At 46.0% G+C, this 1,094,671-nt stretch overlaps 24 protein-coding genes, 6 long non-coding RNA genes and 3 other non-coding genes across 84 annotated transcripts; 17 read left to right on the forward strand and 16 right to left on the reverse strand.

Annotated features, from left to right (window-relative positions):
* Positions 1-888: 888 nt before the first annotated feature.
* On the forward strand, positions 889-1,079 carry LOC146428160 (U2 spliceosomal RNA). The gene has a single exon (XR_014856184.1). It is a non-coding gene; the product is annotated as a U2 spliceosomal RNA (small nuclear RNA).
* A 3,394-nt stretch (positions 1,080-4,473) lies between these two features.
* LOC146428161 (U2 spliceosomal RNA) lies at positions 4,474-4,664 on the forward strand. The gene has a single exon (XR_014856185.1). It is a non-coding gene; the product is annotated as a U2 spliceosomal RNA (small nuclear RNA).
* Positions 4,665-7,947: 3,283 nt separating this feature from the next.
* Positions 7,948-8,137, forward strand: LOC146428162 (U2 spliceosomal RNA). The gene has a single exon (XR_014856183.1). It is a non-coding gene; the product is annotated as a U2 spliceosomal RNA (small nuclear RNA).
* Positions 8,138-12,246: 4,109 nt separating this feature from the next.
* Positions 12,247-13,446, forward strand: LOC146428163 (uncharacterized). Its single transcript, XR_014856139.1, has 2 exons — positions 12,247-12,423; positions 12,700-13,446. It is a non-coding gene; the product is annotated as an uncharacterized LOC146428163 (long non-coding RNA).
* A 15,592-nt stretch (positions 13,447-29,038) lies between these two features.
* TARDBP (TAR DNA binding protein) lies at positions 29,039-34,512 on the reverse strand. Its single transcript, XM_085080319.1, has 6 exons — positions 34,208-34,512; positions 33,512-33,764; positions 32,643-32,806; positions 32,197-32,337; positions 31,350-31,520; positions 29,039-30,970 (listed from the first exon to the last, which is right to left on the reverse strand). Exons 2-6 carry the CDS (start codon positions 33,747-33,749, stop codon positions 30,440-30,442), a joined length of 1,245 nt encoding a protein of 414 aa, XP_084936445.1. The 5' UTR covers positions 33,750-33,764; positions 34,208-34,512; the 3' UTR covers positions 29,039-30,439.
* Positions 34,513-34,615: 103 nt separating this feature from the next.
* LOC146428165 (uncharacterized) lies at positions 34,616-46,423 on the forward strand. Its single transcript, XR_014856125.1, has 3 exons — positions 34,616-35,571; positions 41,384-43,540; positions 44,411-46,423. It is a non-coding gene; the product is annotated as an uncharacterized LOC146428165 (long non-coding RNA).
* Positions 46,424-47,877: 1,454 nt separating this feature from the next.
* On the forward strand, positions 47,878-325,177 carry CASZ1 (castor zinc finger 1). Of its 6 annotated transcripts, XM_085079866.1 has the most exons (24): positions 47,878-48,004; positions 48,085-48,281; positions 72,649-72,726; positions 164,968-165,111; positions 221,599-221,658; positions 260,518-260,677; positions 278,631-279,200; positions 285,551-286,391; positions 289,149-289,217; positions 293,556-293,646; positions 295,693-295,857; positions 298,365-298,537; positions 299,253-300,121; positions 302,025-302,166; positions 303,317-303,380; positions 305,881-306,041; positions 308,100-308,222; positions 308,765-309,100; positions 309,842-310,040; positions 310,568-310,739; positions 312,945-313,093; positions 314,311-314,545; positions 315,885-316,178; positions 319,415-325,177. In XM_085079866.1, exons 6-24 carry the CDS (start codon positions 260,659-260,661, stop codon positions 320,668-320,670), a joined length of 5,928 nt encoding a protein of 1,975 aa, XP_084935992.1. In that variant the 5' UTR covers positions 47,878-48,004; positions 48,085-48,281; positions 72,649-72,726; positions 164,968-165,111; positions 221,599-221,658; positions 260,518-260,658; the 3' UTR covers positions 320,671-325,177. The 6 variants fall into 6 exon arrangements, with proteins under 6 accessions (XP_084935992.1, XP_084935993.1, XP_084935994.1 ...); XM_085079867.1 differs by lacking the exons at positions 47,878-48,004; positions 48,085-48,281; positions 72,649-72,726 and adding an exon at positions 129,939-130,108; XM_085079868.1 differs by lacking the exons at positions 47,878-48,004; positions 48,085-48,281; positions 72,649-72,726 and adding an exon at positions 130,344-130,487.
* On the reverse strand, positions 302,160-319,199 carry LOC146428167 (uncharacterized). Of its 2 annotated transcripts, none has more exons than XR_014856114.1 (3): positions 318,440-319,199; positions 317,387-317,525; positions 302,160-302,235 (listed from the first exon to the last, which is right to left on the reverse strand). It is a non-coding gene; the product is annotated as an uncharacterized LOC146428167 (long non-coding RNA). The 2 variants fall into 2 exon arrangements; XR_014856113.1 differs by lacking the exon at positions 302,160-302,235 and adding an exon at positions 315,657-317,191.
* Positions 325,178-332,225: 7,048 nt separating the features above from the next.
* PEX14 (peroxisomal biogenesis factor 14) lies at positions 332,226-396,391 on the reverse strand. Of its 2 annotated transcripts, none has more exons than XM_085080165.1 (9): positions 396,258-396,391; positions 391,257-391,304; positions 363,769-363,853; positions 345,376-345,498; positions 340,465-340,550; positions 339,758-339,860; positions 338,408-338,505; positions 335,166-335,257; positions 332,226-334,046 (listed from the first exon to the last, which is right to left on the reverse strand). In XM_085080165.1, the coding sequence occupies exons 1-9, from the start codon at positions 396,291-396,293 to the stop codon at positions 333,581-333,583; spliced, it is 1,137 nt and encodes a 378-aa protein (XP_084936291.1). In that variant the 5' UTR covers positions 396,294-396,391; the 3' UTR covers positions 332,226-333,580. The 2 variants fall into 2 exon arrangements, with proteins under 2 accessions (XP_084936291.1, XP_084936290.1); XM_085080164.1 differs by lacking the exon at positions 332,226-334,046 and adding an exon at positions 334,065-335,000.
* Positions 396,392-396,492: 101 nt separating this feature from the next.
* On the forward strand, positions 396,493-400,233 carry DFFA (DNA fragmentation factor subunit alpha). Its single transcript, XM_085080166.1, has 6 exons — positions 396,493-396,627; positions 397,313-397,474; positions 397,590-397,720; positions 398,521-398,710; positions 398,834-398,988; positions 399,283-400,233. The coding sequence occupies exons 1-6, from the start codon at positions 396,531-396,533 to the stop codon at positions 399,484-399,486; spliced, it is 939 nt and encodes a 312-aa protein (XP_084936292.1). The 5' UTR covers positions 396,493-396,530; the 3' UTR covers positions 399,487-400,233.
* A 912-nt stretch (positions 400,234-401,145) lies between these two features.
* CENPS (centromere protein S) lies at positions 401,146-404,215 on the reverse strand. 2 transcript variants are annotated; one of them, XM_085080169.1, is made up of 6 exons: positions 404,150-404,215; positions 403,890-404,015; positions 403,685-403,808; positions 403,269-403,302; positions 402,477-402,543; positions 401,146-401,740 (listed from the first exon to the last, which is right to left on the reverse strand). In XM_085080169.1, exons 2-6 carry the CDS (start codon positions 403,932-403,934, stop codon positions 401,585-401,587), a joined length of 426 nt encoding a protein of 141 aa, XP_084936295.1. In that variant the 5' UTR covers positions 403,935-404,015; positions 404,150-404,215; the 3' UTR covers positions 401,146-401,584. The 2 variants fall into 2 exon arrangements, with proteins under 2 accessions (XP_084936295.1, XP_084936293.1); XM_085080167.1 differs by lacking the exon at positions 404,150-404,215 and having other exon boundaries at positions 403,890-404,035.
* Positions 404,216-405,429: 1,214 nt separating this feature from the next.
* PGD (phosphogluconate dehydrogenase) lies at positions 405,430-414,851 on the reverse strand. The gene is made up of 13 exons (XM_085080268.1): positions 414,728-414,851; positions 414,377-414,452; positions 413,780-413,959; positions 413,579-413,644; positions 412,457-412,575; positions 411,354-411,423; positions 410,867-411,001; positions 410,258-410,447; positions 408,303-408,433; positions 407,706-407,839; positions 407,284-407,383; positions 406,225-406,347; positions 405,430-405,742 (listed from the first exon to the last, which is right to left on the reverse strand). Exons 1-13 carry the CDS (start codon positions 414,733-414,735, stop codon positions 405,623-405,625), a joined length of 1,452 nt encoding a protein of 483 aa, XP_084936394.1. The 5' UTR covers positions 414,736-414,851; the 3' UTR covers positions 405,430-405,622.
* Positions 414,852-416,154: 1,303 nt separating this feature from the next.
* Positions 416,155-493,770, reverse strand: KIF1B (kinesin family member 1B). Of its 10 annotated transcripts, none has more exons than XM_085080264.1 (49): positions 493,630-493,770; positions 488,549-488,730; positions 476,358-476,434; positions 475,068-475,247; positions 474,641-474,706; positions 473,692-473,870; positions 472,910-473,021; positions 472,709-472,786; positions 472,459-472,524; positions 471,679-471,696; positions 471,238-471,313; positions 470,869-470,947; positions 470,436-470,578; positions 466,629-466,840; positions 465,534-465,613; positions 465,122-465,197; positions 462,678-462,757; positions 461,351-461,457; positions 460,812-460,895; positions 460,117-460,297; positions 459,662-459,734; positions 447,512-447,608; positions 446,587-446,735; positions 446,181-446,359; positions 445,054-445,191; positions 444,105-444,353; positions 439,036-439,154; positions 438,621-438,706; positions 438,345-438,474; positions 437,853-438,012; positions 437,186-437,276; positions 436,524-436,642; positions 435,962-436,017; positions 435,224-435,424; positions 433,226-433,334; positions 432,542-432,608; positions 431,750-431,834; positions 431,379-431,484; positions 427,271-427,385; positions 426,606-426,739; positions 426,104-426,165; positions 425,273-425,418; positions 424,771-425,010; positions 424,286-424,357; positions 423,552-423,673; positions 422,648-422,797; positions 422,011-422,203; positions 421,292-421,410; positions 416,155-420,803 (listed from the first exon to the last, which is right to left on the reverse strand). In XM_085080264.1, the coding sequence occupies exons 2-49, from the start codon at positions 488,652-488,654 to the stop codon at positions 420,761-420,763; spliced, it is 5,610 nt and encodes a 1,869-aa protein (XP_084936390.1). In that variant the 5' UTR covers positions 488,655-488,730; positions 493,630-493,770; the 3' UTR covers positions 416,155-420,760. The 10 variants fall into 10 exon arrangements, with proteins under 10 accessions (XP_084936390.1, XP_084936384.1, XP_084936381.1 ...); XM_085080258.1 differs by lacking the exon at positions 435,224-435,424 and adding an exon at positions 469,244-469,285 and having other exon boundaries at positions 466,629-466,762; XM_085080255.1 differs by lacking the exon at positions 435,224-435,424 and adding an exon at positions 469,244-469,285.
* Positions 492,684-499,094, forward strand: LOC146428173 (uncharacterized). Of its 3 annotated transcripts, XM_085080269.1 has the most exons (3): positions 492,684-495,153; positions 495,275-496,548; positions 497,006-497,029. In XM_085080269.1, the coding sequence occupies exon 1, from the start codon at positions 493,375-493,377 to the stop codon at positions 494,248-494,250; it is 876 nt and encodes a 291-aa protein (XP_084936395.1). In that variant the 5' UTR covers positions 492,684-493,374; the 3' UTR covers positions 494,251-495,153; positions 495,275-496,548; positions 497,006-497,029. The 3 variants fall into 3 exon arrangements, with proteins under 3 accessions (XP_084936395.1, XP_084936396.1, XP_084936397.1); XM_085080270.1 differs by lacking the exon at positions 495,275-496,548 and having other exon boundaries at positions 492,684-494,422; positions 497,006-499,094; XM_085080271.1 differs by lacking the exon at positions 495,275-496,548 and having other exon boundaries at positions 492,684-494,390; positions 497,006-499,094.
* On the reverse strand, positions 498,317-532,629 carry UBE4B (ubiquitination factor E4B). Of its 3 annotated transcripts, none has more exons than XM_085080265.1 (29): positions 532,259-532,629; positions 526,485-526,662; positions 524,875-525,010; positions 524,290-524,377; positions 522,419-522,563; positions 521,384-521,612; positions 520,551-520,961; positions 519,578-519,688; positions 516,762-516,903; positions 516,167-516,267; positions 515,794-515,908; positions 514,174-514,257; positions 512,539-512,595; positions 512,065-512,181; positions 511,852-511,950; positions 511,278-511,391; positions 510,156-510,354; positions 509,785-509,923; positions 507,923-508,022; positions 507,092-507,219; positions 506,611-506,709; positions 505,998-506,233; positions 505,060-505,186; positions 504,629-504,773; positions 503,427-503,561; positions 502,863-503,054; positions 500,500-500,674; positions 499,918-500,064; positions 498,317-499,613 (listed from the first exon to the last, which is right to left on the reverse strand). In XM_085080265.1, exons 1-29 carry the CDS (start codon positions 532,280-532,282, stop codon positions 499,555-499,557), a joined length of 4,032 nt encoding a protein of 1,343 aa, XP_084936391.1. In that variant the 5' UTR covers positions 532,283-532,629; the 3' UTR covers positions 498,317-499,554. The 3 variants fall into 3 exon arrangements, with proteins under 3 accessions (XP_084936391.1, XP_084936392.1, XP_084936393.1); XM_085080266.1 differs by lacking the exon at positions 532,259-532,629 and adding an exon at positions 528,435-528,813; XM_085080267.1 differs by lacking the exons at positions 519,578-519,688; positions 520,551-520,961 and having other exon boundaries at positions 532,259-532,625.
* Positions 532,630-532,838: 209 nt separating this feature from the next.
* On the forward strand, positions 532,839-540,660 carry LOC146428175 (uncharacterized). Its single transcript, XR_014856138.1, has 3 exons — positions 532,839-533,006; positions 534,422-534,511; positions 540,571-540,660. It is a non-coding gene; the product is annotated as an uncharacterized LOC146428175 (long non-coding RNA).
* Positions 534,878-536,664, reverse strand: RBP7 (retinol binding protein 7). The gene is made up of 4 exons (XM_085079995.1): positions 536,512-536,664; positions 535,824-536,002; positions 535,470-535,571; positions 534,878-535,115 (listed from the first exon to the last, which is right to left on the reverse strand). The coding sequence occupies exons 1-4, from the start codon at positions 536,582-536,584 to the stop codon at positions 535,065-535,067; spliced, it is 405 nt and encodes a 134-aa protein (XP_084936121.1). The 5' UTR covers positions 536,585-536,664; the 3' UTR covers positions 534,878-535,064.
* Positions 537,213-544,562, reverse strand: NMNAT1 (nicotinamide nucleotide adenylyltransferase 1). The gene is made up of 5 exons (XM_085079990.1): positions 544,422-544,562; positions 541,787-541,961; positions 541,158-541,341; positions 540,319-540,464; positions 537,213-539,970 (listed from the first exon to the last, which is right to left on the reverse strand). The coding sequence occupies exons 2-5, from the start codon at positions 541,908-541,910 to the stop codon at positions 539,570-539,572; spliced, it is 855 nt and encodes a 284-aa protein (XP_084936116.1). The 5' UTR covers positions 541,911-541,961; positions 544,422-544,562; the 3' UTR covers positions 537,213-539,569.
* Positions 544,441-550,735, forward strand: LZIC (leucine zipper and CTNNBIP1 domain containing). Its single transcript, XM_085079993.1, has 7 exons — positions 544,441-544,575; positions 545,273-545,411; positions 546,473-546,608; positions 547,220-547,318; positions 547,982-548,077; positions 549,638-549,719; positions 550,335-550,735. Exons 2-7 carry the CDS (start codon positions 545,311-545,313, stop codon positions 550,391-550,393), a joined length of 573 nt encoding a protein of 190 aa, XP_084936119.1. The 5' UTR covers positions 544,441-544,575; positions 545,273-545,310; the 3' UTR covers positions 550,394-550,735.
* A 4,262-nt stretch (positions 550,736-554,997) lies between these two features.
* CTNNBIP1 (catenin beta interacting protein 1) lies at positions 554,998-581,694 on the forward strand. 2 transcript variants are annotated; one of them, XM_085079992.1, is made up of 5 exons: positions 558,044-558,270; positions 570,319-570,408; positions 573,008-573,129; positions 573,584-573,674; positions 579,717-581,694. In XM_085079992.1, exons 3-5 carry the CDS (start codon positions 573,034-573,036, stop codon positions 579,773-579,775), a joined length of 246 nt encoding a protein of 81 aa, XP_084936118.1. In that variant the 5' UTR covers positions 558,044-558,270; positions 570,319-570,408; positions 573,008-573,033; the 3' UTR covers positions 579,776-581,694. The 2 variants fall into 2 exon arrangements, with proteins under 2 accessions (XP_084936117.1, XP_084936118.1); XM_085079991.1 differs by lacking the exons at positions 573,008-573,129; positions 573,584-573,674; positions 579,717-581,694 and adding exons at positions 554,998-555,351; positions 556,549-556,649 and having other exon boundaries at positions 557,749-558,270; positions 570,319-570,411.
* Positions 581,695-593,735: 12,041 nt separating this feature from the next.
* CLSTN1 (calsyntenin 1) lies at positions 593,736-623,235 on the forward strand. 5 transcript variants are annotated; one of them, XM_085079943.1, is made up of 19 exons: positions 593,736-594,020; positions 602,323-602,445; positions 605,323-605,352; positions 606,719-606,914; positions 607,950-608,158; positions 609,075-609,224; positions 609,323-609,508; positions 610,627-610,875; positions 611,742-611,863; positions 612,624-612,786; positions 613,903-613,953; positions 615,649-615,806; positions 616,439-616,587; positions 617,067-617,293; positions 617,601-617,771; positions 618,406-618,551; positions 619,187-619,322; positions 619,991-620,215; positions 620,819-620,961. In XM_085079943.1, the coding sequence occupies exons 1-19, from the start codon at positions 593,954-593,956 to the stop codon at positions 620,824-620,826; spliced, it is 2,766 nt and encodes a 921-aa protein (XP_084936069.1). In that variant the 5' UTR covers positions 593,736-593,953; the 3' UTR covers positions 620,827-620,961. The 5 variants fall into 5 exon arrangements, with proteins under 5 accessions (XP_084936069.1, XP_084936065.1, XP_084936067.1 ...); XM_085079939.1 differs by having other exon boundaries at positions 593,737-594,020; positions 619,991-620,175; positions 620,819-623,235; XM_085079941.1 differs by lacking the exon at positions 613,903-613,953 and having other exon boundaries at positions 593,737-594,020; positions 619,991-620,175; positions 620,819-623,235.
* On the reverse strand, positions 622,889-660,536 carry PIK3CD (phosphatidylinositol-4,5-bisphosphate 3-kinase catalytic subunit delta). 5 transcript variants are annotated; one of them, XM_085079935.1, is made up of 24 exons: positions 660,389-660,536; positions 640,806-640,878; positions 640,281-640,444; positions 639,410-639,638; positions 638,774-639,003; positions 638,039-638,218; positions 637,245-637,394; positions 636,851-636,940; positions 635,944-636,165; positions 632,993-633,089; positions 632,559-632,689; positions 631,603-631,662; positions 631,229-631,396; positions 630,615-630,736; positions 630,309-630,452; positions 629,632-629,731; positions 628,650-628,828; positions 628,365-628,474; positions 627,737-627,815; positions 627,326-627,493; positions 626,728-626,851; positions 626,400-626,545; positions 626,055-626,187; positions 622,889-625,517 (listed from the first exon to the last, which is right to left on the reverse strand). In XM_085079935.1, the coding sequence occupies exons 3-24, from the start codon at positions 640,419-640,421 to the stop codon at positions 625,380-625,382; spliced, it is 3,141 nt and encodes a 1,046-aa protein (XP_084936061.1). In that variant the 5' UTR covers positions 640,422-640,444; positions 640,806-640,878; positions 660,389-660,536; the 3' UTR covers positions 622,889-625,379. The 5 variants fall into 5 exon arrangements, with proteins under 5 accessions (XP_084936061.1, XP_084936059.1, XP_084936063.1 ...); XM_085079933.1 differs by lacking the exon at positions 660,389-660,536 and adding an exon at positions 646,957-647,109; XM_085079937.1 differs by lacking the exon at positions 640,806-640,878 and having other exon boundaries at positions 660,389-660,526.
* A 466-nt stretch (positions 660,537-661,002) lies between these two features.
* On the reverse strand, positions 661,003-686,720 carry TMEM201 (transmembrane protein 201). 3 transcript variants are annotated; one of them, XM_085079950.1, is made up of 12 exons: positions 686,489-686,720; positions 685,442-685,469; positions 678,216-678,336; positions 677,216-677,410; positions 676,781-676,957; positions 675,782-676,173; positions 675,209-675,412; positions 666,777-666,994; positions 666,500-666,571; positions 665,860-666,150; positions 665,580-665,711; positions 661,003-665,156 (listed from the first exon to the last, which is right to left on the reverse strand). In XM_085079950.1, exons 4-12 carry the CDS (start codon positions 677,372-677,374, stop codon positions 665,059-665,061), a joined length of 1,743 nt encoding a protein of 580 aa, XP_084936076.1. In that variant the 5' UTR covers positions 677,375-677,410; positions 678,216-678,336; positions 685,442-685,469; positions 686,489-686,720; the 3' UTR covers positions 661,003-665,058. The 3 variants fall into 3 exon arrangements, with proteins under 3 accessions (XP_084936076.1, XP_084936077.1, XP_084936075.1); XM_085079951.1 differs by lacking the exon at positions 685,442-685,469; XM_085079949.1 differs by lacking the exons at positions 685,442-685,469; positions 686,489-686,720 and adding an exon at positions 683,724-683,978.
* Positions 686,721-687,421: 701 nt separating this feature from the next.
* SLC25A33 (solute carrier family 25 member 33) lies at positions 687,422-717,278 on the reverse strand. 3 transcript variants are annotated; one of them, XM_085079958.1, is made up of 7 exons: positions 717,120-717,278; positions 693,745-693,924; positions 691,410-691,487; positions 691,065-691,165; positions 689,966-690,032; positions 688,624-688,904; positions 687,422-687,985 (listed from the first exon to the last, which is right to left on the reverse strand). In XM_085079958.1, the coding sequence occupies exons 1-7, from the start codon at positions 717,188-717,190 to the stop codon at positions 687,783-687,785; spliced, it is 981 nt and encodes a 326-aa protein (XP_084936084.1). In that variant the 5' UTR covers positions 717,191-717,278; the 3' UTR covers positions 687,422-687,782. The 3 variants fall into 3 exon arrangements, with proteins under 3 accessions (XP_084936084.1, XP_084936086.1, XP_084936085.1); XM_085079960.1 differs by lacking the exon at positions 717,120-717,278 and adding an exon at positions 699,922-700,104; XM_085079959.1 differs by lacking the exon at positions 717,120-717,278 and adding an exon at positions 698,714-699,066.
* An 11,207-nt stretch (positions 717,279-728,485) lies between these two features.
* SPSB1 (splA/ryanodine receptor domain and SOCS box containing 1) lies at positions 728,486-755,261 on the reverse strand. 4 transcript variants are annotated; one of them, XM_085079963.1, is made up of 5 exons: positions 755,098-755,261; positions 743,883-743,997; positions 742,990-743,234; positions 733,540-734,354; positions 728,486-730,637 (listed from the first exon to the last, which is right to left on the reverse strand). In XM_085079963.1, exons 4-5 carry the CDS (start codon positions 734,231-734,233, stop codon positions 730,510-730,512), a joined length of 822 nt encoding a protein of 273 aa, XP_084936089.1. In that variant the 5' UTR covers positions 734,234-734,354; positions 742,990-743,234; positions 743,883-743,997; positions 755,098-755,261; the 3' UTR covers positions 728,486-730,509. The 4 variants fall into 4 exon arrangements, with proteins under 4 accessions (XP_084936089.1, XP_084936088.1, XP_084936090.1 ...); XM_085079962.1 differs by lacking the exons at positions 742,990-743,234; positions 743,883-743,997; XM_085079964.1 differs by lacking the exons at positions 742,990-743,234; positions 743,883-743,997; positions 755,098-755,261 and adding an exon at positions 738,417-739,246.
* A 5,957-nt stretch (positions 755,262-761,218) lies between these two features.
* Positions 761,219-772,107, reverse strand: H6PD (hexose-6-phosphate dehydrogenase/glucose 1-dehydrogenase). 4 transcript variants are annotated; one of them, XM_085079945.1, is made up of 7 exons: positions 772,068-772,107; positions 771,297-771,409; positions 769,872-770,020; positions 768,073-768,729; positions 766,877-766,994; positions 765,096-765,365; positions 761,219-764,442 (listed from the first exon to the last, which is right to left on the reverse strand). In XM_085079945.1, the coding sequence occupies exons 4-7, from the start codon at positions 768,697-768,699 to the stop codon at positions 763,085-763,087; spliced, it is 2,373 nt and encodes a 790-aa protein (XP_084936071.1). In that variant the 5' UTR covers positions 768,700-768,729; positions 769,872-770,020; positions 771,297-771,409; positions 772,068-772,107; the 3' UTR covers positions 761,219-763,084. The 4 variants fall into 4 exon arrangements, with proteins under 4 accessions (XP_084936071.1, XP_084936072.1, XP_084936070.1 ...); XM_085079946.1 differs by lacking the exon at positions 772,068-772,107 and adding an exon at positions 771,526-771,993; XM_085079944.1 differs by lacking the exon at positions 772,068-772,107 and having other exon boundaries at positions 771,297-771,993.
* A 3,374-nt stretch (positions 772,108-775,481) lies between these two features.
* Positions 775,482-788,961, forward strand: LOC146428186 (uncharacterized). The gene is made up of 6 exons (XR_014856132.1): positions 775,482-775,685; positions 778,816-778,969; positions 783,773-783,919; positions 784,256-784,450; positions 785,207-787,093; positions 787,674-788,961. It is a non-coding gene; the product is annotated as an uncharacterized LOC146428186 (long non-coding RNA).
* Positions 788,962-801,714: 12,753 nt separating this feature from the next.
* Positions 801,715-812,205, forward strand: GPR157 (G protein-coupled receptor 157). Of its 5 annotated transcripts, none has more exons than XR_014856130.1 (5): positions 801,846-802,393; positions 806,817-807,030; positions 808,196-808,390; positions 808,934-809,239; positions 809,343-812,205. XR_014856130.1 is itself a non-coding variant. In XM_085079956.1 (5 exons), the coding sequence occupies exons 1-4, from the start codon at positions 802,017-802,019 to the stop codon at positions 809,153-809,155; spliced, it is 1,008 nt and encodes a 335-aa protein (XP_084936082.1). In that variant the 5' UTR covers positions 801,846-802,016; the 3' UTR covers positions 809,156-809,186; positions 809,343-812,205. The 5 variants fall into 5 exon arrangements, 3 of the variants coding, with proteins under 3 accessions (XP_084936083.1, XP_084936082.1, XP_084936081.1); XR_014856131.1 differs by having other exon boundaries at positions 811,378-812,205; XM_085079956.1 differs by having other exon boundaries at positions 808,934-809,186.
* A 1,608-nt stretch (positions 812,206-813,813) lies between these two features.
* LOC146428188 (solute carrier family 2, facilitated glucose transporter member 5-like) lies at positions 813,814-823,079 on the forward strand. Its single transcript, XM_085079954.1, has 13 exons — positions 813,814-814,093; positions 814,585-814,715; positions 816,222-816,320; positions 816,704-816,864; positions 817,325-817,449; positions 819,233-819,385; positions 819,472-819,597; positions 819,900-820,087; positions 820,457-820,567; positions 820,838-820,939; positions 821,331-821,406; positions 821,706-821,833; positions 822,479-823,079. Exons 2-13 carry the CDS (start codon positions 814,659-814,661, stop codon positions 822,707-822,709), a joined length of 1,557 nt encoding a protein of 518 aa, XP_084936080.1. The 5' UTR covers positions 813,814-814,093; positions 814,585-814,658; the 3' UTR covers positions 822,710-823,079.
* Positions 823,080-823,428: 349 nt separating this feature from the next.
* CA6 (carbonic anhydrase 6) lies at positions 823,429-839,187 on the reverse strand. Of its 2 annotated transcripts, none has more exons than XM_085079953.1 (10): positions 839,020-839,187; positions 832,183-832,274; positions 831,073-831,258; positions 828,117-828,265; positions 827,719-827,814; positions 827,249-827,315; positions 826,681-826,838; positions 825,397-825,520; positions 824,912-825,010; positions 823,429-824,374 (listed from the first exon to the last, which is right to left on the reverse strand). In XM_085079953.1, the coding sequence occupies exons 2-10, from the start codon at positions 832,259-832,261 to the stop codon at positions 823,761-823,763; spliced, it is 1,572 nt and encodes a 523-aa protein (XP_084936079.1). In that variant the 5' UTR covers positions 832,262-832,274; positions 839,020-839,187; the 3' UTR covers positions 823,429-823,760. The 2 variants fall into 2 exon arrangements, with proteins under 2 accessions (XP_084936079.1, XP_084936078.1); XM_085079952.1 differs by lacking the exon at positions 839,020-839,187 and adding an exon at positions 833,307-833,597.
* A 3,950-nt stretch (positions 839,188-843,137) lies between these two features.
* ENO1 (enolase 1) lies at positions 843,138-854,888 on the forward strand. Its single transcript, XM_085080320.1, has 12 exons — positions 843,138-843,293; positions 846,945-847,038; positions 848,361-848,456; positions 849,532-849,590; positions 850,201-850,270; positions 850,436-850,569; positions 850,723-850,945; positions 852,452-852,649; positions 852,892-853,093; positions 853,423-853,531; positions 853,941-853,999; positions 854,420-854,888. Exons 1-12 carry the CDS (start codon positions 843,162-843,164, stop codon positions 854,487-854,489), a joined length of 1,446 nt encoding a protein of 481 aa, XP_084936446.1. The 5' UTR covers positions 843,138-843,161; the 3' UTR covers positions 854,490-854,888.
* Positions 854,889-865,206: 10,318 nt separating this feature from the next.
* RERE (arginine-glutamic acid dipeptide repeats) lies at positions 865,207-1,030,111 on the forward strand. Of its 7 annotated transcripts, XM_085079928.1 has the most exons (23): positions 896,502-896,644; positions 902,681-902,782; positions 918,973-919,440; positions 929,038-929,108; positions 948,736-948,841; positions 950,430-950,526; positions 953,665-953,769; positions 965,376-965,424; positions 967,632-967,756; positions 968,503-968,602; positions 974,258-974,356; positions 991,552-991,632; positions 1,015,940-1,016,102; positions 1,018,118-1,018,210; positions 1,018,929-1,019,128; positions 1,020,187-1,020,348; positions 1,021,523-1,021,636; positions 1,021,957-1,023,332; positions 1,023,468-1,023,690; positions 1,024,131-1,024,854; positions 1,026,038-1,026,184; positions 1,026,341-1,026,521; positions 1,027,170-1,030,111. In XM_085079928.1, the coding sequence occupies exons 3-23, from the start codon at positions 919,119-919,121 to the stop codon at positions 1,027,201-1,027,203; spliced, it is 4,572 nt and encodes a 1,523-aa protein (XP_084936054.1). In that variant the 5' UTR covers positions 896,502-896,644; positions 902,681-902,782; positions 918,973-919,118; the 3' UTR covers positions 1,027,204-1,030,111. The 7 variants fall into 7 exon arrangements, with proteins under 7 accessions (XP_084936057.1, XP_084936052.1, XP_084936056.1 ...); XM_085079931.1 differs by lacking the exons at positions 896,502-896,644; positions 902,681-902,782 and adding an exon at positions 865,207-865,420 and having other exon boundaries at positions 1,021,526-1,021,636; XM_085079926.1 differs by lacking the exons at positions 896,502-896,644; positions 902,681-902,782 and adding an exon at positions 865,208-865,420.
* On the reverse strand, positions 981,885-983,246 carry LOC146428192 (uncharacterized). The gene is made up of 2 exons (XR_014856152.1): positions 983,010-983,246; positions 981,885-982,252 (listed from the first exon to the last, which is right to left on the reverse strand). It is a non-coding gene; the product is annotated as an uncharacterized LOC146428192 (long non-coding RNA).
* Positions 1,030,112-1,094,671: the final 64,560 nt, after the last annotated feature.

The raw sequence follows: 1,094,671 nt of genomic DNA on the forward strand, positions 1-1,094,671 counted from the left end.
GCGCCTCCTGAGGGAAATGCAAATGAGGAGGCTGTCGGCGGGGTTTGCGGCGGCGGGGGCGGAGGGGGGGGAAATGGGCGGGGTTATGCAAATCGGCATGACCTCATGCCCGAAGTGCATCCTGGGATAAATGGGCGGGGTTATGCAAATCGGCATGACCTCATGCCCGAAGTGCATCCTGGGAGAAATGGGCGGGGTTTATGCAAATCGAGGTGACCTCATGCCCGAAGTGCATTCTGGGAGAAATGGGCGGGGTTATGCAAATCGAGGTGACCTCATGCCCGAAGTGCATCCTGGGAGAAATGGGCGGGGTTATGCAAATCGAGGTGACCTCATGCCCGAAGTGCCTCCTGGGAGAAATGGGCGGGGTTATGCAAATCGAGGTGACCTCATGCCCGAAGTGCATCCTGGGAGAGATGGGCGGGGTTATGCAAATCGAGATGACCTCATGCCCGAAGTGCATCCTGGGAGAAATGGGCGGGGTTATGCAAATCGAGATGACCTCATGCCCGAAGTGCCTCCTGGGAGAAATGGGCGGGGTTATGCAAATCGAGATGACCTCATGCCCGAAGTGCATCCTGGGAGAAATGGGCGGGGTTATGCAAATCGAGATGACCTCATGCCCGAAGTGCCTCCTGGGAGAAATGGGCGGGGCTATGCAAATCTCAGAACTCGCCGGCGAACGGCACCACGGGAAATTGAGGCCCCGTCACGAATTTTTGGGGGATTTAAGGCTCAGCGCCGCAGCAGCGCGGGCGGAAAGGGGGGGCAGGCGAGCGGGAAAGGGCGCGGGATGAGCTGCGAAAGAGCTGGAGGACGAAGAAATGGTCGCCGTGAGTTGTGTGTGAGGCGAGCGGGGTCCGGCCGGGAGCGCGGGAGGCGGCTAGCGTGGCTTCTCGGCCTTTTGGCTAAGACCAAGTGGGGTGTTTGTTGTTATGGGCTTACTGCCTAATCCGTCCGCAATGAGAGGCTTTCTTATTAATCGGATTTTACTACCCGGGAGTCAGATTCGCAGCTGGCTGTCTCCGCTCTGCGCATTGTCCCGGCGTTGCGGTGCTTCCGGGCACGGTGCACCCCCGCCAGAGACCTTTGCTTGGTTAAAAACAGATTAAAATCAGAAATAGTGGGAATTGCCGAGGCTGTCCCGCACTATCGCCCACCCTTTTCTGCTGAAATAACGCTTCTCCGCCTCCCGAGCGGCTGCCAGGCTCGGGCGGCGGTGATTCTCTCCTCTCTCCCCTCGCAGGTGCCGCGAGACGGCGGCGCCTCCCGCGCGCACTTTTTTGGGTTAAACTCCGTGATTTCGCCGCTTTCCGGGTGAGTTTAAACCTTTTCTCAGGGAAATAAAGGATAATAATGCTCTTTAAATGAATCGGGGAAGGGATTTGGGCAGTTTTACCAAATAAATCCGTGAGGGAGGTGAGGAGCGGGGCGGGGAGCCGAGCGGGTCTCTTTTTTGCAGCTCTTCGATCGCGGGTGTTGCTACGATGCAAATAAAGATCTCGATTCTTTTTAAAAACACGGATTTTGTTTATTTGTGAGGTAAAAAAAGGTGCAAAACCTCATCGGAGCCGCTTCGGCAGCGGCCGGGAGGTCCTGGGGGTGACCTAGGAGATCCCGGGAGTCCCCAAAGCCGGAAAATTCCCTGAAGCCCCCCCGGAACCTCCCCGGTTTCCTCAGCAATTTTGGGGGCGATGCGACAATTTTGGGGGATTTTCGGGCGTTCCCCGTGTCCTCCCCGGGATTTCCCCCCTCCCCTGCTCTTACAGCAGCCCCGAGGGTCCCTCTGCCGCCCCCGAAAAGCCCCAGAAAGGGGCGAGGGATCCCCCGACCCCCGCTGTCCCGAACCCGCCCGGCAGAGCGGGGGAGCCGGGCGCGAGCCGCGCCTCGTGAGGGAAATGCAAATGAGGAGGCTGTCGGCGGGGTTTGCGGCGGCGGCGGCTGGGGGGGGGGGGGAAGAAGCGGGCGGGGGCGGGGTTATGCAAATCGGCATGACCTCATGCCCGAAGGGCATCCTGGGAGAAATGGGCGGGGCTATGCAAATCGGCATGACCTCATGCCCGAAGTGCACCCTGGGAGAAATGGGCGGGGTTATGCAAATCGGCATGACCTCATGCCCGAAGGGCATCCTGGGAGAAATGGGCGGTTATGCAAATCGGCATGACCTCATGCCCGAGGTGCATCCTGGGAGAAATGGGCGGGGTTATGCAAATCGGCATGACCTCATGCCCGAAGTGCATCCTGGGAGAAATGGGCGGGGTTATGCAAATCGGCATGACCTCATGCCCGAAGTGCATCCTGGGAGAAATGGGCGGGGCTATGCAAATCTAAGAACTCGCCGGCGAACGGCACCACGGGAAATTGAGTCGCGGTCACGAATTTTTGGGGAATTTAAGGTTTAGCGCCCCAGCAGCGCGGGCGGAAAGGGGGGCAGGCGAGCGGGAAAGGGCCCGGGAAGAGCTGCGAAAGAGCTGGAGCGCGAAGAAATGGTCGCCGTGAGTTGTGTGTGTGGCGAGCGGGGTCCGGCCGGGAGCGCGGGAGGTGACTGGCGTCGGTTCTCGGCCTTTTGGCTGAAGTTAAGTGCGGTGTGTGGTGTTATTGGCTTAGTGCCTAATCCTTCCGCGATGAGAGCATCTGTCGTTAATCTGATGTCACTATTTGAGTGTCGGACGGGGAGCTGGCTTTCTCCACTCCGCGCATTGTCCCGGCATTGCGGTGCCTCCGCGCACGGTCCACCCCCGCCAGGGACCTTTGCTTGGTTAAAAACAGATTAAAATCAGAAATAGTGGGAATTGTCGAAGCTGTCCCGCACTGTCGCCCACCCTTTTCTGTTGAAATAACGCTTCTCCGCCTCCCGAGCGGCTGCCAGGCTCGGGCGGCGGTGATTCTCTCCCTTCTCCCCTCGCAGGTGCCGCGAGACGGCGGCGCCTCCCGCGCGCACTTTTTTGGGTTAAACTCCGTGATTTCGCCGCTTTCCGGGTGAGTTTAAACTTTTTCTCAGGGAAATAAAGGATAATAATGCTGTTTAAATGAATCGGGGAGGGGATTTGGGCAGTTTTACCAAATAAATCCGTGAGGGAGGTGAGGAGCGGGGCGGGGAGCCGCGCGGGTCTCTTTTTTGCAGCTCTTCGATCGCGGGTGTTGCTACGATGCAAATAAAGATCTCGATTCTTTTTAAAAACACGGATTTTGTTTATTTGTGAGGTAAAAAAAGGTGCAAAACCTCATCGGAGCCGCTTCGGCAGCGGCCGGGAGGTCCTGGGGGTGACCTAGGAGATCCCGGGAGTCCCCAAAGCCGGAAAATTCCCTGAAGCCCCCCCGGAACCTCCCCGGTTTCCTCAGCAATTTTGGGGGCGATGCGACAATTTTGGGGGATTTTCGGGCGTTCCCCGTGTCCTCCCCGGGATTTCCCCCCTCCCCTGCTCTTACCGCAGCCCCGAGGGTCCCTCTGCCGCCCCCGAAAAGCCCCAGAAAGGGGCGAGGGATCCCCCGACCCCCGCTGTCCCGAACCCGCCCGGCAGAGCGGGCCGGGCCCGAGCCGCGCCTCGTGAGGGAAATGCAAATGAGGAGGCTATGGGCGGGGTTTGCGGCGGCTGGGGGAGGAGGGGGGTGGTTATGCAAATCGGCATGACCTCATGCCCGAGGTGCATCCTGGGAGAAATGGGCGGGGTTATGCAAATCGGCATGACCTCATGCCCGAGGTGCATCCTGGGAGAAATGGGCGGGGTTATGCAAATCGGCATGACCTCATGCCCGAAGTGCATCCTGGGAGAAATGGGCGGGGTTATGCAAATCGGCATGACCTCATGCCCGAAGTGCATCCTGGGAGAAATGGGCGGGGTTATGCAAATCGGCATGACCTCATGCCCGAAGGGCATCCTGGGAGAAATGGGCGGGGTTATGCAAATCGGCATGACCTCATGCCCGAAGTGCATCCTGGGAGAAATGGGCGGGGTTATGCAAATCGGCATGACCTCATGCCCGAGGTGCATCCTGGGAGAAATGGGCGGGGTTATGCAAATCGGCATGACCTCATGCCCGAAGTGCATCCTGGGAGAAATGGGCGGGGTTATGCAAATCGGCATGACCTCATGCCCGAGGTGCATCCTGGGAGAAACGGGCGGGGTTATGCAAATCGGCATGACCTCATGCCCGAAGTGCATCCTGGGAGAAATGGGCGGGGTTATGCAAATCGGCATGACCTCATGCCCGAAGTGCATCCTGGGAGAAATAGGCGGGGCTATGCAAATCTAAGAACTCGCCGGCGAACGGCACCACGGGAAATTGAGTCGCGGTCACGAATTTTTGGGGAATTTAAGGTTTAGCGCCCCAGCAGCGCGGGCGGAAAGGGGGGCAGGCGAGCGGGAAAGGGCCCGGGAAGAGCTGCGAAAGAGCTGGAGCGCGAAGAAATGGTCGCCGTGAGTTGTGTGTGTGGCGAGCGGGGTCCGGCCGGGAGCGCGGGAGGTGACTGGCGTCGGTTCTCGGCCTTTTGGCTGAAGTTAAGTGCGGTGTGTGGTGTTATTGGCTTAGTGCCTAATCCTTCCGCGATGAGAGCATCTGTCGTTAATCTGATGTCACTATTTGAGTGTCGGACGGGGAGCTGGCTTTCTCCACTCCGCGCATTGTCCCGGCATTGCGGTGCCTCCGCGCACGGTGCACCCCCGCCAGGGACCTTTGCTTGGTTAAAAACAGATTAAAATCAGAAATAGTGGGAATTGTCGAAGCTGTCCCGCACTGTCGCCCACCCTTTTCTGTTGAAATAACGCTTCTCCGCCTCCCGAGCGGCTGCCAGGCTCGGGCGGCGGTGATTCTCTCCCTTCTCCCCTCGCAGGTGCCGCGAGACGGCGGCGCCTCCCGCGCGCACTTTTTTGGGTTAAACTCCGTGATTTCGCCGCTTTCCGGGTGAGTTTAAACCTTTTCTCAGGGAAATAAAGGATAATAATGCTCTTTAAATGAATCGGGGAGGGGATTTGGGCAGTTTTACCAAATAAATCCGTGAGGGAGGTGAGGAGCGGGGCGGGGAGCCGAGCGGGTCTCTTTTTTGCAGCTCTTCGATCGCGGGTGTTGCTACGATGCAAATAAAGATCTCGATTCTTTTTAAAAACACGGATTTTGTTTATTTGTGAGGTAAAAAAAGGTGCAAAACCTCATCGGAGCCGCTTCGGCAGCGGCCGGGAGGTCCTGGGGGTGACCTAGGAGATCCCGGGAGTCCCCAAAGCCGGAAAATTCCCTGAAGCCCCCCCGGAACCTCCCCGGTTTCCTCAGCAATTTTGGGGGCGATGCGACAATTTTGGGGGATTTTCGGGCGTTCCCCGTGTCCTCCCCGGGATTTCCCCCCTCCCCTGCTCTTACAGCAGCCCCGAGGGTCCCTCTGCCGCCCCCGAAAAGCCCCAGAAAGGGGCGAGGGATCCCCCGACCCCCGCTGTCCCGAACCCGCCCGGCAGAGCGGGGGAGCCGGGCGCGAGCCGCGCCTCGTGAGGGAAATGCAAATGAGGAGGCTGTCGGCGGGGTTTGCGGCGGCGGCGGCTGGGGGGGGGGGGGAAGAAGCGGGCGGGGGCGGGGTTATGCAAATCGGCATGACCTCATGCCCGAAGGGCATCCTGGGAGAAATGGGCGGGGCTATGCAAATCGGCATGACCTCATGCCCGAAGTGCACCCTGGGAGAAATGGGCGGGGTTATGCAAATCGGCATGACCTCATGCCCGAAGGGCATCCTGGGAGAAATGGGCGGGGTTATGCAAATCGGCATGACCTCATGCCCGAGGTGCACCCTGGGAGAAACGGGCGGGGTTATGCAAATCGGCATGACCTCATGCCCGAAGGGCATCCTGGGAGAAACGGGCGGGGTTATGCAAATCGGCATGACCTCATGCCCGAAATGCACCCTGGGAGAAATGGGCGGGGTTATGCAAATCGGCATGACCTCATGCCCGAAGTGCATCCTGGGAGAAATGGGCGGGGTTATGCAAATCGGCATGACCTCATGCCCGAAGTGCACCCTGGGAGAAATGGGCGGGGTTATGCAAATCGGCATGACCTCATGCCCGAAGTGCACCCTGGGAGAAACGGGCGGGGTTATGCAAATCGGCATGACCTCATGCCCGAAGTGCATCCTGGGAGAAATGGGCGGGGTTATGCAAATCGGCATGACCTCATGCCCGAAGTGCATCCTGGGAGAAATAGGCGGGGCTATGCAAATCTAAGAACTCGCCGGCGAACGGCACCACGGGAAATTGAGTCGCGGTCACGAATTTTTGGGGAATTTAAGGTTTAGCGCCCCAGCAGCGCGGGCGGAAAGGGGGGCAGGCGAGCGGGAAAGGGCCCGGGAAGAGCTGCGAAAGAGCTGGAGCGCGAAGAAATGGTCGCCGTGAGTTGTGTGTGTGGCGAGCGGGGTCCGGCCGGGAGCGCGGGAGGTGACTGGCGTCGGTTCTCGGCCTTTTGGCTGAAGTTAAGTGCGGTGTGTGGTGTTATTGGCTTAGTGCCTAATCCTTCCGCGATGAGAGCATCTGTCGTTAATCTGATGTCACTATTTGAGTGTCGGACGGGGAGCTGGTTTTCTCCACTCCGCGCATTGTCCCGGCATTGCGGTGCCTCCGCGCACGGTCCACCCCCGCCAGGGACCTTTGCTTGGTTAAAAACAGATTAAAATCAGAAATAATGGGAATTGTCGAAGCTGTCCCGCACTGTCGCCCCCCCTTTTCTGTTGAAATAACGCTTCTCCGCCTCCCGAGCGGCTGCCAGGCTCGGGCGGCGGTGATTCTCTCCCTTCTCCCCTCGCAGGTGCCGCGAGACGGCGGCGCCTCCCGCGCGCACTTTTTTGGGTTAAACTCCGTGATTTCGCCGCTTTCCGGGTGAGTTTAAACCTTTTCTCAGGGAAATAAAGGATAATAATGCTCTTTAAATGAATCGGGGAAGGGATTTGGGCAGTTTTACCAAATAAATCCGTGAGGGAGGTGAGGAGCGGGGCGGGGAGCCGAGCGGGTCTCTTTTTTGCAGCTCTTCGATCGCGGGTGTTGCTACGATGCAAATAAAGATCTCGATTCTTTTTAAAAACACGGATTTTGTTTATTTGTGAGGTAAAAAAAGGTGCAAAACCTCATCGGAGCCGCTTCGGCAGCGGCCGGGAGGTCCTGGGGGTGACCTAGGAGATCCCGGGAGTCCCCAAAGCCGGAAAATTCCCTGAAGCCCCCCCGGAACCTCCCCGGTTTCCTCAGCAATTTTGGGGGCGATGCGACAATTTTGGGGGATTTTCGGGCGTTCCCCGTGTCCTCCCCGGGATTTCCCCCCTCCCCTGCTCTTACCGCAGCCCCGAGGGTCCCTCTGCCGCCCCCGAAAAGCCCCAGAAAGGGGCGAGGAATCCCCCGACCCCCGCTGTCCCGAACCCGCCCGGCAGAGCGGGCCGGGCCCGAGCCGCGCCTCGTGAGGGAAATGCAAATGAGGAGGCTATGGGCGGGGTTTGCGGCGGCTGGGGGAGGAGGGCGTGGTTATGCAAATCGGCATGACCTCATGCCCGAGGTGCATCCTGGGAGAAATGGGCGGGGTTATGCAAATCGGCATGACCTCATGCCCGAAGTGCATCCTGGGAGAAATGGGCGGGGTTATGCAAATCGGCATGACCTCATGCCCGAGGTGCACCCTGGGAGAAATGGGCGGGGTTATGCAAATCGGCATGACCTCATGCCCCGAGGTGCACCCTGGGAGAAATGGGCGGGGCTATGCAAATTTCAGAACTTGCTCAGCGAACGGCCCCACGGGAAATTGAGGCGCGGTCACGAATTTTTGGGGGATTTAAGGCTCAGCGCCCCAGCAGCGCGGGCGGAAAGGGCGGCAGGCGGGCGGGAAAAGGCGCGGGAAGAGCTGGGAAAGAGCTGGAGGGCGGAGAAAAGGTCGCCGTGACTTGTGCGTGAGGCGAGCGCGGTCCGGCCGGGAGAGCGGCAGCCGACAGGCGTCCCTTGCCGGCCTTTTGGCTAAGACCACGTGTAGTATTGTTGTTATCAGTTTAATATCTGGTATGTTATCGATGAGAGAGCTCTACATTAAAGGGATTGTAATGTACGGGAGTTGGATCCCGAGCTTGCCTCCTTTCGCTCCGGGCATTGTCCCGGTATTTCGTTTCTCGGGGCATGGTGCACCCCCGCCAGGGACCTTCGGTTGGTTAAAACACATTAAAACCAGAGATAGTGGGAATTGCCGAAGCTGTCCCGCACTATCGCCCACCCTTCTCTGCTGAAATAATGCTTCTCCGCCTCCCGAGCGGCTGCCAGGCTCGGGCGGCGGTGATTCTCTCCCCTCGCAGGTGCCGCGAGATGGCGGCGCCTCCCGCGCGCACTTTTTTGGGTTAAACTCCGTGATTTCGCCGCTTTCCGGGTGAGTTTAAACTTTTTCTCAGGGAAATAAAGGATAATAATGTTGTTTAAATGAATCGGGGAGGGGATTTGGGCAGTTTTACCAAATAAATCCGTGAGGGAGGTGAGGAGCGGGGCGGGGAGCCGCGCGGGTCTCTTTTTTGCAGTTCTTCGATCGCGGATGTTGCTACGATGCAAATAAAGATCTCGACTCTTTTTAAAAACACGGATTTTGTTTATTTGTGGGGTAAAAAAGGTGCATAACCTCATCGGAGCCGCTTCGGCAGCGGCCGGGAGGTCCTGGGGCTGACCTAGGAGATCCCGGGAGTCCTCAAAGCCGGAAAATTCCCTGAAGCCCCCCCGGAACCTCCCCGGTTTCCTCAGCAATTTTGGGGGCGATGCGACAATTTTAGGGGATTTTCGGGCGTTCCCCGTGTCCTCCCGGGGATTTCCCCCCTCCCCTGCTCTTACCGCAGCCCCGAGGGTCCCTCTGCCGCCCCCAAAAAGCCCCAGAAAGGGGCGAGGGATACCCCGACCCCCGCTGTCCCGAACCCGCCCGGCAGAGCGGGCCGGGCGCGAGCCGCGCCTCGTGAGGGAAATGCAAATGAGGAGGCTGTCGGCGGGGTTTGCGGCGGTGGGGGGGAACGGGGGAAGGGGAGGGGGGCCTGGGGGGGGTGGTTATGGAAATCGGCATGACCTCATGCCCGAGGTGCACCCTGGGAGAAATGGGCGGGGTTATGCAAATCGGCATGACCTCATGCCCGAGGTGCACCCTGGGAGAAATGGGCGGGGTTATGCAAATCGGCATGACCTCATGCCCGAGGTGCACCCTGGGAGAAATGGGCGGGGTTATGCAAATCGGCATGACCTCATGCCCGAGGTTCACCCTGGGAGAAATGGGCGGGGTTATGCAAACTAAATGAAACGCGGCGCGAATTGCAGTCTCGGTAAAGGGGCGGGGTCATGCAAATTAAAGCACAATCCCGCATGAATGGCGTCTGGGGAAACGAGGTCCGGCCATGCAAATTAGATCACTGCGCGCAGCGATCTACGCCATCATGGCGGATGAAGGTCGGTCAGGCAAACTCGATTCCTTAGCGGCGCGAATGGCATCTTGAGAGCTCCATTGGGGGATTTTCAGAGTTTAGGCCTCGGTGCGCGGCGGGCGCGGGGGGGGAAATGGGGTTTCAAGCCCTTCCTGAGTCCCCGAAAAAAGACCTTTTATCCATTTTTCCCCATTTATCCCCGCAGCTCCTCTCAGCCCCGGCTCGGCAAATCCAACCGCATGGTCCGAGCGGCCAAAAGCCCGAACGCGGCACCTTCGCCGTGCCTCTGCCGGCCTGTCCGGCCCCGCTGGCCACGCCGAGAATCCATGAAAAAACTCCTGCACCTCCCGAGCCTTTCCGCCTCTCCCGGAGCTCCCAGCGCCTCACGAGCTTCCCGCGCGGCCGGCCGGAGCGGCGGGGTGATGCATATTAGAGACACAGAGCACCGCCGTGATTTCGGGTCAGTGCTTCAGAAACATGTGCTGACAATGCGGGAACACAGCGGGAAAGAGTCTCTAAATTGCTGGAAAGGAGGTACGGGGCGGCGCGGGGGAGACAGCGAGGTGTGTGTTTGTCGAGCGGGGTGCCGCCGGGAGTGGGGGAAGGAAATTGTCATCGCCGCTCGGCCGTTTGGCTAAGATCGAGTGTAGTGTTTATAGTTATTTATTCGGTTTTGGGTACGTCCTTGATGAGAGGACTTTACGTGAAGCGGCAATGCGGTGCCTCCGGGAACGGCGCACCCCGCACGGGGACATTACAGTAGTGAAAAAGCACAAGGAGAGAGCGGTTGCTTAACTGCTACGTATACTTGTCGCAATATCAGAGGTTATTATGTGACAAAAGGTTTGTGTTGCTTCCGAAGGTGCCGCGAAGGCAGCGCTGTAGGTTGTGGATCCCGTCCGTCCTTCTGCCTCAGCGCCCGCAACATCTCGTGCCTTAGCCCCGCCTGTCCCAGGGACTCTGTTATAGGGCGCTAATAACGAAGAGATTAATAAGTAGGTTACAGTGAAAACGGACAGCGCAAGTCTGCTTCTGCAGGTGCTACCGGAAATACCCGAATGGTGGAGAGAGCGAGGGTAAGTATGTCAATTCATAACGTATCTTTCTATTCTTTAGCAAGTAAAACCACCTGCTTCCACAGCACTTCTGAGCTTCATTCTCGCTGTTTACAGAAAACTTTTACAGGCCTGTCTGTGACTGACGTGATGGCTGCAGCGCCACGATGGTCCGTATCAACAGTGGCTGCTTCTTTCAGTTCTCTTTTTTCTGGTATACTTTCTTCTTACTAGCTACTTAAGTCATCTCCTTCACTTGGGTAGCAGCATTCGTAAGGCACTGGGTACTATACTGTGGCTTGGGAATAAATGGCCGGCCATAAAGGTAGTAAACAGCTTTGCTGCAAGACAGAAAATGTTTGCAACATCTAACAAAAAGGTGGTTTTAGCCTGTGATTTTGTAATTATGGAACAGGCTTCAGCTACTTCACGTACAACACATGAAAAATTATTTATTGCTGAAACTCAAAAAGGCCACTACTTCTGCTGTGACACACTGCGGCCACCTGGATACGTGTCCTTCCCTAAAAAACAAGACATGGACAACAGAAAAATTGCAGGAGTTCCTTACCTCAGGATGTTTTTTTTTTTCTCTTCCTGCTCTTACCTTCTCGTATCTCTTCATTTTAATGCACATTGAAAGGACTGCAATTATCAGTACGGGGGAACGAATCCTGAAGTGCTGCTTCTCCCTCTTGCTTGTTGTGTCACAGAATGCACCCAGAAAATACCATTCTATACCGTACAAAGTTCCAGGTATGGATACAAATAATAGAAAAACTTCATTAATTACTTTCCCCTACATAAGATTGCCCATGCTTGTAAAATCTGTAGCAATACATAGAAAAAATTGCAGATAAGGTCTGTATCAATTTCAATCCAGAACACCATCATTTTAAATTCTTTAAAAAATACAGGTTTGGATGATGGTGCTACCACTTCTTAAATTACAAACTTTGGCAATACTGATCTCAAAACTGCTACACGTTGCTACAAATATTTTCATAAATACTGGACAGTAAATAAGGTGTTAAGCTTTATACCTGAACTTAGTTATTACCTGTGCGTAGACTGCATAACGCACACGTGGCCTGCTGAAAAACACTTTAGCGTTAAACCGGATTCGTGCAGCTACATTCTGAGAGCTGCCATGACATGCACCTCCTAGAATAGGCATGTACAGAAATTTGGCTTTCACATGGCCTACAAGAAAGAAGTGAAACCTTACTAGTTCTTTCAATGTCATCTGAAAGAAAGCACATCTGTCATTTTAAATGCTGAAGGGTAACTGTCTTGACCTTCCTCCCCTGCACCCTCGGTGAGGCACTGCATGAGGCTTCGTAGGGTTTATGTCAGCCTTGGCACAAAATGCTGCATGGCTCATATGGTGGGTAACTTACAGTGAGTGTTCCACGTGCTATTCCGCTTAGCCGAGTCACACAAAAGCGAGGAAGATGCTCTAAGGGGCTCTTGGGAGGTACTGGTTGTGTAATCGTTCATTCTGAATGGTTCAGCAGCCCACAGCATTATGGCCTGGGAGCAGAGATGACAGCATATAGGCAAAGGCCTCCTGTTCCCCCCTGAGCTGGGGGAGAGTGGGTACAAACCTGCTTCCTGCAAGCGTATCCTCTTGGCCTGCTGCATGCTGAGGCTTGGACAACTTGGAGGGCAGCTGCAGGCTTTGGCCTCTGTGCATACACACCTCTCCCAGAAGGTGCGATGACTTAATAACAACTTTGCCTGGATGTAATCAGCTGGCTGAATGTCAGTGCGAAGTATCTGTCTTGAGGCAAGCTTGTGGATGGAGTGAGATATGAATGTTTGGGTGAGGAAGAATGAGGACTGTGTGATGACCATCCCTGGAATGAAATTGGAACTCTGCAGAGAATGGAGTGCGTGCACTGTTAGGCAGCCTTTGCTGTAGGCAAGTGTGAAGAAGCCCTGCAGATGGGAGCCATAAGGAAATATTCCAAAGCGGTGAGAATGAGTAGGACATGTTAGAGTTGGTGGTTCCAGTGGGATGACATGTGCATGGGGTCAGGGATGGTACACCCGTGTGAGAAATGGTATAATACTGTGAAACTTTAATGTGCAGGCATTGCTGAGCAGGCCTGAAGCCCTCCCCTGTGGTCAGGACTTAAGCAGGCAGCTGGTGGATAGGAGGCCAAGGAAAAAACGGCATGAGGCAGTTGGACTTGCACATGTGCTGAGCTGTTCAGAAATGACTGACATGTGTATTGTGTTCTCTTACAGATGGTGGTGTTTGGCTGCTGCTGGAGTTGCCGGTCCCCACGAGGATATTGTGGTGATGTGGTATGCGTAGAAAAGAGAAAGATGGCATCTGTTCTGTTCCAAAAGATGTTGAAAACAAAATGACATGAAAGGCTACTGAAGGAAAATTGTTGTGACTGAGTGCTACTGTTGGAAAATGTATCAGGTTAAAAATGTTGTGTAACTGGAGTCAAAGGTTTTGTTTGGGTTTCCCCTGGGAAAAGGAATTTTAGGTTTCTTGCAGGGCAGTGTTGTGCCAGATGAGGTCTGGTGAAGTCAGCATACCAAGAGATTGGGAGTGACCCCCAAAGATAAGCAGAAAGATAAAGAACATGAACAGAACATCCAGCAGGAACTTGTGGTTCTCAACAAGACCTGATGGATATCACAAGCAGCTAGGCCAGAGCAACTGCAGCAGGGCTGAAGACATCCTGGCCCAGAAAAAAGACTGCCAAGAAAAACTGAAGAATGTCATTAGCATCAGAGGCAAGGAGATTGGAGTCCAATGAGAGACGGAATATGGGGAGTTTGCTCAACTTTGGAGTAATGAACACTGACCCAATGCTTTCCTCTGTACTTTTACTGTATGCAATTTCTGAGAAATGGAGTAAAAGCTATGTATCCTGGAATGATTGTTTCTGCGCACCCGGGCTATGGGTGGATGAGATGATTGCTGTGGTACATCCTGACCACAAAATAAAGTAATGCCTTGAGTCTGTAACATGAAAATGTTGTTGGAGAGTTTTTCTATTTTTTTCTGCAGATTGGGTGACACTAGTAAACACATGGCAGTAGTGTAGAGGTGGGAAAAAAACCCCCAAGACTAAAGAAGTGATCCTTGCAAAAGCACAGGATGGGGTAACACATGCAAACACAAGTGAATGCAGCCATGAAACAAGTGAAAAAACCCCAGCAATACATAGTAGAAGCCCCTAGGAAATCCTGTAGAAAGAGATGAGCAAAATGGACGTAATGAGCATACAGCTGTTTCTCACAGCTGTATGCTAGTGCTGCAGTATCCCCCAAAATGTGTTTTGTTTTTCAAGAATTGTAAATTGTGGAGTTTTCAAGAAGTGGTAAAAAGACCCACTAAGATTTGAAAGAATGGTAATTTGTGCTAACACAGTTGAGGGAAAGCGTGTAAAAATCAGGCACTGAACCTTAGTAAAATTCTATAGCAAAAGAGCTCCAAAAATTGTGAAAAAAGTAAAACGGTAAAAGTGCTGGGAAAAAAGCCTCCGCTCCAGTGTTGCCACAGCGACGGGCGGGCGGAGGCAGGCGTGGCTTTGGGCGGAGTCAGAGGGCACCGAGGGGCGGGCTCTTGGGCGGGGTGCGGGGAGCACCAGGGGCGTGGTGCAGAGACTACCAGAGGCGTGGCTTTGGCCCGGGCCGAGAGACGACAGGGGCGGGGCCAAGGGAGGGACGAGGGGAGGAACAGTAGGTGGAGTACAGTGACGGACGCAGACCCGGGGGCGGGGAGGTGGGCAGGGCTTTGGTGACGTCAGTGTGCGGTGAAGAAGATATGGACCCAAAAAAAGACATTAAAATTAAGGGGCCACTCTGGCTCGGTGGGTATGGCCTTAAGCCGAATCCTTGTACTTCCGGGGTTCGAGTCCCACCGCAGCCTCCCACGGTGCGTGCGCTGGGCAGGGAGTCTGGGAGCTAGCTCTGCGCCTGCTTACCGCCGGTGGAACATAAATACTGTAAGCCAGAAAGTGGGGCGACTGCGGCGCGTGTCCCCCGTCTAGGGGGGGGAGGCCGCCAAAAATGCCTTTTTGCCACCTTCAAACATGAAACAACAACAAACCTCACCTCTTCGAAATCACACATCTCTCCCTTTTCTAACACAACACAGAAACAAACACCTCACCTACTACAAACAACAAAATACACAACAAACAACACCACACACCAACAACATACAACAAACAACTAAATACACACACCTACACTCCAAAACACTCATACACGCATTTTACAATCAACAACTACAAACACCAATGCCTCACACCACACAAACGCCTCTCACATCCACCAAACGCCTCTCAAAACAACTACACCAACACAAACACAACACACACCATGTCCTCATAAACACAAACAAATCACACTTCAATCTTCTTTACTCTTTAGCTACTTGCTCTTCCCATCTCACCATTACTCCTTTTCATGCACCTTCAAGGACCTACCTGCAATTCTCACTCATCAGCAACGACTGCTCAACTGCTACTTCCCCATCCGCCTCATCACAGCACACAATCCACCCACAACATGCCCGTCCACCAGAGCTGCACAAACCTCCACCTATGGCTACAAACTGTACAAAAACTTCATCAAATACTTGCCCTTCCACAACATTTCCCAGGCTTTCAAAATCTGCCTCAGTACATACAAATATTGCCACATCAACTCTCTATCCATTTCAATAAAGAACACCAGCACTTGCAACTCTAGAAAACTTCTGCCTTTGGATGATGTTCCTAACACTTCTTGCATTAAAAATTTGGCTAGGCTGACTTCAAAACTGGCACACATTTCTCCACATGTTTTACCTAATACAAAACAGGAAATAAGGTGCTTGCCCTTATATCTCCACATACCTATTACCTGTCTGTGAACTGCATACCACATGCATAGCCTACAGAAATACACTTCACGATTCAGATTCCTAAGGCTCCATTGTACAAGCCTTACAGAACACCACCTCATCAATTATCCAGGTACAGAACTTTAGCTTTCAAAAGGCCTAACAGAAACAAACAACTTTTGCTAACTCTTTCAATGCCATGTTAAACAAATAACATAGCTCATGGTGCTGAAGAAACAATAACTGCAATAACCATCCTCCCCTGTTCCCTATATGACACACCAAAAGATGGTTCAGAAAGTTTACTTCAAACACAATAGCAAATGACACACAACTCACAGGGTGGCTAATTCTCAGCCTCTGTTCCAATCACTCTTCCACTCAGCCACATCACATAGAAGCAAGGAAAATGCCCAAAGGGATCATTTGCAGGTGCCGATTGTATAATCGTTCAGTCTGAACATGTGGACGGACCAGGCCATGCTTCTGATAAAAGTATTTGGCGTAGATGAACTCCCATTGCTGTGACCAAAACATCTGACAAATACTTTACTTCCCTTTATTAAAAAAACACCTCTCTGATCACCACAGCTCTGGTATTAGGTTAGCCCAACACACTGCAACCTAACAGGGATCCTTCTCAAAACCTAGGGAAAAAACTTACATTGAGATGTCAGCACCTTCACTGATGACTTCTTTACAATTCACTGGCAACATGTCATTCATCTAATCTTATTTGCCACATAAGCCACACAAGGTATTTACTCTTTGAATTAGGACTCTAACATCTCTTACTTGAAAAGGTTTCCACCATGGCCCATGACTATGATCTCCCTCCCTCTTCCTGCTGATCGAACCTGCCTCAAACCACTGCCTCTTTTGAACGGCTAGGAAATCCTTGCACACACTTGGCACAACACACCCAGGAGTCCAAGGCCAGCCTCAGGCCTAGCTCCTAGCCACTTCTGTCTGGCACAAATCCTGACATTTGCACAACTTTATGATACAAAATCCCACATTTGCCCGTGAGCACCTGGCTGGCAATCGATGGCTCTTTTACACAGCGATGGCACATCGCCACCCTCAGGTAAGATAGGCGGATTGGAGGAATCCAAGTGCACACAGTTCTGCTTCTTCACACCTTTCATCTCACAGGATTCCTACAGCATGCACACTTTTCAGGTACAATACCACATTTCTACCAGGCTGCAAACAGGGCCTCTTTTACACAGGTAACCAACTTTTCCACCCTTCTGTCCTGCACACCATGACAAATGCCTCCTCACATCATAAAAACCATCTGACAACACTTCATAACGAGCCTCAAGATACACTAGATCACCTCTGGGTTAAATCAATCCACTCAGTCTGGTTTTCTGGGAAAAAAAAACTGTTTCAACCTTTTACAAACCTCCTTTGTGTGATTAAGAACACCGAGCTATACTGATAGCAATCATAACAATCCATTCTTTACATTCATTTCAATTATTCACTACCCACAACAACAGCTGCAACTGCTGCAACTGCTGCTTCAGGACACCACATCAGTAGAAATATGGGGCCAGTGATATTAAAGGAAGCAAGGCCAATAACCACATCAAATCTCTTCTTCCCCCACAGCAATGACCATGGCCACATCTCCTTCTCTCTACCTCAAGAACACACTCTGGGGAGTACCTGACAGCATAACAGCTCTCAAGAACCACCGCCTAAACTTTTATATAATTACACTCATCTATTGACATTATATCTATTAGCACTTCTTATACAAAATACCTACCCATCATTACAAATCCATTGACACTTATGGAACCTCTCCTAAGACATGAGCCACCTATTTACAAGGTTCACCGTGTACATTTTCACACTTCAACATCACATTACCCTTCTACACTCTAGCCGTACACATCTACTCATATTAAACCTCTCTTTACATTAATATCTAATATCTCATTGGACTTGGTATACAACAGCTAATAGATCTATTTCCTCCTTTTTTACATTCTGTGCTATATTTCATCCTGACTTAGAAGTTAAGCTCCTTCATTGCTTCATTTCTATATACAAGACTTATGTTGCACTTTCAAATCCATCTGCTTTGGCCTTGCATGGACAAACTTATGCAGGGCACACATGACGCTTGCTCTCTCTGCCTCATGTGCACGCTGCCCCAAGCAACATTTTACAATACCATTGTCCTTTCTTTCCCTACACTTTACATCCATGTCATACCCTCCATTATTCAAATCCTAACACTTTGCTTACTGCCTACAAGATCACTGTCATCAATAAACAACAGAAAATTTTGCAAGGGCTCCCTGGCTCAACATTTCTTTTTCCTCTTTCTCTTATTGCTCCTACCATTTCACATGGGACCTTTTTCATGCATATTTATAGGACTGCAATTACCACTGCTCCACAAACATTTGGGAAGGGCTACTACTCCCTCCGGCTCACCCTGTGAACAAAATCCAGACCCAAGATGCCACTCTGTAGCTGTGGAAAACCTCCAGGTATTCATACCATTAATTAAATAAATAAATGAAATTCTATGCCTTCAAAAAATTAACCATCTCTCTAAAATCTAACAAAATGCATTAAAAAACTCTCCTGATCAAGTAGGTATCCATTTCAATGCTCAACAGACACACTTGCAACTTTTAAAAACTTCTGCCTTTGGATAATGCTGCTATCACTTCTTACATTACAAACATTGAAAATTCTCACCTCAAATCTGGGTTCTGGGGGATCACAGGACACTATGCTGGGGCTGTCACCGGCCCAGACCCTACCTAGGCCCTTATGGGATATAGGCTCACCCTGGCCTTACACACAGCTGCTCTGGCAAAAGTTCCTCCTACACACACAAGACTACATGGCCGGTGTTCTTAGGCACACCCTGAAAGGGGGAGCTTTGCATGGGACTCTGAGATGCAGGGGGCAGCACCAGCCACTGCCCTCAATACCTCTCACTCATCCTTCCTTACAGCTAACACACGAGGGCCCCCCACCCACTCCACAGCCCCCTACAGCCCTGGGGTGTCAAGTGCTGCCCTGGACAATACAACACCTCTCGGCTCCGGAGCCCAAATCCTGGCTTTATGGGGCTGTGGTGGGACTCAGCAATAGGGACCGGGGCCTGCACCTCTCCTGGGATGGCCTTCAGCTACACTAACCTTGCGTGGTAACAATTCACAGAGTAGCCAGTTATCTGCATCTCTCTGACATCCCCTCCTACGACACTGACAGCAAGCCACCTTGGGACTGGGCCCTGCCTCCCACACCTTTCTCCCTTATGCTACTCCCGATGCCTCTGCCACAAATTTCTACTGATGCTTTCTACTGCTGATCAAACACAGAAATAATTCACACATTCACACTTTTCATTAGGAGTTCATTTATTAAAGGATTTGTGGCAAGTCAGAAGTGAAAATAAATTGCATCAGCCTGCACTAACCACACAGCTTTTCCTTGCTTAAGAAGGTGACACTCAACCCTCTCAGCAGCACTAAAAAATCCAGCTTGGCAGTTTAATAAAAGCCACGTAAGACCTGCTGGGCCCAACACCATAACAAAGGTCACACTTCTTTTATAGAGCTCTGCAACTACTCACATCAGATACCACTTTGGGGACTGCCACAACAACAGTCTTAGCCATCCTGGGAAGCTCTGGCTCTAAACAGCCTGCTGCTGGCAGCTCCTGCAGCCAAAATATGTCCAGGGGCTTGATGATTGGCATCTTCGGCACCACCTTCCTGCCATCCTAGGCAGCTGAACCGGGACACCCGGGACATTCCAGGCACCCATCCCTGCAGAACCATTAACATCATTCAGTGCTTTGCAAAGCAAACCTCAGAGGGCTACAAGGCATTTCTAAGGAAAACCCACCAAAAACCCCAAAATTTTAGTGCCCAAAGAACATGCTTTTTGCAAGGCGGCCACAGCCCTGCTGATACCAAACGCTACACCTATCCATGCTTTACAGGCTGTGGGTAATGCCTTCAAAAACAGGTTAGCCCATCACCACCTCCCACTGACAGCATCCTTGGGGCAACTCTTTCATTTTTGCACATTCAAATGACAAGAGGAAAAAAAGGCCAGGTCTTTGGCATTTCTCTCAGCACACTCTAGCAGCTCACAATACCCTTCAGGAAAAGAAGGTACTACCAAAAAAGACAACACGATGGATGACAACATCCATCTGGTATCACCAACTAACAGTGACAAGATGCCAAAAGAAGCCCCAGCGGGGAAGAAATGGAAGCACAGACCCCTGCTGCTGACACGGCCCAGAACAATGCTGAGAAAGCATCAAGACACAACAAAATCCTATCACACGGAACACAATGGACGTGGACAACATTACACAGACACAGACAACATCACACAGGCATGGGCTAAAACAACTCAGCAAGTTTCCTACTGCAAGATGACCCACAGGCTGATGATGCTCAAGGAAACAAGCCTCCACAGCAATAGCACATGATAATGAAAAGTCAATCCAAACAACAACTTACTGCCAAAGTTATTAAGACCATGCTCAAGAACCTCACCAGGCCTACAGAAGGAACCAAGGAATGCCAGGTGACCGTGCTGATCACTCCTGACACAAAAGATAACATCTACACAAAAGAAGACCCATGTCAAAAAGCTCACAAGAACAGGGATGTGCCTCAGAGCTGCCCTACCCAGCAAAGGCTCGCCTGATGCTGAAGAGAAAACCTCTACCTTTACCTCCAAACGGCCTGTCCCACAACACTGCTCTCCTCTAACCAAACTTCAAACCTGTCATTACAATGCTTTTTCCCTTCTGCCAACCACCACTCCTGACACAGCTTTCACCAGACAAGAGGACACAATCCATCCTCGACACTGTGGACGGCGCTGTGTTCCCTCTGGTCTGCTTCGGTGCCTGCAGCAGTTCAAAAGAAAATTCAGACTGTCGTGACACACCCCAAAAGAGACCCCTTCTGCAACCTCTTCACTGACAACGGGTATCCCTTACCTTTCCAAACTTCAACTCCACACCTGCCGGTAGTACCTAACGCAACAAAACAGAAAACGTGACCGTTGCCCTCAACAACGCTCATCCCCAGGCTCCTCCCCACAGCTGCCCCAGCTCACCTCAAATCTTCATCCAAGTACACAGTCTCGTGGACAATGCGTGCAAAATTCAAACAAACACCCTTACCGCACTGCCAGCCAGAAAGGTACTCAACAGCTTTGCTGCAAGACAGAAAATGTTTGCAACATCTAACAAAACGTGGCTTTAGCCTGTGATTGTGTCATTATGCAACATGCTTCAGCTACTTCACATGCAACACATGAAAAATCATTCCTTCCTGAAACTCAAAAAGGCCTCTACTTCTGCTGCGACACACTGCGGCCACCTGGACACGTGTCCTTCCCTAAAAAAAAAAAGAACAACAGAAAAATTGCAGCAGTCCCCTACCTCAGGATGTTTTTTTTTCTCACTTCCTTCCTGCTCTTACCTTTTCATATCTGTTCTTCTTAATGCACATTGAAAGGACTGCAATTATCACTACTGGGGAACAACTTCTCAAGTGCTGCTTCTCCCTCTTGCTTCTCCTGTCACAGAATGCACCCAGAAAATACTGTTCTATGCCAAACAAAGTTCCAGGTATGGATACAAATAATACAAAACCTTCATGAATTACTTTCCCTTACATAACATTGTCCATGCTTGTAATATCTGTAGCAATACATAGAAAAATTTGCAGATAAGGTCTGTATCAATTTCCATCCACAACACCATCATTTTAAATTGTTAAAAAAATACAGGTTTGGATGATGGTGCTATGGCTTCTTACATTACAAACATTGCCAATACTGACCTCAAAACTGCTACAAGTTGCTACAAATATTTTCATAAATACTGGACCCTAAAGAAGGTGTTCAGCTTTATACCTCCACTTAGTTAGGACCTCTGTGTAGACTGCATAACACACACAAAGCATGATGAAAAACACTTTACTGTTAAACCTCATTGGTGCGGCAACATTCTGAAAGCCATCGTAGAGTGCACTTCCTGGTAGAGGCATGGACACAAATTTACAATTCACGTGGCCTATGAGACAGAAATGAAACCTTACCAGTTCTTTCAATGTCATCTGAAAAAAGCACATCTGTCATTTTAATTAGTGAAGGATAACTCTCTTAACCTTCCTCTCCTGCAAGCTCAGTGAGGCACTGCAACAGCCTTCATAGGGTTTATGTCAGCCTCGGCACAAAATGCTGCATGGCTCTAGAGCAGGTGACTTGCACTGGCTGTTACACATGCTATTCCACTTAGCCGAGGCCCAGGGAAGCAGGGAAGATGCTCCAAGACGTACACGGGAGGTACTACATGTGGAATCTTTCATTCTCAATAGCTCAGCAGCCCACACCGTGCATCCGATGGAACTGTTCTGTGTACGTTGACTCCTGTTGCTGGGACCGATACACCTCAGCCATACTTTCCTCTACTTTGTGCATTTAACGGCTCTCTGCTAGGCACACTTCTGCTATTGGCTTAGCCCTACGTGCTGTGGCCTGAGGGGATCCTTCTCGAGGCCTGCTCACACCACTTCCATTTAAATGTCAGCAGCTTCACTGCTCATCTCTTTAGCACTTTGTGGGAGGATATCACAGATCTGTTTTTCTTACATGCCCCGTACAACAGGCAGTATATTTATTCTTACAAATAGGACACAGACATCTCTTACCTGGAAAGATTTCCCTCTTTGGTCAACAGTGCCTTCTCTCTCCCTCTTCCTGCTGCTCACTCATTCCAAAACAGAACCTGGCTGTCACCAGTGTCTCCTTTTCAACAAGTCAGAAATAGTTCCATGCTACAGCCTTAAAGGCAGTTTGGAGAGGGGCCCCAGGACTCCAAGGCCACCCATAGCCCTACTTCCTGGCACCCTTTCTCTGCAATGATTCCCACCGTCTTCAAAATTTTATGAGCCGCAATCCCACATTTGCCCGTCGGCAACTGCCTGGGAAAGTTGACTTTTGTCCACACACGGGACAGATTTCCACCCTCATGTCTTGCAGGCACATTGGAAGAGCCTCTGTCTGTCCGAGCACAGACAGAGCTCCGCTTCCTGGCATCTTTCCTCTGGGAGGAATCCTAGAACACTCACCACTTTAACTAGAGGAATCCCACATTTGGACCCTGGCTAAAAACAGGGTCTCTTTAGCACAGGTAGGAAACTTTCATACCCTACTGTATTGGACACGCTTGCAAATGCCGCTTGACGTTATGACAACCATCTCACAACACCTAACAATGACCCACGAGGTCAGGTATATAACCTGTGTCTTACCTCACTACCTTCTGGTGGATTTTGTGGGAAAAAAACTCACTGTTTGAACCTATCTACCAACCTGTTTACTGGGATTAGGGACAGCAAGCTATGTTCATTTGGTCATAGAAATCCTTTCTTTCTTCGCACTGATTTCAATTATTCACTACCCACAACAACAGTTGTAACTGCTACTTTAAGACACTGCATCTGAAGAAATATTGCAAGTATGATATTAAAGGAAGCAAAACCAATAACCACACAAAAACTGTTACTCACCCAGGACGACAAACATGGCCACATCTCCCTCTCGCCACCTGGAGTACAGACCTTGGGGAGTGTCTGGCCGCATAGGGACTACACAGAAGCTTCACCCCTACGCTGACAGGCACTTGACTGCAACAAAAAATGCTTAGAATGCATATCTTAATGCTACTTTCTATACCGCTTCACTTTTCAGGTGCTCTCCATGCCAGACCCCACCAACACAGGGCAATGCAGGATCTCCTGGAAGAACTGATGCTGCTGCTGCTGCTGCCACCACACCCACCGCCACCACCACCACAGCTACTCAGCTTCCCTGGAGGGAACCCAGCACAGCACACCCAACACCACCTCTGAGACACAGCTGGCCGTGGCAGGGCAGGCTTTTATTCATTTCTCTAAATATAAACTTAAGCTGGTTTTTAGCAAGCAGGAGCTGGTGGGCTTTCAGACAAGCATCTTGGTCAGGAGAGACAGCACCTGTGGGCACTCCCTGCTCACTCATCCACCTCATACAGCCAGGAATCTCTGGGAAAAGGCACCAGCTCCTGGGTTGCACTGTTCCAGCTGGTAGCTTTATCCTGGAAAAATTTTTTATCATAGAATGATAGGACCAGGGGGAATGGCTTCCCACTGACAAAGTTCAGGGTTAGATGGGATATTGGGAAGGAATCCTTCCCCATGAAGGTGGTGAGGCCCTGACCCCTGCCCTAAGAAGCTGTGGCTGCCCCTGCAAGTGACCAAAGTCAGTTGGATGGGGCTTGGAGCAACCCAGGATACTGGAAGGTGTGCAGTGAGATGATCTTGAAGGTCCTTTCCAACCCAAATCCTCCTATGATTCCATGGAATGTGAAAATTATTCTCAAGGCATCATCTCCCACATGATTGCCCAGGTGCCTGTGTGGCATATCTCACTGATAACAGCTCCAAGCCTAGTTATCAGCAGAGCACCAACATTCCTGCCTTCCTGTGCCACCTGAACTAGGGTCTATGAGGGCTTTTGCCTTTGCTAAACATCTGGAGAACAACTGCCATTTGAGGGAGGACAATTGGAGTGATCCAGAAGCATTTAACAATTGGAATATCATTCTGCTCCACAGCTTTTTATTTTTTCCTGTTCTACAATGTCATTCACTAATGAATGCACCGTGGCCTGGGATTAGGTTTAAAGCAGTATTTTCCTGTTGCTCTTCCCTGCATGTTGGTCACACCCTTAATGGTCTTCCTAGGAACTATTTACTTTAAGAGGTTTGCTTCTAAGTCCTCCAAGTGATCAAAACCAGGCAATGCATGGCTTTCTCTGCTATGACCTCAGTTTTTCCTGGAAAGAAATGGGAACAAAAGAAAATTCATACTTCCAAAATTAATGCAATCAGCTTGAAAATCATAGTGTCCGTGAAAATGAACTCTCCATTCTTTCTTGAGCAGGCTAATATTCACTTTAAGGGAAGAGAAACTCCAGGGAGAATGAGCACTTGTTGGCAGGATGGGCCTTCTGTAAGTGCCGCTGTGACAAATCCCAGCCAGGGCTGCAAGGATCACTCTGGAGCTGAAGCTTGGGAAGCAGCCGGGGGAAATCAGCAGCCCGGCACCTGCTGAGCGGGATATTGCCACATCCACTCCTTCCCTGGACACCTCCACCACCTCCCCGGGCAGCCCCTTCCAATGCCTGACCGCCCTTTCCGTTAAGAAATTCCTCCGGATGTTCCAGAGGATGCTGCACTGAGCCTCTCAAGAGATCCCTGTGCTCTCTGCAGTATATTTACAGAGCTCCAGGCTCTTCAGATCTTTCCAGCCTGACCCAGGCCCCTGATGGCAGCTGGGTCCTGGGCCAAGGTGCTCACCCCTGCAGGGGGTCCAGGGCAGAAAGGTGTGAGAGCAGCAAGGTTGGGGCCTTGCCACGTTTGCCTTTGCAGGACCCTTCCAGCCCCACTCTTCATGGAGCTCCAAGCCCTTCAGATTTCTCGGCCCTAACTCTCAGCATAACCATAACCCTAGTTAATTACCCCAACACACTACCTGGGCTCTCCCCGTCAGAAAGACGCAGGAGCAGCAATGTTAGGGCCCTGCCACGATGGCCCCGCAGGGTTAGGGTTACGCTTTTTTGCCTAAGTGCAGAAACGAGCGGCGATATGGATGTTCTCCTAACCCTTCCCGGTTTCACACCTGAATTGTCCGAGCCAGGCGTGTTCCTCAGATGCTGCGGATGGGTAACCTACATTACGTATTGTCTCAGAGTTGTATTGCAGCTTTTTGTGGTTTTGTATTTACTATGATATTTAACTCTTCTCTTGGATCACCTCATTCATTTTGAGGAATTACAATTACTTCTCAGGTCCATGTATTATGTTGCATTTCTCTTGGAAAAACAGTCAATATTAGTCAACATGCCTGTCTTCACCCTTCTGTCCTTCCTCCTCCTGCCACGCACATTCCCCCACCCCCTAGAATTCATATGCTTCTATAATGCAGAACTGTAAAGCTAGCTGGATTACAGGTACACCAAGTATCTCTTCATGCAGCCATAATCCCTTAGATGATAAGAAACTGTCCTGCTGCCATTTGTAATACGTTGGCACTAACTCAGAAGTAGTATCAATGATTGTGGTTTTATCCCTGTCTTGCTTCTATAGATTACTTAAAAGCCGAATCGCATTTGCCATTTCCAACTAAAAGCAACGTCAAGTGGGGATATTGATGGAAATCGGTTTTATGTTACACGACCGTAATTTTATTAGCTTTTCCCCAGTATTACTGTTATTTCTTTGCTGATGAACAACCCCGCTTTACATGCCTCGTAGTAGCCTACAGTGACGTGCTCGTGAGGGCCAGGGGACAGTGACCCGCCCGGCTCGGTTACTCTGCCGTTTATGCAATGGAGCACGTACAGCCTTGTGGCTTTCTTAGATTTTCCTGAAGTACCTTTAAGGTGGTGAAGCAGAACCGCTTCACTGCAAAACGTTCCTTTTAACAAGCAGTCGCTGCCTCGATATTATGCTAAATTTCAGAATAGCAAGTCCTAGAGGTGCTGTTTAACAGGGAGGAACTCTAACAAAACTTTAAATGTTGCGATAACCCCACAGTGTGACTGCAGCTTCTATTATTGACTTTAGATTTGTCAAATCGTTTGCTATCCAACGTGCCTTGATCTTGCCTCAGGCTGCCTATCGCAAATTAATGCCCGGGACCCAGTTCAGTTCTCCTTGAGGAGAGTAAAAAGCCAAACATTCCTTTATTCCAGCTCTCCTTGGAGAATGCAGTTTCATAATTAACGAATTTGTTGCTTTTAAAGTGATCGGCATTGCTCCTGATAGGAACATCCAACTACACTACAACAGTATTTTGAGGGGAAAAGAATCCCCTCGGTGCTGAGTACAGGGTTGTGGATTTTACTTGTTTTTTTTAAATGCCTGAACTGCTAAATTAATTACTCTGTCAAATTAGTCAAGATCCAAGACTGAGTTTTGGGAGAAACATTTTACAATGTAATAGCGTAATTGTCCCTCTTATCTTTTAGATTCCAATATCCATAGATCCCAATTACCTTAATTTACATTCAGAACAAATGCACTTCTTCCTCCGTGCCCAAATGCCTTAGCGATGCCGTCTCTCTTGATTACAGAACTTTTCCAAGGGAGCAATACTAATGAAAATTCTATTCTAAATCAAATATTCATTTGCGAGCAATTTTACCGTTCCAAAACAATCTAGGAATTACATTTAGAATCATTACCTTAATTTAATCCATATAAGCACAATAATTCAGTGTTCAGATCTCAAAGTGTTAAACGGCTCTCACTGCCACTGTTGTTTTGCCCTTTGTTGAGCGGGATCCTGGAGGGAAGGAACCCGAGCCTGGAGTTTCCCTAGCAAGGGGTGTTACCTACAGGCCAAGGAGGGCTAGGAGGTGGCTCACTTGTGCATGACAACAGGGTTAACAGCTGCTTACTGTGTAGCCGATGAAAAAAGACCCCTCATCTTTGACAAAGAAGCACTACAAAGGTGGCCGGGGAAAAAGAAATTTAACTCACAAAGACTAGAAAAATTATCTTGTCCACTTTCATAATGGCGTTAGTGATGCTAGAGCACAAAGTCTCAATTAGTACCCTTCTTTTACCTGCCTGTTTACCACAAAGATTGACTGCAGATAATGGGGTGGGGGGAAGAAATGTCCCAGCAGCTCTTAGAAGTCCTTCAGCTGCACATAGCTGGCATCTGCCTACAGCAGGCTTTATTCGTTTCTTCCTAAAGTGTCACTTGTTTTCTTTGGAATTGTGCCACGAATTCTTGACTGCTGCTTCTGACTGAAAGCAGGTCTAGTGAGAGACTGCTGAAGACCGAGGTCCCTTCACCCACCCCTCAGGCATGTAGTACCAGCTGCTTCCCGTATGTGAGGACGTTCGCCTCCCCTGCTGTCCCTGCACCCCTACCGGCACCTGCTGCGCAGCCCGTGCCTGAAAAGCTACTGGTCTCACCTGTAAAAATGGTATTTTTCTGAACGGTTCGCTCCACAACAAGCTTTTGCATTCGGAGTTTCGGTCCGAGAACAGCTGACAACAGATTCTTGGAACAAATTAGAAGCAGCATTAGAAAAAACATTTTTTTCTATCATACAAACACCTTTACGCTATACGTAAACTTCCTCCTTCTTGAATCTCAAACTCTTTCATTAACACTTCGCTTTCTAGAGTGATGTAACTGAAAAGTAACTATCTCTACAAAAATAAAACTCAAACCACTTCAATGTATTTTCAATGACAGTTTATTCGCTCATAAACATCAAAGTATGCAAGCCTGTAAAAAAGCACTGCTCAGAGCTGGAAGTCTAAAATTTCCAGATTTGGTCTGAAGGTGAGGAAGGCTAAAATTATTACAGAAGACTACTTAATGCCACCAACCAGCCCCTTAAACCTAAACCTGCACAATTTCAAGACAATTAAAACCATGCTAATCACGATAACTTACCGTGAGGTTCCTCGCAGGGGGTCACAGTTAGTCTTTGGAGGTCCAAGAATACCATTTTTAAGTGTTACTCAGCAGAAGTAGCTGGTAATAGTGCAAGCGCTAAAATGCAAAATTCACAGATGGGACAGTTTGGAGATTATTCTAACTTAGGTGCAGAAAAAAAATGTAAGCAACTTTTTCAGCAGAATATGAACAAATGTGTAGGATTCCTTTCTTAGCTCTGAGTGTTTAGAATCCCTCTTTAAACCGAGTACATTAAGGCCCAGACAATTTTTTAATGCTGCAGGTGGAAAACTCATCTGTGCACTTTTGTGTGCTGTTTGGATGCTCTGCTATTCACACGGTTCGGTGGGATAGTGAGTTAATGAAGATCTCCCTTGAAAATTACATAGCTTAAAAGCCGTGCAAATATCCGTATTTAGACTATTCACGGCTACGGCACAGTATCGTGGCATATAGAAAAATACAGATCCGAGCTACGGTGCGTTTCAAGCCCGAGTACACAAAACAATTCCTCGAGCTCGTACCACAGAACGGAAATCACCATCCGCCCGTTTCTGCTCAAACACCGTGCGCTACGTTAAGAAGCCGCCTCTTACGTGACACCTCTGCGCCTGTCGTAACTTAGTTCGGATTCCAACTTTATCCGTCTGTGTGCTTTACCAGCGCTTCATTCGGCTGGAAAATCTATCCCGTGACTAGTTTTAATAGGAGCTAACGGCATTCTTCTGGGCCAGAAGTGTGGCAGTAAGCCTGATTCCCGTGAGCGGGCCGATCTAAAAACAAGTTAAAAATGCCCATCCCCAAAGGAGATACCATAGGACAGAAATCTGTCGTGACGGTGACCGTCCGTTTCCCCCGGCCCGCTTCCGATAAGGAATTTCAATCGCTAAAAGAACAAGTAACGTTCCTCGGCGCAGACGAAATCTGAAGGGAGCTGCTTACCAGTCTAGGTGCGGGCACCCCAAGGTGTGGGACCTGGATTTTAGATCTATGCCACTGCACAGTGCAAGGGCACAGTGGCTTACAGGTGAGTGTCGGGTATCGATACGTGCTGAGCGGTGGCTCCTTTAGAACCTGCTTATGTGAAACAAACCGAGTGACTGCAAAAAGCTTTACAGAAGTTCATCGCAAAAGGGTAAAATTAATTAACTGCTATGAATTCTTTGCATTCAGGGCTGCAAAACAAAGACACATATTATTTAAATCGGTTTTATTTAAGAATTTCCTACAGTGACAAATCTTATAAAAAGCATCCAAACACGAAACTGCAGCAAACAGCATTCTTATGGATATCTTACAGACAGTGGAACTTCCACCTTGGAGAGGCACACTGAGCTCTAGTGATCTCTGCTGAAAGAGCTGCCGCAAAGCACACCGCAAGCTCAATGTTCTCACTGCAAACCCCATCATCTTCGAGTCACGTTACCACACTTACAGATCGTTAACAGAAAAAAAAAACACACACCATACAGCATTCACAGCAGTTGACATAAGGGAAAAGAAATACAAATATTCCATTTCACATAACACATTCAACTAATTAATTAACTAGGTAGAGAACCCACTTAAAGTCTTCCACGTGTGGATGTCCTTTGAATGCAATAAACACTCGTACGTTATTTGCTATCACCGCTCTCCGCACACTCTCTCACCAAAGCCACGGGATCGAGAGACATCTCGCCAAGTCAAATAAAATCCCATTAATGCACCACCAGGTCTCCGCATGCGCTCGCTCCTTTATCTCGCACATACCAGCCCTCTCATGCCTCGGCACCACCACCAATCCCACACAAGGTTTCAAAAGTTCAAACAGCCTTCTGGTTCCATCTCACAGCCTTGCGTTCACAGCGTTGATACGACTCCACGAAATAAAGAGTAGCGGATAAAAATGGAACACCCACCGTCTAAGACGCAGCATGTGCGGTGTGATGAAGTATTCTTGGATGAGAAAGCATGTAGACAGAAGTATTCCTAAGGCAGAATATTTACAGCACTGCTTTCAATGAAGTGCTTCTTCCATACACATTTGAAATGAGATGAACTGCGGAGATTAAATGAAGCCTTCGTATCGTACTTTAGTATGGAGGGGAGACAGTGTTAAAAAAAAACAAAAACAAAAACAAAAACACAAACAAAAACGACACCGTGTTGTCCAACAGGGCGCTTGGAGAGTCTTATGGTGGGATCAAATTAAAAACAAGGGGGAGAGAATGCTGTTTCTTAATAATGGTTCCATTTTGAACGTGCAAAGAATTCAGGCAGCCGGGAAACGAGGGATAAAGTATTACAGGAGAAACCTTTCCTATCAACTGTAGTGTTAGTTCACCTATTGGGCAAACAGCGGTCCGCTTCCAAACATTCAGAATTCAAAGTAGATATGTAACAAAACTTAGAAAATTCCTTTTACCTTTCTTTTCTTTTTCTCTTTTTTTCTTTTTTTTTAAAAAAAGAAAATGTCAAAAATACTGCTGAATATACCGCACACCAAACAAATTCATTTGGAAAACTTTAGTATGTACGTAATTTACAGCATACTTACCACGAGTTAGAAAAATTTGATTTCCCACCATTGAGTCGGTATCAGAGCCCACCGTGTCTACATTCCCCAGCCCGATGACTTGGAATCCATGCTTGAACCAAAGCCTCCATTAAACCCGCTGCCAGAGCCTGCGTTCGAGGCCGAGCCCCAGCCTATCGCCGCCCCCGAGTTGGACCCTCCGTATGAGTTGTTACCTGAACTAAAGCCCTGGTTCTGCTCCCGCTGCATGTTGCCCTGAGGCTGGTTGTTTCCCGAGGGCCCCGACTGGTTCTGCTGGCTGGCCAGCATGCCCATCATCCCCCAGCTACTCTGCAAGGCTGCCTGTGCTGCCGCCATCATGGCGGGGTTGATGCTAAAGGCTCCGAAGTTCATGCCCCCACCCATGTTGCCACCCTGGTTGTTGCCCAGTCCTCCCCCGCCACCTCTGCTGTTACCGAACCCCCCCTGATTCCCAAAGCCTCCCGGGTTACCGCCAAATCTTCCACCTCTCTCTAACTGTCTATTGCTATTGTGCTTAGGTTCAGCATTAGATATATGCACGCTGATTCCTTTAATGATCAAGTCCTCTCCACAAAGAGACTGGGCAACCTATAAGAAATAAGGGATTGATTAAACGTACGTTAGATGTCCCTTTTTTTTTAACGTTAACGTTAGTAGCACAAGACAAAACACAAAACATCCCCCGTGATTCTGAGCAGATATGTACCCTGCAAAGAAAGCACGTGTGTGTACTTCATTCAATTTGAGATGATTTAGCTTTGCGTTCACTGCTACGCTAACTGCGGTACAAAATCCCGTCTGCGCAGCTGCATCTAAAAGCGTAACTTAAGTACATTCCGTAAATCAGATCAAACTAATACCACTGTCATTCTCAAGACAGCGGACAAGTAAGCGTGTACTTCCACGAAGGATACTTTATCACGCTACCGAAATGTAGTCTATGAAGTTAGAATATTTTAAGACTTACCTGATCATCTGCAAATGTAACAAAAGCAAAAGCTCGGAAGGGTTTAGGAATGAAGACATCTACCACTTCTCCATACTGGGCAAAGAACTGTCGGAGTTCATCTGCCGTCATGTCCTCGGTGCAGCGCCCGACGAACACCTTCCTGCTGCGCAAAGGCTCGTCTGGACTTTGCTGCGGAGAATTGAAGGAAGAAACCATCACGACTATCCTCCAGAACCGAGCTACAGTACGGTAAATGACACTCTTGAACTAGCCTGTTCTGAGGGCTGATGATGAAGAACGTTTCAGACTCTAAGTTTAATACTCAAAGAAATTCAATAAATTCTATTTCAAGAGCATGGCTACACCTTGGTGCAGGTGGGGAAGAAGCACAAGAAAATGAGCGTGGGAGCCACACACAGGAACGGTGACAAGGACAATCCAGAGGAACACTTTTTTGTAACAACTGTATCTAGAGATAAGAGCAGAAGCTACAGGTTCAGCTTGGAACTCAAAGACTTGCTCTGCTCTTCCTCAGATTAGTTATTCCAGCTGCTTTGCTCTGCATTTATTCACGCAGTAGACAAGTCAGGCAGGTACTGCCGGACATCGAATGCATCATCTTTAGATTTCTATCTGTACTTCGATCCCTCACATAACAAGCTATTTTCCCAACATTTCAATTACTTCCAGCTCATTCACCGCCTCCCTGTTTTCCTTCCTTACTCTCACTCCTTCTATTCATTCACAGTAAAGCCACATCCGAGAGCAGACGGTTAATCTGTGCAGCTGCTCTCCCCAGCACAGCTGATGAAGAGCTGCGCTCGGTGTTTGGTACAAATATAACCGGCAGTAAATCCCAAAGTACCTTAGAGTTGGGAAGTTTACAGTCACACCATCTTCCATCGATCATGTGCCGCTGAGACATTACTTTCACTTGGGTTTCGTAATCTGTGAACCGAACGAACCCAAAACCCTTCGAGTGGCCTGTTTTAATATCCTTCTTAACCTAGGTGAAAAAAATGAAAAGCCAGAAGTAACCGCTAGTATGAAGCACAGTGTTGCTGAATAAATTTCGTAAAAATACGTCTCAGAGTTTATCGGTCTTATAAACATTCTTGTAACAACAATCTCTAATTCCTTAACATCTGCCCCCAAAATTAACAGGCTCGTGAAAAAAAAATACACCCTTAGGAAGAGACACAGCTTCTGATCCTGTCCAACTTTATACAACTCCTTTGTTTCGACCTCCTTTCTCAGGAGTCTGATATCTACCCAGTGTCTCTCCTCACTTGAGCCGCAAATGGATTTTACCTGCACCATCAGAACTTCTCCAAAGGTACTGAAATATTCCTTCAAGTCTTGTTCGGTGGTTTTCCAGGGAAGACCCAAGACTATTAAATCTGAAGTCTTCTGTACTGCCCGTTTCACTTTCACGGCTGATGATGCATCCGTTTCATCCATTTTCCTCTTATTATCTGAATATAAAAAAGCACATCAGACATCCTCGACTCCAGAAACTGGCCTGCTGACTATGAACTTTATGGTGTAAAATCATAAACTATGATGAGAAAGAGCACACACACCAGCTGTTGAGAGCTAATTGTAACACATATCTGACTGCCCTGAATCAAAGCCAGTCCACACTTGAATCCTCCTCCAAAATGCTATTTGACCCACTTAGTTCTGCATCAGTTTACTAAAGTATTATCCTGTAATATTCACAGTGCTATAAGGTGGAGAAAACATGAATTTTTAACAAGATCACTTAATCAGCAATTCACTTCCTTCCCCTCTTTTTTGTGGGGATGGGGGGGGCAAGCAGAATGGTCAGGTTTCTCCTTTCCTGAGCGCTTCTAAATGGTACCTCCGACCGAATCATGCCTTGAGAAGTGTCTGTGAGTACAGAGATTCCAGGACACTAGTCTTTGAAGGCCGGTATGAGGCTGTGAACCCTTCAAGGATAACGCAAACTTTGCCGTTAAAATTCTTGTTTAGGTAGAGCGGTAAAAAACTTAAAATCTCTGAGGGGTCTAAGCTATTCGGCAGGGCAGATACCTGAATAAATCGTCCATCTCTGTGGATCAGAGGGTTACCTAGTGTTGCCACGTTACATGAGCAGTGACTCAGACGGAACTTAAGAAAGCAGACTTGTACAAAGAATTGAAGCCACGAAGACCAACCTTTGGGATAATTCACGACGTAGACGAGGTTTCCCCAGCCGGCCTCGGGTGCGTGCAGGATTCCCTCGACCAGCCGGACTCCCCGCATGCACTGCGACACTGGGTTTCTGTAGCGCAGCCCGCACGCCCCGGGGAACTGCGCCGTCACCGTGGACAGCAGCACTGTGCCGTCATCCTCCGACGGGATTTCGATGGGCTCATCGTTCTCGTCCTCTGTCACCCTGATATACTCCGACATGTTCGCTGGGAGTTACTGAAATACAAAACGGAGAGAACAGGCGTAAGCCATCACCCTACGCCCCTTGACTTGGCTTTCATCTTCTCCGCTCAGAGGTACGAGTCTCTCTGTATTTATTACACAACATGGGGCACCGAAACGCACCATTCATTAATGCTAAAGCCTCCGGCCCTGCCGTACGTCACCTCGGCCCGTCCTGGAGCTACGGAGATACCATCACCGACCGATCCCCGAGCACGGGAGAAATTCCCACGGGCGCCACAGGCTGCCCTCGCGGAGCCAGAAGCACAGGCCCCCCCCTCGGGCCCGCCGCCTGCCGGGCCCGCCGCCTGCCGGGCCCGCCGCCTGCCGGGCCCGCCGCCTGCCGGGCCCGCCCAAGCCTGCGACCCGTGGTTGCGGTTCCACCCACCCCAGCACCGCGGAAAGTCGGGCCCCTCCCGGTCCCGCGCCCCACTCACCGGCCAAGGAAGGGAGCGGCGTCCCGAAAACCCCTCGGTGCCGCCTCCGCCGCACTCCGCCCGCCGCCGCACAAAATGGCGGCAGCGGCCCGTCAGAGGCCGGGCCGGGCCGCGGTCCGAACCATTCCCCGCGGTCGGGGGGGGGCGCTGTTCTGCTGCGGGCGTATGGCCCTCGGTAATCCGTGCAGTCCCGGCCGTGCCCCAGCGAGCACCGCCTTCTTTCACCAGGAGCTCGGGCGGCGTTCTCGGAACCGGCAGCGGCGAACAGAGCGCTCCGACCCGCGCTCCCCCAGGCGCGGGACCGGTGGTGCGGCCCTGCCCGCGCCTGCGCGAGCGCTGCAGCCACCGGGAGCCGGTGGCGCGCATGGCCAGTCGGTGAGGGCGGTCCCGGGAGAGTCCCGACCTGCCCGGAGCAGCCGCAAGCAAAGACGGCCTTGCTAAAGAGCCTCTCTCGTCACCCCTACTAAAAAGAACGAACGCGCCTGATTTAAAAGAAAAAAAAACGAACAAAACCAAAATGCTAAAACCCAGATTTGGTCACTTGGCCTGTTCAGCCTGGAGGATAATGAGGGGAAGCCAGATCGCAGTCTACAACTTCTCGTGAGGGCAGCGGAGGGGTAGCTTCGATCTCTGCTCTCTGCGATCACTGACAGGACCCGAGGGAACGGCTGGAGCTGTGTCAGGGAAGGTTTAGGCAAAGAGATCAGGAAAAGGTGTTTCCCCCAGAGGATGGTCGGGCACTAAACAGTCTCCCAGGGCAGTGGTCACGGCCCCAAGGCAACCAGAGCTCAAGGGGTGTTTGGTCAAGGCTCTCTGGAACAGGGTGGGACTGTTGGGGTGTGCTGTGCAGAAGTTGGACTGGATGATACTATGGGTCCCTTCCCACTCAGAATATTCTGTGATTCTGTGATTACTAGAAAAAACAAAAAACAAAACAAAACCCAAGCAAATTAAAAAAAAAACCCAGCAACTTAGGGGTAAAAACAAACCAACCACAATCCCCTCAGACTCTTTTAACAAGGCTTAAGTACTGGAGCAATGTTTCCAGGGAAGATGAGGAGTCTCCATCCCTAGGGACAACTCTGCTGTGAATCATCTGAGGTGTACCCAAGTTCACGTGCACTTGAAGATGCCTTTTTCACAGAATAGGTCAGAACAGGATGGAAACGTTCCAGGTTGATTGTTATCAGCATCACCCTGGCAGTGCTCGTGTCGAACGTTGTCTGTAAGTTGGAAAACGGACGCAAACCTTCTCACCAGCAGAGACGCGAGCATACCGACCGAGGCATGTTGGCATTTGAACGGCATCATTCTGCGCCGGGTAAGAAGAATTGATCTGACATGCCTCTGCAGATCTTGTGCAGGTATTCCCTTGGAAAGAACTAGATTAACCAGGCTGATAAATGCGGAGTCGCATGGTAGCTCAGTTCTGTATCTCATACTTGTTGTCTTAGTCTGACACTGTCCCCAACAGCTGGTTCATTGCTCAAAATCAATTCTCCATTAATTCCTCGAGATGTTGGGGGGTTTTTTGTGCCTGTCCCCCATTTACTACCCTGCTTGCTAGGCTTGTATAAAACAATTTTGCTGGATTGCTAAAAGTTTAAAAAAGCAAGGAATTCTATCCCTGTCCTTTAATATCCGGTAAGCGTTCGGTATAACATGGCTTAATCCTCTCTAAACCCAATTTCCCCTTACGTAATTGAAAGACTTAATGCTTATATCTCATGATACAGTATTATAAACTTTCAAACTCGAAAGCCATTGTGGCTAAGGGTCGCTCATATTCTTACTGCGGCTTTTCTGCCTCTTTAAAAAAAAAGTTCAGAAGAGCTCATTTACGCAGGTTTTCCGGAGCTGCAGTCACAGGAGGGACAAGGCTGTGAGCAAGACGACCAACCGCAGGGAAGAGAAAAACACTAGTGGCAGGAATATGACATTTTCTACCCGGTCTTGTCTCTTTTATAAGGTTAATCATTTGCTTTCCGTAGCATCGCCCTCTACATAAACAATTTCTGTTTTAGTGATAATACTAAAAAGCTATACATTAATAACTGTTCTATAGTTTTATCTGTCATTTTCCACCCAGATAATTGCCATTCCACATCTCTAGCTTACTTTATTCCGATACTTCACTAATGGGCTTATCTGGCCTGTCAGTCACATTAGCCACAGGTCACACCAGAGACATCTGTAACACAATCAGTATTTATTACAAGATCTATATGAACAGGAAGCCACACGGGGTTGGCATTAGCAGAGCTGTGAAGACCTGCCTGCCATCGTCGTAGAGAAAAAAGCGCACCGCAGAGCTTTCTCTAACCAGGTCAGCAACTTCACCTGCGGACTCTACCGTACTATTAGAAGGGAAATAATTCTACCCCTTTTTCTCCCCTTGTCTGCTCATTTGTGGCACTCATCCAGCCTGTGTACTGAGTACCCTTCTAGCTTGATCTTCTTTGCACTGGTCTCCTAAAACTATATATATATATATATATATTTAAAATGTATATATTTATACATATATAAATGGCTTCTGATGAGAATTTAAGACTCCCGCTTTAGATTTCTTCAGGTGCAAAAATTGGCTCCCAGCACCGCTGAAGCCCCGCCCATCCATGTCAGTGTGACTTTAGACACAGTCTTATCATTTGATTACCATTTTTCAACAGAGTTCTGAGAGGACCTGACTCGACACAGACTAACAAGAGAAGCTAATGCTCAATGTAGGCATTGTCCTGAAATTCCTGCATTTTCTACTGATCTGCAGTATATGTCCCAAAACCAAGTCTGGTGTTGCCAAGTGAGCATGGAGACGGCAGGTGCCGTTAGAGCGTGCTGTGAGGATGGAGCGGTAGTTGCAGCGTGTCAGCAATACCTGCTGCACCGTTTCCTCTCAGAGTTTAGCGATTGCACGGTTGAACAGGTTGTCGTGGTGCTAAGTCGGAGCGACCTCCATCTCACGCAGCATCTGATGGCAATTTCACTAATGAGCAGAGTAAGCACCAGCCCTGAACTAGATCTCGTGCGGGTAAAAGCTTGACAAGACCAGGGAACTCTATGCTGACTGTAAAACAGGAAGGGAAAGAAGGGCAAATAGCCCCGAGCTTTTTGCCCCAAAAGCTTCTTCCTCCGTTTTGGCAACAAACAACCTTAGAATTAAGCAAACGTTACTATCCATTTTCTGTGTGAATTGAGATTCTTGCAGCACTTTCCTTCTGTTATTTTGCATTAGGATTAAATTTAAGTTAAGCAATTAACAGTAGCATTGCTCTTGAAGTAACTACACCAGGGGGCATACCACTAGTTAATTCACCAATTCCCTCACAGTGGCAATTCCGAGGGCCCGTGGGTGCAGACAGATACAATATGTGGTACTAGCCATCATGTATATTGACTTAAGTGTGCCCACAGGCACAAAACAAAATGCAATACGATAACTATTTGCTGCTCTAGGTTAAGTGTGCTCATGGGTACAAGCAAACTCAGTGTAATGATCAGCTGTTCACCCTCCCAAAAGCACTTGGAATGAAAAACAACATCGATGGGCACCTAAATATAACCTCCTGATTAAAAAAAACCACCACGCAACTGTGGGTACCAAAAAACATGAAGCACCTCGGCCTATTCCTAGTCACAGAGCAGTAAAAAGCAGGAGATTTTAATGAATGATGGTGTGTCCGTGTAGTCAGATTGTAGACAGCCTGCGTCTGTCAATAGTTAATAAATCCAGTCTTTCTTCCTTACTCAGTGGAAGCCTTTTATTTTCCCCCCAACATCAAGTTGCTCAGAATAATGCAGGAATATAAGGAGGATGGACAGTTTTCCCATAAATATCTACCATAATTAGAGCTTTCCATCAAGCGACTTAGCGACATAAAAATTTAGCCATACCAAGCAGTCTAAGACAACTACTAAAGAAAAGCTTCCCTGAAACAAAATAAATAGCTTCCACCCACATAAAGTACCTGGAAAGATCACTTGGTGCATGGTTCTCACGGTCCTCCTAATTCCCTCAGTTAAAACAACACTTCAGACTTCATTAAAGTGCCTGAAATATTTTAGGCAATTTTTCCCGTGGTGCTGTGAAACGATGATTCCAATTATCTAATTTCTAATCCACCACAGACAGTTTAGTCCCATTTCTTGAAGAAGAAGAGTTTCGGCTTTCCTTTTGGTTCGTATCCTTATTTACTTAACTCTTCAAAACTGATTAGAACAGGTGATGTGTTTTTTAATCTCTCAGCAAACACAAAGAAAGTCAGATTTTTATAAGTTTGGCTCTTATACAGTTACAGAAGGGCTCAGTGGCCATCAGTCTGGGTCCTTTCAGCCCTAGTAGCTGATGGGTGAGGATGATTGGAGTCCACATCACTGGAACTCCAGGGCTCAGCCAGCCAGGAGTGGTGGTGTCCTGGCTGCTGCTCAGCAAAGCCAACCCCAGGAAACGAAAGGATTAGCCTGGCAGAGAGCTCTAGTATGAACTAAAAATCTTCTGGAGTAACTGTAAACCCAAATGGTGACAAAAGGCCCCTCTAAAGCCGCTGCTGACAGTGCAAGCTGCGCAGAGTTCAAAACATCAGCGGGGATTATCTGCCATCCCCGCCCTCTCACTCCAGTGGTACCTGTGGGAACTGTCAAATGTTTGCATCCTGCACACAAAGAATGTGAAATTCACTTCTTTTTGTTTGGCAGAGTTAGGTCAAACCATCTGCAAGTTATCTCCCTTGCCTTTCTAGACCATCCAACAGAAGAGTCGGGAAGGATTTCTCCCTGTGATTCACAGAGCTATCTAGCCAGTTCCCAGAGCTCAGTTCCCAGTGCCGACGTGCCAGGCATTTTCCAAAGGAATTTGATGCTTTACACAGTGTACTGGAGTCGGGATTCAGAGACTCTTTTTGGCTAGATTGTGTAGTAACTCCTAGTGTGGAAAAGAGTGAACTTCCATCAGCGCAGGTTGGCATAAACCAAAGGATAAAATCCACAGATGGGAACTGGTCCGTAAAATCGCACGTGTCGGTGCGTGGCAGGTTCTAAACATTGAGTACAAACGTTGGAATTTACACTGGGGATTGGAAATAGATTCCTTCAAAGGCAAAGCCACAGGTGGCAGGGGTAAGGTGTACCCAATTCCCGTAACACCTGGAATAGTGTGAAAGACAGCTTTGACAGGATCTTTTCGCAAGCTGTTTTGTCTAGTTTTTCTTCTGTGTTTTTATCTTTTCTGCTTTTCTTTCAAGGACAGGGCAGACAGTCTGAGTATTTTTTTTGCTAGTTTTGAATGATGCGCATTGAAACAGTAGCTCAAGCATAAGACAAAAACTGTTTTGAAAATAGTTAGGTTTTACTGCGCGGTGATATTTTTCGCAGTACATTTACTGAAGATTTATGTAAAATCTATCTTTTGTCTACTTAAAAGATCTCAAATGGATGTACAGGTCAAAATTTAATGCATACGGGTTTTCATTATTTTAAATCATTTGCAATATAAATTATTTACTATGACATCAGACCTTTGTTCTTTGGCTGTCCACCATAAATTGAGGCCCACCCACATACAGCCTTAGCTGTGTTTCTGCATTCCCTCCCCCAGTATCTATAATCTCAGTTCTGTGATTCTCCTAAATGACTTTCAACAAGGAAAGGAAGGGAACACGTAACTTGCCTTAATACGGGTAATTTTGAAAGAGGAGCAAGACCTTTACATGACAAATAGTTGACATCCACAGAAAGGGGAGAACTAATGCTTGTAGAACTGAAAGTCATTCTTGATGAGAGTGGTGAGAGCTACAGATCAACGAAATGTGACCAAATGGACTTCTTGTGTAGTTAAAACCGCCAGAGGTGATCGACTTTTATCTTTCTCTTTCTGAATTTTTTTATGTCCTCTTTTTGCCCTTAAATTTATAATGCAATTAATTAATCCAGTTGTGGCCAGTAATGGTGCAAGTAACCATTAGTATTGGGATAAGCCAGGCTCCCCAGGGTCACTCTGCAAGCCCGTAGTGAAAAACCAGAGTGACGCCTGACACCTAGAATTGTGCTGTCATGACAAACTTGCTCCTAACAATCATAAAAATCTTGAAACACTTTTTGAAAGACCTTGCAGAAACTGCATTCACTATCTTGTTTGCAAATTGTCCTATGACAGTGAATGTATACAGCCCTTTGGATCCATCACAGCCTATATCTGAAGCCTTCCCAGCTTGGTAGTTACTGAAAATTGTTGCCACCAAACAGCTCTTCTGTGGCTACACTACAAGAATTAAACCCTGAACTCAGCCCGGTTTCTCATCCGTGGATGTCATCTCTAAACCTCTACCATCGAGACTCTGCCACGCCTCTAATTTCTACCCATGAAACTGAAAGACACTTAAATCTGAAACAAACATTGTATCTTTGCAAACTTCCCCCACCGAACACCTCCTCCTTGACACGACCCCCTTCCTGCTCAAAGGATGGATTTCTGTTTTTACAGTCTCGTGCATTATTGCTCACGCCTGTAGATTTAAGCATACCTCCCAAATTTGACCTGCCTGAAGAATTGTAGCAATTCTGAGCAATATCATAAATTAAAGTGACATCCTAGGGGGAATCCTACTGCTGACATCCAGCGTATCTCTGCAGTCCTCTAGGTGTGAGTCTGACAAGGCTCATTTATCTCTCTTCGCTGTCTCTCCTATGGTGCTCGTCCTAAACTGAAACCCAGCACTGCCACCGATCTTAACCCTGAAGTCGGAGTGGGGTCAGATGACATGGGGCCTGCATGTGTTTTTCTGCACTTGAGCTTCCAGTGGCTTTACCACGATGAGATCCAGTGAGAAAATCTCAATGTAGTCTTGATTCATGTGCAAGAGTGCAGAGGAGAGCAAAAGCTTTCAGTATCTTGGGGAATAGTTAGAGATTAAGGCCAAGGAAAGGACAGTCATGTCAATTACACCCTAAAAAAAGGAAACTCAAATGAAAGTCCTGGCTCCTGGACTGGCAAATGTAGACGGTTTCCTTGGCAGATACTGCCAAAAGCTAATGGACCCATTTACATCCACTCCTATACACCGTGGCATCAATTTGGCTGTTCTGAGGGGGGCCTGGTGGGAGTCTGATACTTCAGCATTCTTTCTGAAATGAAATTAGGGAATGCATTTAATATTTTAAGATCTCTGATGCTCTTATCAGGAATCTCCTCTGAACCCAGCGCTTCGTTCCACATGTGGCCGAGGGAAGAAAACCTCCTGCAAAGCGCAAGGCTGACACCTGGAGGGACCGCGAGAGGCAGACGGGGAGCCTGGAGCAGCCACACATCCTGCAGCACGGCTAGGTAGGGAAAGCTCAGAGGGGGTGGCAAGATCCCAGGATTTGGAAGTGTGCTTTTCTAGTGAAGGGATGCTTTCAACATGCTTCTCTCCTCCCTTTTCCAACAATAAAGAAAAATACAGATTTCTATTCCTGATTTTCCATGCCTATTTTTATGAGTGGAGAAGAAACACAGAAGTTGTGACTGTGTCACTTAATTATTCACTTCTTCCATGCTCAGGAATACTTGGATCAAAACTTACCTCGGTCCATAAGCTGCTACACATCATGCAAGGTTATTTTTTCAATTGGTTGCTCTGATATATTTGAATCAGACTTCCCACTGCTTTGTCATTTGTGTAACCCTGTGTTGAATTTCTGAAGCACAGACTTGCAGAGCAATTCCTGCTGTCAAAGCTGCAGCTGGAAGATTTGCCATTGGGTAGAATTTGTTCTTTTCATTCCCAGTTCTGCCAGCACCCATGGTAAGGCTTTTCCTGAAGCTGATCCTAATCAAGGAAAGCAAGGCAGCTTTTGGGAAAAAGTCTTCACGTTTTTCAAAGTTTGCTTTCCAGCCTGGCAATCACTCTTTCATAACACTTGTTCAAATCTTTTCTGTAATCTCTCTTCCCTGCCAGGAATTGTCTCAGTATTAGTGAATGCTTGTTTTTGCTTGATCTAATTTTAGAACATGTTAATAACTGAGTTTTTTATTGTTCTGGCATTACCATACATTTAGTAGCTCACGGACCCAAAGATTAGATGTCCGTTACATATCCTTAGTTCTCTTCGTCATTGCCAGCGTGGTTCCAATCATAAAATTTGCTTAGCAGTGAGTAGTTGTTTATGGAAATGGGGAAAAATAAACCAACAACCAACAGTTATTTTCAGAACACTTTCATGCAGTTTTATGAACCCACCTGCAGTACAGCTTCTCAGGTCCCAACATGTCTTCACTCCAGCGTACCTCAGTACTGACTGAGTGTATTTCTTTCCCCTCTAACTTTCTGACTGCCAAAATATCACTGATACTCAGTTAGTCCCGATAAGCATACTAAACCGCTACAAACATTCTCCACCCAGACCATCCTAAAGGGTGAGCTATAGAAACCATTGTTCCATTCTGGGGAGCAGAAGAAAGGCACATCGAAAGCTTCAGGAGCAGTGCAAGACATGGGGTGTGCTGGGGATGCTGCTTTTTGGAGGTCTAATGCCATTTCTGGGACTACTGTTTCTTCAGTGCTTCTCATTAACTGTGCTATCACTAACGAGGCAGTAACATCTTTCTCCGCTCTCCACGCAGACAACATTGTCAACACCAGATTGTCAGTTATGCTGAATTACGCTGGATGACTTGTGGTTACTCACCGATGCAGACAAGTAACAATTCAAGATCAAGGGTGAACCCTGGCCGCTAAACTGTTTTGCCTGTGACTCATTCCAGACTTAAAACCTGGCTCTTGCTGACATTTTATTAACCAAATTTGTTATTCTCCTAACCCCCATTACCCAACCCAGGAAGATTATTTACTTTGAAAAGAAGTGTATCTAGCTTCCATGCAAATCCTAAGTAGATCCAGGTGCCACAGCTAGATTCTAGAGAGAGTTACAGACATGAGATTGTACGTGTGCCGGTCAAATAGCTTCTATCCTAGATGCTTCCAAACTCAGTGATCGTTTATTGTCTGCACTCTCATTCCTGCAAAGTGGCTTGGCGTTAGTATGGAGAAGGGTCCACACTCATACCTTCAGACCCGTGTTTGTTCCCAGAGATCAGCAAAGGTAAATTTAAGCATATATTTAAAGTTAAGGACATTCTCTTGCTTTGGAGTTGGAATCTCTGACTACCCCTTCCTAAGCTGCTCCCTTTGAATATTTGCATTTTTCCAAAAATAAAGCCTTGAAGTTAAGAATTAGCTTGCTGCCTTCCAGAGAATTCGTCGTTTCCAGTTTGCAAGCTTGAAGAGAGAAATCTAGGAAGCATCAATAAATCTACTTTGACAGCAGAGAAAAGAGCTGCAAAAGGAGTAACCTGTCAAGGTAATGTGACTTAATTTCTCAGAGAAGGATCCTTTTTCTATAAATGAAATAAAAATGCCGGCAAAGTGAAATAGGAGGAAGTGTCACACTTGATTGTGTCTCAGTAGGATAGAAATTAAATAAAAAGAAGGCAAGGTAAATGACAGGGTTTTACATTTAGCAAGGGAAGTAATAACATAAACTGAGAATAATAACATCCACTGAAAATCTATGTGCAACCTGAGTATGACAAAGGGGTGCGTCCCCACAGAAACATTCGTTTAATGTACACATTTTTCCTTGGACAAAAGGCTGGTTCTGTGCTGGGAGCGCAGGATTCGTGGAGATACTGTGAGCGGACATGCGAGGGCAGCCTTACCTGCAGGTTATTGCAGCCTTTCAACACCATGGCAGGGCCGCTGCAGCCAGTGCACTTTCGCCTCCCGAATTCCCATGGTAAGCCCCGGAGCTCTGCCCCTTTCTAAACAAGAAACCCGTGCGGTCTTTGCAGATTATTCACCCTATTCAAAGGGTGAGCTCTGTCCCTTTAAATAAACGCGAGATCTCAGTCCCAATGGGGAGTGAAGCCCAGGCTACCCTCGGTTATGAAACCTCCCTTTCAGAGCTCACAGGCTTGGGGGCTGCTGCTACACTCTGAGGTTAATAATCAGTTTTAATATTCACTTAGGGGGCTGTAAAAAAAGAATGAAAATTTCCTAATTTGAAAATGGACTTGATTGGCAGCTTTATTATCTCTGTAAGGTGCGTGGCATTCCACACAATCAAGTCATTTTTTAAAATAATCTCGCTGCTTAAGTCGTACATGCTGCTAATTGCATTTTAATAAGTCTCTTTAAAATCTTTCCATATTTTTTAATATCCTAATATTAGATAAGTGATTGCTGGGGACACTGGAGGGCACTGAGGTTTATGGAAAGAGGAACGCCATAATGAAGCTTTATTGGGACGGCATCACCAAACAATTGCTGTGATAGCAGTGCTCCCAAGCTTGGAATAGCGCCAGCCATTCCCCCCTAGCACTGACTCAGGCACAAGGCTCCCTTGCTCAGGACTGACACAGAAAATGGATGCTTTCTGGATCATAAAATGGCCTCTTTCCCTCTTGGAAATGACTGAGGAACTGTCCACTCTGAATTTGGAAAGGACTCGGGAACTGGTTTTTCTCCATTGAACAATGACTTTGAAACATGTCTTTGTTTTGCTTGGTTTTGGCTTGTCAAGATAAGTTCATTTGTTTCGGGTTTTTTTAATTGTGTCAGGATTAGACAGAAAGAAGCAAGATTGCTTTACCAGCTCTATGCAGTAGCAGACGATGGGAAAAGCTTCCATGGAATTAGAAAACTAAGGCTACTAAGGCTGCAAGTAGAAGACATGAGTCCATCTCAAAGATGAAGCCCAGCTAAGAGAGTATTTGGGAAAAACGTAGTATGATGTGGGGTGTCTGTATCTCTTATACGGGACAGGGAGCATTATCCAAGAACACCAATCCAGACTTAATCACTCTAAAACTAAAAAACAAACAAATAAAATAAACAACTGAAGTCAAACAACGCGGGGCTGTACTGACAAACTCCGGATTCAAGCACACTTAACTACAGAAAATTTCCAACTCAGATCTAACTGTGATCCCATGTGCGCATCCACAGGGTGAGCTATTGCAGCAATCACAACCCAGCGGTGCAGGCAGGTGCTCCGTGACATTCCACGTGCAGAATCTGTAGCATTGGGGAGCAAAAGCACGAGACCCCCCTGAGATGGTATGCAGGGATCTGTTTATTAGCGAGAGAACAAGGCTTTTTATCGCATCCATTTCGCGGGCTAGCCAGGGATTGGCTGTGCGGCTGTCAATCACGCGCTTTCCCAGCCAATCACCACGCGGTGTCCACGTGTCTGGCTGACCAATCCCACCCTCTCGCAGGAGGCATTTGGGCGGACCTAACAGCCGTCTCTCACGGGAGTCCAAATTTTGTGTTGGAAGTCTGTGGTTGTATCTAAAGTACTGTCTTCTCTCTGTATATAAAGTTGTGTTTCTCCAAATTAGTACTGTTGGGCAGCTAACACCACTTTCAGTGTAATTTAACATCATCGTCAATGGTGGGGGGGAAATCCAAATTAGCATGTAACTGACTTCTAGGGAACTTCACCGGGAAAAAGGGACTTTTTTGCCAAAACAGAATGGCAGTGCCAAATTTGACATTTTATTGCATTTTTTCGTCGGCAATTCATGTACTGGGACCTAAGATCAGAAAGTTATTTTGAGAACAATAATGACTTTAATGTATTGCCTGCTTTTAGATGATTTTCCCCCTCCGACTCTTGTCTTCTGAAATCATACAATAATAAATCACAGTGTCAGTTTTACTTTTAAACATAATCAAGCATCTAGTAGTTCATATTAGTAAAGGAAACAAACAAAAAAAGTGATATCTTCTTGAAGATTCAAAACCTAGGAAAGAAATACTGAGAATCTATAACTGATTTTTTTTTCCTCTTTCAAGTCTCATAATATTTAAGTAAAGTTGTTTTTAGAACCCAACCATGACTTCTAATACTTGAAATGGACAATACTGATATAAACATCTTGCATTAGTTTGTTTGAAAGTGAGCCATTTTCTAACTGAAGCTCTGTCTATCCGTGTGTTTCTTCTGTACATCATCGGAGAATCCTTGGACTCAGTCCATCATTTCTTTAGGTCTGATCTTACTCCCGCTGAAACCCAAAGGTCTGTCCCTGATTCCCAATTAAAAATGGATCAAACTCGATTTCACCATATAGTACAAACAAGAATAGTTTGTTGATATTAAATTTCTTATTACTTGTTGCGCATCTTTATGGTTTTAAGGTGCATGAAATGTCGCTCTAAAGAGACCAGTGTATCTGACATAAGCCATGAAATAAAAAAGAGTTGTCAGTTTACGAAATGTCATGTCTTCCTTTCTTCTTCTCCTTTCTTTTTTTTTTTTTTCTTTTTGCCTTCTGACAGCAAGAGCAGAAGGTCTTGTTTTGCACTGACAGGCTGGGAGGCACATGTTCAGTGAACTTCTGCGCAGGAAGTAAATGTCCAGGTCATATTTATCCCTTTTCATGTGGTTCTTTTAATCCCCCAGATTGGGTTTCAGAAGAGTTTTACAGTTTCAATTTTACAAAGCAAACCTTCCTTTAATGTTGGCATTTTAAAGAAAAAGCTTCAGTCAAAACATGTGTGTTTTACATCAGCCAGATGTGATGTTCAGGGGAGCAGGCCACAATGTGGCAGCCAGCTCTGCTGTGAGAGCTGGACATCAAATGGGCCTACTGGTCCCTGAGTGAGGGATCGGCCTCTTGGATCTCTCAGGCAGTGAAAAAATATAAAAATAATAATAATTTTAGAAAAAGTCCCCCAAAAAGTTATAGATCGTGAGCATGGCCAGCATTGCTATAACTTGCCTGCCAGTATCCCACATAGCCACATGACAGAGCACAGCCCTACTGTGTGTAGACCTGCACACCCAAAAATTCATTCTTGCCTAAAAATGATTAAATTAAAATAAAACAAGAGGTGTTAAGGGCAGCAGAAGCACATTAACATGTCTGGCACTGCACCAGCAGTCACTGGCTACTCCAAAAATAAAACCTCACTCTGCAGAACTGTCCCTGTAACCTGCTCTTTCAGGGCCTAAATTTTGGCCCTTTTAATAAAAAAAATGATGAAACACAATCAGACATCTCTTAGCTTTCTCTAGGACCTGTCTCACGTGCCAGGTGGGACAGGTCCTGTTTTCAGCTGTCCCCTTTAAATGAGGGTCAGCTGTGACAGGATAGGGACTTTTTTGTACCTCTGAAAGCCATTGCTGGGAGCGTTCTGTGGGTGCAGCTGGAGTTTACACTGGAGATAAGGTTTTTAGCAGCCACTGCTGTGTCTGGTGGGTCAGAGCCCATTTCTGTGGGAGGCTGAGGCAGTTTAGAGGCCCCCGAGGCAGCCACAATTTCCTACCATTTCTTGCCATTTTTCGTAATCCATCAGACAGCTGCTAGTGCCTCAGGAGGAGCCGGCATAAGTCTCTTGCCATGCCTGCCTTTCCTCATGGTCTGTGCAGTGCTATCCAGCTGTGTCATCTACATGGAGCTGTGCTGGTCCCTCAGTAAGCTGAGTACTGGGCACCCTCTCCGTGGCCACCAATTAGGGACTGTTGGAGCCCTCGAGTGGCCCCTCCGGGCTTGTTGCTGCTCTGGGCCAGGGCAGTTGAGACCGGGCTGGGCGGTTGAGCCTGACCTGCGGCAGTTGAGGCTGACCTGAGGTGGTTGAGGTTGGGCTCGGGCAGTTAAGGCTGACCTGAGGTGGTTGAGTCTGGGCTGGGGCAGTTAAGGCTGACCTGAGGGGGTTAAGGATGAGCTGGGGCAGTTGAGGAAGTTGAGAAAAGGCTTAGGCAGAAAAGGATGCTCTGAGGCAGAGCTGAGAAATCTGAGGCCTGAAAATTCATCAGGTGTGTGTGGCCTCCAGATCCCTCAGCAGGTGCCTCAACCCCTGCCACCTCTTCACAGTTATCTGCTGTTCCCTGGGCAGAAGACCGCCAAGGGAGCACCTTCTGGAGACAACCCATGGAAAGCTATCTATAGTGGGTAGTAACTTCTTTTGGAAAGACCGCTACTAAGTGTTGCGCTACACCTGGCGCCACCAAGAACCTACCTGTGCAGTGCAGGCGGTCGTCCTGGGAGTCCTGGGAAAGTGGCTCTGTGCCTCTGTTCCTGTACCAGCAGTGGGTGAGTATTTGCTCTTTTTCCAAAATTAAGCATTTTTCCTTGGTCAGGAAGCTGCAAGGCTGTCTTTTGAATCCTCTGGAATAATAGCTGTGGTCTCTTGTATTGAGACCATAATTTTTTTCCTTTAAGTTTTGTGTTAATCTTGGCCTCAAGGACTGGGCTCTCCATTGATCTCCTTCAGTATAAATATATATTTTTGTATATATAGGTTATATAGATATAAATAGGTTTTCCACAGAGTTGCCTGCTTTCCTTACTGTAGCTACATATAGATTTTGTCTTTACTGTGGACTAAATGGTATGGTCAGATGACCTGCAGTAAATTTGGCAGGGAGTTAATTTAATGTCCTGGAATCTGGGTGACTGCATGTAGTAGGACTGGAATATGTTGTTTATCTGGAATGAATCTGAAGTAAGTATAGTTTATAAGGTATCCTGTACAGTACATCTCTTCCTAATATCCCGGAGAAGATCCTAAAAGACTGGCTTGCTTATTCCTTCGTGGGGAGCTGGGTTGAGCGGGATTGTGTTTGGGCATTGAGATTACCTGGATGTTGCACTGGGCTGGAACAACTGTCTGCTTCTTTTCTTGGGAGCAGGAGAAATGCCATAAAGACAAGGAAACCTGGATAAGTTATGTGTGGATTAGTCTAAGCTTTTTGGACTCACCCAAGTAAGGCCAAATTGTCTTTTAGATGGTTTAGCAGGTATCATATTTGGTGAAACCAGATTTTGCTCTCAGAGTCGGCTGGATTTGCATAAGCATCTTACAAGTTTTTACTCGACTTGTGTGCACACATTCCTCTTTGTCTGGTAAATGTCTTGATAGATAGCACAAATAAATAAATAAATAAATAAAAGCATGCATAGTTGTGTTTTTTTCTTTTAAAGTGTGTGAGTACCAAGAGCTTGATTGTTATTTATCCTTGACTGTTCCTCTTATCTCCACTCGAGATTTTACATCTTGTTAATTGATATTGTTGCTATCAGACTCGGTCTTGCATTTTTAAGGCACTCTGACTGAAGTTAAACTTAAGCCGATACAACAAGCAGCACTTTGTGAAGCTATTTTTTAGGAAGTGCCCATTACCAGCAGTTTTCTCTGGTTTTACTTGTATATATGGCTCTTTACTACCTCTATAAATTAGTCCTGAAAATAAGGAACAGCAAATCTAGGCATTTTTCTACCATCATCCCGTTAAAGGTAGAACATTTCCGATGGATAACTGGATTAACATTAAATTCTTGGCTGAAAACTACTCTTGCAGGTGAAAGAAACAATCTCCAAAATGTTATGATAGGAAACAGAGTAATGCACAACAGGGACTCCCTTTCCAGATCACTTGCCTCTCATCCAGCAGGAAGACAGCCACAGTGTGACTGGCCAGCGTAGGAAGATGGCTTTCTCTCATGCCTTCAGGTCACAAAGCCCATACAATTAGGATGAAAGTCAAATGGCTGTGGCAGAAATTCAGGAAAGAAAGGATTAGTCCTGACTTTACCACATATTCTCTGTGTGACTGGGTCCATACCATTCCATTTGCCTTGCTTTCCTCTGCAGCAATCCTACGATACAGAGGTAAGAAAAAAATCCATCAGTGGCTGTGAGGCACTCAGCTGCTGTGGTCAGATAAGTACTACAGCGAAGGAAACTCTTCTAAGTATCTATTAAGGACAGCATTTCACAGGGCTCTTGCCCCTTCTATCCAAGGTGCATGAAGCATTCCATCAATTCTACTCATACTCCTTCAATACCCCTGAGAAGCAACGCATTATAAATCCCATTTTACAGATGGGCGAACTGACTTTTCCCCGAGTCCCAGAGTGGTTCAGTGACAGAGCTGGGAATTGAACCATTAGGCAGTTCCCTCTTCATGACAGCTCTGTACAATCCCAGGACTCATTTATTTTCCCTATTAAAAAAGAAGTAAACAAGTATTTTCTTTCTGAGACCCACTGAGGATGGGGGATTGGGGGAAAATGGAAGTAAAATTAAAAATAAAATGACATAATTCCCTACTGGCCCCAAGTTGTCCAGTCTCCTTTACATTCACACTTCTCTTTGTTATGTTTCCTTGAAGTTGAACCTCCCCGGAGAAGGGAACCTCAGAGTTTCTGGTGCTGGGGAAGAAATGCTTCAAGAAAAAGAAAAATAATCGCAGCTGCAACGTTAAAAATAAGAAGCTAATCAAAGGCAGCCCATGTGGGCGCCACTTTCATCTCTCATCTTCAAAGAGGTGCAAACAAACATTGTCGGCGTGCCAAGCAGCAGCCTCAGCGCCTGATGATCCCATTACTCCTCCAGCGTCCACCCTCCCCTTCCATGCTGCGGAGCCTGTAGGCATGGGACTCCAGGATCACTGCCAAGGTGGGAACCTCTAGTCACCAGAGGGGAAGCCACATATGGAATTCCTCCATGGATCCGAATCATTTCATAACAAACATACTTGTGCTCTGTAGATCGTTTCTCGTACTGTTGCCTTTCTAGTAACAATAATAGCATCTCTCATTCTCTAAGATGCTGAAAAGCCTCTAGATCAGAGTTTTTTTCTTCTGGTGTTTTAAGAGGTTTTATTTTCCAAAGCTTTGGTTATTTTAAAAAATAGTATTTGGGTGCTGATGGAATCCAGGTGTACTTAGTACAGCAGAGGAGTGTGGGTTAGTAGTCAAAGTGGTGGCACTCAGGGGGATTTGGTGCGCTAGGTCTCCTCCCGGCGCTCGTGAGAACTTGCCTTGAAATCCACGCACGTAATGGATTTGTACCTTAGTTTACCTGAGTTTACTTGCCTCAACACAAGCCTGGCTGGTCCTGCGCACCCTAAGGTAGTTCATATAATAGGTTAACTAACTTTGAACAAACCAGTTTAAGTACAAAACCCAAGGTATAGTGTGATGCTGTGTTTGAACTAATGCAACTGAACGTATTGCAGGGTCATCTTAAGTGAGGTAACACCGGGGCGTTGCTCCTGCTTCCAGAATGAGGGCCTGCGGATCACTATATGCTGTGTTGTGCAGGATGGGATAATGTAGCTTGGATTAAAAGGAAGAAGGATAAATAAGGTGATGAGACTGACCTCTTTCCTCAGTATTGAGATTTTTAGCAGATGAGTGAGAGTGAAAAAAGATAATTTGTTCTGTTTATGTTGCCCTGCTTTGTTCAGAGCACGAGTGAAACATCACTCGTGGGTACTGCCCTCCTACAGAGAGGATCCTATGGAATGAGGATGCAAGAGACGCATTCGGCTCCTGAGCTCTGCCGCTGCTCTTGTGCATACTCTTAGGCTGCTTCACCATCTGCAAAACACTGATGGTTTAGATAAATTGCTTTGAAAGCCATAGATTAAAAGGACTAGATATTATTTCTTGGAACTAAATTGCATCTTAATGTTGCCAGAATATTGGCTGAGCAGATGCCTTTACCGCCTTGTACCTGTCTAGGGATTTCCTGTTCTCTTCACATGAGCAGAATTCCAGTAGCTGGAAGAACAGTTTGCTAGGGCCATCATCCACCCTCAGAAGTTCTGTGGGGCCTGCCCTGTGTTTCACAATGAGAGACTGGAAGATGGAGAGGAGGGAGTAGAATTGGATCTAGTTCATTGTAATGAGGAAAGCCTGTCCTGGCCAGGAAAGGATTCAATTAGGAGACTGGAGGAATATGTATGATACAGAGAGGGCACCAGGACATCTGGGGCTGCCATTATTGGCAAGAATAAAGGTGCTTTGCATAAGAGCGGGACACAGTCATAGGGGAAGAGGAATCTGCTCCCAAGTAGCACTGATTCCCCCTCCTCTCTACAGCGCACAACAAGATACGGATTAGGCCATTACACCCAGGGGAAGCCACATAGTCGCACTCTTTTTCATGGACAGTAGCAGGAAATTGGTGGATTGGAACCAAATGAGGAGCCTTACTCAAACCAGATGTGACCCCGGGGAGATCAGAAATGCTGAGATGTTTTTGCTTTGACATATCCGCCAGTGCCGAAGGTGGGGGTAGGCCGAGGGTGGCAGCAGCCGATTAGATGCTGCCGGATTATATCATGCTGGTATTAGGCCGGCTGGGTTTTAACGCAGAAAGTTAGAGGAGACCATTCTTCTGCTACATAGTCAAAACCATGGGTGTATCCCAAATTTTAGCTGGCTCATCACCTCCTTCAGCACCAAGGCTATGTTCTGGGACTTTCACAGCCACATTATTGAGTTAACCACATGTGTAGGCTACAGGCTATTGTGATCAAGCACTGCTGACCAAATGTATCCTCTATTTCCATTCAGCAGACTTCATAAAATAATTCAAGTCTGTTTGGATGGGGAAATTAAAGCATCACCATACTATGGTGACATGTGCTGTGAGGTTCATTTTAAGTGCCAGCACCAAAACCACCGCTCCCTGCAACTGGATCTTAACTTGGTTCTTCTGTGGATCTTACTTTGGCTCTTTTGTGACTTAATTCTGCCCCCCCCTGATTAATGGTACTTCATTTTCAAACCTCAGGTGACAGTGATGAGGGTGGCATTGAACTGGGTGCACATTTTGCTTAAAGACCTGGTTGTAGAATTCCTGTGATTAGGTGAGGTTATTTTTCTTACTTGCATGAGTCAAAGGCAAATTCTGACATCAATAGTCTCCAAAAAGTCTGAAATTCTATCACTGTAAAGGCTCTGAAGTCAGGTCAGTACAAAGTAATCCGATGTATTCATTCGTTTTCAGCTCTCATGATTATAAAAGCCTGATGCGTGAGTTTTTTGCTTATTTGATTCTGGTAATAATGAAATGAAATGAAATGACGGGAAATCAGTTACTCCTCTGTCTCTTCCTTCATCCTCTTACTTAAATAAGGAGCCCAAAATTAACTTCAGTTAGCATTAAATTCTTTCAGAGGCCTTGAGGACAGTGATCAGCGTGTCCTTTATTTTTTGCCAGGCCACAGGACATTTGTGACAGGAAGGAAAAAATCCCTTGTCCAGACTGTTTGCTTCCCTGCTGCTGCCTCAGATGGAACAATTAGTTGGTGAAATACCCTGGGTGAGAAAGAGGCTGCCCGAGATCGGTGTGTTTCTCAAGGAACTCTGAAGTCATGGGACCTTCTTGGTCCCATACCAGGACAAACTGTGACTCCGTAGAGTGCTGCTTACCCTTATGCAGATGTTACTGTCATATTTTGTCTGTTCATTATGAATATTTCTGTGGTGAAGCTGTTACTATTTCTAGGAAACCTGCACCTAGTCAGTGTCCACTGAAATCCATTACTGTTTATGTGCTGACTTTTGCAGACTTTGGGACAGGAGGTTTCTCCTTAGCCTAGAAAATAGTTCTCTCCTGTTATATCTGCCCCACCAGCTAGAGGAGCTGACAAGCCAAGAGGGGCTTATCAGTTAAGAGCAGGGAGAAGCCAAGTCCTTTCTTGCTTTGTGCCCTCTAAACATCAGGCAACTGAAGGATAAGTGCTCCACTGGTTTGGCTGGGTAGAGTTTTGCACTCTCCTAGCCTAGCTATAAATATGACATTAAGGGAGAGGAGTTGGGCAGACTGGGATTGGGTGAACTGGAAAGAAGCCTGCGTCTGCCTGCAGAATGTCTCTGGCATCAGAATGAACCTAGGCATTGTACAGGAGGAGTGAGATGCACAGAATATGGACCTAATGATACAACAGGAGCTTGTTGCTGGAGGCCCTGTCAACACTCTCATGCTTTATAACTCTATCTGACCCCACCCAGGGAGGGTGAGTTTCTGGTTTGCATTAGCCCAGATGAGATGCAGTGTTGACAGGACTCGGCAAGGTTTGCAGTGGAGTTTTGCTCGCTGGTCACCCCATGCGGTAATGGAGCCACACGTTGTGAGCGTTGCCAACCGAGTCACTTATAAAACGGTCTGAGGGTGCAGCTTCTCAAATAATGGAGCAGAACTTTCCCAGGAAGTTCAGTGATAGTAGCCCACAAAACCAAAATAGCTGTCAAAGAACAAGCTGGAATTCATTTTGCTTCTGATGGTGTTTGAATGGTGTTTAGCACAGAAGTTTCAATCTACGGTGTGAAGAGCGCATTGCCCAGTTTGTTGTCTGAATCCCAAAAGGAATGAGTTTTTAGGCATAAGAGTCACAGAAATTCCAGAATTCTGCACCAGAGAATACTGTCCTGGTCCACTTGTGAGACAGTGGGAAGCACTGTAGGCTTGTAAAGACTATTTCTTTGCCAGAAGGTTCAGTGGGACAGAAGCGGGTGATCTATGCAAAATGTGTATTTCACATTCTTAGCCCACCCTGCAGAATCCTTGATAAGATTTACCCCTGAAGGTAAGCATGTTTCTCCAAGTGGGATTCATTTCACTCCTTGTTAAGTGACAAATGAAAAAAAATCTGAACACTGGGATGTGGTCTTGCCCTTTATGTTTCTAAGACCCTGGCAGAATTCAAGCTACCCTGAAAGTAGGGGATGTTTTTGAAATTAGAGTCTTTCAGGCCTGAGGAGAGTTGAGAGAAGACAAAATAATCTGCAAGTCAGTGCACTTTCCTGAAGAAAATGCTAATTGGCTTCTCTGTGAACCACTTTCTGACCAGTTTGTGTAATCTTTGCTTGGAAACTAAACAGAATTGACCAATTTTGATTCATGACAACTTCCTTTGGCATGTGCTCTGCTGTTTGCCTCATTGCCATGGCAGCAAAGGAAGTCTTTATTTGTCCAGTTACCTTGCCATATCCTGGCCTTCCATTGGAGACCTGATTCAAAAAGGCAAGGAAAGCTAGTTAGCATTCAGGAAAATGAAAGTCAAATGTCATTTTTCGTATTCTGCTCTTGCAAATTATCATTTCAGACTGGGAAGGAAAAGCTGTGCACAACCATTCTTTACATTTAGAAAGCTGCTTTTATCTGAGGGTCTTATCTCTGGCTTCATAAAGCTGTAGTTGAAAGTTTCTAGCTTTCTCTGGCCCGTGTGGTCTGAGCATGATGGATTTTCTGTTTATGCACATCTAGCTACGACGTTAAATGAGTGGCACAAACCCAAGACACTAAAAAAGAGCAAGAGAAGTGGGAACTTATTTTAGGGGAGTAGAAGGAGTCAGCTGAAAAGCCATGAAGTGTTCATTCTCCGAAACAAGAGGTTTCTTCTTTTAATGTGCGGTTGAAGAAGGACAGAGAGGGGTGTGGCACACTACACACAAAGACTGAAATTCAAAACTAGACCTGGAATCCCTGTATACAAGCACACAATGGCTAATATAAGACGAAAGTGGGGTTCGCTTCTGTCTGAGAGTTTCAAGTATATTTAAGTCTTCATCAGTTCCCATCTCATCTCATTCCTCTGAAATAATAGTTTTTGTTCAGTGGCTCTTAATGCTTGGGGGTCAGACCCTTGTTTGGGTGTGCTGATTTTGCTTATATGATCAGACCTTTTAATATGGTTCTTGATTGTTGGCATGATAGCCTTCAGGAACAAAATGAAGCAAGTCTTCCTCACCAGCTGGGCTCCAAATTCTCACACAATCTGGAAACTGCTGTTCAGTGATGACAAGATGCTTGGGTACTCCTTTCCTTGAGTAGATCACCTGGAACAACAATGTCAAAGCAAAAGGCTCTGTGGTTCTCAGCAGTTATTACAGGCGTGGATTTTAGAGTGGAATGGGTTAACTCAGAAATTCTCAACCGTTTTTCGAGAGGTAGACACTGTGCTGGGATAATGGTGTCAAAAAGCAAGGCTGGATTGAGGTGCTCCTTGAAACAGGCAGTCCTGGCATCCTTGGGGAAGAGTTGATGATGAGGTCAGATAATTCACTCTTCATGTTAATTCTTCTATGATCTGCAAGGAACAAGTATGTTAAAATATTTGCCCAATACCTTGAGGTCAACATTTATAATTGCACTTATTCTAATACATATCCTTACACTCGGTGAGTCACTGATGCAAATCTGCTTGACTACTTCCAGAGGGTTTGCAGTAGGGGTGGCAGAGGAGGAGACAAATCTGGTCCCTGGGTTTGAGCCCTGGGGTGAGATTTCTGCTCTTTTACACACCCTTGAAGCTGTGATGGACTGAGCAAAGAGTCTAGATTTTGCTTTTGGTTTAGCTGCAGCTCTTCAGCAAGACCTGACCAAAGTTCTTCACTGAGACAATGTAATTGGGACATAAGTGAATTCCAGTCAGTTCGGGAAACACATCCTTTCAGTTCCTGAAAACATGCTATTATTAATTAACGAGCGCAAATACTAAGGGGGCCGCACGCCTTTCGTTCCTTGGTCTCAGACTTATGTCTCTCCATTCGTCTCTTCTTGCTAAATTTTTCAGTGTTTTTAACATCAGACTGATGTTACGTATAATTACCAACTTTGCACCAAAATTATATTTGACATGGCTTCTGTGGGAAATTAGAGCATTTCAGAGACTACAAATTCACCTGGGAAGATGAGCCAGGCAAGACAAGGCAGCGCAGAGTGGAAGTAATTTGAATATTACATGTGCCCTCCTGAAAATGCCAAAATCATTTAAATTGCTAGAAAGGATATTTTCCCTAATTAGCTGTGTGTGCTGGAGGGTTCATAATAATGCACTGGATGGGGAAGAATGGACTGGCAGAATACAGGCTGCCAGTGCTCCGCAGGGGGCAGAGAACTGGCAGTAGGAAGAGTCCTCCTTTTCTCCCCTGAAAAAATAAAGGTATTTTTCATCCCTGCAGCTATTTACAATGATATTTCTCTTTTTAAATGTATAGAGAATGTGCCCAGTTACCCGGTCATCCATGGTGTTCGCTACCGAGGGAGCCCTGGAGTGTGCTAGCTGTGTGGCTGTGCTCCAAGCTCAGATCCTGCGCTATTTGCTGTTTCAGGAGGCTCTAACTGTCTTAGCTCCGCTCCACCCTCAGGCATCACTGTGCTGCTCTCTGACACTTGTTCAGTTTCACTGAGTCCCACAAATACAGTCTCCATTCCCCTCACTTTGCTCTTTTTTCCCTGGGGCCCTGCTGGTATGTTCTCACTTCCTTCCACAATTATAGTGATAGCCCCACTCAGGCCAAGCCAAGTCTGTCTTTTTTTTTTTTATTCTTTTCTAAATTATCCTGATGACTGTAGACATTCTGGGGAGATGTATGCAGGGAGAGCAAGAGGCAGACGCACTCTCACGGATCTTCTCTCTTCCTGACATCGATTGTTTAAGCACTAAACCATTCGCTGACTCTTGTGACTTTAAATGATGTGGGGCTTTTTTGAGGTTTTCCTCCCCACAGCTACAGAAACCGCACTGAAGTACAAGTCTCTCTAATGTGAGGGCTTCCACCTGTGACTGTGGAGTGAGGCTGCTGCTGGTTCCATCTCCTTTTCTGCCATCACCGTTTCTGTGGTTTCTGCTTTGTTACATATTCATTTTTGTAATGCAATTATCATCTTGTGGGATAAAGGAGGGGAAGACACCCTAATTAGCTGCTTAAAGCACTTTAAAACTGTGTGTGTCCATGTCTTCAGAGGAGACAAAACTGTAGAGTGCATGCTATTGCACTGTGCTGCACGTTTCCAAGTGCTGAGCATTGCAGGTGATAAAATTGTACCCACATTGTCTGATCCCTGCCGTGGCACTGATTTCCCGTTTAACCGTCACAAGGTCTGGTTTCCATTGCTTCCTTGCATCACAAGGTATCGTTTGCACCCTGGCAAAGGAAATGTAAATCATTACCCTGTTGAGCAAGTGCGGAGTTTGCTCCGCTTTTCAAAACTGCTTTATATGGAATGAACAATAACACGAATTTCAAGACAGGGTAGAAATGGGATTTAAACTCCCTCACACCCATTTGCCTCTCAGGGATCCTGAAGTACTGCAGTCTAGGTTTGGAGGTACAGAGACATTTTATTGCCGGTGAAATTGGAACTAGGTGCCTGCATTTCCCTGTGGATCTGGCTCTTAACTGCATGGAAAGGCCGCTTTGTAACAGCAAAGAGGAACATAAATATTTGGCCAAGGATGCCAAAGCTAACAGCTTCTTTTTGGGAAACTGCCCTGGCATCTTTATTGTCCACAGAGTGGCTGAGCCTTCTGGTTAAGGTTTCAATGAGGTCCTTAGCTTGCTTCTCTTAGAAAGATGAAGAGCTGAGTTGATTTGAGACCATTACTCCGGGATAGTTCATTGATTCCTTCACTCAATTTCTGACTACTGCAGGCAGGAGTGATGTTTGCGGTCTTCCAAAGCACACGTACCCCAGTTCATGAACATCACAAGCCAGTAGCCTTTTCCAGGTGATAATGTTCTTGGAGGTTCAGTACCGGGGCTTCCTATCGATGCAGTTCCATGCATTTGGTGGTGATGGCTGTGTTGAGGAATGATGAAAGCTGATGAGCCTAGACAGGAAGGGAGGTGGCTCCAGGAAAACTAGAAAAACAAGAAGCATTGTTTTGTTCTGAATGTTGATAGTTTTGTGTAACTTGGGAAACTGTTTACTATTCTTGCTGTACAGGAGAGGAGGGAAGTGTATGAGTAATCAGCTCTGATGAATGGCTTTCCTTTGCTCACAAAGTGATAGTTGCACCCTCTGCCAGACCCATTTTCAAACAATCCGTGGCCTCGATTTTACTTGATATCATCTTTCATATTCCTTTAGTGCAATTTCATTTGCAGCTCGGGGTTTCAGGATTCATCAGAGGGTTTCTGAGTTTGGCCTGCTCCCTGGAAGCCATCATTGCCCATCCATCCCACTCCTGTCTGCAGGACAGTAGAGAGGGTGTGCACCCTTGGCATGTACGGCCCCTCCTGTGGTAGCAAAGCTACCATTAAGAACAGCAGGTGATGTTCTCCAGGGAGATTCCATAATACTTTCCCTAGATGATGCAGAATCACCTCTAGCTTATTTACTAGAAGGTAGAGTCCCCTGTACAAAGAGCATGTGAAGATGGCAAGCATTTACTTCTGCCTCTTTGTTCTAGCTGAGCTGCCACTACCACCCAAGCAGGTTTGCTAAGTTTTCTTCTAGTACCTCTCCTCTCCATCTCCAGCACGATTCCACTAGATGGTGCCAAGAACTCTCGTGCAGTTGCAATGAGTCTAAGGCCTTTACTTACTTTGTGCCTCAATGAGAAGATGCCTCTGGCTTGGTACACAGGCTTTTCAGGAACTGTTTCCCCAAGGGTCTGTTTCCCAGATCTGCCTCTCAATCAAGGAAGAGATTTATGAAGTGGAAAGATATCACAGAGAAAAGCTGGCATGAGAGGAGGGAGGGGAAGATTGTCTTCTGGAGTGTGGGTAGAATTTTCACAAGCTGTACAATTCATAATTTCTTTTGTGGAATTTCCTTTGTGTTTTATATGATTCTCTAAACAGTATAACTTTTAGTGAGAGGAAGGAAAATGCAAGGGCTACCCAAAACAATGCACCGTGAGCTCTTCTCTAAACAGCTCTCTATGCCCTTCAAGTCTGACCTGAAGCAGCTTCTCATAAAGCAGCTCTGTTCAGCAGCTAGTTCCATCAGTGTATCCTCACTCTGATTTATCACTCACAGTTTTCTCCCAAACCGAGGATTCTAGGATGCACACAATTATTTTCATTTTACGAACTAGTATCCTCTAAGACCACTTAAAATTGGCAAATTCCCTATACCTGTCCTTGTATGAAAGACAAATACATCACTGAGTCCCATGAATGCTTATCATCTCGAGAGTTCTCATTTTAAGAGCAATATCCATATTTATTTTGGTGAAGCCATTTTTTTTTAGCCATTAAGCATTGTAGCTAATCTGAAGTGCTGAGAAATTAAGCAGGTGACATATCTCGGGATGAAGCCCAGCTTCAGATGTTAACTCCTCTCCAAGTCTCAAGAGCAAATCCTCCAGAACTGTAGAACTCCTTAATTCATCAATTTCTGATGCATATCACTTCCTTAAGGGATTTCTAAACTTAGGTTGTCAATAATTCCTGGCTCCTGGAGCAGATCCTTGTTTTCCAGATTATTTAAAAGAAGCAAATAGCACAAGTTTGATGGTTCCTTTTTTTTTTTTATTTTTTACACACTCCTGGTTTTGCTCTCTAGTAGATACAATTTACCTCACTTACTTTTGCAGAGTGAATGGGACAGGCTCTGGCAAATGTGTATATTGTGGTTTACTGTGACAGACAGTTAAAAAGCTAGATCATTGCATTTTTACTTCCTTTTTTTTTTTTTCTTCCCCTAATCATCTTCCATTTCTGAACTTGCTTGTCCTTTATTTTCTGTCTATCTCATTTCTTAGCCCACTCCTCCCAGCCCTCTGCCGATTTGCCTCCCCTGTCCTCTTTACCTGTCCTCCAAATGACTACACAGGCCACGGCAGTCACATCTTCTTGACATTATCCCATCAGCAGACTGTGGCTGTGCCATGTTAGTGTACATATGTTGTGACAAAAGCGGTACAACCAGATAGGGAAACAGGGGATCAAGTACCCCCTGAGGCCTTCAGAGAATCACAGGGAATGAGAAGCAAGAGCTGAGTTTTTTTGACAGAAGAAGATCCAGCTGTTCTGGGGGAGTGTTAGATCCAGCTGTCAGCTGAAATATTTAAAGGAGATATTTTCTGTATTTAAAATCCTCTTCATTCCCCCAAGCATTCCCCTTGCAGCGCTGCTTAATTGCAGCTCATCTGCACTTTCCACTGTTACTCACACTGTGTTCTTTGCATTCCTGAATTTAGGACTGCTTTCAAAAGCAGGTGTGGCTGTAAAAAACTTCTTAATAGAAAAGGAGTCCCCTCTTCCTGCTGAGCAGATAGTGTTGGAACCAGAATCTGAACGAGGCAGATGGGACCAGCTGTGCAGCTTGCATGGTGTAGGAGCCCGAGCAGAGGCAACACTGAGTCCTGTCTATTTGCATGCAGGGGTGGAAAGCAGGGCAGCTAATGTGTTGTTGGGAGGTGACCCATGGAATATGGAACAGTCTCTGCTGGAAGCTGACTTTGAGATAAAACCCTGTGAGTAGAGACCCTCCTTACCCCCAGTAGGTCCCATCAAACAAGATGGCACATGCATTGCTTACTCCTGTGCCAGGCAGATATTATAAAGCTTGTCCATTTATATTATGGCAGTGACACAAGATGATGGATTTAGACTCCAAGGTTTAGGTGTGTGATGCAGAGATATAGAGAACAAACTCTAAAAAAGAAGAAGCTAACATAGATAAGGGAAGCACCCCAAAAAGGTACTGATCGAAAAGGCCTGACTGGAAAGGATAAATGGTTCCTTATTTCTGCATCTTTCCTCACTCTCTCCTAAAATGTACAGAAATGTACAAAGCCCATTTTCTTTACTACTCATTCAAAAATACGGAGTTGATTTCCCTAAATATCATCTCATCTTTAAAGCTGGAGTAAATTCCCACCCAACCTAAAAATTGACCCTCTGATTTCTTTGAAAGAGCTTCCACAGCCACCTCATAATGAGAACAGTGGTAAACTGCTGAGGAGCCCTTTGTGGTACCCTGTTCCCTCAGCAGCTCTAATACCTTTTTGATTATCTCAGTGGACACAGATATAAATGCTGCACCTTGGATCCCTCACTTGCAAGCTATCTCAATATTTTTTGCATTTTCTTTTTAAAATAAAAATGACTGCTGATGTTTATGCCCCTGTAATACATTATGTATTATTTTGTTTTAAGCACTGCCTTTTGCATCCTGACAGTAACAATAAAATGTGAGTATGGGATTCCTAATACAGACAGACTAATGTTTCCACTGCTAGCCTTCCCTATCTCTTCTTTTTTTCTTTCTGCTCTCTAAGCACTTTTCTAAAGGCTCCTTTTATATTCCTAATAAAATTAGAGCAAAATACATCGATTTACTGGAAAAGAGGGTTTGGATTTTTTTCCTTGGTGATGGCACTTTCTCCACCACCCAACTCTTAAAAATGCTGGTGAATATTCCATGTAAAAGGCATTCAATTTCTTTTTTAGGGTTGGTGGGTTTTTTTCTTTTTTTTGGGGGGGGTGGTGGTTTTGGGGATGGGTTTTTGTTGGGGTTTTTTTTGGGTGGCAGGGTTGTTTGGTTTCTGGGGTTAGGTTTTTTGCTGGTTTTTTGGGGGGTTTTTTGGCTGGTTTTGGTTGGTTGGTTGGGTTTTTGTTGCTGTTGTTCTTTTTTATTATTTCCATGATAATTTTTCCCCCTTGATTCTGAGAATACTCTGCTTGATGCCTGCACTATGGACCATTTTGTCTATGCTGATCTTCTGAAGTACTTACCTTTCAGGAATGCATTTTAGTCATATCTCCAAATACCAGTAAATGGCTGGTCTGCTCACAGTGGGAACTGATCAGGATGAGACCTCTTTACTCCTTTCCCATCTATAGATTGTGCAATCCATATCCTGATGTCTGATTTTCATTTTAGTGTAATGGATTCCCCCCTTGCCCTACTCCTTATTTGCCTCTAAAACCAACTTCAGCCAGCTGTTAGATTATCAGATCAAACTTGGTGGTGGTGTTACACTGATGTAGGCAATCTTACCTGACAAATTAGTCCTGTTGTGGTCATACTGCTGAATCTCACACTTGTAAGTTGTGCATCGGGTTCTTTATTTCCTGCTGAGATTTGTGTAGATTCCATTGTTTTGCGCTCTCAGAGCAGCCTGCTTGCAGTTACAATAAGCGGAAGGAGCAATCGAAGCCCATTGGGTTTGTTCATACTCCACACCACTGGAAAGCTTTCAGAACCCATCACTGTGCTTAGGGGATTTAAGATTTCTGAGATATTCACTTAGTTATGGAGTAGGCTAAAATCTGTCATGCTGATTTAATGAGAGAGGAGGAGAGGGAAGAGACACAGGCACACACAAAAAAAGCAATTTTCCTTGTAACAGTTGTGTTAAAATATTGATACAGATGCATAGCAGAAAAACTAACGAGTTGTTAGTGTTAGAAATAATGCCAGCATTAGACATCTCTTGTGTGCAGAGCTTCCAAGATGGCGTTTAGAGTTTCTGAGAAAGAGATCTCATGAGAAACATGGAATTGCTCTACCTGGATCAGACCAGTGACACTTCAGTCTTGTGTCCTCTCCCAAGGCATCTAAAACTGTCCTGTCCTTAACCACAGAAGGTAGCACTGATAGAGGGCATAGTGTGGTGAAAACCTGTCTGTTTTTGCCAAAAGCTTAGAGTAAGGTTGGGTGCTGAATGTTCTTGAGTGCCCTTTATACTGCATCTCTTACCAAGGGTAGACTTTGAGTTGAGAACTAAGAGCTTCTGGTTAAGACAGTACGTTGGCAGACACCCTATCCAATCTTGATTCCAAACTGTTGCAAAGTTTATATACCTTGGGCACATCACTTGTCTGTGCATTACTCTTATAAAATTCTTCCCACCCCACACCCCCCCCTTTTCTCCATGTAGCATCCTTTGACTCTGCAGGGTCAAAAACATGATAGAAAATATTTCTCTTCCATGCATTTTTACTGTTTTCAGTACTGTGATTCCCTGATTTTGATCAAGGCTTCAGCTTCTGACACCCAGATGCTCTTGCTGTTTTGATTCCTTGTCAATTTGGGATGTCTCAAGCCTTTCAGATGGTGACGTTTCCCTGGAATGGATGTTCCCTGGAATACTACAGCTTCACTTTGGGTTTAAGAAAAAGATGTGGATACAATGGGGATGTATGCAGCAAGAGAGACTTCAGAGTGACCCAAAAAGTCTTTTCCAATCCTTTCCCTGGTCATGGGCTCTTTCATTGGTTCTTACTCCTGGAAAAGTCACTGAATTAATCCGTTCTGCAGAGCATAAACCAAGTCAAATGGGATATGCTGGGCTCTGTTAATGTAGACCTCTATCCATCAGAGACTCAGCTGAGACCAGTAAATCTGAGCATTCCCTTTAAGATGAAAATGAGAAAGGAATTAATTTTAATGAGTGATGTTTTTGCTGCTGCTTGCCCTGTCGTGTGTGGCCTCTGTGTAGGCAGTGGGATCTGCCATAATGTCAGTGCTCCATGATCAAACCCCTTCCAAGAGGGGATAAGTTACATGTGTTTCTGTGTCAATTCCAGTCCCTGAAGAACACTGCCAATCCATTAAGAGCCTGGCAGACTGTACTGGGAAATGCTAGCATGGGAACAGAAGAGAGAGACAAGCCTGAGAATAAGGAGGGAGGAAAGATTAATCTCAGCAGCAATTCTGTATCCAAAAAGGACTTCCAGGGATGCATTGTCTTCAGCTTGTACTTTGCAGAATGCTGTTCACTTTGCTGAATGGCTTACCAAGAAGACTTCCTAGCAGAAGAGATTTCCCTTACAACTACAGACCATTCCTGTACTGTACAGTTTGCTTGGCATCCCAGGCTCTTGCTTGCCAATACCTGATATTATAGAGACCTGAGAAAACTATCAGTAAGTTGGGCTGTGCTCTTTAACAGTCAGCTTCAAATGAAATGCTTGAGCCCTATTATGTATTAACCCTTTGAATACCCAGTCCTTTGTGTTACTGAAGCCAAGTGTGGCTTTGCACTGGATTCAGTAAGTATTGGTTCCTGGTCATAGTCAAAAATTAAAGACAAAACTGAATTTTGTTTCTCTTCGATCTGACTTTTTCTTTCTGTATCTGTCTCTACAGAGAGCAAGGACTAGGAAATCCTGCTGCCATGGTATCTATTGCTGCCCCTGGTGGGTTTCTGAGAACAGACTGGACTGAGAACTGCCAAAATTGTTTTTTCTTACTTCAAGTGGTCTGATACTTGTAGGCTCCCAAGCAGAAAGAATATCCCTTTTCATTGGGTGTGATGACAGGATAGGAGTGTTTTATACTAAAGAAAGGAAGTGAAGTGAGTGCTCTATAGTATTTTGAACCAAGGCTGGGCTCAAAGGAGGGTGCACAAGACAGCATGTGGAGGACTCAGTCCCGATGCCTGTCAACCGTAAATAAATCTTCAAAATTCTTCTCACATTTGAAATTAATTGTTAGGGGAGGAAGGGCAGTAGCTTTTAATATACATCGCTTAACTGTAGATAGATCTGCACGAGCCCCTCCTTTGCGTCCCCTTATGTCAAGGTTACCAAAAAGACTTCTGTCTTCCACTGCTGAAATCTCTGTTCATTTAAGGGGGAGGGAGTGATAGCTCCATCAAAAACCTACCAGGTGTCCACAGGTAGCAACAGAAATGGAATAGCAATGTGGGAATTGAAAGGACAAGGAGCCTGTGAAGCAGGGGTATTGCTGCAGTGCTGCTATTAAATGATCATGGACATCATTAAATGAGTGGCATCAAGTGCCAAGTTTTCAAAAGCTGTCTTTCTCTTTTCTGGGGAAGTTCCAGCTTCATTACCAAGTGCCCTACTTGAGATAGACCTTAGAAAGGAACCATGAAAAGTATAGAAGCTTTTTTTTTTTTTTTTTTGAGAGAGAAATAAGGGGACGATTTCTAGCCAGTTTCTCAAATTTGCACAATTTTGAGTGAAAACTGCGCCAGGTACCTGCCATGTCACATATTGCTTATTGAAAAGGGACTCCCAACCCGTTTCCGTTCTCTTTGCTGGCGTACATTAGTGAAGCATCATTGTCTACCAGACCTATTAGCCAATCTGAGCACAACTTATCATTGGACTCTTTTCATGAGAATACTGACTGGTGTTGCCTTCTGGGATCCCAGTGCAACTGACCCAGTGCTGCTGTGTGGGACAGGAGTTGTGGGATCTTGGCACAGACTGATGTATTTGGTTCCTTTCTGGCTGGGACCCTGGCTACACCCTGTGCTTGTGAGCTGTTCTTTTTTTGCCAGCTTCCCTCAGAGTCATGAAGTGCCCCCACAAACCACATGCTGAGAGCACTCCATTCAGGTTTGTCTGCCTTCAAACCCCAGTTTGCCTGGTCCCTGAAGCAGGCTCAGAGAGCAATCGAAGCCACTGCAGTGCAATTTCCGACTGAGAATTTCCTTCCTATTTCTGAGCGAGTATGTGTGTGTGTATTTACGTATTGAAAAAAAAAAAAAACCTAAACCAAAAAAAACCAACCACCACACACAAAACCCCACAACATTTTGGTTTTGTGCACTAAGCACTTTTGAGGGCAATATGGGGCCCTGTAATATGGAGGTTTATAACCTCCTCAGCTAATGCTCTCTGACACTCTGTTTTGATATCATTACTACATTATACTCACAATTTTTGAGTGAAAAAATACAGTACTTAGAAAGTCGAAATTCATAAATAAATTCATGTCAAACCGCACTTAATATTGATTTTGTTAGTGTTCAGATTCAATAATAAGGTACTGCGTGCATGAATATTTAAATATAATCATCATTTCTGCATCTCCTAATGGCCTCTGCTCTTCTACACTCAATTTAAACACAATTTAAAAACTATAATGTATTGAAAAATACTAGGATTTAGCAATAAATCACCATTGGGATACTCCAAGCCTTTTATAGGATGGCTCAATAGCTGCTTCTCAAGGGACAGCACAATTAGATTCATGTTTTTAAACTTCTCAATTATCCATATACCATAATTTTATGTGAAAGTTTGTTTCTCTTCCTCCCCCTCCACCCCAGCTCCCCCTCTTCACCCCCCACCAGATACTCTCCCAGTAGGAAGCAGAGAAATCACTAAGTGTTCTCTGAGATGGGTTAGTATAGTAAAAAGGAGTCAAAGGTCACAGTCCTCAAACTGAATTAAATCCAGAGGCTGTCAGGGAAAGCAGAACGCTGACTCACTTAATCACATTATTTGGGGAAAAATATAGGGGGAGGAGAGAGATAAAATGACTCAAAATGAACTCGCCAAGGAGGAAACGGAGTTTTTATATTTATTTAAAAAGCAATATTCGTCTTTATCAAATAGACACAGGACGGTTCGATGAGGATGGAGCTGGCTGGACATTTGCGCAGTCGCAGGCAGGAGAGCTCTGGCAAGCAGTTTTTTCCTGAGCAGGATCAGTGAGGGAAGGATGCGGTGCCCTCGGTTCCTTCAGTGCCAGGCTGGGTTATTTATTGGTGGGGGGTGTTTCTGTAGTGCTGGTCGCTAACCCATCTGCAAACCACACCCTTTGAGGTAGGTCATTATCATTATCCTCATTTTACATATGGGGAAACTGAGGCACTGGTGGATGAAGTCATTGTGGCAGAGCCCCAGTGACAGAGCTGGGTTTTTGGGTTCCAAATGCTAAACCCTCTGCACAAGCTATATGGCCATTCTCTCTCACCAGTGTCCTCAGAGACCATGATGGAGAGAGCTATTAAAAGGATATAGCCTTGGAATCTAAAATAGTATCACTAACATCTTAGAAGAGCAGTAAATCCCAGTGGCATTGGTGTGAGATTGACTCTGCTGGTGTTGTGGGTGGCTTGCCAGTTTTATTCGATGCTATCAGATGTGAGGAAATGGTCAAGAGAGGAAGGGGAAGAGAGGAGTGGAGGTCTGGTGTCCAATGGAGAGGACATGGCCATGTCACTGGGTGGCACTGGCGGTGTCACACAGTGCCCTTGCGACGCTTTACAAATTGCCATGTGGGTCTGGGAGTCACTGTTGGTAGGAGATCAAAGAGTAGCCTGAGTAACGGCGTCCGTGCACCCTGATAGGTGGAGGGAGGGCAAAGGTATTCCAAGATGCACACAGACTGCTCACCTTTATGATCCCCGATCAAGCGTCAAGAACTCCTCCAGGCAACCCTGTGTCTGGCTGAGTTTTTGCTTATATTCCATATTTCACCTAAATTCACTAGAATTGTTTTTTAAAGACATTTACTGTGTTGCTTTGGAACTGGTTTTTATCTCATATTTCTGACAAAGCATCAGCTCCTGCTGCCTCGTGATCACATCCAAGCTGTAAAGTCCTATGAGTGGATAAAACAGATGTAATCAATGGGAGAAAACTCTAACCCAGATGAGATGTTGCCATTCTGTCTGCCAGGCCAATCGGGTTTGAAGGTGTGTTCATTCATTTCTGTGGGAGGGCAAGACAGACAGTCCTTTTCTTGATAGGTGGGAACCGCTTTCACCTCTAACAGTTTTAGAGCTCTCTTGTCGGGCTTTTGTGTTGATCTACAAAATATGTTTGTAATCCTGATACCAAATATTGTCTGCCTTCCATTTGCTCATGTGAGGAGGAAGGGAGAGCAAATTTCTCTGTAAGAAACAAGGGAGGGTTTGGGAAGATCATTGCAACAATTTTGTGGGTGCATCCGAATGTTTAATGATTTTTTTCTAGGCTGTTTTGTAACTCCTCCAAAGTGTCAAAAAGTAGAAACAAAGTCTCATCTGAAGGGAATGGTGTATGGCAAATGCAGGTCATCACATGATTTCACCAGTTTTTCAGTGGATTCCTTCTTCAAGTATGTAGAACATTAGGGAGCACCTGGATCTGTGTGTTAGGGAATGGAGTACTGGTACTTGTTGGAGGTCCGCTAGCATACCGCACTTCAGCTTGGTGGAAGCTGTTGGGGAAGGCACACCTTGATGAGCGGCAGACTTGGACTTGCAGATAGAGGTGCAAATTCCAGAAGAGCTTCCACAGCTCTCCAAGAGGAGACAGTCAGGTACTCAAGGAAAAAGCTGGCAGCAAAAAACATTGAAGGTTTTTCACAGTTGCCTGCTCACAGACCATAGCCACGTCACCCAGGACAGGAATTTCCTGTCCTGCCTAACGTGGTTGTCCCTTTCCATTTATTTTCCAGTGTCCTGACAAGATACCCGATACCGCTCACATTACAGCCATGCGCTTCTCTTTTCAGGACCATCGCCCTGTCGCAGTAGATAGAGGGAGCGAGTGAAGCCCTAACGTTCTTGTTGCTCATAAGGACCGTCCCGCAGTGGAACGCCCGCGGTCTGCAGGTGGCGCTCTGGCCTTGCGGGGGGGCCCGAGGAGCTGGCTGCAACCTCTCCGTGCGGGGTGTCCTCGCTGGGATTGTGGGCATGGGTGTCTGGCTGGCATCCCCACCATGCAGGCTGGGATGGGGAGCCGGCTGGCATCCCCTCCGTGAGGGGTGAAGGCAACGGAGAGACAGGGGGTCAGCCCAGTGCTCACCAGCTGAGCTGGGTACCAGCTGAGCATTGTTTAAAACAAGTGTGCTTGGTGAAAAGCCACTGGTATCTGTAGCCTGTCCCAACAGATGTCACCAACAGATCTGTATTGATTCCAAGGTTGGGACCTTGTCAGTGGTGGAGGCAGATGGCACGTTGCTAATAAGTCATGAGTACTGCCGGCAAAGTTGTGAGGAGAGATTGGATCCGTGGGATAATGTAGTGGCACGATGCCATGGGCAAGTAAGGGGCATCTTAGACCATCTTTGTCTTCTCTACATTAATTCCTTTTTTTCTGACTGTGTGAAGTCTAAATTTCTTACCTTCTCTGAATCTTTGCTTTTCTTCTGGTTTTCTGTCCTTTTCCCACTCTCTTTTCTCTTATTTCTCCCCCCCCTTTTTTTTTTCTTATTTGATGCTCATTCCTTTGCGTAGAATATTTTTGGCTACCTACCAGTAGCATCCCTTTCATGTTTATACTTCACTGCATCATGTTGGGTAGGAGAGGGAGTGAAGACTAAGGACATTACTGATGGCTGTTGTAGAAGAGGGTGGGTGTTACAATGGGTCTGAGAAAAGGTCTGTGGATCACTTTGGATAAACATCTTTGATTCCAAATGTGGTGATAGACATATCACTGCTCAGCAGATTGGGTTTCTTACTGTTATCAGACTTGCTTCAATTATCAGAACAGGAGCCAGAACTTGGAGCACTAGCATGCACAGACTATGAACAGCAATAGCAGGGAGCACGTGCATCCAAGCACGTAAACAAACACTTTAGCTCTCAGGAGTGATAGGTACATTTCTACGTGCTTATATGCACTAGGAATTCTATTTAAACATCACAAATACTGAAGAAAGACTACTCATCTCCTGTCTTCCCACAGATAGGTACACCCAAATGAATTAAGTGGTCATTATTGTATGTATTTACAGTTTTTCTACTACCTGTTGTATGGCAACTTGAATAGCACAGTAGACTGAATAGTACGTACTTATTTGGTGGGGAGTATGGTTAAACCAAGGAGAAATTCAAGCATGATTGCTTTCCTGATGATTTTTTTGTTATTTGTGTGGGCTGGCTGCATTTCCCAGTGCCAAGATTACATTGTGCCTAAATTCTTCTTATGAAGGAAGATCCCTTTCCCATTTCCTGCAGAAAGTGACCAAAGCTCAGCATCTCCAACTTCGTTCGGTGATATCACATGACACAAGACAGCATTCTCAGTAGCACAGAACCTGGGGTTACATTCTTAACTGTGTGCCCAGCAGCTGGAGGCCACCATTAAGAGTCCCCAGTGCTACCTGCTGCCACTTTTCTTAATGATCTCTCTGAATTAAATTTGATGACCAGAAGAAACATGACCAAAGAAATACACTGAAGTGTAAAGGGTGGGTCCCTTGGTCTTTCAGTTGTGATCCAATAAATTTTATTTTATTACTGAAAGGTAAAGAACAGTTGTGAGTTCCCTTTCCTGTGATAAGGGCTTTTGACTTCTACCTAAGTTGCAGCTCTCTTTGTTACTGCAGTTTCTGGATTGCAGTAACAATCGATGGATTCTCTTTCAGAACCTGACTATAATAGCTAAAAATCTAGACTGAGGTGCAGCTCCAGGGAATCTGTTTGCAAAAGGAAGAAAGCCTGAGTGCCTGTAGAAGCTGGTTCTGCATTTGGCCTCAAAGCTTCGATTTTCCTAAAAAGGAAAGGGCAAATAAGCATTGAACACTGGTTCTTTGAAAGCTGTGAAAATTCGAACAGGTGTGAGCACAGGCAGCTGCTTGGGTGCTGTGTGCAGATATTCCTGCTAATGCCTCCTTAGAACTTAATCTCTGAAACCATCTGCTTATGGTGAGCACATGTCCTGGAGGAGGGGGGCAGAAGCAAATCCAGCAGCCTTACAACTTCTTCCACTGTAGTCCGAGTCAGAATTTTGAATAGCAGAATAAGACTGAGTTGTGTGTCAAGAGGCTTTAGTCTCAGTTTTTAGGAGGCAGGAAAACTCTTGTGTCAGTTCCCCAAATTCAGGGTGGTTTCTGGATGAGTCTCAGAGGTCAAGAGCAGACTCATGACCATCTGAACAAAAACAACACACAAGTTTAATGATTCTGCCATCAGCAGAACCCTATGTTCCCACAAATATGTGGGATCAATTTTTCTTATTTGAAATGTCAGTCTGAATAAGATCAGCTAAAAACTCCAGCCTATGCATTACTCTGGTTTTCCAGTCTGCAGTCACTGTTGAGTAAGTCCTTTGGGTTGTCACCTTCAGTCCAGCTCTGATACTTTCCAATGGAGCCGCCAAGAGTTACCTTTGAGCAAATCACTTCTCTTCCTCATGCCTTTCTTCCCCCCCTATTTCTTTGCTTTTTGACTTTGGGAGAGACAGGGGTCTCTGTTAGTTTTTCAGCATGACATACCAGAGGATCTGAGATGTTATTGCACTAATAAGCAAACCAAACTCACCCACTGCTGCCTGCTTTTTCTGCTCACTCTTTACCTGTGTACATTTGTTCACAGAGACAAAATTGCTCTCAGCCACTGACCTATTAATGAAAAGCTAGTTTATCAACTTTGGCAAAAGAAGAAAGCAGTACTAGCCACTGCTGCCCTGTGACTGCCAGAAGCAGTATGGTGACAGGAATGGGTCATACTTCAGCCAGTGACTGAAAGGTCCCCAGCTTCAGAGAGACATTCAGGGACTTCCTCTGCATTTGGTGCTGGTCTTAAAAAATTGATTATCCTTTGTTACAGCTTCACTTCTGTCACTTTCCATCCCAGAGTCAGTTTTTTACAGAAAACAAGCTACATTCATCAAAAATGACAGAACACAGACTTAATGTAATCATGTATGGAAACATGAATTGCAAATGCAGAACACAAGCCCTAAAATGTATTTTCCATTACTGCCACAAAATGAAATAATCATGAACATTTTCCCCGAGAATGAGAACACATGTAGAGTACACTGACACCTCAAAATCTGCTGCCTTGTCCTGGCCTCAGGTGCAGGTAGCCTTTGTGCCTATCAGCCGGGCAGGGATCTGCTGGTATCAGAGGAGGTGGCTGTGTTACAATCCTCACCGTGGAAACTTGTGTTGGTTATTAGTTACAGCAGTTTCTGCAGGTTCATTTGGGTGACCTTCCGACTATCACTGCTTGTTAAAGATCTCCCTGTACCCTTAAGCATAACTGAGAAGAGGTGCTAGAAGCATAGACAATGCGGTGTTGCTTAATTCTAGATTTTGCTTCTAACTACTATTGGATTGCTTGCTGATAACATCGAATAAATGTTTTCATCCCTAGCCTGCTTTCAGACACAAGCTGTAAAACTTCAGATATACCTATTTAAAAATAAAATCTGTTAATTGATTTAGAGTTGGTATGGGACAACACGTTAATCAGATTCTTCCTTTCCTTTGCAGACACACTGGACAGCAGTTTTGCCATGCTCTGAACATTTGTTATACTGTGCTCCAGATGTGGCTGCCTTTCATAGACAGGTGACATTATACCAGTCTGATTATTATTGTATCTGATTACTTTATTTGTTTGTAACTTGCTTTAATATCAGAAATGTAAATTATTGGATTGCCTCTCTTGATCAAGCTGTCAGGAGAGGCAATGAAGAAGAGTAATAGAATTTGGAATAGCCAATCTGTAAACTAAACAAAATCCAGGAGTTGCTCAGTTATTTAGATTATATTAAACATATGCAAGTTCTTATCCAGCTGTACTTGCCACAATTCTGCAAATACAAAGCTACTAATAAGGGGTGTTGGAGCCTGCCCCGCTGAAGGATAGTTGGATATGGATCACGGTGATGTTTGTAAGGGAAACTACTGGTTTGATCAAAGCGTTGTACTCAGACATCACTGAGTGCTGATGGAATGATAGAGAGAATAAGGTAGAAAGACAGTGGCTGGTTTACATCTCATCCAGCAGAAGCTGTTCTAAGTGGCTTACTGATCTCTGATTCAGCCACGGCTGTGGGTTAAATGATGGGATATTTAAGAGTCTAACTGCACCCAACAGGAGGTGCTGAAGAGAGCCGTGCTATATTGGGGTGAAATTTTTTTTCCCCTAAAGAAGACCCTGTCATAAAAAGAAGAGGGACAGGTTTTGTTCTAAATTAATTAAAACCACGTCTTTGCATGAGAGCAATTCAAATTATAAAAAATACATAAAACAACCAACTCAGCAGCTGTAGAATCAAGAGAAAATCTGGATTTGGAAAAGATTCTTAACTTTTTGGTAATGTGACAGTAAGAAAAACATTTGGTCTTAAGTATCTTTCCAGCTGTTTATAAAGAAGCTGTGTCTTATCTAACAAGTTTTCTTAAGAGATTTCATAGACATGTTCATATGGTCATCTAAATGCAATTTCTGTATATATATGCACGTATCTCCACATCCTTGGACATTTGACACACTTTATGTGCACGTACATAATCTTACCAAATTAACTTCCTCTTTGAATTAATGTGCTTATGTGCATATGCACCGGTATGTCCCAAGGTGCATATATGCATCTTTGTTCATATTCCCATGCATGCATGAGGTGATCAACATAGTCAAATTGGAAAATTAGGTTATTCCAAATCTGTATTATTTCTCATTTTGTTCCCAGGGGGTAAATGGACCCATTCCAAATGAAAGGTAATCTTGGGACCTGAAGTTTTACATTTCAGCATATAGTGTGGTTTTAACACTCTGTACCATCAACTGTGAGCTCTTCAGGGCAGTTTGTAGGTTACCTTCCTGTTTATGCAGCAAAGGCAATGTCAGATTGATTAAGAATTTAGATGCTAGGACACTGCAAATAGTTAATAAAAATGGTCAGATTCTATGGAAATATTAGATGAACTGGGCAGGCAGGATGCTAAAAGAACCTACAAAGCCATCCATATAAACTTGTGCAGAAAGTTCGTCACTGTTTTTTCCACTTGGTTGAAATACTTACCCTACAACTTGGAACACTTACTCATTTCAGCGTTGCCTTTACATGGCTCATAAAATCTATCACATGTGGACATCACATAATCTGTAGAACTAATATACATATGCATATGTAGTAAGAAGCTCAAACTTTCATAAACATTCTGGTCATACATCAAACATGTCATTATTGCAGGTAACCATCTACATACAGCTTATGTGGGTCATCAGAAAGATGTGTGTCAAATATACTTTTACACAGACTTATGTACATAGATTTTATGCATGTGTGCGTTTAGCCAGGAGTATATGTACAGGTATTAATGGAAGCAGGGAATCCAGTAGCCCATACAGGTAGTATGTTGGCACCTTCCAGAAGAGGGCACCTGTCTCCCGATGCAGGCAGCATTCCCAAAACAATTGCCCCTAGCCTTTTGCACCTGGGCACTCACATCTCACCTGCCAATTTGAGGTTAACAGTGCCAGCACAGAGTGAAATATTAAGTCAGCCTCTTGAAATTCAAAGTGTTTCTTTTAATTAATGGGTGGATGCCACAAGTTGATCCGATCCAGCTCTTAAATTAATCTTAATTACATGGATTTTGTAACTTTGGCATTAGCCAGCCGCACAAAATATGTATTTCATAATCCTAGAAACGGGTGAAAAAGACTGCTGCTGAGCTGAGAAGTCAGCTGATGATGTTATCGGCCTCTGTGGCTGTGGGTGTAAGTGTCATTGGGGTGTGTCTGAGATCTTATCAGGAATACCAAATTAATTTGCTCCTGCAAATATCAAAACAAGCTTTTTTGCCGGCAAGTAGGGAATAGGCAAGAGATTCCTAAGCTGCTATATTTGGAGTTTCTGTGCCATTCAGTGCTGATACAGTAAAGAACAGAAGCATCAGGTATGGGAAGCTGGTGATCTGTCCTGTTTGTTAATGAGATTTGAGTGTCTACCCAAAGAGTGCCACTCAAGCCTTTAGCTGTTCATGTATACTTGTGGATTTTGAGATCAGGAATTCTTCCAAAGTAGCTCAGCCATTGGCATGCTGTGTGTGCCTGGTCAAGGAGAGGAAGGCTTTCTATCCCTGTGATTTGTTTTCCTTCTGTGTGTTTGTTTGTTCAGACTTCTCTTTTTCTGGATAGGAGCTTCCCTCTAGCATCTGTCCATTCAGCATTGTATGACATCTAGGTGCTACTGTGCTGCAGATTATGATAATGGATAAACTGAATTATCTCAGGAGAACTGATATTTGTACTCTCTGCTAGGGATGAGCATCCTGGATCTCTCTGAGCATGCGTCATGCCGACTTTAAATAGAAAACAGAGCTGGGAATAGAGGGTCAGGGATATTCATAGGAAATGCAGATACACAATTTGCCTAACCAGTCGCTGCATATTTGTTAAATGGAAAGCAGGGCCTTGGCTATCCCCAGGGATTGGCATTCCCTTGGGATTAACATTGCTGCTCACTGGATTACACTCCTGCTTCTGCAGATGAAATTAAAAAAAAATGGATAAGATTGGAAGTAAACACAATTGCAAGTTATTATTTAGTCATCTTGCTCTAAATCTGAGCCAGAATGAGAGCAGACTCCATACATAGCCTGGTATGACAGGTTGTGTGGTCATAAAAGGCCATTGGGAGCCTTTTCTGTCACTGCTGTGCACTAGAGGTAGAGGAAGACCAATAGCAAAGAGCTGCTGATCTCTTTGTTTGCATGTATATACCTATGGAGAAATGCTCTGCTGCAAGCCGGTGTACCTACATACGCATTTGTGTACATCTATACCTTTTATTTGTGCCTTCATAAACATCCTTTTCTTCTTTGTTTGCTTTACAACATTTACTGGAAATTTAGAGAGACTTACCTGAAATCTTTGTAGAAACAATTTTTCTCTAGAATGGGCTTGTGAATGTTAATCTGACCCGTGTGTTCTCTCAGTGCCTGTCTGTGTGATATACTTTGTCTGAAGACCGTCCTTCCTTATTCTTAAAAACCCTTTTTATATTTGTTTGATTTTCTATTGCTGGTAATACTTTCTAGCAATTTTATCTTCTAAAGCTTTTCCTGAAGTTCCTTTGCCGGACAAAGTTAGTTTGGATATCATTTTGAAGAATTGTTTTCATAGTACTTTTGGAAATACAAATGGGAAATTGATAAACCTCATGTCAATTTGCTTAATTGATGGGAAACTTGATTGTGGCCAGGGAGGAGTGTATCTCTCTACTTTAGTCTTATGAATAATTTGCTTATCTGAAAAGAGAGAAAATCAAGTAAGTCCTGGAAGCCAATGCAATTATCCTCACAGGTGGAGATTCTCCCAAAATACAGAGAAAAACCAGGAAAAATATGTGCCCAGCTCCCTTGGAACACTTTCTAATGCTGAACTTGACTATTTGATTTGTTCTGGTTGGAGCTGGTGGAGTCTTCTGGGGACTCAAATTATTTTTAGTTTAATTTTGTCAGATTTCTTGCGCTTTTTCTTCAAAGCCCTTGTAATGGTAACAGAATCTGTGTTAGATAGACTGCTCCTAAAACACTATATCATTTTCTTGCTCTTTAGATACTTGAACATCCTCACTTGTGCAATTTCTAATCTCCAAGACTTGCCAGAGTTGGTGGGACTTAAATAGGAATGATACAGAACTTCCTCCGTTTTCAAATTTGAAAACCTTTAGATTTCTGAACTCATTCAGCAATGGGGAAGAAGCCAGCAGGCAAATGGAGAAACCTTTCCAGCTTTCTGTGTAGGTAGGAAGCACAAGAAGTAAATGTTGGCCCAAAGGGCTACAATAAATAATGAGAGCTCTTCCAAGTATATCAGGGGAAAGAAATACAAGAGAGAGGGTAAGCCCATTAATAAATTAGGAGAGAGCTGGAATCAATGGTGATTCTAAAATGGCTGAGCTACTTAACTTTTTTTTTTTTAATTGGTCTTTAAGAGGAAAAATATAGAAATGGAATATGGACCATTAGGAAGTAATGAGCATCTTGGCACCCTGGCTGTTGATGTAAAGCAGATAAGGGAACACTTGAAAAAATGGATAGCAACAAATCAGCAACTCCGGCTGATGAGCATCCTGGGATGTTTGGCTGCTGAATTCACTGAACTGCTGGCAGGTGTTTTGAAAAGTTGTGGATTAAACAGGCAGGTCCTTCACGGTAAGTCCATATCAATAGTTCTGGAACAAAGACCAGCCTTACAAAGCTCTCAGGAATGATCCCTGCAATTACCACTTACACAGCATCACATTCTCAGTTTGAAGAGGTGCTGAGAAGGGGTACATGAGTTTCAAGATGCTTAAGTTCAGAAAATGGCCAGACTAGACAGTTAATTTGCTTCACATACATAAAATTACCACTTTTGTCTTCTCCATAAACTTGCACAGTTTGACTGGAGCTGATCCAATTGTGCCAGGGAAAACCCACCTAAGAAATTTACATAATGGTTTGTGGATTAATGTTTAAAAATGGAGCTCCTTCAGAACAGCCTACCAAATCTACTGGTGTCAGCTTTCTTCTGCAAGACTTGAATCTGCTCTGATATTTCCCACAAATGAACCGATTTGATATTTGAACCAGCCTTGTGCTGCTGCTGAGGCCGAACTTTGTCTTCTATACTTGTTGTTAAGGTTGCTCCTCTGAGCAGAAGTCCAATAGAATTGGCTAAAAAGATCAGGGCTTGTTCTAGACTGTCAAAAGGCAGTGCACAAGCACTTTTCAGGGTGGAAGATCTTACTGAGCTGCCATGTAAGATGGGGTAGGATATCATATCCTAGTGCTCTCCTCAGTTTTGAACTACCTAGAGCTTTTTATATCAACAGAAAGAAATATAAAACAGAATATGAAATGCTTACACACATGGATAATTTACTTAAGGTCTTACTTAAGCCTTTCTCTGAAATTTACTGAATAAACCATTCAGCAGGACAGAGCTCCCCACATTACATTGTTTCAGGTGAATAAATTTGTTCCCATATTTTCTTAACGATTGAGGTAGTTTACAGACTTTTGCCTCAAGTTATCTTGGCGAGTTAAAAGAACATAGCTGTATTTTATCCTGTGGTAAGACCTATTCCCTTTCTAACTGTCCTCCAAAGGAACTTGTTCCAATCTGGTATACGGTTTAACAGAATTCCAAGTTAGTCCTGAAAGCCTGTGCTCGGGCAAGATGTATGTTAACAGTGCAGCTTGTTAGGAGCTGCAGGCCACTGACCTCAGGGATCAGTGAATCCCCAGCCGGGATGACTTGCTAACTGCATCCAGCTCTCTCTCCAGCTCACCATGCAATGCCCTTCACAGTGTGTAGCCAAGAGATGCAGTGGTGGATAACTCTGCTCTGAATGTTATCATATTTGATACCTGAATGTGTAGGGATTGTTCCATTTGCAAATAATGTAGGGAATACATTAGCACAGACGCTGAGATTCTCCTGCAGTTACATTTGAATTGTCTGTCTGTCTAATTTCTCTTCCTACGCACCTTCTTTATAACCCCCAGTGAAACAGAAAGCTTAGACTTAAATTATTTCAGTGGGTGAGAGGCAAGAGGTGGGGAACTAATATGAAAATTGCTTGTATTTAAGTCTGTCACTCACACTGGCCTAAAGGAGCTCTAAGACCCTTATCAGTGACCCTTCTAGCCACCCTGTTTCTCCTCTCCTCAAGCATAAACTTGAACTGTTATATACACTTATGGTTGACAGCATACTTTCTTCCCTACCTGCATGTTAAGATGTAAAATAAGGAAATGTTTGGTGTTGGAAATTAGGAAGGCTATCAAGATGAAATTTGAACTTACACTTGCACAGTAAGTGTTCAGAGGACTTGGTGGCACTGCTGAAGTCCAGCAGTGAAGTCCAGGCATAGTTTCCATTTAAAACGGGGGTACCAGTAGCAAAATCACCCCTCTTTGTGGTCACCGAGGAAGCAGTTTTGGCCTATCGTAATTTATTAATAAATCCCTTGTGATAACGCCCAGAGATCCAAACACTGGTGTGTTAGAGAAGGCTCTGAGAATGGGGAAATTCAGTTGTCTCATCTCTTCAGTAATGGAGATCTGGTTCAAGACTAAGGCTCCTAGATCCTAGTAATGAATGTAATTAGTTCTAATAATGGGTGAGGTGATACTGGCAAATGAGAGACAGGAGGGTTCGGTTGGGTTCTTATGACCCTGTTCTTGTTTATGCAAAGGTCCTTTTATAGTAATCTGGCAGTGCAAAGAGTTCTGAAAGATGAAGAGTTGAGGTTACCCTGTGGATCTCTCGCCAGAAGATTCGCCTCTGCACATCTAAAAAAGCTGGAGGGAATCAAATACCAAGCAAATACAGCAGACTAAGATCTCCACTGACGTAAATCGGTATCACGCCTTTGATTGCGGTGAAGCTATGCTGACCAAGGCCAGCTGAGGACTTGATCCAGGGAATAAATGATTTTTGCCCTTGGTCTGTGAGTCCAAAGTCAAGTCCTTCACGTGACATGTCCCATTCAGTGTTAGGGAAGGTCATATTTTGCCTCCTTCTCTCCACTTTGGCTGTCCGCTCTCCTCTGGAAAAACGGTATTTCCCTATTGCATTCCCAGTCCCTCACGCTTCACCAGAATTAAATTCATCATTCATTTTTTATGGTTCATACATAGCAGTAATTTATGTTTTCAAATATATTGAGGTCACACTTTAGCAGAAAAAGAGTGTTTCACATTTAAATTGAAGGCATGTTCATTCCATTAAATAGAGATATTTTGGATAATTTTAAAAGGCTAAAAGTAGTATAAAGTAACATTAAAATAAAATTTGAGAGATGTAATTACACCTAATCGTACCATAAAATAATCAATACTGCATTACATTATTTCTGACTTCCCCAGTTATAGCCTTTTTTTGTCAAGCTCTGAATATTGATGAGGTCGGGGGGTCACAGTTGACTCTCTGAGGTCTAATGGAGGTGGAATTAAGGTGATGTCCTCTCCTATTATATCTGCACAAGGAGGTGAGCTCTATACTTTCTCAAACTGGAGAGATAACATGGCATCAGAAGCCAATACCTCAGCAACATTTCTTGAGCTGATATTAGGCTGGTTACTAGTAAGTGCTGACTGGGAAAGTGGAAGTGCTGTCTCCCCATTGCCGACCCACTCAATTATACACACCAGGATGCAGAGGAAATGATGTTCAGATCAACAGAGATCATTAACAGCTGGAGACCAGTGTGTGTGAGGTGGCAAGAACCAGTTCCTTCCAGTTCAGCCAGGACTTTCTGTGTTGTCTCCGCACTCTGTGGGAGATTGAAAAGGGATTTTGTTGCGGTGGTTTGTTCCCTTCTCTTCCCCTTTAGACTTACCCCTCCACATGACATATACCTCACTCTGTTAAAACAGCCCATCCAGGTTACATGGCATTCACCCTTCACAAGCCTTGGCGTGGACATGCAACACACCAGCAAAAGCTGGGCAGCTGCCAGGATTCAGTATGTGTGTCTGGAATAGGACCCTATTTCCCTGTTTGTCTCAGAAGGTACAGGTCCGACTGCATCTGAGGGAGTGTCACCCTCTGGCTCTCAGCTGCAATGGATCTGGTCAGTGCTGTTATTCATTTAGGCATCTTGGAGTCATCAGTGGATTTTCATTCGGGGATTCTTTCTGTGTACAGAAAAAGAATTACCTGCCTGGAGAGAGCTGTATTTTCCCCTGTTTCAGTGTGTACCCTTCTAACAATTTTCTTACTTTGGGCTAGGGCAGTCTAGCATTTCAAGCAAGAGATGAAATACTGGGTGGCCCATGTTCTGCACCCAAATTTCTCATAATGTACTGTTTTGTACCTTTTTGCAAATGGTTTAGAATTTAACCTGGGAAAAGGGCTGGGATCTGAAGAGACATTTAGCAATAACCTTAGGGCTTGTATTTTGCCTTCTGGGCTTATGTCTCTCCATCTACACAATGAGTATAAGGATTTTTTAATAGAGATCTGTTTTGCATAATGGATGCAAAGAATGGTTTCTCTGCTTTTGATAAACTCTTTGAAAAAAGGCAACTAAATGTCATTTTCTTGGGTTCTGATCATAAATATCAGGAAGGATGGAATTTTAAACAGAACCAAATTGAGCAGTATCACTGCATTATCCCTTTCACATTGCCACAGCATCCTCAGATTACAGAGCTCATAACAAAAGGAAAGATAACGAACAGGCCCCTATCATTACCATTAATAATAAAAACAATATAATGTATTTTTAAAACTTTCCTTAATGCAACACCAGGCCAGTCATCCCAACACGCAGATCATCGCATCTCCCCAAACGTATATATAAATACATAGCTAAAAGTGTCAGCATGGAAAACATGCAAAATACAATTCAGATGCTGGACCTCCCACAACAACTATATTTATCCAGAGGGGCCAGTCACCTCCCACGATCCTTTCCACACAGGACCAGCCACTCTCCAGGCTTCGTAGCTGCCTATTAAGTTATTCCTTCCCTTACACCAGTGCTGGCCCTGGGCTTTGGCTATGGTGTGCCCTCGACCCTCATCAGTTCTACTGTGCCAGTTGTTATTTTCCTGGTACCACTTCCCACACACACCAAACTCTTTGCTTTCCCCTTCTCCCACCCCCTTCCATTTACTCGACTCAGATCATTTTGCACCTGCTTTGAAATCTAATTTTTAAAGCTCTTGGTAGAATGAGGATATTTGCCCCAAAGCAAACTGAGAGCGGCCCTCCCTCTGCAGACACAAGACAGCCCCACTCTCCTGATTAATCTGAATTGCTTTCAATTGACTAACATAACAAGCCACTACTGCTTTTTCTTCTTTTTTTTTTATTTGAAAATGAAAGGGACACTATTAGGAAATTTACATTTGTGAATATGATATTTAATTAGCGATATTAATAAATTAATAGAAGTAAAGGACCTTGTTGAGACTCCAGATTAATAAAACATGCTCTAGCTGCGTAAATGAAGTGAACCGGGCATGTGTTGCCCACAGAGGATACAGGGGAAATCGCACTCATTAAATACCCCTTAAAAAAAGAATGGGGTACAACAGCAAATTGGGACAAAGCTTTTTTTTTATCTTACAGTACCTCTCATACTTACATACTAACCCTTTCCCTATTCTGCCACAATACTTTAACAAGAAATTAAATATAGCTTTTCTGCCCACCTTTCTCTTTGACCTGCCAAGAAACCAAATGAATCAGTGGTGGGGAGTGAAGGAGAGCCAATGCTTGCAACTCTTAAGTTAACAGCAAGGACAGTGCAGGGCAAATGCCTAGGAATATTTGGTCAGATCCATAGAAAGCGACAAAGGAGATTTACAGCATTTTCTGATCCAATCCTGTGCTGAATGTGGAGCTCACAGTGTCACTTAGCCATGACTGTCTCCAGGGCTCTCCGTGGTTTTGCCTTAGAGAGACTCTCTGTGGCACGTAGAGCAGGTCCACACAGGAGCGATGTCTCGGGGCAGGCTCAAGATGGGAAGCAGTACAGCAATGCCAGTGTGGGCTCAGCTGAGAAGAATGACCACATTAGGGTCTGGCACAGCATGAGATAAACTGCTGTGAGCTTCATAGGGGTCAGACACAGCCAGGTGTTCCAGTCTCCATGTACACCTGTCACTTTGTGGCTTGGGTGCTAACCCAAACTCAGGGCCGGTCCTCTGCCACTCACTGATCCACCAGTCCGTAGGGCACTTAAGCATATGTTGTAATTTAGGTACACGCAATCTGGGGACAATTCTGTGCCCCATCTACCCTGGAAAAAACTTCTCAGAAGAATGTGGTACAGTCCTTTTCTATACCGCTTCAGTGGTGTGCATAGACTGGGACATCAGGGCTCCAGGAATCCAGTCAAGCAGGATGCTGCAGTGACAGGTGACCAGTGACTTAATCTGTCACTAAGTCTGGGACAAAAAGAACGTGGTTCTCTGTAGCTTATAAATACATGTGGAGAATCCTTTGCAGTGTGATGGACATGTCTTAGCTAGTAAAGTACTATTGTATCTTCATGCAGCAACCTGTACAGCCTCTTGCACTGATCCCTGGCTCTGGATGGAGGGCAAAGAAGAAACACGCCCCCCCAGCAACTAAGCTAGCAGTCAAAGCAGTAGCACTCCTTGGGTCTGTGTGACATTCACACACATTACTGTGAAATCACTCTCCTGCAGAGCATGGAAGTGGCAACCATTTATAAATATTTTGAGCACTGTCCCCATGCATCACTCTGCCTCATTCTGCTGCAGCCTCAGCAGTGAAGCACTGGGACACCACAGATCTGTGGCTCTCCCTGTGCACACCAAGGGAAGATGTTCGGTCTCAGCACCTGGGAGGGACCCCAGAGAAGGGTAGTGAAGCTGGAGGAGGAGAAGGCAATCACATTAATTGTCTGAAATAATGTTGAGGGTTTTTGTAATGCTTTCTGCATGCTTGGCTCTCGTGGGTCAGCTCTAGACTCAAAGCCACCCAGCCTGATGCTCCACATGCGTGCCCCGAGAGCACAGGGTGCTTTTCATTTTTGATATTAACACTTAGTAAGCAAATCTCAGTATCCGTGTTCTCCTCTACATATTGGGGATAATATAACATGCACAACATTCATCAATCCTTATGTGTAAAGTGTATAGAAAACTCTTCCAGGGCAGGCTCTCAATCCAGGAGAAGCGCTTTTTTTTCATGAGAGGGACAATGACAGGCAAGGTGCAACTGGTTTCCTTCTAAAATTGAACAACGGAAGATAAGGAGAGAGATGTGACTCCCTCGCCTGATCCCACTGTGGCTCAAGTGCACTACTCCCATCTCCAGCAATGGCTTGTCCACACTTTGTGGTTTGTACTATGCTCCCAATGCCAACACCTCCACTAATTGTGGGAAAGTTTCCTATTAGAATGGCATGTACATAAGCCTCCTGGAAGAGGCGGAGTTCCAGGAATAATTAGGTAATGGCATAGATGCTTGGGGACTCTGGCTTGCAATGCCACCCTTAGTATACCGACAAGTATATGGTAGGTGTGGCAGAAGAAGAAAAAAGAGAAAAGTTGGCTTGGGTGGGGTGCTGGGAGTAGAGATTGGTAAGAAAGGCATGAACTCATAGACATAGGCAGGAATGGAACTCAGCAGCATGTGGATGTGAAACATGCATTGGGATCATTTTGGGATAAAGGAGAAGTCCTAGTGTAGGCAGTCATTAATCTTGGAGATGTGGGTCTTGATGAGACACTCTGAAGCTTAGCCCCAGGGTGGGGCTGCCTTTGATGGCAATGAGCACATCCACAGGCTGTGAGGCTGTGCCTAAAGTGAATGAGGGCATCTGCCTGGGAACAACCTCCTGCCTCAACCCTGTGTGGTGGCTACTTTGGCTTCGGATGGGAAGGCTGCCTTGCTGAGGGTCTGCAAGGTCATCTATGTGGTCTTCAGGGGGAAGAATGGGGCTGCTGCAAAGTTACTAGATCAGTGGGGGGTTTCGTTACTCTAGGCTATTTTATGTCAACATCTTGCAGGCTTGTAGCCCTTGGACCTTGAGATATGGAGATCCAAGGCCTTTATAAATGTTCTTTGCAATGTTCCATCTTGCCTTTCTACTGTCTTCCTTATCCATGGCTTATGAAGCACTAGGAAATGTAAGAGCAAATTTGAAATACCTGGTCTGGGCGTTCATGGCCCATTCCTGTGCCTGGCAAGAATCCTGAGAAAGAAATCCTGATCCCTGCATGCTGCCCCAGGCATTGCTGCTTATCTCCCTTTGTGTGGGCCTGACACATCCCGGAGAAGCAGCAGGCATGCACCATCTAAGCTCCCACAGACATGCTGTTCTGCCACTGCATCTCCTTCCTGACCTGCTCTTCCTGTCCTGGCTCTTTCCTAAGCTCAGGTTGCCAGATAGGGTGCTGCTTTTCTGGAGTATAGGCTATTCTGATGCCATTTTCCTCTGTGACCCAGACCCAAAATCACTCATGAGAAAGACCAGGATGATAACCTTTCCTTTTCACCACTATCCTGTTTAATCTTCTGCTTCTAGTGACAGACACTCAGTGAAAGCTTATAGGAGCATCTGGGTTTGTTCAACTGGAGCTCTGTCCTGGTACTTGGAGTTGACAACCATACAAATGGCAAGGAATGAAATTGTAGGCAGAGGAGAGACTGTGAGGAGGGGGTTTCCTTGTGCAATACTTGGAGAAATGGAGAAATTACCATCACATCCCTGAACGAGACTCTTGAGGTCATGGCACTCAAAGGGTCATGTCAGCTTGTCCTGTGAGTGGTTTAAGGCACAGCCATCTCTACAGAGTCCCTCTCTGAGCACTCTGCAGGCCCACCTTAAGCCATGTGCTCTTACTGCTGCTGTGCAGCTCATGGTGGCTTATGGCATGGTGGACTTGAAATGCCCTGTCCTCCTGAGGGTGTGGTCTCCACAGAGTCTCCCAGCATTCTTGTGTATTGCATGGGTGTATAAGGAGAACAGCAGGGGAAAAAACTAATTCCAGGCTTTCTCTGCCTGGAGAAAGCACCGTGCTTACCTGCCTTGAGCACTGGATTTTGCTAGGTATAGTCGGGCCGACCAGCTGCAGAGAATTAATTTCTCCTGTTCCAAGCACTAACAAAACTCTAAATCTGTGAATAAAAGTCAGTCTGCGGATGGTGCATCTTTGGAAAAAGCACCAGGGCTGATGTAGCTGGAGAGTCACAGAACTGTAGGATTATCTGTAAGAGAAAATGTACAGTGCGCATTCAGTCCTTAACTGGGTGGTAAATTCTGTACAAAATCGGTTTGACCATTGCAACTTTTCACATGTATGTGTGTGGGGCTGGCTTATCCAGCTGCTCTTCACTGATCTCTTGCAGTATTCTCTTCTCTGTCAAGGATTTCCAGTCCTGGTGGGCTTAATTAAACCATCTCTTAATAACTGTTCTTTGGACAACCCTCCTTCCACCTCGCGCTCAGCCTGGGGTCTGCAGCCTGGAGGCAGCCTGGTAAGCACGGCCGGGCCGGATCTGGACCAAAACCCCCACACCCCCGGCCCTGGCTATGGGGCGCTTTGCTCCCGAAGACCCCTCCGGCGCTCTGATCGGGCCGTGCCGCGCCGCGCCTGCGGCGCCCCGGGGCTGACGGGCAGCAGGGGGCGCCCGGGGCACACCGGAGCCGTGGGCTCGGCTCGGCTCAACTCGGCTCGGCTCGGCTCGGCTCGCTCCTCTCGGTTCAGCTCGCCGGGAACTCTGCGCGGTCGCGGGTGCCGCGGGCCGCCAGACAGCGCCGGCACCAGCCATCACACTATTTTGACAGCTCGGCGGGGCGTGATTTTGAGCGAATGCAGAGGCTGCTCAGCCGCGCGAGTGCTGAGTGAGGCTCAGCGGGGCACAAAACCAGGCTTTGCCGCTCTTGGCTCCCCCGGCGCACCCCGCCCAGCCGCCTCCCTCCGTGCCCGGCCGCCTCCCTCCGTGCCCGGCCGCAGCCCCGGCCCCAGGCTCGCTCCGCTGCACGGTGCTGCAGGTACCGTGGCTGCTGCTCCTGCCCCCGTGGTTTCTACAAAGCTGGGTTATATAAAGTTTAATTATAATACTTGGCTCCCGTGTACCGCTCTCTATCTGCAGATCTCAAAGTGCTTTCTAAGCATTAAACAAGCCTCACGATGCCCTCTCCCGTCTTCATGTAGGAGGGTTTGCTACACCCGTTCTGTATTAATACTAAATGCTGTCAGGAGAAACTGAGGTGCAGAGATGGGAAAAGATCATCTGGCAGGTCAGTGGCAGAGCTGGATGCAGAACTGAGAAGTCTCCTTGATTGGTTCCCAGCTCTAATTCCCGAGGAATTCTGCCTCCCTCTGGGAACAGCTGCGCCTGGAATCAACTTGTAGGGGTTTGAGGATCTAACTGGCCTCCGTGCTGGTCTGCAGTGAAATGCCTCAGTGACCTATACACAGTTCATAACAAGGCTCTTCTCCTTTTGGGAGCTATTCCTCTATCCCTGCTCAAAAATTTTGGGCCCAAGTCTGCCCACAGCATGTGGTGGCTTTACTTGACTTAATTTTATGAACTGCTGGGGAGGAAAGAGTGGGACCTCAGCTCAAGGTTTTGCTATCAGCAGCGGGGGAGCCAGTTTGGCTGTAGTGCATTTGTATCTCAGAGGGGACTGTTCCCTGGAATCTCCTTTTCAGTCCTCCTTCATGAAAGGTCAAGGAAATGAATGGGACAGCAATATGTGCAAGCCTGTAAATATTTAGCAAGACACCCACTTTTACATTGCAGATTTTGCTCTACGGGCATGGCTGTTAATATCAGTGAGGCATTAGCTCCGAAAAGCACCCATCACACTGTTAACACTGAAAGTGCTCCATCAAAGTGGCTTGCCGTGAATTACAGGGCTCGAGCTTGCTTCATTAGCCTGGAGTTTTTCCAGCAGGAACATCAACCCCAGACCCGTGGTGGAGGAGAAAAGCCCTAGTAACAGATTAAAAGAAGGAGTCTTACCTGCAAAAGTGATACTGCCCTGCCAGGAGCTGGGACAGAGGCCACCTTTATCTTACCTGGGGAGATCTTGCCTTGACAGTCTGCTAAAACTTGCCCTGATCAGTTCCATCTTTATCAGAAACCACCTTACATGAAGAGTGTTTTGGCGGGGTGGAGGGACAGGCTCTTCCTTACTGCTCTTTGACTGTGTTTGCAGAGATTTTTTTGTCTCAGAATAGGGATGGTGAATTTTTGGTGCTGGGGGAGCCCCTCTCATCCCCAGGACCCCAGTTGCAGCCAATCAGTGGTTATGTGTTGAGCTCAGGGTCAAAATTTGACTCAGATTTCATTTCATTTGCACAAAGACTCATTGACGCCCGGGCCTAATGAACATCAATATTCTTAATGACAAGGAAAAGATCTGTTTTATGGGGCTCCAGACAGACAGTGTCTCTGTGCTCCTTCTGCAGAATCCCGGGAAAATAGCCCCAGTCTCACTCATGTTTGGGTTACCAGTATTGCAAAGTTCAAACCCCAACCTCAGAGGTAGCTCCCCAGATAAGAGCACCTTTCTTGGAAACCTCTATCAAAGTTTCACAGGATTGAGTGCTGTGCTGTCTTCTCACCCTGGCTTCTGTGTTTCCAATGGGCAATCCAATTACTCACGTTCTTTCATTAGACTTGTGATGATACTGTTGATTTTAATGCCAAAAATTCATAGAAACATGATGGGAATTTTTGTTGCTTTGTGATTTTTTTTTCCTCGAAACTAAAAAATCAAAGAGACTTATTCTGAAAAAAAAGATCGCTACAACTGAAACATAAGATTGAATGGGTTGCATTTGTCAGGTTCACTTGTACTTCTGTTTTGGTTTTAGGGTGTTAGGTTATGGGGTTTTTTCCCATATAATTTTGCATTTCTACCCTCAGCCTTTTGCATCTTTGGCTACCAGATGTGTCCCACATTGAAGAATTATTTCTCCTCCCTAGAGTGAAATAAATGCAATCAATATGAGTATTGCTCTCAGGGCCTTGAAATATTACATTAATGTTCCATGTGGTGACATTTTAGCTGGAATTTTCAAATACATTATGATGGTTCAAATTAATATTTATCAGATCAGCTTTTATATTTTGCAAAAGAGAGAGAGAGGGAGAGAGAGAGAGAGAGTAAGCATTATTAAAATACAAAATGCAGATGAATTCCAAAATCGATGGTCCATTTTACCAGCACTTTCAAGGGGCTGTGTTTTGCTTTCTGTTGTTTTTTTTTTTTAATTTATTAGTTTTACAGGCAAATCTATTTATCTTCCTTCATTTTTTCCCACCCATTCAGGGTTTTTCAGTTGTTTCTTTCTTTTACTCTTCTTTATTATCCCAAAATGTAAATTATGACGTTAGCTAGGTTTTTTCTTTTTTTCTTTTCAGTGATTAAATCTGCTACATGACATCTTTGTCCTTTCTATAAATTAAATCATCTTTGCTTTCCACCTTTAGCCACTGCCAGCAGCAATACTCTGATTGCCAGCAATAAAAGTCCTCACTTTACGGTCTTTATTTCCTACACAAAGCAAACCCCCCCCTCCCTTCTTTCCCTGTGCTTATGGTGCCTTTTAATTTTTTTTTTTTTTTTAATTTTGCAAAGGGGTTGGTGGGACTAACTCCTCTTTTTAGTGTTTCCCCATAAACAAGGAATTTGCAGAGAGTGATTGCAAAGGAGAAAAATCTAAACCACATTCCACTTTATTTCAGTCATTCCTAAACAGATTGTTCTATGAGGTGGAAAATCCAGGCAGATTAATGGTGTCATTTGTTTTGCGTTTTTTATATTTCTGTCTATCCCCTCTACCCCCTCCTGCCCCTTTGATTTGGTGAAAATGTTTGAAAAGTAGCTTTTTTAGACTAAATGCAGCTTTAAAGATTTGTGGATTATCAGCTGAATTTATTTTTCTGAAAAAATGCTGCTTGAAGAATAACACTTCTTTCCCCCCCACCATGGAAAATTGTAGGAACTGTCTTAATGCGTTTCTTTAAAAGCTTCTGCAATTCCTAGATGAGAATTTTTGGAAGGGTTAATATTCCGGTTTAGAACTGAACAGTACTTCCAAACTTTTCTCATTCCCAGGGTTTCTTTTCCTATCTCTGCAATAGTTTTACTGCAAGAAGGTGTCGGGAGTTTGTGACATACAGACAGCTACAGGAAAAAATGTCTGTGGATGAGTGTGTATATATATATAAAAACATTTTTATAAATGCTCACAAATGCACACTCATGTGCTCTCCCTTTCTTTCTCTGGGTGTATAGATGCACATACTCCAGGCTGCCCTTCCTATTTTCCTTCAATGCTGATCTGGGCAAAAGAACGACAGGAAACTTGAAAAAGAAAAGGAGGAGGAATCGATTGTTCGACCCGCACTTGAACTCTCCTGAAAGAGATAAAGCAGAATTTTCAATAGGTCCCCTGCCCTTTTCACTAGGAGGGAAAGAGGAGAAGAAAAACAAGAGATATTTATATGACAGCAGCTGCTGAAAATAGCGTTTCAGAGCAATAAAAGAAAAAAGGCAAAAGAGGTTCAATGGTTAAAAAAAACCCCCAAAACTCACAACAACAGAGAAACTCTTTTTCTTGTGCTCCCAACAGGCGCATGAGCAGCTCATCCTGGAAATGCATGCATGCATCCTATAGATCTGTTTGAAATTATAGTTGTCATTGAGAGTGAATTTATGCTTCTATTGATCTGCAAAAGGAAAATATTAAATGGTTTGGTTTTGATCTTTAGCCGACCCTAGGGTCAAGGGTAGCCTAAGATTAGTATTCATAGAATTCATCACCAAATTGTAGTCTGCGTCTACTTTATGCAAACATAGGGAAAACATTGAAAGATAAAGACAAAGCAAAATGACGAACAATTTCACCAGCACCCAGCCCTTTGAAAATACAACCCTCATGCAATGAAAGGAAGGAGATACATACATGCACAAATCCAGGTAACTGCACACAGCATAGGCAGGGAAATGGACAGGAAATACAGAGAAGCACAGAGACAGAGACAGGGAATTACACACATGGGAAAAGACACACGACTCGGAACAAATATCAATGCACAACTATCCTGAAACATGCTTGCATAAGCACCTCAACAACATGCAAGGGAACATACAAAAAGCAAAATAAATACAGAAGGAGCATTTCATACAGATACACACACACACACACACACACACACACCAGGAAAAAAGGTGCACTACTGTGGTGTAAAAGAATATGTTCACAAATTCTTACACAAAGCCAAAACCAAGAAGCAAACACAAACACAGTTAAACAAGTGCACATACTGATATGTGCTGACAAATGCAGGGATACACAGTTGTAAACATGTCATGACACTTACACAAATGCAGACACTTGCATTAGGCATTGTGGCTCTCCCTTGTCAGTAACTGCTACACAAGGTTAGTGAAATAATAGAGAAAGAAATATAGCCAGGTATGAGCAGAGTATGCTTGCCAAAGTCCTCCACTATGTTGTCCCAAATCAGAAATTCAAGGAAGAATGCTGATAAGAGCAGCAAAGCAATTTCAGTCACTGACGGACATTCAAAGGCACAGAGAGATCTGTTTGCTCATAAGGAAAGTGAAGTCTACTCACAGGCATTACCAGTACAAGCTATAGCAGAAACACTGCTGCATGAACATAGTAAGTGCCATTTGTGCGCAAAGGATGTATCTACTGAGAAATGAAAGCAAACTCAAAGAGCAGAAGGCCCAGTTCCTGACCATAGGGTCATCCCAGAGACAGGGGAAAACATCTGTAACTGTTAGACAAAAACACCAACCCAGAGTGTCTCAGTTGAGCACCACAGTCTGCTCACCAGCACCCTGGGAAATGTAAGCAAAAAGAACTCGGTACTTTCCAGGCAGATACAGCAAATACTGAGAGGAAAGCAGGGTAAAAGATGGTCTCTGTTCTGTTTCCAAGACTATGTCCCATGTAGTCTGGCAGCTGATAGCCTGCATAGCCACTTTGCGCTAAGGCTCAGCTTCTGTAGTCTCAGTGTGGCTGAATTAATATAAAAATGTGTGGATCACTTGTAAGTGGGCAACAACTGGTGGTATCAAAAGCAGTGATATTTATTTATATGACCAGTTTTCTACCAAATACAGCTTTTTTGATTAAAGCAAATGCCAAAAATCTGATTTTAAAAAATCCTTTTGGTATACAAAACTGCAACCTGAGCATTCACCAAAAATATAACCGTATTTACTGCTCGTTGTTTTATTTATTTTCCCTGCTATAATTAAGATTAACATTTTAGTATAAAAGCCCCAACTAACTCTGAGGCCCACCATGCTTTGTACCACATAATTGCATTGCTAGAAACAGTCCTTGTCCTGAAGAGCTTGCACTGCAGTTGGAAGAGCAGGAAAAGGAAGCAGGAGTATCTCTCATTTACCACTGGAGCCCCGAGGAAGTGACTTGCTCAGGCTAGCCAAAGTGTCTTGGCAGAGCTAGGAACTGGAGCTGCATCTCCTGATTCACAGGCCATTGCTTCACAGATGAGATCATCCCCCTTCCTTGAATTAAATATCCCTTAGTGTGGGCTACTACTCAGTATTTGTATGATCCAGTCATGATCCATCCAATGAAAACAATACTAAGCATGAACAATGTTTGAGCTAAACTTGTGTATTGGAAGGGCTGGATCAGTGTCGCTGTGCCATGAGAACCTCTCAGCCCTGACCTCGCTTATCTTGCCTGGGAGCACACTGGCCATCACAGCGTATACCACTTCCTCAGGGGAAATAATGTCTACCACCAGGAGCACTATTTTGTCAGCATAACCAAGTCATCCATTGCCTGAATCCTCAAAGTCAAGGAGTGCTGTGTGCACGCGAGTTGTACAACCTGGCCCGTACTCAAGGACAGATCTCTTACAGCAAAGAAGGAGCAACTCACTTACTGTGACAGTAGGATGTTCTTTATTACAGGTGCAGGACACAGCTGGCCCCTTGCATGCTCTGGTGGATCACTGTCTCCTCAAACTAGTGAGGAAACTATCCATCGCAATGGCAGCATTTCCCAAAATCCTCCTTATGGTGAGAAAATCCTTCTGTACAAGCTAGCTACACAAAAATGGTGCATCCTTTTCTGACACTACCTCACTAGCATTAAACTTGTCAGAGATACTGTTTGCTTTGATGACATGGATAGCAGAAGTGCAGGTAGGAGAATAGAAGAGCAGATGAACACGTTTTCCCCTACTTGTTCAATGCATCACAGTTTTTAGGTTGTATTATAAAAGTAGTCTTGATTCACCTACTGTACAGAAATAAATATGTATAATGGGCAGCTGCTTTTCCCCAGGATGTCACAGAGTACGGATTCAATCATGTTTTTATCCTTTTGGCAGACAGAGGAGGAGGAGTGTGAAAGAGGGAAGCAGCAAGGCACAAAGGTGGAGGCAGCAGAGGAAACTGCTGTTGTCGTTTCTATTTAATTGTTTACTGTCTATAACTTTGTCCAGCTTTTAACTCCACTGTTTGGCAAGAGAGCAGCTGGCACCACTTGCCTTTGGAGTGCATGTGCTGCCTGGAGAGAAACAGCCTGGGTTAGCTAATGTGGGAAGAGGTGGGATCTTCTCTCAGTGAGAACATGGGCTTATAGCTTCAGACAGGCAGTGTTGAAAAACCTCTCAGGTCTGAACAACCCCTCTCCCCCTTGTATCTCTCATCCATTCATCGTTCTGCTTCTTTTCTCTTTGTGCAGGTTTATTAAAAAAAAAAAATCCTGTAACTTTGTTCCTCATTAAAATACCATATAAGCATATTCCCTTTTACCACCCATGGAAAGCCAGTACTTCTCTCTCTGCATTAATATTGAACCAGTTTCCCCAGCTCATATGCTGTTGGCAGTGCTCATTTTTGAATGGTGTTGAAAACTAAGTCCTTCCCATTTGTCATTTTTAGACTTCTATAGCACTTTCTTCCTGCGTAACAGCTCTAACCTCGGTGTATTGACTGAATCCTAAATGGCTGATGGCCAAAAATTTCTAGGTAATTTCAGTGGGACTTGATACTCCTCATATGTGGTCATAACTTGATCATATAATTTGACTGTGTACTCCTAAAGAGCTGCTGTGGCTGGTGGAGTCATTCTTATATCCATAATAGTTTGTAAAGCACTTAAGGGTACCTTTGGATGAAAAGCACTAAATAAATGTTCACCAAGATGATGTTATTTATCCATGTAATCACCTGTCACTTCCACCCAATTTTTGTTCCTCCCTGTCCCATCCAATCGGCCATATTATATGCTCATTCATATGGTCATGCACTCATCAATCCACCTTTATCCATATGCAGAGACACTCAAGTGTTGTGAGAGCTACACAGAAAGACAGATGTATGCATCTAATCCTTCCCTGCTCATCTGTCCTCATCCAGCTTCTACAGACACATAGGAACATTTTTTAAGCACTTAAGTGACTTAGGATCCTAAGTTTCATTTCTGTGAGAGGCTTAAGAGTTTAAATGCTGCTGAAAGTCAGCAAGATGTGTTCTCCAGATTACCATTCCTCAGGTCCGTAAGTGTCATATTTTCAAAGTGCTCTCTTTATCTAAAGATTCAGATAGGCACCTTGTAGATTATCGAAACTGTTTAAGATAGGCACATAAATCCATATGATTTTAACGTAGCTTGCCTTGAAAATTTTAAGACCCCTTTGGGCACTTATCTTTTAAAGGCATCTAAATCCTTTTGAAAAATTGGTACCAAGAGCCTCTAAGATCCTGTAAAAAACAGCTCTTAAGTTACTCACCCATAACCAAACATCGGAAGAGTGACTGCTGCCTTAGATAAATTCATATTTTAGCAGTGCAATTTTAAAAAAGGTTTCTCTGGTATCTGTTTTAATTACTGAAATCCCACGATTCTGTAAAAATACAGCATGAGAATCTCTTGGCAACTGAGGCAGGAGGATCAGACCTGTTTAGCTCCTGCCCACGTTCCTGGGAATGGGATGCCTATGTCATATACGAATCTCAACAGAGTTATAAACAGCCCTATTTGCTATAATCATCGAAAGTCTTCATCATTAACAGGGAGAAGGGCATTCACCTGTCAGAATCCCCTGGCTGACAGTATTTCTAGCTGTGGTCAAGGAAAAACTCTGGTGAGGGCTTGATGGGTCTGGTATTTGACCAAACTCATCATGTTCAGCACACAGTCACTGGTGTTGGTTCCGGCAATCACCGGATTTATGTGGGATTCTGCAGAAAAATCCCATAAAACAAACAAGCTTTCCAGGAAAGAAAATGAAGCAGAAAATTCTGCCCCTCTTATAAATTATGTCCAAGTAGGCTGAGCTGGCAAGAATGCCTTCAAGTGTGAAGTTCTTTCCATTTTATGGATAGGAGTTCCCCAGAGACCATCCTCTTTCATCTTAGGGTATTTTTTGTCTTGAAGGTTTTTTTTGGGTTTTGTGGTGTGTTTTTTATTTGTTGTTTGTTTGTTTGTTTGTTTGTTTTTTATACCAGAGGTGGAGGGTAGATAGTGTGTGCATGATTTGGCTGGTACAACCAAGAATCTGTCAGCAGAAAAAGGGCCGTCAGCAAGAGAAAGTGAGCTGCAAATTGTCCATTTCTAAACTGCCTGTTCATCTGACACTTGCAAACTCAGAAGCCACCTGTTCAGCTATCAGTCACCAAGTGAAAATTAAGCTTTCCTTAAACCAAGATTTTGACATACAGGGAAAACTGAAAGAGAAAAAAAAAGAGGAGAAAAGGAAATTCCTTTGAATTTACTGTAAAATGAGAACAGAAACTAAAGCTGAAACCCAAGGGAAGGTTTTTACTTCCCCTTCTCCCCAAACTTTAATATTAAAAGCTTTTTTAAAACAGCAGCACAAACATACAATCAAAAAATACAATACCTTTCATGCAACTTTTTTTCAGAAATCTGAAAGTGTTTCTGAAGCTGCCATCTCTCTTCCCCCTCCCCCCTAAAAAGTGGCAGATTTTTGGGGTGTGACTGACTCCTTGCTAAAAGAACATTCTGAATGTTAACAAGTGGTGTAGCTCTTTGAAGTTGTGAAACTCTAAAGAGTGGATTAGCTGTGATACCAAGTGCAGAGTAGGCTTTCCCCTTTCCATGCAAGGTCAAATTAAGAGTGGACCAGCCAGCAACCCAAAAGTAGACCATATTAAGCAGCTGATTATTTTTCGCCCTCTTCGGGCACACTGCATTTGCCTCTGAAGGAGAATTCAGGGCAGCAGCCAGCAGGGTTGACTCTTACGTGCAAGGTTTTTCTGGCTTACCACAGAGCACATAGCCCATGTGCCTGATCAAATAGCTTGGTAATTTCATCATTTCAGACTTTTATGGTTTTTCCAGTTGCTGCTGCTTTTATAAACAAGCATTTCGGTGACCTTCCCCTCCGGACATCAGCGCATTCAGCTCTGCAAGAATCCCAAGCTCTGAAAGTTTATAAATAAGCCTTCTATCAAGTTCCACAACAGGTGTGACCTCCCCCCCTGTCCTAAAACTGAACAGTTTCAACAAGCAAATAAAGACTGCACAGTCCTGTCTTAAAGGGGAAGCACTCTGGAGAGCAGTGTATAGGTCCTGATACTCTCAACAGAAGGATTGGCCCATTGCAAGAAGGGATTATGTGGCCATATCTGGGGACAACTATGCCTTTTAGGTGGCCCTTTATGCAAGAGTGAGAGATACAGAGTGGAATGGTGTTTACCATGACCTACATCAGTATGACATTCCCAGGCTGTCCCACACACTGACTCCAGAATTTATTATGGTGGGTTCTGAGCACTGTGGCTGGCTGGCTAAGAGGTGAGATTACTGGGAGATTTTTGTCATAAGCAGAAGATGCACAACCAGAATCTCTTTACTTTGGTTGGACTTCCTGCCAGTATGTCAATGGCAGATTGGCAACACTGAGTGGAGAAGGAAGGAACAAGTTCTCTTGTAAGCTGTAAAGTGGACAGTCTCATACTGAAGGAACAAGTTCTCTTGTAAGCTGTAAAGTGGACAGTCTCATACTTGTCTGGATTTGCTTATTCTCCTAATTTCTGGCATGCAATAGCGCACATATTCGGTCTACTCCTTTTCTGCTGTCTTCACAATGTTAGAGAGAAGCCAGGGTCTTGAAGAGGGGAAACTGAAATCTGAGATTGCAGTTTCTTTCAGTGGGTGAGCACCTCAAAAGCTGAGATTGAAGCAAGAGTAAGGCTTCTGACTTTGTAAGAAGCTCCTGTCATTGCTCTCTTCCTCCATTTAGCCTCAAGCTGCACCAGGGGATGTTCAGGTTGCACATCAGGAATTATTTTTTTCACTGATAAGGGAGGTTAAGGATTGGAACAGGCTGCCCAGGGAAGTGGTGGAGTCACCATTCCTGCAAATGTTCAAGAAACAACTGGATGTAACACTTAGCGCTATTATTTGGTTGGCATGGTGGTATTCAGTCAAAGGTTGGCTTTGGTGGTCTTGGGGAAGTGTTTCCCAACCTTAATGATTCTGTGATTCTATAATCTCAGCAGAAATTGTGAAATAGAGGAATTCACCGATGGGAAATACTATTTCTCTCTATCTTTATTCTATAAAACTGCATGGTATTGTCTGATTATACATTACATTACATTACATTTCCTTTCCTTTGTTTCCAGGGAAACAAATGACTTGAAGTGTCCAAGTGGTCTTCTTGGTATAGACCATTATACCATATAAAATAGCTGTATGGTGTTCAGGGAAATGATGCCATCAAGCCATTGACATTTTGGTCCCAATATAAAGAGTGGTAAGTGGATCTCAGTATAATTGTGACAGAGATTGACAGGAAAATACCCCTCTAATTAGTACAGCTGAGGATGCCACTGTAGCAGAGGAGACAGGAAGACCCAATCTTCTCAGTGCAGTAAAAGGAATCAGTACAATTAGTGTGACAGGGAATACCTGGTACAATCGATATGTGCTACAGTGTTATGAAGCTCGTGTGATGGTGTACTGTGGGACAGATACAATAATTCTACATCTGAGAAGTTTAATATGGTCAGCAGATATGAGGAACCCAGTGTAACCAATTGGAAAAGTGATTGAATGTTAGTAGGGGGTGTGGAGATAATAAGGATGTAGTCAGCACGTCTTCTGGCTTTCAAACCTCATGCTGCCTGTTCTTGACACTGAAAAGTGCTTCAAAGAATATTTGTTATTACATATAAACCATACAGTTTGCAAAAGTGTGAGCATGGTGCTGTGGTGCAGAGTGTCAGGTGGGTCTACCACAATGAATCGCACTTCTCCATGTGTGGCAGGTAACTGGGTGAGTGGGGTGTGCACAAGTGCTAAAAGGAGTGAGTTTTATTAGATGTAGAGAACTGGTGGTGGTGATGCACATCTCATGCTGCAGTCCCTTTTCTGCAGCTTTATGGAAGATTTGGTTCTAAGAACATCATGAGTAACCTACGGAAAACAGTAAGAGCAGCCATTTGGCTCATGGTGAGCCTCGTCCCTTCTAATGCACTTGTAGTCCCCTGGGCCAAATCTAATTACTGCTCAAACACAATAGTTGCAATTATGCATCATACTAAAACCACCCAGAATAAGCCTCACACAGTGAGATTTGTTGTCAGTCTTGATTTTTTTTTTCCCCGCACAGTGCTGGTAAGAAAACTTTTTAACTCCCATCCCTATTCAGGGATCTACAGCATCTGCATCTAGCTGGCATCTGTCAAATCCCTCAGAGATTCTGAAGAGAAGTTACTTCAGAGCTCCATGAGGATCACTGGATATTTTCTATTTTGGTGAAGAGAAAGTTCCTCCCTGGGAAGTCTCTGCACACAGAAGCTTTTGGCATGGACAGATTTTGTTCTCCACTATAAATCAAAGTCCATTCTTCTGTTTCAACTAAAGTCACCCTCTGGACTGAAGTTATCTCTAAGGGCACATTGACAGGAAGGGACAAGTTTTCTCCTGTGATAGCGTCTTTGAAAAGGCATCTAACCAGGTGTATAAACTCTCTTTGGAAAGCAAACTAATGTGTCTGTTTGCTGCTACATGAGCTGACTGTAATCTTTGCTCTATCTGAATTGTCCCTCTGGAACTATAAGCCCTGTCATCTCCCCAGTGAAGTTACACCTTCAAAAATTGTAATTTCTCAGGGATTGGTGTGTGGCTGTTTAGAGGAAACAAAGATAGTGTCAAGCTTCATACAGGTGTATGGCTGGAAGAGGGATGCCTGCCTGTACACGTATATACACATGTATATGCAGGAACACATACCTATACATTATCTGGACATTTATAGAAAGGTAAATGAATATATACAAACTCAGCCTGTGGTAGTTCAAACATAAAGCATACCCTGGTGGAGGACTCACACTGCTTAAGACAGCCTTTAATAAACTCCTGAAGTTCCCTAAGCACAGGGAGGTCCAGCGCTGGTGGGAAGGGCAGTTGGAAGAGTGCAGTGTAAAGAAAAGTAAACGCACAAAACAGACGCTCTAAAGCAACTCTGTAATATGGCCAGAAAGCTATGGGTTTCCAGCGGGCAAGCCTAGATTCAGAACCCAGTGCTCTGAAATCTCTGGTTACTAGCAAAAGCATTTGAAAATAAATATAGACACAAATTAAAATTATACCATTTTTGACAAAGTAGACAGTAGTTGAAATATAATGAGGCACTGTACAAAAATGCCCCTCCACCAAGTGAGCACTTGCTGGGCGGATTAACCAGCATTCCTTCTCCTCCATTGAGTGGTGTCACAAGCTAATAAATATTTCAGAATTGGCTGTATTCAATCCAGCCCTTGTCCCGGTTGACGTCTGTTCTCTCAGTTTTCAGAAGGAGACAGGTGCAGAAGGATGAAAAGGGATTTAATTACTAAACATCCCCTACTCCCAGAATCCAAACACATGCTGTACTGTACATATACACCACACCTACTGTACTCACAAACACATATAATACTCATGCACACACAGTCACACCTACTGCACTCTGCCACATGCCTCCTCAAATCCGCATTGCACACAGGTTATGTTTTGGAAGTAGAGGATTCTCACTGCACTGCACCAAATGTGTTTTGTCCGTTGCACACGGTAGGTACATGTGTGTTGTAACACGTATTCCTTCTCTGGAGCCACACACCTAGTTACAGATATGCAAGAAAGACAGAGAGAGCTTGTTTATGCCCTGCTTCTGGACAGACTCTAAAAGAATAAGAGCTGACTCTAGCTGCTACCCAGCAAATAGATTTTTTTCCTTCTTTTGCTGAGTGTCACGATATAATCTCTTACCTGCAGCAAGCACACTACATGTGACTTATTTACTCTATTAATACATGTGACTTATTTACTGTATTGATAGTTTCTGTTACACACTTTGCTTTGAAACAAGAAGTGTACAAAGGCCCTAACCACAGCCTTACAATTTCCCTTCTTACAAGGCCAGATTTCAGATATTTTGCACAGACAACTGAATATGTTTTCAAGAGCTCCGATGTAGACACCACACTGTAAGGGGGGGAAGTAGTGCTGCTCATTCCATTGGTATCTGGATCACTGCTCTGGGGATGTTATCTTCTCTTCCAAAGACTTCCCTGCTTTTTGACAGGGAACATCCTTCAGTACTTCTCACAGCAGTAATCGTCTTGGGCTGGAAGCTGTGGGCAGATTTCAGTGTGAAAACCTGTATTCAACCTCTTTAAGTTTTCCTGGCACTTTCAGCTACAAACAGGATACTCCTTTCAGCTACAAACAGGATACTCCTTCATTTCCTATTCCAAGCTGTGCTGGCATAACTGTTTCTGTGAGCTTTTGAGCAGCAGTTGTGCTCCACCACAGGGACAGCTGTGCGGAGCAAAGCGCAGCAGTTAGGAGCATGGCCAAGTTGGTGGAGCCTCAGTGGGGGCTTGGGAGATAACAGCTCTTCCTCATATCTGTCCCTTGCCATTGGAAGAAGTCAGGTCATTTTATGCCAGTTGCCTCAGTTTCATCATCTGTAAAATGAGGCCAGTAATATGAACTTCTTTTGGAAAGTGATTTGAGATTTACTGAGCTAGCAGATACTTGTCTGGGCAGTCTATTAGAGTGCTTTGAGATCTTTGAAGGACTCCTGAGTGTATCAGTGCAATATATTGCTGTTACCAGCTAATTTAAGCAGCAAAGATAAAGAACAGAATAGAGTTGAAGAAAGGGAAAGTTGGGTGCTCCTCCAGTTCTGCTCCCACTGAAATTATACTGTTGACTCCTATCTAAGCAGGATCAGGACCTGGGAATTCAAGTGTTTGGAAGTGACAAACAGCAAGGAAATCAGAGGTGATGGATAATGAAAGGAAATGGTCCTTTGTCTTGTCATTTGGGCTAGAAGAGGTTTCCAGATAATGTATTGCTCAGGTCAAATGTAGAACACCATTGGCTTTAGAGTGAGGTAATTGGTGTATCAGAAAACTGGGGGAAAATATGTATTTTTTTTTGACGGCAGGCTATTAAAGCAAACCATGAATTATTGAGAAGGGAAACTGCTTTTTTAATTTTATTTAAGTTAACCTTGGAGAGCAGAGAAAGAACATGAGAATGATGTTTTCTGGGATACATGTTCTTCTATAAGAGCACATGTGGTTGTGATATTAGGTTCTCTGTTGTATCTCATACATTGCAGACATGTTTATGTGCACATATGTGCATTTCATACACACACAGCAGAGCCTGTAAATGTTCTCGCTACATGTGCATAAATGCATATGTGTCCTTTATTGCAAACCTCCCTAAACACTCAGGATAGAAGCAGTCAGACCTGGTATGTGTCACACAAATAGTTGGAATAGTCTATTTAAATGTTGCACATAGAATGACGTGATAAATATAGCCTGTTCCCACTGTGCTTAGACCATTTGAAATACTTCTGCAGACTCATTTAGAGATGCACAAATACTTTATTATAGTAATTTTAGGTTTCATATGCATCCACAAATTGTAATTAAAAATTCATACTATTTTTATACCAATATTTGTGTAAGTTATACATATTGAGCAAAAGTCCTGTGCAAGTTCCCATATGACCCCGTGTTGTAATCTACATTAACTTGCAAATTCTGAGCTTGCAAACTTTGCCTATGTGTCTGCACATACTTGGTGCACTGTGCACTTATCCTATTGATGGGCGATGTCCACTAAGTGAAAAATTTTGTCTTTCCTTTAGCAATCTGTGGAATTATTTGAATGCTGCATTGTACTTAATTCTGCACTTCACTGGAAGGTTTTAGGAAATTTCCATGGAACCCCATTTCCTCTAAAGTCAACAGGGGTTTTCTGGAGGAGATGGAATGCTTAGTTGAAAACAAGAGTGTTAATTAAGTAGATTCCAGTGTATCTCCCATGGTTGGTTGACTCTACTGTCTGCATGACCACAAAAGTATTAATTTGATTCCAAGTATAAAGTGTGTTTGTTTCCCCAAACTGCTCTGTTTGTCTCTGATTCTCCACATACTTGTCGACAGGCTCAAGTTCTGGTGCAGGAAGACCTTTGGGCCTCAGCATGACTTGATGAATTTGCATAGCGTTACTTATTATGAAGGGCCACCTCAAATTTGAGGAATCAGAGCTTAAAATTGTTCTTTTCTCTACAAGATTGCTCAGCAAAAACAACCAAAGGGGCAGTTAATTTGAACAGGCAGATTCCCACCATTTTATAAGTGAAATAAAATTTTCCTATAATTTGGGAAACATAGTGAAACTGCAGGTGTCCAAGTGGGAAAACTTATTTTTGGCACTGGGGCTTTACTGACATGCTGCTGCTGGTGGAGTTGGTAGGGAACTGGGCACCAGGCAGTCCTTTGCCTTGTCTTTGGGAATGCGATCACTACTGTAAAGCTCTGTAACAGCCCAAATCAAAGGGTTACATCTCTGCATCCTGGAGCACTGAGAGAAATAGACCTGACTCAAGTTTTGCTCTTTGCACCCATTCATCTTATTATGACCCATATTCTACTCTGCAGCTGGCAGTTGGGGTAAAATCTATGACTAATTTGGGCATGTTGCAATTCCTTTGATTTCAGGGACTAGGACACGCCTGTGCATTGCCCAAATTATTTGCGTTAAAATCGGGACTCTTTAGTAAATATTTGTGCTTCCCCCCCACCCCTCCCCGCCCCCCATTTTGCATCCATCCCAGAACAACAGATCAAGCTACAGATTTCCAGAAGGGATAACATGGAAAGAATAAACACTGTGCCTTAGTTTATTTGTAAAAATACCGATATAAAATATTCCACTTTGTTAAATAGGAATCTTCTCTGGCACAGAAGTTTTCTGTCTGTGCAATGTTCTGTTTGGCTTTATTTTTACACCAGAAGTGACTGGACATATCTCCTGTTTCTGTGTGAAAGAGAGTAACCTTCATCAGGATAGAATTTGGAAATATTAAACTATGAAAACTTTTCAGACTTTTGTAGAAATGTTTTTGTGTAAAGGATGAGACCCATGAAGTGTGAATTCAGTTGCAAGAAATAACGGCCTTAAATTGCAGCAAAAAAATATTTAGGTTAGCCATTAGGAAAAACTTTCTTGTGATAAGGATAGTTAAACATTGGAATAGATTATCTAGGTAGGTTGTACAATCTCCATCAAAAGATAATTTTAAGAACAGTCTAGGCAAACAAGAATGATGTAGCTATCATTGGCCCTGCATAGAAGTGGCCAGAGTAAGTGACCTCTAGAGCTCAATTCTAACCCTATATTCCTTTGATATTAAGGATCTAAGATTTAGCATTGCTTGGGTTACAGCTAACACAGTGATATGTGCAGTGGGATGGATAGTTGGATGTTGAGGAGGACACATATATCCTTTCTCACATTAACACTAGTACTGGTTATGGTCCATCTAAATTCCAGAGCATTGCTTAGAAAAATGTGCCCTTTAATTTCCTAATAAAACAGCTGGGTAAATTCTTCTACTTGCAGGAAAAAAAAAAAGGAACACTTGAAATGAATTTTTAATACAGATTTGAGTGGGATTGCAGCAGGCGCTTCTGATCTGATAATTGCACTGGATCAGCCACAGTCGTCATCTTTTTTTCCCAGCAGAAATTTTGTGTGAGTGCTTACAATGTCTCCAGGTAGCTGGAGAATGGGCAGCATGGGCAGCAGCATGGACAGGGTGGGCAAGGGCATGGGCAGCCACCAGGTGCCAGTTCTCATCCCTTTGCATCCAGTCAGTAGAAGGAAGGTCAAGAAAAATTCTCACTGTTTATTTATTTGTGACCTCTACTGACATTGCCGGAAAAAGTTACTCAGATGGCTGAGCCCAAAAGACTAAGCAAGAAAAAGACACACATACACACACACACAAACACACACACACACACACACACACACACACACACACACACACGTTGTTTTGACCACAGACACTTCTTTTCCTTTGTACCTTGTTTTCCAAAGCGGGAGTATTGTAGGGGCTGCTGTTTGGGCAGCCACTCACTTTACAGTCCAAGTGAATATTTGAATGATTCTTCCCCCTCAGTGCAGCCTTCAGGGGTGGTTCACAGAGCTTATTTGCAGCCTACCGAGGTTAATCTCTCTGTTCCCAGTGCAAACACAGACAGAGGCATGCTTGTCTAGATGGCAGCTCAGAGGAGAAGCCAACCTGGCCACTGATTCACAGCCTGTGCTCTTCTTTGTCTTTGAAAGGTTCAGGCTAAAGTTCCCAAAAGTTAGGCCTTTGGAATCATCTTGAAAGGGTATTGGAATAATACTTGAAATGTATTCCCCTTTTTTCTTTTAAGGCTATCCCATAGCCTTAAACTCATATCCCAGACTCATTACAACATCTTAGTGCCTTTCCTAATTGACACTAGAACATGTTGGCTGGTATTGCTGTCAGTGCATCCTCATAGTGAAGCAGAGCTTGGATCAGCCAAAGAGTGCTTTCGTTGGCTTGGCATGGCTTAAATTAGTTTCTTGAGGGAAATCAGCTATCTTGGTAAAAGCTCTTTGGTTCCTGATTCACTGCAGCTACACTACAGCTTTTCGCAGCATAGAAATACAGTTAAAAAATCATGGCCCTAATTGACATTACCATAAATTATTTCTAGCATAGGCCTGGCTCTGAGTAAATGGGGAAGTACAGCAAGAAAAGTATCTGTGTCCTATTATCAGCTGCCCTAAGCCAAGTCTTGCCTTGAGATCTTCTCAGCTTGCTCCTGCAGTTTCACAAGACAGACCTTGTGAGACTAGTAAAATCCCCAACAGTGGGGAATACTCTGTGGGTAACCACAGAGGGAAATTTAGGCTTATTTTTTCCCCTCAGTGTGACACTTCCAATACGACAGTTGTGTTATGAGATGAGGGGCAAAGATTCTCTGTGCCTTGCTCCCTGTTTTTTCTCTTCTTTTCTTCTTCTCTTCTCTTCTCTTCTCTTCTCTTCTCTTCTCTTCTCTCTTCTCTTCTCTTCTCTTCTCTTCTCTTCTCTTCTCTTCTCTTCTCTTCTCTTCTTCTCTTCCTCTCTTTTTCTCTCTCTTTCCTTCTCTCTCTCTTTCTCTCTTTCTTTCTCTCTTTCTCTCTCTCTCTTTCTCTCTTTCTCTCTTTCTCTCTTTCTCTCTTTCTTTCTCTCTTTCTCTCTTTCTCTCTTTCTCTCTTTCTCTCTCTCTTTCTTCCTCTCTCTCTTTCTTTCTCTCCCTCTCTCTCATTCTTTTTTTTTCTTGTGCCATTCTGGAGAGCCATTGGCTGCTGCCTGAGATATCCTGAGAGATGCGGCAATTAATTTTCTTTTAATCAAGGTCGGATGAAGTAAATTGGTGCGGCTCTGCAGCCCCTCATTTTCTGTTTTTGCAGTGATGCAAAACAAATATGATCAAATTATGCTCCTTCTCACCTTATTGAATTAGGAAGCGTGACTGATCCTGGAGAGCTGAGATGTTATATACTGTACCAAGCCTCACCATCCCCCCCTCCCTGACAAAGCCATCGGGAATCTTTCTGCAGGTTTTTTATTTCAAGTTCAGAGGGAAGTGTGGGAGTGGGTGTGGGTGGTGGGGAGAGAGTCCTATTTATTTTTCTTAGTCAGTGGGGTGAAGCTGTATATTTCACCTTACAGTGATGTGTGAGTAATCACAATAAGCAGGTCCATCTGAGTTCAGGATTAAAATTTGACAAGAGAACAAAGGCGCTAAAGATCAGGCCTGCAAGGAGAAGGGCCAACAGCAGGTCTTCCCTGCATGTCTGCCTGCTGTGGGCATAAGTGTGGGAACTCTGGGCTTTCAGGCACTGACTGGCAGTGGAGGGTCACAGGGGGCTCTTTCCAGCTCTGCTACTCATTCTGCAGTCTTGGGCACACCAACCTTCTTCCTCTGTGCCCCAACTACCCCAGCCTGTACAGTATAGGGAATGATGTTTGCCGTGAGATTCTCAAACAAAAAGAATTGCACTGAGGGCTAAATGTTTTTTGCGTTTTGTCAGCTCTTAAGGACTATTTGGTGTTAATTCATTGTGGCATGCCAGAGCAGAGAGAAAGAAAAAGAGATCCGTGCTCACACACAGAGCTATCTCATGGACATTTTGCTTCTAGTTAGTTTGCCTCTAGTTGTCCATATAATCTAAAATGAATGTTTTTCTGAATGACAGCATCTGTTTGCTCGTTGTATTTGCAGAAATATTACAAATGTTCTGATCAATTCCACTATGGACATCCAAATTGCACAATATATAGTCCTGTAACCTAGGGCTGGAAGGTCTCAGCATCCAGCAGGCTCAGGCTGCTGTGCTGTTCTTTACTTCGGAGGGTCTCTGTGTGGGCAAGGGCTGCAGGAGTAAGGCTGCTATGGTCAAAACTTGTAATACCATCAAGGGAATAAAACATGAAGATGCAGCAGGAAAAATGCATAATGCACAGGCTAATGTGTATGCTCTTCTCTAAGAGAAACTCAAGGCAGTTGTGAGCTTGACCTAAAGGGATCCTTTCCAGTGTGATCATCACAGACATGGACAGAGCAATCTCCTAGGAGGGAGAAAAATATGCAGGCCATCTTCTGACCTAGGGCAAAATCAAGCGATGATTGAAATACGAACTTCCCTTGAACATATTAAAGGAGCTGCCCCATGAAAGGATGGGTCAGCAGCAACAGGAATTTTGGGTGAGATCCCCCGCACTGTGACCTAGTACTCTGCACACAGCATGGTGATCTCTGCATAGCCATTCTTAGTTGCTTAGATGATCTCATTGATCCATTTTGTCCTCAGTTTGCAGTTTTATTAGAAACAGAGTACACAATAGATATGGTGGTTGAGATTTAGAAAAAAAAGCAGGGCAAACTGAGAAAAGCAGTCAGTCCTAAATCTGACTGCGATGCAACAGATAGAGTCTCTATTTTGTTGAAAATCCAGTAAGACTTCTGCTACTCAGATCTCATCTAAGCTATTTGTCTTTGTGACCTTCAAAATGTGCTCAAACATTGCTCTGGAAGTGATTTGTGGAGAGTGGGGAAAAGCATCACTTCCTGTGTCACCAGAGCCAGTACCTGGGTTAGCGCTGCAGAGCAGCCTCAGTTGGACATCCATTTCCACAACAGGGAAACGTGGCAGACCTGAGCACTGAACCGTGCACATGTTGGCAAAGGTGTAAGCAGCTAGAGAGAACACTTGGCAGTATGTAAAATACTATCCTGGACATGCTATGTGATAACAAGAAATAGAGGTCATCTAACTTTGTGTTTGGGGGGGGGGGAGGGGTGGTTCCCTTTTTTTTTGGAGGGGGTGGGGAGAAATGGGAGACAATGTACTGAGACTGTAGGTTTTAATTTGTAGACTTCAGGCGACCCTTTTCATTCTGACCCTTTTCCCCATCAGGTCAATTTTGTTCAGATCAAACTGCTTATTCTGCTTGATCAGAGCATGAAACCAACACCAGACCAGGTTGATGAAAAGAAACTTTATATCATCTTTGTCTATGCATTAGATTTTCTATTTAAGTACAAACCAACATGGTTGTCTGTCGTCCATCTGAAATGTTTTATACTGCTGCCCATCAGCTTTGAACCTTAAGTAGACTGGAAATATTGGTGTGGGGTCTCGTGAAGGATTGTTTCCCTGCCCCAGGTATAGAAAACTTCATGTGCTGAGGTGATGGTTGCAGCGGGTGAGAGCAGATCTGGGAAGAAGAGTACAATGAAGGCCATCTTATTTATGAGGGAGTTATTCAACCTCACCTCCTTTATAAAGAGAAAGGTAATCAGAAAAGATAGAAAGCAAGAATTTCTGTAGTAAACCCCTGCCCACCCCCCAAGAAAGTCCTCATCCTAGCAGACTTAAAGAGAGGACAAAGACACACATGAGAAAGAAAACAAGACACTAACAAAATACTAGGGAATATTTTCTTTTGCACACTCTTCATTTTTAACCACCTTCCTCTTCTGCAATCCTTTCCCTTCTTGGAGACACTCAGCTGAGCTGTATGGCTCCTGATTGCAGTCGGTATTATATTATGAAACTCTTCCCAGCAGAAGGAGGGGAGAACTCGAAGCTCCCTTTGGTCTCCATAAAAATGCTGTTCCTTCAAAGGGCGTGGGTACAAAAGGGCTTTTGAAGCAATTCTGTGTACCAAATTACAGACTAGAGTAGGACCCTGGCTGTAATTAATGGCAATGCCAAGGGAAGGAGGTACTTCTTGTTATATGGTAAAAGTTTAGGTTACATCCAGCAGGATATAAACAGAAACAAGCACAGTGCTAGTAGAGATTCTAGGAGCTCATTGAGGGATTGGACAGGCTATGTGCCTTACGACTGAGAATATCTCCTTTATGTCTTTTCTACATGTATCACTTCACAATATCAGTTGCTAATATCCATCATTGGCCCAGATATCCACTGACCTAGTGATTTAAGCCACTGTAATTTCTTCCTGCAGTGTTCAATGTAGCTCTCGACTCCTGTTACCGCTGTATCCTCTCTTTTGCAGTCCTGAATCATTTTCTCTCTCACACATTTTCCCCATTCCCTCATTTTTTCATCTCATCCCTGTCACAGAAGGATCCAGTTATTTTGGGGAGCAGCAAGGAAATGCAACCCACAATGCATGAACCCACCAGCTCAGCAGATTTTACTTGGTACTGTTTTGGCATCCAATCCAACCGATATTTCTGTGAATCACTGTGCCATTTGTGATCAGAGCTCCAAATGAAACTCACCAGGATTTTTTATTACTCAAGAACAGTGAAGTAATAGTCTGAACTACGAATCACTGGAGCTGGCAGGATGGGGCTCCCAGGGGAGTGCTGGACAGTTTTAATTGTCCTTTTTTTCCCCCCACTTTCCCTGACAGTAGGAAAGGAATCACAACCTACTTACAGCTCTCCCATCCTATATCTTCTTTCAAGAACTTGCATCCTATAATTTCGATTCCCTGTGAAGAGCATTCTTAAGTTTTAGAATAATGCTGTCTTTGTGACAGAAAATAGATGCTGAAATGCTTACAGAGAGTCTGAGTGATACAAATCATTAATAACTTCTTCCACTTAGATTAGATCTCAGAACTTTTTGTGAAGCAGGTCAGGACCATTATTTTGATTTCAAAATGCTTATTACTTTCACAGAGGCAGTAAGAGGTGGGATGTTGTGCCTAGGGCCACAGTCAAGCACAGAGCCTGGGTTTCAAGAGTGTAATTTTTTGGGTTGGGGTCCTTTTGCAAAGGGTTTTGGGGGACTAATTACAAAATATGGCAAAAGATACTCCCAACCCTTCTAGACCCAGATTTCACCAGGAGTTAGAGGCTGGCATAGCAGAGGGCACCAGTGAAGGCTTGGTACAAGGAACAGAGAAATGCTGGTTTAGGCAAGCCCGCATGGGTACAGATGCCACCAGGAGCTTTGGTTGTGTGGAAAGCTTATAGCTGCTGCAGGCTGAGGCTCAGCCTCTTCCCCATGAAAACACAGTAATGAGGGATATGATGCCAGGAAAAAACAGATCTGCTCTGTGCCAACTGTAAGTCTTGCTGAAGAGCACAGCTCACCTCATCTCTACTACTGTCAAAGCAGTGGGTCTCAGGATTATGATGGAGCTCTGCCACTCTGCAGGGGGAAGGCAAAATAGCTGTCCGCAGGAAAGATTCCCAGATAGAAAACCAAAGAGTTAATGACATGTCTCCTTGAGGCAGCATTTCTAGTGAATGCCAGAGCTTAATTTGACCCACCTTATTTTGTTCCCATCATTTATGTGACTGGGACAGGTAGGCTGGAGAGGAGAGGAGAGGAGAGGAGAGGAGAGGAGAGGAGAGGAGAGGAGAGGAGAGGAGAGGAGACTGAGAAGGACCAGTTTTCCCCTCCAGATTTTTAGCAGTGACATTCCAGCTCAGTTTGGTGGTGATAGCAGGGGTACCTCCATCTGTTTCAGTGTTGTGTCTGGAGGTACATTCAGGAGAAAGAAGATGATGTTGAGAATTGAGACAGCATATTCTTGGGAACTGCTGAGGGAGAAGCACAGGAAAAGGTGTGCCTTTTTGGGTGACTTTCATCATAGCAGAGAGGTTCCCACTGTTCTCACAGCCTTCTGGCTGGCGAGATCCACAACCGGCATCTCTAGGTTAGGAGATGGAGAGAGTGGTCTGATGTTGCTGTTGTGCTGTGAGTCCAGCTTCCCCTCCTCAAGAAGAATGCCCTTCACTCTGCACACAGGATTTTCTCTCGTCCCATTGAGAGTGGGCTCTGTGCCACTTTATACTTTGGAGGATCATTAGCAGAAATCATTAGCTCTAATACAACCTCCTCCATAAATCTCCCCTGCACCTGGATCATTTGTCCATGCCTAATTTCCATCTCCCTAATTTTATGATTTGTTCCTCATTTGATGAGGGTTCCTTCCATTAATTGTGTAGTAAGTGCTTCCAGATAAAGGGCTGAGGAGTTGACCCCATCTTGGAAAGACGGTTTGGGCCTTTTTCCTGAAGGATAGAGTCCTTCTGAAATATTCGTGCTCCCCTTTCAGAGGGCATCACTTCAAATCTTAAAGGCACCACAGCAGCTTCCCATAGGGAAAATGTTTCATTCAGATAAATCCTATTCATTGGAGGCTCTGCAAGGCAGATGAAAGCAGCAAAGCTCAAGTCCAAGGTGTCCTCTGTCAGAGTTAGAAAAGTCTTGTAGGCATTATCTGTACAATTCAATTCAAACCGAGGAATAAACCTCTGCTTTTTCCCCGTGGACCCCTTCTAATTATCATACTTTGAGTATGTTTTAAGTATTGCTTTCCCCAAAGCAATTCTGTATCCTCCCACAAAAATCTCCTCTGCCTAACCACTTCATGCTTTGTTAGGCTGCACCAGAGATCCGTAGCCTGTGTTACAAAAGGCAGGGAGGGAATTGGTCGAGTCACTTGAAGAAGGGACTTTGCATCAGGCCCACAGAGCTCTTTTTTCAGCTTTTCTGAAGACGTTCTGGGTGGTCCAGAATAAGGCAGCTCTTTCTCCATGCCTCTGTTGCCATCAAAAAAAGATGGTGATACTAGCAGTAGGGTGCCATGAGAGTTTAATTAATTAATTTGCAAATGCTGTGAGATCTTCTGATGAAATTCCCTACATCAGCACAAAGTCATTTAATCTGTATTATACACTGAGATCCCAGTAGCAGGAGCATCCCAAATGCATTGGAAAACTAAACAAAAAAGAAGAGCAGCCAAACTTTCTGAGTACTTTGACAAATGGTTTATGTCTCTGGAAAACAGGAACATTTTTGCAAATCAAAGCATTTGTCCTTGAACTTCCGACTATGCAAGAGTGTGAGGCAGCTGAAATGGCTCACACTGAGACAGACACAACCCACTGGAGTGCTCTTGGAACTGAGTTTGACACACTGGTTCTGCTCTGCAGTGTTGAGAGTGTTTCTCCCAGCCTCATTTCCCCCAGCCTTATACCTGTCCCATATTTGACGTGGATGTTAGAATATCCACCGAGATACAGCTTGATCCAAAACTCAGTCGAGAGTACAAAAGCTTCCCTGGAACAACCAAGGCTGTAAATGGCATGGGCAGAAAAGCTGTCTGATTCTCAGCACCTCTGTCGCTTTTTCATTTAACTGTCCATTTAGTTGTGAGGGTCTGTCTGTGACATTCTTGCCCTGGTGCTCTTTTCTCCTGAGTCTCTGTCCACTGCAGGGGTAGTACAAATTCAGAAAAAGGGCGTAGGAGAGGAGGTGAGGTGCAGTGCTAGAAGCAGCTTGCACATTTTACAGGTAACATTATCTTTTATTGGCATCCTAAAAAGAATGTCAGGCACTAGAGTGAAGGATTTTTTTTTTTTTTTAAATTTCTGCTTCACTGCCATTCCGCTGCAAGATTTTTATCACATCTGTGACGCCGTAAGAGGCAGGCAGTGCTCAATGACACAACTGGCCATTCACAAGATTTCTGAAGACTTTTTGTTACATCCTCTAGAGTAAACTGTGAAGATCTCAACACAATTTCTGTTCTAAAGCTGGAAATACTCTGAGACTGAGCAAGGCATGGGCTTTTCCAGCTGACTCTGTAGCCAAAAGGGGCTCTCTGCTAGTCAGCCAGACCTACAGAGAGAGATCTTCCTATTGCTTTACTAGCTGAAACAACTTTTGCAGTAGTTTACCAAGACAGGTATTTTTAGGAGTCATTCAGGCCATGGAGCACAACTGGTCTCTCTAAAAGCCAGTAAAGACATTTTTATTGATGTCTGGGTCAGCATGAACATTTTCAGCAGCCAGGCATTGCTGTCTGACCCAAATTACTTCTCAGAGTCCAGACAACTCTTCTCACGGACACATTTCATGTGAGAGTTGACATTGCTTCTCATTTTCACAGTGGCTCCGTTGTCTCTGGCCAAAGTTTATGGTAAGACAAGACCTTTTAGATCAGTGGCATAAACTCTCATACCAGTAGACCGGCCTTGCAGTATTTCTTCTTGTTCCTTCCAAACACCTGATTTTCTTTATGCCTCCCTTGCCGTGGGCAATAAACATACAAAAGTATAATCACTGCCTTTGCCAAACCCACTGAAGAGCAGGTAAATCTGTTCTGTAAGGACAATTGTACTGTTGCCACAGAAAGCAGGGGTGAGAAAGTCTACAAGTTTTGGACAGCTTGGCTGGTTTCAGTTGTGAAAAAACTGTGAAAAAAACCACTGCATTGTAACTACTAGAAAAAACAGTGGTGGTGGATACTATTGTCTCAGCTCTTCAGGACACCAAGGGCAGGTTAAAATCTGGGCCTTAGAGACCCTGTGGCTTTGGAGAGCCGTGTGTGCCAGAGCAGGGCTATATGAATGGCCGTCACTTCCAGCGTCAAGCCAGTCTGTGCTGTGAGCATTCCAGAAGTAGATTTTTGCTCTGTGATTCCTCTGCAGCAGCTGCGGGAAACCAGCAGCTGAGGTTTCTGGGTGCATATGAAGGTAACTGGAACTGGGCTGTGGATTTTCATCCTGAGTTTTGTAGTTACTGTCTGACCCTGCAAAGACCTTTCCTCTCTCTCTGCAGAATGCAGCAGAAACAAGCAGTTGAGCACCTGATCTCTCTGCCTTCAACCCTTCCCTTTTGCATGGAGCCATGCAATAAATGCTCATGTGTTCCCGATGGAAAGTGCAATGGCATGAGAAAGAAGCTTTGCAATGGCCACAATAGCACCTCACACCTTTCAAATTCCAGTATGGTCTTTCCCAGATAACAGTGACTGCATGTAGAAAGGCAGCCAGGGACGTCTCACACTAACCTTTTACTTTTGCCACTCTTCAGACAAACCTGGAGCAGACACATGAGTTGTTGTAAACCAGTACTGTACTGCCCAGTCTTACTCCCACCTCAGAGAGGATCCTAGCAGGACATCAACCCCAATGTTTCTCCTCCTTGTTGCAATTTGTGAACTATGGCCATACACTAAATTTCTTTCATAGACTTCTTTTTCCCAAATTAGTCTATTTTTACTAGCTGACAGTATATTTTTACCAAATGTCACCAAAATTCACAAAGCACAGAATTTTGGACCTTGTGGCAGTAGATAAAACAGAGTAAATGTACTGATTTCATTGCATTTTCCCAGAGGGTGAAAATCAGAATTAAACACAGAAATCAAGAGTTCGGCATGGATGTTATCCAGTTTTTTGGAATTAGGCTGAGCAAGTTCCAGATCAGATACACAGTGGCATACCTGGTTCTGCACTACAAGCAAATGCAAAGCCAGCTATAACCCTACCTTCCACCAAACTCCCCCTCTGTGGAAGAATGTTTTCCCCAGCAAGGAGGGACAATGTATATGGTCTAATGATTATAGCAGGATCTAGGAAACAGTATTTCTGATTTTCTTGCCCCTCTGTGTCACTGATTTACTTCATGGCCCGACGGAAAACATCTTCCCATTCTTTTTATCCATTGATATACCTGTGAAATAATACTGTGTTTCATATAAGGTTTTGTTTTCAAAACATAAACCACGTCCATGTGCCTCAATAAAGTGACTTTGTCTCAGACAAGAGGCCATGATAGGAAGTTACCACTGCCTCTGTTTACAAGGTGAGCTGGTGGAATCTGGGTGTCTGAGGTGCTGAACACCTGTACCTCAAGCTGAAATCACTGTGTAATCATGGTACCAAATACACTGGGGAATAAGGGCACAGATGTGCACTGAACTTTAAGGTACATGTACAGAAGGAAGTAGAAAAGCAGACAGCATCATTGTCAGCCTTGCCAGGGACATAAGCAGGTTCCACCTGAGCAGAATGTTCAGTTGATGTTGAAAGTCTTAAGGAAGAATGTTTGTTTCAGTTGGTTCTGTCAAAAAAACCCAAAAAACCCCACAAACAAAACCAAAAATCCAGTGGGTAGCCATACCCCAGCTTTGAGAATTTAAGCGAGTTGTTCTGAATCTTCTCCTTGGCTTTGCATGTTCACAAGCTGGATGTGTGGTATAGCTCATGGAGGATCATACCCCCAGCGCATGCAAAGCACATAAATGTGGCTGGTCACAAAGCCAGGAGTACCTGAGAGAACAGCCATGCAATGTGCCCCAGTGTCAGAAAATGGGCTCGATTGCACTAGCAACACCCTGCAAAGTCCCCCTCTGGATGGGAATCTGCTCACAGTTAGCGAATCTCCTCAGACAGCCATGCACCTCATTCTGGAAGCATTGTTAAGAATTGCTGCTGATCCAGACTGTCTAGAAAGCTGGATTTGAAGGGACAGGAAACTGCAAAAGTCAGGGCTTTTTTTTTTTAGGTAGTCTGATTTTTAACTATGTAAATTCATATGATTATATTCTGATGATCTAAACACTGTTGGTCTGGAACAAATACTGGAATTCCTTTCCAAAATAAATCCCAACAGTGACAGCATTGAGAGGTCTGATCTTTCTTCTGCAGTTATCATACTGTGTTTGCATTTTATGCTTCGTGCGTGTGTGCCACTTGAAGTGCAGAAAACCATGCAGAAATGTGAATGGGGGCAAGTGCCTGTGCACAAGAACATGTACAGGAGGTTTTGTACAGGTGGGGGGGTGTGTGTGTGTGTGTGTGTGTGTGTGTGTGTGTGTGTAAGAGAAGACATAAGCATGTCTACAAACTTCTGTTTACGTGGGAGTATATACATGTGGGAATGTGTACATGTATGTAATTTTGTGCTTGTGTGGGAGAGAGGAAGGGAAAGCACGGTAAAGTCATTTGAACCTGTTTGAAGGTCAGGTCTCCCCAAGGTTATCTGCTTTTTTTCCCTTGAATCTGTAAAGTAATGGTATTCACACTCACTACTTGAGAAGTGTTTCTTTTTATAGCTCTTCCAGATGACAAATAATGCCTGTTTTTGAAGTCCTTTTTAAGTCATTGTTCCCTGGATGCAGATACCATGTTTGGGTGCAGGAGAAGAACAGAGCACAGAGCTATTTCCCCTTTCTGTCTGCAGAGAGCTTTACTGGGACTAGTGAAATTCCAGTCAGGATCATCTAAGGGGCTGCAAACTTACAGCATATGAGCTAATAGGATACCCTCTCCTTCAGGCCATGTGACACACTGAGAGAGAAACAGACACCCACCACAGTCCACTGCAAGCTGTGAAGGTCTGGACTACAGAAGCTGGAACATCCAGCTGAAATCAGTGGTAGATTTCCTGAAGGAAGCCTCCCCGAGCTGGCCTCTTGAGAATAAACTGAGCTCAGACTTGGGGAGTGGACAGGTATCTGGATCAAAGTCGTCCCTTGTTGGTGGCTAGGGTTGATTAAATTTTGCCCATCTTCAAATATTTTGGGCACTGCTACCCTCTGTGGGCAGTGCTGATGTGTGGGCAGCACACACAGTTTTCTCCACTTCCTGGAGAGCGCAACTAGCCTGATTCCCACCAGGCTTCCCAGCAGACTGGTATGGTGCTGCAGGCGCTTAATGATACTGTTTTCTCACCACAAAGACAATCGATGCTCTTTTAAAACTAGCATCCTTTTCCTTGCCTTTTCCTCACCCTAAGTGTTTTGGTTATTGTCTCTCTGGTAGCAGCAATGGCCATCCTGTGCCCAGAAATTGTTCAGTGCTATATGAGTGCAGGAGTATAGCAGAAAACAATATTTAGTGCGTTTCGCCCAGGGAATTGTCCATATTCGTGCATTTTGTGGAGCACTTCTGCTCCTCGCTGTTGTGGTGGAGGTTTTGTGTGTTCATCACCAAAGGACAGTGAGCTTATCCCTATCTCTGGAATCTGGCCGCTGATTTCCTCTCCTCCCTGCAGATGGGATAGCTGAACTTTTTCTGCTGGTCAGATCCCAAGGTGTGCTGGAAGCTCAATGTGCCTGGCTATGACAGGAATTTTCTGGAATATCAGCTGAATGGGTCTCTCAGGATTTGAGCCAAAGAGAATTGCAGATGCCTAAGAAGGTGTTCAACTTCATATTGGAAAAAGCTCAGGGGAAATGGTTTTGGGGAAAAATAGTGAGCACATTGGAAACACAGGGAACAGAAAGGGGACAGAAAGATTTGAGAAGTAAACTAGGAGAGGACAGGGAGAAAGCTTGGTCGAATGGATAAATGGTCCGTGAACAGGATATTGTTTCCTAAGACTTAATGTCTTAGTCAGACAGAAAAATTAGATGGTGTAAACTGATCCTGCAAGGGGTGCTGAACTTTTTTGGTGACTTTAGAAGGCCGTGCTTATGGTAACTTCATTTCGTGACTATGCTATAAAGGAAGGCTCTTTGGGCAGGGAGGAAGGAGCGTTTCATGAACACACACACCTGCCTCCATGGGCAACCTGGCCTTGTACTTACTGGGCTTTTTTTTTCATTATAAGATTGTACTTTGCTTTTTAACATAGAAATATAAAATATGCATGCATATGGCTTATCAAAGATGATAACATTCACAGGTAAGGGAACAGAAGTCCACTTTATAGCAATAAATTATCTTCCCCACCCTTCTGCATTGATTACCAGCTGGGTCTCACCTAAGCTTTCTAGAGTTTTCCTTGTTATTTTTCACCTGAATTGTTTACTCTGTTTTAGCTACACACATAGGGGTGTTTTGATGAAAGTGTCTAAGGGGATTCCTGACCATTTTTCCCACTGAGCCCCTGAAATTACTGATTTTGTTTTGAGATGCTTGCCCTAACTGTTGGTTATCAGAGAATTTAATTTTAATAACAAGAGGCAAAGTTTGTACTAGATTTCCATTTACATACACGAAGTTACCCCAGTTTGCTCTGGTTTGCACATTCATCAACTAAGTGTGCTTAGTCTTAGGGAGATTGACGTTTAACATTTAGGGCTCTTCAACTAAAGTTAGGATACTAAAATCTGGCTATAAGTCTGCTGGGCATAGTTTGATATGCACTATTATATAACCTCGTTTATCATACAAGCCATCAAAACCAATAAACTATTCCAGTCCACGGAAAAGCAATGTGTCTCCAATATCACCAAAACAAATTTATTGGTATTAGTGTATGATTCAAGTCAAACCTTAGCTTAATAGGTAACCAGCAAAGTTGCTACAGTAATTATCAGTGAAGTTCCAGAGTAAAATTTGCCTGGTTTAACCATGCTGGCATTTATGACAAATGTATTTTTCTTTAACTTTTCAACTGCTCAGGAGTCTGGTCAGGTCCTGTGTCTCAGCTGGGGAGAGGGTAACAATGAGCTGTAATAATTCAGCCATTTGAGATAATCTGTACATACCCTTAGTGTACTGGCAATCTCCAAACTTTTTCTACACGTTTTCATGACATTACTATCTACTTTTTCAAGTACATGAATCAATTGTGGATGCTCAGATTACTTCATAATGGTGCCAGAGAGAAACAGTTAAATAACAGAGAATAGGTGTAGTTTGCATTGAACCAAAATTCATAGTTTTCCCCTAAATCCACAGAAGGGATTATCTGGGTTTGTGAATCATGATTCAGATCTGAAGAATGTGAGATACACCCCTGAAAGCAGATGGTTCAACAGTTACTCAAAACTCTTTGATACCACTTGGGACCTTTCCAGTACTTCTGGTTAAGCAAGTGCTTAGATACTTTTTTAGTCTGTGGCTGCCATGTGCAGTAGAGTAAAGGGACATAAAGACATGAGACACTACCCACTTTAAATACCCTGCTGCCTTTGGCAATATAAATGGCCCAGTCTTTTTACATCCAAATGCTATACCCTGATTCCTTTGCTCAAGTTTTTTATGAATTCAACTTTAGTACCTTGCCTGATACCTGAATTACAGCAAGGACTTTGGGACTGGGCCTGGGGCCATTCCTGAGGTGTTTATAGTAATGACTCCAGCACACAGAAGGAGCAAGACTGAGCTGGGGTTGCCGAGGGCCTGCTTTCATCTTCTCCCAGGACTGAACGCATTGCATGAAGACCATATGGAAACTGTTCCTTGGGTGCACTGAGTGTCTCTGCTGCTTGGAACAAGCTCTGCACTTACACACAGCGGTGCAGTGACCTTTGCACTTCCATAGGCATCTCAGGTACAGCATGTCTGTGATGTTGGAGCAGGAAGGAGAGCTACCTGGAACCAGACCAAAGCAGAGACAAGCAAAGTCTGCCCAGATCTGAGTATCCTGAGAGTGCAGTGAGGTGGCTGCTCTCTGCATGGCATTCCCAGGTGGAACTAGGACATGGAGCTGGGTGGGGTTTCCCCCAAGCTTGCAAAATACCTGCAGCTCCACATACCAGCCAGCCTGGGATCCAGTACTATTCTCTCTGCTTCCTTGTTTCCTACTGCTGTTAGGGGTGTCTTTCACAAGGAAATTGAACTTTTTGTGCCAATAGAGCCAGATTACACTGTCAGACCTGGGTGGGAGAAATATGCGACAAAGTCAGAAGTCTGGATGTGGGAGCTGAGAGTGGGAGGGTGGGACATGAGCTTTTATGAAGGATCATTTTATGAAGGTGAGGAAGTTCTGCTGGTATTGGTATCATACTAGAGGACAAATGTCCCTTCCCTTTGATCTGCAGTCTGCTTCACCCTGTAGGATTTTCACAAGAGGATTTATCAGCCTGTACATTTGTTAAGTTGAAGCCAGAAACGGAAAATAGTCCCTTCAGCCTTTGCTAGGGGAAATTGCTCTGTGTGGAAACCCAGAGCACAATGAGAAATAAATAAATTGAAACCCAGAGCTGAGAAATAAACAATCCCAATGGGAATAGTGTGATCACAGAAAAAGAAGAACAATAAATTGCCCTTCTCTGAGGTTTCAGGGCTCTTAAAAAACATCAAATAAGTCTCATAGCTCCTTCCGAATATAGCAGTGATCTTCCCCGCCCCCCCTACCCCCCTCGAATTTTACAGATTAGGATGTTGAAGTACAGCGACAAAACAGTCAAAGTGGCAGCTGCAGTGTTTAGTACATATGTACACCTCACAGTTTAAGAGATACCTGAGTAGCTGAGATCAGAAGAGTACGGCTCTATTAGTACAGTGATCTGTCTGGTATAATTATCCACTGCTTGCTGTACTTATTCAGCAGTAGCTTGGGTATCTTTAACCAGCATTGTACTGGCCAGTGGCATCATACTTTGTAATCCAATTAATTTATTCCTAGGACCGGTGTGATTTTCTCTCTGACCTTTTTAATATCATGGACTGGAGAATTGCCCCAGCCTCTGTTCTAGTCTGAGCAAATTAATCCACCACAGGACCTGGCCATATTTTTGTCTCTTCACTTTTAGGTTCTAGATTCATTTTTCTAGAGAAAATGTTCCAGACTCATTCTCTAATCCAGCTTCAGAATGATTCTATTTGGCTTTGCTATGCTACGTAACCCCAAACATGGCCTGTCTTTCATGAGAGTTTAGAATATGAGAAAAATCTTCTGAAGAAGTGCAGGAAGAGAGGCCATCAGCTAAAGAGAGAGGGAAGAGGGGTACTCCTGCCCCTGATGCCTCTGGGGGTTCACTGTGACTGCAGAGACATGGGCTGGGTAGTGCATGAACCAGGCAGCAAGGAGAGCACACCTTAAAGGTGGCATTGCCAAAAAAGCATGTCTGGTCTGGACTTCACACGTGCATAAAGAGCAATGGCCATAACCAGGCTATAAACAGAGTCTCTCTTTCTGAAATGCAGGTTTTGATGTTGAGACAAGCTTGTGCCATGGTTAAAGGAGGTGGCTGCAAGCTCCTCAGAGGACAGTGGTTTGTAAGCAAACTAGCCATAAATACATCAGCCAATGGATTAGTAAGTGGTGTGGGTGGTTGTAGGACATGTGCATACATATACATACAGACATGCATACACATGCATTTCTGTCTCTGCCAAGCATATGCTAAGTGGTATCATTCAAACAAACCACCAGAAGAGTTAGGCTCTTTGGGTGAAAGTGTGTATGTTTGAAAATATGGCAATAACAATATTTCCTTTGAACAGACCACTGTGTAAAGATACCATTGCATTGCAGAGGCTTACCAAAGAGCAGCTTCGATCAATCTGTGTGCTCAATCTGGCGAAACAAGTCTGAAAACAGAATTTGTCGGTGAACTGATGGTAATTACGTTGCAACTGAAGGCAACTTCTGGACTCAAGGCTACACTCAAAAGTCTGAAGCAGATTTACTTATCATTACTGCTGCAAAGCCCCCTTCACTTTGAGTTGGTTTCACACTGCTCTGGACAGAGGGGAAGAGGTAAATTTGGAAACAGAGGGATAAAGTGTATTGGCTAAAAATCAGCTTTTTAGGCTCCCCGTTACTTGTGAGCAGTGATTTTCATGTTTGAGCACAGATTACAGAGAAATGTTTTCCTCTTAGAAAAAAAATTCACAGATTTTAAAGGGAGAGGAAGACCCTGTGTGCACTATGGAAGAGTAGCATGCAAAGATGTGATGCAGAGATACAATACTTGAAGAGAAAAGTAGTGAGTGTCTATGGGCTTGATCCAAATGCCTACTCTAACTGATTAGAGTCCTTCCCCAGACTTCAATGGGATCAGGCCCTTGATATTTCATAAAGACGGATATATATTTAAAATTATTTAAGAAACTTCAGATGATAGAGAGATTGTCAACTTCCAGCAGTGGTGGTTAGATAGTGTAACACCATCCTCCTAAGAGATGCTACATCAAGATGATCAGGGAATTATGTGCATAAAATAAATCCTCAGGCTTCAAGATAAGAACATACTGCAATTTCTTGCCATATGGTTCAGACTAAAATTTCTTGCTAGCCCAGCTCAGATTCTCTTCCTTCTCCTTCCTGATATGTTCCAGCTGAACTCAGCTATTCCTGGGCTGGTTCTAAGCATATTAAGAAAAATGTATGTCAGTGCCTACTATAGTTTATTTTCTGTAATCTGAGCTACACAGGCAACCAAACCTTTGTCCTGGTTGCTGTCACACACCGCTGGTGTCCCGGTGTCCCTGTCAGCACCTCAGGTCTGCCCATATGCTGTCAGGAGCAGAAGAGGGACCTCACTCTGCTCTCTGGGGGACTGCAGCAAAAGCTGAACCTCAACCTAACTGTGTTCACACCAGAGTCAGTCAGAGCTTTGTTGTATGGGAGATTTAATAATGACTTCAGTAGAACACTGGAAAAATCTCAGAGGAAATAGCTGATTAGAGAAAAGTAGCAGTTTAGGCCAAAGTGAAGAGAAATCTCAATCCATTGGGATAGATGATTTTGATCAATTTTTTGCAGACGCCAGTGCAGAGTGTCTGTATTTTACACGACTGAGGGAGAATGAGGCAAGGGCAGGGGTGTGGGAAGAGAAAGAGAAAGCAGTTAATTTGACTGAATAAAGATAAAAGAATGCAAGCGCCACCGAGTTTGCTGTTTATCTGGACATTGTGTAATGTTGCAGAATCAGATGTGGCACTCTGGCTTTTGCACAAAAATGCCCAGGGAGAAATGCAACCTTACTGCAACCAATAATCAGAGTTTTTTAGAGAAGACTTCCTGATCTCCTCTCCTCCCCACTAGGTATCCACTTTGAAAGCAAATTTGTGGCACTCTCGGCTTCCTAAATAAGATAAATTTTCCTTTGATCTGAGGAATTAATTTCTGTTTCCACCCCACTGCAGAGCGAAAAAAGGGCAGAGAAATGCCAGGGTGCCTTGGCACAGAGACTGTTCTTTCAGAGGAGAGTATGGCTATTTGTCAAGAGGTGAGAGCCCAGACAGTCCAAATTCATCCAAAGTTAACTTAATCCTTTTTGGTTGGGATGGAGGTCTTTAATTTAGAAACAAAGGAGGGAGGAGAAAGCTGCAGAGGTTATAAGGAAGAACAAAGCCCTGAGATTGTAGAAGGTCTGTGAGGTCCCGCCAGGTCTGGATTGATTAGTATTCAGTATTTATAATATCTCCATAATGGTAAAACAAAAGAAAACAAGCCCAGAGAATGCATTTTTAATCATCAATCACTGCTCTTTGTTTGTCATGAATGAGCAGCGAGGGGAAATAGTCTCCCATAATCACCTCCCTTCACATCTCCTGCCATACAGGCCTCGCTGGGTGTGCTAAAAGGGAAATAAATAAACAAGCAGCGGATCTCAAAATAAATCCCAGAGACATGGGTGCTACGTGGGTTATCAGAACCACACACAGGGGTCTTGTTGGAGATGCAAAGTGAGGGAAGGACATTTACTAAGCGTAAAAACAAAGACAGAGCATGCTACGGCATTAAATGTGAGGAAAAAAAAGGAGTGTTGGAGTTACGGAGGGGCAGCAGGTGAAAGAGGAAGCTTTCCAGACAATGATCAGGGTGGAATAGTGAGCAAAAGCATGTCAGAACAGGGACTTCTCATGGGACACAGGACACTGGGATGGAAAGCTTGAAAAGCTTTAGATCAAATCTAAAAGCATTTCAGCCTTTTCAGTATCTAAGAATCATAATTTTAGGATTTCCACACAAAAAATTATTTTTCTCAAGGATAACATTTGTGCTCGAAAAAAAAATTTGAAAAGCCCATAATTTCTATTAGAAGCCCCCAAAACCATGTCTTATCAGGGACAGCACTATGCTGAACTTCTCCAATGGGATCCCTGCTTTGATCTTGCAGCAGTTCTCACAAGGCCTTTATTGTAGTCCCAAACGCCTCTTGGGAGGAAGGGAAACATTATAATTCTCCCTTAATAAGTGAGATAACAGGCTGCTGGGAGGGTAAGGCCCAAATTTTCTAAAGCAGGGCTGGTAACTCCACACCCACTTGGTGCATTTAGCTGAGTGTTCCCAGCGTGACAGGAGACCGGAACCATCAGGACAGTCTGTAAGGAACAGACACGCTACATCTGAACTCTATTGAAAAATAATAAAAAGGTAATGACTTTGTCATTACTGGACATGGGTTTCTCTGTTGGCGAGGGGGGAGGAAGGGGAGGTTTTCTGCATTCAGACTATAAATAATGTTTCCCATTATCCCATGCAGTTCTCCTGCATTCCTTATGCAGCTCTTGGTTTGCCTCCATCTCACTGGGCCACTGTGAAACTCGCATGCCATCCTGCCAGGCTGGCGTGCAAAGCTGGAAAAGGGAGAGGTCTGAGGATTCCCTGCGTCCATGTCCAGTGCCAACATAACCACAGGAGACACTGAGCAAGGCAGAGATAATGAAGTCACTTCCTCTTGCCCATCACATAGGTGCAGGTGATCAAATGGAAGTGGCTCAGTTTCAGAAAAGTCCATCGGTAAATTTTCCCTGATGGAAGTGTTCTGTGATACCTGGGAGAGGGAGTGTGGAAGGGTTGTTGTCTGGTAATTAACTTAGCTCCTCACACTTAGAGCATCTCCTTAAGCAATTGAGAGTTGGCTGCAAACCATGACTTTGAAGAATCTAAAGCCATTATCAAAAGGCCAAACTAAATTGCACCAACTCTGTCATTAACCAAATTCAGGGAACTTACCAATATTTGCACTGTTTAGATGGAGACACTCAAAACTGCACATCTCAGTTCAGCAGGAGAGATTTGCTGGTGAACTGTGGATGGAAGGGACCTCAAGAACTGCTGTGACATGGGACCTATTAGGAAAATTGCAGCATTTAAACTAAAGGTGTGTTTTTAAGTCAATAGTCCAAATTGTAGACACCTATAAGGATATTTTTAAAACTGTCTTTACATAACTAGCTTGTTATGATTAAGAACTGATTTAAGCTCAAACAAAGGAACTCCATCTTGCACCCAAATTGAAGTCCCCGCACTTGCAATTGCATCTCTTGAAGTAAATTAGTCAGAAAATCAGGCCAACTTTATGCTGCAAAAAGACTTAGAGCCATGGAGGATATTCCAGTTCTGTGTCCAGCTCTGCCACCAATTCACTGTGTCCCTAGGCAAGACGCTTAAGTTTTCCATCCATAAAGTGTAATAAAATCTATGTAGGTGCCAGGTGATGTAGTGCTTAATTAATTAGAAAATTAATATAATGAACTCTAACTTGAAGGTCTGTATCAGCACAAATGAATTGATAATGTAAATTTCTATTATTTATTGCTATTTAGTTGATTATTTTCTAACACAGACAATTACAAACATACTTCACACTTGAATTCTAGTTTTATTATTGTTGTTGATTATTTATTATTCTTTTCTCCTGCATTTATTTGTTACCTTTAGTAGTCTCCCTTAGGACTAAGCCCCAAACCAGTGGATGTTACCCAGACACATGGAATAGTGAAGTCACTGGGAAATTTTGGGACAGAACTGGGATTAAATGCAGGATGTTTCTTGTTAAGTGCCAACTCTTTTGCTTGAACCTTTATATAGATTTGAGCCAAATAAAACAGATAAGGACAGATTCTGAGCTGAATAAACTCTTGTACACACTCATTTATACCATCCAAAAGTCAGTATCAGTCTGTAGGCCTTTAATAAGGTCCACAATTTTTTTCAATATTTTCATTACATACTTACATACTGATATTAAATGTATGTATTTCTAAGCAAAAGTGTGACCTTTCGAAATGCAGGTCCCGATCCTCTTCAATATAAATAATTGTTGCCCCATTGCTGTCAGTGTGAAGCAATGCCTCCTCTGTGCGGAGGATTTGGAGCACAGTACGGTGTGGATCCAACCAATTTCTTCTTCTGCAATGGGCACATGCAAAGAAATAGTTGCCTGTGACAAAAAGGCACTTAAACAACGTCACATGATACTCCTTGATTTCTTGTGTCACTCCAATGATAAAGTATGAATGTGGATAATATTGCACTTGCAACTGAAAAAATGCCTCCTCCTCCTCTGCAATTACTCTAATTTTCCATTACGAAACTGAGTAAATACACAGGATTTTTATAGTGCATGTGTGAGTGATTTCTTCATTCTTCCAGTGAGCTGTGAAGCAGGATGAGAGGTCCTGGACAGCACCTTGGTCTGTACTGTGTTTGGAAAATGTCACTCCTGGTGCCTGATGGCTCTTGGGTAGTCCACATGGGATAGGTTCAGTCCAGTTTGGTAGTTTGGTCAGCCTAGACCTCAGCCAGCTCCTCATTTACTAGATATTAAGTGCTTCTTTGAGGTATTAATGTGGCATGTAGGCCTCTGGAAAGCATGTCACCTGCTCTGAGCGGGTGGGAACAAGGCATCTCAGCGTGAGTATTGCCATGAGCCTCAGAGCTACAGGAATGACTTTTGCAGTCCTTCCTCTTCCCCTTTACTGAAAGCCTCAGGTTGACCTGAGGACAAAGTTAGAGCCCTCAGTATGTATTTCTCTGCTTATGGCATTTTAATCCATGCCCTTCTTATATTGTTTTAGCATCATTTTTCTTGTGTGAGTAATTTTTTAAGGGTATATAGTTCTCTCAGGCTGCACTTGCACAGCATAGCCAGATGGAGTTTTCTGGGGTATATGCTGGGTGTGAATAAAATACATTAAGCTCTACTCTGCAGTAAAGACACAGCCTGTATGCTTTACCAACAGCTGCCCTCTCATCAGTCTAAATATTGTGCTCCCTTCTGTGCTGTAGGGCTTGTACTACCTCCTCACATCTCTCTGCTGCCCAGAGAGGGGATGTGACAGACACTCACTGTATCCTGCATGTCTACACAGCTGCACCCACCCCACTCCAGGGTGGAAATGAGGGCTCTGAGCCAAAGGGAGAACATTTTACGAAGTCAGGCTTAAGAGAGAAATTTCCGGGTTTAACCAAAAGTTGTGGACAGCAGACAACCTAATAATGAGTTTGGATGCTATTATTGCTAATTGCTGAATGATAAATAGCATAAAAGGTGTCCTACAGCATCAGTCCACGGAAACTCATTTGAAATATATAGCTCAATAGAACCATTGTCTTATGGGCACGAAGTTTGCAGTATGCAGGACATCCTCTCCCCAAGGGCAGCCACTAATGGCATCACTACATGCTGTGGTAGCTAAAGAAAGGCTGGAAATAGACGAAACCTCTTTGGAGATGCAGGAGCATGTGGAATCTGAGCTGCCAATGATCTTGTGCAACTGAACTGTTTGTTAAATGTTCAGGCAAGCAAGAAGTACTGAAGATGGGAACCAGCGCTGTGTAAAGTCTCCCGGGTTTAGTAAATGCCGGCAGAGAAAACCGTAAGAGGAAAGGAAATGAGAGTAATGTCCAAGATTCCTTTTGGATTTTTTCCACTGTCGTGTTGTATGCTTAAAACAGAAAAGGGCAAAACTGAGAGGCATATTCGTTTGAGGTATTTGGTTAAGGATCTTCAGTCCCAGCTAGAGAGGTGATTTGGTTCAAGTTGTATCCTGAGCTGTGGGCAAGGTACTCCCATGGGCAAGAACGAAACTGAAACTGTACTGAAGCATTCTGGCTCGCCAGGTACATCTCAGTCAGATTCTGTTCAAGGAGGTTTATTGTTGAATTTTCCAGTGCTGTTAAACCATAGCATGGACTTGTTGAGAAAGCAAATCGCATTTTAGAGGAAATCTGAATGAAATTGCATATGTTCAGAATTAGCAAAAAGCTTTTGAGATTGCCCTGCTGATGGCCATATTGCTCTGCTGATAGCCATATTGCTCCTTTCTTAGTCTTTCTGTGTTTCAGACCCACTTTTCTGACAGATGCAGATGCCAGCACTTTTGGTTTGGGGGCAGTATTGACACAAGAACACAAAGGACTTGTGAGGGTGGTGCCTTATTACAACACTAAATTAGCTGAAGAGAAATTACTGCACCACTTAAAAGGAACTCCTGCAATGGTTAAATCCATAGAACATTTTTACCCACTGTTCAACACGGAAGTAAAATTGCTTTGGGTTGATGACAGGAAGATGCTGCATAAATAGTTAAGTATGCATCATTTGCAATTTGCTAATTTCTATCTAGAACGGGCTGTGTAAGGTGTCATTACCTCAGACAGTTCTATCTGGCTGAGGAGCTGTGCACTCTGGGGCTCGTGTAGTGAACATCAGATGGGCTGAATGGGCTTTGAGTGAGCTATGCTCAGGAAGGAGACTCAAAGCTGTCAGAGGCACAGCTCATGGGGTGTCCAAGCCTCCCACCACATGCAAGGGAGATGTGTGTCTCTCTCACAGGCAGGAGAGAACTATGGTGATAAACAGGACCACCTCAAAAACTCTTGGCTGTGCCCAAGTGCTCCTCCTAACTAGGCCACCTCCACAGCACCCCAAAATTAGAAAACTTCCCAGCAGAAGGAAGACCATTCAGTCTGCGTTCAACACTCGAGATGAGAGAAATGCAAAAATGTGAACAAGAGAAAATAATAAGTAAATGCAATTACAAGTAACGATGCAGGTTTAATTAAAGGGCCCTATTCTCCCAACCCTTCATTCTTCAGGGATGCCTCATAAGCAAGAATTCATAGTTTGGGACCTGCTCTCTTTTACTTTTGTACCAGAAGTTGGGACATTTACTTTCAAAAGCACATGGGTTTTAACCTGGCAGTGTCTCTCCAGCATACAAATTGAAAAAGTTTGGGAGTTGTACTTTCAGTAATTTATAAATACTTGCCACAATTATTATAACACTCACAGTCCTACTTACTTTAGTAATTCTATTTTCATGTCTATTTTCCTGTTTTCCTTCTGTGAACAAGTAAAAATAAATAACTACAGAAGGACGAATCCCAGAAAACATGCAAATAGACAAAAACCCAGATTCAGCAAAGACACAAGCACTTTAAACAGTATTTTCAGAAAATCTGTCTCTGCACTATAAGTTTGGTCTGATTAGTAGAAGTCTAGTCTTTACAGGGTCCTAAATATTTAACTCAATGCATATTGCTAAACTTGTCTGCTCAAAATTCATGAGTCAGACTCCACTCCTCCCTGAGCTGCCAAATCACAGGATTTTCACAAAAGCCATTAAACATGCATTTCTTTGGAAGTTTCCCATTTGTTCTCTGGCTTCTGAGGCTTTTGGGAGCACCAGGCCACATTTCCAAGCTTCCTTGTGTAAACACAAGTGCTAGAAACAAGTCATTCCAGGAGCTGGGGATCAAAAGAGAACACCAAATATTGGAAGACTCACAATAGAAGCTCAAGAGCTGGCAGTGGTCCCACAAATGCTCATGTCTGTGAGTCACTTTTACTCACATGAGTAGTCACATCAAAATGAGAGGAATTAGCCTATTATTATTAATTATTGTTATTATTTATGCATGTGGCAATAGCACATAGGAGTTGTGGTTATGGAGCTGCACCACATTGTGCAAGGCACTGACAAATCCAGAGCAAAACCATGGTTTCTGCCCCAAAGAGCTGATGGTGTAAGCACTGGACAAGAGGCAACAGGTGGAGACAGACACAGACAGGGAAGCGCATGGGAAGAGCAAGACGCTCCTGTAAGGGCCCTGTGTGGGTGTGCTGACGCAGAGCTCCCTGCTGCCAATGAGCAAAATTATCCAAGAGTGTACAGGTTTACCTAGCTTCGGCCTAGGGCCCAAATCCTGCATGCCCTGCAATGGAGGCAGATCCATCCCACAGACCTAGTGCCTGGGCAGGCTGGCAGCTGTACCTCCAAATCCCAGTGCTGAGTGCATGGTGCCCGTGAGCCCAGGCTCTTGGCTCCTCTAGAGGGAACCAGGGGATGAAGGAGAAGGTCTCTGGGGATGGTTCTATGGAATCACCACCACAAAATGTGCACATGTAACTGTAATCTATACTCACTGTCTCAGTGAAATAAAAGTAGAGCTGAGAAAGAAAAGGTAGAGCTGGGGAAAGTAGTTTAACACAGAAATGTGATGCCTGCCTGTTGGAAATTCAGGTGCCATGCAAACTCTTGCCTCTGATCCTGAAAAGACATTCTGCACAACCAGCGCAGTCTACAAGGCTGCTCATAGCTTGCACGTCTGTTCCATGGCATTTTCTCTAGGATCCAGACCCAGAAAAGTTAGCCCTGTGTGTAACTGCCAGCAAAGCCAGTGCTGCCAAACTGAAAAGTAGTACAGTTGTAGATCCAAGACAATAGTTCTGAACTGGAGTGAAATCCAGACAAAGAACATTAGCAAAAGAAAAGTACTTAAGTTTAGAGGTTTGTAAAACAGCAACTCAACATCATGCCTAGGAAAACCAGCTGGAGAATAAAGCAGTATGCACAACCTAGTTTTCATCATCTCCGTGGAGTTTAGTCTCAGGGAAATAAGGTGAACAGGGGTCAGCAGGCTGCAAAATAGAAAATTTTGTAAAACTTACAGTAGTTGTGTGGGAAGGAGGACGGATGGGGAAGAGGAACCGTTCTTGCAGGGGCAGGGTAGGGGACAGGCAGCTGCCCGCGCGGGCTGGGAAACAGGGACACTTTGTCGCCTTTTCCCTTGCCAGGGGAGGGCGATCCGGTCCGGGTTTTGCAGGCGCCTCTCCCTTGCCTGCCTGCCCTGCCTGCCTGCCTGGAGACCGAGTCCGCTCCGTGCCCGCTCCCTCCCGCTGCTCCCCCCTTCCCCTTCCCGGGCCGGCCGGGGCGGGCGGCGGCGGGCTCCAGGCCGGGTTTTGCGCGACGCCCGCCCCCTGTTAGAAATAGGAAAATTCAATAATCAAAGCAAAGGGGAGCGCGAGGAGGAAAAATCCGGGATCAGGGCAAGTTTGATGGCGCATGCGCGCTGCTGCCTCCATCCCAAACACACACACATTTCCCTTGACTTGGAAAGTCACCCAAAGCAGCCCCAAGTGCAGGTAAGCCCGTCCGCTCCCCCCCGGCCCCGGCCCCGCCGCTGGCAGCCCCGGGGCCGGGGCGCTGCGCGGGCGGGCGGCGCTGCCCGGCAGGTGGGCAGCGCTCCGCACTCCGAGCCGGTTCCCGCGGGGCAGCGCCCACCTCCGCGGGCAGCGGGCAGCCTCGGCGGGCACCGGCCGACGGCGAGGGCAACAGCGGCCGTCCGGCCCCGCGGGAGGAGGGAGGTGCCGCGGCGGCGGGTGGCCGGCGGCGGCGGGGTAGCGCCGTACCCGCTCGGCGGTGGAGCCGCGGCCGCGGCGGCGCCCGTCAATTTCCAAGACTTTGGCAGGAGCCCGGGCAAGGGACGGGGGAACACGTGCTCCCGCTCCGCGCCGAGGGCAGGTAACCACAGCCCCGCCGCACCGCACCGCTCGAGGGTCCCAGCCAGGTACCGAGAGGTGGGAGGGGATAGGCGGCAGCAAAGTTGGGCGAGCGGCAGCTGGAGCGCTCGGCGGACAGGGCCGGGTGCGGCGGGGCGAGCCGTGCCGGGGAACTTTCTGCAAAGTGACCGGGCCGTGGGCGATAGCGCTTCTCCTGGTGCCCGCAGCGGTACGGCCGGAGCCGCCCGGTAGGGACGGGGTAGGCAAGGGCCGCGGCGGCCGGGAGCGCGGCTCGGGGCAGCCGGTGCCCGGCCCCCCGGGCGAAGCAGCAGGTTATTTTTACCCGGTGGTATTTGCAGAATGTGCAGCTGATTTGCCATCCGGAGCCAGGAAGTTTCCCCCCTCCGCCTCCTTCCCGTCCCCTTTCCCCCTTTCCCCCGTGCGCGGCGGGGCAGTGGCGGCTGGGGGACGGCCGCCCGGGGTGGCGGCGGGTGGGGGGCGCGGGCCGGGATTCCCGGGGGAGCGGCTGCCCGCGCTGGAGGCTCTGGGGACGGGGAACAGGTGTCCGAGCCGTCACTCATAACCGGGCTGGTGGGGGGGCGCGGGGCGCGGGGCGCGGACGGGGAAGGCGAGGAGCGGTGCCGTGCCGAGTCCCCGAGCGCCGCCGGCCGCGGAGCACCAGTCCCGGGGAGCAGAGGAGGAGCGAGGGGCGGCCGGGGCGCAGAGCAGAGGCGGGCTCGGCGGCGGCCCGGGGCGGCGAGCGAGCTGTCAAGAGGCTCGAGCGGGCGCGGGGCTGGCGCTGCCGCTTGCCTCGGGGCCGGCGCCGTGGGCGCCTGGCTGCGCGGCGGGCAACTTGTGCGGCAAACTTTGAGGGGTGGGATGCGGCCGGAGGCTGCTCCGAATCACGGCAGGTTTGATCGATTGACCCGAGCCCTCCTGTTCTTTTGGGCTGGAAAGGTGAAACTTCTCAGGAGCTGCACGTCCACCTTCTGTGTGCCCCCTCCTGTCCGCGCTGCACTGCACAGCGGGTCCTGGCAGTCCGCTCCCTGGAAGAGTAGCTGTCTCTCCCAAAACTTCATTGATGAATTTATTTCTTCTAAATTTCTATTGATTTGCTGACTGTCAGCGTGGTATAATTTCTTCTGAAGGTTTCGGACTTCTCATTTCAGAAGTCCTACCTGCTTCCCACCTACCTTTTATCTGTGTGTCGCTGCCACCTTGTTAGCTACCCTAAAGGTGGCTTAGAAGAGTTTATGGGAGAATATTGTTGAACTTCAGTAATCAAGTTTCCAGATCTTATGCCTCCTGTTTAATTTATTAGACTAGTTATTTATTCTGTTGATGATAATCTGTTGCTGGTTTCTATGGAGATGTTAAACTGATCTCTTTCAGAAATCAAACTCCATATGCACTAAAACGTTTAAAGGAGCAGCGTCCCCTTTTGTTTTCAGACTTTGTACCTTTTCAGTGCTTTTATTGGGCTCCTGTATATTTTATATATTAAAGCCTGAAGTCGAAGCTTTGTGCAAGACAGAGCTTATTATGGCTAACTGAAAGTCAGGGCTTTGATCCTTTTTTTTTTTTTGCATCATCATTTAAAACAGATCATTTTTTCCCCCCCTCATCACACAAGATAGCAGAACCCTTTCAAGATCAAAGCGTCCAGCTAAAAACTATTGTTAAAAAAAATAGAAAAAGAGACAGTTAAATTAAGAGGATGTTTCCTTAATCAGCTTATTTTGTTCTAAAGATTTTTTTTTTTAGTTTTGTAAACACAACAACAACAGAAACTTGTGGCAACTATATTGTTATTTTTATACCTTCCAAGTCTTTTTAAAGTTAAAATAAGTTCAAAGTCAAATATCTCCTAAGATAAAGTGCTTGTTAGAGTGTTTTTATTACTTGGTTTCTAAATGTGGAAGGTCAGAATCCAGAAAGCTACCGCATTAGAGAAGGTTTTAATAGTCTTTGTCTCATCTTAATGAGAGAGCAATCTAAAAAACATTTTTCCCTGCAACGTTTATAAATTATTTCAAAGAAGTCTCTGTGCATATAACTCAGTTTTCATTATTTCTTAACTTATCTATTGCATTATTGCATGTGATTCAGTGTAATATGACTTTACAACTAAAGTAATTGAGGTGAGAGAAGAATTTTTGGTTTTTATGCTTAAAATTTGAGAAGTCCTGGTAAGCCAGTGTGTTGATTAGGTTGACACACGGTGCACACCAGTTGTCGGTTTTTGCTCATCTTTTGGAGAAAAGTTCAAAGGTTTGTGAAAAATATACTACCAATACAATGCATGTTTAACACAGTAAAAAACCCTTTCTTTTAGTGTATCTTCAAAATATTTCCACTCCCTAAAACAGATATGTGTTTCCTCTTGGTACGTTTCTATACTGATCCTAAAAATAAAAGAATAATCCTAGAGGAAATAGTGCATGTAACCCTTATAACTCATATATGTTTGTGTGTGTATATACATTTATATTATATATATATATATATATATGCGCATACATACATGCATATGGAGAACACCAAGTGGTTTATGATCTTTCCATATTAGACAAATTTTTTTTTCATTGTTAATTTTTTCCTTTTTCTTTTTTTTTTGCTTGTTTGGTTGGGGGTTTTTTTGTGGTTTTTTGGGGGTGCGTGTGATTTGATGTGTGGTAGATAATTTTAAATTTTTTTTAAGTATTCTGTTTATTTGTTTGATTTGAATTGCAAACAGAATTGACTCTGACAAGTAAAAAGAGGAGGGAGGGAAAAAAAGGAAACACTATGGCTTTAAACTCAGGAGTTTGCATATTCTCCTTGTATCTTTCCCCTTTGCTAATTATTGTGTTGTTTTCAGAGCAAATATGTCATATCCATGGCGACCAGGCAGGTTTATTGTCTTTCAGAAGCAATAGCTCACATAAGTAATTAATGACTTCTTTTTTTTTCCTCTGGCTTAGGTTAAACAGATCATTCAAGGAAAGTCATATCTCTCTCTCCCTCTCTCTCTCTTTTTTTTAGCCCAGTGACATAAGAACATGAGTTAGAACAAGAAAATACTTTAACCAAGAAGTCAACAGCTTATTTTTCCTCATTTCTTTTTAAAAGATCCAAGTGTCAGCTTTCCACACACATGACATTGTCATTCTTGCAGTTTCAGAGTGAAGCCTTTGTACAGGGAAAAGCCACTGAAGGCTGGAGTTAAAGTTGGTGTTGTACAGCTGAACAAAGTGTCTCTGGGTGTATGTGGAGGATGTTATTTTTGCTCTAAGGGTTTTGCTGTGTACTGGGAAAAAAACATTTCCCTCACTTTTCCCCCTTCCTTCCAATTCTATCTGTATTAAAATCAGTGTTAAAATAAAGGTGTGTTTTTGTATCTTGCAGATTGTAATTCAAACAGTTTCCAGGAAAGAATTAGTAATTCATTTTTATATACAGCGTATATACACACATGCTTGAGCTCCACCCAAAACAATCAAGCTAGCTGGAAAAAAACCCTATTTCCTTTTTCTCTTCAAGCCCAAGCAAACTTGCCCAGTAACTTTCAAAAGCTTATTAAAAATAGCCCCCCATTTTTGCAAGGAGTTTGCTGCAGGTATGAATCTTGGTCTTTCCTTTTCTAACTCTGTTTCTTCCCGTTAAAGCTGAATTTGCTATCTGTCCAAGCCAGGGGCTGGTTATCCACTATGATTTACTGTGGCAGTGGTTGCCCCCCCGCCCCCCCCCACTCCCCCCAGCACCTTCACCCCTGTTTTGTTTTTGCTAATTTCATTTTCAGAAGGATTTATACACAGTCCAGCTATATAAATTCCTTGGGAGATAAAAGCGCCGCACACTTCCATAAACAAAAGCTTTTACTTGCATCCTGTCTTCTTTTTTTTCTTAAAGTAAAAAGGAAAAAAACCTAAAAACGAAACCCCAAGCTATCTGATTGAAGCAGGTATCATAAATGCATGCTGGTAATGATTCTGTATTCCACAATGCTGCTACTTTAACTTTTAAAATATGTTTCCTTTCTGGTTTGTAACATTAATCAAAGAGCTGCTTCCTTCCAAATTTCCACAGACCGGGGCTAATTAGAACCACTCAAATCATATTTTGTAAATTCCATGTGGATGTTACTTTAGGTTTCAAGATTACGAGTGCTTCAGGTTCAGTTTGGCTAGGCACTGTTAACAGTTATTTTTGTTAATGTCTCTGTCTCTCAGACCAATTCAGGGTTACTCTCCATTTACCCCAAATACATTTGTGGATTCACGCACAGGGGTGTATCACAAATAGATGCTACAAGTAGGAAAAAGAAAAGCCGAGAAGGAAAGAAATTTTGCAGTGTAGTTCCAAAGAGCAACAGAGAACCTCCTAAGTAATGTGAAGCTGAGGATTCAACAGACTTGATAATTGAGCCCTTAACCTCCTGATGTCTGTATCAGAAAAACAGAGTCTAGCAGAGGGAGACAAAGAATAAAAGCAAGTACTGGGTAGGAGGAAGCTGGGGAGATAACTGAAATACTGAGATAGAGTTCAGGATATATATAGATCAGTATTAAGATGTTTCCTTAGGTTCAGTTTTTCCCTCTGGCAAAATATAGCTGGTTTAGAGGTGGCTTTGGGAGAACCTGATGTTTCCAGCGCAGCCGAGAGCCTGGCGTTTCTGTGGCGTGTGCACATGTAACTTGGAGAGACTTCTCTTGTAATTTATATTTCCCTCTTCCCTTTTGTATTTGAAGGACTGACTAGTTTGGTTTTTTTTTTTAATCTTCATAGGAAGTTAAATAACTAGAAGTTGGGAGTTTTCAGGTTATGATTATCACGTTGGGCTAAAGGGATTTAAATCTAACCACTTTGAGAATCTGACAGGGTGACTGTTTCCATGCTCTGATGTAGCATTTCTCCCCTTTACATTTGTTTTACCTAAACAGGGTATCCAAGAATTAGGGGGCAGTTGGCTCACACAGAGATCTCAAAGTTAACTTGCTTTTTGTGTATAAGATTGCAGCTTCAAAGAAAAGCAAGGGTGCATCGTAAATTTTGCTAAAATTAATCAACCGTTTAAGAGCTCCACATTAATGAGGTTTTCCAGGCAAGCAGCTTTCTTCTCTTCTTTTTCATTCAAAGTCTGAGAGGTTTGGGGTAGAGAGGGGAGAACATGAGTAAGAAGAGGAAAGGAATGGAATTTGAGTAAAAATAATAAAACAAAAAAAGGCTGGATTTGTAGGATATAAATCCTCCTGTGTCCTTGATCCATATTGTCAGGGTTTTGGGGAGGTTTTTTTGGGGTTTTTTTTTGGTTTGGTTTTTTTGGTTTTTTTTTTTTTTTTTTTGGTTTTTTTTTTTTTTTTTTGGGGTCTGATTTGTCCTGTGTGCCTTTGACGGAAAAGGCACGTAGAGAGAGAGAGAGAGAGCGCGCGACAGAGGGGGAGAGAGAGAGACGTGTCACTGCTTTGGAGCTCATTATCATTCTTAATAAGTCTTAAGGAATAAAGAGGAGCATTGAGTGTAAATGCTGGGTAATCCTAACACTCCTCAAGGTGAGAGGAGTCTCGAGGACACAGAGAAAGAGAGTGAGGAGGAGGGGTCTACTGTGGGGGCAGGAGAGGAGATGTGGATGAAAGTGGTTTTTAAGGGAGTGGGCACAGCTTAGTAGGGCTTGTGCCTCTGGGATGCTGTGGGTTCGTTTTACAGGCCTACGCTGGAGCAAGTTGTCTCCAAGTTTGCATCCCAGAGATTTCTCAAGTTTGCACCCGAGCAACCCAGCTGGACCTTGGGGCTGAAACGTTGGCCTCTAATGGTGACGTTCTCTGACAGACATCTGTCTGAGAAACAAGTCGGCTGTCTGCCCTCCTCGGCTCTGTGCTGAAGGGTCTCACCCCCCAGGCGAGAGCAGTGTTCCCAGGGAGGGTGCTTTGCCGTGCCTCCGCTTGGGCCCCTGCTTCCTCGGCTTGGGGTCACTTCTCAACCTGTACACCCTGTCCTTTGCTCCTTGCCGCGTCGGTCGTGTTGGATGTCTCAACTCCTTCTCTTTGCCTGAATTTCCCGAAGCATCTCCCTGCGCGGCTTGGACACTAGGTGGCTTAAAGCACAGGCTCGGCTCTGCTGGCAGCTGCCAGCGTTCATTCACTCTTTCTGGTGGGCTCCCTAATTCAAACTTCAGGCTGACAGCAAAACATGGAGATGTCTTTGAATCCGTTGTGGATTCAGATATCGCACGGACCTCCTTGGCAGTGTGTTTGTAGTCGCGTTTGGGGATTTGAGCCTTTGGAGAAGGAAGAAAGAGGACACTGATGAAATGAATTCAGGGGCTGGGCTCCTTACTTTGATGATAAGGAGTCAGGAACCTGCTGGTTTTGCTGAGTCCTTCTCTCTCCAGGCAGATTTCACCATACCCATTTTAAAGGGTGTGTGTGTGTTACATTTGGAAAAAAACATTTCAGGATTGGCATCGCCCTTCTTACTGTGCTGATGTGTAATGGAAGATGCTGAGCTTTCAGTGATGCCCACTGGCCCTCCTTTCTGGTCTCTTATCTCAACTCCAGTTGCAGGCAAAAGGGATTGCTGTAATTGGGAATTTGCCTAATGCATCCAAAGCCTGAAGAAGAGGAGTGGAATGGCACTTGAATTTTTTTTCCCCCCTGCAGTCTGTGTTGTCTCTCTGGTTCAGGCCTTAGCTTCTGGCTGAAGGAGGAGCTTTACCTTTTTAAAAATTATTCCAAATACCTTGGAGCAGGTGGGAAGGACTTGTGGATGCTGGGTTTTGATCAGTTGTCAGAAGCCAAATGCAGTGAGGTAGAAGTCTTGCTAAATGCTGATTTTTCTGGGTCCAGATGCTTGGTATCAAGGCTAAGTATTACATTGGTAATATTAGGTATTAAGTTATTAGTAATAGAACTGTGGGACTTGCCTGTACTTGGCAGAGAACCGCTAAGGAACTGTATTAGGCCTGAATTCATCCACGTTTCTCTGGTAGTGTCCTTCCAGCAATCCTCAGCCCTGATCTGGAGAGAACAGGAGGAAACACAAATACAGTTTCTGTGCATCATCTGCCTTTTGAACTCTTTCCTGAGACAGCTAATGAGTTGTAGCAAGGAGGTTCTGTCTCTGGTACAGAGGGATCTGCCTGCAACCCCTCTCAGTCACTCTGTCCAATGGCTGTTGATGAGGTGTCAGCTAATACCTTTCACGCGTGATTGAGCTGGTCTAGAATAGGACCCGTCGATACAAGAGCTTGCCTTGTGCTCACAGGGCAAGCTCTAGAGCTGTCCAGCTGCCAAGGCCTTGTGCGTAATAATTGCTGTAGGAAAAGGCATAGCAGAACTCTCAGTTGTTTGGGGCCTTTGGGGGGTCTTTGGCTCCTTGCCTGCCATGGCATTTTGGGGTAGTTTTCTCTCCAGAAGGTATCCTATTTTTGTTGTGCCACCACTGATGCTGTTTTGAAACAACACTCCCACATTTTAAGCCATAGGGGTTGTCATTTCAATAACAATACAAATCACCTCAGAGTTGGTCTCTGAGGGTGCTCCTGATCCGTGTGTTAAGTCAGCTGGCAAGGCTGGTCTCAGTGCTGGGAGGGCAGCACAGTGTTGCACACATCAGCATCCATCAGAGTTGGGAAGGAAGGAGGTAGATGAACTCCACAGGTTTTTCAGGGAGTTTTTGGGTTTGGATTCTATCCTTTGAAAGAACTGGGAAACTGGAAAACTTTGAGAGAGAATCACTTAGTGGGCTATTTGGAACTGCGAAAAGAGGTCTTGTTTCAGCTGTACATTAAAATGTCTTGCGTAATGACACTTGGGAGGGGTCTGAGGAACAAGTGCTGAGAGTGTGACCCAAGCATAAGTTTGTCCAGTGACCTTGGGGAGAGGTGATTGGCCAGTGTTTCCTAAAAGTACAAAATAGTCTAGGTTCTGGTCCCTGCTTTTATATAAATGGGGGGATGGCAGTTGACTTTCCCGTATAAGCCAGTTCTTTTCTTTCCTGGTTTTGCTTCTTCTTCCAATAGCAAAGGGACCAGGACGTTTTACTCCTAACCAGTGTGAACTCCCAGCCCTACACCTTTCCCAGTGTGGATAGGCAGAGCCTTCTAAATAAGAAGAGGTGAATGTACCTGGCATAAATGCAAACTGAGCTATGGAATCGCAGCCTGTGGCTTCGAGGTATCTCCCTTCTGCTCCACTCAGCCCATCCCCATACCAGGAAGGGCGAGGGCGGCACACAATCACGCTTGCCTGTGTGGTGCATGATGAGGCTGGCAGAGCAGTTGAAAGGCTGGCAAACAGCTCCCAGCCTGGCTGCCTCCCCACGGGAGCTGTGTCTGCAGAACATCCCCTCCAGAGGGCTGCTGGTGATGAGCCCCTCCCTCCACCAGTGCCTCAGGCTGGCCCAGCTTTATACCAGGGGAGCAGTGTCCTTTCACACTGGTGAGCCAGCAGAATCTCTCTCAGGGGTTATTGTAACCTCTCAGCAGCGATTTGCAAACAGGCATTTGGAGATAAAGTCTCGCTGCCGAGCTCAGGGCCACTAGGGCAGATATGAAATACGGCAGGTTTATGAAAGGGAAGGTGTATGAAATGCAGCCTGCATCTCCCATTTCACTGCACTATGCCAAAACACACAGTTTCTTATTTCAGTCACTGTGATCTTTCAAGGAGGTTAATTTCCATGACGAACTCTGGGCCACGTGCTTGGAGGATTTATCTAATTAGACTGACACTTTTCTTTTTTAAAAAAGAAAATTAAGCTGCACCTTGGAGGACTTAAGTATTTTAAACTGTGGGAGCAGCAGTAGGCAGTGTGATCCCTGTTCACAGAGCAAGGAGAGAGGAAATTTCCCCTTTTCCAGTCTCCTGTTTAAGACTTCACCAAAGGTCCCCATTTACTTAATTTTCTTATATGGTGGCTGGGTGCTAAAGAGTATTTTACCCTGCTCAAGTCCCTAAAGCCTCAGCTGGCTCTTTAACTTGTGCAAACTATCGGTGTTTTGGATTGTTATGTATTCAGGTAAAGGAGAGAGCTGCTAATATTGCTCCTTCGCCATGTCCTATAAAAACTGCATCCTCTCAGGACAGTGGTGTGCCTGCAGACATGCCTACCTCCCTGTCACCTCTCTTGGGCGCCTTGTGCTCCTGAACGTGTGTCTTGTGGAAGCTGATGTGACTGTCCTTACCTTGTCTGTGGTCACAGAGAATAGTGAGTCCCAGGAGAACCCCCTAGCCCTTTGTCCACCCTTGTTGCAGTTGGATCATGTTTGGAATTCCTGCTCAAAATGCCTGTCAGACAAGAACTGGGACCGTGCTGTAATGAAAACCAGAGGATCTTAGGCTGAGGCAGTTACATGCAGGCAAGTCCTATGCTTCCCTCAGACTGGGTATCTTTCACACTTGCAGGCACAGTGAATGATGCTGGTTTTTGTTCCCATCAGAGGGCTCCTGGAGTCCCACTCTCACACTCTGCCTGCTGCCTTCCTGTTGCTTGGTATCTCCTTTGTTGGCTATTTGTGAATCCAGGTTCAGATCACTTCAGGTCTGGTACTGCTCCAGTTGTTTATCATTGCAAAGGAGTTGGAAGGAACATCTTTACAGGGTATCATACTTGCTGCACTAAACTCAGACAACTCAGACCACATTTTCTTGCAACCCAGGCTGGAGCAAAATAGCATTTGTGGGGAGGGAAGTGTCCATGCAAAAGGGGCCAGCATCAGAGTCGCCTTGTGAACTCTGATGATAATACATTGAATCCTGTGGAGCTGTTCATGGTGCAAGACTCTGCAAAGAGTGAGAAAAATACAGCAGCCTCATCCAAGGAGATGGTTACTGGGTGTGCTGCAGTCCCCAGCTGATACACTGAGAAATCAGTAGTGGATTGAACCTGAGATTTAATTTGTCTTTGGTGAGTAAAGGAACAAAAACAGATGTTTCCTTTCACACCCCCCACCTAAGCAAAAGAAAAAGAGAAAGAAAAATAATAAAACCTACCATGCACTCAGAGGGCTAACCAATAAGAGCTCTGTCGGCTGGAGAGCGATCGTTCTGGCTTGGTCAGCCATCCCTAACAAGTTACGGGTTGTATAAACTCCCAGCTTACAGCTGTAAATTTACTCCATTTTGAATACAGCCACAAGCTGGCTCAGCAGGATCTGAAATTGTCTGCTCCAGTAGTCCTGCTATGCTCTAAATTCACATTTAGGGGGCCCCAGCTTTGGACACATGGAGCTGTGGAGGGACAGCTCATGGGCTACATCCCACATGGCTCTAGAGTGAAAGGAACCTCCCCAGTATAAGCCATGGTATTAATTTATCCTTTCCTGGCTTTTAACTTCCTTGTTTGGGTGAATGCCTCTTGATCTCCATAGCTGCAGGTCCACTGCCCCTGTGCCTTTTCTGTCCCTCACCTTGAGACAGGGAGCTTGGTCCAAGGGTGATTACCTTGCAGAGCATTTGCAAAACACTGCCTGGCACAGCAGGACCATCTCTGCTGGATGTTACAGCAGGTGGGCAAGATTTGGTCCATATGCACTCCCAGGTCCTTCCTGCAGTGTCTGCTCAATCCTTGCTGAGGTGGAGTCATTGGGTACTTGCTTGAGTGACTGAGAGCAAAAGGAGAGTTCTGACTTCAGGGTTTGTTGCTGCAGAAGTGACTGATCTCTCTGTAGTGTTGCAACATTGGATACTCCTAGATAGCTGAACTTTTGGCTCTTGTGGCTCTTAACTTGTGAACAGCAGCATGTGACTTTTATATTGAAAGAGGATTTAGCCCAGTCATAGTTAACTTTGGCCATCTCTTGCATGTTCAGAACTTGGACAGTTTACAGCAGTCTACAGAAAGGGGGGCATATGCACCTAAGCCATCTGTCCTTTTACTGCTGACTACATTCCATCATGTTTCTAATGGGGAAGCATTTTGTCTTGGAATGAGACATCAAGTACTGTCATGTTACTCTCACTTGCACCTTGGTCTTTGGCAAAAGTGAGGTGGTATTTTCTGGTATCTGTAATGGCCTTGGAACGTAGTGATGGCTAGAGGGATGACGAACCCAGACCTCCTCAACATGCACCTGGAAGCCTCTGCCCTGGGTTGCTGCCCGGCTCTCTGAACCATCTTCACTGGAGCAGAATGGTAATGGCAGAGGTTATGGGGATAATGTGGTTCCAAACACAGGAAGTGTTCACTCCTGAATTCAACTTACTACAAATAAATGGAGCAGTTGCAAATGAAAGATCTGGGAGAGGTTTCCCCTCCTCTCTTCCTTGTCTCCCCTGTGGGGTTGTGCTGGCTCTGGCTCTGGCTCTGGCTCTGGCTCCTGCTCCCAAAGGGTTAAGGTGACTCATGCCCCTCTCACCAGATCTGCGGGCAGGAATGCTTCATCCCAGCCACTAATTGGTGGTGTTTGCTCTGCACTTTCTCGCTCTGGTTTTCATGAATGCATTTAACCAGGAGCTTAGTGTGCAGAGGCTCCCAGCTGACAGCACTGGGCTGGCTTTACCAGGTTGTCCTTACCCTGTGTAAATTCAGCCAGGCTTAGAGGTGGCAGGAGAGGACAAACGTGCCTAGCATCACAGCTTCTGGCCCCTTGGTTCCACTTCTCAGAGTGCTCTTACCTACAGGAATCTTTGGGCTCCAGGCCCACATCTGCTCTAGTCTGCAGGTGTCTTTCTGTACCTAGACAGCCATTGGCATTGGAAGCCAGTTCAGAGCCTTGGGACAAGGCTGCAGAGGTGGGAAGAGGTGCTGATAGGTCCTGTAGGGCCTGGTCTTACATGAAAGCAGGGGTATGAATTGATAGAGCTTGGGAGATCTATCATCTGGCTGCAATCATCGGGGAATTCTTCCCCAGAGAACAGGCTCTGGTAGGCCCTTGTGCCACAGAGTGGGGATGAAGCTACTGGTTCTGTTATGTGGAGATGACCTACTCATTCCTTCTTATGCCACTTGGAAGCTTGTGCAGGACTTCCCCAACATGTTCTCTTTCATTGAAGTTGTTTCAAGTAATATTCTGGTCTTCTCAAGGCTCTTCTAATGGGCTTCACATGAAGAAGTCCAAGATGGTTTTAATTTTTGCCATGCAAGTGGCAGAGAAATTGCCATGTTTTTATGGAGTCAGTCTTGAGAGTGGGCATGTCCAAGCTCCTCAGTTCCTACATCACAGAACCTGTAGGCAGCAGCAGAAACTGAAACAGTCCCCAGGGGAGATGGTAGTTTATCTGTGTTGCTGCTGGAAAATGCATTCAAATTTCTGCCCAAACAGGAGATTGTGACATGCAGGAAATTCATCTGAGCCCGTCAGGGCTGCCACTGCTCTGATATGTCTTTACTTTTCTCTCCTTATCTCTGGTGATCTACCCTATGAACAACAAAACAAATCCAGATGGGAAAATTTATAAACCAGAAAATCTGGATTCCCCATTCCTGGAAAAGCATGATCCCTTGTTCTCAGCCGCCTCCATGTGTCATGGGGTCTGCCATGAAGAGATGCCAGAACTGTTGAAAGAGGCCAGGCCTGTATCTGCATTAAGGAAACGGAGCAGCAATGTAACGCCCTGCATGAGCGTGGGTTTCCGAAGGAGATGTGCTGCTCTGGAGAAGCAGGATTTGCCCTCGTGAGAATTGTTCAACAAAGGCACTTGTGGTCTTTCTATCCACTTCAGGACCTTGCTCTACATCACTGCTGAACTGCTTATTCCTATTGTGGGAAATTTTTTGCCTCTTTCCTCTCCCTGACTATTGATAGTCTGGACCTAAATACATGTGTCATTAAAAACAAAAAGAGCCAGGCCAGGCCTCCACTGCACAACGTGCTGCCTGGAGAAAGGGAGCAAACAAGTGTAGGATAACAGTGCAACTGAGAGAGACCAAAGTGCATCATAAAATAAACAGCCAGTGATCCCACTCCCCCAGATGCACCATGCAGTTCCAAGGGTCTACAGTGTACTTTAAACATGCTCTGAGCAAGTACTCGCTCGGGGCACTGTTTAATTTGCAGCCAGAAATGGGTTCATGATTTTCTGCATCACAGGCGTGTCTGGAAGCCCTGTGCCCCTTCGGTTGTGGTCAGGGCTGCAGGAGCAGTGGGAGCTCCCTGCCTCCAGAGCTTACAGTGGAGGGGAAAGAGGCCACTTACAGGATTGGCCTGCTGTGGGTCTGACTTGGGTCATGAAATCAAAAAAGTCAGCCTGGATGAAGAACTAAAGAAGGCATCTGAGCCTTCCCTCATCATAAGCAAAGGCTGTAACTTTTTACAGTGACCTTCACAACCTTTACTGTTTCCAGGGAAGAGTCCAATACCTGTGGCATGACAGTCTTTTCTCCTGAGATTTCTTAGGTGAGGATATTTGTACCAGGATTTTATTTAATTTCTTTACACCTCTTTGTGCTATGAGAACCTTCTGTTGCCCCTGGTGCTTTGAGGATGGCAGAGCTTGCAGTGGTGCTGCAGGCATTTTTGTTGCATTTAGTGAAGCAGTGGCTTGGCTTATTGTACCCCAGTAGCAGCCAGCACTTTAGTGTCTTAGCGTGACTCAGCCCCTGGAATTAATGCTTACCCAACAATACCTTTTGTCCTTTGCCCAAATCTTCTGGCCAAGAAAAAGGGAAAAAGGAAGAGGGAGAAAAGAAAGGAAAGATAAAATTCTGCATTAAGTTGTCCTTTCATCACAGGTGGTGCCAGTTGGTTTTTGCTTTATTTGTACAGGGTGGGGAAAAGAGAAAAAGAAAACAAAGTGGAACTCGGACAAGGCCCAGGAAATGTTTGAACCTGACAACAAACTTCCTTTGTTCAGGGGAGCAGGAGAAAGAGAACAGAAGAAAGGGATGGAAGACCAGCTGAAACCAACCTCAGCTCTGTGCTCTTGGGCAGGTTTCTTCTGCCTACCCTTTATTGTTTGGGGTCTTTTGTATTGCTCGGTGTCTTGTGATAATTTTATTTGGACAAGGGCTTTTGTGTGCTGCCTTCTAGAAGGTGGACAGATGAAAGGTTTCTTGGGGACGCATTTGTTATTTGGATGGAGAGGATTTGTCATTTGTTCTGTCATGTATCTATCATTTATTCATGCTTTGCATGATACTTCTCCTCCAGCCATGAAGATCAAGATGGCTAGAGGGGAAGCATGAAGGACCATGCCTCTTGGGAGGAGAGACGGATGAGCAATTTAGGAGCTAGGCAGACAAATCATTATTAAAATGCAGAAACCAGAGGGTTTTGTTGATGAGAAAACAAAGAGAACCATGAAGGCAGCTGTCGGGGATACTACCTAGAGGACTCCTGAGTACCACCAAGTGTTGCAACACAGGTCTCCCTTTTTTCCGGTTGGCGCAAAACCTCCTGGTGAATCACCTGCAATTTTATTTTTCATAAAGAAGAATCGGGAATTGTGAGATAGCTGCCCAAGGGGCATTGGAACTTAGAGTAATCTGCTGCTGTGTGGGACAAAATGGATTCCAGTGAGGTTGGGTTTCAGCAGGGCCATTACAACCAGTTAATTGGTGCTTACTGTAGGTATGATCAGGGCCATGCAGCACTCCTGGAACTTGGTTGGAGCACGTAGAAGTGTTTGCCATCCAAACAGGTGGTGTCAGCTCTCTCTGTCAGGCACCTCCATGGCAGTCCACATGTTGTGTGTTCCACAGCTGGCTTGGGTTGGGGTGACACTCAAGGGGTCTGTTTCTCTCAGGAGATGTTCCTCCCTAGGAGGCTGCCTGGTACCTTCGCAAATTGGCCTGTTCTTCTTAGCTGTTGAATCTGTGCAGTGTTGTAGCGGTCTGGTAATGCTGGAATGGCTGCGTAGTGAGGAGAGTGGAATGAAAGGCTGTTCAGTCTTTTCTTGGCCAGCTTAGAAATACATTACACAGTGCTTAATTAATCTCTGTTATCTTGTTTGGGTATCACAAAATGTTGTGTCAAAATGAGTGAGTAAAGTTGTGGATATCACCTGTATTGCAGATGATGGCCATGCTCTCCAAAGAAAGGTTAAATATTTTGACTTGGCTTGCAGCAGGGAGGTATCCAACTTTCAGTATACAAAAAGGAATAAAGAAGAGCCAAGAAGCAAAGTTTCTCTGTGGAGCTGGACTGATGCGGGACTTTCCGGCAGTGTCCTGTGGAAGTCTTTCCAGTCTTTTAATAATGGCCAAATCACTGGCATGCCTACTACATTAAAGTATCCAAAGATGCTGCCAATTAAAAACTTGCCCTGATGCTGAAGAAGTGGATTCCCTGGACTGTATTAGCAGGAGTATGGACCTTTCCTTCCAGTGCAGGTTCTCTCTGAGTTTCATCAGACAGCCCTGGAGCTGCTCTTTTCCTGACTTTACCTCTAAGGCTGGGCTGCAGGACACAATCCCAGTTAAATAACTCTAGAGCAGGGTCTGAATTCAGTGAGCCCTTGGCGAAAGCTGGAATACTTCCACTAAAAAATGTGCTATTCTAGATTTACACCAAGAGCATCCGCATTCCAACTTTGGTCCTCGGTCTTTGCCTTATTTTTGTATCTGTACAATGGAGATAATAAAACTTGCCTGCAACATGGCTTGTAGCTGCGAATTAAGGAACAGTTTCCAGAGCCAGATTGAAGGCAGCTGTAAAACACGGGCTGTATTTTTGCTGCTAGTGTATTTGTCTGGAGTTTAGAAATTAGGGTCTGAGTGAGAGTAAGAGAGGCAAGTGCACACACTTGCTGTGTTTTCCCTCCGGAGACATTCCAGGGAAATGTGCCCAGGGGTCTCGAGGGAAGAGGCTGGCTCTGGGGTGCAGGCAGCAGGAGCAGTAGTGGCGAGTGAGCAGCTTTTTTGCTGTCCATTCCAAGCACACGAGTGACTGTGCAGAATGATTTCAAAGCCACCACTATGGAGATTAAGGGGATGAGAATGTAAATCTCAAGTAAAAAGGTAATTGAATGTAATAGCAAACACTGCTCGGTCTATGTTAATTTTAGCTCTTCCCCTGGATACAAGGCGCTGTATTAGTGTTTTATTACCATTTTGTTTGCACTAATAAAATAGTAAAATTTATTTCAAGGAAGTTGAAGGATGGTTTTACAATGCAAATTTGAAGAAATTGGACTTTTCATTTACGCCACTGCTATTTTAAACCCTGAAGGGTGTAAATTAGCCTTCTGTGCCTGGGTGAAATCCACTGCTTCCACAAGCAGGGGGAGGATTTGATGTGGGGAAGAACAAAACCAAATCATCTGAATATTTCAGACAGAGATATCTGATGAGCAGAGAGAAAAAAAATCTGACTGTCTGTGCCCACTGAGTGGAGGGGCTGGAGTAGACTGGGAAGAGCTGATGAGAAGCAGGTTTATGCCAGTGAGTGGCTTCAGCTGCCATGAGCATCAGGAAGGGGCAGAACAGGGCATGGAGGTGCCAGTGGATATGGTGTGTCCTGCCCTGTGCTTGTTGTGCGGTTCTTGCTGGTGAAGGAGGTGCAGCAGCTGGGGATCAGCTGACTACCAGATACTGACAATGACAGACAGTTCCTAGAAGTGTGAAAGCCTAGGGCAGATTTTGATTCTTGGCCCAGGGGACCCACACTTCCCATGCTGCCTGTGCATCTCTCTTGCTTTGCTGTCTTCATCTTCCTGCCATAGCTCAGCCCATTCGGCTGCCAGGCATGGCCTGGCTCTGATTCACTGCTGAGTCACGGTGCTGCCAGGGAAGGTGCCTCCAGCCCAAGAGGCTGGTTCAGTGGCCTCCTCCTTCACCCAAGACGCCTCTGTGACATGAAATAGAAAGGGATGGGCAGATTATCTGGTCCCTTTCACCTTTGTAAAGTTGTTTGTAACAGTGCTGTTCTCATCACATATGTCAGTGCTTGGCCTTGACATAAATGATACTGTAAAGGCTGAGCCACACAGAATCAGGTCCAAAGAGCCTTGTTTGGTTCCAAAGGTCCTGTGCTGAGGTGGCCACATACCTCTTGATAGTCTTGGTAGTCTTGGTAGTCTTGGGGTGTCTCAGAGTTTCTTGCACTTTCCTGAGTTTCTGCAACAGGTCTGAACATCTCATGGGGTAACTTTGAGGCCTTCATTCTCATTGTGCAAAGGAAGGTGTGGAACAGGAGTTGTAACATCCCTTTTTTCTAAATCCCAGAGGTCCTATTCCCCTACTGGGGAAGGCTTTGAGTTACTATTTTCTGATCATGTTCACCTTGCATATACCTCAGTCTTCACACAATACTAGTCTGAAAGGAGCCATGCTGAGTTTGTCCTGTATAGGAGAATTAAGATACTTTTTCTTAATCTTGAGTGAAATTGTACATTTGTTCATTGTCCTGAGATGCTTGTTTGAAGCAAGTCTATCTATTTTATTATGTACAACCCACATGAGGTTTTTTACAGTGACAGAGGTACTGATTTGGGTATGAAGTCCTCAGAGAACCCTTTCTGCTGTTCAGCAGACTGATGGACACCTCAAACATTGCTTATTCCTAGGCAGTTTCTCTCCAGCACTATTAGGGATTTTGCTGCCAGCCCAGTCACAGTGCTGTGGGCTGCTACATCTGTGGGATGTTATTGCTCAGGTACTCGTTTGGTGTCTGGCTGCCTGGTCTAGCTGTTGCCTTGCCTTCTTGGCCAAGTGGTACAGAGTGAACTGGAGAAGAAAACCCAGCTCCGGTGATCTGATTTTACAGAGAGGTGGATCTCCCAGCCCTCCTTTGGACTATGAATATTATCTATTCATTTTATCCTCAGGAGGGCTTTCAGGACAGAAGCCACTGTTTACCCCATGTGAAGGTAGAGCTTTGACTTGTTACTATTTATGGTCTGGATAGCAGCAAATCTACTGGGCAAGTTGAGACTGGGCTCCAGATCATTTGTCCTTACCTCTGTGCCACCTCTTCTAGTGGCTGGGTATTAAAGAAAGCCTTCAAAAGTTTAACCCTCTTGCAGGTTCAACTTACAGCACAGTCACTAGCCATGGGTGGTATCAGGCAGCTCTCTTAAGCTCCCTGCCCTGCTCCTTTGGTGGGTGTAGAAGAGGCTGAGCCAAGACTGAGGGTGTTACCAAAGAAAGCAAAGACTTATTTTTGGCATTGAAATGGTTTCCTATTCCAGACGAGTCTGGGGAGCAGTGTGGTTGTGTACCCAAGGATTTAAGCAGTGCATTAAGCAGAGGGGTTACACTCCGGGTGGATTTCAATCAAAAACTATAATTACATCAAATAGCAAACGGAAATGGAAAAAGGGGATTACTGACTCGACCCTGAATGCTGTTGGCTGCTGAACCTGCTTCATTATTCACACCCCCTCTATTGCCTGAGGTAGGGTGTGTATGTGTGTAGGCAGTAAGGCCCCCCTCCTATTTCCATTTCCTTCATGCATCTGATGAAGTCAGAGTCCCTGTGCTGGTATCAGTGCTTGGAGGAAGATTGGAATTTGCATGACATGGATTTGGGACTTTGCAGGGCAGGTTTGATCTCCCTGGGCAACTCTTCCTGGCTCCAGGCAGGAAGAACTGCTCAGCTAAGGCAGTCATGGGAACCCCCAGGCCTACAAGCTTTCTCTCTTTTTCACTATCAGACCAGTGTTTTGGACTCATAACTGCTCATCCTCAAGGCAACTGGAAAGCTCCAGACTGCAAACAGGAAATTCTTTCTAACCTAGAGAGCTGGTAGTGTTTAAAACTGTATTAGAGGAGTTAGTAGAACTGTTCTGTGCCTGTGGTTAGGCTCTGAAAGAGTCTGTCATGTTTGGTACAACAAAGCCAGGTACTTGCTAGCTGGGGACTTTACCGCACACCCGCACTCACAGTTCAGGCTCTGAGGTTTGCTCTCTGGTTCAAGGTGCTTCCTCCAGTACTTCGAAATACTTTGTGGATTCCAGTTTGTCATTTCTGCGGTCTGGCACCGCTGTTGCTGTCACCTGCCTTCTGGTATTTGTCTGCCTTGTTTCATTTGTCCTGTTCTCCCAGTTCCTCCTTGTGTCTCCCTTCCTTCCTGTCATTGACAGGTTGTGTCTTTACATGTCTGTTGCACACCTGAGGTTGGGAGGATGTGTATTGAGTAGACTGAGATGGCTGGAACTGTTTACCCGACAGGGAGGATAAGGAATTCAATCCCCCATTGCCTTCCCAAGCCTGCTTTCTCAGATGGCTTTCTCGAGTGATTTTCCAGATGCCTAATCCCAGGTTTCATAGCTCAGCCCAGCTCCTGTTTGATGGTATCTCTTCTTCTCTATTCAGTCTAAATGCGTGCGTTGTTGTGCTGGAGTGGAACCTTCATTTATGCTACAGAAGCGCCTTGCTTGATGCTGTGCTGTTACGGCATCTGCTACACCCTTGCCAAATGTGCTGTCCCTTTTTCATCTGTGGCACGCTCAGAGCTTGTGGAGGATGTAATGTGGTGTGTAGAAGAGAAACCCCATTACATTCATGATTGATTTATGCATGGTTTGAGAAGCACTAAAAAAGTGCAGTAGTCTTTCCCTGCTCTCGATAGTGGCAAATCCATACAGAGTGAGACTTTGCCACTGCTGGCTGCACTTTCATGGCACTGAGCTCACCTTATCGTGGATGCTTGGGGAGGAAAGGTGTTTTGTAAATGTAAGAAAACATTCTTTTGTTATAGAGAGATGTTTGATTTTTTTAATGCAATACAGTGACCTGAAAAAAACCCCAAACCCTATCCAAATGTAGGTTTCACTGAAAATAATTTAAATACAGTAAGGAAACTCAGTTCAAAACTGAAATCCCTTTTGACAGTCAGGGAAAGAGTAATGTTATTGATTAGACCAAATTCTTTATTACACAAACAGGGGGAAAAAAATTCAAGACAAAAATATGACCTAAGACACTTCCCAATACATTTTTTCTTCAGCATTTTGCTGACTTTAAATTTATTTTACACTTTCTCTGCAGTATTTAGAGTCCAGATATAGTGGTCTAGGGGACTAGTTCAAGAAAACCAAACCCTGAAACAAACGGATTATCTCACTGTTCGAAAGAGCTACAGTGGGAAAAATACATGGTGACAGATAAATTTTTATGTGAAACATTCTAAAATTTATCTTGATTTAGGTTTATTTTGTTACACGCTCTAGGAAACAGAAAAATCCCAACAGGAAAAAAGTTGTAAGCGACACAGGAAAGCTGGAGTTGTCCTACTTTGTGCAGGATTGAATTTATTATTCACTGTGCAAAGTCCTGTTTCAGCAGCTGTGAATGAACTGGAGCCAGTGGAACTCCCTAGTTCAGGGCCATAATGGCTTTTATGATCCAACTGTGACCCTTGTGTTGCTTCCTTTTTGCCTTTCCTAACTATATTTTGGAAACGACAGCCCATTTCTGTTCTCTTGTCCTTGTGTAAACCCCAGTTACCTTTCATCAAATGATACGATCTGAGCAGACACTAAATAAAAGGTTTGATTTTAAAGGGATATCATTTGCAGGTGTGGAAATATATGAGCAGAGGGTGAGGTTGAAAGAGAGGAGCAGCATGTCGAAGTTCAGGCACCCGTTGTGGAGAGGTGTTTAACACTTACAGCTCCAACTGAAGCCTTTTCAAGCTGCAGGTGCTGAGACATTTGGAAGACTCGGGTTTGTACATTTTATAAGGGATATGTGCATGAACATTTCAAGTTACCGTAACATTCTCTGTTTCTCCTGCTTGCACAAGCTCTCATGTTACTATACCAATGGTCCTGCTGGTTTTGAGGGGCTGGTTCAGTACAGCAGCTCGGGGCCAGGGAGGGTGTTATACCCACCAAGAGCAGAACTCCTGGCAAGAGGCATCTCACCTCCGGAGAGTGATCTTCATGGGTTACTAGTTTTATCAGCAGTCTGTCCTTTTATACACAGAGAAGCAAGAGAGGAGAGAAATTCCATCCAGCTCTGCTGATTCAGTGGAGTAAAGAGGTGGAATTCATTAGGAAAAAAATTGTTTATGCCACAGCTTTAGCCAGAGGATCTTCCATTTTAATGTCCTGCCTTTTTATAATAGATTGCGTGAAAGACAAAGCAAGCACTAGGGGCTGCTTGGTGTTTTTGTTTTTATTTTTTCATTAAAGTTTAATTGCATGACTTCTTGGATGATGCAACTTCTGGAAATGCCTGTTGCAGATGGTGGCAAAATGATTTTTGATTTGTGCAGGAGAGTTAAACCTCAAAGGTATTCAGACATGCACACAGAGAGAAAACATATATATCTATGGGATAGCTTTTGATTAATGAAAGAAAGGAACTGAAACTGCTGTGAGAGAAGAATCTCCTTTATTTGAAACCTCTTCTGCTACATCACTAGAACAGAGAGTAAGGGTCTTTAAAATTAGTATAACTATAATTTATATCCACCATAAGGACACTTTTTGCCTCCTGATCAGTAATGGAGCTTTAGATATAAATGGATCCTTATCTTGCAAACACTTAAATATTTTCTTTACTCACATGAGGTGTCAGAGGAAAGATTTCTATAAGGAAAATGGCGCATTTGCATAAGTACCCACAGCATCAAACAACAGAGAATTTGTATTGCATAAACAACAACAACCACATTAAAATCATACTGCTTTAATAGTTTAGAAAAATAATATAACAAAAACATTGAAACTGTAATAGATGTTGCTCTCTGTATCGGTATCGATTTCGTAATTTGTGTTGCCTTAATCTTGGGTGGGTGAAGATTAAGAATCTCCACGTAGAGTTATGTGTGTGCAATAAGTGGGAACATCATAAGCAGCTTCCCTTTGCCTGGAGATAATGATTTAGGGCAGAGTGTTTCCTCCATAAAAGCTGGAGTTTAGAAAAACAAAAGAGGATCTTTATTAATAAAAATCTTTAAAGGAAAATATCCATTAAACAATGAACTGGGGGAGAAAGCACTTTAAGCAAGTTTTCCAAACCATGTTATAAACATGAGAGCTAAGTGACCTCCACATGCACATGTGAAACACTTTTTTCCCCACTGTCCAACACATAATTTTACCAAAGGAAATTTGGAGCGTAAGTGCGGAAGAGGAGGAGAAGGTAGAAGATGTGTTTGTATTCTATAATCTAGAGGCTTTTATGTTACAAAACATTTATACATGTTTAATTTGAGATGTGGTAATTAAACCAATAGTCTGCACTGAAACAGCTTTTTTGGTTCCTTCCGTTCAAATTAATTGGCAAAAACCTTACTTTTATATGGATTTTGTAGAAGAGAGATAGCTCTGTATTAAACCATTACAAGTTTGTATGAGGTAACTTCTTACACACATTTTTAGAAATCCATGTCTTTGAAATACTGTTAATCAAGGATGAAAAAGTGAATAGAAGGAAATACACTCTGTAGAGCATTTGTGAATTAAGGTTAACATGCACATAAAATGATGATAAAAAAAAATTACCAATGGTCACCTTCAGCTTTGGTTTCTTTGAAACGGAGCTGAGCTTCATCCAAGTAAAAAGTAGTTCACTCAGACTTGGGGAAAGGAGTTTCACCTAAAACTTTCCCAGCAAATGGTAGGGCTGAACTGCTTTTGCTTAGAAAGAAGTACGGCTTTCTTGCTTCCCATTGGGTTTCTGCTCAAAAGTGAGAACTGGTTTTCCCAGAAGCTGCGCCCAGAGCTTATGGTTGCTTCCTGATCCAGGTAAGTACAGGTTTCTAAAAAGACATGCACTTTTTTCCTCTAGTTGTCATCCCTGAAAAATTCCCTCTGCATTAATTTCTTTGTAGTTGCTCTATTTTTATCTGGAGCTTTTCTCAGGTTTTGTAACTGTACATACTTTGTACATTTGTATTGTCTGTAAGTAGTTTGTTCTGGCCTGTAAATGACTGTCCAGTCCATACAGCAGAATAGGCAGGTCTAGAGCTGGGCACTGTGCTGCTTTGTTTGCAGAGCATCTGATCTAATGGGTCTGTGTATCCGGGTGGTACAGTCGAACTGTCTTGCTATTTCAAGAGGCAGAAAAGTGTTTCTTTTCTTGCTGGTGATTTTTTTAGTGAGTCTCTGAAATGCATAGTAAACAAAGCTGGTCCTGGATTGATCCCCTGCTGAGCAGCTTCCCTGTTGTAGGCTGTCATCTAATAAATTAATCCCCTTCACAAAATATTAGTCATTAAGTGGAAATAGCACTTTCCCCTTAGACTGAAAAGTTTATTTAGCAAAGAAGGGGATAACCTTGTGGTTAGAGCACAGATAGAAATCTTGTAGCTTTGACTAAATTGCTGTTAAAGTTTGGTCAGGCTGCTTTAACTCCTTTTTTTCCCACCTTCACTGTGAAGAATTCCCCTGTGGCATGCCATGCAGTAAAGCTGGAATTTTGCATCTGTATGCAGATGTATTTGACAGCAGCAAATACATCTGCATACATGGGGATTTCGTGTCAGAAATCTGAGGATGTCTCTGAGTTCCCATGCACTTGCTCTTTTTTTTTCAGTGAAATAAGTCAGGCTTTTAAAATTATCAAAAGCAATTAGTTCACTCCAGGGACCAATAGGAGAAAACATGCCATTTAAAAAAATGGATTTAGTTGTGGGCATCTCTGAGGCTTTGTATTAGGCTGGAATATCACTGCTGCAAGTGATGTCTGTAGGCACTGGATTTGTTCTGTGCCCCGGGAGCACCAGGGCTGACTCAGCCCTGGGCTCCTTGTGCCGTTTGTCTGATGGCAGAAAGCTCTGCTACACATCACTTCAGCACAAGCATATGGGTGAAATGGACCTATAATGCATAATTGTAACAAGTAACTGGAATACTGCCTATGCACTTCCAAAATTGGCTGGGTTAATAAAAGGTGCTGATTGCTCCCTGAGGATATGAAGGGACTGGATGATATTAGTAAGGGTCACCAGTTCAAATCTGGGGCAAGTTAGCAGTGACTGCAACAGCTGTGTTACAGCCCTGCGTGCTTTTCCCTAAATTCTCGCAGGTAGGTATCTCTATTACTACTGTGTTGGCAGCTGGATTAAAAAAGGAGGATGGCTCTGTGTGGTGCTGACATGGGGCTTCAGAGACGGCAGTGCTTTCCCAGTTCTGCTTTGGATTTCAGTCCCCTTTCCGGTGTAAGTTTAAAGCATGAAGCTGCTCATCTGTGTTCTCTGGATTGACAGTCCTTCTGTCCCACATCGCTTAAGTCTGTCACCTCATCTGTGTAGTGGAAACAACAAATAATTTGATTATTGTGCTCTGTTTTATAAACAAAGATGGTTGATTTCCAAGTTTCCATGAGAAAGGAAAGGTGTGACTATTTGGCTGTTGCTCTTGCTACTGCTGATTATGGGGATTCAGTCTGTCCATCCAGTACAGAGGGCATTTCTATCTTGGGAGGTGAATTATTATCACTGTATCTGCACAGTGGTGCTACATCATTTTTGTAAATGAAAGGCAACAGTCTTGAGCAGTAACACACTGCAAGATCCCCACCTGCGCCTCTGGGTGAGCAGAGGCTTCCTGGCTTTGCAGCTTATGCCTTCGGGTTGATGCTACACGGGGGTCTAGCAAGGGGTCTATGCTCGTGCGTGTAGGAAATTGGTGGTTTCTGGCTGTGCTGTCTGCAACATCCTGCCCCTTCAAGACACATGGGAAGCTGAACAACATGACATGCTGAGCAGGAGGGCAGCTTCTGGTCAGGCGCTTGTATTTTTGCTGCCTTAGCTGCTGTTATAAATTCCTCACTCTGGCCTTTCACTTCTGATATTTTTCCTTTGGCCAAATCAAAGACGGTTTTGTTACCTCCGGCTCCCTGCGGATGCGGCAGCTTCAGGCAATGAAATATGCTCCAGCCTTTAAAGGGAGGACACGGGACCTGCTGCTGGGAATCTCAGATGGAGAAGAGTTCCGGGAACAGGACCAAGGCTTTTGCCTTTGTTCAGCCCTGGATGCATCCATGTGTGTGTGCGAAAACAGCAAACCTGCTAGTTGTATGCTGGGAGGATAGATCAAGGTGCTCCAAAGTGCTGTAGGATTTATAATGTGGATTGAAAAACACACAGCAGTGTGTGTAGGTGGCACTGAGACATGATTGCCTCTCCTTGCCACTCCCCACTTGGGCAAGCAAGGTCAGCATAGTTCCTAAATTAATACATTCTATAGTAAAATGGATGGGCTTGGCAGCAGTTGTAGTGTTAGTGCCTAAAAGGAAAAAAGAGAAGTAGGTGAGATTGTGTGAAGTTCCCCTGGAACTAGACATGGAGGAGTACAGTCCTAGTGACTGGACATGGATTTTAATGGTAGATGTGAGAATGTGCTTTAGGTGCCTGCAACCTTTTTCCCCCTTGTTTTTCCACTGGTGCTCAACAAAGTTGGGATTTCATGTTCCTGTTTTCAAACCATTCAAATGCTTGAATGTACCTGTAGGACTGAGACCCAGATGACAGTGCACAGGGGGGACAAGAGATGAGTGTTTTGCTTGAGTGATGCTATGGAGTATGTTCCTCTGCTTGCTAATGTTCAGCGTCTGAAATTGAACAGTACTGAGCTCACCATGATCCCTCATTTGTAACTGTGTGGCTGATCATGAGACGGGGACCCAAAGGTGATTCTTTGGTCTTTACTGTCAATGGTGGGAGCCCTGAAGGGCCTGCAGCACAGCAGGCTTTCGACTCAGGCAGTTCCTGGGGAAATCCCTCTTCTTTCCCCATTAGTAACTGCTCTCGTGTTTGGGAGAAGAGGAGCACAAAGCCCAGCTTGATTGAGAAGCAGTGCCAGGGATTATGGAATTGCTGTGATGGGTTGAAGTAATTCTTCATATCCTGCTACATGATCATCATATCCCCAGGGACCTGGTAGAGGGTCATAGGACTTGTTTGAGAGCTGATAATCCGAGGGATGGTCCAGAGGCTCTCTAGGGCTGCTGGGTCAGGCTGCTGAGTCCCTTTGCACTCTCTAGGAAACTCCCTTTCCCCTACATATACATCTTGAACTGTGGATCCAGTGGCAGCTGTTTGAAGTTGGAGGAAAGGGTGGGAGTTTAGCCTGGAGGGTCTGCCCCTGTCAGCAGCCTTGGGTGGGTGGAGGGGGAATCTGGCCAGCCAGCAGGTGAATGCACACAGAAATAATGCTGGAAGCCAAGGCTAGTCCTGCTGATGTGGCCCTTTCTCCTGCAGCGGATCATAAAATATGGCTCAAATTTTCATTACGGCCTCTATTGATTATCTTTTGGGACAGATGAATTATAGGGAACATTAAATTAAAAAAAAAAGGGAAATATTTGAATGAGTTTGGGAGGTCGATTGCCAGAAAGGCTGACGCACCAAGCCTTACTGGCACTTTCCTGCTTTGTGGATCTGCTGGGCCCTTCCCACAGTCCCCCTTGGGGCAGCTTGCCCCAGGAGCTCCCCTTGTTCCTTTTATCTGCCCCTGGGGAGCAGCAGGCTCTGCAGTGGCCATGAGCTATGCCAAGGGACAGCCCAGAGGTGCAGACAGTGGCTGGAAGACCTGGGTGCTCTTCCAGAGTACTGCCCCATGCCTTCTCTGGGAGGTTGCCCTGAGGACCTTCCAGTTAAAAAACAATAGACAAGTGTCTGTCTGGCATCTACCTTGGGATTCTCAAACAGAAGGGGAGAAGGAGGGGCTGGGAAATGGCCAGGGAATGAATGGGGAAAAGCCAGGTCATTGCATTTCGAGACACATTTGGATCTGGTATAAATATATGCGTGGAGGCCAACAGCGAATCATAAAAGTAGTGACGGGCTTTGCAAGGTTTTCCTCCTTCCCTGCACTGAGGGAAAGATCACTGCCCTCATCTCTCGTATGTTGAGGGGTCAGTACTCCTCTCTGCACGGTTCATGGAGCACAGGAACTAAATTCTTGATGTGGTTTCTCGTCAAACCAGCCAAAGAAACTTCTGGCTTCTTACCGGGCTCTGGCCAGCTCTGATTTTGAGGATGATCCTCGAACTTTGTTCCAGTGGACTTTCTGTGCCCATTCAGTTTTTCCAGGTTGTGCCACATGCCACACAATGCTCTGTGCAGGATTTGGCCTGGTGAGACCTTGTCCTCGGCTCACTTCCCTGCCTGTATTCCACAAAGAGTGGTTGAAATCCTGTAACCTGAAATGCCGTCAGCACGCTTTCAGCAGCTGACAGTGGGGAATAATGGATGTTACCCCTTTTAAAAGACCCACAGTTCTGAGCCCTCTTCACTTTCCCAGTGGTAGCAGAAGAGTTCAGGGCAGACACATGGGAGCTGGGTGGCTGTAAAATCCCTTCTCTGTCCTTTGTTCCTAGATTGTTTTCTGTCAGTCAGGCCAGCAGTCAGTGCTTCTGAGGAATTCTCTGTTTTCTTTTCTAAGACTGAGAAGAATGCAGCCAGGGTCCCTCTCCAGCTGTCCAGAGGACAAACATCTCCCTCCCAAATGCTCATCTGTGTCTGGACATGGGGTCCTGCATGGCCCAGTCCTCATACTCCACTGCTGCAGAGAAATCTGGGGAGACACCCGTTGTCCCCTCACCATCCCCTGCCTGCCACCACCACCGGGTGCTCTCCTGCAGGTCAGAACGAGCACCCAAGGCATGATCTCTGCTTTCAGGACATTTGCCTGTGCTGCAGGGGTGCCTGTTTTTCACCTGTGTGCAGATTCCCATTTGTCTGGTCATGCAGCCATTTGGGTGAGTTTTGCCAGTGCACTCTGCATATGCTGCTGGGCAGTACTGCCTCTGCCTGAGCCTCTGCCAGCGTGGAGGAATGCAGGTGCTCCAGGTATGCTTGGAACATCTTGTGCATTCACTGGTGTGTGTGTGTGTGTGACCTGTCAGATAAACCAGCTGTTCTACAGTGGGAACATTCGCCCTTGCTTGTGGGAGACTTCGATGCTGGTGAATGGGACCACTGTTCTGAGTGCTGAATGCACAGTTGCGTGTACGTGTTTCACTTCCTTGCAGATCTCTGCTGATTTCACAAGACATCCACAAAGCTTTGGCTTCACCTGGGCAAATGCAAAAGGTGTTGGTTTCCATGGCTCCACAGCCTCACTTGGGCGACACACCCTTTTTGTGTAAGCTGGCTCCCTGGAGTTGATTGTTTTTTGGCAAACAGCTTCATAAAGTCCTCCGACAATTAAACTGGAAAGAAAAAAATAACCAAACCAAACACAACAAAACCCATGCATTATGGAGTGAGACAGCAAACAGGTTGGAGCAACTCCCCCACCAGCTCTATCCCCACCAGCTCTGTCCCCTCGAGCCCCTGGAGCCAGGCAGGGAAAGCAGCCCCAGCTGCGCTTGCTGGACTTTGTTTGGGAGGTGCTTGGGCTGCCCCAACCCACCAAGCTGCAGTGAGCTAACAAACATGAAGGAAAAGGTCATGTTATTCACTTTTATTTTTTCAAAGCTGCAAACATCCCTCTCTCTGGGAGGGGAGGCTGCATGGATGCCAGCTCAGATTAATTTAAATATTTACCAATCCAGTTTTTTTTTTTTTTAATTGTGTGTTTGTGCTCTGTTTGTGTCCCATAAAATACCTGGTGTTTTGGGCGTACCCCATTTGCAGGGTGCATGAGATCATACTGAAAAAATGCAGTGAAAAACATTTTCATGCCACGACACATCAAATAGGATTTTGAATTAAGATGAAGATTTTTTTCCCTCTCTTTTTATCTCTGAAGTTTGGGTAAAAGGGTTTTCTTTTTCTGTTTCTTTTAAAAATTGTTTCACTTAATTGGGAAGAAAGAATTTAATGGAAATCCTTTAAAAGTTACTTTTGCTTTATCTCACCATGTCAAAGGCAGCTGTTGGTGCCTTTGAGCCCCCATTAGTGTGTGTTTCTGTGCTGTTGGCTGGATGATGGTGTGTTCCAGCAGGTAGGCAGCGACCAGGGGGGAAATCCAGAGTTTGGAAACCAGAGTCAGCTCTGAACTCCTGAGTGTGCAACAGCAGCTCTGCTCCTTTCCCTGCCTGTCGTTCCTGTCTGTCAGACTTGATTTGGAGCGAGTGCTGTCTTTGCCGTTTGTGCGACCCCTGGCAAAGGGGTCTCGTCTTGTTCGGAGTTCTGGTCTGCTGTTATAACACTACCAGGCAAGTTTCCTGCTGAGCTTTTCAGGGGAGTGAGCCTTTGGTGGGTGTCCCACACCCCTGGGCACATGCGTTTGTATGCCCCAAGGGCTGAGCTTGGCTCAGAACCCAGGCTGGGTACTGTCGTGTTGTCTTCTTTGGTATGGGATTTTCTATATGCTTTTGGCCATGGAGACTTAATGTTCCCCTGGGAGGGAAGTTTTCTTTGCAGGTTCAAGCAATGAAAGCACTACTGGCATTCGCCCCACCTCCTTTTAATTACTTTCCATGCTCATTGGGTCATAATCTGATCCCAGCTACTACATCTGGGAAAGTACAGAGCTGTTCCTTGGAAAAATAGAGCATCTCCAAACAGAGTAGTGCCAATGGGATCGGGATCCAGCCACCTTCTCTCTAGTGAGTCTGTCTGAGTTTGGCCCAAAGCATTAGTCTTCTGCAGGGGCTTTTGGTTTTACTGCCCTGTAAAGGACCCCAGCTTGAGCCTCCCTGCTATGAACAACAGGTCTGGAAGCTCTGGGTCAGGAGAGACTTGGGAGGCAAGGGGACAGAGGCGGTGATACCCATGCAAGCTTGCAGACCACTGGGAGTTGGCGCACAAGCCAGGTGTCAGTGCAGGGACACCAGGCATGGCTGCTTTGTTAAAAGCCTCAGAAGTGTCACTGGGGCAGGGTAGGACATATGTATGTGTATGTCTGTGGAAGGGGGGATTGGCACTGGTGGAATGTGAATCCTGTATTCCTGCTCAGCTGTGGGGAAGGGAAAAGAAAAGGGGAAAAATCAGGGTGGATGTGCAGGGAGGGCAACAGTTGGCTTACCTGAGCCATTAGCCAGAATTTGAAATTGGATCTGTTACTTTTGAGGAATGTAGGGCAGTGAAGGAGAGGTGTGTGAATGTGCATACGGCTCTTGCCTCAGTATCCTCGGAAAATGCCAGAGCACAGGATGGCAAGGAGTAGTACGTACCCTACAGCTTCAACTCCACCACTGCACTCTTTGATCACTTATTACTTTGCTATTCCTTCTGCTTCTTGCTGTAATTGTTTCAAAATCTCTGTGCTTTGGGAGGGGTCCAGGACTCCAGGGCCCAATTTCATCTGCTCTGTTTCAAAAAGTGGGTCATGCTGCTTGGTCTGGGAAGAAGATACTAATCTTGCTTAGTATGATATTTATTAGGAGATAGAGAAGGGAATGCAACCACACTGTTGCCTAGAAAATTGCTCTGGGGGGATAGCAAAGGACTTGTGAGGGCAGAGCATGGAAGGTTCCTGCGCATCCAGTGCCTGCTGAAGCCTTGCCGTGTTCCCTGTGCCTGTATTGCCTGTTTCCCTCATGTTGAGACGTGGTGAGGATAGATGGCAGGACAACAGTGGAACTGGGGATGAAGAAGGGATTTGTAGCTGCTCACTCACCAGCTGCCAGGCAGCGATGTGATGGGCTCTTTATGTTTCTTGGAGCAGAGACTGGTGAGAGTAGAGGGAGGGGAAGACTGTATCTGGTTTCTTCATAAACACATGCTGTTTTCACAGTCAACCTAAATTGGTTGGGGTTTGCTGCTGGAAAAGTGACCAGCAACCTCTCCAGATACTTGGCAAGGTATGACACAATGCTCTGAAGGGCAAGAACTCTCCTGCAAAGAGCAAGTAGAAAGCCTTGATGCAAAGCCTGGAGTAATTTACACTGTGCTGTATCTATCTCTTGTTAAGCAACGGAGAGAAGGAAACTCAGTACATGAAGCAGATGTTGATGGGCACAGCGTTGCTGCAGCAGGGTCTCACAGCAGGGACTGACACAGACTGCCTGACTCGGTGGGGGGAGGTAGAAAAGCACAGCTGATCCTGCCAGGCTGGCTGGGCCTGTGCTGCTGCTTGCTGTGAAATCACCCTCAGGATTATCCAAAGGAAGAACTGGCAACTCAAGTAACTTGGAGGGCCGGATCTTCAAGTCGTTTAAATTGGCATGACTTCACTAAAGCCACCAAAACAGCACTGATTTTACATCAGGCAAGCATCTGGTCCAAAAGCTGCTAAAAGAAGACAAAGGGCATGAAACAGAAGTTTGGTAGAGCCCACTTACGAGCCTGGGAACTCCTGGGTTGTCCTGAGTGGAGGGTGGGTCAGCAGGTCATTTCCAAATGTCTTGGAGAGCTTGGAAGGGCTCTGAATTCTTGTGGCCATGGTGAATGCCAAAGCACAGCTCCCTTGGGAGAGTAGTGGACCCACCTCTTTGCCTGCACATTGGAGCATATGTTGTCAGGGATTGGTGAGCTTGTCACCCTGCCAGTGTTTCCTGCTCATGGCGTTTTAGTGGCAGCATGATGAGAGGGGTCAGAGACACTGACACCTGTTGACCTGGCCTGTCGTGGACCTTAGGCACATTCTCATGGGTGCTCTAAACCTGGCCTGTCTTTTCCTGTGCATTCAACACCACTTGTATCCCTTGCAGTGTGTGATGCTGCTGGCAAAGGCAGACCAGCGGCTGTGGCTTCAGCTTCACACCACTGCCACAGTTTTAGTTTTGCCAAGCCTGTGAAATGATGGGAGGAGAGTTCCTAGTTCAGGAAAGGAAAAGAGCCAGTGTCCATGCCCCAAATGATGCTCCACTGGGTAGCGTTAAGCATGCACGTGCAGAAGCTGTTGGTTCCTGGTGTGGTAGGGCAATTGTTTTCCCAGCTCTGTACCTTGTTCTTGGGTGGGGGTGTTACGGGATGTACACAAGAAGGTATGCTGTCACATGTTTTAGAGGTCGTTTGGTGAAACACCAGGCTCTTGGGACCTGTAGGGATGCACAGAATTCCCTCCAGCCCCTGGCATGCGCTTACATCCGGGGTGGATCTGGATAGAGTTTTAGCAACTCCCAGTGAAGCAGCTCAGGGCCGGAAGTGAAGAAGGGATAAAATATCCAGCTGAAACTCCTGTAGGATGTAATTACCTGAGCTGGAAGCTGGCCAGGACAGCAGGTATTGTGCATCATCTCCTGGTGGTATCAGAAGCACCCAGCATTGCAGGAGAGGTGGTCAGGACTGAGGAGTGATGTCCAGGCAAGGACAGGACTGCTCCTGGCAGGCTGCCTCTGTAGGCATTCAGTATAACAGCTTTTGAAGTCACTTGGCGTTTGTTTCCATGGCTATTGTGTGCTGTACCATGGTGCCTATAAAATGCTTTTGGGAAGCTACAGCCCATGGATGGATAGCCTCACCCTGATGCTCATTCAAATGCTCCTACTTTGGCATTTAAAGGAGGAAAAAAGCTTGAACGAACAAACAAACAAAAAGCAAACTGAAAAATCGAGGAAAAAACCCCAAAGCCCCAAAAAACCCAACCAAACAACAAAAACAAGAACAACAAACCCACAAAAAAAATAATAAAAAAATCCCAAAAAACAAACAAACAGAAAAAAGAAAAGTAGCCAAAGGAAATTGACTTCCCAAAAATTACACTAAGCTAACACTGGAGGCCTGGCAAAAATCCATTGCAGCCAGGAAACTCAGAATTAACCAGTGCACTCCCATGGCTGCTAGGAAGGACTGTATTCCAGCAGCACAGGCTGAAGCTTTCAGACTTGGGGGCTTGGGGATGAAACTACTTAATGTGTCTCTGAAGTGGAGCAGAAGGTGTTTTTGTGCACCTCCATACATGCCAAAAAAACCCCAACCCACCATTAGATGCAGGGCCAGCTTTATTCTTCGGGGAGAGGGCTCACAGCTGGCTGCTGCTGCTCAGATGTGACAAGTGACACCAGTACCTGACCAGGGCTCCTTCCCCAGGACTTTTCCCCATGGGCTCTGTGTTGGTGGGGCAGGGATAGGGCAATGCAGCACAGACCTGCAGGCTGCTGCTGAGGACGCTGGGGAATTTACACCCTAGCCCAGGTTGCAAGCGAGGACAAAGTTGACTCTTCATTCTCACTTGCACATGACACAACATCCCATAAATCACTGTGACTGACAGCCTCAGTTCAGCTCAGGTGAGAGGGAAGTGGGGAGGGGGGGGGAGCCAGGTCATGGCAGGGGGCAGCAGCGGGGCTGTGTGAGCAGCTGGCCCTGAGCGGGTCAGAGGAAGAGCCTCCCAGCAGAAATTGTAGCTGGAGTGGCAAGTCAGAGGTGGCCTGAGCTGGCAGAGTGGGATGGAGGGAGACTGGCGAAACACCTGCTGCCTGCTGCTCGCCTTGGGCTGATACTATCAGTGCCGAATGTTTGCGATGGCTTGTTTCACCCATCAGCTTTAGAAAAGCATGGAACAGGCTCTTGTACCTACAGCTGTGGAGGCTGGCGCCAAGAGTGGGACAAAGGGCCAGCCGTGCCTCTGCTGTCCCCAGCTATCCTGGGTTGCTAACCTGCCTTGCCATAAATTTTCACAGCTTTGGGGTACTGCAGACAGCAGATCTCATGTCAGAGCATTGATAGTATCTCATTTCAGAGGCTGGGGGAGGTTGGGATGTGTTAAGGCTGAAAATATTTACAGGTTTTGAAGTTGAAACACAAACAGGAAAAGCCCTTTAAAAAGTGAGTGTAGTGGATATTCAAAACAGGGATTGCCATGGAAACGCCACAATATTTGCTTAAATTGACACAAAGGTTGCTGGTTGCAGGGTTCTGACTTTTTTGGCTCAATTTTCTTTGGCCCGACACCTATCACAAGAGGATCTCAACAATCCTCTTTTGTTTTGCTTCTTTTATTTTTGTCTGATGGCAATTTAAAAAAAAACCCTCCAGTCTATAAATCCCACCTCACAGAAAAGCCTGAAGCTTCTAAGGTTCTGACAAAGGTTGAAGCTAAGACATTTTGCAATTTTGTAAGTAAGGTAAAAGTTCTTTTTATTTTAATCTGTACATTTGTTCATTTCCTCCAATGCAGGAAGTAGAAAGGAATTGTCTTAACTGTCTAGGGAGAGCAGGGAGAAGGGTGAAACCTGTTGCAAAGGTAGCGTATGCATCCAAGGAGCACAGGACTTTTGCTGTCCAGCTCTTGGACCAAAATTTGAGAGATTTAGTTGTAGTTTCTAATTCTGCCTCAGATTTGCCAAGTGAGCTTTGACAAGTCACTTAATTACTGTAGGCCTCACTAAACTGGAAATAATAATTCTCCTTTGTCTCATCTGATTGTATGTGTAACATTTTTGGGCATGAGATTAGATGTGGAGGTGGACAAGGAGTTCTGTGCTGCTGAATTCCCCCCAAAGGAGGGATAGCAGCACAGGCTTCTGTGGGCAGTAATGCTTAGCTGGCTACATGGGGAAGGTCTTTGCTATAAGTGGCACAGTACTATAGGCTGCTTCTGCCACTGATTGACCTGGATTTTTTCTGGGGAAAGTTGGAGTGCAGGGCCCCCCGAAAAGTCACCTGGGTAGTTTGTACCTTGGCTTTTGAGTTGCTAATACCACATGTGGCAGACATGGACATGGGGATGCAGTGTGTTCAGCAGGGTGTGAAATGCCTTGCCTTGCTGGCCTGTTGTGTGTGACCAAGGGCTCAGGTCTGTGGGTGGCTGCGGCATTTGAGGCTGGCGTCACTGCTTGTGCTCATGATTCACCTGAGCTCTGGTACTGCTCAGTAAGGAATATTCATTTCCTTTTGAAACTCTCCTCAGGGAAAAGAGACTTCAACAAGTGAAGGGAGGCCATCTAATTCACACTGTCTTCACCTGAGACCACCTCCAAAACAAAGCACCTGACTTCTTTCCTGGCTTTGTACACTGGAATGGACCTTCAGGCCTGTGACTTCTCAATGCAAGGTACTGGCTTTTGTTCTGTGATCACACTGCTCTGAAGCAGGACTGGAGTGAGTGATTTTGGCTCTCCAGAGCCTTCATTCCAGTTACTGGGAAATCTCAAGCCTATCGAGTTTGAAAGAGCTGCCGGAAGTCAGTGGTTTGAGTGGTAAATGCATGGTGGGATGTTGGTTTGGCTTGGGGCTAGCTTACGAGTAGGACTGGGTTTACCTCTGCCATCACTGCCCATCTCTGCACAGACTTCCAGCTGACACAGGAGAGTCCTGGTTTGAGCAGCTCTTTCTCTTCACCTCCTTCTTCCTAATGAGCTGCTGCGCAGTATTAACAGTTAGCTACGTAGCATGCACGGGAGTCCCCTGGGTAAGTAGTGTGTGGGACAGTTTCTGATTGGCTTGTTTCACAGAAGGAGTTTGAGGATGTCTGTGGTCACGGTGGGTAACTCAGAGTGGTTGTGAGGGGGTGGGATTCTGTATTTCTAAAAGCTGGTTTACTTTCTTCTCTGCTTGGCTGCCATCACAGCTTCTCTGCAAAGAAAGATATGACACAACAGTGGGATAATATATTTCTTCTCAATGGATTGGGGATTTGGGTGTTACCAGGTGACACTGCCATACTACTGCAGGCAGAAGGGGCTGAGGATCCTGGCTGTGTCTGGCCTTTGCATGACATCACATGTGCTCTGTAAGGGAGAGAGTGTTGTCACGGGGTATATCCATACTGTGCTTGACATCATTAAATGCTGATGATGCCTGAATGAAGATCAGCAACTGAAATGCCTGAGGGGATTGTGTATCATGTTCCTCCATTTTTTGCTACTATGCCATAAATGACACCTGGGCAAAGCAGTATGTCCAAAGCTGCTGTGATTCACAGGTGCAGATGAGGCCTGAACTGGAAGGGTCTAGGTGGAGGGACTGTATTGGCTTTTTCAAGAGGGGTGATGAGAAAAGTAACAGGGCTGAGATGTTGGTCTTGGGCTCCAGCTATCCCTGTCCATTCCTGGCAGTGTTTGGCACAGGGGAATCTACTCATGTTCTGAGTGCCCTACCTTAAAGAACATCCATTATCCTCTAAGGCTCAGCAGGGCTTAGTTCTTGCCACGTGTTCAGAGCCTACAGACCTGAGTGCTTTCAGTAAGCCTGCCAGTAAAGAGTGTTCTTCAGGATGGGATAGGAGTGAGCTGTGCCTTCCCACACCTTCCTGGTGCTGAAACACCTCCAGGGTCTGGCATACTTTATTTGGAAAGCCTGGTTTTGAACTATTAATGTAGGGAACTCTGGCTTTTATCCCTGTGTGAGCTGTTCCAGTGCTTGTGTCCCCTTTTAGAGCAATGGCACGTGTCTTCCCAGGTCTCCAGAGGCGAGAGAGCTTCCCAAATAGGAGCTCTGCCTGAGGGAATAAGGTAAAGGAACATGAAGAGCCTTGAGGTTTTACCAAATAACATATAAAATCTCAGGTATGACTGCAGCAGGTGAATTTTCTGCCAAACACCCTTATGTGCCTCTCCAGAGAGGTCTAACATCCAGGGGGAAAATTCTGCTGAGAAAGCTGCCTCATAAGTTCTGGGTCCATTTTTCTGTCACTGGGAGCTTTTCCTGTGTCACCTGTCACTGGCCTCTGCTTGTGTAGCTCCTGATATTGAAAACCCTGCTTTGTCTATCAGGACCTGGGATGAGCAGAACCTCTGAGACAAGAAGGTAAGAGAAGGAGACTGATAGATCAGGAATTCTTTAAGTGCTGAAGTGATCTTTGAGGTTCAGGTTCTTTCAAATCAGTTATCTGTTTCCATGTTTGTCTCCTTCCAGTACCCACTGGGTGCATTGCTGAGTGCCCTTCACTGCTTCCTGATCGACACTGGCTCATTAGACACAACAGAAATATTTCCCTGGACTCCAGCTGTTTTCTGAGGTCCTCCTAGTTCTACAAACATCACTGCAGTGAAGGAGATGCATTTAGCCTTTCAGGCATGTGGCTTTGTGATCTCTCATGCTCTGGACTAGAAATCCCTGTGTTCCAGTCTTTGGCCCTGGAGCAAGTTGTATGGCTTCTATTTTCAAAACAAGCTCAATTTACTTTGGGCTACAGAGGCTGTTTGCATGTTCTCCAGAGCCCATCCCTAGGCTGTGATTGCTTTTTCACTGTTTATAAGCACAAGCTGGCTGTTTAGTCCTAGAGCTATAAGTGTTGGAGGGAGTTTTCTTGTTCAGTTAATGAAGGGTAGACTTTGGTGGCGGGGGCTAAAAAAAGTGTGGGAAAGGGATTAGAAATATCTGCTCTGTGTTTGAATTTGCAAAGTATTCCGCCTGGTTTAAATCCTAAAGTAAAGCTAAATTTGGGGGTTAGCTTGGACTGGTCTTGTTATTTTTGCTCGGTTTCTTGGGATTACCGCATGGGCACAGCTGCGAAGGGAGCAAGGTGGGAACACTGCCTTCCGCAGAAGTGCAGCTGGGCCAGCCCAGCCAGCCCTGACAATTCAGATCCCAAGCTGGGCTGGGGAATATGAAACAGCCTTGCAAAATCATTGTGGAAATGTACCCACCTGAGTATGAAATCAACTTGCCTGCCTTTGCCAGGAGGAGTTTAACTTGCCCATTAAAATACACATCTATTTATGTATTACTTGTTCTGTGAGAGAAAATTTTCCCAGGCAGTTACAAAACTCAGTCTAGACTGTAATGTGTGGCATCTGGTGGTAACATGCCATATACATATATCTGAATACAGTATCTCCTGTATCACCCTGCTTGGGAGTTAATAGCACATATCTGCGAGGCCTTTCCGTTTGTAGCACGCTATCGTTGGATAAATGCTTGGCCTGGTTCCTGCCAGCACTGGTCTGAATGGGGCTCTGCCCTGCTTGCTTCCATCCAGGTACAGCCAGGCAGGCATTTCCATGCTGCCTGTCCTGACCTGTGGCCCCACAGTTCAGGTGGGCTGGAGGCAACAGTTGCCAGGTGGAACTCTTCCGGCAGGGCTGAGTAGGGGAGAGGGAAGATGTTAAAAGCCTGTCTGGGTAAGAGCAGGGTTGTCACATCCATCTGCTCGGGCCCTGACGAGCAGCTGATCCATATTGTTAACATATTGCCTGCCATATGGGCTAGCTCAGCTCTCCAGGAACGCATGGGAGACCTGACCTCTAGTGTGACAAGATGTGAGCATGAAGGACGGGTTGACAACAGCCCTTGGGTCTTGGAGTGTGAAACCATGTTTCAGCCACTTCCACTGCCCTCCCCTGCGCTTATTCCCACACTGCCTCTGCCTGCCTCACTCCCTCTCTTCTATCTCTCTGAGGGTTTTTTCCTCCCTCCCCTGTTTTCCGCATCCCCAGTCTGCGCTAGATCAATGACCTTCACTCATAACCAGACTGGACAGTTCTGACTCCCTCCCCCAGGCCTTCGATCAGATGTTTAGTTGGCAGCTGTGGAAAGCTGAATGGGAGGAAGTCAAAGGATGAGAAAGAAATTCACGTGCTTGGCAGGCCTTATAGCTGTCCTTACAATATCTGATCTGGGAATGGGACTGAAGACTAATCCACTAAGGTCCTGAGCACCTCCTGCCTCCCTTGGATAACAGCAGACGCTCATATAACCTCTTGATGGAGGGTGAAATCCACCAATGGGACCTAAGCAGGTTGAAAGGTCTCAGATGTTCAGGAAAGGGCTCTGATGCCAGAGTTCAAGGAAGGAACACGTAAAAGGCTCTGGAGAGACATGGAATGAGTCAGTTTCAAAATAAACGTAAGGGCAGCCCAAAGCCCAGAAGCCCTGCAGTGCCCAGCAGCTGGTGATTTTGCACCTACTCATGAGGAGGAATAGTTGTCTGAGGGGTAAAAGCTGAAGGGGTGTTCCAGCAGTGAGGAAGCTGGCTGAACAGGATCCCTCCCAGTGCTGAAGGAGGCCTGACTACAGAGTTTGTGGTACAATTAGGTGCAAGGCCAGGACTCATGTGTGTGGATGTGTGGAGCAGCTTAGCCCTAAAGAAGCTCAGGGCTTCAGTGGGGGCTGGCAGTTGCCTGGGTGACTGTCACGCTGCAGACCAGCCTGCTGCAAAAACTGGATGGATAAAGGAATATTCAGTGCTGGAGGAGACAGGACTGGGCCAGGCCCTTGTGGGTTCTTACTCCCGCTGTCACCTTCAGTCATTCCTTTGAAATCAGGGTTCCCTCAGTCTCCTGGAACCGCTGCTGATGAAGTTGGCTATCTCCTTCCTAAGGCTTCTGTCTTCACACGTGAAATTTATGGGGGTTAAATCCTGCTACAAGTGAAGCAAGCACCACTTTTACTGTAAACTTCAGCCGCATTGGGATTTCAGCCTTGGCTCCTCAGAAGGGGATTGGGATGTTTCCCAATCATTTTTACCCATCAGCTCTGTCAGACCTGCAGGCATGACTCATTTGTCTTTTAGTGTCCCCAAGTAAGGGTTGCCTTTTTTTTACATGCCTGTGCTGTGAAAATCAATATTCTCTAAAAAGCTGAGATTTTGCCCTGCTCTTCATAAAGGTTTTAGACCAGTTTAGGTGCTTTCATTTCTCTCTTTCCTCATAAGCCTGCAATTGTACTGGTCTTTAATATTGTTTATTTGTAGAGAGGAACCCACTGAGATATTGCAAAATAAAACACAGTGATGAGTTGTGGTTTATTTACTCAAGCTTCACTGATGTAACAAACCTGATTTTATGTTAATAATGACTCAGAAGCAGAGTTGGGAGGAGAAGCCAGATCTGATTCCTTTAACCATCCAACAGTATTTCTTCCCATCCTTAGATCCAACGGCAGTTCTCTGAGCTGGGATGCAGGCAGAAGTTCTGTGGTACTATGATGAAACAGCTGGCTAAAAAAAAAAATAATAGTGCTCTGCCATTTTGCAGGGTTCCATTAACATTTAGGATCCTGTTCAGCTCTGGTAAGCACTGTGCATACCCCATCTGTCTGTCACTCAGGCAGCTTTCCAGCCAACAGGGACGCTGACCTGCAAAGTTCCTCAAGGAAAACCAGTTGGAAAGCACTTGGAGCAATCAGTGCTAAGTATGTACATGAGTGTTGGAGGGAAATGCATGTTCAAAATGTAGTTCTTAGAAATCTGTTGATAAAACAAAAAAATTTTAAAAATGAACAAATAATGTAAAGTGAATGGGAGCTGTTCTCTGATGTCTTCTGCTGGGGGCTCATTCCAGGGCTGGTGCTCAGCCCATGGGCAGTGCTGGAAGTAAGGCTTATCTCACTACTTGAGCTGAATATGGAAAGGCTGTTTTAGGACATTGCCTCTAACAAATTATGTATTAATACTGGGGCTCTTCTTTGTTATCACTACAGTTATATATTAACCATTAGGAGCCACAGGTGAGCCATCTGCTGATGCACCAGAGCTGCATTTCTCGTCAGCAGAACTATCCTGATTTTTGCCAGGGCAGTTTATAATCTGTCCCATAGTCTTTCTTGTGATTCTTGCTGAGTTTGTCCAAGCTGTACATTAATAGAACATTCAAGAGAAAAGGGGAGAGGACAAACTTAAGGTGAGTTTGAATGTAAAATGAGCAAACAATATTGCTAGCCTTGTCCTTTCAGAAGTCAAAAGCTACTCCCCGCCTCCCTGCAATTATAAGACTTAATAATACCAAGGTTTCTATGGTTCAGCATGCACACAGATCACATTTCAGGTTGCTGTGCCCTGAAAGTGGGAGAACAGAGGGAGCAGAGGGAGGGATAGCACTGTACACATAGTGTTGTACAAAACAAAAATCTTACGTAACTTGCAAGATCTCAGACTTTAAGAAAAACACGTAGCATTACAAGGTTGACAAGAGTTGGCACATGGGAGCAATTTTTACTTGATTACCATGTCCCTGAAGTATGCTGACAGATAACAGCCTACTCAGGAACCTGGTTGCCATCCTCCTTCACCAGGCCTAGTTACAACAGGAGCTGAAGTCAGTTGCCCCGAAAGCCAGGAATGATCTTTTTGGTAGACTTGTTTTACCTGGGGCTATCCAGCAGTGGAACAGTGCAGATCCTACCTGAGCTGGTAACACATGGTATGGAGCAGAGGGGGTTTGTCCTCTCTAACACCCATATTTGAGGAACTGGGAATTGGACATCCTTGATCCCTGATACAAGAATAAAGAGGTGAGAGCTGCTTGGCATCTTCTGCTGTAGCAGCACAGCTCAGGGCTCTGGCTTTCTCCCCAAGAGGCTCCTTACTTTGCACATGAGGCTGTTGTATCCCTGGCTTTCCCAGGCCTAGAGGGAGCTGCTGGACCATGAGGGGTGCTTATCCTGCCTCTCTCTGACTTTCTAGCACTTCTAACCTATGGGAGACCTGCCAGGGGGAGAGTACATTTATCCTTCCCTAGAACCAAATATGCAAGCAGAGCCTGAACAAGGAACAGGGACCATTTCACATGCATTTGGAGAGCACTGAGCTCTCAGGCTTTTGGTCCAAATTTTGAAAATCCACACAATGTTCCCCAGAGTTGCAACTCCTTTCCTAGCTGCAGAGATAGGTGAAGGTGCTTCCCAAGACCCCACCAGATCTGTCACCTACCAACTTCTGTCCTTGCTCTTTAAACCCTGCCACACTGGCTGTCCTCCCATTATCCTCTTCTACCTGCTTCTTCCTCATTCCCCTGTGCCACTTTTTATGGGTTCACAAGAAAGGAGGGGAGATTTTTCTTCCCCTTGTTTGCTTCACACCATTACTCCCATCTGTTCATCCAGGCTCTTAGTTCCTTTGTTTTTCAGAGTCACGTGGATTTGGGTGCAATTTACTCTCTCTGGGATGCTCTTCTGGACTGTGTTGGTTTGAGAAGGAGGTCTGGTTCACAGGCCAGCACAAGGGGTGGGGGAAACGTGCCTCTTCAAATTAATCAGACTTTTTTTCTCCAGAAATGCTAATGGGGGAAAAGCAATTAAAGCAGCCTGTTTTTTATTAAGTAATCTGAGTTAAGAGCTTGTAATGAAGTTTAGTGCCGTTGCAACTCGATATTTCAGCTTCACCAGTTTGAGTCAAAACAATCCAAAGTGGGAAGGGAGAAAGGAGGTGAGCTGCTCCCCAGCATCCATTGTGCTGACTCTTTTTCCAACTCATTCTTGCAGATTTCCAGTGTAATGCATATAAGACCATATGCGTTCCCTTTATCCTGCCCAGGATGAGAAAGGGAGCTCTAAAACCTGCCACACACAGTGGATGTTTTCTTCATGTTTAAAATACCTGTTCTCAACGTGAGGATGGTCGTGGCCCCTTGGAACAGACTTTGCCTCATTTATTGAGGCGGCATAAACACCAACTTTTCTGCAGGGAGCAATGAGAGGACAAGGGACAGCAGAGGCAAGGTGGCAGTGAGGAGCAGTGAGACCCCTCAGCTGAGTGCTGCATGCTTCTGAACAGGTTCATAAATTTTTTCTAACATCTGGAAAAGTTTTAGCTGCCACAGGGTGCGGGTGTGGATGATACCTGTCATTCCTGTCCTCTGCAACTCCAGGCCTGTGCTTGCTCCACTCTGAACAGCATGGCCCTGTGACCAGGGTGACAAACTGGTGGGGACTGTGGGCAGCTATGGAAGCAGCCCATCTCCGCCTCCTCTCCTTCCCCCCGCTCCCAGAGAAGGCAAAAGAAAAAAACAGACAAAGTCCCTTTAAAGAACTACATGCCAAGCCTCTGCCATCCTGTTTTATCTGAAGTCCAACCGCATGTTGTTCCAGGGCCGATCCGCTTTAGCTAATTAATAATCTGACAGGAGCCACCCAAGGGATTAGCTGCTGAGATGAGCTAGACCAAACCCCCAGCAAATGAGCCCCGCGCTCCCTGGGGACTCGGAGGTGACTTTGGGGGGCAGGGGGTTGCACCATGTGCAGAAGGGTGTCAAAGCCGTGAAGGGGATTTATGACACCTGGGAGGGTGAAGGGGGAGGTGAGGGGTTACAATTTATGAGATGTAAACTAATAAATCAGTTAGTTGAAGAGGGGAAAGGGGGAAGCACCAAATTAAAAGATAACGTCTTAAAGGAACAGTGTAAATTGATAGTGCTCCCAGCGGCAGGGGACACTAGGAGAGTTCCCAGTACAGACCAGTTGTAGCTTCCTCTGCACTGGATATGTGGGAAAGAGGAAGAGGGAGACAGCAAAGTGAAAGAAAAAGGGGTGTTGATGGGGACTGGGAGGAAGAGAGATGCATCTTTTTGCAGTTTATGCAAACAGATGATGGGTTGGCTCTTGTGGCAGATGCCACCTCTTTTGATCACAGAACACAGGGGCTGTGGTGCCCTTGGCCTGGGAGAGGTTGGTGGGTAAGGGGATCTTGGTCATCCTCTCTACTTAGTCCTCCCATTCAATTAGGCTTCCTGTGGGGGAATGCTTGTTAAATGGGATTAGTGGAGAAGGTCAACTTGGAGCAATACAAAATTACTATCACAAGAGCTGTCTCGAGACAGTGTGATTTAATTTTTTCTCCAAATTTGCCTCTTCACTGAGTTTTCAGGTTATTGGCGAGGTTTGGAGTTCGCTCCTGGAAAAAGTGCTTGTTTTTTTTCTGGAGCCTCGTAGAGGTCTGGAACTTCCTGGTGGTGAAGGTCCATTTCGGATTCTCTTCTGATTTCAGGAGCTGTTGTTCTGCTGGTCAGGGCAGTGGCCTTGGGCATAGGTTTTCCCCTGCCTCTTCCACTGCCCAGTCACAAAGGTGGTTTGCCTTTCCATACCAGTCTCTTCTGGTGCCTTGAAACCTCTCCTGGCCCACAGTTCTTTCTGAGAGCATGCCAAGGCCTCAGCTCTCTCTGGGGGCTGCTCTAATGCAAATGGTAATGCAAGATGGGATTTCCAAAAGCCGCCTTAGGAGATTTGTAATCCCTGCCCCATGACGGTGCTAGACGCAAGCTAATGGAGAGGGCCCTGTGTGAGCCCTCTCTGCAGAGCCAGAGCAAACCTCTGGGCACCTGCCAAAGGCCAAGCTTTTGGCATTGTTCCTTGCAAGGACAAGGAGATTCCTTTATTTCCTCCACCCCCACCTAGCCTGCAGCAGACCCAGGGCAGCACAGGGCTGGGGAGTGAGGCAGTGGCTGTGGAGTGGCCAGCTGTGCCAGGAGCCAGGTGAGCTCCTCCTGCCTCACCCCACACCACCTCACACCACCCCATGGCCTGGAGCCAGCCCAAGGCCCCACGGCTGGCCCGGTGTGAGCCACAAGCAGCCCTGAGGTGGTTGCTGTGAACGCCTCTTTACTAAAGGGGTATTGGGATCCTGTGGATGCCGCCCTTGGGGGAGCATAGCACAGAGCCAGCAGATTGCTCTTCCAGTGGAACAACTGCATTAAGCAAACAAAACTCATCTGACTACTTCTACATATTTACATCTAGAGAGCTACCTTGCAGCTTGCAGGGTCCCCCACACAGGCATGTCAGGCTGGGATGGCTTCTTCTTGTGATCTCCAAAGGCAGGAAGTGGAGAGGGAGCAGTCCTGTGCCATGCTGGAGCCGAACTATGACTGTGAGCCACCTTCCTGGAGGGCACTTGCTCGGGCTGGTGCTGTCAGAGTGATCTGGAAATCTCTGCACCGTCCCATCCCATCCCATCCCATCCCATCCCATCCCATCCCATCCCTCCTCATCCTGCTGTGCTTGGGCAGTCTCATGGTGGGAGGATGTGGGGAAGATCTTCTGGAGTCTGGGCTGGCAGTCACACCATTACAGCCTCTCATACACACAGCCATGGTTTGGCCTTCCTCCTGCAAAGCTGCCAGTGGCCCACACTGCTCCTGACCAACATCATTAGTGCGGGTATTTATATTTCATTAACAACATTAAGCCAAAATGGCATTAAAAGCAACACCAGTGATAAATAGCTTATTAATAAACAGGGAATGGGGCTGTACCATGCACAAATTCAATCCCTTCCTAAATGTGTCTCTGCCACTAAAACCAGCCTTTTAACTCCTGCTGTTCTGGAGAAATTTGAAGGATGTTTTGGGGGTGGATGGTAATCAGGTGAACGCAGGGGGTGGGGGCACACAGTGTCAAATTGTTTGGTTCTTCCTAAGGCAGCTGACTGGGGTGGGAAGATGTAGATTTCTTAAAGTACTGTTATATTTCTGTTGTTGGGTGGGACTAATTTGTTTGTATTTCTAGTGTAATTTTGATTGTGTTAAAACAGCAGTAGTATAGAGAGCATGAAGCAAAAAAAAAAGCAGAGACTGAAGATTTAAGTGAGTGTTTGCCTTTTATTTTAGTGTCCTCTCCTCTGTTTTCCCTACACTCTTTCACACACCTCTGCTGGCTTGGGCAGGACCATCCACAACAGCCACCAGGAAAAAACCTCTTGCTTACACCAAACCCAGTCTCCCCCAGTGATGTCTGAGGACAGCCACCCCTATCCTCATTCCTCCCTGTGTGTTTATTCTAGGGATTAAGAATGTTAAAAATGTGGCTTTTCTTGTAAATTTGTCAATCAGTTTATTATTTTTATTTTCTGGTTTTTGTTTTCCCCTAACTCCTAATTCTGAGAAATTAAGTTCTATGCTTCTGCCCCACCCTTAGTACAAAGGCTCTTTTATTGCTCTTCCTGCTCCTTTTTTCAACGGTAAATTAATTAACTCAGAAACTTGGATGACTTTGGAGTTGGAGGCCCCCTCAAACCACCTCCAGGTTTCTCAGAGAGGTTCCCCTCTCCATACACATCTTGGGCCCTTTTCCAGTGAGATGGGCATGGTGCAGGGCTTTGCCTTGCTTCATCACGCTCCTGCCATGCAGCAGAAGCTGCTGCCTCCTTTGCATCCAGACACACTCCCCTCCTCCCAGGGCATTTGGGTCTCCCCACTCTCCTACATCCAGTGTGTGCTCAGCAGCATGTGCACCCTCCATCCCAGGCATGTTATCTCCACAGGCAGCAGGGCAGCATCAAGTCCTGGGCAGACTCCTGTTCCCTGCTGCCTGCATAGGCATGCCTTGATGCACCTTCCAAAGACTGGGCAGCTCTCCAGTTAGTCATGCTTATCTGTGTTGCTCTGACTGCATGTATCTTACTGGTTTAGGCTGCAGCATTTGCAGGTTTTAGACAGTAACTTTGTGGTCTCCCTGTTGTGGACTGATGCACTGACCTCTCAGCTTGTATCATGCAAGGGCTTTTCATGGAGAACAAGCCCTCTTCCCCAGCCTGATCATGTCTGAGGTGGCATCAAACACAATTTTCTGCGCTTCTGTTCTAAGGACAGTGGTAGTCCTGAATGTGGGATTTGAGGTGCAGCTGGGATCTTTCTGCTTCCTCTTCTCCTCATCCTTAGTTCCTTCTGACACACACCAAGCACAGGTTGGATGGGAAGGGAGCACAAAAAGATGTCAGAGCTGGCTGGAGTCACCTCCATGACCTGTGTCTTGCATGTAATGGAGAGCAACCAGAACCAGCACACAAGACAGGGTGTTTTATCATTGATTTGCATGACAGCATGGGCAGTATCGTAGGTCACATGTCTCCTGGTTAGCTGAACTGTGAAGTGTGTGCCCTGGCAAAGGCATGTAGGAGAGGAAGCTCATCAGACCCTGCCTGTTCCTGCTCAGCTGATTGTCGCAGGGTCTGTCCCTTAACTCACATGAGCACTAAGATGCTCAGTTATTCCGAGTGGGTGGGGAAGGGAAGAGAAGGGAAACCAGGCATCAAGATAATCGTGATTTCCCCAGAGCCACAAAGGGAACTCAGAGGCTGATATTCAGCAGCATTTCTTCATCTCACTCTTACCACAGCATCAAGGATAAATAAAAAGCCCTCGACGCTGCTTACCTTCTGTGGTTCCAGCTGTGATCCTTGGGCATCTCTTCCTGTGGGGAGAATTGGCTGTACTCAAGCCCTTTCTTCCAGGGACTTGGAAGGACTCAGAGTGGGAGATGCAGCATGGGAGTTGGCCGTAGCACTGGATGAACGTCTTGACTGTGGATGGACAGAGAGCACAGAGAGGACACAGGAACCTGGGATCTGCTTAACTGTAGGCAACAGAGATTCCTACAGCCATCACAAAGAGGGAATGGATCAGACAGAAATACCCTGCACAATTAGTAACCGTGGGCTGGCAAGGCAAGGGTTTCTGAGTCTTTGAGCTGTTCACCCTGAAGCCATTCCTGGAAAAAATAGCCCCGAGGGAACTTTATCAAACTGTCCTGTCCACTGGGAAGACCATCCCTGTCCAGTGACAGCTGGTGCCAGTGAGGATGGTGTCAAGGCTGCTTAGGACTGAAGGTGACAAAAGTGGCCTCTCCCTTAGTCCTTCTCCATTACTATGTTTCCTTTTCATTCTTTTGCAAGCATCTCTGTTACACATCAATTACTGTCACCTGCCAGATCTTGGGCTTTCTCTCCCCTGAACAGCCAAACAAGGATGTGATGTCTTGAGCCCTGCTTTTCACTGTGGAGAAGAGTAGCCCCCGTGTAAGGGATTCTTGGGTGGAAGGAAGCATAAGCTTCCCCCATCTGCTGAGGCATATGTTTCATAGGAAGTTGTTACATGCTCCTGCGAGGACACTCTCTGCCACTTTGGAAAGTTATTGTGGAAGCCTTCTCACATCAGCTCAGTGTCCAAGGGATGAGGGAGCCATGTCCTATTTCATCCACTGACAGTATGAAAACAGGCAGACCTGAACTGGTGGTCTGTGTCAAAAGGGTGGCTTCCCACAGGGCGTGGAGCCATGTTGAGGGGGAAGCTGATCTGTACAGAGGTCCCAAACTACTGCTCTTAGCGCCCACCCCAGCAATTCCGCAAACTCCACGAGCTGCCTGTTCCATTGCAGCTCTCTCTATGGAGTGTCTTCCCTTGGAAGGAATTTTAATCAAACTTGACTGAGGAGTGCTGAAAAACATGAGGAAGTAATTACAAATATGAATTTACAGCCTCCTGGAGTACCTCCCTCCTTCTCTCTCTTTGCATAACGCCTGTGTTTACCCTGTTACCTACCATTACCAATCTCATTCCTCAAGCCCTCCTCCACTTCACTACCTCAGTCCAAACCCCGTGTGTCAGATTTGTGACCCTTGGTGCTGCCTCAGAGAGAAGAGTAAAAGTAGAGCCAGTTCTGGAGAAGATTGTGGCCGTCACTTTCTTCTGTGAGGCAGTAATAAGCCAGCAGGAGGACAGTCCCAGGAGGAAGTTGCAGGTTCCCTGAAGGAAATTGGCTGGAACAGCCTCCCTGATTGTCTGCAATTTCCCAGCTAGATAGGCCCCAAGAGAGGGGGTAGGCTGGAGCAGGGTGGAATCAGCCTCGAAATCAGGGTGGGCTGGATGCTTCCTCTATAAGGTGTCATTTTCTCATGTATGCTGTTCTTGAGAGTCTTTAATTTATTATTATTTCTTTTCATGCATGAGATTGTTATTCTGGGAAGGCTCTTAGCTTGGATGACTGCAGGATCCATAACCACCTCCTAGGGGTGGTCACATATTGTCCAGTGCTATTCACAGATCATATACCGGGGCTGTTGGCTCTTGCTCCCTGATTCCAGGTTGTGTCCTTTTGTCCCACGTGGGCATAGAGTGAGTCTGTGTGCTGCCTGTATGGAGTGGAGAGCTTTCACTCCAGAGACTGTGTGCCTTTTGCAGAAGGGAGAGTGAGGAGAATTGTGTGGGTGAGATGCCAAACCCAGTCCAGTTGCCTTGGGCAGGAATTAAGGGGAAAGGTGTGAACTGTGTGTGGGGGTAGCAGAAGAGCTAAACCACTCAGGCACTTCTTCTCTCATCTTCATTTTGCTTTCTTCTTGAAGCAGTAGAAGAAATGGCTGGCAAGTTACTGGGCACTTGGGGATGTGGCTGTTCAGACAGTTGCCAGCCTGTGTAGGGATTAGGATGACCTGTGAATTTTTTGATGGAATTTAGCAGAAATGGGTAGATTTGTATGGATGATCCTTTAGCTCATTAAAGAACAAGCGGCTTCCAACCTGTAGCTTTTTCGTTTGTTGTTGTGGTGGTGGTCTTTTGGGTCTTTTTTTTGAGGGGTGGGGGGTTGGGTTTTTTTGAGGGGAGGGGGGTTATGCCCTAAGGGTAATTTATTTTACTTGGCCCCAAGGGGGCCAAAGAACTAGCTATGCCAATGCAAATAGGGGAGGGCATTCCCTGCCTTGCTGGCAGGCACTGGTGCGGGGTTGAACAGAAGAGAAGGCTCTGGAACCCCTGGGCTTAGTAGATGCCTGATTCAAATCTGAGTTTGAGTGGCTGGGGCTCTCATCTTCTGGACAGTAAAAAGAAACCAGCCCCAAATGCTTTTCCCAAATCTGCTATCAAAGAAGCTGCTACCATGGGCCTACATTGGGCTGTTTGGTGATGAAGGAGAGAAGGGGGAGCAACATAAGTACTCCCTCAGGACCCCCTCTTACACTCTCATTTTCCTGTAACCATTTTCATTTTTTGGCTAATTAAAGACTCTGAGCAGTTTTCAGCCTGTGGGGTTTCTTTTATTTGGTTCCTCAGCAATTAACTTTTTTACTGAACTAAGTTTTGATTGAGCTGGGGCCCATGTCTTGGTTTAAAATTTCTCCATAGCCCTGTGAATCTGTGCCCTTTCCTATCCCATCCATGGCTCAGTGCCACCTTCTCTTCCTTCACTGATAATTCTTCCTAATGCTATCCCCTGCCTCTGTGCTTTCTTCTCCACCTTCACTCTCACCAAGCCCCTTGTTCTGCAGAGAAAAGGAGGACCCAGGAGCTTTTTTGCCCCATCTTCAGAGAGCAGGGGCCCTGCTTTCTCCAAGTTGCAGAGGCTTCCTTCTGTGCAGTGGTTTTCCCATGACATAGTCCCAGTGGGCTGGGAAGAACCTGAACTGCAAGACCAGCCTGTCTGTAAGCAGCTGTGCCCGTTCTGCTCTGGTGTCTGGCTCAGTTCCCTCCTTGCCTGGCACCTAAGCACATCTGTCCCTTTTCTCACATTGAGAAGGGCCATGGGCTCCTATGTTCTCTTTATGCTCCATGGGTCCATGGTCCTAGGTGGGAATTTGCCCACATGCCTGAATCACCAGGCCCAGGACTCACCTGCACCGGGACCCTGCAGTGCCTCGGTGTTAGCTGAGAGCCCATGCTCTGCTCTTAGATCTGGTGCCTGTCCTCACCTGACAGGGATTCCACTTTGGATGACCAAGGTCATAAACCTGCACACTCAACTGGAGGAAGGGCCTGTCTTGAGGGGCCTGATCTTTCTTACCCTGAGCTCTTTGCCAACTGTGTTGGCACAGCTGAAAGCACATGATGCACCTCACTCTGCACTGGCTCCTCCATCCCCCTCCCCATGTAGTGAACAGGGTAGCCTTCTACCACTTGTCTCAGAAACTCTTTGCCCAGCTGTTTTGGAGTCCTATAACCCCCTTAGCTCCTGCCAGGGTAAAAGGTGTTGGATATATTTGTTGTTTTGAGCATTGGGGCTTTTTGTTCTTGTTTTCCCCGAGAGCCATTTCCTTTACTGTTGTGTGGTGGAGTAGGCAGCTGTCCCTTTCAATAAGGAGTGCCAAAGTGCCGCCCCATCCTCGGGCTGGTTTCACCCTCCCTCACACCCCCTTGCCCCCAAGCCTATTCCCTGTCGTGAGTGTGCCCACACCAGGCAGGCGTGCACGAGCTTTGGCTTGCTGGGGGAGAGCACCTGCAGTGCCTGCACACACATGCCAGTGCTGGTGGCTGTGCTGGCACCGCCATGCATGCTCCCATTGGCACCAGCCAGGCACTGGGGGTGTGTGCCACTGCTTGTCCATCCATCCATCCATCCATCCATCCATCCATCCATCCATCCATCCCTCCTCTCCCACCCATCCTGTCTGTGTACACGCACAATTGTGTGCCTGCATATGCTGCACCAGCCACTTTCACCCTGCACTTTCACCCAGCAGCATGCAGGAATCTGTGCAAACTTTGTTTTAAAGGGAAAATGACAGCTGTTTAGCTCAAAAAAGAAAAGAAAAAAGGCAAATAAAGCACAAATTAAAGCCTCCAACCTGCCATTCACCAGACTTATTGTCATCTGTAGAAAATACCCAACCTCATGCCCAAATGCTGGAGGTCTGAGACAGTTGGAGTGCAGGAGGGAGGGAAACCGTGGTTTCCAAGGACTGATTAGATGGCATGCCAAGTGTATTAAATTTTGCAGACATTTTAACAGCAATATGCTAGATAGTTGGGTGTCCCCTGAGGCTGCTGGATTTTTTATACCCTTCAGAGAAGGTCAAAGCCCTCTTCTGCCTGCCCCCCTCCCTCTCTCTGCTGTGTCTCTCATTCCTTGTCCCTTTCTCTCTGTGTCACCATCCCTCTTTCTCTCTCTCTCTCCCTCTCTCTTATTTTTTTGCTGCACTTTCTCCTTCTCTTTTGCTCTGTGCATATAAAATAAAAGATCAGTCATTTGTAAGTTCCCCCATGAGTGGAAATTTGCACTCTCTGTGGTCTCCTCACACAGAGATGTGTATGCTGGGGCTTTCCCCTCTCTTCTGCACTTTGTTTTGGGGAAAATATGTTTTCCTCCCGTCACTCCCCAAACATCAGTGCTCTCCCCCGTTTTTTTATTTTTGTAGAAAAAAAAAAAAAAAAAAAAAAAAAGGCAGGAAAAGAATCCATCTGGCATATGAATAATTGAAATGGCTCAACTCTGTTCCTGTTGCTGTTGTTCACTCTCAGTTCTTCCTCCGCCACCCCAACCATAGCATCCCCCCGGGATATGGGAGTTGGAGGTAAGGATGTATTGATTGCCTTGAGGGAGGTGATAAGGGGGGTCAGCATGCAGCTCATACTATTCCTCCAGAGCTCTGTCTTGAGGACAGCATGTGGTTTGAGGGGCACAGGGAATGTGAGTGAGGGTTGCTCTTGCCTATGTCAGTGTGAGGCCTCCTCTGGCTGGCGCTGGGTGCCATTCCCAGGACAGCTCCCAGCATTAGCCCACAGTGCTGCCAGCCTTGCTGCCAGCCTTGGGCTGCCACAACGTGCCCCTCCAAAGTGGTGACAGGTTTTGCTCTCCCCACAGCATCTTTGTCTCTGCTTCCTTGCTCCAGTGCCTCAGAGACTTCTTGTCTGATCCCCGCTTCATGGCAGAGCTGAGCAGGATGGAGACCTGCTGTGCTGGTCCTCCCCGCAGTGTTCTGCAGCTCTCTCCAGCTGCTCTGCAGAGCCAGTGCCTTCCCGTGGGTTGGAGCAGGGATCCCAGTGCTCATCCCTCTCCCATAGCACTAGGGCAGGAGCTGCTGGTAGTGGTGTAAGTCTGCGCTTCCCTCTCATCCTGCTCCCTGTTGAGTGCTTGGAGTGAAGTTACAGGTTAAACTTTTTAGAACATATTGTAGCAGTTTTAAAAATAATCTCCCTCCTTCCAGCTTAGGTTCTCCAGTGTGTGCTCAGGTTCTCCAGCTTAGCCCAAAAATGCTGGACCTGCTTCCCGTTCTGTTCCCAAATGCTTGAGCCAGCTGGGGTACCCATGTGCCTGGCAGCCAGGGCGCAGCTTTGGCTGCCTCTTTAAAACCATTTAGAGTAAACCCAAAGAACTTTAGTGCATTAATTCTGGATGAAGATGGGTCTCCAGATGACAGCCTGATCTATATCCTTCCCCACAAGGCAGCTTCCATTTTCCTTCTCCCTATTGCCTCCTGCCCACTCTCTCCTTCCCCTCTGTCCATCTGTCTAGCTCATTTTCCCTGCTCTTTAGAAAGGAAAAGCTGACATAAGGTGTTGAACCTTTAAATATACACATTGAGCTCCTTTTTTTTGTAGTAAGCGGGCTGCCTCTGATGAGTTATATGTTTTGAAGCAGGTATTTTCTCTCTGTATTTGTGTATACTTGGCAGGCGTTGGGTGTGCGTGGTATGTTTTTGGGGGATGTTTGTGTATTGTTGGGGAGGAGTTTATATTTAGGCTCTGTTTTTTGTGGTTTGGGTAGGTAATGTATGGATGGATGAGGTGTGTGTGTTTATCAAGCTGTTTGTGTGTACTTTTATTCTGGCTTGGTGTTTGTTGTGTGGGCACGTACCTCTATAGTGTGTAGATAGTATGTATGTAGATTTGTGTACATTTTTCCTTGTGTGAGGCCAGTGTAGGAGTTTGGGCTTGAGTCATAAGGATTTTGTGTGTGTTTTAGGATATACACTCTGTGTATTACATATGAGTTTTGTATGTAGTGCTTGTGATGTTTGCTGATTTCATTAATTCTGGTCTTTGGAGGGATGGGCTGTGGTGAGTCTTGAGTGTGTTTGGAATGTGTTTTTCATGAATGTGCATTTACAAAATTACAAGAACAGCACTGAAAAGATGGTGGAAAAGCGATCAAGGAAAATAGCCTGCTGGAAAATTCAGAGGTGAAAATGTCTCATTAGTAACATTACTGGAGTGGGAGGTGTTCAGGGCCAGGAAAATTAGTACTGAGAGTTTGGGGTTTTTTTTAATCTTGATTTAAAAAGAACAAACAGGAAAAATAAGAAAAAGGAAAAATATTTTGGACAGCATTCAAATCAGGTTCATCATATATATGTAGATACATAGGTCTTTTTCTGTAAAGACTCCTACACATGATCTAAAAGTTGCATGGAAAATATTTGGTAAGCCAGCACCCGATACAAATAATTAGATATTTATATCTAATAAAACTGGTTTGATGGGGAAATCACTTTCTCCTGTGCAGATTTCCATTTGAAGGCAAGTTTCGGTGCTTGTGTTTGTTTTTTCTGACAGCAAAACCAAGGGCTTGGCACTGACAAAAGATATTCCCTGTAAATATCTAAATATCTGTTCTCTGCCATAAACATTGAGAGATGTGCCCAATCATGTCAGAGCAGCCTATTTATGCACTTTGTGCTTTCATATTACCTGCAGTGTGCTTTGTGGGGAGAAGAAATGCAGCAAACTCTAAGCCAAGAGGGCAATTGCCATCCCTGGGCAAAGCAACCGTGTCCATCGCCGAGGCTGTGCTACAGGGGCTGGATGGCAGCTCTGGAGCAGATCCCAGTGAAAGGGCCCCTTGCCAAGGCCAACCAGAGGCCCTGGGCAAACACCTAAGGTGGGCAGAGAGCTGGAGATGTGCCAGGGATTGGCACCCCTGGTGTGTCCAGCATCACTGCATATGACCCTGTGCAAGGCAGACTGCCAGCTGCTTCGCTCTGGCTCCCAGAGCCAATGGGTCCCTGGTCGCCTTCTTGCCATCCAGGTCAGATAAGGAAATCTGTTCTGCTTGTGCCACCAGGTGAGCGGCCACTTTGGCATTAGAGCGAAGCTGGCAGCAGGGTCCCCGTCAGTAGTTAAGGTATTCAGCCGGCACAGGGAGTGCTGGAGTGGATGGAATGATTTTCCCTGGTCTCATCTAGGAAGAAGTGTTGTCATGCAGCCAGCTGCCCGTTCTGCCTATTGATCATTGTTAACACAGTTTCCACTTGGAAGTGCTGTGCACTAGGCCTTTCAAAGGGCATTCAGCAAGGGGATGTGGGGTAGGGCCAGCTGGTCTGTGCTGGGATGGGATTCTCATCCATGCCCAAGCTGTGTAAATCCCTGAGTAACAGTACCATTATCCTGGGGGAGGGGGCTTTGATCTTGATTTACTCTAGTGTTGCTGCAAAAAGAGCCTAGCCCGTTGCCTTGTGGAGGGGGTAAATTAACCCCAGATAAAACCCAGTCAGCAGAGTGGAGTCTGCCTGCTTTTGTTCTCTGCCTAGGCCTTGTGGCACTGGGTGTGCAGTGCTGGGGCAAGGGGCCGTGCAGCAGGTATGGCTGGGTGAAGAGCAATTTTCTGCTTCTCAATTAAAATGTATGTATAAATATGTGTAAATTTTCTTTCAGTAAAATGGTAGCAACCATTCAGATTTTACACAATTTTGAGCATTATATTTTAAAATAAAATGAAATTACAGTGGTAGATGACAAAGGTGGTAAGTGCAGAAAGTTTTCATTTAGAAAACAGCCTAATTAATTACTTATAGGAAAATGATGCTTCTTTCTGTACATGAACAACTATACAGAATTACTTCAGATTTGTGAAAGGTTTGACTGTTCCTTCATTTACATTTTTCATCTCAAAAAGTTTTGGTAAAGACTGTGATTTTGCTTGAGTGGAAAAATTTGTATTTAAAATACTTTAAAAAAGGTGAGTCATAGTTTATTTTCCTGTAGACTTTCACAGCATTGCTAACATAATCCAGCATTGCAATCTGTTGGGTTTTGGAGGTTTTTAGTCATTCAACTAAGATAAGCAGATTTTGAATAGACTGGGAAGGCTGATGTTGGGATAGTGACTTCTCTGGGAATGGGTGGCTGGGAGATCCTGTGGCAATAGTGTCAGTTTTTAGTGCTATCTGCAGCCCCTCCAAGTACCTGGCTTTAATTACAGTTTGCGGTCAGGATGCATCCCTTCCGCAGAGCCAGGATGATGTGTGTGTATGCATCACTCCCAGGATGATGTGCACGTGCTTTTCCATACCTGCCCCTCCAAAAAGTGAGTGTAACCTAACACACAATATAACATCTTTATGGATGTGATGGGCTTCCTTCCACACTGGGTTTATACTGTTTGAGGTGTGGGGGAGACTCAGAGTGAGAACAGCGTAGCTGAACCATCAGTTGTAATAGCTTCTTTTAAAAAATAGAAGAAATTAATTTACAGTCTTCCCAGAAGAACAAGATCTTAGTAATTGGCACCTGGAAATGTCAGTCAGATTTCCCCTCCTTGTCTCTAGCACTTTGATGGTGTGTTTGCTGCTGGATGTGACTTAAACAAAAAGTTAAAAAATTAAAAAATAAATAAAATAAATTTTAAAAAGCCTTTCCTTCATGCATATGGAGTTTTTTTGGGAAAAAAAAAAAAGGTATTTTAATGCTTTCTATTAAATTGGGACTAAAAGTGGTGTCTTAATTTGCATTCATTAGCATATTTGCATATAGATCACTGAAATGGTGGAAGAGGAGAAGAGCCTATAAATGAAAATTCTTTTAAAGGTACAGACATACTTTTATTTATTTTCAGTCTCTCTTCTTTGCAAACCTCCTCTTGACCCCTAGCTGAATGGCGTTTGCCACATGGAGTGGGATGCAGCCGGGAAGTAAGGCTGTTGGGACACAGGTGAGGAGTTCATGGTGGAGAAGTTGAGGTTTGGGTGCCTGTGGGCATCTTTGAGTGCCAAGGACAGGCTGCAGTGAGGCAGCTGCAGCCCCTGCACAGTGCAGGGTCTGCTGCCAAACCCTCCACTTGTATGACAATGTGGGCCAGTGACGTCCTGCTTGAGGAGAGCAGTGTGCCAGGCTGGGATTTGGGAGAGTGAAGGTTTGAGCCATGCAGGTCCAGTGGGTTGTTAAAGAGGTTGTGTGGCTCCTTACTCAGCCAGGAAAGATGCACTCATGATTCAGACCTGTTCCCTGGAAATCTGTCACTTGGGCTTTAATTTCTTTGCTCTGCTCTCACATACCTTTCCATACATTCTTTCCTGTGAAAAGATCTCTTTTCCCAGCCTAAATCAGGGATAAAGCTTTTATAAATTTCCTCAGGCTTTGCACTGATTTGCTTGTAGTCAGTTATAATAATAATAGGAACAGTTACTCTTTTAAAATAAATTTCCCAATTGTATTTCCTTGTGATGCGAGGCACTTTCACACCACAGTTTTTGTCTTACATGATATGCTGCCTGGCTGTTACAAAAAGTAGTTTGAGTGGCTCCCAAGTGTTTGTTCCAGACTGCAGATGTTTGTAAGCTGTGCTATAGATGGACCAGCCAATTTGAGATAAAGACTGTAGTGAAGACAGACGAATCAATAGTGAAAAACACTCCTTCCTATGGAGTTGAAAACTGGGATGCAAAGGGGGACTAGAAACATTCCATGAGAAATGATGTGCCCAAGGTGTGTGACAGATCAGAAATTGAGTGTAGAAGAGCTTTTCCCAAGACAGAGATACAATGGGGACAGATTGTATGTTCACGTCAAATTCCCAACCTCTGTGGAGAAATTAAGAGAGTTGACCAAGATAAAAATGGGAATTCAGGCCACAGTTTACACTGACCGAGGCTTTTCTTAGCAGCTGCAGTTTGATCCTGGCTACAAAGCCACTTAATAAGATTCTAGGCAATGTTGCAGGAGGTAATTCAGCTGGGCAGCAGCATGCCCGGGCACCCTGTTTGGCTCAGAGGGCTCTGGGGGCAGAGCTCTCTTCCTTGGAGAGTTTCCTCCCAGGGAATTGTCTGGATGTGCTCTCCCTCTCTCCCACCCGCATACACACATATCACATGCAACACAGTGAAGACAAGATGATGGAGTTAAAGTGCAGTGGGGAAAACAGACCGAGGATTGAGGTGCCCAGCGCTCACAGTCAGGCCCTGGCTTTGGCTTAGCTGGGGAAGGGAACAAGGAGCTGGTGTGAGAGTACCCAGGAGTGTCTGTGACCCAGGTGAGGCTCTGTGCTGTCCTCACTGCTGCTCCCATTGCCTGCCGAGACAATCCCCCTCAATGGCTGGAAAGACGGGAATGGCTGAGAGAACTCTGAGGTGTCCCTTAGGCTTGAGGCAGCCCCAGCATCCCAGCGCTTGAGGCTTGGGAGTAAGGGGAGGGCGAGCAGGACAGCTTCCCCACAACAGGGTAGGTGCCCACTGACCACGGGTGTGGTTCTCTGGCCCGCGTGGATGTGAATGAGATTGGCATGGGGAAGGCTTGAGGCCGGGGGAGCTGGTGCTCCACCGCTAATGAAAATCGGAAACTGATTGAACAGCACAAGGTGCCCAGGCAGCAGGTTGTGGAAATGAGGAAAGGGGGGGGGGGGGGGGCGGGGGAGGGCGCCTAATGGAAGCTTCTGCAAAGCGGATGTCGTATTGATTGCTGTGTGTCTATATTTATATATTATCAAGTATATAAACTTCAGCAGATGTATGGCGCATAGATAAATAAAATGCATGCTGAAAAATTAATGAAATGTACATGCAAATCCACCACCATCGATCACACCGGCTGCCAGGACCAGAGGGGCTTTTTACTTTTAGGCTTTTTCCTTCCTATCCTTCATATACTCTCCCTCCTTCCCCTCTAGGAAAAAAAACAAACCCTACATTCCCCCACATGAGAAATTCCTCATACAGGCCTAGATGAAATGTGGCAGGATTTTGTGAGGATCTCAGTATTTTGTCTGAGTGCTGCCTGCGAGCTGTTGTGGGCAGAAGGCAAGGCAGTGTGGCAGTGCAGGTGAGGAGCTGGAAACTTGAAGTGTACTTGGGAGGTGGTGTTTCACCATGAGCAGATGGCCCGTGTAAGGGTAAAGGAGTGTGGGCAAATGCAGGCTAAGTGAAAAAATGTTTTTAAAGGGAAGGGAGCTGTTATTTTAGGGAAGTCACCAAAGAGCCTTATGCTTCCAGTCACTCCTCTGTTGGTGGCTGCAGGAGGGTTGTTACAGCAAAGTTAGCGGGATTGGGATGAGCAGACAAACCTGCAGCATGAGGTTTTGGGCTTAGAATAGCCTGCGGGAGCTTTGTCACTGAATTCGGCAAGAGTGGCACAGTGAGGAAGGCTCCTTGATGCATTTTCTTCAGCGATAGTAGATGTCTGAGGAGTTAAACATGGGAATCTGCCTTTGTGTTGGGGACTGCAGCAAGTCCTGCAGGGCTGTGGGAGGCCTTGTTGGCTTATGGAGCTGGGAACATAGCTCGCCTGACTCCTCCTGATGTTAATCCCCATCTGTCCATGCTTCAGGTATATCCTGTCTGCCTTTTGCAGATTTTCTCTTAAGGTTTTCCTCACTCTGCTCAGAGAAGCAGAAAGCAAAGGACTGTGCTTGACGGGTTTGACTTCCTTGTGTCCTTTCCTGACAAATGTGTCCCTTCTTTCCTGGAGCAGACAATTACCACATCCCATGTCCTCCCCACTGCTATGCTGCAGCTGTCAGGGGCTGGCTGGGCTGGCTGGCGAGGGGCCCTGTGCAAAGCTGCTGGTGCCCCTCGCCAGCCAGCCTGGAAGCAAAAGCCAGGGCCCAAGAGGAGAGTAGTGCCAGGCTCTTGAACATCATCCCCTGCTTGGGGAAGGGCTGGTTGGCAGCCAGGCTGCAAGATTGTTGTACACCTCCTGCAGTGGACTATGACCATCCCCTCTGAGACCCTGGAAGCCAAGAGGAGACCATCTGTGGGAGGAGTGGCTGGAACTCCTGCAGGCACCCAGCTCCAAGGGCTGCCGAGCTGCACAGGGCATGGGCAGAGCGGATACTTCCTGTAGTTGCTGTTTATTGTTAGCTGTGTCCCACTATGAGTGGCAATGCTCCACACTCGCCGAGGGTCACCAAGAGTTTAATAGAGCAACCACACAGCTCCTTGGTGGTGCAGCTGGTGACTGACTCCCAGCTTCACTGCAGTCTGCCATACCCAAACTTCTGCCCTGGAGCAGAGCTGTTCCCTCCCACCTGGACAGGCGTCCCATTCTGGCAGGGCATGGGGACTGGTGTCCAGGCATGAGGGGGCTTTGTTCTGCTGCTTTGGGATGTCTGAACTGCAGCTGGGCACTAGAGCTCTCCTTTACCTGCTGTTATTCCTTAGCAGTGTCACATGCTTTCTCTTACTCCCTTTAGCCTTTGATTTCAGCACTTGGTTTGGCCTGTTTTTCAGGGTGTGCGCCAAACAGAAACTGCAGGTGAGAACACAGCAGAGATTGCCTTCCTCTGCCTGTCCAGTGTCAGGTCAGGCTGTGCCACTACTCCAGGCAGAAACTGTGCAAGGAATGGATTTCCTCAGTTTGGCAGACCATTTGGCAGAAACAACATTTCATGTTGTTGCTGTGAACCAGGCAAGAAATTAGAGGTTAGGGATGTGTTGAGAGCTTGGGCAGCTGCAGTGCAACTCCAGAGGTGCAAAATGGCATGTGGTGACCTTCACCAAGGGGTCCTTGCTAGCCTCAAGGCTTCTTTGCTGGGCACAAAGACCCCAAGCAGTGCTGATGAGAGCCAGCCTCTCATTTGTCCCATGGAGAGGGAAGAAAGGTGTTGAGGGCGGGCAGCAGGCAGCCCAGGCACAGCTCAGTTTCCCCCAGCTCCAAGCCACAGTGCCAGGGTGGGCTGGGAGTTGCAGCTCATCACAGAGCATGGGCCTGGCTCCTCTCCCTGCTTCCTCAGAAGCCACAAGGGGAAACTAAGGGAGAGTTCAGATGACAATTAAAAAGCCAAAGAAAACCCCACAGAAGATGAGCATCAAGGCAGTGCATTTATTTCTTTGACACTTTCTCATTCTCCCCCTACTCTGTCTTCCTCACGGTGTTTCCAAGAGACTCTCTCGCCGGCTCAGAAAGCTGCGTAGGCCCATGGCGGCTCAACCTTTCCCTCTCCCTGAGCCCCGGTCTAATCAACCCCTATAATTTATGCAGAAAATATGATTTATATTTAATTTCACCACACTTGCATTGTTAATTTGAGATGTAATTAACCCGTCGCTATGACAACTAATTTTGTGATGCCGTAAATTACCGCCGTCTTTTCATCAAAATTCAGTTACTTTGGCTCCTGTGTGCAATGTACTGATGCAATTAGGTTGCTAAGGGCAACCCAAAAGTGTTCAATTTCTTTTGTGTATCTGCAGTGGGGTAGAAGCTCTCGTGTGTTATCCCAAAGTCCTGTTTTCTTTGGTAAAGAGCAGGGCAGACAAGACCATGGAGGAATGTGCGTGAGGGAGACAGAGCGGAAGAGAGTCCTGTGCTGGGGTTTCCCTGTGCGAGCCTCTCCACCTCTCCATGTGTTTATTTTTCTAATTGTTTTAAAAGAGCTGGGCTCCTGGTCACGCATGACCCTATTTGTCTTAAGCCAGCGCTTTTCGTCTTCTCCCTTCCTCTCTCCCAGGCTTTCCTCCTTGATGGTTTGGGGGCAAACTAGGCAATGAGGGAAGGCTTTCACTGCTGCTTTCATCCTAAACACCAGCAACACATCTCACTCCTTTCCTAAGTTTGTGTCCATTTGAATTTGTGTGTGTGCGCAGAGAGAACTTGTTTATATAGATTCCCCCCCCTTCTTTCTTTAAAACAAAAACCCTCTGTGTTGCTTTTGTCACGTTAATTCCCATTTTGCCAACACCAGGGGCCCAGGCAGACGAGTTACCAAGGAACACAAAATTTTAATTAGTGTATTTTAATCATTCAGGCTTTCCGAGCTAATCCACATACCCTAGAGAATTCCCGAGATGCAGCACTGCTCTGCTTTACCATTTATTGTTGAGTCTATTATAATTACTGTTAGCAGGTGGGGACTGGGAGATGTTTATTATGAGTTTTTCATCTTTAGTATAATTACCGAAAAAAACAAAATAGAAAGATGTTGGTGCATTTTGTTTTCCTAGAGGATTTTTTTTTGAGGGGGATATTTCTCCCATTCCTTGCAGGCAGGTACTCACCAGTTAGTGCCTTTTTCTCTGTTTTAATTTATTTTGTTGATCACTGACTCACCTTTACTTTTTGAAGATGGAAGTAGAAGCCAGTGGCTCCTGGATGGAGTCAGTTTACCTAATTTCGGGCAAGAGATTAGGCTGGGACAGAACTAGACACGTTCAGGATTCCAGCCACTGTGGGTGGGTAGAGCATGCTAAGGAGAGATGTCCCCGTTTGAGAGTTTGTTTGTGTTTTGCTGCTTTGCTGCCATTTCTTAAGTTGTAGAGTTTCATCAGCATGATTGATAGGAGTCATGAGCAGGTAGGAAAACATACCTGTGTGCAGGTGTAAATGTCCAAGTGCCACTCCTGTACATGCAGAAGCGTAGGTATGTACCTTTGAATGTGTTTCGGAAGAATTCAGTGACAGTTACAGGCAGAGCGTGGTGAGGTGCTAAAGCTTTGGTGCACAGGAAGTTTTGAGTGTGGAAAAGAAAGGGGGGTGATTCCCTGAGCTCTGAAGTAAAATGTTTTCCTCAGGTGAGCCTTTTATTCATCCTGGCCACTGTGGAAAAAAACTCACACTGCCCTCTGAATCCACACTTCCCTGTGTGGTCCTTGTAACAAGATGTTGGCCTCTTGTTTTGCACTTGTTACGTAGCTTATACCAGGGTAAGGAGTGTCTGTGCCTGTCCTCTAAGACCAACTTCTAGGCAGGCGGGTACCTTCTCCTAATGCAAGTGCCTGGGAAAGGACTGAGAGAGTATGCACTGGCAGCAAACAGTACTGTTCCCTCCTCTCTATAGTGGCCTGATGAAAGTTGGGAAAGGTGAGTCAGTCTGAGGGCATTATTTCCCCATTATATGACAATGACATTAGGTAACATTTTAAAATTCATAATCTGTTGAATTCTGCAGGGATTCAAACAGACTCTCATATCCCTTCGCAAAACCCTTTAGAGAGATTGCGTTTCAGCTGCTTCCATCTCCGCCTGGTGACTTCAGCCTTGTTTGATGTCTGCTCCCATGTCATTTGAGGAATAGGCTTGTTTCAGACCATCCAAAAGCTTATGGGGCCCCCCTCACCTCTGTTCATCTGGCTCCAAGAGTTGAAGTCTAAACTGAAAAAGCTTAATTGAGAGCTCAGAAAGAGTTTACAGCTAAGTGTGTATTCAAGCCTCTCTTTATCCATATCAAAGTCTACAGTTAGGAATCCTCACACCAAATTTCCATGTTCAGGGTCTTCTCTGGGAAAATGCCATGCTAATTCTGGACAGCTCTGGTCAGGGCCCCGATTTGTACTGTGTGTTCACTGCCACTTCCCACCTCACAGCTGAATCAGAGAAATGAGCCCTTTCTCTGCCTTGCATGTTAAAGGCTGAGTGTAAACATTTTCTTCTCCTTGATGACAATTTTCGAGTTTTCCTGGGAAATTCCCCATCTCGGTACAAGGCCAAGGCTCTGGCTAGGGTGAGACCAAGCAGGATTAATTTAAAAAGCTCAGCAGCTTACACAGGAACTTTGTAATATAATTATAGCTTCTGTAAGAAATGGCCCTGAAGTTGAAGAGGTGAGAATGGCATGGGCTTGGGAAGAGTATTCTTTGAACCCACTGTGCCCCTGGCTTGTCCTTCCCCTTACTTTTAAGTTCAGGACTTTCAGAGCCCCCAGGTGCCCTTTGCTTCTGAACATGTATTTGGTCTTTGCTGCTGGTTCTTCATGCTGCCAGCTTGCTCCCAGAGTCTGCTTCTGGGCTCTTCTGGATTCGGCACAGCCCCCGTCAGGGTCTAGCTGTCAGCAGGGACAGCTCCTGTGAGGTGTGAGGACATCCACCTCCTTCTCCTCCATTTTTTCCCTTCCAGCTCTTTGAGCTGTCTTCCTCTTGCTCCAAAGAGGAAAACCCCTTGTGTCATCTCCCACACCTTCCCGCATCCTCCCCAGATCCTGCCATTCTGCTCCACTGGGCAGCATCCAGCTCTGGGTGAGACAAGTGCCCAGAGTGAGCTCCACTGAAACATCCAGGCCAGCTGGGGATAGATCCATCCCCAGGGAGACAGCGCTGTGAGCCCGGAGCTGCAGGGGGAGGCTTTTCTTCTGATTTCTCCAAATTTTCCCATCCTGGCTGCGGCTCTACAAAGAGGCCCTGGCCCTGTGCACGGAGCCTTCCACACGGAGGGGTCTCGCTAGCTCCTCTTTATTGAGTCTTCAAGCGCTGGCAGGACACTCCATTAAAAAGCCATTTGCTTTTGTGTCCCCAGGCCCCCAGCCGGCTCCCCTCATGTGACACTGGCCACAGTTGTAAAACAACAACACAAATAGTTGGCAACTACTGAGGGTTTTTTCAAACCAGGGTCGTCATAGCAACTTTCCCCAGTCAATCACTGGTGAGGCAGCCTGCCAAGGGGTGCTCTGAGTGGCAGGGCAGCCCCACTCTGGAGGGACTCTGAGCAGGGAGCTCTCAGGGATCCCTGTCACTGAGACTCATCAGCCTGCTCAGATGCTTCCTAGGTTAGTGAAATGCAAACATCATCACTGCGCAGAGCTGGCACAGGAACAGAATATATCCAGTCCTCCATCCCAGAGCTTCCCTGAGCTTGGACCCAAGCTCCAGGGTCCCTGTTCCTGCTGGCAAAGTGCCATAGGGAGAATCCCTCAGCCCCTGGCCTCATGCCAACGGGGGCATCCAAAGCTCCTCCCAGTTTGGCACAATGCTAGGGGGGGAACTGAATCCCCCCCCATGCATGGCATGTTGCCGAGGGGCATCTGAGTCCCTCTGCCCATGGCGCTGTGCCCGGCGGATCAGAATGTGGCATATTGTCCTTGCAAGTGGCTCCATGCCAGGTTTGATCAGCAGTATCAGCCACTGTTGTGTCTTTCCTGAGGTAAGACCAGGAAGTGACTTGGCACTCCTTTAAACTCCTGGGTTTGCAGGAGAGTGCATGAAACTCAGGTTCTTGCATGAAAGAAGGACGTGGCGCAGCTGGGAAGAGACAGCTCTGCTTAGCAATGGAGCTGTAAGTCACACCTTTGTGGCATATGGTTAGGGAAGCAGGACGGATCCCCCGCACCATGGTGCGGGGTCCAGCTGCCACTGGGAGCAAGGAAAGGGAGCATCTCCTCTGCTCCTCCCATCCCATCTCTTCTGGCCTTTAGAGAACCTCAGTGCTGCTGGGCTGTTACGACTGCTTTTATGACTTCGTTGGCTTTTCTCATACATCCTGTACACTTCACAAGTCTTGTGAGACACTGTCCTAGACTTACACCAGAGCCCATAAGTGGGGAGTGCAGACAACCAGCCTTGGCTGGACTGCTCCCACCTGTGCAGATAGCCCTGGCCTGTGCTCCAGAAGGTGGTATTTGCTGTCACTGCTGTCCCCTGGCAGGGTTTCTAAGCAGAGCAGACCTCGGGCTGCCGTTGTTGTCGTCACATCTCTCTGCTTGAGGTTCCCTGGCTGCCTTGAGTGACTCCTGGAGGGGAGGAATGTTAAAAATCCGCTCTTGTAGTAAGTTGGCACCATATCCAGCCACCGTCTGTTCTGTGCCAGAGCTTAGTAAAATGTTGGCGAGGACTGCAGCTCTCTACTCAGGCTCCCCCTTCCCCTTTTGTCTCGGTTGGTTTGGCAATTGCATGGTGGTAACACAGCTCAGGGTGGCACAGGAGTTTTGCTGCCCATATGCAGCTGGATAGTAGAAAGGGATTTCCAGGCAGAGCAAATGATAAAGGGAAATGGAATGTGAGGGTCTGTGGCTGCAGGCCAGGGGCATGCCAGGCATTTTGCTAAGCCTGGCACCTTCGCTGTGGCTGGGGAGATGCTGAGGATGGATATGCCCCATCCAGCAGTTAGAGAAGGTGCCAGGGGCGTGTTGCTCTATGGGTGGCCAGGTCCCTTGGCTGCTGCTGAAGCTGGGATCTAAGGGGGCTCACAAAGGTGATGAGGAGCTGGCAGGCTCTGTGCAAATCCCATTTGTTGGCACTCTGGTTACAGGCATGATAACTGCTGGCTGGGGCAGGGAGGAGGGATGCTGGCTCCTTCACTTTGTTGCTTTGCATCTTTGTCACTCTGTCTCAGTTCTCTCATTCATTTGTTCTTAATTATTTGTTAATTTCCTTCCCTTCTTCCTCAATTTGTTCTCTCAGTCATCTGCTCTCTCATTTGCTTTTTCTTTCTTTTGCTGCTGTAGTTTGCCACTTAATTTCCTTCTTTCATTCCTGTCACTCTCAGTTGTCCTCTCTCATTCCTTCTGCTCTTTTCTTCCCTCTCTCCTCCCCTGGGCATTTTCAGTATCTGTGGCTTTTTTCTTGTGTTTTTTCTAATCCCATGTGAGTGGCTTTCCTTCAGAGACACCTTATTATTCCATGAAGAGCTCCTCAAGCTGCTGCCCCTTTCGTGCTGCACTTGGCAGGTGTCCATTACCTTTGGGCTTTAAACTTTGAGGGTGGCCCCAGTGAGCAAGCACCTTATAGGGCCGACCTTGAGAAAGAAAGGAGGGAACCACACTCACATCTTGCCCTGAGCAGAGGTTCAAGGCCAGGGAGCAGCTGCAGCTGGCCCTGCTCCTCACCCACGTGGGGTGCTGTGCTGGATGTGGCCCTGGCAGAGGAAGGATGAGGGGGTGGCAGAGCCAGGTCTTGTGACCTGCACCTGGGCGATACCTATGTACGCAGGGGTGTGGGAGGCCCTGGCTGCTGGGGTGGGCCCCGGCTGCAGGCACACCTGCACGTGCTGCTGCACTCGTCTGTGCTGGTGCTGAGGTGCCAGCATCTGCCTCCAACCCACCTCCGCTCCCGCTTCCCTTCGCCTGCCTTCCTCCGAGCAGATTCTCCCGGCTGCAGAGCGTTGAGCCACAGGTTGGGCTCCCCACACACCTGCCTTCGCGTGCTGACGCCCGTGCGGAGGTGTGTGCCCACGGCCTGCCCGTGGGCCCGGCTGCTCCCTGTCCTCCAGCAACTCCCACACGTGCTCACTGTCCTTGGCACGCATTTTGGGAAGGCACATGCCTGTACACATCTGCACTCACATGTCACCGGCTCACACACCACTGCCAACATGCGCCAGGGCTGCCTCCCCTGTGCACAGGCTGCCATTGCTTTTCCATGCACTCGGCTCCCATTCTGCCATGCAGTAAATTATCTCCCCCCTGCAATCCACCGCCCCCTCCCCAAAACCCAGGCCAACTAAAGTACTGTAACATAGTAGCTGCCTGAACTGTGATTCAAAGGTTAATATCAAAATCTGGAGCGGATTACCTAAAAATTACTTACAACACCATTAAAATTCTGAACTCTTTTTGTTGTGGCTGTAAATTAATTTAAAATGTCAGGTTTTTTGAGAAATCCAATAAGAAATTGAGCCAACGGAGCAATCTGTAAACTGTCTGGCACAGACGAAAGTGTGTCTTTTCAATCGACAAGAAAAAATATGGGGCTTAACTGGAACCATATGGCAGCGCACTTGAGAGAAATCTGCTGAAGAGGAGGGAGGGGAGGGGGAACCCAAGCAGGCAGGAGCAGCGGGAGAGCTGGCAGCTTGTGTGGGAGAGGAGCTGGGGCTGCCCGGTGCAGAGACCGGTGAGACAGGTGCATGGAAGATGAAAAGCCCTAAAGAAGAGGGACAGCTCTTGGCTCTGCAGAGACCCCCATGCCAAGGCATCCTATGCAGAAGGTGGTGAAGCTGTTCCCAAGGTCCCCGCAGGCATGTGTTGGTTTGAAGGGACATATTGTTTGGCCACAGGGCTCTGTGAGCTGGGTAGGGGACACAGAAGGGCTGAGCGGCAAGGGCAAGTGGGAAATGAGGTGTTTAAGTTGGTTTTCTGTGGCATCTGTGTCCCTGCTGGTCCACCAGCGTGCTGCCAACAAGTTTCTGCAGCGGTGTCCCAGCACAGCCCCTCTGGTCGTTGTCCCCCTTGCCAGGAGGTGTGGATGGCATGGATCAGGCGTGACTTCTTAACTCTGACCCAAAGGTAAGGTGGGCACTGGGAGGCTGGCAGGAAAGGGCTGTAACTCCATGTCCACTGCCCCAGCCCCCTCTCCTTTGGCTCAGATCCTCACAGCATTCCTTGAGCTGGTGAGAAACCCAGCTTCCCCTCTGTGTCTCCTGCCTGCCGACATGTGTTACCCATTAGGCCCTAATTTCAGAAGATTTACAACACATTAAGTAATTTGTAGGTTATTTCAGCTTTAATCTGCTGAAGTCGAGAAAATCAAAATTAAATTCAAAACACAAGGATCTTCAAAGTACTGGGATTGGGGATGGGAGGGGGTTGTTTACCAGCCCTTGCTTGTCTCTTCTCTGGTGTCACTGCCACAGTGTCTCTTGCCCTTCCCACCACCTTTGCTGGTAGCAGGGGTGATGAGGGCCATACACATGGGCTTCAGGAATCTCCTGGTTCTGGATGAGGGATGTCAGTGATCACAGAATGATGCCTTTTGGAAGTCCTCAGACTGATTGATTGTCTCCATGGCACAAAAGGGAAAGCCCCGGTCCTGACAGTTTCTGTTTTGTGATCATGTCTGTCATGAGCTTGAGTGGCAGATGCACCAACACTCCCTGGGCTCTGGAGAGAAGGACGGGGCCTCTCTATCCCTCACTTTCCTGTGCTGGGAAGAGCACCATGCCTTGTGAGAGTGGGTTTTCTGAATTGTCAGGCATTTAGATGCTATGGAAAGGGAGGCTGTCAGCCCAAAGGAGCTAAAACAGGGGTGGGGACTGCTGTGACAGTCTTTCCTGCTCGTCTTCTACATTCACTGGTCAAGAGCATTTGTGACACTCTGTCCCTCTTTTTGTATTCCTCTTGTATTTAGCAAGTATTCCTCTTGCTGAAAAGGGACTTGGTCCCCTTCACCTATTTATCTTCTTCCATCTGCAAGTAAGATCACAGGAACCCTGACAACACTGTGGATCTGTGGTTGGAGAATCCCCGGCAGGATTTATCCAACATTTCCATGAGCCTCCTGCCCATAGCAGGATCAGCTCATTGACAGCTTTCAGAACTGGTTGGAAACTAGCCTAATCATTCCTTGTAGTGATTAGAGAAGCCAGAGATGAGATTTTCCATAAACTCTTGAGGTGGGATAATGAACTAGTTCAATCACGGAACTGGGAGTCTTTTCTGATGAACAGAGGCTGTTAAGGCACTATCTTGGGGCTCAGGAGATCTAAAATTTGTCTCAGCTCTCCACTATGCCAAGCTTTGTGTTGATCTAAAGCAAATCTGTTACCCCATTTTTGCCTCAGCTACACAGCTGCCTGTGTAACTGAGATAACACTCTTGGAGGAAAGTTGTGAGGAAGGATGTGTTGGGTATCGAACTCTGCTGTACTGAGGGGCTGGGCCTGGTGTAGCTCCTGGAGTGGAGTCCCAAGGTGGTCTCAGTGACTCAGTTCCCCCATGTGTGCTGGGAAAATAATGACTTTTTTTCTCCCCCTGGACTTTGATGAATGGAACTGTATGTGTCACAGCTCTGCTATTTCGCACTGATCTCTCCACCCACATCCCAGACAGTTTCCGGGTTCCCAGCACACCAAATCCCTCAGGCATGTCTTCAGGGGCCATTTCCTCTTCCAGTTGAGAGCTGCCTTATCCCAGAGCTGGGTGGCAGGGTGCAGCAGACATCCCATTTGGGAGCAATCCAGAACTGCTGAAAGGCTGAGCGTGCTGATGAGTTGGTTTTTGTGCATCCCTGCATTGCAAGGGTGCTCAGCCCAGAGCTGACTTTGTTGTCTTGACTGTCTGTAAGCCAGATCCCCTGGAAGTTGGCTTTATCAGGAAATGTGTCATTGAATTATACTTAGAGAGAAAAGCACTTTTGAGGGTATGTCCCCAGTTCTGCTCCAGCAAGAAATCTGGACGTGCAGGAAACATGTTATGCTTCATCTGCATCTGTAGGTTTTCCTGCTTCAGGCCTGAATACCTGGCTCTGTCCATCTCATATTCTTGCCTGTGCTGGGAAGTTTTTATCAGTACCATCACCGATTTGTATTTTCTCTGAGATTATACTTCACACGCCTAACACAGCTGCTCTGACCTGTTTAAAGGGGGTGGATGGGGCTACAGATGTGGTGTATGACTGTGTTTTGTACAGACCACTGGGCAACCATCAGAATAATAACTTACAGTCCCATTTGGCTGGGTTGGTTTTAAACCAGATGTCAAAGCATGTATGCTTTAAAACAGAAATTGTTTCTCTAGTCTCTGCAGAGTTCATCTCCTGGGTCTTGTCCTTGCAAGGAAGAAAGAAAAGGATTTGTGTAGAGCAGTTTTTTGCTAACTCTTATGAAAAGTCTTGTGTAAAAAAGGTAAAAATCATTTTTGATATGCATTAACTGGTCAAGTGAAACCCTGGAGTACATTTAACACCTCTCAGATTCACGTCAAACGTACAACCTGCATTATCCACGCAAAGCATGTCTCTGTTGAACTAGATGGCAGAACTGGTGACTTCATTAAGATCCACTTCAGTTTTAACAGTGACAGGAATCTACTGTCTTTCTTGGTGCTGACCTGTCCTAACACTTGGAAAGTTACATAAAAGACTTCTACCCACTGCTCACTTAGCTACAGGTGGTGGTGAGAATCTCTGCTTCTTTTTTCTAGGGAGTGCTGGACCTGGAGGAATGCAAGTAGATCTTCCCCCAGTACAGGAATGTCATTTGGCAGTTGGTCTGGACTACAGGGCTGAAATGTTCTTCTGTTACTACCCAGCCCTTTCAGCTTTCTCCCATCTCCTGCTCATGACTCTGTAGGTTGATGTGCTGAGTTGATGAAGGTTTAGAGAAAGTTTAAGGATCTTGTGTTGGAAAGTGTTACAGTGGAACATGAGCACACACCCTGACAGCCATGATGCTATTTAATTCAGGTCTAGTGCCCTTGATCCTCTTGTAATGATCCGCAAAGGTTCAGACTTTAGGCAAGGCGAAGGAGCATTAATTGCCCTTTTCAAGCAAAGGGTAAATCAAGTCACAGGAAAAGTTAAATGAATAATTTTCAGGTGTTCATGAGCCTTTGGCAGAGCAGGGAGTGGTGCTTGAGCACCCGCCTCTCAATCCTGTGCTCTAACTTCTAGATCAAACGTTCCCAGACTTCTTTCAATGGATGGGAGGCAGCTGAATAGAGAGTTGGCCTGATTGATGCCCTTTCTGTACATAATCACAGAATCTCCCTGTGGCAATTCCAGCAATTGCTTACGTGGGAGGTAATGGCAGGAAAATACTCTTGGTAGGATTTGTATGTGCTTTGTGTTTGCCTAAACCTGATCTCCTTGAAGTCCCAGAAGTTTGACTCGACACTTCAGTGCCAGCAGAATTGACCCTAGTGCTGGGCAGTTTTGCAAATTTGTGTCTTCTCAGTTGCTTTGAAAGTGGGTGGGGAGCTGAGGGAATGAGTAGGAACCATCCACAGAAGTCACCTTTCTATCAGATGATATTACAGGGCAAATATCAAACACCAGCAGCTGAGAATCTCTGCTTTTAACCCTGCTGCCTTTGGGGTATGGCATCTCTTATGTCCTTAAGCATTTTAGGCTCTAAAATATGGTAATCTTTGGGTCTTCTGCTCACCAAAGGGTGCAGGGCAGAGGGATGTGCATGTTTTTCCCCAGCAACAGCACAGCCTGTGCAGCATTGGGTGAGCGGCACAGCTTGGCAGCCTCCTGCCTCTGCCATGGGCTTTGACCAAGTCTAAGGTCTCACAGTTCACATGGGTGTGCTCAGCAGTGCCTTTAAACCAGCTGGCCACAGTGTGAGCAGCACTGACTCTGGTACAGCCTCATTGCCCAGGGCTCCATTCAGCTTCTCTAGAATGTTTTGCTGCCAGAGCTGCTCAGCCTGAGGTACTCAAGAGAACTGCAGTGTAGGTACACCCTTGATGACTTGCTGTGCCCTTTTCCATCCCCTCTCTCTCACTATCCTCTGTGCCTTATGCTCTGGTGGACAAAGAGATGGTGCATGCTGTAAACAGTCATGCACTTCATTTGGCTGAGACTGGAATAGGTCATTTGTCCAGTTCAATGTTGAAGGACATGTGGAGAAGTCTGGGTGTGCTCTTTCCCAGTCTGATGGTGTTTGGTTCAGTGTCTTTGGACCAAAACCACTTCCTGGCTGAACTGCTAAGTTCTAATGAGTTACGGGAGTGGAGAATGTGATCTAGGAATGCTAAGCTGGGCAGTGATGATGAGATCCCAGTTCCATGCATCTTATTTGGGCACTTCTTGGAACTTCAAGCTTGTGAGATGCTTCCTAAGCACCGTTTGTGATAGAGCAAAGAGAACAACAGAAGACTGACACTGGTAACTCCTGAGGTTTTTTGGGGATAACAGAGTATCTTGCTCAGAAAGGACAAAAAGGGTCATGAAAAGCTGCTTCCGAGTGTCTGCTGATTGGGCCGGGGAGGGATGCAAGCTGGAGGGGCTTGACATACAGCAGGAAGGAGGCCCCGGCTCATCCGAGTGTGCCAGGCAGGTAGCTGGTTGCCCTGTTTCTCCTTGGTGTCTGCTAGTCTCTGAGTCCTGGTTCACAGCTCCCTGCAAGCCAGGGATGGAGGAGATCCTATGAAAATGATGATATGTGACAATCAGTCACAGCAATTAGTGTTTTGGTTAACAGGCCTTTTTTGTTTTCTCTCACCCAGACAGAATGTCACAAATAAATCCTCGCCTGCATTTGCATATTAATTGGATCGGAGACGTCAAGCATCTTTCATTAAAGAAAATGATCTGCATATTTGGAGACATAAAATAGTTATTTTGATGGGGTTTTTTCATAAGATCAGGGGGTGGGGGAGGAAGGTGATGGGAGCAGTGGAAATTGAGGTAGAGTGAAGGCAGAGAAAGCAGCTTTTGTGGTTAACCCCTTGTGGCCCAGAACTAGCTGGTGCCCAAAGCAAAAATAATAATATAAATAAATAAATGCTGGGTCTTAGAGCAGCTTGTAATGCATTACACCATTCTCTCTACAGCTTTGTTCTTGGGGCCACAGGGATCATAGGTAGCCACAAATGCACTTCCAAAACATCCTCCCCTGTCTACTCTGTCCAGCCTCAGAGTTGAGTTGTTACAAGGCCCTCCTTGCATCTCCCTTTCATGATGGCACTTTGGCCATCCTGATGGCTGCTCCATCTCAAGCTGAACCAGCGTAAGGCCTTTCGGATGGCAGGGCTGCAGGATCTGTGTGTAGTGGGTAGCCTGCATGCCTGAAGCAAGCAGTGGCTACCGGACAGCAACCTTGTGCCTGGGAGAACACCCTGGTCACGAGAGGGAGATTCTTGTGCTCAGGTCCTGCTCCCATTACCCCGAGCTCAGGTGAGGGAGATGCCAGAGGGCTGGAATGGGTGTTGGTTCCACAGCTGGCCTTCTCCTTCTCTGTTTCTACAGTCTCTTCTGATTTGAGGCAGGGATAAAATTTTCCCCAGTTCTAGTCAGTGGTGCTGTACATGGTTCATGGGAGAATCCCCTCTTTAACTGCTGCATTTCTGCCCCTACCCCAGCCTTTGGTACTTTTTTCCTTCATGTTGGCAGCAGCCCAGGACAGGATGTAAGGAACCTGGCCCTCTACTTTGGAAACTGACTGGGGAATTTCTGTAGGCAGCATGCAGTGGCTTGAGATGGATTTTGGCTAGGACACTGAGGTTAGTGCTGCAATGGGATCTAAGGGTACGTTCACATGAATGTAAATGATCATGTTATGGCAGATCGGCAAGTTGCCGCTTGTTAGGTGTGCTGCGGTGTGGGACTCTGAGAACACTACTTGCCTGTTGCAAATTCCAGGTAAAATGTATTCGCCTGAAACTGATGCAGACATGGACTGAGGGACTGGGTTCTCCTTTGCAAATTACCATGGGATTGGTGAGTGCCCTTGTCCACCTGCTCACACAGAAGTCTCCCTCCCTTGAGCCCAGTCCTCTCCTCTCTGGCCTGTCTGGTGATGTGGACCAAGATCTCTCTAAGCTCTATTCACTGAGGTGTCCCCAAAGACAGGCTGCTCCAAACCAGCAGGTATGGCAGCAACTTTGGTTTTGCAGGTTCCCAATCCCTTTCTCTTCAGAGCTGCCCTCAGGAGTATCCGCTGAGCATTGCAGAGGAACACAACCTTGGGATTCTGTGCTCGGTGCTCAGGATGACAGGAACTGGCAGGAATAGAAAGTGGCCTCTGGCCCCAGGACGCTTGGAGAGGAGCCGATGGAGGGCTCCCTGCCATTCATGAACAGTGGTTTGGATGGCACAGCTCTAGCTCGCTGCAGGAGTGCCTCCTGAGGCTGGGTCAGGGAGGTGGAGAGGGCCATGCACATTTGCAATCATGGCACATCATCTGTGTCATGCTTTGCTTGATTCTACTTTGAGAGCTCATCCAAGTCAGAAGGACCCCTGAGGACATCTGCTGGGGTCAGTTTTCAGGATTTTCCATTCTTGTGCATTAGGGGATTTGGTTCAGAAAGCCCATCTGCCTTTTGGGCAGAGCATGGCAATTACCTTGGCGCAGCCTGGCATGAGCTGATCCCTCTGAGGCCGTGTTTTCTTGGGGGAGTTTCCCCATGTGCAACACACAATGTAGTCTTGAAGCTGAGAGAGTAAGGACAAAGCAGAGGCTCTGGTTAGGCAAGTACTCCAGAGCTGTCAGTAATGGAGTGTGGGGGCTGATGGGGTAGGTTTAAGGAAATCAGTTGGGAATAGATGAAAGGTAATTTGCCTTATCAGAGTGCAAGGAGCAGGTCTCTCTGGGCCTCTGAAATCACTGCCAGAAGGTGGGGAAGGTAGCGCAATCCAGAGTATGAGGGTGCCAGTTTGGGGATACAGCATCTTTTCTTGACTCTGCCATGACCCATTTAACCTTAAGCAAGTCATCAAGAGATGAAATCATCTCTCTCAGCCTTGATTTCCCTTTGCCTGCCTATGATATTTTAGCCCAACTGCCTCAGGCTGTCTCACCCTCAGAATTCATCTGATGCACAAGGGGTCAGGCATAATGGAGCAGCCATAAAGGAAGGTGTTAAGGTTGCCTTTCCTCCGTGCTTGGAATCTCTGCAGGAGAGGCTTTGGCACATGATAAAATCTTCAGGGCACTGTTTAGTAGAAAGATTCAGCTCCTGCCTCCAGAGAGCTCTGTCCTAGATGAAGGGACTGTGTTTCACACCCCTGTACTGCCTCATTTTGCAGGAAGGCCTGTAATTAGCTATGATTTCTCTCTTTACCCCACACATCAAGGCATGTTGCTGGGATTTTTCAGAATCCTAATCCTAGGAAGCTATCAGTATCCAGGGAACTTTATCACACACACTCGAAATAACCCAGAAAGCTGCCAGCCCCATATTAGGGAATGAATCTCTGTCAGAAAGTAAAGTGAATGCAAAATTTATTGACAGGCTACTGTGACTGCAGGCTGTTTGTGACCCAGCCCCCTCCTTTACCTCCACCCCTCCCCATGAACAACAACCCAAAAATCCTCTTCAGTCATGCAGCCTTTATATTTAGCATGTCTGGATCCCTTGTCTCAGCTTCCAACTTTCGCAGCGCACTCAGGAGCCTTCCCAGGGCAACAAAATAAAACTGTGGGCAAGGAGGTTGGCACTGTGTCCTCCCTGTCTGCCCCACATCCAGTCTTCTCTGTCCTCTCCTGTAGCTTAATAGAAACAGGGAGAACAACAACAAAAACAACAAAATCCCAACACCTGTCAGCCTGAAAGTTCTCTTCCTGAGCCCAAACTATGGCAGAGGGTTGCTGTCCTCATTGCTCCAGTGCAAGGCAGTATGAGTTGGTGGTTGGAGCAGGAGGTGTGTGGGAATGAGCTCCTCATTGATTCTACTAGGGACAGGACATGTTAATCTTTAGTCACTAAGTTTCCCTGTTTGTAAATATCTACCATCACTGCAGCCTCCAAAAGCCTTTCATGTCTGCTGGTGAGTTTCCTGGAGAGGTTCATGGAGCTTCTGTAGCTTCTGTTGGGAGTGTAAAATTCTACTTGAAGCAGGCATTTGGGATACTTGCTTGTGAGTTTTAACAAAAGGATTTGTTTATGAATTTTGTTCTGCTCTTCCTTATGAGGATGGATAGGCACTCAGGAATATCATCCATGAGATAGCATGGGCTTAGGCGTGAGTTGCTGTAGCAATGTGAAATGTCACTGTACTATATATGTATTAGGATCTAGAGAAAAGAAGGAAAGTGTAGGATGTGCGTTAGCAGTTGAATTGCACATGGAAATTTTTCCCTTGCGGTTCTCGTGGGAGGCAGGTACCTCTCAGGCTCGTGCTGTAGCAAAGCACAGAAAGGTCCAGTGTCAGACCATGGCCACCAAGGTCCCAGAGGCTCAACCCTGAGGACAGGATTGGTTTGGGAAGAATTGCGTCTCTCCAAGAAGGAGTTTGTAGTAGAAGAGTGTTTGGTGGTTTGTGGCACATTCAGCTCAGCGGACAGGAACTACAGATTTTCTCTTCAGCACTTGCTGTCCTTTAGTAGTTGGACAGCACCATCAGTCATATCCAGACACCATCAGGAAATGATTCCCAATCAATTATAATTGCAGTTCACCTACTTCCTGTATAAATCACTGATGTTTCACTGCAGATACCAATGAAACAGAGGAGCTGGAGTCTCTTCCCTCAACTTTCTGCATGTGTCTCAGGCCCACGCACTGAGTTCCTTGGTATGGCCTTGCCATGCTGAGAAGCAGCCAGTGATTGGGATTTAAAAGCATTGGCATGTTTTATTGCCTCTGGAAGCAAGGGATAGATGGGAGGAGGACACTGTGTGCTCTTCATGTCTCAGTGATCCATGGGCAGGTGGGGAAAGGGGCTGCGAGGAAGAGTTCACGACTCTGAATGCCATCAGCATTCAGCTGATGGCACAGGTTTTGTGCAGAGGCAATGGAAGCAGAGATATGACTAATGCTGGATTAGGTCCTAAAACAGGCTTTCCCAATGGGATCCCAGGTGGAGTTTACCAGACAGGTGCTCTCACTTTCTTATTCATTCTTTTTCTCCTTCCTCTCCTTGTTTCTTCTTCTTCATCTCTTGCAGGCTTGTTTGTGTGCTTAACAAAGAGAGGGACTGATGTTCAGAGCTGGACGTGAAGCCGAGTAAGAGACTTGCTAAGTCAGGAGGCACCTAATGCTGTTTGATTTTCATGGTATCAAAACATTATGAGCTCTTCTTTTGAAATCTCAGCAGTGTGTAAGATGGACTGAAATGCCTTTGGGGAAGGGAAGGTCAGAGACTGAAATATCCTTTTGGAGAAGGGCAGAAAGCCAAGCTGGAAAGGCAAGATGCATGGAGACTGTGAAGGGGGAAGAGGAATGGGGTGAGGGTGGTGAACAGGGCTGCCAGGAGGCCGAGGCTGGGCACACAGTGGGATTGCATGCAGCGGTGGAGCCATGCCAGTGCAGATCCTGTTTGGCCGGCGCAGCCGGTGCTGGCTGGGCTGGAGTGGCAAGGAGATGCATGGCCGTGGGTGTGTAGCGGTGGGGAGCCCGGTCAGGTGGGAGCGCGCTGGGGCAGGCGCGGGCAGGTGGCTGCAGTGACTTCCAGGCAGATGATTATTTTATGGAGTCCTCAGAAGTCCAAAGTTATGTGTGTTTGTTAAGCGCCGTAACGCTGAGTTTATTTAATGTGGTTTTAACTGCTGCATGCTTTTATAAATCAAAATAATTAAAAATAATAAATTTGAAGGTTAAACAACAGCCTGTGCTGTGGCAGAGGAGAGAGAATGTCTCTGGGCTGTGTTTGCAGGGAGGGAAACAGGGGTTCCCAACAGCTGCCTGCACTGCCATCACATTGCTTGGGGGATGGGGGCAAGTTTCAGGCTGGTGTAGCAGGGAAAAAACAGTGCTAAGGTCCAGGCTGTGGCACAGCCATATCCCTTCACACCCTGTCAAGGCCATCCTGAGGAAAAGCACATCCAAGTGGCAATGGCAGCCCCAGTTGTGTCTTCATGACAGCTGAAGATTGCTAGTTCTCTTCCCTTTCTCCTAGTTTAAAAGCACCTACAGACACTTGGGTTTGCTGTCCTTCTCACAGGATTTTCCGGCTATCGATATTCTTGTTGTTGCAGGGCATTTCTATTGATGCCACATCTCAGCCTGCATTATTTACACAGAGCTATTGAATCTGTCCCAGTATTCAGGACAGCCTGACAGAACCCAGCCTCCCTCTAAAGGTTAAACAGGCCAGCTCCCTTTGCAACATGGGCTTGGGGCTTGGGAAACACAGGGCTCCCAACAGCTACCTCACTCCACTCACACCCCCTTTCATTTTAGCTTGGAACAGTTATCCTGAGGCGCCTAGGCCTGGGAGGTGGAGGGTGCTGGAGAGTGTGTGTGTCTCTTTAAATGCTCTTTGTGTCAGCGTGATAAGGAATTTGATGGCTTTATCAGAAATACCAAAGCTTTATTTAGCAGGGTGAGTCCAGCGCCACTCGGCTCCTCACAATCTGCTGATAAATTGGAAAAAAAAAAAAAAAAAGAGGCAGTGGGGAGAGGAAAGTCTAAACTTTCCTTAATTGCATTTGGGCATGGCCCAGCTTCCAGGGAACATGGAGCTGGACACATTCCATATGCAACCACAGCCACTCTGGATGGTGAGGCCAAGTGTGTGTTAGTGTCCTTGCTCGAGGCCAGAATTCTTGTGAAGCACAGAAGCAACTTGGGTTTATCCCATTTTCTCTTCTGGTGTCCCACTGTTCACCTGGTTGTATCTCTTGCATTATCCCTTCCCTCCCCTCCCCTCCCCTCCCCTCCCTTCCCTTCCCTTCCCTTCCCTTCCCTTCCCTTCCCTTCCCTTCCCTTCCCTTCCCTTCCCTTCCCTTCCCTTCCCTTCCCTTCCCTTCCCTTCCCTTCCCTTCCCTTCCCTTCCCTTCCCTTCCCTTCCCTTCCCTTCCCTTGTCCCCAGTTTGCTGCATGTGTTATCTTCCCTTTTGTCTCCACCCATGGTACTCAAGCATCTTTGGGCGGTATCTGGCTATGGTACAAGCCTTTGGATATAAAGGGCTTACTATTCTCTCTCCATCCCTCAGACTGTGGGTTTCAACAAGAGATTTGAGTTTGGAGGTTTCCAGAGTCTCATCTCCCTTACCTGGAGTTTCTCTGCCAGGTTATGTGAGTGGGAGGCACAGCAGTAAGTTGGGAAAGGGCAGGTGTCTCATGGATATGAAGATGAGTTCTGCAAAGTATTCCTTCTGCATTATGGAACTGGCAGGGAGCTCAAAGCTGGAATGGGAAACACCCCCCAGTCAGGTCTGTCCCAGCCTGGATTACTAATCCATGTGTAAGAGGACAGGCTGACATTTGAGGGGCATATCCACCCTTGGATCTCTGCAGTCCTCCCAGTGTCCCACTGGGCTGTGAGAGGATGTTTGCCAGTGCTCACTCCAGTGCTCCTACCGATGGGCTTACCTCAGAGGAGGAGTAGACGTGGTTGAGGAGCTGGTGTGAGTGAGCTGCTGCTCTCCCACAGCAGAGATACATGATCTATCTATTGCAGACCACAGTATAGGGGGGACCTCCTGCAGTGAGGGCAAAGCAGAGTCACAGAAATCTTCCCTCAATGTGCTGTTGATGGGTTTAGGGAAGGCAGTACTGAGTGAGGAGCCTGGGATCACAATCCCATCCTACCTGCACTGTGTAATGCTACCCCTGCTTTCATCCGAAATGGGCTAAACCTTGATTTGGTAGTTAAATCACAGAACTGGGAGTCAAGCCTCCTGCTCCCCAGCCACAGGTCTTCCACCAACTCCCCCCATGTAAATCTGCTGCCTTTTCCTTCTCTGTGGAAGCACTCCATGCACATGAGCAGAGAAACGCCTGGGTTTGCAGCAGAGCAAGGAGCGTGCAGAGTTTTCCAAAGGATGTCCATTGCCATGGCTCTGTCAAGGTTGAAGGAGTTGCACTGCCTTACTGAAACAAGCCTGGCCCCATGGTTCTGCAGCAGTCTGAGATCTGGGTTGGGAGGTGCTCAAGACAGACCCAGTATTTCTCCTGATCTGCGTTTATCATTAACACATGACATCTTTTATATATCATTGCCATGTTTTGTTGTTCATCGCGTGCCTGCATGCAGGCCACACACATTGTGACAGCTCTGGTCCCTTCCTGGTCTCATGCATCCACACCTTTTCTTTCCATCTTTGTGTTCATTCTTACTCCTCCTCTTTCCTTTCTCTCTTTCTTTTGATTTTTCCTCTCTCCTCAGTTTGCACGCATGCACACACACAAACACATACCCATAGAAAGCCCTTTCACAGTTGGATCATCTGTTTTTGGCTCTCCCCCACATCTCTTTTTGATGTGGTTTCTGGAGAGTTTGGGCCAAGTCCCCCATTTCTTTCTCTGACATCAGGAAGCCTGCTGCAGCCTCTGATTCCAGCTGGATCTGGTTAACTCTCTGAGGAAACCTTGCCACCTACCAGAGTATAACTAGTGCTGTAAGCCTGGCTGGAAAGGGCTTGATCTGCACTGAGTTACAGCCTGATGTTCTGGAAGTTACTCATGATTTACACTGATTTGCATGAGCACAGAGCAAAGTTCTGAGTTGATGCAGCATGGAGTGTCTGGAGGCACTGACTGTGGAGCTGCTCCTTTAGAAGATGTTTCCCTTGTTGGGGTTGTGTGGTTGTTTTCCTTCTGCAAAGCTGGCTGCATAGGAGCAGCATCTTGAGCTCCACGCAGGGCTCTGCCTCTCAGCTCCCATTTTGGGGCTTCTTGTAAGGGTGTAAAGCACATTTTCTCTTGGTCTGAGCCTTGGGTATCTTTCAGCTTTTCTGAAGCCCTGTCTGGTGCAGTGTTGTCCCTCTAGCAGGGTAGGCAACCTGTTCACTTGGGCACCATGCTAGAGAGAACCATCCATGGTCCCCAAGAAATGCAGCTAAGTCCCACAGACAATTCCTCCTCTGTTAGTCAGCATAAAGATGGTGTGATTGGGAGAGGGTGTGTAGAGAAGTTTTGAAGAGGCTTAACAGCAATTGGGTCTAAATGACCCCTTTTCTCTGGAAGGTTTCAAAGATCCACAGTCACTTTTGGGAAGAGAGGCTTTCCTGAGTGCTCCCTGTGTGATGTCTCTCTGCAGCCGCAGAGTGGCTGCATCGCAGCTGGCTGAGCTCAGAAGTGCAGTGGAGTCCCCTGGGGCCTGCTGGGAATAGCTGTGCACAGAGCGAGTGGATGGGACAGGGGGACAGAGACTGGGACACAGCTTGCTCTTCTCAACATCCTTCTCGTGAACTCCTGCCCGAGCTGCTCTCATGGCTTGTCTCAAATCCTGTTAAGTCAGCAGCAAAACTTTCACTAGCTTTGGTAAAGAGCAAACCTTTTCAGTCAGGTCAGTTCCAGGGCCAGGGATGGGGCTAGGAGAGAAATACCTGAATGACAGTTTGCTTTAATAGAATGGGGAGGGACGTGACAGGAGATTGCTTTGGGCATGGGTAATGGGGCATGGAGACCTCACTGACTCAGCCAGCACTGCAAACTCTGTCCTGGTCAGTCAAGCTGTGGCTGCTTGTCCTCTTGTCTGAAATGTGCCCATCGTCTCAGCCTGCAACCTAGGAGGTTCATGTCCCCTGCCCCAATGCATCTTTCCTTGGGGCACTAACTGGCCACACCAACCAGGAGGTGGGGCCAGAGGGGCTGTGGAGCCTGGATCCCTTTGGCTTCTCTTGCAGCTCAGTGATGAGGTGGGGACAGTTTGCCCCATGGCTGCCCACACAGCCCACATACAAACTTTGCATTTGCTGATGATCCTGGGCTAAATTTGTTCCTTTCTAAAAGGAAAAGGCTAAAAGACCTCAGGCTCCCCAAGTGTGGGCCTGGGGTGCTGGGACAGCACAGCTCCTCCCTGAAGCTGGCTAATAGAAATCAGTCCTGATTAGGATTAGTCCAGCCAGCACTGAGCTGGCAGGCTGATAATCTAATAAAAATTCCCAGGATTGGTTTACTCTGGGGAGGATTTGTGCTGGACGCGGGAGGAGCAGGATTACCCAGCTGTGTTAGGGAAGGGAGGGCAGCCCAGGGTGGGCAGGGAAGCTGCCGAGAGGGTGGGGGGAGCAAGATGGACAGCAAGAGTAAGTGGAAGTGACAGGGTCAGACCGGGCTTTTGTCCTACAGCCTGATTAGAGAGTCTGCCCCCAGTTTCTTACACTTTGGGATGTTGTCGGACAAACTGGAGCTTAAATCTGTCAGAGCACAGTAGAGATTGGAGTTGACATCCCAGGAACATATTCCTTGCTGTGCAGAAATCCAGCCCTGCTGGGAAAATGTGAAATGCCCACCCCAGCCCCCTCTAAGCTGGAGGAGATGAGCTCAACTTCTTCCTTCAGCTGTGTTGGGTGGTTGAGGCTGAGCAGCAGAGAGGCTTGTCCAGAAGCCAGTATCTGCCATGAGTGGTCTGTGTCGAGTTCCATACTGGTCTCTCCAGCTTCATTCCCTGATGGAGAGGAAGTCACGGAAGCCAGGTTGTTACTCTCCAGCTGAAATCACCAGGCTTTGCTGCATGTGGTGGCAAAGGCACCCACCATATGTGAGTGAGAACTCGGCAGGAGATCTGTGTTCCTCCAGGGAATCTCAAGGTGGGCAGAAAAGCTCCTCAGTAGACAGGGAGTAGGTCTGAAGCTGCAAGCAGTGACTCTAGAGACTGGGGCTCCCAATGACTTCTTGGGCTGCTGTTGTTGAGAAAAACCCTTCATAGGGGAGGCAGAGCAGGAAGGTACTTTTCAGGCAGGTGTACTTTTACAGTCCCCAGCTGTGCAGGAGATGAGGAACAAGCTTTGCAGTGTTGCTGGTGTTTTGGCAGCCCTGTGAAGGCTCCGTGCCTCACACTGGGTTACCTGGGGAGCTGCTGGTGTGTCTGGTGCAGCACACAGGCATGAGGAGCTTCCTCAGCCCCTCATCTAGCTGCTCTGATGGTGAGTGGATTGCACCCAGGCAGCCTTTTTGCTGCAGGAATTCTCAGACTGTAGTGCCTGGAATGACTGTGAAAAACAGAAGTAACCCTGAAATGTGTGTGCTTGTTTCCCTCATTTTAAATTAAGAGTATATGGGGGAAGAGCAAAGACTCAAAGTATTCACCTTGATGTTGCACAAGATGATCTGTGGATTATTTCAGATATATTCTAGTGCAGCAACCTAAAGGTGCCCTGACAGCCTGCTCCGGCTGCCTCAGCTGTGCTGTTCAGTGCTCCCTTGGCATGTCAGGAGAGGAAGGAGCCCCAGAGTCTTCTGAATTCATCCTTTAACCCTCCCTGTTACTCCATTCTCCTCAATTTCCACTCGTCTAGACTGACTCTTCTGCTCCTTGCTAAGGAAATTAATCACAAAATCCCTGACTCTCTAAATGTGTCTTATCCCTATGGGGACATAGCAGAGAGAGACCCTTTGGACCATGAAGTGGCGAGTCCTGCCTGGAGCAGAAGAACCAGAACAGCCACTTCAGATGTTCCTGGACACAAGGCAGGAACTGTATAGGATGCAAACCCGCTCCTCAAGTCAGAACTTCGTAGAGAAATGCCCTTGGACCTACAGAGGGTGCAGACTTTGTGAGGGGGTTTTTGTCCTTTCGAGATCCAGCTGCTCCTGTGGATGGGCTGGAGCATTTTCCACATGAGTGGATCTGTCTATGGACCAGCATCCTAAAAGCTCTGGGGTCTGCTGGTTGGTTGGGACACCTTCTCTCAACTACCAACCCCTGTCCCCCAAAAAGGTTAAAAAAAAAAGAAAGAAAATCCTCTAAGATGAAACCAGGATAACTAAATAACGAGAGCAGTGTCCTCTCCAGGCTCGGGTAGCTGCATATATGATTGTCATCTTGATGAAATCCCCCCGGATGTAATGAGCTGATTTTCTGCTGTTAATATTGCATCTGCTGATGAAGGATTCGTTAGGATAATGGAACGAAGCTAAAATATAAATGACTCGCTGTCAAGAAGCAGCTTTTGCTTGTGTTCTCCTGACAGTTCGTCGGCCATGGCTAGGGAGTTTTGTGTGCTCCGCACATGTTTGCAAGGTGTGTGCGATGATTGGGTCCTGCGTATACAGGGACACACAGGTGTCAGGTTATGTTTTCTCTATGACCCTGTTGTCTGGGTGCCTGGAACCCTCTGGCACACCATGGGCACTGGCAGGATTCTCTGTGCCAGAGGGGACCAAATGGTGCTGCCTCACAGAGCAGCAGCCAGGGAAAGTTGTTCCTTTGTTGGGCTGAAGCTGCCAGAAGAGGGGAGGCAATGCGTGCTGCTGGAAAAGCATCTGTGCCTTCACTCCAGGTCATTTTCAGATCTGTCGTGTTCCTTTTCCAGTTTAATTGCCAAAGTTGCTGTGTTTTCTTTCTCAACAAGAGAAATCAGTTTATGCATATTAGAAAGTGAAACAGATACTTGCTCACAAAGCTTTTGCAAGTGCAGAGTACTATTTTCATTGGAATATGCAAAAAAGATCTTGATAAAAGTGGTTGTCATACTGCTGAACAGTAATCCAACATCTGGGCAGATAATCTCAAAGTTCCACTGTTGGGCGTCTCCCTGTCCCTGTCCCACTGAATCCGTAGAGACAACTCTGCCAGGACTCTGATAAAGCCAAAAAAGGCAGAGCACAGGGACATTTTCTAGGGGATGAGAATTACTACCAGTGGGGAAGTGGAATAGAAAAAGTGGAAAGCCTTTTGGGCTTCTGCACTTTCTATTGCACAAGCTTTAAAGTCCCAAACTCACAGAGGAAGAAGCTGGTGAGCAATTTGTAGTTTCTTTGCTACCTTTTGGTGAGAGTAACACAGCCAGTCCCAGGAAACTGCAAGTTGTGAGCTGGGCTCAAAGAATGTGAGGTCATCATGGAGGTTTGGAGATGGAATAGGTAAACGCTGAAGGATATGACGTTCTCACACTTGCATTCCGAGTCCTTCAGCCTTTTTGGGCTTTTCTCTGCAGAATTAGCCTTGGCAAGGGGAAGGAGGTGGAGAGGGAGGTCTGACCAGGATCTGTCCCTCTTGGCATCTCTGAGTCTTTTAATACCAGTTGCTTAAGGGCAAAGAGCCAGATCCTGAGCCAGCATTGGTGTCAGCAGGGCCTCTGATTCACACCCACTCGGGCTCTCCTCCCAGTGTCAGGGAAACTCTTTTGAGGAATTTGGTTGCAAATTCAAGCATGGCTTGGCTGGGACAGAGTGTCTGTGTTATGGGAGGGACCTCTTGCCTCGGGGGCTTGTTGTTGTTTGGCAGGCTCGACCTATAGGAGCCAGCCTGGGGGGATATTACAGACTTCTCAAATCCTCCTCTTTGATTTTTCCTCCATTTCCACTCTTCTCCAGGTACCCCCAGGGCCTAGCAAGCCTTGTCGCCTCTTCCCACATACCAGATCTCTTGGGCCATCACTTGGAGCATTTCTGTGTGCATGTTTTTGTGTGTCACACTTATTTTTTTCTAGGGTCCCCTGCTTCATCATTATCTTAATCACTGTTGTGTTAAGTTTCATGCTTCCTTTGACCTTTATTTTCGGCCTGGTTATGCTGTTTATCTGCCTCTGACACTTGTCCCCTGGTGCTATTGCCAGGGAAACTCAGCACTGAGGCCTTTCCCTTTCCCCCCACCGTCTTCTCCCTTTCTGTTTAATTTTTTTCTTTCCTCTTTTTTTCTTTTTTTTGTCTTTTAACATGGTTTTCTTAAAAAGTTTTTTAATCAATCAAATTTGAGGCAGAAAATAGGCTTGGTCACGCCTGGTCCTTGGGTCGTGTGACACTCACTCAGGGTCCTGACAGCTCCTCAAAGGGGGCACCCGGGACAAGGAGGGGGGGCCAGCAACGCGTTTCCCCAGGAAAGAGCCCGTTTCCATGGCACTGCCCCCACCTCTCCGCCATCCGCCAGCCCCGACATGGGCCTGAGGCTCTTCAAAAGGGGCGTTGGGAAGCGTGCGTGTGTGCAGGGCCGGGGAACAAAACGGAGGCGCGGGGGCGGCGGCGGTGGGGGCTGCGCCGACAGCTGCCGGGGTTCTCTGCCGCTGGAGTTTGTGGGGAGCCAGCGGGAGTGACGGCGATGGAGCCAGGGCCCCAGCCAAATCTGCATAATCAGGGGCTTTTCATAAATGGCCCATTTTTCATCCCCATCTAAGACATTTGCTCAGGGAGAGCCGGTAGCCCTGGCATGGAGGGACAGCGCTACCCAATCCCGGTGCACACCCCTAGCTCTGGTTTCTTTGCTTGCTTTGCTCTCCTACACCATCCTCCTCCTCTGCCCTGTCTCTGCAGGCTGGCAGGTGCCCACTCGTCTGTCAAATGCAGCTCATGCTGCTCTGGCTGTGGCAGGGCACTGCTGGAGCCGGGGTGGAGGGAGCATGGAGCCAGCATCGTGGCTGTGTCAGTGCTGGCTCCCACCTTGGCTCAGCATATGCCACACCATCCTTGTCACTTTTTGCTTGGGTCCTCCCTGATTCCCTCACTTTTGCCTCTACCCATCGTGCCCTACGAAACCACTTGCCTGTCTGCTGACTTCCTCCCAGGCTCTGTGCCTGGGATTTTAAAACCTTTTTCTTCCCCATCACCCCCCTCCCCAGTCCCTTTCTTAAGCTTTCTTCTCTCACTCTCCTCCCTCCTGTCTTCCTTTTCCCCACGCCCTTTCCAGTTCTCCGTTTGTGCAGGGTCTTTTTCTTTCTATCTTTTTTATAATTAATGATTAGCTTTAATTGGTTTGCTTAGGCAGCCTGACAGCAAATTAGCAGGATCCAGCCCAGGGCTGCCAAATGCTGAGTTTGGGGACTGCTATGCTTTACAGATGCCATGGCGGAAGGTGAACTCCTTGGGATCCCCCCTTGGCACTCCCCTCCTGCTCTGCTGCGCTATGCTGTAGCTGTGCTGCGAGCTGGGGGTCCAGGGCCTTCCTTGGTCCTTGGTGCCATCTGTGCTGGGAAGCAAGGACTGGCAGTGGATGCTGTCCCTGGCCCTCTGTCCCTTGCCTGGCTGCAGCACTCCCGAGGTGGCCAGAGGGCACTGAGCTGCAGGGTTACATCCAGAATGGTCTGTGTCCCTTTCCTACTGCCCAGTGCTGGTTTTCCTCCTCCTTTTTGCATGATCACCTTTATTGAGCTGGGCTCTGCTCAACAGGTTTGAGCAGGGGGTACAGGGTGAGAGGCAGGGCAGGATCTCCCCAGGGAGTGCTGAGCCAAGGGGAGTCTCCAGTGGAGCGAAGCAGGCAGCTCTACCCAGTGCTAAAGGCAGGTAATGGGGATGGGGTGGAGAGAGAAGGGGGGCTTTGCTCTTTTCTTCCTTTGCAGTGATTTCCCTGTGCTTTGCTTTGCTTTTCCTTGCCTTTTTTATAGCTCCCGTTTTTCTTTTTTATGAGAGAGAAACTGCAGGGTTCTCCCAGGGCTGGGAAGAGCGCTTGGTCCCAGGCTGCTCCCAGCCAGATGGAGGGGAAAAGAAGGGGGGTGGTGGTCCCCTAATCCTGGGAGGAGAGTTTTCCTGGTTAAAGAGGATTGGGAATAGAGTCCAGAACATTTCAGCATGTTGTTTTAGGAAGAAGGGGCAGACCATGACCTATTTGGGATGCTTGTGAATTTTCAGCACAAAACTTTGCTGGGAGCACTGGCAGCTGTGTAGCCCTACAACTGGGGATGGAGTTGGCTTGCACAGCGCTGCGCTGCTGGTGTTGCCTTGTAATAGCAGCCAAGAAAGGGGGAAATGGGAGATAACACGAGTTATCTTCTCCTTCAGCCCAGGCCTTTTCAGATGAGCAGTCCAAGATTGGCAGGACATGATAGTTGGGTGGGACTGCTCAACTGGACCTGTAGAGCAGCCAGAATATTCCAGCCCCTCCGCAAAACCAGGAAGGTTTGTTGGGCTGGTGACATCAGCGTGAGTTTCTTGTCCCCAGGAAACGTGGACTGTCTCAGTTGTTCTTGCTTTAGTTGTTGAAAGGGTGCTTTTGCCCTTACTGGCCACCAGTCCAACACTCCAACCAAGTGTTAATATCTACATATGCATTTTTATAGGATCCAGAGCACATGTAACTGAAATCAGAGGGATGTGGTGTCTTCCTGGGATTTCTGTTATGAAGGAACAGCCTTTTTGTCAGTCACAGAGGTCCCTGCTGCATTCCAGATTCATGAAAGATGGAAGCCAGTGCAAACACGTCTGGTCTCAGATCTGTGTGTTGTTCAGCTGTGAGTGTACTGGCAAACACCACGCTGTGCTACCTTGCTGCAGCCTAGCCTCTTTCCCAAAGACTGGTATGATTATAGCTCACTCAGGTGAAAACACTGATAGTGCATGCAGAGACTGGAGCTGTCAGGTCTCCTGTGGGGCTCAGTCTCAGGGTTCCCTCCTCTGCCCCTGCCCCTGCCCTGCCCAGGACATATGGCTGTGCAATCCCTTACACCTCTCATGTCCCTCCCCAGTCCTGATGATACTCTCAGAGAGTCCCTCACATGGCTTCACCAGTGTTAGTGGAGCTTTGGGCCTCTGCAGAGCAAGGCTAGGGATAAGTCTTCCTATCCTGAGGGGAGAGGGATGAGAAGTGTGGGAAAAATATCTGCTAGAGAAGGCATTGAGACCTCACAGTCCATTTCACTTTTAGGTGATCTGGGCTTATTCCCACAACTGATGTCTCTGCAGTAGCAGAAGATATATTTGATTTGCAGCAAAGCTTCTGTGTTCTGTGCACTCTCCTTTTCTTTTTCGCACTCTTCCCCCACCCTTTCTACTCTCCTGTTTACATCTCACTGCCCTTCAGTGAACCAGAAGGGGCTCAAGGAGGTGGCCACACACTGAACATCCTGTGCCACCCAGGCTACAGGGGGGAAATTGAGGCAAGGAGTTGAAGGTGCCTAAAGATGTCCTCAAAGCTCGTGAAGTGACCCACTGAGGGATTATCCCACCTGGGCTCCGTGGTTCTCAACACAGCCCATTCCACAGGCTGCCAACACAACCATCGTTACAAAGGAAACAAGGTGGGGGGCTCCTTGTTGCCTCCTGTCCTGCCCTGCCATGCCTTTGGCTTGTCTTGCTGCCCTTCCTTTCCCCCTTCCTCCTCTGGCACTCGCCACTGCCAACACATGCCCTGACTCCTGCCTGGACAGCCTGAGCCGGCTCCTTTAAGGCAGGCACGCCAGGGGATTGTGCGCGGTGCCTGCCTTCGCTGTGAGTGCCTCTCCCGCTTCCCCCTTGGAAAGTTTCCTGCCCAATTGTTATGTGCGATCCGATCTGAAAGTTGCTCTCTAAGCTTCTTGTCACATTTTGACTTAATGAAGTGCAACTGGAGTGGGAATTGGGGTTCATCACGCCAGTCTCACTGCGCTCCCTTGTTGTCAGAAAACAGGGGTGGTTGGGGACCGTAATGCAACGCTGCAAGTCGTTATCATTCCGGTCAGTCTGTTTAACACAAAATTAAACAAAGAACTAATTAGTGCCTCATGAATTAATAAATGCGCAGTTGCCGGGTAGGAAGGGGAGGAAGGAAAAAAGGTTGTTGAAGGAAAGATACTGAAAAAGTCGAATTAGGATGTTGTGTCAAGGGGAAAAAAAACCTGAGTCCACTTTGGTGAAGAGTTTGGATACATTGGTTCCCTTGGAATAAGTTCCTCTCCTCCTCCTGTGTCCTGCATGTCTGCTCTGGAGCAGCGATGAACAGCAGGCATGAGGAAGAGGCAGCCTTTCAGTGCATCTTTGGGGGGCTCACAAAAAAGATGGGGACAAACTTTTTAGTAGGGCCTGTAGTGATTGGACAAGGGGTGATGGTTTTAAACTAAAAGAGGAACAATTTAGCAAAATATAAGGAAGAAAATTGTTATGGCGAGGGTAGTGAGACCCTGGCACAGGTTGCCCAGAGAATCTGTGGCTGCCACATCCCTGGATGTGTTCAAGGCCAACTTGGATGGGGCTTGGAGCAACCTGGTTTACTGGAAGATGTCCCTGCCTATGACACGGATGTTGGATTATATGACCTTTAAAGATCCCTTCCAACCCAAACCGTTCTAGGACTTTATGGTTTTCCAGTAATGTTCCCTAGAAGCTGGATCTGGGGTCCAGCAGCCAAATACAAGTATTTACCCAAAACAGATGTGGGAGCTAAGAGATGCAGGGTAGAAGCCTTCATTGGAAAGGAGGGAGACTTGAAAGATGTTCATGGTAAGCAAATCTCCTCTCTTTGTCTGACGGCTTTTTTCCTGGGGAATCCACAATTGACGCAGTAACAGTGTGTAATCTCAGACTATGTCCCAGCAGTGCTCCCTCTGCTCCTTGCCCTCTCTGGCCCCCTCCCCACACAGAGCAGTGCAGTACTGGAGGCCTGCAGTGGGACTGGATATGAAGGCTGAGCCAGACGCCCACCCAGCCGTTCCCACAGGTGCTGTGCTGTGCCACACTGCGAGTGAGAGGGCTCAGCTCTGGCACATTGTCAGGCAGGGAAGCAGAGCTGGGGGGAGGGAAGAGTCCATCCTTAAGAGGACATGTCAAGTACAATTAGTGTTATCTGTCTAAATATGTACTGGGAACACAGAATACAAGAGGAGGCCTGGCTGGCTTTAATGGAGACATATGCAAGGTCATATTGCCTCATACAATCCCCCAATCTGATTTGGGGATTACACATTCTAAGTAAATTGGCGTTATTCCTCTTGCATCATTGATAAGCTGCGGCCAAAAGAAGAAGAGTAAAAAAAAAAAAAAAAATTAAAAACTCAAACCCAAGAATTGATCATGTGCAGGGTTGAGGGAGTGAAGGCAGGAAGGCAGAGAGTTACAGGCAGAGAGTTGCAGGCAGAGAGCTTGGGAAAGAATGGGAGAGAACAAAAGAGAGGGAGAAAAAACCAGAATAACAGAGTGGCAGAGAAAGCAATGGAAAGAGCAAAGAAAGGGGAAACAAAGGGAAGAAAAAGGTGCAAGAAGGGATGCTAGAAGGACAGAGGGTGCCAGGGTGGGAGAAGCACCTCAAGCTGGGGAGCTGTTACTCCAGCCATGCCCTCAACCTTGTAAGCATCAGGATTTGAGTGGGAAAGGAAGGAGCCAGGCTGGTTATGCACCTTCCTCATCTGAGGGTCCCTGTCCTCCTGTCCATCCATCTGGGATATCTCAGTAGCTCTTTCCTGCTCTGAGTACCAGCCAACACACAGCATCTATCTTTGGCAGTGGCAGAGTGTGAGTGACAGGAGGAGGCCATCCACATACGCAGAGTGCCAGGGCCCTGGAACACAGGGGTGAGCTATGGTAGCAGCACAGAGCCCCCTGAATCACTCTCACTTTTGCCCTACGCGGAGCCCAAGAGAGTCCCAGAAGGGCTGAGTCATGGCATACACTGCAGCACCTGGAGAGGGAGCATGTGGAGAGCCAGTGGGTGGCACAGACAGCTGGGGCTCCTGGATTCAACCATGGGTGCACTGTGCGTGACCTCGGGGCAGTTTGTCATTCTACTGCCACCCTGGGCAGTTGTGAGAGCCGTTTTGGCAGGGCTGCAAAACCGAGGCTACAGGAATGGGCCAAGCACCCTTGCCACTCTGCATGAAGCCACCCTGTGCTGGCCACCTCCTGGCTCTGGGAGAGGGAAGTCTCTGTCTTGCTACAGAGCATCCTCCTCCAGCTGTGAGCTCTCCTCCTACCCTGCCTGTGCAAAATATCCCCCTTCAGAAGTCTCCTGGCACGGCTTTTATGCTCTGTCACATTTTTGGAACATATGGTTTTAAATAATTCAATTTATTTTTCATGTGTTTTGCTGTGACTTTTCTTCCCTTGTCCCTTTCCTCCTTCCTCATCACTCTGCATTCTCCTGGATGGAAAATGCACAGATGAGTGGATGAGGAGGTTCTGTGACATGGGACCCCATCATCTTGTGCCCCACAAGGTGTGCAAGGGAGGCATCATTAGCACACAGGTGAACCTCTGGGAAAGAGGGGTCAGCAGAGGAATTGTAAAGATTGGGAAGGGAAAAATTTGACATGGAGCAGAAGGCAACCTTAGATGTGTAGGCAAAGTGTGGAGCAGACCAGCACAAGGTCTGTCTGTGGTACCTGGGGAGCTGGATTCAGGTCAGTAAGAGCTGCTCTCTCTCTGAAATTATTCCCAACCCTCATTAGGAGCCTCTTGCACGGAGAAGTGCCAGGGCACAATCTGTCTCATGGGGTGCGTGGCACTATGGGCTACAGCAAGGAGCAGGAAAGCATTTTGTTCCCTTGTAGAGTCTGAATGTCCTATGCTGGACCTGCTGGAAGCTGGGCTCTTTCCCAGCTTTTGTGAGTCTTGGCTCTTACTCAGGTGTGCCCTGTGTGTTAACTGGATCCTTTCTTTTCCCACTCCAGAATGAAGTGAATTTAGAGCTAAAAACGAGGCAAGAAGCCAGGCCTTGAAATCTCCGAAAGGTAGGAGAGACTTCAGACTGCAATGGGTATGTCACTATGCCCTCCTGGGTTCTCTTTTCCTCTGGGCGTCTCTCACACTTACGGCCTGCTCATTGTGGCCATGTCTGCACTAGAATTCCTGCGTTTGGACTGTGGTTAGTCATAAACAGACATGGAAACAGAAGAAGGTCCAATGCAGATATGGCATATGTGTGTCCTAATCCTGTCTTTGTACACCAGTTCTGGGCACCTGGTTTTGTCACTGCAGATTTTCCTCCATATCTTCTCTACTGCCTCTATCTTTACAGATGAAAAAGTGTGTAAGGGTTTTGGTGAAAGGGAAGTGCTTTATCTCCAACCATTTGGGCTGGGGGAGATGGGTATAAGGTACTTTCACTGAGTAGAATGCAGTCTTCATCTACTGTGAAGTTTTGCTGAGCTCAGTTCACATAATTCAGATAGTGATGTGCATGTTCTCCTCTTCTGGCACATTTCTATCTATTCAGACTGCAGAAACGTGGTGGTAGTACAGAAGTAGCTCTGTGCCTCCAGCAGAATCCAGACTTTCCTGGGTTTTCCCTTTACCTGGATCCTCATGGACTGTCTTACAAGAAAAAGCCCCAGCTTCACAGTCTCCTAGAGCTGGATGGTCACTTAGTCTGTGCTTGGTAAGAGTTAGAGGTCTAGAGCCCAGGGAAATGGAAGATGATTGTGTCTCTTAAACGCCTCGTCTCTGTGTGATGGGTAAGACACTCCCTATGCCACCTCCGATAGTGTTTACTGGGAAGTCCCTGCTATGCTGAGGCTGTTCCTGCTGTTCCTGGCTCTTCCTCATGGCCCCAGAAGGACCATGAAGCTCCTTGTGTGTCACCTGAAGAGTTCTCACTCTCTCCCTGTGTCTCTGCCCTGTACCCCCTGCCTCACCAACCACATCTGGCCTCTCCCATTGCTCCATTCCATCCCCAGGCACCAAGACAGGTCTGAGGGTAGGAGAGGCCATGGGGAGGATGGGAAGTGCTCTGCCCTGTGGGACATCACTCACAGGTGCCAGAAGCACTCACTGCAGTGTGTGCACTCAGAGCATCCCTGCAGCAGTGGGGACCCCCAATGCCCAGTTTTGGGGAGCTCATGGACTGAGTCTGAGCAGCATCAAAGGGGCCTAGGCTGGCTGGGGTGGGAGGGGGCCCCAAGCTGGGCTGGGCTGTGTCAGAGGTGACCGGTGGAAGGCCAGTGTTATGTAAATACTGCTGCTGTAACATGGCAGGCCTGAATGGCCCTATGTGTCCATCCATCATTGCTGGGGAACAGAAGCCTCCCTGGGAGCACAGGGGGCCAGCAGTGTGGGGCATGCAGACACAGGCAGCATGTGCCCTACTCATAAACTGTTTGTTTTCTTTTTGTCTCTCTCATTTTGGGGCACCCCACCGAGAGCAACTCTCTGTTCTGTCCTTGCAACCTCTCCCCCAGCCTTCCCCCCGCCACGTCAGGCCATCCTTTTCCTCCCTTCTTTCCTTGGCCCTTAAAAAAATGGAGGGGAAAAAAAGGGGGGAAAGAAAACTCCCCAGTTCACATTGCGGCTTCTTTCTCTGACTTCAAAGGCTCCTCATCATTGTTTGGGATCGGCAGGCAGTGGCCCTGAAAACGTGATCACAGCCAGGCACAGTGTAGGTCACCACTGAGCGCCATGCTCCAAGTGCTGAAAGGAACAGGCAGATTCTTCCCTTTTCATGCTTCACAGCCCTGGTTACAGCACTCTGCCTCGCCCGCGTGCTCCTCGCTGCGTGGCTATTCTTGCTCTTTTCTCCTCCTTTTCCTCCTGCCCTCCCTCTCTCTGTTTCTCTCAGATTCCTCATTTCTCCATTCATTTGCTTTTATCCTGCCCTCCTCTGTGCCCAGCATTACACATTTCTCACACTTTCTTCTCTTCTTTCCATTACTTTTCTTCCTCACTGTCTCCTGCCTGGCACTGCTGCCACGTCTCTCTGTTATATGAATCACTGTTTTATTTCTCCCCTTTCCCTCTTCTAAAGGTCAGGTTGGAGGTTGATTTCCTCATGCTCCCTGTTCCTGTTTGGTAGCAGCCTTCCTCTGACATTTGCCCGCATTTCTGTCTTCCCCTGTGATATCTCACTCACTGTGCCCAAAACTATGGCAGTTGTGTAATTTCTGGATTAGTTCTAGACAGCCAACAGCCCTCCCTGCAAAGGTGTGCGCTGACTGCTTTCATATGCAGTGAGTTTATCCCCCAAAATTTAGCATGGCCTCACATGGGGAGGCAGCACACAGTGCCTGCTGGCAATATCTGCTTCCAAACTTGCTCTTTGGCTTTGTTGGTTAACCTGAAGGAGTGAGCAGGTAGGGTTAGTGTTGTAGATGGATTTGGAAAGCAAGGTATTGACTTCATATACATCATTGGGAAACATATAAATATTGTAAGTCTTACATGGAACATGATGCCGATGGTAGTACTGAGGGCAGAGTTAAGCAGGAATAAGGCAGAGGAAAACAGGCCCAACAGTTTGAATGGGCATCCCAGAACACTTCCTCAGTGGATTTCAGTGAGGGAACCAACTCTTTGCTGTGCTGAAGCTTGGGCATGGTTGGCAGCACACTGAGCCACAGCCAGGTGGCAACTCCCTGCCTCCAGAACATCCCCCAGCAAGATCTGCATCTTCATTTTGCTGCAGGGGAAGAGCCCAGGACTCTGTGCCTCTCCAGCACCCATCCGAGGAAGAGCCACACTCTCTCCAGCCCCGGAAGCGGAGATCATGGGGCTTGTGCCTCTGGTGATTTGTGAGGTTGTTTTAATGGCAAGGAGCCCACCAGGACTTGTCTCTTGCTAAATAGGCATATTAAGGGACATTGCAGCAGGGGTTATAGAGTAATAATTTGTCCTAATGAGCTGGTGTCACGTTCTCCCTGGCTGAGCTGTGCCCGAGCAGGAGCCGTGGTAGGAAGGGGCTGCACTCGCTGACCTGTCAGCCCAGGTTAATGAAGTACTGCACTGCTTGGGGGTCAGAGAGCAGGAGTTCCGCCAGTCAGCAGTGGCTCAGGGGGCTGGAGGGGAAGGATGGGGCTCTTCCCTGAGCTGAATGCCCCGGGGAAGGCCTGTGCCATGCTGGACAGAGCAGCAGGATGCACTTTATGGTACTGGGATCTCCCTGCTGTGCTGGTGGGTTGAGTGCCATGGCACCCTCATCAAACCGTCTGCAGGCAGGGGTGAAACTGCTGCGGCTGGGGCTTGTTCTCTGGCCTTGCAGGAGTTCCCAGGTTGACACATGTGGAAGGAGACTGGGAAAATAAGAGAGCACCTCTGTTACAGATGCTTACAGACAGGAGGGGATAGGTGCAGGCAAGTGGCCAGTGGCAATGACCAGTGTCTAGCTAGGAAATCTACAGAGAGATGGTGCTCATCCTTACCATTGTGCACAGGGTGTATGAACAGCCAGAAGTTCTCTTTGTCCTTCCTGTTCCCTCTTTCTCCTCCTTTTATGGTCCCCCATGGCTTGCTGAGATCCTTTGCCTTGTAAACCTTGCCAGTTGCTTCCATGCCTTCTGGGAACCTGGGCAGGAAAGAGGAAAGACACAGGAACTTTTGCCAGTCCCCCTGTGACCATCCTTGGTGGCAGGACAGCCTGGGCAGCTGCAGTTTGAGCAGGGCTCCACATTCTGCAAGAGAGGGCAGGAGAAGCTGTGAACAGGGAGTCCTGGCCCAGCTGCTGCCTTGGGGATCCATGGCCTGCCTTGCTTCTGTGGATGACAACCCCATCCATGCTGGGGCAGGATGGTGCCCTTGGCCACACCAGCACCCTGAGGTCTACCACATAAGCCCTGTGTACCATCTTCCTCCTTCTCCTCCTCCCACTCTTTGCTCCCCCCCCGCTTCTCTTTGCTTTTCCCTGTCTCCATCTCTCTCTCCCTTTCATCTACTCAGAAGGCTTTACTCTACTTCCTTGTCACCCTAATTGATTGCATTAACCTTTCAGCGTATTGGATTTCCCCAGCACCGTGCAGAGAGCACTGTGCAATATGCTTATAATCTGGGCTGTAATGGACAGAGAGCAGTCAACAACCTGCTCCAACAGGTTATGCTGACAACTTCTTCTCAGGGAGGGGGAGAGGAGTGCAGTGGTGGGACCTGAGGCACAGCTGTCCTGCAACCCATGCAGACCCAGCCTCAGTGCTCCCCCCTGAGCAGGCTTGTGTTAGCTTGTGAGACTGAAGTCCTTAGAAAAGGATCCATCTTGGGAAGCAGGAGGGAAATGTTACATTTGACCTATTACTGTATTTTTTCCTAGTGTTTGAGCACCATTCTTCCCTATCTGCTCAGTCTACAGTTTTGTTCCATCTGTTCAATACTAAGTTAATGTATGTTTTACATTTAGGCACTTTTTGCTAGTGGCGGGATGAGAAGATAGTATCATGGAATCTCCCTGTTTTCGCATCATGCTTGCCTCTGCCTTTTCCTTTAGGATAATGATATGAGGATACGAGGGAGGGTTTTTCCTCAGATTTAAAAGTAAAACAGGAATATTGTCTTGATGAGAAAGCACCAAGGTGCAGAGAGACCAGGTGGCAGAAGCCCTGAATTATATCTCAGGCTTGACCTTGGATAAATCCTTTCACTCCCTGGTACCTCATTTTCACCCACGATGTCAGAGCTGTTTTTTCGGTGCTGCAGTCTTCAGGAGTGCTGGGGGAGATGGAGGGCAGTTATTGCTGCTTTCTGGGCAAGGGATGAGAAAGTGGCTGCAGACAGGCAGTGAAGCCACGCAGCTAAGTGTCTCACTGCTCACAGAGCCTGTGAGGCAGGAAATAAACTCACAAGATCAGTGTCAGGACCATGTGAGCCTATGAAAGTCCTGGCAGACTGCTGATGGCCAGGGCAGAGCCAAGAGATGCTTTGACATCCTTTATTTTAAAGGACCAGAATGATGGATCTGCCATAGTCTCCTGGCTATGGTGCCCCCTTTTAAAGTCTCCTCGAATAGGCTCCGTTCAGCACAATGCTTTGAGCACTGGGTTGAATTTTGCTTAAGGCAAAATAATTTAAGCACATATTTAGGAGTTTCATTTGACAGGGACCATAGGATGAGACCTAGACTCTTGTGAGGCTCTTCTGTAATTCTCCTTTTCGAACAGCATTTAGTACAAGTTGGTTCTTCATTTATGGTTACCGCTCGCAGTGTGAAAATCAGCAATAGTGGAAGGGTTGCTGATCACTTCATAGTCTTTAGTTCAAGTTACGACATCTTGTTAAAAGCAGTTACTCTGTTATTCTGTTTCTTCAGAAGGTGCCCACTCTCCCCAGGGGATGTTTAGAGCTGGCATTTAGAAACTTTGCAAGTTCCTGAGCACACCAGGAGGAGGGGACAGGGCTGTACCCTGCGAGGTAAAGGTGAATCCCCAGTTTTTCCAGGAAGGAACGAGAAATGACAGGAGTCAGAGAGAGGAAAAACTTTATTCCAGGTGTTCATTCAGAAATGTGGGAGGCTCCTTAAAAGACGGAAGGTAGGTAGGGGAGGAGCTTTATTTTTAGGTTAAATAGAGAAGAACTAGGAGCAGGAAGCAAAGGATGAGAAATTTAAAACAAGCTAGAGAAAAAGCGTGAGGGAGAGCAGCACCTCCTAAATGGCAGGGTAAACAGGCACTCTGAGGCATTAACTTAATTGATTGTTCTGCAACAGGCTGAATGCTGTGTTACTCTGTCACCGTGGCAACAACCCAAAAAAATTGTCAGCCTGTTTGGATGAAGTGAAGCGAAACATTCTCTAATTTGCGGTGATCCGGGTGTTTGTTTTCCTTTCGAAGAGGCGGGGGCTCTATTGATCTATTGTTTGCACAGAGCTTTTTTTTATGGTGATGTGGGGAAAGCAGGAGCCCCGGGGTGTGCTCCCAGGGCAGGTGAGGCAGCAGGGGTGTCTCTGCTGTCTTTCCATAGATCTGCCTTTGCAGGGTGGCCATACGAAACCAGCGGAAGCTCTAGTGGTAGGAACCATCCCGAAGAAGCTAGAGGACAGGGGAAAGTGTGATGAACTTGTGCGAAAAGCCTTTGGCTGTGATAGACTTGTGCCAGAGCTACTGCTTTGATTCATCCCGTTCTCGTACCTTTGGGCTCTTGCAGTTCACAGAATCACAGAACCACGGAATGATGGAATATCCCGAGTTGGAAGGGACCCACATGGGATCATCAAATCCATCTCCAGACTCTGACCAGTGCTGCATTTGCATGGGCAAAAATGTCACACCAGTTTCATCAGTATTGCAGTCTCTGGTGTTGGGTGGGGTAAGCAACAGTTGCCTGAGGAACAAGAGCGGCTCTGTCCCCCTACCAGCTCCTTTTCTAGATCCATACTATTCCATGTAATGCATACAGACCTGTGTCTATGCACAGCCTGTGCTTGTGGGAACGTACCGTTGCACACCTGGTGGAGTGACAGGAGTCATGTTTATCCTTATCCCACAGCTGTGGGAACATAATGAAGTCCCCACTTTGAGCTCTTAGTTACAGCAGAGACAAAATCCCTGGGCCAAAGGAGGATGAGGGATTTTGTCTCCTAGGATATGGGTCAATCTGCTCCAAGGAGCTGTGCAGGACAGGAGATGGGGATGGCCACCGTGGGATGGGTGACTTGCTGCAGGCACAACTTGGGGCAGAGCCAGGGGAGCTACACAGATGGGAAGAGGCACCAGAAGTTGTGCAGCGACTTAAGCACCTCATCAGCAGCGTCTGGCCCTGCACAGCCCTGGGGCCAAGCAGGAACTCCTGGGGATGCCACTCACTGTCAGCACATGCTTGGTTTCAGAGTGAAATGTTGCTGCAGCACTTGCTTCAGCAGGGAATTGTTCAGTCAGAATGGGAAAGTGCAGGAAACAAGGGAGCAAGCCCACATGGCCAGGGCTAAGTAGCAAAGCCTTGGGCCAAAGACTTGATGCCAAGGGACAGGGGCTGTGGCAGGGGAGGGGAAAGCTGGCAAAAAGGTGCCTTACAGGTCTGCAGTGGGGGGAACAGGCAACAATGGCTCAGAACCAGTGGGAGGGTGAGTGGCAGAGGTGGCTCTGGGCCAGTGAGGGAGAGCAGAGTTTTCTTTATGACAGGGGATCAGTAGGAGGGACAGGCTGCTGACCTGCCTTGTGCTTGGCGCTGCAGAGAGGTTTCATCTTCCCACTTGGGGTTTTCTGCACTCTCACGGCCTTTAAGCACCCTGGGGGAATCTCATGTTTCCCACACAGGCTGATCATTCTCATTACTCCTTAGCAGTACCCCAGCCCATGCACAGCTAGTCCAGCTGCTGCACAAGGGCTGTCTAGTTGATCCCTAAGATTTCAGGGAGAGCTGTAGAATATGTTGGTGTCAACTGCTTGAGAGTGTTGCTTTGTGGGGTATGCAGCGGCAAAACCCCACAGTATATTCCTGTGCTTTTCCTGTTTCCCTCCCTCCTCCTTTCTCTGTTGTCTTGAGTGGTTTTCCCTTTCTGTTTGTACTGGTTTTACTTTATCACCCTTTCCCTCTTCTCTCTCCTTTCACCTCTCCTCTATTTCATTCTTTCCATGTTTTTTTTAACTCTTCTGCTCTGTTCCTGTTTTTCACAGTGTAGATGTGGGCTGGGGATAAGTGACTGTGGCTGGCAGGTGAACAGTGTTCTGCGGCACTGTGTCCTACTAGGGCATTGCCCCTGTGCATGGGTGGGGGTACCATGGGCAAGGGAGAGAGGAGTGCTGCATGTCTCCTGGGAGAAAGCTGAGCTGCCAGTGAAAGTTTGGTGGTTATCAATGTCAGGAGAAGCTAAATAACCCTGTAACTGGTATGAAAGTGAATTCACGGTCTAGTGAGCACTGAAAATATGAAAGGGCTCTGAGACAGGCAGAGTGTGGAGAGGGGAATACAGCTCGCCCATGGCTCAGGGAGTGGTATGTTGCTGGAGCAGTGTGAGGACATGTGCTGCTGCCATCCAGATCATCAGCCATGGCAAACCACCTTCTGGTGGGCTGGACAGGACAGGAAGGGTGCTCACAACTGCAAGTTTGAAGACGAATGAGACATGCACACATTGACATGGCTAGAACACCCTCAGAGAACGTCTGTTGGCAGCCACGTCTGACTGCACAGCCCTGTACACACGTGACCAAGTGCCCACACGGTGCCACAAGGCCATGCACATGCATGTGCAGACGTGCAGACAGCTATACCCACGCAGGCAGGTACACACCTCTGCATGGGCTCCTGTGTGGAACTCCATGAACATGGGGTCACAGGCACACCGAAGCTGCCAACGCAGTGCTCTGCCACCTGTGTCAGCTCGCAGTCACGCCAAATTCTCTCTTGGGGTAACTACACGCCAGTCAGGCAGCACAGACAGATTTATCCCAGCCTGTCTTGGATGTCTGTGTGGTTACCTGCTGTGAGCAGGAGAAGAGTTGCGGCAAATCTATTCTTCCAGCTGGGAGAGACTGATGCCGTGGAGAACCAGAAGATGTGCAGAGAGGAAACCCCCATTCAGCTCTTCACCTGGAGCTAGTAATCTCCTTGCGCCAAATCCCTGGAACAGGGGAATTGCATTTGAAGCTCAGCCAGTGGTGATTTAGTGTTAGATGTTTGCAAAAGAGACTTTGATTAATTCGTAGTAAAATCAAGTAGCACTTGGGTGCCAGCACCACATTCCAGGGTGAGACAGCGACCAAGGTGCGCGCTGGGCAGGCTGCCAGGTGCCTGAGCAATCCCTGCAGAGGTGGCAGCACCATCCAACCCACAGCCTCTCCCTGCCTAGGCTTCTTAATTATTAATTTATTTTTCTCCCTTCCTTGGCAAAAAAATACTGTTTGGTAACGACCTCAAATTGCAAAATGCTGATGATTTGGAGAATGTGTCACAGAAGCTCCAGGGTGATAAAGGGGAGACGAATCCCAGCCAACAATCCGGCTCAGCCAGTTTGCCTATTTATTAAAGAAAAAGCCCAGATCATTAACTTTTTTGTTGTTGTTCTGTTTGCGGGCAACTCCCTGCTGGCAACTTTCGGGCGCCCAGTAAATTAAACCAAGTATCGGCCTGGTTCAGGGCAACCTGAGCTTCTATTTAGAGCTGTGAGATGTGTTAGAAACTGGCTTTATGTAAGCATGTGAATAAACCCTTTAGGGTACCACGCAAAAGCGCTCTCTGGCATAAAAGCAGTGTTGGAAAATCCTTGCTTGCTGCCTCGTGGAGGGTCAGGTATTGTAACTGGAGAACTGAGTTTCCCTTCTCCTCCCATTGCTTGTTCACACAGTTAATTGCCCCTTGACACCTCGCTGTGCCATGCTGGTCCCCGGAGAAGCAGGACTAAAAGAGCATCTGTAGGCAGAGGCTTTATTGGTTTCCCCGTTTGCCTGCTTGGTTTAGTTGTTGAATAAAGAACAGTTTAGGGATGGGCTTGCCTGCCTGGTACCTTTGTGAACTCTGAGCGTTCCCTGTGCTATCAGGGAAGGGTGATTATGTCCCCCTCCCCTGGAACATCCCACATGTTTGCTGAAGTAGTGCTTCAAGCTAAATCAGTTTGCTGAGGGCTCCAGCTTCCCTTAATTTAGTGTCAGGACCGGGCTTGCACGGCCATTATTCAAGAAGTTTTATCAGAAGCACAAAGCTAGCATCTGCCCTCCTGCTTCCCTCTGGGCATCACCAGCTCTCCTGCCCTGGCTTTGGCACACGGAGACTCGAGGGACTGCCTCACCGAACCCATTTGCAGGCAAAACTTGTTCCAGCTCCTCGAGAGTCTCAGCTGTTTCGCTGGCTGTGGGACCGCAGTGGCTTGTCACTAGTGTCTGGCAAAGCAGCTCTGAAAACCGGCCAGAACCAAGGAGCCTGTGTGGGAAAAGGTAGCAAAGACACTGCTCAGATTGCTGCCTCTCCCCTTCCCTCTTCCAACCCAGCTCTAGTTGTCTAGGGCTGGTTTTTAGGTTTTAATCTCAGCTGATATCCACACACTTTCTCTCAGAGGTAGTCACCTTCTTCTCTAGGCCTGGCTCATGTCCCTCCACACTCACTTCTCTGATGAAGCCTGCCCAGACCCGTGTTCACGTGGCTGCTGATGGGAGGAGAAGGGTATTTTTCAAGGTTTCTGCTGGGTTTTTTTCTTCTGAAATACAAGGATGTGCAATTTTTTTAGTTTCAATTTAGCATTGGAGAATTTTATAATTTAGTAATTAAAATCTCTGATAGGCTTTAGAAATTGCAGCTAATTGAATTTAATGGGAAGATGATTTTCAATTTTATTTGATTACCCGGACCCCTGGCATTGGTATTTATGGGAAAAAAATGGGAAATGTGCTGTGTGGGCTAAGATGGCATAATTGAATTAGGGCTAATCGGATTTCTTCGTCATGAATTTCACTATAATTTTCCTATAATTTTCCATTAGATATCTAGTTTACAAATATTCACAAAGAAATGAAGCTCTTTCGGAATGGAGATTGCTGGCTAACAGGATTACAGGGACGATAGCTCGGCACTGCCAGCCCGGGCTCCTTCAGTAATGCAATCGCTGCGTCTGCCTCACACTTACCGCCCGCCGCTGCTCCCCGCACCCTCCGGCCCTCTGCCAGGACTCCCCGGGGGCTGCGGCCGCACTTCCGCCGGGGTCTGTGCTGCCTCTGCACGGCGGTGTCCATGTGCCTCTTGGCGGCACACGGATCCTGGTGCCCAGGCACACAGGGCCCCGCCGCTTCTGCGCGTTGGCGCGTCGGCGCGTTCCTGCCTCACTCAGAGCTACTCGCATGCATGCTGCCACATCCCCCGTGTCAGCAGCGGCGAAGCTCAGGCAGCCCCGTTGCACAAGGAGGGCCAACCCACGCGGATACAAGTGTACTCTGTCTCGGGCAGCTCTCGGAACGCACCCACCACCAGCTCACGCACGGGGGGTTGCTTTGTCTTCCCTTCCTGTGCTCTGGTGTCCCCAGAGCATGTCCTGCTGTCACATCCCAGAGGAAGAAGTGCAGTCAGTCCCCACTGTATGCAGTCCTGGGCCTGCTGCCCATTTCTTACCTCCTCCATCATGTCGCCTCATTGCCACTTCTAATGAATGAGTGACTGCTCCATTGGGGACAGTCCCTGGCAGTGCTCTGTACCTGCCTCAGTGCCCCACATGGGAGCAGGGTGGGGACACGGCCTCTGCCTGTGATGAGGCAGGTAGAGCAGAGCGTACAATGTGCCAGCTTCCCTCTGCCTTCCCTTCTTTCTTCTCTTGCCCTTGCCCAAGCCACATCAAATCCAGAGTGACTTTATAGACACCAGCCCTGCTCCACAGCATCAGAGTCTGGTAAAATCCAGCCTGTCTCTCGACCTGCCCCATCTCTGTTACTTACTGGGCTGTGCATAGGGATCACATCCCAATCTGCCCAGCCCACGTCAGGACAGAGTTGCTGGGGGAGCAAGTCATTGGCCTGCAGAGTAAGTAGGGTCAGCAGCTCCTCTCGACCCAGAGCCCCTTGACATCTTCATGGCATCAGACCTTGCACATGTGTCCAGAGCAGGACAGTCTCTGCTGAAACATCCATGACAATCCAGCCCTGTTCTGGGTGCCCAGGCAGCCATGTTGGTGTGCTACAGGACCATACATAGGGCTTCCCATGTCTGTGCACTTACATGTGATTCTCTGTCTATGTGTGGACATGGCATGTGCTCATGTTTTCATTTGCATCCAAGCATGTCGCTGCAAGAACACAAGCTGGCTTGCAGATCCTCTAGACAGAAATCATTGTTTTGTTTTGTGCTTGCCCCATGCTCTGCAGAAATAGGTCCTGCCAAGTCTGGGACCCATCCTTGGGCAGCAGTTTCCCATCTCAGCTGCCTGCCATGCCAAGCCCAGGCTCAGGGGCTTTGTGGGGGCAGCCCTGGGTGGCTCAGGTTGGTATTTGCTGGTTTTGCATGCAGAGCACCTGCTTTTGAGTGCCAGGTACCTTCCCTGTTGGACCTGATGCCTGGGTATGACTATGCCCTTACCTCCTCACCCTGAAATCCCCAGGCTGCACTTTTAATTGCTGCAGTAAATTGTAACTAATTGTCAGTGCATTCAAACCCCTGCCACTCCTTCCCCCCAAGTCTTCTAGGCCCCTCCAGAGCACTTGCCGTATAGTTCAGTGCTGTATGGCCCGTTTCCAGTGCAATCATTCCCTCTGGGCAGTGGTCAAGAGATTAGCAGCATTGGCTTCCAGCAGATGCTGGAAGCTGTGCAGTGCCTGAAAAAGCAGCAGCCACATGGTGGGCAGCTGGTGTCAAACTGTTTGAGTAAGGCCAGTGAACAGTAAATGGCAGAAGCGTTCCCAGCACAGCCCTCCCCAGCACGCTGAGACTTAGCACAGCTGCTTTGGCAATGGGTTCTAGAAGCCATGTGCCAATAATGTGATTGAAACTGAATTGAGAAGGAAGGAGGGAAAGAGAAGGAAAGGGAAAGAAAGCATGGATTGTCTGCTCCTGCCGCCCAGGCCCTGAGGCCTCTGGGCACCTCCCTTGACGAAACAGAAATCAAACAAAATTACAGAAATAGGGCAAGAGCATTTGCCTAATAGACTCCCCAAGCAGGAGCAGGAGGAGGGGCACAGAGCTGCCAGATCTCTAACCTGCAATCTGAGAGCCAGCGCCCTGATCCCACATGAATCCAGAGCACAGTCCCAGGCCCCCAGGTCAGCTCCAGCTAAGGAGGGGGAAACTGCCAAGAAAATGGGCTAAACATAAAATACAAAGGTAGAAGAGACACAAGAAGGGGGATGTCCCACATCTCAGTGTGACTCACCCCCTGCTCAGCCTGGCACGCTGTCTGTGGGGAAAGCATTAAACTGTAATAATAATAAATTAATCATCCTTCCCCCTCCCATTACACTTTTCATCTGAGGATCTCTGAGCACCTGGCAAACATTAATTACCAGGAGCTCCTGATGCCCCTGGGAGGGTGGGAAGGGACACGGAGAGATCTCTTCACCTGCCATGGAAGGGCAGCTGTGGCTGAAGTGGACGGGGTGGCTCTTGCCATGGCACAGCAGCACAGTTCAGAGCAGGCTGCATTCCCTTGAGTGCTCCTGGGGACCAGGGAGTCCGGGAGCCTCTTTATGCCAGGGCATGGTCATACGTGGCTTTTCCTCAGAGTGGATCCATACCCTGGAAGGACAGGGGAATGAGGGAAGATGCTACCCCCATGGGGGGCACAGGGATCCCCAAAGGAGCAGAAATCTCCAGAGCCTTTGAGAGAGGAAAGAACCAACTTTTCTTGGGTAAGAGGCAAAGGAGGGAGTATGGGGAAATAAAACCTGATCCTGTGACTGCAGATCGCTGAGATAGGAAATCAGGCCTTGCCGTTGCGTCAGCTGCAGGGCGTGGATTTCACCTGAAAAAACACCTTGGCAAGTTGTTCCTGCAAGGAGGAGTGGGAGGGACGGTGGGAAGTCTGCAGAAGGGATCCTCCAGGTGTGTTTAGGTTGTGTGTGTGGGTTCATGTGTGTCATGGTGTATGGATATGTGTGTATTTGAATGTCAGCACAGAGTATCGTTTTCTTTGTGGAGGGCATGTGCATGTTGCCTGTGCATGCTGGGATGGGAGGGGTGGGGAATATTTGTATACTGATGTGTGAATGTGCTCAGCTTGCTGCACGTAGAACGGGTATGTTTAGAGGGTCTGTGGCGCTGTGTGTGTAGTGACATATCTGTGTTAGAAAGTGTGCTCCCCTTTGTGAGAAGTTGGAGATACAGCTGGGCCCACTGTTTCAGGGAACAGCGGTGGTGAACAGAACTCCCACTGATGAAATATTAAGTTCACAGGAGAAACAAAAATGGAGGTATCTGAAGTAAAGTGCAGTGAACTTACAGGACCTGTCAGCAAACTCACACCTGGAAGAAAGTGTGAGTCCAAACTGAGCTATTACAGAGCCTGCACAAACAATTTTGGTTCTGTCCATTACTTTGCAGGGTGGGATATCCCCTGGCAGGTGCTGTAGTGCCTGACTCAGGCACAGGGACCAGGGCAGGCTTTGCTGAGGATTGTGGCTGATGTCAGCTGGGCTGGTGCCTGTGTTGGGGCTAAATGAAGTTCAGACAGGATTTTAAAGGCAGCACCAGGTGACAGTGCTGATTGGAGCTGGTGGCGTGGTTAGAAACAGGTGAGTGGGGAAGTTGGGGCAATGCTGGTAAAGTTTTGCCCATGTCTCTTAAAGCAGGAGCTTGACTGCACCAGGTGGGAAGGTGAGTCCCGTGCAGGGTTCTGTTCAGCAGCACTGCTTGGCTGGGCGGCCCCCAGGCAGCACACACTTGCCTCCTGCCTGACACTGCTGTCCCCACACGCTTCCTAACCTGGAAGGTCCCTGGGTGGCTCTGTTTCACTAGACTGTTTAGATTTTTTTTCCAAGAGAAGCCAGAATACTTCTGGTTTCCACAAATTACTCCCCTCTCCCTGCCCTGTGGCCTGCTGCACTGCCCGTGCATTTTTGCCCATGCAAATGCAGCACTGCCGAGTTGATGAGTTGCAGTTCATGTTGTGTCTCTAGGCTCAGGCCACCAGAGCCAAACACACCTGGGCTTTTTCAGCCCTGTGACTAACCTGTCCTTCCACTTCTGGCAAGTCGCTTCCCTCACTAGTGCCTCAGTTTCCCCATCCCCAGTGGGGCAATGATGCTGGCCTCCTTTGAGAAGCACATTAAGTTCTGCTTATAAAACGGATTTAAGAGCTGGTAAGTCCATGGGCAATTCCATGTGAGCCCCGGTGAGGAACCCAGCTCTGCCAAAATCCTGGAGCCAAACGTGGTGTGTTCACAAAAACAGCCTACAACCTTCTCAAAATACCTATTTAATCAGGTAAATAATCTGCTCGTTTGTTTTAAAGAAAGAGGCTTATATCTGTGTTTACCCAACACGCCTCTCAGAACCTCCCTCGCATTCTTTGCTACTTAGAAAAATAAAGCCACAAAAAATGAGGAAATTCACTGCAAAAGAGCCCCCTTCCCCCCGCCTTCCGTGGGCCCGGCGTTCGGCGGCAGAGTGGCGCGATCTTTCTGAGGGGCATTGGGCAAGATGCGTCCAGGGTTGTGACACCCGCAGGTGGCGGCCACCAGTGCCCCGAGGGCTCCAGTCCTCCCTGGGGCGCGCTCCGCACCGCACGGCTGAGCCCGGACCCGCATGAGACAGCGGTGCCGCGACAGCCCGGCGTGCCCCTGCCGCTGTCCCGCCGTGCCCCGTACCCGGGGCAGCGGTGCGGCTCGTCCGGCTCCGTACGCCCCCCTCCATCCCCTTGCGGTTTGCTCAGCGCCGGCAGCTCCGTCCCCGCCGCTCCGGGGCTTCCGCGGCCGCGCGTGGGTGCCGCGCTCCCCGCCGGAGGAGTCAGCGCCGCGGCCGCGGGGCGGGTGGTGGCGACGGCCGGCGGCGATGGCAGCGGGGCACCGTGGCCAGGCTGGTCCCGGCGGGCGGCCCTGCATGCGGGGCAGCCCCGCGCTCCTTCCCCACTGTGCCGCGACCGCCGCGGGGTGCGCGGGGGCCGTGCTCCGGGTCCGCCCGAGGTGACCCCGCCGCCGCTGCCCCGTACCCGATTCGACCCAACCCAAGCCGTCCCGGCCCCGCACCTGCCCCCGGCAGCGGGCCCGGCGCGGGGGCGGATCCGCCGGCCGCCAGTCACCGCCCCCCGCGGCGACGCGCCCGCCCCCGGCCCCGCTGCCAAAGTGACTCGGGGAGGACCGGCACGGCAATGACATCAGTGCTTTAAACAACTTGTTATTCGGGAGCAATCAGCTGCAATTAGGTATTAATTAAGTATTATGAAAGTTGATTATTTAAGTGAATTCGGCTTTCGTCTCTCCGACTATGGTAAGTACAGCACAATTGTCCTTTTCCTGTCCTCAGCCCCCCGCCCGCCGCTCGACGGAGCCCCCGCTCGGTGCGGCCGCTGGTGCCGATGCCCCCGCGCCGGGCGGTGCGGAGTGGAGCACTGTCCGTCCCGGTCGCTCCTCCGGGGCTCTGCCGCTCCGCGGCCGCGGGGCTGGCGCTGCGGACAGCGCAGTCTCTCCGGACGCGGGGCCGCCGCCGCACCGAAACTTTTGTTGGCGGGTGCGCGGTGCAGGGCTGCGGGCCGGGCGGAGCGGGGCGCGGGGGCGGCACCAGGTGCGGTGCGATGCGGCGGGGGGCTTGCCGCCTCTTTCACTTTGCTTCTTTCACTTGTTTTACGGAAGTTGCTCCCGCGCACGTCGCCGCTTCGGCCCCGCTCTGCCGGCCCCGCTGAGGTGAGCCGGGGGCTCTGCTCCCTCCGCCGGTCCTTCCCGGCAGCGCGGCCCCCGCGGGCCGGGGCAGCGGGGCGAGGAGCGGGCTGGCCGGGAGAGGATGCGGAGGGGAAGTTTATGGGGGTTTTGAAATGATTCTGCCTTTGTATTTGTTGCAAGTTGTGTGGGTTGTTTTCTCTTTCATTTTTTCCCCCCTTCTGAGCTCTGGCGTCTCGCTGGTAAAGGTTGCTTGTCAGGTTCCTGTACTGCCTAAATGAAAAGGAATTTAATTTATTTGGGACAAGGCAGTGTCAGATGAAGAGGCTGCTTATTACATTTAATGAGTTGGGGCTTTTTTTCAGCCCGGGCATATCTGGGATGGGTTTGTTTTTGTCCTTCCATGTGAGGTGTATGAGACCTCCCCCACCCCTTCACATCATGCAGGGAGGAGGAAAGGTGGCCAGGCTGGGGCAATGTTTTGGTTTTAGATTACAGGCCCTAGTATTGGGGTTGGGTGTGTTTTTGTAGCTTTTTGTGGCTTGTCCAATGGTTTTTGATCAGGTATCAGGATGGGGAACAGGGTCTGGCTGGATGCTGAGCTGGGCTGGGTCGGGCCGGTGGCCCTGCTGGGTGTGGTAGTGGACAGCTCTCCATCAAGGTGGGATGTGATTGTAACCAGGGGCTGTGGGACTCAAAATGTTGGTGGGTTTTCCAGCCCTCGCACCGTCTGGTTCAGAGTCTCATTTAGATTTGACAAAACGTGCAAATTCAGAGTTTGGTAGGAATCCCTTGGGTCATGTTACCTCCCTCTTTGGGACCAGGTCCCACCACCTTGGCTCTGTACCTGTGCTGGCGATGTTCCACAGTCCAGTAATTACTGCTGGAGTGTACGTATGTGTTGGTTTTTTTCATAAGGAGTAAGATGGTAATAAACTGGTTGATGATTGACTGGGCCTGAACTATGTACTCTGATATTGTGCGTGAGAGGATAATTTTGTAGTTTATTCCATTTATTTACTTATTTCTACCATTGACATCAGGAACCGAGTGGCTCCGAAGCCACTCCACCTTGTGAGTGTGACACGCCAACTCTGCTTGGGTCCAGCCGTAGGCGTGCAGCTGCCTCCCTTCTAGATCAAGAAGCTGGGATGCTGCGTGGGCAGCCCAAGAGTTAAGGATGTGGTGAAACTGCAGGAGGGCAAATGCTTTAAAGAGCAATAAACAGTGATTTAGCCCGATCTCCATCTCGAGGAGCTGTGGCGGCTGCCCGGATGTCTCGGGCCGGGGTGGCCCCGGGCGGGCAGGGCTGTGCCCCAACCCTGCAGTGCCCTCTGCCGGCTGGAGCCCTGCCCGCTGCCCCGTGGGGCTCCCCCGAATAGGGGCTGTCCAGCCAACGCCTTCCCCTCCCCAAAACAGGGACCGTCCTTCACTTCGGAAGTGATGTGGGTGCTCAGCCTTGCCACCGCTGTGCCCAGGTAACACATGGGTTTTGGTCTCCGGTGTGGGACCCGGCGCTGTAGTAAACCATGGAAATGAGGATCTGGGAGATCTCTTTAAGTCAGCATCATGGTCTGTGTGTGGGTGAACCCGTCTTGTCATGATCTTGGGGCAAAGACCAGCTCCATAATCACCACCTCTAACCCTTATCTACTTGGGCCAGTTTATCTCCCTCAGTTGCTGCCTTTTGAACTCACTCCAAGCCCTCAGGCAGTAACTCTCCAGAGGCAGTGCTGAGGGCTGCTCATATGAGCTGCCAGCTGGCAGAGGCAAGTCCAGAGGGGTTTCTTTCCCTGAGGGTCTTGGTATGTGGGGTCTGACAGTCTGCTCTTGCTGCGGGCTTTCTCAGCTCAGTCAATCCTTGCATGGACCTTCTAGGGCCAGAAGTGTTCATAGTGGTTAAGGGCTGAAAAGAATTTGTGGACCGAGTCCATCTGCACAGGAATGTGGCAAGATATTCCCTACATGTGACTTTCTGTGAGTCTGGTTTTAAATACCTTGACTGACCGGGCACCTGTCATTTCCTTTGGGAAACTGTTCCCCAGCCTAATTGTCCTTGGTATGAGATTACAGGAACTGACCTCAGAATGAGGACCAAGACACCTATGGTAAATGGGTGGAGGAATATCTAATTTCCCACTCAAAGGGTGATTTTGTGTCTTTGTTAAATCACTGCTGTTGTTTGAAACACCCAGTGGATAGAAACACCTTCTTTGGGCTGGCAACTTTTTTTCTTTTTTCTTTTTTACCAGATTTTTGGGGAAACACTGGCTCAGTCACGGTTGGTATCATTCCTGAGCTCATGCTCTGCAGAAAGTTCCCAGACAGTTGGTTTGGGTGTTCATATCCCTTTCCAGTAGTTCTAGGAGATACTTGCTGGGTCAAAAGCACGCAAGGGCTTAAGCCTACCGAGTGAAGATTGTTCTTTGGGAGAAGGGTTTAGCAGGGCAGGGGTTAACTTTCCCATCATGGTATAAGCAGAGCCCAGCTATTACTTGGAGAACATACTTCAAAGCTTGAAGTCCATAGGAGTGTTTCTACTGCTTTGGCACTATAGAGAGATAACTCACAGAAAGAGCAGAAAGCTGATCCGTGATATAAACTCCTGTTTCCTCATCTACACTCTGTCTGCTGGGTCTTTTGAACCAGGTCTGCCACTGACAGAGTGGGGTCTGCTAATGTGTGCAGATACTACACTGTTCCACTCTGAGACACAGAGTCCCATAGAAGAGACAACTTGTACTGAAACAGGCTGGGAATGATACCTCAACTGGAGGGGATGAGATAATTAATATGTAGTTTCCATATCATTAGTTTCTCTTTCTGTTTTCCAGAACTATTTATGCTTCTACCCTGAGTTCTCTTTGCTGCTATTGCAAAGTACTATCTGAGCTTGAAATTTATCTCAGGGCTTTGCCTACACAGCCTTTTCTGTCCCATTTTTCGTGCTGGCTGTCCTCACAGCGAGAGCCTTTGTGGCCACTACTGACTCTCCCTCTGACATCAGATTGTACCCCTGGGCTGCTGTGCAGCCTACAATTTAGTTTCCCTCTGAAAGGCTGGTTGAAAGTGTATGGAAAGTAATGAAGAGTCCTGTGGGAGGTGAAGATAACCATTGCTGCATCTCCTACCTCCACCTGGGCTCCTTCCTTCCCTCCCAGGGTTTGAAGATGAAGCCGTTCCCAAGGTTTGGAGAGCTCAGGTGCCACCCAGGGCTCAGCTCCCAGAAGTGCTGACATTGCAGAGGCCATGCTAGCTGATCCAGCTGAGGTTTGGGAGAACCAATGTCGTCGTCCTCAGCTGCACTTTGCAAAGCAAAGAGGGGGCAGAGGAGGCTTGGCTGGAAGCAGGGGAGGGGCAGAACCTCCAGCCAAAAGTCCCACGCGGCACCGTCTCCTCCCCTCCAGTTCAATGCGGACTGGATCAATTTGGACGTCTTCAGCAATAAAAAATGCCGATGTCGTCCTAATTCACTAGGCCCCGAGATGACAGCAAATTTACATTTTTTAATTAAACTAGCAGCCAGTTTTTATGAGAGGGGGCTGGGTTATGCAAATCAAATGGTTGTGTACGAAAGATTAGGAGAGTTTGGGAATAAATTCCACAAATGCTAATAAAAAAAAAGAGAGAAAATGAGAGGGGGGAGAGAGAGGGACATTGTTCCATTAGCCCCTTTTAGGCTGATTTCCCTAGGGAGAAAGCAATGGGGGTTGAGAGATGGAGGCAGCTTTCAGAGACAGGTAAAATCCATTTCGAGGATTGAGAGCCCCTTGGACCAGGACCTTGTTGCTCCTTGTTTCCTCTCCGAGGGCTTGCAGGGGAGATAGAGGCAGACATTGGTGACAAAAGAAAAATCTGCTGGTTTCTAATTCCCATTCCTGCTTGACCAATGATCTACAGGCTGGAACAGCAGCTGGGACTGGTTTGAGGACATAGAATGTCAGCAGTGCCCAGGTGCTGGAGAGGCATGGGTGGGTGAAGGGCCGGACCAGGTCACCATGGTGCTGCAAGATGGTGGATATGGCAGGGTGACAGAGCAGTCCCTGGATGCTCCCAAGGGCTACCCAAAGCTTCTTCAGATAGGGCCCATCTTTGGACTGACAGATGGTCACAGAGCAGGGCTACAGCTGGGATTGGTACCCTGGGGCTTCCTCTCCTTTGTGCAGCTCTTGTGGGTGGGCTCTTGGTCCCTGGCATGAGCTGCTGGTTGGGACAGGCAGTAGTGCTGATCAAAAGTGAGGGGCTGGGCTGCTGTTCTGCCTAAGCACAGGCTTTACCTGCAGAGCAGGGTCTGTTTTGGAGAGGGACGGTGATGCTTTGCCCTCACCCAAACTGTAGGCCTCCTTGTTGCCCATCCATAGAGCTCTCAGAGGCTCAGTCCAGCAGTCAGCTTCTCTTTCCAGTGCGTTAACCTGGCACCAGTCTTCAACCCTTTTGCAAGGGACTTTCCATCTTTCTTCATGTAGTGATTCCAGAAAATTAAGCAGTTTGTCAAGTCCTTTCAGGAAGAAATAGTGAACAAAAAAACGTGTTTCCCTCATGTAAAATATGTTCTTGCATAAGTTTCCCAAAGAATTCTGAGTTCTCGTTGCATTTGGGAGTTAGGTGTGGTGGCTAGGTACCAAAGCAATTGTTTGCTCTGCCATGGAGAAACAAAACCAGAAAATTTCTGGAGGCTGGGAAACTGCTTAAAGCTTCCAGTCCTAAGGCAGTTTCATGCTTGGAATAAAAGCTGAACAACCCGTATAGGTTGGCAAGAGAAAGCAAAGGGTGGAGAGCAATAGATACAAGGGAAAAGGATGGGAAGACTAAGGTCACCGGGTGCATTTTATGACAATCCCCTGAGGATTTGGTGCCTCACTAGAGAGCTCTGGCACCCATTCCTGGTTTTGGGTGTGAAATGATGATTCACCAACATGCTCTTGTTTTGCTTTGGAGAGGTGACATTTTAGCAGAGTCTCTCTTGTGAAATCAGTAAAAACACCAAGCTCTGCTGCAGCATTTATGGAGGTGTTCTCCACAGCCAACACCTGCATCTCTGTCACCCTGTCCTGCACACGCACATCTGCCCCAGACACTCACCCAGCTCCATGCTCCTGGACACTCACATGCCCTGTGTTGGTAGTGTGCTGAACTTCATGGTCCCCAGGTTGCTTTCTCAAGACATTGCCATGATGAACGCTCTAGTTCTGTGCACTTGCATCATCGTTGCCATGCGTGAATCTTTCTTGGAAGCAAGAGAGGACCAGTATGGTCTCTGCCCTGTGTGTTGGGTGTCCCTGTGTGTTGGGTGTCCCTGTGCTCGCACCACTCTGCAGTGAATTCCCCACTGTTCCTTGGAGGGGAATGATGACCTTGGTGTCAGCTTGGTCCACAGCCCAAGACAGGTGGATGCACAGGGGATTTTTGTAACACTGAGTTTCTGAGCTGAACTAGGGCCAAGTTCAGCCTAAATCTAACAAAGAGCTCCAGAAAAGGTCTGTGAGACATGGCAGAGTCTGAGGATTTGGTGTAGGATGAATAACTCCTAATCTGTAAAGCAGGCATAATCATACTCCCTTGTGCAGCCCAGAGCCAGGGCTGGGTGCTCAGTGATGGAGATAAGTGAATGAGGCCTGGCTGCTGTCCATAGATGGGTGTGGGGGGTCAGGCAGGAACTCCTCCCTCCAGCTGGGGTGGGGTGCCTGGGGTGTGGGAGAGCTGAGGTTGCTCCTGCTTTCTGGGAGCTTCCTGGGTGCTCCTGCTCCCACCTGACCCATGACACCTTCTGTCTCACAGCAGCCGTAGTGCCATGGGCTGGGAGCAGCCACGGATCCGGGGTGGGTTGTCATGGACCTGCAAGGAGGCCTCTCCAGGACCTGGGCTGGGAGGTGAAGAGCTCCAGCTGGGCTGTTCTGTTGGAATGGTGCAGTGGTGTCAGCCCTGCTCCCAAGACTGGATGGGCCAGGGCAGAGCAGTGGAAGAACCAGGAACTTTCAGCTTCCATACATGGGAAACTGTCGAAAGCCAGGTAGCTTTTGTCTGGTATTTCCAGAAAAACCTGGCGAGACCTGGCATCCCAGGGCATAATTTATTATGGAAAAATAAAATAATAAAGTACCAATCCCTTTGAGGCCTGAGTCATAGAAGCATCTTCTCATTAAAGCAGCTCCACCTCTCTGCCTGGTGTTTGCCAGCTCCATGCTTGTATGAATCCACTCTCTGAGCTGCCTCACCCGGGGCAGCCCTCCTCCTCTACCTCCTCCTCCTCCTCTACCTCCTCCTCCTTGTGCCTGCACTTCCCTAGCACACCTCTTCTCCAGCACCCCTGCCCCTGTCTGGAGAAGCAAGAGCAGTTCCATATTTCAAGCCAACTTCTCCCCAGGCCCCCTGTCCTCGAGCCAGGTGGATGCTTTGTTGGTGTGTTTTGTAGACAAACGTCTTCATCTTTTCATGCACCTCCCACCCCTGTGCTATCAAGTTCTCTGGGCATGGCCCTGGCTCCCACATCTCCTTCTCCTCGCTGTGTGCTGTGAAGGTGTGTGTGGTATCTTTCCATGGCTCAAAGCTGTCTTCCGAGTGGCCCTCTGCAAGCAGGGAAAGGAGAGGAAGCTGCTCCTGGAGTAAGTACCATCTGCATATCCCCAAGGCAGGCAGCAGATGTTAGCAGAGGAGGACCGGATTGGAAGAGGGTGAGGGAACAGAGATGGAGAGAGGGGTCTGATTTTTCTTCTTGATTGCATATGAATATTTTTAACAGAAACTCAGTAGGACAAGAATCCCAGTTCTGCAAAGTTGATCCATGCACTTGGAAACTTTAAGGGAAAGCTTCTTTGCTTGCTCTTGCTGTGTTTTCTGTCACTCACTCTTGCTTTTCTCAGCTTTTTTTTATGCTGCACTATTTAACTTCTCTTACTAAATAGCTTTCCTTTATGTCCTCCTTCTTTTCCATATTCCCACAGACCTGTCACTCTTTGTCACTCTCCTGGACTTCCCATTCTGTCTTTGATTCTGTCTTGCTTTTCCTTTCCTCCCCCCTCCCCACCCCCCCTTCCATTATCTTACTCTATTTTTCATTTTGCCATTTGTCTGTGGGCTGATATTCAGATGAGCAAACTTCTTCCAGTTAAAGGAGGTCATGAATATTAGGATTTTTCTATCAAACAATGAAATATGGCTCAAATTACCCTAAAGAATAGGGCCCTTTTCATAAGCCACCTGCTGGTTTTTTTGAAAGAAAGCACAAGCACTCGCCTGTGTGCTCCAAGCAGTTGTCTCACATCTCTACCTTGCCAAGCTTTGCCATTCCGATTTCCTCTGCTGAATTTGTTGCTCTTGGTGGAATAAGTCTGCTCTTCCCAAACTGCCAGCACCCAATGAGTCTGGGTTTGGGCAGGTTGGGACAGGATGGGGATTCTGGCAGAACCCTCACTACTTTGAATGTTGGTTTGTGATTGTGCTTTTTTGATTGTGGTGTGCATATTTTGGGGTTTTATTTTTGTTTTCAACAACATTTTGGTCTGAAACTCATTACCACTCAGCTTGACTAAGGGGTCTCATTCAGATGTTAGCACCCAGCAGGGCATGGAAACATCACGGACCTCCCTGCCTTATCTTTGTCTTGCTGGTGTGGACCAACTGCTGCTCCCCAGCATGAGGAGGCTGTGGTGGAGGTGTCCTGCTCAAGCCTGGACACCAGCCTGGCCTGTGGTCATTTCCTCCTGGCTGTCATGGTCCTGTGCCTTTCCTCCCAGCTGCATGGCTTTAGAAAAGGAGCTCTGAGCACAGTGGCTGCAGTTGGCTCTGGAAAAGCCAAGTTTGTGCTGCATGCTCGATTTCTTGTGGTCCTAAGTGTGCTTGACTGGACAGTGCTGTGCCTTTGCCAGGGCAGCACCAGCGCAGCTTGGCCGTTCAGCAGGGGCAAGGAGAGTGGTGGAGCTGTGCCCCAGGGACCTGGAGAACTGCAGGCAGAAGAGCCTCTATGCTCCCTTGGGGAACTCCCTGCTGTGAGGCAGGCATGGGTAATGCCAGATACGAGGACAACAGAGGACACCAACTTGTCTCAGGCTTGTGTTTTGTTTTCAGTCCAGCCTATTTATACTCTTCATAGTTGCTATTTTTTTCCCAGTTACATGAATGTGTCTTTTCTCGCTCTCTTCCATCTTCCCTCAGCAAACCTTGCCATTTTCTGCGTTATCTTTACTAGGAGATTCACAGGACCATCCTTCCTGGGCAGGGACCACACTTCTCTGAGGAGGCACTTCTCACTGGTGTGCTCCTTCCAGAAGCCTGGTCCAGCCCTCCCACCCTCTCCCACCCACATTTCCCTGGACAGAAACTGCACACACAGCCTGGGCTGTGTGAACACGGAGTTTGTTTTGCCAGGGTGACCTGTTTAATCATCTCATTTTCTGGTGGCCGTTTATTCCTCGTTTCCACGGTTACAGCCCCATTAAGAGGAGAAGCAATAAGGCAGCGAGTCAAACAGGTAATAAAAACATTAAAGCCATGTGCGCATTGGGAGGGAGGGAGGGCGAGCAGCACTCAGTGAGACGAGACCGGCCGTGCCAGGGAGACAGAAGGGTCACAGGAGCCTGTGCACAGTGTGGTAACACCCGGCTCAGTGCCCGACCTCTGCAGGGGCCTGACTGCCAACAAATTGTCCTACAGTGTCCCACAGCATTCTATCCTACTCCATTGGAGTGTGCTGACACTCAGTACATCATCCCTGCCAGTGGTGTGCTGCTCTCCCCATCGCTGTGCCGCTAAGACAGAGCTGCAAGCAAGCAAAAGCACTCAAAATTAGATTATTTTTTTACTGTATTTTCTTTCAGGGCTCTGACTGTTTGGCAAAATTTGTAATTTGCTGTTTCTGTTTTGTTCTGGTGATGCTGGTGAACCCAAATGTTTGTCACTGTAATAGCTCTACCCTGGCACTTGCCAAGGTGCCTGAGGTACCTGCTCTTGCTGGTGTAGGCTGTGCTACTCCCCTGCAGAGCCATGGCTCTGCACAGTTCCTAAAGTAGAACTGTCCGTTCCACATGCTAAACCAAGGTATTCACAGCCTGAGCCGTGAATACCTGAGCCAGCACAACCTAGAGTACTGTGACACTGGTTTGAGGCTTTCCTAGGTAGAAATACCTGTTTATGGAAGGCTATATTTCTGCAGCCTCTAGGAGAAGGTCAGGTTCCATGGAAACGGGATAGCCAGGTCTCCACTCTGCAGCAGCCACTCCGCAGTGGTGGGCTGCGGAGTGGGTGGGAGCTGCTCACGTGGGAGCAGTGGGGGATGCCTTTTGGGCCATAGGTGGAAATCAGGGGAGAGCTGTGGAGACCAGGCAGCATGGCTGGGAATTACCTCTCTCCTGAGTAATCCCCTGATTTCTGGCATTTCATTGTGGGCTCCTAAAAGGAAAGTAGCGACATGAAGCAACCTAAAGCAACAACTCTAGAGCGAGGAGAAGGCAGAGCCCTGGTGTCTCAAGAGAAAGAAGAGAGTTGTTTTCAGCTCACTTTACTCCAGGCAGTGGTCCTCAGGGAACCCCTCAGGGCTCTTGGAAGGTGGAAGCCTTTTGATACTATATGTTTGTTATCCCAAAACTGACTTGGCCAGCAAGGAGATGGTGGCCTCTCTTTCTTTGGGAAATGTTGGGCTAGATGTGCTCCTGGGCATAAAACCATGACCTGACTGCAAAAGCCAGCAAAGTTACTTTTCCCTATAATTTCTCAGTGGCCATGAAGGCCAAGCACCATTGGATCTTAGATGACGAGATGTTAGTGAGGGAATTGACACTTCTACTACCTGTGTTTAATGTGAGGGCCAGTAGCTGTCTCTGATGTTCAAATGGAGATTGAAATTAAGTCACTAAGAAATAATTTGAAAACCTCCTTGGACACTTAAAGCCTGAGGCTTGGATTTTCAAAGTCAGGCTGTGTTAGACAAATTTTGTTTCTTTAGAGTTGGAGGTTTATCAAAATTGCAGCATTGCAGAGCAGCAAGGATGGCTGGGCTCTCTGGAGACCTTCCCTGGACTGGAGAATGTGGAGTTTGTGAAGCTGCTTTTCATTTCAGTCTGTAGGATTGGTCAGGGAACTGACTTGGTGATGAAGTATGAAAATGATTCTCCAGGATCCATTCTGTCTTACCACACTGATGTGAAGGGCTCCATCCATTCCCGAGAGTGGGGAGAGGGGTTTGGCCTTCCTTTGTGTGGTCTCTGGTCACACCGTATTGTGCTGTGTATTACCCAGGGTGGATACAAGCTCTCATGCTTTGTGCAAGCTGCTTACAAGTAATGGTCTTAGGAGAACAAAGCAAACTTCGTAGCTGGAAACTCCCCTGCTCCAAATGGGTTTGAGCTGCCAAGTCACTGCCATAGAGGAGCAGGTGCCCAAGGACTGAGAGGGTTCTGACCTGTGAATAAGGGTGAGTTTCACTGTGGATGGAAAGAGATTAAATACAACAGTCCCACTCATATAGGTGGCACAGCCCTGACAGCAAAACAGAAATATTCAGAAAAGCAAACTATGAAGGAGAGCAAGAAGTCACATAACTGCAGGGAAATGGGGTGTTTTTCCTGCTAACTTTCTCTGTTGAAACAGTCTGCCCTACTACAGCCCCGTTTTGCCCTGGTGGGATTTTTTTATTTATTTCTGACATTGTTTTGGGTTTTACAGTTTCTTTTCTTCAGACTTTATCAGAAAGCATATTTGTGGTGAGAGCCTGTGAAAGGACCTAGCTTGCTGAGTAAATGTTCAACGTGGAAATGAGCCGCATGACCTTGAGGGGGGGAGAGGGAGGAATGCTGACAGAAATTCATAAAAAGTTGAAAAAGAAAAGAACAGGGAGAAGGGAGGAGAGAGGAAAAAAGATAAAAGGTCTGGACAGACTGGAAGAAGTCACACAGGAGAGGAATAATGGTCTGTCTTGTTACAGCAGTGACTGGACATGTAGTATTAGGCATCTTAAAGAGCCTGATTCTAAATTGCACTGAGCACTGACACTTTGAAAAATAGGCCCATTTAAGGTGACTCAAGTTGGGCAACAAAAGTCAGTAGTCACTTTAGATCATCTTGGCCTGTGTTCAGACGGGTGAATTTTATCCTTGGCAAAAGGCCAGCGGGAGGCCTTTCTGTGTACTGTTCCCATTCCCAAAATAGGACTTGGGGTGGCTCTTAGAGCTTGTGCAGGCCCTTTGGGGCAGGGGCAGAGCCCACTCTCCTCAGGTTCTGCACTGAGCCCTCCCCATGCAGGAGGTAGTGATCACTGACTGGGCTCATGTGTCAACCCAGTTGTGTTTGGGCAAAGAAACTGAGCCTGAATTCATTTATGGAATTTGGGATGGGGGGGGGGGGGCGGTGCGCTGTGGGTGTCTGGAGAAGATGCTGGATGGAGCAAAAGCCTCTGTCGTCAGTGCAAGAGCAGCAGTGCAGCAGTGCAGGAGGTTTCCCAACCATCCTTGGAGTTCCTCAAGTGTGAGACTGAGATGAAGACGCTTTTGAAAACTAAGGAGGATCTCAGTCAGAAAAGACCAACAAAACTGTCATGAGGAAGAAAATTCGAGTAGAAACACACTGCTGTCACTACCAGAGACCAAGGTGTGAGGTCCAAGCATGCTCTGGAGTTTGGCTTTCCAGAACTGCCTGGTTTGGGCTTGATTTTTTTTCTTCAGTCCCACATCTAGTCCTGGAGGATCTAAATTGGATTTTAAAATTGTATTGTAGGGATTGGAGAGAGGTGAGCACCAAGTTTCTGCAGGTTCGCATTATTTCTGTGTGGAATGTGCCTCTAGTATCTGGATGACACCAGCTCTGGGAAGCCCCCCGGTCCTGCAGCCCGTGGCTCTGGTGCTCTTTCCCTGGAGGGATCTGGGCACACAGGGAGCTGGCCCCCAGCAGTCAGGGGGACTGGAGCAGAAACCCTTGCGCTCGTCAGGGAGCCAGTGGCTTATGCTACTTTTTTTGTTGTTTGAATGCATGAAAAAGTTTAAATGCACATAAGCTCCCCTTACAGCTCATCGTATTGTCATTTCTTTGAGTCCCCAAATTCTCCTCATTTTCAAGAGGGGAAGTCTGACTTCAGTGGCATCAGCACTTCCAAAACACTGCACACCGATATAAGCACTTCAGAGTGTGGGGCAAGGATTATGCTGAAGCTGAGCCCTCATTTGTGCTGAAACAGGGCTGATTACCATTCTTTTGTTAAATCTGAATAGCTGCACTAATGGTCCTCATATATACATCTTTAAATTTTACTTCATTTGGGTGGGGGGATCAATTTCTTTCCATAAGCCTGAAAATTGTAGAATAAGATTTTCATTTTCACTGCTTGTATGGGAGGGCTCTGCTGTACGGAGGTGAACATTTTTTTTTATTTCTTTCCAGTTGGAGTGTGTGAAATAGTAGGGAAAAGTCCTGTTTAGCGATGACCTCAAAATAATTTCTATAGCAGTGCAATGTGATGTCAGACAGACAGTATGTGGCTGGGTGGGAAGTGCAGACAGTGGGGACATGAGTGCCTGACACAGGGGAAAACCATCAGTCCAAGGCTTTGGGAGGAACTGGAGCAAAGTCACCAGCACAGATGCCAGAGCAAGGAACTGTAACTGTACATTTAATAGCTTTGGATGTTTGCTTTTATGTGACAGTTGCTGCTCAAGCAAACAGATTGGAGAATTCCAGACTTGCATGGATTTCAGGGATTTTATTTATATGTGTTCAGCACAGGACAGGAGTGGGATGGGAGCACAGGGGTTATTTCAGCAAGAGAAGCACCCTGTACCCTGCTCCTCCCTGCCCCCCGTGCTCCCCACCCTTTGCACCTTGGCTTTATGAGCTGAGCCTTCCCCCCTCACTCCCATCTCTTCCCTGCAGTCAACTGTCCCTCCAAACCCACATCACTCACCTGCTCCCCCTGGTCCCAGCATCATCCCACTCTCCCTGGAGCATCCTCTGCCCTATTCTCCTGCTCCCTAACCTGCTCCCGCAGAAGCCCTTCCCTGTGCCGAAAGCCCCATCTGGAAGTCGAACAACCATGCCCGGAGTCCTGGCTCTGCCCCCTCCCCTGCCCAGCCTGGGGTGCGGCTGAAACTGTCCTGTGAGAACTGCAAGGCAGAGGCATGTTTTCACAGTTTATTCTCTAAAAGAAGAGCCTGCAAGGGGTGAGGGGCAGACTCCTTGCAGTGAAGGTGTTAACAAATAGCAGGTGATTAAACATGACAAGCAGTGACATTTCTGTGTGGGGTTCTCAGTACCAGCAATGCCAAGAATGAAGCTATAAACCCTGACATTTTGTGTTATGCACTGAGGTTTTTAATAGACATCTTTCTCTCCCTCGCCCCTGTTTATTCTTTTATTCCTCTATTCTCTTCTGTCCTCTTCTCCCTTTCCTCTCCCTTCCTGATCCTCACCCTAGCTCTGCCTCATCCCAAGTGCCGCCACCTCCTCTTCCCATCCCTCCCTCCCTGCTCTTATCTTTGCTCTCTTGCTTCACCAGACTCATTTGTTCGATGGCCTTCACTTTAGCTTTTGTTTCTCTCTTCCTCCCTATTTTCTTGTTACACTTTTCCAAGATATTTTGCTTTTCATGGCGTCATTCACCCTTCCTTACTCTTCCTCCTCTTAGCCCCAGTCTTTGCCATATGCACACGCTCGCAGTCTCTCACACATATGCACTCCCACACTTTATTGCACACACACTGCCACTTCCCGCACACTTCCCTGCTCCCCCCACGCTCCCGCTCTCTCCTGCTCCGTCTCTCACATACGCTCGCACTTGCTCTTTTCTTTCTCTGCTTCCCCTCTCCTGCTCTTCTTTGTCTTTGTTACTCCCTTCTGCTGTCATCCTTGCTCTGTCTGTTCCTTTCCAGTCTCTCCCCTTCTCCCTCCCTTTCCTTTCTCTTTTTGGGGTCTGATGTAATACTCTAACCATGGGCAGCCAGGCCAGTTGCTTGTCAGAAGCAGGTGTCCCACCCCTGAGTGATGTTTTTGTTAATAACATTTTTGCCCTGACTCAGAAGCCATCATTTTGGAGATCGGTTGGTGGGGTTTTTTTAAGGACAGGAGCTGAGGAGGCTGAGCTTTTGGGAACAGTTGCTGGGTTTGTACTAAAAGGATTGCAACAGTTGTTCTACTGAGCAAGAAACGTTGGAACAACTGCAGATTCTCTCTCTCTTCCCCCCGCACCCCCCCCCCATCTATCCAGAGGGCATTTGGAGGTGACACCCAGTGCACCGTCCCCTTTGCAGCCAGCCCTAATTGGAGCTGACGAGCTGCCACTGGCTCTTGGCTTTGGAAATGGGGCACTTCTGCCACTAGAGTTGGCCCTACCCCGCCCTCTCTATTAGAAAAAATCTTTCCTCCTCTGCTGCCTTCTCCTGGTGGGGTTATGGGCACAAAATCAGCAAAATGCCAGAGTGACCAGAGCAGTCAAACACAGGGCTCTCCTCCAGCAGGTCACCTGGTCTCCAGGGCACAGTAGTTATGGTCCAGCTATGTGACCTGAACATAACAAAGGGGTCTCCAGGCACAGAAGGATAAAAGCGGTCAGTGGCGGTCATCGGCTCCCCAGTCCGTGACCTGCCTGGCTCACTGTTTCTTACCAGGTTGTGCTCCCTTTCATGCAGAGGCTGGGTGGCAGGGCATGATTCTTCCCACTAGGCAGGATGGAAATGGTGGGGGCAAAGCCTGTCCTCTTAGCTGAGTCAGCCGTGCTATTGCCACCAAGGCCAAGACCTTCCCATCTGGCTGGTCCCGGTGACAGCCACACTGCAAAAGTTGTTTGCAAAGTGCTTCCTGGAGACTTTGAGGGATTTCCAGAGGCTCTTTGAGTGGCACAGCAATTCCTTCTCACACGGCTGTAGAAGAGAGTCTCTGCCTTTCCCCAGGTCCCTGGGGAGACTCTGTGGGGAGCTCCTGGAGAATTACCAGGGACAGGCTCTGTGCTGTGCATCGGGGAGAGTGCCCAGGGCAGGTGAGAGGGTCTCCTGGGTGGACAGCAAGGACAAAGGCTGGGGCAGCTCTCATGGGCAGGAGGTCACCAGGTCCCCAGGGTAAAGGGCTCAGCAGGTATTTGAAATGAGTTCAAACTAAATGCAGCTTCAGTACCAGTATTTCCTCTTCCTTGACTCTGCATTCATTCTAAAAAACAAAATACTTCCCCATAAAGACCCGCCTTCCCATAAAAGGGCCTCTCCCTCCCTGTCTGCCCAGGTCTTATTGATCAAGCACCACAGACGGTGGCTGCAGCTTCAGTTGCCAAGTAGGGCAGATCAATAGAGACTCAGGATGGGATTTTTGGCAGCTGAGACATGTATTTGTTGCTCCTTCCGTCCCACCATCCCTCTGGGAAATGATCGGTGTCACAGTGAAAGCAGGTGGAGCAAAGCTCCGTCCTCCTGCTTGCCTCTCACCTTGTCCTTCTCCGTCCTCTATGCTGCAGCCGTGGGACTGGAGGCCTCTGCATGAGCATCTGTGAGGCTGCAGAGAATGTGGGGCATGTGTGGAGACAGAGTAGTCCCACTGTGCTGGGTCCACTGGTCCCTCTCTGCCAGTTGCCTTTTGAAATGGCCAGGTTCACCCTTTTGTATACTGGGGCAATCCCATGGGTTATTCCAGGCTCCCCAAGAGCAGTATTTGGCCTTTCTTGTTTGCACAGTCTCTATTTAATTAGTGTTTCTTCCCTGACTGGATCCAGAGTAACTTCCCTCTGCCCTTCCATGCTGTGGCCACCAGTGCTGTTGTCATCTTTCCAGAGATGGGGAGAGCAAGACACGGTGACGGGAAGTGACTCCCTGTACACCAGAGGGACTTGGTGCTGGCGTTAGGGTTAGGGGCCGTGTTTCTGGCTGTCCTTTGGCAGCACTCAGCCCCTTGGCCATGGGCTTGAGACAGTGCTTCCGCACTCGGAGCCTTCCCAGGGTGCCCCGTCCATGTGGGACCAAAAGCTGTGGGCTGGTCTCCAGCATGAGCCGGGGGAACCAGATGCAGAGGGGAGCATTGGGGAGGAGAGGGATGCAGTGCAGACTTCCCTTGCTTCATCCTGTCTGAAGAGCAGCTAGCTCTGCCATAAGATGTCCTTAACCCTTGCCAGCTCTCCTGGCTGCCCAACCTCTGGCAGGTGCCGAGCGCAGCGCACAGAGAAGTTAATGAAATGAGTATTTTGGGGAGGGGAGGAGGCAGGCTCTGTACTGCACCCTGGAGCCCTGGATTTATTAATGGTGACCTGCCATTAAAGACTAAAGTGCTAACCTGGTCATATTTAGCAGCTTTCAGTGGTATCCCAGTGGTCTCTGCCTGCAATATGAACTTCTTTCCCCCACAGCCCCAGCTCGGCAGGAGCTGACTGCAGAGTTTCTCTGCTACAATGAGTCTGGTGGGCAGCGCTAAGAAGTCTCTGTGCTGCTGCTGCCAAACAGATTTCCACCTCCTCCTGCTGCTCCAAGCAGCTTCTCCCTCTTACTGCCAGGTCTTGCCAGGCAGTGCAAGGAAAAGAGGACCAAGTCCTGGCATCTTCATGATCTCCTTCATACAGACAGAGACTGGGGGTCACTAGGAGAGGGAGATGTGCCAGCATGAAGCTCAGAGGGTTTGGCCATGAAGGAGAGGCATACTCAGGCTCTGCAAAGCACTTCCACAGAGCTCTCTGATAAGGCACTGGCAAATTATCCCTCCGAGGTGGCAGGCTGGGAAACGAGGCAGCAGCTCTGCCAGACCTGATTAAAACAGGACTCGAGGCTAGCAGCTCCAGGTCAGAGCAGGAGGGCTACTGCCATTGCTGCTGTCCCTCTTGCTCCAATCTAAGAGGGACGTAGAAAACCCAAGCACGGGGGGATGTCCCCTGGGGGTTATCAGCAGTTGGATATTGCAGTGACAGGCACTTTAGAAAGATGCTGGGAGCTGCTGCTGGTCCAGGCAGGGATCGGTGTTAGCAGAAGAAAAAAAAGCCCCAGAGTTTCCTTGAAGCTAATTCTGCTCTTGATGCTTCCCCAGAAGCAAGATCCTGCTGTGCTCCGTGTGCCAACTGAGATTATTGCTTTCCCTGATCACTTCTTCCTGGATTAAAAACTCAGCACAGAGTATTTTGCTGTGTGTTATTCCAGGATACCCACTAGAAGCTCAATGCGGTGCAGACTCTGGCAGAGATACCAGAGAATCATGAGGCATCTCTAGGTCAGGTGTCTCCTGCTGCTCAGACCAGGAGGTGGGGATGCACCTGCCCCCTCACACTTCTGTTTGGCCTGAGGTGAGGGCACGAAGAGCAAGGCTATAGGGATTTTCCTCTCACCAGAGAGCCCTGTAAGCCACAGATCCCATGTCCTCACAGCCCTGCCCTTCATGTGGGCATGTTTGTCAGTGTGGGCTGCAGGCCATTCCCCAGCAGACTCAGCGAGGGCAGGGGCCTTGTTCCAGCACAGAGCTCCAGCCCTCATGGCCTCCCAGCAGGACGAGTGCCGGTTTGGCAGCCAGGCTGGGGGCAATCCTCGCTCTCTCCTTTGGCTCTGTGCCCCAGCTGATCTGCAGCCAGGTTTTGCTGTAATCCCTACATCCTGTTGCAGGTCCTTAATCAGCTGCAGCCAGCCTGGAAAAAAAAAACAACAAAAACCCAAACCCGAAACTGTTGTGGTTAAAGCTCCCCACTGCCAGGTGATGGGGAGGGGTGGGCAGCAGCCTTCCCAGGCACCAGGTGGGAGACTGGAAGGGCTGGTAGAGATTACAGTCTCCTTGGTGGGGATGGAAGCAGATGTGTGTTTCTGTGGGGGGCCTGTAGGACCCACTCATGCTGTTCCCCTGCAGAGTGGATGGGTCTGGGTTTGAGGCACTGATTCCTCCCATTCTCCCACTGCCAGCTCAGCTATGGATGCTGCCCCTTCAGCCCTCACTGGGCAGGCTTGGAAACTCTCTGGGTTGTTGAGTTGTTTTTTTTCCCATTTAATGCATAGAATAACACTGATGGGTCTGAACAGCTCCAGCCAGGCGACGAGGGGAAAGAATAACAAGCTCCTAAATGTCAGGCAAAATTATGGGCCATTGCTATTTAGGGTGAGTCTGGTGGATTTAGGACCTCTCTGTTCTATTGTCCCAGCTGCTCTGAGCATTGGAGCAGGCGAGACACAAGTCGGGAATTTTATTGCAGAGCATGTTCAGGGGAAGGCTGGTTCTGAGTGTTTCCGGAGTGGAACAACAGCAGTGGGGGAGAGCGGACCATCTCTGTTGGGAAGTTGGTGAGATGTGATACTGGAGGCTGAAAGTCCTGGAGAGGTGGTCATCCGGCAGAGAATAGAGCCCCTTTGCATCCTGGTTTCTGTCAGGATTCAGCTCCAGATGTTCATCACACTCCCCAAGTCCCTGTAGGGTTGCCTTCCACCCCTCAGACTTGGGCTTACTCTCCGGCTGCTGGGTCCGTTGGTGGACCTTGCTGGTCCCCCCTGCAATCTCAAGTGCACATGACTCCTTATCTTCTCTTGTGATGCATTCAGGAATGATGTTTGTGTGAAAAACGGTGCCTATATATGTGTGTGTTAAGTGGGGATATGGGGTTTTGGTGTCATCTCTTGGACTGCTTTTGGCTGGTGCTGGTAAACGTAACCAGGGCTGGCACTGCATTTGCATTGCCAGGTGTTAGGAGGAAGAGCCCAGCTGAAAAGCATAGAAGGACACAGAAAGGATGAAGAAGGTGTTATACAGTGTGATAGAAGGGGATCGTTCATGGGAAAGTAAAGTCTGCGCAGGGTGTACCCTAAGCTTCCAGATTTTGGCAAGTACATTCTGTCCCATGCCAGGGTGGGGAGGAGTGGCAGAGAGCAAGAAAGCCATTCATGCCTGGCTGTCTGCACAGGCGTGAGGCTCAGCAGGGTGAATTCTTTGCTTCTTTGGGGCTCTTTTTATTTGACCGGATTAAAAAGCCTATTTGAGTTTCTTAAACCATTTAATCTAAAATCCCCAGGTAGATGCGCCATTGGATTCAGTTTTAAGCTTATAAACAAAATAGGTCTGTGTTTGTCTCTTCATTTTGTTCTAAAGAAGAAGGGTTTGACGTGTCTTACCTGGAGCTGGGGGGGAGTTGGGCTTCTGGTGCGTATGAACCCCGGTGAGCTTTCTGAAGGGTAGGAAAGTGCAGAGACTGGGGTGCTGGTGTGACCTTCCTGCATCTCCAGGTTAGGTGTGCATGTGGCCTGGGCAGGTGGCAGGAGGGGAGAGCAGGGGCCAAGCTCCACTGGCTGGTCCCCAGAGCTCAGTACATACACAGAATACTGAGCATAGGTAAAATTCCACTGGAACCATTGCTCTGAAATTAGTTTGGGGACATGGAAAAGGAGAAGACCTTAGGAAATGGGAGAAAATGGGAGGAAAGCATGGAATGGTCTGCATAATTCCAGTTCCTGCAGTCCTTCAAAAGGAACTGGTTCTCCTCTGCTCCCAGAGTGTCCAGCTCCTTCCAGGGTTTCCTCCTGCATCCATCCTCTCCACCTACTCAGGGTTCTTGTCTCCTCTACAGTGCTGTGTGGCCTATTGCTGCCATTCTCTGCACTTCAGAGGAGGCTCCATTGTCCCCAAAATGGGACAGCTCAGGACTTGTTCACAGGAGAGAGGTGCTACAGATGCCTGCAGCAGCTGCAGGGATGTCACAGGTCTGTGGCCCACAGTTCCAGATGCTATGAAGAAAGGTACCAAACCCACAGCAGGCAGATGTAAGATGATCTGCCCCTGTGTCCCCTCAACGTCTTCTCCATGTGTCCACACAGACCACCTCAAGTCAGTGATGCCTGCATGGCTATGTGGGGTGACAGCGGCAGTGTTCAACCATAGTGGGAGCAGCGTCCCTTCCAGATCCTGTCCCCAGTGCTGGGAGCACAGCAGAAGGGCTGGGCCGTCCAGCTTCATCGTGCAGCTGTGGAAAAGCTCGTTCCAGCACGGTGTAGAAGGGCCAGAAGGGCAGGCTGTCTTCACCTCGTGTGGTCTTTGCTGTGAGCAGAGAGGCCTCCTGTGTCCAGGGCTCTCAAGGAGATGCTTTATGTAAGGGGAAGGTGGGAACAAGACTGTATATTCCCCCACTTCCTTCTCCCAAGGAACTGAAGACAGACAGAGGGACAGGCATCTGTCCGATGGCAGCTTGAATAGGAGGGAGCCCTGTTGGCTTTGCCAAGGGAGCCTCTTTCTATATGGAAATGAAGAATTTAGGCTAATGGAGCTCAACCATCTCTAATTTTGCGATGGCAGGAGGATTTTGATTGAAAGTAATTAAGCAAGCTAGCTGTAAAATTAATTAAAGCAAAAGGGGGGGATTTTTTTATTGGATTGGATAGCGATATAGCGGCTGTCAAATGGGGGACGGATGGGGGTGACCTGAATTCTCTGCCCTCCCTCCTCCCACTCGGGACGTTTATGTCACTTTAATCTCCTTACAGCGGCTGGTGTGCATTTGTTTGAAATAATCAAGGAAATATGGTCAGAAATTGTCAGCTTTCAGATCTAATTTACCTGACAGCCCTGCACAGACCAGTAAGCCTCTGTGTGCGTGTGTGTGTGTGGTGCATGCGACCGTGTGGTCATGGAGGACTCCTTGTCTGCCCTCTCCCCTGTTTTTTTTTCATTCCGTCTTCTCTTGATTCCTAGCAAAAATCCTTCTGACATATCTGGGGCCACCCAGCACCTTGCAGGAAAAAGAAATAAGTTTGACCATTTTCCTGTGGTCCCTCCTCCACCCCCACCTTCCCATCACTGCCTCCTCCCAACCTGCTGCCTCATCCTTGCACCATAACCAGCTTTAGGGTTTAGGCAATATAGGATTAGGGGAGGTGGCTGTAATTCTTTATTCCAGATGGCTGGCAACTGCTAAACCCACTGTCACAAGCTGCGAGTTATGAAAATACTTAAATTAGGCCCTTTGTTTCAGCCCATGTCCCTGCCAAGCAGGTCTCCTGGTGTCCTGCTGGGAGCTCAGCTTGCACAGAACAGGTGGGGGACTCTGAGTCCAGACTGTAATGATGCTGGGAAGAGGCTTCTCCGGACTCACACCTACCTGGATTCCCTTGCTCAGCTCCATCTGCTTATTTTTGCCTTTAGCTCTGAAAGAGAGATCTGCAATAAGAAGGAGCTGGGCATGAGTTGGTGTATGTGTGCACTTACGTAGCAGGTGAACATCCCAGGGACATACAAAGGCTGCAGTTCCTACACATCTGACTGCGTGGGTGGGGGGTGCACAATCCTGACAGAAACCCCAGGCTTCCCCCTGGACCTAACCATGCAAGAACCCTGTGACCTGAGCTCAGCGTACTGGAAACTCTGGAGGGCGGGCAACTACTGTAGGGCTGGTGCCTCACATCTGTCTTGCTAGGTTGGCTCTTAGGGTTATTATTTATTATTCTTTATTGTTCATTAAGCGCCAAGAAAGTTTGGGCTTTTGTTTGTTTTGTTTGGGTCTCCATATAGAGACCTTTGCTGAGGCAGACTCCAGTGCCTTGACCTCTGGCACTTTTACAATTACAGCCCATGATCCTACTGTATTGTTTATGTAATGACTCTCAGTCCCGAGGGATTCTGCAGCCTTTCTTAGATCAGAGCACCCAGCACCTGGCAGGGAGAGTGCAGGGCAAGTGCTGGACCCTGGTACCAAGGACAATCTCTGGGCTTTATGTCCCAGGGAATCATTAATATGTAGATGGCTCAGGCTGGACCTGCTGCAAGGATCCACATGCAGAGAAGTTGATTAAGCTGCTTCAGAAGGAGCAGATGATTCATCCCTGCCTGGTCTCTGTGGTCACAGGGTCTCTTAGTTGTTCAGACCTCACACTCTGGCTGTTGGGTGTCTGCAGCCCATCAGTCTGTCTTTCATACAGGGACCTGAGTGACCGGTCCTGTGGGCCAGCTGATGTGACCAGTCTCTTGAGTGTCCCAGAGCACCCCAAACCATCTCAGCATGGAGATTGAAACTTTTAGCTGTTAAGCAGATGTGTGGAGGGCTCCACACCAGCTCTGTAACCTGCAGGACATGGGTAGGACTGGTCATGAGCAGCACATGGGGCTGTGCTGAGGTGGGTGATGAGCTCATCACCATGATTCCCAGGTTTAATTCCAGCTTTGCCACTGATTTGCTTTGTATCTGTAGCCATATGAATACATAGCTTTGTGCCAGTGCTTCCTCATCAGTATAATGGGTATAATTAGGCTTCCCTGATTGAGGATGGTGCCGAACACTGAGTGTGCTGGCAGACTGTTTTCTTTTGTTTAAAAGTCCCTTCCGAAAAAAGGAGGTAAGACCAGATTTTAGGGTGCTGGTTCATATTTTAAACATGTAGGGGTTAAGGTCTCTGACAATACCCAATCCTTCCCCTGTGGTCTGCTCCAAAGAGTTGGCTTCCCCTAAAAGTAACAGGACAGAGTTAGGTTAAGACTAAGTGCTTCTAAGCACTGTCTCCTCTGTATTCAGCAAAATACAGAATGTGGCACTGCTGGTCTTCTGTGTTAATTACAAATATAACAGAATGTAACATGAAGAATAGCCTAAATAATTTCATGGCCTGTTAACCAAAAGAGAGCTTAAGTTCTGGTACGAGGACCAGGCTACCACTGATAATGGTATCTGAACGCAGTGGTGTTTGGAAGAAGGGTCATACCATGCTGGCTGCTCTGACTTCCCACTGTAGATTGCAAGACCAGATGATTAAGAGTGCATTAGATAATCTTCTAACATAACATTCCCTACAGGCAGTTACTGGCATTGCTGTAGAGACATCCTGAACGACGTGTTGGAAAAGGAAGTGCACAGGACAGTCTTTCTGCATTGTGAACATGTTTGAGACCCCCATGCAAAGCTGTGCTCTGTTCTGACTCCAAGTCTCCTCAGACATGGCCGAGGAAACTGCACGTGAGTGCTGACCTGGGGGCACCTTCTGTTGTTCTGTTTGCACCTGCTTGTACTTGTTCAACACCTCTCCCCTCTCAAGCACTGCCACTCTCACTGCAAATGAGTCTGGAGACCCTGACTCCAGCACAGCCAGGAGTTGAGAAACATCCCATAGCTGGGTGAATGGGATGAAAATTTCAGATTTGGGTGGTATTTCTATTTGTCTCAGTGTGAGTGGCAGTAGAAAGGCATAAGCTCCCTTCTGTCGCTGATGTGGCATCAGCTGGGAAATGATTCTCCTGAGCTGAGCAGAGTGACATAAGCATAAGATCAGAGAGGGATCAAGTCCAGCAAGTCAGGAAGGGGACAGCTGAGGCGTGGGGCTGAGTGTCTGGAGAGGGGCTGCCCATCCTCAGTCCATGGGGAGGAGATTCCTCCAGAAAGGGACTGGCAACTTAGCTACCATCGGTTCAGAGAAACCTTGGGAATGTGCAGAGAGACTTCAGGAGTGAGTCAGGCAGACAGGCACCTGAACCTGCCTTTCCTGGGGAGGCAGTTCTGGCTGTAAACTGTGGACTTTCACACAGCATCTTGCTCCAGTGCTGAACCGTGGCTGCTGTTCCCTTGCATCCAGCTGGCTTGGGGCAGCAAAAGGAAGAAAAAGACAAAGCCAGCAGCTCAGCTGCTCAGGGGTTTCAGGTAGAGGTTGCCCTGCCTGACTTGCAGTGGATTTGGGGACTGTCTTTGGAAACCCTCTCCAAGGCAAGTCTGAACAAGTTGCACTTAATTTCCCAGGTAGGCAGAAAAGCCAGAGAAAAAAAAGTTGCAATGGAAGGTTTGGGGATAAGAGTATGTCGTGTTGCTGGCCAAACAAGGCTGTGGATGAAGACATATCTGTCACATCCCATTTGCCTCCCTGGCAGTGGGACCCAAGGCCCTCGTGAGGATTCAGGAAGGCTTCTGTGAAGACATCCTGAGCAGAGAAAGGGGTGCTGAATGGGACAAGGCAGCAAGGGAGGTGCGGAGAGCCATGTGTTACACAGGTCAGCTGCTGGGGCCCAGTTAAAACACAAGTACAAAGTAAAAGGGCATCAGTGTGTCTTCAACTCGACTTCTCCCTTCCCCCTTGCTTCCATCTGATGTCCTCTCTGAAGCCCCATGCAATTTTATCGATTTACACCCAAATGCAGTAAAATCACCAAGGTTGGGAGTATCTTGGTTTCACTAATTCTGGACCCTGACATGCCAGCCCTCCCCCCGGGACTTGTTTGCAGGGCTATCACAGATGGTGCAGACTTCCTCATGGCTTAATAAACCAGCACCTTGGAAGCCTAGGCTGAATTCACATAATCACAGAATTGTTTCTATTGGAAAAAACCTTTAAGGTGATGAAATCCTATCATTAACCTGGCACTGCCAAGCCCACCTCACAATAGGGGTTATCCTTCAAGAAGTGTGAGCAGGCACGCTGGGTCCTAGTGTCCTCATGTCCTCACATGGGTGACTTCTGGGGATGTCTCCTGAGGTTTCTTCCTCCTGCACCCCAGCAGAGGGAAGGGAGGCTGTGGGCTGACTGGGAGCAGCTGGTGCTGGATGTCTCCATGTGTGTCCTCATGGCAGTGGGGCAGTCCCCAGGCCAGGTCAAATCCACACTGCTCCCCATACAGACCAGGACCCAAGTCCTATATTTGGGAAAGGCTCAAGGCAGCATTCCCTGAGTTCCCTGTGCATGGAAGATATACCCTCACAGAGCTGTCTTTTTATTTGCAAACTGAGCAGTTGTACTGGAGGAGATTTAGCAAACATAGGACTGCAGAATGCTGTGTGTACTGAGTCACACATCAGGGCTGGAGCCAGCTAGCACTGTGAGCTACTGAGGCAAACATTTGAGAATAGCTACAATAGGCACCAAGAATATCTTCAGATGAGATCTTCCTGTGTTGCTGCATGTTGGGTAACAGGGAGGGCTGGCAACCTAAGCTTAAACTCTACCCACATGCTCTAACCCTCATCCTGCGCAAGCCAAGCCACTGGTAATGGCAACAAAACAGAGAAAAGCAGGTTTGCTCCTGTCAAGGGAGCTCTGATTAGCCAACTTCACATGGGTAGGGAAAGTTCTGGCTCCGGCAAGGCTCTCGGGATTGACCCTGTGATCCTGGCTCTGGCTGCATTTCAGGAGGGAATGACCCCAGAACTACTACTGTGCTGGTGGATCTGCAGCTCACACCTGCACAGGGCAAGGGCAGGATTGTTCCCTACTAGACTTCTTCTGTCTGTTGTTAAAGTTCCCAAGCAAGGGGCTGATCTTGGGGTCTCCTGTAGAAGGTCTTTTTATTGCAAGATTTTTCTCAGGACTTTGCTCTGTGGTTGCTCTTTCCTCTCTACTACTCTTAAAATAAAGGAGCCACTTGCCCAAAACCCATCTGTGGCTTCTGAGACACAATTGGTCAAGTGCAGATTTTGGGGGCTTGTCCAGGCCATTTCAGCAGAATGGGAGAAGAGGCAGTGGAGATTCTTGGTGCTGTCTGATGCGCAGACCGAAGGCAGGGCTGGTGGTGACCACAAAATCTGATCAGCCTCCTACCAGGTGTCCCTTTGGCATCCTTCTCCCAGTCCCCCAAACCCTTTCCTTCCATCCTGCTGCTCTCTGCACCCTCGTGGTGGGGCCAGGATTGTACCTTGGCCTCACTGCGGCCCCTTCCTGCCTTCCAGCACACGATCTCTCCCACTGGTTTTACAGCCGTTTTTTCTGCCAGCGCAGGGCACTGAGAAGTGCTGGCACTGCCAAAAACCCTGCGTGCACTACGACTCCCCAAACATCCCTTTATTTTTATTGTTCTGTTAATTACTGTTTAAACTTTAATAAGTCACTTCGTCAGGAGGGGGGACCTGCAGTGAGGTTTCTGTGCAAACACTGGGCCCGGCAGTGACTCTAGTGTAACATAACCCTTTATACAATGTGGGAATGTTTAGACTGTAACAGAAACTTGTTATTTTAATGACAGTTAAAGGGGAAAAAAAAAGAAAGGAACGAATGAAAAAGGGAAGCAACTTTGTTGGGGAAATGGCTCATCTCAATCTCTCTGTCTGGCCTCTTTTCTCTTGGCTTCAATGATATCTGGATAAGGAGGCTTTATAGCTTCAGTTGAGGCAAGTCTTGTTCCCAGAGATGCCCTATACAAGGCAGTGTGTGATCCCTTCAGTTCTGCGGGATAAGGCCAAAAGCAAAGAGATGCTGATGGAAGCAGCATGGCTTGATTTTGCTCAGAGACAGCAGCAGATGCCTAAAGCCAGTTTGAGCTCAGTCTAATTATTCAGACCCACACAAGAGACTTTCCCCTTCTATTCAGAGCTTCTTCCACTGGTTAAGTTTTTAAGTAGCTGTACTGAAACAGATGCTGTCATGTCATAGATAGGAGGGTCCAACATCCCATGGAAAAAATGGACCTTGAAGCAAGAAGATGATACCTCATTCTGACTCCTCAAAATGAGGAAACATGGAGACCTGAGAGAGGGAAAGGGAGAGAACTTGGCTCACACTCTTCATAGTGGGAGAACAGAGGATTCATGGGCATTCTTAATTTTGTGGCTTCTGACATCTGCATTGCTTTGAGGTAGTGGAGGGTGCCTGTGTAGTGGCTGCTGTCACTGCACCACAGCACTGAAGTCACCTCCAGGTTTGGCTTGGCTATATTTAGCACTCACTATAGACAAGTCCATATAGAGTGATATATATGATCTGAAAACCTTCAACTCCTGCTGACGTCTGCTGCTACAGTGAAATCCCCCAAATCTGTATGGTCTGAGTTGGGAGTGATGGGAGACCAGGAGAAGGGAGAGCTCCCATGTTTTCTAGGACAGAATTCCATGTTCCCCCTCCCTGGGCTGGTCACTGGTCCCTGGCAGTGCCGGTCTTCTGGGCAGCCCAGCTTTCTCCACCAGACCTGGATGTTGGACCCACAGAGAATGAGGGGAGAGAGCTGTAAAGAGGATATAGGGGTGCAGACTGGGGCACAAGAGCTTTGGCACGAGACTTGGGGTAGGAGAATGGTGGAATGATGGTGTTGGGAACTTTAGGAAAGAAGAGAGGAGAAGAAGAGCACCCTAAGGCTGGCAGCTGGGAGGGGAAGGGGGGCACAAAGAGCAAAAATTTGGAGGAGAGAAGAGATTAGGAAGGTGTGGGTTGTAAGGAGCACTTTGCCAGAAGAAAGACGCTTCCTCAGGTGCCAGCTCATTGCCAGGAGTCCAGTTCCTCTGTGCAGGGTCCCTCTCTCCTCTTTGCTAAGTTTCTGGCCAGAATAGGAGCCTGGGGAACTTGCACTCCTTAAAACGTTTTTGTGAGGGTGAGTGTAGGATGGAGCGGGAGTGGATGAAATCATGGGCCTGTGGGGAGTGTGTTTTCCCAAGTGGGTGAGAATGCAGGGAGCAGGCCAAAACAGTTCACGCTTTCCTCGCCCGCTGCCGGGGTTGTGATTGTTATTGATTGGATTTGCTGTTCTCGGCACTTTGTGTTTTTCCAGCTGAGCATTGGCTGCCCCTGGAATTTTTTTTTTCTTTTTTTACCCTCTGCTTTAGTTCAAATACCCACAAACATGGCAGATGGGGCAGGTGTATGCTCAGCCCTGTGCCAGCCAGCACTGCAGGGCTGTGCTGAGCCTGCACTGGGGCTGCACAAGGCTGGGAGAGTGCAGTGGTCTGTATAAGGTACCAATAATGTGCAAACCTGCTGTCAGTAGGATTAAATTCATAGGTCTGTATTATCTCTGGATGTATGTTGTACAAAAAGGTAAAGAAATCTGCTCTTGTAGAAAAACCAGTGTCAGGGCTTCAGGTTGAAGCAAATAGGAACATGCACAGGGATTCCCACGCTGGGGCACATATAACATGTAGCTGGCTTAGGGTGCATAAACTTCAACCCCAAAGCCAAAGGGCCAGGAGAATGCTAGCTGCAGATATCATTTTAGTTAATTTCCAAGACATGGTCATGAATTTCAGACCCCACCAATCTCCTCATGTTGGTCTGTTCTCCCTCCAGCTGCCCGCTCGTGTCTCTCCTCCGCAGAGCTGTGCCTGCTTATGGGGCCAGTGGCAGGAGCCGTCCCTTTAGGAATGATATTTTCCAGGTTCCTGTGTGAGGCCGAGCATGTCCCAGCTGCAAAAATAACTAGTCTGTGTACCCTGTGGAAACAGGAGCAGCAGCGACACATCTGTCTGGTCTGGGCAGAGACAGCTTGTAACTAATGCCCCAAAGGGGCATCAAGTGGCTGCAAGCTCCTTATCAGTGTGCAGAAACCCAAAATAGAGACCTTTGGGGAGGACTAGCCCCTTGGAGGGTGAAGCTCTGCAGTGGGCAGGGCAACAGATACCTCTGGGCCTCTTGCAGGACCAGCATGTTCCAGCAAGACATTAATATTGACTGGCTTCCCTGGCCCAGCTTGGGGCATGCAGGCTGCTGGCATGGCTGGGTACACACATCCCCCAGAGCAGCCCCAGCCTCTCTCTGGCTCCCTCCTGCCTCCCCCGTGGCCAGTGGGGTCACTTTGTTTGGAGAGCGCAAGCAGAACTCAAGGATAGAGCCCCCTGGACGGAGCCAAGGAGCCACTGAGTAAAAACGCTGAGGTTTTCCTTTTCTGTACAGCGCGTTTCCCTAAATTGCCTTTGACTGTGTGCATCGCTAATGAAAGTTTATGCCCTTGTTAGAAGGACAGGCAGGTCCATTCCAGTTAGGGCTGGGTCTATCCTTCTGCCAACTGCCCTCCCCAGCACACACACACACACACTCTCACTCGCTTGCTCTCCCTGGTGAATAAGTAGAGGCTGTTATTAAAAAAAAAAAAAAAAAAAGAGAGAGAGGGAAAAAAGAGGAGGGGAAAAAATTTCCATATTTGTGTAAGTTGCTTTAAAAGCATTTTATCATGTCATAAAAAAAAAGGAAAGTACTCTTGGAAATTGATCCTGCACAAGAGCCCATTGGACAGAAGGACGTTGGGATGTTAATGGCTATTTTGCTCCAGGGTGGCTTATTAAAAAATTTATACATAAATGCTTAAAATTGCATAAATTATTTAAAAAAAAAACATAGTAAGCAATTTGCAGTCCCCATCCACTTTTCCTCTTTTTCTTTCCCTCATCATTCTTCCATTCTTTCTTACAAAAAAAAAAAAAATTCCTTCCCACTTCTCTTACCCTTGTCCCCTCCCTGTCTGAAAATGTGATGTGCCCAAAAATGTACATGTCTGTGGGTAAAATAAATATGATTTTAAATGGTACCCACTACTGACCAGCGGAGCTAGCTGCAAGGGAGGGGGGGGGAAAAAAAGAAGGGAAGAAGAAAAAAGAAAAGAAAGAAAGAAGTTTGGATATGATGAGTGTTTCTCGCAGGCGTGGAATGTCACCCACATATCCTGGAGATTGTACTGGGGAGGTTTATGATGGTTTCCCATTGATTTGTTTCCCCGACGCAGCTGCCGACCTCTATTGAGGGACAAACATAATCAGCACTGACGCAAATTAGATGGTTATTCGTTTTGAAAATTGACAGAAAAACAATAAAAAAGATGAAATGCTCCCAAATCAATAGATATAATGAAATTCAAATAATCCGAGAGATGAGGTCTCCATGGCAACTGATAATGTGGAAAAGAAAACAATTTAATAAAGGACAGACACACTTTGAAAACAGATTGGGCAAAGGGAAGGCGGGGGGGCGAGGGAGCAAGGGGGGCCGTGGGTTGGGTGGTGGTGGGAGGGGGCAGTGGGAGGAGGTGGTGGTGGGGAGCCAGAGCCGCTGCCTCTCCGGTTGGTTAGCAGTGCTGTAGTGAAGGATCACTGTCCATCCCAAGGACGCTTGCCATAATTAAGAGAGGCTTTCGGTCCAGAAAGTGCAGATTCAGGTTTTAATACACAAAATTATTTCAGGAGCACTGAATCGGAAAGTCGTTTGTTATGACCTTCCTGAGAGGCCTGGAGCAGGGCATGTTGGAGGCGCGGCGGCTGAGCCAGCTGAGTTATGGCATATTTGTGTTTTTATAGTGCGGAGGGGAGGGGGGAAGGGGGGAAGAAGGTTAAACAGTATTTACAGCTCAGTTGTTTTCAGAAAGGAAAGAGAAATAGAGTTCATGAAAAGATGCGAGTGAAAGAGAGGGAGAGGGAGAGGGAGAGGGAGAGGGAGAGGGAGAGGGAGAGGGAGAGGAAGAAGAGGAAGAGGAAGAGGGAGAGGGAGAGGGAGAGATCCCCTGCCCGGCGCACACACTCCGCTGGGACGTCAGCTCCAGTGAGACACTCCCCGGTGCTCTGCCTTAAGGTGTGAGGTGCAGATGGGCTGGGGATACAGCGGGGCTCTTTGGTGGGATGCGGAGTGTGTCTGTTCCTGCTGCAAGTCCGGCTGCAGGGTCCAGCTGGGAGTCCACTATCTTCTCACTCCAAGCTGCAGAATAAACTGCTTCTGGTGCGCGGGCTCATGCTGAGAGCGTGCATGGTGTGAGTGCACACGGGTGCTCTGTGGTGGTTGCGCGTGTGCTGCTCGTGGGCTCTGCGTGGGTGCTGGTGGACTCTGTGCAGGTGCTGGCTGCGTATGTGGGGCTGAGTGGAGCCAGGTGCTGTGTATGTACATATATGTGTGCGCGGATGTGACATCTGTACAGTCACAGCTACACGGGTTGGTGTGCGTTAGCATGTGCGTACAGTTGTGTTTGTGTGCAGGGCCATGTGTGCCTCTGCTTGTGATAGTGTACCTGCACAACCACGTTTCTGTACACGTGTTGTGTTTCCACGGATGGGTGTTTGTAGTCAGTGATAGCATAGGCACATGGATAGGCTCACGAGGACATGGGAGATAAGAAGATGAGCCCTCATGACCAGAAGGAAGAGCAGCAAAAGGCAAGACAGGGAATTAGAGTAGTGTGAGTATTGGGAAGAGTGGGGTGAGTGCCCACGTGGCCCAGCCATGGGGCTGCTCTCCCGTGCTGCTCTGACAGGACTGCTGAGTTAACAACTCAGGGGTGACCCACTGCTTTCACACCAGAGCTTATTCACCTCTGGCCTGATCGTGAGCCTTTTCCACACAAAACAGAATGGAAGCATTTCTCCTAACCACACTGCTCAATATTTGCAGGTCCCGGACATCTCCAGGGATTTAACTCCACCCCTGAGCTCCCAGTGCTGTGTGTAATGGGTGCTTGCTCTGGATTCACAAAAGAGTCCCAGCCCCATTTGGGGATGACAGAATCCTTTCAGGGCCCCGAGTGTCCCCTTTACTCACCCAGCCCAGACCAGTTACCTGCTCAAGTACAGCTCAGGCAGCGGCCAGGGGCTGTGGAGAGGACATAACATGCGCTGGATGGCTGAGATGCTCTGCTTTGCTCTCTGTACGCAGCCCTTGCTGAGGTTTCACTCACCTCCCGTGGACTGACAACACTGATTTACTTTGCAGGACCTTGAAAGACCACGATAATGAACTTTCTCTGGCCCTGCATTTCTTAGTGGTGCAACAAGCATTCACACTCTGAACTCCTATTTAGCTCCCGACTTCCCACAGCAGTTAATTAGCAGTCTGCATTCTTTGTTGGGTCTGAGCTTAATACTGCTGAAAGGGATTGCAAATTGCTCTTAAACAGCCTACCAAACTACCAGAAGAGTCAGAGGGACCCTTTTTTAGGAGCTGGATCACTTAACCCCTGCCCTCAGTTAGGGATGAGCCCAGCCTGACACCAGGGAGCTGCTGTCCACTGACTGGGGTCATGGTGGGTTTGGGTTCTCTGTAAAATCACTCCCTGGTCCTTTTTATTTCCCCAGTGTCAGGTATTTGCAGCTAAGTCTGGTTCTCCTGTGATCTCACCCCATGTTTTCCTGCACCCCTTGCCTTGACTTCTTCAGCATTTAAGGAGGGGTCTGTACAGTGTTTCCAAGAGGCTCATGTCTTGGCCTCACCTTCATTCCTTGGGAGCTGGCTCCCACGTGGACTAGCAGGCCAAGCTCCAGAGGCTTTCCCAGCCCTCTGCTTCCACCACCCCTTTCTTCCCTCTCTGTATCCACTGTGTCCTCCTGGTACAGCTCTCCAATAGTGTTTCTGTGCTATGGAGTGGTGAAGGTAGGCACTGTGTTTGCATTTAGTTGCCCCGACAACATGTCTGGCTTCACAGGGAGTTTTCCAAGGGCCACAGCCAGCCTGCAGGGAACTGAGGGTGATGAGCTATTACTCTTCACTCTCCCTTCTGCGTCTTTCCCCTTGGTTTTCTTCACAACCTGTGGGGAGATTGATGGCAGGATTGTGATGTAGATGTTGGCAGTTCTGCTTGATTTATAGCGTTACTTAAGCTGAGTGAGGCTACTTATGCTCCTCTGGATAGTAAACCTTTTAACTGGACTAAAAAATTAATAATAAATAAATAAATAAATAAGGCAAGGAAGAGAAACTGGATCGGAAAAGCCAATCTTCTTGGCTTTATGTTATCTGAAAGGAAGATGGTGAAGACAGAAGGCTCCCAGGGAGCCACTGCTCAGCCTGGGGAGCCCAAGGCCCTGCTCACTCCGTTGCGTTGGAGTGCTGAGAGCAGGTTTTCATGAGGAGGAAACTGTTGAAATGTCTTATTAAAGATCCTGCATTGAGAAATTAACTAGGAAGTTTGATGCAGGACACAAAGGACTTTTGAGCTTCAGTCTGTCCTCTGTCAGTGCTTTTCCTCTGCCGTTACTTGATTTGCAACAGTTTCGAAAATTGCAAAGGTGCTAAACTGGGCAAGAAATCCTTTCCCAATGGGTGACCCACTAAGCGGAGCCAGGGCAGAAAGGGAGCCTGCATCATGTCCTTTGCCCAAAGAGAAGGAGCAGTAGCAGAGCAGGGAGCAGAATCAGAGTTCCTGACTCTGTTGCCCACGTTTTTCCCTCTTCTTTATGCTTGGCTCCTTTTGTTGATTGTAGAAATTTCCTTTGTTACTTGTATGCAGAAAGACACTTTTTTCTTGTGCTTTGGAGGTTCCAGGGCACAAGTGCAGAGCGGGGCAAAGGGAAGGGCAGAGACAAGGAGTTTTGCCCTGGGACTGGGGTGAGAAGCAGAGCCTTAGTAGCTCCCCCAGTGAGGAAGCTAGGGGTAGACAAGATCAAAGCACATTTAGGATCATTTTTGAGATCTGCCTAGGAAAAGGTTCAGACGTGCGTTACTAAAGAGCTGTGAAGAAGGATTAGTCCTATCCTTACTCAAAGTTGAACCACTTTCCCCACCAGCTGTGCCAAATGCCTGTGAAGAGCTGGTGGAGCGGCAGCAGAGCAGGTCAGCGGCAGGTGAGAAAGGACTGTCAGAGGAGCTTGGTGGGGTGAGGCAGAGGGGCCAGGGAAGGCTGTCACTGTTCAGCCATGGAGGGGAGAAGGGTCCCGAGTTGGGCAGGGCTGCGGCAGGGCGGGTGAAGAGGTGCTTGCGGTGGGATGTGGCAGCCGAGGAGGCAGCAAGATGCTGAGTGTTTGCAGGTGTCTGTCCAGCTCTGCTGCCTGCCAGCCAGGCTCAGCTCTCCAGCGGGGACTCTGCAGACTCTGGAGGACTTTTTGAGTTGCAGCCCATTGCACCATTGCAGCAGGAGTGGCTGTGCTAGGGCCAGCTCACTCCTAGTGTGAGGTCTGCACTGCCTTTCTCTCCCTGGCCAGTGATATATGGCATAAATTAGGCCTCTGAAGGGGGATACTGCATCCTTAAGAAGAAATATGTCCTCATTTTTCTTAAACACCGTTTGCACTGAGTGAAATGTTTAGAAGGGACGCTGAGGGATAACTTTATTTCTTACTAGGGAGTTCAGAGCCGTTCAGTTAAACCCATAAAACACTGGGAGTAGGGAAGCTGACAGCCTGCCCGTGCATTAGAAAAGCCATTACTCATCTAGGGGAAGTTCACCCCATGCTGGAGCCTTGTGTTATCAATGGGGTGGTCCAGGGGAAGACATGGGATCATCTCCCTTGGCCATCTAAGAGGTCAGTAGAATGCTCAGAGGTGGAAAAACTCAGTAACAATGCAGCACAGTGACAGAGTGCTGATACAGAGGCCCCAAAGCACTGAGTATGGCTCACTGGTGGGTAATCATCCTCATTCCCTCTCCCCTGCTGGAGGAAACTAAGGCACAGAAAGCTAGGGAGACTGACGGTTATGCTGTGATTGGAAACCAGGCTGGAAGCCAGGATTTCTGGCTCTTAATCCCCATCTTCAATCACCAAAACCAAATTCTCTTCCAGAGGCAAGGAGTGAAAGTCAGAAGGCCTGACTTCCTGTTCTGTTTCTGTGGCAAAGCCATGTTCCCCAGTGGAGTTGAGAGTCTCGACTCCATCTTCATTGCACCAACATCCAGCCCTTTTTTCCTGGTGGTATTTAGAAAATCTTCTAGAAGTTGAAAGCAAGGTCTGGTAGACATTGGGAGTTCCTGTCTCTGGTGGTGGTTGGTGGTGTGGTGGGCTGTGTTACAGGTGTGGCTGTGAGAGCTTATGCTCTTGCCCAGGCACCTGGCCAGTGCTAGCTGCCATCGTTCCCACAGTAAGTGGCTGTTCGAGAAGACAGGGCCACCCAGAGCCCAGAGTCATGGCAGACAAGGCATCGGTTACCAAGGGGGTGGTGACTTTCTCTTTGATACTTTATTTTTGGAGGCTTGACACCAAAATATTTAATATTTGTTAGAAATGAGAAACAGTTCTCAAGTGAATTTGGAGAGCCTGGGAATTAATGTCAGACCCCCCCCTCCCCTCCCTAAACATCCCTCCTCCCCGTCAACTCAGTCCCCCCCTTTCAATTTCTGAAGCTTGCTGATTTGAATATTTATAAATATCAGTAAATTATTTATTGTAGCAATCTGCTGTGCCATTTCACCAATTGCCGTTAACACTTTAGGGCTCGCTCTTCAGGAGGACGCGACTGGAGGAGATGGGCACCTGGGGGCTGGGAGCAGGCGCTGGGGTGGGGGTCCTGCCTGCCTGGCTGCGATGCCAGGAGGAGTTGCCTCTGTGGGCAGCACTGGAAGGGTTGAGATGTTTGGAGCAGAGGATGGGGACCTTCTGTGTCCAGTACTAGGGGACACTGGGAGAGGACATGGCTAAAAAGGAAGGCTCGTGTTAATGGGGGAGGGTAGTGAGATGGTGGCCTGCTGGGGTGGGCTGTTTGTGCTCTGTAGCATGCAGGGACCTGGCCCTGACTTACAGCTCAACACTCACTACTCTTCACTTGTAGTGTCTGGTCCCTTGAGGAGGAACATTCCTCTCGGTTTCTCCTGTCCCATTCCCTCCATTCAGAATTACACTTCTACACTGAAAATACACACTGCTCAGAGATGCCGTGACTATTTTCTGTGAGGGGAAAGAAGGGGCACCCTGTGGCCTTAAGCTCTTCTCCTAGAGAAACCACAGCAGCAGCACTGGAGCAGCCAAGTGGCCAGGTGAGAAACAAGCCAGCAGGCAGGGCAGGGCACCAGCATCTCCAGAGCCCATGGCTTCCCCCTGCTCTCAGGGTGTCCTGTCACTCACTGCCCAGTGCTGATTTCTGTGCACTGCCCCTCACCGTCACCAGGAACTTACAGCTGAACTCTGCAGCTGAGAAGTCTGAGCAAAGGGAAGCAGGATGGGCTTACTGTAGGGAACTGGCATTGGTCTCTGCCCCTTTGGGCCAGGGCTGAACCAAGCTCTGGGAGCTGCAAATAGGGAGAAAAGTGGCCCCTTGTGGGTCTGTAGATGCCAGTGTGGCAGGCAGGAGAAAGTCAGGCAGTGAGGACTGCAGGCAGACTGTGCTCTGGCAGGCACTGGCCATGGGGACCAGAGCAGAGTCCCCAGACTTTCCTCCCTGCTTTATGGAACGGGTGTGTGGGGAGAGCCCTCACGGCTGTGGGAAAGCAGGGAGTGAAGCTGGCTGGCAGTGCTTTGGTAAGGACACTCTGGCTGCTCACTTCGTTTCTCCTCCCACGTCTTTGATTCCCCTTCTCCTGCCTGCCCACTGCTGAGCTGGAGCCTGTCAGGTCTGACTCTCACGCCGAGGGCTTTCCCCAGCTCCCCACAGACACGCACAGGCAAGATCCATGCTTCCAGGGCAGAGGAGGTTGTTAAAGAGCCTTTGTGAACTCCCCAAGGTCAGCCAGAACAGACAGCATCCACTAATCCAAGGTCATTTCCTGGGCTAAAAGCAATAAAATGTTTTATTGATAAACTGAAGGGGGGAGAATACACACTAAATCCACTCTCAGACATTGTGGGCCATGCCTGGGATGTTCTTCCTTTGCCCTGGCCCTGCCTGGGGTAATACATAGGGCTTCATGCTGGAGAGAAAATGTTTTTTGGTAGGGGCTGAGTGTTTGGCTGTCTTCCCTGCCTCCTTCCAGCATGTGGCTCAGCAGCGCCAGGGAAACATGTTCCTGGGAAGGATGTTCCCAGTGCTCCAGTGGCCTTCTGTGAAGGTTGTGCTCTCTTTTAGGGACTGCAGCTCAAGTGTGAAGAGGCTCCAGCGTGCAGCATCCTCACCTCCCATCCCAGCAAGCTGTGCTGCTCTCCCTGGTTGGGACTGCTGGGCAGACTGAAGTCCCTCCAGTCAAGCTTGCACCACAGTGGTTAAAAAAGTACTGTGCAGCATGTCAGCCCTCCTTTCCTCCCCCTCCCCGCCCCAAATAATGCCGTTAATAATTAATCGAATGAGAGCTTGCAGCTCCTGGAAAGCTGGCACTGGGACCTCCCTCCTGAACTGAGCTGCTCAGCTGGGCTTAAAACTCTTCAGTAGGAATATGAAAGCTCCATCTGTTCGACGTATCCAGCCCTCTGAAGTGACAATGCTGTCCCTCCCCAGCCAGCACCCCTCTCCCCTTAGAATGGGCCCTGCTGCCCCAGGGGCAGAGGTCTGCCCTGCACCCTGGGTCTTCCCACAGCAGTAAGCTCCTGCTGTTACCCTCCACCCGTGCCAGCTGGTTCATCCAGCTCCCACATGCCCCTTTTGCCCAACTGAGACCCTTTCTCCTCTCTGCCAGGGGGTGTTTTCATTGACCCCAAGATAAAGCCAGGCTTGGGCTCTCTCCTCCCTGCAAAGCCAGACTTAATCTTTGTAGCAGTTTGCCCCTTGGCTGGGATGCCCATTTCTGTCCAGGCTGCAGTTCCTTTTCTCCCTGCACACTGTGTTCCCCCACAGCCCGTTTTTTCCCTCGGGGGAGGCAGAACTAAGCTGTGCCCAGCTTCGCAGCACCGCATTGTGGAGTCAGTGGCTGAGATGGTGCTGCTGCAGGGGCTGCTTGGAGGGAGGCAGCCAGGGGCTGCATGTGAGGTGCTGGCAGCCCATGGGGACTGGGGTGGTGGGGTTTGGGGAAGCAGGGGCAGCAGCCTGGCCTGACAAGGCAGCAAAATGACGAGGTGAGCTTTGTCCACCTCTCTGCCAGCCCTGCTTGCAGCAAGCTGTACCTTTCCTTCAAAGGGAGGGTTGCTATCAAGATGGCACAGCGATGGGTGCAGAGGGGGAAGAGCCAGTGTTGTCTCCTCGAAGGGTGTGGAGAGGGGGGGAAAGTAGAGCAAACTCCCGGTGGCATTGTTTTCAGAGGAAGTGTTCAGTGTAAATAGAGCTTGTGGGAGAGTTTGTCCTGGGCAGAGATGAAAAGTCCGTGTGACAAGCTCAGGTTATAAATGGCTTCCTCAGATTGATGTGAAATCAAAACATTTCTATTTAGATGAAGAAAATGAAGGGGGATGTTTACTTAGCCTGGAATCTTTAAACAGTGTGATGGAGACGTAGGGTGATTTAGGGTGGGGAGCTCGGCCTGGGGGGAGGCTGTCTCTGCCTGGCTTTGGGGGTCTGGCCATCCCGACCATAGGCAGATACGAGGATCCCTCATCCAGCAGCTCAGCTTCTCTCCCTCTGCCCTAGAGAATGAAACACAGGTGCTCTGGTCTCCTCCAACCTGAGGGTCATATTCAGTGTTTCTCTGTAAGAAGGGTTTCCCTTCTGCTTGTGGACTTGACAGCCTAAAAGAGGGGAATGGAAGTGTTGATAGAGGTAATGTCCCTCCCATTCCATAGACAAGGAAGTAAGGGAATGGAAAGATAAAATAATGTGTCCAGACTTGGAGAGAGGTGGTTGCAAGGTTGGCAGGACAAGCTGGGGCTTCTGATTTCCTCCTGTATGGGATAGGTGAGATGGAGATGTGCAAGAGCACTGGTATTTCAGAGCAAATCGCATTCCAGGGAGGTCTCTGGGAGGGTTAGTTTTATAGATCACGGAAGTGGTATGTTTTCAGAACTTGCTTTATTTTTAACTTAAACTTTAGGAGAAGATTCTCAAAATGTTAAAGAGAAAAAAAATCCCAAACACAAGGTGAAGGGAAAGGAAATATGCCAAAGAGCAGGGCAGGAGGTGGGGGCCAGAAGCTGGGGAGGTAGAGGGGCAAAGCCAAGGTGTGTGAAATGGAAGGAGTGAGAACAGGAATGGAAGACAAGTTGCAGGCTCCCTGGAATTGCTGCATACGCGGCAAGTGCAGCTTCAGGAACGTCTGTTCCTCTTTTCCTTTGAATAAATATTTATATATTCATTTGCCAGCTGGTGCACACACTTGGCTGCTCACCTCCAGACCAGAATAATGGGACGTGCCCTCCTGGCAGGATGGGGGAGGGCAGTGAGGATTTGGGCTGCGGCATGTCTGCTTCCCAGTTATCTCCAGCTGCAAGCGGTGCTGATCTCACCAGTTAAGCAGGGCTGGGTGTCGTGAGAACATGGACAGGGAATCACCAGGCAGTGTTCAGGAGAGAGGCTGGTGATTCCATGCTGACCTAGTGCCCTGGCACCAGGCAGGCACTGCACGGAGGCTCCGTCCCAGCCACCTGCAGCCATCAGGGCTCTGCTGGCTATTGGCTAGAGCACACAGGCACGAGCCATAGGTATCCTGGCCAGGCTCCACTTGGGAGCTCACAGCAGCCTCCTGAGATTCCCTCTGTGGTACCAGTTGCACATAGGATCACCCTTCACTTTGTGCCCTTAATAGAGTGGGAGTGCAATTGGTAGGGAAGGTACCTGCAAATGGACTTGCAGCTTCACAGGCATCTGCCTGTGCCCATCTGTATGCGCAAGGGCTGCAGGCTTGTGTTGGAGAATGTGTGAAAGGGGAATGCGTAGGGGAAGACACAAGAATGTATTTTGGGGAGACAGGACTTCTTAACCTGTACATGTAGGACTGACTATGTTTGCAGAGTGTGCCAGCACATACACACAGCTCTTGAACAGCTGTAATTTCTAGATGGGAAGGTATGTGTTTGGGGGCATCGTGTGCTTTCCCTTCGTGAAAGCATGACTGCATGTAGGTGTTAGTGCCAGGGGGTGCATTTGGAAAGTGGAGGAGTACATTTTGCCTCCCTTTGTGTGGGGGGCTGATATATTTGTCGGGGGGTTATTTTTCTTGCAGTCCTTGACAGGGGAGCGTGTCTGAAGCTGTCAGGAGTTTACACTAAGCAGCCACTCTCTGGCTCTTGGACAGCAGGTCTAACGTTTCAGTCTGTTTGTATTGGGCTGTCATGTTACAGGATTAGGGGCTGTCACGGTGGCTTCTAGGTGCATTGTAGGGGGTCTGATTAATCTCACTGCGCTTCTGTGGAGCAGCAGCACCTCTGTGCTGGTGACAGGGAGGTGTGGGTTGGGCTGCTATGAGGGACTCCTGTGCAGTGGAGGAATCCATTCTCATTATTACAGGTCTGGAGACGTTCTGTTAGCTCTCCATGTGACTGGCCCCTTTTTCAGCACAATGTAAAATCCAAGAGCTCATTTTGGAGACACCTCCAGCAATGTCCCCCCCACAGTAACTCCTGTGGCATGTGTAACCAGCAAGTGTTTTATTGAGTGCTCTTCCTGAGGCCTGGGATGAAGGGCAGGGTCTGCCTTGGCTATGCTCTGTGTGAAAAGCCAGGTCCTGTGGCCATTTCAGCCTTCAAACCTTTAACCCTGCTTAGTCTGGGTGTCTCTCAGGGGTATGAGAAATAAAGAGGGAAATAAGACAATGCAGCTGCTTTACAATATTTTTTTTGCTTTTATTTGAGATTGAACTTCATTAATTGTTGGTGCAATAATTATGCAAGTGACTCTGATAGGAACCATTTAGTTCAAGACTCTCCATGACCTTGAAGTTAAGACCTTACCTTCTTCCTCTCTACCCCCAGCTTCTCTCACCCCTCCTTTACTAGCTGTCACATATGAATAAACTATATTAAAATAACAAACTCACACTAATTAGCTGATTGTGCTGGGAAGTATGAGAGCAGAATTTCCTGTGTGAGAGAGCAAGCAGGCAAAGGGGCCTGATCAGCCATTACCAACTCACAAAAATTTTTCGCAGCAAATCATACTACTGTGACACATCATTCTAGTTCTGGTGCTCCAGTACACACACTTGCCAGGGCCCCTGTCCTCCTTACTGGTTCTTTCAGGTGCATATTGGTTCTCTTTTCTAACACTGTGCACAAACTCCATTAGGTGAATTCCTCACTGTCTGTAGGGTTAGGCTTGGGAAGTTGTTGTCCCTGCTGTCCCTGTTGTCCCTGCTAGAGGTGCTTGGGTGCACTCGCTGGCTGGTGTGGTTTTGGCAACACTACATCTGGGATAGAGCTGGGGACCTAAAGCAGGTGGTGCTGCAGGTCTGAAGAAGAGCACACCTGGGCTTTTAACAGACTCATATCCTGCCTCATCCAGGAGCAAAAGTTGGTACTGCGCTCACCTGCCTGAGATGCGTGGGGCTTTTTGAGCCCTGTTCTGTCCCAGTAGTGCTACTTTCTTGTGGCCAGTAGCATATTTTGGTCCCCGCAGGTTCAGAGAATGCTTTTCACCGTGCTCTCCAGGCTTGGCTTCCACTCAGAGCTTAGGAAGCACGTGGTAACTCAACCTTTCCAAAGATGACAATGGCCATGCCTGAAAGCCCATTGGGTTGGCACCATCCATTTGCTGTTGGGGTTCAAGTTGTCTGATGCCACTAATGCCCTTCCTTGCTTCTTTCTCCTCTCTTCCCAGCTGAAAGAACTATATGCACTGACGCAGCCTCAGGAAAACCCACAATGGCTGCCAAGCGCAAAGGCGGCCTGAAGCTAAATGCCATCTGTGCCAAGCTGAGCCGCCAGGTTGTCTTCGACCACGGGGGCGCTGAGCAGGCACGCGCAGACAAGGGGCCACAGCAGGAGAGCAGCAACAAGGACCTGCCTCAGCCTGGGACCAAGGAGCTGGGGACAGAGTTTTCAGATGGACTCAGCCGTGTGCAGAAGATTGAAGAGGACAAAAGGAGGGAGGTGATTGAGAAGTGGGTGAACGGGGAGTACAATGAGGAGACCTTGCTGGGGCGAGCAGAGGGCAAGGAATGTAAGGGCACCGAGAGCTCAGAGGTACCCCCAGAAGGGGTTTACATGGTGCAGCCCAAGGGCTGCAGCGACGAGGAAGATAATGGGGACGAGACAGATGCTCTGAGGGGCTCGCAGGATGACAACTTCTTGGACGACAGGGATTCAGATGGGCCAGCCTTGAAGGATGATGCCTACCGGTCCTCCAGTGGCGAACCATGCTCCAAGCTGGGCACAGGAACCACCTCAGGTAAGACCTCTGTCCCCTCCACTTCCTTAGACAGGGCAGCTTCACAGTCACATTTTCTGTGTCCGTGCCAGGTCCTGCAGCACCTGGCAGCCAAAGGGTAGAGTGAGAGCCCTGACCCCGGGACAGGATGGCCCCACCTGCGGAGTGATGCCACGCCATAGCTGGGCAGGGTGGGAGCAGCTGCTGGGGTGAAGGTTCTGGAAAGAGGGTTTGCCTATGTGTTCCTTTGGGGACTGGACCAGACCGGACCAGGGGTAGCCTGCAGGAAGACAAACCAAGCCAGGGCAATGCTGGGATGATCCCCTGAGAGCCCCTAGAGAGCCACCCAACACCAAACGTTGAGATCCCTTCTTGCTGCTACACAGTCCCTTAGCTCGGTCGGAGGGGCTGAGGTGACGCTTGTCGTGGTGTTGCCCCTCCTCATGAGGGGCCCAGTCCTTGAGCTCTGCCCACCCTGAAGTCGGGATCAAGCTGGTGAAAATGTCACTCCCAAACCTCAGTTTCTCTCACCACCTTGTGTGTTCTCCCACAGGCTGTGTATTTCCTATTTTCAGAGTCCTTCAGGTTTATTTTTGTGAGTTCAATGAGAGATGTTGGAGAAAGGCTCAGATTACTTTCTTGCTCCCTTTCTGATAGCGAGGTTTCCCCCAGATTGATTTGGGGGTGTGTGTGAGCGCTAAGCCTTGGTAAAAGCTTTGGGTGAATTGAATTGTCTCCATTAGGGCAGAGCATCTCCCTCCCTATTTGTCACTCAGCTAGGCTGGATCTGTAATTGAAAGATTTTCCCCTAATCTGCTCCACCTGCACGCACCCCTCCCCTGATCTCAGCACTTTGTGAATCCATCAAACTTTCCTCCTTTTGTGTGCGCGCGTGTTTTCCTCCTCCTGTTAATAATGCAGCTGAAACTCATCTCCGTCTGTCCGTTCCCCTTCTGGAGAGGCACATTCTCTAGTCTTCACGAGTTCAGTGGCAGCACACATAATTATGCATATAAGATATAAACAGAGCTGTTTAATTATCCTTCGCCACATCAGTGACAGAGTAATTAACAAACATTGCAAGATCAATGAGGAAAAGTGTGACCTTCAGTTTCCTTTGATAGGAAAGCCCTTGTCGTTCCCAGACACAAGGTGATTGTGCCTGGACTCTGTTTTTAGTTTGCTTTAATTCACACCACTCCACCCCACCCCGCCATTTGCAGCTTTTATTTGCTGTGAAAACTAAAAGGAGGGGAACTTAAATGTAAAAAAAATGTTACCAAACTGGGGCAAATGAATAGGAGCTGAGGTTTCCTGCTGGTGTAGGAGATTTCAGTAAAATACCTTTGCAGGGCTGTATTGTCAAAGGATTATGCAAAAATGGGTAACTGTTCGGGGGGGGGGGCTGATGCTTCATTTACCTCTAAGGCAGGTAATGGCACAGAGGGGTCCAGTTTACATATAGAGCCACATGGGATTTGACTTGCAAACAGACGTGCTGCCATGTCTTGAGTGTCTGCTTCAAGAAGCTTGTTACAAATGTCATTTGCAACATTTCCCTGAAAGCGCAAGAAAATTCCCTGGCTTTGAAAAGGACAAAGTTATTTTCCTTTGCTTTTTCCTTTACTTTACTTTTTCTGTCAGTGTTCAGGAAATTAATTTTAAGCTGTTCATCACCATCTCCTCTCAAGACCTGTTGTTACTGGGTGAGAGCTAAATTTATTCCAGTGAGATTTGGGACTTCCTTTATCAAAAAGGTGGGGTTTTTCGTGGGAGTTGGGAGGTAGCAGGAGTCAAATGAAAGGATAGGAATACAGCTTTGCCCTCCCAGTCAAAGTGGCTCTGGGGGAGTTGTCACAGAAACCTTGTTTTGAAGGCTCTGGGCACCAGTTGCCCACTATGAGATCCGAGGGTTCAGAGCTGGCAGTGCTGAGCAGCGTTTAAAACCGAGCCCATACTTGAATCAGCTGGAAACTTGTGTGAAAAGCAGGAATTGCACAGAAAACTAAACCCTACATCTAACGGGCTTTCTTGGTCAGTGGGAAAAGTGATCCTAATTATATGGGGATGAGAAGGGTTCCTGCCTCCCAGAGTCCTGCTGTGTACATACATTATCCACTTTGTGCGGCTTCAGCTGCTGCCCATGTCTTCCACCAGCAGCTCTTGTGGTCTGTTGCCAAATCCTGGCCACTTTTGTGTCCTTCCATGCTCAGACAGTAAGGCTTGTTGTGCATCAGGCAAAAGGTCACTGAGACTCACTTCATGATGTTTAAGCCTCACGCTTTAAAACAAGACAGTTTCTTTTTGAGCCTCCTCTTGGAAAAACTGGACTAAGGAGGCAGTGCTCAGTCCTGTGTGCCTCCTCTCTGCTCCAGTAGGGAAGCACATTCAGGAGTCACAAAGCTGGTGTCTGTCAGGAGATGGGTGTCAGAAGCTGATCTGGATGTGCAGATATGTTTCTTCATTCATTCAGGCACCCTCTCCTGCCCACTGACCAGCCCATGCTTCTCTGTGCACATTTATATATAGCAATGAGATTTCTCAGTGCAGTCTCTGACACGGATCCCATTCCATAGTCGTTCACTGACGCACATATACCCAGGGAGATTTTCCTACACATGTTCTTTACTTTGTCTGTTACATAGTGGGCTAAAGTAGTCTGTAGGAGCTTCCTCCTGTACAAGCTTTCAGGTCTGCCTTTCTTTTCTTAGCTTCTTGGCTAAGTCTCTTGGAATATTCACTGGCCCTGTTTTAAGCCAGGAGGGTTTTCTCTTCCTAATTTCCTGGGGACACTCCGCTTAGGAGAATGTACATGCCAAGTGCCAGTTTCTTGCTCATCATTCTGTATCCCCCAAGTCTACGTGCTTTCCCTCCCAAGCAGAATAAAGGACAGAGCACTGCCTGGGATGTCCCATCCCCCAGTATCCAGACCTTGCACTCCATTTGGGCTGTTTTGCTTTTCCTTCCATATATAGTGTGCTGCTGCAGGCTATTTTTAGCGCCTTTTTTGCTAGCTTCGGATCCTTTGTGATATGATAGCTGCTCTGAGACACACAGATCTCTGCTCTTTGGCAATGCCCACAAATGGAGAGCAGCCGCAAGGGGAGAGGGAGCCCTTTATTATCACACAGGAAAGGAGAGAAAGATGCGGTGCAGGGAAGGGGGAGGAAAACACAGGGATAATGCTTCCTGTGGCTTCCAGGACTCCTCACAGGGATGTGTTTCCCAGCTGTTGTTCTGCTTTGGTTTTGTCTGTTTGTGGATATAAGGAGGGTTTTCTGTCGATTAGTTAATATTAATTACTTCTTCACAGTTGTCTGAAAATGTATATGAAATGAGATAGCTGAGTCTCATACTATTCTTCTGGTGAGCCAGCTTCCTTCTGTAAGGTGCCGTCACTGAAAGAGCCTCTATCCTTCACATTACGTGCCTGAGCAATTAAGTGCAGGTTGTCTTAACTTCAGGGGATGTGTTTGGGTCATGTTGAGCTCATGCTGGATGAATAAAGCTGCACTTCCTAGCAGTGAGCAGTGGGAACTGGCCAGGACTTTGTGTCAAATGTGAGTGAGGAAAGACTGAGAAGCACCAGCAAAGCTGTTGGTCAGGGAGGGTGTTGTGATCATCTGGAACCAAATCTGAGCAAAGGAAAAGCAGAATTCAAGGTGGGTTGGGGATTAAATCCATGACAGTGAAACCTTAACTCAGATTTCATAAAGCTCAAAACAAGTTCTGAACCACCCCCGACCCTTTCCTATAGGCTTGGATTTGGCATCTAACTCTTTACACCAGTTGAGGTATGGCCACTTGGTACCAAAGATGGGACACACTGGCTGACTTTCAGTCAGTAGTTAAAGCTAGTAAAATTCACATTTAATAGTTTAATTTCATATCAGATCCTCACTGTGGTGTTCTTTCCCCTTTCAGTTTGACAGAGGCTGGCCAGAGTTCTGTGCAGTGCTTGGAAATCAGGGCGTTACCAAGGAAGCTAGGGGTCGTTTTACAGGTCCAAAAAGAAGGAAACAGCATAACAGGGAAAGCAGATTTAACAGAAACTGGAAGTTGTTAGACCCAGCAGGGATTTCATGGGTTTGTTCTTTTTTGTTGGGTCACAGGGTTACACTGAAATGGAGGTGAGGAAAAGAAAAAAAGAGGGGAAGAGGTGAACTGCTTTAAAGCAGAATGAAATTATTTAATGTGCTGTGTGTGAAAGATAAAGTTGTCCTTCAGGCAAGTTTTGTTACTGGACCAGTGGGGAATGGTTCTGCATTTAACGTCCGGTAGGATTAATACCGACCCATGCAGTTGTGCTACACCCTGAGCCTGACAATGCAGGGACATTGCCACCGATTCTGTGACTAATAGGGTGTTTAGTCTGGAGTCAGGCATCCCAAATTCCATGCAGAATGCTGAATTAAGTGCCCGGAACTGGAAGGTCATTTTGGGCTAAACCAGATCCCGGCAGGTGTGGCTTTGTCCTTTGCCTTGCAGGCTCCAGGAGTGTTCTTCACATCGGCTTCCCCCAGAACCACGAACACAGGAACAAGCACAGCAGCATTTCTGCGGCAGCAACACAGCTATTCCTGGCAATCCTGGAGCAGGAATGTGACCTTCATGGTCTTGCCCATTTAGTGCCCGTCGCAGGCAGTCTCTTCCTCCGTAGAGTCCTGTGAAAACTGATTTGTGGGAGCTGATGGCTATTGAACTTCAACTGTGCTCATTGACAGCCTCTCGTGTGCACAGAAATGCTCTCATGTACATGCCTGCCTGTGAGAGTGGCATTACTGGCTGTCAGATCCCCCACATCTTAGGGATCTTTTGGATCTGCTGACCTGTTTGGTGTCTTATGTCTCGGTGCCTTCCTTTTCCACTGTGTTTCAAAGCAGTGTTGCTTTGTTTTGAGTGGGACCCCATGCCCAGAACTTCCCGTCTGCTGCCGGTGTACCTCCCTGTGCTGGCTGCCTTGGAAGAAATGTGCTTGCCCACGAGAGCCAGAGCGAGAGTTTAGTAAAGATGATGAGGGAGTTTTGAAGGACTCCTGCACACAGTAAATCTTTACTCTGCAGGAGAAAGCAAGAGGGAGAGGAGGAGGAGCACTGTGTCAGGCTGAAGCCTAAATGAGTCCAAGCTAGCGCGTCAGAGCAGTCTTTATTTCCTCCTTTACATTGATATTGGGTGACCTCCAGGTGTGTTCTTCCCATCCTGGTGGCCTGTGAAACTGCCTGAGGGAGTAGGGGAGGGAGGAAGGGAGGGAGAGATCCAAGGAAGAATGGCTTTTGCTCATTCTTCCTCCCTGTAATCAGGCTCAGGTAGACTAACCCCATCCTGCCCCTTCCCCAACCCATGCTCCAGAGCATTGGCTTTCTCCCGCTCCCTGGAGCCCACATCAGGACAACAGCTTTCTCTCCTCAGTCCAAATCCTGATGGAGAAAAAGCTGTTCCTTATCTATTTTTCACCTGTGTGGACTTTCCCCTTTCCTGGTGTTACTGGAAGCTGTTCCTGGCTGCTCAGGAGGCTGCCTGTAGGTTTCCACAGCATTCACTGTGGACTGTGGCACTTTTACACATGGCAAGTAGTAGCTGTCCACTCATAGGGATTGAGAAGGAAGAGAGCAAGCCGAGTGAACCCTTACAAAATTGACAGGGAAGGGAAGGACTGCAAGACTGGTGGGGAATTGTGCTGTCTTTGTCTTGCCTTCTTCACTCCTTCCCCCACTCTTCACTGCCAGGCTTCTCATGTGCACAGCCTTTGCTGCCCTTTCCCTGCCTTCATTCATCTCCACCTCTGCTGCTTTCCTCCTCTCTGCGCTGTTCTATTCTGCCCTCCTCCAGCTCCACCCCACACATTGCCTTGCCCTTATGTTTCACACCATGCTACTCTGCCTGCTCTCAGCCCTGCTGTTCACCAATACACATAGCATTTTCACATGGGTTTTTCCCCTTACACATGCTGCCATCTATCCTCTGTGCACCTCCTTCCATACACGAACATACACAAGGACAGATCTGTACAAACCTCGGCATATTGGCATTGGTCTCACTTCCAGTAAAATTACTTTTTCTTCATATTAGGCCAAGGCAAGAGTGCAGAGACATTTATGAAACTTTGTTTAATGTACTGAAAAGCCATCGGCTAGAACATTTAGGAAATTGATTTTCCTGGCATTGATGAACTCTTTTTATTTTACCCCAGTATTAATTACTTTTTTTTTAAACAAATTAATTTAAGAGTCATAAAACCTAACAAGTGAGCCAAACGTCTGTAGATCATGTTCCCCTCTCCCCTTCCTCCCCCCATCCCTGCTACTAGTGCTGGTATAGGAGGAGAAGAAAGATCAGTGCCTTGTGTGACTCTCTCCTCTGGTTCTCTGCAGGGGAAGCTTCATCGCTGCAGGATTATGCAGCCACCACTATGAACGAGTTCCTGGGCATGTTCGGCTATGACGACCAGAATATGCGGGATGAGTTGGCCCGCAAGATCAGCTTCGACAAGCTGAACGCTGCTACCTCAGAGGCCACTGCAACTGTTGCTTCTCTCCCCAGCGAAGATGCCATGAGCAAACGAGCCCGCTTCTCCAAGTATGAGGAGTACATCCGCAAACTGAAAGCTGGAGAGCAGCTGTCGTGGCCAATGCACTTGGCCAAATCTGAGGAGCTGGGCTCCAAGCTGGGCAAAGAACCTTCCTCAGTGCTGGCACAGCCCATTCGGGTGCCAGGTCCAGACGCCTCCATGCTGACAGAGACCAAAGCCACCATCTTGCCACTGCCCTCTCCCAGCAGTTCCCAGATGCCAGGACTGATGTCTCGGGCCTCCAAATATGACTTCTTCATTCAAAAGCTGAAGACAGGTGAGAGCATCAGGCCACAAAATGGCAACACTTACAAGAAGGCCTCCAAGTATGACCTAGAAAACGTCAAGTACTTGCACCTTTTCAAGCCTGGAGAAGGAAGCCCAGATATGGGAGGAGCCATCGCCTTCAAGACAGGCAAGGTAGGCCGGCCTTCCAAGTATGATGTGAGGAACATTCAGAAGCTTACTCCAGTAAAAGCTCCAGCCCCCAGCCTGGCCCCTGCTTCCCTCTCCAGTACCCCCAGCAGCACCCCTGTGGCCGGGCCAGAGCAGTCCATCTCATTGCCATTCAACACTCCTGAGTACCTGAAATCAACTTTCTCCAAGACAGACTCCATCACAACTGGAACAGTCTCTACAGTAAAGTAAGTGTCCACCCACTTTTCCTTTCTTTGTCTAAGTAGGGGATCATACTTGTAGTCTGTGTGTGATTCAGCAGGCAATTCCAAGTTCTTGTGGTGATAAATACGGTACTGTTCATGGGATGGTTCTCTTTGCTCTCTGTTGAAGTGTCTGTGCCTCTGTTACACCTTACATTCTATTTATCTTATTTGCACTAAGGATGTGATCTGCCATCAGCAGTCATAGCCATGAATCTGGAGTCCCAATAGCTCCTGAGTTCATATGTTAAAATGAAAGAGGAGGGAAAATTATGCTGTCAGCACTCTAAGGTCAAGGTTGGAACTACTTTACTTTCTTCTTCCTCTGGTTTCGTGGGCATCCAGATGTGTCTGTAGGGAAACCTGATTCTTGTTTCCATTTAACTCAAAGGCATGACTCTGCTGACTTTACTGTTAGCAAGATGGGGGTTTTTGTTTGTCCCAGAACTCAGAAGACATTTTGGTGCCTAATTCCCATCAATTTTCATAGGGGTTAGGCATATACCTACTTCTGTGGGGCCAGGCCTGTGTCTTCTCAATTTGCTTACACAAATAGAGGTGATTGAATTACCCCTCAGACTGGGCAAACTCATTAGCCCAATTACCACTAATAACCTCCTACATATACATTGCTAGCAGTCTCTGCAGTGATGCCATTGACTGAATGGAGGTATCTGAAGGCCTTGCCAAACCTTGGATTACTTTTTAATGTGACTTCCAGAGGTGGGAGCTGTAGAAGAGATACATATGTATGTCAGGCTGCAGCAGAGAGGAATGGAAAGACTTCTCTGCTTTCTTGTCATGGTTTGAATTTGTTTCTCACTGTGGACCTGGGGCTGTTGAGAGCTGTGAACCCCATTTGTAGTAAGTCCAGGGCCTTCTGTCCTGCGCTCTGTGCCATCACACACACCCCCTGTGCTTGGCCCTCTGGTGAGGAAAAAGGCTGTTTTGTGTTTGGTATGTGGACCTACGAGACCTTGGGCTGAACCCTCGCTTGAATGCTCTTTGCAGTCCCAGCAAAGTCTGAATCACCCCGTTTCCCTGTTGCCATGTTCCCCACATGGAAGGCAGAGCCATGTAATGATACCTGTCCTCCATGTGAGATGCTTGTTTATCCACTGCCTGCAGACAGATTGGGAGCTCCATGGTAAAGGTGTATGGGAAAGGGCAGAGGATTATTAACATTTGCATCTGTGCAGGATGCTCAGGGTCTGCTCAGGGTCCTGCTCAGAATGAACCTGTACGTGCTCCAGATGACCAGCAGGGACTCCTGTTACTTAAAACCACTGTGTTGTAAATATTCCTGTAGACACAGTGGGACACAGCTGGGATTGGCTAGAGACTCCATGCCTGAAGTGCCTTGAGAACACTCAGCTGCCTGGAGTTCAATCACCATCCTAGAGCTGTGCCTGAAGGGCTGTAAGCCTCTTATCTGCTATGGATCCCAGTTTGATTTCCTTTCTGTTGCTCATTTCCTCCCTCTTGCCAGCCATGGTGATCCTTCCTCTGCCCACAGCACTTCCTCAAAAGGGGCATCATGATGGGGCTGCAGCTGGAATGGAGGTGACTATGGCCATCAACCTGGACTTCCCATGTCCTGATCACAACACTGCAGTACGGAACGGGCTCTGTTCCTTCTCCTTCAGGCTACTCACTAGATACAGGCTTCCATGATAAAAGATAGGAGTCTGTTAATTGTGCTGGTGAAGGAAGTGCTGACTGCAGTATCTGGGCCATGGATTCCCATTCCCAGTCCCCACTGGGCTCAATAACCTGGCAGGAATTACTCTTTACTCACACACATCTGCACATACACCCTTGCCATGGGTTTAAACTCTCTTACATCTAATGCCATTAACCTGCCCTGAACTCATCTACCTTCAAGTGAGCTCTGTGCGAAAGTGTCCTTGTTTAAACCAGGGTGCAGGGCTGTCAGGAGGAGTGGAGGCTGGGCGCAGGCAAAGCACACAAAGAAGATGGTGTGTAGCCTGTCTGGAGGTGCATTGGGGTGGCCCTGTCTCTTGGGTAGGCTGGAGTCTGGCCCTGCGTCTCATTTTCCCTCTTCCTGAGCTCACTAAGAATGTTATTTTTGTCTGCTTCCTAATGATGTAAAATAATCCAGGCTTATGTGACAGTTGGGTTGGTTTTCTCACTGATTAAAATACAGAAATATCTGTCTGTTGGAGTTTTGGGGTATCTGTGAAATAGATGCTTTTGAGGCCCTATCCAGAGGCTGGAGCCACAGTTACAGTGCTGGTCGTAGTGCACCGAGGCTACTGGCCACAGGAAATGGGCAGTAGCTCCTAACATGGCTGGCACAGAGACTCTTCGACAGCTGAGCCAGAGGCAGAGCTTCTGTGCATACGAGGGTAGTGTTGGCCAGGAGCCTCAGAGAGGTGTTTGTTTGTGTGTGGCCATCACCTTTTTGTATAGGGGTTTTTAGTTTTTTCTGTAGAAACAGGTTTTTGTGATTGATCATCTCAGTTTCTCCAACAAACTGCACTGTGTCCTGCAAAGAGGGAACATGCAGGAAGGGTGGTAGGCAGCCTGTGCATTTCCCTTGGAAAAGAAGGTACATGATTTGAAGTGCAAAGGGGAGGGAGTTTAAACTTACTGGTGTCTTTGCTGGTACCCTTCCCTGGGCCCTCTCTCCTGATCTGTCAGCAGTGTGTGAGAGAAACAAGGAGTTTAGGCTGTGCCCTGTTCCTGCTAACCAGCTCTGCCCTGTGTGTCTCTCATTAGGAATGGATTACCCACTGACAAACCAGCCGTCAACGAAGACGTAAATATTTACCAGAAGTATATTGCCAGGTACGCAACACATTTTACTTTCCTGGGGTGAGGGCTGGAAGTAAGAAGGCAGAGTGGTGGTGGGGGAGACGAGGTCTTTTCTGGATCAAGTGTTTAAACCAGCCATTGGCACTTTTATTTCCCATGGCATCTGTACTTGCTCTGCCACCCTGCTTGGGAGAGCAGTAGCTGTGAGAGGTATAGTCATGCCAAGAGCGTGCTTAGCTCCCTGGAGCTGCTAGACTTTGTGACAAATAGTGGAAAAGTGCTTCACTGAAGAAGCCCAGGATTTAAATGGGAGTTCTGCATCTTGACTGTTGTTCTTTCTGTCCGCTACCTTTTTCTCCTACCATGTCCAGTGTCTGCAGGAGGCAAGGAGAGAACATCTCACCTCTGAGAATCTAGGCTGGAGAAATTCACACGTGACTTAAGTTTAGGCAGCTCTTGGCATCAGCGTAGGATGTTTATCCTAGAAAGTTTTGCAAGTCATTTGTCCAAGAAGCCCTCACTGAATTAGATGCAGAGTAGGGCACCTTGTCACAGCTGTGGGCACACTTAGGCCAGGACAGCGATGCTGAGAGGGAGCCCAAGGCTGTTGTGGTGACACAGAGTAATGCCACAAGAGCCAGAGGGACAGAGGAGATTGTTGCATACCACCTACCTGGTTTAGAGCTCATGGTGTAAAGGGTCTGTCAGGCTTTGCCCTCCGCCTCTTGTGTCCTCCATCTGTACTGTGAGAAAGCTCCCAGCGAAAGCCCCTTGTAACCAGACAGACACGAGGCAGGGAAACAAGCAAACACTTCTCTCCAGGGAAAAAACTGGAGGGTTTGCTCCCACTAGCACTTGGAGAGTTATTAACAAGAGGGGAAAGGAATGTGTACTGTTCTTTTCCACCTTACCAGAGCCTACAGAGAGTCTCCTTGTAGAAGATAGCTGCTAGGAAGGTGAAGGGAACATTTTGGCAGGGGAAGAGAGTGGGAACAGCATTCTCCTAGATTGAGAGTGGAACGAGAAGTGACTTCCTTTCCTCCCTTTTGCCCAAATCCCAGATGTAGAAGGGGGCATATGACCCCATGGGAAGAGAGGACAGTTGCACCACCACAGGCAGCTCCTCAAGCAGAAATGCCTCAAGTGGATGTGGGAATTCACAGCGTCAGGGGAGAGTATAGTAGTAGAGCATATAGCATATAAGAAGGAAAGGGATTTAAACCACTCTTTGCATGGGGCGAAGGAGCAGCATGCTTTTATTTCTGAGATTGCAGGAATTGCGGGGGTTGCAGTGGGAAAGGAGGTAGCACCCTTCTGTCCCCCATTCCCTTCTCAAGCGTGTAAACACTTCAGCCACATCCACTGCTTGTGGAGCTCTGCAAGCCCCTTCCCCTGGGTCAGGCAGGTAGCTCAGGGAGGTTCGTGAGGTACCTCAGGGGCACCACATCCTGCTTAAAAGTCTCCGCAAGCCACCCTTTGGCAGCACGGCCATTTCCCTTCAATTTACACACATTTTTAAAAACAGTTTAAAGCCCTAAAATAAAGGGATGGGGGGAGAGGAGACACAACACTCTTATGTCTGTACTGCATAATTAGCTTAATGAGTTTGCTAAAGCCACTGCCAAAAGCTGCCCAGGGATAATCCATTCTCTCACACAACAAAACAAAACCTCTTACTTAGCTAGTTTGGGCTGGGTTGTTTTTCCCCCTCCTCCCCCCTGTATATTTATAATTAAAAAAAAAAAGACCACAGAAAAAAATTATTATTATTATTATTAGTGCCTCAGCAGATGGTGCTTCTGGCAGCACTTGCTTAAATATTTATTTCTGTGTGGGTTTCCTCCCCCCTTGTAGTTGGGGTAGGTTTTTTTTTTCTTCTTTCACATCATCGTTACAGAGTAATGAGTCTGTAAACACTCTCTAAGCGTGCTGACTTCTATATTTATTATTTTTATTATTATTTATTTATCAACTCTTGCCAGATCAAGACTAGTCCTTTCTGGCCAAAAAAAAAAAAATTTTGAACCAATTAACATAAGGGAAAAGGGAGTGGGTTGTTCTTGTGCAAATGAATCTATGTGCCTATATGGACAACTTAGGAGTTTGGATTTGTATATCACTGTGATGAGATGGTCTGTGAGTTTTCCTGTTTCAGATGTGTGTTTGTGTCTGTTTGTGTGCATGGAAATCATGGGTACGTTCATGTAAATTCAGGGGTGTGTTGATGTACTGTAGAATCTGTGCATGTAAATGTGTGTGTGTATGTGTGTGAGTAAGTGTGTGGTGTGTAAGCTTTCCTGTTATGAAAAACCTAAACAGATGCTGTGCTTTAAAAATTAATAGCTTTGAACTGTTTCAAGTGTCAGAAGAAACACCGGATAATATAACCCTTTAGGAGCCCAACCTTGCACACTGAAGGAGCAAAATTTCCCCTTCGTGCTGGGTTTGCCACTTCTGTCCTTCCCCAGCACACGGTTTGATGGCATATTTGTCTCTCCCTTCCTGTTCTGTAGACGCCACACGCATCTTTCCATGGCATGTGGAAAGGAAGGTAGGAGCTGGAAGTGCTGGAGTGCTTGTTTAGCTATTTTTAAAACTGAGCCTGTGCATTATTCCTGCTAGGATGCTTCAAGTAACTCATCTCCTAGAGTCAGATCTCTTTGGTGTCTAGCCCTTCTTTTACTCCAGTTGAGATCTTTGGACATTTAGCATCCTCATTTTTGATAATATTTTGAGCTGCTTTGTGTTTGTTGCAAGGTCTGTATCTGCCTTTTCTCTCTGCCTGGCCTGCACCGCAGAGTTTTTCAACCCTGCACAGCCCTTTGCTCTTTCTCCCCCATCACATTCCTGTGGGAGGAAGCTTCCCACAGGGCACTTTCTTTCCTTGAAGAGCTGCTGGTTGTGCTGCTGACATAAAACCTTGGACTAGCAGGGCTAACTAGTTGGTTACATGTGCTGTGGAGCCACATGTCCCTGGTCAGTGCCACGGTGGCTCTGGCAGCTGCCCTGGACAAGCCTAGCAGTTGCCCAGGCATTGAGCAGGAATCTCTTCCTCTGCTCTCAGTTCCACACCTTTGTTTGTGCAGCCAGCCCTGCTATTTGCCTTGTGGTTTGTTCCTTCTCTGCTGCTGAGGTTTGTTCCAGTTTCTCAATCACCTGTTCTGACGTGATCCTGATTTCCTGCAGTAATTCTTCTCCTTCCCCAGGGAAAGGCATGTCTGCTTCTGGCATCTGTCCCTGTCTCCCTTTGTGAATGCTGAGGCGAAGAAGTCATTTAATTTTTTAGCAATGTCTATCTTTTCCATCAATTAAGTCCCCTTTCCATCTCCTAGAGGCCCTGCTGTCTCCACAGTTGACCTCCTCTTCCTTACTGTGCTTCAGAAATGCCTTATTTAGTATCACTTTTCACCCAGACTTTTTGTATCCTGTAGCCTCACGTTACCTCACCTTACAATGATCCATAATCTTCCCTGCTCCTTCCCCATTGCTCGATTGCCCCAGGACACACTCACTCCTCCCGTTTTCCCTTTTTATCTGTTGCCCTTCCTTATTTCTTTCCCATGCCCTTTATCTTATGCACTCCTGCTGTGTTTAGCACTTAAGTGACGTGAGGAGCCTTTGAGGAACCTTTGAGCAGATGGTACTTTATCTTTGAATGCTTCCCCTCTGAGTCCCCTTCTCTCCACTGCTTTTCCCTTTCAAGCTCTTCTAGGGTCCTCTAGAATATACACGAGGGAGTTCGTTGCACTGATTACCCCATTACTGGATCATCCCCTTGTGCTAATTCCTAGTGTGTTTGTCAGTCAATAATTTCTGTGTACTGACTGTTTGTATGTAGGTATTACATGGCATTTCTTTCTTTCTGGTCTTTTTTGTCACTCTGTATGTCAGGAGTCTTCAAATTTGCTGTGCGCAACTTTTCTGAGGTCCTACTAGATGGGCTTATACCTAAAATTTAGAATCCATATTTGCCTAACATTCATCTCCTTCTATCATGGGAGGTTTCTGAAACTTGCTGGTGTCGTATCTAAACTCTATTCTAGAATTGTGTGATGTTAGTTCAAGGAACCCTCTTTCCTTATGCTTCCCCAAGTAAACAACTTAGATAACAGAGACAAATTCCAAGAGAAAAGACAGATTAGGGATGTACAAGACCTGAGTGATCCGGCTCAAGAAACATCTTTAAATAGTGACAAATAAACAAGGGAAGGCGAGAGGGTCACCATCCTTGGAGGGGATAAAGGAGGTGGGGTTAAATGCCATAAACACATGAGATGAAGGCAGGAACGGGACATAGTTTATTTGTACCTTGCTTACAGGCACTGCTGCCAGGACAGGGGTTTATTCTCTCTCCCTCTCTCCTGTTTGCAGGTTCTCTGGCAGTCAGCACTGTGGACACATACACTGCGCGTACCAGTACAGAGAGCATTACCACTGCCTTGACCCAGAGTGCAACTACCAGGTAGAACAATGCTCAAAACTTACCAGCTCGGCTCCCCAGACATATAGGGGGAGTGTGTGTCCTCTTGTGCTTTCCTCCCACATGCATGCACATGCCCTGATCTGAAAGAGGGCAGGATATGTTCTGAATGTAATAGAACTCTATTTTGCTCCCATTTAACTCAATCTAATACCATTTAACCAAACTCAGACCGCTACAACAAAGAGCAGAATACAGATCAGCTCAAGTCAGTGGGAGCTACTCCACATTTATATCAGTGAAACAGCAAGAGCATAAATTGTGCTGTGTTACAAACTGTGCCTGAAACTACGGAATGCTGATCTGTTACTCTGTCTCTTTCCCTCCTGCTGCCCGAGTGACTCTGTAGCAGCAGTATCTGCAACAAAACACCCAGTAAAACCAGCGGCCGTGCGGGATTTGTGCAGAAGGCGCGGGGGCAGGAGAGATGCTGTAATTGCTGGGAGAATTGCCAGGGTATCCACGTCAAGCCAGCAGGTCACGTGCTGTGTTTGTTTACCCTTGTCCCAGGTCCGGGAGCCTGACACTGGCATTTCTGTGGTCAGGCTGATGCGTGAGTGGGAATCCCAGAGTTTGCCTCTGCCATGCACCAGACACAACTTCAGCCCTGCCCTAGGAGACCTTTGGGTCTCGAGAGGATGACTCTGACCACAACAGAGGAAGTTGATCTGAAGCTGCTGGGCTTGGCTGTGGGTTTCTATTGATCAAAGGAGAGTTTCTTTCCGGGATGCACATATTGCTCCTTCTAGCCCAGCACCAAATAATCAAGATGAGTCTATCCCAACTGTGACACAGATATCCCTGCACCAGAAAGAGAGAAACACAAAGGATGGAAAACCAGGAAAACCTATTATTATGATTGGCCTCATGATTATTTCCTAAGGAGTCTGGAAGCTGCTTGCAAAGGAGCTGTCTGGTCTCGCAGGGAATAAGGATTTAGGCTGCTTTTTAAAATGCAAATTATTTTATGGCTGAGATATATTTTAGAATAAGTAACGCTCTGTAATAAGTGGGCACAAATTAACAATGATTGGCAATAGCAATCCTGTATGTACGCCCTGGGAAATCATACCTCCAGCCTCCAAGGGATTTCTGTTGAAATCTATATCCATATATTCCCGTGCCAATACCAACGAGATTGATCAGGATTGATATTATAGGAGGAAAGAGTGGAAGCAATGATCATTTGTTTCCTATGAGGCAGACTAGAAAAGTTGTTAAACATTAGAATACAGGCCTTTTCAATTACTGCTCAAAATAAATGGATATTGATTTATTTTTTTAAAAATCAGATTTACTTTCTCACCTTCAGTGGTAAATATTGATGTCTGTGGGAAATAGAAATGAAAAGCTTCATTTTAAAGGCACTTAGCCTGCTCTGACAGTGGGGTACCCCTTCATTGCTTCAAGCAGGTAAAGGATGAAAAGGATATTCTGGTCACAGAGATTTAGCTCTGAGATCTACTACCATCTTTCTCTGTGACTTGAAGAAAGTTCAATGTCCCTGTTTTCCTAATAAAGCCATCCTACCTTGTAGGGCATGCAAGAGACTTGGAATGGAAAAACAGTGTAGAAGAGCAAGGGGTTTTTCCTGATTTCTAGTCCAGCATGAATGTGGCAGCCAGTATCTTGCTAACCGCTGCAATGAATGACTTGGAAGCTTGGGTTACTTGCTTGTAGGCTGTTCAGTTCACTGGTTTGCTTTCTAACTATAGGACTTCTTGAGATAGTAGCAGCTAAAATTATGTTCAAAGAATTGCAATCTTAAAGCTGCAGGGAGCAGATGCTGAACATCACCCCAATGTCATGTTTACTCTAGAACTTCTCATGTATATTTACTTTCCCTTTACCGAGAAAATACATGCACACAATTCCTTTTCAATCTGATTCTCTTGGGGTGATTACTGCCAAGCTTTTGACTCCTGGTCCCATAAGTTTATTAACAACAAAAGAAACCCCCCCTGCCCCCAGCATTACTCACCCACTGGCATCACGTGTGTCTCACTGTCTGTCTCTGTATCTCTGCAGAGATTCACTAGTAAACAGGATGTGATTCGGCATTACAACATGCACAAGAAACGTGATAACTCCCTGCAGCACGGCTTTATGCGCTTCAGCCCCCTGGACGACTGCAGTGTATATTACCATGGCTGCCACCTGAACGGGAAGAGCACTCACTACCACTGCATGCAGGTAACAGCAGACCAGGAGCCACTGTGTGAGCTGGGTCCTTTCTGGGGTGGTCTGGAAGGATTCATGAGTTCTGGCCACCCAACTGTCCCTTTGTCAGAGAGCCAGGCGCTGTCCTGAGGCAGAGGGGGGACATTCACAAGTCTTGCTCATTTTTCATTCAGGAGCCTCTTTGACAAACCTGTGCCCTGTCCTCACTGGCCTTGTCCTGCCAAGTGTTGGGAATAGCAGAGGGAAGCCTCATTCTCAGCTTTTAGAAGCCTTGTTCATGCAGAGAGGCACAGTAGGTCTCAAGGTTTTCTTATAGTCTTGGACTTCACCTGTTCAAGCAAGTCCCATTGTCTGAGACTCAAGCATTTCTTTAATGCCTCTACTCAAATATGCTCTGTCCTTTCCTTGAAACCAGACTTTCTTGTGACACATCTGCCCTTTAGCACTGGGTTAATTTCCTCCATAATCAATTTCTAAAGTAATTAAACCTTAATGTCACATATCTGCACTTAACACCCCTGATTTTCCATGTCCTTCACCAGTGGCACTTGTGTACAGTGTAGGCTGGGAGCCATGTTTCACAGGCAGCCAGGCTTCAGTAGCAATGTAGCCATAGCTGGAGCTGCTGCACAGATGTCACTGTGATGCCTTCATTGTTCTAGGCACGAACACACCACATTGTTTGGGTCTTACCCTGATCGTTCCTCAGGTTCAAGGGTTTGACGTGTACTCATTTTAACCAGAATTGTGCTCTAAACCATTGCCCTGAGAATGTGCTGCAGTTACAAACAGTGATGAGCCAGCCCTTGGTGACAGATTTTCTGGTCTGAAAACTCAGGCTTGCTTCCTCATCTGTCCCAGCAGCTTAAGACCCCAGTTAAAGTCACAAGGCCGTAATCACATGCTTAAATGCTGTGCTAGGATAGACTTCAGCATATATTTAACTTGAAGTCAGGTAAGCTTTCTGAAGTCAATGGGGCTTAAGCACATACTTAAATGTTAGGCATGCACTTAAGTTCTGTCCGGAATAGGGGCTGGTTGAAGCATGTGCTTACAGCATTTGATAAATTGGGGACTTCATGTGTCTTTCTCTCAAGGACGTTTTCTGTTATGCTTCCATAATACTGATTGTTTCATTTCTTCAGTTGAGCAGGGTGGGATTTGTTTGATTTTTTTTTAGAGTATGAGGAGTGTTTCACAGCTTTAAGTCACTCCAAGTTCGAATAGTGACCCTTGCTTACACAACTATATATGGCTAATTTCATCCTGTGCCCACTGCTTTCCAGTAAAGTAATGCCCATGTAAGCAGTGTCTTACAGGAAAGGTGTCAGAATATAAACTCCCAATTAAAGAAAATACTGCTTAAATGGCAGAATTTGTGCCATCCATCACATGGGGTTTTTTTCCTTTATGTCCATAATTGGTGTGGATAAAATTCAGTTAGTTGTTTATATAAACTGACATTTTTTTAGACTTTAGCACCAAGAGCTGCATTGCAAATTATTCCTAAGGACGTTTTTGTTTAATTCTTTTTTTTAATGCCATACGGGGCCTGTCTTTTTTCAAGGTGTCAGTGTGGAGAGAGAGAGGCTCTTTTATATTGGAAGTAGCTGGAGATCCTTTTTATTTTTTCCTCTGTGTATTTGTCATGGGTTTTGTTATTGCCTGTTGAATCAACCTGGGTTGAACTAAGGGGTGGTGTTTTCCTTCTCTTCAGTTCTGAGATGGTGCAGGCATTGGCACATGTTGTGCTAGAAGAAAAGAAAAAAAGTCCTCCCTCAGCAGGGCTGAGGACGTTTTCAGATTCCACTGGGTTTTTACTCAATATGGCAAAGTTGCCCCGCTTTACCCAGAGGAAGGCAGGTTTTCAGCTTTCCATCCTTGTCACACCATTCCTGTTCACTGCACAAGTTTAAAATTATTGAAGTGGGAGTCTTGAACAATGACAGGGAAAAAAAGTCACCAGTTTGCTAAAATCAGTTGAACATGGGTTTTAAGATTTGCTAGAATGAAACCATTTATTGCAAGCCCAAAAGATTGGTTTGCCTCATGTTACACTAGCATGCCTTACCTCCCAGGACTAAAGAAGTAAATAACTTATTCCCACTTGATTTTGTATTCCCCAAATAGATAAAATCCTTCTTTGTTCTGTGTCACTCCAAGATAACAAAAAGCAACAGCATCTGTTAGTGTTCTCTTCTCTTTAAGAGAAGGAACCCTACTAACTGTCTCCCCAAGCAGGCATGATTATCTCGAGCTGGTTTTATCCCTACGATCCTTCCTTTTGTTCTTACTGTTTCATGCCCCAAGAGTTGGTTTGGGTTTGGTTTTTTTGACAACTGCTCTATGCTCTATCAGTCTTTAGACTGGGAATTAAAATGATAACTTAATACCCCTAGGAGAAGCATACAAATGGAACTATTAAATGTATGTGTGCTGCTCATGTGTTTATTGTTGCTGGTAATAATGTCAGGCTGTTAAATTGCTGTGCTGATGACTCCTCTTTGGGTCTGGGGTAGGTGGGTTGTAACAAGGTCTATACAAGCACCTCTGACGTGATGACCCATGAGAACTTTCACAAGAAGAACACGCAGCTCATCAATGACGGGTTCCAGCGGTTCCGTGCCACGGAGGACTGCGGCACTGTGGAATGCCAGTTCTACGGGCAGAAAACCACTCACTTCCATTGCAGGTGAGACAGCAGGGGGGGGGAGGAGTCCTGCCTCAGAGCTGTGTGGTCTGTTTGCCTCCTTCTGCCAAGTCATAATTTCAGGAGTATGCACAGGGACTTGATTTGCCATGCTGTTACCTTCTCAGTACTGCTCTTGAGAGAACTCATGTGATTTCCAGGATCATGCCACAGACCACTCTGAAGGCAGGAGTATGATCTGAGGAGAGGATACCCACTAGAAAATAGAACCTAGAATCATTTGGGAAAGAGATCACAGTGCTCTTCAGAGTGCAACTGAAGTAGGCCATTAATACACTGCTAATGGCACTTCCATGGTAGGGTTCTCTCCAGCCAGCTTATCCCTTTTGGGGCCAGACTTTAGCCTTCAGTACACAACTGCTCTTCTGTCGATTTCTCAGGTTCTCAGGAAGAGTAGAAAAGCACAGTTTGTACCTTAGTCCCCTTTAGCTGCTGTTTGGTTGGAACTTTTCGTGGAGGGTGTCTGTATTCCCATGTTTCTGTGTCTGCTCCTCAGAGAGGAGTGAGATTCCCAGCTCTCCCACATGGCAGCATATCTGCTTGCCTTGGTGTCCCAGGTTAACCCACAGACAGCTCCTCAGCCCCTCTGCAGCTAGGGCAGTTGTCTCCTTACAGCCCCAATCCTCGTCCCAGAGGGAGGCAGGAGACAGCAGCTCTGCCTACACAGCCAACCACCCTCTCCTCGATGCCCTTGCAGGAGACCTGGGTGTACATTCACCTTCAAGAACAAGTGTGACATTGAGAAGCACAAGAGCTACCACATCAAAGATGATGCCTATGCCAAGGATGGCTTCAAGAAGTTCTACAAGTATGAGGAATGCAAGTATGAGGGCTGTGTCTACAGCAAGGCCACCAACCACTTCCACTGCATAAGGGCAGGCTGTGGCTTCACCTTCACCTCCACCAGCCAGATGACTTCCCATAAACGCAAACACGAGCGCCGGCACATCCGGAGCTCAGGAGTGCTGGGCCTGCCTGCCTCACTCCTGGGCTCCAAGGATAACGAGCAAGAGGAGTCCAGTAACGATGACCTTATTGACTTCTCTGCCATGAGCTCCAAGAACTCCAGCCTGAGTGCCTCCCCGACCAGTCAACAGTCTTCCGTTTCTCTCATCGTCCCAGCTGCGCCCTCCTCTGTGGCTGAGCTCGCTTCCTCGCAGGCCACCAAGTCTGCCAACAGCATGACACCAGCCACAAAGATCTCTGGCCTGCTTTCCCAGGCTCTTCCCAGCAATATACCCTTGGCCCTGGCACTCTCCAACTCAGCACTTCCTGGAACAGCTGGATCGTTCTTCCCCATCATCCCCAGTCGGGTCTCTACACCACTTCCTGCCAGCTCGGCCAATCTGATGACTGCTGGTTCTTCTGGCACCAATCCAACATCATCTGCTCCTACAGATGCCTCATCCCAGGCAGTTTCAGGATCTGGTGAGCCAGTGGCTACTTCTTCTTCTGCTCCAGCAGCCTCTATAATGGAAAGGATCTCTGCTAGCAAGGGATTAATCTCTCCCATGATGGCCAGGCTGGCAGCAGCTGCACTCAAGCCCTCTGTGGCACTTGAAGCAGGTGAGTTACCTCATCAGTTGTGATAGTAGTGGGAGGCAGAGCAGTGCCTGATAAGTTGGAGGAGAGTGAATGAGAAGCCACACAGTTGTCCATGGGACTGCAGTGGGGGAGGGGGTAGTAAAGGAACATGAGTGGCATAATGAATTTGGTCATGTCTAGTTAACCTTTGGAGGAGGCAGTCTTAGCATGGTTTCCTGTGGAACCTGGCTATCCCCACATGGCCAGAAGAGAGGCAAGAAACAGCTTTTTCCACAAAGGGAGTAGGCTCTTACCAGAGCTGAAGGAAGAGTGTTGCTATGGGTAGTTTGCTACAGGCCGAAAAGAGAGAGGCACTGTATTGAAAATGGACATGAAGACAAAATACCTTAGCCAATACTTGCAGGCTCTACTGAGACTGTATAAAGCTTTAGCTGGGCCAATGGTCCTGTAGCCCATGGCCAGTTGTTTTTCTGATCTGAGGAGCTGGTTCTGTGCTTCAGCTTTGTTGACCCAGCTGTGAGTTTGGGGATAGTGTTGGTACAGTCCACAAATGGGACCTTCCTTTTGGTCAGTTCTTGCCAGCTTTGCTCCCCTCTCCCTGCAGCTATCTGAGGGGTAAAAGATGGGAAGATCTGCTGCCACCTAAACCTGAGGCAGGTCATAGCTCAATGCCAGCCTAGGCAGATGGATGTGGGGCTCCCATGAGAGCACAGGGAACCTCCCCAGTTTTGCTGAACGTGGTCAGCTCATGGTGAGCAGCGAGGAGCCATGAAGAGGAGATTGTGCCTGGAAGAACCCCGTGGTGCTGGGCTGTCCCCGGGCTCCTTCCAGGGGTGTGGAAAGCCCAGAGCTGCTGGCCCATGGGCATGGGAGTGCTTGCCAATGGCCCCATCTTCCCAAGAGCAAACGGGGGAGTAGAAGGAAGTGATCTGATTAAAGAGGGAGGGAAACTTTCACATACTTTAAAAATTATTGTTTGAAAAATTGTTTCCTAAAGCAGAGAAAGGTCATTGAGGGAACTATTTTCCTTTATTTTTTAATAAAATGCCACTTGCTGTCTGAGAAGCAGCTCGCCATCAGCTGTACTGCCGGAGGGTAAATTAATATTTTAGTCACTTGGGGATTGTGGAAAAAAGCTCTGCAGACATGTTCCTGTCAGCAACTTTTTTCCCCCTCCTTTTCTCTTCACTGTTTATCCTAATTTTTTTTCTTTAATTTGTTCTTCTTTCCCCTCACCCCAGGCCTCCTCCTTCTTTTCCTCTCTTCCTTTAATTTGAATTCTTCTTCCATGGGCTCAGCACTAAACCTCCTCTCTAAGAAGCAGCATTGCCCCTTTTTGTGGCGATAGGGAGAGGGCGGTGGCAAGAGGTCGCGCAGTTTGAATGTCCCGTTGCTGTCACCTTCGATAGCCCTGGCGGGGCAGATGCTCCTGCTGGGCAGGCGCAGTGTTGGACCAGCGCTGTCGCTACGGCAACGCTGGGATTGGGGACGAGGAAGGGGGCTTGACTAGCAGTCGAAAGCTGCCACATTGCCTCAGCATTAACAGAGTCTTTAATAAATGCTTAAGAGGCAGCCCCGCAAATTAGTTATGACAGTTTGTGCAGAGAATCAGGTCTCCCCCACGCTCCTTCCGCCCTTCTCCTTTAAAGGGCCCATAGCCTGGACAACTTTGACATAATTTTGCAATAATTATCACTTGAAGAATTTCCACGCTGGAGTGGACGTCAGAACCCATCATGTCAACTTGGCAATAAACGCTGACCAGCAATCCCAGTACTTCCCTCCCCCCACACTTTTTCTTTGCTTCTTCTATTCAGGCACTGGTGCCAGTGATTTAACTTACTTATTTGCCATTGTAAGCTCATTTTAGACCTACACTTTTAATTTATTTTTTGCATTTAATTTCGATATTTTTCTTGAGCAGGGAATGGACAACCAGCACCTCCTGGACGGTTCAATCCAGTCCAGGTGAAGCAGGAACCTGTGGAAGCCATGGGATCATCATCTGCCACCAGTCAGGACTCCTTGCAGGAGCACAGTTTGGATCTGAGCATCAAGGACCACGGGTGAGAGAAGTGGCAGGCACACTCAACTCTTCCCAGCATCAACTGGGGAACTTTGGGAAGTTTCCATACCTATAATTCAAGAGGACACAGCATGTTGGTGAAAGGCAGTTTCACAGTGGTTGAGTTGGATGCCCCAAAACTGGAGGAAGGCAGGCTCACCCTTCTCCCCATCAAGTGTATGTTCTCCAGGTGTTTTTTTGGTCTCACAGGCACTCTTTGACAAGAGCTCCACCTCTTGTGCTCCCTTACAAAAATCGAGCTACTGGCAAAGCTGTTTTCACTTAGCCCTCTTGTCATCAATTGCTGATTGAAGCTGCCCCAGTGGCACACCTCAGCACACTTAGAAGAAACATTTGCCCTGCTGTAGTCTATTGAATCAGGACTAAGGGAAACACTGGACACACAGAACTGCTGGGTGTCAGGCTAGCTCTGGTCTGGGTCTGGCACAGGCTGATCCATAGTTATGGTGATGCTTGCGCAGATGAGAACGCACCTATCTCAAAGCATGTGTCCCACTTGCCCAGCATTTCTACTGAGAACAGGAGTACTTGGCAATTGTGCTGTGTGAAAAAGTGCAGAGGAACTGATCTTGGGGATAAGTGAGCTCCACTTTGACCTTTGTATCCACTCCTTACATTATTCAAACAGGCCTCCCTTTGGGACTCCAGCATTTGGAGCCAACTGCAGCTATTGCTGCTGGTGTGAGGTTCTAAGGCTGCCATTCAGTGCAGGATCATGCCTTGCCTTCCCTACCGCCCAGGGAACCCATGACCGTGGCAGTATGAGCCTTCATCAACATCCCTCCCTGCTTTTGTGGGATATTTCTGGAAGTTCTGACAGGATGAGGGGTAAAGCATGGGGGAGGTCATGAGTTAGCAAATGAAGTGTGATGGAGTGGACATTGGGGGAAGAGGTCTGGGCCATTTAGAAGTTGAAAGAACTAAATTCTACAGAACTGGGATGCTCTTTCTCTCCCTCCTGGCTATCCCAAGCAAGCGAGTTTGGTCTGCCCAAGGGAGGGTTGGCATCATTCTTTTCCTCCGGATGTAGTAGGTGAGGAGTGAGGCAGCTTGAAGGGAGAAGGATTAATCTCAGTGCTCACAGTCCCTGTGCACATCTTAACTAAACCCTGTTGGTTTGTGTGTTTCAGTAATGAATCAAATGGCCACACAGTCTCGGCAAATTCATCTCTTTTATCCTCGCTTATGAATAAGGTAAGAGCCATCCATCAAACGCCTTTCATTCCCCCCACCAAGAGAAATTAAAGCTGCGATGGTGGAGAAGGGGGGGAAAAGATGCGTTTGTTTTTTAATGTTTTCCCTCTAATAAGATGAGTTTGTACCATTTAAATTTTGAGACCATTTTTCATCGGGTATAATTTCAGAGCCACTGCTTACGAATTAATTTAATGAACTGGCTGAAGAAATATATTGCAGCCCCTGACACCTTTTTTTTTTTCCATCCTTTCTAGACAGAGGAGGACTCCAAAAGGTTTCTTTTCTCTTTTTTTTTTTTTTTTAATTTATTTATTTATTTCCAGAACCTGGCAACTTCTCTCTCACTCTCCTTTTATAGTTACTCATTTTGTTTACTTACTTAAAAACATTTTCCTTCCTTTGGGGAGGAGGAGAATAATCTGTTTTTATGAAAGAGAAGAAACAAATAGAAGTTTTGAGCCAAAATCATCAATTTCTGTCTTTCTGGTATGAGTAATGGTGTCTAACAGAGTGCCCTTTACTGTGTTCTAGAATATTTATTTTAGATAATGCACAGTTTCTTTTTCCTTACTTTTTCCTTAAATTATACATCATCTCAAATATATATTTCGCTTTCACATGATACATTTTACTGTACCAAGATTAATTTTGCAGCTATATACAACTGCAGTAGAGACCAGGGCAGCGTTTGAGCCACGTTTTAATATTCTGCTGGGTGATAGGTTTTACAGGCATAACTATTGGCATCCCCTTGGCTCTGGGCGTTACATGCATAAAGGTTGTATAACCCTCAAGAAAGGGCTAAGTGACTTTGCCTGGTAATCTCCCACCTCCTTTCTTTCTTATTACTGTTTTTCTCTACTGTTGTTTAATTTGTGTGTTTATTCTTATGTCACTTTTCTCCTCCATTGGCTCTCTGTAACACTGGGGTTTTGATTTTCCCTTTTAAACCTAATTTCTTATTTGTTCCTTTGTATTGTCGTCCCTTTAGTGGTTCCAAATATGCAGGTCTTTCTTTAGAGAGCAAATGTATTTAGTAACTGCTCTCTGGGGTCCTGAGTGATTCTGAAGGTCCCAGATCAGGGAAATTCTCTTTCAATTGAGACTCTACTTGAAAATCTCCAGGATAATACGTGATTTAAGTATATGTTTAGAAAAAAAGCATTTCTTTGTGTGCTGTCTGACATAAGGTTATTAAAGTTGTGTGAAGCAAATGTAGCACAGGTGCAAACTAGGAGTCAGGTTAAAGGAATGGGATTAACCAATGAAATAAACCAGCAAATAAACCACACTCACTGTGTGTGTAATTGATGGAACCAGTTCCAAGACTAAAGATTGCAGAGTCAAGCTCCGTCTCCTCAGGAGCACATCACACTTGCTTCTTCCTCTTGCTGCACACAATTTCTGTCCATGGGGGAATCCTTCCTTGTTTGTCTAGGAAAAAGAACCCTTTACAGAAATGGAATTACCAGCAGTCTAGTGGAAACACACGACCTGCATTTCTGACTCCAGCCATAACGAGTTGCTGCACAGCAGCAGGGTCTTTACCTTCAGGGGGCATTAAGAGAGCCTCAAATAACCAGGATTCCTGTAGCCTATTGCAATTTATTTAGGGGCTTGTCAGGCTTAATTAACTGATATTTATAAAGGGCTTTGAGACCCTCAAGTGGGTGGAGTTTCTAGTGCAAGTATTGGGCCCAATCCTGCATTTTATTCATGCTGTTAAATTCACTATTGTTACTGGAGGTAATTTAGAGCACAGCAGAGCAAGAAAGGGTCTGGGAAATTTTGCAGTTATTCTGAAAGAAAATTTTCCCTCTGGGTAGGCTTGAGTAACTTCTTTTGTCTATCCTGGACATCATACACCTGGACCTCTAAACCTCTGTGTGGATTCTATTTGAAGCCTTTCATGCAATGTAGATTGTGAGTCCAAGTCATGCTTTGTGGAGGTTGTGTCCATTTAGCACAGAGAAGTGGCATAATTTTGTTATTGAAGTTAATAAGATTTTTCTAGGAACTTGAGACAGAACTTTCTCCCAGTTAAATGAGATTTTCCTCCTTCCACCCTCACAGATACCTGATAGTCACTAAAGGAGGCATCCTTGTGGTTTGGATAAGAGGACTGAATAAACTGGAGCTTACCTGTTCTACCACTAGCAATTTGTAGGAGCTACATCGAACTATTACTGTTGAAGTCCACACACCTTCTCCATAGTCAGATAGGGGATATCTCTCTTCACCTCAGTTTTCCCATGTATAAAATAGACATAATACTTCCTTACTTTAACAAGAGCCATGAATATTCAATGGATACCTGAGTACTTTATGATCATTGGGTGGAAGATACAGAAGTGTGAGGTGTTATTAAGTTTTGCTGATGCAGCTGGGGCAGCCTGCACAGACTTCTCTTGTAATCTTTGGAGACACTGCTCTCTGTGGGACTGTCCCGAGGGTGTCTGTGTGCTGGGTTTGATACAGGATCTGTGTTCTGTTCCAGATGTCCAAGACCAGTGCCAGCCTTGGCAACCTGCTGAACATTAAGACAGAAGGCGAAGGCAGCCAGGCTGGGGCTGGGGAGCCAACCCAGTACTTGGGCAAGGCAGTGAAGGCACTCGTCCAGGAGAAGCTCTCTGAGCCATGGAAGATGTACCTGCGCCGGTAAGGAGAGCATGGAACTGGGAATAGAGGAAAGGGAAAAGTGCTTCCTTTGCAGTGTCTGACTCCACTGGTTCACCCTGAATGCGGAATTCTGTTGAATGTAAAGGCCTCATTCTGTCAGACGCTGATCACCTGGATGGTGCAGAATTGGGCCCCCCCACACAGAACAAGCTTCCTGCCCCCAAACAGGCAGCTCACAATATGTTTGTATGTATATGGAGCAATGTATAGTACCATGTTTACCATCCTCTGTGACACAGGATTGCTCTTGTTTGGTGAGTCTCTAGTATATAAAACACCTCCCATGCCCAGGTGTATCTGTTGTGTGTTTCCAAACATGATTCTCTTGAACCTTCTGAATCTCCTCCTGTGCCAAACCTCTCTGTGCTCTTTTTCTACTCTTGCATTGTATGGCCACCTCCTCCCAGTTTAGGATCTTTGTGAACTTCGTAAACATGCTGTTTACTCCTAGATTACTAATGAAGATGTTAAATAAATTCAGACTAATCCAAGTCCTCTCAGCACTCACATGATGCCTCCTCCTCCCAGCTCAGTGTGGTGCTGGTTGTCATCAGCCTTTGTTTATGGTCCCTCAGCCAGTTTCAAGCCATTAGGTGGCATTACATCCGGGCCACTTGGAATTAATTCTAAGCATATGTGAGACTGAATCAAATGCTTTGCTAAAATCCAAATATATTGCATCCCTTCATCCACTAATTTTGTAATTCTATCAAAAAAAGCAATTAAATTTGTCTGGCAAGATTTATTCTTTATAATCCTGATGCTGTTTATTGCTCATGGTTCCTTTATCCTCTAGATGTTTAATGATTTTCTCCTCCCTCTTAATATTTGTTCCATTACTTTACTGGAAAGAGAAGTTAAGGCCAGAGGTATGATAATTGCCAAAGATGACTTGTCTCTTTTTTTCCCCCGAAAGAGCCAGTACCTTGACGGCTTTTTTTTTTCCCCAGTTACGTACTACCTCCCACTTCTCTATGGCTTAAAAACCAGCACATGGTAATGTAATCAGTTTGGGAGTTAATCTCCATTGCACTCCAGGACATACATCATCCAGGCTGACTGATTTGTGCCTTTTTATATTTTTTTAATGAGTCCCTTTATCTGTTCTTCTAGAAGATCTTCATTTAATCCCAAATACTGTGCTTTGTCTTTAGTTTTCACATCCAAAGCAAATTTTATAATGCAGCCATTTTTGACTCATCACCTCCCATTTTTGGGGGGGGGGGGCTTCTTTGTAGGTTCAACACCTCTTGTCCCTGATAAAACAACCCCTTCAGTTTGCAATAACTTGGTTTCTTCTCTCTTACCACACAATTACTTTCCTTCCTCTTCTCCCTGCAAGGCATAACTGACAGCACATGTTGTATATCCACAGACCTTCCTTCTCCAGTACAAGTTTTTTCTCTTTCCTTTACCCTCCCATTGGTGAGAGGTCCCTCCTGGGACCACACAAGCTGCTGTTTGTTTCTTGCTTTCCTGCTCATCAGAGCAACTGTAGTTTGTTGTACCTTAATTATGCAAGATTCCCTTGTTAAGTTTCAAATCCTTCCTGCCAGTGTTTCTTACTTGATTTCTTGATTCCCTGTGATTCTGGAGTTTCCTGAAATCACATGTATTTGTGCTGCACTTATTAAGTGCAGAGGATATCAGCAGTGGCTGAGCAGTGACATCACGCTGAACTGCTTTTGCCCTCTTGGCTGTTTGCTCCAAGATGACACAAGGCTTATCTTGGATAACGTGGTGGGTTTTGCTCTGGGGTTTGCATGGCAGGGTTGTTGTTCTGTACATCAGGGATGGTGCTCTGCAGTATTTCTGCAGTCCAGGCTGTAATTGCTGCATAGGTGATGCTTCATCTCTCCCATCTGTGGGATACCCTCCTATCAAGGGCTGGGTGGATTCTGGATCTAGTTTCCCTGAAATGACTGTTGTTTGTGGGAATGCTAATAGAGTTGAAAAACAAAGAAAAAAAATGTCTGTTCCAACCCCACTTCTCTCCTGGGGCCTTCCCTAAGATGTCTGCTTGTTTGCTTTGGCCAGGTTTGGCACCAAGGATTTCTGCGATGCTCAGTGTGACTTCCTCCATAAGGTGCATTTCCACTGTGTGGTGGAGGAATGCGGAGCCCTCTTCAGCACCCTGGATGGAGCCATCAAGCATGCCAAGTAAGTAGGAGAGCAGGAGCCTTGGGAAGCTTGAGAAAGCTCTACAATGCACACTACAGCTCAAGACCACCCCAAGTTACTTTTAAAGGCAATGGAATGTCCAAATAAAGAATAAGTAAGGCCTTCAGTAGCCATCCACATGCCTGAGTCTGAAGGGGTTGTTGCAAATTTTAAGACAGATCTGCTAGAACAGTTGGTCTCTCCTGTTGAATAGTTCCCTGTGGTTCACTGCAGCAAATTACTGGCTTCTCTCAACAGCCCTAGGAAGCTGCCCCACAGCTGATCTCAGTGACTGCAGTGATTCTTGCATTTCTCTGATGTCAGCATGGTTTGGCACCTGTCTCCACCCATCTTAATGAATTTCCTTCTCTTCACAGATGGTTTAGGAGGGCCCTAAATCTTACCACAAAGTCTCTAGAGCCCCTTTTGGGATTTATCCACTCCGATTTGTTTGCAGGCTCCTGACACAATTTTGTTGATGTTTAATCAAATTACATAAAATGGTCAAGAATTTATGTGTGAATTAATATCATGTTTTGCAGTTTTCACTTCCGAACTGAGGGTGGAACTGTGAAAAGCAACTCTGAATCTCCCTTCTCAACTACTACTGAGAATAAGGTTTCCCTGGCCCCTTCATCACCATCTGCTACTTCTGCCACCATGGCCAGTGCTCCTGCCCTCGACATGCCCACTCCAAATCCAGCCACTGTGCCCTCTGCCCCCACACTACTCGCCTGGAAGCAGCTGGCTTCAACCATACCCCAGTTGCCTCAGATCCCAGCATCAGTGCCTAACCTGGCAGCTTCACCCTTGGCAACGACTTCCCTGGAGAACGCCAAGCCTCAGGTCAAGCCTGGATTTCTCCAGTTCCAGGAGAAGTAAGTTTTAGCTGCCATTTGCCTCCTTCTGTCCTCCCCAGCTTTGCAGTCCCCTCTGTACCTCTCCTCAGAGCTGCAGTACTACATCTTTGTTCACCCACAGAGAAGCCTGTCTAGGAAGTACTCTGGGCTTTACCTCACAGAAAATTTACTTCCTGTAAAGTCTGGGAAATACTTTAAGATTTTTGAGTGCATCTGAGAGCAGTTTTATGCATAGGTTTAGAAGATAAATAAATGTGCTGATATATTACTGATTCCTTTTTTATCCCTTGTGAGATCTGTGTAGAACTACAGGTGTCTTTGCAGTATTTTTGACACTGAAGGGTTATTGGGCCAGACATCCATGGACTGAGTGGGGGTGTAAGGTACCAAAACCATTTAGCTGATGAGATGGGCAGTGCTAGTTTTGTCAGATCAGGAAGCCCTGGCATCCTGCAGTGGCCATGCCCAAGAGCTGTGTTTCCTTTCAGCTTTAAATTGGAAGAATGGCCCTCAAAAGCTACAGAACCCACCATGCATTGCTGTGTTCTAATAATCTTAATCAAGAAAGTGCAGTAGCTGGGTGGAATTGCAGAAACATTGCCAGCTTCAATTTCCCTGAAGAGGAAGGTGGCTATGGGAAATCTGTGGGCCATATTTGGAACAGAGGCTTCAGCTGGGCTCCCCTCGAATTTAATTTTGGCAAAGAAACAAATGTGTGAAATGAGTGAAGGTGATGATTGGGTTTTGGATGTATTCCAGTGATCCCTGCCTGGCAACAGACTGCAAGTACGCCAACAAATTCCACTTCCACTGTCTCTTTGGGAACTGCAAGTATGTGTGCAAAACCTCTGGCAAAGCAGAATCCCACTGCCTGGACCACATCAATCCCAACAATAATCTGGTGAATGTGCGAGACCAGTTTGCTTACTACTCCCTGCAGTGTCTTTGTCCAAACCAGGTAAGAGCCATTCCAGAGCAGTGTTCTTGCAGGAGTGGGGAGAAGGAGCCAAAGAATCAGCTAGACTGACTCCCCAGCAGGAAGTGAGGCTGTGTGTGGCATTTTGGTCTTACTACAGAACCATGGAAGTCTTAATTATGTGGTCTGGAAAAATGTTTGGCTTTATCAAATGGGAAATCGTGATGCTTTTGTCTTTCTTTGACTTGGGTGAAGTGGACAAGGGAACTAGAATGATCTGAAGAGACACAAGATGAAATAGAATAAAAATCTGTGATTAGTCTCTGATGAATCCAGGGAAAGCCATAAGTAAGGTTTGGGATATTTCAATGTAGAATAGTGTGTTAGAATACACGACAGCAATACAAAAAGACTCGAGAGTGCACGGCAGGTTATGGAAGATAATGGGATCTGGAGTATCAGAGCAGGCCCCTCTGACACCTCAGAAGTGACACCATTAGTAGCAGGCAGGTGAGAGTGCATTTGTGTCAGACCTGCCTAAAGCACAGTGCCTGTGTGCTCCCCTGCAGCACTGTGAATTCCGGATGCGAGGGCATTACCACTGTCTGCGTCCTGGCTGCTACTTCGTGACTAACATCACCACCAAGCTGCCCTGGCACGTGAAAAAACATGAGAAGGCAGAGAGAAGGGCAGCCAACGGCTTCAAGTATTTTACCAAGCGGGAAGAATGTGGCAGACTAGGTGAGTTTTTTTCCCTTTTTCATGTGGTGTGTCCCATGTCCAGGCCAAGAATGCCATGAGTTAGAACCTGCAAGTTATGCTTAAGAGGTATTTGTTCATTAAATCACTAGACAAGAAAGGCAACTTCAACCCAGTGCTTGGTCTGCCTGGGTTGAAGTATGTTTTCCCAAATAGACCCAAGGGAATAGAAACTGTACTACAGAGAATTGTATATATGTATTTGTCTGGACATACAGTTTTTCTTTTTTTCTCCTTTTTATCTAATCGTCAATGCCTTTTTTTTTTTTTGGTGTTTTTTTAATACTTTATAGTCCTTTAGACCTACTGCTTGTGTTGGCTGAAATTTAAGGGTGCTCTTAGGAAGACTTTTTTTCTTAGCCAGTGCTAGTGCAGACCCAATCTTCCCTATCACTCTTGGTTGGAACAACGGCTGGAACCAAAAAAATTTCAGAATAACACCTCTGGGTGCTGTTCCGTCCCTTTGTAGGAAAACAGCCACAGTAACCAGAACAAACCTTTCACCTTTGAATAAATCAAGAATTTGTACCCAAATGGAAGCTTGTTTGTGGTAACCAGGGTAATGAGTCAACACTCCACAGCCAGTCCCTACATAGGTCCTATTTACACATGGCAGTAGATCTGGCAGTTGCTGTTATTTACTCACCTTTCAGTGTTCCAGGTGATAGCAGGGGCTAGACAAAGCAGGACAGTGATACATGACACCAGCCTACAGGGATGCCCTGGCAACAGGCAAGCTCTCACCTGCCCTTGGTGACATTGTTCAGTCCCACAGCACTGTTTGTTCTCAGTCCCAGAGCACAGGGATATGGGGAGGGTGGGGAAGGTGGGCAAAATGGGACCTAAACAAATCCACTCTTGGTCTGCACATGAAACACTGGCAGTCAGCTCCACATGAGCTGGGTGAGTCAGGAGCTGTTTGGCAAGGCAGCTACAGCCTGTGCATGTGTCAGCAGTGTTTGGTTTGGGATGGATGGGGTACCTGCATCCAGCACTATGTACATTTGCCCATAGGCTGGGCCTGCTGTGCAGTAAACACACATTTAGCCAGCACCATGGATTTGCCTGCATAGATAGAGGCAGCATGGTGGGATGGTGTAGGTGTGTGTGGTTATACCAACATGTGGATTCATTTCTACGTCTGTACGTCCCTGGGGTTTATGTTGTGTATGTATAGATGGCAGGTACAGAAAGCACTGGCCTGTTTTAAGGGCCCTGAATGTTTCTGAACAAACGCACACACTTTTTTTTAATGTAAGTTTCTGTGTGTATAATTACGTACGTGTGTGTCACTGGGGAGAGAGAGGTGAAACATGCATGTGTAAATAAAGGTGGATGGGTGTAGATAGATAAAGTAAAAGTGAGCCTGTCTGTAGGTCTCTACTTCAGTGTATCTGAGGGCATGGCCAAGGAAGAATGGGAAACAGCAGGACCTGATCACTGATGTAGCTGTGTTTGAACTGTAACAAGCCACTGTTTATCAGCTATACAGTGTGGCTGTTTGGGGTTGTCTATTGATGATACACACACTCCTGGCACACCTGGCTGTGGCCATGAGGAGCAGAATGTGTGAAGTGCTGTATGCCAGAACCTATACGAATTCCTTGTTGTTCAGTAGCTGCCCCTGTTACACAACAATTTTGGAGTGGCAGTAAACACTTCCTGGCTCATTCCTCTCTAACCAGAGAGCACACAGTGTCCAGAGCTAGAGCTGGTATGAGACTGCTTTTCTGAGAGTACAGTTAGAGGGGGGAAAAAAAGAACTTTTAATTTCTAATCTAATTATGAGCATGTATTTTTGACTGTAACTTCAATGATACAGCTAAATGTCTTGGTTTTGTTCTCTTTGTAAAAGAAAAGGCACTAAGACTAGAGAACATTAGGCACTACTAAATGTAATGGCAATGTTTTTTTATAATGAAACAAAGAAGCATGGGACTAGGCTCAGGCTCATGTCTTAAATCATGGTACACTGTAATCCTCTCTTGCAGTTGCTCAGCAGGCAGTAGATTGTGGGTTTGGGCTTTTTCATTCAAGACTGATTCTGAAGAACCCATGGCTACTGATAATGTTCAGTCCATCAGAAATCCACCTGGACGGCAGCCTTGTCCCATCTGATCATCTCTCCAGTCCAGTTCCCTCTTGGTACTTTCATGTGCGACATAAAATGGTTTTCGTTGTCTGCAGGTTGCAAATACAACCAGGTGAACAGCCACTTCCACTGCATCCGAGAGGGCTGCCAGTTCTCCTTCCTGCTCAAGCACCAAATGACATCCCACGCTAGGAAGCACATGAGAAGGATGCTGGGGAAGAACTTCGATCGTGTTCCTACTCAGGTAACTCCTTGTTTTTGAGGCTGTAGATCCACATGCAGTGTTGGTCCCTTTGGCTGCAGAGCTGCTGCAGTGCCAAGACTTTTTACATAGAGTACCCAGACTCTAAGGGATGTGTGTCTGCACTGGGATGCTCCTGGGAAGTGGGACTACACCCAAGGTAGCTTTACCTGGCTGAACTTGCACAAGGTGAGTAAAGATGATGAAGCATAAACAGTGAAGCATTGCTTAGTGCAAACAGCTTTTCCTTGTAAATTATGTAGAAAAAATTGAGAAGGATAACTCTAAAATACTCATAGTTACAACTTGCACCCTCTCCCAGCTCTTTCAGTTTATACAATTGGCTTATTAAAATTAGAGTGCTTAGGCTGATCTGACCCTAAGAACATCATCTGGTATATGGACAAGAGGGACCATCTGTAGAAGCAAGAGGAGAACCCTCTTTCATTCCACAGCATGAGAATGAGAGGTCCCTGTTAGTTATTAACTGTCAGTTAGTGAACTGTTCAAGTCTAGTGCTGTTGGATTTAATGTGTTCACAGATGCCAAGGAACTGGTGTTGCTGTTGTGGCAGCTTTCGGTCTTAACATAAAAAGCTTAGGTACAAGAATCAAACTTAGGAAGATTTAATAAATAGATTTGTCTTCACCGCTCTTCTAGCATATGCTGTTTCTCCCATGACTCAGTGCTCTGTAGGCAGTTCATGGTGTGTTTGGATGTACTTAGGGTACCTAGCCATGGAGCTGCCCACAGAAGGCCAGGCCCCTGCAGCTGCACGTGGCCACCACACACATGTGTGGCCCTGCTGTCAGTCCATGTTCCCCTCTGCAGGGTCTCAGCACTGACACAACTCAGGCATATTTCCAGAGTCTGCCTGCAGCAGGACCTACACAGTGAGGGAGCAATGCCAACATTAACACCTCCTGTTTGTGAACACATCAGAGTCCACACACCGGGATGCTGTTGCCAAGATTAACACTCCCAGCTCCCGAGTGCAGCACAATCCACATACCAGGATGCATGTGCCAAGTTTAATGCTCTGAGCTCCTAGTGCAGGAGGATTCACACTCCTGGCCCCAGTGCCATGGGTTCCACTCACAAGCATGTGCCAGCTATCCCTCATGAACTGTGGCAGAGGAAGATAAACATGCAGACAGATGGTTTTGGTCCTGGTGTCTTGCTTTTGGTGTGAAAGTCCCTGTCCTGTTTTCTTGCTGCAGGTTATTGGCCACACTCCAAGAAATGAAAGTCTCCCCCAGGTTGGCAGCATGGCACCCAGCCCAGCCTCATCAGGAACCCCAGCTTCCTTTCAGGGACCCCCAAGCATGATGGACACTGAAACAGAAGAGTACATGGATTACACTGGCTGTAGCCCTGGGGGTATCTCCTCTGAATCTTCCAATATGGACCGCAGCTGCTCCAGCACTCCAGTGGGCAATGAAAGTACATCAGCAGGTAAGGGAGAAGGGTGTGTGTGAAATGAATCATCACTTGCTTGCTGTTCTGGGAAATAAACTGATAAAAAGAGGCCAAGGGACAGTTGCACCTTAAAATACAAACTGTGCCAACTTCAGTAGTGCCTCACACTAATCCAGCTCTCTCCAGCACCTGAGAGAAGAGCTCCATTAAAATATATACCTCAAGCATCCAGAAACTAACAGCATATCACTTTTCTCCCATGAAGAGAGGTTTTTATCCTGGGTCCTGAGTTGGGTCTATTTTAATAGCTGATTAAAAAAAAAAAAAGAAAACCAAAGAAGAATAGTAAAAAAGAGCTGTGGACCCCTTCTGTACTTGGCATTTCCTCTGGCACTTTTTTGTATTTCCTCAAGCAGCATCTGAAGTCAGTCACTTTCCTGTACTGGTGAAGTACAACAGCAGATATGACATACACAGGGGATAAAACCAATCACATCTTCAGAAAACATCATCTAAAAGCAGCTCACTGAGCTCCCTTCCTCACCTAAAAACTCTTGTTCCACTTTGTGCAGTGTTGCACAGAGGAGACCCCCTTCATCCCCTCTTTTGGGAAAAAGGTCCCTGTCCTGCAGAGCCATGTCCCCCTGCCCTGCATTGCAGGGTCAGCTTGTCAGGGGTCATCATACAGTGGTGACCAGGGATCTCTCAACTGCCCTTCCCAGGGTTATCCTGCACAGGCTGCCTCAGCTTGCTTTAGTTCCATACACATTTTCCTAGTTTTCTTTCCCACCCTAGGTGAAGGCCATCACAGCACAGCCATGTATTGTAGGAGCACTGCTGGGTCATGGCTCTGGCCCCATGGTCCCTCCAGAGGGTTCTGGGGGAGCAGTGGTTCCTGGCACTCTCTTCTGTGTCAGTAAGGGCTCAAGTCCTAGGAAATGCTCCCTGCTGCTCTCCAGGTAAGGAGCAGCTCCACTCACCCCAAGTGCTGTAGCACCCTTACAGCTGGTTATTGAAGCAGGCAGGAACTCTGCAGATGAACAAGGACCAGAATGACCAAATGAATACATAACTTCTACCTGAAAGCCTGTGTCTCTTCCCTTAATGCCATAAAGCCGCCTTACCTCCTGCAGAGACAACTCTCCTCTTCCTGGTGCTGTCAATTCCTCACCTTCTGTTTCTTTTCTGTTACAGTTCTGTTTCATACATTTGTGAATGTATTTTCCATTTTCATCATGTTGCTTCTGCTCTTGGGTTCTCATTTCAGTTATTTTGTTTTTTGTTTTGGTTTGGTTTTTTTTGTTTGTTTTGTTGTGTTTTTTCTTTTCTTTTTTTTTTCCTTTTTTTCTGCTTTTTTTCTCTCCACATTCTCCAGGCTGCCTGGTTCCTTCTACTGCTACTGCTGCTGCCGATGATGCAACCCACACTGCACCACAACCTCCACCACCATCTCTGCCTCCATCTTTCTCACAAGCCCTGCTTAGGTCTCCCCTTCCCACCCTCCCCTATCTCTTCTCTCCATCTTGTCTCTCATACTCCTTGCTCAGTGCCACTCTGGGAGCCAGCAGAGGCATTGTCATGCCTGCCGCCAGCACCGCTGGGTTTTCGCCCATCATTGCCACTCCAACTCCAGTAAAAAGTGACGTTCCCTTAGTGCAGGATGCAGCAGGTAACACTTCTTTGCTTTCTCTCTGTGTCCTGTACCCAACTCCTTCCCCACTCACCCTGCCCACATTTTTTCTCTGCACCTTTGGGTCGGCAGAGCAGCAAAGGTTACTCTGTGCCTTATCTAACGTTATCCAAGGGCTCGTCCATGCCTGCTCCTTTTCCCTGCTGACACAGTAACCACAGCCAAGGGGAACCAAGCCACAGCAAATCACTCAGACATTTGGATGGATACCTGAGAGCAATTGCCACCAATTCCCAACTACAAGAAAAACCTAACAAAATCTGCAGTTAAAATGCATTTTCAGTCTCTTGATAATGTCAAAGTGGCCACAGAGCAAACTTTTGCTCATGTGGCGTTAATGGGACTCAGACTTCTTGGTTAGATCTTGCAGGCCACCCAAGCCAATACTTGCCATAGTCCACTGCACACATGTCAGCAGGTGAATGTCTGATGAGGTACCCAGGTCCTGTGCTTCAACTGATGTTGTAAACTTCATATGGAGCCAGAAAGTTCAGGGATGCCTTCCCAGCACGAGGAGTGAAGTGCAGGCAGTGTCACATGATGACATCATCAGACAGGTCGAGCTGTTTCTCACACTTGTTATTTATATCTGCTTTAATCAGCTACAGAAAATACAGCTAGATTTCAGTTTTAAGCTGCCATGGTTCCCATGTGTGACTAAGATCAGAGATGTCTCAGGCTGGGGATTCTCATTCCAACTGGGAATGGGTTTTAGGGTGTGTCTCAGTTTTAGCTTCTTTTCCCAACTCCTAGCTCTTTTCTAGTTAATTAAGGACATATTTGTGCTTAAAGTTCACACTAATGAGGCTTCTGGCAGCCTACAAATGTTCCAGTCATTCTTCCTGCCAGTTTTAGTAATATGTAAATCCAAGGTCAGTGGTTGGGAGTATGGCTGGAGGACCAACTTCACAGGTTTCTAACTCCAGTTCACAGGTTTTTCTCAAGGGACTTGGCAGGAGAAGGATCCTTGCTGTGTCCAGAGGAGTGTGTGCCTATTAACAAAATTCACAAGGAACTGTATTTTCGCTTGTTTTTAACTAAATTGCTTGCAGCCTGAAACATCATAACCTTGTGCTGTGCTTCCTCTAATCAAATATTTTTAAGTGTATTTTGTTTTTACCTTGGTATAGTTTGAATGCTCACATTGTTAGTGGTTAAAGAAATGAGCTTATGGAATAAATGCTTACCATTGAGAGTTGGTAGAGATCACATCCATTGAGGCTTGTAGTCTTCCATGGGGTGCAGGGACTGAACGCTGGCAAATGAGGAGAATGCACCAAGGTGTCTGTCATCTCTCTTCTTCACGCCCTTCCTCCAAAATTTTGCCTGTATGAGAAAACAGAATTGGTTTTTAACTGAAGTTTTAAGCACATCTGTTTGAACTATTTTAAAAGCCATGTAGATACAGAGTTTTAAACAGGTAAAATCTAAATTCTACTTGTTTCCCATCCAGAGTCTTTCCTCTAGGATGGGTTATCCCATATTCCCGTCCAAAGACAGACAATATGAGCATTAATTAATTAATGCTAAGGGACTTGATGGTTTGGCTGTAATTTTTTTAAAAGGAGTTCATCTGGACAGCAGTGCCTTGTCCAGGCATCACTGCACTTACACGAGTTGGCCAGGAGTGGAGAACTGGATTTTACAATACCAGATGTTTAGGGGGGAAGCAGAGAGTAAATTGGTCGCAGATTCTGTGGTTCAGAGCCTGCCAATTTCAAATCTCCAGTGACAGAAAGTTATTCCTTCACTGGTAGCTGGTTAAATCAGCCTTAATGTGTAGTTTCCACCAGCTGCACGTCACTCAGATGGTCTCACCATGGATGACCCAAGCTGGTGTCCTGATTCACAGTCTGAGCACAAGAACCATTAATAAATGGTGTAGAAAAACCTTTTGTTCTTTGCTTGTCCCACAAACTGTACAGCCCAGCCATGTGGGAGAGGTGGTTCCTGCCACCATTCCTATTGGCTTATGTGGGAGGTTTCCTTCAGTGGTCACCACCTTCTCTTGAAGGGTTGTCACTGAAGGGTCATCACTTGTAATTACTGTGCACTAGCCAGAAAGGAAGTAATTCTACGGCTGTCACCCAGACAAGGATGCAAACTGTTCTGGGTTCTCAGGCCCTAGGCACTGTGTGTCACAAATCATGCCTCTTTTAAGAGGATGGCAGTTTCAGCTGGAAGAGAGGCAAAAAAAAAGTATGTGTTAGTTGCAAGCTATACTTTCTAATTACACTCACAGTCCTGCACCTGGTGAAAAATTCTTGCCTCCAACGTTGTCTGTGCTGCATGTTGATACTGGAGATTGTGGGTTGATTCTGGAAACAGCAGCCAGAGAAGAAAGAAGTTAATAGATACAATGAGGTTGAGTCCTTGATGTCAGTGTGATCCTAGGGGACTTGAACACTAGCTAGTTATGCTGGCCCTGTGAATCAAAGTGGAAGATAGATGAGGGCTCTTTATTTATACTAGGGGTATCATGTAATTTTTGAGACCCAAGAGAATGGTGCAGAACTGGTATTTTCTCTCAGAGTCCACTGGCTAGTGATGATGAGAATTAGCCCCATTGAACATCTGTCCATCTCTCTTTCTAAGTGCACTCACTGTAATATGTAGGCTCATTACAGTGAGGGATGTTGCAGTCTCCTGGCCAAAGTCCATCCTGTTTCTATAAATTCCCCCACCCGTTGCAGTTTTAATCATGCATGGGATCTTCCTTCACTTCCTGCCTGTCCTTGGCAGTTGTAGTGTATTACAAGAGCCTGGATAGGGAAGACTGTGCACACGTACCAGCTTTTAGCACACTGAAACTCTTTTTACCACCCCACTGAACTACAGTAACACACCTTAGTCCTTGGACTGGAACAAGCCAGCTCCTCCCTGTTAAAGTCTGATTTGAGGAAAACAGGACTAGAGATTAGTTAAGCAGCAAGAGAAGCTGTGAAAGTAGCAAACCAGAGATGCAACAGTTAACGTTTGGACAAAGTCAGGTTTGCCAGAGCAGCAATCAGAAACTAGGCAGGATATGCTGAAAATTTAGGAAGTGATGTGTAGCAGGCAGCCCACAATCCTGGAGTTCAGGCTCACTTGGAGCTTGAGGGATAAGCTGTGGGGTGGGAACAGTTGTGCCTTGGCAAATCCAGAGCTTGCCAGGATGGCTGGGAGATGAAGAGACCTGGCTGTCAGCAACACCACTCTGCACTTTCTCTCCTCAGGGAACACCATCACTATGCCAACTGCCTCGGGGGCCAAAAAGCGTTTCTGGATTATTGAGGACATGTCCCCATTTGGCAAGCGTCGCAAGACCGCATCCTCACGCAAGATGTTGGATGAAGGGATGATGCTGGAGGGATTTCGGCGCTATGACCTCTACGAGGACTGCAAGGACTCCAGCTGCCAGTTCTCTCTCAAGGTTACTCACTACCACTGCACGCGGGAGAACTGTGGTTACAAGTTCTGTGGCCGTACCCACATGTACAAGCACGCCCAGCACCACGACCGCGTTGACAACCTGGTATTGGATGATTTCAAACGCTTCAAGTCTTCACTGAGTTGTAACTTCCCAGACTGTCAGTTCTCTGGCAATAGCACACACTTCCACTGTCTGCGCTGCGGCTTCCGCTGCACTGACAGCACCAAGGTGACAGCCCACCGCAAGCACCACGGCAAGCAGGATGTCATCAGCGCCGCCGGCTTCTGTCAGTTCAGCTCGAGCGTGGACTGCGAGGTGCCCGACTGCAAGTACAAACTCAAGTGCTCCCACTTCCACTGCACCTACCCCGGCTGCAAACACACGGTGGTGGGGATGTCACAGATGGACTCGCACAAGCGCAAACACGAGAAGCAGGAGCGAGGGGAGCTGCCTGCCATCTCTCCTGGCCCCGAGGGCCTTGCCCACTCCACTCTTGAGTATGATATCCAGAACTCTTCCATCAATCTGGACAGTTCTCTCAACCTCAGCACTGACAACAGCAGCTCCCTCTTCTTCCTGCAGAATGCAGCTGGCGTGGGCCTCAATGACTCGCTGGATCTCAGCAAGAAGCAGGCAGAAGCCACCGAGGGTCCTTCCCCAAGCAGAGCTGGTGCTGCACCACAGGAGAGGAGCACAGGGGCATCTGGCTCTGCTGATGTGGAGGATGAGGATGACTCTTCCCAAGAGGATGAAGAGGACGATGAAGAGGAGATGAATGAAGAAGAGGAGGAGGATGATGAGGAGGATGACGATGATGATGATGAGGAGGATGAAGAGGAGGAAGACCTGAACACAGATTCTGAAGAATCGCTGCCAGACCCTGAAGGCCTGGCCACTAAAGAAGACGGAGAACCAGAGGAAACTGCTTCTTCCACAGACCATGGTGATGCTTCCAGGCCACAGAGCGAGCCAGCCCTCACTCCAGCCCCAGCTCCTGCTCCTGCTTCAGCTCCGGCTGCTGCCTCAGCCTCCACCATTACTCCAGCAGCTTCTCCTTAATCTTAGAGACAACAACGGCAGTGGTTTGGTTTTTCTCTTACACAGAATTACTAAGAGGACCCCATATTAGGTGAGAACAAAGATTGGGATGGCAAATGAAAAACACTCCGTGCCACAAATGAGAGAGAGGAAGGAAGGAAACCCCTGCTCCTCCCCAGGCCCCAACAGAGATCAGTTCGCAGCAGGACTGGTGCTGCATCACTCCATTCTACAGATCCCGGAACAGGGGGCCCAGATGCAGCAAAAAATACCCATTATATGGACATGAACCTTGAGGGTACCTGCTGCTTTTCCTTGCTCTCTGCATGGTGCGTGGGGCCTGTGCCCATGTGGGGACCCTTTGTTATGGGCGGGGCTCTATCCCCCCAGTTTTCTTTCTGGGTTTTATTTTTCCATGTTTTCAGTTGTACAATAATAATAATAATCTCCACTTCTTGGAGGGGGGTGGGTGGGAATAACAGGTAATGAATTTTAGAAATATATATTTGTGTGTGTGTCTCTCTATATATAATGTACACACACACACACATATATAAAATTAAAGGAATTGGTGTCACAAAGACAACTCAGCTTTTGCCAGTGGGAAGGAGGGAAGAGGGGTGTGCTCTCTCTCCACCCCTCCCCCTTCTTTCTCCAGCATTAAATGAATGGCATCAGACAGCCAGGGTGGGAGTGGGTATTTATTGTCACATAAATGAGGACGCATTAATGAATGAGCAGGGGTGGGAATGGGACACTCCTCTGTTCTTCCAGATCCTTTTTACTGTTAATGATAATAATTTTGAATGCTATTTATATTGTAAAACTTTCTCAGTCTACACTTTCTCTGTGGGACACCTCTTCTCATGCCTGCTGTTCTGACTGTCGGGATTTAGCTGAAGTAACCTGGGAAGAACACAGCAGGCAGTTTAAAGGGTCTGTCACACTGGAGGACTGGGGTTACTCTGCCATCCAGTTCCATCTCATCCCAACCCCCAGGTGCTTCCTCTCTGCTGAGGGTGAGGTGTTTTTGTGGTGCTTCCGTATCCCCATCTCAGGAGGCTGAGCTGCCTCTGCCCCACGGTGCAGCACAGGGAGCACTGAGCTCCCACAGGAGCATTCTGGTCACTACAGCAGCCTTGAGAAGGTGCCCTGCACTGCAGCCATGCCAGTCTGGGACTGCGTGGACGTACATGGACCTCAGGTGACTCTGGCACTGCTGCCCAGGGAGGAGAGGGCAGGACATGCTCTGAGCCTGCAGTGGGGTGTCCTGCTCAGCTCTGGGGCAGGGAGGGGAGGAGGACACCCCTGTTCTGCAGCACCCCTGCACCTATTGCCTGGTTCTGGGCTTTGCAGTTACAGACCCTGCTGCACCCCAGTGCTGGGCAGATGCCACCCAAGAACTGCTGCTGCTCTGGGTTATCCTGACATATTCTGACAAGCAGGGGTGAGGGCTTGGGCACTGCATAAGCAGATGCAACCACACTGTGTTGAGAGCTGCCACCTCCAGCAGCGTGGGCTTTCCCCTGGTTCCAGGCTCTTCCTTGCTCTCTTTTCCTGGCTTGGTCTGGGAACACACACTACAGGACACACTCACAGACTCTGGCAGGTGAGACAGTAGCTGTTTGACCCCAAATCCTTGCCTGAGCCTGAGAGGGTTTGTCTACACACACCAGGGTGCCAGAAGGACTAGTATGAATTAATTCTGATAGTTATTTTGGTGCCAGTTTTAAGTATATCAGCCTAGTCTGAGCTTTGTCCTTTAAAAAAAAAAAAAAAAATTCTTTTTTCCAATACCATGCAGGCAGCCTCTCCCCTCCTCAGCTCCATGAGCACTTCAGCTCTAAGGGATCCCCAGGATTTGTTTTCACCCTGAAGAGATAAAGGCCTCAAGAAGTTTAGGTTGTTTAGGTTGCTTTTTTTTTTTTTTTTTTTTTTTAGTTATTTCCCGAAGGAACTGGTGCAGATCAGATCTGATTTATAAACAAGCAGCTCAGCTGTGTAAATGTGGGGACAGAATGTTCAGCTAATGTTTCAAAAGGAAAGGAAAAAAAAAAGAAGTTGTACAGTATTTTTCCTGTAAAGGTTATTACTATATATAGAACAAAAGAGAAACCACCAATGCCAGGGGGTGGAGGGGGAGGTGTCACCTGCCTTCTGGATAGCCCTCAGATATGGTTAATTGTGTGCAATTTTTTTTCTCCTCTTTTTTTTTTCCTTTTTTTTTCTCTTTTTCCCTCTCTTTCAATGTAGTGTATGTTTGTAGGGGTGGCAGGGGAGGGGGGGCCTTAATGCTGTGGTTTGAGGCTGACTTCACACTCCCAGCACTGACCGGACCTGCACGATTCCGAATTCTAACTTGAATTTTGTAGAGATAAAACAAATGAAAACAAATGAGATATTATTATTACTAGTTGGTAGTTTATTTAATTTTTGGAGTTCTTTTCCTCTATCAGCTATTTGTGTGGCTTTTATTTTTATAGGGGTTTTTTTTTGTTTGTTTGTTTTTGTTTTGTTTGGTATATTCCCTGCCCTCAGCTGTGTTTCCTAGCACAACCCAATTCTTGAATAGAATGAAGCTCACGTTCCTGGGGCAGAGTGATGGAATGATGCCCTGGAATTTCTCAAAATGGGATGGGGCAAAAAGATTTTACTTTAGCAGCATTTGCTGCAGGTTCTGTACTTGTACATTTTCCCCATGTTCAGCTACTTAGATAGTATGGTGATGGGCTCCAGGAGGAATCCTTGGATTAACACAAACCACATCTTGCAAAGCAGATGTGATTATTTTGTACCGCCAAAATCAACAGGATCTCTGTCAGTGGCTGTGGGAGCAGGACTGAGCCCTGCTGGGAGCATGTCCTGCCTGGGCACATGGAGCTGTGCCGGGGCGACCACAGGGCTTCCTTGGGCCACTGGTGTCCCTGCAGGACAGACAGGTCATGTCCCTGCTCTTGGGAGCTGGAAACCTGCAGAGGCACAGTGTTTTACCTCTCCCCTGTTGTGTCTCACCAGACTCCACTGAGTCACTGCACAGCAGTGAGGGAAGCAGAAGTGTGTGGAGGAGGGGGGTAAGAGATGTCCAGTGGCTCTGCAGGTGCTGGAAGGGATGCACCATGCCAGGATCCGCCTGGAAGGTGCCCTGTGTCACACGTGCTGTGTGGCTGCGCGTGCCAGAAGGGCCATGTTTATCTATGCACACCATTGCCTCCCCCAAGGCACCCTACTTCTCCCTAACATCTCAGCCCTTCTCCTAAACTTCTATCACCTCTTCTCTAGGAGCTGGCACGGGGAATGAGAGTTCTTTCCCAACAGGCTACTGTAAAGGTGACCCCAGAGCAGGGCGTGACCCCTCAGAGGGTCAGATGCCCTTGCAGGACAGTGGCCACCCGGCCAGCCTGACCCTGTCCTTCTCCCAGCCCTGTTTCTGTAACTCTTACACTGTCTCTGTCTGCAACAACAACAAAAGAAAGTTAAACCCAACTTTTTATTCTGCCATGTTCAGGCTTTAATTCAGCAAAACCCTTAAGCAGATGACTCTGAGTGGGCCCAGGTTTAAGCCCGAGCTTAAGTGCTTTTCTGAACAAGGGCCTCAACAGCCCAACGACCCCAGCAGAGCAGGTGGTTTGTCATTGGAAGCTCTCATAGCAATGGGACTCTCTAAAGAATGACCAGAGAAAGAGAGGGAGATTCACCTGACTCTGTGAGGAGGGGAAAGAGGAGAGAGGAAATGGAACTATTCTGTCCAAAACAAGATAAAAACCAAACAACATAAACCTTGAGATGGACCCTCCTGTTTCTGCTACCATTCACTGCTGAAGAGCAAAAAAAATTAAATAAAGACTGTTGACTAGACTGTTCAGTCTAGCCACAAACTCAACTGGATTAAAGTCTGCGTGGAAGGAATTTTGTAAAGAAAAAATTTCAAAAAAATTTTCCAATGTAGCAAAAAAACCAAGTTTAAAAAACTAAAAAAAAAACAAAAAAAAAAGACAATGAGGGAGGATTCTAGCCTTTTGTAATATCCATATTGCACACTAGGACTATAAGCCATTGCTAGCTCATTTTGAATTTTAAATGTGTAATTTTATTTTGTTTTGTTGTTGTTTTTTTCTTTCCATGGGGGAGGGGGGGGGAAATAAATGCTTGAACCACCAATGCTCTTTTTAATGTTTTATAAATATGTATGTGTATATATATAAATATAAAAATAATATGTATGCACATATATATGTGTGTGTGTATATATCTATATGTATATACATATATATAGATATATAGATATATATATAGGTTTTGAGACAAAAATGCAGAAAGTGAAAAAAAACACCCTAAACAGGATGGTGTGCTCTGATTTACTTGAATCTGGTCTCTTCAGCACCTGCGTTATTAAGAACTGAATATTTTTCCACTTGAATTTAGTGCTATTAGAAATTTAATATATGTGTTTTATTTATTTGATTTTTTTTTGCATGACTGATGCAAGGTTTGACATTTTCACTCAATAAAAACTGGAAAAAAAACCCCAGTTTTAAGTGATCGAGTTGTCTTCTTGCTTGAGGAGGTGATTTGTAAGAGTTTGGAGCAGGTGGGGTGTTTGGAAACCCCAGCACTGCCCCTGCAACCACTGAACAGTCACTGTTGCAGCACCAGTTCTCAGGTGGGGAGTAGGAATGGAATTCTCTTTTCTTGGACTCTGGCATTAAGCTTTTCCAGCAGCCCTGAGGTTTTATCTGAGCTGCCATCAGGGCGCTTTGCAGACATCAAGTGAGCATGAGCTCATGCTCCCAGTTCCACAGCTTGCTAAATGGGATGTGGAATTAGAGATTTGAGTGTTCACATTTTGATTTTCCCCTTCCTACCCTGGCGTACAAGCTCTGGGTGCTGGATTGGGCTCTGTGGTGGAACTGTCCTTGCTGTAACTCACCTGAAGCCTTACGGTGACATTCAAACTGCAAATCAGCACATGTTGACTGTCACTCAAACCAGAGAGATGAGCAAGAACGAAGCGTCCTGTCTGCATGGGAGGGGTGAGGGGTAGAAGATCTGCTCGTCCCCACATTTCAGTGAAAGGCACATACTTTTGACAGAACTTAGCAGGAACACATAGCTGCATGCCAGGCATCAAATATCCAAGAGCCAGCATTCCTACTTGGCTGCTCTGTAGCTTTTTCCTGCTGGGGGACCCTCACGCCCTCCACCCTTCTCAAAGTTGTTCTGTCCCCAGGGAGGCCCCAGCACTGCCCACAGATAGCACAGATCCAGCTGACCTCCTGGCTGGGCTGCAGTGCCCTGGAAGTGCAACTTGTTCTGCACCAGCAGCAGGCATTTGCATCTCTGTGCATTCATTCCCACTCAGCACTGGGCTGACGTGAAGCACTGCATGGTGCCTCTCCTGCCAAAGTGCAGTTGGGCATGTGGGGCCAGGAAGTGTCAAAAGTTCTTGTTTTACCCAGAGAATGCCCTTCCTGTGTGGCTCTTCGCCAACCACGTTGAAGCAGCTGTGTCTTTGTGCCTATCTGCCATCGTTAGGGAACCCAGGAGCAGCAAAGCAGTGCCTGCCAAGCCTGATGCATTGGCAGCAGCTGCCTCCTTATTAGCAGAGAGGATTAGACTCCTCTCTTTCAAAGCCCCGTCGTTGCTCTGCTGCAGCTCCCAGCCATCCTGTTTTCAGATGTCATTATCTGAATATGCTGCTAATCCAACCTTGGAGCCCAGAGGTTTGTTCTCACTGGAGCTCTGCCCACACCACGTGGAATATTTAAATGGCTGTGTTTCCAGGTGGAGACAGGGGACATGAACAGCACAATTCTTTGCTTGAAAGCTTTTGCTGGAACTTGCCTGCTCTCGGTGGAACTCTGACTGGACTTCATCAAAGAATGACTTAAGTTGTGGGAGAAGCTGCAAGTTGAACAAATCAAAGTCTCACTATTGCATTTGTTCCATGCCCTTGCAGGTGGTGACAGTGCAGTCTTCACCCACAGCCCCTGCACTTGGTGAGCCCTGGGAAGCAGCAGACACCAGGCAAGGTCACTTGTTCTAATGTCAAGACAACAACTGGGCAGTTGCTGCTGCTATTGTACCTCGATACCTCAAGTGTATCCCTGTAATAGCCTTTTTTGTGAGTGCAGGACTCACAAAAACATGTCCCAGGAAAGCAGCTGTTATGACACACAACACACACTGGGCATAACTTACAGCTTGCAGGACCAGCAGCACTGGCTTCCTATGGCATCATGACATTCAGAAAGATCTGGAGACTTACCAGGGAAATAGGTCTGTTAAACAATGGTGAAAAAATGGACTGAACTAGCTGTTGGTCCTGTCCATGTTGCTCAGGTATTGCACCTAAAAGTGAAACCAGCCACTAACAGGTAACAACTGGCCAATAGATAGTAAGTGTCCTGAAAAAGTTCATGGGAAAAGTATTTTCACAGGGCATTGGGTATAATAACACAAAGCAAGAGAGAAGAACTATGACACAAAAGAACAAGAGGGTGGGGAGCACATCTTTAAAGCTAAAACCTTCTCTTGACCTCTGAAATTTCTTTCACAGTTCTTCACAGGCCCTTTCCAAGAAAAAAGGTTCTGAACTGACAATCCTGCTCCACACTACATACAGACTGCATCAACTGCTTGAGTTGCAGCAGAGTTTAGTATTTACAAACTTTCAGGTGCCTTTTTTGAAGGCCATGGGAAGTCCTTTAAATAAGCAGCTCTGGGGAAAGCTAACAGAAGCTATAACCAAAGCACTCTCTTTCCCCCAATTTGCACACACTCTGCATAGAAGACTGAAGTTTTCAAACATGACAATAAAACTTCACATCATCTTCAAGAGGAACATGAACTTTAAAGACTTCTCTGGAAGTCAATGAGCAGCTTCTACCTATTCTGAACAAAAAAGCATTCCGGGTGTTGGGAATGTCTATGGAATTTCAGGTGCACTAGGAAGTAATTTCTGTCTTTCTTTAAAAATCAAGGCAGAACTTGGAAAGAGGAGAGCATGTGTGAGTGTATCTATGCACCAGACTTGCACAGGCACAGCTACAGCAGAACACACAGGTTTGCTGAATACTGGGACAAGAAAAGAGGCCAGTTTTGGTGAAAGCACACACTAAAGGAAGGGATGGCATGTGTGATATTTACTATACCTGGTATATTTTAAGGGTATCTATAAAGAGTAGGGTTAGGGAGATGCTTTTGAGTCTTCTGTGGCAGACATTGTCACATGGAAATCCAATATTCAGGCTCCAGCCTTTGCTTTTTGGGTCTTCACTGTCTTGAACAAATTCCGTCAGTACCTGAAAGCTGACAAAACCCACCCCTGGAGGCAACAGTTCCTACCAAAAGGGTGAGGGTGAAGAGGGAAAAAAAGACACTGAGCATTTGTACCTATAGTACAGTATGGAAGGGATGGAAGGGATGACAAGTTCTTCATGCAAGTCCTGGGGAAGAAGTGGGCTCACTGGAGTCCCTCAGACACACCTTCCCTCAGAAGGTATTGCTCAGGCATTGCTCAGAAGATGGGAACATGGTCCATCCTGGAGCAGGTCCCTTCATCTTCCAGGGCAAGCCACAGTGCCCTGGCCCCACTCCTGCTCTTACCCATGAAGTGCCCCAGGCCCATCCTAGCTGAGGAAGGGTTGCCAATGGAAGCAGCTTCCCGTCTTCCTTTTGCTCTTTTTTGGCAGGGAAATTCTTAAACAAACAAATGAAGAAACACTGAGGGTTTAAGTAAACAGCTGAAGATTTATCTGACAGGCAGACAGAGCTGTTCCCTGCCCCCTTCCCTTCCTTGCCACAGGGCAGTGTGTGACCAGCAGCCCCTGCCCCAAGCCCCTGCTGTTACTGGCAGCCCCACAGACCCTCCTGGGATCCCAGGACACAGCCAAGCTCTGCCTAAACACCAGAGCTCTGCACTGACATGCTAAGGACACAACTGAGACACTTGGTCTGTGGCCAGAGCCAGAGAGCCCTTGGAGGGAAGCAAGTGCTTTCATTCAGTGGCCAGGCGCTACCTCTGCAAGTCATGTCTTGGGAAGAGCCAGTTGTGCCCACAAGACAGCAGGGCTCCAGCTCTGGCCTGTGGCTGGAGGCACCGAATCTCCCTACTGTGCCCAGACAGCTCCCACAGCTCTGTGCAGAGGGTTCCCCCAGGGCTGGCAGGGCTGCAGCCTCTCCACATCCCCTCTGTGCAGCAAAAGGGAACACCCACTGCCAGGACCATCCACCACACTTCCATGTTTTCCCACTATTTTATACAGACTAGCAAGTTCTGCCTGCAGTTTTTAGGCTGGGGGTAAAAAGGAGGCAAGAGACAGATGCAGTAGTGGGATATTCGAATTCCAAGCTGCACCAGGCTTGTTCTGGCAAACAGAAGAGCCAGTGAAGAAAGACGGAGCCCCAAGCTCCATCTCACACCCAAAACCTGCTGCTGCACCACGGAAGTGTTGCTATTACTGCAAAAAAGCAGGCAGGTGAGCAGGCAAACAGGCAGACAAAGATGGGACCTGCTGTTCATCTACACAGGAAAGCCACAGCATTTAGCATTCAGTCCTTTGTGCATGTGCATAGTTGAAACTGCTTAAGTAAAGCAAATCTGCTCAAAGAGATGGAAAATATCCACCCCAGAATTTGCTCTGGTTTAATGAAATCAGTTAAAGGAATTCATTTTAGACAGGCGTTACTCTAGCTGCACACACACGAAACTTCAGTAGTAGCTATAGGAGCAGAGGGATAAAGTTGGAAGCAGTCTGTGAAATGTCAAAAAGGAAAGACCATGAGGGGACAGACATGATGGAAGGTGAAAAATCAATGAGGAATCTGCACAGAACAGCCTTGCCAAGCAAAGGGACCTAGACATAGACAAGCAGCCTGGAAAAGTGACAGACACAGAAAGAAAAATAGGCAACAAATAAGCCATTTTTACTTCTCGATCCTCTGAATCAGCCCTACCCAGCCCATCACCTTCACACACAGGAGACAAAGTCCTAAAGAAAAGCAAGTATTTTACCTAAACCAGAAAAAAAATAGTGTTACCCCCCTCTTCCTCTCCAGGCTGTTCTTGCAGCCAGCATCATAAAACATCTGTCATTATTTGCACAAACATAGAAGAAACAAAATCTTGAAGGACGAATTCCTTCAGCAGATGCAGAAAAGGAGGGCTTGGTGGGAAAACAGGGTGCTCTTCTAGGATGCTCCATACTGTAAGTAATCCCTGAGTAGTCTTTGCAAAGCATTTAGGGAGATTTTTAGCCTGAAAGACACTTTACAGAAATAAATTGTAATTGAGTTTTAATAATCTTCCCCTTTTCAGAAAGGGCCTGACAGATGCTGCCTAGTGCTCACTTCTGCCCCATTTCAAATATTTTTACCTTATTTGGATGAAATATATTATTTTTCTAAAGAAAGGAGGTTGGTTTTTTGTTGTTTTTTTTTTTTTTCCCCGAAGAGCTGGTTTTCCCTTCGTCCAGCTGGTGCCTTTATTAGGTTAGTGTTTGCTCCTTTTTGGGGATGGGATTGTTTTTTTCCCTGATCTGGGACAGACATGCCAACCCCTCAATCTAAAAGTGTGCAGCTTGTACTGCACACCAAGTGGAAGAGTCAGGCCCTGATCTCCATCTTCCCTGTTCCCTGATACCCCAGAACTCACCCTAAGTACATTTCCATTTTTTAATTTCCTTTTTAAGAGCGTAAGCAGTGGTAAGAGTCACCCTTTCACCAGCATAATACATGGCCACAGCTCCAGAGGTGTTTATCAAGGCTGACTTCTGAGGAAGCAGCATAGTTTGGGGATAAGAGAATAAAAGGGAAAACGAAGAAAGCTCCTGTACCCTTAGGTAAATTATTTCCCTTGTTTCACCTCCCAGCACCCCTGTCTCATTCAGCAGATAAAAGGTTATCTACCTGGTCATCTTTCAGTTAACAGAATGCCACTGTCAGTGCCAACAGACCAGTGGGGTAAGCATTTCACAAAGCAGTTGAGCTAGTAAGTTTGTTTCTAGAAAAAAGAGAAAGAACAAAATTCCAAGTTAGTAGCCAGGCTACAAGGACCAAAATGCTCTTCCTGCAACTGCTGCTATGCTGGAAAGAGAAGGAACACAAGACAGAGGAATAAAACTTGTGTTTCATGACAGTATCTGCTGGTTAGAAGGTCTGGCTTCTCCCAAATTCTCTGCTGCTGGGTTGGATCCCTTCAACAAAATACACAAACACCCCACCAACAGCCAGAGGCACAGAGTTACATGTTCTGAGCAACAATGGCCTTAATGGAGTTTTCTGGGATTCATCAGTTTGGAGAAAGGAAAAACTTTAGAATTGGCATAATATATAGGAAAACTATAGAACTGGTAAAGGTAGTAAGAAGGAAAAACTAAGGGACAAGAAAGTGCAGTTAAAGAAGACTGCCTTTTGCTCTGCACCAGAAATCCTGAGGTAAATTAATTGAACATGGGCAACATGGAGGAAAAGGGGGGGAAAATGAACCTACAGGGATGCCTCTACTGTAAATCTTGTAAGTCACTCTGCAAGGCACATACCTCAGCAACATATTTTCCACATTTCACCAACTGCTGTTGTGCAGGCACTCTCTCTTTTCGAAACCTTCTACGTATATAAAATGTACACAGGCGGGACAATACTTTTTCATCACAAGCCTGCGTTGTTTTCTTTTCACAAGGATTCTTGGCTTGGAGAAATTAAAAGTGCCATCTCTTACGAAAAGCCTTTCCTTTTAAATACTTTCAAATTTGCCCTGTTTTAGCTAAACGTGATGTTCTTTGTGAACGTTGAACAGTGGAGAGAGAGACTGAGAGGGAGAGAGAGACACACACACTCACTCTCTCCTGGGGAAGATATTCATCCATTTAAGGCATGAGAAATCATCACATTCAGCAGCAGGTCTAAATACAGTAATATGAAGGTCCCTTTCACTCCCCTTGAGCAGAAAAATGTCACTGTGTACCACACTCCCAAATACTTGGGAATCAAGTAAATCCCTCATTTTTCAAAAGGGAGCCAAATCCTTCTGCTGAACAATGATGGAACTGTAGTAGCTAAAATTTACTTGCTGCACACCATCTCCTTCAGCAGCTTCTGGACTGGGATGGCAGGGTTAGACCAGTCATGGGATCCAGCACAGCATTCCCTCCTGGAGATAAGACTGAGGGCCATGGGATACCTCACATGCTCCCTTCAGCACCTCCTGCTGACGGGGTGGATGGAGCAGGATGGAGCATTCCACACCCTGCAGAGCCTCCTGTTGGGAGCAGAGGCACCGAATAGCTGCACTGCACTACCCAGGAATACATCATCCCAACCCCCACACCATCGGAGACAATGCAGCGTTACCACACTGCTGGAGCTATCTGTAGTGTACCTTACACTGCACTTACACCACTGCCTCCTGCTGACAGCGCCTAGGACAGGAGCAGTCAGAAAACCAACTACAAATGTCCTTTGGAAAACATTTTAAAAGGACCAGATTTCTGTAACTATCCCTTTCCCCTCCCCTGACCACCCTACATGCATATTTCTCCCCAAAATAAGAGCCACAGTAATCCAGTAATGGCCTGGAGTTAAATAGTGGTAACTCATATTTATTACAATTATATACAATCATATTTTATATTTGAAATCTATACATGATCACACAGATGAGCGCACTTGCTTGGTGAGGACAGTGAGACTCAGTTGTTACAAGAATTGCTCTGCTAAGATGCTCTGATGCAGTGAATATCATTGGACACCACCATTTCACCAGCTGCGAACACAATGCTGCAAATGAGAGGTTTCAAAATTCACTGGTTTAATTTGTGTATGGCCCCAATGGGGCAAAAAAAGGCTGGATTGGGCAAGAAGGGCCAGTGGTTAAACCTCAGAGCTGGAGCTGTTCTCCCTGCTATAGAGACTGCTTTGCTGAAGAAGGTGCCTGTCACTGGAGAAGTACAGTTTCAGCTAACCATTTAGATTATTTTTCTTCTCATTTAGGGGGGAAAAAGGCTAAAAACCATTGCAAATATTCAGAATTAACCAACTATTTAAGCATCTGATTTCACCTCATTCAGGGCAGCTATAAATAAAATATGTCAAAAACTGATGTGAGCTCCTTGTCTTTGGAGGAGGAAGGGTAGTAACTGGGATGAGTGGAGTCAACTTCTTCTAAAGCCTCTTACTGGGGAGCAATCATCAACAAAGCCACCTGTTCTAATGGATTTTACGATGGCCATGACACCTGGACTTGGTCCCTACCAAGAGGCCACTCTGATGAATGTTAAGTATGTGGGGGGGAAATAGTGTTCTTTGGACCCCACAGAAATTTAGTGTTTCTACATGCTAGGTAGTTTCAGGAATTTGAGGCTTGGCATAAGATTTGGAAGAGCCAAGACTGAGATCTGGTGAGGAATTTGAGGTTAAAATGTTCTTTTTTTTATTTTTTGGCAACAGAATATCAAGTAGTTTGAGAAATAAAAGAGAGCGTTATTTCTTGGGAAACAGAGAACTGGTTTGGGCCTTATGTGGGATTAAAGGCTTGTGAAATTAAGGAGCTCAGGACAGACTGGTTTCTGAAATCGGATAGAAGGGCTCTAGGATGCAGCAAGAGGCTGACTGTTTCTGTAAGAGGGTGTATCCTGTAGCTGTGGTGCATGGTAAGGCCATCGGACTCTCCCAGCCTATCAGTGACCCCAGCTCATGGGAAGAAGGGCTGGGAGGGGAGAAGAAGCCACTGCAAGACTGCCAGGCCCTGAGGTGAAACAGGGCAATCATGTTGTTCACCGGGCAATCATGACCCTGCGCAAGGTCAGTCAAGGGAGAATCACTGGAGGGAATGGTAGCTTTTCTCTCCACAAAATGGGAGAGGCACTGGGGACAGTGCAGGAGGCTGGGGAAGATGTACAGCAGCAGCAGCAGCAGCAGCAGCAGCCAGGGTGTCTTAGTCAATCTCATTTTCATTGCTGGCCCCCTCAGGTCTTCGTAGCTTTTCCACTTGCTCATTAATCTGACCATCCCCTCCTCGCCGGTCCTCAGTCTGGACACCCAGACATTCCTCCTCATCCACATGGCTAACATCATCATCCTCATCGTCCTCTTCCTCCTCATCATTCCTTTTGGGTTCCCTTTTCTCCTCCTCACCCTGAACTTCCATCCGTACTTGGCTGGTGACATCGATGACAGCCTTGGTGGCCTCCTCTGTGCTGAGCAGGTGGCAGCTGACCTTGGAGCCCTCGGGGCTGTGGTTCTCCTTCACTGGGGATGAGGTGGTCGACTCGTTGCTGACTGGTGAGATGTCACTGCTGCTGTTGTGGTTGGCAACAACAGGGTTGGAGGGTGAGCTTGGCTTCACTGGGATCTGCCATGATGGGATCTTAGGAGCTGAAGGGGAGGGAGGGAACTGCCTCCTTGGGGAGGGGAAGAGGAGAAGAAAAGGAAAGAAAGGGGCTTTTATTATAAATACTGAGGCATTATCATTAGAGAGAATGGTATTTGTGCTAAGGAAGTCATGTAAAGCAAGACAGAAACTGCAAGTCTCTTTGCCATAAATGAGCAAAACCAAGGCCACTTCACTTCTCCAGAGAGATTCTCAAAGTGCTTTACAAGCACCCAGCAATTGAGTCCGTACAGGAGGAAAATATCCCAGCTGTGCAGTCTGAAGCATTAAAATGATCTGATTTGGCCAATTTCACAGAGTAAGCTAACACTCAGGAATGCTGCCTGTGAAAAGACATGGGTGTCCCTTTACAAGACAATCACTAATTAATTGGTAAAGAAAATTTGCACCGGAGCAAGAAGTCAGAAACACCAGGTGCCTGAGCCAAGGAATTTCACCACCTGGCTCTCACCTCACTGTGATACACCATTATTGCATTCTGGCTCATTGCAATCCAGAGCCTTTCTCCCAGTCCCAGCATGTACTTTACATGTTTGGGCTAAGCCCTGGCTGCCACAAACTGGTTCAGCTCCTCTGACTTGAATGGAGTCATACCAGCTTGCACCAGCTGGAAAGCTGGCTCTGATTTCTTTCCAGGTGGATTTTAAGGATATGATAGTAGCAGGCTATTGCCCAGTAAAAATAGGAGAATCCTAGGGCCAAACAGGACAAACATAAGTGCAAGGGAAGCACTGGTGCCCTCAGAGAGTCATCCATCATAAGGGCAAAGCACAAAAGCATGTCTGATCTAGTATTCCCCATGCATCCTTTCCAATGTATGTGAAAAGTGGGAGTATGAAGAGGTGTCAGATCAAGGCCGGAAAAGGCTGTGTGCCAGGGGGTCCTCCTGTCCCTCAGGGGAGCTGGCAAGTGGCACAGACGAGCACTCTGGCATTCAAGGCATGTTTGAAAAGCATTTTGAGACCTACAAATAGAAAGCGATAGTGGAGTGCAAAATGGTATTACTAAAATAGCAATAACAGGATGTAGAGGTAGTTCCTGTTGGAAATGCCTTTCCTCTTCCTGATTGAGGGAATCCCAGAAAGCAGCCCTTTCCCCACAACAGTCTGCTCACATATTCCATGCATACCGGTTCAGGAGAAGTCCTTTTAAAGAGTAGATCTCAGATTTCAATTCATTAATATTCTGCGACTCCAGAATCCAGTTGGTGGAAGTTGTGGCCTAGAACATGAAAAATAAGACATAAAGATCAACATCTGAACTGGAAGATGGTTCACCAATGCTGCTTTTTCCTATGTTACTCTCCTCCTGCTCCTATCTGGGAATCTTGAATCCTTTGGATAATTATCATACATAAGCTCTATTATTTAAAATCTCTCAGATCTGAGCAAAACAACTTCCACAATAAAGAAGTACTTAAACAGATCCCCATGATGACCAGAAATAATAATTGTCTCAAGGTTCCAAGACTATTCAATATTCGCTTTGTGTATGGGCAACTAATTAATCTTGTCTCCAATCTTGCCTCCCATGCACAACCATTGCTAAAGCATCTCAAGGGGACATTTCTTCTTTCAGGAGGCCAGCACTTGTGAGAATTCAGGCAAAGCTGGGCCCACATTGGATGTTTTCCACCAACATCAGACTGAGAACATTACACAGAGAGATAAACCAAATCATTTGGCACTGACCTAGTGAATGATTTCTAAAGAACTAGAACTAGGATCCTGAACAGCAGTGGGAGTTGAACTGAATCAGGTCCTTTACTTGTTCCTGTGACTAAACATAGTTGAGGCAACAGATTCAAATATTATATATTAACAACTATTTTAAAACCATTTGCTCATTTCTCCTAAATCATGAAAGAAAGAATCAATTATCTGCAGTCTGTGGTGTTTAGTGGTGGGCTGATAAATAAATGCTTGAAAGCTGCAAAAATGTTCTCTACTTGATCTGAAGAATTAGAGCTATGCTTGAGTTATTAGGTCATATCTTCAGAAGCAGCTGGACTAGGCACTGTCTCTTGGATATTTCAAGGCAATGAATGCAGTTTTGTGGGGAAAGATGGTAAGTATCTCATGGAAGCCTGGTACAGCTGCTGTCAGAATTGCATCAGAATTGCCATGGGGTATCAGGCAGAAGTTAGAGTAAGTAACTGAGGATAACATGATGCAGACAACACTTCTGGCACTCTTAACCCTTTCAGGAACTTGAGAAATGGGAGGGACTTTCTAAAGACAGATCATGGACTTTTGCTCCAGTAATTCCTGTAGCCATGGCACCAAAGAATACTCATGCCTGGCACTACCCACAATAATTTCTGCTAGAAGCCATTAAGAACGAACACATTTGTGAGTATCACTGCAGAGAAAGTTCTAATAAATTCCCCACAAAAGGAAGCCAGGATTGGAATAACACAAAACTCCTCCTCCTCAGCAGTTCCCATTAGATGTAGCCAGAACTGGTTGTTCCTACTTTCTCTTAAAGAGACTTCAGCTACTGCTGAGTAACCCTGAACACCTTCACAGCCAGCACAGCTCACAGCAACTTCTGGGCTTCAAACCCAAAGAGCTGGGAGAGGCTCAGGCTGCAGCAGTTGTGTTATACACAGATGCGTTCCCTTGGGATTCACACTCCCAGCCCTCAGACAGCAAGTACCCAGGAGCCACTGTTCTGGCTTTCCAAGACCTTGAAAACTACAGCAACACATTAACAAGGGAGTGATTTCCACTCACTGGCCTGCAAAGGACTCAAATTTCCAAAACACATATGGTGCCAGATGCCTAGGATTTAGAAATAAAATCTGACATCTGGGGCTTTTTAGCCGGTCTCTTTAAAAACAGTTGTAGAAAATTCAAGCCTTGAATTTTTATGTATGTTTTTTAATTACTTAAAGTCCCTCTTTTTAATTTTTTACAGCATGCCAGTAGGAGTTTGAAAAGCAGATATAAAAACTTACATTACAGCTGAGAAAACACAGCTTTTATTCTTTGGTTTGTGGGGTAGCCCAAGTTTTTCTTTGTACACATGAGGTTTAGATATCATAACAACGTGTGCTACCATTTCAGTGCAGGGGGTAGAGAGGGGGGAAGAAAAACTTCAAGACTCTCTAAAGCACCAAGGCTTATGGCCTTTTTCCTTCTTAAAGCTCAACATGTGTTCTTAATCTTAACACTTAAGACCTGAAAACAGTTTTCCAATTTCCGGACTGGCTCCAGGCCACTGTCAGGCCACAGTTCCCAAGGAAAATTGAAGCAGAGTGTTGTGACCATAAACTGCCTTTCATGGTTGGGTTTACAGCTGTGCCACTGAGGGATTCCTCCTGTACAGTGTGCACAGCACAGTCAGCTGTGGCCCACCAGTTACACACCATCAAAGGGTCTGCATGGGTATTCAAGTGTGGTAAGGGGGGAAGACAACTTTTCCTGCTACAGGTAAAGGGCTGTAAGCATAGCCTAAAGGATTTCATAGGAACATCTCCCTGTACAGAGAACACCACAAGATAACTGTGAAAAATCTTGGCCAAGTTTGTGAGTCAAAGGAAGACCTCATCTCCATGTTACCGGCTCATATTCACTCCACCTCACATGTCAACATTTACTGGCTGATTAAATGCTTGGGCCAGTGGCTGCAAAGTACTTTGGAGTAAAGCACTAATTCTCATTGCCAGAAAGAAAATCAATTTCGGTTAGAAGTGGTTACTTTATTTACACATGTCACAACACAAACTAGTCAGAATTGATGGTCTTATTGCCAAGGTCAAGTCAAGAGTCAAGGGGAGTGGGTCACTGTCTGTCACTAACAGGGCTGTAATGGGAGCCACCTGTTACACTCAGCTAACTAAAATCATTGAAATGAACCCAAATAGCAAGAATATTTGGCCATTACCTGGATCTGAGCAAGTGATTTAAATACAGTCCTTCAAGTGCAAGCTCGGCTGAACAGGATGTACAGAGGAATATAAACATGTAGAATTATATATTACACAAAAAAAGAAATCCTCTGACAACTGGTCTTTGCCTCTTTTGGTCAGTGGACTAACTCCACAGTTATTTCATCTCAAATGCAACACAGAAGATACAGAGCTGAGAACAGGTCTGAAGCCTCAGATACACAAGTTGCATCCAAAACTACACAGTAAAGCCCTGTCTAAAATCAGATGTATTTCAGCGAGTACTCAACTCATATCCAGTGCTCTATCTGCACCACCCACGAAAAAGTCAGATGCAGAGAAAAAACTGGCTGGGGATATGGCAGAGCTGACATCCATTGGTTGTGAACTCAATAGGTGCTTTCCTTGTGCCCACAGAAAAAGCCATGCATGTTCCAAAACTGATTATGCTCTAAAGCTGAAGAGTTGGAAGTTGGTACCTTAGAAGCAGCTAGTTCTTGGGTGAGCTCCTGGATTTTCTGTTGCTGCTGGATTAACAGCTCCTGGACAGCTGCTAAGGTTGTCTGTAACTGAGTCACTGTGAGGGAAAAAGCAGGAGAATTAAACAGAGATACATGCACAAATAAACTCTCACACACGCCTGTCCCGCTGTCTAGCTACAAAGATGCCTCTATTCCTACTACATTTAATTTATCTATGCCCGCCTGCTCACTTTAATCCATATGATTTATTTGCACTATGGGTAATCTACCTGTGCTGCATCTAACCTCCAGTATTTCTAGTTTATCTTTCCATTGTATAGATGTCTATAGCCCACAGTATATCCGTCCAAAACCTCTCCCTTTTAATTATATTGGTTTATGATTTGTACATCTCCCTGATCTTACACAATGTTTGTATCATTTATCTATCTCGGGGCTCTTGCAGGCAAACACTGGGGCCAGCTCCAATCTGGGAAGAGGCTGCTCTCAGGATTGACCTTAGGGTATCATGAGACATGAAAGATGCTTTTCCTGTCACCCTTCAATGAAAAGTGTAATTAGCATCCTCCCATTCTCAACCCACCAGCTCCTTCGATATCTTTAACAAACTTACTGCTGAAAATCATGGTTTTCTTCATCCCAACCAAATATACTTCGCAGTTTTCCCCTTTTATCTCAAGAGAGCACCCTCTATTCTCTTCCTGCATCCTAGCAAACACAGAAGAACTTCTGCTGGACTCCAACTTCACAACTTTTTCTACAGTGGTACTTTATGCAAAGCTTCCAGGCAGTAAACAAGCTGATAAAATATATAAAATTAAAAACTCTATTGGTGTGACAGGTAACAGCTAATCCAGACCATCATTAGGGCATCAGGTAATGAACAGACACCCTATAGAGTCAGTAACAGAGAAGGTGGCTAAGGTCAGAGAGGCACAGTAATTACAGACTCTCCTGACCCTTCCTCGGATTTTCAGATGGAAGGTGGGGAGAAACCACCAAAAAAAAAAAGCCCCTGAAAACATCAGAGAAGCAGAAATTAAAAATGAACTTTACAGCCCTCCGAAAGGCTGTCATTTTATTCCCCTTATTAATATTCTGAGGTTGGGAGCCTTTCCGTAAAAACATAATTAATTGAGGCCGTGCCGACAGTAAACAAGCAATTTCAAATTAAACCGAAATGACGGCGGCTTCATTTGCAAATGTGAACAGATTCTCAGAGCAGATAAATGAAGTCACCACATAAAGTGGAGATGGAGGGAAAGAAAAGGGTGGGGGTCTTGGCAGAATGCAGGATACAGGGAGAAAATCTTTGAGGGGTGAATTGATGGAGTCATTAATCTTTACCTGTCTGTGTCACACTGCCACTCATCTCAGAAATGTTTGACTCAATCCTCTGAAGTTGTTTCCTGTCTTCTTTGCCTCCCATGATGAGAGGGACCAGGTATTTCTGCATGGAGTACAGAAACTTTTTCAGGAAATAGGGATATGCAAAGCGCTATTTCTAATCTACCAGCAACATCCTCAAATCCCACCCCCCCGAATCTCAGCCTTTATCACAGAGCCAGTGATCATTTATCCACACATCTGGCTGAGAAAAGAAATTCCCTTTGTAGTAGATGTTAAAAGAAGTTGCAGAAGAGGAGTTTTGTGGTTACATTTGTCGGGTGCTGAAAACCAGTTCCTAAGTCTGGACGCAGACATGAAATCAGCCTCATTCAGCCCTTGCAGAGGGTGGACTTGATCTAACAGGTCACAACTCTCCTCTAGCTACCATGGAATCTTCTACAGCCTCGTCCTAGGAACTGAATATGTACTTCAGTAAGAGCATACACAATGGAAACTACCTTGTTTCTAGAAGTTTGAGATTCACAGATAAAAACTAGTTTTGCTTGCCACTTTTTGACTCTGCATTTTCATGTTAAGTGTTTACATTTCTCAAATATACCAATGGCAGAGCCAGTGAGAACAGAGATCCTTCACCAGCTTGGAACCAACATGATCATTTGGACACAAGCAGCATAACATGTTTCTCTCAGAGTACAGAGAGTTACCTTGTAGAGCTGGTGGAATCCAAAGGCAATTCCTGTCATTATGATGGCCAAAGCCCCATAATCTCGCCATCTGGAGCCAGGGGGACCTAAAGGCCAGAATCAAGAAATAATCATAGTCAGAACTGCAGGTGACAACATTTTTTTACACCCATTTTATCAGAGAAAAGAGCAATAAATAACACACAGCATGCAGGCAGGCCCCTGGTCGAGGACACTTAAACATCTAGCCATTGACACTTGCCTTGTAGTGTGACAGGGAGAGAAATCACAGCAGCAATTAAAAAGGTTCCATCAAGCTGTTCTGCTCTACTCTTTCCTTGCAGAAGGCACTCTAAACTTAGGTAACTATCTCTGTGGCTGGTACTAACTAAGGTTAACTCTTTACCTGAATACCTATTGTTCCCCGCTGTAATTTTTGCGAATGGGGACAGAGCCAGACCCAGAAGACTGCAGGAGAAAAGAAAGAAGAGAGTGTTTTAAGAAAGAAGAGAAACCTATCAGGGTAATAAATGGGTTTATGAAAACTGTGTCAGCAATTATGGACCATATCAATGAGGAAGGATCCAGTGTCTTTCAAGCTTATATTACAAATAGGGACCAAAGCACACATAAAGAGCAGAGAGAAAATATGCAATTAAATACCTACAGAGAGAGGTAAAGAAGCAGATAAAAGCTTGAGATATTTAACACACAATTCTGCACAGAAGCTTAGAGACTCCACAGAGAAAAGCAAAGACATGGTATGCTCTGCTCCTTCAAGCAGAATCAGAAGATACCTGTAGTTTTCCACCAGCCTTATCCTGTCACCTCCCTCGCAGTTCCCTGAACGAACCTTGTACTGCCCCCGGTTTTCTTTAATAATGAAGAGGATGCAGAATGATCTTGCCTAAAGTTCAATGGCAGGATGTGGGCAGAACTGACGCGATGGGAGACTGGTGTGGTCTCCAAATCTACATGTGACTATTATGTCCCATAAATGCATTATGTTCTCCAAAGTCTCAATCTGGGCTTTCAAAAGGAGGCTTAGCTAGCTGAAATGGGTGGGCGTTGGTCTTTCTGCTTCGTTCACCTTTTGCCATTTTCCTTGTTACTGAATTCTTCTACAGGCATTCATTCCAAAAGTTACCCCTAATCCCAGCTTTCAGGGTCCAAAGACAGGCACTGACTCCCAAATACTGGCATGCAGAGCTTCCTGCTACATTTTAGGACACAGCTCCTGAAATTATCCTCTGGCTAGAAATCTGAACAAATTAAGGCATCTCTGTCAGATCTGGTGAATAGTGTCACCAGGAGTATTTTGGGTTACTGCAGTTGCAGTTTCGAGCTTAGGCACACGATCAAATTATCATAACTTTTTAACTTAATGAGTTAACACACGTCAGCTAAGCTGCAGTAACTGGCTGTGTACATGCCAGGATTTAAAATGTTCTCTGGCTAATCTTGCTGCAAACCCCATCCATTCCACTTTCCCCTCTGTGCTGTGCTCCCACTGTCACTTCTGGTAGCTGAAGTCTCTTGGTTGTCCAGTTCTCTGCCCTGAACTTCTGACTAAAAATATCCTTCTGTGACAACACAATTTGTTCCAGGCTAAGCTGCCTGTTGTACAGGGTTAATTATTGCAGGGGTCTGTGGATCTGTCCACGGCTGTCCTTGATGGGCTGTCCCAAACTGCCTCCCAGCTCCAGTGACCTCTGAGCAGAAAGGAGACACACCTGTAGGAATCCATCTGCTTTGCCCTTTCACCTCGCTCATCTCTCCCGTCATTCCTGTAATGCTTGAGCTAAGAACATTTTATTGCCCCCTGGTTTTCATTATTAATGAAAAGGGACCAGAATGATCTTTCCGAAAGTTCAGAGAGTCTATAAAGACAAGAAGCTGAAATGCCATTTTACTCATTTTAGAGATGTGTGAAATCTGTCTTGTGACAAAAAAAAAGTGAGGGGGTGGAGAGAAGAAGTGCGCAAGTGAGGGACACAGTAAAGGCTCTGCACTGACCCACAGCAACTCTACAATGTTATGAAGAATGTCACAGCTCTGCCTAAAATCCACACTCAACCTTTCTTTTTCTCTGTAATTCTCTAATCTAAAGCATGAAGAGAGGCTTAGGAGTTTCTCAGTTTTAAGCTCTGTGCTCACACTGACTGCTTTGCTTATCCTCAATTTCTCCACTTATAAAACAAATAAAATTCAGATAAAGTAAAAAAGCACTGACAGCCTAGTTACTCTCCACTTTAGGCACTGGGAAAGTAACAAACCATTCTACTAAAGAGACCTTCAAAATGCAAGTGGAAGGCACACAGACATTTTCTCCAGGTATAAGTCTGTGTTTTCTCTAAGTATATTTAATTTTCACAGCAGTCACTGTAAATTGCATTTCCAGAGTAAACACTATTTTTAAGATCCCCATTCACCTAAGAATTAACTTTCCTAACAGCAACTAATTAGGCCTTGTGCATCCAACTTAAGGTCAGCGTCACTAGTATCCACATTTAAAACTATACAAACTGATGCTGGAAGAAGTGATTTCCAAAAGAAAACAGTGAATCCATGGAAAGGTGTTGGGGGAAAAAGAGGAGTTTGGATTCTATTTACCATTTTTATTTGTAAGAGAAAACAGAAGAATTCTACAGGCTCCCACATAATAAAGACACAGTGATGGGAAAAGAAGATCCAAATGGCAAGAAAAAAATCACTGGAGCTGATTTTTAAGCAGGTGTAAAATCTGCACAAACCCCCATAAATACCATGGGGAACAACACAGACAATAGCTGGATGATAAGCATGCAGCTTTGCACACCTTGCTCAGAAACTCCCCTGAGTTTGCTTGTAATTATATGGGTTAGAAAGGTAAAAAAAACCCCAATAAATTAATCATTTAAATATTTAAAGTCAGATTTTTGTCCTCACTGCTGGATTAGAGTATTTCATAACACCAACAGCAGACAGCCCTGGTTTTTTACTGGGGGTTCATTTTAGAGCATGTTTAAACTAGTCAGATTGAGTGATGCTTCCAGCAACTAATCGCATGTCAAATAAAAGATATTTTAGGTAATAAATTACTGCTACAAGTAATTCAAATGTCATTTATCAGTTTTATTATCAGTCAGGCAAAGTCTTGTTTCTCTATATTAATCAAATTCAAGCTTTTTTTAAGCTTTTTTTTTTTTTAAGCAGTTTTGACACCTCTTGGCAAAAGTACAAACTGGAGGGAAGGAATTACTCCTCCAGAACAAAAGGAGAAGTAGTAGAGATGGTATTGACCTAAAATACTAGAAATTTAATTATTGTCTCTTCCCCAAAAAAGTTTTTATACTTTCTCTTCAACCAAATGCAGAAGGGATTCAGCATACAAGACCTATGCTACTCTGAAGGCTTACAAGTGTGCTTTTTTTCTTGCTAACTCTTCAAGAATTAGGAAGTATTTATACAAATTACAGCTACTTCCAATAAAACATCAGAACATTAAGTTCAGATCACAAAGCTCAGCACCAGTTTACAGTTAGAACCCCCGGGAAGGCTTTTATTTGGTGGTATTTTTAGTCACCTTTGATTTCCAAGCATTACAGAATCATACTTTCAAAATTCTCTTTCAAGCTGTCACTAGGAACATTCTGATGTTCAAATTTTAGTTGAGGTTCTTACCTAGCAAGAAGAAAGTGGGAACTGCTGCTTTAAGGAAACCCAAAACACCAAAAGAAAAACAACCAAAGAGTGACAAAGCTGCCAGGGTTAACAGTGATGACAGTGTTTCCCAGGCTGAATTGCACGCTTCTTCCCTGCTCTACTCATATTAGTGGAACACTTAAATAAGGGAAACTTAACTCTTCCAGTACTGGGTTGTGGTAAGAGTTAGCTGAACGAGCAATGGACAACATCAAGAGGGATCTGGCCCTGCTACTTCAGCAAGACAGCGGATTTTGCTTTCCTGGCATTTTCTGTGGACTGCAGCAGACAGAAATTAGCCCAGGAGGCAGAATTCAGGCCTGGAGCTCACCAACACACACAATACAACAGCCAGAAATATTCCAGTTCTGAGCCCACTACCATCACAAAAGCTTTTTGTCTCAAACTGCCAAACCAGAACAGCTTAAAACACAGAAAGCAAGTCTAGTATTGTCCCCAGCAATAGCAAACCTGTGCCATAAACTAATAAACATAGCTCTAAGTGGAGTGTTACATCAGTCAATATCTGCCATAGAGCTGTTTAAGAGCAGCAACAAAATCCTATTCTTGATACTTGGCAGGTAAGTGAAGTGATTTTCAAACTACCAGACACACATGTGAGCTGAACAGCTTCTTTTGATGGATTTTTAATGGTGTGTACTTCAGGTTTTATTGCATGGAGCTTAGATACTTTTTGCGAGGTTTGTTTTAAAATGCAAATATATATGTAAATTTTGAGTCTAAACAGATTATGTTGGGACTTTAAAATTTCTTTGAGAGCGTATTTTGTACACAGAAATCATACAATGACATCCACATAGTCTACACAGAATTTCTGCTGTCACACCTCAGATTATTTAAGATCAGAGAAAAAAGTTTTCCAGGTTTTACATGGGAAGACTGAGTCCCATGTTGACAAAGTGCTTTTCTCATGTCCTTACAGTGTGTCAGAATCTAATTTGCATTGACTGTCCACCTCCAGGTCAAAAGGTGTCTCAGGCTGGTATGGATGATGTTTATTTGTAGACAGTGATTATTTGTGTATCATTTTCCTGGTGTAACATGATCTTGTCACAGGCATCAACAACCACAAAGTGCATTCAAAGTAACATTTGGTGTCCAATTCTGACAAAAAGTGTGTCATGAGTTGAACTGAAATCTGGGATGTGACACAGCAATCTGTGAAATCGCTGCAGAAATCACAGCAGAAAGCAATTGGGACCAGCTATTTTTCAAAGTGTTACTTACTATACACCACGGGGTGAGGAGGCTGAGCTGGCACCGGGTGAGCAGAAGGACCTGGGGACTGTGGCTCATCCGTGCTTGTGCCCGACTGCTGGAAAGCCAGGTCGATTTCTTCATCTGTCAGGCCTGGGGGAGCAGAGGAAATGAAATCAGTTTAGCACCTTTACCCACTTGATGCACGCATAATTAAATTCTCAAGCCAGGCAGAACCCTTTCAAGCTGCAAAGAATTTTGGCACTGACTTGAGCAGTAATGCCTCCCCAATTTTGGATTCACTGGAATGTCTCCCTCTCTCTTTCTCTGTTGCAATTTAACCTTAAGCGACAGAATATTAGCCTCAACGCTGCTTCCAAATGTGGCTCATTCAATTTCCTTAATTTATCCTTGAGTTTATTGCTGCTTTTGAAGTAGCTTTCTATTGCAATTCTCCATTCTTCCCCCGAAAAAAAGATACCATCAACTGCAAATGTGGCTCATTTTAATCTGTAATGGTGTAAAAAAAAAAAGAGGGGAAAAAACTAACAATAATGCATGAAAACAGACAGGGAAACAAAAAACTAATTATTGGGTTAGACGACTAATTAGTCTAGATCGTTTCCGAAGACGGGAATAATTTGCTTTATTTTATGACAAATGCAGAAATAAAAAGAAAAAAAATCAGGACTGACTGTGATTAGTATGAATGGGACACAGAATGTAAGGAGGAAATAAAACTATAACAAAACAGATCAAAACAAGGCCAAGCCCAAACTTTCAGCTGAGCATTGCCCCGGCCCATTGGTGCATGATTAGATTGCCCCAGGGCAGCCTGGTTTTCATTTCACACAGAGCTGTAGTAACAATGCACACATGGTACACGTTGCTGCAGTGACTTCTGCCATCAGGAAACGCCAGGATGACCATCTGTAATCAGCCACAACATATGGAAAGAATTTGGCCAGCAAGGGGGAAAAGAAAAGCAGCTAAAGGATTCACGATGACCAGCATCTGTGGAGAAGGAAACACAGCTGGATTATTTTTTCCAACAGGAGAAAACATCCTCTAGAAATAGTATTTAGTATTCAGATGGCAACCATGAAGTGGGACCTGGACAGCTGTATATCATTTGTTGTGTTACTCTCCTGCACAGAAGCACATAAAAACCCAGTGTCCCTGCTATGAGGAACACATGAAGGGATTCAGGACCTTTCACTATACATTCCATGTATGCAAAAACATTCAGAAAGGTGGTATGTGAGAATATGGATTTAAGGAAAGAGATTTAGAGGCAGATCTAAACAAGAGATCACTTGATTCTCACATGATTCTTGCAGGGACTGAGCACAGTGAGGAAAATTGTATGAACGGGACACCACTGGGAGAAAAATGGGGGAATATTTTCTCTCCATCACCCCTGCTCGAGATGCATAAAGCATTGCTGGTAGATGAAATTCCTGAACTTAATCCTTTATAAAACTTTGCTTTTTAACATCCCGGAGAAATGGAATACAGAAAATGGTCAGGTCACTGGGCATGTTAGCTAAGCTTCAAGAAATTTTTTCAGGATCTTTAACTTCACTGCATACTGGGGGTCTAGACAGAATAATCTGTAGCGCAAACAATCTTGCCAGAAATAAATACACAAGTCTGTCTCAGAACTGTTATTTAATATCATAAGCACTAACACAGTGCTAGTGGTATTCAGAAGGGCTTCATTACTATTAACAGATCTTCTTATTTCTGTGAGCATGTGAGATACTGTGAGTTCCTGTGAAACACTATTCATCTACTCCACAGAGCATTTCAGAGAAATTCAGTGACTTCTCTACCAACAAAATATTGTCAGTGTAAGAGACAGTATCAGAAATCTGAAGTTCCTGATCTTTGGTCCTGCAATCTGACAGAATCCCCCTGTGACTTGTATTTGATGCATGGCTCAAATAGTAAGACAAAATCACACGTAACAATATGGAACAAGACTTGCAGCGAGAGTAGTAAAAGGCAGATAAACACAACTCAGCCTATTGCTCTACTCACAAAAGCAGTATTTATGGTGTCTAATACACGTTGAAAAGCAAAGTCCAATCAGAAAGAAACTGTTGTAACCAGCTACTAATTATGCAATGTGGAACGCATAAACAGATGCCAACCAACACTGCAGATCACCAGCAACGACTGGATTTCATAAAGATGGAGATAACATTAGCTGCTGGCTGCAAATGTGGCATTTTGTTCTATTTCCATGCAAATCTGATAATATTTAACACTTAAAAACATCAGAATAATGGAGGATCTTCACTCTGCAAAAAGAGCAGAAAACAATGTCTGTTGTTTCCTAACCATACCCTATTCTCATCCTGTCTGAGAAAAAAGCAAAAGACTTTTGCAGATAAAATGCACCTCTAGGATCATTCTGATCTTGCCAACTGGGCACAAGTATCACTGTTTCCATTTAAACCCTGCTGTGCTGTGAAGAAAAAGCTGATGTGAATGATAGATCGATGTGAATTGCATTGCAATTCCTGGTTTGAGTTGTACAAACTAGAATTGTCACTATTTCCCTGGTCTATAGTGTTGCCTTGTGAAGTGGTCTTGGCCATGATACTAGTGGCATTAGCCAAAAACCATCACAACTACATCCCTTCTTAATTATCGTAGGAGAAGACTGGGATTGCTATCACCTTGGAAAACATCTTCATTCATCTGGACAGGATGCTTTTAAGGCCTTGAAATCTTGGCCTCCAAAAATCAAGGGAGTCCTGGAGCTGATTCCTTAAGCATATATATGGAGTAAGTCTGCACTGTGGACACTCAGTAATGACAAGTCATCTGTGCACTCAGAAATACACCTGTCATCATGCAGGTCATTCCTCACACACAGTAACAAAAATGGACAAGATATTCTAAGGCTCTGCTCAGGCAATTATAGTCAACTCATCACAATTCCCTTCTGAATTACTTTTTTTTCAAATTCACCACCTACACACATGTATGCACAAAGCATGAATGTTCCATGCCCAAATTATTCAACCATGATATTTTTATTACATACAAAAGTGGGAATTTCTAAACCAGATCTGAGTGTCATCTGTTCCAGTATCTCGTCTTGCTTTATCACAGTCTTATCACTGCACTACATGAAAAAGTATCCATGTTCATTCATTGTTCTGATTTAGCAGGAAATTGGAAACCCAAAAATACCCCTGCCCTTGGATGCAAAAGCAGTGCCACAAAACCTGGAGCTTTGTGTCTAGTATAACTCTCAAATAGGTATCTCAAGAAAATCACCTGTTTAACAGTGGAATTGCTCTAAATCCACTTTCCAGCACTTTGGAAAACAAACATTTTCGTTGTTCTGCGGCTGCAGCAAGATCAAGTCCATGCAGAATGCAAAAGGTTAAAAGGAACAATAAAGGAAACTGCCAATTGTAAGTGAATTATATTTGGCTTTGAAAGCTGAGCCACGGCTATATTATAAAAGGCATCTCTTTGCGTTGTTTACCATCACCCTGACTAATGCAGACCTTTTTTTTGTTTTAAATAATCTCATGCAAATTAGACACACACTTCCTTCCAGTTGATTGCTATCTGCAAGGAATAATCTAACCGCAGAGGATACTGAGCAAGGACTGAGCTGAGGAGAAGGATGCACGGAAACTGTCTTCAGAGCCCCTCAGAATGCAAACCTGTTCCCTTCCCCCAGCCACCATTTCACTTCTCTACAGCACCACAACCATTGCAAAGAATTAGTCGTAATTTTCACAAAGCTTTAAAAATTCCTTCTCAGGCTTTGGGGTGTTGATTTGAATAATCCAGCACCCACGATTGTTTTGCACTCAAAGGCTCTTGCTGACCCTCTTTTTTGATTGTCACTGCTGCCACTCAGTTTGCAGGCATCACTCAGCCTCTGCAAATTGTAGTCAAACACAGAAACAGAGCAAATCAGAGAATGAAATGGGTTGTCACAAGCATTTCTTGGTGCCTGTACCTCAGGTGTTGTATAAAGAACTCGTTTGTACAAGAACTTTTAAGACTGACTGTCTGTTTATGTCCCTTTATAATATCTATTACTATTCAAGGACCTCATGTGCATCAAAATACTGTTCCTCTTATGACCACTCTGAAGTAGGGGAGTACTTACTGGTACCCATGTTTCACAGATGATGAAGAAGTGAGACATACAGATATGAGAAGTGCTCCAAGGTCAGAACTGAACCTCTGGAAGCCAGAAAATAAAACTCAGGAGATAAGAGTTTTACATGTTTTCTGACAAAACACAGCAGCAATAATTGCAATGTAAAACCCTTCCATGAACTTAGCTAGATGAGCCACTGTTTTTTCTTCTTCTGACACAGGCACTGACATGTAAGTGACAACTCTTTTCCCATCCAGTGCACTGAAAATATATTTTTCTTCATTATATTCCTCCTTGCACTGCTCAGTCCAGTAATTCACACAAGATTTTCACAACCTGAAGGGTACATCAGTTTTGGGGAGAACATTTCTGCTTAGGTGAAATTAAGAATTCTGCCATAATAAGGAAAGGTGGTGGAAAGAATTCAGTTCCTTTGTGGGTTTCCAAAGCCAGCTTTATCACCACTCTAAAAGACCACCCTGGAGCAATCCCCACATCCACCCTTCAGCAGGGACAAAAGGCAGGAGAGGGTGTGGGGCAGGAGGCAGCAGCTCTTGTTTTTTTCCCCCATGCTTTCTATTAAAGAGAAAACAAAACAGGACAGGACAACTACTTTAGCTACAACGTGACCACCTGAAGTTAGTGCCTGGTATGACTAAAAGGAAGATCTACTGATCAGCACCCTGAAATGACATTACACTTTTGTTCCTGGAAGCCACTGAGTCAACTCTGCTCAGAAAGAACATGGCCACATTTGAAAAGAATCATCATAAAATCCTTCTGGGATCTGATCCAGACTAATGATTCCACCTGTTCAGTCAGTTACATGCAGTGCTGGGTGACTGCTATCAAATATGTCTCCTACATTGTACTCTACGCTTAGCTGAATGTATTTCAAAAAGGTCAAAAAGGCAGCGTCTCCTGATCCACTTTCTTTCACACATGGTCATTCACGAGGCTGAACCCAACCCAACATTTTAATAAAACCTAAGGTTTCAGAAACACCACTCTCATTTTTTTCCCTTGATTTACACTGAGACACTGCAATTGAATGTAAACATCCTTCTGCTGCACTTCCAGCTCAAACTTTAGTAAAGGAACCCACACATCAAAGGCACATGGACTGGTCTCAACTGTCAGGCTGAAAAATGCAGAAATAAAAGTAATTTCAAAAGTTGCTGAAAGGGCTTTGAATTCTTACAGCTCTATTCATCTACGAGACTGTTAATTATGCAAGTGCAATCTTTCAGAAACATGATACACTTTAACCCATCAGGGTGACTAAGCAGCAATCAGAACTGATAAGGGTGCTCTAACCTCAGCTGCACAGCACTAAAATAAGGAAGGAAAATCAGACCAACAGAACAATGCTAGGAATTACACACTGAGTCAGCCAGGAAAGAAAAGGTTAAAATAAAAAGTATTTTGGCATAACAAGTATAAATAAATAAATAAATAAATAAATACAGCAGCAGTTTCTCTTCCTGGCTAAGCTTTTTGGAGTCTATAATAAAATGGAGTGTAATGGAGGAGAGGAGGGCAATGTCAGAGGGTGAGGGTTTGGGAGAGAGGTTGTTAAGTATCTCCCTCTCCTCAGCTGTGTTTACGCCATTTACTGATCCTGGGTGATTGATAGACAGACAAAAGAAAAGCAAGCATATAGTAACCCCCCTCTGGGAGCATCAGCAAAGGGGATAACTCCTGACATCATCTACAGCCCCAAACTCTCCTCAGCCACTTGTAATTAAAAAGACAGACCAAGATACGCAAACCAGAGAAAAAGTAAAAGAGTATTTTTTTTATTATTTATTATTAACATTTTGTTGGAACAGTAGAGTGCAATAAGGACTCTCAGAGCCGTTAAAAGTCGTCGGGTGACCTGCAGACCCCTATTTCCCAGAGCCTTGTATAAAATTGAATTTTTTAAACATAAATTACACGTAATGACGACACTGTAAAAACTAACAGTAATGGAAAGCTGTGCTGTATTTCATTAGCCTGTATTATTCCGTGCCACCTGATCCAGCCGGGCCTTGTTTATGAGTTAGTGTGTTAGCAGATGCCGATGGAAGCATTTGCTTCGACCTTGCTCTTCTCATTGGGGCATGAAATTACGACGGCAGCACCTTGATATTACAGCCATAAATACAGTAAACTGCAAATTTAAGCCAACGGCTCCTATTGTCTCTGAACATAAAGCTGATCGGTATTTATTTAAAAGGAGAACGAAAAAAAATATTATATATCACCTTGTTTATGGGTCCAGTGTCCCCCCTTCCCCTAATCTGCCTTATTCACTTGGTTAAATACTAAACAAACAAACGAAATCCTCCCTATTTTCTACTGATTAAATATTCTTATGAAATTACTATTGTCTTCAGAAAACTGGATCAAAGTATTTTCATGCTGAATAAAAAAGGGCAAGTGACTTGCTTATCATGTCTTGGAATAGAAAAAGTGAAACAAGTACCACAACTTTTCTCCTCTGTTATATATATACGAGAAGTTCAAAATGGAAAATGAAAAAGGTGCTTCCGGTCACTCATTCACATTTGTATGTAACACGTGTATGCACATGAATGAGAAACATGTTTTCTTCCAGTTTTCTATTTAAAAGTATCTCCCATGTTAATACTATTTCAAAACAAGGAGGAAAGAGACGGGAAAAAAATTGCAGTTAAGATTGATGGGAGGGGAAAAAAAGCCTGGGATTCCTTCTCTGAGGCAGCAAACAGCAGGGAGAATGCCTCACTCTCTTACAGGCATTTTGGGTAAATACCCACTAAAATTTATCAGAGGGGAAAAAATCAAATACAAAGGCAAAAGGACATTGTAATATCACAAAGCATACCACAGCATAAATCACAGCATTGTAAGTCAGTCCAAAATACATTTCACTGGTAGTTTCAAGGCAGGGAAAATACAGTTTTATTTGCAGTAAGAGAGGTCAGGTCTTCCTCTTCTAATGTAAAGTAAGCTCCTTGCTTAAATGAAGTATGTTATCTATGTTCCATATAAGAAAGATAGAAGGAAAGGGAAAGGGAAAGGGAAAGGGAAAGGGAAAGGGAAAGGGAAAGGGAAAGGGAAAGGGAAAGGGAAAGGGAAAGGGAAAGGGAAAGGGAAAGGGAAAGGAAAAGGAAAAGGAAACCTTTAGTAAAAGTTCCTAATACTAAACTATACATTTGAGGGGTCAAGGCACTAAGAGGAGAATTCAAGGAACAACTGCAAAAGCTAATGGAAGGGACACTAGCCCAGTAACCATAGTGCTGTCATGACTTGTTACCACAACTGAAAATCTCCCTAGAAATAAGAAGAAGCATTCAGAGAAAACAAGCATTAGATAAACTAAATGGGTAAGTTTCCAAGTGCATCCAACCTGTGAGCTGCAAATTCTTGCTGCTACTCCTGCAGAATACAAGTCTCACAGTGATGGTACCTGATCCTCATTATTTGTATCATAATACTCCTCAGAGACCCCAAAAGGCTTTCACTGGGCAGGTATGGTGCCAGGTACTGTGCAGACCACAGAAGGCAGTCAGATCCAAAGCATCCAACAGTCTGTGTGAAGGAAAGACAGGCTGCAAAGAAAAACCATGCACACAGAATTGAAGCAACTTACCCAGAGTACAAACCAGGCCTATAGAATTTCCTTTTTATTAAACTGGGGACTACAACAAGAAATATTCTGTAAGGATGAAAGGATATTAATTTCTTCTACATGTTCATTTCCAAAAGCAGGACAGTTTGGTATACAGACCTTAAGAAACCCACGCACCACCATAGCTTATAAAGCTTACCACAGATTTTAATAGCAGCAGTGACAGAAAACATTTGTTCTTCAGATCCATTTACTTTGCGTGAACAAAATATATTTTGTTAAGCAGCTTGTTGAACAATACTAACAAAACTATTAGCCTTTGGCTACTCTGATCTGTGATGCTATCTTTAGGAGCTTCTAAAGGGAAAGCCAGAGGTGGTCTCAAATTTGAGTAAGGTAAAACACTGTCAGTACAGGAGGTTTGGTTTTGATCTACTTTTGGAACACCAATTTTAAATTGTATTTCCAACAACTTGAACCAACATGTCACAAGAATTCCAGTGCTGATCCAGAAGGAGCTTGCCAGGGGGGAATTGCAGTCAACCAGTCATCTGTAACTCCAACTCCCTTGTTACAGCAGCAAAGACTCCCCAGGCCTGAACATCATCTGTATTAGATCTGACCCCAAGCCTGGCCCTAATGTGGAACTCCAGATCAGTCACTGCTGGTCTGGGACTGCTGGACTGGGCTGGCCTGCAGTTCTAGAACCTGCCATTCTTTCTGTCCAACTCGGCATACAAAAGAAAGGAATCGTGCAAAAGAATAACAATTTCAAGCCACTGTAAGAAATTCGTTAACCAGATTTTTCAGAATATCTGAAGGATGATGCAGTTTTATAAAAAAGAATGGGAAAGTCTGTCCTGATGCACCATTTCCAGTTCCTTGCATTACTCTGGAATTACTGATTGCACAAAACACACTAACAAGAGCACCTGGCTATTTTCTACCTTAGACAAAAGCAGTCACAGAGTAGCCTCCACAGACTAAGATGAACTGAAATGCAAAGAGCAACTTTCCTCAATGCTATTTATTTCTTTTTTTTACTTTAAACTTTAGAAAGGAACAAAACAAACCCATTTGTGTAGACTTATCACAGGAAAAGTCATATATAGTGTCTATAAATTAAGTTTGAGTGTTTGAAGAACACACACTGAACACAGTGTGACAGGGCATACTGGACACTCGCTCTGTCAGGAAGTTGCTATGGGGAGCATAGAGAACTCACAGCTGCATGTTTTAAGAAAATGTAAAAATACATGGAAGTATGTATGGAAAAACACATGGAAATAGGAATGGTGGATAAACATTAAAATGTTTTAAGTAATTTTACTGACAATGCTACCCAACAGTACATCAAATTGACAGTATGGCACAGTATGGTTTTATTTATAGATCTATGGCTGGCAGTCAGAATTATCTCATATCTAACTGTTAATACATCTGCCTCAGTGTCCCCATCTAAAATGGGAATGGTATTTCCTCTGTTTCCCACTATAATGTGGAGTTTGCAAACTGTTTCAAGAATGTAATGGTCTAATGAAGAAGAAAAAATTTAATCAGATGTGCCTTAAATTAATCCTATAATCTTGCCATTTCACAAAAGGTATCACAAGCTTAGTCAGCTAATATTTGTAGAGTACTTTGAAGATGCAAAGTGGCATAGAAATATGGGATATAGGTGTGTTAAATTCTTGAGCATGCTGCGAAACACCTTTTTCTAAAGTGAATTCAGGAAGGAGGCAGTAGGTGGCCAAAGCCCAAAGACTTTTATGATTAGCTATTACTGAAGGAGGGCATGTAACACACATGTAACTACTGTGAGTAGCACAATAACTATTAGTGAATTTTACATTTCATATTGCATGGCAATTACTAAAAATCCAGAAGCAAAGTGTAGGCACTTCTAAGTCAAAATAAATTCTTACCTACACTAAGGCCACGATACTGCCAGAAAAATATCCATATTACACCTGTCCTCAGCTTTATTTGTCCTCTAAATGTGAAAAGCTTATTTATTTGTTCCGTGGTAGTTGGCTCACAATCAACCAGCCAGCCATGCAGGGATATTGCCCATCTTCATTCTCTCATATGGATATCCACTGGTGTCTCAAAGGATGGAATCTTAAAAGGTGAGGCAAGGCAGAGACAAAGACAAATTTAATTTTATCACTGTAAAAAGGGACATTTCCACATGGGCAGCAAGGACATGAATATCATGTGTATGCAGGGGTGGGGGGATTATAAACGCATTTTTGGCGAAATTCAATAAAGCTGATTCCACTGCATAAGGTCAGCAATTTACTTTTAAAAAATGATATGATTGCAACTTTTAATATAACCCATGTATTTGCTGCAAGATGCTCTAGAAGATTGTGTAATGTAACCACCTGACCTCTCCACAGGAGCAGAGATCACCCCATTTACCCTTTATTGTCTTGCTAAAAGCAATGCACATTTGCACGGTATGACAAAGTCAACAGCTTTTACTTCAGAGCGCCTCAGGTTTCATGAGAATGAATTCTCTGCTCTGCTCCTGGGGGAGTGGAGTCACCTGGACTAGGCTCCAGAAGAAAGAAAAGCAAGGAAAGAACCAAAAACTAAATTAACCTCTCAGTTAAGGAAAGAATGATTGCACTCCAGACTAAAATTAAGAGCGAACAGCATGCAGCAGAAAAGCAAACTGTAGAATTTCATGTTCACAGGTACCCAAGACATAATTTTACACAGAACAGAAATGTTGTCGAAGAGATCCTAGAGAATTATCTCACACAGGAACTTATTTTATCTTTCCTAGCAGGAAAGTATCATTAGGTCTGAGATGGATTTCAGTGGAAAGACACTACTGATTATTCTAATTACACTCCTTGTTTTAGCCTCAAGAGGGAAGGCTGTCTCTTTAGACTTAGAATACTGGGTTCATTCTCAGAGCAGATCAGGAGCTGAATTTCTTTACTTGCTCCAGGAAGACTGTGGGGAAACCCTGGGCTGGGTGACCATGAAAAAAATTCCTTCTGCCACAGAAGTATTTTTATACAAACATACATAGATTTCTTCAGCTGTCTCAAGGTGAATCTTTCTTCAAAGGTCAAAGCTGCAGGGCTGGATTAGGATTGCACGCAATCTACTTGAGCCTTGACATTCTGACATTCTAAAGTTTGCAGCTTTCCCCTCCCATACATAGCTGATGGAAGTAAACTCTCAATCTCTCTGAAAGCGTGGCTTTTACTCCAGTAACTTCAAAAATCACATGCTGCAGCACCAAGAAACAAGCATATCAGAGCAGTTTACGAACACAGCTAACATAAATCTTACTGAGTCAATAAGGCAAAAGTGGTAATTAACCCCATTTTACAGATGGGCAAGCTGCAAATAAGAAATTTACCCAAAGCCAAGGAAGCAGTCATGTCTCAGATCTCCCATGCCTGCTCTTAGATTTTAACTACAGAAGTGACTTTCTCTCGGCACTTGGCATTTACTTTCACTCAAAAACATGATAAACAAATATCTAAATTTACAAGTCAGACTTAGGGGTTGGATCTTTTTTGCTCATCACTAAGGCTAACAGTTTCAGGATTTGGAATATAACTGGCTATTTTAGCATTATCTTCTAGGATAGACTTCAGTACACTCTGCTCTAATCATATTGTTTTTTCAATGCTACCAGGAATGGGAAGCATTACTTTGTCAGTAAACAAGGCAGATACGACTCAAAATACACTCGATGAGCAACAGGAGTTAATTTTGCAAAGCCATTTTTAATGGCTCTTTTACATTACATAGTTACTGTCAGATAGCCAAGTCGAGAGACATCATTAAACCCATGACATTCCAATTATTTGTTAAAATTAAGCTCACAAACAGCATTTTGCAGCATGCACAATTTCCTAAGCATCAAACTAGTCTGTTCCAATTTATCAATAATTTTCAAGCTTCAAAAACATGGCAAAGGTGATTCTGGATTCTTCAGTGAAATCACGAGGAATTTCTGGGGCCCAAGACAAACAGGAGATGTAGTAGACTGTTTACCCAATATACTCTAAATGAATCACTTCTCTTGTTCTATGGAGTATAGATCTAAATGGTTCAAGATCACTGTAGGTTGTGTCTGGTTGGAGAGGAATAATATCGCCTCTAATGTGACTTGTATCTTCTGTTACAGAACACACATATAGGCATTTGGAGGATGTAAAATTTGAGAGTTGATCCCTTGATGTTCACAACATCCTTAAACATCAAAGGATGCCTCTTGTGATACACCTTGTTAACACTTCACATGGAAACCAAAGAAAAAGTCACTGTGATTTTCACAGTTTTAATATTAAATAGCAGATCTTGTATCAAAGCCCTTTAAAATGATCTTGTAAGATGACAACCTTGTTGGAACTATCCGGTAACAACAATTATATATTTTCCTGCCACTGAAAAGCACTTCTATGAATGAATTTTTTCCTTCCAAGTACAACTCACTGACAAACTTCTAGAACACAGTTTTTCCGTACAGAAAATGTTTCTTAAAAAAAACCCAAAATGTTCTGGAAAAAAGTAATGATTTCATAACAATTAAGAATGCAATTTTCCAAATATTTTCACTGTAATATTATGGTACTTATTATACTATTCTGTTAATATCTTCATATTGATCAGACTCCAGAGTGATCAGATAGGTCTATAATATTTTTTTCGTGTGATTTTAAATGTTGATCCCTATTTCAAATATAAGCAAATTTCCAAATCCCAGAATTTTCAGTGGGATAGAAATGTATTGTTCAACTTACTTTCTAGATACCACTGAGTAACAAAAACCAAGCCTTATAAAACAGTGAAATGTACACAAGGACAATGTCCTTCTAAAATAAGAAACTCACTTGTAGAGTTTCTATCAAACAACACTTTCCTTAATATTACAAATATTAACACGTAGGAAAAAGAAAGAATTGGCTTCCTTTGCACACTGCATCACATGGGTAGTTATGTCTAACCTGATGTCAGGTGGTTTTCTGCCCTCTCATGAAAGGCTAGTAACTGGGACAAGAGTCAAAGATGAGCAACAAACTGATTTCTCCATGTGTGTAGAGACTCAGCAGAGTAGTTTTTCCAAACCTCCCTTCAAATCTTGAGGAATGATAGTGAAGGGTTTCATCAACTATATTCTTCCCAAAACTCTGGCAACTCCAAAGAGGCGCCATATCTGCTTCCCAGGATGTCCTAAGGCTGAGCAGTTTATCCCATTTTGTTAGCACTACTGTATGTTTCTTGTCACCAAAGAAACCAAGAAAATCCGTGAAGTTCCGACATCACAAACAGTGGTAAAACTGATGGGGGAAAAGCATCAGCATGATGAATGGGCTGGTACTGAACAGCACATGACAGATCTGTGTACGAAAGAGTGGCAGGACAGAGAGACATCTCCTTCTCAGCAGATGGATAGTGATTCTCAATCATTTTCAGAAGAAAAAAGAAGGTAACTAATACAAAACATAGAAAGGTGGAACTAATTTCTGGATCACGAGCACATCTGTTCTTCTGCGTTACGATACTCCAGCAGTGGAAATCTTACCTGCGTGTTGAACATTATCAGCACTGGGCCAACAGAGCAGAGTGCCACAAATGGATGTGACTACCACTAACGTTGATTTAGATAGGAACTGGTTTGAGTTTGTTAGCAATGAAAGCTTTCATTCTCTCACTCTTCAGTCTTCAGGTCCCTAATAAGCTCTTTGGGAGACAATCACATTTCCCCATTTACTCAGGGCTGTGTAGAGCCAAAGCTCGGATGGGAGGCACCTAAAGAACAAACTGGTTGCATGACAGGTGTAGGACATATTTTTCCTTAACCTAGCAAAATATTACAAGGCACATTAGTTGTCTTGCACAGTCATAAACAGAGGCCCAACCATCTTTAGTAATTAAATACCCCATAGTGCTTTTCAAGAATCTTAGTAAATTTTCTACTCAGTAATTACATTCTCTATCCCTGAAGCTCCCTCTGCAAGATCACTTAGATAAAGTATTCTTCATTTCCTTTCCTAAAAATCACGTAGTGATATTAAGCAGCTGCTGTCCTCTGCCTCAGAGGTGGATGCTTTTTAGTGAGATCTAGATCACAGAATGATTTTGATAATGATAGATAACCCTATAAACACCATCAAACATGCTCTGTGCAACTAGCTGCAAAGTTTCCATAGTTAATGGGTACAAGGTGCTCCAAGATCAGGAAATGAAAAGCATGAAAATGCAGAATGTGCTGACTTCCATTCAGCATCTACAGTCATTTCTGTAGATGTTAGTCTTGGTTTTGATACTTGAACACCTGCTGCAAACTTCACCAAGCATTCCTTGAACAGTCAACGCTTACAGTCTAATCCCATATTTGTGTATCAACCACGGTACTTTCTAGAAAAGCATAAGATTTGGAGGGCCAGAGCAATTTGGCTTAAGTAGGTATTTTGACATGATAGGTTAAAGGGTGTCAAAATACCTACGTATTGTATTTTTTTACAAATACCTATTTTTTATGGTTAGTAACCATAGGTGACTAACTCTATTTTTCCATCTGAGTTGGCACTGAACTCTATTGGTTTGCATTGTATTTTCTTCTCAAGAAGAGCCTTTGTAAAAACTGTTTGAGTTTCCCTGAGACATGTTAAAGAATTAATTACAAAGTAAAGCTGAAGGAGAAAATTAATTTTGGAAACACAAGAGGTTACTTTTCTTTTCCTCCCTTTTCTGGAAGTGGGGGAGGAAAGGCAGTTATTTTCATCTTCATGTTGGGGGCAGGAGCTGGGAGCTGTCCAGTCGATAACCTGGCCATCAGAACAAGGTTTGTAATTAAAAGGTCAGTGACCTGGAAAGCTGGGGCCTCACTCTCCGAGCTTCTCAGTAATGACGGCACTATTAAATTAAGACTGTTATGAAATCAATGCTAAAAAAGCTTTCATGGTAACGAGATTCCATTCAAGGACATGCAAACTGCCTCATGAAATGGACTTAAATTAAAAAAAAAAAAAAAAGAAAAGTAATAAAAGAGGGTTAAATTGAAATCTGCTGAAGAATTTGCTTTTTTTAAGCCCTCCAGCAGTGGGCTGTGCCCCCTTCCCTCAGGTCCTGAAGGTGATTCACTTGAGTTTCTTTGGCAAAGGAGAAAAGATGGGTTCAACTTCCAAGAATGCAGACTACAGAAAGAGGAAGAAAATTAAGTCAGTTTTCTTCTGGAGATTCTGGGGCTGATGGCATTTGTTTCCAGGGGATCAAGTGTCTTTGAGCTCTGACTGGGAAGGGCACGTGGAATTAAATAATTTTTTCATCCCTTCAGAAATCACCAGTCTGGCATCTTGACACTGGAAAATTTTTCTGGAACTCTGATGCACTGCAATAAACCTTCTGAGTGGACATTTTCCCAACATAACTCAGCAATTATACATTACCTTGCTCTAATACACCTCTGCTCTTCCATCACTATTATTTCTGAGCTCTTCATATGCTTTCATCTGTTCCTATAATCCCACTCTGGGAAGGCCTTACTGTACTTGTTTTACAGATGAAGAGAAAAAGCAACTCAGAAAACTGAGTTCATCATCCAAGATGACACAACAAGTCTGTAACGTAGCAGTTTTCCCCTTCTCTGCCCCAAAACCCCAGCACCCTGAAAACAGAGCTTCCCATGTACAGTGCATTTCCACGGCCTTTCTCTGTCTAACCAGAACTTAAGAGGTTCAGAGTACACAAAATTACCAAGCCACATGAGTTACTGGCTGGGTAACTGAGCAGTACAGGACATCTGAGGCACAACAGTTAAATGACAGACACATTTCCACAAGGGTTTAAGCCCCACATGCTGTCTAATTACTCCCAAGGCGCCGCTGATTCTGTGGCATGTCATCAGCAGAATCAGCGAGTTGGACAAAAAACAAACAGCATCTTTTTTTCTTTTCTTTTCTTTGAGATACTCTGAGGGGAAACAGCTGTTTTTCCCTTCATCTGAAGAAGTTCATGATAAAAAGGAGGAAATGTCATAAATTACACAAAATGCCAGTGTAAGCTTCAAAGAAAATGATAAATGATTCTAATAACTTCATGTTTCTCATTAATGCCTCTGTATATGGGAGTTTAAAAGTGCTTAAGACAACAGAGAAATCTCATCTGACTTCTGAAAGCCCTTTTACAAATCCAGGACACCCTCACTCTCCCAACTGTCATCAACACTGTATCACCCCATGTGCCAGAGAAGACCAGTTCAGCACCCCTTGACCTGCACAGAACCAGGAACTCCTGATTTCAGCCTCTACAACTGCTGTTTCACCAAACCTAGTCCAACTGATGATCTTGCACAAACTTTCATTTTTCATCTCACTAAAATATATTAAACCATATCCAGCTCCTATGCTAAGTATTAAATAATACTAAAAGGACATAAAATTTGATTGGCCTTTTTTTAGGAAGGAGACACTTATAGAAAAAGAAGAAAAATTTGTAATTCTAGGCAGAACCACCTCTGCAAGTCTCGGAAGCAAATATTCCTAAGCAAAGCCAGGCTTGGAGGGCCTTTTTCAACTGGCAACAAAGACTTCTCCACCTGACAGCCTCAACTGGGGATAAACATTACTATTGGGATGACAGGGACTGTATATCAGAGAAGAGGGGGAACAGCCTACCAAACCCTGTAACCAAACTCAGGACTAAACCAGCTATGACATCTATGTTTCAAGAATAATTGCCTCCATCTGCTAGACCACATAGGTACCACACCAGCACCAAACACAGGAGAGATTCCATATGGACGTATTTCCAGTGATTGCTGGGTACAGGCACTACTGAACCCTGCTCCTTCCTATCTCCTATTGTTAAGTTATAAAAAAAACACAATTAGCACAAAGGGAAGGAGGGCTAATTAACAAAAAGGAACAAACAAACAGTTCTACCAAACCATTTCTGCTCTTTAGTAATTATTAAGCAAGTAATTCATAAGAAGTATTAGTTGGGCCACAGTTTCTCTCTGCCTCCATCTCCCCACCCTTCCTCTTCTCCCAGTCAGGGATTTATTAAAATTAAACAGATTAGATGGAGCTCCTGATACGAAAAACTGTTCAGCGAAGCCTGCGGTGGGGAAGTGCAGAGCAAACACCAGAGACATTTGTCTCTAAATTGCTCTAAATACCTTCTGCAAATGAAATTCTAACCCAGCTCTGTTGAGAGAGAAAATGAGGAATAACTGGTCATTGTCAGCACAGAAGAAGATCAGGCAGTTATAATATTGCACGATATACTGGGGGCTAAGGATCTCTCAGCAACAATAGATTTTGTATCGGGTTACCCCGGGTAATCAGCACAGCTTTTAGGCTCAGCTTTCCCTTGCTTCATTGCTTCGATGATAGAGTTGAAATCCCCAAGCTTTTATGATTAATTACTCCCCGTAGGTCCACACATTTCAAGGAAAAACTCATGGCGCGCAGCGACCAAGAGGCTCCAAATTTTAATGTCATCCTGATGGCAGGGCAGGGCAAGCAACATACCTATGTGATTGGAATGTCCTCTTAATTGGCCCTAGGACAAGCAGGGAGAGGATCACACTCAAAATTATGTGCCCATGAACCACTTGTCATGACATCATTGCCAAAACGCAAGGCTGCCATTCCCTTCTAGGTCCTCTGCTATTCAAGATGAGCGAAGTGGTGCATATACTTAACTCTCCATCTCTTGACTTCAGGTCTCAGGCATCTCAATAAGCAGTTCGTAACTCCAAACAGAAAAATATGTATTTAATAGGCTTCCCTACTTTTCAAAGCTCATGATCTTCAGCTCTAGAAGTTGCTGTACCTTGAAGTACTTATGACTTCAATGTATATGTGGGTCACCCCCCTCTGAAGTTTGGAGTTTGTATTTTCAGTATCATTCCAACAGCTTAAGTGCTCCACAGTAGTTGTAATTAACTTCAAGTTAAAACTGTTGTTATTTACATTTCGTGGTAAGATGTAAGCAATATGGTCCCAAGACTGTAGCAAAATAGGGAGTGAACCTCACCTGAAATGCACTGCAAGTTCGGTAATAAAAACTTCAGAAATTAAAAAGGAACAAAAGATAGTTCCACTATGAGTCAGAAAGTAAAATAAATTCTCTGTAAGCAATGGCCAAAGTATGCTCCATCTGCCTAAGACGATATAGGATTTGTCAGGATCTGTTCTATCCCTGCTATAGAAAAGGGCTAAACTCAGTCACTAGTTTAGCATTTCAGCCTGAAAGTCAGGTTGACCCCAAGCTTGACCTTAACCTGACCTTGTTTACTTTCACCAAGTTCTTTGCCTCTCTCTGGCTCTCTTCGGAAAGATTTGACCTTTTCACCCAGAGACTGGCCATTCTAAAGCCAGTGTCAGTAAGGTTTGAACTGATCAACTAGTCCACAATTCTGAACTGTCCTCATTGCAGAAAAGATCTGATAACAGTTGATAACAGTTAACCCAAAAACTTCCCATGTGTCTTTTGTATTCTACAGTTCCACATCTGGTGCAAATATTGTGCTCGTCAGTTGGGAAGAAAAGAGACTGATATTTCTTATAAACTTCAGATCTTTTTTTGAGACAGACTAATTGCTTTGTCCATAACGTCTAATATTCCACAGCAACACAATCTGGCTTTACACTTACTCAAGGCCCCTCATTATCACTGAGATCACAACCATAGGAGTTCATACCTTTTTTCTTCAGGAATGCTCTTCTGGTTGCGAGAGGACTTTGGCGGACCCGTGGATTCTGTAAAAATTTCACTGCTGTCACAATCTGAGACGGGTATGAGGATTGGAGAAAAAGAAGAGAGAAAAGATCCAAGTTAAGTATGATCAAATCCCCATTTTACATTTAGGCATTCTGTACTGCAAGGTAAGGCATCACACCCATCACATGGAGATGGTCTGGAGCCAACACCAACTTTCAGAAATGGTTCAACAAGTATCAGAGCTGGTGGCTTAACTCGAAACAGACAGCACAATTATGGTGTTTTAACCTAGAAGTTTCTTGTTGAATTATTCTTGGAGCAGCTCTACCTGTACAAAAGACTCCATTAAGATTCTTAGGTGTTTCTGTTATTTATATTGTAATCTTCTTACCTAAGTTGTCTCCTACAATTAAAGCCAACCTTGAGTCAATGCACATGATCTGTAACAGCTGGCTTACTGTAAGAATGCTTCCTTTCTATCTGACTTAAAGCTCCCTGCAGATTCTAAGAGATTAAGGCCTTTTCTGCCATCATTCTAATTTACTGAAAGCAATACATAAAACTCAGCTTCTCATGACTAGAAGAGACTTCACATGTTTTGTATTACATAACAAAATATCAAAAAAGTCACTTTGAATGACACAAATGGGTAGGCAAATAGTTAAATTTATATTCCACACCAGCAAAAGCAACAGATTACTTTTGTCTACAGACTGACTTCTACATTCTTCTTTAAGGTATGAAAGCACCTAAACAGAGCACTTTGCCAAGCAAAGGGTAAGGTCTGGGATAATATTCAATGGCATCAAGAACAAAAGCACTAGATTTTTACATTTCCATTTAGTGCCAGTGAAAGGTATTTGATTCTTTTCTTCATATGGTAGTTCCACTTTCCACATACTTCCCTATATTGTTATACACGTTATTACATGCTACTGCACTAGTGATTCACTCTACTTTTATACAAAGACATCTGTTCTGATTGTGGCATCATATGAGGAATAATGTGCTAACAGCACATCTACGTGAACTAGTGGAAGAGATTACTTCCCTTCTCTAGAGCTAAAATTAACCATCCTAATATGCTAGACCTAGGTTAGGCAGGTCTTGAAGAGTTTATCTTAAAATACAGTTTCTGGAATTCAGTTCCAAAAAGGTTTCCAAAACTTTGACAGCAGAAAAAGAAGGGAAAATACAGCATCCCTCCTGAAATCACTAAGTTTCACTTTGTGTTTGAATCAAATGCTTCGAATATGCATTTCTGGTCAGAGAGCAAAGTTCTGATGGGTTTAATGGCACTTCAATGTACTCCTCAGTGCATTCCATCAATGTTTTTTTTCTTTTAAATTGCATCTCTTATTTCTTTAAATACATTAATCAGGCTAGTGTAGGCAAAACGGATCCATTGGACAATGCAATAAACATGAATTATCATCTATCCAACATGCATAATGGCTTAAAAATACATAATAGCAGGTGTAGTTTAAATGATTAGTTATTACACCTGTGGTGGGTCTGATTCAATTGGGGAAAATCATCTTTAATAGGTTAAAAGGTTTAGATCACCAGGCTTCCCTTAAAGTGGCTGTAGAGAGGGTATGATGGAGTATGCTGTCATTACTAATTCATTTAAGAAAAACATGGGGGATACAGCAAAGAACAGCATAAACGAGCGAATCCAATTTAAACATCAGGTAAAGCAGAAAACACCTTTTAAAAAAGCATGATAAATGAATTTGGAAGAGAGATGAAATTGGCATATTTATTTTAACGGGAATTCGACGAAGTCCCAGCACACTTCGAAGTTGGGAGGATAAAATGAATGGGGTATTTTTAATTCTTTTCATTTTCTTCTTTTCCTGCATTTTTCCCTTAAGTTTACATGCAGTAATTTTGAACCACAAAACAGCAGAGCAAAACACCCCACATAAAGTACACTTTGGCTTCATTTATGTGCACTTGATCTGTCTCCAGCTGAAATGCTGGTGACAGGCAAATCACAGATTTAAACTGTGCTGATATTGCTGTGCCAGATGCAGAAATATAAAGCACCCAAACTAATAACCTTAAGATAATATGCTGAATAAGAAAGATGCCCAAATGAGCAGACCGACAGACATGTGAACATATCAAAGCCACTTTCCTTCTAACAATAATTACTTGTTTGTGTCTTCAGATACTCCTCAATACTGCCTCCCACATTTAGTGAGCTAGACAGAAGCGGCCTGCAGACCTGCAGTTCTGCAAGCTCTTATATTTAATTATCAATTTTTAAGCATTACAAAACCTGTAAGAAATACGCAGTATTTTTCATTGTGCTATTTCAGTCACATCCATGTGAATATTTCCTTGATTCTAACCCCTTATTAAAGCTTATTTTTGCCTTATAAAATGTAAACATTTCAGTAGTAAATTTCACTCCAAAATAAACTTCTGTTTTATCTCTCCCCTGCATTACTTCCTCCATTATTCACAGCCTTTTTAATCTTAAAACAAAGTGAGATTACAAGCAACAACAAACTCCATAAAAAAGAATCCTGGACACGTATTTCTCCCTCCAGTAATCCCAGGTTTCTCATATTGTGTTTTCATCTACTTCTGAACATTCTTCCTATAGGCTGAGCTGAAACGTCTCCATTTTTATAATTCATCTTATATACCCCAGCAACTTACAAAGCAATTTTGGCCACGTCAAAATGCCAGTATTTTCAACAAATATACACAAGAATTTCCCTGCCTTCTATGGATCATTTTCTTTGCACAAACAAGAGCAACTACACTCCATAATTTAAACAAGAAAAAGGAGGAGGAAGATGAGAAGTCTTGCAGTCCTGTGTGCATCCAAAAAAATCATGTGGCAATAGCACTCTGACTCAGCTGCTAACATTGTTCCATACTATTTCTGTAGCATTTGTAACACTTCTCCAAATTTTTAAGGTATTAGGACACTGCCAAATAATGAGCATTGTATCACTACTCTGATTCTTAGATTGCCAGCACACACTGTCCAGCACACTGGCTTTATCTAATGGATCAGGTACATATTTGTATGAAAAAAGTGTATATGGCTTTTTTTAAAAGCCAGTCAATTCCATAAACTTGCTTTCCCACTACCACCTCTCCTGCAGTGACAGGATCCACAAAGACATCTTTCTGACTGGGTGGAGACGGGTGGACAAGCAGGTCTTGTCCTACAGTTTGATTTTCCAATTAAAAGATCAATGTCACTATTCATAGATTATATTTGCAACTGGACAAATCACATAAATTCAGGCCAAATATTCTGCTGCAATGTCAAAGATATAAAATGAAGACAGGAACTTTATTGCAAATGCTACGGGAGAGCACCAGGCTGGCAAAATTCTGGGCCAAAGCACAGCACTGGGATGTTACAGCCAAGGTCCCACATTCCTAATTGCCCTCCCTTTTGTGTTAATGGGGAAGATAAAGACAGCCTTATTTCTTATTGTGCTCAAAGCTGCAGGGTTTCCAATAAAGGAATCTAAGCTAATTTATCAGTTACTTGCATTTAAAAAATAAACCACGAAATTTACAATACTGTGGCAAATGCCTATCTTCTACCAACTCAAAAGAAAAAAAAAAAGGCAACATACAAAAAATTAACAGAAATGTAAAAGACCTTCTTTAGTAAAAGTTCCACAGGATTTGGTAAGAGAGTTCCACGTGGAAAACATACTCAAAAGCCACTGGGCACAGCCTGTAAGAGCTCTAACAGATTTCCTAATGCTGGGAATGCTCTGTAGGTTATTACTAAACAGCATTTGTTGATAGACTGAGACTTTGAGATGACCTGTGATGTAAAGGTTGGGTCTGAATTATACGTTGCAAGAGATGGTATTTTGTCTTTCTGAGTGGATCTGTATCTGTTTAAATGCAACACTTCTTTTCATTAAGCAGAGGCGGCCCGGGCCATGAACTATGCACAGACAGTTTACATTACATGTGCGGAAGCAATCAACACTGGCAATATATATGACGTATGTAAAAGAAGTTGGAATTAATTTTTTTCCAGTGTATTAAAAAATAATAATATGGCAGTATCAACAAACGCTCAACCTATTTCAGCCAGAGCAGAAGGCCACAGCTATAGGGCAAATGGAACTGATCAATATATTAGCCTACAGCAACACCCCCTCAGTGTACAGCTGTATGTTTGCAAGGCTCGGAAGATTAAATTGTCTGTGAAAGGTTTCTGCACTCCTACTCTAAAGGAGATACCAAGAATCCTGTTAACAAGCATCAGGCTAAAGCCAACTTACATTTTAACAAGGGCTGACTTAAAAGCCTGGCACAACAGTGAACAAGAAAACCCCTTCCAACACAAATTCTGTTGTTTTAGTAAGAAATCAGTGCCCTGCCAGGACTAACTTGACAAATATGGTTATCGGTGGCACACGGAAATAGTTGCAAAGCAGCTGTTAATCAGGGAAACACATCATAGAACGCTGATGCCAGCACTCGGAAAAAATGCAAGGGGCTAATTAAGAAGCCATATATCTCACTAAGGAGGCACTGCTCCCGCCCAGCTGCGCCTGGGACACTGCACCAGCACTGCTCCTGCTCAGGACAGCCTTGTCCCAGTTGATCTGCACCCCAGGACTTACATGAAATTTGTGTTTCACAGAAAACACTTGTTATCTGTAAATGAATTTTCTGCAAGTCAGTCGCGGGAGAAGGAAGGCTTTAAAGCTCCTGTGATTTCATAGATTTATAAGAAAACATACAGAACCCCACGAATTATTTCAGTTGAGAGATAACCTAGAAACATACAAAGTTTGGCAGACCTCAAAGTTTGATAGAGAAAAGATTAAAAATGCTGTAACAACGACAAAGCCCTCACATAAAACAGTCAGGGAAAAAACCCCCCAATTTAAAGCAAGATTCATGGGAACAAAGACGAGGAAGAAATACGCTTTGAGCCATATCTGAGATTAAGAACCTGAAACTAAGAGAATACAGAATAGCAGCCAAAAAACCCCAAACCCAACAACAACACTGAAAAAAACCCAAAAAATAAAAAATATCCCTAAAACAAAAAAAACCCAAACAAAACAAACAAACAAAAAAGGCAAACCAAACCAACCAACCAACAAACAAAAAATCCCAAAAAACAGAAAAAACAGCAACCAAAAAAAAACCCACCCAAAAAAAAAAAAAAAAGAGATGTTAATACAAGACAAAAAAGGGGAAATCCTAGGTGCTGGGAACTCGGACTGGGAATGACACCCACACAAAGGGTGAGGACACTAATCCCGGACGGGTCCCTGTCATGGGTCCCAGACAGCCTGCAGAAAAACAGGTTCAGGGGAGACCTTTTTGAACTCTACAACTCTCAGTCAGGAAGCTGTAACCAGGTGGGGTTTGGGCTCCTCTCCCAGAAAACAAACGACAGGAGAAGCGGACATAGTGTTAAACTGAGTCTAGGAGGTTTAGGCTGGACATCAGGAAGAATTTCTCCCCAGATGGGGTGATGAGACATTGGAAAGGGCTGCCCGGGGAGGTTCAGGGAGAGGCAGAACGCGGCTCTGCTCTGGTCTCGCTGCCGAGGCGATGTTCGCTCCCACGCTGGACTCGGCGCTCCCCAAGGTGATTTCCTCGCCGCCCCGCCAGGCTGAGACCGCTGAGTACCCTCAGCTCTCTCAGCCCCCTCGGCCCCTCAGCCCCTTCGGCCCCCTCAGTCCTCTCAGCCCTCTCAGTCCCCTCAGCTCTCTGAGCCCTCTCAGTCCTCTGAGCCCTCTCAGTCCCCTCAGTCCCCTCAGCTCCCTCAGGCCGCTCGCAGACCCCGCGCGCCCCCTGGCGGCTCCACCGCCGCCCCGCTGCCGCCGTCAGAGCCCCAAATTAAGTGTTTTCACTCAGTGGAAATGAAATGTTTTGCAAGATGAAACAGAAAGAAAATTGAGGTTTTAGGTAATTACTAGTTGGCATTTACATATCACAGGCTGGTTCAACACCTATTCATTTTCCTCTTTTATTTTCAATTTTTTAAAATTGCTCATTAAAACGAACACATGACAGGGACGGGGGGAAAAATTGCTCTTCCTCTTTTTCCTGAGGACTACAAAATCCAGATCTACTTTAAATACATTTATCTATAATTATCACATACAAAAAAGCCTTACTTAATTTACATGAATAGGGTGACCAAAAAAAATTTAAATAAAAAAAATATATATAAAAAGCCAGAAAAAAGCCCATGTGAGCTGTCAGTGTGTTGTGCCTGCGGAGCGCCGGGGCCAGGCTGGAGCAGCGGCGCTGGAGCAGCTGAGATCCCCGGTGTTGTGCCACCCTGTTCCCATCCAGCCCACCTCCAGCTCAGCTGGCACACCCTGCTCTCGGCTGCCTTCCTCCCCTTCAACACACTTTCCCCTCATTTCTTCTGCTATTCCCACTACAAAGAAGTGACTCCACATAGTCCCTGCTTTCAACTTCTCTGTTGCAGGAGCTACTCCTCACTTCCTCCAGCTGCTCCCGAAGGTGTGACCTTTCCACCTCCTTCATTCGCACAGAACAAGCCTTTCCTCACATAACCTCAGCACTTCCAGGGATCCTGCTCTGCAGCTCCAATCACGCTTACAGGCTCTCAGCTCCGTCGGCTCTCCACTCAGATTCCCTTTGTTCAATTAAATACATCTATCCTATGCAAAGCCCTTAATTTTCCTGCACCCTTCAGCTTTTTTTTAATTTTAACCTTGCAAAAGTCTCGTTTAACCCCACAACAATGCATTTTAGGATACAATCTGTATGAAAAATACTATATAAAATAAAGTTTTATTGTATCATATGTTAAGGACATAAAACATCCCAGATAGAAGTGTACAGGAGATGACATGATAGACTAATATATTTTAAGGTCTATTGTGTAAATATCTATTTAGGGAATGCTAAAGCATGGTATTATTAACCCAAGTCTCTCTTAAAATGCATTGATATATGGAGTAAAAGCCCTTATGAAAAGTAGCAACTTCGTCTGTGTAGTAGTCACCTTTCAAAGTGAAATATCTGTCATCTTCAGTTTTTTATAATTCAATTGAGAACATAGTGGACATCTTGACAAAATTCCTGTCTTTTTAACACTAATAATATTCAGGCTAAATGTACATGCATAAAATTAAAAAGAACCAGAAACTTTTACACATACATTAAAAGAAATGTACGATAACCATTTTTATTTGCACAGAAAATGTGCTACCTATGTATTTTTTTATTTCAGAAATACACCTCCAAATGAGACTTCGTAACATCAGGTTTAACACAATAAAAACTGTTACGGGGAAGTCATAAATGATGGAAAAACATCTTATAAGAAATATGAGCAGAAGAGCAAACTAAATGTATTAAACTGATAATGCAGCCATAATAAATTTAACCAGTGAGCAGCATGAACCTTTTTTCTAGAAGTTCAAACATTTCAACTTTTTATTGAAGAGAAATTATTTCCCTCTTGGAGGGAAAATAAACTTTTAAAATCCCCTTTTTGTATTTCTGCCGAAGCTGAAGTTGCAAACTCCCTACAATCCCCAGTACCACCAAAGAAGGAATTGCAGCAAGATGAGCAGGGTGGGGGTGCAGGGGGATATTGCTTGCAATCCAACTGGCAGCAAATTATTTGAAGTTCCGTCTACATGAAAATGGCAATAACCCCAGTGCTGAACGCCCAGGATCCCCCAGGATAACCTATGGGTAGAGCTCGTGTCTCACATGCTAAGTGAGGCATCTGGCTTCCCAGGTGGGAGAAGCCACAACAAGGTCACTGAACTGATTCCACAGCACCTAAGAAAGATGCCAGACAGGTCAAAACTTAGGAAAGGGAACCTGCTTTTTATAACTTTCCATGACATCTCCTTCTTATAGGAGGAAGCTTAGGGATCACGGGGGCTATGCTGTAAAATTAATGCAACTTTCCAGTTGTTTGAGCTCAATCACTCCAAAGGAATGTAATGACCTAGTGTCCGAGATGCTCATGACAGCAGAATTAGGACCAGTGCCTGGCTCCACAACTAAAAAAAAAAGCATGGTTCAGGTTCCAGGGGAGCAGATGACAGCACCTCCAACTCTCACCTTCCTCACTCCTCTCCCCATGTCGCCATTACTGCAGAGCTCAAGCACAGCAGCTTCCAAAAGAAATCCCTTACCTTGTTCCCTTCACATGTGTAGAATGTAATAACCAATGACGCTGTAATTTATTACATTTTCATTCTTTTAACTGCAGGGCAGACAAGGACTGCAGGATGTTCATTCACATGTTAGGGAGCTGGAGAATGACGTGAGGATAGAAGTCTGTGTCACACCTAACAATTGTGCTCGAGTACGTAAAATCACTATTGAATGGGAGACTCCAGCAGGCTGAATCAATCAGAGATGTACCAGAACAGGATCATTGTTCACACTTACTTAGATCCTTCTAATTCCACAGTCAAGGCACTGGACAAAACCAATAATACAATGGTTGACATTTAGTCCAAGAGGATCAAAAGTGGAACCCATCTGCAGAAGAAACTATCAAGATGTTTTAGACTGGAAAGAGTCAAATTGCGAGAAAAAACAGCAAGTCACTGCTCCTCGAACCTCCTATTTCAATATCCCCATTTCACAGAATTTTTAAAGCATAGGAAATGTAGATAAGAGAATGAGTGTTTTCCTTTCAGCAATAAAGCCCCAAACAATTAGGGCTGAAGTCAGGGGGCTGTGATGATGTTAGAATGAGGAAGATCTCAATGATGGAATAAATATAGGAGATACTGGAGGAAATTATCTGGATCACCAGAACCTAACAAACAAAAGGTTTCATGTTGAAAACATTAAAGAAGCTGGAAAATGTGACAGGTGCACAATAAATCATGCAAACCACAGCAGTTGGGAAGAAACAGCAAAAGGAGAAGGACTTAAAACACTGGAAAATCTTTTTGTAAATTTAGTATTTTACTTAGAGCTCTTTGGGACAAGAGTGGTCCTTTTCCTCTGCATTTGAACAGTGCTTGGTGCTGGTCTGCAACTGGCCTCCTCGACATTTATTACAACACAAATAATAATAAAGACTGAGCAGACCATGCACTTTGTTCCTGCTGTTAATTGCCCCATTAAGGGAAAAACGAAGTAAGGGGCAAGAAGCCTGATTGGCCAGAGCTGCCCTGTCTGTGGGGACTGGAAGAGGAATAATTTTATAGATTCAAAAGCAGCTGTGTCCCTTTTCTTTGTCCAGTTCTCAGCAGAACAGAGCTCACATCACACAGTTCCTCCTTCAAATCTAGGAACTTGCATGATCAGCCTGAAAAGCAACTGAGCTTCCTTGTCAACTCTTAGGATGCTTCTGTAACAGGGGTGAAACACAATAAAATGGCAAACATGAGGAACATTTCCACGGTAGCTGTCTGCACCATAAATATTCTGCAAACAATGGGACCACTTCATTTTCCCCTGGGGTCAATCTAGCATTTTTCATGGATGTTACATTCACTGCTTAAAGAAACAAAGCATGTAAGTGTCAGGACAAATCCAGACCTTTACAGCACTGTATATACCAAAAAATTGCAGGTACGAAAAAAATCCCATGTTACTGCTCCCCTACTCCTTTCTCTCTCAACAGCTGAGTAAGATCCCACCATCCTAAATAAATTGAGTTAAAACATCCAAGAGAAATTAGTTCTACGGAGAATTAAACTGATGCCTGTGTTCTTGTACCAAATTCCTACACATAAATTTGGGTCCAAAGCAGGAAGGCCTGAAAAATCAGAGACAGTTCAAAACAGCACTTCTACTGGTTTTTATTTTTCTTAAACCTTGGCACAGCCAGCACATGTCAGGGACTATTATAATTATACTCTTTATGTGCTGAAAAATTAATAAACAATTACTCACTTCAGGAAAAAAAAGCAAGCAGCCATTTCCTTGACAAATGCTGCAGAAAGCATCAACAATCTCCCTGAAATCTGGGTCCACAGCAGGGAATTAACACCAAGGGAAGAACGGCCACGGCTGTACAGACTGGAATGACTGGAAACCCAAGGCTGCAATGCAGTTTTCTCAGTAGCCTGCACCTGATCCAAAGGAGCTACAAAGCAGTTTTATATCTTTGTAACAGAAAAAATACATTCAGTCTTCAATGCTGCTTTGGCTCAAGTACAGGTGTTTGAAATGGGCTAGTTTCAATCCCTCTAAGGCCAAAAAGGGCTTCCACACTGCCTTCATGGCTGGAAAACCTCTGCTGTGGTAGGAAGTCAAGCTCACCTTCACAGGACACCAAGAGAAAGAAAAAAAATACACACTTTCCTGAACAAATGAATGAAACAGCAAACATCTGGGACCTTGATAAATTCTCACAGAAATTTTTTTACAGCCTAAGTTTTGACAAAAATCTGCCATTCAATAATTTCTTCCCTAAAATACTGGCAAGTACTATATTAACTTCCTTGAGAACCCATAGGGAACTCTGGCGCACTTGCACTGAAAGGCTTCCAATATTCTTAAAAAAATTAAGTAAGCTAAATAAAACTCACATATCCCTTTTTAAGCAGACCCACTCTACACAGTCTTCTCCCCACCTTAAATCAATGGTAACCCAATTCCAATGCCTTGCAGCTCTGTCTGAGAACTAGTGGAGAGATCAACGCTTTTTATCTTAAGGATTATGGATCACTCCCTGGGTGACTAACACAGCCAGCAGCCCATTAGAACCACCACAAAGGGCAGCTGCTCCTCTGACTTGAGAAAACAGCATATAAAACTTCACCCCTTCATGCTGCAGTTCTTCGCCTGCCTGCCTTGTTTCATACTCTAAACACACTAAAATTTATTAACCTTTACAGTAAAAACAAATAAAATGATGATGAAGTAAAACCACAGTGATGTAAGGGCTGCAGCTAGCACCGTTTATCTGTGGAAATCCAATTAGTGCTCGAGTGGCAGAGATACCTGGAAAAGTGCTCACAATCAAATCAAAAAAAGATACAAAAACATTAACCTGATGGCTAAAAACTCCACATTTAAACATTTAAAGTAATAAGGGTGCTTTTATTGAGTATTTTCTATATTTCATTAGGTCCCAAATTGATGAGGAACCCTAGAGATGCATTTCCTGGGCTTTTGGATCCTTAGACCAAATGCTTGACTTTGTTGTTGGTGCTGTAAAACACAAAGAGTGTTTCTTGCTAGAATAGCAAACATCTTTCTGCAGTAGAAACTACAGCAACAACTGCACATGCAGGAAATGCTGGAAAGCCTATGAAGATATTCTTTGATCTGAGACATTCATTCTGTACTCACCACGATGTGAGCAGAAATGTTGTTTGAATTATTTCTGCACGTAAGAGTATCCAGATTTATCTCCACAGTTATGCTTTACCAGAAACTCTTCTCTCAAAGCCATCACCTGTGTCCCTTGGCTGGGAAAGGACTACAGGGATGAGATGCACACCTTCCACACTGACAGGCTCAGAAAAGGAGATGGAACTGAATAAATAAAGAGATTATTCAAGTCCCCAGCAGCAGGGACCTCAGATTAGGTCTGATTACAAGATTTACAGAAAAAGCACACAGCACAACGTCCCTGCTGTGTCCTCTAAATACTGTGACTGTGCTGCTTTTTGTCAGCATTAAATTCACTTAAATTTATTAAAAGAGGAATCAGGAGAGAGTCACTGTCAATGAACAGAAGAGCAAACTTCTGAGTAACAAGCTCTCCAAAAGCACAGAACAGGAGACAATAATATTTCATAATTTTGGGAACATCTAATAGCACCTTCCCCACACATTTGCTTATGGCAGAACATTGCACTTGTCCCCAGTACCCATTTCTGTGCAATGCTCTCAGGCTGTACAGAGGAGTTCAATGTACACATCCAGAATAGACTGCATTAAATGCAAAATCAAATGCACCTAAATTCCATTCCAAGGTGAATTAACCGAGTTAAAAGAAGCAAACTTCCTTGAATTATACAGAAAAATTTGGTCTATTTTGTATTTTTCCACCTATTTTTAAAATCTCAAAGTCTTTATCACCTTTTCAGAGAGGTTTCATGACAGATCATTGTCAGTATTTTTACTTAATGCTAATCCTTAACTTTCTTTCTTTGTAATACAAATCCAGTGCTCAGAAATAAATTTAAGACTTAAGAAGTATCATATGAACGATTTGGGCTGCACTGAGTACCAGAAAAACAGTTATTTCCTGACTTTACTGTTTCACTGGGCTACCACTCACACTCAGATGTTCTCAACAGACTGGCCGTATTTGTGGTATTCCCTTTCTGCAGCAAATATTTATGAATTAGCTTTCACATGCCACAGAGTGCAACTTGTCTTCAGGGAGCAATTTCTACATCTCTTTAACTTTTGTGCTTGGTATGTAGCAAATACGAAGAGGAATATGATACTCAGAATTTGCATGCTGAAATATAAAATGTTTAACATCAAAAATTAAGGAAAAAAATCCTGTATCAAACAGAGCAACATTTAGATTCCCCTCCTCTTCATCCCCTGTAACAGGGATGAGAATGGGGTAAAAATCAGTGGTGAGAGACCTCCTGCTCTCGTTTGGAGTATAAAGAGTCCTGGTTTATTATCCTGCATTTGCATGTGGCAGCAAATGTGTAAATGTTTTAATAATACAAAAATCCCAATAGAGTGGAGGAGGAGGATATGAAAGAAAGAAATACAAGGACATTTACTTTCTTGAGAGTGAGATAGAAAGGAAAAGAGGGAAGAAAGATGACATGATAAGGGACAAAGCAAGCTTTTCTGGGATATATCTGGAAAATGCTAAAAGAGAAATCATTAGGAAGCTCATAGTGCATCTACAGTGATACAGTGCGGATCAATTCATTTAACACTGCCCTGTACATTTACAGAAAAGCACTTTTGATATAATAAAGGCTCATAAACACACTAAAATTGGGTTAGACCTGTTTCAAATTCCTGCCAAACAATGGTTCAGAAAAATGAAGCTCTATTTTAATTAGCTCGACTCAAGAGTGATTTGATAACAGCAGATGCTGTCTGGATGCTTTCAGCTTGATGGGCTCCACATACATGAACTTAAGAGTGGCTTTGATGCAATTAGATATCTTTCTCTCCTTTAACATGTGTTAAGCTGAACCACTGGCTTGTGTCTTCTTAGCATCTAGAACCAGAGGGAGATTGACACTCCTCATCATTCTTCTCCAACAGAGAGAAGCTAAAGTGAAAAGAAGCAGCTTATTTTGGGGCTTACCCACAGTTCCAACAACTTGAAGACAGAGAGGAGCAGGCACCAGTTCACTGCTCACAATGTAATACTAAGATCTTAACATCAGGTCTGTTTCTACCACAAACCACATTTCCTGGCATGTCATGTTTACAGGCTTGCTTAGTCCCAGTCAAAAACTGCCTTGTCAATTGTTGCTTCAACTCATGCCATTTTCTATAAAACAAGAGGGATTCAGTAGTAATTCCATACATCCCTTTCAGTCCTATATTCGCAGAAGACACTCCATAGACACACTGTACCATTAAAGAAGCTTCCACTCAGTCATAGTATGGCTTTCCCACCTACTGTCCACCACTTCCTTTTAGAGAAAACTTCTATTCCTGGAAATATTTGTGCATTGACATCTTAGAGGCTCCTTTGCCTTTCTGAAGGGATGCACCTACCTCACTCTGCAGCCAGAAAGCACAGGCATTTGCTAAAGGACACATGGAACATAGGAGCTGCTTTAATGCATCAGGGACAAGGCTAATAGGAGGTCTTGATTTGTTAATTATCTGTCAGTTTGTCACAGCTGGGCTGCAAGGAGTGGGTGAGGGGGAATCTTTCTGCTTGGTTCTTTCTCTAAATGCAGAATTAGGCTGTCAAAACCTTCATCCCACCACAAGAGGCTGTGAAAAGAAGAGCCAGACTATCCTTTTCTTCCTCCTTTTCCCAGCAGGATATGCTGCTTCAGATGTCCTACCCTCCCACCATGACTGCAGAGATGTATATAGCATATATAAAATGACCTTCACACCATCACACCATGCCCTGTTTAGTCAAGGAACATTAGCAGACCTGAGCAAGATAAATCAGAGAGGAAATCCCAGTGCCAGGGGAGCACACAGGAGGCATTTATTTCGTAAGGAGCCCTAAAATTGCTACTTGCTTGAATCAGCAATTTTCAAGCAGGGTTTTGGAAAGCAGGCGGCCTGGCACCTGTGAGAGCAGCCAGATAGATATACATGGAGTTACAGAGATAAAAAAGTGGCGTAGTGTCAAGATTCCCTTGCTTCTTACATCTCTGCCCGATGTAATCCCCTAAGTAGGGGAAAAAGTTCAGGCTGTGAAATGGGATAATGTATGGAATACCCCCATGGAGACAAAGCTAGAAAAGCAGAAAGCAGGCTGTGATACAGCAGTAGAATTTACCATAAATGCTTATACCTCCTAAATCCAGCTAAACGTGGCTGTTAAGCTATCAAAGCCCAGGCAGATCCCCACCCACTCCTCTGCTTTCCCTGCAGGCCACATCCAGAGCATCCCATCACTCGACTCCTTTCCTCAGCAGGCCCTGGATTATGAAAAATCCCCTGCAGGAGCTTCCCACATCCAACAGACACACCCCTTCCTACCACCAGCGACTCTGCGCCCTTTCAGGTGTGGGAGGCTTGAGGTTTATAAGCTGTGCAAAGAGGCACTGCCTGCTCAAGGTGGGAAAAGAGAGACCATTCAGTTCTGGCTTTGTGATCAGAGCTATAAACTCACCTGAACTGGACAAAATGGCCATGAGCATTCCTCTGACCATTTCAACAGTTAAAAAGAGGTGTCTCAAGTTAACCTTTGTGTATTGTACACTTAGGGCAGCCAAGGAGCACATGTGTATGGTCAGCACACAAGTCAGATTCTCAGAGCAATTTTCTTCTGTGTACTATCTTCTCCTATAGCTGAAAAAACTGGTGCTTTTCATCTTTTGATCTAAAATCCTTGGAACTAACATTTCATTTTCTAGCATGATCTACCCATCACTATAAAGCACACCAGCTGAAAGGACAGAAGACCACCTACAGTTTCCTTGACTGATTATTTAGTCCTGAGCACTAAAACTGAATGATACATTTTCTGCAGACGGTCCTGCCTTCCCCAGATGGGGTCTACTGAGAAACCCACTGGAGATAAAATAACTGTCTCTGTTTCATCAGGTGAAGTTAACAGATCCATTGCAGGCAATATCTGCAGAACTTAACCCCAGAAAATAAAATTTGCTAAAGCACTGCTTCTCAAACTTTATGCAAGCTTTCACTTTTTCACTCATCTGCTATGTTGGCTCATCTCACATTCCTCAGCTGAGATGGCATCAAGCTCCTTCAGGAAAATGAGTTACTGAAGTAAATGCTTGCTACCTCTTCAAACTAGGAGGAACAGAGCTCCAAACAGCAATTACAAGTAGAAAGCTGTTTACTGGTGAGTAACTTGGTGACTTCCTTTGAAGCCTTTTGCATTCCTTTGGAGTTCTAACCTAAGTTTGAGAGAGTCTACTTTAAGGAACTTAACTATAAAGAGACATAGCATTGGTGATGACAGTGTGATGATACAGCATTGCTCCCCACCCTACACCTACATAAGAGCTCAGGAGCAATTTCCCAGCAGGTACTGGTGGCATCAGCCCCTCTGCCCCACAGTGATACAGGATCCTGGGTGTTGGGATGATGCTGGAGATAACAACCCAGAAGCATTGATAATACAACCAATGCAGCAGTCAGCATTAATTATCCCAAACTACTACAGGGCAAGGCCTGAGTTTCTTAAAACATCTGTCTCACAATCTTCTGGTCTTTAATAAAATCACCCTCCCAGCCATAGGGTGTAACTGGAATTGTACATACGCATGTGCATGCAAAAACATAAATGCATAACGAGAGATTCAGGTCCTCATTAAAAAGTTGAATAAATAAGAATTCACCAAGGAATTCTGCCAGAGTCTGATTTCCAGATCTGGTTTTGCTGCATTCTTACCCACAGCCAGCAGAGCTCTGGGCGCCTCCCTATCCCTCTCCAGCTGCACCATCCTCTTCAAATTCAGCCTTCTTGCACCTATAATTACTAGGTGCTCTGTGCCAGGCTCCTTTAATTAACCAACCCAACTCTTCTCCCTTTGGGATCAGACTAAGCTCTTTTTTATTAGTTCCATCATTAGCTCCATCAGTATCTAGGTCTAAGCATGATACCTTATACCACTCCATGAGTGGGGCTGTAGGGTGCAAATGACCTCCAAAGAACCTGCCTGCAGGAGAGGCAAGAAAAGCAAGGCTATGAACCCAGGAAAAGCGGCATGAGGGGGGGATGCAACCTTTCAAATTTAAGTACATCAGCAAAAATGACACAGCTCAAAATCCTCAGGAAAATGCACTGTGTGAGGGGACCTTGGTGTTCCCATTAGGTGCTTCTGCAGTGCTGAAGGTGGTTCAATCCAAAGAGCCGAGAAGCAAGAACAGAATAAATCCCCCTATTTGTCATTACACTGGGGCCAGCCTTGTGATTTTCAGGGCTTCAAGAAAGAGCCAAGCATTCCTGGAGAGCACTACTTCCCCAAGCCTCACTCTCTCCAACTGACGGTCCTGTAAATTTTCACTCTCTGAAGCTGTTTCACCTAATTTCTAGAGAAACACACAGAAAAAAAAGTCAAAATGCACCCTGGCCTTACGTGGACCCTGAGATCTCCGGTACAGAATTGCTCACGCTTGTGGTAGAGAGAAGATGGGAGGTGGAAAGCAGAAGAGCTGGTAATGCCCTGGGATTTCTTTGGACGGGTGGTCACTGCAGTTGCACAGCCTGACTTCCCCAGAGAGTTTTCTCAAGGAGAAACCAGCCATCGATCTTGGGACACACAACTTCCAGGACCGCTCCTTATCTCAGAACAGCTTCTGCCATGAATTCCTGAATGCGCTTTAATGTTTAAATTATTAAATGCATTAATGTATTTACATTATTCAAGTCTTATGTGCATTTTTCTAAGATAATTTATGTATAAGAGCTTGAATGTCCATGACTGTTAATGTCTACAACCCTTCCTGTTCATTATTGATTCTGGGAGGGAAAAAAAAAAGCCAGTGTTTTAATGCCTTATTTTTAATGTATTAAGAGTCTGAATAAGTGCATTCTCTTTTTTCTTTTGTAATTTCATAATTTAAGTAGTGCATTTATTAAACTGACACAGTATGAATTGTGGTGAAGTCTGGCACAGGTCCATGCTGCCAACGCAGCCCAACCGACCATCACACTACTCTGCAAATCAAGCACAAGCTCAGCTCCTCTTACTCCAGCTTCTACTCCCTGCCTGAAATCAGAAGGGACACAGACCATAAAGTCTTTTTAAAACACATTTTCTTTGCTATTTACATGGCTTTTCTCTGTCATCTCCATTTTAAGTTGGTGAATGTTTTTTTATGCTATTGGTGAACTGCTTGAATGCAAACCTGATTTTCCAATGAGTTCTGCCACACAAACTACAGCTTAAAAATGTCTACAGTACCTTTTAATCCCTGAAGTTCCCAAGCTCTTAAAAGATCTAAACTAAATATAATTTTGCTGTTTCTACACCACAGTTGTCACATTATAAATCCAAAAATTTGCTCACAGCTTAATGTTCACAGGCAAATTACATACAGAAATCAGGTCATCTCCACTGCTGAACCACAGTCACTTCCAGAGCAGAATGCAAAGCTGTTCAGCAGTAGCTGCCCATCCTGTGCAGCACTTTGGGACACAAATACTGTAACAGGCAACGGAAAACTGCAAAGAAAAAAGTCAGCTAACACACAACAGACCTACCTCCAGTCAGTCCACCCACACTTAAACGGTGTGTATGGACATGCACTTCATATATAAATTATGTGTAAATGCCTTGGATGTTTATAGCCAAATATACTACTTCCAAAGTCCAGTTTTTACGGCCACACAAATCCACTGCCAGCTGAGCCTACACAGAGCAACAGTGACACCCGATGGCTTTCAGCTTAACCTTGGGACACAATTCCCTGGGAGGAGAATCCAGGGGTTCCATTCCCTCTGTCGATGCGGTGGCCCCAATTCCAATCACCTATCAGAGCAACTCATCAAGGAGCTGAGCTGCAGAGAGATAAAACTTGCTGTACGTAGGCACTGTATGTAATTAAGAGTGTGCATAAGTTTCACAGTACATTCTGCATAATTACAGCCTTGCCTGGCACGGCTGCCAGTGCGAGCATGAACACACACGCACACACATAATGTATGCACAATATTGTGCATATGGACTTGGGAAAAGACAGGGAACAGTGAAAGTTGCTGGCTGTTGTTTTAAGAGCTGACTCTGCCATTTCTAAGGTTAAGTTTGTGTTTTTTTGCTACTCATTACCATTCTTTAACTGTTACAATTTATATCAGCATATAATGTTAAATAATTACAGGGAGCGGAGCTCACTCTAGCGAGGATATAAATGCGCTGTGGGATTCTACAGATTTAAACAAATAACACTCACAGCAGGGGGTGAGCAGATGAATTAGCATTAATATCCTGCCTGGGAGATCCCAGTGCAGCGTTATGGCTTAAATACAGATCTTTTCTGTAACAGTCAATATGACAGCTACTACCAATACAGGCCAGCACATCCACCAGCCAATATACAGCTGCAGCTGAAAGAATGTCCTCCTAATAATCCATACAGCAGCCAGTTAAAATAAATAACTTCCCTTTAACAGTCTATATCACAGCCAACTGCATTAAAACCTTCCCTTTTAAGGTCTATACAATAGTCAGCTAAATGGAAAAATTGGCATCCTTCTTGGCAGCTTTAGAGGGAAGTCAGGCACCGAATGGGTGAGAGACCGAACTCTCATCTCATCTCTTGGGGACGAGAGGGGTCCTTCCAGATCATGGTAGGGAGTCTGCTCTGCTGCTATCATGGCTTTCAGTGAGAGGACAAATTAAGAAAGCCACCACTCACTAACTTTCACAAACAAGTACATTTACATTAAAACAATAACAACCAAAACCTATTTCTTTCCTGATAGGAATAAGGAATCAGACTCCAGCTGGCCAGCAGCAGCTAGCACACAGATGTGTATTTCCTCACAGTGAAGGCAGTTTGCTTTTTCTAGCACTTTTACCACCAGAGAGATGTCCCATCTCAGCCTAAAAGCAGAACCCAAACTTGAACTCTCTGTTTTAAATCAGTAGCTGCTTTTTCATTCTCTAACAAGAAGCAACAGGCTGATGTAGGCTGGGAGTCTGCCTTCCTTGGACTAGAGCACAGCCCTTCATTGTGCAACAGCAATTGCAACAGACCATAATATAAATCATGACAGACATGGTTACAAAGCACCCAAATCTGAGAACTGAACTGGAGGAAAATTCACGGCCATGACAAATTCTGTCACAAGGCCACTTTTACACTTAGGGTCAAATCCTGTTCTCACATAGACAGAGTTTATCCCGGTACCCCTCTGCTGGGAGGGAGTGACTAAATTCCTACTTCAAATTAACTGACCTGCAAAACAAACCTGTAGAACTTCAACAAATTGCAACAATACTTCTTGAGGCAAATTAAACAGTAAAACACAAAAAAAGTCATAAAGCACTTAATACTGGACTTAGAGTTTACAAACTGCTGTACAAGCAGTAATAAATATCTAGAAAATTAAATGTGTGGCTATTTTTGTATTTTCCATACTGCTATGAGATTTTACCAATAAATAATTTTTCCACTAAAATAATACATTTGCTATCTTCCTTTAAATGAAAGGAGATAAGTAACAATTTTGTTAGAAATTGAAATGATAAAGCAGGAAAAGCATTTATTTTTTAAAACTCCACAAATTAAAAACATCTGATTGCCTCCTTTTTAAGAAACCTCTCCCTTTGGGCATATATTACAAAACATAAACATAAACCAGGGGCCTACAATCCCACCAGATGTTTGGCACCTGGAGCCTTTTCAAGTAATTGATTAAGAAAGTAAATTTTTTTTCAGGTAATGTGAAAAAATAGGACTCAAATCTTTCACATTTTCAATGCTGTAATTTATTCTACCTCAGATTTGAGGGGAAGACTTGCAGCAGTAAACTCATTCCAGTTTATAGCCTCCCAAATTAAAAATAAATACACACAACCCCTACTCCAGAAGTCATGGTTTGAAGCTTTGACCATATTTTGCAAAATGACAGTTATTAAAAACAACAAACATGTATCACTGTGAGTCATCTGGTTTCCAACTTCTGAGTCAAAAGGGGCTGATTCCACACAAACTGAAACCTGGCTCTCCGAGGACTCGCATGTTTAACGATTTGTATCTCTGCACCACAGCTTCAGAACAGGATGTGGAAGAAAAGAATGAAAAGGAGATGGGAGAAAGGGGAGGGGAGGGAAAGAGAAAAAACACTTTTTACTGGTCCCAGTGTCACTGCAAATAAAGACCATGTCAAGATTTAAACCATAATAATGGAAAGGCTATAAGGTCCCTGCTATAATGTTTCCTCTGATATTCCCTTTCATAAATGTTCTCTTTATGCTGCATGCTTGGCAATAATACATGTAACGTTTGTGAACCAGCCCCGCTGGGGAAGCTGCAGCATATGAAGCCTCACAGAACACACATTAGAAGCCAGGCAGTTCATTCACCAGTTCCCCAACTTTCCTTAGCTCACCTATCATCTTCAGGAGAATGCAACAAACCAGAGGAGACAAGTCATCTAAAGCAACCTCCAAATATGTTTAGCTGGACACAGATCTGTGTGTGCCAATGCAGGGACATGCAACTACCTCTTCCTCCAATGCAACACCTTTCTGGGCTCCCAGCTATGGCAAGTAAAAGCAAGAAGCCCAAATTCGTTCACAGCCGTGTCAACGGGATCAGTGGCAGCCTGAATTTCCTCCTGGCAGAGACAGGGCAGGATCCATTCCCTTCTGTGAGCTCAGCGCCGCCTTCCAAGAAGGAATGGCCTTCAGCAGCCTGAGGCACCTGCATGCCTGGCAGGTGAAGTCTGGACAACACCACCACCTCTGTAAGAATTTAGACCGGAATCCCACGGGGCATCAGTACTGAATTTCCCAAGGAACCTGACACCACTGCTTTGAGGCCTACTGGGTGCTTGGCAGCTGACCATTAAACTGGAAACTACGTCCATCTTTATGGAATTGTGGCAACCTGAGTTGAGAAAGGGATTTTCAAAACTCCAGTGTTGGGGGGCCGAGGTGGGCTTGTGTCAGTCTTGTCCATAATTCTCAATCACTGCACAGAAAGTATTTATATCCTGTTGGCAGCATGTGCAACCAATGCGACTCCCCGTGTCAGAGCTGTCAATTATGGCCTTGACTTATGAGGGAAGATTAAATGAGCTAAATATGTAGAGCTTGGCTGAGAGACCAGGTTGGGGGTGGGGGAAAGGAGAAATGATGTGATAACTGTCTACAAACATCTGAAGGGTGCAGATGCTTTAGGAAGAAAGGAATCACTTAGGATGGCACATAAAACAAACAGGCGAAGCAAGCTGGAAGACACAGGAAATTCTCACTGTATAGCTGGGAATCTCCATTCCAGCAAGATATCCTCTGCTGCTGAACTGTATCCCAAGGAATATCATCATTCAGGCTATCCAGATGCTTGACAAAACACAAGGACATTGACAGCAGAGGAGAATTCTGCTCTGACCAGAAGATGAAATGGATAATGTAAAGAAGTGGCACATATTGTGAGTGTCCTGTCTTGCTTCTCTCCAGAGGTAAAATCATTTTACTAAGAAGCCGCACAAGGATCACAGGCTGTCACTAAACTCTTTGTGATTGCAGGAACAATCAATAAGAGTCTAGTAACGTTGTTCTTTTTGATTTGCAGTGCCTGGGCAAAAGGAGTCCAACTCTACAGTGGTGTTAGAGGCAGGAGAGGAACTAACAATCTCCAGCAACATTTTTCAGAGTAGGAATTTAATACTGTGGAGTCAAGAGGCACTCCAAAGAACAAGTTTCTGCATAAAGTTATTTCAAGAAGCTAAAAAAGCAGTCAGTCACTCCTTCAGCTGGTCCCTCCTCTCCCCAAGCAGAGAGAACTGTGGGCAATTGCTGCCCTCTACAAGCTGCTCTGCACATAGCAAAGCTCCCACATACAGAGCAGGAATGATGCTTTTATCCCACCTTGATCCCATAACCATTACCAGTGCAGGTACCTCTCTGCTATGCCCCCATTCCAAAGCTGGGGGGCACACAGCAAAGTGTCATTTAACCTGTCAGCTCTTGGGGACAGGCAGAGCCACCAGGACATTTTGTACAGGCTGATTGGGTCTTAAACCTGCTTTGGCCTGTGATTACTGCAAGTCTCCAGCTCTCATAAATTAACATATGATGCTACAATACAAGTTATAGCCCAAACTATTACAGTCTGCCCTCTTTTAGAATTGAGATTTAAAGGAATTCCAAGCTTTTCCATTGACCTCAAATGGGCAGTTTAACCTGGTATGACAGTGTTTCTTTAACTATGCTCAGCAAGTCCATTTGCATGTGACATTAATAATTTGTCCAAATCAACAGAGTAAAAGGGATTGACAGATTAAGTGAGCACACTTTGCATGAACGACAGAAGAAGTCAACGAACACCCAGAAGAAAGAGAGAAAAATAGGCAAAACCCCAATAATCTTAAACTTATCAGAAGGTCAAACACAAGAGAGAGCTCTGCTTAGTAAATCACAGAGCTTTCTTAGGAGCAAACCAAAGGATATTGTGTATGGCAGTGATACAGTTCCCTGTTCGTGGCCCAATAAACCCAAAATCTGCACAGCAATTGCCCTCCACAGCCTGGTGGAATCATTGGCCAGCACTGGGATGCTACAGCAGCACATCCAGGACTCCCCCAAATCAACTGCAGCATCATCACACGCGAGGTTCCGGCCGGCCGGGAGGTCGCCGAGCTGAGGTCTCTCTCCCTCTCCTGCTGACAGTGGTAAATCACCCTGACTAATGTTTCGCCGGGGGCTGTAAGTTAGTTGCGTACTGACTCTGCTGTCTGGAAATCCCCTCCGGATAGATTTACTCTTAAAGAATCATTCAGTGGAGGCCACCACTAGGAACAAACCCATTGTGGCAGATGGAAAATTTGTACAGTAAACAGGTATAAATCTTGCGTTAAACAATAAAGGGTGGGAAAATGGAAAGCACAAGTGTGATGGCGAGTGTGCCTCCAGCACACTCCAGTCCCTCACATCATTTCTGGGGAAACAGTCCTTCTTGGAAAAAAACCCCAACCAAACAAAAAGCATCATCATTTTCTACAACTCTAGACTAAGACCTTTGAAATTTAAAAGAAAGGATAAGGATATTACAAGGTATCCCTTGCTAAAGAATGTGCTCCAGAAAACCAAGTATGAGTTTTTCAGTGAAAATACCATTCTTGATTTAATTTCAAACAGCAATTTCAGGCAAAGAAAAACTTATAAAAATTCTCATGTATCTTGTTTTCTGTAGGGCCTGACAGGGCAGAAAGAGCATCTACTCCTTCATAAGAAGAGGAACATGGATTCTCAATTTGCTCAATGGTTTGCTTATAAAAAAGCAGACTCTGAGTACTCTTAACTAACATGAACCCCAATAAGCTCGCTCAAATCCTGTGACACAGAACTGTAGCCTCTCCTCATTACCACTCATGGTTTTGTTCAAATCAAGAAAACAGTATTTGGTAGCATTAGTCTCCATCATCTTCTAATTACACTAGTTAGAGCTAAAAGTAAAATCTCAATTGCAAAGTTCCTTCCTCAGCAACCTAAATGAAATTTTCTGTACTCACACTCGACTTGAGAGGAAGCTTAACAGAACAGATAAGGTGTAAAATGAGACAACAAACCAGAAAGGATTTAATAATTCTACTGTCTGTCACTCACAGCAGTGTACCCTGTGATGTTTGCACAAAAAAGGGAGTTAAAAGTGTTCTGGCCATTATCCTGATCCTTAAATATTTGAAAATCAATTTAACAAAGGGCGGGGAAAAGCCACGAGGGCTCCAGCACATTCCAACAAACTCAACGCTAATTGCTATAGAGGCAGCAGTAATTCTCGTTAACTTGTACCTTTCAACGGCCTGTAAAAAAAGGAATAAAATGTCCGTATTTCAGTGCTAACTGCTCTCATCTGCAGCAAGAATCAGAAAGAAACAGCACATGCTAAAAATAAAAGAAGAAAACTTAAATAATCTGCGAAAGAAAATATCCCACTCCTCATATCCTCATCCAGGGATTATGTGTCTTAGTGAGCAACCAAGACAGTGTTTTACATTTACAACCAGTACTTTCATATTTACAACTAGTAGTTCTTCCAGATACCAAGAACCAACAAGGGAATGAGTATGTTTTGTGACACAGGAAAAAAAACCTGAACAAACAAGCAGCATGTGGAAAGGCCTCACTGACAAGCTCTGCTTCCTTAGGTTCTCCCTATAGCCCAGGTTCCTGATGGAGGCTTTTACAGACACAACCTTCAGAGCTCTAATTTAGGCTGCAGCATATTGGGCAGAAAGCAAAGGCCAACAGCAAAAATAGTCATGCTCATCAAAACACCTCAAAAGCAGCACAGGATGGTTAAAAAGCTACAAGACTGTGCTAGAGAGAAAGAGAACAAGCTAAACAGGTTATTTAAATATACTCTGCAGAGATATTAGACCAAGGAAACACAGATTGCTGATGTAAAGTGGATTTTCTAATGGTTTAACCTCACTGAAAGAGAGTTTGTCCTATGTAGCAGCATCCTTTGCACATCTTTGCTTTGAGTGGCTGTAAAAAGACAAACCTATTCCAATTCCACAAGTGTTCAGAGGCTTATCAGAGGTGGCTGCTCCAAGCAGCAGGGGATGCAGCAGTGTTCACTGATAAGCTGGACTCAAGGAGAAGCTGATCCCGCACTGACGATGACAAACGTGGCTGTAAACAGCAGCAGAGCGAGATGCTGACACTCTGTGAACACAAGGTTACACTTCCCACTATGGAGCTACACGGCAAATTTTAATGGGCCAAGACCGACAGGCAGGGAAATGAGTGTCTGCTCTGCTGCAGGAATTATAGCTGTCCCCAGCCCCCTCCCACTCATCTGCCACTGTCACTGCTCTAACACAGTGACCTCTTATTAGGGAGTATTTTTCAGTTGGGACAGTTTATTGTAAGGACACTGGATAACTCAAGGGATTAATGGCAGGGACATGGAGTTGCTTATCTCCAGTTTGGTGGTTCAAAACATCAAAAGTGGGTGGGAGAAAGAGCAATTTGGATTGTGACACGAGTTTGTAGGGCTGCACTCTGAGGGCCTCAGTAAGGTCATAAACCTTTACAAGGTATCCTGGAAGATCCAAATGCAGGACACAATATGATGTGTCAGACTTGGTCTGCTACAGGATCTTGCAGAATGCTGATGTCCTTGTGCAAACAACTAGGAATCCCGGCTTCTCCTGGATTCCTGTTGAAAGCAGCAGGCTGTAGGCAGGGGTACAGGGTGGGCAGAACACGGTGCCCCTGTGCACAGCGGAATGTGCTGTATTTAGCACCTTGCAGGATACAGTGTCCATTGGAATCACAAATCCAATACAATACCAGCTTGAGTCTGTAACAACTGCTGATGCAAGGTGTTTTAATTCTATTGCTTTCTCATTGTTATGTGCTGGTATGTTCCAAACAGGTCTGTCCTATGAAGCACTGAGTCCTTCCACTCACCAATAAAGTCAAAAAAGGTGAGGGGGTGCAGAGCAGAATTTGGTCATGAGACTCTTTTCTCCCTCCTTTAGATTCTTCAACTGTTTACCACCAAATGTGAAGTGCAGGATGACACCCCCGAGCACACAGCTCCCCCACAGTGCCTGCTGGATCTGTGCCACTCTGTGTTTCCGTAAACACTTTTATGACACGGCACCATGTGCCTACGAGTCTGCTTTATGGACCAACATCTCCTGCATGTGTGGAAGGCAGCATGCACGATCCTGGCTACAGGACAGCCACAGCAGGATGGTGGAAGTCAGGTCATCTGGCTCACAGACCTGAACTGCTCATTTAATAAGGCGTCTACAGAGGAGCAGATGGAAACAATAATGACTCCTAAACAAATGTGACAAAGACTGTAAGAGTTTATTATTTAAAAAAAGTTAATGAAAAAATAAGAAGGAAACCTCCACCTTTCAGAGGGCTCTAATTAGCTCCCATGCTAGACCTCACCATCATGAGAGCAAAGTTTATGCTGGAGTTCTTTAAGTGTATAAATAATTTTATGTAGTAAGAATATCCACCCAAACAGAAAGACACACAACTGCTATGTGCTTCCTCTGAGCAATTCTGAAGTCACATATACAGTAAGAAATTAATTATATCTACGGTAATGTTAGAATCTGCCTTGGAAAAGAACAAGCTGTTGACCAGCACAGGCTGTGATGACCTGCTTCCTAAGGGAGGATGGGGGGCAACCAACCCTTCCAAAAACAAACCACCAAATCCTCCACAAAGCACGTGGTGTCAGATAACAGCTTCAGGTAATCTCAGATACAGATGTCCATGCAATTAACGGATGGCACAGTGTTACTATAGAGAGAGACAGTCGCTGCAACAGCATTCACAAACAACCCTTTCATAAGATGTGTTTTACTGACTTTTCTCAGTTCACAGTCTTTACTCACATCTCTCTTTTTAAAAAATCATCTCCTGGGTTCTCCAGGTCAGAGTTACTTGGTAAAAATACTTTGATGTGGCCAGTGCCACAAGTACTTGAGTCTTCTCTCTGCAAACAGCTTGTATTCACTACGATCAACAAATGAAAGCCGCAGAAGAAACTCAAGAGATTTATATATTTGGGACGAAAGCACTGGCTAAGAATTTTGGCAAGGTTTTGGCTGACTTACAGATGGCTAAAGAGGAAGGAAAGAAAAAAAACCCCAAGGCTGTAAAAACCCGTATACTGCAGCTCCAGGAGTAGTGGCTCACTTCCCACTCTGCATCACCATAAAAGAGCAAACAAAACAGGGTGCTCTTAGTTATCCTCATACACAAAAAAATCCCAGAGACCTTTCCAAAATGCTTCTAGAGTAAAAACATTGGATTACATGCACTGCCAGCTGACAAACATTTCTAAGCTCACTCTGAGTGCCTCTGAATACAAAGACTGCTTGAATGAGGTCTCTGAGCAGCAGAGGGGTTTTTACTAGAGTATAGCACTATGAATCTGCTGCACAGGGCTCTCTTCAGACTCTTTCCTAAAGACGGTCTGAACAAGAGCTCACGCTCAGGGCAGGCAGTGGCCCAGGCAACCCATATCTAACACCAGGCTCGTGGGAGGCTGTGGCTACAGATCAGAATTCAGAGCACAGCATGGCCACCTGCAGCAGTTTACACCTTTTCCACAAGGCAACAGCTCCTCAGAAACGCAAAACAAAGGGTGAAAAATGATGCGGCAAAGAGAACAACTCGTTCTCAACAAGTTATCAACAAGAAATTGTATACTGCTTCTTGAGGAACTTACCAGCGGCTCCCGAGATGCGGCGTTGTCAGGCGCAGGGCAGGAGCCAGCCTGTGAAGCAGAAAGAGAGTGAGGTCACATTGCCACCCGATGGACACCGTTAGAAACACTCATCTAGAAGGCTCCTGTGAGGAGGATTTTTGCAGGCACGTTTGTCTGTGCTATCAGCAGCAGTTCTGAGGAGGACTGAAGACAAAAATGTCAGAACCACAGAAAATATATAAATTTCAGCTGTCCCTATTTAAAACAAGGGAATTAACAAATCTGCAGAATTCATTTTAGGAGGTCAGCAGTGAGAGCCAGCGAGACTCCTGAGAGATGGCATGAGAGTAGTGGTCACCCTAACACAAATTCTAAAATACTTCTCCCATTTTCATGATCCAGCAATGCACCCTTTCGTTTCTAAACCATTCTTCTAGAGATTTCAAAACAACCATGATTTAATTAAACCTCACAAATCGTGAGCAGTACTGGGACCGTCCTTGTCTCCCCTCCACACATAATCAAGATATGAAGTTTTAGGGCAGATGCTGAACACTTTACTTTGCACAGTAGGATTGAGTGGTGAACGGGAGGAAGAAGAAACTGTTTGATTGAAGCAGGACAGTCAGCCAGAGATTAGACTAAATATTCCAGAGCTCTCACTCTCCAGGCTCACCTGCAATTTTGCTCATATTTACTCGATGTTCAAGAACAGAACAAATGCTTCTCCATACTCCCTTGTGTTACAGAATTACTCTCTGGGCTTTTCTTCACTGCCAAAGAAAGCAGTTTGATCTCCACATAACCAGAACAGATCAGCTCTCCCCCTAGGTAGAGATGCCTAAGTTTTACCATAAAGCAAACTTATCTTGGTCAACAATCATTTTCAAACAGGATCTACCTGGCATTAAGATGGTCTAAACTGTTTTCACCTGAAGTGTTTTATTGTAGGAGAGGTAACACATACTGGTGACCTCAATGGTGAAATAATGCAGTTTGACTAGGAATAAAGACAAGTTTTGAGGCTCAGTTAGAGTAAAGGGATCCCATTCATTGAATACAGGGAAAGATAAAACTGTCCAGCAAGAGCTGAGTTAGAGTAAAGGGATCCCATTCATTGAATACAGGGAAAGATAAAACTGTCCAGCAAGAGCATCAAGGCTCTTAAGTGACCTTTTGTCCTCCAATTCTATTCCTCATTTTTATACCTCATCTTCAAAGTAACTCAAGATTTATTTTTCTCATTTATAAAATACACAAAACAATAGAGATAAAATAAGTATTTACCACAAGAGGGTGCCAGAAACTCAAATACAGTGCAACTCATCGGCTTCCAGACAAGGATCATCACCAGGGCCCAGCCAGACCTCACAGGTTGCCATAACCACTGGGAGGGAGGGAGGGAGCAAGCAAGCACTCACCACTGAATTAATATCCTCAGGAAATTCCCAGAACATTCTAAGTACTAGAGCTCCTATATTCTGCCCTAAAGAGCTGCACTAGTATTTATGGACTGTCAGATTTATGGACTGTCACTCCACAAAACATTTGGCCAACCTGGCAAACTGCTCAAAGAGGAATTTGGAATGAAACTTGGGTTACAGTGAGAAAATGGCATCATTATAGAAGCAGGAAGAGTCCTGATCCTGAAGACAAACGCTCCCCAATTCTGCCATGTGCTTGTAGCCCTGTTGGCACCTAAACGATGAGTTGGATCATTTATGGTACCTTGAGTACATTGTCCAAGCTGCCACCATTTTAAATGAGATCCATATTTCCCTTCCAGCCAGATTTCCAACTACAATGAAAAGGAACTAGTCTTGTAAGACAGGGGACTGTCACCATCTGGGATATGTCAGTGATGCCTGTTCAATAGCCTGTGTTTAATGAATATTATGAACATCACCACCCAGAGACCCTTTACCTTCAACATGAAAACCATCCTTTAAGGCACATAATACAGAGGTTTGTCAGAGCTACAGGCAAGTGGGGAGGAAAATTTACCTACCCATATATTGACTAACAATGCAGCTAGGGAATTAAGTCTCTGGAGCAACAAATCAGGCATCTTTCAACATCTTTGAAATTTGCTTTAACTACTTGCTTACACAAAGAAAACAAACAGCTAAATGGTAGATTCAACAACTTTACTGCCAATTAACATCAAAGAATTTCAATTTTTCTCACACTACTGGGATTTATGGTTAACTGGAATGCCAGAGGACTGGACTGCTGCCAGGCTCCACCAAGAAGAGTCACCAAATATATTGCCAAAGTATTTACATTAAGGAAACACTGACAGCCAAGATAAACCTGAAATTGGTTATTCTGTTCACAGGCTACACCATCATCTTGCTCTTCCCTTTCTCTTACTATAAAAAAAGCAGTAACAGAGAAACAGAATCTTTTCTTTTGCTTATTTTTGGTAAAGACATTGCTAAAGGCCCAAGGAAAATGATTTCTAAACAAAACAAAGTATTTTAAAACCTCTGGTAGAAATATTTATTGCCTTTAGAACATAATTCTATCTACGTAAATGATTTTGTTTAAGCTGCAATACTCCCCCCTCCCCACACTGCTTGAGGCAACATATTAATTCATGAGAATGAGAAAATTAAACTAAGAAAAACAGATAATAAGCCATAAGACATCTGACACTCCCTTTTCAGCATCTAAATTAACTTGATTTGTAATAGAAAACATGATGGGACCCAAACATAAACATATTAAGCGAGGCAGTGCCACTACTCACAGCCTCATGTTGAAAGCTTGGCAATAAATAAACAAACATCACCAGTGGCAGAAAGCAAATATTTTATTAAATTCTCTAAATGTTTAGAGCGCAATGGGCACAACTTTCTGCAAGTATTGATAACAGTGTCCAAATTGCAATGATTGTGTAAGAGGAGTGGTGTTTACATTCTGTGAGACTTGTAAAGGTATTTTCATTGGTTAATTCCAAAACTGTCCCCTTGAAAAGTCACCCACTGCACAGGATATATCCTTCAATCACACCTCCTTTTTTCCAGGCAAAGCCATAACACTCTCTTAAATTCCATCCAAGCCCCAAAAATTTGAGAGCACTGAACACCTCTCAGAGTTCTGGGTGAGGAAATGGTAAACAGTTACAGAATCACAGAATGGTTTGGGTTGAAGGGACCTTAAAGATCATCTCATTCCAACCCCCAGCCATGGGCTGGGACACCTTCTACAAGATGGGGACATCTGTCCCCAGCAGGCACCAGCAGAAGGAGCCCCTCTGCCCCCTCACAGGCACACAAGGGGAAGGAAGAGGCTTCTGCAGGAGCAGAGCAGCTCCTGGGGTGTGTCGGGGCTGAGTGTTACTATGAGGTTAGAGCTGAACTCCTCACATGCCTGAAGCAGGGCAGACCCAGAGCTGCCTTGAAACAAACTGCCGTCGATGTAGTCAGGACAGGCCAGAAGCCAAAAGGGGTGCAAGTTACGGAGGATGACCTAAGGATCCAGCATTGTTACACGTGATGGGACAGAATCTGATTCTTCATCTTTACCTTTAAAACCCAGAGGGCTCTCTGACTACATTTATGATGTCTGTTAAAAAGCAAGACTTCCATTTCCAAACATCACACCTTATTTTGAGGTAACGCAATACAAAATAAATGGGGGGGGGGGTGGTTTAAGTGTGCAGTGGGAAAATACAATATCCAAACTCAATGAAACCTGGATGGTTTTTAGGCAACCACATTTGCCAGTTAACCAGATTTCTTTCTGAGAAACTGCCAGCCCAGTAGACTCCCCAAGTGCCTTATGGACCAGTCACAGACAGTTTCAGGTTTCCTCATTCTGGAAGTGTTCACTTGCAGTGTAATGGATGGACTGTAACATCTGTACCTCACACTGGGGCTGACAGGAACACCCAGGTGATGCAAAGCTGCCCTGCCTCTTGTGAGTTTTGTAACACAGCCTTTCACAACCCAGCTCCGTGCTGGTTAGCCAAGAGTACCAATTTTATGTAATTTATTTCTATTTCAGTTTAATCCAATAGCGTTCCCTACAAACTCAGCCTCCTTAGTCCAGAATAAAGGGATCAACAGAGAACTTCATGGTGATCTAGCCAAATCAGGACAGATCTGAGTGATTGCAGACTGCTGTTTTCTTCCCAGTTGCTCACACAGCCAGACCTTTCCCCTCCTGCTGCTGCAGTGGGACCCTGAGGGCACCAAAAGGACTTTACCAAATTCCATTGGCACCACACACTGAGGAGCCTGTCTGGGATAGTGGTGGGATGAGAGAGCTCCACGAGGTCACTGAATCCGAGGTGGGTTGAGCTTACAATGAAATACAAATTACTTTAGATCATGAACAAAACAGTGTGAGAGGGAACCTACTCTATAGAATCACAGAATCCAGGTTGGAAGAGGCCTTCAGGAAAATAAAGATATATATTATATACAACTACATCACGCTTCTGTTTTCTCCTCTGGCTGCCCTATTCATTTCATGTCCCTATTTATAAATATCTTAACCTTTTAGTGCTTCTTGAGCACTCAAAACAGCGAATTTGCATTTCTCTTTCGCTCTCCCCATTCAGCTTTGCCCTTTTATGCTCTTGGCTCAAGGATCTCCCTCCCTTCCTCCCTCCCTCGCAGTTGCAAGGCAAAGACAATATTTTGGTCTTTGTCACATAATCATAGAATATTCCGAGTCGGAAGGGACCCACAAGGATCATCGAGTCAAACTATTACCCTGCCAGGTTCCACCGCATTTTATAACCCAGCTGCACACTGTCCCCTTTCTCTCCGGCCGTATCTGTATTTATTCCTCTCCTACTCAAGTGCTTTATGAGTTTCATACACAAACCGTCAATGCTAACACGCCTGTCCCCTGGGCCCGGCCTGCACACCCTTCAGCCAGCCCCGCACAGCCGCTGCTGGCGCAGGGCACGGAGCCCAGGTGCAGCACGGAGCCCGCGGTGCACACGGGGTGTGTTCCGGAGCCCCTCAGGCCCCCCGGCCCGGCCCGGCCCGGCCCGGCCCGCCTCACCTGCCCCGGCTGCTCCGCTCTCTCCGCGGCCGCCATCTTCCCAGGCGCGCCTAATCCATCCCCGACCGCCCGATGGAACGCCCCCGCGGCCGCGCCGCGCCGCAGGCATAGCGAGTCGAACGCCGGCAGAGCGATGCGTCCCGCCGGGGAGCCACTGCTGCCGTGAGTGCTCGGCCTCAGCCGCGCCGGACACTCGGGCCGCGGCTTTCTCCCGCGGCAGCGGTGCCTTTCCTGCCTGGAAAAGCCCCGTGGGGCATTGCACAGCGTCACTTGATGGCGGCGCGACTGAAGCGGTGCGTGGTGCGGCGGCGGGACGGGCCGGAGCAGCACGGCGTGGCCGCATCCTGCCTGCGGGAGCTGCGCGACAAAGGTGAGCGCTGGCCGCGCTGGGAGCCGCTGGGACCGGCCTGAGCCCCGGCCTTAGCCCGGGCAGAGGAACAGACAACGGGAGAGCGGGACTCCGGTACCGCTTCCTGATGGGGGAAGCGAAGGGAGGTGGGAATAAGCATAGGGAATTGCTTTCGCTGCTATGCGCTCTCTTCGTTGCGTGTGCCAAGGTTTGCATGGAGAATCAGGCGGTGTCTTCTGCCGTGCTTGCAGTGAGAGGACCAGAGGAAATAGCCTCAGGCTGTACGGGGGAGATTCAGATTAGATATCAGGAAAAATTAGGGTGGTCAGGAATTGGAATCGGTTGCCTAGAGAGGTGATTGAGTCATCATCCTTGGAGGTGTCTGAGAGGCATCTGGATCTGGTGCTGAGTGATGTCGTTTAAGGGTTGCAGTGGCAGTGCTGAGTTGATGGTTGTATTGAATTGAATTAACTTCCAACTTCCAAGGTCTCTTCCAACCTTGATTATTCTCATTTTAATTAGAAATTAGGAGGGAAAACTTGTGTGCATGTGCTAAAAAATAGCTGATGTGCAGCGCTGTGAGGAGACAGGTCCTAGGCTCCAGCCTCAGTCAGTGAAAGTTTTCTGTTCTTTGTGCTGGGGGGTAATAAAAAGGCAGTGCTATGTCACTTTTATTGTTTTGTTCAGTATTTTTTCTGTTCTGCAGTTTGTGGTGTTCTGGCTATTGACAAGGCCAGGGAGCCCATCACCTTGGTTCTGGCAGAAGATGGGACCATTGTGGATGATGAAGATTACTTCTTGTGTTTGCCATCTAACACCAAGTTTGTGGCACTGGCCAAGGATGAGAAATGGTCCAGCAAAAGCTTAGGTATGCTAAGAGTGAGGAAGCATGGAAGGGGAGGTGTGTTTGTAATACACCTAGTGACATCAGGCAGTCTCAGGTGATCAGGAATGACCCATGATACTGGTGACTCTTGTGTCAGACAGTGGAGCATCCTGGCTCTCAGAGTCTGTGGATGAAGTGGACAGTGCTGCGGAGAAGTGGAAGCAACTGGCTAGGCAGCTGAAGGATGACCTGTCTAATATCATCCTGATGTCTGAAGAAGACCTCCAGGTACAGTGGGGAAACCCCCAATCCCTGTCCTTCTGTCTGCCCATCATCCATTTATCTCAGTAGAGAACAGAATCAGTAAACAAGAACTCGGGCTTAATTCAGCTGCTGCTTTTGGCTCTTAGTGCCAAAATCAAACTTCTCCTTGAAGGGAAACATTCTAGTGTCCAAGGAGGGTGCTCTTAATCCCCCACTATCCTTCACAGTGTCTTGTTCCAGTTGTGGCAGTGGGAGGGCAAAAAATTGAGATTTGGCCAAATGGCAACTGTATCAGCTCATTCCTTAAAAACAGACACATGGGTAACATGTCCAGAGGGGAGGCAGAGCAGCAGGCCAGGTCTGTCTGCTCCAGAGGGGTTTGAAGAACTGCTCTCACTTTCCAGAGCTTGCCAATCCAATCTTGATTGATTCAAATTTCTGACTGCTTAACACCATGCCTTGTTAATGGTGGTGAGGCATGGCAATAACTGCCCCTCCTTGTTCTCCCCAATGTGCAGCTTCCCAGGTGCCAGGCTACTGCCTTTCCTTTGAATATTCCCATGCACTGTGAAGTAGTACTTTGCCATTAGTTTTCAAGATCTCTTAAAATTGCATATGATTCCACCCCTTCCTGGATACCTTTTGGTTTTTAGTAAAAAATTCTGCCTGGTGGAGTGCCACTACAGCCTCTCAGAACTCAGCTGACTTGCTATAACAAGAAACCTTCTGGAACAAGCTTAGTTTCAGGAGGGTTTCTTTATGCTGTTTCCATTGCAATAAGTGCCATGAAATTAGTTACTCAGGAGCGCTCTCAATGTTTTAAGGTGCTTATTGATGTGCCACACTCAGACCTGGCAGAAGAACTTGCCCAAAGTGAAACCAAAATTCGAGTGCTGCAGGACACCCTGCAGCAGGTGCTGGACAGACGAGAAGAAGAGCGTCAGTCAAGGCAGCTCCTGGAACTCTACCTAGAGGCCTTGAAAACTGAAGACAGTATCTTAAGCAAAGTTACAGGTAGGGAGCATTGGGATGCTAAAGGTTTTCAACTTCTAGTTGAGTGGAATAAGTAACGCAGTCCAGGCCACTTCTCCTGTCCTGTGTTTGTCAGGGGTTGTACTGATTCTGCATCTTTTTTAGAACCTGAGGCAGCACCAAGGAAGGAGATGGATGTGGTTGACACAGGTACCAGCAGCACAGATACTTCAGCCACAACAGCACTCAGCAACCAGGTCCTTACTGCTCTGAAAGAGAAACCTGCTCCAGAGCTCTGCTTGGACAGTCAGGATCTAGAGGTGGGTGAGAATGACACAACCATATTCTGGCAAATCTCTCCCTCTGGAAAGAGAGGCTACTCTTGCTTTTCCTTGCTGTAGAAAGTTAGTAATTGCTTTCTCTTCCTTTGAACCTCTGAGTGTTGGCAAATTATTGGAAATCCAGTAGCCCATGGGATAGTTGATGAAAGCTGGGAACATCTCCAGTTCCAAAGAGCCACTACTAAACTTTTCTGCCTCGTTCCTGGTGTTGTTAAGATGGTTAATGGCCAGGGAGTCAGTAGAAAAGACTGCTAACAATCTGTCTTGCTCCAGCTGGTGTTGAAAGAAGACGCAGCAACCCTGGCCTCGGCTCTAGGATGGGACAAACAGAAAGCTGGAGCTCTGCAGGAAGCTTGTGATCAGGAGCTCTCCAAGCGCCTTAAACAAGTGCAGACTCTGCATTCCCTACGGAGCACATGTAAGGGCAAGAAAACGCTTCCCTGGGGGGACTGGCCCAGTTCAAAACGCAAAAAATAAGACTGCATTCCTGTTTGCAATTTAGTTTTTGCATTAGAATCAATACACGCAAAGACACATCCTGGGAACCACAGTTTGCTGGTCATACTGTGGTCCGGCTATAGAACAACTAAAATCTGGTCATTGTCCTGAGGCTTAAACTCCTGTGGTGATTTGAACTGTGCAACCAAAGGGATTTTGACTTTTTGCAGAATACTAGAACAATGTTATTGCTAAGCACAGCATTTAAGTGTTCAGCTTTCAATACCTGGTTGGTAGCCAGAAGCTTCCATGTGATAACGGTGGATACAGCCCCTGAAGCCCCAGGCAGTCGTCTTACTTTGTTCTCCCACTGTTTTCAGTATAAGAAGAATGGAAGATCTCTGGAAGACACTTTTGAGGTACAATTAGTGATCAGAGCAGAGGGGTTAGCCAGGTGCTCACTGGCTTTAAGCTCCAGCCTGGGATCTAGGAACTTGAATTCTCACACTGATTTAATCACTTAAAGTAAACTCAAAGTCCTTTAACTTTAGTGCTTTTTCTGTAAGGAACTCCTGCCTCTTGGTGCTGTATAAGAACTATCATGTAAAACACAGCAAAGGCGGAAATACTTGCTTTGTAAGGCTGTGTGACAGAAGGCTTGTATTTGGCCTGCTGTGTTATTCTCCCACTGGTTAGTGTAATATCATGATGCTTTTGGATTAATTGGCTTATTTTTAAATTTGTTAAAGTCTTTTTTTCTAATATCAATAAAACCTTTTTATCTTACCGTTGGACTAGTTTTGATATTTCCACCAGCTGCTATAATTAAAGAATGTGCTGATGAATACAATGTCACCTTAAGGAAGGAGGAAGAAAAAGTTGAACATAGTAGTACTCTGGCTTTAACTTATCCAAAGTGTTTATGCAAAATGTGTATTCATCATGATGACTACACCCAAACTCTCACCTGGCACAATGTGTTCTTCTCAAGTGAGAGCAGCAGATGTATATGAAAGGATTTTGACAAATAAGATGAAAATTCTGAGAAGGTTTTACTAGGTGCAGATGTTTTTTGTTGTAGCATGCTAAATCCTCTGATTTAACACAGCCTTAGATGGCCCAGGATAAGTATTCCTACAAGCAGGCATTTGGGTGAACCCACTGCATGCAACATTCCAGCTTAATTATGGCACTGTCAGAGTTAGTGTAACTAACTAACTAATATTTAATAGTGTAACTAATAAATATCCTAAACAGTTTAGTGACTTTAAGCAGGTGAACAAAACTACTCAGGTTAACTTCAGGTGAAGCTACCCAGATGAGAATTGACTGAACTTAGGGAGGATGCCTTCAGGCAACTTTTTGGCAGTCTGTTTTGCTTCTTACCACATACACTTGCAGATGGTAACATTATAGGCCACGGCAGGTAAAAAGGCTTTCTGGTGTTTTAAATAGCTACTTAGTACAAGTTCTTTATGTTTCAGTCTTTCTGCAATAGCACAGATGGCTGTGCTACCCCTAGAAATTGGCTTTTTTTGAATGTAATTATCTTAATTCTTTGTGCAATTCTTTTGCCCTGGATAAGGCTCTGGCAGCCCAGCAGAGGGCAGTGAGGATTCCTGGCTGCCCCTGCTCCGAAGTGCTGCCTTAAAATGGGACTTACTGACAGTGACCACTGTACCCCAGCAGAGCCGCAGGTGGGAAACCATGCAAAACACACTTTAATTTTCAAGACAATGAGCAAGATATACGGGTTAGTATGACAAAGTGTTCAAAATGTCTGAGCAAAGTATCAAAACCGGAAGCAAGGAAAAAGTCAAACAGTTACTAGAGAAATAAAGTAGCATAACAGAGAGTATTACATATACTGAGTTATGGTTCAGTAAGAATGGTCTGTTTCAAACTGATTTTTTATAGGATTTTAATTTTAATAACAGATGTCTTTTGTGAGCAATTAAGGCATTTTGGCTGTAAGCTTTACTGAATTCTGACAGACTTTTAATTTTTTGGAATAATAAAAATCTAATCGCATTCACCTCAAAACCTAAAGATTCATTACTGGTGCTAACTTGCAAGATGAATAGGCTAATTCTGGTTTCTCTAAGACAGTAAGAGAAAATGACCTGAAAAAGATAAATCATGCCATGTTGGAATCTTCATTTTCAGTCACAGCTGCTTCTTGTTCCCCAGGAGTTCTCTCTCCCTTAGCTGCACTGGACTTCTTTTTTTTCTTCTCCTTCTGCTCCATGTTATTTGATGCAAGCTCTTCACTCTTCTGTGTGATATATTTTAGCTGGGAACAATAAGGTAATCAGTCCTCTACTGAGGAACTTCATTTATTCACAAGAAATTAGAAAGAAATATTGAAGAGAAATCAACACAGCAAATTCTTATTACAAGAAACATGACAGACTCTAAAAACCATTTACTTTGCTGTCTCAAGCAAGTTCATGTTGTGTATTTTAAATGATACATGGAAGGAAGAAATCTCTTTACATAAAAGTAAAATTGGTATTGGAAGCATTTTTCATGGATCCACATACAGGAATGTCACAACATATTAGTGAGTTTAATCCACTGAACATCATATAGATCAGCACAAGAGAGAACACAATGGTTCTGTGATCCCTGTATTAATGCTGGGAGACTCAGCACCTCGAGGTAGACTCAAGTTATTACTGACCTTAGGCTACAACAAAGGAACACAACATCAGGAAAAAGCGAAGTGATTCACTTGCAGGATTGATGTGTCTGTTTATTGCACATTTGTGGCTGGAATGCCAGCAGCCCTGGTGCAACGAGAGCACTGCTGCTTGAACTGCTATCAGATCTGTGTTATACCTCACCACAGTGAGGAATAGTGGTGTGAAGCAAAATAAGATCAATCACTGGATTATGCCTATCTACCTCAGGAAGAAGGTGAAATTTTTATGCAACAGATTCCTCATCATCTATAGCCTTCATTCAAATGCTTTTAGGAATTAACTGGTTTAAGAATGTTGTGAGACAGAAAATACAGTGAATCTCACCAAAGAATTGCTTCTTCTAGCCAAAAGCTTCACATCTTCTGTATTGACTGTGGTTCGTTTTGCATGCCTGCATAAAACCAAAAAACACCCCTTAACATTTTTGCCAACACTGACCGTAAGGGGCCCTAGAGCATCTTGTTCAGAAACTGATTTCACTGACTAAAGAGGCTTAATAGGGACCCAGCAAACCACGCCTGCCTGTTTTTTCTAGCTACACAAAGATCTGTTTAGCAAGTTTGTATGTGTACTTCAAAATCCCCACAATTCCTTTGTTAAAATTTAGCAAGCAGAACTTCAAGCCCCACTGTTCTGTCCACTCTTGTCAGCAGGTCACTGTGTTAAGGTTTCAGCTACTTAAAAGACTCCCTTACACCTCCTTGGAGCAACCAGGTGTGTGTGTTGGGTGGGTTGTGTGGTTTGTGGGGGTGTTTTTGTTTTGTTTTTTTTGGTTTGTGTTGGTGTGGTTTGGTGTTGGGGTGTGGTTTGGGTGTTTTTTTTTTTTTGTTTGGGTGTGTGCAGGTGAAGCACAGGCAGCCCCAAACCATCCAGTACCACTGTGTATCAATGCATTTGACAATTGTATACAGTTTTTAATCTAAACAATCACTTGTACTACATAAATTAATTTCCAAGATCAGGAAGTACCTACATGGAATTTCTATTTCATAACTTCACAGCCACTATTTTTGCAGCCAACCAAGCCCTTAAAAGTTTGAATTACAAGATGTATCTTAAAGATTATCTTGGAGCCAACACAAAGAAAAGAAAGCCTTTGTAACAATCAGTGCCTACCTTGCAAACATTTCAAGGTCTTTTGCAAAGATTTCTAGAGAAAACACAAAAATGCCATGTATTTTAAAACACTATCTCTGAGAGGGAAGAGATACACAACACACAAGTTACCCAAGTGAGTTATGAGAAGTGACCACAGCTGGTTATTAGGCACCTCTCGTACACATAGCAGGAGGCCACACAATATTCCCTCATACATCTAAATGCTTTTTTAAGGTCTGAAAAGTCAAACCAGTATTTATGGTACTTAAAGAAAATATAATGCAAGAGAATGCCCCAGTGACACCTAGTTCAGTGCTATTATTTTTGAAGTCCTGTGTCTCCAGCAATGGCTCCTGAACAGACATGGAACGCTGCGGTAACCCAGGTGAGTTACCCAGCAGGTAACCCAGCAGCACCACGTAACCCAGCTGTACCGCACTGCCGAAAGGTGATCTCCGAGATGGCCGCGACGCTCTGTTTGCTGAACTGCACCTCCTTGTCCTCCTCCACCTCCTGGCACAGGCACGCCACTGTGTAGTGAACCGCCGCCTTCAGCCTCTGCAGAGAGCAAGGCAGGGGCAGGCAGTGACACACCGGCTCTGCCCCAAACGCCTCCGAGCCCCGTGCGCCGCTCAGTACCTGTGTAAGCAGCTCCCGCTCCTCTCCGCCGGCACCCGCCGCCATCGCTGCCCTCACGGCTTCCCGCCCCTCGCGTTTCCCGCCCAGCGCGCGGGGCGGGCCGAGCCGCCATGTCAGGCCCCGCCCGTGAGGGCACCGCCTGTGAGGGCAGCACCGCCCCGCCCGTGAGGGCAGCGCCTGTGAGGGGAGCACCGCCCCGCCCGTGAGAGCAGCGCCTGTGAGGGGAGCACCGCCCCGCCCGTGAGGGCAGCGCCTGTGAGGGGAGCACCGCCCCGCCCGTGAGGGCAGCACCGCCTGTGAGGGGAGCACCGCCCCGCCAATGAGGGCAGCACCGCCTGTGAGGGGAGCACCGCCCCGCCAATGAGGGCAGCACCGCCTGTGAGGGGAGCACCGCCCCGCCCGTGAGGGCAGCGCCGCCTGTGAGGGGAGCACCGCCCCGCCTGTGAGGGCACCGCCTGTGAGGGCAGCACCGCCCCGCCTGTGAGGGCGGCATCGCCTGTGAGGGCAGCACCGCCCCGCCCGTGAGGGCAGAGCCTGTGAGGGGAGCACCGCCCCGCCCGTGAGGGCACCGCCTGTGAGGGCAGCACCGCCCCGCCCGTGAGGGCGGCGCCTGTGAGGGGAGCACCGCCCCGCCCGTGAGGGCAGAGCCTGTGAGGGGAGCACCGCCCCGCCCGTGAGGGCGGCATCGCCCCGCCCTTCACCTTCGCTGGCACCCGCAACGCTCGTTTATTTCACAGAACTCGCACATCTTACTGCGTGATCTGCAAAAAAGGTACTTTAAATTGAAAGTTAGATTTTACCTTATACAGATATTCAAGTAATAACTAGGTAGCTGTCTTAGCAGAAATATATATGGCCAAAAATTAATATAAAAATCAGTGTGTGCTGCACAGAATTTAACTGAGAAAAAAGAGATTCTGAGAAAAAAAAGAGATTCAGACACCCAGGTGAATGTTTAGAAGTCCTGAAGATGACTGGCAGTGGCCTTGCAGGGAGAGGATGTAGAATAGAGCCAACAGAATAGAGCTGTGGGTATTTTTAACTGCCCCATGGGAAGAAGAGGTAAAGAAGCAGGGTGATTTGGGGGGAACAAGTGCAAGCACACAGCAATGCCAAGTGTTTATGCCAGAGCTTAAAACTGGGAACAACAGCTGGAGGGAGAATGGTGACAGGAATATCAGTTTTATTTCTCCAAGACCCATCCCACCCTTCCACTGAAAGCACACAGAGCTCAGTGTGACAGACTGAGCAGCTGAATGCCCAGGAATTAAATCTCTAAGAGCCAAGCTACTGCCTGTTAGAAATAAACCATGGCAACAAAAGAAAGGCCTTTATCTGCCTGGAACCTTGTGTAGAGTTACTGTGCTGTCTGCCACTCTCCACCTCAGCAACTACTGAACTGCAGTCATCTCTGTCTTGATCTCTATTACTTTATGCACTACAATCCAATAAACATATCATGATTATAAATTCTATTAAATACTGCACAAAAACATTTTACCTAGTCTTGGCCAGCAGCAGTGGAAAGACAACACCTCAATAGATTTATAACTAAATTTATTTAGCTTTCTTACATGATACATATAGAGAGATATACATATATGTACGAAATATACCCACAAGTTATTACAAAAGTGTCCAAACACATGTTGTGCACAGTACTGTAAAAAGTGATATTCTAGGAGAAATATCTGAGATCTACAGTATCTTGGCTCCAAGTGGAGTGATTTCCATTAGACATTGTAAGCTGAAGAGGACACATTTCCTCCATGGCCTGTCCAGTTAGTATGGGTAAATACCCCTGGCTTCGATAATAGCTCATATGTATGTGCACCAAAGTAATCGCGCTGAGCCTGGAATGAGAACACACAGACAAAGCAGACACAAAAGTGTCACTGTCATGTGAATACTAGAACTTGCACCTACTGTTACCTGACAATAGTAGAAGTAAAATTTGACTCCAATATTGTAACACTCAAAATTATTTCCTCATTATTAGCAAAACCACTGCAATGAAAAATTTATTAGTATCAAATAATTAAATTATTATTTCTGCTTGGTACTAATCTAAAAAGCATGCACTTCCATACATCCAAAATTCAAAAATATCATAACCCTTAGTTCACAGATGGAATATGAACACACACTGGGCACTGCTATACCAATATCTGTGGTGTTCTTTATCCAGATATCTCCAAGTATGAATTACTGACATGAATTTCAGGTACGACAGAAATATATTAGGCAATCTATACTGTGAGTGATTAGGACATACTGCCATTGAGGTCTTTAAAGCAGTATTTAATTAACAACATGATGACGTTCCAGGACCTACCTGAATCAGGTTAGCTGGCAGTATCTCATGCCTGTATCCATCATAAAAAGAAAGTGCTGTAGTGAAGCAGGGCATGGGGATTCCAATCTGCACTCCAGTACTGATCACACGGCGCCAGGAGTCCTGGGAGAGAGGTAAAGAGGTGGGAAAAAGGAAACTGATCAGTGCTCGCCCAGAGGTATGTGCAGGCACATCAACTAACTCCAGTACCACCGCGTGTGCTATTTCATGTTCTATGAAATCTAATAACCAAGTCTGAGAAAATGCAGCAGTAGATTCCTGATTTTACATAAACAAGGTTGATCCAAAATAATGGCAAGTAAGACAGAGTTAACAGGATGAGAATAGCTGAGACATGCACTAAGACATAGCCTCAAGCAAGGATGCTGTTCCTTCAGATAAATATGATCAGAACATCTCAAAAGCATGAACTCAGTGTGGAATGGGGGACGTTTTGAGAAAACACTGAGGCACTTCCTGGACTTCTCACCAAGCACAGAACAAAGCTCACCCAGGGGCGTCAGAGGGCAGCACCAATACTTCAGACAGATATGTGGGTAATCCTTAGTTCAACTGTTCATCTGATCTAGTACTTTGCATGGAATATTCAGATTCAGCTACAAGAACTATTAATAACAATATGAGACTTCTTTTTTGGCCAGATAATATGGTTTTAATTCTGTCTGTCAGCTCCATCCAAATCAGGACACTGTTTGCACAGACCCAGGCCTAAAGAATGGGTAGGTCTGGAACACTGTTGTTCTGGGGCTACTGCAAACAATGGTACTGGAACAGAGCTTTATAGTCTGCTCAGCTGAAATCCAACTGCACAGTAGGCACAAGACACAGAGCAGTAATGAGAATATTCACACAGGCCAGGCATATTTTCCTCATATTATGATTCTTCTGAATTGCTGGATTTCTGCTTAAGGCTCTTCTGTAACAGTAAAATGGGAACCTTCAGTTTCCAATCATAGCTTGGCCAGTATCAAAGAGAAGAACCCTAACAGTCCTGGCTGTAAATGATTGTTTTTATGTTCTTCTTTCCTTGGAACTTACCTGACAGTTTTCAACAGCTTTCTTAAAGAAATCATCCAACAGCAAATTCTGAAGCTCAGGGTTTCGATCAAAAGCATCTTTGATTTTTCCCAGGAACACACTAGGCAAAAGTGAACCAAGAATAAATATTGCAGCTTCCAACAAAGGCCAAGAATCCAAAACTTACAGTGCCAAAATGTCTTAGCCAGACTCAGATTCCAAACATTACAAAGACCAAAGAAAATCTGCAGCAGTTAAACCACCAGAATAGTTGGTTCATCTAGTAATCTTTAGTGTTGTCTGCAGCCTCTGAGGATCTTAACAGCAGAGTAACTCCAAGGATTTTTCAAGGAAATCTCTAGGCTTGTCAGCCAAGCACCACATAAACTAAACTGCCTGCTCTTCTCCCCTCAGCAGCCAGGTTACATCCTCATCTCAATTACCTTCTGATGATGCAGCCTCCCCTCCACATCAGTGCAATGCCACCGTAATTCAGTGTCCAGCCAAATTCTTTGGCTGCTTGTCTCAGCAGCATGAAGCCTTGAGCATATGAGATAATCTTGGAAGCATACAGGGCCTAAAAAAACCAAATTCACATTCCAAGAGAAGTCTCACAATGTTGAACAACAAACTTTACAGTCCACATGCTCTGTTCAGCCCACATCTCAACAAGAATGAGTACAGTAGCAACACTGCATTTATTTGGGAACCAAAATATCCTTTCTCATTGGAAAGTTTGGTTTCAACAGAGAGAGATCAATACCCAGGCAAAGGCAGGAGTGTTGAGGGGTAGGCACGCTTCTGTGCATGAACTGTGATCTCTGTACCCCATATAGCTGACCCTGCCCACTGTGGCTTAGAGTTGAATTCCTTATGGAATAGTCTTTGGTTAGGAATGGGTCACGTTATGCTTTGTGGACATGGCTAGACAATGCACAGTGCTGAAAGCAGGAACAAGTTCTCATGTAATATAAACAGAAGAGCTCCTCCCCAGGGTTCACAGCATCCCAAACCTGCTCTAACCCAGCACAAGGACTCACCTTGCGGATGTCCTCCAGGAAGGCCTTCTTGTCCCCACTGAATTGAGTCATTTTGGGCCCATGCAGCAGCTTACTGGCCTGCACTCGCTCATCCTTCAGGGAAGACAGGCACCGAGCAAACACAGCTTCACCTTTGGGAATGGCAGGAAAGAGGAAATCATTAGAAAGCTGGGCATCACTGTTAATAGCTGAGTGTTAATGTCTGTTAATGTCAGTGTCACTGAATAAAGAGCCACGTGCACAAGCAAAATAACAGGTGTACATATAAATTATTCCAACAGCATTCCTAAGGGACAACACTGCCACTCAGTACAACCATTGTGTAAGTAGTGGGATTTCAAATGATAAAGTCATCCACATGAAAATTTATCCTCAGGAACACTTACCAGCTCTCAGTTTTGAGAATTTACTTTAAAATCTTTTCCTATCTATCAGAGACAGAGAGTGTTGCACTGCAATCTAGGGAACAGCAAGGCTGAAGACTTCACTAAGTAATGTATCATGCTTTGAAGATGAAAAGCTGTTGCTTAAATGCCAACTCACATTAACTGGGTGTGCTTTGAAATACACACATGCAAAATAAGGGCAATTAAAATCAAGAATAAATCAGCAGGTTAACTTAGAAGATGAAATAAGATTCACAAATTTGGTAGGCCTCTAGCACTATTATTCAGAAGTCCATAAGAAAGTTTTTAACATCACTAAGCAGGTTACTAAATACCATCTGTCAGGCTGGCTCAGTCAGTTCCTAATCATGCTGTACTTATTTGCAATTGAACACATTACTGTAAAATAAGGGAGAAAAAAGTTTCCTTTTCAGGGTCTGATAGAAGGAAAACAAGTAAATCTTCATACTGTAATTCTGTTCCACCCTTTAAGTGAGTTGTGATATATCAAAAGAAATAAAAACCACACCCCAAAATCAAATCGACAACAACAACAAAAAAAAAGAATGAGTAATGTTTTCACAAGACGCTGGATCCTCCCTACAGCAGGAGGACATGTCATACCTAAATCAGAATGGGCTAATTTCCATTTCTGCAAAAACTTCCTTCTACAGAGGGGAGGAGCAGCGTGGTATGAAAAGGAGGAAAAAGCAGGAGTAGCATGACTCTGCTTTTACAAGCAGAAGTTTGCAAGTCATGCTTATGCAGTAAAACCACACACAGCAACTGCCCTGAGAATGGCCACGTTTGCACAAGGACTGTGGCACACACTTCCCTATCAGCTCATCATTACCTAACAATGCTCCCTGGCACTGCAGTGCACTAATCAGGGAGTGTCTTCTCCACCCTTGATCTTTGCAAGAACCCCAAACAAGAGAATATTAACAGTACAAACAAGAAACATTGTTTCAAGCCCAGAACTAAAAGACTACAGCTGCGGTAGAATATTAGAACCATTTGAAAACTTGTTTTGCTGTTGGAATGCAACTATGTTTCTTTGACAGCTACACAGCAGTTACTTTCTTCTAGCCAGTGAGTGAAATTTTTCTTTTCTTCAAGACTTGACCAGCCAATGCAAAGGAAAAAGAGGTAGAGAAAGCATGGAAATTAAAGCAAATCGGAGAGTAAAGAACCTGTTGACTCATCTAATTTACTGAACAGGAAGCCCACAGTGGACCTGTGGTATTAGGGCACTCTAAATGTGTTGCAGATGTGTTACAGCTCCTCTGCATTACAACACTCTGAGCACAGCACTTAATGTTCTCCTGTCACTGAGTCCCCACAGCACTGCAGAGACACCAGGGACACAGGTGTGACAACAGGAGTGCCAGCATTTAAGGAACAAGGTAAAAACAAGCACAGCAAAAAACTCAGTAACAGCTGTCAGGGCAGAAAGAGCCTCTTCTGCAAGCCAAGCCCTGCTGTGGGCCCACTTCTGAGACTGTCTGTTCCCACGCTCCTTACTGTGATGTGGTACATGCAGGTGGGAAAGATCAAAGAACAAGTTACCTATGAGTGTGACAGGGACACCGTATTCCAGGGCAGAAATGGCTGTCCACTTCCCTGTGCCTTTTTGTCCTGCACTGTCCCTGATCTTTGGGAGAAGGTATTTGCCATCGCTGTCTTTGAATTTGAGAATATTGGCTGTGATTTCAATCAGGAAAGAGTCCAACTCTGTCTTATTCCACTCCTGAAATATCTGAAAAAGGAGAAAAAGGATATACATATACATACAGACCCCAATTTGCTCTGTCTCTACTGTATCTTTTAATTGCTTTATGTATATATTTTGCCTGCTTGATTATAATGCTCAATGTTTCACTAGCTCTTGTCAGGCAAGGCAGTTCTCATCTCTACACATGAAGGTGCTTCCTGGGGAGAAATCAACTGTAGCATGGGAGGAGTTTTAGACAGCTTCTATAAACATTCAGCTGTCCATGCTTGCTCCTCCCTACCTCATGTGAAACTCAGGAATATTGTGCCCTGCCCTCGCAGGAGGCATGCCCGAAAAATTCACTTCATGTACATGTAGCAGCTTTACCCAAGCTTGGCACCTCAGCAGTGGCAGACAGACACCATGGCACAAAAACAGGAGAGACATTAAAAACTGCAAATCACCTTTGCCATCTCATCGTGCTCCATGCCCACCACATCTTTCATCAGGTGATAGGCCTCGCAGATCAGCTGCATGTCTCCATACTCAATCCCATTGTGCACCATCTTCACGAAATGTCCAGCACCTTCCTCTCCCACCTGTCAGGAAACATCCAAAAATCTCATCAGCAACAGCATCGTCACCACTTCCAGTGTTTAACATCTGCCCATGGCTTCCTTCTGCTACAAGGCATAAAGCAAAGACTGCTAATTGCAACCAGGGGGTCACAGGTCCATTTAGCTCCCCCAGCACCTGGCCCAGACATAAAACTGTCTTTCCATTGCATGTTGTGAGTTACCAGAGATAGCAGACTGGAAATGAACAGAGCCACAAAATCAACCACTGATGGTGCTGGGTTTATTAAGGACAAACATCCATAAGTTTCAGCAACCAAACTGCCTAAGCAGGGATCTAACCCCAAGTTAGGGTCAGTATCAAACGAATATTTACCCAGTCACAACAAGGTTCCCCAGATCCCACTTTAGCAGCAATTTTTTGAAATATGGTCTTGATGTGGGGCCTGTGGGGAGAAAGAATACACCTCAGCAGACAGGCAGGGGATACAAACACCACAAGAAAAAATAAATAAAATCTACGGGTATGATGCCTCCTGCTGCAACCTTCCAAAAGGCAGCCTAGGGTGAGGGCAGCTGGCAGGTTGATAACCCACCCACACAGCAATGTCAAGTATGTTTTTCCCAAGTAGACACTGTTTTTAAGACATTGGGACAATCAAGTCATGCTTTCAACACTCTACAGACAAGCTTAATGCACTTAAAGGAGATCAAATATCCTCTCCATTTGAACATAGAAGCTGTCCTTACTTTGCTATTCAAGGCAAAAGACGATCAGGCAGCAACTTACTGTTGTTGATGGCTTTGTGCCATCAAATTTGAATAGGCTGATACAGGTATGAAACACTAATGCAAATGGACAGGGACTCAAGAGATACTAAAGCTCAGGTAAAGCCTGGACACGCCTTTTCTTTTCACATTTACACAGAGAATGAGCAACCAGGGATAAAGTCTAATATAAGCAGTGATGTGCAGTCCTTCACTGAGACATGAGTACAAAACAGCACAGCAGCATGCAGAAACTTGCAAATAAATTGATGCATTCAATAGTCAGTACAAACATGTACTGAAGCTCCTTTTATAAGGTGTCACTACAGGGCCATTTGCTGGTGCCTGATTCATGGTTAGCAGCTTCCCAAGTGTGTACGGCCTCAAAAGAAAAAAAAAAAATAGTACTTTTTAAAAATTTAAGCAAAATTCCTTTCTCCCCAGGCACACATTCTCCCTTCAGATGTCTGTAGGTCCTACTTTTGCCTGTGGATTCCTGGAAGAAAAGCCTACCTTTGTTCTGCCTTACATGACGGCTCAGCACTGCCCCATGACCTCAGCCAGGCTGAGAAATCTGGAGCCTTGAGGAAGTTGAGATGGCAACATATCTTGTTCTCTCCACACCCACACCCTCTTCCTTCCCTCTCTTGGCTCACAATGTGAACTGTTGCAAACTATCCTGAACAAGAAAATATAGTATCTCATGCTTACCAGGCTTCTTTGGCTCCTCCTGGCATGAGTGAAGGTCCATATCTGGCACCTTCCTCCCCACCACTAACACCACTTCCCACAAATAAGATGCCTTTTGCCCGTAGTTCTTTACAACGTCTCTGGAACAAAGAGCAGAGCAGCACTATGTAATTTTGTTTAATGCCAGAGTCTTATAAACGAAGGTTATCAATTCAGACCTAAAATAGGTTTTCACTTCTGCTTTGGACATGCTAGAAGCCAACCTTAGAGAAAGCTTGTACATACACCAAAGTGAATATTAGGAAACTTCCTGTTGCTTTGATGTGGATGCTTGCAAAAGGGACATGGTGAGAAAAGAAGTCCTTATAAGCACCAGATATAAATGAGCAGCACTGACTCCAGAAAAGGCTTGGAATTAAGCCTCAGGTGACACAAGCTCTGTGCAAAGATGTGGGGGAGGCAGATTAGGCCCAAGGTGGAGTTGCTGAATTCATTGCAGTGAAGGTGTAAGCATGAAAAACTCTTAGGACAAATAATTGCCTCTGAGTGGGAGAGAAGCACAGGCTGAGATCCCTAAGGACAGCTGCAAGCTCCCCAAGGATGAACCCTCACTGAATTTTTCACTCTGGGATGGGCCAACTCAACTCATCCAAGATCAGGATGTTGAAGCATAAAGACAAATATGAGCACCTCTTCTAAGATTTAGAAGTACCAATTTGAATGCAATATTTTCATATGAGCATCCCAGATAGGCTAACTCAGCTTCTGTAACTTCTATAGTTACAGCCTGTTCACAAGCAGATAATTACTCTGCTGTCTCCATTACCAAGACAGCCAAACCAGCAGTTCTGTCTTACTGGATTTTCCTGTAATCACGAAAGATTGAGAAATAACAATGAATCTATAAATATCCTTAGAGTTACAAATCTCCCTGAAAACTCCCGAAGATTGTAAAAAGAAATTTTCTAAAGGCCTTCATTCTTTAAAACATGTAAAAAAAAATTCTCTGATGATCTGGGCAGCTTCTACAAAAACATTCTTTTAGGGCAGTCCCTAATTGCTTTTTAACAGGCTGCATAATGATTAGAAGTTGAAGAGTTGTGTGTATTTTATTCATTCACTTTAGGTAAGAAACAGGCTTACCGTGGTATCTCTATACTCAGAATTCCCACCATCAATTATGATGTCTCCAGCCTCCAACAATGGCACCTGTCAAAAATAAATCAGCATTTCAGTTTTCTCCATGCATTCAAAACCTCACTAATGTTGAACAATTGAGAACTTCCAGAGGAAACTACTCCGAAAGAAGCAGGAAGTCACAAGTAAAATGAATGTTTGCCTCACCAGTTTATTGATGAAGTCATCCACTGCACTCCCAGCCTTCACCAGCAAGATAATGCGACGGGGCTTCTTCAGCTTGGAAACCATCTCCTCCAGGCTGTGAGCACCTATCACTTTGGTTCCCCTGGCCTCGTTAGCCAGGAATTCATCCACTTTGGAGACTGTCCTGTTAAAAGCACAAACCTGGGGAAGCAAGAAAACATGTTAATAAAAGCTGCCAATGGAACAGTTACTTTAGCACATACTAGATTACACAAGCAAGGTTAACATCCTGTGCCCTCCCACGTCCACCTTCCTGACAGGCACAGGGCAGGCATGAACCTGAGCATGTCTTTGCAAGTGCCTTGGGAACCTGTGGTTAATGGCCAAGGCCAAGGCAAACTTCAGGGAAAAGTCATGCATAACTAACATATCAGGTGCCAGCTGCATGCACCTCTGCTCTCTGGAAACAGGACAAAGGCCAGCACAGGGTATAACCAGAAGGAGGAAATAACACCCATTAGATCATCCCAAGAGAAGGGGAAAAGCACCCAAAATGCTCAGCTCCAATGCCAAGTGTTACTGAGTCAGCCCTTCTAAACAATACTTTTCCTCACTTACCACGAAGCCATGGTCATTCATGTTCAAAATCAGATTCTGACCCATCACAGCAAGTCCAATCAAAGCAATGTCAGCTCTGGAATGTGAACAAAAATGCCAGGTAAGTCACTAGCAGTAATCCAGCAGTAATACCCATATCTCTACCAGGCTGTTCTGACAAAGCCAGCTGCCAGGGCAGCTCTCTCAGGCCCGAGGTTGTGCGGAGTGACCGGGCAGAGCCCCCTCAGCAAACAGCGCATCAGGGCCCTCGCAGCGCTGCAGCGCTGCCCCAGCCCAGCGCGGCCATGCCGAGGCCTCGCTCCTGCTCCTGCTCCTGCTCCCGCCCCGCTCGCGGTCCCGCCCCGCTCTCACTCGGCCATGGCGGTGCCTCTCGGATCTCTCGGATCTCCCGCAGCTCTGCGATCTCTCGGCGCTCTCCCGGCTCAGCCTGCGGCGCGCGCTGCTTCCCCACACCAGCCGCGGGCGGGGCGGGGCGGTGCGGTGCAGAGGGCGCCCATTGGCTCTTCGGTACAGCCACGCCCCCCGCCCATGGGCTGATGTCCCGCAGGCCGCACCCCCTTAAAGGGGCAGCGTCGCGGGCTGTGCTCGGCCCCGGGCGGGGCTCCGCGCTGTGCCCGCCGGGTTCTGCCGCTCCCCCGCCGCCTGCGAGGCCTCAGGCGCCTCGAGCGCCGCGCCTACCGGCCAAGGAGCCACGCAGCTGCCTCGTGCCGTCGGTTGTCCCTCTGTTCCCAGCGATAAGCACCCCTGGGATCGCTGGGAATTGCGCAGTTATTCTTTTCTAGTTATTAACTGGCTTCAATTCTGCTGCTGAACATCGTCCGAGGTGGCAGTCAGCCCCTCCGGTATCACCGCTGCCCGTTTGCCTTTACGTGTCCTAGACTTTAGGCACAGGAAAACTTGCCCCTCTGTCAGCACTGAGGTGACAGTAATTTCAGGAGGACAAAGCCACTTCTGTACCTTTGCTCCATGACAGCTGATGTATCGTCAACACAAACCTACCTCTTGAGAATGTAGTTTCTATTAAATTCTATATAAACCATTTTCTAAAGGAGATGACTGGCAGCAATATGGCCCATCAAGTTTGTGGTTCACCTTAATTTTGGGCATTAGAAGTGAATGAATCAGAAAGCAGTGAAACAGAGTGCCTTTCATGAGGTATTAATGAACCTGTCAAAAGAGCCACCAGAAGAAGTTCACACGTTACTCAAGTGTGTAATTGGAAAAACACAGGGCATCAGCCCCAGCAGCAAAGACAACAGCTTTTCAGACAAAGAACAGGTAAGGCCAGCAGCCTGAGAAAGGTATTTTGTCACCATGCAGCTGGTTTAAAGTTCCTAGAAGTTAAAGGCTTTGGGAATGACTTAAAAGCTAGAGAACTTGGCACCTTCCGACCAAGACAGGACCGACTCCCTGACACATCTTTGTTCCCAGAGCTCTGACTTTGTTGCTGTGCTTTGATGGTTTGATTTCACCCATTTCCTCTCATTTCCAACTGTCACCCCCAGAAAAGCAAGTTCAGTATTGGCAGCACTATGAGGAGTCTAATTTACCTTTCAAGCAAAATAATCATCCAAAACCATCCAAAAAGTATTTAGAAATGCTGCATAACATACAAGAGGGGAAAGGATGAGGAAGGATAAGAAGGGCTTCCCTTCTTTCTCAAAAATAGTTGAGATAAATTTATTTCTATGAAAGCATCAGCTTGTTCGGGACAGGTTTTTTAAAAAAGTAATCAACATAAGATTCAAGTAATTAAATGACAAAGAAAGGAGTACACATTCTATCTGCTAATGCACTGGTTGTACCTTTATTGTTTCACCTCGTTCACTAACAATTCAGTGGTGCAAGGTTACCATACACAGTTAGATATCTGCATTGCACACCTAAGGCTATACAGCAAATGGATCAGAATTAGTACAAATACATGAACTATATTTACATTTTGTATACTCAAGCTCCAAATATCGGATATATTTACAAAATAAAATAAGAAAATGAAAACCTGAAATTAATGTACAGTGTTGCTGATACACTCCTTCGCTGGGATGAAATCAGTTTGCAAAGAGATTTGTTCAAGAAGGCCACTTATACAGCATATACCTTGTATACCTTGTGTACGGAGAGATTAACAGGGACATGGGGACTGCAATTCCAAGGGATGTATTTCAGTGAACAGCAAGTCTAATGTCCAGATTCGGGAGCCATTACCAACTGCACGTGAATTATGAACAAGCAGAGTGGAAAATTAGGACCTGATCCTGAAAAGTGCTGATCATTCAAGAATCCCTCTGCTTCCAGTCCCTGGTTTCCAGGCAAGCAAGAGGTAATTCAGCACTGCTCAGGGGCAGCCTATTCACTTGGCAACATTAAGAATTGAAGACTTAGGAGCTCCACACCAGTTTTCTGAATACACAGCCAATCCCAGCAATTTAAATCCTGTTCCAAATAACATTGGACACAACCATCTGGTTAGTGTTGGACTAGTTTTGATTTCAAATACACAGAATGCATAAATGGCCTTCTGAACAAAAAAGTCAGTCCTGTTCTTGAACAGCTGTTTTTGAACAGATGTTTTTAAACAAGGAAGCACAAAGTTAATACATCCTGCTACGGACAGTACAGCCAGACCACAGACTGGGTTAGTAACTACAACGGAGAGATGCAGCGCACATGTCAGACCCATTTGTAGGTACATTTAGCAAACCCTTCCTGAGCAGCAGCAGGATCTTTCCTCCTCCCAGCAGCAGGTCAACAGCTGCATCTTCAGCAAAAACACCCACCACAGCATGAACTACCGCAAGCTCAAGTGTGCAGGAGTACCAGGCATGTGCACAGGCAGTTATTAGTTGGCTATAGAGTACCAGTGGGTGTTAGGCTGAAGCTAATCCTCTTTCTTATCTAATGTGCAATTAATTACAGATGTATAAATATACAATACATTACATAAAATTAAATCCCTGTAAATTAGATAACAAGCAGCAAAAAGTAAAGTCTTTGCTTTGAAATACCTTGCTAATCAGTAATAAGGACTATTAGACGTTGACCAAAAAAACCTCTTTCTCAGCAGTCTGGAAATAGTACTCTCTGGAAACAGTGCTCCCTTCTCTTCTGTATTCCCAGAACAGAGGAATCTTCTTTAAAAAGGTACTTAAAGTGCATTTCTAAAATACAGTGTAGGAGGTTTAGCTTGATTTTAAAATACCCAGGAAGCTCCAACATAATTTTCAACAGACAAAAAAGAAAGTTTTCTTCTTCCTTTTGGCAAGGAACATACAAACCCCAATACAGCAGGTTTGACACTCGTTCTTCCCAAGGAATGCCCAGCAAGCTCCCTCCTGGTGTGTGTTCTCACGGGCTGGCAGGCCCAGGGCAGGATGCCTCGTCTCCAGACGCTGAGTCCCAAGAGCTGTCTGACTCTGGGACTCCACACACACAGCAGCAGGTAGCCAAGACTGAGCTTTGGAGTGTCAGGACAAGCCAGCTTTGCATATTTTTCTTTCCTCATTCTCTTTCCAAGAAGAAATTTCGAACATGTTGGGCTAAGCTTTGAAGTGAATGGAAATTACCTTTCTTATTATTTTGTTTGTTTTGTTATCTTTTTAAAGAAAACTTGGATTGGTTTCAGTCCAGTTTTAAGTACGGAAACCTAAATGTCTCAAAGCAAGCTTCAGTAATTGGAGAAAAACTTTGTCTGCCTTTATGACAGACCTGAAAAGAGTAATGCCCATGTGAACATAACAAGGACCTAGTTTGTCACAGATTATGCAGCTTTTAAGAGATGCTGATGCTTAAAACCAGGCTTTTGCTCTTCTGATGATCTGTTATCCACACAGACCTCAAGTCACCAAAAGCTGCTTGGAGTTTTTTAGATAGAAGAGTAACATTTATGCAACACAACTGTAACACTTCAAGCACTATATAAGACAAGCATCTGTCTCTTCCTGCTTTTAAAGGAAGATCCCTTAATCATGATTCTGTGCAATGCCTATATCCACTTGGTTCATTCTCTGGCTTATCCAAAGCAAAGACTTAGCAAACTAGTTTTCTTCTAGTTAAAAAAAGAAACTGATAAAAGTTAAAATGTTCTCAATGTGTTACAAACTACCACCACCTCAATCACTCTGCCTCCTCAAACGAGTTCCACTTTCATTATACACACTGGTGATGGCAGCAATAACTTAATGCTTAGAATTAACCTAATTCTTGAGATCAGCTTAGCTGCAGTGTGAGGAGCCCTCCAGCAGGAAAAGCAATTTCATCCACACACTGGAAGTGCTTTATCATCATTGCATAACAAAGGAATATCATCACTGTATTAAGAGTCACACATAGTTGAACATGACAAAAACAGAAGGAAAAAAAAACCAAAACCAAACATTCCTATCAAGTTCCTGGGTCCCCAGGATGCTCCTTTACTCAGGCTTCCAGTTCTGAAATAAATCTGAGGACCACAGAGACAGCATGAGCGTATGATTTACCTTGAGATACGTAAAGATATGTCCTAGCAAGTGTCAAACTCCATCTCCCTGCTCCTTTGCCATCCATGCTGTTAGGAGGTCTCATTATGCATTGCACTTTACTGAACAATGAAAACCCCACAGAGCAGAAACTTGCTCAATGCGTTCCAGTCCCACATACACTTGGCCACAGAACTCCCAAAGCACAAGCGGCTGATGCATGACCTGAATCCAAATGACCTTCTTGAGCTGGACTAATGTGCTTACTGCAAGAGTGTAGCAAACCCTTTTACCTCTCCCTGGAGAGGCTGCACCCTCCAGATGAAATCTCTTTACATTCCTCAGGATCACAGCCAGTCCTATCAGTGCCAAGGTACAGCAAGAAAGGGTAACACAGCAGGAGCACGGTAAAAGACATACACACCTCCCCAGCCTCCCTGAACACCTGACTGAGAGACTGGCGTTCACTTCTCCGAAAGGAAATTTATTCTGCTTTTCTTTTCTTGAGGCAAGGACCAAAGCTTTGGCCACAAGGAGAACTTACACTGTAGGTCAAGAACTGACACCACCCAGCTGATGTCCAAAAAGCTGGTTATGATATTCCACTGGCAAGGACCAGGATCCACTTGCTCTATCCCCCAGGAAGGATTAACTCTGAATACAGTGGGGTTTAGCTGATGAAAACTGTAGTAGGGAAATCAGGAGACACTCAAGAGTTATTCCCAAACAAATTGAAAGTGTCCTGCGGCTCCCTGGAGAACACTGCAAGTGCTGGGCCTAGGCAGTGTTTCACAGACCTTGAATGCTCCCAAGGACACGTGTGGTGACATGGGAGCATTACAGGCAGGGGATGCACAAACAGCCCTTCAGAACAATGCTGCAGAGCTGCCTCCCCTGACACAGCCATGGGAGTCCTAAACCTCTTCCCAGAGAGGTGAGAACTCTTCCTGCACAACTCAGAAGTCAGGACTAAAAGCAGGAAGAGGAGATCTGCCCTCCATGGTGATCCAGAGACCAACTGCACTTTCATTTCCATTTAACACTCTCCATCTGTCAAATACAAGGCTGAGCATCTGAAATTTTGGGGATTTTATCTAATATTTCTGTCATGTGCTCTATTTCCCCTCATATCAGCACAGTCTGCTCAGATTAGTTCAGAGGCTGAGGAGTGCGTGTTGATGGAAACTCTTCTGGTAAAGAGTTAAAGCCAAGCACTGTTCACCTGCAACCCCACAGCAAGAGTTTAAAGGCAGATTGTTCTAGCCAGCCTCCCCAGGTTTGCTCCCTATCTTTTTACAGCTCGTGCCTGTTGGACCCTGGAAACTCAAAAATTGTACAAAGTCCAAAATCCAGTCTGCCCAGATAGGTTTGTCCAATATCGGCTTTCAATAGAGCTTAACTTGGAGGCTGGATCCAGAAAGCCTGAGGAGCTATTGCAGTTCCTGGCTGGGTAATGTCTCCATTGAAGAATTTATCTTTCCCTGGCATTGGAACTTTGCCCTGAGGGAACCAATGACCACTGCCAAGTCACAAATTGAATGAAAACCCTGCAGCAGTCTAGACAGACAACAATAGACAATGGGACAGACAAATAAAGGTCAGTTGAAGTGGGAAAACAACTGTTATAAGAAAAAATAATTTTTTTTTCTTTTTAGAGTCGTGCATAATCACTTGATTTTTTTGATTTTTTTTTTCTTTCTCTTTTTGTTTGGCCACATGCTACTAGTACAATTCTGGTACAGGTGAAAAGAAACAAGATAGGGTTAGAATATCTAGAAAATGTGCTGAAGGAGTGGGGAAGGTGGGGGATGTTAAACCACAGGATTACATACAAGAGAAACCGTCAAGAATCACAAAGAGAAAATGAGAGGTAACACTATCTATCAGAAGGTGAGTTGGGGAGAACAGATGAGAACATTACATGGACTCAGTACTTCATCTGGCCCGTGCGTCTTCGAGCCAGTTTTGACCTGTACAAAAAGAGAAGTGAAAAAGTAGTTAGTGAATTCTGAAAGTTTATTTTTCTGCCCGCCCCACAGTTTGTCCACCTTTTTTTTTTTTAATCCTTTGGTATGGTCCTAGTTTATGCCATATGTTAAGAAAGTAAAATGTACCCAGGGTTGTAATGAGAAAGAATTCTCACTTCTCTCTTCTGCTTTTGCAAAATGGCAATACAAGGAAACTATTTTGTGGCCTCCAAATATAGCATCCCACACATGCTCAAACTGGACATGGCTGTTCAGAGTATCAGAAGCCAAAACAACGGCTCCTTGCAGTTCCTGAAATACAGCGCTGGTTTGTTTTCTGATTGTTTTGGGGTTTTTTTGCCTACCCTCCTCCCTCCTCCAATGCCCACATCTTGTCAAATTCCTCAGAACAAAATTAAGATCTGTGACCAACCAACCATCTGCCTCCTGCTTTGACCATCTCAATTTGCAGCCCAGCAGTTGCCTCTTACCGAATTGTACCAGCAAGGAGAGGATTGAAGGCATATAACCAGTCATTCATGTCCTTGTCATTGATGGCCTGGAGCAGGACTCCACGGTGCTTTGTGCACACACCAAAGGTGTTGGGTGTCTGCAACATGAAGGACAATTTAAAATACAAGGTCTACAAACACAGAAGCTGATGCACATTTCCTCTCTGAGAGACTCTGTTCCATCACATCCCTAAAACCCACAAAACCTAAGGTCTTTCATTTTTGTTTCACTAATGATTTCCAGGATGTTATTAGTCATTATCTTCTACAAAATATAGTTTTTCACTCCTGAGTGTGGGCTTTAAGAGCTGCTGAAATGGACCAGTAAAGTCCATTTGATTCCTCACAGGATGTTTGTGTGTGTTGTTTTGTAGTTCTATTTGTTTTAAACAAACGAAACACACAAGCCCAAGAAAACATACAAAATAAGCTGCAAAAACCCAACACACAAGGTGATGGCACCAATATATATGTTCCTAAAAGCTAATCTGATGTGTGACAGCAGTCAAGTTCACTCTCTGGTACAACTGTGTGAAAACCCTGAACAAACTGGGAACTTTGTGGGCAAGATCATCAATGTCTCCAAAACTCAGATCCATTTTCCTTGGACCAGAGATGACACACCTGACAGTATGGAGGCACTGCTACCAGTAATGTTCTTGCTTTATCAATAAATAAACAACTGCTCTCAGACTGACCTTTACCATTGCCTGTTGATCCTCACTGTATTCCACCTGGGCAGTAGATAAATTTATGATTCCTCTTTCTACAGGATCTTTGTCACTGTTATAAATAAAAACATAGGGACGGCGAACCACCACAAAGTGCTTGGCCCAGGAGCTGGAGAGCGGCTCCTTGAAGTGGAGGTATCCTTTCTTTGACACCACAGAGCTGGAAAAAACAAACCCATGTTAATACAGAAATACATTTTCCCCTGAGAATCCCTATGAACTGCAAAACACTGTGTAAGACACTTGGTCCTTACTATGTTTTGTCTGCAACAGTATTCTGAAAAAGTTATTCTGAAACAAGCTGAATTGTCTCAGCAACTATGCAAAAATCTGACAGAAAGAAGGCCGCCAGAGATCTCTGCTTCAGTGAACTTCAGCCATTATTTGATGATAACAAACGTCATATTTGAGTCACTGGAAATCCTGTTCATTAAGTATATGCAGGAAATGAATGCTGCAAAGATCGAAGACCAACACAACCTTCCCCAATCCATCACAGAAGACTCTGCTGCTCTGCCATCACCTGTTAATTTTCCTTCCTCAAATGGGACACAGAACCTACAACTCCCAGAAAGCCACGATCACATGACAATAAAAAACTTACCCTGGTCTGATTTCCTCAATATCAGGAACGAGGTTTAGGAACTCATTCTTTCCAGCTCTGGCAAGATAGGAAGTTTCTATGGCAGGAATTATCTGAAACTGTTCCACCTCATGACAGGGACTGGAGGCACGAGAATTTGCTTCTGGTGTCCTTTAAAAAAATTAGAGAAAAAGTAAATCGCAACACGGCAACTGAATGTGACAGTGGAATTTTAACTGTATCTACAGCCCAGCTTCAAGTTCCATCCTCCAGCCCAGATTTATTTGATGACATTGGGATCCTTTTGTACAATACCAAATTTTCCCTTGGTATCTGTAGAATAAAACTTATAATAACTGCTTATAAGTTGTTTTCCCACTACTTTTACCTTGTTTCTGCTGCTAAACATAGTCACAACACAGACAAACTGTTTGATATAAAATGTACTACTTCCTCAGCACTCCTCCGCTCAGGGATATCAAACTCAGAAGGTACAAATTATGTCTTTCACTACATAGTTATTCCCAATTTCATTAAAAATATCTTGTATGGATACTGCTGAGAAAGATAAACAGAGATTAATGGCCAAACTGGTTTATTCTGGGTTGTTATTAGTAGACCTTTTCAACAGACCTCTGAAAAAACTTGTGGACTCTGCACACTGCAGATGCACTGGTTACTGGAACGACAAGCATCTGACTGTTCCCCCAGCACAAAGGGGAAAAAAAACACTTCCAAAGAACAAAATGGGGAAAAAGAATTGTGCAGAGTGACTGAAGAAGTAAGGCAAAGAGGATGCACTGTGAAATATCTGAAAGCAGGGAAAAGGAAGAAAACAGGAAAGAGGAAAAAAAAATCAGAAACCAGCAAAGGTATCGGTGAAGCACTGAAAAGTGAGGTTGCCCTATTAACGCATTACACTTACTTCTGATCAACTGAATTGCACCTGGAATCCACCAAAGAAGGGCAGGTAGACGAAGGAGTGAGGGTTGCACTGCTGAAACTGGACACAGATGGGTCTCGCCCAATTGGAGAAATATCTGACAGCTGCAAGCACAAACACAGGGAAAGCATTGCAGGAGTTGGTTGTAGCTGATGGTCAGTCCTGGCTGAACATGGTTTTCAGCAGGGAAGGCTCAGATAACAGAAAGCCATTTCCACCAGCCATTCCCCTACTTAGTAGGCAAATTTTTGCATGAACCACCATAAACCCATCTGGGGCTGGAAACAGAGAGCACTTGTGCAGACACAGCTTGTTATTACCAATGTCCTACACTTCTGATTATTCACACTCTAACTTCCTCAATGGATTACTATATTATCCAGTGTGAAACCTGGTATTCCCTTTGCCTACAGGCAGAATTTTTAAGAGTCAATTTTTCCTTTTACATAGGGAAAGCGTGCGTAGGGAAAGACAGTAAGAGTCTGCTAATAAACTGGAAAAGGTACTACAGTCCAAGTCCACACGATTTCCAATTCCTGCCATAGCCTTTGGAACCTGATGCTCAAAAGTCAAATGCTTCCAATGGACTGAAAATAAAAATTAATAAAATAAATATAAAGTGGTTTATCTTTCATGGTATCAGCAGATTCCATGACCTGCAAACATACTGCTATTGTACTACAATTAGAGTGTATTGTATTCACTGAAATATTTACCTTACAATCACTGATGCTGTTGTACACCTGGTTGAATTCCCGATTGAAGGTATGAGTAAGAAGCTGCAGACACTGAAGGGGGATGAGGGGAAACAAATGAGAAACAGAGAAGGATTTTATATTTAGATTTTCAAGAAGTTTGAACAGAAGAGGTGATTTGCCAAGACACACTTGGCAGCTCATGGAAGAAAAAACAAATTCTGAACTGTTGTGAAAAATCACACAAGAAGAAGGGAATAATTGTTTCCCTTGATAAAATTAGGAAGTGTTTCTAGAATCCCTTATGAAGGGAAATGAGATACAGCCACAGCCCAAACCTACCTAGCAGCACTGGCTGGTGAGAGTGGCTTATTTCACTAAGCAGGATGTTAAAATGAAACTCTGACAATACTGGATATTCACCAAGTTATCTGAGAAGCTCATCACTGACCTGTAATCCCCTCTGGCACCCCAGCTGTCAGCAGGACAGCTCCCCCATGCCATACCTTGGTTGCCAACTCCTTCTCCCGATCCACCAGGCTCTCAATGTCTGCCGAGTCGTAGCCACTGCTCTCGCTGGGTGTCACTGCACTCTCAAAGGTTGTGGTCGAAATCTGAGAGGAAATGCTGGTGGAGGTGCTGAGGGTTCCACTGCTCAGACTGGGAGACAATGAGTCACTCAGGGATTTGGGGATGCTGTCACCAAGCTTCTCACGAAGCAGAAGGAAATGTCGGGTTTTTTCCACCTAGCAAGAAAAGAAATCAGTATCGTCTGCTCCAGGAAGGTGCCTATTTTACAGACACTGAATTCTCAGGAATCCTTCTAATAATCATACCAGTAATTTTCCCCAGGGGAGGAAGCTTACAATGGCCCTGGAAATTGAATATGCCTTTGTTGAATACATTGAGATCCTGAGCTGATGACTCTACTCAGGAGCCAGCCACACACTTTGTATCTTCTCTACTGGGAGAATTTATTTAAACCTTGACTTTGATCTCTTTAGTCACCTCATGCAGCAGCTCCAGTTTCTCCAGTTCCCACTGATGCTCTAGAATGAGGCTGTCACCCCTGGGCCTCCAACCTGCCAGGTTCTCTTCTCCCCGCACATATGCCACAGAGGTATCCAGGACTTTTCTCCTCCTCCTCTGCATTCCTGAGCAGTAAAAAACCACCAGATGTGTTATAACCAGAGCCAGAGGGATGTCACTAAGAAACAATCAGCAATTTGCAAAGAACCAGCACTTCTGCTGTTCAGCTGGAAATACAAGACAAGGAATTCATTAACTGCAAATACACAACCAAAGATATTTGATTTAGTTCAGCTTCTTATTTCATTCAGACGTTTCCTATTGACCACAATATAATGCAAACTCCTGTTCAGTCTAATTCAACACAAAAACTTCAGTTTCTACATCTTAGAAGAAAAATACAGAGATACACCATGAACTACATTCCTTCCAAGTGGTGAAGCTTGCATCAGGTATCAGCAACATCTTCAAAAGACAAGAAAAAGCTCTAATGCTGCAAAACCCAGTCTCAAGCGTTAGTTATGAGCCATGGATTATGGCCCTAAGTCTAAGACTCAGGCATGTGCTCACTTTCCTGAGTTTCCTGTCAGAAAACATCAAGTTTCCAGTGAATTGTCATTCACCAACAGTAAACACAGACGTGAATCTAAAGTAAAAGCCTAAGTAAGTTTTTTAAGGAATAGCAATGTTCCACTGCTCCTACAAAATACAGGAACTGCTTCCCATCAGGACAGAAATTTACTCCATTCTGCCTATGAAATTTTCTGCAGTATTTCATATATATCACTGGAGCACCCAGTCACAGCTTACCTGGACTTCCTGTGTCTGCCATTTTGCATAAACTCAGCTCATAGATTCCAGTTACTCGATTTCTAATCATAGGAAAGCAGCAGAAACAAAAACACACTATTTATTATCTTCTATTAGTTAGAACTAGATCTCAATTCTACTCTTGCACAAAACAGACTGCAAGATCCCCAAAAATGGCATTTCTCCCATGTTGCCCCCCACCCTGCACTGGACTTGGAGAACAGTTGCTGCAGGAAATTCCAGGGCAGGATCAGGGCCTGTGTGCAAGCTTGAAAAATGGATCCCTCTTCCCAACCATCAATCTGGAAAAGGGGTCAGTAAAGAGAGAAGCCATCCCAGTTTCAATGAAATAAATGCAAGAAAGAACATTCAAAACCAGACTGAAGAACCTATGAGTAGGTAGAGTTTCAAGGAAGAAATAAAGAAAACTAAGCTACGTCCTCTAGGAGAAAACACAAATAGTGACATAAAGCATCAATACCAAAATCATAACTGAACTTACGAGTCTGGAGATTTGGAATAGCCACTGCCAAAGAGGCTGCGCAGGGATCGTGGTGGGGAGATCTTGGCATCTCGGGAGTAAAACACCATACAAACATCCTTTGTGATAACAGCAGGCTGGATGCAGTGGTCAAGCTAAGAGGAACACCAGTAATGAATGAATGGCTGCAGTCAACTGTGCCAAGTTACACTGCTACCCTTAGTGGGACAGCTTTTGAAATTTGTTCTTGTTTGGGTCTTTGGTGAAGGTTTTCATATGTGTTTCTGTGAAAGAGAACTGTCAAATTGCTTGATGAATGCAATGGGTGAAATAATTTTACTACACAAAGGAACAGTGTCTTGCACACAAAGGCAGGAGCTAAGCCACTGTTTTAACACCAGTACTTACACAGCAATGTTCACTGATTTCAGTGGATTTTCAGATACAAAGATAGATAAAACAAGGATAAAAGAAAAGTAAGATCACTGGTTTCTCTTGTGTTACAAGGCAGTAATACCTTGACATCAAGATGTTAACTGTGAGTAAATGTGTCCCTGTTCTCAAAAAATGAAGAAATACTTTTACTGGCTTCAGGATTCAAATAGCTTTTGAATTTATTTCTCTCAGGTACACACTGTGTCCTGTCTCAGATAGTTTACAGCCAGAAGAAGGCACTGGTGTCTTACCTCCAGGTAAGCAGAAAGGGTCATATAGATCTTCTCTCCATATGGCGTCACTCGATTGAGGAGGAGGGAGTTGTGCAAGGAACTATCCCAAACCGCCTCAAACCGGTAGAAAGTCCTGGAAAAAAGTACAGTAAAATCTCAATAGTAAGAGTTTCTCTGCATCCCTTTCATCACTCAGTGTAAAGCCTCTCTTCCCTGACATCATCCTCCAGTGATGTGGATAACAAATACTTGAAGCAAGAACCTTCTCTTCATTCCCAAGATTATTTACTTCTACCTCCAAACATTGTGGTGTAAGAGACCATTGCCTGTTATGAAAAAGAGTCATTTAAAAGAGAAAAGAGGGAATGCAGAAAACAAAAGCTGTCACAGCACTACAGGGAAGACAGCACTTAACAACTATTTCTAAACAGAGAAAATTAATCTCTATTGCTTCAGGTGCAGTTCAGCCCAGCTGGACCTTAAAAGTGCCTGGGAAGATTCTTTTTTATAAGCAACACTCCACAGCGTATTTTAGGACTAACATATAGCAACAGAAGAGATCCCTCTAAGTATTAGCCTTATAAAACCAGCAGCTTCTGACAGCTAATCAGGATGATTGTTATGCAGGGTTAAGTTCTATATTCAAGTATAAATCTTTCTATGTCCTACTTGCTTCAAGTGAAAACTTGCAGATCCAACACAAACTTCTGCAAGAATTTTCTTCAGTTTGGTACATGAAAAGAGAGGAGTTGAAAGCTCCCACGGTTCTACCCCAGCAATCCAGAAGGTTCAAGTAAACAGTGAAAGACAGCATCACACACAGCACAGCTAAATCACCACATCTAAAGGCATCATTACACTCTCCCCTCTCTGGCAGGGCTAAGGAAGTTACATCTCTAAAGAGTTTCTGCACTAATTCCCAACTTGCAAAAATAGAAAACAAAACTAAAGACAAAGGACAAAGAGCAGGGTGGGGGTAGAAAAAATAATAAAATACAAAGCAAAACAAAAAGAAACAAGAAACAGCCTAAGAGCAGACATGTCAGAAACAAAGAGTTCTGATCTCAAATAGAGCTCTGAAGAATCCCCTTTTGCTGATACCAATTACACAATTCCAAGCTAATACATGGAACACACCATACAATATTCCAAGCTAATACATGGAATACACTAATACAAGCTAATACACCATGAACTGCAGTCAAGTAAGAACACTGTTAGATACTGTTTGCATTTGAAGTACAGTATTTAGGAAATTACTTCTAAATATGTTGTTTCTATTAAAAATACAGAGAAACATAATCTAAAGGCCAAGTAATTGGTACCTTTAAAAACACTGTGAAGTACTGTAAAGTAATAATCCTCGCTTCAGTTAGATTAGGCAAAGAGCACAGGTTGTCCTCTAAGCCTTTACACATCTGTTTTGAGCCCTTATGTTTTAAACTTTCATTGTGATGTAGTTATGACAGCAATTTTTTAAACATCTAGCAAGTTCCAGATCTACTCTCAGGGTGGAAGAGAAAGTAGTAAAACCTGGCTGTTCACAGATGGAAAAACCAGTGTATTTAGCCCCTGCATCAGCTCTACACCATTTGCCAAACAAGATTTCTCCTCATGGAGAGAGAATCCAGGTGTAAATGGTCCTCAGTGCAGAAATACTACCACCCTCTTCAGTAAAATGATGCTTGGACAAACACCAAGAAGAAGGCAAGCACAGCTTTGGGACAGTTGTTTTAGTGGATCTTTTCTAGCCAGGAAGGTAAACACACAGCGTTGCCTGTCCAAACCAGAACTTGCTACAATAGTTATAGAGGGAGACAAAACCAAGAAGTGAGCAAACTCCTTTAAGCACAGCCAGCAGCACACGGAAGAGAAGGGAGCACAGAACACACCAAGCATGGAAAACAGGAGAAACAGGTTAAATGTGTAGTTAAAACTGATCTTATCATTAGTGAAAGGTGGTGAATTGGGAGCACTGAAGACTTTGTCTTCTCTTTTCCAGAAGCAGAGCACAGAAAGCAGAGTGCAAAGTGCCCCAGACTGTGCAGCCACTCTGCCTGGCTGTGATCCCACTGGGAAGGTGAGACAGGAATTCAGCCTGAGCATCTACTGCACATCTGGCTCCTCTGCCAGCTGGTAAACTAAGGAGTGGCAACCATATGGTTAAGTTTCAGATGCAAATCCAGCCCCAGAACAGAGGCTGAATAGCAGTCACATGGCAACCACTGCTATTTGATCAGTGCAATTCAAGTAACCTCATCATTCAGTCCTTGGCTTGGTACTTCAAACAAGCAGCATTACAGTCAGAGACAGTGAGAAATTCCAAATTTAGTTCTTTGATACAGAACAAAGGAAGAAAATAGCAAGGACTACAAAATGGGTCTATATTTGATGGCACATTAAGAGAATCAGAAAGACTGCACAAAGAAAATTCTCCTACTCTCACATGAGAAGGAAAATTCACCTTCATGAGTCCCCCAGTGAACTGTACCTGAATGAACCTCTAACACAAAGGAAGAGGAGGAGGAGGAGGAAGAGGAGGAGGAATACTGCTTCTGGAAGAGCTAAGAAGTGTGCCAACAGAATTCAGTAAAAGCTAAGAGGGAAGTTGCAGCAATACAAATGGAACATAAAGCATTCTATTTTCAAGAATCTTTATGTACAAAGGAACCAAACAGAAAATACCTAGGCATATCCTTATCAAGAAAGAGCCTGTAAAACACAGAAAGAGCTTCAGTTAGTGCAGCCAAAAGCAGAACAGAAAAGCAACAGCTGAAAGGAACAGACCAAATGGACTTAAAAACACAAAACGAAGTGGAAAAAAACCCCACAGGAAGCAGCAAACAAGTCTGCAGACAATGAGCAAACATAAGACATATCCCTTACCAGGGCCTCAATCCCATTCCACCATACTGCCATGCACTCATCCCACAACTTAAACCTTGGCATTTTGGGATGAGATGGCCAACAGCTTCATCATACACATCCTTCACCCAAGCTGCCCACCTTACAGAAAACTACAGAGACACAGAGGAATTTACTGAAACAGAACAGAAAGCACAGGGCTTTCCAACTGCAAATCCAATAGTATTGGACAGGAAAACAGCAACAGTCTCCCTATTTTCCAGTAACATTGATCCACTAATTCAAACACACCAAAATACCCACTTCTCAGTGGAAGATAACTGCCAACCCCCTGTCCCTGCCTGCCTTTACAGACACCAGGAGGCAGAGAGGCATCCCACTGGCAGAAGCAGCATCCCAAATCCACCTCTAATGCTGCAGTGGTTTCCAAGTCCAGGCCTCTAACAGAGAAGGAAGAATTCCAGCGCTTGGAAGGATTTCGCCTCCAGCATTCAGCAGCTGCAGCAGAGATACATTCAAACCTTCCTCCCCTCTGGAAACAGCCATTCAGAGCCCCATTCCAGAGCTATTCCTGCTCTGCACCAGCTGGACAGAGCCAGGGGAAGCAGTCAAGTGACTCTGCTGTCAGTGCAGGGAGAGGCTGTGCCCGATGCCCTCCTCTGCCTCACTGCCCTCGGCGGCAGAAAAAGGTGGAGTCTGAGCTTTACAGCAATGAGACACAGAGCCACAAACTCCTCAGCCAGGGGCTCTGCTGCTGCCAGACTGCAGGGAACTGCACTCAGCTTGTTATACATCTGTATAAATCCACTAATTATGAAGCTGAATTTACAAAGTGTGGCTCTTGCTTAAATTGTCACAGGCTCACTCCAGGAATGATATGCACACATCTATAAATAGATCTCCCGGTATTGTCTTTGTACTTCAATGCTGTATTCTAGCACCAAACCTTGATGTCAGTTTAAAAGTTTTGGATTAAGTCCTGAGGCTCCCTTAAGCTGCTCCTTTCCATCCTCCCTTTATGGTCCATACCCACGGAAAGTAATTCAGATGCATCATCAGCAAACCCTTCACACAGATCAACAGATTTCAGCATCAGCAAGGATTTATGGTGATGTTAATTCTCTATCTGTGTGTCCTATGCCCATGGAATTCTACATGTAATAATTTTAGCCACATTCCCAGCTTTCCAAACATCCTGCCAGTACATCAGAGGTCAAACAAATTTCAGATTCCTGCTGGAGTGCTCACTTCATTTACTTACCTGTTGGAGCTGTGAGAGGACTTAAGGTATTTTGCCGAGATAATATTCAAAGACAGAATGGCATCCACAGCAGCTTCATCTACCTCTGCTTTATTTCTTATACGCCCTGAAAAGGGGAGGAGGAGGAGGAATCAATCAAAATTCAACCAGAAATACAAAAGGAATTTATTTTCCCAAATAGCATTTCAAGCTATGAGATTAACAAGCAGCTGTAAGTAGAAGTTGCAAAATTCAAGTTTTTCCTCTGGATCTTTTTCAAAATCCTCTTCTCACAGGCGACACTCATAAAAATGACAGAATCTGATGCAAAGAGAAATTACCAGTGATAATTTTTCTTCCTTACAGAGCAAGATGCAAAACCATTTACTCACCAACCACCAGCTCTCGCACATCTTTCCAGTGCAGCTCACTGCCCTTCTCATGGATAATGGTGACAGTGATTCTCCGCTGGATTCCCTGGTGGAGTTCAGAAACAAAACACTGGTGAAGTATTCACACACTCATCATCTATTTTGCACTTATACTGCAAAAGTGAAGTAAGTAAGATCATTTAAACCAGTCTGCAACTGAACAAACACCGCTTTGTTCCAGGGACCTAAAATTCACTTCAAAGGGGTGTTATATTCTCATATGTAAAAGAAATTAAGTGCTTCCCTGTCCTCACTCCGCAAAGGCAGAGTCGAAAAAATATAACTTTAAATCTATAAACCATATTTAACCAGGATTATCTTTATAAACTGGCTAAAGACAAATTATTATTAAGGATTATAAGAGACATTTAAGATGCACTGAGATATGGTCACTTCATAGATTATATGTCATAACCACATGCAGTGATAGAGAGCAAATCCAAGTTGAGACCACATGACCCTTCTGTGTCCTTAGAGATGCTGGAGAACACTGAAGGCACAAATCTGGTCCCAAAGGTTCCTGCTTTTTAAAAGGCTTTCATCTTTCATGAGTAGGATGCCCACTGATAAGCAACAGGAACAGCAATACAGCAATCATTGGGGGCCAAATGATCTCGTAGCCCAAAGCCCAAGCACAGACTGAGGGATCCTGACCCTACAGCTGTGTGGGAAAGGAGATGCAAATCCCAGTCAGCAGCATTCCCTGCCTCCCTGCAGAGATGACACTTGCTGTCCCACAGCTTTCATCAGTACCTGGTGAAGCAGAAATGTCCCCTGGCAGGGCAGACCCCCAGTGTGATCCACAATAGCAGGGATGTACCTGTGAGAGACAGTGAATCAACAGGCAAGAAAGATGTGCCAACAGAGCTTCTGCTGCCAGCAGCTTCCTCTCCTTGAAGCATCCAAAGACATAAGAGTGTCTTTCTACCTGCTCTCACAAAAGGCTCCTTATGGCACTCCAGGATCAGTGAAATGTAGAAGTACCATGCACTGTACTCCCAGTACTTATGGAAAACTCTATGGAACTCACTTCTCAATATAATCTCTAAGACCTGTCAGGGAAAACCTTCTTTGTAGCAGAGATGAACACAAAACAGGGTCTGCTATGTGACTTCTGGAGCACAAACTCTCCACTGTCCCAAAGAATACGAACTCATGGCTCACACAAGTTTTCCTGGCACCTGTTCAACTGTTGTGCCTGGAATTCCACCGTGGAAAGAACCCTCCTAGTGTGAAAGAATGTCACTCTATCACTTTGGTCCTTTCCAGTGGGGACAACTAATGCCAGCAGATTTGACATCCCATCACTACAAACCAGCCAGGCCCCCACCTATGACAACTGTTAAATATCAACCTGGAACAGAACAAAGGGAAAAAAACCCCAAAAATCTCATAAACCACTGTTCTTGGATCATAAAATATTAATATAGGACTTACTCCCCTGTTGGCTCCAGCTCACTGATCTCAAACCACACAAGGAGGTCGTATTTGCTCACACTCTGGCCCAAGCTGGGCTTGCTCATAGTATTCAGCTTTGTAGCTGGCACTGAAAGACAGAAAAAAAAAGAAAGAAGAAAAAAAGAGTGGTTTACAAAGACTGAACAAGTAAAGCTTACTTGGGTCTCACAGGAATGAGCCATTTCAGTGGTCCTACATGTTCTGTGTGCATAGGCAGACCACAGCTTTTACCATGAAAATGTTGCTTACAGCAATCATTATTTCTCTAAGTGTTGTTTTTTAAATCTAGGTTACTAGAATTTAAAAAAAAAAAAAAAATTAAATAATGAAACAAAAGTGCATCCAAACAGCCTGGAAAAACACACAGTCTCTCTAGAGCCACAGAAAAAAAGGTTCTCCAAATGTGCCTCAGTTGCTTAATGGCTTAACAGTTTGTGATCTAGAATTGCTTAGGTCTGTTCATCTGCAGCATTACTCACCCATAAAGTACATTTCACCTTCTCCACACAAGAGGAAAAAAATAGAACTTAAAATTTCAGTCTTCACATCTTCATGTTACAAACTGCCAGACTCCTGCACCACTTGGATAAGATATTGTATATGTAAAAAGGCTGAACAAGACTTATTCCAGAGCCTTAATCCTGCCAAAGTATGTTTCTGGGCTCCTTATCTCTTGGTATTAGTGATTATTACCAGCCAGATCCTCTCTAATTCGTTTCATACAAATGTAGGGATAAACCATATTTAAAAAAAAAATGGGACAGCTTAAATTCTAGAAATAACCTGATACTCCCTCACATATACTCACATTATACCTTTCAGTTATCATTACATGCCTTCTCTTACTGTTCACTCATTACATTTTTGGAAATGGGAACACTTTAAAAGTAGTTCCTGTATACTCTGACTGGGATTTTTGTAACTCTGCAATTGATTTTCCTTTTTTTTTCTTTTTTCAATACTCAATCACTGCTTTTATTAAGCCAAATAATTATTCTCCCTTCTGCCTCTCAAGCCCCAGTCTTCCCTTGCTCAGGTGTTCTTTAGGTTCTCCCAGCTTCGCTCCTCTGTGTATCCTTCAGCTTCCACCATGACTTAATTTCCCATGCACTGGAGGGACATAACAGTCCCCAGTTAAAAAATGTCCTTACAGGTGTGCCTGGGTGCTCTCTTTTCAGCTCTGTTTCTTTTCTGGGTAAAATAGCAGCTGCCTCAGAGGGACAGATTTCACAGGAATCAGTTATTCACAGCACATCTCCATCCTGTGAGGCAGCAAGCTTGAGGCTCATCATTTACCTCCCCATACATTACTCAGGATTGTGACTTTTTTACAGCCAATCATCTCATGCAGTTGCACATGAACTCACTACAGCCAGAGGAACATCTCACACACAAGTCACTTGAGTTTATTGCCAAGCAGAGAGACTCAAAAGCACCAGAAGAGAAAAACAACAGAAAGACACATTAAACTAAATGTGAAAACTTGGTTCTAGATCTTCTCACAGACTTGCTCTGGCACAATTAATAACAAGCATGACTTTTTTAAAATTTAAATAAAACAGAGTATACAAATGGAAATGAGGAACAGCACTGTTAGTGGCAGAAAAGGAAGATGAGCGAAAAGGAAACCTATATAGAACATAACAGAATGTTTCCTCTACACCTGGCTGTGTTTTCATGTGCATCTCTCATGCCAGTATCACAAAACTCTATGCAGAACACAGTAAAAATCAGAGGTCCTGGAAGATTCAGGGAACAGATGCAGTGACACACAAAAATCTGTGATTCCCAGCACACTGGAGTCTACAGATGGTTCTCTCTAAAAGAGCCCTAAATTTAAGCACAGCATCATCCTCCATGACCACAACCATGGCAGCTTCTACTCCTAAGAATACTACCTGATAAAGGAAAAAGGAATTTTGAAGCACATTTTGGAACTACTTCTACATCCACCATAGACCAAGCTTGGCTACTAACCATCTCGTTTGGGAGCCCTCTCACTCTGACAACTGGGAACAGGCAGAAAGAGAAAAGGTGGCAGCTGGTCAGCTCCATCCTGGAAAGCAGCCACAGCAGAGGAGGCGAGCACGTTGGCATGCTCAGAGAGCGTGTTCAGCACATGCACGTTTACATAGCCAGACATAAGGTACCTAATCAACTCAATTTTCCTTTCATGGTCTGCAGAGGGAATGGAACACACACAAAAAAGAATGGTAGAAATATGCAGGTGAAAGAAGGATGGAGAAGGAGGAAATTAAAGGTGAAATGGGAGAAAAAAAATCACAAAACAGTTCAGCATGCATTATTCCAATTAAGCAGAGAAAACCAAGGATCATTTCATCAAGACTGACTTGCTAAACGAGAATGTGAGAGAGCAAAAAGATGAAGCAATTAATGAATAAGCAAATTTCCAGTTAAATGCCCAGTAAGCACAGGAAGAGCCATAGCCAGATCTCATGGAATATGGTCAACATCTCAGGAATGGAATTCTACCCCCTCTAATGAACCAAGAAGCACTTCCTGCAGAGTAGATTGAGAAGAAATAAAAATAAAACACATAAAGAGGGCAGAGAGCCAGCAAAGACAGATTCAATGCCCTTTGTACCCCTCACTACATTTACATTTCTTCAGTGTCCTGGATACCTCAGGAATACACTGCAACCTCCATTTTCAGAACCAGACCTGTGATGCACAACATTAGAAAGCTGTTCTCACCTGGCTTTGATAGTGGCATAGGGGGAGGAAAGAATCTTCGAGAAGGCTGTGGAGGGCTACAGATAAATGAAAAGAGTTATCAGTACAGAGGCAGCTAAACATAAAAAATATACACAAATGCACACACATGCATCATTGTATACACACACCTATTTTAGTCTCTAAAAATATCCTTACAATTCTGTGAAGGCAGGAAAATATAACCTGTCAGGAAAACAAGTGGGCTCAGCACACTTTTCAGACTAACTTATACTCTTTTTCTGTTCTAACTTTACCAATCCTAGGAGCTGTGTTGAGGTTTTCCCAGAGCTCACAGATCACTGCTGAAATTCCCAGTGCAGTGCCCCAGTCACCAAGGTAGACTGGCAGAACAGCTTTGCATGTTTGAGATGGCAGAACAATTCCATCAATCACTGCAGCAGGTAAACAGGGCTGTGCCAGCACTTTTACCTCCATCAGGAACTCTGCTTGTGAGGCTGGGGTGCTCAATTTCAGGAGTACAAAAGATTGCATAACCTGAGCATGATCCCCAAGGCCTTTGTGCCAGAACAGAGACCAATACCTGTTGAGATCCTGTCCTTGCAGGTGGAGGGGATGCTGCTGATAATGTCCGAAGACTTCAAAGACGATAGGCTTTGTTTTGATGTACTCCACAAATGATTCAGTCACTTCCACAGCAATCTATTTCCAAAGTAAGGAAAGCAAATAAGACATTCAAAAAGGAAATCTTTTTTAGGAGTCTGTATTTTTCATACTACTTAGTGTCACTCACAGTAAAACCAACTGCATTCTTTTTTGGTTTAGGCATTAATTCTACTCTCTAATAAAGGAGAAAATTAAAGGCTCAATATCAGGCATTTGAAGTAGGAGAAGGCTGCATGTAACCAAAGGATTTCACAGCTCATAGAAATAGACATATCCAGCTCATCTGAGATCACGAACACTGCTATTCAAACATGTATTTTACTTCCTGAATTCTAGGCTGTTTTCGTTGAACATCCTGGAAAGGAAACACAGAATTCAATGGCAGGAAGTAGAGGTGAAAGAGAAGAGTTAAATTTGCCATGAAGAATCATTCTGTGTTTTGTTTTGTGGTGGGGATTACATCATTCACCTGATCACACCTATTACTGTATGTTCTTAATAATTCCCTTTGCCTTGAAGAATACACACAACTCCCAGTGCTGAAACAGGCAGTTACTACTCATGGAAAGCTTTACTTACATTCTGGACATGGTAAAACCCAAGGGGAGTCCCTCGGCCGTTGTTTTTCAGAGGTTCTGTTGAGAAAGCTTCATCATGTCGATGTAAAAAGCTTTAAAAAAAATCAACCAAAAATCAGCCACCACAGAATGGTTTAATGAAGATTGCTGTGCTCTGAATCCAATCCTAAAGAGAAATCCTAAAACCCTAAAAGAAATGTATTCTGCTGGAACTTTAGAAGCAGTTGAGTGATGGCCTAAAGCTAGTCTTGTGGAACCACAACTCCTGTACTTGTTTTATGTCTTTTTTACTCCTTTTTATTCTCTTCCCTAACAACTCAAGCCTAAGATCACCTTCACTTCAAAAGTACTGATTACCTCAAGGGTCATGCAGCTTTCATTCAAATGGGCTTATGTACAATATAGTATTGAATTTTTCACATTAAAAGCTTAAAACCTTAAGCTATCTGTAAACTAGTAAATTATGAGTCCACTTTAATTCCCAATTTCTTTCTGCAAAACTATTCCTTAACACCTGCTTAAGAGAAAGTGGGGACCAGGAATTCCAGTAAGTGACAAGATGTTTTTCTCCACCCATTTGAAAAGCTCTCAGAGTTCCACTGCCCACTATTCTTTGCTCTCTCTATCAAACCATTACTTGTCTAATGCACTTAAAGACAAATTCTTACTTGAACTGACAGAAAATATCTGCATATTCGGGCAGGATGCCACTGGCCTGGAGCACTGTCACCCGGAAGGTAAACACACTGCCCAACTTCAGGTGATCACCAATTTCCTCAGTGAATCCTTCCATCGTCATCTTTCCATCCAAAGTGACTGACTTCAAGTCTTAAAGAGAAAAAAAACACCCCACATGAATTTTTTTTTCCCTTTCTTTTCTTAAAATATTTCTTCAGGAGACAGTTAAGTCCCATAACATTTTTTTTTTTCCTTTTAAACCCAAATAATTTGCTGATAACCAAAAGATCCAAACACCTGGGAACAGTTTTTCAGCACAATTCTCCAAATTATTAAGTCCAGGATCTCTCATATTCAACCCACTGGTAACACCTCTCCCTATCACATTCTTGAAGGACACTCGGAAACCCTTTCTGTGACTGAGTGACAGTGTCCTGAATTTCCCATAAGTTCTCCAAAACTACCACATATTTCTTGCTTACCCAGCTCATTCATTCTGTTGATCTCCTCTGGAGGAGTGGTAACCTCAGAATTCTGTCCTTGCCCTTCCACAATTCTTAATTCCTCCAGTGACAGTCCAGACCGAGTCATCGCAACTGAAGAAAAATCACTCTGAAAAATTAAATTAAGTGGCTTGTAAGAGACTCCTGCAGTTTCTGGGTTTGCCATCCCATTCCTTCCCTACAACATGAGTTCTTTATTTAGAAGCACAAGCTACTACACTCAGGGATATCTAATTCAATTTTAAGAATTCTCACCTTATCAAAATACTCATTGTCAAATGAAATTTTAGCTGTGCCAGACTGTCGAATACCAGATCCATAATCTGGGGCTTCTTCATCAGCTGAGAAAAAAAAAGGGAAAAAAGAAGATAAATAAATGATATGGAGGAGCGGGGAGCCCCCGCAGAGTTATCTAAATGGAAACTCTCATTATAATGGAAACCAAAACAGAAAGCAGAAGAGTCATCCAGCTGAGTCATGATTTTGAAGTATTTTGATCAGTAGTATTATTTCAAGACCTATTCATGCTCAGCCCATATGGTGAAATAATAAACAAAATCATTTCATTAACAAGAGAGCAAATGTTCTTTGTAACATGAAAGCAATTCAGGTTTGACTGTCAGGAGAATGGTTTGATTTGTTAGCTTGGCTGTTGAAGGTGCAGTCTCACCTGCTATTGCCTGCACAGCCACACGCAGGAAGCCTCGCACTTCTCCCTTCTCGCTGACGACAGCCACCCTGTGGATCAGGGGCACAGGGTACAGCAGGTTGCTCAGGTACACGAATGCTCTGGAGACAGGGAGGAGAGAAACACAGCCATGATTAGGAACCACGTGCCAAACCCAACTGCTGCGTTTGCTTGGCTCCTGAGACACTTAGATCTCAGACTCTCCATCTCTTAGAGCTGCAGGAGCTCCTGGGTCCATCCTGCCCACATACAGCTCTGGACACGCCAAGTGCAGCCACCAAATGCTCTCAGTCAGGACTTCCTGGGACACAGGGCTTACAGGAGTGAGTTACAGACACAAGGACACCATTGAATAGGATGGCTGTATGGAAGGTAACTGGAGATGCACTACTGTTGTGAATGGAGCTGTTAGGAAACTGATAGAATCTACTTGGGGACTACTGACTATTAAGAATGAGGTCATTTGAAGTGATAAATTAAAAGGGGGTTGATATATTGTGCTCACAAAGCCTCGAACTTTTACTGAACATACAAAAACACTCTTTAAAAAAGAGATTGACTGAATGTTTTGTCTCTTCTATATTCTCTTGATAACACTGTGTGCAGAATATCAGAAACCCACAATAATCACTTAGGTTTCTTGGAAGATTAACTGAACGTACAGACATTGGAAGACTGGTAAGTCTTCACAGATAAATCTCTTCAGGAGCATTTTATTTATTCCTTTAAAAAACAAAACAAAACAAACACCACAGCAGTACTCTAGAGCAACCACTTAAAAATTACAGTTTACAAAAGGAAAAGCAGCATTTAGGTCCCATAGTGGATGATCCTGCTATAAACTAACTTTTAAATTTTATACAAGCAGGGTCTATTATGAAACAGTAAGGTAACCAATTTAATTGTACAGATTTTAATTAAAAGTCAGACTAAAGTTATTAAGTTATTTCCTGTTTCTGCAATGAATTGCAGTAATTTTTAAAGCATCACACTTCAGTGGGATTAGCTTGAGCAAAACATTAAATGTTGAGAAGTCCAACAGGTCAGCTAAAGTATAGCTCTCAACAAGGGGAAAATATGGAAGGTTTTATTTAAGTGAGCTGTTTCAGAGCTCAGAAGAGATTCACAGAACTTTAACCAGTAGTTTTACCAGTCATTAAATTTAAAGTGACTAATTATGCAATTTAAATAAATTTATGAACATTGAATTATACTAAACAACAGTAATTTTTTAAACTAATTTCCCCCTCACAGTTCTTTTCATTAGTCTTCAGTATTGCATATAATTAATTCCTGTAATTTATAACTGCTATTGTTTAACATTGCTACAGAAAGTCCTGCATGGCAAATGAGAAGTGTTGCTCCTTAGGCTTACAAGACTGTTCCAAGGATGAATGAGTTCTTTTGAAATGACAAGGAAGTCAAACAGGTGTCAGTCATGAACCAAAGACACAAAAATAATGCTACTAAAACAAAGTGGTGAAAAAATGCAATAGAGAAGAGGATGATTAATATGGCTATAAAAGTAGCAAAAAAAAGGAAGAAAACCATACAACAACAACAAAAAAAACCATAACCCAACTGCAACATAACACTTCAGTAAGATTAGGATTTAATTCCTTTTCAGTCTGCTCCAAAGTGAGGTAAGCACCGACAAAGCATGGGAAGGGAGAACAGACTAAATTTAAAGTAACAAAATGAGAAGTTGAATTTTATTTTTTTTCCTCTAACATAAGATTTTCATTTTTAGCTTTGAAATTTCAGGTGATGCTCATCTGAGAAAACAGCATCCAACCACACAAGCAAACAGTCCCTCACACCAGAATTGTTCACTTGGACTGGATCAGTGATGGAGCTCAGGAAGGTGTGTGGTTCTGTGCTCAACACAAAAAACACAGCCAGTTTGAAAAGCAAATTTCAAGCCAGGGAGAATGGACATTTCCCAACAGAACACAATCCAAAGAGCCCTGCACTGATGTGCAAAGTAGGAGCCTTACTAACTATAAGTCAGGTACTGCAGAAGCCCTCTCACGTCAAAGCCAAACTAATGGAAAGTGAAAGCATGACCTGCATGAAAAATATATGTTTATTTGCAGGGCAAAAGTTCTGAAGCTGCTGCTCAACATGTGACAGCCAAAGCATTCAGCTGGACTAACCACTACCACGTGACCATCCCAAGGAAAAAAATGTATTTCTCCTCTTCCTTAATTTGCTTCCATCCAGTCACTTTGCCCACCGGAATCATTTTAACTTAGAGAAAGAAAAGCACATAATGCAAAAAGTTTTAAGCTTCCTGTTTGCTGACGAAAATGCCGCATCTCTTCCGTAGAGTGGAGAGAAGTGCACATGTGCTGTACCAAAATAGAGCTGGTTTATGCAGCAATACTGCTCCCACTGCCACTCCATCTGCTTCATCATCAGACAGTGCCAAGTTAGGAGTGGATGAAATCTTAAGGTTATCCTCCTCCTCTTCCCACAGCTGTGAGGACTCCCACTCCCCAAACTGCTCCTAAGTGTCCCCCTGCACTTAGCCCAGCAGACTGAAAGAGGGGAGCTGGATTAGCAGAAAGATTGGTGAGGTAAAATGGCATACCCACAACAAAACTAGAAATTAAATTTAACAAACACAGTTTTATAAAAAACAAAAACAACAGAACTCAGAATGATGGCGGTATTTATAAAATAAACACATGAGGATTTAAATAAAAGATCCCATACTCCTCTCCCACCTCCCTTAAAAACAAAGCAAATGCTTGATATGTCACACCCTTAAATGAATCAGCCTTAAAGAAACCCAGCATGCCACAAGAGATGGCTAAAGGGACCAGCTCTTTTTTCTTTTCTTTAAGAGTTACAAATAAAAGACAGTCATAGCACAGAGAGAGAGAAAAGAAAATAACTGTGATGGCCAGGGAGTTGGATAACCATTTCTCCTCCTCCTCTCCTTTGTGACCTGCACCTGTTATTGCTGACAACCCACAAAAAATACTAAAAATTGTTTTATTTGCCCTCCACATTCTATAACATATCAACCAGTACACAGTTGGAAGTGAAAAGGAATTTTGGTTTTGTTACAAACTGAATGCTGCCTTGTGCTCTAGACAATATCTGTGTAGATGGACATACCCCTGCTACTTTTAAGTCACTGCTCAAAAGCAGGATTTTCACACTGGATGGCACTGGGGACTCAAAGTGATTCCTATTCAGTGGTGCTGGACAGTCTGAACAGCTTCTGCTGACAGAACAGGCACAGCAGAAGAACAGGAATAGAAAGAATAGAAACCAACAACTGAGGAAAAGTCACTCAGCTGTCTGCCCTCACAATAGGAACTACATTTCACTCCTCAGCACAGCCACAGCTCCATACATGCAGCTCACACCATTCAGGTCAGAGCCCAAAGTGCTGCAGCTTCACATGTCTGTCCATAGAGACAGAGCTTGGAATTCTCCACAGACCAGGCAATGGGAAGCAAGCTGTGTGTGCCAGGAAGCACAACTGTTTCATTACACACTGTATTTGCTCAGCTTGTGCTGTGCTTCCTGAGGCATTTGTGAATGAGGATGAATAGCTCAGCTTGTTCCCAAGCTCGGGAGGAACAGGAGCTCCAGGGGTGCCAGTAGCACACAGAGCAGCCCTGGGCTCAGAGGGGCTGACAGGAGCCCAAAGCAGCCCAGATGGCTTTCCCAGACTGACTCCCCACCTCAATCACATAATCAAACTTTGTAAAACATGTTATCAGGCATTGCACATAAGGGCACAAATTCAGAGATCACAGAGGACTAATGCAATTTCTTGCAACTTTAGTAATTTTTATTTCAAAAACTAGATCAAGGAAGTTCCAAGTTTCTCTACAGACAAAGCCTGAAGTTAGACAAAGACACTACACTGAACTCAAATCTTCGCTAAAGACCAGCAAACTCAATCCCTCCTTTTCATAAATAATGCAAACAAGTGTCCTGCATTTGAAGAAACTGTATAAAGATCCTACCATCCTGACCCTGAAGTCTTTCTTGCTTCCACCCACAGAGAAGGATAAAGCCAAGCTCTGGTCCCTTTTCCTTTGTTCTTCCCTTCTGCTAGCCAGGGAGCTTTTTGTTTGTACCACACCTGTGGCAAGCACCTCCCTCCCTGCCTTAACAAGGACATTGGCTTACAGTGTAAGCAAGGAAGCACAAAAGGAGCCAAGCCACTAAATGAAAATATTTCTGTTTCTTGTAATAAGAAACATGTTTTAGCAAGACCATTAATGAAGAAATAGTGCAAAGAACTAGATTTCTTTAATGAAACTTGCTGTTCTTATGCATCCAAACCACAGACAGCGGTCTGATAATGCCCTAATTCTTTCTGTTCTGGAAAACTTGATAATACTCTAAAATACATCAAGCAAACATGTTTCAGAAATTCAAGCATAGTGCCTGAGGAAAGTGCTGATAAACACAGCCAGTGAATTTCAATGTTGATGACCTTTCACTGTGTAATATTGGCTACAGAGAGTCAAGCATAATCTGAGATGCCAAACCACCTCAGAGAATACTCTTTTCCTCATCCAGAAAGGACCATTCTTCTTTCTCCTCATGCCTCCTCCGTCTTTTCGTAGACAGAAGATGTCTTATTTGTTTTTAAAAAAAACGGATTTAGGGGTTAGGACTGAAAGACTTTCCATCATAGTCAGATTCTCTTCTGTGGGAGAAAATGACATGCTACAATTCTATCTTAGTGACCCTGCAATGGCTAAATAGGGAATTCTGTAAATAATGTTTAAATACTGTACACAAACTCCCATTCATTCCAAGTTGTGACAGTTATTCAGAGATAGGCTTACTCACACTGTCACTTCTAAGGGTCATTTTCTCAATTATTATTTGGTCTTCATGGCCCCAGACATGGAAATTTAAAACTTAATGTTGAACTACATTCATTCTCTGGCAATTTCAATTTATGCCCATGGATATTTTGGCTGACTGACCATCTGTGTAGCAAAAGGCAAAGCCATTGCAGTCTGCAGCAAGAGCTGGTCCCTTTTGGCCATTCTCACAGTAACCTCACCAACCTTCCCACTAAAATGAACCAAGGGGATCTGTCGTAAAACGGGTCGCGCCCATCATTGAAGAGGTCTGATCCCTCCTCAGTTCCAACGTCGGAGCCAGTGTCATCCACAAAGGCCTCATCATCAAAGTCCTCCATCTCATCCTGCTGCTCATCAGCCAGTTCGGTGATGTCGGAGTCGGCCGTGGAGAAAGTGGGGGAAGGCGTGCGATCGGCCAGGCGCTCGTTCACGCAGCCGTGGAAAATGGGGGAGCTGGATATCAGTGAACGATTAACAGGTCAGCGAACACAATGTTCATTTAACAGCTGTCTGCTGCCATCAGCACAGACACCGCCTGAACAATGAGCAAAGGCTTCAAACCACCTGGACTGCAACGAAATGTGAGGGAAGGGATTGCTAACAAAGTTGGAGAAAGAAGTGTCTTTGAACGGTGCAGGAAGCAAATGAAAAAACATGGCTGAGCATATAGATCTTGAGAGCACATCCGTTTAAAAGACCTACAATTCTTATTTCCAACACAACATTTCTGCAAATAAAAATATTGTAAACGTGCAGCCAACAGCAGGAAATACTAAAGAATCCCATCAGATACTTCCCTAAGATATGACCAAACTATATGAACCACATATATGGGAAAGACTCTGGGACACTTTCCCAGTGTTCTTCATATTCTCACAGCTCTGCTCCAGTGACTTTAGATAGAATTTAGCCAGTTATATTATTTTAAAATAAATCTGTAACTTACAAAGGGTTCTCTCAAAGCAGATTCTATTAGCTGACACCTGAACTGGTAACACTATAAAGAGCATTTTCTACTCTTAACTGCATTTAGAGTCTATCCCAAATCCCTGAAAGACAAAGCACAGCTGGCACAGAGGCAATCCGGTTTATTCACCCATTCACAGCTCAGCCAGAGCTGCCATTGCAGCAGCAGTGAGGTGCTGTCCCATACCTTCCCACGAGCTTGAACCAGTGGAAGCGATCGTAGAAGGGGTCACTGCCTGTCATGGTGCTCTCAGGCTCCTCCTGGCTGCTGGAGGCCATTTCACCAGCCCGGTCATACATCTCCCGCATCAGCTCCAACCTCTGCCTGTGGGGGAGAAAGCAGCAATAAAAAACTTCAGAGAGTGAAAAAAAAAGGCAGAGGACACAAAGTGAAGTGGTCACCTCACTGACTTCACCTGTACCAAATTATGCCTAAGAACAGAGGAACCAAACCGAAGTTTGGTGCTTCACTAATTCCCCAAACTGTTAAGAGATTCTGGGAAAAATTTCATCAGCTAAGCCCTCTAAGCACAAGGCAAGGTCACTGCAGAAGCTTACATAAATCTTGGATTTCAATCCAGCTTCTAAAGATTCCTCTTTCACATCTAATTCTCGCATATTTCTTGCTTTCTTTTTTACATCAGACCATGTTGCTGAGTAATTTCTGTAGCTCTTTGTATTCCACTCCAGAATTGTTAGCATTTTGATTCAAAAGTGAACCTATTCCACTACAGACTTTAATTTATGCATTTATTTTATTGAAGAAAACAAGTGTTTCACACTGAAAGATCCTTTGTCTGGAAGTTAGTAGTAGGAAAAAAGTCCTTCAGTCAATATTTAGAGAATGGGGAAAATAAATGTCATTTACATGTGATGAAAATAATTCAGATTGCAGTCAGAATTTGTGTAGCTTCCATAGAAATATAATCTTCTTTATTTAGGCTTTTTATAATAAAGTATGTCCTACACTGCCAGGTTATATAAAGCAGGTGGCAAGGAAATTATTACAGTGAAAGGACTGAAAAAAGAAGTAATGCAGAGAGATGAGCTATGCTGAGTCTTACTAGATTTAAAAGATAAGTCTAACCTCAAATTACAAAAATTAAATGCGAAGGTGAAGTGAGAAGCTGGAAAAAAGTGCACTTGTTCAAAGAATCTGGAAAGCTGGTATTTAGAACATCCCACACTGTCTAGAAAGTTTGGGAGGACACAGAGAAAAACCAAGAACAACAGATAAGGAACAGCAAGAGGGGATAATTTTCAGTAAAGTTCCTTGGACATAAGGGATTTTATTCCCCAATACTATTTACATACTTGAGCTTTTCTAAGGACCAGTAATGTGTTGCTCCATTCTTCAGATCCTGGACTTCCACAGCCACCACAGTGCGAGGGAAAGGCCGACGCTCCCGAATCTTCTCTGGCTCTGCAGGCAGAAGCTCTGGAGGCAGTGGGGAGTACAAGGTGTCTGTGAGCAGAACAAACTGGAACTGCACCTGCAGGGAAAGGAGACTTACTTTGGTCCTGAAACCAGATCTGTCCTGTCACCCAGACAAAAGCCTGAATCGAAGACTCACAATTTTCTGAACCCTTTTACAGCCCAAATAAATAAGCAAGAGACATAACTTTAAAGACTACAAGGAACTCAGAGCATTTGCAGCAGGATAATACAATCAAAACGGATAGGTCACAATATTCAAAAAGCGGCTCTGCATGTCCCTACCTTTTTCTTTAACTCTACACTGATTGCATTGGCTTCCTTCAGATACACTGCATTTCCCCAGAGCTGGTCCCTCAGTGAAGTGAACTGGTGGAATTTCCATTTCCTGAAAGCCCACTGGGCAAGTTCATATTCATGGCGTGTCCAGGGCACTGGGATGAGCAACGAAACAGAGAAATAAAACAATGTGACTTCTCAAAACCATCACATGCAGTATCCAATACTCCTAACTGACTGTGCCAAGTTCTCAACACATTTTCTGAAAGAAGAAAAACAAAACCCTACATTTTCATTATTTGGTGAGGAAAACCTGGACTCAAACTTCCTCAACATTAGCAGTAAATGTAAATGTAAATGTAAATGAGATGTGGAACAGAGGTAAATTTTTTTCTACTCCCATTATTCTAAGTTATTTGGCAACTATTAAAGCCAAATGCTGAAACAGTGGAATGAAAGCAAGTATAATGGGAATAATAAATTATCTACTGTCCAGAGATGAACAGTTATCCAGACATGTCCCAGCACTCCAAGAACTCCTACCAAGGATGAAAGAGGAACTTCAAAATCAAAACAAGGAAACAAAGGCAACGGTGTTATTTTGTTTTAAGACATCTGAGCTCTGTTAGTGGCAGGAAGAGAGAGATTCCTTCAAATTCAAGACCACCAAATCAAAGCTTGGGGTTAAACTAATCTTGGGGTTTGTGCATCAGTTGTATTTGGGGATGTATTCTTGTGTAGGGGATGTGTTCTTGTGGAATGTATTCTATAAATGGGTATTTGAAACCTTCATGCTGAGAGGATTACAGATCAAGAACTTAAGAGTGTTTTGCAGCTTTCCAAAGCTACTTTTCTATCTATACAAGAGATGATACAGCAGCTGCTCCTTTAGGCTTGGCTATATCCAAGTTATTTTTAGCTTCAAACTCACCTTCTTCTTCTTCCTCCTCCTCCTCCTCTGTTGTTTCAGCTGCCAAGGACCTTGTCTCTACCTGCTTCTGCAGGGCCTGCAGTTTACTCTCATAGTCCTGTGGGGAGAGAGGAAACAGTGTGTAGGGAGACAGACAAGAGCCAGGAGGAAGGTGAGAGAGACCAACAGCTCAGATGGAGTGACAGACACAGATCAAACCCAGAGACACTTCCAGGAGTGCTCCCAGGTCACACACCAACATCTGCTTTAGTGCAATCTCCCCTGGAAAGACAAGACAGAGGCCACTACGATTAAGAGAGAAGAGCTGGTTTCTAAAATCACCAGATTTACATGCTCACGGTCTCCAGAAGAGGGAAAGGTTTAGGATGGTTTTTGGTAGGGTTTTTTTTGGGTTTTTTGATAAAGACAGGAAGAAGGGGATCTTTTTTGGAAGCTGCTTGCTGCTTTTGGAGAGGTAGGAAAGAGGCAGAAATAGAGAAAAATGCAAATATAAATTTGAAAGGGGAGGATTATTCACCGTCATTTTCTCAAACAGAAGGATTAAAAGCACCACTGATTTGCCTTTTTATAAAAAAAAAAACCCAACACTATTTCCGGTATTAGCGGGGAGAAGTACTTTGTTTTCAATTAGATTTTCCCCTTGGCATGTAAGTACCACTCTCTCACATGTATATTTAATATATCAGAAGATATATACCACCACTGCCCTGGCAGAGGAGTCTGTGCAATGGCTTCCCCACAAGGAACACTTCAACAATAGCTTCTGGTACAAGAGCATTTTGTTCCTGTTCAGTCTTATCATGCCTTGAAGTAAACGCTACTAAAACCTAATGAGCCTTTTATTATTTGCTGGTACAACAAATACAGATTAGAACAGACTTTGTCACAGTGTTCTTTGTCTCAAAGCCTATTTCATTACTGTATTTTATTTTCTTAAGATAAACCTTTGGCATCTATTACACAAATTAAATTGGTTTTTCAAGATTTTTATACAAGAGTTACAACAATTCGCTAAGTATTGAAGAGTTCTTAGGGAGAATTCTTGAAGCCACTCATCTTGTATTCCAACCTTCTCTCTTCAACAGTTCCAAATCCTAAAATTCTTCTCCAAAGCCCTGTTTGCAGTAATGCGTTCTTAAGTCCAAGAGCTACAGAAAAAAAGCTTTACATTTTCTTCCCATGTCACTTAAGCATCCCCCCTAAAGAGCTGCAGCACTTGGTTTTGTACACTTAACCACAATGTGATTGTGTCCAATTTAAACCAGCTTCAGTCAGAAAGGCTTCAGACTATTTGGAAAGGAAATACACCTCCAGAATATTCCTTTAGGTTTGCAACATTTTCTGAAAATAGCATTAACAAATGGCAGCTGTGGCTTTAGAAAGTATAAGATTTTAAATACCATTAATTCAATATCCATGAGAGGAAACTGAACTCCAAGACACATGGCCTTCGTATAATGACTGCTTTTAATTTTCTAATTTCCTTTTTAGTATTTTATTTGGCTAAAATGTTCCTTCTTCATTTATTTCTGCTCCATTCACCACAAGTTAACTACTTACTTACATCGGAAGTAACCTCAGCCCAGCGGCATAAGAACATCAAACAAAACAAATGTATATCCTTTCTTTTGATGTTCCTTCTGAAATTCCTAAAGATTCGCCAAAAATCTACTCCAGACTCCATGAGAAGTATCAGACTTATCTACCCTTCTGAAATACTCAGCATACTCCTAAATTTTTTTTAACATAAAGACACTTTCTCTGATCGTTCCGCCCCATTCCATGCAGACAATGCTGTTACATTTGAAACCAAGATAAAACTGGTCAGGTGCAAAGTGGCACAAATAGGCTTCTCTCACTTGCAAGGAAAGGCAAAAGAATTAATTTTCCTGCAGTCAGAAGTCGATAATGTCATTTTGAGCAGCTAGACTGCAGAAATGGAAAGCTCTTAAAATAGTGTTTTAATAGAATCTTTTCCTATTCTGTCGGAGAAACTGAAAAGCTGCAGAGGGAATGAGCAAAAATCAGGAGCATTCTACTGCAAAAATTTGACATGAAAAAACCAGGCACATTAAATTAAATCACAGAAAAAGACCAGCTTCTTGTCTTCCCTGTTTTCAGACTTGTGAGCCAAGTATCTTCTGTACATTTAAATACCTAGATAAATAAATGCTTAACACAAGCAGACACTGTTTACTGACTCCACACTAACAAATATTATTTTAAAAACAAAGTAAAATAATTGAAGTTTGCTTTCCCTTAGTGAAGAAATAGGTACCATTTCCCTTAACAGGACTAAGGTTTTCTCCTGCCACTTGGTACTGGCTAGTATTTAAAATTATTGGCACTGAGCAAAAGCTGAGGCTGAATTTTGGAACCTGATGCATGCCATACAGCTTCAGACTGGGTTCATACACTCCATCAATGTGCAAAAAGGGAATGCAATCTTTATTTTGCTCAGGGGCATGGAAATATCTAAAGCCACAACAACCAGAGATTTTTTCTTTTTTTTTCTTTTTTTTTTTGGGGGGGGAGGGGGAAGACCCCGGCGAACCAACAAACCCACACCCCATAAACTCAGACCAGACAAAGCTTTTTAAGAGCAGACTGGACCAGTAAAAGCAGAACACTGTACCACAATAACTGAGACGTGATGTCTGCCAAGGTACTGCCATGTGTGATTCTCCCCTGTATTGGAGGTGCACAGAAAAGTCTATTTCTTTTGCCTTCAATGAGCAAATAAATGGAGAACAGCCAGCTCTGGGTTTTCTTCCAGAGTTTAGATAAACAGCACACAAGACGATACAATGCAACAGCACTGAAGAGGGAAATGGCTTGTGGCTCCTTGTGCCATAAAAAGTTCTTATTTTCTTTTATACTGAATTTAAATAAGCTTGTCTAAGAGTAGACACAAATCTGCTTTGCTGCTTTCCACATAACAGAAAAACCAGGGTGGATGAATTTACAGGAATCAGACTAAAGAAAAATTAAAGAAACCTTTTTAACTCTGCTGGAACAATCCCAAACCCAAGATTAAAAAAAAAAAAAAAAAAAAAAAAAAGCAGGACAAGCCTGCAGTCAAGTTTCATTTCCATTTCACTGAGACAAGTCTGACACTTACAAGAGTATTTCATAGTTTATTGAAAGAGCATTTGTTACAATACAAACCAGTTCTGCTTTTCATATGGCAGATGCTTGCTCTTAAGACAACCCAAAACAATAGACGGATCTGAAAATCCCATTTAATTCAAAGGCAGCTCACTGCTTTCTTTACAGTACAAATAGTTACACAGCATAGATTTCTCATGTGGCAGGTCCTGAAGAGATTCAATGGGATATTGCCAAGAAAAATTTCAACGCATAAAGAACAAATTGCAACATATAAAGGATACGGTGAGGGAGATATTGAAACTATGCTGAACATACTAATAAAAATAGCATCCTCAAATTAGACAGATCCCTAAATTCAGATTGCTTGAGGAAGGACGTGTGAGTCAATCTGAGTGAGGAGCATTAGTGATGAACATTTAATCCCACCTCCCAAATCCAGTGTTGCAGTGAGTCCTACAGGACCTTCGAGAAGCCATCACTAAGGCACAGGTGGATCCAAGCCAGCTGTCAAATCCCAGCACAGCAGCACTTGGCAAAGACAACTGAACTTAGTAAAAGAGCACTTCCAGCATGGATGCCACATTTCCATTAACCTGAAAGCCTTTTCACACAGACATCTGCGGAAGCAGCTGTCTCACTGCTCATTAACTCCATTAACACAAGATTTGGAGTGAGAGTTGTGTGTATTTCTGAATAGTGCAAGAAGATCCACAGTTCTCACACTGCTTCCCTTATCAGATGAAGCACAGCACTGCAATTAATATCATATTCTTAAATATCCTCCCAAAAACCAGGAAAAAAGCTGCTTCCCTGAAGCAGACTGGACTCCATTCTGGCACTGACTGTCCTTTTTTTGTTTTGTCAAATCATACAGCAGAATAAGCAGGGTTTTTCTTCTAGTGCTGCACTAAAACAGTGGGGTAAGACAGACAGACTGATGGCAACCTATTGCTCACCAGCACCACCCAGGAATTTACAGAGTTCTCCTCAAAGTTTTAAGCTGAAGTAAGTTGGCACAAACATTTTAGTGTTTAGCATTAAGGCATCGAGTAGCAGGAGTTTTAAGTCACATGTCAGTACACAGTTCCATGTACCTAAGAATTACTCCATGCTCAATCACATGGTGATTTCATCCAGGCAGCCACAACCCTGCAAAACTAGGGACACAAGATAAAACCACTTTGCTCTTCTCCCACAACCTATCCCATGCAGACTAACTCTGGCTTGTATATTCCTCCCGAATTAAGAGGGTTTTACCAAGCATGCATTTTTAACAGAGTCCAAGCCTTTTTGAGGATATGTAAGAACTCATTACCCTTGACAAGCACAAAACTGAAATGCAATGCACTACTGAAAAATAGTTTAGGATTCCAAAATAAAAAACAACAGAAAACACTGCTTACAGCCCAAAACTCCTTTTGGTATTTGGACTCAAGCTCAAAGAAAGTACTGCTCGTCTACAAGCCTTCTTTTCTTTAAGAATCAAGACATTTTTGGACATGATGCTTTATTTCCTTTGTTCAAGTAGGCCAAAGCAAGAGACAAACGCAAGTTACAAAGCCAGATCGGGACACAAAATTACACCTGCCATAAAATAAAACTCCCAAGTGATCAGAGCAGTTTGCTCTTTTGACTGACTTTGTATCTCCTACAGCAGAGGCCAGTATCCCATCGATGTTACATGTGCAGATAAGTAAGAGCTGACACTTGATTAATTGCTATGTAAATGGACCGTGAGTTGCAACAGCACCTGCAACATGCCCAGCTGAGGCAGGGGAAAAGTAGGATAGGACAAAAATAATATGGAAAATAAGATTGAGGCACTTGCCACTCACCTACGGCTATGCTGAGCCACACACAAGTAACAATTACCAGTAGGGCTTATATTTTATTAAAAAAATAAGCAACCTCAAGTAAATTCAGGATACTTGTGCAAAACAGCACAAATACACTGCAAAGTGGACCTACCTTACCAAAGGTGGTACAGTGGCCAATTTTGTTTTTAAAATCTTATTCAAGTTAAATTTAAAAGCAAAATGAGTCTTTGAAGATTTCATACTGGCTTGCAGTTAAGGCCACAGATTTTCAAAAGTAAGAGCAACCTTGTCTTGCACTTAAACTCAGAAAAAACCCTGTATCATTGGGACTCTCCAACTGAGACAAAACCCCAAAGCCTATTCCTTAATCACTAGTTTTTCAGTAATTTGCTTGAAACAATCTGAAGCGGGAATTGCAAGCCCTTGTGTTATGGCAAATCGCCTGCAAATACAAACCCCTTCAGAGCAAAATAGATATGAAAGATTTTAACTTGAATTTTAAGTGTAGGGAGAAGGAAAATGAATCTTGTTTTTCTCCTCAAAGCAACCTTCTCCTTTATTAAACAAGTCTTGAATTCAAGTTTAATCCAAGACCAGAGGCACTAACATGAGGTATCACATTAAGATGAAACAGTTCAATTCTCCCATCTTACAGGAGAATTCAGCCAATACAAAGTAGTGATCTATAAATCTTCCTAAGAATAACTATTTCAAGAACATCTCCCAGACTCATGCCCGAGAAAGCTGAAAACACAAAATAAAAGAATTAGCTTTTTGAGTGCACCAGAGTGTTGAAAAACCCTAGTTCCTTTTCACAAACTCAGTATAATAATTAAAAACTATTATAGTTAGAGATACAATGGGGATTAGGAAAAGCTTATTTCCAAAGAATTGCTTCAGCATTATATATATATTCTAACATAAATTTCCATTCAGGCAAGTTTAACTGTCACAGCAATTTCATACCAATAATTATGAACTTAAGCAGAAGAAAAGAGACATCTACTCAGGGAGAGTGACCCAACAGCTCTTCTTGATTTCTCTATAAAAAAGCGACATGTAACTTGTCAGCTGACAACTTTTGGTTTATAGATTATTATTACTATTAAAAATTTGAGTTAAGAGTGGAAAATATTGTTCTGAAGAACCAGATCCATTTAAAAACAGATGGTCAGTTTCCTTATTGCTAGGAAAAAGGTCATAAGAAACATTCACCACTAGAAACTAAATTCCTCCTTTGATTGTCTACATAAAACACAGCAGGAAGGTAGCACTTGGTAAGTTCCAGACAATATTTTCAGCATTAGAAAAATACTTCAAGACACACACGAAAAACTTGGTAAATGAGCTAGTGGGAAGTTTTCCCCTCCACATCCCTCCCTCCAAGTCTTCTAGTCTATGAAAAAAGTTCTTACGATTTTTCAGAATATTCTTCCAATCGATGCTGTTAAAACTGCAAGGAAAGTCACATGCAAAGTGCCTGGGCTGCAGGGCAGTACTTGCTGTTTGTGTTGGGCCACTCAGTGCTACCTGGCCAAACCCAACCCTGGCTGCTCCTCAGCCATCAGCCAGGACTGCCCCTGTGCCCTCCTCGCCCAGCCTGCCCCGGGCACTGATCATACTGTGGTTTCTCTGCCCGCTTTGAGGTTGGGAGCTGAGAACTGGCGCCTCATGCGCGGGGGTGTCACAAACTGGCTGTGCTGGCTGGGCCGGTCTGTCTGTTTGGGGGAGCTGCCCTCGGCAGGGCCGTGGCTGCCATAGGGCTGGCGGTGCTGGTGGATGTGGCGTTTCTGCTGGAAACTCTGCAGCTCCGGGCTCTGCTGCGCGCCCGGCGAGTGCAGCGACTCGGAGGAGCCCAACGTCTGGCGCCGCAGGCCTTTCTGGGAGCCGTTATTGAGGGAATTGCTCCTCCAGCGCAGCTGAGGCGATGGCTGCTGCTGGCTGCTGGGCTGCGCTGCTGTGCCCAACTGCTGCCTGTTAATTTGGATATTATCTTGACTCCTCTGTGGGCCGTAAAGATTCCACAGCTGCTGCGGATCTTTAGAAGCAGCTTTACTTTCTTTCTCTTTGCCGTCATCTTTGTTCTTATCATCTTCTTTTGGAATTCTAACCTCAATAACTTCATCCTCGGTGATAATGATATGGGTGCCTGGACTCCACGAGTTCCTGTGTTTGGGATTGCTTTTGAAAGGAAACCGGGGTTTGCGATTTTCAGGTGGAATAAACCGGTGAGGCATATTCTGTCGACGAAGCTGTTTTGCTATTTCCTGCTGCTGCAGATTTTTAAATCGAATCTGTTCTTGCCTCATCCAACGCAAGCGCCCACGTCTGAAAGCTGGATCGCCTGCCATTAACTGAGACACGCGCTCCTCCTTAGCAAGATCATCGTTCTCGCTTCTCTTTGCCTCATCTGTGGGCTTCTTATCCACATCCACTGCACTGGCAGAATTTGGAGATTTAGCATTAGCTACAGTTGACTGAGCTTTGTCCGGAGACCCTATCAGGGGTAAAACCTTCTCCATTTTTAGCATTTTATTTCTGAGAACTTTGATCTCTTCATCCTTCATGTTGTTCTGCTTCTTCACTTCTTGCAAAATGTCTTCCAATTTGTCTATATGCACCTTTAGGTCATCCACATCAGTTATTCCTTTACCATTGGCCATTACATCTTCAATCTTTTCATCTCCAACTCCTACTGTATCCCAGACATCACGAGCAACAGCTCGCCATGATTCGCGCTCATTTGGATCTTTTTTCCCATACATGGCACAAAGCTCTTTCATCTTAACGATGGCCAGAGCCTCAATCTCCTGCCTACTGTGCCTGAAGTCATTGAGTGCTACCTCATAGCATATCTCCTTCACAGCCTGAATCTTTAGGTCTGAGATGGTGACCCATTTGGAGTCTTTGCTAAGGCGTCGGCGTTGGGGTATCTGGTACATTTTAATAGGTTCTCGTTTCTTCCCACTGCTGGGGAGGCCACACTTTTTTACAATGGTTTGGAGCTTGCTGGGGGGCAGCTTCTCTCTCAGGGAAGTGATCAGTCTCCAACTCTCCTCACACGATCTCTTGTCCGAATCATCCCCACTATCAGAGTCTGCATCCTTTGGAAAAACAAAAATCAAGAAGTGGCCCCAAAATAACCAAAATTAAAATTGTAAGAAAATGGAAAAGCTAAACAAGAAGTAGCAGGCAAAGAAAACTAAATCAAAAATCAAAATAGAACAAGTGATAAGAAAGTCCCTGAAGACTGAGTGTTAAGGCATTAAAATGTATCTTCAAGAGTCATGGACTGTCAAAATTGGAGCTCTTCACTAAATTAAGATTAACATTATATTTAAAAGTCCTGTCATCTCAAAATAGCTGATAATCTAAACTCTTCCCTCCCAAACCCTTCCAAAATCTTTAAACAGACCAACTAAAACCAAGTTCCTGATTTTAAAAACTTAAAACCAAGTGTAAACTGCACTTCACACATGCTACAAAGACATGCAAATCCCCGCCACACACATTTGCCTTGGTGACTGCTGTTCCTTCTTTCAGCAAGTCCTCCCCAGGTAGGTGAACAAACAGCCATCACAGAAGATGTCATGAGCAGCCAGAGTAAGTTGGGTTAACACTGGTTAGTAACGTTGCACGTGTTGCAGGGATGCTCAAGTTTAGAATCCACTTCACTACAATAGCAGCCAGAGAAATGTTAGACGATAAGAAAAAATGAAACAGAAGCAGCCGAAAGGTTCAATGTTAAAAGGACTATAAGTGCCGCTAAGACAGGTGAAGACAGTGGTTCATACTCCAGCACTTGCTACAAGCTAAAAGGATATCCAGAATCAGAGTTTCAGAGGTGGGTTGTGGTTTGTTTATTTGTTTGTTTTCCATTTGGCACCTTGTTGCTTAGTTTAAAGGAAAAAAACCCATTATCAGTCTTGTCTGTCCGAAGAATGAGTTTCAGCTGAATGCAGAGTAATGACTTTCTGGTTTTAATTGTTTTAATATGAATTCTCTATTTGATATCATTGATTTGTCTTCTTCTCAACCCCTAGAGCCTGGAGCTTCCACGCACTTGCTAAGCATTATGTGTTTTGCTTCTTCATTACAAGTTTTCCACCTTTTGCTAAATGATTTTTAATGTGCAGTGCTTCATGTTCCCATATGCTAGGAATGTCTGTTCAGATAAACTGCCACCACAAGTTAGGAATACCCATTATTGCTTACTGCAACCAGGAACTAAATTCAGACCACTTTTCTTTAAAGGATTATTAAGACGTCTCTTTAACAAGCAAAAAGTCCTATGTATTACTGTGATCCAAACATCTTCAACACAACCATCTTTAATGCACCTCTATCTAACATCCCTGTTCTTCACACAGAGATCTATAATACACAAGAAACCAGGAACAATAACAGCCACCTCCTCTAAAATCAAGTCATTGAGTTAGCACCACAGAGTCCTAGAGTTTAGACTTTGGGTAGATGACCACGAAGAATGGGGAATACAGTATTATTTTGGGGGGCAATTATGAAAGGGGGTAAAGGAAACACTGTTCTGCCCTATGGTCATGACTCACACTATTTTGAGCTTCTTATAACTTAATGTCGTTTTCAGAACTGTACTAGAGAATCAACTTCTAGTTTAGGTCAAAATATAACTAAAACACTGGCTTAGAAACAGAATATAAACTCTTTGTGAGTTTAGAGCTGACAAAATTTCTGGCATAAGGAAACAGCATCTACCAAACTGCACATTGCAGTGGAAACCAAGGGTTCCCTGGAGGAAGCCCCTATGCAATTGGGCCACTCAGGGATATGAGCAGGAAGGCAAAACATGAACTACTCCAACATTAAGTCACAAGTTCCACAGGACTCTGACAGTTACAACACTACTGTTGAACTACTTAGGGGTAAAGCATGTGTTGGTACCAAAAGCTGATAAAGAGACATAGAGTCATTGCCCTGTATGCACTCAGAGGTTAGCCAGACCAATTAGTATAGCTGTATACCCACATTCCAGTATCAACTGGTCACTGCAGAGGCATTATGACCAAGAAAGCCAGGAAGACCATTTTAGCTCTATTAAACACATTTTCACATTCAATTTGTAAAATGGAGAACAACTACTTCTGTTCCCTAGTAATACTAGCAAGGCAAAGATATTTTAGTTGGTAATTTTGGGGTACAAGAGCTATTGTTTTTTTTTTTGTGCAGCACATTTAACAAATAAACACCCAAATTGGCTGGAATCTCAGCATAAAACCAAAACAATCTGATAAACAGGATTAGCCAGCTTCTTGTATCTGAGATTATACTCCAGTTTAGACCAAGTAGAATATTTATATTTCAATATCAGTTTTACATAGCAGTAAGTTAGAGAGCCTGATATTGCAGCTGGATATGGCAGCAATGTAAATAGTTTTAAGTTACACAAGCCGAAATGCATTCCCAGATTTCCCACTTGTTATTCAACCATTGCTGTATGGATGCACTAATCCTGTCCATTCCAGGCTCTGCAAACAGTGACACAGAAATCATGAGCTGTGTCAACAGGTTGTGCTGTCACCTGGAATATTCTTGTTGAGCACTGTCATAAGCAGCATACTGCTTACTGAGCAAGGATCTCACTTGATATGATCCCTTACAACTAGGAAAGGTATCCTTCAGGATGCATGTAAAATAGTATTTCACCTTCATCCACTAATTGAAACCAGCAAGACCAAAACAAGCTTGAAGAAACCAGCATGTTTATTACGGTACTAACCAATCCACTCTCTAAAGAATTTTCCCTTGATCTGAAGTATTTGGGGAAACAAATTCCCTCCAGAACACTTTATAAATGCAGCCTTATTGGAAGCAGCTTCCCAGACAGCCAGTTTCACATCTTTAATTCATACAATAGCTTAGCTTGTGCCTGTCAGCTAAATTTAAGGGAGGGAATTCTATTACTTGCATCTCATTTGACACATTGCCAAAAGTTACTCAGTACTCAAACTATTTTTATTTTCACATTTTTGCTGTACTATTCTTTTCGCTACCCAAATTTTCACTACAAAACTCCAGAGATGAAACATTACATTAGTCACATGTTAACTTTTTTTTTCTGAACTAAGGGTTGCTTTGGTTCAAAGTCTGCAGACACTCCTCTCCATCCAAAAAATTAGCCCCTTGTGATGAAATAATTAGCGATGGAGAAGTCTCTAAGTATGTAATAGAAACTGAAAGAGAAAATTATGTAGCTTCCTCCTGTGGTAACCACAGTACTTGGCTGCATTCTGGCTTGGGGAGAAGGGCAAGAGCTTTACATTTCAAAGCCCAGCATGCACTCAACTCACAGTTTTCAGTGGTCTCCATCTCATACTACAAACAACTGAACAGGGATTTTGAAATTTTTATCAGAATTCTTGCACAACTACATTGGTGTTCTGGCTGAAGACAACCAGCTAAAGCAGAATCAGGAGACTCAGGTTTCTTAGGGAAATCTAGATTTCATTCCTGGGATTGGCCTTGTTTTTCAAATTCACAGTGTGCTTGAAGACTGCATCCATTTCTATTTGTAATGCACTTCAGAAATATTTATTTTGAGAATACTGAAGTCTTCCTATATCAGACCTAATTGATCAGACTACTTAATTGAGAAATATGTGGAGTGGTGGAATTCCCAGCACTCTGAATGAGTTAACATTGCTCCCTATTCAGAACCCCACCATTGGCTTGTGTACCACTAAGACCCTCACAAGGAACTCCATGCAGGGGGGGAGAAGGGTTAAAACATGCACAATGCAGCAACGTTTTCAGACATCATTCAAAAAATAAACCCAGTGTATCAATGTTCTAGGAATCTCTTTGGCAGCACAAATTAGTATGTTCTGGTGATCCAAGACAAAAATAAAGGCAAACATCCCAAAGAGTAGCTGTTCAGACTACTGAAAAGGAACTTCAAAAAACGCAGAGCACAAAAAGGCCCTTCTTTCAGGTTAACTTGCAAGAAATCCGAACCATCCCAACAAGAATTGATTAAAGCCTTTTCATTGTCATTTAGAATGTCTGAATTAACCTGAAGGAGCTCATTCACACTGCTAATAATTCACTGTAGACACAAAGAATTTGAAAGCAAAGGGAGAACTGCATTGTGCAGACAACCCAAGCAGGTTTCCTAAACTTTCAGATAAGCAAGGACAGGAATTACTGTTTGCCAAAGGTATAGTTAATCACAAGTAAGGACACATACCAGTCTTTGCTGCTCCAACAAGAGATCAGCTTCCTCCTTCTCTTTCTTATATAAAATCTCCATTTCTTGTAATCTGAAGATGAACAGAAGATGAACAGAAGTAGTCAGAGGTCATTAGTTTCATACTGATGTTACTCTACATGCACAGTCCCTGAATTACAGTTGCAAAAGTAGAAGTCATTGCCCTTAAAAGGATCTGTTCTCTGTCTGTTTGGTACTACGAAGTTAAAATCCCTGCAAGCTACTTTGCAGCTCTTACCAAAAGGTCTGCAGTTAGTGGTAGATGCTTAGCTGTGATTTTTAAAGGAGTTGGAGCACTGAAACACTACAGTGAAATAAGGAGGAAGCCTTCTGAACTTCCACAAGGAGTAACAAGAGATGCTGTGTGGCAGAACCCAGTAACCTACTGCTGACTCCTCCTTGTTTCAGGTAGAAATTTTGAGTTGTTTTGTTACCTTTTCTCCATCTCTTGCTTCATGTCAATGCCCTGCTTCTCCAGAAGCTCCCTCTGAGCAAATGTCCAGTCAACTGGCTCTGAGGGAGTCTCAGCTGATGGTGTTTTCTCTCTTTCTGCTCGTGCTTGCTCTGGGTGGTTGAATCTGAAGACATGATTTTTACCCATGATGATACGATTTCCTAGAAATAGGAACAGAAGTTTACAACTTTCAGGCAGGGATTCCAAACCACTGAAAATCATCATTCATCCCATTTATCCTGTAAGTAACAGCATAAGAAAAGATTGCCCTATTAGGATTTCTGTGTACATTCAAGGGAAGCTGGTGATAAGAGAGTGCCTGATTTGTACAGAACAGTCACAGCGCTTTTAGAGGACATCATCACCCTCAGGGGTCCAATCTAATATCCCAGCAGAATTTATAAAATTAAAAGACAAACCTGAAAGAGGGACCAACAGGTGCAGTAAATCAAACACATCACTAACTCCCATTCCCCTCCTCCACTGACACTTAGCTAGTGCAGCAAAGGATGAAAGAAAACAAACTGCAGCTGACAGAAGAATGGTACCAACTTCTGTTTAAAAGCCACACTCCAGAAAGGTGACACTGTCCCTTAACAGCACCCAGCATTCCCTATATATGATGTAAATGTCACACATAGAGTGTCCACACAAAAATCTTTTAACATTTCTTACCTGAACGCAACTGCACAGGCTGCACAACCCTCTTGCCATTCACGTAGGTTTCTGATCGTTCACAAGGCTCCAAAGTAACAATAACTACAAAGAAAACATTAATGAGTGAGACTTTAGTGAGTCCTGTAAAGAAACAGAAGTGTGCAAGCCCCAGAGTCTCTCTTTTTCTGCCCATCTTCATCCTAACACCAAAGAAGTGAATCACCCCTGGAAGTCATGCTGCTAAAAAGAAAGACCCATGAGGAAATCAGTACTACTGACTTCTCCACATACCACAGTTGCAAACTACTTCTTTTCGTGTTTATAGTTAACCAGGGTCAGGCTTTAACTTTTATACTAGCTGCAGCCTGCAATTTGAAGTTATTATCACTTAAACAAATTTTATTTTCTTTCCCCAAGACTCAAGAAAACAAGAAGTCAAAACTGATCCTTTTCTTGAGGTCAGAAAACTTCCAAATCACAGGATTCTTTGGCCAGCTATCAAAGAGATAGAAAGTGAAAACTTCAGCAATGCTTTGTTAGGAGAAGTAGAATTTTACCTTCACCGTTGTTGTTCCTCTCACTTCGGAAAATGCAGTGCTCTTCCTTGATATGAGCCCCACTCAATACAATGTCCTGCCTTCGCTCAGCATCAGCCTGGCCAACCCTGGGTCCAACAGAAAATTTTTCAAGAGCAAATGAGACACTTTCTACAACTCTGCCTAGGCCAATACAGCCCACAAACAGCCAGGAAAAAGTCTAAACTATTAAAACAACCCTTTAAAGGTTTGAACTAGAGCTTAATTCTGCACTGCAGAGAACCTGCCAGTTATGTCATGAATTGGAGGATGACAGCTTGCAAAAGACAAGTTTTCTCTCCCTTAAAACATGCCACTTAGAGAACTGAAATGTTAAACACCTCTGGGTTTAATGCAATTCCTTCCCTCTCGTGAATCTCCTTCTCCTTTTAAAAAGGCATGCAAGGGGGTGGAAAAAACCTGACAAGAACTTCCAGTGGTGCATTTCAGCTGGCAGACAGGGATCCCAATAATCACCATCTGCACTTGAACAAAGGAGCACAAATTGCTCAGGAGGCTCTTGCTGAATAATTTGATGCTGCAAGCAGTTTTCATTCAGCTTCCAGACAGTGAGAGGTTGGCTGTACCCCTGGAGCATGAAGATGTACATCCATTTCCAACCCAAGTGTTTGAGCAATTCTAGGTACAGACAACTTCATTTCCAATCCTAATGTTTATGAACTTGCTCTGCTTATTACTTTACACATTTCTGATGTCAATGAGCTAGGCTCAAAACTTATAATGACTTCTTAAGCCCTAAGCTATTCTAGTCATCATTCTGTCCTAAATTGTCTACAATTTGACACTCCTGTCGTGGGCTCAGAGCAGATGAGAGCAGTACCACATGCCTGCCCCTGTCTGTGTACTCTCCTCCATTTGCTCCCCAGAAATATACAAACTAAGCAACCAAAGACAACTTGGTGCTCCAAAAGTAACAAAAATCACCTCTCTCCTTCCAGCTGCCTTGACAACAAGTTTTGCAATAAAATACATTTTTAATTCCAAATCTGGTAATTAAATTTTATCTCATGTATGTGAACGCAGAATATGTTAATTGTGCACTGTCCCAAGTGTAATAACATTTTCTTAAAGCTGAGTGACTGAACACATTACTTTTAAAACATTGAGTCAACTTAAAAGAAAATGCATTTCAGCATTTTTTTCCACCTATAGCAATCTCATGCTTCATTTGTACCTGCAACTTAAAGAGCTCAAGGCACAATTATTATTTAAACTCATGGTGTCTCCAGCATGGGGGTTTAAGCAAGGAAAGAAGGCAACTCCAGAGTGTGTGAACACCAACTCTCACCTTGTAATGCCATCTTTGATGTAGTACAGCAGACATTCAGACATGAGTGGATCTTCATTAAGGTTTACAAGATGAGGAGTCTGAAGGAACAAGAAGAGAAAGTTAATTAAGAACTGAGGTCCTGCTTTCAGGCTCCTTCCCACAGCTGTGGAGGGTGTGCATTAACCCAGCAGTTTTGCCACATGTATCGAGGTTATTCCATAATGGGTTTTTTCCAAACGTAACCTCTTGAAGTATTGAAAAGCATCACAAAGTACCAGCAGAAATACAGCTCAGATTGCTTAGTTATCCAAAATATCAATCCATAGAGGGAAGAAAGGCCTCAGCTGGAGAAAAAAAGTCCTTACAAAGTCTCTGTAAACTTTGATAAGGGAAGTCCAACAGCAGAAAAGCTTGCTTCAGTAAAATTTTGAAACTGATATGGAATCAACTTCGGCTTTTCTTGGGCTACACAGGTCAGGTGCTTATTTGGCAAAGTCTCTTAACATCAAAATAAAATCTAAAACTACTAATATTCTCTGATATCAACAGCTAAGGGACCTCTTCATCTAAACTTCTTCTACATTTAAATCCACTACAGTTACTAAACCAACCTTCTTTGGTGAAAAAACCCCATTGGAATCAGCAAACAAGTCACAAGGCCTTGGTGTGAAAATCTAGCCAGTGAGGTGGCAGTAAGCACAAGCACAAAAGAAAAGGCAAAAATCATTAAACATAATTAAAGCAGAAAGATTATAAAAGAGAAATAAAACTGTTAATAAGCCACTTGTCCCTTTGTTGCCCTCAAAGAGAATAAATTTAGAAAAAGAAATAAATTTGGCTCAGATTCCTTGGGAACACTACTTCCATCAACTTAACTTAGATGCAAAAAAGTTTACTTATGAGAGATATTAAGAGCACTCAGTTTACAGAAGCTCAAAAATTACTGGATGTTCACAATGAATTTCTCTTTGAATGAAGAACTCTGATTGTCAATAGCCCAATGGAAGATTTAATTATAAGGACAGAAAGAGGGAGGGAGAAAGAAAGACAGCGTTTTCACCCCTAAAAATCCACGGGTGACCTAAAATTGCACCTGAAGATGTTTCTTTGCTGTTCACTGCACAAATCAGCACTTGGAGCTGTATAAAGCTCTTAATCAAGAGAAAAACTGAGAGGAACCAAATCCCAGACATAGTCAACTTCTGCAACACCACTACAACTTGCACCACACTTCAACACTTTGTAAGAAATAAAGCTCAACCAACTCGAGAGATGATGCTGGCAAACCCAACTATTCACTCACTGCATATGATGACACACATACTGATACCTTAGAAGTGTAAAGCCTTTATAAAAAACACTTCACATTTTCTATCTACATTTTCCTCTCCTAAATTTTCGTAACAGCAGCCACAGTTACTAGAAGGAGAACTAACAGAACTGCACGGATAGCAAGGAACAGGAGCCAACAGGACTAGGTTGGGAGTTTTACTTCTCCTACTAAATCCTACATGGGTAAAAATAAATACTATTACCAAAGCAACTACCTAATACAGGTGGCATTTATACACAAACCTGATCAGCTGAAAATGCACCAAAAGAATCATCAAAAAGAGCTGATGGCCTCTGAGGGAAAATCTAAAAGGAGATGAGGATCCATAGCGTAAGAGAAACAAATGTAAAGAACACTCAATGAATCAGCGCCTTTACAAACCTCGGGCACTCCTGGAGTAGCTACCAAAAGCAAACCAGAGTTCCACCAACTCCAAATATGACAGTCTAACACTACTATAAATGAAGGATTAAACTTTTTAACCAATCCTGGTGTTCTACATTTCTTTGCAGTGCCTCTAAATAGGTCCCTGCTTAACTCAAGATCAAGTTTACCACACACTTGCACACTAAATATTACCCCATGCTGCTTGTTTAAAGATTTTTAAGATAAAAGAAAGTAGGTTCCTTTCCTTTTACTTCTTCTATAACTCTGCTTTAGCTGTTTTCTTTGCTAACCTAATAATTTTATAATTACAGCACTGATTTATACCTTTTTCCTGCACAGTTCTGCTTCTTTTAATTTTCAGAAAATAGAACTAATGGCAAATATTCGAAGAAATATTTCCCTGCATCCCCTTGTTCAGTGGTTCATTAGATCACCATCCCTTTTCCCAAGAGAAAAAAGGATTAACAAACAAATTCAATGAAGAGCACTTAAACAAGCCTTAAAACTCCTCTGGATCTCTCAAACAACAGGTAGAGCACAGGAAGGTCACACATTGCTACTGCAGAAAATGGCAACAAAATTAAGACACAGCACCTTCTGATTTGCTACTGAATCAAGATACAAAAGGAGCTGCCAAACTTCTTGCAGCACAGGATCTTCTAATAGTTCAGCTCTCATCACCGTCCTTTCAGGTCAACTAGCCTCTTGGACACATCACACAAGAGTCAGCAATTTTCTCTACCTTTTTGGGTGAGAAGACTCCCAGTGTTCCTCCATCTTCCCGAATAGCAACTCCCATTTCTGCCAACAATGCCTCCCTGAGAGAAAAAACAAAGACATTGACCCCATTTTAGGCTTCTTAGACAAGTAAGATCTAATGAAAGCCAGGTAATTAATACATTAGACTTTGAACCAGCCTATCCAGGACTGTCACCACCTCCGAGCACAACAGGGCAAGTGTAAACTTTAGTTCAAGAGTGGAACAGCAACTTTATCTGTGAGGAATCCAGCCAAGAGCAGGACTTTCTCTCAGCATTGCTGCTGCTGTTACACATCTAACACAAGGGTCAGCAGAACAATCCCTAACACTATTCTGCTGCTCCATTTTCCACTTTCCAGAGACAATCCATATTATAGCACTTCTGATTCCTGACCTTTCCATCCTAATGGCCTCTGTTTTCCTCAGTTTCTCTTCCCATGTTTCATTCAGCTCTGCGATGATCTTCTCAGATTCCTGGGTGAAAATACCAAAAGCTGTTTTATAATTCTTCCTGAAGTCCTTCACATAATGCACACAGCAATTGAAGTTTGTGCTCTGTTCAGGCCTCAAATTAATCTTGCATATTAAAAGCACTCTTAACACTTTAAAACTCGTTTCCCTTAATTTTTAAAAGGGTAAATAGTGCTGAAGGCAAGTTGAGAAGATGACTTCATATCTAACCACAGTCAGACTTTATATTGAACCACCTAAACTTGTTTCCCTTTTTTTTTTATCTGATTTACAGACGTTATTCAGTAACTGAATGCCAAGGAAATGCAGAGACCACACTGTTATTTCCATGGCAACAGCAGGTTTCCAGTAGGAAGGGATATGCAGTGTGTTCCAGCCCTGTGGCAGTGTCTGAGGGACAAACATGAGAATGTAGCAGAATTCAACAGAGCCAGCTCTCCCCCACTCCTCCACCCATGGAGATTGGGGAGACTTTCATAAAAATCAAGAAATACTTCACTGTGATGCACTTCTGCTGTGGTTCAATTCCGTGCAGCAATGGGACAAGGCTGCCTTTGTCTGATCAAACATGCCTTTCTGTGCTTCACATTTTAATCTGTGGGGGCTGGGTGAAGACAACAGTGGCAGGATTATTCTTCCTCCTTTTTTTCAGCTTTGGGGTAATTTGGTTTTCTGAAAGCTGAGTGCATTTGCAAGTCAGACTTGGCTCACACTAGTGCTGACCAGGCCTCTAAATCTACACTTATGATCAAATTTTCCGTAACTACCGCTGCATCAGAGGACCCATAAATAAAACCCAAGAATTTAATTTACAATTTAGTTGTAGCTCCAGGCTACAATTAAACCTAAACAATTCCAACAGGAAAGCTTGTACATGGACCCAGCTTCTAGCCCCCAGTGCAGTTAAGCGCCCTTTTTACGGTGCAAGTGGGTTTCAGACAATTGCTACAGAAATAGGATACATTTATGAAAGGAAGTTCTCTCATGTTCACTATTATTTAGCCTACTTAATACCTACCTTCAAACGTTCAATGGCTTCTTCTCCTCCAGGTGTTGACATGATTCTTTCCTGTATACTGGACACAGATGTTAAGCCCACCTGACTACTGAGAGAGCAGGAGGATGGAGATGCAGTGAGGGACCCCATGGAGGCTGTGGAAAAATTGCCAGGACGTTGATTCTCGGAGGCTAGCAAGTATCTATGCTTATTGTTCTGAAAATCTTTCAGATCTGGGAGAGAGACACACAGACAGAGGGAAGGCAGGAAGATGGGAAAAAGGAAAATAGGAAGGGGGAAGGAAGAGCAAAAAGGGAAGGAAGGAAAGAAGGAAGGAAATACCAGTGTAAGAGGAAAGCACTTAAGCAGCAACAAGGCAAGTTTTGTAATTTTTAGATGGCAGTTCTGAAACAAATCTTTTAATATTAGCAACCATAATGTATTTACTCAGCTCAGACCCTGAGGTTTACTAAGAAGGACTGCATCATAAACCTTTCTAAACAAAAGAGCTTGAAAAAATAAATTACACTTTGGTAAAAAGCAACCATCCTACTCCTAACTGAACACTAAGCTAAGCACCCTGAAGCTTAGAGCAGGACCACACTGAGATCCTCATGAGATTAGTGACATTTTGGTCTGAAGGCTGAGACACCAACCTCTTAAACTCAGGAAGACATTCTCTTCCAGAATCCTTTAACATAAAATGATGATTAAGTAAATCTTTATCACAGCAGTGGTTCTGCTGCCAAAGCACCCAGACCACATGGACGAAGAACTTCCTCTCCATAAATTCTCTCCAGAGAGGATGTGAATCACCTGTTCACATGACAGGGACAAGAGAACACAAGTTCACAATAACATCATTGTGCTACTTCTTGACCCTCCTCATCTGAACACACCTGATTAGTGAAATATCTGCTAAGGGTCTTATACTTCAGAAGGTGCTTCAAAGCTTTTTGGTTATTAGTTTAAATAAGAAAGGCCTTTAAAAAAACCTTCAAAATTTAATGAGGTAGCTTTTGTAGCCTGAAAACCTGCAGGCCTGAAAATGCTGCCTTGAAAGCCAGAGAACAAGAAAACCTGCCTGAATGATTTAAGAACAAATACAATGGAAATTTATTTTAATTTAACTTGGCTTCTTGGATATGTCTGTAAACCATTTCCTCAGAATAATCCCACACCAAAAGAAAAATCTTCTATCATAAAAATATCAGATAACTGAATAGCTTAGCTTTAGTAACTTGGTATTTTAACACTTAACTTAATTTCAAAGACAAATCCTTTAAAATAAGTCACTTCAGGAAAAAACAGGTCAAATCAGACCTTGCAAGTTATAAACAGGGGCACCACACTTACAAAAGCGAGATGCTCACCCAGACATTGCACAAATTTCCCTGTCCTCCTACATCTCCTTTACTCTTCCCCTGAACAATCCTGCCATTGTCAGCTTTATGCCCTAGTTCACTCCACGCTCAACCTGCTGTTCTAGCTTCATGGAACTGATGATTGCACCAAGTCAGTTTGAAAACCACCATCTGCAAATACAGGAGGCAGGGCTGGGAGTTTCAGAGAAGAAAAGCAGGTTAAGGGAAGGGAATGCCGCCAGGATGAGGAAAGCAGGCATGACAGAGCAGGGATGAAGTCTCAGAAGGCCATGCACTCCTGAAGAGAAAGGAAGTGGCACTTGCAATAGCTCCACAGTCACTGTGACCACAGAACCAGAACCCTTAAGACCATGCACGCTGCTCCTGGAGCTGCAGCTCTCACACCATGACGTGCATACACTGGAAGCAGCATCAGAATGTCAGACAGGCCAGGATGAGTCTTTACAACACCAGTAGCTTTAATTGTAGGAAATTTCAGACAGATCTCTTTCAGCTGATACTGAGTGAGGGTGAAAAAGACTGACTGAAAGAGTTTAAAAGGTCTACCAAACCAAAATTTACATGGAGTACATTTCCCTTGCAATGGACTACATATATTCCCCTTTCATAGAAGCAAACACCAAGAGAAATAAAATGCTCTTTGCTGACCAGTTTTAGCCCTATTATGTTAGTCACCTGCAACTGAGTATATTTGGCCTCACAAAAAAAAGACCTTCATCAGTACATCAGTACAAGATGTCTGGCTTCTTTCTTTTTTTTTTCTTTTTTTTTTAATAAAGGCCCATACAAAATAAATACATTGCAGTGTCCAGGAGGAACTGGTAATATTTCATCTTGAGTTCATCAGCTGACACATTTAAAACAAGTACTTCTAGGTGGAAAAGAGCTGCTAGAATGACAGGAAGCTATGTGAGCAGGAACTGAGTAACTGGAAAAAGATTTGAGAGAAAGATGTTCTAGTTCAAATCTAAACCATTCACTGCCATGAAAACACACTAGAGAACTACCACTCTCCCTCCTATATTCTGCCATAAAGGAAGCAATGAACATGTGCTGCACTTTAAACTTTGCACTTTTTTTGATTGTGGACTCAACCTAAGAAGTGCTGGTGAGGTTGGTTTTCATGAACCTGCACTGCATTCCAGTGAGTGTTCTGTCTGGGATTTCCCTGTGAGAAATGCTGGCATGCAAAGCTCTGTTAAAAGCTGACCCAGAGAAAGCAGGTTAAAAAGAGAACCACACAATACACACATTTGCCTCCACTTCCAGAGTATTCATCTCCCATTGGATCAACTGAAAGGAAGCAGGAGGGAAAATACAAGAAGGATCAAAATTGAAGGTTCACTAGTGACACAGGAAGGGAAGAGAATACTACTTGATATTTCAAGAAACAAAACACAGTTTTCAGTAACACATTTTTTCAGTTTGGATTTAGAACCAAAAACCACAGACGGTAACAGGCATGAAAACACTTGTATTTCATTGTGTTCTGGCCCCATTCTCTTGAAAAAAAGCAAACAAAGAGGTAAATACATGTTACATGTCTTTAATGAGTCTGTGACTAAGTCAGGACTTCTGCTTCACAGACAAAAATGTCTGAAAAATCAGAAACTGGTGAAACACTTCTCTTTTTTTTTTTTTTTTTAGTCAAAGAAGCTTTTAATCCACTGGAATACTTTCTGTGCTTTTATGGGCACTTCCTTCACTAGGAATTAAATCACTGTTCATATTATAGAAGAATGCAGCAGCTAAAATTTCAGTTCATTTGTCTTGTTTGGAATGAGGACAAGGAAACTGGGCACAAGTGTGTTCTAGTGCTTTAAGAGATTGCTGGCAAAGCAAATCAGAACAACACTGCTCTGCCAACCTTACTCAAAATCTCCCAAAAGGATTCATTAGTTATTCACAAGCAGCTGTTTAATAGTTATTTCAAGATGGCAAATTATTTGTCACTCAGGACCTTGTCTAACATTAGCCATTGCTTCTTTTGTGAGCAAGGATGGCATTGAAGCCAGGTATCAACAAATAACCTTAACCTCTTAAGGAGGAAGAAAAGATGCCTTTTTTTTCTCAGCATGAATTTGAGTTTCTATACCTCAACTCTTTTATTAGCAGCCAGCCAAAAAGCCCTCCATAACTCACCAGGGCAATTCCTGAATGTGTAAATTCTATTACACAAAAGCATTTCTACTATAACAGGAAATTCAAACTCCATATTTTTCCTTGGAAGTTTGAAGGTAGGCTTGTCAACTCCACAGACAACCCCAGGATGGCTGCCCAAAGACAGAAGGGGCTGCCATTTCTAAAATCATGTTCAAAACTTAAATATCAGCACCTATAATTAATTTCTGTGTTTTAAATCCCTTTCTCTCACAGGCTCAGGTCTCCCTCCTCTGCTAGAGAGGCCAAGCCCAAGATGGTGAGGTGTGTTTAATCCACTTACTGTCAATAATATCTCCCAGCCCTTGAGCACGCAGGAGATCCTTAAGCCTTGTCACCTCCTCTTTCAGCTCCCGCACCAGCTTGGCATTGGGATCTTCATTGATAACAGCATTGCATTTGATCTGCTTTGCACGATCAGCATATCTGCAACCAGGGCAAAACAATGAAACCTCACCACAAACATGGTAACATGCATGCATCTTACATGCAACACAGAAATGCAGCAACACAGAAGACATTGAGCTTGTAGCTGTATGTCAGAAGAGAAGGCAATAAATCCCTGTTTCCTTTGTAGGGCAATTGAGTTCTTGCCAGTATAGAGTCTTCTTCCCCACAGACAGGCTCAAATTACAATAATCCAAAGGTCTGAAGGGCAAAGTATGGCAATCAGAGCAAACACTTCCCCATATCCATCCCAGAGGAAGAGAAAGTACCTTAAAGTGCTCAAAGTTTCATCATAGTTTATGTCTGCTGGACTGAGAGCAGCAACCATTGCAGTTCTGGAGTTACCACCTATAGTGAACAGGCAAGATTTTAGACGAAACTACAGTGCTCACTCCAGGCACTACCTACCTACCAAATATCAGCATTTTCAATAAATCATAGAATTCAACTAAATTCTACAACACTGAGAAACATACAAAAACCAGAGGAAAGAGTTATTAACACAAGGTGAATTATTATGACTCAGATTTGACTATTCAAGATATTTAATCTCATACTCAATACAAATTAAGGTGAGTCAAAAGCAGTCAGGAAATTGAGATTTTCTTTCCATATCAGCACAGACAAATCAGCCATACCTAGATTTTCTCGAAGAAGCCACGTTAGTACAGAATCCCTGTAGGGTATAAAGTCTGTCTTCTTCTTTTTTTTGCTCTGCAAAGAAATAACATAATATGAAAAACAGACACTGAATAGAAAAAGAATATTTCAGACATAATAATCACAGCGTAAGTATGAAAAGAACGGTGAAAGCATACACACATGCTAACTAAACACGTGGGGCCCATCCTTAGCCGTACAAGTGATTACTCAGTTTGACATTAGATAACCTGCAACATATTCAGACATGTTAACAGATCCTGATAAGTAGCTCAGAGGGTTCTCTCGATGCACTATCTTCAGAAAGGTTTTTCTGTGTAAGAATATCTTCCTGACATTTAAATTCTGCGTTCCAACAGCATTCCAAGCAGCAAACGTTACCAAGAAACTAACATCTACTCCTACTCAGACCACCATACCTTGCTGGTGCAGTTATCCTAAGTTGAAAGCATTAAGGAAAGAGGAAGAAGACAGAGGATGAGCTTCTTAACAGAGATTTAGACATCATTTCCACGTTAGCTAAGATAGTACATTGTTTTCTTGAGAAGCCAAATGAATCACTTCAATTGAAAAAAAAACCACCAACAACTAAAAAGTATTTAAGCATATTTAACCTGTCCAAGGTGTTAAAAACTAACTTTCAAAAGGAACAACAACCATTCATTTCTTTTGTTTGTTTGGGTTTTTTTTTAATAGCAGTTGAGTACAAAAATAAAAGACAAAGTACTTTACCAAACCCACAGCATTTTGCTTGGATCAATGTAAGCTCACTTAACACATGATTAAGTCTTGCCATTGCAATGAAAGCCAGTGAATCAAATTATTGCACTGGTGTTTCTACAGATTTTAACAACAAAGTTGCACTTAAGTTTTCTAAAATTATTCTTTCAAATAAAAATAAAACTACCGCACTGAAGAACTAAAAACTTGCTTTGTGAACAGGTATTCTGCATAAACACAGGCTTCCTTTGCAAGGCTTCTTCACAGTTAAACAAATCAATGCTTCAATCTGTTGACAGCCTGTGTGACACCCACAGAATAGTATCAACTCTGCTCATCTATCAAAACACACACAGCTAATGGGGCTGAGAATGCAAGGCCAAGAACAGCAAAAGATTCTGCTGTACTCCATGGATTTTACTGTTTCCGTTTGACCAGCTATGCAAATGCTGTTGCAGGCAAGGAAATGCTCTACTTACCACTTCAGCCAATGCTGAAATAACTTTGCCCAGGGTTGTGAGAGACTTGTTTATATTTGCTCCTTCCTGAGAAAATAGAAACCAGTATGATATAGTAATTAAAACCGTTCAACAATGAATCTCTGTACTCTTCAGGTTTGCAACTATTTTTTCCATAATTATAAGTTCTTATTTGTCCAGCAAAGACTCCATATAATGCTTGTGCCCCCACTTCCCCTTCCTTCCCCAGCACCCACCCCTGACCCCTCACCTTTAACCGCGTTCCTTTAGCACCGGTGGAGTCGGCTCGCTCGCTCCCTGCAAGATCCACAAGGCTGATCTTGCTGACCTGAAGGGAGAAAGCACATGAGCAGGAGAATTAATTTTTTGTGAATTAGAGCAAGAACAAGACTACAAAGTCACAGGGAAGATCAGTGAAAAACAGTCAGAAAGCCACTTATCTGTAACACACCTTCTCTGTGGAAAGGTCAGTTTCTGTGTCATGTTTTTTCTGAGTAAAGACAATTGTAAACACAGCATGAGAGCGGCTGCTGGTTTCATTCATGTTGGTGGCTGCCACAGTCCTAAAATATGAACACGTATAAGCATGTTTAAAAAAGAACAATTACCTGCAGGGCTGAATGCAGCTGCAGAGGAATGAGAGCAAGAGGCTGAACAGGTGATGTGCTGCACCTGAACCACGGCCCAGCCACACCTAATATCATTAACAAACCCTTTGATTTTTTCATTCCTGAATCACTCCCATCTTCATCACAATTTAAACAGAGCTTTCTCAATCTGTGTACTTAATAGACCACCTTACATGCAAACACCCAAGAAACCCTGAGCAGAAAATGTGAGTCTTTCTCACACATCGTTAAATGGACCAAACAGCTGACATGGAAACAACTAATAATGAACCAGAAACTAAAGCTGGAATGCCAACTTTAGTCCTGACCATTTACACGAAGAAAAGAGGAGACTGTTCACATGGATTTTTATATCAGGATAGCGACAGAGTACACAGCAAAAGCAGAAGTAAATGCCAGTATAATTATTTAGACTTCATCTCAACTCTGCAATCTTTAAGTGTCTACACAGCAATTTGCAGCACTAGTTCACCCCACAAAGCAATTTCAGCTTTTAACGGCATTGATCAGTGTGTATTTCAATAACACTCCTCACTCATGATGTTTTTTCAAAGTGACAATGCTTAACAGTGATAAAAACATGTGACACGCTGACATCACTAACCTCGCTTTGTTCCCAGCATCCATGAGGTCTGCAATGTCTGTGTAAGACGTGACTGCTAACTTGGACAGATCTTCCACATAAGGTCCAAGGAGAGGATGTTCTCGCACCCGCAAATTCCCTTTGTTTTTCGGGTTCAACAAGTCTCTGACTCTCTCACAGTAAATCTCCATGTAACTCACCTGAAAACAGGAATTTTCACAGACAACTTAGTATTTCTGAAGGCCTCCTCCATAGCATTTCAGAGTGCCAGTGGTAGAAATTCCCCCAGCCCACCACAGGAAAGCTGCAGTTGGGTGTCTCCAGTCATTTAACAGCTTATACACTGGCAGAGAGAAAAGTCACAAGTCTCATGCATCACATCTCTAACAGAAGCTGCTGGCCTTGCATCCATGTATAGATCAGATCCCTCAACCATTTGAAGGAACATTGGTGTGTAACAAAAAATTATACACTGGAGTCCACAATCATCTTAACAGCTTTAATATGACACAGTACAAGCAACAAACAAGACAGATGGTAAAATGAGTCTGCTTCCAAGGAATCCCTTATGAACCTCCAAAGCAAACTTAAGAAGGAACAAAATTGATCTTTCTTGCATGCAGAAGAAACTTTTGATTTTAAAAGTCATAGCTATACTATTTGACAACAAACATGCAGTCTTCTAGCTATCAGTCAAAAAAACCATCTGTAAAAGCATCTTTAGATTTTTCAGCCCATCATTTCTTTCAGGATTACTACTAGTTTTCTAATGACAGTGAAAAAGAGTCACAGAAAGGTTTTTACATCTGTCTCAAACAAGAAACAGAGAAAAGACATAAAGCTTTAAAAACAAAATTAAAAAAAACAAAACCAATCAGAAAACAGCATCTTAATCCAACCTCAATAACCCAGCACCTAAACTCAGTTTGATGTCCAGCATACAGACATTCTTTGATCTCTCACCACTCACCTCTACAGAATATGACATTTCCTCATTGCTGTTGTCATTGATTTTCTCAAACAGCTCTTCACATAACTGGAAAGAGATTAAACCCAAGTCAGAAATAAGTCTTTACTGAGGAGTAACAAGTAACTTATCAGGATATGTCACAGAAATGGCTTTAGAATGAGGCCAGAGGAAGAAAAAGAACCTAATGCATCAACCACATCCAGCCTCACGGGGAAGATAATTAATCTCAAGCCTACATCACTATCAAGTTGATTTTATCTAGTATCTCAACAATTGCTCTAGGTTTCACCAATATCATTATTCTGTACTATAAAATTAGAAGTAAGCTTTAATTCTCTGTTAACTGTTACTGCAATATGAAAAACAAGTGTGTGTCTGAAGATACTAGAAAAACCAAATCCCCTCTCTGGGATTTACCCTATTCTACCTGGGGAATGATGCCTGCTTGGCTCTCCTCCTGCTTGCCCATCATGGTGTAGGATTTCCCAGCTCCAGTCTGGCCATAGGCAAAGATGCACACGTTGTAGCCCTCAAAGGCATGCAGGAGCATCTCCTTCCCAATATCATTGTACACACGGCTCTGAGATGCAAAGCAGGGATCTTCAGGCTGGAAAGACATCAAAATAGCATAAATACAGACCTCTCCTATAATTCGAGTAAGATTTCAAAAAGCAACTGGGTTTTTTCCTACTTTTATCTTATGGGCCAATCACTTAAAAGAGGTAAACTAGTCCATTTTTACACACAGGTTTTTCCCGAGGCAGAACAAGATGGGGAGGAACAACAATAACAATGTCACTGCATTGTTTGTGAGTGTATCTTACTCTTAATCTAGCATTCTCTTGCTTCCTGAAATGTTGAATTTTAGCATTACCTGCTGCTGAAATCAGGACAAATTTAGCTGTGCTAACATTCTAATGTCGGGATCAAGATTTTATCAGACTTCTTCTGTTCCTTGATGCTGCTTATCTGCTAGTTTTCATGCACTCTGTTCATAATGTTCCTGTGACTGGGCTATAATCAACTTTCATGGCTGCTCTGGAAAACTCAGTAAGAGAGGTGAGTACTATATTGTCAAAACAGTCTCAATGGCCACAGATTTGCTCAGAAATATTAAGTCTTATTACACAATCCAAGTTACTAAAATTAATCTGAGAGAAATGCATTATCCCTTCTTTCTATATCTTTTAGAAAACAAGACAGGGAGGAGTAGGTGGCAGAACAACACAGTTCTGCTGGAGAACAATTACTGGAAGTCACTGAGAGCTTAGCACCGATTCGCAGAAGGGTGGGGCACAGGAGCTGGATGAGAATTTATTGCTTTTGCAGCTATTTGAAACGTATCACTGTGCTGCCTTTTCCAGATATGCCAAGGAAACCCAGACCAAATATCTCCTTGAACTGTAAGAACTCGAGCAACTATCACTTGTCTAAGAGAAAAGATGAATTAACTGTGGCACAGGTGCATCCTTAAACTATTTAGAACAGAAAATTGTTGGAGAATATTTTCAGTAATCCTTCAAGTATTTACAACTTATTTTAGCTTTCTGCTCTCACCCAAACAGGTAAACATAACATACAATGACAAGCTTTTAACCTGCATGTGGGTGAGAAAGACAGTGCAGAAATATCTGACAGGGGTGGCATGATCAGAAGAGAATGTTAAATCAAACAAAGCAACAACAACAAAACCAGGTTTTCTTTTAAAAACACTTACCGATGTGTGGGACCAATAAGAGTAGTCAAAGCTGAAGGACTTTGGTGCTTCCTTAGGATTCTTTGGGTTGATAATACCTACAGGAAATAAAATTCAAACTCTTAGCTAACTTGACACTAGGAGCATAATTAATGAGCGGGCTGACCCACAATCTGTGAATCTGAGTATTCAAAGTTGCCACACAGCATACAAGAAGACTGCAGTAACAGACTCACAGCTTCCTAACACGGTATCTCTGTAGGACTTACTTCAATAAGAGAAGAAAAAAATTCCTAGGAAGAACATGCTGTTGCTAAACAAAATTCTCTGCATTCCCCACAATTAGCAAAAGCTTTTCCAGATACCTTTAGGTTTGTGAGTTTAGAGCTTTGGTGGTTTCTTCCTTCCCAACAACCAAACTGTTTCCTATACCTTTGTCTGTAGGGGAGCAATATACAATGGATCCAGCTGTCATTGTAATGGCACAGAGAATGCCCGTGGCTTCTGTATTCCAAGAAGGGCAATTTATAAGCACAGCCCTTGTTGCAGAAGTGAATCTCTACTGCTTCCTTCTTTGTGATAGTACTGTGCTGGAAATACTTAAATCTATTATTTCCAGCAGCTGTTTTGAACACTATCTGTGTAAGTAAGGACTACAAAAAGGCATAGTCCTGAGGGTATCACAATTAGATAAAACATCTTAGATTTACACATCCACTCGTGCACCTAAAGCAGCAATTTGCCTCTGGGAGTGAGACGTCAACTGTGATGCGTGCAAATAAAGTCCACAAGGAAAAAGGCATACAAAGGTGTCCAAAGTCTTCCTGGGGATGATTTACACCCTGACACCAGACATCCTAGAAAGAAGATGCTTATTTCTCACATATTCACGCCAGTAGGTTATGCCTTGGGAGATGGGGGCTTCTCCCTTTCCTTCTGTGATGAATAAAAATTTTATCACCCACACCTCTTACCATTTCAAACATGAAACTTAGCATCTTGTTTCACCAAAATCTCTGAAAATGTGTTTATAGGATCCCCATTAAAATTAAATCACTTCTCTACCAGATGCTGTGTCCCTGAGCAGGGCTGTTGTCCAAAATTACAGTGTGGAGAAAAGATCACTGTCTGGATTGCAAATAGCAACAGTTGCTACTCCATTTCTCTTGGCCCACTCCGTTTCACTTGGATGCACCTTGTGCTGACATTCTTGCCTTAAAAAAGCTGACAGACGTGCAAAGCCAGTGAATTATATGCACCAGCACAGTATCAAATTGCAGAAAATGCTTGTGGCTTTGAATAGCAACATGGGCATCAGCACAGAACAATCTGTAACCTAAGCAATCATACATGGCTTTAGCTTCCCTTTACTAGCTTTGCCCAAACAGCAGTACAGCTCCACTCACACTATTCCACCAGTACTAAAGAGAACGGAAAAAAACCCCAAATCCCAGAAGACAACTTCCTGCCCCAAACTTAATAAATCAGTTCTCTCCTTGCAGTGTACTCCAGACTGCTACACTCAACAACTCCTCACTTCTCATTTAAGAATTTGACATCAAAGCTCTGAAAGGTAAGGGACACTAGTATGGTAAGGTAATGCCTTGTAGTTGGAAGTCCCCACCCAAAAGAGCAGTACAAATAATAGAAGCTCCACATTAGTGTCTGGAAAGACACTACCAGACTTGCCATTAGCTCCCTTTTCTTGCTTCCAACTTAAATTTGATCCATCACATTGGCGAAGAGTAAAGTTCTGGCTCTGTGATTTATGCAAGTCATTCCACTCTACTCCATTTTTTTTTAGCCATTATTATTACCATTGTTATTGCTATTTTCTTAGTCAGACTTTCCTCAGCTCTTCACACTGAGTTCCACGTCCAGCTCACTATTTTGAAAATCACGCCTTCTAGGACACATGTTTTTCCAAAGCCTATCTTGATAAGTGTATCAGGAAAGGGAGTTAAACGCACAAGAAAGCGGCTCTGTCAGAGGTTGGGAATGCAGCTGCCTGGCCAAAACCTTCCACTGCAGCACGAATGGGTCAGAGAAAACCTCCCATCTGCCAGGAACTCCATATGCTGCCCCTCACCACCGTGATCCAATCACAGCCCCTGACTCAGCCTCTGCTACAAGCCTGAACTCTATTTATCTCCATTCCTGTTTCTTGCACACAGTATCTACATCCTCCATTTTCAGAATCATTGGTTTCACAGAATTCTCAGTCTACAAATGAATCCAGCAGAGCTGACTGAGAAAATATAAGATTACAACCTCAATGGACTTCAGTTGGACTGAAACCCTCTTCATTTGGGAAACAGAGCACCACGTGGATGCTGCCAGCATTAGTGATGTTTGATGTGGTCTGGGTTTGAACCCAGTGATCAGGTATTCAACAATGTGAGATAAAACACCTGGAAGAAGATGATGAGCTAAGAAACCACGAACTCAAACTGAAATAACTGACCTAACTTGAAGGTGTCTATTGCATCAAGCATCATCTTTGGAGGGACAAGAAAACCCATGAAGTCTACCTACTTTTAAAGGAAGCTAAAGGATATTTCTGAAAAAATAAAAAGGCTTCTTGTAGTACAGGTAAGCTTTATCCTAAAAGTTCATGTGCCAAATCAGGAAAAAAAAAGAAATGGCAATGCAGAAATTAGACTGAGTTGGCAACATTGATTTTATGTACCATGTTTCTCAGCATGTTGTATTTTCCACTGAACAAGGAAACAAATAGAATTAAAAGAGAAAGAGGAACGTTTCCAGTGTCTTCAATATCCACAAGAATACTAACAGCTTTTCAGTTACTTTGTCTGGTTTTTAAACCACGCAAGGTCAAGATGAATTATATTAGTGAATCATGAAATAGGTCATCATCTATCTCCTCTCCCCACAGCAGCCTCACCACATGGTCCTCACACTAATGGTTTAATTACAGAGCCTCCGGAAATGACAAAGGCAATAAGGCAGATGATCACAGCAGGAACACATTAATAGTCTTTTTATTTTACAGAATAAATTTGTTTATCTGCTGTTTCAAAGGTCCAATGTGGCAATTAACTCTTCTGTTTGCAAACTGACACTGATGCTTTGTGCTGCAGCTATAATTACCATCAGCATGGCACCGGAGCAGCTCTGAATGTTGGAGTTAGCCAGTTTCAGAGAAATCCCTCTTGCAGGCCCCTTGCTTCACCAAGAGCCAACTTATTAGGCCATGGGGCATCTTTCAGCTTTCCACAAGCCAAGCTCTCTGCACCAAAGAGTCACTGGAAGGGATATGTCACAGAACTGCTGTCTGCTACACCACTGCTACTGGAAAAGGTCACACCCGTAACTCCAAGGTGGGAAGGATGAAAAAAAACTGAAGATAATATTTCTCTACTGCAGTGCCCAAAACCTCTTTGGGATCAAAGCAGCAAACACAGTCGGGGGTTAATGCCCATCATTTACCTATTGAATGAAAGGCCAAGAAAAACGCAAGGGAATGTTCATGGGCATAAAAATATTTTCTACAAATCACTGATTTGGTTGAGAGAGATAAATACACATATTATTCCTTTTCTTTGTTTGAATAATGATTTTCTGGAAATTTTGAATAAGCTTCTCCTTAAGAAATAATATTTAGATCTGTTTTCTACCTTTGCAAGCAAATAGAGTAAGTAATTATATGTCGTAAATTGAGATAAATAAAAGTACACTGTGTGAACAGCTCTGCAGCAGTACCCATGTGAAGCAGCTGATTTTGTATCCACTACCATGCCCACCTAGAGACACAGCTTGCATTTTAAAAGCTTAGCCTCTCCTTACAGTTATACAGTGAGCCAAGCTGAGCTGCTTCACGCCATCCAAAGTTCCTCTAAGCAGGAGTAATTCACATATTCTCTGCAGCTCAAGCAATTTAAACATTTCCTTTTTGCTGCTTAGCTGTATAAGTCTGGTGGGCTTTTTGACACCTGTAACTACAAACATTTCATATCTCACTGACCAAAAGGTACGGAAATGCATAGTTCTAAAAGAAATTTCTTCACATCAAATAATCTGATTTTTTTAGTGTTATACAAGACCAAAATACTTTAACTTATTGGTCCTTGCACAGGACAAATTCATAGTAGGAGCAGTACAGCAGAATAAAAGGAGAAAGCAGGAGCACAATAAATGAAAGAATTACAATTTTAGATATGCTGTACCAACAGTAACAGACCAATCTCCACAAAAACATGTAGATTTTAACATGCCCTTACTTAAACAGGCAACTCCATTTTTTGACATTTTTATTTCCACAGTCCATCCCACTTGTTCCTTAATTAACATTTTATATACCATCCACCATCTGCTTCATCAGCTAGCACAAAAATAACACACACTTGCAACCTTTCAAATCTATGAGCTCAAATTCATCTCTAGTTTTTTAGCAAACATTGTAGCAATCCTTGACACACCACTATTGAAACAGTACCCATATATTTTGTAATATGTATTATTTTGCATTCCTATTGTCATTTTGGACATCAAAATCTTTTGCCTTAGAATTCAATCTTAATTTTCTGAAGCTGAAATACAAAAAGCACAGGTCAAATATGCACTTTATTTTACAGTTATAACCAGAGTGTGGAGCACAACTGAGCGCTGGTGCAAATTTAAAGTCTTCTAGGGTATTTCTAACTGGAAGCAGCATTCTCTGTCTACTTGCTCCTTCCTAAACACATACACAAACATGTTCCCACTTCGAGCCTTCATTTCTGGACTTACAGTTCTATTGTCCTTTAAAACTAAGCAAGTAAACAGACAGTGGTAAGCCTAAAAAGTGGAGGGAAAAAATCCACAAAAGCGAGGAAACTTAGCCAAGATCAGCCCCCTCATTCCATTCCCATCTACTCAGCCACATAAATATTTTTGCAGGCACAAAGAATGACTAGAAGTGCTTCTTAACCACTCCAAATTCATATCTGATTATGACACTGAATTTGCAGTCCAAGCCTGATCTGTTTTCATCCCAGTCAGTGCTGCTCCTCAGCATGTCACAAATTTGGCAGATTAGAAATTATCTGCAGTTCAGCATCTGGGGATGCCGAATACACACAATTCCTTCTAATAAGCTCTTGGAACAGAGAGATAGCGTGCAAAGCACTCAAGAGGCAAGAGTCGAAATTATTCTCTTACCCCTCATTGCATTAAAGTCAAGTCCCTTGATTGCCCAGCTCCGCCCCTGTTAGCGCCCAGTCACACTGCAGGGCACTCTGCCATCAGACATGCCAGGCATTAGTCACTGCGGGCTGCTCCAGAGAGCTGCCTAACTGCAGTTTGCCCTTCAGATAAACACCAGCAGACAGAATTAACTTGGGCTTTATCCTGGGATTAGCTGGTACGCAGTCTGTGCAAGGAAGGAGGGTGAAGGGATGGACACACTGTTGGGGTTTTTTTTGGAACAAACAAACAATCAATTCCCAATCAGAAATGAAACCCAATTATGATGAAAGTCAGGTATGGAGCCGGAAAAACCGACCTTCCCAGATTTGTACAACACAGCCTGCTTTGTCATTAACATCTGCCATTCCCATATTGCTACCATAACAGGCAATGCTGAGGGCACAAAACCTCTTTAATTTCTACATATGAAATTAAATTAGATTTCTTCTCACAAAGAGAGGCTTCACACCAGCCTCAACAATTCTCCCTGTGGCAGCATTATTCTATCCCAAGCACATATTCCTACCAAATGCCACCACTCAGAGATAACAGCTAGCATGAAAAGCACTATCTTCACTTTTGTTATTCTTAATCATTAGTAAAGGAATAGGCAGATGCTTTCAAAAATCATTCTGGTCTAGAAAGAACTTTGGAAGAGGCTATTTTTGGGTGGGGAAACAAATACAAAATAATTCATTTCTATGCTTTTTTACACTCTATTTGAATAAATATAAACAGTAGTTTTATTATGTATGATAAACTATTTATTCAATACAAAAAATCTAAGGCTTTCAGAATTGACTCCACAAGACTGAATTAACATTAAATACAGAGTCTTTTAAAAAACATGGGTCTGGAAAATATATCTGCACCATCTGTAGACTGGAATGACAACAATGGGAACATGTTCCTTACAGAGAGCAGGGTGGAGCAGGCATTCTCTATTTGCTGGAACGTGAATAACACCACAAAGACACGTTTAATACAGGCTTCTTTCCTAGGCATACGCTGCAATCAGATCTATGGCCAAAGTGCCTTTATAAGACAGACTTTCAGGGCTGTTATTATAAGAGATAAATGAAGGGAAATGGACACTTCCAGCCCGTGAAGCATTGCTTGCTTTTCAAAGCATTGTTTGCATTTTTCAAATCATTAAAAGGGAAGGAAACCAAGTACAAGCTAAGAACAGCTCATTTGGAATTCAACCGGATTCTCTCCCCACTGTGGAATTTCAACCCTGTACTGGGAGAAAGGCTGGCTGGGGGAGGGAGTCAGGCTGAACAACACCAGGACAAGGCAAACGCTCACAGAAGCTGCTGGAAAGCTGCTCTCATCCTCAGCTGCTCTTACAGATCCAGGAGCTATAAATACCAGCTCTCCAGCTGGTGTTCTTGGAGAACAGCATGCCAGCAGGCTCTGCAGCAGGCAGGAGCCAGCCGAACCAGACTGTTCTCCCTAGCTGCAAAGTTGACCCAAAACCATTCCAAAACCTCCATTGTCAACGGATTACCTGGGAATGTCCTCCTGCACAGGCAGCATGTCAGGTCTGTGTGTGTGGCTGGGTAAGTGCTCCAGCTGAATTCTGGGCTCAAGTTTTCTGCCTCAAGGCAGGTAAAACAGTATCTCCCTTCACTCGCTGCTTTGACTTGATATCACCAATCGCCAATGGCCTCTCCTAAGACCATTTTCACCTTCAGACACGTGCCAGTAATACATTAAGAGAACCATGCAGCTCTGGCATCTCGGGGAGTCAGGTCTTAAGGATTTCAGTTCGCTTATTAAGTCAGTTCAGTCAGCTTTTAATACTGTATGTCTCTGGAAGAATTTGCGCGGTGAAAATATCCAGTTCTTAAAGTAGCTCCTATTACCAATTTGCATTCTCTTTACTTCTACTTGCGTACTAAAAGGTGGCAGTTTATTTAAGCACTTGATAAAAAAAATCACCCCCAAAGGCCTAGTTCTGTGTCAGTGGGCACTGACTCTGGAGGGGAAGCATTTCACTTGCAGAATTCACCACTGATAGAAACTTCTCAGGGTCCATTAGTAAAATGTCTCTGCTACAGTTCCATACTAACTTCATAACATAATGTAGTCTAACTGCATTTCACATCAGCTGGAACACCCTAGTCATCCCACAGTCTCGCTCCAGACCCAGCATTTGCATTTCTAGCATTTAAAGATCATTAAATGTTCATCTTCCCCCAGCTCCCCAAAGTCACCTTCTAAATTTTTTTAACAGTGCAGAATTAACACTTCAAGCTATTTTTATTCCATTGTGAGAAAGCCTTTAGAAGGAAAATCAAGCACCTAAAAAACTCTACATTTTTATTTATTCTCAAAAATAATATTCAAGACTTTTAGAAAAACATATGAGCTGTCAATATTGCAGGGCATTCAGACACAGTGACTAAGACAGACTTGTGGACACAGAAATCCCTAAGGCTGCAAAACAGAGACAGCTCTAATGTCATTTTCAGTCCTGACCTGAGGATCCAGTTGCACTCAGACCTTGCAAGATAACCTGGACTGTGCAGGTGCACCTTTACACTGCTATCATTAATGGCAAACCAGAACATACAATAATCTCAGAGGAACTAGTTTGAGAGCTTTGTTTTACTCTGTCACTCACACACACAAGATGATAATCCTGCTTTCATTCATCTAGTGCACAAAAAACAAACCAAAACAAAAAAACCTCAAACAAACAAATGCCAAACCAGAAAAAGCACAACACTCTGGAAGTCTTTAGGCACAGTACAGCTTCGTTTTTCAGCTCAATAACCCAAGGCAGCAGCTGCCAACATTGTTTATATTTGTTATGTTTGAAAAGCCCATACAAGAATGAGCACAAGAACTACTGACACACAAAACACTCTTAGATCTATAGTTCAGCTTTCATGTATTACACTGCAGAACCTTTTTTCCACTCACCACAAAAACAGTAATTAATTAACTGGACAGGAATAAGTAATTAATACATTGTGGGCAAGATGCATTTGGTAGAAATCTTTCTAAACAAAAATTGGAAAAAGCAGGAGTTAAAGACAAAACATGTTCACTCAAGATAGGCTGAAAACCATGATCTATTATTAATCTCAAAAAAGCCACCGGTGATTTTGGCCATGACAAACTACCTATTCAGTAATTTAAAGAATATGCTCTTTAGAACACAACTCCAAATGTAAACAGCAATTCAGTCAATTGAATCCACTTGCTTAGCAGCTGCTTTTGAAAACAAAGCTTATGTTTCTTCGGATGGTTTCTAAGTGATAACTATTAAAAAAATGGCCTTTTCTGAAATTAATCCCACTCAGTTACTGTTTTGATGGAGTTTTTAAACAACTAATTTGATGGTGACATTAGCTCATTGGAAAGTATTTTGCACTTTCAAGTTAACTTCAATAGCAGAATTTTGCAGCTTCTAACTTGCTCTGTCTCTAAGAATTTCTCCATTAGCTTCTCTTCTCCTACCCCCACTTCTCCCATGTCCACTGAAGAACTTCTAGCAGTATCATTCAAATGGATCCCATCTGCAATTAGATATGATCCAAGTAGCACAGGCCTTCTGCCAAATTCCAGCCCCTTAATGCAGTCAGCACATGTGACTTCAGCTGAACTGCAGAATCTCAGTTTTGCAATGTGTATTTAAGACATAAAGACTGACAACTTAAGTGCAAGATGCTGTATTACTGCAGATCAATACCTTTCCAACCACACAGGGAAAAAAAATAATAGTTTTGTCATCATGTAGAGTAGACAAAAAAAAAAAAAAAGAGAGAGAGACAAATAATATGTTTCAAGTATTGATTTCAAAATTCCCGTATTTTCCAACCTTTCAGCAGAAAAGCAGAAGTCTCAATTACTCACAGCAAATGTCCTCAACATTATGGGTTAAAGACCCTCGTGCAAACTCTCTTTTTCTGAGATTCAGACATATATAGAACTGTATTCAGCTGCACTGTCATTTTTAAATAGTGAGAAATTATAAAGACAGAGACCCACCATGAATCTTGATTAAACGTCTTGATCTCCTATGAGGAAATGACATTAAAGCCAGCTAGGATAACAAGGAAATTCTGTAGGAGTGCAAAACAAAATTACGTTGTTTTGCTTCTGAGGCAAAGAACTGTGTAACAAAACTAAGCTTAAGCTTTCTAACCCAAGGGGACGTTTTGCTTTGCTGGCAAGCATCCTGCGAACGACAGGCAATCCCCAAAGCCATAAACAGCAAAATTCAAACAAAAACTGGGGAACAAGAGCACATGACAGGCAACAACCCCGGTGGCATTCTGACTTCAAGAATCTACTTCATTATGCATGTAAAAAACCACTCATTTTTTCACACATTCATCTACAACTATTTATAAATAAAGTACACCTGTCATACATTTTATTAGCTGTATCTTTATACTGTTTCCCTTAACATAATCTTGAGCACTTTGCCTCAGTTTCACTGCAATGCAGCAGTCTCTGCCAACACATTTACAAAACTCAGACTTGGACAAAGTTTAAATGCAGGACCCACAACAGATTTGTAGAGAAGCTCGGCTAATCAATACATACAGAATTAAAGTTCAAGGAACAGTCAAAATTCCTTCTTAGCTATCAGACTTCACACTGTCTCATCAATCCGGTATCATGACAGTCCATTAGGCTTTAATTCCACAATAAGGGAACTTTAACTGTCTTGAAGGCTTAAAATAGTCACTACTCAGCGTATCACCAGCCTCTCAGGTTTGCCTCCTGTCAACTTGATCAGTGCACAAATGAAAAAATAACCTTCTCAGAGGCAAGTATTTAAGCCTTGACCACTTCACTAGCACATTTGAAGGTGTGAAGCAGGAACTCCTTAGTCTAGAATTACTACTGGATTCCCTTTATTTTGAAATTGCTGCATCAGATATGAGTCTCAGATGCACTAATTTCACTTTGTGTGCTTAGCCATTGGTCAGCGAGTTCAGTCCTTAATAATGAGGACTGAATGGAATGTGAGGCTGCAAAAACCTGAGCATCATAAAATGAAATAATCTTTGGCAGAATAGCACTTATGCCCCCCAAATTTACTATGTAGCCTAAAAGCATACCAGCTGAAGAATTTCAGCTAGAAGTTTTGTGTGTCAGACAATGCTGTTAGGAAGATTCTTTGGAGAAAAGATTTCTGCTCATTTTTTCTCCCACCAAACAATACCTTATTCATATCCTTTATTATACAATCTTCTTCTATTCCTCTGTCCTAAACTATTCCTCTGTCCATTGTTTTCTTGTATTTCTCCTCTAAGAGGGAAAGAAATACAGGTAAAAAATATCCCACAGATTGTAACAATGTTTAACTATTGCAACTGATGATTCCTTTCCACAGTCTGTAATGGCCCCGATGACTTAAGCCTGACCATCTGTCACATCACCCAGGTTGATAAGAGCCACGGTATTCAAATAGAAGGCTGCAGATTAGAACATTTCAGAGCACAAAATATAGCAAAAGTAATAATTTCTGTAAAAAAATTTCCAACTAGATAAATCAGGAATTATTTTTCTCCTTTTGAAAGCTGATGCAGTTTCTTGGAAATGTGTGATTGTAGTGCAGCTCTAGCATTCAAAAACAGAAGCAGTGTCTGGTCTGTGCCACATCTTGAACTCCCACAAACAAACTGCCAGAGACTGACTGGTCACTCTTCTTGCTGTACCACAAACAAGGTGTTTCCACAGGCTTCTGGAATTCACACACCTTAAGCATCTAAAATGATTGCTGTGATGACTGCAGCAAGAAAAGCTCTGGAGCCCAGAGCCTGGTGGCATTTCCATAACAAATGTCCTCTAATGAAGTCTACAGTTCTTGCATTCAACACAGGGATCCAATGATGGGATACAAGCACCTGTTCTATACAAGATTACTTTAAACCTCTCCCACCCCCTATTTTAAAGGGGAATTTTGAAATGCAACCCCAAAAAAGTTTCTTTGGGTAGTATTTCACATAAGGTCTGAAGATAAGAATTTTCTGCACCAAAAAACAAGCTCTTTTCTCTATGACAAGTCTCTTCCAATGAAACCATAAACACTGTATGTAATTTAAGTGGCCACAACCAGGACTTAAATTCCACTGCAGAAGCACAAGCAGGCTGAGGTACAACCTTGGCTTAAAAAAAGGGAGACGCCTGTATTAAACGTCCTTTGTGTTAACAGGCATGAGTAAATACTCAAGTAATCAGACAGTGAAATAACTCAGTACTCCTGGAGTGTTGCTTCCTACAGCTGCAGACAGGACGGCTCTACTTGATTACATAACAATGAAAAACTCCCCCAAGAAGAGCAATTTATAGGCAGAGCTATTGGTCTGCAGATGAGGAATGCCACTCCCTCAAATGCTGTCACTACTGCCTTGACCTCAAGTATGAAAAACAACCAACCAAACAACCAAAAATGTGTACCCACATTCAGTTTCCTACAGAACAGTGTGCTCCTCCAAATTAGACCCACAATTATATAAGAAGCCTAACACTTCTAACTAGTTAGGAGAGAAGATGATTTTATGTAGTCTGTTATTATGCCGTCATTTAGACATCTACTCTGGAAAGCATAAAACTTGATATCCTTTTCATCTCAGCTTTCTCACCCAAATTATGTTCTTAACGAAAGTACCAGACCCAAGCAGGACTTACACCACCACAATTATCACGTGGTGGTCTGCAATGTACCCATGTATCTGTTAACCCACATGATATTCCCACACACTGAAGTTAACAAAAAGGTTTTCACTTTGGTACTCTAATCTTTCTGCAGAATTTTCAGATCAGCAGAAGCAAACACCATGAACAACTGCATCAGAATCAAAATACTTGTGATTTAGTCTTTCTAGTCACATTCAGAGATAATCTAGTTTGTAATGACAGCCTCGGAAAGCAGAATAACTAAAAAGACTAATTCTAGATGACACAATGTACAGTTCTCAGTCTGGCAGAAAAAAAGTATTTCAGTAGGAATATCAGGAAGAGATAAAGACTCCCTTACAAGATTAAAATAAACTTACTGGTTGAATTGCCTTGCATCTGGATGATACATTTGGACTCTTTGCTGGTTTCTCGGGAATTGAAAGGCCGGACCCGAACAGCCACCTTCACTGAAGCCCCTGACATCTTGGCTGCTTGTAGTACAGTCAAGGAGTTGGAAGTGGTCAAGAGCCTTTCAAGTTATCCTTCTTGTTGGTGTTTTCTAAGGAGAAAAATATAATTTAGTTATTTACAGCTATTGTATTTGAGATGTTGATAAATTTAGGAACGTTCAAAGGTATTTGATAACTTCAATTTCTGGTTTGCAGATCACCCTCCCTTTTTCCCAAAGGGTGTCACTTCAAAGCCAGAACTGGAAATACACTTATCAGCACCTGTTCACAGTCTCCCTAGTCAAAAGTTTCTGTCACATGAAGCAGTTCTTTTGAAGTATACAAATATTTGTTTTCATTACTTGGTTTTCTTCCAGAAAGCAAGGATGCCAATACCAAAATAAATATCTAGTTGCAACATGTGTTAGGCTTAACCTAACAAAGATAATTTTAGCAGTAAAGACACAGCTACTTAAATTTCAGCACGAAGCAGTGACCATATACCCCATATCCAGGTTCTCACTGCCAGTCCTTGCTGCCACAATACATTAGCAATAATATTAAAACTAACACTGTCATTAGCCACAGCACACTGACTTTCAATACACATGACTCCAGAGAAAAGGGTGTACCCTTAAAGAATCTCTTGCAGTCCTGGGAAAGTCCTCTTCTCAAAGGCAATAACAACTCATCAACTACTTGTATATCTACTGATTAAAGGACACACTGCAATGAAGAAGACGAATCAAGAATTACTGCCTTCGGGGTAAATATTGCTATTTTCAGGCAAATGTCCACCATTAAATTAATCTTCATTATCAAAATACTTGTTCAAATCCTGCCACATCTAAATGATGGGGCACTTTCTTTGCAGGAAACTATCCCTGACACCCACCCACTATCCAAACTTCAAGGCATGTCTAAGACAGTGCTGGAATGCAGGGTTAGAAAGACTGGGTTGTTTGTATTGGTGTCAACCAGCCTTTTCCATTAGACGCAAGTTTTTCAGCTGGACCACAACTGAGAAGTTTAACTCACTGACACTGGATACTGTCTGTAGTTAACAGCCTCAAAAAGCAGTAAGATTCAAAGAACAAGTCCTACTGAGAAGCTTCTGCCTTGGCTATGAAAGCCTCCATGGCACAGACACACAGAACCTGGACTACCATAGTGAGAAAACATGATTTATGTTTGATTTATCCTTATATTCTAAATATCTGCTAATCTTCTCTCTGCTGAAGAGAGGATTCAGAGCTGGATTAATTCTTGGTCTGACTCAATGCAGTCATTTCTATGTGGAACCTGACCTACCCTGGGCAGAACTCAACCCTGATCAGTCATGCCCAGAAATCCTGACATCCTTTCTGGTTATTGATACACCACATACCCAGTGAAATGCTCACTTCAGAGTTGTGATCACAGAAGTACAAAACATACTAGCAGGTCTGAAGCAGAAGCATTTCAGCTTTAAATTAAGTTCCACAATTGGTAAAAGTACTAACATATGCTTAATTCAAGTTATGACACACCTTCCCACAGTACAAGAAGTTTTTAATAAAACTGAATGACTTCATTAATGCCATCACATGGTGAAGGCAGAAATTAAATTACTCCCTCAAGTAGAAGCAATTCAAAGCATTCCTCATTTTTGCAGGTACCTGAGGTATCTCATCAGACTAGAAGAATGTCTTTAGGAGCAAGCCAACTGAATCTCAATGTCATTGGTACAGCAAACTGGTTGAGCAATGATTAATGACACAGCCACACTGCCTGCTCTGGGTTAGTATGAAATTTTAATAAGCTTCACAAAAATCTTGAACATGGAATAGAGCAGAAAACTGGGAAATGAATTCACACGACATTCAAAGATTCTGGGCTGTTCTGGAGACTGTTTCCTCCGCTCTTGCTCAGAGATGCCCACTTTTGTGTGGAACAAAGTATCCAATGTGCAGTTTCATTACAACCTTCTTCCCCCACAGAGTCCACCCTGAGAATTTTGGCTCTCCCCCCTCCAACAGGACCCTTGCCTAAGTAGAAACCTCACACCGAAGCCAAGTGACAAGACCATCCCAAACCTACCCTGAATATTGCTGTTAGAAGCAGGAATGTTACTGTACATGGCCACTCAGCGTCCTGTTTATGAAATACTATTTAATAATCTGTCAAGTGCAAAACATTAAAGTTCACAACAACACAATTTACTTTGTCCAATATGTTCTTATAATATCGTTTATAAAATGCAAGGGAGTTTGCTTTCCTTTCTTACTTTAGAGTCCTATGAAGAATCTTTTTCTGATGTTTCCATAAAAACACCTCTCAGAACACTGCACTAATTTCTGCAGATAACCACTATATCTGGGAAGCTAGCAAACAGAGGGTGGGGTGAAAGAATAATCTACTTTACAATATATCTATATATGTTCTCAAGTGCCTCTAAACATCATATTCACAATAAGAAAGCATGAAAATCACACCTCCAGAGACTCCATATGCACTAACCAAATGACAGTCTGAAACACAGCTGTGAAGAGATTCTCACAGAACAGGTCACACAATCACCTGCAACATGAAAATTTAACTGCCAGACTTCTGCAATTACCAATTTTTCCCAACCCTAACTTTTGTGCTGACAGAAAATTAAATGCGGTATAATTTTAAATCTCATTTGTTCTGAACTCTGCTGTTTTTCATAGCTGAAGTAAGCAAAACACCTACTTGTATTTGCACATGGATTTCAAATGTTTTGAATATCAATTCACTATGCAAGATTTAGTTTTCATTAATAAGAAAATTAAACAAAACTGTAACTGGCCAAGCTTTCCATACATTTGAGCTGTTAGGGGGTTTTGAGGGGTTTTTCCACTTACCAGTAATTTTTACTGGTCATAACACTTTATAAAGGCAGCATTGCCCTCATCACATAGAATGGTAAAATAAGGCAAAATGAGCCCCAAGTTGCACAGCATCACAGATAATAAATTGCAACTGGTTTTTCAGGGTTCACATTTACTAGTAATATCACTTCCTACTACAAAATGCTGACTAGAGAGTGGAAACCTAACTTGAAAAAGAGAAAACCAAAATATGCATTACAGTCTGTGGTACAGATTTAGAAGAACGATATTCATAAAAGACAACTTTTTTTTAATGTTCATTATAGGCTTAGAAGGCTGCCATCCATGCTAGAATGAATCATCCCCCTAATGTCTTGGAAGGAGTCTACTAGCTGTGTCTCTTTTAGTGCTCAGTCTGTACGAATCCAATCAGCAGCCAAGAAAGGAGCTGTGTGTGACTCTTTGAGGTGATCTACCATGGGCTCCAAAACAGGCGGTAGGTGATATCTGTGTTGTTTAGCGAGCTTCATCAGCAAAAAGCAAATCCTACATTCTACTTTTGCACTTATTTTAAACCATTATTAGAAAATACTCACCCTGTAAGTCACACAGTGAGATTTTAATATTAAAGTGTGTCATTAAACAAATCATCTAAATATCTTGTCTGTTTACTGGTATTCAAGCTGACAAATCCAATAGATCTGGACTTTCACAAAAATATTTGAAGAAACATTAAGACTTGAACCCATGGATGTATTTGAAAGTTTTGGCAAATCAGTTGTTTTGCAATGTAAAAATACAAACATATTGCTATTTTTTTAAGTACACTTACAAGCAGAGCAGGGATTTAGATTCAAATTATTATTTATACATTCAGAGGACTCTGCAACAAGCTGAAGTGGTTACAAAACAATGTTCAAAATCTGTATCTCTGCATTCAAATAAAAAACAAAAAAACCCACCAGACATCACAAATAAAAAAGAATAATTTTTATTTAAGATAACCAGTCACTGTGTCATATTTGCATACCACAGAATGCGCTAACTTTTAAACCAAAAAATTGCTCGTAACTTAATTAGTGCACCAGCTCTCAGTAAATAAATCAGGGACAGAGATAAGCATATGGAAAGCTGGCAAAACAGCTGTTCGGGGCAGCAGAGGTTTCTGAAAAAGGGGGCCCCAGCAGAGCCAATTTTAGATGCTGCATGAGGCTCAGGCAGTGCTGACAGTGTGATCCCTCAGCTGAACTCACACACGCTCTGCTATATCTGTACCAGGTGTAGATGCCAGATCGAACTGCCAGTGCTGCAGAACTTGGCGAGGCACTGAAATCTGATCACATGCACACATGGCTATTTACCAACACTGGATTGTGCAACAGCAAAAAGAACTGAGCTAAGAAGGAGCTGGAAACGAAGTATCCTTTAGAATTTGGTATGAACGTATTTTACATTCCGGAAAACAGCTATAAATTCATCATCTGTTCCCGGTGAATGTCCCCGTTCCGCCGGAGCCCCCGAGCCGCCAGGCGCTGCCGCCTCCTCCGAGCTGCCAGGATTGTCAGCTCATCATCCCAACATGGCTGCCTCGGGAGCCGCGCCGAGCCCAGCCGGGCAGCGGGACACGCAGGGACACAAAACCCGCCCCGAGAGCCACCATCCTGCCACAGTCCCGCATCGCCCGCCTGACGGAAGGGCTGTGCCTCCCCCTGAACAAGAGGCTGCCGCCTCCGCCTCATCCAAGCTAGAAAGGGGAAGGACGGCGGAACGCGGCACGGCGGGCGGCATCCAGCCGATGGAAAGGCCGGGGAGCGGCCACCGGGGGGAAAAAGAAGGAGGGAAGGGGAGGAAGGGAAGGAAGAATGGGAAGGGAGGCGAGGGAGGGAAGCGTCCCGAGGGACGAGAAGATGCATCGGGCAAATGGCAAGGCCGAGCGGGGCCCCACGCCCTTGCGCCGCTGCCCTGACAGCTCCAGGGCATCCAGTGCTATGCAGCTATGCATCTATGCATCCATCCATCATCCATCCCCCCGCTCTCTGTCTCATCCCTCCGCGGGGCCCCACAGATGCGTACGGCAGCACCGCCGCCTCCCCCTCCGCATTACGGCATCGCCCACCCCCGCCCCGCTCCGGCCCCCCCTGCCAGCGCAGGGACCCCTCAGCGCGGCCCCCTCACCTGGCGCGGGGTGTCCGCGGGACGCGGGAGGTGCAGGGTCAGCAGCCGGCGGGGCAGCGCAGCGAGAAGAGCCCAGCCATCCCCATCGCCGCCTCCACCGAGGCCGGGAGATCCCCCCGCCGCCGGGAATGGAGCGGGAAGGGCGAGGGAGGGAAGAAGGGAGGGGAGAAAGGGGAGGGAGAAAAGCGAAGCCGCGCCGGCAGCAAGCAGCGCCGCGCTCGCCTCAGCGCCGCTCCCGCACTGAGGGACAGCGGGCTGCGCGCCCGCCCCGCGGGGGGAGCGCCCCCGCTCCGCCAATCGCCGAGCGCCGTCCCGCCCCCGGCCGCACAGCCCGCCAATGGTGAGGCGCAGAGCCACGTGTGCCCGCCTCCCGGCCTGTCAATCACAGCCGGCTGCGCCGCGAGCGCCTCCCGACGGTGCGCAGCCGCAGCGGCACCGCCCTCCGAGCCGATCCCTCCGCCGCGGGGAGGTGGCCCCTCGCCAGTCTCAGCCAATCAGAACTCGGCATCTTCCCGTCGTAGCCAATCAGAAGCGGCGCGAGCGCGTCCAGTCGCAGCACCGTTCCTCTGCGCTGTGTCCGTGCGCGCCCCTGAGGCGGCGGCTGCTTTCCCAAAGACGTGAGGAGGAATGGGTGCTTGTGGCGAAACAAAGCAGGGACACGCCGTGATGTGTGCACAGATGGGCACCCGTGGCTAAAAAAAGCTGGGATACAGCGTAATGTGTGCGGCTGGTGGGCGCCCCAGCTCGAGAGCCAGCGGCAGGTGCGCAGCCACTGTCGAACGCAGTGTCTGAGGTAGCGAATTCCCCAGCTCCCGACTCAGGATGATTCAGGGGGATTTGGAATCCTAAACTAGGCCTAGGGGTGATAGCTCAGAGGGGAGAGATTAGTTGTCCATCCTTCCTCCCTCCCTCCCTTCAAAATGTTCCTTGAGCAGCCCGAGTTATTTTTGTAGAGCTCATAATCTATTTTTAGACAGATTATTAAATTTAGTCAATGATGCCGTATTAACTCTCATACTTTCGATAATTTAATGCATATTCTCATAGTAAAGGGGATTTTTTGTGACAATAATTTAGCTTTAAAGTTCCTCATTATTAGTAATTTGGTAATTTCTGCTGTTAGAAACTGGTTCGTTTTTAAACTTACAAGCGTCTTAAAGAAAATTATGTTCCATGAAATGCCTTAATTACATATATTTCATACACCATCGTATACAACTTGGAATTAAGATGTTGAGAACATTCAGGACCTGAGATTTCTCGTTTCAGAACAAGCTGTACTTCTATTAACAGCCTCCTGGCTATTAGCTATGTTAATCTCCACTGTGTCTCTTTTGTTTCCCTTAAGTTTCAGGTTCTTGGGAGAATGAGTTGTTTCTCACTTTGGTGAAAAGTGACTATTTCCTCTTGCCAGTCTCACCTGCAGATATGATAACAGATGCAGAAGCCAAATCATACGTGGCTGAACAGGGGGTTAGGGAAATATTGCCACAAAAACAAGTCAAAAATAGGTGGCTTTCCTATGTCCCAGAAAATACCATTATTTAAACTTTGGAACACTTCCTATTGATGGGACAGATGATTTAATGGTGATTTTAGTGTGGTGTAACAATGCTAACTTCTACCTAGACCTATGCAGAATTAGGTCAGCTATTCTCTGAAAAGGCCAAGAACATCTCAAAAAAACCAAACCAGTTTCAAAATCTGCAAATTGCCCAGACACTGGGTAGCCCTCCATGGCAATAGAGAGTGTGATTATTTTACTGCAGCAAAGTTTGTATAGTGTCTCCTAGGAACAGCAGTTCCTGCATCAGTCCAATGCCCAAGTTTGGGGAGTGCTCACTCAGAGCAGCTCCCACACGGTAATTTGGTCGTTGATCACAGAGTCTTGAACAACTCTGCTAAAACAGCCAGAGAATGCCAAGTTACATGATGGAAAACAGTAAAGTATAGAATTCAGCATTTTAGCTCAATTTAATTAGAATGGTCTTCTCAATATCATTTTTGAAAGACAGATATCCTTGGGTAATTTAGAACTATTAAAAAATATACTTCAGTGGAATTCCACTATATTGTTCCATGAATCCTGTTTAAAAAAATTTGAGTCCATTCCCTTATAGGAAATGAATCATTCTTACCCCTTTTATCTTCTGGCAACACCACACAGCCCTGAAAAGAGCAGAAACTTTCAATTCTCTGCAAGTATGTGTGTGCTTAAATCAAGAATATAGATGGTCTTTTTCAAGAAAAGTTACATGATGCAGGTCCTCAGCTCAAGAAAATTGTCCTTGAGCATTACTACACCAGAAAAGTGAAAGTAGCAATTTCTTGCATTTATTACTACAGAGAAAAATAGTTGAGATTACTCCAATCACTGAGACAGGGAAGGCTGTTTAAATGCAGGGCAGAGGGCAGTGAGCTCAGTGAGAAGGGAAGCACTCACAGTTACACTGCTACAATGCTCCTGGGGGCTCTTAGGAAACCTCTCGCTGCCTGACAGCAGCCTTCTCATCCTGCTATTAACAACATTAGCTGTCCTTGCTGCCAGCAGGGAGGAGTTGACAGAGATGTAAATTGTGCCATTACATAAGTATAAATTGTGATACAATATAATCAATTGTCCTGAATTGTATTGCTATAGCATCAGCACTTGCCCCAGGAATTTCCCTAGTCTCCAGTGTAGAGCTAGAGTACAAGGAGAGAGCAGTGCTACAATATAACCTCAAAATTCCAAGAAAAGCACACTCTGTAACATCGGCAAAAGTTCGCCACCGCTGGGATCAGCCATTCACTGCTCAGGGACATTTATATTCTGCACGTACATGAAAATGTCAAATGTAACTACATCCATTGATAGTTTCTGTGATCTCCAGTACAAAGCCTCTGTATTGCAGTGAGGTTACAGTTGGATTGAAAAAGGTAAATGCCACATTAGTGAGGGGAAGGGAAATCACAAAAAACTGCAGGTAGCATTAAGTAAACTAAGAATTGTCACACAACTGATATGCTTTTGTGGGAGATTGATTTTTAATCCAGCTTCAGCTTTGCTTTTCAGTTACTCAAATGTCCACTATCCACTGAAAGACAGGGGTTTGATTAACTTTTGTGGCCAGACACAATAGAATGGCACTTCAGCTGCTTGTATTAAAATACATTTCATTATTCTGCTCACAAATGCAGAATTTGGGGAACACTTCTCTGAGCTCACAACGTTGAAATACTTGATACTAGTTCCCCAGATAAAATTGTTTTGGCCACTTATGTCAAGACTTTGTCTCTTGTGCAATATCTGTATTGACATGTTTTCAAATGACAGACGTATGCCATAATTAGACAAAACATTTCAGTAATGCACTTTGCTATTTATATTTCTCAGGTCAGAGTCTGACACAATGGCAGAATAAATATAAATTCAGATTCTGAAGGGCATTATGTTGATTAAAACATCGCATACCAAAGGTAAATATTTCTATTTTCTCCTGTGAAAACCCAAAACTGTAGAATTTTCATTTTGTACTTGCATTAAAAAGAGCTGGTTCCATATAGAATTTTCAGTAAAACATTTATATTCACAGACCTTTATATTGGTTATAACTCTTCAAATGTAAAATATCAAGAACTCTTAGAAAGTAACGCGTCCCAAGCCCTGTAGAGGACACACAAAAGCAAGCAGCTGGTTTTAATTTGAGTTAATTATTTCTGCTTGTGCTCTTCTCATTTTACTGAACTGCTCCTTACTCACTAAAGGTGCTGGCGTATCTAATTTGTGAAAGCTGAATTAGAGAAGCATTTCTTCCATCTTTCCAATTCATTAATAGTCTGTCAGTAGAAGTAACATATGATACTAGCTTGCAGAAAAAAAAAACCCATAAGATGAAACTATAGTTTAATCATCCTCCAGTAAAAACAAATACTCACTACTGGACAGTTGTCCTTCATCAAACAAAGTATAAAGTCTGGGATATTTCTAGAGATTTCATGCAATAATCCTTAGTAATGAGGGGACACTTGAACATGTAAGATTTTCCTTATATAGAAAGAAATTACGTCTTCACTAAAGAAAACACACAGCTCACCATAACCTACAACACGTCAGAATCCATGCTGCGTTTGGATGCTTGAATGGCAGCCTGCAGGTAAAAGCAGAGCAGGCTTTGATTTGTGACTTATGAAGAGGAAAGAGGAGGGGATTTGAATATGTGGAAGGAGTGAAGGTTCTTACTATAAAACCAGTCAATAAACAAGCTTCTCTGTTGCACCTGTCCATGCAGAGAAAAGCTTTGGAATCTTCCATCGCTGGAGAAAAGAAACACACATTCACACTCTGCAAGAGGAAGCACCACTAAAAACCCCACAAACAAAAAGCCCACCCCACGACTGTATCTTCACATTTTATAGTTATTTGCAGACCTAAAAGGCCAACACTGGATTCTATATAACCTCACCAAATTTGCCCCTGGAGCTGTCACCAGCTGTCACGGAGCTATGAATAGGTGCTCAGTGTCACCTGCTTGGGAACACTACTGAGTTTGAAGTACTACTGGTATTTGTGTGCACAGAAATTTCCACATAATTTACTAAGTTATCTCCGGATAAAATCACTATCAGCAAACCTAAACAAAGACACCCAATAGTTTGTATTTTTTATATTTTCACTGATACACTTAAAAGAAAGACCAAGGAAACATTCTGTGCGAGTGTGTATCATTTATTGTAGTTCAAGAGAGTCAGGAATTGAACAGAAGACATGGCGAAAAACAAATAAAAGAAAAACAACCTTTTTTTCCCCAACTTAATTTTAAAACACTGCGGTTTCAAATCCTTTTTAAAAAGGAAATTCAAGTATCATATGCAGGGGGCAGTAATATAAAAATGTTTGTGAATATTTTTTCTTTTTTTAAAAACGTAATTCTACATTTCCTGCACCCTTTCTGCTTTGGTAAGGCCAAGCCATGGATACAAATTGGTACGCAACATAAAAAATGACCCCTGCCCCAAACTGCAGCCTCCAAGGATAAAAGTATCTGCTCTCTGCGGACAAGCTCCAATGGCTCAGAACTGTCAGTTAGCATAGATCTGCAGCATTGAAAGAATGTATTGTATTTTTTTAAAAGTCAGTGAAATCCTGGTATTCCCAAGCATCTCATTCATGGCAGCTGTTTTAATATATTTCTATCTCAAGGCTTTTCACAAGTACCAGAGCATCTTGATCAACATAAAGGAAAGGGACATCTCAAGGAATGGAAATTAAAATCTATGTATTGAAGTCTTTGCTTTTTTGAAATTATCCTTGTGTTTAACACCAATTAAAAACCAAATAGGCAAATATGTGTAATATAAAAATACGATCCCAAGATGAACACTTTGTTGCAGGCACAGTTATCGCACAGAATATGTTCTTTTAAGGGCAGGGGAATGATTTTGATTTTCACAGGGTTTGTTTTTTTTGCATTACAAAAGAAAAAGACAGCAGTGCAGGTTTGATGGGTAGAACAAAAAGAAAGGAAGGGAAAGAGAAAAAAGTTACTTTAGCAGCAAAATGTCCAAGGTTCTAACCACAATCAAATTAACGGACATCTGGCGGTAAAAAACAAGGCTGAAGGGATGCTGCCCTGATCCATTCGTCTTTGCTAAAATAATTCAGCTGTAAAAACTCCAAAATGTGACATATTGAAGGACAGTTTTGTAACATAAGTAACTTCCTAGCTTGTCCTCCATGTTATTGACCATCGTTATCACTTAAATATATGTACAAGAATTAAGCTGCTTTTCTCCTTGTCCACATGCTCCTGGTCACTACTGCAAGTCAGTGCCATGGGTGTGCTAATCTCATCAACAGCTCCCAAGTGTATCTGCTCCACTCCTGCCAGAGCAGCCCATGCCCTGCTCTTCCCATTGGTGGTGGTGTGCACTGCAAGGGAATTTTTAATGGTCATTCTGCTTGTCTCTCATCCAGGCTTGGATTTGCTCTTTAAGTTCTGGCACTAGTAAGGTAAAAAAAAAGAAGAAAAAATATTAAATTACTTGGTAATAGTATTGTAAGTACCTTGTGACCAATAGCCATTTCTTGTTTATATATCAAAGTTTTTCAGCCCAGTAGTTATGAAAGCAAAGGTGTGAGGATTTTTCCCCCCAGGAAAGGGAAAAGCAAAAGCAATGAACTTTTCTGTGCAAGTTAAAAGAACTGTGACCTCCAGTGAGGCCTCAATACGGTGCTATGAAAGGACAGACCTGTCTCCACGTTGCTTCCCCCAGCCCACACTCCCATGGCCAGCTGTCCCACACTACCTGGTTCCAGCATATTTTCCGTCAGTGTCTGACGATTGAAAGGATCAGTGGAAGAGTTCAACAGATGCCTCAGGATGATTGACCTGTCCATAATAGTTCCGGATGGCAGCCTCACAGGGTCAGTCATCAGAGTGTCCATGAGTGGATCTGAGGGCACAAGTGTTTCCTCATTAAACTGAGAAAACGGCTTCAAATTTTATCTGCCCATAATCCCCCAGTGCAGGACCAATGCTCAGGGTCCCCAGCACAATGCTGAAGTTACAGAAAATGCTTAAATGGACTTAAATCTTCACAGCACTTTTCCCTTTCTGAACTGGGACTAAGCATTTGCTGTTGTCACCTTGTTTTCAGACTGAGGGGGCAGTTACAGTTTTCAAGTACATGTAAGTGAAGCATGGCTAGGACGGACAGGATAATCCAGGGAAAACCAAAGCAACTCCTAGCTCTGTGTTTACATCATTGAAATTGAGCAAGATGCAAGGTTTCATAAACAAGATACAGTTGCTGTTAACGCATGGAATTAAATTAACTCACAAAATCCATCTTCTCCTAGATAGTCAGGATTTAGAAAGTTCCACTTGCCTCTGAATTCATCTGGAGCATCGCTGTAATCAATCTCTGCACGGGCGTTCTTGGCAACGATTTCCTCCACTTTCTCTGCCAGCAGTTTGAATTTCTCTATTGCTATGGTGGACTTGATTCCAGCCTTTCTCATCTTGGAGATAACCTCCTCAAAGAGCTCTTTACTGTAGGACCTCTACAAGCAGAGCATAAAAAGACAACTTTGCTGAGTTGTAGTATCCTTACATGCCATAAAAATGCTAAAGATATTTTAATGCATTTTTAAAACTACAAAAGGAAGGATCAATGAAACCTCAGCCTTACACCAAAGCAAACAGTATGTAGGTAGCATTCATCTAGCACCAAAATGTCAATTTTGAAGTAGACTTATGATTCTTTTTTACTGGTCATCACCACTGTAGAATTGTTCAGGACCAAAAAAAAAAATAAAAGGCAGTGTCACCTAAAGAAAATAAGGAAGACGCTCAGAGAGGCTGACTATGATTACTAGGACTGTTCTTAAGACAAAATACCTGTCTTGCCATTCTCTTGTCTGTATTGTTCTCACAAGTCTTGGCTGAAAATACAGCATAAAATTAATCTTATTTTTAAAAAAAAATTCTTAACTTCTTTGATAATGTGCAAGACAGTACTGAGAAAGAAGTGATTCTTTCTCCTAATCCAAACAAGAACTAACAAAAAACCCAACCCAAGATGTTGCAAAAATACTAAGACAATTCAGAGAGAGTGAATGCTGGAAATTTGCCACCCAGTGCAGTAGGAATATCCAGAGAGACCAAATGCAACTGAAGCAAGCATTACTTTCATCTGAAAAAGAAAGTTAAGGAAGGACTTTTGTAGCTGTTTGTGTTCCACAGAGACATCACTTTCTTTTAAATTCACACTGCCATGTTTTGACATAAACCTTTTAATAAAAAATGTTACTTACTTTACAGCGCAAGGTTAAATTATATGACAAAACAAAACACACTAAGTCTCACAGATTTCTATTTCCCTTGGGATTTTTAAAGTGTTCAACCAACCCCACTTCTTTCATCTACACCACACTGCACCAAGGAATGCCATTCAGTACCCAGGACACACAGTGCCCACCCAAACTCCTTTCTAGTGCTCAGAGGGAACAGAAGGATGGCAACATGCCCAGGGCTCTATAAACGTTTGCAGATTGCCTCTCCTACGTGCTGCAATTTGCAAACGGGACATGTCTCAAAACGCTTTAGAGAGATCCTGCCATGATCTAGCAACTTTTTGTTTGTTTTTTCTCCCAATACCAGTAGCCATTAACCAACCGCACATTTCCGTGGTGTTTCTTTCCTGTCGTTGACAGTTTCCAAGATACTGGTCACTCCCCCCACTCCTTTTTTATGAACAGCTACTTTGTTAATTAAGCTTTTTTCCAGTTCTCACACCCGCAGGCTTCTTTCTTTTGAATCCCTACATCAATCTGTGCATTTGCCGTGGCTGGCATGGATGAATGATGGATAAAACCCTCACTTTCATATATATTGAACAGCATAAAAATATTCATTATACACATGCAAACTCATAAAGTCTGTTTCAGAAGTGCTACTGGTATAATCTGCAATTATCAGAACTTAAATAACTACAGAAAAATTATCTTGAGCTACCCCAATACCGCTGCCTCACTAGATATGCAAACAGCTTCCACTGGAATCTCAAGTGGCCACTGTGAACACTTTTTCCCCTCTATACTTTGAAAAGTTTGTATTATAAGACACAGGCATGGACAGATGTGACTCAGCAGTTTGACAACTTTAGAAGAACACAAAGGAGAGCAATAGCTTATCTTGCTCTCAATATTACCATGAGGAGTTCAAAGGTGTCTTTAATTGTCTCATACATGCTGTGCTTTGTCAGTTTATTACACAGCCATTTAATAAAGTGATTTCAGAGGGAATACAATTTGGACACTGCTAATCTAGAGAATGAACTTTTATTTGTAAATAAGGCTCTTGGTCCCAGCTCTGCATGTTTCGATGAGGAAAGGGGAGGGACTCAAAACTCTGTGTGCCTCAGTTCTCCCACGTACAAAGGACAAAGTACTTCTGCTAATTTACAATGAGGCTGTAGGTAATACGCACATCATACTCAGGAAATTTCCTATGTGTGTGAAGTGCTATAGATATTTATGTATGTTTACAGGTTTGCAAAACTCTGGGAACACCCATGTACAAAGAGCAAAAAGAATATAAACAGAGTGATCTGCTAGGAGAAAACAAACTGCAGGTGTGTAAGACAAACTGCCTGGCAGCACACAAGCAAGATGAAATGCTTCGAGAATGTTCTGCAAAGTCCTGTTTGTCCACAGCGATTTTGCCCTTCTTCATCTTTCTGGAACTCACCTGATCATCAGCAATTGCTTTAGCAAAGCGAGCACAATCCAGCTGCAGATAAATGTCAGTCAGTTGGTCCAACAGCTTCTTTGGTTCAAACCCGTATTTCTCTGGGTTTTCAACTTTCAGGTCACGGCACTTGGGGCCACACAGTTGCTGTAAGTTAAAGTTCAACATAGCAGCCAGTCGTGGTCCAAGTTCCTACAAAAGCAAAGCAAAACACAGATCACAGTGTGAAGGCAGGGATAAAGAAGATTATTGTTAGATTTGCACACAAGAGCAGGAATTAATAACTAATAACATTTTCATTTGGTAGGCTTGCAGGAAGTGCCTGTTCTTTATGCATGTTTGCCAGTGAAAAATGCCATGCAAACAGTTTCTGTCTGCAAGGATCACACCATCTCAGTGACTCACGTAATGCTCTCAACATCAAATAACATCAACAGCAATTAGATTTTAATGAGTTGGAGAAAGGGGAGGAGAATGGAGACTAAGTCCTACCAAACAGTTCCAGGTTATTATCCAGAGATGTTAGAGAAGAAGAGAACCCACTTAAATCTGAGAAGGACTTACAGGTCTGAGAAAAGGCTTTTGGACCTGCTTGGTAAGGATATGGAACATATCAACAGTTTCTGTTGCCAGGGCAAGATATGAACGGGACACACGCTCATCCTGAGCCAGCTGCGACTGCCGGGCCTGCTGCTGATCCTACAGAATAAACACACAGTGGTTACAAGGCCATGGAATTTCCTACATTATCATCCATCAAAACCTGACAGCCACAATGCTAAAGGGATCTAGACAAAGGACACACAGTAATTCACATACAGATGTGGGACACCTTTTAATCTAAGGCCCAGCTGCTCACTTTTATTACCTAGCACTAAAGTCTGCACCAATTTTCCAGAATTCTGCAACACCAAAGAATGAATGCAAACAGCATAACAAGCCCCCGTGGTTACTGAGTCTGTTTACGTCCTCTAACTGCTCCTCACAGCTGCAGAACTGGATTATGCTTCCTTTCCATCCAAATGCCAATACTTCAAAACCAGCTTGGGATCTGAGAGTCAAATGAGGTTCTCTCTAATTTATGCACCATCATAAATAATAAACACTCCCCAGTGGAACAATCTGTAGATGATGTACCAGCTCATTTTGTAACTACAGTAATGACTTTACCTTGCTGTTAGGCAGAGACAGGAAGAAAAGCTTCAGAAGTGCAAACCAGAATATGTTTAACAAACAAGACCTTTATAGCTTTTCCTTTTGTACTTTTTTTAAAATCAATAACCTTAAAATAGAAATACCTGACATTGGTGGGTCAACACACACAATTATTGTTTAATCAGGCCAAGCTCTGAGGTACAGGACTATAATTGTCTGCATCGAATCTACCAAGGACCAATGCATTAACAGAATAAAAGCTTCTATTCCTTGAAGTCAATTCAACTGGCGAGCATCTTCCCAAACCTCCTTCAGGAAGGTTAAAGTCTCAGTTTCTCCACTTAGAATTAAGTGCACAGTAATGTGAAACTTTATACTATTTCCACTTCACACCACACTCTTTGCCAGCCACAACATAACTATGCAGAATGATGGTTTTTTGCAGAATGTCATCCAGAGTGACCATGGCCATACTAGCAGCAAGAAAAAGCATCCAGAACTGCTTCTCATAACCAGCTCTTTGGTGCTGCCCCTTATAAAAAAGTTTTAATGGTCTTGTATTGAAAAATTAAAAATAAATAAAGGGCACTTTGAAAAACAGCTCTGTTCACCCTGGGCAGCAGGTCCCATTGCTCTTTATTCTTCATCTCCTCTTGCACTTCATGGATACGTTTTAGGGACTCCAGACTCTCATCCAGCAAGAAAGTTGTGTCATTTATCAGCATGTTGATGTAGCGAACAAACTGCTTCCCAGAGCTGAAAACATTGAAACACAGGTATCACGGCAGAGCAGGTGGGTGTGCAGAGCAGACTGCAACCCCAGCAACACTCCTGCACTGTGTATTTCCAACAACGATCCCATTCCCCAAGCCAAGTGGATTGTGGTGTCCAGAGCTCAGTTTAGAAACACTCCAATTCTACTGGAAGGAGTTGCCACATAAGATACAATGGAAAGCAGCATCACCCATTCCCAATGGCAGTGACCTCCTCAGGTCCCTGCCTGAGCAGCCTGCATGACAGCCTGAGACAACCTCTTACTCACTTGAACTCTTCCATAAATGTACCATGGTGAGCTATATTCTGCCAGAGGCTTTTGAAAATGGTGCTGATGTGGTAGCGAATTGTAAACTTGTCATAGAATTCGCTAGTGGCTCCAGTGTGCTCCACATCTGGAAAAGAAAACAAATCCCAAAACTTTCCCACCAGGATTCGCTGGCAACACACTTCTCCCTACTGCCTCCAATGTGATGAGCCCCAAGCACACAGGGAAACTTTAAGAGATGAAATTCAATTCCTGTTCAGAAGTCTCCATCTTAATTCCCATTAAAAGAAGCAGCCCTATATATTTTCTAATCTAGATCCAACCTCATTTCTGAAGAAAAATCCTCAGAAACCAAAACATTCTGCTCTATTCAACTCTGCTCTTCATCCCACAGTCCAAAATTTCACTAAGAAAACTCTGGGTAGTCTATAAAAATAGTTGGCTTTGTTATGGCTGCAAAAATTCTTCTGAAACATCTGAATCTACAGGACTAGCAAAACTACAATGAGGGGTTTTAAAATCCCAATATTCCTTTAAAAGCAAAGCAAGAAAAAGCTTTAATTTTGAAATCTAAACACCACAAAAGCAATTGTCACATCAATTCACACTGATAGAGTTGTGCACTGACAACAGCTTGTGAAAAGATTAGAATTTTCAAGGTTCCATCTAATGCTATTTCCCCCAATTCCTGAGTCTTTCATAAAGCCTCATCTTCACAAGACCCAAGATCTATCTGGGTTTTTAAGGGGGGTTTTGTTTGTTTGGTTTGGGGTTTTTGTTTGTTTGGTTTTGCTGAGTTTTTTGCTTGGTTTTTGTTTTTTGTTCTTGATTTTTTTTTGTTTTGGTTGGTTGTTGGTTTTTTTTTAAATAGTTACAACAGCTAACAGCCTTTGGCCGTTGAATACTATTGTGCACTTAGTGAGCTACAAAGCACTTACCTGTGTAAAACTTCATCAAGGAGGGGACTAACAATTTAGTGGAGAGAGGGTGATTTTCAATCATTTCAAAGAACTTCTGTGTTCGAGGCTGAACAGCCGGATTTGTCATGAACATCACTTCCACCAGCTTGGCTACTAAATAAGGATTTCGGATGTAGTTCTGGTTGCACAGCATGACAACAAGGAACATCACAATGTCCTGAGTACAGGGCTCATACAGCACCTGAGGAGCATATCTGGAAACAGGGACAGAAGGAAAACTGAATTAAAAACCCTAATGTTCTACTTCTTAAGCTATGGCTTTTTGAAAATATTATTCTAGTGATGATTTAACATATCACAAGATCAAAAGGTCTCACTGCAAACCATAAAGAAAATTCCTGGGGAGGGAACAAAAAAACCTTCAACTTTCTTAAGAAAAATTTAGATTAGAAGGGACTGTGGGGCTCATCTATGCATTATAGTTATAGCAATGCTGTCATGCCATAACCTCAACAGAACATTAACTGCAGAATAGCTAGAAAACTACTTTTACACCCTGAATTTATGCATGCACCACCTGCTACAGGGGCAAATGGTAGTACAAGTTTCCTTCAAATATAACTTTACTTACTGTACAATAAAAAATAAAAATTCAGCAACATCTTCCACGTAAAACTCTGGCAATGCTGCAAATACTTTTGGAACCTCAGGAGTTAAAGGCAATTTTATGCTGTAAAACAAAAGAGACAACAAAAAGGACAGTAAACCACAGCAGGGTTAAGCAGAAAGTGTCATGTGCTCACTTATGAAATTCTTCTATGGGAACCCTTTATAGGAGTTCTGAAACTGACTTTTTAAAAAATCCATGTCAGTACTTCAAGGGTACCAAACATACCTGAGGGAACTCCCCAAAACCCAACTGAATATTAAACTCTGAATAACACACATATTCCATGCAATGCTATATGTCACCAACATACATAAAGTAACAACCACATAACGATGCAGACACTGTACGTAAAAATAGTTCTGGAACTGCTAAATTCAGTAAGCATTCTAACATGATCTGAAATATCTTTGATACAACTTACGCAGATAATCCTGACACTCACTTGGGATAGGCAGGGTCAAGAATGCGAAGCATCAGCTGAATCACCATGCCATAGAAATTCAGGCATCTCCTGAGGAAGTTTTCATCCAGCAAACCAGCATCTGCACAAGCCTTGCACCTCACCAGTTTCTGCAGAACATGCACACAAAAACTAATCCAGGGCAAGACAACATAAAGGAATGTGAAGCCTCTCCAAGATAATCAGTTTATCTGTGAATCACAATTATACAGTGGTCTCTTCTTACAATACACTTTTATTGCAAGAAAACAGGGCACATAAGCCCCAACATAGCAAGTAAAATACAACTCAGAGTTGCAGGGACAGATGTGCTTTTTACAACCTCAATGGGAACAATGAGAGAAGTAACAAAGGTATCAAAGTAGGAAAATGTGCAATTAAAGCCATTTTGGAGCTACAGCTCAGAAAATCTGTGCCAATTTCTACAAGGAAGATCTAAGCAGAACAGGCCTTCAAGAAACAGTTTACTCATCTCTGCAGGAATTCTGTGTGATATCAATGACTTGGAGGTCCTCCTCGTGCATGGACTGTGCACACACAGCTACTCCTGAATAAAGCACAGTCCCTTTGCTTGGTCTCTCCAATTAAAAAACACAGAATTTTCTTATTGGTGTTACTGTGAATCTTAAATTCACTGCTGATGTTATATTGTATCATGACCTCCATCTAGTGCAGCACTCACATGGGTCAGAGGTTCAAACCCACCATCTTCAAACAGCATCAGAGAGAAGTTGTACTTAAACATTAGGACACCAAGTCAACACACAGACAGGCTACAAAAGCATTTAGTTGAGAACTGAATCACTTACAAACCTTAAGCTGTGTCTTGCACCGTTTCAGCATCTCTCGATGCCTGGTGGCCAGAGGAGAATCCTTCCACTGACTTTCATTGTTTTTCAAATCTTCAACAGTCCTGAAAGCCAGATGCAGTAACTGGTTATCATGACAGAGGGGAAATGTGCTGCCAGCATGAGGCATTTAACTGACTTATCTGCTAAATACCAAGGAAATACGGAGAAGTGGGGAAAAACGCTGGTCATTTTCAAAGAAGTTACCCATCATCATAACAAGAAAAATAAATAGCTTTTGTAAATGCAGACTGAACATCTGCCCAGCCAGCACTCAGAGGCCCCACATACACTAGCTCCAACACCCATGACTGTCAGACACACCAAAGGGATGAAACACTAGGACTCACTCCTGCTTGACAAACTAATTTTCTCCACTGTATTAAAAAAAAAAAAAATTGCCTTTTCTTTCACACTGAAGTCTGTGGTCACTCTAAAGGAAGGTTAAAAGGATACCATGAAAATTAAACCTTAACACAAGGAACGGATGGTTCAGTTAATGAGACAGAGATTCCATTAATCTTCTAGTATTAAAAAGGAAAATTCTCTTCCACATCAATCTCTGCCTACAGCAGACAAATATGCAGTGTAACTTCTTTACTAACAACATCTAAAGACATTTCCCAGTGTTGCAAGCAACTAAGCAATTCATGGGAAATACTGAACCCTAAGCTCCTGCTGCTGTCAGTAAAGCCAAGAGCTCTTCACTCTGCACAGTTGGATGGGGACTGCTGCATCAGCAACTCCTGAGCAACAATTCTAAATAAGGAAAAAGCAGCAATTCCTTTTCCAAGCCAATATATGGCTTTTTTACAAGTAATCCACAGGCTGTTTATAGGAAAATAGTTTTTCCTTTAAAATATACTGACTCTTCCTACTCTGCTCTCTGCTGCTTCCCAGGTTCTTGGCCTGCATGTGCTTTAAAATTGAAATAATTTCAAATGCAGTCCAAAAATCCTGTAATGAACTCATGGCATTACTGCCAAGGAACATTTACCAAAATGCAATGAGTGCAATTACAAACAATGGAAAATAATGATGATACAAAAATGTTTTCTAATTTTAACAGAGTATTCTTCAAGGTTTAGCAACTGTAAAAGTCTATTTGAGTTTATGCCAAGAGAAATGGAAAACAGGAGTATCTTCATGCTAACATCATGGTGTATTTATCATTTTTAAAACAGTAAACCATGTGCTGAATTATATGTACACAACAACATTAAGAGTTCACTGCTGAAGGCTTCTCTCCCCCTGTCCCAAGGGTATGACAAATTCTCCCATCTCAGAAGCTGAGGAGAAGGTTAATATCTTCTGGGATAACTCAGGCCCAACTCACAACATCTTGTTTCTGAAATCATGTCCCCTACAGTGACCTGATTATCAGACATGTAACCTGACAAGCACTCCGGTGGCTCTGACAGAGAGCCTGAGGCACTGATGCTCACAGCCCGCCAACCACAGCACAGATTAGTTACAATGAACAGTGTTAGGTAGTGTCATGAATCCTAAAATGTTCTGAGGATTTATCTTTTAAATAGGATTAACTCACCAGCTTGAGCTGCCTTGTGTAACCAATACCTTCTATTGTGTAACCAATACCACTATTATCTGAATTCCTGATTCAAGCCACTGTCCCTCACCACACCCAAAAATCCCCCAAGGGCCAAAAGCAGCAGAGTAACAGAAAGCTGATGAGGACTGTACTGAGCAACCGTTTCACTAAATTGTCTAATTTCATTTAGTTTATCAGACTTGCTGCCGTGGTGAGAGGAGGACACTGGGAGGCTGCAGGGCCCTCAGCTGCCTCAGGTAATCAGCAATGCGAACCTGTTGAGTTCCCTGATGGCTCGCAGTCTCCGGATGTACCGACGGCAGCTGGGCAGGATGGAGAGGTGATGGGCGTGCAGGGTGAGGAAGAAACATTCTGTTGGGAATTTCGGCTCAGAAAATGGAGACGGATCCCTGTCTGAAAAACAAAAAAGCAGTAGAGGTGATTAAATTTAAAAATGAACTGCTTTATCTAGAGTGAGAATTCAACTTGAATTCAACTTTCTTTAAAACCAGGAAAAGAAGATAGCATGAAGAAAAGGGATTTAGGATTTCGGAAAAGGGAATTCTTTGCTGGAATCAAGTACTTCCATGTACCTCCATATTAGAAGGCACAGTAATGCTTAACACATTTCAGTAAGAGTACTAACAAAGTTCAGCAATCCAGGCTGCAACCTCCTCCATTGTTGCTTTCACTCTTGTCTCATCTGTGGGAAGCTCGATTCGACACCTGGGATGGAATATGTACATGGGATCAACCGTTTCCAGCTTTATCTTCGTACTTAGTTGCTGTAGTACCCAGAGGAAGTTGAGCATGAAGCCATCAGTAGACACCAAACGATCATCTGTCTGTGGGTAAGAAAGCAAAGGGCTGAAGACATAAGCTGGGAAGTGCAGGGGACAGTCTTCAACAAATGAATTATGCAAGGGAGAAATGATAAAGAATGTGGCTCTGTAAGATTTGTGGTAAGGGGGAGGTCAGTTCAGTTACTAACTTACATATCCTCCTCTATGGTTCAAGTAGTCATTCTGAAGAACATTAAGCAAACACATAAAAAGAAGCAGAAAGTAATCTACGAAATTGAAAGAGTTTAAAAGGGCCTCTTCAAGAATAGTTTGCCACAGACAGCAACAAAGTTTCAAATAGTTGCTGAGCTTTAGTGCATTTTATCTTAAGTAGTTTCTATTACTTCTTCAATGTAATTTCACAGGAATATTCCTAGTGGTTCCAAATGTTTGCTTTTGAAAAGGAGATGAGGAGACGACAGTGAACAGCTTCAGCTCATGCACAGATTTTATCACAGGAAACGAGTGCAATGCATTAATTAAACAATGCCAAAATCCCATCCCTGTGGTTTCACTGGAGCCAGGCCATTCCATATCTGCACTGCTCCTTTTCCAGATACCAAACGAAGCCCAGCATTTCACCAGCCGGGAAAGCAGTTTGTTAAACACAGTCAATGGGAACGATGCCCTCAGAAATGGGGCAGGGCAAGTACAAAGCTTTAAACATGTAATACAGAAGCCCTTTTAGTGAAGTGAGTGAAGTGACATCTCAGTTCTAAGAGAGGAAAAGAACTGATAAAATAGGTAAAACAGATTAATTTCAGAAAGGGAAAATGTATTGAAACAAAGACTGAGGACAGTGCTTCTTGCCTGTGGTAGTAGGCACTCAAAATTCTTTTGTCCTCCATTCTAGACCACCACTGCATGAGCCATCTAGTGCTATTTGTGGATGGATGAATCACAGAAGAGCACTTCCCTTTATTTACCTGCATTTGGGCCTTTTTCATGTTGGCATTGACCACAGCTGCCATGTAGCCGAGAGCAGCCTCCCGAGTCTCCCCGTTCAGTAAGATGCTGTGCAGGATCTTGAACAGCTCTTGCTGCAATTTCAAACAAACATCCTGTCAGGCTGCACACACCTCTCAGCATTACAGTCCTGTTTTCTGTTTGTCTGTATTTTTATGTTCTACAAAAATCCACAAAACTCGCTAAAACTTCTGTTATGATCTTACCATCATCACCTTTATAGGCATGTTAGTTATGACATTAGTTAAACCAAAAATGTAAATACAAGAGTAGTGCAACACATACTAACACAGTATGTATTCACTCATCCTTTAACTGTAACCCATGACTAACTGATCTGATATTTTCTGAATTGCCTTACGGCCTTAGAGAAATATTTGTAGCACTCTAATTTTTTCCCCAGTTCCTTTCAGCAATATCCTAAAAGATTTGTGGTTTAACACAGAAGCTGATTTTTTTAGATTATATTCTTCATCCATGTCAAGACCAAAACCACATATTACATTTTTTTTCTTAAGGAATGAGAACACTTACCCTTGCTAATTCCAGGTAATGTTGCAAAGACTGGCTAACAACCCGGGTGTTCTCAAGAGTAATGGCAGGCCCTGAGAAGTACTTTTCAACTACTTTGTTCTGAAAGTAAGATGAATATTGGCAAATGTATCAAAATGGTTTGGGGAAGTAAAAAATCCCTCAAAACAAAAGAACCCCACCATGCTGTTGTCAACATCCTTCTGTGACACTTACATCATCTTCAGCAAAGACAGAGAGACTGAAGAAGGCTCCAAGGTAGGAAAGTCTTTGCAATTCTCTTCCTGCACCTGTGCTTAAAGATTTAGGCAACCACAAGGGCAAAGAGACAACCTAAAAATAGGAGAAACAGCAATTTCTTCAAAGCTGCCGTGTCAGCCATCCTGCTTTGTCACCTTCCAGTGTCTGCCACACACCCTCAAACCTCCAACACTCAGTCATGCTGATGGCAAAATGGAAATATATCCTCAGCATTCCAGCAACCCAAGCAACTCGTGTTTGTCCCAGTTTTAATAAATTCTCAGGGAAAAGGACTCCCTTTACCAGCTTAATTTAAACTATTGCTTTGCATGAGAGGCTCCAGTACCTCTTACTTAGAGTTCTGGGGATTATCGACAGGGATTGTCCAACACCACCAAAATAAGGGACATGGTTCTTTTAACTCGAAAAACTCCAACTGGAGACACTCACCAAACTGCACATAGGGTGTGTTTTCCCAAACTTGATTTCACATAGTTCGCACAGTGCCTATAAAGAAATTCCAGTAAAAATTACTTTTTTCAGTATCTCTGAAGTAACCAGTCTGCAAAAAACAAGCTTACTATGAGGAACTGCTGAAAAAGCTGAAACTTTTTCCCTTGATCAGTGGAAAAACTTCACTACCACAGTGAAGATGTCCAATGAGAACAAGAGCACACCCTGCTCCCATTTTACCTTTTACATCTGCTCCAAGTTGTCTCAAAAAAGCCAACACATCTCACAGGATAACAAATTATTGCACTTACTTCAAAAATTAGCTGTGCAAATTGTTGTTTGCTCAGAACATGACAATGCCACTGCTGGACTCCTGACCTACCCCATTAAAACCATTAACAATAATAAATAGAGTGATTGTTTAATCCATACACCAAGGCCTTTGTCTTCTGAATCAGAGTGGAAAAATGTCAAATGAGCACAGAACCCAGAAACAAAGAATCCTGTCCAAGATCTTTCACTCACTTTCAACTGCACTACAGAAAGAAGCAGGCAGTCATAACAGAGAATTCTGGAAATACAAAGATACTGTTGGCTTTCCCACTTTTTCCGTGTTATATGCTCTCAGTCTTCAATTATACTACAGTGAGTAACTACTATTCCATCCTTTTGTTGCACACCATGCCAACTAGAGATAAGGAAAACACAAACTCATTTTTAAGCAGTCCTTCTCTGCAGCCAACAGCCCATTTTGTAGCAGTTCAAAAATCGGGAGGATAACAAAAGAGCAGGAAAACACAAAACCAGAAAAATTAATGGTTTTTGCCAAGTACCGAAGTTTAGTCAATTTGATTTGGAGCACCCCAGTTCAGCTGATTTCGTTACGTACAAATTACACCTGAGGTAAAACAGCCTTTTTTGGCATCATACACTGAAGATCCTAAAAGGATGAGAAAATGTTATGTTGACAATGCTCAATTTACCAACAATCCAGTTTGCTCTTTGGTGGCCAAACACACTCTACAAAAAATTGGTTTGTTTTGTCAATAAAACCAGTAGGAGGGAAGTAGACCTGTAGACCTAGGACTAAAGTATGCATTTTAAAAAGACTTAAAATAAACCCCTCACCTTTTCAGCCAGGGAATATTAAGATATTTTTCTCAGTTAATAGACTCCAATTCAAATAATTTGGGGTTTAATGCAACCTACTTGTGATTCCTCACATACAAAAGTTGAGTCTAAACATACACTGATACGGATATTGGGTGTTAATCCCCAGACTTAAATTGAGAGGATCTTAGGGGGATTTTATAACCATCCACAGTATTATAGGTATGCATGAAGGAATCCATATATTTGATTAATTTTATATAAAGCAATATACACAAACATTTGAATAGACCACTATACAGTGTTCATTAAGCTTAAGACATCATTGGCCTCACACTCCATTAGATTTTTAATGTTCTTTACACATCTCATACCCCATTAGTCTTCCAACAGAGAGTTTAATAGCAATCTGCTAACCAAAAAAAAACCAAAAACCCAAAATGTTGGAGGGTTATCTTGCTTAGAATCTGCATTTTATCACTGAACATAAATAAACTGCTTCTAGAAATGGACAGTCCTTACCATAAGGGGATATTTAAAGTTGTCACTATCAAGGGAGCACTCTTTGGAAGCTACAGCCAGGCCTTGTAAAATGGGAATAAAGATCTGTAAAAACACAAGTAAATGACTTTATTCAAGAACAGGAAGCAATCAAATGATTCTACTGCCATACAAAGCATGAAATGCCTGTTCATTCTCCAAATAGTGCAAGTTACACAAAGCAAAAACTAAGATTTTTTTTTAAATTTGTATCTGTTAAGCCTGAAGGCTTTACAGAGTATTCAAAGCTAAAACCCAACTTGTTTCCTGCAGTCTAAGCAATGGGGTGTTGCTCCATGCAGTTCCCTACAAGCAAGTTCTGTGTGTTGTGGGCACAAGAGCACAGGTTCTGTACAGGTGCCCAACAGCCTACTGCCCAAATGGGTTGTAATTTATTTACCTGTGCACTTGGGGCAATAATGCAGCTCGAATTTTGCATAATGTGTAAGTTGGTAAAGAGAATAAGCAGCAGTCAAGGATTGTTAGGAAAGAGGAAGTGACTTGACAGGAACTTATTAATCAGAAGTAATTATACCCATTTAGTAAGCCCCAATAGCACAGTTCTGAAAACTACACCCTCACAAAATAAACCCATAGCAATTTTGCAACAACAACAGATCCCACTGAATTTTAAAGTGTACTGTGTTGCTTCTATGAAGAGACAAAAAAATATTATTAAATCATATTACAGAAAAGCACTATAAGGTGGCCATGTGCTTCAGCTCCAGGAATGCTTCTCTTCTCCAGGGCAGGACCTCTAACACTTTTACTACCACTTTTTGTCAGTCTTAAATGCACTTTCAACTACATGAACCTCTACTAAAAGGAGTCCAGACAGAATTATAAATTATTAACAGCTACTTGCACTGCACATAAAAATTATCTAATGTCATTCTTTGCAAAACTGGAAGACTCAAATGCCGTTTCAAAGGCCCCTTTACAGCCAAATCGCACAATACTATGGGAGTGCTGATTACAACCTCACTTATCTGCTTTACAGTATACAGGTTAGACACTTGTTAGTTTTGTGTCTCTATTTATCATCTCAGTGATACATGACACACAGAACAAACCATCTAATGTTTCTCAGTCACTTCCTCTGCAAACACAAAGAATTACTGGACTAGGATTTGCAAAGTGCTCTTAGCACCTTAGATACATACTATTTAAGATGCAAAGAAGGGTAAAGATTGCAAGATGGAAAACATAATAAATCCTTCTGAGTAGGATTACAGAAGATTGCTGTCTTAACATATGCATTTTTAGGAATTTTGTACAAGAGGATGAAAACCAGGATTAATCTTGCAATATACACCTACACATTCCAGGTAGTCCACTCCTACATTAGTATGGGCTGCTTATTAACAAATGCACCTTTAATAATTAGAACCAGCAAATGCTGAAAGTCAGCCTTTTTCACAAAATGCTAAATGAGTTAAAAAAAAGAATAAAACCAAATTCCAATTGCTTTAACAGGTTGCTAGTTCTAGAGGTAATGGGTAGGGGACTGCAAGATGCTGACTAAACATCCGGCAATCCGTTCCCTTGGATAGTGCAAATTATAGAATAATGTACTATAACTACTTTTTACCTATGCCTTACCTGTTTGAACACCTCTTCATCCTGGTAAGTTGTTCTCACCAATTCTTGAATGAAGCCGAATGGGAGATTCCTACACAGCATATATGGTACCAGCAAAGACTGCTGCTGCAATGACCTTAATTTGTATTAAAAGAAAAATTAAAATACAAAACTACTGATTATTTGCAGTAGTATTTGCAAAAAACATCAGAGTAGCCACATGCAAGGATGTGTCTGAAAGCACATTATCAATGTCTGGATACAGCTATTCCTTTCAGAAGTAACTAATCTTGTCTGCTCAAGTTACTGATCTTAGTTTTCTTATTTAATCCTCAGAAGAAAAAAAGAATCTTGGGACAGTCTAATTTTCATTATTAACATCAGCTTGATTTACCTTGGTTGTGTTAAGGATCCCTGTAGCACCAAAGCAGCATGTGAAATGCACTGGGATCGGATGTTGCTCAGTAACTGGCTAACTGTTGGCTGGCTACACATCTGATAAAAGTAAATTTATTTTAATACAAATCAGAACTTAGACACAGAATACACAGAAAAGAGGATAAATTTATTTGTCTGGAATAAATATAATATGCACACTAAGACTAGAACTAATCCAATTAAAATCTTCCAGATTATATATATAAATAGTGTTGGTTGGTTGTTTTTCCCCCAGAAGCAAAAGCTTAGAGTAGAATACAGAACACTGACAGGGAGCTAGTCTCAAAAAAATGCTTTGCATGGAATAAACTTGGATAAAATGTAGTAGATTAAAAGGTGAAGGATAATTTCTAACACAGTGCTTATTTAAGAGATATAAAATATATGCGTTGATTAAGTTTGATGACTTAACAAGAGTCAAAGGGCCCCAATAAATTCAATAAATCTATTTCTACAACAAAGCCATCAAGAACTATCCTTCCCACCAACTTTCCCCACTACTGAGTCAGAGTGTGACAGCACTGATACAACGTCACTCATCTGAAACATACCTTTGGTGCTTTTCTCTCCTCTATTCCAACTCTGTCAAAACACTCAATGAGGTAGTTCAGCATCTCTGTCTCCTTACAGTTTTCAATGGTGAAGTGGTCACTGCAGGAATCGGAAATACTTGAGCTGCCAGAGCCTCCCATACTTCAAAACACACAAAAAGCAGAAACAAAGCATTAGGTAGAGTTCTTCACTTGTGCACAGTCAAACAATTAATGAGTATTTCCTCTGTCAGTGCTCTGTGTTCCATCCCAACACACACATGGCTCAATAATCCAGGTAATTTCTGGGATCTATGAAGAGGTCTCCACGTAACAACTTGTCCAACCCTGAGAGTTCAGAGCTGTAAATGGCTGAAGAATCAATTGTCTTATTAAATAAGTACCTGAAAGACAGCAACAAGGTGCACAACTTTGATGGGCATCAGTAAATCTTGGTCTCACAATGTACCAGAGAAAACAGCCTTTGAGCTGTACCTGACAACCCTTCCATGCCATGGTGCAGCCTCTGCACAGCCTCTGCATCCACTGCTCAGAAGGGCAGAAATGTCACAATTCTGTTACCAAAACACAGGAGGCAGGAGCCTCCCACTGCTGAGAAGAGAGCTGGGCTAACAAACAGAGCTACAGACAACCACTTCAGGTGCTCTAAGGAAGAAGAATCAATAAAACAGGCACTACATCCAAGCTACTGCTGCTTTTAACACTCTCACATCCAAGATCATTTCAACTTAGTTCATCTCAGTTCAGTAAAATATACCACTTCATTAAGTAGCAGAGCCTCAGTGGGGAAAAGAAAACACTGATACTGGAAACACAAAAACTAAGCCCACAAAACAAAAACCATCCTTGAAACGAGAGAAATTGAGCAGAAAAGTGAGAACAGACCCACAATTGTCAATCTCAGACTTATTGTCTCAACAGAATTCTTCTCCAAATAACAGCTTGACAAAGCGAATTAAAAGCAAAATCCTCATTTTGCAGGAGAGACTAAAGATGTGATATATTCACTTTATGTAAATTAAATTTAAAAAGCAGCAATTGCTTGGATGGTCTGCTGCAATTCTCAAATAAAAGTCTGTGTCCAGTCAGGGTAAATTTGAATGAAGACTGATTTATAAGCCCCAGACCTTAAACTGGAAATAAGACTATTGGTTTCCTTAAATGCAGCTTTTTAAAAATTTATTCAAAATTACACGTTGTCAGAACTGGAATTTCCTTTAAACTGTAAAATAATTTACATTTTTATAACTGAGCTGTACAAATCTATCGTGCAAACTTTACAGTCCCACCAATAAATCCAGGACACGTTATTACTGTTAGCATGCTGAGCTACCAGATGCTTAAGAAACCCAACATTCTAACAGCAGCAATCAGTTTGCAGAGAACGTTTTCAGTTATTCAATTAAAACTAATCCATGTAAAACACAGCTCTATTGAAACAGTGCTCAGTAACCACAAAATCATGCACATGGGGTTTTTTTAATGGTCTCTCTTTTAAACTTCTTGACTTCTCACATCCAGCTTAAAAAATACTCCTTTAAGAACATAAATTTATATGAAAACCTAGTAGTTCTACAGTCATTCTGCTAATGATTTCACTGCAGTGATAACTCAAACTACTCAAACACAAAGCTCACACATGCCTCACACATATATTGAATGCCTTGGTGTTTTCAGCGTGCAAGTTGCTGCACAGTTGTACAGCTACTGTGTTTATAGTTTAACCAACAACTTACTGCTGTCTGCAAAATGCCAGGACACAATAAAAACACTAAAACCCCAGAAGCACAGCAGAAATCCTATCCAAAGCTTGGCAACTCAATCCAACATTTGGATTGAGTCATTAACACGATAAAAACAAAACAAAACAGTGGGGAAAATAATCCTAAATTCCACATACACAAAGCCCTCCTACAGCTGTGTTATCAAGCTCTCTCTCCTGAAATCAGACTGGAGTAGAAAAGAGGATGTGCTACTTGGAAGGTGCTGTAGGTAGCAGTGAATGTGGCAGCAGTGTCCCAACACAGCACAGCAACAATCAGACAAAAAAGCTAATGGGGGGAAGATCATTTCACACTAAGTATTTTTGGGCATTCCTTGACATCACAAGTTACTTCCTAAAGTGCTGAGCTGGCTTTGTTTTAGAAGGCTCAAGCAACTAAATTTCCTGACTTTCACTGTAACTAAAATATCCAGAGGACCGAAAGCCCTGGAGGAGCCTTTTCCTCCCAGTCACTGCACAGGTGTGCAGCCTGTAAAGCTCTGCTCTTGCTTTTCTCACCCATCTCTACAATAACTCTGTCAAAGGACCAGTTCCAGATTTCAGGTGTTTTTCTTCACAGGCTAAAGGAGTGATCCTCAGCTGTCAAGCAGCAATGAATGCTCAGTCACACTGTTTGCATCAGCTGGTTATTTGTCACTGTACCTTTCTCTGCATGTTAACCCTTGTCCTCATTTTCCAGTTTTTCATAGGGAAACATGCACATGATGTACCAGTGATTTAAAATTACAGCCATGGGTGAATATTATTCCTTCTATTCATACAGCCAAAGAGGAGTTCCACTCAGACATCATCTCAGAAACCATGCTCATTAGGCCTAAAAGACAGTATGATGAACATTTACCCTAGTCATCTCTCCAAAAGAGAGCTGACTAACTGCACTCATTATACATGTTTACACACTAACTTAATGAGCTAGCCAAGTCACATCCTTGGCTTTAGTCATTCCCCAAATTGCTTTGAAGATCACTTGACACTACAGACTGTTAGTTCCTAAACAACCAAACATGCAGGTTACATTCTCTTTCTCCAATACCTGGACCCAAACTGGACACAAGAAAAATCATCTTCATTTTCTTCATCACTACTGTCCTCAGACACATCAGAAACGGCAAGAAGGAGGAGGGAGAAAGGGTTGTCGTATAAACTACCACAACAAAAATGGAAAAGGCCATCAGATTTTTTAAGCCAGAAGAAAAAGTAAATGGTAGCTTTTCAAGTCTGTCAAAAATCATCTTCTCTAAACATGCAGACAACAGGTAACTCCATGTTAGTAAAACCAGGACCATACTAACATGCTCTGTTACACTACTACAAGTTATTCAGGTATCAAAACCACCACATGTTTCCACAGCCTGAAGATTGAAAAAGAGTTTTTGAGACCAAATAAAAATTATGGCTGAATTGGAATGTTTAGACATGACCGAATAAGAAATATTACAATTCTAAGCTGATGAACTTTAAAGCAATGGTCTCAAAACCTTGTGTTTGTTTCTCCTTCCTGCAGGAACAAAAGTTTCCAGTAACAGCCAAGAGAGGAAAAGCAGTGGTACTTCGCCTGGCATTCTGAAATATGCTGATCTGTAATTTATATCTGTGCACCAGGGAATCAAATCTGACCCTCTCCAGCAAGTAACAGCTTTCAACAAATTAACTAAGGCCCTGCTGAGAAAACTGATTTTGGAGCAGGAGGTTTATGTGGTTTACTATCCAGCAACAGCAACTGGAAGCTTATTGCTGAACTGGAAAGGATGTACGAAGAGGAGAAAATTAAAACCGTATTGCTATCTTTAAAGTAATTACATCACACCTCAAATGCACACAAGCAGGTCGAACATTTTGCAAAAGATACCTGGTTAGCAAGTCATGGTATTAGCACAAACCCAAACGCAGAAATCAGCTCGGGGTGAGTAGGGTGAGCTCTGAACAAGCACAAGCACTTTCATACTGAATGCTGATGCCACACCCTGCAGAGCACACACCAAGCACACTCTGCTCTTGTGCAATACCTAGGAGGAATCCTGCTCTGTAAGGAAGGACGCCTGCGCAAGGCACCGGGTGAAGCAGTAAACAAAGGTGGAGCCATGGCTGTGGGCCTGGGTCTGGATGTGATGACTGACATGGCTGGAGGGCTAGCAGCCATGGCTGGAGGACTTGGAGAACTAGATGGGATGGAAATGCTCAAGGAACGTGGGATGGAAGAAGCGGCAAAGCCTCCGGAATGAGCCACGGTGTATGGGTGATACCGCGGGGAGGAAGGCTGTGTCCAGGAGGGGCTTGCTGCTGGGAGGTGAGAGCTGACAGTAATGGGAGGCACTGCTGTGGTGGCAACTGAGCTGGCTGGTGGGGTAAGAGATGAACCAGTCATTGGTACATAGCTTGTGAAATTGGTAGGAGGAGCTGGACTAGTCCCATAGAGACTAAACCAGTTACAGGGGAAAAAGAAAAAAAAAAAAAGCAACAATTTAGGATATGCAGAAAAAGGGTGGAAAAGATAAAATGAGCAAGAGAAGTCCTTGCCCTTCTGTTGACTCTTCAGCAATATTTCTGCAGGTCACACACATAATTCTTTTCTACTGTTGTTGAATAAAACTAAGTCAATCTACACACTATTTAGAAGTCATGGCCCTTGTGATGGAAGTTAGGGATACTTCTCAGCAGGAAAAAGTTACATGGCTTCAATCTATCAAATACACTTCTAGCCATAGCAGTGTAATCAAAAATGGTGACATGAAATCCATTCTATTTATTGTTCTTGGGACACTTCTACGCCCCTTTCTCTCTTCTAGTCTACCAACCAGTATTCAAGTGAAATCAGTATTCAGTTATAATCAGAAGTCACCTGGATAGTGAGCTGGAACCAAAAGAGCCCACATTACAGAACATGGGGCTGCTTCCAGGGTTGGAGCCCATGTTTAAGATGAGGCTTCTGTCAGGAGAGCGGGCAGCTGCAGCAATGGGCTGGGATGTGGCTGTCAGGCTGGCAAAGGGGTTTTCATCCCTTGCCTGGGTGGACATCATCAGCACTTCCATCAGAATCTGCCCGATCAAGTCCTTAAAATCTGAAAACACTGTCAAGAAGAAGAGAGTCGATATCATCACCTCTGTCTTCATTTACACAGCAGTCAGGTGTAAACATTAGCAGCCAAAAAAAGGACAGAAACAGACTTCTGTGAATTGAGTGCTGGTTTTGGCTACAACACACTGACACATCTGTAATTATCATTGTCTATACTAACTACGTTCTGGAATTACAGCTACACAAAAAATACAGCCTTTATGGAGAACACAGAAGATCACAGATGACCTAATACTCCTATAGTTGATTATTAAAGTTGTCTTGTGTGTTGCACTCATATTTTCCCACCCTGCTGTTGAGTTGGGCAAGTCGTATCAAAGAAAGGAAAACAAACCATACACATACCCTACACACATAAAATAACAATCTTTTTTGGTCATATTTTACAGCTAACATAGAATACATAGTCTGTTACATAAAATAATCAGATTTTTTGGCTTATCAAATTAACTGCTGGATGTCTATTATTATGATGCAAGGCAATCTTTTAATTCACTAAAATGTTTCTGAAAAAAATAAATACAACCACTAACTCTGGATCAGCACATTGGTTGGAGGACAGAAAGCACAACCAACAAGAACAGAGCAATTCATTGAAACAGGAGCTATGAGCCATCAGTCTCACATTTCTGCTCCAAGATTCCATTTCCTGCTACACCTGCTGACAGCAAATGTTGAAACTGAGCAAAGACCACAAGTAGGTGGCTCTGGTATTGCAGCAAAAGGATAAAAAGGTAAGAATAAAGAGTGGGGAACAAGAGAAACAACACCACCAGTGCCTCCTGCTCAGACACCCACCTTCCTTTGGGTTCTGCTTGAACTGAGCAGAGAGTGAATTCAGGAAAATAACATCTCTGTCTCGGTCCTTCCAAGAGACTCTGAAGATCTTACAGACCAGCTGTAGAGCTTGTTCCTCAGTCACTTCTGACCCAGACAGAGGTTCCTGGGTAACAAAACAATCAACACCTGATTTGCAACTGTCTCAGTCAACTTACAGCCAGACACAGATTTTCTTTAAATGGCTTCAGCTTAACTCTTAATGGCAGATTTCATGCAATCACGAAAGAATGCATTTGACAAAATTTGGAAAAAAGACCTGAAGAAACACAAGGGATGCAGAAAATACACAGCAGAAATACCCAATCCAACAGAATTTCCAAAACTGTAACATTCAAAATGATATACTAAGAAGGGAAATTCAACAGAGATACTTATGATGTCCACTTTAAAGAATTAATTTGAGATTTAAATTTTCATTATCCACAGTTATTTTAAGAATTTTTGGTAAAAATGAAAGCACAGGAAGAAAAAAGCTTGCCCAAATCTTTCCTGCCTTCATATCTTGCCCAAGTTAAAGACATCTTTCACTTGAATGAAATTAGGACAAGTCAAAACACTCAAAAATTGCCTTGTTCACCTTTCTTCCAATAAAGAAATCTGGTGTAGACCAGGTAAGCCCAGAATTATCAGAGTTCCAGCAACTACTCGCACTGTATCCTTCTCAAAAGCTTTCCCTAAACCCTGAACAAACCGTAAATTTTGGCACATTAATGCATTTTCACTGACTTTATCACTCTATTGACATTCTACTGGTTTCAAGTACTTCTACCCCTCCTGCCTATTTCTGCAAAAAAGTTTCATTAATGACATCATTGCCAGTGCACACAACCAGGCGAGAAAATGTTCTACTCATGTATGAGGACAATGTTGTTTCCCATCCACTTACTTTTCGGTATCTTTAAATGAGTAAGACTTGAATCAAGCTGCAGAGATTTAATTTACTTTGCACTGGTTCCCCCCACCCCTGACTTGAGGAGTGTCCTTGTTCCCAGGCTCTCCCCTGCCAGCAGCCAGTGGATGCTGTGAATGCCCTCCTGCAGCTCTGGATGCCCGAAGGATCCTGCAGCAGCATTGCTCTATGGGGCTTCAGGCCAGGCTTTCACCAAGTGACCTTATTACTGACAGGGCAGGAATAAACAAAGACATCTAATGAGCACTGCAAGCACTGCTGTAGAAACTTCACTGAACTGATGGCCCATTTCTTTATGGCCCTATTTCACATGGGCCCTAAAATCAAATGACAAACAGGACAAATTGAGGAGTGGATTAGAGCTTTGTACTTGCTTTCTTTCCCTACTTTAAAGGGTTCTACCACCTCTCTAAAACTTGATAGCTAAATCTTCTTACAAATTTTCTTTTAATATCTAGAAGAAAATCTTATTACACAACATTACTCCAGCATACATAACATACATTTGAAGCAGTACTTTGTGAGTAGACCACCAAGTTCTACATAAATAAGATGCAACAATCTTCAAAGTTGCTTAAAAAATGTTTCTTCAGGCCTACTGTGTATTAGAAGACTGATGTGGGCATTAATAGCTCATTTTGTTGTAGGATATAGAACAAACGGTTTTCTTCAGAGTTTTCAAATATCTTTTGTAAACCAATCTGAGACACCAAAATGCAGCTTTGGTATTGGAAGATTTAACTTTTTTTTTCCTTCACTCAAATGTTAATGAGAAAATGCAGTGAAGAAATTGTTTGCAGACGACACCTGAGGGTTAGTTCCAGGATTAATTCCATCTTCTCAAAACCAGCTGTTCACTACATGGAGGTAACCAAGTTCATCCCTCCTCCAGGCTCCAGCCAACACAAGCCAAACCCACCTTGTCTGTCAGACTCCGTTTCTCTCTGCGATCGTTCTCGTCAACCTCCATGTTCTCAATTCCCGAATCCACATCTACCTGGGACATACTGGAAATGGAAATAAGAGAAAAAGCCCATTTACTTGGAGAAAGCTGCAGACAATCCTCTGTAGGATGCTGACAGACTGTTCCCTTAAACACATGCAGCAGAGAAAGCAATGCACAAACAGGAAGTAAAATAACTAGTTGATAAAAGCTTCTCATATTACATTTGAGCTCTAATTTCTTCAGCAGGCAATACTACACAGGTATCACATCCCACAACCTTTTCCTTTTAAATAAAGTAGCTGAATATTCCCACCAGACATGCTCGTGTCTTAATGTCTAAGACAATGCTTTGTCTTTTACTACTTCAGGTCAGGAAGTCCCATTAAAACCAGGCTAGAAAAGGCATTACAGAGGTCTAACCAGTGTATGATTTTTAAGCATTAACCCTACTGCATTAACACAGCTGGGAGAGAGAACAGGCAGAGCATTGTCCTAGTAAGAGGTTTGACCATCAGCATTGTACCATATTTGCCAGCTGTTACAAGCTGCAATTTTTACCTTTTCTCACAGGAGACACTATCAATGTCCATGCTCTGAGACCGAGAGAGGGACTGAGATTGGGTTTCAAGGCTGTTAGATGGAGAACTGCTGAGTGAACTCACTCCTTCGCTGCTCTGGCTTCGGTGGGCTACTCCTAGAGAAAAGGCACCACCAAGGTTACTACTACAGAAATGAGAAGGCACCACACATTATTTGGATGGAAAAGGAGAGGAAATACTGTTTCTCAATCCAGCTCTTAAACATTCTTAGCAGTGCATTAGCAAATAAATATTAATAATATTCACATTTGACTACAGAAAATCACATTTTCTACCTCCCCTTGCAGCCACAATGTAGGAATGCTTACAACATTAAAGAGAGAACTAAGATAAAGTTGCGTCCATTAAGTGCTCACAGATTCACTCCTATAAAAACTCATCTCTGGCAAGATTGCTTTGTCTACTACCTTAAGACATTGTCAGAGCAACTCTGAAGACTGTCCTATCAAACAGGACTTAACACTGGGCCATTACAATGGAGTTAACCTGGGTGAGGATACAGGACACATATACTCCCACAAGTTACTGGGAGATTATCAGTACTCTTCCTTCTCCACAAGAATAAAATAAGCATCCAGGAAGTCCTAACAACATGCACCAAATAAAGGACAACCACCATGACTTTGGAGGAGGACTGATGTGCAGCAGGGTAGGAAGATATGGACTCCCTTTGCAGGGTAGATTTGCTAAACATAAATTTTACTCAGTTTTGTTCAAAGCTTCTGTGCTTTGGTTAGTAACTTCAGGGCTGTAACTGGATATTAGATTCATAAACAACATTCAAACAACATTCTTGAGCCCGCTTGGGTTTCAGCATGAAAAGAATAGAGATGGGAACTGAGCTCATGATTTCTAAGCCAGATAATTTGAAATCAAAATTAATTTCTGTTATGTCAAATGTGGTATAAATATATTAATTTTGTCTTCACCTCTCTACAGAGCAACCCTCTCAACTTCCCCTTCTTGCTGCATGTCTTGTTTTAACATATCAGTTGTTTTTTTGCATCTTCTGAAATAAACACAGTTCGTAAATATCCTGTTTGTATTCACTCCAGTAAATAGTGAAATTGGCAAAGTAATACAAAGCAGAAAGCAAATACTTCATTCTTACATTGACAATGCCCAGGCACAGCCTGCTATTTTTAATTGTGCTGAATGCTTGGAACTAAAGATCAAAAATTAACTTGAGACTGATTGCTAAAATGTACCTAGAAACCAATCAATAGAACTGTGTTGCAAGACTTGAAAGGGATTTTCCTGTCTCCTTGACACATCTTTTCCATAATAATGTGCAATCTTAAACTTTATTACAAACTTCTTCAAGTTTTGGTAACACATATTTTAAATGCCATGAGTTACTCACACCTGGAAAACAATTGTAAATGGAATAAATGGAAAACTATTTATTACTTGGAAGAGTAAAACAAAAAGTGCATTCATACACCATTTTGCAACATTTGTTCCTGAAAATGACTTTCAGTAAGAGCAGAAGTAGCAGCAGTAGCAGTGATGCCGTAAAACGAGGGGCTGTGTAAGGAGTTTACACCCTGCCAGGAGCTGCCAGCCCACCTGAAGCGCCGATGGGAGAGGTAGCTGGGGACATGCTGTGCACGTTGAGGCCCAGGCTGTGCGAAGGTCCAGGCGCTGCGGCGGCGCCCGGCGGGGTCTCTCTCTGCGGGGAGGTCAGGGGGGTGCTGGGCTGGGATGAGGAGCCTCCTGCCAGCCGCGCCAGGCGCCTCCGACGGATCTGCAGGGACGAGAAGCCAAGTGAGCACCTCTGTCTGCTCAGGCAGTCCAGGGCTGCCCCTGGCCTCCCTCACAGCAGCCACTGACTCCTGCCAAGGCAAACACTGCAGCCTTACCTGAAGCCTGCTCAGAGGAGCTGGGCTTGCTGCCCTTCCTCTGCTCTGGGTCACAGCACTACAGTACCCTCCATGTTCAAGTTTTAAGTATGCATTTGCTGCCTTGGAAAACCATTTGCACTGGGAATGCTGTTTGTCCCTCGAGGGGTTGTGTAAGACAAGTTTAACATTTACTGCTCAGCAATTTCAAAACCTGCAATACTCCTCCCCATTTACTTTGGCATTTGACAAACCACATTAATGTGATAAAAGGGACAACATGAATGTGACCTTTGCTTTCATTTCACACCACGTGATACCAACACACCCGTGCTAAAGAAGGTCCAGTTGAAAGTTATTCAAGACCATCACTGTCCAAATTAATCCGAAACAGAACTGCAATACCAAAAACGTGCATCTTGTGTGCTAGACAGAAGCGCCTTCCCAAGTAAAGACAGAATAAAAAACATCTCATCACCTAGAGGCATTCCATCACAAAGAATTTAAAAAACTGTTTTTGCAAGTTACTTTAAGACAGGGAAGAACCTGCCTTCAAAAATCCAACTACAGTAAACTATTATGAACCTATTTATTAAAAATAGTATGTGATCACGTAACACTAATATTATTCCTGAGAAATAAACAGACAAAATAAAACTTATAAAACTTAATTTATAATGCTTCAAGTTTCACACAAATGAAAAACAAAAATAAATTATTCATTATCAGAGGCTGCCTCAGAGCATCTGTGCCCAAAGCTTACATCTTCAGCTTGAAATGGGCCCAAAATAAAAGTACCATATTTGAGGATGTCAGCTCCCTGCAAAAATCAGCAATTCCTGTTATTCTCTTTGTATTATGACACTCAAGCATTGCACACAATTTCAAAGTTTTCATTTCTGCTCATAGTCCTAAAGAACTGCCAGGCAACTGAAAGAGTGAACAAAAGATGTGTGTCAAGTCAATGTCTACACTACATTCCTGTACCATTTAATGGCCTGTGAAACCTACTCCAACAGGAAGAAGAACAGATCACATTATATCAGACTTCAAAACCTGTGGGAAAACAGTGTCTGGAACTACATCTCCCTCCATGACAGGTGTCACCACATGAACATGCAAGTCAGCTAGAATTTTTTCTTAAGACTCAAAAAAATAGCTATGAATAGAATCCATAATCCTTCCTCCTTGTCAAGCACAATAAGGGAACTTATTGCATAAATAAATTGTTCAGTTTTGCCTTTAAGTAAAAGTAATTCACATTAGGGTCTCCCTCTTCTTCATTTGTATCTTACATTTCAATTTTTCAGTTGTTCATCCAAGTGCTTATCTGAAAAAACTCCAGAACTACCTCAGCCCTCAAGGGTATAACTGAGAAAATGTCAGCTACATGTCCCCATATCTGTTTTCCCCACTGCTGAATCCAAATTAAGTGTTCAAGCTCACAAATACAACAAATACACACGCAAGCGCCCCAGACATGCAGCAGCATCTGAAGGTGAAAGGTGATGAATTTTTTACACTTTTTATATAATTAATGTGATATGAAACTCTTCCACAACTGTTCATAGTCATTCTTGCTAGTTAGTTCCAAATCAGATGTTAGAAAGGAGATATGTGAGAAGAAAAAGGCAGAGATAATAACCAATATATTTATTGATTACTCGAACAAGGTCACCTCTTCATCATCTCCCAGTGTCAGGCAGATAACTGAGGCCACCAGTGGCACTCAGCATTCCTTCCCTTTCAGTGCTAGGCAAGATCCACAGCCAAGTTACAGCAAATCCACCTGCAAGCAGCACTGCTGAAACAGGACACTGAGACAAATCTTCTGCCTCGTATTTGTCACTCTCAGTCCACCAACTACCCATCTTTCTTAGGAACCAATCCCCCAGACTGTAACCTTGCCCTGCAAAATAGTCTGAAGAGTGTGTAGAACACGAAATCTGCACAGACACTGGGCTGCTTTGAGATAAGATATTGCAATAAAAACGAATACAACCTTTTTCCCTGGCCTTTAAGGATGATGGGCAAATAATACTTACCTTCCTTACTGCTGTCTTACTATCTTAATATAAAACTGAGTATTTTTACCACTAACAGATACAGCTTTTGTAACTGACAGTACATGGAGCACATGTTAAAGGACCACATTTGGTTCTTGGATATCCCAAGCTGTCATATTCCTCTAGGTTTATATAAAATTATCATAGGACTCTGAACTTTGATCTGAAAACTATGATGTTTTAAGTAAGAGACAAAAGAGGAGCAGATGCTATGCAATAAAGGCAAAGTACAGGCTGAAAAAAGTTTGAAAAGATGGAATAAAATTGGTGGACACATTCTATGCAGTTAATTCCCTGTGTCTTCAGGCTGAGCAGCAGGGAGGGAAGGAACATGGGCTTTATGCTGAGGGCACAGCTGGGGACTCAGAAGACACAGCTTGTTTGCACAGTGCAAGGCACAAACAAGACCCCAACCTGTTGCCTTCACAGAACACACATATCAGGTCAGATGTGTGGGAGTTCCCTCTAACTGACCTGTTCCCATTTCAGACTGAATGACTCCCCAAATTATCATGAAGCAGCACAAAGCTGGGGTTTTAAAGTAATTTTTAGGGAAGTTTTGGGTATTTGAATAATCCCCAACCCTTGATTTCAGCAATAAACACCTGTGCCAGTGACATATGACAAAGCTGTTATGTGTCATTATGTTACCTAATAGTGACAAGTTATTCAGACCCGACTATTACATGGGCATTGTTTGCTCCATAGCCCATCTTCCCTGCAGAGCACAGCTCCAGAACACACAGTTTAAAAGCCTAATTAAAAAAAATCTCATTGGCTGAATGGGAAGAGCACATTGCTTTTTTAGCTAGTACAGTCTAGTACAGTTTTAGCTGGACACATCTGGACTACATCTTTAAATAGCAGTTTTCAGAATTATATTTTTGATCTAAATGGACTTCTTAAAAGCTGTTTGCTGCATGCACCACAACAAAAAAAGTAAAAATAGCACCCTGTTAAAGATGGTTGATTGATAATTAAATTTTGCAGCAGGTAAAAAAGACACAACCAGGAAGACTGCTTCCTAAGGCTCACATATTCCCAGTTAAAACATCTGTATCTGCTAGAGTGGCAACTGCTTAGTGAGACTCTAAAGAAATTTCCTATTCAACCATAATGTAGAAGATTTCCAAATCTGTACAATAAAGAGTAATTTGAATGGATAGCTTTATTTCTCTTGCATTCATTAGAGCATGTTAAACTGGTTTAAGAAATGCTTTATTTTCTGGTGACAGTGGTTATGTTCTGTGCTCAGAAAACTCTACTCAAAAATCATGTACATGCTGGAATATGATAAACTCCCATCATTCTTTCCCATTCTGTGCTGCATTTAGCTGGGATCTGCTTTTTTTCTGTGAAGTACCTGTTCTCATCTTGTGCTATCTATTGTGCTAAAACTCACATGCTAAAAAGCAAATCTCTTTTCTTCCTCTCCTAAAAATTTTACCATGGTCTGTAGTGAATTACAACTTCTAGAGTGTTACCAAAGCAAACACTGAGAAAATATCAGTGAGAGACACTGTTGATAGGAGGGGAAAATGCCTTCTTGCAATTAAAATACATGTATGGTCAATTGTGTGTCTCTTCAAGCTCCAACCTGTTAGTGTCATATTTAATTACGGTTTGATAACAGAAGATAACCTTATCTGTAAGAGCCTTGCAATTAATTTCAACTTCCGTTAAGTGTTTTTTCACCTGCAGTCACTGCCTGAAAAACAGTCTGAATCTAAAGAGGTCACATAGAGCATATTTCAGAAGGTTATTTTTCAATACAGTCTGATCCAGGGCCCACTGTGCCAAATAACAGCAAAGTGGAGATGTGGAGGAATATTAAAATCAGCTTGGCTCTGACTTTTCAGGGAGGGATCCATTAATAACAAGTGACACCATGACTGTTAAAATGACACAAGATTGTCTGAGGCAATCACCTAAAAGACCATTTCGTTTGGTCCTTGCTGAACTGGACAAGAAGGACGTGGAAAAGTCACTTGAGACAAACATTTTGCCAGAAAAGGTGGATGAGTCCTCACTGGAGACTTTTCTGCAGCCTCAGATTCATGATGCAGTGGTTTTGATGACGTCAGTAATGCACTGAGACAGTGACACAAATAAGCTTATATAGGTTAAATAATTCTGAAATTAATCATAAAACACCTCAGGATCAGGGCAGTTTAACAACGAGAAGAACTGCATGTAAACAAAGTACTCATGAAATACACCTGTAAAATTGGAGATCCTTTTTCACAGTAGACTTACAACACCAGTGCCCCAACCCATCGTCCCCAACATGGGAACTGTACTCCTTTTCTCAGTGCTTCCACAGAGTATGAGGACCTTCATCAAGTAAACAGCACAAAGTATTTTCTCCTAGATCATGATGCAACACAGTAGGATTGCTAAATCGTGACAGACAATATCATCAAAAACATCTCAACCTTTTGGAATACAAATCTGACAACAGCAGCTACCCTGCTCCACAATCCCACTATAAGATACGGACAGAATAAAAATAACTTCTTTTGAGCCTCTCTGGAATATAAGTACAGCACTGAGCCTGTATTGCAGCAGGTCCAATACAATATATTTTGTATGCATGCAATACACATTACTATGAAATTATTATTGTAAAGATACAAGAGATTCCAGGCTTACATGATTTCAGGATTACACTGGGACAGTGGGAAACTCCCTGGATCCTGATATAATATATTCAGGATGTAATTCATTTGGAAATCCTCTAATATATGGGCAAAACTTAAGACCTTAGTCTACATTAAAAAACAAAGGAAAGCAGCGTCTTTTAAAAGAACCAAGGCACTGCTCACCTTATTCTATGTGAACAGAATATATACGTTACAGACAGATGTTTGCCAATTACAGCATAACACTAGAATTCTTCAGTGAAAGAGCAAGAGCTTGAATAAATAAAGAAACGGAAATCAAAGGTAACACTGCAAAACTGACAAGTCTGTTTCAAGCTGTTTCAAGAAAAAATTATACTCAATATAAGACCACAAACGCCCATCTTGCTTCTCCGCAAAGAGTCTAAGGAACCAAAATTTAAGTGTTTTACTATGTTAAAAGGTCGGGTGTTTCAAATCACACACAGAGAACACACAAACGCCTAGTATTGCACACAGAGACGGAACACGCTGCAGACAAAGGCTACCTAGCAGATGGAAGCAGAGAATAAACAATTAACCAGGAGAGCAGCAACCCAAGCCCATGGCCGAGCCGGGGGGTCGCGGGTCAGGGACAGCGCGGAGACAGGAGGAAAGAGAAAAACCCCGAGCGCAGACACGGGGAGAAGGCAGAGCGCCTCAGGCTCGCTCCTCGCACAGCCAAACGCCAGCCCGGCTCCGAGCAGGGCCAGCACCGCCCGGCGCCCCCTCCCCGCGGCCCGCCCGCCCCTCAGGCCCCGGCCCCGCGCACTCGCCTCGTCCGCGCTCAGCTCCTCCATCGCTTTCCTCTTAATGGTGCCCGGAGGGAGGGCGCGTTCCTCCGCCCCGCCGCGGGGCCGCTCCGAGGCAACGCTCTCCTGCCGCCGCTGCCCCCCGGGCCGCCTCACAAGGGCATCTCCGGGGCGACCGCGCCGCGCCTCGCCCGCCGGCAGCACCGCCGCCCCCGGCCCGCTCCCCGCCGCCCGCCCGCGACTCAGCTGCCGCCGCGGCCGAGGGAAAGCCGCCCTCCCGATGCCCCCGCGCCCCTCAGAGCTCTCGGGCCCGGCCCCCGCCCGCCCGCGGCCGCTGCCCCGCGCAGAGATTATTCATCAAAACAACAGGGCGGCGGCGGCCATCTTGCGCATCACGTGACCCAGCGGGGGGCCGGGCATGCCGGGGCCGCGCGCGCGCCGCACCGACCAATGGCAGCGGGCCGAGGGGGCGGGGCGAGCACAGCCCAGCCGCGAGGGAGGGGCGGGGCTGGGCGGGGCCGTGAGGGAGCCGTGAGGGGAGCTGAGGGAGCTGTGCGGGAGCCGTGAGGGAGCCGTGAGGGAGCCGTGAGGGAACCAACAGGGACGGCAGGCAGCAGCTCCCCCTCAGGGACGCCGCGATCCCAGGGAGGGTCGAGCCGCTGAAGCCTTCCTGCTTCAATGGGTCCTTAAATGTTAACCCCTTCTCAGTTACGAGTGATTGAGAATACACAGGATTTCGATCTAATTATTGCGAGCTGAGTAACATACCAAGGTAAAAACAAGATGCTGAGACCCCATTGAGCATTTGGCCTCTTCTAAGTGTAGTTTGAACATGAAGTATTTTTTTCTTCATTACGAACTTTTCTGCACCTAATTCTCTCACTGTATCACAAAATAGTATTTTTTCTGGAAGATATTAATCTTTTCCCACACCTTCGAAATGAAACTCAGCTCCAGAACAAACCGGCCAGATTACATATAAATACATTGGAGGGTCACCCTCAGCTCAGTTTGTCTGAGCTATAATACATGTAGGTGAAGGAGAAAAGGATTTTTAAAAGATGCTCTTTTGGCAAAGGATAAACGAATTGAGAGTTGCATCAACAGGTTATTTGCCCAGGATGAGCAGTCACTAATTATATGATCTGAATGTGAGCTGATGAACAGGGCAGTGTGGTTTGAGTCAGCAAGGAAAAGAATCCCCTAAAAGCTGGACAACAGGATGTTCTTAAGATGGAGCTAAACTGGTCTGTCTGAGCAATTAGGACATATTTTCATACACACTGCAAATAATGATATAGCAACACAATTGATCCAGTTTTTTTAATGCATAGATGAGGCAGGTAGGATATTTGGTCTTGTGGTTTTAATACATTTTTAATGTATTTTATTGATCGAATTTTTTTTTAACAAAGTATTTTGATGATTTAACCAGGGTGCTCAGAAAAGAAACAAATTATTTTATAAATAATTGGATCATAATATATATTGCCAGTCTTTTTATAGAATATATGTATATTGTTACCTTTCATTTTTATATTACACTTAATTTTATGCTTATCTTTTTGGGTCATTTGGGTTTTTTCAAGATAATTGAAGTGGTCTGAAATACCTTTGAATAAAACCCTTCAAGTGCTTCTCTGGGGAGTTCTACTCTTGTCCTTCAAGGTCATTACTGCCTTCCTGTATTGCGTCTCACGCAGTTTTTATTGGAGAGCACAGCTTGGAAGCAGTGGGTTTGAGAATCTCGGCGCTGTTTAGCACTCGAACCCTTTGCACATTGAACCCCTGCAAGCCCAATGAAGGTGCACAACGTTGCCGAAGCGCCATCCAGTGGCGCAGAAAACGCTGCCTGCTGCCGGAATTTGTTATTTCTACTAACGTAACATTCTAACATCAATTTTGCTTTCAAATGAATGAAACCCTCAGTTCCAGAAGGAAGACACTGCCAGGATCCACAGAATAAATACCAGGCATTTTACTGCTGGCCCCCATTTTGCCCTAACTGTATAAAGACTATTAGTTCTTTTCTTCTCATTTTGGAAACCAGCTTAAATTTATATAGGTCTAGTAATTAGGGGAGGGGGTCAATCTAAACAAGAGCCCTCCACACTTTAACAGATTTTGTTGAAGCAAGTAAAGTTTAACTAAAGCAGCATTGCTTTCCCTCTGTATATGTGCTTACAGAGTTCAATCATTTTGCAGACTGGAATCTCCGTGGATCACCAGGACCCATCTTCATGGTTCTGAGATTTGACCACAGGCTGGTTTCTTCTGGTAAGCTCAACTCAGTTATTCAATTATTTTTGAGATAAAGCAGCTATGGCACAAAATGGGAACTCACACTACACGTGTAAGACAGAAGCAGGTGGAGTTAAGTAGGAGCTGACATCTTAAAGAGAAGCATTTTGAAAAAGAAATCTGTACCTTTTGTTTTTTGCTTCATTATTTGTTATCTTTCCTTCTCTATCTGCACTCCACTCCCCCGGTTTTGTCTGATGTTGACATGCCTCTTAGAATTGGCAGGTTTTCATGTTTTAATGGACTTTTGGTTACCTAGAGACCTAGGCCATACCACTTACATTTTGGGTTGGGGTTTTTTCCTTCAAAAACACATTCAAAAGCAAAGTACTCAAGACTATCTTGGTTTGGGACATTTATTAGCAAAAATTAGACTTTTAACACTGGCAACAGCAGACTTATTTCCTGAGCCAGAAACTTCAGACCATTCAGGTTGATAGGTACAAGGAGTCAGTTCTTGTCCGTAGAGCCATTGCTGGACGTGAGGCAGAGCTGTCCCTGCAGGCAGGACCCAGCATACCACACAGATTTAAGCTCTCTTGAAGACCTGTTTACATACTTGATTCTCACAACGAAGCTCCTAAAAAAAAAACCCAAAAAACAAACAAACGAACAAACAAACAAAACAAACAGAAAAAAAAGGGAAAAAAGAAACAAAAGTATAGAGATATATAGTAATCAAAGGATCTGCTTTCAAAATTCAACATAGATCCTTTGCCACCACTCTGGACATGCTAATAACTTATGCTTAACATTCCAAATTTAACTACACATTACAGTGAAACAATTAAGCTGTTTCAAAGCAGAAGGTGCTCACTATGTACCATCCATTACACATCCTACAGAGCTAGAAGACTTTTGCACAACATGACCACATTATAAATCAAATTTTTGTCGTATAGAGACATAATTACTAGAAATCTGAAGTCAATACCAGGTGGAGGTCATCTCCTTCAAGCCAGTGAGTCCAGCCCCTGTTCTTCTTCTCACCAGTCTGGACACAGACAAGTTTGTCATTTTCCCAGGTAACGAGGCTCTGTGGAGCAGGGAACAAAAAAGTGTTTCTGCATGTCTGTCTCAGTTCTGCAAAATACTTGTAGAAAATGTCCATTCTCCTGGGTAAAAGAGGACCTAGATATTACTCCTGAGAAAAGCTCCTTGTCTGCAACTCAGGCTCCTACCGCTATCTTGCATTACTAATCCTATTCTTGATACAATTTCATCTCAAGTGTCTGGATTGATCATGGCATCTTAATTCTGTCACAGCCCCTTAAATATTCACTCTTACCTTGCATTTCCTGTTATCCAAGCCTTTATTATCTTCTTCAAACTCTTCTCCAACTCTGAATTCAAGCAAATAATCTCTGAATGTGCTAGTGGTATGGATACTGAATGAATCACCATTTTGCTTGATCACTTTCTGAGGCTTCAGCACTTTTGCTATTTTGCGCGTTGCAAAGTCAATACCTTGAACAGGAGGCAAAAAGGTCAGAATTGTGTTTATCACCAGCCATTTTGGCAGCCAGGACTTAACCTTTATTGCTACCAGAAGCATTTCTTAGGTAGTTTGACCTTACTGCTATGCAGCACTTTGTTGTCTTATTGGAACCTTTTGTTTAAAGCTGCATGTTAGACAAATTAAGTCATCCTCTTGTACTTTTTACTCTTTGAAAACCAGTTTACTCAACTGTTGCACAATTCCTAAGTAAGAGTTCCAGGACTTTGAGTCAGAAGATTCCTGGAGAGAGTTGGTTTCCCCCCCAGAGACACCCATGCTTGGTTTCAGACTTAAGCCCCACTCAGCAAGAGGTTAAGGCCTATTCCCATCCTTTGTCATGGGAAAGGCAATGGAAGAATTAACAAAAACTTTCTGCACCCTATAGCTTAAATAGGGTGAAATGGAGGACAGACCTTAAAATTCAAGAAGACCCTTGTGGGTGAAGGGAGAAAGGACAGAATCAGGTATTTTCACCTACCTAAGGCCACCATATAACCTTCAAAGTTGTCATTGCTGACAAGGTTCCAGGTTCCACTGAAATCCACAGGCATTGCCAGACAGTAGAAGGAAGATCCAGTCAAAAATGTGTAAGTAGTTTTCTAGCCAGGGCTTTTATAAGGCAGTTGGTGGGTGGGATTACATCCCAGGACCTTTCTGCTGGAGGGGAAGGGTGCTACTGCTGAGCCAATGGGTGAGAGGGTATTTGTAGAATGGCTTCAGCTGTGTTGGAGGGAAAAGTTCACCACGCCTGAAATTCTGAAATCTTTCTGTGGAGCAAATGTTAATGGCCCAAGAGCCACAATGCAAGCCAAAAACTGGTTTAAACCATTTATGTCCATCTTGTATACTTTAAAGGGACTGATTTTGTCGTAAGATTTCCTGCATGTTTATTAGATCAGGGACTTTTATGATCTGAAATCCAGGTATTTGTTGAAAAGGCGACGTTTCCCTCTAAAGACATGCTATACTTCAACAGACAGGGATTAACTGTTAAACCGTGGATTGTGCTATATTGACAAATTTTAAAGCAATACCTATGACACAGAAATAAGAATTACATCATCTTGGTTTATGTCTGGAGTGAATGGGAAGCAGAATTTAAAAAATAATCTTGTGTATATAGGAGATGTAGTTCCCATCTTTGCTTTCTATTCCTGACACAGAAGGGAGATACATGAGTTGTCCCCACTGATGCTTTATTAGATGCTACACATTGTGGCAGAGCACATAGGCAGTAGAGTACAGGATGCAGCAGATAAGCTTCAGTGTTGGACTTCACCTTCAGCAAAGAAGCAACAGAAATCCCTGATGACCCAGCAATGTGTTTTGAAAAGTGAATTAAAAATACTTGACTTTGAAGAGAAAGGATATAAGGAATTTGTAAGTGAGGAAATAAGGGATTTAGAGGTGAGGAAACACACCTATACCTACCACATGTATTTATTTACTGACTTGTGTTAGGCTGAATGAAAATAATTATATTTTGCCGAGAAGTTTCCCTGAACTTTAGCTCAGTTTTTGGAGCTGGCAGATTGACCCACATGACTCACAGGATCATGCAAGTAGGAACTTAGGACGTCAAAGCTTCTTTCCTGTTTGCAGTTGGATATTGTTCTCTAACATACACTAAACCAGGAATGGCACAGAGAAATTAAAATTACTCTTTCCTCTGGACTCAAATAGTAACATTTCACCCATAATTTGGTGTTACGAAGTTATGGTAGTAAAGAACTGTTGCAATAGTACTGACTCTTGCAAGCAAAGAGAAGTCAGTACTTGGTAAGTCCTGTGTAAAAGGACTGGTTCGTTTCTTTCTTTCTTCTAATTCCTGGTTTTATTTTTGTGGAAATATTTTTTTCCATTTCCATCTTAGTTGCTGTGCAGCACTGAGCATCTAACACATTCCATTAGGCATGGGGCCTCACTACAGAAGCAGATCAAGTGGGCCCTGCTGCTGCTGCAGCATTAATAACATATTTGAGTCCAAATGACAAGTGTGGTGAAAGGGCCCCATGTTCTCTTTCAGGTCTGACAAGAGTTCACTCCTGAAAGTTTTGCCTGTCTGACACCCTTGAACAGCCCTAGCACTGATTGTGGTGCTGGTGTTTATAATTGATTGGAACATGAGATGGCTGGTGTGCAGTTACTTCCAGTGCTGGCAGGCTCCTGGATCCCAGCAGTAAAACAAAGGATCCACACCCAGCAGTCAGTTATGATCGTGGCACATGGCCCTGGTTCTAGACTTGCCCAACAGCACCTTGGCCACCTGCCTGGACAGTCTCGCATTCAGCTGGATTTGCTGATCTGAAAAACGTGACCAGAGTCATCTTGTGGAGATCCCATGGAAGAGCAGTTGACCCATGAGAAAGTAGCTTGCAAACCTTGACATTCTTAATAAGGCACACAATCTAAACAAAAATGAGTTGGCAGCAAATAAAGAGAGGTAGAATTCTATCACAACAGTCACAGTGACTCTCTAGCTTATGTTCACATAATACAGACAATACAGTGTTAGATTCAAAACTTGATTTATAGCAAAGAGAAATATTTCACTTATGATAAGTATTGATATCCTACCATTTTCTCTCAACTCTAGTAACAAAAAACAATTCTGGCTATATATAATTATATTCTACTTATGGCTCAAAAGTAGAAGGTACTTTATTATTACTGAATATTATTATTATATATTATTATTGAAATAAATGTATTATTTGTAATAAAGGGACAAGTGTCTGAGAATCCGTGCAATGACACTATTATTAATTTCTACCTATTAAATCAACAGCTATTGATTTAAACCAGTTTCTGAAGTAGGTTTGTCCTTCAACCAGAAACAATACTGAGCTTAACATACAGCCCTGGAAATGTCAATGCAAAAGTAAAGCACAAGACATTTCTGGAAGCAAATTGCATGACAGCAAACAAGCAGCTGCATATCTGAAAGGCAAGCAGCTCAAAGCATGCTGTACCTAGCACCACTTCAGCCAGGAGGAAATTCTTCCCTTCCAGGATAGAGCTATAATAATAAAATAATTTTAAATAATTTTTTTTAAGTGAACCACATGTTGACAACAAAAAAAAAAAAATAGTTACATAGATTTACCATAAGTAAATAGTACATCTTGAAATCAAATAGTTCTGTTAAGACACTGTCAGTCATTAAAAATATGTGTTACTGTTTTGTAAATAGCAGAGCAGTTTGAATTAAAACTAATCAGAATGTTTTCATTTGTTTTGCTTATACATTTGCAATTTTCATATTGTGTGAATTCTTATGCTCACTTCAGTGCACTGGGACAAAATGTTTAAATGTGAAAATCTTATTATTGGACTTGAATAAGGTAGTGTAGTGTGTGAATACACATAAGGTGTCAGTAATAATAAAGCACCAAACCTTATCAGTAACTAGAGATGTATGGAATTAGCCCACGATTGACCTAAAAATACCCCAACCAACCCCTAGAGAACAGACATTCCTGCACTGAAATGTAGTTTTTTGCACGGCAGACAGTAAGTGAGTTGTTTAATGCCTGTTAGTTCTTGGAGTCATTTGCGTGTTTCTGTAAGGGAGCCAAGACCACCCCAGCATTCCTGTCCTCGCTCTCTGGACTGTACAGGTTGTTCTTCTCAATATATGCCCGAACTCCATCAGGCACCAGGTAACGAATGCTCTGGCCTCTCCTCAGGGCTCTCCGGATCTTGGTGGAGGAAATATCATTTGTGATCCATTCTTCCACAAGGTGAATGTTATTCTTATGTCTCCACAAAATATCAGATTCGTAGATGAATTTCTGAACATTGTTTCCAGCCCTACTGATGCACACAAGGCCATGTTTTTCCACAATTTCAGTGATGTCCTCCAACTTCCACAGATTGGGGATCCCAAAGGATTCCAGCATGTCACTTCCACAAAGCAGTTTAACCTGTGGGACACCTGAAAGAGAAAATTAAGTGAGAAATAGGGCTTTGTTTAGGCCACCAGATTTTAACAAACTTGACAGGGATATTTAATTTCTTGGCTCTCTCTCTGTATCTTTGGTTAAGATAATACAATGGAATGAAATTTAAAAAAGATTCAGAGTATATACTTTATAATTAGTAGCCTCAACACAGGATTTTTCTGAATAAAGGTTATGGATCTACTGCCTCATGCTGTGAAATCTAAGGGAACAAACTTACTGAGTGACATCAGAACCAAGAGACACCATAAAAGTTACTCATCAGCACAATTCTCTTGAAATAACAAGTATCATTAACCATTTAATTTGCAAACAGACTTAACTTTTTACATCTGGACTCTGATTTTTCTTTTTAATGGGGCCGTGCCTATTTGGTTCCTGCTTCCTCTTTCGTCCCAGCTTTGTTAACGGTACAGCATCCTGCAGACTATTAGTGACATCCGGAGGTAAAAGCTTTTGATGATGATACCTGCAAAACAGATGTATTTTAGGTATTTTAAAGATGTAGGAGAAAATAGGGTAGTATGGCCCACTAAATAACCTATCACCACTTCTTCCCACAATACTTTCACCAGCAGACCAACAGGAGGTGATCTGTGTAAACAGGGACTTGGGAGAGCTTGGTCATGGGGTGGTCAAAGTGCAAAGACTTCTAAGGAACAACAGCAAGGTTGGTTTGTTTCCTTTTAAATAAAAATTCATTTTAAAAATAAGAATCTCAGTGAAGTAGCAAAGACTGAAAGATTAAAAATGTAATATTCAGAAAACACTCCAGACTATTCTTATGCCAGTCTTTAAATACATAAATGGCCAGCACAGCACAACCAGGGCAAAAGGAGGGAGGGAAGCTTGTGTAGCATGTCTGCCCTGTTCTAGTCTCTGTCCTTCCCTATGAACACCTTTTTAGCATAAAAATTGAGTAAGAAATTATATAAGAGATTATATATCTTAAAAAATTGTTCACAGGCTCATTTTTGGTATCTTTAGGACTAATGATGCAATCTTTCATTTTCAATACTCATACCAATAGTACTTCTGAATTCAGTGAGTCTATTCATGTGATTTGGGGTTAGCCTGCAATAATCCCAACTTGTTAGAGTTAACACCATTCCTGATCCCTCTATAGGTTCATGAGACTTTTTAGAGGTTGGCTGTAGAATACCTTAAAACTTTTAGTGTTTCCAACCACTCGCTCTGGCAGCTTTCCCAATCATCAACTTCCACCCAATCAGAGTTTTTTGTAGCCAGTTTTGCCATGGTCACTCGGTGATTCGCACTGATCAGACCTTTCTTCTTATATGCATCACCCACTGGTGAAATAATGCCTTTGATTACTTTGTATTTTCCTGTGAAAAAAAACACATAACACAAGAATATAAGAAGTGGTTGAGCAGATGTTACTTCCCCTGCATTGGATTTAACCTGTGACATAATCATTATCCAGTGCAATGGCAGCTGATAGCCAGCCCAGTGGAAAAGTACAGGACACTTCTGCTCTGTCAGGGCAGCAGAATGAAAGAGCTAGTAAGATATATTAGAAAAATATATTTCTATAAATGAACTATAAACCCTGTGCTTTAGCTCATTAAAATCAGTAATAAGCAATACATATATAAGACAGTTCTCTCACATTGGCCTACATGGTTTTGTATATGACATAAAATATATACCAGCTTCAATATCTAATTAGCATTTCCAAAAATATCTGTCACTGTCAAACAAAATATTGACCTTAACATTTAAGTGTCTGGTTATCAAAGCTATTCTGAATGATATAAATTACCATCCTACCTGTTTCATGGAAATAGTCTTTAGCCAGCTCAAACAGCCTCAGGTGCATGTTGGTAATGGGATTGAAGGACCCACAGGCCAGCAGTACCACTTCAGTCTTCTTGTCAGGATCTTCCATAGCCATTTCTCACAGCCACGGAGCCAAGTGGAGAATATTGGTGCCAGGTACCAGCCACTGCAAGAAACAGGATTAAGAAAGGGCTACAGTTACTTATTTGTGCTGCCAGTAAGCAGAAGATAAAATTTCAAGATCAAATTGAATGCTGTATTTTTCTTCAATCAACACCTGGCCTATGATTGTTCATGCAATATTTCATTGTCCAATTTTTAGGTGATTAAAATATGAAAACACGGCAAAGAGGCTGCTTGCCCAGAGAGGACAGCATACCGCCCATTCTGAAGAAAGGCAGCTCATGCTTTTAAACTTCATGTGGAGAGATTATCTGTCCTGATTGCAGGACAAACTTCATTAGAACTTTGCACCTTTTTTAAGATGCCAGTGCCAATCAACTGCCAAGAGATGTGTGGGCAGGGAACTTCCTTGTTAAGTAATTTCCTTCTAGTGCTTGCAGGGAGAAATAGAACATCCTGTGACCATTCCTGGTCTTGCTACCCTAAATTGCAGTGAGCCTTTCCGGTACAATTTATAAAACCAAGTTAAATTCTGGAGGAGAATAGTATCAACGTTTCTTCATTTAGGATTTATTTATTTTTTCTGAAATATAAAATGTAAAGGGTGGTAATTTATATAATTTAGCATATATGTGGAAAGAGAATGCTATGGACTAAACATGAGAAAAGTCAGTCTGCTTTGTGTTGCAGGAAGTGTTAGGTGTACCAGTGGAACAGATGAGAGAAGAATAGTGAATTAACAGAAGTTTAGTAAAACCTGCAATCAAATACTGTTTTTTCCCCCTTTTCTAAAATACTACAGCTCTGTTCCAATTGTAAGCTTCAGTTTCAGAAAGCTGCTTAAGAATTGCTGAAAATAAGGAAATTTCACTATTTGTCATTTGTCTGTTTGCGAGATGTATGAGACATCGTGAGGAGCACAGAATTGTCTGCCATTGTTTCTACAGCAACATCATCACCTGAAAAATCCCACGAGGTCACCTCACGTTCTGTCTCCCTTACAGTGAGGCTGAGTGATGTTCACAGCAGCCACAGCGCTGAGACACCATCACAGCCAAACCTTGTAGCAGTGACTGTGTCCGACCATCAAACAGCCCTTGGATGAAAGGAACTCTTGCAAGGCTTCAGATTTTGTAAGTGTGAGTACTTTCCTGTGCTTTCAAGAGTTTCACAAACTTTTAAAATATTCTTTATTACTGCAAAGCAGCTCAGCAGTGGAAGGGTTGGTGGTACTTGAAAGGCAGCCTTCACAGGGGCACGGCTAGGAGAGTTACTATGGGAACAGGAAAGAGAGGAATTAGACTGCTTTTGTAATGCACAAATCCTACTTTCAACAGACTGACTCATGCTGCAAAACTGGAAAAGGTTGATGTTTTTCCTTAAAAAAAAGAAGTGCAAAAATGTAAAAAAAGTAGAAAATTTTAAGATGAAAATCTACAGTGCCTTTTTGGGAGTTAGGCAAATGTCCTTTTCCATGCTTCTAATTTTACAGTTTTCAGAAACAGGCAATCATTGCTGCATAAGCTCACCTTGCAGCACTTCCTATCGACATAGAAATGAGAGTATAAATAGAATTTCATAGTTTGCACATCCCCTCAGTCTCCTAATTTGCACTGACACCCCCTGAGTAGCACTGTTCACACGGAAAACAGCTGCATGATTGATATGGGGAACAGAAGAAATAAGAGGTTTATGGAACTAGGCCCATTCTTTTTGTATAATAAAAGTAGTTTTGATGAATTAATAAATATAATTTGGCACTGCTTGACACAAACCCAGTTACTTCAGTTGGATCACAAGATCCAAACCAGCAGGATCTATACAGCGTTGAGAGAGGCGTTCAGTTCTATAAAACTGAGACTGGTCTTCAAATGATTAATTGTATCTTACGCCAAATAGTAAACGAAATATCAGTAAAATCTCTCCACAAAGACTTAAGATGAGAAAACAAAGTAAAATGGCCTTCACTGAGGTTTTCTGGAAGTGGAGGGCATACACCCTGAAACATTTTCCCTTCTACAGGAAAAATGAAGTGCCCTCTGAAGTACTTCTTACATACATGCTTATATGTAATCTTATAATGCTTTTACATAATCCTACCAGTATTTAGTGTGTACTGATCGCAGCCCTGCTATGCTTAGCTGGATTGGACACGTGTGTGCACTAAAAGACAGTAGAAGACATCAATTCTTGGTCTTGGGATGGCGCTGGAACCTAACCTGTCAGTTAGCTCCCGGGGATAAGCAGATAAGGATGCTTTGCTCAATCTCATTTACGTTTCAGAGGCAAATATCTATCCAATATGTTGATATATCTGTATATACAGTGAATCTAACCATGAGGTGGGCGTCGCTGGACGCGCCAGTAACACCCTCCGCAGCTCCCCGCCCCGAGGGCCCGCACGGGGGTCCAGTCCCGCCCAGCGAGCACCCCGCCGCCACCGCCCATCGCCGCTGGGCCCCGCTGCCCGGCGCCGCTGCCCGTCCGCGCTGTCCCCGCTCACCCCGGGCGCTGTCGCCGCCGCTCAGCCGCGCTGTCCCCGCTCGGCCGGGCCCGGGGCTCCGCACGCGCTCATTGGCCCGGGCGCGGCGGAAGCGGCGCCGCAGGACGGGACGGGACGGGATGGGCCTGTCCTGACGCGGCCTGCCGGCTGAGCGGTGAGCGGCTGGGGCCGGCGGGCGGGGGGCGGGCGCGGGCTGTGCTCCGCCGCGGAGGGGCCGAGCGGGGCCGGAGCCTGGCCTGGCGATGGGCGGGCGGCTCCCGGTAGCGTCCGAATTCCGCCTTCTCCGCCCCGCAGGCCGCTTGGCGCTCCGCGCTCGCCCCTTTTCGGAGGGAGGGCCGCAGTTCCTCGTCGCCCGCGGGGGGTGGCGCGGCCCCTCGAGCCGGCTGGGTGGCCGGGATGTGCCGCTGAGCGCTGTGTCAGCCGCGGGATGATCCCGGGGAGAGCGGGGTTCCTCTCGAGTGCTCTGGATCTCTGGTGCTGCCCGAGGTGTTCGCACGCTTCAGACACCTGCAGCGGGGTTGTCTCCTGATCGGTGTTCCAGGGGGAGATACTGAAGAGTATCGAACCTATTGATCATATAGCGGCGCCTCTGCATTTCAGTAATTCTGCTTGGTTTGATGCTCGCTTGGTTTTATGTGCTGTGGCTGTTGGAATTACTGCCCTGATGAGCCGCCTCTTGCTACAAAGAGAATACTGGACACCCAGCCTGGCATTTCTGTATTCCCACTGCGAGGATCTCTGGGTGCTGTGATTAGACATTCCATCAACAAGATACTGCATAATTTTGATTTTTAGAGCATTTTAAATACGTTAAGTTGTTGTTACAAACAATAAAATGTATTTTCTCTTAGGAGTGTCATGTAAAAACATTTTCATGTGAAAACAGAAAATGGCTTCAAGGGGAACAACAGAGACCAGTAAACTAAAACAAAACTTGGAGGAGCAGTTGGACAGATTAATGCAGCAGCTTCAAGATCTGGAAGAATGCAGGTAATAAAAATAGTTGCTTTCCTCCTATATGGCAGTATTTTTCTTAAATGGTGGCAGAAGAAAGTGGTACCTTTGAAAAACCTTGGTGGGGGGAGTTATTTATTTTTGTGTTTTGCTGTGGTTTTCTGTTTTTAAATTAGGTACAATCTGGGTGTCAGGTAGTAAAATTATTTTTTAAAACTTTTATTTTTATTAAGATTGTTTTATATGTCTGAGAAAACTGTAAGCAGACATATTCAATAATTTCTTTGAAATGCTATAGTTCACAAAAGTCACAATTTTTCTATGGGATTTTTTATAGCAGTGAACAAATAGCTTTTGTAGCTGTTTTGGTTTATCTTATAATTATGGATACTTGGGTTTTTTTGGATTGTTTTCTATTTAGTTTGTTTAACTTTTCATGTGATTTTGTATTAGTCTTCTAATGGGGGTTGATGCAATTTGAGACAGAGTGAATTATCAAGGAGAAGGCTGAGCTTTTATCAGTTTTAGTACTTGCATTTAAACACTCTGTGTGTTGTAGGTGATTCCTCTGACTATTGTTCTAACTTGTCAAAGAAGGACATATCTCTTTCAAGAACAATTAGAACTGCTAAGGGGTGGTAGTGCTGTTCTGGGAACTGGGCAAGATTTAGACCACAGGATCAGTTATTCCTCTCTAAATGGATGGCTTTGAGCGAGGAGATAGACTTCTCAGATAATCTCATTCACCGTAGCTCTGAGCAAGACAATCTCATCACATATTTTTGTTGAGATCAAAAAATACTTCTAAACAGTGCTCCAGGTGTTGGGTATCTTGTTTGTTTATTATTAGGGCTTTTTTATTATCAGTGACTTTGTACAAACCACACAGGTGGCTGGGAGGAGTGCAAACCCAAGCACACCACACATGCTTGAGCTGGATAACAGCTGAGAGGGCCAGAGCAGGGCAGTCTGCAGTGATGGGAATTTCAGTGCTGCTGGAGGAATCAAGCTCCATATTATGCCCCAGAGCCCTTTGCTTCATGTGATGTCTCAGGTTAAATCCTGTGAATTAATGTGTCTTTGTGGGTCCTCTTTAGAGAGGAGCTGGATGCAGATGAGTATGAAGAGACCAAAAAAGAAACTCTAGAGCAGCTGAGTGAGTTCAATGACTCCCTGAAGAAGATTATGTCTGGAGATATGACTTTGGTGGATGAGCTCAGTGGGATGCAACTGGTAAGGATGATGTGTTGCTAAAAATAGTTAATGTTCTGCCTGGAGCTGATGGAACAGAGAATAGATACTAGTGGTTTTCTATAATTTTTATGTGAAATCTAGATCTATGTAACTAATGTGTTTTATGATTTAGTATGCTTGTATATGGAAAAAACTTGGGTAGGTATCTTCATTTTTAAAGGGAAAAAAAATTGAATTACAACCATAACACTGTAAGAATTTGCAGGGATTAGATAGATCAGATCCTTAATATTAGAAAATAACATTAAAAATGCAAATTAATATAAGAGGTGTAAGGGACAATCCAGGATAATATGTATCATGAGAAATAAAGTTCATGCCTGTTTGTTAGAAGGCATAAGATAGCATTTCCTGTGTTCTTATTGCTCATCTATGTTTCAGATTCTTACTAGTCCAGATGAAAAGGCTGTACGAATGACTGTGTAATTTTTGTTAATTTCATTTCCATGGTTATGAAAGAAAAGATGAGCTCTGTGTATCAAATGATGCAGAGGATACTAAAGATGCTGTCCAGCCCTCATTAATCTCGTCCTGCAGCTGTAGTTTGTGGCTCCTGTTAGTCCTGATCATTCTTGCTCTTTTCCTTGCAGGCAATACAAGCAGCCATCAGCCAAGCGTTTAAAACTCCAGAAGTGATTAGAATGTTTGCGAAGAAGCAGCCAAGGCAATTGAGGACAAGGCTGGCAGAGGTGAAGGCTTTTGTTTTACTGCAAAAACTTCATTTGAGCCAGACTGATTCAAGTATGTAATGATTGCAAGGAGAGCACCCAGTGTGCTGGAAAACTTGGTGATAAAGTCAAAAAGAGATGGAGAAGTTATCTTTCAGGATTTGTCCAGTTTAAAATCTTTATTGAGGTAATGGGGACAACCATGTGAATTGTGACCATATTTCTTGAGCTATCTTCTATCTTCCGGTTCTAAAACAAAAATGGGATTAACAGAGTGAATTGAGTAAACTGCGAACAGAAAGTCTGTAATTGTTCTGAGGGCTGGAGAGTGCACTCAGTGTTTCAGAGATGGAAAATGTAGATCCAGATAAAGTGAAATCAAATGTGATTCCTCCATGTACCAGTGATGTGTGAATACTTAATATTAAATTATTATCAGTCTTTGATAAAAAGAGATTCAAGTTTGGAGAAGTCAAGTAAGTTAAGGTTAGGGGTAAAGAGTATTTGTTGAACGTTCAGAAAACTTCACAGACAGCTTTTAAATCGTAGATAGCTCTGTCCATTACTGCACTTGGTCCGTGCTTACTGATGATATTTTCAGGCTGTTGCATTTTGCGTGCTGTTGTTTTGGGTGAAATAATGGGAAGCTTATATATTTTGACTTTTCTTCCCCCTGGTGTGCAGATGGACAGAGACTTAATGGTTGGGAAGTTGCCACGAGACCTATACACCCAACAGAAACTGGAAATCCTGACTGCCCTCAGAAAGCTTGGGGAGAAGGTAAGTGATTGGTATTAGTTAAATAGAGTTTTCTGCCTATGTAGGAGGACTTAGAAATAATTAAAGTAAGAAATTACAGTTTTATAAGCAAATGATAAAATGCAACTTGCTTTTATATAATATAAACATCTTTCCATTTTAATGCCAAGCTTTCTGAACCTGAACATGTATCAAATAGTTTTGTACCTTTCTATAAGGCTATTTCTACTTCAAAATGCTTCCTTTGGTGGGCTGTGTGCATGAATCACACACTAGCTGGTAGAAGGTGATCATATTTATAAAAGCTACAAAACAAGTCTTTTACAACTACCACCTATTCACCAGGAACTATTCAAGACTTTTGACATGTATCCAGCTTCACTTTTATAGTGTTGATAATACCTACCTCTGGCTATGAGATAAAGAAATTGGAGAGATGAGTGATAAAATGGATTGTTACCCCAGTGATCCATCAGTGGCAGAAAAAGCCCTGGGTTTGCCACCAGAGGGACGAAGAGAAGTTACTTCTCTCTGTGGATGGTATACAAAGAAAATGGGTTGTTGTGTACCTCTGTACTTAAACTTCATTAGGAAATGAGGGAATGTAACAGAAAAGATGAAATGCAGTACTTAAAGGAGCTGCAGTCCAAGTACAGTCCAAGTCCAAGTACAAGGTGCAGTCCAAGTACAAGTCCAAGTACAAGCAGAGCAAAGGCTTTCCCTCAGACTATTTTATTGCTTGACTGTCAGAGAAAAAAAAAATGTTTTGAAAATAGTAAAGGCTAGTTAAGATTGTGAACTGAATGCATGAAGGTGTCTAATCCTCCTGGTGTGAGTTCCTTGTATCACAACATCAAGCCATCTCACCACACTCTGACCTAACCTCTTAGTCTTAAAATGATCAGTAGCCTGCTGCACAGAGGGCTTGTAGGACAGTAGTTTCACATCTGTTCTGGTTATGAACAATGACAGCAAATATTGCATGTTTGTCTGCACAATACTGCAAAATGTTAAGTAGTTGTATGCTTTCTTACAAAGCCAGCAAAGGCAAGTTAGCAATATATTTTCCTTATTCCAACATTCCAACATCATCCTGAATGTCTGTACCAGATTATTATGTATCTAATAAATAAATTGACGCAAACACTGTGAACAGTTTGACACATGCGCTTTTCTGTAACAAAGATGTATATCTGAGGCTAATTAAATGAATTACTTTAAACTTAGAATATCTGAACCTTCCAAATGTAGGTTACTGCTTCATTATTGTAAATATTTTATGGGCATCTGTCAAAAGGCATCAGAGCACATACATAAAAGCAAAATATACATGGGGAAATGTCACTTTAAAGGAAGAGAACCATTTCTAGGTCATTGGCTCTTAACATGGTCAAAACTGGCAGTGACTGCTTTTTTTTTTTTTTTTTTTTGCATTCGTCAGTAGATGATAGGAAGTAAGCTTAGATCTCAGTTCTTTACTGTACTGACCATGTGATGGTCATGACATACATGCACAAGTTGGTGGAGGGAATATGCACAGGTAAGGTATCAGCTTCAAAGTTGTCGCCTTTTTTGATTCAGCTCACTGGGGATGATGAGATGTTCTTGTCAACAAATGCTGGTACAGCCCTCAGCCAGTTTGAGAGAGTCTCCACTGACCTTGGTAAGTTTTCATTCTCATAACTTCTGATTCCTTTGCCTCATTGAACACAGCTTTAAAGCACTTTTCCTGCCATGATTGTCATACCTCTGACTGTATTGACGAGATCAAAAGTTCAGTTATAAAAGGCATTAAATAAGCATGAGAGTTCATTGTAGCAGTAGTTAGAACTGGGATGAAAGAGCAGTGAATGGCAGGAACGTGCTAGACTAGGTCAGGGTACAAATAAACTGTCTGGGTGACCTGCCTTTGAGCTCTGCTCCCCCTGCAAGTGTAAGCAAGGTGAGAACCCTCTTGTTCAAAAGGGGTTGCTCTGTGTGTGTGGGGTGTGTTAGCAATACCATTCCAGCTACAAACATAAATCACAGCTTTACAAGAGCAGCTGGGAGAAAGGGAACTCCATCCCAGCCAGGACCAGCAGGACGTGGCTGCTCTAGACCTGGCAAGCCAGTAGGGGTTTGTTGTTTTGTTTGGTTTTTTTTAATTAGCTCAAGTGTTGTCATTTTCACAATGTAGGTTTGATTTCTTTTGATCTCATATGTTTTGCTTGGTTTAAATTGTATGTAAGGTAATTCACAATTTCTGCTAATACTTACTGAAAATGTTTTTTCCCCTCAGGATCAGGAGACAAAGTCTTTGCTCTTGCAAGTGTTGAAGTAGAAAAGGCAAAACAATGAAGAGGTGCGTGAGGCTTGTGTCTGCAGTTATCAGCAGCATTGGATTTTGGTCATACTGCATTTGGTTTTATTATTTCTAAGATGCTGGAAAAATGCAAAGCAAAACAAAAAACCCAAGCCCTAAACCTTTTGGGTCCTTGACCAGAAGATATGAAGTAAACAGCCTTAAGTGCACTTTGGAAGCTTGGTGTCTGTAACCTTTAAGTAATACAAGCTCTGAGGCTGAACACTAAGTGGAACTATAAAACAAAAGCATGGTATGACTGTCTTTGGAAAGAGTCAGCTGTTTTGAACTTTTCTGAGTGTGTATTTCTCTAACTATTAAAACTTAGTCTTTTTGCATGTGGTTGTAGCAAGCAGATCTTTTTAAGGAGTGGTCCTGATGATTTTTTTGGGTGATTCTTCACATTGTCTTAATTTTTGTCTAGGCTCCCTGCTAAGTAGTTTGTGCTAGGAAAGCACTGAAACTTTGGAAAATGGATGTAATTTATTGAAATGCCATCTTTCTACAAACTGTTTGCAGAAGACCCAAAATGAGCCTGGATGCTGATTGCTGGCCCTTGGCTGCTTGTTTGCTGTGCACATGAATGAGCACTTTGTGTCTCAGCCCTGCCTGGGGACAATGGCAGCCCTGTGGGGAGGCTTCTGGAGTAATTTAACCTTGTGTATTGAAAAGACAGGGATTGATAGGACATGGCAATGAGATGCTCTTCCTGTGACTCTTCCTTCAGTTCTGGTGTATAGCTGTGCACTGCTGGTACTTCAGAGGTGGCATGAAATAACCTGCAAGTAGAAACAAGTTTCAGAAGGGGGCGAAAAGCTGGTATTATGTGATCAATGTGAGTTGCTCAGTCTCAGCGGTGGTGCTATGGAGAGCGCAGGGTCTGTGACTTAGTGGATCCTGAATAAACTTGGCATGGGAGGATTTTAAATCTCGTATTGTTGAATTTTTAGCTCAGAGGATGGTGAAACTACTTATAGCTCAAGATGTGTGCTTAACTTCCTGACAACCTGTTTTTTTGTAAAATAGTCCTAGGGGGCTAGTTCTTAAAGTTCTGGCTGCTTCACACTTTAATTCAGTGCTTGTTTGCATTTTCTCTGAGCTGGTTAAAGGCATGTATTTGATTGAGAATTTCTTGAGAAACTTGCATTTAAGGTCTCCTCTACCCTCAGTATATGGTCAGGTGCTGAACTAATGATGCTGGCAACAAAAAAACCCACCAAGGCCATTTCTTAATTTAATTTCATACCTGTTCCCCTTCTTATTTTATCATTAGCTAGAGAAAAGTGTACAGCTTCTAGCTATAAAAAGCAAAAAAAGTAACTTCATGTAAAAAAGGTAATTTCCCTCTGTTTCTGTGCAATAAGAGTTCAAATACCAGCCAGTGTTGGGTCCTCTGGACTACATTTTTACAGGAAGTTAGTACTTTTCTTTAGAGCTCTTCCAGAGTGGAGCCTTTGGCTGTGAGTGTGTTGCTGTGCTGTTACTATCCAGCACCCCTCAGAGAAATGAGATTTGCCATCCACAGACTCAGGCAATTGCCCTGCCCATGAGGTGGGGCAGAAGTGTGTCAAGAGAACAAAGCTGCCATTTCACTGCTTAAACACCACAAAATTAGCTGGTTTCCTCTATGTAATCGATTTAATTTTCCTTAAATGAATGCAAAGTACAGTAACCAAATGCCACAGTGGTTTGTGCTAACTCTGTAGCATGACATTAAAAGAAGGTTAAACAGAGATCTCTGCCTGTATTGCCAAGGTGATCAGTGTATCCAGGGCAAACAGATTCTCTCTGGTTTTAGTGATTGGGTATTTTTTGGACAATATGTCTTATTTAAGTTTTGGGCATGTTTCTGAACTGTAAATTTTGATAACTGCCATCACAGTAAGTCTGTTGCTTGAAACAAAAGGATGGTGATCATACTGGGAAGATCTGAATAATTCCTAGGGAAAAAAATATTCTTGTTTTCATCTTGTTTGTGCTTGAAATTATAAAAATGAAAAAGTACATTTACTAAAAGGACTATACTGACTTACTTTAGAATTAGTAGTAGTTCACAAAACTGTTTTGAAACCCGAATGTGTGGAATTTGGTTCCAGTTTATGGTGCCATGGCTGGTTTTGGACCTACAAGTGTCAGCACTGAAGGTAACCCACTGGTTTAAGGAATCCTGTGTTTGATGGAGTAGAACATCCATGGTTTACTATCATATGGATGTCATAGGCTTATAGAGCTAGAAATGAGCTTCAGTGAGAATTGCCATTAAACTGAGTGAGTGGAAATAGTCTTAAATTTGGCCAGCCCATTGCAGAGTTAGTGTCACTGCCCCATGGCAACTACTTAGAGACTAAGTGGGTAGCATAGACTATTAACAGAAAATTAACATGGTCAGTCATCATTTGGAGTGCACTTACGGGGCATAAATATCCTATAAATTAGCAAGTTTGTCTAATAGTAAACAAGGACTGGAGTAGACTAGAAAATGTATTTCTAGGCTGTATTATGCTTTAATAGATATGCTTTTGAAATCTGGCATTTAAGAAGTGAAAGGATAGATGGTATAGACAGCATATTTTGTTTTTCACTAGTAGAACTTTTTTCTCCCTGCTTTTAAAAAGCCTTTATTGAGATGGGGTCTTTTGTCCATTCCAGCAGAACTATTTTCCTGTCTGGGACAGCATTGTGTTCCCTGACAAAGGGTGATTGCAGCTTCATAGCTGAGAGCAGCTTATTAAAAGGCGTTATTAGACAGTCTGAAATTATGGGGAACAAAACAGTCCATGGGGACTGGAGCTGCCTTCTTCTTTCTGCTCATTACTGGTGCTAAGAACTCTGTCCCCACACACCCCAGCCTGCTTGCAGGATTACTATGGAAATTAAATCTCTTAACACTCACAAAATGTTTACAATACAATGACATGGAAATCTTCTTCCTTGTAGTTTAAGAGGTGTAAGTTTCCAGGAGAAACTTTTTTTTATTGATTTGTAAATATTTCAGGATTTTTGCAAATTTCTGTACTGCAGGCAGTTGTAACATTCCTATTAAATTGATCCTTGAATGAACATCTTTTCAACATTGTGCCGCTTCTGCTCTTGGAAGGATCTCTGGTGATTTAGTTGACAAAGATGAGACTGAGATCAGTGACCAATATTGCAGTGTGTTGGGTCAGACTTCTCAGAAGCTGTGAAGGGTCAGAAATTAGACCTCTACCCAGACTCTGGCTGTGTCCTGCAGAATGCCCTGACCATAAATGTGATTTAACAAGGAAGCTGCTGATGATATGAAGCTATTCATGTGTTGACTCTAGCAAATAGCTAAGTAACCTCTTGAAATAGATTGATTTCAGGCATAGTAAGTTAATTGGTATGTTGTGCTAAATATGTTGCTAAATAATCCTGGGGTGTACCTCCACCACTGACTATCTCAAATGTTTCTGCAGGGGCTAGAAAAAAGTCCATAATCTATTTATTATAATAATCATTTCCTCAAATAAAAACTGGTAACAAAAGAACAACTGCTAAATGAAAGTATGGGTTTGTGTTTAAAAAACAAGCTTCTGATGTGTGAGTTCCATCCCCAGTTCAGTGTTAGACCCAGGCAGATCACTCATTCTGTACATATCTTTCTTTCCTGGAGTAAAATACAGATTATGATCCTTAAATATTGAGTGCTGTGAAGTTGTTATTGATCATACATTGCTTTGAAGATTAAAAGTGCTTTGTTTTTTGTTTATCATTTTACTTCTGAAATAAGAATTGTAAAGTACAGTAGCTTTAAACACATCAGCAAAGTTCCCAGAGTCCTTTTTTGGCCATATATAACCTCCCTTTTTTTAATCTTCTTTCTCTACAGAGTGAATTCAGTGATTGTACTGATCTGAAAGAAAAAGTGTTAGAAAATTGAAGCTTCAAATGTTCTGTCTCTCTTTCTTCTGTCTTTGTCTCCTTGTGTTATTTCACTTCTTTGATCTTGAATGGAAAAGTAGCAAGTTATCTTTGTCTTGAAAAAAAATACAAGGTTTCTTAAGAGATCTCTTAGTTTCTCATGTTACTTTGCCTGTAAAAGTCAAATTCATTTTGATAGAGTGTTAATGATACCCTACTGACCAGGCAGTTAAGGCTATATCATTAGTGGCTGAAATGGGAAGCAAATTAACATTGAACCGTTTGGTTTTGTTTCCTTGTAGGGCAATTCCCTTCCTATATAAGGATAAATATAATTTTTACATTGTAAAGAAGTAGAAGTCAGTCTGCAGGCATCTTTTTTGTTTTCCCACTTCCATCATTTTGAAATAATTCTCACTGAGTTCTAGGGAAGGTTTGTCTCTTGGGAAGTAAATTCTTACTTGAAATGTCTGCTTAGGTACCCACAGGAGAGGAATGGGGTGCTCACATTGGAGTTTTTCTTCAGGAGTTGTGGAAAATATGACACTCAGTCTTGCTATGAGCTTGCAGGATTTTTGACTTTACCTTAATAGGGTTTTACATGTGGGTGAGGGGAGAATTTCTGGAGTTCATGTGACTCAAGATTTTTCTCCCATAACTTTTAAACAATCAAGCCACCTACCTAAGTGAAATGGGAGCTGCTGATGTTAGGAGCACCTGACACTGTCTGACAGGACAACTAAAAATTTTTCAGAATAAGTACTCTCTAAAATAAGGCCTTAAAAAAGTGAACACAGACATGTGTGGAAGGCATTGCTGTATCTTGCACTGAAATATCTACTGTAAATTAACTCAGTTATGTGTTAACGATCTTTTTTAACAGCAGATTTAAACGACTTTTAAACGACTACTAGTGATGGAACGTCTATTTTTATCTTGCTATCATAATAGTTTGCTGCTTGATAATGTTTTCAACATGCCTCCAGAAATGGGTCAGTAATGGTCGCAGATGTGCTGGAATCCATCAGGCAAAGCCACCTGCAGACCCTGTGGAAGAGACGTTAATGTCTGGGTAAATAGCTTTTCTTTAGATTTTCCAGTTAATATCCTTGTAAGAGGGAGAAGGAAATTAACTTCTGTGCTGTTGTTATAAAAGAGTGTGTTTTGCAACTTTGTAAAAACCAAATTCAATATGAGAACACTTCTGGTTTTGAATAAAATGTGCAGTTGAGAAGGTTTCTTGCCACACAAACTAATCCTGGATAAACAAAAAAAAAAGATTGTCATAGCCTTTCTTACATTAAAGAGCTTTTTTGTTCATCCCTTGAAAGTATTTCTGCATTCCTGCTCACTGCACAGTCTGTAGAAACATTAATTATTGTAACTAAGGCAGCTGAACAATTTCATTTTCTAGTATAGTCTCTCTAATCTACACAAGCTGTACTCACCCTAGTCATGGAAAGTTCAACTGACTGTTGTAGCTCTTCATCTTTATTACAGTGCCCCAGGTATGCAGAGAGTTGACTGGTTGAACTGCATTTAATTTGGAGGAAGCACTGTACAGTTTCTGCATCAGAGCCTGATTTTGATGTATTTGAATTATCAGACTAAGTCTGACATATAAAAGATTAACAAAAGAAAAAGAGATTCCAAACTAAAAACAAGTCCTTCATTGGGTACCACACATCTTGGAGAGAAAGAGTTTTCATTATTGTTGTGTGTGGTTGAATCGTGGATAATGAAAGCAGGGATTGTGTGTGCAGATGCTGCTGGAATCCCTTAATGAGAGGGGTATGCCAGCATGTGCAGAGGGACTTGGAGGGTGGAAGCAGCTGTGCTGTTGTGGAATCCTAAATGAATTTCAGAGCTGATTAAGAAAGAATTGGAGATCAGGAAGGACAGGGTGGATTGTGAGAATTTTTCTAAGTCAAGTAGGGATTCAGAGGAAAAGGTTTCATGAAGTTTTGGCTCACTAGAATAAACAGCCTCATTAAATAAGAGATAAGAAGCTATTGAAAAGAAAAATCCATTTAATCTGATACATTTCTGTAAAATATTATCAAGTCTTTATACAATACTTGTAAAAATGTTAGATTTAACCTTTAAATAATTAAACTTTATAACATTCCCATGCTGAGAGTTAGGTCAAGCAGGGTGATGATTGGGAAGGTAACAGAGTTGAACAAGTGCAGTTCTACCTTGTGTTTGCTTTGGGAAGATCTGTGCATTCCCATGAGACATGAACAATATTTTACTTTATCTCTTGCAGAACTAGCATAGTTGAGAGGCCTCTTGAGCATCCATCATGTCTTATGATCATACAAGTGACTGATGATAAGATGTCACCTTGCTTGATAACTAAACATCTTGGTAAGCTTGATGGGAATAAACTAAGGTGGGGCAGGAACTGAGTCTTAAGAAAATAAATCTAAAATTCTCCTAGGCTGGAGGAAGCCTTGTAGTATCTCTCCCTGCTAAAACCCTTTCTAAATAAATGCAGGATGCTGATGATCTGTAAGATTGCACTGCACTGCTGTACAGTCAGCCAGCTGAATTAGGAATTAGGAGAGCTAGACAGTACTTAGTCATAGAATGGTGTTATGCCCATGATGTTATCAGTAAGGAAATTCATACTATTGCAAAGATGCAAATGATGGCTTAATTATATGCTCCTACTAGCATAAGATGCTTTTAGATCTTTCCCTCAGACTCATGTACTGTGCTAATTAACAGTAATCCAACTGGAGGATCCCAGAGCAATGCTTCTGCATATTTTTTTCAGCTTATGCTGGAGCTCTTATGTTCTTTTCTTAAATAATTAATAATCATTACTGCCTGCTGTGCTGTGGGTATGTGCCAGTGATCTCAGATCCCAGCACATTTGCACCATTCCTGTTTCTGTCAGCAGCTTGGGTTTGCTCTTTGCAGAGGCTTTCATGTTAAGCCCTTCATTAGCTGGCAGTGGGGTTTGGATTTCAGTGGCATCGGGCTTTGATGTCATTAAGTAGCAGGCTGTTAAAGGAAGTGCCACCTATTTCATTACTGTGACTATTTTTATGCAATTAAGTTAAATACCGAGTAGAAAACAGATGCATTTTACTAAATAACACTTCATACACAAAACATTTCTATCTCCAGGAATTTTGTACTTACCTTGCTGGCCTCACCAATATACACACTGTAAGGAAGTGGAGTTACTGTTAACCTAGTGGGAAACCATAACTCAGATGAGTGATGGAGCAGGGTGAAGAGCCTTTGGTGCCTCTTGTCTTCTTTGTTTTTAGTTTAATTAACTCCTCTCTGTGTTCTCTGGGGTTTTACTCTCCTTCAGTCTATGTAGGTGAAGGATTACTTTATTTTTGAGTACTTCTATGACCAAATGGCCATTTATTCTAGTCTATTTGCTGTATCTGCCGAATGAGCTCGAGTTAAGCTGTACTGAATTTTGCAGTGTCTTTAACTTTCTCAGCGCAGTGTAGCAGCAGCAGCTCCGCGCGCTGTTGTGATGGATCTGCGGCTGCCCGCCGTGCCGCGCTGCCCCGAGCAGGAGGGACAGCACGAGCCCGGGACACTCGGCCGCGAGCCCCGCCGAGGATGTTCCTCGAGGTGAGCCCATCTGCCCACGCCGAGAGGCTCCGTTCCGCGGGGTCCCGCAGCCTCAGCGGGCGGCAGCCGAGGGGCCCAGCCGGCGCTGCCCCTTCTCCGGCCCTGCCCGCCCCTTCCCCGGCCCTGCCCCGCGGCCCGCCCCTTCCTCCCGGCCGGCTCTCGGCTGCTGCCTGCGGCGCCGCCGCTGCCCTGGGCGCCGGGACGCGGCGGGTCCCTCCCCCGGAGCCGCCCAGGCACCTCCCTCGGGCCGCCGCGGTGAGTCACGACGGAGGAGGAGGAGGAGGAGGCTCCGCTCGGCTCCGCTCAGCCGCTCTCGCCGCCCGTGCCGAGCGCACCCCGCCGCCGCCCGAGCCGCCGGAGCTCCGGGGCCGCGGGCCCCGCACAGGTGAGCGCGGTGCCCTTTGTGCGCGGCCCTGAACAAAGCGCTCGCCCGGGCCGAGCTCCGCTCCGCCGGCCCGGGGCCTCCCCGCTGCCCGCTCCCCGCCGCCGCTCCCCGTGCCCGGCGCGGGGCTGCGCTCCCTGGCAGGCCGTGGTCCCTCGGCACAGGTACGGGAGGTGCCTTTTGCATTTTCTGGCATCACCCCTTACGTCACGAGGCGCCCTGTTCCGCGGTGTCCCAGCCCAGCCATGGCTGCGGTGCTGTGGCAGGTGAAGGCTTTCCCGGTGAAGCTGCGGAAGGTGCTCCGGAGCGGAGCGGAGCGGAGCGGTGCGGAGGGAGGGCAGCTGTCACGGCCGCGGGCCATCTACCGCCGTGTCTGCCCGCGATGCTCTCGGCATCCCGGCCCTCCCTGGGAAAACGCCTCTCGGACGGCGTTTAGTAGAGGGGTTCCCTCGGGGTAATTCCTACCTTGGCTAAAAATTGTTTCTAGAGCCTCTGAGGCAGCACTCGGTAACTTTCACTTTAGATGGACAGTGTTCGTTGGCACACGTTAGGTTTGTACCTGTTGGGAAGGTATGTGAGAGAGGGACAGCATCACCCTCCGGATCAGAATGTATTAGTGCTCCAGAGATAGATGAGACAGACATGATCCTCGTTTCTGCTCAACATCTAGATGTGCTTCATCAGGGCACGTTTGCCTTTCTGACTCGGGTTTGCTTTCTCTTCAAGAAGAGAATATTTTGCTCTGTTGTATATCATCTTTTATTTGTCCATTCCTCATCTTGGCATGTTGAACAGGATGAGCTTTGATGCTCTGTGAGACGAGCATGAGACATTCTGCAGATGTGAGGATTTAAAAAAAAGAAACAAAGCACCAAACTCCAGCAGACTTTAGAGGCAAGTTGGGTGTGCTAGTTCACTGTCCTGGTCTGAGCTGGCTCTAGTATGGCTAGAGGCACGTTTAGAGAGTATTTAAGAACATATTTTAAAATACATATACAAAATCTTGCTGTATTTAGTTTTTTTGGCTGCTGAACTTGCAGGCTTTCAGTTTCTTTTGCCCCTGGTTATTTTTGGAGCTCGTGTGTGATGTGAAATAGCCTGCTGGAGGAGAACCTCTATGTAAATGGTGAAAAATGAGGCTGAACATGTACTTAAGTGGGGTTTATTTTAAAAGTACAGGTATTCATGGTGAGGGGGCATGCAGAAAGCTACGTATTACTACTTTTAAAAATAAAGGCTTATTTTCTTGCCAAGCCAAAAGCTACTTTTGCCTTGATGAGAAGATTTGTCTGGAAAATGGTGAGAGGTGTATTTGAGATACATTTCTGTTGCTTCACTTTGCCTTTAGCTGAAAATGCATCATCAGTTATTGTATCTCTGGCATCCTGATAGAAACTGGCAGCTCCTTCAGTGTAATTTAGAGTTGTTGGTAAGAGGATTTGTGTGCTTAGTTGATATGGCACATAGAAATAATAAATGTATGAAGAAGTGTGTAGGACTGAACATATGCAGGAGCAAAGGCCATTTTGGAAAACTTAATTGGTAATGGGTTGGACCCAAAGCTGCTTTAAAGCAGTTTTGTCTTTTAGCTCATTGTAAGCTTTGCAACAAGTTACGGAAGAGTTATGTAGGACAGAAAAGTGCTTTCAGGATTCTTTTTGACATCCAGGTGGGAAGATAGTGAAATCTTCAGCAGGAAAATCATGGCCTAGCCTGGCAGGAATCATTGTGATAAATCAGAGTTGGGGCTGCCGTAGTGGGAGCTGTGTGGGCAGGCATGGCTGTGGCTCACATTCCAACAGGACCTTCTGTCCCTGTCTTAACAAGAGTTAGTTAATGCTCATAAGTGTCACTGGACAGATCAGCCTGTTGAGTGTTTGGGAAAGCAACTTGTGAATAAAGTTTTGTGGGAAATCTGTAGCTCTATCAGTTTCTGCTCCCTTCCATCCCTTCTCCCATCCAGGGTTTGAGAGTGCAAGAGGAGAGAGACATTTCCAAAACAATTTGTGTTATTTTCTGAACAAAACCAAAATTGTACACAAACAAAACTTAGATCTGGTAATTACTAACAACGACTGTGATACTTAACTGCTGCCAGAAATTAAAAATTGTCCTGCAGTTGCATATGGGCAAATAGAGCTAACACCTAAATGGGCCTGATGTGGTGAAGCTGTTAAAGGTTGATGCTTTGCCTAGGAAACAGTTTGTGAGAAATAGATGTATTTATGCTTTGCCTAGGAAACAGTTTGTGAGAAATAGATGTATTTATATGTGTTTAATATAAGCTTTTCCTCTCCGAAATGTTTGTCATCTGTAACCAACATAAGCATTTATGTTTTTTGCTAAGTATTTCAGTTCCTAAGTTGGTTGTTGACTACAAAGCATCTGAACATCTGACCTAGTTTGAAGCATCAGACATCCACCCAAGTGCTGTGCTCAGAGAGCTTTTGGAGGCTGCTGTTGGATATGCTGGGAGAAATGTCCAGGAGAATTTTTTCCAGAAAGAAAGATCGGGTGTCAGAAATATTTCTATACATGCAGAGGCAAAACTATTTCTTTTTACTGCAAGCTGTCATCAGATTGGATTTCCTGCTGAAATGAAGCAAGGACAGAGGCAGCTGTTACAGCTGCACCACACCATCGGGTGTAAAGTGCAGAAGTGATTGGGAAAATTCACTGAGAATGGAGGATCTTGCAGTTCTTTTTCCCTTTGGAGAGCTGTGCTGTGTCCATGAGCTTCCATTGGCATGAGAGTGCAGATAGAGCAGAGTGAGCAAAACTAGAGGTGAGAAGAAACCAAAGATCAGCAAATTAACCAAAACCCATTAGTTAGTACTTGAATAAGGAGAACACTCTCCTGACTCTCAGATTTATTTTCAGCCTTAGTGTTGAGAAAGTATTATATAACAAATGTTAAAAAAAGTGAGGGAAGCTCATTCTTGTTTCTGCTCACTGCTGGTGATGTGACAGAATGTTACAGAGCTTATGTATGGTTTAAATGTCAGTCTGAATTCAGAAAGTGTAGTCATACTTCTTGCTTTTCAGTAAATACATCCAAGCTTTTACAGAATATCAGCTCTGCCAAGCCTGTTTCTGTTTTCAAAAATAATATAGATATAATTATTAACACAATTTAAAAAACAAACAAAACAGCCTAAAAATCTAAAAAAAACCCCAAACCCTAATAATTTCAACTTATTGCATTATTGGAATTCCTGTTACTGACTAAGTGAGCTACTGATTGGGGAACAGCAATGCAGTCAGTAGATTTGTACAACTATTTCCTTGTCTCAGGATGTTCTGTTTTATTCTATGCAAGTACACAGAGCAGAAATTTATTTGATTTTTCAGCAAGTCCATTTTTTCTGTTACAAGGGCAGCTAACAAATATGGAAACAAGTAATCAACCTTGTTTATGACCATGACAAAGCTCTGAAACCTTCTGACTCAGTTTATCCTTCTGTAAAATCAGTTGACTACTTCACATGAAGGTGGAGAAGTTTAATTAAAGTGTAATTGTTTTGCCTCTGAACTCATCCAGGTCCTGATTCAATGCACATTGAAGTCAGTGAGGAGCTTTTAATTAATTTCCTTGAGCATTAAATAAGTACACATGGACATGTACCCTTAAAGGAAATGTGACCTAAATTTTTGCAGCAGAGTTGCTGTAAAGGAGGACTATAAATCCTGAATGAAACAAAGTGCTAAAGGAAGGCTTTTTGTAGAACTGAGGAGGGGATAGTGCAGCTTCAGGGATCTCTGGTGCCTATTGCCATATTAATGTAATTTTAATGGAGTTTCCTAACTTTGAGTGCTGAATCTTATGTGGAAAACTGGAAGTGGCTTTGTGCCTTGGCAGCTTGCTCAGTTGGTCAGGGGAGGCAATATCAGACTTCAAGATAAACACAGCTCACTGAATGTTTATGTAAAAACGATCAGCAATAACACTTATAATATAATTAACTTTAAGAGTTGATGCCAAATTGAGAAAAATAGGAACATTCACATCTTGGTAGTTGGCTTTTTTCAGGAATGTATGTAGATGCCAAATAATACTCACTGGTTTATGTGGAATTTGTGAAAGGTTTTGCTTAACTTCAGAGGTCAGAAACATCAGGTTTTGCTAAAGAGGACTTTCATCACTGAAAACTTGGTCAGCAGCTACAATGAACTTGATAAAATGAGCCTTTCACAATTCACATCAAACTGTTTGCAACCATTCTCTTACTGTTTCACTGTCAAGATTCTCAGTTCACTAACTTTTACAAACTATATTTTAATCTTTAAAATGCTGTGTATGAAACAGCATTTGTGAGGCACTGTGGTTCTGGCCCCTTGTTTTTCATATATTCATTTCATTGCTCTTGGTAGCTGTAGTTTTAGATGTAACTGCTATCAGTTCCCTCCTTTTGTTGAGCAAATAAACATAGTAAAGGTGTACTTTAATTGTGCTTGTGGTTTGGGAGCTGCAGAAGTCTGTCTGCACTTCCAGTCATTCTCTTTGCCTTGATGGTGGTGGTGGATGCAGTCCTGCTCAGGGAAACTTCCTGAAGTGATCTGGGATCTTACAGTGCTTTTCAACTTGTGTATAAATCAGCAGTCTTGAGCATTGCTGTGAATGGTCTCTGGGCTAACTCTCGTTGTTACTATTGTTATGTATTGGAGTTTGATTAATCTAAACAAATATTTTTACATGTGGTTGTCTTTAACATATGAGTGTTCTGTCTTGCCTGTGATTCTTGCAGTTCCATTGTGCTGAGGAATTAATCAGCGCCAGCACTGATGGGACTTGCTAGAGCCCTTAAGCCCTTGCAGTCTGTGCTAAAGGGACACTTCAGCTGTCAAACCACTGACCTCATGCAGGTTTATGTCACAGTTTGAGGCTAATATAATTAAGGTAACATTCAAAATCGTGGCTAGAGAGGAAGGAAATTGCATTTGTTTTCCTGAGAAATAGGAAGTCTCTTAAAGGCAAACTTCCTTCCTTGCAATCCCACTTGGCCAAAACATAGAGAAAGCAAAACGTCTGTGGTAAAATTGGTGTGTAATTAGGAATTTGTTTTAAACTAGTGAGTGTTAAAAGTCCTTTCTTAAAACTGACAAGGATTTTTTCCTTCCTGCCTTCTCTCTCCATCAGATATCTTTGCAACGCAGTCTTTTTGGTGACCTAAGAAACGAATAAAAATCCTTTTCTTGTGCTTTTTTTTTTCCCAGTAAGTCCTTCAGAGAAGAGAGAAGCTGTCGTACTTTTGCACATATTATTAAAAGAGCTACTGAGACCAAACTATGGAACACTCTTCAGGAAAGGTCTCATGGAATATTATTTAATGAAGGTCTTAGGAGGAAAAGTCTCTTGCCCATATTATCCAGTAACATTACTGATTCATGGATCGCTGAGGAGGCAAAGACTTTGTGTTCTGGTTAGTGCCAAAGAGAAGATCAAGGCATGTAGCCATATTAGACAAATAGCCATTCATTCTTAGTTCAACTCACAATAGGAGCTATTAATAAAATACTTCTTTAAATGGTTTTAGAAGTTAAACCTTGGTTCAGAACTGAAGCCTCTTCTGTGCTTTCTTTGGTTGATCAGAGCATCCATGGGGAAAGCAGCACAGAAGATTGTTTTTTCCCCTAAAGAGGCAAGATAACTAGGTAGCATGAGGGCTGTGTTTATCACATTTTACTGCAAATTTTATTGATGTGTAAGGCCAGAATAATATTTCATGTTGTTGTCCAATGGTTATGCAATTTTGGTAGTCAGGAACTATTAATCTGAGAGTCTCTGGTCCTAACAATGTACTTTGATACAGAGTTGCAAAATACTAAAATGCTAAATAGTCACCAACCTAATAACAGCTCACGTTTTAATTGCTTTTAAAAAAATCTAGTTAGGCCCAGTCTCTCTGCTATAAAAGATTTATAGGCATTTGCAGCGTGAAATGTCTGTGACCTGGCAATAATGATGTTCAGATGTCAGTAACAATTACAGGGCAGTGCAGGTCACATTTGAATTGCAAGATCTCACTAATACATGGGTATCTGTAGATCCTGTGTTGATGAGTACCAGAGAAATGTGTGTGTGTACATATATATATATATATATATATATATATAAAATACACATACATACACACACACACACACACACAGAGAAAGCCTTTTTGTGGCACCACTTGTGATCTCTGCCATTTTAGGTTAAATGCACTCAGCACTGTGCACTTGGGCTGGCAGAAGTTGGTCACTCCAGCACAGGGAGCTCGACTCCAGAAATGGTCTTTGGAAGCTTTGTGTATGATTGTGAATTGAAATTCAATGTCATTGTTATTTTAACTGCTTACAGATACTTACTGGAATTTTTCCTGTTCTTAATTAGGATTTTCCTTGCTCTGATTAAGGATTTGTGCTCTAGGATGACCCTGCTGGAGCAGGGAGGTTGGACCAGATGACCCCACCGAGGTCCCTCCAGCCTCACCCATTTCGTGATTCTGTGATTTTAGACTGTTCTCTTTTTATTTATAATTAATTAATAGTATCACTTGCCTTTTAGTTAAAGTTGTCTGAAACATCAGATTTTTGCACTAGATGGAGTTTAATATCAAAAATCTGAATATAAATGCACTGTTAATGAAACTGGTTGGGAACATACCAAATATTGAAGTTCTTCACCACTAGCACTGCTGGTAATTCTGACTGTGCTCATGCATGTTTCTGTTTCCTGTTCCATTTTAAGTCACTTAAAAATTGCTGAAGAGGCAGAAAAAACATCCTGCACCTTGGGCACATACACATACCTGCATCAGTTCTGACATTGTACTGCCTTGTGGAGGCTTATTTTAGGTTCATTATGAAGAGTGAACCAATTCCTTGCTTCTATAGTCAAGTAACTCAATCAGTGGTGTTACTTCATGAGTGCAGTGTGTTTATGTCCCATATATTGTCTTTTTTTACCCTGTTGACTTTAGTTTCTCTGTTATAAATGTCCATCTTCAGCAAACTCCAGGTTTAATACTAATGGTATTAAATCAAGGATCCAAGTCGTGTTGCTGCCTTGAGAACATGGCTTTGGTCATAAAGCTGACTGAAGTGACCACAGTTAATGGTGTCCATGGTCCTTGTGCTTGTTTGGGAATTGGCCTTGGCTCAGGTTCTGCCATGACCACAGAGCAGACCTGAGGACTCTGTCATTGGTGTCCATCATTAATAACCAAAAAATAACACACCTCATAGTTGTTCCATGGGCATGTATTTGTACAATGCATGGCATGCCAACCACATAGAAAGGCCCTGATATGTTGGAAAAAATTGGTTGATTCCTGTAAGTAGTTGATAATTTTTACCTATTATTGGTGCTCTTTTGTTCACTAGTTAAAATCAAACTATGACAACAGAACTAATTTCTCAGGGACAAAAAAAAGCATCTCAAGTTCAGGGCTATGTGCGGGAAGCTTCATTTCCTGTTTCTGAAATAAAATATTTACAGATAGATCCACACAAAGCTTTGATGGAGTGTTCTGTTTTAATGATGGATGCGGAGCACTTTTTACAGCAGCAATTCTTCAGTGTGAGATACCTGGTAGTTAAATCGTTGGCTGTCATTAGTGCCTAATTTCCTGCCTAGGAGATTTGGAGCTTTGTTATAAATAGGAGAAGAGGTGCCTGAAAGATGCCCATGATTAGGACGAGAGCAGCACTCATCCATCCAGCTGTTGGCCACCACTGTGAGTAAAGTATTGGAACATCCTTCTAGAATTGTTTCTTGGACTGGGATGGAATTTGTGTATAAACTGCAGTAGCGAAGTGTTGTCACTTTTTAAATAATTTTTGACACATTCATCTTTGAAGTGTGAATACCTTTGTGAAATGAAAGGCTTTTTTTCAGGTTTTTTGCTGTTACTACATTTAATTTCAGACGCTTCAAGTTGACTGACATGAACTACCTAAAAACCTGTGCTGCCTCTTTTAATTGTGTGAGATGTGAGAAGTGTCTTCTCCTTGAGAGAATGGGGGAAAAATCATCTGTTTTGTGTGTGCCTGAAGGTCAGGAGGCAAATTTTAATTTCATGAAAGTGGTGATTATGATGGTAGAATTGTTTTATTTATTTTTTAAGTCAGCTTGAGCACTGATGTAAGGACTGAGTTAGTATATTGGGAAGCTCTGTGGAGTGCACTTCATTGCTACTTTTGAAGTCCGTTTTGAAGCTCTAAAAGGTGATCCAGCACGGGGGAGAAAAACCCCTGCTTGTGTTCATAAATGTTTCATGACTAAGTGGCAGTGTTTGGGGCTGTTTCCTGTCCCTCTTCTGGTAGGAGGACTGTAGTGTTTCGTTAAAAATTTAAATCTAACATTTAAGAGATGTGAACCTACCACGGGAGTTCCAGCAGTAAATTGACCTAAATCTGACACTAGGGTTCATATTCTGAAGTCAGCTAAAAGGTAGCACTGAACATAGAAACCAAGACAAAAAAAAAAAAGGGATTAAATATTTCAGCTCTTACTGTTCACCTATAAATAGGTAGCTGTTATGAATTCTTCATTGTATCCCTCTGGAGATGGGAATTAATCCAGTCTCCAGCTGCCTGTGACTGAAGGTCATGCGGCAGAATGAATTAGAGGAAAATTTGTAGCAGGGTTTTTGCAGACTCTGGTTCCTGACTTCAGGTTTCAGGCTCCAGCTTGGAAGGTTTTTTGGGCTCTAGCTGTTCTCTGAAAAATGTCATTTGAAAATTAACAAGGCTTAAATTAGGGGCAGCATCCCCTTGCACTTCCAAGCCTCCCAGTATGACCATGTTTAAGCACTGAAGTGCTCCGTGGTGTAACTGTGGAGGGTAATGCCTTAACCTTGGATAATGATATCCCAGAGTCAAAGGGACCTTTTCCTGCTGCTCTTAACTCCACTTGTGTAGAGCAAAGGGAACCTGCAGTGCTCAGGTTTATTCACCATAACTCCTTATCTGAGCTTTTATAATCCTATCCCATTAATTGAGGGTTTTAACTGCCTTGAACGGAACCAGTGCGATTCAACAAAAAAAAAATTGTAGCTGAACTAACTCCTGTTGGGTTTCTTTTGGCTATAACTGGAAATGCTACAAGATATTAAAGAGGTAGTCAGCTGTGACTTACATTTTGAAGAACTTGCCAGGTGGCTGCTCTAAGTACCCTAAATTATTAAGACAGAATATGTAAAATACTACATTTTCCAACAGCTTACTGCCTTTTTTCCCCTTCCCCCTTAATTTAGGCTGTGCAGATTCCTCAGTTTCACTTTGTTTTCCTATACCAGTAAAATGTGGTTGTTAGGAATTTCAGCATTACAGAGGACTGCAGTGTTGAGGGGAATATGTAATTTGAAGGAACAAAAGCTCATGTTGCTTTCTCATTGCATTAAATAAGCATGGCTTTAAAACTGAATGGGATGCTTAAGTAGTTTCCCTTATGCAAAATTTATAAAAATGCATTTTTTTAGTGTGTGTCTTTTTCCGTTGAGATATGAAATTTTTGTTCATTTAAAAAGATGACAAGAGGGGAGTCAGGAGAATTGCAAGTTCTTAATTATGAACCCATATGTGGCCTTGTCCAGCAGAGGGTCCCTTCCAGGTTTTGAATTCATACCAGTGTAGGTGGAAGTGAAGGAAATACAGTTACAAATCTGTAATTTTCAGTTGCTGTGTGTTGGAACCTTCTTCTGAAGGCGTTCAGTCAAAACAGTTCTTGCTGGTGAGGCTTGAGTTTCCTTAGGAGCTGTTTCCATCTGTTGGTAAAACAGACTAGTTAAACTGAGATTGAGTACAGATTTCTCCTGTCTACATTTTTTTGAAGTGAAACCCCAGTAGCTGATGTTCTAAACCTAGCTAGGAAAAAGAAAAGAAGGGAATGCTAACTGGAATTGCAGTATTTTTTTCCTTATGTACTGTTGTGTCTGGGCTCAGTAATTGAAGAGAAAGCCACTGCAGTCTTTCATTTTTGGAAGAAATATATTCTATTTTCATTTAAGACTTTTCAGAACAAGTAACAGCGAGGAGAGCTGAGGAAGTGTCACTAATGCTAGTGGGAAAGGTGGAAGTACTTGGCTACTATGTTGGGTAATACCCTTGTAAAGTAGCCTAGGTGTTTTTAGGTGTAGAATTACTTACACCTTCTCATTCCAAACCCATGCCTGGTTTCCTCTGATCTCTCACTTCCTGTCTTGCCAGAACCTGCAGCTTCAATCCACTGTGTTCTGTGTGAAGGTGCTGCTTGTACTTGGTCTGCCAAGGGCTGGGGTTGCACACAGCCTGTCCCCAGCCCAGAAATGGGTTTGGGAGCAGACAGATGGGAATGTCAGGCGTTCTTGGCTCTGCCCAGTCCACATGTTGGGCCTTGCTGAGCAGAAGGAATTCCTGAGATCCTCACCCAGCCCACTGCAGGCGGCGTGGGGAGGGAAGTGCTGGACTGCAGGACAGCTTTCCCATCTGTTCTGAACTCCTGTACTGCTTGGGAAACGGAGGGAGTGTTTTTAAAGTCAGATTTATTGCTTTGGCAAAGCTGGGCTGGCAGTTTTGGCTGTAATATATAGATCTTTGTTGTTTATTATTCTGTCATGTGAATCATCTTAAAAATAAATGAGAACTAAATTTCATTGCCTGTGCCTGGCAAACAAGGGAGAATTAGGTGACCCAGTTATGTCCATTTGCAGTGTGTTGGATGCAGCAGGACAAGCTTGAAGGATTTAGTGTTTTTACACAGTTTAGTGAAGAATGCAGTCATTTCTGACTAACACTGCAGCTTTTGAAATGCACAGGTCAGCCTTTTTTATGAGAAAGGAATTGAAAACTGGCATTGGGGGTTAGATCCACATTTGGCTGCAAGAGGTGAGTGTTGGCTCTAGACTTGACTGTTGGCTCTGCACATCTGCCTCACCCTTACCTGGAGAGAATAGTTCCAGATCTGATAGAAGAGTGCATTCTGTATGGCTTCACCAGCCTTTGGCTCTCTTCCTGTAGTGCCAGCCATCCAGAATATGAATCCCAGAAATTCAGCTGAGATCCCATTACTTCTTTGCTTAGGCCAGGATGTGTCAGTGAGGACATCTGCATGGAGTGGTGAACAGCCATGAAAAAATGGAAAAAGTCTAGATCAGCTTTTGAATTTTGACCACAAAAAGAGAGGAAAAAAAAAAAAGGATAAAAAAGGGAGAGTATGTTTGGTACATTTAATCTGGACTTTATTAACAAATGGTGCAGGTGTGCATGTCTACCCTAATCAGAAACTCTTCATTAAGTACAGCAATTTATGCTATTTTTTACATGATTCTGGCTGCCATGTTGTCCTGAGTAGCAGCACTTGTTATTTCCTTGCACATTACAGGGGGCTTGAGCTGTCGCTTCATTTGAGCTTGTCTTGGAGTCTGATGTGATGGATAGGGAGTTACAAATTCTTACCATGCTCTGATGCCCAGTTTTAAAATACGTTCAGAAATATGTCACAAGTCTAAAGAAATAAAAGTCTCTGGCTGTTGGTGATTGAATGTGAGGTTGATCTGAAAAATTCTGTGCAAAGGGTTTTCCAAGCCCAGCTTTTGAGTCAGTCCTTGTAATTGCTGTGTTCAGATAACATAGGCATAGTTGAAAACAATAATTTTGGTCAAAATCAGCATAGTTTACATTTCTCTCTAGTTCTTCTCAAATCCTTGGTAAGTTACACCTATTTTGGGGTTTTTTACTAAAAGAAATTACATATCACAGTGTTTATTGGTTTTTCCACGGAGTTGGGTTCTGTGCTGAAAGCTTCCTGAAGAATGCAAAGCTTGAATGTAATTCATTCTCAAGTTGTTGGGGATGTCATTGGTTGGTCAGGGTGGAAATCTTGCAGATGAAGAATGGCTTGATTTTAAAAAACTTACTATTTAAACATAGAAAGGTTACATTTAACAGCTCCAGACAAGTGTGCAGTTGTATGAATTTTACCTAGACCGCTTTCTAAAGCAGACTGGGAGTGAAGGCATGTTGAATAAAAGATCTTTCTGGGGTTCAGCTGTGTCTATTCTGTAATGCTTTGCTCATTTGTTTTCACAGGGCAGTTCCCTCATACATTTTTCCCAGCTCCAATCACTGATCAGGACTGAACACGTGGATTATCTGATCTCCTGTGGTTTCTAGAAGCAGGTATGTTGGCAGGGAAATCTGGTGTTTTGTTGGTTGGGGATGGGGCAATGACCACTCATCCATGTACCAGAAAGATTTGTGGGGGCAGGGAAATGCTGCTTAAGGAACATTTCATAATGTGTAGCATATTAATAATATAGCTTTCTGGAGAGAACAAAGTTGATAAGTACTTTGATAAGGTTTTTAAGTCCTTCATTTCAAGGGATTGTGCTGTCTTCTGGGCATGGCTTTGCATGTGGGTTTGGAAATTTTCTCATGTAGCATATGTTGGGTAATATTGTCATCCTAAACTGTATCTTCTGAAAGCTTTATGTAACAGGAAAACAGGGATATGTTCACATTTCTCATTCTGGGGTCTCAGTGCTGTTTTAAACCTTTGTCCTTCCACTCTGATGTCATCGAGTAGGAAGAGCTGTGGTGGCTGCTTGTGATATCTGATGTACAGAGGAATGCTGAAGTGGGGTTTTCCTAGTTGGCATGGGGGCAGCCGTGGCATTTTCTTGGTGCTTGTGGATGGTGCCACCTATTGATATCCCATACATTCTGATTCATTTTTAAACAGTAGATGTGTTACTACATTTCAGGTTTTTGCTGTCATGATTTTTCTTTTCTAAATTGATTGGTTACTAGTACAGCACCTTCCCTTTTCAAGTACAATATTTTTAAAGAAGTATTTATAATATTAAGAACGAGTCACAACCTTTCAGACTGACTTGGTGTATTGATCAGTGTTTATTGTTTTATCAGTCTCTGCATATGTATAACACTGTCTCTTCCTCCCTGTCTTATTTTGTTCATTGTCTTACTATTGGCATCACTTGTTAGCACCCAGTAAATTTGGTTTGAAGCAAATCAGCTTCATACAGATCTTCCCACTGAAAGCTGTTCAAGGAGGACTGGTGATGGATCTTTCTCACTTTTTACTGCTGTTATCTCCATGCTCAGTAATGTGGGTGGCAAAGCCTGTCCCAGCAGCTGCTGCTGAAGTTTGCATTACTTCTGACTCACTCAGGAGGGCCTATGTGTAATTTTAAACTGTTTCCACACCCAGATTACTTTCCCTTAAAAGTAATAATGAAAATGAAGTGAGGGGAGACGTTAATGACTGCAGGAAAACATTACAGGAAAAACTGTGTTTGAACCTGCTGGGATGCAGCCTTCACTATGCAGGCCTTGTGTATTGTATTCCCTTCATTACTGAGGTTCAGAAAATCGGATTTATAGCTTGGTACAGGACCAGACCCAGTTCTGGGAATGAAAAGTAATTGAAGACCTGTTTTGGAGCCACTTGTCTGAGGTATGTGTGGTGCAGAAGTGGTTGGGTCACACCACCACCCACAGATTCATGGGAGCAGGAAATGGTTTGGGTGGGAAGGGATCTTAAAGCCCATCCCACCCCCTGCCATGGCAGGGACACCTTCCACTGTCCCAGGTGGCTCCAAACCCTGCCCAGCCTGGCCTTGGACCCTGCCAGGGATCCAGGGGCAGCTTTTCTGGGCACCCTGGGCCAGAGACCCACAGGGACAATTTCCTTCCCGATATCCAATCTAAACCCACTCCCCATCAGTGGGAAGCCATTCTCCCTCGTCCTGTCAGTCCAGGCTCTTGTAAACAGTCTCTCTCCCTGTTTCTTGTTGGGTCCCTTCAGGCACAGTCAGGGGTTACATTTGTCCAGCACACAGCACTGATAAGGGGTTGGTTCAGTCTGTGGCACTGCTGGAGTAATGTGTTATTTGAAGCATGATTATTTTTTACCTTTCAGGTTAATGTTTTTACTGTTGTTGACTTAATAAACATGGTTCAAGATCATTCTTAATAGCAGCTGAAGAGAATGTCTGAATGGCTTTTTTTGTCTTGGTAAACACCCTGTTGTGGAGCTTAATAATTACCAGACACTCATATAATAAAGTATAATCATGCTTTGTACTATAGAATTTAGATAGCACAGTGTGTTTATTCCATAACATAATTACTTTATTAAAATAAGAAGCAAAAGCTCAGCTTTAAAATAATACAAGAACGGATGAAAACCTCTACTCTTTCCCATTGCTCTTAGCTCTGCTTTCTCTCCAAAACCATTTCATAAATTTTAATAACTATTACAGTAATGCAAGGGCTTTATATGATACATAAAGGAAAAAAGAAGAAAGAGGAGGAAGAGTTAAGAGTTTAGATTTCACACAGCTTTTGTTCAGCCATTGCAGGCTTGATGGCTGTGCATTCTGCATCCTGTTTTCATTCTGCTTGTGCTTATTTATGGAAAAAACCCCAAACCACGGACACTTCTGTCAGGGTGATTCTTTCATCTAGTTGTTAGAATTCCTTTTCTACTCATGCAGTAACGTAGGCACAGATAATGAGCTAGTGGGGATGTGAACATGAGCCTCTGTGAATGTTTCAGTTGCATATGTAAAGCCCAGTTAGCTGCTCACATTTTTAAGCGTTTCTCTGAGGAAGGATGTGATTCCTTACTCTCCCAGGGTATTCAGTGATCTGCCCACTGGTGAAAAACAGGTATTTGGAAATGAAACTTTTCCTCTATTTCCTGTTAGATCACTTTGCTATTTCAGTTTGTCTTTTTCTGATTTTCTATCTGCAGGTAATCCAGGAGCTGGCAGGAGGGGAATGAACCGTGAGGGTGTCCCCGGAAAGAGTCCGGAGGAGATGTACATTCAGCAGAAAGTGAGAGTCCTGCTCATGCTCAGGAAGATGGGATCAAATGTAAGATGCAATTCATAGTCCATCTTTTGTGGGTTTAAAGACAGCTCTGGACTAAGTGGGGTAGTGCTTGTTGAGATGGGCAGGTGATGGTCTGGTTTTAATGCTGAATTGTTTTAGCTGTCATGGATTTAACCATGATCAGTTAAACACAGTTGATTTTTGCTTAAATGTTATGAGGTTTGTGATGCCTGAAACTACCATATATAGATAAATGATTTAAAGTTTTTCATTATTGGAAAAACAGCACAGTAAAACAACTATTTTAAGGTGACTTTGAATCTGCCTGTGAGTTCATGATTTTGCTGCTGTGTCCTTGCTGGTGGTTGAGCTGCACCAGTAATGGGTGATTCAAGTGGTGAAGGGCAGAGTAGAGGCAGGTGTGGTGCCTGTCCTGGGGAACTGATGTCTGCAGTGTGTGTAGTTGTGGTTTTGCTGAGTGCCTCTGTGCCCCCAGCTGACGGCCAGCGAGGAGGAGTTCCTGCGCACATACGCGGGGGTGGTGAACAGCCAGCTGAGCCAGCTGCCCCAGCACTCCATCGACCAGGGTGAGTATTGCCTTCCTGAGCCTTCCTCGGCCTTGCTGGGCCTTCCTTTGGCCTCCCTCTGGGATGGCAGCCTCAAAAAACACCACATTTAGCATCTTGTATTTCCAGAATAGTGTGCTACCTGCTTAAACCCATCCTGCAGTCTGGGATATGCAAGTCCTGGCTTGCAGCAAGCTCTGGAAGAGAACCAGAGTGAACTTTTGAAAAAGTGGTTTTATTTTAACAGATAAAGTCAGTCTGATATTCTTAAGATGCATTAGGGCGAAGAGCATTTTTAAACATCTTGTTCTCCATGATAACTCAAAGTGTTGATGGCCAAAGTCCTGTGAACTAAGTGTATATGTAGAGTTCCCTACTCTGAGTAATACATTAAAATAAGTTTTAACTGCTTTTTTTTTTTTTAGTAAGTGAAGTAAAATTCAGATATGCATAGGTCCCTCTAGTTCTGAGTGTGTCTTACTCTATTTAGCATAGATCCTCTGCATAAGATGTCTTTGATTTTAATATTTATATCTATTCTTAAACTGGACATGTGTGCTTAAAAAGGAACAAAGCTGGGGGTGGCTTGCTTGCAAGCACTTTCTCTGTACTTTTCAAACTGGAAGTTTCAGAAAAAAGAAAATGCAAAGTAAATATGGATTTCTAAGGTACTAAAGCATGTGTTGGACATGTGATAATTTAGTTGCTATGATTCTAGATACTTGATGGCATTTTTGTCACCAAATAAAATGGAGTCAGCTAATGACACCGTTTGTTTTTCACATTTCCATGAGTGTGGAAGTGAAGTGCAACATTACTATTCCAGCAGAGTAAGAGAGAAGGATTAGCAATAGGAGGAATTTGTTTCCCATTGCATATCTTTAATTGCACAATGTAATTAATTCACAGACAGGGGAAGCAGACGTAGTAAGTTTGCAAATCTGCTTTGGTTTGTTTAGATTCCCATTAAGGGGATGAACTGTGTGCAGGTTTTGTTAATTCTTTGCAGAAGTTTTCGTAAACAATTGTGTGGAGCTGTTCTGAATCCACTAATCTCTTCTGAACCTGAATGTTTCTTACTGGATTCCTCTCCCTCCCCTGCACAGCCCATGTGCCAAATTGCATTCCTAATGTGCAGTTTGGTATTGAAGGAACATTGGAAAATTCGTGCCAGAAAAAACTGAGTTGAGCAGAAACTTAGTATGGATCTGACACATTTAAAAATCCATTACAGTCACAACCTGCACAAACTTGCTGTTGTGTTTTAAGCCTATGTGCTCATTCCTTGCATAGCTGGGGCTTGATGGAGGTGGATATACTTGAAGAATTCTGAGCCAAAATATACAACTTTTCTGCCAGTCTGAAGTGAAAATTTGCTTGTTTCTTGTCAAAAACAGAGGTAGACACATTTTTCACAGTGAGAATCTATGCTGAATTACCTGCACTTTGGCAAAGGAAAGGTGATAAAATCAGAAGTCCAGCCAGGGTACACAGATACTTCCTACAGCTGTGCTCCTTCAGGGCTCCATCCAGCTTCACTGTCTAAACGGTCTGATTTTAGTATCTGTGAAATTGTAGTTTCTCACCTTGCAGAGGGCTTTGGAGACTAAAAAATATAATTTATTGCTCAGGACTTAGATTTTCTTAGAAATCTCTCCAGGTTTCTAACAGTCAGTACTGCTAATGCTCTTTGCTTGCTGCTGCCTGTACCCTCTGCTGGGTCCTGGGGTTGGTGAAACAGGAAGGGCTGAGAATGAAATTACTGGAAACTGGGAATACCGTGACTGTAGGTGTTTAGGTTTTCCACCTCAAGGGAAATCCCATCTCCACTAGATGGCATTACCTTGTGCTGAAAAACCCCTGCAAATCCACACGCTCACTGTTCTGTTGCTCCAAGATTGCTTAAAGGAATTTTCTTCCCTACTTTTCTGTTTTCATTTAATCTCCTCGGGAGGATTTTTTTCCCTTTATGCAGCTTGTCTTCCACAACAACAAAAAGGGGTGTTATTTAGGGAGTAACTTACACCAAGTTAGCACTTCAGTGGATTTCACAGTCTTTTGTTCTGTAGTAGGACAGGTTGCTCTCAGCCTGACTTGTCCCTGATATATCTTTAGACCCATTTTTCTCCAGCAGGCACAAAAGATACAAAGCTGACTTCACATCCCCATTTTTGTTCCAAAAACTAGAATGACACTGTTGGCCTGAGCACTCTGAGAGCTTTGTTATGGACCTGCAGGTTCCTGTGTGTCCCTTGAAAAAGCTGCAGTCTGGCTCCAATGCCAGGAAGGTTGTTTTGGTTTGTTGGGGTTTTTTTTGACAAGAGTACAGAGAATGGCTGGTGTAGAATTTTCTAAATGTATTACAGTCTCTATTGTATTTTTTATGTATTTCTTTTTTGTGCATCCATGATCTGTCTGAGGCTGGTGGCACCATGGCAGTTATCTGAGCAGGACTGCTGAGCACAATTGTCCTTGTGGTGCCTCTGCTGAGATTTCTGATCAAGATCTTCACTCCTTTGTGTGACCCCTTTGTTTGGCCACAGGGAGTCACTGCAGCCTCTGTGTCCATTGTCAGCGATGTGACTGCATTGAAGGAAGGAATTTATCCTGTCCCTCCTGAATTCAGGCCTGTGCCATAAACCCATAAACTCTCCATGAGCCACTGTTAATACCAATATCTCTGACATTTGAAGTTCCTCCATGATACTCTGTTTCTTGTCTAAAGATCCAGCAATGGAAGTTAATGGTTGATTTACATCAAGAAGCATTTTAGAATACCTCTGTAATTTTTAATCAAGCCTGAAGGCTAAGACTCCGCTTCAGTTAATGCTTGTTTTTATTGGAAGAGGAGATATTATAATTAAGTCTAACAACAATGCCATGCTCACATTTTTTATAACCATTTTATTTTTCAATCGTTGTTAACACCTATATAGAAGTGCAAAATCCAGGGTCTTTTTTGTTATGCAGGGAGCTCTTTAGCTGACATCTGTGGAGTGTTTGTTGTTTTGTTTTTAAAGCTCCAAGAATAACTGAGGAACCCAGAGGCATCTCAGTTGAACCAGTGTGTGTGCTGAAAAAGGGATGTAATCTTGAGCTGTTTTGGGATATTCACACATTGGTCTTGCCTGCATTGCAGCAAGAGCTAATGCAGCTCACACTCGTTAGGACTCTCCCGACTAAAAGGATGAAATTCAGGTTTTCTCACATATTTTTGAGCACAAGCACAATGCCTCTCAGGAAGTTTTATGCACAGAAGCATCTTGTGCAAATACCCCATATTTCCTGTTCCCCAGTTCCTTCCATTTCCAGAGGCTCTGGGCTCACTGAAGGTGCTGCTCTGGCAGGTCTGTAAATGGAAGCAATGCAGTGAGGAAGCACAAGATGGGAATTACACTGAGACCTTGGTGATTGCAGCTCTGGTGTTCCTATAGCAACAGGAGTGTCGTGCTTGTTCCTGGAGAAAGCTGGTCCCATGGGGAGGGCAAGGCTGAGATGCAAACACGTGCCTGCCTGGGTTAGATGTGTTCTCTGGGTGGTGAGGCACCAAAAACCAGCCCAGGCTGCTTGTGGGTTTCAAGGGGACTGGGCTCATGACATGGCAGAGGGTGATGGAGAATGGAGATCGAGCTCTTCTCATTGTAGTTTTATTCTGTTGAACACAAGGCTTGTTTTAATGTGCTGTTCCTCTCAGCAGTGCATGATGTATTTTTAGAATGCCAGACTAGGATGCTAACACTGGGAGTTTCAGGGAAGAGTTAATGTTCAGAAGATTGTTGCTGGAAGGTGGTTGAAGAAATGTATGTATGCAAAGATCTTGTGTGAAGAATTTCTTTTTTGAAATTTGGCAGCCTTTAGAAACTCACAACAGCCTAAACCTTCTGATCTTTAAATGCTTTTGGGGTTTAATTAATTCTGCAAGTGACTACAAGCATATCAGGTATACATATCTATTTATCATTCAAAGAGCACTTGGAAACAGCAGCTGTTAGAGCTGTCAGCATCTTCTCTTGTGTTAGGGTAGTGTGGTTTTAATCCAGGCTGTACCTGCTGGGTTCATGTCTCTGTGTTCAGGTACTTGCAGGGAAAGCACTGCCATCAGTCACCGTGGGGAAGCTTTCTGCCGTGTAGGTGAGCTGAGCAGCAGCTGGGTACACTGAGCTCAGTGCATGTCTGCAGCCTTCCCTGCCCTGCAGTAAAGTCATTTGACCTTCAGCTCATCTTGGCTTGCTAAGACTGAAGTTCAAGTGGTGTAAAAGAGCTCTAAATTCAGCAATTCAAACAACTGCAATTGGAACATAAACTCAGCAGGGTTTTTTTGGAAGTTAGTGGGGTAAGATTGTCACTATTACCTTGTAAGATAGGACATAAAGCCACTAGTTAATTATTGTTAATTTCTAGGAGGGATGAGGGTGAGCAAGCATAAGGCAGAAGTGGAAGAAGCATTTGCACATCTAAAAGTCTGTGGCAATTAATGGTTTGCTCATAAAAGATGGGGAACATTTCATTTGGTATGTTGTAAATTTCTATTTCAGGGTAGATATGTGTTCCCAGAAAAGGGACAGCTGTGGAGAGAAAAACTGTATGTATAGATGCGGGAGGTCAGGTAAAAGTGTACCTTTGTCATTGTTCTATACGTTAATTGCTGGAAGTGCAGAGCTTAGTGAAGGATGTGCTCAAAGCAAACATGGTTCACCCTCCTATTGTATCAGTCACAGGCTCTTGGCAATGTGCAGCTTAACTTTGTAACCTGTGCTCTGCTTTTCACGTTATTTTAGTTGATTAGTAAGAAAACATCCGTTGTGGGAGCCAAGTGGGGCTGCAGGAACAGCTCTGTTTGCTGGTATTTGAATCCTTGCTTTCCTCTGAGCACACAGAGGGCCCAGCTCTGTTCTCTGGCAGTGCTTGTGGCTGCACAGAGCAGGGGCAGAGGAGAACTGCTTCATGAGCTGTGTTCATGCAGAGTTCTGTGGTTTGCAGCCTCCTTTCCTGTGTGGGAATGGAAGGAAGCTTGTAAGAATTTTGTTCCCGTTTAGCCACTGGAAAGGGGAGACCCCAGGAAAACAATCAACATCTGTTAAGTAATCAGCTCATCCCTGTGCTGAGTGACGTAGTCTGTGATTTTGTGGTTGCCAGGCAACTCCAGCTGCTGCTCCCTGTTAAAGGGGAGGCAGGAAAACCGAGCTCCAGAGGTGCTGCTTTATCTGCCCTTGCTTTCTCAGTGCTGCAGCGTGGGGTATCCCCTCTTGCAGCACTGAAGGGTTTGTCAGAATCCTTGCAAAGAAAATCCTTGTTTTTCTTTAGAGGCTGGTAGTTCTTATGTGTTTTAAAATCAACAAGGCAGCTTGTTAATTCTGGATCTGGGTGCTATATATCATTTATGTTTTGATCAAGGAAGAAGCAGTTTGTGGAGGAGATGAAAAGGGAGATGACTGCAGGGCTTCTGAATGCTGGCAAGAGGGTGCATCAGAACAGTTTTTGATGTAGTTTTATATAAGATAAGGGCCCTACGTATGAAAAACAAACTACTGCTTGGTCCTTAATATTTCCTCCTTTGAGTACATATGACAAATAAATTGTGAAGTGTATAAAAGTAAATGAAGTTGCATTTCATGAGCATTGATTTAGCTTTTAAGGACATTAGCAAGGGGAATTTACAACCATTTTTGACCACTTTCCCTGCTATATTGCAACTGAAGAGCAGATTAGATAAGTGAGAAATGCAATTCATATAATGAGAAGGGATGAATTTTTATTAGTCCTTTTTTACCTTGTGTGCAGCTGTATAGGCAGAAGTTGCTTGGGGCACAAAACTGAGATTTGCTTCTTGATATGCTTCAGGTAAAAGACTGCAGGAATTTTACATGCTGATGCTCCATCTGAGTTGAATTTGAACTTTCCTTTTAAATGCCAGTCCCCCCCAAAAATTGTCTTTCTGTCTTCTTTTTGCTTTCCTGTTGATTGTATGGGTATATAGAATGACAGTTTGGATACTGCATTTCTCCACTGTTCTTTAAAGGAAGTAATTATGGCACAGTTTTCGTGTATCCATTGTTGTTGCAGGTGCTGAGGATGTTGTGATGGCATTTTCCAGATCAGAGACAGAAGACAGAAGACAGTAACTACAGGAGAACTGAACAACACAGAACTGGAGAGGACAGTGAGATTCCTGAAGATAGAGGAGGATGGCTGAGCATTAATAAGTTCCTCTGCCCACCCTAATTGTTCCTTGGTATTCCTTTTCCTTTGTAATGTTGTTTCCCTTTGCCCAACCCTCAGAATGCATCTCACAGCCATCTATTCCTGTCATATTTTGCAACTCAGCCGGGCTGTGTTAATTAAGGACAAACCTAAAGGTGTATTTTTGGTTGGCTCAAAAGGACAGGCTGTGGTTGGCTAAAGGAAGGCAATTTTTCAAACTTGACCAATGGAAACCTTTTATCTCACATTTTATTTTATATTTTTAAGAAGTTCTCTTGACATCCTACTTCTAAAGAAGCTTTTCATGCTGTGGTGCTTATTTAGGTCAAACTTGTGAATTTGAAGAGGGTTTGATTTGGCTGCGTAGAACTGGAAGCAACTTGTGGTTGGGTGACAATGCAAAAGGTTTCCCTTCAGTTGACTTGCAGGTATTTTGCTGACTCCAGCGTTTTCATTGCAGGAAGCTGATGTTTTGGTGCATTGGTTATCTCTTTATACTTATTGACTTGGGGGTGGGGGGGGAAAGACAAACGTGCTTGGCAATATTTATTACATCTACACACATATAAACGCTTGCTTTTGGGGGGTTGTTTTGGTTTTTTGATTGGCTTTGAAGTCATGGTTTTGATTTCCTTTTGGCTGCAGTGTTTCTGATGCAATCAGTTTTTCCATACTCAGCTGCTGTGTGGCCTCGAGCTCTTTTGGGAGCAAAGCAGATTTGGTGTCAAAGCAGATTTGGTTCAGGAAGTCCACCTGGCCAGGCTGGAGCCCAGAGCTCCCAGGGCTGCTGGGAGGCTGAGTCCTGACACACCTGGCTGCTCAGGTGGCTTCTCTGCTTCTGACAGAGGAGCTGTAGATATTTTGCAGGAATTGCAAAAATGAGATCATGGCTGTGACATGAATTTGCCAAATTTGTATAGAGAATATGTGAACTTGTTTAAAATACTAGAGTTCCACTTTAACCCTTTAACTGCTGCACAAGACTAGCTCTCACATTAGGAACAATTAATGATCATTAACTTAAATCCAGCTTACACTGGGCTTTAATAAACTAAGTTTCTAGTCACTTAGAAAACTGTACATGGTTTCCCTCCTCGCAGCTGGTTGGTGATCTGGATTCTAGGATAATACCATGTTTTTGAGGCACTGTTCCAAGAGGCATAGTGCTGCATTAGGCTGTCCAATGCTGAGTGTACAGGTGACACTCAGGTTTACTCTCTTCGTAGCTGCAGGGCCTTAAAACAGACACAGACATTTACAGACTGAAAAACCTGCAGGGAAATTCCCAAGGTGCACTGACTGTTCAGGAATCTGCACATAGTCTCCAGCACTGCTGCCTAAAACCAAGCACTTCATTTTCTCTCATGTGCGCAGGTGGTTTTCACAAAACCTCTGGATTTTGCTGTGGGTTGCACTGACTTCAAGATGTTTCAGAATCTATTAAAGCTGAACTCCATTCACCTGTTCCTGGTTCTTTTCCTATGGTTGTTAATTATTTGCAGTAACAATTCCAGAATCTGACTGTGGACAACATGACCATTTTCATGGCAAGAAATTCTGCTGACAGGTTGCTGTTGTGGTCTCAAAATGGGGGAAAAGCTGGAGAGAAACCATGGACTGTCTGCAAAAGGAAATATGGACTTGTGAGCACAAGGAGGAAATTATCTTGAGCAAATAAATACTGTGTAGTGAGAGCAACTGTACATGTATTTATGAAAATGCTCCTTTTGATTCAGTTGCAGTTTTGTAAAGTTCAATGTGAAAGTAATTCTTTTACCCCTTTTTGTTGGGGCCAGATAAGAAATTTCTTTATTAAAATAAACCAGGAATGAGCCCAAAAGATTCTGTAGATTTTGACTTGGTTGCCTAAGAAGCACTTTAATGTTAATTTGGTACAGAGGGGGGCAGCCCTTGCAGTGCTCATTGAAGGGCGTGTGTGACTCTGGCTGCTGCCTCGAAGGGGCTGGGCTGGGCTGGGCTGTCAGTGCTAACATTCATCCTCCCTGTGTCCGTGGCACTCCTGAGCTGGTAAATCTTTTCAAGAAGAAAAGTGAAGTGTTTATGTGGTTTAGTCTTTTCACTAAAAATGTAACTGTTGGGGAAGGGGGGAAATACAGTTTTTAATAGCTACTCTTGTTTCATATTGATTTATTACACTGCAGAACTGCCAAATGAAAAACACTTGGCTTCACCTTTGAGAAAGACTTCCACATATACTCCAAACTTGGGGTCTTGGGTGATTGAGAATCCCTTACAAGAATACAACAATGCCATGTCTGAAGTCACTGTGTTTTACACTGCAAAAGGGAAAAATAAAGGCTAGAAGTTAAAAGCTTTCAATTAAATGTATAAAATATGTTAGAAATTATTTTATGAAACACACTGAGTGCCTGGGCAGGGAGAGGATTATATGATTTGGATTCATTTAAGATCAGTCCTTCAGCTTGCTTTTTGGTCTCTTGCCTCCTCAAGGACTGTGGCAGAGCTGACAGCAAAAATTGCTGCAGGGCATTGGGACCAGCAGAAACCAACAGTGCAGGAAGAAGAGTTTCTGGAAGTTTAAGGAATCTTGTGTTCTATTCAGTCTGCACAAAAGAAAGAGTCCTTAGTGAGTAGCATCTTTTCCTCACTGTTACCATCAGGAGCAAAGTGTTCCAAAGCTTGGAGGTTAATAGAGGGTGTTCAGGAGGCTCCATTAAGGCTGCAGAATAGTTGGTTTGGGTGTAAGAATGACAGGAGCAGTGCAGTGCGGCAGGGGTGCTGTCTTGGGATATTTGCTGCAGGCAGTTGATTTTTAAGCCACCTGACAGGGATGTGGTAAATCCAGCCTGGGCACCAACCCCTCCTGTGGGATGGACCCACTCGTTACTCACTAAAGCCAGGGGTGTGTGTTTTGTGCAGGGCAGCAGCCACAGGAAATAACATCTGTCTTTCAGTTTCTTTGAGGTGAAATGTTTTTATTTCATCCTTAAAGATCCTGACAGACCTGGATTAATTATGTCAATAAAGTTAGGCAGCTGGAATGGTCACACACAAAACTAGCTTTAAAGGGCATTAAAATATCAAATTTCAGTAATTGGGAACAGGCACAGCACCCATGGGTAGTTGGTGGACAGACTTTTCTTGCAGCCTCAGGTGATCAGTGGTTTGCATCCTGCAAGGTCTGTACTCTGTGTACCTGAATTCTGGAGCAGTCAGGAAATAGGTCACTGGATTGCTGTGGAGGTTCTTCCAGATCTGCCTTAGACTCGCTGTATTTACAGACACTTTGCACTGCAGTTTCCCTTAAACCTCCTTGTTACTGATGGTTTTCAGAGTTTTACAAATATAAAAGTGCTGTATAACAGGGAGAACCATTGTTACTTACCAAGGTAGGAGCTTGGATCTATTCTGTGCCAGACGGAGGTAGGTTCCTATCCAAAGATAGAAAAGAAATCACCTGCTGCCTTCTGAGCTCTGCTTTCATTTGCTCTGCAGCTGATTTTCCCTGAGCAGGATTCCTGCTGTATGTTGTAAACAACCTGGCTGGTTTCCTTTGTAGCCTGGAGCAATTCAATTTGGGGATTGTTTATTTTGGAAAAGAGAAAAAAATATTTTGAGGCTTTATAACCTAACCTGCCCGCAAGCTGCCTCATGTATCAACATGAAATGGTTCTATGCACAGAGCCTTTTGCTGCCTTGACATTTTCCAGGTTGACTCTCCTTGATACTAAATGCTGCCCTGTGACCAAAGGCATGTGAAACTCAGAAAATAAACTTTCAGTCTTTGTTTTACAATTGTAATAATGACTCGAACACAGATGTGGACTGATCTCTACTTTAGATTTTTACCATCAACAGTTCCTTCTGCTCTCTTCTGAAGCAGTTACAAGAGCAGCAATCCCCACAGGGACAGGATAGGATCCTGTCTGTCCTTAACAGGAGCAGCTGGAGACACTCAGGTCCCTCTTCATGTGTTGTGCCTGTCAGTGATACTCAGCACCTGAGCTCGTTGTCCACCTGCCAGAGAAGAAGGCCCTTTACCATCTCTGTGAGTAACACAGGTAACTAATAACTTTTTTTTCCCCAAGGTTATAAAATACTTAAGATTACCCTTGGTACTTTAAGTTGGTTCAGCTGAATCCTAGGGTTACATCTGTGTTCTCAGCTGAGACTCTTACAATATTAGGGATCCATATAGTTAGGTTTATGTTTGAATGAGTTCTTGTCTTAATTGTTGGGGTTTTAGCCCAGGCAAAGGCTTGACCAAGGAGTGACACAGGAACTCGTGTTGCTGCTGACTGTGCACTGTAATCCATGTTCAGCTTTGCTGGTGACCTGCTAATCGGAGGGCACAGTGTAAATTGCATTGAACGTGATTGGAATGGACAGTGGTAGAGCATTTGCCTTCAGTCTTTTGTGCTGTACCTCTAGTGCCTGGAGCAGCCAGACACCGTGTGTCCCCTGATCCATGTCCCCAGCCGGTGCTGCAGTGTGGTGCTGCCATTGCTGGAGTGAGTGCTGCCTGGGTACAGTGATGCACAGCCCTGCCTCCTGCCAGGAGAAGAGCTCACAGCACCGCCTCTGCTCCATGGTGGATTTTTTAGTGGCTTGATTCTGCTGAATCTCTGGGGTGTGTGGGGAGGGAGAGGGGGACAGGTCAGAAAGGGATGAGTTTCTGTAGGTGGAAGCAGGAGGAGAATTCTGCCTCGCTGTTGTGTTCTCATAAGCTTCTTTCAGCCTGCAGAAAGATGGTAATTAAACTAGACAGAATCTTAAGCTTTTGCCTTGCCATGCCAGCAGCACCAGACTTCAGAGTGTCCCTCTAAAAGGAGCTGTGCCTCGTGTTTGTTCTATACGTGCAAAGGCAGTGCCTTTGTTTCAGTCTGACCTTGACCCTCAGGTCACAGGCTTCTGAAACTATATGGGACATGTGAACTTACCCTGGCTGTTGTAGCTACAAGATCATTTTTACCTGATTTTTTCTTCTCTCTGAATGTAGCAAAGTCTAGATGTCAGAGGATTGGACCAGTGCAGGGAATTAAATTAAATCTTTTCTCTTTCACTGCCATTGTCCAAAGGAGGAGGGGAGACTTGGATAACTGAGAATTGTTTAGATAAACTACATCCCAGTAATAATGAGAAAAGGCTTGCTAAGGGTTTTGCAGACACCAAAACCAGCAGAGCTCAGTGTACTTGCTCTAGTAAGTAGTAGACTAGGCCTGGTATCACTGTGTATGCAAAGATTGCCAGCTCATAACCTTCTGCAGAGAACATCCTTTCCTTGTCCGTGGAGGTTTAAATAGAGAATTTGTCAGGAACAACACCTTGACTTAAGTACTGGTGACATGGATCACAGAGAGTGAGATCTTTGGCATAGTCAGATCCTAGACATGGTAGTGCTTAAAGTGAAAGGCAACACCTCGAATTCTGCCCAGACAGAAGGAGCATTAAATTCGTCTGTGTCAGGTTGCTGCAGAGCAAAGCCACAAAAATACTTTTGAAACACAAATGCTATTAAATATCACTGAGGAATCATAAGCAACATTCAGTCTGCAGGACTGGGTTGTGGCTGAGTTGAGCCTCAGTCACAATTAAATTGTTTCTGTAATTCTAAAATAACACTTACTGACTTCTTTGCAGGAGAGGCCACACTGCTTTTGTGATCTGTTTGAGTGTGTGCTGTCAGCTGGGCAGAAAGAAGAGGTCATGTGTGTTGTTTTTTTAGTCTCCTGTCTTGACAGAGTGCAGAGAGTTGGTTCCTGTCTGGACCTGAGTAAGTCTTTGTGAAGGTTGTTAGCACCATTATTGCTTAAAGCTACTAAAAAGAGAGGGGGAGCAGTAAGGGAAGAAAGAGAGAGATCAAAGGGGAAAACCCAGTAGGTTATAAATGCATTTTCCTCTGTGCTGGAAGTTAAATAATATTTTACGTGTGTGACAGATACTGTGATTAAGGAGCCGTTAGGCACAATGAGAGCTGGGCAGCAGAGGGAGCAGAGATGCTTGAGGGAAAAGGGTATGAAGATGTTCTAGTGCTGAATTCTCTTGTGCATATCTAGTGTGTGATGTGTGGCTTTATGCGCCTTTCACTGGACAAAAAAAAGGATATTCTACAGACTTTTATGGTGTTTTTCCCCTTTGTTGCTTTAGCATCTTTTCTGTGTGAGATTTGTCACTAGTGACATTGCTTTAGAAAATGGTTAGAGGCTCTAATCTCTGCTGCTACTTCAAGGTCTAGGATTAGGGCTGCAGAATGGCATATGATAATCTTGTACATAAATCATGGCTTTAACAAATGGAAAAGGTTTATCCTGTTTACTCTGTTCCAGACAGACTTTCCTCTGCATCTTGCTCAGTTTGAGGACTCTTCAGTCTCTGCAGAGCCTGTAGAGTTTCAGCTGTCATCATACACCCCTCATTCAAGTCGGTGAAACCTGGGCACTCAGACTCATTTTTAGATCAGGTCAATAAATACTTGACCTATCCTGGGTCATATTTGAATGTTCCACAGACACCTGTCATTCCCAGAGGCTCTTCCTCATGCCATACGAAGCTGCCTGTGTAAGCTGGGCTTCAGACAGGATGATATGCCTGTCTCATCTCATAAGCTTTTTACTTCCACTCAATGGACAATGTCTCATTGAAGCAGCAGTAAACAGGGAGCAGTGTGTGCTGTTAGCATGCACTACAAAGCACTGTACTTCAGTCATTTAACACAACATGGGATTTAAAGCACCCCCTGCTTCCTTTTGCAGGAGACAGGGTGTCATTCCACTTACTCAGCTGATCCACTTTTGACAGACACAGAATAGCAGATAGAGCAGAAGGAGAAAAAGTAAAAAGTCTCAGTTCTGAGGCTCTTTGTCCAGACTGAAAACAAGAAAAAATCTGAAACATTAAAAGGTACAGGTGAAGTGGAAATTCATGGCTGTTGAATGTTTGAGATCCTTGAGATCCTGTTGGGTCCAGCAGTAGTAGATCCCATGAAAGATGTGGGCACAACCTTTTCAAAAGAACTCACTAGAAATGTTTTATCTTCACTCGCAGAGCAGAGGAAACCATGGAGTTAACAGTCTAATGGATAGATTAAAGCAGCACTCGTTGGGATGGGGTAATTATTCTAAATCACTCAGATTCATTTGCATATATTGGGTTGGTTGTGGAGGGACCTGCTGAGTCCTGAGGTTTGTTCTGCCTGGTACGTGAGCCTTAGCTCAGTGGATGTTTATTTCCTGCTTTGTTAAGACAAAACAGCTCTTTGCTGGCTCCCTTTTAGGATTAATGTGTTCATAACACCTGTTCAAAAGCCACTGAATACAATTCTGCTGTTTTCCTGCTGGTGGTAGGTCAGTGACAGAGTCAGTGACAGCCACAACTCTCTGTACGTTCCCAGAACAGTGTTCCACTGCCTTGACACAACCTTCCCACCCCAGGACAACTGACTGCCAGCATTTAACCATCCTCCTATTCAGAACAGCAAGGGAAAGCAGCACCCAGCTTTCCAAAGGGCAGCCAGATGTGTCCTTGCAGGGAGCCTGTGTGCCTTGGAGCTCCCCACGGGGAGGCAGTCGGGCTGACTGTTCCCCTAATCCTCTGATCCTTCCCACACAGCCAGGAGCACAGGCAGGGTTTGCCCTTCTCCCCTGCTGCCGGGCAGCTCCTGGCGTGCAGCGGCGATTAGATGGGTGGGTGATCAAAACATGATTAGCAGAGCTGCAATTAGAGTGGAGGCCAGGAGGGCAGTGGCTTACTGCAGGAAGGGACACAACTGGTGTCTGTCAGAACAGAAATAAATATGGGACATGACAAAGGATTTAGCTGCACTTATGCCTGAGGAGACTAACTTAAATAGCGATGGCATTGCCAGGAAGAAGGTGGGAGTACTGGAGTTTTAGAGAAAGAAGGGGGGAAAAAAAAGTAAAATGGGGTTTTCCTCCTGACCAGATAATTTCAAAAGGAACTTTTTAAAACACATGTTTTAAACACATGTAGGTATAACATGGCCTCAGAAACTGGGACATGTGCATCAATTCTAAATTTTGTCCTAGACAGTTTTTGTGACTGATCTGCAGGAACTTTATCACTTCCTTGCTGGATACACAACTAGAGAATGGTAATTTGGGTTCATTTTGGAATCTCTGAGATAGGCTGCAGCCCAACAGGAGAGCATCTGCTTTTCTTTTTGCTGAAGAACACTGCTGGAACTTCTCTGTATAAGTTCATTTAAAAACCCGTTGCTTGATTTTATTAATATGTAATGATTTGGCTCCTTTTACTTACAGAAAATTGCTTATCAGAATAAAATGCAAGAATATTGGCTACGAAAGGGGAAAATAAAGAGTATAATTGTATTAATTATCAGAATACCAGACATGTAATTAATATGCCACAGGAATAAAGAGCAAATGTACTAATAGCACATAATTGGACTTAAACTACACCCTTGGTAGAAGTCTCTGCAATGGAACTGTTGTGTTTGTGCTCCTTTTCAAATTAGCAATAAGGAATAAATTAACATCCATTTTCTTGCCCATACAAAGACAGAATCATATTGTGGGGCTGGGTAATGAATTCAGAGAATGCCTTTACATTCCCATATGGCTCTTGGGGAGGGGAATACTCATGCACATGGCTCTTCTTCTCCCTTGCAGGGGGAAGGCAGAGAGGAAAACCTCATTGTGTGACCAGATGTTTGCAGAATACGATGAGTCTAAAGAATACAAAACATCTGTAAGCTGAGAAATTTAAACACTGTCATCAGTACCTGGTGCAAATATACGAGTTGGTTTATCCTTTTATACCTGGTGTGTTCCTGGGCTGTGTCGTCACACAGGGAAATAGGGGAGGGGCAAGACACTGTCCCAAAGGGACATCTGTGGTAGAACTGGAAAAAAACACCATAGTTCTTCACTCAGCAAAGACTTATGTTAATAAACCCTAAATATTGAGGCCTTTAACAGGTGTGGCTTTTTAGGTAAAGACTTGAAAGCCAGTCTGTTCAAGGTAGTTCAAGGTATTTACAGTATATCTTGATTTGAGGTATTTCAAGGCATTGCAGCACTTAATTTTTCCTCCCCTCTTTGTTCCCTTCTTTCCTAAATATGTAAATGGAAAACCTAGAAATTCTGTCTTATTCAATTGTAATGCACCTGTCACCACAGCATCCAGACACCTGCCTTTTGCTTCACAGAAGTATTGTGAGAGTGCATTAATTAACGCTTGTAAATGCTCAGAGATCCTGGGATGGAAGGTGCTAATGAGTTGTAAAATATTATAATGATGATGCAGAATATTCAGTCTCTCTTTGTAAGGAAAGACTTGCATCTCCCCTTCATTGCTTTCATGTTTCTGGACGCATATTTTGCTATAGAAGGTAAGTCTGAACAGGAAAAAAGATTGAACAAGGTAGAAAGATTGCTAATGCTGGTTTTCTTGTGAGGGAGCTGCTTGGTTTTATGTACTACTTTGCTTATTGAATTTTCTTTTTGTCTCTCTGATGAACCCCTACTTCAATGGCTTGTTGAGAATTCTCTGAACATTCAGAAATGTCAGGGGAGAAGATTTTCTTCTTCAGATTGCCAAGGCCTTCATTTGCATCCCCTAAATCAATTCTCATACATGATCAAAGCAGTTCTGGAAATTTTCAAGTGTGGGGAAAACCAGTCCTCTAATTTTTTGTCCTCTAAAATATACAGTCAGGTTCCAAAGCATTAAAAATATTAGTAAAATCTTAATCTACTGAATCTAAAACCACATGAGTTTTATGCCTTTTTATGTTCAGAGTGTGTATATTGGGGAAAGCAAGGCTAGGAAGTGATCTAACAGATCACTTACGTGTGTTTTGTCTTCTAGCTGGCATTTTGTTGTTGAGGGTTTTTTTTGAATGGCACAAAAGATGCCACTACTGCCTTACAAGAGTATTCTGGGGTTTCATAGACCTTGTTGTGCTGACTTAATTCTTTATATTCACCCTGAATTATCTTTTTCATAGTCTCAATATTGCTTGTTCTTCCTGCTTGTCTTAGACTGATAAAGCCATGTCAGAACCAGAAAACACCAAAATTCAAATTCCCCAAATATTTCTGGGTTGTCCTATTGCCTTTTCCAGTGGGGATAGGAGCAGCTAAGGGTGGTGATGTGTAGCTTTTCAAAGCTGCTCTCTCTTCTTGCCCTCATTTAATATTTTGCTTGGGTGTGCATGCAGCTCTCTCATGAGCTTAATTACTGCATAGTCTCTATGGCAATTGCTCCCTTCTCAGAAGTGGTTTCAGGGCAGCTGTGATGAACTGGTGAAGGAGATAAAGCTGGGTTTTAACTTCCCCTTAAAAGAAATCATCATCTGCAAACACACTACTATGCAGACATTAATTGCAGTAAGATGAAAACAATCCCATACCCAGTTCCAGCCTCTTTAAATAAAGACAACCATTTTCTCAATGCAGTTCTAGATTGTTTGAAGTTTGGGCCCTTTCCCCATATGTCTCCCTTTAAACAAGAGTCTAATATCCAGCAGTAATGGTGCTTATTCTGCATGTATTCAAAATCCTTTATGATCCTGAGCTCCAACGAGCAGATCCAGATCTGCTGCTGATGTACCCAAGCATGTCCTGCTGCTTCCTGTATTCATGGTGTGCATTGCCTGCCTTTCAGGAGCAGGCAAATACATTCATTTTCCCCTATCACCTTATCTTTTCTGTTCTGGCTGCTCAGCTCCACTCTGACAAGCGCAATAAATGTGTCCTCCTGGGTCCTTGCAAGCCAGGCATTAGTCACACTGTGCATTTCAAGGACATCAGGCCGATAGGTTTTCAGCTGAAACAGAAAACATGTTGTGCCAGGAGCCATTTGTTCCAGTTTTGTTGCTTACCAATAAAATAAAAATCAATGGTTTTTTGGAACTTGAGAAGCAGGTCAGAGAGTAGGATGGAGATAAGTGGTAAAAATGAAGGTGCTGAAGTTAGTTCCCTGAGTTTCTCTGAAATAATGGCATGTGGCATTTGGGATAGAGTGAGGATCTCTGTCAGCGTGGGAAATGCAGTTTCCTCTGGCAGACAGGAACAGAACAGCTCTTGTCTAATTCCAAACAGGACTTGGTGCAGAGCAGGTCCCACACCGGGGATTGAAATCAAATTGAGTTTTGCAAAACAAAATGAGAGGATGTTGTATTTGCTGCACTTCCACAGTAATTGCCAGTGCAACATCTATGGTGACAAGGATCAGGATTTCCCTTGGCTGCCTCACCCTGTGCAAGGCCCATCGTGTCCATATCAACCTCTCAACTGCCAGTTCAAACCTCTCAGTCATCCAAGGAAACAAAGCCATCAAATTGATCCTAAAGTACAGACTAAAGAATTGTTTGCTTTACTGAATCAGTGCCTTAGTCACAACTGACTCGGAGGAGTTTTGCTTAGAAAGTGAAATGCCATCAATGCCTTCTCCTTCCTTGGAAATTTCCCAGTTTCAGCATGACTGATTCAGCTGATGAATTCATCTGAGCTGGTAGTGCCATTGTGTAATAAATAAGGTTTACCTGGACATAGCATTTCTTCTCTTTAAAATTTCTCTCCTTCCTAATTCTGCAGAATCAGAACAATTTAAATGAGTTCTGATGGTGGCACTGCAGTCCCCTTCTCACTGTGGTCCATGGTGCTGTGCTTTCTCCTGTGATGATGCCTGATACAGCCCAAGTAAAATGCAGAGCTCTTTTAAAATGTGTTTTTGCCACACCTAATGATAATTTCTTTTGCAAAATATGTTTTATTAGAGTTTGTGTATATGAATGCCAACTGGCCGGACATTCAGCCCTCTTCAGATACCTTTATATTGACATTAAAGCTCTGTCTGTAGTTAGATTCCTGATCAAAATCCAGTGTTTGGGTGTGTGTTACACCATGTATTTATCAATGGGCAGTCATCTTTCAAGTGATGATACCTTGCCTGGCAAATCTTTACTAATGGGGTGGTTCTTACTCAGACATTACATTAGTAAGCCTGGTTTGAGAGTCACACTGTGCTGGACAGTCCTAGTCTCCATACAAAAGAAAAACACATCATGTAGCACCCTGTCAGCTGAAGCTGCGTTGGCAGAATGTAAAGACTCAGCGCTCTGGCAACAGATGGGCTCCAGGCTTCTTCTGACATGATCTGCCATCCAGCATATGTTAGCCAGGCTGAGAAATCAAGGAGGTTTAGACTGAGGCTTTAGCTTTATTTAAAAAAAGAAAGATGTCTTAGCTCTTGATAGAGCAGCTGCCCTACAGTCAGTGGAAGAAATGTGGAGTAACTTGGCTAAGGGAGAGCTCCAGAGCACAGGATAGTAACCGAAGGGTGTTCACCTTGTTGGGCCACAGGGAATGGCTCTTCAGGTTCCTTCTCTGCTCTGCAGACACTCATGTAGAGCAAGTAAAAGAGGCTGGTTTTGAGGATGGAAGGGGAAGAACATTTTTTCTTTGGATATCCAAATGCACTGGCTTGTACAGTCACCTTGTGACTCCAGAGTGGCTGCTCCAGTGAATGGCTTGGTTTCTTGCCTTTGCTTTCTCCCCTGTCCAGGTAGTCAGCCCTGGGCTTGCCTTAGGAAGGAGAGAGAGGCTTTTCCAGCACAGATCAATCTTGTTATTTAAATTGCATGGAAAATAAGGAAATACCACATCTCTAGCATCCTGAACATTCTGGACTTTATTTTTATTTCACTGTGGGAGTGAAATGGCTAATAGGTACAAAGCATGAGTAGTCAGACCTAATTATAAAATAAGTTGGTTGCATTTTAATTGTCAAAACTTTGATCATGGTATTGATAATTTTTTCCTTTGTTGAAACGTTTTCCAATTGAAATTTTTGATAGTAGAGCAAAGAACTTTCCTATTATAGGACAAATGCTGTGCAACTTAATGAAAATTCTTGATTTAGATAGTGCTTGGAAATTTTTCTAAACAGAAGTAATCTTTTACCTTGATAAAAGTCACTAAACCGACACTAAAAGGGTTTGCTAGGCTGCCCAGAGTGAGCAATGTTGTTGCTTTGGGCAGGGGTTGAGCTCAGCCCTGTGCCCTGGGGACACTGAGGAGCCCTCAGGCTGGGAGCACCAGCTGGGTGTGTTTGTGGTTCAGGTGGACACATTCCTGCAGGACTGCACTGCTAGCACGCTGGGGGTGCTGGGTCAGTGGTTGCATTTGGTGATATAGAAGGTCTTTTCCAGTTAAATGATGCTGGGATGGTTTGCAGCTGGTTTGTAGCACCAGGTGTTGGCAGTTCAGCCCAGCAGCTGACTGGGTTTGTGCATCGTGGACCTGTCTGACTGTGGCATCAGCTTTGGCGTGGGTAAAAACCAGCGCTTGTTTTTGTTAGTTTTTTGGGGATTTTTGGTTTTTTTCTGAAAAGATCTGTAAGCATTGGGGCGAAAACATTCAAATAGCTTTATAAAGAGTTTAATTATTTCTTGAATAACTTTATACGGGCTTTAACTCTTCACAACGACTTGGGGGCTTAATCAGCATTTATTAACTCAGCTGTGTGAGGCTTTGGGGCACCAATTCGAATCAGCTGGGTGAGGTGTTGGAGGGGCACCAGCTTCCCTCAGCTGTGAGATCCGTCGGAGAGGCCCCGTGTCAGCCCGCAGCTCGGCTCAGGCCGCGGTAAGAAGCCCAAAGAAGCCTAAAGAAGCCCAAAGAAGCCTAAAGAAGCCCAAAGAAGCCTAAAGAAGCCCAAAGCACACACACGGCCCGCAGCAGAGCTCTGGGCCCGGCGCTGCCGCAGTGCCCTCAGCGCGCCGGGGGCGGGGCGGGCGCGCCGCAGCCGCGGGGGTCTGCAATGGGCTCTCCCGGCTCCCCCCGCCCCGCGCCGGTGGTTCGCTCCCTCCCCCGCCTGCTGCCCGGCGCGGGCTCGGCCGCCATTTTAGGAGCCGCCGGCGGGGCGGGCGGGGGAGGGAGGGGAGGGACGGCGAGCGGAGCGGGGCCGCGCAGCGCTTCTCCTCCCTCCTCCTCTTCCTCCTCCTTCTCCTCCTCCTCCGCGGGGCCGAGCCGAGCCCTCCGCCCGCCGCACAGCGGAGCCGGGACCAGCGGGGGCGCCAGCCGGGGCTGCGCGCTGCCGTCCCCGCTCCGCGCTCCCCGCTCCGCGCTGCCATGCCGGCCCCCGCCGCCCGCCTGCTGCTCGCCGCGCTGCTCTGCGGAGCGGCGGCGGCCGCTCGAGGTAACGCAGCCGGGGCGGGCGGGGGAGGCTGCGCGGCGCCTTGGGGAGGGCGAGGGCGACAGGTCCGGGTCGCCCCCCGAGCCGCGGCGCCGGACGGTGTCCTTGGTGCCCCGCGCGGGAGGGAGCGCGGAGGCGGGCGGACATCGCGGGCAGCGAGAGGGGGGAGGATGGCGCTGAGGCCGGGGTGGCCCCGCCGTGGCCATCGCACCTGCAGAGGGATCGGGGGGATGGCGGCTCGTCATCCCCGCTCACCTGCGCCGGGCGGCCCGAGCCTGGCAGCGGCGGAGGGCAGGGCCCGGCCCGACCGGCGGGGATGCGCGGCGGCGCTGGCCGTGTCCGCCCGCCGGTTACATAACGGGCCCGGGGCGGCCGGGGGCGGCACTTGTTGCCGGGAGGGTCCCGCGGGCAGAGCCGGCCGGAGCGGGGCCGGGCAGAGCCGGGCGGGAGCGGGGATGAAGCCCCTCGGAGAGCCCCCGGGCAGCCGGGCCTGGGCTGGCGTGGGGAAGCTCCGTGCGGGGATAAGCCGGAGCAGCGCCTGGGCCAGAGCTGCGGGTTGGCGATGCGAGCGCGGGCCTGGTGGCTATTGATTGATCCCGAGGAGCAGCAGCATCATACGCATTGCGGGGCTGCTCCCCAGCAGGCTCCAGTGAGAGGCTGAGATGCTTCCTCACCTGAAGGTTACCCCTGGAATGCCGTTTCTGCAAGATGCAGCTGATCGTAGGATGAGATTTCGGAGCGTTGGATAGGAGCGTACATTAGAAGTGCGGCTGTAAAATGGCTTGTAAATACGTTGAATGGAAGCTCTTGATCTAAAAACCAGCTCGTTAAGGACACATCTTGCTGCAGTTTGCCTATGTAGGGTCAAGAAGCTGCTGCTGTAGTAAGTCTAGTAAGTCCTCTGCCAGCTGTTCTGACAGTGGCCGTAATTTACCTGGGTAAGATCCCTTAAATACAATCTGTTCACCAGCGTTCTTAGAATCGTTAAATGTAATATTCACCACACCAGTACAGAAGCATAGAGTCTTTAATTTCCATCATATGAAATTAGGAATAAGATTAAGGTAAAAAAAAACGTTTTACAAGAAAGCTGATATATGCTTGGAAACAAATGGTAAATTTAGGCATCGTTACCCAGGACAGCGCTGGTAGGCAGCTTTTCTGCAGCTTGTTAGTCGCTGTAGCTGTTTTCAGTCAGATCTACGGAGCTGCTGGACTGCAGGTCCTGATCTGTTAAACTTGATCACACATAACTGAGTTACAGAATGAGGTCTGGTTCGGCTTAGTGTGTGTAGCTGCCTTAGTCCTTGTGACGTTTTGGCTGCTGTAGGTAGGCCTGTTAATAATGTTACCTGGAGATGCATTTAGTGACAAGTAAACCCTGGAAAATACCTGGAAAGCTGCAAAGGCAACTTGTTTTCATTGTTAGGAAAGGCATTTGTTTGGAAGCATTTATGGTAAGCTTTCCATTTTGTGCTGCATTGCCAGTTCCACTTTTTTGTTTTTTTTAAGTACAGCTTCGTCTTTTTCATCTGTGACTTAAAAAGTCTTTAGGACTGAGATCGCTGGGATTTATTGTAAGTGGTGAAAATAGTAACCAGTAATGTGCAAAAATGGACTGGAAAGGCTACACCAGAGCAGTCAGTTCCACTTGTGAGTTCTGCCATTCCTGGGGTTGGAACACAGGAATGAAAAGTGGTTTCTTTTTTGATGATGGAAAAAAAGGGAAATAGCATTTGGGGGTGTGATCTTGCACAAAAGGCAGGTGTGAATTAGCTGACCTATCCTCTTCTCTGTAGTTATTTTAAGGGGTGCAGAGAGAGGTTTTCTGTTCTGAAGAGGCGTTTTCCTGTCCAGCTGGTGCAAAACTCTTAATCTAATCGAATTTGTTTTGTAATTGATCAAGTTGACCCAAATATTTCTAAGCTTGTGGCAGTGGAAAAGCAGTACCTAGCAGTGCATTCAGACAGTGTTTGTCAGTGAAGCAGTTGGATGTTTCTGAACAGAGCTGTATGGGGAGTGGAATTGGAGGAGTTTGCAGAGCAGGAGGCAGTGCAGCTCATGGCTGCTGCTTCCATGGGCGCTGATCAGCTACAGCCATAGACCTCTGCTGTCTTGGGGCCCTTCCAACTTACTATCATTTAGGAAGGGTATTGATGAAAGTAATACTATCTTGAGGAAACTCTGCTGATCTACGATTATTTCAGGAAGTTATGTGGTGCTGTGAATGTCTTAAATACAAACCACAAACCACTTTGTTACTACCACAGTCTTGCTGCAGATGCATCTTTGACACAGGAACAGCCTTTATGATATAGATTTATTTCTCCTTTCTAGAGGCAAGGAAATGTAACACTACCTTCAAGCGTTGTAGAGACAATTTGGCTATTTATGGGGCCTGGGTTTTTTTTTTTTTTTTTTTTTTTGTTTGTTTTTTTAATTTTATTCTCCCAAGTATTTACGCAAGTAAGAGACGACTGAGAAGAGAGAATTAACCAGTACTAGACCTCTCTATGATGTGTAGTGCTTGGGAAAGCGTTATATGCAGCCATCTGTTCATGCAAACAATTTTAATCTCTTTTTCTATATGTGTTATTTAAAATAATACACTGCTGTGGAAACTGAAATGGAGGAGAGATGGTCTGGGCAAGCATGGTTTACTTTGTGTTTGGAATACTCTCATGCTGGTTGTCTTCTCCCATGTTACTAGGCTGCAGATTGTGCTGTTTGTGCCAAGTTAATGGGAAAATTTGTCAAGAGAAACTTCTCTAGACTTAATAAATGTATCTTTGGTTTGAGGTCTTGACATTTCTGCAGACCAAAAATCACCAGTTGCAGATAATTGCAAAGATTTTTGTAAGGAGAAGGAAAGAAGCTGGACTCATGGGCTTCAGTTTCTCTTGGAAGTTGGAGGGATTGAAGTTATCAGGCCACAGCTCTGTGTAATGTGAACATCCCATTACTTAGAATTCTGTTATTCCAGGTGAAGTACCATGTCCTGCCATGAAGCTCAAGTATGTGATAGTTGAGTGGCTTGTGGCTCTGAAACTGTTCTGCAGAGAGGAAGAAAATTGTGTAGTCATTTAAGTTTTCTGAACAAAAGCACTTTTACTGTTTTTCTGAGCCTTATCACATTGTCTTTAACTCTGTTGGGAGAAGTCTCTCTGAAATGTGGTTTATGGTGTTACAGGCCACAGATCTTGTAGCATTATTGTTATTGTCAGAGACAAGACCAATACCTCGAAACATGCGAGAGTTTAGGGAGGTGGAAGGCTTGGTCTTAAATAAATCTTGTTTTGCACTATTAATTTATTTGTTTTGCACTGATTGACTCGCATTGGCCTCAGTAGGGACTAAACCTCCTTAGGAGCCTTTAGAAAGGATTATTGGAAACCTCAGCGCCTTTGAAGAACTGTCTGTCTGTCCTTTGTTTGCAGTATTAGGTCTCATCTCACTTGCTTTGTATCCGATTGAAAACAAGTTGCAGCTACTGCTCCCAGTGGGTTTCCCTGTTTTTAAATGGAGCCAACAAGTAGAGCCAGAAGTGCCAGCTATACCGGGGTGATGTTTGCTGTATTTCTGAATACTGTTTTCTTTCAAGGGGTGATGTTTATAAATATGACAACAGTTAAAAGAGAAGGGGTTTCCACTCTTGTGTTACAATTAGCAGCATTTAAGATAACATTTATTAATTTAATGTTTGCAGTTAAAAGCTTATGTTTTCTATTTTGGTCTTCTGTTTAGTGTAAAACATTTAAAATTTCACTTGAAAAATTAAGGCTTTGTTGACTTAATCCTATTTAAACTGTTTTGTGGTGGAATCTTTGTTTTCCCTGCCAGGCTTTTATCCAAATTCAAATTTGGTCAGTATATCCTCTGTCTAAGGTCTTTGGTGCTCTGAATGTTGTAGAATGTTTCTGTTGTAGTTGTGGATAATAAAAATTGCAAATAGTTTCTCATCAATTTGCATGTCCCGTAGTTTCATCAGGCTTGTAGCAAAACTTCCATGTATCTTTGTACAAATAAAATCAGATTTAGGCAACTGGTTCGGTGGAGAACAGCAAACTTTCTGTAAGTGTTAATAAACAAGATTTTTCTCTAGGCAAAATACAATTTAATAAAACCCTGTTGAATGCCTACAGCTAGTGGTTTGAATGTGGTGTTTGAAGAATCAGTGTTAGTGGTAGAGGCTCACCGTGTAGGCACCTGGTAGTTCATAAACATTATCTCGTGTCCAGTGTATGGCAGTTGAGCTTCCAGAGCAGAAGTTACAAGTGCTCTGTGGCAAAGGATCCCAGATAGAGATCTGAAATTGTGGGTTTAATTTCAACCACCAGATTTTCCTTCATCCAGGAGCCATGGAGGTTAATGTTGGTGGATGTCCATGCCCTTACCTAACCCCTGTCCTGGGACATCACAAGTAAATCTCCTGGGTTCACTCCCCCATATTGTTGCTGCCTTCATTTCCCAGCAATGGAAATGGTAGTTTGTCTTGTAACCTCATCTTGTGGATAAGTTCCATGCTATCAAAGTCAGCATTTGAACAGAACTTGTGTTCAGTTTTATCTCATTGTACCTGGTTGTAGGATGATGACTTTTGATAAAATTCTAGTTATGAGAAGACCTAGTTAAATACAATACATCTTTTCATTGTCACTGGTTTATTTCAAGTTGTTTCTATCCAAAGTTAATCCTTAGCCTTTTCTCCTGTAGAATGGGGGCAGGAGCTGTAAGTGGCAGGCTGGGCAGGACAGAGAGCACACATTGTAATCAGGCCATGCTACGCCCTTCCTTATTCAACTTTACTTTCAGGGTGGAGAAGGCATATTTTATTGTGTAGCTCTTCACTCCTTGGCTGGACTGTATTTTTCTGTGCTTAGGTACTACACAGACTCGTTCTTTTAGTGATATTGCTTGAAATTTCATCAGAACAGTACTAAATCATGAATATTCAAGGTAAGACACTAATTCATAGGTCATATCTATTCATCGACGTTCACTAATTTTTTTAGACAGCAGAAAAGGTTGCTGCTGGTGATCTGATGGATCGTGTTCTGCAGCATCAGCCATCGCTCTTGGGAAGGAATCATCCTTGCTTTGAGGAGCATTCCCTTTGCTGCAGAGCAGTCAGGCTGCTCTGTTCTGCTTCAGGAGACACTGAGCACCTTTACCTGGAGCAGATGGTATTTTCAAGCCCTGTGTTGGAAGCACACATGCAGTTCCTCCCCCTATAGCAGCAATTTCCTGCAGATGAGCAGAGCTGGGAGGTGGCTGCTGCTCACCTGGCTGGATGTGTTCTGTCAGGCTGGGCAGCAGGGAAGGCTCTGCCAGGAGCTTCTCCAGTCAGGGTGCCACCTGGGAAATGCCTGTGCTTAGCTGGCCTTGCAGTTTCTGCTTGCCCACGAAAAGCCAGGCAGAAGTCAGTGAGCTGTCTGTGCTAGATTAAATGCTTGTTGGGATTTACTGCAAATTCCAGCTGAGGCGCTTACAAATAGTGTGAATATTGTATTTCAAGGAAACCAGTGTAGTTTATCCCAGTTAAATGGCAAGAGATTAACAGCTCAGGGCACTTCGTTAGCATCAAGCTTGGAATAGGCTGCTGTTCTGGTTTGAAATTACCAGTCTGGCTTTGAACAACTTCTGTAGATTGCAGGAGTTCTTTGACAATTAAACTACCCCTTCCCCATTTTGTCCCTCTTCTCAGTGCAACATATAATTCTATTTAAGCAGCTGAGATCAGAATAATACTTGGTTCAGTTTGATTGAAGAGAAGCAGTGATGTATTACTTGTAAACTGTACCTCATATTTCAAATGCTAGCTTTGAGAATTCCTTCCAGTGTGGTTATGCTGGAGTCAGTAGATCACAAATAGGGATAACAGGCCTTTCCTGGATATTCAGCAATAAGTTTGGTGTTTTAAAATCCAGTGATATTTAGCCTTCATATACACACAGGGATTTAAGCTTTATGTTTTAAAATCTGGTGATGTTTTAGCCTTCCAAACACAAAGGGGTTTAAGCTTTATGATTTTATTGTCTGCAGCACAATAAAAGGACATGACTTTGCTTTCAACTGGGCCTGTTGTTTGAAGGTTCACTAGACTCTGCAGATGCTCAGCATACTCATAATTCTGTTCATATGTGGTTACAGTACTTCAGGGTTTTATAGAACTCCCTATCCAGCAGTAGTGGGATTTGGGAGGTTGCTAAATTAGGAGAAGGTTTCTCAGAACTTAAAAAAAAAAGAAAAGTATTTTTGTAATCCACATTCTGAAGCATTAGAATGGAGATGGAGGGTTTTTTTGGCAGAGATCTGTTCTGGTATTTTATACCACATTCTTGCAAGGACAGAGATGAACAGATGAAAGGACTCAGATTTTTAACTCAGGTTTTTCAACTGTCCCAAATGTACTGACAGCAAAATACGCAACTGAGACCTCCTTGTGCTCCTAAAGCCAAAGCTGTATTGGTGAGATGGTTTTCTTGAGACCAGGTTTGAATTGGGAGAGAGCTTTCCATGGGAGCCTCACACTTCAGCAATTCCTGGCACCTTCCCTCAGAGGGAGGAATCTGTTTCAGTGCTTTTGAGTACGACCAGGTTTGTTCTGAAACGCTGTGTTCTGGGAGGGTGCTGCAGCAGTGAACTTGTCTGGGTAAATAGAACAATGTGGTTGGCATTTAACTGACTCTTTGGTGTGCTGCAGATTGAAAGTGTGCCCATGTGAGCATACTGAGGCAATAAAGAGAGTGTTGCCATATTAAGGAAAACCACATGGCAATAATTAAACACTGTTTGCTTAAAAACAGTTCATTGTGAGTTGTCTCTTGCTGCATTGTTATGGATGAAGATGATATATCTTGTCGACTGTTGCTACTAACCAGTAAAATATTGCAGATGAAAGGCTATTTGGGAGTATTATGGTTTCCTGTATGAGTTCTCTAGGTTTAATAGTTTATAGAAGTGTCCTCTTGTCACTGTTTTTTGATTCCTCTAGGTGAGCACATGGCACATGACGTGAAACCATTTTAGTTTGTTGAAGAGGCAGAATTCAAAAGTCTGGGTTAGCCTTCCATCTCTACCTGTTTTGACAATCTGCTTATATAATTCTTTAGATGTGAAATAGCAGGACTCAGCTGTGTGATAGTGTTCTGACTGTAGTGTATGTTTTGCTGTGATTGCACAGGCATGCATTTCTTAATTTTAAGTTGTTGGTCTCACGAAGACCAAAATCTGGGTGATGTTGCCTATGGAATGCTGTTTGGTGTAACCTCTGCAAAGCATTTCTCATATTTGACTGTGCATCGTTTGCTGAAGATTACTTGGTTTTGTCTGGTAAGGGGCAGTTTTCAGGCCCTGTAGGAAGTTTTTCCATAGCTTCTAAGCAGCTGGATACATGCAATCTTCCAGAATTGCATTTGGGAAGATGGTGCTGTTAAGGAAGCTTAGCCATCCAGAAGCCACTGGGTTGCTCACACTCCACCACCTGAGCTGAGCAGCATAACATAAAATTAAATATTTAATAGTCAAGGGACTCTCCTGCTGCATTGCCAGAGAGTAGATGATAACATAGTAGGTAACATGATTTGATCTCACATCTTTAGTGATGTACTAGAAAAAACTCTCTTTGAGGCTGACCAGAAAAGATACTGCATTTCTGCAGCAGTCATCTTGAGACAGGCTCAGGTGATCAGTTTGAGGCCCTTCTGTGCAGAGGTGAAGGTTACTCTTGTGGATGATTTTTTTAGTGGAGTTTCCCAGTCTCTAAAAGCAGCTACTAAATAACTGAAGTTTGATCTCTTTCCCACCTGTTCTTTTAATGATAACTAAAACCCCTGTACCAGACAAAAAGCTGACGTGAGAACAAGCTTTCATGTTCTGAGGAATAGTCCATCAGCTGTATCCCAGGTTTTCCACCTTGTGGGGAAGTAGAGTGTAAACAAACCCTGGTGTTTTGTGTTGATTGGACTTTCCTGGTGTGGTGCAGACTAGGATTTGCTGCTGTCACACTTGGCTCTGATGGCAGCAGCTCTCCATCGCTGGTAGAAGGTTTTTGAATTGCACTTCAGGGGCATCTTAAATCCCAGCCCAGTTAGAAACTAATTTAAATTCTCTGAGTTACCTTTGGAAAGCCTACAGGGACACTCAACTCTTCTGAACATACTTAGCCACGATTTCGTCTCAAATATTTTAGTTTATTAAAACCTTGATTCAGAATTATAAGAGGAAAATATTGAAGTTATAAAGCGTTTTTTAAAGACACAGTCAGTTTCAAATGTTTTGACTTTGTACTTTGTTTTCCTTTCAGTCAACAAGCATAAGCCATGGATTGAAACAACTTATCATGGCATAGTTACAGAAAATGACAACACGGTGCTCTTGGACCCCCCTTTAATAGCCCTGGACAAAGATGCACCTCTGCGTTTTGCAGGTAAAGAATTCATCTGCATTCTGTTTGAAGATGTGGAAATGCTTTCTTGGGGACAAATGCTCTGTGTTAGTGTGTTTTCCCTAACAGTAGCATAACATTTCAAAGCTTTTAGATCCTAGGAAATGTGTGTGCATGGACCAGCATTTTATTTCAGATTTGCAGCTGTATCCAGGTATCCACAGCAGAAAGTACCTTGCTTCTTTCATTTTCATGTGTAGATGGTAATTTTTCTGGTGTTTTATTTTTGTGTTGTTCTCATAGTATCTAGCCTTTTCCACAATCCTCTAGATTCCACATTTCACAGCATTCAGCGTGGGAGCTTTGAAACAATGATTTTCATACCATCCTGAAGAGAATTTTTTGTTCCCTTAGCATTCTTTATTTGTGTCTTAATAGAGTGAAAATACTAATTAGTAGAATTAAGATTGCATGTCTGTGATAAGTTTGCTTAAAAGTCTGGGGTATTTTAAAAACTGAGCAACTTCCTCTGGCTGAAGAAAAGGCTTTTTCTCCTCTAGCAAAGAATATAGAGAATGATACTCAAGATATTTGCAAAATGTGGGCTAATCCTTGACTTTGAACATAGAACTGACAGTTTATAAGAAAACTTAGGCAGTAGATTTTTTTCTGAAAACTTCTGTTTAAGAATACTGTATGCATTCATTGGATGCAGTATTGTGGAAAATATATATTTGTATAAACAGAATATATTTTAGCTTTCAAAATGGACATTTCTTAAGCAGCAGCAAACCAGTGGATTTAAAGAGATAAAATTTTGACTGTAGCACACGAACGTTGTAAAGAAATTCTTGATACAAGACTGTTGGGTTTGAATTGCATGAATTTTGAAGGACTGTGCCGTGGGGATCTGTAAAAGTGTTTGTGTGCCATTAAATGGAGCAATACTTGAATCTGTCCTTGAGGAGCCCTGGTGTGAGTGAGGTGCTACTGTTACCAGCTCTGTTGGGTTCTGGGCTCACGTCCTGTGTGCAGCACCATCTCTGGGGTTCAGTGTGAGAAACCCTCTGGGTCAGTGCCATGTTCTCACAGCAAAACAAAGCACTGCTCAGCACTAAATGGCTGCTTCAGCCCTTACTGGTATATTCCTACTTATAAATCAAATTTATTCATGCTTCAAAGGGCTGGATATGTTAATTAATTGTGCCCTCTAGCTGAGCTGTGAAACTTCTGAACTGTCTGCAGGTTTAAAATATTTTAAGTAGAGCTTTTTTGCTTTATTTCAATTTTGAGCGTGTCGAAACATCTCAAAACTAGCTCATTTAGGTGCTTTGTAGAACATGAACTGTGGGGCCAGCAAAAGTAACCTTTTTATTGCTCTGCTCACTATGTGCTGTGGGTAGGATCCTAAAATTCAGGTGTGCAAAAATAAGTAGGGTTATACAGACATTTATTTTTAGGGTATTTGTATGGTTTTAAATCTGAAATGACATACTTTTGAAAACAGAGTGTGAATGTAGTCATGCCAGCTTGCCTTGTCAAACTGCTTGGCACATAGGGACAGGATGGAATCAGTCTTTTGCACCATGACTGTTACAGATCTGCTTGAGAAGACAATGACCATTTGTGCTCCTCGGTGAATCTTCTCTACATTACAAATTGAATCATGTTGGAATTTGGTCCTAAGTGGTTTTGCTGAAAAAAAAAAAGGACAGTTACATTTTTTTTACTGTACATTAGAGTAGTTTGTGTCTAAAATCAGTTTGATGGATGAAGCTCTCAGGAGGGATTTCTCCTTTACCATGAATAAAGGAACTGAGTTTTTATTGCATTTGAAACACACAGTATTATATCTGGACGGCTTCACACGGCTGAATGTGTTTTGTTATGAGAGTGCAGTAGAGGGTCTCATAGCCAGATGTTTGAAATGCTGCCCTTGGTTTTTTGATATCTGTAACAGGGCTTTAGTCCCTCTTCCCTACCCCTAGAGAAAACCACTTCTCAGCCACAGTCCTTAAGCAGGCACTGTTCTGGGAAACATCTGGCAGAGATTAAGCCATAGTACACCTCAGAATGGAGCTTCACACCTTAACCAGCATCTGGAGGCACTTGGGGATTTACTGGAGAGCTTCTTAATGTCTTATGCTCAGGAGCAAAAACTGGAATGCAGAACATCCTGGCAGCCAAGTTGGTCTGGTGCCAGAGTTACAGGTTACTGCAGATGATAAAGATCTGACCACTTTTTAAACAACCTCCCCTCTCCCAAATAGGTAATTGCCCCGTTAATCCACTTCTCCCTCTTCTCTCCATTGCCAGGCTTTCTACTTTAATGTTCCCTTCCAGGTATTTTTTCCTGTAATCTCAGTGTTTCACATGCAGTGCTTGGCTCTGAGTTACTGGAAGCAAACAGGGAGGTGAATGTACAGGAGTTAAGATGTGGAATATTTGAAAGCTTGCAGTTGGAATGTCACTTCTGGCTAATCAGTGGTGTCAGTCACGAATTTAAGCAGTGTAAAATTGTCTTCAATGATCCTACTGCCAAAACACATTAAAATCTGGAATTATATTTATACCCTGTATAAGAATAGACTGGAATAAATCAAGGGAGCAGTTTTGAAAACATCTCTTGTTTAGAAGATGGTATTATTTAAAAAAGAAAAGGAAAATTGAAAAAAGCCTTGATGAACTTACCAAATATTTCAAAATTCTGCAAATGAAAACCTGGAGTTAAAAGATTAAATAATATTTAACATAACTAAAACTCTAAAATTGTAACGGTTACAGCAAGTCACCACTGGAATTTTAAAATACACTTTTTCCAAAGCTTTTCTGTGTAATGTGTGCATCTTTGCCTTTTCCTTATTTGCTCCCATTCAACCTTTCCTGATACTGACTTGGGTTTGTCTTTTTTCCCTTTAGAGAGTTTTGAGGTGACAGTCACCAAAGAAGGTGATAAAGGGTTCTTTCTATCCCTTTTATGAATATTAACCTACTAACTTTGGTTATGAAATGGGGAATCAGCACTGAAACAGAAGATCCTGTCATGCTCTTTTGTCCCATTTATTCTCCCAGTTTTTTTCTATTTTAAAATATATTGATAAAACTGTTCTGTAACCAAACCCTTGGTTAGAAATATCTGTAAATCAGACATCCATTTGAACCGTTTAGGGTTATTACACATTGTGTGGACACTGAAGTAGTTGTTTGGGGAAAATTAGTATTTTCTGATATTTTCACTTGTAGATTACTTCTTTGGGACTGATGAAGTTTTCCATATGTTTTGTGAAGTAAAGTTTAAGTGCTGAAGCATTACAGCACCTTCCCTGCAGTGCACACCCTTCAGTGATTTAAAATATGAATCATTCTTGAGCATCTCTAGACATGTTTTCATTAGGAGTGTGTTGTTGGCACTAAGAAACCACTGCAACTATAATAGCAAAATAGTGGGGTTTGGTGTAAGAAAAGCCCCTTCAAAATATAGCAAGTTACAGAGGTAAAAACACAGTGTGGGTGATCAAAAAGTTTGAGTGGCTTTTGTTGTGTGTTGGGCATACCCAGCTGTGCCAGCCAGAGTCTCATAGTGCAATCTTGGGCTTAGCTGTGTTTAAAAATGATGTGCTGGGGTCTTCTCTTTCAAGTTTGTAGTGTGAAGAGTTTGAATAGAAGGAAAGCCTTCTAAATCATTCCCTGAGAGATTCCTTGACTAATATTTGGCCTGTGTTACTAGATAGCTGTTGAAATGGATGCCTGAGAAGTTGGTATTTCTACCTTTCTCATTCAGTAGTTTATTTTGATTCCCTGATTTTAGCCAGGTACATTGCACAGGAAGACTTTGTCCTTTGATCTGTTGACAGAATTTCTGTAATGATGGTGCTGAACCTGTACTCTAAGCTTTTTCATCCCTCGACTTGTAACTGTGCATTTTAACCTCTTGCTCTGGTCACATAAACCAGCTGCTCAGCTATTGCCAGTAGCTTGGCATAGAAGATATTATCAGTGGCCTTGGCTGTATGCTCACATAAGATCTATTCTTGCCCTAGAGCTATCTCAAGTACTCCTGTGAAATGCCTGTCTACATTTCTCTTTTTCTCTTTTGTACTCCTGCATGAATGGATGCAAAGTAAACAAGTTGCTTGGAAGGCAGACGTTTGCTTCTTTTTACTAAAGTTCCCAGAATTCACCCATTTTAAAGCACAGTGCTCTTGCTTTGTCCACAGACCCTCACAAACCCTTGGCTGCAAAATATTTGGTCGTTTATTTGACAAATGTATCATCATGTTGACCAGTTCTAACCTGTCTTACTTTAACTCTGTAGGTGAGATTTGTGGATTTAAAATTCACGGGCAGAATGTTCCCTTTGAAGCAGTGGTAGTGGATAAATCCACTGGTGAGGGAATAATACGCTCTAAGGAAAAGCTTGACTGTGAGCTGCAGAAGGACTACACATTCACCATCCAGGCCTATGACTGTGGGAAGGGACCAGATGGAGCAAATGCAAAAAAATCCCACAAGTAAGTCAGTCTGGGGTGGGCTGAGGGGAGGTTTGCCTCTGAGGGGTCTCCTGCTCACGGTGATTTATGGTCTGTGTATTGAGAGGAAATGTGAACCAAGTGTTAATACTGTGAGGCTTTTCATGTAACCACAGAAAGGGTCAGGCTGGAAGGGACCACACTGGCTCATCTAGTCCAAGCTCCCTGCTCAAGCAGGGTGATAATGGTAATAAAAAGGGCAGCCAAATGGACATGAACTGCTTGGATATCCCATCATTTGTATTTTAGGTGGTACTGCTTTATCCCTTGATGTCTCTGAATTTACATTAGAAAACAGCATGTGGACAGAAGCAGGAAAACTCTTGGCAGAGTTTGCATGGGATGCCAAGTCTGGATATTATTTCAGAATTCAGTTTCTAAATCCAAAAAACTGGTTCAAGAAGTCTGTCTATACTAAGCTTAACAAAATGGTAAAGCATACATGTTTCTATCATTTCCAGACAGACTCACCAAAGAACCAAAGATCAATAGCGTGAGGCTCATCTCTGCCTACATTAAAGAATGGGAACAAAGCAGTCTTTAGCTGATCTTTATCTAAGGAAAAACCACAATATAAAATAGTCTCTAGAAAACCCATTTGAGAATAACTGCTTGACGCTCTGGTGTAAACATCTGCAGAACATGTGGGAGATGAAGCAAAGAGGGGCATAAATAGGATGAGGAATAGAGTAGCAGATGTCAGCTTGGTGACAAAACCTTGCTACTGTAACTGAAGGCTTCAGATAGGCAGCAGAATGTTACTGCTTTAAGGATTGCACTTATGGAAAATAGGTATGTCCTTCAACTCTATTTGATACTCAGTTTGACTTTTGCAGAAAGATTTCAAAGACAGGTTAGTTGGAGGGAGGCCATTTGGAATACATTGCACTGGAACAGTGCAGGTTTAGAGCTGTCAGGTTGAAAGATTGACATGGCTGTGGTGGCAGAGAGGGAGCTGCTGAACCCCAGAGCTGGCAGGAGCAGGGTTTGCAGGGAGCCCCTGGTGTGTCATTGCAGGGCCACAGTGCATATCCAGGTGAACGACGTCAACGAGTACTCGCCGGTGTTCAAGGAGAAGTCCTACAAGGCCACAGTCATCGAGGGCAAGAGGTATGACAACATCCTCAAGGTGGAAGCTGTGGATGCAGATTGTTCCCCCCAGTTCAGCCAGATCTGCAGCTACGAGATTGTGACTCCAGATGTCCCTTTTGCCATTGACAAAGACGGTAAGAGACAGTGAGTGGGGTGGAAATGACTCTCCCTGGTCAGCACAGAAGTACAGCAAACATGTTAAACTTGAACAGAGGTGTTCCCCCCAGCAGTTTGAATTAATAATGAAAAGTGAGGTGTCCTTCAATGCCAATACCATGTGCCATTGCTGATGTAAGGAGCAGATGAAGTGTTGCATGTGTGTTTCTTGAAAAATGCTTTTCGAAATAGAGGAAATGTGGTAGCTCTATCATGTTTTAAAATATCTCTTAGTAGATTTTTTTTTTGCCTGGAGTTTTCCATTCTGAATTAGGATAACTTTAGCTAATTAGCTTTCCAAAATGGGCTTCATGTGTGTGCTTTTCACATTTGAGATGCTCATATGTGGCTCTGGAGTTCATGGTATCGTGGTTATTGGTTTTGAAGTGTAGTGATTCATTTAGGTAATTTCCTGACCTCCAGTGATCTATGGACCCTTCAGAAATGTGTAAATTACTTTTAGTTGTTCAAGCAAGCTGCATAAACTGAATAAGCAGTTCTTAGTGGGCTTTACTTTTAGTGCTTTTGGGCTCTATAGTGTAAATGGATTATTTTCATGGGTTTGCAAATTTAAAAAAAGTTAGTGAATCCTGGCATGTGCCAAACAATTTATGTGTCAGTTAACACTCATGAACAGTATCATTTAGAGTAATGTGATATGCTGTGAAGAGCTGGAGAAGTCCCTGCTGTTCTGTGTATGTGTGCTCATCTCTGCTTTTATGTAATTTTAAGGATCTGGGCCTGAAGTCTAGCATTGAAAAGTCAAATAGTGGAGGCTAATTCACTTGCAGATGAGTCTGTGTGAAGTACATAGGTGGTACCTGGATGCATTTTATGCAGCAATGACTGAGAAGTTATATTGATGCCTGATAATTACTTTTTTCCCTGTGTCAGGTTATATAAAAAACACAGAAAAGTTAAGCTATGGTAAAGAACATCAGTATAAACTGACAGTAACAGCCTATGACTGTGGGAAGAAGAGAGCTGCTGAGGATGTGTTGGTTAAAATTAGCATTAAGCCTACGTGCAAGCCTGGCTGGCAAGGTTAGTTTGCTCTCCTTCCTCGCTGCTTTTAGCATTTACTGGTACTTTCAGTTAAACATGAGAGATCTTTAATATTGTTTCTTTGGATAAATATTCAGGTTGGAGCAAAAGAATAGAATATGAACCTGGCACTGGTTCCTTGGCTCTGTTCCCCGGGATGCATTTGGAGACATGTGATGAGCCAGTAACCTCAGTTGAAGCAACAGTGGAGCTAGAAACCAACCATATTGGTAAAGGCTGTGATAGAGACACCTACTCTGAGAAATCCATCCACAGGCTCTGTGGTAAGAAGGCTTTTGTTAAAATAAAAGTGGTCTCTTTTGCTTATTAGTTTTTCTTTGAATTCTGTGTTAGACCAGAAATCAGTGGGTAGATCTGGTCTTCATTTGCATGAAGTTTCCTTCAACTCGTTTTGTAACAGGCAGCAGAAGGCATGAAATTGCCTAAAGGTGACTTCTACAATAGCTCTCAAATGTGCTAAAGAATCTCTTTTCTTCTGCCTCTCTGCTGGCTTATGTAGACTAATAACGTCCCTTGCACGAGATTCTTCAAGAGCTGAAAGAATGTCTGTGGAAGGGTATAGCCATTAAAGCCTCTCTGTTTTTCTGAGCATGATGGATGTGATGGCTGCAATCTGATAAATACATGGTGAAAAACTAGAGAAAACAAGAAAGAGTGGTTTGGAAAAAACAGTTAACTTGGATCGGATAAATTTGTGCTGTGCTTACTCTAGGAATAAAGGCCCTTGGCATCCCCTTATGCTGCAGTTAAAGGTCTTTTAAAAAGTCTGTGAATCCTTTGTAGCCAATATGGAAGAACAGAGATTGCAGGACAAATTATCAGTCATGATTTATGTCTTGAACTTCAGTTAAAAGTAATTGAAAGTCAGAATAGCATGTAACTCCAGAGACCCAGGCAGTTCCTGAGCTATTCCTTGATTGAGGTCAGTGTGACATTAAAAGTACCTTCTTCTGATTCTGCTGGGAGCAGGCAGTGAGATGGGAGGAAGTGCTTGTGCACTGTATTCAGCTGGATGAATTCTGGGCTCACAACTGTGCCTAGAGAAAGGCATTGCATTCTTAGGTCTGAGGGATGGAGTGGCATTAATGAAAGGATTCCTGAGATAGAGGCAAAATAAGGTTGTACAGCTGTGGAGATGGAAATAGTTTTGCTTATTATGAGATCAGTTGTCTACCCAGAAGTCGAATTTGTGGAAGTCATCACGGTATTAGATGTCTGTAATTAGTGCCACATTGTTTAAAAGGAGAATTGCTTAATGGGTGGTGGTAGTGCATAATCCTGACAGTTGGTGCTGAGAAATTAGTGCTGAGATAAACAGTTGAATTTGAAACCTGTGGTGGTCTTTTAAACTTGTGTTTTAATTTGAGCATTTGTGTTGTAGGTGCTGCTTCTGGCACAGCTGAGCTGCTCCCCCCTCCAAGCAGTGCTGCTAACTGGACTGTGGGGCTCCCAACAGATAATGGCCATGACAGCGACCAAGTCTTCGAGTTTAATGGCACACAGGCTGTGAAGATTCCAGATGGTGTTGTCACAGTCAATCTGAAAGAGCCCTTCATGATTTCGGTATGGATGAGGCATGGGCCTGGAACCAAAGAGAAAGAGACAATTCTGTGCAATTCAGACAAGACAGGTTTGTCAATACTTCACTTATAGACTGTTTTTGGTTGGTCAGTTTATGTGCTCTGGCAGCGCATGTGACAACCTTCAGTGTTTTCTCTACCTTAGGATTTTCTTGGAATTGAAATGAAGTTGACGTTAAAAATCACTATTTATTGTGCTTCTGTGTAGGCTTGGCCTTAGATTGTGTAGCTTCAGATTGGGCAGACTTGTTTTTCTAATTCTGTTTCGGGTTACATTATGCACTTCTTTTGCTGTGGTAGATTACTTATTCTGGCAATGTAGTCTCGGGTTTGCATCTCCAAAGATAGCCTTGTTCTTGATGCTGCCTGAAAACATTAAGACACACATAGCAGGTCTAGTGACAGCATTTGCTGCTGTATCTTTTTTTTTTCCCCAGGAGGATGTAATTTCTCTTTCTCCAGAGATGAAGGTTTTTTTCACTCTGCATAATTTCACTCTCTGCTTATGACAGAGAAACAATAATTTTGAAATTGCTGTTAATGAGAAGGAAACGTGATAACCCTGTTTCCATAATTGCCATTTGTAAGAAAAAAAGCTCTTCTGTTTGCAAACAGAGCTCTTTTTCTGCTGCTGATGTGTTTGTCTCTGGCTCTTCAGTGGTGTGCCTTGGTTCAGGTTGGGTTTGGGTAGAGATGTGTCTGTCTGTTGTGCAGCCTGTTTCCTGTGGGTTCTTCAAGAGTGTTTGCCCTCACTACTACTGCAGATGTTTCACATTCCTCTTATTATGCCTGATTTACTTCTACATTGATTACTGCCCGTCAGTTTCTTTGAGATCTACGTGTAAAATTGCAGAACAGGTGGATTTTGTTCTAAGGTTTGCAGAAAATAACGCTGTTTGTTCAAACTGCCCTGCAGACATGAACAGACACCACTACACCCTCTACGTGCACAACTGCCGCCTGGTCTTCCTCTTCCGCCAGGATCCTTCTGAGGGAAAAACCTACAAACCTGCAGAATTTCACTGGAAACTCAATCAGGTGAGTCTGGAAGAGCAGTTGGTAGAGTGCTGGAGTGAAAGCAACTGAAGACTAATGCCCTTGGTAGTGTACTTATTAATAAATACTTTCTGCAACTCCAACTCCTCATGACCTGTTTTATAGCACCCAACAGTGCTTGTTTTACTTGTGAGCAAGTGTCAGATTCAACTTCACTTTTTCATCTTGAATATGAAATAGAAAATACAGTGTCAGTCTTACAGCTGTGATGTCAGTTATCTTCACTAAATGCCCTGTAAAGTGGAGTACATGAGAAAACAGGAGGTATTTATTCCTAGTGGTTTATAGCATTCAAGTACTTGTGAGCATAGAAGTGATGTTTTTCCAGCCTTCTGGATGTGAGTGATAAATAGTCACTTTCTTTTTTAACGGTAGCTCTCCGCATATACCTGTCCTTTGTCAAGTAACATCATCTTAGAACAGTATTTCAGGATGTGCTTGCATGTAGATACGTATTTTTAGATTGAAATATGCTGTTATTTAATATAAAAATTAAAGGAACGGAAGTATGTGCAGCTTCCTGTACTGGCAACAGAATAAAGAAATTTTTTATTAATGTTTGGCAGTCAGTTTGCTTTTCAGATGTGTGCCATGTGTGTGAAAGATTGTGTCTGTACAGGCTTGTCTTGTAGGTTGCTGGTACATCTGCATGTGTGTTTATGTAAAACATGCACTAGATCAGTTATTCAGCTATAATGGGAAGAGGAATGACAGTAGAATTGTTCAAACTCCCTTCACGCAGGTGTGTGACAAAGAGTGGCACCACTACGTGGTCAATGTGGAGTTTCCCGCAGTGACTCTCTTTGTGGATGGGGTTTCCTACGATCCTTTCCCAGTCACTGAGGATTACCCACTCCACCCTTCCAAGATAGAAACACAGCTGGTGGTTGGAGCATGTTGGCAAGGTAACTATTTACAGTTGTTAATACTTCTAATTAACTTTTTTAAATGAAATCTTTGTGGTTATGGAGAAGTACACAGCAGATCTTAGTGCATGAAATATAACTTGTTTTGCCTCTTGCAGATTATTTTTGCTCCAAGCTGGTATCACATATTTCCTCTGAGTAATTTTTTCCATGAGTGTGTTTGTTTTCTCGTTGGCCACAGGTGTGTGCAAATAACAAAGCTGCTCACCAGCCTGTATGCCACCAACGTGATTTTTGTGGTGACCATGGGAATACTGATAGCTTATTTTTAATAACAGTTGTAACAGTACCTGATATACTTCACATTACTAAGCAGAATGCTTAATTTCAAGTAGGTTGAAAAGCATGTTGTAGGAAAAGTGTTCTCATCAATGGGAGCCTGTTCAGCAGACAGCTCTGCAGAGTGACACAGCAGCACTGTCTCTTGAGTGTTTCACCATTTCTGCTTATAAAAATAGACATCTGCTTTATTGTGTGCTCTATTCAAGCTGCTCTAAGTTATGTATGCAGCTCACCTCCAAGGAGAGAAAGATTTTTTCCTTTTGAAGAAGTTCTTTTAACATTTCTTGTAAAAATTTAAAAGCTGGTTTTCATTTTTGGTTCTTCTATCTGATAAATTGACTGCTTAATACATGTGATGCTATTATTGATTAAAAAATCTGTGTTGATAATGGCTTCTTTTGATCAGCTTTCAATACCTTTTGGTGATTTGCTGTATTAGTCTGGATCTCATCTTAATTTGCCCTCAAATGGAGCCAGTTGACAGACCCATTTCATCTTACTAGAGGTGGTTTGTGTGAGATTTGCTCTCTTGGTCTGGGTGTTCTGCAGTTCTCACTGGTGGTACTTCTGCTTGTCTGGGGCTCTTCGGGTTGTGGTGCTTTGGCTGTTAGTTCTTTTAACAACACAGTGATGCTTCTTCCCTGCATTGCAGCTCTTGGAGTTCCCAAGAACTCACAGCCCTAGAGGAGCTGGGTCCTGTATAAGCAAAATCTGGCGAAAGTGCTTTGTATTTTCTGTGATTAGAGAGTTTGCCAAATTGTAACTACTTGGTCCTTTCCCTGTTGTCCTATTCTTTGTCTTGCTTTTCTACAGAATATACAGGAAATGAAAATGACAATGAAACTGTGCTCGAGACCTCTGCAGGTTGCTGGAGTTTTTTCCATACTGTTTTATTTCATTTTTAAGCCAAGACATTGCTTCATCTCACACACAGCATGAAATGCAGGCATTGCATTTGGGCCATTGACCTTCACATAATCCTCTCCTAGGCTTGTGTCTTCATTGTGCTTCTATTTGCAGAGCATCATCAGCTGACTTCTGCTTGGTTTTGGGATTTTTTTTTTTTTTGTTTGTTTGTTTGTTTTGGTATTTTTTTTGGTTACATCCAAATGTACGTCCATGTACAAATCTGCAACCATTGTGATTGCAGTGAAGTGGTGTAAAAAAAGTTGCTGATATAAAATATCAGCTATAATTTCTTTCATTCAGTTTTGTTTAAAACATTAACTCACCTCATCCTATATGAATGTATGTATTTATGCATGTAGATATGTGTATATTATAGAATTTGTTCAGTGCATTGGGAAGGACCTCTGGAGCTCAGTCACCTTTGCTCCCCACTCAGAGCAAGACTGATTTCATATTTAGGTCAGGCTCCTCATAAAGACAGACCTGTAATTTACAGGGGATATTCATTTGGTAAGAAATTAATATAAAATTCTAATAACAGAGAATGGGCAAAAAAAGCTTTGGCTGCCAGGTATTTCAGATTGGCTACTAGGAGTATTTTCTCATAACAAATTTTAGTGATAGTTTCAGTAGGTTTTGTGTCTTGAGATAGTTAAAATTAGTGTGTCTTTTTAAAAGTGAATTCAAGATGTGTACCCTTCCTGTAAAGTTTAAGAATTCCTGGAATAGTCTGAATGTAATTGGCAAGAGGTTTCTAGCTGTGCATCACATTTTAATTTGGCAAGGAGGCAGCAGCATCCAGGAGCTCCAGAAGCAGGGGCTGTATGGAAATGGTGTAATTTGTAACAGGGCATTTCACCACTGAATATTTTTTGAGTTCTACCAAGGATTTTTTTATCACTTAGAATCTTTAAAACAAGGTTAGACATCTTTCTAAAATCAGGTTGCTTAGTAAGTAATGGCCTTTAAATACACATTTCCAGGTGGTGTTTTGTGGCCCCCAGTATTGAGCGTGGTGGACTTTGGGTGATCATTGTGCTGTCATCTCCAAAAACATTAAGGAATAAAGGGCTTGTTAGGTTGCAAGTTCGTATCAGGCTTAACTCAAACATCTAAAAATGAGTTACCTGAGTTTAAACTGCTCACTTGAGTCTGCAGAGAGAAGATTGCACCTTTAGAGAGAGGCAAGTAACTCTTGGAAACCTCTCGGAATGAACTTGAATGACTTTGTAAAGTTCCTTTCCACCCTTTGAGTGTAGAGAGCCTGCAGTGCTGGTTTAGGTGGACATCCCTCCCACCTGGAGGAGGATGCTGTGCTGTCACCTCAGTAGGAAGATTGAGGTTTCATGGCTCATCCCATTGGCTCTGTGTTTGATTTTTGAGCACCACCTCGCTGTATGGGGCTTCTTTTGAAATACTTGTCATGGAACAGTCAGTTCAAGGTGGCCACAGCTGTCTGAAGGCCACGTGCATGGTGAACTGTTTAATTCTTTATGCCTGACCATAATCACAAGGTTAACACCCGGAATGGATGAAAACTAACCTGCATGTGTATAATACTGTGTGTATCTGATGGCATACTTGTTTTACAAAAGAAAAAGCAAAAAGAATCAAAACAAGTAAATATTTTTCCTCCCTCATTTTCTGAAGGTGGTGAACTGCGCATGGCTCAGTTTTTCCGAGGCAACCTGGCAGGGTTGATGATCCGTTCTGGTAAACTGGAGAACAAGAAGGTGATTGATTGCCTCTACACCTGCAAAGAGGGGCTGGATTTGCAGATGGCTGATGGTGTTGGCAAAGGTGTGAAGGTAAAGTTGCATATGAACAAAAGGGAAACATGTATGTTCTTTCTCTGATAAGAGTTACAAATTTTACTGGCAGGGTTAACAAGGTGTCCAAAATAGAACAGGCTCATCTCTTGTGGCATTTTGCATTAAAATTACATAAAATCTGGGAAATTTTTCTTGTATATACAAGGCCTTAAGAATGAAAGTTACTCTGTTCTCTTTTAAGTATTGAAGAGAAACTCTGTATTTGTAAGCCTCTTTTACCAGCTCTACAGGTTGTCTAATAAAAGAGATCCTTAACAAACAGCTTCATAATACGAGACTAACTTGTGTGGCTTTTTCAGTAGCAAGGTTGTGTGAACAAAGCTAAATTTCTCCTTTATATTAGCTGTCTCTGTTCTGTATTGCTGGAACCAGAACTATGATATGTGCCTAGATCTTTTCTGAAAGAGCAAAACACCAAGTATGTTGCACTGGGATAAGGCAGCAAGTAGGGAGTTTAGACTGCGTGCTACAAGGCCAGTAAATAACGACCCTGTTGCTTTGAATATGGATGTAATTATCCTGCATTTACCAGTGCTGAACTCCAGTTTGAATTGCCAGATCACGTCACTTGGTTGGGTGTTTTCTTACTGTTTTCTTCCATTTTTCAGATCCACATGAACCCAAGTCAGTCAACGCTGACCATCGAGGGGGATGACATTGACAGAGTTGACAAAGCCATGCAGCACATTTCCTACCTGAATTCCCGGCAGTTCCCAACTCCTGGCATTCGGAGGCTGAAGATCACCAGCATTGTCAAGTACGTCCTGGTGCTGAAATAAAGCAGCTCTGTGTAGTGGTGTGGAGCTTGGTGTCCGTGGATCTCAGCTGTGAGAGTCTCAGGCTATGTGACCATCACATATTTGAATAGAGCAGATGTTTTCCACACCAGTGCACTGCTTTCTGCCTGAGAATGGAGTAAGGATTGTGTGAGATAGGGAGGAATGTTCTGCCAGAGTGTGCTGGGAGTGCCTGCAGTGCCACATCCTTCATTAAAGGTGTTACCTGTGGCTCTAAGTCAGAACGTAGAAATGAGGCCAAATGGTAACTGTAAGTAAAAATTAATTGTAAGATTGCTCCCTTGGTGGCAAATTCATGCTTTCCAAGGCAGCTGATGAATTTATCTAAGACTCTTGGGTCTGAGACAGCTTTTCAAAAATTTATGAAGCAATTACTGTGTGTAATTGTGCCTCCCTCTGAGGTAACCACCTTGACTGCAAAACTGCTTCTGTGTCTCAGGTGTTTCAATGAAGAGGCCTGTGTCTCCATTCCCTCTGTGGAGGGATATGTCATGGTCTTGCAACCAGAGGAGCCAAAAATCAGCCTGAGTGGCATCAACCACTTTGCCCGCTCTGCCTCAGAGTTTGAGAGCTCTGAGGGTGTTTCTCTCTTCCCTGAGCTTCGTATCATCAGCACCATTACCAGGGAGGTGGAGCCAGAGGGAGATGGGGATGAAGATCCTACAGGTAAATGCACTGTTGCTCACCCTCACCTCACTCAGTGATCTTCCTCTTGCAGAGAGGTGTGGATTTCTCTTTTAATATGGCATCCAGTAAGGGAAAAGGTGTAGATCCTCTGCTCTGGGGTATTGAAAACTTACCTGGAAATGATAATAAGCCCAGACCGTTATCCTCATGACTACTATCCTTGTTTGTAGTTTGTATTCTAGTTTTTAAATCACGATTTCATTAATACCTGTTCTCCTCAGGCTCAGATTTTAGTATTTGTTCTAGTGTGTCTGCTTATGTCTTCAGCTTTTTCTCTGCTTTTTAGTGCAAGAGTCTTTGGTATCTGAAGAGATCATGCACAACCTGGATACGTGTGAGGTGACAGTGCTGGGAGAGGAACTAAATCAGGAACAAGAGAGCCTGGAGATTGACATGACACGATTGCAGCAGAAGGGCATTGAGATGAGCAGTTCCAACCTGGGCATGATAATCACAGGTGGGGTTTCCTGCTGCTGCTCTTGTGGGGAGGGACTGAAGGGACTGACAAAGGGAGCAGTTCCAGAGAGGTGGTTTATAACATCTTACTCCAAATAAGTCCCTTTTTTTTCATTCTTTTTTTTTTTTTTTTTTTTTAATTTCAAGTTTGGACTGTCTTTAGAATTGCAAGCACAGCAGTTCTGTGAAAGCTGTGATTCTAGAAATAAAACATTCTAGAACCTCCCTTCAGTTCTCTCTGTCCCAAATAGCAGGTGAACTCTGGACTATGGAACTGCAGTTAGACTTTGCCCTAGAAGAGACTTGGTCCTTGCACAGATACCTGCCTAGGTTCATGCATCACTCCTTTCTGTTTTGTGTGCAGAATATGTTAGAGTATTCCATACTTTGTCCATAGAAAGGCTTCTGGAATCCCTTCAAAGACTAACTGGGTTTAGGATTTTATCACAAAACCAATCCACAGGATTTCAGTGGAGCCACATGTGTGTGTCAGTGCTGTTACTGTTTTTTGTACTCCTTGAAACATCTGTCAGCCGAGAAAACTTAGGTGAAGAAATGGAGTAATATTTGTCCAGTGTATGAAGTTGGAGCAGTCTTTGCAAAGCAACTGTTGTCCCTGTGTGTTTCTCTCCCAGGGGTTGACACCATGGCTAACTACGAGGAAGTTCTGCACCTGATCCGCTACAGGAATTGGCACACTGTGTCTCTCTTCGACAGAAAATTCAAACTGGTCTGCTCTGAGCTCAATGGGCGCTACGTCAGCAATGAGTTCAAAGTGGAGGTGTGTGAGCTGCTCTGAGCACTCTGAGGGGCTTTGCAGCATGGATGGCTTAGAAGGATAGAAGTTGTTGCTTCAACTGATAGATATTTGATCAATTATTGATTTAGATTTTGTCCTGTAAATAAGTACTGGGAAATAGTGAGCATTTCAGGCAATATTTTATATATAAATGTGGTTTTAGTCCTGTATTTTAGCTTGAAATAAAGCTCTCTAAACAGAGATAAAAGGGTTGTTTTGTAGAAGAGATAGTATGGCTAATGGAGGTGTGAAGTTGAAAAGGTTGCATTGAAAACACAGAGTAATAATTAAGCAAATGGAGTGAGAGCTGCCAGAGAGGTGAGTGGCCTTTGTGTGTCACTTCTGGGATGGCATACTTGGACTTGCTGGGCCATTCACTGTTCTGCTTGTGTGATGCTTAAATTCCTGATATTAAGGGCTTATGTTAAAGCACAGAGAGGCTAAAATTGCACTTCCTGTGCAGCAGGGTACAGGTTAATTATTATGTAGTATGCTTATATCAAACACGTGAAAGTACAGCAGAAAATGGCATTAAAGGCACTAAAATTTTAATTTTTTTTCTCTCCAGAATGAAACTGCTGGATTTCTGGAGTTTAACACTTTGTGTTTGTTCCTAGGTGAACGTTATCCACACAGCCAGCCCACTGGAACATGCCAATCACATTGCTGCACAGCCACAGTTCATTCACCCAGTGCATCATTCCTTTGTTGATCTCTCTGGCCACAACTTGGCAAACCCTCATCCCTTTTCAGGTCAGGATTCTTAACCACTGAAGTTGAGCTTTTTTTTGTGGTGTTGCAGAGGTTTTTTTTCCCAGAGTTTAAACCATTGTGTTGGACTAATAAACCAGGCAGCTGCTCAGTGCTGTTCTGCTGTTGCCCAGGCAGGGAGGAGTGAGTTTTTAGAGCCCTGTGAAATTCCTTTTCCTGCCAGCAGAAGAGCTTTCTGTTGGTGTGTGTCTGTTGGAAAATGGGAGGAGATTTTAAGACCTCTATTAAGGGCTTTTAGGAACTGGGACAGAATTTCTTCTGAATGGCAGGAGGAAAGAATTGCAATTTTATTCCCTTGATGAGTCAAGGGAATACCTGCCCTTTCTGTTTTAATTAAATTATTTTGCAAGGGTGTATTATGTGAGAGGAGGAAGAATAGGCAATTCAAAGAGCAGTCTGTGGTGGAATGTGCTTTCCATGTATTTTCAGTCCTTTGGAATGATAAAATTACATTTAAGGAGCTGAGGTCTAGTTCTTACTTTCCAACTGGCTGTATCCAAATTGCCTTTGTGTAATGTATATAATATAATAATATACATGTCATACTTGCATTATGCCATTTCCCCAGGCAGGTGATGGGGAGTAGTTGTTAGCGCTGTGTAAGAGTTGGCATTGTTGTATAAGGAGCCTGTTGTGTTTCCTGGTTGCAGTTGTTCCCAGCACAGCCACTGTGGTGATTGTGGTCTGTGTTAGCTTCCTGGTGTTCATGATCATCCTGGGAGTGTTCCGAATCCGCGCTGCACACCAGAGAACCATGCGTGACCAGGACACTGGCAAGGAGAACGAGATGGACTGGGATGACTCTGCTTTGACCATCACTGTGAACCCCATGGAGGTAACCCTGGGCAGCTGGGGACCTTTTCCAGCTGGAATGGGTGATTGTCCATGGGCAGAGGAGTAGAGCAGAACCAGCCCTGAGCGCAGGGCACAGACATTAACTGGGAATGTTGAAGGAGTATGCCAGATGCCAAGAGCAGTTATGTTTTGGATCTTGCACGGCTTAGTTTCATGATGCAGAATGAGATTTTACAGGCCAGTGTCCAGCACTGGTGTTCATCTTGTACACCATGCCTTAAACAGCCTGCTTTTGTCTAAACGTGCAGGAATTTATTGTCAGAACATCTGTGTTTATGATGTTTCCTTCTCCTGTGGCTGACATTTGAATTTTTAGAAAATTGTGAACAAGAAGGGATATGTGACCTTCATGCTCTTAGTGTGTCCTATTGCAAGATCCTTTTCCAGTAGAATTTGTGGTACTGGATCACCCTTCAGGGTTGGTTTGTGCAGTGCCAGGATTGACACCAGTGTCACAGAATTGTTTTAGAGAATGCTAATTTTCTGGTTTCTGCCTAATTCCTGCTGAACTTCTAAATCCAGCAAGGAATCTGCAATAGCTCTTCCTTAATATAGTGCCTTGACTAAAGAACAAAAAGAATTTTGGCCAGTATGGTAATGACAGCTGATTTTTGTCTGAACAGACTTATGAGGATCAACACAGCAGTGAAGAGGAGGAGGAGGAGGAGGAAGAAGAAAGTGAAGATGGAGAAGAAGATGACATCACTAGTGCAGAGTCTGAAAGCAGTGAGGAGGAAGAGGGAGAGCAGGAGGAGGACCAACAGAATGTTAACAGACAGCAGCAGCTGGAATGGGATGACTCTACCCTCAGTTATTGATTCTAGCTGCTCCCTTTGTCTTTATGTTCTCGCTCTAGAAGACTCCACTGTAACACTCCATTGGTACAAAGGATTCATGGTGTTTAAAACAAAAAAATTCATTTTGGCCAGTAGATTGAACCCCCACACAAGCAGTGTTTGTGTTCTGTCAGCTAGTTCCTGATGTGTAGGGTTGTAGTTAGCACCTCTTCCTTCAGCCATGCCTCAGTGACTGGATTTTTTTTACGCTCTGTGAGGAACCACCTTGCACTTTTTTCTTCATGTCATCTCAGCTAAGTGACTCTACAGCTCTGTAGCCATTGCACATGAGTTTCTGAACTGTCTTTTTTTGCTCAGTGAAACAAACTTGGCTCTGTTCCTTTTTCTCTTTCTAAAAGATGCAAAGATTGCTTGTTGGCAAAGGGTAAAGCTGCTCATTTCAGCCTGTTGATTTCTCTTAAGTTTTTTTCCCCGAATTAGTGCATGTGTAAAGTGGCAGAATGAGGTTAATATGTAGAAGATTAACAAGACTTTTTAATATTTTGTAAATATATTGGAATTATGTAATTATGTCATTTGTGGTAGTGAAAACAGGGATTGGGGTTTAAAACATGCTAAAGTGAAAAATCATGCAGCATGAACTATTCCAAGTCTTATCCTACTGCAGCAGGAGCACGGGCACAGTTCTTAGTGTAGATGTTCAGTAACTCTGTCTTGGCCTTGACTGCAATGTGCGCTCATGAATTCCCTGCTTTCCTTGAATTCCTTCCTTTTCTTTCATCTCCTTTATTTTGCAGAGGGAACAGACAAGCTTGGGAGAAGTGAAGGCTTTAGCAACCTCTGTAGAAGTTCAGCTTCCCTGTGCACTACAGTTTGTTTTTAAATTTTTTTTCCTCCAATTAAGTCGTGGCATAAAGGCTTTTAAGTTATTGGGGAAGTAACACTACATGGATGGTGGGCAGATGTGTGTGAGGTGGCTGTGGGGTGTTGCCACAGCCCCAGGTAGTTCCAGGAAGGTGCCTGGAGTGCAGTGAGGGCTGTTCACACTGCTGACAGCTTGGGTGTAGGGGATGGGTTGGAGCTGGAAAACCTGAGCTACCAGGCTACATGGATAGGGATTTGGGGGTTTTTGGTTGTTCATTTTTTCTCATTTGGCAGTAGGAGGGTTTGGGGTGTGGCTAATACCCCTGGAACACTCCTGCTCCTCCCTTGCAGCCCCTTGTACAGTAATTCAGATTGTCGGTGTTTTAAGCCTTTGTTTACACTTAGTAATTGTGTTTTCCTGCTGGTGAAAAACTGTAGCATAAATTATCCAACCAGAAAACCTTGGGAATCATGTTAATTCATGTGATTTGGGTTGTTTCTGATCCCAGTTCCAATTTGGCGTTGCAGAGGGCAGTAGCTGGAAGGTACGAATGGGGGGTGGGGGGTAGTTTTTCTGTCAGGCAGGGTTGTTTAACTTCATTTGGTCTAATGCAGAGTTGTGAATAATGAATTCCTGCTTGATTCCTATGGAGGAGGATTAAAGAGTAACTTGTTTTGCCTGTAACAGGAGCCTGGGACTACATTCCCTCCTGAGCACGGTAAGCCAAGCGTTTGCTCGTGGGTGTGAGGGAAGAGCCCAGCATGTCACACAGCCAGGGCAGGGCAGGAGAACTGGGACGGGCCAGAGATGGGGCACAGAGGGTCCTGAGCAACTGAGAGAGAGAAGAGATCAGGGATGATCCACATGTTTGTACACCTGGATTTCCAGAGCAGCCCAGGTCTCACCTGATGGGATCTATGGCAAGGTTTGCACTGGGGAACCTGGACTGTGGAGTGCCTTTACCATAGAGAGGGACCTGGCAGCAGGGAAAGAACCCACACCACACACCAGAGCTTACTGGTTTTTTGGGGTTGTTTTTTTTCCTTTTTTTTAATGTAAAATTTTAGATTTCTAAAATGGGAAATGGTTTTGACTACTTACGTGGTAATTAACTGCTAGTTTTAAGTAAACTGGGAAACTTTTAACTTATGTCTGACAGTTGTCCTGTGTTAATGTGTAGAAGACTTATCCTTCCATATACTGTTGCTGTAGCTGCTGTATTTTAGACCAAAACTGATCATGACTTAATGGTAATACTGAGGGGTTGTAATGTCCTGATGCAGTTTGTAGCCACTGTGGGTATAACTTTTCAGATGTGTATATTGGTAACAGGTCAGTTTGGAAAGTCTATAAGCTACAATAAATTTCTGGTTCTAAAGGTTGTTTGCTTTTTCTATTTTTTGTTGGTTTTTTTTTTTCTTTTTTTTTTTTTAACTGAGTGGAACAAAGTAGAATCCAGTTATAAAAACTGTGTTAATTTGCCTCTGCTGGGGGACTAGGAGAGTTTTGTGGTCATTGTTTTCAAGCACAGAAAGACTTTGCAGCATTTGTGTACAATCTGTCAGTATTTTTATTTTTACTTACAAAACATGTACCTAAAGCAACTGAAAAGCTAAACATGTAAACATTCTCTTCTTGCAGGACCACAGTTTGGCTTAAAAAAATACTTCTTTTTTCAAAGGCAACAGAATAAGCACAATCAGTTTGTACAGAGTTAAAAAAAAATAATGACAGAAATGTCTCTAAATAAATAGGTCTATCATTCTGAGCATATTTATAAAAATGAAAAGCCACTTGTAATGAAATGGAGTAGTTTTGAAAATTATTTAAGTTTCAATCTTTAGTACAATTCACCTTGCTGAAAACCATCAGGTGAGCTCCTGCTTTGTGAATTTGGAGTCAAAAGCTCTTTGCTGACCCAAGGGAGCCATCAGAGATTTATGCAAGATGTTCTTCCAGGGTGTACAAGGAAGAAGGTCCACATGAGTACTCACTGAATTTCTACTTCTTGTAGGTAAGTCAAGTTTCCAGACTCAGACTCAGTAACCTCTGTAAAACTGTGCTCAGTTCTTGCAGTTGATACACCTTTGTGTTACTGCACTTCTCAAAGTGAAGGACAGGACAGGAGCCACTGCTCTAAAATCTGGGAGGGCCTGACATTTCTGCTGTCAGTGTGTGACCCAGAAACCTGGGAGGCACCACTGCTGCAGGATGCTGAATGCCAGCCTTTGGCACTGCAAGAGAATTGCTTTTCCAGCTCTGGAATTGTAGTGTCTTCCCTTCCACAAGAACATACAAACCTGATCAGGGCTGTGGTTTCAGTGCATCTCACCTTGCACAAGGGCCAAAGATTTTTTTTTTTTTTTTTGGCATACTTTTTGCTCTGTAAATTGTTTTAATAAGCAAGGAACTAGCAATATTTACTCTCTAAAATGGAGCAGAGGCACAGGACTGTTTACTCACTGATCAGCCTGCACAGAGCTCTCAATCCTGGAGTATTTCCCTCAAGTACCAAAGCAGCTGTTAGAGCCTGAGTGCTTCAGTCACAGTATTACCTGAAAGGTGAAGGAAAAGGGGCTCTCCCAGGTTTAGATTAAATTAAAATTAGGTGTCTTCTATGCCAGAACTGCTCTTCTATCAACAGCTGTTTGAGAGGCAACAGCGTTTGTACAAATAGATCCAAACCAGAACAGACCTCACAGCTTAACATCTTTTATGAAAAGAAGCAGTAAGTACTTTAATTTGAAAATGCAATCTTACTGTTTTCAGGCTTAAAACCAAACTGAATGCAGAAATGCAGGAATTACTTGAGGCTTGCCTAAAGCCTAACTTTGGAAAGCAAAGTAAGTACCTGATCCAGTCGCCACTCCAAAACTGCTCTTGAGCCATCAGTTCTAGACAGCAATAGCTCAGTTTCAGAACACTTCAGCCTCTGGAGCAGACAGAAAGCAATATGACAGCATGGATGTTTTTATCCTGTCACAAGGCAGAGCAAAACCATTTGTCCCAGTCAGCATCAGTGTGCTCTGAGCTGACCCGCCTGGGTGGACACTGCCACAGGGCAGGCAGAGTGACCACAGCTGAACTTAATGCCCCTAAGCTGTACTAGTGGTGACCTAGAAGATGGGCTACAGGCATAGGGAGTCTCTGTACAGCTGAATTTTCAAGGAAATAGAAATACAGACATTAGCACAATAGAGGGATGTTACAACTGCCTCTTCCATTGAAAGATGTATTTGAAGCTTAAGGAGTTCTTAAGGATCGAGTAGTACCTCTGCCTACCTTTCACTGTACGCAGTAATTTTATTGCCTCACGTCTCTCCCTTGTCCCCCAGAGATCTACAGCAGCCACAGTGCTGTGGCTGAGGAGAGGCCAGCAGTTCTTCAGTCATGCAGCAATGTCTGATCTCTCAGAACGAGGTGGGGAATCTTCACCACTGCACTATTCTTGTCTTTAACAAGCTGTCCCAAGTGCTGGGCTCAGGGGTTTACATTCTCCTGGAGCAGCTTGCAGCCTCCTGCTCACTGCCTGTTGTCTTTGGATACGTTGTGTGCCAGCCAGTTCACTTTGGTTTTCCAGCTCTCTCGCAGGGCTTCATTAAACTTCAGTCTGAAGTGCTTCAGTGCCTCTTCATCGGTTTTCCCAAGGGCCAGGGAGTCCTAAAGGCAAGAGGCACACATCAGTGCACAACTGAACAATTCACTGCTCAACCAGTAAGATTTTTATTCACCAAGAAATGACTCCATGGAAAGGAGGAATGGAGTAGCCATCAATTGTTATTAATTGTTCCTGTAATTGCAGGTTTTTTCTCTGATAAACACTTACACCCTCTGCATACATTGGTGCAGGGAAAGAGCAGGTTATGCACTGCTTTTGCACAAAGTGTTCTGCAGCTGCCAGGTCTAGGTGGTTATAACTCAAGGCAAACTAGGAAGTGATAGCCAAGGGCTTTGTCCCCTTCCCTGCACGCTGGTTCTACAAGGCACCTGCTGCCTTTGTGGTGAGGAACCTGAAGGGATTTCTGAGCACCTGGCATTTCTGATGTCCTGCACATGGACATTGGACATCCACTCACTGCTCCTGGAGCTCATCTGCTTCTAAGAATCTGCCCTTCCACTGTGAACTCCTGCTGCTCCCCCAGCCACGTGATGAGCTGTTCAGTTTTAACCCCCACAGCTGGGCTCTGCCTCTCTTACCTTCAGGTACTGAATGTCTTTGGAGCAGCTGAGCTCTGGGAGCCCAGCAGCCTTCATCAGTGCAAAGAGGTGCAGGAAGAGGAGGCCATGGCGCCGCAGGATCATGTAGGCTCTTTCACAGTACCCCCTGAACCTGTGCAGGGAGCAAAGAGGAGGCAAAGGACTGAAGATGCAAACTAGACCATTTTGTAAAGCAGAGTAGTCTGAACCCTGCTGTCTCCAGTTAATTATTTACTTTCATATGTACAGGCACCTATAGGCTGCGTATTGGAAATAAATACTAAAATAAATACTAAAAATTTAGAGCTTAAAAGCCAAAGTCAACTTTTAACTCCCAGCACTTACCTTTCAAACTTCTCATTGTTGTTAGTTTTTCCTTGCTGGATAACATGCACAAAGTCATAGGTTAAGATGAACGGAACTCGTTCTCTGTTAATACCAAATTTAGTCTTGAAGTTCCCCAAAAAGTGACCAAAGTCAATATGGAACAGCTGGAAATGAGAAAAAAATATTTTCAGAATATTACCTATTTTAGCTCATCAGTGTTGACAACTCTTCAACACTGTGTTCAGCAGATCCTGACCATAACGTTTGGGGAGAGAGAAGAAGGAATTTGCCCATGGCCCTCCTTTGGGAAGAGTTAATCTTCACTTGCTAGGTAACCTCAGCTCACCTGCCCTGTCTCCCGGACCATGATGTTGTCACTGTGCCTGTCCCCAATGCCCAGCACATAGGTGGCCACGCAGTACCCTGCACAGGACAGGGTGAACTCCTCGATGGCTTGGTCCAAGGTGTCTCTAGCAAGGGTAACAAAGAGATTGAAAGATAATTTTACTTTGGACTCCAGTACTGCCCCATGGGGAAGGCTGTTTTCAGCTGCAGAAGAAGGGAGGGAATCTCATTCGGATTGCTGTAGTGCTCTCTGGAGGCAGAACTCACCCCTGCTTTACAAAAATGAGCTGTAATAACTGAAGGGGTCTGAATAAGGTTGTGGCCACAATCTCAATGAAAATGATTTAGTCTCAATTAAATTAACTCTTTTCTAGGTCTCCATGGATCCAAAAGACCAGTGCTACCTTAGGCTATCAGAGGTCAAAGAAAGTAGCCCAGAGGGCTCTGTTTGTGCTCAAGACCCACATGGATCCACAGGAGGCCTTCAGGTGTGCCAGGCAGGGATGCAGCCACAGCCAGTGTGGGACAGCCTGGAGCTGTGCGTAACTGCAGGAAAAGGAGCAAGGCAGGAAGCAGGGAGGGAAGGTGAGCCCACTCACCCTGGGTTCTTGGATTTGAGCCAGTTGAGCAGTGCATCCTTGTTGAAGGCAGCCGTGGCCACCATGTTGCTCTTGTTGAGCTGGATGTTGGCGATGGTGTCCGAGTGCATGACCACCTCAATCAGCCCCGTCTTGTCTCCTGTGGAGAGGCAGCCATAAGGGGTCATCCTGCAGAGATGAAAGAAACCCTTCCACTGAAATCCTGCCCACAAGTGGGTGGTATTGACTTTTAAACCCTCCCTTGCCTGCCCTGTCTCCTCCCTTTCTCCTCTGCAGTTCTATTCCCCACAGAACCTGTCCAGCTGCTCCAAGAACACCAGACAGACCTGCTGGGGGCAAAAGGAGATTGCAGAGAAAACAGCCTCACCCCCCCTGATTTCTCAGTGCAGGACAACTGTCCACACTGCTCACCTCAGGTCCAGACCCTCCTGCTTCCACAGGATGTCCATCAGCTGGATCATCTGCAGAGTCAGCATGTCCTGGCGCAGATCTGGGCAGCATTACAGAGGAAAAAGAGTCATAAGTACCTCCCATAGTCCCCTTGCTCTGCCCCTGCAGCCTTTGCCACGTTTGTCACTTGCTGGTTGAGCCAGGAAACAAGCAGTGTTTGCTGGGGCAGTAACTGTAAAACCACCACAACCAGACCTCTTAACTGACACAGGATTTTACTAGCAGGGGTCTAGGCTACTTCACTTTGCCAAGGCTCTCCCGATGGCAGTCAGTGTGGCACTTCAGAAATCGCTTTCTGGGCACAGCAGCAGCAGCCACCCCACCCCTGCAGAGCTGAGACTGCTGGAGCTCTTTCAGACCCCACCTGAGGTTCGTTTTTATTGTTCAAGGGTATCCAGTTACCACTGCACTAAAATCTTAATGAAAGAGGGGAGTTTATTGTATCTCCACATTACTGCTAAAAAACTCACCCAAAAACATTAAAGGTCCTCATTCACACAACATCTTAATGGTCTGGATTTAGGCCCACTCACCACAGCAAATACTTGAGACTAAAAGATGTATTTTCACAGGCATAATAAAGACTTACCATCTCCATTTTTAAAAATGATACCCACTCCACCTCCACCTGTCTCTTCATTATTAAACACAATCCACAAAGGTTTCATTTTGGAGTCCATGAAGGTGCACTGATCCACACTAGAGGAAATAAAAATATTACCATCAGTTTCCATCTATTAAAATATTATCCATGCAAGCTGCCAGTTCTACAGGAACTACAGCCAGTGATGGACTTGGGACACCAACAAGGAAAGCGCCTTGAGATACCCCAAAGCCTGTGGCACAAATTAGGAGGTGCAGATCTCTCCCTTACCAAACTTCAGCAAGGATAATGTTGGGGTTCAGGGGGGACTGGAGGTGGGAAAGAGCTTCCCGGTAGGTTTCCTGCTTCATGCACATGTGCATCATCTCCTTGGTTTGGGGCTTGGTGGCCTTCTGAGAACTCACTTTCACAAAGTCGTTCAGAGCTTTCATCTTGTTGAGTGCTTCTCCCTGAAAAAAGGGAGGGATGAAACAGGGCTAACAAATAGGAAGTTCCTGGAGAAAGTATAAAAAAACCAGTAAAATCTCCTGTGAAATGTAAACCTTGGTTGCATCTCTTAATTCTCTTCAACTTGTAGCAATTTCACCCACTGCAACAGAACAAATTTAGGAATATCTGCTTGAGGAAGATCCATAATTAATTGTGGATACTCTGCTGGGCACAAATGCATTGCAAAGTAATGACTGCACCAGGAATAAATCATATTATGCACCAAAGGAAGAAGTGAGGGGCACTGGCTAGAGAAGTTAGGATGAGACCTAGAGCCCAGCCTGCCCTTCAGTGCTTTTGGGGAGTTCTAATGCAAAATTGCTGCTCAGTCTTGAAAAGCAGCAGCACTAGCTTGTGGGCACATCTTGGATGCAACTCTGTCTGGAGCTGAGTCCCTCACTTCTGAATTTGGTACAGTGACCCTTGAGAGGTTGAGAGTGGCAAAGTGCCAGGATCACCTGCAAACAGCAACTGAGAGTCCACTGCTCTGAATCAGCCAACTGTGATCAACTCCCACTGAACACTAACTCACCCACCTGATCTAACAGCAGTGTTTGAACACTTCAAACCATTCTAGACATGCAGTGCTGCCTGGGGGAGCAAGGGGTGAGCAGAATCACACATGCTGGGCTGTCCAGGATACAACAAAACCAACACAGCCCTTGCAAGGCATTTCTTGCATTACTGACAACATAAATTTGGAAAAGCTGACAGCCCCAAGCAAGAGGGAAGGCAACCTGATACCTTCAAAAGCAATTTGTACCTGTTTCATCAGCACTTTCATGTGGTGGGTGCTGCCCCGGCAGTATGCTTCCAGGATCAGCCCAAACCTCAGGGAAACGGCAGGAACGTGCATTTCTGACCTGGGCAGGGAGGCAGGGAGGGAGGGAGGTTAAAGCAGTGCTGACTCACTGCAGAGAGTGACTCATTCTCCATTCACACCAGCACCGGGTGGGGGGAAGACAGAATATTTGGCTTCTGCTTAGATTCTGTGTAATGGGGAAGGAAAAAAAATGCCCCAACCCCAGAAGGTGATGGAGGAAAACCATTGCTTGAGGTGATGTGACATTTTTCTGGGTGACTCTATCACTAGCCCATCCTTTGAGGACATCACTTGGGGAGAAAAAAAACAGTTCAGAGCTTATGGCTCAGAGCTGGCAGGTGGCCATGGAAGCCCAAAGCAAATTCCAGCTCACAGGCATGTGAGTGTATATTCACAAATACATATAAATTCTGAAAACAGAACCTAAGCCAAACACCACCACTACAAACACAAAAGACAAAAATAAATGGACAAAAAAACTATAATGTCTCCTCCTGCAATAATTCTTACTCAGTCACCCAAAGTAAAAAGCAGCACTTCACAGAACAACGAAGGAACCAGTAAATGCTAGTTTCATTTGATTACTGAGAAAAAAGCCTAAAACATTTGCTCTTCACCTCAGATGCCAGAAGAGGAAGTGGCCAATCTTGCGGTTGGATAATGCCCTTTCCAGCAGGAACTTGGTTAATTCACAGTCTAAGTAGGATTCATACTTGAGCACCTGGACAAGCTGCAGCAGGTATTGGAACACATCATCATCTCTGGATGGAAAGGAAACATAAAAGACAAACCTTATCTTCGTTGCCACAAGTGTACTTGTAAAAGCTGTAAAGACAAGGCTGTCACTCTTGTTCACAGCCCCCCTCAGCAGCCCTGAGCAGAAATAGAAAGGGCTCTGCCTCTCCCGTGGGGACAACACTTACGTGAGCTTCTTCAGAGAGTTGATAGCAAAGGAACCAACATAACGGTCAGGAAAGCTGAAATCCAGCAGCTCCAAGGCATTCAGGACAGGCAACTCTGGCCAGGTCTGAAGCAGGGAAATCATCTGCAATGACCAAAAAGAAAATAGCCAGAAAAGGAACAAAGTTTTTATGACAATGGATATAAATCTCAAGTTCTACTGATGAAAGAGCAGCTCCTTATGGGGAGGATCACTATTTATAGATGCTGCACAGTAAGTTTGCAGATAGCAGGTCAAAAACTGACCCCTTGAGGTGGTTTGTGTTGATCTCTCACTTTCATTTAATATTCAATCCAGGGGTTTTTTTTCCATCAATTAAACAGATTTTTTTCTTGCCTCCAGTTTCTTGAAGGGATAAACAAGACCTTGCTGGTCAGTAATGAATCTGGGGCAGCCCAGAGGGCCAAAGAGAGCCCAGAAGAACCAAACCTCAGCTGGTACCAGTTGGGAATTTCCCTGAGAAAACCGTGAAACATGCCCTGCTCAGTTGGGCTCCCAAACACAACACAGGAACATTCCTGACACTGAAAGATGGATCTAAAAGGGAGCTCTGGCTGCCAGCCCTAATATCCTCACCTGGGCAACATCCTCATGCTTGTTCCATTTGGTGATGATGAGCAGCTTGGCCAGAGCCTGTGGGTATTGGTCACGGATGTCATACCTCATCTTCCACACCAGGTCCTTCTCATGCTCATACAGCTCCGTGTGGCTCCTCCGCTCCAGGATCTCCTTCAGCTGCTGCTTCTGCTCACAGCAAGGAGAGAGCAGACACAGGGCTCAGCCTCAACCCAGAGGACTTGCTCAGCTCAGAAAGACCCTGCACGACTGGGAAACGACCCAGTTTGGTGAAAAATGCTGATGGGGGGAAGGGGGTCAGGGTAAGGTGGAAACAACTTGGTCCATGAAACCAGGCTTGCAGGTAGCTGAAAAACTGATCCCAGAACACTGACCTCCTCAGAATCTTCTGGTGCAGCTCGGGGTTGTTCTCCATTCCTCCCCAACTCCAGCAGCTGGGACACAAATAAAGAGTCTGAGAAAGGTTCCTCAGTTGCTCTGTAACTGTAGCTCACCATCACTTCAGGCATTTATGCTGCACTAGAGATCAGTCACTGACACCTCTGGACAAGGGAATCACACCTCTCCTGTTCCAGGGGCAGGGAATGGGCTCAGCAGGACCCCCATGCTCAGAGGGTGACCTCCCTGCCCAGAGTGCTCCTTCCCTGGCAGAACAACAACAAAGGGATGAGTCCCTTCCCCAAGAAGGCACATCTGCACACCCAGAGAGCTCAGGGTCACTGAGCTCCAGCCTAACATGACCCATTCCACATTCTCAGAACTGGGGTGTGTTTGCCAAGCAGCCAGTGCTGCCCAGGCCCCCTTTCTCCCTGGCACAGCCTGTTCCAGCCTCTGAGCAGACCCTGCCTTGTGGGGAGCACAGACTTGTCTCTGGCAGAGTAGATCTCCTTTCTCCCCTGTAACAGGCACATTTCTTCTTCTACTTGTCTGGCCAGTTGCAGTGACAGATGGAAAATCCCCACCCCACATGGCATGTTATCACTCTGCTGAAAGGGAGGGAGCTGCCTACTTTCACTCATTTCCCCTTTATTCCTCTTCCTTCCTACAGAGCCAAATACAGTTTGAAGGCAGCTCAGTTAAACACATTTTTTAAACAAATGCTCATCTATGAGAGCAGCTTTACCTCAGTAACTCATAGCTTGGAAAAGTATTCACTTAAAGGTCCATTAGTTAAGAGGAAAAAGTGAAATTTTCAATTAACAATATCTATTGATCAAGTCTGCTTGTACCCAGTCCCTGTCGATGGCTGCCCCAGAGCTTCCCCACTGGAAGCTCCCACAGCAGCACAGTGAGGGAATTCCTGTGCCTCCCAAGTGTCCATATGCCCCACCTGCTCGAAGGATGGGTAATACACAGGATGTGCTGCCACGCTGGGGAAGCAGATGACCAAGGCTGCTGCACTCTCAGTGTTGGGGTTGCATTGCACTGTGCCCATGGGGTTCAGAAGTTCCCCTTTCTCATCTGAAAAACAAAGTATATAAAACCTGTGAACCCAAATCTTGTGAAACTTCTGTGCAGCAGGCAGAGCAGAGAGTGTCCCTGGGCACTGCCTGGCCACAAGGACTTCACCTTCCTGAGCTCTTCCCAGTGAGGGACATGAAACACCTCCAGGTGAGCACAGCCAGCTCTGAGGTGCAAAGCCAAGCACAGCAAAGCCTTGTCTTGGCAGGGCTGCAGCTGCCAGCACAGCACAGAGCAGTGACCACTCTGCTCCCTGTGCACACCAAGGGTGCCAAGCGACAGCAGCTCCCTCTCCTGCCGTACCTGGGAAGGAGGACCACATGTGCAGGCAGCACTCCCCCGTCTTCAGCTGGTCCTTGTAGTCGAAGAGCATCACATTGACCCAGGCGATGGGACAGTCCTGTGGGGAACACAGAGCTCGTGGGGGGCTGGACGTGCCCAGGGCAGGAGAAGGACTGACAGACAGTGAGAGATCCCATGCAAAGGGACATCCTGCCTGCTCACCTTCTGAGTTCTCTAAAGTTAAGAGCAGAAGATGGCATCAGGCATTTGCCAAAACCGGGAGTCTTTTGTGTAGTGCTGAATGGCAACAACACTCCCCCCAAATATGTCTAAAACTTCACCACCTGAATTTAGCATAGCTGAAGAATCTCTGAGTTTCCAATGAGGCATTACAACTCTACACTCATTATTTGAGGGACCTCTGATGTACTTCATATATTTCACAGTTTGGGGGGAGGGAAAAGAACATTAATTTTGAAACAGGGACCAGAGAATAGTCATGATTTTGGAAAATGAGACAAAGGATGCCAAAAATAGCTCATATTAGGAAAAAAAGGCTTGGCTCCTTTATAAAATAATAAACACTATCTATAGAAATCCAACTTTATGCTTCACCACACCCCCAAAATAAACCCCACAAATCCAACCCAGTCTCTTTTTGGAGGAGGGAGACTCCAGCAAGAGAAGTGACTGGGATATGGCCAAGACAAAAACATGTCCCCTGCCCTCCCCCAGCTCCCAGCCCCAGAGCACACATACATTCCATGAGTGACCTAAGCTTTCCTGCAGTCAGGTTCCCCAAATGGAACACTTTACCTCATACAGCACTCAGAGCTCAAATCACACCAAGGCTGAAGCACAGAAACCGACTGGAAAAGGGGTTACGAGGCAAAAATTCAGCATCAATGCACCCACAAACAATGTCACGTTTGGAGGGAACCACAGAGAGATACCTGGTTCCATTGGGGCTTTCTAGACAATGCAGCAGCTTTACCCCAAAGGACACCCAAGCACTTGGTGGAAGTAACAGAGCCTCCATTTCCCTCTAATGTGACAAAATGAGTCACTTCCAAGTGGCCTCTCACAAACCTTGGAGTTGATTTGATTACTCTAAGTATCTTCAGTAAAATCCCATTTGAGACATCAGCTTTTAGATCACAGGGAAAAGCCAAACAAAACACCACCGCCAGCAATAACCTTTTTAACAGAGTAAATGACATCTAATCACAGCTCAGAGCCTGCCAAAACACGAGACAAGATTTCTGGTGGATAAGGTCCAGCAAAATAAGGATCCAGCATTCTAAAGACAGACATCTCCTGCATGATTTAGAGAAACACTGAAAGCCAACCCTCTGGGTGACATTAACCCTCTGACTCATCCAGTCAGCCTGCAAACATGCCTGGTTTTGTGGTAGTAAATTATTTAGTCCCACCTATCTGCTCTGAACAGTCTGAACATAAACAATGTGTGTGGAGTTAACCTCTGAGTAAGGAAAAAAAATTAACAATCAAAATAAACAAAAATTTAGGGTGCACTCTGACTGTAACCTGCCCTTACCAATCACTTAAAATTATTTCTGGGCACTTCACTCAGAGCTGTAGCTCACCATGTGGAAAAATTCTTTTTTGCAGTGCTCAGCTCTAGTGAATGTTGTGATTTTACACTAAAAGCTCATCAGACTGCCTCCACCTTTCCCCAGCACCAGAACACACATGAATAAGATGTTAACAACTCAGCTATCCAGATTGGTTTTGTTTTGTCAATCAAAACAGCAAGATTTCCTTCTGACTGCTTCAAAAATTAAAATTATTCCAGTGTGACCACAAACATCCAGCCTGTGGATGAATCAGACCTTCTGTCCAACAAAACACTCCAGCAGGAGCTGGGATTCTGCTATTCTTGAGTAAAAAAGAAGCCCAACAATAAAACTGTTCATCCTGGTCCTGGCCTCAAAATGTTTCCAGTCTGAAGCCTTCAAACCAGCAACTGGTCCCCACAAGCAGGATTCATGAGCTGGCTGCTGCTCCCAGACATGACTGCACAGTAACCCTGAGAACCCCACTGATGTCAGCACAACAAAGCTCAGTGAACCTCCCAACAGTGAGGAGGAGTGAGTAGAACTGAAATCCTCTGTATGACACTCATCAGTGCCTCATTTCTCTGCACTCTAGTACAGATGGCATGAGTAACCTTCTCTTTTAGGCACAGAAACAATAATTTGCAGAGGAACAAATGCATTTGCTGCTCATAAAGAAAACTTTCACAGGCAAAGAGCTTGAGGCTTAAGTTACAGCTCTGGGAAACCAGCAATTCAATTACAGGCTACACTTGGATCTAATTTTAGTTACTGAATCATTAATGGGCTAGAAGTTTTGGAATAGAGGTGAGGGAAAGTGAGAAATATCACTACCTCTGATTAAGATGCTCAAATCGAGAGCTTCCAAAGTGATTTAACACTTTCTATGCTCAGTTTTCAACACCTGAACAGTAACCTTGAAGAATCTGCACTTTCATTTTACCTCACCTAAAGCTTTGCCATAACCAGTGTTTACATTCCTCAGTTTATTCCCTCTCCCCAGCTGGCAATTTGCTCCACTGGGGATTTGCAGGAAAGATCTTGTTAGAAAGAAAATGCAACACAGATGATGGCTTAACCTCAACTACAAAACAAGGAAGTTGCAGAACAGCGAAACAGGGACACCAACGCAACTGATTCCTCTTTAGGTCCAGTCAGATGCTGGGTATGTTTCTTGATGGTCTTTCTACAGAAGAAATTACATATAAACAGCCTTTCTTACAGGCAGCCACTCCTCAGCTTCCTGTTCCTTTTGAAGAAGTTACTGGCCATCATTCTGTAAGCTCTTGTATTAACATAAACTTTGCTGAAAGCAAAGCGCACTTGGCTCAGAATTGTGTCCTGTGCCCTGCAGCCCTGGCCAGCCTGGCTCAGCCCCACACTGGCTTCACTTACAGCTTTCTTGGACTTCTTCTTGGTGGAACGAGCCTTCTTGGCCTTCTCGATGACGGCGTAGAGGGCGAAGCAGAGCCTGGCCATGCGGGGAAGGTCACAGATGTTGATGTCGAAGTCCAGCCGCTGCTTCCACACTGGCTCTGAGCACACGCTCACCTCTGAGCTCGACACTGTCTTGCACAGCATCTCATTGCCGTGGAACAGACCTGCCTGCACCACCAGCTGAGGGCAGGAGAAATAAGAGGACACCATGAACCCACAGGGACTTGCCCTATTTGCTGAAGGCACATCACTAGAAGAGGAAAGAGACAGGGCAGCCACTCCCCTGAACAGGGTGTCCTACTCCTGGCTCTTTCCTGATCCATTGAGATCCAGATCCTTAGCCTCTCTCCTTACTCAGCTTCAGTAAGGGCACTGTTATCTTCTCACTCCGTGAAGACTTGCATATTGAATAACATGATACATTCTTGCCCTTCCTTTCCCAAAGGGCAGCCATTCTGCTTCTCCTCATTTTCCTGCTCCCCCTTCATGGCGAACATTCTGCATATTCCAGGACTCTGCTGCATCCTGTTCTCTGCCTTCCCTTTGCTAGTCACCACCTCTCCATCACTGTCTTCTCAGAGCTGGGTTTCCCCTCCTGTGTTGCAGCTTCCCTGCCCTGCAAAGCACTGCAAAACGCCATTCCCTCAGGGTAGCAGCTCTGTTTGCTGTGCAGCAGCTTTTCTAATGCTGGGCTGCTGTCTGGCCGCTGCCCTCTGCAGCTCAGAAAGTGCCCAAAGGCTGAATGAAGGCCCACAGGAGCAGGTGAGATCACGCTGCACCAGCCACCACTGCCCTCACCACACAAACCAGAGGGATGTGACTGGGAAAGCCCAAGTACAAAAGCCCAGAGTGAGTCAGTACCCACCTTCATTCTCTCATCTGCATTGACCTTGCTGCCTTGCACCAGCTCGATGTAGAAAGGCTGCTCTAAGGACCAGAGAGAACCATAGTTCGGCTGGAAAGAGAAAAGGGTTCTGATCAGAAATATACGCAACAAAGGCCTCTCAAGTCAGCCCCAGAACTCATCTCCCATTCCATGCTTTCTGCTCCCACAGAAAAGAGAAGAAGCCTGGGACAACCAGGGAAGCTGTGGAGGGGGCTGGAAGGCTGGCTGGAAATTCCCATCTCTGAGACCCAGATAGGAACCTATCCTGAGAAGGGCAGGGAGAACCCACTGCTGCTCCCAGCCCTGATGCTCATTAGCGTCTCCACCAACAGATGAGCCCAGGGTGACCCCAGGGGTCACTGTCCCCTTTTACCTTTTTCTTGGGGAGTGGTGGGGGCTTGCAGGCCACCTTTGGGGGGCTGGCGATGCAGTTGGTCTGCTCGTCCCTCATGGCAATGATGGCAGAGGAGTGCACCATGGTCAGGTGGGGAGTTTGGCCTCGCTGCAGGCAGCTGCGGATGTGCTGAGAGGGGACAGGACAGGGTCAGCCAGGACCACCCAGCCAGAGCCACCCGGGCCTGGCCAGAGCCACCACGCAAACCAGCGCCGGCCGGGCAGGACCTGGCACACAGAGTCAGGGAAGGACACAGCAACAATCAAATTCCAGTTCTCAATTATCTCCTCTTGCTTTGTAAACCTGCAGCTCACTGGGTTCATGTTGCCAGAACTGAGAATATGAAGTGCCTTTTATAGCTGGCATTTCATCAACGGACTCAAATGGCTGCATTAAGGGAAAACACTGAGGAGGATTCAGCGCTCCCAGCAGCAGTTTGCCCTGCCAGAGGAGCACATGATTCAGGGTTACTTGCCCAGCTTTCAAGAGGAGAACCCTCAGCCCCCCATACAAGCAAGCAGATATTTCCAGAACCACAGTCTCTAAACATATCTACACAGCCCTTGGCACCCAGGGACAGGCTGAGATCACTGGCCCCCAAAAAATAAGGATTTGCTATGTTGCTAGAAGTACCATTTGCCTTAAGTAGCATCCAGGTCCTGCCTCTGATGTGCAGCAGTCCTGTAAACAGCACTGTCTCCTGACAACACATCCCAACCCAGGCCCCCAGCAAGAGGAACAGACTCATTGACAAAGCAGGACATGAGGCTCACCTGGAACTGGTACAGGGGGTAGTTCCCATAGAGATATTCACATTTCCCGTTCACCTGCAGGGTGTAGTCCTCTGGCTTCTGCACAGTCTCGTGGCGGAACACAGTAGCCTGTTTCTTGATAGCATAGCTCATTAGGGTGATGGGGAACTCCCAGGGGGAGATCTGGAACGTGAAGCTCTCCTGCAATCCCAACACCACAGCAAACCGTCAGACACCAGCACAGGGCAGAGGCTGGAAGGGTCACCATGCTCTAACACACTGCTCTGGAAGGCCCTTCTCCCGTGACGGTGACCCTGCTTCATGCCCAGGCACAACATGCAAAACATGAACCAAGGGTAGGAGGCAAGAACAGGAGTCCATGGGCAACACAGACCAGTGCCTGCAAGCAGTGTTTGCTGAGCATGAGCTGAGAACACTCTTGAACTTCCAAAGGGAAGTATTGGATTCTGTGCTCCTTTCCTACCCAAATCCAAAAAGCTCTCCACCCCATGTACATGCAGCAACCTCAGCTACCAGCTAACCACTACACCCAATGCATGTTCAGGAGGGGGAGCAGCTCCCTCGGTTGGAGGCTCAGTCTCCCTCCCAACCATCTCCACAGGCAAAGGAATCTGGAGAATGAAGACTCCTTTGCAACATTGTCCAGGCACACATTATTCTGTCTCCAAATGCACAGAGGTTTCCAAAGAAAAAGCAAAAACCATCAAACACTCTGACAGAAAATTTGCGTTTTACCCCGCCAGACTGGAACTTGACGTTGACAAAAATGTTCTTGGTAGGGATTTGCAGAGAGCCAGTCCCGGGGCCCTTGGCCATGGGCTCCAGCTGCAGGGGGAAGTTGTACTCCATCCACGCTGCCCAGCTGAGCTGCTGCCGCTTTGCTGCTTTCTCCTCGCAGAACTGGCATATTTTGGTGCGGAAATCGCTCACCTCTGGATCCTGCACAGAGTCAAACTCATGCAAACCTGAGTGAAGAGTAAGGGAGGAAGGCAAAATAAGCATCTGCAGCCAGTGGGGGAAAGGAGCCTTTTCCTCAAGTGTCTGTGCAGGAATCTCCCCGAACACATGTTTAACATGTGGCCAAAAGGAGCAGAGTCAGCCAAGCTACCAGCAATCATTTATTTATGATGTACAATTGCACTGACTCAACACCCTCAACACCCCAGCACTCTGCCAGCAGGAAGCATCACCATCCCTGGGTCTGCACACACAGGGTTCCCCCTCTGGATCCACTGGAGATCAAACCTGCTGATGTCCCACTGCACAAGCAGGGCTTCAGTACTGTGCCATAGGCAGCCAGGCTGTCTGGGACAGGAGCACATTCCACCCACAGCCACCAAGCCTGCCGTGACCAATGGTGGGGGAACTGACCTTTTCCAATGAGCAGGCTGATCTGGGAGTTAATGACCTTCTTGACCCTGTCGCCCTCCCGAGCCACGAGGCGCAGGACGGGCAGGAAGGGCTGGATGTCGCACAGGCGGCGCTGCTCATCCTCCAGCTCCTGCTGCTCGGCCGTCTGGTTGATGCAGGTGAACACATAGGCCTCGGGGTCGCTGAGCATGTGGAACAGAGGCTCATACTGCGCGTGCTTCCACAGCACCTGCCAGGGCAGCACACTCATGAGCCTCCAGCACTGCTCCAGCTGCCCCTCAGGGGCTGTGCCAACCCTCACCCTTCTGCTGCCACCCACCACCTCTGTGTCAGCACCCAGCAAAAGCAGAGCACAGCCCAAGCTCCTCACAGCACTCTCTGTCCCCCAGTCCCAGGCTGCTCCTCAGCCGAGTCTGGTAGCTCCAGCTCCTGCTGAACTGCTGGGTAGGTTTATTTGCAGGTGCCTTTAACTGACTGCCTTTCTTCATGCTTGCCTTCTGTTTCAGGCAATGTAAAAAATGCTCCACCTGAGCATTTAAATAACCCCCACCTGAATATCTCACAGTAAGCACCTGCTGGCTGTGGTCCTGTGAAACAGAGGAATTACTCACACTGGAAGCAAAATTGGGTTAAGTAACTTGCCCCCAGTACCACGAAATTTGTGACAGGAGCCAAGAGCTTCTCAAGCCTTGTCAACACTATCCAGTTCCCAAAGATCCTTCTCTCCCTGTGGATGGCACTCTCACATGACTTCATATCCCTTTTTTGACTCTCATCCTAAGTGCCTGCTGGAGGAGGCAAAACTCTGGAGCAGATGGGCCCCTGGTTGTAACATAGGTGTGTCACCTAACAGCTGGTACAAGGCTGTTACCTGCTTGATGGTGCCCAGGCTGGCATTGCAGGGCACAGAGAGGTTTAAGTATATGCCTGTGGGCAGCAAAAAGTCCACCTGGATGTTTTGGTTTTCCCCCTTGGACCAGAATTCCGTAGGGCAGTAAATGCCTGGGGGCATCCTGCTCACTGCTTAGCGACCACCTGCAAGAAAATGGAAAACAAAATTGCTGTTGACTACATATTGTTTGCTCAGTTCCGTGTTGGGCTCTGTAAAAAATTAATGTGCAAAAGAACCCAAAGAAAGGAAGGTCAGCACAGCCATAAGGCTCAGGAAAACATGGACTTTAGTGAAAATTCCAGTCCAGTGCCTTTGAGCCACAAGTAACTATAGCATTAGATTCTATTTCAATGCAACCTTCTCTTAATCCCTTCTAGACCAGGATTAACATCTACATCTGCATCTGACAGAGAAATAAGAGAATTATCTTCTCTGCAGAACAAAGGCACTTGTCCCAATAGCTCAACTATAACCAAGCAGCCAAGAGAAACAATAAGTCCCTACCCCTGGCTGTGTAAGGCAATCCTCAGGCCACATGCTCCAAGCTCCACTTGTTTTTCCAGAGCTCAGTTCCAGTCTGCAAGAGGGAGAAAGAGTTGTTGCTAGTTCCAAGTATGCATGCATTTTTATACACACATGTATTACTTTGCTGTACATCCCCACTTTTCAAGTATAGAAAAGAGAAGTTTCAGGCTGAGGCAATCAGAACAAGTTTGTTAATTCCATCTGCAGCCTTTCCCTTGGCAAGACACTACAATTTATTTTCAGTACATCCAAGGAATGCAGAGAACAAGAATCTGAACACTATCAGGTACAAACTGCTGTTTTCAAACACAGGATGAAACAAAAGGCATTCACCAGAAGCCTGTCAGACATTTTCTTTCTCAAAGACATGTAACAAAGTCTCCATCCATTTGCCCACAAGCAAAATCCTACAGCAATAAAACCTCCAGTTTCCTGCACAGGTGACAAGTGGCAGAGTGTGGTGACTCTGAACTGTTGGCATTGGCTTCCAGCAAGGGACAGGGAAGTGGCTCTAACTTATTCTCTCCAACCACCTCAGTAGAGAAACCGGCTCACCTCAATTCTCTCTCACCAGAGTTTTTCCACCAGGTCAGCAGAGGAACACCCCAGTGGTACAGCATGGGAGGTCTCCACAGCCACGGCTCCAAACTCAGCCCTGCACATGCCCTGAGCAAGTCTGTGTCATTTATCCTCAAGCCCATGAAACCAGCATGAAATTCTCTCCTTCACAACTTAAAACATGGCTTTGCAGCTGTGGGTGTAGAGACTTTGAACCAGGCTGAGCGATGTGCTGCTGATTCCCAAACCATGAGTCCTGCTGGCAGCTCCTCACGAGCCAGCCCAGGGCTTCAGCATGACAAGGAGCCCAGCATCTTATCTGCCAGCTCCTGGGAACACACCACTTCCCTGTCAGCACTGAGGTCAGGATTCCCAGAAACATGAGCTATGTTTTATCTGTCCTGCTTCCTCAGCACACAGGCTGCAGCACCCAGCGACCGGATAGAGCGACCACAAACCACCCCCATGCCTCAGCAGGGAGGGGAGCACAGGGGGAGGAGGCAAGGTTTACAAGTTTGAATAAAGCAAAACAAGCTGGCCTTGTTCTCTGCTCATCAACAATAAAATCAGCAAGTTCCTGGTGTATCTGCCACCTCAGCCTAAATCAGCAAACCACCACAACTCTACTGACCAGCAGAGACAGAGACACAGCAATGGCTGAGCTGCTTCCTTCTGCTGAAGAATTCTACCTGGCACCACATCCCAGAGAATATGAACTACCAGTCTAAGCCATGAGCACTACAATGTCAAGTTCAAGCTCAATACCTTGTCTTTCCAAACTCCCTGATTCAGAGGATGCAGGATTTTTCCAACAGAACCTGGAGTGGATATACCAAAGGAAGAATAATTTTGGACTCTCACCATATCTAATACATCATTTACCAAGTCTCCCCTTCCTGTTGCTAAGTTCAGAATGCTCTGCTCGTTGGAGCTCAGATCTGATGTAGTGACAGATCTTATATGAGGCAAGCTCTGGGTACCAAGTCTGCACCACCTGACTTCCCTCTTCCCCTCTGCCTTGGAAACTGAACACAGCTCTCCAGGTTGTAATCTTGTTTGTACTATCTTGACCTCATGTGTATAAGTAATTAAAATTCCCTTTGCTCTGGGTCATTTTGCTATTTGTGAATAGCCGAATGCAGCATCACTCCTCTTTGTAGGGTTTACACTGATGGAGTCGTTTGAGATATACTCTTTGTCTTTCATTGCAACAGTCTTAAAAAAAAATTCCATTATAACTGTCAATTTTTAAAGCCTCAGCATCATCTCAGACTCTCATCCTGGTGGGCAGACAGAATTGTTAGCATTCCCATACTGTGATAGGGTTCACCCCTGTAGGTCTGGTAGCCTGAGGTTCAAGTAAATCAATCTACACTTGACAAATCAGTTTCCTGTACAACTTGTATATCCCTCAGAGCCAGGGCAAGACAGAATTTTGTGTTTCAGAGGGATGTAAACCCTCAGAACCAACCTCAGCAGATACACAGCTCCAACAGACTCCTGCTCATGGACACTGGGGTGCAGCCACCCACATTCTACAGTAAGACACCCCCAGTTCTTACCCTTCCTGCTGCAACACAGCCCTAAACATCTTCCTGCTAGAATGCTTCCCCATTCCCCCACCCACACCATGCTGTAACAATTCTTCCTCCCAGCAGCCACATCTCCCACAGCCCTCAAACACCAGCCTGGGGTGCAGGGCAGGTTCACACTGCTGCCTCTTCCTAAAAGGAGGAAGGGGACTTTCCTTCCTCTCCTCTGCTGCATGGGAACCTCAGGCCATGCTGTGACAATGTGAGGCACAGCCAGCACAGAACAAGGGAGAGTCCAGCTGTGGGATGAGCTGCTGCTCACTCTGGGCTGTGCCCACCGAGCTCTGGAGCCTCCACAGCTGCAGCTTTCAGGCTGCAGATAAATAAACTCTCGAGCTGCACAGCAAGCAGTGCCTTGGACTCCTCAGACCATGCAAGAGGAAGGCAAGTGCCACTGTCACACAACACAGGCCACACAGCACCAAAAATGCACCCAACAATAGATTCCCATGGCTTCCAACACAAAGTTATTCTGCACAGTTCACAGAGAATTCAAGTGTACTCCCCTTTTCACAGGTATTTCTGCTCTGTGGAATACTTTTGTAAGGGGAAAGTAAAAAACTGTGCAAGACAGACTTTCTAAGGAAATTAGGAATGAAATGCACATGAAACCATTCCACACTGACTCCTGTCTCTGGTTCAGACCAGCACAGGCAGCAAAGACTCCACGTTTACGCCATAATCCCTCATTAATTTTGAGCTGTGGAATAATTTCCTAGGGAGCAATCAGAAAAGATGCATTCATTGGTACTAATCACTTCCTAAGAGTCATACATGCAATGAACCCATCATACAATGCCCACACCTCTTTATCACTGGGCAGGAAAAGTGGTGGAGGAAAATAATAATGAGACAAAATTCCTCTATTTAGATGAAGTCAAGTCCACGACTTCCCTTGTCCCATTTGCCTCAGTCCAGTGTTTTTTACTCTGCAGGAGTATGTGCATGGGACAGAAATAAAAGTTCAGTTTTACTGGACGCCATGTAGAGAATATAGGGAACACACCTGAGGAATCTGCCCATAAAGGTGAATTTATGCAGAGTGTCAGAGTGCAACAGACACATCTGAAACCACCCAGTCAGTATTTAAGCCAGCAGCTGACATAAAACACACTAACACAAATTTCCTCTTATGCAGTTTATCAACCACAGCTCTGGTGTTTACAACATGCAACTGCTATGGAGAGGAAAAGGCAAAAAATAAGAAAAAAAAAAAAGCAGCAAGGTCACACATGGAGCAGCGTTCCTCAAACCTCTATGAGGCTGCAGCGTCAGACAGACACGGAAGCTCAAACACCCACAAACAAATTGCAAAATTACTAAACCCCAGGACTACCAAAATACCTCTCGAGTTTATAAGAAATGAGCCGTGCAGAGCCCACAGGTGATGTGCTGCGTGGGAGACTGCAGGAAGCCACTTTCATTGCAGGCATGGGTTTGGCTGGGGGAGGAGACCACGGGAATTTTGAAGTGCACACGTGTTTGACATGGCTTTACCACTTTTTCAGCAGACCTGAACCAGCTCTGAGCTTTCACAGCCTTTTCAGTGTGTTCTCAAAGAGTTCCAAGCTTGGTCTTGGTTTTTTGGTTGGGGTCACAGGGTCTACACTGCAGAAAGTAATTTGAGCATTGACTGACCATCAAATTAACTCACAGATTGCCCTTCAAGACAGATCGGGAAAAATCCTGAAGCAGGTCAACGTGTCAAACTGTGGCTGCACGTGGGAGTTTGGCAGGGAGGGAGGGAAGGAGGGAGAGGGACTCCCCCCTTGCAGGCTCTTGTATTTTCCTCAAACCCTAGTTTAAAATATTCTAATTTCCTTTACTTGGTTTACCATCATATGACTTCTACCTCTAACAAATATAAAAATCAAATAGTTTTTTTCATGTTATCAGCTTCCATTTTGTACATTGATCTCTCCTATCCTATCAGTTGCCTGCACTGATTCGCTCATTCTTTCAATAGCAGTTCATTGTTCACCCAACTCTACATACCAGACACAAAGTTATGTAGGTTTGACAATGCATTTTCTTAGAGATTTCTAAGCCCCTGATCAATCTGACTTTTACTTAGATGAACCATTAGACTGATGCCAATGTACCATGAACTGTCAGTGGGCAAGGGATGAAAATGCCCATAGCTGACTCTTCAGGCCTCTGAGATGCTATAGAGCATCCTCTTCCCGACCAGAGAAACTGATAAAAAACAGCACTTAAGTACTAAAAATCAGCATCTTCTGTGCATCAGGATATCACTGGGGAAACATGGATTTTCCCACCTTCAGTGGAAGTGTTCTAGCTATAAGTAACCACTGGATCTAAAGAACCCTTGGCTTGTGTCCTTCCCTTTATGAAATAAAGAATCCTCTGAGCTTTGAGATTGTTCAATGCCCACCTTACACACACACTCTCCAACAAAACAGGCTCACAGGGAAAGTAATGGGAAGCAGAACTTCACTAATGTGATCTGAACTGCAGCTAACCTTGTTTGTGTGCAGCGCTGATGATGAAAGGGCTTGTCAGCAAGAGAAGAGATAGGAAAGCAGAATGTACATGTGTTGATGAAAACAGGCTGCAGTTTTTGGGGCTCCCAGCTCCAGGAAGAGCATCAGAGCAATACACCATCATTCAAGCTCAGCAGAAACTTAGATCCAACCAGAAGCAATAGCCAGAGGGAGGAAAAGAAGAGCTCAGGCAAAGCAGTTTAAGAGAAAAAGAGATGTAAAGCCATTCCTCATTCTGGGCATAAAACAGTATCACCAGAGAGAGGGAGGCAGAGAAACAGAGAGTGAGAAAAGCATCTGATGGGAGACTTGAGAACCTTGCTCTGGTGGAAACTTCTAAACAGCTTTTAGGCAAGTTCAGAGTATTGCCTGTGGAACTAACTAGTGGGAATCTGTATATTTACTGGTCAAAGCAAAAGCTTGAAAACCAACACTGCAAAGTTCCATTCCCAAACCTGACAATTGTTTGCTGCACATCAAACAACAAACTCCTCAGTGTTTCAACTCTCTCATATGCACAAGTACAGTCTGTAACTCATGACGGATGTTGTAACTCTTAAATGCTGGCAAAGTGATGTGAGATCCTTGCACCCTTGCAATTACTGCTAACACAGGCAGAGCCCGGGAGTTGAAGGAAGTTGTGCTAAACGAAAGCTTCCAGCTGAAGAAGTTGCTGAAATTAGGCTTTTTCAACTGCTGCCATGAGTGGACAGTACCAGAAACTCAAGTCCATCTTGCTGATGAAAACAAAAAAAAAGTAATGCATTTCTAATGACCTCTATCATGACATTCGACTTTCTTTACTTTCAGGTTCCCATCTCAGGCACATACAGCACACTGTGTTTGAGAATCCCTTCTGGGAGTTCTGAAGAGACACCCTCATGCCCTGCCAAAAACATGACCCTAAGCTAACCCACAGCAGAAACACACGTGGCTGTGAACAACTAAGCCAGGCAGCACAAGTCCTACACCAGGGAAGGTCTGGCTGACCAGATGTTGCCACTCCCCAAGCCTCGGAGTGACAGTTGTGGCGACAAGGTACCATGAGCCAAACCTACCGTAGAGGCCAGGCAGATGCCAGCAGCAGAAGTGCTCAGGCCGGCAGGTGATGCGGTTACTGGCCAAAACAGCCAGCCCGCCATCCATCCATCCATCCATCCATCCGCCAGGACACCGAGCCCAGCGCTGCCACCAGCACGGGGGACACCGCGCCAAGGGCGATCCCTAAACAGCTCCCACCGCACACCCCTCGCAGGTCAGCGGCTCTGGACAGCCCCGATCCCCACGGAGCAGCAGCGCCTTCCCCAAAGAGCAGCGCTGTTTGCCAGAGGCTCCCGACAGAGCCGGGATTTGCCGCAGACGGCCCCAGCCGCGGCAGTGCCCCGCAGCGCCGGCCGCGCACCCCGGGAGCCCCAGGCTCCGCCCGGCCCCGCTCCCCCAGCCCAGGCTCGTTCCCATCCGTGTCCCGGCGCTCACCTGCGCTGGCGGCCGGGGGGTCCCGGGGGCTGCGGGGCTCCCGCGCTCCCGGCCAGCCCCGCTCCGGCGCCGCCCCGGCCCCGCCTGCAAAGGGGCGTCGGGCACGGGCAGTGAAGGAGCCTCGCCCCGCCCGCCGTGTCCGGTCCGCCCCGCCCCGGGCACCGGCACGGCACGGCACGGCTCGGCACGGCTCAGGGCGGCGGGGACAGCGCGGGTCCGGCCGGTCAGGGTGCCTCCGCCCCGCCGTAGCGCAGCCCCGCTCCGCACGCACCGCGCGTTCCGCTGCGCGCCCCCGAGCCGCGGGCAGCGCGGAGAACCGGCGGGGAGCGCAGCGCCCGCGGCAGGGAGCGATGCTGGCAGCCCAGCGCACAGAGTGTCCGGAGCATGACATGGCTGCCACCCTGTGCCGCACTGCCGCTGTCCCTGCTGCGCACACCGAACTGCTCGGGAGCCGCAGCGCTGAACAGCACAGCGCTCAGGGCAGCCCTGCATCCACATCTGTGTGCAAAACTGCCCACATAGGAGATGTGAAATGGTTTGGGATTCACTCCTTCCCTGAAAAGCGCTCCTTCGACAACCTCATTCATACAAACTGTTCTTTCTTCATCTGAAAGAGTGTCGGAACCGTAGAAACTGGCTGACACTAAGTCTGAGAGAAAAAGAGTGGGAAGGGCATTTAAAGGGAAAAGACCTGGACTGTAAGGGGAGTGACCCCCAGAGACAAGAGGAGAGACGCTGGTGGTACTTGCAGGGTGCTCTCCGTGGATAACAGTGCGATAAGGATGGGGAATAGCCCAAATCCCAAAGGAGAGAAAGTGGATTTGAGGGATGAGAAGAAACACCTCCCAGGCAGGCAAAGTGCCCGCGGGTCCAAGGTAGGAGCAGGGTAGGTGTTCCACTTCCACCTGCTAATCATGGGAACCGGACCAAGCACTCCTTTAAATGCTGGATACCAAGGACACACAGGGTTATCCACTCTTTTCTTTTTCTCCCTCCAACCTGTTGTACAGATCCATTGACTGCAGGGCAAATCACCTGGGCACTAAACCCCTGTGCAAGGTCTCATCCCACCAGTGCCCCAAGGCTCAGCCACTTCTCACACCCCCTCGGGGCTACCATCACCCTTTGCTCAGAGCAGCTCTCCCCCTTGTCACAGGAAATTAGTGGCTCCAAAGCAGCAGCAGATGGGGATAAGAATTTTTTCCAGTGTTCAAAGACAATCATTCCTCTCTGTCTCATTAAATTTTCAGCAGCAATTAGATACTCAAAGACCATTTGCTCGCTTGAAAAGTCTCTCTCTTTTCACACATCCCCCCTGAAATGCCCACTATACTTTGGGTCACAAGTGAGAAAAGATTGGGAATGTGGATTTGTGATTTTATTTATTTCACTGCCACACATGGAAACAAACAACGCCGGTACAGGACATGGTTTGTGCTACTGCATCACCTCGACTGGTCCTGCAGTTTTACGACTCCCAGAATCACCATTTTTCCTACAGCTTTTGCTGCTGGAGACGTGTGATTAAGGTATAAATTCTTCCCCCCCCATGTTATCATCCAAGAAAAGCTCATTATTCTTGCAATCTGACTCATTTTTTTCCCTGAACATTACTAGTTGGCAACACATATCTTGCCAACAGTACAAAATGTGACTGTTGAAACATTCATTCTTCAACTCCGTTTGAATCTACTATCGCGTCTCCATGTGACCTTTTAACGCTCAGAAATTGTCTATTTTAAATCATCAGCCCTGACATGTGTTGAAGATATTTTTAACAGACTGTTTACAGGAATTCTGGTTTCTGTTCTGGCTTTTTTTTTTTTTTTTCCTTTTCAACAGCTTTTCTGTTCATCATCTCCAAGTTTCACATGTACAGCTGTACTGAACACCAACAGGGCATTTGCCCACATGGCTTGTGAGAAATTGGACATCAGAAACCGTAGGGAACTCAAAGTCAGAAAAAAAAGATGCAACCTGCTAGATTTAAATTCGAGACCTCCAGGAAGAACAGAAGGGAAGGTTAGTTAGTTGTTTTTCTTCTGTGTTATTGAGAACCTAACAGGGCTCTTGCGTTTGAAGAGAGCACTGCTAAGAAGGGCAAGTGGCATTATTTCAAATGCACCCACCATGAGGGACATGCAAGGCGTGCCAGTTCACAACGAGCATCTCCACTCCATGCCACTCTGGTTTACATTTACCCAGAGTTGTTCAGAAAACTCTGAAAGGTTAATTTTGTGTTCTCAGCTCTCAAGCTCTCCTGCTGCATACAGGCATGCACTCTACATCACTTAATCTGGTGGATTTGCAGAAACACACAATTCCACTCCACTGCTGAGTCAGGGGGTGCCTTATCCTGCCTGGGGAACGATGCAGACCCCAGCCAAATATTCACCGCTGTCCCACCATCGAGATATTTAGCCAATGTTTGCAGATGAGACAGGGCCAACTTTTATAGAAGAAACATCGCAAGGAAGAAGAGGATGACAATGAGCAACGTAACCACAACACCTTGGTATTTACAGGATAACCCAGCAAGAATGCTTCCACCCAAAGAGACAAACACCCTGACTGCCCTCCTGGCTCCCAAGCCACAGAAATGCTAATAGATGCAGTAAATAGTAACACTTCTGGAGGTGTGTTCCCTGCTGCAACAGATGGGGCCAGAAGAATCTCCTTCATCATTCACTTGCAGGGGATAAACAAATAAACAAACCAACAAACCAACCCAACCAGGTCGCTGCATTTCATTGCACCACAAGGCAAACAGGAAGCCCGAGCAGTGTGAGGAGAGTTGAAGCTCTCTGCTCCATGTGGTTAACACTACTCAAGGTTGACACTACTCAACAGCGGCAAACCGCGCTTGGCTGCAGTGCTGCCGCGGGGCTGCAAACACGGCTGGGAACTCACTTGCGTTTAAAAGTCAAAAGAGGGGCTTTGAGTTTGTTTTTTTTTTTTTGCAACAAGATCTGAAATAGGATCACAGCCACCCAAAGTGTGCAGCAGTGAGCCACGCTGGCTCCACAGAGGTGGAGCTCACCTGTCTGAGCACAGCCTTGGGCCACAGCCTTTGCCGAGAAAAGCCTCTGGCCAAACCAAACTGCTTCAAGATTTAAAGGTCACTGTTTCTTTTCACATGTCACACAAAAGCTCTCTGTGCTATAGAATAACACTACACTGCTACGGGCTTTGGGGATTTCTTTAAACACACACACATATATATGGGTATATATGCATATATATATATATATAGATATAGTTGGGGCACCCAGGTCTTCTTGCAGCAAGCAGTGTGCACACTGAAGTGACATTAGCAGATCAGGATAAACTGCACTAAGTATTTTAACTGGACCTCACAGCCTCCCCTGCTGAACACATTGATTTCCATATTTTAAAGAAGGGAGAATGATGACAAAGATACCCAACTCTCTTGCTGAAGGCCAGAGTGGCCTCATTTGGTGTCCTTGCCTAGATAAAAATACTGTTTTATTTGTGTGACTATGTATTTAAATGAAGGATACTGCAGACTTGAGAACAACGCATTCCTCTCTAGTTTCCCCATAAATGTTTGCAGAGGAAAAAAGTAACAAGACATGACCTGAGTCAGCTGCAGTGGCAGCTGAGATTCCCATCTTGACCATCAGCAGCACCACAGGGCTTCTACAGGAGAAAAATCCCTGGAGGCAGTTCTACTTCAGAGTTATGAAAATGAAGTAGGAGTTTGTTTGGTGCCTCCTTGGCCGTTTCTCCATCAGAATATCGAAGTTATAACCTCTGCCCATGCCAAAGTTTTGTGCTGAGGAAAAAGGCAAGTTCTGTTGATTGTAGGTGTTGCAAGCAGCACATTATCCCAGAGAACACAGTGGAAGGCATAAATCTACAAGGATTTATAAAGTTGTACAAGGAATGTGAGACTGCAGCTCTGTCAGGGATACAGTGTGAGTTAGTGACTGCAAAAAATGTAAGACAAAATGGTTTGGGGAAAAAACCCACAAATCAGCAAAAATCCCCAGCAAAATTACAGACCCTGCTGTGAAAACGCAAGGCTTTCAAGCGCAGGACCTGGATCAAGGCACTCATGTTCTGCTCCTCACCCTGGTGCTGATGTCAGAGCTTTTACTGCATCATGTTTGTGTGCAGAACACAGGGAATAGACCTTCGTGTTCCACTGGGCGTTTTGGGAAGCTTTGCTGTTTGTACAACTCATCTGAGGTCTTCAGCTGGTGGTGCTGCACAAGTTCAGAGCATTAATGTCACAACACTCCATGTTTTTATCACTTCGGAACATGACTGCAATACAAACACAGCATTTCCCCCACACAGGGAATGCCACTCAAAAGCTCACTTCTGTTGAAGATGGGTTTTGATACAAAACCAAAAAATGTCAAACACAGATGGCCAGAAGCTCCATCCCACTTTTGACTATCGGTTCGTCAGGAGGGACAAACAACTTTCTTTTCTCTTGTTGTTTTCTTTTTTTGCAATACAAGTGAGTGATCTTTAAAACCACAAATTTCCATTATGATTTGTAACTGCCTATTTAACTAAACTGTGCTGTTTAATCTTGAAATTACTGTTAGGGGATTCTGGATCCTTTTCTTTGCTACCAGAAGGAAAGCAGCACTCCGTCTTCCCACACTCAGAAGTACAGTTCAAGTTCACATGAACATTGGGTTCTCACAAAACACAAAACTAGACCTCAGTGATAAAGTCACAGTGCTAAAAAGAAAGTCCTTCTTCCAGTTTGGGAATTTTGGGGGTCTTTATTAATTGTTTCCAGTAAGACCGGATCTTGCAGCCTCATGTGTGGGTGGCTGGCTGCACTCTCAAGACAGATGCAGGTGCCTGCCTGTGCTAAATATTTTGCACAAACTCAAGAGTTTGTTATATTTCAGTGGTTTTTGTTTGTTTAGCTTCACTTGACATCTAAAATGTGTATTCCAAACTAAGCAACATTCAGAACCCAAACAAATACACTCTCTGCATAAAAATCAGAATATATGTATCATGTTACCAAGTGAGGCAGATGCCAGTGACAAATGCTTTAAGAATTTTTAGCAGCCACCTGAAAAATCACTTAAGAGTCAGAAATAAGTAGCAAAGGCCATTGCATGAGTCATCAGTGACAGCAAGGAGAAAAGGAATGTGAATGGAATTTCTTTTTTCTAAATGACACATGGCTCTGGCTGAAAGAAAATTATTTTTACTGTTACCAGAGGACAATTTCCATTTACAAACAGGGGAATTTCCACCTGAGACATATTGATGAAGACTCATTTACATAGCTGGAGGTAAAATTACATCTTTTACCCTGGGAACAGCAACGAAGGAAAAATAAATTATTTTCTGTAGCAGGAAAGTGCAAAATTTTTGTCCTCAAATTTTGGTCTAGAAATAGATAATGTTTGTTTTCATTAAGTCTTTAAAAATATTTACGAAGAAGAGAAGATGTATTTCACAGAAGGGAACAGTCCAGCCAGCCTAAACAGAACCAGGACTGGGAAACTGTACAGGACAAGTATTAACTATGTTAAGCACTTGGATTATGTGCTACAAGGGCAAGTGTGGCTCAAAAAACAAAGTGAAAAGCTCCATTGTTTATTATGAGAGTATCATCATTTACAACACAGCGACAGCCAGGTCTGAGTGAGGTTGGAGCTACACCACAGCATCAGGAGGCACTTGAGCAGCTCCAGGTGAGCAGGGCTCACCTTGCCCCTTTCCAGGGCACAAACTCCCTTCCAGGGCAGCGGGAACAGGAATGTTCGGTTTTGGTTCATTTCAGAGATCAGCATTTTTTTCCCCCTGCCCCTTTTTATTGCTTGTTTTTCTGCTGTTCCCACAAAAAGAGGAATAAACTATCAAACAAAAGCCGCCATAAGCACCTGCAGCCTGTGGTGCTGGGGGGCTCTGCGAGATGATAACTTTGCATTGAATTTCCTATTTTATTTCCTTGCTACCTGCAACAGGAAAAAACTCAACCTCTCATTTCCTTCCTCCTACCCACTTTCTGTTTGGTGTTTTGAGCAACTGGTGTACATTAGCTGCAGTCAGGAGCCAGATTTTCAATTTGCTCCTCTTCTAAAGGCCACGGATAGAAAGACAGAGCAAAGCTTGTTGTATAAAATGACAAAGTGACAGGGGTGAGGAGAGGGCAGTAACAGACACAGAGTTCACGGGCACAAGTGGAATTGATGTTTGGATCCCAATAGGATGGAACCAGGTGTACAGCACTGTCAGAAAGGAGAGGATTGAGCACAGCTTCAGCTTTCTGAATTAATCTTGGAAATCTAATGGAAAAATGTAATGAAATCCTTACAGCCTCTTTCCATAAGCACCAGCTCCACAGGTATGTGCTGCTCTGGACAGCACAGTAATGCTGCCAAGCCACACTTGGTGACTTTGAGAATGGACTGACCACACACCACCCACCCTCTCATGGGCCCTTTGGGGTGCTCTGGGGAGCCAAGGTTCTCACTCAACCCTCTAGAGAATAGTTTGCAAAGAAAAGGTGCCTTGAAAGACATTCCTCCCCACCCTCAAAAGCCCCCAACAAAAATACAACTACAGACTACACACGTGATTCCTTCAGTAGCAAGAGCAAAAGAAATTCAGAAGCCCTTTGACACTAAAAATACATCCTTCCTCCTCCTCGGACTTCTCCTTTCCCAGAAACATTTCTCTTTCTGTGCTATTTCCCAGCCTGTCACACTTGTCTCTTGGCTCCCACCCTGGAGCCAGACGAATGTCCTCTCAAAGCACAGAGGTCCCGATGGGCCATGTGGGCTTTTACTGCTGTGCCACTGAGCCCCAGCACCCACTTAGGGCCTCTTCTCTGCTAACAGGTCATGCCCTGACTGTTCCTCCCTGCACATTATTTATTTACCATTCTTCTCCTCCTTCAAAGCGTTATTGATTGCTGCTGCTCTCGGTGTGTTCCCGGCCATGGGAGTCACACGCAGCAGTGGGGAGCAGACACAGCACCACTGGCTCCTCCTCAAACACCACTCACTTTTTCCCTGCGGTCACACCAGGATCCACAGAGCAAACGTGGAGATTTAAACAGCTCCCTCGGATTAGCAAATGACAAAAATCCAACCAACAAACCCCTCCAAACCCACACCTTGTCCTTTTTCCACTGTTGAATCAGAACCAGCAAAAGCCCACAGAGATTTGAAATGTGCATCCTTCCTCTTGGCAGAATACAGGAACAGGCATCTCATCTCATTTACCAGCGTGGTTGAGCTCTTGTCCCCCATGGCTCCCATCTTTACTGAATCTTTGTCTTTCTTTTCTGATCATGGGCATGGCAGAATGTTTGGTAATAACAGATTTATGACAGGCACTGGGAATTGCTCAATCCACAGCATCAGAGAATTTTCCCCTACTCCTCTTCTTCAACTTCTTTTGTGGGGTTCCAGCTGACCATAGGAGGGAAGGCAGCCAAATATCTACTCAATGCACAAATGACAAAAAAACAGCATGTGAAATCCTGCTAAGTTGCAAAAAAGTAGAGATGACAACACCCAACAAAGTTGCACAGGAGAGAGCTGACAGAGCAAAGTCCCTTCAGTGCCCTTCAGCCACTTTGGACAGCAGTGACCAGCCACAACACAATCAAACCTTGATTCATTTTTTTATCACCTTGATTCTCAGATGATTGTGCCTGTTACCTTGGCTGTACTTTGGAGACCTTGCAGGTGCAAGCTGCCATTGGTACACATGTCCTGCCCACACGTGAACGAGCAAAGCCTGAGGGAGCCCAATAAACTGCTTGCATCCTCTGGTCCAGGGGAAAGTGGTTTACCTCCATGCTGGCAGCATCAGGAGAAGACACTGAGTGTGAGTTGTTCAGCAGAACTCCCCACTTACTCCCTTGGGATCAGTCTTATAGCAGAAAATTAAAACCAGTTACACTGCTTCTCTTAAGTCACAAAAAGTAGAGGAAGAGGCCATGAAAACCCCCAGCAGTAGCATAACTGATTCTGAATGCAACAATTTTCTCTGCTCTGAATGAGAAGTCAGCAGCTCTGATTGCATGTGTGCAAATTCCCCCAGAATTTCCCTGAAACCTTCCATTACAGAGAGGCAACTGAAGTCTAGTATTAAGTTTAGGCTGAACCTTGTTTATTTACCTCAGTTAAGATTATCTGATAGATCTTATCATGGGTGAGTGAATCACCCTCTACTACATATGTGCAGCTGGCTGTCCCCAAGGAAAGGAGCAGAGCAGCAGCTCTACAGACTGTGTAAGTGCTCTGTGTAAAGGGGCTTCTGCTAGCGCTGCTTTTTCCTCCCCTTTTTGGCTGATTGCCTTAACTGAAGAACAAAATTCTGGTGGGAGGACTAAGAACAGCCAAGTGACAGGCTGTTTCCTCTAACATACAAGACAGTTGTAGCTTTTATGCTGTCTGTGTGCATCACAGGTTTACAAAACCCCAAAAATTTGCTTAGATAATGCAGAAAAATCTCTCTGCAAGAGCTTGCAAGAGCAAGGGGGAACACCTGCTAAATTCTAAACAGAGATGCTGGGAAGACTTGTCATGGGAAACAGAACCAGGAGGATAACAACCCTAGGAATTAATCTGGAAGACATGAATGAGTGTCACCGTGAAATCACCAATGACCAAGTGACATTTAGCACACAGTAGAGACTCACTGTTGAATCTTATTAACTACATCCTTGTTTCACAGCAGACAGCTCTGCCCACAGATCAGAGACCACAGCATTACAGTGCAAAAATCATTCATGAGCCTGCTGGTGGCTCTGCAAGGAACTGTAGAATGAAGGAGAAAAAGGAATTGTAGTGGAAATCTATTCCCATCATTCAGAAACCTGGACTAACCAGCATTCTGTCCAGTTCCCTTACAGCTCTGGCACCAATTTATACATGGAAAAGGCAGGCAAGCCTTCTCAACAAACATTTGCACAGGCTGTGCTCACCTCTCCGCATATCATTGGTCCTATCTGGTACCACTGGTAACTACTGAAAAGCCACAAAAATGGCACTCAATCTGCAGGAGCCTTTGGTGGAAGCAGCTTCAGTGAGGGGATGCCTCCTCCCTCCTTGTCCTCCTCTAATGGGCATGCAAAGATCATACATTATTTTTCATCTCTCCCCAGCCACAGATTAAAGGGGCATCTTACCCAATTCCCCTTCCTTTCCCATCCCCAGTGAAGTCCTGTCTTTCTCTGCTATGGCAGCTGTTTTTCCTTCTCCTCCCAGCCCATTTGCCTGCTGTTGTATTGCTAATTATTTTTACAAGGCTCAATAATTGATGCAATCTTTCCCATTTTTCATCTCCTTCCTAGAGCAGTGTCTGGCAAGCAAGGAGCTCCTGCAGCAGCTGTGCTGCGTTGGCTGCTCCTGCTGAGAGCAGCCAGTGCCAGAACAAGACTGTGCAACCTAATCCTCTATTTACCTTTCCCTGGACTCAGCAGTCATTATCCAGAGGAGCAGCTTTGGAAGTCACTTAGCAACGTGCCAGCAAACCAAAGCTCTGATGTCACCAACAAAAATAGCATCTCAGAAACACCCAATTGTCTCATGCCCTGAACCAAAGTATCTGGAGCCATGTAGCTCCATTCCTCAAAAATTGCTGCTTCTAGAGAATTTATCTTTGACTTGCTGGCAGACAAGACAGCAACACAATGATTTCAGGATAAAAATAATCTCTCATTCTTCAATAATCACACTGACTGGAGCACAGGGCTCCTGCTGCCTCTCTCCAATGCATAGCACTGAACAAGAGCACAGATCAGATACTGAAGTGACACAGGTCTGTGTGGTAGAGCAGCTCCCTCAACCCTTCAAGTTATTCACCTGTGAAGATGAGTTACAGATTTAAAACAGTCTTCTTCACTTTTGCCTTTTACTTATGGAAAAGCAGGCCATTTCCCCCCCCTCAAAGCAGCAGGTAGAAAACATGGCAGTAAATACAGAAATTATACTGACAGCAGAGCTCCTAATGCAACCTCTGTTTTTTTAATGAATGCTATCAGGTCCCTAAAAACCAGAAGTCATAACTGTTGAGAATTTTCAGTTCTTTGCAAATTTTCAGTTGATAATTGACCCTGGCTGTCAGTTTGGGAACCACTTCCCAGAGAGTTCACTATCGTCCAGCTGTACAAGCTGCCCAGAGTTATGGAAAAGGAGGGCAGCTCCTCACTGGTGCACTCCAAACCAGAAGCTTCCTCATTTCACACTCTTGAGCAAACCTAGACTGTATGGTGGCTTTTAAACCATAAAATCCCAGATTCTGCAGGAATCAGCACTGGTGGTTCAACATTCAGCATTATTCTGCCACTGAGTACATCTGACTGATTATCACAAGACTCCTAAGAACAAGACAAATTCTAGTTTTGTCCATTCAAGAGCAACTGAGAAAGGCAACTGCCAAAGAGGAAAATCAACGGATAATTCTGCTGCTGCACAGCACTGGGCAGGGCATTTATGGGGAGCACACACACACACATACACACCACAGCACCCCCTGCTCGGAGAGCCACTTCTGTGGGACAAGATCACACCTGGAGGAACACACAACACGCAGTGCCTTTTCCAGAGCCTGCACCCAGACCACTGCAGGTGTTTCCAGGGGTTTCTTCCAGGCGACCAACCGCCAGCCCTGTCCTGCTCTCTCGCAGCTTGTTGTTTCTAAGAGCAGTGGTGTGAAAAAACAGGAAGCCGTGCAGAGAAGAGAGAGAATACAGATTGAGGCACGAAACTGCAGCAGCCCCAGCTCCCCCAGCACTACCCCACCCCCTCTTCCCTTCCCACCCCCTCACCACAGGCCACATTCTCGATGAGAAATGCTCTACTTGCTCTTGACGGGAAACTGGGTACGGAGTTGGGCGGCCGGAGAGCCTCGGCGGGAGGGGAAATCCAGCAGCACGGAGGGAAACGCAGCTCCCTGGGTTCTGATGGCCACGGAGTAAAGGAACAGCTCAAATCGGACACTGCTCCACAGGTGCATCCAATTTACTCTTCAAGGAAAAGTTTATAGCTCCCTTATCCTCAGAAGTTCAGATTTGCAGCTCCAAAGCTCCACTGAGGACCATTCTACAAACTGCTTGAGCATTATCTACGATTTGCTGCAATCCAGACAGGTCTTTGCACCATTCTATGCCTATATAATTAAGGAATAAGGATTCCGAGTCACATTTCTCTATTGAAGAAAGACAGCAGATCCTCTTGTCTATAGCTTTCTGTATTCACAACTCTCCCAACTCATCCCATGCTGCCAAATTCTGACACAAATCTTTTGTTTTGCAGGACTCTTCATTACCCACACCCTTATCTCTTCAGTCTCCAACATAAGGCTGAGAGATTAAAAGGGTGGAGATGAAGAAACAACAGTTGGGGCAAAAAACACTGGTAGGGGACAGAAAGGCCAAGCAGACCACCAAAAACACGCCAGCACCTTGCATTGCACAGAGAGTATTCCCAGCTTCATCCTGCACAACCACGGCTGTGCTTGTATCCACCAATTGTCTGGATAAAAGAGGAAAGGAAGGAATGTCTTGGGAATCCTGGTGTTGCTGAAAACCAGGAAAAAGCCAAACACCACACTCAGCTTGGCCAATGCTTCTGGAGACCAGCATTCCAAAATCAAATCAGGTGGGATAAGCGTGCACAGCCTGAGCCACAGCAGGTGACAGTGCACAAGGTGAAGGCACAAAATGAGCTGCCGCAGCCTGTAGCAAGTGACTGTCCAGGGTCAGTCACAGGCATTAGCACATGGAGACATCAGCAGGGCACCTCCCCACACCGTGCTTGGATTTTGTCAATCCAAAGACTTTTACATCCCTACTAACTCGGCACCATGCACAGATAAACTGTCTTGCTTTCCTACTGTTAGAAATGCATAAAACCATTATTAATTGCCAAAACCAAGGGTGAGGGAGTAAGGACAAACATGAGGCTACACAAAGGAGAAGAATTAAACAGTCTGATATCTACTGGTGGGAAAGAGGAATGCTGTATTTCCTCAGTCCTACCCACAGCCTCTGTACTGTTCACAAAGGGATGTGCTGGGCTGGCGTTTATTTATAAAACCTATAAGAATGTTGACCTAAGACTATAACTTGGAGAAAAATAAGCAGAGGTCAGGTTTTCTAAACGCAGTCACAAACCCAAGAGAGAAGCTTACCAGTAAGACCTTCGGCTTTTAGAGGGAAGCAGAATTCAGGAGAGGCCCCAGCACTTCTGAGCTGCCAAGGAAACCCTGCAAACCATGAGCCATCCCTTGGTTTAAGTGCAGCCCATGCTGCAGCTTTCTGTTCCAGCCACAGAATCAAGGCAGGGTCTGGGGGGGAGCCTGAGGGTGCCTGAATGAGCCTGAGGGGGATTCCCAGTACCTCTCTTTGCTGGCAGAGGTAGCCAGCCTTCCCAGACTCTTGAATTTTTTGTCTTCTTAAATAACTGATGAAGAAAGATGCTCCTACAAGCAGGGATTCAGAGCAGGGCCTTTATCTAAAGGCTCTGAATCATTCTTTGTAAGAGACCATCCCTGCTGACAATTGAAGGAGCCTCTGGAGAAGGCAGACAGATAATAAGTGATGATTAACTCTTGTGTGGCATTTGCATCAGAACAGCCATGTGAAAGACTGAGCTGTTTGCTGCTGGGGCTGCGGCTCATTATCCAAACCTGCTCAAACAAAAAGCCAAGGCAAGAACAAGCAGTCTGCATCCAAATATTTGACCCAGAAGTAGCTCGGCCATAGGCAGCCCTATTATTCCTATCAGGAATAGCATGAACTCCACCGACATCTGTTGGGACCTCACCACCTTAAGGAAAATTATCCAAGCCCAGCACTTTGTGGGATGAGGCTGGAGGGGTGAGCAGGAGGAACCCTGCAGGTGAAAACGGCACTTGGACATTCCCACCTCCATGCGCAGACTTTCAGAATGTCTTTGGCATTGATCCAACAGGTATTTATTGTTCCTTTTTCCGGAGGGGACGCTGGTATTTCACAAGGAGCCCTTCTGAGCCCCAGGAACGCCGATCCCCGTGCTGGGATGTGGCACAAACACCCCATCTAGCGACAACCACAGAGGGAAGCGCTCTGAAAAAAAGCTTTTTTCTGTGTTCCGCCTGCCTGGGCTGGACGCTGCAGCCCAACGCTATTACCACGACAGGAACAAAGCAGAAAGCGACGACAAATTGCTCACTCTGGACCCACAGATCCAAAGCAGCCCGAGTGCCTCACAGAGCCACTCAGAAACACCACGTGTTTAGAAATTCACTTCATATACTCCTCATCATCTCTTATTTTCACGAGGAATAATCCCGGCAGGAGTGATCTTTACTTAAGGACACATTAAAAGCAGCCTTGTCCACGCATTTGGTGGGATCACAACCAAGACAGCCCCACAGCTGAGGGCACAGCTCCCAATCCCACGCTATGGAAGAAACAGTCACCACTCACCTCAGTCCATCCCTGCCAGGTGGATGCTGAGCCTCTCCAGAAATAACCCCTGGTTAGGCACTCGGAGTGCAGCAGCTTGCAAGGATCCTGGGGCTGTGGGTTCCTGGGGCAGGAGACCCTCATGGCCCCTCATGGCCCCCAGGCCCGGCGAGTGTGAGGCAAAGCTTCTGAGCCTCATCAGCGCAGCCGAGCTGCAGGTGTGAGGGGACAGCACAGCCCTGCTGGCCTCAGCTCACCTGGGCAAAATTACCATCTGCCCCTTCCGAATTGGGCACAGCTGTTGCTCATCTCCAGGAGAGGGTTTTTCATCTTTTAAAAACGACCTGCTCTCTGGGTCCATCTCTGCCGTGGTCCCACACTTCGTTTGCCCTGCAGGCTCTTCTAAACCCTCTCCCTGCCACGCTCTCACCCCAGCCAGCTCTGGTCAGTTCGGGGTGGCAGAGGGTCAGCTGTCCCTTGGCCCTGCAGCCCCACAGTCCCGGTGACAGCAGCAGGACAGAGCTGTGGTTTGGCTCGGCTCAGGGCAGCGGCAGCTCCGGCAAAGCTCAGCACCCTGAAGTTCCAAATGAGCACTAAAGTATGGTGTGAATATAACTGGACCACTGACACTAAGGTGAAAACTTATCAGGTTTTATTTTTTAAAGAAAAATATTCCTCTTCAAACACAAAGCATGAACTAAAAACCTCCGAGGAATAGCTTCTCCTTCCTTGGAGCATGTTTAACTAAGCTGTACAGTGATAGAGCTCCCCAAAGAAATACACACATGTAACATACAGTCTTTCTTTCACAGGAAATAAGGTTTGGGACTTTAAATTGTCCTCACCTTCTCTAGACAACCATTCAATCCAAAGACACTCTGTACCTTACTCCCACCCCAGAACACAGTAATGATAATTTCTGTATGCAACATACATTTAAAAAAAAAAAAAAAAAGTATTGGCCAAATTGGCCCATTCTAGCCTTTTAACAAACGTCTGTGAGAGAGGTTAAGACCATCATTATTTCCAGGAATGGTGCTTGGAAGAAAAATATAGCAGCATCCACAGGCAACAGAAGCCCTTCAGTGCAGCTGCCCTGTTACAAGGAACTCAGCCAGTTCAGCAGTGTTTTACAGATGTTCCCAGCACCCAGGAAGAGGGAGTGGGAATCAAACATTCACAGGCCTCACCTGTTGCTTGAACAAATAGCCTAAATTCAGTGAATCTGAGTTTTTTCCCCCCACAGTGACCAACTGAATATCTAAGATTTTATGTAAAAAGGTATGATAAACTTCAGAAACCAGCAACTCATTCTACCCTTTCCCTCTATGCCATCAAATAGAGATGTGCATAATATTTGTCACATCTGCCAAACTCCCCAGACTGCGGAACTGGAATCAGACTCTAAAATACATATTCTTTCTAATTCAGAACAGCAAAATCATCTAAAGTATTTGCAAGGTCTCAGAACATGCCTAACAAGCCCATATCCAAAGAGAAAGTACCTGGACATTTTCAATGGAAAGTAGGAAATGGAAAAGGTCTGGAAATAAAGCTCATTTACACTCCACCTGATCATTAATTCTTGGTATTATTAAGTCATGCTCCAATCTTTATTGGGCCATTTTGTAAAGATCTTTTCCACTCCATACACTCCAACAGTTTTTACAGTAGGAAAAATATTAGAAAAATAAAATATCCCCTCTGAACAACACTGTATGAAGATGAACATCATCAGTCACAGAGATGTTTACAGGGGGACCAGATAAACGTCTGCTTCCTCCAAACCAGCTTTGTACAGAAAAGAGCAGCAAGATAGACACAGTATCTACGAGCTAGATTAAGGCCAACAATATAAAACCAAACATGGGCTCAGATCTTTTGAAATGAAGAAACCTTCCAAATGTTTTTATACATCTGCACACATACACACACACACTCACACACACACACTCACACTCATGTATTCCTCAAGCAAAGGCTTCACAACTGTGAGAGCACCACGGGAGAGTGTTCTAGCACCAGAATGAAAAACTTCCCTCTTCAGTAATAAAATCCAAAGTCTCTCTATTGCTTTGGACAAGGTCACCAAACACCCTTCCAAGAACAGTTTCAGCGAGCAGCTGCAGCAGTGCAGTGACAGGGTACAGTGTTCCTGTTCTGGAATGCAGGTGGGAAGAGCTGTGTGGAGATGCTGCAGCTCCTTGGTTGCTGGAGAGGAGGAGGAGGTTTGTATTGCAATCTGGTTGAGACCGAGGCTGACTGGGATCCAGGTGAGTGTGATGGCAAAACTCAGCGCAGGCTGGAGATGCAAGTGGGAAGTTTGCATACATGAAGTCACAGTGCACATCTGCTGGGTGACAAAGACAAGCAAAGCCACAGTATTTTCTGGCAGCTTGTCTGTGTATAGGAGGCCTCTAGGTGGGACAAAGATCATGAAAGGAGTGTCACACACTGCACCAGGACATCATGAAACCCAGAGAGCAGAGGCTGGAAGAGAAACTTGGCAGCTGCTCTGCCAACATGCTGCCTGTACTTGTGCTCAAGTGAGTGTGCAAAGTCTATTAAAGGGACAAAAATCGCTTTACAACAAGGTTATGGGTCCGGTTTGGCTACAAGGAACAATTCATGCAAGTTACAATAGAATTAATAATCAATCTGCAGCACATCTTTCTGCAGGAGGTCTCTCCTGGCTCCAGGCTTTGCCCAGGAGGTGCTGGCTGTGCAGCTCCTCAGCAGCTCTCTGAGGAGGCTGAGAGAGACACAGAGTCAGCAGTGACTTCCCCTCAGCCCCTCGGATCAGCACGTGTGGGTGCAGGGCTAGCTCTCCCTGCCATGCACAGCAGGGACAAGCGTCACCAACGACAATGCAGGGAGACTTGGAAAACACAAAGAGACAGTTTTTCAGTGCTTGAATCAGCAGCAGCAAAGCCCCATTTAAGCTCTCACATGCTGATTAGAGTCTGGCTATGGCTCCCATGATCTACCAAGTGAGGCAGGAACTGAATTAAAACATGCAGGAAAAAAAATGAAGTGAAAGGAAGGGTGATCATCACTGTGAGGCTCAGCTTCCAGGTTCAGAGCAGAGAATGGTCAGCAGCACTTTGTTCTGTGTACATGCAAGAGGACAAGAGAGGGAACAGCAGCAAACTGAAAGGGAGGGAAAGACACAATAAGCAAACACAGGGCAGTGGAGTGGGGGAGTGAAATTTGAGATAAAGGAGCCCAAAGGAAGAGACAACAGAAAAACTCTTAGTAGATCTGAGTCTTGCTTCAGGAAACACACAGCTAATGCCAGTCAACTCTCTTCTCACCAGGTATTCTTGACACACTGGTAAACCTTCTCTCTGCACTTGGTTTTTAGGAACCAAAACATCAAGATCAGGATTTAATTTTTTTCCCTAAGATGCACTTAGGGATATTGAGTGTTCAGCACAATACTCTAAATGGCGCCTGAATTCTAAGCAATGCTGAAGACTCACCCAAAAGCAAAAATACATAAATTACAAACTGCTTTTGAAAATCTACTACTTCCCTTGGGCTAGAAAAGAAGAATCTATGAAGAAGGCTGAATTGTCCACAAGCAGGTTTGGCATTTCTCATTGAGAGCACCTGGGCATTTTACTAAGTAAGAAATATCTTACAAAGTTACTTAGCAAATCCCAACATCAGATTGAGGTGTCAGGTTTCTGGATAGATGTGTACAATCAGACAGCTCTCCCCTACCTCTAATAGAACAGATTTGTGCGATTTACAGCAAGGACAAGCTCTGCCACTCACTGCTTCAGTGAAAACTCCAGCAGAGCTGTGAGCTGAAGCCCTTTGACTATGGTGCAAATCACACCAGGATCCTTTCTTTCACCCACTTCACAGCAATAGAATTAATGCCTCCTGGGCAAAGCAAAGCAAAGCAGGACTTTCCTGGTTCTGATGCAGCCAGCACAGAATGCCTGGGGCTGTGCAGCCCTGCAGCCACAGAGCTGGCAGGACACAGCTACAGCAGGGGCTGAGAACCAGCATGGCCAGAATGGGACCTGGTGCAAGTGGCCTCAGAGCCAGGGCCAGGTGGAAGCACGTGGACATCTAAGATGCAAGAACATGACAGCGCAGCCAAGGTCACCCACGTGCTTAGGCAAGCTTAAGGCAACTAACGAAAAGTCCACTGACAATTTAGAGGAGAGTGCCAAAGAGAAGAGAGAAGAGGAACCCCTGAGCAGAGGCTGGGGATGCTGTTAATAGCAGCCAAAGCCCAGCACCAGCTACTAAGCCATTCCTCCTCTTCAGCTCATTTGTTCTAATTCTCCTCATTTTTCCAGCACCATCAGCACGAGGTCAATATGTCAGAAAGAAGAGCTGGGGGTAGGTTCCTAAAAACGCAGCTCACACATTTTCAGGCTTGTGTCTCAGGTCAGTTCTTTAGAAAGAAAGCGTGTGGGCCGTTGGACTGGCCTCCTGCTTGGAACTGGAACTGGGAATTCTGCCTGCCATCGCCAGGGACAATCCTGGGATATGTTCTACCTGGAAGTGAAGGCAGCAGCTGCCCAGATTCCTTTTCATGACAGTTGAGTGTACAGTAGTTTTTTAAAAAACAGCATGCACCGGTAGCATGGCCATTAGACATGAAGCCATGGTTGAATTCTCGTCTCCCCAGGACCAGGCGGGACCAGAAAGAAAGGGAGTGTTGGCACAAATCAGCGCAGGCTCCTGTAGACATAGGCTGATGTGAAGACAGCATTGAGAGTCAGGCTCACGGCAAGCAGGCCCCAGAGAGCAGAGGTACCAAAGCGACCTGGGTAGAAGAGAATACAGAGAAAAAAAAGTTAATAGTAGAAAGAGGTATTAAAGAAATGATAAGTAAAAGTGAACATATGTTGTACTGTTTCTCTTTGCCCAGTGTTTTCACCACAAGCAGAAATCACTGAACCACTTTTCCTGTCAGGAAAGATTCCACTGCTCTCTTTTGGCTCTATTTTCATCTCATCTCATGCTCTTGACACCTGCATCCCCACCCCACTTCTTCTGTCTCAGTTTAGCACTTTGTCAGTATTCTTCAGACAGTCTGAAGAACAGGAACAGCTTTGTTAAGGTTTTAGAATAGCAGGCAGAAGATCCATTTTGCTAGTACTTATTTATTTGATTTCCAGGAAAGATCTCAGTTACCCTCCCAGAAATGCTCACACATGCATGAAGCACTCACATGACTTGCATTTACCTCTCCAGCCTGCCAAATCCTCCCCTTTGGTAGTTGTGTCTACCATACAGGTAGATGAGTGTGATGAGTGATCCTCCTTTTTGATGGAATTATCACTGCAAATACTCCCTCCTTCCATAGCAGATCTCATATCTGCAAGGAGAAAAAGACAGGAAAATTCACCACCTGGGTTTCTCCTGAAGGTTTCCCATCTATTGTGGCCTAGATGTTGCAGAGCTGTGCTTGAAAGCCAACTCCTTCCCACAAATGCCCTGCCAGGAGTGCAGCACTGCCAGCATACCAGGTACTCCTCGCTCCAGGAGGTTCTTCCTTGGCAGGCTGGGCAGCTCGGGGGCAAAGATGTTGCTGTCGGAGTGGTTGTGCTCCTCGGAGCCAGTGGGGGTGAGCAGGGCCTCGTTCTGCGATGGGAACAGCAGCAGCTTCTGTCCCTGGAGGTTGAGGCGGGCAGGGCTGATGAGAGGCCGGCGGAAGCGCAGGGACCCCGAGCTGGAGGTGACAGAGCCAGCGACCGACGGCGCCGGGGAGGGGATGCGGGAGGGAGCAGCACTGCCAGACAGCAGGGAGAAGGGCTCTGCAATGAACACCCCCAGAGAAAACCACCAGGTTATCATCCCAACACAACAGGCACAGCTTTCTTTAACAATTCTACAAGAAAAAGAGGCTCAACCCAGCTCTAATCAGCAATGGGCTCCTTGTTTTGTCTCACTGATGTCACTGTGAGCTTTCACAGGGAGAACATCCAACACACATCCAGCAATCCTACTCTTAGCTGGGACTCTCCCTGCAGCATTTCTAACAGCAGAACAGACATCTGAACTGGAATGTGATCAGGGAGGAAAGAATTCAACCAGACCATGTGTTTCAACCCACTCAGCACAAAGCCTGCAAAGACAGTTGCTCTGGAAGGCCTAGAGCAGTACCTGATGTAGGAGATTCCTTGGATTGGGATGACTGTGAGGCTGGTCGGCTGCCACTGAACAAGTAGCCAGAATCTGAAAACAAAAGTGAAACACTTTGAACCCAGCTGGCTCAGCTCCTGCCAAACCCCAAACTCCTAATGCTGGATACTCCTCTGTGCCACAGGAGCAGCCATGCCGAACCAGGACCATAACATGTGGATCCCTCAGAGCCCATTTCCTCCTGAAGCACTGCACCATTCAGTGCCATTCCCACTGCACCAATTCCCTGCACACTCACCTGTCCTGGCCAGGGAGGGGATGGTTCCCAGCGAGAGCGCCCTGTTCAGACGGCCAGGAAGAGAGGACGAGGAAGTTCTGCGTGGGGACCTGAAGAGCTGCTGGTTTGTCAGGTGGAGGATACTGGGTGGTGTTGGGACAAACAGAGACGTAGCAGGTGAAGGGAAGGCTGTGCCAGGCCCACTGGGAAAGAGAGTAACTGAGTCCCCAGAGAGGTATCTGCAAAGGACACGCATGACAGACATTTAGCAATCAGAAATCCCAGCAACTGCCTTTCTCATTGTGATTGCATGAGCACTTGTTTTGTTACCAGATTTGGACTAACTTTGCAGTGCAGGAGTGCAAGATGCAGAATGATGGAGAGTTTACAGGAATGTTCCTACACCTTGGGAAAAGAACTGCTCAACCTTATGTAAATTATTGTGCACCAACCTTTCCCACAATACAGGGTGGGAAAGAGGGTGGAACAGTTTAGGAACTCCAGTGCAAACACCTTGGATGAGAAAATTACCCAGAGACCACCACAATGCTTTACAAAGTCCAGATGTTGAAAATACAGGAATTTTGTATTATTTTTAACTATTGAATGAAAATACATGAAAGAAAGTCTACAATATGAACCAGATCTCTGAATGATCTCCTGTAAGATTTTTGTTTAGTTAGAAACAGGTAATACAATTGTCAAATAAATCATGATGAAGAACTAACTGGGTATGAAGTGCACTTGTTTTTAAATAGAGATATCTGACTTTGCAGATACAATTTACCTGCAGTATTTGGAGGCTTAATCTCACTTCTGATGGAAACAGAGACAGATGAGAGCAGCAATATGGTTACATGGCTTTTATTCTGTCAGAGGAAAGCCAGGAGTAAATCAGAGTATGAAGAAAGTCTCAGCCTTGCACTGTGGCATGATTTATGCACATGTCATTCTCTCCTGGAGATTAAAGAGGTGGTGCAGCAATATTATGCTGTGCTAACTCTAGAGTTAAGATTACAATTTAAAGTATCTTATAAACTACTTATCTGCTAGTTGAAGGGAGCCATCAACAATCCTGACCAGCTTAATGAGGCTGAACACTGAGCCAAGCAGGGTCCTGGTGCAGGACATGCTTTTAACAGCAGCCAGGGACTTGCTGGTCCTGCAGCACAAACTGCCCAACCTCTCCAGGTTCCACAGGACCTGCCAGGGGTGTCCTGCTTTGCACCCATGGGGAGTCCCTTAGTGCAGCCCCACACATCTGCCCCACCACACACACACATGGATGTGTCCAGCTCAGCTTTGAAAGAGGAAATGAATAGGAAAGGGAATTAGAAGTGCAGCTTGGGACTGACATGAATCACAGGAGAAAGAGTGATTACCTACCCCTCACTGTGCCATGGCTGTGGAGGGTCAAACCAGAGCATCACCTGTGAGCAACACAGCTCTTTTGTCCTAACTTTGCACCTTCTGTATCTTTGGGCTAAAGGATCCAACTTTACACAGCTTCTTGCTGCAGCAGAAAAGAGCTTAACTGGTTTATTGGCCTTTGGAAACTTTTCATTTAATGGGCTGGAAGGTAACACAATCATTTATCACTCATAACTACAATCCTTCTCACAATCCTGGGATTGAACTGTTTTACATCAGGGTTCCAATGGTCAGCAACCCCACTTCTCAACTTCACTAAGTCAGTGCAGTCAGATCCTCAGGGCAGTGAACAATCTTTTGTCATCCAGAAAAGGAATTTTTCTGATTAGCAAAGAGGAGATGAAGAATTTTAAGCATAGCTTATTAATGCCTCAGGATTGAATGCTGACCAAAGTATGTCTTAAATATCGATCTATTCTGAACAAATTCCTGCACAGTGTGCAAAATCCCATTCCTGTTCTCTGCACTCTTTAGTGTTTGCCACTGCCACGTCAAGAGGGCTCGAGGTTGCTAAAAGCACATGGGAATGTGCCTCATGCCTGAGAACGGGCAGCTCAACTAAAACTTCTTCCAGAAGCAGATAAAAAAGGTGAGATCAAGAGGACCATAAGGCAACCACATCACAGCCTGCGATGGAGCACTGCAGCTGTCTTTGCTCTCAGACCATGCACTGCTCCAAGCCATTTGTGCACGTGGTGATAGTGGGTCGGGCAACAGTAAAAAAAAACAAAAACCAAAAAAAACATAAAAAAGAAGGAGAAGAAAAAGGCTCTGGAGTCAGATAATTTGTGGAAATAGTCAAGGCCCGGAAGCCGTTTATTTCAGAACTTGATATTGTGAACATCAGAAATTGGGTATCTTAATTAGTGTTTACAATGATCACAATGTTACTAGACAGTCGGGCACAACTCTGCTACACAAATACTTTAAAAATAAATAAATAGAAGGTTAAAGAAGAGAATTACATGGTTTGGGACTGTACACGGTCCTGAAGAAACACCTCCTGCCAGGAGAGCCTCCCATCCTCTGTCCCAGCAGCTCCCTTTTATCCACAGACAGCACGATACGTGTGTGCCTTTTAAATTCACATTTAACCAGAGATGCTGCATGGGGCAGGTCAGGCTGCAGATGGAGCTACTCCTCTATCAGTCAATTCAGCCCATGAAGTAAGAAGGTAAGATGCAGTCACATGCAGGCAGCTCAGGGGTTGTGCCCAGGTTCATCTGCCCAGGGCGGCTGGGGAGTTGTGTCACAGGGTGAAATGTCTCCTCTGCACTTATGTCCCTCATAACTGAGCTGTGAGCTATCCATGCACAGCTGCCCCTCTCCCTGGGCAGTGGGGTGCAGAACAGGTCCCTGCTACCCCAGGAATGGGGATACTGGCTGGGCAGCAGCACTGTGTGCTCTGACATGCTGGCACTGCTCTGCTCTACCTCCTCACTCAGGGCCATGACCTGTGCCTCCAGTCAAATTCATAAAACCAGGAGTAAAGAGCAATATAGGAACAAAAAACAGGCACAAGGAGAAGGAAGAATAATGCTAAACTTGGCACAGGTCTCAGACACATCAATATTTTGATATGTGACTTAACTAGAAACTTCAGCTGCCAAAAGTAAGAACTCTTGTCGCCTACCCACTGTCCTGCTTTGGATAAAAAAGGAGGGTTGAATTAGAGCTGCCATGTCCTGCACTAATACCTTCTGGAGTACAGATGTTTGGCATCAATTCTGCCTTGCCCCCAGCTGGTGGCACAAAGGTGGGGTGTATGAATATACACAAATCCAGACATGCTGGCATGCCAAAAATGTTCAGGGAACCTCTTCATGCCTCTGTACTCAAGAGCTTTGGTCCCAAACGAGGCTTTGCAGGGATGACTTCAGGACTGAGTACTGTCCCTTCCACTGGAGAGCAGCTGCCATGGCTCAAAGAGCCTAGTGTACTTGCAGGTGGCACCACACCTGGAAGGAACTGGCAGGTTGCAGGTTGCCATTTCAAAAGCATATCTGAAAACCAAAGCAAAGCTATATGCCACAGCTCCCTTCAGCTTTCATGACTGCAGTCAGTATGGAGTAATTATCTGGCTATTAATTATATTAATTTTTATAAGAGCATAAATACTTCGTCCACATTACATCAACACATACTTCCTATAGTATCTAAGCATGATTATTAGCTTCACATAATTTCAGCACACTTGAAAAATATTCATAAAGCCAAAATAAAAAGCCACTATACCGTTTTTATATTCCCACATGTCCTCACCCTTTGACACACCCAAGCTCACTAAGGCATGCAAAGCATGGATGCAGGGAAGGAGGAGTTAAGAGAAAGGAAAGAACTGGGTATCAATACATTGTATTTCAAATGGCAAAGGGCCACAAAGGCGTCAGTTTGCATGCACTGATGTCACTGTGGGCCTCAGGAAGACCAGAAGCAGCAGAGATGCTGACTTGGTTGCTGCCTCTGGGTTTTCCCTCACCCCCTGTAGAGTCTGCAGAGTTGCTCAGAAATTTTAGCCCAAGTGTCCTCTTACGCTTTGCTACTCTCAGTGGTGGCAGAGGAAGGACAAAATAGTGCCTGGCAGACACATGGGCACTGCTGTCCCATGCTGCAGCCTTGGTCCCACTGAAGCAAAGCAACACAGTGTTGTCCTAAATCCTGTCCAGGGAAAGGCACTTAATGAGCCCACGTTGGCCCCTTCTGGGACAGGGTACAAGATTTTGAGTTGGCAGATCAGCCATGGCCACTGAGAGCCGGAGTCAGGCACTTGGGGATGGAGCAGATTTGATTTCAAGTGACACACAAACCCACTAACAATCCCTCAGCACCTCAGCTCTGTTCTGCTGTACCATCCTCTGGTCCAGACACATGGTCAATGTGAAAAAGCAGCACCTCGAATTAGGGGCTTTTGGTCTAAAACCCCCTAATATTTGTTAAGATGTTTGCATGCTCTGGCCTGCATGGCTGAGAAAATCCTCAGGAACAAAACTGCATCTGGAGACCACAAGTTACCACGTGCTCCTCTGTGGCCTGAAGAAAGAGTTCAGCTAAGTGAAAACGAGAAGCTGAAAGCATTGACCAAGTGGTTCTGCATGATTTTGTGTCACCTGAGGTGGTTTGTTACCAAGCCTTTGTTAGCTCTTATCCCACCCAGCAGAAGGGAAAAGGTTACACAGAATAGCACCTCACTTGCATAGGACAGGAGCACTGAGCACCAAAACACACATTTTCTCCTGCTGGACTTGCTGTGGGGCAAGCAGTCATGCAGTTAGATGATGTATCTGAGATATTTACATCTAGATGATACAGATGATATATCTAACTGCTGGGTGAAAAATGCAAAGCACCTTCCATACAGAACCTATGGCATGGCAGTGTCTAGAACAGCTTATTTGTCTTTGAAATCAGGTGTGGCAAGAACAGTCTCAGTAAAAGCAATGGTGGTTTGACTATATTTTTGCCACAAACAGTAAAATACTGCTAACTTATGACTCATCTGCAGGGCTCATTGCCTGAGACACAGCTGGTACAGATTGAATGCTACAGTTTATAAATGAGAACACCTCGGGACAAAACACACCCTTCTCCTCCTTTCTTCCCTTACCCCAAAAGATCACCATCCTCCACCATCAGCAACAGCATGTGAGACAAGCAGAAAGAGAGGAGACTGTCAGCATCAGAGTCTCTAAAACACCAAAAATTCAATAGTTCCAAGTTTGGTTTTGAGGCTCTGAGGTTTTTGTTGTTTTTAGAAGCAGAAGCAGCATGCTGAGGCACCAAGAAGTGGGGAAAATAAGCTGACACCTGAGCAAAAACAAAAGCTTCTTTGGCATTAAAATGGAACCCCACTTCAATATGTATTGTGTTATTTTGTTTCACTTTTGAAATTTTCCCAATTAGAAACGCAGAAGTTCTTCAATTTTAAATTGTGAAAAGCACCACAGAGATCAGTTGTATAGCTTGGCCATAAAACAAAGTAGCTTTCTGATGTCCTGACATACAAATTAGTGCAACTAGTAAATATACTTCACTTGCATTAATGTGCATAAAGCGAAGACAAATGGATTTCTTGCTTATGTCACTTGCAGTTAACATATCTCCCAGATTAAAGGACTATAAATCCAGTACAGATTTGCACTTGCTGTGCAAACAGAGCTAAAATATTCCTTAACAGGATTATTCAGGCTTCACAGTGTAAATCCTCTCCTTCCCACAGTTCTACCAACTGCCTGTTCCCAATATTTAGTGTGCATCCTCCCCATCCCATCCCAGCTCTGCACATGGAAAAAGAGAAGAGAGTAAGAGAAAAGAACAGGCATGGCAAAGCAACGTAACATTTAAGACAAAACCATTACCCAGGGAGCTCGAGGATGGGTCAAGTTTAAATTGAAAATAAAAACCAAAGTGCTCCTAAAAGGAAGGGAGGCAAACAGCTACTGAGAGGAGATAGGAGAGGATATGAAACAGGACACAGTGAAAACAAAACATCTGAAGAGGCTGCCAAGCCATCTTTAAAAGCTGCCATTAAGAGTTTCCTTACGACAAGATAAAATAATTTAGACAGATTAATTTCATTCTTATTAAAAAAAGGATATTGCTGACAGAAATTAGGCATGACAATTACCATGACCATTCCCACTGAGTTTGTCAGCTGCTCAAACACTTCCTTTCAGCCTTCTCAATATATCCTTCAAATATGAGATTTCTCCCATCACTTGGACATATCTCACAGGAGAGCAGCAAGAGGAACTTTCAATCCAAATTGTACAGATAAGCGCATAAGACAATCACAGCTAAATAGAAACATCAGTCTTTTCTTACATTTAACCTTATGAGGGAATATTTGTAAGTCCTGAAGCAGGAAAAAGGGAGGAATTAAAAAAAAAAGTTTAGATGCCTTATTTCACTTTATGGCCAGAACAGCTCAAGGTTTCCCATACCTGTGACTGTGAGCTGGAAGACAAATGTTTTGGGCCAGGATTGATAAGTGATGGGAATGTGGAAGATGGAACCAGACTCTGCTGGATTCCTTTTGGGGGTAAGTAAGTAAACAACCCTCAGCATCATCACGAGCACCAGAATGGAGACAGGTTCTGTTAGCTTGGAGGTGGAGACTGCAGCTCTCTGAAGGCACAGAAAAAGGTTCCAAAGGAGAGACCAGATGGGCAGCAGGTCTGTGTGGCCATTCCCTTGCTGAATGGCACATGACCAGGAGCTGCACCTTCCCATGACTCAGCCTGGCATTGGTAATGAATTTCAGAGCTTTTGGCAGTGCTACCTTTGTGCTTTCACAATGAACAACCGTTTGAGGAACAGTAAGTATGAACAGCTAGGAAATAGCTTTTGTTTCCTTTAAAAACGCTCCTCTAATTCACCAGCATCTGCAGCACCCAGCAGTGTCTGCATTTTTTAGCAGGAGTTGCAGATACTTTACAGTGAGAGCTCCATTCTGATTATTTTAGAGTTTATACACTGGAAGATCACAACACCCAATTAACTTGTGTCAGACTATTAGGGTGGGGAGTTCCACTTGTGCTATTCTGAACAGGAGCAAATAGCAGATCTTCTGTAAAAGAGCTATTTCCTCTTGAAAGACCAAAATCTATATGAAAGACTCAGTGGAGTGCCTTTCAAACAACTGTGCAGGATAATCAGACTGCTTATCCTAAGAGGCCCCAACAAGTTAATCCTAAAAAACCCAAACAGCTGGAAGTTCCTTCCTCCCCACACAGTAATACCCAGCCATTCCAGCTTTCAGGACTGACAGGCACTCAATTCCAAGTCACAGTTTCCAGCCCCCCTTTTTCAGCAGTATTTGCACAATGCCAGACTACAAAAAGAACCCCTCCAAGTAACCCAAAAAATGCATCTCTCTTGCCATGCAGTCCCACAGCAGAGCTCCCACCCCTTCCTACAGCACACACTCCCAATCTGCATTCTCAGTAATAAACACTGACTGAGCAGTGATGTACAATGAAAGCTGACCAGATATCACAGCATGAGGTTGTCAGTCCCGTATTTCTTCTTTCTAAGGCTATAGGAGTGGAAGGAACATATGCATTTTTATCCAGTTGTGCTTGTACACAGATGTTCCTCAGGGGCCAGGTGGGTAAAAAACCCGAAGACAACTGGTGTTGAAAGCAACAACCATCAGTAGATCTGAAAATTGAACCTCAAACAGCTGAATACTTTTAGGTATTAAATCAAGACACCCTGAGCTACATGACTTTTTAAAGCACCTTTTTGAATAAATTATTGAAGTTCCAGTCAAAAGCACTTAAGGACACTTCTCCATTTAAAACAGGAGCCAGGAGAAGAGCGAAGGAGGATGCAGGTATGTGATGCTACACAGTGGAAGGCAGAAGAACCAAGTTATGGGCTCTGTGTGGTCCTCTCCTCGCGTGCCTGGGCACCACAGCATGCGTTAACAAGGACTCCAAATCCAGAGGCAAGTTCCCATCAGTTCCACATTAAAATGAAAAGCACCATTAAGAAAGTGAAGGTGGCCCAGGCCCCATGGTTGATCAGGGCAGAGGGTTCCTCTGTGAATGGCTAAGGGTGGAGAGGCAGTGAGAAGAACCAGGAGGACAGGAGAAGCCAGAATCTCTTTGGCTGGAGCAGCAGAGTGGGGAGGAGGCTGCATTTATGGAGCAGTTTGTGAGGCAGCTGCTGGAAGAACTGACCTTGGGGAAGCTGGATATTTGTACTGCTGACGTAGGATGCAGGAAGGAGAATGGAGGCAGCACGAGTAGCTTCCACGGCTAGCAGTGGAAATGCCCCAAGCAGCTAGCACAGTGGTAAGCAAGGATGGGCAAGAAAGTATATCTATATATACACACATATATACACATGTATATATATAGATATATATAAAAACAAAGAAAAGATCTTCACTGCTTATCTAACTTTAAAAAAAAGAAACAGAGGAAGGGAAAATAACAAGAGGAGAGAGAAGCACCAATCGCAAAGAGTTCACAAGGCTTTTTTCCTCCTTCCCCCAGCGTCACTGCTCTGGCTCTGACCTTCGGGGTCGGTATCTCCGCTGGCCTGTTGACTTCCGCGTGGCCACGGCTGCAGTGAAGCCCACCAGGCAGCACAGGGATGTGGTGCCAAACTTGGCCGTGTCCAGCCAGCTGGGCGTGTCCATCTTCAGGTACCTCTCAGCTAAATGCAGACTCATCACTACGAACCACAGCACTGAGGCAAAGGCATCGATTCTCCGGAGCCTGCGATGGAAAAGGAAACCAAGCAAGACTTTAAACACCATTGAACCACCCTGGTCTTGAGGACAGAGAGGGATGGTAGAGAGAGTACCCAGACTGAGCAGGTTCTGTACTGCCTCTGACTGCAGTACATCACATGCAGCCCTGCCCACTACTGGGCAAGAGTCTGAGTAGATCAGCTCTGTTTTCTATCAGAGCTGCACAGGCAACTTTTCATTCACAGTAACTCAAACTTAACATGAATGAATCATGGCGTGCAGTACTACATGTGCCATTCTGGAAAATGTTTACCCCTGGATCACTGACGCAACATAGGACCAGACAGCTCCCACTAAAGCAGTTTGAAGTGAGACAGAGGCTGAGCACACCCACCTGATGCGCCCAGCCAGGAACATGGCCAGCAGGCAGGTGAAGAGCCCCAGCACAGCCACTGCCATCTGGTGATTCTTCCCGTAAGCCCACGCCGCACTCAGGTTCTCCACCACACGCTCCGGGAGCAGCTGCAGCAGCTCCCGCCAGCCTGCCACCCTCGGTGAGCTGTCATTGTCCCCTCCTGCACGGGGGATTGTGCCAGTCCTGTTCTGCACTGCCACGGGGCCAGGGGCAATAGGAGCAGGGATGGCTGTGCTGAGCGAGAAGGGGTTGCCTGACCCATACAAGGCCATCAGAACCAGGAACGCGCAGCTGAGGAAGGCCAGGAACCGCAGAAATATCACCTGAGCTGGTGTGGTGATGGAAGTGGAAGAGGAGGATGAACACAAATTCTGCAGAGGAAGGGAGAAACACCTTGTCAGAAGCTGAAAGAACTGCAGCAAGGTTTTGAAGTCGGGTTGTATGACACACTTCCAGACTGTACAGTTTACTAGACTGTTCTGCTCAAGTCGTTCTAAGTCTCCTTACTGGGCTAACACCACATGGGATATTGCAGACTAGCAAGAAGCAACTGCAGAAATAGGAGCAGAAGCCAAGATTCAGGAGGGGCAGTGAAACAACGAGAAGACCACCATTCAATTCCCATTGTTTTTTCTTTTTTCCCCTCGTACTGTGTAATTTCCTGCACTGCACTTATAAATTGGCTTCTCTACCTCCCCTTCTCTGCCTGTCCCATTATTTTCCTTCCACTCTGTTATTACATTAGACTTACCTTCTGGCAACTGCACTGAATGACAGCAACAAGAAGAGAACCCCAACCTAACATCAGGAGCATCTGTGGCAACACTCCTGTGCTCTTCTAATTGCTGCCATGCACCCAAGCTCCCAGGGCTAGAGACCCCCAGGGCTGCTGCCTCCCTTTCCCAGCAGCAGACCCACGTGCAGAGGTACAAAGCTCTCTGTCCCTCCCCCTGAATTCCCTCACGTCTCCCCACACACCTGGCTGTAGCTCTTGTCTGTCTCCCGGCGCCTGAAGTGGTGGCTGAGCAGCAGCGCCCGCAGCTGCCGGTTCTGGTGTTTGATGTAATACTCCACAGCAGCTTGGCACGGGCGGCACAGCTTGTAGGTCTGCTCCAGGTGGTGCTTGTACACCTCAATCTCCTCGTCGTACTTGCCCTGGCGAGAGAACAGGAGGGGAAAGGGAGGTGAGAAGTGCAGGGCCCTCAGCAGTTGTCATGTTTGCTATTGCCAGGTGTGCCACACAGTGCTGCTGAAGACTACTGGAGCACCATTCCACAGCACAGTGGAAAAACTGCTCTCTCTCCTGCTTACTACACTGCAGCATGGAATTAAATAGCAGCAATAGCAAACACATGGATGGGAATGCCTTGGACAAACATTCTCCAGTGATGGCAGTTCCTAACAAACATTTACCTCCTCCCTTGGTGAGAATGAAGCCAGCTGTTTGATTTTCATGGTTTGATGGTTGTTGCATTTCTTGCAGAGCAGAATTTGGCTGCTCACCCACTGCTGTGGTTTGGCAGGGTCACAGAAAGTCGGGCTGCCCGACACAACGTGGTTAAGGTGTTCCATGTACTGGGCAGGGATGGGTTTGTTGTAGTCTCCATTCTGACAAAAAGCAGGAGGGAAAGGAAACATTCAATCACAAAATCAAAGCTAGGTTGACAGTAAGATTCCCTAAGCTCTGTCAGCAGCTCTACATTCACCTATGTAACAAAATAAATAAGTGAAAAAAGAGAGAAAATGCTTCAAAGACTCCCTCCATCCCCACTCCTGCACACCTACTGCAAGTAGCTGGTAGTGCTGGATTTCAGCTTAATAGCTGAAGAGCTTTGCTATTTAACAGAACACAAAAGAAGAGAAGAACTGTTCCATATATCAAAAAAAGTAATCTTAACTGATATGTCAGGGCCACTTTTGCCCTTTAAAGCAAGGGAGGAAAATTTGTCTTAATCTCTCTGGTCAGCAAACCCCAGTGCAGTGGGTTCTTTCTCCCAGTGCAGTTGCTGGGCTCCCTGGTGCTCAGCTCAGAGCAGCCAGCTGTCCAACCACTGGACATTTGTCACTGTTGAGCAGCTAGCAGAGTAATGAAGGCACCAGTTCTCAGTGGCAAGAAGGAATGACCTTTATTGTTTTGATTTCATCACATATATAGAGTTCTCAAAAGTCACCCAGATTGGTCAGTCAGAAGCCTTCCCCCAGGCCTGATTGGCCAGGCCTGCACGGTCCAAGTTCTGGGACACTGTTCCAACAACATCCAAACTTTATCTTTATTTATAAAACACAAGAAAATTTCTCATGGGAAAAACCTGTGCTAGCCACAGACATTGACCTGTGCTTGGTCTGTATCATCCTAACAAGGGACCAGGGTTCTCCCAGGGCACAGCTCCCCAGGGCATGCACACCCCAGTACCTCCTGGAAGCCGTTGTACTGCTCGCAGTTGGGGCAATCCCAGCAGTTGCGATTCCCATATGGCACCACCGTGTCCTGATTGCAGAACCAGCAGTTCACTGTCACGTGCGTGGGCTTCTTCCTGTCAGGAGAGGAAACACCTCAGGCAGGAGCACTGAGCTCAGCTGATGGAAAGCAATGGCTTTCAAACGGAGAAATGCAGGAGAGGCTGGAAAAACAATCAATCTTCCCATTCCATGTGCTTAATGATACGGCTTGGACTAGTCATTTTAGAGGGAATATTAAAGTAGAAATAAATCCTGCCTGACAATCATACCTCTGTTCTAGTACCATGGACATGCCAGAATTTTAATAACAACCTTGTGAATTATCCATGTCACTGTTTTTCAGAGGCATATTTGGAGGTACAAGTCCTCTATGTAATCAGCAGTGCTATTCTATGAGAAGAGTGCAGTGCAACTGATGCTTAATACACAGGATTCCAGGAAAAGGATCCACAAGAGTTGCCTGTGACAGTCCTCAGAAACCCAGGAAATGGGCTCATGTTTACAGTTCTATCTGCCCTGTTAGGCAGAAAATCTTTCAAGGACAATGGTGTATCATGCCACCCTGAGGTTCCAGCACTGTAAACAGCCATTTCTTCACAACTTTAGGTACTAAAGGAGCTGAGGAATCAACATTTCTTCCCCTGATTTTATGCACTAGAACTGAAGGGATAAAGACTAATGACCTTGATCATTAAAGCCCCTTGTTTTTGAAAGCAATCCTGTTAAAACAACAGCCAATACAGACAAACAGCTGTGACATGGCCCCACCACAACAGGTTGTGACAGATGTTTGGGCAAAGAACTCCAGTGGCCCAAGCCCTGAGCCTGCCTGCTAGACGCCCTGCATTTGTCACAAAACTCAGTGCAATCCCCAAGAGGAGCTCCTTGGCAGGTCAAGGCACCCCAGCCCAGCTGTCTGGGTTGATCAGAACCAGTCCCAGCCACACTTCCAAGGGAAGGCAGCTGCTCAGGACTCGCTATGGCAGCTATGCAGACAGATGGACCCAGCTGCCACCAGCCCAGCTCCGCCAGGGAATCCATTTGTGTGGCTCCAGTGCAGCAGCACAGAGAGTGACAGAGCAGGGGAGCTCACCAAGGGCCTGGGGAGCAACTAACAGCAGCCAGAGTGATCCCAGTTGAGAGCAACTTCTTCCAGCTTTAGGAAATGTTAGCTGCTACTGAAACATCTGAATGGTGCACAAGTGTTGTTGACACCCTGCAACCGAGCAGCCAGGTGGGTCTTCTTTCTCAGCCATCACCTCTGTAGCTGGAGCTCTACAATTAACATTTTCCCCACTCCCATTTCCATAGACCATGCCTTGAAACTCAGTTCATAAAATACTAAACCCTAAAGCAATGCCTGAGCTTTCTGTTTAGGTACAAACAACGAGGATATGCTTAAAATGAAGCACTGAAAAGCCAGAGTGTACAGAGGATTCCCTGCCAGATGCTGAAAGAAAATGGCTGGAGCTACTAGGATGACAGATTCTCATCTCAAAATAGATGCAAACACCCACACCCCTCTTAAAATGAATATTCCCTGCTCAACTTTCTTCATTGCCAAGGGGGCTCAAAACAGCAACTGATCTAAGTTAAAAATACCACTGCTAAAACTACCAAGCAAAAAAAAAAAAAAAAAAAATCCCAACCAACCCAGAGTTTAAAGCAGACAAATCTAGGTCGACAGTCTGAGTTATCCATGAGCTACCACTGTCCAAAAGCCAAGCAAACCACATGTCAAAACAGCCATATGAAGGATGGAAAGCAACACTTGTTGTGTTAGTTTAATCTCACTATCACAGGTGTAAAAGCTGTGCAAATATAACATGTAGGCTTCAACCACCAGAATAAACCCTGCAGCTCCTTGGGCACAGCCTGAACCACACTGTCTGAGGGAGGTTATTATTGCCCACTTCCCAGGTACTGCAGAACCTGCCACAATCCCTCCCTCTCGCCACTGTGCACCATCCTCTGGCACCCATGGAAACAAAACACAACACCCATCAGCCTCTACCCACTGCCAGTCTCTAAATTCCATGACATGACAGATGTAGAAGCACTAATTTCAAGGATAACAGAAGTGGAAAGCACAAGCGAGAAAATGAATAAATCAGTCATGCTATAAATCAAAAACCATCAGTGCCAAACCCTACCTTGAGAACTCACTAATATCAGAGACCAAATCCTCAGTATACTTGAGACCATTCCATCTTTTTCCAAACAGGATTTCATTTCTTGCTCTTGCGGCTCAGGAAGTACTACCAAGGATTAAATAGCAGCACTTCATTCTGACAACGTATGCAAAAGAAATGGCTAAGTCCTGGATTATTTAGGATAAAAGGCATTAATACTTCCTTTTGTGAACCTATAATCTGTTGCCATAGAAATAGGTGCAAAAAAATCCCAAATTCCTAATGTGGTGGATGCAAAAAGAACAAGAGCAGAAAAAGGTCGTTTCAGGCAAGAACATACAGGTAGGGTGCTAATTTTCTAGTAATTGGGCAGGACCAAAGAAACAAAAAACAAGTTCTGCATTTGGAAAGACTCTTAAATATATATTTAACTACTTTGGAGCTATATTTACCTTGACTGAATTTAGGCAGCAGCTGAGGGCAGTAAGCTAAAGCACACACTGCTTCTGAAGTCAGATCCTGGTATGAGACAGACAATGCAAAACTGAGACTTTACTGCCAGTTCAACCCCTTGCAAAACAAAAGGCAAATCATCCCTGAGGAGTTTATAATCTACCACTGTACTAATCTGAAACAGCTTCACTGGGCAGAGAACCTCCCTGCAAAATAAAACCTGAGCAAGAAGAAGTGATTGAGTTACTTACAGCACAGAGAGAGATTCCATTCACAGCTGACTTGCTGTGCTAACTCCATGTGTTACCTGCACACCCAATCAAGCTCAAAAAAATTCCCAGGCTTGGACAAATTGTTTTGCAGGTAGAAAGTATTTGCTTAAGACAAAACTGAGGGGAAAATACCTGCAGTAAACTCAGTTATGAGATCAACACCTAAACATCCAACATTGCTCAGAAAATGTTCTTTTGTGAGAAGCTACTGGATTCCTTTATTTTGCTCACAAAAATCAGGCTGCAGCTCTCCAGATTCCATTGACAAACACTGGTTAGCAGCTAGCTTGTGTCTGTCATGTAACATGAGGAGGAACTGAGGTTCCTTCCAACTCCCAGCACTCTTCACTACTCCTCATTTATACACACATTTAAGGTCATGCTGAAGTCCACACTTCTAATGGATTGCCAGAACAACACTCTCCTTGATAAGTGCTGGTAATAATAAACTGGACTTAAAAATATTTTTATTTACATCTATTCCCCACCCTCTTTACTACTAAGTCAGAAGATGAAGATGTTTACTTTTCTACAGTCTTGAAAGAGACCACTGGTGGGTGTGCAGTTCTTTGCTGGGTTACCCTCATTCTCTGCCAAGGATTATAAGAAAAGCTTAATTCTCCATTAAAAGTATTTAATGCAGCAGTCTTAATTCTGGCACAACTGGATTACAGAGCAATTATTCAAATGGCTATGCCAGCAAATCTGAACAAAAAAATACCTGGGGAAGAAGAGCTGTTTTGCACAGATCAGTTTTGATCAAACCACATCTGGTGGCAGTTGGACAGACCAAGCCCAGTCACAGCACTGTTGGCACAACTGGGTTAAGAGCTCAGCTGCCTGCCAGGGAAACTCCTGCGTGGCAGAGAACTGAGCTGCCAAACCCCATGTCGTGCCCATGTCCATCACCTGTCAGTAAAGGGTCTGTATGTGCAGACCCAGTGCTAAACCCCATTTTCCAACGCAAGAAAAACACATCACAGCTGCCTGCATCCAGCAGCTGAACTATATATAATATAGATGCATTTTCTCTGAACTTGCAGCTGTAGACAAGATTTAGCCACAAGACCAAACTTGTAGTACAATATCACGAGTTACAGTGCAGCTTGTCCTCTCCCAGGAGCCAGACTTCGTGTCCTCTTAACCAGGAAAAACTTGCCCCGTGGACTGACCCAGTGATAACCACCCCCAGGTTCTGTGCATATCTGCACATCAAATCTCTTTTCTCCTTGATAAACAAAAAGCAAAAGCAGCATCACAGCTATGTTTGACATCGTCTGTGTCTCTTATTAAGCTGTCCTCCTTGACAACTACAGAAGATTAATTTAACTATGGCAGAGTAAGAAATTAGTAAATAATCAGAATAGCACTGAGAAACACAAAAATGTGGCCTCAGAGAATTATCAAGGTCACCTGAAAGAATTTACCAGTAGTCTTCAAGGATTTGGGAAGAAATGCTTTCCATTTCAGAGACCTTTTGATGAACTTGAGCAAAACAAATCAAATCTCCTCCCTCAAAAGGCACGTTAGCCTCAACTGGGTCAAAGATATCTCGCCTGCTTCACTGGGATTGCTTTAGGCCACTCAGATTTCGTGGCTACCCTAAATATGTCATAGAAATGCCAAATCTTGTATATGGGCTAATGTCCTACTGATCACTGATATGGTTAAATAAACAGCAAACGCTTCAGAGCAAACCTTAAGCACTGTATTGAGGATGCAGAGACAAGCTTCCCTTGCAGAGCATAAACTTGAAGTGAACCTGAACACAGGGAGCCCTTGGCACTGGTCTGTCTCCAACAGGAGCACTTAACAGATGAGCAGACTGCAAAATCTACTGCTATAAAGACTAAAATGCCTCATATTCCACACATCCCTACATTCCTTTCATGCTATGCTGGATTAGAATCTGTCAAATTAAGCTTTTCTCCTCTTATGAGATCTGTATCACGATATCTCTCCTGACACTTTTCAAACCTGCTTTTCAATTGCTCTGAATTTGTTCTAAGGTCAGGAACATTCTGTGCAATTAAGAAAAAAGTAACCAAAGAATTTTGGTCCCCAATCAATAATTTTGATTTATATGGTATCTCCCCCAAGTTTTGCATTGTGCTAAAGCGTTGCTATTTTACAGACCCGTGCCCCAGCAATTCAGCCTTCACCCCACACCAACCAGCCACAGGAGCATGATTTTCCCTTTCTCTGCCTCAAAAACCGTCAGAAAACCAACGGGGGAGACCCCGATGGCGCAGAGCCGCAGATCGCTGCGGTGTCCCCCGGCGGTGTCCTCCCCGCTCCCAGCGCGCCCGGGATGCTCAGCCGGCACACAAAAGCCACCGCAGGGGATACGGAAGAACGCCCCCAGCCATGCTCGACACATTCCTGGCCCGCACAGCCGCCCTGCGAACGGCGCCGAGCCTGCCGGGGCTCTCCGGAGCTGCCCGCCGCTCCCACAGCCGCCGGGCCTCGGGCCCCGCGTGGCGCCTTCCTTCCCGCCGCGGGCCGCATCCCGCCATGGCCCTGCCTCCCTGCCTGCCTCCCTCCTTCCTTCCTTCCGTCCTTCCCTCACTCCCTCCCTCCTTCCCTCCGTCCCGCCGGCCGTACCTCCGCGCGATGCGGTAGAGCAGCAGCCCCGCGGCCGCGGCGCAGGCGGTGACGCCCAGCCCGGCTCCGTCCATGCCGCCGCCGCCGCGCTGCCCCGGCGCTGGCGGAGCGGCTTTGTAGGGGCGCGGCAGCCCCCCGTCCCGCCCCTCGGCCCGCGGGGGCGGCGCGTGACTCACGGCGAGGCCGGAGTCGTGCGGCGGGGCCGCCGTGAGTCAGCGCCGCAAAGGCCGAGATCGTGGCGGCGGGGGCGGCCCGGGCCCAGCGCTGCCCGGCCGTGCGGGGGCGGCCCGGGGAGGTCGTGCCTGGCCCGCCGTGCCTGGCCCGGAGCCCGGCGCGCACAGCTCGGAGCGGGGGGACATCGCTTTTCCTAAATTTAGACGCGGCGCTTTCTGTGTGACAACAGGGACAGGCCCCGGCGAAGGGCGGCCGCCTCTGCCCAGCGCTGCACGGAACATCCCGAGCTGGAAGGGACACACAAGGATCAGAGTGCAGATCTGGCCCTGCAGACACCCCAGCAATGCCACCCTGTCCGAACGCTCCTGCAGCAGCCTCAGGCTGTGCCCATTCCCTGGGCACCCTCTGGGGAAAGAACCTGACATCCCAGCTCACCCTGCCCTGACACAAATTCCCTGTTCCCTGGGGTGTCACTGCCTGCAGCGAGCAGCGAGCAGTGTCTGCTCCTCTTCCTCAGGAGGTGCTGCACACCGGGCTGAGTGTCCCTCAGTCTCTCCATGCTGGACACACCAAGTGCCCTTGGTCACTCCTTGCACGAAAGGGATTAAGATCTCTCCAAAATAAGGATTGAGCCAGGCTCAAATCGTGTAGCTGTTTTTGTGACTAAAACAAAAGAAAAATCTCACAGCACAATAAAATTGGTTAAAATTTAGGAGTTCCAAGTTATGTCAGCATCATGTTTTTTAAAAGGCACAAATGGAAAAGCTCTTCACAGACAATATTTGTACTGGGAGTAAGCTGTACTTTTAAGAACTATGGCTGGGGCTCTTCACTGCTCCATTTCCATCCGTACAGATTTAACCATGGAAATTAGTTCTATGGAGTAACAGTGAATATCCCATCTTAACAAATTGAAAAGGCACATAATTTTTCCATCTCTCTTCCATTGTTTAGTGTAATTACTTAGGGATTGTTTTATGAGGCCAAATGATAGGGAAAGGAGGAAGAACAACCCACCCAGTCATTTGGCGCACCAAGACCTTCTGCGTGTCCTGCAGGACTTGTGCTGGAGAGCTGCTGCTGTTTTTCCTACACAAGACCCTCCCTTCCTATCAGCTCGATCTGTAGTATCAGTCCAACCAGAGGTGCATTGTTTAAAAGTTTCCTCCTTACAGGAGCAAATGAGGAACTTGTGCAAGGGGCACAATCACAAGCATAGAACACAATTCCCAACAAATGCAGGTATTTTGAGGGCTATCGAGGCAATCACAGATACCTAAAGAGAGGCAGTAAGTCTTATAGTGTTAGGACTTGGGAAATCCTCAAGTGGCTCAGAAATACTTCCAAAATTAATTACCCAACGTGAATAGCTCATAATATTGCAGCTGCAGTATGTGTGCAATTTCCATTTAACTTAATTTATAAATGGGCACAGTCCTGGTAAAGTTAATGGAATCTTTGTAGTGACTTCAGATAGCACCATAGTTTCATCACCTTACTGATAATTAAGCTATAAATGGTCTAGTAATGAAGCCTTTACCTACCTTCCATGAAAATGACTTTCTGTGGAAGCTGGAGAAGAGGAAAGAACAGTGAAAAATTCTTTACGATTGACTTTCACAAGCAGAGAAAGGTTGGTTATTTTTAAATTCAGGTATCGTTTTGGAAAAAGCTACTTCAAATTCTTTCCTCTGGTAATAGGCTTATTCCATGCTCAGTGACATCAATGGGATTGCTCACAGAGCATCACCTAAAAATGGTAACTCTTTACAGGGTTTAAGGAATCAAGGGTTAGTGAATTTAAAAAATTCTATTAGAGAGGAAAGAAAAAAAAATTAATTATACTAATTCAGAAACTCTATTAACTCCCAAAATAGCTTATTAGCTCCTCATCAAATTAAGACTAATTCTGTCAGGACTGGTAGCAAAACTTAAAGAACAAAGCCAAAAATCCTGCAGAATTCTTGATTTTCCATCAGATTTAGGCAGAAAAAAAATTTGCTCACTTTCTCTTGCTTTCTCTCTTACCAAGTACCAGACTTCTTAAATGGGTTGGAGTTCCCTCCCCTCATTCTCAAAAGACATCAGCAGTCTACACATTTGACTAACAATTTTAGAAGTGAGCTAGTGCACTGGAAGTACGGAGGAATGCTAATTTAGGAACGCAAATCTCAGAAAATGTTTCAGAGTAGCAGCACAAGTGTCCTAGTTCTCAAAAATAGAAACACTGTTTGACAGTTTTGCCTCTTATAAAGAGACTGAAGCTATTGCTGCTCATCATCTCCATGAAAAAAAAAAACCCCAACATGTCAGTTTTTACTCAACTGTTTCCTATTTTAGCTTCGGGGGAATGTGATAAATTATTTTCATTAGGACGTAATAAAAATCAGTTATTTTTTTCAGTTTTGCTTCATAATGAGGTGCACACACATTCTACTCTCTTTGCACTAAGCTCCTACATCACACTGATGTCAAACATGACCTCAAGTATCAGTCATCAGCTGGGGTCTACTGGGAACAAATGGGAGGGTTTGAATCCAGTTATCAGCCCATCCTATTTCTGCAACAAAATCCCAGCCTGAAAACCTCACCTGATCAAAGACAGCCCTACTCACTACCAGGCTGCTTCCTAATGCTTCCCATGCTCCTTCCAAGCCCACACACCATCGCTGCTGTGAGTTGTCCCTGAAGTCAAAGCTGTCCATAAACACTTGCTTATGCTCAAGGACTCAACACCTGCTCAGATCATGAGGAGCTCATTGTTGTCAGCAGCAGGGAAGGCTGAAGCTGGTCAGATGCTGCAGTGTTTGTCTCAGCTGCCAAAGCAAATGACACTAATGAACAGAAGAGCAGAGTAGGGCCAAAGCAAAACACAAGCCTGCATGTGAGTTCTAATATGTTATCCTGCACTATCAGTAATAATTCATATGCCACGCTTTAATCACAAGGTGCTGCTGCAATACAAGTGGGGAAGACTATTAAAATGAAAGCATATTCTATTGTTTTTGGACGAACTAATCTCAAGTACACAGGATATTTGATTTTTAAGTGAAAGGTAAGAATTGTATAATGAGAACTGTTGAAAAGCTCTACCTCATGGTATTTCCACAGGGCAGCCAGGCCACAGTCACTGACTGTTGTTATGCTTTCAGGCCTGCACAAAAGCAAGGTCTAAAAGCCAAGTCACGACAGACCTGTTAATACATAAACATGGTATAAAACCATAACCCAAATGCACAGGGGCACACAGAGCTGTAATTACATTCTTACTAAAAGCTTCCCACAATCATATTGCCAATGCAAGTGGCTTTTCTAAGAGATTCTGGTGTGCATAGCTCATACCATCAAAACAGAGAAATAAGTTTGTCCTACTTGAACACTCCAGGATGTTCACACAGCAATGAACAATGCACCTTAGAAAAACCAGAACTACTCTCAAACTTATTTGGGCACTTAGGCTATTTCAGTGCTCAAAAGCAATATGACCCCAGTGGTAAGAAGACAGTTTCAAATGTCCAAGCCAGTTCTCCTGTTTTAATACAGTTTTAATGAACATCAGTCCAAGAGATCACTTGATAGTATGAGGTACATTCCTTGACCACATATGGCTGTGCTTAAGGAAAAGGACAAATATATAATTAAATTAAATAGTGTAATTTAATTTAGTAGCAGTTTAATTATCATAAAGTTAAAAAAAATTATAATTAACTATTAACGTTAATGACTTGAGACCTTTTAGAAAGCATGAGTCCAAAAGGAAATATCCACAGGTGGTCACAGACTTGTAGTTTTTCCACCAGCACTGCCACCTGCACCAGTCTCTTAAAGGACTATTTGTTCAATGAAGAAATTGGTCTTCAGTCTGTAGCAGGAGTCTTGGCTCTGCTACTTTGCATGGTCTTCCAAGAGATACACAATTAACTCGTAGGTGGACAAGACAATGGCTGTGTTTGGTATCTGCCGGATGAGCTGGGCAAAGAGTCCTCTGTAGAAGGCCAGGTACCCCTCTTCCCGAGCCACCAGCCGAGCTGTCTGAATGAAAGTCTTGTACTTGGTGCCTTCCTCTCGCAGCCGTGTCCTGATGACCTCTGCACAACAGGGAACCACAGTGAGCAAGACAAACCTGCCCAAACAAAGCTCCTGCATGCAAACCCCACGGACATGAAACCTTCTGTACCAACTGCCAGCCAGTAATTCCAGCCATGGAACCCTGGACACACTGCCCTTCAGGCAACAGGAAAAGTTAAAGAGGAGTTCTCTTTCATGTGGAATAAATGAATGATCTGCTCATTGAAGCTACTACAGATCTAAATGCTTTACTGATGCTCATGTAATCAATACTGCCCCTTCTACACAACCATGGTATCATTCACATCTATCCAAAAAGACTAACACTGTTCAGTCCATGAGTGCTTCCCAAAACCAGATCACAGAATCCCAAAGGCTGTGGGTACTTACCTAGCTGAGGCTACTAATGAGAACAGACACAGGCAATCATTTTTTTGTAGCTTTTGAGTTGTTTTTAAACTAGCAAGTCCCAATCACCAACCACGTGTCTAACTAGGAATGGCAGGACCAGTACTGAAAATGTCAGTGCAGAAGCCAAAGTAATGTGCGTTTGGCCCTTTGAACAGCTAAGAGTTTTACAGCCCTAGACCCCTTCATTTGTCTTAGATTCCAGGCAACAGCTGTTCTACTGCACTCATAAATGGAAGGGTTAACATACCATGAGGATAAGCAATACAAGAGGCACAGCCCTTGGAAACAGCAGCAGCAATCATCAGTCCAAAGAAGCTTGTCGAGTTCCTTTCGGTCCCGTTAGAAGAAGGGGGCAGTTGGACTTCCTTTAAGTGCTTTTTTAAACTTTCATAAATAGCAAAGCAGATAATGGTCTCAGAAATCCCTGCATAGGAGGCAGTCAGGCCCCTATAGAAGCCACGGATACCTTCTGTCTGGTAAACATATCTAGCACACTGCAAAGCATTCATCGGTTTGGAGCCCCTCACTCTGAAAAACAAACAGAACAGAGAATATCATGAGCCAAGAAAAAGAATTAATATTAAAAAAAAAAACCCTTTTGGCTTTCAAAAGTTTTTATAACTACAGAAATGGTTCTCTGAGTTTTACTCTAAAATTCTCCTAGGAAAGCTGCACAGAGCAGGACTATGATGCTGAGAGTGCACACTTGGCTTTGCTACTTCACTAGTATATACTCCTAATTCCTTCAGCTCAAATTCAATCTAGTCTGTCGCATTTCACACCAGGGCTTTAAAAGACAATAAGCACTGAAGAGACACTGCTTTCTGTCAAACCAGTGATTCCATTTAAAGCCATCTTGAGCAGGCCAAGAGACAGAGGCTTGCTGCATGAGAAATGATCCTTCATTTTAAGAGGCAGCACTCAGTTCAAAGGTGCCACTCTGTGAAGTGCTAGAATTAAGTCTTATAAATTATTTATAAAGTTGTCGTGCCTTATAAGATCCTTTTTATCTGACCTAGCATGTCCTTGCAGGAAGGAATTTCCATTCTAAGCAGTCACATTATTAGCAGAGTCCCTTATTGCTTTGATATCCACCAGTGACTGTGAATCATTCAACTAAAAGAGATTGCTGTCAAATTCCCTCTGTCTTCAGGAGGTGTGGTTTACAGTAACACAGTGGTGAAGGAGGCAAAAGAACATTAAACCACTGCAGCAGATTCTTACTGTCTCTAGAAAGTTTTGTTAAAGTAAACTGCTGTGCCCTCACAATTTAAAGCCCTCAGCCTTTCTGTTAAAGCTGCCTGAGCAGCACAGCTGTGTGATGTGGGATCAGTGACCTTGGCTGGCTGCAGTAACACACCTGGCTGATCTGGGTTCAGTACAAGTGATGCTGCCAAAAGGGACACAGACCTGAACCTTTAGTTTGACCACACAGAAACATAGCTTGAAAGGTGGAACTGAGAGTCAGGGAAAAACGGGGCAAGATCTATCAAAGTACAAAGAGCCACGAGTAAAACCACAACAGTTCAGTTTTCCAGAGGCTCCTGTAGCCATCAAGGACATCCAGTCTCCCTCCATCAGTTACTTACTTCCGTTCCAGCTGCATTCTTGTTTTCACCATCCATATAGGGTTCATCAGGGAATTTGTGATAAAAGCTGAAAGAAAGAAAACCAAACTTACAGTTGAATCCAGGCCATTGTATTGCCATGAACCTTGTATCCTGTGCAGTGAGACAGTTTTATCACCAGCTCTACCCAGAGCTGTCAAAAGCCACACAGGTGAACAGCTTGCAATTTCATGTTAAAATTCAGGAGGCATCAACCTATGGATTCTTCCTTTCTGCACCCATTTTAAGATGTGTCATGTTCTTAAAGACTGTTGCAGACAAGAATCCTTCCTTACTGATGGGTTGTGGAATTCCAGCTCAGAGGAAACCCATGGGGACAAAGCTGAACTGGACTCATGTTCCCCAGGGCTCTAGGTGGTGCCATTGAGCCACTCATTAACAGAACCCACCCCTAATTAAGGGCTTTGAGAACGATTATTTTTAGTGACCACTCTGGTGACTGATGATTGAACTACTGCAGAGCTTTTCTGCAGTATTTTTCCTACAATACAAGAACAAACTATTTTTCCCCAGCCTGGTAGGAAAAATACAACATCCTGAAACAATTTGGCAGAAGCAGTATCAGAAGTTTATGGGGTTTACTAATATTTTTTTCTTGCATTAAGAGACATGAGCAGAGCATTGCAGTTGGAAAAACATCCCAAATTAGCAAACAACAATCTAGAAATATTTCTATGCTGAACGGAAAAACAGTTCCTCTGCAGAGGAGCCAGCAAACTCCTGGGTTTTGGAATATACCACTCATATTAAGTGCATATATTCAGCACGTGTCACCACTGGCATCTGTACTTGTTTATAAAGCACAATGAACCAGAGGTATCAGCCAGGACTGGTGTGTTAGCCCAGGCCCTGCACAGACAGACTGCCCAGGCCCTGCTTATGATCCACTCAGATTAATTTCCCAACTATGGAGAGGGTTAGAAGAAGTCTTGTAGCAACAATAGCTTGGCATAAATCCTTTCAGGTATGAAGGTATATCTCAGAGCCTCCATCTCAGATAGCAATGCACACGCTGCCTGCTCTGGCTGGACACTGGGGAAGAGCAACTACAAACACTCACCTGCAGAACCTGCAGAACAGATGTGCACCATGTTGCTGTTGGGCACAAACATGCTGTTAAACTGCTCCTTGGCTTTGGAGTAGCATCCAAAATAGACAGCTCTGTGGGGAAAAAAAGGAGAAAAGCAATGTAATACAGACAATGTCAAACTAGATAATTATTGTTCTTTCCCAAAACTCTCTCCTCCAAAGGGGCCTCCACATGACTACTTCCATCTACAAGGACACAGAGGTTTTTATTTTCTTTCTTCCCTTATGCTACAGTGCAACAATTTGACTTGACACCCACAGGGTAGGACTATTTTGCTATGGGAAGTTAAACTATGGGAATAGTTTAACTATTTACCTTGATGGTGCAACTCCAACCAAGTTTGGACCTAGCCCTCGGAAGAGTGACCTTGGTCCTTCTTTTTCCAGAATTGACCTTAAAATAAAAAACAAACAGGGAGGGAAAAGATAGTATTTGGGTTAAAAGTTAAGTTTCTTATTCTGTCAGGTAGAGAGCCAAAAGAACTGCACAAAAGCACAGAGTATGACTTGTGAAGCTGTCAGATTTTAATCTATGTGATATACTTCAAAATAATTAGAATTAGACACCGAGTAAAAGCCACTGTACCATAAAATTCAGTGCTCTACAGGCAAATGGGTATCAAATAGCACAAGGTTAAAATTTCCATTCTTTGAAAGCTGTCTCCATGAATTAAAGTTTCATGGAGAATCCAGTGATAATTGACTCTGATGAACAAAGATATTTTTAATGTTTTCTGTATCAAAGCAATTCAGGAATTTGCTTCCTGTACAGAGATATGAAAAAAGAAATCCTTTTTCCTTTCACAATTACCTAGAAACTTGCTTTTTCCTGTGAGGAAGCTGAATGTGGCAATCATCCTACAAACTGTGTGAATGCACAGTCTGCTAGACAGCAGCTCTCTTAACTGAGCTCACCATGGGGAAACCATGCAAGAAATTCCAGATGACTCCAGGCTCTGTGGGTAGCTCACTGCACCCACTGGAACTGCCAGCTTTTCACAATTTGCTCTCCAGGCCATTGCCACTGTCAAGAGTGCTCCCCACAGATTTCAAACCCAACCTCAATAGACAGGAGGAGCTACATGAGCTTCTGAAACACTTTTGTTTTCTGCAGCAGAGTTGAACTTTCTGTATAAACTCCAGGGCTGAGTGTCTCCAAGGAGACAGATCCACCAACTACTTGTTCTCTGTCACTTTACAGTCACGACTGCAGATTCCAGCTGGGCTAACTCATCAGAATCTTAAATGGATTAGACAAAAACAGCCTGTCCTTCTGGAGTGCTCCCTATCAGCAGCAGGCTTAGCCTGCCCTCTGGGTACCTGTTTTCTTTCTATTTACATCAGTTAAGGGGCTTTCATAATTAACACCTTTAACTCTTACAGAACAATTTTACTGGTAGGGCTCTGATGGCTCCTTCCTCAGCCATGCAATTTTCCCAAGTCATGTCCAGTTTTGCAATAATCAGGATTGAGAAAGAGATTAACGAGTGAAAGTAAGGGACTGAATTTCAGTTCTTTCTTCCTACATTTGTATTTTCTCAGGTCATAATGAATAGCATTATCTGCTCTTCATAGATGCTGCCTGCAAGGGAATGACAGCAGAAATATTTTGCTGTCACTTCTCAATCTTCTAATCAGGTTGAAAACTTGGCAATACACACAGCTAAGCAATTCCTGAAGTGAAATGAAATCAAGATCCCAGTCACCAAACTTAATGAGCTTAATAAATATATTAAAAGGCTGACCCATTGTAAAACTTCTCCTTTCTCCCTAAAAAAAAAAAAGACAACCCCAGAAAAAGATGGGCCCAGAGGATGAATTAAGAACTTTCTGCCTTAAAAGTTTTCACTTTCTTTAGTTACAGCTGCCTGAAGTCCAATGCTGCAAGGTGAAAAGATAGCAAATGAAAGGAAATTAAAATCAGAGGCAACTGGCACTGCCTTACACATTCAGTCACGAATTGCTCTAGACTCACCTCTGAGTAGACAAAGAAATGTTTGGCAGGGGAAAGGAGGCTGTTTACAATACAGAAACTCAAGTCCCAGAATGATTCCAGCCAGAGCTCTGCAGAGAATTTGAATTAGCACTCTGATGTTATATAACTGTGCAGCTTCTCCCCAGGCAGTCTGCCAAGCGTGCTGGCCTTACATAAAATCGTTCAACTTGCACTGCTGGTCGGTATTTTCCTTGGCATTCCTGCCACCTGATCTCAGCAGGACCTCTGCATCACCCTGGGGTGCCCAAGCAGCCAAACAAACTCAATCCTTTTGCAAGAAGTCTGACCCTAAGTTGATGGTGCTTTGGTATTAAAATACAGTAGTAGAGATTGGCATAGTTGCTGGTACAGCTATTGAGCAGCTATTAGATAATTTCACATTTCCTTTATGAGCACACAACTGAAAGGGAGCAGCTAGAGCATCAAACACTGCAGTGAACCAATCAAGGCTTTTAACAGAGACTAAGACAAGTATAGACAGGACTAATGCATAATGATCAGCAAAGACAACATTTAACAGCAAAGGAGAGCTCAGTAAGTCAGCTACAGCTGAGAAGATGAAAGTCTCCAGGACCCCACAAGACATTATATTTTAGTGAAGTGAAATGGATCAGTGTGTCAAGGAACAGTGAATAAGAGGAGGAGCAGCACTCACTTGAGAACACTGAAGAGCCCAGGGGATACAGATGTTGGCCGAACCATTCCTTCCCCACTGAGGGTCCCCAGCTGCACCTGGGGGTAGTAGACAGTCCTGAAGGCCAGTTTTGAAGATTGAAGCCTCGTCTTTATCACCTCTAAGGGACATGTAAAGATGGCACCAACTGTTCCTCCACACCTGCAAAGTACAATTCAAACAGAAGACAGAGTATGACAAATATTGCTGCGCAGATGTGTAAAATCACAGCACGGCAATCAAATCTGAAGACTTGTCTCCAGCAATTCCACACTGTGGACAAATCCTTAGGAAACAGGCAGCTTTGGCATTAGGTAAGGGAATCTGTTCCCATGGCCTGGGGGAGGGATTGTTAGAATGGTCATGGGTAGTGATGAGATTGGCAAACACAAAGGTGATACCAACACTAACAAAAAATCCCTGATCATGGGACTGGTCCCACGTTCTACCGTGACTTGGAATTCTGCCTGCAAAAACTTCAGAGGCATCCATGTTTCAGAGGTTGTTGTCCTAAAACAGACATAATCTTGGATGGATTTTTCTTATGGGAAGCAGGAAGCTGCCAAAAAAGAATGAGCCACTGGGGATTAGGACACTACTGACTGAAAAAAACAATATAATTCTTCACCATTTCAGTACTTACGATTAAAAAACTGTCTTTAGAAGTAGCAAATATCAAAACTACACTAAGCTAGGCACTCTTAAAAACAATGGATATCAACTTTTTTTTGGGGGGGAAGGAGGGAAGGAAGCAGCAAGCAGAGAGGGATGGTTGGCAAACAGAGTAACAGGGCAGAAAAGCTACTAAAGAACAGACCTCTCATACCCTGATAACAGAAGAACAAAAATGAGATATTATATACACGATCCTATTATAGGCATATATTCATCTTAATACAGTCAGACTGAGCATCAAAAAAAGCACATTGGGCCAAGAACATGAAGTGTTTGGGTCCTAGTTTTCATTTTTATCTGTGATCTGGAAAGTGACTGGTCAAATTATTTCTCTCTGTGCTGCTGCTGTTCCTCTTAAGTAATTGAATGTTCCTGCTAGCAAACTTCACGATTAAACATAATGCTGATGTTGGCTAAAAGGTACTATACCTACATTTTATTACTCAAACACAGTGGGATTTAGGAAGACTTAACTAAATATTTCGGGTTTTTTGCAAGGGCATTTACTACAACTGACCTGACTAGGAAATATTTTCTTTGTTTACACAAGTGTCAAAGCATGTGATTTCTTCAGAAACCTGCTTACGATTTTCCTTAGAAAACACTCTGGGTCAACAACTGAACTCTCTTTGATGTTCGTGTGAAATTGTAATTTTAGTAGTTTCCTATGAAAGGGAGATGAATTTAAAAAAATAATTGTACCCTTTTTCTTGTGTATAAAAAGCCACATTGCTTGCTAAAGAACATTGCATGCGCTAATTTGGGAACTGAGATCCACAGAAAGACATTAATAAAGGTATTAGTGCGCATTTTCTAAAGCTCCTTCCAGACATAACTACCTTACTAGGAGAGTCTTTTTTTAAACTCAAGGGAAAGGGCATTAAAAGAATAGCAAAAAGATCCAAGCTGTAGATATAAACCAGGAATGCTTTATCCGGTGTAGCTTATTTTGCCTGCTGACCCAGTATATTTTATATGAACAGAAACCATTCTCTGCCAAAACCCCAAAGTCCCCACAGTTGCATTAACACTGTGGCCACCCAGGCTGTGCAACCACAGAAATCAAGGTTCTTTATAAGGCTCCAAGGAACACCCCAGACCTCATGGCCAGGGAACACAACTTCCTCACCACAGCTTTCATGTTCTGCAAGATTCTGTCCAAGTATGACCCCAAACTGTGCTTTTCAAATGCAAATGCATCCATCAGAAGAAACTGCTTTCATGGAGACTGGCAATATGACTTAACAGCATTGTTTGGTGAGAAAGTCCTTGCTTATTCCTATTCCTTGCTGAAAGAGACAGAAAGCTAAACTAGGGACAACCCACACATCCACAATGACAGACACTGTAATAATTCCTTTGCATTCATCCCTTTGAAAGCACTTGTTCATTGGAGTGTTGACTGAAGTCACTGAGTTGACCATGGAACTCAGTATACAGCAGCTGAAATTGGGTCATTTGGCTCCAAAGTGACGGTGCTCACAGACCTTATCAGCCCTGATTGTTTCGTGTACTGAGGCAGGGCTTGGAGCTGAGCCCTCTGTGGGTCCATATGGCCCAGGAGGACATGGCTTCAGCTCCTCCTCCTCCTCTCTTTTGTCGGATGCATCTCACACTGCTCACATTTCTCTGAAATGAGATCTCAAGGGGAAAAGGCCCATCAGGAATGGCTTCTCCAGCAAAACCTTTCCTGTTCCCACAGCTCACACACTACTTGGAGCAGAAAGTGTTTTGAGGGTCTCCCTCACTGCTGCTTTTCTGACTGTGTCCATCCAATTCAGACACACAATTAACTCCTGATTAATCAATACACCCCAGAGCAACTGCAAGTCTGGGGAACTTCATGAAGGTAATTTGATTGCCTTAATTCTGAATTAATTTATCTACCAATGCTCCACTACTGTGTATTCAGTCTTCAGTCCCCATTTATTTCACATTAAAACAATACTTTGACAGTAACAATTTATAAATTCAGAGCACTGAAACTCTATTTTCTATTTCTGAATGATCAGCTACTCAGTCTAGTGATTCCTTGTCCTACAATTTTTTAGCCTCTCTGGCATATTCTCTCCCACATCAGCTGTCTTCTTGCCTTCCTAGCCCACTCCTTGCCTTTCATCCTTTTTAGCCTAGTAATCCAGTTCATTTATGCAGCATTTAATATTTAAGTACTTCTGCTAATGCATATGTAATCCTCTGATACCCAGCATGATGAGTTAGTATATGCAACACCAGTTTTAACAGCTCAGTTTATGTTGTCAGTGCAACATTTATGAAAAAAACCCATTATCTAACAGCAATTCTCAGAGTATCACCAGTGTGCACACATTATGTCCCAAATATAAATACACTGCAGATAGTTCAACTAAAGACTTTGAAGTATTGGACAGCTTTTTCAGATGAGATTATTTTCCTTCACATGGGAATTCCACACATCATCCCCTGGGAAGATGCCTGAAAAACAACACACTGTGCACAAAAGGAACATTTTGTATTCCTAGGGTGTTCCACATGCCTACATCTGGGAAAAAAGGAGAAACAACCTCAGCTACACAAACAGCCACAAACCCAGGGATTCAGGGATATACAGTAGGAGAAATTTGATTTGGGAAAATCATGAGCTGCAATCAAGGCAAAATCTCCAAGCCTTCATACTGTGATTCAGGCTTTTTTTGCTGCCTCAGTGCAGAACAACAGTTCCAGAGATGTGAAGCAGTGTTTAGTGCATAAGCCTCTTACAAACATCCCAAAACAGTGTGTAGATCTGTCCTTAGAGAAAAGGATAGAAACCTCCCTAGAAACAAAACACTATGGCAGAGTATTTTCAACAGGTCAAACCTGGCGATACGTGGAGATACATAATGTACAACATTACAACAACTGTCCTGTTCCACACACACATCTTCAGGTGAACGCTGCTTCTCTCCACTTTACAAATGGAAACATTTCCCAAATGGCTTGTCAGCATCAGCACATTGCTTAACACTACCACTTCTTAGGAAATCTCTGTAGTAATCAGCATTCCTCCACCTGGAAAGACAACATGGAATAACCTCTGCTGCTGCAGCTTTTCCCAAACAAAAACAAGCAACAACTGCACTGACTGCAGCAGGGAAACAGGAACCCTGACTTGTAAACACACTTGTATCTGTTGTGCAACTCAGGCATCATTGTCTCTGCTGCTCCTGAAACCTTTCCAGCCCATCAAAACACCAAGAGGACTCTTTGGTTTGCTGTTGCTATTGGAAGCATTAAAAGGAACTAACAAAAAGAAACTAAAGGGCCAATGAGTCTGTCTGCCTGCATAACCTGGTTAATAGGAAACCATCTCTTTCAACAACTGGAGAGCACTTTGCAACATTCAAAAGCATTTCATCACTCCCAGCCTCTGAAGTATTAAACATTCTATTCTAGCCACAGTGAATATCTAGGGCTGGCCTGCCTGCTTTGTGCAAACACAAAGATATGAGTTACTTTTTAATCTGACACCACAGCCCATCCCTATCTCCCCAGAAAGCCATCATAATATCGATGTCTCTATCAAAATTACTTCAAGTGAATTGGTTCCTTTTATCTGCAGAAAAACACTTTACAACTGAACAAAGGATAGCATCTTACATGACTTATATTCTGAGCTTCCAACATTTTCTTAGGCTGGATGGGTAGTTTTATCCAAGGTTCTGGTTATGCAAACAGCTTTATGTCACAGTAAACCCATTTATTAAAACAGGGTTCTGTGAAATAAAGTGCAAAGCTACAGATATTTTGAGGTCTCAGGAATAACCTCAATGGAGATTATTACTCAAGCACTAACACACCAACCATTCTTTCTAAAATTTCCCTGGGATGTAATAGATGCAGCAGGAGAAGACTACATTTGCTGTCTCATTTTCCTCTCTGTAGCATCACAGCAGGAGAAATAATGGCACTTTCCTGTGTCTCTTTAAGTAACAAGAAATGCAGAACCAGAAACAGGCCCAGCACTGACCCTTTAAAAGCCTGTTTACCCTAAAAGGGCATCACTTTTCTCTGTGCTGTATTTTCATCACTCCTGAACCAGATCAGCCCTATCCTACCAGAGTGGTCAGGGACACATTCCCTGCTGTGTTTCCCTTCTTTCCCTGCAAGACCTCTCAAAGGCACACAAGACCTGGTGACTTCCTGCAGAAGATGTTTACTGTGATCCCTGCAGAAGGCAGAGGTGACAGTAAATCACTAAGGAAGATGCTGACCACCCAGTACTAGATTAAAACACTGATGAGTTTAAAATTCTTACTTATTTATAGTCTGATAAGTCCAATGAGGACACCAAGAGCTCTGGATAGGCATTGTTACTATCCAAATAAATTCCACATGTACACTCAGGTCCAGCTTCTGTCCCAGGCTCCAGGTACTGCTGTGGTGCAAGTGGGGGAGGCAGGGCAGAGAGAGGACTCAGTGCAGAGTATCCAAGCCAGCAGAAGGGCAGTATTTCTGAAAAACTTAAGCTTTGTTGGGTTTAATATTATATTAAATGAACCTATTGCTCCAGGGATGTGCCAGAGGAGACTGAAGTATCCTGTTAAGCAACAGAAAAACCAATGGTCTACTATTAGACAGATTTAAACTAACAACAGGTTTCATATTGGCTTCCTAACCACTGTCAGCTGACAAGCACTGTGGAAGTCTATTATTTAGATAATTTAAGCTGTTAAAAATGAAAATAAAGTATTTCTGACAGGGGCAAAAGTGCACTCAATCTGCACAACAGATGATTAAAAATTAATTTACACCATAAAATTATCTTACTAAACTACCGTAAAATAAACTGTAATGAGTTAATTTTTGAACGGCTTCTAGTTGGCAGCTTGCGGGTTACAGCTGTTACCTTTACCTTTTAACAAAACCAAACCAACAGTTTACAAGTCCTTGAAGCAAGAGCTGCACAGAAGCGGCCTGGCATGCCAAGTCATTCACCCATCAGCACCAGGACCTTCTCGAGCCCTCCCTGCCCGCTCCTTTCCCTTTTTTCTGTGCAGTCCCAGCGCTGAGGCGCTGAGCAAACCTGCGGGTCACCGCAGCGCCGAGCTGAGGGCCGAGCTGAGGGCCGAGCTGGGGGCCGAGCTGGGGGCCGAGCTGGGGGCCGAGCTGGGGGCCGAGCTGGGGGCCGAGCTGGGGGCCGAGCTGAGGGCCTCACAGCCGGCTGTGGGCTCGGGCTCTGGGGGACATCCCCCGGCCGGCAGCAGCCGCACGGTCAGAGCTCCGTTTCCCGGCGCAGCCGCTCCCGGGTTTGCCGCTGAACGCCGCTGGATGTCGCGACAGCGCGACTGCGGCTGTGACCGCGCGGCACCGGGGCTGGGGACGGGAAAGGCCCCGCTGGGCTCCCGCCGGGGCAGGAGCAGCTCGCAGGGCAGCGGCCCGAGCCCGTGTGTGTCCCGCGGCACGGCGGGGTCCCGGCGCTGTCCCTGCCCGCTCCCGTCCCGGTGCCCCGCGGGCCGCACTCACCCCCCGGCGAAGAGGTGCAGCAGGGTGTTCTCCTGCGGGCCGCCCGCCATGGCGGTGAGGAGGAGGAGGACGAGAGGATGAGGACAGTCACGGTGACGGTGACAGTGCCGGTGCCGCCGCCGGGCCGCGCGCCGAACGGGCCGCGCGCGCGTGACGCCGCCGGGGGTGTGACCGGCGGCCGCGCGTGACGTCACCGCCGAGACCCCGCCCACGGCGGCGTCACCATGACAACCCGCCCCGTGACGTCACGAGCACCCGAAATTCGGTGGGAGGCTTTTGTCCCCTGCGGTGATGTATTTACAGCTGGGCAGGACGGGTGCCATCGGTTTGTGGGAATGTCCAGCCTGCAACACTTAAATCTATAACGAGGCATAAAAATCTACAGAAAACCTCGAGGTCTGCGTGGTTTTTATGTACGCGAATTTTCTATTGCCCTTGGCAACGGGCTTGAACAGCTTCCTAGCTTAAACATGGATTTGCTGCTGTGAATATCGCAAAGATGCTGGGGCTGTGAAATGGCGATAAAACGGCCATTTTTCTCTAAAGGGGCAGGAATCCTTTCCCTCGGTTTGTTTCACTCCGTGGCTGTCGCCCTGCTCTCTCCCTGCCCTCAGCTGAGCTCAGGAAGGATCTCCGCTCGCTGCCGGGCAGTGGGATGTGCTGCCGGGCTGCGCTGGCGGCAGCAGCAGCAGGAGAGCTCCGTGCGCTGGGTGCCAGCCCGGCCGGGGGTGTGCGGGAGGCGTAGGCTCGGCACAGCCACTCACCGAGCGGCTTCCCAGAAAAGCTCCGGACACGAGGGACCCGGGAAGGATGTGTCCAGGGCTGGCTGTTGTCAGGGACACCCCGAGCTGGCTGCCAGGCCGGTCCTGGCACAGTGCTCGGCGGTGAGGCTGCAGGGCTCATTCCCAGCTGTTTCTGTGTCAGCCAGGCTGAGCAGGACGGGCGAAGGTCAGCGAAGTTTTACTGCTTAGAACTTCAGCCTAATTTATGCTCTGCTGCCTATGGGCCATGCAAAAGCAAAGATGGGCAGCGGTAGAAAACAGCTGTAAGGGCAGACAGGGAGGAGCTGGGTGCAGCCTGCCCTGGGTGTGTTTGAGATTTACCAGGCCTGAGGTGACATCTTTTAAACACTCGACTCCTACAGAACCATCTTTACTCGCTTTATGCTCCTTGGTACTGCCAGAGACACATAGAACCATAGAATCACGGAGTGCTAAGGGTTGGAAGGGACCTTAACATCATCTGATCCTAAATTTACTGAGAATATTTAGGGATAAGTTACAAGTTATTGAGAGTTTATACAATGCCGGTAAAGTAGCTACAGGATTTTTATGTGGAGCACTGCCCCTAAAGAGCACCAATTAAGGTGGTTTAGGGAGGACTGAAGTTTGAGGATTAAGGTTTAATTTAGGGAGGACTCTACAGTGGCACAAGGCCAGAGAGGCAGAAGTGCTATTTTGACCAAAACTGGGCAAATTGAGCTTTGCAGAACTGAGCTTTCCCACGCGGTGTCTCCCCGCAGCGCCCCCTGGTGGGTGCAGCCCCGCAGCGCAGGAGGCTCCCTTGTCCCCAGGTCGTTTCCAGCTGCGGGAATTGCAGCTGCGGAGTGACAAAAGTGCTCCTCCGCCACCAAACCCGAGGGCAGGTGATCAACAGCTTGTGGTTTAATGTTGTTAGGTGATCAATTATCCTGTCTGCCATGACATGGCATGGCCAGCAGCACGGTGGGAGCGGTGGAAGACACTAATCTAATTGTCTTGCTGAGCTCATTAAGGAGTCTGTGGCACGAGTTCCAGATGGGTGTCTGGACTGGGCAGCCCGAATGTGCTCCAAGCTGCACGAGACACTGTTTGCCTGGGGACCACTGTCACACAGAGAGCAGCAACACATTACTGACCCTAGACACTTGTGCCACCTGCTTCTGCATCAGCCAGGAGCTCATTCCTGCAGCACAGATCCAGCCTGGTTTGCACGGCTGGGCCAGAGGATGCTGCACACATTCACTGGAGCAAGGCATAAGTGAAATCTGCACATCGTTCCTCAGCCAGTGAAATTGTCTGCAGCCCAGGCTGAAGGATGCTTGGCCTGCTTGCCTCTACCTCTCATTCCCCAGCAGAGAGCACTGCAAGAGCAATGTTAGGAGCAGAGGCACCTGAGAGCAGGGAGGATTATTAGTCCAGGAAGGTTTGATCTTGAGCAGTCTCTGCCTACACCTCCAGCTTTGCCTACATACACCTGTCACCCACCCTGGACACTCTGAAGATGCTCTGTGGCTGCTGCTCCCCTTCACCAAACGCATCTCCAAGGAGAGATCAGTCCTGAAAAGCTCAGACAGTCAATGACTTTTTCTGAAGCCCTGGCACATGAAGCTCCTGGGGTCCAACACAGAGATGTGTCTGCCCCTCCATCCCGGGGTGCCCTTCTCCTCTGAGAGCTGCAGGGTGCAGGTTTTGGCCCAGGAGATGTGGGTGCAGCCAGGGAGGTCAGAGGAAGGCAGCAGATTTTGTGGTCATGCTGAGAACATATCAAAGCACCAGCAGAGTGGGCCAGATCTGGGAAAACTCTGTGTTCCAGACACTGTTGATACAGCCTGTTGAGCATTTCTAGGGAATTGCATGAGGATAAATGTGCACAGAGGCATTGTGGTCTCCACAGATCAGACACCACAGGAGCCACATCAGGGGAAGTTCCTAAATTACTCCCATGCCAGTACAGCATGAACCCAACCAGGAAAGGGTTGTGCTGGCTATTCCTGGGACTTGTTTTGTCTGGTGGCTTCCTACAAACCGGAGCAAGGACTCACCAGCTTGTTCCACATCATTAGCAGCTGGCACCTTCCCAACCATTACCAGCATCGTCTGGATCTCACCCAGCATCTTTGAGATGAAAGACATTGCAGCACCACTGCACTCACTGTTTTAGGTCCCAGTCCAGCTCCCACTCAAGGCAGTTACTCTTTTTCCACTGACTGCAGCTGGAGCTGGGTCTGACATTCTTGCAACAGATCTTTCTCAAGTCCTGAGTTAGCTGAAATATTGGTAAAATAGTCCAAAACAACAGATAGGGGCCTGCAACACCTCTATGTTCTGGCATCAAATTAAAAACATAGTCAAGGCAGAGCACGAGGAATTATGTTTCCTTCCTGAAAATACGGAGGATCTGAACTTGGAGCAGCCAAAGCACCTGGTGAAAGGAATCTATGAGTCTGCTCTAACTGGGTCTGTGGGAGGCTGACACTCTTTCCAAAGTGCATCCCTGCCAGCAGCACCATCAAAGAAATCTCTGGTGGTGATCAACATCATGATAGCACTCATCTGCCCTCAGAATGGCTGAGGTTATTGCCCAGATTTTGGGAGCAACCTTGGGAAAAATGTGTGTCCATGAGAGTATCCAAAGTCCTTGTGAAGACCGTGTAGTATCCAAGAACACAGTGAAAAGATACATCACTGGGCTTTGCTGTCAGCAAAATTTTGTGGAGAGTATTGTGAGTGATTTAACGGACATCCTAAAGGCTGTAGAGTTAATGTGTATAATTTGAGTTCCTTCTGTCTCTCATGCTGCAGCAACTGAGTACTGACTCCTCCTGTTTCCCATGTGGAAAGGTGAGCAGAGCTTCTCCATCCTTGGCAGTTCAATGCAAACATATCCTAAAGAGCCATATACAGGGTATACAGTCAAATACAGGCAGAGAGAATCCTGATTTTTTGAGAGTTAAAAGGGGATTAATGGAACAGAGTAGCAGCATCCCCCCATGTGAACCAACTTCCCTCCATCCCCATAGCAAGCTTCTCTGCAGGCAACACTAGGATTAATGGGAAACATATGGGACGAGAGCCTGTGATCCAGGAGGAGCAGCTGAAGCAAAGGAGCTACCTGGACCCCATTCAGGAGTGAGCTCAGGGATCAAACATCTTGTGAATGGGGAGTGGGCTGGGTGGGGAACTTAAAAGGTACAGGGTCCAGTTTGGTGCTTCCCACCCTGCCAGGGCAGCAGGCCAGCCTGGGAGGAGCATTCCAGTTCCAGCACAGCGGAGGGTGAGAGTCACTGACCATAGCCTGCATCTTCCACACAACAACTCTTTCCCTCTCTTCCCAGACTAAATTGTCAGAACTGGACTTGTGAGGGAGTCTGCAGGGACACTGGTGAAGCCAGGAGGGACACTTGCCCCTGCTGGGGACTAAAGATGATGCTGTAATGCCAGTGAACAGTAGATTGTTATGTGGCTGAGTGAGAGTTGCTTCCAATTTAAACGCTGATATCATGGTAACAACTGCATCACCTACGTGCTCCTGTCATCCCCCAGCTGTAATTACAGCACAAACATGGTGGGAGCATTATCAGTGTGACAGCGTTCTGAATAGCTGTTTTCCATGTTCATGATTCTCTGCAGCTTAACTAACAAAATACCTGCAAGGATGAAATATCCTTCATCTCAACAATACCTCTCACCTCCTTGGATTTGCACATAATCACTTGATGCACTCTTTCCCTTAGAAAGAAGGATTGGTTATTTTTAAAGAGGAATTAAATAATTGAAGCGAGGATGGAATGCACAGAGGAGAGGAGCTCAGTTATTGAAGGCTCTGCTGTTTTATTAGCTAACATCAGCATAAAGTGCTCAGTAAAATGGCTGCCCATCCCATCAGTTTTATTACCTTCCACATGTGGTTTTTTATTATCATTAGCTTAGCTTTAAACAATCCTTTCCAACCTTTCCTGTGTCTTGATCTTTGCTGTCCTCACTCCAGAATTAAGTAACAAGGTTGTAACCAAGCATTTTCCATGCCTTGCTGTACAAGATTCATTGGGTCATCCCAGGACTACTTCCTTTACCTCATCCCTGACACCCTGGTTCTGCCATGAAGGCTGAGCTCAGACCCCTGAAATCACCAAGGCTCTCACTGCAACACTGAAGCTCTGCCTGACCTTCAGATTCAGCTCAGTAAATCTTCTGTCCAGAATGGCCTTAAAACAATCTGCTCCAACAGCCCAAGGTGAGGATTAAGTTTTATAGAAACAAGAGCAATAATTTCTACAATTTTTCTACATATTGCTACATATTTTCTCCCGGATTTGTTTTTTATTCAGTGAATGAGGATTTTCATTTAAATATGTTCTGTAACATTACAAAGGGATACAGGAGCAATAAGCCAACAAGGCTTTGCAGTACAGCAATAAACCCCTCAAGGACTGGGTGTCCTATTGTAACAGCTTTATGGGCACTGCCTCTTTTTCTATTAATTTGACACTGTCAATCACCAAATCCTTCCAGAAAACTCCTCAGCCAGCTCCCCCAAGAACTCCAGAATAAGCTGCAATGCCCTGAAACATCTCAGGATTTCTCTTGGGACCAAATCTGAACACAAGGATCTTTCAAAGCTCAGTCCTTTCCCTTTTTCCTGATGCTGATGAGCTGCCTCGGTGCCATTGCTGCAGGAGCTTCCCCAGCCACATCCAGTGCCCTGAGTGCTCCCACCCAGGGATCCTGGAGCTCAGCAAGTGGCAGACAGATGCTGACAGATGCTGACTTGCTCCACACTGTGATTACTCACCAGAGGAGAATGCTGTGCTGTAGGCATAGGGACAAGGTGTGAGGAGGAAACCTATAGGGAAGGGGAACCTCTCCCACCAAGAATATGTGCTTTGTACCCTTCACTTCTCTCTTTCCAGCCAGCCAGTAAAATGAAAACCATGTGAGGGGTGGAGCAGGAGGGCAGGGATTTATGGGTTGTTTTATAGAAGATGATATAAAACACTTTTATGTCAAGTTCTCTGTTGTGTTAATTTCCTTTCTCCTTCTCTTGCTCTTTCCTTAACCACATGCAGGAGAGGCAGAGCAGGAGAGATCCAGGCTCTCTGCAGTCACAGAATAAATCTACCTGTGGAATGCCTGTGGTCTGTGCCCAGCCCACCCTTCCTGTTACCATCCCATAATACCACCATACTGTGGCTTATGGGAAATGAAACCTGGAGCCAGGGGATGTCTTTGTGCTGTGGGTATGTCAGCCTTGCTGGTTCACCAGCTCTTCCAACAGCTGTGCTGATGTGCCCTAAATGCCACCTTTTCATCTGATCCTCAGCATTCCACTGCAGTTTTAATCCCACTGTAAGACCCACATGGTAAGAGGATAAGGCAGGTAAAAGAAGGAGAATTTTTCTGTTTTATGGATATAAAGGGGTGACTGTGGGAGCTGCAGGGGATGCCACTATGTGATCAGAGGGTATGTTGGCCACTGAGAGAAAGAGGCTCCTTGGCAAATTCATTGTTTGATTTAGTTCACACTTCTTTGTCATCTCTGACTGAAACAATGAGGAAAGGCAAAGGACAGGAATGGGTTAAGAGGGAAGGGGAAGCAGCACAAGCAGATTTTAAAAAATAAATTACTCACTTCATTCAAGGCAAACGGCAGCCTGTTGATATATCTCACCCAAAGGGGACTGAAAAAGTGACCTCATGCTGCTTGTCAAACACAATCCCATCCCTCCCATAACTACCTAATGCTGCAGCTCCATCTGTCTGGAAGAGTCCCACCCCAGCAGGGCCAGCTTCACCACAGAGACAGAGCACTGCTTGTCATCTCTGATGACTCTGTATTATCCAGCCTGCCCTGGTCAAGCCCTTTTCCAGTAAATCTGGGAGCAGCAAACACAGGCTGACTGCTGCACTGTCCCGTGGATGTGCTGCAGAATGGTTGAGTGCTTAGGTGCAAGGTTAGGTCATGTTTCCACACTGAGCAAAACCCCTTAATTCATCTCAATATCACTACTGAGCCTGGAGACCTTGTCTCAGGCCTGGGTCACACATGTCCCCAGCCTCAGGACTGGCCCAACACCACCCCAGCTGCAGTCTGCCCTGGAGCTTTCTCTTTCTTTTGCTGTTAGTTTCACGGATAAACCCAAAAGTAAGCTATCATTGACTAAATTCTAGCAGTTTCTTTGGTGCCAGAGACCCAGAGTGCTGCTCAGGGGCTCTGAGGGCTGCGCCAAGAGGCTGCAGTGCCTCGAGGATCCTTGGGAAACAGGCCGTGAGTAAATCTTTCCCCTTGGACATGTTTCATGGAGCCATCCAGAGCCTCTTTAGAGCCAAAGACAACACAGGGAGGTGGCAGGCAGTAGCAGGTGACTGGATGTGATGGTGCAGGAGGCCTCTGAAGGGACCAGGACACCACCCTGCCCTGCCTGGGCACAGCTTGCCAAGGGCTCTGAGCACAGCTGAGCTGCAGCCAACTTGGCTTGCACGAGTAGCTTTTCACTGAGGAGTTTATGGGACTCCCTGGGACCACGGGCAGTGGCAGCCCCCCTTCCCCCTGCCTCATCACCCTGATGTTAAGCTATTTTACAACGATTATCTGAAGTCAGTGTTTAGCTGTTGCCCAGGTAACACTCAAACAGGCCTCACCTCATGGCCTCCCTGCAGCTCCACATGGCTGCCGAGAGCTGGGAAGCAGAGCTGGTGCCAGGCGCTGAGGAAATGAGCTTTGCAGCTCCCCAGGACATCCCAGAACGCTGGAGAGCTTGGGGGAGAAACATCCCCAGCCAGATTCCTGGGCAGGCATCTCATTCAGCACACAGGGCTCGACACAAACCCCACAGCATTCCCCCACCCCACACACCCCTTGGTTTCCCCAAACACGTGCAAAGCCACGAGGCAAAGGCACCACACCACTCCCACTGGCACCTCTGCCCTACCTGCAAAGGCAGGCCCACAAAAAATGTTCATAGCCAGTGTTCTGACGTGAGATGTGATCCTCTGTTCTGTCATTTATCCATCATGGAACAGCCCCATAATATGTCAGGAGTGCTCTCTGCCTCCCAGCAAAACCCAGCAGTGGGAAGGAGTTCACATAGTCCCCTTTACACAGCCACAGAAAACCTGGCCCAGAGTGGTTTCCTGTCCTCAAAGTACAAATTACCACACTCCTGCTGCATGGGGAAATGCATCAGCTTTGCTCCTGGCTCTGTATTTGCCTGCAGAGGTTCCTGCTGTACCAGCGTGGCTTTAACATGCAGCTAATGCTTGTTTGTCCTCCCTCTCCATCCATCCTGCATCCATCCAGCACCCCACTGGCATCTCAGTCCCAGTCTGAGCCTAAGCCCAGCCTCAGCTGGGATCTCTCAGGGCCAGTGAAGGTGAGTCTGTGATGTGTTGGACCCCTTGCACTCAATGGTGCATTGAAGCCCATCAGGAAAGGATAAGGTCAGGTATTTCCTTTGGGCTGGGTGCCCAGGAGCTCTGGAGCACGGGAGGAAGAGATTTTCCAAGGCCCCTTCAGCAAGTGGGGCCAGCACTGCTCTGGCATGGCAGGAGCAGAGAAGTCTCTTGCCAAGCCCCTCTGGACCCCTGATCAAACACTTTGGGGCACGTCCTTTGTGCTAAGAGATGAAACCACTCCTCTCATGAATTGGGTGCCCAATGCCAAGTTTAGATACAGTCTAGACGCAGCAGCGTATTTATAACCTTGGCACACGACGTGGCAGCCAGTGGGGTATAAACAACATTCGAAAAGCATGAGGCGCAAAGTTATTTATGCATCAAAGTGCTGAATGCAGGTACCTCAGCCCCAGGGCAGCAATCACAGCTCCCTGGGCACAGAGAGAAGCTGCACTGTCAGTGGGAATGAGGGTTTGGAGAATGGGGCACAAGAGCAGGTGAGATCTAATCAAATCAAATAAAATCCCTGAGCTCCACTGACCACATCTCACTGGTAATTTTCAGTATTCAAGAATAAATTTGATTTCACCTGTTGCCACAAGAAATGAAAGTAAGTGAGGAGCAGCTTAATAGCTCAGCCATTGCATGAGATGTAGGCAAATCTCAATTCTATCCCAACAGCAAAACCATCCATATTCAGCAGGTAAAATTCACAATGAAACTCTACTGGCAGCTTGACACGACTGAGTGGCAGCAACTCTCTCACAAGCTTAAGAACTGACTAATTCATGACAGTAACACAAGTCAGGCTCTCTACTGCCTCTTGAATACAAGAGAACATGAGTGCAGTGAGCCTGCAGCTGCTCAGGTGGGAGGAAGGCATTACTGGATAGATAATCTCTGCAGCTCTTTGCAATTAATTCAGTTTTATGCAACATTGGTGCAGTCCACTGTTGAGCAAGGTTTGGGTGACATTGTCCTGAGCTGACAATGCAAATAAAGATCGAGTTGAGAAAACAGAAGAGTTACAGAATTCTTTGTTCCAGAATATTGGTCTGTTTATGGATAAAACTGATCTCCTTGATCTCCTGGACTGAAATGGGTTGGAGGCACATTTTTTCTACCTGGGAGCTGGAGCTTTCAGCCATCTCTGGCTTCCTTATGGAAACTGCATCCACAGAGTAGGCTCACAAGATGATTTGGTTTCCATCCTGGCCTTGATACAGGAACCAGGTAGGGGCTTTAGGTGCTTACACTTCTCAGCAGGCAGTAGCTCTCTGATGTGTTCTCAGTGTGGCTAAGTTGTGTCAGGTGGCTGTTAATGTCCCAAACCTCTGAAACAAGGACACCCCGTGAGACAGCCTGGCAGGGACAGCCAGGCAGAGGGATGGGATCGAGTCACTGATAACAGGGTGAAGGAAGTTTCCATGTCAAATCTTCCTTCAGCCCTTCAGGGAAAGGAGTGTCACATCAAGAGCTGGACACACAGCTCTTCCCTCTCCCCTCTTGCTACACGGGGTTTTAGGTTGCTGCCTCTGGGAGGGGAGAACCGGTTCTGCAGGTCATGGGGGGAGCAGGAGGGGAACAGTGAGGTTGGACTCGTGTGGCAATCAATACCCATCTGTGTCCTTTGTGTGACTTACCTGTCATGAAACGCCTCAACCTTCCACCCGGAAAGAAATATTTACAGACATAATTGACTTTAATAATAGCTTGCAGGAACATGGTACTTTCTCCTGGGAATCCCACGCACTGGGCAAACATCTGACCTACAAACCTCAGCCCTGAACACAGAGGTGTCACTGTCACTCAGAGATGGATTATCCCAGCAGAAAGTTACTGCCCAAATATTAGCTCATCCTAGAAGTCAGAGAGAGGTCAAGGAGTTGGGTTCTCCTGTGCATTCACTAGGAAAGTGTCCCTTCTGCCTGGCAGGTCTTTAAGGAGGCATGGATGCCAGGGCTCTCTGCTTTCAGGTGTCTGCTGTTTCTGTCCTGGGAGGCAGAAGGACAGACAGCACAGTCCAGTGCCTTACAGATCTTGGGAACCTTCTGGTGGAGGCCTCACTGCCAGCAATCAGGCTGTGATTTGTCAGCACAGCCTCTCCCTGTGCCCAAGCCCATCTGAGCTGGGAGGAATTATGTCAGCCTGGCACCTGAACTGGATTGAGAGAGAGAAAGGAGTGGGCAGCACAGTGAAGCAAGCTGGGAGCCCTGCACAGTGTGTGGGTAGCCCAAGGGTCCTTTCTCTGGTTTTGAGTCCTTGTGTTCTGCTGGACCATGTGTTCTGCTCCCCCACAGAGAAGAGGGCTCTTGGCAATTTGCTGACTTCTGTTGCAAAACCCATCACTTCTGCCTTGATTTCTCCCCTTGCTTGGTGTGCAGACATTGCCCATGGCCTCATGATAAGGGCATCATTGTTGAGCAGTTATAAATAGCTATCAGACATGGGTCACTGGGTCTGTGTTACTCACAGCAAGTGTATCAGCCAAAGTTCCTCCATCAGGAAACTGCATTTCCCACCCTTTGTCTGCCTCACACTCTCCTCTCTTCCTAGAGGTATCTGAGGTATTAACTCCTGTATCTCCAAACTGTTTTCCTCTCCAGTTCCCATCCCCTTCTCTTTCTCCAGCAGGGCAAGGAGACAGAGGCATACACTCACTTCAGTGAGGCCATCACTCACTGGGCTCCTCTCCTGTCCTGACACCACGGTTTGGAAAGTGCATCCTGACACAACAGGGCGGTGCCTGACCAGTGCTGCCCTTGTGACAAAAATTTGTGTAATTTAAGCAATAAAGAAGGTACAGTCAGGTTGTACTCATGAGTCAGAGTAGACAGAAGTGATCAAGGGATGGAAAGTCGCAGCACTGAGTTGCTCAGGACAAACTGCCCAAGTCTGGGGAAAAGCCCTACCAGGGGCAGCAGGGAATCCACTGAGGAAAGGGCAGTGCTGCCTCTGTGTCCAGTGGCCCTTTGTCAAAGTCCATGGGAATCTCAGCTGGGGAGACAAAATCGAGGTTAGGCCATTTCTAGGTAGCAGGGAAAAGGCTGGAAGGGTAACAATGCTGGTCCCACAGGGACAGTTGAGATTACAGAGAAATTAATGTTACACAGTTGTCTTTTACAGAGATCCAGGGGCAGGGGAAAGGGAGGACAGGGTTGTTTTTCCCTGAAGTATCTATACTAGCTTTTCTCAGAAGTTACTGAGCAGAAGACTCAATTACACAAGTTCCTAATATAGCAAGTTATATGATCATGGGCTATGTTTTCAAAAATTTTGAGTCACCCATTTGTCCACTTCTAATGGTAAAGGTCTTCACTCCATGGAAACTCTTCCTACTAGAGATTGAACTGACTCAAGGGAACATTTATTTTGGGAGACTGTCCTTTAAAAAGAAAACAGGGTGAAATAAAAAATCAACTCTGAGCACTATTCACGTTTATTCACATCTTAAGTGAACTGCTTCCTGTGCAGACAGAGTAACACAGAAACCAGGCAACACCCAAACCCAGAAGCACTGTGTCCTGGTGAACAGAGCTCTGGACTGGAATTCAAGAGACTTTGGCTCAGTCCCCGACTCTACCCTGGCCTTTTGCTGCCACTCAGTGAGTCAATCCATTATCTGTGCCTCAGTTTCCCTGCTCTGTAACAGGCAATGATACACACATCATTAGGGCTCTGCTCCTGAGCACTGCTAAGAATGTTAAATATCGCTTCTAGAGGGCTTGCCTAATTCAGCCTCAGCTCGTCCCTGTTCCTAATGTGTTTACTACACTTCATTCCCTCTAAAGGACCTGTACTTCAAACGCTTCTCTTTAGAATAAAGGGGGGGAAAACTACACTAATAAGTAAACAAACCACAGCTCCATCAGCCAGGAAGAAAAAACAAAAAAAATGCAGACAGAGAGACTTATTTGGCTAGGTGACATCCTGCCCAGCAAATTCCTAATTGCCCAAGATGTATCTTGTGAATGGAACAGTTTTGTGTCCTCGAGTGAGGGTGTGCTCACTTTGGGGAGCAGAGGCACATGGAAACCACACAGAAGTGAACTCTGTTAGCTGGGGAGGAGGAGAAAGGTGACCCCAAAGAGGTCATGTCAGAAGGCAGCCCCCCTTTTTCAGCCATGTCCTGCTGAAGGCACAGCTCAGCTGGGGCTGCCCCTGCTGTCTGTCTCCTCTGGCACCCCGAGGTGGGTGGTTTCAAATCCTGTCTGCCTCTGAGTCCCACGGAGAAGCCCTGAAGGGAGCTGAGGAAGCAGCTGAAGGAAGCAGAGAGAGGGAGAGAAAAAAGAGAACAACCTAACCCCAAATCTCTTTAAAGGAAGTCAAAGGCCAGATGCTCCTTGCTTCCTCCCTGCTGCTGCCGCAGTTGCCATAGCCTGTGGTTGTGGTTAGTCTGTCTGGAGCTCAGATGTGAGAGACTGAAACTGGACTGGAAACTCCCCCAGCTCAGCTGCTCATCTGCAGCAGCACCTGCCAGCCCAGCCTGCAGAGCCCCTGTTTGATCAAAGCCAGGAGGTTGTGTTTCTGCTAATGTCCAGAAAAGGTGTTCTCGCCTCAAAATATAAGATAGGTAAGCATGACATTAGCAAAAGGGTGCTTTGGACTGGTTTTAAAAGGAATATATCAAAAAATGTGACTCCCTTCAGCCCTTTATTCTGAGGCACTGGGAGGGTTTAAAGACATTTATATAACTCAAAGAAAGGTGCCTTTTGGGCTCCTCCTTTATAGGTGGCCAATGGCTTCCATGCAGATGTGATATTCCCCTTTCCATCCAAATGAAATATTTTTGGCAGAAGAGAAAATGAAATCATTCTCCAGTCTGCACAGTGATCTCTTTTCTTTCTTGTTTTACTATACACAAACATTCTCTCTCCCTGTTGTGATGCAGGTGAATGAAATAACCATGTTTCAGTGAGAGAAAATACAAATGCATATGCTTTGCTGTGGCGGGGAGCAGTGAAGAGGTATTTCTTTAAAAGTTGGGAAGCTTCTTGTTGGCACTATGTCCTGTGCTAGGGAATGCTCCAGAAACTGGGAGGATGTATAGAGTCAGGCATGAAATGTATATTTAGTAAATACCATTATATTAGATCATGTTTCTTCACTCTGCTCCTCTGTAACTGGCTGCATATGAACAAAACAGAATAAAAACACAATTGTCTCTGCTACAATAAAGGTAAGCAGGCAAAGCAGAAAGCAAAGCAGACCAGCTGCATGGCATATTTTGGCCACTGCAGAATAAGTGGGGTGTGTAAGATGGGCCAGCATGCACACACATGGCTAACAACTGCTCACAGCTCTCCTGAGATCACAGCACAGCAGTAATCCAGAACAGCTTGGAGAGGCTGCGCGAGTCTGGGCAAGTAAAGTGGAACTAGAAGCAGGACATAAACAATTTATCTAAGATATTGACAGGCTTAATAAACCATATTAGTTCTTTCCCTGTAGGTAGAAAACTCTTTTTCTGCCTGAGATACAGAGAGGGCAGCATTAACAGTCTCAGTGAAAATATGTGCAATGCCCAGGGGTGAAAAGCACTGATGTATTACAGCAGAATTTCTCTGTGCAGATCAGGGGCTCAGGGACCTCAGGGCTGCTCTTCCCCTTCCTTGCACGGGGCACTCTGTCTCTCATTTAACTGCGGTGTGATCCTGATTAGTTCCAGGCTCTCCACAAAGCCGTGTGGGCAGCAGGGCTGTCTGCCCTGGGCCTCTGAAGCACAGCCAGGGCAGGAGCAGCAACCTCTCCTGCGGGAAGCTCCTGTGTTCCCAGGGCAGACTCAGCTCCTCGAGGGGCTGCAGAGGATGTCAGGGCAGGGAGGGGCAGAGGAGGAGTGCAGAGCCAGGGGTCTGCATGGGAGGATGAGTATGAAGGAGGATGAGACACAAAGAAGAACAAAACCAAGAGGGAAGAGCAGCAGGAAGAGAGAACCAAGCCGTCAGGATTAATTATTCCAGAAACGCTGAGATGAACCAGTGTGGGGGACTGGATCCATTCCATGTGTGATATCAATCCATTGATGTCAGCAGACAGAATGCTCTGGAGCTGGATTTGTTCCCTGCAGAAATACCTTCATCTGCTAAAGCACAGACAGCCCCCTGGCTTGGGGGACTTGGACACTCTGTGTCCTTCTGCCTGGTGCTCAGGTCATTCCTGAGCCACAAGCTGTGCTCCAGCCCAAGGCAGGATTTGCTCACACATCACACCTTGTGCCCTGTCAGACCTGGGGATTTGGGGGTTTAAAACATTACTGGTGTCATCCATCATACTGATTTCTGCCAGTTCTTTAAATCACACCCCTGGGTAAGAAATAAGAGGACTCCCAAGACAACACATCTCCACTGAGATTCCTGCACATTCAGCTTCCTTCCAGCAAGCCTGACACCCACCTCTGCTGGGGCCATGTGTTATACCTCATACCCATGTGTCTATGTGACCTTAAGAAAGTGATTTGCTAATTAAACATGACATTTTCAACCTATGAAGTCTACTTAACGAGCATGAACTATTCTGCTTTCAAGTGGTTTTGGCTGCAATTCACAATAATTAGGGGGATTTTCCATGCTTGTCCTTCTCTTTCTAAGCAAAGCTGATTTTTCTGCCTCTGATGCTTAGCTTGGGTGGCATTTGGCCACCAGCTCTGTGCAGGAATCATCTGTACATCCAGCGATCTTAACCTGGCAGAAAGGAGCAAATGCAGGGATTTGAACTCTGCTGATTGTCCCCATTATTCAGCTCACTTCCCTGATTTATTCACACCAAAAGGGAGCTAGTTATACCTCTGTAATCACCAGGAAGGAACCAACAGCTTCATAGCAGCGTGAATGAGAGCAGCACTGCATTCCCAGTCTCCCCAGATGGTGCCTTGGGTCAATTTCCTCTCATGCGTTGAATCATGAACTATTACAGTCACAAGCAAAGCAGACAAATTCTTTGGGGTCTGTGTCTTCTGCAAACATCCTACTCTGGCTGACTTGTCTCACACAAAGCAAATTGGCTGTACAGGGAAAATAATCCTCACAGACATTTCCTCTCTCAGTGGAAAATAAATCCTGGCCAATTCCATGCCACTGGAAAGGGCAGTCCAAGGAGCCACTGGATGCAAGTGGCACCATTGGTTTTCACTGCCATCTGCCTGGGGCAGAGCTGACCCCTAACATTCAGGACATGTTCAGGTTAAAATGTTTTTCCTGGCCCAAAATCGCCTAAGGAGCTAAGGCAAAAGCTCAGTCTAAAGACAGACATCCTCACCTTCAAACCCTTTGTTTGTCAGTCCAGGACTGACATTGGCTTCTCTGGACCACATGGTTTTTTGCAGCAGTTGATGCAGTTTGGCCCTGAGTTCACTGCTGGTGACACAGAGCTGTCATTGCAATCAGCCATCCCCACAACCAACCAAGTCCCATCCCACTAGGAATAAAAGCTTGATGCTGGCCTTGGCAGAATAGAGACAAGTGCTCCGAAGATTCAGATAACAACTGGTGCAAATCCCAGCCTGGGCTGGATAAGACTGAGCAGAGCCAGATATTTTCATCTCAGAACAGACTTTCTATCCATGAGCAGCCTGTTTCCACTTACAGCAAGACAGGGACAATGCACAGTTTTCCTCTCTGAAGGGCAGGAAGGCACAAAGTTAATTTGTGCTCCAGGATTCATGAAGAACACCACACTGAGTTAGACCATAATGACCCAAGGGCCTCTAAAACCAAAGCAAACACTGACAGCTATTTCAGTTTTCCTTGGACTGAACTTCAGGTGAGCTGAAAACATTGCACAGGTGTTATTTCCAAAACCAGGGGGAACAATTCCATACTGCCCTTATCCTGAATGGCTCTACCAGACCTTGTGCTAAATGCATTACTGTCAGTGTTCAGTTCTGCTGCACAGGCCTCACAAGCAGAATATAAGAGAAAAAAGGCACCATAAAGAAAGCAATGTGCAACATGAATGTAACAGGGCTGTTGTGATGCTCTGATGTAGACCTGAAGTTGTCTCTCTGGGAGTAGCAGTTAAAACTGTTTTTAAAAAAAAAATAGTCATGTAATCCAATGAATATGTCTTTCCAGGACTGACTGGGAGTGGGATAACACCAAGAAGATGTTATTTCTGTAATCACAGCTTGCAAAGCCACCAGACTGACAGGAAGAGCTGCAGTCAGAACGTAAAGGAGGAGGAGGCAAGATCAGAATCAACCTGAGGAGGTCAAAGCACCAAGAAGTCAACCCAGGTCAGGGTGGAATTGAGACTCTGTGTGCCCAGGCCAATCTCTGAGGCTGCCCACACCTCAGCCTTCCCCAGCTGTGAAATAGAGATGACAGAGGCATTGTGAGCCTGAGCTCATTAGCGTCTGCCAAGCTCCCAAATCCGCTGACGGAAGTTGCTGCGCAGCAGGAGCACAGAGTTGTTGTTTTTTGGGTTGGGTTTTTTTTCGTGAAAACACTAAAGAGATGAGCAATTGAAAGAGTAACCAACATAGTTCACTGCCTCTTTAGAAACGCCTGGTGAAGTCCCAGCCAGCAAGGGAAAAGGGCTTGCAAGGGAGATGAGAAGCATTGCTGACGCCAAGTCCAGCGAGAAAGTTCTGGCACAAGGGTGGTAAAAGCATCCACCCTCTCACACTTGCCTGGTGAGGAGGGGGAAAAAAATTAAAAAAAAATTAAAAGAGAGAAAAAAAAATTGAGGAAAAGAAGGGAAAAAAAGAGAGAAAGAAAGAGGGAGGGAACAGCAGCCCAACGTGGTTGGAATAACTCAGCTCACTGTAGCCTGTCCAACAACAGCCCTGGCGGATCATAAAACAGCCTCTCACATCCATGTGGTTTTTGCTGCTAGGAGACAAGGTACAAAACACACAACCTCACGCCGAGCTCTATAAAACCTTATATTCCCCCTCAGACTCAGAGTTCATCTGAAGAATTTGCATCACCTAATTAGAACCAAGTTTTAAAATAATAAAAAATAGCCCAGCAGGAAAAAAATGAAAAGCCCCTTTCCTTTCTTTGCCCCCTTTTTGTGATTTTAGTTACCATAAAACTTGAAAAGTACCTTTCCAACTCTTTTCCAGGCAGCATTTCCACACATAGGTTTTGCTGGCAGGTCTTAACTACTGAGTACATTTGAAGGCTAAATCACTTCCTCTCCGTGGTGCCCAGAGTCAGGTGTATCCTAGAGCTAGGTGTTCCTCATTCTCCAAGGTGAGAGTTGATCACAAGCAGCACCTGAGAAGCACAAGGAGACCTCAGCTGCTGCTGGCACTTGCAGGTTGTTTTTCTGCACAGAGAATGGGAAGCCAATCTTTGCTGTTGCAGACACTGTGATAATGTTTTGTTTTATTTTCATTCTTTTTATATCTTTATATTTTTCTTCAGTTGTACATCAGGACAAAGTATTCAGTGATGGAGGTGCTTAAACTGGTGTTGTCTCTTTGTAACAAAGACCGTCACAACTTACCCAAGGAACTTCAGCACAAAGAATTTCCTCTGTGTGTGAATCCCTGCACCTCCAAATTTCCTACACAGTTTTATCTGTACATCCTCCTGCTCACCCTGTCCAGGGCCTCCCATGACTGCAGCTCATCAGGGGTACGAAATGTCCAGCAATTGTGTGACTGGCTGAGAAAACCAAGGGTGAAGGTGCTGAACATGCAGCTGGTTTGTGGCTTCCCTCTGTCCCCTGGTGCCACCATCGATGGCAGAGGGGCTGTGGGCAGCTGGGCAGTGTGAGCCCAGCGAGGAGAGCTGGTGATTCACGTGGCTTCTGTCCAGGCATTACAACCAGCACAGACCATGGGCAAGCCCTGCTGCCCTCGCACAGAACCACAGAACCATTAATGTTGGAAAAGACCTCCAAGAGCATCGAGTCAAACCATTCCCCCAGCACTGCCAAGTCCACTGCTAACCCATGTCCCCAAGTGCCACATCCACATGGCTTTTAAATCCCTCCAGGGATGGAGACTGCAATGCTTCCCTGGGCAGCCCCTGCTGGGGCTCGATAGCCCTTTTGGTGAAGAGATTTTTCCTAAAATACAACCTAAGCATCACCTGGTGCAGCTTGAGGCTGTTTCCCCTTGTCCTGTCCCTTGTTCCCTGGGAGCAGAGCCTGACCCCACCCAAGGCCATTCCCCATGTACCCACACCTTACTGCTCTGGCTGCCATCTCACAAGGGGCTCTGAGGAGGGGACACTGTAACTGAGGGTTTGGGCTCCATTTGGACTGCAGAGGCTGTGAGCAATGCTCATTCCTGCAGGGTGGATCATGCCTGGCTTCCCGAGCAGCCCCGGGTCCCTGACAGGGAGGGTGGATCTGCTGCAGCCTGGACACTCCAGAGGATGCAGCTGCATCCTCCCCGCCAGGGCTACACTTGCATTTGCCTTCACCAGAGCTCAAGCAAGGGCTGCACCTCCTGTCCTTGCAGCCCAAATGACAAGTGACCTCGTCTTGTTCCTGCCCCACACACAGTGCCCAGCTGCTGGCAAAAGGGAATTAAACTCCTCCACCCTGACACAGCCGCTGTATCTGCCAAAAGCCTCGGGCTGTCTGCAGGAGGAGGCAGCTGGTTTAGGAGAGGGATTGCTATAATCTGACTCTGCAGCTAAAATCAACCCTCACAGTCCTTCAGCACCCACAGAGACACCAGCAAGGACCTGGACTGGAGGCACTGATGTCAAGGAGACCTGGTGGACACTGTGTGCGTCACTGCACTGAGAGGAAAATGTTATCTCAGGGAGGGAGAACAGAAAGAAAACAAGAATCCCGAGGATCTCATGCTCAGAGGATGAGAGGGGAAAGAGGTCAGTTCCTGACAAGCAGCTCAAAACAAACCCATTGTTCTGAGTGAGACTCTGTCGTCCCTCCCTCACCAGGTGTTACCTGGAAAATCCATCTGCTCATTCCCCCTCCCTGGGCCATTCCTCTGCCCTGGCAAAATGGAAATTTGTGAGACAGCTGTAATGGCAGCAGATTCCTGGCTGGTCTGCCTCACCTTCCTAGAGGAAAAGCAGCAGCTCTGAGTTGGTGTCTGGAGGAGGAAACACCCTGGGCTGAACTGGAGATGGCTGTGGGGGAGCCAGGCAGCCCTGGACAGACACCCTTTCTGGCAGAAGCACCACATCCCATGGTAGGACACTTCGATTTCATGACTTGTGTGTGTTTTCCTGGCCTAAATATATCTGCTCTGTGGGTTCACCAGGCAGACCACCCTGTAGTAACACACACCAGGATTAGAAACCACACCAGCCCAGATAAATGCTGCTTTCTGACCTCTGTACTTTTCCCACTACTCGCTGTCACCTTCTGGAAAGGCTAGAAGACAATTTTGCAGAAGAAGTAAAAAAACCACCCAAGCCTTTGTATGTCAGAAAAAAAGCCCAAATCTTTTCCTTGTCTCAACTCCAGTGAAAAAAGTCTCTTCTGGGTTATCTCACACATATTCCAGGGTTTATCTGTAAGACATTTCAGTCCAGAACAAAGCTCTAGTCCTGGATTTTGTAACCTAACAAAGACTGCAATCTAGAAAAATGATACTAAAACTGTTCTCTGTCATGTCCACACTGCCCTTGCATCCCAGCAGCACTGCCCTTCATGGTGCCACAGCAGGCTCCATAGGTGCACATGGAGTACAGAAACCTTTTGCACAGAATGGTTATTTTAAACATTCCTTGAGACCATAACACCAAAGAAAGGACCCTGCAGAGCCCAGTGGTGCACAGAAAATGAAAACATTATGCTCCCCAAAATGCTGTCGTGGGGAAGAAAGACTGAGAAGGGAACTTCTTGCCATGGCTGATTTATGGCTGCCTTGGCTCACAGCCAGCCTGGAATACCCCAAGCCTTTGGAGAACCTATGGAAGTGAAATGCTGAGGAAGTTGTACATCCTCTAGAAGAGTCAAGTAAAAACAAAGTGCGGGTTTTATAAACATGGTGTGTGTACACTATTAAAAGAGACTCTTTCTGCTGGGTTTTGGCTTTGTGTCTAATGCTGCTGGCCAGAGAGGCTGGTTGGGAGCAGGAATTCGGGGATTTCTTAAAAATGACAGTATTGGAAAAATGTTGAAATGTTGACATTTCCCACCAAATGAAAGTTTTGGTTTCTTTTTTTTTTTTGGGCAAGGTCCATCAAACTGTATCATCTTCCTTCTTTTAAAATAATATCCACATTCAATATGATTGTATGAGCATGATTCCTCCAGTGTTTAAAAGGGAATAAGAAAATTGTATGGATTACATATCTCCATCTTTATGTGTCAAGAGAGAATCAATCCACCAAAAACATTTTAAGCTTTATGATTTTCTTATTTTCTTTTCTGGTTTTTTTTGTTTGTTTGTTTGTTTTTCCCTGCAATAATCTCCTGTCAGGGACACTAACTTTGAACTGGGGGTAAAACCAGACAAAATTACCTCAAGTGTTCTTTACAAGGGTCACCTGTGTGAGTGTTTAAATTGGAGCAGGTGCTAAAAGCTGAACTCAGAGCGTTCCTGAGTTGAGGCTGAAGGAAAGCAAACACCAAATCAAGCTTTGCCACTGACATCAACAGGATTTAGCACAAGCCAAGTCCTGGTTTTCCTGATCCTAGGGATGGATGCCATTCATCCCCTGCTGATGTGAGTGTGCTGGCCCTTGGCTGCAGCCTGGCTCATCTGCTTCCTATGAAGCACAAAACCCATTCCAAGTGGGAGCAGAAGTGTCCTAGGCACAGGGAGCTCTCTGAGCTCAGCCCTTCCCGAGCGGATGCCACTCTGGATCCCAGCCTGTCCTCCGAGTCAGGCAAGAAATTCCATTCCTTCTACACACTTTAGCAAAGGCCATGTGAGTCATCACTGGGTGTAAGGACAACGATAAATGTTCCCTTGCAATGGTTTCTGCTGGACTGTTCCTTCTTTCAGAGCCTTGTGGAGAGATGTGCTCAGGGCAGGAGCTCCCTGGGGCAGCAAGGGCAGTGCTGGCCATACTGCCAGTGCAGTGCCATCCTTAAAGGACTCTCCTGCCACTCCTCTTGCCCTTGCTGATGGATTGTGGCAATTAAAAGGGAGGTCAAGCACCTAATAGGGAGCCAGGAATATGCATCTCCCCATCCACTTGAGACAGGTGACCACAGGCAGTCATCCTTGGGAGCACCTGAAAGATGGGAGGAACAGAAGTGATTTGGTTCTTCTGCCTGTGGGGCACTTGGGCATCAGCTCTGCCATTAGGAAAAGATCAGTACATGCTTCAAGTGAGGATTGGTGCTTTCTGTAATAGCATCAGAAAAGGAAATGCAATAAGAGCATCTCTGCAGAAGGAGAACAGTCCAGGGCAGTGCTGCACTGTGGCTCTGCACAGCTGGAACAAAGAACAGAAGCTGCAAGAAACTTCTCCTTCCCTCAGGAAAATCCAGCTGAAGATCCATGTAGTGAAAGCCATGAGAAGCTTAAAAATATATTCAGTGCTGCTCTGTGAAACCTAGGAGATGCACTACACAATTGTGAACGCCATTCCTGACTTCCTTATCTAGAAATATTTACATTTCTTAGCCACCAAGCATCCCCTGGCATGGCCCCAACCAGCTCAGTTCCATGCAAAAGATGGCAAAGGAGGTGAGAACTGTGCAGTGCCTGCCCTCAGCCTCTCCTGCCAGTCCCTCTCGAGTTAGTAGGACAAGAGAAGGAAGGGAAAAAACCTCAAAGCCCCAAGCCTGTTTTTATTTACGATCATGTTCGTGGGTCGCTCTTTGTCTAGACAGCTGGTATTAGCATCTGAGGCTGTCCTGGAATCTAAAATACCATTTATCTACAGGGGAAATAAAAGCCCTGGATTAAACAGTTCATGAAAATAATCTGGGAATTGACATGGGGCCCAAGGAGACCAAAGGTAGCAAGATCTAGGGCAGGCATCTCTGTTTGTCTTGGCTGTAGGGATGTTTTCTCAGAAAACAAAACAAAACAAAACAAAACAACTTCCCCCTCCCAGTACTCCCCCAAAATAATTTGGCTTCAGGAGAGTGTTTCCTTTTGCTTCCTCTCCTCCTACCTTTGTTTGCTTGCTTTAAGCATATCCCCATCCACCACCCACAGCAACGAAGTTCCCAAACATAACTGGGGAAAGTGGGACTGGAGAGGAGCAGCTCCTCCTTCCAAGGATGTCCTTGAAGCTGTGAGCTGCTCTGTTTTGCTGCACAGAGACTCTGAATGCTCAAGAGTGCTAAGACCTTTTTAGTTCACTGGTGCCTAATGTGGGGTTTTCTTATGTAGCCATTCTGGCAGACCCTAAATGAATGCATAGCATGGGTCATATTTAATGAAACTCCCAATTACAGTTGGTAGTTCCATTTTACCATTTAATCCAAGGAAATCTGCCATTTTAATCCAATGCAGGCAGTAAAGAGGGAAACAAAAGGCCAATACTAGATTAGGATGAGGGTTTAAAGCAAGAGACAGCAAAAATGTCACTCTATTTAAACACTTCTCAAAAAAATCAGCTTTTCCAGCTGTATGGAACAGTCTGGAAAGAGAGCTGCATGTTGGTGGCACACCTAGGGCAGATGCCTCCTTTCCAGCTGTGATGCAGAGTTCACACACAGCCTGCTGCAAACTGCCCATGGGCTAAAATTCAGCCAATAAACATGCTAGGTATGAAATATTTCTCCTCTGTGTGCTTTGTTTAGAGGCAGATGGCAGTGCCTGTAGTATTCTGTGGTGCAAAGAACAACCAGCATAGAAGATTGTGAATTACAAATCAGTGCTCAGCTTCCTTTCTCCTTGCACACTCTGCAACCTTTGCAGCCTCTGCCACACATCCACAGAGCCACTTTCCCTGGGGAATCTCGCCCTTCTGGCCACTGAAGACTCAGTTTACTGGACCATGGTCCTGCCTCAAGATGGCCAAACTTGTCATAGTGTGGAGACTCTGCTGATGAGATCAGAGTCTGCAAAGACAAATTCCAAAGTGCAGAGAGAAAAGGATGTTTTCTTTTCCGCTGGACAAAACACAACTTTTCTGGCAGACCCAGGCAGGACAGTCTGTCCACTTTGGCAATACCCTGCACGCCTGGACGTACACAAGTGTGTTTTTACATGCAGCCTGGTTTGATTACACAATCTCTCTCCAAGAGAATTTGGCAAGAAAGATATCTGAGAGAATTTAGAAACAGTCTGCAGCGTGCTGCTTCTCTCACACAACTTCTAGCACCATTTGGAGCTGCTGACCACTGGCAAAACACCCAAAGAAAATCCCCTCAGTGCTGCTCAGGTACCCAGGAGATACTTTCAGAGATGCTGCAGGGTCAGCCTCAGCTGCCAGCTTGTACCACAGACCTTTGTCCAACAGCTCTGAACACCTCAGAACACTCAATCAGCCTCGAGGCCAAACCTTCTCCCTGCTCTGTCTTCCCAATTATGATTCTGAACCTTTGCCAAAGGCATCTGGTAAAAGATTCACATGTCAAAGGCTTTTCCTGACCACCAATCTTTTTCAATTCCAAAGTTAGATCTGTTCCTTCAGTGTCCATCCCTTCCTGAAAACACTGTTTAACACCCATCTGGGGCGATAGTATTGAATGCTGGTGCTCAACTCTTCTAAACTCCATGATAAACTTACTGGAAAATGAATCATAGCTTGTCTTGGGAATCTCATGCTTGTTTAGGTTGCAAACACCCCACCTGTTTGACCATAATATTATTTTATTTGCCTTTGCTGTTTGTAGAGAAAGATACACCCCTTGTGCTTACTGAAAAGTTCTTGTGATTAGTGCCAGTGCCAGGCAACCTGAGAGTGGAAAACAAGTTTATTCTAGCGAAGGCCACAGTTAGTCTTGATTAGGGAGTTCAAAAGAGAGTTAGCAAACACAAACACCAGAAAGCACAGACCTAGAGCATGTGGGCCACAAGTCTCTGCTGTAAATGTCAGGCATCCTCTGAGATCCACATTCCAGATCCATGATCTGCAAGTCCACCTCAGGACTGTCTGAGCTACAGGATGCAGCTTAGGGTGAGTTCCTGTCCAGGAATGTCCCTTGCCCTTTTAAACTCCAGGGTTATTTGCATATCTTTATTTTTTAAAATGCAAACAAAATAGTCAGATTGAATCTGAAGAATCACTTTCTTTCTAATAAAAAGGTTCTTATCACACAGCACTTCACTTTGGAATAGGTAGCTGGCATCTGTGAGAGCATTAATTGAAAACATTTGTATTTATCCAGGTAGGATGCATCGTAAGGACTGTGAATGGTCATTCTTCTAGGTTTTCCTTTACAATATCAATTGTAAACTTCATTCCTGGCATTCTGTAATTCTAACTTTCATTGCTGTAACTTCCTATTGTGCAGCAGAGTTTCAGTGAGTTTTCATTTAACAGCATTTCCCACAGAGCACATGTGGAACATCCCCACAGCTCACTGCTGTAAGGTTCACTGTGTCAGTAGAGCTATCAAACACCACAGCCAATGCCTCCTGGAATCTCTGCACTGTCTGTACCAGGTCAGAATGAAAAATGTCCAAGTGTCAGCCTTGGGGATCAAATTTCCTCACTTGTCTGCTTGATTCACTGTCTTCCCCTGGGTTTCCATATAGCTCTTTAAACAAAACAAACCTTTAGAGACAGAGAACGCTTGACATGATTAACTACCTTTGCTGGTAATGTGTGCAACCCACCCAGGTGTCTAGACAGTTTGAAAAATACAGATCGTATTTAGGAGTAACAGCTGGTACTCCTCAAGTCTCTCTGCTGGACCCCAAATTAAGTAGAAACAGACCTTATCAATATTAGGTGGTTCTCTTCCAAAGAAAACATCCAGCCTGTTGCAGGAACTTAGGTTACTGTTTCAGTAGATGGCACTTTACCTGCAGCCTACCAGAAAGTTCTGCACTCCCAAAGCTCCTGTTGTGAGAAAAGTGAGACAACAAAGAGTTCAGACCCATTTCTATTGTGGGAAACCATCAGTATTTTTTCATAAAAGGCAAAAAAAATACCAACACCTGTGTCCTACCAGATTCCAGTTTAGGCAGGTGTTTCTTGCCTGCCCATCTATCTTTTAAAATACTAAGTTGGAGAACCTGTTTGCTTATGCAGGTTTTAGACTGAAATTTTGTTAGGTGCTCCTAAATAATGGCTTAACAAGAGGTTCTGAGAGGGAACAATGAAGGCTCTGGCAAGAGCAGGCAGTGCAGGCACTCCTCAGGACAAAGCAGGTGCTCCTAGGAGGTTATCCAGAAGTAGCACCTCTGTCTTGGCCCTCATCCCACCCAACACCTTTGCACAGCAAAGCTTCCCTTGGCCACAAGCTGTTGGCTGCAGAACAGTCACTCATGATGTCAGAGGCAAAAGCAGCGCTAGGTGCCCAAAAAGTGTGGACAGAAGTCCTCTGATTATTACAAGATGTGAGTCTGAGCAAAGTGAAAAACTGCAGGTTGAACCTATTTAATGAGGACTCTGCCCCAAGATGCCCCACGAGTGCAGGATGTGGTTTCCCAGGAGTGTGAGTGGGGCAGAAGCACAGAGAGCCAAGGATGTGCCTGTAAAGATGATGGCAAATGGGACTGCTCCCAGTTCTCAAATTTACACAAATATTTGTGTAAAGGCCATGCAAACACAAAGGAAATCCCAAGGTATTCCCTGTTCAGCAGGTATCTCTCTTCTGATTGAGTCAAATTTGTCACAGCTCTGCAAACAACACAAAGGTCTTTGCTCCATTTAATTGTACTTGAGAATTTATCATCCTCTTATGGGGGAAAATTAGATTTATAACTTAGCTAAGTTCTAGTTAACGAGGCTGCCCAAGCCCTGAACTGTTGGGGTAAGGCTGCTCAGAAGGGTCTCCATTGAGGCCAGCAGTGCTTTTCTAAGAGACTGTAAATCACCTTAAATTTCATCCACTGTGGCAGCATGGAGCAGAGGAATGTGGCTGTGCTGGGCCCAGAGCAGGGCTCAGATGGGGCAGCAGATCCCACAGCAGATCCTACAGCAGATCCCACAGCAGGTCCCACAGCAGGTCCCACAGCAGATGTGACCCCCAGCCTGGAGTGGAAGGCTCAGATCTCCAGGTGCCCTGAGGATGCTCAGGGTGAAGGGAATGCAGCACAGAGGTGCCACAGGAACAGAATGCACAGGGCAGCTCCAGCACCCGCTGGGAAGAGCATAAGCAAACTGTAAAACACAAGGCAGACAAAACATCTGGCAGCTGCTTCAAATAGTTTTCTGTCTGAAGGGCAGACAAGCCTGCAATAGTTTCAAATCAAAACATGTGTAAAGGCAGGATCAGTGCTTCAGTGTGTTTTGTGCAAGCTTTCAATGAGTTTTGTTCCTTTCAGCACAGTTTTGTAAGCCAAGAAATGCTGCGCTTTGGGTTAGGTTTTAAATTTTAATAAACTTGACTAAATAAATCACTATATTTCCTTCTCCAGTCAAATGCAACTTCGGCATAAGGTCAGCAGCATTAGCTCTGCATAGGAAGCATGTGGGAGAGAAGAAGGGCAGTGTGCTAGGAAATGTTTTTCATAATTGTCTTACCTTATGCAGGAGAAAAGGTGTGACTGCCAAAAAGTTCTTAAAAGTCTGACGCACGTCCTTTCAAGTTCCCACATCTCAGGCCCAGGGAAAGGGAAAATTGCCTTGATACTGGCAAAGGACTTGACAGGTACAGACTGCTGGCTGGGCTCCAACAGGGAAGTTGTTTGAGCTCAGAAATAAATTCTCAGTCCTGCAGCCAGAGGAGAGAATTGGCAATTGTCTTCCCCCCTCCAAGTTTTCCTGTCCTGACACTGTGACAGCTTTGATGAAGAGCCACAGGCACAGGTTTGTGCAGGAGTGTAAGCTGCACCCAGGACAGGCTGCCCCTGTGAGAGGAATGATGATGAGACTGCTAGAGAAGGATGACAGATTTCCTTATCAGCCACCAAACTCCTCCACTGAACACTTCCCCCCTTGCACACCTTTCTAGACTCAAATCACTTTGACCAAAGCCTCAACTTCCAGGAAGAAACAAAAGCTATTCCACTGCTTGTCCAGAGCCCCAGGATGCCAAGGTTCTGAGCAGCAGCACAGCAAGGCAGGCAGGCTGTCAAGGCCAGGAGCCTCCCAGAAAATGCAGGAACAATTCCATGTGCGTAAACGTGATGAGTCAGCAGCAGCAGCAGCAGGAGGAGGAGGACGATGAGATGCTGGCAGGGCAGCTGGGGTGACTTTCAAGGCAGTCCTGATACAAGCAGAACTTGCAGCTTTTACTGCTACTCAAAAAGGCAGAGATCTGCCTGCCACAATGCCAGGGCTGGGCTGGGGGCAGAGCAGCAGGGGAGCAGAGCACCACTGATTTATTAGGACTTGCTAATCTGTGATATCATTTGTTGATTCCCCATCCCATGACTTCCTCCCCTGTTGCCATGGCACTGTACATAAACACTGCAGGCTCCCAGCCCTGAGCAGGTCATTTGTTTCAAATATTCCATGCAGCTGGAACACAAGCCTGTTTGGGTGTCTGGAGCTGAGCATGAACTAATTCCTCAGCTTTCTGCACCCTCCCAGCCTCCTGCTCTCAGCACCCTCCAGCCACACTCCCAGCCTTAGCTGCAAGGAAGGGGAAGCTTGGGCAGAAAGGAGGAGTTTCACTGAAGTCCTCTGCTACCTGCAGCAAACCAGAACTGTGATTAATGAATATGCTGGATAGTGAGGCTCAGGATCTAGAAACCCTTGTCTTAACCATGTGGTTTTCCCACATGTAGGAGATACCCAAAATTAAAAAAAAAAAAAATCTTGCCCTGACTAGAGATAAGAGCAAGAAACCTCTTCCCTTTTTTTGAGATCTCCATCCCCACTACCCTTACTAGGCAGTTCTCAGGCTGTAGTTGAACCTCACAAGTTGCAGTGTGTGTGTGAACTGATTAAATAATTTGGCTTTTTCTCACAACTTGGTGGCTGCAGGGAAGACAGAAAAGTGTGTGGACAGAAGGGGGACTTGGAGCCTCCCTCATCACCACTGACAAGTATCACATTCCCACACTTCCAGGCACTTTGGAGAGGCTTAACCTCACTGCTGACACAATCTGAGAACATCTCTGTATTGCACAGTTTGGTGACTGAAGGCACAACCAGCAGGCAAGCAGCTGCAAAATCAGCTCTAAACCAAGTTCCACCAGGAAACCAAGGCTGTCTCATCACAGATTATATCCAACTCCATCTCTGAGGCACTCAAGGCAGCTGCACACAATCTCAGGTTACCACACCTTACCTGCCCCAGCCCTGTGCCCAGAGCTGCAGCTTGCCCTCCATCTGCACACCCCTTTGAGATGCCAGCTTGAAACTGTTGTTCTTGCAAGCAGAGATATGGCCAGAACAGCCTCTGCTGTGCCTGTTTGGGCAAGCTCCTTGGGAATAAGCTCACTGTTCATGTAGAGACAAAGGATAAAGAAATCTGATCGTTTCATGCAAATAAAACCCAGCACCAAGTAATACTTAATAAAGTTTATTAGGTTACTGAGTATTATCTACAGTCATAAAATAGAAAGAATTTTAAACTGTACAAAGTAATGTCCTGGTGAAGTGAGGAGAGATGGAAATGAGGGAGCACAAAGAGCATTAGAAGTAGGGAGAACACAGCTAACTTCCCTGGAGTTCTGGAAGACACTGGTTCAAGTTGAAGGCAACCAAGTAGGGCTCCACAAACACTGAATTTTGTGTTCCACCCTGCAACAGAAACTAGTACAAACCCCTACACTGAAAAAAAATATATTAGAATAAAAAAGGGGCACATCACACCCCACCCAGTCTTGGCACCAACTCTGTGCTTTAAAAATATACTATGCAAGTAGTTTATTTTCAAAAAGGTACCCTACAGCAGCTGTTTAAAACATGTTCTTATACATACACCACAAATATATATATTAACATTTTCAACAACTAAACTCATTTGTACCTGGACAAAACTGAAGGGATAACTCAAAAGCAAAAAAAAAAAAAAACAAAACCAAACAAAAACCCAAACAAACAAAAAACCAAAACCCAATCACACAAACATTTTTCAAGAAAAAACACGAAGAAATGTGCAAAATAACCCCAGAAAGGCAGCATAGTAACCTGTGGAGAGGTCAAGAGAGCAGCTCCTGCTAATAAAGGAGTGTCATCCTCTTTACTTGGCTACTGAGGATCTATTTGGGATGTGCTGATTTTGCCTGAATTGCTTGTCCTGTTTATTGCAGTTCTCTCCTGCTCCCCAGCTCTGGAGAGGTTCAGTTTCTCCTTGCTGTGCCTGAGGATCACCCCTGGTCTCTGTTAAGCCTCACAAGTTGCACCCTGCAGCAATCCCCTCCTGGGTTCCTCACCTGCTGATGGCATTTCTGCAGCCACACTGACCACTGCTCTGGGACAACTCCACCCCAGCAAGACACAGAGAACACTCCTGCTGCATAGCTACATGGAGATTGAGTTGGTCTAGGACAGAACAAAACCTGTTTTAGATGAATTTAAGCTGCTTATCCATGAAGAGAATTCCCTGGCAGTGCCATTAGAGGAACAGTAATGTGTTTCTCTAAAGCCTCAGCATGGAAGAGGTTAGAGAGAAGGCAGAGCTCAGGAGCTGCAGCTGTGTGACAAACCTCAGCTCAGAAGATGGTCTCAGCCTATTGCAGAAGTTTGTCATGCCCTGTTCCCACATCAGCAAGGAATCCCAGACTAAAAGCTGCAGTTTTCAGTCAGGAAGGAGGATTGTGAAGACACAGTTTGACTGTAAAATCAGAGTCAAACCCACTAGGAGGAGGCAGAGCAGAGAATGGAGCAGGAGAAGCAATGGTGATAAACAAGAAAGCAGAAGTCACAACCTGTGAAATAGCAATAGGGCAAGGTGAGAAGTCCCAGCACAGATACAGACATCAGCTACATAACCACCTTCTCCAAATTAAGAAGTGTCCTGGCAGAAGGGTTCTTGGTTTTGGTGTTTGAGGGCTTGGGGTTAGACTTATTTTGGTTTTTAAAAAACTCACCAATTAATTCTTTGTGGTATTCCAGACTCTTTCCAACTCTGCTGTGCCTTTCCATTCTTAGGACCTGGTCTTAACATTTCTACTCTTAATGCCTTCCCTTTCCTCAAATTATGTTTTTACTCTTATTTTTATTCTTTTATTATTATCATCCTTCCCTTTAGCTGGTACAGAAAATATCATTCACTCTGAGGCACTCGAACCCAAAGGACGCAGCGCAGCCTTTTCTCAGGAGGAGCAGAGCAGCACAGAGCCTCTGTAAATGTTCCTTTTGTGAGTGTGCTGGGGAAGTGACTTCCAAGGAACAAAGCACTCGGTTGAGAAACAAGGATTACTGGAGAGCTCGCCAAGAAGGGCACATGGAGGCTGAAGCAGTGGCAGGAATGCTTTGGCCGAGGAGTTCCAACAGCAGGGATGACACGAGGGTGGAGAGCCCACGGCTCCCAGGGTCACTCTGAGCCACTGCCTTGGCTCCACCTGTGTCCTTGAGCACGAGGGTCATTGGTAGAGCAGGTAACTCTTGAGGGAGGCTGGCAGGGGCAGCGTGGGGATCTCAGTCAGTCTGTCCTTGCCCAGGGCAAGCCTCACAGCTCGCCGGCACAAGTCCATCAGAGGCAGTGGTTCAGCTGGGAAAAGAGACCCAAGACATTAACAGCTCAGCCCACAAGGTACACACATTCACTCTCCTGCCTCTAAAATCCCCCAGGAAAGACTGAGAAAGAGCAGTGAATGCCTGGAGTGTCTGCAGGACCTAAGCCATGCAGCAACTTCAGCTCAACAAATACAGCAGCAGAGCATGAGGTTTCTGTAGGTTATTTAAGCCATAGATATGAATGAAACAATCCTAGAATGCCAGCTGGAAGTTCCTCCTCTACAACATCCTTCCTCCATCCACTCCAGTCAGAACACATCTTCTAGCTTGTGCCTCTTACTGCAGCACCCAGAAACTTTTGTAAGAGTCCCTGCAGTAAAAGCCTGCAGTAGCCAGAGCATCATGTGGTTTGGGTACCCAGAAAGCACCATGATTTATCTCATACTGTAGGATAACAGCTGCCAGCCCTTCCACTTATGCTGCATAGCTCCCATGAAAAACAAAGCCATCTGTCAAAGCTTCATGTTACTACTTGCACTGTGACATTTTCGACTAGAGGATTCCCTCCTGTGTCACAAACCCAGGAAGGATACAAGCCTTTGGCTATATTTTTCTGCATCCTGTACTTAAAACCCTGAACAAGATAATACAAGTTTTTCAGGAATGGCACATGGGGCCCTTTGCTGCTGAGGAGTCACTCCCAGCACAGAGGGCACTGAGGTCAAAGCCAGAGCTAACACATCCCAGCAGCACAGGAGGATTCACAGCAGTTACCTTCAGCTGCTGTCAAAGCTCACCTGACACCCCGTGCTGCTCGAGCCTAAGGGGTTTGTTCTTCCCCCAGAGAGGAACACAGACATCCCAAAGCAGCTAACTGGACATCCTACAGCCTCAGGGCTCTGCCTGCACCATTAGAAAGCTTCCTTTACCTGGGCTGAACACATTCACCTAAAAGCACCCACAGGCATGGAATGAGTGGCTGAGAACTGCAGTTTTCAGTAACTGATAGATGCCTACAGCTCCAGCTTCTACTGCCATGTGCCAAATTAATCTGACGTTCACAGAGCTTCCCAAACCCCACCATTTATGCACATGTTCTGTGTCACAAGGAAGACACAGCTGAGCTCAGCCCTGGCCTTGTCTGCTCACGACCCATTTCAGGATCCCTGCTGCCCCTTCCCCAGGGACAGATTCCTGCAGCAGACTGCACCTCTCTGTGACACTGCCAGAGGCCCATTGCTGGCAGCACTCCTTTGGCACTTCCCAAAGTAGTTTATTCTTAAACCACTGGGGCACAAACTCGCTGCATTCAGAGTCTGCCCCAATTCCGCCTGCTCTGCACAGATAGCTGGGACAGAGGAGTGCCCAGCCAGCATCCCAGGGGACAAGGGCCCTGACCTTCAAAGCCTTTAGATACCAACAGAACAAATACATTTCAGTTGAGTGGCCTTAAAAGGAGAGGATCTTCCACAGAGATTAAGATTCGTCCTCATCTCGTTTGCACTGATAACCCAGTCTGACAGGAGACCAAAAGAGAAAGCACACACATATCTGACCTCCTTCCATTCACAAGCACTACAATCACTGGACAGTGTTGCTATTGAATGCTCAGAAGTGGTTAGAGCCAGACACCTTCTTTCTATCAGTGCCAAAATAGCATCCCGTCATTCCTGGCCTGGTGCCCACAATTCACTCCTTTGCTGAGAGCACATTACAACCAAATCCAGTCCTGGAGGTGGCCGTTTCCTTGCTAAGTGCACTTCTGTGCCAGCAATTCCACAGACTTGCTGGCTTTGAGTGGAGCTGCAGGTTTTGGCTTTGACCCTGCAGCAAAACCTGGTTCCTGGAGCTGCTGACATTCTTTAAGCTGTTGTGGCAGAAAGAACTGGGCTTTCCTTGGGTGAGAAAATGCTCTGCCAAGAGCTCTCTGCTTGGTCTTGCAGAGTTGAAGTGTATTTCTCAAAGCACTTGCAGATTTTGCTCCTGCCCCTTTGCAAGGCTCTCCTGGTTATTCTGACAGCTCAGTTTTTCTGGTGCCTGGTGGCAGTTTGCTGTGCCCCAGTGTCAGGGTTTACCATGCTGGGCCAGCATCAGGACACCTCAAGCACAAATAGAAGAGCCCAATGTGCTACAGCCTTTGGGCAGACACTGTTCTGGAATGCAGGGGAAACTACTCTTCATACCAATACTGCCAAATTTATTTCACTAACAACATAAATCCAGATTTTAATCCACTTCCTTCACCTCTCTCCTCCACCCTATCCAGAGTACTGAGTCACAGTCTCGCCCCATGGGAACTTCTGACTGTGAGAGATAACAGACTTTAGCACATTTGGACAGCCAAATTTATTACTAAGCTTAGCTAGAGATTGATGTGCCTGTTAGTAAAAGGCCTGGCATGCAACTTGGGCTGACTACAGCATCCCAACCCCTTGCTAGAAATGAGCACACCCTGCTCTGAAAGAGGCAGGGAAATGAGCTACTTCTCTGAAAGATGAAAAACATTCCCATTTTCTGAGACAGGAACAGATTTTCCCATTCTTGCCTGCAAGGGTTTTCAACATCTCTTCATTATCCATTTAAGGAAAGGGATTGTCTTAGAGACTGTTTTCTGTAAAGAGACACCAGGATTCCAGTGCCAGCAATGCATCTGTCAGAAGAACATTCCTGCTGCTCCTTTGGTGGCAATACAAGGTTGCCCATCTCCAGCTGGACAACTGGCATCACCTTCTCCACCACACCACCTCCCCAGGCCCTCCCTGCTCCCTGCAGTGCCTTGATAACAGCACAGGTGTGCAGTCAGATAAACTCTGTGTGTTTGCCATCGAGGGTTCAGAGCTGCACCCAGCAATCCTCAGCTCTCCAGAAAGGTGAAAGCCCTCCCCAGGCTGGCCCAGCAAGGGCTGTGCTGCCAGAACCAGCACAGCCATACTCACGGTCAAGGCCGTTCAAGTAGCACATCCGTATTTCACAGTGGCCCCACACTGCGCTCACCACTGGGTACAGTTTTTTCCCTTTGAGTCCTCGAAAGGCAACCCCCATGTACTGCCCGTCCACGATGAAGCTCAGTGTCCCATCATCCATGTCCAGCACCACCAGGAAGGAGTCGGGCACGATGAAAGTCTCGTCCGGCTCCAGGAAGGCAGGGTAGGTTTTGCTGGGCTGGTTCTTGCCGTCGTGGTAGAGTCTGTTGCGCCCCAGGTCCCAACCCCAGGACTCGTGGTTGTTCCCCACGAGGGTTGTGTAGCCCACGGAGTGCAGGGGAGCCTCGGCAGTGGCCACCCCGACCACGGCGTGGGTGCCGCGCTGGCGCATGGCCCAGGTGATCTGCCACACGTGCAGTCCCCGCGTGTAGCCCACCTTGCCCCTGATGGCATCTGTGCTCTGCGCCACCGGATGCCGGTGAAATATCAGCTTGTCGTCCTCCTTCACGAACACGTTGAGCGAGCGATCGTCGTTGTTCCACGAGTGCAGCAGCTGCACCTCGTACGACACGGGCGGCATGTCCAGCAGCAAGTCCAGCCGGGTGGGTTTGCTGTAGTCCAGCCCTTGGAGCTCCTGTTTCAAAGGCCTGTAAACAGGGTCCCTCATATCCACAGTCTTTATCCCACCTGTGACCTTCTGACCCATTGTGTGTCCTGATTTCGCCTCTTACAGGCTCATCGATTTACCTGGCAGCTTCTGCTGTCATTCAGCCCCGCAGAAAAGGTTGCCAGGAGACTTTGTCAAGATGTGCACCACTCAGGATTGCCTAATGGATGGAAAGAAAAACAGGAGAAGTTAAACATTAGCACATTCAGCCTTGCATGCCACATTCACAGAGCACAACATTCATCTGTTTATCCCAACAACGTGTGCTTCCTTTCCACCAGCAAGGAAATCTGCACAGATCAGCTGCCAAAGCAGCCATTGATTCAGGTTGGAGGAGACAACTCTCTTCAGCTAAAGCTTTGCTAAGTACCTTGGAGGCCTGACTCCAAAACAGCAGACAAAAGCTGCTGGGTGCAGCCTTGGGGGACACTCATTCCAGCAGCTCTTGGCTCCTCTGAACCACTGCAGCCAAGGAGCAGATAAACCTGCTGCCTGCTTTGTCTCAAGTGAGCAGCTTGGGTTGGGGCAGCTTCTCTTTTCCAAGAGGAAAAAGAATCCCTAGTTCCAGTTGCAGAGTCCAGGGGGAGGAGCAAGATCCTTCTCACAGTTTAGCAGTTTTCCTTCCAGATTTCAGAGAAACCTCTGAAAGGTTTAAGCCAGCTTGGCTGGAGATCCTCGCTCGCTCTGTGCACCTCTCCTCCAGCACTGCATCCACTGAAGTGTCTCTGCTCTCACTCAGCAACACAAACAACCCTCTGTCAGACAGCTGCCAAACTGGGGGCAGCTATTAGGAGAATTAGAAGTGGGAGGGGTGCAAACGAGCTTTCTAAGAAAAAAAGTGTTATTTTAACATTTCCTGAAGTGAGGCAATCATGCAGCACTCCTGCCAGCTACAGTCACAACACTTACTCACCAGCAAGGACCTCATCTGGCATAGAAAACAGAGCATGAATCAGATCTGGTTTAAAAATAAGATTACTGGACATCAGCAAGGCTTCAGCTAGAAGGTGAACAGGGAAGGCTTGCATATGTTCTGGATTAGGGATCAATTCAGCAGCTTCCCTACAGGTTTTTACTCCTAGTCCAAGGTATGCCATTGGAAAGGCAAGCTAAATCTCAATTCTTAAGTAACAAGAGACAAGACTACTTTCCCTTTCCTTACCCACTTTTTTTTAAAATCATGGATGGAGAGGAAAATGCCTGAGATTCTTTAAAAGTCACATCCCAATGCACAGACTGCAGTACAGCTATTCCAAACTATTCAGGGACCTCAGATGTTGGGCACTGCCAGACAGAAGATGCCATTTAAATAGGCCCAGTCATGTTATCAGCTGCTGAGATGACCACTACATCCTGGAAGTCAAATAAATACCATCCACAACATCCCAACAAATCCTGAACCGTGTGAGCCAGCTGGTCAGCAGCTGAAAACAAGCAAGGAACAGCAGAAGCAGCTGAGGGAGGGCAGTCACTGTGTGCCAGTGCATCACCCTCCCTCCCACAACACATGATTTAGCTGCTGTGCCCCACAGCTCATGCCTGGGCACACATGTTTCCATGACTCACAGGCACTTCCAGCCCCTCAGGGCACAACTCCCAAGGAACAGCAACATCTCAAACCCAGGCATCCCGAGAACAAGCCAAAACAGACATTAGCTGAGCTTCCCTGGGAGAGGAACATTAATGCTGACCCAAAGCAGTAATTTTAAAAAAATCTTCAGTGTAAGCTGTTTGCTGAGGCTGGGATAAAACCCATCAGGCTGAGACAGAACATGTGGTGCTCTCCAGAAAGCTCCAGGTGAACTCCCTGGCATTCCAAGGCCTGAGGCACCTGGACAAAAGCTGTCAACAAGGGACTGGCAGAGCACACGTGGAAATCCATAGGCAAATTCAGCTGTTGGAATTTTGATTAGGATAAGGGAACAAAACATTGGCAGAGGGAGGAGAGGCAGAGATTTCCTGTGCAGTGCATGTGAGAACACAGCATAGGAAACAAGAACCAAAACAAAGCAGACTGCAGGAGTAGTGCTGCAGACCTCTTTGAAGCACAAAACACTCAAGAGAAGTAAGGGAACACAACTGTGCTCTTCATTAGCAACACAATGCCTCGTTCATCATGGCTTTTTGCCCTTTGCCAACATAAGCTTCATCATATTTCTCTGAGGCTGCTGCAGCAGAAAGGGAATCACCCCAGTGACAGAGAGCAGGGATTTGTGAAGCACACAGGGCAGGAGAGCCCTCGCTGCCTGCTCTGCTCCAGGAGCAGATTTCTGAGCACAAACACCACTCATCACTTACATTGGTAGGAATTTCTCTCTCTCTTTCCCAGGCAGGCTGTTAACAGTAGATGAAAGACAATGTCCAGAAAAAAAGAGAAAAGGGGAAAGAAAGGAAAAAGATTGAAACAGAGGGGTCGATTGGAGTGAGCAGGTCAGGTACAGAGCACCACATGCCAGGATTTAAGTGCAACACAGCTCCTTATTAGGGCAAGGGAATAATCCCTGCTCACAGCTGGCTCTGCTGCTCCTGGCACCAGCCTGGTCTGGAAGTGCAGAGTGGCACCTTGCCCTGCAGTCAGGAACACAATTATGCCCTCATTTTGTAAAAGGAGAAGCCTCTTCATGCACAAGACAATACAGGCACTTTCCTGCAGCAGGACAGAGACAGAAAAGCTTATCCTGTTAAATTAATGGATTAATGCCCTGGGCAGCTTGATATGAGACACAGCCAGCCATAAATGAAAAGATATGCTGGGGAATGAGCTGCTTCAAAACCTTTGAACTGCTACAGGTTTAAGTGCAAATGTAAACACTGAAAGTGCTTTTATCTATCTTATCAACAGCTCAGGCTTGCTGCAACTCTGCTCTGCTTTACCAACACAGGCTCATCCCCACGACGCTCAGTTCTGCTCCCATGCTATTTTCAGTTCTATTGTTAACCTTCTGGGCTTAAAAACTGTGGAATGAAATTCTAAGGGTGTCTCAGAGAAAAGTATTCACTGCTATTTTCAGTGAGAATTAGACCTCCCTTCAATTTATCTGCTCAGAGCAGTCAGTTTGCCATGCTGGAAGGATGTGCCAGGTTCAAAAACAACTGTGCTGCAAATAGATCAAGGCAGGAGACAGCAAAGACATTTAAATGGAAGGCAAAGTCCCTGCTGTTAAACGGGGAGAACACAGCTCTGCAAGTAAAATATTGTCCATGGCAGAGCAGAGTTGGTGTCCAGCTTCTCTTTGCAGCTCAGAAACTCATGGCTCCTCACAGCTCCTGCCCTGCTCTGCACCTACAGCACACCTGTCTGCAGCATCAACAACAAAACACATGCAGGATCCTAAACTCCCTCATTCCTCATCCACTTTTACTGTAAGTCTATTTCTTCAAGTCAGTTTACTGTGGCTTTATTTTCTTCCCATAATATTAATTAAGTGTACTTTTACAGATAAGGGGCCAAATCTTTCAACACCTTGCAGGCTCTGGGTACTCTACAGACAATGAATCAGAGCCCTGCCCTAGAGATTTCCAACCTGGAACACACCTCAAGAGAAGAAAAGAAAATATATGTACTGCACATGGTCATTGACTTGCTTACAGCTTTAGAAGCTACACTAAAGGATCCCAGACAGTACCAACAAATGAGACTAAAAACCCACTGTAGTTTTGCTCATGTTTCCATGATCTTGCTAGAAAAGCAGAAGGAGAACTTGGTTAATTTTCTTATGCTGAATGTTCATCTTGCAAGGCAATAGCCAAAGGAGCCACAGAGCTCCCAGCTTGCACAGCCAGCATGGCAGAAACTCCCCACAAACACCCTTCACAGTGCTTTCCCTGCTTTAGAGCTGCTTCCACAGCAGGGATTTCCCCTTCCTTCCCTGGTGGGGCTGAGAACAGAGCTCTTGACCATGGAGACATTCTGCATAACCAAGCTGAAAGGCAAGATGGATCAGCAATGCTGTGACACATATTCAGTGGGGTGGAGAGGGAAGAACTCACATGCCTCTAAGAGCATCCAAACTTCAGCCCCAAAGAACCAGACACTCCATTTCCCCTGGTGTTAATTCTCAGCATCAAAAACACCGTGGGTGACCTGCAGTGTGGATTTCTGCCTGCTGCAGAACTCACCTGGTGCAGGCAGGGCTGATGCAATCCCTTCAGCAGCATTCCAGCCTCAGCACCCTTCCCTCCCATCAAACACCCATCAAACCTTGGGAAAAAGCAAGCTCACCTCTGCTGCTGGAGCTCTCCAGTGCTGTGTTAGCAGAGACCAGGCAGCTCCAGCAGAGATGACAGGAACAACTGCACCAACATGGTCAGGGCGAGTTTCGGAGTGTTGCAACTTTGCTGAGATCAGGACTGGGCAGGCAACCCTCGTTGCATAGCAATGGTTTTGGCAACCTCACGGCTGCCTTGCCCCACATGGAGCAGGTTGCCACAGGGGCAACTTGCTCAGCCCCACCTCCTGAGGAGCAGAGCAGCTTGGCTCAGCAGGTTCAGCTGCTGGCAGGGCTGTGTGGCCTCCGCAGAAAGTGAAACTGCAATCACAGATCACGAGAGGTTGGGCAAGAAAGAATTAAGAAAGGTGGCACGTGTCCCAGCAAACAGCAAAAAGGAAAATCCTCCAGCAGGGCAAGAGGCCCCTGACAAGTCACTGTGCTCGAGATATGTCAGGGATGGGGAGAACAAGTCACTCTGGATTTGGCAGCGCTTGACTTGCCTGGACTGCAAGGTTCACACCCTCCCTGCTGAGCAAACAGCCCCATTCATCCTGAGCAGGCTCTGCTCTGCCCACGGGAGGCAGCTGGCACAGCAAGCCCACCCCAAACCCAGCAGGAAAGGCTTCTGCCCAGGGAAGCCAAGAGCAGCCACTGTACAGCACTGTCAGGACTTGTAAGCACTGAGCATCAGCTTGTCGGTGTGAGCACAGCTTGCTCTCCTGCCTCTCCTTGGGATGATTCACACAGTTTCTGCTGAAATTTTCTGGCTATTTTTGCAATGCTGAAGCCAGCATGCTCTCTTGCACCATCTCTCCAGTGTCTGCTTCTCCAAAGCAAAGCACTGAAGTTACTCAGAGCACGTCTGAGTACACTAAAACCTGAAGTAACAACCACCACCCATCCTCAACCAAGCTAGAAATCAAGTTAAGCAAATTTCGCTGTCCACCTACCCAGCCAGTTCCTGTTAACTACAATGCTGCATAATCTGGCAGAAAATAATCCTAAACAACAGGAGAGAGTTTACTTTGAGAAGTATTTGTAATGATGGAAGAAACTCAGGAGGAGTTCCAGAAGTTCCTGCCAGAGATCTTCTCTCCTCTTGAAGGTAGGTCACAAACAGCAATTTTGGTTGCAGAGAAAAGGCATTTTTCTAAAGGAAACAAGTGAACTCAGGCTGGTTTTCCTCACAGAGGAAGCTCAGTGGATGTTTCAAAGGTCAGCTCTCTGTAAGGTAACTTATGAAAGCCAACTGCATGTTAAAGCCCAGGCACAAATCAAGACTCTTTAAAATAGCTTCTCAGAGGCAGATTGCAGTCATTTGCCTGCAATAATTATGTTCTTGGCATGAGGCACTGCTAGTCCAGCTTCCTATGGTCAACCCACTCAGGCCAGCACTCTCAAGCAGCTCTTCTGTACCTTTTCCAAAACCACCTTGCAGTTTTGTCCTGGCTATTCTGAGGACAGCAGCAGCATCAGGAAGCTATGGAGGTTAAACAATTAGTCCAGAGCTCTGCATGACCAACAGCACAGCTGCTCCTCACCCTGCTCCATGTGTCCATTTCCTTTCCACACTTACTCATAGTCTGTGCCCTTCACAGCTCCAGTCAGGACAAGGAGGCTCTGGCTGGAAACAGTTCATTTACCATTACTGTAACTCACAGATGTCCAAAGGACGTAAGCAATTTGCTCTTTTTTCAGCATGTTAGTTGTACAACAGGAATTTACTGGGAACACACATCCCTAAACTGCAGAACTCTTCCACACAGGAACACCAACACCTCGGGCTGCACAGTGAGCAGATTAGATGGCATTAGAAGGGTTGTTAAGGTGGCCCTGGGAGCTGAGAGAAGCCATGGCAGAGCACTGACAGTGAGCAGTGGTGAACAGGCCAGAAACACAGCCAGCAAAGCTCTTTCATGCAGGATGAAGTTTGCCATCCCACACTGCAGCGACAGCTCTACATCACAGCTCAACACTGAGAAATTCAGCCACACTCCCTTCCCATGTCCCACAGCTGCAGCTGCAGCACTGACCTTCCTTACACCTCTCCCCTTTGCTCCTCTCCAGCTTCCTGCTGGTCCAGAATATCTGCTTGCAGCCAACTGGTGAAGAGCTATTTTCCAGAAGCAGCTTTAAACTCAGCGTTGTAGCTGCCTGTAAACACTTGCTGTTACCTGCAAGACTGACCTGATGAACTTGGGCTTCAGGTACAACTCAGCATCTGAATCATGCCTGGTGCCACAAAAGAGATTGTCACCTGCTCAGGTGTCAGCCAGGTCACCTTGCAGTGCAGCCATTCACCCAGGTTAACAACACTCACAGTGAACTGCAGACATCCCTTGCTTCCAGTGCAGGAGTTGGGGACAGGACATGCTGAGGGGACACTGATGATGATGATGATCAGAGGCATCACGCTCAGCTTTGTGCCACAGAGCTGCACTCCAGAGAGATTCTTTTGGAGGAAAGAGCAGAACAGCTGTGGTTTGGCAGCTCAGGCTGAGCACAGCCAGCACCTGAACATGGTGCAAAGGCACAGACCTTCCACTCTTCCAATTTCTTTAGATGTACTCAAAAGCTGTCTCTATAAGCTGCTTGCAGACTCAGTGCCGTCAGAAATAAGTCACAGAAGCAGCAGGAAGAAAGGTCACAGGCAGCCTTTGTTCACATTGCTCCTGTCCAACCACCTTCAGCTGATTTTCCATGTTATTGGGACTTTGCAGGTGAACCAGCACTGCTTCCAGAGAAGCCTCACATCCCTGCAAGGCTGAAATCAAAGCTTGGTACATTGCAAACACAAACCCCCCAGTTTTGTAACCAAGCAGCACTTGAAAGGCCTGGTCAAGTTGCCATGCTTGCCCAATGTTTTTCCCTCCAGCACTGCAGCCATTTGATAGGCTGCATTTAGAAAGGCATTTCCTCCACAATTAAGCCACCATAAATTTTAAATACTAAATGTTTATGTTCAGAACTATTTGCATTAAAGAAGCCCACATAATCCATAAGTGACTCTCTTGCACAAGAACTCCCTGCTTTTTGTTATTTCCCCTCTTAATCTGCAGCCTACACTGCCCACTGTCCATCCCTCATGTCTGTTTAAGTATCTGGATTCATTAGTTTTGTCTGCTAATCAGGAGGTGGGGAGGGGAGCAGTGGGTGGAAAGAATGAAGTTTGATGTTTCTACCTCTGCCCAGAGCTCCCACTCCTGTATCAAAAGCACTTTTTTGGCTATGACTGCAAGATTGGTCAACACCACAGCCCATCAGGACAAAAACTTTGATAATGAAGCACTGCTTTCGCCTAAAAACAGTTCATTAATCACTGTGGTTTCTTGCTAGCAGCAGCTGCATTAAAAGAAATCCATGTTCTCAGCAGTCACCTACCAGAACTCCCCTTCTGCCTCCTTCCTTGGTGACAGCAGGGCACAGCAAGGACACTCTGCAGCTCCTGTGCCACCCTCTGCCAGCAGCTCATCCTCCTGGCCTTTGGCACAGGCTCAGGAGTAAAACCAGGACATCCCAGCTGCTGCAAGTGCTAGGTTAGAAGTCCTGGTTTTTCTCCAGGACAGCTGCTGTGCTGCTTTGTGTGCAGAACAGAGAAATCACAGAAATCACAGCACCCCATAAACACAGCCCAGCAAGAGCCAAGTGAAGCCACCCAGTGCACACCAAACCTGCAGGACAACAAACTGAGCCCTTCCTGTATTCCAATCACAGATTTGGGTGTTATAGACCCATTTTCTCAAATAGATCCATCTATTTGAAATGTCCACAGTGGATTGAGGATTTCAATCCCTGCCCCTAAATACAATGTACTCTGTCAGGAGACACAGAACCCAGCAGGATTCCTTCTCTCAGGTAAACCATTTGTAATTGGAGTCATGTTAATATTAAGGTTGCTCAGTTACTGTCTTCCTTTGTTTTTCATTTAAGGATGTCACAAGCTCTGCTAACAGTAAAGCAAAAATCCCCACAACACAGCAGCTGCCAAGCACCAGATTACTCAGCCTGTTACCCTCAAACACGTTTATTGTGTCTGAAGCTTCAGCACATGTATTTACATCAAATACATCTCTGCCAGAGGGGAAGTTGTGCAAGTGTCTGGTACTGCTCATCTCTACAGAAAAAGCATATTTGAAAGCTGGACCATGTAGTAGAAACAAATAATTCTTGGTCCATTGCAACAGTGCCTCTGCTCCCTCCAAGCAGACTCCTACAGTACCAGGAATGGATGCTGCTCTGATTCAGAGGGCAGAACAGCACACTCAGCAAAATCAGGGCCTCCTGGTGCAGAACTGAAGTTCTGCTCCATCCCTGCTTCACTGGCACTCACATTCAACAATCACAATCCATCCAGCTTTCATCCTCCTGTGCCCAGGCTGGGCTTAGTCAGTGTTGGGCTCCCCTGGCACAGCAATCCCTCCAGGCAGGAGGATGGATGCAGCTTCCCATCCAGCTAGACATGTTTGCTGCTATTTTTCAGGGAGGAAATAATCAAGTCCCTCAGGCAGGAGCTAATGAATTTCCTGAGTCTTTTCCACCTGATCAGACCCAATGACAATCAACTCATGAGACATATTGTCCTACCTTGGCACATGGAAAAACTCAGCATTCCTCTATAATATTTACCCAGATCTCTTCATCCTGGGCCTCTTAAGTGTTGAAAAGAAGGACTGAAGTTACATCCTTGTGTATGAAGACCCCAGTGGATCTTTCACACTTTAAACTGCAGATTCAGGTCTTTCCTGTCCTGAGATCTGTGGAGACTGAGGGTGTCACCACTGTAGACAAAAGCCTCACAAGAGGAGACAGCTGAGTCACTGAGGAAGTGACTTTTTTCATACTGTTTAGGAAACCATTCTATTCACTTAGCAAAAGGATGTTTTCAGAAGTCAACACCCCTGCAACGCATCCAAAGCAGGAGCTCATCACACAATCCTGACAGGTTCCTTAAAGCAAGAAGCTGAGAGCCTGTTGGATTCTCCAGTGCCTCCAGCAGCTCCATAGGCAAAAACACCTTCCATGCTCTGCCTCAGTGAGTCTAGGAGCTCCAGGAGTATTTCTCCTACTCTAAAAAGGGATCTTGGACCTTGACCTGCACATCAGATGTGCTTCTGCTGCATTAGACAGTTCTTGTAACATGCTAAATGATGACAACATCTTTTCTTCCGTGGCCTAAGTTTAGGAATTCTCCATTCCCTGAAGTCACCTGATACCTGAGCAAGGCTGTGGCTCAGCTTTACCCACCAGCTGTCCTCCCTCTGAGCACAGACATCCTTCAACATCCCCCTTGGAAGCAGCCCTGCATCACCCTCTAGGAAGCACTGCAGGAACTGGGCTCGTCTCTTTAAGTGGAAAAGATGAAAGCCAGAAGCTGGATGCTCTCATGAACATCATGCTCAGAACAAGTCTTTGAAGGCAGGAAGGCTGGGGAGGGCAGGGTGGGTTGGGGAAAACAATTCTGTCTGTCTGGAGGATACAGATTGCTCCACTGCCACACTGCAGTGTCTGAAGGGTTGTGCTCTCCTTCCTCCTGCTGTGCTGCACCTCGAGCTGTGGTTGGCATCTTCTGGCAGCTTTAGCCACACACTGCAGCTGGAATGAAAACAACCAAACACTGCTCTGACACCAGAGTCTGGCACCTCCTTTCCCATGTCAGCCTCCCCTTGAGAGGCTCAGCTTCATCTACACCTCCCACCCCAAAAGAAGTCATTGCTGCTCCCAGGTGAGGAGGGAAGTGCTTGTTCACTCAGAGCAAGCAGGGAGCAGGAGCTTCCAGCTCTCAGATTTGTTTCCAAGGAACATAATTACCTTCAAGATAAAAACAGCAGTTTTTTTATCAAAGTTAACTAGGTACTTTGCTTTGAAATAAAGTTTCTTCCCCTGCATCAAAGGGCTGTTAATTTTAGTCTTGTAGCAAAAAAAGAAAAATAAAAAACTGGAAGAAATGAAAGCAGCATCTGCTAGGAAGAGATGAATGCAAGATAAAAGGTGTCTGTGACAGAAAGCTGGCAGCAGCCTTGTGTTTTCTATTCAAGTTTAATCTGGGAACAACAACCACCCTTAAACATAACAAAAGCTGTGGAAAAACCCTTTCCAAATCCAACAACATAGCCAGAATATGCGATTTCTCTTCTCCAATTGCTGCAGCCAGTTGAGGTGAAGAGTCCAGACGAATCCAAGCTTGCTGTACCAGGATCACCCAGCACCTGGGCTTGCCCTAGTCCACATCTCTGCTGGAGCTTCCAATTCCTCCTTCCCCCACCCAAGTTCCACGGAAAAAGCAGTTTCCTAGAGATCTCCCACAGCAGAAAGGAAGCAGTCCCAGCATGGCAGAACCTCCAGAATGCCTGGGCACAAAGGGTTTGCACTCCAGCCAGCAGAGCAAACAGCACTGACATTTCTCGTCTGCCCAGGACAGTCTGTTCTCTGCAGAGGCTCCAGTCAGTATCATCATTCCTGCAGTGGAAGAAGTGAAGCAAGGATCCCCAGCCTTCCACTGAATAGCAGGAGGATGGAAAGCTTCTCCATGTGACCTTTAAACTGTTTGGAACCACGGAGCAGGGAGAAGCCAGCACAGTGCACTCTGCCTGACCCAGCCCACTGCCAGCCTCTAGAAAGATGTGGTGTTCACCTCCCAGCTCTGAGGCAGCTGCCAGAAGCTGTGTAACTCAAACATTGGCCATATGAGCACAAACCCAAGGAAAGAGCTGGATAAACATGGAACAGACCAGTGCTGAGACATTTGTCAACATTCAGCAAAGCACTCCAGGCTCAGAGAGGTGAGCCCTCCTCATCCAGGAATACACAGCAGCAAGCAGGGATCGATGGCCAGCAGCTCCCAAAGTGCTGAACGGAGAGGATATTCCTGGCAGACAGATTGCACAAGAGAGCTCTCACTGCCAGCTTTACTGGAACTCACTCAGCAGCTCCCCAGAGCACAGCATGCTGGGATGATGCTTCCCTGGATTTCTGACTTGTCATTAGCCAAAAAAGCTTAATGACATGGTTGGACTCTGTGTTTAGCTATAATTGACCTGGGACATCCCATAATTAGGAGGAGACACTGCACATCTCACTGGAGCTGGCAGGGAGTGCAGTCTCAGCGTGATGCAATGTTTTGCTTTCACCATTACCTGAAAGGGTCCCTGGAAATTGCTGTGGTGCTTTGAGACAGGCAGGGTGACCCAAAAGCTTTGGCTGGCTTCTTACATCATCCACCAAAAGGCTTCACGCAGCAGCAATTTTAAGAAGCCTTTCTAGCCTGCCTGCTTGAAGTTTTATCCCTGTGAAAGCTCAACGAGACAAATCAGATTTGAAAGTGCAGAGCGCGCCAAAACGAAGAGGATAAAAGCACATTACAAACTGTGGCTGCAGGGATGCACATGCTGCTTTCAGAGGACATCCACACTGTGAGGTGGCCAGATATCCCAGAGCCACTTTTTCCTGGAAATAGCAGCTGTGGTAACACAGAACAAATGTTTTTGCCAAAAAAATGACCAAGCCATGCACTGCAGCATTGTTCACAGGAGTTTCACTGCTGGTTCAAGTGGCAAGGGGTGAAATTTGCCCCTTAGTCCTACTGGGACACACTCAGAAATTCATTCCTAAGCAACAGCTTCACAAGGCTGTAAATCAAGTGATATTTAAAGTGGCTTCCTCACCACCTCCAGAGTGCCAACGCTCAGCTGCACCTCAAGGCACAATCTCCTGCAGGGAAGGAACAAGACAGGCACTTCTCAGAGTCTGAGCTGTTTGGTGGTGACAGGGAATGCTAAGGTGGTTTTGATCCCTTCTGTTTCCACCTTCCAAACACTCTGACACCACCACAGAAGCTTGAGTAAGCAGAGTCTGAAGAACATGCATGTCCTTCCTTCCCTCCCTAGGGCTTCTCAGCAGACTAAACTGTGGGTTTCCTCTCTAAAACAACAAAATTCCATACCTGTCATTAAGCCAACAGCTTTCTGCTGTGGCTCTCCAGACTTTGCCATCTGGGTCCTTTCCATTAGGGCAACTCTTGGAAAACCTCTCCAATGTAAGAGACAAGAAACAGTGCAACAGTCAGTGATGAAACACATTCATGAGCTGCACTCCTGAGCTCTTATCTCAGCACTAAACAGCTGCCAGGACTCTCAGAGTTCAAAGGCAAGACAAAAGCTGTACAGTCAACCTATCCTCCCAACATACCACAGCCATCACAGGTCCTCATAAGTCAACATGCCTTCTAAATAAGTGTTTAACATAAACATTTGTAGAGTCACTTAATTCCTGGTGAACCCAGCTATTTGATGTGGGCCACGGAAAGCTCCCATGACATCAATGGAAAGTTTCCAGTTAGAAACCCAAGCTTGACACAGATTAATAGAACTTAAGAAATAGGGATGAAGAAGCCTTGTAGAAACAGTCAAAAGATCTGTTCTTAAGCAAGATGCACTCAATATACTCAGGAACAAGCAGAAAAGAGAAGCTGCCTTGCTTTTCCAAAGTTTAGAGACCAAGAATTGTAGAGATAAGCCAGTTCTGGCAGCTGCTGTCTCCAGTGTGTAGGCTTCTGTCTTTTCTGAGGCTGCTCAGTCTCAAAGTATGTTCAACTGTTTCTTGGCTGCTGCTGAAGTTCTGATTCCTCTTTCCAAGGAGGCTGCATGGCCTGGCCAAGATCTGCTGTGTGCAAACACCAGTTTGAGAGTAATGAGAAAGCCACTGCCACCCACCACTCAGAGCACCACAACCTCCCAAACGTGGCACAGATGTGAACTGTCTGGAATCCCCAGAGCCTGGAACATCAAACAAAGCCATCCCATCCAACAGCCTTTTCCTCCATTAAAACCTCACGCCAGACTAAACTCACCTTGTGGTTTTATTCCTACAGTCAATTCATTACTCTACTACTACTCGTATTCAATGAAAGCATAAACTGGAAGCATCCTACAGAGACCCCAGTGCTTTGGGGTGCCATCCTAGGCTGGACAGAGCTGCCTGTGGAGCTATTCACCCCGCAGAAATTCATCTCAGCACGGGTAATTGGACTGCCCAGCTCTTCTATCAGACTTGCAGGCAAAATAGAGTTCCACTAAGGGACCTGCAAAGCCACCTCGTCCCTGCTGCCACCCTGCCACCTGCTGGGCCATCTGCTCTGTCCACCTTGGCCCCAGGACTTCCACCTGACACCTCTTTGGCACCACAGCCCTGGGTCAGACCCCATTGCTGTGACAGACTAGTTCTGTAGGCGTCTCAGATATGCCAAAACAAGATTTAAGAGCATATTGAACACCTTCCTGTTGAGATGGCTTTTATGCCAATTCAATCACTGCTATGCTTTCTGCTGCACTGTTTTGCACCTTGGAAAGGAGATTCCCATGAGGCCAAGGATTCTTTCAAAAACAGCCTAGAATGAGGATTGGCTGGTGTTTTTGCCAAGTTTGAAGACAGCCTAATCCAAATAATGTAAGAGCACATGCCTCTGAACAAGTGCTGGTTATAATACCTTTCTCTCCACCTGAATGACCATAAGTTTAAAACCCATTCTCCTATCTTAAACACACAGGGGGATTTGTCCACACTCCTAACATGCAGCACACTGCTCCCCTGTGCCCACCTGCACCAAGGAATCTCTTCCACTTAAAGCTCTAAGAGCCATTCAATTCTTGTTTCTTACTAAAACCTGCAATCCTTCTCCATTTTAAGAGAAAAATGTTGGAATATTTATCCCAGAAAACACAGTCCAGCAGAGGACACACCATATATCTCATTTTGCTCTCACATGTTCCTAGGTGCATCCCAAAAGTCTTGCCACACCTCTGGCCTAAAGCCCAACCTGCTCAGCTTAGTCAGGAGCTGCTGCCATGCCCCAGTGTGCAACAGAAATTCTGTTTAACCCATGGATGATAAGCTGCCATGTGGCTGAGCTGTTCTGCCCTGGCTGGGCAGGGAACACCAGCAAGCCCCAAGAACCACATCCCTACACCAAGGGGCAGAGGTGGAAGGCACCTCCTGAGTCACCTCCAAATTCCATTCTGGAGAAAATATGCACAGCAGAAAGTCCTTACAGAAAAAAAATGCACACACCAAGTCTGTATTCAAGTGCACCCAGCAGCACAGATTTGCTTCCAAAACGAACAAACTCAGTCCAGCAGCAGATTCAGTGGAGTGCCTTGCAGGCAAACATCTGGAGTTATTTGCCATCCCAGGGTGACACAGCACATCTGGCAGGATCCCAGTTAGGCTCCCAGGTAGCACAGGGCTCTGCTGTGCTCCAGAGTGAGCCCAGGGCAGCTCACAACCCCAGCCTGCCTGCAGATGTGGGCACTGCTCCTTCCATCTCATCAGTGTCCCTCCCACTGCTAGTGTTGACACACAAAGCTGTGCCTCTTGCCAATCCAGTTCTGTGTCACACCAGGCTCTATCAGATTACCCAGATAAAGCCTCGGATTTAATGTTATTGTTACTCATGCCAAAAGTGCAGATTTGGGCACTGTGGGCACACAGGACCTGCCCTTTCAACAATCTCACCAGATGAAAACATCTTGGAGCCTCCTGACGTCCTCCCAGCCAGAGGATCAGGAGCAGCAGTGCAGCTGGACAGCAGCACAGCCACACTGACCACTGTCAGTCAGACTGGAAAGATGCAGCCGAGTGAACCACCCAGGAAAGCTCTCACTTCCTTCCAAAGCAGCTCCTTGACACAGTTAAAGTTCAACTATTCAGCAGCTTGCTGTTCCTTGAGTAGATCATCTGATCAATTAACTAAGGCAGCTATCAGGAAACTACAGGATCCTCGTTCCAGGATGAACCTGTCATTGAAACAGGGCAAAGTGTAGCTTATGTTTTTTAATGTATCTTTCTTCTCCCCATGCCAACATACAGCAAATCAAACCCACAGCCTGGACACCCAGTAGCCCATTCTGGTGCTGGTCTGCCTCCACTCCCCCAATTTTCACCATTACCCAAACTCACAGCAGATCAGCTGCCCCATTTCAAGTTCTGCACAGCCGCTGTACCTTGGCAGGACAGAGTGCCACATAGCTAACCCTGCAGCAATATCCTGCTGGAATCAGTGCCATGTGTGCAGCCCCCCTGCCCCCTTCCTCCCAGGCTCCAAACTGAGCTATGCTGGCAAGAGCTGAGAGATGCATGTGCCTGAATCAATACCAGAGTCGAGTCTGAGGCTGAAACCACTTACAATTGCCTATCTGATCCTTGCTGCAAGAGGGAAGCACAGCACTCCAAAACCGCTGTGAGGTAATAGGGAGGAAAGCAGTGCCCTGGCTCACAGAAGATCAAACGTTCAATAGTTTGATTCACTCCCACCCCCAGCTCCAATTTGTTCCAGCTGGAAGTGCACAGCACAGCACATGGACAAGCCCAGAAGACGAGCAGTGAAGCTGGGGAGACAGCAGGCAAGGGAGCTCAGTGTGCAGAGCCTTGACAGAAGGGTGACAGCACAGCCTGCAGCAGCTCCTGCCTATCACAACCCCAGAACAGAAAGTCCAAGCAACTACATTTCCTACCCACAGGCATCAAGCCAGGTACTTTCTGGATTCACACAGCCCAAAATCTCTTCTCAGCACAAGGGTCAGCAGGTTTATTCTGCAGCTGTTGGAGTTTACAGGAACTGAGACACAGATACGAATCCTTCCAGTTCAGCTTGCCCCTTACCAGCTGCTCACCAAGTTTTAAGTATTTCTTTACATGGGCACCTCTTGAATCTTCAACCCCCAGATGCACTACTGCCCTGGGATTAGTGTGGAACAAAGCAACTCCTCCCTCATTGTCCATGGTGAACAACATGACTGGTTTAGCCTTAAAATAGCACAGGGAAACTCAATATCAAAGGAGACTCTCCATGAGGAACTGCTGGCAGCACAGCACAACCCTGTCCATCCTCATGCCCAGGATCCTCACTGCCCAGCAGCAAGGACCACAGGCTGCTGTTTGGAAGCATTTCCAGAGCTATTCTCTTCTCACCAAGCAGTCCTGAAGCACCAAACAATGGCTATGGGCAGCCAGGTAAGAACCACTTTGGCAAACTGCAGGGCTCACTACAAACCTCCACAGTTAGAATGCAGGCATTTTTCTCATCTCTGCATCACACAGATTTTAATTTACAAGAGGCTATTCAAACCAGAATTCATCCACACTGAAGTTTGCAAAAGTTTAAACCAAGAATTTCTAAACATCTGAGACCAATGTAGCCTTCTCATGTAGAGAACAGCTTGGCCTTACCCCTTGCTTGCTTTTCTTGGCTGTTTACCATCTGTGGCTCACGTTCTTCAGAACTAAGTTGTTTCTGCAGTTTTTGTGCAACTGAGTGCCTTTGTACATTTATGGTGTCAAGGCCCCATCTGGGATCTCCTCAGGACAGATTCCTGACTTGATAACATACCAGCTCTCCAAAGAAAGCAGTTTGAAGCTAACATCTACACAGCTGCTCCGACTTAGAAGCTTCATCAAATTCCCCTTCCAGGCTAAAACAAAAAGCCCATGTTTGGTAACTCCATTCAGACATTACCACCTTCTGCCCCAAAGCACTCAATTGTTCTCACTTTGCTATCAGGCAGATGGTGGTGGTTGTTGGGGTCTTTTTGTTTAAGTAAAAAGCTTTCTCCTTAAAGAGAAAGCTTTGTAAGAGGACAAGGGATGTCACTTTCTCCTCCCAGAGAAAGTTTTACTATTGTGCAGCAGCAGCAGCACAGCTTCAGCTTGAAATCTGCTTTCCCATGTTCTAAAACACAAAAAGCTGTTAGAGCCATCAGATAAGGAAATATCAGTGGACAAGACTCTCCAGTATAAAGGAAAAAAGCTAAGGCAAAGGCATGTGGCTGTTTCTCTATTAGATCAGAAAAACATGCTAATCCAAAAAAACTGTGAAACTGATCTTCAGTGCTGCTGAAGTACAAGACATAAAACCAGAAGGGAGGATAAGACATCTTCCTCACAAATGGAACACTAACAAGTTGATGCCATGCCAAGCCCCCCACTCTTCACCATGGCACTTCCACACTGCGCAGGTAAGATGACATTTCCCACCTTTTCTGCCCCACTGCCAAAATGAGCCACTTGGTAGAGCCCATTAAATAAAATTAATATCCATCCCAGCCTTAGTTACCAGACAAGCAAAGCATCAACTTTATTCTCTGCCTTTCTGAACACCCCAGAGCCAAGGGCAGTGATGGAAGCAAGGCCACACATCAAGGCAGATGTCGAGGAAGGATTAGCCCACAGCTGTCCCTGGCCTGCAGCCCTACACCCCCTCCAAACCACACTCCCTGGGGCACACAAACACTGTCAGGTTGCCACAAGCACCAGCTGGCCTGGAAAGCTCTGGTCTGTCAGACCAACCCCAGGCATGACAGTGTGTGACAAAGAACTGTCCCCAGCAGTCATGAGGCAGCAGCAGCACCCACTGCACCAGGCAGAACCTGCATCTGCTCGTCCCAGTGCTCCAGAGCTCAAGGACACAGCAGCCATGCTAAGGAGTTGTCCTTCCCTCTCCTCCCTCCAGAGAAGGGGCCTCTGCAAAGGCAGCTCCTTGGGCTGGGACAGCTTCCCTCAATTTCAGCTCGAGAGCAGAAATGATTCATGGCTCAGCTGAGTGCTCTGTCAGTACCTCACTCACTGCCCTTACACGCTGGGGTTGCACCTCCACACAGCATCCACTTCACACCAAACCAATTTTACCAGGGAAAGTTTTTTTGTATTTCCTTCCCTTAAACACTCCAGAGTTCAGGCAGCTCATGCCACCCCACAGCTACAGATAAAAGCAGTTCCTGTATCCAATTAACACCCAGAATCAGGATTTTTCTATTTGCTGTATAAACCACTTAGTCTGGAAGAGAATTTTCTGACCATTTCCACAGACCAATTTACTTTATCCCAGGAGTTTCCAAAGCATTGTTTTTAAGGGCAGAGCAGTACAGAGTTAAAAGAGAATAGATGCTTTAGTAGCCCCTGGGAAAACACAGTTAACAGTGGCACATTTTCCCCACCATGTGCTTGGAAACTATTATTTTTTAGCTACATTTTCTCACACTTAGCAGAGAGTATTTGGCCATCACCTGTAGGACATATCCCATCCTTGCTAAGGACAACTGCACTCTTCCCCCAGCAATTATTTATGGAAACAGAGGCAGCTATAGCAGTTAGTCACATGGAGTAACCCAAGGGAAGATTTCTTTGTTGCCCACAGCAGTGCAGTAACTGGAAGTGAGTCAACACCTTGACATGAGCTCATTCTGCAAAGGCCACCAGCAAAGGAACCCAGTGACTGCAGTCTGGTACCAGACACTTACTCACCTCTGTTCTGCAGGCAGCACACAGCTTTGTCTGAAAGCCACTGGTGTCTGACTTGTGACTTAGCAAGTTATGGGTATGAGATCCATCACACACCTGAAAATACAAAGGAGTAGAGCAGCAGCTCCACAGCCAGCTACAGACACCAGGTTTGGGAAACTCACACCAAAAGAGAGCTGGTTATCCCAGGCCATGCAGGTCCAGTCAGCTGTTTCTCCAGTGCTGTTTTGCTGCACTGCTCTGCCAGTTAATCCATGTTCAAGGCTCCTGCCACAGCACATGGAGATAAGCACAGCCCAGCTGAAATCATCTCATTGATGCTCCCTGCCAACAGTGCCTAATCCTCACCCCTTGTCAACACAAACCCTCAGAGACTCCTGACTCAGTAAGTACAAGAACACTAAAGCCCAAAATTACAAGCATTGGCCTCTCAGGTGTCAGTTCCAGTGTATTCAGGGGCATCAGCCACAAAATTTGACTGAGACACAAACCTCAGACAGCCACAGAACATACTCCATTACACAGCTTATATTCTTCAAAAACCACATTGTGACTTGGAATATCATCTGTCAGCACTGTCTGCACTCAGTCACAAACCCTGGCATAGTGTCCTCACTGGCTCATTAGCTGCAGATTTTTAATTCCAGTAACTTAATGAATTCTTAATTAGCCCTCACAGGACAAGCAGCCCTTGCAGACAGCTTTCACTTTTTCTGAGGAAAGGAAATAAGGGCCAAGTGAAAAAGAACCCCAGACAGAGGCGAGCAACAGGCAGAGGCCATTCCCACGTGCAGCAGCAGCGAGTGAATGCACATAAACACAGCACGTAGCAGCTGGCCAGTTCCTGGAACACAAGCCCATGTCTCAGAAGGATCCAGCAGAAGTTTACAAACAAGCTCCCAGGCACATTATAGTGCACTTCAGTAACCTCTAGGGCAGAGGAGAGGCTGCAAAAGCTGCTGCTGATGTACTGCAACAGCCCAATATCCCCTGAGGAATACACTGCTGGAGTTCATCCCCTGCCTTTAACGGGGAGTAGAGTAAATTGCTGCTTTATGCATCCATCATCACAGCTCAGAGAGCCACGGCAGGGCTCATGGGCCAGGACAGTGACAGAGCAGGGAGGGGACAGGGCAGCTCCCACCAGGGGCAGGGAAGATGCTCCTCCACCTCGGTGCTTCCCAGCACTGCCCTTCACTTTGTAAACAGTAGCACAGCTCTATCACATTGCTGGTTGTTCCCTTATTAACTCACCACAGAAATATCCTTCCTTTTAGGCTGGAAGAGCCACTCTGACCATCCTATAGCCAGACCTCTCTTACTGTAAGGCACTGGAGGCTCCACACAGTTTGGTCCTGGTGATGCAGCAGCCAATTTACACCAGCAAGACTGAGCTGTCTGTGCTACTGAGCTTTGCAATGCTGTATCTGGTGTAGAAATCAGATGGTTAGAGGGGTGGGAAAAGCACAGATTACTCCTGGGTCAAAAGGTTCATAGATCCATCCTGCACTGGCATAATGGTAAAAAAAAAAAAAAAAAAAAAGCGGTGATCTTTCTCCAAGGTAGCAACTCCCATTTTTACAATCATTTTGTAAACTTCCTTATCTTGAGCCACGGCTCAGACAATTCACAGGTTTTGAATCAGGCACGGCCACCAGCAGCCACCAGGCACCCTGGCTGCCCACTTCAGTCAGGGAATGAGGACAAAACACGGCAGAGTCCAGCAGGAGGCTACAGCAAGGCTGACCTTATAACAGCAGTCTAGGTCCTTCAGATACAGGATTATGTAAGTCCCCGTTGTATCCGCACAGGTTTATGTAGCAAGAAAAGAGATACATAATCAGCCCTTATAAGGTGTGCTCCGAGACCACCGCGGTAACCTCAGACCTCAGCAAACACGGCTGCTCCCTTATCGAGCCGCAGCTATCGGAACCGACACGATCGCTGTTTGCTCTCCAAACCCGCGCACGGCCACGCCGGCTGGGCTCTGCCAGCCGCACCTCCCTCGGCATCCTCTCCGCGGCTGCGGGAGCTCCGCGCCGCCGGGATCCCCTGTGCCCCCGCGCTGCCGGAGCGGCGATACCCCGCAGGGCTCCCCGCGCTGCTCCCCGCGCTGCTCCCCGCGCTGCTCCCCGCGCTGCTCCCCGCGCTGCTCCCCGCGCTGCTCCCCGCGCTGCTCCCCGCGCTGCCAGGACAAGGCTCCGGCAGCGGCTGCAGGCAGCGCTCGGCCTCGCCCGGCTGTCAGGCTGGCACCGCCCGCGGCCCTGCCCTGCCCTGCGGAGGGAGCGCTCTGCTCCGCTCCGCTCCGCTCCCAGCACCGAGCGCGGCGGCGGAGAGGCCGCGGATCTGCCGCGGAGCCACCCCGGGAGAACCCGCACCGCCCCGCCCCGCCCCGCCGGCTCCTACCGTGCCCGGGCTGCCCGCCGGACCATGGCCGAGCCGTGCCGTGCCGTGCCGTGCCGTGCCCGCGGGCAGGCCGAGCCGAGCCCGCTGCTCCCGGCGCCAGGCGCGGCCAGCAGGGCCGGGCGGCATCACATGGGCCAAATAGCGCCCGGCGCGGCACCGCTCCGCCCCCGGCCCGGCCCGGGAGAGGCTGCTCCGCCCGGACAGCGCCGGCGGGGGGCGGGCAGCAGGCGGGGCTGCGAACGGGACCGAGCGGGGCCGGGGAAGGAATGATGCCGGGGAAGGAGCGATGCCGGGGAAGGAGCGGGGCCGGGCGGCGGCACTGGCGGGGGAAGGGACCGAGCAGGGTAGGGACCGAGCAGGGTCGCGGCGCTGCCGCCGGCGGAGGTTGCGCATCGCGGGGCGCAGCGCTGGCTCTGGAGCGGTGGCCCCGCTGGCCATCCCCGCCCGGCAGCCGGCACCGTTTCTGGGTGAAATCTGGGCTTGTTTGGTGCTGTTCTGTCACGCTCGCTCCAGGAACGGCTGGGAATAGCGGCGAGTGGCAGCCGTGGCGCTGGGGATGTCCGCGCACAGTGCGGTCACTCGGTCCCATCCTCGCTGTCCGCCCATTCGCACTGTTCTCCGCGTTTCCTCACGTATAGGGTGATCAGGCACTGGGAGGTGGTGGTGTCACCTGGAGGTGTTTAAGGAGCGGCTGGCCGTGTGCTTTGTGCCATGCTGTGTGCCATAGGATGGACTCGATCTCAGAGGTCTTTTCCAACCGAACTCATTCTGCGATTCTGAGATTTGTTTCAGTCACGCCGGGGAATGTCTGTTTGCTTTTAAAGACTCTTTTGTTTACCAAAATAAACCAGGGAAGTAAAACTCTGTTAATTTCAGTCTTCATTCAAAAAACAACTCTTTGGACAAATCTGACCCGGTAGTGTCTCTTTGAGGTGATTCATTTTTCAGTGTTTCCAGACAAAAAGAGCTGTTTGTAGCAATCCTTCTTACAGCTGTAAACCAGCAGATTGTCATAAATTCAGCAAGGCATATTGCATGGGGTACCTCCAAGGACCACCTAAGAGCTGCAGGAAGTGGTATGAATGATTCAGGAGGTGGCAGCTTGCCATCTGAGTCAGTGTGGAATGAATGCTGCATGCTGCTGGAGTTATTGTTTTTTGGGATTGGATATTAATGTGGGTCTTGACGTTTCTCATCACTAATGATCTTGGGTCACACGTGAAAAAAGAGCACACTTGATTCATGTGTCCTCATTTTTGTGCCTCTTCTTCCAGAGGACTTTGCTTTTGTCTCGGCTGAGCTCCATTTCCAGCACAGGGACCTCATTCAAACCAGGTTCAACCATAAATATGCAAGTGATTTTTCCTTACCTACATTTTAATTAGACAGGACACTCAGCCATTCTTTCCCTGACTGATTTCCTTGCAGGGAGTGGATAGTGAGTAGTGGGGAAGGCAATTCCTGGGTGCATATGTGTGCTACATCTCTGGGGAGGAAAAGTTATATTCTACTGAGAGCTTAACAGATTTTTTGACACATTTTGTGGGCCATGCATTGATTTACAATGTAGTTACACCAGTTCTTAGAGGATAAAAAAACCCCTCTGAAGCTGCACATGGGATGAAATAAAATGGTGTGGCCCCCAAGGGACTGTAGTATCCACTGCTGGCTTATTTCTGCAGTGAGGTGGTCACAGCAGGACATTCAGTGACAAATAACAGGGCAGGGTCCAGTGCTGAACCCACTGAGCTGGCAGAAAAAGTCAGAAGAAACCAATGTAGTGTGAGGGCCGAGGCAGGGTAGTTACCCTGCTGAATATTCCCCTCCTCCTCAACCCTTTCAGGCCATACAGCCAAAGAAAAATCCCTGATGAGGACTTCAGCCAATGCAGGGGAAAAGACTGTGCTGAACTCCATGGAACAGTGCATGCATGGAGTTGTTCCTATGTGCATTCACATCTTTGCAGGACTGAGGCACTAATTTGTTGAGCATATTCTGATGTCCCTGAGGAATTGCTGCTCTGTGCCAGCCATTGCAGTCTATTAAAAAAACACATTAACTTCAGATTAAATTTATTACCCTAGCTGACTAGAAACACCAGGGAGATTGTAGATACAGCACAAATATGTTCTTTCACACCCTGCAAAATAGAAGTAGGAGGGGTTTCTGTCAAATGGATACATATTTGAGTAGATTTTTCAAAACTACTTTGCCATGACCTGGTCCTGCTCATATTGAAATCACTTTTCCCCACTGCTTTCAGCAGAAGCTCTTCTGCAATGTGTGTTGTGAATGTCTCCCCCTTTAGGCTTTTCCTGCAGAATACTCTTCAGTTCTTGGACAGCTGGCCAAGAGCTTCTCGGAGAGCTGCTCAGTCCTGCATTTTCTGGAGTGCTGCTTCCAGGTGAGCAAGGCTTTCCTGCTCCAGCAGAGATCCCTGCTCTTTCCAGAAGGAGGGAGAAGTGGGGTGGAGGAGGTGTAGGAGCAGCAGGGAAGCTGGAGGAAGCCAGACGTGACAAGTGCTGAAGCAGAACTTCTCAGCTTTGTGGTGGCTTCTCGCCAGGTGAGATCACAGCTCCTATGGAATCTTGTCTCCTTATATTTCCTTAATATTTGACTTTCTCACTTCCTTAAGAAGCAGGAATTGCTAATCCTTAAACACTGCATTGAACACTGTCTACATCTCAAACAACAGGACCAGCAGAGGCAGGGGGGTGGCAGACAAGGTCCAGTGTTTGTGGCCTGCAGTGGAATCCCTCTAAGCCTTTCTGGAGAGCTGACTGGGGGTGGAGCCTGGATTAGCAGAGACTTTTCCAGCTCCCATCCTTGTGAATTTATGCTAAGACTGTTAAAAGGAAGGTGGGAGGAGGAGTGACTTGGCTTTCTTGTGGTCAGCGCTCAGCATTGTAGATTAGCTCTGGGGTCTGGAAGGGATGAACATCCACCTTCTGAAAACTGGGTCCCTTTCCAATGTCTGACATTAAAGATTTGAATCCTTTGGACTCCCAGCACAGGCTCTGAGGCTGGAGCAGGCTTTGTGGATGTGCTTTATGCCCGACTGGCACTGCCCTAGCAGCAGCAGGCTGTCAGACTGTAGCACAAAGGGGATCCCATTGCTGCTGTGCAGAGACAGGCAGAAAGCCTGGAGCTCTCTGTGCCCTGGGGAGAGCAGGGGAGAGAGAGCAACCACTCTGCCCGGAAACATGGGTGTGCTGCACGCAGGCTGTGCCTGTGGGAATCGAGGGAGACAATGCAACAGATAGCAAACAATGAGCGTCTGTGATGTGCAAAGCCAGAGGAACCCAGTGTGCTGCAGGACAGAGAGGCTGTGAAAACAGCAGCCTCACCAGGGAGAAATCCTGCCAAGCCTGCTTAGAGGACAATCAACAAACCCTCCTCATCTGGAAGATGCAGTGGAAAAGAGAGTAAAAGAGAGTGGAATGGTGGAGAAAAAAGAGGAAAAAAGAGGCATCCCTCAGGGGCACTTTGCAGGAAAAAGAAGAAGTCATTTTCCTTTTAGTCTCTTGTTGTGAATTGAGACATCAGCACAGTCAACACAGCATTTCACACACTGCAACACAAGTAAATGAGGCTGTTGAATGAAATGAAACCCTTTCTGAAAAATAAAAAAATCCAGGTAATTTGCCTTTCATTCATCTCTGCACTGGCGCTGGTGTCAGAGGCAGAGCTGTGCTGCTCTGTGCCTCTGGAAAACGCTGCTGGGGCAGGACAGGGCTGGGAACAGCAGCTGCCAGCAGCTCCTGCAGCACAAGCAAGCAGCACCCTCTGCTGCTGGCAGAGCTGAGTCCGGAGCTGCTCTGCACCTGCGAGGGAAATCACAGCCCTGCAGTCTGAGTGTCACTCACTTGGCCACGGCCACACAGGGCTGGGGACAGATGTCCAGCAGCCTCTGCCTGTGGGGATCGAGGCAGGAAGAGCAGCCTTTGGCTTTGTGCTGCAGAGAATTCCAGTGCCACTGGTCCCGACTTTGGCTGATGTTTTCTGAGCAGAGCTCGATGGCACAGCAGGGACACCGCAGGACAAAGCTCTCAGCAGCCTTCCTGCAGCCCTTGCAAAGCTTGCCCACTGCCCTGGGCAGCTGATTTACTGCTGCTGCATGGACAGGGGAGAGGGCAGCCCAGGCAAGGACATGAGTCAGGTGAATCCTCATCCCCCTTGGCTTTTCTTCCCTCCCTCTTGCTGCAGACTTTTTGCTTTTCCCGAATTAAGCTGTTTAACATCAATCAGGTCCATCCCACAGGCACATTCCCTAACAGGATATGCACACCTCAGATACTTAGTGTTTGGTCTCTTCCTCCCATTTCCTCTCTCTCCCTGAGTGCAAACTGCCCTTTTCCCAGCATCTGACTCCAGGTTTCCCTTCTTCATGCAGGCAAATATCCAAAACTTGGTACAGTCTGCAGCTCCAGCCCCAGGGATCTGAGCTCCCATCCCATCCCTCCCTCACATCTCACAATCTCACTGCCTTCCTCTCTGTGAGCAAATCTCCAAACACACAGAACACTCTGCCAGCCCTTTTCCTTACCCACCTAAGAAAAGCAAAGCACGAAAAAAATGCCAGAACCTTGTTTAAAAATAGCCTTGGATGCACAGAAAGGATCCTGCCTGGTTGGTGTCCATGCACAGATCTCATTTCAGCAGCAGCCAGAGCCCAGCAGCCACACAGACCAGGATTGTTCTGTGTGTCAGGAGATGCCTGCAGAAAGAGAGCCCTGTTTAAGGAAAAAGTGAGGCGATGTCTGCTCGGAGAGCCACCAGGACAGAGCTGCGGGAAATTGCTGTGCACAGAGGCTGTGTGAGAGCAGAGCCAGCATGTCCTGCCGCAGGGAGCAGCTGGAGGGCACAGGGCTGGTGGCAGAGCTGGTGCTGCATTGCTGCAGCTCCCGGTGCCAGCTCTGCATTGCTGCAGCTCCCAGTGCCAGCTCTGCATTGCTGCAGCTCCCAGTGCCAGCTCTGCATTGCTGCAGCTCCCAGTGCCAGCTCTGCAGCTCCAACTCTTCTCCACTTTCTCCACTCCCTCTCTTTATTGCTCCCTTTTAGGCAATGGCCACATTTCCAATCATCTTTTTTGGGGTCAGGAAGGCAATAAACTCCATCCCTGCTAAGGCAGGCAATGAATCTGGAGGCACAAATCCCACCAAGGATTGCCCTGAGCTGTGGACAAAGCAGAAGTAGAGCACAGCACCAAAATATTGTTTTAAAAAAGCATGAAGACACTGAAAGTTTGGTTCCTTTTACTACCTCTGCCTGTGCTCCCTGTGTTTGGGGGGCATTCACTGATCCTGGTACTACTTGAGCATCTAGAGAGGATTTGGACATGGAAAAGCTCCACATCCTTGGTACTACACCAAAGCCCAGGAATCCACTGAAAACCAAGAGTGTGAGTGACAGAGCCTTTCCAGCACATCCAGGAGAAGCTGCACTTGTGAATCAGCAGGATTGCAGCAAGAAAACATCTGATTTAAATCCTCCCATCCTCGTCTTGCCAGGAAATGAAGTCTTCCCCTGGGGCACTGGGATGAAGCTGCTGTGCCTCTCCTCTCCTTTCCCAGGCACACTGAGCCTGTTCTTTCTGTGGCATGAAGATGTCAGGTGGGATTTTCCTTTGGCTCTGGGCAGAACATTTGGGAATCAGCTCTGGGAGCTTCCACAAGGCCATCCCAGCCCGAGTCACAGCACAGCTCGTGCTGAACTTCAGCTGCACCCTCTGAGCTCGCAGACTGACAGGTTATGGTTAAAATAACTCTGTTATTCAGCAGCTCTGCACTATGGTGACAATATCCATGGAAATGCAACTCAGGGAGTAAATGTGGATCAGACTTTGCTGAGGCCTGGCCATTCCAGGACCTGCACAGCACTGGGTGATTCCATCTTCTCACCTTAAAAGGGCTTTGGCTGCTCCTTGTTTCAGAAAGTCCTGGCCTTGTCCAGATGAGACACCAAAACAACCAAGAGTCAGAGTGAACATCTAATGCTGCAGCAACATCATCCACTTTGCACAACCAGAGCTCTAAACCTTCACTCACTGGGGGACAGGGAAAACCTCAGAATGACCACCCCTCTCCGGAAGAAATTAAAAGACACTTCTTGTTAAAAACTATTCATTTTTCTATAAATATAATTCTTTATTCATTAAACGATATGAAAAGAATCACAAAACTTTACTCACAGGGGAAAAAAATTTACAATCTGATTTATAAAAATTGAAGTGAAAAATTAATTCTTTCCAGTGTTAGTTTTCTGTATAACATATAAATAATCATACCATTGAATTGTAGGAATGCACTTGACATTAAAAAATTAATAAAAATTGGTATCTATAATCACTTACAGGAGAAACAGACTGTAAGAAGTTACTCCATGGAGCTGCTTTTGCAAAGAAAGGTTAATACAAGCTCTCAAGAAGGTGCACACTTTCTATTAATAACTTTCACAAAATAAAAATAGCATTGCTTCCTTGGCCTACAGCCCAGTGCATTGCTACCATTCCTCCTCATGGGATTTGTCACTCATTTAACCCTTCTTCCCATCAAGTCTCTCTCTTTCCAGTCATAAATTTTGTATATTCCAAAATATTTGGTTTTCATTTAGCAAATGCTAAGTATTAAAGTGTATAACAGGAATTATCTCTGTGGAAAAAAAATACATTTTTAAAAAATACCCCAAACAACCCAGATAGCTCCATTCACCAAGGAAAACATGTGGAAATTCTTAATGGATTTTAATAAAATCTAGAATTAATTTTGGGGTGACTCGTTAGGTAGAGACTTCACAAATAAATCCTATTTTCTTCTGGAAAGAACAGTGGCTCCCTGGGAAAAACCCCATGTGCTTACTTAAAAGTGCAAATAAACCTCTCAGTGTTTATTTCAAGAGGTGCCAGCCAAGTATTACCAAGAAAGTGTGCAAAAATAAGCAAACACCAATGCCACAGTCACCTGTAAAACAGGAATAAACTCTGTTATTCATAACAATACAGTTATTTTCACATAGGTCAATTTTTCATTAAAACTTGTTCCCTCACACCAAACACAAAGCTTCAGTTCTGAGGAGAGAAAAGTTCATTTCAGAGAATGAGACAGTTAAAGACAACATTTCTTTGCTAGCTAAACCCAACAACTTCCCTGAGCACCAAGCTTTTCCCTCAATAATTATTGCATTGCTGGCAACCAACAGCTCTGTGAGTTGCCATATTCCTCACCCTGTCCCCATTATGTTAACAGCCTGAAGAGCAGTTTGTCTTCCTTCCCCATCCCTGTGGTATCACCAATCCACTTAACCAAGGCAGCAAATTGCTGCTCCCAGCTCAGCCTCTGCTGCTGGGCACTTTGCAGAGGCTCAGGACTGCAGTGAGCTCACAGAGCAGTGGCAGCATTTAGGGGCCACTTGTCACAGAAGGCAGAGGGTGTCTGTGCTGCCAGGAAAGCACAGCCACAGCCAGAGCCTGGTCACACCAGGGTGGGCTGCATGGACAAGATTATGGGCACACAACCATCATTTCACTGAGACAATGACTGGCACAGCCAGACTGAGCAGGGCAGGGGATGAACATATTATTATTATCTTTTAGCCTGAGAATTACATAAAATTTAGAAGAATTTGGCAGGTAGTTGATTTAACAAGTCTCCTGTAGTGCCTGTGAGGTAGTTATGTGCCAGTATGCACAAAGGCCTGACAGGAAAACTGAGGCACTTCAAGGGGAGGTCATTTGTCCACAGGCTTGGTCAGAACCCAGAGCAGAGCCAGAACTGCTGCCCTGGGCCCTTGGCTCCTCCTGAGCTCTGCACACCCAGCCCAGCTCCCTCCAGGCTCCAATGGCAGAGGCACTGCAGGCCACCATCTCCCAGGAGGTTGTGCAGGTGTCAGGGATGGAGCTGCTGCTGGCAACAGAGAAACATGGACATGGTGTGGGACAATCCAGGCTGTGGAGGCCATGCAGACACAGGAGGAGAACACTCTGAAGGCATCACCCCAGCAGAGCCTCATAGTCCACATACCACACCAGCTGGCCAGAGCTGGGCTTGACACCCGAGATTGGCCACTTGCTGGGCTCATGGCCCACTCTGCTGAGCAGGGTGGTGATGTCATGCTTTCCCCTGCCCAAAACCAGGACAAACACCTGCCTGGCCCTGTTGATGAGGGGCAGGCTGAGGCTCATCCTCTGGTGAGGTTTCACGGGGCTCTCGGTCAGCACCACGCTGGCAGCTCCCTGCAGGCCGTTCTCAGAGCGGGGGAAGAGCGAGGCCGTGTGGCCATCCGTGCCAACCCCCAGCAGCACCAGGTCAAAGCTGGCATTGGCCACCAGGGCCACGATGTCCTCGGCATAGAGCTCCGTGCCCCTGTCCTCCTCCACGCAGAGGCGCCGGTTGAGGTGCACGGGCATGGGGTGGATGTTGAAGTAGGGCAGCCTGACGCTCTGCAGGAGGTGCCTGTGCAGGCTCAGGAAGTTGGACTCGCTGTCTGTCAGGGGCACACAGCGCTCGTCCACCAGCCAGACGTGGGTGTGGCTCCAGGGGAAGCTGTAGTGGTGCCTTGCCAGGCGCTGGAACAGCCCCACGGGGCTGGAGCCACCCGACAGGGCCAGGTGGAACTGCCCCGAGCGAGCCACGCTCCTGACTGCAGCCTCCTCCATGTCGGAGGCCAGCTGGGAGATCAGGTCCTCAGCCCACGCTGACACCAGGGGACTCTGTCGGAATTTGGACTGGATTGCCCTGAAATCACTCGGCATCTGCCTGCTGGGGTTCAGCAGCTCTGCTGGCTCTGCCACGGTGAACTCCACTCCCCCACTCACCATCTCAAAGTCCAGGAGCTGCTGGTTCTCCACACCCCCGGGGTAGAGGCGTGGGGGCTGGTGGGAGGTGCTGTCCAGCAGAGGTGTCCAGAAGGCCCAGGAGGCCAGCAGGTTCTCCGTGGTGATGAAGAAATCCTTCCTGTTGTGGTAGATGTTGGAGATGAGGACAGAATAGGCATCTCTCTCTTTCACAGGGCTGTACATGTAGAAATCAGACAGTGGTTGTCCAAAGATGTGCAGCTCTGGCTGAGCCTCTGCTTCTTTCCAGCTGTCTTTGGGCATGACAGGCTGGAAGAGATTCCTGCTCACCAGCACTGCAGGGGTGTTGAGTGCACCGTGCCCGAAGTAGAAGATGATCTGCTTGGGTTTGCACTGGCTGTGCCCTGCGTCCCTCAGAGTCCTGCTCTGGGTGCAGTAGGCCTTGTTCTTGAAGAGCACACGAGCATAGCCCACCCGCTCGTCCAGAGCCTTGCCGGAGGTGAGCAGGAAAGGAACTCCTTCCCAGCGCAGGCTGTCACTGCGGATCAGCACCCCTGCAAGGACAGGCACTGAGCTGTCACACCATGCCTGGACAGCAGGAACCCCTGGGCATCTCCATCACCCACCCACTGCTCTCCTTCCTCAGCTCCTTTGGTAGCCACTCTGTCTCTTGCTCCACATTCAGCCCTCCCATGACTTCACTGCCTACCCAGAGCTCAATGATCTTTGAGCTCCCTTCCACTCCAGGCTATTCCATGATTCTCACTGCTCTCCAGCTCCCCAGCTGTGCTCCCTCCCAGCTCTCCCACTTGTTCAGCCTCCTTTCATCTTGCAGGAAATCAGTTTCTGAGCATGAACATCATTCAGACAATATCCTTCATGTCCAGAAGACAAAGCATGGCTAGAGATTGGCTCGTGTTTCATTCATCACAGAGAACTACAAAGCTTTGCCCCTCAGCTGCAGAGAGCAATTTGACTTTATGAAAAGGCAAAGCAGTTTACAGGCCACTTCTAAAAATAATGCAGAGATCTTGTAATGGACTTAGCTCTTATAGTTCCCATTCCCTGGATCATGAGTTAACTGACAGTGACCACTGGATGCCTGGACAGCCAGCAGAGAGGTCCAGAGCCATGGAGCTGGTAGTGCATGCAAGGACCCACATCTCCTGCTCTCCTCAGCTCCCCAGGGCCCAGCTCAAACCCTCACCTGCAAAGGTTGGTGTGGTGCTGACAAAGCCCCGAGCCTCCTGCAGCTCCTCCTGCACTTGGCTGTCGTAGGCCTGGTATTGCCCCAGCACAGCACTGCTCCTCTCCAGCCCCCAGAGCGCCTGGAAAGCCTGCAGCTTATGCTGCACCACCTCCTGGGGGCTGCTGACGTTGGCTGGGAGCTCCATGATGAGGAACATGAGGGCCTCGGTGAGGTGGTTCTGCAGCACATCCCGGATGACTCCGTACTGCTCGTAGAAGCTGGTGCGACCTGGGCACGGCGAGGAGGGAAATGCTGGTCAGGTGCTGTGGTCTCCTTGCTCTCTGCATTGTAATGTGTGTGCCAGGGGCAACAGAGCTCCAAGCTCTTCTCCCCACCCAACAATTAACCTGAAGCAACCAAACCCAGAGAAGCTGTGGATGTCTCACCACCACATGTGCTTAAGGTCTGGCTGGACAGAGATTTGGGCAACCTGTCCTAGTCAAAGTTGTCACTGCTTGTAGCAGGACTAGGTGTTTTCCCTGTCCTCAGAAGGCTCTGGCTGAGCCATGCCCCTGGGAGACAGAATTTTGTGCACAAAGCCATGCTTCCCTTTCCCTGTCTGGGTCCTCCTGCAGGTGGGAACAGCGGGAGAAGGACAATGCACTTGAGAGTGACTCAAGGCTGTGTGTCACCAGCAGCTGCAGCAGGCTGCATCACGACCACAGGCTTCCCCTACTGGCTGAGAATTTACGTCCCCTGCTCTAATCCAAAGGCACATTCATTAATGTAATCAATGCTGCAGACTTGCTGGGAGCCAGCCTACGAGCTGAAGCTGCACAGGAGAAAAAAGACATCAAATGAAAAATTACAAAGTTGTTCAGAGAGGGGAGGGCAGAGGGAGGAGCTGGGGCTGTGCACAGACAACACTTCTCCCTAAATCCCTCTGCAGTGCATTCCTCTCCCTCCAGCAGGCTCAGGTGAGCTCTGGGCTGCCAAACCAAAGATAACTCCAAGTTTTGTAAAACTGCATTAATTGTGTTTGTGGTGGCTGAGGGAGGGAGGGAGGCAGAGGTACAGTGAGTGGGGAAGCAATCCTGATGCTGCAGAAGGCAGGACACCTGACGTGCCCAGAAGTGCTGTGGGTGGCAGTCCAGCCCAGGAGCTTTGTGCTGAGCACTGCAGAGGGGATGCTGCAGCATTGCAGGGAAAATGCAGGAGTGTCCTTCAGCAGGAGCCCCAGGCTGGCCCTGTCCCTCTGCAGTGCTCGTTCAGCTACACAGAGCAGGGGTGGAAACAAACCCAGACTGACCAGGAACCTGATCAGAAACATCCAGGAGATGCAGGAGCACAGAGACACACTCAGGGTGAGCTTGGTGTCTGACAGCACAGCAACACTGAAGGGTTGTTGTTACACCAACCAGATTACTGCTGCACTGCACTCAGGTGGCCTTGGATTGCATCAATTCCAAATCCAGTGCTGTTTACCAAGAACTGGGATAGAAAGGTCAGCAATGCCCCCAGAGCTCTGCAGCACAAAGAGGTGGGGGGTTCTGCCCCTGCTCCCAGTTGAACTGCAAATGGAATTTTTTCTTAGAGGCAGCAACACCAGCTGGAAGTGAGTCAGTCTGCAGCACAGGAAGTGTAGGACAGTCCCTCTCAATTTCCAGGGAGCAACACACCATTCACCTGTTCCTTTTTCATTTCTGCACCAGCACCACCTCAAGGGCCACCTCCCCATAATTCATGAACCTGCCAGTTCTCCTTCCCACTCACTCACTCTGCACACTCTCCTCACCAACCTTTAGCATCCACAGTCTCCTTCAAGACAACCTCCACTCTTTCCACATGATGTCGGTTCCAAATTGGATCCAGAAACTGTTGGTTCTGATCCCGAAAAGGCAGGATATGGGCTACAGCCTGTGAGGGGAAAAATCAAAGACCCAATAAAAACTCAGCAGATTCCCACAGTGCCTCTGCCTCGCTGCCCCATCCAGCAGACAGGAGCAGAGCAGAGTGGCTCAGAGAAGAGAAAAGCAGCAGGAGAGGCTGCAGTGATGCACAGTGGGGTCACCAGGAACTGTCCAGAGCAGACATTAAAGGTCTTTCTGAGGCATTTTGAGGTTTCATGTGAAAAGGCTGAACTACAAACTGCAGAGCACTCAGTTTATATCTGTCAGAGGACAAAGGGCTGAGTCAGACCATCCTGGGACTAATGTAAGGTTCCAAAGTGCTGAAATACATCAGTTCAGATGCTTGCACCACTAAAGCCATCTGCTCTTTTGGGGAGACAAAATAAATCCCAAAAAACAATACAGAAGAAATTCCCCCTCTTAGCCTCCTTGCAACTGGACTTGCAGCTTCTGAGTAAAACCTGGCCACAGTGCCATGGCTGGAACAGGCTACCTTTCCAGTGTGAAATGAGGATGGCATGTCCTTGAGCACATTCCCTCAGGGACAGTGCAGCTCCACATCCTGAGCTGTACCTGCAGCACACAATCCTTCCAGCCCAGAGTGGAGCACAGGGCAGGAAGAAATCTTTCCCTAAGCATCCCACGCAGCTAACATCCCATCAGCTCCTTATCATATCAAATGAAGAAGTGCTTTCTGGCTAAGCAGAGAGGCTGTGTGTGATGAGATGGGGGAGCTGTGAGAGGAAAGGTGCTGCTTACTCAGGGAAACCAAAGCCCTGACCTTGGGGAGGAGAGCAGAGGAGTTCTGCATCTCTGCTCCAGGCACAGAGTCCAGCCCTACACCCCAGCCCTGCTCTGGAGAAGAGACCCTGATCACTCCAACAGGAGGAACTCTGCTCTGCTCTGTGCCTTCCCTCTGCCCTCCCAGGGGATGGGCAGCAGCACCGGACAGCCACAAGTCAGGAGGAAATGGAGGCTCTGGATCACTCCAAGAGGGGAACAAGGCTCTCATCAGATGCAGGACTGACCCCAAGAGTCTCCCAGGCACTGAGCCCCTCAGCCTGGGAGGGCTGAGCACTGCTCACCTGCTTGCCCAGGTAGTGATCCACCCGGAACATCTCGTCCTCCCTGAAGAAGCCTGCGAGCTCTGCAGCCAACTGCTGGGCAGACTGCAGGTCGTGGCCAAAGGGTTTCTCCAGCACCACACGCAGCCAAGCCCCAGGGGGAGGCCTGCAGCTGCTGTTGATGTGCCCAGCAATCTCTGTGTAGGCAAACGGCGGCACTGAGAAATAGAAGATCCTCCCAGCCTCCTGCAGCCCCTCCTGGCGAAGCAGAGTTTCAATCTCTCTGTTCAGAGCTGTGTAGTTTTCGGCAGTCTTGAGCTGGTGGTACTGGCTGAGCTTCAGGAATTGGTCCTTGAGCACAGCACACCTGTTGGGAGCCTCATCTGGGGGACAGGACAGCTTCTTCAGCACGTCAAACATCAGCCTCTGCCCTGGCTCCAGAGCTGCCTGTGCAGCCCCATGGAATGTGAAGCTGTGGCCACTGCTCACTTGGTCCATGTAGAGCTGGAAGAGACCCTGCCACAGATACTTCTTGGCCAAATCACCTGTGGCTCCCAGCAAGACCACAGAGATGTGGCCCTGGGATGCTTCAGCTGGTGATGGGAAGACTCCCACGAACAACACTGTGCACAGCACCCTTCCCAGCATCCTGGGGGAGAAGAGGTAGATCCAGGAACACTAGAGGGCAGAAATAAAAACCAAAATCAATCCATGTTGTAGCACTGCAAGACATATCACAAGGTACCTGCTTTCTTCTGCCTGGATTCTCCACCCAACAGCCTCTCCTCCCCTCCATGATCTGAACCAAGGCAGTAATTTGGGTTGTAATTTGGTACAAGCCTGCAGCCTCCTTGTGCACAGCAGAACTGGAAGGCAGAGTGTGCTGAAGGTCTTTGGGCAGCACATGCAGTGTTCCCACAGCTGAGTGAAGCAGGGGCTGTCAGTGCCTTGCACTGGGAAACTGGAGCACATTTTCACACAAATCCCAGAGCCACACAGGAGCACACATGCCTGAACACCAAATCCTGCTCCAACGTCCTGTTTGGGACTTTGCTCAAACAGTGCTGTGCTGTCTTGGCATGGCTTCATGTCAATATTGTCAGGACAAACATGACCACTGGCAGCCCCAGGCTCTTCTTCTTTCACTCAATGACTTGTGTGCACCACTGAACTGGTTCTGATGAGCTGCTGGGACACTGCGGTGAGCACACAGCTCTGGGGAAGAAGTTTAGTCCTCAGATTGACTTGAGCCACTCTAGATGCTGCCCCATGCTGGCTGTGTCTGTGGCCAGGTGACAACCTGGGCTTTGTGTTCTGCCTCCTGCAACCTCCACCACTGAAGAGCAGCTCTGTTCTGGCCTTCTCCACTCAGTGCCCATTCAAACCATGGCAGCCAGGCCAAAAAGCCTCTTTGCTCACTCTTATTTAGTCAAAATAAAGTTGTTTTTAAGAGAAAAGACACATTTACCTCTTACACCCAAGAAACACAGCAATGACTTTGCATCTCAAGAGATGTAATGTCACTGAAGAGGTGTTTAGTCATTCCTGCATGGGTGACTAAAGCCTTGTGCTGCTCTCATCACCTCAGGTATTATTTCAGCAGCTCTCACACTGCCTATCTCATTCCCTTAATTTCGCTTTCTGAAGTTGTGTTTAGTTGGACCAAAGCCTTCACAGCACACAAGGTTATTAATTTCTTTAAAAACTTTGAGCTCTGGTCAATGAATGATGATAACTAAATAATTAAAGGGATATCTCTCCCTATCTGCAGCTTGAACTGCTCTGTAGAAATCTTGTGTTTCTCTCTCCAGCAGACTCACCTGTAACAAAGGAGCTTTAGAGACCACGGTGGCAAAAGCAGCTGGAAATTCTTCTTCTGCACAGCCTCTCTCAGAGCAGATCTCCTGGGACTGTTTGTCTCTGATCAATGGTCAGGTGCACAGGACAGATAAGGCAGGTTGTCCCTTTCCTGGGAAATAGGAGGAAAGACCCAATTACAACAGAGAAAAAACAAATGTGCCTGAGCCAGCAACATCCCAGCACATCCCAGCTCCCAGTCCAGCCCCCCTGGCTGTGCTGAAGCTTTTGGCTGCTGTTTGTGAGCAGGGAAAACACAGGCAGGTGTGGTAATTCCTGCTCCCAGAGAGCCACAAGAAGGTGTAATGCAGTCTGTAGGTTTAACTCAACTCCCCCCAGCCCTGTCCTGGCCATCCCCCCTCCCTCCCTCCCTTCTTTCCATGCTATTCAAGCTCCATGGACCCACTGGAGGAATCCACCAGCAGTGCTGCCACTTGCAAAGGGGCACAACTGCAGCTCCTAAGGTTCAGCCTGCAGTATAAATGATTATTTGGTTTCCCTTCCCCTGCCGTGGGGTTATAACACAGATAAAAAAGTTTCTCCGTGCAATAAAGTGGTATTTACACTTCTTGAGCAACCTTTGTTCCAGGAACCAGAGGCATCTGACACACTGCCCGTTGCACCCTGGCAGCCAGCAGCAGGTGCCCCTGTGGAACAGGAAGGCTCTGGGTGGGAAGTGCTTCTCCAGACCCACAGAAAGCAGGGAATTAGCCAAGGAACTTCCTGGCAGATTCAGCTGCAGTCACGTGTATTCCCAAACCAACGGAAGGTCAGTTTCACAATCCTCCCAATTGCAAAACACTGAGCTGCACTGCGCAGAATAAGCTCTGTAAACTCAGCAGTGTTTGTTTACTGCTTTCATATCAGCTAATCACCACTGCTCACATTAAAAAATAATACTCCAAAGATCCCCCAGCCAGCCAGAACAAAGTTACTAAGTCAGGCTTCAGGAAAAGATTCCTGGGCCTGATCCACATAAAACATGTAAGAGCTTAGCTGGGCAGTCAGGCTGTGCATTCCCTTGCACAGCCACTGGAGCTCCAGTTTGACAGGAGCTCATTTCAGGTCTTTATGGAAAATTAAAAGATATTTTTTGTTATTGTTGTATACCCACTGAAAAATAATTAACAGATGTACAGCCAAAAGAGCTGAACTTTGATGATCCCTGTGGGTCACTTCTTACTGAGGATATTCTATGATTCTGTGATAAATGGAGCATGGCCTGGGGTTCCCACAGGGCTCTGCACAGGTAACACACGAAGGAAAAGCTTCTGAGATTCCTTGAGAACTGGGGAAACCATACTGGCCTTCTGTATATGCAAACATCAGAGCAGAATGACCTCACCATCAGCTTCTGCAAAAGCCACAGGCTTAACGAGGAGACTCACATTAAAAGCAAGCTGAGAGATGCACGAATTCGTGTTTGGCCCTCCTGGCTCTGACTCAGCCTCACTCCCTGTGCTTTGGCCCCAGCATCGTGACAGCAGTGGTTTCCAAAACCCTGGAAAAGCAGGACAGGGCGAGAGGGAGAAAATCACCCCAGAGCGTGGGCAGCGCACGGAATCCTAGGGATGAGCTCAGGATGAACGAGCTCACGAGTGACAGCGATGAGCTCACCTGTGACAGAGCTGTCACAGCCCCCAGTACCGGAGAGACCCGGACCCCCGCCCGCCGCCCCCAGCACCGGGAAGGACCTGCAGAGCACCGGGAAGGCAGTGCAGAGCACCGGGAAGGACGTGCAGAGCACCGGGAAGGCAGTGCCGTGCCGTGCCGTGCCGTGCCGGTGCAGGGAGCGGGGCCGGGAGCGGCGCTGCCCGGCGGGAAGGGAAGGGCCGGACCGGGGCTGCACCGCCCTCCCGCTGTCCCAAAACTCTGCCCATCGCTTCCCCCTCGCCGGGGGCTGGGGTCGGACCGGGAGCATCCCCCGCCATCCCGCATCCTCCATCCTCCATCCCGCATCCCTCCCGTGGCCACGCGCGGAGTCCCGACCGCCCACGCGGTGCTGCAGAGCGGGGCCCGGGCTGACCCCCGGTCCCAGCTGACCCTCCCGGTCCCGGCTGCCCCCTCCCGGCCCGGGCTGACCCCTCCCGTCCCGGCTGACCCCTCCCGGTGCGGACTGACCCCTCCCGGCCCGTCCCGTCCCGCCGCCCCCCGCTCACCTCCCGCCCACCGCACGGCGCCGGTGCCGGCGGGCCCGACACAGCGCCCCGCCCGCCGCGCGCTCCGCCCAGCCAGACTCTGTGGTTGGCGGTGACTCGAGCCGGGCGGCGACACTCGGGAGGGAGGAAAAAGAACCCGCGGGGTTGAGGGGACTCTGGGGACACACGTAGGGGGAACACGGACCCTTGGGGACACGGACCGCGCTGGCACCGGCGCCGGCAGTGCTCCTGGACACTGGGCTCGCCCCCTTTCCACACCTGGGGCTTGCATCAGGCGTGTCCTCATGGATGGGTGTGAGGTGCGCTCGTTCTCCATTCGGGTATTTGGACTGGAAATGTTCGGAATGCAAAATTACGCCAAAACCTTGACCAAAACCAGGGCTTTGGTAACCTTGAAAGTCCAGTTTGGTGGTGTGGCATGAGCAGCCCAGCCGAGTGGAATATCCCATGGCAAGGGATTGGGACAAGATGAGCTTTAAGAACCTCTCCAACCCAAACCATTCCATCATTCCATGATTCATTCTGAAAGAAAAAGTATCTGCTTTCCCCAGAAGCCTTGACTGGTCTAATTTTATACCTGTATGTGTAGATATATTTGTCTACAGCCCTAGCACCGCTTTGTGTCCTGAAATGACTGTGACTGTGCCATGTCCCTGCTAACCACACGTGTGCATCCACAGCTCCTGTCCTGTGTTTTCTAAACAAACACCTAGTGAGCCTCCCGGGATGCGTTTCAGATCAGCCTGGCAGTGCTGTGAGGCACATCAAGTTCAGTGAAGGCGGCTGGAGTGATCAGAGGCAGACGGGAGAGGCGAGGAGAGGAGGAAAGGTGTCTTTGCAGACGTGTGTGGCAACAGCAAGGAGCTGTAAAGCAGATTTGGACTGTTAAACAGCTGTAGCTGCATTCCAGAATGGATAGCTTTGCATTCCATGGCAATACACAATCTTTTTTCACTCCAGGGTCTCAAATTATTTAATACAAATTGATATGGTTTACCATCACTGTTTTACAAGTGGGGAAACTGAGCCACCTTGGGAGAACTGGGCAGAGAGCTGGGGTGGCTTCCTGCTCAGGTTGGTAACTGAGAGATCAAATTATACACAAGATAAGCCTTGTATTTACATTGGTATTATTCATTACTTGGTATTTTTTATATATATATATATATATATGGAGCAATCTGGTCCAGTGGGAGGTGTCCCTGCCCATGGCAGAGGTTGGAACCAGGTCCTTTCCAACCCAACCCTTTCCAACTCAAACCCAATCTTTAAAGTCCTTTCCAACCCAAACCATTCTATGCTTCTGTGATGTAACTTTGAATTTTATTCACAGTGTAATTCCTCTGTTCTGTAATTCCCTGATCTGCTCTGGAAGTTATTCCACCAGCGCCTGCTGGCTCTCTGAGAGTCCCTTTGAGGCACTGCAGAGGTCGGAGTGGCACCGTGTGAGCTCCTGGCTCTGTCTGCAAGAGCAGAGATCCAGCCTGGGGAGGAGGGAGACTGCAGAGAGCTCTGCTTCACATCCTCAGCACTTTGTGATTCCAGCCATGGTGCTAATGCAGCTCTGGGCTGGGAGAGCCTGAGAGCTTCTGAGCTGCCCTGGTGCTGAAACCCAGCAGAGGATTCATCACAGGCACTGCCCAAAGGATGGAACTGAGCAAATTAAACTGGCTGAGGGGACAATTAACTCCTGTGACAGGCCAGCTGGACAGATGACCCAGGTCTGGAGATGTCCCTTCACCACTCTGTGTGACATTACTGCACAGGGCGTTCAGCAGGAAGCTGAGGGGAAGCAGTGCTGTGTCCCTTTGTGTTTAACCCATGAATGCCCTGGTGGCAAAGCTCAGCTCCCAGAAGCTGCTCTTGGCCTGTTTGGGTACAGCAGGTGGTGAGAGGAGGTCTGGGAGTTCCCTTCTATCATCTGTGTTCTGTTCTGCAAGAAAAAGGGCGTTTGCCACCTACTTTAGCAGAAATTATTGATGTGCAAATCTCCCTGCTGCATATTTCTGGCACATGGAATGAGATGAGCAGCTGAGGCCCTGGTCACTTAAGCTTGTTATTATTATAGACAGAGCTGGAAGTTGAGAGTAGCAGCAGTTGTTCAACATCTTCTGTTGAGAGACCATGTTTTCAGCTAGTTCCATGACGCCAAACTTTAAATACTGAGGTTGAAATTGTAGGGAGGGTTTGCTTTATGCAGTCATTTTTTTGAAAACTGAAAAAAAAAAATAGTGCAGCTATTTCTGAGCTGAAGGTCAGAAGATAAAATAGGTTTTTTGACCATGTTAAAAATATCTCAGCTGTTTCATTAAGGAGCTCTAACATGTCACAATTTGGGGCAAGTAAGATTTTGTGAGGGTGATGGTTTGGATCAGAATGTGCTTTTGTCAGAGTCTTTTCAGACTTTCTCAGCTGCATGTGCCTTTAAGGGAAAAAGGTCCAGTGTGACAGATGAGACATGTGATGCCAATAAAGGAATAAAAGGCAGCTAGCAAGGGAAGGGGCATTAAGGAGGCAGATGTTCTACAAGCAAATAGAAGCTCTATAGGAAAAAGAGCTGCTCTGGGTGGCTCTGGTTTAAAGATGGTGTTTCAGAGGAGGAAGTGTTAGGCTGAAAAGAGCAGCTTATCAGTTCAGAGCCTCTATAAACCCTGGGTAAAGGCTGTGTTTTGGCATTGCAGTGGAAATCTGTTCCACAGCAAGGGGTTCTTCTTTTAGGAGTGGGGAAAACAATGTAAAAAGTGAGTTTGCTGCAGTGGGGCTTTATTGCCTTTGGTGCTGCAGCTCTGGACTGAACTCAGGGTGTGGAAGGTGACACTGAGCTGGGGTGTTGTTTGCACTGCTCTGAAGAGGCAAAGTGTGCTTCAGTAGAGCAAGATTTTGGTAAAGTGACCTTAGAGGAAACTTGCCTGATACCTGCCAAATTTCTCAGCCTCTGCAAAGGCATTTACTGCCAATGAACTGTAGATGTGACTGTAAATGACAGAGTAATTCCTCTGGATGTTTAATTCCTTGGTTCTCATGGGCTGTTTGATGAGCTGGGAGCTCTGCTTGCTGCTGCAGAGCTGGTGGAGCTGGGTCAGTGGCTGTGCTGGGGGAATGAGCTTCCAGGAAAGCTCTCGAGTTCTAGGCTATCAAGTTCACATGGCTTTGAGTAAGGCTGTTAACTTCTGCTGTGAAGCAATAAAGAACAGCTGTACAGCAGCTGGGGTCCTTAGAAAATGAAATTACTGTCTTGTGGCTTCTCGAAAACCAGACTGTAGAAATGATAGCAGCAGCTCCTGAACTGGTGTGGGGGAGAATAAGACAGAGGGGTTTTGTTATGGCTGCTGGGGCAAGTGAATGACTTACCTGCTTAACGAGTTTTGGAGCTTGGAGCTGGTTTGTGGTTAAATGTGCTCACCTGCAGCCTGACAGAGGAATCTCCAACCCAGTTTAAGAAGGTTAGATTTAAATACTTGGGCCTGTTTGGCATTAACCAGTGCTGCTTCTGTGCATCCAAACTGTGTTAGAGGCTGGAAAGCTGATCCACCCAGGAGCTGCACTGCTCTGGTGCTCTGCCTGGACAGATCAGCTCTTAAAGAGCTTAGCATCAAAGTACAGCTGAGACACTCCAAGGTGAGAGAGTATTAGAGTAATGCTGCCTCTTAAGAGCTTTTGTTTCTATTGTTTGTTGGCTCTCATCTCTAGACTGTGGCTTTTAAGCGACAGAAACCATGTCCAGGGAATGCCTCGGGTGTGCAGTTGCAGTGGGGAGTGAGCAGGGCTGCTTTGCTGGGGGAGATGGCATTGTGACTCCTTCCAGCCCCTCTCTGCCGCTTCCCAGGCAGTCACAGGACCGAAGCAGGACTTGTTGTCCCTGCCAGGCTCTGTCACCAGGTGAGCTCTGCTGCCGGGGGGTGCAGTGTGGCACCCTGCAGCACCCAGGCTGCAGCTGAAAACTCCTTTACAAAATCAGGGATGGGGAAAGGAGCTGGGAAGGAGGAGAGCTAATCCTCACCGAGTATTCTGCTTGAGTCAAACAGAGCCGATCAATCGAGTCAGCTGTGCCTCCTCTGCCTTTTGTTCTAAGGAAGTGATGCTCTCATCGGCTTGATCAGCAGATTAAAGATAAAGTGCTGGCATCTTCCCCAGGTATTCCTGCACTGGGACCAGCTGCCTTCTGTCTCCTCCTCAGTCTTGGGCTAAATGAGGATGAAAATGGAGGCTCTAGACTAAACATGCTGTTTCTTCATTGTCAAATAGGGAAACTTGTGAGAAGAAACGTTCAAATACATGGAGGCTTCTTAGCCTAGGAGCATCTTAGCTCTTAGTTCGACTTTTACATCTTCACTCCAAGGTTTTTGTCATTGAGAGTGGACAGAGCAGCCCTGAAAGCCAGTGTACACCTTTATATCAAATTATTATTGATTGATATAATAATAGGTTTAACTATTGCAGCAGGGTTATTTTTTCCCTCCAAGAAGTTTTGGAAATTGTAATAAAAGTCAACCCCATCTCTACCAACCCCGTTTTTGCTCTAACATCAGCAGTGGTCTAGGCAGGATCTGCTGGTGTAATACTGCAGCAGAGCAGGGTTGCACTGCATGCCAGAGCTGCTGCTGCCCTCAGAGCACAAATGCAGCTGTGGAAAGCCAGAGGTTTTCTCTGAGCATCTGACAGCTGAAAGGGAAGGCAAAGTTCAGAGGATGTCCCTCTGCTCTTATCTCTATGTCATATTAAGATTAGACTCACTGATAAAGCTTAAAACCAAAATCCTCCATCGTAACATCCTTGCTCTCCTGTAGCAAAGTGAAATGCACCAAAATGCATGAGGATGTTGCTATAAATGGACTGTGGTGCAGCAGGGAATGGTGCAGAGTTTGGGATGGTACGAGTTGTTCGGTGCATTCCTGGCACCCTGCACAGCCTGGGCCCTGCAGCTGCCAGCCTCTCCCTGCTGCTTTTCCTCACCCTGTCTGCCACAGATTAACTCTCTGTTTCTGCTCTGTGGACTCAGTGGTCTTGAAATGCCGTGAAACGCTTCAATAAAACAGTGTTTCCTAAGCCTTGGCAAAGGTAGCTACAATTTCAGTGCAATATTTTGCTATCCAGGGCAGTCTGTCCTTGCTGCAGGTTTGAGCACAGCTTCAGGTGCTATGGAGGGGATGGGCTGGGAATTCCCTGCTCTGAGTGCTCATCCTGCTGTGCAGGAGCTGCAGCAGAGCAATGCTGCTAGCAGGGCACAAGGATCTCCAAACACAGCAGAGTACCCAGGTTTGTCTCTCTGTGTTCTTCTGGTGGTGTAAAACAGGGAATTAGGCATTTCACCCTTATGCAACAGGTGTAAATAAGGAAAAACCCATCCAGTCCCAGGCCAGGCCTGTGCAGAGGGGTGGTGATGAGGGCAGTGCTGGATGCAGACCTCAATCTCCATCTCACCAGGCAAACAGCAGAGTCCTGTGCCTTGGGCTGTGCAGCTGATGGGTGTGAGTGGTGCAGTCACAAAACTAATCTCCAAATGGAAAAGCAATGATGGTGAAAGGGAAGAAAAAAGCTCCAGGGCAGTGCCAGGGCTCTCTCAGATGCAGATAATCAGCAGACATGAAAACTTTATCTGAGAGCTTTCAAGGTGGGCAGCAAAAGGCAGTAATAAATTGGGACTCACCCTGAGGTACACCTGGTGTTTTGCTGTGATGCATTGGGATGTGAAGATGAAAAATTAACGTTTCAAAACTATCCCTTTGCAACTGCAGGTTCCAGAGGCAGCTTGGTGCAGAGCTCTTGCCCACCTGTTTCAAATGCTCTGTGCCCCTGGAAATGTCCTTCAGTAACCTTGAGCTTAAAGTGGTTGCCCTGCCTCGTTCTCACTGAAGACCAGAAGGACAGAACTGCACTTGGGATTCCAGGATGTAAAATCAAGAAAGGAAAATGGATTGGTACCTGTTGTCTCTGTGCTCTGCCATGGAAATGGGCTGAACCCCCCACAGAATGTGGGCTCTGCACAGCATCATTTGCTGTAGCCTTCCAGTGCCTGAATCAGTGGAATAGCTGGGGATAAACTGTGTGTTCTGTCAAACCAGTGAGGGGCAGAATTAAATTACACAGGGCAAAAAGGTCTTCTAGGCCTGAGCTGCTTTAAAACAATGTAGTTTTGCTGAAGTTAGTGACAGGCCTTTGGATGAGGTGTTGCACTGTTCTGTGTGCAGGAAAAAAAATGGACCTGTCAAGTGCTTGGGGGATGTGTGAGTTTTGTGTTTGGGGCGTTTGTGGGTGTTTGCTTTATTTTTTTCTAATTTATTATTTATACTTGCAGCTTCTGTCTGAATTCTTGATGTGGCTAAGACCTCTTAGCAATGCCGTGGAGAATGGAATTTCCCCCTGTTCTTTCTGTCACCCCCTGTCCTCAGTGTCACAACTCAAGAGCACATTCCCTGCCTCTCACACCGGAGGAGACACTCCTGGATAACTTCCAGCCTTCTCCCCGAATCCAGCCCAGCTCAGGTGGGAGCAGGGTGCTTTTGAGAGGCTTCTGCAGACGCCTGGTTTGCTTTTCGTTTTTGCTCTTGGAAGAGCAAGATCTCCAGGTGAGCAAAGCCGGCAGCAATCGAACGTCTGAGTCCCACCTTGCTGGGAAAGCTGGCTGCACAGGGAGCCAGCACGGCGATCCAGACCCAATCCTATAGGATCAGGGTTCTTGCAGTGTCAGGGATTTAACACTTTTTAACTCCCCCTCCTCCGTTTTTTTTTCCCTCGCCTGTCTGAGCAGCTCCGGGCTCTCCCGGCATCACTTCAGTGCGAGGATCTGTCTGACACCACTTCTGCCAGGTCCTGCCTCCCGCCCAGAGAAGCGTCTGCAACTTTTGCTGCTCCAGACAGCACTGCATCCCTGGGAGAGCAGAGCTCCGCCGAGTGGATTTGGGGTAAGCAGAGACAACTTGGGAGGGAGAGAGGGAAGGTTTCCTAACCTGGTTTAATGGAAGCTCTTTCCTTTGCATGCTCTTTTAGGAAGGGAGGTATTTGAAAGAGGCTGCAGTCCTTCCTCCTGCAGGGCTGTCTTTCATGATTGATAAAAGATTAAAAAGTGCAACTTCTGCTCTGTGCTTGCTAATTAAACTTCATTCTGTTCGTTTCCTTTCTGCCTTTTAAATGCTCCTTGGGACCAATATGAGAGAGGCTGAATCAGTGAGAATCAGTGAAGGCTTTTTTTCTTCCCCCCCAATCTGCTTTTTTTAAAACAAGCCAACAAAAACAACTAGAATAAAATAATGATGGGGAAAAAAACCCTTCAGAACCAAGCCCAGCACAAGGACTAGTCCGGACCTGTGGTTCTGCATGCCGGCTGCTGGTTTGGCAGGCGGCGGTGGGATTTTCCTGCTGCCTGCTGGTGCAGTTGTGCTGCAGTCCGAGCCCCGCGCTGCCTGCGGAGCTTTGCAGGAGTGCAGCAGGACGCACTGCTGCTGCTGCAGCGCTGCAGGGACGGCAACTTCCTGCACTGCCCCGCTGCCCGTGTCCCTCGGGAGGCTGTCCCCGCTGTCCCCGCTGTGCCCACCGGAGCTGTGCGGGAGCAGCGCTGTGCGGGAATTGCGGCTCTGCCGCTTTAAGATGCGGAGCTGCCCGAGCCTTTCTCCTTCAAGGGATCTGCAGAGCAGCATCCTCGGCCAGGGATTCCCTGCCGGACCTGCCGCCTGGCCGCAGGGCTTTGCAGCCCCAAATCAGTCGCTTTTACCCCTCATTTTCAAGCAGTCGGTTAAAAACTGTTGTTTGGTGAAATGCCCAGGCTCCGAGCTCAGCTCCAGCACCCTCCTCCCCAGAGTGTCCTTGTACCTGCTGAGCTGAGCGTACAAAGTGTGTTGGGTGAACCTGAGAACAGCCTTCTCATGACCTCCAGGCGTTGCTACTGTCCGCAAAAGTTGGATTTGCATGGGGATGTGTCAGCACAGCCTCTCACTGCAGAAGTTTAACTTGCATTTTCTGGAGGCATGTGCAGGCTGATTTATTAATGGCGCAAGGACTGGTTGGTTTTTTTTTAACTATAAAGTAAAAAAAATCCACTTTGACATAAATATCTGATAGCAACTTGCGTTTCCCTAGTATAAAAATATCTATTAATTGAAATGTAGCTCCTTAGCAATTGCAGAGTCTTGGGAACTGTATGGGGCAAGGGGAAAAAATGCAGTTTGAGCAATTATCAATTCTGTTGCAACAGCAGTGAAGTCAGCTGTGCTGAAATCCCTGCAGATCTGGGTTTGATATTCTGTCTGGGGCTGGGGGAGGATGTGAGCTGGCAGTGGAGCTGCAGCCCTGGAGTTGATGCTGGATGGCATTAGCAGCATCTGAAATGACTAAATATTTGACTTCCCTGTTTTAGTGATGTCTCTTGACACCAGCAAGGGTGTTCTTGTCCCTGCTGAGGCTGAGGCAATTACTGGGGGCTGCGACTCTGTTTGAGAGTAGTAGTGCATGTTTACACTGATTAGATCAGTAATTGGGGTGGGCTTTTATCGTGTGCTTGCACAAGGACTGAGAGAAGTCACTCAGATCTGTAGGAAAGGTAAGTTATCCTCAGCACGGAGGAGCTGGGATGAATGTGATCTCTCAAGGTCACACAGTGCCAGCTGATGTGGAGACAAGCCCTTGGCACCCTCAGCTCCCAGCTCTTCCTTTAAATTCAGTGAAACTTTCACATCTTCCTTCAGAGATGTCTCTGGCCCCGAGTCATGGAGGCACAGGGGGAGTCAGATGTGAGGCCAAAACATTGAATTTTTATGATTTAGTGCAGACTTTGTGCAGCACACTAACACTGTGTTACTTGTGTTCCTTACATCATCATCCTAATGAGCAAGAGACTCAAATTCATTTGTAAAGTACTTATGCATTAGTTTGTGGCATTTCTGAAGAGCTCTAATTGGTAGAATAGGAGCAAAATCAGAGGAACTGAGTTTACAGCAGGCTTGGTGTAATTGCCAAGGGACAGTGAATGCGACAGGGTGTTCCTGCATGGGGGTGTTGTGAAGGGTTCTCAGCACAAATAAATATCAGTGTTTGCCTTAAGGAAAAACACACAACTGCTGTAAAATTGAACAGGAGAACAAACTCCCCGAGGATGGTAGAAGTTGCTACATTTCCTGGAGTTCTACTCTCCAGAAGTGGGCAGAGAGCCTCCTGAAAGGGTTCTCCTCATGTCTCCCTGCAAACCTGGTCTGTCCAACAGAGAAAAGATAAGAACGATGGTAGAGGGTGAAAATGAGACAAGTGAAAGGACTGTGGGTTTCAGGCAGAAGTCCCTGTATTGAGGTGTTTCTGTACTGGTGAGCAGGGGTGTGTAACTGGTGCCAAGCTGTTGTAGAGAAATTCATAGCAAAGAACCCTTCAGTGCTGAGCAATGGGAGGAAGAGTCCCAAAAGCCAAAATAACACCAGAGTGCAAAGGCTGGGGAAGGAGGATGCACTTTCTGCTATTTCTCCTCTTACATCCCCTGCTGCTCCAGCACTTCTTGCTTTGCACACCTGGGAAGGAGCCTCAGCACACATTAAACCTTAACAGGAATTCACAGCACCTCCAGTGCCACCTCCAGCTCCTGTGCTGTGCCTCCAGCAAGCCAGGATGGATCCCCAGGCAGTGTGGATATAACATCAGCCAGGTACTGCACAGGCTGAGTGCAGAGATTCTGACACCTCCACTCTGCTGTGCCTGATGAAAGGCCACATTTCAGCTGATTTCTGCCTTTAATGCCAGTCTCTGATCTGGAAAGCAGTGATCTTTTCCTGGCTGCCATGCTGAATTTTAGGGGGAGTTTTAGCATTTTGGGCTGCCTGGGGTATCTGCTCCTGCTGGAGTCTTTTATTTTAATAAGAGTGAGCTGTCTTGAGAAAGTGGTAGCTTTATAAAGTGTAAGGAGGTTTATTCCTAGTGCTGATGAGCTTGCAGAGAGAGATGCCATGTGAAATTCTCTGGGTGCAGCCAGCTCTGCTACCAGAGCCTCAGGTGACTCTGCTTCACCACACGTTTACGGAGTGGAGCTTCAATTGTGACTTGCTTGTTGCTACTTGACTTTTCAGCTCAGTTTCCAGGGGTTGGTATAGAAATGTTTGTGAAGGACTGGGTCAAGTGACAGTGTACTTTTGGAGAGGGCATGGGTTCTGTGCCTGGTGCCCCATGCAAAGGGCAGAGAGCCATTCAATATCTGGGTGTATTTATTGAACTCCTGGGTGCTGCTCAGTGCAGTGCAGCAGCAGGCTCTGCTCGGCTGCAGGGATGGAGCTTCTTTGCAGGCTAATTTGTGCTTCTTATTCCCTCCCTTAATTTACGACAGACTCTGTGGGTATTGAGCAGCACTGCAGCAAACCCACGTGCTCCAAGTTTCTTTCTTCCAAGAGGTCTGGTGTTATTATGAGTGAGCAAATGCAGAAGTGATGTGAGGAAGGTCTTCTATACAAAGTGGAGTTTCAAATTGCTCCTGTGGAGGGTGACTGGCAATGCCTGTTCCTGTGGGGGATCAGGAAGATGCATTTTCCCTTCCTGGATGCTGGGAAGCAGTTTTGCCCACTTTTCTGCTGATCTGAAACTCTCAGATTGGGGCAAGGAGAGAGGTTGCTTCTTGCAAAACCTCTGCAGGTTCTTCCAGTTGGCTTTTTCCCTGCAGAATTGGAGTTACCAGGAGTGCAGGGCTGGGGGAGTTTCTTGGCTCAGCCCTGTGATCTGATGCACCAACGTGTTAAAAAGCCTCACCAGCTGCTGTAAATTGCTTTCTGCCCATCCCTGTCTGACACGTGAACACAAGAATTCCCATGTGCTGGGAATCTTAATGTTTCCTTCTCCTACCTCTGGGCCTGGGTATAAATGTCCTTAAGATGTAATTTTTCCAGCTCAGCCTTCAGAATTTCTAATTATGCCGGCAGAGCTGAGCTGCAGTGGGGCTGCCATCCGGCTGCCCTTGTGCCTTTCCCCTGCTGCCCAGACAACTGAGCTTTTGAGAAGGGACAGTCCCTGCTGCTGAGCGAGGGAGAGCTCAAATTTGGCAAATCTAAATGAGTTTTCATGTGCGTCAATATTCTGCAGCAAATAACTTTTGTGCATTTGTAATCAGAGGGCAAACTTAGCACATTTTAAGAGCTTTCTTGGGAAGAATTGGAAGTACTCTGCTCTTGTCTGAAAGAACAAAATTGAGTGAGGGGTGTGCTTATCGAAGATGCTTTTCACTTGGTTTAGCAGCAGAAATTGTGTTGAATCCTGTGGAAACAAAATAAGGTCCCTGCCCTAGAAAGCTCGCAGACAAGAGCTTATTCAAGAAAAGTGTGGAAATGGCCTTGAACTGTCCATTGACCTTGAGTTGTTGGTGAAATTTTTGGTTTTAAACTATTGGTGGATGGTAACTGAGCATCAGTCACAAGTCCTTTGCCAGTCCTGTCACTCAAAAAGGCTTGGCTGGTTGGGCACCATTTGATTAAAGAAAGGGAAATGGTGTGGAGAGCCATTGCCCACTCTGAAGGTCACTGTCAGGCTGGGCAGAGCAGGGAGAAGGTTGATGGCTGAGGTCATCCCTCAGGTGCTGCTTTTTGTGGAGCTCCCAGGCTCTGGAATGTTTCCCCACAGACCTCTTCTCCCAGGGGACACTGGAGTTGCCTTTGCAGGCAGTAAGGAACACACTTTTTTGGCAGCAGTCATTGTGCTAATGCAGAGGCACTGCATGGCACAAGATGTGACTTCACCTGTGTCCCTTGCAGGTTTGTAAAGTGTTTGGCAGTGGTGCTGTGCCTCAGAGTGCTCCTCCTGCCCTGCTCCAGGCAAACAGGGACCTCAGGTGAAGCTCCTGGAGGTGAAGGGCAGGAGAAACTGGGCACTGAGGGCTTGGAAGCAGCCTGGGCTGTGAAGTGTGTGAGTTGGAGTTGTGGAGCTGCAGTGGTGAGGAGCCAGAGCTGGGGCTGAGCGCCAGGAAATGTTCCAGTCCTGGTCCATCGGCGTGCTCAGGGCAGAGGTGCTCTGCAGAGGAGCAGTGTGAGGTGGGGATGGCACGGGGGAAAGCAGCAGGAGCCTCCTGAGCCCCCGGAGCAGCTCGCAGGAGGGTGGTGCAAGGCAGAGCTGCTCCTCCTTGAAGGCTCAGCGCTGCCCGGGCTGGGACTGCTCGGTGTTTGGTTACTGAGCAGAGGGGAGAGCAGGGAACACTCTGTGGTTTGCTGGCACCTCACCCGCTGTCTGATGCACTGCAGCAAAGCCCCGAGTGAGAACTCCTCAGCAAAAAGGACATTGCAGGGAAGGGGAGGGAGGACATGGACGCTCAGGACGCAAAGATGCTGCTGCAAGTGCTGTGACAGCCAAGCCTGGCCTGTGCTGCTTCCCCTGCAACCATTTAGTGATTGAGTTGGCCAAGGCCATCAGTGCCTGGTGTCTGTGGGTGGATTGCAGTGTCCTTTCCCTGGATGTCCTTCAGGTGCAGGAGGGACAGGACTGCGCATTGGGTGTCCCCAGGGGCTGGGAGCAGCAGCTCGGGGACAGCGAGGGCAGGGAGCTCCGGAGTGCAGTGAACTGGGGTGAGAAGCCACCACTGCAGCAGCTCTCTGCAGTCCCCTCAGCCTGGCTGCTCCCACGTCCTGGGCAAGAAGTGGCAGAGGCAGCGCGTTGTGGAGCAGCAGTGCTGACGGGAAGGAAGTTGAGGAGCAAAGAGAAGCATCTGCTGATGCAGTGCAGGTGATCCTTGCCTCGGTGCTGCAGCGTGGGCAGGGAACCCTGGCTGTACTGCAGGGCAAGGAGGAGATAAGGGACACTTCATGCACCTGATCCACTGGGGGTTAAAGCTCTTCACTTGCCAATAGCCCTTTCTGGCCCCAAATAAATTTACTGTTGCTGCAGATGAAGACTGCAACCTGCAGGCCACACTGTCTGGTGATCTGTTGTGCCTCTCTTGGGGGAATTACACCCAAAGGGGCAGCCCAGGGATGGAAGAAGATCCCCCTGATGTCTGGGCAGGTGCAGGGCTGCTGGCCACAGTCTGCCAAGGATCACAGGAGTGCTAGGAAAAGTGGCCATCCTGCTGTGCTGCTGCCTAGCTGGACCTCTTGGCAGCACAACAGAGCAGAATTTGGCCACCTTGCTCTGCAAGGAGTTGATAAGACTTTTTAACTTGGTGTCTCAAAGTGTTACCTTAACTCTTTATACTACAGATGAAACAGTGAGGAAGAGAAGGGGAACCCTCACTGATGTAACCTGAGATGCAGTTTCTTGTGGTGCCAGCGAGGTGAGACTTTGGCATTGGAGAAGCCAAGTTTGCAGGAGAGCCTGGGTGCAGAAAAACCTTGCAGTTCTGTTCCTGATGCTTGCTCTGTGCAGTGCCACATCAAAGCTGCTTTTCCTTGGGAACGGGCAGAGAGTTTGGAGCAGGATGGATTAGGAAAAGAATTTCTTTCCATGGCTGTCGTTTCTAGAAGAATCAAGGAATTGCAGAGGTAGCAGAGGAAGTGTGGACAGGTGAGCAGAGCAGGCAGCTTTCTGCTGGCCTTGCACCATGCTGGGTGCAGAGGCAGATGCTGCTGCTCAGACTTCCCTCCCTGAGCACCTCTGCGTGTGAGGAACTGATCCTGACCCCTTTTCTTGATGGGAACTCTGTTGGCTCTGCAGATGTGAGCATGGAACAAAATAAAAATACCTGCAGGCTGCTGGGCCTGGGGGAGGGAAAAAAACTGACAGCAAAAAGCACAGTTTTCTTAAAGTGATCAACCAGAGACCCTTTGTTTGCCCCTCAGCCAGAGCTTCCCCCAGATGTCACTGAAGGAGATTGTCCCATCTGTCCCCCCTGTCCCCTCGGGTGCCTGCAGAGATCCTGGGTGGGGGATGTGTCATTCCCAGGACAAGGTGTCCCCTCTGCCTGGCTCCCAGCAGAGGGAAGCAGCAGCTCACCTACCTGCAGCCCTCAGCTCTGTGCTCCTCCAGCCTTGGTGTTCAAACAACCAAACAAAACCCCACAACACCTCCCCAAGTAAAGATTAATTTCTCTTGCTGCTTAACAGTAAAGCTTTAGAGTGGCAGGGAATTGCTACCTGTAATTGCACCAGCTAATCCTACCTGCCAGCTCTGTCCTTCACCTCCGGTGCTATTCTTAGTTCAGTCCCTGCTGGATTCCTGACAGAGCAAATGCTCATGTTGGTCTGTGCCTTTGGATAGATTCACTGGATGAGTGAATTGGGAAGGATCTTCCCTTTTAAACCAAGCAGGAGATTAATGGAGACCCTGCTTTTCTGAGGGAAATAGGCTCAGTGCTGGTGGAAATGCAGTGGATGAACTTGGTGAACTGTAGTTGGCCCTAGCTCAGCCTGAGGGAGCAAATGGAATGACTTCAGTTTCTTGTGACTCTTTGCTCTTATGACCTGAGTCCAAAAGTCTCTCTTTTGTCTTTTTGCCTCTTTTTGATCTGAAACTGGGTCTCCAGCTTGCTGCTCTCCATTTTTTTTCACCAGCTAATTGGCAGAATCCCTGTGCCACCCAAGCTGTGCTCCTGTGAGTGAGTGTGACAGTGTGACCCTGGAGAGAGTGACACAGTCCAGGAGGAGATCAGCAGCTGTTTAAGGGGTCCTTACCTTGTGGAGTCAGATGTTTCAGTGTCACTCAACTGCCTGGAACATCATTCCTTGCTCTGTGCTTGAATTGGTTCAGTTCCTTGTGCTGATCCTCCTGGTTCCTGTTTCTGCAGAAAGGGGAAATGTTCCTAGGCTGTTCTACCCGCAGTGCTTTGGGAAAGCTTTTGCCAGTGATCCTGGAGCTCTCTGATCCTGGTCATTGTGTTCACAACTGTGCAATTGGAGAGACTTTGTGCCCAGCTCATCATCTGTGACTTGCCTCTCCAAAGTGTGCTGCAGTCGTGCATGGCTGCAGCAGAGATGCCAGAGAGATGTGCAGAGGAGCTGAGCAGAGCTGGACCTGCATCTGAGTTCTCAAGTCAGCAGGTTCACATCAGCTCGTGTTCCTCCAGCAGCCTGAGGACTTCTGCTGTGCTGCTGCTCAAGTTCCAGCTGGTAAATGTGCCTCATTCACCAGCCCTGGTCCCTGTCATTGCTGTGAGTAAACGCTGCAGCAGGAGCCAGCAAGGGTGAAGTCATGACAGGTTTGGGCACAAGTGGGGTTGTTTCGAGATGAGCTGCTGGGTGAAAGGTGCCTTTGCACTGCTTGTACTCTCACTGGGGCACACAGGAGGCTGCTGGCTGGGCTGGGAGCTGCAGTGTGTGGGGTTAACCCCTGCTGACCCAGGCTGTGAGTGGTGCTCATGGGCAGGGAATGCAGTTCTGCTGGGGCAGGGATGCTCCCAGCTCACAACTTGCTCCAACCCATGGCACTGCACTTGGGTGCTTTCCACACTCACTCGCTGCTCCAGTTCCCCAGCTTCGGCTGCCCAAGGTGTTTCTGCAGTGCCAAACAGGTTATTGAGGTTTGTCAGGTTTGTGTGAACACCTTGGGCTGTGCTCCAGCCAGCTTTGACTCTTCACACACAGTGAAAGGGCCTGGTGAGTTGGCACAAGGTATTCAGTGTTAAGTACAAGCACGAACACAGGAACTGGTGTTGTACATGCAATATTTCTGTTCATTGTTAACAGGCCACTTTGCTGCAATTAAGGTAATTGGATCCTCTGCTCATTACAGGTGCACAGCTGCAAAGTCCTCAGCTTATCTGCCCTTGCAAAGGAGATCTGCAAATGTACTTTGGGGAAAGCCTGAATTTTTTCTCCTCCTCCTTATCAAGAATTTTGTCATCTCTATGTTAGGTGATGGGTTTTGAGGGAAAAAAGTTGTATATTAGTGACTTGTGAGTGGCAGTTGGCTTGAGCACACAGGAATTTGCCTCCACAGTGGCACCACTGGTGGGAAAGGGTTGGAATGGATGAGGGAGGGACTCCAGTTTGAAGCAGGAGAGCCCTGATGAATTGCCTGAACAAGTGCAGAATTGGCCCCTTTTTCTGCCTGTTGCTGCTGACACTGTTCAGCCCTCACTCTCCCTTCCAGGGCACTCTGCTCTGCATCCTTCCTGAGTGGAAGATGATGGGGAAAGGGTGAAGAGCTCATCCCCTTGTAGGACAAGCTTAGAGAGCTCTGTGCATAAGGCTAGTTTATTTTTAAAATATATTTGTAGAAATGCATTCAAAAAGAAAATGAATGCTTTGGAGGTGTTAGATATCCCATTTACCCTGTCACTGTGTATCCCGACCCCCTTTTCCCCAGCTGCATCTCCACCTGAGGGCAGGGAAGGGAAGCCAGGGCACCTGGAGGAATCAGGGAATCCTGGGGTCATGCAGTGAGGCACCAGGGTCACTCTGAGCTTGTATTGTACTGATATCTGCATCTGACCCTGCAGTTTTATTAAGAAAAGTAAATGTGGACCCTCACTGATACAAAGGAGAGGAAAAATATCTGCATTGTGAGTGGGGAGGAGGCTGCAGCAGCTCTGTCTCTGAAGGGCTCGTTATTAATTAGCTGTGTGCACACTAAGGGCTCCTCTGGAGAGTGAACCAGGTGCCTTTGCCTCCCTCCACAGCCTGCACTGGTAGCAATCCGTGCTGGGGGAGATTTTTGGGAGATGGGTGTCCTTCAGCTTCATGGACTGGCAGAGGAGATGGCAGAGCCTGTGGGGTGAGTTTGGGGTGACTTTGGGGTGTGCACTCCAGCCCTGGGTCCTTCACCCAGGGGTTCTGCTGTCCTCGCTGGATCCCAACTCCCAGCTCCTTTCCCAGTTCCTGCAGCCTCTGAGGGGATGGCAGAGCTGTGGGTGACATTCCTTGGCCAGGGGGAGCACCGGAGAAATCCTGCATTCCTCCTCCTCCTCGTGTGGGATTTCTCAGTGAAATACTCTGGATTCAGCCCTGGCACGGTGTGTGGCAGCTCAGTGCGTTTGAGCTGCCCTGGTCCTGATGCTGAGGCAGAAATCATCCCCTGTCCTGGCTCTGTGTGACCCTGGGGCTGTGTGTGACACTGCGGGGCTGTGTGTGACCCTGGGGCTCTGTGTGACACTGCGGGGCTGTGTGTGACCCTGGGGCTCTGTGTGACACTGCGGGGCTTTCCCTGCTCCGCGCGGTGACACCGCGGGGCTGGCGCTGCCTCAGGAAGAGCTTTCCCCGGGGCTTGTCCGGGCTTGTTCAGGGCTTGTTCAGGGCTTGCTCAGGCCGAGCCGCCTCTGTGCTGCCCAGGCTGCGGGGATCGCGGGCGATTCGCGCTGCAGCAGCTCCGGAGCTCCCGGCAGGGCAGGACCAGCCGAGCCGCGGAGCCTCCGTGCGCCCCAGGTAAGCGCGGTGTGTCTGTGCTGTTTGCTCTCTCTGTGTCTGTGCTGTTTGCTCTCTCTGTGTCTGTGCTGTTTGCACTCCTGCAGCGCTGCTTGCTGCCTGTCCTGCACTCCCTGCAGCCTCTCGCTCAGCCTGGGGCTGTGCAAGGAGCTGCTGGTGCTCTGCAAAGCCGGCTGGGCTCTCCGAGCTCTTGAAATCACCTGGAACATGACAGTAAACCCCCTGTCGTGTCGGGGTGAAGAATGTTTCCTTTTCTTTTTCACCCCCGTCCTCTTCTGTAGCCCTTTTCCCTCAAACCCCTCGTACACGGACACATTGGATTTGGGGATGCTGCTCTGGTGTTTGGGGATGGATGGGATGGCACCCCAAAATCATTTCTGTCTCACTGTCTGGGTGTGCTGGAGCTGTGCAGGCAGAGCTGGGTGCTCCTGGGGCTGAGAGCAGTGAGTGATCCTCAGGAGCTCTGCTGCTGCATCACCGCACGAGGTACCCGAGCTGCCGTGGAGTGATGCATTGGCACTCTGTGATGCATTGTCGTGTCAGGAGTTTACATCGGGGAGCATAAAGCTGAATGCTCCGTTCTTTGTGAGGAGCTGGCAGCTACTCCCCTTTCCTGCCACACTTGGCACAAACTGTCCTCTCCATCCTGTTTCCAGGGTTGTTACCTGGCTCGGTGTGTTGCCTCCACACTCCCTCTGTGATGGAAAGGATAAATAGCAGAGCTCAAATGCTCACATGGGGGAGGAAAGATCTGTTTTGCCTTTATTTTGGAGACAGGCCCACCTGTGCTTTATATCTCTGATATAAAATATATTCATTTGTAAGCAGCATACTCCTCATCTGTACAGTCAGTTTGATATTTTATTAGCTGTATCTATGCCAGGGTGTTTTGGAGTTTCCACCTACAGGGGGTGAGTTTGGTTGTTATTGACTTCATAATTTTTAAGTGCTGAAAGGTGTTTTTTTGTTTAGCTTGGCAGATCAGAGATAAAGTGGGCTCTTCTATTTTTTTTTCCCATGGACCTGAAAGTAAAGATGTAATTCTTGGTTCTGATGAATGCTGTTCTCCTCTGGGGACTACTTTGCTTCTACCATTGATGATATTGGCAGTAACATTAAAGGTTAACCGAGGGGCAAAGGATTCTGAAATAACAAGACTCCTTTTTCCTTCCCTCCAGGGCTTGTGGCCCAAGGATGCTGCAGACAGGCAGTTCTGGTGACCTCCCTCTCTTGTCATTTCACATTGTGTTTTGTCCCCTGAGAAAATTAATTGACTTATTTGAAGCAGCTTCAGAAATCTGAGGCACAAAATAAAATTGTTTTGAGTAGACAATGAAAGCTGTTAGTCTGTTTTATGGGCAAGTCTGTGTTCGCTTCTATTTTGTAGGTGAAACATCAGTAATCTTCCAGTAACTGGTACAGATCATTTCTTAATGCAAATGGAGAGAAGTTAATAACACATGAGCCATTGTTTTGTTTCCAAAGAGAGACTCAGCTGAAGGGGCTTATACAGCAGTGGGGATCTAATTCAAGCCTTGAGTTTTATATATTTTTTCTGTGTGTTTTGATTTGAATATATTGTAGGAGAAGTGAGCAGGCATTCAGCCTATGCCCAGCCTGTCTGAAGCAACCTTCTCCCCGAAAAAAGAATCCTGCAAAAGAGGACCAGAAAAGGCTTTGGTAAGAGGGATTAGAGTTTAAATAATTTTATACTACTGAAAGTGGAGTTGGAATCTTTTCTGTGGAGCTTTCCTGTGGATGTTCCCCTGGTGATGTGGGCCTGCTGTTGTACTCCTTTCCAAGGGAAGCAAGAGGTGCAGAACTCTTTCCTTGTCTGGAGTATTGCAGTGCACTCCTGGGGAGCTGATTAATGCCTCTTCCAGGGCATGATGGTCTTTCCTGTCCTGGAGGGAGCTGTAGCCCAGTCAGGATGGGGAGGAAGATGTGGGGAGCATCTGAGGGTAACAAATGTACGAATAGGTGGGTCTGGCCTTGGCAGAAAGGAGAGATGCACATCCAGGAGGTTCTCTAAAGATCCCTCAAAGTCCTGATAAAGGAGGAGCCTGAGCTCAACAAGTTTTGAAAGGTGCTGTGAGCAAAATCTCTGCTCTGGGTCAGCCTGGCAGCATCCTCTGTCCCAGCAGACTGAACTGGGGGCCAGGTCAGGAAGCTCTGGAGTTGGATAAACTTGTTTTTCCAGGCCCACCCGGGCTGTCAGCCCCAGGTTGCTGTCTGGGGCTGCTGGCAGCTCTGTTCTCTGCCTGAGCTGCGCAGTGCTGGGTTAGTGACTCAGGCTCTGACAGCTCTCCCTGGGCTGCAACGGCCTGGACTCTGCCCAGGCTGCTCCCCAGCTCCTGAATCAGCAGAATCCCTCAGTCTGCTGTCCTCAGGTTGTACTGGCTCTGCAGAGTGCAGCTGGCAGGGAACAGGGGCAGCTTTGCTTCCAGGAGCATCCCTGCAGCCTTGGCAGGGCTGGCAGCAGGCTCTGCACAGCTCAGAGCTGGGATCATGTCTGGGCCATGTCTGCACAGCAATTAACAGCAATTAACAGCTCCTGCTCAGCTCTGGCAGAGCTGTGAGCTGATTGTGAGCTGCAGAGCCACAGCTCCTCACTGACCTTCTCTAGGTGCAATAATGGCAGAATTGGTTTTATGGTGTTTGACAAGTGACCACAGAGCAGCTTTAGCAGAACATTTTGGCTTCTGCTTGAACCTTTGGGTTCAGTCTGTGTGTTTTATCTAAGTTAGATAAGATAGGGGAGGGAATTGTGTAAAGGGAAGAGAACATGCACTGAGTTCAATGTGTGAAATCCATTCTGGGTGACACAAAGGTGCTCTTGGGGTCACTCAGACAGGGCTTGCAGTCAAGGCTTAGGATGTTGCTGCTGGACATCTCTGATCTCATTTGGGAGAGAAGAGGGTGGAAAAACATGATGAAAGCTCTGTTACTCATTGTTACTACAAGGGGAAGAACAGAATTTCCTAGAATGAGGAAAGCAAAGGGCTTTTTCACTTGTCTTCATGTGAAAAGAAAAATGAAATCTAATTGCAAGGAGGAAGTTGCACTGAATCTGGCAAAGAATGAATAGTTTAACTCTGCTGTGAGGAAGGCCCAGGTCTGGGGTGCTGTGTGAGCTGTTTCTCCCTGCACAGGACGTGGAGAAATTCAGTGAGGTGTGCATTGATTCTGTGGCTTCAATCTTGTTTTGATGTGGGGATTTAGCATTGCTTAAGCCAGTGATATTAGCCAGGAGCAGTGAGATCCCAAATGAGGATTCGCTGGGCTGAGATGAGATACATTTTCAATATGTTGCATTTTAAGAGGTGGGAGGATATTGTTGCGTTAGGTTTGCTTCATAGTATCCTTAACAGTTTTATGGAGCTTTGGAGTCTGCATTCCCGGAGTAGGTGACTGAGTGACAAAACAGAGCTGTCCTGCAGGTCTTGGCTATTGCAATAACCCAAAATCCTTCCTGATCATCCCCTGCTAGACCAGAGAGTGCAGGAAAGTGGAGAGAAGCCACTGGGAGCAGCCCTGGCTTCCACCAGCATGAGGATCCTGAGGCCGCCAAGCTGCTGCTGCTCTTTGACCTTCAATGAGATGAAGGAGCCCAAGTGACCACAACTCCTGAGCTGAGTGACCAGCTGACCCTCAGGTGTGTTTGGGATGCAGTTGTCCTACAGGCAGAGCTGCTGGCTGGTCACACAGGGCTCTTCCCTTGTGGCTTCTGTGTGATTTTTGCCTGTTTTGCTGTGTTTCACAGGAAGCAACTGCTCGTTCTGGCTGCTGCTCTCAGTTCTGCTTCGTTCTCAGCAGGCTGTGACTCCAGGAAAGCTGCTGTCCCATTGCCCCAGCCCCAGCCCGGCCCCAGGAGTGGTGGCTGTGCTGGGAGGAGTGGCAGCTCCATCAGCAGGGCGGAACTGTCGGGTTTGCTGAGAGTTCTGAGCAGTTCTGCACCTCCCAGAGCCTCTGCTCCTCCTGCCTGCTCGGATCAGCGCTGGGAGCAGCAAGGTGGCATCAGCTGGGCCTTCAGATGGAGCCCAGGCACTGCTGCCAGCTGGATCAGCTCCTGCCACAGCCTGCAGGGAACTGGTAAATCTCTCTCCTCTCTTGGGAGTGTCAGCTCATCTCTTAAGGGAAGTTTCTGCAGTGTGGTTAATTAAAGAAAGGCAAACAGGAGTTGTTAAGCTGCTGTCTTGTATCTGGGGAATTAGGATGCTATGGGGAGTTTGGAGGAGGAGAAAGCAACAGGAAAAATACAATTATGACAGTGCTTAATAGGCATTGCCAGGAGTCAAAGCCCAGAACCATTTTCTGGATGACTGGGGAGGATATTGCAGGAGAGGTGGGATAATAACAGCATTAACCTGAAAACTTTTGGGGAGACTGACCTGAAACTCAGGAGCCACCTGTTGTAGGATTTGTGTCAAACCATTTGTTCTCGTTCTGCAGCCACCACGAGTGGTTTGGGATGGAATCATGGAATTGTTGAGGTTTAGGCTGATTTTTCTCTGGGATGGCAGTTCCTCCTGGTGAGACATCACTTCTACTTCCATGGCTAAAAACTAGAAAGGCTTGATTAGAGCACAGAGCAGCCTGAAGAAAAGACATTGAGCATCCTGGTGTAGTTCTGAAGTGAGCTTTGTTTACAACAGCTGAAGTAGCTGATTTCAACCCAAATCCTTCTGAGGTGTGAAAACTGGTGCTTCGTCTTTTTCATTCAAACTTCCTCCTCTTGCTGGGTTTCACCCAAAAATTTCATACATGAAAATTCAGCTTTGATTTGCCTTCTAACATTAATTATTTGAAGCTTTCAGGGGCAGAGGATCTGTTTACATTAGGTTTTCAGCAGGAGTTGCTCAAATCTTTAGTGAAACTGTGCAATTCTTCAGTTCCCAGCTCAGGGCTTGTGACTGGGTTGGTCAGAATGTAAAACTCCACTTGTTGACAAGAGGAGGAAGACACAATGCTGGGAATGAACAGAAATAAATGTGCTTAATTAAATGAAGCATGTGGTATCACATATTTCTGTGCTGACAAAGTGATTGCTGCAGATCTTACCTGACAGGACCTTTTACCTTTCTCGGAATGCAGAATTTCTGTAACAGGAGAGAATTTCCACCTTCCACACCCCTCAGCTTGTTGTTTTACAGTGATGATTTCTTCACAGGCTAATTCCCTGTGCTGTTACATGATCCACCAAACAGCTTTTTGCTGCTGCTTTGTCACCCCTTAGCACCAGAGTTGGCATCCAGCCACTTCCCCCAGCCTTTGGGGCTGAGCTGGTGGGATTTGTGCAGACTGGGGCACCTCTCTCCAGGCAAAGCACCCCAAAGTCAGTGTGAAGGGAAAAAGGTCATGTGTTATCTTTTCTCTAAAGGGAAAATTGCACATTTGGGGCAAACTGAGCCCTTAGCTGGAAAATTTAACTAAATATGCATGACCATGTAAACTTTGAGTGGAACTTCTTTAAATTGTGCTTGTGAATTCATGTGTTTCCTCCTTTCCTAAAGCACTGGGAATTCTTATAGGTAGCAAGCAGAGGGGAACTGAAATTATTCAAAAAATTAAAAGCAGCGTCATTATCCTGCTGCAAAGATGTTCCCCAAAACATCTTTTCCTGGCCCTGTCATGCTTAGTTTTTAGTGGCTGAAAGGAAAGTTTTACCATTCCCAAAACAGCAATTCTGCAGCCTCGTCTGTCCCCCGAGGAGGATGAAAGATGAAGCAGAATCTTCCTCCTCTGTACCAGATTGTTTTGCTCTGCTATGGCTGCGCTTGTCCCTGACCTGTTAATTGCCTTTGAGATAGTCTGGTTTGTCCTGATCCTGCTGGAGATGTGGAGAATGATGAGCTCACTGTTCAAACACGACAGCTCCTTGCAGAGTGGGACAGCTTTGCAGGACAAGCTGTTGTCAGGTCTTGATTCTGATCTTTTGGAATTGTTTGCTTTTTCCTCAGGGTGAAGAGGTTACAGTCAAGAAGTGATTTTTTCATTAGTTGGTGCTGTCACCTGGGAATGGAGCCCTGGTTCTGCCCTCACAGTGCCTGGTGGGTATTGGTGTTTCCTGCTGTCCTGGCTGGTTGGATGTGCAGCTCCAGCACTTGGTGTCACCTCTGTCTGTCCCCTTGGATGGAGGAGCTTTCTGTCCCCAGCACCTGCACTGCCATCCTGCATGAGAGAAGCCACTGAACTGTGTTGTGATTCTTGCAAGAGCTGTTGTGAATTCCTGTATGTCTTGTGTACAAACCTCTGCTCCCAAACCTGACCATCCTGGGCACTTGGGGAGAGCCAGGAGTTCGGGGTTTAACATCTGCTCTTCAGCCTGAAGTGCTTCCAGCTCCTGCCCTGCAGCTGGTGCTCGGCCCTTTCTCTGCAGTGTGCCAGGCTTCTCCTTACCTGTTGGAAGAGGAAATGTGATTTCACTGTGAGCTAAACAGTGAAAAAGAACTAGGGGTCTCAGCTCACTCTGTGCTGCTACCCACACACAAACCAGCTTCTGGAGCTTTTGGAATTTGAAACTTGATGCATTGGGAGGGGGAATGGAGGCTTAGATGTCTCAGAACACAGAGGTGTAGTGATGCCAGTGAATCCCTGGCAGGAGTCAGAGGCTGCTGGAAGCCACTGGGCTCCTCCTGTGCAGCTCAGCCTTTGCCCCCAGGGGTTGCACAAGAGCAGTCATTGCTCCTGTGGGACAAGGAGATCCAAGGTTGTCTTCTCACATGTCCATGTGTTTCCAGGAGCTGAGACTGCAGGAATGCTGGATAACACCATATCTTGTGCCTCCCAGGCTGTTCCAATGTATGACAGCAAAGTCCAGTGGCTTTAGCACAAGTGAGTATTGGTGCCTTTCTCCTTTGTGTTCCCAGTGAATTCTCTTTCTGTCTAACCAGCTCTGCAGTGCAGTGAACACACCAAGAGCTTAAACAGGTTTGTATCTTAAACTATTAAGCATTTGGAAACACTTTATTGTTCCACTGTCTTGCCTGAATGGTGGTGTGGGAGACTTGGGAGCTCATTGAAATAAATATTGATTGCAGACAAGTCAGCTATGTTTATCCTGTTAGCATGGGTAATTTTTAGAGGCCATAACCAAGATTTGGGGGCAAGGAACAGGATAACTCCTGATTTATGAGTTTGAGCTCTTCCCCCTTGAAAGCTTTTCCTTCAGTGCTGCTGCAGTTGCTTCCCTGACTCTCTTTGTCCCCAGACTGACCTTCTGAGAATGAGAAGAGAGGAGGATTCCAAGCCAGCTGCCCCACCTTGCCCTGGTGTGATGCCAGCTGTGAGTGTTTCTTTGGCAGTGTCTTAGCTGGTTGTTGTGCACAATAGTCAAGGAAGCAATCAGCAAGTATACTGCCCTAGAAGTGCTGCACATTGTTGGGCTTGCCTCACCTCCTGCCCAGGTTTGGGATGCTGCCCAGGTGAGCTGTGTGGGGCTGGAGCTGTGAGGAGTGCTGGATCTCCCTGCTTCAGAGAGGAGAGGAAGAAAAAGAGAAGATGAACACGCTGCAAGTTTTGCTCTTTCTTTGTCCTTCCCCAACGCCTCTGGAGGGCTCTGTTGCACCCTTTCCCTGGAGCAGATTTGTCCTTCTGCTGCTCTGCTCTTCCTCTGCTCCAAATCACCTGAGTGGGAAATAACCTGAGTGAGGCTTCAGGCTCAGCAGCCAGGGAAGCTGATGTGCCTCAGGACTTTTTTCCAACTTGAGGCTCTCATGATCAGCTTTTCTGTCTCATCTGGGCTAAAGCCACAGCCTGTGGGCAGCTCTTTCTCTTGCACACTGTGTTTGATTCACAGTAAAAGCTACACCCCAAAAATCCTACAATTTGGCCTATTTTCCAACTACTAAATATAAGAGATGCAGTGCATACCTTGCTATTATAGGTAATGAGAATATTAGGAAAATAACACTGAAAAATTCCATGGAGATCACTGCAGAGGCAGCCTCTGTGCATTCTGTGTACATGCGCTTTCCAGTGCCCTTTCCCAAAGTGCCACCCCTCTCTCCATGCTGGTCTGAGCTGGTCTGAGTCATGATCAGGTCTTAAATGTAATTTTTTATGTTTGTGGGTGGCATGCTCTGTTCCATTATGAATGTACAGTATTAATATCTTTATTTTTCTCCACACAGCCGCAGCATGAAGGAATATCCCATATTAATCCCCTCATTTAAATTTGAAATTAATAACTATCACAACCCTAGGAGCATCCTTTAATCCATTGATTGTTGCTGGCTGCATTCCAGCAACATCACTAATTGCATTCTGCCTGCAAAAAAAATCTCATTGCTCGTGGCTTTTTTTCTTCTTTTTTTCTTTTTTTGAGAGCTGCTGGCTTGAATTCTTGTTCCATCTCTGCAGCCTGGCTACACATTTTGATGCTAATGGAACTGTTTGAAATGACTCAGCATCTCTGCTTGCTGGAAGAAAAGCCCCTGGGCTTGCTGAGGGGATTGCTCTGGCTGGGGATGTGTGTGCTTTGGGGTACAAACCCTCTGCTCTGGGGTCCCTGTGCCCTGGGGATGAGCAGGAGGGGCTTGAAATCCCAGCTCAGCTCCATCCAGCAGCTTTTTCAGGGTCCTGTTTGCCTCAGGCTATTTTTCCATCCCCACCCTGAGCTGCCAACAGTTGCCAAAGTGTTACTCCAAGAGCTGCCTCTGTGCTGTTCTGCTTAAAGGGGATTTTGGGCTCTAAAGAGCATTTGCTAATTCCAGAGGACTTGGAATAAACTAAAACTAGCTTTGGTTTCTCTATTTTTCAGTTAGTGTGGTGACATGAGGGAGCCTTGGGTGCTGCTGGCTGTGACTGAATGACACATCTGGCTGCTGGAGGAGAGTGGGAGCAGCTGGAATTCAGAGTGGATGGAATGTCTGCACCTACTGAACTGCCTGCCTGCCTGCTTGCTCGTTTTTCTTGGTGGATAGGTAGGGAGTGAACTTCCTTGTGGCTTTTTTCACTTGGGTCATCTCAATCCCCTTGAAGGAGGCTGTGAAGGGGGCAGCTGCTCTGAGATGGTTCTGAAGGCTCTGAGTGATCATTCTGGAGCTTTCTGAGCAGCCCTGGATGTCTCTCAGCAATGCTGTATCAAAAGCTGTCCAAAATGGAAGAGAAGGGGTTAATGAAGTCAAGGATTAGGTCCTTAATCTGTGCCAGGAGTGCAAGAAATGTCGGGGTTTTTTTTGGTTTTTGTTGGGGTTTTTTTTTTTTTCAGTCACATGCTAGAAAAAGCAACAAAGGACAAGCATGAGAATTTGCACCTCTCAGAAGCCTTCACTTAACCATGCTCCCCTGGCTTTCCTTTCAGCTGCTGCAGTGACCCCGAGGATCAGGTGATGACTTAGAAAAATGCTCCCATTCTCCTGGAAATGAAGAGCTCAGGTGCTGGTAAAACTTTTGGCTAGCTTTTTTTTTTTTAAATTGTGTTACCATCCCAGAGTTTCAGGGCTCTGTTTCAGGTTTGGTAGCTCCTGGCTGGGGACAGAGAAAGCAGCCTGGCTGTGCTGAGGGTCTGTGCAGGATGCATTTAATGTGGATTCCTCTCAGAAGGGTGGGAGTTGGGTGGCCAGTTGTTCTCAGGCTGAGCCCTGAGAAGCTGATGAGTATAAGAAGCAGTTGTTCTGGCTTGCTTGGTTGGAATTAGCTGCATGGTGGTTTGAGAACTAAAATATTAAATGGTTCTGATTATTGCAATACTCATTGACTTTTAAACTTTTTTTTATGTGTGCAATGAAACTCAACTTCTATTCCAGACTCCTTGAAAGTGCTGTGTGAGCAGTGGGCATGATGCAGGGACAGAAAAAGGTGACCAAGGTCCCTTTGGTGCTGCTTGGGGCATTTGCCTCCATCAGAGATGGAGATGAGCTTGTGAGATCAGGACAGAGGTGATGGGGAGAGAACACTTGTGTCTGGAGCTGCAGTGACCTCTGCTGGGTGCTGAGGCTGCTGGGGACACTGGGGACACTGGGCATGCTGCAATTTGCAGTCACAGGGTGGTGTTGTTCTATCTGTGGCCTTAAAGAGAGTGTGGTGAATGCAGCTGGGATTGTCTCGGCTTGGACAGCAGAAACAAACAGCTCTAGGTGGTTCCAAGTCTTCTCTTCCTCAAGTCTGTGCCCTGGAGCTGCGATGTGAGACATCTGATGGTTCAGGAGAAGCCCAGACTCTCCTCCCTGGTGAGCCCAGAGCTGCCCTTTGAGCATTTCAGGGGAGTAAAACAGAGTGAGAGCAGAACTTCTGCTCATGTGCTTTTCCCATGGAGTGTCTTCATCTCAGATAAAAGCTGTCTCACTGATTGGCACTCCATCCAGGAGAGAGAGGCACTAAGGCACTGCCTGTGATACTCAGAGGTGCTGTGGGGTCTCAGCTCCCAATCAGCACTTAAAAGCCCCAAGGCATATGACCAAGTTCCCAGCTAATGGAGAACTCTGCCTCAGCCCAGCTTCCTACCCAGCTGCAAAGGCAAAGTAAAAACTTCTTGTTGAAGCCGTTTTTAAAAAAAAAAAAAAAAATTTAAAGGTTATGGCAGTACATTCTGTCTCACAGTGGAGGTAAATTTCTGTAGTTACAGCTCAACCAGTGCTTTGTAAGATGCAGAGTGTAGCCTGTGTGTCAGAAAGCTCTTTTAGTAGTTGGTGGGGTGAATTCCAGTCATTAAAAAAGATTTTCTGTGTCTTTTCACCAAATATCACATTGCTTTATCTCCCTGTGCTGTAAAAAGCATCTGAAGGTGAAATTCTGAAAAGAGAATTTTCATTGTGTGTGTTGCTATATGACAATCTACTTCCTTAGATTTTTATTTCTGAGCTACAGATAATGCTGGCTTTGAATTGAGATGTGTCTTTGGGCAGTTTCCAAATATTTCTGTTCTCTGGGCAACTGCAGATTCCTTGGGACTGGAGGGAGGAATGTGTGATGGGCAGACAGCTGCTCCCCTGCCCTGCCGTGAGGAGGTGACAACACCCAGTGACAGGAATGCCACCGAGAGGCTGAATGTCTTGCACGTGGAGATGCCCAGAAAATGGAAGGTGATGGGAATCTTTAGTAAGAAGTTATTTGCCTTTTGTCACCCAATTTTAAAGCACAAACTCTGTGTATGTCCTGCTGGTTCGTGGTGACTCCTGTTTTAGGAAACAGGGAGAGACCCAGCAGAAAATCCTCTGCCTGTCCTATTTCTGATTGTTCAGGCAAAGATACATTTCTCAGTTTTTATTTCCACAATTTATGATGACCTGAGAAGCCACTTATTTTAGAACTGAGGAGAAAGGAATTTCTGAATCACAGCTGCAAGTTAGTGGAAATGTAAATTCTGGATTTATCTTGATTCTCTGTCTGGCAAGACTGAATTAAGCTGTGCTGTGGAGCCACATCCATCACCCAAAATAAAAGCAGAGTGATTTAAAATGTGGAGAATCCTCTCTCAGGTTGGAAGATGGGAATGAAAAACTGAAAGGACAGAGTGGCCAAACCTAATATGAGAACATGAAATCATTTGTATTTTTAAGATGCTTTTGTCAGGTGTTTTTTCAAGGGTGTGGCAGATGGCTTCAGGGCGCTGGGAGAAGCTTGGGTGAGGCTAAGACACCTGGTTTGACAGGTCAGAATCAACCTTGTTCAAGCTCAGTTCAGTGGGGATCTTTCATGGCTGGGTGGCTGGGAAATGATTAAACTATTTGAGAGAACAAGACACCTGAAACAGCATCGCTGTCCTTTGGAAATGGAGCTCATCACTCCTGCCATCAAAGGTGCAAAGCACGAGTGATGCACTGAGCTCTCAGGCGAGTGAGGAGCAAACAAGGACATGCTTTCAGCCTGGGAGTTTTTTGAAGAGGAAGGGCAAAAGCACTGTGGTATCAACAAAACTGTAAAATGCGTTTATCACGGCAGCGAATGCTCTGCTTTGTCTCCGGATGGTTTTGTGCCTCGCAGGCTGCAGGATGTGCACAGTGCGGGGCTGGGAAGGCAAAGGTACCGCAGTGGCACCCGGCAGGGTGAGGTGCGGGTTTTGCTGCTCTGATAACCTCGCTCCGGGAATCCCAACGTGTTTCCCTGAGTGCTCCTATTCGTGTGTAAATCCCGCTGGCTCTGGCTCGGCAGGGAACACGAACTGTGCGCCGTCTTTGGGGAAAGGAAGTGTCGATAGTTAAAGGAAAGGAGACGACAGCAACCCAGGCGTTTATTTCTGTCTCGTTCCCTCCTGTCACGCTGCTCTCGGCGGCCGGGGCGGGCTATTTTTTTTTTTTAATTTAAAAAACATTTAAATTAAAGCCGCGGTGGGTTTGCTCCGTGCGCTCCGGAGGGAGCGGCTCCGGATCCCTGTCCCGGCGCCTGTCCCTGTCCCGGTGCCGGCGGGGATTCCCTGGGCAGGAGGGGCAGGGGGGGCCGGGCTGGCCTCACATGACGGCGGGGGCGGGCCGGGAGCGGAGCTGCGGGGTGCTGGTGCTGCTGGTGCGGCTGTGCGCTCAGCCCGTGCCGCCGCTCCGGACAGGCGCTCCGGACCCAGAGCCAGCCGGACAGGGCGCTCCGGACCCAGAGCCAGCCGGACAGGGCGCTCCGGACACTCCGGCCAGGGGGCTTCGGCTACTCCGCACAGAGCACTCCGGCCAGGACTCTCCGGACACTCCGGCCAGGGCTCTCCGGTGCCGCGGGGCTGCACCGCGCTGTCCCCTCGCTCCGCGCCGCTGTCCCCTCGCTGTCCCCAGGCTCCGGCCGGGCCATGCCCTCCCCCCTGCCCCCCACGCCGCTGTTCGCGGCCGAGCGGGTGGCCGTGCTGGTGTCGTGCTCGCTGTCCTGCGTGGGCTCGGCGCTGCTGCTCTGCACCCACGCTCAGTGGCCCGAGCTGCGGACGCGGCCGCGGCAGCTGCTGCTCTACCTGTCCCTGGCCGATCTGCTCTCTGCCCTCTCCTACTTCTACGGCGTGCTGCAGGACTTCGAGCGCTCCTCGTGGGACTGCGTGCTGCAGGGCGCCCTGTCCACCTTCGCCAACACCAGCTCGTTTTTCTGGACCATGGCCATCGCGCTCTACCTGTACCTCACCATCGTCAGAGGCTCGCCCACGGGCCCGGGTTTGCTCTGGGGCTTCCACGCCGTCAGGTGGGTGCTGTGTGCTGCACCCTGCCCTGTGCTCTGCCTGGGATGGAGCCTCGTGTGTCCCTTCAGTCTCCGTGCTTTTCTTCTCCTCTTCTTCCTCTCAAATTCCTTTTAAACTGGTTTTGCTGTATTTCAACTAACCGACCCTGCTTGTCTCCCCTTTCCCTTCCCCAGCGAAGAGTTGGAGATGTGGAAAAGTTAAAAATGTTTTGTTCAAGGTCATATAGAAAAATTTCAGCCAAGTTGTAACGACTGAAAATCCTGGCTTCTGCTTTCCCTCCGCTCTGCTCTGATGTTTTGGAAATAATGTCACAAAACTCGTGTTTGTGGTACCTGTCTGCCCAAACTTCTGTGTTTGGGATCTGTTTCCATCGGTCCCAACTTCCCCCATCAGCCTGGGCTGTGGATCCTTCCTCTTTCCCCAGGCAGGTTGCTGTAATTCCATACTCATAGGAGAATGTTGTGTACAAGTGATGAAACTGCTAGAGAAGCACTCTGAAGGTTGTTTTGGCATGTTTGATTGAAAGCAAGACAAACCAGACCACAGTGTAGCTTTATGTCTCAGTTTCTGCTATTTAGGGAGCTGATTTTCCACATCATGTTTAGTAAAAGCTTTCATTATGCAATTGGAGCTTGTGGAATCATGTGCTACGTCCACGCTGAGCAAAACAGTGATCCTTCAGTCCTCTGGGTTGCCAAGCTTTTGCAATAAATTATAAGAGGAGTGATCTAGTTTAAAGGGAAAAAAAATCCCTCCAGACAAGTACAGGATTGTCTTTGGTTTCTTAGTCAAAGATTTGTCACCTTTTAGTTTCCAACAGCATCCTTTGGCAGATGATTGAGCTAGGGCTGATCCAGGAGAGGATGGGCCAGAGAGGGACTTCAAGGCTGAGTGTGAATCAGGGAGGAAGTTCAGCTCCTGCCCTGCCTGCTGGAATTGCTGCTTGGCAGCAGGAGCTGTGTGAGGAAGCCTGAGGGAGTCACCTGGGCACTGCAGGGTGGTGCTGAAGCTGAGAGAAGATGCCATGAGACAGGGGAGGAGTATTTAGATTGTCTCATCTCGAGTAAACAGAGAGTTGTGCTCAGAGCTGTGGTGAGGATGGGGTGCTGCTGAAGAGCCACATGTTGCTTAATGGATGTGAAAAAGAAGTCTGACTCCTTCGTGGGCATTCTGGCTCTGCCAGCTACATCAAAGAGCTCAAGCAAATCTGGCCTATTTGTAATTTTCCTGTCTGCTAATTGCTTGTGTGGCTTTTGTCTGTACTTCAGCTTCTCCATCTGGTTTAATGCTCCTCAGCTACCAAGTGTGGAAGGAAACAGAGTCACTGAAACATGCTGGCTGCAATCTGTGCACTCCCTAAAAATCCAGAAAGATTGCTCTAAGCCCCTGACACAGAGGGAGAGGTGCTCAAACTGAGCTGCCTCTGGGTGAATTTGTTAGGTTTATTTTCGATTAAAGATTTTAAGTTAAATTTCCAGTATTTTTGTCTAGGCAAGAACCTGGAATTTTTTCCCTTCCTTGCTCTGTGGGTTGCCAGTACAGCCATGAAATCACCATGGTGTGAAGAGTCATCCCAAGGCAGGATGGAGTTTTGCCAGGCATGTTCTCTACTCTTCACAATCTCCTAAGGGCCAAGTGCTTGTGAAGATGAGCACTTGGTTAATACTAACTATAACCAGAGACTCTTGATTCTTTAGCTGAGTGGAGCTGACTAAATATATGTTGGAGGTCAGTAGCTGAAATTTTCCTGAGGGAATTAGGATGTCACACTGGATCCAACCTGCCAGACAGGTTTGTGCCACACGGATTCCTGTGCTAACACATCCACCAGCTCTGCTGCTGGGCTGGAGAGCTGCAGCTCTGCTTTGCTCTCAGACTTACTGAGCTCAGATGAGCTGCTTACCATGTGTGCTCAGAGCTCCTGCCTGGGATATCCAGGACACTGATTTTTCACTCTTTACAGAGTAAAAATTCCTGTCCCCAGAAGGAGCTGCCTGCAGGTAGGATGGCTTCTGGTCTAACCTGTGCAGGCAGGTGACAGCAAATCACCTGCTTTAAGAGCCCCCAGGGGGAAAAAGCAGCTGTGCAGCAAAAATCAAAATGTGGATATTGAGTGATCTGACCCAAGGGAAGCAGGACAAGTCGAGCTGAACTCTGCTGGAGCTGAAGGGTCCTCACCTTGCCTTGTTTTGGTGCTGCTGTGCAAAGATATGCTGGGTTGTGTGATTTTTTATTCATATATTGCAGGAGCTATATTAGAGGAATAAGTGCTGTTGTGTCTGCCCTGCAGGTGGGATTTCCAGTCTTTTTACAGAGAGGAAAGGAGGAATCATTTTCCCTTCTCAGCCTCACTGTGTTTAGATCCAAGTGTGCTTTGGAGAGGCCCAGCCCACATCATTGCTCTTTGGGGCTCAGAGGAATATTTCTTCCTCTCTGCTATCTTGGATCCTTTTTATTCCAGCCCTTACACATGCCTTGGGTGATGAATCCTGATGCATCTTCAGTTCCTCCCTTCTCCTCGATGGAATAAAAGCACTGACGTTCTGCAGCCTTCCTGAATGTGTCACTGAGGAGCTCTTAAGAATAACCAAACCACCAGTCTCAGTTCTCCTTTCCAGTCTGCTAAAATGGAGCTGAAGTTCACGGAAATGTCTGATTCGTTTCTAGATCCTTTCTAATTTCACTTTGAGCTGGTAATCCTTTGTGCTTGGTGTTAGTGGGAAATATCCATCTGATCCCAAAATGTTCTTCCAGTGAAAATTAGCTGCCTGTTAATACAGTTTTCTTCCCTATTCCTCCTTTTACCAGTTATATATTGAAGGTTTTTTCAGTCCCTTTCTTACTGGTCTGTTATTTCCTATGGTGGCCTCTCTGTGCTTACCCAGTCCTGTCTTACATCCACACACTGTAATTTGACCTGGTTTTATCTCAATTCTCTTTCAGTTTCAGGTCGCTGTTGAGGTCATTATTTAGGCAAATTTGTTTCTTAATTCACTTCCTTTTTCTTGCTGCTTGTGTGCCTTAATGTGGTTTCTCTAAGAAGTGTCAGTTCTCTTGAATTTTATACCTTAGTGCTCAGTTCTTCCATGAGTGCTGCAAATGGAATGTCTTTGCATTTACAACGTTTGCTGAGAAATCACCAGTTTCACCAAAACGACTCCTGAATTGTGGAAACTCTCATGGTGGTGACGTTTGGGATGTTTTTAGAAAGGCTGCTCTGATAACAGTGTGGGGAGAGCTTCCTGCAGCACAGCTGTCCTTAAATAACAGCACTGCCTTGGATTAGCACTGCCTGTTCTGAGCTGAACCCTGAAACAAAATGTTCTAAATGTGCTCAAGAATTGACTCTGAATTTTTTTATGGTTTTATATTTACATTTTTTTTTTGTGAGTAGGTGAGTCCACACATAATTTAAGAGTAGGAAATGGGATATTTTGGAAATCTAATATCATGGGATTATCTCTGAATCTTCAGTTGGGCTATGGAGTTTCAGATAATCTGGTCAAGGCACCTGCTGGCTCTGGAATTTCAGATAATCTGGTCGAGGCAACTGCTGTTTGCCTACATAGTCTGGTGCCTGTGGGACTGATTTTTGGGGGGAAGAGCCTTTCCATGCTCCCTGCAGCTGCTCCAGGCTGTCAGTGGGAGATTTTCCTGAGAGCAAGACAGTAGTGAGTTTGTTTTCTCTGCACCTGGGGGGACCAGGGGGTTGTGCTGGAGCTCAGCCTGAGCCCCTGTCCTTCTCTCCAGGTGGCCCTGAGGAGGGCAGGTGACACATTCATGGATGCAGGGCACTGTTGTGGTGGAATTTTTGTTTGGGCTGCTGGGATTTTTCTGTTCTTCCTCATGGTTTCTTGTGGGCAGCCCAAGGTGCTGAGTGACTTCATTCATGTCTCACCACAGTTATTTTTCTTCTCAATGCTTCCCTATATTTGTCTCTGCCGTCAAGTGAGAAGCCAAAGTCACAAGTCCACGTTAGGAGAATGTGGCTCCTCTGCTTTTGCAGCCTTTTGCTTTTACTGCCAGGACTTTTCCTTGTCTCTTTGACCTTCAGAAATTACAATTGTGCTCCCAAAATACTGACTACACCCCCACTTAGAAGCAAAACAAACAAACGAGCCCCTGACAGAATGAAGTTGTGGATTTCTCTGCCTGTCAGAGTGCAGCACATCACTGCCCCTCTGCCCTGCAGCTCTGGGCTCCACAATCCCAGCATGGCTCCCTGGCAGGAGGATTTGCAGTCCTCATTCAGTCACTGCCCAAGTCCCTTTTGTCACCTCCTGTCCCCTGCTGCAGGGATGCTGACAGTCTGGGACAAGCACTGGAATCCTGTCTGGTGGGCAATTCCTGGCTCTGCCCCCATTTCCTGAGGGCTGGGGGGACTCTGCTCAGACTGGCTTAACCTCATTCTCTGTGTCCCCTCAGCTGGGGTGTCCCTCTGGCCATCACAGTGGCAGCTGTGGCTCTGAAGAAGATTGGCTATGATGCCTCCAACGTTTCTGTGGGCTGGTGCTGGGTGAACCTGGACGCTGAGGATCGACTGCTGTGGATGCTGCTGACGGGGAAGGTGTGGGAGATCCTGGCCTATGTGACTCTGCCTGTGCTCTACATTCTCATCAAGAAGCACATTAACAGAGCAGTGAGTATTTTGCTGGGTGATTCCACCCTGCCATGCCCTGCATTTCTTGCTCCTTATTTAGCAGCTGCAGGGGCAGGAATTGCTCTATGACACTGAAATGTCCCCACTCCTGGGAGCAGCAGTGTCCCTGGCTGAGCAGCACCATCACATGGTGACTTAGCAGGATGTAAAAGCCTTTTGAAAACGAGCAGGGGTTGTGGGATGTTCATGAGGGAAATGTTCAGTGCTACAGGAAGAATTGAAACAGAATGTGAAGGACAAATTCAGCTTTAATCAGTTTTCTGCAGTTCTACTTGTACCAAGACTGGAATTCTCGAACCTCAGTCCTTTTAGTATCTCTGACGATAGTTTGTGTTTGTGAATGTTATTTTGTGCTCGAGCTTGAAGCTCCATTTGGGAGTCCAGCACTGGAGAGCTTTCAGCACCATACAGGAGACTCCCTGTGCTAGCAGGGGTTTGGAATTCAGAGGTTCAGTTGTTGCTGTTCCTTGTGAACACAAAGAATCCAGACATCTAGGACAGCATTTGCATAACAGACAAATCCAGACTGAGAGAGGCAGAAGGAGCTGCATCCAGATTCCTTTTTTCTGAGCTGTGTTAGGGGAAAGAGCTGCACATGTGGAGAGATGTCCTTCTGGAAATTTCTGCCACTGCTTGGTGCAGCTGTGGTGGTGGTGGGGATAAACACAGCCCTGGTTAGGGCAGGGTCCTGAAGGTGATTTGGAAGAACAAGGTAGTTTTCAGCAGTCCCACGTGTCCTGGAGAAGGAAGGGGAGTGTGGAGGGTGTGCTGTGCCTGTCACATCTCGTGACATGCAGCAGGACACAGTGTCCCAGCCGTGCTCACAGATAGCAGCGTGACCTGGAAACCTGAGCATCCCAGCCGGCTCTGCCAGGGATTCCTGGGCACACTGCTCTCCCTGCAGCCCAGCTTGCCCCTCAGGGAGCAGTGTGAGGACAGGCAGCTGTCCCTGTTCTCACCTCGGGGCTCTGAGGCTCCTTGGCCTCAGCAGCAATGTGTTTCCAAAAGCAGAGTGTGCCTGGCGCTCTCACCTGTGCCCTGTTGGCTTCCTGCAGGATGCAGGATTGTGGTTGCTCTGGCAGAACCCCTGGGTGTCCCAGGCTGGAGGTTTTGCTCACATCCCTGTCTCTCCCCTCCCTGGCAGCACGCAGCACTCTCGGAGTATCGCCCCCTCCTCTCGGGGGCTCCTGCCTTCCAGCCCCGCACCTCCATTGCAGACAAGAAGCTGATCCTCATCCCCATCATCTTCATCTTCCTCCGCATCTGGAGCACCGTGCGCTTCATCCTCACCCTCTGCGACTCCCCTGCCGTGCAAAACCCCGTCCTGGTTGTCCTGCACGTGAGTGTTTGCCAGGAAATCATCACCGGGAGGATCTGGGAGGGAGACAAGGTTTTGGTGCTCCCAAAGCACTTGTTTTGGCAGGATGGAGTGTTGCAAGAGCATCTGCTCCCTACAGGCCAGCGCTGCCTGGACAGGGATTGCAGCAGGAGCTGTTCCAGCAGCAGCAGTGGCCATGCCAGGGACAGGAACTGCAGCAGGAGCTCTTCCAGCAGCATCTAGTGGCTGCAGGGGAAAGCTGCACCGGCAGGGATGGACAGGACCAGCTGGCTGTGGGGACAACAGCTCCGAGGGGAATGTTGGGTGTCTGTCCTCCAGCAGGGCTCAGCCTGCTCCTGCCCTACACCAGTGCCAGTGTACAACAGCCCCCTGGGCTGCTTTTGGGTGCTTTTTGTGAAAAAAAGCCAATTTTTCTGAATTTGTTGTTCTCACCAAGGACAAAGTCCTTAACTGTCAGTACTGCAGCTGGTCTGACACGATGTTTGCTCTTCTCTGGGGGTGCCTGTGGGAGCAGCCCTGGTGATTCCTTTTGTGCCTTTGCAGGGAATTGGGAACACATTCCAAGGAGGAGCCAACTGCATCATGTTCGTGCTGTGCACTCGGGTGGTCAGGGCTCGGCTGCTCTCCCTGCTCTGCTGTGGTCACTGTGCTGAGCTGGACTGGCCTGTGCAGAGGTCCAGCAGCTCCTGGCAGCACCCAGAGCCCCGCAAGGACAAGGACGTGCCTGGCCCCGAGCACACCAAGCCGCTGCTCTCCAGCACCTGAGCTCTGCCTGCTGCCCGTTCCTTCTCTCATGGTAAACACCCAGAGTGAGCCTTTCTCCTGCCCTGCCTGTGCACAGATCTGAGGGTGAGCAGTGACTGGGGGGTTCTGCTGCTGCTCTGGGGGTTCCCTGCCTGGCTCTGCAGCTCCCAAACCATTTATAGAACTGCTCTGCTCCCTTCCCCCCCAGCTGTCACTTGAGCCTGTAAAGTGAGGAACTCAGCTGCAGAGCAGTGTGACCCACAAGGACAGGACACCAGTGAAAACTGAAGAGGAACTGGTGGCTCTTTCTAATGTGGAGAACCACGTGCACCACGTTTCATCAGTACTGCACGGATCAGATGTTCAGTGCCCCAGATTTCCCCATAAGGGAACACAACCCCTGCTGTCTGTCATCAGAGAAGGGAACAGAGGGGAAGTGATTCCAGGCTTGCCTAGAAAGTGTCTGGGAGCAAAAATCTGACAGAAGTTCTTCATTTCAGGGGCAGGACTGGGCACTGACTGTCCTTGCATTGGTCTAGTTGTGTAAGCACCTTGTTTCCTGGAGCTTGACCTGAGGATGGCAGAATTTACAGAGGTGTCAAACTTGGTGTGGGTGTCTGTCTATGAGGCAGATACTGATAGAGCTCCTTTCATATCAGAGTGCAGCTGAAGGAGGTAAAACCCAGAGCAGCTGTCCTGCTGCTCAGATAAATGCTCTGGGATGTGCTGGGATGTGCTGTCTCTTCAGGCAGAGTGGGAAACCCTCCATGACTGGGTATTTTTGTGCTTCCCCTGCAGGTCACACTCAGTCCAGAGGGGTGTGTCTAGAAGGCAGGATGCCCATCTGGGCCGTAGGGCATGGCAGGGGATCAGAATCCTGGAAAGAAAACTCTCTCTTGGGAATGGCAGGGCTCTGAGTAGACCTCTCTGCACACATCTGTTTCTTCTGCTCCCAGACCACACAGCCCAAGAAAACAAAGGACTTTTTATTTGCTATCAGTTGACATTTTTAATTTGCAGAATAGGTTTTTGCAGAGAGAACAGGAACCTCGTGAGCTGTCTGGGGAGGGAGGGAGGGCAGCTGTCAGCCCTGCTGCTCCAGCCCCCAGCTGCTCCAAAGCTGCTTTCTTGGCTCATTTTAGTGATGTTTACAGCAGGCAGCACAGTGCCATGACACAGAGTCCTAGGGTGCTGTGGGCAGAGGCAAGCCCTGCTATTTCCTGAAGCCTTGGCATTAACTATATAATTATATTGGTATATTTAAGCCCTATTGTGCACAGGCTGTGTAAACATGTCCTCAACAGCTCATGGGGCTGCTGAATGGCTCTGCTCTTCAGCATCCCTGGAGTCTTTGAAAGGTAGATGGAAGCATCTTATCTGTGCCACGGATGACTTCAAGAGGTTTCCTTCTCCTTTCAAAAGGCTTTTTTAAACTTCTAAAAGCTAAATAGCAGAAAAACCTTGATAGCTCAACCTCTTGTGAATCCCACAAGGCTTGGAAAGAGGAGCTGTGTTAAACTTCTTGCAGAAAGGTAGGATAGAAATTTTTAAATTTTATAAGACAGTATTATGCTGTGTTCAGTTTTTTTGGAACCAGCTCTGAAGAGAGAAAGCAAAACTATCACCGACTTGGCTTAAGGGAAACCAAAACAGCACAAAGAACACCACAAAAAATAATCAAAACTGTTTCCATGTTCCCAGTTTGCCTTTTTCCATTACAGAGCTCTCAGAAATGCTTGTGGAGGAAAGTGCCAGGGTTACATTTCCAGCTCCAGGGCTCAGGGAAGCACTGGGTTATAAATACCATTTCTGGGCTGCAGCACCCACACCGACACATGGGGAAGGTCTGGGACATCTCTGACATCCTCATGTCAGAGAAACAGCCAGCAGGGAACCTCATAGAAATGTCTGTGGTTCCTCACCCTGCAGCTGAGGGCAGTGTGAACAGGAACAGGGGAGGGGGTGTGGAAGTGCCTGGCTGTCCTGGCAGGGTCCCCCTGTCCCTGGACCAGCTGTGATGGCAGAGGAAGTGCCTCAGCTGGCTCTGAAGGTGTCCCTGACCCTTCCCTGTGTGGCACAAGCTGGGGGATTTCAGCAGGGATGTTTCTGAGGTTGGGGTGCCAGGCTGGGTCTGTTCAGCTGCTGCAGGGGGACAGCACTGGCATCCCTGAGCTCTCCTGGCTCTGTGCAGGGCTGCAGGCTGGGGACAACTCCAGAGGGTGACTGTGGCTCGTTCTGTGCAGGTGCAGGATGGAGCCAGAGCCCCACAGAGGGAGCTGCAGCCCGGGGAAAGCGCCGCTGGAGAGGCTGAGCTGGAGAGGAGAGGCTGAGCTCTGAGCTCCTCACTCCTCACACACTGCAGCCTTCAGTCCTCAGCTTCACTCAGGATCCTCTGCAAGACATTGCTCGGCTGGACTGCAGTTTATCTCCCCTCCTTCCCCTCACCCTCCACTGTAAATCTTGAACTTGTTTGGGGTTTTGCTTTTCTGCCTGGCGAGGCTGATGAGTGGTGAGCTCTGAGGTGAACCAACACTGTGCTGACAGGAGACCTTCAGGAGCTGCTGGAAGGACTGTCCTGGGCATGGACTGCAGTCTGGTGTGTGAGTCTTCCCAGGAGCTCCAGCCTGGCTCCTGTTCTTCCCTTGAACATGGACAGCAATGTGCCAACCCGTTTGGTGTGTGAAGGTGACGGATGGTTCCTCTGGACAGTTCCTCTGGATGGTTTATCCCCCCTCCTTGGTGGGCAGGAGCCATGGCCAGCAGGGTTTGTGGTGCAGCAGGGGGATTGTCTCCCGAGGGAATCAGAGCCCTGCAGGCTCCCTTGGTGCTCAGGGATTTCGGGATGAACCCCAGGCTCCAGCAGGGACAGCACTCCTGGCAGCAGGAGCAGCCTGGCTCTGTGCCCCGGAGGTGCTGCGCTTTGGGAGTGTTGTGTTGTGTCACACTGGGGAGGAGGCTTTGTTTGCTATTTGGAGATTATGTTTTACCTTATTCACAGCTCCTTGTTTGCTTGGGTTTATAAAGTATTTTCTCCAACTTTTACACAATAAAGTTTTGTTTCCTTACCAGGACACTGGCCAGTGTTGCATTTCTGCAGCAAAAATAGGATCTCCTTTGCTTCTGGGCTGCAGAGCCCCAGGTCTGCTGCTCCCTGCAGAGTCCCCGTGCATCCAGCTTTTCCTAATCCTTTCCTATTGCTGGGGGATCAGACTGCCAAATCTGCCCCTTCTTTATTTGATTGGAAGCCATTTGTACAGCTGATAAAGCAGCAGTGTCTGTGTGTGGCTTCTTTTCAGGCAGATCATTTGTTTCTCAAATCCTTGTTTCACCTGAAGCCCATTGTAGCTCAGGGTATTGGATTAGCCTTGCCTGAACATGCAATTCCTTCCCCAAAAGCAGGTGAGAAGGTGCTGCTGTCACCCATGCTGTGTTCTGGGGGACGTCTCCTTGGGTGGGTGTTGAAATGAGCACTCTGCAGCAAGGCTGCCAGCTCCTGCACCAGCACTTTTTGGAGCTCACCACCAATATTCTCAGCAGATTTACTTTCCTGGAAACTAAGTTCACCCTCTTAATCGTTCCCCCTCCCAAAGATAGCAGAGTTTCACAGGCTCCAGCCTTGAGCACAGAGCATGGTGCTGACTAAATAAATCCTGCACACGTGTAGGAGAACTCTTACCATGAGGTGGGTGAGTGCAGAGCAGATAGAGGTGAGTTAAAGTCTCCAGGCAAACACGCCCTGGGGTGAAGAGCAGGTCTAAGAACCACGATGATGAGTGCTGAAATGGAAAATGTGCTCGTAAAATGCCTTGAAATCTGCTCTTTGCTTGTTCCTGGCTCTGTCCTTTGCCCAAGTCCAACAGGATCTCAGCTGCTGGAGATGTCACACCCCTGCAAGTGCTTCGAGCATCCAAGAAGTTGATTGACTATCCTGTCTCCCTTCATCGACCTCTTCCAGCATCACCCCATCGCCAGTTACAAGCTCACGGATGTTGTTTCCAGAGCCTTGCTGTGTTTGGAAAATATTCAAGCTCTTCTGCTGCCATAAGCAAATATTTACTCTGATGAAGGGGGAAGGGTTTTTGATGACAAGCATATGTGCTCTCTTTGATTCCTGGATGCTTCAAGATTATTTCTTCAAGTTCAGGAATGGAGTTTAAACACCGTGATAAAGAATTTTCCTTCCTTGTAGCGACTGAGTGCCAAAGCAGCTGTCATTCTGCCAAGAGCTCCCAGAAAGACGATAATGTTTTTAAAGAACTAGAATTCCATTAAGGAAATTTGTCCTCTTTGAAGTGTCCCCACCTCTGGGGCAGAATTTTCCCTCTTGGCTGAAGCTCTCTAAATGTGAGAACAGCACGAGCTTTGGGCTTAGCAGGTGTGACACAGCAGCATGCTCAGGGCGTGATCCCCGTCAAGGTGCCAACGTGTCCTTCAGGTTGTTCATTGAAAAGAAATACAATAAAAGATAAATACCAAGAAGATTGGGGACTAAATTCCACCACCCTGCGTGCAGCAGGGCTCTGTTCCTCTTCCTACTTTGGCACAGGATTCTTCCACGCGGAGAATGAGGCTGCAGCCAGTCAGGGAACGTGCAGGACACGTGGAAAGAGCTGTTGCTCAAGAGGATGCCTTTTTTATGCGCTGGCTGGTAAAGATAGACGGACCAATAAACACGAGGTTTGGCTGCAGTTTTTTTTTCCGGCTGTGAACTTTGCATTTGATAAACTTTAGGAGTTGTAGTGGACTATTAACCAGGTCCTGGGCTGTTAAAAGCAGTCCCATAACAGAGGAGGTTAATACGGAGCCAGCAGCACGTGGCGCAGCTTTTGCATGGAGAGGGAAAGGAACTGGAGTGCTTTGGAGGAGACACGCTGTGCTCTGTGCACTGTCCAAGCCCCAGCTCTGCGAGGATGAACGCTGAGAGCTGCCTGAGTGCCTGAGCCAGCTGGGCTGAGCAAGGTAGGACAAAGAGCAGCTGTGCAATTAGGGGCAGCAGGGGGTTAATGGGGTTCAGCCGCATTGCTGGGGCACAGGGCAAACACCCTCTGTTGCCAGGGCTGTTCCCCTGTTCCCTGATGCTGCAGTTGCTGGGCAATATTTCCAGCTGTACCATCCACAGCTGCCCAGGAGCTGCAGCTCTAGAGACTCACCTTCTCACCATGTAGAGAAATCAGGGGGAAATCGGCTCATTTTAGCAGTTTTTGTGATGTCTGCCCCTTGGAGAGATGAGCCTCTGCCCCCTGTCACTGGGCAACACCTCTGTCTGAGACAGGAGCTGGAAAAAGAGCATCTGACACTGGCAGCAGACTTGAAATAAAAATAAATTGGAAACATGGGAGAGTCACGCCGAGGAGGGGAATGATCAGCCACCAGTGCCTTACCCTGGCTGCTAGAGCCTGTTGTTGATTGGGTGTTTTTGGAAGAGTCACAGAAGGGGTTTTTCTGTGCAGGGCGTTTCCATCCCCTGCCGTGGCTGCTTTGCCTGGAAGAACCTGTTGTCAGCATCTGTGATTCAAATACCAAAATGAAGCTGAAAGGAGGGAGGCAGGAGAGATCCGAGGGCAGCGGAGGTGCAAAGGGGGTGAGTATGTTGGCTGCCTATTTCCAACCTGAGTCTCCCACAGAGATAGAGAACAAGCTGTTGGAGATCTGTGGGTACCTGCAAAGAGAGGAGAAGACCATGATCTTTTGGGCTAAGGTCTCCCCAGGGAGAGCAGAGATGTTTAAGTTCTCAAAGCTGGTTTGTGTCTGTCTGCAGTGCAGTGTTGCACTTAGTCTTGTGATTTTCTCTCTGTCTGCAGCTCACCCACCCTGTAACTTCTGTGTGACTTTCCCCTTCTGTGCATGTTTTCTTTCCTACTTTCTAATCAGTTTTAGGCTGCAGCTGCTTCTGGATGGGGCTGCCTTTCCCAGCAGTGTTTGTGGTCTTGCACTGCTCGGGACACCAGAGGTTTTCCTGAAAGTGCTGCATGTCAATAATTAACACCAGCAGCTCCTTTGAGCTCCTGGGATTTGGTTAATGAGAGCAAGGCAGCTGCTTTTCATCACCAACCAGAGAATGTCAGCAATCTCCTAGAAAATGGACCCTGGAAGGCTCAGCTTCCTCCTGATCCTTGGTCTGGGATCGACTTGAATTTCAGTCCCCTGTAATGCATTAAACTCTGCAGATCCCTGGAGCTGAACTGCCAGAGATTCTGAGGAATAGAAAGAAGCACTGGCAGCTATTTGGACAAATGTTCAATTAGGGAAATGACAGAGCCCTCATGTGGGACCTGAGCTGAGCGTTGGGACGGAAAACCTCGCAGACATTAAGGCTGGTCTGGTGGCAGCAAATGAGATGAAAATGAAAAATGACTTTATTGATGTAGCAACAGTGAGATGCATTAGTGAGCTATAAAAACCAACCAAACAAAACCCCAACAACCCAGCTCTGTCAACACAGCCTGGGGGCTGAACAGGAGCTAAACAGTTGCGAACAGCGAGTTGTTTGAGTTGTTAGCAACGCTGGGGAATGTGTGCCCACAACACCATTTCTGATCCTGCAGTTCCCCTCCTCTGCTGGAGTGCAAAGTGCAGCTCTAGTATCCCTCAGCCAAGTCCTCAATGAGCTGCTTGGATAAGTTCTAATTGGCTTCAGTGGCAATCGATTAGATCCATAAATAGCTTGATCCCAAAATGCAGAGGAGGACAAAATGAACAGGAAAGGGATTTTGTCACTTGATTAAAATCACTTCTTTCTAAAGCTTTCCTGTGCCAACATCCTGTGTTGTTTCACTGTCCAATTTGTGTGTTGGAAAAAGAATAATTGCATGCAACTTTTTCCCGGTGGTGTTTTAAGAATGATAACTTGAAAAAAATTAGTCATCCAAATGATTCACCAATATCAGCAAAGCAGAGTGAATTACTGTAATGACTGTGTGCGTATCAAGCAGAATAAAATAAGTTGGAATGGAAACAACCCATTGGGCTTTTATATACAGTAAAATGAAGGGGGAAACACAGAAAGCAAGACTTTGCTGAATGTTATTAATGCCTAAAAGCCAGACCCTTCTAAGGTGGTGATTATGTTTTTTCTTTCCCTCTGCAGAAAATGACACTTTCCCTGGCCCTGGTAACACTGATTTCTACATTTGGATCTTCCTTCCAGTATGGCTACAACGTGTCTGTGATCAACTCTCCTGCCCCGGTGCGTTGGGCTGAGGAGCAGGGTTAGAGCAGAGCCAGGCAAATGTAACTTAAAGTCCATTAAATATTAATGGTGGGTGTTTTGGGCAGGGGCTTGGCCTCTCTTTGTGCCTGGGACGGATGAGCTGTGACAGATGACAGATGTTCCCTGCTCCCCTGGGAACCAGGCAGATCCTACAGGGCAGGACAACCTGCAGGAACACTTATCAGCCTTTCCATCCCTCTCTTGCATTCATTTCCTAGCTCACCCATTCTGGTTTTTTTCCAAGACAGTTGTTTATAATAGAGCTTTATGGCAGAGCTTTATAGCATTTGTTGATGTCTAACTTTTACAGCATGAAAATTGTACTTACTGTGCTAAATCTGCTTTGTATTTCATTCCAGTACATGCAAGACTTCTACAACCAAACCTACCTGGACAGGACTGGAGCTCCCATGGGCAGTGGCTTCCAGACCCTGCTCTGGTCACTCACAGTGTCCATGTTCCCTCTGGGGGGATTGTTTGGCTCCCTCATGGTGTGGCCCATGGTCAACAGGTGTGGCCGGTAGGTGAGAGCTGAAATAAAACTCACATCAAACTCATCCCAGGGTGACTCTGCCCTGCCCAGCCCTTCAGCAGGGTGAAATTCCCACACACAGCTCGAGGCTGAAGCATAGGGATGAGGGTGAATTGCTGGGCTCAGCCACAGTGCCGTGTCCCAGGTGTAAAGGAATTTCTGTGGTTCTGGTGTGGCCAAGGCCAGGCTGTGGGTTGGACACTGACCCAGGCAGGAAGGTCCTGGCAGCTCAGATCAGCCCAGCCTCTGCTGCCCAGCTTTCCTGAGAAACTTCACTTTTTTCTGGAAGCATTCATTGCCTGCGGGAAAAACACTAAAATTGTCATTTTCTCTTTGATCAGTCTTTGAGATGATGATTATTTGAGTTTTGGGCAGTATGACACTGAGGCGATCTATCTGCAACTTAGAAAAACCCAACAGAATCTGTCTCCTTTCCTGTTCCTTGCAGAAAGGGCACTTTGCTGATAAATAACCTCTTTTCCATCGCTGCTGCGATCCTTATGGGAACCTCAGAGCTGGCAAAAACCTTTGAAGTAATCATCCTTTCCCGTGTTATCATGGGGATATTTGCTGGTAAGTGGATGGTAAAGGGAGAGCAATAAATATTTCCTTTGCTGTGTAAAGGTGTTTTAGTGTCCCAGCAGAGGCTCTCTCACTGTAGAACCTGCATGGCAAGGCTGTGCTCTAGCAGTTGTCTTCTGCATGGTAAAGATCTTTGGGAGATAATGGCCCTGGACTGGAATTTAGGCTGGGGAGAGGGAATTTAGGGAGGAGATGTGTGTCTGTAAATGCAGCAATAAACATCTGCTGGGCACTGCTGCTCCCACAGCCCGCAGAGCTGCTGAGGCTGAGGATAATCTGTTTTCCCAGACAATTTACAGCAGACAGTCTTGGTTTTTTTTCCTTTTTAACAAAACCGGAATTATCCATCAAAATCATTGCCAGATCCAATAATGCAGTCCTGGAACTGACTGTTCTTCCTGCAGGAGAAATGGTAAAAGGGAGAGCAAAGGGCTCAGAGCCACTGGATTTCCTGCAAAGACAGGGAAGCCAAGGGTGTGAGTGGCTTTACAGGGGCTGCAGTGACAGGGGACAAGCAGACCCATGCTGGGTACCCCAGGCAGAGCCAGGTCTAGAAGGTTCCAAAGAGCATTTAGGCTCAGTTAATTGGCTTTGGACTGGTGAGACTGGCACACTCCGTGGTTTGTTAACGAGCTGGGATAGCCTGGAAAGACAAATTTCCTGCTTTAGCCCACCAATTGTAATTGCTGCAGATCAAGTTGCTTTCCCAAGCCAGTCACATGTTTTCCATATTTTTTTTTTTTAGCCCAATGGTTTTATTTTGGCTTTTGACTCTTAAACCTGGCAGCTGCTCTCAGCACAGGAGCTTGGAAAAAATGCTAAGGGTCTTGTCAAATGTGATCCCTCCTTCTAGTTATTTATAACCAACAGGCAAATCCTGCCTGGCTGCCCTGGCTTGTCCTTCTCAGGCTGCCCTCACCTGAACTGTGGACATTGTGCCTGGGGAGGATCTGGGAGGATCCAAACGTCACCCTCCTGCACTGCTTGTTTCTGTGCCTTTTACCTTTCAAAACTCAGCCTTAACACCCGTGTTACCTGCAGCTCCTGAAGCGTAGGAACTCTAAAAATGTCAGATAAGAGTGCCCTGAGGTCATTTGATTCCAGGAATTTGGGCGCTGCCAGGATTGACAGCGTAAGCACAGGAGCTGGCAGCTCGCTGGGATCACTGTGGGCAGCCCTAGAATGTTCCTCAAAATAACCTGCGTCCCTGGTGGCCTTATTAGAGCATAAATACCTGTTCCAACGAGCCACCTGCAAGATATCTTGGACCAGCAGAGCTCCCTGCAAAGCATTACTGAGCAGGGAGTTTTTAAAAGCCAACACAAAGTCATTTCCTTCCACTTCCACATCATACTGATTTCTCTTCTTGTTTTAGAGGAAGCAAAACTCCCCCCCTTACACTTGGAGTTTGTTTCCAAACCTGAAGCAGCACAACTTTTCCTTGTGTGTCTTGTGGTGTTCCTGGCAGACCCTGCTGGGAGAAATCTGCTTTTTAGGAGGATGAACACTGAGAGCCCCAAATCATCTGCTGGCTCTGTGGGCAAGACAGGCTACAGCTAACCCTGGCAGACTCCAAAAATGCTTTGCTGCCCTGCAGGTGATAATCCAGGCACTCCTAGCAGAAGGGTTTGAGTTGGAAGTTTCTGCATGTCCTGCAGCTCATCAGGGAATGATGAACTGCATGTCATCATGCATGTCCTTTTGTTCTCTATGGGAAAACAGCAGCTTGCTGAAGGTTGAGCTGCACATCTAATGTTGTTCTTCTAACTGCCAGGTCTGGCTTCCAATGTGGTTCCCATGTTCCTTGGAGAAATATCCCCCAAAAACCTGAGAGGTGCTATTGGGGTGGTCCCACAGCTCTTCATCACCGTGGGGATCCTTTCAGCTCAGATCCTTGGTCTCAACAAGATCCTTGGCAATGCTGAAGGTAAAGCTGTGGCTCAGGGCTTCTCCGTGAGCTCCATGGGGAGGATTGCTCTGAAATCTGAGCTGGTGTTTGTGTCCTTGCTGCAGGGTGGCCTCTGCTGCTGGGGCTCACTGGGATCCCCTCACTGCTCCAGCTCCTCACACTGCCCTTCTTCCCCGAGAGCCCCAGGTACCTGCTCATCCAGAAGGGCAACGAAGAGCAGGCAAGGAGAGGTACAGCCCCGGGATGGGATGGGACGGGATGGGATGGGATGGGATGGGATGGGATGGGATGGGATGGGATGGACCCGACTGTGGGACGTGGCTGACAGCACGTCAGCCTGGAATTCTCCCCTGAGGCATTGCTGGGGGGTGGAATTCTTGGAATGCTGCTCCTTTCCCTGCACGTGGGGATCCCCAGGTTCCCACCACAGGAGCAGTGCTGCCCAGGGTCACCCACTGCCCTGTCTGGGTTTGAGGCAGGAGACCTCTCTGTAAAGCTGGCAGCTCAGAACTCACCATGCTCTCCCCACCAGCTCTGCAGAGGCTGAGGGGCTGTGAGGACGTGGATGATGAGATCGAGGAGATGTACCAGGAGGATCGCTCTGAGAAGGAAGAAGGGCAGTTCTCTGTGCTCAGCCTGTGCACCTTCAGGGGCCTGAGGTGGCAACTCATCTCCATCATCGTCATGATGATGGGCCAGCAGCTCTCGGGGATCAACGGGGTGAGTGGGGAAGGCCAGGGGTGCAAACATGGGGGTGATGGGGCAGTGCTGACACAGGAGAGCAAACCTGGGACAGGGGAGTGCCACCTCACCCAGGACACACCCAGTGTCACACTGGGCTGGGCTGACCCTGGCCAGCACCAAATCCATGGATAGGCACAGGGCCAAGCTGCCCTGTGAAGGGTAATTGGAATGATTTTAGAGTAAAGTGCTCATGCCCAGATCCAAACACCAGTGTCTCCAGGAATGGAAAATCTCAGACCTCAGCCTTCTGTGCATGAGAGCCAGGATTTAAAGCAGCCAAAATGGGATTTCCACGTTCCACCTCTGGACTCCCCATGTATTAACCCAGCTGTGGCTTTGCTGCAGGTTTTCTACTACGCAGACAGAATCTTTGAGTCAGCAGGAGTGGACAGCAGCAGCATCCAGTATGTCACTGTGTCCATAGGTGCCATCAATGTCGTCATGACTTCACTCGCTGTGAGTTTGTGTTGTTGCTCTCTGAGTTCTGCCTTGTCCCCTTGTCCCCGAGTTTAAATTAGGTTATGCTCATGGAATCCCACAATCACAGAGTGGTTTGGGCTGGAAGGGACCCTAAAGATCACCTCTTCCCAAAACCTTGCCCTGGAGTGTTATTGGCACTCACTGGGAGATGCTTTCCATGACAGATGCCCCGTGGTGTCCCTTGGGTGGAAATACCTGCAACAAGTGCTGAGCCCCAGGTGTCTCCTCACCTCCTGTCTCTTGCAGGTGTTCATTGTGGAATCCCTGGGGAGGAGGATCCTTCTCCTGGCTGGCTTTGGTCTGTGCTGTGCCTCCTGTGCAGTGTTAACTGTGGCCCTCAATCTGCAGGTGTGTAGGGATGGCTCAGGTGGTCTCACCCGTGATTTCTGGGCTTTACAGAGGGCAGGCTGTTGGAATATTTGGAGGATGCTTCTACACCTGGGGGAGAGGGGATGGTGTGGAAGGTCTCTGTATTTGTGTATCCACCTTAAAGCCAGGAAAAGCTGTGATCCTGCTTGCCTGAATCCTCCTGCTAGGATGTTCACAGTACCTGTTGCATCCCTTTGGCAGCAAGGCTCATAGCCAGGCTGTGATGTCTGTGTCTAATTTGGGACATATCTGGCAGTGGAAGGTGACACTGCCTTTAGGATGCCTTCAGATCCTACTGTGACCAATGCCTTGAATGTGCTGGTGATGGTCAGACAGGAACCACACCTAACCTGTGATCCAATCCTTGCAGACCACTATCTCCTGGATGTCCTACCTCAGCATAGCCTGTGTCATTATCTACATCATTGGACATGCCATTGGAGCCAGTGAGTACCCACAGCCTGCCCAGCCTCCTCCACCAGCTGAGTAAAGCCCAGTGTTGTGTTCTGTTTCAAAGAAAAACCTTTGTGGAGCTCATCCACAGAGGCTCATCCATGTGGTCATGCCCTGTGCAAGTCATTTAATTGCTTTTTGTTTCCTTTAAATTTAATCCTTGTTTGACTTTCTGGGTGCTTCTAAACACTGGTAGTGAGAAACCAGTCTGACAATGAAACATGCAGTCTAATTGGGAATTCAGAGTGAGTGGGCTGCTTTTGGGATTTGCTCACTTGCAGCTGCCTTGCAGGTCCCATTCCTTTTGTGATGATCACGGAGATGTTCCTGCAGTCCTCCCGACCTGCAGCGTTCATGGTGGGAGGCTCTGTGCACTGGCTGAGCAACTTCACCGTGGGGCTGCTCTTCCTCTACATGGAGGTAAGAACCACCCCAGGGCAAAGCTTGGGCTGAAAATCAGCCTCTTCACCCCTGGGCTCCTACAGAGAGGCTTTGAAGAGCTGTAAATGCACTTGCTGGTTCTCAGAACCTGTGTGCAGGATTATGTTAAGGGCATGAAACCAATGTCAGCATTTTCTCCTTACACCTGTCTGTTGCACAGACTTTAAAAGAGAGCAGCTTCTTGCCAGGTAAATATCTCATCCTGAGCTCAGGAGCATGGAAAAGATAGCAAATTCCCCATCTTCCACTGCAGGATGTGCCTCAGAGTAACAATTTTAGCTTTTGAAATGTGAGTGCTCAGCTCAAGCTGACCCCAGCAGCAGTGACCTGGAAACTGTCAGTGCCTGACTTGACCCTGTGCAAAGGGAGCTGCTGAGCTGGACTGGTGGAGCAGACCTCTCCCTCCTGTCCCAGCAAATCCAGGGTGTTTCCAGGAAGCCCATGGTAGTGGTGTGAGAAGACAGAATCTAGAACCACCCCAGCTTCAAGTTGTTTGGCTGGAAATGTGTGCACCTCACTGTGGCTGCATACTCTGCAGCCAGTGCAGGGTTCAGCATGACCAAAGCAGGTAACTCCCACCTGGAATGTTGCCCTGATCTCTCCTCTCTCCTGTCACTGCCCTAGGCTGGGCTGGGGCCCTACAGCTTCCTCATCTTCTGTGCCATCTGCCTCGCCACCTTGATCTACATCTTCTTTATTGTTCCTGAGACCAAGAATAAAACCTTCATGGAAATCAACAGGATCATGGCCAAGAGGAACAAAGTGGAGATTCAGGAAATCAAAGAAGAGCTTAAAGATTCCTACCCCCCAGGCAAGCAGGAAGAGAAGAAAGCACTCTCCAGCAGTGAGATGTGACCCAGCTGTGTTTGGCCTGGCAGGAACTGTTCTGCAGGAAAACAAATACATGGTTCCTGCTTTGATGCTGATCTGACAATCAAGGAATTGTTAAGGCTGGGAAAACACCTCTAAGATCAAATCCAGCTGCAAACCTCACGCTGTCAAGTCCTCCTCTTGTCCCAAGGAATGGAAATGTCCTCAGCCAGCTCCGTTCTGTGACCAAGCAGCTGATGGCACGAGGTGATGTGTGACACACCATGGGGGACACAGGCCAGCCCTGGGCTGGCTGTGGTCAGTCGTGTGTGCAAGGAGTGCACTAAATTCCTCTGAGGATCTGTCACTTGTGTGTTTGAGGGTCCAGCATGAGGAAATTAAATTTGATTTGTTATATCAGTGTGCTGCCCTCTGTTCTGAAAAATCAGAGCTGTCGAACAGAATGGATTTTGTGTTGTTGGAGAGTCCTTCACTTGAGTTGCTTTAACCTTAGAAAATTAGGTTTTTAGCTGCCCTCAAACTTGTGATAAGTATTGAAAAAGAAGCTGTTTCTCTGCTGTGTCTCTACATCCATTACAGAACAGAAGGCAGCTGTGCCACCAGCCAGGGCACAGGGATGGCACAGGACCTGGCCTAGGGCTTCCCATGCCCTGTCCTGTGGGATACGAGTGCGAGGGAAGGGTGGGAGCTGATGGTGACAGGAGGAAGAAGTGCAGGGAAGGTGGTGTGAAACTGAGGCTGGGTGAAGGATGGCAGAGAAATTTTATTTGACCAGGGAGCAGCTCTTTGGCATGAAGAAAGAGGTTTGGGGATCTAAATCAACCCCCTGGGAGGGATGTAACAGCCAGGGTGCTGGACTGTGCCAGATTCTGCAGTTCTTTGCCTCTATCTCAGTGATGGAGGCTTTGCTCTTTTGGCAAACATCATGGAGCACCAGCAGGTGCACAGTGAGGATATACCAAGCAGGAGGAGAAACAACCAAACAATCTCAGTTTTTCTCAGTTTCCCCAGCAAGCAGTTCGCATTCTCCTGGTGGCTTCAGAAGAGCAGAAGCTGGTGTCACTGGCAGCTGGTGTCACTGGCAGCTGGTGTCAGGCTCCAGCAGCACCCCCCCGAGCAGGGCCATGGGGGTTTGTCCCCAGGCTATGACATCCCCCTGGAGCTGCCCAGCTTTGCACAGCGCCAGCGCCCGAACCTCGGCGGCACTGAGCACTCTGCTCCACAGGTTCACCTGAGCCAGCCACCCCGCAAAACCATTGGAGAACGTCCCCAGCAGAGTGTCCCTGTCCTTGCCCAGGACCAGTGTCCCCCCAGCCTGGCTCACATAGCCCTTCTGGACGCTCCTGGCCTTGCCAGCTGCTCCATTGAGCCAGAGGTTGGCTGTTCCTGACTGGGAGCTCCATGTCACGCAGTGGTGCAGCCAGTGCTGCTCCTGGTGCTGCAGGGGGAAGCTCAGCAAGTGCCCTCCGACCCACAGCCCCAGCTCTGTGCCCACGGTCACCACCAGCTCGTGGTCACTGTCCCCAGTGCAGTAGGACAGGATGGTCTGGCTGCCAGAGGGTTTGGTTCTGCTCCAGAAGCACAGGGTGAAGGCTTGGAGGGACATGGCACAGAGGGGCTGAACCTCCACAAAGCTCTCAATGTTCTCTGCAGGGAAGTAGAAAGCTGGAAAGGTGGAGGATTTCGTACCTGAAATAACCCAAAAGCAAGCAGTTGCATTTCCTATAAAAAACCTAAATCCTGGAGAATACACCCCCAGAACTGGAAGGGCTGGGATGGTCTGAGCTTTCCAGTTACTGATGTGTGTTTTGCCAGCAGGAAGGGGGTTTGAAATGATGAAAAGCTGAGCTGAGCTCCTCCAACCAAATGTTTGGGAAAATCACTTTTTTCCCTCCTTCCTCCCCTTTTCTCATCTTGTGTAAAATACAGATGATGATTATTCATCCTGGGGGAACTGTGAGCTTAAATTTTTCACTGTCTGTAAAAGTGTGCTCCCATGTGGCAGAGAAGCTGCAGCTGCTGGGGGAGTAGCAGGATTAGGGCAATTACAGCATGGTGTTAACAATGCTGAAGATGAAGGATTTCCAGCAGCAGGCCCAGGTATGGAACAAAACCCTACCTGTGTGTCTCAGTACCAAACCTGGCAGTGATTTAGGCCACCAAGGCCAGCAGAGCATGGGTTCTTCATCCTCACAAGGTCAGCTGGACTCAAACTGTGTTGCTCACCTGTGTGGCTCAGTCCAGTCAGCAACTCTGTCTTCATGTCTTGGAGCTCCTTCTGGATTTGGTCCAGCCTGAGGGTGAATTCCTCTGGATGACACTGTGCTGGAGCAATCAGACAGCTGAATTTACAGAAGGCTGGGACCAACCTGTGGTACATTTTCTAGCTGGATCAAAACCTTTGTTTGCAAATGCAGCATTTCACCTTGGTGAGGTGCCTGGCTGCCCAGCCAGAGCTGTTCCCACACAATCCATGCACCAGGCACAGCTGAGCTGAGGGTCCTTCTGTGGTGCCAGGTGGCACCAGGTCCCCTGCAGGTGTGTGACACTCCAAAGGCAGGGCTGGCACACACCTCAGAGCCAGGGGAGCTGGCAGGGTGACCCTGGGACACCTCCAGCAGAAAGGGGACTCCAGCACATCCCACTGCACTGGTTGGCAGTTTGTCACCTTCCCCGCGGGTGTCTGTCCCCCAGGGGTGCCCTGGCCTTACCCTGGGCTGGGTGGCTCTGGAAGGAAGCCTCCACCACTCGGCCCTGCAGGGGCTGCACCCGGCGGTAGTCATTGCGCAGGGTGAGGTTGTGCCAGTCGAGCAGCGTGTTCTCCAGCAGCCGGATCTGGGGACAGCACAGGGCATGGGGACAGCGACAGGGACAGGGCAGGGCATGGGGACAGCGACAGGACAGGGCAGGGCATGGGGACAGCGACAGGACAGCACAGGGCATGGGGACAGCGACAGGACAGCACAGGGCATGGGGACAGGGACAGCGACAGGACAGGGCAGGGCATGGGGACAGGGACAGCGACAGGACAGCACAGGGCATGGGGACAGCGACAGGACAGCACAGGGCATGGGGACAGCGACAGCGACAGGACAGGGCAGGGCATGGGGACAGGGACAGGGCAGCACGGGGCATGGGGACAGGGACAGCAGAGGGCATGGGGACAGCAGCTCTGCCTGCAGGCACACTGCACATCCTGCAGCTCAGGACTACACTGAACACCTCGTTAGAGAGGAATCCTCAGGGTCCCTGGCTGAGCAGGAGCAGGGGAAGGAGCAGAAATGAGAGCTCTCTGCAGCTAATTCGTGACAAAGGCAGTTCGCCTGGGGAGGTTTGAACACCTGCCTGCTGATTTGCATTTATGGAGATGCTGCTGCTATTCTGTCCCTGTCTCACAAGTGCCTACCAGCCTTCCCCTGCCAAAAAGAGTATTTCTTTTCCAAAGAGAGCACACTGTGATCCCCCACTGCTGTAGTCTCAGTTTTATCTTTTTCTTCTCCTGGAAGAAAATGTTTCTGATGCTTTTTTATTATTTATTGACTGAAAAGTCTTGCTTTCAATGTAAGTCTAGACAAGGAAAAACCCTGAAATACCTTCTAAAATCTGCCAATTATTCTGTGATTATTTTAATGTTGTGAATGGCTCTTTTTTGTATTTTTTTTCAGGGGGACTCTCTCGCAGTAGTTTTTGTCTTGTTAATTCTCACAAGTCTCTTCCTTTTCACAGTGCTTCACAGTGGCTGGGCTTAACTGAGCAGAGAGTTTTGTTATCAGTCAGCAGACCTCAGGCCAACTGCTCCACAGCCTGACCCTACTGTGATATAGAATCACAACCACCTCTCAGTAATTCCAGCTAGTAATTCCTAGGAATCCATCCCAAAAGCTCTGTAGGAGAGATGCCCTGAGAGCTCTTCTGACAGGCTGTTCCCAAGATCCCTGGAGGACAGGAAAGGAAATGTGTAGAGGAAAGAGAAGCTGGTGAGAGCCACCACTGACCTGTGTGTGTGACAGCAGGATTGGGGAGTGGAAGATGGTCCAGATGACACTCTCAGAGCAGGGTGGGGTGGTCAGGGAGCCCTGGTACCTGTAGAAGTGTGCAAGGTTTTCTGGCAGCATGGCTTGGACGTCCAGAGAGCTGAGGGTTGTTGATTGACCTCCAGAGGAAGCAGAGAGATGATATTGGGAATTAATGGGGAGGGAAGGATCTGTGCTTGTCACTGGGATATTCTGGGTGCTGGGTGGTGGGCAGCTGCCCTCAGTGCTCTGCCAGTCCCTGGGGTGTGCAGGCTGCAGGAAGCTGATATTTGGTGCTGCAGTGCTCTGCACAGACCTTCGGGATGTATTTATTGTATTCAGGATGAATTTATTGCTTCGGGATGTATTTCTTCTATTTATTTATTTACCTTCAGGATGTATTTATTCTATTTATTTATTTACCTTCAGGATGTGTTTACAGCCATGTTACTGCCAGCAAAGCAGCAGGGAAAGGTCTGTTCCCAGAGGCAGGGGGTACTCACAGGATTTGAGAGTATCAGGGACAGAGAAAGGCATTCCCAGGTCTTACCTGCAAACCTGATTCTTGCCAGTTTGGAAATGAACTCGCTGTAGTAGGTGTTCTCAAAGTGCCCATCCTAAACACAGCACAGACTGCATCAGAAGGTGAATGACCTGCCTGTCCTTCTCACTGCTAATCAACTGAGGGGCTAATTGAGCAACTGGGAGGCAAAGAAAACAAATACCATCACGGATTTCCTGATGGGCTGGAGAATGCAGGGCCTGACAGGTTTGTACACAGACAGCTTGGCTACAGCAGGTTTGTCTGGGTACAGACAGGGAGACAGGATTTTGTGTACAGACAAAAAGAACTGGATTATTTGTGCTACTTTAAATCCACACTGAATTAGGTGTTCCCACTGGCAAAGCAGAGCAAGGCTCAGAGGCACAGGAGGGAAACCCCAGGTGATATTTTTGTGTCTGGAGGGAGGTTTTAGCACACCCAGAGCCTCTGCCCAGCAGCCTGGGGGTCTCACCTACCGTGTACAGGAAGGCCAGCACTGCCAGCCCCTGGGGCTTGTCCTTGGCTTCCTCAAAGCTCGAGTAGTTGGCAGAGTTGTAGTGGACAATGTGCAGCTGTCAGGAGAGATATGGGGTCATTCAGCAAGGAGGGATGGATGGATGGTTTCCTGGGTGCTTTAGGGGACAGACTGAAGGCAGAATCCCCAGCCCAACCCCTGGTGCTCACTGCACAGCTCTGTGATGACTGAGGGGGAACAGCTCCAGCTCTGAAGGATGAGTGCTCTTGCCATGGCTTCTCTTGGAGCCTCCTGCACCAGCACCATCAGGCTCAGGCCTCCCACTGCACCCACCCTGGTGGGAGCTCTGCTTTCCCCCTTCTCTGTGGGGTGCAGAGATCCTCCCTGTGCCACACCAACCTCGGCCATGTATCTCATGCCATCGATGGTGTGCTCAGAGCCACTGGTCTCCAGGTCCAGCCCACCCCAGTGCAGGTGCATCTGGACAGCTCTGTAGACACCTGGGAGTCCTCTGGAGATGTTCATGGAGCATGGCAAATCGATCTGAACTGAAAAAAACAGGATTGCAGACAGCAGTGATCCAGGAAAGGCTTTAAAGCTCAGCTCTCCCACAGCTCAGCACATCCTCAGAGTTGTTAATCACTTCCTTTCCCAGGCAGAAAAGGGCAATAGAAATCAGCACAGTGACCTGTGTGTCACTCAGGCCTCCTCTAACGTGGTGTCATAATTCCCAGTGTTCTGCTCTCTGCATTTTTGAGGACCAGGCAAACTGGGAGAGCCTTGGAAAAGGCTGTGTTACTGCTTGAAGGATTTATACAAACATCTTTTCTTCTCCTTGCCAAGCAGTAGTCACAAACCCTTTGTCCTCCTGCTAACTCACTGCCACAAATCATAGATTATGTTAATGAATCTAGGAGTGAAAATGAAGAATTGCCTCGTCTAAATGAAAGTCCCCAGCATGTTATAAGAGAACTAGCAACTCTCCTTGCAGAATGCAGCACACCATCTCATTCATTAGTCATAGTTTGGGTTTTTAAGGAGTTTCTTTTGTTTGTAAATTGTTTGTAGACAGGCAGGATGAAAGCATGTTTCCTTGTAATATCCCAAAGGCTCTAGAGTGGGAGAGAGAAAAAAAATCTACCTTTTTCATAAGTTCCCTGCTGACTGCCTTCCATAATGAGGGTTATTTACTTCAAGTGCCTCACTAGGGTTTGTACTTTCGGCAAAACACAGCCAGGGAATTGTGCTGTGAGTTTGTAACAAGCTTAAGGCTTCTCTAAGATATTCTAAGCAAGTATTTGCTGCAAGCATGAAGGCAGGAAATAGCCTGGTTTGCTTCTGCTTTTCAGCCCTGTGCAGTGTGAGGGGAAATGTGAGTGCTTTGGGCTGGCAGTGCCTTACTCCTGCTTTGCTCCAGCTTTGCCAGGCAGTGGAGAATCAGCTGGGGCTGTGCAGTGTGAGTGCAGCTGAGCTGCCCCAGCATCCCTGCCTGCAGACTGGACTCTGTCCATCCCTGGCCTCTGTCCATCCCTGCCTACAGGTTGCCCTCTGTCCATCCCTTGCCTCTGTCCATCATTGCCCTGCAGGATGGGCTCTGTCCATCCCTGTCCTGCAGATTGGATTCTGTCCATCCCTGGCCTGCAGGTTGCTCTCTGTCCATCTCTGGCCTCTGTCCATCCCTGTCCTGCAGATTGGATTCTGTCCATCCCTGGCTTGCAGGTTGCTCTCTGTCCATCCCTGGCCTCTGTCCACCCCTGGCCAGCAGCACAGCACACACAGCAGCCTGGCTGCCCAGTCCTGTGTCCTCAGGTAGCTGAGTTAACCAGGTGACTTGAGGTCACAGTTCAATCTCCTCCTGCAGGGAGAGGCACACATGGATGATATTTTAATTTTTCAGAGCTGGGCTTGTTCTTGTCACCAGCTGGAAGAACAACCCTCTTTTTAAACAAACAGAAAGGTCCAAATCTAAAAAGCTTTGTTAACCCAAGGCTCTCTGTGTGAAAGTGTCCTCACCCAGACTCCACCACTGCAAACAGGGTTATCAGGTGTGATTAGCCTGTTGCTAACACAGCTGCAGATAAAATATATCATGTTTATTGGGTGAGATGTTTGAGGTTTGGCTCTGAGAGTCTGTAAGGAGAGTCCTGCTGATAAATCCCTCTCCTGTCCCTTTCAGATCTGCTGAGTGTTTTCCCCAGAGATTCTGCTGCCCTGTCCCATCCCACTGAAGCCAGTGGAAAAACCCAGCCTGACTCACAGGAGCTGTGAATAGGGACAGTCGTTTGTCTTTGTGCTTTAGGAAACTGCCCTGCATCAGAAAAGCATTGTTGGGAAGTTAACAAAAGAATGGGCAAATACACACATGCAGTCAAAAAAGCTAAACCTGCAAGAATTAATGTCTAGGCAGGCAGGGCAGGAGTGCTGACACCAGCTGAGTTTGTGTTGCCCCACAAAAGGAGTTCCAGTTTTCAGAACCACAATCACAGCTGTCTTCCTCTGCTGCTGCTTTGTCTCTCATCACTGCCTTGCCCTCACACCATATTTCTGTCTTTGTAACAGAGAGCAAGAACGAGCTGGAGGTTGTGCAGAGCTAACAGCTTCATGTTCCCAACACCTTCCCAAAACCACTCATCCTTCTCTCCACTGCAGCCATTAGAAAATTCTCTCATTGCTCATCTGTAGTCCAAAAGCATTATCCCAACAGTACCAGCTGATGAATTATTTAGACAATGAATTACGGATTGCAGCAGGGGAATCTGGGATCTCCTAAATTATAAGCCTTGCCTGAAACTGTGTAGCCAAAAGCCAGGCTTTTAACATGTGCTGAGCTTCAGTTTCCCTTCCTGAGCCCCAAAATACCAATCCTCTGTCTGTGAGGGAGGATCCTCCTCTGTGCTGTGCTTTGGGTGACTTGCATCAAAAACCTGGGGTGCAAAGGTTTCCATTCCTGTCACTTCTTATTAATGCTTAGGGCCAAAAGATGCATTTTTCTGAGTGCAGAGAGGAGTCAGCATGGCTCAGATACCACTCACTGCTGCAGTCCTGCTGTCTTGTAGCACATTAAAGGAAAGGGTCAATCTAGAATTCTCCAGCTGCATTTTATCCCCTTTCCATGTCCAACTGGGAAGATACCTTGCAGAAACCTAACTGCCTTTTATTTGTCTGGTTTATTTATGTATTTCTGGCAAGCTTTCCCGTGCGACTGAGGAAAACAGCAAACCTAGGAGAGCAGAATGAAGTGAGATGGTGAAGTCAGGTGAGTTCAAAAAGAGGGCATTGTCAGTGAATGCATTTCCATAGCTAAATCAAAAAATGTGTTCCTGCAGTGCCCTGAGGCTGAACTGCCCAGCCTTACCAGAGTGGCCATTGTTGGTCATCCTGAACTGGCCCTGCAAGGGCCCAGAGTAGCCACTGAGCTCCAGCGGCAGCAGCTGAGGGTTGTACTTCACTTTTCTCCTCTGGATGTCAATGGGAGATTGCTGCTTGCCAGCACAGGCTGGGAAATGCTCTGCCCAGTGCTCCTCATCCAGCTCTCCTTCTCCTGCAGGGGAAGCAAGGAGGTTATGGGAGAAGTGCTGTTAGTCAGGAGAAAGAGAACTCTCCTCATTTGCCAGCAGGAAATGCCAATCTAATTATTGTCACGCCAGGAGCTGCAGCCATAAAAGGTTGCTTTGCCTTCCCCAGAGTGAAAATACACATTATTGTGTCTGCAGGACAACTGTGCTGCAAAATAAGAAACCTGCATTGCAGCAGCAGCTTAGGGTGGCTGGAGGCTGAACCTCCACCAGAGGAGGGGTGTTGATATGGAAATGGGGATTTAAATGGGTCCCAACTGCCAAGGTGGGGAATTGGCTTCTTAACCACTGTGAGTGAATAGGATCAGGGCAATATGCAGGAAGGCTCAGCTTAGGATCAGGAACTGACAGCAATTTGCTATTTTTAACTAGGGAGAGAGCAACTGCAATATCCTTTGTTTTAGCTTAGCCCACTGAAGATCATAAAAGGATTAGCATTTACTTCAGTGAGCTCTGCAAACAACGCCCTGACACAAATGAAATTCAGATAAAATTTCACAAAAAAATATCTAAATACCTAAATAAGTACTTCTTAGTGCTCTGTACTGCCTGGGACATGACAATAAAATAAGAAGCAGGCAGTATGTAAAGCTTTTCCTTCCAGGATCATCCAAAGGGCAGCTTTTCTTCTAACACATTCTAAAGATTTCCCCCATTGTTTGAACCTCGTTGTGCTGCCAACCCTGACAATGTGTCCTAACCACACAAAAGAGTAAAAAAGGGGTGACATTGAGGAGATTCACTTTCAAGACACAGAGGCATCAATGACGTGGAATAAATTAGCTGCTCTGTGATCTCTCACTAAGGGACAGCCAAGCTGCCTCTGCAGCACAAAAGCACAGGGAGAGTTTTTGGCAGCAGCAGCCCCAAAGCAAGCCCATTTTGGTTACCTTTGTATGTCCAGTGCACCTGGTGGCAGTGGCTGAGGGGAGCCAGGAGCAGGGGCAGCAGGAGAGCTGCCAGCAGCATGGCTGAGTGGTACCTGCAGCAGAGCCAAGGGGAGAGTGCACTGCTTTAAACAGCCTGAATGCTGAATTACTGCACGTCTGGCCTTTCCAGCAGCCCTCCTGCCCTTCTCCTCACCCATCCAAAGCAGAAACACCCTGTGCAGGTCGTGTTTGGACAGCCAGCCCTGCTGTCCCTCAGCACTGAGCTGTCCCTGCACACCTCCAGGCTTTCCCTGCTGCCCTCCAGCCTCTGCCTGACCTGCAGCACAGCTCTGCCCACTTCTCCTGTCCATTCACTCCTGATGAATGGCTTGGAAAGCTGCTCGGTGCAAGTATTGGTACAGCAGTGCTTTGTAAGCAAAAACCCAGCCCAGATCCCAGTCATGCCACCTTGCTTCCCTTTACACAGAGGAAACCAAGGCACAAGGCGGTCAGGGAACTGGATTTCAAAAGTGCAGAGCATTCCCAATCTTATTAGAAATCAAAACTGTAGACACTTAGCTCCCCTGGAAATCAGACTCCTGAGATTGGGTTTAAAAGCACTCAACACCCCTGAGCCTTAGCATTCGAAGCATTTTGCTTTCAACACCTTCCCCCACCACTGAAAATCCAATTTGGAATAGGAGAGATTTGCAACTTTTGAAAAATTCAGAGCTCCCAAAAAGAATTTAGACTTGAAAGATACAAGAGGCTGAAACCCCGATGGCTTTCCAAAAAACATACAGGAATTCAAATAAAAACTAGCAGGTGCCAGGTGTCTAAATGCTCTTGTGGACTTCCATATCCCTTCAGACTCTTGATTTCCTTAAAAATGTGTCCCAAGCAAATAATTGCCTCTGGTCCAGTAAAAGAGTCATTTGGCAGAACAGGGAACAGACCTGGATTCTCTGCCTGCCTTTTTGTATCCTGTCACCAGGCAAATGCCATTCCCTTTGAAAAACCTTCTCCTCCCTGCAGGAATGACACTCTGCTGGCAGCCCTTTCTTCCCAGCAGAGGCCCCCAGCTCCCAGACCCAGGATTTCCAACAAAAGGGGAGCAGAAATCTCCCCAGGAATGGAATTTTTACCTTCTATGGAAAAGAGCAAGGGCTTCCAACAAAAGCAGCATGGTTTGGCTGTTGGCTTTAGGTGACAGGCAGCAATATTATTTGGCAGGAAAACTCAGATCAGTGAAATCTCAGCACTTGTTCTGCCACTAGCAATCTAATTTGCAATAATTTTCAGGAACAAGGAGATTTTCAGGCAGTCAGTGAGGTGGCAGTGAGGTGACTGAGGTGAGTCTGGGGTGAGGGTCAGGCTGAGCTGCACAGAAAGGTCCAAAGCCCAGACCCAGGGAGGCTGTGGTGTGGCAGTTTGGGGCCGTTTGGGACAGTTTGGGGCCGTTTGGGGCAGTTTGGGGCAGTTTAGGCAGCACAGGCAGTTGGGGCAGTTGCTGGGCATTACCCTGCCTGAGAGAGCTCAAATCCAGTGTCTGCCCTGTGCAGGGCCAAGCCCTCTAAACTCACCAAAAAAAGATGTGGTGACCCAGAAAGAGCTGCCAAAAAACCATGCAAAACATGCAGCTGGAATGGGAACTCAGGTTTCTGTGCTGGAGAACAGGAGGAGGTATTTTACTCAAACTCCTACTATTTGCATGTGAATTGTTAATGTTTAAAGGCCTTTCCTGGGCTGCTGGTTTGTGCAGTACATATTTAATCTTTGGGCACTGCTGTAATATTGAGCTGATTAACCAAATGTGTTTTTTCCCCTCTCTCCTCTGAAGAAGTCATTTATTCTGACGGTTGCACTGAACTGTGTAAGGACTAAACTAAGCAAACATGCCCTGCAATGCACTTCTTAATCCTTGTGTATCCAGTTGTGTAAATAGGCTTTGAAATTAGCTGAGGGTGAAATTTTGGGGGTTTATACCTCTTTGCACTTCAGGATTCCACAGAGCAGCACAGGAAGGTGTGAGGAAGAGTCAGGCACGGGAGGTCACCTCTCCTGTCACCTGCCTGGGAGTGCAGCAGGGAGTGCAAATGGATGGCACTGTGACAAGCTGCTTGCCTTGCCTGTGCTGTATTGATCAGCCAGCCCAGTCTGCACAGAGGGTTTGAAATAAAGCCCATTCGGGAACATCTCGGTGCCAGGAAACTGGAGATGACAGTGAATTAATTGTTAATGGAGCTTTTGCAACATTTGGGACATTTCACTTGACATCAGCAGGAGCTGTGGGTGCTCAGCACATCTAAACCCCACATCTCTGTTAGCTCAAATTATTGTCTTTAAAGTCCTTTCTGAGCCAAACCATTCTGTGATTCTATGAAGACACAGAAATCTATGGAAAGGATTTACTAAGGGCACAAAGTATGAATTTGTTTTGGGGCTAGGACAGAACAATAATTTTAATCAAGTTATTTAAATGTATTTGGATATTGAGCTTCTAACTGTGAGCTGAATATGATGGAAGTCCTTCTCCTGTATAAAGTATTGCACATGTCAACCACTGGTTCCTGAATCTTGGAGCTTTTTCAGTGTCTGTGGTATTAAACCTGGCTGGCCTGAGGCTTGTCTTGGTCGGCTCTTCTGCTGCTTGGCTGTAATTGCTAGGGAGAAGTTTGGACCTAGTGCCTGGGAACTCCAGCCAGCCCAGCAGGACCCTGGCTGAGGGGAACTGGGGGTTCCCAGGTGAAGGCTGTAACAGGACTCACCTCTGCCAGTGAGAAAATCTGGTGTTGTGCTTGTCAGCCATGAAGATTGTTGGCATGATTTCTTCCCAAAGGCAGAGCACTTTCACACAGATTTCAGCCTTCCCCTCCCACCTCGACTGCAGTAGGAAATAAGCCTTTTATCCCACATCATTGGCTTCCATGCACTTCACTTTTGTCTCCACAGTTTTCTCTGACTCTTTGCCATCTTTTAAATCCTGCTTCTCCCAGGCTATTCTCTCTGTCCTCAGTGGCCTAAAGCTCAGCTCAAGGCTGACATTCTGAGCATTGGTGGCCACATGAAAACCTTGACATGGCATTGAAGCAGCTGGCTCAAACCAGTGCTCCTTTGACCCAGAACTTGAAAGGGTTAACTCCTTTCCCTCTGAATCAGCAGGAATTCCACCAGGGCTTGCAGGAAAAGCTGCATCACTCCCCAGCCCAGCAAACATTTGCCCAGGACCAGGCTGTTTGAAGGGAGATGGACACAGTGCCTTCAATCAGCCTGTCTAGGGTTTTCTAAGTGAGTCTAAAACCTCTTCAAGCAGAGCTCTGTCTGCTGAGGTTGTGCTGGATGAGTGAAAGTATCCACAGCCTACACAGGTTTATGAAAGCCAGAGATCAGCCAGTGCTGGCAGGCCCAGACCCATGAGGAAAGCTGACAATAGATGTGCAGATTGGAACACGAGATTCTTTTATTCAACAATTCCTGTAATGTTTCTACATCTTATTTCCAAAACTGGCCCTCTTTTCTTTGAAATTTTGCCCATGCTTTTTATTTTTTCTTTTCTTTTTCCTTTTTGCCCCTGGTTTTCAAGTACATACAGAGATCACAGAGGGAGAAAAGCGCTGGAATTCATTTCTCCAGTTCACACAATCCCTTTAGACCTCCTTCATCTTATACCATATTTTGATGTATTTGACTAAATTTAATCATAGAATCACAGAATGGTTTGGTTTGGAAGGGACCTTAAAGAATATCTAGTCCAACCCTCTGCCATGGGCAGGGACACCTTCTTACCTTCTTCTGATACAAAGTCAGACACCTTTATTGATTCTGCTGAAGCTTTGTGGTAGAAATGGGCTTTGAGGCAGTCAGAGACAGACACCAGAGATCTACACCAGCGCTCCTAAAGGCAGGATTTGCCCATTTGAAAGCAGAGAGGTTTCCTCTGCGAATTCCATTTCACGGTCCAACAGATCTCAGCATTAGCTACCTGCAGCTCATTGTCAACCTAAATTTTCTTTTGCTCAGTTTCAGCCAATTACTCTTAGTTATAGCTATAACCCTTGGATTATCTTAAAATAGTTTTCCCTTTTTAATGTTCACATCACTTCTGGGGTGGTTATCACCTCTCTGCACCATGGGCAGGAGCAGCCTTTCACTGCCATTTCCCCAAGGTGGAGAAAAGGACAATGTGATGCTATAAAAAGGAGAGAACACGGGCAAATAATCCCTCTTCATTTTAATTTCCAGGAAATGTCATTCCAGCTCTTGTAATGTCTCTTTAGGGCTGCTCTACAGACTTTGCTGAAAGGGATTTCATGTTCTGGATCTCTGCTTGAGACTCTGGAAGAAAGCAGAGCATGAAGGGAGGATTAGGAAGGGGGAAGCCAAACTTCCCAGTGCACTGAGTGTGAGGAGCACTGGAATGTGGGGATGGAAGGAGCTGTGTCAAGAGAGGGCCTTGGGGAAATGTTTGCATCATCCCAGGGCTCTGTGCTTTGCCCTGGATGGGATGCAGAAGGAATAGCTCAGTGAGAAAGCAGCATGTGCCAGTAGCTGTTCACACTGTCAGACATAGCCAGTGCTGAGATTTGAGATTTGAGATTCACATGTATCTGCACTGCTCCCTTAGACAGGTTCTGTTTGCTCCTGATCTCCCAGCACAGGCAGAGGAAGCACAATTGCTGCTCAGTCTCTCTGAAAACCAGCCCTGGCAGTGCTCAAACCCAGGAGAAAACCCCAAGCCTCTTCACAAACAAGCAGTGCACGGAACAAGTAAAGGCTCTGGAAACTGCTGCTGCCCATTGCTGGGTAAGCACTTTTCCTTTCTGCTTTCAGCTGCATTGTGTGTTGAGCAGCTGTGACATCCAGTGGCCAAACACAATACGGTTGGGTCTGGTACAGACCTCTTCATACATGGTAACAATAACAGAGCCCTTCCATGGCACTTTTCATCTTCAAAAAGCTGTCTAAGCACAAATTCATTAACCCTGCACAGCTCAGCAGGGCAGACAGTACAGTGATCCCAAAAGTGCACATGAGAGGAGGACACCACTCTCCAGACTCATGGCCATGAGCTCTCCAGGGACGTGGAGAGCCTCCTGTAGGAGCAGAGTGCAGCACCTTCACCCCCAGGGCAAGGAGCAGCTGGGCAGAGAGCAGGGATGAGAAAGGTGCAGCTCACTCAGCACCTGATGAAGAGGCCACACCACAGGGATGGGCTGTGCCTGTCCTCCCAAGAGGAAAAAATCCATGGTAAAAGAGGGGGAAAGATGGGGAAAGCTATATGAGAGATCCCAGCAGGACCAGAGCTGCTTTGGAAGAGATCCTTTGTCAGAGGCTTGAGGAAAAAGCTTCTGCAGAGATTTTCTGGAAACAGCAGAGGACGCTGCTGATAGATGTGGAAGGCAGGGAAGGCAGCAAAAAATGTGGGTTTGGATTAAGAAATGCAGTGGTGGAATTGGAGAAATGGGAGATTAAAGCCACCTTAAAGTTCCTTTCTAGCCCAGAGCAGCCCTGGCAGAGATGCTGTGCTCTATTTGGGTACCTTTGGTGCCAATCCAGACATGCCTGTTCCTTTGGATTATAAAAGCAGACTGCAAGGAGATGCACTCAGAGATCCAAACTGGGGACAGATGCACCCAGTTTCAGTGATAAGAAACCAGTCCTTGCTTTCCTGAGGCCATCAGTGCCCCAGAGGTTCCTTGCTCAGCTCTGCAGGGTTTTTCTCTGCAGGTCAGGTCACTGCAGGGACCTTCAGCAGGAGCAAAGTGCCCTCAGTCCCTCCTGTCCCAGCAGCTCATCACTGCTGCCCTCTGAGGAGCTTGAAGTGTTTCCCATGAGAATGAAGTTGATTTTTAAGGCAGGAAGACAACATGAAGGAAATTTAAATTGTACTGTCTGTGTTGTACCTGTTCCATGGCAAGAGAATCCTGCTTGATAACTCTGGTGCTTTACATAATTATTTTGCACTCATTAAGGAAACAAATTAGTTGTTATTGGGCTACTCCTTTTTTTTTCCAGGTTATTATTTAAAAAACCCCAGCCCTAAACACCAAATACAATTTCCTAATGGGTAATCAATTCCTAGCTTGCTTTCCCCTCTTTAGTAGGATATATTTCAAAGTGAAGGGGAGACTGTGCTCAGCCAGGAGCCTCAAACACCCTGCAAGAGGCAGTGCAGGACTTGCACTGTGGCCTCTACAGAGAGGATTACTTCATGGTTTCAGCATGGTTGCAACAAGCAGCTATGGCCTTTGGATCCACAACTCCTGGCAATTAATATCCAGCTGGTTTAGAAGCTTTCAGTCTCTGTACAAATCACTGATCAGCAGATCATCAGCTTCTGAGAAATGTCCTCTTTGGTATTAGCATTCTGTCAATATAATACCTGCACAGAATGCACTGGTGCATTGGTTCCCTTACAAGTAACCATTCCCCATCCCCTGGAAATGGATGTTGTAGTTGTTTAGGTAGGTTAGCATTTACAGCAGTGAAAAATATCCTGCCTGGGAGCTGAGTGTGTCCCACAGCCCTGGTGCACCATGGAGGCTGAGGATGGACCCAAGCTGTGTCCACACTCAACCAGTCCTTCTCTAAAACCCTGAGAGAAGACAGGATAATGAAGTTAAGAGCATTGAGAAAGCCATGAGTGGTGTCACCTCGAGCCATTTCACTATTCATGTGCCTGAAGCCTGCAGTGCCTCATTGCAGAGTGAAGCTGTGAGACAAAGGCATGGCAGGGAACAGGATGAAAAGCGAGAGAGAAGGATGGAAAGCCAGAGGAGGTTCTGAATGCCTGGGAGAAAACATCTCAAACAAGTTAATAGATACCCAGAAAGAGCATTATTCAGGCTCTGCCATTACCTTTCCAATGAATGTTCCTTCAAAACGCCAGGAGCTGCAGGGTCAGTGAAGAGCAGAAATGTGAGTTCCAGAGCACTGACCTCTGCATCCGATGGCTTCTCTTTGGAGATCCCCCTGGGCTGTGGGGAGCTGCAAACCTCACTGCCCGAGGTGCAGCACTGCTCTGCCAGGGGAACCTGATCAGAGCACAAGCAGCCTGGCTCTCACTGAGCCACCCAGACACATCCTCAGCCCTTCTGGGAGGCACTGGGGGGAGAGAGAAGTCCCTGAGCATTCAGGAAGTGCTTTCAAGGTGCTCCGAAAGCTCACGCCCTGGAATGCGCCCTGCTAATGGTTATTAAGCATCTCAGTGCATTGCAAACAAGTCCTGATCTGTGGTGGTTCTGCTCTGCCTTGGCACCCTGAGCTGCCTGAAGCAGTGATGAAACACTCTGCAGAGCTCACCAGGCTCCTGCCCAGCTGCTCCAAACAGGGCAGGGAGAGGCTGTCCTGCTTGGCTCCTGTGCTCCTCAGCATGCTGCAAGCTATCCAAAAATGTACATTTATCACACTGCCCATTTTACCTGTACAGCCAGAGGCAGGGCAAGGCCTGGCAGTGGAGGGGTTTTGCCCATGAGAGTCATTCTCCACGTGTGGCTGGTGGATGCCTGTAAGGCAGCTCTGGGTTGGTGGTTTCTCCCCATCTGCTCCATCAGCAGTTCTCTGCTCTGGGAGTTCCTGCGTGGGCTGTCGGATGGCAATGCTGGCTTTGTGTGTCCCAAACTCTCTGTCCCCATCAGCCACACAGGCTCCTTCCAAACCATGAAATATTTCAGAGTGTACTGAGTATTTGATAAACTGGTAACAAGTGTGGATTCCCACAGAAACTCCTGCTTCCTAGATATCTTACAGCCTCAGGGATGCTCTTGAAAGGAAGACAAAGAGAAAAATCAGGCAGGATACATGACTGAGCAGTGGCATTTTTAATATCAGCTCTGAATTTTATCTTAACATGTATGGCAGAGTGCAATTTTAAATCTGCTGATCCAGGAAAAATGATACCAACACCTGAAGAGTGCCAGACTTGCCTGGCAAGGGACAAGTCCTAAACTCTTCCTCACAGGTTCTGAATTCTTTCTCACAAGGAGGAGTTTAGGCTGCTCTCCTACAGCCAGCTCTGTCCCTCAGCTCTGGTTTGGCTGAACAGGGAAAGGAAGCAGCAAGATGCTCAGTGCTCCAGGCAGAGAGTTTGCTTTTCCACCCTTTTCCACTTCTGCCACCACCAACCTAATTATGACCTTTCAGGATGCATTTTCTGTCCCCAAAGAGCACCCTGCTGTATTTCAGCATCAGCCTTTGCTCAGCTACCACACTGTTTAATTTCCCTCGGCCTCAGGCTTTCTTTTGCTCCATTTTCTTTAGCTCATTATGAGACTTGACACCTCTGTGTGATTTTCCTGCATGGCAATAAAAGCACTTCTGCAAAAAGCAAAGATGGTGAAGCACCTCTAATCCAGCAGTTAACCAGCATAACAATCCAGCTTTATGATTTCCAGCATCTGGAATGTGTTTTTACAGGGAAAAACACTTTTTTTTTTCATTCTCATGCCCTCACCCCAGGAAGGCTGCAGGGTAAGTCAGTGCTGCCAAGGGCTATATTATACCTGCAAGGGGGATAATGTCCAGTTTTGGGGGGCTGGCACTTGAAAGAATTATCTGTCTGTAGGTGACAGTTTAATTCCAGGGCTTTTCCTGCCTGGGGTTGCTTTATCTCAGCTGTGTGTAAGCCAGCAGCATTTTGCCCTCGTTCCTGGCTGTGCAGGAAAGCACAAACAGCACACGCAGTGTCGCTGTGGGCATGTGGGACACAGGGCATTGTCACACAGCAGCCTGGCTCCTCCCTGGTCACACCAGCCTCTGGGGGCAGCCTGGAATGCCTCGGCAAGGAGGTCAGTCCAGCAGACTTCCTGTGCTTTTTGTTAGACTTTAAGCTTGCCCCGGGGGGATGTTCTGAGGAAGGAAAGAAAAATGTGCCCAGGAGGTGCAGCAGGCACGGGCTGGCAGCGTGAGGCAGGGCTGCAGGAGCACAGAGCACAGATCTGTGAGCAATAAAGCAATAAAATGGCTTTGTTGGGGCAGTCAGGGTGCACTGGGCACTGCCATGTCATCACAGCCAGAACACAGAACGGTTTGGGTTGGGGAGACCTTAAAGCTCAACCTGTGCCAGCTCTGCATGGACAGAGCCACCTATCCATGGGCAGAGCCACCTATCCAAGGACAGAGCCACCTCTCTATGGACAGAGCCACCTCTCCATGGGCAGAGCCACCTTTCCATGGGCAGAGCCACCTATCCAAGGGCAGAGCCACCTCTCTATGGACAGAACCACCTCTCCATGGACAGAGCCACCTCTCTATGGGCAGAGCCACCTCTCTATGGGCAGAGCCACCTCTACACGGACAGAGCCACCTCTACATGGACAGAGCCACCTCTCCATGGACAGAGCCACCTCTCTATGGGCAGAGCCACCTCTACACGGACAGAGCCACCTCTACATGGACAGAGCCACCTCTCTATGGGCAGAGCCACCTCTGCACGGGCAGAGCCACCTCTCTATGGACAGAGCCACCTATTCAAGGGCAGAGCCACCTCTCCATGGGCAGAGCCACCTCTGCACGGGCAGAGCCACCTATCCAAGGGCAGAGCCACCTCTCTATGGGCAGAGCCACCTCTACATGGACAGAGCCACCTATCCAAGGACAGAGCCACCTATCCAAGCGCAGAGCCACCTCTCTATGGACAGAGCCACCTATCCAAGGGCAGAGCCACCTCTCCATGGGCAGAGCCACCTCTCCACGGACAGAGCCACCTCTCTATGGACAGAGCCACCTCTCCATGGGCAGAGCCACCTCTCTATGGACAGAGCCACCTATCCAAGGGCAGAGCCACCTCTCTATGGACAGAGCCACCTCTCTATGGACAGAGCCACCTCTCTATGGACAGAGCCACCTCTCTATGGGCAGAGCCACCTCTCTATGGACAGAGCCACCTATCCAAGGGCAGAGCCACCTCTCCGTGGGCAGAGCCACCTCTCCATGGGCAGAGCCACCTATCCAAGGGCAGAGCCACCTCTCCATGGGCAGAGCCAGCTCTCCATGGACAGAGCCAGAGCCACCTCTCCAAGGGCAGAGCCACCTCTGCACGGGCAGAGCCACCTCTCCGTGGGCAAAGCCACCTTCCCCTGTCGCTAGCCCCGTGCAGATGCAGGCAGAGCAGCTGGCCAGTGTGTGTTCCTGCTGCACGCTGCCATGGGGTGTCACAGCCACCACAGCAGTGCTCCTTGGCCACCCAGGAACTGGGATGGTTATTCACTTCAAAAGCAGGGGGAAAGTTTATTGTGTTTGTAATTAACCTTTTCCTAGAACTAATACAAACATACACCCACCCCTTTCCAGCCTTCCTCTCTCCAGGTTATTCGCTATTCCCACACCCTCTGTCTCCCGCAGTATCTCCTCAGGGGATGCTCCAGACCCCAAATCATCTGTATGACTCCACTGGAGCCTTTCCTTGTGTTCCATGTGCCGAAGAGCCAGAAATGGGCTCAGCGTGCAGATGGACACAGTGGTGAGGCAAGGCTGAGGAAACTGGCATTGCTCTGCCTGGACACAAGCTTTGGGGTGACCTCGCTGTGACCTTCCAGCGCCTGAAGGGTACCCGGAGAGATGGGGAAAGCCTTTCGCAAGGGCAAGGGGAGCGGGTCAGACTGACAGAGGGCAGGTTAGACTGGAGATGAGGAAGGAAGTGTTCCTGGCAAGCGGTGTGCCAGGGGCTGTGCACAGAACTTTGGATGCCGTATCTCAACAGCGTTCAAGGCCAGGCTGGATGGGGCTCTGAGCACCCCGGGGAGGCGGGAGGAGGCAGGAATTTGGCACTGGACGATGTCCGATGTCCCTTCCCGTCCCTTCCATCCCGCGGCTCTCCCCGCGCTCCGCTCCCGATGGTCCCGCCCGCTCCCCCCGCCCACGTGGGCCGCGCCGGCCCCGCCCCTCGCACGGGGATTTTCCACGCGGCCGCGAGCCGCCGCACGTAGCGCACGCACGCGAGCCCGCCGCTGGCGCGAGGCGGTCGCAGCCAATCGGAGCGCGGCAGGGGACGGCGCCGACCAATGGGCGCGGCGGGCGGGCGGGCCCTGTGCGCGAGGGCGGCTATAGGCGGGCGCGCGCGGAGCCGTTGGGTCTCAGTTAGAGGCGAGGCGCTGAGGGCGGTGCGGCTGCGGAGCGGGGCTGCCGGCACAGCGGTGAGTGCGGCCGCCGCAGCGCCTCTCGCTCCGCTCCCCGCGGGGCGAGGGGCCGCGCTTCCCCTTCTCCGGGCAGCGGCGGCGGAGCCCCGACGGTCCCCGTGGGCTAGGGCCGGGCCGAGGCTCGGTGGTCCCCGCGGGGTGCAGGCCGCGGTGTGTTCCCGCAACACCGGCGGGGGAGGGAGGGCCTGCGGCGGCCTGAGCCCCGGCAGTGTGCGGGGTGGGGATTAAAAACGGGGGGGATGATGGATCAAGGAGGGGCCAAAATCGGGGTAATGTGATGGGTCAAGTAGGGGGCAGAATCAGGGCAATAGGAGGGGTCAAGGCATCCTCAAAGGCAGAGTTTAACCTCCCTTTTAATCATTAACACTCTCGGAGTGCGTGTGGTGATTTGGGCCTTCAGCTCTTTCGTGGATGTCCTTCAGCTTCCCATCTCAAATATTTAGCGTTTGCTGGCACTCCAGCCTATGCCTGATGTCTCTTAGCGGGTGTTAAGTGCTGTTTGTCCCAAGGCAGCTCTGTAGGGAGGAGCACTGGAGAAGCACTGGAGGTGCATCTGTGGATGTTGAGGTGTGGATAGAGAACTGCCTGTTAATCATCTCGCCTCGTGCAGGGCTGCCGGAGAGGATCCTGGGCTTTCTCCTGCTCCGTTACTCGCCTGCTGAGTCACAGCGTAGAGCTCCTTACTGAGCCTGCCAGGAAGTAGTGAAGTTGGTCATCAAACCCACAGGCTGAGCCAGTGCAGTTTCAGGCCTCCATCTTACTGAGCACCGAGACAGAAAGTGGTTGAACATGTCTGTGATTTGCTCCCTGCCAGGCATTCTTTAGAGCCCGTTGGATCATGTTGCAGAGGTAGAGGTGAATTAATACCTCGTGGAGTGCAGAGGAGCAGGGTTGGAAAGTGCACGTTTGTCCTGTTTCTGGGAATGCTTTGGCAGTGGAATTGATATGTTGCGATCTGATAGAGTGCACTGAAAGGTCTAAGCTTTTTTCAGAGCACTAGTGATATGAGAGTTGGGGTCATAAGGACTTTTAAGTGTCAAGAGAGGCTTCCGCAGATAAATGTGGCAGGCCTGTAATAAGACACTCACTAGGGCAGTTATTTCTATGGCCAAACTTCAGTGCTGCTTTTTAAATCTCCATTCAGGTGCTTGCAGTGCTCAGCCTTAACCCTGTATTGATTTTAGAGAAGTGCAGCTGCAAAATAGCATACAGGGACAGGTTTTGGTGGTAGGGTTGTCTATAAAAAAAAAAATCTTTGGAAATAATTTTCAATTGGAGTAACCCCCTGTTGAGAATACTGCATTCCCTGTGTAAGGTGTGGAGTCAGATGAGGAATAAGTGGTGATTTCTTAGCTTTGAGCTGGTATTGAAGTGAGTACTCAGAGCTGGCAGTGGGTTGTAACTTAGCCTTGGAGTAGGTACTCACACGTGCTCCTGGGCAGGCCAGGAGAGCTGCAGTGTGCTTCTCCCTGAAGGGAGACAGTGACCTTGTCAGCAGATTATGCTGCAAAAAAGCTTTAAGGCAGCGTGCTCGTTAAATACCACTGTGGTATTTGCGTGTTTGGCAAAGGACAAAGGTCGGAGCAGACAGTGCTGCTGTGACCTCTGCTGCCTTCAGTCAGCATTTCCCCAGTTAAACCTGGGCATGGGCTGACCCTTGTGTTCTAGATGGGTTGACTGAATTGATTGAGGCAGAATACATTGTGCTGGAGCAAAAAAAAAGAAGCATGAAGAATTGCTGGGGTGATGCAGTGATGTGAAATGCCTCTTTCTGCAGGAAAGGGAAGGACTCGTGGAGAGGTCGTTTGTCAAGGATGCTCGAGTAGTGTCTGACCTGGCAGACATTCCCAGAGGAAGCTCTTGCAGTGTGTATTCCTGAAGTGCCTCCTTTGTGAAGGTCAACAAACAGCTCTAGCACTGCACTGAGAGTTCCTGTGAGCTGGCTGTGCTTTCAAAGAATGAGGCACCTAAAGTTTTGTGGCAAAGCCACAGCTCTGAAAATGAAAGTGATATTTAGCAGGTGTCTGCCTAAAAAACTCTAAAAGCCCTTTTTGGATAAGTGGTGATTCTTCCTACTAGCCATTGCTCAGTGCATCTGCAGAGAGATAAGTGTTCATGTGGGTGGCACTGATAAGTGGAGAGTTGCAGGGATTTATTTCTAGCTTGTATGTTCACTGATTCAAGCTAAGTGGTGGCGGCATGAAGGTCAGCTTGAAGAAGTTGACTTGCTTCGTGTTTTAGTCATATCGTGTGTCAGCCTGTGGGTCTGACTGAAATCTTAGACAGCTTGCAGGGCAGGACAGCTGGAAGGGACACTTAAAAGCCAAGGGGGAAAGCAAATGTCTGCCTGTGCTTTTCACTTGGGGAGGGCAGGGCTTGCTGTGGGGGAGGATGAGTGCCTGCAGTTCGCCTCTCTCACGGACTGAGCAAGCAGCAGCATTTCGAAGGTCATGTTTTTTTTAACTTGACGGTAACTGTGGAAGGATTCATGACCATTTCTGTAAACAGGGTTGCCACCCACATTGGCTTGCCAAAAAAACAGCTTCCAGATAGTTCTGCTTCTGAGGCTGAGCTTTTTCCTCTGCAGATGGCCTGGGTTTGGTGCCAGTCAATGGCTTACAGGCATGTGTATGACTTGATTTTTAAAGTGTAGCTGGGCTTATGTAAGACTTCCCTTACTGCAGTTTTCTGGAGTGTATAGATGTGAGAAGGGGGAAAAGGAAGTATTCAAAAGATTGTGATGATTTTTATTCCTTTTAAGAGGAAAAGTTAAGAGGAAAAGTTATTCCTGTAAATAGTCAACAGGGTGTAACTATTAATGCCAGCTCTTAATGAGAGCTGTGACTGTTTCTATTTCACCATTAGTTCCGTTTGGCTCTGAGCAGCTGCTGTGCATGCTAAGAACTGTTGCACTTCGGTCTCTTATCAAAAAGAAATTAACTGATAGCAGAGATTTGCTGTTTTGGGATCACTTGGCTGCTCTGGTGTGAGGAGATCATGTTCCTTTAGAGCTCTCTGGAAACAAGAATTTTGCTTTTAGACTGTCCTTCCTATCTAGGGTGAGACTTCTGTCTCTCCAGTGTTTGACTCAACTCTCACCAAGTATGAAAAGTTTTCCCATTTGAAATGGTGTGAGGTGATGTTTCTGAGCTGGCCTTACTGCTGCAGGTGTTAGTTCAGGGTATAGAAATGAAACTATAAGGAGACTGATCTGCCACCAGAAAATCATGTATAGTATTAATAATTAGACTCCTTGAGGAGAGGTGCTGAAGCTCCCATTTTCCATTCAGTTTCTCTGGAGAAGTTTGCTGTCTGCCAGGAGCTTGCATTTGTCATCTGCTCCTATTGTTCTGTGGAGGGTCTCATGATAGTGAGGTCACTTGGAAACATCAAAAGAGACTGTCCCTTGCAAGCTAAGGAAGTGATTTTTTTTTTTTTTTTTAATGATAAAAGTCATGAGACACTTGAAGAGGCTGCCCAGAGAAGCTGTGGCTGCCCCATCCCTGAGAATGTTCAGGCCAGGTTGCACAGGGCCTGGCACAGCCTGGGACAGTGGAAGGTGTCCCTGCCCATTGCAGGGGGTGGGATGGGTCGAGCTTTATGGTTTCTTCCAATCCAAACCATGGAATTCTAAACTCCTCTTTTCAGGTACTAAAGATGTCTATTACCAAGATCATTGCCCGTGAAATCTTTGACTCCCGTGGGAACCCCACTGTTGAGGTAGACCTCTACACCAACAAAGGTGAGTCCTCAGCTGCAGCTGTTTATCCCTGTCTTAGACCTGATAAAACTTGAGGCAGTCAGAAGTATACAAACCATCCTGTTGAAGCAGTGGAATTGTGCTTACTTCTTCCTCCATACATAAAACCTGTTGGAACTTGCTCTGAGATGTGCCTCATTCTATTGGGATGAGTTTGCTGAGCTCAAGTTCCTGGCCTGGGCAGTGCAGGGCTTTTTGAAGGCTGCTGCTTCTTACAGCCTGAAATGTGTGAGGACTGTTCCAAACCTGCCTTCCTTCCCTTGCTCCAGCATCAGCTGGGATAGCACTTGGAGTTAAGGCTTTGTTCCTGTCCTTGAGCAGCTGCTCATGGCCCTGGTTGTCAGTGCTCCCCAAACTCTGTATGAGTGCACTGCAAGTTTAATTCTTGATTTGTGTGCAGTCCCTTTCTGTAATGACAGAATCTGCTGCTGCAGAGTTGAATTTTGGGTAATGGTTTCTCCTCTGCCTAAGTACTCAGGCATGACTAAAGAACTTGTCTAATTGGGCTTTCACATGTAGCATCTTATATTTTTAATTATTGTAGGACTTTCCCTTGGTTTGTTAGTTGTTCATCACACATCTGATAGGATCTGACAAAGGCATTGTGCAAACTCATACCAATGTGGTTTGCTGGAATGAGCAAACACAATGGCTGTAATACACTGACTAAAGAGCTGATCTTTCTGCCTCAAAAGATTAATGCAGTCATTTAATGAGACTGCCCCCACTAAGCTCTTTGATTTAGTGGGATAAGGCAAAGACTGGAGGCTGAAGTTGGCATCTAGAACCCCAGGCAGGGCAGGCTCCAATGTGCAGATTGCTCCAATGTGCAGATTGCTCCAAGTCCAGCATCCTTGGCTGAAGGAATGGGCTGTCTGGGTGGCTCTGCTGTTGTCTGAAGAGCTCAGAACTCCTCTTAACAAAGTAGGTCTCCTAATTGTCCCTTTTATGCTGTATCCTAGAAGAATTTAAGAGCTTGCCTTGTCTGAACTCAAAAGTAGATCCATTGAATAAAGCTGGTTTTGGAAGGGGAATGGATGACTTCCATAACTGAAACTCTTGAAATGCACAGTGGGACAGAAGGAGTCAGTTTGCTGTTGATCAGTGTGAGGGAGATGCTGATGGATTGGTGATGCTGTAAATGAGCAGACAGCCCTCCTAGGATCCCTGTGTGAACAGAGCTGTGGTTCAGTGATTCCCTCTCCCATCTGCAGGGATGGAAGCATGTGGCAGGCTGGGATGGTGTCTGGGTGAAGCACATTCTGTTTGGATGTACCAAGATGATTTTGTTGTGTTGTGAACAGGTCTGTTCAGAGCTGCTGTTCCCAGCGGTGCCTCCACTGGAATCTATGAAGCTCTGGAGCTTCGTGACAATGACAAGACACGCTACATGGGCAAAGGTAAAGCTGGCTACCCAGAGTGCCCTGTGCCAGGGCTGTGCCATGTGCTGGACTCGTGTAGCACTGTCTGTGCTGTGTACAAGGCATGGCAGCTGAGCAGGGGCAGTGGGGACAGACAGGGAGGTGACAGCAGCGCCTGCCACACGTGGGCTGGGAGCTGGGCAGAGCTGCTGGGCTGGCTTCCAGGGGTTGATGGAGGGTGGCTCTGCAGGGCAAGGTACCTGCAGAGGTGAGTGTGTGGAGCTGGGGCACACCCAGCCAGGTGACAATGTGTCCAAATGTACTTTGTTTCCCTGCTCCTCTTGCTCTGTGCTTTGGTGTGGGTCAGAGTACAGAGTGCCTTAGGTGTTGTAAGGGCATCTAAATTGCCAGCTCCAAAAGCCTTGGGCATCCTGCAGCGAGTCACAGGGGCTTTTCATAGACCCAGTTTTCCAAGAACACTTAAACCTGTCAGCTCTGACACTGCAGACTCCTTAGATCCTAAGACCTCTAAATGCTGCTGTTTAGCCCCTTGAGATTTGGCTCCTCAGTGGTGTTGGCAGTCATGGAGACCTGGGTGGAAAGCCCAAACAGAGCCTTGCACAGCTTCTTCTGCTCTTTGACCCTTCTGTCTCTAGTCCAGTGCTCAGAAGCAGGCTCTTGCTGCCTGTTTGTGTCCTCTCTTGCTGCCTGTGAGGTCGGCTGTGAGTCTTCACCTGTCCCTTGACTCTGCTGTGTGTTTCGCTTCTGTCAGGTGTCTCCAGAGCTGTTAAATATGTTAACGAGTTCCTGGCCACAGCACTGTGCACACAGGTAATGGATGTGCTCCCAGTGCAGCCCTGGCACTCGGATGAGTCTCTCCAGTGCATGGCCTGGCAGACTAACCTGGCATTCCCAGACAATTCCTAGACAATGCACCCTTCATGCACCTCCTGGTCCAGCCAGGGCCTCTCAGTTCAGACCTGGCTGTAAGCTCAGGTTGGACTGGGGTTGGAGTAGCATGAGGTGGTGTTCCTGGATGTTCCTGTTTTGAGATTCCCTACTAATCCCTGCATAACCTGGGTGTTGACCAGTCTGATTTGCTTGTTCCTTCCAGGTGTCTCAAAAGCTGTTGAGCACGTCAATAAAACGATTGCACCTGCACTGATTAGCAAGGTAGGAGCAATCTGTCTTCTCTTAACATCTCCTGCAGCCTGGCAGTGCCCAAACCATCACCTGGTGGTGTGTGACATGGGGGGTGTGTTGGAGTGCATGTGGACAACTGACTAGCCATTGTTTTACTTAATTTACTTAATGAGTGCATATCTAACATGTAATGAAATGATCTCCAGCAGCCTGGTGTTGTAGTGTGCAGAAACTTCAGCACCTGGGAGCTACAGTGGTGTGCAGTTAGGATACAAGCTGATTTATGCTTCAAAGAGTGGCTGTAAGATGAGGGACTGGATTTTATCCAAGCAGGATAACTTGGGAGGGAATCTAGAAAAGTCTGCTTGAATGAGATTCCTGTGTGCTTTGTGGGCACTAAGCCCTACCTACAAAGGCTGGTGCAAAACTAAGTGGTAATATGTAAAATGATGGCATATCCAGCTTAGCTGTCAGCCTTGGGCTGCTGCTGTGTGATAATTACAGGAGCTGGTCTGTTCAACTCCTGCTAGTTGCCTTTGAGCAAGTTTTGGTGCTGCCAGGGATGAAAATGCAGTGGTGGGTAGGTGAGAGTTTGTGGACCTCTGGTGCTAAACAGTTTTTTGGTTGCTTCTCTTTGCAGAAAGTTAGCGTTGTGGAGCAAGAAAAGATTGACAAGCTGATGCTGGAAATGGATGGGACAGAGAACAAATGTGAGTGGGCTTTGTGTCACACTGAGGGGTGAGAAGATGAAGATGGGTTTCTGGAATTCTAGTTCACCGTACCAGAACCAACAGCCAGTGTATTCAAACCATGGGCTGCTATTGCTGAGTCTCTTTTTATAAAGACACTTCTCTAAACAATTTTTCCTATTTCAGCCAAATTTGGTGCTAATGCCATCCTGGGTGTGTCTCTGGCTGTGTGCAAAGCTGGTGCTGCTGAGAAAGGTGTCCCCCTGTACCGTCACATTGCTGACCTTGCTGGAAATCCCGAAGTCATTCTCCCAGTTCCTGTAAGTCCCTGGGAGGGGCTGGCTGAGGCCTTGCTTTGGCTGTAGCCTGGTGGTCTTGGATCAAACTCTCTAGAGAATGAGGAGTCTGAATGTAAATGCTGTTACCAAGTTACCCTGACACATTCCAACTTGGCTTTTCCTGGTTTTTCCAAGGCTTTCAACGTGATCAATGGTGGCTCCCATGCTGGCAACAAACTGGCCATGCAGGAGTTCATGATCCTCCCCGTGGGTGCTGAGAGCTTCAGGGAGGCCATGCGGATCGGGGCAGAGGTCTACCACAACCTCAAGAACGTCATCAAGGAGAAGTATGGCAAGGATGCAACCAACGTGGGGGATGAGGGTGGCTTTGCCCCCAACATCCTGGAAAACAAAGAAGGTGAGAATGAGCTCGGTGTGGGACACATAACTGATAGCTGGAGAGTTAAGATCACACCTGCCCAGTATCAATGACAAACAGGATCAAAGGTGTGGAACTTGCTGCTGTTTCCTACCCTGACAAACATCCCAAGGTGCTCTGTTGATGTGGTCAGGATTCCCTTGGATGTCACTTTATGCAGCTTGACACGATGGTTTGTACCTCGGTGCCTCATTACTTGCATTCCTGTAGCAGCTGAAGGGAATCATAGGGTAGTGCCCTTCCAGCTGAAAAGTGATGTGGAAACATCTGTGCACTTCAGGTTTTCCAGAAGTCAACAGGCAGAGATCAGTGGAGATGTTTTTCTGCAGACAACAGGGGAAAACAGTTTGTGCTCTGCCTGGTTGTGTGTGGGAGGTATGAAGGCTTGCCTGGGAAGCTGAGGCAGTTGCTGCTTCCATGGCCAAATGTTCTGTTCAGGAACCTGTGGGAGAGGCACTTTATCTGTGGGAAGCAGAATAGCTGTTCCTACAAAAACAGTACCAGAGGAGCTGCTGACCAGGCAGGGGAGCAGCAGAGCTCAGTGCAGGTGTTTGTTCCTTTACAGCTCATGGTTCTGTGATAGTTGGAGGGCACTGGGGACCTGCACTGCCTTTTCTAAAAACACTAAGGCAGCACCAGAAATGGTGTCATTTCAGAGCCCCAGTGTCACATGCAGCTCTGCTGGGTCTGCACCCTTGCAGAATCAGTGAAGATGACCTTGAATGACAATTACATTCCAAGGAATTTTTGTTGCTGGCAGCAACTGCTTTTGCAGTTTGTGTTACATGAGCATCTTACAAAACACAACCAAACCCAAACAAAAATCCAACCCAACAACAAAAGAAAACACTTGATCTGGGCTTCCTGCTGCAAACAGCCTGGCTGATCCCAGCTGCTCCCTGCAAATCAGGGAACATGTTGGAGATTCTTATGACTTAGACTCTGCCAAGCAGTGGTGCAGTGGGGAAAATCAAGAGACTTCTACTGAGTGGTTCTGTCCCCTCTTCTGCAGGTAAATGTGCACCTGGAGAACAGGTAGATGCCAAGAGGGGTTCCTGTGCAGTCAGGCTGTGTCTCCTTGCTGTCAGGGTTTGGATGCTCACCACTTCCATGGCCAACACCTGATCTGGGGCTAAAAGGGATTAGAGTGCAGTCACTGCTTCCTGCCCACATGCATAAAGCTGAAAGAGGATGTGGTATCATCTAGTATTAAGCTTTCTGGGCTGACATGTAGTCCTGCCTGAAGAGATTAGGAATCCCATAATGGAGTCTCGAGGGTATTACAAGCTAAAAGCAGTATTAAAGTAATATCTTGTTCCAGTCAGTTCAGAAGTGGGAGAGTTTAAGAACCTTTTCTGTGCAGCCTTTGGGCTTTCTGAAGGGGTAATGGAGATTCTTTGCCAAGTGATTGTGCTGCTGTTGGGAAATGAAGAGCTTTGGGGTTAAGATGTTTGGCAGTAGCTCAGGAACACCTCTGTGTTGCAGCTCTGGAGCTGTTGAAGACAGCCATTGCCAAGGCTGGCTACACTGACAAGGTGGTCATTGGCATGGATGTCGCTGCCTCCGAGTTCTACCGCGATGGGAAGTATGACCTGGACTTCAAATCCCCTGATGATCCCAGCAGATACATCACTCCTGACCAGCTGGCTAACCTATACAAGGACTTTGTCAAGAACTACCCTGGTAAGTTGCTCATCAATGAGAAGCACAGTAGCAGTGGTGAATAGGGTTGATGCTGGAGGAAGGAGCAGGGGTGCAGCGCCTCTTACAGGAGAGATTGAGAGCTCCTGCCTTACTCAGCCTCTTGGGGGTCTGAGCAGTGTTCTTGGAAGTGGGCAGTGCTTGTCTGCAGTGCTTTGGTACCACTCATTCAAACAAGACCTTTGTGGCTGGCATTGTCCTAAAGCTGCTGTGTCCCTCCCCAGTGGTGTCCATTGAAGATCCCTTTGACCAGGATGACTGGGGTGCCTGGAAGAATTTCACTGGCAGTGTCAACATCCAGGTGGTTGGTGACGATCTGACTGTGACCAACCCGAAGAGAATTGCCAAGGCTGTGGAGGAGAAGGCCTGCAACTGCCTCCTGCTCAAGGTCAACCAGATTGGCTCCGTCACAGAGTCCCTGCAGGCGTAAGTTCTGCCCTCTGGGCCAGGCCAGGCTGGGGCTGGTTTTACCTGGGGGAGATGGGCATGCAGACCACATCTAGGGGAACAGAAGTCTACTGATGGGGCATCTGTGAAGGGAGAACAATTATTAATGAATATGTTACTAACTGGTAGAGGACATTGACCTTCATGGTCCTGATGTCACACAGGTGCCCTGACCAGCTTCACAGGGTCTGAGCACGTGTGACAGCAGCTCCTGATCAGCACCTGGTCCTGTGATCCTCCCTGTACCAAAGGGCAGTTCTGTGCTGGGCACAGGGCATGGTTGAGCTTCATCTCTTGATCTCTTGCAGCTGCAAGCTGGCCCAGTCCAATGGCTGGGGTGTGATGGTGAGCCACCGCTCTGGAGAGACAGAAGACACCTTCATTGCTGACCTGGTAGTGGGTCTCTGCACTGGCCAGGTTGGTATCTGCAGCTGCTGGTTCTTTGGCTTTTTGCTTGATGAGAGAATTTTGTGGGGAAACCAAAGCCATGGTGCACTGCACTGCCTCCAGGTGTGCAGATTTGCTGTCTGTTTGTAGGGAACTGATTTGTTAATGGAAGTGTGACGAGGGAACATTTTATCTTGTGCAAACTCACCTTTAACCACCAATGTAAAACATCTCAGTCAGCTCCAGTGGCTGTGCTGGGGTTTCCTGCTCCTGCTGCTGATAGCAAATGAACAATCTTTATTGCTCCCAAGACCAGTGTGTTGGCATGTATAGGTATTGAGCCTGATGCCTAAACAGAGCTGGTGATGATGCTTATTACCCTGAACAGGTTTGTGTTGGCACTTAGAGTTCTTCACTGACTTTGTCATTTCCCTCTCAGATCAAAACTGGTGCCCCTTGCCGATCTGAGCGTCTGGCCAAGTACAACCAGCTGCTGAGGTGAGCCTGGGGCAGGGGAAAGGGCATTTATCCTGATAGTGCTTGGGGGGCACAGCTTGGGTTCTGCCCCTCAGAAACACCCTGCAGCTGAAGGACGTGAGCAGATCCTGGCAGAGCAGAGGTGCTTTTGGGTGCAGCTGGCTGCAGGCTAAGGCTGGGCTGGCTGGGTGAGGTGCAGAACAGATCACACAGCATGCTGTGACGCTGAACGTGAGACATTATGTGTCTGTGCATGAGGCATTTCAGGTGTTTGGGTTGAGCTGTGCCAGATGTGGGGCACAGCTGTGGCTGTGGGGAAGCTGCCTTGTCACTGCAGTCCCTTGGGTGCCAGGGGCTCAGGGGGTCAGTGTGAGCCCATGGCTGTGCTGCTGCAGAGGTTCTCTGCTGGCTGCTGACCCCCAGTGCTCTGTCCTTCACCAGAATTGAGGAGGAGCTCGGCAGCAAGGCTCGCTTTGCTGGGAAGAACTTCAGGAACCCTCGTGGCAACTAAGTGTGGATGAGTCCTCCCTGTTCTGGTTCAGCACTAGTCATTTACTTAGATCACAATTACCTGTCATAGAAAGATAAGGGCAGCTGAAGGAAAAGACCAGTCTGCAGGTCCTCCTTTCCCCTAGATGATCCCTTCACCCAGTGTGTCCACCAACTCTGATCTGTTAATTGTAATGCTCTGCTGCTTCTGTAGAACAGTCACTGGGGGTGTTCTGTGTATTTAACACCCTCAGGGATCATGACATTGTGACTCTGGGCATAAACACTTTAGTTCCCTTCTCTGCTTGTCTGATCTTCAGCGTTTGGAGCTGTGTGATTTGCAGTGCAGCAAGAGGTTCCTGCAGACAGAGACAGTAGTGTTTTTACATGTGATAAATAAAAGCATCAAACAACCCAACAATGTCTGTGCTTTTGAGTTATTCAGAGAAGTGTGGGGAGCAGGGATTTCGACCTTTGTGTCATGGAATTATGGAATGGTTTGGGTTGGAAGGGACCTTAATGCTCATCTTGCCCTTTTTGCTGGGGTTTGGCAAGAGTTTCGGGAGTGCCTCTGTTACTCTGTGTGGGCACTGGCAGAGCAGCAGAGCTGTGACCTGAGTCCCTTCCCAGGCAGGAAAAACCAAATCATTACACAGCTGAGTGAGAGGATGTCTAAGCCCGTTCTTACTGCTTATGTTTTTGTTTTTTTTCCCCCGTAATGTCAGATTTGTGAGAAAAGCATTAATTTCCGATTCAGTTAATGATTTGCTGTTGCAGGAAGGGATGCGCTCAGCACTGCCCTCCTGTGGGCACCCCAGGCCTTGCACCGCACTGCCACCAGTCAGGTTTTTGTATCTCAGACTTTTCAGTCGCCGCGGTGGAAATGTCACAGCCAGTGACGCTCAGGGCATGTGTCATCATCTACCTTAAACTTTGAAGAATATTCTCAGTTCTAGTATGGGGACATCAAGGGAACAACCTTCCCTGGCTACTTGGCAGCTGTTTCCTTAGGAGATTTATCTCCTCTGTCAGACTCCTCTTAAGAAGAGCTTTGCTATAAATACCAAATTTACCATCCCCAGCTCAGCACAGGCCAAGAGCCTCCTCTCTCACTCATTTGTCCTTTCCCCAGGCCTTGCTCTGAGATGGTTGCACTCGGTGGCAGATTTGAAGCCCACTGCACTTTTCACACTTAGCTGATCTCTGAATTAGACCTGTTAAATGAATAAACCAGCTAATTACACACAAATCCTATCAAGGGATTTTTCTTCTCTCAAAGAGGCAGCTTGTAATATCTGCAGAATGGTTTAGGAAGGTTTTTAGCAGAGCTGTGTTGAGGAGCATGAGTAGGGCTGTTCCTCACCTGGCCCTTCAGTAAGTCCAAATTCCCTTACCTGGGCCTTTATTTGCACCTGGTGATTTTCTTTTAATAAGCATCAGAAAGCAGAAGGAGCTGGAAAATCAGGTCACTGGTTGCCATAAATCAACCAAAGCCTGAAGGGCAGTGAGGCTGTGATGAAATGAGTGACAGGAGCAGGGCTTGGCACCTGGGCTGCTGTGCCTGTGTGCAGCCACATCGATGGGGGGAAAACCAGGCTGGAATCCTCCTCTGCTCACATCAATAGCTCAGTCCCAGCTCTGACAAAAGCCACTCGTGCTGGTTAACACTGCAAATGGAGCTGGGCATGAATTCATTATCGTTCACACCTTGTCAGAGCGAGGTGGAGAGAACAGTTACAGGTCAATTACCAGGTGTGTCATGCCTTAAAATAACCAGGAAATGGCAGGGTTAGAGCAGTGCTGGGGCTGTACAGCCCAGAGCTGCAGTCAGCTGCTATTGAACAGTGTGTTCCTCCTGCACCAGTGAATCAATCCTGCCGTGTCAGACGCTGTGCTCACCTGGCCCATCAAACCCCTTACATAAAGCTTTCAAGTTCAATCTCAGAGAGTATTTGGGCCAGATCAGCAAGGTGCTTCCAGCTGCAGAGGATTCAGGCTCTCCCTAATGAGGCTGCAGCGTTGAAAGGAGTCACTTGCAAAGGAAGAAAAGAGCCCCGAGTGGGGAAGTGCTGGAACGTGGGGCTGGGGTTTGTAGATAAGAATTTTAAGCGTGTTAGAGAAAAGTGAATGATTGGTAACGCTGTGTGTGTTTGGAGTGAGGGGAATAAGTGAATAGGGAACAAGATTTGATTGCTGAAAATCAAGACCTAAACCTGCAGTGCTGGAGAGGGGGAGAGCTGTGTGTGCTCCTTAATCAGGGCTCAGCTCCTGCTGCACAGCTCCTCACCTTTCTGCGCTGTCCCCACGGAGTTGGACTCGAAAGGCTGTGCTTTATAACAGAGAGCAAATGTGGCACAGCCAGTGGCTTTATTACTGCAATAATTTGCAGGGATGGCACTCCTTGGAGCAGAGGAGGCATCAGCTTAGCAAACACGAGCTGGGAGGCTGCTCTGAGAATAGCAGGCAGGCTTAAAAGCAGAGCTGTGGTGACTGATGAGCAGAGGGGAAAGGCAGGTGGTGCTTTTGGGAGCTGTTCAGGTAACAGGATTTATAATGGAGTGATGCAAAGGAGTGCAGTGGGAAAGAGCTCCCATTACCCTCTGGCTCTGTTTCTAGGTGTGCAGAGGTGGCTTTTCTGCTTTGTAGCCCAGCCTAGTGTTAGCAGTAATTTCCTCACGTTGGTTTCTAGGTCTCAGACAGGCCCCGTCTCAGTGAGTTTGCTCTGGACTGGAAGGAATGTTGCCATCCCTCTGTAATCTTGAGAAACCAGATGATTCAACATTTGGCTTTCCTGCTAGCCATGAGCCCCTGGTGGGAGTGAGGACATCACTGCTGAGCTTCCCTCAGCAGCCGAGGCTGGGGCAGAGCTGTGCCCCTGCCAGGACACCGAGGGTGGCTGTGACATGGGGACAGAGGCTCTGAGCCAGCCCTGCCTGCCCCCAGCAGCTCTGGGCTGTGCCTCACACTCCCAGCAGCACTGAAAGAGCAATGCCAGCACCAGCTCAGACCCAGCACTCCCTCGGAAAGCTTTTCTTGCTGTTCATTTGTGTTGCAGGGTGAAATGATTTCCCTGGAGATAGGAGCTGTGGGTGGGTGTGAGAATGAAGTGCAGGAACCCAACTCCTGTGAGCACGTGGGAATGTGGCCTCTCCCTGCAGCTGCCTCCTGGCTCAGCAGGATGGTGCTGGAGCTGAACCACCCTGCAGAGCACAGCTTTGGTCCTTGCTGCAGGGAGAGACATCTGTGCTCCCTGACAGCCCCAAGAGGGAACCAAGCACCAGCAGATCTGGAGCACTTTGCATGCACTTTGTGCTCCTTGGATAGACACTCCCAGAGACTGGAAGTGCAGGGTGTGGCAAAGGGGAAGAAGAAATAAAGCCAAGCCTCAATTCTGCTAGGAAAACCTGGAGGAAAAAAAAAAAAAAGAAGGAAAAGAACTCCCACCAAAAACCAAGGAAGAGCAGTGAGGAATGGAGGAAGAAAAGGGGCTGAATAAAGAACTCAGATGATGAAAACAAGAGATGCAAAATAAACCATAAGGAATAAAATAATCATAAGGCCCAGATGACTTCCTTGTGCCACACTTGAAGTGAGTGTGTGGTGAAATCTCAGGCTTTAAAGCACAAGGCAAAGGCTCAGCTCTGTCTGGAAACACACTTTTAATCATCCAGGTGCCACTTACAGGCTTAAGTTACAGGAGACAGGAGAAACCCAGGCTAATTCTGCAAAATAAAACCTTTGGCCAAAGGCCAGGCAAGATGACACCTTGCTGCCAGCAGTGTCTGAGGAGCAGCCTGGGGCCAGCCTGGCTCCCTGGGTCTGCAGTGCAGGTCAGCCCTGGGGCAGCATCTCCCCTGCTGATGGGAGCTGTCAGCAGCCAGCAATGCCAGCCTGGCCCAGAGAGAGAGGGACTTTGTCACAGTGGGCAGAGTTCCCTTGGCAAATGAGCCAGGAAAGCACCTGGGCTGGAGCATTCCCAGAGCAGGACAACAAAATCCAAAGGGCAGATGTTCCAGCTCTGAATCTCTCCTCAGCCTCCAAACAGGAGAGGTGAATGGTGTTAGCAAGGCAGGCAGGTTTCTCTGCTGCTGAGCAAACCCTGAGCTGCTCCTGCCCAGCTGCCCAGGATGAAGGATGTTCAGAACAAACCTCTCCAGGGGAGAGATGCCCCACTGAGGAGCAGCAGGTTTGAGTTCTGCCCAGCCTGGGCACACTCTGGGAACCTCAGCTCTGTTGTGCCATTTCCCTGCTGCTCCCATGTCTCAGCTGTCCCAAGGGATGGGTGACACTTCCCAGGGCAGTGGGGAGGATTCCTCAGTCGGTTCTGTACAGTGCTTTGAAGATAACAAGTGCTGAGGGGAAAAAAGGAAATGGTGCTTGAAATGGAAATGTTTCCATTGCTGTCGCTCTGTTTTCTCCCCTTTTCTAAAGTCCATTCAGAGGTGCCATCAAAGGCAGCAGTGCTGCAAGCCCAGGGAAGGAGCAGCTCCAAGGGGGAGGTGGGAGTCAGGCACCTCCTCCTGGAGGAGCAGATTTGCAGAGGGAAGGACAAAAATGCAAATCTGAATCAATCCATCTCTCCCTTGAATGCTTTGCTTATTTATAACAGCGCAAAGCGCAGGTGGTCACTTAGGACAAGAAGGGAAGCTTCTAAATCCATTTACTGCTTCCTGCACTGGAGCAGAAGCTGGGGATTTACAGCAGGAATGCAGAGTGCCCAGCTGAGGTGTTCCACAATAGCAGGAGAGGTGGCTCAACAATATCAGAGCAAACCTCTGAGCAGCCAGAAAGCAGCAGGCCAGAGCTGTCAGACTGTCCTGGGCTAATATTCCCTCCCCTGCATGTCAGATTCAACTGGTTTTTACATCTGCTTCTATTATGAGCACTCAGTCAATAATCAATTGATTATGAGCAATCAATTGATATTAACCATAAGAAATGAGCCAGCTCTGTGTACATGCCTGTGGCTGACAGTGAATTCCCTTTACAAAAGTCCAAGGGTTTAGAAAACATTGAAAATACTCCCTCTCTGAGCAGTGTTGGATCCCCAGTGTACCTTGCACAAGGCACCTTGTCCTTGTCTGTGTGCGTCTGCAGGGCTTGGCCTGATGGAAAACTGCTTTGCTGTTGGCAAGGAGATTGAAAAGCCTCGAGATGTGGTGTGTGTGGCCACAGAACTGGATCTGAACGTGCCCTGTGTTTGTGTGAGTGAATGTGTGTGAGCTCAGAGTCCAGAGCTGCTCAGACTCGAGGCTGGGAGGCTTGCAGGGGAAAAGGTACCAAAATACACAACAAAAAATCACCCCAAATCCTCTGGAGCTTGGATCCCTTTTCCATTTCCCTGCTTCAAAGGGCTGCCATCAGTTTGTGATGTTGGTGCAATCCAGGAGCTGTTTGGGGTTGAAAGCAAGTTAGTTCTATTTAATTCGTTTACCAGGCTTTATCTGGTATGTAAATCCCAGAATGAGCTCCTGTCTGTCCCCAGGTACAAGCAGGATCCAGAGCTGAGCATCAAGGGGTGATGCAATTAATCCCACTCATGAGGAAAGACTCATTAGTCATTTGCAGCTTCAGCACTGGTGCCTTTCAAGGTGCACAAATCTCTCGTTAGACACGTTTCATGTTCTGCAGATGCCATTTTGTCCCCTCTCCACATGCTCTGGAACATGCCCAAGTATACAAAAATGAGAGGAGCGATTGTTAGGGCTGAAATTTTTTTGTTCCCTTTCAATGGGATTTTTTTCCCTTTGCACGGCGCACATCCTGGGCTTTGATAAATGAGTCTCACCAGACACTGTGGTAAGCCAACCTCTGCTAATATTCATTATGCAGAACCCACTAGGAAATGGTCTGAGTCAGGGAAATGGAAAACCTTTAAAGGATAAAAAGGTTTTAAATTTTTTTTTAATTTAATGAGGAAACTAATTTATAACATTTTACATTTCTGGGGCGTTTTAAAATATTCAAACTATGAAACTCGGAAATTTCAGGGTTTTATGTGGTGTGTGTTAGAAACCTGAGGATGACCACATAGGAAATAGGGCTTTCCCCCCAAATTCCTGGGGTATTTGGGAGGTGTGCAAGGACATGGTTTAGTGGTGCACTGGGCAGGAGAGTTAATGGTTGGACTGGATAATCTCAGAGGGCTTTTCCACCCCAATGATTCTGTGACCCTTGGGATCAAAACTTCCCAGCAAAAATAGAATCATTGAGCCAACATAGAGACAAGACAGTTTTAGATGACAGAAAATGTGTTCAGAGGTGACTCAGGATGTTTCAGGACGTGGGGCTGGGTGTGACCAGGAGTCCCCCTGGCTCCCTGATCTCAGTTTCCATCCCATGACAAGGCAGGAGTTCTCCCTGGGGACAACAGAGTGTCTGTGGCCACCCAGCGCCTGCCAGCCCAGCCTGCCCTGCTGGGAACTCGTTCCTCCAGCCTGGAGGAGTTGCATCAGATCGAGGAATAACTCAGGGCTTTTCACAGGCTCTGCTGAGCCCCTGGCATTTGCTGCTCCCTCCAATGGGTGTGAAAATGCCCAGACTGATTTAAATCTCATTTCCATTGCTTCTGCTTTCATTGCAACCACTTTTAGACAGAGGTATCTGTGACCTGGAGGAGTTCACACACACCCAGAGCATTGTCCTTCAAGTGGGATGAGCCTTCCAAAAAATTCTCTGGTAATATCTGTGGAAATGAGATTTTAAATTCCTGAGATTTCTACACTAAACAAAACAAAGCAGAAAACCCCCCAAAGCAAACAGTTTTCAGCTAAAGGGCTGGTATTCAGATATGACAAAGGGAAAGAAAGAATATAATCCTTTTTTGTGAGTGGAGTTAGGTCATCTGTAAAAGCCTCTCAGAATATTATCTCCCGAGCTAATCGCTGTATTGACATTTGCCTGTTTCATTAGAGCTGAGTTTTTACTGCATTGCTGAGGTTACAACCTGACTCATCTGTCATGGTCAAGGACTGGTTTGTAATTTCATGACCGGAGAATTAAAAAAAAAAAAAAAATCTCCCTTATTTTAACTAGCTGGGTTGAAATCATGTTCACAGAATTCGCAGTATTGGTGTTTTTTGACTTCATAGTTCCTAGTTAGATTTTCTTCCTCATAGATATTTGTTTCAATTAGTTGGCAAAGTGACAGTTATTTAAAAAAGAGCCAGGTTAAAACAGATTTGCAAAGAGATAATTTTAAAAAGTTCAATATGCCACATGCACTGACATATGGATGTCAGATAAAATAGGTGCAAGGGTTGACAAAGGGAGAAAGAACCACCACGTGGAATTTTGCCACTGTTTGGTTTTGTTCCCCTGCAATGAAGGAGATGGAATGGTAACAGGTGAAACGTGCTGTGATTTTTCCATGATGACAACAACAAGATAATAACAGTAATCATGTGGAGTTCCTGCTGTGTGCCTCAGTGGGTCCTGGGGTGTCCAGCAGAGCTGAACTCTGTGACCAAGAGGTGCAGAAGGGACAGGGCAGGGCAGGAGGGGCAGGAAGGAGACCTGGCAGGAGTGTGAGGTGGGGAAGGAGGGGAAGCCAGGAGCATTCCCAGCTGGCAGCAGAGTGTTCAGAACACTCAGCAGAAACTCTGCTGCCTCAGATCTGCAGAAATATCCAGGGGTAAGGAGCAGGAATGTGAGGATTAACATTCTGTGTGCAGATACCTCATGGCACGGTGGAATTTAGGTGTCTGTGTGGATTTGGCCAATTAGGCTTCCTCTGTGTCAGCAGTTTGGCACCTCCCGGCAGCAGAGGCACAGAACATCCAGGGATTCACTCTGCCAGGATCCCAGAGGGACAGTCTGTGTGTACATCAAATATTTTACACACAGGACGGAGGACATGCCAACATCCCACCATCAACCTGTCTCCACTTGGATGAGAACCATGAAAATCTGCAGTGGCCACACAGAGGAACAAAGGTCTCTCTCAGCAGCATTTGGGTGTTCCTTGATCTTCCTTGTGTTAACTAACCCCGGGGTTTTAGCTGGGAGAAGATTACGGGACAAGCTCTGCGGCTTTGTTTATTATTGTCCACAGGGAGAGCTGCATCTTTGCCAAAAAAAAAAGGCAACCCAAAAAAAGCAGCAGCTTCAAGTGCTATTCCTGCAGCAATCCCCTGGCTGGGAACCAAACTTATAATTGGATCACTTGTTCGTGGTATGAGGATGTGGGTTTGCCTGCTAGGACTGGCTGGGAATAATTTTGGGGGCTACACAGATGTTTATTGTAACGACAAAATCCCAGTCTGGTTTGGATTGGAAGGGACCTTGAAGCCCATCCTGTTCCTGTTGGACACTTGCAGGGATCCAGGGGCAGCCAGGGCCTCCTCTGGACTGGGATACACACATATATACATATATTTATGAGGATATTCCCCCCAAGCCTGCTTGGGGTTTGTTTAACAACAAAATCTGGCATCAAAATGTAGTGAGTAAACATCTCTAATCCTTGTGTGGCAACTCCATCACCAGGGCAGAGGAGAGGAGGAGAAAGGAAGAGAGGCTGCTGTGGAGAATTTTCCTTTCACAGTGAGAGTGACTGGAAAAAGCTGAAGGCAAACCTGCTATCATGGCAGTTCGTGGAGATTTTAATGCAGACATCCAGAGGCCAAGGAACATGAAATTGTAATTAGTGCAGAAAATAGGAGAGATGGAATCAGGCTCTATCAAGGACAGCTTAAGTGTAGCTCCGAAATGGCTGTGTCAGACTCTGAACTGATGTGCATTTTTAGACGCTTATCTAAATTAGTTATTAGAACACAATCAACCCTGCGTCTCAACCTCTGGTGGTAATGTCCCCGAAGTTATGCTGGGGATAAATTTGTCCTGTATGTTCAGGGCAAAGAACTGAATTCCTCTGATGTGCAGACTCAGATCTCCTTGTGTGTTCCCTTCTCTTCAGTGAGAACAGTTCCCACTCCCCCTGCTAAAGGCAGTAACAGCCTCAGACTTATCTCTGTGGCACCACTGGAATCGACCATGAAGACAGTTTACAGAGACAGCAAACAGTTGGGGTTACACGAGTGTAATTGAGGGCAAAATCTGTCCTGACATATCCGAGAGCCTTTTCAGAACGAAGATATAATTCCACATGAAAATTCTCAGATCCCCGGGAAGAATGTGTGACTCTCTTTACAGCCATGTGATTTATTTTGCTGGCCTGTGGAGGAGAGGTGAGGTTAATGTTAAATAACAAGTTTGCTCTATTTTCAGCTCTGGTACCTTCACGTTATCTTGTCTAAATATGTGATAGCTCGGAGATGAAGAAGCTTAAAAAAATCTGCTAAGTGACCAAGAGTTTTATTAATTGCTACTGAGTAATTTGGAATTCTGCTGTTGTGTCAACTTCCTCGCTGCACAGAGCAGCAAGAAGCAGCATCAGCTGTTTATCCAGCAAAGCACTTATGCATAATCTTAACATTCAGTGCAAGGCCAGTAACAGCAGCTTAATGTGACTAATACGGAGCGTGAACCTGTGAGGGCTGATGGACCAGAGCACGGAGCAGCCAAAAGCCTCTGACAGAGCCATAAAATTTTGTACCTTGCCTTCATTGAAGACACTTCAAACACATTTACTCGTAAGGCTGATAAGTGTTCACTTATTCATGAGAACAAGACAACCAGGAGCAAACATTGGCACGTTGAACACGTCCAGGCTGTGAGTCACACAGCAGCACAGCGGGCTGCCCCTCCCTGGCATCACCACACTGAGTGACCAGCAGCCTGAGTGACCAGGAGCCCCGAGTGACCAGGAGCCTGAGTGACCAGGAGCCCCGAGTGACCAGCAGCCCTGGGTGACCAGGAGCCCCGAGTGACCAGGAGCCTGAGTGACCAGGAGCCCCGAGTGACCAGGAGCCCTGAGTGACCAGGAGCCCTGAGTGACCAGGAGCCCTGGGTGACCAGGAGCCCCGAGTGACCAGGCCAGCTCGGACAGGCCTTGAGCAGCCTGGATGGAGCAAGGTGTGGGGTGGATGAGCTCCAAGGTCCCTCCAACCCAAACCAGACTGATTGTCGATTTCAGTGTTCAAGGTGTCAATCCACCTTTGCTGCAGGGTGGTGACACTGGCAGACTGGTGACACTGGCAGGGCTGCCCAGGGAGGTTTGGATTCTCCATCCCTGCAGTGTCCAAGGAGTGACACACCGTGGACATGGCACTGTGTGCTGGGGACAAGGTGGGGATGGGTCATGAACTGGAGTCATCTCTGAGGTGTCTGCCCCCCCCAGCGATGCTGTGATCCCATGTTTCCCCCCTCAGCGATGCTGTGATTCCGTTTCCCCCTCAGCGATGCCGTGACTCCATGCCATGCCGGGGCAGGCACAGGCCGGGCTGGGAGCACTGCGGGACAAAGACACCCCAAACAACCCCGCGATGCTCGGGACAGCGAACGGTGAAACCCGCCCCAGAGGCTGGGCAGCAAATGGCCGCAGGGGCAGGACGGAGGGGAGCAGAGCAGGGAAGGGAAGGAGGCGCGGCGGAGGGCAGCAGGGCCAGCCGCCAGGCCGCCCCTTCCCTCCTCCCCTCAGCGCCTTTGTGCCCTGCGCTCCCCCGCCCTCCCCTGCGCGTTTAAATCCCCTCCATCCCGCGCTGCCATTGGCCGGCCCCGCCCAGCGGGTCACGCGCCGCGGCGCGGCAGCCAATGGCGCGCGGCGATACTGGCGGGCCCGGCCGGCGGCGTTGCTGGGTGCCCGCGGTGCGTGCGTGCGCGAGGGCAGGGCGGGCGGGGGCAGCGCGGGAGCGAAACTGTGCGGCTGCTCCTCCTCCTCCTCCTCCTCCTCCTCCTCCTCCATCCCCTCCTTGTTCCCGGGAAGATGCCCCTGGGCTGCCGCTGCTGAGGCACCGCGCGGGCTCCCCGCCGCTCGCTCCCCCCGCGCCGCCGCCGCCGCCGCCGCTTTGTCCCGGCAGCGCCCCGAGCCGCCGCGGATGCTGTAAGCCCCAGGTGGGTGCCGTGGTTGTGTGCTGTGGTTCTGTGCCGTGGTTCTGTGCCGTGGTTCTGTGCTGTGATCCTGTGCCGAGCCGTGCCGAGCCGGGAGAGGCCGCGGGAGGAATCCCGGCGGGATTGCGGGGCGATGCTCCGCGGGGCTCGGAGCGCCTCGGGGAGTTCTGCGGGCTGGGCTCTGTGCTCGCTCTGTGCCCATTAATCTATTTCATTTCATTCTTATTTATTCCTTTATTTTACTGCTCGCGTGTCGTGTCTGCCTGATGCTCCATGGGGATAACGTGCTCAGGAAAAGGCTGAACTTGCTAACCGTCTGAATAAAGGGAATGAATGACTTGTGTATGATTTAAATGCACACACGCAGCAGAACGACTGGGCTGTTTAAAAGGCACACTTGTTTTCGGGTGTGTGGGTATGGAATTCTGGAATGAACATTTTATGCAAATTGGTTTAATCATAACATTTTCAGTAGCACAGAAAGGGGTGGGGTTTTCTCCTTCCCCCCCACCCCCCGTGTTTGTTTTGTTTTGTTTTGTTCCCATATCCCTTCCCAAAGCGTGAAAAGAAGATACCCAGAATCAGAAAAGTAGTAGGAGGCAGACAACATTGGAGGCTTTATTGCTGAAACTGACTGCTCAGAAAATTGCTGGGAAGAAAACAATATGATTCATTGTTGAGGTGTCTCTGTCCTTAGGTTTATTTTTACAGGCTGCATGCAGTTATTTTGGTTTGCTGAGTTCTTATGCTGAGTTTTTCCTCGAAGCAGCAGCGTTCTTGGAGATGAGGAGCTCAGAAGGTTTTTATGCAGTCAGCAGGCTGCTGTCTGATGGCTGTTTACTCCTGCCTTACATTGGCCAATTATTGAAATCAAAGGTGTTATTTTGTTTGTGCACCAGTGCAGCTGAATTGAGGAGCCTCAGCCACTAGCTCATCCTGTTAAAATTCAGCAAGAATGCTTTCCCAGAACAGATCTGAAGTGACAATTCAGATAGTGTGCCTGCTCCAAAACGTGGGGTTTGCCCTGATAAAAATGAACACTGTGTCAAAAGAAGTAGTTCTTGGTAGTAAAGGCACGTGTCAGATTTTTGAATATTGTGCAATGTACAACAATTTTTGTTGTTCTGGTGTTGCCAGGCAAACATTTTGGGTTTTCTTTTTTTTTCTTTTTTTTTTTTTTTCTTTGTACCCAGCTCCCTTAGAATTGAGAAATCCATGGTGGTTAAGAGGCGTGGAAACGTGTCTGTGATAATAAAAGCACTTCTGGTAAAGACGTCTCATCCTGCTTTTACCGCTGAGTTTGTGCCACAAATGCACATCCAGGGGGTTGGTTTGCGAGGCCTGCCGAGGCCGAGCAGCGATTTGGGGTGTTGTGGCTGAGCTGGAGGGAAGAGCAGGAGGAGGATGGATGCACACAATGCCCAGCCTGGGAGCTCATTGTTCTGCTGCTGCGCTGCCGCCTTCGGGACTCTGCTCTCGCTCTCCTTTTGCCGCCCAGAAGTGGCACAGAGAGACCCAGCAGCCTTCCCTGCCCCTTCCCTGCCCCTTCCCTGCCTCCCCACGATGGCCTTTGGGTCCCCGGGAGGAAGGAAGCGGTGAATGGGAAGGCGAAGGCGCCAAAACAGAGTGTGTGTGTGTCTGTGTGTGTGTGTGCTCTGCCCTGCTGCCGCCGGCTCTGGGAGTGCCTGGGAGCACACGAGGTGACACTCGGCAAGTGCTCTGCCCTGAGCACAACTTTGCTTCTGTGCCACCCCGTGTGGCACCTCCTGTGGCACCTCGTGTGGCACCTCTTGTGGCAGCTTCTCCCCCCAGCCGGCCGGCAGCACAAAGCCCTTCAGGTTGGTGTGTTCCCTTGGCTCTGCTCTGGAGCTGTGTGTGCTGCTGCCAGCGAAGGACACGGCAGATAAAAGATGACAAAAGCAAGAGGAAGTGCAGAGATTGACTTCAGTGTATACACGGTTTCCCTTCCTGATGGTTGTTTAAGGCTTTTGTTTTTTCCAGCAGCATCTGTAAAAAGGCCCAAAGCAGCTGCAGAACTGTAGGATATGTGGGGCTGGAGGATCATTGAGTGCATCCTGTGTGCTGAGGGTGTAAAACTGCTCACAGGGGGCTGAGATTTGGGGTTATGAGGATGTTGAGGTATGGTAGAATCTCGGTTGGCTCACTGGTGACATCAGCTAGCTGGTGATGCTGAGGTGTGCAGAAAGGAGTGAAAAATAACGTGGTTGTTGAGAAGTTGCCAGGGTGCTGGATCCTTTGGAAAACAGGAAACAGTGGCTGTCATAGTTGAATCATGAGGTCTCTGAGTTTTGTTTTTGACTCTTTAGGTGACTTCAGAGTGTAATTGGCGTAAATGACTTCATTTTCCTTACCTGAGTAAAATGTGGTGGTTGCCTCTGGGTTGAGGATACATTTTTTGGTGTTTTTCTCCCACTGCCAGCTGTGGTGTGGCCAGGGACTGTAGGCTATTGTCTGCACGAATGTGTGGTGTGAGTTCAGAGTGAAATACTTGTGCTGCCTCTCTGTGGCTCTGAGATTCCTGTGCCATGTGAATTTGTTCTGTGCAGAAATGGAGAGATGGGAACTCTCCACCTGCACAAAGCTTCTGAGATTCCTGTGCAAAACAGGGAGCATTTCTTGGGCAGGAAAGCTGAGTGGAGCTAGGAGAGACAGACCTGCCTTCCCCAGGCATTACGTAGCTGGATTAGCAAATAGTGATTTCTGTGCAGCCAGGGATTTGTTTTACCTCAGTGGGGGTTGTTTGCATGCAGAGTCCTTCCTGTGGAGCTCTGGGTGTAGATTCAGGGCTGCCACAGCAAAAGGGGAGCAAGCAGCAGCACTGATGGCTCTGAAGAGATGTGGTGTGTGCAGTTCTTGAAGCTGGGAATTTATGAAGCTGTGCCAGGGAGGGTTAGGTTGGATTTTAGGGAAAAGTTCTTTCCCCAGAGCTGCAGGGGTGTTTGGACGGGCTGGGATTGCTGGGGTGTCTGCAGGGCCAGGAGGTGATTCCTGATCTTTGTGTGTTCCTTCCAGCTCAGTGCATTCTGTGGTTCTGTAATTGTTAACACTGATTGCAGCTCAGGTGAGAAAAATGCCATTTCGATGTTGTAGTTTAATAACTGGCTTTTAAAATTAACACTCGATCTGTAAATTTCCTCTCCCAGCCCCAAAATGCATCTGTCTGTTGCAGCCACGCTGGGTGGCTGTTTTGCCCATAAAGAACTTATTTCACTTTTGGGAGAGGGAGGGGAAACAAGAGTGCCAGGAGCACACAGAATTGAGCAAGTGTGGGGTAAAATGGCCCTGCAGGTGTGTTGTCATCTCAGCAGGGCTGTTCATAGCCTGAGGGAGCTCTGATTTCATCAGGAGCTCTGTGGAAGGAAGGACCCTGTGAGCCTCAGTACCATGTTACACTCTGTGCTCTTGGTGTGTGAATACAGTGCTCGAATTGTGCTTAATTTCTAGCTGAAAAAATAATGACAATTGGAAAACAATTAGTTATTATGTGATGCTGAAATGAGATGAGGGAACAAGTACATAAATTAAAAAGGGGTGGTTGAGGTTGGAGTTAACCATGAGAAAACCCAAACAAACTCAAAACAACCAACTCTCTAAGTTTCTAATGAACCGGTGTTTGGGGTTTTTTTAGGATGGCATCCTGGCTAGACTAACTATTTTTAATGTTCAGCTATTTTTCACTCTGGTTTTGCTATATATTGCAGTTGTCTCAGTTGCTTGAAGTCTAAACAAATCACTCTGCTTGACTTAAGGGGATGCATACTCTGATTTTAGCTCAGAGCTTAAATTTAAATCAATAAGCTTAAAATACTGCATATTTTTAAGTACAACCTGTCTTTGAACCGTATCAGAACAAACCCCCTATTGATTGGAGACCTGTTTATTTAATGAGTTTTTTTGAAAAAGCTGCCTGACATGAAGTTTGCAGGTTCCTGATGTGCAGTTGGTGTATTGGAACAGCACTGGGGAGGTGTGTGAGACTGGCACGGGCAGTGGGGAAGGTGGCAAAAGGAGGGGAGTGTGATTAGCTGCAGTTTGGGAAGAAAATGAGTGCTGGGAGGTGTTGGGGATGAGGATCCACAAGGCAGCATTGTGCGTTTGCCAGCAGCGTTTTGCACCAGCTCTGCTCATGTTGGTGGCTGTGCCCAACTGCTCCTTTCAGAGAGGCTGATGGGGGAACAAAGGAGCAAACAAGATATGAATGCTGCGCTGGCTCCTTGTGCCTTCAGAGCCCACAGGGGCAAGGGCTGCCTGGAAGGGACTGAAAAGCACAAACAGATCGAAATATTAGCCTGGCTGGGCTTGCTTCAATAGGTGTTGTGTGCTTTGGGCCTGGGTTTGTTTTTTAATGCAAATGTTTGTTAGTTCACTGAGCACCCAGAATTGTACACTGACCTAGAGAAAAGTGAAACTAGCGTGGATACAAACATCACTTTTCCCTCTGTGCCCAGCGGGGATAATGATCACTTTTTTTTTTTGGTGGAATTCTTAGAAACGTGTGTTTGAAATGCACTGTGTCAGAGCTGCTGGTGTTTCTCTGGATTCCAGACAGAAAGGGTTCTATTTGCATTTGGCATCTGAATTCTGTTAAAAGGGTAATTCTGAAAATATAGATCACTTTAGGGATTGCATAAATTTGATAGATCAAAAAGTACGTTTTGATGATTGAGTTATTGGAAAATGGGTGATTCTTTGAACATGTAGGTTGTCTTTTGTTCTTCCAGCAGAACACAAATGAGAGGCCAGTTCACGTAAGATTCAGGATAAGTGGAAGAAAATGAGTGCTCGTTAATTTTGAGGTCTTAGTTAATCTATGTATTTAATCTACTTGTCTGTAATAAAAAAAAAAAAAAGTTGCTGTGGTATTATCAATCCATAGTACTGAAAGTGAATTCTGGCCTGTTTCAAATATGTATCAGGATTTCTCCTTTATGCTGATGGGTGTTACGTGATCTTTTCTAGTACAGGCAGTGAAGGCTAAGAGTGTAAATTTATTTTCCTGATCAGCAGAGCTAATGAAGGTTCTGTTTTAGTATTTCTGCTGAGGAGACAGGAGCTTGCAAGTCCTGAAGTTTGCTCCCTCCCTCCCTGTTGCCAGTGAAATCCTCTTTTTTCTGCTGTCCTTCCTAGCAGTTGAGTGGGCAAAGGAACATGGCTGTGCCTACAGGCTCTGGCTGCCAAGCAAAACTCCAAATGCTGCTTTCTGTCTGGCCATGCCTTACTGGGGATGTAATTAATTAGAGAGTTTTTTCCTATCCATCTGCTGGCTTGCACAAAACTTTCAGGAATGTTGGTTATTGCTGAGATGACTGTCGTGGCAGGCTGGTTGGAAATTCATTATGCACTACAAGTCACTGGCATGAAATAAAAGAATCAGGAATTGGGGAGGGGGAAAGGGGGAAGTGAGGTGAATTAGGGAAGTTGGTTTTCTCTGAGAAATCGGGTTAAAGAAAGAGAAAGGAAGTTGTGTCATCCAGTGCTAATAAATATTTCTGTCTGGGTGATGAGCAGTGTCTCCTTTATGTTGGTCCTTTTCATGTGGCCAGCTGGTTTGGGGTGGAAGCAGACAAGTTTTTGGGCACTTGGCCCATCTTCCTGCAGATTTTCCTTCTCTTTTTTGGAGCTGTTTGGGAGCATTGTCAGTGTCAGCTGGGCTGGCAACTCACACAGTTCTTGGTAAAACACATCAGGGAAACATTCTTGTCATATATTATACTGAAAATGAGTAAAACCATTACGGAGCAGAATGTCTTACTAGTGAGAAATCCCTGTTAAGACATCTAGGAAACCAAGCTTTCCTTTGGTTTGACACAAATCTCTGGGTGTGTATACCATTTTTTCCCATAACAACTTCTCATCTATAAAGTAAGTCTGATTCATTTGAGGGAACTAAAATGGGATAGATCTCCTTTGGTCACAACCATGTATTGCATAAACTGACCCATGGTCTTAATTTAGCTAATATCTCTAAAATTTTAACCAAAAATTAGCCAGAGAGGCCTTTTCTTTGTTGCTGCTGAAATCACAGAGGTCTGGAGGGAGCTGGTAGGATTTGCACCATGTTTTAAACCTGAGCATCTACAATAATTAGGTGGCTGCATTGCAATGTAAAGCAGGATGATCTAGACTGGAGTGTTTTGGTGTGGTGAAATAGAGAATTTCACCACACCAAAAGATGATGGTTTCTGTCAAAGCTTACTATTTTGGCAACCAGTTTATTCCCTGGTTTAAAGCAAATGGCAAATTCAGTTAGTAATTAACTATGTATTATAGGGTGTTAGGGGATCAGCAGCTTTGTGCTAAATATCAAAGCTATTAAATATATGTGTTTAAGGATTATGAATCTTCTCACACAAGTGCATATATGACAGTAGTCTGCTGATACCAACATCCACCAGGGACTGGAATACATGGTGTTGATGCTAAAATGCCTCTTTATCTTTTCCTTGATTTGGTGGTCTTCATTCAGGCATGTTAACATGAAAAGTGTCATGAATATGCAAGAAGAAAGTGCTGTTCATCATGGAATTCTAGTGCTAGCTGTATTTCCCTGAGAAATAGCCAGTAAAAGATGGTGGTGTCAGACAGTCAGGACCTTCAGATGGGCTCTGAATGAAGAAAGAGCACTTGGAGTGTGGGGAGGTTCATCAGAGCAGTTGCTCCCTGCTTTAGGTGAACAAAACCCAATTTCCCCATGGTTTTGTGTGCTTTGCTCGCTGGTGCTGCTGTGCCAGGGGGACACATCTTGGCTCAGGAATGCAGTGTCTCCATTAAGGATCTTCTAATGAGGTCGGTGCAGGAGACTTAAACACTTAATCCTCATTTCTGCAAACTGGGAGTGAGATGCAGGAAATCTAATTTATGTCTCTAAGGTCATTCATTTTCATGAAACTTAATAGACCTGGCTCTGACTGCTCCTTAAACCACAGAATTATGTTCTTTGCCTTCCAACGTGAGCCCTGCAGATGAGAAACTTTACTCAGTGATTCAACAAACTTATTTACCTGTACACTTAGGGATTCCTGTGAGTCAAATGCCCAGCTGGTAACTCATCAGGAAATAAACTGAGGTACCCTCTTGGTTTGCCCCTTGTGTCTGTGGTTAACCAGGGAAACCTTGCTCTTGGAAGAAAACTTAGGCAGAATCCAGGTTCTCTTCTGCTCTGCTGAAACAGTCCTGGCTGCTGTTTGAATGCTTCATCAGAGTTTTGAGATATTGGAGGGCAGTAGGTGAAAAGGCAGTGGTGCACAGAGTCTGGTAATCTGAAGGTTATTTTTTAATTGTACTAATTTACAGGGAGGTTCTTGATTTATCAGTGACATGTTGGTGTATCTCACATGACCTTTGGCAGCTCAGTGGAAATGTAACATGTTTATTTTGGACCTCTGCTTAGATATTTTTCATAATTCTGCCCATTTCCCTGCTGTAGACTTTGAGATTCTCTCTGTTCTGCTTTTTGGTGATGAATGTGAGAGTTTGAGGATGTTTCTTTTCCCTGTCACAGCTCACCTTCCGGGGCTGGCTTTGTTAAACAGCCTGTAAACAGCATATCTGCTCGTTCTTCTGGCTGGAAAAAGTCATTTGATTCTTATTTCCTGCTTGTCTTCATGCTGAATAGCCTGAGTCCTTTATTGTTGGGTTTTATTGTGTAACTGCTTCTCTCTGCATGGCTGCGATGGCTGAGCAGTGGAGCTGCTCTGCTCTGTTCTGGGTAGTCACTGCTCTCTGCAGCCCTGCCTCAATTAACGGCTCTTCCCTGCGCTAATTAGTCATCAAATAACTCCTTCCACGGCTTTTGTCCCAAAGTACGACTTTAGCAAGATGTGGAAAGTAATTACTTTTGTGTATGTTTAGTCAAGTCTTCAGAGTCCCCATAAGTTATATTCACATTTTTCCTTGCTGGGCTCTTCGGATGCCCGGGTTGCATATCCTTGGGTAGAAGTGAAGGCTGGGAGGGATCCTTGGTCAGTGATCCTTGTTGATGCCATTCTGTCTGAAGTTGAACATGTTTCCTGTATTAGATCCCAAAGATATCCTTAGGTAATATATGTAGTTTCTGGGGATGATAGAGGGTCAGGGTAAAGCTCTGAGCATTCCTGCAGAGCCCTGCCCTGGGTGTCCCTCCTGCTCCTGGTGGCTCTTGGCTCCTGCAGAGAGCATTTCCAGGGAATATTGGAAATACTCTGAGTAACCTTCTGTCTGCCTCCTTCCAGCCAATGGAGTTGGGATTTCAGGTGCACAAAGGTGGAGTTGTGAATGCTGAATGAGCCTTGCAAGCTGGAAGGAGGTGGAGTCACCCATGAGGAAGCCAAGGAAAGGCAGAGGGATATTTCCTATGGACATGTTTGGTTTTAATAAGAATATGTTCTTTAGGATCCAGTTCAGTAGGAATATAATTTGCACCTCCTTTAAATACGGCTCTTTAAATCTTTCAATCAGTCTGTGGTCCAGTGGGTGTATGAAGAATCAAATCTGTGTTCTCTCCTCCCTGGGGAGAGGCAGGGCAGGCTCTGGGGAAGAAAATTAGGCAGAAGGGATGAATACTTGCAGTGCAGGAAACAGTGAGCCCTCTGTGATCTGAAGTTCCTGTTTGAAGTCTAACCAGGTCTATTCTCTGTGTGCCTGGAAGTGTTTTTAACCTGCTGTGGCTTTTCTGTCTAATCTCTGATTAGAGAAGAGGTGGTGGCTGTTGGTGTCACAAGTAAAACCAAAATACTCCTTAAACTTTAAAATAAAACTGAGCATCAGACAAACAGTTATCAGGGAGCACTTAGGCATGTGCATCATTATGCTTGATTTCTTGTAAGTGACTTATTTTTTCCCCCTCTGGTTGTTTTGTGGGTTTTTTTCCCTTTTTTGGGGGGGATTGGTGTTTTTTTTGGTGGTTTTTTTTTTGAGAGAGAAAATAAAGACAAGGTTCACTGTGTTCATTTGCCACATTATGATTATACAGAAAGACACCGAACTGGAAAGGGACTTTAAAAGTACCTCTTGGCAGCAGCAAAGCCCTTGTCTTCAGTTTTCAGACAAATACTTCAGTGATAAAAAATACTTTAAATTTTGCAAGTGGTGGATTTTTGCGTGGGCAGAACCTGTTTGGGTAGCATCACTTAACCATCCCGTTGAGATCGCTGCCTGCTTAGCTCCTTGATGTTCACAGTTCTCAGGTCATCAGTTCCGACTTGCAGAAATAGGACTTCAGGGGCCACTCATCCATAGCCCGGGCTGACTGGTGCAGCTGTGGAAAAACACGTCTGCAAGTGTTTGAGAAAGCTGCAGATGTTAAGTGTTTGTCAGGAGGAGCTTGTGGAGCATGGCACGTGCTGCTGTGCTGCTCGGGTGCCTTGATGAGCTCGGAATTTGGGCTGAGGATAAATTGGCTGTCAGGGAGGGCTGGCAGTGTTGTCTCTATAGCTCAGTGCAATTTTTAGGGTTTTTATTTTTTAAACTGCTGGCATCAAAACAAACCTGGAGTGCTCTGGGGGCTGAGCTGCCTGAATTGGAAGCTTTCACATCAGTGAGACATTGCTCAGAGATCACTGAGAGGCTGACATTTGGGGGAGCCCTGGGTGCTAAAATGCATCAAATCGTTTAGAGGAGGGAGCTGGTGAGTGCTGTTAGTGTGCAACAGCTAAAGGAGCTGCTTTCCAAATGGGAAAAACCCTCCTGAGAGCAGCAGCATCCCTGATCCCTCCATGGATATCCTTTGGAATTGTGCTTGTCTGCTGCCGTTAGTGGAGTTTGTTCCTGAAGGGACAAAGCTTTGTAAATTCTGGATTGTTTGATGATCCCGAGCTTGAGGAAACCCACATTACTCTGTAGTGGGAACTCATTCAGCTGTGTCTAGAATTTGATTCTCTCTTGGAGGAGGCAAAATATTTGCTGTGCCTTTAGTTCTCAGTGAGGTGTCAGAGCTGAGACATGTTTAAAGGAATCTGTTAGATCACAAGGTTTAATTTTGCTTGCTTGTGCACTTTTTTCTCCAGCATGGGATTTCTTGCTATTTTCTTGGTGTGAAAAAGAGCCTTTGCAGTGCTTTTCACCATGGCATAGTCTCGTCCAAAAGAAAAATGGAAAAAAAATGGAAAACTTACTGGTTTGGGGAATGTGCTTCTCAAAAAGAATGTCACAGCTCACCTACACATCGCTGTGTGTGTCAGGAGAGTTCAGCAGAGATACATTTACTCATTTCTGTGGAAGGAATAAGGGAGTGTATTTACAAACTGTGACTGTAAAGTAACTGTAAAGCTCGGAGTTGCACAGCTGGTGTTTGAGGTGAGACAGGGATTGAGGTTTGGGACACCCATAGGTGCCACCTCTGGGTTGGTGACACTTTGACTCTTAGCACCACATGGTGGAGCAACATTTGGGGTTTCATTATTCTCGGAGCAGTGAGGAGCTGGACACACCCATAACCTCCTGAGTGTCCACTGAGTGACCACTGCTGACCTGCCTGGACTGGTTACTGCTTGCCACAGGTTTGAGGCACTGACTGGGGTCAAGGTAAGCAGAAAGAGCTTTCTGGAGGCTCTCAGGCAGTTTAAAATATTTCTGACTGGGTTTAGGAGAAGGGGAAAGAGCTGTGGAGATGATTATTAGGGGAGCTTGGGAGTGCAAATTGTATTTATTGGAAACACGCCAACTCTTAAACAGAACTGTAAAGACTCATGCTCTGATCAGCTTTTGAATGTGAAAAGAGCTCCCTGGTCTGAATTACAGGGCTCTGGTTAAATGATTACATGAGGTATGTTTAAAAATAGCAAATGTCTTTTATGTCCAGTCAAATAAGGTTCTTGGCAGTCAAAAGAAATCTATGTTGACTTCCATCTGACAGCCAAGTGACTCCAATTCTATGTTTCCTAAAGGAAAATGGCTTTTTTTTTCTTTTTTTTTTAGTTTCCGATGAATTCCATTGTAGCCTGGAACAATAAATAATCTTGTACTGGATTTTCTTTATAAAAGTAAGATCCATAACTCTGCAAGCAAGCTTTAGTTCAGCTATTGAAAACAGGGAGGTTTTAAATGCTGTGCTAAGGCAAGTTAGAATTTGTGAGGGCTGTTTTTTCAGTGGGAAATGGTCTGTTGAATGCTTCTCTAGCGTGTTCTGTGCACTTCAGTTTGCCAGATTAACGGAGCTATTCATAATAGCCACTCTTGCTCCTTCAGCGTGAAAGAGTTGGGAAGCATGGAGCTATATGTAGTTTGTATTTTTAATTAAACTTGTACTGGGATTATCTTGTATTACCAGCTACCTTCTAGAAGATTATGTTCATAAAAGGTTCATGAGTTGTTAAGTGGAAGAGATTAAAGTGATTGTTGGCGTGTTAGTAGAATTATTTGTTGCCTACGCAGCATTTGTTCATAGCTTTAATTTGCCAGTAATGGCAGACAAGTAAAATGCAAGCATCTGACTTTTAAAATCTACACTAGCTGACAAAACCAGGCTGTATTTCAGAGTGATTGTCTTCTTTATTATTATTTTTTTAATGTGATGTTTGGTAGTTTAGAAATACTGAGTGGAAGAACTGCTCTCAGTGTTTCGCTGCTCTCACATTCTGGTGATGCTGTTAATGGTGTGACCAGAAATGTGTTTTATTAAAAAATGGAAACCCACTTAAAGCGTGGAGGGGATAAAGGAGCACAAAGAACTGATGAGCAGATTTGGGAGAAGATGGTTTCCATTATACTGGACTTGTAAATCCTTGCTGTGTTGGTCATTTAATCAATATAGCAGAGGTGTTGGAGGGATCCTGTGCTTAGGGAGATAATGTCTTTAAATGCAGCGCTTAGTATGATTTTATGCATCCAAATCTGTTTAGAATGAACTGTGAAATAGGTCGCAGCAGTAATGAAGAGTACAGTGGTGTCTGTGCTGTTATCAAAACCCATTAGCAAGTTGTGCTGTGCCTGAATGGCTCTCATTGTTGGGCTGGATTCATCCCGGAGCAGGCAGAGAGTGCCTCATTCTGGGCCATGAACAGTGCCTGTGTGCTTTATCAACAATGGTGGCACAGTGTGAACAAACAGCTGCTCGGCTGCAATAATGGATACCAGGCAGGTTGGGCAACTCCAGGCTGCACTTGCATGTGTTTTAGCCCCAGCAAGTTAAAACAAACAGGGCAAATGTACATTGTGTGATTCTGCACAGAAATACTGTGGAAAGGTGATTTCTTATTTTGAAAGACAATCTGTGGGATGAATTTTGGTGTGCAGTGTGTTAATGGGTACAGCAAACCCAGCTTCCAGTGCCTCCAGTGGTGCTACAGGAATGTATTGCACTGTTCTGCTCTGGATGTGTTGTAAATAAAACCTTTTTCCTTCTCCCCAAGAAGTTCCCTTGTGGTTGTTGGGATCCGTGTGGCTGAGGACAGGAGCAGCCTGGGCTGGGCTGTGCCAGAGCTGCCATCCCATGCCATCCCATGCCATCCCATGCCATCCCATGCCATCCCATCCCATGCCATCCCATCCCATCCCATCCCATCTCTGCTCCATTCCACATCCCCTGGCTCTGCCACAGCCTCAGACCTTGCTCTGCCACTCAGAGATGTTCGAGATGATTAAGGATTCTGATGTTAATTGCTCTCCGGTTGCCAAAAGTGTATTCTGTTAACAATATGTCCAATTTCTGTTCCTGCAGCTCTGCCTGTGCCCGGGGTGAGGCTGCTCAGTGCTGGCACAGGGAACATGAGCCTGCCTTGGCTCTGGGGCTGGGCAGGGGTTTGGGGTTTAATGGTCAGTCCCACAGCACTGACCGTTCCTGGGAAATGTCAGTGAAATTCCAGTGTGGAGCTGGGAAAACACAACTCCTGCCTGGAGCAACCTGCAAACCCAGATTTTCACGGCCAAACTCGAGAAAAATGCATCACTGTGTTTTGAAACACAACTCCTTGGTTTGCTGATGCTCCTCCATTAGGCCATATAGACAGGGTGGCTGTCACCACATGGTGGCAATTTTCTCGGGAAAGGAATTTGTGTGGCTAGAGAGGCTGAACTTCTTTGCTCAAACATGAAGAATGCAAGTGTGCTTTAAGTTAGGCATGTGAGCTGCGTTGATTGCTCTGTTTTCCAGATGTGGTGAGTTTGAGAAGAGCTATAGATCACAGGAGACTATCAAGAAATTAACATTAGCTCTGTCCTTGAATTTAGTATTTTGTGCATGTCTAGCTGGTAAAATGCTAAATGCAATTTTTTCAATTACAAAGGCTTAGCAAGGCTTAGAGATGATTTTCTGAGATTCTAAAATATGTACTATTTAATACATAATGCAAAAGGAAAAGCTGGTTTCTTAATGTAAGAACACGAAAATGGAACCAGCTGCAATGTTATGCCACCCTGATGCAGCTTTGATGCTACACTTTTAGCAGTGGATTAAATATTGATACCTCTTTCTGCCCCCTCACCTCCCAGTACACTTAAAGCTTTTGCAGTTGTTTTTAAGTGTTTATAGAAGAGCTGGTCCAACTTCTGTAGTTTTTCCCCCTAGATTTTTGTGAAGTATTAAGAGTTTATGTTTGTAGTTTAGGGAGAAAAATGTATGAGCAATTCTTTTCTGTAAATCCATGAATCTGCTGGTGAACAAGCAAAGTGCAGAACCTGGTGAGCTCCACTGAAAATGTTTATATGGATAAGAAGGAGCAAGATGTCCCTTGGCTGCAGCAGGATCAGACCCAAGATCAAGTAAACAGTATATGAAATTAAACTATAAAATGGAAAATAAATGTGTAATTATATCGCAAATGAAAGACAGATGTGAGGAACCCAGGGATTACAGAGGCTGTATGAAACCCATGCAACAATCTGATGCTTGTTTGAACCATATGTTAGCTCTCAAGTGTGAGTTAGAGCTTGCTGAAACTGTTCAGGATCTGGGAAAAAGTTCTGTTCTGCCGAGGATTAGGAAAGGAGGGAGGTTAAGAGGAGATTTCTGAGCTGTTGGAATATTCTGTTAGGAGTGGAAACACTGAGTTCAGTGGGACAAGGAGCTGCTGGCAGGGTTGCAGGTCTGCTCCCAGCAGGAAACAGGTCAGGGACAGTTCTCACTGTCACTGTTGGCCTCTGAGGCTGAGCAGCTCCATGGAGCCCTTGGACTCAGCTTAGTCTCTCCCCAAACATCTCACATCCCTAAGCTAACTTGTACTTCTGGCATGGATTCACTGAAGAGAAGCTGAAATTTCACCATCCTTAGCAGAATCATTTTAGTGAGCTGGAGGTGGCACAGTACAGCATTATAACTGGAGTGGAGTTGGATCAGGATCACTGACAATGTTTCTAGGTCCTACTGTAAGCTCCAGAAAATACTCGGTGTGCTAAATTTTTATGTCTTTATTTAGTCCTTACTGAGGAGGAAATGTATTCAGTGGGAGATGCTGCAGGACTGGTCCATACTGACCCAAATATTAGCAAGCTAAATTCTTTTTTCAATTTCTGTACATTGTATTGCCTTGCTTTTTTCTGCACTGGAAATGGAAATTGTGCCTGACTTGGCTTGCAGGATGAGATCATTGGCATTCCAGGGAGGAAGTGCAGTCGATATTCCCTGGTCCTAATAAAATGTGGCAGCTTTGCAGTGACAGCCCAGGATCAGCCTGGAGACTTTCACATTCACAGGATTGCCAGAAATAAGCCTTCTGACCTTGTTTTTCTGAAGGACCATAAGCACTCGTGTGATGCTGTGGGTGATTCCTGTAAGCCAGGTGGTTCATCTCTTGGCTCTTCCTGCTGGGATGGGAAGCAGTCTGAAGGCAGTTTGGTGTTCCCCACAGTGGGGCTGCTTCTTCTCATTAACTCTCCCGTGTGTTAAGTTGATTTATCTGTGCCTTGCCTGCTGAAAACTGCCTGGATGGAGAAGGGTGGTGGTGTGAGAAAGCACTGCTCCAGAGCTGCTCTGGGAGACAGGCAAGGCAATAAAAGTGCAGCTCCACCGCAGAATGCTCTGTTCTGAAAAGCAGCATGAGGAGAGAATAGTCATATTCTGTGACAGCAGAATCAATAGGGCCTCTGTGGAAACAAATGAGAGTTTTATCTCTCCAGGCTATTGTTGAGGGCAGACTGAGGCAAATGTCTAATGGGTTCATGCTTTTGAAATCATTCTGTAACTGTAAGGGAAAGGAACATGCTTTTAAAAATGGAGTGAGCAATTATGAAAAGGAGGTTACTCTGCACTCCTGCAGATGGTGTTTTGGCAGTGCTGGCGTTGGGGGTTTGAAGCAGCAGGCAGAGCTGCCCCAGCATGGGTTTGTGTGTTTGCACTCCTGGGCTGATTTGTGTGTCTGGAATACCTGCATGTCTGTCCTGAGGAAAGCTGTGTGTGTAGGGAGCTAGAACACCTGGTTTCCAAGGGAATTCCTCTGCAGTTATAACCTCAGAGAGACAGGATTGTTTGCCAGCATCCCTGTCATCCTTGAATTTTGGCATTTAGTTTGTCCCCCAGGGTGGCTCTGAGCAGTCTGTGGTTCTCAGGGTGCGGATCAGCTCTGAACGAGCTGTTCTGCAATCAGGAGCCAGTCACTGCCTGCAGAGGTGTCCAGAGATGTTTGGGAACAGGAATGGTAACGTGGATTACTCTGCAGGAACGCAGTGGTGATGGGAGCACTGAGAAATGGGCTGTTCCAGGCTTTTCCTGGTGCAAAGCAGATGAGAGGAACAAATGATTTGAGAATATAACATTCACATGCACAAAGTGTTACCATAAGCTGTGCTTAGATATTGGAAAACTGTGATACTTCTGCCAGCTCATGAAGTTGTTGGGTTGTGGGGTTTTTTGATAGAAAACCTGGGAATGTGTGGATGCTCTGGTTTTGTTTTTGACAGAATAACTGAATAATGTGGTGTTTTGGCTGGGCACACAGCTCACTTGAACTTCGGAAGGAAGAGTGAGAAATTCCAGCTGGAATTTCTTGTTTATACAACACATGTGCTCTTGCCTCCTCCTTCCATGTGTATATATATGCATATATATATATATATATGTATAAATAACTGTGGTACTGATTATGCAAACAAGGAGAGATGAATACTCACTGGATTGCCAGGGTTGTTTGAGCTTCAGCAATTTATTCAAACTTTGTCATCTCCTGTAAGATGGGAGGTGTTTGCTTTGGTCACTTGCCAACTTTGAAACTCACTTGTTTTGGTTTTACAACACTTAGAGCACCAAAAGCCTTTGTTACATCCTCACATCAGTTAGTGTAGTGGGAACCAGGAAAGAAAAATGCTTTTCTTTTCTTTTAAATGAAAGAATAGCCTGAGTTTCAGAAATACTAAGCTGAAGTGATTTTTTTTCTTCCCCCTTTACCTTGTCAAATTAACATGATTGCATGTTTCACTTTTTATGCTAAGGAGTTTCTGATCTTCAAAGACAATTTTCAAAAAGACATGCTGGTTCAGCCAAGGAGACTAATATTTTAGAGGGAATATTACCGGCAATAAAAAGACAGAGTTATGATAGTTTGCATTAATTTTAATAACTTTTTGTGCAGCTCTTGAGTCAAGATGTGAGAAATGAAAGGGAGGCAGTTCTTGCTTGGCCTGCAGTGCATTTGTTGCTGCAGTCTGGCATTATCTCCTGCAGACATGGAAAAAGGCTGCAGGGAGCCTGCTGGGGTCAGCTCAGGTTCTGATCCTGGATCCACACTGCCCCTCCTTGAGATCTCTGCCCTTCAAATGGGGCAGCAAAGAAATTCTCTTGGATTTCACGAGTAGTTGGATTAGTAGAGGGTAAAAATAAAATATAATCTGTGCTGCTTAAATTCTCAGTATTTGTACTTAGCTGTGCAAGTCGATTCCTTTACAACGGTGGGGTCAAAAATATCAGTTCAATATCCACACAATGCTTGTCTTCCAAAGAGATGTAAAATCAGAAACACTTTAAGTGTGGGGTGTAAGTAGAATATCTGATGAGTTCCTGTGAAATGTCAAATCTCATTTATCATGGTAACCATCAATAATGCACCAGATGTTTTGACTGCATTTGGTTTTGTATTAAATTAAACATAGGCAGGGGTGCATGAGGTTCATCATTAATGCTGCCAGAGCTGGTGCTGTGACAAGCACTCTGTGTTCTGGGGGGTTTTTTGATGTTGCTCATAACTGTGTGTGACTTGTAGGTGCCTTGCTTATAGTAAAGAATTGCTCTGAAATGGGTTGTCTTCATTCAGCTAAGCTTATATTCAAGTTAAAACTGCTTTGAACCAATTATTTTCTCCCATCCTGTCAATCAGATCTCACATTATTAGTTTAGTGAGTAATTACATCCACTGTTTGCATTATACTCGCTGAGATGGAGGCAAGGCTCTAAATGGTAATAATTAGATATAATACCTCTGTTGTAAGGTAAGCAGAAAACTTCCAATGCCTCCTATCTTGTGCTTAATCACCCCTTTGTCTGGGCTGCAGTCCCCTGGGGTTTGTTATTCTGCAATTCCCAGCCCCTGTAGGTGGTAACTGCTGCTCCTGGTATTTTTCTGCTCAGAGCTGGTGGCAGCTCTGCCCTGGTGCTGAGGGGAGAGGACATCTGTCCTGACTGAGCCCTGGCTGGGAGCAGCAGGGTAATTAAGATGGCAAACCTTGGAGATCTAACATTCCCTCCCTCTCTCCTTAGAAAATCAGCTCCATCATTGAAACAAGACTTGAAAAGCGTGCTCTGAAGCCAGAATAAACACCCTGAAATTTTTATCATAATGTTGCTTTTAAAAGTCCTAAATGTCCTCTATTTAAAATGAAATTCTTTTGTATTAACCTGCTTTCATATGCTAGCTTTCACCAGACTGCAGAATTGCCTGATTTGACTTTCTAATGTAACTGTAATGAATCTTCTGGGAAATGGAGCGATTGAGTGCATACACTGTGCAACTCCATTGTGAAATATTCTGTTAGATCTGCTATATTCCTGATTTTATTTTTTTTTTTTTAAGGGGTGGGGTGTCCCTGTCAGGTATTAAAATCTAAACCAAATGTATTCTCCAGGGAACTTTGGGAGCTGAGGCACTACAGTGGGTAATATTGCCTTGATTAAATATGTTTGCAGCATCACACACATAAATACGCTGGGTGATGGTAGCACAGTTAGATTAAATTCAAAGGCGTGCATTTGGAGAGAAAAGAATAAAGACGAAATTTATTGGCAGATACCTGTGTAGCTCCTTTGAATAGCTACAGGACAGATTATTTAAAAAAATGTATCAAAGTGCACACAAAACTCTACACAGAGAGTGTATTTTTGTGTTCAAATGCCTCCTTATTCTGCAGCTGTACTTGCACAGTGTCTGCCTTGTGAACAAAACGACCCTTTGAAGAATATTGCATATATGATATGTGAAAGGGAGGGGAGAATCCAAGTATCCAATGCTCAGCTTGGCACCCAACAGCCATTCCTTTCATACTTTGATTTCAGGGCTGAAATGCCCATTATTTGTACTCTTTGCAATCTCCTCCCAGGGAAGGCCATACCCAAATTCTCTTGTGTCTTGCCTGTCTTGATACCTTTTAAAGTGGTAAATGTAGTCCTGGGTTTCTCAGTTCCTATATCTTTGGACTTTCAGTTTCTTTTTGCTGTTTCTCCATCGATTTTCAAGTTTACAGAATAGTGGGAATATCCCTCAGTTTAGCTCTGGTACTTGAAAAGGCCATTCTTGAGAAAAAAATTGTCCATCCCACTTGGGCTTGTTGGTTGTTTCAGAGGTGACTCTTGGAAATCACATTTCCAGAGCAGTGCTTGGTGGAATCACCAAACCTCCTTTGCATCTCTGTGTGGTGTCTTTGGGAATGGGGTCATGGCACCTCCTTGGACAGAGAGGACAGGAAATGTTGGCAGTTGGAATTTAAGGCAGCAAAATAATTGAAGAAAATTATCTCTAAGTGCCAACTTGCAGCTTGGTGGTGCATACAGCACATTCACCTGCTAAGGGCTGATCTGTTCATCTGGAGAAGTTCTGTGCAATGCCCTTTTCCTGAAAGTAATGAAAATTGCTGTGAATAAAACTAGACACAGTTTATATATCTGTGGGGGAAAAGATCAATATTTTCTTTGGGATCTGATGTTGCGTCTGCTTAAATCTGTTTAACTTTAAAATGCAGGTAGTAGATTGTAAGATGAAGACAGATAAGTACAAAGCAGGTTCTCAAGCCTTGGAGAATGTTAAAATTTCTATATTTTTCCTGTAGATAACCTTTTTCTTCTGTCAGTTGAGTTGGGCAATTGAAATAAAGGCTGGTGTTGCACCGAGAAGATGTTCTGTGGGTTTATCTCCAGATTGTGTCAGTGTTTTCTGCTCCCGTCTGGTTTCCTTCCATATCAGATTTAATTCCTCAAATCCATTGCAGTAGATGGATTGGCATCTCCCCGGCTCTGAGAGGAGTTATGGACACACCAGCCTTTTGTCAGGGCTTTGTCAGGGCTTTGGAGACCAGCAGGGCACATCTGGAGCCAGATGTTGTCAGAGTGGGCAGCGCTCCTCACCTTCCGCCGGCACTGCGATTTCCCTACCAGTTGTTGCCATTTTGCATTCTGTTTTTGTAATCATCCCCTCTAAAATGGCTTTATTGTTCACTGATCAGGTGTATCCTGACATAAATAAAACATTGGCAGTAATTGGCTGTGACAGCTCAGCCTCTCCGCCGCCCCTCCAGCTCCGCCAGCTGCGGGAGCCTCTGCCTCTCCCTGGGGTAATTGGCTTTGACGGCTACTGGTTGCTGCAATAATACTGATCCATGAGCCTGTGTGAGCTGCATAATGCCTCGAGGATTTTGTACCCATCAATATGTCCTCAGCTTGAATCATTTTTTTCATACTTTTTCCGTGGCAGTTTATTAAAAGAAACGCTTGCTGCATTTACTGTGGATTTGGTATCTACACAGCCTCAGCTGTCATGGCAGATGAAAACACTATCCTGCAATTGCAAACACTCCTGTGTGCCTGCTGCTGATACAAAGGAAATCCCCCTGCAATCGCCAGGAGACACTTGCAGTTGGAGTCTCTTATTTCTGTAGGTACATTGATGGTTTGGAATGATCCGCGATAATAAAAGGCGATAATCTGCTGGCAAGAGCGCAACTGCTTTTGTTTGCAAAACTTAATAAGCTGTGAGACAAACACAAAAATATGCAAAGGCAGAGCTGTACGTGCTAAGTGAGGCCTGACAGTTTCGGTTCTAACCACAGCTGAAGGCGTACTGACTTGTTTGCTACCTTAGGTAATAATTCAGATTTCTTTTGTGGTGTCTGGTGGGGAAAGAAAATCTTGTATTTGCTGGTATCAGATCACATTTGATCTTATTAGGACATTCTGAGAAATGTAAATGGCAGCAAATCCAACTTGGTTGGATCCTAATCAGCTGCAACACCAAAGTTATTGGGTTCTTAACCAGAATTGGCACATAGAGCTGAAATTCATTAAAAGTACTTCTTAAAGTGGGATTAGTTTTTCTCGGTTACAATTACTGCTGGCTCATCACTGAAAGCAGAATTTCTGTGGGTGAAGTGCGGCCAGAGTAATTCAGTATCTCAATAGGAACCATGACTCTTTTGGGAAGGAAGTTTGGATAAATATCCCCATGAACTTTGTTCTCTGATGAGCTGAAGGCTCTGTGCTTAGGGAATAATTTCTGAAAGGTCCTAGCAGCAGTTCAGGAGCCACTGCAGAGCAGAGCAAAGCAAGTCTGCAATGGCTGAGCAGGACCTGCTCTTGAAGGAGATCCTCTTCCTTGCCTGAAATGAGATTCTTTTGGCACCATCAGGGCAGCTTGCTGTGTGGTGGAGGCAGGATGAGTGCTGCATCCCTTTCATTTGCTTGTGATTCAGGGCCAAACTCGGCTAATTCACTAAAATTACCTTTTTTTTTAACCTAAGTGTGCTGATTCTGACATGGTTTCTGGGTTTGTAGACATGCAATACCGCAGTGCTGGTGACTCTGGTGGGGAAATAGCAGATAACTCCTAGTGGGATCATCTGCACCTTTATTTTTAGAAACAAAACCCTTCCCAGGGAAACAAACCCTCTGCTTTAGTTCTGTCATTGTGGGGATGTCTGGCAAAGTTCTAGCTCCTTGTTTCATGGACTCAGCTGTGTCTTGATACCGAAAATAAAAGTTGTCTGTTTAATTACATGCTGCAGAGAGGAGGTTGATGATCAATGCCTGGCTGCCTGTTTGCTTTTGGGTTCCAGCTTTCCGTGACAACAAAAAATGTTTCCTACTCAGCTCCTACTTTGAGTTTGTTTTTATAATTGCTTCTGTCTTGGATCTTTAGGCAAAACCCTGGAGCAAAGCATTTCTCACTGTGTGCTCCTTCTACCTGTGTTTTGAAGGAAAAGGTGCTAAAATGTCATTCTTTCCACTGATGAACTCCCAGCACAAATAAAATTGCAGAATGGGATTCCCTTTATTTTTGGTAGATTGTCTCCCCCGAAAATTACGGTAATCACTTGGGTACAAACCTTTGAGAGGCAGAAAAAGCAGGTTAAGGAGCTCACTTCTGCATTCAGAAGTACTCAGAGTGTTGCAGGGTAGTATTTGAATCCTTTTCCAGCTTGTGTACACTGTGAGCAGTCATCCTGCAGATCATGTTCTGTTTTCCAGGTAAACCTGGATTTGAAAAGGATATTTCAAACCATTCAGCCTCTTTCATAGTCTGGCACTTTATCCACCCCATGCCTAGAACCACAACCAGGGAATATCAGTTTGTCAGATATAGTCAGCAAAGTCTTAGGAATCAAAAACAGCACAATGCAATAACCGGCTAATTGATGAATGTAATTAGATGTAGATTTGACCAAACCAGGCAAAACTGTTTTTTAAATTTATTTTATTATTATCAGTATATTGGAAAGGCCTGGTGAAGCCCCTGTTGGCTCTGTCTTCTCTAAATGAGGTTTGGCCCAGCAGAGGCTGCCCAAGGTGGGTTTTTTCTGCAGTAGGTTCTCCAGAAAAGGCTGAGCTCTGCTGAGCCCTGGGCTGTGCTGAGGCAGGACTCAGTGGTGGCAGCAGTGGGATGATCCTGGTGTTGTCCATCTGGGAGCACCAACAGGGAGATGCTGCTCTGGCCATGTCTGGCATTGATATTAGAATAGCTGTCAGGAAAGGTCACAGTCCTGCTGAGCCACTGTGAAAGCCTCACAATCTCGTTAGCAGAGACTGTGCCACCCCAAAGAGGATTACACAGCAATAATAGTTCACAGGGTGTCTTCTCCTTGCTCTCCAGAGGAGATTGATGTGTTTGTCAGGTGTGTGAATGACAACATACAAAACTTGAGTTAACTTATTTTCTTAATAAAATGTACACTTCATGTAACACTTGAGATGTGCTCTTCTGAATAACCTCATAATGATCTACAAGCTTGCCTTGCCTTAAGAAGATTAAGGAATTAATGTCAAATTACAGACATAACTGCAAATAGTATTTACTGTGTTCAGTATGCAGGAGAGGTAGACAGTTGATAAACATTAAATATAGTTTTAAATTTCTTTTTTTCTTAGAGAAGAACCACAAGTGTTACAATAATTTAATGCTGTGGTTGTGTGAGAGGAAGAGATGCCTTGGCCAGTGAGGCTGTTGTGCTCTGAGAGGCTTTGCTGAGGATACGGAAAGAGCTGCTCAGCAGCTGAAGGTGTCAGCTCAGCTCTGCATCAGGCAGTTCCTGGATGTCAGCAAAGTCTGGAGCAGCACAGTTTACAGTCAGTGCTGGTGTGTGCAGGGGTGAGTTTTGGGTGAGACAATGATGAAATGCCTAAGAAGATTGTCTGTGTTACATAATGCTAATGGAATTATGGTTGGATAAACACATTAATATCAGGGAGGGAGAAAATGCCCAGACTTTAGCTGTGGGAGGCATAAATGTTGCTGCTGAAAGCCATGGCATAATTTCTCAAAATGGTTTTAAAGTCAGTGTAGCTGGTTAAAAATAACACCTAATAAGTTTTCATTTTCCGAGCTGTAAATGGTTTACCTTAATCTCTCTATTTTGGTCAAGTGAAAGGGAAATGAGGTCTGAAGAAATGCTCTTTAGCAAAGATGTGAAAGCCACCAAGATGACTTACCTGTCAGTGGACTTGCAGGTAACATTTAATGTGCACAGCAGTTTGTCCATTTTCAGAATCAGAGTTTTGGGTTTACAGAAAGAATAGTTCTGCTAAAACTGGGGCTGCACTAGTGATCCTGCTGGAGAAAGAGTCTGTGTTGAGATTTGCAGCTATCAAAGGCTCTAGGTTTGTCTTTCAACAGGTGCTATTTTAAGCCACTGTTCTTAATTGTTTGTTCAAAGGTAAATAAATGTGTAAGAAGGGATGAGTTTAAAACTTCTCATTGCCTCTTGCACCAGTGAGTGTTACAGAGCTGCAGGAAGTGTAGGAGATACCTTGGCTGCCTGTGACACTTAATTTTGATCTCAAAAGCTGCGATTCTCTTGCAACAAATATCTCTGAGGAAGACAATTTGTGTTGGAAGTGTTTTATATCCTTTTTGCAGACCTGTCTTTCCACCTGTTTGTATTGCCAAAGATTTTTCTGACCTTTTCCAAATCTTTATTTTCCTGGCAGTGACTTGGTGTTGAAGAGACAGATTATTTTCTTCTGCCTCTTTGGCTTTATGTTGAGCTTGTTTAAATATAAAAAACATCACCTATTTTAACTCCTGACTTCCCCTATGATTTCCTTTAAATGCAGTGGTTGTTTGGAGGTAGCCCTGAGTTCTTACAGCTCTTACAGCTCTGCCTGTGTCCAGAGGAAGGTCCTCAGGATCTCTCTGAATCCCCTGAGATGGAGGATGAATGTCCTCGTCAGCACAGATTAGAAGGATAATCATAGATTTTCTGAAACACAAGATAGGTTTGCAGTATGAGATGTTTGAGTGAAGCCTGAGAGCACAACCTTGTGTGTTTAGCTGCCTTTCTGCACTGCAGCCTGTGCCCTGGGACTGCAGAGTGCAGGTGAGGGAAAAACCTCCTCCTCACCTTGGCATTGCCTGCTCAGCTCCCTGGGAATTCCTGTGCTGTGTAACCTCCTCCCTGTCCTCACTCATCACTTGTCAGCCTGCTGAGTTTGGAGGATAAAACCAAAAAGACATCATTAAATTCTACACTCTGGTTTTGCTGTGGTTCTTCTCCTCCTAAGGGCTCGGATTTGGGAGAAATGAATCCCTAATAATTGAATTGATGAAGAGTTAGTGGCTGCAGGCTCTCTGCACAGCTCCTTCCCTGTCTCACTGTTATCTTCTGCATGTACCTGCTTCAAGCAAAAAGTTTACAATCAGAGAGAGAATTTAATGATGCATTTGCAGATGGCAAACTCGCCCTCATTTGAGGCTGAAATGGGTCTTTAGTCGTAGTTTGATAACTAAGTGGATTTTAATTAACTGAGATCCTATGTCTTAAAATCTTTCACTTACAGATAATAATTTGTTATTATATTATTATCACTCCTGCAATCCATACTTGGCCTGATCTAAAAAAGCTGAGAAACAGCAGCTTCTTTATTCACCTCAGTGAAAGGTGCATGGGAAGTCTTGGAAAACAAAGCTTAGTCTTTATTCAAGATATGGATAATTCTCCTCCAGAACAATTGGGAAATAGTGCTTTTTCTTTTTTTTAATAGTTTTGTAGTTTTTTCAAAGGTAGTGCCTAATTTTGTTATCAGCACAGGGACAGGACTTCAGGGAGAACACAGCTGAATATACACCGGGTGTGAATTTAGAAAATACATTTATTCCCTGCTGTGTGCCAAGTGCTGCTGAGTTTCCATAAATAATGGTGCAAAAGGTGGATTTGGAGCTCTGCAGGGAGCAGCAGGGCTGGGATGGAAAAGGACACTGGCTGATGCCATGGATGAGGAGTTGGCTCTAGAGGGTGCTCTGAACCAAGGCAGCACAGCTCCTTCCCTTGCTGAGCAGCCACTGGTGGTGTTTAGCTGAAGAAAAACAATAAAAATCCCTCTGCTCCCTTCTGCCCTTCTCCCCAGCCACATGGACTCTCATGTTATTCCAAACTGAATATTGGGTTGGCCTGGGGAGTTTCTCTGGAAGATGCTGCTTAATGATTTAGCTCTGGGGGGATTCCTGCACTGTGAGCTCTGACATCCCTCCCAGAGTTTTCATGCTGATTTAAATAATTTGGATGTTTAAGTATCTTTGGAGGTCTTTACAGAGCAGGAATAAAAGGATGAATGGTTCAACTGGATGGCATTTTCTCCCTTTCTTGGACAAGAGGTAAATCACTGCATTTTTGCCTCAATATATTAATAGAGAAAGAAGCAGTGTCTTGACCTGCTGTGATTTTTAATATCCCTTTCTAGCAGCAGTAATAACTGGTAGTAAAACATGTAATAATAGACAAATTCCACGGTGAGATTTCACACAGGGATTTTTTTCCTGTTGGCTGTAAGTGTCCATGTAACACTTTTCTCTTTTCCTTTCATTTACCCAGCCTTGTGACTTTTCCCCAAACATCCCTGGGAGGGAATTTCCTGGGTGCTGTAAAACCTCAGAGTGCTGATGGTTCTTAGGTAGATTTTTAATAGATTTTTCCTCTAAGAATGGGAATTGTTTCCTTGATGGAAAAAAGAAAAAATTAAAAAAAATTAGGCTCTCATCTAAAGCTGTAGCTCGAGTTTTTGTCCAGGGAATATTTACATCTGCAAGTGTCATGTCTGTTCAAATCTCTTGTCTCTCTGCTGGCTTTTTGGCAGGGCTCTTGCATTTCTTTTCTAGCTTAAAGTCTGGAGTGTGTGGGGTGTGTGGCCATTCTGGCACATGCAGAATTAGGGACTGTGAGTGTTTGGGCTCCCCTTTATTGTTCCACTTTGTCTTTTTTCCTCTGGAAAAGTAACTGTTTCCCCCTGAATATGCAATAAGGTAATAGAAATATCATAATTTTTACCTCTGACTTGAGTGGTTATGAGGACAGTAATTGTTTCAGCCTGATGGAGATTAAAACCTGTCTCCCATGTCAGTTATTAAATGTGGAAATAGCTGCAGGGTGTGGAATAAAATATTTGATTTACAGTGCAGCTCTGTGAAAGGCTATAATGCAAGAACTGTATGGATTTGTTTGGTATAAAAGCTTCATTTGAGAGGAGCAGCAGCAGCCTGCTGGCCCATGGCTGGCTGGGATTTCTATTTCAGTAGGCAGAAGCCCAGTGTGGTGATTTGTGTGGTGGAATGATGGTAATTCAGAGCTGCAGGATGAGTTGTCTGTAATTCTGAGCTTTCTCGGCGTTACAGCTTCTTATCAGCACAGTTAACCGGAGCTGAACTGCCTGTAATTCATGGAGTTTTCCTCCTTTTCTGGAGTGAAAGGTTAAAGTTATTACAAGCATGTGTGTGAGCTGTTGTTGGCATTGCAGAATGCTCTGGATGCTTGCACATTATTGCTGTGGACATATTTTTCTACTTAACGTGGTGAGCAGTTGTTTAATTGGAAAAGCTGTTACTTCTCTTGATCCTGAGTATAGTAAAAATCAATGTCTTCTCTGCAGTCTGAACTAATAGGAATCAAACTCATTGAAGGATGAAAATGGTTTAATCAACAGAGAGATGTCTTAAAGGTTATTTAAAAAAAAAAAAAGAAAAGCAACCAACAAACCCACAAACAAGCCAAACACCCCAGCCCAGGGCTGGAACTAATGAGGAAAACATGGTTCTTCCTACCTTCAGCTGGGCCAGCGAAGGGAAAAGAGGAAAGTTTCCATGTGCCATGGACAGAGTGATATTCTTGGGAGCCATTTGATTTCAAAGGGTTTCTTTTAAACACCACTTGTCTGTATCTTCAGCCTTTGTATGAACTGACAAAAATGAGGTCTAATGATGGGTTTCTTTGTAGTGGAAACCATAAAAGGGACTTTGTCTTTTCATTCCAAGAACTGAATCTAACGCGATTGTCAGCCTTGTTCTTGACCTCATTTGTCCAGCGAGCTCTGCTTATTTCAAATACATTCCAAATACAGTTTCCTGTTCCTCATTGGTGCCCCAAAGTGGAGATTTCCTTCAGAAAGGAGCAGTGAGAGGAATGACAGCTACATGTTTATCTGAATGTGCAGTTCCACACCGATGTGTGATTTCAGAGTTTTCCTTCTGAACCTTGATGGCTGAAGGTAATAAAGAACAAAATAGATAACCTGGTGTGTGCTCTAGGAGTGCTTGGTGATGGCCATGAGACTGGAACAAAGTGCAACCTTTAAATGATGTTTTTACCTCTTGATACACCTCCCAGCACGTTCAGATCCTGAAAAGCAAAACAGCACATGTCATTTCATCATTGCCAAGCTTTAATACAAGTCCTAGCAATGGATTGTTAATGAGCTCATGATGTGACATGTATACTTCTTTCTGATAAAACATTAGCATGAAAATTGAGCAAGTTCTGTCACTCACCTCTCCAAACCCAGACAGAGTGCTCAGAAAGGGAGGGAGCAGCATTTAGAAATGGGAAAGTGCTTGTGGTTTGTGTTGGGAATTGGACATTGGGATCTCTCTGTGCCACTCTGTGTCCCCCTGGGTCCCTGTGTCCCCCTGGGTCCCTGTGTCCCCCTGGGTTCCTGTGTCCCCTGGGTTCCTGTGTCCCCCTGAGTTCCTGTGTCCCCCTGGGTCCCTGTGCCCTTTGCACGCTGGTTTGGTGGTTCCTTAGCTCATGGCTTGGTTAATGAGATGGATTGGTTAATGGGATGGATTGGCAGCTGGAGGGGGAGCCAGGCATGTTAAAGAGCTCCCTGGGATGTTCCTAGCTCTGTGCTTCATGGATTTTCCCGCAGTGCTCTCGGTGGGGCTGTTGGCAGCACGGAGAGCAAAACTGAAAACGCACATTTCCAACTGCAAGCTCCAGACTGCTGGCTGGGATTGGCAGTGTTTTGGGTGGGTTTGCCGTGTTTTGGAGGCTGACACTAGATGGCAATGCTGCAGCTGAGCCCTGGCACCTCACTGCACACTGGGCACCTTCTTGTTCACAGGGCTTTGCTGTTTCTCTGTTGGCCTCAAAGCTGTTTGTTGTCACGTTGGAAATTTGCCTCACATCCTTTGAAAGCCACACGTTCCTTTTGTCCAGGAGTGTTTGTTGTTCCTGTGGATTTCATGTAGGACATACAAGTGCTTCCTGAAATGAATGTTTGTTTTGTGGATTTGCCCCTCTGTGCGTCATTTTCAGGGCTTGGTTTGCAATCTGCAGGTGATTTTTCCATCCGAGATGTAGTGCCTGGGATTTTAGAATTCTAAATCCCAGTTTAGAATGGCAGGGAATCAGTGGGACTCTGCTATTTTACAGTTTTCTGCAAGTACTTCCAAGAAATCCCAGAGATACCTCTCACATATCCTTATTGCTAATGCCTTGGAATGATTTGGTTACCTAATTCTGGTGAGGGTTATGTATTTGAGGTTTTTGCTGTTCTCTTTCCATATCATAAGAAGAGGCCTGGGATGCCTTTTATGTTGAAATCTTTAATAAGCCACTGAAGGAACAGTGAGGGACAAACTGATGTGTTCCAGGTTTAGCCTTCCTAAAAATACTGAGTTTGAATGTTCCTGGAGTTGCTGCAGTGCATAGGAAACCAACCTGACTGGAGTTGTGTGTTTTACTTGGGAGTTTGGAGGAAATTCAGAGTCAGAACACAGCCATGAGAATGAGATTTTTAAGCCTTTAGCATGATTCTGTTGTTTTATGCTGAATACTGACAGGAAAGCGTGCATTGTGTTGACAGGCAGGATGAAGCTGATTTATGTTACAATCTGCAGCAGGATCCATTGCTTTGCAGAGGGTGTTTGCTAAGTTGGTGTAAACCCTGCTTAGCTATTGCCACCTCCTCATCTCCAGCGTGAGAAACATCGTGAAACTAATTCTGAAAAGCGTTTTTGGCTGTTAATTGGTTGATAACAGCTATCAAAAATCTGCTGCTTCCTTTCAGTTGACTAAAAGTTTCTGTGTAGGTGGCTGCAGACTGACTGCTGTGTGAAACTCAGCCCTGCACCAGCAAATCCCTGTCTGCTGGAGAAAAAACAAATCAAAGTTGAGGCCAGCAAACTGCTAAAATAATAATGCTTCCTGTGGGAGTGAAGCTGTCTTGTTTGCTTACTCTTAGAAGGGAAAAGAGGAGGGATAAACTGAGAATCTCCATGTTATATTCCATGTTTTGGGGATTCTGGAGAGGTGTGGTGGAGCAATGCCTGAACTAGTTCAATCCACTGAATATTTTGTTTTATAGTTTTGGGAAGTGAGGAGTTTCTTCCTTGTGTAACTGAACTGGAGTTGTGTGGTTTCAGACTGTTAATATTTTTTCAAGATTATAGTAGAAACTTCCTGTTTTTAGAGCTTATCTCCCTGTCTGGAGGGAGAGGTTATTATAGGTACAGTCACATCCTGTGGTTGTTGTCACTCAAAAAAAAATCTGTTGAATTTTCAGAGGCCTTTGAATGTGCAAGTGATTAGTGCACCAAAACCTGAGCAGGAGTCACAGTTCCCATCTCCTCCCTGAGCTCAATAAAAGGCTGTAAATCCATTGCAAATTTTACATCTCTGTTAGTTCAATTGCTGTGTGGAGAAAATCCCTTGGTAAGGAATGTGTCTGACTGGAAGGAAGATTGCAGAGGAAGCATTTGGGAGTCATTTCCTCAGCCGTGAGTACAGGCATGCTTTATGTTATAATAGTTTAAACACTCCACAGGCTCTTGATGGAGGTAGCAAGTTTTCCATTCCCAGAGTTACTTTTAGTTTAAACTGGAGGGAAGAACAGGCAAACTCCCATTGTTTTACAGTTGCTTTGATAGAGTTGAAAAAGATGCTTTTGCTTAGTTCTTCCTTCCCTCCTTTGGCATTACCCTTCCCACACACATTTAAGTGTTGAAAATTTTATTTTGTTTGCTTTTTTTTATTTTCATCTGAGAACAAAGAGCTTCTTGTTTGTTTTAATCCATTTGTTACATTTTCAAGTATGTAAATTTTTCCTTTTAAATATGACTTTTCGTGACAAATATTTGGATCTTTTCCTTGTTCTGTGTAAGATAATACCTTCTAAAATGAGTTGTGTGCATTCCTTTGTGTTAAATTCAAGAAGCTGCTGAACAGGTTGGTGTCTTGCCGTAAGTACCACAAAATCTGGCAGACACACTGGATTTTGTTTTAATATTCTTGGCTTACAGTTTACCATTCTGTAATTTGGAGTTTCCCAGGGCAGGGATTTTTTACAAAAACACTTTTGAATTTAAGTGTTGGTCCCTGCAGAGAAGAGGAAACAAACCAGAGGAGAAATACCAGAATCTTTTCCCCTCTTCTCTGCCCAAAAAAAGCATCTTGTATTTCTGGCTGAATTTTGCTCTCTTTGAGGTGCAGCTATCTTTGATCATTGCCCTTGAATTAAGTTTTAACTCTGCTGTATCCTTTCTCTGCCTCAGGTTTGCTTTTCCTTGGCCTTTTGTGGAGCACAGCCCTTGGTTCAGGGCTTCTGTCGCTGCCATTTAATATTTTGGGCACTGGAGATTGAACCCTGAGAGGGCTGAGCTCTTTCTTTTTGGGCTGTGGCTGGTTGGTTGGGGTTTTTCTGGTGTTTTGGGTTTGTTTGTTTTCTCCAGCACTTCCTAAGCCAGGCCTTCCTGTAAAATCCTGTAAGCCCAGCTTTTCTCCCGTGTCAGCATGCGAATTGCCTTCATCCTCACAGCTCCCTGGGGGAGCCACTCTTGCTTTTTCATTCCTGCTGCGACTCAAATGCAGTGTGCATCCAGGATGCTGTGCAGAAAGAACCCCTGGGATTCCTCCCAAACTCACACATTTATGGAATGGAGTTAAGCAGCCCCTTGGATCCTCGGAGTCTCTTGGAGTTTTATTCTGCAGCTGAGGGATGCTCTGACTGTGCCAGTGGCAGTTTTGGGCTCTGTATTAACAAGCAGTAAGCACCACAGGTCTTGGGAATGATCTGGTTTGTATTTCTTTGAGAGTTTTTTTGAGGACTTCTCTTTGCAGTTGTGTATCAGTTGAGGTCTGTGTCTGTCTGTCAGGGGGTTTGGCTCACAGGTGACCTGCAGGGCTGGCAGGGGCAGTTGGTGGCAGTTGCTGGTGGCAGTTACAGAAGGGCATTGCCTGCAATTCTTGGGCCCAGGGGTCGTTAGAAAGAGGCTGAAGTTCCTCAGATTGTTCTGTGCTCGGTAGGATCCTCTGTGCCCAGAGTGTTGATGTGGTGCTAGATTTTAACAGTGACCTGTGGGGATTTAGAGCTTGGCCAGAGGTCACCTGGGATATCCTGAACTCCACGTAAGTACAGGGAGGGAGTCAGAATTCCTGAACCATAAAATGTGTGATAGTGTTGGTAATTGGGTTTAAAAGGGGAAACCTTACCCCAACAAAACCAACCAAACCCCAAAAACCCACAAAAACAAACAACACAAAATCTAACCCAGCAAAAGAGGCCAAACCTCTCAAGGTCTGTGGTCTGTAAAGGGTACAGGTTCCTTTTGGGGATTTGAGAGAGGCAAGGAAATGGTTCATCCCAATTTCAGTGTAAGTTAAAATAACTCTTTGCCTGCTGGTTTTTAAGAACTCCAGAGTATGTAAATGTGGTGAGCAAAGTGGCCATGGCTGTTGAATTGTGTGCAGAGTTTCCAGCCTCCCCAGGCTGGCATTGCAGCACCAAATGGCCTTTGGATGATTTTGGGGCACTAACAACGTGGCCCTGAGTTTCAGCAGTGAGGAGAAGCAGCCTGGTGTAAGCAGGAGCAGAGCTGAGCTGCTGCTGTGGCTGCTGGAGCTGCCAGCAGGTTTCCTGTGGGTGCTCACAGATCTGCAAGTGCAGACACGACTTTTCCTGCTGCGAGCGGATTTGAAGCAATTTGTGTGCAGACAGCAGTAACTGTCTTGTCAAGAGCTGGGTATCAGTTCCTCTCGGCTGTGTTTGTGCCAAGAAAACTGCATTATTTACAGAGGAATAGAGCCTCACCTCTCACCTGACCAAAGGTTTTGTGTTTGGATAGAGCTGGGGTGCTTTGATGTCCGAGTGCAGACAATCAGAGATGGGTTGGAGATCCTCAGTGCTGCTGCTGGGAGCAGATGGAGGTGACCTTTCCTGCTGGCAGCCAGGCTGAGCTTCCTCTCTCTGCTGAGAGATCTCCAGTTGACCGCTGGCCCCTGGAATTCTGCAGCTCAGTTTCAGTTTAAGCTCCCTCTGCGTCAGGTTTTTGTTTTACTGGAGGTATCACTGGGGTTTTGGCTGGAATTACATTACTGCCAGAGAAAGGGAAACTTGCCGTGAGCGCTGGAATTGATGACACACAAGGAAAACAGGGTTGTGACGATATGAAGCTGTTAGTTTGTTCTCCATGAACCAACCTTCCTCTTCCCCCTGCCCAAGGCCAAATCCGAGGGGAGAGCTTGATCTGCGTGGAGCTCTGAAGGCAGCCTTAAGTCCCCTTTTAAAAATAGGTTCAGCTTAGCAGGGGGTTGGTGTGTTGGACTCACTGCCTGCCTCAGCTGGGAAGTTGTGCTAGATTGGCTTTTAGGAAACACTTGTCATGTTCACGTCTCCATGTGTTCTTGAAAGGAGTTTAAGGTTTCTTTGTGCTCAATCTGTGCAAGCCAGGCTCTGTTCCCATCCTGCCTTTAAAAACCTCACTGGATGAGTGAACTCTGGGGCAGAGAGAGCTGCTTCTGAATGTTTGTGGGACCTCTTTGTCGTGAATATCTCTTGGAAAAAAAACAAGTTAATGTACCCATTTAATCTGTATAATCTCATTAAGCCTGTTTATGGTTAGTTTGTGTTCCAAGTGTCTGAATACCTGGGAGAGCTGGAATTGCTGCTTCGGAGTGGTTTTTCCAGCGGGTGAAATGTTTACGTGTGCTCGATGGCTAATTCTGTCAGAAGTGGGGAATGCTGCTGATTGATGGGTCCTGTGTCTTGCAGGGATTATATCTTTATTTAATATTCCTCAAATTTGTATGTCTGTATTTAATATTCTTCCGATAGAGTGGGACTCGTGCGAAGTTATGAATTATTCGCGTTTGTTATGAGTCGTGTGTCTAGAAAGCAGCACATTTTCCAGCCCTTTGAAGATACACTGTCTGTCACTTCTCAGTGCTCAATCTTTCATGAGCTGCAGTGCGTGGGTTCGGCAGACAAAGTGCTACAGGATCCAGGGGAAGCGCTGAAAGCCGAAAACTGCGAGTTAACAGGTGCTTCCCAGATTTTAGCTGTGAGAAGAGAAGGTGTGCAGGGCTGGATGTGCACATGCCTTTGAGCAGTGTCAGGAGGTACTGACAGCAAGTCAAAGCCTTATTTCTTCAGATTTCCAGCTTCTGTTGTTTATTGTCACGACCTTAATGTTGCTTCAGCTAGGTGTTCTATTTAATTATGATGTTTATAGTAAATATCAGCTCCCTTGGCTGTGTGCTCAGGCCTGTAGCATGCGGAGTGCTTTGCTTGTAACTGCATCCCTTGTCTCAGTTCATTATCTGTTAATGGTACTCGACATGACAGGCTTGTTTTGATAAATGGAGCCTGCCAAGAAAGCTGGGATGGATTTTGCAGGCAGTGGAGTCGAGCTTTATTTCATTGTGCAACACCAGAGGAGTGATGCATTCTGGACCAAACACCACAGTGTGTTGTGTGAGGTCTCTGGGCAGTGCTTCCAGCCCTGTCTGTCCAGGGAATCTCCACTCAAGGTCTCCTCTTTCCAGGATTTCTCCTGTTTTTCTGACCCACGTGAAAGTAGATTTTGCCTAGCCTTGATGGGTTTTGTGAAGTGTAACTCACATTTTCCCCCCTTTTTAGACACCCAGCCTTCTGAAAGTGATACTGAAAGAAATGCTCTTGTAAGTTTATAATGCTGTGACTAGCAAAGGTGTATTTCATGCCCAAAAAAAGATCTTTTATAGTCCATTTTCAAAAGACAAGATAAAAAGTCCCTATTGCAAAATGGAGCTTGAGGCTGTACTCTGCGTGTTTTTTATTGTAGTCTCTGAAATGGGGGCAGATCTCCATATCTCCTAGGAAAGCCAATTAGTGAAAGTTGAGTTGTCTGTGATGTCGGTGATTGAGTGCTGTGGCTGCTCTGTTCATGCAAGGATCTCCAATATGCTGTATACAAACAGATGGGACTTGAGATGATTTCTCTGCCGTCTCCCACACTGCTGAATTCGGAAGTTGGTTTGTGTTGGATTTGCAAGACAGTGTCTGAGATTCAAGAATAGTCTCCAGTTCTGGTGCTGTGCTCAGCCTGGCAGATGCTGTGCTCTGCACTGTTTGAGCAACTCTCATCCTAATGGGATACAAAAAAATCCACACATTTTTTAATGATTGTTATCATCTGAGTGCATTTTTCCAATATATGCTGACTTGAAGGATTTGTGATCCAAGCTGGCTGGGTCACCTGCCCAAAAGGGAGAAGGTGGTTTTGAACAAGAACCATCAAAGGGGGCATTTTCCAAATGATGAAACCTGGCCTGAATTAACTTCCTGCTGGAAAGCTCTTTTGGAAGTCATGAGGAGTAAACACTGATTTAAGTACACTCTGGAGCAGTAAGTTCCCTTGCACGATCTGCCAGGTGTTGGGCCACATTTGATGAGAAAATGGAGCAGTGAGGATAAACGCTCCGTGCTTGCTTTGTGCTGACTGGAGGATTGGATTTCAGCTCTGGCAGGTTTGGAGCTCTCACACGGGTTATGGTTACAAAGCTTGTTTTGCACCAGGTCTGGGGAAGCCAGGCTGCAGTTCAGAGCTGTTGTACGATGAATATTGCAGGAGTGCAGCTCATCCTACACCACCCTGGATTTGTATTGATCACAGCCCAGCCGTGGCAAGGGCGTGTTGGAATTAATCAGCTCCTTCTGCTGGGTGGGTGGCTTTGGGGAGCTGTTTCTAGAAAGTACAGAATGAATTTCAAACTTAGATCTTTGTCTCCTGAAGGACTCCTGGGCTCTAGTATGAAAACTGTAGGAATAGGTTTGGATAAATAGCGGGAAGATAGATAACTACTAATAATTAGCAGCCTCTGGAAAGATGAAGTTGGCAGGCAGCACTTGAGGGTGTTGCTCTAATGATTATAATTTTTTTCTGATTTTTTTTTTCAAACTTGGCTTTGTAAAACCAGTTCTGAGGTGGTGTACTCCCATATTTATTTTATAGGTAAAACATTACTGTACGGCTAGGAAATGGATTTGCTCAGCAGGGATAAAGTGTACGTTGCCCCGAGGTAATGGATTACATAGATGACTTGTTTTGCATGTTATTCTGCAAGGGAAATAGCAGAGCTTTGCTCTAAAATTAAGTCGGTACTAGCAGCCGAAAGGTCATGGTTGTGGTGCTGAAGAACACCACAAGGCACTGGGAGATGAGTTACAGGTTTGCGTGAAGATGCACAGCGAGATAAATATTCATTCTTTCCCAAAAAGCCAATTAAATACAATTAAAAGGAACACGTTTGGCTGAGCAGATGAATTCCTGCTTCTAATGGGGGGAAGGCAGCCGTGGTAGCAAAGATTTCGAACAAAATGGCTCACTAATTGAACACACTGCAGCCCAGTAACCCCCGTGGGTGTCAGTGTGGCACCGGCCAGGCATCCTTGTCCCCGGGCATCCTTGTCCCCAGCGGGGCTGCCCGAGGCTCCCCACCCACCCACCCAGTGCCATCTGCATTTCCCCACCCCTGTTCGCATCGCCTATCGAGCATTGCCATTCGCGCTGCACGGCGGGCTGGAGCGCCGAGCGCCCCGGGGATGCTTCGCCTCCGCGCTCCGCCGCTCGCAGATGCGTTTTCTCGCTGACCACGCGATTAGAGCGCTGCCATCAATCACGGCGCTCCCGGTTCCGGCGGGGCCGAGGGAGGAGGCGGAGGCGGGGACGCGGCGGGTGCCGGTGCCGAGCCGAGCCGCCCGGTGCCGAGGCGCCCCGCCAGGACCGGCCCGGTGCGTGGGGCGAGCGGGGCTCGGGGCCGGGGGGTGACGGGCCGGGGGGCTCGGGGCTCGGGACGCTGCGCTCCGCGCCCGCCGCAGCTGCTCGGCGGCTCTGGGGCCTCCTTTTGTTCACCAGCTGCGCCTGCCGGCCCCGCTTCCTCCGTGCTGCCCTTCCCGGAGCCCTCCTCCTCCTCCTGCTCCTGCTGCTCCTGCTCCTGCCGCCGCTCCGCCGCCGGCAGCTCGGTGAGTGGGGCCGGAGCGGGGCCGGGGCTCCTCCGGGGCTCAGCCGGGGTTCCGGGGCTCCTCCGGGGTTCCGGGGCTCAGCCGGGGTTCCGGGGCTCAGGCGGGGCTCCTCCGGGGCTCAGCCGGGGTTCCGGGGTTCGCCCGCAGCCGGAGCCGCTCAGCCCAGCCCGGTGAGTTCCCGGTGAGCTCCCGGTGAGCTGCCGTGCCTCTCCATGGATTCATGGGGTGACTCGCTGCCTTAGAACTTGTGTTCCCACCGGGAGAATCGAGGCTGCTCTGCAAGTTGACTAATTGTTACCTGGCCAAGGAAAACTGCCTGGATGGAGGAAAGGCTTGACTTAATTCTCTTTTCCGCTTTGGGTTACTCCAGGTTGTTTTTTTATTTTTTTTCAGGAAAAGTTGGACCGACTCGGTAGGTTGTTATTGGCCTGGGAAGTTCAGAACTCTCTAAGGCTGCAGGGTTTTTTTGTTTTGTTTTGTTTTTTTTTTTCCATAACAAATGCTTTACCTCCCTGTTCTAAATATAAACAGTTTGGGTAACCGGACTGCTGTGTTTAATTCTGTTTTTTAAAAGCAAATGAGATAAGGAGATAAGGATTGCATTTTCTTTATCCTGGAAGAAAGTACTTTTTCATTACTCTCGGTGCAGTGGAATGCCTTTGAAGTACTAATTGGGACAGTGTGTGGTGTAACTTTTTTAACGATGTTTAATGGTGTTTTGAGATAGTGACAGGAGACCTGCTCGGCCGCTTTGTTTCCTGAGGAAGAGAGCAGCTCTGCTTTGTTTTGCAGTTGGTTTTAAGCTGCTCTGAGTCCATGTGGCTTTGCCCTGCGTGGTGCATTGTGTGCCTGGATGGCTCCTTGAGCCAGATGGAATTGTCAGGGAGTGGAAACAAGGCCACTTAATGTTCTTTTTGTTTTGTTTTTGTTTTAAACTTAACATTAACGTTGGGCATGAAGTAGGAGAAAGTGGGGAATAGAAACCTAGTGAAGTGTAGTTTCAGATGCTCCACAGCTATGTTTCTTCTGGGAACTGAGTTTCAAGTCAACTGGATTTCAAACCCTACAGACAGCACTATTCCAATGTAAAGCCGTTAATCTGCAGGCAATTAGTTCCAGACGTGCAACCGACTGCACATTTTTCTCAGTTTTTGTTCTTGCAGGCAGTGGCGTTGTTGAATACTTGTGCCCAGTGACTATCACAAGACAGACGTCTGAGATGCCTAACAGCAAGTTGAGAATGGTGTAGGAGCAGCATTTAAAAGGTTTTATTTGTTTTTCCAGCCCTGTAATTTAGTAGTGTTTAAACTATTTTATAAAGATCTCAGGGAGCAGTGAAAGGTGGTTTGAGTCCCGAGCACTCGAGTTCTCATTGTGCTCTGGCAGGCTGGCTGCTTGGCAGGCACTTCTCCAAATGTTATTTGATCTGGCAGCACGATAGAATTGACTTGGATTACACAATTTTTTTCACCCCCCGGTTGCTGTTTGAAAGTGATGCATCAGCGAGTGTTGCTCGAGAGCGTATTTTAAGAGCTAAACTGCGTGTATTGGCTTTAAAGAGGATTCCAGAGAGAGGCAGCTCCGAATTTGTCTTGTTTTGTGGTTAGGATTTATGAATTGAGGCGAGGGCTGACGTAATCTATCCGACCACTTCCTTTGTGTGTGTTTGAGAGTTGCTGCTGCTTTGTTTTACTTAAAATAGCCAGGACTGTTTCTTGAATACTTTTCTATCTCCTTTCTGCTGTGGCCTTCAGTGTAAGCAGACAACTTGTTCCAGTTGTGTGGGATTATGTCCCTTTGAGGAAATGGTTCCTTCCTTTTGTCACTAAGGTTCAGTGAATTGCTTGTATGCTAAGTAGATGAGACTTTAATTTTAATTAACATAATGATGTGTACAGCTGTTCTGTCAGAACGCTTCGCCTGGCTTTGCAATTTTACTACAGGTTGTAGAGAATCCCTTGATGTGCGTCTCAAACCCTCCTTTGCTTACTTTTGTTTGTGTAGAGGTGACAAAGATGGGGCTTTTGTCTCCTGATGTGAGTGGTTAACAGCCTGGGTTTGATTTTTGTGTGTGGGGAAGGAAATAAGGTGTTTATCACTGAACTAATCCTAAACCTTCTTGTCTTGTGGGTTCAGGGAGTTTATGCTACCTCTTGTTTTGCTTCAGCATAGCCAGAAGTAATTTCTAAATTTCTATTTTTTTAATTCTTTAATGGATATATAGCTTTATGGAGCTGGCTCAGAGTGTTAATCATTGTGCATATATTAATTGTTCCTTGTTCTGGGACTTCTTCAGGTGATGTTGAGAGATTCTGCTGGTAATGGTGTATGTTGGATTGGAAGGAACTCACTGCTTAGTTTGTAAAACAGCGAAGAGCAGCATTTGTGTAACTTGTTGATAGATGTGGCTAACACGGTATTTCACCAGAGATCCAGTGAGTGGTGAAAAGAGCAGCTGGGAAGGCAAGGTACAGAAATAGGGACAGTTGTGGTGAGGTTGTACTGTTGTAATGCTGTTTTGGCCAAGTGGTTTTCACATTCAGGCTGTGTCTGGAGCATCAGGCTGGGCTGTGACAGATGAATGGATTAGGAGGTGCTGGCTGGAGCTGTTGGCTGTGTAACCCTGTGCCCACTGCCACCCCTGAGTGTCCAAACCCTGAGTGGAGCTGGCCTTGGAGCTGCTGCTGCTCTCAGCCATTTGTTCAGCTCAACAAATTCTAGCTCTGCTTTAGAGGAAACAAAAGCAGTTGAGGAGCTGAGCTGAGAGTTGGCTCTGAGGGCTGTGGTGTTGTTGGGGACTTGGCTGTGGTGTTGCTGGGGACTTGGCTAGCTCTGCTCCACAGCTGAGAGTCACAGAATTGGACAGGAGCAGCAGCATTTGCTAGGCATTGGGAGCAGGAATTCCATGTAGTCTGTGGTGCTGGAGGCAGTGCTCAGCACTTGCAGCTCTCTAAAGGCTGCAGAGCAGCTCTGACTGCTTTCTGGGGTGGTTCAGGCATGGCATTGGCTCAACAAGCTGCAGGTAAGTTTTATTAGTTGTTGGGAGCTGTAATGTTTCAGCCAAGATATCTATTCCTCTTTTAAAATAAGTTTTATTATTAGTTTGAACCTTGTGTATTTAAAGTGCCACACTCAGTAAATGACACGAGAGCACTGAGTAGTTCTATTTTGTGTTTTGAAGGTAAATAAAATGAAAAATGGTTTCTAAACCACTGTAGTCCTGGCACAGCAGGAGCTCTGATGGGAGCCTGTGGTTCTGACAGGCAAGTGTATGAATGGGAAAGGTTTTCCCCTTGGTGCAGAGCATTGCTGTAGAAATAGGTTGGCCAAGGGGCAGCAGAGGTGATTTGGTGTGTGAGGAAAAGTTCCTCCAGGTTTGTGATCCTCCAATATCCCTGAACTGCTGGGCTGTGGATATCAACATTCCTGCAGTGGAAGTTCCTGAAGGTGGGAAAGCCTTTATCTGGATAACTCACCAGCCTGACAGGCAGATTGAAGTGCAGATCTCGATTAATGGGTATGAAATGATTTCAGAAAGACTCTGAGGGAAGGAGGCTCTGTCAGGGTCATGGAATCACAGTTCAAACTCAGGTCAACTGGACCTTGCTTAGCCTTGCTCCTGGTTTGGCTGATTCTCCAGGATTTCAGAATGTGGGACAAATTTCTCTGTTACTAAAGACTGGAAAAGCCCATAATGATGTAACACTCCCAGTTGAATAATCCAGAGGACCCATAAAAAGCATGTTATCAGATAACTTCATGAAAAATGCTGTCAGGCATCTTGAAATGAATAGAGGGAAATCTGCTTTTTATACTTCAGCTTCCTTAGCAGAAGTGAAACTCTTTCCAGAAGAGTGGACAAAAATAGTATTTATTCCAGAGTTTGCCTGGGGTAGTGGTTTGAGTTTTGACCTTTGGATACGAAGTGAGAACAAATAGTGTTGAAAAATGTAAATGATTAAAACAAGCTGGCCTTCTTTGGGGAACATTTGTGTCAAGTTTAGCCAAGGAAAGGTCTTTGTAATTGGATAAATGTTTTACTACTGGAATAGATAGGGTTTGATTGTGATGTGTAGATTTTCTCATAATGTTTTTTTGTGTAATTGGTGCATTTGGAATTGGGGCTTTTTCTAATGTTAGCAAAAGTACAGAAGTGGAGGCTGTAAATTCAGCATTAATGATGTAGCTGTGCTCTTCTCTTGGGAAGGAATGGCAAATTTTGAAAGGAAACTTGGTGTAATTAGTCTTCTGTGGAAATGGATATCGCTTTCATTTTCATAAGATGACAATATAGTGTGAAATAACAAATCTGGAATGTGTTAGTATTGGTGCCTAAAAGTTTGATACTTCCAGGTTTTTCATTCCTTATTTTTCCCCTTTTTTAAATGAACTGACTGTAAAAAGCTGTGATAGGTAAACCTTTTACTGAAAGCAACCAATTGTGGGATAGATAATTGCTGCTTCTCTAACACCAGTTTTGTGCATGTAATATATTTTGTCTTAAGTGCTGATTTGAATTTTCTTGAGCCCAGCAAGAAAAAAAGCCTTGATTTTGGCAATGTTTCCTTTGTGATTTTGCCTATTTGTAGACATCAAAATTACTTGTTTTTTGAAATAAAGCAGGAATTTTGTTAATAGGCAGTAAGTGTTCCAACAGCATCTGCAGTCTGATAACCTTTTATTCTGTTTAGCTGCTTGAAGTTTAAACCACTTTGTAGTTTGAAGGTTCTTGTCAGGTTTTGTGTGTTGATCTTGTTTGGGAAGATCAGGGCTTTGGTTCTGAGCATTGCTGGGAACTGGAGAAAGTGCAGAGTTTTGCCATTGCATTTGATATTTTAATCCATAAATCTGGCATAGTTTTGTGCTCATCTAGCTAGTGAAATGATGGCAGTAAAACATCCTAACACTTACAAGTGAAGTGGTTTTAAGCTCTTTTTGGGGGAGGTTTCAGCATCCTAATCTGCTCAGTCTGCACACCCAACACCCTTACCTGCCCCACGACCAGGGGCTTACATCCTGGCTGTGGGGAGCTCTCTGCACCTCTGGTTGTGCCCACAGCAGGTTTTTAACCCACAGCTGAACCTGGGAACTCAGCTATTTGTGGTTTTTGCTGCTGAGAAGTTTCCTGGATTTGTTCAGAGCCTGCTGAGCACAAGCAGCCCCAGTGAGCAGTGAAATCACGAGACAGTGTGGAAATGACTGAGCCATGATATGAGTCAATACAATTCAAGCACTTAAGGTTGGGGACTTTTTTTTCAGGTTTGACATAGTAACAGATCCCTATAGAATTTATTCTTCCAGGCAGTCAAAACACACAGTATTTGCTCCATTTCCTATTGAAATCTAACAAAGAAGCCAAAAATCAGATTTCCATTTCCTGGTAATAAAGCTATTCCTGTGAGGTTAGAGCTGGGAATGGATTTTTTATATACATATGGCAGTTCCTGCTTAATAATTGAATGTTCCTTGGTGTCTTGTGTGCTGATGTGTGAGAGTGTGAGGTGGGACTCATCTTCCCTGGCTGTTTAATATCACTGTTACTGCTGGAATTGGCTTGAAGTTGGAGCCCCAGGCTGGGCTTGCAGTTAAAACTGCTGTGAAAGGGTTAAGAGCAGCCCAAGGTTATCAGATTGTTGGGAAAGCATTGCCCTTTCCCAGTGCAATAAAGTAATTATGAGCCGTGTATGAAAATGGGGTGCAGTCTGTTTGAACATTCTGTCTTCACCAGAAATTGCATTGTCCTCCCTTGTGTTGATCTCACCATTTGCATATTCAAAGCATGTTCGATATTTGCCACTTGCAGCTGGAAATGCTAAGCAGCATTTAAAACCCAAATTATGCCATCTGTTTGTGTGGCTTTTCTGTGAGGTTTTTCAGATCTTGACAGGATTTCACCTTGGCTCTGTTCTCTTTACACCAGAGCACATCACTGAGGGAATGAAGTGTGTTCTGGGTTAAATGGAATTCCTAGGAATTCCTAAAAGAATTCACCTTGGGAAGTTGTACAATCCCCATGGAATTGGTAAAAACTGTTCTTGTGGACTTTTAAAGCATGGAGTCAGCAATATAAATGGGAATGAAGCTGAACATGCACTTGCTGAACTTTAGAGTTTGACTTTTTTTAACAAATGCTGCTGTATAAAGTTCTGTTTTGGCACAAACCTTTATTGAATCCATGCTTTTGGCTGAGTTCTTCTCTTGTGAGGACTTCCTGTGGCATCTGAGATGCCAAAGGTAAATATAACTCTTGTTCTGTTCTCTCCTGGGGGAGTTGACAGTGGGTTAGGATTTCAGGAGCATGACAGAGTTCCTGACAGGGAGCTCTTTGCTCAGTGCACATCTCAGCTCTGTTGGAGTGTAGAGAATTGTTAAATTGTTAAATTGTTAAATTACAAGCACTGTGTGTCAGGTTAAGCACATTCTGAGGGCTTTTTCCCCTCTGTGGGATGTGCAGTGTGGAGTTGCTGTGGCTCCCACTGGAAACATCTCCCATGGAAATTCTAAAGTGTTTGAATTGTTCTTCTTAGGCAGATAAACCAGAATTCAGCCCTGGAGATGAGCATGTGGAGAGATGATGAATAATAAAAACTTCCATGGTTATCTTTAGGAGAGGCTTGAAACTTTTCCTGTCTCTTTCAGCCTAAACAGTGCATGTTTCACTTCACTTTTATTTTGACAACTTCACTTTATTTTTGTTTTGAAGCATAATCTGTGAGGAAGATAGTGGTTATGTTTGGGACTTTTTTTTGTCTAGATTTATATAGGGATTTTTTCTTAGAACTCTTGCTGTGGTTTTTTCTTTGTTTGGGGTTTTTGCTTTGCTTTGATGTGTTGTTTTCTGGAGGTTTTGGTTTGGTGGAGGTTTTTTTGTCCCCTCTCCAAAAAGGCTGTTAGTTTGTGGGTTTTTTTAAAGCTCTGAGCAGTGTGTCTGGAGTTATCCCTGTCTGGGAAGCAAAGGACAAAGAAATAAACCACACAGCACGAGTGGGAAATAATGAAAAGTTTCTCACTTGGCTGCTGGGCTGGGAGCTTGAGAAACACCCTTCCTAAGAGTTTCTTGTTTCTTGGTCCTACCAATACCATTTGATATGAAAATGCTCTACATAACGTTTTATTTCATATTTTGCGTAAAAAATAGTCCATAACTTCGCAGTTAGTTTTGAAATGTCACATCTAGCAAAGTTCATCCTGATTCAAAGGCCAGATCAGCATATGTGAGAAGCAGTCAGCAAGTAATAAATCTGCCCATAGCTGGGAGTGTTATCTCAGGGGAGAGGCTGCAGGGCTGCAGGAGAAAACAGCCTAATCCCTCAAGTGCTGGGCAGATTTAATTAGGTCCCAGTTGCTTGGGCAACTGGCACCTAGTGAATTTTCTGCTGTAGTATTTTGGAAGTGGCTCTGAAGTCAGCTCCTGGTGAGGTTGGTGTTTCAGGAAAAGCCTGGCTGGCAGGACATCCTTCTGAGCTCCTGCTTGCTGAGTGCTCAGTGCAGGAAATGATGGAAACTTCAGTCAGGAGTCTTCAAAGCTGAGCTTTTACAAGGAAAACTTCAGTGCATCAGATCCCTAATAAATCATGTAATTTGTTTTGCTGTCTTTGGTTGCTAAGGGATCACAGGTTTTCGTTTGAAAGAACAAGGAGATGTGGTAACCCCAGTTTGTTATTGTGGGAATAAAGAAGGTCTTAAAAGACTTTCCTTGGTCAGAGCAGATCAAACACTGCTCTGAACCATTTATGGTGCTCTGCTTAGTCCAGGGTCTAGTCTGCTATAGACTGCAAGTTGCTTTATTAAACATTTAATGTTGTTTCAGAGATGTTGGTGGTGTCTAACCTTAAAGCTTCACCTTGAAAACAGAGTCAGGAGTTTCACTCTGCTTCATTTTGGGAAAGTAGCCTCCATTTGGAAGGTATTTTCAGTATGAGATGTGGCTTGTGTGATCTTCATTTGCATGTCACAGAGCATTAGCATGTAATTATGAAAGCTAGGGATGGTTTTCCTTTTTAAAAAAATTTTATTTAATATGTACTCCTGCCACAGTACCTCTGCCATGTGCTGGTTTGTGCTGGTGGCAGGGATGAGCTGTGGTGGTACTGAGTGTGAACGAGGCCACCACTTTTAATGTGTAGCTTAGTGGTTATTTGCATTGGTTATTCTGTGCTTAATGGCTTAAGGTCTTACTCTGCAGCCTTGTTCTCAGCAGCTTACAAGATCAGACCTAAATACACAGATCCAACTGCTGCTGCCACAGCAGATCCTGCTGGAGTCACACAGGGGCTCAGAGCCTCTGCTGAGAGTCTGCAACTAGAAATTATATTAATGTCTGAAGCGTGACCAAAGCCAGAAGTTATTTCATGCAGTGTTAAAGTATTTCCCCTTGGTGTAGATTAATCACTTGGAGCATTTCTTAATATTTTTTTCCTCTTCTGATGGAAGATGCAGCCAGTGGTGAAGTCCCTTCTTCAGTGGGCTCACTGGCAGTGGGCAGCTGGGCACTGCTGGGGTCACTGCTGGGGCAGAGAAGTTGCTGTTGGGAATGTAATATTACAGTATTGAAACATTTGAAGTGTAGAACTGAGAGTTTGTCCTTTTTTGTTTAAAAATAGTGCTTAAAATCTACTCAGGAACTGAATTGGTTGTTGCCCAGCAGCAGTGGCATGGCTGCAAAGTTATCTTTGAAACTGCTCTTTTTTGAAGGAAACTCTCTGACTTCCAGAAAAGTGGACCAGACCTAAGGGAAAAAAACCTATGGAAGTTTGTCCAGTGAGAAGTCATTGGGTGGCCCTGAGAAATGTGCAGTTTGGGAAGTGGACAGTGTGGAGCTTCACCTTGGGCAGTGCATGGTGAGAGACACTGAGATGCACTTCTGGGGCGAAAATATGTTGAGAGCCAAAGGCTGACATTGACAGCTTTGGTTTCTCTCACTTAAGGTCACACAGGAGCTCGTATGGTCCCTGAAACACAGACCCTCTTTGCACAGACCTGGAACTCGTGTTTGGGGACTTCAGCAAGAGCACAGAGGGATGATGAGATATTTATCACTGCTGCAGACAAACTGGTTTTCAAGCAGTGCACCTCACAGCTTTGTGCTTATTCTCTCTTGCACAGGATTGTCTGTTGGCTTTTCAAGCCATTTTCCTGCTGCCTCGTGGCAGAACCTGCCGGAGATTAAAGCTCAAAGGTCACACTTGCCCCAGCGAGGTTTTACTCCTTTAAACAGGAGTATTTATGAGTGTTTTCTGTGTGCGCAGCAAAGGAAGTGAGGTGTAATTGAATCCATCCCAGTTGCTGAGCACGCTGAGCTGCTGAGCACTGGGCTGCCCTGAGCTGCAGCCAGGCTCTAATGTGACACAGAGCCCAGGCTGCATTTCACACATCAATAAGCACACTTAATCTCCTGATTACAGCAGCGCTGCTGCGCCGGCCAGGAGCGCAGCGAGGGAAATTCTGACGTCTGCTCTGTCATTAACCAAAATAAGCTGCCCTCGGACCAAATGGGAGCAATGGCTGAAATTAAAGGCAGTTCCTCTAGACAGGGATATCATCTGTCTTCGTGCTTATGCAGAAAGTGTTTTAAAATGGATGAGAAAAAATGTCCTCTTGATATCTCTTGCTCATTCAGCTAACGTTGTGCCATCCTCCACCTTCTCAGAATTCCTTTGTTTCCGCTATTACGGAATTTTATGGAGCACTTAAGTGGCACAGCTTCAGTTAGTCTTGTAGATAGTCTCTAAATCTCAGGATGCTGCTTTCTTTAGAGAGAAATTGCTTTAATTATAGCGCATTTCCCTGGGAATGTCTGGTCAGGCAGATCCTGGTGGAGCCCACCCTGCACTTACCCTTCCCTTTTGAGAAGCTCAGATGTGTCTGGAGTTAAATGAAACAGCTCATGTGGCTGAAAACCAGAGGTTTTGCCTTTCCTGCTCAAAGGGGTTTTCCAAAAATAACCTGGTCTAGTTCTCTTTTGGGTGATTTAAATAACTAGAGTTTGAAGCTTTCTGGAGGATGAAAGGATTGCAAAGGGACAGCTGGGTGTTCAGCCATTGGGAAATGAAACATCCAATGGGGAAAAGCACAGCTAAAAACATCCAGGGAGGGACAGTTTGGTAGGTATTTGTAGACATGTTCCAGAGATGGAGGTACCAAAATAAAATTTAGAATGGAAACTGGAATTAGTTGAGAGTTGGAGATCAGTTACACTTGCAGTTGCCAGCAAAGCAGCAATGGGCTCGTTCTATAAACACACAAAAATGAATGTGTTCAGTACTGTGCAAAATTCGTTTTTGTCTTAAAATAAGTGACCTGGAGGCAGACCCAGGGGTGTGATGTACTGGTGACTTGGAGAGGCATCCCTTAACAGCAGGGCTCTTCTGAGTGACACATGGTACTGTTCTGTGCAAGGATTCCTTCCTGTCACCATTAGCTTGGCTCTTACTGTGTGCCAGGAATTTCTCTTTATGCTTAGATTTCTGTGTAGGTATTTCCCAGCTCTGAATTTACAGCACTTTGGAATGTTTTTATTTTACCTTTTGTAGTAAAAATACCACAGACTTCCCTTTTTTTTTGCCACAGATTTGCCTGTCAAGAAATCCATCTGCATGCTTTCAGGGTTCACCCTTTTTGCTTCTCAAAATCTGTCTTATCTGTTCAAAATAAACTGCTGCGTATAACAACAAGTTTTGGTTCAAGTTTTTTTTTTCCCTCTCTGTTTTAAATGTTGTTAAGCAACCTCATAATGCAGATGTTTTCGTGGCTCCAAATGACTTCAGGTTCCCCAGATAATTATTCTTGTTTTCACAGCAGCTCCTGCAGGTCCCATGGGTCTATTCTCCTAAACGGGGGAATTATCCTATGGTATATGAGGGAGTTATCCTGCATGATATGGTCATTTTTTCAAGTTCTGGTTTTTAATGGTGTGATGGGATGACTGCTTTCCATCACTCTGTATCGCTGTAATCATTTACATTAAGCATGAATGACTTCAGAGCAGGGTAAATCCATGGCTTCATATTTATTGTCTGTTTGTTCCCATGGGTTGTGGCTGTGGAGGCCATTAAAGCAGCTTTTCACATGACAGGAGGAGCTCTGAGCATCCCCTTGATGGAAAGGATCAGTGCAGTGGGTTGGGATCTGAGTTGCTGTGCTGCTCATGGCTCTGAGCTTGGCTGCTCCCTGCTTTTGGAGTCACAAACCACACAGCTGCGAAATCCTTGGGGAGTGTGGTGGGAGGGAAAAGGGCTTTGGGAGAGGCTGGTTTTGGTGTTCTGTGACTCAGGTGAGTGAGAGCTGAACTGTTCAGTTGTGACAGAGCAGCAGCCCTGCTGCTCCTGCACTTCTCACCAAACTAACAGAACAGAAAGCATAGCTAATTTATCTGCTAATTTTGGCAGTACAGAAACTTTAAAGATTGTATTGATTTTATGCTGCTGCTCTTGAACTAGTGTGGGGAGAAAAGGTGGCTTATTTGGAATGACATTACTTTTATGGGAGCTTGTGTAAAAGTGTCTAAAAGCAGGTGTTGTTGTGTCACTATTGTGAATAAATTGCTCATCCCTTTTGGGGGAGGTAGGAGCTGAGATGTTCACTCCAAATCTCATCCCCAGTCCTTCAGTGTGCTCTGTGGTCAAAGCTGACTGACTGCAGAATTTTGTTCTTAGGTCTTACTGAATTTCTGGCCTCTCACAGACAGAAACTTGTTCTACTTGTTCTCCCTCTGCCAATAGGAATAACCCAAAGGGAAATGCTACTTTGCTGTCTTAGGTCCTTACCAGCCAATCCTTAAAAATCCTCATGATTGCCTGATGCTTCCCTGGCAATTTGCTCTGAAAAGGTGACTCTGAAGACGTGCAGAATAATCTGTCATTTTTCTCTTGATAAATGCAGGGGTGTTTTTGCCTCGAAGTCTTGCTTTGCTGCTCTTGCCCTGTTCCTTTGAGTTGTGGAGCACCAAGGTTGTGTTGAAGAGAGGGATTTAGGATCTTATCCGGGCTGTCACCCCTGTGGCTGCTCTGTCACACCAAAATCAGGTTTTGGAGCAATGCCACCACATCCCCAGCCAGGGCGTGCTGATGGAGGGTGCAATGTGCAGGGCTGGGAGCTGCAATCTGGCAGCTCAGAAATGTGACATCTCCTGTTTGCTCTGCTCAGGTCAAGTTGGGTAAATAGCAGGGGGGAAGAAAAGGTCACTGTCAGTCATGGGAAACACCTGGAATTGTCTGCTGGGCTCGGTGTGTTGACCTGGCTGCTGTTCCTGTCCCTGTCTCGTTGGGGAGATTGGCACAGAGCAGTTCAAAGTGAACACACACTTTAATTTCATGTACTTAGTGGGCTGTAAAAATGTAACTCCCAGTGCCATTGCTGGCCGCAGTGCTCAGGGCTGTGTTTGTGCTATAAACTCAATGCTGGGGAAGGAGATAAGGAAGACAACTGATAAGAGGCACATAAATCATGGGAGAGACTCCTAAGAGCTTTTTGGGACTTTCAGCAAATTCACTTCCAGAAAGGTCCCAGACTTGTCCCCTGAGCATTCCAGGACAGGCAGCAGGACCCCTTTGACCCCACTGGCACCAGCGGGGTTGGCACAGATCAGAGGAGGAAAATGGACATTTTACTGACTGGGGCATTCATGTTCTGGGGGAAAAGTTCTGTGTGTGTGGTGGTTGGTTGGAAAATACTGTAGGTAAACCCAGCAGGGTGGGGATTTTGCAAGTTGGAGCAAATATCTTTAGTAAAATCTCTCTCCATACAGTGAAATACTTTCCAAGAGTAATGGGGTCTGTATCCTCTTTTCCTTTTCCCTTTTTTTTTCTGTTCCTTCTTTCTTTTCCTTTCTTTTTCCCCCTCCTCTGCTGGTTTTTCACTGAATTTCCCCTCGCTCTGCAGCTGCTGGATGTGTGCTGTCAGGAGCACAGTGCTGGCAGTTTGGGATGATGGATGGAGCCTGGGAGTGGGAATATTCTGAGGGAGATCCTGCTTGAGCTCCTGGAATACTTGGTCCCTCTGAATATCTGCAGCTCATATTTTCCATGGCAAACAGGCGATAGGGAAAGAATGTGGGAGAAAGTTGATAACAGCTGTTCCCTTGTTTCCTGCAAGCTAAAGGTTAAATGTGTGTGGCTCCCTTGCAGTTAATGAGCTTTATCAGACCTGGGGACTCGGGGAGTGTGGGGGAGCCTTGATACCCTTTTTTTTTTTTTTTCCCCCTAATTTTAATCCCTTGCACTTAAACTGAGTTAAAATTCTTCCTTGACATCCAAATTAGAAAAGCTCCGTGGCAGGAACTCTAGCAGTGGCAGCACATAGTTCCTTTAATCTGGCATTTGCTGAAAACAGTGCCTTTTTATCTGGCAATGTGAGACTAGAAGCTTACAGAAGAATGGTCCTGTTGTGTTTATTAAGACTGGGAACACATGACCAAACAAATCTTGTTAAAAGATTTATCTGTCTAGCTTCAAGAAGAAAAAGGAGCTCTTCTCCATATTTTTAGTTGCCCTGCATTCTTAGATGCCTTCCTGTTCCAGTCTCCTAGCATTTCTGGTGGACTTGCTTTCACATTGTCTTTAAAACTTGACTCTTTAATTCTGGTTAAGAGGTTTAAGTGCTTAATGTGCAGAGAGGTGCTATATGTGCCTTTGGCTCTGATAGAGCTTTCCAGGTGTGGAGCTGAAATAACTCTCTGGAACAGGTAACTTGTGGGAGCAAATATCGTCTCCAGGCTGGGATACGTGTGTGGAATGGGTTTTGTGGATGTAAGAAAGGTTGAGACTTAATTTTAAACTAGATTTAAAATGCTGGGGGAAAAAGCCCAACCCTGAACCAGGTGAATATAGGGTAATGATCAGCTGAAAATAATGGTTGTGAACTAATGATTATGAATCAGCATTTGAATATGTCAGGAGGTTGTCAGTATTTTCATTTTCTGCTACAAAGCAGAGAATAGGAGACTTCAGTGAGTAACTCTGCAAACACGTTTTTGGCTCATGTTTGATCTCTAAACAATTTCAGATAAAAAAAGACTTTGCAAGTCTGGTAGCAGAGTGGGTGGAGATAAAGAAAGTTCTCCCAGAGTGGATGAAATAAACTGACTTGGAGAAATGGCCATATCCTGAGGCTCTGGTTAAAAAATAACAACAAAAAGGTCTTCGAGTGTGATTGCAGCGAAGTTAACATTTTTCCTGGGGTTTTTCAGCTTGCATTGAACAAATAATGGACGGGGGCTATTCTGCCACTGCTTTGTACACCAGACTCAGCTATTGTAACGTGATTGTTCCCCTTTGAGCTGCAGTGACTTCTTGCCGGGATGAATTCCCTGTGGAAGGAGCAGCAAAGCAGAATCAAAGGCACTTAATGCCCTTCAGCCTGTGCTGCTGGAACCTGAATGGCTTTGCTGGAGCAGAATGACAGAAGCAGCTGCTTTGGTGGGTTTGGTACAGAGAGAATGAGCAACTGCCAGGGAGTGAAAGCACTGGAAACCCAGGGCACAGAGCTTGCCAAAAACCACTCCAGATTTTCAGTGTGTTTGCCTCAGCTGCCCTAATCCAGAGCTAAACATCTGTGTGATTGCTGTACACGTGATGTGTTATCCCAGTTTACTGCAGGGAGCAGCAAAAAAGGCTCAAAAAAAGGGCTTTCATCATTTCTGTGCTGGTGGTTTTTGGGTTCCCTGCTCATTCATAATTCCACATTGAGTGGTGCAAGTGCTGAACCCACTCAGCATCTGGAGCTGGTGAGCAATGTTGAGTCAGCAGATGTGTTTTCGCAGTGCTTATATTTTGGTAAAGAGCAATTGGGCAACATGGGGAGTTTGTAGCATTCTGTTCCAGGCTGGTTGGTGGGTGAGGAAGGAATGTGTGAGATGTGGTTTTTTCCTAGCCTGTTGCAGCTCCTCGGAAGGTTATGGAGCTGCTTTATTCTTAGACAGAAGTAGTCTAAGTGGTGGTGTTGGTTTAATCTTGCAGGATTTTTGAAATTGAGCATTCAGAGTGGAATAGTCTCGGAAATGTGATATATTTATGTAGGGAAGCCACGGCTATGAAAATTACTTTTTATGGGATTCCCTGAAATGGGAGCTGGGAGGAAAGTGGCCATTTGACTGAAATTTCACAGATGAACAGACTGAGCAAAGCGTGCTACACACTGATTCTTGCACAGCCCTGCTGTAAATGAAATAATCTGAACATGGTGTTTGTTTATTCAGTGTTACTCTTCTGTGCAGAACTGGGTTGTGCAAAGGAAATAAACTCAGGAAAAAAATCCCCATAATAATTGGACTTGTAATAAAAACACTGAAGTACTTTGTTTGAATTTAATCTGAGGGAAGCAGCAAGGACTTAAAGCTGCAGCTCTGTGGAGTTCTGCAGGGTTGGTCTCTGGTTGCTGATGGCAGAATTGGGGTAAATCAGTGTTTCCAGCCCGGAGTGTCACCCTGGGGGTTTGGAGGCTTTTGTGCTCCGTGGCAGGATGGAGATGGACAAGCAGGAGCTGCATTTGGGGTGTGATTTGTTCATTGCTTCACCCACCAGGCATGGGGAGGTCACTGGGTTTGGTGGGATGAACACCTCAGGACAGACTCCACCAGTGCCAAATGGTTCACTTGGAATTCACTTTCAAATTAAAGTCTAGCAAGGAGCAGCCTGCACTGAAATCATGGCTTTCTCAGAATTCTGTGCACAGCTCTGGCTCCTTGAGACTCAGACAATGTGAAGTGGAGCTCAGAGTGTTTCAGATGCAGGTAAAATAAATATGGATGCATTATCTGGCAGTTACTAATCAACTTTATTCGTCTCTAAAACAGGAACTTTAAAATCCTTTTTTCCTTTATGTTTGGAGGTGTGGGGTGGTTGGCACCTTCTTAGCTCTTCATCCTGGGAAAAGCCTGTAGATGTTCAGGTTTCGTATCTGCTCTTTCTGTCATTTGCTACCCATCCCCAGTAATGAAATACTGTGGTGACTGATGGGGATTTTTTAATGGGAAATGGTTTAAACAAAAAAAAAAAACCAGACATTTTGCACTTGCTAGTCCAAGGAAGGTGTTTGTGCTGCATTTGGCTGTGCCCTAAGAGGGCTGTGATCCTTTCACTGATCTTTGCATGAACAGCAACAGAAAAACCCAAGCTGTGCTGCTGGGGAATTCCCCAGCCTCTGGAAATTTAAGACCTTTCTTACTGAATCCCTGCAAGCCTTTGCTATCAGCATTCCCTGGAACTGACAGGTTCATTGTGGTGTGTGCAGTGGAGTTCCTGCATCCCCTGGGTGTTATCAGAGCCATGGCAGCTGCTGTGATGGGAACCAAAACAGCATCATTTCCTACCTGCCTGATGGGTTCATTCAGGAAACGCCTGAGAGACTCCAGGCACAGCCTGAGCTGCAGCAGCAAAAGCAATTTATCTCTCTTTGGCTGTTTGCAGTGCCACGAGGAGCAGTCAGCAGGGACAGGAGTATTGTGGTCTGAGATTTGTGTAGGACTGGAGGAATTTCCAGTGCATGGGATCAGTGACTCCTCAGCTGACTTCTCAAAAATCAAACCAGCCTTTTCCCTTCTCTGATGTGGTTTCAAAAGCTTAATGCATGAGCAATCAATGCTCTCAGGTCTCTGCCTTTCAGACTACATTCTACACTCTGGGCTGATTTCAAGCTGCACCATATAGTAGCTTCCTGGAAACTTAGGAGCTGGATGTGGGCAAATTCAGCATTATTGGCGAATTAGGGAAAAAAAAAAGATAATTTACCTTTGTGTGTTGAATGCCTCCTTTTTGAAATACTCTTCTCTCATGAAAGGTCCTATTTTCATACATGGAAAAGCAGATTTCATTGGCTCAGTTGTAACTACTGCGGTTTGGTTCGGTTTCAATTAATTAATTCCTGTAATCTGTGGATTACAGGTTAGCTCTATTTTTGGAAAAGCAGGGTAGGGGCAGGACTTGCTAACAGATTGCCCTGCAAGTGGCAGATGGCATCCCTTACCCTGTACCAGCTTTGTAGGGCATCACTTGTGAGTGGAGCTGAGCTGGAAAACAATACAGCCATTTGCTGAACTCTGTCATTTGCTTCCAGAAAAAAGCTGGAGACTCTTCCTCCTTTGCACTTGTCCCTTCCTGAGTGTTTGATGGGATTTGTTTTTCACACTTGCATGCTTCCTGTTAGCTCCAGGTATAAAATGATGCCTCTTCTCAGCGAGCATTTCCCATCCAACAAGTTATTACATGTCTGCAGTGCACAGGAGAATTTTTTTAAGGAGTTGAGGGATCTTTTTTGAGGATGGAGGTAGCTTCAGACATTCACAAACACTGAAGTTACCATTTCTATCGAGTCTTCAAAAGGCTGCTTTGTATTTTACTGTTTGTGCTTTCCATGGTGAATTACTTCAGGATGTGGGGTTTAATTAGATTTTAATTTTTATTTTCAGGAATTGAAAGCATTTTGGATACTAACATGTGCTTTTCCCCTCTTTCTCTTCAAGAACCTTTCTAAAACGCTGGGGTTGCTGGAGTGGTTGAATTTTTCCTGGCTTTGAGTGAGAAATTCAGAAGACTGAAGCCCAGGCTCACTGTCTACCTTTCACGGAGGCCCAGCCGTGAGAGGACAGAAGAAGGCACGTGGCGAATCATGACAGCAGACAAGGAGAAAGACAAAGACAAAGAGAAGGACAGGGACAGGGACCGGGACAAGGAGCGGGACAAGAGGGACAAGCGGGAGAGCGAGAACTCGCGGCCGCGGCGCAGCTGCACCCTGGAGGGAGGTGCCAAGAACTATGCCGAGAGCGACCACAGCGAGGACGAGGACAACGACAACAACAGTGCCACCACCGAGGAGTCCACCAAGAAGAGCAAGAAGAAACCCCCCAAGAAGAAGTCGCGCTACGAGAGAACCGACAACGGCGAGATCACGTCCTTCATCACGGAGGATGATGTGGTGTACAGGCCTGGAGGTAAGGAACTCTGCTTTGGTGGGTTTTCTGGAAGTTCTGGTGTGCCAGAGCTGCCAGCAGGGCTCAGCCAGCACAGAGCTCCCTGGGAGCTGCAGTTGTCCCTGGCCTGGGGGAGCTGCAGCCTGTCCAAGTGTGGGTGTGCATGGAGAGCTGCTGGCTGGGTGCTGTGGTGGCTGATTTGTGGCAGTGAACTTAGCTCCCCTTTGGAAAAGAGCCACTCTTTCTGCTTTCCACTGCATTAATTATCTGTGTATCATATGGAATCTCTGTCCCTGGGAGTTTGGAGGCTAAATTGGATAATGCATTAAATGCTTCACTCCCACTTTGGAAGGAGTTCTGCTCTGAGCCGGAGGTCTGACCTGGGGGATGTGGAGACATCTTCCAGCCTTTCTGGCAAGGTTTTCTGGGAATCTGGGATTGCTTTGTAGAGCTCTGCTCCTGTGTTCTGTGAAATATAAACCAGGCTCAGACCATGAGACTGAGGATCTCATTCCTGCTATTCCATTGACTTCACCCTCATTAGTGGCTGATGCTGTGCACAGCTGTTGGGCAGAGCAGGGTTGGCATCAGGGATGTTTTGGGGACATCAGGGGTGTTTTGGGGACAGCACCAGGAGCTGGCAGTGTGCTCTGGCTGTCTTGGATGTGCCTCTTAATTACTGCCAAGTTCACATGAAGTTTTTAGGGTCTCCTGTAAGGTTTCAAGGTGTAACCTGTAGCTGCTGCTGGGGAATGTTTTCCTCAAACTGTGCTTGAAATGAGATTACTCAGCTCTGTGTGTTCCCTGGTTTTGAGTACAAACTTCCCTGTCCATCTGCACACTCCCAAAGTGCTGCTTGCAGTTTGTGTTTGGCTGCACTATGGAAAAGGCCCTGGAAATGTGACATTCCTGCAGTGCAGAGCTGTGGTGACACTGCTGGGGCAAAGCAGAGATGCACTTAAGCTGCAAACAGGGGAACCCATGAGGTCAGACCTAGTCTGATTCTCCATGAGGTGCTGAGCAGCTCAGCCACAGAAAGCTGCCGAGCTGAGATGTGAGTGTTGGAAGTGCAGCCTGCAGTCTGGGTGGCTGGGAGTGTTCTGGAGTGTTTGGGGCACGAGCAGCTGCAGCTCCAGGTGGGCAGTGCTGCATTCCATCCTCCTCCTCCATGGCAGAGCTGTGCAGGCTGTTTGTCACGTAGCTCTACTGAGATTAGTCAGAATAGCTCCTCTCTTGAAATGCTTCAGCTTCAATTTCCACTCATTTCATCAATCACTGCAAAGGAGCTGTTTTTGCCTTGGTGTCAGGGCTCGTGGCTGAGTAATATTTGTTTTTGAGCTGTGGCAACTGGGAGCTGCGGAAGCGTCAGCTTTGGTGGCAATCTTATTTTCAGTGTCAGAGGATGAAAAATAATTCAGAATCTGTTGAGAACAGCTGTTGTGTGGGCCCAGGAGTACAATGTGATACACTGGCTTTATTGCAAAAAGTGTTTGCTTAAAATGAAGATGGGAAATCAGTTTGTGGTTTTATGCTGTGGTAGGATGGAGCATGGAGGAGGTGCTCCAGAGAAAGAACAAGGAGAGCCACAGTACTTGAGATAATTGGGATAGTTCATAACTGTTCCATAATTTAAAAAACCTGCTTAAGGAATTTTACATTTTGTTATTAGTAATCAGCACAAGAGATGGACCCTGGCATTGACACTTTCCTGTTCTGTTGGCTCTTTGTGTTGTTGTAAAACTTGTCTTGGAAACTGCTGAGAGTGATGAGAGCAAACAGCTCAGCTCTGGAGGCACCTGAGCATGGCTGAGGCCTTAACTGAATAGACCCATTTCTAAACTTGATTTAGAATGTGATTTCTTATCAGGAGTGAGATCTTGAATACACATTGCTTGATGTGTCCTAAAGCAAAGTTAGCATCCATTATGTACAGGGAGGTGTATTTGTAGCTAAGGGTGCAAATTACATAAATTTTAAGAGGGATTAGAGAGTTTAAATTAATGAGACACAGCAAGGATTAGAAAGATGGAAATTAAAGGTGTGTGCAGAAGGGATTGCTGTCTTCAGCTTATATCTTCTAGGCTTTAAGGAAAGGCAATCCTTTCCAATCATTTGATTCTTTCTCTTAAATACTCTCATCTGATATAGATGAAAGTTCAAGGTCTGCATTTCCCTCCTGTGAAGTCCTTGGTTAAAATCTCATTCTGTGTTTACCCCATTGCTGTGGAGTACTTAATCCAGCACTTAATACTGCTTTTTTTCTGTGCTGAGCTCAGCAGCTGTATTGGAGTAATAGCAAATAAACTAAATAAACAGATAATCAAGATCATTGAAATTTTTTCAAGTGAAAGGTTGCACTGTATTGTTACTATGTAAATACTGCACTTATTAATTTGCATAGCTATAATGAATGCGTGCACAGCTTTAAATAATGTATTAAACAGAATTGAGTAGGGCTTAGACAACACTATGCAATTAATCTTCTCTACTTTGCTGGAAATCACACAGGCCTATCCTAAAAGCTTGTTGGCCCAGTTCCCCATCTGTCCTCAGTCTCCACAACCTCCCTCCCATTTCCTTCCCAATCTAATCTCTGGGGTTTTCTTTCTTTTCTTCCCCCTCACCTTGCTGTTGTCAGAATTGCTGTTGCAGTAACATTAATTTTTGTTGCTCAGTGTATATTCAAATATACATGAATATATTCAGATATATTCAAATACAGCATGAGGTGATGATAACAGAAGAGAGTTGTGTTAAGGCTGAGAGTTTTTTTTTTCTCCTCCTGGATTTCAGTTAGATTATTTAATGCTGATTTTCCTTCCATCCCCATGCATACTGATCTCCCTTCTTTTGCCAGAATCCACCTCAGGAAGGGCTGTTATTGTATTAAAGCCACAGAAATTAGTAGAGGTGGATGGTGGTGCTGCTGTCCTGTCCTGGTGGCACCTTGGATCCTGGGCTGGAAATCCTTTGCTGGGTGAAAGTCTAAATTGGTTTGGAGCCTGTGCAAAACAGGGACTGTCACCTGGAGATGGGGACAATATTGTTTGCTTTGCCTACGTAGAAACATTTAAAAGGATCCACAGGAATTAGAAGGGTTTATGAGGATCTGTTTCTGCAGTGACATCAGAGCTATATAAACACAAAATCAGCAGGAGGGAAGCCAAGGTGAAGTGCTGGGGTGCATGCAGAAATGCTCTCCCTGCACAGCAAGCAGGGACCTGCAGATCCTAAATTTTAGTTTTTGCTGGTGTAATTAATTGTTTGTGTTGCCTTTATTGAAGCTGTGTCACTCTTTGGTGTTGCTGTAACTGAGGAAATTGCTGAAATGGTTGTTTTCATCCAGAAATCTTCCTGAACTTTATAAAAACCTGAAAGCAAGAACCAGAGTGCTTCCGCCCTATGTACAGGTTGTCTTTGGATGTGGTGAAGCTGAAGTGCCCAAACTGCAGTGCTGCTGCTCTGACAGGGCTTGGCTTGTGTTTGACACTGCTCCATGTGTTTGTCCTTCTTCTGGATGCTTCTGTTCCTCCTGACAGCTTTATCAGCTGAGAGTGGCCATGCCAGAATTCTGTATGAAAACACACACAATGCAAACAGGAATTTTTTCTAAAAGCTTTGAGGTTCCGGCAAGTGTGTTTTAGGTTGCTGAAGTTGGAAGGAGAAAAGTTAATTGTTTTCTGGGAAGTTTGAATTTTAATTTGGTGCTTGGGCAGAAGGAAGAAATGCAAGGAAATGACTCTTTCAGCTGGACATTGTAATTTGAGGAGGTCTTTGGGCAGACAGTTGTGCTCTGTGTGGGTTGAGTGAGTTTCTCATGGAGATGTGTGTTTTTGCATGTGTGGTTTTCTATTCTCTTCCTCAGCAGCTCCAGTTGATAGGAACATGTGTTCTGGAATGATGCAATCTGTATTTTCCTCTTCTTTTGAAAGTCTGTTACCATTGTGATGGTAGATTGTTGAAATAATTCAGTGACAGACTTTCAGCTGCTGAAAACAGGAATAACCTTAGGAGCTGTGCAGTGCAATGTGGTTATAAAAGTTCCCTTATTTTTCACACTTCCACCACTGTTTTCAACTTTTCTGTGTATGTGAACAGAGATGAGGAAAACTTAATATTTTTTTAGAAAATAGTATCTTTAAAACTTTTGTTCCAATGAAAACAAACATATTCTTTGCCCACTCCTCCTTTAGTAATTAAAACAAATTAAAAACATTAGAGAAAAGGCCTGGATTAGTAGGTGAGTCTTAAAACCAGTCAGGAGGGTTAAGCAAATGCATGGGAACATCACAGGAGGGTTTTTTTGAAGGTGATTGAGGTGTGCAGAGCACAGAACAGCCTGTTCAGCTGTGCTGGTTTTGTTCTGTGCTGAGGACATCACAGGCTGCAATTAGTGATTGCAGAGGTGAGGTCTGTAATGAGCAGGTGAATCATATTAATTGTGGAGAAGAATGAAGGATCCACAGCAGCCCAGAGCAGCTCCTCATGCACAGAGGTAACTTTGGTCCTGCTGTTGCTACAAACAGTGAGATGGAGGCAGCCTGGGTAAAAAAAGCCATTTAGTGGGTTTGTTGCCATTTCCTGGAGCAGGAGGCACTGCTGGGCCCGGGCAGCTGCTGGGGCTGACAGATGGAGCCTTAAGTGCAGCTCAGGGCTGAGCTGGCAAATGGATTCCTCTGGCTTTGTTTGGTCTGTGGGTAAATGGGGAGAGCAGCTCTGAGGGGCTGGGGGTGCACTGGGAGCTCCTGCACCATTCCTTGTCCATGCTCATTCATTTTATTAGGCTTTCAAATGAAGAATAAAGGTGCCACAGTACTGGGGATCTCCTGCACCGTTCCTTGTCCATGCTAACCTGATTATTAGGCTTTGAAATGAAGAATAAAGGTGCCACAGCAGTGCTGAAACACTGAAGGCACTCCTGCTGAAGATCAGCTTCACAGCTGCTGCACTGATTGGTTCTGTAGGAAGGAATTCTCAGAGCTATTTACAAGCTGGAGCAATAGGAAAATATTTTTCCTTCCAGAAAATACATATTGATTTTGCAAAAGGAAGATAATTTCTCAGTGGCTGTTTGCAGGTAGGCAGGTGTCAGGCTGGCAGCAGCAGAGCACAGGAGTCACTCAGGAACACAGCAATCTGTGAAAATCAGCCTCACTCAGGTGACACATGGAATTTCCCTCTGCTGAGCCTGTCCTGTCAGGGCTGCACCAGCAGCTGGTCAGATGGGTTGCTCTGTGTTTGTCTGTGAGGAAGATGAAGTGATGGGTGAGTCAGGAGGGAAATAGGAATGGCTGTAATTTTTTTCTGCTCCAGGGCTACACAAATAAAGCCCATCCATATTTGGATGAGCTGTTGGGGTGTTACACTGTAATTATCAGAAGGACAGCAAAGGGGAAGGGGTTAACAACCATTTGGTGTTTGTGATGGGCTTGGGAATAGCAGAGTTTTGTGTGCAGAGTCCTCCTGGTGTGCTGTGTGAGTCAGGTGAGGTCAGTGGAGATGTGGTGCATTTCTGGTGCATTTTTGTGTCTCCCACTTGTAGAAAGGAGTGTCCATGAAGAGGTTTGGGGGACAGCTGGGTACAGGTGTTTGTGAAATACCAGTGAGAAGCACTGGGAGCAAAGGTTGTTCCTCCAGCAAAAGGTTTCTGTGGCCTCAAAAGGCCAGAAAAAGCCTGTCACAAATGGCATATGTGCAGCAAAGCTTATCTGGTGCTGGAGGAGGAGTTTTAGACTGACTGTTTATTTAATTAATTTCTTTTATCAGCCTGGATTCTCATTCCCACCCCTCCTCCCTTTTCATGTGTTTAATTGAAAAAACAACTCCAAGGCAGGAGGAGCTATCCACAGTGTCTCTGCTTTCAGTGTGGCACTTTTGGTGACACAACTTTCTGTAAAAACGTGTTTGCTTTGTGTCAGATCTGCTACCGGAGGATGTGTGAATGAACCTTCCAAGGAGAGCTGTGCAGGGCTGTGGACATGCTTGAAAAGTGCAGGAAAATAATTGGTGTGGGAAATGATGTAGCTGGGGGCCTGAGCTGCAGAACAGTTGCTTTTATGAAATTGGGAACTGCAGAGCACAATTAGCTGTCATTAATTTTGTTGAATAGAAATATGTTCCATTTATTGTACAATCAGGAGCCAGGCTTGAATGGGTTTAAATAGATGAAATCTAAATTATACTGACAGTCCATTAAACAGCAGCAAAACCCCTTGAAGAAAATGGATTCACTATGATACAGGTTTATAATAAAATCATTTGCCAAATAAGAACTACAGTCCAGGCACTGGGAATACTCCTGTGAGCTTCAGCTGAGCACAGTAAATTGGTTGAACCATTTATTGCAGAGCAGGGCTCAGCTCAGCGTTCCCTGACAAGCAGCCAGCAGTGTTGCTTGAAATGTGCTCAGCAGGAAGTCACACTGAGAGATCAGGCTGGCAATTTGTTTGTTGTCAGCCATATGGGGGAAGAGAGGCAGGAGCTCAGCTCCCTACCTGTCAGTGGGAATTCTGCTCTCCCAGCCCCGTGCTTGGCATTCCCAGTGCCTCTCGCTGTGTTTCTGTGTTTGCTGCTGAACCTTGGTGCCAAACGTGCTGCTGTAGCCTTGTCTCCATCCCTGACCTTTGTTTGCAAGGCTTTGGCAGTTTTCCTGTGCTGGGAATGTGGGTGAGTTCAGATTGCAGCAGTTAGAGCTCCCCGAGTGCTGCAAATGCTGATTTTGATCCTTTGCAAGGTACCCCTTGCCCATTAATGATGTGTAACTGCTGATCCCCTGCTCCTGATGACATTTAGCTGCTCTGGGGGCTCTGAGGGGTGATGGCATTTAACTGGGAGCACCTGAGCCCTGGGAGCATCCTGGGCTTCCCACTGGGTTTGGCTCAGCTGGTTCTGGAGCAGCGTTCAGGATGCCTGCTGAGGCTGGCACAGGGCACTGCCACCACTGAGCCTTTTAATTTTAGGCACCAGGATGGAGGAATGTAAATATCCTTTAATTCTGGGGTGTGAATATCCTTTAATTGTCGATCCCACAGCTTGTGTTCGGGGTTTATACACTTCTGTACTCACATGCAAAGCCAGTTGTGGCTGGGAAATCTGATGGGGAGGGATGGAGGTAATTCCTTGACAATGGAATTACGAGGCTTTCAAGGAATATCTTCCTGTGGAAGTGAGCTGTGCAGAGAGCCCTGGGCTTTGTCTCTTGGATGATGCAAGGGTTGACTCATTAGGTAAAACACAAAAGGATTCTAATTGTGAAGATGGTTACTGCAAAAACTGCAGCACTGAAGCTGCTGAAGGTTCAGAAAATGGAGGTGGTTGGGGTATTTTTCCAAAAGGGTTTTTTTCTTTATGTCCATGCATTGAAGCTCTAATTTTAAAAGCAGCTTTTAGTGTGGGAATATTAATGTAACCCTTCAGAACTAGGGCACATCTGGTGAATATCACAAGCCCAAAGGCATAATGACTCTGTACCATGTGTTGGGGAAATGCTTCCTCTCCAGTGGGACGTTTGACACGGAATGGGGAAGTGAGCAATGCTCTGCTGGCTGCAGACAGCCAGGGAAGCCAAGGGCTGGGCAGGAGCTCAGGCTTTCCTCACTCTGTTTTGCAAAGGTTATGGAAAACCCTTTTATTTTTATTTGGTTTATTATTTTTCTTTCCCTCTGGAGCATTTGCTGGTTTGCCACTGCTAAACTCTGTGATCTGTCAGATGTTGAACTTGTCCAGGGAGGTCCTTGGGATCTGACCAGGGATGTTCCCTCTGGATAAAGCCAGAGGGGGAATCTGTAGAATGGCCATTTCTCTTGTGCTGGCTTCTCCTTGCTCTTGTTTCCTGGTGAATGAGAAGCAGGTGAGGATGGCTGTCCTGCAGTAAAAGGAATTAAATCACACTTACTGCAGGTGGGTGAGCCTTTGCAGCAGCTCTGTGCAGCCAGGTGGAGCTGAAATGGTTCCAGGAGTGTGGTCAGTGGGGAAAAAGGGTGAATGGCACATTGCAGTGTGCTGAGGGTGAGGATGTTCTGCAGCTTTCAGTGGCATAAACCTTATCTATGCACATTTGTTGCATGCTAGAAAAATGATGATGTAGTTCTCCTTTCCTTGGGTCCCCATGGAAGCTGTATGGAGTTCTGGTAAATGGAAGCAATTGCTCTTCATGGTGAGTTTTGAGTTGCATCCATAAATATTCTCCTTTTCCAGGGGGCATCTTTCCAGTTTCCATCATCCCTAACATCGCTGTGCAGCTGGATAAACTTGTTTTCTTATCTGTGTGTCCTCTCTAGCTTTGGAGCCTCTTAACTGGATGTCATCATTGTTTTAGGGCTTGGCAGGCAGCCAGCAGTGCCTCCTGAAATGCAGTGCAGTTTGCTTTCTCCAGAGATGCCACATCCTCTCCCTGGCTGTGCCAAGCCTTTCCCAGGCTGTTTGTTCTGCCTGATAAAAACTGCAACACGAGCCTTGCAGAGCAGAGATACCAAGGAAAAAAAAAAGATGCTGCAAGTTGTGGTGTTTTGTGGTGCTAAACTGAAATCTGAAATGTCGCAGCTTTTTATGCACATTGCCCAGGGAATCCTGAAGAGTTCCTGCAGGAGCAGGGTGGGAATGGATGATGGAGATGGGAGGGAGTGAGTGATGAGCCAGGGAAACCTGGATAGCCAGGGCTGCAGGAATATGGGATGTGGTGGAATTGTTGGAGCTTCCAAATAAGCTGCATTGAATCAAACTGTGTCAATGTGCTTTGAGATGTGGCTTACACAAAACTCGGAGATTTTGGGGGTTTTCTGTGGAAATATAAAAAAGTTCATGGCAAATCCCTCCAAGGCTAGTGGTGTTTTTTGTCTCTGCTGTGTTTTCTGTGTAAGAGGGGACACAAGGAGTGTCCTGTCAGTATCTGTGTGGCTTTGGGGTTGGCATCTTTGTGTTCAGCAGGCTGTTGGAGTGCAGAGTTCAGGGTCAGGATCATTAATCAGGCACTTCTTCCCCATCCCTGCAGTGTTTCCATTCCGAGGGCACTGCTTTTGTTGTGGTTATTGCCAAGACTGTTTTGAATACAACAGACCTTATGTTACAGCAGCCTCGGAGAGCTCAGTTGTCAAAAGCAAACAAAAATAATTACTGTGTTTCTGTCTTGTCAAATGTAATTCGAGAAAGCCCAGGCCTTCCCTGAGATAAATCTAATTTGAGTTTGCTGTGTTTCATCTATGAGTGGTTGCCTTGGTTTTCTTCACAATTAGAAGAGAAAATATGTTAGTGCTTGGTTCTTAATGGCAAGCTGACCACGAGAAATCTGGTTACTTTCCTCTCTTATTTTGGTCTGGTTCATAGGCTGTGACCTGGTCATTGTTATTAACTCAATCCAGAGTGCTCTTTCAATGACTTTTTTTGTTTTTCTAGCAAAATGTCTATTCAAATCAAAGTTAATTTTTATGCAGTTAATTCCCTTATTTATCATCATAAATAGTTCCTATTTTTAGATCACACTCAGAATAAATTACACGCTATGCAAATGAAATGGTGATTCTTTCAAAGTGTAAGCTGTATTTGAATTTATCCTGTTTTTATGTTCTTTCTTGGAGGCACAGAAGTTAATGTCCATTATTTTAAAATCTTGTGTTTTTAAAGATTGCGTTTATATCGAAAGTCGCCGGCCGAACACGCCTTATTTCATCTGCAGCATTCAAGACTTCAAACTGGTAAGGAACATTTTCACATCTCCTTTCCCTTCCTGTAGCTCCTCGTGAGTGAATCTGACCCTCTGAGATAGGAGGAGGTTTGTGTGAAACCAGAGGCTCAGTGCACTGAGGGAGTTCAGCTGTGATCCCTGAGCAGAACCATGAACTTTGAGTGGAGTGTCTGCAGGAAATTGTGGCTCAGGAAGTTAAATTTTTCCTGAGGAGTTTAATTTGGCTGTGCCTTTACCTCTGGCCCTCTCCAGCCCAGCTCTGTGGCTGTGAATCTCAGCTCAGCATGGGCTGACAGGGACACCAGGGCAAGGTGACCAATTTAATCGGGAAAAATAGAAAATGACGTTTAGGAACCCATTAGCACTTCATTCTTGAACAAAGACAAGCCAGGGACCTGTGCAAGAGCAAGTGAAAGCTGTGCTTTGCCCCTTTTGTCTGCTTTGCCCCTTTTGTCTGCTGCACTCTCAGGAGGTTCACTCTGTCCTTCTGCTCACCTGGGGCACAGCAGCTTCTCTGGCCCTGGCAGTGCTTTGAGAGCAGAACATTTGGGAACTCCTGGGAATTCGTTCCTGCTGCTCCTCCTGCTCTTTGTATTGCTTTATTGAAGCCCTGAGCACATAATAAACTCTCCTTATCAATGGATTGTCTGCAGACATAGATCACCACAGGCTGTTGCTATCAGAATAAACCTTCTTCCTTCCAAGCTCTCCCAATCTGCTGTGAGATCCAGGAGAAAAGGGGATTTTCCTCACTGCTGGTGTCCCTGGTGGTGCTTGGCACTTGGGGGTTTGTTCTCTCTTTCCTCCCCTTCTTGCTCCCCGTTTTTAGGGAGTTGTTGGGTTTGTGGTTGGCAGGATCTGCCATGGGTTGAGCCCCAGCTGGGCTCCCTTGCCCCATGCCTTGCAGCACATTTAAGCTTTTGCAGGATTGTGTGGGAAGTGTGTTGCAGCTTTAGTAGCTTTAGGTGTTTTTGGAGAGGTTTCTCTTGTGTTTCCAACACGCAAAGCACTTGGCAGGAGGGTTGCTGGCAATTTTGCATAATTTTTGACATGGAAACAGTGTCTCTGTTCTCTGTTTACTTTTGTCTGCTCAGAGTTCTTGAATTTCTCTGTTAATTTTATTTTTCTTGCTGACATGATGCATGAAAGGAACTTGTATAAGCGAGAAAACCAAAAACCTCTTGATGCTGATTATACCAGCTAGAATAAATCCCCAGTGTGTGTGTGGCTGTTGATTTTCCTGCTGGGGAAAGGGAGGATGAACAGTGGAAAGGACACTTGATTTCTCTTCTAGTGTGATATACCAACAGGAAAACAGCCTTGTTTTGCCTTCAGCTAAATATGTCAAGTGAAGCAGGGAAGTTAAAGTCAACAGCTTTGAAATGTCGCCTACTAATTAAATACATTATCATCTTGGTTGCCACAAAAGAAAAGTTTTTGGCTGAGTGTGTGAGTCTTACCTTATGCTTCCTGTGGTTCCAGGTGCAGTTTGGGTACAGGAGTTGATGGGGGTGTTGTTCTGATAAAAACAGGAACATAAACTTGCATTTTGAATCAGTAGGAGGGAGTTAAACATGACAAAGCCAATGCTGTGAGATCCACTTGTGCATCATCCTGCAGGTGAGAGGTGCTGAGGGTCATCCTGGGCTGAGACTGAAGCACCACTTGCAATAAACTGAGGTTTAACTTGCTTTTTCCAGGAAGATCTTAGCTCACAATTGGATGGTTTTACGTTTATTGCTGAACTAGAAGCTGGTTCTAAGAAGTCTGGCAGTTTTTCTGGTTTAGCATTCCAGATCACTCACAGCCTGATGAATTCCCACTCCTGCAGAAGCAGATGTTAAATATCATTTCAGAGCAGCTTTGTGTTCCAGTGGCTCAACATTGTGACTTGGAGAAAGCAGCCACTGTTTTCTGTCTGCTCTCTGTGGCTCAGCAGTTCTGGCAGGTGAAGTGGAGTACTTTGATGCATTAGTTTATCCTTCCATCACAGCTTTCTCTTGGCATTAAGATGAATCAGTTCTATTAAAAATTACATTAGAGGAGCAGCTCTGTTCCTTTCCTGAAGAACAACTGCACTTCACCAACAGCTCAAGTGCTGCTGAGGGAGCTTTGCTCACTGCTGGTTTCCCTGGGAAATGTCTCTGTTGTCATCCTTTGCTGCTGTGTGCCTCAGGTGGAGCAGAGTTGGTCATCCCTGGGAGTGGGATTGTTGGGATGAGCTGGGCAGGAGCAGCAGATGTGATCCAGAGCTGAGGAGCCTGAGGAGCTCGAGGTGTGTCTGAGTTAAACCAAATGATGCCTTCAGGGAGGCCAGGTGAGGAGCTGGTAAATGATTTGATCAGTGCAGTTTAACTGTTGGAATCTGCCATGGATAGCATTTTATCCTCCTGTCTTTGCCATTTTTGTGGTCCAGGATCCCTCCAGGCTTTGAGGGGTTCATGGAAATACCTGTGTGGAATTGAGGAGTGAAGTGTGATTGATGTCTTAGGGACACTGCCAGCAAGAAGGGACACTTCACTTGTGTCCTTTCTGCTCTGCCATTGCTCCACAACTTCCTTCCTTCACTGCAAGATAAAGAACATCCTTCAAAACCACTTCCAGCAATGTGTTGATGTCTCATGTTTTTGGGAAGGAGCTGAGGAGCAGCAGCACCAGGGCTGACAGGAGAGCTGCTCTGCCATGTGGCTTGGGAAATGCACTGACTATTCCTGCAGCTGCAAAACCCCCTGGAAAAAGCTGAATTTCAGAGCATGTGAGCCTCCCAGAGCCTGCTGTCCCACAACCATCTGTGCAGAGGGGAAACAGCAGCAATTGGTGGCAAAGCACTGAGAGATGCTAATGGAGAGTGATTCCTGTGCATCCTGTCTTGCTCAGAGAAGGACCATTTTTTCCCCCAGCTGCCTACAGAGACAAGTTGCTTAAATAAAAATGACATGGCAGTGGAGCAGACGTGTTCTCCAAAGGGAGAAGGATGTGTGGTGCTTGGAGGGAACATCAGTTTTCCCTGCATGGAATGTTAGCTGCCTGAGTTTGCTGGCACTGGAAAAGCAGGATGCCCTGGCTGGACCTGGATCTCTGGGGTTCCTGGTTCCTCCCAGGGCAGCTCTGCAGGCAAGGGAGGAATCAAACAAGTCAAAACACAGAATAATGTTTCAGTAGTTCTCATGCTGTTTTGCTGGTTGCAATGGCTTTGTTTGGAATTTTGCAGAACATTGAGGAGTTCTTTGGAAATCCTCTGGTTTATTTTTGCCCTCAAATGCTGAAATGTTTGTGAGTGTTGGTTGTTAAAAGTGCAGCTTCTTGTTCTCCTTGTGGGAAAGGATGGGGTGGCAGGTCAGGTGGGAAGGTGTGATATCCATTAATGCTTTTCTTTGTTTGCTTCACTTCACCAGTTTGAATTACTGAATTTAAAAACATTTTGAAAGTGAAATTGCTGTTGTCTCTCAGAAGAGTATGAGATAGGTGTCTGTATTTAAAAAAAAAGGTACTAAATGACTTTTTTCCCCCTATTGATTAAATTTTGTGCTGTTTCTGTCCCAGAACATTTTATTAATCTCTTTTTGGTGCTAATTCATTTTCTCTGGATTAATACTATCCTCTTTCAGGATTCAAGACCAGATTATTCTTAAGGGCTCTGATTAGGAACAAACTGTAGTGAAGCAGTGATTAAATCTGAGTTTCCTTTATTGCCTTCCATGTTTTTATTGGTTCTCAGCTCCTCCTTCCTTGCTGATACTCAATATTTGCTCTGCCTCTTCTGTCAGGGCAGCTGAGCCAAAGCTTGGCTTCAAGTGGTCCCCTGGAAATCTGGATTATTCAAGGTCATGATGAGCTTTAAAGTAACTTTTCTAACCTTGTTTTTCCCTTGGGAAGCACCTCTTCCCCCAGATTAAACCTGTGCTATCCAGCTTGCAGTGGCAGTTACTTTAAAACACTGTTTTTAAAATAAGGAAACAGCAAAATATAATTGGAAAGCTGGAAGGTGGATAAAGGCTGTAAAAGGGCAGAGTAATGTGGCTTTAATACTTTCCTGGCAATGACTGTTGAGCAACTTTAAGAAGGAGGGAAATGGTGTTTCACAGAATGGTAGAAGTGGGATGATTAACATGGGATTCAGGGTTTGCTTACTGGGGATTTCTTTGTTCCAGAACAACCTCACATCTTGGGGTTTAAATTACACAGGCAAGTCAATAAAATGGAAGCAGTTAATGTCTGGGTGCATTAAAAAAACATAAGTTTCTCTGATTATCTTTTTTCTGTGAGAAAACGTTGAGGTTGTTTACATCAGGAGTTGTCTCCTGGATGTCAATCTGCTGCTTTTCCCTTCATTCTGCAATAGCAGCAGTGCATTTTTAACAATGCAGACATTCCCCCAGCAGCCTGCTGCTGTCAGAAACACACATTTCCTAGTCATCAGGAAGTTAGGGAAGCATACTTTTTGTTCATTTTAATTTGGCACGAGTCAAACATTTTAAACATCTACAGGCTGCACCAAGTATTCCTTAAATACTCTTTGGTGCTACAAATACCTTGATCAAAGCCCAGGGATGACTGAGTCATGTTTGAGTTGGCAGAGCAGGGGAGCTGAGCAGGGAATTCTCTGCAGCTCTGAACTTCCTAGCTCTGGAATGAGGAGCTGGGAATCCAATGCTGCTTCACCCCCTCAGTGTGAATTTTTCCAGAATTGATGTTATCTTCACTCATTTCATGTCCATCAGCAGAGCCTGGCTGCAGTCACTTATCCTGTTATTGTGGGCTTGGGGTTGCAGCCTAAGCTCTGCTGAGAATTAATCAAACCTGGCCAAAATCCCTTTGATCTCCTGAGTTTCTGGCACAGGAATTGTGTCTGGAATTTCTGGAGGAAATAGCAAAGGATCTGCTCAGCCAGTCCTGTTTATCATTCACACACCAGCACTTCTTGCTGCTTCATTCCACTCACCACCCCACTGCCCCCAAAAAGGAAACAAGGCTTTTTTAAAGTTTTTTTTTTTCTTTTTTAGTCGAAGAGTGCTGTGTTTTGAAAGTGGAAATTCTCACAGAATTTCTCATTAGATTGGGCCATTTGAAGAAACAAATTTGTATTTTCTTCAGACTGTAGGGTATGGCTTCATAGCTAAAGGGTTTTTTATTAAATAGTAGTATTTAATGGTTTTCTTTTGTAGTTTAAGCCTTACACTGATCGTAATACAAAGAATTATAACCAGTGAAAATTCCTTTTATCTCTTTGTTTATGCTTAACAAGTCCTAAAATTCAGTCCATTCTCTTTATCTTAATTAAAATGTTGATTGTGATTACTTCTGGCTGATGAAAACACATGATTAAAACTTAGCTGAGTGACTTGTTGGAGAAAATCCCACAAAGGTGCAGAAATTCCTGTGTGTGCCCTGTGGGTTCAGGGACACTTTATACCCCACAGCTCCCAGTTCTATCAATTAAAGCTGCTGTGTTGGTTACAGGATTGTTTTATCCCAATAAAACTGTTTTCCTCACCTTAAATAGCCAGCTGTTGGCTTAAATATATGATGCAACAGTGGTAATTACATTTCAGATGTGAATATATTAATTATGTAGTGCATCTAAACCCAGGCGTATCCAGCTTTGATTAAGGCTCAATTTAAATATCAAAAGTAGTCCAGGGCTGTGTCTGTCGGAAGGAGGTTTGTCTGCATGTGGAGATCAGAGGTAGAAGGAGTTGGTTAGAAGGTTTTTTGGGGAAAAGCACAAGGTGGGGCTCACCTGAGCCCTGAGCTCACCTGGAGGAGGATTGTGCTGCTGGAAAATGAACAATTTTCCCTGGAGCATCACCCCTGGGAGTTCAGAGAGATCTGCTGAACCAAGGCAGCTCCAGCTCAGCTCCGGGCTGGGAGGGAAAGGAGACATTGCAGAATGAAAGCAAAAGTGGAATTCTGTCTGATCCAGGCAGTTTGTTTGCATTTTTGCTGGGGTGGCAGGTGGAGGTGAAGGGAGGAGTGGAGCAAAGAGAGCAGCAGCAGCTCAGGGTGGGCAGGGAGAGGCAGAGGAGCCAAGCTGTGCAGCACCAGCAGGACACAAATTCATCTCTACAGACACAGCAGAGCTGCAGATCTGCCCTCTAATCCTGCCTTTTACACCTTCCTCGGTACCAATTTCCAGCTTGGATAAATAAGTCCAAATTGCCTTTTTAAGGTTTCCCATGTTGCAGAGGGACCCAAAGCCACCAGCAGATGGATTCCAGCAGCATGGCTCTGCTTTCTCATCTCCTGCCTTAATTTGATGTCACATTTAAAATGCTAATGGCCACACTCTGAATCACAGCATCAGAGGGAAACTCTAAACCGGGAAAACGCTGGATTTGCCACACAAAAGGCAACATTATTAATTGTGCTGCAGTTGCCCTTTGTGCCTGTGTGTTTACTTGATTGAAGCATCTTGACTGTGCAGCTTTCTCCTTGAAGGCTGATTTGAATGGAGCGTACAGCTGGATTGCCCCAGGGCCTTGTAACAATTTATAGTCTGCATGGAAAGGCAGAAGTGCATAAAGAGACAGTTGTGAAATGCTGCTAGTGCCCTGTAATAGAAAATCTGTGTATGATGACCTTGGCTCTGGGGGCCTCTGGGATCGTTCTGCTCTGAGCCAGAGGATTATCAAATGGAAAGTGTTGTGTCTCACCTGGAATAAAGGGGGAAAATAATCAAAAGAAATTCGTTTTTCTAAATTATGCAGTATGTGCTGCTTCTCCTTTGCATTCCTCCTGCACATGGCCTTGCATTTTAGCAAACACGTTAAATTTACATCTGTTATTCTCTGTGCTGGGACAGGAGCTGGGGTTTCTGCATGCAAATATCTGGGTGAGGTTTCTGTAGCCACAAGCATTTATGTATTTAAAAGCCTCATTCTGTTTGCAGATGAATTGATGTTCTGTTCCTGAACTGCAGCTGAATTAATTTGTGTCAAATTTTTCCTGGCCAGTTCCGAGGCAGCATGACCTTTCTTTTTTGGTGTGGAAAAATTGCTGATTAATATAGATTTTTTTTCCTCTGCTTCTCCAGATTCATCTCTCCTTCCACAGACAAGAAAAGGCAAAAAGATTTTCTTCTTCCTCCAGATCTTTGCTAAAGCTTTTCAAGGCCAGGTTGGGCAGAGTTTGGAGCTGAAGGTCCATGGTGGGGATGGAACTGGGTGGGTTTTGAGGTCATTCCAGCCCAAACCATTCCATAATTCCATGGTTCTGGAAGTGCTGTCCTGCTCAGTTCTGCCTCAGCACAGCTCAGTTTGCCATTAAGGGACAGAGCAGCCTTGCTAATAAGAGCCAGATGAATGAGACGTTTGAAGGAGCTCTGAATTATTTAAAACAAAAAATTTAGCCTGCAAATGAGATTGGCTTTTATGTCTAATGTGGAGCAGATTGAAGTGCTGCTGTGATTGCAGTGGGGCTGTGTGGGGTGGGAGATTAGTGTGCAGATGTGGGTGCAGGGCTGGGCAGGAGGCTGAGCAGGGCTGCAGAATCAGAGGTGACAGTTTAAGGATTGCCAGGCAGGAGCTGCTCTGTGATTAAATCCACTGATGCTGTCACTGAGCCGTAAGGCTGCAGATAACATTCTCTGCCTGTGCTGAAAACAAGAATCAATACAAACTCCTTGACAGGGGCTAAATTATTAAATAGAGCCTTCCTTACAATGTTTCATTATCTGGGATTTACCTCAGCTGGTGATTTGTCAGCAGCGCAGGGAGATTTGCTGGGCATTTTGTATTAAAATAATTCCAGATGCATATGAATCCATTTTGATAATTCCCCTCTTTTTCACAATGCTTCTCTGTGTATTTTTTTTTCTGGTTGCTATTACCCAGATGCCACTTTGAATTCTCACACAGGTCCTAAGCTGTGGTGCAGAGTGAGGTTTGCTTTTGTCACGTCTGTGTAAAAATAAATCCTTTTTGTGTGGCAGGCTGTTCTCTAAGTGCTGCTTTCAGTCTGTTGAATTAGCAGGGGATTTGCAGTGTCTCCCAGGTGAGGGTGCAGAATTGAGGAGAGGCATGAGGCTGCTCTCTGGATTTATGGGCATTGGAGTTTCACTGAACTTGGCTGAAATATAGAGCAACATTCTTTTTATTTTGTTGTACATCTCCTGAAGGAAGGCAGGAGCTGGAACCATCCATCCTGAGGCAGCTAAACCAGCATATTTTGCATTCCCAGAGTGCTCAGGGCTCTGTGGAGACTCTATTCAGACCTGGCTGAGAGCTGTAATTTCATCAGCGCCATTATTTTGTCAATTAACGAATGTTTGGCATTTTTGTGGGATTTTGGTTTTGTTTTTCTGAGTAGCCTTGCTAGGGTAATGCACCAGTGCAACTCAATTAATTTGTGTAGCTGCAATGTTATGTCACAGTGACATCAGTGGCTGTTGGAGGGGCAGAGTGATCATATTTGGAGGTTTAAAGCAGATGGCAGCATTGTTCAGAGGAAGGATTAAGCAGCTGGAGGTTATGACTATATGTATGTTTTTAGAGCTCCAATCCAGCTCTGCCTCCATCTCCCCCCATATGGTCTCAATCTTTGCATTTGCAATCCACACCTTGCAACTTTGGGGCTGCATAAAAAAACCCAAATAAACAAACAAACAGAGCACCAAAAAAAAAAAAAAACCCTGCAAAATAATCCACAGGGGGTTTGGTTTGATTTTTTGTTTTTCCTTTTAATTTCATTAAGCCCGTTGTCATGGCAATGACACCACCTTTGGCTTTTTATTTTACCTTTTTCCTTTCTTATTTCCTCCTCCTTACCCAAAGCAAACCTGTTTCCTCCACCTGCACTGAGGTAATTGAGTGCTAAATAAATCATTACTTGCCAGCTGGAAAATACGGAGAAAAAAAATGTTATCTCTAGCTTTGAGGAAAAAAAAAAAAAGGTATCAAATTGTACATTAGCTGCGTTTTATGTAGCAAGAGAAAATGGAGTTAGAATAAATTTAGCCATGTCCTCTGGTGTTGAATAGTGAGAGCATCTGTCATGTTTAATAATGCTTCTGACCTTTAGGATTATTGAAGTCGAAATTTTCTCTCTGGTCATTTGGGGGTACTTGAGCACTGTCAGATTTCCTGTGTCTCTGCTCAGCCTCCAAAGACACATTGTTATGCTTCGTGAGCTGCTGAAGATAATTCACTGAAGAAATTTGTTTTCCTGCTTTCAGAACGGTTTTCCTTGAGGAATGGGAAATGTCACTGTGGTCACTGAATTTGAGTGTTTCCCCATCCCTGAGAGGCAGGAAAGGCAAAATCTCCCAATTTTGGATACCTGTTCTGTGTCTGAGAGGCAGGAAAGGCAAAATCTCCCTTTTTTGGATACCTGTTGTGTGCCTGAATGCCAGGAAAGGCAAAATCTCCCTTTTTTGGATACCTGTTGTGTGCCTGAATGCCAGGAAAGGCAAAATTTCCCTTTTTTGGAATACCTGGTCTGTGCCTGAGCAGCAGGAAAGGCAAAATTTCCCTTTTTTGGATACCTGTTGTGTGCCTGAGCAGCAGGAAAGGCAAAATCTCCAATGCTATTCAGCAGGGACTGATGGAGCCACTTAGGAAATTGCTTCAAGTCAGCTCCACCTTGTGACAATCTCACAGAGCTTTGGATTCTCTCCTGCTGGGTTTTGCTCCCTGCAGTCACCTTTCTGGGATGGATTTGGGATTTGGGGCCAGGAAGGCTCAGAGATGTGATAAATGTGCATTTTTGACACTGCAGTCGCTGAACACTAATCCATGGAGAATTTGAACTTGTAATTTTGATTAAAGTGATTGATTTTAAAGCAGCCTCAGTTCGTTTTGGGCCATTAGAGGGTATTTAAAAGGAAAATAAGTCTTTAATTAAATTAGTAGTGCAAAAGCATCCTGCTCTGCTTTCTAAGCAGAACTTCTGGGGTCTCTAAATCATATTCCCTTCAGTTGTTTGTTGGCACATTTTAAGGTTAAAAGTGATGCAAATTATTAAAACCAACAGACTTGTGCTAAGCAACTCTTAAACTTTATTTGAAGTTTTTCCTTGGGGAAAATACACAAATAATGTTGTTGTGTAGAGCACTTCTTGTCCATCCACCTGCATGTGGGATTAATATGTTTATAAGGAATGCTTATAAACAACAAAGTGCTTCCCTTTTATTTGTAAAACATCCTTTTTAGACTACAGACACATCTAAACCACTCAGTTTATAGAGAGAATCAAATAAGTAAGATAAAAGAATGTATATGTTTCACTGCTGTGCAATAGAAAGCCATAATTTATGCTCTGTATCTCCCGTCGTCGTGATTAGTGACCTGAGGCTGTTGAACTTCCTCTTTATGGATTGGGAAAATGCTGTGACAGTTTTCAAGGGAATTGCTCTCTTTGAGTTTAAAGAGATGAAAATGGCTCTGCTAACAAGGAGCAGCTTCAGTGTGTGCTTTCATATTCTTCGTGTTTTGAGGGAAAAAAAGGCAGAAAAAGAAAAGGCAATTGGGTGCTTTGATATGTGTGAACCCAAGGACCCAGCAGGCAGAAGCTGCAGAATACAGAATATCAGCCAGAGCTGCAGGGATCTGCAGGAAGGTATTCCCTGGGATGGTTTTTGCCATGTCTGCTGCTGGAAAGGTTGGGAAATGTGTTTTCCAGAAGGGGAGCTGCCCTTTGGTGTCAGATTTCCTGTCCTGGTGTGGTTGTGCCTCACATTTTGGTGTTGCAGAGGCAGAATTGCTGCTCCCTGGGCTGGGATGTGATCTCAGCGTGGGCTGGGATTGGGAGCTTCCCTCCCTCAGCTGGGGCAGACTGGTGAGGAAACAGCTGGAAATGGCTGATCCTGATTCCAGGTGTGGTTTGTGGGCTTTGCTGCTCCTCTGAACATCAGCTGTTGGAGTTTGGAGCTCTTTAGTCCTTTAAGCTGAAAACTTCGCATTCTGAAATGCAGAATTCCATTAGCTGTGGTGAAATGTCATCATAAATCTCTGATCTGGAGGCTGGAGTGGTTAAACCGAGAGGTGTTTGTTGCTGAAGACATTGGGCCAGGAAAACAAACAGCTGGGAGCACATCTGGAGCATGGCTGCTTGTGCAATGGGAGGGTAAATATTGAAATCTGAGCTAATACTGCCTTCTATCACAGATTAATGTATCATGTGCTCATTGGGAAGCACTTGTGGGACAAGTGCTGCAGTTTACACCAGTTCAAGTGCTGGGAAATGGCTTTGGATTTGTCAGTGTTGCTTGTGCCACTGCATGAATATTTGATTTCACTTTTCCGAGGCTCTGAGCACTTGGTGAGCTGCAGGCCTTTCCAGGTCAGCTGCCCAGGGAGATGGCACAGCCAGAGCTGCAGACAACTGCACAGGCAGCTGAAATATGGGCTTCAGTATTGATTTAAATAGGCTTCTCCCTTAACTTCTGTGTCACAGAGAGGCAGAGCTCCTGATTTTATTACATAGTCTCTAACACTTTCATTTTCCCAGAGACAGACTCTGCTCAGCAGTCTGGAGAACCAAGTTCATGGAAATGTTAAAATCAGTTTCCTGAGAAGACTGGTTTTGGTAAAAGGAAGCTGATCTAAATCATGAGCTCTCTCTAAACCAGTCAAACCAACTTCTGTTCAAATCCCCTGGATAACGTTCAGTAATTCTTTTTTATAAGGCTCCCTGCCAGTGCCTGCATTTTTGGGTGATGGTTACACACCGAATTCTCCTGTTTTCAGTAAGTCTGTGAAGAACTGGCTGTGGGGACATGTTTGGTGTAAATCCTGGTGCCCAGAAAGAGGGAGAGGAATCAACCTTGATTGCCATGCCAAGAGGATTTCGGAGTCAGGAGCCTTTGAATGTGGCACTGATGGTTCCATCCAGTGCCTCCAGTAATAGAGGAAATTAATTTGAGTTCTGCATGAGGACTGAGTGGTTTGTGGAACTGCTGGTAGGTCTTCAGGCTTTCTGCTGCTGGACCTGGGAGTGAATTAACACCTTGACTTTTTTAATAGAAGTTATTAGTGGCTTCATTTGTTAAAGGTGTAATGCTGGGGTGATTATATGGCCCAAGACAAGTGATTAACTTGAGAATGGTGTGTTAGCTTGGCTGGCTGTGCTCACTTTAATTCACACCAGAGAGCACGTGCTGTCCATGCTATGGACTAGAGGTGTAAAAACCACATTTCTTTATTTCAGAACTGCTTTTCTCGTGGACCATCTCAGCTGTCTGTATATTTGCACTTTCAGCACCTGAGCCAAGGGGTTTTTGTTTGTATCTCTCTCCCAACTTTTCCTTTTTCTTTTCTAGCAGGTAAATTCATCCCTTTTATTGTCAGTGTAGTTATTTCTGACTTTAGTGCTTTCAATATCTGGCTATTTCCAGATGAATGGAGACCATCTTTCCAATCTTTGGGTTGAGATTAGATTGCAGCTTGTGGAGCTGGTTTGGAGTGTGTTTATTTAGTTCTGATTTACATATAAATACAAAGAAAAAATACAAAGCCTGGTGTTGCTAATTTAGCTATTGATACCAGGGCAGACAGCACCAATCTCTTAGAAATTCTGAGTGGTGAGATACAGTCGTGTCTCTGCAAATGGACATTTTTTAAGATTGCTGCTTTGTTTTGCTGATGAGCTGCTCTGGTTGTTGCACATTAATTAGTGGCAGGGATTTTGTCCAAGCTGTGGCACAGCCTGGTTATCAGCCCCTCATGTGCAGAAGTGCAGAAAGCTGATTTTGCTTGGTGTGAAACATGAGCTCAGTCAATAACACACATGTTGGGGCAGTTTCTGGGAGGATGTAAACATCTCAGTGACTGACCATGCCGTCAGTGAATTACATCCTCTGGGGAGCTGCACAAGGAAACATTCACTTTCCAGGCATTTATTTTCCAAACACACTTTGTTTCCTCATAGGAACAGCGTTTGCTTTTTGTGGTGAAGCAGCCAAGTCACAGGATCTGGCTGATCAGTGTATTTTCTTTCCTTTTCTTTTTATAATTTCAAACCCCAGCCTGCTGGCAGAGGTGCTTGAATTTTTCCTGTTATAAAATTCCCCTGCCCATGAGGTGATATTTTAACAGGCAGTGCCTGTTCAAACTCGGGGCTGGGTTTGCAGAGCAAACTGTCTCCTGATTGTTTTATCCTTCAGCTCTTGGTGTGTCTTTGTTCAAAGGTAAACCCCTCAGTGAGATGGTAAAGAAAATCTGGCCTCTTGATATTTAAAAGGTGAGAAATCTATTTAAACTATATATGATGGCTTCGAATAGCCCTACTGCTGAGTGCTGCTTGTTTTAATAGAAGTGATAAATACTGTGGCTGCTGCTGCAATTAGATCTGAGCTATGTGCTATAAATGACATTTAATGGCAAATGTCAGGCGGGGCCCGAATGGTATCTTCATTTCAGCGTTGCTCTTCTTCGGCATAATGCTAAAAAAACCTTAATGGAATTTAATTGCCGGAGCATATATTCAATGATTAGTTAAATGCATTTGTGATCCCATTAGCTGGGGTGGCTGTTGGCTCCTGTGCCTCTGCTGAGCCCTGCCTGGTGGGAGCACAGCAGGAGCTGCTCTGGAGGGTCTCTGGCAGTTTGGGGTCAGCAGCTCTTCCCAAATCTGTGTTTGTGGGAAAGGCAGAGTCTGCAATCAGAGCGGAGCTGGGAGAGGCAGAGAACGTGAGCAGGGATGCTGTGCTCAAAAATAGTGCTTATTGCCTTCTCTCCGTGATTTTAATTACAGCCTATTAATGATGCTCCCCCTGTGTGTGTGTGTGTGTGTGTGTGTGTGTGTCTCGTTTGGGATGTTTGTGCAGTGACAGCAGAGGGGTGACACCTCCAGGGCTTCACTGGGATCTAACCCAGCTGGGTGCACTGGGATACCCTATAGGCACTGATGGGTGCACTGGGATACCCTATAGGCACTGATGGGTGCACTGGGATAGCCTATGGGGCACTGATGGGTGCACTGGGATACCCTAGAGACACTGATGGGTGCACTGGGATACCCTGTAGAGCACTGATGGGTGCACTGGGATACCCTAGAGACACTGATGGGTGCACTGGGATACCCTATAGAGCACTGATGGGTGCACTGGGATACCCTATAAAGCACTGTTACCCACTGACACTGGGATGCCCTACAGGGATGGAGGGGCAGCAGCTCTGTGTCCTCTGGCAGGACCTTCTACATGAGCAGTGCAGCATTACCTGGAATTCCACATTACCTGGAGATGCAGGTGGGAAAGCAAACCCAGGAAACCTGGATGGGCCCAGCTGGGTGTCCACAGCTCATCCCTGCTCTGTGTCCCTGTGGGGAGTGGGTGAGGGCAGCCCAGGTTTATCTGCCCTGATAAAAGGGGTATCAGATCAGATCAGACCCCCTCAGCTCAGTGTTCCAGGCAGGGAGCAGCAGCTGGAGAAGCTTGTTGTGCCCCAGGCTGGTGGAGGGGAGCAGAGGGCTGGACATGCTGTCCCTGGGCTCTGACAGCTGTAATTGTCATTAAATGAACACAGTGCTGCCCTGGTGGCTTTGTGCCTCTGCTCAGCCTCACCCACACCAGGAGCCACAGATGGGATTCAGGGAACATAAAAGGGAAACGGAGCAGAAAGAGACCACAAAGGGATTAAATGAGGTAGTAAGCAATGACCCATAACCTTCATGGGAGATCTTATCATAGTTTTATTTTAAGCCAGTCAGTTTTTAAGCATAACTGCTTTTTTTTTTTACACGATGAAATTATCTTTTGTCATTTAGGAGTGCACTGAAATTTTCAGGGTATTTTGTACTTTAGTGTATTTAACTTAAGTGAAAACAGGTGACTTGCTGCTTCTCAGCACAGTGAGCAGCTTTGTTTTTGGTAAAGCCAGAAAGTTTATGGAATAAATACTACAGTTTGTTTTAAATACAGAGATCTCTTACAGTCATTATCTGAAATGAATAATGTTCTTTTTCTCCTTTAAAACTCCGGATGTTCAAGGTGAGGCACACGAATGACACTAAATAAAATTAAGAGCTGGTAGGTAACACTTGTTCCTTATCAGTAGATTTTTGTCAGAATATGCTGGATTTGTTGAACTTTGCCTTAGAAGGGCAATATAATGGAAGCACAACGAAATTCACTGCTGACTCCTGGCGAGGCAGATTGCACTGCTGAATTCACTGAGGCTCAGGCAGCCTTTTAGTGCTATTTCTTGCAGTTCCTGGCAGATCTTCCCTGTTTCTCAGCTGCCATAATTATTCTTTGTCTGTCATATGTGCAGCCCTTGCCTTGTGGCTGCAGCCTCCATCCCCACAGAACATCTCGTGCTCGGGGAGCTGTGCTGGTGCAGCTCTGCTGAGCCAGGGCTGTGTTTTTGAGAGAGTCTGGCAGCTCTGATGCCAACCCACCCACTCTGCAGACAGCATATGGCAGCTCCTCAGCATTAGCATGCGGGGAAGGCGAGCAGCACCTTGGTGTTGGGGAGAAGCCTTGGTGGCTGGGATCTGCCTGGCCACCTCCTCACCGTGCACAGAACAGCCTGGCAGGTGATGGAGCAGCATGGAAAACTGATTTTGGCCGTGTTTTGCAGTTTTTAGAGGTGTAGGCAGGCAGACCCCATCCCATGGGGTGAGCTTTGCAGGTGTGTTTGTGGCTCTTCAGTGCTTTCCTCTCTCCTTCTGTAAGAAACAAGTGCACAGATGACCTGTTGGGGATGTTTTTGTAGAATCCATAGCACAGGTGTAGAGCAGACACAATTCTGAGCAGGAGGGCTGTGTATGCTGTGTGTTTGGGGACAGGTGTGTCCCTAGAGTGCTCTGGGCACCTGTGGATGGCTGGGATTTTGGGCAAGGTGAGTGTGAGATGTGTTTTACATCTCAGAGTTACTCCTACGCGAGGCTGAATTAATTTCCAGCATGCTGAGGTGACTTGATGAATTCCAAAAGGAAGTTTTATTTGTGAATAAAAAGGACACAAGAAAAATTCATGCTGTAAACAGTCAGAAAATGTCAAGCGCAAGGCATTGTGAAAAAATCCGATATTGTTTTGTCAATAAATTATGCTCTCCCCTGCATAGATCACAGAAATGGGCCTTTACCCTGGAAACAGCAATATTTGATACCCCAGGCAGCTTATTCCCAGCTCAGCTCACACTTGAGTGAATCCACTGATCGATTATCCGCGGCTTTCCCAAGGCTTCTCATTTCCTGCCTGCCATTTCTGCGCTCAATCAGCCCTGCTTTGTGCCCTGCCTCGTGTGCCCAGATAAGCCATCAAGGCATGTTTCTATTAGAAAAGCTCTTGTAGATGGAGCAGTCATTAGATAACACTAACAGGTTTAAGGGTTGCAGGCTTTGTGTTGGCTCAGGGGAAGAGGACAGCCCAGTCTGGGTCGGGGCACTGAGGATTAATCTGCATGTGGCCACATTATTGCTTTTATTTCACGTTTGTATTTCTTGCTGAACGCTGACAATGCTTCTGTGTTTGCAAGGAGTAATTATGTGTTGCTATGCAGGCGTCTGAATTAAATAATCAAGCTGCAAAAATAACATTCATTTGGAGTAATAACCTCTGCATTTCCAGGCGGGGTTTGCTTGGCTTACAAACAGCTGATCAGTTTTCTTAATTAATTAGCAAACAGCCTACAAAAAAGATACCCTGAGAAGGTGAAATTACACGTGCTGTTTGTGGAGAGGGAAGAGAAATAATCCTTGTGGTGTCTCTTTAGCTCCTTTTTTCCAGATAGGTTAATTTGTGTCCCCCTCTGCTTTTTTTCCACCCCAAGGGAGTCTGAGTGATCTTTATTTTTCCTTTCCTCTCCTTTGACTATTGGTAAATGTCAGAACTGACTGAGTGTAAAACACAGTTCTACAGCAGGAGGAAGATTCCATGGTGGAAAACACGCTGGAAAGGGAAGATGTTCTTTTCCTTGTCCCTGGTTTGCTGTTTGTTTCTCTGGAATTGCTGCAATTCCCTGTCTCCAGCGTGCCCATCTGTCATCTCCAGCATTTGGCACATTGTTTCCAAAGCTAGTTGTGATTTAACATGGATCTAAATAGGGCAAGGAGTGAAGTGCAGTGATTAAATCCCTCTGGGAGAATCTGCAGGACATCTGTGATGGTTTGTGCAATTTGGTTGGTCACAACCCTGGGAAGAGACATGGAATCCCTGCAGGTCTGGTCTGTGGTGTGCAGTAAGGTTGTTCTGAAGGGTGTTCTAGGGAAAACAGGCACCTTGGAATTGTCACAAGTGCTGTGGAAATCAGGACATTCCTGCTTTTAAAGAGAACTTGCAACAATGTTTTTCCCCTTTAAGGCAGAGGCTCATTTTAAATAGAAGTTGACCAGATGCCTGTGAACTGAGATGCTTTAATCCATTTACAGATTCCATCTAATTCTTGTTCAATGTCCAAAACTGATTCATGCTGTTTAAAAAGAACAAAACCCAAAATCTCAGCAAGAACAAAACCCCCAAATGAGCACTTGGTGAGTGCTGCAGCAAAAGACAATATTTTCATTAAAGGGGAGAATGTGTTTTTGCAGCACAGGGAATCATTTTGAGCTGACAGAGACATGAAATTTAAAATACTTGCCATGGCTGCAGTTTCTGCAAGCCTGGATTTGGCATGCGACTGTCTGCAGCTTTTCAGATGTAAAGGTGTTAAAAAAAAAAAAATCGTCACACTTTGGGAAGTAGGGGACACTTCTTTTGTGTGCACATGGTTTGAAAATAAATAGTCTGCCACAGAAGTTGGCGCCTTGACACCTCTGAGTATAGTCTGCTTTATAAATGACATACGTATTTAGAAAGTTGGCTGACAAAATAGCATGTCTAGGAATTTCTGTGCAATGAGGGATGTAAATGTGAAAAGGGAGACTCTGACAGACGTTCTGTATTTTTAGCAAGATTGAAGCTTCAGGTTAAACCCCACAAAATCATCTGTGTTGGAGAGTGGATACAGAAAAGAGTTGTCAGAGGGAAGCTTTTAAATGGATTGGACAAAAATGACCAACGGTGGTAAAAAGAGGGATTTAGAAGGAGAGCAGATCACCCCCCAAAAACCCCAAAGAAACCCACAGCCCAGCCCCAAATGTGTCATTGTCACAGACTTTGTATTGCTCCTTGGAGTTGGGTTATTTGGGAGACTCCTGACTCCAGTGGCACAAACGCTGAAAACCAGAGCATTGATGTTTGTTGTGAACTCTCCTGATGGATGTGAATGGCTGTCGTGCCACAGAGTGGAGCTTTCTGAGTGTGCTCTCAGCGTTTGTGGAACAAAAGAGTGGGGTTTTTGTCCTCTCAGCTGAGAAATACAAAGAGAATTTGCAGAGAAATGCTGGGTTGATGTTTCCCATCATCGCTGCAAGCTGCTCTAATAGAATTTGTGAACTCTTAGCGAGAGGGTAACAGATTATTTACTTGTACTTTTTTGTCTTCAGAATTCAGAGAGGCTGTTCATAAAAGCTGTGATGCACAGAGCATTCTTTCAGGAGAGCAGACAAGTCTGCAACCCCAATTTTTGAACAGCAGGCAGCAGAAATCAGAGCCTCCTCTCACTCGTTGTCCTTTTGATTTTTTCCCGTGCATTAGCCAAGCTCGTTGGCTTTGATTGCAGATGTGTTTTTTAAAAAGCCACAGGCTCAGATTGCTCCTGGCCAGCCCAGGGATGCTGTGAGCAGGGTTTGGGATGGGATGAGCACTGAAGTGGTGGCTCAGTCCCAGCTTTCCTGGCACAATGCTGCCACTGGCAGTGGTGTGCTGGTATTACACAGCTTTTCCTGGGAACGTTGGGATTTTATTCAGCATTTTAACAGCAGGCTGGTGCACTGGAGAGACAACAGAACCTCCCTGAGCTGAGATTTGGAAATGCTGTAGGAAGTCCTAGAAGGGTCTAGAGGATTGCAGTCCACAGGAAAACAAACTTGCAGTTGCCTCACGCCAAAAGAATGTTTCTTTGCCTTCAGGCCTTTGTTTCTTCAAGTGTTTTGGAGCAGCAGGAAGAATTGCAGACTGAGGGGCTCAGACACAACTGAACAGAGTCTGTAGAGACATGATCAAAAAATTCCCTGTTTAAGTGGTGTTTATGCTTCAGTTTCCTTCTAAGAAAGAACAAATTGGTGGCTGGAGCCTCAATGATAAAGGAGCATTTGGGGAAGAGAGTTTTGTGTAAATTTTGCTGTGAGGTTGATGAGCAGTCAGAGCCTGTAATTATTGTGATTGAAGTGCAGTATCCTATTCTTTTGTGTAATAAAGAAGGTCTATGATTATGTCTGCATCCATCTGTCCCTGGGGAAAAAAATCTATTATCTCTTGGTTTTCAGTGTTAAGAATGGCTGCACTAAATGATGTTACTGTGGGTATTCTTTCTTGCATGTTTGGCCATAAGTCCTTCTTGTTTGGGGAAATGAGCACACTGAGACCATGCTGCATGAGGCCAAAAACTGCACTCCTTTTCTGATCCCTGCCTCTTTCCTTGGGTTAATGAATGTGAGTGAGTAGATTAGGGTTTGCTGGTCAGAGGGACACAACTGCAAGGTGATGCAGGAGGTTCTCCTTGCCTTTGTCTGGGCTGAAAACCAATCAGTCACCAGCACAGCTGCAGAAATGCTTTCCTCCCTTTGGGTCTCACCTCAGGGGTTTCTCAGAGTGAAGATGGTGTGGGATGAGGTCTGCTTTTGCTGCTCAGTAATGGCACAGGGTTGTTTTTCAGAGCAAGAGGGATCACCTGCTGATGAACGTCAAGTGGTACTACCGCCAGTCCGAGGTGCCCGACTCGGTGTACCAACACCTGGTGCAGGACAGGCACAACGAGAACGGTGAGTGAGCCCTGCTGAGGCATCCCTGCTCGGCCAGCCCTGCTCAGGCATCCCTGCTCAGCCAGCCCTGCTCTGCTTGGCCATCCCCGCTCGGCCAGCCCTGCTCTGCTCGGCCAGCCCCGCTCGGTCATCCCCGCTCGGCCAGCCCCGCTCGGCCAGCCCTGCCTGCTGCCTGTGCTCTCTGCTGGGCTTTGCACAAAGCTGCAGCACTGCTGCACGGGGTGTGGAGCCAGGAGGTTGTGTTGGAAACTGGTGAGAGAAGCTGGTGATGGTTTGGGAGCTGCCTGGTGTCACTGTGGGTGTTCTGCCCCTGGAATCACGTGAATTCCAGGGGTGATGAGATCTCTGGGCTGTGTTAATAGTAATAATAACAACAACAATAACTATATTAATAATACTGTATCAATAATAATTCTCTCCTTGAGAGAGGATAGAAAAGGAGAATAACACAGGATCCCTGCTAGGCCTCCTGGACACTGTACTGATAACTAAGTGAGCACCGCATTATCTGCAGAAATTGTGAATCTCTTCTGGTTTTTGTGGTTCTGCCGTGGTGTTGTGAGAACTGTGTCTTTTACATTCTTGCTCCCTTACACACATGAATATTCACTGTGATTAATATTGCAGTGAGGGATGGAACTGAGGCACTTGGAGCTGAGTTTCTCCTTTTCTCTTTGCAAAAACAAGTGTGATCTTGGGTTTTATAGAAGCTGAAGAAACTTTAGTACATATCCCAGTGTCATTTATCTCTTGCCTCCAGGGAAGACATAACATTTGCTTCTGTTCTTACCAGCAAATTTCCTTGAGGCAACTGTTAAAAATTCTGAAGATACTCCAAGGTGAACCGTGATGATAAAAGTTGATGATTGAAATATGGAATGCAGCAACTTTCTGCTGCCTGACAGAACAAAGTTGAGCCCACGATCCCCTTTTTAAGGACATTTTGTATATGCTCTTAGCAAAAGCTTCACGAGTCTAACATTTCTCTTACTAATTTATTTGAAACTTCTAACAATGAGATTACAGGCACAGTGTCAAAAAGGATTTTTGATAGCATGGCTGCTTTTTTATGCAGTCTCATGTGTGTGGAGAAGTGTTTTTGTGTCTTCCTCAAAGGTATTAGAAAGAAGTCATGGAAAAAGTTGTCTTCCAGTTCTTTGTTAACACTGAGAATTTTCTGTGTTTGAACAGGAATATCAATATTTACCTCAAAGCCAGAGCACTATGCAGTTACTACTGTCAGGCTTTTGTTGAAGATTTGACATTAAATATGCACAGGAACCCAAACCTTATCCTGGAAACAGAACAAATGAATCTCCTTGGTTCCTTCCCCCTGGGAATGACTGCTCCCAGATGTGTCACCCAGTGCCCCTGGGAGCTCTTTCCTTTCAGAGGAGAACTGGGGGATAAGAATGGATCTGATGTTCTTACACGTTAATTCTTATATCCTGTACTCTGCTGGTGGTGTAAACAGTGTGCTGTCACCTCAGGATGTGCCTGTGAGGAACATCCTGAGGCTGTGACCTGCTGGGGACACTGCCCATGGCCAGCAGACCCTGATGGGCTGTTTGTGTTTTGCTCCCTGCAGACTCGGGGCGGGAGTTGGTGATCACAGACCCGGTGATCAAGAACAGAGAGCTCTTCATCTCTGACTACGTGGACACTTACCATGCTGCTGCCCTCAGGTGAGTGCTGGCTGGGTCTGGGGGTCAGGAGCACCCCAGAGCTCAGCCTTTCCTCTCCTGCAGGATTCATTGTGTTACCTGCTCTGCTTCCAAAGGGAGCTGTAATTCTGCAGGCTCCTGGCAGTGCCAGTTCATCACTGGTTGAGCAGAGGTTGGTTCAGGTCCCTTGGCTGGTTCAGGTCCCCTGGCTGGTTCAGGTCCCCTGGCTGGTTCAGGTCCCCTGGCTGGTTCAGGTCCCTGCTGGTTCAGGTCCTGGCTGGTTCAGGTCCTGGCTGGTTCCTGCAGCAGCACTGCTCTGCCCTCAGTGCCTGTTTTCCCTGTTCAAGTGGCATCTCCTGCAGCACTCACTCGTGGGCTGTTTCCCTGGTTCAATTGCATTAAAGGCTTTTTCTCCAAGTGCTTTGCATGGGCAGAGCTGAGTGAAGTCTGCTGCCCTGGAGGATCTGGCCTAGCTGTGCTCTCTGCACTCTGCCATTCTGCTGCTCTTCCTCTGCAGGCTTTTTGCTGAGCTGCTCAGCCTTGGCAGGGCTGAGGGGAGTCACCCTCACCTCGAATGTTTGCAGATTTTCAGGCATTATTTTTCAGCTGATTTTCAGCATGCCAAACATGCATGGATATTGTCAAAATGCAAATTGAATAATCATCCTGATAATAGTGCTCAGATGGTGTTTCACCAGAGCCATCTGGAGACATTTTTTTGTTCAGAGTCACTTTGCTGAAGCCACTTACTTCAAGACAAACTGTCTTCTGTTCTGGGGGGAGGAAGGTCTTTGATTTACATATTAGACTTTTTTTATAAACTCAGAACATTCCAGTGGTGTGCTGTGAGCCCATGGAATTCCACAGTGCCTTTGCTGAGTTACAGAAGGTCGCCTTCCAATTTGAAATCAGCATTCCTGGAGCTCTCAGGAGCTTGGCTGTCCTGGTGGAGCCAGCCTGGAAATCTGTCTGCTCAAACAGAGAAACTCAACTTTGTGTCTGCAGTGTTCCCTGGGAGTGTGTTAACTTCTCTTCTACATCCTTTCTGTTCTTCTTTCCCTTTAAAGAAAAGATAGGAATGGAAAGATAAAAATGGAATATACGTGTATGCCAAACAAACTTGAAAAATAACCTCTGAGTGTACAAGATGAACAGAAGGATAATTGCACATGGTGTTCTTGCAGAGAACATGGAGGAGGCAGAATGTGTCGTGATGCATGAAAGGTTAACATGAAATTCTAATTTATTATAATATGAGATTATTTCTCTGCCCTCTGCAAATAAATGGCTCTGGACACACAATGAATTGATGACAAACTGGGAAATAAAACCAGTGATTGTAACTACCAATCTTCTGCTCTAACCAGTGGAAAAATTTAACTAGAGGGTAGTTGTAGATCTCTGTGGAAGTGTGTAATAAAAATTATGTGCTTTTTACCTCTCTGGTAAATCTTCCTGGTGAAATGCAGAACTCCTAGTCTGAAATGCTGTGAACAGGATGTGCTGCTGCCATCTATACAGATAATGCAGCTTATCTGGAAAATGCTTATTAGCTGGCAGGTGAATCATTGAAAGGAAGCTAAATCTCTTTCCCTGGAATACTTTTAAAATGTGAATTTAATGTGAAATATGAAAACAAATCCCCCTGCTCATTTTCTGTCTTTCTAAATGACTAAACCTGGAAACCAGTGTCACCTCCAGGGAGCAAATGACTGTTAGTGAGCAGGTCTGGTGTCAGTGTGTGATGCCTCTTGCAGAGCTTGCTGCTGCTCCTTTGCAGTCTGCCAGGACCTGGGCAGGGCCAGGGCTGCTGTGGGTCAGCAGAAGGTCAGTGAGTGGCTGGGCAGCCCCAGGGCAGCAGTGCAGCCTCCACTCCCAGGATTGTTTTGTCTCTGAACAGCCCCAGCTGTATTCCTCCCTCACCCTCTGGGGTTCTCCCCTGCCTTCAGCACTTGTTCTCTGAAAGCTGAGAGTCTTTTTGCAGTGCTTTACCCTGAAAAGACTGGGGAGCAAAGTTGGGCATTTCAGCTTCCCCTGCCCTGGTCAGGGCTGCATTTCTGAGTTCCCAAGGAGCTCTGCAGCTCTGCTGGGTGTGCTCAGACTGCTCAGCAGCATCACTGCAGACACAACAGTGGTTCTCTGGCTGTGCTGGTGGCAACACTTTTTATTCCATTTTAACCAGAACTGGCAAACCTTTCCCGGTGTTAAATAAGCCCCTTAGCAGCCTATTTATAACAGGGAGCACTGCTCAGGTGAGGAGAGATGAGATCTGTGTTAGAGCTTGACAGGCTGAGAAAGAGAAATATCTTGTGTTTGTGTTCATTGCATTGACTCAGGTTGAGATAAAAAATTCCAGCTCTGGCACATTTCTCTGCATACTTCTGATCTGATTCCCTCAGGGGCAGCAAACTGGGCTCTGTGGACTGACAGAGCTCAGCTCTGCAACATCAACACCCAGCAAACCCTCCAGGAAATGAGAAGCAACTTCTTACAGTCAGTCTTAATGCTCATCTTGAGCATAATGACTTCATCAGCAAGCTATATTAAAAAAATTATTAGCAATCTGGGGTAGAACAAGCTAATAAATCCTCAGGTCTCTTTTTTTTCTCTTTTTTTAAATATGTCTTTGTGTGTTTTACTCTCTTAGGTATGAAAATAAAAGGAAGAAACTTCTGCCTGTTTGGAATTTGGAATGCAGACTTGCTAAAAACAGCACAGCTTTGTTTTTTATTTGGGGCTTTTATTAAACTGAAGTTTTGTTTAGCCTCCTAAACAGATAGCTGAGTTCAACATTGTGAATTGTAGAATTTTGGAAGATGTGACTGTAAAAGCTTTGTGAATTAGAGATTGTCAGGAGTGCATTTCTAGCTGCTGTTTGTTAGTCTGATTAAACTTGGGCTCCTCGGGACTCTGCTGGCTGAAGGAGAATTAATGAATGTTTGTAGAGCACCATCTGAGACTCTCTAACTGGATTTCCTTCCCTTTGCACCGTGGGAAGAACCCACATGGTTTTTTGTGACAACAGCCTTGTATTTACGACGTTTTGGACATTTATGAGAGCAAGGATGCCTGTGGCTTATACCCAGATTGCAGTGGCACTTAATTAAAGTAGCTGTTATTCAAACCAGAATTCTAATGCCATTTTCTCTTTCCTTTCAGAGGGAAGTGCAACATCTCCCATTTCTCTGACATATTTGCTGCTAGAGAGTTCAAGGCACGAGTGGATTCATTTTTCTACATCCTGGGCTATAATCCAGAGACAAGGTAAGTGAAAATGGCTTTTAAACTCCACTTCACCACTGACCTGGGCTGGTATTCACTCAAAGGTTGGATTTGATGATCTTGGAGGTCTTTTCCAACCTTAATTCTGTGAGAACTACTCAAGGGAAGAAAAGTTAAAATGCAGCTGGTAGGAGGGTGGGGTGGAAGGGGTGCAAAGGAGAAGCTGCCCCTTTCTGCTGGGTGTTTATACAGGAGAAATATATGAGTAGGAAGCAAAATTGTGCAGACTCCTGACATTTGAAAAGCAAAGCTCAGACCAGGCTGTAGCTTTGTTATTTTTCGGGTCCAACATGACACTTCCTCCATTCATGGGATTTTCTAAACACAGAAAATGTCTCACAAGTGGGATTTGTTGTCTGGAGGGAATATCTCCATGAGCACTCCAGTGACATAGGAATATTGAGGCCCACTGAAGGTGCATTGTTCCTTCCAGGGCAGAACACAATTAGCTGTGGACCTTGATTTCCAGAGATATCGTGGAGAAAAGTCTCATTTGAAGTGGGGATTAGATAAGCATATAAATAATAAATATTTGAATTGTTCCATGGTAGATTTACTGTTTCTAATGCAGATATGGATCTTTATGCTTCAGGGCATTGCCAGCCACTAACTGCTTGCAGTTAGGAAGGAACTCCCCGTGTGGGATATTGTTCTGTAATTGCCTATTTGTGAGGCTGCCTCTACCTTATTCTGCAGTGTCCTAATCTGTCTTAGTGCCTGAGCCAGGGGCTGGGCTGGTGGAACTCTCACTCGGGCCAGTTCCACTCAGTGCTGGATGCTGCTGAGCCCTGGGAATATGCCATATTCAAACACAAAATGTTCAAGTGCTTCTGTGACATCACTGTGTGTTTTGAGCAGTCCAGCAAGGCAAGGCATTTATGAGGTTTTCGTGGTGCTCCTCTCTGATATTCAGCACCATCCTTGACCCCTGTGTTTGTCACTGGACTTCAGTGCATTTTCGTTTGTGTGGATTCTAAAGGACCTGTTTGTATTGGTGGCTAATGGATGATTTCTCCTGTGAAATGCCATTTTTGTGAGCTGTCAGTGTAGTTTTAAACCCACTTTCTGTGTAGAAGTAGCTGTTAATTCTTCCAGCTATTAGAGGATGACTGAGCCTGAAAAGATCAATGAAATGACAAAGCACAGCACTTAGTGATCAGCTAATTACTCAGACCAGCCAGCTCTGAAAAGTAGGTTTTTCTTCATTTGGTTACAGCCAGGTTTTTTTTTTTTCCCTAATTCCAGCTCTTCAGGTCTGTATTTTGTCTCGGAATGGGGGAGGTTCAGAGAGAGTAGCTCAGTGAAAGTTTGATAATTTCCGACCTCTGTGTTTGCTGTGAATTTCAAATGCTGGATTTATTTTGCTTTCGGAAGTGAAAGTCTTGTAAGGCACTTTTCAGGAGGAGTTGTTGATGGTTTGTCAGTTTTATCTTCAAGCTGATCTGCTTTTCTGAAGTGGTGTTTTGTTTCGTGTGGGAAGGTGAAAAATACTCTTGGTTGTTTGAAAGCGTTGTAGATAAAGGTTGTGATGCTGCAGTGACCCCCTGAGTGTGGGAATGTGGGAGGTGAGACCAACCCACCCTGAGCTGGGGACTGTGTGTGCCAAGGTGGATTTCTGTCTGAAGGGTTTGGTGTTCAGCATCAGATGCTGAAAAACCTGTGCAGGATACTCAGATGCAGCTCAGTGTGGTGGGAATCTATTTCCTACGTGTTTATGTGTTTGCAGAGAATCTATTGTTGTGTTTATGTGTTTGCAAAACAACTTGAAAAAACTAAAAAACTGCAGACTGCAAAAACGTCCCCAGGACTGGCGGTGGATGTGTAGGACGAGGCCCTTTTGTTGTTGGAGGACACAGAGCTCAAGGAAAGGTTGTTTTGTCATTTCTTTGCTGTTTGGAACTCGCTGACTCCTGGTTTTCCTTGGGGAATATCAACCCTGCTCCTGGTGTTGCTGATCTGGAATTGGTCAGTCTGGGTCTTTTGGGATAACTTTTGTACATCAGGCTGGTTCTTTCTACAGAGTTCAGCACAAGATAACAGACACTGTGTCAGTAATTCCTCTCACGTCACTGAGAGGATGCTGATTGAGGAATAAAACCCTAAACTAATCTAAAGGGTAGAGGCTGATTGTTACCACCTTGAGCAGAGTTAATCAAGCCTGGAAGCAGAGCTGCTGTGTTCTGCCTCTCCAGAGTGTGGGATGCATCCACCGAGCCCACACTGCCAGCTGAGAAGGAAAATTCATTTCGTGTCAAGTACTTGAAAATAATTAATTTCATGTCTCTTCAGAGGAGTGACTGCTTTGACAGTGACTAATTCCACTCCCATGGAATTCCACCACTGCTCCCAGTCCTTCCTCTTGTGCTCTGGCATCCTGTAAGGGTTTTGGGGAAGCATCTCTGACCTCTCCTGGAGGATGCAGCTGTGCCAAACCCAGTGGTGGCAATGGCTCATTTGTGGGATGTGCTGGCATTTCTCACCATCACCTCTTTGATGCCAGGGGTAAATAAAGACATGATAAAGTTTTGTCTGACACTGACAGCTCTAAGCATATGTAGAATAAAAAGCTACTGAATTTTTGATTTGAACTAGAAATAAGCAGGTGTTACTCTACAAACAATTTCATGAATCAAAATTCCTCCTCCCCAGCATTGTTTGGTGGTATAGAAATAAATAATGCCAAACATTCAGTGCATGGGTGAATTTCAGAATAGATGCTTTGGGAAGTGTTTGTTTTGTGTTTTGGTTGCACAACATTTGCTCTTCCTTTTTTTTTAATCTTCTGGAGTGTTCTTGTTGGGTGATGTTGTGAGCTAAGTGAGTATTGGGGTTTCTTGAGTGTCCCAAGGGTAACACTGAAGGTGGTTTGTTCTTTCTTGTTCATCATTTTACATTCTCTGAGTGGGGACAGTTATTATAATTATTATTATAGTTATTATTTTTATTATTATTATTGTTGTTGATGTAATTCCATATCTCAATTTATCGCTGAACTGAGGGTAACACAGAACCTGAGAACTTTTTCTCAAATTCATGTTGCGAATTCGAGGGGTCAAAACCTTATTTGCAACAACAGCAAGAAAATTCAGAAATATATTTCAGTTGGAGTTGGAATTTCCTGAACAATTTTAATTACGGCATATTCATTGAAGGAGCCAGGCTGTTGGTGAAGGTGCCAAGAAGGGGATGGAAGGTAACAGAGTATAAGCAACAAGGAAATTGTGTATCCAGCTATGTTACAATGAAAATTTCTCACTGGATTATTGTAGGGGAAAATTCAGGATTGTTCTGTGGCTTTACCTGTTTTGCTTACTCTGTCTTTCAAAGTTCAATATTTGGGAAACTTTTCTCCTTCTTTAGCCTCCTGGTAGATTGAGGCACGTCAGATGCTGGAGAGCAGAGGATGTGTCCTGATGAAAGCTGTGTGTGCTGCAGGGGAAGGGGTTTGTGTTTTGTCTGAGAACATGGTTGAAAATGACAGATAAACAGGGAGGGCAGCAGTGAAGGCTGTGCAGGAGGTTCAGCAGTGAGTCAGGGTTTGCTCCGCGGGGTTCACGTTGTGTTCACACGTGTTAGTCGGGAGCAGGAATATTCCTTAAATGCGGTGTGACTCAGCTTCCTGCTCGGCTCTCGAGCACACACTGTGCCTTCAGCGGGGAGCTTCAGTCTGAAACCCTCGGAGTCAGGGACTTGAGTAGCAGGGGGAAAGCTTTGGGGTTGTGCTTGAATCACACCTAGAGCAGTGCTGGCCAGGCCGGGCTGGGCTCGGAGTGTTGGCCGTGAGGGATCCCCCAGCCAAGGCCCCTCAGCCCTCATGCCTCTCCCCGTGCCTCCATCCCTCCTTCATCCCCTGTGCCTCCATCCCTCTCCCCGTGCCTCCATCCCTCCTTCATCCTCTGTGCCTCCATCCCTCTCTCCGTGCCTCCATCCCTCCTTCATCCTCTGTATCTCCATACCTCCATCCCTCCTTCATCCTCTGTGCCTCCATCCTCCCTCATCCTCCATCCCTCCTTCATCCTCTGTGCCTCCATCCCTCATCCCTCATCTCTCAGTGCTTCCATCCCTCCCGCGGGCGGGAAGGACTCGGCTGCTCCCGGCTGCGTTTGCGGATCCCCGGCCGGGATTTATCTGTGGATCCCGGCTGTATTTGCAGATCACCAGCTGTATTTGCGGATCCCGGCTGTATTTATTTGCAGAACAGGGATGGCGTGGGGAGCCCGGCTGTGTTTGCGGCTCCCCGGCCGGGGCTGAGCGCTGTATTTGCGGCTGGCCGGCCGGCATTTACCGTGAGGGGAGCCCGGCTGTATTTTCGGATCCCCGGCCGGCATTTACCGTGTGGAGAGCCCGGCTGTGTTTGCAGCTCCCCGGCAGGGATTTACTGTGTGGAGAGCCCGGCTGTGCTGGCAGCTCCCCGGCCGGCATTTACCGTGAGGCGGTTCCCCGGCCGGGGCTGATCTCTGTATTTTCGGCTCCCCGGCCGGGGCTGGTCGCTGTATTTGCGGCTCCCGACTATGTTTATTTACGGAGCAGGGCTGGCGTGGGGAGCCCGGCGGTGCCGGGGAAGGAAGGGAGGGAGGCAGGGAGGGAAGGCGGAGGGAGGGAAGGCGGAGGGAGGGAGGGTCACAGCACATGCTCAGTGCCGCCGGTCCGAGGGCGAAGTTTCTGCGTTCTGCGTGCGGGCTTAGGTCACAGCACAAGCTCAGTGCAGGCTCGGCGAGGTCTCCCAGCCCGCATGTGCCTCCATTTTGAGTTGGTAGAGTGGAAAAGGCAGAGTTTGAGCTGCTAATAGAGGGCTCAGCCATCCATCCCAACCCACAAGCGCCTGTCATAGTCATGGATGATCCATTCAGCCCCTGCAGGTAGGCTACATCACTCCGGCCTCCCCGAAACCACGGTGATTTTTGCTGTCGTTCGTGACTTCTGCAGTGTTTCTGAGATCATTTCATTGCTGTTGCATGTTCCTCAGAGCCCTGGCAGCAGGGCAGCAGCTGCTCCCGGAGCAGGAGGGCACTGCAGGGCTCAGCCTGCCGAGGGGGGCACGGGGCGAGGCGCTGCAGTGCTGGCTTTGGGGTTTTTTGGGATTTCTGCGGAGCTGTCTGCATGCAGGTGTGAGCAGCTGCAGAGCCTCCCTGCAGAGTGCAGATGAGGGAATGTTTGGCCTGTTTGGATGCTGAGAGAGGAGGGTCGTGGAGCAGCAGCCATTGGTTGCTGGGAGGATGGGTGGTTCTCTGCTGATGGAGGGGCAGTGATCCCGCTGACACTTCCCCAAGTGCTGAGGAGAGGAAGCTGCTGTGGCTGTGTTGGCTTGTCAGTCCCATGCAGAGCATGCTGGTGCATCTGGGTTGCAGCACTGTTGCCTTGTGCAGGAGAGCTGCTCAGGGAGAGCTGTGCAGGCTGGCAGAGCACAGTTTGGGTGATGGAATAAAATGCTGGGCTTGGCTGCTGGCTGTAACAGGCTCTGAGGTCCTTGTGGGACAGCCAGCAGTGCCACTGCTAAATAAAACTGGGTTTGAGAGGCCTTGGGTGTGCTGGGGGAGTAAGCACAGTTGTGCAGTGTGTTGTCATTCGCAGAGGTGTGGATTCTGTGACAGTGGGGCTGTCCTGTCGTGGTCCTGCAGAGCTGAGCTCACCCCGAGGCCTCTGGGGCTGCAGAGATGCTTCAGCCAGGGAAACTTGTTTGGGACTTCCTGCAGTGTTTGGATTGAAAGGTGACAGGAGTGTTTGTGCTGCTCACAGTGACATCTCTGAACTGGAGAGCAGGAGGTTGGCCCTGTGCCCTGCACACGTTGTCACTCACCTGGGCAGGGGCTGTGTCACTGGGCCTTGGGGACACGAGGGACAGACAGCAACTTCTCACATGGGCACAGGGACAGGACAAGGGGGATCAGCTTTTGACTTAACAGAGCCGAGATTTAGTTGAGAAATTAACAAGAAGTCCTTTACTGTGAGGATGCAGATCCCTGACACAGAGTGCCCAGAGAAGCTGTGGCTGCCCCATCCCTGGAAGTGTCCTAGGCCAGGCTGGACAGAGCTTGGAGCAACCTGGGACAGTGGCAGGTGTCCCTGCCCATGGCAGGGGTGGCACTGGATGAGCTTTACAGTTCCTTGAAACCCAAACAGTCTGTAATTCTTGTCAGAATCTGAGGAATGAGTGATGAATAAACCTGCAGAGTTTTGCCCATGACAGTGCCATGTCCATGTCTGTATCCTGCCCTTACCCATTTCCTTTCATACCTGCAGAGCATAGGAAATCAAGAACACCTATTTTGTGTGCATCACTGGTCACTTCTGCCATTGGCTGAAGCAAAGTCCTGCTGATGACTACAGAGCTCAATTTCCTGGAACTTCAGTCTGGCAGGATCACCTCTGCGTTTAGAGAGTATCTCCACAGGCCTGAGCTTTGGAAACATTCTTATTCCTAATAAAGGAGCTGCTTGAGTTCATGTGCAGGAATGTGTCAGTGCTCTGCAGGAATTCAGGGATGTGGCAGCTTGCGTCCTTAACATTGATTTTAGATGTTGACTAGCAGATGGAAGAGAAGGGGTTGGGCAGCCAGCTGAGGACCAAGCAGCTCCTCAGGTTGGTGTGCAGCAGGTGCACAAGGCTGTACACCTCAGTCTAAAAAAACACAAAACAAGTAGAAAACCTGCCTGCTCCCCCCAGCCAAGGAAAACCCCTAAACCTTGCAGCCCTCCCCCAGAAAATCCAGCCCAAGAACAGCCTTGGTGGCAGTAGGCTAAGGCTGGCTGTGAGATATCTTGGTGCTGGCAGGACCTTCAGTGCTCTGAAATGCCTCCTTGGGCAGCCTGGAGTTGTGCTCCTGCAGTTATTCCATTCCTAGTGGAGAATTTTGTCCTGGCTGGATGCCCAGCAGATTCTCCCAGTGCAGGGACTGCTGGTAGGTGGTCTGGTGAGTTAATGCCACTCCAAACAGCTGTTAGAAATTGCAGATATATCATGGGAAGTGCTTGAATATTGTCCTTTGGATGAGGAATAGTCTCTTCCCTTGGTTCTGCCTTCATTTCAGCTTTTTTCCTAGGCATAAATCAGTAAGATTACCTCTTTCCCCTTCTTAGCAATTCTTTAGGATGTAATTTGTTTTAATTAGAGCTTTGTGTTTCCAGGTGTGTGATGGAACTAGGGATACCTTCATGCTTCCCATCCTTCATGCTTATCACATTTACCACGAGCTGTTGCTCTCCGTGTTTGCTGTTCAGGGAAGTTGGAGATTTGTGTTGTCAGGCAAGTGAAGAGCCCAGAGGTTGATCATTGCATCTGATCTGATGAAACTTTCTGAAAACTTCCCTGCAGTGCTGCTGCCCAGCTCTGCTGTCCTGCACATGAACTGGGGCTGTGCTGGAGAAATGGAGCTGCTGTGGTGTTTAGTGTGCTTTAATAGTGAATATTTGCTCTGGTACTGCTTGGCCATTTTAGAAACTGTACAGGATAAACGGCATCATTCCATGGATTCAGTTAGACATTTACTCACCAATATAAATGCTGCTTGTAAGCAACATCCTGGTTCTATCAAATTCACATGTAACCAGATGAAAACCTTTGCACTATGCGGTGGTTCCCACTAATTAACTTTTTTTAATTTACGATCAAAATGTTGGTGTCTTCCTTATCTGGAGATGAACAAGTGTTAGAGAGATCTGTGGAATCTGCCAGCAAAGTATTCCCCACACAGGTAGTTCCTGTGTGCAGAGAACACTTCCTTCCTTTGCAGTAACTTGGCTGAATTATTGTCACCTCCATCCCACCTTCTGACTAGGGGACAACACTGAGGACTCTATAGGCTTTTTTCCCTTCCTCTATACACATGATGAAAAAATAACGTTATCTTGAAAAGGCTTTTCCTGTGTGACTCAAACTTGTGCAAGTACTTCCTTTTGCAAACAGCCCAGGGTGCAGGGCAGCCTCCACTTCCTTCTCATGGTGCCTCTGCAGCAGGCTGGAGCTTGCTCTGGAGATACAAGTGTTGGTACATGTTTATTCATTCCTGCTTTGGATGGAGCAAGCACTGGGAATGTTCCCTTATAAGTTCATTTGCCAGAAATACAGGTTGGATTTTTCACTCAGAACAAAAAATTGCTTCTGCCTTTTTTTTTTTTTTTAAATTATTTTAGCACACAGTTATAACAGGTTTTAAATTAGGCTTAAACTTACAAGAGACAAGAATGTTTTCTGAGCATTAAGATTCTGTTTCTGTGTAATGAAATTTAAAATCTTGCTAAAGAGAAGGTGTACAATACAGCTGAAATCAGGGAACTTGTTCTTCTGAGGTATTTAACTCGGGTTTGTGGTAATTGTGGGATTTTTTTTGTTAAAGGTTGAGTGGCTTGAGCGTGTTTGTCCCTTTTGTGTTTTGAAGTGTGCAGCGTATGAACATGACATGCCTAAGATAATTTTGGGTTAAAATTAAGGATCCTCTTGGCTCAGTCTCCTGCCTCCCAACAGTGACCATAAACAGATGCTCTTGGCTGCAGTGCCAGTCGCTTTCAGGCCCTGATAAACTGTTTTTTAATCTGCTGAGGTTGGAGTGGAGTAATTTTGTTCTCTCCCATTTTGTCCCTCTAGAGATGGAACAAAATGATCCTTGCCAGATGTTTTTAAAACTGCCTCTGAAGAGCAGGGGTCTTTCATCTTGGGTATTTGGACTATTTGAATTAAAGGATTTTTAAAAAAAAAAAAAACCCTTTTCTTGGGACTTTCTTGGTAGTTTCTATTAATTTTGAAAACCCTTTTTGGAGAGTTCCAAAGAGAACCAGAAACACTGTTTGAGAGGTTTGTGGCTGAGCGAATTGGCTGCTTTAAAAACCTTCTTCTGTTGAAGCATCCCTGTAATTAAATCAGGGATCACCTCAATCTGCGGAATCAGGGACGATGGTGCCTGGCTGGTTAAGTGGGTAGCACAGAATGCTGTCCTGGGTGTGACCTTGGGGTTCTGGTTTTGTTTTGGGGTTTTGTTGTGGCTTGTTGTTTGAACTGTAATGGTAGCACTGAGTTATTTCCGTGGGGTTAGAGCAGTGCTGGCTGGCAGGAGATGTGCAGTGTGGGGAGAGCTGGGTGACCACGGCTCAAGAAATGAACCTGTGAAGAGTTCATTTCACAGGAACATTTCAAATGAAGGAGCTGCAGGAGAGCAGAGTGGTTCTGTGTGGGGCTGCAGCAGTGCCACCTCCCTCAGCCCTGTGCCACTCAGGGTGACAATGTGCAGTTCCTGCAGAGCAGGGCTGCTGCTGAACTCTGGCAAACAGGAGAGAAGCAGCAGCACCACTACTGAGATTGCACCGTGCCAGGGTGTCCCTGACCCTGCAGGGCTGTCAGTGTGTGCAGATCCTCCAGCCTCCTGGCAAAGGCTTTCCCTGGGTGAGGAGCTGGCTGGGATTCACCCCAAGGACAGGGCAAGGTGTGCAGGAACCTCCAGGTGCCTTTGGCATCTGACCTCGGCAGAGTTTTGCTGTGAATCCCCAGCCTTGGATCCTGCCTGGCTTTGGGCATTCTGTGACAGCGAGCCCTGAGCCCAGGGTGTCCCCAATGCTGTTCTGCTGGCCTTTGTGGCAGCTGAGATTGCCATGGTCCAGTCCTTCATGGCAAGAGACTCCTACACTTAACTGAGCCCTGCCTACTCTGGCTTTACCCGAACTCCCCCTGCTCTGGGTTTACCTGAACCCCCTACTCTGGGTTTACCCAAAGGCCCTGCTGTGCCAGCCTTGGTGGAAACGGTGACTCTGGTGTGACCAAGAAGGCAGGTGACAGAGGGGGTGAAGGTGGTTTCTGCATTGGAAGCTGTCAGGAACTGCTGTGCCAGCCTTCCTCCCTCTTTCCTCCCTCCCAGAGCTGGGAAAGGAGGGCTCTGCACAGCCTGGGTTGTCTCAGCCCCTTCTTGTTGTCACCTCGGAGCTGTTTTGTCTCAGTGGTGCTCCTTTGGCCTTGAAGCTCCAGCCTCCCCTGCTGTTTCCCAAGGGAGAGGACAGAGCTGCAGGGCTGTGCACATCCTCCCTGCTCGGGGCTGTGTGGGGCACGACTGGGGATCACAGCCTGCTGCTCTGCCCTGCTCTGCCACACGAGCCTCCTGCCTTTTTGATATTCCGGCGCTGGCTTGCAGCTCCTTTCTGACCAGCCCCTGTTTACTTTGCAGAACACAACGTTGCCATGGCAACAGGTTACTTTTCAAAGGGAACATCTTGTCATTATATTTAATCCACTGCAGCTGAGGAGGACTGAAATATTAAGTTGTTGTTGCTATGGATACTGCTTTGTTACAGCAGTTGCTTTTGTGTCACATTTCATATACAGTGTTGGCTCCTTTTTTCCCTTTCCCATCGAATAAACACAGGATGCCATTCCATTCTTATTGTAATTGCTCTCACCAATATGATTTAGCTTCAAATCTGCAGTGCATTTTAGTTTCCATAGCAAGAATTTTTCTTTCCATTTGAAACCCATTCCCGGGGACGTGGAAACAGTAAAAATTATGGAACAGATTGTGTGCCCTTGAGGAGCCATGGGCTTTGTGCTCTTTTAAAATCCAAGTGGGATGTGGAGCAGCCTGCCAGAGCTTCCTGCACAGCAGCTCAGCTCAGCTCTCACCTTTTGGGCAGGGGAGGGAGCACCCTGAGGTGTGAATATGCTCAGGACATGATGCTTGGGTGATGGAAAGACACAGAAATATTTGTCCACACTTTGTGTGGAATGGTTGGAGAGCCCACTGAGATCCCACAGAAGGAGCTGGGAGCAGAAGTCCCATCCCAAACTTTGCTTTTAACTTTGCAATTACTTCCAGGATGCTCTAGCCTTGATTCTTGAATACCTTATTTATCATATTCAGTGTGGTGCAGCTGAAGGAATTGGGAGCTGGGGGATCCTTGGTTCTTCCTATCTGAGCTGAAGCCAGGCTGATGCTCTGTGTGGTGCAAACCCTGCTGGGCAGCCTTGGCTGGGTGCAGCTGCAGGCAGGGATGCTGTGATTTCCCCTTGCCCTGGTGAGTAGGGATGTGCACAGCCTTAAAATGAATTCTGGGAGCAAAGGAAGAGCAGCAGCATTTTCTGTTGTCAGCTTCCTCTTCCTTCCTCACAGGGAAGGATTCTCACAGCTTGGAGCTGGAAAAACATAACCTGGTATTTAATGTATAGCTTTGTAAATAGAAAATTGATTTCCTGGTTCAGTCATTTCATTGCATAACCTGAAAACAAGGGAACAGTGTCAGGTTGTCTTGCAAAAATATGCATTGGGGGAAAACATTTTGACATGTTCTCATTGTTTTCCAGAGGCTTTTGGCTCATGTTTGGTGTGGATTTGTTTCCTGGGGGGATGGCATTGTCACAGCACCATGATGTAAGATGGAATATGGCAAACCCACACTGGAGGGACCTCAGAGCTCATCCAGTCCCTGCCGAGGGACACCTTCCATGGGTTACTCACTGCCCCTGAGCAAATCCCCTCTTGTTTTCTCAGTCGTGTTATTTCTGCTCCTGTTCCATTTCCATTGGAAATGCAATGACAAAAAATAGGCAATATGAACCTGAATTTCATCCATTGCAATTCTTTCTCATTGTCTTTTTTTTTTTTTCCTGTATCTTAGGAGGCTGAACAGTACCCAAGGTGAAATCAGAGTTGGACCAAGCCACCAGGTAAGGATTTTGTTTGTATTCTGATATCCAAAGATGCTTTTGCCTCTTGGTCTGTTCAGTTGTTTAAAACTGCATGTGTTCAACTACAGTGAGGCTTTTAGAATCATCTCTAGATGACTCACTTCAATGAGTTCTTTAGAATTCCTTAGCTCACTTACTGAGATTTTTCTGTGTCAGATGTTGATATGTTAATGATTTTTAGTAGCAGAAATGTTATTGGGTTAATTCTTGAATAAGATTGAGGGAATCTGAGTAACTGCTGGAAGTTAAAGAAGTGTTTTAAGTCATTTGGATTGTTAAAATAGAAATTGAGAAAGCTGCTCTGTGTTCACACACTGGGAAGCAGAATAAGGTTAAGACTCTAGATGTTCCTGGTATGTTAATTCTAATATGAGAGAAATCCTTCATAAACATTGGAAATAATCTGTTCTTAAAGAGTATTAACATACAACTTGCCCTGGTTCATGGGGCCAGAGCTGTGACTGGGAACTGAGGCCTCTCCTTTTCCTGAGGAATTGACTTTGTGGTGTCCAAGTGCTGGATTTTTGCATCCAAGTGATGAATATTCATTGAGACCCTCTTGAAAACCTTGTTTAATAACTAGTGAAAGTCAATATTTGTGGAACTGATGTCACATTCTTAAGGATGTTTTGCCTTCAGAGGAAAAAAGTCCTTGGCAATTAAACCTGTAGTGTTCTTTTCAGTAGTCATAACAAGAGTACTGCAAATGATACCTTCAAAACAACTTTCATCTCAAATTGTCATCTAATATTTTGGCAGGCATTAGTCACCCTGCTGTAAGGTATAATTACCATATGCATTTATGGATGGAAAAAAAAAAGGTGGAAGAAGGTCCATTGATGGAGAATACTGTTAATTCTTACTTGCTTCATGTTTTAGACTTCCATTGTTCTCTCACTCATCCTTGTTTCTGAGAAATGTCATCCCTGGGAGGATTTTCCCAGCCTGTTAATTGGTGTGAGGTGTTGTTTGTGGCCACAGGGATGGCTGTGGCTGTGCTAGGAAGTCAGGCTGAGGGTTTGGTGTTCCTGCTCAGTCTGATCTGTCCTGGGGAAGGTGTGGAGAGGTGTCTGCTGGTGACAGGGTGGGGATGGCTCAGGTTGGACTTGATCATCCTGGAGATCTTCTCCAGGCTCAATGATTCCATGATGAAGGGGAAATTGCTGCTGGGAGTAACTGCAGTAATTAAGCATTTTGCAAGGGTACAGGAGGCTGAGCATGGGTTTGTGCAGCCCCTGGTTGCTGGAGTGCCTCTCTCTCCCAGAAATCCCATCGGGTATAATGCTGGCTTATCCCTTTCCAGAAGAGAAGTTCAATGACATATCCATTTTCCCAGGCAAGAAGTAAAATAAAGTACAGATTAAAGAGCAGAACATGAAAGACATCTGAACCTGTGACTTGTAATTACTGGTTATGTATAAATGTTGCCTCTCAAATACGTTTAGCGTTGTAAGTATGGGAGGTAATTACAGGGCTTAAAAGCTGTTTCTGAAGAGGCTCTCAGCTATCTCATCTCAGAGCAGTAGATGACTAAAGATGCTAATTGGGTCTCTGGATAGAGTGTAATACTTATTTAGAGGCAGTGTTCATTTCGCTGAGCTATCTCCCTTTCAGGAAATGTCTTTGTTTCTCTTTGGAGTTCTAATGATCTACTGAGCATTTAATTTTAAACTTAGTGTCAAATGTGTAGGGTTTCTTGCTGATTTAAAATGGGACACATATGGTAGCTACCTTCTTGCCTGGTTTCCTGTGAGTGTTTCAGCCTGGCAGGATCAGTTGGATCAGATCCTTGAGACACACTCAGGCTGCTGTGGCTGAGCAGGAATTGTCCATCAGCTCTGGGCTCCCAAAGCACGCAGGCCTGTGCAGTACAGAATGCTTTCCTTTCAAGCTCTGCTGTTTCTGTGTACAGAAGGGCTTCACTGGCACTGGGCTGAGGTGGTGTTAGCCCTGAATAATTGTCAGGAAAATCTCTGCCCTTCTGAAGGAGTGCTGGGTAAAGGGAGTGGGTTGGGGATCGATGACTCAGTGTCCTCAAAGTTCTGAAGCTTGGAACAAATCCCTTCACCACCTGTTGTCTGAGTATCTTCCATCTACCAGATCATAATATTCCAGAGAATTTATGAACCTGTGGATCTTCCCGACATTGGGAACAACTGTCATGTCTGTATGAACTCATTTTCCAGGCCAAGCTCCCTGAGCTGCAGCCGTTCCCCTCCCCGGATGGGGACACGGTGACCCAGCACGAGGAGCTCGTGTGGATGCCAGGAGTCAACGACTGTGACCTGCTGATGTACCTCAGGGCAGCCAGGTGAGCTCAGCCACATCCTGGGGTGCAATGTGCTGTCCCTCTCTGTTCTGGGGTGCTCTGGGTGCCACTGGCATGGGCTGAGATGTGCAGCTGCAGACAAGAATGCTCAGATTTGCTGTTGGCCAGCACAGCATCTCCCAGCAGCTGTGGAGCTAAAGTGCAAAGGCAGCAGTGTGTGCTGGCAGGGAGTGCTGTGGGGTGGTGACAGGGGAGGAGCTGCTGGGACAGCACAGGATCCTTCAGGGAATCCTGCTGGGAGCTCCAGTTGGCATTTCAGTTCTCCTCTGGTTTGCTGGTGGATCCAGCAAACCCACTGGAGGGCTTCATCATAATTCAGAGTCTCAGTAAATTACTTGTAGCTTGCAAGAAGTCAGAGACTGGGGAATCTGCAATTTCAGTCTGTTTTCTGACTATAAAACTAAGATGACAGCACTAAGTTTGCTGTCTCTGCTGAGACTCTGTTCTGCTGTCTGCAGGTTTCATCTTCCGTAATCCTGAGCAGGCTCTGCTCCTATGGCAGTGCAGACTTTTGACTGATGAAAGCAAATTAGATTGGATTTTAATTCTGGATTTATTCCACGTGCTGAGGTGACTCAGCCTTGCAGTTCCGTGGTGCTCTGCTGTCCTTGTTCCCCGGGCTGCAAGGCCCTAAAATGAATGATTTAAGGTGCAAACACAGGATTTGTGTGCTGCACACAAACCAGAGCAGCAGCTGAGGACTGACCCCTTTCCCTGGCACTCTGCAGGAGCATGGCAGCCTTTGCAGGGATGTGTGATGGAGGATCCACAGAGGATGGCTGTGTTGCTGCTTCCCGTGATGACACCACCCTGAACGCCCTCAACACGGTAAGGGATTCCTTCCACCAGCCTGGGCTGCTGAGAGCAGGTAAAATGATTAGAGCAGGTTAACCAGATTTTGGGATCACGTTTTTGGTAGTGGCTCCCTTTCAAATCCCAGCTGATTTTCCAGTCTCTGAGCTGCAGAAGTTCAGGGATGAACTTGTGGCTGGTGCCTGGAAGGTGACCCCAGGCAGTGTTTGGGAAAAGCTGCTCAGATCAGGGCCACCAGCTGGAATGGTGACTTCCTCAGCTGCCCCTGACCTGGCCCTTGGTTCCTGCATTCAGCCCAGCTAGTCTGGAGTTTTAACCAGAGTTAAAATGCCTGCAAGGAAAATGTTCCTTGTGTTGCTTTCCCTTGGGCTGCAGCCCACCTGACTCTGGTGCCTCTCTTCTGTGCACTTGGCTCAGTTGTTCCCTGACATCCTTCCCAGAGACTCACATTTCTGTTAAGTTCAATAATCATTAAAGAGGTTTTGGAATTGGAATTTCTTTCCCCTTATCTATAATAAAAGCCTAATGCAGAAAATTCATTTAACTTCACTGCTTTTCTATCTACTTTAATTACTCCTTTTAATCGCTTGGCAGCCTGAGGAATCTGCAGTTGCACTTGTAGAGTTCTTGCTTCTGAAATTAGATTAGTCCCAAAATATTTTGGTTTTGTTCTTCTGGTTCTTTTCTCTTTGTGTTTCTAGTGCATGTCTATTTTAGTAAATGCTTTCCTTGTCCACTTTGAATTTTTTTTAGAAAAGAGTTTCCTTATAAATAATAGTTCTGTCAGGGATATTTTAAGAAACTTTGACTTATTTCTGAGACCCTGTTTTTTTGACTTCAGACAGTTTAGGTGGGTCACTTGTCCTGACAAAATGGTACCTTTTTTATCTTCCAGTTCACCACCTATTTAAAAGAGATCAGATTTATCTGATAAATGATTTGTGAGCCTCTTAACCTGCACTAAGTTGTGTCTTTGTTTAGAAATTACCATATGCAACCCAGAAGATTAATGTAAAAGAAAATGGTCTGGTATGATTTCTTATTATGGAAATCCAATAAACTTCGGAGTAGCACTGCACATAAATCAGTCTTGACAAGCTCCTTTGCTGCTGTTTTATTTATGTAATAACAGGTGCTGTAAGACTCCAGAATGATTTATTGTTAATTATACCAGATAGAAATGAAGATCATGGAAGGCACAGTGCAACATGCAGACATCACATATATGTATTTACACCTCAGCTCATTGCAATGATTATTCACTCAACATTCCAGGTGAATTCCAGCTCCTGTTCCTTCGTTTGGCTGTTGGGGTTTGCTGCCACATTTGTCACTGTAACCCTTAGGAAGGAAATGAAGTTTTCATTAGGAACTGAAGTTTTCAGTTGGAGTTTGCTGCTCTCCTGATGGGTGCTGGTGTTGGGCTGGGAGGGCTGGAGGAGGACACAGCAACTCCTGCAAGTCTGTCACCTTAATAATGGTGAAAAAATGATCCCAGAAAGTCATCCTGCTCTGGGGGGGGAAGGTGATGTCAGATCTGACAGTCCAGGGAAAGGTGGAATGTGGGGAATATTGAGCACAAACCTCATTGCTGCTGCTGGCAGTGCTGAGGAGGCAGAGCTGGGGAAATCTCGGAGTCGTTCCTTCCCCTCCCTCCCTTCCTCCTCTTTGCCCTCCAGACTCTGATTCTGCATCAGATGTGGTTTAAGATCCTTTCTGTGTCCAAACAGTGCAAAGCCAGACACTCATGACCTCTTTTATGCTTTTGCCCTGTTCCTGCTGGTCAGAGGTTCTGCAGCTCTGTTCCCAGAGATCCCAGGTCAAGCAGGAATTAATTCACTGCTTTGTGCTCAGTTTTGACAGACTTGCAGAGGAATAATTCATTCCCAGTGTTCAGCTTTGCCTGGAGTTCTGATCCAGGAGTGAGTGTGAGCATCAGCAAAGCCTGGAACAGACTGGGGCTGGCTGGGAACAAACTCAGTGTGGAACTCAGAATCTCTGAGATTTTGGGCATATTTGTGCTGGGGAAATGAGAGCCAGCCACTCCTGTTTATCCTCACATGGTGAAAAAACAGCCCCACTTCAGCTGCTGTAGTACTCCATGTGGGAGAGGCCAAACAATGAAATGCTAATATTGTGTAAATCTCTCTTTACTAATAGTGTTGTTGTTCCTCTCCTGGCTCTGCTGCATGGGAACTTGTCATTATGAGTGACAAACATGACAGCCTAATCCCAGCGCAAGGAAATCCACTCCTAACTAAGATGTCACCCAGACAAATTACTCCCTGTTTTAACTTGCCCTTAGACCAGATTTTCTTGTTCATTAACTACAGACAAGGTTGAAAGCATAAAAAAATTATTTAAATACATGTTAGCATTACTTCTTATGACTCGTTTTCCTCCTGGATGAGTGGTGATGAGCAGCTGCTGCTGGTTCAGCCGAGCAGGGCAGCTCTGTGGGCAAACACTGCCCAGGCCTGCCAGGGCTGAAGCCACCTCAGTGCCAGGAGACCTTTTGGCCACTTGGAATTTTCATTCATTCATCCTCATCCTTGCTCTTAGGGGAAAAACTTCAGCACTTTTATTTGTGAGACGAGTCAGGAAGTCTTTTTGCAGAAACTGTTGAAACAGGCAGATCAAAAGGGCCAAAACCGATTGTTGTTCAAATTTTGGGGGAATATGCAAAATACTTGTATTTTTTGGAAGGTTTAAGTGCTGCTGCAAGTTTTGCAGGTAACTGGGGAGTTCCTGCCCTGGCTGTGTGTGGAGCACTGGCTATGCCTGTGTTGCCCCACAGCTGTTTGCAGCTGCATTTTGGGCTGTTTGGCAGCTCCCTGGCAGTGCCAGTGTGTGCAAAGCATCACAAATATCAGACTTCTTCATCTTCAGCATTAGCATCAGCTATTTAGATGCTTAAAATAAATTAGAACTGGGGGGAAGAGATGGAAGACCTGCTTTAAGGTTCATTCCAACCCCAACCAGGCTGGGGTTTGTGATTTTGAGTTCAGTAAAACTCTGATGAGATAGCAGCAATTTCTCCTTGGAGAAAAAGGCTCTGGGATCTCACTGTTCTTAATGGACTGCAATTATTTAATATTGTGGCCTGAATGCAGCCTCAGTGAGATGGGCTTTTCAAGGGACATCATAATGACTGTAATTGCCAAAGGATGCCTTGCTGGAGCAGGAGCTGCCAGATGCAATGCCATTCTGCTCTAAAAAGGTCACAGGAAAGGGACATTTAAATTAAGTTATAAATTACAATTGAAGAACAATATTTTGATGAGCAAGCCCAGAGATGTCAGAGCTGCAAGATGTAATTCATGGGTTCATTACAGACTAGAGGTGCCTGACAGCTGAGCCATGCCAAAGGAGGATTTATTTGCAGCATCACCCAGACAGAAATGGCAGCTCTGCTCAGGGCTGGAGTGGGAACTGGGAACCTTGTGGGAATGTGCAGCCTTGATGGTAAAATACTTGATGGTAAAACACTCTGGCTTTCTTTAATAGCAATACAAAGGAGGCTTTTAGACATGTGCACATTCAGATGTTTTCTCTAATCCTGTCCAGTGATGCAGAAGTTGCTGCATTTTCTGTTTTTGAGTACATTTGTGTGGTTCCCTTTGTTGCTGTTGTGTACAGAGAAAAAGTGACAGTGGTGCCAAATTTGGATGGCAGAGTTAATGCTAAAAACGGTGATTCTCTGGAGAATAACCCAGTGTTTATAGGAATACCTGGAGAAGTTCAAGCGGAAGTTAATGAAAGCAGAGGCAGTCATCATTAGCTGTTATTTATATGTTTGAATCTTGCCAGTAAAGTGCTCAGAGATATTAAATGACTGAGAGTAAAAAGCAGAGAATGAGCCAGATTGGAACACGTAAATTTAACTCCAGCACTTAGAGAAAATCTTTTTCCTTTTTGCTGCATTATCCTACTCCTGACATTTATAAAACATTTTTTCCTCTCCCACCTGCTAAAAGTAGCATTTTTCAGGAGACTGTGAGCCTGACTCAGGTCTGTTTTCACATGGCTCTTCTGTCACGTCTGTGCTGATGGGGTTTGGGATTGTTATTAATGGAATTACTTGGCCAGAAGTTAATGCTTATCTTTGCTGCTGCTGCTGCTTTGGGACAGCCTTGATGGCCTGTAAACTTTGGTTTTTCTGGAGAGGTTGCCTGTCAGACCAGGCTGTTCTTTCTGGGCTTGTCTGGGTTTATTTTTTTTAGCAGATTGAGCTGCTTGGGCAGTGGGGCTGCCAGGGAAAAACACGTGTTGTCCTTGAGGCAAAAGCAAGATGCCCTCCAAGTTACAAAGAGGCTTTGGCATTGCTCGTGTTCTGGGAGGGAGCAGGGAGGGGAGGGAAACAGGAGCAGCATTCTCTCCAGCACTGCCTCTTTTCTGAAGTGAAAAATCTTCACTTAGGCAGTGGCATGGGCAGAAAAGAAGCATTTGCAAGGTGAGCTGGCAAAACAAACAGAGCTTTTTCCTTTGAGATGGATTTGTTCCCAGTGCTGGAGTGCACACAAGGAGGAGAATTAATGTGCACCCAGCAGAAAAGGCAACATCTTATTTTCATGCCTGTAAGTAGGCACTGCATACCACAGGAGCCTTAGAACTGTTTTGAGTTGTGTTCTTTTGGGCAGTTCTGGAGTTTGAGCAGAGGCAGTGAGGGTTGGCTCAGGTCCTGCCCAGGGTCACCTCCATCCCCTGGTGTCCCCAGGGAGTCCCAGGAGCAGGAGCTGGGCAGGGATGCTCTCCTGCCAGGCAGGGACAGCCAGGGCTGCTGGTGGCTCTTTGGTGGCTCTGCTGGAATGTCACCTCCCAGAGCTGGGGCTGCAAGGAGGGACCAGGATGAAATGAATTTTGGAAGTTGAAGCACAGTTTTCTTTGGCTCCCCTGCAGGAATTAGTGCAGGGAATCAATCACTGCACCCAGTGCCTGCAGCCTCCCCCGAGGTGCCAAATAAAAGCTGAAAATTAATAGAAAACCACTGTGGCTCAGTTTTCTTTCTTGTCCACATTCTGTTTCCAAGCACTCGTTTCACTGCAGAAACACCCTGTTTGCTATTGTTGTTTTAGTTGTTGGTGAGGGAGAAAACAGTTCAGGCTGCCAGTTAAAGAACATTTCTGTTTGTTCTAAAAACACACTGCAGGTAACAAGCAGAGGTCTGTGCCCAGGAGTGACCTTTTATTTTTAGAAGTACTTTTTTTTATTCTTTAAAATTCCCTGAAGCATTCAAAGCTAATGAATGCCCCAATAACTTGGTGGAGGGGGAAGAGCACCTTCAGCAGTTCAGATCTGCTCCTGCTGACGACAGGAGATTTGAGCCAATTTGTGTGAAGTATAACCCATAATGTATGAATTTTTTCTTTATTGTGGCTGACATCCCACTGAGCTCTGTGAGTGGAAGGGAAGCAGTGTGGCTTTGGCTTAAACATGACCTGGGAGAGGTTTAGGGAGGAAAGGGAATGCACACTTGCTTTAATGCTGCTTCTTCCACTGATAAAACCTCAATTACCCTTCAGGTTGTTTAAATTTCACTTCATATATCAACAGGAAAAATAATTAGGCAGAGAACATCTCATGTGGCTCCCTATAGTGGTTTTTTTTCCCTCCAATATCAGATCACTGCTAATTCCTTTGAATGATCTATTTGTCTTCTTTATTTTTCAGCTACATGAAAGTAACTACGATGCTGGGAAAGCCCTGCAGCGCTTGGTGAAGAAACCTGTGCCAAAGCTGATTGAGAAGTGTTGGACTGAAGATGAAGTGGTAGGAAATGATTTATCTCCTCCAGCCTTTATAGTTCATGTTGCTTCTCTTGCTTTTTTGTGTTTGTTTTGTTTTGGCTTTTTTTTTTCCTAAAGAGGTTATCTTTATGAGCAAGAGGAGGGTGGGTGTGTAAATAAATTACACAGACATGGTATATAAATGAAAGTACAAGGGTATATAAATGAAAAAATCTGATCAAGTGCAGGACAGAATTGCTCATGGAAAAGTGACAGGAGAAAAGTTTGGTGGTTTTTTTTTTTTTTTTGCCTTGTGTGAGTCAAGTTTAAGCTCGTTATTTGGTGAAGTATTTAAAGAAGTAAACAAAAGTAAAAATGAGGTCTTGTTAAGCTACTAATAAAACAGGCATCGGTGTTAGAAAATATAAGTGATTAATGGAGGAAACCTTGATGGTCTCTTAGAGCTTTTAATTATTCAGGCAATGGCTGGAGAGATTTTCTAAGCTGCAGGTTCTCTGCGAGGCTTTCAGGGAGCTCTTCCAGCGCCTGATGTGAGCTTTGCTCTCTCCTCATTTCAACCTTTCTGCAGAGCTGGAGGAGGCTGAGGAGCCCCAGAGCCCCAGTTTGGGGCTGGAGCCACAGCCCAACAAAGAACCTTTGTGGCAGGCAGGCAGGCAGGAGGATCATGTGCTGGTGCTGGCAGCCACGCCAGGGGAGGAGCAGAGCCTGGGATGTGTTCTGCTGAGAGCTTCTGCAGTTATCTTGTCCCAGAAGGGAGGTTTGTGCAGGGAGCTGACAGCTGCAGCAAATCCTCAGGGTGCTCAGCAAGTTTGGGTTCAGATGGCTTCAGCCTGTGCTCTCTGCAGACATCCAGGGGCCAATTGTGCCAACACCTCTCTTTTTGCCTCCTGTGTTGCTTTTTTCCCTTGTAGCTTTTTCCCTCTCCCTTTTTTCCATCAGCTGCCCTGAGCTGTGAGTGCTGGAGCTGCTGCACTCAGGGGTTTTGATGATCAACCCCTGTTAAATGAGACAGAATCGAGCCTTAGCAATGGAAAAAACAAAGTTTATTGAAAAGTGAAGCACTGCTGCAAAAGCACAGCCTGTGAGCACAGAGTAATGATCACTGACTCTATAAATCATTGTCAGCCCCAGCTCATTTTATCATATTTGTTCTTGTTCTGCTCCATCCAAGTTTCCAGAAACACTTGGCAGCCCTCCAGGCTGGGCAGAGCCAAAGATCAAACTGTGCTCTTATTTATAGACAGCAGAGCTCCACCTGCACAGCCTCAGAGCTGCTGGGCCCTGGAGCAGCTGTGCTGCATTTCCCAGCATTGGGACTCTTGCAAGGGAAGTTTCCTCATTGTTGGCTCTGTGGAACTGAGGAGAGCTCTGCCTGATCCCCAGGGTGCTAAAGCTGCATAGCAGTTCTACAGGGAAGGATTTGTCAGGAAATTCTGATGTCTCAAACCCTAAATCTGGCCAGAACAGTGAAATTTGGGTGATAGACTTAACTTCATCTCAGGGTGGCTCCACTGATGTGCTGGGCTGAAAATCCCAGAGTTCTGAGGGAAATACAAGACCCACGTCCAATTCCTGTCCTTACTGGGGCTAGACTTGTAATAACCTCTTCTTGTAGCCCAGCAAATGTCTGCTTAAACTGAAGTTTAGCAGTTGGATAAATAAGCAGATCCCACATCTGATACAGAGCTTTGGTCAATTCATCTGAGCTGAGAGAGGTTTTGTGGTGTGGGATCAACTGAAATAATAGCAACAATAACAATATTAATAGTAACAACAATAATAATAATAGTACCACCAAGCTTTAAACTTTTTCTGTGGACTCTCAGTTGCCCAAAGACAAAGCTTTTGTTTTCCATCAGAGCAGCTCTGCTGCCTCTGACCCACCTGGGAGGCTGCTGGGCAATATCAGACCTGATTAAAACAAAGGATGGGAGTTGTGTTATTTTTACTGCTGCTGATGTGGTTGCAGATGTTGAGATGGAATTAAACAGGATAAAATTGGCCACTGATTGAATGACATGAAGGTTTTGTAAATATGAAGACGGAGGTTTGTTGTCTCCCTCGTGTCTCTAAACCTGTGGCTATTTTTAAACCTTTTTTTATCCCAGTATGTAAATTCAGTGGCACAGGGTGAGAGGCAGCATTGCACAGTGCCTGAGAGAGTGGCTGAGGAAACTTGTGTGTGCACAGGCAGCCCTGAGCAGCTGCTTCCTGTTTGTAAAGACTCCTTCCCCACCTGACAGCAGCAATTTCCAGCAGAGGTTTGATGGTTTCTCCTGTATTGCTCATGAATTCAGTTCCATGGACAAGCTGGAGCAATTGAGTGGCTGGTTGAGGTTTGTTGTGAGCACAGCCCAACATCAGCATCACCTGCAGTCCAGGGAACATCTACCAAGACAGATTGTCCTTAGAAAATTTCTACATCTTGTGACAAAATCTCTGCAAAACTGCTTTTGTATCTCAGTGATTTCAGTACAATTCTGGCTCTGCACTTGCTCCAGGTCCAAAAATGAGCTTCCCTTTCAGATTGATAACGTATCAAAGAGCTCTAATTTATGCAGGGAAATGGTCATTTTTAGTTTGGTTAACTTAATGGAAAGGTTTTGTGTTCCTGAGTGTCTCCTGTGCTGGGAATGTGGAAGGAGAGAAGCTGATTGTGACTTCCTCACCCATCAGCTCTGATCCCACCTCTCCTTCTCCTCTCCTCATTCAGAATGGTCTTTTTCCTCTCTCTTCATCAAAAGTTCTAACAAAATCAATAGTGCTTACAGGAGAGAGAAATACGAACCAGAACTAAAAGAACCTCCAGTTTATTAGGTTTTTAATTAAACATGATGAACACATTTTAAATACCACAAAGGCCTGGGGCTGAGCTGCATCTAATCGAAACAGATTAAGTCACCCGTCCACACTCGGGTAGTTATTAATTCTGTTTACTTATGCATGCTTGCTACAGGCAGAGTTTGCTGCTGCTCTGCTGCAGTTTATTGCACAGGGATGCTCTCCTGCATGGAGCTGTGCTCCTAATTAGCATTCAGATGTTGATTATGAACAACACTGGTGAGGCTTAATTGAAGCACCTTTGGAACTTGGGGCTGTGTCTTCCAAAGTTAAAGGAGATGTGGGTGAAGCAGAATGTAAATGTTCTTTATTGGGCAGTTCCTCCTTTTTGTTCTGCACTGTGTTCCATCCATGTTAAATTCTCCAAGGAAGTTGCCAAGTTCCTCAGGAAGGTTTTTTCACCTTGTTCATCTCTGTGCAGAGCTGTCAATGCCACCCTGTGACATCCCTGATAACTGCCTTTTATCTTGAAATATTCTGCCTTTTAAATATTTCACATTGCTCTTGATGTCGAGTAGTTGAGGTAAACAACCTCCTCAATTTATGTGCAAGGCTAGTTAATCCTTGCTGGTGCTAAATCTTAATTGGCCGTGTACATCGATTTACAAGTTCATAAATTTTAAAATATCCACACCTGGCTTCGGCTTAAACTCATTTATCATAAAATACCAGTGGAGATCCTTCTGCCAAAGAGGACAAGATACAGCAAACTGCTTCCCTAATATGTTTGCAAGTGTTTGTAATCCAGCGTGGCAGGTCAAGGAATTACTTATGCAAAACCCACAGACTTATTTGCTTGGCTTCTTTGCCCAGAATCATCCTCACATGTCTCTCCTCCACCCTTTTTGGAGAATGTGCTCATGAAAACATTGTTTTCATGGCTCCTTTGAAGCCAGGGCTCTTCAGATATGCTGGGAGACAGAGCTGCTTACTGGGGCAAAAATACCATGAATTTTATTTACTGTTTATGTGGCAGCTACAGAAAATGGAATTCATAGCCAGATTGAAACAGAGCCTCTGGAATAGTTGAGTGGAAAAAAATCATCAAGGGATATTGGAAAGCTGAGCAGCATTGCAGGGCTGCCTCCTGGAGTGGGCTTGGAAGGTTAAGACACCTTAACTGAGTTGCTGCTCAGTTTTATTGTTTTACCCACAAAAAATAAAAACTGCAGCTCCCCAATGGAGTGACAGTCCCAGTAAATGAGCATTTTCTGGAATTTAGCAATGCAGACACATTTGCAAGTCTGTTAATCAGTAGCAGTTGAAACTTAGCTGAGCAGTGAGATAAAAAACCAGCAAACTCCAATTGCCATGGCCTTGCAGGACCTGTGTTTTAAGAATAAATAATATTTTAGTTTAAGCACGTGTGGGAAGGTCTTGTCTGTGTCTTATTCCAAGAACTCGGAGTGGAAAAGAACCATCAGCCCTCACAGTCAGAAGTGACCAATGAAGGATGAAATTATTCTGCTTGGGGAAAAAAGTTGTTATTTAAAGGTTGCATAAAATTATAGTTACTGAGTAGTTGGCAGGTTTACAAAATGCTAAGGTGCAGTACAGCTAGAAATACAAGGTGTATTACAGCTCAGAAAGGGGAATGCAGTTTAAACACAGGTTCCTAGATGAAAGATAACAATCTTTTGTTTGTGATTAACTTGCATCAGTCTTTGATCCAAGCCCTGGTTGAAAGGATCAATACTGCACATACAGCACCGAGTTTATTGTCAAGTCCTTTTGGAAATAAGGCAGTGAATTAAAAATCAATTATACGTGCAGAAAAGTTTGTGTAGGGCAATCAATTCTGTCCTTTTAGTTTGCCAAAAGATTCCATTGTTTAACCAGCTGTGAAAAGGAATGAATTTTAAAAGCCTCCGGCAAATGAGGGAGCCCAAATGGGGGGGAGGGAGATTAAAAAAAAAATTATTTCAGCATTTCATGTTCAGCAAAGGCTCTTCAGGGATAAATCTATAAATCCTGTCAGTGACCTTGGCTTCAAACAGGGTGGTTTCAGTGCTTTCCCTAATCTTGATCTTTGCACAGCTGCCAGAGAAGTTGCTGTTTCCTTGACAATATCATTTTTGGGTTTTGTTGAACTGCCATATGCTTCTCGATTCGCCGTCTCTCTGCCTTCATGAGGAATATTTTTATCTATTAAGCACTTACCGTGCTGCTGATCCCCAAAATCATAAATACAACAACTCTTTCCCCAGCCAGCAGCCAGGCTCAGGAGCTATTTCAGTGTGGGGATGGAAACAAAACTCCAAACTCCGTCCCCAGGACAAACCAAACCATCCGAGGTGCCTCCAGGAGCTGCTGCTCTGTTTGCTCTCCAGAGCAAGGTCTGCAACCCCTCAGCTCCCTGTTGCCAAGGGGAAGGAAGGAATCTGCTGCTTGAAAGATTAATAAACACGACAGCAGCTGATTGTTGAAAAACCCTGTTTTTCATCTCATTTCCAAGGGCATCTTAAAAATGGAGCTCCTTTGCACTGGCTGGCTCTCTCCATCATCTGTGTGTTCATTTCAAACGGGAGCAGAGTGCTAGGATGTGAGGGATTGAGTTTGTCCTCCCAGAGGGCAGATTTTATAAATGGAGAGGCCAGAAGAGCTGTCCTGATGTTCCTTAGCAACAGGGCTGAAGTCACTCCGGTGTCCCCAGCCCTGGGCAGGCAGCAGGAGGTGACAAATGCTGGGGACAGAGCGAGCCATGGCTCCTGCCTGGAGCCTTTGGTGATGTCCTGTGGGTGACACAGCTCTGCCTGCACCACCCTGACCTTTTAGCCAGATTGTATCTGCTCAGGGAGCCGGAATCTGGGATAAATATAACCTCCTGCTAGATCCTGTTCTTCCCCAAAAGGAAACTGAGTCATGGCTTTAGAAAGAGCAGCTGGACAGTGCAGGGATCATCAAAATTCAGGATTTTCTGAGCTTAATGCTTTTGCCACAGCAAGAGAGCCAAGGGAGGGATTGTAATTCACCTCTGTGGTTCTGCTGAAACCTCTTTGCCCTGTGTCTGAATTTTGGGGGTGGGAGCTTGCATCTTGATTTAATTGTAAAACTGACTTATTTACTCTCCATTTCTTTGTACAAACTTAATTTCCAAATTCTAAACTTAATTTATTGATATAATCTACGCTCATTAACGCTGTGATTGACTTTTAAAAGGTTGATAGTGTCCCTAAGATACATTTCACAGGTTGCTGCCCATTCTGAATCAAATACAGTAAATTACCTGAGAGGGATTTCTGCCTGATGCTCATTGGTGTGCATTACCCCAGCTTCTAGGACTGTATGAGTTTTTTCATGCTTTTAAACATTATTTTATAATTTAAATAGAAGAAATGCTGGTTACCTGTCTGTTTTCAGGTTGTAGTTGCTATTACTGTTGTTGTTGTTTTGGAAATGCCATAAATAGTGTGATTTAAATTTAAGTTCACCTTTTCTGATAGTTAATGAGGGGTGACTGCTCTGTTGGCTTTTGTTATTGGCAGCATCCAAAGCTCTTGAGTTGATTTAAAGGTATTTCTATTATGTCATTCCAGCAGTTTGGCTGAGTTTATCTGTCTTGCAGGTTTTAAGAAATTTAATTTATCTGCAGGATCCTCACCTCCTCAATACCTGAAAGGGCAATTGGAATATAATAATAAATAATGGTAAAGTGCTTTGATATTTTTCTGTGTTAAGTGTATGGTAGAAATCTTCAGCTTCTCTCCAAGTGATTTTGGCTTAGTCCAAGTTGATATAGGTAGAAGTGTTTCCTTTTCAAACACTTAGGTTGGAATTACACTTTATTAAACTCCCAGGGCCTGGGAATGGATTATCTGACACGGCAAATGTCTGCTTTGTTTTGGAGAAGCTGTTTGCTGTCTAAATGGCAATTTGCTGTTCCTAACAAGATTGCTTTACAAACACAAAAACCCCAACCCTAAAACAAAGCAAGTGCAGACAGATGACAGCATTGTCTGCAACCTGACAAGATGATATTTGATTTCTGAGGTTTTTTTCCCTGGTAGTTTGGGTCTCTGTCTGAGTGTTGACTTTGATTCTTTGTTTGAACACAGAGCCTGACAGCCCCAAACCCCCAAACTTTCTGAATGTCACTGAATTCTCTGTGTTCTGCCCAGCAGCTTAGCTGAGAATTATTTGGTATGGCCCAGTGGCCACTGCAGCAGCAAATGACAAAATGCTCTTCAAATGGGTGTAGTGACATAATTCCTATTGAAGAAATGTTGATTACTGTCACAATGTGGATGCTCTGTGTGCTTTAGTGCTCAGGGCTTATCTTTCTTGCACAACACAAGCAGTCTGAATGCCAAAATACACCTCATTTGCAAGTGCTGTTTGCATGATAAATTTTATTTTTCTAATCTTCCCTATCAACAGAGCCAATTTTTTTTTAATCTTTCCGATGACATAAAAATGCATTTTAATGAAGCAAATTATCAAGCTTTGTCTCTTCTGTGTATGAGCAGGGCGGCCACATTCAATTAGGCTGAAAAATGATCATTTGTTCTATTACAGGCTGTAACAGAGAGAGTGGAAAACCATGATCCATCACCAGTTGCTCAGCTTTATGTTACTTAAATCACTTGCCATCCTGTCAGGGGCTCAGAATCCTCCACGGGAGCCATTATTTAATTTAAGTTTGTAAAGGTGTCACTTGTTTGATAATAGGCTGCTTCTGTAGTAGATGAATAGGGACTAAATATTCATCATTTTCTGCATCCATCCCAGCTCCCTAATGAGTTACAAGGATAGCAGTGCCAGTAGAGCTAATGATTATAGTGCCATGAAAGGAATTTGACAGCAGTAAGGATTTGATCTGGAGGGAAACTCCACACTTTGCAGTGGGAAAGGGGAAAAGGTTCTCCCCAGAGGGTGTGGGCACTGCCCAGGGCTCTGGGGGCACAGGGTGGGATTGCTGGGGGGTTCTGGGCAGGATAACAGTTGGATCAGCGTTCTGTGGGTCCTTCCAGCTCGGGATATTCCATGATTCTGTGGATTCTGCTGGAGCTGGAAAGGCTTCCTTTCTGAGCCTGACTGCACACTGCTCCCAGAGCCACTGCGAGGAGTTCTGTATGATCTGCAAGGAAAGGCAGATTTGGGGTGGAAATGCCCCTGTGGAGGGAAGCTGTGCTCCATTCCATGGCACTGAGGAACTTCACTCTGAACCTCCTAACAAACAGCCATGGTTGGCACAGCTGAACCCAGAGAGCCTGTGGGTGCTTTGTGCCTCTGCCCTGCTGCCCAGAGCCTCTCCTGTCCCTTGTTTGGGGTGTCACTTGGGTTCTCTCTGCAGTTCAAAGCTGCTGCTCGGTGCTCCTTGCCCAGAGTTGTTTTTGTACTTGGTGTGCCTCGTGGTTTTCACAGCTTTGTGGTAAATACTCGCAGAGCTTTGGGCTTTGTGGTTGTGCTTCAGCTTTTGTGGCCTCTCCATACCTCCCTTGCTCCACCGTGGGTTTCCCTATCCTTTTGTTCTTTCCTCCTCCCCCCAGCGCTCTCCCTGCATCCCTCAGATTTATATGGCTTTTAGGCTGCGTGGGGAGATTGATCAGGCAGGCCTTATGCATTTAGAGGAGCTGATAAATGACATGGCAGCACATTCCCCTCCACTGCTCTGGAATAACTTCAGCGCTCAAATCAAACATCCCATTTGCCACAAATTGGGGAAGGCAAAGAGGGCACCTCTGCTTTATTAGGGTGCATATTTCATTTATCTGTTATGGGAGGTATTGTCCAGCTCTACGTGTCTGGGGAGGCAATTCCACAGGCTCAGCACCACTTCCCCCTTGCCTCCCTCCCCTCATATCCACCTTCAAGGGTTCCTTTCCAGTGCTCACCTTTGTTGCAGCTGCATTTCTGGTCCTTCATTTTCAAAGCTTCATTCATTTCCTCTCTTATTTGTGATCCCTTTTTCACAACTGGCCCCATTCCCCTCCTCACTGAGGATGTGTCCTTCAGCCTGGAGTTTGGTTTTATTGTCACCAGTGTTTCTTTTTTTTTGGATGCTTTTTCTCTGCCCTGCAGCCAATGGCAGACTTACTCTGAGAGGAATTTAGGGAGTTTCCAGAGGTTACCTTGTGTCGTTTTGGTAAGGGTCAGGAGCTGGAATTTGTATCGAGTGCCTGAATTCCATCCTGGGGATCACTGCTGTGACCCTCTGTTAATGATTGACCTGGGGAAGCACCTACAGAAATAGCTGCCTCTCTGGAGGGATCATTTCCTGGGGGATTCTTGCCACTGATTATTTTGTATTTAGCTTGAAGTTTGCAGGTAAAGTGCTGAATTTCTTCTCCTTCCCTGTTTTAAAGGGAGGTACTTTGAGATGCCACGTGGGAAAGGAAGCATGTCCTTGAAAAGGAACATGTCCAACTCTTCCTTTTTACTTGCTCTTTGGTTTTGATGTACAAGAAGGCTTTTTGTATATTAGCATTTTAACAGCAGTTTAAAATAACAATCAGAAATGAATCTCTTTGTGTACAGATAAGGCAATCTGAAGTATAATCAAAAGCTTTCTGTTGTCTCTTGTCAGCAGCACATTGTTTTGCTTTTCTAGGTCACAAATGTGCCAGACCTTTGTTCTGTTTAACTCTTAAAAGGCACCTTTTAAAAATAATTTATGTAAAAACACACTCAAATCATTTTAGCTTTATTTGCAACCCTGAAAAACTGTTGATTGCAGGAGATAACAACCTACAGAGAGTGTTTGATAAACAGAAAGCTCTTTTTTGTCAGCGAGGGCAATCTCTGGTTTGGGGGGTTTGGTTGGTGCCCACAGGAGGGGTGAGCCTGGGGGAAACCTCATTTATGGCCAAATTCAACAGGAGTTCCTGGAGATCATTTCAGTGTCAGCCTGGCACGAGACTCAGACCTGAGCTGGCCAGCTGGATTTCTTGCTGGGGGAAATGATTTTGTTCAATAGAATGAGGAGCTGCTTCTCTGTGCTGCTGTTGGAGGAGAGTCCCCAGGGAATGTGCATTTCCAGCCTGCTGGAGGACCTGTTGCTCCCTTTGGAAGGTCCTCCTGCAGTGCCACTGGTCGGACAAGGAAATGCCTCCTCTTCCCACTCTCTTAGCAGAGGAGAGGAAATTGCAAACTGAGCAGGCTGCAAACAAGAGGGTTCATCTCTGCCTGCCTCCTCATCCCTGCTCAAATGTGGGACCATTAGCAGTGATGTTACCACAGCTGAGAATGCCTGGAATAATCCAGGAATTGTCCTTCCAAGAGCCGAGGTTGTTTATCCAACAACCCTTCCAGAGCTCTGCAAAGCAAAGTCAGGTTTCCTTTTTTTCTGCTGCTGCTGCTGCTTTAATGCCCAGGCAGGGTTTGATGTGAGCATCAGCTGCTGTGGTGGCACTGTGGGCTGGGCTGGGGTTTCTGACTTTATCTCATTCAGGGGATCATATTCCTGCTGCCAGCTGTGTGTTCCTCACAATTCCTTTGGAATTGGATATTACGGTTGTGCCCAGAGCAGGGGCAGGGGAGGCACTGCTGCCAAAATGTTCCTGACAGGGACCAGGCTGTTGGTGCAGCCACGGGGCTGGTTGTCAGCAGCTCCCCTCCATCCCTCCGTCCTTGCATCCATCCATCCATCCATCCATCCATCCATCCATCCATCCATCCTTCCCTCCATCCTTCCATCCCTCCCTCCCTCCCTGCATCCATCCTGCTCAGGTTGCCTGGCAACCCAGCCCAGGTCAGGGCTGATTTATCGCTGGGGCTGGGCAGGAACCCGGGAGGCAGTGCTGGAGCTTTTAACGGGAACAGGCTGGAGCTGAGGCCTTGGGAGTGTTTTATCTGGGCTGTGCAGTGAGTGCACCCAGAGCCGATAATCAGGGCATGATTAGAGCAAATAGAAAGGCTCCCTGTTTAGACATAATTGTTTTTTTATTTAATTTTTTTTGGGTTTTTTTTTTTTTTTCTGTTTTGTTTTCTCTTCCCCACTGAGACTCCCTGACAGACGCAGGTACAGTGCAGAATGGGAATCAAAGCTCTGCCTGGTGCTTTGGGTGAACCTGAAATCTCTCTCTTTATAAAAATAGCTCTGCTGAAATCCTGATGGGAAAATACAGCTGGGGTCAGCACAAAAGGTTAGCAACACCCTGACAGCTCCACGCCTGGGGTGAAGGAATAGCTGAATTCTCCTGCAGCTCTGGAAATGTCTGAGAGCTGTTGTGTCACCTTCAATATCGTGTTGCCTTTCATACAGACTTGCATTGATCCCTGGCTTTAAAGGGAGGAGGGAAAGAGGAGTTTTGTAAACTGGCGCTTGGGTGGTGGTTGATGCTGTGGTCACATGGAGAACTCTCACCCCCTTGAAACATCACCTTCAGTACAGTAAATGGGAGGAAACTGGGGCAGCCTTTAGGGTGAGCACCTCAGTTGAGCTCCCTGTGCTGGCTGGAGTCCTTTTCCCAGCCTAGTTGTGAAGAGGGATGAGCAATCCGTGCAAAGCATGTTGACAAGAGCATTTGTGTGTGTCTGAGAAGGCAGAGAGGAGAAAAGGGATGATGAATCCACTCTGACCTCCTGAATGGCAATATAAATACTTTATTGAAAATTCTAAATAAATGTGTTTGTAACCAGTAATCCTGCTCTGCATGCAATCTCATTTAGCCAACTGGGTATGCAAATGTGCTATTAATGTGTTTGCATCCAGTATAAATACACAAATCTAATCTGTTTATATATGTCATTTACACACAGCTGTGCTCACGCTCACTTAATACCAATATTTCCAGCCAGCGAGAGGTACCATGGGAGCTCCATTGTTCCCAACAAAAGCAGCTCCATGCAAGGGGGGTCATTATCATCGCAGGATCTTTTGGCATTCCCTGGAGGGAGGCTGTTAATGACTGTGGCTCTTGTGGCCACACAGAGCACAGACTGGGAGGTGCCTCTCCCGCAGAGCTTGGGGTTGAATCCCCCACAGTTCCAGGCAGGGTGTAATTTTTGGGTGTAATTTTTCGGTGTAATTTTTCAGGAAGACAAAGCGGTCCGGTGGGGAGGGAGAGCAAATCGTTGGGCACCTTGAAGGCTTTCAGCTGATCTCTTCCTTGTCACTTTGTTTATAGAGGACACTTGATCTCCCAGGCAGATGGCCTGGGGAGTGTAAGGTTTTTGTCCCGTGTGGGTGACCAGGGCTGCACTCTGGAGAGGGGCTTTGAATTTCCAGTGGGAACATTCATGCCTTGTAATACAGAGTGGTAGCTAATGAGCACCATCAAAATATTTTGGTTTTCCGTGTCTTTGAGTGAGAGAACTTGGTGAAAACATAATTTTATTTTCAAACTACCTCAAAGGTTAAAGGATAATTTTGTCTTGACATAAGAGAATTATTTAATTTTTAAAGTTGTCAAGAAAATAAACAGAGCAGTATCTATGATCTGTCTGGTCTAGGGAAGGTGTTTGGTTTAGGGTACCACAGGAACCCCCATGGCAGGGGGTGTTAAGAGAGGACCTTCAAGGACCTTTCTGTCCCAAACCGTTCTGTGATTCTGTTAAAAGAAAGCTGAATTGGGGTTGTATGTATTTGGAGCTGAGGTCCCACTGTGCAGTTGGAGGAGGTGGATCAGCCGTGTTCTCCACCTGCACAGGGCAGAGGCTGAGTGCAGGAGGAGCTCAGCTTTGTGTCAGAGACACCTGACAGCTCTGGCTCTTCATCCTGAGCCTCTCAGGACACTTCTGTTTCCAGAGCAGTGTCCATCGCTGCCCTTAGCAGCAAATGCCTTTGTTTGCACTGCACACAGCAGAGGAGTATGATGTTAACTCAGGCAAGCTTTTAATGAAATGTGCTCTGTGCTGAATCTCAGCCTCTGTGCACGTGGAGCACCTCACCCTGAAAAACTCTGGGCCAGCTCTGAATGTGCTGCACACTGAACAGAGGCTTTGCAGCTTGTGAGGTTTAAGAAGTAAGGATGCTGTCATGTATTTTTGTGTTTATTTGCTGTTAATATGAAAACCCCATAAATTTTCCTACTGTATTTGTTATGAAACTTAAAAATGCATATTAAATGTGGAAGGTGGTGACAACTTCCATTGGCATTTGCCTAGAAAACCTTGGGCCTTTCCAAACATGCACTGAAGCTCTTGCTTTCATAATAGCAAAACTGCCATTTTATTTGCTTTGAATTAAGGAAAAGGTTGAGAGAAGAACTTGCTGTTCTTGGACATTAGGCAAAAGAGGTGATTTTATTTTATTTTATTTTTAGAAGGGTTGAGAAATAGAATCCTTATTTCCTGGATTGAGAAAGATCAGAAAAAGCTCTGTGTTTTTGTAAATGTTTTGCATTACACAATGTTCTTCACTTATTAACCAGGTGGAAGTCATAGGAAGGGAATGAAATAGCACATGGAATTTCTTAGAGAAAATACATTAGATCTAAACTCAACTGAAGCACCACCTCAGAAGAGACACATTAGTAGCAGTGATGAATTTGCAGGTTTATCAGAGTTGTGCTGCCTTTCTGGAGATTTCAGCTGGCAGTTCTCCCATTGATGAAGCAGGTTGTTTTTGCAGTGGATGTAAATGGGTGCACGCTTTCAGCAGCAGCTTTATTTGGGGTTTTGAGCTGGGGAAGCACCTGGAGCTCAGTTCCCCATGCAGAGCTGGGGTGCAGGATTTGCAGCAGCCAATTCCTCCTGCCAGGCTGTAATCTGGGGATAATGCAAAGCCTGACGCAGGAGCTCAGCCCAGCTCTGCACTGGCACTGCCAGCCCCGTGACAAACGTGCCAGCTGAGCTCTGTCAGGCACAGCATAATGGCTTTGTGTATCTTGTCAGGAGATTTGTTCCTCGGGATAAAATATGGGACCTGCAAGTAACACACAGGCAAACATTAACATGCTTGTTCCTTGTTCCTCCTGGGTTATTTATAGCTCCCTGTTTACACCAGGATGCTGCAGCACCGAATGCATTTCATCAAATTATCAGATGGCATTAGGAGGCCTCGTGTTGGGCTGGTCAATAGCCATGGAAACCACTCATAAAATAGAACTGTGTCTGTCAGCACCGACTGCCCCACAAGCCATGGGATTTCCTAAAGCTGCTTCCCAGCACTCATTATCCACAGCACTTTTTTAATTGTGGCACAGTTTGTCTTCAGTGAGCAGCACAAACAATAACGCTGACAGAATCCTGTCATAAGCAATCTTTTAAAGTTAAACAGAAGTGGTAAAATTGAAATGTTTGTCCTAAAAATCCAAATTATGGAGTTGTAAAAATTAAACTGTTGTGCTCCAGAGCCACTTCCACTTCTTATCTGAACTTCTCCATAGGTCTGAGGCTCGTTGTTCCCCCAGCCCTGGGTTGTGAGGCTATTTTAGCTTGGCAGCTGTCGCTCCCAGATGCCTCCTGTGAGCAGTGCAGCATCTCCTGCAGCTTTAACACACAGACGTGGAATTTGGTGCATGTCGGTTGTGCAGAGGAGAGCAAATTGAGGCAGTGTCAGGCAGTCTGCTTTGTGAGACACCCGAGAGCAACAGGTCACCTCTGATTTGGTGTGCAACTATTTAGTTCTTTTGTATTTAAAGCCATTTTGAGGTCTCTGTTGGGCTTGACTTGGAGAAAAGGAATAGCTGTTCTTGCTGCAGGCCAAGGGAGAGCAGAACACTGAATTAATAGAAGACTAGAATAGGAAGGAAAATCTGAAATGTTTAAAAAAGACATATTGTTAAGCTTTAGAATTTCTGAGTTTCTGAAAATATTTTTTGTGTGCTTTTTTGTTATTTGGATATTAAGAAGTGTCTTTCTCTTGCCTTTCCAAGAGGCACAAAGCTCCTTTATAGTTGAATATCTCCCAGTGTCTCCATGGCCCAGGGATAATGCTGCACGACATCAATAAAGGTGACAGCAGAATTGGCCAGAAGGATTGACTTCATTCCTACTTGGAAATTTGGAACAGCATTTCAAGGTCCCTCTAATTCTGTTATTCAGATGGGCTCTGTGCTAGGCTTGCATTCCCAGTAGGGACTTCGGATATCCCATGGGTTCAAAGGACAACAGTTTGTCACAGGTTTTTTTAATAGAGTTGAATCACAACAGAATACAAATACAACATAGTTTGGTTAAAAGAAATTTTAAAAAATAAATTTAACAGTCCCCTAAGAATTTAAGTGCACCATAGCAAGTCTTTGGCAAAATAAGGAATAGGGAATTGGGTGTTCCCATTTTATGCAATTGACCAGACTTCACTCCTGTTTCCCTGAGCTGTTCCATCCTTGGTTGGAGTGTTCCAGCTCTGGTTTCTCCTTATTCCCTACAGCGTTTTCTGTCACCTTTTGCTGTGTGCTGTGAACTGATGCTGCAGAGGCACCATCCCTGTGATACAGCCCAGGAGGCAGCGAGGGCAGAGCCAGGGACTGAGACATCCTACAGTTCCCGTGGAGTGCCTGTCTGTAGCTGTTTGTCCATTGAGTTGGTTTCCATTCGTTGTGACAAAGCTGCAGCAGCGATTGCATCGCTCTTTGGGACGCTGGGAATGCTGCTGGGGTGTGTTTGTCACTGCTGCTGCTACCTTCTCGTGCCCAGAGCACCACCGGGGGTCTGTGGTGCCAGGGCAGTGATCCTCCTCCTCCCCAGCAGAATGAGAATTCCTTGGGAAAATTCACATGGTGAAAACAGGGAGCACATTATGGACCAGCTGTGTACTCTGTGGCACTCAATATCCTCTCTGTAGGTACTTGTGTGACTTCTGCCTGTGTCTGGGGCTGGAATCTCTCGCAGTACAATTTTGGGAGCTCAGGCACCCCTTAACCATGTAGATTGTGGGTTGGCTGGTTTGGAAGGAGCAGGTGGGTATGAGTAAATCCCCCTGGAAGGGACTGTAATCTCCAAGCCTTTACAAGCAGTGGTTAATTCTCGTCTCCGTGCCCCCAGGCACGTTCTTGGCCAACTCTGCAGTCTTGCTGGTTCTGAGGGTCAGGGTTAGGTGAGGATAGATCCCTGTGGGAGCAAACCTGCAGGATGCTGAGGCTCCAGAGAGCCTCTTCACTCTGTGCAGGGTCGGTGGGAGCTGCTGAGGTGCCGAGAGCTCTGTCTGAGCTCTCAGAAAGGTTTGAATTTACCTTCCTGGCATTGCTGATGCCATCGCACCACAGCAGCCCCTGACCACTGCCCACCTCCTTCAGGGGATGTTTGCAAAAACATAGAATCCAAAAGACATTGTGCCAACCCAAGGCTGGTTTCTCTTTAGGGAATTATAAAATCTCCTCTCCCTCCCTTCCCTGGAATACTAGGGTTCACATAATCAACGTCCCTTATCTTTTTCACAGGCAGAATTTGTTATTTACTCGTTGTTTACAGGAAAGGAGAAGGCTTTTTACTTTTTTTTTTTTTTTTGCTTGTTTCTTTGTAGGGAATTACAAATTCTTATTTCCCTCCTTTCCCTGGAATACTAAGGCTCACATACCCTTAGTATCATCCCTTACGGCTTTTGCAGGCAGAATTGGTTATTTGCTTGTTGTTTATACCTGTGTATGGTGTTTATAGGAAAGGAAAAAGCCTCTATTTTTTGGTGTTTGTAGGAAAGGAGCAGGTCCTTTAGAAGGACTGTCCCTGCCGTGGACTGTGTTTGGTGTCAAACCCCTCGGTGGCCCTGTGGGTCGCAGCGGCTCGGTGCCAGGCTGCTCCGGGCGGGATGGCTGCGCTGAGGGCAGCGGCTGCGGGGAGCTCGGCCAGGAGAGGAGAGGAGGGAGCGCCGCCGGAGGCTGCTGGGGGCTGGCAGCCGCTGTGAGGGCACGGCCGGGCACTGCCGGGGGTGCCGGGGCGGTTTCGGGGCGGTTTCGGGGCCGAGCCCGGCGGGCGGAGGCGCTGGCGGTGCCGGGCCGGGCCGTGAGGGGGGCCGGCGATCCAGGCCGCCTTTTGCGGCGCGCCCCGCGGAGCCGCCCGCCCAGCCGCGCCGCCATCACACGCTGGGCGCCGCCGCCTCCGCCCGGCCCTGCGCGGCTGCTCCGGGGCTCGGCTCGCCTCGCCTCGGCCCCGCTCTGCCCGGCCCGGCCCGCTGCGAGCCCCGCCGAGCCTCGGGGGGCTGCGAGCCTTTAACCCCTGCGGCACCTGCTCGGCCCCGCGGCCGGCGCTGCGCATTGCCTGCGCTCCGGCCGCGCAGCGCAGCCAGCCCGAGCCGCTCCGGCAGAGCCACCGACTTCGCTGGAGCTCCGAACGCTGCGAGCTGGCCGTGAAGGGGATGCGGCTGGGATTTTGGGGTGTATTTCGCAGCCTTTTCCCCGTTCCAGCCCTGTAGGTGCGTTCTCCTCTCCGACAGACCTTGGGCTGCCGGCTCTGCTCCTCCGCCGATCGCAGCAGCCTTTCGGGGCATTTTTAAACCTTTTTTAATCTTTTTTTTTGCTGCTGCTGACACGCTGTTTTTGTTATCTTTTACCACAGAAACGGTTTATTAAGGGGTTGAGGCAGTACGGCAAGAACTTCTTCCGAATCCGCAAGGAGTTGCTTCCCAATAAGGAGACCGTGAGTACATCGCACTTTATGTAATTCGCTCTTTCTCTCGCTGTTTCATCTTGCGAAACTCTTTCCTTTTCCCCCCGAATTCTCCTCAGACGAGCAGAAGGCAAATCCACAGCCAGCCGAGGCAGCTGCTGGTTTTTAGTGCAGTTTTTAGGTCTCGGGGTCTGAAAGATGTTACATAAAATAATCGTCACGGCTGGCCGGAGCCACCGAGCCCGGCTGGAGTGTGTTTGTGGAGAGCAAAGCTAATTTTAAATTCTGACATGACGAGGGGATAATACATTCTGTGTCACCCAGTCGGGCTCGAATGGCATCGGGTGATTAAAGAAAAGCTAAACCCAAGCACCATCTGATGGGGTCGGGCAGCTCTGCTCTGCTCTGGGAGCTGCACCGTGCCGGGCTGCATTAACTCTTCCCTTTCCCTTTCCCAACTCGTGTTTGGGGATGATCTGTGTGGATCTGTGCTTCTCCCCAGCTTCAGCAGGGTTACAGAGCTGTCACTGCACCCCAAACCCCCGCAGGGCTCCAGGGACACGCACAGGGAACAAACACGGGCTTTGGGGAGCTTTGGGAATCCAATAACTTCTCCATTTGTCCTTAAAGAGCTTCGGTTTGTGTTCTGCAGGTGTCCTTTAACTGCGGGGAGGGTCTGGGGAAGTGGTTTCATTTTTATTCGGGATTTAGAGGGGAGGTAACTCCATGGAAATGGGGTTGGATTATTTTCTAGCAGTATATTATCGGGAAAACACTGATTTAAAGCACAACTGATTGTTTAGGCTTTCATAAGTGTGGAGTTGGGAGAAGAGCATTGCTGTAAAAATATTTAAAAACCTCTCAGTTTCTGTAGGATGTTTCCATTCTCCTCCTAGAGGTTCTTGTGAGACAGTGCTGTGATAACACAATCTTTGGGTGGTAAATAGTAACACTTGTGTAAGGTAAAAAGGAAGGGGAGGATGATTACATATTCACTCATTGTGGTGAGAAAGAAAACTTGAATCACTGATCAGGTGTTGGTGGACTTCAGTATTCTGCTGGATTTTGAGGCGTGGAGGCTCAGTGCTGGAAAAGTGACAGCTGGGAAGGAATGCTGAGATGGGATGGATCTTATCAGCATCTGACAAACCCAGCACACATCACACCTTTCCTCTTTTCTTCAGAGTATCTCCTGGAGTGGATTTAGAACAAATCAGTGATTGCTTTTAGAAATGAATTCTACTGATGGTAAAGTTACTGAGGGGCAAAAGTCCTCTTCTGAGTTTGAGTTACAGCAACTGTGAAGTAAATTGTGTTTTTATAAACTTAAATTTCTATTAAGTATGAAATGGGTGTCTTTTTGTGATGGAGAAAAACATTTTGCAGGGGGAAGGAAAAGAAAAACTGGAGAGTTGGGGGCAGGTGTCTGTCCCTGTTTGTGCTGCTTGACTTCTCTGCTGAAGCTTGGATATCAGCTTAGGGGTTTTGTAAAAGTTTTGCAACTGGTGTTAAACCTCACACAAGCTCTCATTTTTCAAGTGTTATATTTTTGTTTCATTAGGTCTAATTTTTTACTACAGAGAAGACTAAATATTGAGTCTGAGCTGTGGGAAGTATCATGTTGATGGGTTTGGGCTCAGGGTTTTTTTTAGCCCCTGTGGTAACTGATCTGCAAATAACCTTTGACCTACAAGGGGTTGTTTATAATCTCTGCTTCCTATTTTTGCCCACAGGCCTCACTTCTGCTTTCTCTAATTCCCAATCTTTTTCAGCCAAAATTTACGGCAGTTTTGCTATGGCAAGACATTGCAGAATAAAGGCTGCAGTAAATATTTGACAGTCCAGTTCTGCTTCTGTTCCTTAAAGTGGACTAATGAATAATGTAAATGACAAGGCCGTGGGATTAATTTGTCTGCATTTTTTCATCACCAGAATAATTCCAGATGCTTTGCCTGCCATTTTTCTGTTTGCAGCTGAAGTAACCTTGTAGCAATTTCAGAAACACCAGAAAAAGGCTTTATTCCCCTGTTCAGCCTCCACATTAACTCGAGGTGAAACTCTAAAAAGTTACTATATGGATACAAAAGCGCTAAAGCAACTTCCAGCTACTTAAAAATGTGTCAGCGGCGTTCTTGAAGTGCCTTCCCTAATGGCTCAGTACGTTTGATTTATAGAGAGTTTTTCTTCTGGTCACTGAAGTCTGTGGGGAGGGGAGCCAGGGAGTTTTGCCTCTACAAACCCCACTAAAATTTAGCTCTCCTTAATACCATGATTTTTGTAAAATGTGTCCTTTCCTAGACCCTTCACTGGGGCAAAATTCTCCCTAATACCACCCTAAACCCTGTGTTTGGAATGTGGAAGGAGTGGAAGATAAGGAATGCAATAGAAATACAGAATTCTTGTAGAGACCAGGCCTACTTTATGTCAGATCCAGCTGAGGCTGCTGTGCAGAAAGTCAGGATATAGAGGTGAACATGACATTGTATTTCTTTTCTACTTTGGGAAGGTGTAAAGTGGCCGTGGTGAGAGATGAGAATTAGGCCATCCTGTTCTGAGCTTTCACAAGTGTGCTAAGGAATGTCCTATTTGAGTTGTGCCCTGGCTTTCTTTCCTCCATAGTTAACGTGCAAAATCTGCTAAGAAAACCCTCTATTTGTCAATGTGTTTTAACTAGTTCAACATCGTTTTTCAACATTTTAAGAATTTTGTCTTCTAAATGAGTAATCCTCCAGAAAAAGTCTTTATGAAAGAGAATGTTTATTCCACATCAAAGGTGTGTTTGTTTGGGTCTTCACTCTGCTGGTTTATTTCAAATTTCGGGTTTATTTCCATGTTTATGTCCAGGAGGGGTTCAGTGGATCAAGGAAGGCAGCACTTTAATCTTGGATCAGTGCTAACCTTCTCACACTCTGGAGAAAAAGTGCCATGAGATTTTTAAATAAAGCTTCTGAAACTTCCTTGGGCTTCCACTGAGCTGTCTGAAATACACCTTCTCCTCTATTTCCATGTATCTTTATTCCTTTTATCCTCTATTTCCATGTATCTTTATTCCTTTTATCTTGCCCTGGGTAGTTTCCCCTCAGTTGGACTGTGGTTGTCTGACACAGTTGATGATCTGCCCTGCTCTCCTTTGGTTCATGCTGAGCAGCACTTCTGATTCCTCTTCATGGTAAGAAGTTAATTTTGGAGGCTCCTCTGTGACATGAACAGTTTTCAATAATTAGTTTCATTTAAATTCACTTGTTGTGAGAATGGAAGGTGCACAGCTGGCAACAGTTTTCTTAACTATCTGATTTGGCTTTAAATGTGGTTTTATTCCCCTCCTATCCACCCATTTTGGGATAATTTGCTAAAACTTTGTGATATTACAGGATTTTCTGAGTATTTAACATTCTGCTCTGAATTCTTTAGATGATTACTCTGAGCTACTTGAATTTGAGAGTTTTAGAAGCTGCAGCGTTGCGATAGGCCTGAGATAAAGGTACTTAAATGCCTCCAAGGTTGGGGATTGCCTTTCTGTGTTCATGGAAACAGCTTAACTCTGTGTTGGCGACGTGCAGGAGGTAAATAGAAACCTGGAATGGACTGGAGCTTGTGCAGAGCAGTAACTCCATCAGGGCAGGAGCAGCAGGGTGCCAAGGGCTGGTGTCACCTTGCTGGGGTCCAGGAATGCTGCTGCTCCTCAGCCTGGCCTTGTGCTGCTCTCAGACACTCCTGGGAGCCTCAGGGGGCAGCTGGGGTTTGTTTGAGCTGTTCAAGGCCACAGTCCCAGCAGAAATAGAGTTGTTTCTCTGTGGCTGGAGTTGCTGCAGTTAGCTTTGTGTCAGGGCTGTTGTCTGAGCAGTGCAACTCCAAGGGAATGTGTGTGATTGTCCCTTCAGCAGCCTTGCCTAGGTTCAGGAGTGCTGGTATCCTGTCAGACACTGAGGTTTTGGAGCTGCCTTGTCCTTCATGGAGCAGGCCTGAGCACTCTGGGCTCTCCTGGGAGCTGGGTGGCACTGCTGTGGATGTTGTGAGTTCTCCAAAGGTTCTGTGTTTCTCAAGGACAGTTCATGGTGCTGTGCCTGTGGGATGGTCTCTGTCTGTCTGCTCCTCGCTGAGCCCTGCTTGCTTAGCAGGAAGCCCAGCAGGAGGACAGTGGATCTTTGTGCAGGCATGCAGAGTCTGGGCTAATTTTGTTCTGAATTTCCCTGTTGAGCACATAGGTATCTGTGGTGTGTGTGATTTTTGGTTTGGCTGCTGAGCAAGAGATGACAGAGTGCAATCGAAAGATCTTGCCTCTGGGTGGATGCTCCTTTATTTAGCTCTAAAGCACAGTGTAAACAGGAGTTATGAATATTGGCTGTTTCCTGGGATTGAAATACCTGCAACGTGCTGTATTTATGCACATAAGAACTACATATGCATCATTTCTTTAGGAAAAATGGTCTCTCTTCTGATAGTAAAATCTTTCTCTCCAAATTAAATGCTGCTGGGACTTACCTCAGAGACTAAATAAGCTGTGCTCTGTTAATGTTAGGAGACAAAATGAGTGCAGTGTGAGCTTTCAGCATAAACTTCTGTTTAATTTTAGATTGGGGTTTAGATAAACAATTTTATTCTTGCCTCATTAATGCTTAATCTTGTGTTACATAATACACAATATTGGCTTCCTGAGTAGCTCTTAAATATAGTGCAAATGTGTAGTAGCTGAAAGGTCAGTGCAGTTGCCATATGTGCAGGCTGGCAAGGTGTGTGTCCCCTCTGAGGACAGCCTGAGCCCTCCTCATGTCACTCCTCGTGGCAGCCAACAGCCCCAGGAATATTTGTGCAAAACTCTCCCGAGCTTCTGAGAGGTGCAGCTTCTCCCTCGACACAATTGTTCAAATAGCAGTTTGCCTTTGATCAGAGGAGGGGGATAATTAGATGAATATCTCTTGGTCTGTTGGTATAAAGTGATTACTTAGCCCTACACTGGCTTTTTAATATTTGCATTTAGTGGTGAGCCTTGTTTGTAGCAGGAGCTGGGTTTGTGGCTGTGGCGTGGGTTTTATCACTGCTCTGCTTCCCCAAGGAAATCTGCTTTATTTGAGGCCATATTCCCCTAATGATGGAATATTAATACAGTGCAGTCAAGGCATATTATTTCCTGCCTTGTCTTTGCTGTGGGAGCGTTCAGAGAGGGGCAGGCTGTGGAAGCCTTTTCTGTTTGAAAGCTGAACCTTTTACTTTAATAACTTGTTCTAGCCTGGATGCAGTCAGAGCTGAAATTTTCCATTAGAGTTTGAAGCGACTGCCAACATAAACAGCCACTGCTTCTTTTCATTTCATCTGCTCGCTGCTGCTGCTGCTCCAGAGCGTGGCCATTGCAGGCACAGGGCTTTGCTCTTGTTCAGACAGGGGCTTGTGGGCTTCACTGCTCTAAAATGATTTCAAATGATAGGCTGAGACTTTTTTCCTTTAGTCAGAGCAAATATCCTACTGGGCTTCAGTCCAGTTCGAAACAGGGGCAGAGGCAGCAGTTGCTTTTCCTGTGTAAGTGAAACCACTGAATCATTTGCATAACAAACTCTTCTGGAGGGAACATGCTGCTTTTTTTTTTTTTTTTCCTGTTTTTGTGAGCGTGGCTCTCTGAGCTGATTGAGGAAGAGCACTGCATTAATGTGTTTGACTCAAGGTAAGGCAGTGTGCTGAGGCAGCTCCCAGTTCATGCTGCTCACCAGGAGCAGGAGAGGGAAAGCCAAGGAATGTAATGAAATGCTGAGCTCATAGGAGCTGAGCTCAGATGGAGATATTCCTGAATTTAAGTGGCTCTGAGCTGAAAGCTGTTTGCACAGGGATGTTCAGTGTATGTGTTCCCTGTGATCTGGTTTGTTTTCAAAAGTTTAACTGTTAAACCTATTGCAAATGTCATCACTTTATTGGATAATAAGCCAGGAGGTTTGGAAAGGTCTTTAAAGAGACCTGAAGGTTTAACTCACGTTCACCATGGTGTCTTTCTTCCTCTCTGAAACTGATTCCAGGTGAGTACAGCTCCTGACAGACTTGGGCCACAGCTCCAGGATTCACATCCAGGTGTGTTCCTTTGGTTTCAGTTCCCTCAGTGTCATCTTTTGAATTCCCATGTCCTGGAGGTGTTCTCTGGGTACCAAAATGCCCTTCCTCACACCTGCCTGTCTCAATTCCAGCTGAAGCAAGTAAAACCAAAGGAAGAAAGTACCTAACCTGCTTTGTTTTCATTTGTTTCAAATCTCTTAAGCTTTCTCTTAAGAGAATAAGAGGATTAATTTTCAATTGTGTTATTTTACTTTTATATTCCAAAGGTAATTTGCAGCATCATCAGCTCAAAAAATGAACTGCTTGTTTGACTTTGTTACTCAGAAACCCTCAAAGATGAAGAGCATAAAAGCAGAAGGTGTGTTTGCTGTGCCAGCTGGACTCTAGAATTGAGTTTAGCATGGGCAATAAATCAGCTCTGCACTCTAGTGGCTTTTTTTTTATTATTTTACATTACAAGATTGGAACTCATTGTTTATTTTTCTCTGAAGGTTTAGAGGTAGGTAGGAGTAAAATATTGTTGCAAGTAAAAGAGAGCCATTAGGCAATTGCATTGAGTTCTGTCAGGGAGCCAGAAAGGACAATTTCTGCCTTGTAGGGAAAAGTCTGTAGTCAAAGATACAAGCCAAGATTATTTGGGTAATTGATACAATATTGTCTGAGTCTTCCTCAACAACTGAGAGAACACAATGCTGCTCTCAGAGTTCTGTTCCACTGCATTTTCCCTACTTTATAATTCACCATCCTAAGGAATTTTGGTTTGTTTATTTTCCTATTGTGAATTCTCTTTTGCATCTGTGCTGAAGGATATGTGTGACTCTGGTTAAAACGCTTTTGTTCATCAACAGCTGTATATTTATTCTGCATTTTCTTTCCCTGTGAGAAAAACCAGCAGCTTTTCTTCTTCCCTGGCAGTTGTCAGATTGTATCAAATCGTCAGACATCAACCCTGAGGTTCTGTGAGTTGCAGGTACATAAAATAGGTATCTGGTAAAGGGTTTGTGCAGTTTATTTTCATGGTTGAGTGTCCCAGCCTGGCAAGGCTCTTTTCCACGGCTGCCATGCATCAAACCCTCCCTGTTTGTTCCCCATGCAGTCAGTGACTGAAGATGTGCTTTAAAACTTGAAAATGGCTTTCAGAAAGGCAAAAATAAACGAGGCATGTAAGCAGCAGTGCTGTTTGTGGGACATCCTGTCCTAGAACTGTGCTAATGTTATAAATGTGGGTAACTCCTTGAAGAAATGAATCTGTATAATCCTGCCTGGGGACTGATTTTTGAAATGGCTTAATAGAGAAATACTCTGCAGGTAATCCTCTCTGTGCTACTCACTGTGTGTATTTACAGTGTGTGAGACAGAGATTACAGTTTCAAAAGCTGTTGCAGCAGTTTGCTTTGAATTTTCAAGTTCAAGGAGTAGATAAATACAAAGAGCTTGGACTTGTTGAGAGTTGTGTTCCAGGAGAGGCAGAGCGATCAGGAGCTCTGCAGAGCAGAGTTTGGTTCCTCAGCACACTCAGGAATTGTGCCTGGGTTGTGTGGAGTTCACAGAGCAGCCAGCTGGGGCAAAGGATTGTGCACTAGGAAAAGAAAATCTGCTTTTGGCAGAGAGTAGAGTGTGCTTTGAGTGTGTCTTGCCTGGCACAGAGCATGGAATGAGCTTTATTCTTGCACAGGAGATCACTGGGCTCAGTCATCACCTCCTACCCCAGATGGTCCCCTAAGAGCAGCACCCACTGCCTTCCCCTGGCACCAGAGCAGCCCCCAAACCCATCAGTCACTCCTAAATATCCTGTAATGTGCTGCTAGAGCTGCACTGGGAGGAAAGACAATAACAACTCCAGGAGACAGATGCACTCATTTTGTCAGTTTTGTTTCCAGCCAGCTGTAAAAAAGAAGCAGTGCTTGATTACTGAGTTGTTTTTTTGTTGGTGCTTGGTTTTTTCATGCCAAGGAAGACTCCCAGGAATTACAGAGATTGTGGAATCAAGTGAGAATGGGGGTTTAGAATAGAGGCTGTGCCATAGGGGAAGGTAAAGCAGTTTGTGGATAGAACTGGCTCTGGAAGCATAAGAAACATTTACCATCACACCTTGAAATCTGCTCCATTTGCTTTTGTTTTGTTTCCCCTTTCCATTCTGTATCTGAAGCAAAAATGCCTAGGATTGTGCTAGAATTCCAGTTGTCAGGACATAAAAATGCTGGTGATTACTTTAGGTGAGGGTGATGTTCTTTTGGGTAAACTTCTACTTTTCTCCCAGCAGCAGGGAAGGGCAGATTGCTGTTCTGCAGGGTGCCCAGGGCTGTGCACAGCCCTGCACACCTGCACCAGGCTGGATTTATGGATCTATGGGATACAGAGGGTTCCTTCCCTGCCGAGAGGTGCATCCATGTCTCCTGGGATGTGGAAAACAAATCTCAGGAAGCTGTGAAATGCTCAGGCTTTGGGTTGCCACTTGTGCTTGTGAGGAATAAGGATCTTGCAAGGCTGGGGTTGCCTGTTTGTGCTGTTGGTGCTTTTTTCGTGGAGTCAGGAAGGACTGCATCCTGCAGCAGCAGCACAGTTCTGCAGGGGAGAAATCCAGCCCTCTTCACTTCTTGCTTTAGGCTGGTTAAACAGGTCTGGTGATGTCACAGCAAACACTGAGTGATCAAAGCAGATTCCACAGAAAACCTTTTGCTTCTTGCATCTCTTCTTTTAGATCCTAGAATGCTGACAGGCGTGTTTCCTTCTGATTCTGATCTTTCAAGGTTAAATTTGTCCATTCCTCTTTTCTTTTAAACTTGGTGAGTTTGGAGCTGGAGAGATGGAAGTGAAGGAGCTGCTTTGGGAGTAATTGCTGTATTTAAGACCTTGGAGTCTTAAGAAACAAAGTGTTACAAGACTGATGACAAAACCCCAACTGCTGACGGTACTGGTGGTTGGGAAATCCTTCCTGACTCTGGTCATCTGGGATAAGGAACATTGGCAGGGAATAGTGTTTGTTTTACGCTACCAAACTCCTGTACAGCAGGAAGAAATCTGGCATGAAAAAGGTGCTGATAAGTGCTTTTATTGCCGTGGTGAAATAGTTTGTTCTTGGGTGGAACAGTTGAGCTGATCCTCCCCCTCCCCCAGACACTTTCTGGGCTCCCTTTTCCCTTCCAGTGCCCCCGACACAACCGGAGTGGTTTGGTTTTGTAGGATGCCTCCAGACCCTTCAAAGAGAGGAGAGCACATTCCAGGTAATAAAGCAACTCTCTCCTCCTGCAATCTGAGAAGTCCTCCCTGTTGTTCAGCCCAGAGCCTGCTTTGTGCCTCTTGTGTAAAGCACCAGGACATCCCACAGGAACTCCTGATTTATTTTGCTAACTCTGCCCTTCTCTGTGGTTCACAAACCTCTAATGGGCTGTGAAGCTCCAAGATTTCTGAGCTGAACAGTAGAAGTTTTAAGAACCTCCTCTACTACATGAAAGACTTAACACTTTCCACATGCTGGGAGTTTGGATCACGAAAAGCTGATCTCCTACAAATAGAGTTTGTAAAGCTGAGGCATCCTGGGCCAGCGCTGGTTAATGCTGCTGTGAAATGGGGGGGAAGGAAAAATAAGTAATGAAAACTCTGGGCTTTGGGCCAGCAAGGAAGATCTGATACAGTGAACATGTTTCTGTTGCCCTTTGTTACTGTGGAGTTTGATTAGCTTTGTTTCTGGTAGGTTTAATTACAGTTCTTTTTAATTTTTATGGCTGAGGAGGGGATCTTTGCCAAAGCTCAAGTCTTTCATTACCTCAGTTGCAATGAGAGGGAACTGGAGAAATAAATCATGCCACCTCCCCAACAAACAAACCAAAGCAAAACCAAAAGAAACCCCACTAAGCTGTAAACCAAACCCTTTTCTCTCTTCTTGCCCTGTTCCTGCAGCCTGTTACTTTCCATCTGTTATTTTCCCTTCCCTGAAGTTTCTTTTAGGCTTCTAGGGTTAAGGGTGAATTTAGTTTGTGTGGTAAATTGTTTTTTTGCCTGGGCAGGGTTCTTCACCTTTGGTGGTTGTGCTTCACTGGAGCTTGTCTGGCTCCTCTGCAGCTTTGCTGTCACACAGACAACACTTCCTACACTGGTTTCCTTCTCTGCAAGCTGGGATGGAAAATGGCTTAGAAACTGGAAGAACAGAATTGCCAGGAATAGGAGGGCTTTGGTTTGGACCTTGGTTTTGTTCTGCAAAACCTTGCCCGTTGAGATGTGATTAAAACTGTGTGCCATAGACCTTGAACAGTCTGGGCTCTGAAAGAGCACAGGGAAAAAAAGCATTTCTCCTGATTGCCACTGCTGGAGGAGATGCAGAGTGCAGAGCAGCTCTGTGGGTTGTGTAACTGGACCTTCACCTTGCTGTGGAGCAGTGACAGGGACAAAGGCCTCCCTCCCTCAGTGCTGTGCTAAAGTTGTATTGATTTAACAATTCCAGCTCATGTTCTTACTCTGTGCCATTTGATGGGATAGATTTTTTTCTTGTTCTTGCCTGGCTTTAGAAAAACATTCATTTTTTGTGAGCATAAGAGCTTCTGAAAAGAAATTGTCTGCTCACTGTGGGCATAAAACTGCCTTTCCTATCTGCCCCTTATTTATTAACTATTAAGGTTCGTGTGGTTTTGTTTCAGGCAAATCTGTGTGTTAAACTTGTAAGACTAAAAATGATGCAAATGATTTTCAGCTAAAGGAGGAAGAGGAGGAAAATCTTGTTGGATTTGAACAACCAGAGAGTTGTAGCCCAGAGCTGCCCAGGAGATATTTGGAAATCATGCATTTCCTTGGAGAAGGTTTTATTTACCAGCAGTGCAGCTACTGTAGAGAAGCATGGATGTTGAGAGCTGTTTGTGGCTGGGAGTGACCCCACTTGCCCCTCTCTCCTGCTAGTTTTTCCGTGGAGCACAGGAGCAGAGCTGCTGAAACAAGTTGTGGGGCTGTTGTGTGTTCAGTGCAAATCCCCCTCCCTTCTCCCACCTCCTGCAGTCACTCTTTTACAGCCCTTATCCCCTGTTTACACAGCCCTGAGTCATGGCTCTGCCATGCTGGCATTTACAGATTGCAACTGCAGGAGTTTTCATTGCTTCAGCAATTAAGGAATACGTAACAAATCCCTGTGAATCACCCCTGAATAGCTGGGTTTAGGTCTTTCTGTCTGCGCCAAACCAGCGGTAAGGTTTTGGATTTCTTTGAGTTGCTGAAGTTTGCTTTGACCTTTTCAAGGAAACCTGTATAGCAAAGATCTGGAAAATGTTTAAAACTGAGTTTGTTTGACTGCTTTAGTTGTCATCTCTGAGCTGAAAATGTGGATGGAATCCTGCAGGCTGTGGATAAACAGCATTTCTGGTGCACTGCTCAGTCTGGGCTTGTCATTCCATAAAGGTCATGTCAGAATGAGGGGAAAACCCCAAAACAAATCAACAACAACAAAAAACCCAAACCCAGACTATCAGGGACTTCATCTTTTAGGAATTAGAAGTTCTGATTTATCAGATACTTTTGCTTCAGTCTCTCTCCAGCAATATCTCCTCTCTCCTTCAGTGATGAGAAGAGCCCATTGTGTAACTTACTTCCCCAATGCTCTGCTCAGTCAGTCTCCAGCTGGAGTTGTAGGGTAGTTGTAGAGTTGCTCTGTTGGCAGCTCCTGAGGAAGAGCAGCTTCTTTAGTGGGGATAATTCTCTAGTTGGGTCTTTGCAGGTGGAGCAGGGAAGCACAGCTCGTGGAAATCAGTGGATGGACATTGATGGATCTGCTGTGCCCTGAGCCTTGCTGAGCCCTGCAGGGTGGGTCTGGGTGTCCCCAGGCAGGACAGGGCTGGTGGCACCTGGGCTACAGGCAGCTCCCTGGGGTTATTGCCCCCAATAATAATAATATAATATATAATAATAATATATAATAATAATAATATAATAATAATAATGCCTTCCCAAGGTCACCTTCCTGGGCAGGAGAGAGAGGGGATTTCCACTTGATGTGAGGAGCAGAGTTTGGAAGGGCAGCAGGGAAATAAGGAGCTGAGTGAGCTCTGCCAGTGCTTTGTTGCCTCTGTGCTGTTTTGCCTTCCCCACCATAATTAATGTTGATGTGGCTTGCTCCAAGGCTGCTGGGATCCTGGCAGCTCTGCTTCCCTGCTCCCCAGGGGTCTCTTGGCCATGGTATAGCTGCCCTCAGAGAGGCAGACCTGGAAAAGTAAGTTGCAGCTCCCTGCACCTTTGAACAGAACCAACGTGCACCCAGTAATTAATTCCTTTAATAGGTTCAAAGCCCTCCTGCAGGAGGAACTGTGTGGAGCTGTGCTCACCTCGGAGCCCCACACCTGCTCTGGGCCCTGCTGCCTCTCCAGGGTCATGGGGTGCAGATTTTTCTAAGCCTGGTGAGTAACCAAACCACAGCAAAAGCTGGCCAGTGAACCACAGGCAGGGCTTTGTTGGTGTGCTTGACAGCTGGAGTGGTTTCAATTATGAGACCCTTTGCAGTAGCATGTGCCTGATGGATTGGGGAAAGGTAAGAGCAAACTTGTCCTGCTGCTCTGGGGCTCTCCTGGAGGGGAGGTGTGTGATTCAAGTTCAGATCCCAGCATAGCCATTTCCCTGCAGCTGGAGGGTTTGCAGTGCTGCCCTCCTGCATCACTGCCACAGCTCAGCTTCCTTAGGATTTACACAAACTTCACCAGAGTTGCTCCCTGTTGTTTTCTCCAATGTTGCACATGGATAGGTAGGAGTGGATTTGGACTCCTGGATGATTCTGCTCCCCCAAGATCCTGTTTGCCCCTTGGGATGCTGCTCAGTTTGCTGTCACTGATGCCTCAGAGCACGTGTGGAGCTGGGAGTGCAGAATTCCCCAAAGTCCTGCTCCTGCCTCAGCCTGGCTGCGAGAGGCCCAGAGTTCCAGCACTGCCTGGGGAGGTACTTTACATGCTGTAAAATCAGCTCTGTAAAAATCCTTACATGCCTGAGCTGACTGTCAGGTGTTTGTTGAGCCTCTTGAGTGTGTTTGTGTATGAAAGATTCATGGAACATTTTAAAGAGGTGGCAGTGCTGCTGTGAAAAACAGCACTGTGGAAAAATTCCACTCAGATTCCAGGTTTTTGGTGCATCATTTTCTGTGTTTTCCCTCTTAGTTTTATAATTAACACCATTTGCATGAAAATAGTTGTCTTAATTTGCTGCTTTTGTTTTATTTCCACCCAAAAATGCCCTTTTTTGTCCTGCTTTATACAGACACAGGGAATCCTGGTTATCCTCACATCCTATGGGAATGGGCTGAATTCCAGATTGATTTCACATGTGAGGCCTGAGCAATAAAAATAATTAGATAAATTACTTATTTACCTTACAAACAACACCTGCAAGATTGGACCACAAATAGACTCAATGTCTTAGCAGTGTCACCGTGATGAGTTTAATGAGGGGGAAAAGCAGGAGAGTTGGAATTACTTTTGGAATGATACCCAAGACACTCAGCACCTCCCCTGTGCCTACATGTGGGTAGATCAGCATCGTGAAATGGGTTTTTTTAATGGAGAAAATAGCTTTTGCAGTTTACAGCATGAACTGAGACCAGTGACATATTTAATTTAGCACATTTAGTAAAATGGAATGTGCCAGCCTTCTCACCTGTCCCCACAGCCCTGCAGGGGACATGGGACAGGGGGACAGGATTGATGGCAGCAGCTCATTTCACCTCTGAACTCACTGCAGGTCCGTTGGCAGGACCTCAGGAGTCAGAGCCCTAAGTCATGCCCCAAATTACTGCTGCCTTTTTTCCTTAGCCCTGATTGTGGGGATCAGATTCACTTTCCGAGGGAGCAGCTCGGATTAGTGTTTGCTGGAGACACCAGGGCGGAACAGAGCTGGAAAGAATTGGTAATTTCTTTCTCTTCTGAGCTCACTGTATAGGTATTATAGTGAGCTACAATGAATTGCTCTTTCTAATGCTGCTTTACAACTCTTAGCTTTGTCTTCTAGTTAAATTTTGCTTGCTAAGGATTTTTCCTGACAGAAAGAATTTGAGACTGGAGGGAAGCAACAATAACTGAGGGATAAGCAGCTTACGTGGCAGTTCTTTGTGGTTTGGGGGTGGGGGGTTGCTTGATGTCCTACTTCAATATTCCTCTGTTCATACATTGCTCTGATAAACAGGAAAACACTGAAATTCCCCTCAACCTTCCACACTTAATCTAGAAAATCTACTGGTTTAGGGAGCTGTTCTTGGAGAGCAGTAAAAGGAAAACAGCTGTTCAGGGAGCAGATCTGAGAGAACAGTCTGTTTAAAATCAGGGCTTAATGACAAGGACTCTGCTGAGAGGGTTTGGCTGCTTTGTCCATAACTCAGAGCAGCAGCCTGTCCTCCCTCAGCCTCTGTGGCGTGGGGGAGTTTGCAGTGATAAGCTGGTGGTTTGTGTGAGTTCAGTTGATCCTATCCAGGTGTAAATGGGATGGGATTCTTCCTCCATCTGGCCAGTCACGTGTTGGACATCATGTGCTAGTGATTTTTATTAAGAGGTCACATTCTGTCTGTCTGCAGCATGGAATCAGAGGGGTTGATCATTTTCATCATGAAATAACCGGGTGTGAAGACTTTTTAAATGATTTTACATCTTCCCATTCCTCATTAGCAGTGGGGATGATTTTACAGAGTTTGTCTCCTGTATAATGTTCAGTATTTTCTGACTGCTGCCGTTTCTGTAGTAAACTCTTAAACCCCAGCAGCTCCCCCACAGGTCACGAGCTCGGCAGGAGGAAGCTGTGTCAGGGAGGGGAGTGTGTACATTTGACAAGCCAGGCTTTGTGTGATTCAGCACAGATGTGTTTGGAAAACCCAAAACATCTGCTCCATGCAAGTGTGGAATGCAGGTCAGTGGTCAGACCCATCAGGAGTTCAAACAGAGCTGCTGCTGGCAAAGCTGCACTGCTGGTGGTTGTCACAGGACCAAGTGGACTTTCAGTTCTGATTTCTGTGTTTAGATAAATGCAGTTACAGAATGTGATGTTTGAGAAACAAATGACTAGTTCTTCCTCACCTTTCAGCTCTCCTTGCCCTATTGATACTGGAAAATCAGATCAAAATTTCAGAGCCTGTATTTGCCTGTTTATTTGTTTCCTTGGTTCTGTGGTATGTTGTCTCCTCAGTGTCAGTACCTGGTAACATGATATGCTGTAAAACCTGCTAATATGACATATTCTAACCTAACCTGGGGAGGACAGCTGGAAACTTTGTTCATAGTCAGAGGCCCCAGTGGCTGCTCAGGTGAGCAGGGCCAGCAGTGTGCTTTGCAAACTGAGAGTATTTCACCCTGTAAATCCTCTTTCCACATGAGTCAAATGTCATCCATTTTATCAGTGGGAATTTCCAGCTGGACAGGAGGGAATTCCCTGAGCTTTGGAATGCTGTGTGGCTGCTGAGGGGTGTGAGTGTGGGGTTCTTTTATTGCCATTCCCCAATGCTGCAGTGAGAGGAACCCTCTGTGACTCTGAGGTCAGTGTTCCATCAGCCCAGCGAGCCCAGGGCAGCAAAGCTGCAGTGATGAGAGTATTGATCCCGAGGGACAATTCCCAATTCCCTGAGAATGGTTTGGTTGAAGTACCAGCTGGAATTACTGCTGTGAAGTAGTCAACTAGCAGAAAAAAAACAGCTAACAGTTGAAGCTCAGGAAAGATTTTGGTAAATATAGTTTGGTTCTATTTGTAGAGTTGGCATGATGAAATAAGGAAAATATTCTTGAAGTAGTAAAACTTTCTTAATAATTACAAGCCTAATTTCAGTTGTTGGGAAGCAAATGAGCATCTGTACACCTTCTTGAGATGGAGGGGATTAAGTTCCCTGCTGAATAGCAGAATTAAATTTTTAATACTTTGTTTAAACAGAAATTATGAAAGTAGACAATGCTCTGTCCTTGTGTTTGGAGTGTCCCTTTCTCATGCACAAACACAAATTGGCCTTTCACTTAAATTAATTAAAGCTGACATGCAAAGCACAACAACAGGCAGTCTGGGTGGCAGATGAAATGGGCAGAATCTGTCGATATTTTTTTATTGGCTTGAGTAGCTGATTGTGCTTGATCTGATTCTCAGCCCTGTACAAAATCCATGGAGCAGAGGAGCTGCTGTGGCCGAAGGAGCCATTCCCATTTCCTGGCAGCCATTACGTGCTGCCAGCACAAAAACAGTTCTTTCTTAACAGTCCTTTCCGAGGCTCAAAAATGGATTTTCCTCCCAGCCACTGTCATTCAATTATCACCTCAGGAAATGCACAGATATAACTGATGATCCCTTTCAAACATCCTGCGGTTTTCCACTCCTCCCATCCTTCATTTCCCTGCCTGCTCCAGTCATTAGATGTAACATTGCCCATGTATATTTTATAGGGTGACCCTGACGGCTGTCGCTTTGAGGATGTGCAGAGATAATAAGATTGTGCATGTAATGAAGGGCAGATAAATAGAAAAATGTTTACAGGATGGAGTGTGGTGGTTGGAAGTGCTTTATGGCTTCATGGCTCGCTTCTCCCTGCCACACCCCCACAGGAACCAGGGGTAGCTTGGCTTTGAAGAGGGAAAATGGGATGTGTTTTGGGCTCTGGGAAAGGTGTCCTCGGGATGGAGCCAGCAGCAGGGAAATGGAGTTTTGTTCCACAACCTGAACTCCAGCAATACTCAATCAAGAAACTTAATTATTGAGCTGCTGCAAAAAGAAAGTGCAGTTAAAGGGATAATTGGCACCTCCATTGAGAAAATCCTGTTCTGGGTATTGTGCTGCTAAATTCTCATTGTAGCAGTATTGATGGAGAGGTGTAAGTGGAGTGGGAAAGACATGATCAGTGCAGACAATGCCCTGAAAGCTTTCCTCAATAAGTGGCATTAATTTATCTGGGTATTTATCCCCCTCTCTTTTTTGTCCTGGTGTGTGAGTTCAGATATTGAGAACTTACACTTAACAAGAGGCTGGCAGGGGGAGATGCTGCCTGGGCCAGCTGTGAGCCCCAGGACTTTGATGTGGGCTGCAGAACGGAACAGAGGAGCTGCTGGCTCAAGGAAACAGCAACTTGTGCCATCTTTGCAGAGGCATTTCAGCTCTGTTCCTCAGAGCCACGTTGTGCTGCATTCAGCTGGCCCTGTGTGTGTGCTCAGGGCTGAGAACATCCCACCAGTGCTGCAGAACTGGGCTAGCTGGGAGGAGAGACACTCTGTGCTGCAGCTGGGCAGAGGCTGAGGGGTGCAGGGTGAAGTTAAATTATTGGAGATAAAAGTGGTTGAGCCAAAGAGGATTTCTGGGCTCAGAAATGTTGATAATGCAAGTTGCAAAGGGGGAGCTGAGTAGGAAATAAATACTCAACAAATGTGTGTAAAGCACTGAGGTCCTTAACCCTGTTGTGCTAAGCCCTGGTTGCTCCAGCAGCAGAGCTGCCCGTGGGATGGAGCTGGTGACCCTGGAGCTGCCAGGCCTGGAGAGCCACCTCTGCTAAAGACAGCCTCTGATAATTAATAATGGATGCAGCCAACAGTGTGTGAGTTCCTGTGGGGATTGGGAACTCTGTTGATTAACAAAGAGGAGTCTCTGGAGGAAGAAGCCTTAATTACAAAAGCTTTCTTTTCATTCTGGCCCGACGTACAGCTGCAGAGAAGGGCAGCAGCTTTTAACTGGGGCTGAGCCTTAAAACAGTGCCCCAGTGTGCTGTGCGTTTGTTCTGCAGAACTGTTAAAGCTGGTGCTTAAATCCCTGAAAATGGGGGAAAAAAAGAATTGTTTGCATAGAGCCGATAGCGAGGGTAAGTTCCATAAAATGTTAATTATCTTATTTCCTGCCAGTTTGTGCAGCCTTAATTACAAACACTGGAAGAGATGAACAAATGAACTACATGAAAATGGTGAGTTAGATGTGGCACAGAGAGATGCTGCTGGTGATTTTTTCAGGATAATTTCAATTTCTCTGTGGTTTGCTAAAGCCATACTGCCAAGAGGTGGGAGGGAAACAGGGATGTCCAGCTGTAAGGAAGAGCAGCTTGGTTTGAGGGCAAAAGGAAGGTGAATGTTGAACACTCGGCCAGTCCTGTGCTTAATAAGGATGGATAAGCCTGTCCAGTAGGCCTGGGCTGGAATTCTGCAGGAGTTTCAGAGCTGTCAGTGCTGGAGCTGCTCAGAGTTGGAGGTTAATCGGCACAATTGTCCTTCCCACTCAGGATTGATCTCGGGCAATTTATAAATCTTCTGTCTCTTTCCCCACACCGCAAAACTTCAGAAGGATGTGCTGAGACTTAATTTGTAAAACTTGTTTGACTTTGTCATCAAATGGAAGATGCTGTACAGTGGTTGAGTGTTGCTGTATTACTGCAGATAATGTTTGTTTTGAAGGAGAGATTATTTCCATCCAGCTCGTGTATTCCTTTCCTTTTTTCCTCCTGCCTTTGCAGTCCCTGCACTGACTCTGATCTCTAACAGTGATTCCATTACTCACCCATTATGAAGAATTAGTAGCAGTTAAGAAGGACAAATATATTCTCCTGGGGCAATTAGAGCAGTGACCTGTGTGTTTAGGTAACATGCACAGTGAAATTATTGTGGTCTCTTCACTGCTTGAGGAGCTTGGGAGTGAAATCTTCAGGTTCCAAGCTTATTTTTGCACTCTCCAGTTCCCTCAGGAGCTGTGGCATTGAAGACCTGTATTATCTTTTCAGGCAAAAGCATTATTTGTAGGAGAGAGAAGCTCCCTCTTCCCCTGGTGAGTGGAGGACCAAGCAGGGTACCAGCACTCACTTAGAAGAAACAATTAGAAAGCATAAAGCTGGATCTGATTGCAGGTTTTTTCCACGACAAAATGAAATCCAGAAGTTGCAGATGGAGCCTCAGCTGGGTTCCCAGGAATTTCTGTGACTGTTCCTGTGTTGGGAGCAAATTGACAGCATAAAACCTGAGGAGTCAGCCTGGGTTTGTTGTACACCTGTCTCCTCTTTGGATTGCCACTTGCCCAGCCTGTTTGCCAGGAGTTTCAAATTAAAAATGAAACCAGGGAGCTTAACCTTGCTGTGTGCAGAGCAAGGGAGCGGTAGGGGAGCAGCAAACCTCCTAAAACTGGAGTTGGAATTCCTGGCTGAGGCCATGGAGACAGGGCTGTGTTGCCATCCAGGAGATAACAAACGGCCAGAGGAACTGCAAGGTAAAATGCCTCTACTTTTAAAACCTGCCAGAGAACTGAGAGCTGCAGGGGATTCCTTAGAGAGCATCCCACGATTTTTAATGGGTTTTATTGTAGTGTTGAGTAAAATATTGGTTGATTTTTAAAAGCCTCTCTTAAAATTTCAGTAATGTGTTCGAATATGCAGGATTCCTGTGCACCCAAGGTGGACATTAATCAGTGCTACTGAACAAGCTGCTGAGACTTACTGCTTAATTAGAGCATGTGCAAGCCTATTTGTCATGGTTGGCAGAGGCACCGAGCCTGAGCTTCACACTGTAAAAACGACCAAGTTCAGCTCCTGGAGCTGCACACTGCTGCTCTTTTCTGCCCTGCTGCCTTCTGTCAGTCCTTCAGCTTGTGCAGACCAAGGCAAGAGTTCCACATTGTCTCTCTCTGGGTCTGGATTCATGAGAAAAGTCAGCCATAGAATCATTAAGGCTGGAGAAGTCCTCCAGAATCACTGAGTGCAAGCATGAGCCCAGCACTTCCATGGTCACCACTGAACTGTGTCCCCAAGTGTCACATCCACGCATTTTGGGAAGTCTTGCAGGGATGGGGATTCCATCACTGCACCTTTGTGGTGTGAGATGTGTGTGATGGAAGGCACAGCTATTTTCAGTTTTGTCTCCTAGCAGTGCATGGCAATATCCCAAGTTGTTCTGTCAAGTTTCAGGAGGCAGCCTGGAGATGCCAGGCTGATCACTGTTCTGCTCTGCTGGTGTGTCTGTGTTCACACACTCCAGACCCACATTCCTGATCTGCACTGGAGCTGTGCTGTGCCCCAGCCTGTGCCAGGGGATCCAGTGAAGGAGGAAGCACTGGAGACTCTCCTCACTGCAGGACTTTACAGGAGCATTAGCTAAATTGGCTTGACTTAATAAAATCTTGATGCATTCCAGAAAGATTGTGAATTCATTAAGGCCACAGCTGGACAATCTGTTCCCCTCTGCTCTGCCATGGCTGCTTACAGCCATAGAGTGCTGTCATTTACCTTTTCTCTTTCATTACTGTAAAGCTATTCCCCTCCCCCATGATATTTTTTTTTCCCTGGCAGAGCTCGGCTCTGGGGAAATTAAACAGCAATTATTGTGTTTGCTCACTGTGTTATACCCTAACAGATACTTGAAGGGAAGCTGATGTGTGTGTGTGATTGCCTTCCACAGGAGCTGTGCTGCTGTCAGAACCTTCCCATCCACAGATGCACACCCTGCCTTAATCCTTTGTTTACCCAAGGCAAGACCAAACACAAACACGGGGCACAGCTTGGCTTGTGTGTTTTACATTTGAAAACTGCTGATAAGAAGTAGGAAACCAGAGCTTGCTGAGGGTATGGAGGTGGTGATGGGGCTGGGGGAGGCTGCTGAGCTGGAGGAACATACAGGTGAGAGTGGTGGGTGGGAATAGTGGGAGAGGTGAGGGAGAGGTGTCCCAAGCCAGGGCTGGGAGCACTGCAGGTGTCACTGAACTGCAGAGAAACCTCCTCACTCTGTGCTCCTGCAGGAGGGATCTGAGCCACATCATCCTCTGCAAAAATCATCCCCAGAACTGAGCTAAAAGGAGATGAGGTGTGACTTTTTTATATGCACCTACAACGTGGGGTGAAATGGCCTTGGCAGGAGGAGGCAGGAGACTTGAGTCGTGAGCTCTGAATGTATTTCAGAATTGGTGAAAGCTGAACTGGTGTTTTTAGTGAGGAACATAATCCCCTCTGCCTTGTGAAACTTGGGAATGTAGGTGTTCTCAGGGAAATGTGTTCAAAAGCCTGAATAGTGCTTCTCATTTTGCTTTATATGTGTTTGGGACAGTTAATCAGATGTTAACATGGAAAAATGGAGTTGTGTGTGCAGGGAAACAGAGGTGGTGGTGTATGAAGTGAAGGTGAGGCTGCTGGGAACAGGAAGAGAGCCACGAATCTTGGAAGGGAAAGGAATCTTCTCCCCACACTGATGGAAAAGAAAAAGCTGAGCCTTGGTGGAGTTGGTGTGGGAGGCACTGACAGCATCTCCATGGATGTGGCACAGTGCAGTCACCCCAGAGGGCTCACAGCTCCTTGGTTTATCTCTGGGGTGTCACTGTCCCCTGAGCTGAGCCACGCCAGGGGGACACTAGGGATGGCTGAGGCTGCTTCAGCTTGGCTTCAGTGTGTGCTGCAGCAATGCCCAGCCTGCCCAGAACACTGAAGGACAGTGTGTTTGCAGGGCTGTCTGTCCCTGGGATGCTGTGGGACCACAGAAGGAGCTTTAGAGAGCTGCCCAGCCCTGCCCAGGCTGGCTCTGCCGGCAGCCCCAGCTCAGGGATGTGGGCTGTGCTGACTGCGAGACCTTGTGGTGAGGTGAGCTGAGATCACCGCCAACAAAATGATCATTACAGGCCATTCATGTCAGAGCGTTCATGCTTCTCTGTTTGCTTGCAAGCAAAACCAGCAGCTAATTTGCAAGGCAGCCTTTTGTCCCAGGGCCTTTGATCAATGCTGGCCTGTGTTAATGTTTCAGGAGGCTATTGATTTCTGCAGCAGCTTTTGTTCCTGAATTTATGTGCCCTGGCTTTCAGCAGCACGCACTGTGCATGTTTGATTAAAGCTCATTTGACTTCCTTGCAGTGAGGCTGGAAGCTGTTTTTGCTCCCTGTTTGGAGAACCAAAGCTTTCCTGACTTAGTCCTTTGTGCTCCAGCTTGTGCCACCCATGCAGCCACCAGGATGGTTGGTGTAATCCTGCCAGGCTGGATCCATCCAGCAGTTAATCCCTCGGCAGACAGTGGATCCTGGAGAGCCAGCTGGCTGATGGGATCTTGCATGGGATTTTTCCAGTGGGGTACCTGAGTGTAAACTTGGATTCTGTGTGTGCTTCCCCTCTGACTTCTCTCTTTCTCCAGGGTCCTTCACTGAGTGCTGTACTCCTGCAGTCTGATGATGAATTGGAAGTACAGAATATTCTTTAGTCCTTTAATCTGTCCACATTTTGTAGCTGGGCTAAAACTGCTTGTTGAATAAGTAGACTTTGACTTCATCTTTATCCGTGTGCAATTGTGACTGCGCTTCGGAGTGAGTCTCGGGGGGAAAAGGCATTATGGTCGTGAAGTTGGCATTTCCTATAAATGTACAGCATTTCTCTTTGAAAGTTTGGTTTATGACACAGTGCATGTGTAAGTTGTTAAACTTCCCTTGGGACCTGATGGCTTTGCAATGTGTAAATGGAGCTCTAATAGGTTCCCATTCCCTATTTTATGATGAGAAGAGAACAGATTGGTTTGTACTCTGCTGTTGCCATGTGTCAGAGGACACATTAATTCACTGACTTAAAGACATGGGATTTACTGACTTCCTCCTTGGTGCTGACACCTCAGATTTGATACAAATGAATTTATAGGTAAAAAAATGAGTGGTTTCATTTGCAAGAGACTTTCTGCCTGTGCAGAGCATTGCAAAAGCTTCCCTGCAGAGCCCAGCCTGGCTCCTGGCACAGCCATATCCCCAAGTGGACAAACAGTTGGGCTGCATGGACTTTGAGCCCACTTAATGGGCTCAGGGAAATGGCATTTCTAAAGCAAACACGTGCAGGGAGCAGGCAGGAGCAGAGCAGAGCAGAGTGCTGGGCTCAGAGCTGCTGTTCTGCCCAGTCTGCCATGGCTTGGGTGTTCATCCACCAGCCAGTTTCAGATTCTTCTCAGGAAACACATTTTTTAATATTTTTAGTAGAGCTTTTGTCCTTCAGGATTAAGAATTGTAGGTAATGTTTTGCCCTCTTGCTCTTCCTCACCAACCATCGCTTTAAATACTTGTTATTTTAATATATAATACAGGAATATTGTTTGGGTCCACGGTGGGGATCAGTGGCATCATCCCAGTCTGTGGCAGCACAGATTAAAAACGATCTGTTCTGCCTGTTGCCAGAAATCACCGTTGTGGTTGTGCTCTTTCTTCTGGGGTTTCTATTTTTAAATCAGGCATCGGTAAAATTCTGAAGTGTCTTAAATGTCAGCAGTTAATGTCTAGAACAACATCCTCCCTTTGTCTTTGGAGTGTTTCAGTGGTGCAGGTATTGGTTGTGGCTGTAATTGCTTGTTTGGGGCCCTGGGGAGGGTTTGGATTCAGGCAGGGTCGTTATTGGAGTTAACTCCTGCTCTGCCCGGAGCAGGGGCTGCAGGATTTCCCCACGGAGGCAGCAGGCTGAGGTTATTTGATCACATAAAACACAGTTCAAAGAAACCCTTTTTGTGGGCAATTCAGGTATGTTTGTTCTGATGTTGATTTTTTTCAAGGGGCTGGTTAGAACTTCTCCATTTTTCTCTTGCAACTTGAAAGCAGCAACACCTTTTACCTTAGAGGCAGACAAGTCGCCAGGAAATGATGGGGTTTCAAAGTAAGAGAAAAGAGATTAAAACCACATGCTGTTCTTTGGTTCAGCATTGCATCCGCAGGTTTGAATGGCAGCTGCTCCACTTCTTGAATGTAAGCCAGATTCATTATGCTGTGAAATTATCACTCATTTCTCTAGGTGTGCTCTTTTAACTGCTTAATTAATTTAGATGTGGGTATATATATTCAAATTAAAACACGATTTAGTGTGGTGGGGTTGTGTTACGGTTATAGACTTGTTGTTGAACATGTTTTTACTCAAACTTTCAGCTCCTTACACAGGAATATTGAAAAATACCTGTCTGTGGAGTGTAGGCTGACAAAATGGCAGTGTTTGGGTTGAGCCTCACTGGGTGTGTGAGGAGCAGGGAGCTGGAGGCAGGCTGGGTTGCTCTCAGCCCGGCAGGGGCTGTGCAGCGGCAGAGGTTTCACAGGATGCTGACAGCGGGACAAGGGCACCCTCTTCTGAGGCACTGGCACCAGCAGCAGCCAGGTGCAGCCTGGGATCTGGTGCTTCCCAGCCTCTTGCCTTTCCTAGGGGAGGAGTGAAAAAGCATTTATTTACTTCATTCCCTCCTCTGCAAAAGCGAGCAACAAATAATGAGGATTTTTTTGTGTGTGTGTCTTACCTAAATAATTTTTTTTTCTGGCCGAAACACCTCATGCTTCTTCCTAGAAAAATCCATGCCTGCATATAGAGAGACAGGGCAGGCAGAGAGCTGCCAAGTCAGATTTGCATGTCCCTCTAACATGCTGCTGTGTGTGTTTGCAGGGAGAGCTCATCACCTTCTACTACTACTGGAAGAAGACGCCCGAGGCGGCGAGCTCCCGCGCGCACCGGCGGCACCGGCGGCAGGCTGTGTTCCGCAGGATCAAAACCCGCACCGCCTCCACGCCGGTCAACACTCCCTCCAGGCCCCCCTCCAGTGAATTCTGTACGTGGCAGCTGAAAGCTCTGCACTTCTCTTTGTCAGAGCAGCGGTAATGGAATGGTGCTGCACCTCCGAGGGGAGCGGCAAGGAAATGGAGTTCAGGCAGTTGCCCTCTCCCGTTCCTGCGCCATTATGCTGGAATGTGGAAGGCGGCTTTGATCAGCCAGGGCTTTGTGCAGTCCTTAAACATAAAAGCATCCTGGAAGGATGGAAATACTGCCCTGGGATTGGGTTTCCCTACTCTTCTCTTGGTGTTGTGTTGTATTTTCTCCAGGCTTGTTACAGTAATGGGAATTAGAAACCACAGAAAGAAGTGCTCCATCCCTTTGGAAGGAAGTCCCTTCCATCCTTCTGGGTGATCCTTAACTTCTGCAGGCAGCACTGTACCTTAGGGAGTCTTGGAAGAGCATTGGCCTTGCCTGGAGCACAAGTGTCTAAAGCAAGAGTAATTCCCCAAAGCAGTGATGTCCTACATTGCACAGGGTCTATATGGGGATAGAAACCTTTGGCCTATGAGAAAAGTTTGTTACCCTGTGAGGTTCTAAAGCCATGTGCCTCATAAAGAAAAAGGGCAGTGGAAGGCAGAAATGGTCAGATTTAAAAATGAATGTGGGCAGGTGGAGGATGTGGTGAGCAGGCAGGACACAGAGCTCTGGCCAGGGTAGCAGAGAGGGGTAGGAAAGGGCTGATGGCTTTTCCCTGCAGAATGGGGAGGATTTCTTGCAAATCTCACAAGGAGTGAGGATCTGGACTCCACAACTCAATCCAAGATACCCAGCATGTCAGAGAGCTTGTGCTGGCAGGAGCCATCCTTATGGATCTGACTGCAGGATGAGAATAAAAATTCAATTAGTAAAAGAAAGCAAGTGCTATTCTGGGGTCAGTTCTGCAGTCAGGTTTGAGCACCTGCAAGTGTTAATGTAGGAATTACAGTAGTGGTGGCTATTAAATGTAACCCTGTGTTAATTTGAAGGGTAACAAGTTGCTGACAAATGCTGATGGCAAGGACTGTAGAACCTGTAAGCTTTGATCCCTAAACTGTAACCTGCATGTACAAAACATCCTCTTGGAGCCTTCAGAAAAACAGTATTCCTGCATCAAGGACTTCTCTTCTAATTAAAGATTCGAACAGAAGAAGCCAGAGGGCTTCCTGCTCGTGACAAATTATAGCCCTGTTATGTTGTGAATTTATAGTGGTGGGACTAGAAAAATGCAGTGCTCTCAAAAGGGAAGTATTTACTCCTGAGGTGTTTAGAAGACAAGATACAGTTTTTGTGATGTCTGCATTTTTTCAGTGGTTTAGATGCTGCTTTTGAGCTCACAAATGTGTAATCAGCTCATTTGCCACAAAGGGACCCTTTGCATATCCTCTTCTTCTTCAAAACGTGACATTTTTGCAATGTCAGTTTGCCATGGGTTAAAACTTCAACCCCTGCAGTAGGGATTGGAAAGCTGATGTTACCCTTCAGTGCCTCTCATCCAAAAGAATCACAACACACTTTTCAAACAGGTCCATTAAATGTAAGCATTGATTCCTCCACCCACAAACACCTGTGCTGTTGGGTAACAAAATAAAAACCAGAAAAGCCACTACAGGATCTTCTCATGGAATCTTGTAGAGTAGGTTTTAAATATAGAATGTTTGATTTTAAATTTGATCAGGTTCTAGAGATAAACCTCCTTTCTGTTGAAAATTGTGGGTTTGGGACACAGCCTCTTGAGCTCACCATGGATGGTGTTAATTGAATGACAACTTACCTGCAGTGTACCATGTGCTGATTCAGAGGTTCCAGGAGTTGCATCCCTTGGCACATCCCTGGGATTAACATGCAGACTGACGAGGTCTGCTCTTGCTCAGTTTGAAAAATCAGAATTAATAGCCATGCAAGGCAGGGTGGGTGCTGGGAGTCATGATCTCTTTTACTTAATGGTTCTTTTAGCCAAGTAGGAGGAAACAGAAAATCCTGCTGAGTATTTATTTTCCATTTTCCTTTCTCTGTTGTCCTTCCCACCCCCAGTGGACCTGAGCTCGGCCAGTGAGGATGACTTTGACAGCGAGGACAGCGAGCAGGAGCTGAAGGGCTACGCCTGCCGCCACTGCTTCACCACCAGTATGTCCTGCTGCCTTCTCCCTGGGCTGCCTGGGCTGGGGGTTCACTCAGCAGAGCAGCTCCTGTGCTGCTGCAGCTCTTCACAGCCTTGTGGGGCTGAATCAGCTCAAATATGCAGCGTTCCTAACAGAGTTAATCAGGCTTTGCCATTGCAAATTAATATTGCAGTGACAAAGGAGAACCCTGAGGTAGACATTTATACAGGAATAAATCTGCATAATCCATAATCTATGTAATCAATTTGTGACATAATGAATCAGTGTTGGGCTGTGACTGTCACACACAGGACTGCTTTATGCTGCACCAAGTCTCTCATGCATCAGCCCCATTCCTGTGGCTGTTCCTGAAGGTTTTCTGATGGTTGGGCATGTGCACAGAAGTGTGAGCCCCAGAATGGGGAAGGAAATGAGAGGTTCAGAGCTCACTTCTCTTGCAGAAACCACAGCTTTGGAGAATAACAGCTGCCTGTCAGCTCCCAGGTAGAGCAGATGAGGCTTCTTTCTTTGCCTCAAAACTGTAGTTTCTTAAGTAAATAACCATAGTTTGTAAATTGAGTATTGAGGATGTGCACTGGAGCAGGACAGAGTTTTCCAGAAACTTCCCCAACTTTGTTACCTGTAGCAAAGCAGCTGCTTTTCTGACTGTAGCTTTTTCAATAACTGTTTGTGCTGGGCTGTGTACTGTGAGTGTTGCTGAGCTGCTCTCTCCCTGCCCCAAGCCTCCAAGGATTGGCACCACGGCGGCCGAGAGAACATCCTGCTGTGCACGGACTGCCGGATCCACTTCAAGAAGTACGGGGAGCTGCCGCCCATCGAGAAGCCCGTGGATCCTCCACCCTTTATGTTCAAGCCTGTGAAAGAGGAAGATGATGGACTCAGCGGGAAGCATAGCATGAGGACACGGCGCAGTCGAGGCTCGGTGGGTTTAACCCTCTGCAATGCAGGGGAAAGGAGCCAGACTGCTGAGCTGGCTGCTTTGCCATGCTGCTGCTGCATTTGTGAGTGAGGTTTGCTGAGGCTTTCTGTGCAAAAAGGAGATGGAGTGTCTCTGCAAGCCCTGTTATTTCTGTGTTTGTAATGACTGGACTGTCATCCTAAGGGGGCACTGACAGTGAATTTGAGATCCTCTGCTAGTACATGTCCTCCTTCCAGCTGCATGCTGTCAGAGTTAAGCCCTTGGGAAGAGTTGTAACAAATTAGATGCTGTCCATGTGGTCTCATGTTCCTGGAGTTGGAGTCTCTTCCCTGCAGAGAGCTCTGTTTTGGCTCTGTGCTGGTGTGCTCTGCCCTGAGTTGTTACTGGGTTGAGGCATTGTGAGCCTCCCTGGGAGCACAGCACTCGTGAGGGCTCTGACAGCAGCTCTGGCTAATTTGATCTTGGAGTTGGGTTTAGCTGATAGAGAGCAGCAGATTGCTTTTCTTGGCCTCCCCTTCTATCTTTCTGATCATGATGATTTGGCCATTGATTGTAGATACCTTGTGAGGCTCCACTCTTGGGGAGTGTTGGCTCCATTGCTTTTTTTGGTAGCCAGTCACCAAAAAAACCTCCCAAATTGCAGGGAAAGAGCATTAATTATTGACATGGACTCTACTGATCCCTTATTGCACAGCAGGAGCACACTGGAGCTGGGGGTTTAGACCCTTGACTGCTCAAATGCCAACAGATGGACAATTTTTAATGGAGCATGGGGGTTCCCTCCTGCCTCACCCTTGTGTGTGTGCTGTGCACTGGAACATCTTCTAATGTCATTTCTAACACACTGCTAATTAAATAATCAGCACTTAATGGTTTTGAGTAAGTCACATCAAAGGTTTGCCTCCTTTTACATTTGGGTCCAGTTGAGCTTGGAAGGCAGAAGTGCAACGAGCCGAAACGCTCCAGGTTTTTGCTCTCAGGCTCTCGCAGGGCTGTGTTAGCTGAGGCAGCACACCCTGAGGAGGGTGGGCAGTGCTGAGCTGGGTGTGTTTTGCCCCCAGATGTCGACCCTACGCAGTGGCAGGAAGAAGCAGGCAGCCAGCCCTGATGGCAGAGCCTCTCCCATCGCCGAGGATGTTCGCTCCAGCGGCCGCAACTCGCCCAGCGCCGCCAGCACCTCCAGCAACGACAGCAAGGCTGAATCCGTGAAGAAATCCACCAAGGTAAGCCCTTCCCACGGCCTTTCCTGGCCAGGCCTGCACACCTGAATCATGGCACATTCAGGAGATGCAGATCCAGAGATTCAGGAGGCTGAGGAATCTCTCTGACCTGAAAATTCCTGCAGGTGTGGATAAGGCAGAAGTGCAGTGGTGCAGCCGAGTGCTGCTGTGTGCCCAGGGAGGGATGGGAGTGATCAAACCTCTCACATAACCTTGCTACTCTCACGATGAATTAATCCCTCCATTTCGGATGCAAATGCAAGCATTAAGCTCAGAGGAGTAATGCAGATCAGAAATGCTCCTGATCAGAAATGCTCCTTTGAGACAAGTAGACAGTTTTGGGGATTTTTTTTAAAGTAATACTTAATCTTTGTTTACAAAGGAATATGAACATTTAGTAATTGAGTCTACTTCTGTTACTGTTTCTCTGGAGGTGTTTTTGCTTGATTGTTCAGAGCAAGCTGACAGTTGAGTCTGTTTAAATGAATTAAGTGCCTTTCCAAGAGAGTTCTAAAGAAACAAAGCCACATGAAGCAGGAAGATTTACCATTAAGCAGTGTGAATTGAAAAGTAGCAAGTTAAAAATATTACCACAAAAAAAAGTCAAAACTGGAGTATGGAACAAGTTTTCACATTATAAAAGTGAAAAGTTGGCAGAATTTGCAGTTAGGTAATTATGTGATGCACAGAGCTGTTCCAGGCCATGGAAGAAGGTAGTAATCTCAGAACAGCTATTCACTGTTAGCCCTGTATTTGAGGTGATCTAAAAATATTTCTCTCAAAATATCAAGAGTACAGCAAGACTTTCATGTAGCAGAAAGGGGCTTATCCTGTGCCTGTCTCCTGCAGAAATTCTTGCTCCATCTTGCACCAGTTAGTAACTGGTGTTGGCCTCAGTTAGAAGAGTAACCTGGGCAGTTGATCTGCTGTGAGTTCCTGATGGATTTGGTCCTACACAGCTCTGTGTAAAAATCCCTTGAGATGCCGAATGCTTTATTCATCTTCCCTTTTTCCTACTAGCTTGAGGTGTACTGGATTGTTCTTAAATACTGGCTGCCTCAACTTCTGAGTTCACCTTCTCTTTAATTTGTGTTAAATGTGGTACACTGGTATACACTCAACTTACTTGTGCATTTACACCACTGGTGACTGTTGTGTTCTGCTTCCTCTGTGGCAGAAGATAAAAGAAGAGGTGTCTTCTCCTCTGAAGAACTCCAAGAGGCAGCGGGAAAAGGCAGCATCTGACACGGAAGAACCTGACAGGTCCAATGCCAAAAAATCCAAAACTCAAGTGAGTCCCACAGAGGAATATTTCCTCTTAGGAGAATGGTTTGAGATGGGGAGGGGGTGCAAATCTGGTAACAAACCAAAAACATGAAATCAATTTAAGCCACAGCAAATTGTAACTTAATCTGTGGCTGGAAAGTGACCAATGTTATAATGTGTTCCTTCTGCTGTAAGCAGTGGAATGATACAGGCTAAGTCCACAAGTTGTTCTTTTTTTCTTATAGCATCAGTATCAACCATATAGGATGATGCCATCCCGTGGCACACTGGGAATGTCTTGGGGCAGTTTTCCCAGGCACAGTGGTCACTGTTCTGTCCCCACAGGAGATCAGCAGGCCAAACTCCCCCTCGGAGGGAGAGGGCGAAGGCGAGAGCTCCGACAGCCGCAGCGTCAATGATGAGGGCAGCAGCGACCCCAAGGACATCGACCAGGACAACCGGAGCACCTCGCCCAGCATCCCCAGCCCGCAGGACAATGAGAGCGACTCGGATTCCTCTGCTCAGCAGCAAGTGCTGCAGGCGCAGCCGCAGGTGCTGCAGGCGCCGAGCAGCTCAGCCCAGCCCAGCTCTGCCACCCCGCCGGTGCCAACCCCGCTGCCAGCGCTGCCCCCTGCGTCCAGCGCCGCCCCGGCCCCTGCCCAGGCCTCCCCGCCGGCATCCCAGCCCTCGGGCCAGCCGCAGCCCCCCGCCCCCCCTGCCCCTCACTCGCACATCCAGCAGGCCCCCGCTCTGCACCCGCAGCGGCTGCCATCGCCCCACCCTCCCCTGCAGCCCCTGAGCGTGGCGCAGAGCCAGCCGCCCCCTGCCCCGGCGCAGCCCCACGCGCAGCCCCCGCTGCACGGCCAGGCGCAGCCAGCCCCCCACGGCCTGCAGGCACAGCCCCTGCTGCCCCACGCCGGCCCCTCGCAGCCCTTCTCCCTGCCCGCTCCGTCGGCTCAGTCTCAGGTGCCCCTCCAGACTCAAGCCCCGTCTCACTCGCACTCGGCCCTGCAGGTGACGCAGCCCGTCCTGCCCGCCAGCAGCTCGCTGCAGCAGGCGCAGCCCCCGCGGGAGCAGCCGCTGCCCCCGGCACCCATGGCCATGCCTCACATCAAGCCTCCCCCCACCACCCCCATCCCGCAGCTCCCCGCTGCTGCGGCCCACAAGCACCCTCCCCATCTCTCTGGCCCCTCTCCGTTCTCCATGAACTCCAACTTGCCTCCGCCGCCCGCTCTGAAACCTCTGAGCTCCCTGTCGACTCACCACCCTCCATCCGCACACCCTCCTCCCCTGCAGCTGATGCCTCAGAGCCAACCGCTGCAGTCCTCGCAAGCCCAGCCTCCCGTTCTGACCCAGAGCCAGAGCCTTCCCCCTCCTGCTAGCCACCCCCCGGCTGGACTCCATCAGGTTTCCTCGCAGCCCCCCTTTTCTCAGCACTCCTTCGTGCCCGGGGGTCCTCCTTCCATCACGCCTCCTTCCTGCCCCTCCACCTCCACGCCGCCCACCGTGCCTGGCATCCCTCTGCAGACTCCCATCTCCACGTCAGCAGCTTCTAGTGGGACAGTGCCCGTGGTGACAGCCTGCACACTGCCACCCATCCAGATCAAGGAGGAGGTCCCAGATGAAGCTGAGGAGCCAGAGAGTCCTCCACCTCCACCCAGGAGTCCATCCCCAGAGCCCACGGTGGTGGATATCCCAAGCCACGCCAGTCAGTCAGCCAGGTATGGAGCTTTCATCAGTGCTCTGCTTTCCCTGCTTAAGTGTAGTGGTGTTTTCTATTTTGGAAGTATGGCTTTCAAATCCCAGACTCTTGCATCTTTCCCAGGGCTGAGCTCTTTCTCTTGTGTTCCTTTCAGGTTCTATAAGCACCTGGACCGTGGCTACAATTCCTGCTCCAGGGCAGACCTGTACTTCATGCCTCTGGCAGGATCCAAACTGGCCAAGAAGAGAGAAGAGGCCATTGAAAAGGCCAAAAGGGAAGCGGAGCAGAAAGCCAGGGAAGAGAGGGAAAGAGAAAAAGAAAAAGAGAAGGAAAGAGAGAGGGAGCGGGAGCGTGAGAGAGAAGCAGAAAGAGCTGCGGTAGGTTCAGTTCTGGCTCAGAGCTGGGGGAGGCAATTGATCTGCTGGCTGGATCTGACCTGGGTGGTGACTGCAGGATGCAGATCCCCAGCAGCACTTCAATCCTGTGCAGTCAGAGGTCTCTGGGTATGGAGCTGTGTGTGTGCACTGCAATCCAGCCTGCTCTGAGCACTTCCCAGCCTGCCTGGGACTGTCTTCTCCTTCAAGGAGAGTTTCTGCCCCTGGTCTGGTTCTGTGGGAAGCCAGAGCAGCTGGGGAGAACTAGGCCAAGTGTTGGCATTTAACTTGCAGGAGAACACTGCAGATACAATGATACTGTGCAGGCACAGAGTGCTGTGCTGTGTAAAAAGGGCTGCAAACAAAGATGGGAGGGGAGGGGTGTGTGTGTTTGAGGTGCTTGAAGCCAATGTGCTGAACTGAGATTGTCCCCTTGTGTGCAGCAGAAGGTGTCCAGCTCGTCCCACGAGGGCCGTCTGGGCGAGTCTCAGCTCAGCGGGCCAGCGCACATGAGACCCTCGTTCGAGCCGCCGCCCACCACCATCGCGGCCGTGCCGCCCTACATCGGGCCGGACACGCCGGCCCTGCGGACGCTGAGCGAGTACGCGCGGCCGCACGTCATGTCCCCCACCAACCGCAACCACCCCTTCTTCGTGCCCCTCAACCCCACCGACCCGCTGCTGGCCTACCACATGCCCGGCCTGTACAACGTGGATCCCACCATCCGCGAGCGGGAGCTGCGGGAGCGCGAGATCCGCGAGAGGGAGATCCGGGAGCGGGAGCTGCGCGAGAGGATGAAGCCCGGCTTCGAGGTGAAGCCGCCGGAGCTGGACGCGCTGCACCCGGCCACCAACCCCATGGAGCATTTCGCCCGGCACGGCGCGCTGACCATCCCGCCCACGGCGGGGCCTCACCCCTTCGCCTCCTTCCACCCGGGGCTGAACCCGCTGGAGAGGGAGAGACTGGCGCTGGCGGGGCCGCAGCTGCGGCCGGAGATGAGCTACCCGGACAGGCTGGCGGCCGAGCGCATCCACGCCGAGCGCATGGCCTCGCTCACCAACGACCCCCTGGCGCGGCTGCAGATGTTCAACGTCACCCCCCACCACCACCAACACTCACACATACACTCACATCTACACCTACACCAGCAGGACCCCTTGCACCAAGGTGAGCCCTGGCAGCTGGGCACTGCCCTAGGTACAGCTCTTTAGTCTCCCTCAAACAGACCCACTCTGACCCTGCAACTCAAATAGCAAAATCCCTGTCTTCATTCCCTGTTGTGGTTCTGTGCTGTGTAAGGTGGTGATTGTGAAATGCAGTTATTTTTTGTGGGAGTGATGCACTGTGGAAGGTTTGCTGGTTCCTTGTGGGCTGTTTTTTTTAAGTACTGCTGTCCTAGAGTCTCACCACCTTGCAGTGGCAGTAGTTAATAATCTCAGAAATTAATCTGTGCCTTGCCAATTTTCCACATGGTTATTCCTCCAGAGGTCTGGAGTCCTGGAGATGAAGCACTTAGCAGAAATTTTCAGATTTTCTAGTGGCAGACCAGAGAGAACATGGCAAGCCAGGCAGCAGCTGCCAAGTAAGGGGGGAAAAAACAGTATTTAAAATGCAGTTTCTGGTGCATCTGGCTACCAATGCAGTGTTTGTGCAAGCAAATGTAGCATTCTTTGCCTTGGAGCCCAGTGCATTAAATGTGCACTTTGGGGTTGGAGGGAATGTGAGTGCTGCTGCAGAAGCCAAGCTGTACAGCAAGGAGAGCAGCAGGCTGCTGTGAGAGCCTTAGGGCTGGGGGGTTGCAGGTAGGAGAAGGTAGTGCTGGATATCAGCATTCTGTGGGCTGAGGCTCACTGCAGGAATCACAGATGGGCTCAGCTGGAGGCAGCTTTGCAAACCCCTGGCAGCAGAGGGAATTTGACATAGGCCATGTCTGTACAAGGATTCTGTTGCCAGGTGAGTCAGTCACTCAGCACCTCTGTGCAGGTAAGTGTAGATGCTCCCCAGTTACTTGTTCTGGACAAAAACATGGCTTGTGCATTGTCCCTCCCAGTCCAGAGAGGCTGGTGCAGACACAGCCAAGTCAATTCTCTGCCAGGTCTCTCTGTGTATTTGGGAAGTCATTTGGCTTTGTGCTTTGCCAGGTTCAGATACAGAGAGAGGCTCTTGGGTCTCCAAGTGGCTCCACTGGTGCTCAAGGCCATTATAACCTGTGGGGATGAATAGAGGGTAAAATGACCCCACATTGCTGCTGGGCACCAGCTGAGGGAATTGTCTTGGCTTTGTGTTCTTTTCTCTGATGGTTCCTCTGCAGTCCCCAGGCAGCTGATGGATGTTTTCTCTCCTCTCTCAGGCTCAGCAGGACCTGTTCATCCCCTGGTGGATCCTTTAGCAGCTGGACCCCACCTGGCACGTTTTCCCTACCCACCTGGGACCATCCCCAACCCATTGCTAGGGCAGCCACCTCACGAGCATGAAATGCTCCGACATCCAGTCTTTGGTGAGAGCATTTGATGGTCCTTTGCAAGGGTTGGCTTTGCTCTGAAATGTCCTCTTTTCTTGGTGGGGGGAGTTGAGCTGCAGTGGGTTGGCTTTGATGGTTTTTTGGGACAAACAAGTAGCAAACAAGAGTGTAAAAGTGGTTCCTGTCTCTCAGGTACTCCTTACCCTCGGGATCTGCCTGGTGCCATTCCACCTCCCATGTCAGCAGCCCACCAGCTGCAGGCCATGCACGCCCAGTCCGCAGAGCTGCAAAGACTGGCAATGGAGCAGCAGTGGTTGCATGGGCATCCTCACATGCATGGTGGGCACCTACCCAGTCAGGAAGATTACTACAGGTGAGAATCCAGTGAAGGCTTTTTGGGACCTGGCAATTCCATCATATTTCTCTACATTCCTTCTTGTTTCCTCTGCATTTTCACCTTTCTCGCTGTGTGCAGAGATCTGATGCAGTTACAGGTGAAGCTGTGCTGAGACCTGATTGGGGCAGGTGGGAAGCAAGGTCCACATTGCTGGCATGAGATGAGAGTAGCTGATACTGCAAAATCCCCTCTGATTGGGGTTTTTATTGGGATACTTGCTGCAATTTCTGATTTTGCGTCTCTTGAGAGCAGTGGAGGGTGGGCAAAGCTTTATGGAGGAGAACAGGGAAATTCAGTAAATCCTAAGGAATGACTGAGGGCAGTAGGAAGTTGAAGTATGTGAATAGCAGGGAGGAATCATGGAGCTGTTTGTCCCTGGGATGCTCTGTGGTGGTGACACTGGAGAGGTTCTCTGGGCTGCCTGTGACACCAGCGTGGTTCCAGTGTGGCAGGGAGTGTCACATGTCACCTGCAGAGCTGGCCCTGCTCCCTGCTGGGACAGTGGCAGTGCCAGGGCAGAGCTCACAGCCTGTTCCCTGCAGAGGTGAGCAGGAAGGCAGAGCTGCCTCTGAAGTGTCTGACACCTCCTTTGTTGTGTTAAAATGAGTTTTCTTTCTCTTGCAGTCGACTGAAAAAAGAAGGCGACAAACAGTTGTAATAAATTATTTATTTGTAACGCTGGCTATGGAAACCCCAGTCCTTGGGAAGGAGTGGAACATTTTTACATACAAGAAGAGCTACAAAAGGAAAAGAATATCTTATAAAGATTTCTTTATATATTTAAAACAGAAGCAACCACCCAACAAGTAGAGACTTATCAGCATAGTGTTCATTTGTAGAGAAGATTTTTCAAGACTGGTGTGGGTCTCCCTGCATGAAAACATATTCAGAAGCCTATTGGAAATACAGGACTGTGTGGAATATTCAGAGAACTTCCTGCAATCTTGTTTTTTTTTTTTTTTTTCTTCTTTTCTTTTCTTACTAGTTTGTTTTCAGTAGGTGCTAGAATCAGGTTCACAACACAAGTCACTGTGCGTGAAGGGACACTCAATGCATCTATAGGTAATTAAAAAAAAAAACAAGGATTGCAAGTAGGTGACATAACAAGCTCTGAATCCAAGTGCTATAATAATAAAAAAATCTACTTTTATTTTAATACATTGTAGGAAATCTTCATAATTTTAAAGAGAGCTCAGTTCTGCAGCATGGCTTTTTAAGTCTGTAAATAACTTTTTTTGGGTAGAGGGGAGAAACAAAACAAAACAAACTCCAGAAACGTTTATCTTGATTTTCAGTAACATCACAAATTGTGAATTCCTACCTGGTATTGACAGAATACAGAGTTGATTTTTTAATAAAAAATATATATATAATTATCCCTTTAATTAAAGGGAACGATGGGTATCAATAATTTCAAATGGGTAAAAGCTTGAAATTTGGTTTGATATCAACAATAAGCATTAAAGGGATTTGCAGGGATAATGTTGCAAATGACTGTTTCTGTTCTTGGTTTTGGTTGGTTTGGTTGTTTGGGGGTTTTTTGTTGGTGTTCCATCTCTGTGTTCTGCAGCTGATTTTGTTGAGTTGGGTTTCTCAGCAGCACAGATGTCCCTTGGACTCGCTGACCCTTTTGCTGCCACCTTCCACAGTTCATTTTCAGTGTGGCCATAAACCACTTCTTTCCTGTCACCTTTTGAAAGTTAATCTAACTACATTGGGTTTAGACTTTGGGCAGAAAGTTCGGAGAAATAATCTGTTCTAAAAAATCTCTTTTTCAGGATGTTCCATGGCTCAGACTAGTGCAGCCAGAATTTTGTATGCACGTGCATACTTTTGGAGGATGTGCTTTTTCTGCCTCCTGTTTGATAAGTTCTTAAGAAAAGTGGACTTGGCAACTCAGTGTTCTTAAAGTTGTGTTGCAAAGACCAGTCTGTTTTTCTCTTTGACTGTTTTGAGTTTTGGTTTTTATAAGCAAAAGCTGTTTTAACTGCCACCAGTGTTGTGTATCTCAGGAACTGACTGCTCTGGGATGGATCCACGGACAGCAACATGCACTGCCTCCCAACACCACAGTCCCTGCAGGAGAACTCCTGCTGGCTGATTCCCACGAGGATGGGGAGGAGAGGAATACACAGTGAGCATTATTGGAGACAGCTCTGCTTACCAGGCTGATTTTTTAAAGTTTTTTTTCCCAGTTTTGCCTCGGGTTTTCTTAGCTGGAGCAGAGGGTGATGCGACCAATGGACATCTGAACACGCTGGTCATTGTTTCCTGCTGGTGCACAGCTTCCCCCATTCTCTCTCTCCACTCACGAGTGCTCTCTGCTGTTGTAGCCTGTTCAGTGTGATGGTTGTGTCCTTGGACTGTCCTGAGCCACGTCTGATAAAGTTGTAGTTCATCAGCCGCAGGCAAAATGCTCATCCACCTCCTGCTGCTCAGTGCAGGGTCAGCCCAGAGCTGCTGTCAGACTATTCACCTGCTAAAATAAGTGTTCTAGGCCCATTAGGGTGAGAGTAGAGGGGAGAGCAGGGGATTTTTCAGCTCCATTGCACATTTTTCAGTGCTGCAGTGGTGTTCAGTCAGTCCAGCTGCTGTGTTTAACTCTGGGTGAAGCGTTGGGAGCAGCAGGTTGGGTTTCTGAGCTGGGCAGACCAGGAGGTCAGTCCAGAACGGAGGGAGGTGAAGTCCTTGTGTGTGGCTGTTGGCAGTGATGGGGTGGAAAGGTTTCCTGATGGGAACAAATTTGATTTTTGCTTACAGCTGGGCAGCCAGGAGGATTGGTTTGCTCAGCACAGAGTGCCTCAGTTTGCTTTAAAGGTCTCATTAGGCACATTGCAGTTCAATCTCTCCCCTCATTTTTTTTTTTTACCATGTGGAATTGGGGAGTTTGGGGGAGTTCAGCCACTTCAGCTATTTCTTCTGACCCTTCTCTTGCTGTTTTTTAGCCATAGTTCTCAAGAGCTTATTTCCTCCAGTGGTCCTCTCTCTGTATTCCTTATTATTTCAGCTGAAGTTGCAGTCTGTTCGAAAGCTGTTCATTGATACATTGTTGGTTTTTTTTGTTCCCAGAAGAGCATTTTAATAATTTATAGGAGTTATTTTGTTCGCATCATTCAGCAAATAATCACTGAAATTCTCATTTTAGCCCAATGATTAACTACAACTTTACCTGCAGTGGCTTTTGAAGCCATCTCAGTGTTCGATGCCCTGTTAAAAAACAACCCAGACCTTTTGATTTTCTTTCAAGAAATCTCTCTTAGTTTTCCTCTGTTCCAAAAGTTTATTTTTAAATTTTTGCTTTAGTGTTTTTGAAACGTCTCTCTTGTTCTATGTCGTCATGGTTGAGCTTGTTTCACTGCACCGTTCAAGCAGAGTGTACATTCTGACTGCTACATTTATATATATCTTGAAGCTTAATGTATATATGAGTAGTTTGCCATGGGATAACACAGTGTAAACAGAGTAGAAACCCAGAAATCGTGACTTCTGTGTTCTCTCCATTTGAGTATTTTGTAATTTTTTTGAAATATTTGTGGACATAAATAAAACCAAGCTACACTACAGCAGCCAGGTTTTGCCTGCAAGTGCAATGTGTCTCTTGATTGTTGTTAGTGGAAGTTACTTTCACCTGGGATAATGTGGGATGCTAGCATGGCCTCCTTGTCTGGTTCAAACCTGTCTTTTCTTGGCTTTATTTTTTCCTTCTTTGAGATAATTTTGTGTTTAATACATAGCAGACAAACACCAACATCATGTCCAAGTTCTGTGTCTTAAGGCACATTACTGCTCTACTGCTTCATTTTCAGTATAATGGACTATATATACCCCAGCAGCTGAATTTTTGGGAATTGTTTTTCCTGAGAGATGTCATTTTGTGCCTGAAGAATCATGTTGAACCCAGCTGATACAGAGCTGGCAAGAGATGCCTTCCAAAGAGGGAGATGCACAGTAACTCATTGTCTGTTCACTGTCTTCTGAAAAGCTAAAATTTGCCTTTGAATTCCACCAAGTTCCATGTTTGTGTGCACTGTGACTGCAGGGTGTGACTGGTGAGTGTTCAGTACCCAGAGTTTGGGATAATCAGCAGCTCCAGAGCTCGGGGAAATGTTGGGATGGCACAGAGCTGTGCTGAATGAATGTTTGCTCAGAAGGGAGGTGGGATTTGCATCTGGTTCTGGTTCTGCTTGTGGTTTTGCTGTGTGATTTTCCAGGAGTAGCTGCTTTGCCTGCAGCTCAGGGTACTGAACTGGTGCTGTGAGCACAGAGAGTGTCCTGGTTTGGAGTTGCTGGGGCAGACAGAGCTCTCCGTGACAAATGGCATGAGAGCTGCTCTGTTTGTACCCTGTGGCATTTCCTGGGGGGAAGGTCAGCTCTTGTCTGCTGCAAATAGCTCCTGAAAGTGCTTTCTCTGAGCCTGGCTTGAACGTGGGCTGTTTATTTTGACATTTCTTTTTTAATTCCTTGTGCTTAATGCAGAACTTGATTGGGCTCAGGCTGCCCTTTCTTGCTTAACACGTTCCAGGTTTCCAGGCTTAAAATGATGAATTCCACAGGGAGCAGGCTGAAGAGGACTTTTCCTGCTGGATAAATTGAACATTGCAGTTCTTGGATTGAGCTGGTTGTGTTTCTGTGTTAATAGGGTTGTGCCATGGCCAGGTGAGAGCTAGCAGCCATCAGCGTGGCTCTGTCACAGTTCCTGTGACACTGTGTCAGCTCCAGCAGCACCGATGGGATTTGATCCTTCCTGGTCATGGATCACCTTTGGAATGCCATGGAATGGGTTGGGTTGGGTTGGCAGGAACTTCAGCCACCATCTCATTGCAGCCCCACCGTGGGAGGAGAAGCTGCTGTTCCCACCTGGGCTGGCTGAGGGGTTTAATTAGGTAATGAGGAGCAGCTGGTTAACGAGGTTAACGAGGATCACCTGGGTGTCGTTAGGCATTTTGGGAGGAGAGCAGGAGAAGGCAGGAGCTGTGAGCATTCCAGTGCCTCTCGGGAGGAGGAGAAGCCAGGAGAGGAGGGGAAGGTAAGTGTTCTGAGGGGTTCCAAGGCTGGGAAAGGTGGAAAGGTGGGCAAGGCAGGTGTTGGGTGAGGAGGAAAGGTCACTCTGGTGGTGTTTGGTGGGAGATTTTGGCACTTTTGGAGCCCCAAAGCTGCTCGGGGGTGCTGAGGGGAGGGCGTGGTCACACCTGAGGGAGGAGCAGCACCTGAGGGATTCCAGAAGGTTCCAGAATGTTCTGTGATGACCTCAGGTAGAGCTTTTTCCTTGCAGTGCTGGGGAAAGGTGACTGCAGGGATCTGGGTGGATTTGGGAGCAGCCACAGAGAACCTTGGGGCTCTCTGTCCCTCAGTGCTCCTCCATCCCACCTTCCCGGGGTGTCCCTGTGTCCCTCAGCTCCCCAGCCCAGCCCCTCACCAGGGCCTTTTCCTGCTCTGTCCATGTTGGGGCTCAGGTGCTGCTCCTGCACGGAAATTTTGGGTGTTTTCCTCCCCTGGGTGGCTCAGGAGTTCATTGTAAAAGATGTGCAAAGATTGAAATTACTGGTCCTGTTGCCTGTTGTGCTACTCTGGGTGACTTTGTTGTGTCTTTCCAATTTCTGCATCCTGCTGCAATTCCATTGCACCATTTGTTAGCTCTCTCAATATTTGTCCAGTGTCCTTACCTGTGGCAATGTCAGCAGCAAGGAACATTCTCTGCAGAGGTGCTGCTTGTGAAAAATCTGTCTCCCTGTGGCTGCCAGGCTGAATCTCTGCACCAGGGAATGTGTTTGGGAGAGAAATTGTGGGGTGAATTGATGGACTGGCCTTGGAAAGCTTGGTGTGATGTCAGTGAAGTTGTATTTCACTTTGCCTGGGGTCTTGGTTCTGCTGGAATTTGACTATTAGTCAAATGTGGAGGATGGAAATGTCTCTGGCATTGCAGCTGGTTGGAATGAACCCTAATTACAAAGTCTGGGCAGTTACAAGGAATCTGCTATTGCCTTGGTAAGGCTGAATGTGTACTTTCAAAATACCCTTGGTGTGTTGTCCTTCCTGTAAGCTGGATTGTTTTAGTGTCATCCAGCAGTCACTTTATCCTTCTCTCTAGTCCATTCCTTCACAGCTTAATGCTTTTTATAGAGTGACAAACACAGTGTACATCAGTAGCAGTGCTTTAAGGAGTGCAGGAGGACACTCAGCAGCACAGGAGTGAAGGAACACCAGCCTGTGTCCCTCAAAGCTCCAGTGCCTGTAACACTGGGTTTGTCACAGAGTGTGTGACAATTCATGGAATTCCAGGTTTAACAGAGGGAATGTGATGGTCAGTGTTTCCTTTATGAAATACATGAATTCCCTGGGTTCTGTTACTGTTTGGTGCACACAAAACTCAGCACTCTGGGCTGGAAAAACAGGTTTCCAGACCAGCTGTTTGCAGTTTCTCCCTGGTGTGATGTCACTACTCTGCTTTGACATTCCCTCGCTGCAGACTGTGATTCCAGACTACAGCATTCAGGAGAATTGTAGAAACATTTTCTCCCTTCTTTTACTATGTTATTTAAAGCCAAGCTTCTTGGCTTCACTGATTTCTTCTGGAGACACTACCTGGGGCCAGAAACTGTTGGGAGGTGTTGTGACAGAAATGCCTTCATCTAAATGTAAATGTTGCTGCCCTGCCTCGGGCTGCCTTTGAGAGGCTTTTTCTGTGGGAAGCAGCTACAAAGTAATGGTCCCAATCAATTTATTCATGTCAATAAAAGGTCTTTTATATGCTTATTTGAAATGTATTGTTCTGGGCTGGTAGGACTACGTTTGTTTTTTAAGCAGGTGTGTCAGATGGAGTGAGAAATAGGGAGCATAAAGGGGAAGGAAAAGAAATTGTGTAAATCTGGTTACAGCTGGGGTGGTTAGTGCAAAGGGAGAGAATGAAGGTGTTTTAATAGTGGGACATGAGGAGATAGGACAGAACTGCTGTACATCCTGGACAAAGTCAGCCTGACATTCTCTAATCACCCCTCCTGTCTGCTGGAAAGGGAAAGCAGGTAAGGAGTCACCAAAATGCAAAATACAACTTTTTAAACGTATTTCATATTCTGCATCAAAGTGTGAATTCTGTATGTGCATCTCCTGCCAGCATCACCCACGGGTGGTGCTTTCCACGCCTGTATTTAATTTCCTTTTGACTCGGGCTGCAGCTCGGGGTAACCTGAGGTTGTGTTCTGCCAGCCAGAGGCTGATGGGCTCAGGCAGGTGTTGATGGCAATTCAGGCTGCTGTGCCCATGGAGCTCACTTGTGTCATCCTGCCTGCAACTCCAGCCTTTTATTTCTCTCCAGTAGCATTCTGGCATTCGTGACAAATTACTTAATGGGCCGTTGAAGGATAAATCTGTCCCCCAGGGCTGGGTGATGCCTTTGCCAATCTGTCCAGGTGCAGTTTGGTTCTGCCACCAGTCCCAGGGCTGCTGTTGCTGCACCTCAGCTTCCCTGTGCATGGAACAGGTAAAGGTTCTTAGTGGCTCTAAATTACAGTTTTGTTCTTTCAAAAGTGCTTTGAGCAGATGGATTTCCACTGTTTGTGTTTGTGCACTAGAGGAGAGAACTTAGTAAAGGGTTTTGGGAGCCTTGAATCCTGACGGCTCCAGGATTTATGACTGCAGTGCCACAATTTCAGTGTGATTTGAGCCTCAGCTGCTGCTGTCATTGGCACCTTCTGTGCTGTGCTGTGGATTTGGCCCCTCATGCTGTGGAGCCTCGGAGAGGCAGTTTGCACAGGCTGTGCCAGGGCCACAGTCCTGGTCTCTGGGCCACCCCAGAGGAGCTCAGCCTGTGCTGTGACATTTGGAAAGCAAAGATCTGGGCTGGTCCTTCGTTATTGCTTGTTCTGTCTAAGCCTTTGTCATGGACCAGGACAGCTTTAATTGGCTGAGCAATGCTAACAGACATCTCAGCTCTGTCCTCAGAGCCCTGGCTGTGGATTCCTCCTTTTTTATCAAGTCTAACACTCTGCCAGTGCAGTGCTCCTGCAAGCTGCCTGGTGGATTTTCCCCCGTGCCAGAGCCAGAGCGAGCTGTGGGTTGTGCAGAACAGACACTCTGTGTCTGGCTGGGCCTGCGGGGCTTGTCTGGCTGATTTTTATTTACAAGACTGCAAATAAGTAAACATGAACTGTTGGCTGGTGGCCCTGGCGTGCATTCCTGTGCCCAGCTGGACTGCAGGGACTTGTCAAAGCTGCCTTTAGGATGCCTCTGGCTACTGCAGTGCTGGCCCTGGGCAGGGAGACTCCCTGTGCCACCTGGGGGACGAGGGGCAGGAGGGGAAGGACAGTGGTGTGGCAGGGGACATCGTCCTGAGGGATGTGAGCAGGGCTGGGCTGAGCTGAGCCATCGGCAGCTCTCGGTGGGATTTGGTGGTTTCCTGTAGCAGTGGAGTCCTGTCTGTGACTCACCTGGGGTGTCACACCTGAGACAGCTCTGTCCTCTGGGCGCTGACCATGGCACTGACCGTGGGAACCCGAGGTGTCCCTCCCGGCTGTAGGGTGGCCAGAGCTGTCGCTGTGCCATCGCAGGATTCACCACGGGATGGCAGCAAATTCTCGCGAAAAAGGAGTTCAACCCTCGAGCATCTCCTTCCTGCAGAACCTGGGGAACCACGGAAAGCAAAGACTTCCACAAACACGGCAGCTTGGGTGACCTCCTGTTGGGGGAGAGCCCGGTGGGATCCGGGGACACCTATTCCCTGTTCCCTATTCCCTGTTCCCTATTCCCTGTTCCCTATTCCCTGTTCCCTATTCCCTGTTCCCTATTCCCTGTTCCCTATTCCCTGTTCCCTATTCCCTATTCCCTGTTCCCTCACAGCACTGCAGGGCTGTGCCTTTCCTGCCTTTCCTTGGCTTCCTTTTGCTTTGCGAATATACCTTTGTGTCAAAACTTCCCAGCTGCTTCCTCCTCTTTCCCCCTCCTGGGTGAACACCTTTTGGCTTTTCTGGCGCTGCAGAGTGATCCCAATTCTGTTTGTTCCCCGTTCGGGGAGCTCCTGGCCTTTGCAGGGAGCTGCTCTGTGTGTTTGTGCACATTTCTGTCCCGGGGGAGTTCAGGCTGGGAATTCTGTCTGGGCTGCTGGCAGCTGTTTGGCAGTGAGAGCTGCACGGAGCTGATCAGCCTCCTGCTGCCAGCCTGTCCTCCTCCCAGCCGAGCCTGGGATGCCTGGGATGGACACAGCCAGACAAACACGAGGCAGCTGCACTGGGAATAGTTATTTCTTTTAGTTGGCCTCCACTCTTGAACTTGAGAAACACCCAAGCCATGCAGTAATATTTAATACAACCACCCCAGCTATCAGCAGCTCTCTCCTTCCACACCATCCAGCAGCTGGGAGGTGGAATGAGGAGTTTTCTTGTGGATTGTTTGGCTTTGTTGGCTGGGCTGTGCCAGCCCCTGAGCCTTTGGGAAATGCCAGATTGGCTGTCAGGGTCTGTCCTGGAGGTGTCATTGATCAAGCAGATGTGCTGAGGTGATCAATGGCCTCTGTCAGACAGTATTGAGCAGCAGGGCTGGGCTCTGCTGCACTGGCAGAGCACGGGGTGGACAGAATGGAGTTCAGACAGGCATTGGGGTTTTATGACTTTCTCCCCTACTCCCCATCAGCAGTTTAAATTCTGCCTTGAGCAGCTCCTGAGCTGCTACCAGCCTCTGTATGTAGCTTCTTCTGGTTAAATTTTATTTATTGCCCTGGAAATGAACCTTCTTCATGTATCCATATATAAAAACATCCACAGAATGGCCTCCTTTGCCTTGCCTTGCCTGTATTGACACTCAGGGATGGCCAAGCTGCTCTTATCTTTTTAATGGCTGAGAAATGGCTGCTGTTAATTCTGTGTAATGACTGAGTTCACTGGGTGAAGTGCAGCCCTCTCTTCACTTGTCTGAGCTCTCCTGTACTGTAAATACTTTTCTCAGTATGAAAGTCCTTCCTGCCATTTCTGATGTCCCTGGTCCAATGGCAATATTGATTTCTTATATGCAGTGAAGAAGATTTACTGCTTATTTTCTGGAGACATTTCCTTGGTCTGCACTCCATCGTTCTTGCTTCCAGAAATGCCCTTTCATTTAACTTTTCCTGCAAGGCCCCCAACCACCATTGAGCTCCTGGCAAATCCTCCCTTCTACATTCACAGCTTCTCCTCATCTCCACTTCTGTTCAAAGATGCAAAAAAAAGAGAACCAACTGTGAATTCCCCCTGAAAAGGAAATCCAAAGTCTTGCATTCTCAGCTGGGTAAACTTCTCACCAGTTTCAAAGGCAGAGAGATGACTTTGAGATCAACCAGGTTCAGCCCTGAGCCAGCAAGCAGTGTTTGCAAACAGACCAGAGGGAGGGAAGAGAAATAGTTCCCCTTAGGTCTCTTCCTTTGTATTGCTTTTTCCATGTCACTATATAGGTTTGGCCAGTCTGTTGTTGTCTTGTACTTTCAGTGAAATGCAGTAATAATTCTTCTTACTGATACCTGGACTTGTGGGTGAAACAGATCTGTTCAAGTGGTCTTTGGCCAATCCACATGGACAGGGAAAGAAAAAAGTCCACAAAAAGATCTGTGGATTGCAGAGCTAATCCATGCCCTGCCTGGATCCTCTGGAGAGACACCCTGGCTAATTAGCAGCGGCTGGGGAAGCAGCTCACTCATTAGGGTGAGGATGTCATAAATAAAATATTAGCACGAGTAGGTAGGTGAGCCTGGAGATACAAACAGGGCTGTGCAAAAGGTTTTTTAAAAAAGAAACGCTGTGGGGAGCCCACAGTAAAGGAAAGACTGTCAAAAATGCACACAGTGCTCCATTTGCTGCCTGCCCCGGTGGAATGCCTGGGATTATGCATCTTGGAGTTCTGGGAAATCAATCCCATGCACATGACTGTGCTTCTCTTTTCCCAATAGCAGGGAAGGATTTCAGCACATGTTAGGGGAAAGACGTGAGCAGCTTCCCTAGCTGGTTGTGTTCCAGCATTCATTCCATTCATTAAATGAGCCCTTTAAAGGTGGAGGCTGTGGATGGTTCAGTGCACAGCTTGGCTTTACGAGGAGCTTTATCTGCCTCTGCTGGCTCAGCCTTTCTCAGGGCTTCAGCTCCTCTCCTGCAGACCTGAGTGCTGTGAAGTTTGCATTCAGGGCTGCTAAATGCTCTGAGATCTTCAGTGGAAAAGATTCCGAGGGGGCTCAACAGAATTTTGGGAAGCTGTGTGTTCTGCTGGGGTAGAACAAGGTCAAACATCCTTCTAGGGCAAAAGAGTGGTTAAAAAATCATTTTGGGGCTCAACAGGGAGGCAGTGAAGTGACTAAAAAGAGGGTGTGATATGTTGAGATAATCTAATATAAGAAAGGACCCTGGAGGCAGAAGAAACCACGTTTAAAACCACGTTTAAAACCATCAGCAGCCACTGGAAAGGCTTATCAGGGGCAGCAGGAAGTTGGAAAAATCAATCCTGGAAGGAACAGGTTCTTTGCTGCAGCAGGTAGAACTGTGAAATATTTTACATCTTGGTAATATGACTTGGATTAGCCAGAGTCCAGCAGCTGGATAAGACCTAAAAACCCCAGAAACAAGAAAAAACCCCAAAACCAAAATAATAATGAAAAAAGCCAAAAAAGTGAAAAAGCAACCCTGACTCTCATTAAGGGTCATGTGCCACTTTTCACAAGAGGTCAAATCCTGGAAAGAAAAATCCATTCCAGAGCTGTGCTGGTTAACTGAACACTTTTCATGTTTCCTGTTAAAATCCAACCACTGGTGACTCCCAAACTCACCATCTGAAGCAGAGCATATCGGAAAGACTTGTGTGATTTGCAACTGGAATTCACTTGGGACTCAGGAAGATTTGTGACTTGGGAATGCAAAGCAAAGCTTTGGGCTCACCTTGCCCTCCTTCCAGCAGTGCCCAGCTGTGGTGCCAAATTCCCCTGGGGCTGCTGAGGGTTCTGTGCTGCACTGGAAATGTTTTCAGCCAGCTCAGGCAGGTGAGCAGAACCCTTGTTCCTTTGGTGACAACATAAATATCAGTGTGGTCACAGACAAACAGTGAAATGTCTGTCTGTCTGTGTTCACATCAACACAGAGAGAGAGCAGAGAACTTCCTGAGTGAAAGAGCAGCAGACAGGCAAGGAGGATCTGACTGTGCAGTGCAGAGGTGAGGGAAGCTTTTCCAGGCCTGCTGGAGGAAACAGATAAGCCAAACCCTCAGCTTGGGGCAGCAAAAGGCAGGCAGCAGTGGCACATGCTAGCTGTGAGGCAGGGCTCTGATGGTGGCATGACGGAAATGGGACAGCAGCTCAGAGCTACCTCTGGCTGAGCACAGGATAATGAGGGCACAGACAGCACGGCTGGGCTCATTAGCCATTCTGCTGCCCAATTAGGCCAGGAGCTAATTGCTCATTAATGAGCCCGTACCTGCTGAGGCAGCTGGGCTTCCCTAGAACTCTTGGCTGGAGCCACAGCAGACGCTGGGGAGAACAGAAGCAAGGTTTGAAGCCAAGGAAATGGAAAAGCTCGTCTGCCGCTGAGGAAGGGTTTTGCTGCTGCTGCCGCCACTCCCTGGGGACAGCAGTTGGATTCCTGGCACTGCTGCTGCCTGAAAGGCTCTGTCAATTAGCCCCGAGCTCTCTGAAGGCTTCCTCTGCCTGGCATCCTCCAGCCTGACACTAACGATGTGCAGAGGGGTGGCTGAGGCTGAGGTGCTGGGGGGTTAATGTGGAGGGGAATTCTGACCTGTGCTGCTCTGCTGAGCATCCCGAGCATCCCGAGCATCCCGAGCATCCCCTGCATCCTGAGCATCCCCTGCATCCCCTGCATCCTCAGCGTCCCCTGCATCCCCTGCATCCTGAGCATCCCGAGCATCCCTGCATCCCCTGCATCCCCTGCATCCCCTGCATCCCCTGCATCCCCTGCATCCTGAGCATCCTCTGCACAGCAGCCAAGGGCAGCATGAGGTGCTGATGTGGAACACTACAGTCACAGGCAAGGGGCAGCCACGGGATGCTGCAGACAGCAAATTGCAATAGTCCAGGCAGGTCCAGCTCTGCAGGACTTTGGCCACATCAGCAGCCTTGGGAACATCTGGGAAATGGAAGGTGGAAACAGAAATGTGCTTAATGCCACAGCTCAGCTGTCTTTTGACACAAACTTGGTTTGTTTATTGGTGAAAGTGCAGGGACTCTGTTGAGAATGACTTTTTGTGTTTGTCCAAAGTTACCTGCAGCACAGGTGAGTCTGTCAGGCACTGTGAGCTCACTGCTGTCCCCTCAGCACACCTTGTGTTCCCCACCTGCCCCAAGCTGTGCTCGAGAGAAGCTAAACATCCCATTTTAGTCTGGAGACTCCTTGTCTCAAAGGCAAGCAGAGATCCACTGGCTGGGGCTTCCCACTCCTGTGGCTTTTGGAGCAGAACCACGGCTTTGCATGAAGAGGTGGCTGCAGGAGGAGGGGAGGAATGCATTTCTCATTATGTGCTGCAGCCTCTCCACTCTGGCAGCCTGAGAAGAGAAATTCTCTCTCTCTCCCCAGGCCCTCTGCCCCCTGCAGCTCGCTGATTATTTTTGGCTGAGGAGGAAAGCACAACCCTAGCATTTTTCCCAACGGGGAGTGACCCAGGCAGGAGGGGAGGGAAGGCTGGGCTGTTCCCTTGTGCTCCTTCAGTCCATAGCCACACTCTGCTTGTCTGGAGCTCCTTTCCTCTGAGCACACCCAAGAGCTTTGAGAGCTGCTCTGTCCCTCCAGGTCACCCTGACCTCAGCTGGGCAGGAGGGGTGAAACTGAGCCACAGCTCCCTGAAGCCACACATGTGAATTTCCATCTATTTTGTGTAGCTTTTTCCCTCAGGCTCTTCTCGTGCTGCTGAGGCTCTTGTTCCCTGCTCTGCTCTCCTGTGCTGTGGTTCCTCCTGGCTGCACGGTGCTGTTGGTAATCCTGTTGCTACGGCTTTGGAATGGGAAGGTTCCTCTGGGCTGTGCCTTCAGTGGCCTCTTAAAATAGCCCTTGAGATGCTGGCTGTGGCAGGCAAAGGGTTTGGCTTTTCAGGAATGTGTGTGTTTGTGGGCGTCAATCTCAATAGAGAACACGCCCAGGAAAGCTGAACAGAGCAGAAAATAGTGTGGCAGAGGGGTCAGGGACACCCCAGCGAGCCTGTGAGGAGTGTCCAGGTGTCCACTGCCATCCCAGCTCAGGGAGAGCCCAGCTGGGCTTCCCAGGCTCTGCACTCCCCACTGCCACCAGGCAAACCCCTCGCAGCAGCTAATGGAAAGCACGTGAGGAGCACAGTCAGGCACAGCCACAGCTGCTGGGAATGATTCATTTGGGACACAAACAGGAATCGAGAGCTGGCTGATCCCTGGGCAGAGCCTGTCCCTGCTCCAGGCCATTCCAGGGGTGATGGAGCTCCGAGTTCCCCTGGCCCAGCAGTGACTCACTTCCTCCAGCCTTGGCAGAAGGGCTGTGCAGGAGAGCCAGCGATGCTTTGGGGCATTAAACCTCCCAGAGCTCTCCTTCCCTCTCCCCTGCCCCTTCTGAATGGGGTTTGTTCTGCTCTGGGGCAGAGACCATCCCTGTGTGATCTGTGGGCTGGAGGGGAAGCTGCACCAAGGGCTCAGCCAGCAGTAAATAGTGTGTTTGAACACACTGGAGGCAGCAGCAGTGGGAGCTGCATTGGAAAGACAGGAATAGATGCACTGGCTGGGAATCACTGACTGTGTGCAGCCACAGGGGCAGGGAGATGGCAGCTCTTGGGCTTGGGGTTTGTTTACTGTTTGCTCACATCTCTTGCTGGCCCCTGTTGATTTTCCTTCCAGGACCAATGCACAGTCTGAGGATGGTAAAGCTGGCTGGGATGGCCTGGGTTGGGTTTTGCTTTTCCTGACTGCTTGTCCAACAGAGTTAGTGTGAGTTCCAAAGGCTGATGTGCTTTGAAGCAGCAAAGTCTAGAACAGCCAGGCTGGAGCATCTCGGGGCATTGAGAGTCCTGGCTGTGTCTGAAGGGCAGCCTGACTTTTCCCATCCTGACACCCTAGATCCCAAACCCCAGCGTTCGCTGTGCACTTGGTGCAAGCTGCCTGTCCCCTGCCTTCACAGATCTGTGACCCAGCCTGTCCCCTGCCCTCGCAGATCTGTGACCCAGCCTGTCCCCTGCACGGGCAGATCTGTGACCCAGCCTGTCCCCTGCCCTCGCAGATCTGTGACCCAGCCTGTCCCCTGCACGGGCAGATCTGTGACCCAGCCTGTCCCCTGCATGGGCAGAGCTGTGACCCAGCCTGTCCCCTGCCCCCGCAGAGCTGTGACCCAGCCTGTCCCCTGCACGGGCAGAGCTGTGACCCAGCCTGTCCCCTGCCTTCACAGATCTGTGACCCAGCCTGTCCCCTACCTTCACAGATCTGTGACCCAGCCTGTCCCCTGCCCTTGCAGATCTGTGACCCAGCCTGTCCCCTGCACGGGCAGATCTGTGACCCAGCCTGTCCCCTGCACGGGCAGAGCTGTGACCCAGCCTGTCCCCTGCCCTCGCAGAGCTGTGACCCAGCCTGTCCCCTGCCCTTGCAGATCTGTGACCCAGCCTGTCCCCTGCCCTTGCAGATCTGTGACCCAGCCTGTCCCCTGCCTTTGCAGAGCTGTGACCCAGCCTGTCCCCTGCACGGGCAGAGCTGTGACCCAGCCTGTCCCCTGCCCTGGCAGATCTGTGACCCAGCCTGTCCCCTGCCTTCACAGATCTGTGACCCAGCCTGTCCCCTACCTTCACAGATCTGTGACCCAGCCTGTCCCCTGCCTTCACAGATCTGTGACCCAGCCTGTCCCCTGCCCTGGCAGATCTGTGACCCAGCCTGTCCCCTGCCCTCGCAGAGCTGTGACCCAGCCTGTCCCCTGCCTTCACAGAGCTGTGACCCAGCCTGTCCCCTACCTTCACAGATCTGTGACCCAGCCTGTCCCCTACCTTCACAGATCTGTGACCCAGCCTGTCCCCTGCACGGGCAGATCTGTGACCCAGCCTGTCCCCTGCCCTCGCAGAGCTGTGACCCAGCCTGTCCCCTGCACGGGCAGATCTGTGACCCAGCCTGTCCCCTGCCTTCACAGATCTGTGACCCAGCCTGTCCCCTGCCCTCGCAGAGCTGTGACCCAGCCAGTGCCTGCTGCTCCTGCATTGTCCCTCTGCTGTGCCAGCAGGCTGGGAATCACTGGAGCAGGAGACAGGCTGAGGTGCCCAGCTCTGGAGCAGCAGCAGGGAGAGTGAGAAGGGAGCTGAGGAGTGGGAGAATCTTCCTCCCTGACCTCTCTGAAGGGTTGGCAGTAAAACAGGTTTGGAAAGAGCCCTGGCTCCAGCCGCCTGTGGAAGCTGCAGGGCTCTGTTTTGGGCAGGCTGGCTGGGTGTGCAGAGAGCTGAGGGAGGCTGGGGAGGGCTGGTGGCACCTGCTGCCCCCTGAGCCACTCCTGTCTGCCCTGGCTGGGCTCCAGGGCCATGTGTCACCCGCAGGAATCTCAGCTGTGGCCAGGGAAGCCTGCAAGGCGCCACTGCGGCCCCAAAGTGGGGACATCTCTGAAATTGGAGCCTCTGCCCCCTTGCTGCGGCAGACAGAGCTGGCTGTGTCCCGGGAGGAACGGCTGGGGTGTCACTGAGGTCTCCTCCCCACACCCACCCCCTTGTAGCTGCCACCCTTCCTCCTCCTCCTCTTCATCCATCGCCCTCTGCCCTGGCAGTGCCCTTGGCATCGGCTGGCAGGTGGGACAGTGTCACCAGGGCTGGCAGGTGGGACAGTGTCACCAGGGCTGGCAGGTGGGGTGTTGTCACCAGGGCTGGCAGGTGGGACAGTGTCACCAGGCTGGCACAACACAGCACGGCTGAAAAGCAGCCCTGTCTTCCCTCCTTCCTTCAAAGCCTCCCATTCCTTGTGTGGCCTCGGGGCTGCCTGGACACCACCCTCAGCTGTCACGGGACAATAGCACCGAGTTCTCATTACAAACCTGCCCGGCTGGAGCAGAGGGTGGCTGGGCAGCTCCATCTGGATCCTCTCTGGGCTGCACAGGGGGACAGGGGGAGGGAGGGTGGCAGAAATGCTGCACAAATGTCACGACACTGAGAAGTGTCCAGACCTCCTGCCCCAGACAAAAATGATCATCCACTCGAGGGGCACAGGGAGTGCTGAGAGGGGCTCTGCGCAGGGACACAACGAGCACAGCCGAGCTGGGCAGGGCAGGGCAGGTGGATTTGATCCCAAAGCACCTCCAGGGCTCCATCCATCAATCCTCCTGAGCTCCCCCTGGACTCCCTGCAGTGATGGGGAAAGCTAAAGAGGTTTGATTTGCTGTAGCATCTGCAGTGGAGACTTTGCAAGAGCTGCACATCTCCATGGCCAAGCACTGGCTGTGTGCAAAGGCACCTGCCCAGACATCCCCTGACATCCCTGCTGCCTCCCTGCCCAGGGAATGAGCACCTCCAGCCCAGGAGCTCTGCTTTCCCTCGTGCCTGGAGCTGTCAGACCAGTGCTGCTCAGGAAGCACTGAAAAAAGTGTCTCCAGGAGCCTTATTAAGGCTTGTTTCAGAATTCTCCATCCCTGAGAGAAAACCTCCAGTCCTGGAGGATTGTGAAGTGACAAAGGATCAGACCCACCTAGTGTTTCACCCAGATCAGGAATTGAGGGTGGACAGGGGCTAAAGGCAGCTGGGAGCAGTGGGGAGATGTCCTGAGGGCTGTGCTTTGTTGAGCAGAGGTGCAGTCTGTGTGCCATGGTGGTGACAGGGACCTTTGCACCCCCGAGCTCAGGTGGGATTGCTGTGAGTGCTGAGGACAGCAGTGGGATGGATCCTTCAGCACTCAGCCAGACCATGCTGTTTTCCTGCTGCTGGGAGTTCACTGAAATCCTGAGAGAGTAACACACAGACTCTCCCACTGGAGCCAAACCCAGCGTGAGGTACAGACTGCTCAGCCTCTCGGGGCTGATGAGGAGTGGCAGCTCTGCTGCCTGGCTTCCCCCCTGTCCCAGCGCTGTCCCCAGCCCTGTCCCCAGCCCTGTCCCCAGCACTGTCCCCAGCGCTGTCCCCAGCGCTGTCCCCAGCCCTGTCCCCAGCCCTGTCCCCAGCCTTGTCCCAGCCCTGTCCCCAGCCCTGTCCCAGCCCTGTCCCCAGCCCTGTCCCCAGCCCTGTCCCCAGCCCTGTCCCCAGCCCTGGCTCCCTGCACGCTGCTCTCCCCAGGAGTTATCCGAGTTCAGGCTGTGGCTGCTGCTGCTCTGCTCCTCTTCCGCCGGGTTGAGCCCAAGGTCAGGCAGCATTGTGGCATTTGCAGCCTCCTGAGTTCTTGGGAGATTTAATTTTCAAAGCGTTCCCGACATCCCCTGGGATAGACCTTGGCTGAGGTCCAGAGTGTGGCTGCCAAAAGGAGCTGTGCTGGGCCAGCCTGACAATAATAGCTCACTGCTCTGTTCCAGAAGGAAGGGAGGAAAGGCAGAGCAGAGGGAGAAGGGGGGAGACCCTCCTGTCCCCAGCAGGCTCAGAGCTGCCTGCAGCACTGTCACCTCCTGGCACAGGACACAGCAGCCTGGGCACAGTCCTGTCCTGCAGGAGCAGCTGCTGGGGTGCTCATGGGGTGCTCGTGTGGGGAGGAGCAAAGAGCTTCCAGGGATTTTTCTCCTGGAAAACAAGAGACAGGGCTGCTCTGGGTGGGGAGAGGAGCAATAGGCTCACCAGTGTGGTTATGGCCACATCACGTGTGATTCTTCACTGGATAAACTTCTGTCCCTGGTCAGCTGCTGGGCTTTGCCAGAGACCTCAGTCCTGAGCTGGAACATCTGCTGCTGCTCCAGCCCCAGGCTGACAAACATCATGTGCTTCCAGCCTCATCTGCTACCCTGGCTGTCCCAGCCAGACACAGCTCAGCCCTGATCTGTGCTTTCTGCTTCCCACCCTGCCTTCCTCCCTCCTCTCCTGACAGATCATGTATGTCATTGCAGGGAATCCACTCAGGTTTCTGTGACTCCAACCTCGTCTCTTTCACCTCAGCCCTTGCAGTCCTTCTGTTCTCAGTCTAGTGCAGTTCAGTAATAGTGAAGAGGAGTCTTTGAACAGCCCTGTGCTGCCCTGGGCCTCGGAGAGGAGGTACCAGGCTGAGGGAGGTGCCTGCAGCACCAGAGCTGGGTGTGTTTGGAGGTGAGGGCAGCTCTGCCAGGGTGGTCCAAGATGCTGGACTTGGTTTCTGGGGTTGTAGGGTTAGTAAGGAAGACATACAAGGTAGGAGACATCAGAATCCTTCCTAGAACCAAACCCCAGTCTGAAATTTCCTGGTATTTACATTGTGCTCCAGTTATCCACTGCCTCACCACGTCCATTCTGGCATCCTTTGGAGTGCAGCTTTGGTTCTCTGGCTGTTGTCTCACCTGAGCATCCCCTGCTGATGCTCCAGTCTGTCTGGGTTTGTCCCACTGCCATCTTCCCTGGCTGACTTGGCCAGGCTGCTCAGGACTGTACCCAGCAGCTGCTGGGCTGCTCAGGGATGGACTTGGTCTGTGTGCTTTTACTCTATTCTATTTCCAGTCCTGGAAGCAAGGCAGGGATTAGGGAAGGAGAAGGTGGTTATTTTGGATGTTTCTGGTCACAAGCCAGCAGCTGGGCAGGCAGGGGCTGTGTGGGGTGTGAGTGGGAAGCTGGGGTTTTGCTAAGTCTGAAATCCCCTCCTGTTCCTGCAGGCAGGAATGCAAACCCCAAACCAGAGGTGGGTTTGGGTTTGACCTTGTAAAATGAAAACACGAGCACTGAGCTGGTGCCAAAGCCAATCCCAGCCTCCTGAGCTCCAGTCTAGCTCTGCTCCCTGCCCTGCCAGCCCTCCTGCTCTGCTGGCAGCACAGGCAGCAGGAAGCAGGAGTTCTGCTCCCTCCCAGATGGGCTTTAACACTTTGCCTGCAGCAGCAGGGCTGGGGGTGTCTCAGCTGCTCCCAAAGCTCTGCTCTGTAATCACAGCTTCCTCTGCAACTTTATTGTGCAAACCTTCCCTGGAACAGGCTCTGGAGCCTCGGCTTGGGCTCCAGCAGGAGCTTCCCAGGCAGGGAGCAGAGCTGCTGGCTTTGTTGGAAGGCAGAGCAGCCAGATGGTGACAGGGAAGGGAGGGGAGGAGAAGGGGAATTTGTGAGGGAGCAGCTCCATATCCCAGTTTCCATTTGGGGCCCTGCTGCCCTGACAGAGGCTGGCTGTGACAAGCTGCAAAGGCTGAGAGCTTTTGGGAGATGGGGGAAGGCAGAGAGACGTGGCCATGGCAGCTGTACTGGAAGGGAAATCGATATCTGCACTTGGATCTTCCAGATAAAACCTGCAGCTAGTAGGGTGGGCTTGTGGAGAGCTTTCCTGGTGCTGTTGGGTGGACACTGCAGAGTTTAAGGCATGAATTTCACTGCTCCCAAATCCTGCATCTTCTGGCAAGATTTTCACCAGGACTGGCACAGGCTGTGGCATTATCAGTGCTTCACCAGGAAAATGTTCACTGGCTTTGAACTCACCCATCCCCAAACTGAGATATGGATGGGAGACATGAATGTGACCCCGTGTCTGCTGCAGAAATGTGTTTTGGTGTTCTGCTCCAGAAATGGCATTGTAGGGTCTGTGAGTGGGGTGGGTGAGATCAGGACCTGTTTTTTCCATCTCTGGGTTTAGCCCTTGGTGTTTGTGTTCGAGGAGGATGGAATTTCCTCCTGAGCATGCAAACAGCGTGTTTGAGCTGAGTCAAGCCCTGCATGCAGCGATGGAAATTAATCTGTTTGGGATTTTTGTTGTCTGCACACAATTCCCCTTTCACAAAGGGGCTGCAAGTCTGGGGAGGTCTGAGCTCTGCTCGATGGGGAAGATCAGCTGTAAATGAATTTGTGACAGGGCTACTGTGTAAAGCCAGAATGGCTCTGGGTTTCCTGCAGGCTGCAGCCAGTGGTGGTTTAAAGCAAAACCAGGGGAAAGGGGAACAGCCTTCCAAAATATGGAACACCTCATAAAGCTGGGGAGGTAGGAAACAAGTTGAGCAGTCCCAGCCACGGCTCAAACTCTCAGGAGGCAAACTGTGCAGTACATAAAGCCCAGGGAATCAGCTCAGGATGCCAACTAATGAGCTTTTTAATTAGCTGCAATTGCAGGCGAGGTTTAAAACCCAAAGAAGTGAGTAAATTAAAGATTTAAAGGGCTGAACAGAATCGATGAGGGGTCAGCACTTAAAATATTAAAATGCCAAAGCAGTGAAGTTTACAGTAAGTTTGCAGGGCTGCAGCAGGGCTGTTCCTTTAGGAAGCAGAAGGCTCTGGGGTTCTTGCCATCTGCAGAGCTCCATCCATCCCCCTGCAGGCTCTGCAGGTGAGCTGGGCTGGCCTGGAGCTGCAGGGCACTTGCTGAGGCACAGAGAGGTCAGTGACACCAGCAGGGACAGGCTGCAGTGCAGGGCAGCTGAGTTGTTCTCCTGTCCTGCACTGAGGCCAATACTCCAGAGGCTGAACAAGGCAGTTGCTGTGCAGAGTGGAAGAAGGTTTTGCTCCATTTCTATCAGCTGCAGTTTCATTTCCCAGTGTCTCCTTTATTGCATGTTCTGCATTTCCATCCTTCACACTGCCCAGGTTAGAAGCTCCCACTGGACCAACATTCCCCTCTGGGTCAAACAGTGCTATTGGACTTGATAAACCCATGGGGATTCCGGTAGAGTTTGAATCCAGACTTTGGAAAACTACTTATTCTTTTCCTTTTTTATGTTTTTTTCTTTGAGGCAAGGCAGTAACACACTAATTCAAGGCTGTTCCAGTTTGGATGGGCAATCCACCCTGTGCCTAGGGGCCAAATGGGTTTGTTCAAAGGAAGATTTACTAAGACTCGTGTAAAACGGGGAGGAGAGGAACCAGAGAGGTGGGAGGCAAAGAGAATCCAACCCCCAGTGGCCTTGAAAGCAATCTGCCAGTGAGTGCTGTCTCCATGCTGATGGATTTGCTGTCACCTCTCCCTGGCACGAGGTGACAGATCTCTCAGTGGGATGAAGGCAGAACCAATAGCCATCCATCACTGGAGGACAGCAGCAGCAGCAGGAGCTGAGGGGAAGGAAGCAAACCCTGGCAGAACATCTCTGCCCTCCTTGCCACTGCTGGGTCAGGGGGAAACAGGACTTGTGCACACAGTGAGGTGGAGTGCTGGGATGGAGGGAATATTGCTGCAGGGGGGGAGGATTGAGCCTGGGGACAGCAGTGGAGGCACAGGGACTTGTAGGGACAGTGCTCTGCTGGGGAAACTCCTCTTGGGAATTTCATTACCACATTCCGTCATGTTGATTGTGTTCTCCAGCCCAGGGAAAAGGCTCCTGGAGTGGCTGGGATTTCTGGCTTTTCCATAGTCCTGCCTGGGCTTTTACCACTCCTTTGTCATGTGTAACAAACAGCAAGGAAGTTTGGAGTGTGGATTTTGCTTTTGGAGAAAATCCAGATACTTCTCTCTGTAGTTGATAAATGAGAGAATAGGCCAGAGATGTGGAAATATTCCTGTATGCTGAGCAATCCTCTAAAGCCAAAAGGAGTCAGGCACTTCACTCATTTAGATGTTCTTCTAAACACTGCTAAGCATGTTTCTCAGTCCTTTGTAACCTAAAGAACTGGGCAAATCTGGCCCAAAACCTCTGTATGGAGTTTTATTTCTAAACTACTCTTACAAAAGGCTAAAAGGGAAAAAAAAACCCAACCCAGCTGTTTGCTGAAAAGCACAGAGCTCAGGAGTGTTCCTTTAAACTGGATTAGCATGCACAGACCCTGGGCTGCTGCTGCAGCTTTGCTGCTCCCAGGCCTCAGACTCTGCATCTGGTTTTTCATTTCCAATAGGCTAATGTGCTCTGACACTGCACCCCTCTGGGAAGTTGCTGACAGGCAGTGTCAATATTTCCTTCTGAAAAAAAAAAACCCCAACAATTCAGCCCTCTGAAGTGTTGCTTTGCAGAACCAGATTATGGAGTGTGCAGGCTGGGAGCTCCACCTGGAGAGAAGGTTTCCAGTTCATCCCCTGCATTTCCTGCATCCCTGGAGTCCTTTTTTTTTTATTGTTGCTGTCTTTTCCTTCTGCTCTTCAGGAAAAAAAAAAGGAATGTGAAAATGTGAACATTCCCTGTCATTTTTGGCAGCTGCTGGACTGGGTTATACCAATGTCTGTGCCAGGCTGTTGTGCTGTCAGCTGGAAATGCTCCAATGTTCAGGAGTCAGGCACCCAAAACCTGGAGGTTGGCCTGAAAGTCAGGAAAAAATAAACACAGACGTTTGGAGGACTTGCTTTCTACTTTGTTTATGTTGTTCTGTTGTTTCACTTCTTCCCTTTCACCTTCCAAGAGTTCTGCTTTCAAATTCTTCTATAAACCCAAAGGCCAGGAATTCTCCCTGAGAGGGAGGAGGATGCAGGTCTCAGTCAGACACAAGAACTTGTGAAACCCACTAAACACCCAAAGATTGTGGTTATAAATCACAAGTGTTGACAGCAGCCCAGGTGGGTTTTCCCTCGAGGAAGGTGGAATTCTCACCATTCTTTTCCATCTGGACAACTCTGGCCATGGAGAGCAGACGAGAAGGGATGCAAAGGGCACCTCCTGCCTCCCCCAGGGCTGCTGGGCAGCAGTGGCCAGTGGTCATTCCTTGGTGGCCTTTGGAGCTCCCACAGCCCCAGGCAGGTGAGCCAACCCAAACCACAGCTCTCAGGAGCCTCACTGGTTTTGGCTGTGTGTGCAAGGGCTGAATTCCCTTCTTTGAAAAAAGCCAGGGTGACTTTCTTGAGTTTACATGGTTTATTTGGGATTTGCAGCAGCTCCTTGTTCAGCAGGGAGCTGTTCCCCAGGGAACATGAGCAGTGCTGGATCCTCCAGCTCTGGGGCTGGTTTGCCCTCCAGCAGACCCTGAGCTGCCCCAGGTGAGCCTCAGAGGATTCCCTGGCTGTGTTTGGGGCTGTGTGGGGATTGCACAGCCCGGGCTGGCTCTGCTCTGCCCAGCAGCAGCTCCTGGGGCTGAGCTGAACTGAGCTGAGCTGTGCTGAACTGAGCTGTGCTGAACTGTCCTGTCCTGTCCTGTCCTGCCCTGCTCTCTCTGCTCCCACCTGGGCTCTGCTCCCGCTGCATTTGCACTGGAACCATCTGGCCTTGCTGATTTACTGCCCACCAGCTCCTCTGCTTGCTCCATACCTTCCTCCTGGGGATCTGCTGTCTGCACAGGCCACGTCTGATTTCCCCTCAGCAGAGCTGCCAGAATAGAAATCTCTCCATTGTCCTGCAAGGAAGAGACAAGAAACACAATTAAGTTTCCTACAACTTCCTTTTAAAGGGACTGAGGGCTCATAATCCTTCACACGCCCTTCTTGCTGCTTATTTATGTGTCCTTTTGGCTTAAGAGACTCTTTATTGCCAACTGTATTTCTTGTCATGTTTTCTTATTAGCTCCTCCAATTTCCTGTCTGAAACTCTAATGACACAGGTTATATTTGAAATGGCCACAGATTAACAGGACAATTGTCTTCCTCGAGGATGCTGAGAGAATTTTGTACTTTGCTCTGAACTGTCTTGGTTTCATTTTACCTCCCTGGAACCTCCACAGAGCCTCCTGTTGCAGTGTCCAAAGTGGCTCCATAATTAAGGAGGTAGTTCTGAATTCCACAACATCCCCCCTTTGTTCATTCCATTCTCTCTTAGATCCTTATGAGAAAGGATCTAAAAGGACCTAAAAAAAAAAAAAATCAGTCCTGTGGTTGCTGCATCTTCAAGTTGTGCTCCTTGAAACAATCCTGCAACACCCCTGTGGTTTCTCCTCATTTTAATTTCCCTTAACTGGGATGAGTGAATCCCCAGTGACAGCTAGGAACAAAAATCCCAGCAGATTTCTCTTTGGGAAGATCAGCCAAGGCAGGAATATCTGATACTCCAGGTCTGAAGCACCCTGGAATGTCTGCATTGCCCAGCAGAGATCTCCCAGCTCCTCAGTGAGCTAATCCTGACCTGGGAAAGAGAGAGAACTCCACCCGAGGTAATTACCTAATTAGCTGGCACTAGAGTTAATTAACCTGGATGGCCACAGATGACTCTGCTGTTCCTGGGCTCCCTGGGATGTGGATGGACAAGCTGATGGGATATTTCCATTCCAATGTGCTCTGCCTTCCCCCTTCATGTACCAGCACCTCATGAACGCTGAATTAATTAACTTTCACTGTGATTTCATGGCTATTTAATGATCTCTTTGTTATGGGTGGAGTACTGAGGCACGGAGCAATTAGGGAATCTCTCAAGGTCACCCAGGAGTTCTTTGGGAGAGCTGGAGGTGGAAGGCAGGTGTCAGTGGGTTCCCTTTGGGAGGGCTGGGGATGATGCCTGAGGTGGGACACTCCATCCCAAGGATCAGCTGCTGCAGCTTTTTGGGGTTTTTGGGTGATCACCTCTCCAGAGCTGTGGGTTCATCTGGAGGTTTTTGGATGAACCCTCGCTGTGGCACCACAGCTCTGCTCAAATGCAGGAATGAGATTAAAGGTGAAGTTTCAGCCCAGAGCTCATCCCCAGGCAGGACAGAAAATAGAACCCAGTGAGCTCTCTGGGTTTTTCCCCAGCCTGGAGATGCTCTGTTGGCCAGAATGTCATTTCTGATTTTATTTGTGCTGTTCTCTCGTCCTTTCTCATTAACCCCTTGTCCCGAGTGGCTCCTCAGCCTGCACAGAGCTCTGCCCTGCAGCCACCATGCCTGCTGGGGGAATTGTTCTGCCTCTCTGCACTGGAATCCCCAATATGTGCATCCTGCTCTTCTCTCCAGGCTCTCCTCTACTCTTCCCTGCTTCTGGTTGTTGACATTTTAACTATTTTGTGGCTCTCCTCTCTCACAAAATCCAAGTCTCTGCCATCTCTGCCCTTGCTAACATCAAACATTCCCTTTCCTGCTGTCCCACCACTCTGAAGATGGAGGTAGGAGCACAGCTGTGCTTGGCCAGTAGATCTGGCTGTGAGTTTTGACAAGTTGAATTTTATCTCCACTTCTCCCCAGTGCAGGAAGGTGAAATTTGGGGAGTTGCTCCTCGCAGTGGTGCCTCCCCAGTGCTCCCCAGTGCTTCCCAGTGCTCCCCAGTGCTCCCCAGCCCTCCTTCCTGAGGCTGCTGCATGCTGGGTGGTCTTGTCAGGGCTTTGCTGATGCCTTTGTCCAGTTTGGGTTTCTTTAGGTTTGGGGAACATCACCTTATCTCCAAAGTGCTTTGTAGCTGTGACCCCATCCAGGTGCCAGCCTGCCAGGGCACGTGTGGAACAGAGGAGGAGATTCAGTCACAGAGGAAGCCCAGAGCTGTTATTTGGGGTGAAATGTGCCCTTTTGGAGGTTGTTTCCAACACCCCAGCCCTGGACCTTGAGCAGCTCCTTCCCGAGGTGTCCATGAGAGGCACTGCAGGGCAAGGAATGGCACAGAGCTGCTCCAGGGGACACCACGGGGACAAACCCCAGCCATCCTGCTCGGCTGTGGCTCAGCAGCCCTTCCAGCCCAGCCCCCCTGCCCCTCCTGCCAGCCCCTCCAGGACAGTCACATCCCTGTTCCTTGGCTCTTCCCAGTGGCAGCTCCACTCTGGAGCAGCACTAAATCTCCCTGTGCAGCCTGGCCAGCCCCACCTTGTCAGGAGGAGGGAGCCAAGCCTGGGTTATCACCTGCTTGTGGTCTCATCTATCACCTTGAATTGTGTTGCAGGATGAAATTACTCATCCAAACCTAATGTTAAATTTAATCAAGTCTGGAGCAGAGAGGATTAATGGGCTGTGCAGCACAGGCACACGGCTGGCACCGTGGCTGTGACCCAGGCAAAGTTTGAGAAGCTTGCTGGAAGTGATGAAGCCAATCACCAGGTGGGGTGGGGAAGGCTGTAGGAATTCTGGATCCCTCTGCAGGAATCCTGCATCCCTCTGTAGGAATTCTGCATCCCTCTGTAGGAATCCTGAATCCCTACATCCCTCTGTAGGAATTCTGCATCCCTCTGTAGGAATCCTGCATCCCTCTGTAGGAATCCTGCATCCCTACATCCCTCTGTAGGAATTCTCCATCCCTCTGTAGGAATCCTGCATCCCTCTGTAGGAATCCTGCATCCCTACATCCCTCTGTAGGAATGCACTCCTCCTTCTGCAGGTGGAGATGACTCCTGATGGAGTCACCTGTGCTGTGTGAGAATTCCTCCAGAGGGAGGAGTGTCTCTGCTGGGCTGGAGATGGGAAGTTTGGGTTCTCTGGGACAGGCTGTGGGACTTCACTGTGGCTTCATCTCCCCCCTGGGATCATCTCAAGATGCCCTAGAGCATTCCTGGCCTGCAGCCGTGGGGAGCTGGCAGCCTTGCTGTGCCTGCTGAGTGTCTCAGGGGTGTAAACATTACAGATATTTAGCATCCCTAGGATGCTGTGTGTGCCAAGCCCTTGACAGCAGCCAGGCCTGGATCAGCCCTGTTGGTGCCATGGGGACACTGAGGCACAGGGTGACAGTGGCTGCCAGGTGCTCTGGCTGTGCCCTCCCTCCCCCTCAGCCCCAGGTCACACTGCCTGGTAATGCTTGTCAAAACCAACAGCCTCAGAAAGATTTCCATCAGCTCGGCAGATGCTGTGAGGAACCCACTGGTGAACTTCACGGGGGAAAAACAAAAACAAAACGAGAACTCAACCTCCCCCTAAGCCTCCACATCAGCCCTCCCCAGTAAAGTCAGTCAGTTGTTTGAGGGGGTGGGTGGTTCATCCCCAAAGCAAACAGGGTATTTCTCTGCCTCTCTTGGGTTTGGCTAAAAAAAGCAAATAAACCCCAGAGGAAGCACGTCATGGTGCAAACCAGAAGCAGATGGTGCGGGTGAGAGCGTGGGAGGGACAGGGGGTTTCTCTGAACAGAGTATGCCTGTGAGAGAGAGGAAAACACAGAGAAAGGCACTCAGCACAGAGAGCTCTTGTTTGGGTGGCAGTTGGGGTTCCCCCAGCCGCAGCTCAGAGTCCTCCCCGGGGAGCACTGGGGGAAAGTCTGTGATTGAAACCGAGATTGTTGGGGCTGAGAGTGGAAAACAGAGCAGGGCAGGACTCCCCAGAGTCAGCAGCAGCCTGCAAAACACCTCCCTGAGCTCCTTTCCTTTTCTGTTTCACTGTCCTGTGCTACTGGACTCCATCAGGTGCTTCCTTCTCTTCTCTCCCACTCGCTGCCTCTTTTCTGAGATCCCCAGAGTTATTTCTGTCTCTGGGTCACAGCTTTCCCAAAAGGCATCAGGGGCAGAAACTGCTTCATCCTTTGGAAACTGTCCTAGAGCATTTCATTATTCAGACATGAACCCTCCTCAGCCTCGGCAGGAGGGATGAGCATTGCCAGCGTAGGTGAGGCACAAAGAGGTGACTTGCACAAATGTTTGTGCCACCAGGGCTGGCCCCAGCCAGGTCCTGCCAGCTGGGCAATGCGTGTGACAAGCTGGCTGGCTTTGTGTGAGGTTGGAGGCACATGCATGGCAAGGTGAGGGGAAAATGAGGGATAATTTGAGGGGCAATCATTAGGACAACTTACAACGAGTGAGCATAAGCAGGAAGGTTCCTGAATAAAACCCAGCAGGGCTGATTGCTGTGTGCATGGTGTGTGCAGGGACAGCCTGTGTGCCAGGGGATGTGCCAGGGGATAGCCAGCTGTGCACAGCAGCTTTGTGGGGAGCAGTGTCTGCAAATCCACGGGGAGAGAGGATGGCTGTGCTGGTGAGGAGGCAGAGTGGGATCTGCCAGGAGCAGGGAGTGTAAATGGGCAAAAGCAGAGTCACCACCTGAGGGTGAGGAAGGGGATGAAGGTTTCATTGAGGGGAGGGATTGGGAGGGATGGCAGCAGGGAGGGAGAGCCCTGAGTGGCTCTGTCCGTGGGCAGCACTGTCCCTCCAGAGAGGGGGATTTGCTCCCTGGGCACAGCAGAGTTCTGCATTTCCCACCCCCGGAGTGTTGCAGCAAAGGGAGCTGGCTGGCAGCAGGGAGGGCTGGGCAGCTCTGCTTCACCAGCCAGAAGGACAGGGGAAGGGGAGAGGAAAAAACCCAACCCACCACACAAACCCAAAGGCGCCTGTTTCTCCGCCAGCAGAGATGTGGGTGTCAGCATTCCCCAGCCAGGGACTCCCAGCTCATTAGTGTGTCTGTGGAGCAGAGCTGCTGGCCCCAGGCATGCAGGGAGATTCTCAACAACACAGAATGCAGATTTTCCCCCCCAGTAAGTACTTGTGTTAGATTCTGCTTCCCTTCCCAGCTGCCCCCCAGGCATCTCCCATCCCCTGAGTGTGCAATTACTGCTGCTGCACCCCAGTGCTGCCCTGGGGAGGGGCTGGGGGTGGCAGGAGCTCAGCAGGGAGTGGGACAGGGGAGATGAACACCAGCAGCACTGCCAGGATCTCAGAGCAGCAGAGAGGTTGCTTCTCCTCTTGCTGCTGCTGCTTGTTTCTGCTCCCTGTGCCTGCATTGCCCAGCTCTGCACTGGGGCCATTCACATGGGGGTTTTACTGAGGCACAGTGTGGCTCCCAGCCTGGAATCCCTCAGAAATACAGATCCCCAGGGGGAATCCAGCTCCAAATCCAGCCTGAGTGGCTTAGGCTAATTGCTGGCCACTATTAGCAAAGAGCACTGACAGGACGTGGTGTTCCCTACAACTTGTTCCACAGGCATTACCTCGATTGAACTCTCATTTATTTAATGGATAAGTTGGATTTTCCTTCATTGGAGAGTTTGGTGGTGTTGGGAAGTGTTTTTTGATATCCTGGTTAAATATTCCTCATTCCCCACCTTTGCACTGTCCCTGGAAGGTGAGGGCAGACTGGCTGCAGGGTCACCCCATGTCCTGTTTGGGACAAGGGCTTTGGGCACAGCTGGGACAGTGTAGGGTGGCACTGAGTGCCCTGAAGTGAGGCTGGAATCAGGAATGCCATCAGCCCTGCCATGGCTGCATGTCAGGGAGAACCCAGAGTGTGTGGACATGCAACAATTCCCTGAGTGTTCAGAAAGAAAGAAAGGGAATTAATCAGATCAGCAAGCAACCATGAATCCAAAGGAAATATAACCATGGTAAAATTCCTGAGCATAAAATTCTGATAAAATTCTGGAGCAGCATGGAGTTTAATCACTGGAGATTTTGGAAAGCTTGTGTATGTTTTGAGACATTTTTATTCTTTCAGGCAGGTATTTTGAGATAAAAAATAATAAGCTAATTAAAATGTACCCAAGCATGGCTGTGAGTAATAAGATGAGAGTCTGGACATTAAAAAATCCAAACATACATTAAATTCTGTAATCTAGCTCAGGGTGTACAGTCATGTCCAGCTTTGTGACCGTTGGTGATGTCAGGGGGAGCAGAGGGTTTGTCCAATACTTGGACATTCCATTCATTCATAGGTCAGACAGCACTGAGTCACCCTGGAAAGGCCAATTTTGCAGGTTTTGGGGACGCCTGGATGGAGCAGTGCTGTCAGTCCTCAGCTGGAGCTTTCAGCAGCATTCAGTGCAGCTGGAATAGAGATGAAACAGGGCAGGTCTGGCCTTTGATGGAGCTTTGTGTTCTCTTCCCAAACTCCAGATCCTGGGAGAGGATGGGAACGCTTGGGAGCCAAAGGCTGAGCTGCACCACTTGCAGCATTAAGAGAATTAATGGGCTAATGAAGAATTAATTTACCCTCAGGCCAAACGTCCAGGCCAGGAGCAGAACTTTGTGCAGCAGCCCCGGAGCTGCAGGGAGGGCTGTGAGATGTTCACACTCAGCCCTGCTGCTGCTGCAGGGTGGGGACACCCCGAGCTCCCCAGCGCTGCTCCTCCTGCCACCAAAGCGTTGTTTCCATTTCCTGCCGCAGTGCTGAGAAAAGCCGTGGTGTTACCTCCTCCTGCCTCGCCCTTTCCAGCCCCTGTGCCCTGCCAGGGCTGCTGCTGACACAGCCTGAGCCCCGAGAGGCTCCCAGAGGTGCTGAGGGGTGTCCCTTTGTCCCCTCTGTCCCCTTTGTCTCCTCTGCCCTCTCCCCACACACAGGCCAGGCAGGCCTAGTAACCTCCTGCCTGCTCTTGGACAGAAATGCCTGATAAAAGGGTTAATTAAGGGTTCCAGGGAACAGCCAGTGAGTGGGAGCTGATTCCATGATCCACATGATTTCATGATCCACATGATTCCATGATCCACATGATTTCATGATCCACATGATTCCATGATCCACATGATTCCATGATCCACACCAGCCTCGGGAGCAGGGAACTCTCAGTGACACCAGTGCTGTGCTCAGTCCTGCTGCAGCTCTGCCCAGGGTGGGTTTGACCCTCTCCTGCTCCAAGGCTGCTCAGTGTGCTTTAAAATGTCTGAACTCATACTGAACCTGTTAAAAAAGTATTTTCCGGTGTGGAGAGGGACAGGGACAAGGGAGAGGCAGCAGAGAGCTGATGTCATTGCTGTGCTCAAGTCAGGGAACTGCAACCTGCAGTGCTGAGAGTTCCTGTCCCTCACAAAACTGCTCCAGCTCAACATCTGCTTTTCTCAATGTCTCTGCAATGCTAGAGTTTGTTCCAAGTGTTTTTCCAGTCCAGTTGGCTGACTTGCAGCTGGAGGTGAAGTGATTTGCCCCAGAGGTCACCCAGCAAGGGAGCACTCAGGTCACTGTCCCTGAGATCAGGTGGAGACACCTCTGCTGGCAGGGTCAGAGCCCAGGCTCAGGCTGGGATGGATTTCCAGCATCCCAGGAAGGGAAAGGCTCAGCTCTTTGCGAGATCTGACCTGGTGTGAAAGCAGAAAGGTTTATTCTGTGCAGGTGCTGAAGGTGTGATCAGCCTGTTGTACAATTCTGTTCGTCTGCCAAGGATATCTCAGAGCACAAACCTCAGCCTGGGCAGCCAGGCTGGGGTGAAACCTGAGGAATTCAGCTATTTCTGTTCCTCCTGCTGCAGCCCTTCCCTGCATCCAGCAAGGGGAGCTGACAACCTGCTGCCTTCCCTTCCCTTCCCTGACAGGCTGCTCCCAGGTGAGGAGCTCTGAGCTGCTCTGAGCTCCTCCCAGGGCTGCTCCTGCTGATTTTTGGGACTGTGCTGGAGAGCTGTGGATGGAGCTGCCCAGCCTGGCTGATGTGCTGAACACCTGGGGCAGGGCTCTGTTCCACAGCCACGCTGCAAGGGTTTGGCTCATGGGAATTTGGGAGGCTCTGTGCAGACAGAACCTCATGCTAGGCTCAGGTTTTGTGCTCCTCTGGCAAGGCTTGTGTCGAGAGGAGGATCTCAGTCAGGGCAGAGTGGTGATTCCCCATGGCTGTGGCTCCCTGCAAGGTCTCAAACGTCTCAGTTTCCTCAGTGGTGCCAGTGCTGATGAGTTCCTGTCTGAAAGTTTAGAAGTGCTGCTTTCACTGAGGAGAAACAGTTTTGTTCTTTCCTGCTTCGCTGTCAGGGAAAGGAAAGAGCTGCTGTCGAGGTGAGATCTGCACATCGAGTGGTTCCTGAAGTAAGAGCAGTTTTGAGAACAGAAGTAGCAAATAGCTTCTGAAATCCTTTAGAAAATGACACAGAAAACTGAGGAAAACCTTCTGAGCAGCAGCACAGCTTCCATCTCCCCTTGCTCTGGATGCCCTTGGGACAGGGAAGTGAAAGCAGCATTTTAGCTTCCTGTGTTTGGTGTTCCTGGCACTCAGCTTGGCAAGGCTCTTTGCCTCTGATCTTCTCCACCCATTTTAATAACTTCCCATCGGGATTAGCCTTTGATATCGATATATTCATGCACACACAATTCCCAGGCAGGCAGTGAGGCCAATCTTCGAGATCTTTGCAGAAATTAAAATTTAAATTACTTGAACTCTGCTGCACACGTTGGGCCCTCGCTGGCAGTGATGGCAGAGCAGAGAATGAAACAGCTCAGGGTTCCCCCAAATGCCCCAAACTGGGCAGGAAAAAACAGGGAGGGGGATTTGCACTTTATTTTTTTCTTTTTTCTCCTCCTCTCCCTTTCAATGCCTTCATGCTTTGATTTAAAATAAAATTAAAAAAAGAAGAAGAGACTTCTCTGTGTCCCAAATCCAGAGGCACAGCAGAGGTTGGCCAAACCCTGTGGCTGTGCAGGGAGCAGTGGCACAGAATCTGGGGACAGAGCTGCTGCCATAAGGCTTTTTCTCCCCACTTCTTGCCAACATAATCAAAATAACTCACTTACACCTCATAAAATAAAATGCAGAATCCAAAATCCTTCCTTCCCTGCAGCGGTTTGTCTGGATCCCATTCCTTGGAGCTGAGCTGAGAGTGCAGGAGGGAATTTATTTTGGTTTTGTTGTTAACTTCTCCAGAATGAGAAGCACCAACAGCAGTGGGCAGGAGGTGCAGCTCATTTCTGACTCAGATGGAAGTCAAGTGTTCCTAAAGCTGCTCCTTGGTGGGCACCAGAGTCAATCTCAGTGTTTTTCCTTCTCTTGCTCCTTTTCTCTCTCTCTCTCCCCCTTTCTTTCTTGTTAATTTAGTCTCTGCTGACCGAGGTGGGGTTTATCCCTTGTTCTCTGTGTGCTTTCCCAGTTAGTCCTGATGTTCCCTTTGCTCCATTTTTCCAGCTGTAAATCTCCAAAGTGGACAGTGACTGTGGGAAGCATCAGCATCCTTCAGAATGTGCCAGGAATGGCCAGAGGTGATGGAGCCAAAGGTGCTGAGAAAGAAAAGAAAGCACAAAGGTAGGGAATTCACCGTGGTGTAGTGGCAATTCTATGTATTTATTAACTCTTTTCCATCTCCTGCATATGTAAATGTTGACTGTTCCTGTGGTCAATTAACATGCAGAATTAATGACTTTCGTGTTGGTGATACAAAGTTGGGCTTTTGGAGGTTCTGGATTGTGAAATGATCAACTGACAGCGTGAGTTTGTCTGAAAGAGGCAATTATTCAGAGAGGCAGATGCAAAGTAAGTGGGCAAGTGAAGAGCACTGATCACTCACAACCTCAGCTCTCTTCACATCATTGCAGTATGAAATATCCTCCAGTGAAACTGAGTTCTCCTCCAAACCTGTAATTTCCAGGTAATCACAGAGTCTGGAGTGTTGTCATGCTAGCAGCAGCAGTGAGCAGCCTTTGGGGAGGAGGCAGCAGAGAGGTTCTATTAATAGGCAATCAGAAATATTTTCATCAGTGGTGTGGTTAAAAGCTCAGTCAGCCCTCCTGGATCCCTGTCTGCAGCAGCAGAGTGGGGCAAAGAAGGGAAAAAGTCTGATCAGAAAATATTGGAGTCACGGAGTGAGAGTCATAATGCAGTAATTTGCAGGTTGGGATGGCAAAACATCAATGCTCAGTTCTGCCTATTGAGCTATTATGTGTAAGTTGTTATTAAAAATATAATTGCTCAGCTCAGGTGCTGGTGGCAGGAGATTTCCTCTGGTAAATCTGCCTCCAGCACAACTCAATGCCTTCTCACCAAATATGTTCTTTGGGTTTGGTTCTCTTTTCACTAATGTTGCTTTATGTAAAATTGATGTAAGCAAGAAAAGAATTGGAGTTTTTATTTAATTAATTCTTTTATGATTTTTTTTACGTTTTTATGGAATGATGAAGTGAACATACTGAGACTGGGATATCTCAAAAGAATGTCTTAAACTTTTCTTTCTGCAATCTTTTATTCCTGCATTCTTTATGGGAGGAGCAGGAGATAATGGGGCTGGAATGTCCTTCTTCATGTTAGCTCTCTGTGTCAAGCAGGATAAAACTCCAGCTAATCCTGCCATAAATTCAGGCATTCCCTATCCTTCAGTATTCCCATTTTTCTTCAGGCATTAGGCATGTTATCAGTCCTGTGCCAAAAAAAAAAAAGACAAAATTTAAAATTGTTGAGACTGTAAGCAGCTATAAAAAATGAAAATAAGTCAGCCTTCCTTGGGTTGTCCATGGAACAGGGGGGAAGCAGCAACAGAACAAGATGTATCTAAAACCCAGAACTCCATTTTCAAGGAAGCAGCCCCTTCCAGAGGGGTTCCAGTTTCCTGGAGAGATTTTTGGGAGTGAAATCCCAGGCTGTGTTTGTAGCACCTGTTGGAGCCTCTGTGTGAGATGGAAAAGTTTTTAATGTGCAGCAAACCCAGAAATGCTCCTCCACGAGACACTGTGATTAAAAGTGCTCCCACAGAGAGGAAAACAAAAACAACAGCCCAGGAACTCCCTGACTGAAAATATTTATGTCCTGAGCTGGAAAACGAGCCAAGCTCCCCAAAGGAACAGCAGTACCAGAATTTAGCTGCTGGAGCCCAAAGCCACATCGTTCTGATTTAATAATTAATGTGGAGTTAATTGAGGCTTTTACTGGAGTGAAACAGGATGGAAGAGCCCTGGCAGTGTGGACAGTGAGTCCATTCTGCTCCCCTGGCATCTCTCCCTTCCCCCAAAACGGTGTGGGGAGTGATGGTTTTGGTGTTCTGGTCCCAAAACAAGGAGGGGATGGGAATGGGAATGGGGACAGGGAGAGAACTGGGAAAACTTCCCTCCTTCCCTCTGCTGGCCCTTCTGACAGGATTTTCCATGGGAATCACTGAGGAGTGCAGCAGTTGCACAAATTCCTCCAAAAGGCAGCAAACCAGAGGCACAGGAGAAGCTGGCTCTGTGTTCTCTTCCAGAAAGTAAATCACACTGTGGGTTTAGAGCTGACAATCCAGAGCTTGGGGAATTGAATCACACAGTGGATCCAGAACAACGTCCCTTTTAACCCTTGGAGTGTGTGCATGTGAATGAATATTCTCCAGGTTTGGTGGGGAAAATGGTCACATTTGGGTGTCACGTTTTGGTGTTGTTGGTTACCAGAGAATGGGATGATGAGAGAACCTCTCACATCAGGGCACAGCTGCTGGGTTTAGATCCTCTGGAAGAAAGTGGAGCTGCTGGGTTAGATCCTCTGGACAAAAGGCTGCAGTGGATTCACCAATCCTTTGCCCATTTCCCCATTCCCTCGCTCCTCTTCAGCACCTGCCTCTCAGGTGGAACTTTTTATTTAAGTTTTCCCTTTGTTATTCCAAGTTCACTGAGCACAGGGAGTGGAAACTCCTGCCTGGGGCAGAAGGAACTTGCAGAGCAAAGCTGCTCTGCATTGCTGGTGCTCAGTGGGATCATGAAGAAGTGAGGTTTGCAGCATTTCTTTCTCACTTGGGATTCAGAGTTTTTTTCAAATGGAATGCTGGAACATCAGGTCCTTTCCTCTCCAAGTGACATAAAACATTCCTGAGCCTGCAGAAGGTGCGTTTTCACCACCTCTGAGTCCACACAGCCCCATCTGTACCCTGAAAAACCTCACAGGATGTCATCTGCAGTGTCCTTGGAGCACTTTGTCTCCAGAGCTCTCTTGAGTCTCCACAGCCCCTCAAACTGGACTAACTCCCCTCTATCCCAGCATATCCATCTCAGAAAATGGATATTCAGAAAATTTCACTCCCACCCTCTGCTCCACAAGGATTTGGAGCTCCTGCTGTCCCTGTGGCTGCTGGGCTGGACACAGGGAGCTCACACTCCCAGCATGGAGCAGGACTCTGGACAATGCCACACACACAGTTAATGTACCTCCTAAAAACTACTTCTATACCCTGAAGAGATTAGTGTCTGTCATTTGGGCTTTTACTTTAGAGTCTAATAGCTGGAGATTTAATCCCTTATTCAGAGAAGTAATTATTGCTCCCATAAATAGGTCTGTTGGAGTCAGTGAGCTGAGCTCCCCGAGGGGAGGGACAGTCACTCTGAGCAAGCTGAGTCCCCACAGTGCCTGTGGTATTTAGTGCCTGTAGGAATGGTGGGATATATCCCATTTTTCAATGGAAATGTGTGGAAACATTCAGGTTTGGGTGCTGAGCAGGGATTTGGCTCTTCCAGGGCTGCAGCTCCATGGGATTTACTCACCTGCAGCAGCCCCTGGTCAGTGCTGGATGGCAGGATGTGGTTCTTCTGGAATGAATATTGAGCTGTGAGGTGCTCTGCAGCTGGAGCTGAGTCCCCAAATCCCACAGGGAGTTGCCACCTGAGCACCTGACAGGGTTTGAGGAAGGAGCCTGGAGCTGGAGTTTCTCCCACTGAACAGAAACCTGCAATAACATCATTTTTAGCTGCTAAATACATTCAGTATGGTTTCTGTGGCCTGAAACAAGGCAGCTTGGCAGGAATTTCCAATGGGATGTTTCTCTCCTGGAGCTGGGGCTGAGGGCTGCTGCTGGCCTTTGCTGCTGAAGAAGACAATTTAATAAAAAAGAATAAAAATCCCCAAAGAGCACAGACCTGAGGGATGTTATTGATGTGCAATCCCACTGCAGCCAGAAGCTCCTGCCCAGATCAGAAGCTGCTCTGCTGTGGCCCCTAAATGCTTGTGATTGGCTTTGCATTTCTGGGGTTGGTTTTGTTGCCATTTAAGATAACAACTGCTCTGATTCTGTCCTCATCATTCTGCCTTATTCAGGAATGGAGCTGTGCCAATAGAGGTAGCTTTGGAAAATCATTTGGCACTGTGTGCCCAACCCCTGGAGGGTTTCTTTTCAGAAACACAGAAATGAGGAGAGAAGATTTGGTCCAGTGATGCAGTTCTCAAGCTGTTCATTGTATGACCTCGGGCAGCTCATTTAATTTCTCTGTTCCACACTTTATCTATTGCAGAAAATAGGGGGAAGAGCCAAACACCTATTTATCTCTTGCAATAGGCTGGGAAATCTAATAAATGCTGGCAATAAGCTGTTGATCCTGTAAAATAAGAGGGAATGGCAGAAGAGAGCATTATTTACAAATTCATGTTTCCCTTTTTCAGGTAATTGGCACTGTTATGGAGCTATTTGGGATTAAGCTGATGCTCAGGAGTTTACTGAAGCAGAGTTAAACACTCAGGATCCTCAAACATGGGAGGTTGTAAAGAGACTCCAATGTGCATCTTGCTTTCTTTATTTCTTTATTTCTTGATTCAGTTTGAGTCTCGTTGGGCACAAAGCCAGCCAGGTGACCTCCCAGAGCCCCGTGGCTCACAGATCCTGCTCTGCACAGCCCCACAGATCTGCTCTGCCTCAGGACCACAAACAGCCCTGGCCTTGAGCACGTGCCTTTGGTCACTCTGGCTCTGCAGGTGATTCCTGCTTTGGGCTCAGCCATGGAGGGAAGGACACTGATTGTGCTGTGCTTTGGTACAAATCTGGTCCACAAACAAAATAAATCACAGCCCCAGCTGGAGCTGTGGAGGAAAACAGCACTGGAAAATGAGCCTTGGTTAGGGAGATGTATTGAAATGAATCATTTATCCTCTCCAGTGTGTGCTGTGTGTGTTTACCTGTTCTGTACCTGTGTGCAGAAGGTAGAACTCCAATGGGCACAGAGTACTTACACGGAGCTTTAGGGAAGAAATGAACATAAATGACAAGGAAAGTATTTAATTCCCTAATGACAGCGTGAAAAGAAATCTAAAAAAAAAAAAAGAGCACACAGAGACATTTGAGGATCAGAATGCTGCCAGCTGCTCTGGAGGCACTCCTAGGACACTTGTGGCTCCCAAGGCTTTCCCAGGGCTGATCTGCCATTCCCAAGGACCAGCAAATGGATGCTGAGAGCAGATTCCCAGCTCAGGCTCCTTGTCCCTCATGGGGCACAGGGACACCCAGGAGACAGGCAGAACCTGCTCTGTGCAGGGGCAGCATTTAATTCAGGCTTTGAAACACCTAAAAGGGGATTAATACTTAAACAAATAATAATATTAAACTCTCCTGTCTGCAGGAAAATGCTTTGCCTCCGTGCAGGAGGGAGCAGGCTGGGAAGTGAGAGAGGAACTGCAAGGCAGTGAATTAGGCTTAACTCTAAAAAAGCAGCACTTGTGTAAATGAGACCCCCGAGGGCTCATCAGGGAGCAGTAAAATGTTACAGGGGGGAAGTCAGTCAGGCCATAAAGCTGGGCAGGCAGGAGTGGGGAGCCAGGAGCTGAGGCATTAAAGAGGAGAGATTAAAGGATGACAGATGAGGGCTGGGAAGGATGCAGGAATGCTCTGAGTGCCAGCTTTGCTCCTGTGCCACTGCCAGGTGCCAGAGCATCCCTGAGACCCCAGAGAGCCCAAGGGAGAGGGGAAGAGTGAGCAACGGATGGTAAATAAAATAAGGAAATAGAATCAAATCAACATTGAGTGTGTTTGATTTAGGAGGACACCAATGAATAGGGAAGGGGAGGGAAGTGGCAGGGTGAGAGTTGCTGTTGGGCAGGACTGTGGCTTGAGTGAGATATAGTGCAAGCCCTAAATTATCATCATCATTATTTTTTGGCTGGGCTGTGCTGTGACATCAATACCAATTTACACTCTGGGTGAGTAGCACTTACTACCTTCTTGTCTTCATAAATTGTGCATTGTCCTTATTTATTTGCTTCCCTGTCCCCTTCCTCTCCTCCTGTATCACCTCCCTCCTCCTCTGTGAGTGTGATGGGGATGGAGCATCCTTGCTGTGTCCTTGCTGGGTGTGACATTTAACCCCAGCTCTGCTCCCTGGGGAGCATTCCAGCCAGGGGAAAGCTCAGCTTGCCCTGCTGGGAGGAGGATGAGGTGTACAGAAGGTTGGCATTGCTCTTGGCAGGTTTAGCTGCAGAGTCATTCTCTCTTCTCCACACTGGATGCTGATTTTGGGGAGTCTCCTCACTGCTGGGATAAAGGAGGGCAGGACAGCAACAGGGGACAGAGAATGTCCTGCTGTTCACTGGTGGTTTATGCTAAACCACTGGGTTTTACCCTGGAAAAGCTGAGTTCTGCATGTTCTGCCATTCTGGCTTTGTGATTGGATCAGTAATTAAATGAATGAGGCAAAGTCCATTTGGAAGTGAAGGTGTGCCAACTTCCCTTTCCAGTCTCATTTGAAACCCTGATAGCAATTAAACTGGAAAAAGCCTGGTTCTGAACGTGAATTCTGTTTCAGTTGCTTAAAATCACACCTTAAATTGGTCTGATCCCCCTCAACATATGGGACAAGTTTAATCTCCCCAGGAGCTGAAGTTTGGCTGTCAGAGGGGCAGATGGTGAAGCTGAAATGGAGAGTTAGAATTACCTGTTTGGGGTGTGGCAGAGGAGAGCTCTTGGCTGGGGCAGGACAGAGCTGCACAAATGGCTTTTCAGAGCACTGTGTCCACCTGCAGCACCCAAAGCTGTTCTGCAGCAAAGGAGAGCAGCCAGGATTCACAAAATCCCAGTTCCCTTTGAGAGCATTGCTGTGTGGAATCATCACTGCTGCACATCAGGGTGCAGAAATACAAAACTCCGAGTGGAGAACTCAGGAGAGGAGAGAATTTGGGAGGCCAGGCTGGTTTGGGAGTGCCTGAGTCAGTGTGTGTGATTTCCCTTGGCTGGGCAGTGCCACTGGCTGGGAAAGGACAGAGATTCTTTGCTAAAGAATTGCAGATTTCCTCCAACAAAACCTGCCTGCTGTTTGCAGCATTCCCTGCAATTCCCAATGCTGTTCTGCACCTGCTGGAATGTCTATTAGTGCACATGAGAAATACAAATCCCTTCCTGGCTCCTCCTATGATCAGTCCATGCTCTGATGCTTTGCAGCCAACAGAACACGAATTTAGGGGTTTTGCTTCATTTTGAGAATCTGCTTTGCTGAAAAGAAAACAGATCCATAACATCCCAAGAACCTTGGTGCTGCTGCCTGCCTAGAGAGAACAGAAAAAAGCCTCTGACCTTATTTGGGGTAGTAGATTTAATAATCCCTAATGGAATTACCAGTGAGGAATCCACATGCTCATCTCTTTCCTGGAAAGGCTTTTTTTTCCTGCCTCCTTTCTCTCTAAGCTGCCTCCCTGTGCAGGGAATGCATGTGCAGCTCTCCTCAGGGGACAGGGGGTTGGAATAACAGGTATTTCCCTGGGAAGAGGATGGATGGGAGGAACTTTATTTCCTTTTTGAGGCAGCAGCTCTGAAGCTCCTCTCCCATCCCACGTGTGCTGTGGGAATCCAGAGCAGAGCTTTGCCCCATTCTGTGCCTTGGGGAGAAACTGCCAGGTCCTCTCCATCCCCCCAGCAGCCCCACAGCAGCACACATTTGCAACTGCAGCTTTTCCTACAGCTGGAATAATGCAAATTAATTGTCAGGATGCAGAAAAAAAAAAAAAAAAAAGCTGAATCGCCTGCCAAAGCAATAGAGCAGTTCCTTCATTTCCATTTTCTGCCTGCACAAAGGTGGAGGAGGAATTCAAATCCTGGGAGCTCTTGGGCTGCACTGAGTGAAATATTCCTTCAGCTCCTCCTTGGGTTGGAGGCAAGCAGGAGGTGTGAACCTCCCCAGAACAGCAGGCCTTTCTTACACACTGCTGTAGGAAATATTCTGGGTAAATACTGGGTAAAAACTGCTCGGGGAGATTTGCCTGGAGGGAATTTTCCAGGGTTTGTTTGGTGGCAAGAGAATCTCCCCAAAATGACATTTCAGTTCTTGTTGATGCCACGACCTTGGACAAGCAGGAAAGAATATTTGGTGGTTTGGTGGACAATAAGTACCAAAAGACATCAAAATGGCAACATTGACTTTGGAGTTTGGATTTTCCAAGAAGGAATGCTGAGCAGGTGAAATCCATGATCAGTTCACTGTGCTAAAGGACTGCAACCCTTTTCTTGATGCAGACAGGGAACAAATGAACTTAGCTAAAATTCATTGTTTAATTTTGATTGGCATTACAGAAAAACGACTCTCCCAATTTCAGTTCCAAATCTCAATCCACCCAACACTTCAGCCCATCAGTGGCACCAGGAGTCACTAATTCCTGGCTGGATTAAATCCTCAGGTCCTGACCCAGCAATTCCCCCTGGCTCTGGGAGAAATGATGAGAAGCATTTGCAGTTCTGTAAAAAGGATGAGCACAAAGGGGAGTCCATCTAATTGATAAAGTACCCTTAAATTCCGTGTTTCAGGGGTTTATAACGTGGCACTGAAATTGCTGAAACTTGGCATTCAAAGCTCATCTAGGGAGCCACACTCTCCTTCCCATCTCTCTTTTTAAAATGATTATTTTCTCACATCATCCTGGACCTCTTCTGCTCCACGCTTTCCCCTTCACCCCCCAAGCCATAATTCTGGTGGAATTTCTCAGTGAGCAGTTGCTCCTGAGGGCTCTGAGCTCTGCCATTTTTCTCCCACTGGGAGCTGCATCCCAGCATTTTTCTGGAATTAAAAAAAATCCGTTTATCAGGGTTTTCTTGCCTGAAGCAAAGCACAGGTGGTACAAAGGCTTAACAGAGGTTTCTGCAGTGTTCTCTGTACTTCTGACCTACATGTTAGTTAAATCATGTCTGCTGAGGGCCCAAAAAAAAAGCCTTTGAGACAATTAATTTCCATTTTAGATCAGAAAATAACCCTGTTTACTTCAGGGCTTTCCTCCCTGACTCTGCCAGTGCAGTAGAACCACAGAGCTGCACTGAGCTGCCTCCTTTCAGGCCTTGTACTGACGGAACTTTGCTCATCAAATCAAATCCTTCTCTCCCATGTCTCCCAAATCTGCTAAAAAAGCTTGGGAAGGACATACTTTGGAAGTCCTGACAGGACTCTTGCCCTCTCCTGGCTTCTGTGGCTAAAATTTTCCACACTTTGCTCATTGTCTTCTTTGGTTCACCTGTTCTGGCATGCTGTCCCTGCCCAGCAGGTTCTGACACCAGCATCTCCCAGGTGAAACCACCTCAGACTCTCCTGGAAAGTTTTCCTGCTCAGGTCTGAGCACAAAGCTCCTTTCTCGTGTCCCTCTAGTTCCAAACCAGCTTAAATGCTAATAGAATACCACAGGTATTCACTCCACAGTAGGGATTAGGTCCTGCTTGGAAGAAGCAAACACAATTCAAATGGCAGAGTTTTGTCGTTTGAAAATTAGCTCCTCTCTATCTGGAATAACCTTTTTGGTGGGTGTTGGCATGGAAACGAGCCCAGCCTGCCAGTCCTTCCACAGACACCTCTTAACTCCAGCAGAAGTCCATGGGAACCTTGGGAAGGTCCTGCTGCTCTGATAATCAGATGTCAAATCGCTCAATTTTATCCCCAAAAAGTGTCTGGTTTTGAAAATTAGCCTCATTCCTCAGTTTTGTCCCATTTTTGGATCAGTGTTAGGCCCAGTTCAGTCAGATATTTTGCTGATAGATGCTATGCCTAATTTCTTATGCAATGTAAACTCCAGAGAGGAAAGAACTCTTCTCCTCATCTATGACTCGATGATCTGGGGCTCCAAACCCCATCATTTGGTGATGAGAAGTGATGGCATTTCACTGAAATGTCATGGCTTGAGGCATAATCTGTTTTCCCCATCCCAAAATGATTTCCAGGAAGGCAAAACTGAAAGTGGGACCATGATGATGAATGAGGGAGATTTTTAACTGTCTTGTTGAAATACGAAAAGCCCTTCCTCCTGCATAGGAAGTATTTTTAACAGTTTGGAAATGAAGCCAGAAGGAGGGAAACCTGTCAGGTCAGACAAGGTGGTGATTAAAACACACTCCCAGTGCTAATGGGGTTTTTAACTGGCTGGGTTTTGTGGGATTGCATCAGAGCTGCTGATGGAGGGAAATGCTGACAGAGGGGAAAAGGAACTGCAGAGGGGAAACTTCCCTGTTTTCCCAGGAAACAATGCATCCCAGGGAGAGGGAACAGGAGGATGAGATGTTTGTCCCAATCCCATCCCTGCACAGTGGGAACACTCCTTCCATCGTGCTGGAAGGAGAGACAGGCCAGAGAACACTGAGGGTTTTGAGTTCTGTGTCACTGCAGAGCTGCTGGGGGAGCAGTGAGGACTGGGAGGGATGGATGTGACTGAGAGCTGAGCAGCTCATCCTTTCCAGGGGTAAATGGGGGAATTGAATCACAGGACATCTGGCTCTGGAGAAGGTCTTGCCAGGTGTGGAGAATCATCCAGGAGGGATGGATGAGACTCTGGTAGTGATTTCATCCTTTTCCCACACCACCAGTGCTTGGAGAGCCTTTGCTGGTCAAAGGGAGCAAAGATTCCCCAAACACATCCCTGGAGGGTGGCACTTGGTGATTCAGAGCACTGTCCCTAACCCTGAGCCTGTGAGTCCAGGGGTCAAAGCAGGAATGTGAAGAGCTCAGCACGGTTTGTTCATTGCTCAAATACTTGGAAAATCACCAATATCGAGAAGCAAACTGCTCATAAGGGTGCACTGCCCTGGTTGAGCACAGTCTGTGCCCTGTTTGAGTGCAGTCTGTGCTCTGCTCCAGCCGAGGGTCTCACCGAGGGTGGGTTTGGTGCCCCCGGGCTTTGCTCTCTTCCCCTTTCCTCGCAGCCCGCGGTGCGTTCTCGGCTCGGGGCCGCGCTGGGTTTTGGCGTTGCTGGATTTTGGCAGAGCTCTGGTTTTGGCTAGGCAGGTTTTTTGCATGGCTGGTTTTGGCAGGGCTCTGGTTTTGGCAGGGTTCTGGTTTTGGCAGAGCTCTGGTTTTTTGGCAGAGCTGGTTTTCGGCAGGGCTCTGGTTTTGGCAGGACAGGTTTTGGCAAGGCTGGTTTTAGCATGGCTGGTTTTTGGCAGGGCAGGTCTTTTGCAAGGCTGGTTTTGGCAGGGCAGGTTTTGGCAGAGCTCTGGTTTTGGCATTGCTGGTTTTGGCAGGGCTCTGGTTTTTAGCAAAGCTCTATTTTTGGCAGAGCTCTGTTTTCCGGCTCTCGCAGCCCCCAGCCCGTCCCGGGAGCTCAGCGCGGGGCGGCAGAGCAGAGCGGAGATGAGAGCAGATCAGCGGGCAGAGCTCAGTGCCCGCAGCGGCCGGGGGAGCAGCGCGGGGCCGCCGCGCTAATTGGAACGTGTCGGCGGCTCGGCTCGGCTCTGCTCGGCTCTGCTCGGCTCTGCTCGGCTCGGCTCCGCCGGCGGGGCTGCTCGGCTCGGCTCTGCTCCGCTCCGACCGCGGCGGCGGCGGCAGCGCCCCGGGGGGACCGAGCGGCGCCAGCCCGGGCTGAGCCCCCGGGGTGAGCCTGGCTGAGCATCCGCCCGCTCCGCATCCCGCCGGGATGGCCCCGGGATGGCTCCGGGATGGCTCGGGATGGCTCCGGGATGGCTCCGGGATGGCCCCGGGATGGTTCGGGATGCTGCCCGGGATGGGATGGCTCGGGATGGCTCGGGATGGCTCCGGGATGGTTCGGGATGCTGCCCGGGATGGGATGGCTCGGGATGACTCCAGGATGGTTCGGAATGTCTCGGGATGCTGCCCAGGCGGGGGGAACCGCGGGGAGCCCCCAGTGCTGCTCACGCCGCAGACAGCGGCGGGAAGCAGGAAAGCGCTGCCCTAATTCCCATCCCCATTGTGAAAGTGATTGTGCACGATGGAGCGTTCCCAGAGATGGCGCTAGGATTAGGGAAAAACCTCTCTGCCTCGCTGTTTTGATTTCAGAGAGGAGATAATCGGATTACTCGCAAAGTCGCTCTGATGCAGAGCCGCACACGGCAGTACAATACGGTATTGTTTTGTCTCCCCGCGGATTCCCACACCGTGCCAGAGACACACCTGGAAATATTCTGCATCTGTAGCGTGGATTTTCTGGTTATTTTTTTTTTCTCTTTTTTTGGTGTGTAGACACCACAGAGATTAAAAGAGAGCCTTTACCCCAGGGGGTGGCAGGTCTGCAGGAAGGACATGCATGAAAGTGTTTCGTTGGAAGGTTCAGTTTCCCTGCTCCATAAACCTTTTTGGAGGTCAATTAAAAACCGAGCTGTGTAAATTTTTATCTGTATGTGCAACAATTCACAGTCCAAGAATGTGGATTATTCTTCCATTCAATTGCAGGGAATGTCAAAAGCATGCAGGTCCCAAGGAGAAAAATGAAAGAAGCTGTTTCCTGCTGGGGTCTTACTTGGTGAAAAGTTGAGGGAAGGTGGCTCAGGGCTTTGCTTCACATCAGAAACTCCCATCTCTGTTTAACTTTTTAGGGATAATTGTTGACAGCAGAATGTAGCTTCCAGAAGAACTGGGAGTATGGGTTGTACTGGGTTTGGAGATAAATCTTGCATTAGTTTGGTGATTAAAAGGGAGATGCAGATTTGGGATTAATGAAATGTGAAAGTGGGAAGGGAGTCAGGAGGATGAGGTGCTGGATACTCTCATAATTATTGCTCTTTTCCCACAAGAGCTGTGGGTGTTTGTCAGCCCAGTAAATAAGGTTTGATAATTGCCACCTTCCTGCTGTCAAGGTCACAGCAGCTCGTGACAGATCTGGGAATGGAAACTCCAGAGTTCCACCCCCTGAGCCTCGGGCAGGAGGGAGAGGAACCACAGGGAACCACAGGGAACTGAAGGAGAAAGAAGCACCACGGTGGGGATTGTGCAGCTCAGCTGCCTGGGAGGGAGAAGCAGAGCTAGAACCAAAAAATGAAGGAGTTCACTGAAGTTCATTAATTCATTACAGCTTGTGCCTGAGCAGGGTGGGATTTCAGGGGACAGTGCAGAGCTCAGGCTGGGGAGGATGAGAGAAATATGGAGAACAACTCCCCTTGCAGAAATCCTGCAGTCAGACACCAAATGGGATGCAGGGATTGGGAGGGTGCAGAATTGTCCCCAGCTGGGAATCCCCAAGAGGCAGCATGGACACTCTGTGTGACAAATCCTGCCCGTGGCACAATTCCAGCTCATGCTGCAGAAAGCATGGCCCTGGCAGGTGTTGATGGCAGCAAAACAGATTTGGAATAGGTTGTGATAAAGGGAGTTCTCTTGGGAAGTGGGAAAAGCAGCGATAAATATCTTGAACCTGTTGGATCACAGGGAGAGTGGAGCTGTGCTTTGGAGCACTCATGGATTGTCCTCTAAGGCATCAAATGTTTCCTCGGGGGGCTGATGGAAGCCTGAGATTTCAGTTAAGTTTGTTTATTTTTTTTTTCTTTTCAGTATTTTTCTATCCAAGGATAGAAATTTGCCTATCCCAAGGACTTACAATGAATTTTGTGTGATTTTGGGTCCCTGAGTCCTGATGGGACAATTGACCTTTCTTCTGAACGCAGTGAAGGAAAGCCCTGATTTCAGGTCTCCTCTCAGCTGGTCTGGATTTGAACCTGGTGGCTCCATTTCAATCTTATTTCTGGGTCTTTCCACAGCCAAGTAACTTCCTGCCCAACCTTTTTTTCAGTATCTGCTTCCAGTCACGATCTCAGTCCTGGAAATGGTGTGTTTGTAAATCCCCTCGGAATGGAGGAACATCCCTTGTGACATTTGTAGGCAGAGCTGCCCTGAGCATTGCCATGGTTCTGTTTCAGGGCTCTGGCAGGGAAATCCCTGGGCTTTGGCCATGGCCAGAGAGGGGCTGGAGGGGCAGTGGAGATCAGGAGAGGGAGTGTGGCTGCAGGGCTGGGGATGGTGCTGCACCAGAGGCTCTCAGCTTGTCTTTCAAGGCAGAGAAGGCAAAGCTGCACCTCCTGCTTCCTTCTCTGGAGAGCTGCTGGTGTGCACAGCCCTGGGCAATTCCTCAGCAGCTCCAGATGTGCTCTGTCGCCCCAATCTGTCTGGAAGGGAAGCAGATGTTGGTGCAGATGTTCCCGGGGCACAGCTGGAAGGGACAGTGGATGGAGAGGACCATGAGGCAGACATATGGCAAGGGCCAAGGCTTTGGGGTGGTTTCTGTGCACACTGCTGTGCTTCACAGGGCAGTTAACATCATTAAAGAGCATTTTGGTCTGTGTGTCAGAGGAGCAAGAAGGGTGGCTTGATGGCTTTTAAATGAGTTTTAATTCTTCGTGTGTTTCCTGCACTGAGCTTGAAATGCTCTGGAAATGTGAAATACCCATTTTACAGGGGAGTGTTCTTACCATTCACCTGCTCAGGAAGAGAAAGCCCAAGCATTTCCACAGCTCCAGCCACGACTCAAACTTCCTCATCTTCCACTGGAGCTACAACCATCTTGTGCAGGGCCTGACTCCCTGCCAGGACCTTCCTCCTCCTCCTCCTCCTCTTCCAAGCATGGTCTGAATTCCAGCCTCCTTTTATCCTCACGCTGAGATCCACACATGCAATTTGCTTCCAAGCAGCTCCGTGACAGGAGCTGGCAGGGTGCTGGAGCTGTCATTCCCTTACTCTGGCTGTTGTCACAGAATGAGGTTTCACGAAAAACCTCACTGGCAGTGGCACAGGACCTGCCTGTCCCCAGGAGCCACAGAACACCACAGCCCAGCTCAGGTGGGAGGAATGCAGGAGGGAGCTGCTGTAATTAAAGATGGAAAAGCCATCTTTGCTGCCTTTCTCGTGCAGCATAAAATCAGAAGGAGACGGAGGGGTTGGCTCCTGGCGATCCGGCTGTGGCAGCATGAAAAATGAGGAGGAGTGCGATAAGAAACTAATAATTTATGTTCCGAGCACAGACTCACACCAGTGTGGAGGGAAATTCATGCCAATAACTCCTACTAACTCAGAAAGGCACGCAATCTTTTATTGCACAAATTATTAACGACCAGAAAATAAATGACTCTGTAATCAGATTGGTGCTGCCGGCGCTTTTCGCTTCTCCTTTTATTTGTGTAAATTCTGCAGCCAGTCCCCCCCTGAAGCTGAGGCAATGGGAACTTGCACTGGCCCAGTGCCCTGCCTGACAACAGAACAGATTAAACAAGGATGGAACAGGAACGTCCTGCTATCTCGCTGCCTATCACAGATGGCTTTGCTCCACAAACATTTTCTGGCCCCTTGGGCAGCAGCAGCAGCTCTGTAGGTACTCAGGGCTCTCTGAGTTGGGTCTCCATTGCATAAAGAGTGGAACAGTCAAACAGCACAAACAGCTCTGCTCTTGGCTCTGTCCCTTTTCAGGCTCCTTTCTTCACGTCCTCCCTTTGTCCTTGGGCTGCTGCTGGTGAATTCCATGTGCTGCTCTGGTTTGTCAGCATTTGTGCTCAATGTTCAGCAGTGCTGAGCACCTTCAGCAACCACCAGGTGCTCTGGAGCTGTGGATCCTCAGCCAGGGGGAATTTGGCCCTCGTTCCTGCATGGGAAAGGAGCACGAGGAGCTGCCTTGTTTAGACAGAGTGCACATGGAAACAAAGCATGGAACACCTTCCTGCCACCACACTGCACGCTGTGATCTCTTTTGAGTTGGAATCTTTATTAGGATGGTGAAGAAAAGGAGCATTGATGAAGAATGAAGCATATTAAGGAGAAAAGCCCAGTTTGGAAGCCACCCTGTGATCTGCACAACGAGGCTGTTTGGCTCTGTGTCCAGAGGCTGCAGCTCCCCCAGGTGAGCTGTGGCTCAGGTGAGCTGTGGCTCAGGTGAGCTGGGGCTGTGCAGAGCACCTGGCTGAGGCTCATCCAAACCCCGTGTTTGAGGCTTGCAGGGTGATGTTTCCTCAATAAACAGGACCTTGAAGGCAAGGGAGCTCCTCAGGAGGGGATAGAAGCTGCTGCCTTTGCTCCATGGATTTCCAGCTGCAGACCCACAGCAGAGGCTCAGACTTTGCTTCTCCCCTCCCGTTCCCCTGCCCTGTTTTGATTATGTGAACCATATGATAAGGAAGGAAAGTGTTCCCATTGTTAATTCAGGCCATTCGTTATCAGTGGCACCATCTCCCTGATGGCTTCATCTGCAGGGAGGAGGGGAGAGCTGCTCTCCCTCTGCTCTGGTTTTATGGTGAGGGGGTGTTGGTGAGGCTGCAATAATGAATAATGTGCAGATTGTTCTCGGCTCTGCCAGTGTTTTATTAAGGCAGGTTTTCTTAGACTGAATGCCCAATCACCACGGAACCATGAAACTCAAATTGCCTCACAGCTCTCTCATGAACATACTTTTAATCTCATTGACCTGTCGTTATACTACAACACATAAATCCAGATTTGGAGATCTTACGTCCAATCATAAATTGGGCTGGCAGACTTCCGATCAACAGAATAAAACTGTCTCCTGTGAGGGGGGTTTTTATTCATCAGTGCTGTTCCAGGAGACAGGCTGGGGGTACAGTCAGCTTTTCTTAATAAACTATTCTTTAAAAAAATGGAGGGAATAAGAAACCCATCATGGAATTCAGAGAGAAGAAAAAAAAGAAAAATAAGGTGATGTTTAAATAACATTAACATCAGACATAAACCCAGAATGTGGAAAGCTGTGAGTTCAGGGATGTTAACTGCTGCTAACATCGTGGAGAAAGGATAGGAAAGCAGCAGAGGTTGTGCAGTGCTGTGCAGGCAGACAGCTTTGGCCATAATTCTGTGGTTTTGGGGCAGGCATGGATGTGGCAATGTCAGAGAATTCCTTCCTCTTTCCTTGTGTCTTCTTGTTCTTTTGCTCAAATGAATAACCCAGGGGAAATCTGATTCCTCCCTCTTGTCCTGCTGTGTTTTAGCTGGATTCAGTGGTGAATGTGGATTTGGTGTTTCAGTGGGAATTTGGATGTGAAGAATTTGGGAATTTGGGGATTTGCCGTGCTGCTCTCAGGTGTGGATGCTCCTGCAGGAGTGTTTCTGATGTGATGGAAGTTTACAACCACTAATCCAGCTCAGGGTGTTGAGTGGTGCAGCAGGGCCACCTGGGAGTGCTGGCACTGCACACAGACAGGTCCTGCTGTCCCCAGCAGAGATGTCACATCCCAAATGCTGAGATCACCTGAGAACTTTGGGATCTGCAGAGCTGTGCATCCTCTCTCTCCTGGGGCTCCTTGCTGGGAAAGGAATCCCTCCTGAAAGACAAAGCACAGCTCAAATTCTGTATTCCTCAGGCTGTGGAGATCTTTCCCAGCCTGTCTGGAGGAGTCTGGTGGCAGTGGCTCAGTGCAGAGACCCCAGGCTGCTGGGTGGTGTGCAGTGCAGGGAGGGCAGAGCAGCACCAGAACCAGAGTGTTCTGCATCAGCATCCCTAAAGTGCACCTCCTGTGCCTCTGGGCAGGCAGGGAGAGCTCTCTGCTCATCCCCTGCTGTTCCCTTGCTCCAGAGAGCAAAACAGACTCTGGCTTTGGACAGAGGAGCAAATTCTGGCAGCTGCTCCCATTCAGGTGCTTCATGGAGCTCAGCTTCCCCTGGCTGGGTTCCACCAGAGACATCCCAGCAGCAGCTCTGGAGCAAACTGAGCACTCTGGGCTCCTTCCCCCGGGCTTTGCTGTCCTTACAGCCATTTTTTGAAGGCCTCTGTTTGCCCAGGCTGGGATAGATGGACCCCTAAACCACACAGCCAATTACAGAGCAGGATTTATTGGACTTTCTCCCGGAGCACGTTAGTGCTGCTGGTGGGGGAGGAAGAGCTCTGGAAGGTTTGAAACCCATGGCAACTGGAAATGTAAGTGTGAGGATTAGAAACCCCCATAAATATACCTGACTTTGCCATCTCTTTTAATTAAATGCAAGTCATGAAACACGGGCAGGGAGTGTGCTGGTGACAGTGCAGCAGAGCTGGGAGACAGGAGGAAGAGTAAGTGGGCACTGCCTGCCTGGCCTGGGGCTCTGAGCAGAGCCAGGAGGGTTAAAGCACAGGGCTGATTTAGGGCAGACCCTTCCCAGCCAGGCAAAGGGAACTCTGCTCTCAGTTATTAATATTTCCTGGTTTATCTCCTCATCTTCATGGCTTTAATTGTAAATTATCCAGCATGCAGCACTTCTCTGTGCTTCCTTCTCCCAGCCTAGGGAGGTGGTAAAGGAGAAATTGCTGATGCTAACAAGGCAAGGGGGGCTAGGAAGGGTTTGTCCCCTCTGAGCTTTGCCTCGGGGCTGTGCAGCTCTGAACTGTGATGCTCCTTGGGCTGTGATTCACTGCTTCCCCCGAAACCATGGCCAGGATTGGGCTGCTGTGGGCAGCAGTGAGGCTTCCCCCAGAAATGTGTGACCCAGAGGGGCATGTCTGAGAGCCCAGGGTGAGCCACTGTGCTCATTTCATTCAGCTTCCTCCTTTTCCCCCTTCCATGGATTCAGGCATTTTCCATTTCTCCCCCAGTGCTCCTGTGGGGCTGCTGCGTGCAGGAAATAAAGCCTGTGGTTCAGCACTATCCATCTAATATCTTCTGACTGCCTTTAATCATAGCATTTTCCATTTAATTGGGAAGGCAGGCACACTTTGCATATTAATCCAGCCCAGCCTGCACCTCCTGAGCAGTGAAGCTGTGACTGGGATGTGTTTCCCCATGACTGGGATGTGTTTCCCCGTGACTGGGATGTGTTTCCCCATGACTGGGATGTGTTTCCCCGTGACTGGGATGTGTTTCCCCATGACTGGGATGTGTTTCCCCGTGACTGGGATGTGTTTCCCCGTGACTGGGATGTGTTTCCCCGTGACTGGGATGTGTTTCCCCATGGCTGGGATGTGTTTCCCCGTGACTGGGATGTGTTTCCCTGTGGCTGGGATGTGTTTGCCTGTGACTGGGATGTGTTTCCCCATGGCTGGGATGTGTTTCCCTGTAAGTGGGATGTGTTTCCCCATGGCTGGGATGTGTTTCCCTGTAAGTGGGATGTGTTTCCCCATGGCTGGGATGTGTTTCCCTGTGACTGGGATGTGTTTCCCTGTGACTGGGATGTGTTTCCCCATGGCTGGGATGTGTTTCCCCATGGCTGGGATGTATTTCCCCACAGCTGGGATATGTTTCCCTGTGGCTGGGATGTGTTTCCCCATGGCTGGGATGTGTTTCCCCATGACTGGGATGTGTTTCCCCATGACTGGGATGTGTTTCCCCATGGCTGGGATGTGTTTCCCTGTGACTGGGATGTGTTTCCCTGTGACTGGGATGTATTTCCCCATGGCTGGGATGTGTTTCTCCATGGCTGGGATGTGTTTCCCCATGACTGGGATGTGTTTCCCCATGGCTGGGATGTGTTTCCCCATGGCTGGGATGTGTTTCCCCATGACTGGGATGTGTTTCCCCATGGCTGGGATGTATTTCCCTGTGACTGGGATGTGTTTCCCCGTGACTGGGATGTGTTTCCCCGTGACTGGGATGTGTTTCCCTGTGACTGGGATGTGTTTCCCCACGGCTGGGATGTGTTTCCCCACGGCTGGGATGTGTTTCCCCATGACTGGGATGTGTTTCCCTGTGACTGGGATGTGTTTCCCTGTGACTGGGATGTGTTTCCCCACGGCTGGGATGTGTTTCCCCATGGCTGGGATGTGTTTCCCCATGGCTGGGATGTGTTTCCCCGTGACTGGGATGTGTTTCCCCATGACTGGGATGTGTTTCCCCATGACTGGGATGTGTTTCCCTGTGACTGGGATGTGTTTCCCTGTGGCTGGGATGTGTTTCCCTGTGGCTGGGATGTGTTTCCCTGTGGCTGGGATGTGTTTCCCTGTGGCTGGGATGTGTTTCCCTGTGACTGGGATGTGTTTCCCTGTGACTGGGATGTGTTTCCCCGTGACTGGGAACCTGCTGGGGTCCTTCAGCAGCTCTGTCAATGAAATCCAACTCAAATCAGCAACAACAAGAGATTTCCCCTTCCAAAAAACATATTTCTGTGGGTTGTCTCCATGTAAAGAACTGCTCTGTGCCTGTCTGTCGTGTCCATGGTCAGCCTTAGATCCCAAAGGGAAAAATATCATCTTTCCTTGAGGAACTGCTGGGTATGGAGCATATTCCCCTTGTGCCATCAATCCATTTATCCATCCATTTATCCATCCATTTATCCATCCATTTATCCATCCATCCATCCATCCATCCATCCATCCATCCATCCATCATCCATCCATCCATCCATCCCAATTCTTTCTTCTCCTGGTTTCATCCTGCCCTGTGTGAAGCCAATGGCTCTGTCTTCATGTCACTGTGACTTCCATGACTCCTTCTTCTTGAGCAGAACTTGCTTTGGGACAGGCATTTTGGGCTTGATTTGGAAGAGGTCTCTGTAGCTTTTTGATTTTTAGGTCAAAAAAGGTTTTTTAGGATCACAGTCCCACCTTGAGGCCCTGTGGGCTGATTGCTGTCACCAGGAGATGATGGTGTCTCCAGTCCAGAGGGACAGCAGAGAGCAGCTGTGTCACACAATTTTGGAAGGAGGACAGTAAATGATGTTCTAATTATAAAAATCAGTCGGATTTCTTTCCATAGCTCTGAAAATACAGCTCAAAAAGAACAAAACAGAGGCAGATCTGCCATGCTGCAGGGATTTTCCTTCCTGCTCTGTCAGTTCCTGCCGTGTCAGGAGTCCTCGTGATTCCTGTTCTTCTGGTCTGGTAAGAGCTATGTCATTGCATCTCTGGCCTGACCTGCAGCTCCCTGCAGACTTCATAATTACAGCCTTCTTCAAAACAGACCTCACTTCCCATGCCAGGAATCGTCACAGTGCGGAGAAGTAAATCAAAACCCATTAGGGAACAAGAGGTGGCCAGATTAATTTCCACCTGAAATTTCAATTAAGCTTTTCAGGGTAGAATTAGTGCGTAAGCCAAGCCTAGACATGATGACTCTGGGGTTTGAATTTTAGAATTGGTCTGGTAGGGAGAAAACAGAGTTTTCTCTCAAGCCTGTGGCGCAGCTGAGTGGGGCTGTGCATATCCCTAAATATTTCAGAGGCTGAAAGCCACAAATATATAGAGGTTCTCCTCATGTTAATGTGTCTGATGGGCTTAAAAGCTGGAGATCCACTGGAAACAAATCAAAATAGATTCTCCAGGCGTTGCTGTTCCAGCTGGAGACTCAGTGCTCTGGGCAGGCAGTGAACCAACCCCTGAGGTGGTTTTGCTGCCCATGGATCTGATGAGTGTTTGGGGCTCTGAAGGGTCCAGGAGGATGTGTTTGGGGCTCTGAGGGATCCAGGAGGTTGTGTTTGGGTCTCTGAGGGATCCAGGAGGATGTGTTTGGGGCTCTGAGGGATCCAGGAGGATGTGTTTGGGGCTCTGAGGGATCCAGGAGGATGTGTTTGGGGCTCTGAGGGATCCAGGAGGATGTGTTTGGGGCTCTGAAGGGTCCAGGAGGATGTGTTTGGGGCTCTGAGGGATCCAGGAGGTTGTGCTGAGCTTCAGGGATGGGTTTGTGCATTGCTGAGCCCTTTGCAGACTTTCTGACTGAAGCTTCTCATTCTCAATGGGCAGAAGAGAAAGAAGCTTTGGAGAGTTTGGTAATCTTCTTTCATAGCTTGTGGTAAGACAATGAGTTGCACCCCAAAAAGCACAAGAAGGGTATTTTGAGTCCTGTTTTTTAAAATTTGGCAGAATGTCCCCAACTTCTGGCACCTGCAGATTTTCCCAGCTTGTCCTTCCCCACTGTCAGTGTGTGTATAAAATCACATCAGTGCATTTTCAGTGTGCTCACAGATCATATAAACTCTGTGTTTGTGTGATTGTGCATTCTCAAATGCTCACACACACACTCAGGTCCCAGGGACAGCTTGGGAGTCCCCTGAGAGCACTCTTGTGGCATTTCTGTTGTGTCACCCTCACTTCTGATCTCCCACTCACCTCTCACAGCCTGCATCTATTTGCTTTTATTATCCTGGCAGGAGCTGAGCTTCATTAGGGGAGTGGAGTCTCTAACAAGGCTGGGGAATGGCAACAACAAAAGGATGCAGCAATAGAAAGTTATGTCAAAAAACCTTTACAAGAAAAACGGCTGACATTAGGAACAGGGGGCATTAAAAATTCAGCATCGTTGGGAGGGGGTGGGACTGGGGAGAGAGAAACAAATAAATACCCAGGCTTTAAACTAATAAATCCTTTTATCTGGGAGATGCATCAAACCCTGCATGCTATTAGAACTGGTTTTATTTCTATTACTGTTAATAACAATGATAAATACATTTTTTCTGGGGGCTCGGTGTGGGCTATCAGCATTTTAAATACACATTTAGCCAGGGAAGCAATCTTCCCCTTGTGCTGTTTCTGTTGCTGATGCTCAGAGCCTGGGAAGCTCTTTCCTCCTGCCCAAAATGGAACTGCCTAACTCAGCCAGCTGATAATTTTGGATGTATCTTGACCAGTGCCCCAAATTTAGAAAGCCCTGTAAAGTTACACCAACCCAGCCCCCGTTCCCTTGGGCTGATCAGATATCCTGGAATCTTCTGATCCCTGAGGTTTTCTGCTCTTGCAGAGATTCTGTTGACCCAAACACACAAAAAATCCCAACTTTAGACTGATCAGGCAGTGGATGAATCCATTTGTGTGAGGAGCTGAGCAGCCCAAATCTCCCTGGGAGGAGGAGGATGAGGAACTTGGATTCTTGTGCTGTTCAAGCTTTGGGGGATTGACTTCACTCTGCTCCTTCCATCCAACCCTCAACATCTCAGACGTGGATTTATTTCCCTCAGATTGACAAACACATCCACACTGAGGAAAACTGGAGCACCAACCCAGGGCTGCAACTAGCAGAATTGGGGATTAGGACTTCCACACGCAGCCCCTGCCTCATCAGAGGGGTGCAGATGTGGGTGACAGGGATGTCACCCTGCTGCCACCAGCTGAGGGAGACAGGCAGGACTGCTGGGGCTGCATCTGCAGTTTGGCAGAGGGGAAGCTTTGTGTGCAGCCAGGCCAGGAGCTGGGGGGTTTAAACCCCACTGGGGTCCAGTCTGGGATCCCTGAAATCCCTGAAATTCATGCACATGGACATTCCCTGCATTCCCATGTGCAGCAGGGCAGGGAAGGTGTGCAAGAGGCTGGGATCAATGTGCTGCCAGCAGGAGCCACCTCTTGTGTCAGTGTTTGCCCAGCTCTGTGTGTGTTTGCAGCCTCTCTCACACAACCCTCCTCTTAATATTATTCATCCTGATTACGTATCATTATTCTTTATTATGATTTATAGGCCATGCCATGGCTTTATTATGATTTATGCCCCCATCCCCAGAAGAGCTTGTGGAAGGCATCACACAGCAAAAAGACAGCAGCTCTGCACAGGGGGAGAAGCACAGCAGCTCTAATGCTTCTTTTCAGCCTTCCAGAACCTCATTCTGGGGTTTCCACAGAAGGATTTGGGTTTGGTTCTACCAGGGCTTCAAACTGAGCTTTCATCTAAACTCATGGTCCAGAATTCCTTTGCTGCTGTTCTTCCTTCTTCTTCTAGGTCTTGATTTTCACCTTGCCTATTAAAAGAGACTAATTTCCTGATTGCCCTTGAAGCAATCTTTGTTCTGTTTGGTGAGGAACTTCTTCACTCAGTGCTGCTCTTCAGTCAGTGACAGCTGAGGGACATGTCCAGAGTCAGAACCAGAGAGGGAGCTTTGCATTCGGGTCCATCTGTGTAAATAACTGTGATCAAGTGCAAAACGCTTTCTAGGTTGCCAGGAATGTTTCAGTGTTTGCCTGGAGGAACCTCAGCTGTAAGTGACAGTTTTGAGCAAAAGGGTCCTGTTTTGGTAACAGAGTAACTCAGCTGGAAGAAGGAACCTGCTCTGCAGGTTAAGGGCAGAATCTTCAAAGGAATGCAAAGGAGACTGAAGCTCAGCCCCAAAATTGCATCCTCTGCCAGGGCCACACTCCCCACAGCCTCCTCCTCTCTCGCCCCTCATCCACTGCTGTGCTTCTAGGACTTTTCCCTGGATGCACAGGGGAAGTGGCCAGGCTGCCAGAAAACAGGGATTTCCCGGAGCTGATGTTGCTCATGGCAAGGAGGGTCAGAGTTGTGTGTTACGGGAAACCCACAGCAACCATGAAAACAATCCCACCCCACCCTCGCACTCCTGGCTTGGCTGCTGCTGATGGGGACAGCCGGGGATAATCACCGGGGACATGGCTCTGAGTCGGGAAAAGCTTGTGACAGCCTTTCTGGGGTTGGGAGTGCGGCAGGGAGTGGGGTGAGGTGTGGGATGCTGTCGGGACAGCTCGGTTTGTCAGTGAATGGGGTGAGGTGTGGGCTGCTGTCAGGGCAGCTCGGTTTGTCAGTGAATAGGGTGAGGTGTGGGCTGCTGTCAGGGCAGCTCGGGATTTTAGTGAATGGGGTGAGGTGTGGGCTGCTGTCAGGGCAGCTCGGTTTTTCGTGGCTTGAGCATTTCGCTGTGGCACAAAGCCCTTCGCTGCTGTTCAGCTCTGTTCAGCCAGCGGAGCCCCCGGGGTGGAGCAGAGCCAGTGACCCAAAACCTCCCAACCCAACCCAACCCAACCCAGCCCAACCCAGCCCAAGCCCTCCCCTGGGCAGAGCGAAGGAAACAAACCCCGCGCTGAGGTTTCTGCGCCGACTTTGGGGGTTTTGATCTGGCATCCAGTTTGCATGCCAGAAGTTTCTAAAGCTGGCCCGGAGTGACTCTGATCCTATTTGAAACACTGGCAAAGCTCACGTGGAATCCAGTAATGCAGAAAAAAAAAAAAAGAAAAAGCAGACTTGGAGTGCATCAGCAGCTGTGTGGGACAGGGACTGTCTCTGCTCCTTTATGAGTGCCTTGGACAGTCTGGCTCTGGGCGTGGAATGGAATAGAAATGCGGCTGATAAATAATGTTTGGGGAGTTGATCGGGGCTTGGGCAAGCACACACGTGTGCTCCCTGTCTGTGTGTGAGAATAAGTGTCAGAATCAGGGAGCAGCAAATATTTAATCACAATAAATAGCCACGTCGTCTTCCCTTTTCCCGAGGAGCTGGTCAAGCATGCAGCTATTTTATTTATTTATTAAATATCACTGGAGATAGTTCAGCGGCAGGGGAGTGCTGCTCTGTCTCCCAAACGATGACTGCCAGCAGGCTGGGGAAATCAGTCATTCCTGGCAGGAAAAAAACCCTCTTCGGTGGGTTAATGATGCAGGGTAAATCCTGACAGTGGCCAGTGGTCTGAGCATACGAGACATGACCTGAGGGAATCATAGATTCTGGGGGGTGCTGCTGCTGCTGCTGCTTCTCTGTAATGGGATTGCTGCTTTATAATGGCTTCAACTTCTTCTCCTTTCCCCCCTTTATCATTATTGACCAAGGAGCACCAGTAGGGCTGGAGAATAAATAGTTCCCTGATGGTTAACAACAGGCCCTCCACCAATTGGAATTCAAGCTGTGCTCCCTGTTATATTCTTTATAATCACACTTTATTGCATAGGGCGGAAAATAAAGCATCTCTGTCTCCTTTCCCCCCTTTTCCCTGCTCGCCACCCCTGGGAAATTGGGTGCTGCCTTCTCCTGGAGCAGGTGAGAGGTGAGAGGGCTGAGCATCCTGCAGCGGCGCAGGCAGAGGTGGGGACAGGAGCATTCCCGGCGGGGACAGGAGCATTCCCGGCGGGGACAGGAGCATTCCCGGCGGGGACAGGAGCATTCCCGGCGGGGACAGGAGCATTCCCAGTGGGGACATTCCCTGGCCCTCCTTGCCCCTGTGCGGGACTGTCCCGCTCGCTCCCCGCGCCCCGAACCGGCGGAGGCGAGATCCGCGTGTGTTTGTGTGTGTTTGGTGTGTGTTTGTGTGTGTTTGGTGTGTGTTTGGTGTGTGTTTGTGTGTGTTTCTGTGTGTTTGGTGTGTTTGGTGTGTTTGTGTGTGTGTTTTGGTGTGTGTTTCTGTGTGTTTGTGTGTGTGTTTTGGTGTGTGTTTCTGTGTGTTTGTGTGTGTCTGTGTGTTTGTGTGTGTTTGGTGTGTTTGTGTGTGTGTTTATGTGTGTCTGTGTGTCTGTGCGGTGCCTGGCCCGCCGGGCTCCCCCGCCGCCCTCCCTCCCTCCATCCCACCCCATCCCTGTATCCCATCCCTGTATCCCATCCCTGTATCCCATCTCTGTATCCCATCCCTGTACCCCATGCCTGTATCCCATCTCTGTATCCCATCCCTGTACCCCATCCCTGTATCCCATCCCTGTATCCCATCCCTGTACCCCATGCCTGTATCCCATCCCTGTATCCCATCCCTGTACCCCATGCCTGTATCCCATCCCTGTATCCCATCCCTGTATCCCATCCCTGTATCCCATCCCCGTACCCCATCCCGCCGCCCCGCCCGCCGCTGCCGCCCCCGCTGCCGCCACCCCCGGCGGTGCGGCCGGACGAGCCCGGCTGGCTCCGCCGCCCCCCGCCTGGGGCCGGCCCGGGGCTGGCTCCAGGCTCCCGGGGGCGGGAGGTGATGATTTTCCAGTGGGTATTTGTCAGGTCAGAGTCTGCGCCGCCCGCCGGGCTCCGCGCCGCGCTCCCCGGGTTATTTATTACCTCTCTCCCCGGCGGCAGCGCTGCGGCTCCGGGGCCGCTGCCAGCAACCCGCGGCGGCGGCGGCCGGGGGGACCGGCCGGGGGGTTCCCGAGCAGCGACGGGCGGGCAGTGCCGCTCCGAGCCCGGCAGGGATGCTCTGAGCCCGGCAGGGATGTTCCGAGCCCGGCAGGGATGCTCTGAACCCGGCAGGGAGGTTCCGAGCCTGGCAGGGGTGTTCCAAGCCCGGCTGTGCCGCTCCGAGCCCGGCCATGCCTCGTCCCTGTCCACCGCTCGGCACCAGCCCGCTGTCCGCCCGCTGTTCCGGAGCACTCCCGGAGCATTCCCGGAGCACTCCCGGAGCATTCCCAGAACATTCCCGGAGCACTCCCGGCTCGCTGGCTGCTCGGGCAGCAGGGAAAAGGCTCTTCTGCAGGCTGATGTTCCAAAGCGCTCCGCAGCTAACTTAGGGGAAAGAGTTTGATGCATTTGGTGATTAGGTTTGGTGAGCTGCAGACAGCGTTCCAGCAGAGCATCCCAGCGTGGATCGCTGAGCTGAGACTCCCGATTCCCTGAACTAGCTCAGCCTTTCCTTAACCCTGAGCTCTGCCAAGGAAGGGGAAGGTTGGCTTTGCAGACCTGTGAGAAGTGCAGAGCTGCCCTGGCAAGGCTGGCAGAGCTGCCCTGGCGAGGCTGGCAGAGCTGCCCTGGCGAGGCTGGCAGAGCTGCCCTGGTGAGGCTGGCAGAGCTGCCCTGGCGAGGCTGGCAGAGCTGCCCTGGCGAGGCTGGCAGAGCTGCCCTGCGAGGCTGGCAGAGCTGCCCTGGTGAGGCTGGCAGAGCTGCCCTGCTGAGGCTGGCAGAGCTGCCCGGGTGAGGCTGGCAGAGCTGCCCTGCTGAGGCTGGCAGAGCTCACACTGCACGGGCACCGCGGGCTCGGCTCGGCAGGGCTGCTCGGGAAGTTGCATTGCAGAGAGTGAGGCTGTAGCTCACCTCAGCTCTTGGTTTACCTGCAGGTCGGATGCAGGATGAGGAATTCCTTAGCCTGGGACAGCCTGTGGGCAGCTCTGCGGTGTGCTCTTGTCTGCTTGGGCTCCAGCAGTGCCCAGCCTGGGCTGGAGAGTGGGGTCAGAGCTGTGGCATCCTGCCAGCCACACTGGTCCTGATGGAAAACGACTCAAAATCCACAGGGCAACGCTGTGACACGATTTACATTTATTATATTTTTGTAGAGTCACAGTATGCAAAGTTGGATTTTTAGATAAAACTGAATGCAGTCCCCAGGCTGACCTTATCTGCTGCCACCGGCTGTGTTGTGTTCCTAGGATACTTTAATCCAAGGATTTCCTAGTGCTTTCCAGACGTTCATTAACATTTCAGCCTTATTTCAGCTTGCCTGGTTCCTTGCATGCAAATTCCTTGTGAGCCCAATCAGTTTGGCTCCCTGGGCAGTAGCCAGTGTCACCAGGGTCCTGCCATGGATTTTGTCCCTGGGATTGGGACATGAGCCACTCCAGCTGTTGGGACAAGAGCACCAGGATGTCAGGGCAAGGCCTGATTTGTTGGTTGACTTGTCAGGAGGAAATGTTCCCATTTGTGGGGAATTTTTATGGCACGTGGGGAAAATGCTCCTGTTTGGGGTGGGATTCCAGGCTGAGATTTCCTTCAAACACCTTCTGGCCTGGTTTGTCCCTCGGATGGGGAGATTTCCTGACTGCTGCTCCTCCAGGAGAGCTCAGGCACTTAGAGCTGATGCTCTGCTGCAACCCCAGGGTCCCCACGTGTGACAGACAGGCCACCCCATTTCTGCTGCAAGGACAAACAACTCATAACTCAATCTTGCTCCTGACAGCTTGATCCCTGTGATTGCTAAGGTGCCTTTCAGGCTCAAAACTTCCATGCTTGCAAGGTATTAAACAGGAAAAAAAGTGGGAACTGGTACAAAAATGCTCTTCTCTCTACACTTCCCTCGTCCAGCTCAGAGCTCCTTGGGCACAGGGGAAACAGGAAGCAAAGGAATAATTATTAATTATAGTTTAGCTGTATTCCTCTCTTGGTGTCCCCTGCTCGTCTGCATGTCCAGAGCTCCTGAACTCTTTCTTCTCTCCCTCCCATCCCCACTCCCCAGCAGCGAAACCATGTCCCAAAAAGCTGAGGGGTCACTGTGGGGATGTTTTGGGGCAGCTGGTGGTGCAGGCAGGTGAGCAGAGACCCGCTGGAGGAGAATTGGAGCTGCAGATGCCGAGGGGAGCAGGGAAATGCTAACGAGGGAGAGGTGCTTAAAGCACTCAGGATGCTAATTATCCCCTGCTCCAGCTTATCCTCCGCAGAGCTGGGGAACTCTCCCTTTGATCCTCCTGCATTTCATCTCCTAATTGCATGGGGGTTCCAGATGTTGCTGCTGAGCGTTTTTGGGAGCTGATGGATGGGAGGATGTGTCTTGAATGCAGAGCCTTGGCCAATCCCATGGGGATTTCCAGTGCTCTGCCCGAGGAGTGCTTGGGACACCACTCACCCTGTTGATGTACTGCTGAGATTTATTTGTGTTGTCTCTGAATGGCTTCTTCTTCATCACATACATCCTTAAGGTTTCCCTTTGTCACCCAAATTTCACGGAGAACTGAGCTGGATGTTTATTTCCTCCTGCTTTGAAGAGGTTGGAATTGGATTATGTTTGCGTCTCGTTGCTGCAGTCCTGCATGACCATTCCAATAAATAGATTTACTGATTTAGGAGCTTTTTGTGGTAGCTGCTGCAGCAGCAGGTCTGCAGACAGCCCCAAGAACATCCATGGGAAGGGAATTTTGAATTTTGTCCTTGCTAATTCTCACGTTGAGAGGCTGGTTCTGGCAGGTGGATCTTTTCATGAGCAGCACATCCAACCTAAGCAAAACAACTTCCAATCCCTGGAAATGCTGATATATCCCCAGGGCAACCCTGGAATTACAGTTCAGCACTGGTGGGATGATCTGAAACTGCGTCCCACTGCAGGGTTTGCACTCCTGGGCAGGACAGAAAGCAAATATTGAGAAATTTCAAATATGTATGGCTGAAAGCTCAGTGGACACATTGCTGTGCTGATCTCCATAACCAAGGACAGATTCCCTGGTGCTTTTGGAGCTGAAATTTGGGGCTTGATGGATTTTTTTGGGGTTTTATGGGGTTTTTTTGGAGGAAGGGAGAAGAAAGAACGGGAGGCTCAGCCCAGAATAATGTGGATATAACATCCCTAAGCAAGTCCATTTTCCTGGGTTTGCACTGCTTCCTGAACTTCTCAAAGTTGAGACTAAAAGGCACACATTAATTTCATAAAGAGGGAAATAAATGGCATAATCTGCATTACTGCATTTCAAATCACAGGTCTGATGGATATGATGTATTAAATCCCATAGGTGCCAAGGTGTGAGTGTTGATGTGCAAACACAGGTCACTCCTAACAAACCCCACATTTTATGGTTCCCCAAAGGTTCACCCAGACTGGGACCTGATTTCCATGTTCACTCAGCAAGAACCGATCCAGTCCTTGGAGTTCTAACAGAAATACTGAATGGGTTGGAACACCAAGCATTCTTGCAGTCAAATACAACAAATTCCCCGGTGAGTTATGCTGGGTTTGCTCTCTTGGGTATCAGTGGGAGGCAGGGGGAGAATCTCATACTCAATAATTCATGGAGCCATAAAGATTTTTTTTGAGCAAGCAATAATTCTTTGAAAATTAGGGCTAATTAAAAGCAGTATCATCCTTACAAATGCACTCAGTTACTCGGTCAGGACAATTTTATATTTGTTTCTTGTGCTGTTCCCATGTGCACCCTAATCAGCATTTTGCTGTAATTGTGATTAGAGACCATACCAGAGAGACAGACTCCTGAAAAACTGGCTTGTAACAGACTTGAGGGTCTTCTGGGTATTTACAGTGCATTAGGCTTTTTTATTTGAGGGTCAGTGCAGCTTTAACCTCTGAGCAGTGGATTATGGCTGATGGGTGCAGAGCAGGGCTGTGGAGTGGCTGCTGCTGGACTTAAAAAGGACCACAGGAAGTCAAAAAGATCTCTTTCCTCTGCTCCTCACCCTCAGGGTTGGCCCCACCTTCCTCCCCAGCCTTCGCCGGGCAGTCAGGAAGGAAATGTGTGTTGCAGTCAGGGTTTTGCCCCTCCAGCTGTGGGCACATCTGTGCTGGGCTGAGCTGGGAGTTCCCATATGGCTGCAAGGCTGAATTCTCCCGCAGAGCCAAATCCTCCCAGTGTCTCACCCACTGATGTGCACAGAACCTCACTTGGTTATTTGGCTCTTCCTGTTTTTCTTGGGACAGAAAGCAAAGCAAAGCAGCTCTTGTTTGCCCAGAGTGTGTCTGGTGAGGGCAAATGTCCCTTGTCTGTGTGACAGGGGTGACCTGTGCCAGGCTGTCCTGCTGCTCAGGTCACTGCTGCAGGCCTGGAGCTTCCCCAGCCTGCTATCCCAGCCATGGGTGACTCTGGGCTGCACCAACACATGTTCCAAATGCCTTTTGTCCTTTTCTCTGCGTGCAAACCTTCCAGCTTTGTGACTGGGTGAGTTTTCCAGGAGTGTGCTGACAGCACATCCATGTGCCTTTGGGCTCCAGGATCCCTGGGGGTCATTTCCACCTCCCCACACCCTGGGATTCTATTCTGAGTGTGAGCCTGGAGTGAAAATACTTGTGCCATGTCTGAATACAAAGCAGTTTTGGCTAAAGGAAGATGTATGACAAACAAAATCCTTCTCTCCTGCTGTGAGCAAAACAGCGATTTCTATTTGCCAGAGAGTTTAGATAACAGTTTTAGGCATCAGGCATTAAAATGGCTCGTAAACAGCTTGCTGTGACATTTCTGCCTTTACCACGTGGGCTGTGTTATGGCTCACAATTACCTGCTTTTGCTCAGCGATTGAGTTATTGAACTTGGGAGAAGCAGAGCTCTGGAAATCCATAGAATGGGATGGAAATTGAGGAGTGTGAGCACCAGAGGAGTTGTGCTTTGCAGAGATGTTTGCTCCCAGGGTGGTGAGTGAAGCCCCTGAGTCTGGAGTCCCCAGGTGCTGCTGAGGTCACACAGTGAAGCAAAACAGGCAGAAACAGAGGCTGGAATGCCATGGAGAAGAGCTCAGGTTAGGAATTTGACAACAAATAAAAGTCAGTGGTAACCAGCTGCAGCAGCAGCTTTTCTGTCCATGCTGCATTGGCTGTGAAGGAGCAGAAAAGTTGCTCTCCTCCCAGGAAACTCACATCACCAGGAGAAGATTCAAATATGCAAATGGCTATTTACATGTTTTTTGAAATTCCCTGTGTTTTGTTTTGGTTCTCCCTCTCTTATCTCTTATCTAAGTTTCTGTTTGATTAAAGCCCTCTGTTGCAGTGTAGTCATGGCAACAAGTTGATACCAAGCAGGCTGGTTTTATGGGATTGGAAGGTTTGAAAGAAAACGAAACCAAACCAGCTGAGCCCTCATGTGGTCCTGACCCGTTCTGAGTGATGGAGGTGTGAGTGAGGGCTGAGCACAGAGTTCTTGGGGAGTTTGTGGCTTCACTGCTCGTGCCTGGGTCTGTTTGCAGGGATGTTTTTGGGTGTTTTGTTCAAATATCCCATAGGTGTAGAAGGGACCACGTCCTGGTCACTGTGATGCTGGAGTTGCCTTCCTGCACCCAATGATCCATGAAGCAGCTGCAGGGAAAGCACAGCACCAGGACCTGCACTGAGAATTCCCTACAGAAACACTGTCCCTGCTGTGGAATTCCTGGGGATGTCCTCTCCCAGTCCCAGTGGGATTTCAGTCACACTCAGCCCTGGCAGAGGGACACTTGCAGCAGCTGGCTGTGACACTGCAGCACAGACACAGCCCTGGGCACAGCCTGGCTGCACACCCAGCTTCTCCTCGCTCTGACAGGAGCTGTTCAGCCAAATTCCTCAGGGATTTGTGCCCTGCTGGGTGATTCTGCACTGGGGAGGGCTGTGTGCTCATCCCAGGGCACTGACTCTACTGCACCAAGGTCTGGAAACGAGGAGAATCAGAGCAACACGAAACCTCTCTGCAGAGACACCCCATGGTTTAAGGACTTAGGAGATGTTGGCTCTAATTGAGGTGTTTGGGAGCTGTGAGTAGCTCAGGTAGCACTCCAGCACCTCCTAAATTGGTCAAGACAGGTTCTGCCGAGTCTTTAATTTGATCTTCCTAGCGTGTATTAAAAGCAGTCACACCTTGATTACAGCAGGCTCTTCTGGCAAATCACTTCCAAAGGATTCCTGAACAAGGCTGATCTCTCTCCCCAAAAAAAGCTGCTCTGTGCACACATTTGTGTTCACCTGTGCACTAAGGGAGACACCCCTGCCTTATTTTTTCATGGCCCTGTTTGATGTGAGCAGGACACACCTCGTGTTAGCTGCTTGTCAATGGTCAGTAATTTTTTATTGTTGTAACCTGGCGATAGATTCCAGCCAGGCACAAATTCCTGGGCAGTCAGTTTTTCTGTGTGTCCTTTTTTTGTTGCTGTGACTGTAGAGGGAAGGCAAGCAGGGAATTGGGGAAGTGGAGCAGGAAAGGTTGTTGGGACACAGCCAGGCTTTGGATGAACCCAGTGTGAGCATCCAGGCAGCATCTCCTGATACAGTGAGTTTTCTTAGCAGTGGGAAGAGCAGCACTAAGAGAGGTTTTAGGAAAAAGCAGAATCTGGTGGATGCCTGACAACTCTGGTACCTCAAGTCTTTCACACCAGCTACAAATGAGCAATAAATAACCTGTGAGGAGAGAGGAGCAGACAAGGGAGAAAGATGCATTTTTAATTGCAGTGTGCACAAGGAGGTGTGGTCAGTGCAGAGGGACAGGGAGCTGCAGAGCAGGCAGCTCTGGCCTTAGGAAAGGGGCAGAGAACTGTTGCTTCTTTGATACTTCAGGTTTATTCCATTGGTGATTTCTGTTATGGATTTTTTACACCGTGGAGGCACCTTCTGAGTGTAACTGAACTTGTTTTCCAAAACCTTTGCAGAGAAGGGAAATCTCTTGCTGTGTTAGGGGGGACTTGACACTGAAGAGTGAAATCAGTAAAAAAGTTCTCATTGGTTTTAATGGAAATAGATTTATGCCATTATTATTTAGGAGAAAGGACCAGCTGGTTAGGATTGGAGTCCTTGCCTCCCAAATAAAAGTTCCTTCACTCCTTCCCAACAGACATTGAATTCCTCCAGGTTTTTTGAGTTCTGCTCTACCCAGGCTGGTTCTGGAGCTGCACAGGGCGCTGGGAGGGATGGTGATTTGGAAGAGGCATTTTGTGAAAATGGTTTGATAAGGAGGGAATTTCCTGAACCACTTTTCCCAGACTGTTCTGGAAGGAGATGAACACCTTTTTTAGCCAGGGATGCACAGAGTTTACAGCTCTGGTTTGTGTGTGAGTTGTGAGTCCAGAGCACCACAACACCATTTCCCAGAAAGGCAGAAAAAGCCCTGAATTCTGCATTGCTCCATTCCCACTCCAATCAAAGGCAGTGCTCTGCAGCAGCAGGATTAAACAGGGAACAGCCCAGCAGTTCCTGAGAAAGCAGTTTTTCAGAGGCAAAGCCCTTTCCAGTGTCCTCCTTGCCAACCTCCCTGCCCTGAGCATCCACCTGTGCCCTCCCTGCTGCTGCTCTGCTGCTGGGCTGTCAGAACCTCTCTGCTAATGAAGCAGTCTGGCCTGAGGCTACTCTGACTCCAATCCCATCCCGCTGAGCCTGGCTCTGCCTGCTTGCGTGGGGAGCAGAGCTGGGCTGCACCCGGCAGGAATGAAGGACAAAAAGCAGAGAGTCCTGGCGGTGGCACAGCCCTGCTGTCCCCGAGACTGAGAGAGGCTGGGGGATGAGTCTGGCTGGCTCAGGAGGCAGTGCTGTGGCTCTTTGGTCTCCTCCCCTGTCCTTTGCTGGGGAGAGGATTGGTTTTATCCTCACTGGAAATGTGAGAGTGTCAGGGAATTCTGTGGAAAGATATGGAAATGGGGAGAGGAGCTGTTCACCTGCAGCCTTAAAAGGCTGAACACCCAACATTTTTGGGGGAACACAGTTCACTGCACTCTGCACCAGCTGTTGAAAGACCTTTATTGTCTAAACTCGGGGTGTGCAGGACAGAGCTTTGCTGGCAGAGTCTGTTCTTGACTGGAGGAACTCCTGCTGCAGGCGAGGTCAGCAAGGGCAGTGCTGCAGGGACAGCTGTGCTGCCAGATGTTGGACCTTCGTTCAGTTTGGCTGAGGCAGAGCAGTGCCAGAGGTGAATCTGTGCTGGATTCCTGCAGGGAGGAGAGCTCTGGAT

This window comes from Lichenostomus cassidix, chromosome 21 (assembly GCF_008360975.1).
Source record: "Lichenostomus cassidix isolate B80296 chromosome 21, HeHo_3.0, whole genome shotgun sequence".
NCBI lineage: Eukaryota > Metazoa > Chordata > Aves > Passeriformes > Meliphagidae > Lichenostomus > Lichenostomus cassidix.

Excerpts from the sequence above, each read along its gene's own strand:
- TARDBP (XM_085080319.1), bottom strand. The coding sequence starts at position 33,749 with ATGTCGGAGTATATCAGGGTGACAGAGGACGAGAACGATGAGCCCATC. Across the intron at positions 31,521-32,196 it reads GTAAACTTCCCAACTCTAAG|CAAAGTCCAGACGAGCCTTT; the intron begins GTACTTTGGGAT and ends AATTCTCCGCAG. Across the intron at positions 30,971-31,349 it reads TTACATTTGCAGATGATCAG|GTTGCCCAGTCTCTTTGTGG; the intron begins GTAAGTCTTAAA and ends TATTTCTTATAG.
- CASZ1 (XM_085079865.1), top strand. The coding sequence starts at position 237,400 with ATGAAAGTTGATTATTTAAGTGAATTCGGCTTTCGTCTCTCCGACTAT. Across the intron at positions 279,201-285,550 it reads GGGCACAGGAACCACCTCAG|GGGAAGCTTCATCGCTGCAG; the intron begins GTAAGACCTCTG and ends GGTTCTCTGCAG. Across the intron at positions 316,179-319,414 it reads CTTAGTGCAGGATGCAGCAG|GGAACACCATCACTATGCCA; the intron begins GTAACACTTCTT and ends TTCTCTCCTCAG.
- PEX14 (XM_085080165.1), bottom strand. The coding sequence starts at position 396,293 with ATGGCGGCCGCGGAGAGAGCGGAGCAGCCGGGGCAG. Across the intron at positions 340,551-345,375 it reads TCCTCACCCCGTGGTGTATA|GTCCCCCTGGCTCCAGATGG; the intron begins GTAAGTAACACT and ends TCTGGCCTTTAG. Across the intron at positions 339,861-340,464 it reads GATTCCACCAGCTCTACAAG|AAATACCTGGTCCCTCTCAT; the intron begins GTAACTCTCTGT and ends TACTCCATGCAG.
- DFFA (XM_085080166.1), top strand. The coding sequence starts at position 396,531 with ATGGCGGCGCGACTGAAGCGGTGCGTGGTGCGGCGGCGGGACGGGCCG. Across the intron at positions 396,628-397,312 it reads GCGGGAGCTGCGCGACAAAG|TTTGTGGTGTTCTGGCTATT; the intron begins GTGAGCGCTGGC and ends TCTGTTCTGCAG. Across the intron at positions 398,711-398,833 it reads TATCTTAAGCAAAGTTACAG|AACCTGAGGCAGCACCAAGG; the intron begins GTAGGGAGCATT and ends CATCTTTTTTAG.
- CENPS (XM_085080169.1), bottom strand. The coding sequence starts at position 403,934 with ATGGCGGCGGGTGCCGGCGGAGAGGAGCGGGAGCTGCTTACACAG. Across the intron at positions 402,544-403,268 it reads GACCTTGAAATGTTTGCAAG|GCATGCAAAACGAACCACAG; the intron begins GTAGGCACTGAT and ends GGTTTTATGCAG. Across the intron at positions 401,741-402,476 it reads CTAGAAGAAGCAATTCTTTG|CTAAAATATATCACACAGAA; the intron begins GTGAGATTCACT and ends TATTGTTCCCAG.
- PGD (XM_085080268.1), bottom strand. Across the intron at positions 411,002-411,353 it reads GGGAACCTTGTTGTGACTGG|GTGGGAGAGGAAGGTGCTGG; the intron begins GTAAATATTCGT and ends GTTTCCTGACAG. Across the intron at positions 407,840-408,302 it reads TCCTGGAGGACATCCGCAAG|GCCCTGTATGCTTCCAAGAT; the intron begins GTGAGTCCTTGT and ends TGGTTTTTTTAG.
- KIF1B (XM_085080264.1), bottom strand. The coding sequence starts at position 488,654 with ATGTCAGGGGCTTCAGTGAAGGTGGCTGTTCGGGTCCGGCCTTTCAAT. Across the intron at positions 446,360-446,586 it reads GTGTAGAGTTAAAGAAAAAG|GTGCAGTTCCAGTTTGTTCT; the intron begins GTAGGGACATGC and ends CTTTCCCTGCAG. Across the intron at positions 423,674-424,285 it reads ACAGCATCAGTGATTGTAAG|CTGTCAGATATTTCTCCAAT; the intron begins GTAAATATTTCA and ends TTGTGCTTGCAG.
- LOC146428173 (XM_085080270.1), top strand. The coding sequence starts at position 493,375 with ATGGCAAGGCCGAGCGGGGCCCCACGCCCTTGCGCCGCTGCCCTGACA.
- UBE4B (XM_085080265.1), bottom strand. The coding sequence starts at position 532,282 with ATGGAGGAGCTGAGCGCGGACGAG. Across the intron at positions 514,258-515,793 it reads ATGAAGAGGTGTTCAAACAG|ATCTTTATTCCCATTTTACA; the intron begins GTAAGGCATAGG and ends GTGTTTTTACAG. Across the intron at positions 507,220-507,922 it reads GGTGCAAGACACAGCTTAAG|AAACTGGTGAGGTGCAAGGC; the intron begins GTTTGTAAGTGA and ends CATGTTCTGCAG.
- RBP7 (XM_085079995.1), bottom strand. The coding sequence starts at position 536,584 with ATGCCTGTGGATTTCAGTGGAACCTGGAACCTTGTCAGCAATGACAAC. Across the intron at positions 536,003-536,511 it reads AGGTTATATGGTGGCCTTAG|GTATTGACTTTGCAACGCGC; the intron begins GTAGGTGAAAAT and ends CTCCTGTTCAAG. Across the intron at positions 535,116-535,469 it reads AAGGAGATGACCTCCACCTG|GAGCTTCGTTGTGAGAATCA; the intron begins GTATTGACTTCA and ends TTTTTTTTTTAG.
- NMNAT1 (XM_085079990.1), bottom strand. The coding sequence starts at position 541,910 with ATGGCTATGGAAGATCCTGACAAGAAGACTGAAGTGGTACTGCTGGCC. Across the intron at positions 540,465-541,157 it reads GAAACACTAAAAGTTTTAAG|GTATCATCATCAAAAGCTTT; the intron begins GTATTCTACAGC and ends TCTGTTTTGCAG. Across the intron at positions 539,971-540,318 it reads TCAGAGTCCAGATGTAAAAA|GTGTCCCACAGGTTAAACTG; the intron begins GTTAAGTCTGTT and ends TTTCTCTTTCAG.
- LZIC (XM_085079993.1), top strand. The coding sequence starts at position 545,311 with ATGGCTTCAAGGGGAACAACAGAGACCAGTAAACTAAAACAAAACTTG. Across the intron at positions 545,412-546,472 it reads CAAGATCTGGAAGAATGCAG|AGAGGAGCTGGATGCAGATG; the intron begins GTAATAAAAATA and ends GGTCCTCTTTAG. Across the intron at positions 546,609-547,219 it reads AGCTCAGTGGGATGCAACTG|GCAATACAAGCAGCCATCAG; the intron begins GTAAGGATGATG and ends TTTTCCTTGCAG.
- CTNNBIP1 (XM_085079991.1), top strand. The coding sequence starts at position 555,245 with ATGTTTTCAACATGCCTCCAGAAATGGGTCAGTAATGGTCGCAGATGT. Across the intron at positions 556,650-557,748 it reads CTTGATAACTAAACATCTTG|CGCAGTGTAGCAGCAGCAGC; the intron begins GTAAGCTTGATG and ends TAACTTTCTCAG. Across the intron at positions 558,271-570,318 it reads GGGCCGCGGGCCCCGCACAG|GGCAGTTCCCTCATACATTT; the intron begins GTGAGCGCGGTG and ends TTGTTTTCACAG.
- CLSTN1 (XM_085079939.1), top strand. The coding sequence starts at position 593,954 with ATGCCGGCCCCCGCCGCCCGCCTGCTGCTCGCCGCGCTGCTCTGCGGA. Across the intron at positions 608,159-609,074 it reads TTTTGCCATTGACAAAGACG|GTTATATAAAAAACACAGAA; the intron begins GTAAGAGACAGT and ends TCCCTGTGTCAG. Across the intron at positions 620,176-620,818 it reads TCACTGTGAACCCCATGGAG|ACTTATGAGGATCAACACAG; the intron begins GTAACCCTGGGC and ends TTGTCTGAACAG.
- PIK3CD (XM_085079935.1), bottom strand. The coding sequence starts at position 640,421 with ATGCCCCCAGGCATTTACTGCCCTACGGAATTCTGGTCCAAGGGGGAA. Across the intron at positions 639,639-640,280 it reads GCCTGGGCACCATCAAGCAG|GTGCTGTGGAAGCACGCGCA; the intron begins GTAACAGCCTTG and ends CTGCCCTGGCAG. Across the intron at positions 626,852-627,325 it reads CTCAAATCCAAGAACCCAGG|AGACACCTTGGACCAAGCCA; the intron begins GTGAGTGGGCTC and ends TACCCTTGCTAG.
- TMEM201 (XM_085079949.1), bottom strand. The coding sequence starts at position 683,797 with ATGGACGGAGCCGGGCTGGGCGTCACCGCCTGCGCCGCGGCCGCGGGG. Across the intron at positions 666,572-666,776 it reads CCCCTCCCTGGCCAGGACAG|ATTCTGGCTACTTGTTCAGT; the intron begins GTGAGTGTGCAG and ends TTTTGTTTTCAG. Across the intron at positions 665,157-665,579 it reads GGATTTGGCAGGCTGGAGAG|GTCGCTTTGGTACCTCTGCT; the intron begins GTAAATGCAAGT and ends TCTTCTACCCAG.
- SLC25A33 (XM_085079958.1), bottom strand. The coding sequence starts at position 717,190 with ATGTACTCAGTAGTTAAGACCTGCCAGCAAAACCTATGTGTGGAAATG. Across the intron at positions 693,925-717,119 it reads CCTGGAAAAGAGTTGGAAAG|GTGTGGAGGAACAGTTGGTG; the intron begins GTACTTTTCAAG and ends TGTACTTTGCAG. Across the intron at positions 687,986-688,623 it reads TTGTATTGCTTATCCTCATG|AGGTCATCAGGACACGGCTG; the intron begins GTATGTTAACCC and ends CCTGTTGTGCAG.
- SPSB1 (XM_085079962.1), bottom strand. The coding sequence starts at position 734,233 with ATGGGTCAGAAGGTCACAGGTGGGATAAAGACTGTGGATATGAGGGAC. Across the intron at positions 730,638-733,539 it reads CTACTTGAACGGCCTTGACC|CTGAACCACTGCCTCTGATG; the intron begins GTGAGTATGGCT and ends CTCTTTTCCCAG.
- H6PD (XM_085079945.1), bottom strand. The coding sequence starts at position 768,699 with ATGCTGGGAAGGGTGCTGTGCACAGTGTTGTTCGTGGGAGTCTTCCCA. Across the intron at positions 766,995-768,072 it reads ATCACTACCTGGGCAAGCAG|GCTGTAGCCCATATCCTGCC; the intron begins GTGAGCAGTGCT and ends TTCCCCTCACAG. Across the intron at positions 764,443-765,095 it reads CACCACACCAACCTTTGCAG|GGGTGCTGATCCGCAGTGAC; the intron begins GTGAGGGTTTGA and ends CTGTCCTTGCAG.
- GPR157 (XM_085079957.1), top strand. The coding sequence starts at position 802,017 with ATGCCCTCCCCCCTGCCCCCCACGCCGCTGTTCGCGGCCGAGCGGGTG. Across the intron at positions 807,031-808,195 it reads AGAAGCACATTAACAGAGCA|CACGCAGCACTCTCGGAGTA; the intron begins GTGAGTATTTTG and ends CCTCCCTGGCAG. Across the intron at positions 808,391-808,933 it reads CCGTCCTGGTTGTCCTGCAC|GGAATTGGGAACACATTCCA; the intron begins GTGAGTGTTTGC and ends GTGCCTTTGCAG.
- LOC146428188 (XM_085079954.1), top strand. The coding sequence starts at position 814,659 with ATGAAGCTGAAAGGAGGGAGGCAGGAGAGATCCGAGGGCAGCGGAGGT. Across the intron at positions 814,716-816,221 it reads GCAGCGGAGGTGCAAAGGGG|AAAATGACACTTTCCCTGGC; the intron begins GTGAGTATGTTG and ends TTCCCTCTGCAG. Across the intron at positions 817,450-819,232 it reads TATCATGGGGATATTTGCTG|GTCTGGCTTCCAATGTGGTT; the intron begins GTAAGTGGATGG and ends TCTAACTGCCAG.
- CA6 (XM_085079952.1), bottom strand. The coding sequence starts at position 833,347 with ATGCTGCTTTTGTTGGAAGCCCTTGCTCTTTTCCATAGAAG. Across the intron at positions 827,815-828,116 it reads GCATGAGATACATGGCCGAG|CTGCACATTGTCCACTACAA; the intron begins GTTGGTGTGGCA and ends CTCTCCTGACAG. Across the intron at positions 827,316-827,718 it reads TGCTGGCCTTCCTGTACACG|GATGGGCACTTTGAGAACAC; the intron begins GTAGGTGAGACC and ends TGCTGTGTTTAG.
- ENO1 (XM_085080320.1), top strand. The coding sequence starts at position 843,162 with ATGGGCGCGGCGGGCGGGCGGGCCCTGTGCGCGAGGGCGGCTATAGGC. Across the intron at positions 847,039-848,360 it reads AGACCTCTACACCAACAAAG|GTCTGTTCAGAGCTGCTGTT; the intron begins GTGAGTCCTCAG and ends TGTTGTGAACAG. Across the intron at positions 850,946-852,451 it reads CATCCTGGAAAACAAAGAAG|CTCTGGAGCTGTTGAAGACA; the intron begins GTGAGAATGAGC and ends TCTGTGTTGCAG.
- RERE (XM_085079926.1), top strand. The coding sequence starts at position 919,119 with ATGACAGCAGACAAGGAGAAAGACAAAGACAAAGAGAAGGACAGGGAC. Across the intron at positions 1,016,103-1,018,117 it reads GCCCCCCTCCAGTGAATTCT|TGGACCTGAGCTCGGCCAGT; the intron begins GTACGTGGCAGC and ends TCCCACCCCCAG. Across the intron at positions 1,026,185-1,026,340 it reads GCTCCGACATCCAGTCTTTG|GTACTCCTTACCCTCGGGAT; the intron begins GTGAGAGCATTT and ends CCTGTCTCTCAG.